We start from the raw sequence: 1153433 nt of genomic DNA on the forward strand, positions 1-1153433 counted from the left end.
ACCTCATTGCTTAGGTTTACAGGCATGTAGAGGGACAATGAAGGGATAGAGGCAATGCTTTCTAATGGCAGTTTATGAAAATATATTTAGTTTAGGGGGTTAATTTGCCTGACGGGTTCTCTCTAAGGCAGGACTTAACATATGAAGACATTGGTGCTAATTCCCATATACCATTGTCAGAGTGTATGTCATCATTATGGAATACTCTGTCCATTATACATTCAGGGACCAAACCTAATGTAACAATTGTAAACTTGTGCTGAGTAATATAAAACGAGAACATGATAGTGTACGGTTGGGATATTGTTTGCTACTATATTATAAAGTGTGGATAAATGATTCATGTTATAAATTGTACAGAAGGAGAAATGTATTGAAGAAATAAAGCCTGGTGACGTCAAGAACAAACGTGGTGCAACTGTGACATCACTGCCATCGCCTTGGCAACTACTATGCTTCTATAAAAAGAGCGGCATCAGGGAGGGGGATAAGGTAGAAGCTGTACTGGACGGGAGGGAGAGCAGCATCCATCCATCCATCTGCTCCTCACATCCCGGACGACCATGAAGTGCATCTGTCAGATCTGCATCTGTGGGTAGGTACTAGATTGGGGCAACATGTACTTATTGATGTTTGTATGTAGAATAGATATTATATAGGTTTGAGATAGTTAAGCAGCACAATGCATGAACACACTAAAAGTCTGTTCTTGGACACTAAGTGCCTGTCATTAATTATATAAAAAATAACGTATCAAGCCTATGTATTTCATTACCATAATACTAGACTTCTTATATTGGGGCTAGTGGCTTCATAATCTAAAAATAGATGTAATCCTATTATAATCTGTAGCTATGACATTTATCCTATGAATAAAGATCTGTCTACAAGGAGCAGTTGCTGAAACTATATATAACTGCTACATCTTGTATTGTCATCTCTGATCATCGTTTTCATAAACACAGGGCAATGTTGCTTACTATTAGAACTTTTATAGTAATGTATTAGATCCTATATGCATTTGGGGAGTTTTGGAGAAAGTAAGCATGTACAATAAATTACCTAATAATATTCCAAGTAATAGCATAAGAATTGGACCAAATAATGCTCAGTTCACACCTGTATTTGGCAGGTTCCATTCCCCCTTCCTTTTTCTGCTGTTTTAACAGAAGTGTAACACAAGGCTACTTTCCATGTATTGAAGTCAGTGGGGAACAGATAACTCATCTTCTGTTCTTAGGTGTGACACATGTGTCTTATAATGCCCTATACCAGGGATGCCACACTCATTTTTGAAGAGAGCCACGTAGACCTTGTGTTTGCCTTAAAAGGGTAGAATATAATTTTATTACGGTATAAAAGTATCTTTTCTTAACAATTAATACAGGCTTACCATTGCAATCATCCCTTGGAGGGTAACCACGAAGCTGAACACATTGTCAAATTACCTTAGACATCAGCATAGCAAGTATGTGCGCCCCACAGTCGCAAGGCAGTCACAGTGCCTTGCCTTCTCCCACACAGTAACCAACAGTCGCAGTAACCAGTTTTCAGGCATACAAACCTTGAAATATTTGCAATATCTGGGTCGTGGTCCAGAAATGTGACAATTTTTTCCCTTACACTACATCCACATCAAGTGGGCATGAAGGGAGTAAAGTGAATACAAGGATATAACTACTATAATACTGCCCTCTATGTACAATAATACAACTACTATAATACTTCCCCTATGTTCAAGAATATAACTACTATAATACTGCCCCCTATAAACAGGAATATAACCACTATAACACTTCCCCTATGTACAGGAATATAACTACTATAATACTTCCCCCTATGTACAAAAATATAACTACTGTAATACTTCACCCTATGTACAGAATATAACTACTATAATACTGCCCCTATGTACAAGAATATAACTACTATTATACTGCCCCCTATGTACAGGATATAACTACTATAATACTGCCCTCTATGTACAAGATTATAACTACTATAATACTGCCCCCAGGTCTAGTCCCCCCATGCCCCCTGTCTAGTTCCCCCCTTGGTCCCAGCTAGCCCCGACTGCTCCTAGCTAGCGCCCACTGCCCTCAGCTAGCCTTCCCCCAGCCCTCAGGTCTAGTCCCCCCTGTCCCCAGCTTGTCCCCTTCTGCCCCCAGCTATTCCCCCTGTCCTCAGCTAGAGCCCCCTGCCCTCAGCTAGCCTCCCCCTGCTCCCAGGTCTGGTCCCCACTGTCCCCAGCTAGTTCCTCCTGCCGTTAGCTAGCCCCCTTCCTGCTCTCATCTAGACCCCCCTGTTCCCAGCTAGTCCCCCCTCCCCTCAGCTAGCCCTCCCTGCCCTCTGCTAGTACCCCCTGTCCCCAGGTCTAGTTCCCTTTTCTTACTATCGGAAGTTCCCTGGCTACTGCATAGAGGAGAAGCCGGAGGATCATGTGATGATATCATCACAGGACCTTGAGCTGACGGCTGTACCGGGAAGGTCTGTTTGTTTAGAATAACGCCAGTTTTCTAATGTAGCAGCCCTGAAATAATCACAATTACTTGAAAAATGTCAGTAATTGCGGTTATTTCCTCCCTTACTCCGTCTCCAACTGTTGCTGCCAACCACTCAATTCTAACATACAGGTTCTGGTGTAGAATGAAAGCGCAAGTTCCCCACCAGGTCGGGGCTTTATCATACATCTGCACAAGGAGTACCAGCACATAGCGTGTTTGGCGCTTGTATCCTGTCTAGTAGCACTGAGAATTGAACACGCTGATTAGTGATATGATTTACTTGCCCTATCTGTGAATAAGTACAGCGTAGATATTTGATTGTTATTTTGAGGTTTTGTTGGTTTGAGTTTGGGTTACTTAAAGTTTCACTTTACTGTTATACTTTACTTGATCTTTTTTACTTTTTTTATTTCGATAACTTTCATCCCCATCGTTGGGTGACTTCTTTAATACATGATTATATAATTAAAAACAATCATTAAATAAACATTATAATTATATGTATAACCACGGGACAGTACCACAGACAATGCAGAAAATCTGCTGTAATCTTACCATAGTATGGGCATACATTTTTATGTTCCAAGATAAAGGCCCCAATAGGTCCTTGTTATAATTCTCCACTGCATATCACTCAGTATTTCAGAACTGGTAACTCAATCGCAGTTCTTCATTTGTCATCAGCTATCCTTTCATCAAACGCATTATCGCCTCTGATTATCAAATTCTTCCAAATACTGGCTACTGAAGGGTTGCCTTTCATAAGTGTGAGCATACTAATTAAATGTTTCTGACTTCCTTTGCCCATGTTTTCCAAATATGTAGTTTTCTTAATTACACTTATCGGGCACGGTGCTGTGGTGGTTAGCATTACAGCCTTGCAGCGCTGGGGAGCTGGGTTTAAGTCCCAGGATCAACATCTGCAAAGAGTTTGTATGTTCTCTCAGTGTTTGCGTGGGTTTCCTCCCACACTCCAAACACATACTGGTAGGTTGATTAGATTGTGAGCCCCATTGGGGATAGGGACTGTTTTGGCAAACTCTGTGCAGCGCTGCATAATCTATGTCTGCTATATATATATAAAGGAATTAATTGTAAATAATGTAAAAAAAATGAATTTGGTCCATCCTGAATTCTTCTTTTAGCTGTTCAAATTTCTTTAATTGACTATTTCTAAAGTCCACCAAATCCAACACTCTTTTTATACCCTTTTCCTCTAATCCACTGGGCCACTCCATTTTGTCTTAATGAATATTGTCATAAAAATAACAGAAATTCAGAAATTAAATGGATTTTCCTTCGGATACTTCTCCTGATACAGGATAAACTGTTCTCAATTAGAATATCAACAAACTTCTCTTGTCTATTCACAGAGTAAGGCCCCATGCACACAAACATATGGGAGACGTATGTATGACTCCTATAGACGGCAATGGCGATACGGGGCGATACGGAGCGATACGGTGCCACATGTCCTAACTTTCCCTGTGTTACAGCCCGTACGCCGTGGATCTCTATAGAGAGGCAAGGGATCACCCCTCCTCCTCTCCATGGTGCCGGATATATGCTCGTCTAGCTATGTCACAGTGGACATATGTTCGTGTGCATGCGGCCTCAGCTGCACACCTTGCAATACAGGCAAGATTATATTTTCTCAGATCTGCAAATGATAAATCAACAATTGCTTGTGGTCTTTGTATAAACCTCATAGAAATTCTTGCTTTCAATCAGCGATGTGTACGTCTAAAAATGGGGTGGCGATAAAAAAATATAGTCATTACTCACCTTGTTGCACTTCCACCCAGCTCTGGGGCCAGTGTGAGCTGGACTGCTTATCTACTGGGGCAGGGGTGTAACTAGGAGATGCAGTGCCCCATGAAAGACTTCTCATAGCAGACATACAGCATATACACATAACATATGCACACACATATAGAGCATATACATATCACATAGCACACACACAGGGAAACACACAAATGCATACAATACCATACAGACATACAGCACATACACACACAATGAGTATATACAGACCACACACATATATCATATGCACACCCACTATGGGCCTCATAGCAGCTGCTATGACTGCTATCCCTGTAGTTACACCCTTGTGCACTACCTATCTCTTGGGGGGCATGTGTGGAGGCTACCTTTCTACTGGGGAGCAGTGTGTGCTGGGATACTTATATACTGGGGGGCATGTGTGGAGGCTAGAGTATATACTGTATAAACAGTGTTAATGCATTATGGGCTTTGTGATATGAACACATCCTTAATTAATGAATTAGGGGGTGCTGTATGTAATCAGTTCAGGAGGTGTAGTATGTATAATAAATTGGGTGTGCTGTACTCGCTATAATAAATGTGATGTGATATAATATATGCCATGTGGCATAATCGTATAAGATGGGAAACTTAATTATTCTTGTCAGTCAGGGGCCTCAAAATTCTTAGTGGTGGCCCTTTTCCCCATTATAAGACATTGAAGAGGTAATTTTTATTAGATTTTTACAATTTTAAGAATTTTCTGTATGTTTCATGAACTTACACTTATGCCCACTAGGTGGCAAAATATACTCATGATTAAAAGTTCTGCATAAAATGAGACATCTGACTGCTTATCTGCAGCCTATCTGGCATTTGTAAAGACTGCTTAGGAATGGTGGAACCTGTAGTTTTATAGTGGTTAAAAAGATGCCATTGTGAAAAAAGAAATAAAAATACATTCTGTGCAAGAACTATTAAGTTTATTATAAAGGAACCTGAATTAGATTTGTACATTTTTAGCTACAAGTTCTATCTCTGCTAGTGTCCCCATCTGTTCCAGTGGTAGCACTTTATTCCATATATTTTAGTGCTCAGTCCATGTTGTTCATGTTTCAAGTTGATAATAATGGGTTCTGCATTATTCCACTGTTCACATGAGCTTGCTAAAAGGAAAATTGCTGCTAATAACCAAGACAGGGTTGGTTTATGTCTATCTTTGCCTGTGTATATGCCACCTATAGTTGTTTAAAGCTTAAATAACTTGTATAAATCAAAGCATAGAGCAGTGATGGCTAACCTATGGCACTGGTGCCAGAGGTGGCACTCAGAGCCCTTTCTGTGGGCACTCAGGCCATCACCAGAGATGACTCCAGGTATCTTCCTGCAGTCCCAGACAGCCCAGGACTTATTGTGCACAGAGCTATTTTAAAGTGACAGCTCTACCTGGGACTATTTTCTGCTTAATTGGTGTCTTCAGGTGCTGATATCAATGAAAACTGTGACAGAGAAGAGTATAAATCATAAATTAAATTTCTGTGTTGGCACTTAAAAAAGTGATAAATAAGCGGGTCTTTGTTGTAGTTTGGGCACCTAGCTCCAGAGCCATAGGTTCCCTTCCCCTGATCTTAACTAATTATTACATATCCCTCAGTTGTGTCATAAATAGTTATAGATGTGGGTGTTAGCTTCTTGATATACCTTCTTGTAGACTAGCAGGATAGTGTACTGTACATGCAATGCCACTCTCCACTCAACTCTATGGGAAACTAGCTGAGACTATTTGCTCAGCGCTCAAATGAGGGTGATTGGAGAGTGCCCACAAATGTTTGGCATATTTCCCCCTTCTGTCCGGCTGTGGTGGGGGGGTCATAGGACCTCAGTCCTGAGAAAGGATATCAAGATCAGCTAGTTTGGGCTGCGGGAGGTGAAAACCCACGATCCACAAGCCGGTCAAAGGCGGCACCAGCGGCGCCTTCAACGGCGTTCTGAACGCCACTACAGAGCAAAGAACGCATCCAGCTTGCACAGCGAAATAGACATAGCTGGTGATCGGAACCCGCAGAAAAAGGCAACACGGTCCCACTAAGAAACACTAACATCAGCCCAGCTGAACATCAACTAACCGTGAGTACCAAATAATATAACAAACAGTCGCATATTACAAACCATAAAGGTACCACATGAAGGCTAAAATTGTCTTAAAAGATTGAAAGCTGCTCAAAGAAACACATTTTATTGTCTATTTTTTATTTTTATTATTAATTTTCATTTTATTTTTCATTTTTTTTTTATACAAAAACGTGTATTACAGGCATAGGGCCCTATGACCTGAAACCACAAACCTCCTGGAATACTTACCCCTTGGTCGTAAACCTCAACACATATATGTTAATCAACAAATATAGATTTCATCTATCAAATATCTGCGAACCTTTTTTTCTTTCCCTTTTGGGAATTTTATGAAAGTACCTTAAAAAAGGATTTCATGTTTTACTTCTTTGTCTATGTATAATCGCGTCTTTTGTCTATATATAATCGCTATTTTCTTATGCATGAATATGTTTTTAAATGTCTTAAATATTGGTCTTCAACTATTGTAATTGAATATTATATCGAGACAAGCAAATTGAATTAAATTGTTTTGTTAACAAGTTGTTTACAATTTATTGTTTACAAACTGTTTACAGGTTTTTGGTAACATGTTGTTTACAAATTAGGGGTTTGTTAACACGCTGTTTACGGATTTGGCTTTTGTTAACAAGTTGTTTACAGATTGGGTTTTAGTTAACAAGTTGTTTACCAATTGGTTTTTTGTTGGCAAGTTGTTTTCAAATTGTTTTTTGTTAACAAATTATTTACAAATTCTTGTTAACAATCTGAGACAGTTTCTATTTTAGTGCCCACATTCTTTGCAAAAAATCTGTGTATATTTGTTCCTTTTTTGGTGAAAAGGTCTTGATGGTAGCACATAGAACTGGAAAGGTTGGAAATTGATAAGTGCCACTACAATATCCCCAGTATAAAGGTGTGTCCAGCACCCTGGCCCCAGTATATAGGTATGACCAGCACACTGCTCCCAATATATACAAAAAGCAATGTGTGATCCAGCTCTAAGTCACCCCAATGCAGGCATTATGCAGGCATGATGGTTTCAATCTCTTATAGTTTATTTCATTTTTTAAAATAAAGTAGTCCTCCACAGATAAAAAGGTATGGTAGACCGAGCTTACATGCATCGTGAATAAACCCTTAGTCATGGCTGAACATGGGTTAGTTTCACTTGACTTTTAGCCCATACACTTCATAAGCTTTGCAGGATTAAAACAGGTGTTTTTTCATTGCACAACAAGTAAGTAATACAGCCGATTTTTTCAATATTATCAGTATAAACATCTAATTGTACACTTACTATACATGAAAAATCTAAAGATATGAATCAGTCTACGATGAATGCTCGGCAGAGCTATCATACATCGGCACAAGAACTCCGGCGTATGATAAATAACTCACAATTATTCTTTTTAAGAGCATTCAATAAATATTATGAGCTTCCAAATATTGTAGAGTTACTGTTCTAATTGCAACACAAATACAGCCTATTTTGCAATATTACCAATTTTCTACAATTTTCTAATTGTACACTTACGATAAACGAAAAATCAAAGATATGAATCAGTAGTATGGTATTACCTCCTGTTTTTTTATTTAATCCATATGGAACCTGATCCAAAAGGTTCCTCGATTTAAGAGAATTCTTTTGTGATCACCTCCCCCTTCCTCTCTCATTTTCACCATATTGATATGCCCAACCTTTGGCCCAGTATATAGGTTAGCCAAGCGCTAACCTACAAAGGAAGCCGAGAGGGAAGAGGAGCGCGAAAGTTTATTTTTTTATATGCTAAAATATGCTAGCAAAGTGGGGCTTTTAAAACTTTTTGGTCTCTTCAGTACCTACAACCTTATAGGTGTGGAAGTGTAGAGACTAAAAAGCCATTGATGCTCCATCAATGACTTAAAGCCATTGTTGCTCCACTAGGGAATTGTTTTACATTCACCACCTTGGAAAACATATTTGCATATTTCTCAGAATTCCCCAGTAGAGTATCAATGGCTCTTAGTCTCTACGCACCAATAAGGTGACCTTAATTGGCAAACTCTTCATGAGGAGAACTCTTACTTCCTTACCCTAGTCAATAGCCTCTCACTCAGCCAATCCAGTTCCCTCTACTGTACTGAAGAGACACAACCAAGTTGAAAGAGTGCTGTTTACATACAAAAACAGTTGGATCTGGCACAACATGAAAGAGCATCCATGGGTGTTCTTTGTCATAAACGAACTTCCTTTATTTCATGAAAGACATCTTAAAACATGAGGAGACTGTCTGGTTTATGCGTTTCAACACAACAGCGTCTTAAACAGCGTCGCTGTTGCGTTGAAATGCGCAAACCAGACTCTCTCCTCATGTTTTAAGATGTCTGTACCTTCTGGAATAAATATACTGGTTTGGCTTAATCCCCCATGATGTTATTAGACTTCTTGTAGGTCATGCTTGGTGTCAAGGGGGCTGCTTTTCAGGGTATTAAAAGGAAGCATTGTTCTCAACTCCCCACCTTGCAAATCGTATTTGCATACTACAGTACTGAATACTGCAATGTTGGCAGTATAAACGTTTTCTAATGTACTTATTATAAATGAAAAATCTAACATATGAATCAGTAGTGTAGTATTACATCCTGTTTTTTATTTAATCCATATGGAACATGAGTATTTAGCGAAAGGATCCAAAACGTTTCTCGATTTAAGATAATTTTTTATCACCTCCTTGATATGCCCAACCTTTGGCCCAGTATATAGGTTAGCCAAGCGCCTGCCCCCAGTGAATAGATTAGCCAAACATCTGCCCTCAGTATATAGGTATGCCAAGCATATGCCTCCAGTATATAGGTTAGCCCATCATATGCCCCCAGTATACAGGTTTTACAGCATAACATTTTTTAAAATGTATACTCACCTACCCATGCTCCCTGCAGCTTCCTTGCCCTCCGCGATGCTGGCACAGCGTTCCTATGTACACTATAATTTCATCAAATGACGACACCACCACATCATATTGTGTGCACGGGCAAAGCACCTGGATCCGTCTCTACCCACGTCACTACACAGGAAGCGGAGAGGTAAGAGGAGCTGTGCAAAGCGCCGAAAGTACCAAGATTATTTTTTTAACTAGCCAAGTGGGGTTTTTAAAACTTTTTATACTCCAGTGTATACAATATAATTGTATGTACCTTGTGTTTATTTATAACAGTTTCAATGATTAAAGTCAGTTTAAGTAAATGATAAAATGTTTGTAAAAATTTATGCAATGACTAAGTGGTGGTATTTATGAGTGCTTCTGCGCTACCCGCTTCTGCGCTTATTGCTACTGCTGCTCGTATTGCAATCGCCGTGCCAAAACACTTGCTGCAGCTGGCTAATTTTCATTTGTAAAATTTGCCAGGTGCATTTATTTTCTTGCCAGGTAAAACCATGCCGGATACATCAAGAGGCCGGAGCCGCTTGGTGTATCTGGCTATGCCGAATGCTTGGTCGAGCTATTATACGTCAGTGAACGAGCTCTGGCATATGATAAATAACCTCCAATGACTATTTTTAAAGGCATTCAATAAATATTGACATTTTGACCTTACAAATACAGGCAGTCCCCGGGTTACATACAAGATAGGGTCTGGAGGTTTGTTCTTAAGTTGAATTTGTATGTAAGTCGAAACTGTATATTTTATAATGGAAGTTTTAGACAATTTTTTTTTCTTTTGCCCCAGTGACAATTGGAGTTTCAAAATTTTTGGTGTAATTGGACCAAGAATTATCAATAAAGCTTCATTACAGACATCTTACAGCTGATCATTGCAGTCTGGGACTATAGTAAAGCATCCAGAGAGCTTCACCAGAGGTCACATGGGGCAGAGGGGTCCGTCTGTAACTATGGGTTGTCTGTAAGTCGGGTGTCCTTAAGTAGGGGACCGCCTGTATTGTAGAGTTACTGTTCTAATGAGTACACTGCTTGAATCACCACAAATCCATTTGGTAGAGAAAATGTTCTGGGACAGACTATGGAACTATGTTGAAAAGCTTTGGCAATTATGCAGAGTAATGACCTCATGTTTTTAAGATAAAAGAAGACTTGCCAATAAAGAACAATAATTCATTTGAATGTTACTAAACAGATACGTTGAAATACATATTGAGGTCAAACATAACCAGGTGTACATTTACTTTATTATTTCTGCATACCTACTTAGTATATGACATTTACTGTAATGCAAAATCTACATTCTACGGCACATGCAAGTATAAAACTGTCCAATTCACTCACTGTTAATCGTCAAAACTCCTGTCTCCTCTCTACCTCCCAGACAGCTTGTTAGGAAGTAAGAGTTCTCATCATGGATAGTTTGCCAATCAAGGCCGCCTTATAGGTGTGAGGGGACTTCCTAGGGAATTCTGGGAAATATGCAAATACGTTTTCCAAGGTGGGGAAGGGAAAACAATGCCTCCTTTTGCTACCTTATAAGGCAGCCCCTTAACACCAAGCATGACTGTCTAAAAACATGATGTGGGATTAAGCAAAATTAGTATATCTATTGCAGAATTCCAGCAGATTTCCAACTGTAGACAGCACTGTTTCAACCTGGTTGGGTCTCTTCAGTACACACCGACTTATAGGTGCGGAGGTGTGTATAGGTGTTAAAGCCATTGATGTTCTACTGGGGAATTGTTTTCCATACCCCACCTTGGAAAATATATTTTCATATTTCTGAGAATTCCCTAGTGGAGCATCAATGGCTTTAAGTCTCCACATGCCTATAAGGCGGCGTTAATTGGCAAGCTCTCTATGAGCCTTACCCTAGTTAATAGCCTCTCACTCAGCCAAACCAGTTCCCTCTACTGTTCTGAAGAGACCCAACCAAGTTGAAACAGTGCCTGGGATTTAAAGCAACAGGTGGACAGACAGGGGAAACTTGGTTGAAGATAAGGGGAGGGTTGAATGAAAGTTTGCTCTTTTTTAATCCTTTCATGACCAATGCACATTGGTAGCTGAATGTCCAGGTCAATTTTCGCAGTTCTGTTATGCTTTTGTAATAAAATTATTTAGCGTAACAATTTCGATTTTGTTAGAATTGTATAAACTAGCTTTATTAACTACGTCATGATTAGTTCTGACATTTTTTTCCATTAAAATTTTTTAATAAGAAGTAAAATTGAGCATTTACTAAAGTATCACAAAAATACATACAGCGTCAAATGCAGAGAGTGCTTATACTACTGCAAACTGTCAGCTGTCCTGCAGCTCCCTCTTCTTCCTTCAAGTGGCACACTGGAGGGAGGGGGACACTTCCAATAGAGATATCTTTTGAACTGGGGCTCCTAGAAACACATTTCTGGTGCCAATTAAAATGGGAGAATTTCCCAATCAGGATTGTGTTTCTAGGTGTCACAGAACTAGAGACAGTTAAAGACTGCTTATGTTACAGTCTGAAGTGGGAGCTAGGTATAAAAACTAGCATTCTCTTAAAACAGTTTCTAGGTGGCACTTTGCAACATGCCAAGTGGGCAGGTTGAGAGTGACCTGATGCAGATTATATCACAAATGAAATGCCGGATGGGCTGAATTCTCTATACGAAAAGTCAAGAGTAGAGTGCCCAGCACCACCTTCTCCATATACGGAAAGCAAGACAAGTCCAACAACACGGCTGCATGTGTGAACTGGCACAAAATGATTCCCAACTCGGGGTGCATGTAGAGCTCCACAGCAATCAACAATCCAGTAAGATTAGAAAAACGAGACTCACAGGCTTGAGGGACAAATAAATCTTTATTGCAGGGAAGTCAACAGTGCAGGGGTGATGCACGCCACGAATAGGCAATGAGCCATTTTGTGCAGTATGCGCCTTCTCAAACCTCCAGGTTTAAGGTTTGAGAAAGCACATACTGCGCGAAACGGCCCGTATATCTGGTACACAATGCACCAGCACTTGATAATTTCCCTCCAATTAAGTGTTCATTGTCATAGTCACTTATACTTCCCTAAACATTAAATTACATTTTTGTAGATGATACATACACTTAAATCAATTGGGCACACTATAACAATTTACATGTGATAGTAACAATGTATTATATGGAAAATCAGATGAGAGTGTTATGCACTCCCACAACCTTTTTTGTTCAATAATATTCTGCACAAGGAACTAAAATCTCTTATGTTTGAAGGTTTTGGACTGTGATCTAAACAGCTCCTGGACATGTTGCTTTTGGAAATAAGGAATCTCTTATTACTGCATATTGCCATCTTGGAAAACTTTGGGGATTAATCAACAGATGGTTTAGTAATTCAATAACAATGGAACATTAAACAACTGCAGACTCACTGTTGGAAATACTTTATCATATTTTTATTTGTTCTTATTTAACCTTGTACATGTTTGAGTAACACATTTATTAGTTTACAACCACATGTCCTTGCACTGTAGACTCTATATAAACCTATTAAATTTAAAAAATGGTTTCTATATCTGAAAACCTATAGATCATTTTATACATGCACCTACAAATTAACTTATAGTGACTGCTGTTTTCTCCTTTGGACTGTGTATTACTTTTTCACTATGGTATTATATAATGCCTGAATAAGCATACACCTTATATACTCAAGTATAAGCCAAGCCTATAATATAAGCCATTTTATAATATAAGCTGAATAAGCCAAATATAAGCTGAGCAATTGACTTGAGTATAATCCATGGGGAAAATGCATTGGTCACAGCTTCCCATCACTAATGAAATGCCCAGCAGCCTCTTCCAGTGATGAAATGCCCAGCAGCCTCCCCCACTAATGAAATGCCTAGCAGCCTCCCCAATAATGCCCTAAGCCTCCCTTAGTAATGAAATGTCTAGCAGCCTCCCCAACTAATTAAATACCCAGCATCTTCCCCCTGGAAATAAAATGAATAAAGCAAATATAAAAGAAATAAAATACAGAATAGTGGGAAAAATTACCATATGACAACCTATAAGCATTACAATTAAACATTTTATTGATAAAATAAATAAAACATATTAAAATACAAAAATAAAACATGTTAAAATGAAAACATACACATATGGCAAAAAGGCATCCTTAGTCACAACAAATGGCTGAAATACATGGCTGGAGAAAAGCCATGCTAGTATCCCACTCATCATATAAGTAAGGAATAAGGAACTAAATCTACCAACTGCACAAAATAACTTATGGGAACAGGCACAGCAGAGGAAAAGTTGGAAGAATAATATAGACCACAGGGAACTGATCCCCAAGACTTGTTTTTGCTTTTCAAAACGCTTTGTCAGGAGTATGTCACACCAACCTTAGTAAGACTGGCCAATAATACCTGAAGGATCACATAGTGTACCTTGTCATTTGGAAGCATAAAAAACCCACTAGTATATCTTTATTGGGAATTTTGACACTAAGGTGCTGTTTTGAAGAATCTATAGGGAAAGAGGACTCCATGTTTAAACCATACCCAATACTTACTTGTATGGGTGTTTAAAGAACAACCATTCAAAGGAGCCCAAATAGAGGCATAAGAGGGTTTTGATGAACACTAAACTATATAGGTCCACAAACGTTATTATTGCCATTTTGTCTATGAATGTTTCTGGCAAACTGAACTGCAGAAACATGATCAGAATGGGCCCTAACTCTGTTCTTGGTGGTTGCCAGGTCATGTAACACAGCCTTTCCCATGCCACAATGTTATGAATCCTCAAGATGAATTAATATATTCATTTTACAGGTCATAAGCAGTACATGCTAATGACAGATATAAATATCATCCATTGATAAGGGGTTAAAGTGCTGTAAAATAAATAAAATTTACAGTTTATCTCTGTATCTCAATGTACAGTACATAGAACTGAAGCATCTTTGTTAGATGGTGATGTTAATTGGTGAAGATGTTGAACTAAGTTGACTTTTGTTTTCATGAAAGTATGAGGAAATATGTGATATCTATCTCTTTCATAAACTTCAAACAATTAAAGAAAATATAAAGTTTAAGATCTGTGAAATGTGATTGAACAGTTTCCTGGCTAATATTTCCTTTATTTTATGGGAATTACATCAAATTAAATCCTTTATTATTTGATGTTTAGCCCAGTTAATTGTGGATTTCCTTCAAAGGATCTCAATTCAAACCAAGCTTTGTGGTTTCCTGGCTGAAATAGTATTGCTATATTGTTTGTACACAAATTTCCTATGAAATGTATAATGACAGAAAGTTGAAACATAAGAACCCATATAAACTGCACTTCATTTCACATTCATTAAGGTAAAAACATTTGTCCTAAATTGCCACTCACCTTGCTGCATGTATAAAACATTATTTTGCTTTAATGGAAACCATCTGGTTTGTCATTTTGCATTAAATTTTCTTTATGTGTTGCTTTAATTACCATTGTAATGTTTGCACAAAAGCAAAAAATACTAGAATACTTTATAGTGGATATTATTTATCAACTGACTTTTTTTATTTTATTTTCACTTTAACAATCAGATATTCATTATAGTTGATTTTATCATTTTAGCATTGTATGCTACCTTATTTGAGTGCAGACATTGAAGTCAGGGGTATATTCTTTTATATGCTTTCATTTTGTATTTTCATTTAAAATTCCTTTTAAGGTAGGAGTACATGAGATGACACACTGCACAACAGTTAGTTTCCCTAAAATCTGCAGTTTTTTTGCTATTGGTAACACCCAGCAAGATCAGAGTGAGCATCCACATCCTCAACCGTTAGCCTTGTGTCAATATACTCAAATGTAATCCGTACAATAATTCAGATTCTCACGCCTGATTGATGGAAGTGTCTCCAGTGTGCAAGAGAATCAGCATACAAGTGTGTAGCTGTTGATCTTTGGGTGCTGTCTCTGGGAGCTAATTGAGAGATTTTGTTGTAAGAACTGTTCTAGAGGAGTACAGTATTGGGGAGTCTGTGGAGGAAAGGTGTTGCACAGCCTAGGAAATAGCCAGAGAAGGCATTTCCTCTTGGACCTGACAAACTTCTGCCCCCTCCGAGGCTTGTATTGCATGCTTGTATTTGTAATGTTTGCTGCATTACTACCCAACCATCTGGACTCTTGACAGCATTTAATGGTCAGAGTTTAGTAGGGTTCATAGAGGAAGATTAAATTTGAGACGATTACAGATGAAATAGACTTCAAGCCAAACCAAGAAAAAGAATGCATCAAAAAGGCTCAAAGGGTAATGCAAAAACATATAACAAATTTTATTAGTACATGACAGACAATTCACAACACTGGTTAAAAGCATTTAAAACACATAATATACAGACCAAAACATTATACAGTGACCTGGTATTGGTACACCGTAACTGCCCACTGTCAATCACTAAGTAGTGATATTAAACCTCACGGATGGTTCTCAGCCCGGTCATGACAATAAATACAAAAGGTGCCAGGAGTGCTAGGTGCATAAGAGAAGATCCACAGATCTATGTATACACAAGGCTGAAGGTTACCCACTGCTGTAGTAATACCGGGTCTGAAAGGTGCTTATCAAATGGTAAACGTGACAGATGTCAAGGAAAACAAATAAGAAGGAAATGACCAATTACCACAGAAGAACCAGCATACAGTGGGAGGAGGTTGATCAAGACAGAGGCAACGGGCTCCCCATGCGTTTCGTCGCCGAAAAGGCGACTTCCTCAGGGGTATATATACCTACTGAATGTTCACAGGTTTTTAAGCAAAACTACACCAGGTCAGAAGGCCAATGGAAACATCATAAAGTCTAAGCCTCATGTATCTGCAACATCCTCCACTGTGGCCTAGCCTTTCTTTGGGGTCTGGAGTCAGCCGGGGCCCAGAATACCGGAAGGGCTGGCGGTTGCGGCCTAGGCACGCTAGTGTCACGGTGCTTGGTATGGGGACCGGAGGATTGTCCCACAGCCTGGCAGGTCTCCAGCAGGTGGTGTGTGCAAGAAATAATATAGAGGGTGAGGCTGATGTACTGGTTCTCCCTGGGGCAGCCCTTAGTGTCTGTAGTACGTGTCCCTGGTAGATGGATGGGGCGCCCTTGATGGTGACACAGCCGTAGCGAGGACCAGACGGTGGCAATGTTGTGCTTAAAAGTAACTTACAGTTCTTTATTCGAACCAATGGTAATAACAGCCAAACGATTTGGTACAAGTGCAGTACTAGAGTGATCTTGGAGAGGAACCTCAGGAGTTGTGTCACCAGCCTGGAGGCAGGGGAAGGCTGGGATGTAGCTGTGTCCAATGCTGGAAGCTGCAGCTTTAATCCTGAGTATATTCAGTATCAGCCCTGAAGGTGGACTGACACCCCGTAGCTCTGTAGTGAGAGCTGAGGCCTGTAGTAAGAGCAGGTGAAAGGGCTTATTCGCAACTACTCCTCTGCCATGCGCATTGGCAGAGACGTTGCATATCCGTTGTAGTAGAGGGGGGGCGGGCTTTATCATACACTGGTGTATTCTTGTCCTGGCATTTAATCCTGTAAGATGTATAATAAGGTTGCTCCCATGAAATGGAACAGTGATACACGTAAAGTTAGAATTTAGATGCAGCGATTTTGATTTCCATGTTCTTTCTGTTTAATCTTGCAAAACTGTATGTTTGGTTTTATTTTACAGGTTCTGAAATTCAGAGATTTGACATGCTTTCATAAATAGGTCAATCTAAATAACATAACTTACTGGTATCATTTCTTATATTTTTAGTAGTTTAAATTTTATTTCCAGCATTTAAGACAAGCAGTATTATATTTCACTGGCCTAGCTGACCCCTCGGAAGTAAAGTAAAAATACAATGCAATAAAATGCTTGTATGAAAGGGATTGTCTCATCAAAATGTGTGGTTCCTTAGGGGAGTGCCCTAAGCCAGGGATGAATCTAAGCTCTTTGTTGCTTGAGGCGAGCTTCCTCCATTCCATCCAGTAATAATATATGAGGTTATTTTTTTAATTGAGTAGGTCAGATTCCGATTTATAGCAGGTGAATATGCCCCTGATTTGGCCCCACATTTTGCTGCAGGTGATGCTGCCTGAGGCAAGAGGCTCAACTCGCCTCATGGATGGTGCAACCTTGCCCTCAGCACATGACAGTACTAGTCCTCTAGTTCAGATGGTAGTTCCAAGTGACTCCTCCATCAGAAGGTTATGGTGGCTTCAACATGAAGCCTGTCTGTGGAAAGGTCATGTGACCTACTCAATTTCTACTGTACTAGATTAGTATGAATATCTCAGGAGGCTGGGTTGTACTTAGTGGTCTGTGCTAGCTGGAGCAAGCCAGGGAAGTTGGCACAAAAAGCTGCAATAGTTCCTTTATCATGCCCCTTTACACTCACACATATAAGCATCCCAACCACTCCATGTGGAAGCAGAAGTTTCCTCTGTGCTGTATGCTCCAGTGATGTGCGTGTATATAAAAAAGTGTGTGTATATCTAAGCATATTTATACAGGGGTGAGATCCTGTCAACCGGCGCAAACTGGCTGTTAAGATCACAGCCGGTCACCAAGTTGGAAAGAAGAAAAGCAGAGTGTTGGCTCCCACTGCTTATGCTGATGTCTCCGGGGGGTGCTGCTCATCGGTTTAGACTGCTGAGTGCTTCCTATTCCTGCTGTGAATGATGCATCAGTTGCCTGGTAATCATCATTGCTGACAGATCACTACAGGTAAGTCTACCTGAACGTGATGTAAAATTTAGGACACATGCTATCTGTTTTTTTAGTGGCTAGCACATGTCTTCATTCACTTCTAAGGGCTCGTGCACTTGGCCGATTCCACAGTCCCTTGTATGAACCAACTGCCTTAGAGATAAAGCAGGTCCTATTTCCAGTCAAGTTTGCATCTCGGACAGTATTTTTATCGTCATTTGTGGGTGTGCGATGCTCATATGCTGTAAACAACGGTTCGTGGCTTGTGCAGGTAGTCTGATGAGCAAACTAGTATCAGCCTCTACATATTTTGACCATCAACAATGATTCAGAGTGACACCATCTTTCTCTACCCCCCTCCCTTTCTATGGCCAGCTTCTTCTCTAATATTATGAGACATCCCAGCTCCTGCTCCAGCACTCACTGCCAGTGCAAAGTATCAGAGAGTTGGGATCAGAATAGTCCCACAATGGTCAATAAACTAATCAGAAACTGACAAAAGTAATAATACAATTTAATGTTATTTTAAATCAAACATTACATCTGAACTGTGGTTCAACAGAAACATTTTACAAAACTATGAAAAAATTAAACTGGTCTTCACAATAACTTATGGGGAATCTAGAAAACTTTGACCTCAGTGTTGAACTCTAAGTGGGGAGTCTCAATGCCTCCTCCTCTGTGATTGATATTATGTATCGAACTTCAGGAGATCTGGTTAGTGATACCCTATATTGAGGACCATCAATTACTGCAAAGGGGTCTTTCTGAGGAAGAGAGAGCTTTACTTCAGTGTTAAAATCTCTGCCTCTTTGACTTTATATAACCAACTTACATCTCACTTCAAAGCAGATTTTTTGGATTATGCCACCACACTGGGTTATGAAAGAAACATTATCTGGAAGGTGTTCAGCTGCTTGACAACATACTAGTAGTGCTTTATTTGGTCAGTTTCTGCTGACAGGTTCCCTTTAGTAAGGATATGGAAGATGGCACTCAATCCAATTTAATACATATGCATGACGTTTCGGTCAACAAGACCTTCCTCAGATGCTGTAGATAATATATACAGTATCATTAATAGATGCACAGAAATTCATAAATGTCAAATATTCACACAATAAGTAGAGAATAGAAAATACACAAATGCAGTCCGTATCTATATAAATTGAGGAGCTTCTTTATAGACTTCTCATGTTATACAGCAGTAGTATTATGCAGGATTAATTGTTGTCTTGCAACTGTAGGAAACTGGAATGAAAGATAAAAAGGAATAAAATTATATGTATAAAAATGACCTTCTACTTGTGGGAGATAATTGGGCACTGTTTGAATGCTGTAAGTGGATAGACCGTCGGATGGGGACCTGTTACAGATCTGGTTTACATAGATATAGATCTTCATTGGTGATCAAACGGTGTTGGTTTATGATAGACATAATATACATCACTTTATATTTACATAAAGGGAGACCTGTTGTAGATCTAGTGCATGTAGGTATTAATCACATGTGGCAATCCAATATTGTTGGCTCATTCTGGACATAATAATCATCACTCTACTGTATATTCATATGAAGGGAGACTCATCAGATCGTACTTACCTTACTTGCATACGGGGTTGGGACCCTATTTTGGCACCATCAAATACTGGAACAGGAGTGCAGTGGAATTTCTAAAATTACAGGTTCCCTTTAATGACATAACCTTAAAGGCAACATTATTCATTTATTTCATTAGTTTCTTAATTTAGATTTTTAATTTGAACAACAATTTTGCAAGACAAGTCTGATTTCCATTTGTTGATTTCCCCTAATTACTTTTTTTAAGTTTAAAGCTATTTCAGTGACCCTTGTAAGAGGAAGGCTACCAACAATTGTGTCCACAGTTGTATATACACTCGCTGGCCACTTTATTAGGTACACCATGCTAGTAACGGGTTGGACCCCCTTTTGCCTTCAGAACTGCCTCAATTCTTCGTGGCATAGATTCAACAAGGTGCTGGAAGCTCCTCAGAGATTTTGGTCCATATTGACATGATGGCATCACACAGTTGCCGCAGATTTGTCGGCTGCACATCCATGATGCGAATCTCCCATTCCACCACATCCCAAAGATGCTCTATTGGATTGAGATCTGGTGACTGTGGAGGCCATTTGAGTCCAGTGACCTCATTGTCATGTTCAAGAAACCAGTCTGAGATGATTCCAGCTTTATGACATGGCGCATTATCCTGCTGAAAGTAGCCATCAGATGTTACAGGGTACATTGTGGTCATAAAGGGATGGACATGGTCAGCAACAATACTCAGGTAGGCTGTGGCGTTGTATCAAGGGGCCCAAAGAGTGCCAAGAAAATATTCCCCACACCATGACACCACCACCACCAGCCTGAACCGTTGACACAAGGCAGGATGGATCATGTTTCATGTTGTTGACGCCAAATTCTGACCCTACCATCCGAATGTCGCAGCAGAAATCGAGACTCATCAGACCAGGCAACGTTTTTCCAATCTTCTACTGTCCAATTTCGATGAGCTTGTGCAAATTGTAGCCTCAGTTTCCTGTTCTTAGCTGAAAGGAGTGGCACCCGGTGTGGTCTTCTGCTGCTGTAGCCCATCTGCCTCAAAGTTCGACGTACTGTGCATTCAGAGATGCTCTTTTGCCTACCTTGGTTGTAACGGGTGGCGATTTGAGTCACTGTTGCCTTTCTATCAGCTCGAACCAGTCTGCCCATTCTCCTCTGACATCTGGCATCAACAAGGCATTTCCGCCCACAGAACTGCCGCTCACTGGATGTTTTTTCTTTTTCGGACCATTCTCTGTAAACCCTAGAGATGGTTGTGCGTGAAAATCCCAGTAGATCAGCAGTTTCTGAAATACTCAGACCAGCCCTTCTGGCACCAACAACCATGCCACGTTCAAAGGCACTCAAATCACCTTTCTTCCCCATACTGATGCTCGGTTTGAACTGCAGGAGATTGTCTTGACCATGTCTACATGCCTAAATGCACTGAGTTGCCGCCATGTGATTGGCTGATTAGAAATTAAGTGTTAACGAGCAGTTGGACAGGTATACCTAATAAAGTGGCCGGTGAGTGTAAGCTGAAATTAGTATTCTGACAATATAAGGGGAAATGAGAATTTATCAGGGATATTTCATGGATGACAAATATGTCAGTGCTAAACCTTGTTCCAAGGAATGTTTGTATTATGGAATCCGTGGAATGCCTGTTCTAAGAATGGTATGTAAGGAAACATAACATAAAATATATTTCATTTTTTCAGTCATGCAAACTGAGATCCTATAATACAACTGTGTGATACTTCAATTCCAGTTTCCTTGGTCCCACAAATATGTTTTCCATCTATGTTTTGCTTAGCATACTGTAAAGTGATGGACAAGTGGATCCAAAGACTTACCATAACAAGCAACTCTGCCAATTAAAGTTCATATTGTTTCCAGAGCCAGTCCATGGCATAAATACATTTAAGGGAACGATCATTCAATAAAAGCATATAGTGGGTTAATTCTAAAACGCAAAACATTTAAAAATGTTCTCACTTACACATTTTAACCACATCAGGTCTATTCACGTCTATTTTTAAATGGAGAAAACCAGTCATGGATGTTGCATGTTTCTAAAAAGAACTGTTAAGACTTATTCACACAACAGCTGTGTGCAGAGTTTTTTTTTCTTTTTTTTTTTACAGATAGCAGACAGTCAAAATAAATGCAATACTTTTTAATGGATCAACTCACATAGCTGCGTTTTGAACAAACTTTGTGTTCATTCTGTTAAAATGTAGAGCATGTGCTAGGTTGAACCATTTATCAAGGATAATGTCAGTACCCTTTCAGCAAACGCGCAACCACAACAAGGCTTGGCGCTAGCTGTCAAACTAGGTAAGTGGTGGCCTGCGACATCCTTGCGGGCTAAGGCCCTGCCTAAAGCAGATAAACTGCCCAGATAAGGGCGAACCCACTATCAGGAACCTAACTGACAGCCCCTGAGCAGCCCTACAACATGACAGAGAAGGCTTACTTAGTCTGGCAGCTGCTGGATGGTAGAGCGGGCAGGTAACTGGAATACAGGTATAGACCAGTGTTCACTCTGGTGCATAGAAACCAACACAAGACTGAGACAGGAAAGTGGGATCACACTAGCAGAGAAATGCTACTGAGGGACAGACAACAGATACAGACAAGCAGAGTCAAACAAACCCGGTCAAAACCAAGAAGGCGGCAAAGGTACAGAATCGTAAAGCAAATAGAATGGTCAGTAGGCAAAGCAGAAGTCAATACACAGAATAGCAAGAACCGAAATGGCAAGAGCACTAGAGGACACAGGAGACTAAATAACCAGCACCAATTGAAGAGATTGGGCAGAATATAAGGCCATAATGGACACTACCCCCAGCACTGACTGGCTCAGCCGTCCACTCAAACCGCAGCTGTAGACAAAACGAGAACAAAGACACACCCAGCTTTCCCAGGATCAGAAATGGAGCTGTCAATCACAGGCATCACTGGGTGTGGTTTTCCAGCAAGAAGCATGAAACAAATGAAACAGTCTGTTTTTCTTGTGTGAGAATCGGCTCTAATGTGTGAATATATTAATATGGGCTCAAGTACACATCTAAGAAAACGCATGGATAACGGATCCCTGCATAAATGGAACATAACAGATGACATAAAATTTACATTGATGTCTATGAGATTTTTAATGAACACGGTAATCCTCTGTTAATCTTCTATTCTTTACTTTTTTAACGGTGGGAAAGAACGAAGGGAAGGATAGGTAGTGTGAAATGAGCCTTATATTTAAGTATAGTTAGTTATTTTTTTTGCAATGTTCTGGAAAGCAGAGCAGCAATATATAAAGAAAATCCATGGTACAGCTTGATGTGCAGCCAAAAATCTTTATTCCGTTACATGGTTAAAACATCTTTCGTTGCCTACAGATAATGGTCCCAATAAGTCTTTGCGTTTCTGACACAGAAGTGCCCTTAATCATGTTCTATGGCCGCACATTGAGCTGGACCATGGATTTTCTTCATATTGTCCTGATAAACCTCACAGCAGGGTGGCCCGTGCTCTGGTTACAAACCAACAAAGGGGAAGGTGAACTGGAATTTCTTCTTTTTGTACTTCTAGAGCAACACTGTTTGATACATAAAAATGAAAGATGGCGCTGTTAGAGTATGGCAAAAATTGCACATGAAAAATTTTGTATTTTTACAAAATACTACCTTGAAAAACCCTTCTGTGCCTAGAAACCAGCATGCTACATTGCAACAACTTGGTTTATACTCCTCGGGATACTGTATATCTCTGAGTAACTGATATGGTCCAATGAGAAGATAAAGTGACCTATTTGTGACCCCATAGTCTCAGTTAGTGAAAGTGACATTACAGTCTGTGTCCTCCTCTCAGTTACATGTACTCTGCACATTCCAGATTTATTTTCAGTAACTTGTGACAGCTTCTATAGTGACTTTGAAACCCATCGGCTCAGAAGATAAAGATTTTGCCATTGTGTCATTTGGAGGAAGACCAAATGGAGAAAACAAGATTGCATTATATATTTCTACCTGATACTGACTGCTTTGTGCACTGTGTCTTACAATGAAACCAGAAAACCCTTTGCCTTGTCTTTTCCCACTGTTATTGAAGATTTCTGTGACATATGTTTGAACATTTCAGAATGTTCCAACTTAAAAGCCAGTTCTAGCCTCCAAATTGTAACATTACCATCATGAATGTGAGTGGAAAGAAAGCTTTTGAGCTTTGTGGGAATTATAATCAACCTGCAAGAGGTTTCATATTAAAAGCCTGTGTGTAGCTGCAATCAAACACTCCACAAGTCGACCTTCCCCAGGGAACAGTTGACTTTTTCTGATATGTTGTTTGAGTTTATTTCAAATATGTTTTCCATCTCAGGCTAAGCGTGTTGCATTCCTTGTACACCCACTGACAATGTGTTTTCATTTTTCTTATTATTATTCTCACCTATTGGAAGAGTGATAAGGGTTGATAGGTTACATGTGTAGGTTTCAACTTTCTACACTTCCTATTGTTTTATTCAGTTTCATTGACACTAAGGTGGTCCAGATCTTACACTGCAATGCCTTGAATATTTTTAAGTACCGTAACAATAATATATTTCAAGGAAATACTTGGAAATGCCAAGTTTTTATGGTTTACATTGAAGGGGTTCTCCGGTGATAGTAAGATAGAACCTATCCCGGAATAGTGCCTTGCTGACTTGCTGATCGGTCAAGGTCTCGGTGATGGGACCCTCACGGATCTCAAGAATGGGGGAGTGTTGTACCCCATTGTACCCTAGAAGACCATAGCAGCCAATTGCGCATAGGCTGGCTGCCCCGTTCATCTCTATGGAGCTGATGGAGAAAGACGAGTGTGGGGCTTGGTTGTCTCCATCATGCACAATGGACTGCCATAGTCATCACTTCCATTCTTGTGGTCCATGGGGGCCCCATCACTGAGACCCCTACAGATCGGCAAGTTTGACTCCTTTATCTAATATAATTCAGATCCTATAATGTATGTTATGAAGTGTAAAATATGAAATCTACAATATATTTGTAACATCATAGGAAAAGTACATGCCTGAATTAGCAAGAGTATTTCTTACATAAAAAAATAACATGAGTTTCTGGCACTGCCAGGCATTTTCTTGAAAAACTGAAATCAATGGGAAGCCACCTGTAATGGAAACACTGGACTAAGGGACAACAGACAGGGCAGTATAACCCAGCCTCGCAGCCTGCTTGCCTCTGTGTATTCTAGGTGATAGAGGACAACCACAAAGACAGCCCCCCCCCCTGCACAGAAATGTGTGCACATAACAAGAGAGACAAGCAAATAACCCAAAGATAAAGTCCACAAAACTAGCAAGACAAACGCACAGTGAGTAGTAAGGTTATATGCTCCCGTTGAAAGGAACAAAGTATGTTAACCCTTGCTAGTTCAGAGTAAGGATTGCAGAGAGCCAGCAGTCCAGCCAATAGAGATCTGTTCTGTCAGCTCTGTGTCTTCCCTGTCTTGCTCTGAACTAGATCTCTGTACAAGCAGTAACACTGATTCTGTATCCTAATTGGCTAGGTTTGTTCACGTTCACGCAAATACCCTCAGTGCTCTGGCCTCACTGCCCTTAGCTGATGTCACCACCAGGAAGTCCCACCAACTTCAGGAAAAGCTAAGAGGATTTTACAGATATATTAGCCCTATATTTCAGGATGCGAAGAATCCAGAAGCAGGTATCTAGTGGCTCTGATGGGTGTCTCCTGATCCCCTCAGTGATGTCTTTTCACTTCCTGTTACAATGCGCAGAGCAGGTCTCCCCCTGCATTTCCTGCTACACAAGCAGAGGGAGGAGGGAGGGAGCAAGTGAAGGAGAGACATGCTCTGTTCTTTGTAACAACTTGTGACACTGCTGCACTGAATAGCTCTGGAAACACCTACCAGAGCCCCTCATGCTCATTTGCATAATTCCAAAAGTTGATTTTAGAAGGAAGGAGGTTATCGGTAACAAGTGTAAGAAGATTAGCACACTCACAATGCCTGGATCTATGAATAAGCGTCCCTGGTTTAACCATGCTTGATTTTTCTAGTATTTAAATATATCTGTTGTATTTATGATACCGAGAGTAGAAGTATCGGTGGCATGAACCTACCATTCAACACTTTGCCTGCTTTCTGCTTACAGTGTACAGAAAGGAAACAAATATTTGCCCATTTCATGACTTGTCTCCTGCGTTTATCACCTGTTTTCTGTCTATGTAGGCACTTTATTTTATCAGCTCCCAGATGAGTGAAATCTATCTACTATCAAATCTCCTATGCACAATAAATAGAAAGAATGGGGATCCTGTTCCCCCTACCCATATAAACCTCTCTTACACAAAGATATGCAGTAGCAGCATTGAGGATATTTTACAACAGTATTGAGTAATCTAGCTGTGAGGCCAGCAGTGGGCTGAGATAGACATGCAAGGTCTTTTTATCTTGTCTGTGCACAATCTCTTTTAATGTACCTCCTCCTCTCCCCCCCACCTACCTGTATAGACATCTATGGTTACTGCATTGATGTAATAATCTGTCTGGTGGATTTAGCTATACATTTAAATGGGTTTTTCACTTTCTGCAAATAATTGATATTATTTGTGTAATCAAATGTTATGCAATTTTCCAATGTACTTTCTGTATCAATTCCTCACAGTTTTTTAGATCTCTGCTTGCTGTCCTGCTATAGAAAGCTTCTGTGTTTATTCCCAGGATGGAAATCTGTCCATGGTCATGTGATGTCAAACAGGTGCACGAGCTGTTAGTATTATACAGATCTGATTACTCTCTGTGATACTAAAAGCTTGTGCACCTGTGTCATCACATGACCATAGACACATTTCTGTCCACTGGAAGCTTTCAATAGCAGGACAGCAAGGAGGTCTAGAAAGAGGAATGGATACAGAAAGTATATTGGAAAATGCTATGACTTTTAATGACACAAAGTTACAAATAAGTTGCTGATAGTAGACAACCCCTTTCATGTGACTGATTAGTTGAGGAAACAGGGAGGGCAAGAACTTTCTGAAATTATAGAGAAAAACAATTCACTAATTTATGCAAAGTTTGAAGAACGGATAGTGCCCAATTATATGTGGAGAAATCTCTGGCTGTGACTTCAGCACCCAAGAATCACATAATTGTTGTACAAATATTTATATGGCTTGAGGGAATAGTAAAATGAGGTAAGCTCTTTAGCTTTCACATTGCTCCACGTAATCTCACAGAAACCATGACTTTTCTTTGATTCCCTTATGTATCTTTGACAAGGGCCCTGTCCACATACATTGTAAGGAGAGAAATCATTTCTTGTACTAAGACGTCATTCCATCATGATTGTATTCACAGATTACGCTCAGTTTAATGCCCTTGGGCGCTTTTAATGGTTTAGGATTTTATTTAACAAATGTTTACTTGAAGTGTCTTCCTCTTTATCTTTACCACTCAGCAAAGACCTCACCATATATGTGAACACCCAGGTAGAAAAATGCTCGCTTATGTTGGAAATTAGCAACATCTGAATGTGGCACATACAAAACAGTAGGATAGATTATCTACCATTGGACTATAAATAAAAACAGTTGCTACAAACATATAGGGGGTCATTTATTATGTCCTTTCAAACGGAAAACTGGCATTGTTTCTTTGTTTTTTCCTTTCTGTGCCTCTTGCACGTTAATTTATAAAGTGTCGCCACCACAATATTGCTATTTTCCAACACTCCAACTTTACAAAACATTAATAATTCCTTTACTAGAGATGATCTACAATATAAACCATGAGCAGGTAAAGTTATAGGGGGTTTGGAAGGGAGCAGTTCTGCCTTAATATCTTTATACAACCCTATGTAGATGAGTGTCATTTTCACATGATATAAGCAATGCATTTCAATACAAAATGCAAGCCCATGATCTGTTCATCTTAGACACATATTATATGGCTTTTCATTCGCATCAGTAAAAAATGTTTTAACCATTTTTTTCTCCATCTTTTATACAGAGGTCATCATTGTCCTCGGCGTGCCTCTGGACTATACGACAAGCATGTAAAGTGTAACATGATATCTGAATACACAGATAAATACCTTGCACACCATCATCAGCCAAAGGACTCATACAAACCAAAAGATGTCTATCAGAAATCTCCAATAGAGATGGAATGTGTGTCCACTTTCAGGTTAGATATAGTAATTGGTTTTATATTACAGAACTGTTTGTTGGCCCACAAGGAGACTCATTCTGGCATGTTAACACAACAGATCTGGCAAATATATGCACATATGTATGATTAAGAGTAAATAAGATTTCTCTAGGGCTCTGGAGCTGTAAGTATGTTTTGTAGCAGCTGTCATAGTATGATGCATACATTTGTTATTTCAAGGTCGCACCCATTTATGAGGCAAAGGGACGTACTGGTGTTACTTTATGATTGAAATTCTTAATATCTAATAAATGACAATAACATTGTGCTATATATTTATACATTGTATTTACTGTCTAGAAAGGGAGTTTTCTCCCAATAGTTGATGACACATAGGGGTGTTACTCTAAACTGAATGTGCTACATCAAAAAGTGTTGGCACGCTAGGGCTTCATGATAAATGCACCAGTTTTGTATCAACTATGAATAGGAAACTTTTTTACACTTAACTGTAAGGTTAGAATACTATTAAAACACAGATAATCAATAAAATAAATCAGGAAATTATCTCCAAAATGTATTTATTTTCTTATCATATAATGGTTTCTCGGCTTTGCCATCACATTTTGATCCGGCACAGAACAGCACTAAACAATGACTGTTAGCCAATACTCTCTAGATTTGCGGAGGCTTTTACCACTAATGGAAAAGCAATATAACATTTTTTATGAGATGCACAAAAAAACCTTTAAAATCCTAAATATAGTTGCTTATAAAAGCTTTGGAAACGTGTCTGCCACGCTCATACAAATAAGACACTAACTTTGAAGGCCACTGGTTTGCAATGATGAATATGGTATAATGTCTTTCACCCATGTTTGAGGAATAGTAGCATCTCAATAATTCATCATAAAAAACTCTGATAACCAGTGGACAGATTTATTTAGTCTACCAAAATCAAAATGCCGGATGATCTGGTGTTTTGGGAATGCCTAGTCCTTACCCTCACACTCACTGCAAGTATGATCTGTGCTCAACTACAATTTGTAGACTGTGGTTCTCCAGTATGGATCATTGACAGACATACTGGTGAAACCAAACAATGAGCATGCCTCAATGACCTTCATATGTCATTACAAAGATACATTAATAAAGTTATTATAAAAGGACAACTAATTTAAGCATTTGAAGCAATAAATCATATAACGTTCATTCATGTTTTCCCACACATCAATATTTAATAATAAAAATGTCTTCTCCAATACAATATACTATACAATATAAAAGACAAAATGGCTAATAAGGACTTTATCATATTTTTATAGATCAGATTATGTGCCTCATATGGCATTCCATCGAAAACCCAAACTATGCAGCAAGTATGAAACTAATAAAGAGTGTATGGACATGAACACTATCTACAAGCAAGACTATAGACCACATCCATTAAGACCATCAGTTGCATACAGACCTCACCAATATAGACAGCCCTGCCGAGACAAGATGGATGTAATATCTACATATCAAGGTAATGTTGGCCCTAGAACAATTCCCTCTTCCTTGAGCCACTAAACTTGTTGGGAAGTAATATCCAAGGGTAGAATGGGGGAAATTTTTCATCAGTCTATGAAAATAAAACTATTCTAATTGCCTATGACAACTAATCAGTGCTCAAATTTTTAATAAAGCTGCCATGAGCAACTAGAACAGTTTTGCTCTCAGACGCTGTTGGTGATTTTTTGGTAACATTAAGTAACAAAGAAACAAACCCGATTGGATAAACTGATTGTATTACACGATAGGCTGAATTGGGAATTCACAACAGTACTATACCATTGCAGGCAATAGGACAGGTCTCAAGATTAACATAGTACAGTAAAACACGTAGTCCTACATATTGGGCTTTAGATGAACATATCCATCACACTTTTAAAACTCATCAAATTTTCCGAATCCATGAATTAATGATCTGTGAGTGTGTTCCATCTGTAACGGTCACACAGACAACAGAACTAAAAGTCGGGAGGGAGGGGTCGGGAGGGAGGAGTATGTGGGCCAGTGTACCCTCTGGACCACCACGGGAGATGTAGAGATGGTACTAGCTGCAACCTGGGACCGGAGTCTAAGTGGCGCCCTCGTCTTCACCAGAGCCCGCCGCAAAGCGGAATGGCCTTGCTGTGGCGGGGTGGCACCAGGTCGTTCCACAGGTGCCTGGACGTGACCAAGGCAGCATCAGGAGCCAGGAGAGATAAGTCCGGGCTGAGGGATGGGGACACGGCACACAGCGGAGCACAGGTGTACCCGCAATCCGTGACATGGATTGCAGGAGCAGCCGTGCCAGAAGCCCTCCCTTTAGGGCCCCTCTTCTCTTCTTCTTCAGCCTCTTCTTTCACCTTCTACAATTCATCTTGGTGATGGGACATGAGGATGAAAGCAGAAACAGGACAAACCCCGATGAGGTGCTTGGACCTGACAGGGAACAAGCTGAGGATATCCTTGAGATGTCTGGAGTTTGCTTTGGCCGAGAGACTTACTCTGCTAACTTGCATAGACTCCTCTGCAAGCACTACGGTCGGAAGCTGAAGTGGCTTTTGGGAAGCCGGAGCAGCACTGGGAAGCTGCGAAGGCAGGAGCGGCTCTTGGGAAGCTGCGGAGGTTGGAGCGGCTCCTGGAGTGGCTTCTGGGAAAGCCGGAGACTCTGGAGAGGCTTCAGGGAAAGCTGGAGACTCTGGAGAGGCTTCTGGGAAAGCTGGTCACTCTGGAGAGGCTTCTGGGAAAGCCAGAGACTGGAGCTGCTTCTGGAAAGCCGGAGACTCTGGAGAGGCTTCAGGGAAAGCTGGAGACTCTGGAGAGGCTTCTGGGAAAGCTGGTCACTCTGGAGAGGCTTCTGGGAAAGCCGGAGACTGGAGCGGCTTCTGGAAAGCCGTAGACTCTGGAGAGGCTTCTGGGAAACCAGGAGACTCTGGAGAGGCTTCTGGGAAAGCCAGAGACTCTGGAGTGGCTTCTGGGAAAGCCATAGGCTGAAGTGGCTCTTGGGAAGCCAGAGCAGCACTGAGCGGCTCTTGGAAAGCTGGAACAGCTTTGGGAAGCTGTGGAGGCTGGAGCGGCTCTTGGAAAGCTGGAGCCTCTAGAGTGGCTTCTGGGAAAGCCAGAGACTGGAGCGGCTTCTGGAAAGCCGGAGACTCTGGAGAGGCTTCTGGGAAAGCCAGAGACTGGAGCGGCTTCTGGAAAGCCGGAGACTCTGGAGAGGCTTCTGGGAAACCAGGAGACTCTGGAGAGGCTTCTGGGAAAGCCGGAGACTCTGGAGTGGCTTCTGGGAAAGCCAGAGACTGGAGCGGCTTCTGGAAAGCCGGAGCCAAGCGAGGCGGATGTGGAAGTCGACCCCAAAGTTGCTGGGAGTCAAGAAGTTGATGAAGCAGGGAGGCATCTCTGCTTACTTGTTTTTCCCAAAAAAAGAGCTTAGGGGCTGTATATAGTGATTTCTGGGAACTGTATATGGTTATTGCTGGGGGACTGTAAACAGTGATTGCTGGGAAAGCTGTTTATAGTGATTGCTGGGGGAGCTGCTATTTAGTGATTGCTGGGGGCTGTATATAGTGATTGCGGGGGGAGCTGTATCTAGTGATTACTGGGAGCTCTATATAGTGATTGCTGGGGGAGTTGTATATAGTGATTGCTGGGGGCTGTATATAGTGATTGCTGGGGGGCTTTATATAGTGATTACTGGAAGCTGTATACAGTGATTACTGGGAGCTGAATACATTGAATGCGGGGGAGCTGTATATAGTGATTGCTGGGGAGCTGTATATATTGTGATTCCTGGGGGAGCTGTATATAGTGATTGCTGGGGGAGTTGTTTATAGTGATTGCTGGAGGGCTGTATATAGTGATTGCTCTGGGAGCTGTATATAGTGGTTACTGTGGGGGCATTTTATATATTGATTGCTGTGGGGGCTGTATATAATCATTACTGGGAGCTGTATGCAGAGATTACTGGTAGCTGTATACAGTTATTGCGGGGAGCTGTATATAGTGATTGCTGGGAGCTGTATATAGTGATTTCTGGGAGCTGTATACAGTGATTGTGGGGGAGCTGTATACAGTGATTGTGGGGGAGCTGTATACAGTGATTGCTAGTGGAGCTGTATATAGGGATTGATGGGGGGCTGTATATAGTGATTGCTGGGAGTTGTATATAGTGGTTGCTGAGGGGCTGTATACAGTGTTGGGGGGGCTGTATATAGTGATTTCTGGGAAGCTGTATATAGTGATTACTGGGAGTTGTATAAAGTGGTTCCTGGGGGCTGTATATAGTGGTCACTGGGGGGCTGCATATAGTGATTGCTGGGGGAGCTGTATATAGTGGTTCCTGGGGGGCTGTCTATAGTGGTTGCTGGGGTTGCTATATAGTGGTTGCTGGGGGAGCTGTTTATAGTGGTTGATGGGGGCTGTCTATAGTGGTTGCTGGGGGAGCTGTATATAGTGATTTCTGGAGGAGCTGTATATAGTTATTGCAGGGCGGCTGTATATAGTGATTGCTGGGAAGCTGTATATAGTGATTACTGGGAGCTGTATACAGTGATTGTGGGGGAGCCGTATACAGTGATTGCTGGTTGAGCTGTTTATAGTAGTTGCTGGGGGCTGTATATAGTGGTTGCTGGTGGAGATGTATACAGTGATTGCTGGGGAGCTGTATATAGTGATTGCTGGGGAAGCTGTATATAGTGTTTGCTGGTGGAGATGTATACAGTGATTGCTGGGGGGCTATATACAGTGATTGCTGGGGGAACTGTATATAGCGGTTGCTGGGGGAGCTGTATATAGTAATTGCTGGGGGAGCTGTATATAGTGATTGCTGGTTGAGCTGTTTATAGTAGTTGCTGGGGGCTGTATATAGTGGTTGCTGGTGGAGATGTATACAGTGATTGCTGGGGAGCTGTATATAGTGATTGCTGGGGAAGCTGTATATAGTGTTTGCTGGTGGAGATGTATATAGTGGTTGCTGGGGGGATGTATACAGTGATTGCTGGGGGGCTCTATACAGTGATTGCTGGGGGAACTGTATATAGTGGTTGCTGGGGGAGCTGTATATAGTAATTGCTGGGGGAGCTGTATATAGTGATTGCTGGGGAGCTGTATATAGTGATTTCTGGGGGATGTATATAGTGATTACTGGGAGCTGTATATAGAGGTTGCTGGGAGAGCTGTAGATAGTGATTGCTGGGGTAGCTGTATATAGTGATCACTTTGGGCTGTATATAGTGATTTCTGAGGAGCTGTATATAGTGAATCCTGGGTGCTGTATATAGTGATTACTAGGGAGGCTGTATATAGTTATTTCTGGGGAGCAGTAAATAACGATTGCTGTTCCCTGCCTGGGCTACATTCAATGGGCCCCCACCAGATTTTGGCCACAAAGTACTTTGTTTTGTGGATTGTGAGACATTGATCTATTTTGATTGTAATGTGCAATGACTCATGATATACAGATCCGCTATAAGAAATGTCACTGTATGTGAAATTAATTGCCCTAATTCTGGTTCTTTTGGGAATGCCACAGGTTCACTATACATGGATGAAGATTGTAGAGCAGATTGCTTTATAATGTTACAAGGATGATTCTGCGCACAGGCTAAAGGAGGGCTAAAAGAAATTAGGCTTTTCTATCTCTAGGAAGGGATTATATGACATGAGTACTAGTGGCAGCATGCTTGCCCAAAGTAATATGCAATGTTTATATCATCTTATTTCAATGAAGTAATACGTTCAAGATGTGATCCACTGGAAAATATAAGCATGTAGCTAAATTAAGATTTAGGGAAATTCAATAAATCTTGAATGAAATAAAGGAAAATGCATTCATGTGTTCTCCCAGGAGCTGTATATCATTAAATGTCATTTATTACCAAATTTGAAATTGTACAGCACTATGTATAATGGAACCTGTTAAAATAACTCATGGAAATAAAATCATATAGCAGGGTTCCCCAAACTACGGCCCGCGGGCCACATGCGGCCTGCGGACCATTTCGATCCGGCCCCCGACGCTTGGCGCGCTGGCGCCGGGCTCCCACGGCCTTCCACAGACGGGGAGGAGCCTCCGTCTGTCCGGACAGGAAGCTCCTGCCCGTCACTGTATAGTGCTCGGTACGGCCGGAAACGGCCGCTCGAGCACTATTACTGGAGCGATGTGGCCAGAAGTTCATGAACTAGGCTGCGCGGCCGCGCAATGACGTAATCACGCGGCCACACACCCTTTCCTGCCCGGGCCCCGGCAGGAAGATAGAAGACTTAGGTAAGTACAGGGTTTTTATTGTGGCGACTGGGGGGCAATAGTTAGTTATGAGGGGCAGATTAGGAAATAATTAATTATGCAGGACAGCTTAGGAAATAATTACTTATGAGGGGCAGCATAGGAAATAATTATTATGAGGGGCAGTATAAGAAATAATTAATGGTGGGGGGCAGCATAGGAAATAATTAATTATGAGAGGCAGTATAGGAAATAATTAATTATGAGGGGCAGCATAGGAAATAATTAATTATGAGGGTAAGTATGGGAAATAATTAATTATGAGGAGCAGTATAGGAAACAATTAATGGTGGGGGGCAGCATAGGAAACAATTGTGAGGGGCAGCATAGGAAATAATTAATTATGAGAGGCAGCATAGGAAATAATTAATTGTGAGGGGCAGCATAGGAAATAATTAATTATGATGGGCAGAATCAGAAATAATTAATTATGAGGGGCAGTATAGGAAATAATTAATTATGAGGGGTAGCATAGGAAATAATTAATGGTGGGGCCAACATAGGAAAAAATGATGAGGGGCAGCATAGGAAATAATTAATGGTGTGGGGCAGCATAGGAAATAATTAATGGTGGGGGCAGCATAGGAAATAATTAATGTGGGGGCAGCACAGGAAATAATTAATGGTGGGGGCAGCATAGGAAATAATTAATGGTGGGGGTATAGGAAATTATTAATTATGAGGGGCAGTCTAATAATTAATGGGGGGGGGGCATATTCAATAATTAATGGAGAGGGGTCCCAGTATATTTAATAATTAATTGTAATATATAAAATATTGTAATGTATAAAATAGTTCACAAGGGGGTGCAGTACATTAAATAATTAATTGAGGGGGGTACCAGTGCATTACGGATGCGGTCACATATACCGCTATTTTTTAAAAAACTTTAGTCCGGCCCTCCAACGGTCTGAGGGGGACAGTGAACGGCCCCCTATGTAAAAAGTTTGGGGACCCCTGCCATAAAGCATATCTAAAGATTGTGACGTACCCTTTGCTGAAACAGGAAATATCATAACAGTGAGAGAGATTACTATTGTGGGTACCACCAGGTAAAGGGATTGTCAACTCCTCCATGCTTCCGTCTTTAAGGGAAACCTACCATCAGGAATCTATCTATTATGGAAGATCAGATGGTAGGTTTCTCCTAACATCCTAAGCCCTAAACTATTTTCCCTAATCCTTTAATACTTCCTAACCTGATCTAAACATTAACTAATATGCACATTTTTCGCAGAGGCTGCTTGGGCAAGGAGGAGCCTCACGGCGCTGTGGGAGCAAAGGCTTCTCCACATCCCAGTAGCCTGTGCTGTCCCACCTCCTCCTGTGTACATCACTGATGCACCAAGATGCCAATTTGCATAAAAATAAAAATGGATATTGTCTTAAATAAAAGATTGAAAGAAAACAGGAAAGGTATATCTGTAAAGCATCAAAGTGCTCGACACAATACTGACTTTTCCTTTAAAGGTAGGCTGGCTTCAATTATCTGTGATTAAGAATCTCATGGGGCACAGTGATACAATGCAGTGGTCTGCTGCCTGGTCCTTGTAGTAGGGGCGAGCGTGTGACTAGAGACTAGCTTATTGTTTCCCCCGGCTGCTCCCTACTCTCCTGCTGTATCAGCAGTTTGTCCTGCCAGACATCCTATAATAATGAAACTTGCTTGCCCTAACATTACCAGCCTGATTCTATACTTGAAGTCCACGAGATGAGACTGGGGGATACAGTGAACTTTCTATCAGATTTGCTTGCATATTTATATATTTATTATATATTATATTATTTATTTATATATTAACATGCGCTCCCACTCATCTCTTTTCACTCCAGCAGTCAGAGGGTGGAGCACATCTCACATTATTTAAAGTAGAAAAGAGCTGCAGCCCATTCTTCTGCTGTAAATAACAGAAAAATTACAGAAGGAAACCCCATACATGTAACACTATGGAGAATGAAGGGTGAATGGAGACCCTAACACTATGGGGAATGAAGAAGACCTTTTATACAATTTCTGTTATTCTCTTCCATAACAAAAAATATAACAGAACCTATTAGCCCTGTTATGACACTTTATAAATGATCAGGATCTGACATCTATGAGAACAAGGTCCATCCATACTGGACTAAAATCAGCAGCAATGTATAGCATTTATAAATCAACAACTGAGGATTATATTATGAGGTTCTGTAGCAGATGTGCATTATCATGTTCTGCAGCAGCTGAGGTGTATATTTTGATGATCTTCCCCATGCAGGCCCACTCCCTCACTGGCCACGCACAAGGCCAAGTTCGTTAGCAATTGCAAATTTTATGGCTGCTATGACAGTTTTCTTACATAGAAACAATGATTTACTGAATCGCAAATCTGTGAATCTTCCAGATCCTAAAATTTACTGTAGGTGATGCATGGATGGTATAGCAAAAAAATGTAATAGCAATACATGTAGTATTGTAATCATGGTAACATGTTTTCCTAAACAAACAATGTTCTCCTTAACAGTTACCTGGAACAGTATGATAATAAGATAATGAGCATATTGTAGTTTGATAATAAGATTTTTAATCGTAAAACCACTGAGTCAGCATCCCACATCTGCATCTGTTTTAATGGCTTTCAAGAATAATTTATATTACGTGAAAAAGTGTTAGACCCTAAACAAAGAAACTGGAATTTACATGTAACCACAATAAAGTATGGCTCAAAATGTGAAAAACATGAGTAAAATAAACCTTTATGCTTTGCCAGGTTTCTAACTACTGAGTGTATATTTATTTTCAGTTTATGCTCATTATTGCTACACTGTAAAAAGCCAAAATCTTTACAAAGCTTTAGCTTACTTGGATTTGAGTAATTTTGACTTAAATTTCTGCAAATAAAACCTTAGGGCATGTCTCCTAATTTTCAGAATATTTTAAGGCACACATTCAGTTGTTAGCCCTATTTGCCTATGGGGAGAAACCTGCCATTCAAGCTCAGCCTGGCAGTGGAAATTGAGGGGGAACACTGACAATTCTTGCTCATTTTCTACCATAGGACAGAATGATAACGCATTGTAGCTAAGGAGACCAGGGTTATAACTTGACAGTGATGTGACATTGAGAGCCGAAATGTTAGCATTTTTTTTAATAAACCTAGCCAAATATGTGTACAGATGCAACACATTTATCATTCAGCATTAGTGACTGTAATAAATCTGGTACATTTTAAGGCTACTTACATTTTCCAGGATAGGAAAACATTGCTTGTTAGCTACATTGTAAGCAGATATATTTTTTTCTTTACAGATATATATATACATATTTGTACACACACGCATGTTAATACAATCAAACATGACTTTTTCATCCCATGCTATCCTAGAGAATGTATTTGCACATTTCCCAGAATCCACCTGTGCAGTATCAACGTCTGTAAGTTATTGCATGCCTGCAAGGCGCCCTTTGTTGGCCAAGATACTGTAAGGAGAGCTCTTACTACCCCGACCTAGTCTATGTTTGCACTGTATACAAAGGGTAAGTAAATATGCCTTTAAGTTTTTGTGCTTTGGAGTATCCTGATGATAATCAGAAACCTTTAAAAAAATGAGGGCCTTATATTGATTTAAGATAAAATATCTTTCTGATTCATATTTCTAAACTTTCCATGAAAGTTGAATTAATTGTATAATATTAATGAGATATTTTGTTACATATATGTTTTAAGCTGGAGTCGAAAGTCAGTACATTTCTTCCAATTCTTCAATTTCACTGCCATAAACTATTGCTGCAACTCACCAGCCCTGTTAAAGGGGAACTTGCACCACATATACCAACCAATTCTTTAATATGTGGTTCTCCACTGGTTCTAGCATAGCTGGCATTATCTCTTTAGCCCCCACCATGCCCTGTGCAATCAATGTCATAATTTTCAAATCTTTACTGTCAGATGGGTGAAGTCAGGGTCCAGCCAAGGAGAACCCATATGACAATGGAAAGTCTAAATAGCACAATGGTTATTAAAACTTCTCTGAAAGTATGCTTACTATGCAGGGCTGTAGCATCAGAATTGGAGTAAAAAAACATTTCTATCTCTTACTCCAGCGTAATTTATCTTTCATAGAAAGTATATATATATATATATATATATATATATATATATATCATCAAAAAGAAACAATTTAAATTGAAAACATTGCTGTGATCTATTTACCACAAGTAAATGATTCTAGTGGCTGGAACCTTCCTCAAGCAAATGAACAGTGTTTTGGAAAATGGGGTTTCACCTCTTTTACCCCACTAAACTACTAGCACCAATAGGTAGGTTATGAAGTGTACTCTCTTGAATTCTCTCACCCATTCACCTATAAAATATTTCCTCCATCGTCATGTTTTATAGGCTTCAGGGAGAGCGTCACTTCAGATGCCCCTATCTCAAATTCTATAGTACATATAGTATCCTATATCTTGCTTTTAGCATCAAATAGTTAAAGAAAACTGGATCTTTATCTGTGTCTAACATTTCCAACTATGTCTTTGACTTCCCATATGTCCAGTTCTGTAACTAACAGAATTACAAGCTTGATTATATCTGAAAATGAGTTTCTTTAATATGACTTCAAAAGCTTGCTTCGATAGAACCTAAGACTTGGACTCTTCTTACTGCTTTTTCACATGGACTTCAGAGGAGATTATTTTTGTAGATAAATGGGTAAGATTTCAGCTAAAATAGGGAATGCTATTTCATAACCTACCTTGGTGTGGTAGGTACCTGTGTGTGTAACTATGTTCCTTTACAATCATGTCCCAAAGAGGAAGGTTAATTGCAATGATACTGCTGCATCAGTGAAACGATGTATTTAGAAAATACATTTTTGGCAGCTGTTTATTCAGACCCAATGCATCCGATTCTGCTGGAGGATAATCAGCTAACTTAAAGGAAAAAAACTCTGTTTGAAGTAGTAGTTGAACAGGTTGCAAAACTGCCAGGAGCAAAGTGAATTTGGTCTTGCTCACACATCTTAACCCTCATCAAGAGTGTTGGAAAACACCAATATTATGTCGCCAACACTTCATAAATTCAGGTGCAAGAGTCGCAGAGATGAAAAAAAAACCACTGCCAGTTGTCCGTTTGAAAGGCCATAATAAATGCCTCCCCAGCAATGTGAGTCATGGTATAAGAAAGAAAAAAACTCACAATGTGAGAATAAAACCATTGTAGCAGTCATATTAATCATCATATTTATTGGTTTGATACTAATATTAGGTAAACGTCTCTGTTGCAGGTGATTACCAATTATGGAATTTTTCTAAAAGGCCCTCCATGAGACGAACCAATACTTACCATCCACCAAAGGAAAAGTTTGACATGAAATCCACATTTCAAGATCATTTTCATTACTTGCCAATTAAATCAACACCATCCTGTAAACCGCTACAAGTGTATAGGGGGTCTGTAGCACCCTTAAACTATACAACAAATTATAGAATAGATTATGTGCCATACCACATAGAAAGAATACAAATACAGAAGAAGGAAAAGTATAATCCCAACCAAGACCCATTTGATTGCCTAACTACTAACCACCAAGACTATAAAGGTTTACCAGGAAAAGCAGCAACATCATTAAAACCCAGATACTGCCTAACAGACTCAGAAATACCTTTCAGTAGCCTGACTGAATTTCAGGACAAATACCAAATTTGGTCACTGTCACCACGTTTTAAAAAGAAGTCCCTTGCATACAAGAAGCCGTCAGATAAAATGGACTTTATTTCAACTACTCAAAATGACTACATACCACACATTCTTCAGCCACAACTCTCATGCAAGCCAGTCCAACAATACTACAAATGTTCTAAATATTTTGAAGCAAGATCAACCATGAGTCAAGACTTCAAACCATGGCAGTGCAAGAGGGCTTCTCCTATAAAGCCTCAGTTAAATCTTGGCCTTCCAGTAGGCTCTTTTGAGGACACAACAACTGCTAGACATGACTATGTCCCTTACCCCCTGAGTCCCATTGTGTCTTTTAAACCAGTTAACAAAAGATGTATGCCATTGACACCTATGGACGCGCAAACTATTTACAGTCTCAGCTACACCCCAAAACCAGTTCAGATTTGTCCTGCTTCTTATAAAAATCTTCCAGGGTATGTTTACCTAAAGACAGACTCACTTGGACACAAGCAATACAAATTACAGTCAGAAAAATAAAAAATAAGCTTGTATTAATAATGCAGAAGCAGTCCTACTATCTGCAGAAGGTTCTCCACAGGAAAATAGCTTTATGTCACCCAGAGAATTGGACGCTATAGCATAAGTACGGCTGAAATAAACTTTCTTCTACCAGCCAAAATCCTTGTTTTTCCTGGAGATCGGTTACTAGCTTTAGGCTTCTCTTACACTCACATGAACAACATAGAGAAACAAATTGTTGCTGTTGCCATATGTTAGTCATTGCTCTAATGTAGAATAATGCCAGCCAAATCTCTCAGATTTAACAATAACCCTTTCCTATACATAGTTTTCACTTTAGTAACATTTAGCAAAACAGTAAATGTTTTTATCTAAAATTTCTGTAGCTTCATAAAGCACTGGGCCAACTCTGAACCTATCCTCTGCTTCCAACAGCCACAGCTATAAGCTGCTTTTTTTGTAGACCTCCTTTTTTAATTTTTGTAAATGTATGAAAACATTATAAAACCGATACAAATTTGATATCCCTGTGATTGTACAGGGCCAAAGAATGAAGTAGGCATTTTATTTGGGGCGCACAGTGAAAGCTGTAAAATCCATGCCCACACGAATACGGCGCAAATGCTTTTATCACTATTTTCACTGCATTTGCAATTTTTGTTCCCACTTCCCAGTACACGGCATGGAATATTAAATAATATCACTATGAAGTGCAATTTGTTACACAGAAAACAAGCCATCACAGAGCTCTTTATGTGTAAAAATAAAAAAGTTATGGATTTTTGAAGGTAGGGAGTGAAAAATGAAAATGCAAAAATTAAAAAGGGCCTTGGCGTGAAGGGGTTAAAAACTGCTAATTTTTGCTTGTCTTTTTCCCATCTGCTTCTTTGGTAATTTATCTCACTTTTTCCTTTTGTTAAATTGTTTTTTTTTCAGATCTCTTTTGGAGACATTTGTTACAAATGTCTCAAAAATGTTGCACAAATGTCTTAAGTCACTTTTTTCCATTTTCTAAGTTTTCCTGGAGTTTCTTGCGCCAAAAAAAGTTGCAAATTTTAGACAATTTGAAATGACAAATGTCATTTGCGACATTTAACACTTTTGCAATAGAAGGTAAATTTGTCTTACTGAAGAAAAACAAATGTCCGGGGTATATTTCAAAATGTCCCCAAAAGGTCGCAAAAATTGCAATGCGCCAAAATGTCTCAAAAAAGACAGAAAATCAGGAAGAAAAATAAAGATAAATAACCCCCATTGAGTCACTTTGGTGCGTCGGCACCAGTTTTCACGCAACAGAAATCGGTTGGGGGGGGGGGGGAGTGGCCGTCGGACAACCCGATGGATTCGGAAAAACTGCAGAGTTTAAAAAAGAATTTGTGTTGCAAGATCAGCACTTACATGCACCGGAATGAAGAAGGTGAACTCCGGTGGACCTCGGCGCAGCAGCGACACCTGGTGGATATCTGACGCACGGACCTTAGTGAATCCCGGCAGACCCGAATCAGCGTCGGAGAACACGCTACTGGATCGCGACTGGACCAGGTAAGTAAATCTGCCCCAATGTGTTATTTTGCTATCCTAAGTATATTTAAGAATCTTGTCTTCATGGGAATACCCCTTCAAAGTGTTTTCTAGGATTAAGAGAATACAATTTTAAAATACAACTAAAAGGTTTGTTATATCCTCACCTGACTTTTTGTATTCTCGATTCTTGGCTGCTAGAGTTCCAGTTGCAACTATACTTTACTTGAGCTCTGGTACAGCATTCAGTCCTTGTACGTGACCAAGAAGTTACATTATAATTTAGGTAGTTTTGTTTTAATCACACTTTTAAATGTTTGATTTAAAAAAAATATCATGAAAGGTTATTTTGAGATTTACTTCTGCTCTTTTTGCCCCTGTTGTCTAATACAGTCATATTACATGTGTTTGTAAAGTGTGAGAACAGAATTGAATAAAGTATGAATTCCAGTTAGTGACCATTATCTCCAATGAGCAGAGAAATCTGTCAGTGGTATATTTCTATTGTGCTTTTTCACTCTCTTAGGTTTCATACTCTGCAGCCAAGGAGGTTTGGTTATCAATTAATCTCTGGGCCACCCTGCTCTTATTAGTATAAAATATTCAGCATGCTGTAGCACTTTCTATTACTTTGCCAGTAACACTTGATATGTCATAGTACACATTGACTTTTTTGAAAACCAATCTTGGAAGGGTAATATGTCTCTAAATGCATTCACTGTTTATACCTTATTCCCTCTGCATTATTAGTAATTTCCAGGTCAGGAAATATCCCACTAAATGCATGTAAAGTGTGCATTCCTGAGTGGATATTGACTCTACAATGTCCAATTACAGGCTTGTTGTCTAATCTCATTGCACACAGTTTATTTAACTAGTGTCTTGAGTGTGGTGTTGATGCATCTGGAACCAATCTGAACATTTAAGAGACTCATGTACCACATTCTGAATACTACTCATAGGGGTCATTTATCTTTTCTCTTTTTTCTCTTATATTTGCAACCTTTTTGGCATATTTGCGCCAAAGTTCCACTTTCCTAGCAAAGTTAGATGCACAATGGGGTACATTAATCATAGGCTGACGCTATAATGGTGACCCTGCCCCCCGCACGTGCAAGATCTATCATGAGGCTCCTGCCCTCTTCTACACCAGGTCTGAAACAGTGTAGAAATGCGCCCATAGCCTTGACCTGCACAGGTATATGCCCGGCACTGCCCTCTACCCACCCATCCAGTGTAGAGAGCAGAGAAGCCACTCGGCGCCAGGATTTGCTAATCAATCTCAACTTGTATGTCAAGTACAAAACTCAGGACTCAAACAATTTTTTTTGTTGCACCTGAACTGCTGATATGTGGAAATATTAAAAAGTCACAATTCTGCTGCAAATCACTATAAAATGGTGTCATTTTGGGGCAAATAAACTAAAGTCCAAAGCAGGCGTAGGTAAAAGTTTAGGAAGGGATTACATAAGAATTTGTGACTTTTTTGTGACTTTTTAACTCCTTAAGGATGCAGCCAGTTTATAGCTTGAGGCTCAGCCCGATTTTTTGGATTCTGACTTGTGTCGCTTTATGTGGTTATAACTTTTGAACACTGTTACTTATCAAAGCAATTCTGAGATTGTTTTTTCCCCACATGTTGTACTTAATTTTAGTGGTAAATGTTGGCTGATAAGTTTTGTGTCTATTTACAAAAATTTTCGAAATCATTTGCTAAATCATTGTGTTTTCAGGCCGATAGATTTACCACCTAAATAACTAGGTGGTATACTTTGTCTTCTTTACATTTTCATAATTTTGAAATGTCTGGATAATTTATTTTGATGTCACTCGGCTTACAAATCGAATATTGATTTTCCATATTTTCAGAATTGACTATTTTGGGGATATATACAGTTTTGAATGACATTTTACATATTTAACATCAAATCCCTCCTATATAATCAACCCATTTTCAAATCAGAAACAGCTTTTAGGAAGATTGTTAACCCCTTGAGATCTTCATAGTAATTACATCAAAATTTAGGTGAAATTTAGAATGGTCAAATTTTGTCGGTTATATGTACATTTAGCCCTAAAATTTACACATTTCCAAAAGTAGTACAGAGACCACCCACATGTGGCCGTTACTTGTTTTATGGGGGCACAGTTTTCTCAATGGCCCCTTGTTATCTTTATTTTATGGGTCAGTACAATTACAGTGATACCATACTTGAATATTTTTTATCACGTTTTACTAAATTTGCCAAATAAAACCCTAATGTGGGGTAAAATATATAATTTTTGCATTGCCGTCTTCCAATTGGTGTAACATTTTCACTTTTTTGGCTATGGAGCTGGTTGATAGCTTGTTTTTTGTGGGACATGTTGTACTTTGCAACATTATCATTCTGTAGTACATATGTTTTTTGATCACTTTTTATTGCTTTTGTTGTGGGATTCAATAGGTAAAAATCATAATTTTTAGCTGATCTTTAACATTTTTTTTTAACAGTGTTCATCGTGCAAGTTCAATAATTATTAATTTTATTCTACAGGTTGTTACAGACACGATGATGCTATATATGTGGGGTTTGTGTTATGATTTAGACTTTTTTGTGTCATATGTCTCTTTATATGTTATGGGGATTATGGGCATTTTTATTGATTTGTTGTTTTATTTTTTATTGAATAATTTTTAAAAAACTTTTTTTTACTATTTCCACCATGGGACATGAACAAGCTATCATCTGATTGCTTGTTCATGATAATACTCTGTAATACTGATGTATTGCAGGGTATTAGCTGTGTCAGGCTATGAACATGCATAGGATGACAATGTGGCTTTAAGATGTCATCTGCCGGCAGGCAGCCCTGGGATCCTGATCGAAGTTACTATGGTATCCAGTCTCTGAACATCTTCTCTCACCACATTGTTAGATTGCTCTTGGCAGCCTGCATAACATTCCATATGTTCCCTAGTGAACAGCAAAAGTGAGAGCACAGAGCCCTTAATTCAGTCACTGCCCCAAAGTCTTGTGACAATAAGGCAGGGGGATCCCATAAGCTACCGGAGGTTTCTGATTGGGCAAACGTGGTGCTGCAGTGATCCTCCAGCCACAGTATGCCCACGGTCCTGCACAAGACCCTCATTGTTTGCTCCCTCAAGTACTGCCCCGCTAGCCCAAGCCCTATTGCAGCCTGCAAACCGTGCCACAGTGTGCTGCTGTTGCCACCCACACTGATGCTGCAGCAAAGGATCCCAGTGCTGTCGTCAGGCCATGCCCACACAAGATCCCTGTCCTGGTGACCTAGTGCGCTGAGCTGAGGGGAAGGGACATGCCATGTGCTAGAGAAGCCGCAGTGTCAGGTGGAGCTGTAGGTGCCACTGTGCCAGAGGTCCCGCTGTGATGGGGGGCGCTAAAGGGGCTGCTGCGTCCTGGTGGAGATGCGGTTGCTGCTGTGTCAGGAGGAGCTGGAGGTGCCGCCGTGCCAGGGCTTTGGTTCAGGCCAGAGGTTTCAGATTCTGGAGGTAGTGTGATCCTCATCTGTTGGGCGGAATCCCCATGTCTTCAGTTGCATAGCCAGGATCTTTGGCCACTTGGGTGAGATTAGGTGGGTCCTCAGAAGATTGGGTGCAATGGTGGGTTCATGGTCGATCAGACGGAATGGTGAGGGCTCAATTAGCAGGTCCTTGATTGGTGGGTTTCCGGACTCCTGGTATCTAGAGCCTCAGAGCTGATGCGCAGGGAAGCCTCCAAAAACGTGCTTCTGCTGGGCATTCTCCAGGCACAGGGCATCAATCCTCCATCACATCGATCTCTGGGCCCGATTGGCGCTGGGGTGAATAAGCCACGGGTCATGTTAAAGCTGGGGTGGATAGGAAGGGAAACAGGGGTGAAAAAAGGGGAAAAAGGGGGGAAAGTGCCAGAGCACAGAATACAGGCAGCCACCTATCGTGGCGCCATCTATACAGTTTTATATGTAGAGAGGGCTTATTGAGCATTTATACTGATTTATTAGTTTATTTTTTTACTTTAAAACATTATTTTTACTTGTTGTTTTACATTTGTATTAGCTCCATACGATTGCTTGATCATCATTATACCCTGCAATACTAACGGTAAAATCCATTTCTTCAAGCAGGCCTATCACATTCCCTAACTGCATTGTCTGGCAATGTAAGATTGATATGCTGGGTAAATGAAACATTAAACACTTCTCAATGGGCTATGCATGTAAAATGTGGATCGGTCCCTGCCCCCACAGGGCTCACAATCTAATCACCCTACCAGAATGTTTTGGAGTGTAGAGGACTCGGAGGAAACCCACACAAACATGGAGAGAACATACAAAGTCTTTGCTGATGTTGACCATGAGACTTGAACCCATGGCCCACAGCGCTGCAAGGCTGTAATGCTAACCACTAAGCCACCGTGCTGCCCCCATGTACTGGGTCAGGTAGCATAACAGCATTTTGTGGCTAATCTTTATTCCCACCAATAGATCAGGATCTTTTATAACATCTCATTATTATTATTATTATTATTACTATTATTAATAAGATAGCATAGCTCTCCTGGCAAAAACAATATATACAGAGGGTAAAGAAAGTATTCAGGCCCCTTTAAATTTTTGACTCTTTGTTCCATTGCAGCCAATTTTTAAGATCAAAAAAATTATTTATTTTATTGCTCATTAATGTACACTTTGCACCCTATCTTGATGTGAGTTGTGAGGTCTTATATAGAATGGTGTGTGCCCTGATCTTGATGTGAGCTGTGAGGTCTTATATAGAATGTGTGTGTTTTTTCTAATCAAGTCCAATCATTTTACTTAAACACAGCTGGACTCCAATGAAGGAAAAGAACCTTCTCAAGGAAGATCAGAAGGTAATGGACAGCATGTGAGTTAAATGAGTGTCACATCAAATCGTCTAAATACTTATGACCATGTAATATTTTAGTTTTTCTTGTTGAATAAATTAGCAAGAATATCCACTTTTCAGTTTTTTTCTGTCAAGATGGGGAGCCTGTACCTGCTATAATATATTTCTTATAAGCCACTTGAAGCTATTTGCTACCATTGAACTCTAGATTAACATTCTCCTGCTGTTCTAATATGTATTTCTAAGGATTGAATTCTCTACCATATCTCACTTGCAACCTTCTATAATACCTGACACCCATTATAATCCTGTGCAAAGTTGTTCTTACTTACTAAGCACTCTAAATATGATGGAAATTGACACATCTAAAGTTACGGTCTGAGCTTTTTAATTTACAAGGCCAGACTGGGTGCATGCCTTTCTAGATTGTTAGTGCACCTGCATTGTGATCACACACCTCAAAACTGTTAAATGTGATTATAAAATATCGTTTCATAAAGCCATGGCTCAAGGGAGAGAGATTAAAGCTTTTGAAAATGCTGCCAAATCCAAGCTAGTATTATGTGTACATCAGATGGAAAATCTGGATTAACTCTCATACCCCATGAGAGACACCTACATGGTATGACTTTCACACAAACTGTGCTAATACTATATATACATTATCACAGTGCATTGGCCACCAACTGTGCAGAACTGTCAATCATCTCGAGCGATCAAGCGGTTTCAGGTCACAATAATTAATACTTAATATTGCTGTAATATTACTGTAAGCCATTTCTTTCTACAGTATATATCCCTAATTTAATTTGGTGACACTCAGGGCTTAATACATCAATGCCAGAAATTGTATACATGTTACATAGTTATATAGCTAATGGCATTAAAAAGTCCAACCTATAATTCTACAGATTTAATATTTTCCCTGCAGAGGAGATATAATTGATCCCAGTAAACAGGAAGTTCTGAATAATTCCTGGATCAACTGCTCTAATCCCAAGAGAACTGTTAACTTTCAGATGAATTCATTTTATTAATGGCATTTTTCATTAGAAAAAGATCTCCTCTATTTATAAATGTGACCACAGTTTATGCCATTGTTGCCCCTTGAGTGAGAGCATCATGTAGTTTAACATCTCCAATTGTAAAAAACCCTATACATTATAGAAATCTACACCCTCTGTAATTTGGATGTGGTTTAAACCCCCTAAATACCCACAGAGTACCAAATAACAGTGACACTCTATGCCCTGAATAATAACCATAAGACAACCAGTAGCAGCAGCAACCAAGACTCTAGTAAAAGTGACCAAATGATAATGTAATAATAATGTAATAATAAACAAGACAACAACAAACAGGAAGCATGATGATTATACTGTGTGATGAAGCTGTCATTATTAAGACGGTCTGTGTTAAAACACGCCGACCCTCTGGCGTTGCCGCATTCTATGCTATATGGACGTTTTTAACCCCCTTAAGGGCACAGCCATTTGTAGCTTAAGGCTCAGCCCCATTTTTTGTATTCTGACTTGCGTAGCCTTATATGGTTATAACTTTTGAACACTGTAACTTATCAAATTGATTATGAGATAGTTTTTTCCCTCACATGTTGTAATTTATTTTAGTGGTAAATGTTGGCTGATAAGTTTTGCATTTATTTATTAAAAAAAAAAAGAAAAAATGATGAATCATTTGAATAATTTGCCATTTTCAAAATTCGAAATTATCGCATTTTCAGGCAGATAGATTTACCTCCTAAATAAGTTGCTGAATAACATTTCCCATATTGCTACTTTACACTTTCATAATTTTTGAAATGTCTGGATAATTTTTTTTAATGTCATGCGCCTTACAAATCGAATAGCGCTTTTCTGTATTTTCAGAATTTACTATTTTGGGGATAAATACTGTTTTGAATGAAATTTTACATATATAACATTAATAAACCCCCTATGTATCAGTCCATTTTCAAGTCTGCCCCCCTCAAACTATCAGAAACAGATTTTAGGAAGATTGTTAACCCCTTGAGATCTTCATATTAATTAAATCAAAATGGAGGTGACATTTAGAATGGTAAAATTTTGTCGATTATACGTTCATTTAGCCATAAAATGTACACATTTCCAAAAGATAAAAAGAGAAAACCCATCTTACAATTTGTTTTTCAATTTCTCCAGAGAACAGAGACCCCCCAACATGTGGCCCTTACTTGTTGCACAGCGAGGTGCAGAAGGAAAGGAGCTGCCAGGATTTTAGTTTTGTTATTGGGGCCATGTGACGCCATTTTTTTTGTGGGAGGAGATGCTTTTTTCAGTGCTACCATTTTATGATTGGAATCCCCTATTGTTAAAAATTTATGAAGGGCGGGAAAGCGTCAGTTCTGCACTGGATTTTTCATTCACCGTATAGCCTAATAATCATGTTATCTTTATTCTTTGGGTCAATACGATTACAGGGATACTATACTTAGATATTGTTTCTAACATTTTACTAAATTTGCTAAATAAATCATTTTTCTATCGCCGTCTTCCAAGTGGCATAACATTTTTACTTTTTTTGGCTATGGAGCTGGTTGGTGGCTGTTTCTCTTTGCAACAGTATCATTCTGGAGTACATATGTTTTTTAATCTCTATTTATTGCATTTTTTGTGGGCCGAAAAAAGTTAAAAACTTTAATGTGTTCATCAAGCAGGTTCAATAATGATCTTTCTTAAATCTATGGGTTGTTATGGATTGGTGATGCTATATACAGTATGTTCGATTTGTGTTATGATTTAAACTTTTTTTGCGTTATATGTCTATTTATATGTTTATGGATCTTATTTGCATTTTTATTAATTTATTTTTAATTAAGAACAATGTTTTTAACTTTAACTTTTAACTTATTAGTTCCAACATGTGACTTGAACAAGCAATCATCTGATTGCTTGTTCATTATTATGCAAAACTGGGTATTAGCAGGGTATTAGCTGTGTCAGCGGATGTTACACTGAGGTGTCAGCTATTAGTTACAGCTGACACTTAGTGTATTCCGATTCCGGCCCAGCTCCGAGTGTTAAGGGGTTAAGTGATACTGAATAAAGATCTGTAATTTCCACCTTCCTGAATGTCGTGATTTGTGCTGGTCATTCTGTCTTTTATATGCAAGGGTGAAGAAGGGATGAAGGATGGACAAAGGGTGGGAGAGCTGTCACATGCAGAAAACAGGGGGGAATACACAGAGACCGAATATTGTTCAGTATGAGAGATTATTAAATGTTTTTTCTCAACTTCACAGAACCACAAGATGAATTAGGGTGTTTAGATACAGTAAATAGTGTAAGAGAGGCCTACATGGGTAAAGGAAATGAGGGATTGACTGAGAAACATATAAAATAATATATATGAAACAAAATTGAAAAGGGAAAACTGTAATACACATGACTACTGGTGTAAAACCAGATTATCCTCTACTTTATTGATTTTCCAGCATAAGAAATCAGTGGCTATGAGTCAGCCACCCATGCTCTAGAATAAATTTTATCCAACGCTATTTTTTGAGAGGGTAGAAGGACAACGGTGAGGTTGCGGCCAGAAGGCTCCTTAGGACAGTTTTATGACCATTTTTGGATCTCCGTTGCCCATCAGACATATTAAAGTGGCTTTGGCCCTTTAATAAATGTTTTTATGGTCTAGTTCCTGTCTAGGATTTTTTTTTCCAAAAGTGTCAAAATGCATAAAAAGTCCCAGCACATAGACGAGCAGGGGACCGGAGCCTTTTTATGAGACTTTTTCCAAAAGTCCTGAGTCATGAATCTGGCTTTGCACAGTGTTGCACGAGATTGCACTAGCAGTAGTTCTACAATATGTTTACACCAGATTAATGAAGAGGTGGAAATAGCCTTGTGAGACTTTTAGCAGTGAAAAGTCTCAAAAAACCTACTTTGAGCCTTTTTTATGCCAAAAAATCCCAGGAAAACCAATGATAAATGGACCCCAAAAATGGACCCCAAAAACCAATGATAAATGGACCCCAAAGTCAAAGGACTGCAGAGATTCACGAAACAGCTTTATTTATATAAAAACTAAAACCTTTAATTCCTACAAGGATATAAAGAGAAAGCACAGTCAGTTTGTGTTACCTAGATCGGGCCAGATATATAGAAGGAATGCACAGAACTGATGACAGTGGATAAGTGTAATATTTTGCAATGCTAAATGACAAACCTTTCACCACCATATGGAAACAAATGAACTTCTATTTCCAACTTATTCATGATAGAAAACTTCAAAGCGGCAAAATTATACAAAGATACCAATTCTGTTCTGGGGATAATAATGGACCACGTGCCAAGCTTTGTTTTACTTCCAAAGTGGCTGATTACCAAGAAAAAGCCTTAAAATGACCTCAATGTGTGGGCTCGGTATCTGCAATGAATTCTTGTGCTTTTCATTGTTATTCATATAACAAAATAAAATCATATAAAATCTGCTTACTGTGTATTTGGATGAGCAATTATATTAAACTCCAGGGGTTTTGCTTCAGCCCAAAAAAGAAAAGTTCCCCGGTCACTTATAACTTTGGTGATATAAGGCTGCACAATATTTATTTTATTTTTTCATTGTAGTGGACATTTATAGTACAGCAGCTCATGTAACTTAGGTTCTAAGAGCTAGGACGATCGATTGGTGTTGGGGAGGGTGGAGCATGTGAGCGGATGTCCGGTCCGCCGCCCCCGCCCCCCGTGCCGTGGCACCTAGACGGCCTCGCTGGGATGCATCATCTCTAGCCTGCACTGGACCCCGGGACCGGCGCGTAGTTCGATTCTCGATCTGCGCGCTAATTAGCTAGAGACACATGAGCACCATAGGGAGAGGCACGTGGCAATACGTTTGATCTGCTAACAAGGAGTGGGCTGCAGAGCGAGGAGCACAGACTACCATCGTTTTCTCCTGTGGACGAAGGGCGTTCGTTTTCTTACCTGGCTGGAGCTGTCGGCTGGTTTGCATGTCCCTAAGGGGAGGTGTGGAACCTGGAAGAGGAGCCTGCCCTGGTGGAGCGAATGCCGATGTCTGCATAGAAGTTGAGGAAGTTTCCTGTTGCTATAGCTCGACTGGATGCAGTTAAGTGTCTGCTGAATTCCCTCCTGTTCCTGGGCTATACATCTTCCTAGGAAGTGCCACAGTTGTCGTCTCGGGTATTTACAGCTGGAAGGTGTTAAGTATCTCGCTTTGTGCTAAGCGTTCTTCCTAACCTTCTAATAACTATGTGCCGGCTATTTAACTTTGCTTCATTCTAACGTGACTGTCCTCCCTGTCTGCATGACTTTGCCATTATCACACGGCAGCAGCTGTGAAGTCGCTTACTGTTTGTTGAACCCTACGTTGTTGGCTGGCCGATATACGCGTTAGGAGGTGACAAGGCTGTTGTTTGCATTTTACATTTGGATTCCACTCTCTGTTCAGTCTTGTGTTATGCACCTCTAACCCTGTTAACACACATGTGTCAGCGTTACAAATCCGCCTCAAGTGCTTTGCTAATGTGACTGCTCCTCATGTTTGAATGTCTATCTCGGCATTGCAAGAAAGTATCTGTGGAACTGTCTAACGCATATTTAACTTTTTTTTGCTCTTGGCTTCAATACCTGGTATAAGGCGCTACAGCTACTGCCATTGGGGTTTTCATATGGAAGCCCTGTATTGTGTTATGTGTTTCTCTTAATCCACTAATCCACATGTGCTATTGCTATAAAACTGTCTCCAAGTTTACTAACGTGACTGCTTTTGCTTAAATGCATGTCTAATCTTCGCATGCTTCCTGTCTTCATATTGGTTATAGGGAGCTGTTGCTATTCCTACAGGGTTCTATAATTGGAAGCCACTAACTGTTCTGTATAGTCGTACTGTTTATTTATGTGATTGATCCTCCTGCCGACTATCGTGGTATCAGAGGAAACATGCCAAATAATAAGAAACTGGTAAAAGGGGGGGCGAGTACCATGGCTACTACCCCAAAAGAGCAAAGAAAAGCCGCAGAAAAGGCTAGGGAAAATGCTAAATCTAAATTGAATAAATACGCCCTTTCCCCGAAAATTCCACAGCAGAGCAGGCTTTCCCTGGGGGGAAGTGAGAAGGTGAATGAGGATAAGGAGGATGGGTCCCAGGCTGGTCTATCTGCTCACTCTGATGAATCATTGGGAGAGATAACGTCAGATACTTCAGTGAATAACATCTCTGCAGTTAGTATGGCTGAGACCATACCGGGGAAAGACAGTAATGGTCATAGCCCCTTAAGTAATCGTCAAGAAAAAATACAGGGGAAACAACATACAGATATTCCATCCTTAAACCAGATCTATGAAGCAATCTTGAATTGTAGGGGTGACATTAGGATGCTAACAACAGAGGTCACACAGGTGAACAAGGAAGTGTCTCAACTCAGGATCGATATTTCAAAAATGGGGCAGCGGTTGGATGAGGCGGAAGGTCGAATCTCTGACGTTGAGGATAAACTTGTAAAAGTAGAGACAGAAATTAAATATTTAAAATCTGAATTGACGATACAAAACAAAAAAATAGTGGACCTAGAAAATCGGTCCAGACGTGCAAATATCCGATGTATGGATTTCCCGGAAAAATCGGAGGGTGGAGATGTTGTTTCTTTTATGCAAGAATGGTTAAAAACAACTTTAGGCCCCGAAATTGCTTCTTTTCCATCCTTCATCGAGAGGGCTCATAGAATCCCCAGCCGCAATCCTATCCCGGGGGGCCTTTCTAGACCAATTTTGATAAAATTATTTTCCTCGAGAGATAGAGACATGATTATGCGCAAGGCCCGGGAAAAAGGTTTCCAGACTTCGCTAAAGAGACGAGAAATAGGCGTAAAGATTTTTTTGAAGTAAAGCAAAAACTACGCCAAGCTGGTATCCAGTATTCTATGCTGTTTCCATCCAAATTACGTGTTATGTGGAAAGAAAAAAGTGTATTCTTTGAGGATCCAGATGATGCGCTGGAATGGTTTATAAGAAGATGATGTGTCATTATTAGTTGATGAATAAGCTGGGGACGACCGGCGAGGTCGTTGGGGTGTCGGTATGGGGGGGAGGGAGGGATGATGCGAGGTTTAGAGGTTAGGGCTGCCCCGAGGTCTTTGGTTTTGGGACGGTCCCTTGGCCATCTGGAGGTTGGGAGAGGTGAAGGGTGGGTTTGGGCGGGGGGGAGGGAGGGGTGGGGAGGGGGGTTGTTTGGCCATATCTCTAGAGTATTCACACAGTTTTTTTTTTTTTTTTTTCTTTTTCTCTTTTTCTTTTTCTCCTTTCTCTCCCCTCTTCCTGTTGCATTTCATTGGTGGTCAGCTCTCGGTCCGAGTGGTCAGTCCCCCTAATAAGTTTTGGTCGACTTGAGAGCACTGAATGAAAGTTTTGTCATGGAATATTAGGGGGCTGGGCCCCAGGAACAAACAAGTTGCGATTTTTGATTTGATCAATAAACACCGTCCTGATATTGTTGCATTACAGGAAACCCATTTGACCACTGAATCAGCGGTCAAAATTGGAAAAAAATGGATTGGATGGATGTATCATTCTTTTTTCTCCTCATATTCGAGAGGGGTAACATTAATTTTTCGGCGGGATTTGGAGTACCAGGAGATTCAAGTAAAGGTGGATCCCGAGGGGAAATACATCTTTGTGTATTGTATTATAGAGGGTAAATCATGGGTTATTGGTAATATATATGTCCCACCCCCATTTTCCACAGGCGTAATAGTAGAATTTTTCACCTTTTGCACAAAGATGGGAGGATTATACACGCTATTAATAGGGGACTTCAACACAATTTTGGACATAGAGGAGGACGTTGCCCAGTTGGGTCCGGCTAAGCGTTCCTATCACAAACCTCATATGCTTAAAAATTTATTGGAGTCATTTGGATGGTATGAGACATGGCGGGAATTAAATAAAGGAAAAAGGGGTTTTTCATATTTCTCTAAAACTCACAATGTTTTTTCACGGTTAGATATGGCACTCATTAATGCTAGTACTTTGACCCTCTGCACGTCATGCACTTATGGGACTAGAGGGGTCTCTGATCATACACCTTTAATATGTAATTTTAATTTAGGGAAAAAGATAAATACTAGGTGGTTTAAAATCACCCCATCATGGATAAACACATTAGGGAAAAGTGATTGGGTGGTAAATCAAATTAATGATTTTTTTTTTGTTTAATAAGGGGATCTCCCCATTAGATTTAGTATGGGACACGGCCAAGTCTTTTATTAGAGGTATATTTAAGGCACAAATACTTAGGCATAAGAAGGAAACACAGAAAGATACACAGGTTTTGGAAAATAAAATACAATTACTTGAGGAAAAATATATGTCAGACCCCTCGGAACAAAATAGAATCAATTGGGAAGAAGCACAAAATTTACATTCTGACCTTATCCAGGCCCAAGTAAATAAGAAAATGGGGGACCATGCCAGAAAGGGTTATATAGAAGCCAACCTCCCTGGGAGAATGTTAGCAAATTTAATTAAAGAGGAGAAAAAGCGGGTGATAATTAAATCTATAGAGGGGTCAGGAAATGGGACTCTCCATCGGCAGGAAGACATCCAGAAGGCCTTTGTGGAATATTATGAGGAACTTTTTGAGTCCAAGAGTACAATGACGGGCGATCAGTTAAGGAAATATCTTTCGCAGATTCCATTACCGCACCTATCAGGGGAGGAGAGAGCACTGTTGGAGGCCCCTATAACCCATGAGGAAATATTGAAAGTCCTCTCACACACGGCGCGGGGCAGCTCCCCCGGTTTGGACGGGATCCCGTTTGAACTGTACGAGTTATATAAAGATGAACTAATATCCCATTTATTGGAAGTATGGAATCACGCGATTACCAAGAGGGAGCTTCCTCCATCCATGAGGGAAGCCCTCATAACTTTGATCCCAAAAATAGGGAAAGACAGTAATAAGCTGGACTCATATCGGCCAATCTCCCTGATCAACACAGATAATAAGCTGTTCGCTAAACTATTGGCTGAGAGACTGAAGAGATGTATTAGGAGTGTGGTCCACGTGGACCAGTGTGGCTTTATGCCGGGCTGCTCCACGATGGACAATCTTAGGAGACTGTTTCTTAATCTCCAGTTGATCCCAGCCAATACGGGGGAACGTACTATCCTAATGCTGGATGCATCTAGAGCGTTCGATACTATAGAATGGGACTATCTTTGGGCAACTCTGGAGATAATGGGGTTCGGTGATAAGTTTATAAACCTGATAAAAACTTTATATTCAGGCCCCTTAGCCAGGATTTTGGTGAACGGGGAAGTTTCTAGGGTACTTAAACTAGGTCGAGGTTCTAGACAGGGTTGCCCTCTTTCCCCGTTATTGTTTGCCATAGCCTTGGAACCCCTTGCATGTCAAATTCGGCAATCCCTAAATATTAAAGGATTTAATCAAAGGGGTACCGAGGAAAAGATTTCGCTATATGCGGATGACATCCTGTTATTTCTGGGGGCCCATGAGGCCATCCCGAGGGTTTTTTCAACATTTGATGTGTTTGGGAGGGCCTCCGGGTTGACCATTAACTGGCAGAAGTCGGCATGTCTGCCAGTGGACCCTCTGGTAAAATCTATACCCCGGGGACTTAAGACGATTGAGGTAAACGGATGGGTGGAATATCTTGGGATTAAATGCTCAATAGACATAACCAGATATACGGAGCTTAATATAATGCCAGTGATAGGGTATATTAGAAGTAAGATCAAAACGTGGAAAAAACTACCCATTAATTTGATAGGTAGAATTGCCCTTATTAAAATGCAACTTCTCCCTAAACTCCTTTACGTGTTGGCTGCGGCTCCTATTTGGATCCCAGTAAAAATCTATCGGATTATAGAAAGCCTCTTTAGGGAGCTAGTTTGGAGAGGTAGGCAACCACGCCTGAAACTGGAGGTTATGATGCTCCCATATGAAGAGGGGGGCTTCAACCTCCCGGATATAAAAGTTTATTTTTTAAAATCACAAATTAAACATATCTTGACCTGGGATTGCTCTCCCCTGACAGGTCTTCCGGGTAGTGTGATCGGTTCAGGGGATCATACGCTTAAACTTAACATTTTTGAAGCTCTAGAGACTGGTAACTGGGAAAGACAGCCTATGAGGAAAACGCATCCCACACTATCCCTGATGGTTCAAGTGTGGCGTGAGATTAAATCCCTATGGGATATTGAAGATATTTTCCCCTTCTCCCCCATATGGAAAAATGCAAACCTAGGTTCACCCGATATTATAGAACGTCCATGGATAGAGAAGGGAGTAATTCATGTCCACCAGCTTGTCAGAAATGGTAAAATAAGGCCATTTTCAGCTATAAGAGAGGAGTATGAGATTCCCCCCTCATGTTTTTTTGCATACGTACAATTGGCCCATTGGTGGTCCTCTCTTAATAAGATGGTCCTGGAATGGGAGGGGCTACCCCCAATTATAAGATTATTGTGGACATTTAATAAAAGAAAGATTAAGACTCAAAAAATATATTCTAGTATAGTCATACAAAGGCACCGTAGGTTACTTAATAGACCCAGGGAAAAATGGATGGAGGAAATTGGAATTGTTGAAGATCAGGCTTGGGGAGATACCCTGAGAGATATAAAAAAGATACTAAAAATCCCTGCACATAGGCTGACGCAATTGTCAATCCTGCATAGGATATACTATACCCCAAAAAAAATTTCATTATTTTCAGGAGAAATGGTCCGGTGTAAACGATGCGGGGGGGAGAATGCTGACGATGTTCACATGCTATGGTCATGTCCATTAATGCAAAACTATTGGGAAGGAATTATTAAAGAAATTGTAAATTGCTTTGACACCCAAATCCCATTTCACTTCACCACCTGTATTCTAGGCATATGGCATAGGGAGGCTGATAGAGCACCAGGGAATTACATAGTTAGAAAACTGCTGTTTCTCGCCAGATTTTGTATTGTCAAAAAGTGGATATCCTCAGACCCCCCCTCACTCGCTTTGTGGAAACGAATCACGAACAAGACAATCCTAGCTGAGGGTTATGAAAATGGTAGAACAAACACCAGCTTTAAATTGATCTATTTGAGAAACTGGCAGAAATGGATAGATTCCTATTTTGCAATAGAGGAAAAGAAGATTTTAGGGGCATTATAACTTCCCGTGAGATAGGGAAGGCAATATGGAAGTGGGGAGAGGGGCCATGAAATTGCCCTACTTTGTTCACTCATTAATTTTATTCTCTTGTTAATGATTTATGGTGATTATCTAGGGATATGACTGGGGGGGGGGGTTGGGTAGGTAAGGGGTAGGGAGGGAAGGGAAATGGGGAGGGAAGGTAGGGGAAGGTCAAGGGGATATGGGAAAATTGTATCATGTTTTATAACGGTGACTACCCAAGTTAAAATTGTAAAGTTTGTTGTATATAAATGTAGTACCTTATACGTGCTTAAAATGTTTGCTATGTCCTGGTTTAAACATTGTTAATATTGGTAATGCTATGTTTATGCGGATGGGTAGATGTATAATATATGTGAAAGATTGATTTGATCTATGTATAATGCAAGCTAGAGGCCCACCTCTAAACCTGTAAGTAAATAACTAGCCGGTTGGACTGGCAATTATTTAGCAAGCATCCATAACTAGTAAGGGTAGAAACCTAATACATGTTATAAATTTCTTATATGTAATGTAGCACTTTATTTGTTTTATGATTGTACTGCTGGAAAAATCAATAAAAAATTTTATAAAAAAAAACAAAAAAAAAACAAACTTGGGTTCTAAACCTACTTAATGTAAACCATGTATGTTCCACATTAAGACTATAGTAGGTATTAAAACTGAGGAGCAAGGGGTAGGGGTTGTTTTTAGGTCAATAGGGTTATATATAGAAATCACAGGGTCCCAAAGAAAATTTCTATCCACACCCTGTCCCCATAAACAAATATCGTAACTTTTTTTTAATCAGATGAGCTCTACCATTTTGGGCTACAAATGACTTAATATTTTCTTACCAATATTGCCAATAATATCACCGAACCAGAACTAAATATTACTGAAAGGTTATACTGTTGTGCTGTTAGTGTTTAAAGGGGACCTACCACCACGATTCTACCTATAAAGGTAGAACGGGTGGTAGGTGGATGAATGGGACGTAAGGATAGCCCTTTTTGGGCTAATCCTTACGTCCCGGCTATCCTTTTGTAAACTTTAATCAGTTGATATGTTAATTTAATTAAGCGGCTACTGGGCCGTGGAGTAGCCGGACATGAGGCTACTAGTCGCGGCTACTCCACGCCCCAGTAGCCTTGTTCCTCCGCCTACAGGCCTACGGGTCCGCGGCCGTGGCTCCGAGGCCGGCGCTACTGCGCATGCGCAGACGCCGGGTGCTCGGACGAGGGCGCGCAGCTACGAGGTGCTGCGCGCCGAAGATTACATGGTAGGCGGAGGAACAAGGCTACTGGGGCGTGGAGTAGCCGCGACTAGTAGCCTCATGTCCGGCTACTCCACGCCCCAGTAGCCGCTTAATTAAATTAACATATCAACTGATTAAAGTTTACAAAAGGATAGCCGGGACGTAAGGATTAGCTCAAAAAGGGCTATCCTTACGTCCCATTCATCCACCTACCACCCGTTCTACCTTTAGAGGTAGAATCGTGGTGGTAGGTTCTCTTTAAGATCTTCTTGTAAAATGTTTAACCCCTAGGGGCACCAGGACGTTATAGTACGTCCCCGGGGCTAGATGCTTAGCGCACGGGGACGTTCTATAACGTCCTGCTTCTGGCACCGGCTCACGAACGGAGCCGGTACCAGAAGCAGCGGCTGTCAGCTGTCTAGTACAGCTGACAGCCTGCGCTAACACCCGCGATCGGAGCCGGCTCCGATCGCGGGTGTTAACCCCTTACACGCCGCGGTCAAACATGACCGCGGCGTGTAAGGGTGTTTGCGTTGTGGATCGGATCCCCCGTGCCGCTTACCGGGGGATCCGATCCACTTCTGGGCAGCTCCGAGGACTGGCATGTGCCCCGGAGCTGCCCGGTCTCCATGGCAGCCAGACCCCTTCCGGGTCTGGCTGTAAACTGTCTGAGCATGCGCAAGCTTGCTCAGACAGTTTACACTGCTCTACAATAAAATAGTATTGTAGAGCAGCGTATTGAACTTAAACCAGTGATCAGAGCATCACTGGTTTAAGTTCAAGTATGTATAAGTAAAAATATGCAAAAACACTTAACACTACACATTATAATAAATAAAAAATAAATACATAAAAATATAAGCCCCTAAAATGTCACTTTCCCATAAAAACACTTAATAAAGTATAAAAAACACAAAAAACCCCGCATATTTGGTATTGCCGCGTCCGTAACAATCTGTATAATAAAACAGAATCGTTACTGGACCCGCACAGTACACGCCGTAGAAAAAAACCCGCAAAAACGTTCCGAAAAAAGATAATTTTTAATTATACCCTATCAAAAAATGCTCTAAAAAGTAATTTAAAAAATGTTATGCACTCCAAAATAAGCCCACTAAAAAGAACAACTCTTCTCGCAAAAAATAAGCCCCTAACCAGATTTGTCAGCCGAAAAATAAAAAAGTTATGCATATGAAAAGATGGTGATGCTAAAATGAACAAGATTTTCTCCAAATTGGTTTTTATTCAGTACAATTGAATAAAATACACAAAACCCCACATATTTGGTATCCCTGCGTCCGTAACAATCTGCATAATAAAACAGAATCGTTATTAGATCCGCAAAGTGAACCCCGTAAAAAACAAAACAAAAAAAAGCTCCAGAAAAAAGATCATTTTCAATTAATACCCTATAAAAATGCTCTAAAAAGGGATTTAAAAAATGTTATGCACTCTAAAATAAGACCACTAAAAAGAACAATCCTTCTCGCAAAAAATAAGCCCTTAAACAGATTTGTGAGGCAAAAAATAAAAAAGTTATGCATATGAAAGACGGTGATGCTAAAATTAACAACATTTTTGCCAAATTACTTTTTATGCAGTAAAAATGGGAAAAAAATAAAAAATCTATATAAATGAGGTCTTTTTGTAATCGTGGCGACCCATAGAATAAAAATAATATACTATTTTTATGGTATGGTAAACGGGCAAAAAAAACAAACCCATAAAAATCTTCCTGAAAAGTGATGATTTTCATTTCCTCCACCAACAAAGAGTTAATAAAATCTCACCAATTAGCCTATAGATTCCCCCAAATTACGTACCAGAAAAGTGCATCTCATGTGGCAAAAGAAATAAGCCCCTATAGGTCCACATTAAAAAAAAGAAAAAAATTATAGCCTGTACAATGTGACATAGAAAATCTGCTCTGGATGGCGCCTCCTTCCCTTCTATGCCCGGCCGTGCGCCCATACAGCAGGTTACCACCACATGTAGAGTATCCGTGTACTCGGGAGAAATTGGGTAACAAACTTTGTGGAGCCTTTATTCATTTAATCCATTGTAAATGTTTAATTTTCCACCCAAAATGGGTGTATTGTGAAAAAATATTACAATTTGCAGACTGCACCTCCATTTTGTTTTAACCCCTATAAAACACGTAAAGCGTTAACAAACTTCTTAAAAGTGGTTTTTCATACGTTGAGGTGTGTAGTTTCCACAATGGGGTAATTTACGAGTCTCACTATTATTTAGGCCTCTCAGTGTCAATTAGAAGTTGAGCAGGTCCATCTAAATGTGGGTTTTGGTGATTTTACAAAAAATGTGAAAAATGATACCTAAATTCTGAGCCTTATAACATTCTAGTAAAATATGTGGAATCTTAAAAAACCATGCCAACATAAAGCAGACATTTGGGAAATGTAAGTTATGAATTTATTTGGGAGCTATGACTATCTGCATCAAAAGTAGAGAATTTAGAACGTTGAAAATAAAGAATTTTTCCAATTTTTTTCCAAATTTTGTTTTTTTTCATAACTAAACACAAAAGATATCATCCAAATTTTTAAACTAATTTGAAGTACAATGTGTCACGAGAAAACAATCTAAAAATCCCCTGGATATCTCATAGCGTTCCAAAGCTATAACCACTTATAGTGACACAGGTCAGATTTGAAGAATGGGGCCGCGTCCTTAAGGCCAAAATAGGCTGTGTCCCCTAGGGGTTGATAAGATACAATAATATTTATTGTATACCTATATATATGTTTGTGTATAATCCGTGTTTTTTAGCACAAAAAAAATAAACTCACATACTCACCATCACTCACTCTTCACTCGTAACAAAGCAGGCAGAAACGCGTCCATGTGCTCTACTCGCAGTACCTGCTATGATGTCAGCAGCGGCAACACCTCCGTATCATCTCTGCCTGATCTGTTATGAGTGAAGAGGAGAAGGAAGTGGAGCTGAGCGGAGCAACAGAGAGCATTGGAAAGCATCAGAAGGTGAGTACATAAGTTTATTTTTTTATACACCGAGGCCCTGCAGGACATTTCACTATGCTGCGAGGTGGGGGTGCTGCTGCTTCTGGATATTTAATTAATTTGGGGGTTGCAATAGGCATTTCATTACTAGGAGGGCTACTACAGGGCATTTCATTACTAGTGGAGGCTGGATGAGGCATTTCATTACTAGGTGAGGCTGCATGGGTCATTTCATTAGTAGGAGTAGTAGCAAAAAATACCAAAAAAGAAACTGAGAGGAAAAAAGAAAACAAGACTAAAGACAATCAGAGTACAAAAATAATCTTTATTAAATGTAAGAAAACAATAAAAATTGAATAGGACAAATACATCTCAGAAAGAGCCAATGCACGCCAGGTAATAGGTCCATGAAAAGGGATAAATATAGTAATAATATACAGGTAATATAGCCAAAGTACAGTATAGCCAAAATAACACTGAAGAGTGGGACTCGCAGATGAACACCACAGGCGACGACAGTACATACAGCAGAGAAGGTAGAACAACCAGTAGTGCCTAAGTAGCAGTGAGGAAGTAAAACTCACAATAGTATATAAATGAATGCCAAAATAGCATTCATATAAACATTGTAACAGGCTAAAAGGACTGCCTATTACCTGACGTGCAACCGGTTGCACCGGTATATTTTGGCACCTTGTCTGTCTATGGAGGGAGGAGGAGTGTAGAGCGTTCACCCCTCCCACCTCCTCCTCCCGACCCTGTGCTCCCCAAAGATCCGGGTGAGCACACGGTTGTGGGAATGAGCACCAAAGATGCATATTCAATAGTTAATTTTCAAAGGCACCACCATGTGCACCACCACTGGTTATAGGGACCCTCAATCTGCTGTTTGAGGTGAGTTTTAGGACACTGAAAGAACAGGAAAGATAAGTAGAGACCAGCAATTACTCACCTGCATCTGCAAAATAATCTGGCTCTGCTTGAATAACTGCAGTTGAATCACTCTGCAGCTGGTGTGCAAAAAGCAAAACAGAGACTAAATGATTGTTTTTCCTATTGATTGGGAACCATTCCCTCCGGATTTACAAGCCTTGTATTTTCCAACATTTGTGTGTGTTTCATGTACACAACTATAAAATTGTTAATAGGCAGCATCACCTTTTAGCTATAAAGTCTTGCTGGTGGCACTTTTATCACATGTTGGCACTAAAGAGATGCTGTTCCTTAGCTAAAGCCAATAAATTCTCAATACAGGAAAACATGAGGCCTGCAGCTGATCTTTCCTTCTACATTGGGCTAAAATCATTTGTTTCCTTTACCAAACTTTCTTTTCCCAACAGCATTTATTATATTCTATGGCAGCTTTATATGTGATTGTGGACAAAACCAAGAAAAGCAGGAATAACTTTTAATGCAGACCTTATTCTTAAACCATGAGCCGCATTAATGGAAGCCCACAGAGAACCCAAGCTGGCTATGGAGAACTCATATGTGTAAGTAGGTGTATACAATATAAACATTAAACTGCACTGAACCATTGCAAGTAATCTCACATATATATGAAACTTAGGCCTAAATTTGCTATGGTGATGCTAAGCATTTCATATGTAATTATTGTAGTGGTTCAAAAATACTATTCCAGATGAGAACTAAATAATCAGTAAGTAAGTTCTCAGAAATAATCAATGAACATCAATTTCTAGATTCATGGAACACCATAAAGCTTTGAAATATATTTCATTTATCTTTGAATTATATAACTGATTAACTGTCATCAAAATCAAGCATGACAAACCAGGACATGGTACTTTATCTGTGGTAATCTTCTTATATTTGTTAAAATTATGATAATGAGCCAGAAGGGTTCTAGGGGGGCATTACAAGAACCCCTTTATGCTGTACCTATACAAGCTGTTACGCTGTCTTCCCCTTCCCCCTCAGCACTCCCCTCCCTCTGCCTAATGTAATATCAAACACTGTGGGAGGGGGGAAGTTTTCCTTGCACTGTATGAAATGGTGTTGCCCCTCCCCCCCCCCCCCCCCCAGAGCCCTTACAGCTTATTAGAATAATTTTTAGTTGATTTCAGAAGGAGGGATATTAAATACTGTATAATAAGATTACCACAGTCACTGTGCCTGGATCTATGAGTTAAGTGTCCCAGGTTTATCATGATGGATTTTTTTGGTAGATTTTCTTTAACCATTTGACAAATTGGCACCCTTCAGTAAATGTGTTTTACACTCTCCGCCTTCCAAAAATCATAACAGAGCTGTATGAGAACTTGACTTCTGTAGAACCAATTGTACTTCCAACTGAGAAGCTGGAAAGAAATTCCAAATGTGGCGGATTTGACAAAAAAGCAGTTGTTTACAGATTTAGTTTTTTCAGCTTTCAAAGTAGATTCCTTTTTGGGTCAGTACGATTATGTTGATATATGGAACTTTGCTATCTTTTAATTCCCAAAATATTTGAATTCGTATTTTTATGTATATTTTTTTAATATTTTTAATTTTCCACCTATTTTCAAGGTCTTCTAGTTTTAAAGGTGGTCACTTATACAATGTATAGCAATACGGTAAATATATTGAGAATATTCTGCTTATACTGATGTGTTGCTTATAGTGATGGCTGAATGACAGCTATTGCAACCTATCAAAGATTCCCAACTGTCTTCTTATTTCCTCCCTGAAACAAGGTTGGTGAGACCCTTACACTGTTGCTGTTCAAGGGGTAGGCAGGGTAGGCGATCGCCTAGGGCAGTGATGGAGAACATTTTAGAGCCTGAGTGCCCAAAATTCAACCAAAAGCGACTTATTTATTGGAATGTGCCAGCACAACAATTTAAGCAATAATTTATTTCTCCCTGTTCTTCCAATCGTATCGGTCTCCTGAGGACACCAATGCAGTTGAAAGGAGGAGGGCAAATTCGTCTATCATTGCAAGAAGAGTCTTTGAGTCCTGTCTGGTGAACACCATTCTGGGGTGATGGCCTGGGTGCCCACAGAGAGGGCTCTGAGTGCCGCATCTGGCACCCGTGCCATAGGTTGGCCACCGCTGGCCTAGGGCGACCAAACCTACCAACCTACCTACCAAACTGGGGGTTGTGGTCTTGACTCCCGATAGTAATCAGCGGTATGTTTGTCTGCTGTCTACACTGTATGTAAGAAACACAGGGTCAAGGAGGAGGCTACAGGGAGCACCAATAGGTATTAACTTTTTTAGTTTTTACTGGCCACAGTATTGGAGAGAACTATTCTACTAGGGGTAAGGGGCTCTGTGTGCTATATTGGTTAGGGGCTCTGTGTGCTATATTGCTTAGGGGGATAGAGGTGCTATGCTAAATTACTTGAGGGGAATGTGGGGCTATGCTTTATCACTGTGCTGTGCTATATCACTGTACCTGTGGTATATAACTTGGGGGGCCGGTGGTATATTACTAAAGGGGGACCCTTGGCTACATCGCTAAAAGGGGGCATGTGTTATATCACTAAGAGCTACATTACTAAACAGTCTTGTACTTTATCACTGGGGGATGGGGAAGGGTCCTGTGCTACATTGCTGAATCACTTATATGTGTAGAATATATTTATTGGTGCTATATATATTGTATAACCCCTGAAGGAATCTATGTGTTTGGTATACCGGTAATCATTGTATTTATGTATGTATTTATGGTTTTTCTACAGGTACATAGTGTAGTATATGCATTTTAGGAAAATATTTATATGTACAGTATTTTTGCTGGAGGTACATATTTTTGTGTGTTCTAAATTTATTGCTGGTAAGTCCTAATTGTAAATGATCTCATATTAGTTTGCCAATTTCTTTTTACAATGTGCACAATTTTGCTTGTTTGCCTAGGGAATCAAAAATATGTTGTCCCTACCTGGGTCCACTTACGTGCATGGATATCCAGACCTTTTTGAATTTCCAATGTTACCAGTGCCTTCTTTTTTCCCAGACTGAATACAAATTGTTGATTTGGCTACATATCTGCTGTTTCCTGCAACAGCTTCAAAGGCAAATGCCACACCTTGAATCAACTCCAGGCTTTTTACCTGCTTACTTGATAATGGACTGATGAGGGAATAGCCTATGCAGGCTATTAAATAGCTTTTCACATAAGTGTCCAATTACATCATATAGGATGCAGTCACACATTGCAGTTAAAACTGCACCACAATCAGCTTTGAGGTGGTTTTAGGTGCAAATTTGTTAATTTAATAGGTGAAAGACATTAACTCAGGAGGGGAATGACCTTTGTGGAACAGGTTTCCCCTTCAAAATAAAATTCACCTATTCAGTTCATGTCTTTCACCTGTTAAAAAAACTGCACCGAAAACCACCTCAAAACTGATTTTAGTACAGTTGTAACTGCAATGTGGGACCGCACGTTTTAAGGGAATTAAGGGCTCTTTCACCTTGGCTTGTATTTTCACTGATCTGTTGTCCATGGAGAAAATTATGAAACATGTCCTATTTTTTTCCCTAGTGCGGATCACAGAAGGCTATAAAAGTCTATGGGTCCGCAAAAAAAATGGATGCAACATCCATTTTTTTCACTGATGAGGCTGAAAAATCAGGTGTGATATTTTCAAAGCAGTGTTAAACCTTCAGTTATTTTTGCGGACATGGAGACAAAACTGTAGCATCAGGTAGACAAAATGGATGAAAAACGGAGACACAACGGAGACAAAACGGAACGGATGCGAACTGAAGCTCAACATTAACGCCAATGTGAAAGAGCCCTTAAGCTGAGAGTTTGCGCTTAAAATCGCCAACTGTTCTATATATCTGGACTTAACTGCATATTAGATTCTATGTTTGGTTAATAAAAACTGCTTGAAAGACTGCACTTTATTTGCACTGATTCTCCCCTTAAAACACATCATCTGCTATTTTAAAATAAAGAAAAAAGTGATTGGCTTTTAACATTGCAAGTGTCTTATTCTCCTTGCTCTCATAGTTTGTTGGTCTGCAATATTTTCTTATAGAAGTTCTGCAAGCAGAGGTTACTCTGCTCTTATGCATACCTCCCAACCTTTGGGTTAGCTTCCATCCTCCCTTATATTGTGGCCTCCTGTCCTCCAGCCTCCTCCTGTGCTTCAACCTCCTGTCCTTCAGCCTCCTCTCGTGGCCCTCTGTCCTCAAGCACCCTCGGATGGCCATGTCCCCTTCTCCTCATCATCTCAGAGCCCGTAAGGAGAGGAGGAAGCAAGACTGCGGGTGAACGATGGTAAGGTAAGTAAGGATTTTTCCTTACTGGTTTCGGCGGCACTTCTAGTGTGTCAGACCAGGAGGCGGGACATTGCAGGACAGCTTGGGACATTCTCCCTATCGCCAGAGACAGTGGGACAGCGCCCAAAAACGGGAATGTCCTTGCCGTATCTGGGACGGTTGGGAGCTATGCATATGTTCTGTTTCCTGCAGGGCTGAGGAGGTTGACTTTAGCCAAGAGGCAAGTCTTTACAGCTACATGCTTTCATTAACCAAGTTATTACATTAATAATATGTATATCAAAGATCCTCAAAGATTGCTAATGGTATTTAAATGGGATGCCTGTGCAGTATCCTCAGTATAGGCCATCAGTTGGTGAGGATCTGAAACCTTCTAGGCACCACAGACTTCAATAGAAAGAGATTCCCGCTTTCAGTTTTGTCTACTCTACAGGTTTTCGCCATTATACTCATTCTCCATTCTTTCCTCTCCCCATCAGATGAGAGTGCCTGGAGGAAACCAAAACAGATGATGCCAAAAATCACATATTGATGTTGGATAGGTCCCAGTATAAAAAAAACTGCACATGGAGGGGGGTAGGGGGGCAGTTGTATGTTAATCACTAAACCCAAATACTATATGGGGTCCATTCTCTAAACTGAAATGCTTACCCACATAGGTTGAGATATGAACATTGACTCCATGGTTGCTTTCACAGTATGCTTTGTGTACTTATCTATCTGTCCTGTGAAACAACATCCAATCAAGATTGTTGCATTTAGTGGAAGCTGGGCAGAAAGTAAATATACTTGTAACCCTGTGCCATTGGGACCCATAAGTGCCCATGCCCATGTCACCATATTTTAGAGAGGGTGTGGAGTGGTTAAAGGACATCTACCAACAGGAAGCCACGTACACTGGCATACTGGTGTGCGCCCTCTCTGGTATGATCTGCTCTTCTTTTACCTTCGTATGCCCTATTTTTGTAAATACTTTTAAATTATGCAAATGAGCACGAAGGGGTCCAGACTCCATAGATGTTAATGGAGCCTGGAGCCCCTCAGACTCTTTTGCATAACTTTTAACGTTTTCTTAAAAACAAGGGCATAGGAAGCTCAAAGAAGAGTGGATCCTGCCAGATGGGGCACACAACAGTATATCAGTGTACTTGGTTTACTTTGGTTTCATCCCGGTTGTAGATGCCCTTTAAGATCAAGATCTAAGCCTTCACCGTGAATTCTGACCTAGTTACATTGCTATTAAACATGCTTATTTTCTATAAAATGGGCGGAATGTATTAATGTGTTGGTCTTTAAACCAGTATAGACACTTCTCTTCTGCTCCAGATTAATCCGTGTATCTGCTCCTGAATGATTAATTTGGTGGAGTATTAGACTGGTTACTTGTGCTCGGCACCTCCTATCAGTTGGTCTAGTTTACTGCACCACAATATTGAATTTCCTGGTGCAGAGACTGAATTTTAGTCGGAAAACCACTTAAAAATAGCCCAAAACCTTTAATAAATGTAGCGCATGGCATTTCAGGTGTAAATTACTTCCGTTTTCTGGCGTAGACAGATTCAGTTGCAGTCATTTTAACATTAAAAACATTATAAGAATTTTTCTGAGCATTTATCAAAACCACCATATTTTTTATTAATGCTGTAATGAGAGACCTCAGTATAAAGGAATCTGCATACTGCATGGGCTTCCTCTCAGGACTCATTTGTTGCTGAGATTTGCCAGGTTCTTCATTTCTATTAGAAACACATGAGAAGACCACAATGAATGTAATGACACCAAGTCATAAAAAGTCCCAAAAATAATTTTATCTGAAAAACAATGTACAATTAATAATATTGCACTTTTTTTGTACAAGAAATTCTAATAAATACAAACAAAAGCTATACATACATAGACATTTTATATTAATTATAATGATGAATCTTGGCAACACACACTGAGCACAGAAGGTCTTTTACAAAGTGGCCATATATTGTGCATTTAGAATAGGAGAAGGGTATAACAGCTGTTACAGTGGTTTATGATGCAATTATTTGATAACTACAATATAAATAAGGTTTATACCAATTTTTAAGTTCCAATGCATCTCCCCAGCTGACAAGAAAAGAGCTAGCCACTGGTCAAGACCATGATGTCTGGGTGAAATAAACTTGACTTGTGGTGAGAAAAAAATGAATTTTGTAACAAAAATAAATACAGTTCAAATGAAAAGATGGTGTGAACAAGTAAAGGGAATGTAATTTATCTCACTTTACCATAGGTAGAATTTGCTGTGTTGTCACCCTTATGTGATCTTACATGGAGAGTAAAAATCTATGACACCACTTACTAAGTATGGTCTTTGTATTACCGGTGTCTTTTTTTAATGAGACAAAAATGTTTTGGTGCCTCTTCTGTCACCAATGACCATTGAGAGATTGTTTTAGAACAAAGTGGAGTGATTGCGGAATATACAATGGAGACAGCCCGAGAGACCTTAAAGTAAAGGGCACCCCAAGCCCACTTTTTTAGGTCACTCATCTGGTATGATCAGCTGCAAATCTTTATACTTTTCATCTTACGAGCAGCTTGAAGGGGTCCTGCATTTTTAGGGTTAGGGTTTAACTTAACTCTATCTTGTTTAATCCCTGAAAATTATGATAATGAGTCTCTGTGGCTGACTCTGCACTTCTCTTTATGCACTGCTTCAGAGAATTATGTCATCACTGTGTTGTCCCTGACAGGCAGAAGTAATCAATCCCTGCACCATCCCCCAGTTGCTGTATATGAGTCATCCAGTTTAGGTTGATTAGTCCTGTCTGGACAGTTCAGAAAGCTCAGTGTAATTTGTTTATGAATGGCAGCCAGCATGCGACCCATCTTTCCCAAGGTCCTTAATTTTATAATGGTTTTTTGACCAAAACCACTCAGATATGTTTCTGCATCAGTGTTGCTACAGCATTCTCAAGGTATGTTTGGTTCACAACTCATGAAAACAAATGGTAAATTTCCTTTTACTTCCTTTGGGTTCCCAGAAGGTTGGTATGTGCAGCCAGTGCTGGCATGGCATTGTACATTCTATATATTGAACCACAGAACAGTGGAACTGGAGACACGATGGCCATGCTTTTCTGACTAAAAGTAAAATAGTTGAGCATGTTAAGTGCTATCTTAGAATATAGGGAGGCCCCTAAAACAATTAAAGGAATGGAGATGTTTTCTTTTGTGTTGTATATTATGTAGGATGTGATACTCCATGGTGGCTTACCTCATATACCTTTATGTGTCTGTCTGTATGCAATATAAATGCCAGTCTGTGGCCATTAATGCAACTCACAGTTTAGGTTTTAGTGGAAAAAACCCTTGATGAATTTAAAAAATAAAATTATCTAGCCAAGTGGCATCAAAATGTACAAGAAACAAAGTGCTTATAAAAGCTTAAATAATCCTTCTTTCCCAAAATTTGCACATTTCTATTTGCCTTGTTTGTCATTCTCAAGCATCACACCCTTAAAGTGCCAGTAAAAATAGCGGAATCTGCTTTGTCTTGGTAATCACTAATTCAATATACTGTGTACTGAGGAGAACCATTGCTTGATGGCTCATGCCTGTAACCCTTGTCAAAGTTAAATCTGTGCGAGAAAACAGGCTCATTGGTAAGCAATGCTGTAGTTATTCCTTTGATGGTTTGGACAACATTGTTTTTCAGATTTGGTTTTATTTAATCCGGGAAAGGATTGGTCCCAGCTTTAGTTCCTGTAGTGTACGTCATTGTGCAGTGCTCTGTGTTTTATAGTGGGGTGGAAGAGAAAGCACAATAGAAAAATAGAATTAAAAAAATTTCAAAAATAACAATACATGTACATCCAGAGGTGTCCGTTATCACCAAGTCCCATCTAATCCCTTTGTTCCTATTTTGCTTGAAAATCTTTGTGTGGGTCACAGCATCCTCATAAGTAAGGTCCATGATGCAACCAAAAGTATTTGTTCTAGGTGTCTTTCACATCCCTTGTTCAGATCATGAGAAACATCAGGTAGGTCCAGTCTTCCGGCAGAAGACAATCTTGTTGAGTCCCTTTTAAGGGCCAACTGGCACACAAGTAACTACAATCACTGGATCGGCACAAGCCTATAGATTAGCTTTGTTCTTATTTTTGTCTCCTTCCCGAGTTAAAGCAAATTTAGGCTTCTGGATGGGTTGTCATACTTTCCCACAAGTCCCACAGCAGCGAGATTTAAACTGTGCTAGCTGACAAAGTTTCAGCTGTTTCACTTTTTCACAGTACCTGGTTGTATCTCTGCAATTAACTAAAAGAAGAAAAATGTATGTCACATTAGGATCCCAATAGTAATTAATAACAAGTGCAAGTAACAAGTATTTATACATAGTGAAAAACATCATTGAGGAGTTAATTTGAAATGGGTTTTCCTAGATTAGAAAAAGAAACTGCTTTTTTTCAATAACAGCGTTAAAAGTGAATACAGCCTTTCTGTACTATTGCACCTTAGCTCTACTCACTTTAAAGGAGTTGTCTGGCCCCCAGGGATATTCATACTGATTTGCTGGACCCCCAATGATCATATACTTAAGATAGGTCATAGGTATGAACATTGCCTAGGCAACCAGACAACCCCTTTAAAGGAAATCTACCATTAAAATCCAGCATGATAAACCAGGCCAATAACTAGATCCAGGTACTTAGATCTATGGTGTGGTAACTATACATTAATACGAAGTGCCAGATTTCTTGAGGTTGTGCCATCTTTTTCATGTATTACATGCAGTTACATGTGGTGACTTTCCAACACCTCTTTGCACATTCGCTATTTACTTATGGTGCTTGCGGCAATAATTATCAAATTGACCTTCATTGATGCAATGTGATGTATCGACTTATTAGGGTCTGATACAGTGGTCTTTGTAATATGTACTGGTGTACTTTTTAGATGTTTTTAAATTGTGTCTTGTTTGGTACTGTGTTATAAAATTAATAAAAATATACTCTGTATATAGTTTTGGCCATTATACACACTTCCTTTTGTCTTCTTTTTAATGGATCAATCTTCTTATATTTGTTATCCATGTCAGGTCAATGAAGGATCTGGCATGTTAAATCCCTCTGGAGTTTCTAAGCTGCCATAGTGGCCTAGTTGCGTAGCATACATGCATGCTTGGCCATTATGTCAAAAGGAAATTAGAAGCAATAGCTGCAGGAACAATTTGTCTGAAAAAACATCAATCATTTAACTCGTGGCTGAATTTGCTAAGGTGCGACATGGGTGGGAAGTGAAAATGCAGCTATGCATTATACACACACTTTCCCAAATGGTGGATAAATTGGAAGCAAATCCTTGGAAAATTGTGTGCAGTCAGTTCGGGGAATTGTGACCAGAGATCTTGGAACCCACTGGAATCGTACCTTAGTAAATCCAGCCCTTACAGCTCATACCATTCTCACAAGGCGCCATGTTGCAGCGTTGCCAGTTAGAGGGCCGCGGTCTCCAGGAACACATATGTTCTTGAACAGACTTTCCAGTTCGATGATGAACACATTCAACACGTCTTGACTGGAATCCATAGCTGCCACAAGTGGCTGTGCAAAGGGTCCAAGGAGATACTCTCCACTGCACACTGCATGTGTCTGCCAAGCAGTTTTGTGTACTAAGTGGTCTGGGGAAGAAGACAAATAGGATACAGTTCAAGAAAAAAGTCACTTATGAACTTCATCACTATTGACACTGCAGATATCCTACATTTGCATGAGCAAATTCTGGTGGACCAACCTTCAGCAACCGGCCACTAATGTGTTGATTCACCAAACTGAAAGGTCAAATGGTGGATATGTGGGAAAATAAATAATGCTCTGTGTAGGATTACTAAACTTTCTGCAAAAATCTAGAAGACATCTTGCAAAGAACTTTGGATTTGGAAATTAAGGCATCATCAAGGTGTTGGGAATGAGCATGCTGTCTCTCACTGCAAACAGTGTGAGTGTATATGTCTCCTACTGCAGCCAATTTAAAGTCAAATTTCTGGGATGCATTCATTAGGTCTTAATAGTTAACATTTGATTGTTTATTGTCATTATTTTCCTTTACCCTGAACAGTTTTTTCACTTTATTTTGAACACCAAACTGTGCTTCTTACACCTTAATTCTTAAAAGAAATCAACTTGTATAAAAAAAACTACAGATAACTCCTGCCCATCCTCCACTAGCCATGACAAGCTGGGATCACATAGAAATAAAACGTATAATAAGCAGCACAGAGCACTTAGTTGACATCACGAGAGAGGTGTGAGTTTACCTCGGAGGTGGCGAGGCCGTGCATAATTAGCAGCCCAGAGCAAAGGACATATTGTCCCCATGCACCAGCCAGCTAATTATAAGTTTCTTTTTCAGTTGATCCCAGAGTGTCAAGACTAGCGGAGGAGAGCGCTGGGATCAAGATGAAGAAGAGCGGGGGTGAGTATCTGTACAGTTTTTTACAGCTCCGTTTTACCAAAACAATGTAAGGTAGTTGAATAAATCACCTCCATACTGCTATTGGATTCTGACTCCCATAATTTATATTCTATATTTAGTTACACAATAGGGGTAATAATCTTTATCCTATTAAGGTTAAATGAATAGTTTAATGCATATTAATACGCTTTACCAAAGCACACAATACTTCCCTTGATTGCAAACCAAACTTATAGAATGATGAAAACTATTTTATAAAGTATATCCCATTAAATTATAGAAACAAATGGCCACAATTGGACACTGGAACTCCAGATATGAGCAAATTACTCTAAATGCTTGGTGGCTTAAAGAGCTTACAGTCTGATTGCTAGGAAACCCAAAGCATCCCAACATTTTCCTGAGGAAATCACAAGATGAAATTGAGCATGCTTATCCTATTCGGAGTTCATTTACAGGGCAATTTAAAACAGATATGCTAGTGTAATAATGTCATAAACATAGCAACATACTGTATGTTAATAAGCACATATAAAATGTATTCACTCAAAATAATACTGGGGGGTCATAATATTTACCCTGCCACAAATCACAGGTAAAGTATAGTTTATTAGGATTGAGTTTTTCTATTGGTCTGATTACCTGGGTAAGACTTGGCACTGTTCTGGAGCCACAATGGTTCCTTCCCGTGTTTGACAGTAGACCTGTCTATGCTGTACAGCTGTCCGTGGTCCTATGCACGGCCCATGACACTACAAAAAATTATAAAGGTATCACTTTAATAGTGATTACTAAACTGCATGTTAAATGTACCCTTGTACATGATATAATACAATACTGATGTACAACAAAACTCTGTTTATGGAAAGTAAGACTCCTATCTCCTCCAAGCAATGGCTGTGAAGGATGGAGGCCATCTGCTCATTTTAATTTGAAGGCAAATACATCAATCTCTTTACCACTGGGATTTTAAACTCCTTTTTCTAATTTTGTATGTTGCAAGATCAAGAGTATGCAATCCAAAGGTCTGTTCCATTCAATATATAATAACTGTGTAAACTCCCAGGCTAATAACCCACTGGACATTTATAGTAAAGGGTATACGTACAAGCAGAGCTAAATAGCCAGTTTGTACAATAGCAATACCATACTGTTTAAGGGCTTTGTAGCTTACGCCCAGCCACAAGCCACAGGACCCGCCTCCTTTTATCAAGGAACAACACAGGAAATTAAGGCTCCTAGAGAATGAAGTGAGATTTCATGGTCTGAGTAGGTTCTGGCCTGTTGTAAAACAGTAGTACTAGAGAATGTGGTGCAGGAGCCAGAGTGGTAAGGATATGTTCTTATTGTTCCCACCCTGCCCCCCTGAGACACCATGAATCTATTTTCACCTACAAGCAATGTTCTAGGAAATAATAATTGGTATTATAGCATCCAATAGAAATTAGAGGCAGGTGGAGTTACAGTCAGGCCTAATTAAAAGAAACCTCCCACCACGGACCAACCTATTAAGGTAGATGCGGTGGTAGGTGCATCTAATGTATGTAAGGATAGCCCTTTTAAGGGCTAATCCTTAACTCCACTAGATCTTTTATTATCTTTAATCGGGCAATATGCACATTTTCTAAAGAGGCTACTGGGGTGTGGATTAGCCAAAGCTGAGGCTACACGTCAAGGCTTTTCCACATCCCAGTAGTCTCTTTGATTGGCTGCACAATCTCAGCTCTGAAGCCTGAGCTACTGCACATGAGTAGAAATCCGATTTCGCCGACAAGTGTGTGCAGCTCTTCGTAGCTGCGTGCTGAAGCTATCTGGTAGGAGGATCAAAGAGGCTACTGAGGCGTGGCGTAGCTGTGCCATGTAGCCTCAGCTCTAGCTACTCCACGCCCCAGTAGCCTCTTTAGAAAATTTGCATATTCCCCGATTAAAGATAATAAAAGATATAGTGGAGTAAAGGATTAACCCTAAAAAGGGCTATCCTTACATACATTACTTGAACCTACCACCGCATCTACTTTAATAAGGAGATCCGTGGTGGTAGGTTACCTTTAAGCTCTCTTGATGTTAGAGGTTGTATGGTGCTATATATCTGTGTACACAAGCTCTTAACTAAGCACTACTTAATACATTAGAAAAAATGTCCATATTCTACATTATTGTGACACGGATAAGTAGAGAAGGATACTCAGCCAATAAAGTTTAATGGTTTAAAACTATTTTTATGCATAGAAATAAGTTGAAATCACATGAAAAGACATTCTTAAACTGCAGATGCACAGCACATTAAGACTGATCCATGGCTCACTTGACACCTATTGATGCCTCTGTCAGGCGTTGTGTGGTTGGCTCAGGAACACATAAAATACAGTCAAGTAACAACAAATAAACTCCATCCACATGCCTTAAGGGCATAATTTGTAACATTAAAGGATATTTTGTGGAAGACTAAAATGCACAATTGACAGCACACATATATATATTTATGCTTTCAATTAAAATGCTTTTTAACTCTTCTGAAAACTTCTTCTCAATGTAGATTTAATATGACCTATTAAAGATACTTAAAAGGGTATTCCCATGAAGACAAGATTCTCAAACGTACTCAGGAGAACAAAATAGCACATTCTCTAATTAAATATTATTAACAAAAATACAGCATTTCAAATATATATTCCAACCTGTCTCTATCAGTCCTGGTGAATACAATTTTGGTTGCCCCTGGACCTGACCCTGGATCTTCTGACTTCAGGGTCAGCAGACATATAGTTCTCCTGCCTGACACTGCACTGAGCTGCTCTCTGCAGTGGCTTCCACCATTGCATTCCACTAAAGGCTCACACACACGAACACCGACTGCCTGCTGGCAGGCAACATGTCGTGTAGAGGGTAAAGCTAAACGCTACAGACAGATAATATCTTTATCCAGGGAAGGGGGAGAGAGGTATATAGCAGAGCTGACAGTATGTAATGTCTGTGATAGAAGAAGGGAGAATGTCATGTGTAACATGCATCTCAAAGATCTCATCATCTCTCATCTCTGATCTGTCTCATCTCTCCTTCCAAGTGTCAGATACTAGTACAATGTTCAGAATGAAAGTGTATATAAACCTGTACCCTGATAAATCTAACCACATTGTCAGCACACAGAACTAGAGGTTATAGAATTATACTAGAATTATAAAGTGTCTGGTTAGAGAGTTACTGAGTCATAGGAGCTAAAACAGTGCCTTTAATTTCTTTCTATTTTGGGTCTTACCTACCTTAAGATCATTTTTACTGTATAAGATATGAGAATGAATAGACAAAAATTGTAATCAAAAAGTGTACAATAGTTCAGTATTTCATTTGCTTACCTGTCCCCATGAAGATGTGACCCATTCCACACACAACTGCCTACTGCAGCTCTGGCTATCAACAGGACGTTTTGTGGACAATATGCAGATATCATTAGAAACTGGAACTGAGATGCCTCCGCCAGTTATCTTTTGACATGTCACGCGACGGGTTTGAACACCGCCTCCACAGCTTTGTGAGCATGTTGACCATGATGTAACCATCCACCTAGAGGGAAAATTGTAACAGAATTATATTTCTATCTTCGCACTTTATACACAGTACATGAAAATAAATTAGGAAACCATTTCAGATTTTCAGTTAACAAAAAAGGAAATTCATGTTTTTCCAACACTTAACCAGTTTACTTGCAAAACTATAAGCAACAACAACTAAACCCTTCTTATAACTGTAAGTATAACAAAATAAGTGAATGCTCATGTTTCCAGCCTAACTTTATTCCTATATTATACAGCTTGGGTTATTTTATGTAGTTAAGACAAGGGGTGTCACAACTGAGTTTTTTTGCTTTAATGAACCTGATTTCGTTGGGGTCAAGTATGTAGCACAATGACCTAACCATTACAATGAGATGAGATGTTTTCATGGATGGTTAAATACCAGTCAGTTCAGGAAATAAAAATATAATTCCTGTCCGAAAAATTGCTGGATTATACTACAAGGAAGACCATCAGCTTGTTGTACAGCCAACACTATGACTGCACAGCTGTATCAGTTTATATGTGAGAAGATGAGGAATGCACTTTTTGATGGATCAACACATCGATACCAGAGATGCAAGGGAAACTACATAGCGCTGCTCTCCTGAAGTGCTCTGCCTTGTCTAATCCCCATAGACTAAGTTTTACTCTAATATGTAATTGTTCACAATTCTTCCACCATAGATTGCATACAGCCAAGATCAGTGTTCAGGTTGAAATGAAAACAGGATGTAGAACCTTTTTGAGTTTATATAAAGTTCCCATATAATTTCCTTTGGTGCTGGCAGAGTAGCAATTTCCTTGGAGATGTATCATCATGTTAATGTTACGGTTGAGCTAAAGTTCACTAATAATTGGGTGAGCAGAAATAGGCCAATAAGTTCAAGGATTTCAATGTGTAAACTATTTCATGCAAGTCTGCTATGGGATCTGGCAGACATTGCTAAACTATTTCAGAGAAAGGCAAATAGCTTCATAGATTATAGCTTATTTGTGATATTATCATAAAGGCACAGGCACTGATAAAAGACTATAATCAGGAAAAGTAAATAAACTGATGTCATTACAATCTGCATGTATATTACCAGTTGTATCATGAGTCCACATACTTTATATTACCTGTGCAGCAACTGCCTTATTAATTTATGAGCTAAGCAGATTTTTATATGGTTTAAAGGGAACCTGACAGCAGATATTGACCTAATAAACCACTACCAGTATGATGTCAGATGAGGACCTTACAGATCATGTTTCTTTCATGAAGGTGGCATCGTCCAGAAAATTAACTTTGTAGAGAGACTTAAATTGGTATAAAACAGAGGTGCACAACCTTTTTTGGCCCAAGGGCCGCATTGTCATGCCACTATCCTTCAGGGGGCCGCACTATTAACCAAAACCCTTGATACGCCAAAAACCATAGTACAGAGCAAATGCCCCCCAAGAAACCACTACTGCATAATACTGAATTTGTTTAATAAGTAACTTAAATTTAAGTTACCTTGAGACTACAATACAGCGCACAAACACGACAATATTAATGATGGTGGAAATTGTCTGAACCCATGCAGCAGGTAATAATCGTGAATAATTGGTTGCATTAAGTAAATGTAAGCATACAAAAAAAGAATACATGTGCTAAAATATAAACCAAATGGTGCGCTATATGCCAAAGTAATACAACACCATAGTCATGATTATGTATCCATGTGTAGGAGACTATGAAGCATGGTCAGAGAGCAGGGGAGGTAGGTAGACCCCACGCATATCATCACCAAGGGGGCCCCTTGAGCAACCATTTGGTTTATATTTTAGCGCATGTATGTCTTTTTCGTATGCTTAAATTTACTTCATGGTGGCAGATTGAGTTACCCCCTTTCTGCCCCCAGTGCTAGTACCCCCTGCCCCCAGTTCTAGACCCCCTGCCATAATTTCTAGTTCCCCCTCTGCTACCCCCAGTTCTAGTCCCCCCTTGCTGCCCCATTTCTTATCCCCCCTGCTGCCTCCAGTTCTAGATACCCCCTTGCTGCCCCCAGTTCTAGTACCCTCTGCCCCCAGTTCTAGCCCCCCTGACCCCAGTTCTAGCCCCCCCTGCTGCCCCCAGTTCTAGTCCCCCCTTGCTGACCCAATTTCTTACCTCCCTTACTGCCCCCAGTTCTAGTTCTTTCCTTGCTGCCCCCAGTTCTAGTCCCCCCTTGCTGCCCCATTTCTTATGCCCCCTGCGGCCCCAGTTCTAGTTAACTCCCTTGCTGCCCCCAGTTCTAGTCACCCCCTTGCTGCCCCCAATACTAGTTACCCCCTGCTGCCCCCATTTCTTACCCCCCTGCTTTCCCAGTTCTAGTTCCCCCCTTGCTGCCCCAGTTTTAATTCCCCCTGCTGCCCCCAGATCTAGTCCCCCCTGCTGCTTCCAGTTTTAGACCTTTTCTCTTCTGTTGCTCCCAGTTATAGTTACCCCCTGCTACCCCCAGGTCTAGTTCCCCCCTGCTGCCCCAGTTCTAGTTCCCCCTCCTGCCCCCAGTTCAAGTTCCCCCTCCTGTTACCAGTTCTAGTTCCCCCTCCTGCTGCCCCCATTTCTTATCCGCCCTGCAGACACCAGTTCTAGCTACCTCCTTGCTGCACCAGTTCTAGTTACCCCCTTGCTGCCCCTAGTTCTACTCTCTCCCCTTTCTGCCCCCAGTTCTAGCTCCCCCCTGCTGCCCTCAGTTTGTTTCCCCCCGCTGCCCCCAGTTCTAGACCCTTCCCCCTCTGCTGCTCCCAGTTCTAGTTACCCCCCCTTGCTTCCCACAGTTCTAGTTCCTCCCTGCTGCCCCCAGTTCTTATCCCCCCTGCTGAAACCAGTTCTAGTTACCCCCTTGCTGCACCAGTTCTAGTTAGCCCCATTGCTACCCCCAGTCCTAGACCCTTCCCCCTCTGCTGCTCCCAGTTCTAGTTACCCCCTTGCTGCCCCCAGTTTTAGTTCCTCCCTGCTGCCCCCAGTTATTATTCCCCCTGCTGACACCAGTTCTAGTTACCCCCTTGCTTTCTCAGTTCTAGTTACCCCCCTTGCTGCCCTCAGTTCTAGCCCCCCCGCTGCCCCAGTTCTAGTCCCTCCCTGCCCTGCTGCCCCCAGTTCTGGCCCCCTGTGCCACTCCCAGTTATAGTTTCTCCTCACTGTGAGCACTGAGCAGTTGATGTCCAACATTTCTTTTCTAATCAAATACTTTTTATTGGGTTTTTTAAATTTTCAATTTACCTAGTATATGTGCTGGTATCATGTAGTATCATGTAGATAGGCATTTACATGACTCCTCAACATTTACAGATCATCTGTTTATCACAGAGGTGCTCTTCCTCTCACTATAGCATTACCACATCTAAATATTTGTATGAAAGTTGGAACTTGAATATTTTATTATTGTAGATCCAGACAAAATTTTGTCCTGGTGACAACTGGATTTTCAAAATTTTGTGCTGTCCGAGGAACAAAGATTATCAATAAAACTTCATTACAGACACCTTACAGCTGATCATTGCAGCATGGGACCAGAGTATAGTGTCTTGAGAACTTCACAGTGACCAGAGAGGTCCTTCTGCAACTACTGGTCGTCTGTAAGTTGGGTATTCTTAAGTCGGGGACCACCTGTATTTATAATATATATATATAATTTATAAAAGAATATCAGCTTGGTTTATGATGTTCATCGTATCACAGCAGGTGTTGAAAGCATGAATGAACGAGTTCCAGCACATCTTGAAGTTGGCCAGGTCTTACATCTGAAAAGCTGTACATAGTTATCCAGGTCCTTGAGAAGCAGAGTGTTTTACTTTTGTCATACTTGAGGGTAGGTCAGGCCAGGACATGATCACATTGACCCTTTCAACACTATGTAATGCAAGCTTTTTCCTAAAATTTCCCTGATGTGGCAATATCTGGTAAAACAGTTAATATCAGGACAGGATGAGAGCAAAGTACTGAAATGCATACATAAGTGAAATAGCTTTTTTCGGCTGTATTGACTTTTTAATCAGGTCTTTAAAACTAATACCACAGAAAGGAAAGATCCAATGCAGGTAAGGTGGGCGTCTATTAGTCCTGATTTATCCACACACTATGACCATGTTGATTTAGGAATAAAATGTGTTGAATAGCACATCATAAATCCATTTGCTGTCTGTCCTGTATGTTTGATAGCTCACGTTTAAATGCATGATCTGAAACATATTCTTTAAAAACTTATCAGATTCAGTTATTAATAGTATGTCCAATAATAGTGAATGGCTTGGAGTCTCATATTTATAATATTAAATGTATGTGATACCAACCTTGGTGGACAGTCCCTTCTGTTGCAAGGAATGGGATTAATGGATGGTTTGGGCTTCTCTTGGCAATAAGACCCATTGACCTCTTGCATTTTAAGAACACATCTTAGTTGTGGATGTTGGATTCCTCTATTACCACAGGATGTAGTACATGGAAAGTGACCAACCAAAGTCCACTGGTAATCTGAAAATAAAGATGTGAAAAAAGACATGGTATTGGACTGACAATATTTAGATGTCGGTTTACCAGTTGTGTTACCCCTACCCATGTTACCCCTCTAGAGAGAAATGAACTGGCCTTTCAATAGATGAAAAATGCTTTTTTTATCATTCAACTTACCTTGAAGTGAAAGAAAAGCTTTTTGAGTGAGTAGCTCAGTTGTGGTTCTTTGAATAACACAACTATATTCTCCTTGATGGTCCTTACTTATATTTCTTAGCTGAAGAATTTGACTACCTTCCAAAATGTTGTATGTGAGCGTTGTTCTACTGTTAAGTGGTTGATTTTCATGGAACCAAGTGATATGGGGAATAGAATCGCCTTTCACTGGACACCCTGTAAAATAAAGCATTCCACAGAAATGTTAATAATTTACCAATAATACTTAAACACAGTTAAAAGAAATCTACCATTATAATGAAGCATGAATAAACCAGGGACACTTACTCATAGATTCAGGCACTGTGACTGTTGTAATCTCCTTATATTTGTTATCCATGGCCTCCATCCTTCTAAACTTATGCTAATGAGTTATGCTACCAACACGATCCAGCTTCACAGGTACACTGTCTCCCCTGCTCCCCTCAGAGTGGTAAGTGTTCCTGGCACATTGAAACAGCCAGTGAAGCTACAGTCTGCTAACACCCACAGCACCCAAATGGCTTATAAGCATAATATTAAAAGTTGATTTTAGAAGTAAGGAGGCCATGGATAACAAATATAAGTAGATTTCCACAGTCACAGTGCCTGGATCTATGAGTAAGTGTCCCTGTTTTTTCATGCTTTGTTTTGATGATTGGTTTCCTTTACAGACGGGACGCTCATTTTGTGTTAAAACTGTGGTTTGACCAAGTTTAGCCATTAATCATCTTTCTTGTATATGGAGATCTTTTAAAAACCAAAAACATTAACTACATTGGAAGTATTTCCGTGGAAGTTATTGCCAATGTCTTAGGCTATAAGGATAATTTATAGGAGATAGACAGATGAACGGTAGATTGATGATAGACGATAAAGATGAAAGATGATATAGATTTCTAGATGCAGAGCTATAAAGTAGATAATATATACATTGAATAGATGATATAAAATAGATATGAGCGATAAATACAGTAGAAGAGAGAAGATTGATTGATAAATGGATAGATAGATAATATATCTATCTATATATATATATGACGTACAAGATAGGTTCCGTTGGTTTGTTCTTAAGTTGAATTTGTATGTAAGTCGGAACTGTATATTTTATAATTGTAACCCCTGCCAAAAAATTTTTTTGGTCTCTGTGACAATTGGCTTTTAAAAATGTTGAGTTTATAACTCCTACAGCTGATTATTATAGCCTAGGGCTAAAGTACAGTGAACTACCAACATCCAGAGGGCCGTTTGTAACTACGGGTTGTATAACTAGGGGTGTTCTTAAGTAGGGGACCGCCTATATATATATATATATATATATATATATATATATATATATATATATATATATACTAAGATAGAGAAAAAGTGAGATATATAAATGGTTAGATAGACAGATTATCGGAGATGGATAACTAGAGAGATAGATTTTAGATATATAGACAGGAGATGCACTTTTTACAATTTTGAGAGTGGCTACACCTCACAGATATTAACTGTCACGGAGATATTAACTGTTGTACTGCCGTCGGGAGTGATTTCTTATATAAAAATGGCACCTGATATTCTCACTTTAAACCTGAATATTAGTTGATATTATTCCTTTTCAAAATGTAGTAACATAAAGTGAGTATTTCCATTATCTGTGAGGTGCAGCAGCTCCTGTGTGCAGCAAATTCTCCCTGTAGCCTGATGGCTAAGAATCTGGAGGGGGGTTACACTTCAGGGGGCTGTATCTCTGGCTCTGTGACACATAGAACCTCACTTCTTTCCTATGAAAGAAGAGAGTCTCCTCTTTTATATCATCTAAATTTGTGTTTCTAAGTGTCAAGAAAACGGAGCTTTAACTATTAAACTGCTGTCGGGAGTGATTTTTATGTATAAAAATGGCACCTGATATTCTCACTTTAAACCTGAATATCTCTGGATCCATGGCACCTAAAAACAGAATTCAAGATTCATTTGAAAGAAGAGATTCTCCCCTTTCTCTTTCAGTGGGCCCTGGGCAATTGCCCCCTTTGCCTACCCATAGCACCGGCCCTGCCTAGGGTCTCCTCTTTTATATGAATCTAAATTTGTGTTTCTATGTATCAGGAAAACGGAGAAATTAACTGTTAAATTGCCGTTGGGAGTGATTTTTATATATAAAAATGGCACCGGAAATTCTTAATTTAAACATGAATATCTCCTGACACCTAGAAGCACAATTTTAGATTAATTTGAAAGAAGAGATTCTCCTCTTTCAAAGGGCCCCCAACGCTAGCCCTGTCTATAAGCTTTCACTGTCTATGCTAGAAACATAAAAGGAGAACAATAAAAAATATGACAGACAAATCCAGAAATCAACACACATTTATGAAAACAAGTGCAGTCTGTACAATCAAAACTGGCGCACTGTCTTCATTAATCTGGGGCCCCCTCTACTGCTCTGGAAGTGTGGTGTTTTTTTGTTTATGCTGATGAATTATGGCGCACATGAGTAATAAATGTAGTGCAAACTCCGACAAACGCTTTAATAAATATAGGCCATAGTTCAGAATACTGATGACAGGGATGCCAGTGCTGGCTCTTTGTGGTTGGTGTATGGACTATGCTTGTCTACATTCTGGTGCTGGGTCCACTGTTACTTTATAGTTTTTGATACTGCTATACATGTAATATTCTGTGGGAACTAAGCACATTATTTAGATAAACCAACAACATTGGGCTATACTCTGGACCAAGTTTCTTTCTTGTAAGAATGAATGTTTTAAAGGGGCTGGCTACTTTTCAATGAATCTCTCCCATTAGATATATCTCTGCATGTATATGTATCTGTACTTTTGCCTCCTGTGAGAGCTGCCTTTCCCTGTTCTCCCCATGCTGCTATCTGCATATATACACAACTTCTTATTTCTGTCTGTCTCTAATGGCAGCCTCCTGCTACAGGTCCCTCCTATTTATCAGTGTATGGTCTTTCTTTAGCTTACTTTGTTTACATGTCTATGAGGAGTGCACAGAGAGTCTGCACAGAGCACTAAATGAAGCATCAGGGAGGATGAATTAATTGGTGAACATTCAGTGAATATTATTAAGGCAGTAAAGGCACATGTGCAATTTATGTTAAAGAGTGGCCAACCCCTTTAAGCATGGTTATCCAGTGTTTCCCATTCATTTGTCTTAATATGGCAGCACTTCACCTGATCTCCAGAACAGCAGTCAGGAGGGTCTGGCAGTATTGGGTATATCTTAAATTTGGACTTTTCTTGCTAAAAGTGCATCCTATATTCCAAAATAATTATATAAAAAAATTCCCTATCTGTTTGTTAGCTTAAGTCACTACTAAAGATCTGATCAGTCTGTGGATTTTCTCACTGGGTGTAGGCTAAATCATAAGGCTTGGGTGTAAGTGAGTAGGGACATATTGTTGGGAGTAGAACCTTAATAACACGCTGTATGGAAGTTATCAGTCACTAGTTAATGCATAAATCATAAACCCAGATCCTCTGAGACATGGACTTTAGCATATGCCAGGGTGGAACATACAGATGTATCCAATTTACATATAGATTTTGTGGATATGTTGAAATTGAGAAGAAACTCATACTGTAATGTAGTATTATAAATGATACGAAATCGTATTTGTAATGATGATTGGTTACATCAGCCTTCACTAAAGCAGAACATATTAATTCATTCTATGGGAGCTTTTTCTAGACACAGAAAGGTAATTGCAGAGAATGGAACTGACTAATTGTCTCACATCAAACACCCATTTTTCTTCACCAGATGCTAATCACAAAAACCAGGTTAGTTTATCTTTGTGATTAGAAGGTGATGTAGAGTGTATTAACCCTAGAATATCTAAACAGTAGATAAGGGAATTGTAAGGTCATTCTATGACATATCACATGATGGCAAAATGTGGCGCAGCATACATAAAAGAATTGAGCACTGCTCACAATGGGGCATTCATTATTAGTATTGCAGGGTCTGTGTTTTTGGCACATGAATCATGCAGTTAGTTACACTGGGATTGTGGCGTAAGGGGTTAATGAATTGGTGCAGGACCAAAAAGGTTCTGAACTGTCTCCACATTCATGAAGGTGAAATAGAATGTGGCCTTATCTTGTTTATTTGCGCGTCAAAAAAAAAGTGTCAGGAACCTAGAGGCACAGGAAAGTGCCGGATTACCAAAAAGCGCCCAAATTACCTCAGTGTCAGAAGAGGAGCAATATTGTACGTCATAATTATAGCACAAAAGGCGCAGCAAGAAAAAAAAATTTTCCAATAATGAATGCCTCCCAATATGTTCAATATAGTGGTTCTAACGGTGACATATTATCCCTTTAACCATTTAGGTGTTGCTTTTAAACATGACAATAACCTGGAAAAATGACTAAAATATAGATATTAATAATTAAGAACGTCAAACATGCCCATTACAATATACAAAATAATATAGTCATGATCTTTATGGCAGCAGCCAAACAGTATGAAATTTGTGTTAATAAGCTGCTAAAAGTTTTTTTATTGCTAAATTTGCCGAGATGAATCGTAGTTTGGGGAAGCTGACATTGTGGCCAGGGTAGAAGAATAAAAGAAGAAGTGCTCTGATTAAAGATGTCATCTGTCAGTCACCAGATTTCTAGTAATTGCTGGTATGAGACCACAATTATCTGGCATCAGAAAACCCAGTAGCCATTCTCTTTAATGGATTGATAATAGGCTATGCTACAACTCGACCATTGATCTATTCTTTGAATAGGCCACTAAAATCAGCCAACTGTTTGTAAGAATCACAGAAACTATTCAACTCTGCAGTCTGTGTGGTGGCTCACTTCCACTACTCTTTTACATGTTTTTGTTCTTTTCATTTAATTTTCTTTACATTGAAATCAAAGCTTATGGAATAAAACCTGGTTTACTATAACAAGTAACACTTTATGGTCTCTTGTGATTATCAATTTGGATATTTTATATTGGATTTTGATATTAAATTTTTTTGAGAGAATATTGTCTATAAAGAGTTAATACTGTGCAGTATTTATCCACAGTCCCTGCTAAGAAGATATTTGTCTATTTAGAATAGGAACAACATGTGGTTCTTAGGAAATGCTCTATACACAAAGTGCACCATAATCCACTTGACCTGTGTGCTCACTTCTCCCTAGGATAAACTTGTCAGGACACTGATGAATCTCATATGCATTACTCATCCATGAATACTATCTCAATGGATTGCCTGAATATACATAACAGATATAGCTAAACAGAGACACACCAGAAACAAATGATATCTTGTATGTTAAGAATACACTTAGGTTTAGTACATTTCAGAACCATCTTTTCAGAACATGACCCTAACTATGCTGGCATTAGTAAAAAAAACTTGTTGCTATGGGTTTTTCATGAGCTAGTGTTGACTGCAGGTGTATGAACACGGGCATACTTTTATGAAAGATGATATCCATGTGTATCTTTGTAAAAAAGAAACTCTGGGTGGCGTTACCAGAGCCCCTCTGGGCTCCAACTGCACGCCCTCCAAAACGCTTCTAATCTTCCCACTGTCTGCTAATCCCCTGAACCCATCCTGCTGGCTGCTATTGGAGACAGCTGATGTCATTGGGAAGGGAAGAGGAGCCAGTGGGTTAGAAGAGGGGGCATGCAGTTGGAGCCTGGAGAGACTCTGGTAACACCACCTGGAGCCCTTCAGACTAATTTACCTAAACATTAAACTCTTATTTACACATAAACCCGGCTATTATGTTTCTTAAAAGTACTTCAATGTTCAACTTTCTAACTTCTACAAAGCACTGGTGGTGATCTGTAAAGGTTATATTATGTTGTACATTTTATTTAATGATGGTCAAACCTGAATATGTTCAGGTTTTGCATGGAAGCCAAAACCAAGATTGTATTGAAAACAAGGGAATGACTTGACATTTATACATAAATTTCCAGTTGATGATTTGTACCTTCAAGAATCTGAATGTGGAAATAGAGGGGGAAATTTATCATACGCCGTACTCTTATCATACTCGTGCCCGCTGCAGGCAAGGCCTGGCGTAGAAATAAACGCCGCCAGCAACTTTTTACATGTGAAAAGTCGCCGGCGGCAGTGAGTGAGCCAGCGCAGGGACAGTAACACCACGCACTGACCCAATCCCGGACGGACGCTCCCCCCATTCATGCTCCACTGGCGTGAAGGTGGCGGATTGGGGCAAATAATCCCAAGTGCTAGCAATATGATAGCATTTGCGATTATTTCAGATCCTCTGCACGACTGACGCGGTGCAGAGATCCTGATAAATATACCCCAGAGTCTCAGACTATACTGGAGATTTATCTGATTAGCAGAGAATCACATCTCCTGATGCATTTAATGTCTCTCCTGCAGAAGAAAATGAAAACTATGCTATTGTAGATTTGCGCTATGATTTACACCACTTTCCAGCATATACTATAATAGGGGTTATGTTCTTGTGCATAGGAGGCAATATTATATCTAATATATAAAGCTGAGTGCATGTGTGTATACATGTGCTACAGCTAGTTTGCTATATTCATGTACATATGTGCAGTAATATTCTACATTTCACCAAAATGCAGCAATCCCAAGTAGTGAAAAAGGTTTAGTGGCACTTTATTTCACCTCTAGACATAATTCTAGTTATATTTTTGTACATAAGGGACAGTATTAAAACAGTTATAACAAAAGAAACTTTGAAAGTCACCATCCCTTTGTCTTCCAATTTATTGAACTTTCAACTCGAATTGGAAGGAGGTGCACAGGACATGCTCCACTGGTTTGCAGGAAGTAGACAAATCTTCAAAAAGACGGTTGTTCGTCACCATTCAATAAAATGTAAAAACTTATTTCACAAGAACATTAAAAACAGGGCCCAAACAGCAACCTACTTGTTACAAGTGTAAAGAGAACAAAACGTTTTATTGAATGGAGCAGGACAACCAATTTTTTAAACATTATAACAGTTATATTTTTGCATGTAGAGTATTATACAATATTGTAGAGCATTTTAGTAGTTATATTTTTTGCACATGTAGTGTTATTACTAAATGTAAATCAGAGGTCTCACCTGCACACTTCCTGTTCTCAATGTGCCCCAATTATAGACATGAGTGCAGGAAGTGCATAGAGATGACTGTATTTTATATTAATTATAATATAATGTTCTATTAAGGGGCATAGTTCCTTGTAAATGTTTGTCTTACTCTCTAAAGCTTTGTGGCCTTACTGATTGCTCTACAAGTGTCCATGCAGTTAGGGCTCACATTTACCACTCAAGGGAAGTGATGACTTTATTAGTTGGTACACTAAATGAGGATCATTTTAAATTATTGTCTAATGAACAGGAATTTCTGGCACTGGAATTGTACAGAAGTTTAATTAATATAGGTCAGAGGGGAGAAATTCAATATAGCGTGCAGCAGCCAACTGAACTACAGACATCCAGGAACACACAAAGGCTTCCACAGTAATTTCTGAGCTATTATTTTGTATTGCTCCTGCTTCAGTGTTGTAATTTTAAACAATAAACTTCCGCTAATTCATTATTCAACAGTGCTCTGAAAATCGACATCTTCAAAATTATACTACTCCCAAAATCCTATTTTGCAAGCAACTATCTCTCCAAACATGTGCTGGAGAAAAGCAGGGTTAAAATGTTGAGACCAAACCTGGCATGGTTTTAATTATTTCTCCCTCTTGCCTCTTATTAATGGAGAGTATAAATTCCTTGGAGAAGATAGGCCTCTTTATAATCTGAATATGCATATGATGAAGCATTGGGTTCAATCTGTATTACATTAATAAAAAGAACAAATTGATGTGTAACATAAATCAGGGGAATCGTTTATAGTAGTTCTTATGCCTGAGGAAGGCACCGCGGTGTCCTGCCAGCTATCAATTTCCTTTGGTTTCTCTAGACAATAAATATATGGTTATTTGTAAAATTTATGTACTAGAGCTCAAAATCCATTAAAATACATTTTTAGGAAAGTTCTTAGGAAAAATGGTGGATCTGGCATTACATAAGTACTCCACTCAGGAGTTAGCAACTTAAAGAAAGCAAAGTGTGGCCTGTTGACCATATGTGAACCTAAAAGGATTTTCTTTGGCTCCAGACTAATCTAACACAATACATCAGTGTAGGCATCCAGAATATATAACAGACAAGATTAAGGAAGACATTTATAATTTTCGTTATTTTTCATGTTGGCAGTATAGGAAACCAAACAGTATCAATCCCAAATCCAAACTTGTAACGAACCCCCCACTGTCAGTTCACATAACAGGGCGCACTTACACTAGGAAATCTCACATTTTATTTACATAAATAAGGGCAGTCCTTCTAAGAAACGTGGAATCCCCAAGAAATTGACAAGTGTGTTATGTTCTGCCTGCTAATTTATGGTCAGTGGGTTTTTGCCTCCAGCTTGTGATGCCATGGAGAGGGGCCGCTCACATGTGGCTGCTCCCTGCTTTCAGTATGGTAACTTTTTGCATGTGTCTTTTTAATCAAACCTCATGACTTCTGAAAGGAAAATGTTTTGGAAAAAACTGGGTACCCCATTACCTCTCACCCCATACCAGACTTGAGGGGTTTATGCCCAGAATTTGTTTTTTATGTGATTTAATAAGGTCCCCAAAGGGGTACAGTCCCAAACTTCGCAAAGGAGATGGAGCTACCCTATCCCATTTGGCAGTAATTTGCACCACTGTGACAGGTATTTAACTTTGGATTGTGTTGCATGCAATCAGATTGTGGTGCAGCTGCGCCAGCTTTCATGCGACAGAATTTGGGGGGGCAGGACAATCTGACTGATTCGGACTGAGCACAGGATTTAAAATTCAAATTGCGTCGCAAGACAATGCACTAACATACAAGAAGAAGGTGAACTCCGGCAGACCTGTGGGGGAAGCGACACATGCAGGATATAGGCTGCATGATCTTAGTGAATTGCGCCAGAGTGCATTCTGGTTGGACAATGCACTTTCGGGGAAATCGCTGGACCGGGTAAGTAAATGTGCCCCACAATATGCTATCACACTGCAGAAAAGTTCAATACCAACATTTTAATATGATCATTCAATCAAAAGATTTTCTTCTCAGTTTGTTATCTGAGCTAAGAACTTACATTTAAGTAGAGGTAATTGGAAAGAAAGTAGAATCTCACTATGATTTATGGAACATTTTTTAACATAACAAATGGTAAAGAGTATCCCACTGTTATGATCTACGTAAGAGAGGTGCAAGCTGATATCAAACCCTGAGCCACATGCTGCAAAAACCATGAGAAACTGACATAGATGTCAACCTCTAGGAAAAATAATAATACAACAAAACACAATAAGCTAAAGAAAAACATACAAATACACACACACATACATTCAGCTTTATATATTAGATTCCATATTTATTTTTATGCAGATTTGCTTCTTGGTGTGCCAGAGGGGGCTGTACGTGCTAAGGCACCATTTTACTTATTTCTATTGCTCCCACTGCGACCTAGCACAACACACTACATCAACTTTACACAATGATTCACATCCCTAGCAGATAAAAGGTGTAGGGAAAAGAAAATTGGGTGCTTCGGCAGACATGGTCTTTCCCTTGGAGCACAGAGAAGCTAATTTGTGTAAAGCTAATAACATAATTTTCTCTGAAACAGCAGAGAGATTAAAAACAGGAAATATGTCTGGAAAGCTTATTATGTGCCCTACACAATGCTGATTTTACCGGATGGTGACTTGGAACTTATACACTCCCCTTAACCCCCACCCTCCCATTGAAATTACAAAAGGAAATCGATAATCTAGGCAAATTTGAAAATTACAATGTGGATAGGTCTAATATAAAATGCATATATTGCTTACTTTCAAATTACAGTGCAGATTTAAAAAAAAATCTGGGACAATTTAATACCCCATATGTCTAGATATGTGTGAGCACATAAACACTTACATGTTACAATATCAAAAAGCAGCCCTACTGAAGCAGCAGGGACGTCGCTAAGTCAAAAGATCTGTGGCTCGTGTAATACGGGGGATGGGTGAGGGACATTACAGGGGAGCAATATAAATAATTATTATTACCTGTGTGGGGGACATTACTCGAGGACATTACATGGGGATCTGTGTAGGGGACATTTTTGAGGGACATTACAGGTGGGCCTTGTGGGGCACATTACCGGGGGAAATTACAGGGGGGCTGTGTAGGCACATTACAGGGGGGCTGTGTGGGGGACATTATTGAGGGACATTATAGGGGGACTGTGTGGGGCACATTACTTGGGTACATTGCAGGGGTGCTGTGAGGGGCAAATTACAAGGGAGCTGTGTGGGGGATATTACTGAAGGACATGGATTTACTGTTATGTACGTCTCCTGAGGAGGGGGCTTTGCAGTTATTACTGTATGCATGCCACCTCCGTCATAACCACTCCCATTGCAGTGGCCGGAGTCATGTGGATAACCTTGACCCAACTCTCCTTCGGACTACAGTCAATCTTTACAATGGGTTTACTATTAGGATCAACCTTTACGCTGGTAAAGGTTGTTTTTGGCGCCAAACCCCTAACCATTTTCCACCAAATCAGTCCTAAAGGTTTTAATTTGAGTATTGAAATTTAGCTCAGTAGTTTCACTTTCATGAATGTTAACATTTTGAGAATTAAAACTTTGAGAGCTTATCATGAATTATATTACATTTGCTGTGATTATGGCCAAAATGTAAGAGAGTTTTCACTGCTGAAGAGAAAGCGTGGTTACCACATCAGCTCAGTTCATTCTGATATAAAAGATAATCTTTTACAGTAAAATATTGGTAACTTACCTATTAATGCTGATCCACCAGTATTCACCAACAGGTTATTGCCAGTCAAAGACGTCAGAACAGATGGTGTTTCTGGACCAATTTCAGCAAAAAGCATTGCTAATCTTTCTGTTCCAAATATATCTAGAGGTGGGTCTGAATGGATTGTATGAAACAGACATTATTATAAGAAACAATGTAAGCCCAAAAGAAAATTATTATTATTAATAACAACCATAATTCTAAATGTATATGCAAATGTACATGGAATTAGCTAGAATAGATAAATTTTTTTCATGAGAGGACTTTTTAACACAGATGTAAATAGATACCTTAATGTTTTAAAATGAAGGCATCACTAAGCTATCATTTAATGATAAGTTAGGGTCTGACATCTGGGAACCTCACCAACCTGGAGGATGTAGTGGTCACAACATTGATCAAGTATAGTGTTCCCTATGCTGCTTTGTGGTGTACAGTGGGTTTCTGTAAGCAGCTGATGACTGGAGTCAGGATGCCTTCTGTAGGAGCTAGACCAGTTTGATATTGATAATCTCTTCTCTGGAGAGGTCATTTATATTTTAGGTTGAAAACCACTGTAAGGGTAAGCTCGCACTATAGAATTTGTCTGCTGTGAAATCCATATCAAAGTCCACTGTAAGCTTTCTAATTCAGATTTTGACTGACATTTAATCTATACTTCTAGCTGGATTAACCTGATCCCTTCATATTAAAGGGTGCACTGCTTCCTTTAAATACAAGCAACATGCCGTCTCTCTCATATATGCATACCCTTCCTAAATCCGCTGATAATATATGCTTTCTTGCTATTCACTACCTTCCCATACACACTTACCTATAATCTGGAGCTGAGTCGATTCAGAAACTTCCCCATGTATGTTGACTGCTTTGCAAGTATATTGCCCCTGGTCTGAATAGGTTACATTTCCCATAAACAAAGATGTGTCGCTGTGACGGGGTACATGAAGCAGGCGACTTTGATTTCTGTACCACGTAACATCTGCCTCAGGAAGACCTGCAGGAAGCACAGAAACCAATAACCTATTAACTACACAACATTGTGGAAATAACCCTGCAATAAATGGCCTATGCAATCCACACCAAATGGGCCATTCATGGATCACTGATGTCACTAGATACTGTGAAATAATAACGCGGCAATAGTTCTTTTTATTAACTAGTACAGACCACCCTAAGCACAAATGTGACATTCAAGTACAGTAACTAGAACTTGAAGTCAGAAATAACCTTGTTGACTGGAAACTGAACTAGAATAGTGCAAATAGCAGCATAACTACATGTGCTTGAACAGCAATACAGGCATAGGGCTGTATATCAGATCTTCTGCACAAAGGAGAATCTTTCAACACCTTAATGGCCCCTTAACCTCTGGACCACCAGGCAGTGGCTATGTCTGCTAAATCTATAGTTAGTCCTGGGAGCTATTCTAAAAGCTTGAATAAGATCAGAAGATCAGTGCAGTGATGTTTTGTAAGGTTGCTAAACAAAAGAAAGACATTGGGTAAGAGTCCAGATGACTTACTTACTGGCTAAAGTTATGAATACAGTAAGAGTCACTTCACCATAGTTTTTTTCAACATGAGGCTGTCATGTCCAAAGCCTTACTTGCAGATCGAGTGGGGAATACACATCACACTCCACCATATCAACATACAATCGCTATGATTTTTTGTATTTTTTTGGTTTTGGGCAGAAAAAGAACAAAAAAAAAAAATCTAGTGGCAGCTCAAACAGGCTTTACAAATTTCCACCACTAGGTGGCAAGAAAGCATTTTTTTTTGGTTGTAGGTTTTTGAAACTTAATAATAATAAAATTATAATTCCTTTATTTATATAGCGCAGACAGATTATGCAGCGCAATACAGAGCTTTGCCAAATCGGTCCCTGTCCCCAATGGGGTTCATCTTTTCATATTTTTTAACAGTTTGATTTCATATTTTTCTAATAGCCAATATACAAAAATAAAAAATAAGCATAATAACAGCAAAAGGCAACTGAACAAAAATGTAACTTGACCCCTCCCCCCTCCAAAGAAAACAGTGCCGCATGGCCGCACACACGGGAAAAGATAGAACATGCTCTATCTTTTTCCGTTATACCGCACGGATTAGTGCCACACATGTACCACTGCCGGGCCGCCATTGCCTTTTTATGGAGACATATACGCGGCCGCATATACATACCCCAGATGGCCCTGTAGATGCACCCTTATCCCATAAAGGCTCTTGTGTTGAGTATAGAAATATAAAAAAATCACATCTGAAGACTTGCACAACAACCATAGTTTTCTGGGGCATGGCTTCAGATGCGAAAATGTCCTACAAAATTCTGGCACAGAATTTGGTCTCATAACAAGCTGTTTAACAGGTGTTATAGACCCAGAATTCACTGTCCCAAGATGTATCACCTGGAATCAGCCACTGTGATCTGGTGCATTTTGAGGGAATTGTCCAAAAGTTTGTATTGGTAGATAGACAAAACTTGCTACAATAATAATAATAATAATAATTATTATTATTATTACAGAAAAACATTGGGATACTATAGCAGAGAGAGCCCCATTGTCTCTTGTTATTGTATAGAATTAACATTCCTGTTATCTTATGGGGCCCCAAGACTCATCAGTATTACTAAATAATCATCTGCTATAGCTTATCAAAGCTTGTCAACAGGCAGCCCATTTCAGTGTCTTCTGGCATCAGCAACAGGAGCCAAACGTCATATTTACATTGCACAGCTCATCCTTCATGCTTAAAGTTATTCTACTCTGGCTAAAGGGCATAACCAGTAAACATTTACATCTCTAGTATTTTGTGTCTTTATGGCTGATGATCTTCTCACTAACCTCTCCCTTTGAGCTTGAAACATGCTTCTTAAGTATGCAAAATGTACAGGATGATGAAACTGATTTAAATCCGTAACCATAACCATGTTTATTCATTCATGTATCTGTTACACATGTATATAGCAGAAGTGCCTAGGGTGCCTGTGTACTGTTCTACTTTTCTATGTAAAGGTGTTATGCCAAGTGAACATTGTGTTATTTACGTAACTGCAATATGTATAATGCTCCCCACAAACAGTGTTGGACTGGTTCACCAGAGTACCAAAGGATCCTTTGGTAGGGTGAGTTTCTAACCCAGTACTGGACCCCAGGCACAGCGGAAGACAACCCAGTTTGTAGGCTATAAGTGTCTGCATTCTAGAAGTTGGTGGAGGATGGGCCTCATGTATAATTTATCTGGGGGCCCAAGAAACCCTAGTCCAACACTGCCCACAATTCAGAGACTCTCATACCTTTGTTGTAGTTTGTTCTTAGTTTTACAACCATGGTATCAGGGTTTCAGATAAATATGCAGACACAAGAGTGTAGAGGAACAAGTGTACAGGCTCTGAAACAGGGTTCGAAATATGGGCTCAAGATTGGGGTACAGGCTGAGATACAGGTTCAGGGTTCTGCATTAGACTGGGGTTTAGAATCTGGCACGGTTCAACATCAGGGTGGCATTCAGGGTTCCGGATCAGGCAGGTTACATACGGGGTTCCTGATCAGACATGATACAGGGTTTCAGATCAGGCAGGATACACGATTCCAGATACAGGTTACAGTTCAGACTGGGGTGGTTCAGGGTACTGTCTTAGGCTGGATACAGGCTCAGGTACAAGTTCAGTGTTTCAGGTCCAGCAAATCAGAAACAGACAGTCACAGGAGAAGGTATAACCAGCCCAGAGTAAACCAGGGATTATCCATTTATCCTGGATGCTGCACTATCAGCCTAGACTGGCTAGGACTGCATCATTGAACACCAGCCAAGACCTACACTGATTTCTAGAATGAACCCCACAACTCTCCAGGGGATAGATACTGCAGTTGTCACTCAGCACCCAGCATCACAGCCCTGGGTGTGGCTCACGAGCTCTGAACTCAGCACCCAGAGTCCTTTCAGATACATTTGTACCCTTACATCACTCCTCTAGAAAGAAGGCATGGAATTTAATCTGTGTTATCATTTAGGACATTTTTGGCCTAAAAGTAGCAAAAACTATATCTATCTATCTATCTATCTATTTATTTAGCGATATATATTTATACACACACACATATATGTATATAGTTATTTATTAAATAGACTTTTACACTCAAGAAGTACCCGTCTCACTTAAACATCATGTTGTGAAATAAACAGAGAATTATGATGTGTAGAATGTGCTTCGTTTATAGGCAGCAATTGTGTGACAGTGGGATGTGGAGCAATAGTGTTTAATCCTGAAATGAGAAATGTAAATGGAGATTCCCACAGATCACTGCTCTGGGAAACATCACACCAGGTCGCCCCAGACAGACGTGTGTTATCCATACTGTCACGCTTGCTCATGCTGTGTGCTGGGAGTTGATTTGTTTATAAACAGCTTACAAATAGCTTCCAAACTGAATCCCCACTGTGGGAGGTTTCCCTCACAAGTCTACAGAACTTCTTAGCCATAGTAGTAGTCATTCTGAGATGATGGGTACTTGGTGGGCTAGATGGCTAGACTGTGACCCTGTACCTGGAGAGTAGTCCTATAGAGGTTTGTTCATTAAGTGGTGCTGCTGTTTTATTGCTATGGGATTGAACATGGAAAACAGAGTGGCAACCCAGCTGCTGCTCCACTCAAAAGCTGGTGGACAACAAACCATTAACACATGACAAAAGTGCTGGCTGTGTCAGGAATAGGAGTCCTCAACCCCATCCCACATCTTCCTGGTAATTTCATAGGCATGGGTCCATGTGAGTAGTTCATGCTACAAGGGCATTTCCAGCATTTTCGACATAGAGGGATATTTTGCACAGGCCATGCACAGATCTTTGTATTGCCTCATGCCTAGCCCACTGATTGAGGTTACGCCACTCCAGCACATATACACGCACCCAGCCTTCACATACTTCTATTTTGGAGTCAGTGTTGTGGGATTGGTTTATTGGTGGCTCAGGTCTGGATGACCTGACAGTATCAGGTGTCAGGCTCTAGTTGGCTTTTCACTTATGGGTGCATTGCATCCTTTTTTTATCCTTTACCCTATTGATGTTTGTTATATGTCTATTCTGTTAATTAAAAAAATTTTGGCTTTTTGCTACTTTACACATGCTTTTCTGTTTTTCATTCTTGTATAGATTGTTTTTGCATGTGCGTAGCCCTTGACAGGGTTTTATTATTGTGTTCAGATCCCAAATCTGCTTACAGGAATAGGAGTGCTGGCTAGGATCAACATCAGCAAAGAGTTTGTATGTTCTCTGTGTGTTTGGGTAGGTTTCCTCCGGGTCCTACGGTTTCCTCCCACACTCCAAAACATACTGGTAGATTGATTAGATTGTGAGCTCCATTATGGACAGGGACTGATTTGGCAAGCTCTGTGCAGCGCTGTGTAATCTGTGTGCGCTATATAAATAAAGGAATTATTATTATTAGGATAGGAATGTTAGGGAGTGCTGACAGTATAAGAAGTAGGGAAATGTAGGGGACATAAAAGGCACATCTGCCATCTGGCTAGATCGGCAACTTGCCCAGGCAGAGTGCAGATCCATGAGAGTCACCCTCTGAAAAAAATCAATTGCATATGTATCTTTACTATAGCCCATTAAGAGTGTAATTTTTCTTGCCCTGCTTATAGTGATAGAAATGTAAAGATGATGTTCTACATAACTACATATATTGTACTGGTTGTTTATAAACATTCAATAAAATAATGGATATACATAGTAGATATTTCAGTGGTTGTTAGTCAATGTGTTTCCAATCACAACAACTCACTAAACTGTATCACTGGTGATAATCTGTTACATCTCTGACTTACCTGCCACTTGACAATGAATGGTAACATTTGTTGCATGAATGGTCTTCACTACACTACCCACGTCGACAGCTATGGAAGGTGCATCCATATTGATAAGCACAGTCCTGGAGGTCTTTATTAATGGTTTCCCTGGAGACAAAAAACAATACATCACAGACACCTGATACAGCAAAGGTTCAAAGAGCAGGCGCCAAGAGGAAGCCTGCTGTTTTGCAGAAGGCTGCCCATACAAAGCATGCAATAAACCATCTGGGATAATCAAGAATGGATGGAGAAGACCGCAGGAGAGCGAGGAAAGCCTAAATACTTGCAAACCATTAGAGGTCATTGAAGTAAGGTCGAGCATTCAATAGCTTGTGACACTCATTATTAATGTCTAATACATACCAGTAACTTGAGAGCTCAGGATTCTAAATGACCCTAATATTAAATAGCTACTAAAGACTATTTAAATAAAAATCCAAGAGCAGAGCTACCATAACGTTATTCCCTTTGGCACAAACCTACAGAAACCCGAGCCTATCCAGGACCGAAGATTTTAAACATTCTATTATTTAATGTTCAGTGAACTTGACGCTCTCCTTGATGGCATTATTGATCACATATGTGACAATATGTACTGTAGTTGTCCACTATTCCCATCTATTGGTTACACAGTATTACTTTGTTGATTGACACATGGTTTTCATTCCTTTCTACAACATACTGGATTGCTCCTACTACCTCCTTAGAGTAAGGAACTTTTATTTAACACACGTAAAATAGCACTATCATGCATAAAAAGGAGAAGAAATGTATCCTGGCCAAGTCCCACACTTTCTCTACGAGTAAATACTACTGAAAATAAAATAATTTCAACAGATGTTTTGATTTTTCCTTCCAAGGGCAAACCTGTCTTAAGAATCATAATGGATAAGGGGTTAAGTGTTTATGTTTTCACTACGAGAAAAGCCTATAATGTTTAGCAATCAGCATGTGTAAGTTACCCCAGACTTAGGAAGATGCCACTATATGCAACTTTAATTGGAAAAAATTGTGTGATCTTAAAAAAACAAAACACCACAAACCAGATCTGCTGACATTAAAATCATGGGCAAAAGAATGGCAGTCAAGCCATATACAGAGCACGTAAAACTACTTAAAGGTTAAATACAATAATGTCTAAACATTTCATTTCAGTGTAAAGAAAACACTGCCATGAGTAATCTACCTTCAAAAGTCGATCTGGTGATAGATTCCTCCTGCCTAACTCTGCCCTAATATTTAATTTAATAATCCTGGAACCTTTATCTAACTTTATTTAAAGGACACCTGTCATCAGGTCTCTGCCACTAGTCCTGTCACCTCTTCCTGTTGGAGCAGCTCACAAGGATCCTTCCCAGCCTTTATCTAGTTATTTCATACATTAATCATTGTAAAATCATCTATTTTTTATTATGTAAATTAGGCTGTCACATGGTCAGATGCAGTGATGTCACCCCTGTTCCCCCTCCCCTCTCCTCATGTCTGTGTGTAATGTATAGTAAAGCATAGTTAGTGCATCTGCTGACATGCTGCATCCTCCTAATACACATGTGTGATACACAGATATCAGCTACACATGAATCTGTGGTAACATGGCTGCCTGGAGCTGCTGTATCTCTCCTATACACACACACATTCACACACAGGCTGCAGGGGGCGTGGCCACCAGCACCAGGAAGCACATCATTATACAGCCTCACACCATTATACAGGCTGTCAGTCAAGCACTGGGGGTGTGGCTGTACCTCCCACTCATGAATAGAGTGGACAGCTTGAATATGCTAATGCTTCATTGGACATTTCACAGGTCATTTGCATACAGCTTTAGGACCTCATTGCTTAGGGTTACAGGCATGTAGAGGGACACTGAAGGGATAGAGGCAATGCTCTCTAATGGCAGTTTATGAAAATATATTTAGTTTAGGGGGGTTATTTTGCATGACGGGTTCTCTTTAAGTAACATATAAATTAACTGCAGAGGCTACTGGGGTGTGTATTAGCTTAGCTCCCAGGGCCTGGCCAGGCTAGTACATACCCCAGTAGCCTCTGCAGTTAATTTACAAATTAGTAAAATAAAGTTTTTAACAAGTTAGGTTAGGTTCCAGTATTATTAAATTACAAATTACTAAAATAAAGTTTTTAACAAGTTAGGTTAAATTCCAAGAGTATTAAACTACAGATTAGGGCAAAGGTAGGCAGAAGGACATGGTAAGTTTCCTTTTAGGTAACCAAATGTATACACCAGTGACTGTATGTTTTCACAATTCACAAGGTGGAAAAGTGAGCATCTTCTTCCTACACTGTCAGCATAGCCATGAAATAATGTTTAACAATCGATGTACTCTATGGACAGTAGCCAGTAGAATACGCTATATGTAAAACACATTTGATTTCTAACGAGAAGGTTAAATTAGAAAGATCATCTGACATGGGAGAAGATCACATTGGTGACGTATGCCAAATTGTTTTGTAAATTGCAGCTTACTTCCAAATTTGAAATTGCTATTTATCTGAGCAAAACATCAAATGGAAAATTATGGATCGCTGATGTGTGATACTATAAAAATACAGTCTATATCTGGTCCTTGAACAAAAAGAGATGCACTCATGTATACCTTTTACTTTTCGCTTCCGCTTCTGCTTCCCCTACTCTCAAACCCTCAATTACACACTTGTTTTTATTTCCTGTATGGTTTCCCTTATTGCAATGCCTCATTAAAGTTCATTAAAAATAATGAAAGAAATTACTAATTATCTTACCATTCAGCTAAATGAAACAAATTTCTAAAGATTCATATGCTGTTATTGGTTATAGTAGTTATATTACTGATATTTTCTTTTAATTTAGCTTTTCTACACTGTATAATTAATTAAATTATGTATATTTTGATAGACATTTTTGAATAATAATAATAATAGTTTCTTGTAAATGTGTTCCTAAGTTCTTCCATCAAATCACACACGGCATAAGATTTAAGTTTGTCATACATCACAACCAGCTTAACCCATTTTTGTGTCACTGGAAAGCTATTTCTACAGCTACAGGAAACACTCAATCACTCACCAGCAAGAGTAATGGCAATTGACACTGAGGCAGAGCCTAGAGAGTTGGTGGCATTGCAGGTGTAGAAGCCAACATCTGCTTCAACTGGTTCTAATATCTCCAAGGAATCATCTGACTTTAGAAGGATCCTGTTATGAGAGATGAAAATTGTGTTTTAGCGCAAATTAATTCAGTTTTTATGAAATTAAAGTTTCGTTGACACTATATGTGGGAGTGGTGACCACAAGACATGGCTATTCATGCCTGTATGTGACTGCCACAATAATTATCAAAGTGAGCTGACAATTCAGTTCAGTTAGGTTGATACAGTTCAGTTTTGAACAGGACATGTGATCCTTGAAAAATTTTTTAAATGTCATTACAATATGGGATGCACAGTCTGGAAAGAACTGAAATTTATGTACAATGCAATGCTATGTGTACATCTGTGTGGCCAAAGCCGTTCTGCTGTCTGGATTACATCCTCATGTTGTATGTACAGTCCTCCTCCAGGCAGTGCACAGTGTCCCGCTGATACTCTTTCCAAGTGATTAGGTTTTTCTCCCCACTACCTCATCACTGCAGATGGGCTAGAACACAGATGCACCACAGGGTACAACAACTGATTCTGAATCTACTGGAGAAAGAAGTGTCACCAGTAATAGTGGATTCGAATACAGGCGCTTTGGGTGGTAGCCAGGGGCCCATGGCCACCCCAACTGCTGATCAGACTTTAAACTGAGCAGGACCCTCACCCATCCTCATACCTCTGTTCTTGCTATGAATACATATTTAATAAAGATCCATTTTTGAACCTTTGAAAGTCCTCCAATGGTCCTTAAACCACAGACGGAAAAGATTTCAGACTTGTAGGGGGTATAATATTCATACAGCCCAGGGCCCATGCCAGTGTAAATCTGCCCCTGGTGACCAGTCACTGTAACCAGTTACTACTCATAAAGTGGCTGTTACATAGATATAAATCTGCAAACTTTAGTAGGTTTTGTCCAGGAAATTTCTGTGGTGAGTTGACACAAGCCAGCAGAGAGGGGGCAAAAGGAAGAATGAAAGCCAAGCAGGAACAACAATGTGGATGGAGGCAGCTAGACACTCAGGTCTCTGTAATTGGAATAAACTAACCTAGTTAATAACTTGTTCAGGAGAGAGCCTACTGTACTTCTGTTATTTATATTTCTCCTTCTCCATAATGACTGTTCTACATCATGCTCCACATGCAGTATGAAACTTTTTCTATGGGCAAAAACCTGGGCAGCCTCCTGTTATATGACCTGATGGGGACTATTAAGGAACTACCTTCATGTAATGCATGCTACAGAAACTAAATGCAGGAGATCTTAATATGATGGCAGCAGTGCGATTTAACACACATTGATGCCCTGAGGCCAATGCTTCAGCTGGTCTAATGGTAAATATTGCACTTACCATAAAAAAGCGTTACACTTAGCATTCAAAGGAGAAAACTTTTAAAATGTATTTAAATTACTTACCTGTTACTATATTTTACTTCTTCTCCATTTCTGGCCCAAATGATAACTGGTTTGGGGTTTCCACCAGCTTCACAATGTAAAAGCACACTGAGAGTCCCACTAGCTAGTGCCACTGTCTGCCCAATATGAGTCACAACTTCAGAAGCAGAAAAATGCTGAGCTGCAGATATTTTTCTTAGTATTACTGGTTTCCTATCTGGAACGATTTCATGAGGCTCAAAGACTTCTGATTCAAGTGATGATGATCTCCAGGAACTGGAGAAACTAGAGACAGGTTTGTATAATGAATGCTCAGATCTTCCAGGACTACCCTGCTTATGATCTGCTTTGAAAACAGGAGCTTCATAGTTTTCTCCATAGCTCCGTGCCAACTCATGGGCCAATTGGGATAAGAGGTGTCTGCTGTTGTTGTCATGGAGTTCAGCAGGTTCCTGAGACATAGATTGAATTAAATCATCTATACGCTTGACATCTATTATGACTGTGTTTGCTAAAGAGTCCTCTACAACTTGATCTTCCTCTGAGGAGATGTTCCTTTCAAAGGATTCTTGAGGATCCACTGAATCAACATAATTTTCCAACCAAGGTTTTAGGGTCAGCAGTCTTGAAATTATATTATCATAGCGACTACTTGCATCTGAAACTTGAATTTGTTTTTCAGTCTTGCTTCTATTAAACAGATTTGAAGTCTGTTGTTTTTCTGGACGGTTATAAGCTTCATTCTTTTTAATTTTCTTACTAGTTTCATCATCTCTTATTCTAGAAGCCTGAGAAAATATTTTATTGTTTTCACCAATGAGCTTAATAACAAAATGTTCTTGGCTAGGCCCAGCCATGCATGTGTATATTCCAGTGTCCGAAGATCTAAGGTGATGAATTTTGATATACCCATGTGGTGCAACGGTAATATGTTCTGAGCTTATCAAGTGTTTCCCATCCTTCTCCCATATAATCTGAGGTTTACGGAATCGTCGTACAGGGCATTTGAGCACAAGAGAGGTCTTCGGAAGGAGGTAAGCATATCCCCCAATGACAAATTGCAACTTCTTCTGCTTTCTTGTTTGTATATATATTTTTCTTAAACCTGTAATCTGAGGGTATGTTTTCTGTCCAGTTTTCGGTCCTTAAAATTAAATGAAACAACAGTATTTAAGGGTTTTGCCACAAATTTAATCCCTAGTGATGTTCACATAATAAAGATAATTTTTGACCTCTCACTTTACAATTTTAATCAGTTGTATTGCTGTTTTAGCTATCACTCAGTGATGGTCAGTGTAAAATTCCAGATTGTGGTCGGGGACTCTCTGAGGTGATACTTTAACCCCTTCCCGACGTGCGCCATACTAGTACAAAGGCTTACCAGTGTTTTCACCTCGCGCCGCATGGGCGCCGCCATCTTGTCGTGGATCGTTGCTCCCTGATGACGTCATGGGGAGCAGCGATCCGTCGCCATGGTAGCCTCTGGTGTTCCGAATACCAGAGGCTACTGCGTTTTAACCCATGCATTACAATGTGCTAATTGCCCATTGTAATGAATGGGGAGTAAAATCTACATATACTGCCATACAGTAGTATGGCAGTATATGATAGGATGAATCAGACTACCTAGGGTTAGAGTACCCTAGGGAGTCTGAAAAATAGTAAAAGTAAAAACCTAAAAATTCAAATCACCCCCCTTTCCTTAGAACTGATATAAATATAAATAAACAGTAAAAATCATAAACACATTAGGTATCGACGCGTCCGAAAATGCCCGATCTATCAAAATATAATAATGGTTTTTCACTGCGTTTAACCCCGTAACGGAAAATAGCGTCCAAAGTCGAAAATGGCATTTTTTTTTGCCATTTTATAAAATATAAAAAAAATGTATAAAAAGTGATCAAAAGGTCGCACAGTCCCAAAAATTATAGCAATGAAAACGCCATCAAAATTTGCAAAAAATGACACTACCCACAGCTCCGTACACCAAAGTATGAAAAAGTTATTGGCGCCAGAAGATGGCAAAATAAAAAATATATATTTTGTAGAGGAGGTTTTAATTTTTTTAAATGTATGAAAACATTATAAAACCTATACAAATTTGGTATCCACATGATCGCACTGACCCAAAGAATAAAGTAGACATGTCATTTGGGACGCAGAGTGAAAGCTGTAAAATGCAAGCCCACAAGAAAACGTCGCAAATTTGTTTTTTCACCATTTTCACTGCATTTGGAATTTTTTCCCGCTTCCCAGTACATGCCATGGAATATTAAATACCATCACTATGAAGTGCAATTTGTTACGCAGAAAATAAGCCATAACACAGCTCTTTATGTGAAAAAATTAAAAAGTTATAGATTTTTGAAGTTGGTGAGTGAAAAATGGAAGTGAAAAAACTAAAAAAGGCCAAGTCGTTAAGGGGTTAAGATTCCTCTGTGCTATGAAATGGTGTGTGCTGACAATGTACTCAGATTATCAGGGTACACAGTTTACCTACACTTTCATTTAGCTTCTGAACATTCTACAAGTATCTGACACATAGAAAAAGAGATGAGACAAATCAGAGATGAGAGATGATGAGATCCAATAGATGGATATAAAACACAGGGGCAGATTTATAAAGTGTCTTAAAGTCAGAATATTTCTTGTTGCCCATGGCAACCAATCACAGCTCCCCTTTAAAATATTCATGAGCACTGGTAAAATGAAAGCTGAGCTGTGATTGGTTGCCATGGGCAACTGGAAATCTTCTGACTTTCAGACACTTGATAAATCTGCCCCAATGACACTCTCAGCTCTGCTAACTCACATATAACACGCTCATAGTAAGCTCTGCTAAATGCCTCCCTCAGTTAAAGAATTTATCTGTCCGTAGCTTGTAGCGTTACTCTCCGTACACTGCTGGCTGCTGACAGGAAGTGCCGGTGTCTGAGCTGGTCTTGTAGTGCAGGGGGCAGGATGCAGAGAGCACTGCAGCCCTGCAGACAAGAGAAGCTATTCATGAGAAGAATCCAACCATAGCCAGAAGATTTACAGTCATATTCAGGGGCAACCAAAATTGTATACACCAAGAGTGATATAGATAGGTTGGAATTATATCTGTGAAATGCTGTATTTTTTATAACAGTGAATTAGAACATGTGTTATTTTGTTATCCTGAATATATTTAAGAATCTTATCTTATTGGGAATACCCCTTTAAGGCTTACAAATAGATTAATCACTTCCATATTGTAGCCTCTTCCAAATTCACAGTTTGGCTGTAGGCTGTTCCCTAGCACTGATCTGAGCTGTCTGTCTGTATTCCATTCACACTGCATAGGTACTATGCCAATATATAATGTCAGGAAACTTTCCCTTGTCTATTACTGATATACAGAGACTAAACGATGATGTCTTGTCTCTTATCTACTCAGACTACCAGACGATGGAATGGAAAGACTAAGTGGAGTAGTGGAGGGGCTGAGAGACATAAGCCTCAGAAATGAGCTGTATCACACTGAGCTGTCTGCTGTGAGATGGGAAGGGGGTTGGCAGAGGGACTTTCTGGAGCTAGTAGGTCAGAGGCTTGTGCATGAGAGGAGAAAGGTAAACTGTAGAAAGACCTCATTCACTTGAGCAAAAGCTTTCAAAGCAAACTGAGGTCCCTTAGATCAAACCACGGAGCATGTAATATATTAGTATATCACCACAATAATAGTGTAAATTAAAATATTAATTTATCAAAATAATAATACTATTATTAGCAGGAAGCTTTAAGATAATACACATAAAAGGATATTAGAGTAAAATATGCTATAGGAAGCATAAATCTTTTGAGGAAAAGTATGGTACTGTACTGTCAATCATGAAATATACTTTGCAGTTTTTAATAATTTTTTTTTTACTGTGAATAATGGAAAAATTGTGCAGTAATATATAGCCCTGCAGTATAAGTTGGAAAAGTGTAACAATAAAAAAAATAGACATTACTAGTGCATAGGGCAAGCAAACAAGGACGGGTCATCTGATGTAGGACTGATTGAGCACATGTAGTTGAATTCACCACAATATATTCTCCAGTCTTCACTTTTTTCCTACAAATTGCGCTTTGGATCTGTGTTCCCTCTCCACAGGACACTGAGCACTACAAATAAAAAAGTGATTCACAAGTTAACACCTTTAGATGATAAACAATTTGAGTAACAATAGTAGTTTTACAATGAAATAATATTGTAGAGCAGTGTATTGAACTTGAATCAGCAATCAGAGCATTGCTGGTTCAAGTTCAAGTAAGTATAAGTAAAAACACTAAAGTTAACACATTAGAATAAATAAAAAATTAATACATAAAAATATAAGCCCCTAAAATGACATTTTCCCATAAAAACACTTAATAAACTATTAAAAACACAAACACACAAAAAACCGCCACATATTTGGTATTGCCGCGTCCATACCAATCTGTATAATAAAACAGAATCATTACTGGACCTGCACGGTAAACGTGGGGGGGGAAACACAAAAAACGTTCAGAAAAAAGATAATTTTTAATTAATACCTTTAAAAAAAAATCTAAAAAGTGATTTAAAAAATGTTACGTACTCTAAAATAAGACCACTAAAAAAACCAATGCTTCTTGCAAAAAATAAGCCTCTAACCAGATTTGTCAGCAGAAAAATAAAAAATTTATGCATATGAAAAGATGGTGATGCTAAAATGAACAAAATTTTCTCCAAATTAGTTTTTATACAGTGATATTGAATAAAATACAGAAAACCCCCACATATTTGGTATCACTACGTCCGTGACAATCTGCATAATAAAACAGAATCATTATTGGACCCGAAAAGTGATCCCCGTAAAAAACAACCTTAAAAAACTCTCTGAAAAAAAGATGATTTTTAATTAATACCCATTAAAAAATGTTCTAAAAAGTGATTTTAAAAAGTTCCGCACTCTAAAATAAGACCACTAAAAAGAACAATCCTTCTCGCAAAAAATAAGCCCCTAACCAGATTTTTAAGCCGAAAAATAAAAAAGTTATGCATATGAAAAGATGGTGATGCTAACATGAACAAAATTGTCTCCAAATTAGTTTTTATTCAGTAAAATTGAATAAAATACACAAAACCCCCACATATTTGGTATCCCTGCATCCGTAACTGCATAATAAAACAGTTATTGTTACAAATTGTTATTGGACCTGCAAAATGAACCCCGTAAAAAAAACCCCTAAAAAACGCTGCGAAAAAAAGATTATTTTCAATTAATACCCTTTAAAAAATGCTCTAAAAAGTGATTTAAAAAAATTACGCACTCTAAAATAAGACCACTAAAAATAACAAATATTTTCACAAAAAAATAAACCCCTAACCAGATTTGTAAGCTGAAAAATAAAAAAGTTATGCATATGAAAGTCAGTGATGCAGAAATTTACATTTTTGCCTACTTACTTCTTATTCAGTAAAATGGGAAATGTTTTTTAAAAAAACCTATATAAATAAGGTCTTTTCGTAATCGTGGAGACCCATAGAATAAAAATAATATACTATTTTTACGGTACGGTAAACGGCCAAAAAAAAAAAAAAAAAAGTTCCTAAAAATTGATGATTTTCATTTCCTCCACCAACAAAGAGTTAATAAAATCTCACCAATTAGCTAAAGATGCCCCAAAATTATGTACCAGAAAAGTGCACCTCATGTGGCAAAAAAAAGCCCCTATAGGTCCACAATAAAAAAACTAAAAAAATTATAGCCTGTACAATGTGACATAGCAAATCTGATCAGCATGGCGCCTTCTTCCCCTCTATGCCCGGCCGTGCGCCCATACAGCAGGTTACCACCACATATAGAGTATCGGTGTACTCGGTAGAAATCCATAATGCGGTAATTTATGAGTCTAGCTATTATTTAGGCCTCTCACGGTCAATTAAAAGTTGAGCAGGTCCATCTAAATATTAGTTTTGGTGATTTTCCCAAAAATTTGAAAAATGGCACCCAAATTCTGAGCCTCATAACATTCTAGTAAAATATGTAGAATCTTAAAAAACCATGCCAACATAAAGCAGACACTTGGGAAATGTAATTTATTTGGGTGCTATGACTATCTGCATCAAAAGTAGGGAATTTAGAACTTTGAAAATAAAGATTTTTTGATAAATTTAGTTTTTTTTCATAACTAAACACAAAAGATTTCATCCAAATTTTTAAACTAATTTGAAGTACAATGTGTCACGAGAAAACAATCTCAAAATCCCCTGAATATCTCATAGCGTTCCAAAGCTATAACCACTTATAGTGACACAGGGCAGATTTGAAAAATGGGGCCGCGTCCTTAAGGCCAAAAGAGGCTGAGTCCCGTAGGGGTTAAAGGTGCCTGTAATTAAGCTTATGATAATCATACATTTTTTAAATCCAATTGTCACAGATATAAAAAAAAATTGTCTGGAGCTACAATTATAAAATATACAGTTTCAATTGACATACAAATTCAACTTAAGAACAAACCTAAAGAACCTTGTATCCTTTAGAATCTTGTATGTAACCCGGGAACTGCCTGCATAATGAAACTATCCAATACAAAAATGGTGACTTGCTATTGATTTTTTTTCCTGCTCCTTAGTCAAAGCCATCAACTCAAGATACAATTTTGGACCAGAAATGTCCACTGATTCGGGAGTAAATGGAATTTTAGCTCCGGATTCTAGGTAATCAATGTTTTTACTTTTGGATCTGTGCTAGATGATTAGAGCTCTTTTCTCTACCTGCCCTGAAGCAAAAAGACTAATTATGATATCAGGTACTGAAACTACCCTAAAACTATCATTAATAGGTTGTCTAGAGTCAAATAACTAGTGATGGGATGGACTGGGCTACATAAAGATTCCATCTGTAACAGAAACAGTGGATCAATGCAATGAAATTATGCTTACAGTTGGGTTTGGTGAATGTGGTGAAAAGTCTTCTTATCTGGCATTTCCAATTCATTAACCTAATCCATTAAAAGAGTCCGAATATCCAACATATTTATATCTATAATGTTTGATAAAGTTATCCAATAATTTTACCACTATTCATCTATCATTTAACAAATTTTAGACATGTGGAAACTTGAAAGACATACAAGAAAATTACAATGCATTATAAGTTAACAAAAACAAAATCTATGATGATATGTTTTACTAAATACCTGAGACCATTCAGTTAAGTACCACTCTGGTGGGCAATCTTCATTCTCACACAGTTTTTGAGATGTTGGCTTTGGAGGTAAACAAAATGTTTCTGGCAGTTCTAAAATGCTTCCATCAGAAAGTCTTTGCTTGCAGGGAACATCACGAGTATGTACACCTCCCCCACAGGACTGTGAGCACTGCAATTAAGTGCAGGATGAGTTATAAGTGCATTGTAATGATTTATACAACATTCAGAAAGTAATCTACTCTCATATTAAAATTCCTTATTTATTCCTTTGTAGTTCCCCTGAATTTCAAGGGGTTGTTATGCTTTTTCAAAAGCGGATTCAAAGTAACAGCCTTTTAGACTCTCCCTGAAAGCAGCCTATTGGAGATTTAAAAGGCTCCTTATCCCCCTCATTTTTGCCATCAAATCGTTGATATGGTATGTATTTCCTTAATTACTCGTACCAATAAGTTTCAAGTAAAAATATATGGAGGGGGGGGCTGTGAATTGATGACTTCCCTTTTCCATAAATACAGGTCCTTCAAGAATTAGCAGTCTTGACTGCGTCCATTTTCTATTTTATCAGCCATAACCAACCATTACTAATGAGAAAACATTTCCAATTTTCTTTACATTTATTTCATTCATGTTTTCTATGTCTTTTTAAAATTTTCTTTAGTTGAAGGGTAAATAAAAACTTTTTCGTCCAAAAATAGGGAAACTGCAGCCATGTAACGATACATGTGGTCTAAATAAAGCTGCTTTTGAAAATGATGAGTTTATGTCAAATAAGACGACTGTATCAAACTCAAATCCATCATGATGACTCCCAACATTAGTATGTTTTATATATGAACATGCCTTTGTAATGAAGTGCTACAAAGAAGTGTTTTCCATTCAATGCTACAATACAACTTTTAAATTGGTGCGTTTTAATACCTGCTTAACAGAGAACAAATTTGTTCCTAAGAGGTTAATATGTTGTTAATATAGGCTGGTTGCAATGTAACAGGAAAAATGGAATGAATGCATATATTATTCACTATTTTGTACTTCGATGCCTCAAGTGGTTTTCCATGCCTTAGGGTGAAATCCAGTCTTATCATGCACTTATAAATTTATAGTCATTTTATACATGGTATAGCCTATGATAAAACATTCATTCTTTCACATTCTGCAAGCATAAAAACTTGCTATCCACTTTTCTGTCACATGCTAGCAGCATGCAATGAAAAGAGTTAACTTCCTAATTTTTCCTGTTTTGTATAAGTTTTTGGCAAAGTGGCTACCCCCCATAAAAAGTTGCTGAAAACAAGATACGCTCTTTGGCTGGCATGGACCCAAAAAACAGCCATCTTTAAATAAATACAGCTTTAAATTTTTACCGCGTCTTCTTTATCATCTTGAAGGATATAAGCTTTGATTATAATAAACTCATCTGCCAAAAAATAGAAAGCTTTTATATGCATCCAGTATTCTTCTCTCCCTCTTACTCCTAGTTATCCACTTCTTTTACAAGCAAGTTTTAGAATTTAATTTAAAGTACTCTGCAGTAAAATCACTTAAAATCTGATCTTTCACCTGTTTGTAGAAGTTTTTCATCTAAGTTTAATGCGGTAAAAAAGAACACTACATATGTTAAATCTTTATTTTAGCATAAAAAGGAGGGACACAGGAAGCAAAAAAAAAAGTGAAATGTATATAAAGTTGCAGCCATATTACCAATCCACAAATGAATATACTAGAATAGAATAAAATAAAAATGTGAGCTTTTAGAAACTATATAGGCAAAAATACAGGCGCACATTTATTAAAGCACCAGTTTTTAGTCTGACTTTGCATGTTCTTTTCACTGTAAACTGCTTGCACATGTATTTATATATTGTCCATGACACATGTGTGTCGTGGCTGCACTATACTCGACCAGACACAAAATTCTGCACCGAAAGGGGCGATCCTGTGCACAGTTGCACCTTTGACCACATTTATCATGCAGCATCTGACAGAATTGTGTTGCGCACTCTATGGTAAAGACGCACCAAGAAAAAGTTGGTGCACTCTGTCGGAGCAGTGCAGGGGGCACCCGATTCATGAAGATCGTGCACCACAATTCATAAATCTGCTACACTCCACAGGAACTGTTTTTCATAGATGTGGGCCACAAATTTCAATTTGAACATTACACTACACGGATTAGACATAGTAGGTATTTGGAAAACATTAGAAGGCCATTAGTATACTTCCATGATACTAAATTTACCTTAGGATCAGTTAATCTAGAAATAACACACTTTGCACCTTACCGATTTCCATTCGCCTGGGTACCAAGCTGGTGGACAGTCAAACCGATTACAGGCCTGGACCAAATTTGGTTTAGGTTGTTTGCAGAAGTCATCTCCTAGGACCACAGTTTCATTTGTCTCTCTTGATAGAAGATGAGAGCAAAATACATCTCTAGTTTGTAATCCCACTCCACAAGTCAAACTGCATGAACTCCAGTTTCCAATTTCCCATCTGTCAAAGAAATAAGAATTTACTACAGTATACTGTTGCTTTGTATTTTCTTGTGTAGCCTGTACAATAGGTCAATCAGAACCAATGTGAAAGCATCATATATGCCTCTGGTACTCTAAATCTGGTCTGTTGAACCACAGGGGGTTTTGGTGATGTGGTCTATAATATTTGCATAGAAAGAGCACCTGCATTACTGTCTGAAAGGGACCTCACTGCGATAATATGTAGCTTTGATGATGAATGGTCTAAATGTTACCTCTGGAGAAAAATGCTTCACCATGCTTTGTAAAGGTGATAGAGATTGTTGGGTCCAGATTATAACATCTGTTCTGGTTTGGACTTTAGCATCATACTCTGTCCATAAAGTATTACAGAAGAAGCTCTGTTGACTGTATTTTGTACTCAGTTTGCATTCTGTCCAACTTTGGGGTATTTCACTCCTGGCTTTCTTAAATGGTTTCTACCACACCTGTCTGTCTTCTGTTGAATTGTTCTGGACTGCAGACAGTTAAGCTAGCTTTGATGGACAAATTCTTACTATAAACACTTTCTGGACTGGGACTCTGATATCACATATGAGGTTTATCTGCTCACTTCCCATTGTTTGCTTTAAGTCTTTTTGAAGCATGTTACCGTTTTTCTGGACTTGTCTGTCTACTGACCATTGCCTCTTGATTCTATAAGTCATTGTTCTCTTGGTTTTGACATTTATATGTACAACTATTCTTCTGTTTTGTTTCGTTCTGTTTGCATGTCCATGTTTTCACATTGGTGCAGTCAAAGAACTTCGAACAGTTGTCCCTACTAATTACGGTAGAATGGGTAGGGACAGCTTTGGGGCTTACTGTCCGTGTTTGACCTACCTTTCCATCCTTGTCTATTCTCTTACAGTGGCATTACACAGCACATGCATGCCACATAATACTTATATCATCATAATACATATATGTCATCTCTTCAAAGCAGCACATCTGAATACATTTGGAATTAAATATGTTATGTAATGAAAATATAATACAACACCCAGGCAGTAAACCTTAAAGACTGGCTCTAAAGATAACTTATACATCACAATGAAACTATATGGGTTTAATGCAGCACCCGGTTAATCTAAACAGGGAATGCCTAAGGCCATATATCTGAGTCAGTGTAAAGTATACCTAATTATAAAACAATTCATTGATTGACTCCCCTGAAATAACTGAACGATTAGGCGATGTTGGGAAGATAGCTGATGTAATATGAAAACTGGTGGTCATGACTTCCATGACAGATCCAATTTTTATCACTGGAAGGCAGAAATATCAGATCAACGAAATTTTTCTTTCTGGATTGAAATATAAAGCAGAGTGAAAAATTTTAATTTGGCTTATCACCCATAGTTTGTGTCAGTGTAATTTATGTGGGGTTTCAGGATGGAAAGGATATGCTAAACATGAGCTGCATCCATACCTATTAATCTCTTACATATGTGTACACTAGTGAACTTAGGACTTCTTTCTTGACACTGTTCATTTAGGTGACTAGGAACATGTGTAGATAATAAGTAAACATTAGGACTAAAGTGGAGGAAATTGCAACCAATTGTACAAATGGATTATAGTAATTCAAAGTATAATGGTGAATAGTTGACAGAGCACACTGAAATGTATAATGAAATAAAGATAACACCAGTAAAACAGTAAAGCTGTGATCTCATGGCTGAATGTAGATTAGGTAATGGAAAGGAGAAGGGTTAGAGCATTGTAAAAGGAGATTATGTTAGATAAAGAGTGCCATTTATATCTCCAGTTCCAATCCCAAGAGGCTATTTATAATTCATTGTGGAGAACTTTAGAAAATTCACAATAAAAAGAGATCCATAGCTTGCTGGCCATCTTTACTTTATCTCCCAATCTAAAGGGTATGTGCAAGAAGATCCACAATTGGTAAAGGCTAATGAACTGCCTTTACTGTTACTGAAGGAAATATATTTTAAGCAAATATTAACATACACTGGAGCATTTAGTCACTAACTGCAATGAGAGTCATGCTGCACAGCAGTTATCATATCAACCTGTTCATCCAAAACATACATATGAGTGTTGAAAGCACCTAAAGACTTCCTAAATGTTGGCAAAAGCTGGGTTATGAAACCTCAGGTGCTCTTTAATCTCCGAAGCCCCAGTGCAATATTTGTAATGGCGCACATACCTATCACATGCCATTAGGAATAGTGGCATATTTTTATGTGAAAGATGTCTTTGGGTTCCACCTAAGCATTCGGGACAAGCAGCGTTTGTGCCTAGTACTTCTGCATCCCCTTTAGCTACTCTCCTGGAAGAGATTATGTACAGATGTAGCACTATTTTACATAATGTTCTGCACCTTGAAAACTTTTTGCACCATAATATCTTATCTCAGATAATAGCAAAAGCCATTGAAAATCAATTAAAAGGGGGGCATTTTGAATCATATTTAGCTTTGCTATGTGTATATCATGCGATACAATACCATACTATGTTAGCACAACTCTTAACCCCTTCACAAATGACCAATGTTCCAATTACCGGTCATAAAAGGGTGAATGTAGATGGCTCACTGACTGAGCCCCCTCCACATATGACAGCCTATGCAGTGGAAGTCATGGGCATCTCCATATTCCCAACCAATTGACGACCCCCCCTCTTGTAGTCTGAGGGTGCTGACGGATTGCCATGACATGAAAGCCTATTAGAGGAACTATATATTACAGCCTGGTGAGGTATATATTCACAATATACTGCAAAACAGACCTATTGCTGTATATTGTATGAGTGATCAGATCCACTAAAATTCAAGCACTCATGGGGATCTAAAATAATTGTAAAAACCTAAACATAAAGAAATAAAGAGATATAAAGAAATAACAAAACAATATATATTTGGTATCTCCTGGACACACTGGCCCAAAGGAGATGTGTCAACTGGACTAAACAGTGAAAGCTGCAAAAACAAATTCCATAGGAAAATGGAGAATCCTACCAATCTTACCATATTTGGATTTTTTTCCAGCTTCCCAGAACATGCCACCGAATATTAAAGGGGTTGGCTCTCTTTTACATAAGTTAACCATGTGCTTTTACTGCTTTGAAAATAATACCTGAATGTTCCCCAAGTCATTCAGCAGTCCTGACCGTGTAACGACCGTGCCAAAACGTTGCACTATTTGCAGTTGGCAGAATAGATGACGTTTATTTGTGTGTGAACTGTGGCTTAATGCTTGTGTTTTTATTAACTGAGCCACATTCGGCTCCTTGCATTTTAGTCCTGCCCAGCAAGGGTTATTAGCCTGATGGACAGTTCCCCAGTGTACTGGGGGCGTGTCCAGGATCGGCCTTAAATACCTGCCCATTCCCATCTTACCTTGCTGGTTATTTTGAGTCTTGTCTTACCTGTGTTTCTAGTTCAGTTTTTACCTGTCTCCGTTTGTCTGCCTGTATCTGTACCTGATCTGTATATTACCTCCTTGATGTTGATCTTGACCTGACCTGTATATAACCGTTTGATCTTGACCTGACCTGTGTATATCCCGCCTGTACCTGTATCTGGATCTGACCTTTGATTATCTGCCTGAAGACCTGTCTATATCTGTTGTTTTGTCCCTGTCTCAGTCCTGTATTTGTATTCTGTGCACCAGTGTGAACGCTGGTTTATTCTTGTATTCCGGTTACCTGTTCAGTCTTGTGTTGGTTTCTGTGCGCCAGTGTGAACACTGTTCTATACCTGTATTCCTGTTACCTGTCTGCTCCACCATCCAGCAGCCGTCAGACGAGGTAAGCCTTCCTGTCATCTTGTAGGGTCACTCAGGGACTGTCAGGGCGGTTTATCTGCTTTAGGCAGGGCCTTAGCCTGCAGGGACGTCGCAGGGTGAGTTCGCCACCCCTTACCTAGTCTGACAGCTAGCGCCAAGCCTGGTTGTGGTTGCGCGGTTTGCTGGACAGGTACTGACACCTGCTACCTACTTTTGTACTGTATGCAGACTGATAAAGGGGGGTTTTGGGGATTGGGTTTCTATTCAGTTCCTCTAGGCTTCAGTGGTTCTGTCCAGCTCCTTAGTCTGTGCTATTTACCATAAGCGCCCACTCCAGTCCTTCATATATCACAGGAATAACATACAACCCTCGCAGATACTTATATACAAAAAGACTTTACTAACAACAAACATGTGACAAAGTAACTACATAATATACAATACAAGATACATAGAGAACACAACTACACACAAACCTCTTTTCCTGGCCCCTTCTGGACCCCAGTAATGTGTATGTATATACAATATATTCTAACACTACAGAAGCTCCTGGATATACCCTGAAGCAGGAGTCACATCCAGTACCTGACCATATACATGTACATATAGAGACTCATGCACAGTAGCATCTATATATCTACTCCTCCAATACAAGTGCAGGGCAGAGATCCACGTGTGAATGGGATACAGCTACAGGATGTACATGTAGTTACGCTAATATATACACACTCACTGTAAACACTTAGCTATGTATATATATGGTAAAACACATAACACCTGGAATATCTATAGGTACACGTATAAAGTCTACTATATTATAATAAGTACTATGTTATAATTACTCTTATAAAGTTATATACATACACAGAAAGCACACACAATATATGACCTGGTTCCTTAAGTGCTGTTCATCCAGGTGGGGGGCCAGGAAGCAAGAGGGACTGATTTCTGGTTTTTCCACCTTAAATATCCCTTTGTGTAGTCCCTGCCCACCCCCTTATAACTCCACCCTAAGACCCTCTCAGGATAGACCCCAGTATGTGCAGGGAATCTCACACCTGGTTCATGGTGGCTTCTTACTGTTCAAAGCCTTTTGATATGTTAATGACCCAATGGCTTCAGTACACACTGACATCTCACCACAGAATATCAGTGGCTGCTATCAGTATATACTGTATCCATTTACACTATATGTAATATATATAATAATAGAGCAGAGGGTCCAGTTATGAATAATGTCCCCTGCAACACAGACCCTTAATGCTACTTTCTTTACATCTCTGCTGTTGCAGCTCCTCCTGTTCAGTAGCATTCATAGTTATGACTCATCCTGCTCCCACCCTCCCCTTTCCCAGTCTATGTCAGTGTGGCTGGACTGTGAGGAGAGAGACACAGGGAGTGATGCCATTATGGATAACCTGGAGCAGACACAGAGAAAACAGCTCTGTGTATAGCCAGTGGGCAGCAGAGCAGTACAGAGAAAGACTGCAGCTTTCAAAGGTCACAAAGAAACAGTTACATATACATGCAGATACATGTATTATAGAAGTGCTTTATTGAAAAGTGTCCAACCCTTTTACATGTTGTAAAATTTGTCCCATAGATAACAAGCCCTCATAAAACATTGTAACCAGGAAAGTCAAAAAGATATGGCTTTTGGAAAAAGCGGGGTTTAAAACAGAGATGAAAAAAAAAAAAAAAACATAAGAAACCTGTTTGTGAAAGAGTGCAACTCACAACCCAATTACAGGGTGGCCAGGCAACTTTCAAACCACACACATGTTAACACGAAATGAAAGGTCTAATGGCCTCAAAGATCCAGCAGAATGCAATCTTATTTGGAACTAGCTTTGAAATGTATTACTTACCACCAGGTTCTACTTACTTACGGGGGATTAATAACTAGGTTCTGCATACATAGCGATAAGTTAAAAATGCAATTAGATATGTTTTGTTTAGTTGAAGGGAACAATTTCCTGTGCTTTAAGACAGGCTGCAGCATATGATGCCAAACATGCTTAATATAAGAATTGAGCATGTAATTTCTTAGAACATGGTATCATAAATATATTACAAATAGAAAGGAGTTGTAGTGACAGTAGGATGAATTTATCATGCCTTGAATTCCAGTTTTCTGGTGTACAAAGCATTTAAACGTCGACTTTTTGCTGGCTTTAATACCACACACGCCACATTTTAACAAGTGGGCTTTGCAAGGCTGGAAGCAAGGTGGGCCAGGGTGGAGAGGCCCAGGCTTTCCAAGTTTAATATAGCCTATGACAGAATACTGTGCAGTATACTTAAGTTATAGCTGAAATCTATATCAGGCCGGACATAGATTTTATTCCGGTACTGATACCTCTTAGTAAATGCAGTATGACAGGGATTATTAATACACAAGTCTTAATAAATTCCCTATAGTATCTGACATAGTTCTCTGCCACTTCTTCCTTTACATGTAAATGTATACTAATTGTACAATAGTTTACCCATACTCCTTCAAATGCTAAAGCAGTGGTGGCGAACCTATGGCACGGGTGCCAGAGGTGGCACGCAGAGCCCTCTTTTTGGCCATCAACATAGCACCAGCCATAGAACTCAAAGAATCATCCTGCAGTCCCAGGAGACTCAGGAAATGATGCTCTCAGTGCTATTTTAAAGCAACACATTCTAGATTGCTTGGGACTGCAGGAAGAGGTAGAACATGTGGAAAAGGGAGGATTATCTTTAGAGCTCCTCTAGGCCCACATTTCTTCCTGTACAAGGGGACCATTGCGAGACGCTACAACATCAGTCAAAATTTGCCCTAATTCTTTTAACTGTTTTGTTGTCCTCAAGAGGCCAATATGTTTGAAAGTTGCGGTAGAACAGGTAGCAATAAATTACTACTGAAATTGGTGTGTTGGCACTTTGCAATAAATGTGTTTTAGTTTTAGTTTGGGTACGCGGTCTCTAAAAGGTTCACCATCACTGTGCTAAAGTCAGGGGCGTTAAAAACCAAAGAAAGGTAGTGATAGTAAGCTAATGTAATAAAATATGACAGCAAATACCTTTTTTGTTTTGGATCTCACATTTAATGGATACTATTCCAGGCAGATGAGAATAGGAAACATACATGAGTCTTTTAGGCTCAATGCCTGTATTTCAGCTGTGTGTTCTGCATAATGTTTTAGTATACTATGAACTTGACCTACCCATTTTTAGGCTTACCAGTTAATTGGTAACATATTACACTCATTCAACAAAAGTTTAGGTAAAGGCAATCTCTTTCTAAAACCATGAAACACAGATGACACAGATTTAGTAAAGTACAAAGCACAATTAATTTATTCTTCTCTGCTCTATTTTTTTCTATAGTTGCTATGTAACACGGTTTCCCACAATTCCTTACTTACCTTTATAATACTGTAGAATATTACAAATCCAAATGACAGTGACACAGCATTTTTTATTACATAGATGACGTCCACTGTTCTCTAGACCCATCTCGTTGCACACTGCAAGAAATTTATTGTATTCCCAAAATAAATACATTTACCATTATTACTTCCTAAAATGCAGTGTTGGGGCACTGTTGTATATACAAATTTGCAATAGCACTGCCCTTTTTCATTTGGCCATAGAGAGTTCACACTTTTAGAGTTTAGAGTTTCCCCTCCGGCCTTTGTCAGTATACATAGGCCTTTTGTAAGACCTCAAGCGGGTTCACACTATAGTTGTGACATCAATGCTGCACCACTGTAAGCAAACAGAGACTGGTGGGGACAGGAGGTACAGTATTATACTGAAGCACCAGAGGAATTTAAGTATAGCTGCTTTATTCTTTTTAACCCATTCATGAATGCCATACGGTTATATGTCCTGTTTGTAGGGGTGAACCTAAACAATCTACTGCCCAATTCGAGCTATCCAGTAATAATATATCCATGCTGACATTGGGCTTGAAGAAACGCTATTTTTAAGAGTCAATTCCTGCTTTGTAGTAGGTAACTGTGCCGTTGATGTGGCCCCCTATTTTGCTGTGGGTGCTGTTGTCTGAGACAAGAGGTTCAGAATTATGAATGACAGTTGTTGTTTTCATATACAGCTTTCTATTTCTGAGATTTCCGACTGTAAATTTAACAGTGGATATCTCTGTTTCTACACTAAATTAAAAGGGAGAGTCTTCTCCACCATAGTTGTGTTTCTAGGTGCCATGGTTCAGGAGATATAGCCGTTTGAAGTATGGCCCCTCCAACCGGACAGCTGAAGAAAAGGGATTGGTTTTGTTGTGCTTTTTTATCATAAAAAAAAAAAAACTAAAAAAAGGTCGGATTGAGTTTTTCTGGGAATTTTCATTGCCGGACAGGACTATTTTCACCACTTTATTAACCTGGAATAAACATAGTGCTACTGCTAGTGCAACGTCATACAAAACCAGATTCATGACTTGCGACTTTTACAAAAATCTCTAAAGACTATGCTTTACAAAAAGCATAGTCACTCCAGTCTCCTGCTGGCATATGTTCTGGGACTTTTTTTGCATTCTGGGACTTTTTGAAAAAAAAAATCCATACCGCAATTAGAGCATAATTACATTTTTTAAAGGGTCAAATCCACTTTAATTAATCTGCTGGGCAGCGGAGCTCCAAAAACAGACATAGAATTGTCATAAGTCACAAATTTTTGTGCAAAAATGTTGTAATGTTGGTTGTTCTACTTCTTCCTGAGATCAGGTGAGCTTTCACGTACTTTTTGCCACTTTTTCAAAAGTTTCAGATGGCCAATACAACTAATCTATCCCAAAGCTGTGCACCATGAGATGTCTTGTAAATATGGAAAAGTGTGCAAAAAGCAAACCGCTCAAAAAAGTGTGGCTTTTGAAAGAAAAAGATAAATCTTGCCCAATATTTACAGTTTTCTGAAATACATGCACCCTCTACATCTGTAGATGACCCTGGGGAAGGGTGAGGGAATAATTCTGTACATATTTTTAAAATATTTTAGTAAAAGTTTTTTTATCATTGCACAAAAACTTGCCTAGCCAATCTGATATATTATCCTGAAATGTTCATTTTGACTTCATACTACTAAATATACTGGCTGCCTGGTTTCCTAAATATTGCAGCAAACATTTTTCTACTTCTAGCCTTTCAGTTTCTACTTCTTGGCAAAACCTGCAGGAAATAGTAAGTGGTGGATTTTGTTTAGCTTGTGCTTTGAAAATCTTCCAAGTTTCATTGAACAAAATGAACAATGTCATTGTACCAGCCCTGCACATGATGAATTGTCTTTTTTTTGTGATGATGTGAAAATCAAGATATTGCTGGCTAATAATTTCCAGACCAGAAACATGTAGCTTCTGTACACAATAACATGTATTACATTATTGTGACAACACTCCAATACAACAGCAATTGTGTAGATCTATTGGACTGAACTGTAAAATAATAACCCCGGCACCGATATGGTCAACTTTTACAGTTTGAGAAAAGGTGTAGAAAAACATGTTTTGTAGGAATGTCCATTTTTTAGTAAATGGTTTTCATGTTAAATAGAACAGAAGGAAAATCACAAATATGTTATACTGCGCATTGAGTGCCCAACATGAAAGAGTTAAACTGCTTCAGGCGGGATCTCTTTTTTTTTTTGGTAACAAGCACTTTCCTGGAGTGACAGTGTTGTGGTTAGGCTGGTTAGATTTGAGGCCGGACATGGAGCCAGAGGCTGCTCAACTGTCAAAATGTGACTTTTACCCAACAGTAAGGACATTGTGCATAGAAGCCAAAGTATAATAAGAGAAAATTCACTAGGCAAGTGGAAAAACAATTATAGGGAAGGGTCTGTCTGAAAAATTTGGATGGTGCACAGTGACTTGTCACGCTGAGCTTGGGTCTGATTTGTGACCATCAAACAGTGTATAGCCTTAAATGAAGTATTAACAGTACAAGAGATTTACCAAATTAAATAATGATTAATGCCACACAGAAAACTCTGACTAAATGCCATAAGTACATTATTAACTCTATTGCAGGGCTCATAAAGCTGGAATGGTCGGTTATTTAGTCAGGTGGCAGGGAAGATTGTTCATGTGAATACTAGATATAAATACTTCAATTCCATTCTGAACTGAAGAAAATGGCTGCACATCGAGAGGAGACCGGATTATTAGAGAGCTAAAAGCCTTAAACAAATTGTATCTGCTTGCTCTGATCGACCCCCTTCATCTGCTGGAGTCCTGCGGAGCCCTCAAAACGCGTCTGGCCTGGCTTGCCATTGTCTAAACGAACCCAAGATATAGAGCGGCCGGGATTGCTCTTTGAAAGTGGAACATTCACTTTCGGACATGTTTCAGACCTTGACTCCAATGCTATCAAACTGGGATGTGCCCCTAACCTAGAGCTCGCTATGGAATAAGCTACAATATGTATTTGTTCCACACTGGATTCGCTTTCAATCAGTGGTCTTATGTTCACTAATTGAAACTGGTGGTGTGATCACTCTTTCAGCTTTTGAAGTTCTTAGTGCACTACAGATCCCAGGTGGTCCCGTCACAAACATGGATCAGTGCGCATGTGACAATCCATCGAGTGATGTCACTGCAGGTGCACAACTTACTGCAAGCGCACAACCAGCTTAATCCCCGGGACGCAGGAAGTGGCAAGTAACGTTAAACGGGACGGTCTCCAGATACAGTGAGTTGTACCCTATTAAATTTATCTTTCACCTCAATTACTCACTCCACGATTTTGGGTACTTACAAGAGAATAAAAGTCCATGAACATTGCTAATAAACCCCATGTTGTTTGAACATAAATCTATATGTACCAGCCTGCTGTCAACCTAGACAACTGACTGAAAGGTGATATAAACCTTACAATTAAATAAAGTGTTTTTTTGGTACTACAATATTCGACAAATAGAAACAAATGTGTTATTAATGTAAACTGTTTATTTGCAATGACAATGCTATACTCACAATATCGCCTTCAATATTTTTGAATGAGTTATGAAAAAAAAGTTTCCAGCATGCAATGAGTTAATGTTGCTAGTAGCTTTACCTCTCCATTTCAGTTAGAGAGGGAGTCGATACTTGTCAAACATGTGTCTAAACTAATTGCCTCAAGTATACACTGACCTTGTATAATATATATACAACTAGGCTTTTGATATTACTTATATTTGAAATGTCTGATGTCCCTGACAACAATATTTGTCAAATTTCATAAAGAAATCCTAGAGTGACAAAATAAATACTGAAAATGTATACACTTCACATGGACTACAAACATATATTCCTTTTAAATACATATGTATGGCCATGAAAACTTACCTACTACAAAATAGTTAAGCAAATACTGTACATTTAATAAAATCATCTGGAATGTTTAGTTACCATTTGGGCCAATCTAAACTGTATGTTCAGGGATTTATTATTACTACCCCAATGTTACCCAATGTTGGCGTACAATACTCCTGAGGATCCATCCTCTTGGTATATTGTGCACTTGAATTAATTTAATCCCAGATCCTGCCTGGTGTAGAATTGTGCTAGAGCCTGTGCTGGCTATAGAAAATATAGTATAATAAATGTGCCCACTCCTTGCCCACTTGGCATCCCTGCATCTTTTTTTCCTATTGTACCAGCATGCATTATCTAAGCCTTTTGAAATGTGGAGCTGAAGGTGTTAAATTGAGTGGGGACCTCATTCCAAGTTTTACTATGGGGCCCCATGGTTACTAGTTCCCTGGTCATTGCACATCCTATAATTAAGATAAAACAATAAATTAAATAATCATTCCCATAACTTGTTTAGACTTACATAATCAGTTTAAAAAAATATTGCATCATTTGTAGAAATTATGCTATTCATGAATGGCAATATATTCTTAAGTGTTATAGCAGTGTGTCGAGTCATAAAAGAAGCCAGGCGTATTCAACGACTCAAGCCGCCTGACGTATGTGCAAAATAATTTGAGAAATCTCAGAATTTACTTTGAACTTCTTTTCTTTTTTAAGTGTAGATGCCAGGCAGCGTACAAAGGCCAGCCCTTGTTTGGATTTCTAACAATCAATCTGTTGATTGCCTTAAAAACCTCACATGCATTCCAATGTATTAGGGAAATTTCCCTTTCCTAAGCATTCCATCAATCTGGAAATTTGTATTTCCAAGTTATGTTCTGCTGCTCTGCTGCCGTTATAAATATAATTGTTGAGAGGATGTATTATGTAGAACTATACTGTAAGTACTGGGATATCTTTTAGAGCTATGTGTTTTGTGATTTAGTGAGAATCTAACATGAATTGAAGATTAAAGGCAACCTGGGGCATTATTTGAGATGTGCAGAGGCTACAGTCGCACCTGGGCCCAGAAACCATAAGGTCTCTCTTCCTCATTTGAATAAACCAGTATTATACAAAATACAATCCAGTTTGGGGCCTGGTGCACATTTTGTATTGTGGCCCAGCAACTTTGAGTTATGCTTTTGTCAGCTCTATAGTGTTAGATAACAGAACAATGAAAATGTCAGGATAATCAGCTAGTTAAGCATTCATCCTTTACAATCCTCAACTTAATATATTTGATAAAGCTACTGTAGACAATTTATACAATGATTTTTTGGAATAATACTATTATTAAAAGGTACACTGGCTGTAGCAATACAATGTTTTTATAGTAAGCTTTTCTTGGCTGTGCAACAGTCTGAAAATATTTAACATTTGTGCAGGCTTGCTTTTAGATTCAGTCAGATTTAACCCGAAATGTGTAAAGATCTTATTGAATTTCCTCACCATTTGAAATTTTTGTTGTGCAGTTTAACAGTCTGACAGCATGCACATCCAGGAAAGGCCAAGTCAAAGTAATTTGAATAGTTCCCCACTTTATACAACAGAACAAGCAAATATACAAGAAACCTTGGGTCCTATGAAAAATATCTCTATAAATTTAGAATTTTTCAACATATTAGAAAAATGTTTTTAAACTAGACAACCTTTTTAATAATGAAAATTCACTGAGTACAAGTAAAATGTACAGAATGATAGATACTAGAACTAAATCTGTCCATTTTAGTAAAAATAAAGGTAAGGGGGTTTTGTGCCAGCAAGTTCATGATATATAGAGTATACTAAAGAAAACTTGATAGAAAGCTTCTCAGTCATATGTGAAAAATCTGTTCTATAAGCCAGGCTAAAGGATTTTCCCTCTAGTCTAGCTGCAAGGTAGGTGATAGATATTGTAAAAATAATAGGTAAGTGACTTTGGTCATCTTTGATGTTGAGATGGTGCAAAAACACTCTCTACCTGTAGTTTATTGATGAGGTTCTCCTGAAATCCTCAACTCCATAAAAATGCAAACAAAAGTATTTATTTAAAATATTGAAGAAAGGAGAAAGCAGCCATCTGGCTTCTATTCCTTACTTTATTTCCTCATTCCCTCACACATCTCAAACATTCTTTTCACACAGTAACCCACGCTGCGTGATTGAGCCGCCGTGGTCTTCTATTTCTGTGCATGGCAGATGACTGTTTATACACCGCAGCTGAAATCCTTCTCCACATGAGGGACTGTTTTTAAAATGCCCATATTTGTTGAATGTATTTTTATCATTGTTTAAAAGCAAATGGGTTAAAATCACACCATGTTATTTCAAAGGTGTTGATATATTTTTTTATCACTATATAGGGAAACATTTGGCAAAATCCTTTAAAATATGTATTCTAAGTGATATATAATTATTCCTGGATTAAAAACTACTAAGGGAAAGATACAGAAGTGCAGCAGTTCAGTGGTAAACCATTCTTCACAAAGTGTCAAGTTCATTATCTAAACATGTTTTGTGCATTTAGTAAAATCCAACATCAAAACTAATGATATAAAGCAAATCATAAAAATGTATACATTTATAAATACTGTACAAAAATGATAAACTTGTAGCACTGCTCTTCAGTTGACAATAGTTAGTTGTAGAAGACATAAGGGAGGCTAACATTTTTTAAACATATTCTTTGTTATCTTTATTTACCAGCATCATTCAAGTGGATATTGTTTAAGGTCCTACACCCAATAAAATGCATCTGAGAAAACAAAATATTTTTGAAGCCTTCACAACCAAAAATCAAACAATGCAGAACAGTACCTCAGTTAATAGTGTGGAAATTATAAAATGAATATATACCCCAAAGGAGGTGCTCACCTAAAGCCAACTTGGCTGTTGTGCATAAAACACCACCAAGGGTAGTTAGTAGACTTCCGCAATGAGATGTCTAGATATCTGGACACAACCTGCTTCTCCTTTAGCTGAAAAAATTAATGCCAGGAACCCAACCAGTGGGCTTGCACACAACAACTGAAATATGGGGTGTAGACTAAAATGTGGGTGCTGGTCCCCAGAAGGGACTATCAACGTTAGAAAAAAGGCTGACCCAACTCCAAAGTTATTTAAGTTTATTTAAGAACTACTAAAATTCATGCTGTACATATGAAATAAAGCAAAATACCAGTTTCAGGTCCTAAATGACCTGCATTGTTCTGTAATACTCTAACAACCAACACATTTGGAAGAGAAATGTGCCATGCTTACTTTTCCTTATGACGGAGTTGAGGAAAACCGAACATTTACCGCAGTAGATTAAGTTTGATTATGAAAATTCACCAATGACCCACTTTGTATTCAACTTTATGTTCAAAGGCAACCCTTTTAGTAGCTGCTGTATTGAATAACTAATGGCGAGGCATGGGCCAATCTGAGTTCTTATTAGAGATGAAACAATCCTGGTTAGGGAAGAATTTAGTAATGTAATGGAAATGACAAATGCACCCCCCACATAGCACTCCAGTGAAGCTATCCTGAGGGAACTTATAAAATACTGATAATAATAAAAATAAAGACAAGAAGATAATAGGATTGAAATTATCTTCTTTCTGTCTGTTGTGCTTATACACAAGCCTCTTACTCAGGCAAAACAGTTCCCTTCACTGTACTGAAGATACCCAACCAAGTCGAAACAGTGCTGTCTACTTTTGGAAATCTGTTCCTTCTGGAATAGATATACTGGTTTGGTCTTAATCTCCCTTCCAAGGGAGCTGCCTTACAAGGTAGCTAAAAGAGGTGTGGTTTTCTTTATCCCATTCTGGAACATTTATTTGCACGTTTTCCCAGAATCCCCTAGTGGAGCGTCCATGGCTTTAGGTTTCCACACGCTGACAAGGCGACCTTGTCATGTAACAGAATTGGGTCTTCTCTCTAAGTTTAAGGTTAGGATATATTAAGCCCATATATTCATGTAATAGATTTGGGTCACAGTAGTGAGACGGGCAATGGTATAATAAGCTTATTTATTGGGACCTTTCAGTTTAAACAGCCATTTTGGCTGCCATTTATTGTAAATCTGCAGCTATTTATCAAGGACAAGCTTGAAAATATCTTGAAATGAGTTAATATTGCTTCATAAAAGAAACATATTTTCAAGTAAATTGTATACCATCCTTGGGTCTTATGAGTTTATTTGGAGCAGATGAAAGCTGTTAAACCTACAAATGTTTGAGCACTTAAAATAACAGGAAGCTCTGTTAGTGGATTAAGCACATATTTTCTACATGTTTTATGATTGAAGCAGAAAGGTTACCTTTTGAATTTCTATTTTTGCACTGTACTAAGAAAGTTGGTAATACAGTACTCTAGATCTACCAACCCAATCCCATAGGAATACAGGCTGTAAATCAAGCACAGTAAAATCATCAGAGGTACTGCACTGTATCTATGAAGAAAGAATTTCTAGGGCATTGAACTTGATAAAGCGTAGATACATATGTTTTACAAGAAAGAATAGTCAAGTAAAAATGAGAAAGCATTAACTTATGGGTAAATAGTATTCCATAAAGAAAGAACATAAAAAATGTTGAAAGAAGTGCTTTATATGCCATTTGCTGCTCATTCAAACATTTAATTAAAACTTTCCTTTACTAGACAAATCCAGATACATTGGGGGACATTTATTAGTACTTGTAAGCCAGTATTTTTGGTGTACAAGCCCTGAAATAATTGTAATACTTGTGAAGCATCGGTCATTGCTATTATTTCCCTCTTTACATCATCTACATACCAAGTGGGCATGAAGGGGGCACAGTCGTTGCTGGTGTGGGGCGGTGTAGAATGTTTCTGCCCCACATGTGCTCACTTGCTAAAGCCTGTGAACATTCAGACCCAATAGTTCACATGCTATAAAAAAATTCTACTCCAGTCACAAACAAGCAGAGAATGGTATACCGGCGCAGCTGCCCTACAGTTGGGTGGGGACTTCATTGTATGTCAAAGCTTGTGTAGGATAAACGTCCCCTAATGTGTGTATCACATGTTAGTATCACATTTTAGTGATATTGTAATCATAAATTACCCGTATATACTTGAGTATAAGCCGACCCGAGTATAAGCCGAGACCCATCATTTTGACACAAAAAACTGGGAAAACCTATTGACTCGAGTATAAGCTGAGGGTGGCAAATGCATTGGTCACAGCCCCCCCAGTATATAGCCTGCCAGCCCCCTGGAGTATATAGCCTGCCAGCCCCCTGGAGTATATAGGCTGCCTGCCTGCCCCCTCAAGTATATAGCCTGCCTGCCCCCTAGAGTATATAGCCTGCCAGCCCCTCCCGGTCCGTCGCAGTCACCGTGATGCCGCAAGCTGACATCATAGTGTGTGCTGATGCGGCTGACGTCAAGAAGACTGTGATGGATCGGGACCCGATGTCGGAGATGGATGCCGGGGAGACTCAGAAGGTGAGTTCACTTTTTTATTTTTCCTTGACTCGAGTATAAGGCGAGTTAGGATTTTTCAGCACACTTTTTGTGCTGAAAAACTAGGCTTATACTCAAGTATATATGGTAATTTGCCAGTAATAAATTTGTATCCGCACAGTAGTTGTCTTGTGTGTGGCCGCAATTTAAGGGTTTGTAAGCATATTTTTATATCCTATGTGATATGAGCGCTCTTAACCAAATGTGAAGCAAGTTAAGGGTTCACATATCTGCAGTACTAAATGCAGCCTTCCAAATAAATGTTACACATGGCCTCAACTGTCCTGTCTAGGAAGTCCACCACTAAGATGGCCATGTGCCATAATAATGTAGGCCATCCTTAACGTAAAAAGACAACTCATTTAAAATGAAAAAATTCACATTTCTTAACTCATTTTTGTAGATGGAATACCACTTACATTAGTTGTTTGAAAGAAAATACTCAATATCTTTAATTTACTTACAAAATGATTAATATCAACCATCTTACCTGGGAGGACATGCTTCCATATTGCAGGACTTTAAGAGTGATGGAGGACGTCTACTGGCTACACACAGGCTTTCCATGGCCGCTGATCTAGACTGTTTATTCAAGCAAACCACCACAGCTTCTTGCATGCCTGAAAAAAAATTATATTTTTTTTAAATTTTATTGAACAGTAGCAAAGAGAGAAAGAAAACTTTTTTTAAGTTATTCAGTAGTTTCAATTAAATGAAAAAAGGAAAGTTTGCCAAAAACCGTTAACTGCAAATTAAAATCACTTTGTAAACTAAAGAATAGACGAGTGCTGAAATGCTGAAGTAAAGAAGAAGCTTAATAGAAGACTGCTGCCACTAAATATGCATCAGTCCTACCATGGCACAAGATAAATGACCCCCAGTGTGTGGGATAGCAAGTCTAGCGCAAAGGGGAGAGTGTAAGATTCTATATTTTACCTAACTTTGGCAGTCAAGGCACATACACCAATGCCAAGCTGAACTAAAAAGGAAACACTCTAGTGCCAACAAAGCTCTAAAAATGTCACCAGATTCCACAATGGACCAATCTGTGCTAAAAAGAGGGGGTTTTGACGTTTATATGTTTGGTTTTAATCAGCAGGATATTTACTTACTTGAAGAGGAAGTTGGGAGCAGTAAGTTTTTACATCGACTGTGGTGCTACTATGTTCCTTTCAAAAGTCAGCCAGAGATAAAAATCTGCTTCTGAACCATATGTGTATTCAGGTGACAGAGTCTACTATAGGTATGTTGGATCCTTTGTGAGTTTTGGCAAAGACATGTTGAACAAATCTCATTAACCTCAGATATTTTCTCCTAAAACACATTGTATCGGCAATAGCAAGGAGGGCCAACATCTCCAGCTGTTACTGGACCACAACTCACATCATCTGTGGCCTCTTGATCTGGCACGTACCATGGAAATAGTAGTCCAACAATAGTTGAAGAGCACATGTTGACAACACACGATACATACACATACAGAATGTGGTCAATTTTATTTCTGGCACCAGGCATAAAAGGGAACATTTATCAACAGCATTTGATGCATATCGAATTCCCAAGAACTCCTCAGCTTGGTTTCCTTTTTGCACTGTGTGAATCTTTAAGAAATCTGGGAGGTTTTCAACTGTTCTACAACCAAAAAGACATGAGTAAGATTTGTCTGTATTGTGAATGGTGTCTTTGTCATCCGCAGACAAATTACTGTGTGCCTAGTGAAACAGAATATATGCTTGGAGTTCTTTTGTTAAGCACACTATTTATGATGCTGATGATTTGACCACCCATGGGGTTGAGGAGGTTTAGGCAAAGCATTTTACAAAAAAACCTATAAATTCAAACCCAAAAGTTTTACTGCACAATAAAAGGACAACCACCTTTTCATAATATTGAGTGAAAAACTGTTAACGAAAGCTAAGTATAAGATAAGTGGTGGGGAGGCAAAGAAATAGATTTTTTTTCAGGCTGAGAAGATCATCATAAGAAATTTTTGCATTTCTTTTGGTAAATAGCATAGGTATTTTAGGTTAAAGCAGGGGAGATTTATCAATAGGGGGAAAACCACAATCCAGTGTGTAGTCACCTCAGACCCACCACACCACATCCTTTTATATATTCTCTTAAATCAAAGCCACTCTTACAGATGTGCTCTCCCATGTTAGCTGCCTTTTAGCTAGATATGTCCAAATATGTTTGACACAATGTGAGCTGCTTTTTTTTTTAAAGATATTGTTACAATAAGGACAAAATGAAATTCTCTATGTCTAGGGGTGACTACTCAGTCATTGTTTTGTGAACTGCAACCCCTCAATTTGCTAGGACTGAAACATTGTATTGAATTGTCTATGCCAGACATTTCTGGGAGATATGCAGAGGCTCGCTAAAGTTTATGAGATCATGTACACATTTGTAAAGGTGTGAATGTTATCTTGTCAATTATAGACAAATGCAATCATAGTAATGTATGTTCAAACTGTGGTCATGGACTACTGCCCTTATATCCTGTATATACTGTAAAATGTTTTGATACACCTATGATTTTAAGGAATCTAAGACCTGAGGCAGCAAAGCAGCCTCAAGCCATGCTTCGCAGTTGGGATGTGCTTTTGGTGAAGGTATGCAGTGTTCTTTTTCCTTCTAACAGTGTATAGTGCAGTTGTGCTAAAAAGTTCTCTTTTGTCTCATTGCTCTACTGAACATTTCCCCATAGGTGAAATATCCAGATAGTCTCCAGGAAAAAAGTTGAGTCAGCCAATGTTGTTTTTGAACTTTTTCATTTCCAGGTTTCAGTTTCCAGGTTGGGAATATACAAATATGTTTTCTTAGGGTGGGAAAAAGACTACTATGCATCCAGTGCAACCTTCCATAAGGCAGCTCCCTGTACATCGCCTGACTTTCAAGAAGCCTAGGAATAGGATGTGGGATAATAGCCAAATCAGTAAGATTTTTCCAAAAGTAATAGACACCAAACGGTAGACAGAGCTGCTTCAATGTTCTTATGCTTTGTCAGTAAAATATAGGGAACTAAAAGGAATTACTTCTCCTTTGTATGCCTGAAACAGTACTGTGCAATACTATTACTGTGTCCATTTGTGTATAAATTTGTGTTCTATTCAGATGTTGTCTTAGACCATGCCTGATGAAGAGACCTAAGTAGTTTAAAAAGCTTGCAATTATTATCATCCTTTTTAGTTAGCCAATACAAGGTATCAACAACTGAGAACAACTCTCAACTTTGATCTATTTAACCACTGGCCAACATTGTATAAAAAATTTCTAAATAATAACATTTAGACATCTAGATAACTTGAGTTAACTTCAGAAAGTCTTTACTATTTCTGGATGCCTTGCGTTTGTATTACCAAGAGCTGTTTTCACTTCTTACAAATAGGATACTAAAAATACTGTGGTCTCTTTAGAGGAAGAAAAAAAGAACAAGGAGGGTAGAGAACCATAAATCATGGGCAAAGTGACAGATTCTATGTGGATCTTCAGGCTTCCAACAAAAGAAAAACGCAACACTGTTTATATTGAAGAGAATGGCATAATTGTTAGATGATATTTGATGACAGCATTGGGAAATTGTGAAGTTAACAGCAGGCTAAATTACTAACTAGTTCCTTCTGGTTGCTACCTTTGTAAGGTGAAAGGTTATGCGTAAGGCAATTCAGTTCCATCTCTTGAGACAGTAAAAACAATACAATTACCTTGAATAGTCTTTTTTGTCTGATGATATTCAGAACATAAAGATTATTGAAGAAGAGTTCAACCCCTATGTCTACAGTATATTCTCATTTCCCTCATTTCTGTGTGCAAATCCAATCCACTAGTGGCTCTATGTAGGTCTGGTTTATGTACTTGAATATAAATGTGGCACATATGAGTTTGACGATGTAGACTGTAGACTTACTGTCCTGTTTTTACAGATTATTTCTCTAATTGTTTCACAATGTGCAACTCATATCCAGTATACCAGAACCAAAAAATACCTCTCAGGATATAAAAGTTTTATGTTAATCAACCTTTTCCCCCACATATATGTACCAAGTATTTCTTCCAAATGTCTTATGATAGAGAAATACTATTATACTTTCCAAATCTGGTGCAGACTGATAATAAGCTGCTCACCTAAAGTCATCCAATATATGCAAACATTATAGTGAAATCTCCCTATATAGTCACCCAATAAAATGTAGTATTTTACTAATATATTTTCATATTTATTTACTTTCACATATTTTAGACTTTTAACATGGCTTCTTTTGATGGATCTTAGTATGAATGTATGTGTATTCAGAAGTTTGGATGCATCATAATTATATACAAGCAAATGGGCTAGTAATAAAAGTACATACGGTACTTATGAAACCCTAATGTGTACAAATAAAATCTTAAAATTTTCCCTTGAAGCAAATGTATTTAGATTCCATTTAGTGTGTGAACTGTGCCCGTAATCATAGAAGGAAATGTCCCGTGTCAATTGTGGTATATTCAAAGCAAAAAAGTAGATGATCCAGCACTCATCACATATCCAAATGTATAAAATAAAAGGCTGACCTGCACGGTTTGAATACTTCAATATCTGTCCTCATTCATGGTCTAACTACTAATTGTTACTCAATTGTTACTTAAATACTGAGACTGCTGGTGCATGCGTGATACAATGTATATACAATGTGCTACAAAAAGTATTATACTAATATTATACATAATATATACCATATATACTCGAGTATAAACCGAGACCAGTAATTTCAACACAAAAAAACTGGCAAAACCTATTGACTCGAGTATAAGCCGAGTGTGGGAAATGCATTGTTCACAGCCTCCCAGCCCCCTGTACTATATAGTCTGCCAGCCCCTGTTGCATATATCCTGCCCAGCCCCTGTGGTATAAAGCCTGCCCAGCCCCTGTAGTAGGAAAAAAAAACTGTGTACTCACCTTTCCAACATCCCCCGTAGGTCCTCTTCTGTCTCCGATGCTTCGGTGCCGCCGCGGGCCCTTCGGTCCTCCTCGGATTCTACCACTCATCTTCGGGTCTCCATGCTCAGCCGGCACACAGAATGATGTCAGCCGCTGAGAGAGGAGGAGCAGAACTTCCCAAAGAGGAGCCGAAGAGGAGCGGAAGAACCCGAAGAGGATCCGAACGACCTGAGATGGCACCGGAGAATTGGAGACAGAGAATCGGGTGACATCTGAAAGGTAAGTTTTGACTTTATTTTTTTAGTTGACTTGAGTATAAGCCGAGTTAGGGTTTTTGAGCACAAATTTTGTTCACCGTGTGGTATTTTAAACGGACTTTGAAAAACATCAAATTGATCAGGGCCACAGCAGCAATGAATTTATGTAAGGCCTTCAGCACATTGCACTTGGTAATACATTATTTGTGTTATTGATGTGCTTATTTAAATCAGTACTGAACTCAAAGGAGAAAATGTATCATAAATGTCTAAAAGATAAACAATGCAGAGTGTATAATGCATAGTAAATTTAAGACATTAGACATCTAGTATAACTTTGCACTTCCCATTGGTGTAATTGGTGGTGTACCTGCAAACATTGACGGGGATTTATTTACTCCACAATTCTGTCGGTTTTGCGAAAAAAGCACAGTCTAAAATGCCTTTCACCACATTTATCAATGCGTTTAAACTTTTTTTGGGCACTTTTCTGACTTGTATGGTCAAGGGGGCGTGGCCGAGAAAGGGAAGTGACTTGCAGGAAATCGTCAGTGCACCCAAAATTCTGGTGCACAGTTTAGGCCAACTGAAAGTAGGTCTAAAGTAGGAACCAACAGTCTTATGCTGCACCAGAATTAATCATCAAGGTGATAAATCTGGCACAGCAAAAGACAAGTATTCTCCAGTTAGAAATTGGAGGAACCTTAGACACATTGTTAACCCCCCCTCCCCATTATTTTTCTGCACAAATGTCATGAAAGTGTCTGAAAATGTCTAAAACAAATGGGGAGCCAAACGACAGGTTATCGGTCCGTATTAAAACAGATAGATAAATTTGTGCCAGTTTCACATTTATTCTCTAAACTCATGCATACCTTTGTTATATATGTAACTTCCACTAAGGGCAGTATTCAAATGGAGGAGCTAAGTTTAACCCCTTAAAGATCAGGATTTTTTTTAGGATTTTGCATTTCCATTTTTCCCTTCCAGTCCTTCCATAACCCATTTATTTTTAATTCTTCTATTTACAAACCTATATGAGGATTGTTATCTGCAAGATAACCATTTAATATTCTGTGTGACAAACTAGGAGGCTGAATTTTTTTTTTAAAGATGTTGGAATGGGAAAACAAACAGTTGGCCCATATACTGAAGGGCTTTATTTTTATTTCTTTCAATGTGCGGTCAAAAAAATCACAATAATAAGGAAGTTTTTTTTTAAAGAAAATCATAAATGCCACAGAATAACACTAAAGATAGTGGCACTAATTTATTATGTCTAGTAAGAGAACAAAACTTTCTGACTGTTAGTAATTTTCTCTTTAATTCTGCATAAACCAGTATGAGGCTGCTATTCTGGGAAGCTGGATAACATAAGTAAATATATTTTTTGTAACATTGGGGGAAAAAAAATAAAAACGGAACCCTGCTAAAATAGAGCAGTTCAAATGTAGGGTAGGTAAGAAATAACAAAGTAAAAATAAAAACTTAAAATAAAATTCTCATTAAAATACTACGCTCGGGTTGATATGAAAATTGCAAACATACTGTAGTGTTCTGTTAATTCCTGTGGAATAGTGCTCCTAAGAAAACAGCAGCAACCATATTATTACTGGAAGTGACCTGTTCCAGTTCAGTAACAATGTAGATTGAGTGAAACATGTTAAATGAGGTTACAGGCATGGCGTCCAGCTGTCCGTAAAAAATAAACATTTTGAAACTCGTCTTTTATTTTTGTATTTTGCCATATGTACCATGTGGATTCACCTGCCTATAATATAAATTTATAGCCATGGAATATTTACAGTTCCTCGAGAGCCAGAATCATCAGACAGAAGGATTTTGCTTATGGGAGAGTGCAAGCTACTGAGCTTTGGTAGAATAGGAAGATTCTATGGGGATATTAAAATCACTCATCCAGAACCAAGTAAAAGGTGATTTTTACAGAATCACTAACATCAGTGCCAGAGCTTAGCCAATATATTCACACTTACACACATGTGAATATAGTCTGCAGCTAGGAATGGGAAATCCATCCTTTGAAAGACTCTGTGCTTCTTAAAAGAGAGAAGTAAAACTATTACACTACCAAAAGCACAGCTTCAAAGACAACTCATAAAAAGCGGATTTTAAGAGGGTCCAATAACAGACATTTTACAGATATTGCCGTTCCTTCTTGGAAAAGTACTTACTGCTTCCCTAAATATTACTGAAACCCTTTCGGAAGGAACAGAGAAAGTCGGTTTTAGAGAAATATAAGACCCTACTTTAATTCTGAGCATTGGTCAGGATAAAAAGCACTGGGGACCTGGGTTCAAGTCCCAGGGTCAACATCTGCAAAGAGTTTGTATTTGCTCTCCGTGTTTGTGTGGGTTTCCTCCAGGTCCTCCGGTTTCCTCCCACACTCCAAAAAATACTGGTAAGTTGATTAGATTGTAAGCCCCATTGGGGACAGGGACCGATTTGGCAAGCTCTGTGCAGTGCTGTGTAATCTGTGTGTGCTATATAAATTAAGAATTATTATTATAAAAAGCTGTCCTATACAATTGCAATCTTTGACCAGATTGTGTTTAACCAAACACTTGGTCAAGAACCCTCTATTCTGTTGATGGTGTGTGCTTTTTACTTTACAACAGTAAAGATTTCCAAAACAGCATATACCATAAATAACAAAAAATGTTAAACTATGTTTAAACATGAAAAGTTTGTTTGTACCTGAAAAAATTGCACTACTTGGATGTGTCTATATAACCAGCAAGTAAAAATGATGGTATCAGCAAAATTCTCTGAACCTGAACCAAAATAATTATTTGATCACTTATCACGTTACACATATATGCTATGTTGATTTTTAAAAATGCTGTTGTCAGCATTCTGAATCACTTTAGTAGTTTATATAAGTTTAATTCACATCACCTGGCACCCTGCCAGCATCGTGTGATGAGTGCCTGTGTCAGTCTTCTTTCTTCCAAACTCACCCCTCCCAACATCCTGTCATGTGAATTAAGCAGCCAGGGGAGGGAGGGGGATGACGAGAAGAAGAGGAAGAATGCATGAGTAAATGAGGAGACACAGGCACACACAGACTGCAGCTGCAAGGTCTACAAATACCACCTCAGCAAAGTACGGTAGATTTCAAAGTTGTAGACAGAGACTGCAGAGATGAGAACTACTGAGAAATAAAGATAACTCATAAGGACCAGAAACAGAAAATTCAGCTAGATGATTCACAATTTAATGAGTCACTTACCCCCACCACAAGATTCAGAGCATTCAGAGAAGCCCTCATACTCCCAGTCATATAGTTCATCAATATCCTTTAATCCTCCATTTTCCAGTTCATCCTCATCTGGGTTGAAGTCAACAGCTTCACCATTGCAGGGTCCCCTATAACAAGTTCTCTGAGTGGCTGGTTGTGATCCCTCACACTCATCTAGTGGCAGGTCAGCAACTGTCTGTGCAAATGACAATAGCACCTGACACTTCACACTTCTTTGCTGAACTCCTACTCCACAGGAAACACTACACGGGGACCATGGTTCTGGAATGAATCTGGAAAACACAACAAAAGGAGAATTCTGATAATCAATCCTGATGGAAACTATTGACGTTTTTTTAAATTTAAGAATAATAGTTTATATAAGGTACAAAGTCCTATTACCTAATGGAACAGTTATTTTTTCTCTCCAAATGTTGGTTTAGTTTATGGTTTATTTTATCCCTTCATTTATTTTGTTTTTGCCTAGTACCAGCACTCCTCTTTGACCCAGGTGTTTTTAAAGTAGCAGGAGACTGCATATGGTGGATGCCTAATTCCTCTCAGCTAGTGTCCGAGACCACATGGAACAGTGAGTATTCAAGACTAGTTCACACACGGTGAGCATTTAAGTCCTGTTCACATGGTATTATGCTGATAGGAACACAGGGCCCAGAGCCATGGGCGATATGCCTGCCAGTATGGGTGCTGGGGGAAGCTGGGTCTTGGTCACTGCTGGTGTGTTGCAGAGGTGACCTGTGTTTAGAGACCTAATACTGTAGGGACCCACTAGAACAAGGTACCCATCAAGTGGTTAGTGGGCTTATGCAATTTGATCAATGTAGCCTAGAGGGAAATAAATCATTGTATAATATATGGATTCGCGGTCCAGTTCTTTTTTCCCTCCCAATGTTGCTATTAGCTAATGGAACAAAAAAAGTTGTTCCTTCACTTTCCATCACATCTTCGAATACCCATCACATTTTCAAATACCTTTTTGTGAACTATTTGAGCTTTAATGAAGTGTCTACACATGGGACTTATAATAAATATATAGATTGATGTATGCGGTGCAGTAGTGTATATTAACTTAATGATTGGGATAAGAAAGAGTTCAGAAGTCTATTCGATTGCCATGCAGACTTTACTATTCCCAATAGTTCCTGCTTGGTGAAACCCTGAATACAGGCTTTGATATAGCATGCCTCTTCTAGAACATAAATCCCCTTTATAGTTATTACAAACAATTTCCTCTCATTTAGACTGGAATAAAATTGCTGGTTATAAAATACTACTTTGGTCCACTTTTTTAATCACATGCCCATTAAAAATAAAAAGGGCAAGGAAAATGTCTGTGTACTGGAATAATTATGGAATAAATATAGGAAATTTCGGATCTCCTAACAGACACTGGTAATGTAAGTTGGCTGAGCAATTGTTCAAATGATCTATTGAAATTATGAATAGATTTCCCATGAATTAGAGTGTTATGTACTAAGAAAACTCTAAGTCTTTAGAAAGTTGTCATATATAGCTCCAATACGCTTTTTTTCTGATTTATAATTTAAGTAAAACTGAGAAAAAAAGCACATTACTGTATTTTATCAGTTACCTGGAGCTCACAGAATAAACATGTGCGGCTTAGATTCTTAAACAATCTGTTGTAAATATATGCATATAGGAAACAACAAAAATAGACAAAGGACGGTTCCTCAGGTAATAAGGATAGCATATGGTCCAGAAGATCCCCACAAATTAAAGGTGCTCACCTTGATACTACATGATACATGCATATCAAACAAAACGCAGTGTAGCTAAAGGAATATTTTGGTGTGCGGCAATAGGCGACTTATGGCCCACAGCCCATAAACCAATCACCCAAGGGGATCAGAAGAAAAGTAGTGCCTCAAATGAAGAATCTCAGCAGCCACTCCAGTAAAATCCATTTAATGGGTATCAATAGTAATAAATTGTAAACCACAGTAGATATGTAGACTAATCTTTTGGTGTGTACCTTGTATTTTTATCTGCTATCCAAAAATTGGATTTTGCTAAACTGGAGAACAGTTTTTGCTGAGATTCTTCACTTAAGATGATAATGCCCCCGAGTGCCCCTTTTTTCTCTCTTTCTGATGTTGTAAAGAAAAAAAATGTAAAAAATATTTTATACCCATTTCCTTAAAAGATAATAAAATGGAAGACAAACTGGTAGAAAACAGGAATGTCAGCCACTTACCTTCTTTATACAGAAAACAACTCATAATCCAGAACCACGAAACTTAGAACCGAGAGACTTAAAGAATCCAATTAATTCCACCATACAAAATAGATGAAAACGAGCTGAATGCACAGATTTCTGCAGGTTTAGATGATCCGTGTATGATGGCTCTGACAGTTTCCCCTGGTATCTGTAAGTTGTTTTCTCTATTTACAAAAGGTGCCCTTTTGTATGTTTATGAGGGAGTTGGGAAAGATAGTTGTCAGCCAAATGACCACTCATCTGACAGCTATATAACTATTGTGTATGGAAGGCTTAAGCTGTAACCTAAGATAATTTTAGATATATAAGAGAAATAAGCCCATATTAGACAATTTGATGTGTACAATGCCAGATGTTGGGTGAAATAAACGATCAGCATATGTATACTACATGATTTGTTCCCAATGGAAATAAGAAGCTGTCAGATGTCTCTGGCTGCAGTTCATTCCTCATTCAGCATTGTAACAAAAGATACATGCTCTGTTGCTAAATATCTGCCAGATGAATGAAGGTCTGGCCAACTGTTACCACATTTATATGTCCAGCATGACCTGTCGCATAAGGCATAAACTGCATATACTGCTTCTTACCTTTCTTTTTGGGTGAGAATATATGCCCACATAAGGAGTGTCAGATCAGCAACTTATGGTAGTTCCAATGCTGATTTGAGTAATGAAACTATTTTTTACATTCTTATCTGGTCATACTACTCTTAAGGAAACAACCCTATGTTAACTTATGGCACTTTAGTGTGTATGATATTATTATTGTTGGCGAACACTGACGCATCATCAACTAGATTGATGAATGCTGCCATCCTTTTATGAAGTACATATACAATTTTCTAGGTGTATGTATTTATACACATGAATGTGAAGTGTTTTGTAGCAAGTTAAACATAGATATTTGAATTTAAATATAATAAATGACACTAGAGTCTTTGTTTCAAAATGTCATAAACTGGGAAACGCAAAGCCTAGCGTCGTATTCATTGTGCCTGCTAATGTGTGTTATATAGGAAAGTAGATCCCAGTTATGTAGTAGCTCGCCACATGTGCTTCATTTACAATATACTACAGTGTATATTAAGCAGCCCTACATGGCAATTCTACTCCTATGAAAGGAAAATTTATTTGACTACATTAAGATTTCAATTTCTACCCTGTAAGCTCCTGCACAGAAAGAGCTGGGAACTCTGCAGATCAAAGCTGTAAATAGCACCCATTAATCACGCTGCAACGGGAAATCGGCATAAGCTGCATTTTAATAATAGCATTTCTAGTTTCCTTACAGAAACACTGTGGTTGAATTGCTGAGTACTTTAGCATCATTTCCTTTCAGTGACTTTACAAAAACTTTACCTGAATAATTATCTGTAAAAGCACCAGACTTTATATTTCCTCACAAATCATATTCACACCTCTGTTTTTCCATTAGTTTTTTTTCATAACAATGTAAGGATAGGACTGAGCAGTCAGAATCTTATACTTACTAGGTTAGAAGCGAGAAAGCCTAAAGTACATATATTCAGGGGGTTTTATTGGTCAGCAGGGATAATCTCATTAGAGATTACTCCATTAATAATAAAGGAAATCTACCATCAAAATCAAGCATCATAAACCAGGGACAGTTACTCATAGATCCAGGCACTGTGACTGTGGTATTCTTTTTATATTTGTTATCCATGGCCTCTTTCCTTCTCAAACTACCCCCCATCCTCATTAGCATACTTTTAAAAGTTGATTCAAGGAAGAACTTGCATAACAAATGTAAGAAGATTACCACAGTCCCTGGTTTTTCATGCTTGATTTTGATGGTAAACAATGAAGTTTCCTGTTGAATGACAACAAGCAGTGATCTAGAAACCTGTAAATTTATAAATCTTCATCACATAAACACATTCAATTATGTGCTCGAATGCATCTGAAGTGGACAGCCACTTTAAAGGACACCAGTCATCAGGTCTCTATCACTAGTCCTGTCACCACTACCTGTTGGAGCAGCTCACAAGGATCCATCCCAGCCTTTATCTAGTCAATTCATACATTAATGATTATAAAATCATCTTTTCTTTATTATGTAAATGAGGCTGGTCACATGGTCAGAGGCAGTGATGTCACCCCTGTTATCCCTCCCCTCTCCTCCCCCTGCTCATGTCTGTGTGCAATGTATAGTAAAGCATTGCTAGTATCTGTGCTTTATCTGCTGACATGCTCTCCCTTCTATTACAGATGTGTGAGACGCAGACATCAGCTACACAAGTACCTGACATGTGCTGCTATAATATGGCTGCCTGGAGCTGTTGTATATCTCCTATACACACACAGGCTGCAGGGGGCGTGGCCGCCAGCACCAGGAAGCACATAGAGGAGCCATTACACCATTATATCTCACATCATTATACAGGCTGTCAGTCAAGCACTGGGGTGTGTGGCTGTGCCTCCCACTCATGAATAAGCTGGACAGCTTAAATATGATAATGACTCATTGGACATCTCACAGGTCATTTGCATACAGCTTTAGGACCCAATTGCTTAAGTTTACAGGCATGTAGAGGAACAACAAAGGGATAGAGGCAATGTTTTCTAATGGCAGTTTATGAAAATATATTTAGTTTAGGGGGTTAAGTTTGTATGTTCTCTCAATTTTTGGGTGGATGTCCTCCGATATCCTCCGACACTCCAAAACATACTGTTAGGTTTATTAGATTGTGAGCCCCATGGAGACAGGGACTGATTTGGCAAGCTCTGTGCAGCGCTATCTGTGTTCACTATATAAATAAAGGAGTTATTATTATTATTATTATTATTAAAAAGGGCACTAACCATCGACTGATACAGCAGTATGCACTTTGAGTTAAATTCTGGCAGCTATAAACTAGACTAACTTATAGTATGACAAGAACATCTTAAACTACTCCACATTTGAAGCTTTGGAGCTTAGTCTGTTAGTCTGGGGTAGGGCATTCCAGAGAATTGATGCAGCTTTGGAGAATTCCTGGAGGCATGAATGGGAGGTTCGAATTAAGAAAGCTAATAATCTAAGATTACTGGTAGATCGAAGAGCATGGGTTGGATGATAGTCTGAGATAAGAGAAGAAAGGTAGGGATGTGTGTCATTGTGCAGAGCTGTGGGGATGAGGGTGATTATTTAAACTGTATTTAGAAGAAAACGGGCAACTAGCGCAGCAACTGGCAGAGATTGGAGGCCTCCATTTAGCATTTAGTCAGAAAGACAAACCTGGTTGCTCCGTTAAGAATAAATAGTTTAGTGATCGGAAGAACGATTTGTAGGGGGTTACAGTAGTCTAGACGATAGTGAATCAGAGCAACAATTAGCATTTTAGAGGACTAATCCCTGAAGAACCCTAATAATTAGAGAAAACAAATGAGATCCAGAAAAGAAGACACTATAAATATGTGGTCATAGAAATAGTAAGAGAACCACGTGAGAACAGTGCCTTTCAGAAAAGGAGACTGGACACTTCTTTGTCAGTAACTGGCTCAAAGGAAGAGAGCGCACAGAGTGAGGTGCCAGAGGGAAGGGTATTAATGAAGTTAGTGGATTTGGTAATTATTTTCTCAAGATTTCAGCCAATTTTATCTTTAAAGTAAGTGGCCAGATCTTCAGAAAGTCTGACGATGTGTGCAATTTCTTTCACAGACTTTTGGCACTTCTGGTGGAATTCACATCTGTGTCGCCTCATCCAGGGCACTTTTGAGAACATTATTATAATGGTTAGTAGCCAGGTTAGGACAGGAGGGGGAGGTGATGGAGGATAGTGATGACTACAAAGTTTCTGTGAGATGGTGAGTGCTATCGCCATATTCTGTAGGAGAAAAACTATTGACCGTAAAAGAGAGAAGGTTGTGCTGTTAAAGTTGAAATGTAGTATTAGAGCAATTAGAGATTGAAGTGAGTCAGGCAAAGACCAAATCAAGGATGTTTCACTTCTGGTGAGTAATAGAATCAAAGAGTGATAGTCCAAAAGTTGTAGTTAGTGATTAAAGCTGAATGGCAGAAGGGGAGATGTGGGTGTTAATAGGGATGTTAAAGTCTCCAACAATGAATGTTACTACAAATAATAAGGATTAAACATAAAAATGGAAAGAGAATAGTAATTATAATTTTTAGAGTATCTTAAACTTACGAAGGTTCTTCAGATACAGCGGTGGACTCTTCCAACTCCTGTGCTTGCTTGTACCATGGCAGTTTTGCTTCAACAGGTAGTTTTTCTGTATGATGAAACAAGACATAGTCTAGTACTGTCATCCTATCAATATCACAGTTCTATACATCAAATTCAAAGGTCACAGATTGTCAACCTACTATTCCTATACACGTTTAAAAATAGTGATGGCCACTAAAATAATAGAATTTTGACTTCCTCTAACAGGATCACTTCACCAACAACTTCACCCCTGTACGAATAAGTTGGAATCACTGATTAAGTCTTAACATGTACCACGTTATCAAAGTATCTGATGCTGGAAGCTACATTTGGCTTAGTATATGGCAGTGTAGTCTAACAATACACCTCTTATTAGTTCTGTTAGCTTATGTAAAAGAAATGCTCCTAAATGTTGGATTCTAATGCATTTTGCTTAAAATCAATCATCAAAATCGAGCATGGATAAACCAGGGACACTTCCTCAAAGATCCAGACACTGTGACTGTGGTAATCTTCTTATATTTGGTATTGATGGCTTCCTTATACAATTATGTGCCTGAACAGGCCACTAGGGTCATTCCCAGAGTCCCTCCATGCTGAAGATTCACAGGCTCTTAGACTGTCTCCCCCTGGCCCTTGCATCCTCAGCATTTCTCCCCTCCCACTCGCTGATGTTACCTACCTGTGACTTTGCAGCACAGAGAGGCTCTGGGAACCACCCCAGTAGCCTTTCTGGCCCCTTTGGTATAATTTTAAAAGTTAATTTTATGTCAAGAAGGCCAAGAATAACAAATATAAGATGATCACCACAGTCACAGTGCCTGGATCTATGATCTCTTCCTTCATCTCTCTACCTATTGCTTTCCCTTTTTGCTGTACCTTTTGCTGTACCTTTTTTAAAATATCATAATCTTGATCCTACGTTATAATTTTCACTTCCCTTTTTGTGGGAATCAAAAATCTAACATTCTGAGTCTTTAGACTACACCTCTACATATTTGAGAATTTGTGGGTTTGTGACCCTGATGGGCTATTTTGTGGCTTAGTGATGTTTATTTAAATAAAAATGTTTCCCCCTACAGGTCAATGAAATAGCTTATTCTTTAAAGATGGAGTAAGTTTTAACCAAGTTAATTCTAGCAAGTGTATACTGTCTTATATTTTTACATACTAAACCCTATGTAATTATTTTTCATTAAGATGGAATTTTCTCATAAAGTGCAACCTCTTCAGCATAATTTGATACAACCCAACTCTTAGACCACATATTCTCAATGTACCACATGAACTTAACTTAAAATCCCTATTATTGTTTTGGTCCATTTCACTAGAAATCCCCAATGTGTAGTTAATTAGGCAGTAGGGATTTTTTTTAGAATACTGATGTGCAATGGTTATTGATGATTGCTGCATAAATGGGTCTAAACAAAGGCCCACATATTCAGTAATAGTCAGCAGGTCAGCAAACCACTGTAATAAGATGTGATTTGATTTGTAAAGCACTATGGAATATGATGGTGCTATATAAAGATTATTATTATCATGCTGATATGTGTTATTAGTTCCAATAGAGGAAAATGCTAAATTGCGTTATAGCAGAAACACATAAAAGAAGGAAAATAGGGGTTGTGTTACAGCTGCTTCAGCTGTTGAAAAGGTGATATAATTTCCCTTTTTGAAAGAACATATACAGTTTAATACATGGAAACTCCTGGCATTACAAACACATGTTAAAGAGATAACTAGCAGCTTGGAAGCAAGAAATAGCTGTGCTGTGAAATCCTATAAAAGAGAATGGGCCCACAAGTTCTGAAGAAGCTTTACACAGGTAATATGAGAGCCAAGATAGTGTCTGTGAAGATAATCAAGATGAGGAGCAAACCTTAAGTCTTAAGATGAAATCTTGACTTAAAACCTTTTAGCAGAAAAGCAACATTGTATAACACAAAGGCCCAAAACCCATCTTATCAGCTCATCCACTGAGCTGCACTTCAAGAATGAGGAACATATTTTGTTTAGTTATTACTGATGAAAAACAGGACACAAAATGTCAAACACACTGTCTTATTCTCTAATCCATTTCATTTTCTCTTCAATTAGCCAACCAGATTTCTCAGATTTGTGCTCTCAAGGTAGTAAAATCCATGCAAGGAATTCATTTGCTGACAAGGGTGACTGATCTTGAGCCAATGTTATGGCAAAATGTTGTTTCTACCATTTCCTCACATATGGATATGGGTTTTACTGTCCTCTGTGTCGTGATATGAAAGGTTATATAGTAATAAACTGCAAACACTCTGGCCCTGTGTGGGAACTACTAAATTGGAAGGTATGTTAACGTATTGTCAATTCACATTTGTAGAAGAAGATGAAGACACAAAGCAGATAGATGGTAGATGGCCATATGTGGTAAGCCACACAATTTGACCCCAGGGTGATTAATCTCGGGGTTCTACAGATTATAAACACAATTGCTTTAAAGTCTTTATTATTGATGAGTTTTTGAATATTTTGTGCACCTTAGGATACTTTAGGGTCATGGGCAATTGAGGTCCTGCGTATGTTGAGAAAACATGTATAGTAATTGGAAATAACATTTCACTTAAGATTTTTAACATTTTTGGGGAAATATTAGACAAATTATCAAAATGATGCACTTAAAATTGTGCACTCAATTTAAAGTGAATTTAACACAAGCTTTATTCTTCCATCCCTGTAACAAAATAATAAAATGAAAATGGATGCAGGGAGCAGGTAGTTGTTGGTGGCAACAATCTTTGGCCATGCCCAGACACACTAAATGTAGCATATGTCTTGCTTTAGAACAAACTTGTCAGGTAATTCATGCCGCCCTATAAAAGAGCTGAATATGATAAAATGGCCTGCTTCATAAATAAATTTATTGTTATGGTAGGAGTTAAAACACAGTGGGGCAGATTAACCTACCCGGTCCATTCGCGATCCAGTGGCGTGTTCTCTGCGCTGGATTCGGGTCCGGCCAGGATTTATTAAGGTAGTTCCTCCGCTGTCCACCAGATGTCGCTGCAGCGCTGAAGAGCATCGGAACGCACTGGAATACACCGAGCCGGGCTGAGTGAAGGTAAGTGCAATTTTTGCGACACATTTTTTTTAAAAATGCGGTGGTTTTTCCGAATCCATCGGGTTTTCGTTCGGCCACGCCCCCCGATTTCCATCGCATGCATGCCGGTGCCGATGCGCCACAATCCGATCGCGTGCGCCAAAATCCTGGGGCAATTCACGGAAAATCGGCGCAAATCGGAAATATTCGGGTAACACGTCGGGAAAACGCGAATTGGCCCCTTAGTAAGTGACCCCCAGTGAGTCTTAATTGGACTACTAAGCGAGAGTGTCTGAGAGTGCTGACTCTACCCACACAAAGTGATCGGTAGCCTTCTGTTTATTGTGTACATACTCTAATACTGGTAACAATACCCCAGTCCTGTTCTGAGGATCATAAGACACTTGACATGGCTGCTTTAAAGCATAACTCTGAAATAGTTTTAGTACAGCTGGAGTAGGTTTTTGTCACAAACTTCAATGATACCTATATCATGCTGCTGGTTTCTTTCTAGACTGAGATCCATCCTGGTATATCTATTAGCCTTACGTATAAAATCATATTCAGCTACTCCTGAAGTGGCCAGGCACTTACTTGTGACATCAACTAAGAGCACTGAAGGCCAGAGCAGCTTCTCTCGCTTCCCAGAAGGCTGAACTCATCTCTCTAGCACTAGCAGTTCTAGCACACATTATTACACTCACACATATACTGTACACCTATGCACTGTTACACAAATAGACCTATTGTCTAATACTGCTTATGACTACTATAGACACTACCTGTTAAGATTCAGGGATCAACCAGGATGAACAGCGGATGCTATCACTCTCTCCTTATCACTGGACAGTGGAAGGAGAGAGTCCAGAGAATAAAGGAGAAATAGTACACAGATTTAAGATGATGGGGCTGCTCCTGCTTACTGTGCTTCATGAGTAGAGACCAGAACTAGCTCAGTGCATAGCCTCAACCCTTCACCCTTCTGTGACCCCCTTAGTCCATACACTGCATCTCCGGTCCCTTCTTATTTCAGTCCACGTATCTTTCTTAGCAACCACTCTGCAATCACACAGTTGATGGAAAAGGGCTGAGACAGGATGATAGCAGAGAAACAGCTACAATAAGATAATGAAGGTACAGTGGGTATGGAAAGCATTTAAACCACTTTACATTTTTTAATCTTTGTTTCATTGCAGCCAATTGGTAAGATCAATTGGCACCCATCTTGACAGAAAAAAAACCACTCATATTTAACTTACATGCTGTACATTTACTTCTGATCCTCCTTGAGATATTTTTAATCCTTCATTGGAGTTCAGCTGTGTTTTATTAAACAGTTTGGAATTGATTAAGAAAGGCACACATCACCTATATAAGACCTTACAGTGCTTGTCAGTGCACAGGAGAATCATGAGGTCTAAGGAACTGCCCAAGGAGCTCATAGACAGAATTGTGGCCAGGTACAGATCCGTCGAATGTTAAAAAAGAATTTCTTCAGCACTCAAGGTTCCCAAGAGCACAGTGGCCTCCATAATCCTTTAAGGGAAGAAGTTTGGGATGCCCACAACTCGTCCTCAACCTTGCCCAACCAAACTGAGCAATTAAAGAAAAAGAACTTTGGTGAGAGAGGTAAATAAGAACCCCAGATCATTGTAGCTGAGCTCCAGAGATGCAATAGGGAGATAAGAGAAAGTTCCACAAGTCAACTATAACTGGAGCCCTCCACTAGTTGGGGCTTTATGTCCGTGTCTGCTGACGGAAGCCTCTCCTCAGTGCAAGACATATGAAAGCACAGAGATATCCTGGATAAAAACCTTTTCCACATTGCCCTTGACCTCAGACTGGGCCGAAGGTTAAGCTTCCAACAAGACAATGACCCTAAGCACACAGCTTAAATAACAAAACAGTGGCTTCAGAAGAACTCTGTGACTATTCTTGACTGGCCCAGCTACAGCCCTAAACTAAACCCAATTCAGCATCACTGGAGAGACTTGAAAATGGCTGTCCACCAGTTTTCACCATCCAGCCGGAGGGAACTGGATAGGATCTGCAAAGAAGAATGGCAGAGGATCCCCAAATCTAGGTGTGAAAAACTTGTTGCAAGAAGACTCATTGCTGTACTAGCTCTGAATACTTATGACCATGAGATATTTCAGTTTTTCTTATTAAATTAGCAAAACTATCTACATTTCTGTTTTTATTTCTGTCAATATGGGGTGCAGAGTGTACATTAATGAGTGAAAAAGTTACCTTTTTGATCTAATCAATTGGCTGTAATCAAACAAATGAGTGAAACATTTAAATGGGTCTGATTACTTTCCATACCCACTGTATATTGGAAAATAAATTAGTTTTCCGCTATTGTAGCTATAGAAAAAGCTTTATAAACAGTTGTATTACAGTTGCAATTTAATTATTTATACTAATAGTAACCAGAATAAATGGAATCAATGCCCAAAGGAAATGGGGTTCACTACAAGGAGTTGAACTATTTGAGTACAGGAGACTACTTTGCAGTTTTCTTACATTATTCTTATTTAAAATCTAGTTCTAAAATAGAAACATAGCTCCACAATGCTACCGTACTAGTAAATTGTTACTGAAGAATGACTTAGTAGTAGCTTTTCATGAGATTGTGAGTGGGGTAATGAGATCTGCTGGTAAGTGGCAGTTAGTATTAAAAAATGTGGAATTACCAACATTTAACCATTTGCTTCTCCAAAGCAATGATTAAAGGAGATCTACCACCAGTATCAAGGATTGTAAACCAAGCACACTGTCATACTGGTGTGTGCCTGCTCTGGCAGTATCTGCTCTTCTTTTAGATTCTTATGCCCTGTTTTTTATTTTAATTGCGTTTAAAATTATGCAATGGAGCCTGAAGGGTTCTGCGCTCCATAGGTGTTAATGGAGCTTGGAGTTCCTCGGTTTCATTTGCATAAATGTGTAAGTTTTTTTTCTTAAAACCAAGGGCATAGGAAGCTTAAAGAAGAGTTGATCTTGTCTCAGGGGGCACACACCAGTATGTCAGTGTGCTGGGTTTACAATCTTTCATCCTGGCTGTCGATGCCCTTTAAGTTATAAAAATCCAAAATTATGTTTTTTACTAATGGAAATGTTAAAGGGATACTGTTTCTTATGAGCTACTACTTGCATTTGTTATCAACCAAATCAGACTGCTTCAGCAAATTAGCAAAATATGCAAATGTCCTGAAATGCTCTCATAATTACCTAATGCACACACAGAAAAACATAATATAATATACATACTACATTTGTCTAGCTATAAAAAATAGTACCATGTGAGAGACATACCTGTATACTATGCTTAACCACATTGTAAGTCATAGTAATTAGGTCAGTGGTAATTGGATAGGTAGCCCTGATTTTACGCAGTATTAGTTATCAGAAGGACATTTAATTTTACAAATTCTATCATCACAGTAGATATAATGATGCGCCGGTTGTTAGATGATACCTTCAACTTTTGTTACAGACACTGAAAGATCAGAGTTTAACATTAAGCTGAGAACATATACATAATTTTATAAGCAATAAATGAAAAGTGACCCATGTGTTTACAAATCCCAAACCAGTCTCTAGCCACAACTATTTCCAGTATATAAAAAGTGCATGATCCTCAAAGTCCCATATACTAATACTATCCAGTGGCTAGAAGATGTTTTGTTAAGGTTTTGCCCTATTTTGGAGACATAAAATTTGGGTTTTACAAAGTAATTTTAAATGATTGAAGAACATCTTATAAAAATGCTTCTAAGATTATGGTTGAATGAACATTTAAAAAAAGGAACCAATACTTGCTTTGTTGAATAAACCAACACCAATAATAAAGCCCTATTAACCCCAATATGGTGAAAGCATCTGTTTAGAGTGTTTACTATGTGACAGGCTTGTAACTGCCATCATTTTCACTTTTTTGAGCTTATGATGCGGCAACATGAATAACATGGATGTGAAAGGAGCTTTATTGAGCTCTTCGGTTGAGGCACTATACGTAACGTTAAGAGTGCCTTACCTTTTATCTTGAAGCAAGGTATTGGAACTGTACATTCTTCCTTGATGTGAGGTTTAGTTTTTGGACTACAGCCTCCTGTATGTATGCCTCTGTGATCGATGCAAAGAACTACTCTATACCTCAGTCCATGGCCGCAGGTGACAGTACACTAAAAAACATAAGCACATTGTTTCATTTTCTCAACTTTAACTTTGTTTCACACTATCACAAAAGAAGCATAGAACAATCAGGCTTCATTTGAAAAAAAAAAAAAATTGTATATGACACTTACCGGTGACCATTCTTGAGCCAACCATTTTGGACAATCAAAAATATTGCATGGTTGGACTATAGGCATCTTTGGAGTGTACATACATTTCCATTCTTCCACAGAGCTAATCTGCCCCTGCATGTCTTCTTCTACACAGGAGACTGTACGACTTTGAATCCCTCCACCACAGGATGAGGAACAAGCGGTCCAGGGTGTACTTTCCCACCTAAACCAAGGAAAGATCCATCTATGTTAGTATTTTGATTGAGAACAATGGTAGCTGTAATCCATAAATCTGGCCATGAAGGTATTTGTTTGCAGATCCCATTAACTTTGGACATGACCAATTGACTGACATGTTGGATTCTAGCATCTCAACAGCACTTGTGGTCACCCACTGTGCAGTTCCTATACAGTTTGTGTCCAGAAAATAGATGCAAACTTAAAGAACCACATAAATCGCAGATTCAGAGGAGTTCTTGCTCTACTCAGAAAAATATCACATTTTTTTTTACTTATATGCCATCATACTCTGTGATAGAATTCTTTAATTTTAAAATGTCTACAATAAAGACTGGTAAGGATTGTGACTCATTTGACACACAGGCTTTTGCTGTGTGTCCAGAGGTTTACACATTCACATTAGTCATAGTGCCAAGACTTCCCATAGAGAAAGCTGTATATATAGCAATTTTAACAGTTCCAGAATATGGAAAAGCAATAAAAAAGGGCATTACAGATGTCCATGTGCTTATTTCATCACAGAACTGCATTTGTTTAGATCATAAAAAGGCTTCTAGTTTATGGCAATACATCAAAGTTAATAGTAACTAGTACTCCTGCTAGATAAAAAAACAGTACTGCAATAGATTGATGTAGCCTTGGCTCATACCATGTGGTATACTAAGTTAACAAAAAAGGGAAAAGGAGAACAACATGAGCTCAGAAACTTGCTGCTACTGTATAATTCTGTAGAAGTTGATATACACGGAACAATAGTAAGCATCCGGTTTCCAATGGAGATGGTCGTAGACTCCCTTTCAATCATTAAGGAAGCCCTGACTTTAGATTTGTAAAATGAGACTTAAAACTAATATTTTCACACTCGTGAGTAGCCAAGCTGGAAGCTGAGGTCATTAAAAATGATTTCAGAAGCAGAAGCAATGTAGGAATCATGTTACTTTAAAAACTAGTTCTCACTTTTATAATAAAATGACTTCTGTTTAACTATTTTGTGACAGATTGAACCATGTGAAATAACAAAAGATGGAAATGAGACTAGAATAAGGGTTATGCTCAGGCAAAAATCACTAAAACTGACCACAGGAATAATTCTTACAAGGTAATTAAATGTAATACAAAAATGCAAAAACAGATAAATAAAACACTAAAGGGACATTCATAGGTATATGAAGACTTATGCTCCTTTCACACAAACTGATGCTAGGCCTGGGCCAGGACCCAAGCCGGTTTGTACATAGGGCAAAAGATAGAGCATTCTCTATCTTTTTTCCAGCGACGGCACGGTACATGTGTGTGCTCACCGTACAGTGCTGTGCACAATGCACTCCAGTGCCTGCTGCCGTGTGTAAATCTAGTATACAGCCGCCATATACTGTTGTGTGCAAGGGTCCTTGCTTTTATGCAAACTATACTAAAATTTCAACTATGTTGAAAGTGTTATAAATCATGTTAAATGAGTAATACAAGTATGTACTAAAACAGAAATGTCAGTACAGCAAACAGGTCCTCTTTATTAGTAACTTCACAGTACATTGTATACACATAAAAATTGTAAAAAAAAATGGCATCTCTAATCTGGACACATGAAACTAAGGTAACAAAGCATTCAAATAGCAAATCAAAACTTGTTTTAGGAAGTTTTTAAGGATAGAGAGAGTTCCCATTCACAGTTGGCATTATCCCCCTATTGTAATAAAAATGTGTTGGTACCTCTTCATGGCCACTGCAACCTTTGTAAGTAATGAGACCCAGAATCAGGGTTATGATGGCAAGGTACCGGTAAATGACACGGCCCATAGTGAGCTTGATATGTATTACAAAGTATATTCATTTCACTCTGAACAACCCAGGCTACGATTCCTGTAGCAAATTGGTATGTAATTACATTAAATCACCATAATTATTAGGTAGAATTTAGCCCCCCCCTCCTCATCAATTAATCTAATACTGAATCCTAAAGCTTTAAATTTATTTTAAAAAAATAAACCTACAACAATTACAGTTCACACATCTTGGCAATCTTACCTTGGAAGAGGGTGATAGAGGTCATATGGCATAATTTGTTTGTAGCCATCACTGCAAGAGAGAAAATATACATCCTCATTAATAAAAATACAAAAAAATGTGCACAATTCAAAATACTAATTTTATACTTTTCAGTATCACAGATTACACAGCGCTGCATCAATTTTGTCAAAATTGGTCCCTGTAACCATGGGGCTCACAATCTAATCAACAAACCAGTATGTTTTGGAGTGTGGGAGGGAACTCACGCAAACATGTGAAGAACATACAAACACTTTGCAGGTGTTGACCTGGATGGGACTTAAAACCAGCCCCCAGGCGCTGCAAGGCTGTAGTGCTAACCACTAAGCCTTCATGCTGCCCATAACTCTAGGTAACAAATGAATCAAAATTCGTTAAGGTGACTTCATAAATAGAAGCTATGCCATTCATGAAAACAGGACCCTAAATATGTTCTAATGACTTAAAAATATCTAGATTTTCTGTTGAAGTATTCTGTGTTAAATTCATTAAAAGTCAGTTGATATTTGATAACTCTGGTAGATGTTACGCCACTAATATATTTTTAAATTAACCAATAGCTACCAAAAGTTGCAAAACGACTATTACGGTAGGTTACTTTTTAAAATTCTTTTTATGCAGTGCTTAATAGATCCCCCTTCCTCCACTGTTTACAACCAACACTAAATTGTAGCCCAAACCCAATGAATGTAATCTGTTTTGGATAGCAGGGAATTTGGAATAGTACTCTTTGTACAATAAACTTAATCAAGTGAATTGCTTGAGCAAAAGTGGTGACAGGTTAAGAGGAAAGACTGCTGGCAACATCCTGTGAAATCTGCCAGCTTCTGGGTGAACTGAAACAACCTTTGAGACTTAGTAGGAAAGTTCAGTAATACTTGTTCTGATAACACATATGTAGTCATCACATAAGAACCAGACCCTGATAAAACCCACAATATAGACTCCTCTTTTGGTACTAGCATCTTCTCTTGGGCTACAAGAAAAACATTCAAGCCTAATAGTTAGTTTCATGTGAAACAATAAAAGAGACAAAAAATCACCAGGGGCTCTGCAGAATTATCAACAGAGATAGGACTGGGCCGTTTCCAAGACAGGACATATTTGAAGAGTTCTGGCATTTGGAAAACTGATTACTAACCTGAAGGGAGGCAAAGTTACTGACAACAGAGAAGATTGTGAAGTCCAATAAACGTCTGATAATGTGCAGATGCTAAAGAAAGACTGTGGCCGAGACCACATATAAAGTGGTGCAATGTTGAGCAGTTAGTGGCAGTATACTATATGCAGAATTTTACAAACATGATAAAATATATTTAAAGAGAACCTGACGCAGATTATACCAAATTAAACTACTAGCTCCCTCAGATGAACTAAAACGTCCTTACCAGAATTCCCACTTTTATGTGAAATCTCACTATGCATGTTTCTAGGCACCATAAAACTGAAGATAGAGGCAACACTACCCTTGCAACCTCTAAACTTGACTCATCTCAAGCAAAACATCACTCTTCTTTGCTTATTTACATATGACTTTGAAGGGGATTTTTTAAAGGTAAATGGGTGAAGTTTTACATAGAAGAGGGAATCATAGGAAGGACATTTTATACTCTACCTGAAGGTGCTAGAAGTTGGTAAAATCCTGTGACAGATTCCCTTTAAAAGATATGTGCAGTATTTGTGAGTCTTCTCATAATCACCTGTCTGTTGTATCGGATTTTACAGATCAATTCTGACAATTTAAATGGGATTGTACTGGACTACCAAACACAGCCAGAAGACATAAGTGAAGCCTTTTTTCCCTAGAAAGCTATCATGTTACTGTACAATGGTCCATGTATACGGTTTGCATTAGAAGTTAATAATAGTTTGCTATGTTTCTATTTACTGATGGTGACAATGAGACTGCTCAAAACCCTTGTCAAAATCAATACGCTTCATGATATATATTGTATATATGTGTATTTACATGCTATATTTCTGCTGCACATCTCTGGAGAAATATAGCACTCGATACCAAGTAGTGAATGTAATCTCGCTTTGCCATAATGCAAAGTCAGTATTCTACAATATGCCATTGACTTGTATCATCTTAAATGGGAGGCCATTAAAGTCTGGGGCTAAAGATCTGTAAATTACAATCAACCAGAGAGCTTCACCAGAGGTCACTGTGGGCAGTCTGTAAAACGAGTTTGCATACGTCTGCCTACACATTAAAAAATCCACTAGACTTTTTACCTTTTTTACATTCAGATAAAGGTACTGTGCTATACTTTTCACTGTGTACTGTGTATTATACACCCACCTATAAACTGGTAGAACCTTGTGAGCTGCTTTATCCAGTATAACAGAGTATCCAATTTACTTTAGGTACAAAGAAGTAGCATTACGTATCTCTGACCTTCCACTAGGTAATAAAATGACCATAAATAGAGTATCCCTAATCCCCTTCTCCTGGGATACTTCTTATATCTTTTCTCATTCTTTTTAAGAACTTTGTTTAAGGTACAGTTTAATCTGACAATTTTAATAAAGTCCATGTGTAGCCACAACTCCCCGCTGGGTTTGCTTGGATACAGTCCACATACACACTCTATGGCAAGCGTAAAACAACCTGTATGTGGCTTCACAGGATCATGGTATTAACATTTTTGGCCTTGTAGCACCATTACACCTAATGTTCTTTTGTTTCTGGTTGTTTTTCCAGGCCTGGCTTCTTATTGCGTTAAGGTAAGGTCTCTTTGGGTCTAAACATGCCCTGCCAATAACAACCCAGCGACCATCAGATTGAGTTTTTCAAGACTGATTAGTTTATAAAAAGCAGGTTGTGCCTTCATAATCAATATTTGGGCATTAGCCACACATGTGAAAATGGGGAGTGATCATCTAGTAATCAGACATGTATTACTTTGGGTTTGGCTGACAGGAGAAGAATTCTTCTAAGAAATATGATTTTGTGCTCAGAAATCATATCATATGTGTGTGAAAGACCAACAGAAATACACTGCAGCCCTTGGTATATATGTAAAGGAAGAAATTCTGGCAGAAGACAGATCTAATGAGATGCTGCAGGCTACAAGTGCAGATTGTTCAGTGTCTGCTTCCAAAACGTTAAGGAGTTAATGACTTGTCTAAATATCACTGTGTACAAATTTCACTAGAGTGAAAAAGTGAAAGGTTAGCCTCATTCAACCTTACAGCCTCATTCATTATCATGACAGCCTGGTTTGTCTGGAGGTGAGGAAAGTGGAGATGGGTGGGTATTCTTTGCAGCCTGTTTCAACAAGCACTAAGAGTTAATAGTTTACAAAAATACAAAAATAAAAGAAAGCTAAGAGGCACTTCAGAAAGAAGAAAAAGCCTGAATCTAGTTAGTCCCGAAACAGCATCCATCTTAGCATTAGGTGTTCTATGCTGCAGTGTTTTTCTAATTCGCTATGGAAATCTGATCCAGAGAGAAAACAAGCCAGCCTGTGCAATGACAAATGACCATAACTCAGTGGCCTTTATACCAATATGTATGGAGGGTATTTGAAAGCAAGTTTGTTATGCAGAAATATAGCCTTTAGCTGTAATCATAAGCCCATAATAATATCCTCTTTAAGACTCTATTGCTTGAGATTATTTTTAATAAACTTTAATTTAACAGGTGCAGCTGTGTCCCCAGTGTGCCCCTTGGCTGGGCGCGTCCCAGTCCCTGCTTGATTGGTGCATGGCAGAAATCACTCACTGTACATCATCCAGGTATTAAGCATACTAAACATCTATAATATACACCATAATAGAGTTGCAGGTAAAAGCCAGTCAGCATACTGACAGGTGTTTCCGGGTCGTAGCAGTCCAAGTTATGGGCTAGGAAGCAAGCTACAACTGAAAGACATTTGTATCATCTATTTTTTAGGAATTTTATCAAATAATAATATAGCTGTTGTACAGTGGTGGGTTCTAAGAACGGGTTTTACTGGCTGGACCATAGCATCCAATTCTGACATTGTTCACATGACTATGGCAAAATAAAATCTATATCATGTCTGACCTCACATAGATTTCAGCTATAACCTGCACCGTTATTCTGATACAGGCTATAGTAAAATCAACGGAGATTCCCTGGCTCGTCCTGTAACCAGCTATACCCACTTTTCGGAAAATCAGTGTGAGGGGCAGAAAACCATTAAAAAGTTGCAATTCCTGGCTGTGCCCCCCAGGCGTTGCAACTTTTTTCAAGCCTCTTCTGGCAAAAAATGGCCTACAATACATGATAAATCTTCTCCTATGAATGAAAAATGGCTAAACCAGACTAAAATTAAGAAATGTTAATTATATGGGAAGGATTTTGAAAATGTAATTTTCTGTATCAGCAGCAAAGATCAAGCAGGGTCCATGGTGGTCTTCTGAGTCTAGGATGAATGAACCTGATTGTCTCACAGAGAGCCTTAAAGGGGTATTCCCATCAGGGCATTTACATTTAATTTAATTCATTTGCCTTATGTAAACATTTCTTCAATTGGATCTTAATAAAAAACATGTTCCTGTGTGAAGATAATTTCTCATAAATGTAGTCATGTTGTCCCTTAGAAACCAGATAGCTTCTTAGGATACGACCACGTCATACCCTGGCAGCGGTGGCCAGACTTGCACTATAGACTCCTGCTGGACCACCTGGATTCAGCAATCATTACCACAGGGTGGCCGTTCGACATGTAGTAACTCCCGGACATTTTATATACAATAACCTTTTGTTTCTTTGTGCACTCACTCCAGCAGAGGTGGACGTGGAAGCTATCTCGTTTCTAAGGGACAACATGGCTACATTTATGATAAATTATCTTCACACAGGAACATTTTTTTTAATAACATCCAATTGAAGAAATGTTTATATACGGCAAATTAATGAAACTAAATGTGAGTGCCCAGACGAGAATACCCCTTTAATGGTGGGGACCTTTATGCAAAATTAGGATGCTTATGGTAAGTGACGCCTTATTGTCCAAAGCTAGACCTGTGGAGAATGTAAAACTGTGTGTGTAAGTATCTCTTCAGAATATTTTATTATATGACAACATGTACAATATTCGATGGTAGCTTCTCAACATTTTCTTACATTTACTTTGAGAATGAAAGTAGTTGCAAGGTAAATCAATATGACTTTAGGTTAGCTAGGTTTGGAACATGAATTCACAAGCAGAAGTGATTTTAAATGAAATATAATGTGTAAACAGATCTCTAAATAACCAAATAAACCTTGGATATCATACAATCTGCTTGTAGGTAAAACAAAAATAAATGCAAATATAAAGATCCCACCTTGCTAAGCATGGGTCCATGTTACACTCTTGGAGTCTGGGTTTAGGTTTTACATTTTCAGGATAGTAATGGCAGTACTGGTCTGCCACCACCCTCCCACTTCTCATGTCATAACATTCAGCCGAAGTCAGCTGGTATCCTGAAAAACAAAGCAGTTGCATTAATAATATCATTTTTTAAAAAGGATTTTCAAGGATTAGAATCACAAGAATTGTGTCTTTTAGAAAGAATGCTACACCTGTCCCTGAGCTGGTGTTGGTCTGATATTGCTGCTCAGCTCCAATGAAGTGGAACTGAGCTGCTATACCACCCACAACTGTGGACAACTGTGGCACTGTTATTGAAAGGAAACCTTTTGCCAGATATTACCCTGTTAAACTACTAGTCCCCTTGGGTATGGTATGAAATGCCCTTTCTAAAATTCACTCTTTTATGTAAGCTCTCTTTTATTTTGCCTGAGTTTAGTCAAGTTTACAGGCGGAGTGTCACTTCAGTTCTAAAGCTGAGCCATGTTTTTGTGTCAGATTAAAGATAAGAATCTCATGGTTCTAGGGGCTACATATCCAGAGATACAGGCTGTTAAAAAAGGCAGGATATTGATTTTAATCTGCAGCTTGCAATTCCTACTATATATTTAGTTTAGATCATGGAACTACAAGCCTGATGCAATCTGAAAGATAAGATTCTTATCTTCAATGTGACACCAACAACACGGCTAAAACATTTCATACCCTACCTGAGATACTAGAAGTTTTATAGAGTAAAATCTGGTGACAGGTTCCCTTTAAGGTGGAAGGCAGTCTAATCTCAGACAACAAGCATTTGTTTGGTCTTATATGGCTAGCCTGTATTGGTACAAAATAAAAAATAAAATGGAGAAAATAAAAGTACTGGGCCAACCATGTTGGCACTCCCTTGCTTTTTTTCAGTATTCATGCTTACCTCCTCCACAGGATGCTGAGCATGGGAAGAAGTCAGTTTCTCTCCAGCGATGTATGATAGGCTGATAGAAGATGAACTGCACCACACTATCTGCAGCACCAGCATAACGGACCTGAAGGATAAAGACTAAAATCACACCAAGCCGTGTTGTTTTTTCAGCATTAATTTTCTTTAAAGTTGTACTGGAAACCCGCTAAGTTACAGGTGCATCAATGATTTGCATATTATGTAATACAGGGTATATACTGGTGATAGTAGCACAGAGTTGACATTCTAAATAGAATAATTGAAACATTTCTAGTGTATATTTCCTAGAGGTGGAAACTAGTTAGGCAGCCTCTGGAAAAAGGAAAGGGCAAGCACACATTATATCCTAAAATTCAAAAGCATGTGAAGAATGTGTATCAATAACATCTGGTAAATGTAAGGCTGACCTCTTATTACATAGAAAAATAAAAAGGGTTGAGGAAACACGCTGGTATCTTAATGTGTAAGTAGACCTAGTCACTTATGATAGCTTATCATTTCTTCATTATGTGCTCAATTGTCACACTCATTGGAAAGTAGTAAAGCATTTAGTAAGTAGGTTGTAGGCTAATTTAAGATGTACTTCTCGCTTTCACAGTGATAAAGCTCTGAAGCTGGTGGGGCAGTGGTTTCAGGGAATCAGTTTAAGGACTTGAGAGTGAAAAGTATTAAGATAAAACATTTAAGGTCAACAAATTGAACAACTGTCCCCCTAGTAATCTCTCTTGTGTTTACTGTCAATTTACAGTCAACATTATGAACCTTTCCCAGGTATAATAAAAATGCCTGTCTGGATGTAATAGTGGGCTAAGCTCTAGAGGGAAGCAGGAGGAAAGGTAGTTTTTTTTTTACTTTCAGGGCAAATAAACCAGGTAAAAGAAACAATAATACAATATTAATGTGTATGATAATACATTTAAGAATTTCAACAATACCTATAACTAAGCCAAAACTTTGACTGCAGGACTCCATAGCCCTTTTTTTATAGATGAACATGGCCATGTTCCCCATCAAAGGAAGAGTTGCTGATTTGCTTATATTTCACTTTTTGGGGGAAAGTTTCCATTGTATACATTTCACGGAAGGCTGTGATGTGTTTCACTATATACTGTAGGTGTACAATAGTGCATCACACATAGGGTCATATGCTATTTTTACTCTAAGCTCATATTAAAACATAAATTATGACAAGCAGTCTAAACTAAAAATAAATTGTGCACTTGAGAGTTTATGGCTACCACAAATAGTTAATAATAAGCTCAGCAATGCATCTCTTTAATTAACTGGATGGGTCCTTCCATTGCAGCTGACTGGGTTTATTTTTCTACCTCCCGCTGGCCAGCTACTTCCAGGTCATGCTACCCACAACAGGAACATTCCAACAGAATTTGCATAGAAAAATATTGAAGTCTCTTGGATGAACATCTCACAATTGTGACTAATAATCTCCAATTAACCTTAAATCCTGGTTTTAGCCATAATATATGCTTTTGCATCAGCAGTTTAAGAGAAAGCATGGTAGCAATTGCAAGATCTAATAGAAAACAACTAAATAAATGGTAAATGCAGTACACTACATTTAGGTTTGGTGCATATTAAAGGAAATCTACCATCAAATTCAAGCACGATAAATCAGGGACACTTACTCATAGATCCAGGCACCATGACTATAGCAATCTTCTTATATTTATCAACTTCAAATTATGCTAATGAGCAAACTTCAAAGGCTGTTACACTGCCCCCTATGCTCCCTCAGTAGTTCCCCCTCCCTCTGCCTGATGATCTCACTGCAACAGAAGAAGCATACAGTGGAAGGTGGAAGTGCTCCTGCACACTGTAACTACCTGTGAGTCTGCGGCACAGAGATGTTCTGGTAACACTTCAGGAGGTCTTCAGACTCATTAGTAATTTTAAAAGTTGCTTTTAGAAGGAAGGAGGATAACATATATAAGAAGATTTATGAATCTATGAGTAAGTGTCCCTGGTTTATCATGCTTGATTTTGATGGCAGATTCCTTTACAGAAGATCTGTTATCAGAATATTACCCCTTACACCAATAATACCTGCTCTTCAAATTTCACCCTGAGTATACAGGAATTCCTCCCCCTATCCACTTCCTGTCCTAGAATGCTGTCCTCTCACTGCATGGTAAATTTAGCAGTGTGCACTGTGTGGGAAACTGCAGATCTTCTCGTCATTTTACGCGCTCCATGACGGGTGGTGCCACCCAGTGATGGGTGAAGCCTACATAGACAGGAAAAGTTTGGGGAACGATTTTACTGGTTAGAGAAGGCAGATGGCTGGGGCGCACTAGGGAGGAGGGGGTGAGTAAGGTTTATTGTGCCTTTTCTTGATGACAGGTACCCTTCAAGTCATAACTTTTTTTTATCTTAAATTTGAACCTTTATGTTCTACTGAAGTTTAATGAAGATTTACAACAGATTAGTTATATTATTTAACCAGTTCGCGACCGCCCGCCGTGTATTCACGGCGGCGGTTGGGTCACGCTGCATGGAGAGGGCTCACAGGCTGAGCCCTCTCCATAGCCGGTAAGTCTTTGCTGCATATTGAAGCAAAGGCTTACCGGTAACACCCGCGATCGGTGCTGCCATCTTACCTGGGATCGCCGCTCCCCATGACGTCATCGGGGAGAGGCGATCCGTCTCCATGGTAGCCTCGGGTCTTCGGAAGCTATTTCGTTTAAACCCATTCATTACAATGTGCTGATAGCACATTGTAATGAATGAGGAGGAAAACCCCATATACTGCCATACTGTAGTATGGCAGTATATGATAGGATCGATCAGACAACCTAGGGTTAAAGTACCCTAGGGAGTCTGAAAAATAGTAAAAATAAAAATAAAAAAAGTAAAAAAAAAAATTATAATAAAAAAAACTAAAATTTCAAATCACCCCCCTTTTCCTAGAACTGACATAAATATAAATAAACAGTAAAAATCATAAACACATTAGGTATCGACGCGTCAGAAAATGCCCGATCTATCAAAATATGATAACGGTTTTTCAATGTGTTTGGCCCCGTGACGGAAAATAGCGCCCAAAGTCAAAAATGGCACTTTTTTGCCATTTTGAAAAACATAAAAAAATCTATAAAAAGTGATCAGAAGGTCGTACAGTCCTAAAACTGATATCATTGAAAATATTATCAAATTTTGCAAAAAATGACACCACCCACAGCTCCATACACCAAAGTATAAAAAAGTTATTAGTGTTAAAATTTGGCAAAATCAAAAAAAATTATTTTTGTACAGGAGGTTTTAATTGTTGTAAATGTATGAAAACATTATAAAACCTATACAAATTTGGAATCCCCTTAATCGTACCAACCCAAAGAATAAAGTAGACATGTCATTTGGGGTGCTCAGTGAAAGACTTAATATCCAAGCCCACAAGAAAATGGCGCAAATGCGTTTTTTCCCCATTTTCCCTGCATTTGGAATTTTTTTCCTGCTTCCGAATACATGGCATGGAATATTTAATACCATCACTATGAAGTGCAATTTGTTACGCAGAAAACAAGCCATCACACAGCTCGTAACGTGTAAAAATAAAAAAGTTATAGATTTTTGAAGGTGGGGAGTGAAAAATGGACATGAAAAAACAGGAAAGGGCCCGGTCCTTATCCGGTTAAATATAATTAGATGCAATCCTTAAGACGTTCACTTAATAGGCAGAACATGCTTCAAGATTTGATGACAAACACTAAAACACATGTTCAAATTAATCTATTTCTTGTTCTTTATATTTGTTTCCATACATCTCTGAAGAAATATATATGCTTTACCATGGCTTTTCAATACCCCCCTTTATTCGATCAGTGATACAGGGGGCAGCAAGTAACACACAATGTGGAAATTTATGGTTAAAAGAGGGTCCATACATCCCAGATAATTCACATTACGCACAGTAGTTACATCAAGGTTTAACCCTTTCACGTGAAGAATTTGACATTGGGACTCCCCTAATGTACACCTCAGCTGGCATTGGCAGGACAGGTAGTCTTTTTTTCCTTCTCTGCCATAGCTTAAATTGCATGAAGGGAGATATGTGTCAGCAGGGCTTCTCCTTTACCACAGTAGATACAATTACATTTCTCCTATCTTCTAGCAGTAGTTACAGCAGGGCCTTTTCCCCTTCCCAGAGTTGTGCCAAAACTTGTTTAGCCCTACTTTTCCCAAGAGTCACAGCTGAGATTTTCCTTTATCTTCATTCAAAGCAAACCCACCCCTCTATAGACATTGAACCTAAGCCTTCATGATAACCCAACCTCTTTCATGCTACTGCTCATTACAAACCCTCAAATTATTGCAGAGCTGTATATGAGCTTTAGTCATTCAGTATCAGTAATTTGATGGGGCATTGTATCTCCTGCGATATAAATAGGTTTCTGCCAGATGACAACCGAAACTCAGCATGCTACATTTGCATTCTTAAATATAACACCAAGTTTGGCTTAAGTTATGACTACATTGAGTTTTTATTTATAATTGACAAAACATTTTATCTGTAAAGACTAATATATTTACATTTATTTTTTCTGAAAATTTATGTCTCAAGGGAACACAAAAACCTAACACTCGGAATAACATAATAATAACATTATGGGGCACATTTACCAAGGGCTTTGCGCCAGTTTTCTGTCGGCTTGCACAGGTATTTAAGAAGTGTCTGCACCACAAATGCGTTGCACGCTACCGTTTTGTGGCGCGGCTTCACTATTCCTCATGCGACACAAATTAGGGGGTGTTCCGGCACTCAGTTGGACTGTGCGCCATATTTAACATGCAAAGTCCGCTGCACGCCCTATGTTAAATGTGCACCACAAAAAAGTTGGTGAACTCTGTCGGCCAGTGCGGGGAAGCGCCAGATTTCTGGTGCACGCTCTTAATAAATCTGTCGCACCCAGCATTAATACACAGGCAGAGCACTTTTAGTGCAGTTTCCTAATTTCTTAGTAAATATGCCCCTGTATCTTTTGCATTTATACAATATGTCTGTAGTAAACAATATGAAAAAAGGTTTTACCTTGCAGGAAAAGTAAAATATGCTGTAGTAACTAATGAAACAGCAGATGTTGGAGGGTTAGTAGTTCACAAAAATTAAGAATTTAGCACTGGCATTGGATCAAAAATGTTTCACAAAGAACCATTTTAGGGTGGCCAAAAATGAGCAAAGTAGAGAATCTTGGGAATTGGACTTTAGACTATGATCCGTAACCATTAACTTGTAAAACCTGGATTATACTTTACCCCCAGAAAATCTTGAGCAAAGTAATAAATTCATGTAGGACGTTAACAGATAATACTCATTATAATAGCAAATCATATATGAAAGAAATGTCGGGGTAATAATTATTTAAGGAAATAGTTGTTTTATATGTAACACAATAATACCCCATAGCCACATGTTTTGCATTCTACACCAAGTGACTTTGGATCCCCTGACACCTAAGAAAAATCTTGGATTGGATGCAACACTTACAGTTGTGTGGCTGTAGGCCTCTCAAGGTCTTTATGGCCTTCTTGAAAAGCTTTCATTTTATTGTGATTCCCAAATGCTATATTTTTCTTGTGGTTCGAAAAGAAGGCATGCAATACTTCCAGAAATATGTTTTACATTACCTCAAACAGCCTAAATAATGTACTGAGTGGGAACAATCTTGTTTCATCTGTCATCGGCCCAAATCAGAAGAAAGTTCCATGTGCCTACTGATGCCATTGCTGGAAAGCTGACCCATGAGTAAATGCTACCACTTGATGTATTTCTTGTCATGAATATCATGTCACAACTTGCAACTAGTAAGAATTGTTTGTGATTGATTTTTCATGTTCAAGGCAGGAAAAATACCATCTGATTAAAACCTCTGTGTGGACTGTTCTTTATCCCAAAACGTTTCCAAACAGCCTTCATCAACTAAACTTTAGTAAAACACTAAAATGGTTACTGCTAACCTACATTATTACATAGGAAGCCATATATTTCAGGCTCAAACATAAAAGTACCTGTTAGCTAAGCTCAGCATTCAACACAGAGCTTTATATTATATGCCATATGCTGATCCTAAAAAATACATAGGAACATGTGTCATTTATTTTGCACTTTATTCAGAGTAGGCAAATGTTTTATTTTGTTTCCAAGGCTTCTGCAATGATCCTGGTTTCAAGGTATTTTACATTATTATTTCCATATTAAAATTCTGCCATTTTTATGGAAAACTCCAAATTGAAAATGGAACCCATTTTGAGGGAATGCTAGACCATCAAAATATCCGTACTGTCAGGTGCAGCACTTAAATAATTTGACTTTAGCTATCCTATAAAGACCAGCCATATTGATCTAATAATATCATATAAATGCTAATTCTAACTTACCTTCACAGAGAAGTCAGCAGAAAGAGGACCAGCCATCCGAAGAATTTCCTTGTCTGGGAACCTTTGAAAGTCAACTGTAGTGTTGTCTACAAGAAATGAACCTGTGCTGCTCAGGCCATTCTCGCCTTTTACACCATGCAGGGTCTTAGTTTCCAAGTCTAAAGATATTAGAACAATGGTAAAATTGATTTAGGTTGTAGTAAGGTAAACAAAAATCCAAATACAATGCAACTGGTTCTGAGCCTCAAAAGACCTAAACCTATTATTATTATTACTATTATTGTGATTATTAGATTATTGTACATGAGAACATTTTTTTATAAATAACATATAAATAACAAATAAGTAATTGCTGTAAAAGCAAGAATGCCAAGTACCTTTCTATGGTATAACTCAAAATGCCAGAGCTCTACATACAATGGATATTGAAAGTATACAGACCCCTTTACATTTTTTTCTTTTTGTTTTATTGAAGCCAATTGGCAGTATAATGAGCTAGTAAAGCCATGAGTCTTCTTGGGAATGATGCAACAAATTTTTAACACCTGGATTTGGGAATCCCCTGCCATTCTTCCTTGCAGATCCTCTCAATTTCCCTCAGGTTGGACGGTGAACGTTGGTGGACAGACATTTTCAAGTCCCTCCAGAGATGCTCAATTGGCAATTGTGGTCAGGGTCTGGCTGGGCCACTCAAGAATGGTCATAGAGTTGTTCTGAAGCCACTGCATTTTTATTTTAGTTGTGTGTTTAGGATTATTGTCGTGTTGGAAGGAGAACTTTCTGCCCAGGACAACTTTCTGCCCAGTTTGAGGTCTACAGAACCCTTAAAGAGGTTTTTATCCAGCATATCTCTGTACTTGGCCACATTAATCTTTACTTCAATTGCAACCGGTCTTCCACTCCCTGCAGCTGAAAAGCACCAACAAAGCATGATACATGTTTCACTGTTGGGATTGTAATTGTCAGATAATGAGCAGTGTCTGATTAGAATTAACACTAAATAGTTCAATCTTCATCTCAGACCTTATTTCTCATAGTTTGGGAGTCCTTCAAGTGTTTTTTGCAAACTGTATGCAGGACTTCATATGTCTTGGAGAGGTTTCCGTCAGCACACTCTACCATAAAGTACAGACTGGTGGAGGGCTGCAGTGATAGTTGACTTTGTAGAACTGTTTCCCATCTCCCTCTTCAGCTCAGCCACAGTGATCGTGGGGTTCTTCCTTACCTCTATCACCAAGGCCCTTCTCCCATGATTGCTTTATTTCGCTGGATGGCCAGGTCAAGGAAGAGTTGTGGTTGTCCCAAACTTCCTCCATTTAAGAATTATGGAATCTTGAGTGCTTTCTTTCTTAACATTGACCAGATCTGTGCTTTGCCACCATTCTGTCTCTGAGCTCCTTGGACAGTTCTTTAGACCTCATGATTCTCATGTGCTCTGACATGCACTATTAGCTGTCTTATAATAGTGGTCTTATATAGACAGGTGTGTTCCCTTACTACTCAAGTCGAATCAGTTTAATTAAACACAGATGGACTCCAATAAAGGAGTAGAACCATCTCAAGGAAGAACAGAAGGAAATGGACAGCATGTGTGTTAAATATGAGTGTCAAAGCATGGGTCTGAATACTTATAAATCAGCAAAAATATATACATTTCTGTTTAATTGTAAAGACTGGACTCTCTAATAGCCCTGCTGCTTGTAAGACCAAGAGGTCTGATCAGAGCTTCTTAGTAGATCCAGCTGAACTTCACCAAGGAAAGGGGGGGGGGAATATTTAGACTGTCATTCAAAAAGCCAGTCTTAATAGCCCCTCCCCTACATTAATGATTAGGAGAATTATCAAATTAAAGGCTTCAGCATTAATAAGTAAAGACCTGTAATGCATTCAAAATGAGACATATTCACAACAATAACAAAAATATTAATGTATTAAAACATTATGGATGACCCAGCAGGCACACTTTGTATTTCTCAATAAACAAAACCTCTGCACTACCCAGACACTGATTGTTTGAAGGGACAGGTCAATGAAAAGCAAGACAGTGGAAGTGTTGTCGGTGAGATAGAGGTGTCTATCTGCATCAACGAAAATCTGAAGAATGTAAGAAATACACCAAATATACCAAGCACCAATGCTTGGTGTATTTCTTATACACTTTGTATTTCTGCCTTATAATGCTGCTTAATTAGAGTGGAATCACCTGGCTGTGCAGATCTCTAAGAAAACATATAACTTAATTCTATTATTATTTTTGTACGCATTTCTATACATTTAATATGGGAAAAAAACCTAAAGCTCATTGTAATTCTTCTTGTGATATGCAGTGTAGTGGAGTACTGAGCACTTTCCTTATTGCTATCTGAGAGAATCAAGTGATAATCCTTACACAATGTTCTATTCCAGAATGCCAAAAGTGAATACATGCATACAACAGCGTCCATTAGCTGATTTACTATACTTGCGGTAAGTTTCAATCCATGCCAAAAGCTAAGAGTATGGTACCAGGAACCCTCTCCCGCCTCCACATCCAGATCACTGATTCTAACATAAAGGCATGTCTACAGAATAGTTTTTTTTTTACCTTTTGTTGCTTAATTTAAAATATTCTGAAAAATGTTTATCACCTACCAGTTCTGTAATAATGTATATGGCTAACATCTATATGGCAAAGAACCCCAGGGGCATTGAGTTTCCTGTTTATACAAGCCATTTCCTTCCTACTTTAAATTAGCCAGACAAAGTAACATTAGCACCAGTTGTTGTTAGAAAGCTTGTTTCTAGTTCCACTCAATCATATATTCAGCAGTTAAGCCTTTTAAAGTATTGCTCATAAGCTATGTTATTAGGATTAGTGAGTTAATAATACATAAGCAAAGAATTTGAGCCTTAAAGTAAATCTACCACCAGTATCAACGATTGTAAACCAAGCACACTGACATACTGGTGTGTGCCCTCTCTGGCAGGTTCAGCTCTTCTTTTATCTTCTTATACACTTTTTTTTTTTATAAAGGTTTTGAAAATTATGTAAATGCACCTGAGGGGCACCTTCATTAACAACTATGGAACCTGGAGCCCCTTAGGCTCATTTGCATATTTTTTATCCCTTTTTTTAAAAATAAAAACAAGGGCATAAGAAGCTAAAAGAAGAGGAGATTGTGCCACACCAGTATATCAGTGTACTTGGTGTACAATTCTTAATCCTAGTGATAGATTTGCTCCCAAATCATTAAACATTGAGCTGTAATACTATCTCTATGTGTTATTCTGCAGTTGCATCACAAAGGTCAGTTTTATGGTTGTCAACTGTAACTGCAAGCACTATTCAAAAATCAACATCATCATGCGTAAATCCATAGTGAAAAAAAAATACATATAATTTCCCTTGTACCTTGTTAGTTTCAGGATTTGAGCTCTGTGATTTTGCATTTGTATCAGAGAGGTCAATTCTATGGTTGTCAAGTGTAACTAGAAAAAAAATTTCCAAAATCTTCTACATGTATATGAGTAAATCCAGAGTAGAGGGAGTTGACATACAACAGTGCCTTATGCTTTGTAAGTTGCAGGATTTGATTAGTCTCTTTCTAATTCATCATTCTTATTCCTTAGCATCTGGACTGTTATGATAGGTCATTGGATTATTTTACTATGTAATATATAAGCAATCAGTGTAGATTTGTGAAGTGCTTTCAACTCTCAAACTGTAAAACTGTTTCATAAATCAATATTACGATAGAATATCATACATTTTGTAATATTGTGAGGAAAAATAAAATAAAAATAAAATTTGCCTATGCCTAACCACCCCCTCTCTCCTAAACTGCTTAGTTTACTGAGCTTCGGTGCTTGAAAACCACTCACGGGACTGCTTTTGATTGACATCTTCCTTTCAGGATATGTTCCTTGGGAAATCTGGGAATGTCATTTTGAGTTCAGCTGTGGATTGAGTGATGGACGTCTGGGCCTGTCTGTTGCCAGGGCCATCATCCAGGCACTACGTTACATATCTGCCCAATCCTGATTTCATATTGCTTGTTAATTCAGTATTCTGACACTTACGCTCCACTTCTCTTGCCTTTTGTAATTGTTTTGCTATACCTTGTATCTGACCCTTGTTATTTGACTATTGCTATTTGACTATTCTCTTGCTATTCAATTCTGTGCCTCGCCGCTATCTTGGATTTGACCAGGTTCTGTCTTACTACAATTGTCTGTTATCTGTTGTTGACCCTCTTTGTAATTTCATCTTTACTGTGCAATCATTCAGTGCAGGGATTGTGAAACAGGAATTCCCTGACCACTAGGATTTGTGAGGTTTTTTTTACACAGGTGACAGGGGCTGTGGGTAAGTTTAGGGCCTTCCCCCCTCTCTTGCTATTGTGACAATGACTCTGCCAAATAATTACCATAGCTTAAGTGTGTTTACATGTGGCGTTAACACACAAGTTTTCTAACAGAAGCTGGGAAGAAGAGATTGCCTTATTACATTGCTATCAACACTGCATTTACATACTGCGTGTGTTAATACATGAGCTAGTTAACGCTATGTTAATGCATGCGTCAACACATGTATTTTGTAATCAAAATGTTGACATCAATGTAATCAGGCAGATTTCCTCTTCTCAGCTGCTGTGGTGCTTTTGAAAAAGCATGTGTTAATGCCACGTGTGAACGCACCCTAAAAGGCCAACACCCTATAAATAAATTACATATCAAAACTATTATTAGAAGGATAAAAATGCTTAACATGTATACAAATATAAGAAGTACACTTACACAAATGATCGGGACCCTTTAGAACCAGGCGGATATGTCGACTCCCATATGGTATTACAACCACAGTGTCATCCACTAAAACATAAATAAAGTTAAAGGTAAATAAATAAAAAAGAAACAAAATCTTAAATTGTGTTTCCAAAAGAAAATGCATAATATCAGCATTTAAACAAAAAGATTGAATGAATACAATACTGGAATATAAAGACAAAAATTTGGGAAGTGGGTTCTTCTGTGCATACTGATATTATGCCTATGGTTACTCTACCTATTATATTTATGTCAAGTATAGCCAGATGTTAATGTACTAGTAGGTTCCAGATGCCCCATTTCCATACACTTAGAGGAAATCTACCACCAGGATAAAGGATTGTAAAGTAAGAACATCCACAGGATCCACTGTTTTTTATTAGTTTATTATACCCTTCTATTTATTGAAAAAGGGCTTTAAAAATTATGCAAAAGAGCCTGAGGGGCTCCAGACTCAATTGACAGGTATGGAGTCCGGAGCACCTCAAACTAATTAGCATCATTTTTTAATTTTTTTTTTTTTTTTTTAAATTATCATCATGATCATATTAGTAGAATTCTTTTAACCCTTATTACCCATGGTGGAAATAATAAGACAGCACGGGCCAAGGTAACTTCCCGACTTGTGCCGTACTATTACGTCATGCTTCTGGCCCCAGCTCCCAAGAAAATAAGCCCTTATATGTTCAAATTGCTAAAAAAAAAAGTATATAAACCTTTAAAAAGTTACAATGCAAAAGTGCTTTGAATGGCACACCTTTCCTTCAATGCCATGGTGTGTGCCCATACAGCACTTTAACACAACATATGGGGTATGGGTATCTAATTTTGAGGAGCATTTTGGTATTTTATCCAGTGAAAAGGTGTAATTTCTTTGAAAAATACCTTAATTGCACCTGATTTTGTTTTAACCCGTGTGAAATAATTAACATGTTAACAAATTTCATAAAAGTTGCTTTACATACGTTGAGGGGTGTAGTTTCTACAATGGGTTAATTTATGGGGTTTTACTATCATTGAGGCCTCTCAAAGTGACTTGAATTCTGAGCAGATCCCTCAAAAGATGTTTTGCGGTTTTTATGAAAATTGCAGCTAAAATAAATTGCACCTAAAGTTCTGAGCCTCATAACATCCTACAAAAATGAGAGGATGCTTAAAAACCATGTCAACATAAAGCAGACATTCGGTAAATGTTAGTTATCAGGTTATTTTGGTTTGTATGTTTCAGAAAAGTAGATCATTTTTTGAAAATCAAGAATGTTTTAAAATTTTTGCCAAGTACAATTTTTAAACGCGAAACATTTCACCAAAAATTTTCAAATAACATGAAGTGCAATGTGCCACGAGAAAACAGTTTCAATATCACCTGGATATGTTAAAGCATTCCATAGTTCATAGTTCATAGTTCAGGTTTGAAAAAATGTGCCATATGTAAATTAACTGCAGGGGCTACTGGTAGGTTTCCTTTAAGTAAGGTTACACAGCAAACTGTACTTTATGTTACAATTTCTTGTCATTTTCAAAATGTTTTCTTAATACAAGTATTTTAAAACATTCCTGTTGACATACAAAGGCTAACAGCAAGTCTAAAAACCCTCTATCACAGGGCAAAGATTCATTGAACACGGAATGCTGCCTTTAATTGTCGTATAAATTATTTATGTGCACACAAAAACTTGGTGTTGGTACTGTATTACATTCTGTCATGTAAATATGGGTGAAATGCCTATATTATGCAACCATACTAACAATTGTGAGTCAATACAGTTTGTATCAGTCAGAGTGAAGGTCTCATAAACAAGTGCTCCTTAAATAGCACCTCTGCTGGTGCTTGATAAGGTCAGAAAAGGACATGGAGATGGTCAGGACAGGTTTTCGATATAGATTATCACTAAAATTCATTTAACTGAATCAACCAGATATCTTAAAAAATGAAATTAAAAAAGAAAAAGTATTCATACCTTATTTTTTGGACACTGTCCATGGGTCATTGCAATGAATTATAACATGACCACACTAGCTGTGACAAATGCAGTGACCCCTTGAAATCTTTGGCTAGGCCAAAGTTATGTCAAATGAGCTAGCGATCATAGATGTCATGGCGAAAGTCTCTGTGTAATCCCCTAGTCCAGTGGCAAACCTATGGCACTGGTGCCAGAGGTGGCACTCAGAGCCCTTTCTGCGGGCCCTCAGGCCATCGCCCCAGGACTGAGTTCACCAAACACTGAATCTTCCAGCAGACCCAGGCAACTTTATAGATGCTATTCTCAGCGCTATGTTAAAGCGACACTTTATTGGCTGTTTAGAACTGCAGGAAAAGTGAGAAGAGTTTTGACAGAACTGCATTTGAAGGTCATACTGCTGGACCCATCATTCTTACTGTACAGAGAGACCCTGTAGAGAAGCTACAATGATAGGCTAAATTTGCCTTCTTTATTTAGACTGTATTGGTGGCCTCAGGGGGTCGATACGATTGATGTGGAAGAACAGGTAGCAATAAGTTACTGCTTGAAATTCCATGCAGGCACTTCACAATAAATAAGTGGATTTTGGTTGTAGTTTGGGCACTCGGTCTCTAAAAGGTTCGACATTACTGCCCTAGTCCATAAAGTGATATCCCATATTAAGTCATATGCACTTCACCTGCAGCTGTTTGTAGCTTAAACTGACAATTTACTCATATTTCAAGAGCTAAACACTAACTATTTTATTTCTTTAGTTTTGCTGATATAACATTCATCATAATCATAATAGAAATCATAAGTATATTGTAAAAACGTAAAAGGATATTAAAGGAAATACTTTGACACTGAAAAGTCAGGAGAGTTCCTAAAATAAGAAGTGTTTTTGCTTTCTGAAATCCAGATTTATACATGTTTTATATTTGAGGCTCCTCCAAGATTTCTTCTGATAAAGAGTTCTGGGCATTTCATGCTGTGGTCAGAATATGCTCTATTTTACACTACTGGGACCCATACATTTGTCTTAAATTAGGGAACATAAAAATAACTGTTCACAAGGTTTACATTAGACGCAATGTGAAAAAGAAGCAGGCCATTTATTTCTTCCGGTGTGGAATCAAGTCAAGCATGCAGCGCAAAAAGAAATAAATAAAAGGTTTTCCTGCCCAAAAGAGTAACAACAATGCTATTTCATAAATTATGATCTTATCTGTAGGATTTAGTCCAAAACATGTCAACATTCCACCATAAGACGTCTATTCGTACGTGTTTGGAACTTATATGCATTTACATATACTTTCTCACAATCTTGGCAGATGTTGTTGGGAGTCAGCAATCCCGTCCAATCCCCACCTCTCAACACCAAGCTCATTTATCAAATTGGAGTGTTTTATTGTATAGGTTAGAACATTATAAGATGAATTTATTTTTATGACACATAATAAAAAAAGATTGTCAACCTAACAACAAAATACATATTGTGAACTTATTTGAGATTAGTCATATAAAAGAATTGTCAGAACTCTTGCAGGATTTACCACACCCAGGTATATGCTTGTCAGGGACTGCTTGACTGACAGAAGTCAGAAGCTGGAATTGTGTGTGCACATGAGAGTGCTGTACTAATCAGCTTCTCTGAAATTGTCCATTTACTGCATAAATTCTTCATTAACCCATATGGAGGTACCTGTTATACAAGTCTTCTGTATTTTCTACTATTCTTTTGTAGTGTTTCTGGTTCTTTGCGTGTAGCTATTGATCATTCTACTGCTTTACTATTTTGACCTTCACCTCCACCTACATCTCCTGAACCTATTTGATGACAAAATTCTGGTGTCACTTGAAGTGTGGATATCTTTGGTTCTATGAAGTAACCATACACATTCCACATATAATATTATTATCATATTATTTCCTGTTTAATATGACACCTGAATTGTGTTTCTAGGTGCCAGGAGATATTGGCATTTTGAAATGTGCCCCCCTCCAGCCTGTCAACTAAAGGCAGGATGCAAAAGCAGCAGCAGGAAATAATTAGCTTAAAATGGCAGAATCGTAGAAGTACATGCACCCAGAATTGTGTTTCTAGGTGCCAGGGTCCAGGAGATATAGCTGTTTGAAGTTGGCCACTGTCATGATGTCATGATTTATAAACATCCTTTCTGCACAGGACATGTGCAAATAGGCTGAATAAAGCCTTATGGCAATCATGAAAGGGTTAATTTATTTATCTACATCGGTATATGATATGTATTTTTGATTTTGTGACTGGCTGCTTCCGATGTTTTGGGTGTCTCCTGAATTATGGAATTGTCCTTACATCACTGGGGACCTCCCAGAGTGTGCAAAATTGGAAGCAGAGGTAATCTGTATTAGCTAGAAAAATAAATATTTCTAAAATAGTGGTAACTACCATAAAAGTTATCCCAATTTATTTTCTCTTAGGTGGGGAGCTGAAGACCATACTAACCTACATATGACTACATATTGAACTGCTTCACTTCTAGAAATCAATGTACTGTTCCATTTAGTGAATCTGTCATTCTGCGGTGTGATTAAAATATATTTCTAAGCACAATGTTTATTTGAAAATAATTAACGGAAAGCACTTACTAATAAGTACCATTTCTACATAACCCATGTTTATACTCGAGGTTTACAATAGCCATCAGGAGTTTGGCATCTGAATGTTGATTGCTGAGGAATGCTTTAGCAAGCAAATCTCACAAATGGCAAATTAGGTTTTGTCCTGTGCTTAACTTCCCACCACTGTTTGCATTAAAATGATGAATGATAAGCTTTGGTGTATTTAAACAAACTTTCTCCAAGAGTATATATGTCTTCCTGGCAAAGAATTTAATGATGTGTTAATTCAAAAACATATCCTACTGTCATACTATTTATAACTTTGGGTACTCTGAGGTCTGCACAATTAAAGGGATTCCAATATATAACAAGAGGATTAAAAGAGCCTAAAATAGTAAAATAATCAACTTTCCAATATAACTACTATGCCAATTCTCATCTATTTTCTTCTCATCATCTCCTCACTTAAGGCTGCATGCACACTGCCGTGAGCCCGCCGCAGCGTAGCACGGGGGGCACACGGCAGCGCGGGGAGAGGAGGAGGAGGTGAGCGCAGCTCACCCCGCCCCTCTCCATAGCGATGTATGGCCGCGGCGCCGTAATACGGGAAAAAATAGGACATGTCCTATCTTTTCGCGGGCTACGGAGCGGTACGGTGCCGCACGTGTGCAGCACCGTACCGCTGCCGTAGGGCGCCGCGAGCCCATAGAAGTGTATGGGGGACGTATATCGGCCGTATATACGTCGGCCGTATATACGTTCCCCATACTGTAGTGTGAATGCAGCCTAACCTAGTATGCTACATGTATAGAAAAGTTTGTCCTGGTGACCTGTTATCCTTAGTAATGACACACAGCAGTGATGAAACCCTCTAGAAGGGGTCCGCAGGGTATATTGAAGTATGCTGGCATCAAGATGGAGAGAAAATATATTATACATTTAAGTATATACTGTATAAGTACTGTTAAATATTAAACTAGGTTTAATATTGATTTTAAGAGGTCTTATGTCATTAAAGGACCTCTGTCATACAGAGGACAACTGTCCCTTCATTTTTGGGATTGGTGGGTATAATTAGTTAAACCTCCACCAATAAATGTTATAACGTATGTTAATGATTTTCCATACAATTCTGGGATTGTAGTAACATTTAAGGCAAGCACCATCTACATAAAGTTAAAACATCTGTAAATATAATGGAGACTTGTATGTAACGCCTAGCCAAACACTAAGGAAAGAAATGTTAAGTCACAAAACTGTGGGAACTCTGATCTTTAAGGACATCTACCTCCATGATGAAGGATTATAAATCAAGCACACGTACTGTATATGCAGGTGTGTGCCCCGTACGGCAGGATCAGCTCTTCTTTTAGCTTCTTATGCCCTGGTTACTTACCAAAAAAAGGCTTTTCATGCAAATGAGCCTGAGCAGCTTTGGGATCCATCGGTGTTAATAGAGCCTGAAGCCCCTCAGGCTCATTTGCATAATTTTTAAAGCTTCAGCAAAAGAAGTTCAAATAAGAGCAGATCCTGCCATAGGGAGCCGCACACCTGCATGTCTGTGTGCTTTCCTTGCACTTCTTCATCAGGGCGGTCGATGTCCTTCAATATGCTTAAAATGTTCTCACTGCAAAACAAATTTCAGCTTCTTTTATGGTCAAGACATTTAATTTTATTCAAACAACATCCATAAAGCAATTGCGTTCACTAATCCTTAGATAGTGAGCATGTGAAAGTGGGAGACGCTTTAGAAACAGATCCAAGACAGTCTGAACATCTCTGAACAATGAAACCTTATAGTTAGAAGTCAGTATAAGATAAGGAAATATTCAAGCTGTAACAAGATAGTGAGAAATTATATTTCAAACTGAAATTCAAATTTTTATTGTGGCCTTGGTAGTTTTATGCTAAACCTCATCAGTGCCTTTATGTAAATGCAAGTGTTAATGTAAATTAGCTGCATTCCTTCAGCGAGTTATAATAAACATTATAAATGATTTATAATAGTAGATAATTATTAGATTTTCCTCCACTCGAAAAACCGTGAACAGTCCAGCGAAAGTGCGATCCGCCACCCTTAGTACCTAAGCCCCAATGTTCCTTAGTGAGTCCTCTTCGCTTTGCCTTCACCTTATTTAATTGAATTTCATGGTTATGATCTACAGGCGGTCCCCTACTTAAGAACACTCGACTTACATACGACCCCTAGTTACAAACGGACCTCTGGATATTGGTAATTTATTGTACTTTAGTCCAAGGCTACAATGATCAGCCATAACAGTTATCAGGTGTCTGTAATGAAGCTTTAGTGTTAAGATTGATTCTTATGACAACCCAACAATTTTAAAATCCAATTGTCACAGAGACCAAAAAAGTTCTGGCTGGGATTACAATGATAAAATATACAGTTCCGACTTACATACAAATTCAACTTAAGAACAAACCTACAGACCCTATCTTGTATGTAACCCGGGGACTGCCTGTAGTTGCAGTGAACCATGAGCAACGGCCTGTTACAGGACATTCAAGTCAAGTCAAGGCAGTGTTCAATTCTCTCATTATAGATATAATAAATTCTCAAATTTCAGTGAATGATGAGATCTTGTTTGTGTTTTACAATTTAATGCACGTCTAGATAAAAATTGATAAAGCACCTATTGCAAAACACGTGTCGGGGCATTCCTATGTGTGGTCCCATTTGGTATGGTATTTATGTATTGTTATATTCTCAGTTTTTGCATGTCTGCTGTCCAATGCCTTTTAGTCTTGTATTACAGTGCATTGATGTTTTAGGGTATCCTGTATGACTATTCCACCTACCTAGTGGCTTAAGTTCAGCCATCTATTCTGCCACACATAGTTTTAATATATTGTTGTTTGTCCAGTGATTGCCTTTATTGTGTATTTACATTGCATAACCTTAAAGGAAACCTACCACTTGAAGTGGCAGGTTTCTGATGGAAATACCGAGCACCAGCTCAGGGTGAGCTGGTGCCGGAGCTTATTTTTGTTAGTGTTTTAAACCGCGGTATCGCGGTTTAAAACACTTTTTAAACGTTATAGCCGGCGCAGGTTGGTACGTGCTCGGCGCTTACCATGCGCGCGGCTCTCCTTCACTTCCTATGTAGCCGCGCCGAGCGCGTACCTCCCTGCCCCGGCTATAAAGTTTAAAAAGTGTTTTAAACCGCGATACTGCGGTTTAAAACACTAACAAAAATAAGCTCTGGCACCAGATCACCCTGAGCTGGTGCCCGGTATTTCCATCAGAAACCTGCCACTTCAAGTGGTAGGTTTCCTTTCATAAAGTATTTCTTTGTTGCATATATATTTCTGGGAAGTGTTACATCACTTAGGATCAAGTTGTTGGTACATATTCATTACCTGATTGTGGCTGTTCCTCCTGCCCACAACAATTGGGGTTATTAGTTTTGTATACATCTAGATCAGGGGTCTCAAACTCGCGGCCCGCGGGCCAACTGTGGCCCGCGGGACAATATTTTGAGGCCCCCACCTGGAAAAGCACCACCCGCCGTGTATTCATGGCGGCGGTCGGGTCACGCTGCATGGAGAGGGCTCACGGGCTGAGCCCTCTCCATAGCCGGTAAGTCTTTGCTGCATATTGCAGCAAAGGCTTACCGGTAACACCCGCGATCGGTGCTAGCACCGATCGCGGGTGTTTGCACAGCGATAGCTGCCGGCAAAGCTGCCAGCAGCCTCAAAAAGATAGCGGCGCATGGGCGCCGCCATCTTACCTGGGATCGCCGCTCCCCGTGACGTCTTCGGAAGACCCGAGGCTATTTCGTTTTAACCCCTTCATTACAATGTGCTGATAGCACATTGTAATGAATGAGGAGGAAAATCCCCATATACTGCCATACTGCAGTATGGCAGTATATGATAGGATCGATCAGACAACCTAGGGTTAAAGTACCCTAGGGAGTCTGAAAAATAGTATAAATAAAAATACAAAAAAGTTTAAAAAAAAAAAATTATAATAAAAAAACCTAAAATTTCAAATCACCACCCTTTCCCTAGAACTGACATAAATATAAATAAACAGTAAAAATCATAAACACATTAGGTATCGACGCGTCCGAAAATGCCCGATCAAAATATGATAACGGTTTTTCACTGCTTTTAACCCCGTAACGGAAAATAGCGCCATTTTGAAAAATATAAAAAATCTATAAAAAGTGATCAGTACAAAAGGTCGTACAGTCCTAAAAATGATATCATTGAAAATATTATCAAATTTCGCAAAAAAATACACCACCCACAGCTCCGTACACTAAAGTATGAAAAAATTATTAGCGCCAGAATTTGGCAAAATCAAAAAAATAAGTTTTGTACAGGAGGGTTTAATTTTTGTAAAAAACATTATAAAATCTATACAAATTTGGTATCCCCTTAATCGCACCGACCCAAAGAATAAAGTAGACATGTCATTTGGGACGCTTGGTGAAAGACGTAATATCCAAGCCCACAAGAAAATGGCGCAAATGCGTTTTTTCACCATTTTCATTGCATTTGGAATTTTTTTCCCGCTTCCAAGTACATGGCATGGAATATTAAATACCATCACTGTGAAGTGCAATTTGTTACGCAGAAAACAAGCCATCACACTGCTCTTTACGTGTAAAAATAAAAAAGTTATAGATTTTTGAAGGTGGGGAGTGAAAAATGGACATGAAAAAACAGGAAAGGGCCCGTAACCGGTTAATCCCCTTCCCTCCGGTACTTGAAGAAGATGAAGTCGCCGCTCTGAACGCCCTTGGTGCAGGTCAGAGCGGCGACTTCATCTTCTTCGATGGGAGGGACACGGGGAGGCAAGTACCGGGGGGGAGGGGGGGCGATGGAGTGTCCCTGACTGGGCTCAGTGCGGTAGGAGCTTGGGACCCCTCGGTGCACAGGACGCGTTCATAGAGAAAAAACATGTCTCCCAGCTCGGGGCTTTCCTTGCGCTGGGAGACGCCATGACATTTGAATCTGAATAATGCTATTTTGTAAGTGCATTTTGTGTGGAAAACTTGATGCGGCCCAGCCTTACCCAGAATCTACCTCAAGCGGCCCCCAGGTAAATTGAGTTTGAGACCCCTGATCTAGATAAAGGCAAATTATCAAACTAAATATTCCCCAGGATGAGAATTTTTTTTTCAGCTTCCAATTCCTGTAAGCTGTATTAGAAAAGTGTTTATAAGGCAAGAACACGTAGAACTGTGCACTTATAATAGCTATGAATATTAAAAAACTACAGTACTTACATAAGTGTGCATTCTTTAAATGTTTCATTGTGAAGATCTGGAGACTGTAGCATATAGTAAATACAAGTAAATACATTCCAATACAATTACAATACACCAGTAAAAAATTCCCACAAATGGCAATGCTACCCTGAACAATTTCTTCCGTAGAGCTTACAAGCCTGACATACTCTCCATTGTCTTGCATTTGCCCAAGACTTTGTATACCAGAAACCTCCCCATATTACTATAATTGCTATTATTGACTGAAATTGGCTTTTTCTCTATGAAAAAAACAAAAATCCTCTTGTTTGTTTGTTTTCATTTGATAATTTATATTCCATAGTATACTAGTATGGTCCACATTATTTTCCTTTGTAAACTGCCCATGCATGTATATATTTTTCATTAAACAAAGAAGTAGATGACAACCATTCTAGACATTATTTTATCTTCATGTTTTGGTTATCTGGGCATTACTGTTAAGCCCATTGATTATTTATTTTGAAGGGTTTAATTTTTTTTTTCTTATTACTCTTTTAACAGTAGAATTTGCCATGCAATGAGTACACAATTATTTGTTTCTCCTCTAACGTAGTCCAAATACTGCATAGTGTGTTTATTTATTTATGGCCATGTATTGGGTTGGGATTTCTTATTAAAGGGGTTTTCCCACAAAACTAGTTAGGCCCTATCCACGTTCTGATTGGTGGGGGTCTCAGTGATGAGTCCACCACAGATCATGAGTAGGGGATCCAATGAAGTCTGAGGTACCACCGCCGGACCCCTCGTCACTCCCCAAGATGAGCGAAGCAGATGGCCGCCCATGTCAGTTCTGCTCCAATCATCTCTACGTAGCTAGTGGAGACTGTCGAGCGCTGATATGGCCTTACTTGTTTTGTGGGAAAACCCCTTTCGTGAGACTGGTTCTGCATATATGTACATAACAGGTTCTTTTTCTGTATTTTTATTTTATGCTTTCTGATTTTATGCATTGGGTTGATTAGCTATATTCTTTTTAACTTACTAGAGCTTATGAAGCCGTGATGGGTCACATGTGTTGCATGTGATCTTGACGAGGGCCTTTTAAACTCCAGTTTTTGAACAGCTGATAGATTATGAGTAAGGCACTGCTGAATTAAGCTTAGCCGAAATGCTTAGATATTACCACCTCTGGTTTTGTACTTGGACTACTACTGGATTACTATTTTAAAGAATAAAGGATTGAAGACTTGTTGCAACCTGTGATGTGATTGACTAATGTAAGTAACAGTAAGCCTTAACTTATAATCTAATCTGCCATTGACTTATATGACAAGATAGATAAGTTGCAGTAGCAACACTGTAATACTAGGGTTAAAGTCCAAGATAGCGGCAGAACACTTTCTCCAAGGCTGCACTTAAAAGCAGTCCAAAAAGAAAAGTACGGAAGCAGCACTCCAGAAGGTAATTTTGTGAACCCATAGAGAGTTGTATAATACAACATTTTTAGCTCCTCCATTATGATAATGGCTCCTTGGAAGAGCTGAAATGTTGTATTATACAACTGACTATGGGTAAATAAAATTACCTGTTTGCATTTTGGAGTGCTGCTACCGTGGATACTTTTCTTTTTGGACTTATAAGACTAGTAATAACCATGCTGAATGATCCAATTCAATGTAACCTTTTGTTTACAGAGTGATTTAATGTCCTTTGTAGTTCCAGTTACAAGGTAAAGAAAGGAAGTAGTGAGTGGAAACAAAAGATGCTAGGAGTGAGCTAGGAAGGTTCATGTGGCTTCAGTATTAAGCAGGTCTGGAATACATTTTCTGAACGTCCTTCAATCAGGCTGGACTGGCTGTTTGTGAGCAAGTGAAGCATGAAACTGGCACACAGTATAGTCACAATTGCATCCCACAAATATTTACACTTTCAAAGAATTCTTTACAATTGCGGATAAAAAGGGAAGCAGACCTTGCAATGGCCAAGAGTCCTGGGAAATGCGTACACATATTAAATTCTCCCTTTTTGGCTTGCATTTCTCAGGCTTTGTTGATTTTTACCACTGCTCTGTCTACCTATTGCAAATAGAAGAAACTTGATAACATCAGAATTAGTCTTAAGTAGTAAAATGAATGGATAAAAATTCAGGATTTATCACAATGAGGAGGGATAGCTAACTCAGAAACAATCCTGTTTTTTGAAGTGTGTTGTCATAAGAAAAGGGGCACTGTCATTTTAGAACTAATACTTCAAGTCACGTGACTAAAATCCTCCAAATGCATTACTAATATTATGCTAGCATTCTGAAATCTGGCTTACAAGCCCTGAAATAGGCGCAATTCCTGCCATGCGGCCAGGATTTGCACCTATTTCCCCCATCACGGCCCCTCATCGCCAAGTGAAGGGGGAAGTGCCGTTAGCTCAGTGGGTTCCTGCCCCATGCCTGCGTACTGTCTGTAGCCTGCATCTGTTTAGGATTGAGCTGGCATAGAACTGCTCTGCTGGTACAGTGCAGCGTTACCACTCAGCAGGTTTACCAGGAGGCCGAAGCCTTGGGGGGATACCATCATACTGGTGCACTTAGGGCACATTTATCATACGCTGGCATAAGTCATATGGTTTGAAGTCACTGGGCTAATTTGTAGAAGATATGCGATACATTTATGGTATGGCAAATGATGCTTCTTTAAAATGCTAAGGCCAGCTTGGTACTTTGCCTTATTCCACAGACCCAGCACAGTGCAGGTGAAAGCAGACCTTGCATTATAGTAAAATATGATGCAAGAAGTCCCTGCCTGCCAGTGGAACAGAAGCGCAGAAATGTAATATTTTGGCAATCTAACATGGTGGGGAAGATGGAACTCCTTGCATCATGTTTCACTTTGACATATGGACTGTCCCGTGCACAGTGCTCAGTTCATGGATTCTGACCAGTATATGTTCTCATTTTCACTAACTGAGTGTGTTCATGTGAACCTGGCCTTACATGTAATGTGGATATCTTACTGGCAAAAAATTACTTTACAATTAGAATTTCCACCAACCATTTGGTTTCACAATGATCTTTTTTTGGTCGTCTGTTATATTTCTCATTTCTTTTGCATCCACTTCTGATTTGGGCTTAAAAAGCAACATAAAAACTACAGTATATTTATTTAAAAAAACACAGCTGGGGAGACACTGTACGGAATCTGCAAAGATTCCCAAAGCACATTTGCAGTTGTTGCAATAGGCATTTTTTCAGCAACTGAATGTTTAAAGCAGACGGCAAACATTTTACAGAAAATGAGTCCCCATGTATCCACAGATTAACAATGGAATATCACATACAGTATTTGAGTAAGTTTTGTTAGATCTAAATATTATCCAAAATTGGCATGACTTATTCCAGTCAAAATGCTTGTTTTATAACAACTAAGCAATGTTTGTAAGGAAACATACAGGTGTGGGGTCCATAATAGAAATGTGATTTCTTGGAAAAGTTTGTAGGAAAAATATTTGTGGCTAAACACACTTAGATGGCTATAGCCTTCCTGAGTCACACTTCAGTAAGGCATAAGCTGCACTCGAGTGTAATTACAGCCAGATGGATCCACAATGCACCTTATACTTTAATGGCTACAACACAACCTGGAAAAGGGTATAAACTGAAGTCTCCGCTAGATATTAAATCAAAGAGTAATATTTATGCTGAGAAAGCTTAGGACACTTTTTTCCATGATTACTAATAAGCCATGAAATATGTGTGATGCAAATAATAAACTGTCTTCAATCTCGACCCAATGAAGGTTGGGGATACTGCTACCTACAGAAATGCAGTATGGACTCAGCATGGACCTCAATTTACTTGAACAATTACAAACACCTTATTTGCAAACAAAAGGTAAAACCATATTATATTTCACTAATACAAGTCAGAAGTCCATCTTTCTGGAACACCACACATGATAAGCCAATCCTGTTCAAAACCTGTTTTCATCTTGCCACATCGTGTCGCATGAAGTCATAAAGTTGAAATAGAATTTGGGTTCAAAGAGCTACAGCACATATACTTTTTGACAAATTTTAAAGGTGTCAAAAATATTGTTCTGTTTTACCCCCTGTATAGACCTCTGAATTACACATAGTGATAAAAAAGTGCATTCATGTTTCACTTACATCTATTTGAAGAGAGCTGTGATTTGTACTGCCCTCGAACCAAGCGACATGTTGACCCTTCTCCATTGCAAACTCCACAGTTGTCCTCTTTTGCAGTGCTTCCTAACTGGTGGTCACAACCAACAATCTGCCAAAGAAGACATGAAAAAATGTTAGTGTGCAGGACATTCTTTTATTTCCTCAGGAACCAGTAGATAATGGTACAAACCAAGTTTCTTTCTGGACCAAAAGCTATATTTCTACTAAGCATTGCTTTTGTGTTGTGCATGCAGTAAATGGTCTTACCAGATCAAATAAAATGCATAGTGAATTTTTATTGGTTATCATAAATAACCATTCATTGGCTTACTTGGATATTTTACCATATTTACAAGCAGCACACAGAAAGAGAGAAAATGGTCAAAGTATGCACTTCATACTCAATATCCATTCAGTGGATACTAGGGACTTTACATTGTTAGGCTACATTCACACTGCCATATGGGGGACGTATATACAGCCAACGTATATATGCCGTATATACACCCCCATAGACAGCAATGGGCTCACAGCGCCATATGGGAGTGGGAACTGCACCGTACCGTTTCATAGCTGGGAGAAAGATAGGTGATGTCCTATCTTTCCCCAGAATACAGCGTTGTGCGCGATACATCGCTATGGAGAGGGGCAGGGGTGAGTGGCACTCACGTGGCTACGGTACGGCGGGCACACATCGTGTGAGTGAAGCCTTGGACTGGCATTTTATATACAGGTGGTTCCCTACTTAAGAACACCCTGCTTACAGACAACACCTAGTTAAATATGGACCCCTCTGTCCCCTATGACCTTTCGGTGAAGCTCTCTGGATGCATTACTATAGTACCAGACTGCAATGATCAGCTGTAAGGTGTCTCTAATGAAGCTTTATTGCTAATCCTTGGTCCCATTATAGCAAAAAATTTTCAATTGTCACTGGGGCAGAATTTTTTTTTTTGTCTGGATCTACAATTATAAAATATACAGTTTCGACTTACATACAAATTCAACTTAAGAATAAACCTATCCAAATCTTTAAGAAATCTATAGGTGTAAATGTAACAAGCTTAGGCTACATGCACATGTGTTCCCATTGAAGAGCATAAATAGTGCTCCCCAGTTTGTGGCCCATTTTGGGGTCACTCCCCTCACCCATGTCCATAGGAAATGAGTATCAGGGAATAGGAATAGAATGTGCTCAAAAATGTGCACGCACCGAGCCTCACTGCAGCATGACCATACACAATAGAAGTCAATGGGTATAGTTTTAACTTCTCTTTTACTATTCTATTTAACTGATTTGTTCAAAACTCGTCTTCTCTAACTTCATAGATATTATAAAAGCAGAGAATACAGAGGAGTGTAAAATTATAGAACTCACTATAGAATATATAAACTATATACCCATGTCACTGTTTCACTATATAATTTAACAAGAAAGCCAAGCAGGCATAACTTACATGGGTCAATGTAAATGCTCTGACAGTAAAGAAATGACTATGATGACTACTGTATACATTTCAATGATTTCCCGTCATTCTGCCCTAGACTGTAGATATCCAGACAGTCATCATTATTTGTCAATCATAACATACAGTCATTATGAGGATTAAGTGCCAGAATTACTATACCAGGAATTGTTTTTACAGACAGGATATTGCTATACATTGTAAAAAAAATCAAGGAACAACATATTTGCAGGTGTCTGTGATTCTGCAGGTGGCTCAGTAGTGACACATTATTGTACATTAAAACTTTGTAAGAAATCTCTATACTAGACTATAGGAAATCATTCATCGACTTTTACAGCACTTGCTAGAAAAAATAAAGACATAATCATACCTCCCAACCGTCCCGTTTTGGGCGGGACAGTCCCGTTTTTTAACCCTTGTCCCGCCTGCACGGACCGTTAAGTGAAAGTCCCGGTTTTTTTGCGGTTTCACGGATTTTTCCGTTTTGTCCCGCCCCCGAGTCCCGCCCCCCCCCGAGTCCCGCCCCCGAGTCCCGCCCCCGTCCTGCTCAGGATACAGAGAAGCCAGGGGGCGGGGTACAGCGTCCTCCTCCTCTCCAGCTCCCGGGCTGTCTGCTGCAGAGCCGGCACCTCCCCCATCCCCTCCCCTGGGAGGCAGAGCCCTCCCTGTCCTCAGGCTGCCACTTGCAGGCACATGGATGGATGGATGGATGGAGCAGTGCAGAGTGTCATGTTCTCTGCACTGCCCCTGCACAGCAGCCCCAGGGGATCATCCTCCGTGCAGGCAGGAACTCTCCAGCACTGCTACATCAATGGCTCCCTGCCCCCACCTCCTCCTGCTCCTCACTGAAGTTCGTCTGATGAAGCAGAGCCGAGTGTGTGCAGCTGCTGCAGTGTGATAACAGGTACTCTACAGTGACTGCAGGCAGCAGCTAAAGGGTTAAACACTTTCCTCCATAGACCCCCTGCCCCCATCCCTAACCCCCCCAGTGCCCTTCTATTCTGCTTTTATTGTACCATATACTTAATCCCTTAACCCCTTAAGGACGCAGGGTTTTTCTCTCATTTCTCGCTCTCCAACTTCAAAAATCCATAACTTTTTCATTTTTCCGTGTACAGAGCTGTGTGAGGGCTTATTTTGTGCGTAACAAATTTTACTTTCCCGTAATGTTATTTATTTTAACATGCCGTGTACTGCGAAGCTGCAAAAAATTCCAAATGTGGAAAAAAATTTTTAAAAAACCGCACATGTCACGTTCTTGTGGGCTCAGTTTTTTCGACTTTGACTGTGCACTCAAAATAACACCTCAGCTTTATTCTTTGGTTCGGTGCGATCGCGGTGATACCGGATTTATAGGTTTTATTGTGTTTTAATACATTTTCAAAAATTAAACGCATGTGTGCAAAAAAAAAAAAAAAAATTTTTGCCATCTTCTGACGCTAATAACTTTTTCATATTTCGGTGCACGGAGCTGGGGGTGGGGTCATTTTTGGCGAAATGAGCCGACGTTTTCATTGCTACCATTTTGAGGTCTGTGCGACATTTTGATCATTTTTAATTTCATTTTTTATGTGATGTAAAAAGGTGTAAAAGTCGCATTTCGGACATTTGGGCGCCATTTCCCGCCTCGGAGGTCACCGCCGCCCGTAACCGTTTTTATATTTTGATAGATCGGGCATTTTGGGACGCGGCGATACCTAATATGTCTGTGATCTTTACTGTTTATTATGTTTTATATCCGTTCTAGGGAAAGGGAGGTGATTAGAATTTTTAATATTTTATAAATTTTTTTTATTTTTAAAACCTGTTTTTTCTTTTTTTTCCACTATTTCTTAGACCATCTACGGTACATTAACCCTAGATGGTCAGATCGCTCCTACCATATACTGCAATACTTCTGGCTCATTGTAACGAACCTGCAGAAGCCATGTAGCCTCGTGTCAAAAGAAGACCCGAGGCTACCACGGCAAACGATCGCCGCCCCCGATGGGCACCGGGGCCCCCGGGGGCACAGCGATCGTAAAAAAGACTTTGCCGGCGACAATGACCGACTGCGGTTATTAGCGGTGGGGGTTTTCTGCAACATGCAAAACCCCCCACCTTGTATGAAGAAGACTCAGCCCGTGAGCCCTCTTCCTTATACTCTCTGCGTCGTAGAGCTACGGCGCAGAGCGTTAAGGGGTTAAAGGGGTTTTCCCACAAATACAAGTTAGGCCCTATCCATAGGACAGGGCTTAACCTGCTGATGTGTGGGGGTTTCAGTGATGTGACCCCCATAGATCATGAAAACAAGGGGTCTGTTGGGGTCCACATAAGGTCCATGTCATCGCTCTATGACGGTAATGGAGCAGAATGGTCATACACGGCCGTCTGCTCCATTACTCTGACGGAGCGATTTTTGCGTTTCCATATTTCACTCCCCACTTTCAAAAATCAATAACTTTTTTATTTTTCCACGTACAGAGCTGTGTGCGGCCTGTTTCTGCGTAACAAATTATACTTCCTAGTGACAGTATTAAATATTCCAGGCCCTGTACTGGGAAGCGGGAAGGAAAATATCAAATGTGTTTTTTATGGCTTTCACTGCGCGCTCAATAGGACTCCTCCCCTTTACTGCGCTCCATAGGACCCCTCCCCTTTACTGCGCTCCATAGGACCCCTCCCCTTTACTGCGCTCCATAGGACCCCTCCCCTTTACTGCGCTCCATAGGACCCCTCCCCTTTACTGCGCTCCATAGGACCCCTCCCCTTTACTGCGCTCCATAGGACCCCTCCCCTTTACTGCGACAACGAGCATGTCCCCCCCCTAGACAACGAGGATTTCCCCCCCTAGACAACGAGCATTTCCCCCTGCTAGACAACGAGCATGTCTCCCCCTGACCCCTAGACAACGAGCATGTCCCCCCCCAAGACAACGAGCATGCCCCCCCCCTAGACAACGAGCATGTCCCCCCCCCCAGACAACGAGCATTCCCCCCCCTAGACAACGAGCATGTCTCCCCCCGACTCCTAGACAACGAGCATGTCCCCCCCCTAGACAACTAGCATTTCCCCCCCCCCCTAGACAACGAGCATGTCTACCCCTGACCCCTAGACAACGAGCATGTCCTCCCCTGTGGCTGCGTGCCCTTTTTTGTGTGTTTGTGTTATTTTTGTCTTCCAGGACCGTGCCTGCTGTGGACTGCTTCGGATTCGAAGGATTACGTCTATGACCGACATTTCTAACAAATAAAATGGTCAACGAGGGTGTGTCTGCGTCTTTTGTTCAATAAAATTTTCTGAAAACGGTGTGATTATTTATTTTTTTGCGACACTCTTCATAGTTTGCCGTAGTAGTGGTGCCGGCTAGATGACGGTGCTCATTACTAAGGGCTGGCCTTAGTGTTTGCCTTAATTTTTTTGGCAAATTTACACTAACGCCCATACCATTACCCCGGTACCCACCGCCACCAGGGGTGCCGGGAAGAGCTGGGTACAAACCAGTACCTGACCGTCTATAGATGGTCAGGTGTTGGGGCGGCTGCAGGCTGTTATTGTTGCGCTGGGATAGCCCCCTAACAGTGGCCTATCCCAGCTCAGTAATGGCAGGCTGCTGCTGCTTTTTTGTATCTGGCTGATTTGAACAATAGGGGGCACCCCATGCCGTTTTTCCCCCCCATTTTTTTGTAAAAATGGGGGAAACAGCCTGGGAGCCCCCTTTAAAGGGGGGACCCCACGCATATTTTTGTCAAAAATTTGAAGAAAAAACGGCATGGGGTGCCCCTATTTTTCAAATCAGCCTGATACAAAAAAGCAGCAGCAGCCTGCCATTACTGAGCTGGGATAGGTCACTGTTAGGGGGCTATTCCAGCGCAACAATAACAGCCTGCAGCCGCCCCAACACCTGACCATCTATAGACGGTCAGGTACTGGTTTGTACCCGGCTCTTCCCGGCACCCCTGGTGGCGGTGGGTACCGGGGTAATGGTATGGGCGTTAGTGTGAATTTGCCAAAAAAATTAAGGCAAACACTAAGGCCAGCCCTTAGTAATGAGCACCGTCACCTAGCCGGCACCACTACTACGGCAAACTATGAAGAGTGTCGCAAAAAAATAAATAATCACACTGTTTTCAGAAAATTTTATTGAACAAAAAACGCAGACACACCCTCGTTGACCATTTTATTTGTTAGAAATGTCGGTCATCGACGTAATCCTTCGAATCCGAAGCAGTCCACAGCAGGCACGGTCCTGGAAGACAAAAATAACACAAACACACAAAAAAGGGCACGCAGCCACAGGGGGGGACAGGCTCGTTGTCTAGGTGGGGGACATGCTCGTTGTCTAGGGGGGGACATGGTCGTTGTCTAGGGGGGGACATGGTCGTTGTCTAGGTGGGGGTACATTCTCGTTGTCTAGGTGGGGGTACATGCTCGTTGTCTAGGGGGGGGTACATGCTCGTTGTCTAGGGGGGGGCATGCTCGTTGTCTAGGGGACATGCTCGTTGTCTAGGGGGGGCATGCTTGTTGTCTAGGGGGGGCATGCTCGTTGTCTGGGGGGGACATGCTCGTTGTCTAGGGGGGGGCATGCTCGTTGTCTGGGGGCGGACATGCCCGTTGTCTGGGGGGGACATGCTCGTTGTCTGGGGGGGACATGCTCGTTGTCTAGGGGGGGGCATGCTCGTTGTCTGGGGGCGGACATGCCCGTTGTCTGGGGGGGACATGCTCGTTGTCTAGGGGGGGACATGCTCGTTGTCTAGGGGAGGACATGCTCGTTGTCTGGGGGGGGCATGCTCGTTGTCTAGGGGAGGACATGCTCGTTGTCTAGGAGGGCATGCTCGTTGTCTAGGGGGAGTGGAATATGCCCCCCAATTATATACATAAATATACATTGGTGCCAGTGGATGCGTTGAAGGTATGAGCAGTGGCGTGGCCAGGGGGTGTGGTTAGGGGGCGTGGCTAGGGTGTGGCTTCTGTGGGTAAAAAAATCGCCGCGGCGCGCTTCGCGCGCCGCCATTTTGTCCCTCTTTCTCCTCCACAAAAGTTGGGAGGTATGACATAATGTAAATTTACACACACATTCTTATATGCACAACATATGCTCTGGTCATTTATGGTGGTCACTGCTCCTGGTCACCTGGTTTGTTATCTACCTGTATTTGAGCCCTTGTACTGGAAATCAGTGAAGTTTTAAGGCAAGCCAGGGGGACATGCCAGTGATCCATCAGCTTACTATAAAGCATGTATGCACTTCCATTACTTATAGATTTACCGCATTTTTCCCCTATTATATTCTTGACCTTGGATATATATTTTAAGTCAACACAATGTAAAAGTACACCTGACAGTGCAAAAAAGTTAGTTTAAAACATGAGCTGTCACATGCAATGAGATCACTGCCAGATGGCAAAAAACAGAGCCCTGCATGACTCCAGAGAAGTCGGCCTCAATAGCCATGACAGTTTTTTCACCACTTGATTAAACATCTTTATTTGTACTTGTGTCAAGTATTTAGCAGTATACTTTGCAGTATACATTGTTTTTGTACATGTTTGTTTAACTGCCTCTTCTAAGGTCTGACCCTTTCTTTCCCAGAGAGAGTCCCTCATTGCTTCTAGCCTCGGGCAGTCCAACATCCTTTAGCTACTGCTGTACCTTGGCTGACCTTATGCAACTGGAGATGATGAGGCAAGAAGAAGGATGAGGCAGTGGCACAGGGGGATACCATGCAATTAACATCCCTGAGCGAAAGCAGTGGCTTTGTCATTGTGCTCAGAAGTGTTCTTCATCATGCTGTGTAACGCGTGTGCCCTGAGACTAAAACTATAATCTAAACACAACCTTTGTTTTACAGTGTGTTCCGTGATTCAGCTGAGCTACATCATGTCATGTGTCTTTCACTCTGACCAAAGAACAATTTGTTTTCAATGTTCTCATTCATAACAGTGACACTGTATATATACATATTTCATGAATAATTGCCTTATAGAGAGTCTTGGAATAATTGCTTCTAAACTTACACTTGTGAGATCATCACACCTGCAGTATGTAGAATTCATGACGTTTATTTGGACTGGGAATGACTACGTTTTACTGTCCAAAAGCAAAAGAAAACATACTTAAAATTCTAGTCAAAGTTATTCTGGTAATAATATACATTATAACAGTAAAAAAAAACTTGGGCTGAGAAACATGGACATCCTACAGATAGCGATAACATATGATACTGAGGTTCTCAGACCATTCATATATGTACTTATTTCACAAGATGACAAGACATCATCTAGCAGACAGGGTTTAAAGGGATTCACCTTCTCAGCAAACTCCTGAAAGTGCCAAGATGAAGACAAATCACACGTGTAAAACCATTCAGCATACATAAAAAAGACAATGTATAGTAAGCTTTTAACATATCTTATCAGGGGCAATTGGTATTTGGTATCTTTGCACCAGGTTTTAAGAATTTGTTAGAGGAACTGATATACGCATTTGTCTATTCAACATGGAAGTTGTTCCTTCAAGATTGGTGGCCTTCCTTAAAGTATTCAAGCTTGTTTGCTCCAAAATATATCTTGCATGCTCCTTCAGTCTCTAGCTACCCTCTTGGGTGTATGATGTAGTGAGTGCAATTCACTAAAACTTGAAAGGCGTTTCAATGACGGTTTCATGATACAATCCATGATACTGACACCTTGACCATCTTGGGTCTTTGTTTTGTTACCCATAACAGGAAAGCTTTTTTAATCAATCTGATTCTTGTCACAAAATAATGTTTTAAAAAATCTAGATTGTGCCCATAATATATCAGAATTACCTGATATATCGGATGTTTTTATAAGGAAAGTTTCTGGAATGAGTGGTTTACTCATTGTCCCAGTTTGGGCATCTAATGATCTCTTTTCCTTGCATGGTAGCTATGTAGGGCTGCTACACCTCAGTGCTCATTCCCTGGAAAAGGAAAAGAGCTGCACTTACCCAGCATGGTCACTAAGTTGAGGGAAATTTCTGGTTTTGTCTCTTTTGTAGGCTCCAGCAGAAGATCTCAAAAGGAAGCAGTGGCATACCACCAAGATCCATATGTCACAAGATTCATTTCTCCATTAGGCAGAAAGATGCTTTGCATTGCTGCTGTGCATTGGCCAGATGAGTCATTTAAATGTTTTTTGCTAGTCTATGTAAGACTCACCACGTGGTGATATTGAGTGACCATCTTATTATCACCAAAAGAATACCTCACAAATTTAAACTGCCAGCCTAATACCCTAATATCCTACACCAACCCTAAACCCACCAGTCAGTGCCACAATGGGTCTTTGCTCCAAGTCTCAGTAAGGAGGAGAAGTGGGCAGATTTTTTAGCAGTCCAACAGTTGTATGGTACGACATTGAGGATTCACTGCCGAGGTGTGCTGTCTCTTATATGGACTGGACAGCATGAGGAGGTAGTAGGAAATGTATATATACCATCACCATTATCATACCAACAACCAATTTGGCCCGAGAAATCAGCTTCATGCGCTGATGGGATCTCTTGTAGCAAACCTTGAATCAATGAACTGACATGCTGAGTTCAGTTTAGAGGTAGGAGGTTCTGTCTCGTAAAGCCCACCGGTGCATGGAGTTAGTTTCTAAAACTAAATTTGCATTACCACTAAAACCCCTTCATGGAAACACAATCTAATCGACAGACTGCAGTAAAAACCCACATCAAAAACATATCTTCCCAATGGGTCTGGATTCTGCATATTGTTTATTTTTGCTGCAGATTCAGGTTCCAGAAAGAACTCCACCTCCCTGCTGCAGAAAAAACTGCATCCTAAATCCACAGCATAAAACAGTTGTTTTTGGCTAGTAAGTTTTACGGTCGAAATTGCTGTAAGATGTCTGCTGCAGACATTCCACTTCCAGTGAACAGCCCTGTCTGACTCCGGCTTGAGAAATTTTTTTACTTAACATTTTAACATGATAAAGGTCACATATGTGAAACTGGCTGTTAAAGACTCCATTATATCCAGTACAAAGAAGAAGTGTATGTTACCTAATTGAATCAGCTACAAATACTAGAATTGGAAAGCAGATTTCTCACTACAGAATTAGCAACATGTATCCAAAAATACTTATCAGTGTGTGAAAGCAGCTTGAAAAACCCAGGCTTAAAACACACATTGTTCTGGTTCCCTGTTGAAGTATGTATTTATGCGTATCTACCTTCCCAAGGGTGGAGAACACTGAAAAGGAATAAAATCATTTTTTTGACTGAATGTAGAAAATGCTGGATTTACTATGAATGTCATCCTGTCCACATCAATGTCATCATTGTATTTGTCTGACATTTCCCACCCAGTGTTACTGGGTAATATAGTAGAAACCCTCTGGCAAAAGAGGAATTAGCAGTAATGAATTGTACAGAAATTCTAATAGCAAGGATGAGGGAACAGGTTACAGGGTCACAAGAGAAAAAAAATTGACCTATGATAAAAAAAATGGATATGACAATTGACTTTGTATTGCATTAAAGGGGTTTTCCAACTTTCTTTAAAAATCTAGATTGGAAAAAACAATAAAATTTATATTCCCCTTTTCCGGCGCTCCTGGTCTCCCAGGCAGGGACTGGGCACGGGAAAGCGTGCCAAGTGGGCAGAAGTTCTCGGAGACAAGTGTGTCTGCCCCTGTAAACAAACAGCTACTGTGGCAAACCTCTTGGTTTTTTTTACAGAAGTCAGACAATCACTTTAATACTCTCTATCCTGTGCAAGCTGTACTGCATTTATGAACAAATCTTTAAAATCAAATGAAAGGATAAAAACTAAACCAAACAGGAAAATTGTAAAAACCAGTTAAAGGGCACCTACCACCACAAATCTACCTATAAAGGTAGATCGGGTGGTAGGTGAATCAATGGGACGTGAGGATAGCCCTTTTAAGGGCTAATCCTCACGTCCCCGCACTTTTTTGTAAACTTTTATTACCCTAATATGTTAATTTTGTTATGCGGCTACTTGGGCGTGGAGTAGCCGCATCTGAGATTACACGAGGCGGCTACTCCACGCCCCGGTAGCCACTTTACCCCTCCTACTCACCATGTTCGCAGCTGCGCGCCCTGGTCCGCCTTTAACATTAAAGGGGTATTCCAGGAATCAGCATAATTCATATACAAATAGGTCCTTAAAATATAAGCTAATATGTAATTAGTTGTTATTTAAAATTTTGCTCCCGTTAACAGAAAAATGCTGCTGACATACACTGTAATGAAGAATTAAAATGTTACTGGCCCTTTAATCAGTCCGTTGATTTCTTCCGCGCGGTCCGTTGTATAGCATACACAGGACAGAAGATGGCCGCTGGTCACATGTCTACATCACATGTCCTGCACCTGCCGGGGCAGGTCATGTGATCACCACTAAGTTTGGCTGTAGTCGGTTGGTTGCAGTGCATCCAGTATGGACAGTATTGTGGTGATGGCAGTTACACATCATTACTATGGTAACAGAGCAAGAAAACCTGTTATATCATCATTGGGAGCAGAGCATAGGAGGGAGGAGGAGTTACTGAGAACCAAAGGATCTTGGGACTTGTAGTTTCCAGTGGCGGCCATCTTGGTGATAACTTTAGAGAGGCCATAAAATATTGTGAATCATAAAAACAAACTATTTAAGCTCCATTTTGTGACTAATGACATTAAGTTTTGTTATATTTATTTATTTATTTATAGCATTATGGGTTTTTGTATCAGACGTTCATATTCCTGGAATACCCCTTTAAGTTTACCCAAGCAGATTTTGCAAATTTAGTGAAACTAAACTACACCTACACCTTGCTTCCCATTGTCTTCAAAGGACTCTGTGACCAACACCTCCAAGTCTTCTTTTTGAGTGCTCTTTTGAATCAAAATCATACTGTTCCTGTCTTGTTGAAATTGACTAAGAACCAATAATCAATTAGAAAAAAATGTATGTTTTACAATACTTGCAGGTAACTTTTAATAAACCATAAAGCTACATGGCAGAATAAATGTTAGTGTGTAAAAGAGTCAGTGAACACTGGTGGAGGAAGTGTCATGGTCTGGGAAATGTTTTCTGCAGCAGGAGTTGGATCTCTCATACAACTACATGGCAATGAGTGAATGCAATTGAGCATCAGAACTTTCTCAAACTGCTTCAATATTTCATGCAGGACAATGCCCCCTGACACACAGCAAAATGGGCACTGCAGTTCCTTGAAACTTAAAACATTTAAATAATTAAATGGCCAGCGCCAAGTACTGATCTAATAGAAAACCTCTTAAAAGTAATTAGTGACAATGTTATGGTCAAGAAACCCACAACAATCAATGGACTGTCAAGTGTTAAAAGAGAAGACAGTCCCCAATGGAGTGCTCACTTATGGACCACTTGATTGTTGTACACATAACCCTATATTAGGGTAACAATTACTCCGTGATATACGCTCTCCATTGTTCTTGAAAAGCCAGACAAGGTGTGCTGCTCCTTTAGTCAGAAAAAATGACCTGATTCCAACAGAGTCAATCGATAGCAAATGTATGTTAAAAAAAAAAAAGGCTTGATTGGGGGCGCTTGCCGCCAAATAGTAAAGTAGTGTCTACGCCAGTAATAAATACAAAACTGACTAATACTCCAGGTTAGGTAAATTTATTAAAAATAAATAAAAAATGATATATAAAATATTAATGCAATAAATACAAAATGTTAATCCTTATTTTGTGAAAGGATAGTTTGAACCATAATGAGTCAATTGGACATCTATTCATCCTTTGTATCATTGCATTGATATTTTACATATCATATTTTATTTATTTTTTTGTAAATTTTCCTAACCTGGAGTATTAGTCAGTTTTGTATTTATAAAGTTTTGTATTTTTTTTTCCGAAGACACTGCTTGGTTGCCCGCACCCCAAATTTTAGCCTTTTTTTAACTAGAACTGTGGAAGAAACTGGATAAACAGTGGACCAAAATTCCACCAGAGCAGTGTGAGAGACAAGTGATGTCCTGTCCTTTCTACTGATTGGAGACTGTTGTAACCTTCAGTAATTGAAATTATAATCTTCACGAATCTTCATTTTTTTGCAAAATAAAGGTTTTGTGTTTATTTACTTTGATTATTTTGTAAAACCCAGCTCTAGAGGCATGGTGTACCCTTTACAAAAAGGGAGATTTCAGAAAAAATCAAGTTATCATACATTGTTCTCTAATTTTGATCTCCAGTGTACTGTATATACTATTGTGTTGCTGTTAGGTGCCGATAAAAAATTACAGTTTTACTTTTTAGATTCCCACTAAATACAAAGTATTTTTAGATGTATTAGCATATGCTAAAAATATTTGAGAGACAGGTGTACAACTTCAACTCAACAGAATTAAGCTCAGTGATATAGTCCAGAGATCTAGACAGCCTAGGTTGAAGGAATATTTGGTAAATCAGTAGTTCCACCAGTGCCAAATCTAGGCCACAAATGTAAGCAGTGAGCTTGATAGTGTACATGTATAAATATTACCTTGTCATAACATATGTTATCTATAAGCACAAGATGACACTGACAGATGACAGAAATGTGTACACTTATGTCTACAAAGTAAGAAATATTTTATAATCAATTGTGTTAATACTGTAAACTAAACAGATACAAGAACATGCAGACAATGAGGGGTCAGTAAATTAGACCGGTACAAACAATGACACAACAAGGTTTGGGGCCCAGCTACCAGTACTGGGCATGGACGAGAGTGAAAAAGGTTTTCAATGCTTTTTCTTTTGTATTGAACAATAAGGCTACTGTACGTATATATTGGCTGTGTGCTGGCCGGCACATGGTCCCATTGACCTTAATTGGAAATGTGGTCATTCATTTCAATGGTCGTATTTCCCACAGCACCAGGTTTAGGCTGGGCAGCTGTGCCACAAAAGAAAAATCAGGTCCTATGCCTGCTCTTATTGCATGGCCTCCCAGCTCGCTACATTTGTGTGCATATAGGCTTAGAGGTTATGGACTGGGGTACTGTTTGACCACCAGCGGTGAAAATGCTGATTGCCTACGCTCCATCTAAAGAACAATGTGGGGGCTTTATCACAACTCTGAGGCATGTTTTTATGCCCAAAAAGTCACATCTGTAACTAGGCCAGGTTTGTGTGCAAAAATGGTACCAAAATGACATGAAAATGGCGCAATTGCAGGATGCAGAAAATATTCTGTATTGTTGTATAACTAATGTCTTGTCGGCCTATGCTCAGAAAGAGCAGTCATCTAATCATAGTGGCATCCCTTTCAGGGATTGACAGCTATATCTGTATACACATATGCCCATGAGTTTTTAACACTGCCTGCAAAACACTAAATTGCTAATTCCTGAAAATCAAACATACAAATATAGCCCTGAGTATCACGATTGGTTTATCCCGTTAACACATCCCATTTTCTTTGATAACTAAATGACTTTAAGTCAAGTTTACGTTAACCAGCGCTGTATCTGTATATTAAAGGGTTTGTCCATTTTAACCAAATAATTGATATTGTTTGTGTAATTAAAAGTGATCAAACTTTGTGTATCAATTCCTTTGGATTTTCTAGATCTCTGCTTGCTGTCATTCCACAAAAAGCGCTATTGTCAACTCCCTGTGGATAAACATTGCTCCTGGGAGCTAAGTTATACCAAGCCCTGCACCTTTGTGACATCACATGACCATGGATTGTTGTTTATCCACTGGAAGAACAGAATGAAGACTTGTGTTAAATTACAACAATCGGAGATCTAGAAAAATAATATCAATTATTTGCTGAACATAAACAACACCTTTAAGGTCCTTCATCTTGGACTTCCACCATTCAGCAAATTGACCCCATCCTGTGAGTAATTGGTGACCACTTTCAATGAGTTATATGAAATAAGCAATTCCTGTTTTAATAATGGGCTGTGTGGGGTATTGTATCTCCAATAAAGTGAAGAGTAAGCAGCAGCCAGGAATCCAATGTTTCTAAAAGCTGTTGTTTTGTGTTTTGTTGTTGCTTTTGTTTTCACATCAGAGTGTCTCTTTATGAGATTAAAGAAGAGCTCCACTTTTATAACCCTTTAAAGATTATTGTGAGCAATTGCATATTGTACCATATTTTGTCCTGAAAATGCTATACAATAATATTTAGTCTTAAAGCATCTGAAATAAGATTAGACATGATGTATGATGAGAGCTTTCCACATATTACGCCTGAATAGCTGTAATCAAAACATTTCAGTCTAGGCAAATCCTAAAATGACCTCTAAGATTCTATGGAATATGTACTATATATTTTGTTTACTGCTTTTTCCTTTATTGCTGTGGGAAATTGAGTTTATTGAATTACTATGCAAATGATAAGCATGACTGTTTTCCATGTCACATTCCATATTGTCTCTGTTTATTATTACAATATGAGCCGTAACTATCCAGCTATTCTTGCTGTCGACAGTGGATCTCAGGCTCTTGTGATGCCTAACATAAGACGTTTAGTTTAGCTGGCAGTTTATTTGAAGACATTGCATAGCCAGTATGCATTTTATATATAGACAAGCTATGTCACAACAGGTAGATGACATAAAAGAAATACATTGGCTAGGAAAAAGTTATTTCCTTTTTTTGCTAAAGTAGTTTTCTAGTACTGTTGATGGCTGGGCACTAAAAGGTTCATTGATCAACTAATTTGGGATATATGAACAGTTACATTTTTCATGTAGTGGCTGAGCTTTGTTTCTGCAAGTCAGCTCCCATTCACAAGACGCATAAAATGGAGCTGTGCTTCCATCTCTGAACTTCGTGTTGATTCCAGTACCAAAGGCAGCTAGAATTATCTGATTAATGTGGAGACGCTATGGGGCACATTTGTTATTTGTGTCATTAGGTTTTTTTGGTGCACGAATTCTGCCGGGTTCCCGCAGTAACAGCTGTGTTTAACTGTATTGGGACAAAACCACATCAGGACAAAATAAAAGAATCAAAAAATATTTTAAAAAATAAAAGGGCAAATAGCCAAAAAACATTACACATTGGGTATCACCCGTACAGTGAACGCTGTAAAAAGTAAAAAAAAACTCACAAAAATTATGCTTTTTAACCTCATAAAAACAGGATAAAAATGATCAAAAAGTAACATTTACCCAAACATGATTACAATAAAAATTACAGCTTTTCCTACACAAAACAAGCCCTAGAACAGCTCTGTAAACAGAAAATGGACGGGGAGAAAAAAACTATGAAAAAGTTATTAGCACCAGAAGTTGGCAAAATAAAAAAACACATTTTTGTACAGGTTTTGATTTTTGTAAATGTCTGAAAATATTATAAAACCTATACAAATTTGGTATCCCCGTGATTGCACACCCAAAGAATAAAGTAGTCATGTCATTTGGGGCGCACAGTGAAAGCTTGGAAAATTAAATACCATCAAAGTCACCTAGAGTTGAGCAGGTAACTCTAAATACAAGTTTTGTCGATTTTCATAAAAATGAGAAAAATTGCACCCAAAATTCTGCACCTCCTAACAACCTAGAAAAAAGGGAGGATGCATAAAAAGCCATGCCGATATAAAGAAGACATTTGGGAAATGTTAGTTATTAAGTTGTGTGGGTGCTATGACTAACTACATGAAAAGCAGAAAATAAAGAATTTTTAGTTTTTTTTCGAATCTAAACACAAAAGATATCATCCACTGCTTTGTACTGCTTTGAAGTACAATATGTGATGAAAAAACATTCTCAAAATACCCTGTTAAAGATTAAAAAGGTCCCAAAGCCTTAATATGGCTTAGTCCTGAAGGGGTTAAACTTATATTGTGTTGCAAGGACTTAATAATTTGGCACAGAGCAGAAGGTGTCTGAAATGACTCTCCACATTTATGAAGGAGTTATACAGCTTGGTAGACTAGCTTTTTGTGCTTTTGACACAAATTCTGCCAGAAAACTATGTTGGCAAACTAGAAGTGCATGAAAAGTGTTGGGGAGAAAAGGATGTGGCCAATTTAAGAGACTAATTCACTAAAAATGAACGCCACAAAAAGAGGAAATTGGTGTCGCCGACACATAATAGATATGTCCACCAAAAAGAAAATGGCTGCCCACACAAAAAAATGGTTGCAAACAGCATAATAAATTATATATATTACACCCCATATATTATATATTACACCCCATCTATCCGATACTGGTTGTCTATCCTATGTTCTGTATGAGACAAGTTGGATCTTTTGGTGGTGCCCATTTGTATTTTGCCAATCTTTGCAATTTTTTGAGCCAATAAGCATTATTTATTATATGTTTTTATTAAATGTTTCTGAATTTTTCATTTTCTTTACCATTTTGCGGTTGCGGTTTTAAAGGATTTTTCTGTTTGCACCAAATTTAACTAATGCCCTGTTTTAAAAAGTTGTAAAAGTCTGCTACTTCTACAAACGAAACATGTAAAATTGTGCTATCAAATTAAAGTCTCACATCACTGCAAACCATAGCGTAATGGCTATGGGATTTACACCAGTGATAATCTCACAAGCAGTAGAAACCAGTTGCCGTAAGCAGCTGCCTTGCTAAAGGAGATCTACATAGATCTATAGATCAAGGCGGTGTGACTGTGCCTCCTTCCTAAAATCAACCTTTAAAATTATACTAATAACCCAGAAGGTTTATCATGCTTTATGTTGAGACAAAATGTAATAATAATAAATGAGACATTGCAAAATGTAATTCAAAATTTTGTGTTGTTTAGTGCTAGGCATAAATAAAATGTCCAATGCATTTTCAGCACAATCAGCTGAATTTTTTTCTGGTACCATTCAGGGAATGTGAGACCTCCAATCGCAGAGGCCAAAACAGTGTACTGTTACAGATTATAGGACAAAACAATATCCCTTTTTTCCGTAAAATGTTGACTGTTTTATGATTGCAATGTTCACAATCTGTGTTAGAATGCAGATTGGCAAAGCCTTTTTGTGGAAAAACCGTTTCAGGAAGCGAGTTCCCATTTATTTTTCTAAATTCAAGCAGCAGTGCATTAGTCCATTCCTCTGGTGCAATGAATACAAACATTTTTCCTATTAGAAAGTTTACTTATACTAATTATAGTAGTTTAGCAAACTAAAAACTGCAGTACGGCCAAGACCTGTTCACAGACATGAACTGGAATAGCAGCAAATAATCAAATAATACTAATAATGTATACATAAACCCCTCTGCCTCCCCTGACAGAGGAAAAAAAATAACAGAGGACCTTTAATTTAAAATGTATGTCTTTCTGTCTTTCTCTAATAGATGTTATGTTCCTTAAACAAACTGAAAGACCACCCTTCTGCCTTAAAATGAAGCCACTGTAAAGTGATTATTACTGAGAGATCTGTGTGCACAAACTAAAAATAGTCGTTAAAACTTAAAATCTTTTTACCACTGGTTGATTGATGAAGCATGGAAGTCACCTTTCAGGAGTTCTGCCAATCTCTCTGGTTTCAAGAATAATAATCAAAGGAAAAGGTAGGTTGGGGAAAGAGAATTGAACAAAAATTTATATTTAGAGATTCACTTTTAGAGCAATGTCATAGTTATATAGTTTTACTGTGTGGAGAAAACCTTGCACTGCTCATCACCTGTCAAATACAATCCCAACAGTGACAGATGGTGGTGGCAGAATTATGCTATGGGGTTGTTTGTCAACTGCAGGGACATGGCGACTAGTTGCAATTGAAGGAAATATGAATGTGGCCAAGAACAGAGATATCCTGGATGAAAACCTCTTCCAGAGTGCTCTGAACCTCAGACTGGGCCGAGGGTTCATCTTCCAAAAAGACAAAGATGACGACGGTTTGCAAGGAAGAATGGCACATGGATCCCTAAATACAGGCAGCCCCCTACTTAAGGACACCTGACTTACAGATGACCCCTAATTACAGACGGACCGCTCTGCCCACTGTGACTTCCGGTGATACTCTCTGGATGCTTTACTATAGTCTCAGGCTGCAATGATCAGCTGTAAGGTGTCTGTAATGAAGCTTTATTGATAATCCTTGGTCCTATTACAGCAAAAAATATTGAAAATGCAATTGTCACTGGGACAAAATTGTTTGGAGCTACAATTATAAAATATACAGTTCGAAGTTACATACTTCTTAAGTACAACAGGTCGATTTGTACAGGGGTCGATTTGTGAATGAGGGGGTTAGGGATTGTCTTTACTGTTTGTATCTTCTTGCTTTTGTTGAAAATGGAAAATGTGTTTGAGATGTTTAATAAAAATTATCTGATATAAAAAAGAAACAGTCTTACTGGTCTGGAGAGTTTGAATTGGAAATCAAGGGGAAGATCAAATTTAGAGGAATGGGCCAGAGAGTATCTAGGCCAGGATCATTATATCAGGCTTGCACCTAGCACACCCTATGGCTATGAATCTCTGAATCCTAGACTCTTTTGAGACCTTGTAATTGTAATGAGCACAATTTAAATCCTTTGATCTGGATCCATTGGAGGGATATGGGATACCATGTAGGGCGAACCAGGGTTTCCTAGTGTGTTCTAGGGTGAACTCTGGGCTGGTCACTCTCTGCCCCATTCCCCTGAATTTAATCCCACCCTTGATTTCCTATCCGAACTCTCCAGACCAGTAAGACTGTTTCAATTTGTTTCTTATCATTTGTGATGCTGTCTTGAGAATTTGGCCTTTTTGATAATTTGGTGTGGCAATTGTTCTTTATTTGTTTTCTTATAATTTTAATTGTATCATTAAAAGTTAAGCTTTAGATATTTATTTTCACCCTTTTGTTGCCCTTATTCATTTTGTTTGGTGAAAAACTCTATAGCCGGATTATCGACTGGTTGTCTGGCGCGGAACTAGCACTCCAGACTCAACTGAGTGTTTCAATATATTTTTGCATTACTTTTTGTTTTTTATATTTGCATAATATTTAGTAAAGTCACTTTGTCTTTATAATATTCAGGTGTTTCATAAATGTTCTCCACTATTTTTGAAATTAAACAACAGATACTGAAAATCTTTCCTCTGGATAGGTTATCAGTAGGAGATTAGTGGGGGTTCTATGCAGATGGCTCTGTCAGGTAACTGCAGCTCTGCAATAGGTAACTTAACCTGCAAAACTTATGCATCACTACCAAAGAGGGAATAGATTTTTCTGATTCCATTCCATGTCAGCTGACTATTGCGGGGTCTATGTGTCATACCCCTTCTGAGGACTAACCCTGAGTTCATTAGTTCATAAGTATATAAAATGGCTGTGGGACTGTACAACCACTTTAATAGTTTCTTTGCTTACCAGTTGTAACTATAAAGATTGCTAAACAGGATAAAACAAGTATCAACATATTTATTCAGGCCCAAATGTCACAGTCTTAGGTCGTAGTTAATATAGGCACAAAGGGTGAGGGTGCTACAAGTCACATTTATTATATTAATTAATCACAACTCTTAACATATGCAAATGAACAATTTTTCTCTTGATAAGAACGATTCAATGACTCTGACTTGGCTTTGTAACATCTTTCTTTCAATGCAAGCTGATACATACAAGCCATTGCTGCCAAGGAGACATTACTTGGCAATGCCCTCTAACAGGCTAGGCTACCAATATGAACCAAGGCAGGGTCAGACAGTGGAGACGGAGATCCCCGAGACCCAGCATGGAACATGTTTTGTTTTTAATATTCACTCTCTCCCACTACGAGTCTTTGTTTAACCTGGCTCCTGTGCTCACTCTCTCTTTGCCTTGAAAAGAAAGAGGGGGAATAAAGAAAACATATTATCCATCCAAGTCAAGCTCTTGGGACCATTTAGGAAAGTGGTGGTGGAAGAGGTATAATGCCCAGTGGATTTAAAGTACGCAAAGGACAAGGTTAGAGTATATTGCTTACCCATAGCTTTTACACTGCCAATTTAGATTCGGCCAGAAGAATTTCTCTTCCTACACAAAACGGCCAGTGGTGTTGGCTCAGCTTCTAGACCCAATGCCAAGGGAAATGAAGCGGGAAGAAAAACAAATAACAACTTGGGGGCTCATTTCCATATTAAACAGTGGCGCAAAACTGCAGGGAATCTCATTTCACAGGAGTCAATGCCCAGATAATCTCAGAACTAGAGGGATGCTGACAGCCATACAAAATCTACAAACGCTCTTTGCCTCAAAACACTGCAGACCCAATTACGCTCTTTTATTCTTTTAACAAACAGAGTTTATCAAGTTAACGTTACACACTGACTAGACAGCAAGATCTGTGCTCCTATAAATTGATCTCTGAAAAAATAACGCTAATCTATCATCTTTAGTATTTACCGGTACTTGTTTATACATTGAAGTTACATAAATTCTGCAAATACACTCCTATAATATCATCATAATAGTTTACACACATAAATGACACAGATATAAAAAATATGCCCTCACTCCTACTGTTCCATATGACTGCTTGTACTGTGTAATCTAATACTATACTTGTATATGTCCCCTATAATTTGTAAAGCGCTACGGAATGTTATAGCGCTATATAAATTAAGATTATTATTATTATTTCCACTGTGGGGAGCCTAAGAAGCAGTCAGAGAACTAATGTTTGCTAGGAACAGACCACAAAGTAAGGAGTAGAATTTGGATTTCTCAATTTCATCTACCACTTTGTAAAAGCACTTCTGAGCTGTACGCACTTACAATTAGACGTTTTTTTGCTAATAAAGGCAGCAACATTCTTTTACCAGGAAACTGTACAATAGAAGAGAAAAATAAATTATAGAAATATTTAAATGATGCTTGGGTGCTCTAGGGTGTAACTCCTATGCCGCTTGCTTGTTCCTGCTCACATATTTATGTACACCTCTTCTGTGCATAATGATCCCCTTCTCCCTCCCCTTCCCAGGCCTGAGCTGATGTTGTCAGGCAGCTCTCGGCATAGCCTCGCGCATGTGCAGTCGTAATACTTTTCATTATCATCAGTGGGCAGACATCATCATCTCTTTTGGGGAAGGGGAGGAAGTTGGGGATAAACATGCACAGATTTATACAACATACAGCAGGGTTCAATAAATGCATGAAGTGCAAGATATTTATTCAATCTTTATGAGTAAATAATGGTCATGTCCATGTCTTTGTACAGAATTGTTAAATTTAATATCTATCGCATAATTGAAGTAGTATTGTACGGTGATCCGATTATGTTAGATGGTTAAAGCGCATAATACCAGACAGGAGGAATATTTGTATGAATATCTTGTATGTGTTTTTTTCTTTAATGTCTTTTTCCGATTAACTGAAAATTCAATAAAGAAATATTCAAAAAAAAAAAAAAGGATTATAATGAGAAAGAATTTGTAGCTTGAACCCCCCCCCCCCAAAAAAAAGTGGTTTTAATACTTGATAAATCTGCTGGAAGTGTTTTACTACTATGGGGGATGTTTTATACGACATATAAAAAGTTGCAAAAAAACATCAAAAGTCTCAGGACATAGATAAAAGTGGGGACTGTTTTCAACTTGTGGTAAATCTTGCAAGTAAATGGAAAGTTACATTTCATGAGTTAAGTCCTATTGAGAAAACAAAGTCAATGCAAATAATGGATTTGGTGCAAGCAGGGTCCATGTCAAAGGTACTGTACTATGTTCATATGGCGACCAAACATAGACAAAAAAAAACAATGATACATCACTGCCTTTAAGCAAATCACATACACTCACAGGCCACTTTATTAGGTACACCTGTCCAACTGCTCGTTAACACTTAATTTCTAATCAGCCAATCACATGGCGGCAACTCAGTGCCTTTAGGCATGTAGACATGGTCAAGACAATCTCCTGCAGTTCAAACCGAGCATCAGTATGAGGAAGAAAGGTGATTTGAGTGCCTTTGAACGTGGCATGGTTGTTGGTGCCAGAAGGGCTGGTCTGAGTATTTCAGAAACTGCTGATCTACTGGGATTTTCACGCACAACCATCTCTAGGGTTTACAGAGAATGGTCCGAAAAAGAAAAAACATCCAGTGAGCGGCAGTTCTGTGGGCGGAAATGCCTTGTTGATGCCAGAGGTCAGAGGACAATGGGAAGACTGGTTCGAGCTGATAGAAAGGCAACAGTGACTCAAATCGCCACCCGTTACAACCAAGGTAGGCAGAAGAGCATCTCTGAATGCACAGTACGTCGAACTTTGAGGCAGATGGGCTACAGCAGCAGAAGACCACATCGGGTGCCACTCCTTTCAGCTAAGAACAGGAAACTGAGGCTACAATTTGCACAAGCTCATCGAAATTGGACAGTTGAAGATTTTAAAAACGTTACCTGGTCTGATGAGTCTCGATTTCTGCTGCGACATTCGGATGGTAGGGTCAGAATTTGGCATCAACAACATGAAAGCATGGATCCATCCTGCCTTGTATCAACGGTTCAGGCTGGTGGTGGTGGTGTCATGGTGTGGGGAATATTTTCTTGGCACGCTTTGGGCCCCTTGGTACCAATTGAGCATCGTTGCAACGCCACAGCCTACCTGAGTATTGTTGCTGACCATTTCCATCCCTTTATGACCACAATGTACCCAACATCTGATGGATACTTTCAGCAGGATAATGCGCCATGTCATAAAGCTGGAATCATCTCAGATTGGTTTCTTGAACATGACAATGAGTTCACTGTACTCAAATGGCCTCCATAGTCACCAGATCTCAATCTAATAGAGCATCTTTGGGATGTGGTGGAACGGGAGATTCGCATCATGGATGTGTAGCCGACAAATCTGCGGCAACTGTGTGATGCCATCATGTCAATATGGACCAGCACCTTGTTGAATCTATGCCACGAAGAATTGAGGCAGTTCTGAAGGCAAAAGGGGGTCCAACCCGTTACTAGTGTGGTGTACCTAATAAAGTGGCCGGTGAATGTATATTCTCTGCAACCAGTTCTCGAATGATGACTTTTCAGGACATGGTTGTTTTCCAAATTATACCTTAATATCTTTATCATATGCATATTTTATTTAATTTCAATGGGGTATTACTTATAATAGCTTTAATGTACTCACCTGGCATAAACCACTTATGCACATGTCCAAGGACTCTGTGTAACAGCGGGTACCATCCAGAACTTTAGGAGCAAGTTCAACAATAAGAGATGTCCCTTTAGCTTGACATTTTAAAGAACATGGGTTCTCAGGGTCATTGTGAACTGGGAGCCATTCTCTGTAATGTCCTTGGTACTTGACATCATTGTGGGCAGAGCACTGTTGCGCCCGAAAATCTCCAGATTCTGCTGGACAATCCTATTGAACAGCAAGAACATAAATATTTATGCATTAGATGGATTACAATTGTCAATGTTTTATGACTGCACATGAAAAAAATAAAGAGAAACCAGTATCAAAAGTAATAAAGATGGAGCAGTTGTATACTTGGATGTTTGGATGACTGGTGTAAATAGAAGGTGTGGGGTCGAGCATGTCTGGTGCCGGCTCAAAGACACGGAGACCAGAATGCAGGGTTTGTAGGTGGATGAATGAACAGGTTGTTCGATGGAGTGAGAATTTAAACTAGTATCGTTTCAGAGATTTCATTCAATCCATTGGGTTTAAGGGTTTTTAAAGATTTCCTTTCTCTTGAGTATTTCAAACCTATTGGAGTATTCCTCCCCTATATGATCGATGGGTATGATGCTGTAGGTATGATTGTCTTTGTGTTTTGATTCTATATGTCTAGAAAGACTATGTTTTTTATATGTTGGCAACCAGCGATCTTTGTATCCTAAGAAGATCAGGTTGTTCGATGGAGTGAGAATTTAAACTAGTATCGTTTCAGAGATTTCATTCAATCCATTGGGTTTAAGGGTTTTTAAAGATTTCCTTTCTCTTGAGTATTTCAAACCTATTGGAGTATTCCTCCCCTATTTTGCTCATTAATGTATACTTTGCACCTCATCTTAACGGAAAAAAACGAAATGTAGATATTTTGCTAATTTATTAAATTGAAATATCACATAGTCATAAGTATTCAGACCCTTTTGCTCAGTATTGAGTAGAAGCGCCTTTTGAGCTAGTACAGCCACGAGTCTTCTTGGGAATAAAGTTTTTCCCACGTGGATTTGGGGATCCCCTGCCATTCCTCTCTTGCAGATCTCCCCCAGTTCCCTCAAGTTGGATGATGAACCTTGGTAGACAGCCATTTTCATGTCTCTTCAGAGATGTTCAATTGGGTTTAGGTCAAGGCTGTGGCTGGGCCAGTCAAGAATGGTCACAGCGTTGTTTTGAAGCAAATGCTTTGTTATTTTAGCTGTGTGCATAGGGTCAATGTTTTATTGGAAGGTGAACCTTTGGCCCAGTCTGAGGTCCAGAGCACTCTGTAAGAGGTTTTCACCCAGGATATTTCTCTACTTGGCCACATTCATCTTTCCTTCAATTGCAACCAGTCTTCCACTCCCTGCAGCTGAAAAACACCCCCATAACATGAAGCTGCCACCAGCATGTTTCACTATCAGGTTAGTACTTGGCAGGTGATGAGCGGTGTCTGGTTTTCTCCACACATACTGCTTAAAATTGACACCAAAAAGGTAAAACTTCTTCTCATGAGATCAGAAAATCTTATATCTCACAGTCTGGGATTCCTTCATGTTTTTTTTGCAAACTGTATGCATGCTTTCATATGTCTTGCACTCAGGAGAGGCTTCCGTTGGCACACTCTGCCATAAAGTCCTTAATGATGGAGGGTTACAGTGATAGTTGACTTTGTGGAACTTTTTCCCATCCCCCTACTGCATCTCTGGAGCTCAGCCACATGGAGCTCAGCCACAGTGACATCTTCTTTACCTCTATCACTAAGGCTCTTCTCCCACAATTGATTAGTTTGGCTAGATAGCGATGTCAAGTAACAGTTGTTGACTTCCCAAACTCCTTCCATTTAAGGGTTATGGAGGCCACTGTGTTCTTAGGAACATTGAGTGCTAAAGACATTCTTTTGTAACCTTGACCCGATCTTTGCCTTGCCACAATTCTCTCTCTAGGCTCCTTGGGCAATTCCTTAGACCTCATGATTCTGATGTGCTTTGACATGCACTGTTGTGAGGTCTTATAGACAGGTGTGTGTTTTTCCTAATCAAGTTCAATCAGTTCAATTAAACACAGGTGGACTACAATGAAGGAGTAGAACCATCTGAAGGAGGATCAGAAGAAAATGGACAGCATGTGAGTTAAATATGAGTGTAACAGCAAAGGTTATGACCATGTGATATTTCAGTCTTGTTTAATAAAGTAGCAATAATATCTACATTTCTGCTTATTTTTAATTATCATAGATGAGTTCACATTTATACAACTGTAATGTTCTACTACAATGTGCTCAGTGTCAGTTCCTAAAGGAGAGCAGATAAATTCCATTCAATCTGGAGCACTGGCTCTGTTATATTGCAGTGCTCAGAAACTTTGCCCAAAATTACAATTTATGTGATAAACGTGGGTGGGAAATAAAAGAATGTCAGAGACATCTGCAGTCTGCGAGTCTTACTTTAGGTATTTTATCCTTCGGGGTCAGAGAATAAAAAAAATCTACATGTTTTAAACAGCTTTTTCAACTGTGCACTATTTTTTACAATCTCTACTTCCTTTTGACATTAATCTGATCTTCTTGTGTCTCATGCGTCCTCTTCCAGTGATCAGCTATAACTTGTGGGACACTGGGTCAGAAAGTATCCAGTTTTCCTGCTGTGGCACCACAGGGGAAATCAAGCATTACACAGTGTATATTGAAATTATTGGGTTCCCTGTATACTCTCCACTCTGGCCAAGAGATAGGGACCCTCTGCTTACAATATAAATTGCATAAAATAAATGCCTCAGAATAAATTTGGCACATCTCCATGTGTCAGAAACTCAAATCTACACTAGCTAATCTTAATCCCTTTACAAGAGTGGAGTTGAGATCATCACCTTTTTATATATAATAGGATTCTGTGTTATCTGTATGTCAGTGCTATCTGATGAGGATATGAATACTGAAAATTGGACTCTACAGTCCGGGAGGTGTCAGTTTATCTTGAGACCCAGTGGTCAAAGTGGAAACTGTACTGCAAGATAATGCAAGATAATGAAAGTGAAAATAAAAAAAAAATGTTAAAGGAAACCTACCACCACGGATCTACCTCTAATGTATGTAAGGATAGCCCTTTTAAGGGCTAATTCTTTAGTCCCCTTTATCTTTTTCAATCTTTAATTGAGATAATATGCTAATTTACCAAACAGGCTACTGGGGCGTGGAGTAGCCAGAGCTGAGGCTACACGGCACGGCTACTCCACGCCCCAGTAGCCTCCTTGATCCTCCTTCCCAGACATCTTCAGCGTGCAGATACAAGGAGCTGCGTGCACTCATCCGCAAAGCCGATGCTCTGCACATGTGCAGAATGCGGGCCGCTGGCTGTGTGGTCTTGGGTCCAAAACCGGAGCTCCTGTGCATGGAACTCAGGCTATTCTGGTTACGGCTGCTCCACACCCCAGTAGCCTCTTTGGTAAATTAGCATTATAAAGATTAAAAAAGATAAAGGGGACTAAAAGATTAGCCTTTAAAATTGCTATCCTTACATACATTAAAGGCACCTACCACCGGATCTACCTTAATAGGTAGATCTGTGGTGGTGGGTTTCCTTTAAAGCTATTGTTGCTTTGTTGTAAACATTTTTGTTTTTCACACAGTAAAGGTCCTCCTTATAACTTCCTGTGTTACTTATAATACAGGCTACAGGTCTATTGAATAGCAGTTATTAAATGATATAAAGTGCAACATTTTTTGTGTATCTGTAAATGCTTGGCCCTGAGTGTCAACTGAAACTGCCAAGGGAGCTTATTATTAAGGCAATGACTCCACTATTTATGACACTAAACTACAGTTATTTCCTATTATAATGGTCTATTTCCATAGTGAGTGTGTGAACACCTTTTAACTAACTCCACATTTATGCTCTTATTACTTGCCAGTTACAAATTCTCCATGACAGTGGACTGTATAACTGTATGCAAAAAAAACAAACAAAACAAAAACATAATTCTGATAATTTGTGACTCTTGTCTGAGACATGGGAATATGAAGCCAGATTTAAAAGGTCACAAAATTTCCTGGCAAATTATATGCCATTACAAAAATATAGAAAATGTTAAATTACAAACATTTCAATAGCACCACATGAGTAAATGTCTCAGAGAAAACAAAATGTACTCTAGACTGTTCAGCCTGTATCCTGAGCAATCCTTTAAGAATCTTAATCATGTGAACTAGTGGTGCTGCACTAAACTCTAGGCCAGGTAATGCCATAACATAATGTTTACAGTTTTTTATGTAGATTTGATCGAGTAACATACACTATTGAAAAGAGGATCCCTGAAATATGTAGGGAAGTGGGGGCAAACCTATGGCACGGGTGTCAGAGGTGGCACTCAGAGCCCTCTCAGTGGGCACTCAGGCTGTTGCCCCATGGCAGAGTTTGCCAGACAGGGATCCTCCTGCAGTCCCAGGACTTGCCATGCTTAGCATTATTTTAATGTAAAGCATCCTGGTCTACCTGAGACTGCAGGAAGAGAGAGGGGGTGTGGACAGGGTCAAGTTATCATTGGAGCCCCTCCTGTGCTACCCCTGAATCTTCCTGTTCAGGGGGCTATCAAGGGAAGCTCCAGTGGCAATCCAAATTTCTTCTCCTTTAGACAAAGATATTGGTGCCCTCGGGCCCATTAAAAGCTATGAAGATTGTAATAAGTTATTGCTTGAATTGTTGTGTTGGTACTTTGCAAAAATATGCAGCTTTTGGGTTGCAGTTTGGGGACTCGACCTCTAAAAGGTTTGCTATCACTGATGTAGGGGGTATTTTTCTAGCCTGGAAGCTATGATCTCTTTATATGAGGAGGGTGAGCTAATTATTATACCTTCTCTCTTGATGTTTTAGACTATAGATGCAAAAATAGTCATCCCTCGGGTACCAAAGCTTCAACAGCAAAGAGAAGTAGAGTTAGTTCTATGAATGGGGCTCTCAGGGTCACCCAATATACAGCTGACAGATAATCTCATCTATTGTCTGGCAGAGGGTGCAATCAGCTGGTAGGGAAACTCAGGTGTCAAATTCTCCAAAATTTGATATTGATGACTTATCCTATGAATAACTCAACAATATAACCAAGCACAACATTTATAACAGATTACATCTAAGAGGAGGTCTTGTATGCACATATGGCAAGTAGAAAATATTGGGGCCAAGTTTCTTGCCTGTAAGTGTAAGGCATGAAAATGTTGCAATTTCTGGCACACACAATTGAAATTGCAACGTTCTGGTCCATCTGCTCCAAAAAGTAAGTGCGGTGCACTAAGGAATGAAGTGGCTTAGTGGTTTTCTGCAAGCCCTATTTTTTAGATTATTTAAGAAATCTACAGCAGCCAGAGACTGAACAACTCATTAAGACTGACACACATTTAGCTTCTTTGGCCCCTTTTGAGTATTTTTTTTAATTTTTTCCCTTGAGGCCAACAGGTCTTCACTTATTAAACATTACAGTATAAAATGTAGACTACAATCACCGCCATTAAATAACAATACAATAGGGTTGCACATTAGTCATAAGATTGGATAAATGGGTTGCAGTCGTGTTTTATCAGTTTTTATTCTGCAACTAAAAATACATTTATGACTCATTTGCATAGTGTGACTTTCTGAAGTGGCATTTTGTTCCACAAAATTCTTGGCATTTAGTTTACTGACACTGTCACACGGCCAAGTTTTACTGAAATCTATCCAAAAAATTGGAATACATAGCAATTCCTCATGACTGTAGTGTTATGGTAGATAGAACAGAGATAAAGAGACAGCTCATAGGTCAAGAGGAAGTGCACAATATAGTATAGGGCTGGCACTGTTACTTGTGGTGGATATGCTATTTATAGAAGTGTTTCCCAGGAAAATGTTTTCTGAGTAATACCCAGAGAGGATTTCCTGGTTTTTACTGTTGCAATTACGGTTTTATCTATTGATGGGCATTTGCATCCTGGGCACTGCTTCTTTCGGCCAGGAAATGCAGAACCATGTTACATCCTGTAAATATTTAAGTACCTCAACAATGTAATGGTAGGTCAAGCTGCATACCTGAAGTCCACTGGGTTACACAACCCTCAAGGCTAAATCATCATTCCTATAAGTGCAAAATATTGCCAGGTATAAAGAGGATTGAGCAGCTCAATGATCCGGCAGACTATTCTGCCTGATCTCTGGAGAGAGAGTGAGTGAAGACACCTTCCATTCAGCACTGCAATGGCTATGACAAACTCATACAACACTGTTGAGTGACACTTTTTTGTAATTATTCAGAGACATTTATACAGTATAGCTGTAGCTGCAAATTGAAGCACAATTTTAGGGAAAACAGAAAACAGCTTACCACATTGCTGCACGTCCTGTATCGTATGTTCCTTCCTTCGCAGCTTCTGTAAGAAATTTCTAAAATGAGTGATCATGTCCATTTTAATAAAATTTTGGCAGGTTTGTTTACAGATTTTTTACAGTTCCTACTTAACATTTTTGTTTGTAAATAAAGGGGTTGCCCAGCCACTAAAATGAAATTTCAACCATTAACTTGCTGATCTGTCCCAGTGATGGGACCCAATGGATCACTAGGACGAGGGTCCATTGTACCCCAAGTGAACAGTGCAGCCAGTCACACATATGTCCTGCTGCTCTATTAATAATGGCGCTAACGGAGATAGGCGAGCGCTGTACCCCACCACTGGAATCTCCACTGATAAGCATGTTATTCCTTATCCTGTTCTTAGGGGATAACTAGTGACTAAACAACCTCTTTAAGCCGTGGAATCTATATTTAAATAAGAACAAATACATTCCATATTTCTGTAATTGGGGAATACAAATATCAAGCTTTTTCGCTTTATCAAGTATATTCTTGACTTGTTCTGTGTCCACATTTGTGTTCACACTTCTGGTTTTCTGTTCGACCACAAGAATCTGTAAAATGACATACAATGATGCTTGCCAGATCGTATTGACTTACAGCTTGGGTTTTAATCATAGTGTCAGCTTATTGGAAACAACATTAGTGCATGCTGCAGAATTTTTAAGGCATTTATAATGTAATCTGCCACCAACAGAGAATCTGATGCAAATATAAATGTACCTTTATATAAAATTGATATGCATATCACTAACCAACTAAAATAAATAACCACCCCAAAAAAAACTTCATTAAAAACTATGATTAAAACGCATCGCTCTTATCCATAAATGGTGCCTTTCCATGGCTGCAATGTTAAAAAATCAGTTTATAAGTTGTATACTTATAGGCAACTCACCTGAGGTGCATACAACCACAGTAAATGAGTCCTGCATATTTACTGTTCCCTGAACTGCCCTGCCTTCCTGTTCCGGACTGACAGGTATCACTGCTACCACCATGTTGCTGGTATGGAACTAGTATTTAGGTACTGTCTGCCCATATTCAATTAGACACAAAAATAGCTTCCTTTACTTTCTCCTGCAGGTGCTGTATGAAATACTACACAGTAACTTGCTGGAACCTTGACTGAGACAGAGACCTCTGAGAGGCTGAAGAGAATTCCTATGAGAGGAGTGAGAGAGACAGTGGCTTTGCATGACTCTGCTCTGCTACATCATTAATTACTCCCTCAGGAAGGAGGGAGTTATAGTGATGCTGGCTGTGAAGAGAAATCAACCTCCCTCCTTAGCCCTCTCTTGGGAAATCTCAACAGTGTCAGTGAGGAGTATGCGGGGAGCTTGACTATATACTGGGTCTCCCTATCTCCAGGGCTGAAGCAGCGGACATCAATAAAAGGCTTTTTTAGAAGAATACTGGCTTTAATCCCATGGATAAAGGCATTAGTGGAACATAAAACTTATAGAGACTTCTAAAAGGTATCATGTGTGGTTTGTGGGTGAGATTGCTGGTGACCGAGTTCTCTGAGTGAAAATGGAGCCTTGTTTTATGATTTCTAATTCAAATTAAATTAGGGCCTTCCAGTGCTGCCAGTGCAGTCAAATTACTTTGACACACATTAAACCATGCAAAATGTGTACAAAACTGTAAAACTATAGGGAAAAAAACATAACAAAACAAAACAATTTGAAGTCAAAAGGTGGTGGTTTAGTCAAAGCATTGTTTAGTCTGAGAATATTGTTCTAGAAAAAGAATAAAATCATGCCGGTCACATTACCACAAGGAACTATAAACAGAAGCAGACGTCCAAGTCTAAATTATAGTTTGAAATTATTTGTCAAGATTCTCTGTCAAATGATTGTAGGTTAAAGTTTACGGTTATTCAGTCAGGTTATAGTCTAGACTTTGCAGTAATGTTAACTAGTTCCTGTTAAGTCTCATTACCAGAGTGTCTTAAGTGGAACAGACATCCTTAATTAAAGTTCCAGCAAAACAATGGAAATACTCCAGTAGTGCTATGAACAGGCAAATAGAAATGAATGCAAAATAAGGACTGTATTTGTATGCTTTTTTCTATTTTATCTGATCTACTATGGGACGAGAAAAATTGCAACAAAACATTCCTGTTTTTAGGTTACTTATATCAATGGGCATTTTGGAAATCACTTCAATATGCATTTTTCCCATCATAGTGTTGTATTATCTTATGGAGAGAACAATATTTTTGTATTAAAAAAAATAACAAAACATAACAGATGAAAATTTCTGGAAACGGATCTTTACAAAAGCCCCCAGAAAATAATAATCCTCAAAGCTGTTACTAATGGTAAAGGTTTTTTTTTACCTTAGATATGAATATAGCCAAAACAGGGCAGAAACTTTGCCTGATGCAAATCCAATTGAAGAGTTGTCAGAAAAGATACAGGTAAAGCAGAGGTCTACTGCCATGGTAGAGAAGGAGCACAAACCCTAAACTCCTGTCACCTACCTATCATACCTTGCAAATACCTTGCAAATGCCTCCAGTACTAACTGGGTGAACGAACTCAGATGGAAAAAAACAACAAAGTGGGCTGTAGAAGCAAGATCAGGCAAAACCGGGTCAAAACCCAGATGGAGACACAGCACAGAAACAAGAGAATAGTCGAGCAAACAAGCAGATGTCAGATACACAGAACATCAAAGCAAGTGGCAATAGTAAAGACACAAGTGTCGGAAAACTGAGAATTAACCAACATCATCTGATGGAAGTGGGCAGAATATAAATGAAGTAATGGATGCCACCCCCAGCAGCTGACTAGTTTATCAATCACTCAAACCACAGCTGCACACATGACAAACTAAAACTCTGACCCCGCTTTCTCCAAGGAAAAGAACCTAAAAGGCAGCTGTCAATCAAGGGCAGCCCTGTGTGTGCTTTACAATCAAAAAACCTGATCCCATACAGAATACTTGCAGAGCTATTCAGCAAGTTCTGACATGTACTAAAGACAGGCCACAACAGGTAAAACGACTGTAGACAAGGAGAATCTACAAAACATTGACCACCAAAGCATTGGCTGTGCCAGTAGATTTACTTTAACATATGGCAAATATCTGTTACATAGTGAAAATTATTTATTTGTTTTAGAGAAGTTCTTTATATTACATAAAAATTGATTCCTAGTAGTCTCACTGTGATGACACCAGAAGTCCTAAATGTGTTCTTTATGTCTGCCTTGTGATCTGTATTTTACTGACCACAATAACATGCCACATATCTATTTCCAGGAAAGGTGGTAACCTTTCCTCCTCCACACCTATAAAGAGTGCTGCCTCAGAAGACCTCCAGCCACCTGTTGCTAGCAACTTATTAGAATTCCTATATAATATGGGTAGTGAGAAACTTGCTTGTGCTGCTCTACAGGAAGCAATGCAAGTGCAGATTTGGAATTTGGCACATGCACAATCGAAACATAGCTTGTATAAATCACCTCGGTTCAGTGACATGCATATTCCTTCCAAAACTCACAATACACAAAAGTATATTTATCTCAGTGTATTCTGAAATCATTTAAATGTGTCTCAAGGTATGAGAAAAACCACGCCAATAACAACATAAAAAAACCTCAACAAGCTATATCATATCTCGACTCCTGACACTGACACATGGACATTCCATCCCTAACACATTGCAGGTTTGGCTAATTAATTCCATATATTACTATGTGATCTATAATACATAGAAAGAGAGGGAATCCTACTAACACATATGTAGCAACATTTGTATTTATAGCATTACATTTCTGGGAGGAAGAAAGGCAAAGGCAGCAAAGTAGTATCTCTGGAGACAAGCTTATGTAGACTCTTGCCCCCAACAAATGTACAACTTCAACAGGACCAATCACCAAAATCAGCGTGCCTTATTTTATCAGCAATTACTGTTGCAATTTGTTTTTTTTTCCTTTTTGTTTTGCCCAATCACCCATTCAAAAGACTTTTTTGCAGGCATCAAATTGTTGGCACATTCAAGAAATCTTATAGACAGTGTCAGAGGATCTTCTCAGTAGATTTATTCTGCACTCAAATTTTGCAGTGGTCTTGAAACTTGGCTTTCTTCTGCAGTCTTGGGTGTAGTTTTGCCTAATACAATAGTACTGAGCTATTTGCAGCCACCAGTTGTGATTATGAAACTGAACCATGACAAGAAAAAAGCAGGTACACCTGCTAGGATCAGTGTTTGGGCGCACACTGCCAGGAGTGAACATTTTGGTGAAAAGGAAAAGCTACCTTTGTTGCTCAAAGCAATAAAGAAATTCACAGTGATGATTTCTAAGGGAAGCAGGTCCCTCCTTATCTTAGAGTTCACAAGGTACGGAGTGTCTGAAGATCAGGAACTCTGGCGCGATTCACATAGATCGAGTGCGCAATTTCCTGCATGTGTCGCTTCCCCGCTCAGGTCCGCCGGAGTTCCCCTTCTTCTTCCTGATGCATGGAAGTGCATGTCTTGCGACACACTTTTAAAGTTAAATCCCGCACTAAGTCCCGCATATTTAAATCAATCTTTAAATTAAGCCTGTTACCTTAACCCCCTTCCAACACATTATTTTGACATTTAACTCAATAAATCATATTGCAGCAAATTTAAATGTAATATGCATGGTCTAGCTTGCTGTATCATGGTAGGTAACCAAATCATAATCCTTATTTCCTTTTTTTACTGGTTTGGCTTGTTTGATTTATGTTTGAGGATGCTAAGTAATTGTTCCATTCAATCCTTTTTTGGATATCAGCAGAGAAGTGGAGTTATTTTGTACACAAAAAAAAAACACAAACCCACCAATGCGCCACAAAAAGGATATGATAAATGCCCTGCCTGGATTCACAATGGAATACATGCAGATAATCACCTGTCTATATGCATTTTATTAAGTGGCACTCTTTCGTTGTAAAAGATCACTCAACTGAAGAAGTTCTTTTTGTAGCATATTATACAGAACAGCCAAAACGGCACAAATAGACTTCAAAATATTTCACTTGGACTGGAAATATAGGTATAAGTAGCGAAAATATAATATAATTAGGTATAGGACAAGGTGATACAGAATAGATATTGCAGGGTCCTCCATCTGTCATAAGAATAATAAGATCAGTTACTCAGATCCATTTGCAGTGAACCAGTTACTATTAAACTGAGCTCTCTGTTTCTGGTCCTAATAATGTACAACCAGCTGCAGATGAATTATCCCTCAGATAACTGCTAATATTTGTTTCAGACCTCTTTCTCTTACCTTAGCCAGAAAAAACCCTCCTCCGCATACAAAAATCTTTTTAAGTATTTTAAGATATGATTTGGCAGGATGACATTCACTTTTTACACTCTTCAACCATACACGCCCTGAGCTTCACCCTGTCCTGGAGTTAATGCAGGATTTCCTATAGGAAACAAAGACGTTCATGGATTTTGACCTTTTGCGCTTGCACACTAAAACATCTGTATACAGGGATTTCCCATTTGGTTAAATCCACATCTTTATTAGCAGTCTTGTGCCATTTTGCCTTTTTTTAATGGAACAACTTTTTTTCCTTCCTTGTGCGTTCCAAACACTGAATAACCTCTCGGCTTTCTAGCCCCCGCCCCCCTATAAAAGCTACAAGTTCCTGCTTCCATCTATAAAATATAGAAATCCAAGTACTGCAGGTTTCCTTCCTACGTTTTGTTGGGCTTGCTAAATCATTTTTAGACTATACAGTACATTGCTATAGATCGGAAAAAAGTTATGGTAGACTATTTGACTTGCAAGTCATAAAACGTACTGGACTTAAAGAGACACTATAATTACATTATTACATCATTGTGTGAGCATAATAACCTCAATGTCAGCTACCACACGGGTTATGTTTCTAATCTGAGACTGCGAGAAATTACAGTATAAAAAAATGAGACCTATGTGTTTTATATGTCTGTCTGCTTTACGGCTTTCACCTTATATGCATCCATCACAAAATACTCATACTACATAGCCAAAGAGTGAGGAACTGATTGGTGGACAAAAAAAAACTAATGACCAAAATTTATACATATATATATAATTTGGGTCAAAATACCCTTTTTCAGAATTCTGTGGGTGATGTCAATTTTTTTTAACACTGTAAATTATAAAACTAAGAACAACCATTGTTTCAACCTTATTGAAATGTAGGTAGTCCCCGGGTTACATACAAGGGTCTGTAGGTTTGTTCTTAAGTTGAATTTGTATGTTAGTCGGAACTGTATATTTTATCATTGTAATCCCAACCAGAACTTTTTTTGGTCTCTGTGACAATTAGATTTTAAAAATGTTGGGTTGTCATAAGAAGCAGGATTATCAATAAAGCGTCATTACAGAAACCATTGATAACTGTTACAGCTGATCACTGTAGCCTAGGACTAAAGCACAATAAATTACCAATATCCAGAGGTCTGTTTGTAACTAGGGGGTTGTATGTAAGTTGAGTGTTCTTAAGTAGGGGACCGCCTTTATATGTATTAAAATTGGCACTTTGCTTGCCAGTCTAATCACCATAATTTTTGGCATGTAACATGTTCTGGCACTCGCTTGCCTTGTTCCCGCAACAAGCCCAGATTTTTTTTAAAAGTGGCGTAAAAGGGACAAAAAGTCTCAATTTCTGGTGCTTGCTGTGCTCCATTCGTTGAATAGATATCACACATCAGTTCATGAGAGTGATTCAAAAACGAGCTGTAATCTTGGAATATAAATGTTTTTTTTCTCACAGTCCTGCTTCTACTGACAACACATAAAGGTATAATTACAAGGTTGTCCAGGGCAGCTACTTAGCACTTCAGTTTCTTCCCAATTATATGTACCAGATTGATCAGTGTCTGATGCTGGATGATAAATCTGTCTAGATTTAAGACTATCTGGTTTAGCTTTGCACCTCCAATTAGTTGACTGGTTTACAGCATAAAAATGCACCAAAATTTCAGCATGCTTTTGGAGCACACCCATTTTCCATTTTTTCCCAAAAAGCTACAGCCTCTTTCGTTAGGCCACACTCTTTTTGTTGTAGTGGTTGTAAAATTTTCTAAAAACAGTCTAAAACTCTTAACAAAAGGTGCACAAGACATCAGGGCACAAATTAAGATGTAATTCTGTCTTAAACTGCTTTTTGTTTTGTTTTATCTTACAAAAAACAAATCACTAAAATAATGTTTTTTTGTATAATCAGAAATAAAATGTTTATGCAAGGTAAATGATGTCCAACCGCACTAGAAATATGTATATGTAAAAATACACTTTCTACTTCAATATAAGCCAAGTTTTTCAGTACAAAAATTTGCTTAAAAACCTAACTCAACTTATACTTGAGTCTATTAAAAGACCCAAAACTCTGTACTCACCTTTACAATGCCCCTAAACAGGTCCTCTTCTTTCTTCTAATGCTTCCCCCCTGTGTTCCTGCACAGTGCCTGTGCTCGCACCAGCAAGAGACTGACGTCATGGTGCTTGCAACAGCAGCATGCAGGGACACAGAGCCAGAGCATCGCAAGCAAGAAGAGGACCTGCTAGAGGGCGTAGAAAAGTACAGAGTAGCCTGTAGCCATACCTCGGGCAGGGGCTACAGGCTATTTACTAGGGTGCATGGCCTGGCTGGCTGTATCCTGGGGGTAGGGGCTGCTGTATATATACTGGGGCAAAAGGGCTGGCTTTATACTGAGGGAAAAAGCTGGCTGTCTATATACTGGGGCCAAGAGGCTGCTGACTGTATACTTGGGGGCATGTGCTGGAAAGCTACATACTAGGAGGGATGGACTGGCTGGCTGTATACTGTGGGCATTGGCTGGCTGTATACTGTGGGCATTGGCTGGCTGGCTGTATACTGTGGGCATTGGCTGGCTGTATACTGGAGGCATGAGATGACTGGCTGTATACTGGGGGAATGTGCTGACTGGCTATATACTAAGGGGATGGGCTGGCTGGCTTTATACTGGGGTCAGGATGCTGGCTATATAATGGGGTCGGTATGCTGGCTATATACTGGGGGACAGGGGGCTGGCTAGCTTTATACTAGAGGACATGGGCAGGATAGATATGCACTGCGGGCATGAGTGGGCTGGCTAGCTATATACTGGCTGGAGGCTGTGACCAATGCATTTCCCACCTCGAGTGCTTATACTCGAGTCAATAGGTTTTTCCAGTATTATGTGTGAAAATTAGGTACCTCGGCTTATACTCCGGTCGGCTTATACTGGAGTACATACAGGATTATATGTTTACAGTAAGTGTCAGGTAACATGTTATACTATATGGCTGATTTTTTTTTTATCCCAAATTGGTATTAAAGAAATCATTACAAATAACTTGGAAGTTGCCCAATAAAAATGATAGTCATATTGTAATGTAGTCAGAAAGCCACATAAGGCTCACAACACACAAGTCCTCAACTTGCTTTCTTAACCACAAATGCTTAGCATGTTTGAATGTGAGCATATCCATATTTCCAAGGAAAACAATATATGACAGCTCCAGAAATTTGAGCCTGATTAGGTTGCTGGAAATACAATTGAAGAAAAAGTATTATTTGTCCTTGTATCAGACCATCTACATCCTAAGCATGTCCCTGTAGCATCCACTAAATTGTAATTCATTATGCAAATGATAAAACCAGGAAAATCACCCTGCAATTAGCACCAGAAAAGACCATAGCTTAAATTCCACCTGACACTTCATCATGATGGAGTCAATTGTTAGCAATTTGATTTAGGTTGGAGTCACAAAACGAGCCAAAGGCTGGGCCTCAGCCCAATTGCATATGTGTTTCCATTGTTTAAATGCAAGACCCGGGCACTGGTTACCGACTGCATGCGTTTCTATGGAAATGCGTATGCGGATGGGCTGAGGCATACCGATTGTATGTGTTTGTAAACGGAATGGAAATGCCATGTGTGACCGCAACCCTGAAACCTCTAGTTCCCTTTTCTGCTATTTCCAGCAATTTTCATAAATTCTACTACTAACTATTAATATTTAGGTAATGTACACATTCAGTAGGAAATGTGTAAAAATGCTGTCACATCTGGGTAACTCCTCTAAATGACGACTTATTGGTACACAGGTAACTGACAGTCTATTAGGTAAAACCACCACTGTTCTGTAGTTATCAAGCTTGGACTTTGATGGCTGAGCGGGAGTAATGTGATACTTTATTACACAGCATACTTTTTAAGAATGTGCCACCACGTAATTCTTGGCCACATTGAGGGAGATTTATCAATGTGTCGCACCTTGGGGCACATTTACTAAGGGTTCACGGACAGCATTTCCATTGGGTTTCCCGACTATTTGGCGCACGTGATCGGCAAGAGGAAGGTGAACTCTGGCGGACCTCAGCAGGGCAGCGACACATGCTATAGGATATCAGACGCACGATCTTGGTGAATAGCGCCGGACTTCATCCTCGCCGGACAGTCCAGATCGGGGATCGCGACAGGACCGGGTAAGTAAATGTGCCCCATTATATCTGTGCAGAGTGAAACTACACAAGTCTTCTGCTGCGCCTCATATATCAGTGTCTGATAATGGATGATAAATCCTGTATAAGTTAAAACTGTGGAGATCTACTATTTTAATTTTATTACTTCATCTAGTTTGCTACACAAAAAAAAATATTTTTTTTGGCATGACAACTGAATTTTTGGAGCACACATTTTTGCCATGCTCCTTTTCTGAAGTGAAGTCAGAAAAATACCAATAAATGGTCAAAACCCTTAACGCTGAGACCATTTTTTGTTTTTGGGTTTTCATTTTTCACTCTCTATAATTTTCTTATTTCTCCATGTAAAGAGCTGTGTGAGGGCTTGTTTTCTGCATAACAAATTGCACTTCATAGTGACGGTATTTAATATGCTATGCCATGTACTGGGAAGCAGGAAGAAAATTCCAAATACAGTGAAATTGGTGAAAAAATGCATTTGCGCTGTTTTATTGTGGGCTTGGATTTTAAGGCATACTTACTTATAGATCCAGGCATTGTGACGGTGAAAACTTGAAACTTGGAAAATGATACTAATGCGCCTGAAGGGCTCTGGGGAGCTATACCAGAGCCCCTCTATGCTGCAGTTTCAGAGGCTGTTAAGACAAGCTACAACAACATTTATGAAGTTTTATAAAGTTATAGATATCCTTAAGGTGTCAGTCTCAACAAATCTACCAAGGACACAGAATGCCCCTCTCTTTTCTTAATGGTTCTGCTCCTCTCCTCTTTTACTACTATATTGGTCCTGCCACATTTTGCGGCACACTTCTATATCTCTATACATCAAGAATATATATACCTATACATCATATATCAATAACCATCACATACACATAAAGATGCTACATGGAGCTGCATTAAACCATCTTTACATGTGATCATCTTCCCAGTCCTACAACCTTTTCTATAAAAGGTACAGTGTACATCCAATTACATTACACTGGCATCTCTACATAGCACATATAGCTGTACCATCTGCTACTAAGAGTAAAATAAACACTATAAATATTACACCAACATACAGCAGCACAATAAAGTTACAGGACCATCTGTAACGTATAGCAACAATTAAAAGGATACTTACAGTCACCATTGGGTTTCAATACAATTTTAAGCTTTGAACTTTGTTTTAAATTATGTGCAGTAAGCATATTTTTTCCTTTTTCCACAGACTTTTTAAAAACCTATATTTTTACTGATCCAGAGCCAAATATGAGTTACTGAGGATTACTTGCATGGACTGTGACCTGTGGACTGTCATGCTTCAAAGTCTTCAGACTCTAATTAGCATAACCTTATCAATGGATGTACTTGAACTTCTTAATTCTCTGAAGAAATATTTGTGCCAAGGTCTAAGCATCCTGTGTAATTACCATGTTGGGATTATGTTGGCTTTTGAACTGTCACATGTGACCACGATCTGATGAACCCACCCACAGATTAACACATGACCTTGGGACCTTTTTTATTCAAGCGTACAATGGTTTTTAAAATAGACAAAAACTAGTTAATTTATCACATTTGTGCAAGTGACATCTCATGTGAATGGGTGTCAAGATGAATAGGGGGTTTTATCTGTTAAAAGAAAAAAGGTTATCAACACAATTTTTACAGGGTGTTAAAATCGATGGACTCCTCCTAAAACTGAATAAGATAATATTTCATTTGTTTTATAGTGTAGAAGTAGTTAATAGAAGTAACTTAAATGCCATAAGTACACCCAGTATACAGTGTGAATGGGACACATTTAATTGCCTGTCCGGAGGAGTTCACAGAAAATGCATTGTCCGATGATAATGCACTCTGCTGCGATTCAATAAGATTGTGCGCCCCATAACCTTGTGCTTCCCCGCTCAGGTCTGACGGTGTTCACCTTCTTCTTCCTGGTGTATGTAAATGCCTTGTCTTGCGACACAATTTGAATCTTAAATCCTGCACTCAAGTCTGAATCAGTTGGATCGTCCGATGGCCCACCAAAGCCAGCGCAGATGCACCACAATTCAATTGCGTGCGACACAATCCAAGCGCAAACCCCCTGTTAAATACCTGTCAAAGCTGTGCAAATCATTAAATGATGAACAGTGGACGCTAAGTCAATTTTTTAAAGGCTCAGTCAAAAGTAAAAAGACTAATAACCTCTCAATATGGGTCAGTCCACAATCTGTTAACCATGCTAAAAACACAAAAACAAACAAAACTTCTGTAAATCAAGTAATGTAAAACACTTTTCAGAAAAGTCTTCAAGGACTCAGTTTGTCATATCTCATGCTGTTCAATGCCCTATCCTAGACACAGGGTTCTAAACTTTGGCTCATGTTTTTAGGTTCACTTACACAGATTTAATTTTGTACCATTAATAGAGGCAGAGGACATAGTGCAAAATTAAAATCATTTACTTGAATGTGGTTACTTGGCATAAAAGAAAATCTATAATCAAAATTAAGCATGATCTCATAGAATGTAAGCTCTTGTGAGCCCTCACTCCTATTGTTACATGTGTTTGTACTTATATTTGTTATCCACGGCCTCATTCCTTCTAAAATTAACTGTTAAAATTATGCGAATGAGACTGAAGGGCTCTTGGGCATTACCAAAGCCCCTCTGTTCTACAGATACACAGGCTGCTACAGTGTGAAAGGAGCACTTCCCCTCCTTCTCGTGCTGCAGTGAGATTACATCAGACAGAGGGATGGGGGAGTGCCGAGGAAGCAGAGGAGGTGGGGGAGACAATGTAACCGACTGTGAATCTACAAATATAAGTGCCCCCTGTTTATGTATGCTTGATGGTAGATTTCCTTTAAAAAACTGTTTAAACCATCTGCTATACTTCTTCTTATGGAAATACTATTGGTTTATATCAAATGTCCAATTTCATAATTTACTTTACAGATTTTTTTGATAGAAGAAAGAGTATGCCTCTTTCATGTAAAAACAAAGAGGCTAGTGCGTGTCCCAACTCCAATTCAAGCTCCACCAATCTCGTAGTGCCAGCTACTTGGATACAACCCAATTCTAACTAGCTTTCTAACACTAATAACAACTAAAAAAATTAGATCTTTGCAAATGATATTACTATCAGGGGGCAGTCAACAGCCCTCTAAAATAGTTGTGGCCTCTAAGAGTAATTTGCATATATGAAAGGTAAAGATTTTAGTTAGTTAGACTAGGTAAAAGGATTAGCAAAAAACAGTGTAGGGATGAAAATAGAAGCAGGAATTAGATCTAATTCACTTAGTACATTCCCAATGGTAGATTTCAGATGGTCGAGAATGGCTGTTTGAGTGAGCCCTAAGGCTTAAGGATTCTGTTGAAAATTTAAATCCAGACTGTGCTCACCAAAAATCATTTGGCAATAGAGGAGAATGTAGAATATTCTATTAAAACAACAATGAGGCAAATTTTCATGCATATACGCTGTTTTAACATGGTGTTATGACATGGTTCTCTGATGGGAGTTGACATAGTAAAATATTATCTTGACAGTTTAATGGATAGGGGGTCAACATTTTCAAAAAGCTTCCACTGTCATGTTTCAAGAAGACCATTATCAAAACCACAGGGAGCTGACCTTTACTTTTATCAGGCTGTGTCTGCAAACTAGTAGCAAACAGGTGGTAGGTATACCGAAACAAAGGCCAGAACCAGCGAACAGTAAACACAATCTCAAAGTTACTGTACCACAAAAATGATTGGTACAATAAATGAGACTGCTGGGAATAGGGGAAAATCTGTGTATTTGGATAAGCAATTGGCTTAGTGATAGAAAAAAGATGGTTATCATTAATGGCACATTCTCAGATTTGGTTGAAGTAACCAGTGGGGTGTTGAAGGGGTCAGTATTGGCCCCCCTTCTATTATAGGCCATACAAGTATGGAATTCACTTCCTACATATGATACTAGAATAGAGCTTCTTAGAGTATCAGGGATGTGTCCCTTCTGCTTGCTTTCAATCTGTGGTTTCAGGTCCTTTGGAGGATCTTGAAATGTCCTGAAATGTCTTTTGGGTACATGTGTATTGAGATCAGTAGCGGATATACAAGTATTTCATGGGCGAAGGTTCTTCTAAGTATTATACTTGGTTGGTGGGCCCGCTAGAAGGCTTGGGCCTCGGGCTACCACCAAGCTAATTATATTCTATGGCAATGCTGGAGATAGACGACTGTGCTTGGCTCTCTTCCCCTCTCAAATAGTCAGAAAATGGTATGGCAGGACCTTTACTAAGCACAATGTTATCCTGTGGATAGGGGATAACAAGCCTAGGGGATGGAACAGCCTCTTTCGGATATACACCCAGCATTAGGTTCTGAATCAGCTGAAGGCTTTGCTTATTACAAGTCAGACAAACCCTTTACGAACACTCCATTTCAGTCAATTTACGTCAAAGGCTTTTTCACATATTTCTTTGCCATTTCTATGCATGTGACCTATCACTCTACATCTCGGTATCATTGATTTTTATGGCTTGTTAAAAAGCACATGTTGAACAAGTGATTTATGTGAATATGAACACAGGAAAACAAGGTTTCCATAGATAAGATCAACTAACAATGTTTCACTGTACTCCCCAACACTTTTCTACAAGGTAATAGTGTATTTTAAGTATGACAGAAAGGGCAGCAAGCTGTATACATTCAAGTAATGAGGCAATTCAATGAAGCCGTTGTGTGTGGTGATCTGCTCGGTGGATTTACTTTTAATGTACACAACCAAAAATAAAAACAAGATGTTAAGGAAAATCTTAATAATTCCAAATTTGACAAATTTATCAAATTTTCTAAATATCACAAAACAAACAAAACACATCAAAACAAAATTCACATACATTTCAGTTTTGTAGATGAGACATATAAACCCCTATTACATAAAAAAGCATTTTTCCCATCTTCCTTTTCACCCAATACCTTTCCTTTTACTTACTCTGTACCTGACCATACCAAAAGTTCAGGTTCATGGACCCAGAACTAAATCCAAACATTCAAACCCACAATCAGGGTTATCTTTAGCCACCTTGCCAGTTGCCTTTGCTGCTGGTGTTACTGGAGGGGGGGGGGGGGGTAGAAATCTGAACCTGAAATTCTGACTGATATCCGCTTTCATGTTTTGCAGATTCAAACCTGAAATGGTCTGTGCATTATGGTTCTGGTCCGCTCAATATTATTTATGATAATTTTGCCCTGATTGTAAAGGAAATGAATTCTGTGTATTGACTTCTTGCTAAATCTTGACAGATCTGAATCATACTGTGCAGCCAATCTGGGAGGTGAATATAGAGCAGCCTGAACCAATGATTGGGCAAGGGATGTCTGTGATATATAGAAGTATATACCAAGGGGGCACATGTCAGGTCTATTCATGTACATCACTGCATCACACATGTCAAAACAGGCCCCCATCTCCCCCAGCCTTGTCCTGAATACAAGCTGGATAGGGTAATTAACTCCATAACAGTGTGAGCCATCTTACAACTAAAGCGGGCTCATTAGCACCACAATCTTCATTGAAGTCCCTCCAGAACTACAAAAGGGTATATGGCCAATAAGTTCTTGAACCAGTTATAGAATTATGGGCCACCCATTATCTTTCCCTGGGGGATGATTACATCAAGATCACATAAAAATCGAAGTGTCTTCAAGTTCTGGCCTTCCCTCTCCATTGGTGCAGGACAGTAATTGATTTTCATTGGACTGCTAAAACTTGTTGAACTCCATTGGTGACCACTCTTGCAGATTTAACCTGTGTTGTTCTTTTGTCTCAATACACAAATTCCCACTTTTTTCTCTCACTTGTCTATACCCTACCTGGACTAGCTTCTGGCCTGATGTAATCTCATTAAGAAGAGACTACCACGTCCACAGGGCGCTGGTTCACTGAGGTGAGTAAAAGGGGACTGTGGCCGTTTAGGTTTTTTGGGCGAGTGTGTGTGGACAACTCTATCTCACTTCCTGTGTCTCCAGGAATAACAAATACTAATTGACCTTTCATACCCTTATTATGTCTGGAATGTCACAGTGTATTTCAGACAACTACTACAGGGTTCTGTAGTTAGGTTATCATCACAAATCACAGTCTTGTCCCAATAAAACTGAGCAAATATGTAGCAAGCATTGAGGAAAACAAATATGAGACAAGAATGTTCCATAGGTTCCAACTTATAAATCATTTTTGATATTATGACTGCAAAGTCACTTTAATAATAAAGAACCCACTCCTATACACATGACTGACATGCTGTATAATGACGTGACACTCCTGGTGCTGGCTCCTCTATGTGCTTCCTGGTGCTGGCGGCACTCCTGCAGCCTATGTGTGTATGAGATACTCCTATATACATGACTGACAACCTGTATAATGATGTCACACTCTTGGTGCTGGCTTCTCTATGTCCTTTCTGGTGTTGGTGGTCACACCCTGTGCAGCCTGTGTGTGTATGAGATACTCCTATACACATGACTGACAGCCTGTATAATGATGCGACACTCGTGGTGCTGACTTCTCTATGTACTTCCTGGTACTTGCAGCCATGCCCACTGCAGCCTGTGTATGAGATACTCCTATACACATGACTGACAGCCTGTATAATGATGTGACACTCCTGGTGCTGGCTGCCTCTATGTGCTTCCTGGTGCAGGTGGCCACGCCCCTGCAGCCTAAGTGTGTATAAGATACTCCTATATACATGACTGACAACCAGTATAATGATGTCACACTCCTGGTGCTGGCTTCTCAAATGTCCTTTCTGGTGCTGGCGGCCACGCCCCTGCAGCCTGTGTTTGTATGAGGTACTCCTATACACATGACTGACAACCTTTATAATGATGTGGCACTCCTGGTGCTGGCTCCTCTATGTACTTCCTGGTTCTGGTGGCCAAGTTCACTGCAGCCTGTGTGTGTGAGAGATTCAACTGCTCCAGGATGCAGCCATATGTATAGCAAAACACAGCATGTCGGGTACTTGTGTAGCTGATGTCTGTGTCTCACACATGTGTATAGGAGAACAGAGGATGCCAGCAGATAAAGCACAGACAAGCAATGCTTTAATATACATTACACACAGACATCATTTTCTCTCTCCATGTGCCCAGACTCATTTACATAATAACAAGAAAATATGATTTTAGAATGATTGATGTATGCATTGTTTAGATAATGGCTTTGATGGAATCCTTGTGAGAGGACCAGTACTATAAACCATACATCAACTTATGCCACTGCTTAGCTTCTAAATAATATTCTACAGAGAAACAAATGTATGACTTACTTGCTACTAAGACACCTCCGTAGCGAATATGAGGCTCCCCCACCACACGTCCTTGAGCATTCACTCCATGATCCCCAAGCATCCCATAAGGTGTCACGGTCCTCCTCAGATCGAGCAGTACGGGAGCTCTGTGGTAGCAGAAAAAAATAAATAAATCTAAGTTTTAAGTCTGAACCCATAACACAGTTTTACACTGTGACTCATTTTTACTCATTTGATCTGTTTCAGTTCATTATAAAAGCAACCTAAAGGAAATATGAATGGAATCATAATGGAGGGTTTCCCAGAGCAAGGGAAAGAGAGAAAACACCTCATACTTCTTCTAGGCTATATTTTTGTAATTGCAAACACATCTGAAGGGATCATTTTGGGAAATGTATACAGAATTAGCAATTCATTTCACCATGGCAAATAAACTGCCTCTAATTGCAGTCGGAAACTTGGTACATGAAGCGTCCCAGGCTGCAATCAAGTGTAGGCTCTGCCCAAGTGTTCTGCCGATGAAACGGGCAAGTGGAGAGGAACAGCACAAAGGTGTTTATCCAAGGAGGTAGTGAAATCACCTCCTGTGTCAGTAATCCAAGAGTAAAAGGGCACATAGCACGAGATGCAATTTCCAGACCGTTCTTCATTAAATACAGGTAGAAACCAGCGGTCTCTGTGACATAATCCATTGTCAAGAAGAGAAGTCATAAATTAATGCCACTCAAGGAAAAATAGCAATCTGATAGCTGACGCTGGCAGTAATTTGTTTTTAACTACTATTGCAGAGTAAAAAAAAGTAATATTACCACGTGAAAAAAACGAAATGGCTTTATGTTGTGAGCAGCGGCAGATGGTTAAGTCTGTCTGCTAGGCGGCAATAATAGTTAGCAAACTTAGCAGGTAATAAATAAGTCTTATAGGTTGGAAGAATGGGGCTTATTGCCAAGAAAGCATTAAAAGTGACTGCATTCTGCAGCCGCGCAGCTTACAAAGTGTACTGTTGTCTTCACCACTCTGAAATACAAAGCAGCAATAGAAAGACCACGGTAAATCAGCTTTAGATAACTGAAAAAGAACATGCCTTATGACTTCCCACCAAAATAATGGCTTACCGAGACAAACATTTCAACAGTTCCAGCCAGCACCCCACATACTGTATTCATATGGAAGCCAGAAAAAACTATAGGGAGTTATATTACAAAACTATTCAAGCACCTAGAATTACAGTGTTAGCAATGAAAATATTCAGAGAATATACAGAAATTATATTAAACAATTAGAGTTGCATCTTTATCATCGGAACCACAGATAGAATTTATAGCTCTAACTTTAAAACAATTAGTCAGAAATTAAAAATGTATAAATGCTAAGGAAAGTAATGGAATTATATGGAACTGTAATTTCTTAATGGAATGGAATTTCATAATGGAAACTCTATTTGATAAAGGAAGGGGAGGGGGGCTGAACCTGCTTAACACAAGTGTGAACTGAGCCTAACTGCAGTTTCTAATAAGAGCTAACTCAATCACTAAAGTGAATGAATAAATCACATGCTCCCTGGTGTAAGGGATTATTCACATGGCTGTCTGTTTGTGGCCGCATGTACGTCCCCATAGACGGCAATAGCGGCACAGCGGGGATATGGTGCCTCACACCGCAAAAAGATAGAGTATGCTATGATAGAGTGTGTGTGGCCGTGAGCCGCTGTTTCCTATGGAGGGAGGCGGGGCCACCTCCTCCTCCTCTACAGCACACGGCGGTATGCCCGAACGGTAAGAGCTCTACTTGCAAATTAAGGCTGCCTTGTACGTGTATGGAGACTTACAGCCACTGATGCTCCACCAGGGGATTCTGGGAAAATATGCAAATAAGTTTTAGAGGATGGGAAAAGGAAAACCACACCAAGGAAAACCACACCTTTTGCTATTTTGTAAGGCAAGTCCCTTAAAGGACACCTGCCATCAAGTCTCTGTCACTATTTCTGTCACCTCTACCTGTTGGAGCAGCTCACAAGGATCCCATCCCAGCCTTTATCTAGTCAATTCATACATTAATCATTATAAAATCCTCTTTTCTTTATTATGTAAATTAGGCTGGTCACATGGTGAGTGGCAGTGATTTCACCCCAGTTACCCTTCCCCTCTCCTCACCCTGCTCATGTCTGTGTTTAATGTATAGTAAAGCATTACTAGTGTCTGTGCTTTATCTGCTGACATACTCTGCTCTCCTATACACATGTATGAGACACAGACATCAGCTACACAAGTACCTGACATGTTCTTCTATAACATGGCTGCATCCTGGAGCTGTTGTATCTCTCCTATACACACAGAGGCTGCAGGGGGCATGGCCTCCAGCACCAGGAAGCACATGGAGGAGCCATTACACCATTATACAGCCTGTCAGTTAATGCAGGGGGGTGTGGCCGTGCCTCCATCTCATGAATAAGCAGGACAGCTTGAATATGATAATGACTCATTGGACACAGGTCATTTGCATACAGCTTTAGGACCTCATTCCTTAGGTTTACAGGCATGTAGAGGGACAATGAAGGCAGTTTATAAAAATATATTAAGTTTAGGGGCTTCTCTTTAACACCAAGCATGACTTTACGGAAGCCTAATGACATGATGCACAGGGTTGCACCGATACCAGAATTTTGAGTGTGATATGATACTTGGAAAAATATTGCGATATTCGATACCAATACAATACTTTTCATGAAAAGAAAAAAACTTTTTCTGAACTTAATGTTTATTAACACACACAAAAATCTGAATACCAATTTAGATTGATTCTTTAGAAATCTTCCAAGATGTAAAACACTTGATTTAAGCCTTATTTTTAGCATGAGATGCTGTACTTTATACCAGTTCTGGAATAGATATATTTTTTACTGCTTTTTTATTTTGCTTTTTTTATGGGAACAAGATAGATAAGCCTTTTTGGCCTTTTAATTACAGCTTTTATCATGCAGGTTCACTAATGATAGCTTTATTGTACGGTAATACCCTATTTGTAGAAAATGCATAGATTGACACAGAGACTGTAAAAGCCGGTCTGTGTGATAGGATTGTGTACAGCAGAGCATCAGACAGCATGTGTTTTATACCTCAATTCATGACCACGATGTTTTTAAACCTTAAAGGGGGTTTCCCACAAAAGAAAATTCTCCCATTTCAGTCCCCTGGTGATGTTAAAGGGGTTGTCCGAGTTTAAAAAAAATATATATATGTGGCTGGGAGCGGGCTGCCTAAAATAATAAAGCTGTACTTACCTTCCGGTGCCCTCCGGTATCCAGCGCTGCTGTTGCTCCGGTCCGGGCGCCAGGTAAACAAACATGGCCGCCGGAGCAGCGCTGCATTCAGCTTCCGGCCGGCCGTGGCCTGGTACGCCTATCCGTCCCTATACACAGCATTGTGTATGGGGGCCGGAAGGTTGTCATGTCCGGCCGGAAGCTGAATACGGGAGGGCACCGGAAGGTAAGTACAGCTTTATTGTTTTAGGCAGCCCGCTCCTGGCCACATATATTTTTTTTTCAAAACTCGGACAACCACTTTAACACAATAAAGATCATTTTAACCCCTTACTTAACAATATTACTCAGTGCTCAGTGTTATTGCTGTTTTAGCTCCTACCACTCTCTATGCTGCTCAGTGAAAAACCCCAGGGTGTGGATGGGGACTCTCTAAGCAGACACATTTTAATCCATCTAGTGCTGTGGGGTGACAATGTGGTTAGATTATCAAGGTACAGGTGCATACAAATTTTAATCTGGCTAGTGACATTGTACTTACACACTGACACATAGAGAGAGAGATGAAACAGATCAGAGATGCATGAGATGATTATACAAAGACTGACAGACTGTTACAATGTGAGCTCTGCTACGTCTCACAGATCTGTGCCTGCATTCCCCTTCCCCCGAATCACCTATCTCCTTGTAGCTTGTAGTTTGTAGCTTGTCTCTCCTCAAAATCTCCTGCCAGGAAGTGAATCAGTTTCTGTGAGCTATGTGCTAGGACTGCAGGGGGATTGGCTACAGGCACTAGACACAGAAATCTCATCTGCATAATCTCACATAAAAATCAAGATGGTGTCCCCAAACCTAAGTCTGAAGTTACAGGTTTGGATCTAGGGGCAACTAAAATTGGGGACTGATAGATACAGGTTGGACCTATATTTGTGAAATGCTGTATTTTTGCTAATAACAGTGAATTAGAGAATGTGTTATTTTGATGTGATGAGTAAATATAAGAAACTTGTCTTCATGGGAATACCCCTTTAAATCCAAGTGCGATAAAGAGAATAGTTGCTACTGGTGGTTCCTTCTCCCCACGATTGGCAGCGCTGCACCGCTTTTGGGGGGTGCCAATCCTTGTTATGAACTGTTCTTAATCTTTCTTAGATTTAAGGTTAAAAAAATGGTGGTCCTGAAGGGATTAAGGAAGTGTGATCCTGAAAGCTGACATACTGCCTGCCTTGTGTCAGACACCTTGCTGCTGCCTTGTACTTGGATGGCACCCCCCCCCCCCAGTAGTAGCGCAGGGTGCTGATGGTGGGGGAAAAGGAGTTGGGGCTGCTCTCTTCAGCAGGGGATCTGGGAGCAATGTTAACCCCTTCCTGCTCACCTCCCGTTGCAAAAACTTCTCTCCAGCCCTGAGTCCTTGTAGGTCAGGGCAGCTGGAGGCTTCAGTGGAGGCTCCGGGAGTTGGGAGCCTGCAGCGCTATATGAGGCAGTGTGTACACACAGGTCAGGGCAGAGCAGGAACATAAATTACCTCATGCGCCACAGTGACAGCACACGATCTCCCTGCTCCTCTCACTGACCACTACTCTACCCGCGCTGACACACAGCACATACTTTCCCTCTGATTGGCAGAGTGGTGATCACCAAACTTTCGATGCATTGTGCAACCCTAACTGCAACCACATCAAAACTGTTTGGAATCTGTTCCTTCTGGAATAGATATACTGGTTTGGTTTTAATTCCGTATCATGTAATTTGGTTTGCTGTAAGTCTTGGTGCCTTACAAGGTAGCAAAAGAGGAGTGGTTTTCCTTTTCCTATCCTGGAAAACTTATTTACATATTTTCCCATACCCACTGGCAAAGGTTCCTTCTCCCGCCTGCCGTTCCCATAGACTTATTTGTGTGAGGATAGCTATAGATATGGATTCTTTTGGAGACCTCAGACGAAGTAAAAACAAGAAAGAGTAAAGCAGCCTGAAAACCAGACATGGAAACATCATTAACCGGTTCGCGACCGCCCGCCGTGTATTCACGGCGGCGGTCGCGTCGCGCTGCATGGAGAGGGCTCACGGGCTGAGCCCTCTCCATAGCCGGTAAGTCTTTGCTGCATATTGCAGCAAAGGCTTACCGGTAACATCCGCGATCGGTGCTAGCACCGATCGCGGGTGTTTCTACAGCGTGGGCTGCCGGCAAAGCTGCCGGCAGCCTCAAACAGATAGCGGCGCATGGGCGCCGCCATCTTACCTGGGATCGCCGCTCCCCGTGACGTCATCGCGATCCGTCTCCATGGTAGCCTCGGGTCTTCGGAAGACCCGAGGCTATTTCGTTTTAACCCCTTCATTACAATGTGCTGATAGCACATTGTAATGAATGAGGAAGAAAATCCCCATATACTGCCATACTGTAGTATGGCAGTATATGATAGGATCGATCAGACAACCTAGGGTTAAAGTACCCTAGGGAGTCTGAAAAATAGTATAAATAAAAATAAAAAAAAGTTAAAAAAAAAAAAATTCTAATAAAAAAACCTAAAATTTCAAATCACCCCCCTTTCCCTAGAACTGACATAAATATAAATAAACAGTAAAAATCATAAACACATTAGGTATCGGCGCGTCCGAAAATGCCCGATCTATCAAAATATGATAACGGTTTTTCAATGCGTTTAACCCCGTAACGGAAAATAGCGCCCAAAGTCGAAAGTCGCACTTTTTTGCCATTTTGAAAAATCTAAAAAAATCTATAAAAAGTGATCAAAAGGTCGTACAGTCCTAAAAATGATATCATTGAAAATATTATCAAATTTCGCAAAAAATTACACCACGCACAGCTCCGTATACCGTACAGTATAAAAAAGTTATTAGCGCCAGAAGTTGGCAAAATCAAAAAAAAAATTTTTGTACAGGAGGTTTTAATTTTTGTAAATGTATGAAAACATTATAAAACCTATACAAATTTGGTATCCCCTTAATCGTACCGACCCAAAGAATAAAGTAGACATGTCATTTGGGGCGCTCAGTGAAAGACGTAATATCCAAGCCCACAAGAAAATGGCGCAAATGTGTTTTTTCACCATTTTCATTGCATTTGGAATTTTTTTCCCGCTTCCCAGTACATGGCATGGAATATTTAATACCATCATTATGAAGTGCAATTTGTTACGCAGAAAACAAGCTGTCACACAGCTCTATACGTGTAAAAATAAAAAAGTTATAGATTTTTGAAGGTGGGGAGTGAAAAATGGACATGAAAAAACAGGAAAGGGCCCGGTCCTTAACCGGTTAAACAGTTACCGTACTAATGTTTGTAAAAATATTCTATAATTATTATAAACTTATTATCCTATGATTCTTATAAACATTCATTTATGAATTGCTCAATAACTGGAGGTACCACAGGTTAATCATTTTAGTGGCCCCCTTATGCTGCCCCTAATTGTCGTTTGGATCTACTGACTTTCCAAAAAACATATTTATAATAGAATAAAAATACATTGTACAAAGATCCTGTCTCAGACACACCCGATGGTGAAACTAGATGATGTCATGAACCTGCTGTATCCCTATTTCTCTTTAATCTGGTCCATGCTTAACTCCGTCTCATCAGATTTTGCCTGGGGATTGTTTCTATATGGGTAAACAAAAAGCTGCCATGTCAGAATATGAACTATCATTTACATCTCCCTTACAATGATGTCAAACAATGTCACTCAGAACAATTTTCTCATCATTGTTCTGTACAGGCTCCGTGTTTAACAATAATTGTAGTCTCACCCTGCAGACAATTACTGTAGTAGATACAGTAGTAACCTATGTACTTTCAGTATCTACATCGGTTTCAAAAATTGATATAGGGGCTCTAGAAATATGTAATTTGTCATCGGTTTAAAGGGGTATTCCCCTGGAGACTATGTCAAGAGTTTAAAGGTGTACTTCCCTGTAGACTGTCTATAGTAAATAAATAGATGATAAGTGCCGATTTTACTTCTGGGACCTGTACCTAACTTTGGAACAGAGGTCCGCTGGCTCCCTTTCCCCAGTGGCCGCCAATGTTCTGCTACTCTCCATTCAACTCTGTTAGGCCCCTTCTACACTCGCGAGTTTGATGCGATGCTGCTCGGATCGCACGGCCCGAACGCTGCACACGGGATTGAACTGACATGCTGAGTTCAGTCCTGGTGTGCATCGCTCAGGCCGAGAGACCCGGGCAGCATGAATTGCGAGTGTGATGCGAGTTCATCACACTCGCAAGTGTAGAAGCAATAGTCAATTGCTGAGACTATAAGCTTGGTGCTCCCATAGAGCTGAGTCAAAGCACATGCACAACAGAATCTCAGGTCAGCCCGTCTGTAAGAAGGAGGTCAGCGGACCTACATTCCAGAAATAAGTGCTACTTCCAGAAGTAGGAACTGCATATATCATCTATATATGACATTTACTGTAGATAAGTCATTAATAGCCTACGTGGGAAAACCCCGTTAAGTAGTTAGACTTAATGTATCTGCATTGTGGGACCATAGGTAGGTGATATTATAAACAGCAGTATAATAATACAGGAAAACTTAGGTATTGACCATGGAATGAATCTATCGTTTTGGAGCAGCACTGTAAAAAATTGATTTTCTTAACTCTCTACAATGAATGCTGCATAGCCTGACCCCATTCTCTGTGTGACTGCTGCAATATCCAACCAGAAACCAGCTACAGCTTTTATTAGGAGCCAAGAGGAGCTGCTTTGGAGCATATCAATACAGAAAGCTAAACGCACATGACCCTAGTGTAGTTGAACAAGTCCCTTGATTATAAAACCAAGTCCTGCCGCTACTAACAACACACACAAAAGTATGATTAAAAATTACACCCCGACAACAACATCCCAGCTTTTCGCATTGTAACACATGGCCCACGGGTGGAGTTCTCAATTAGTGTGTCAAATGGCTGTACAATTTTTCCTTATAAGGGCTTTCCTGCAGCACAGTAGAGCTATTCTAGGTACGCTACACACAATCTTTGCCTTCTTTCTTCTCTTGCCAGTGGCAATGAGTGTTTGACAAAGGCCTCAGTAAGTCGAAACGTTACAAGTATGAGCCCCCATAAAATTCATGGTTTCTGAGCAATTAAACCTTGAAGTGCCAGGATTTATTTCTTATATAATCAGCTGTAGGATCCCTATTCCAGGCACCCACTTTCTCCAGGAGTATGACCAATACTACAATACACTATGTACAATTTTCTCAGTAAATTTACAGTTTTACTGTCATTTACATTACTAATATTTGCTTCTCAATTTTGTGGTTAAAACTCCAGTAATAAAAGTAAACGTAAATCTGAAATCAGATTTCAGCAATCCATGTGACAGAAAATCTAATTCACATGTATAGAAATAATCTTGAGTTTCTAATTTAGAATGTGTGTGTATAAAAGTATACCTTAAAGTCAGGAAAGTGCAGGACAAAGGCAGGTTCATATTATGTATAGTCTTGGAGTTGGTGCCACTTCTCCTGTCTATATAACCTGAATATAAGTGCGGTATAATGCACTCAGATGTTGGGTGCTACTTAAAGGAAACCTGTCACCAAGGACCTAATTTTCACTAAAGACAGGTTACAGAAGCCCATTACACCTACAGTGCAAATATACATTTCTGCTTTCTCTAAGCATTTGCATGACAATAAAATTATGTGTTATAACTTATCTTGCATCCTGACAGAATCCACTGTTTAGTCCCAGGGGTTGGGCTTTGATTGTATGCATTTCAAAAAACAACATGCGACTTGTCTATGCTGCAGACTGCTTAGCTACTGACCCCCACCTTTGTTATAACACACAATTATATTGTAATGCAAATGCTTACAGAAGGCAGAAAGGCATACTTGCAATGCAGCTGTAATGGGCTCCTGCAGCCTGTATTTAGTGAAAATGAGGTCCCCAGTGACAGGTTCCCTTTAAGGAGCACCCAACATTATAAATATATTCAGGTTATATAGACAGGAGAAGTGGCACCAACTCCAAGAGTATACTTAATATGAACCTGACTAATGTGTATCTTACGAAATATACAGGAAGAGAATAGATTTGAAATGCAAAATCACTTATTCCTGTACATGTAGCGTTTGGTATGAGAATTTGGTTTTAAAATTATTATGAGACAAATAAAAAGAAATGAAAAAAATTAATAATTTTAAGAAAAACATTCAGGTACAGTATAAGATAAGTTCATGATAGCACAGCACACCTTAAGCTAACCTATTCTGTAGACCTGTAAACAATTTTTAGCATACAAGGTATGTAAAGGTTGCATTACCTGGTACACTCCTTGACCAGTCAAATGTACAATAACCTGTGCCAAAAACAGGCACAGGTTAAGGCTAAAATCTACACCAGGCTGGGATAGATTTCAATTCTGGTGCATGACTGGTGCTCTGAAAGAGGTTTGAACCTTTTAGTAACTCTGCCATGTGGTGCGCTGAGTCTTAATACCTTACCCCTATTAACTACATTATTTTTCTTTAGACTTGTAATAAATCCCTTTATCAGTTAAAGGCACAGTAAGATCAGAACTGAAAGGTACCTTTAGTCCAAAGTCCGATAACTAACTCCTTTACTCAGTCCAATAAAGATCTCCGTGTACAAGCAAGAAATGGTTACTATTTCAATTTGGCATTTTTTAACGACGTGGTTTTCTGTGAAGGAGCCTCTGCCAATGACAAAGAACAACACTGTGCTAGCCATATATAAGCAATACTGTGTGCAAGGGCATGCTTTGATGGAAAAAGTATTTAAACCCAGCAGGTCGTTCTCCTTTCACATGCCGTGTCCTTTCATCCTTATTATGGTAACAAGTGCTCCCAATCACAAGCTTACTCCATGTGCAGAAAATATATAAACATTCCTCCTTTTATCTGATGCCTGAAAGATCCTAAATTGAGCTATTGAAATAATCCACGTTTTGGTTTGAAATGACCTCCCTATATGGTATTATATCACAGCTTCTATTAGATGAATAAATGTAACCTGCCAGTAATCATTTAACACAGGTTTTAACTTTCTACCCAGGGATGTAATATACACTTAACCTAAGGATGACCCTCATAGTTACAGTACCACCCAGTATGAGTCCTATGCGCAAGCATTTCAACTCTGACAAGACATTTTGCCTGTTGAATCTATAGCATTGTACCCATCAATCCACAAGAAGATAATATAAATGTATATATACACACCATATATATGTAAAATATATATGATATTCTACATGCTGGTAAAACACCTACAGGTAAAAGCCACATGCTCTGCTTTGATGCTGCCGTTGCTGCCTCCTCAGCTATGAATGACAGCTGTGATTGACATGTCTGCACCATGGTATTAAAAACAAAGGTGGGTGCTCATAGAGTAGTAACATTTTTCCATAAATATGGATTCTTTAAAAAGTGGCAAACTTACAGGCTAATGAATAGATATATGCATGATACAATTATATCTGCACTGTTTCATAGGTTTGTAGCCAAAGAAATAGGTTTGTGGTCCCAAGACCTACAGAGCACTACAATTGATTTTAGAGGCATATGGATCTGATATCCTTATATAATTATGGAGCGTTTCCATATAGACACATGAACTTTCCCATGGAGATGGTCAAATTACCAACAAACATGTCAGAGGGTTTTATGATTTAGGAAAATGGTGGTTTCCAGTATTTAAGTTCAGTCCTATATTGACCTGTTACAGGCAGTCCCCAACTTAAAGAGAACCTACCATCACGAATCTACCTATAAAGGTAGATCGGGTGGTAGGTGGATCAATAGGACATGAGGATAGCCCTTTTAAGGGCTAATCCTCACGTCCACACACGGTTTCGATAACTTTTATTATCTTTATATTCAAATTTCCTTATGCGGCTACTGGGGCGTGAAGTAGCCGCATCTGAGGTTACACGAGGCGGCTACTCCACGTCCCGGTAGCCTATTTTCCCCTCCTACTCACCATCTTCGGTGCGCAGCTCCGCATAGCTGCACGCCCTCATCCGGCGATCCTGCAGTCTGTGCATGCGCAGAACAGCAGGACCGCACCTGCGCGGTCACTGCTCCGAGGCCGGAGCTGAACAGGCACGGGCCTGCTGTTTTGCGCATGCACAGACTGCAGGATCGCCGGATGAGGGCGTGCAGCTACGCGGAGCTGCGCACCGAAGATGGTGAGTAGGAGGGGAAAAGAGGCTACCGGGACGTGGAGTAGCCGCCTCGTGTAACCTCAGATGCGGCTACTCCACGCCCCAGTAGCCGCATAAGGAAATTTGAATATAAAGATAATAAAAGTTATCGAAACCGTGTGTGGACGTGAGGATTAGCCCTTAAAAGGGCTATCCTCATGTCCTATTGATCCACCTACCACCCGATCTACCTTTATAGGTAGATTTGTGGTGGTAGGTGCCCTTTAAGGACACCAGACTAACAAACAACCTCTACTGAAGAAGGGCTCTCCAAGGCACATGATCTGCTTGACTGCAATATGGTGGAACATGCTATTACTCCAGAGAAGGTGTTCCCACATTGTGTGTGCTTTATTCCACTCAGAAAGTAGGTAAAGTGATCTCAAAACTCACTACAGCATCTCATACCATGGAAAGGAAGTCCATGAATCTGCCGAAAGAACTATTTGTGCTGACTAGTTGTGCTGCAACTTGATAGCGACTGTTGCAGCAGCAAACATATGTCTGGCATGAAAAAAAAAATTAACAAATTGACTCTTTGGGTTAGTGACACAATCTTGATACAATAGGCTTCTATATCTTGACACAGCGTGGTAAGGCACACCCTTCTATATGTTATGCCCGACCATTTAACCAATACATATTAAATTGGTAGTAAATGAGAACATGGATTTAACTGGCTATAGCTGGATGATCAATTAGTTGTTTTTTAATCTATTTTGGATTTTTATCATATATATTAGCAAATATGATACTAATAGATTTAGTTACACATATCATTCTTTTATATACAGATGCTATAGCTGAGATCATTATCTTCACACTTCCAATACAGTTTTAGTAATTTGATGTCAAGGTAAAATTTGCTAGAATTGTAAAGTAGGACAAAAAGCATTACTTATTTCCAATTTCCATAAGACAGTATTTAAACCTTTCAACAATAACGAGTAAATAATATTTAACAATCGGTGTATAACAGTATATTCTTAGTACAGTATCTCTTCCAGTACATTGTAGAAATGTAATTGATTTACCGTATTTTTCGCCCTATAAGGCGCACCGGACTATAAGGCGCATTAGTCCGATGCGCCTTATATATGTAATAATTCCATATATAAGGCGCATCGGACTATAAGGCGCGGGGTCCGGGGGCGTGGCGGAGGTCCGGGGGCGGAGCGGAGACCCGACGGGACGCGACGCCGAGACGCGACGCCGAGACGGGGAATGCGGGGAAGGTGAGCGGGGAAGGTGAGGGGGAGGTGGAGGAGGGCAGCGGACCATACTTACATAGGTCCCCGCTACCGGAGACAGCAGATCTCCAGCGGGAACTGCAGACCACGCGGCAGAAGTTGTTCGTGCCGCGTGGTCTGCAGTTCCCGCTGGAGATCTGCTGTCTCCGGTAGCGGGGACCTATGTAAGTATGGTCCGCTGCCCAGCGCCATACATAGGGCGCACCGGACTATAAGGCGCACTTTGGATTTCCACGGAAATCCAAGGCTTTTAAGTGCGCCTTATAGTCCGGAAAATACGGTATATAAAACTGCACATATCATATCGAGGCATAAATTACCTAGTGCTGTAGTGATGATACTATACTAAGTTATGTGTTGTTATCTGTACTACACTGAAGAGCATAAAATTATCTTGTAAAACATAAAACATTCTTACAAACTTTTATGAATCCTATTTAATGATTCTGGTAATGCAAAAACTCACATTATATTCATGAGTTTGACCGGCTTGATGTAATATGCATAGCCAACTTAAAGGACATCTACCATCTGTTTAGTGTCCTAGTAAGAAGTTTTAATTCTTTTATTATAACTCTATACACCACAATCACGGAAATATTTAAGTATAAAAGTTAAGCAAATTACCCTGGGATGCTCAAGTTACGTCACCCAAGAGCCTTAGGGAGGTATTTTACTGTATGCACACCTTCTATAGCACTAGCAACCTGCCCATCAACTATGATGGAGGGGGTCCATTCATTACAATATTAGGCTCCCTGAGGTGCTCAGGTGACATGGCCTGAACGCCCCAGACTAATTCCCATAATTCTTATTCTGTTATTGCAAAATATAGAGTTATAATTAAAAAGATCCATCGTTCCTCAGGAGCTTCTTTCTAGGTCACACCACTATCACTAAACTGATGGAAGAAGTCCTTTAAGAGGATCACAAAAAAATAGTGGAAAGAGGAATATAAAAGTTGCCAAGACTCGACCTGTGTCGTGTCCAAGGAGGCTAGTTATTGGGTTAATTGGGTCCTGTAACCTTTCACAACCTCTGACTGGGTGCAGGGCCTGAAACCAGAAATATTGGTGCATTGTAGGAACTAAGAGCTGGAGCAGGGTAGGTTCCTTTATTTTCTTTCCATAGCCAAAGACCCCTGGGAGTTTTATTATTATTGGGAAAGCCCTTTAAGCAACAGTACATATATACCATCTATTCTAGCTACAATAACAAATAGTGGCTTACTTCTCAACCTATTTGCATATTCATGCTGCACTAACCATGGGTACAAGGAGAGACCTGTAATATAGCTGATTCTGGATGAGAGTTGCCTAGTTGACACCTTGTGCCCAGCTATTAAATCAAGTTCTCTTTGAAAAAATGTGGGCTTGGAGTCTGTCCATACACAGCAAATAGGAGGAATTAGAAGGTAACTATCCCCCTACAAAAACTATTTTGGACTTTCAGAATCATTTTTGCTGTTTTCGCATAACCAAGTTCAGCTGGTGAACATAAGTTTGTTGTATTTCTATTTAGTTAAGCTCAAAGCGGTCTTTAACTTTTATCATTCCTGTCTAACTTTGGTCTACCTTTAAATATGTTTCCTAGATGACCCATCATAATCTAATTTGAGTGTTTTGGAGCCAGACACACTGACATTTGAGCTGCCTGATATCACTGACATCAGTGACCAAACAGGTTTAATATAATACACTGCACAGCGGCTTCAGCTTCCATTCATTAGCTTTGTGCACATGTCTAGTAAATGCCAATAAAAATGAATCTGTAGACAAGACATTGCCGTAATATTCAGACATCCGAGAGATAGAGGTGGATACAGCGAGATATTCATCCAGCCAGTGATGAAGACATTCAGATGAGGAAGGATCCCTGTCAGATTGATAACAGCACCTCACAACACCTGGCACTGAGTGATATGGCGGCATCACAAGGGATACAGTCTGGAAATACTTAAAACAAGATTCTTGCCTCTCAAAGTCTTGCTTATTACTTGCATAAGGTGATGTATTTAAAGAAAGACTGTGAGCTCTTGAAGCGCCTTATAACTTTAGCCGCCTATGAAAAGTGCCCTTAGATCAGGGATGAAGATAAAAAACAGAGACGCCAATACCAAAGACCTTGGGGTGACTTGTGAATGGTGAAACCATTTAACGCCTTGATCCATCAGCGCATATGTCACTAGAGTTATGGATCAGAAATCTTAAAGGAAGTGACTAAGGAAGGATCAGCTTTCACATCATAACTCATACTTAGTGCTTTGAGGATATACACACATATTTATTCTTTTATTTTTTTCTGTAAAAACAGTCTATATATCTACTCTCACAATATAATTCCCACAGAGTAAATCCTTTAACTTTCCCCTTACAAGCTATTATAGACACGTTATGTCTCTGTGGTTTCTGATAAAGTCAGTGCTGACATGACAGATTGCCTTATTACAGAACTGTTACATAAGCTTTGTACGGTGTTATGATCCCACAAACACTTATGAATGCACTCAGTGAAGAAAAAAGGCAGATTTGGTTTCATTAATAGGGGAGAATTGTTATAAACAAGCGCCACAGATCTATGAACCATAACCAGGTAATAAAAAATGTTTTATTCCGGAGCCAAGCAATAAACCTTGGCTAGCAGACCACGTTAGATATAATTGCTGCACTTAGCAGATTTTGTTGCATATCTTTCCTAAGAGGGACAAATCACTGAGGAATTGTACATTCAATAAGAAAACAATACTAAACAAAAGCTGAACACAAAAATGCATAACATGCAAGGTGTGAATGACACCAAATTGTGCTACATAGATAGTAGAGGACACTCATAATTGTACTGTAAATTAAGTCTATGGTTCTTTCATCTTGGTACTCTTTATGCAGCAGTGGATAGTAAAGGAATATAGTGGAACATATTAATCACTCTAATTTTTACTTTAGTTGCACTCACTACTAGTTTTGGCATGAAAGGAAATATAGCATCATAATCAAGCATAATAATATGATGGTAGATTTCCTTTCCTGAAATCTGCACCAAAGTGGTATGTGTAAAAGCTGCTTCAGAAAAGATGAAATTCTTCAATATAAAAGTATAGCTATGCTTTAGGAGTAAATAAATAGCTTGGCTATGAAATCGCATCCCTCTCTATCCCTGCTCTTTTCACTGTATCACATAGTGACCAGAGTGGCAAATGAATGAGAAATGGTGAAAAAAATTAGAAATGCCATGAATTTAGCACAAAATAACTGTGCCAAAAATGTTGTCTTTTGTGAGCATATGTACAGGTTCAGTTAGTACACAAACCAAGAGAAGTGTGATTCAATGATAATGTAAAAGTTGAATGGACGAAGTAAGTAATTTTCCTATATTGTAGCTGCTATACAGATGTATGCTATATATAAGAACCAAAATATTGTTATGTGTGAAGCCGCATGTAAAAGGTCTGGAAGCAGCAATGTGTCACTTTTAAATAGACTGATAGGAATTGTACAGATTTGACATAGGTTCTGGATGTTTATATGAGCTAATGGCATTCTTTGTATCCGGAGTAAGTGCAGTGCCCTTTCTTCTTCCCAATATATTTCTGTTGTGGAACAATTGACCCATGTCAAGTATAATCACCACTCTCTAGTAGTTTGGTAACAACATGAAGTGCTGTGTGGAGACACATTTATAAGAATACATTAATGTGCTTCCTGGCACTCCTTCTGTCAACTCTATCTCTATGCTCACATATTTCTGCCATTAATAAGCGCCTCAGTGTCGCTGACTAGTAAGTGAAGGGCTTGTCTTCCAGCGCCCCAGTACAATGTAATCAATAAATTTGATGACATTAGGTCAACCATTTTCCAGATGTCATTTGGAACGGATAATTTATATAACATGTTTTTATTACGTCTATGGCCACGATACAGGGTACCCTGCCATGAAGCAAGATCAGCGCTCAGGCTGCTGTTACTCCAAGGCTTTAGCTTAAATCCTCCTCAGTGGATAAGTACCATATATACTCGAGTATAAGCCTAGTTTTTCAGCACAAAAAAAATGTGCTGAAAACCCAAATTCGGCTTTTACTCAAGTAAAAAAATATAGGTTTTACCAGGTTTTTGTGGTAAAATTAGGGGCCTCGGCTTATACTTGGGTCGTCTTATACTCGAGTATATATGGTAGTTCAGAAACAAAGAGAGTTAAAATTTTTCAGCTATATTTTGTAACACTTAAAGGAAACCTACCACTTTAAAATGGTAGTTATAACCCTCATATACCTTGCACCAGCTCAGGGTAAGCTGGTGCCAGAGCATATCTTCATTATTTGCAGAAACCGCTGTATTGCTTGTAAAACTGTTCTTTATATTTCTAGCACGCTTCCATGCGTGCGACCATGCCTGCGCCTGATTAGGAAGTGCTGGAGACCCAGTGACGTCCCCGAAGTCTCGGGCACACTTCGCATGCGAAGCTGGCCAGGATAAAAATTTGAAGTGTGTCCGAGAGCTCAGTGATGTCACCGGCTCTCCGGCACTTCCTAATCAGGCGCACGCACTGTCGCGCGCATGGTGCGCCGAACACATAGCGTGGTGCGCTGAAACGTGCTTGAAATATAAAGAATAAACTACCATTTTAAGGTGGTAGGTTTACTTTAAAAAGTAGGCTGGAGGGGCAGGTAACAAGGTGGGCCAGGGCAGGAACACCCTGGCCAGCCAAATTTACTATAACCTCCAGCAAAAAACTGTTGCTGGTTATAGCTGAACTTGGTGTAGTTTTCAATTCAAATCCTCTTTGTAATGCCAGGATGCTGCACGCCAGATGCAACAATTATTAATACTGGCACACAATATGACCCACAGGAGTCTTAATACATTGCACCCATAGTGCATTGATCACGCTGTATCAAATAAATGTGATTTTCTACTTCAAGAAAAACAGTAAGCACCACAACAAAATAATCAGGGTGTCTGTCAGTACTATTTGCTGCCCCACTCTGTGGGTCATTAGGATATGTTGAAGTCAAAGCCGTTAGAAAATGAAGAACACAAGTAACCATAAAGTGGATACACTGACCTCCATATTTCTGCCAATTTTTTTAAAGTTAAGATATGCTTTAAGAAGTGATGTAACCACTTTACAAATGAAGCAAAGATAGTGATATACAGTATATACAGTGTGAACCACAGTTCACATCTCTCTCTGAGTTACACTCACAAACAATGATGTATAAATATATCATGCAGCCATGTATTAAAGACATAAACCCCAATCCTTTAGATAAATCACTTCCTTAATCTACCACAGGACAAAGTGACCAAATAAGTGTTTATGAATAAGAAACAATTCCAAGAAACTAAGATACGTCCCTCCCGTGACAGCACAGCTGCAAAGCACATATGGGAATAACCACTGCAGCTACAAAGTTTTTAATAAACTAATAAAGCTGTCAATAATGAATTATCAATTGCTTTCAAAAGTTCTTGCCATACTTCAACATACCCTGAAAAAGCCCCAGAGCGTTAGGAAAACCAGAATATTTTTCATGTAACAATGAACCTCTTTGGGTCATAGTTTGAGAGCATGTCCAAGCATTTAACATAAATCTCTGAAATGAAATATCATATTAGACAAAACACATATGCAAATCACAAGATGAGCCCAAAACCCTTCATACTTCTGGATAACGTAATGGAATCTTGTTCTGGACATAGATAGTAAGGCTTACTACTTCTACAGTACATGTAACAACATGTATAGTATAACGTTCATAAAAGTTCATAAAAAGTGATGTTTCAAGCCTTGTATTGATCTCTGCTCGACACAAAGACAGGCACAGCATTCAGCACTTTTGCCACAATCATTTAGCAGTCCTTGTAAATATTGGCAAATGGTTAAAACTTTTGATGCCTCACTATGACCTCAATATAACAAATACAATGGTGGCTCCTTAAAGGTGTTGACATCTCTCAAATCAGTCTCTGACCCCAATTGGAAAACACACACATACTAGAGCTAATCTCCTACAAAATCAATTAATTTATCAGTTTTTTTTGTTGTATGCAGCAGACCTTATTAAATCCATGAAGATTGTGTCCTTGTTTAGAGTTTAATCCAGGAAGTAATGAAAGGAACGTTTACCCCAATCCAAATTCCAGCACTGTCTTTTAGCCGACATGTCCTTTTCCTAGATGACCAGGAGCAGAGATGCTAGGCATGTGGTTAACCAAGGACTGTCTGTTCCTGTCCTGTGGTAGAAGACCAACTTAAGGATTGGAGGAGGTCTGGCTGCAGGGACCTCAACTGATCATAAAAATGGCATCCAATTTTTCTCATGTAGTGTTACAGCTAGTCACACATGCGCATTGTTGCTCCATACAATTACTATAAGCAATGAAGGAAGGAGACAAGATCCCCTCTCCAGATCGGTGGTGTTCCCAGTGTTCAAACCCCAAATAAACAGTTATTTCTAACCAATCTTTTAGAAACCCAAAACTTGCTTTAGTGGCAGCACGCCTTTAATACATAGTTAAATATTTAGTAAAGTGTTATATCTTAGGATGTCGGTAAGATTCTAAGGTATATATACTTTCCAAAGTATAAGTATACATACTGTACCTCTCTCTATTATATCTGTTTACATATCAATGACTGATCCCATTGATCACATATTGTATACCCATAAGGCATCACCCCTGCAGAAAGGGAGAACTGCAGTAGTAAGCACAGGGAGAAAACGAAAGAATCCGGTAAATCAGGTACTTTATTCCTCATTTGCACGCTGCAAAAAACAATATATGCTGCATAAAAAAGTTATTTGTGAGTGGAATACAAATATTCATTCTGTACATAGAAGGTATTTATCATTTCTTGAATAGATGCTGTATATTTAAATGAATTTGAGCCATCCTATAATACACTACAATATTGCGAGTCATGTGATATAGTCCAGATGATGTCGAGTCAGCTATCATAATGCCCTCTTTCTAAGAACCTCTGGATAAGGTGTTTCCTAATTATACAGTGAATAGCTTACATCATTATGAGCAAGGAGCTTCCCTTAATCTGAGTTTAGCTCTAATAAGTACATCGGACAGGTTTATATGGATTAATGGAATACACAGAATATTTTGTGGTCCGGTAAGACAGGAGTCTGACAATAAGAGGGCAGATTTATCAAGTGTCTGAAAGTCAGAATATTCCTAGTTGCTCATGGGAACCAATCACAGCTCAGATTTCATTTTACCAGTGCTCATGAATATTTTAAAGGGGAGCTGTGATTGGTCGCCATGGGCAACTGGAAATATTCTGACTTTCAGACACTTGATAAATCTGCCCCAATGTTCCCTCTGAACATAAAAACTGCAAATTGGTTCTTACCCAGTAGATATAAACCTGTCTATGTAGGGACTAAAGTCAATATTTAAGGATTAAAGTCAGACCTTTTAACATGATTTAAACTAATAGGTCAACAGATCCATCCATGGAGGGGCTGAAACATTGGGGAAATTCTTGTTGCGCTAACTTTGCTAGGCAAGTTGAAAAATTGCTAATTTTGGCACAAATATATCAAATATGCCAAAAACGTTGAAAAAATTAGAAAAAAGGAAAAAATTCTAAGATAAATGACCCTCATTGAGTGGATCTGTGGCATATCATAAGCAATTATGCATAAAACCCACACCATCCGGTGCAGAATGTAACACTTTGGGACAGATTAGACTATGTGAGATCCAGTCTCCGCTGCATATTAGTGAGGCATACTGCAAAGTGCATGAACTGTGTGCAACTCCTCTTCCTGCGCACGATATTGTGTTGCGGCGTGCATAGTGCAGCTGCGACACAATACTAGTGCAAACACTTCATACATACATGTGCAACCAGTTTGTACATGTATTTATGAGCAGGACTGAGTAGTAAATCTGGGCCTTTGTTTTTCGGCAGGATATGCTGCAAAATCCATGACAGATACACCGTGTCTTGATCACCTGTAAAGGTTTTAATACAGTTCTTCAGGTGATTCCCTTTGGAAGAACTGAGTTACATACAAAATAAGGAGTGGCCATGAGTATCTAGGAACTCATTCCTTGGTTTATCCAGCAGCATAATTTAAGGGGCTGTGAACAAATGAACTTTGATTATAGAGTTTGCAGAACACATTCTTCTCTTAAAGGTAACCTTTATTAAGTACACAGTCCGGTTTACAATGACAAGACTTGTGTCTCCAAGAATTTTCCAAAATTATGGCTGGATGACTGCCCTGGAAGAAAACGCTTGCTTGGATTACATTAGGCATTTCTTTGGAAAGCGAGATGAAATATTGTTTTGCAGCCAGCAGAATAATTTTATATCATGAATAAAGAAAAAGTAAAAGTTCATAGTGAGACTGAATCCTGACAGCCTGTTGAGCAGCTACAAAATAATGATTGGAATTTGATAAATGAAATATACTAACCTCAAAACAACCCTCCAATAAAATGTACCATGTACAGATAACTTGACTCCTATGTAATATGATAGCCCAGTAGATTTACTGTATGGCCCAAGAACTTGTGCACAAAGACATCATTTCATCTCATATAGTCTAATATTATAGAACCAGAATTATAGATAGTATGAACAGATGACAATCTGTAGAAGTCACAGCACATCACAAGTATTACAATCACATGTTTTATTCCTTGAAGTGGATGAAGACTTTAAAAGCAGCATAAAAAGGAAAAAAATAATAGAGGCATTTTTACTTAAAATGAGCAACCTATCAACACTCATAAAAGGAGATATGGTACATTGCATTGCAGTGACTTGGAGTGTTCAATGTAATGTCATATTATTATTAGTTATACTTTTAAGTACCTGACATGTGGTAGCCAGTCAGTCATCACCTCACCGCTCTTAAAACAGTAACTTTGCACTGAGACCTTATCTCACCCTACAGAAATCCTCACATCACTTTTTGGATGCATGCTTCTATAAAGAACGTGAAAAACTTTCCTGTGATTGTTTCTTTTACAACCAGATTCCTTACTTCTGAAAAAATACAACAAATCTGGAGAGGAATTTTACTCAGTATGTACTGTTTTTATATCTTTGTGCCAGTTACCCTGAAATAACATTTTCACTGTCTACAAGTTTGTTGTTTGTATAATATATTTCTATGCAAACAATTACTTTCAGGAATGTGTAAAAATATTTCCCAGGATACCAATTTCTTTAATTGACAACCATTTTAAAGGGAAGCTTTCATTGACATCAACATTTTTTTATACTTCCCTGTATTCTATTATTATGGGGTCCAATCATTGTTGACTGAATAGATACACACTATTTTGACACAAGACATCATTAACCCCTTAACGCTGAAGCCACTTTTCACCTTCCTGACACGGCCCATTTTTTCTATCTGCCCTGTGTCACTATAAATGGTTATAACTTTAAAACGCTTTAACATATCCAAGTGATTTTGAAACTGTTTTCTCGTGACACATTGTACTTCATGTTAGTTACAAAATTTTGGTGGTATGTTTTGCATTTATTTATGAGAAAATTAGATATTTGGTGAAAATTTGGAAAAATTCTCAATTTTCGAAATTCAAAATGTTCTACTTTTTCCACACATGATTCATAACACCAGAAAACATAATAACTAACATTCACCAAATGTCTACTTTATACCTCCATGGTTTTTTATGCATACTCTCATTTTTGTAAGATGTTATGGGGCTTTGAACGTTAAGTGCGATTTTTCACATTTTCATAAAAAAAGCAAAATGCTGCTATTGAGGGACCTGCTCTGGTTTGAAGTCACTTTGAGAGGCCTAAATAAAAGTAAAACCCCATAAATTACCCCATTATAGAAACTACACCCCTCAACGTACGTAAAACAACTTTTATGAAGATTGTTAACCCTTTCATTGGTTTACAGGGGTTAAAACAAAATCGGATGCAATTTTGAAATTAATTTTTTTTTTTACTAAATAAATGTGTTTTTCATAAAATGTACAAATTCTCAGTGGATACAATACCAAAACGCTCCATAAAATTTGATACCCAATCTTTCCCGTGTATAATAATACCCCATGTGGTGGTAACCTGCTGTATGGGCACACGCCAGGGAAGCTGCGCCATTCAGAGCAGATTATGCATTGTCTCTTTATAATGGCTATACAATCTTTATTTTTTGGGCAATTTGGACATATAAGAGCTTATTTTTTGCGACATGAGATGCACTTTACAAATACTTCATTTTAGTGGGTCTGTAGCTTTTTGATGAGACTTTATTAACTAGCCCATAACCAGCCATTTACTTCATAACATGTTTTCATATGTATTATGCCATTATTTCCCTCTGATCTATATTGGTTTCTGAACCTCAGAAATATTATGCACACACATATAATCAGTTCCTAGAATTAATTTACACAGATAAAGGATATTCTAAAGGGAAAATCTACTAAAGTTTAGTTGTCAGGACCTGGTCATGTTGACTAGAATAAGCCATGACACGTTGAGGAAAATCAGTGGCATACCTATGGCTTCATAGCAGACTTCTGAATGGGGCCACCCCACCCCCTCAGTAAATATACATATTTGTATACTCACACATTTATACACTCATGTGCACACATTTAAGCAATGATATATACACTTATACACTTACCGTATTTTTCGGCCTATAAGGCGCACCGGACTATAAGGCGCACCTCTAATAAATGCCTGCTAAGACATCTAGGTTCATATATAAGGCGCACTGGAGTATAAGGCGCAGGATCAAATGCAGTACCTAAAAATGACCAGCAGGTGGCAGACCTGTGCACAGTTCTAGCCAGCTACACTTCCCGGGAAACTTGTCTTCAGCGTGTCAGAGAGCTCCGATCTCAGAGGTATGGGCTGCTGGGGGTCAATGCAGGGTGATGCAGCAGGGGTTAAGCGGTCTCCCTCTGCCCCTTCTCCTTCCCTCCTCAGCCAGGGTGTTATTCCTGTGGGGTTCCCTGTGGTTCCTTCTCTTTCCCCTGTTACAGGGCTGGCAGGTATGGGGGATTGGTCGGCACTATGGCAGCTCCGGTCTCTCCGTGCTAGGGGAGGGCAGGATGGGCACAATGTTAGTTGTGGTGCCAGGGCACTTCGGGAGCTAGGGACCCTGTGTACAGTGTGGGAAGGTGCAGGATGGAGCTATTAAACACTGGTAAATGTACAGTACATCTTGTCTGTAGTACATTTCTGTATAAGTTCATGTATAAGGCGCACTGGCCTATAAGGCGCACCTATGATTTCTGAGAAAATGAATGGATTTTTGGTGCGCCTTATAGGCCGAAAAATACGGTACTCTGATCTGTCCCAGTAGCTGCTGACCACATGGGGGAAGTACATGGCAGGAATTAGACATGAGAGATCCCTAGTCATTCTGCTTTCCCCTCCTTCTTTACAGCCATTTCTTATCTGAGCTATTGGGGACGATGTGTATGTAATGGTGCACATCTTCCATTCTTCAGTGTGTCAGGTTGGATGCCGGGGCCCCCTGATACTGGGGCTGCTATGGCTGCTACCACTGTAATTACATCTCTGGTACAAAAGCTATGCCTACAGGCAGCATTATTTCTGCATCAGTGCCAGGGCTCTAGAGCTAAATTGCAGTAGACATATCCTCTGTGAGGCACCATTTAATGTACACATAGATAGGTCCTCAATAGATAGTTGGTGGGCGTCCCAGTGCTAGAATAGTGTACGACCCCTATGATCTTATATTGATGACCCAACCTATAGATATATCAACAATGTCCTTCATTTGAAAAACCTTTGAGTTAAGAGGAAAACCTCTAAAGCTCATTTCTGAATTATAAGGTATACTTATTATTTTCCAATCTGGTTCCTGATTGTTGGTATCGTAGGATAAATAAAAGTCTATTGTGTTTGTATTTGTGGGTTTATAGAAGTTTCTATACAGTTTGTAAACCCTCATAAAGCACAAGGATGTATAAAACATTGATATGTTACTGTAAGTGCTGAGTGTGTTGTCACTGCTACAATACCAAAGTGTAAAACTAAAACCCTGCTAATCTATTTCACACCTCCAGAAAGCAAGGTTTAAAGCGGCGACTTGTCTGTCTGTAGATGTGTCACGCAACGCTGAGGTCCGGTTGCAGATTGTTTGGCTGGCCTCTACATTGTGTGAAAAGTTGATAGGAACTTTGCAATGAAAAATGATGGATAAGCCAAGTTGGGTTTTGGCAGCCAAACCACTCAAAACCTCAGCGTGTTGAACTGTTCACTAGTACATTTATTAGGCCTCATAATGTTGAAACATTTATAATAACACTTCATAAAATGTAGCAACCCATCACTGTAAGAATCCACACATGATATACATCAAGTCAGGAGAAAGAATGGAAACAAAAGCATTCTGAGCAAGACAAAGGATAACTGTTGGCATCAAGCAAGATGCTGCCATTGTTTTAAAAGGATTGAATAACACATTTTATGTGCCTACTATGCAGATATAGCAAGTTGTAAGCTTAGATTTAATGAGGTAAAGAAACACTTTCTAAGATCTGCTTATCCGTTATATATAACTATATAGAATGCAGACCTGTGCTGTATAACGTGTACATGTGGTGCTATTAACCATTTACAGTCAGGCAAGATTACAATGGTAAAACTGCCCAGGGAGATGTGCAACTACACAGCCATGATGTCTGCTTGAATAGCACTACAGTCTATCATTTCAATGCTAATGTGAACACAGCCTAAGATATTGAGATGGATGGCTAGATCTTGGAAACCTCTGAATTTTCTCACCTCAAAGGCATTGCACAAGTATGAACTTCAGTTTGTATGACCCCTTCAAAAACTTCAGTGCAAGTACTCCAGCGGTTCTTCACCCACCCTTGTGTATAGGCTGCCAGGAAAACCATAATGGGATGTGACCTCTTCATCCAATGAGAGGTGATGCCAGTAAGACAGCACAATGATCATGGGCTACTGGCCTAAATCAGTCACGTGATCTCTGGCAGTTAAACAAAACAAATGCAGTATACGTGCAGTATCGGCAGGTGATTAGTCGGGTTAAAAATGTTTCTATTTGTTATTTTGCTGCATTTTCTCCTCTTTTTCTTCAAATGCAAATATTTTTATCCAGATTTATGTAGTTGCTGTTTTCAGCATAATTTCAGTTTTTTCTGTAAGACATTTTTATTCACTACAAATTTTCATTAGAAGTCAGCGCAGGTCTGCATAAAATGGCCCCAGATTTATTTTTCTTTTGCTCCATGCTATTTGCGCCTGAATGAGGTACCTTACATCTGTAAGAAAATATTCATGTTTTCATTTCTGCCAATCATAATAAAACCTCTATTAAAAAGGGAAAATATTAGACCAAAAATAGTTTATTTTCACAGAAAAAGTCTGCTGTAATACTTTTTTGTAGATGTCCTGTATTGTTTTTCTTTCTTTTCCACATACAGTGCATTTAGTATTATGAAAGTATTTCATCTGGTTTTCTTTTATTAAGACTGCAAGACTATCAGGAAAGTTATTCATTCCCATTGCTTCTCTAACAGGTTCCCATTGACACTGTGCTATTTCCTGGGGAATAATACACATATTCGACTATTGCTAATTAACTTTATTTGTTGTACTGTACTGTACAGGCGGTCCCCTACTTAAGAACACCTGACTTACATACGACTCCTAGTTACAAACGGACCTCTGGATTTTGGTAATTTACTGTACTTTAGTCCTAGGCTACAATAATCAGCTGTAACAGTTATCAATGGTGTCTGTAATTAAGATTTATAGTTAACCCTGGTTCTTATGACAACCCAACATTTTTAAAATTCAATTGCCACAGAGACCAACAAAATTTTGACTGGGGTTACAATAATACAGTATACGGTTCTGAACAAACCTACAGACCCTATCTTGTATGTAACCCGGGGACTGCCTGTATTAGTGTAAAAGATGTACCTCATCATAAATTTGGGTCAGGATGCGCTATGGCAAGGGGGTATGAAGCCCTGGATGAAAAACAAATGTCTTGATACATGCTCCCCATTGTCTGTCTGTATGTCTATCTATTTCTGCAGAATATAGTAAGGAAAGTACAATGCAGCACAGCAAAAAACCCTGTTAAGGGTGGGTGCTCAGCCACAAGGTTTCTGGCCGCAAACCTCTTGCATATAAATAGAATGCTGCTGGTAGTAATCATATACATGCCACCTATTACTGTGTGTCCGGAAAGTAAACGGCCATGCCACCTGCAGCACATACAAACACAGGTGCCATGTACAGTCATTTCTATTCTCTAACTTCATCAAATAGGTTACATGTGGGAAAGACATTATGCATCCCATGCTCCTCCTGCTCCAATAAAACAAAGCTCCAGGCTTGCTTGGACTGCTTTAAGTTCCCTCTCTTAAATCTTTTGCACCTTCTGAATTTACCATATTGACAATGGCTCCTTTTGAAACTCCTCTTATTTTGGCTTTTAGTAAGACGCTTCCCTGTTGCCTGCTTCTGTCTTACCTCATACAGATTTCTGCAGAAAACTATCAATCACATCAGTAAACAATATGGTGTTATTAGCCTGGAGCCAACAATCACACAATAATAAAGTTACATTCAGAAATACCAGAATGAAGTAATACAAGGTATTCCAGCATTTCATCGTCATGACCATTGTTTTTGCTTAACTAGATATTGTGTCTGTTCCTGGACCAGCGTAATAATGTCTATATTCACATGATCCATGTGCATTACGTACATTAAATAATCATGAACATTTTTAGACAGTATGTAAAGTGGCCAGATGACATGTTATAAAGCATTCCCTGTGATGCCATCATGTTAGGGGACCTGCATTCAAGTGATTGTGTCAGTCCCACAAGTATGACAGACAGGGCCAGGTCCAAGTTTCAGTAGGCCCCGAACAACAGAGCCTCAATAGACCACTTTGCAATGAACTCATGTGGCAGCATTAAAAATTTAGATACTAAACAGTCCTGTTCCCTAAAATATTCCCTAGTTTATCATAACAAACAGCCCCTTTATAGTTATTTTATATAAGCCCACCTTGCCTCGATAGATTCCTTATGTACAGCATTATGTGGGCCCCTCAGGAGCTCTGGGCCCCGGCACTTGCCCAGGTATTCCCAGTGCCTGCACCGGTCCTGATGACAGACTTGAAGGTTACAGGAAAATATGAAAATATCTCATACAAGCTTGAAAGTACTGCTATGTAATGTCTTATTTTGTCTTTCTATGTACCCCATGATTTGTACAGCACTGTAGAATATGTTGGCGCTAAATAAAGCTTTATTTTGTAATGTAGATTTCGCAAATTAGAACACAATTGAGCCCCCTAGTGTCTAGAGAGAAAATTAGATATCAAGCTGTAAATGAGAACCAGGCCTATGTAGGTTCCAGACCAACATTGATTAACCAAATCCACTATCTGACCTGAAAGGATAAGAATCAGGGCTTCCTCCCTGAAAATATATTAATCTCTGGATAAATGCTTGACCAGCAGGAGCATATTTCATAGACAGCTGTACTTGTAATAGTGCAGAAAAGAATACACTGATGACAGGATGCAGCACATGAACAACTTATTCTTTCATTACCGTGGATAACTGGAAGCAGTAATCTTCAAAGGTGTTGGGATGAAGTGTTGAGTGTACATATGTTCTATATTATATGACAATGTGCAATGCTTCTACTGTCCATGCAAGTCTCTGTAAATATGACTATGTATAATGTAAATAAATATGATATCAATACACTTAAATATTTCCATAAATGCACTTTACATGTACTTTTACATGAAGTGGTGGAAAAAGTACTACACATGAGGCTGGAATCACACATAAAGGAGAGATGTACTATATCTGTATTTCATGGGGAGACCACAGTGCTTGCCCAAAACAGGACTGGCACTGGTGCCTGAAGTTGCACCCATAATGCATAGCGCCCAACCGTCCCACATTCGTCGGGAGTGTTCTGGTTTTTAGGTGCTGTCCTGCCTTCCCGACCAGTTGGAAGAATGTCCCGTGGTGCCCTGCATTGTCCCGCCTCCCGGTCCATGTCCCCACACTAGAGCAACAGAGCCAAAACCAGGAGGTGGGATCATCTCCTGCTGCCTCCACTCTATTTCTGCTCTGTTCCAGCCATGGAGGTAGCTCATTCTGCGGGGAACAAGGGGAAACACAGGGGGCCACAAAATGAGAATGATGGAGTACTTAAGGCCACAATATGAGGGAAGATTGAGGACAGGAGGCCACAATATGAAGGAGATGGAGGACAGGCGATCACAATATGAGGGAAGATGGAGGACAGGAGGTCACAATTTGTGGGAGGATGGAGGAGAGGAGGTCATAACATGAGGAATGATGGATGACAGGAGACCACAATATGACAGAGGATAGAGGGCAGGAGGTCACAATATGAGATTGATGGAGGACAGGAAGCCACAATATGAGAGAGATGGATGATTGGAGGCCATAATATGAGGGAGAGAGGGGAGGTGGGTAGGAGTACAGATAGCATACGAGTATGAGGAGATAAATAAAAGTGTGGGAACAAATTGTGTGGGAGTACATTGTGTCCGTGCCCCCTATTACTTGTATCGGTGGGTATTATATAGGTCCTTAATGGGGGTTAGCCACTGGGAGGGGGCATTATACTATGTGGGGGTCATTAAGGCCAATATTATACTATGTTTAGGAGTGGGCAAGGGGCAGCAGAATGGGCATGATTTAGGAAAAAAGGAGGGATTTTTGTACCTCTTTCTCTAACCCAAAAGTTGTGAGATATGATATATACTGATCAGGGAAAACCCCCTCACACAACATTGAAATAGTTTTTATTTTACAATAACATTACATTATATGATAACACAGAAAGATGCAGTGTTATTGTATATCATGCCCTTTGTGCTTTCACCCTACAAGACAGATAAAGACTTACTTTATTTTGATTGAAACTATATACATTTACTTTTCCTTTCAGCCATTGTTCTCTACAATTATGGAGAAGACACAGTAAATGAATTTGCAGCCTCTAAATAGATGACTCAAGCGATCTAACCACTCAAAGTGAACGCCTTGTGAAAGCCCTGCTGCCATGGCTGAGGTCCAAGGAGTTATCCATTCTCTGTATACAATGGTTCCACTTAGACCTGTGGTCATAAGCTAGAGAGAGCCCACTGAAATAATAGCAAGGGCTGAGTGCCACATGTCAGCTAGAGAAAGGCTTTCTGTCTAGGCCTGCTCTATGTAGGAAATGGCAGAAAGACGGAGCCGGATTGCTCCACCTGCTCTGCATCACATAGAACAAAGGGGCGCTGCAGAAACGCAAACAGGCCTGAATGGAAGTGGGCTGAATCTGGCCCTGGATGAGCATACAGATGTCAGTGGCGGGTCATAATGTCAGCTGGATTCCATTTACAGTAAATGAGAGTCAGATTGTTTTTATTGGCTTTTTATTAAAAAAATGTAACAGAAGGAAAATCTGTTAAAGTGTCCATCCGGCAAAGTGTTGGAAGATGCTCCAAAAACTGCTCAAAGATGTGTACTTGATGAACCCTATCAGGACATCTAGGGGAAATGTCTCTGCTTTTCACCTTGCCTGACAAGAGAATCTGCTTTACTCATTCTGACATCACAACCAGGAGGGATATGGAGATGTTCCCTGGATATGAGGTCACAACCTTTTACCAGGAAAAACACAATAGTGATTTCCTACTACATATGGTAGTACTGAACAGCTGCACCATATAGAAGCGCTGGGGCTTTATGTATGCTGGATGCTGTATGTTGAGCACCACAATGTAAGCTTTAAGGTACAAATATAGGATCAAGCTGTAATGCAGCTGGCTTTGTGAGTTACGATAATTCATAATGAAAATATTATTTAATTTCAGTTTCATTATAGTTAACATGAAACTGTGACTAAATAATAATTTGTTATGAATAATAGTCTATTTGTACCCTTGTATTGTAAAAGCTAAGTTTTCAGCACTGAACAAACTCATGATGAGCTCCTGAGATAGTAATTGAGTAAATCTGGTTTGGATGTATACATGGAAAGAAATACATTATACTCAAAGATGTATAAATCATTTATGGTAAATATGGCAGCATAAGATACTTTACATCATGTTCTATTGCCCGCTTGATGCCCACAGTTGTGCATTGTCCTGAATGCAGAAGTAATCTAGTCAAACAAGGTGATCAGCTCCAAATTAAATGAATTTTTCAGGCTTATCATATTAATGACCAAATTAGCGCCATTCTCTGTGCAGTGGCAGGCCCTGGGAACTGCAGCTTAGCTTCTTTCTATTCAACTCACCAAGTTATTTATCGAGTGTTAGACCCCAAACCCGACCCCAACATCAGGACCTTGTTTAACCCTTTAACTAGGTTGCCTGCTGATGAAAGACGTCAGCAGGTGCAGGTCTCAAGTCTGCAACAACGTCTTACTTTGTTGCTGCAGTTTCTCCATATCTTGCGCTAATTGAGGGGGCAAGAGCAGGAAGGCAGGAACGATTTATTACCACTTCTGCCTTCTCCTTTCTTCCCTGAAGTTGAGCAGTGCAGTGAAGAGAAGATATAGAAAGTATATTGGAAAACGGAATAACTTTTTATAATACAAACAATAGCATTAATTTGCTGTAATGGGAATACCCCTTTTAAGTTTTTTAAGGTTTGGTCAGAAAAGGGGTTAAGCTGGTAATTTAAGCTGGTAAGATATTTTTCCGAGCTGCCATAGACATACACACTAGGTTTGACCATGTGTGCATCTGTTTTGAATAAGAAGGTAGGCGTATGTAGCTGACATTTTGGTGGTGACTTATCATCCTTGAAAACAAAAATAATAATAATAACAATTCTTTACTTATATAGCTCCTACGGATTACACAGCACTGCACAAAGCATGCCAAATTGGTCCCTGTCCCCATGGGGCTCACAATCCAAAAAACCTAATAGTATGTTTTTGGAATGTTGGAGGAAACCTGAGGACTGGGAGGAAACCCACGCAAACACAGAGAGAACACACAAACTCTTTGCAGATGTTGACCTGGGTGGGATTTGAACCCAAGACCCCAGTGCTGCAAGGCAGAAGTGCTACCCACTCAGCCACTGTGCTGCTTTATCCTAATCCTTCTTTCCCAGTTTGCTTTGTATGAACTATACTATTATTCATTTACAAGTACTGCGCTGTCTAAATGTACTGCTGACCAACCAGCCGAACATATCTTTTATGCAGTGTGAGCCCTCCTGCACATGAACAGTGTTTGGGGTTGTGTGCCAGCCATGTTCAATGGCATGTCCACATGTATTTCTAGGTGTTCACATGCTCAGTGGTTTGTATGAGTTGACTACAAAGCCACAGTTTGAGCAGGATTCCCGCCCAAGTTGGTGGGTCAGACAGGCCACACTCTCATCACTGCAAACAATGGACCATGAGACTGTTGTTTGCCGCCCATGCTGTGTACATGAGGCCTAAGAGATCATATGTATCACATTACCCTGTATCATTATAAAAAGACCCTTAGATAAGGCTAAACAAAGTTGAAGCTTTATTCCTCAGTAATCAAAGTGCTTTTCTGTGTAGGTTTCACCTGTGTTTAAAGATTTAGGTAATAAGTTAGTACCATATTCAATTTGACATCATCTTATGTGAAATTCTAAATCTATATTTGCTTCAAGCTGTAAAATTTTTCACTGCATAGGAAAAGAACTGTTTGGAAAAGGTACAAATTGAAGAAAATGTGATAGCATTACTATGACTTCATCATATGTGGTTGTCCAGTGCTCTTGGAATAGTTCAATGGCTTGTTTTTAACTGCCAGTGAACCCTGTTCATGAGCTCCAGCAGTTCCAAGAATTGTTGGAACTTAACCCAATGTTAACTATGATCACTGATTCATAACACTCTACTCCTCATGCTCCTGAAAACTTTTCTCGAATGCTAGCTGGATGCATAAAAGCAGACCTTTCCTACTTTATTTACCGTAGTAATGGCAGATTGTGTTACGATAAGGACACAATAGAATAGATTCCCCTTCTAGGATTCCTTCAAAGCAGAATTTAAAGGCAACTCATCCACATGTAAACTGCAGGTAGCATGTTATAGAGCTAAAGGAGTTGATACATAGAATTGTTAAAATAATTGTAATTTATTGTTGGAAATCCTTACTTACTTATAGATCAGGGGTCCAGTGGGCGGTCTCATTTTAGAATTGCAGCCTTCCCTGTACAAGAATGCATACAGAGATAGCGTTCAGTCACTGAACATGACCACCCACTGTAGACTGCACACAAAATAGCTTTATATTATATCTTCAGTATTACAGATATACACGAGAAGTTATGTAATACTGCTTGTGATTTCTCTAGCCAAAGAAATAGTCCACACAAGATTCCTTTTTGCGATGATAAAGCCTTAAATACTGGACCTGGGTCATATACTAGGCATTCTATATACTATTGCTTCATGAAAAAATATGTGAAGATTTGAAATCTGAGAATCAAATCCCAAGGTCATCCAATGTTCACCATTCCTGAATTATTGTTTCTATAAAAACAGGATTATATAATCCTTCTCATCATAGAGGTCAACAACATCCTGAAATTGAGCCATTTGTGACCGTTGGGTCCACTAAAATGGAATTATTAAGGCTAATAGCCTCTACTGCTGTAAACAGATATCTATTGTTGGATCAATCTATAGACTCTATGAGAGCATATAGGGGCCACAGAGAGGGTGCTCTATTAAAGGGCCAACACAATAAGACAGGACACGGCATCTCTAGCAAGCATTGACTCTCGCAGTATGGGATTGGGTCTTCATGTATTGTATGGACTTCCTCTCCACTTATTATGCATCTAATTAATCAGCTTATTTACATACTATTTGGCCATTGCATAGAATTGATCATATGATCAAGGTCTAGACACACACAAATTCATCAATTTTGTGGATCCTATATGAAAATAGAATGTCTGAGATTAGGGAATGTCTTCAACTCAAAGGCTAGCCGTAAGTCCCCATTTTAAAACCCCAGCACTGAGATTGACTAGCTGGAAAAAACTAGCTGGAGGAAAATGCCTGACAGTGCCCCAGGCTGTGCCCCAGGCAGTTCTAGCAGCCAATCACGGGATTGCTGGAACCATTACTTCAGAAAACGGAAGGTTCCGGGGAATATTTAGGCACTGCACATGAAGGTTAGATGTCCATTCACTTTGCTTTGAAGATAAAAGATGTCTTCATAGATATCCACATTTTTTACAAAGATTATAAAGAATTGGGTTATTGAAGTAAAAGATGCCATTTGTAACTGGGAAGATACTGGGTAATATTGGTAACATTTAATGTAAAAGGAAAACTTGTAGGCAGTGTAGGCACCTTTACCTATTTTACTGCAGATTATATAGATTGTAATAAGGAGGCTTTCATATTAAGAATAATTTGCAGCAAAAACTTTTCACAGTGACCAGGCAAACACCAGCAGAGACGTCATGGCCTTTTGAGACATGCTGTTTGTGCCAGGCCACCACTGAGGACAGCGATTGACAGCTGTGGTCATCTGACACCAATGGAACATCAATGCTAACATCAGCATTGACCTATGGTGCAGAGTAGGTCTTTACGTATATTCTCTATGACTCAGCCGAGAGAAGTACGCATCATTGAGATATACACTCACCGGCCACTTTATTAGGTACACCTGTCCAACTGCTCGTTAACACTTAATTTCTAATCAGCCAATCACATGACGGCAACTCAGTACATTAAGGCATGTAGACATGGTCAAGACAATCTCCAGCAGTTCAAACCGAGCATCAGTATGGGGAAGAAAGGTGATTTGAGTGCCTTTGAACGTGACATGGTTGTTGGTTCCAGAAGGGCTGGTCTGAGTATTTCAGAAACTGCTGATCTACTGGGATTTTCACGCACAACCATCTCTAGGGTTTACAGAGAATGGTCCGAAAAAGAAAAAACATCCAGTGAGCGGCAGTTCTGTGGGCGGAAATGCCTTGTTGATGCCAGAGGTCAGAGGAGAATGGGCAGACTGGTTCGAGCTGATAGAAAGGCAACAGTGACTCAAATCGCCACCCGTTACAACCAAGGTAGGCAGAAGAGCATCTCTGAACGCACAGTACGTCGAACTTTGAGGCAGATGGGCTACAGCAGCAGAAGACCACACCGGGTGCCACTCCTTTCAGCTAAGAACAGGAAACTGAGGCTACAATTTGCACAAGCTCATCGAAATTGGACAGTAGAAGATTGGAAAAATGTTGCCTGGTCTGATGATTCTCGATTTCTGCTGCGACATACGGATGGTAGGGTCAGAATTTGGCGTCAACAACATGAAAGCATGGATCCATCCTGCCTTGTATCAACGGTTCAGGCTGGTGGTGGTGGTGTCATGGTGTGGGGAATATTTTCTTGGCACTCTTTGGGCCCCTTGGTACCAATTGAGCATCGTTGCAACGCCACAGCCTACCTGAGTATTGTTGCTGACCATGTCCATCCCTTTATGACCACAATGTACCCAACATCTGATGGCTACTTTCAGCAGGATAATGCGCCATGTCATAAAGCTGGAATCATCTCAGACTGGTTTCTTGAACATGACAATGAGTTCATTATACTCAAATGGCCTCCACAGTCACCAGATCTCAATCCAATAGAGCATCTTTGGGATGTGGTGGAACGGGAGATTCGCATCATGGATGTGCAGCCGCCAAATCTGCGGCAACTGTGTGATGCCATCATGTCAATATGGACCAAAATCTCTGAGGAATGCTTCCAGCACCTTGTTGAATCTATGCCACGAAGAATTGAGGCAGTTCTGAAGGCAAAAGGGGGTCCAACCCGTTACTAGCATGGTGTACCTAATAAAGTGGCCGGTGAGTGTATATATATAATTAATACGGGTTAGAAAAGCATAGCAGGTCTTGATTTTCCACAAAAAAAGCTATGAATTATTCACAATATTAGAGGGAGCCCAAGAGTTATACTACCAGTGTGGACACATGACAATAATCAGTGCTTCTGGCAAAAACATTATTAATCTTTTCCAGAAAGATAGGAACAGAGCCAACAGATGAGCATATGGCTCTCCCCAGAGAAACTGCTTCACATTAGAAGGTACTTTATTTTAGATTAGGCCCATAGCCTTGAGTGGAACCCTGGCGGTAATGTGTGTCCTCATAGATGAGTCTCTAAGCACACTAGTAGACAGAGGCGCTAGAGACCCATGAAGACATTTCTGTAAAGCTATATGTAATTGTCCTGGCACTGGAATCGGCCAGTTTGGCTCATTTATTCCAGCCATGTTAGCCAGGGTTTCCAGTTTTTAAGAGATTCATAAAACTGTGATTCAGTGTGCGTCCAGCCAGCCGTCTATTACTTTTTTTTCAAAGAGATAGAAGTAAGTTAAAGCAGAACTTAAATTCCACATAAGCTTCCCATATACCGTAGTTAGAAAACAGTGCATGACAATAATGCATAATCTTATAGTTCGCTAAGGACCCACTGGGAGTATACAAGGTTATTTTTTCCTATATGGTCATACATATACAATTTTTGATGTATTTGATGGGATCTGTAACTTGAATTGGACAACCAGACTCTCAGGAAAGCTTTATGGGAAAAAGAGTTGGATAGCTTAGATTCAACCCCGTCAACCACACTTTTTTGAGGTGGATAAGTAGGCATCTGGCAACTTGGTTACTGGGTTTCTTCCTACAAACATAAAACATTCAGACTGGATAATTGGTTTCCTCTTTAGAGTATAACTTATCCAAGTGTGTATTAGGCCTAATGGAACCCTAACCCAGCACACACAGAATTGTGTGGGTAAATTCTCAGTGAGATGAAATGATCCAATGAATTCTATACAGTATTTTGGGGGGTATTCTGTACCCAAAGGCTTACCTTTAAGGATGAATAAAATTGTTCACGGAGGCACAAATCAAGCAGACTTTTGGTCAACAATGAGGATTCATAGATTGTAAGCAGACCCCTCATTCCTATTGTATCATCGGACCATTTTATTACTCTGTATGTCCTTTTTTATTTATATATATATATATATATATACATATATATATATCCCATGATGTGGTAAGATTGCATGTTAAAAGAGCAGAGAGAGATGACAACCTTTATATAGCAAAACAAGCAGTACTAGCACCCATCTCCCAGAAGCTAAGAAGGAACCCACAAACCATTGTTCACTTTAACCACTTTAAACTACATCAACAGGTCGAAAAACTATATAAAAGAAACCCCATGCTAATGTAAACAGATAAAAAAATACAATGACTTCTAAACATATATATACTAGTCTGCGTCAAGTTGTTCTCTACAGAAATAGTGAAACTGTATTGTGCAAAAGCCTTGTCCAAGGTTACCCCTTCATGCAAACTGTTACAAGACACTAGATACACTGTTATGTCTACCCACCAGCAGAACAATACGTAATGACAATATTTTCAATGTAAATACAGCATGCTGTCTGCTGTGGGGGAATGCTCCCATAGACTGACATGTACAAGGCTGTCACATTGGGATTCTCTAGCACACACCATCTAGTGCTCTCATGCACTCTCCATGCAGAAGTTTAGTTTACACCGCATGCTAGCCTGTAGTAACCACCACTTCACAGTTACTAGAAAGTATAATCGCTTGCTGGTATTCTTACTTGGCACCCATTCAACTCCAACATCCTTTCAAGTTAGAATGCAGCATAGGAACCAGATCTATATTCCCAAGGGAATGAATATTTCCCAAACAATAGCATGAGGATCTCTACAATCACCCTAGGAATATACTGTAACTATACTAAAGAATACAATCATCTTACACGGCACGTGTCCCACATCCAACAGCCTTAGGAACTTTTATCTCATAGATGAGACTCAGATGTGGGATTAGTTTTCTCTTAAGTTTTATAAAATTCTGAGGGGCCATTATATTGTAATTTGCTATACCTGGCCTACACCTTTTCCAGACTCTGTTATGAGAAATCTGTCTAGATTATATACTTCACCAGAACAAAGATTAATATATAAATATACATCAATTCCCAATCCCTATATACAGGGTGAAGCTTTCCTGATGCTAGAATTTAGTCCCAGGCTGCAATGATCAGCTGTACGGTGTCTGTAATGAAGTTTTAGTGATAATCCACAACATTTTGAAAATCAAATTATCTCAAGGACAAACAAATTTTTGTCTGGAGTTACAATTATTAAATACACCTGTTCCGACTTATATATAAATTCAACTTAAGTACAAACATAAAGAACCTATCTTGTACGTAACCTGGGACTGCCTGTATATGTGATGATGCATCTGTACACGTCATTGACTGACCACATTGATAACACAAAGTATACCACTAACGCATCACCCCCCTCAGTGAATACATAATATTTAATTACTATTCTGTGTCGCTATATGAAGTACAAATGGCCACCTTCTAATATATACATATATATATATATATATATATATATATATATATATATATATATATATAATTTCTAATCAGCCAATCACATGGCGGCAACTCAGTGCATTTAGGCATGTAGACATGGTCAAGACAATCTCCTGCAGTTCAAACCGAGCATCAGTATGGGGAAGAAAGGTGATTTGAGTGCCTGTGAACGTGGCATGGTTGTTGGTGCCAGAAGGGCTGGTCTGAGTATTTCAGAAACTGCTGATCTACTGGGATTTTCACGCACAACCATCTCTAGGGTTTACAGAGAATGGTCCAAAAAAGAAAAAACATCCAGTGAGCGGCAGTTCTGTGGGCGGAAATGCCTCGTTGATGCCAGAGGTCAGAGGAGAATGGGCAGACTGGTTCGAGCTGACAACAGTGACTCAAATCGCCACCCGTTACAACTAAGGTAGGCAGAAGAGCATCTCTGAACGCACAGTACGTTGAACTTTGAGGCAGATGGGCTACAGCAGCAGAAGACCACACCGGGTGCCACTCCTAAGAACAGGAAACTGAGGCTGCTGCGACATTCGGATGGTAGGGTCAGAATTTGGCGTCAACAACATGAAAGCATGGATCCATCCCGCCTTGTATCAACGGTTCAGGCTGGTGGTGGTGGTGTCATGGTGTGAGGAATATTTTCTTGGCACTCTTTGGGCCCCTTGGTACCAATTGAGCATCGTTGCCACGCCACAGCCTACCTGAGTATTGTTGCTGACCATGTCCATCCCTTTATGACCACAATGTACCCAACATCTGATGGCTACTTTCAGCAGGATAATGTGCCATGTCATAAAGCTGGAATCATCTCAGACTGGTTTCTTGAACATGACAATGAGTTCACTGTACTCAAATGGCCTCCACAGTCACCAGATCTCAATCCAATAGAGCATCTTAGGGATGTGGTGGATTCGCATCATGGATGTGCAGCTGACAAATCTGCGGCAACTGTGTGATGCCATCATGTCAATATGGACCAAAATCTCTGAGGAATGCTTCCAGCACCTTGTTGAATCTATGCCACGAAGAATTGAGGCAGTTCTAAAGGCAAAAGGGGGTCCAACCCGTTACTAGCATGGTGTACCTAATAAAGTGGCCGGTGAGTGTATATCTCTGGATGTATAATAAAATTATTTTATAGTAATTTACTGCAGGACCCAGTTTTAGATAAAAACAGACAAAACAGACTGGCAATGCAGAATAGGGAAAGAATCATAAATATAATGAAAAGTTGCCATATGAAATCTACTGTAACCAGTGGAAAGCCCATGTAATCACTTCTGCGTGGTTCCCAGCATCTGTCACCCACTGAAGGGCCTCCCAGACTCCCTGGCCAACAGGAAGCACATGCTGTATGTAAATCAGTGCGTCCTTCGCAGCTCACAGCCGACAATAAGGATGCCACCATACGTCTAACAAACCATATATTTACATGCATTATATATACATTTTCTATTTATATTATATACTTTTATCATATATATATATATATATATATATATATATATATATATATATCATATATACTTTTTATATGCTATAGCGCCACTAGTGTGAACAGTGCCTTAGATATAAAGCTAGAAATATTGCTCCACATTTTTCTGCAATTCAGAAACTTCTAAAGAACACCAAAGAACTGTTGGGCCAATGGCAAGTCTCCAATTCCAATTGTATACTTTTGGAATTTAGTGAGCACCTGGTAAATAACACATAAGCCAACTGTGACTTATGCAAAATATTTCCAAAATCCTCCTGGAAGTGTGTGCTGCTATAAAAGACTCCCAACATCAGGTAAAAGCACTCAGCTTACTGTTTATCAGTCCGACAAATCCAACTAGTCCAATGAAGCCAAAGGAGAATAGAAAGTACCCACATATTTGCTCAGTGTCGCAGATCCCGTTCAGGGATGGTTCTTGGCTGCCCTGGGCTCAGACCCCTGCTACACCACAGCTCAGATGGAAGCTGGTGGCAGTATATTGGTCAGACGTGGCCGTCGCATCACACCTTCAGCTACTGTCCATGGGCACCTGTCGCCAATCTATGAGTAGCCAGCCGACTCGGTACAGCAATCCCATAAATAACAATCATAGATTGCCATACCATAGCCATCAGTAGTAGATTTTGTTGTTAACCCCTGCTGTCTACACTAGGCATAGGCGTCCCTCTGATGTGAGCAGAAAAGAAGTAAAACACACATGTTTGGCAGCTTGAAATGACTTTACCATATGACTGCAGAATAGCTCCGGAATAACGGACAGATAAAACCAAGGGAATAACTGGATGATTATAAATGAATAATCTTATTCTCCCCTGGATTACTTAATAGAGTGTTGTCAATCTTATTCTACATAGAAAAACTCATGACAGTTCACCATTGAGAAAGAATACTATTGTAACATCTATAGTACAGTAATCCATATTTTCATCATACAATCCAAAACCAAGATAAAATACAATTGTAACTCTGGATACAAGAAGGAACTACAAATCCCAGAATATCAATGTTTAGGATAACATGCTGGGACTTGTAGTTTCAAATCTGCCACTGTGTACTGTGGTGGGTCAGGGGTGCTACTGTCTGCTGGCACAAAAGTTTCTGAGAAACTAGAAGTTTCAAAGGTAAATGATACAGGTCCATGTTCAGGGGAACTACAAACACCAGGATGACTATCTGCCATAGCCTGTGATAACCTGTAAGCACCAGCAATACTAAGGGCATCCTGTAATAACTCCCACAATGATAAGGCAGCACAAGTTCTGACTCCTATGTGGTATGGATATTCTTATGTCAAATCAAAAAGCAACTTCCTGAAGGACTACAACTCCCATCTAACCCTAACCAGTCATAAAAGATGAACCTGTTGCTGGAAACCTAGCAAACTGAGGTAAAACAGCACACACAGGTGGTACATGATGCCAGCCAGCAATATACCAACAATGACCACTGCCAACCCTAGGCACATAGGCAGAAGTAAAGAAGAGAGGTATTTACCAGGAGGGCGCACACCAGGGCCAGCAGCACAGTGCCAGTCACTGCCCCACGGCAGCATTCCATAGCTGAGAGCGGGAGGGAGGAGGCTGCTGAGGGAACTGCTGTCACATCCAGCTCTGCTGCTCACACTGCAGCCTCAGCCTCCACACACACCGGCTCTGCTCACATTTCCTCAGCCAAGGGGCGTGTGGTGGGGGGCTCAATGGAATCTCTCTGAGAGCAGGCAACCAGCCAATCAGCCTGCTGCTAATCACACAGCCACAATAACCTGGACTGCCAGCGAGTGGAGAGGGGGACAGCCGGCCAGCTGGGCTAACTAGTGACGGGAGAGGGGGACAGCCGGCCAGCTGGGCTAACTAGTGAGGGGAGAGGGGGACAGCCTGCCAGCTGGGCTAACTAGTGAGGGGAGAGGGGGACAGCCTGCCAGCTGGGCTAACTAGTGAGAGGAGAGGGGGACAGCCTGCCAGCTGGGCTAACTAGTGAGGGGAGAGGGGGACAGCCTGCCAGCTGGGCTAACTAGTGAGAAGAGAGGGGGACAGCCTGCCAGCTGGGCTAACTAGTGAGAGGAGAGGGGAACAGCCTGCCAGCTGGGATAACTAGTGAGGGGAGAGGGGGACAGCCTGCCAGCTGGGCTAACTAGTGAGAGGAGAGGGGGACAGCCTGCCAGCTGGGATAACTGGTGAGGGGAGAGGGGGACAGCCTGCCAGCTGGGCTAACTAGTGAGAGGAGAGGGGGACAGCCTGCCAGCTGGGCTAACTAGTGAGAGGAGAGGGGAACAGCCTGCCAGCTGGGCTAACTAGTGAGAGGAGAGGGGGACAGCCTGCCAGCTGGGCTAACTAGTGAGGGGAGAGGGGGACAGCCTGCCAGCTGGGCTTACTAGTGAGAGGAGAGGGGGACAGCCTGCCAGCTGGGCTAACTAGTGAGGAGAGAGGGGGACAGCCTGCCAGTTGGGCTAACTAGTGATGGGAGAGGGGGACAGCCTGCCAGCTGGGCTAACTAGTGAGAGGAGAGGGGGACAGCCTGCCAGCTGGGCTAACTAGCGATGGGAGAGGGGGACAGCCTGCCAGCTGGGCTAACTAGTGAGGAGAGAGGGGGACAGCCTGCCAGTTGGGCTAACTAGTGATGGGAGAGGGGGACAGCCTGCCAGCTGGGCTAACTAGTGAGGAGAGAGGGGGACAGCCTGCCAGCTGGGCTAACTAGTGAGAAGAGAGGGGGACAGTCTGCCAGCTGGGCTAACTGGTGAGGGGAGAGAGGGACAGCCAGCCAGCTGGGATAACTAGTGAGGGGAGAGTGGGACAGCCTGCCAGCTGGGCTAACTAGTGAGAAGAGAGGGGGACAGCCTGCCAGCTGGGCTAACTAGTGAGGGGAGAGGGGGACAGCCTGCCAGCTGGGATAACTAGTGAGGGGAGAGGGGGACAGCCTGCCAGCTGGGATAACTAGTGAGGGGAGAGGGGGACAGCCTGCCAGCTGGGATAACTAGTGATGGGAGAGGGGGACAGCCTGCCAGCTGGGCTAACTAGTGAGGGGAGAGGGGGACAGCCTGCCAGCTGGGCTAACTAGTGAGAGGAGAGGGGGACAGCCTGCCAGCTGGGATAACTAGTGAGAGGAGAGGGGGACAGCCTGCCAGCTGGGATAACTAGTGAGAGGAGAGGGGGACAGCCTGCCAGCTGGGCTAACTAGTGAGGAGAGAGGGGGACAGCTTGCCAGCTGGGCTAACTAGTGAGGGGAGAGGGGGACAGCCTGCCAGCTGGGCTAACTAGTGAGGAGAGAGGGGGACAGCTTGCCAGCTGGGCTAACTAGTGAGGGGAGAGGGGGACAGCCTGCCAGCTGGGCTAACTAGTGAGGAGAGAGGGGGACAGCCTGCCAGTTGGGCTAACTAGTGAGAAGAGAGTGGGACAGCCTGCCAGCTGGGCTAACTAGTGAGGGGAGAGGGGGACAGCCTGCCAGTTGGGCTAACTAGTGAGAAGAGAGTGGGACAGCCTGCCAGCTGGGCTAACTAGTGATGGGAGAGGGGGACAGCCTGCCAGCTGGGCTAACTAGTGAGGAGAGAGGGGGACAGCCTGCCAGCTGGGCTAACTAGTAAGGGGGACAGCCTGCCAGCTGAGCTAACTAGTGCGGGGAGCGGGTTATGCCCCTGCTACTACCTATTTACCATATCATATACATCTATACTTCTATACTGTATGGCATCTATCTACCTGTGGCATATTTATCTACCTACCTATCTACCCATCTACATATTAATTACTTAATATCAACCTTTTTCTTATGCCTTCCACATCTATTAATTTATTTCATATATATTTGCAATGTACGTGTCACCCACTTGAATCTGTGCTGCAGATTCACAGGCTGTTAAACTGTCTACGCTTCCCTCTTCACAGGGCCGGACTGGGAATTTAAAGTGGACCTAGAAAAAACTTTAAAAGTGGCCCCAAGTGGTCAAAACAAGTAGGCGTGACCATGTAATATGGGTTGAGTTACAAAACTCCACATAAACTGTTGATTGATAGTCTAAATCAACATGTACAGCGCAGAGAAAGAGACTCATACTCATGCCTCCCTTGTACAGGAATAAAGCTTATTTTTTAAAAGAACACAACTTAATACTGACTTATATATACACAAAAAATCCTAGTACAATACCTTCTCCGATATACAAGAATGTAACAACCCCCTACTATAATACTGCCCCAATGTACAACGATATAAGTACTATTATACTGCCTCCTGTGTACAAGAATATAACTACTATAATGAAAGGGAAACAGGTATAAGCGCTCACACACCTGGACAAGTAGTCTGTAATGGTCTTTGCTATGGACTTTTTAATTTAAATGAAATAAAGAAGAATGGATTTTTACTACTGATGCTGAGCTATTCCTTGCATTTGAATTATAACTACTATAATACTGCCCCCTATATTCAAGAATATATATATGGAGATCCCAAGCTCTGCAGGGTCTTTATAACCCAGTGCTCCCTGCACATAGAATTCATGCTTACCCAATTTGTCACAGAGCGATCCAAAGTGGCATTCAGTCAGCCTCAGGGAAAGCCCTGGCCTGGGCTACACCTCTTTGGGACACAGAAGACCTGGTCACAGCTACTCTCACAGCATTTCTGTGCTCTGATCACCTCCTCGTGGATCACCTGGAGAAGCTTTTGGTCATCTCCTTTCTCAGTGGCCAAATCCTCTTTGACCCGGTCCAATACTGCACCAAGCCTCTGTCCTTGCAAGTCTGTGTGCTGCGCAAGGAAAGACTGTCTTTTTATAAACTACCATAGTCCACGTCCTCAATCCTGCAGGGTCTACCATGGTTGCAGCTCCATGCACCTGCTCTTAACTAAAAGATGGGGGAGATCCTTCAGTGGGGATCTGATTGCCAGTCCGCTGTGTGGAGATGCCTCATCCAGTGCCAGTACTGGTTTCCTCTGTGGCTTCCAAAGCCCTGGACTTTTTTTACATCTTCTCGAAGAAGCAAGCCGAGACGTTGCTGCTACACCATCCCTATGAATGTCCTGTGGATCTGCTGCCGGGTATGTCCCCTCCGCAGGATCGTGTGTAACGGCAATTCCCCCAGAAGAAGCCTTGGTAGCGAAACCCTGGGTCGGGGCGAATAAGCAAGACTGGCGTCTGCATTGTGGATTTTATATGCGCATTTTTACTCTTGTTTGTGAATATGTTTTTATCGAATAAACTATAACCTGGTTGAACATACTGCGCTATCGTTACTTAAATCTTTTACAGTAATCCGCAACAGTTACAGTGGGTGCAAAGGATGAGGAAACGCAGCGGAACTGTCTCAATAGCGTTCTATTCCCCTGAAAGTATCTTTTAATGTGGAAATATACTTGAACAGTTTTTAAAGAGTGGACGTGTAAAGGAATTGTGGAGTTGTCTATGGACAATTAAAGGACACAGAAGGAGCTCCGGTCAGATTGGTTTTGTTTATTTTTTTTAATTATTCCATAGTTGATTGAGAATTGCTGGCGATTAAACTCGCCTTAGAAGAGTGGCATTACCTCTTGGAGGAAACTTGGTTTCTGGTCAGCATTTACATGGACCACAAGAACCTCCTCTATCTCCAGACTGCTCAGCGACTTAATCCATGTCAAACTCGCTGGTCAAACTCCGTCCGGCTGAGAAGAACGCCCTCTCTCGTGCCTTGGATGCCATTGGGGAGGAACCGCTTCCTCAGTATGTCATCCCGCCTGAACGACTGGTACTGGCTGCGCCTGTGGATCTTTGTCAACTACCTCCTGGCAAGACCTACGTACGACCTTCTCTGCAGAGGAGGATTCTGACTTGGGGACATTGCTCGCGTGTGGCTGGGCATCCTGGGTTGCAGCGCTCTGTCGTCCTCATTTCCCGATTCTACTGGTGGCCAGATCTGGCCAAAGATGTTCGGGACTTTGGGGCTTCCTGTGCCCGGAATAAGCCATCACGTCTCATGCCTGCTGGTCTTCTTCTGCCGTTGCCGATATCCAGCTGTCCGTGGACTCATCTGGTCATGGATTTCATCAGGCAATACCGTCATCTGGGTGGTGACTGACCTTTTTTCGAAGATGTCCCATTTTGTTCCTCTACCAGGTCTGCCATCTGCTCCACGTCTTGCCAGGTAGTTCTTTCATCACATCTTCCAACTCCATGGACTTCCCCAGCACATCGTATCTGACTGTGGGGTTCAGTTTGTCTCTAGGTTCTGGCATTCTCTCTGCAACCAACTTCAGGTGAAATTTTCTTCCGCATATCACCCCCAGTCTAATGGGCAGGTGGAAAGTCAATCAGACCCTGGGCTGCTATCTACGCCTTTTGGTTTCTGCCCGTCAGGACCATTGGTCCACTCTGTTGCCATGGGCAGAATTATCTTATAACTCCTTGAACTCTGTTCGGCTCTGCTCCATTTTTTGTCAATTATGGACTGCATCCTTGCCCCCCTCTTCCGCTGCCTGTGTCATCGGATGTTCCTGCCGTTGAGGAATTGGTACGGGACCTGAAGACCATCTGGGAGCAGACTCGCCTTTCCTTGTTACAGACTTCGGCTCGAGCCAAGCTCCAAGCCGATAAGAGACGCAGGCCTCCTCCTGTCTTCACACCTGGTGACAAGGTCTGGTTGTCCTCCAAGTATATTTGCTTCCTGGCTACAAATTCTTTCTTGTTGACTGGAAGGGATTTGGTCCTGAGGAGAGATGGTGGGAGCCAGAGGATAACATCCTGGACAAAAGCCTGCTTCAGCGATTCCTCAGTCCCAAAAAGAGGGGGAGGCCGAAGGAGGGGGTACTGTCCCGGGTGCTCCCGCTATCCCTGTCTCGGATCACAGGCACAGCCGTGTGCCCCCGGAGCCCCTGCACGGCTGCACTCACCTCTCCTGGCTCTAGTGGCGGTCTCTATGGCTCCCTTGATTCGGCACGTGTGTCCCTGTCTCCTATGGTGCGGGTGCACTGTCTCGCAAAGATTTAATGGGCAATCGCGCCAATAAATGGGTGCTGGCCTGCCACCTTCCCACATAAATTCCTGCCTCTTCCTGTGACCCTTGGTGGATCTTTGTGCCTCACAGCCTTAGAAAAAGCTCCCTAGCGGTTATCCTGTGTCTCCTGCATTCCTGTGTGTTCCTGTGTATCTGCTCCTGAGTTCCCGTGTCCTGTGTCCCGTGTGCCTGTGTTTCCGTTCCCATCTGCCTGGACCTTCCATTGCTGATCCTGGATGGGACTTGACATTGCATCTCTGCCGCCTGCCCTGACCTTGTGCCTGGACTTGACTACGAGACTGTCTCCTGCTTTGTTACCTCGACCCCGGCTGCCACCGCGGGCTAATCGCACCTCTGGAACGACATGGTGGTACCCTGCCGCAGCAAGTCCAATCAGCTTTGCGGCGGGCTCTGGTGAAGACCAGGTGCCATTTAGATTCTAAACCCAGGTGTCAGCTAGTACCACCTCCTGTGGTTGGCCAGTGGATTCACACATCCCGAATCCTGACAGGCAGGATCAGGTCTAACTAGAAACTGCTTTTCTATCTATGTATTATATTTATAAATCTAGCTTTTTTATCGCTTTACATGTAATTTTGTATCTATCCAATGGGCTAGTTGTACAAACAAAATCCAAATCTTGTTTGGTAGCTCTTTTTTTGCATAAAATGTGAACCATCCTTTTTCTGGGGAGTGGGAAGGGACATGTACCTTGTCTGGAAGTTCTTGTATATTTACTACTGTTCATCTGGAAACTGAGGTCCATTTACTTTTAGAAGCAAGTACTCCATCTTGTGGATGTTAGGTTTTGTAATCAGGATTTTTTTGTGTGTCTACAATCAACATAAAGTGTAAAATAAAAGGGATTGTGCAGTGGTCTTCACTTCTGCAGCATATTATTACATAGATGCAGGAGAGTAGTAAAAAATGTCAGTATATGACTCCCTCATCCCTGAGGGAAAGGAGGAAAGGCTCCCAAATTACCATAGAATCAGAGACTCAATGCTTGAACTTCCAGAAACTATCAAATCCCAATAAGAAGCGGCAGAAAAAAGCAGTGAGAGCTATGAGAACTGACATCTTTATCCCACTAGGTTTTTGGAATTTTTTGACCACCAGGAGACTTGAAACATGACATTACGTAATGCTAGATTTTGGGATTTATTGTTGGCCTAAACCTTAATAATAAGCAAATTATGAATCAGATTTTGGCCATGTTGAGCCCTCTCCTTAGCTAGCTTCCACACTCCCTTCCTAAGGGTGGACTAACATTGGCGTTTTTTCCAAATCAGTGATTTCTTACTGAACCCATTTTGGCTTATGGGCAAATACAGATTGTTTTTTTCCAATGTGAAAAAGCCCATTGCAAAGAACGGTTCAGAAAGGCATCAGTAAAAAACCACTGAAGTCAGAAAACCAGTCTGTACATGTACATAAGCCAGAACAGCTTGAGTGACAAATCACTGATGTGAAAAAAAAACGACAATGTGAGGCAGCCCTTAGACTTGAGGGTGTGTTCACACGTTCAGTTTTTCAGATGCATTTTTGGATGTTCATACCAGGAGTGGAGTGAAAAAAAAAGTAGTAGCACCTCTCAATGATACTTCTCACACATTATGATCCACGCCTGCTCTTGACTTTGAAAACTGCATCTAAAAAACTCACATAACCATTCTGTGTATAACAGTATAAGAAACTATCTTAGGAAAAGAATTACAAGAAATCTAAGCATCTAGCATGAAATATCAGGGACATGTACTTATAGAACCATAGACTGTGACTGTATAAGTGTCTTTTATTTCTTATCCATGGCCTCCTTCCTTCTATAATCAACTTTTATCATTATGCTAATGAGCCAAAAGGCCTCTGAGGGTGTTACCAGAGCTCCCCCTGAAGGAAGTTTCACCACACAGTGGGTAGGGAAAGTCATCCTGCACAGTGTACCAGCCTTTGATTCAGCAGCATGGAGAGGTTCTGGAAACAACCCCTGGAACCCTCTAGGTTAATTAGATAATTTTAAAAGTTGATTTCAGAAAGAAGCAGGCCATGGATAAAATATAAGAAGATTACCACTGTCAAAATGTCTGGATCTATGAGTAAGTGTCCCTGGTGTATCATGTTAGATTTTGAGGATAGATTTTCTTTTAAGCCCAGCTGAGGTGTATTCTGCGCAGTTGCATCTATGTGTCTGAGAGAAATGTGCATCCTGTACACATCAGAGACCGACTGATGGCTCCCCTTTAAGTGCAGAAAAAGGCAGAAAATGAAAAGTATTCCAGTATTCCACTTAGTGGTTATCATTTCTTTCGGAGCAGAGCCTCCACCCTCCTCCCCTTGTTCTGTTAGAACAGTAGCTTTCTTTGTAAGTGAGCGCTGTTGTATTCTTGAGGGAAATTTCTACCCAGGAATGCAGCTATACGCAACATGCCTTCCACATAACTAAAGGCAGGCCTTCTGGTCCAGTAAAAACCTTGGCTTTTCACTCATCAAAACTGTGTTTCTAGATAAATAAAACCTACGAGTATAAAGGCTTTGGACTGTTTAACACCTTTTATTACTGTATATGATACGATATGAGAGAATCCTAGTACAAGTCTGTTAGAAATATAGGAAGAAAATGAAACATATCTGATGTTGGTGATAGAAAGGTTGCCCAGTTTTACGCAAATAAATGTATAAATGTAGACTATTTTCTAATATACTTTCTTAATAGAAATTTGTCCCGGTCATGTGATTTTACCCAGGTACACCTGTCTGACATCACATGACCATTAATGGATTTCTATCAAAAAGAAGTAAACATTGAAGCTTTCTATAGCAGCACAGCAAGCAGAAATCTAGAAAACCAAGAAGGATTGATTCAGAAAGTATACTGGAAAATGGTATCATACCGTCCCACACTTTGGGGCTCATTTACTAAGGGTCCGTGGACCACATTTTCGCCGGGTTTCCCGCCGAGTTCCGTGTTGCGCAATCGAATTCGCAATCGAATTCTCTACCAAAATGTGCAAGACTTTCGCCCACTTTCCAAACCTACAGATGTAATCTGAAACCCATCTGTTCAGGATCACCTACAATATACAATACCTGCACTGCTTTTCTCCCTCACCTCATGTCACCATCTACCCTCCCATACAGATTGTGAGGCTTCAAGGGCAGGGTCATCCTTCCACCTGTTTCCTGATCTCTGTAGTTTTACATTTGTACTTGCATTTGTTCTTATCTTAAAATAATGTATGTGAACCCCTTATTGATTGTACAGCACCATGGAATTAATAGCTCCCTATAAATTTACAATAATATAATTGTTCGTAACATAAACATAATCTGGTGCCAGTAATGCAAATATATCCATTGTATTACAAAGCTGATCTATGTGAGTACCACTGTTTTTAGATGGCTATTAGATGAAAAGCTGATATGGCTCAAGGCTCTTAGTCATGCTCCTCTTAGTGATGATAGGGCTATTTGGGAGATATTGGTTAGGGCCCCCGGGACTCCCGCCAATTTGACCTTTAACATTTTATCCTTTGAAGTTTGTCACTGTCTTGTCTTGACACCAAGAATTGTATCACATGGTATTGTATAACAAAAAACTTCACTCTGAAGTATACACTGTTGGTTACAGTTATTTGCTCTTGTAGCAAATGAAATACTGTCATGCCATGTAAAGAAGTGCAGTAGAGGTTTTTTTTTGGTACAACCCCTGGATGTATTACAGTGTCTGGTGTTATACAAATCTGCTTATAAATCTACTATGTTTTAGAGATGATGCTCTTAAACAGTTAAACAAGATCTGATTTGTCTGTACTAGCATAGATGGCATGCCAACATTCATTAACGTCTTAGGAAAATTGGTACCTTGTAAAAATAATATTGAGATCAATAAATATGTACCATAGCCTCCGGCCCTTAGCGTTATGAAAAACACAACAGTTCACAAAGTTTTCCCCTTGTTTCTGTAAGACCATAACACTCATAGAATGTTGTATCCCTTTGAAAATATTTCTCATATTAAAGTGTTTTAAGCAAAGTCAATTAATAATATAGATATAGAATAAAAAATGATTGCCCATGTCAATAGGATGTAATCTAAAGCATAGAATAATATGCTACACATAAACATTTTAATAAAAAGTGAACAGAGGGTTAACAGCCCCCAAAATGGTAACAAGAAAAATTCTAGCTCATCCCAAAAAAATGACACCATAGGTAACTATGGTGCCAGGTCTGAGAACAGAGGCCGTCAGTGTTGTCCTGATTACTGCCATAACTGAAATGATGAGCCATTTGAGAATAGGTTAACTCCAGGCTTCATTCTCATGCAGTGTTTGAATTTAGTTTTGAAATGCAAAGGCTTTTACAAAGATGAAACAGTCTGAAATGGTGTGACTATTCGCTATTATGAGCAAGCACAATGTTTCTTACTGAGGTACTGTGACTATAAGCTACTGAGGGCAGGTTTACACAAAGGCTTATACTAAAATGCTTGTGATCAAGAAAAAGCACCTCATATTTTGCACTGTTTGACTTCACTATTGGCTACATGAGGACGGGGCGTATTGACTCTTGCTACTGTGGGGCAGGCGCTGTGAGTTCTGGCTACTGTGAGGCAAGTACTATGACTTTTTGCTACTGTGAGGCAGGTTTTGTGACTACTGGATGCTGTGGGGAAGGCTTAGTGACTTTTGGATGCTGTTGGGCAGACTATGTGATGACTGACTACTGTAGAACAGGCTATGTGACTATTGGCTACTGTAAGGAACGTGATGTGGCTACTGTGTGGGGTTCAGGTGCTGTATTTATGTACTGATCTGGATTTTGGTGCTGTATGCATCTACTTGAACTGGGTTCAGGTGCTGCATTTATGTACTGATCCGGGTTCTGGTTCTGTATTTATATACTTGAACTGGGTTCTGGTGCTGTACTTTTGTACTTGAACTGGGTTCTGGTTCTGTATTTATGTACTTGAACTGGGTTCTGGTTCTTCATTTTTGTACTGAGCTGGGCTCTGGTGCTGTAGCCCCCCTTTAAAATAAAATGTCCAGCAGAGCCCCACTTTAAAAAGAAATGTCCAGCAGAGCTCCTTGCATGATAAAATAATAAACTTAGTACTCACCTCCGGCGCTCTCACTTCTACGCTCATCTCCTGCAGATCTATGCTCTCTGCCCGCACGGACACACTATGATGCAACTTGTCGCCACCTAATGACATCACGCTGTGTGCGTGCATGCAGGCAGAGAGCATGGACATGCTTGAAAGTCAGAAAATGCAGGGAGAAGACAAGCCGGGGGAGAAGAAGACGTCAAGGGTGAGTACTCATTTTTTCTATATATACCCAGTATAAGCCGTGAATCTTTTTCAGCACAAAAGTTGTTCTGAAAAACTCGGCTTTTACTCGAGTATATACAGTATGTACTTGAGCTGGGGTTTTGGTGCTATATTTATGTACTTGATATGGGTTCTTGTATAAATATATAATATGAATACATGATATAAAATATACAGCATGAATACTTTCATTCAGTGTGCTACATGATGGACTCTGTGCCCTCAAAGTAGAGAGCCTGTTGAAAAAAATTTTTTATAGCACCCTTGCTTACATAGATTATAAATATATAGTGTTTAGATCAGCTCAGCACAACAAAGGCTTTGGTAACATTTTGTGTAGAAAAAATATCTAAAGTGTTGGTTTATTGCTATTCCGAAAAAATAAGTTTCCACAAAAGTGGGACAAATGTGGGATAGAAGCTGTTACATAAGTTGTTTTCACTAGGATGGTCCAAAATTGTTTAAGCATGAATAATCTAGTAAACTTTAATTGAGCATCATAAATTAAAATTATAATGCCTTAATTTATGACATTTCACCCTAAATCACCCACAGATGACTCATATACTTTGGCAATTTATTAGTCATGCAAGTATATTTTCTACTTCTATATATCAGTTGTATTGTTTGGTTAATCAGTCAAGAAAAATAAGGGAATGATTATTGTGTGAGACTATATAATTGATCTTTTTCACTTTGGTGATTAGCATTATATGTAAGTATTGTATTTATGTTTGGTCATATATTTATTGATATCTTACTTCAAATTTGCCGTACACAAATTGAAAGATTGAGAAACTCATAATAGTATTGTAATATATAAGCATATTTACTACAAAGTCTTACACAATAATTGACATATATATATATGTGTGTGTGTGTTTGTAAATATTAACAACAACTGTTAGCTCAGGCATCCTTGTGCCAGCAATTGAAGTTCCCACTCCACTATTGGGACAGTTCACCACTGGAGTCAGTATTTCAGTATTGGCCTCAGCAGTGACCTCAACCCCCCTCCCCTAGTATGTTATTGACTCACTTCCAAAGTGTTGTGCCATATGTGTACCAGACATGTGGCGTAAAGGGGGCATATTGTCACTAAATTATCAACTGGTCATTCCAAAGTCAATGTTTTAGGTGATCTTATGTGTACAGCCACTTTGTGTCTGTGTTACTAAGTTTAATACATTTGGTAGCACATTAAATATACCAATAGCCTCGGATATACCATTTGGATCTCACCAAAGTTTCTTTCTGGTCTCTATTGGGATATTATGTATTACTTTGTCTAACTCTATAGGAAAACACAGCAGAATGCATTTTGATATCCACAACAAAAAATCTGATGCTAGACATTTTTTCAAATATTGTTGCCAATACTCCAGATGAAAGCCGCCAGTAACCTTTAACAGATGTAAACAGTGTACCATTATGTGAAATAGTAATGTGAAATAATAATTACTAAAAATAGTGGTCTACTGAAAATGATTGTACGTGTTGAATACTAATAGATGAAATTCTAAAAACTGTAGGTAAGTAGATAGCTTAATAAACTTATATTGAGCTCACATATTATGGTGCGATATATACAGTACAATGCTGTCCTGCTGCTGGGTAGATAAACAGTTATTACATGAATTTTAGTATTCACATTGTGACCTCAACATAAGGTTTAAGTATGAAAATCTATAACATGGAAGTTGTAAGTCATCATTCTTGATATTTAGTCAAAGGGAATGGTGGACCTTTATCTGCATTAATTATTTCTTTGCATATATTGAATGTAAAGAACAAATCCTGCAAGAATAATAAACACTGTTGTTAGTCAATCTTCTAATTTTTTTAACTTGTTTTCACCTTGCTAGAAATGCATATGTTCAAAATATAAAAAGATGATTTATTTTCCTTTAGGCACTATATAGGTGAAAGATTATAGGAATGACATTAATGGAATAAATTAGTGAGCATAATGCCATCAAGAGAATGGAAGTGAATTGCACTATTCACATGGTACAAGTACAGGCGGTCCCCTACTTAAGAACACTCGACTTACATACAATCCCTAGTTACAAACAGACCTCTGGATATTGGTAATTTATTGTGCTTTAGTCCTAGGCTACAATAAACAGCTATAACAGTTAACACAGGTGTCTGTAATGAAGCTTTAGTGTTAACCCCTTAAGGACGGAGGGTTTTCCGGCTCATTTCTCGCTCTCCAACTTCAAAAATCCATAACTTTTTCATTTTTACGTGTACAGACCTGTGTGAGGGCTTATTTTGTGCGTAACAAATTTTACTTTCCCGTAATGTTATTTATTTTAACATGCCGTGTACTGCGAAGCTGAAAAAAAATTCCAAATGTGGAAAAATTGAAAAAAAACTGCACGTGCGTCACGTTCTTGTGGGCTCAGTTTTTACGACTTTCACTCTTCGCTCCAAATAACACGCCTACTTTATTCTTTGGTTCGGTGCGATCGCGGTGATACCAAATTTATATAGGTTTTATTGTGTTTTAATACATTTTCAAAAATTAAACGAATGTGTACAAAAAAGAAAAAAAAATTTTTGCCATCTTCTGACGCTAATAACTTTTTCATACTTTGGCGCACGGAAATGTGTGAGGGGTCATTTTTTGCGAAATGAGGCGACGTTTTCATTGCTACCATTTTGAGGTCTGTGCGACATTTTGCTCATTTTTTATTTCATTTTTTATGTTATGTAAAAAGGTGTAAAAGTCGCATTTCGGACATTTGGGCGCCATTTCCCGCCTCGGAGGTCACCGCCGGCCGTAACCGTTTTTATATTTTGATAGATCGGGCATTTTGGGACGCGGCGATACCTAATATGTCTGTGATTTTTACTGTTTGTTATGTTTTATATCCGTTCTAGGGAAAGGGGGGTGATTTGAACTTTTAATATTTTATTAATTTTTTTTATTTTTTAAACTTTTTTTTTTCTTTTTTTTTTCACTATTTTTTAGACCATCTAGGGTACAATAACCCTAGATGATCAGATCGCTCCTACCATATACTGCAATACTACAGTATTGCAATATATGGCGTTTTTGCAGGTCTTACATTACAATGAGCCACTGGCTCATTGTAACGAACCTGCATAAACCATGTAGCCTCGTGTCAAGAGAAGACCCGAGGCTACCATGGTAACCGATCGCCGCCCCCCGATGACGTGCGGGGGCGTGGCGATCGAAAAAAAGATGGCGGCGCCCGCGCGCCGCCGTCTTTTAAACGCCGCCCGCGACTTTGCGGGCGGCGTTTAGAGGGTTAATAGCCGCGATCGGTGCAAGCACCAACCGCGGTTATTAGCGGTGGGGGTTTTGTGCAAAATGCAAAAAACCCCACCTCTGTATGAAGAGGACTCAGCCCGTGAGCCCTCTCCATACATCCCTTATACCTCTGCGCCGTAGAGCTACGGCGCAGAGCGTTAAGGGGTTAATATTGATTCTTATGACAACCCAACATTTTTAAAATCCAATTGTCACAGAGACCAAAAAAGTTTGGGCTGGAGCTACAATGATAAAATATACAGTTCCGTCTTACATACAAGTTCAACTTAAGAACAAACCTACAGACCCTATCTTGTATGTAACCCGGGGACTGCCTGTATATGTAGCTCTTGCAAAAACTGAATAATGATATTTTCCACCAAATTTACTTTTTATACATGAACCACAAACAGTAGGATAAATGCAAATCATTTGTCATAGAACCTTAGCTAACCCTGTACCCATATTTATTTATAGCTAGTAGAGGTCTATAGAAAAGTCTGGGATATACATCCTGATACTACTCGTTAAAGAGAAAGTCCAGTTCAGCTGTAAAGCCTCCTGTACTTCTTCTGAGGGTTAGCAAGGGGAAAGAAAAATCCAAAAGTAAGTCTTACAAACATTAGAAAACTTTAACAGGTTCACCAGCTGACAGAGACCCACCTGAAAACCTGTATATGTGGGTTTCATCAGGAAACTGTAACTCCCGCGCTTATTCCCAGTACATTAAACCATAATCTCAAGGTCCCAAATGCACCGCTAAAATAATACAGTCCAGTGTCTGTTTTTCTTTCTTATAATCCCATGGCCCTGAGGAATGCCTTGTTTTTTTTAATCACATAGGGGCATAGAAACAGTTAAGAAATCACATCTTTAAATAAGCATGGACAAGACATTATATTAACATAATTTAGATTTTTGATTTAATTTTTTTTCAGTTTATCTAAGCAAGTTGAGTTATTATACGCTTTGTTACTATTTCACCTGACAATGTAAACTCTCTCCATATGTGATGAAAACCCACAGTAGCGCTCCATGGCATAGATAAATGGATAGAATACGTGTGTATATACAAAGTACTGTATATAAGATACCCCAAAATTTGAAAGAGGAATACCTATGAAATAGCACATATTGTATGGTGAAAACACATTATAATTTTTTTTATATGTCCCAATTTTATAATTTTTTATGAAAAAAATGTATTTTCACCATACAATGTGTGCTATTTCATAGGTATTCCCCTCTCAAATTTAGGGCTGAGAGAGAGAGAGAGAGGGAGGAGAGCGGGGGAGGGAGGGAGAGAAAGAGTGGGGTAAATAAGTATATAGTGATATAGGTCATTTTGCTTGGCTGGTTTCTGGGCTGATGATTCTGGTACTGGAGAACAAGGTCACAGTTTATAGTGTGCAGCTCTTTTAGCGTGATATCTTGACTTTTTGTAATTCTAATCTCATCACCTTGGTGCCAAGGCGTCTGCAGCAATTTGTGGCACTGGAGTTTTAAACATTGTCAAGGTTATTTAGATGTCATGCGTTTGACATAGATCACTACAGCAGACTATAGTTTCTGTATAGAGCAGACTATACGTCCTTTGTTTCTGATTCAAATACTGAAATGACACTTCGCTACCTGAAACATGCATTGGAGACCACATGGAAAAATTACATTTAAACAACTAAGCATTATATTTCATGTACCCATTTGTGTACACATTGACATCTTTACTGATTGATTTGTTCCTACTTTATTTATTGTGAGCTTCCCTAAATAAATTTGCAGAACCTAACTTGTCAGATTTGCAACAAAAATGTTTACTTTTTTCACAAAGTTTATGAAACATTCTAAATTACTAGGCACCTTGTTTATTTTCAAAGGGACAAAGCAGATGCACACATTTTAAAACTGTTCTTTTTGCACATTCAAGGTGTTTTACTTTATTTATTAAATGTGTGTGCTATTATTCCATGAATGATATCATCATATGATTTATCACACAATTCCAAGCGTTTGAACCTGTAGAGCCATTGATTTTGGCTCTTACAGCACCCACAATCTGCATTATAGTATATTTCTAGAACATGTGTGATTGATCCTGATTCTGCACTTTGATCCTGCAGATCAATCATTTTGACTACCTTCATATATTTAAAGTTTTGTATATTTTGTAGTATACAGTTGAAACCATAAGTTTACATACACTACATAAAAACACACATATACATGTTTTCCTCACTGACATCTGACATGAAATCAGGATAATCCTTTCCTGTTTTAGGTCAATTAGGATTAACAAAAATATTTGCCGAATGCCAGAGATAATGAAATCTTTGAAAATGAGCGATTTTTTAATGGCATTTTATTACTTTTTCAAAAATTTACATACACTAATATTACTATGCCTTTAAACAATTTGGGACAGCCCATATGATGATGTCATATCTTTGGAAGATTTTATTGGTAACTTCTTAGTTAGAGGCACAGCCGTGGATGTATTTTAAGGGCCACCTGAAACACTACTTCTTTGTGCAATATCCAGATGCCTTTATGTGCCTCTTTCATCTGTACAAACATTTATATGCAAATACAAACAAGATGGGAATGACCAGCCATCAAACCAATAAGGAAGGAGATGGGTTCTTTGTCCCAGAGATGAACGTACACATCAATGCAAGAACAAAAGCACTACTCCTAAACAGGTTACAAAGTGGCTTAACGACGACAACAAAGTCAATGTGTTGGAGTGGTCATAACAAAGCCCTGATCTCAATCCTCCTGAAAATGTATAGGCAGAGATGAAAAGGATAGTGAGAGTAAGGCGGCCTACAAACATGGCTCCTTTACAACAGATCTAGCAGAAGGCTCCAATTCCAACTTCTGTGAGGATAGCCAAAATGTTTGACCCATACAGTTTAAGGGCAAAAGTAGCAAATACTAATGAAATGTATGCATAAAAATGCCTTAAAATTATCTCTCTCTCTAGCATGTGGCAAATATAAATAATTTTGTTAATCCTACTCGACTTAAAATGGAAAGGTTTATTATGATTCTATGTCAGTTAGTGACAAAATACATACAGTATGTGTCATTATTTACAATAAAAAGACAATTTGTGCCTCTTTTTTCGTATGAATTTGGTAAGAAAGAATTGTGGCATACAACAATGCAGTATTATCTACTTGTATCTCTATTTGTATTGCCATCTATTGGCATCCATGTGCATTAGGCACATAAGTAAAGATTCAATAAATGTAAATTAGCAATTTTGACTCTACTAATCTCCCTGAAATTTGTTTCTAACTGGTTTATGATACATTTAGGTCCAACTGGTGTAGAAAGCAGCATACCCACAGAAAATGCATTCTCCATTGAGATCAATTGTCTGAAAATTTTTTAGCACATATGGTAAGTAATATTGTTGTATATCTTAGGAAGCATTTTTCTTTATAAGTATTGGGTTCTAATTGCAGATTTCATTTTTGCCAATAGAAAATAGGCCACAAGTAATGTCACCTGTATGTAGCCATCACTGTACTGTAAGCTTGTCATAGTTCTAAAATTTTCTTCCCCATATATGTAAGTTAAAACAATTGCATGGTACAGCTGGGGACCAGAGAAGAACACAGGGTATTGATTGCATCCATATTTGTCCCTCAACATGTTCTTCCCAAACTCATTGTAAATAACTTTTATGGAACAGTGATGTCATGCCAAATAATCACATGATCCTGGAGGAATTCAGCTTAGTTCCTCTCACTAATAGCAATCTGTGATAATATCTACATGACAGCATCTCCCCAATGTATGCTGAAATGTTTCAATATTGCAATTTTTAATTAAGATTCAACTTGTTATTACTAGACGTTAAGCATTTTGGAAGGCTGTGACCCTTCAGAGACTTTTTGTGGCATTGTGGTTTCCATGTGAAATGTTTTTATAAGGCAGGATATGATATTTTATGAGTTCCATTTATCAAATCTACCTTTAAACAATAGATTTTTTGACAGCCAATTGGGTAGTATTTGTCTATGAATATTTTGGTAGGTGCATTCATTTCTAGGGATTTAAGTAAGAAACAACATAAATGCATCTGGATGTCTATACTAAATAAAAATAGTACAAACTTTTCTCATAAAAGTGTGTTTCTTAGAGGGGATTTCTATTATTTATTTAGTGATCAGGGATCCATAGTATCAGTTATTTATATCAGATCCCATTCCAATAAGCTCAGTGAAGCCCCAGTAAGTGCTCCCACTTTCCAGGCCTGTGACACAGTGAGAACCTGTCATAGGGTCTGTTTAAAGGTCAATCATATGTAAGTGAATTTGGCTGCAATACTACAAGCAGTTATGTGCTCCATTGAGGTCTTTAACTGAGTCGCTGCTATGTTTTTAACATAATGACTACAAGTTTTTGATTTACAAAAATGAAGTGAGTTTTTCCTAAAAATAACAAATGATAAAGCATAGGGGACATTGGCCAATGTATTAATATATTATATGTAATCTCCTTGATGCTTCACGTAACAGATCCAAGAATCAAATATGATATTATTCTTAAAAAATATATAGGTATTAAATGTATATCAGAAGATTTACTGATTCAGTTATTCATTTAAAGCTCAATCTAATTCATGTACAGCTAAATGGTGCCACATTTCCTATTCTTTATTTTGCATCAATTTCTAATGTATTATCCTAACATTCCATATGTTTGGGAACACCATAGCACATTATAATCATTCTTTTTTATTGTATGACACTATATATCTAGCTAAAATCCTCTAAAAATGACTAAGGTTTTCAAAGAGATTCAGGATCAAAGAGGTCCTAAAAATTATATCTGACTGTAGGTTACAGTGAGTGCACATGTTAGCTATGAATCATAGGCAATGAAATAAATGTCCATTTAACTTTTACACATGCTTCATACAGATGAGTAGCATTGCTTAAAAGTATCCATGCAAGTAATGATAGAAACTAATTCACCCACATGACCAGAGCATGTATTGTTCAGCCTGGATAGGGGATAGGGCCTAACTTGCTGATCAGTAGGGGTCTCAGTGCTGAAACCCCTGTAGATCGCGAGAACGAGGGGTCCGACAGAACCCTCACCACTCCTCAGACTAGTGGAGCAGACGGCTGCGCATGACCGTTCTGCTCCATTAATCTCTACAGAGCTGACGGCGATTGCCGAGTGCAGTTCGCCCGTAAATAGGGTCTAACTGGCCTTTTGTGTGGAAACCCCTATAAAGGAAATCTACCACAAGGATCAAGGATTGTAAACCAAGCACACTTACATGAAGGTGTACTCTCCCTCTGGCCGGATCCGCTCTTACTTTGGTCCCTATGCCCTAATTTTTTTGTATAAAAAAAAAGACTTTATTATGCAAACGATTCTAACGGGCTCCAGGCTCCATAGCTGTTAATTGAATTCAAAACCCCTCAGGCTCATTTGGATAATTTTTAAAGCCTTTTTTGTATGCCTTTTATCCTTCCTGCCAGAGGGTCAACCCACCAGTATATAAGTTTGCTTGGTTTACAATCCTTCATACTGGTGGTAGATTTGCTTTAAGCATACTGGTGTTCCTGATGTGACCAGCTGCTGAGGTAGGCTTTTCCCCAGTATTATACAATAACATGAACATCATTGTCATAATGTTGCAGGAAGACATCTAGGACTCTTTTGGAGCTGTTACCTGTTCTTCAGGTAGGCTATTCCACAGCTTCACAATTCTTTTTGAAAAAGATGCCTTTTAAATATATAACTTTTTAAATTACTTTTTTCTCATCACTAATATCCTTCGTGCTTCCTATTTGTAGATTTTCTTTATACCTTTTTTAACTTGAGTGGATTTTTTCTATAAGCTGGTGCCCATAAATAAATTACATGTTCTAAATGGGGCTAAATTATTTAACCTGTATGGAGACAACCAACATGTGGAAATTATTTGTTGTATAGGTGCACAGCAAGGCGCAAAAGGGGTGGAGGCTCATACATTAGCCAGTCTTGCCCTACACAATTTAGTGGTTTTAGCTGGTTCATGGACACACTTTTGTGAGCTATAAAATATTTGTTTTTTGGTTTATGGTACCTTGGGGGGGGGGTTTAATTTTTCCAGTATTAGAAGCATTTTGCAGTGATACTATTTTGGGGTGCCCTGTTGATGAAAATGTATTAGCTTGTTGTAGGAAAAGAAAATCAATTCTGTAATTGATTTTTTACTTTAATTTATTTTTTCCGTGTTCACCATATATACCTTAAGTAACACATTGGGGCACATCTACTTACAGGGTCACCAGAGTTCACAGAAAGATTGTGTGCCTGAAATCATGAATGTGATGAATGAATTATGAGTCATGAATGGTCAGACATAGTTCACCATCTTTTTTGCCACACAATTTAAAAGTTAAATATATCGCGCTCAGTCCAAATCAGTTAGACTGACAGATGGTAGCCCCCTAATTTGTGTCACATGGGCAACAGGGTCGCGTGCATTACAATCCTAGCACACACACTTCTTACATACCTGTGCAAGCCTTTTTAGCCATGAAGAACATAACCAGTATGACTAAACTGTGTGCATGAACCTTAGTAAATGAGCCCCACTAACTTAATTCTACATGTCAATACGTTTATGGAGATACCAAATTTCCATATTTTTGCTTATGTTTTACTGATTTTGGAGAATAAACCCTAATGTGGGAATGAAATCTATAATATTTGCATCACCATTTTTCAAGTGGCATAAGACTTTTCATTTTGGTTTATGTTTGAAGTTACTTTTTGTATGACATGCTGTGCTTTACAACAATACCATTTTTGTATAGATAAGGTTTTTGATCACTTTTTATTCCATTTTGATTGGAACAAGATATGTGAAATCATAATTTTGGTAGGTTTTTAACAAATATTTTTACACCTTTCATTGTGTAGGTTCAATAAATTTATTGTATGGGTCATTGTAATGGGGCTTTGGGGGCATTTTTATTTTATTTATTTAAAACTTTTCTACTTCGATTGCTTGTTTATTATAATACCCGGCAATATTAATGTATTTTTTGCTGCGTATTAGCACTGTCAGTCTATGCCTGTAAGTTCCTGTCTGTGACAGGAACTTAAAGGCATTTGCTATGTACATCCCGCGGTTCTTAGATCAGATCCCAGGGTTGCCATAGCAGCAATCTGCAACCCGTGAAAATGAGTGGCGATCAGCAGGGAATATCCAGACTGCTGCATTTTACAGGTCAACACCCATGATTTGAGCTAGCTCTGACTACAGGTGTTACACATGGATGTCAGCTGTAAGATACAGCTGACACCCCATGTTTTTCAATGCCAGCTTAGCTCCGGTTTAGAGTGCTAAGCTGCATGGAACACTAAGCTACAGCAGGAGCTCTAAGTGGTTCAAGTTGTAATGTTACGTCCCTAAGAAACAGCTGATTGATGTCACATGCTTTTTTTTGCTCTGTGACCTAGAGGTAAATTGCGTTTTAAGTGGGAACGTTCCCATATTCTATATCAATAATACATGAATGAAATTACAGCAAACCCTGTACGGAATCTGCAGGTACATCATTTATAATCAGGACCAGTATTAGTAGGAATCATTCACCAAAACACTTTTCAAAATACAAATTATACTTCTGAAACCAAAATAACTTATTTTACCCATTCTTCTTTTATGATTGAAAGTGTCAAATGTCCTTAAAAATCAAAACAACAATCTTTGACAGTATTAGTACAACCTACACCAGCTATTCTGTTTTTTGTATATAATCTCAATAATTAGCTCTGCCATGATCTCTAGTTGCCCACTTTCTGTTCACCTACTCTACAGTCATGGGCAAAAGATTTGAGAATGATACAAATGTTAACTTTTACAAAGTCTACTGGTTTTATAATGGGAATTCCCATATACTCCAGAATGTTATAAAGAGTGATCAGCTTAACAGCAATTAATTGTAAAGTCAATATTTGCCTAGAAAATGAACTTTTTCCCCCAAAACACATTTCAACTTCATTGCAGACCTGCCTTAAAAGGAGCAGCTTACATTGTTTCAGTGATTGCTCCATTAACAGAGGTGTGGGTGTTGATGAGGACAGGGCTGAAGATCAATCTGTCATGATTAAGTAAGAATCACACCACTGGACACTTTAGAAGGAGGCTTGTGCTTGGGATCATTGTTTCTCTTCTGTTAACCATGGTTATCTCTAAAGAAACACGTGCAGTCATCATTGCACTGCACAAAACTGGCCTAACAGGGAACAGTATGGCAGCTAGAAAGATTGCACCTCAGTCAACAATCTATTGCATCATCAAGGAATTCAAGGAGAGAGGTTCCACTGTTGCCAAAAAGGCTCCAGGGCGCCCAAGAAGGACTAGCAAGCTCCAGGACCATCTCTTAGAAGTGTTTCAGCTTCGGGATCGGGCTACCAGCAGTGTAGAGCTTGCTCAGGAATGGCAGCAGGCCGGTATGAGTGCATCTGCACACATTGTGAGGTGGAGACTCTTGGAGCAAGGCCTGGTGTCAAGGAGGGCAGCAAAGAAGCCACTTCTCTCCAGAAAAAACATCAGTGACAGACTGATATTCTGCAGAAGGTACAGGGAGTGGACTGCTGAGGACTGGGGTAAAGTCATTTTCTCTAATGAATCCCATTTCCGATTGTTTGGAACATCTGGAAAACAGCTTGTTCGGAGAAGACAAGGTGAGCGATACCACCAGTCTTGTCTCATGCTAACTGTAAAGCATCCTGCAACCATTCATGTGTGAGTGGCTTCTCAGCCAAGGGAATCGGCTCTCTTACAGTCTTGCCTAAAAACAAATCCATGAATAAAGAATGGTACCGGAATGTCCTCCAAGAGCAACTTCTCCTAACCGTCTAAGAGCAGTTTGTTGATCAACAATTCCTTTTCCAGCATGATGGAGCACCTTGCCATAAAGCAAAGGTGATGACTAATTGGCTCAGGGAATAAAACATAGAGATTTTGAGGTCCATGGCCTGGCAACTCCCCAGATCTTAATCCCATTGAGAACTTGTGGTCAATCATCAAGAGACGGGTGGACAAACAATATCAACAAATTATGACAAAATAAAAGCATTATTGTGCAAGAATGGAGCTGCCAGGGAGAATGGCAGAGGTCCTGAAGAAGAAAGGTCAACACTGCAAATATTGACTTGCTGCATTAACTCATTCTAACTGGCAAAAAAAGCTTTTGTTACTCATAATATGATTGCACTTTTATTTCTGTATGTGATAAAAACATCTGACAAACACATACTGTAAAAACCAGAGGGCAACAGATCATGTGAAAATCTTATATTTGTGTCATTCTGAAATCTTTTGGCCATGACTGTAAACTTGTATTTTGCATTTATCTTTTAGCTTTTTTGGCCTAGTGTCTTTAATTTTATATTTTATAGATCATTGCTTTATGATCTATAATGTCATAGGGTCAGGGACTTTGATTGTCATGTGCATGCATTATGGGTTTTATTTAGATTGCACTGAAATTAAGTGCACCTGATAATTTAGGTGTTGTTACGGTGTTAATGTTGTGAGGTACCGTATTTTCCCCCCGACCCCGCACCTTATAGTCCGATGCGCCTTATATATGTAATTATTACATATATAAGGCGCATCGGACTAATGCGCCTTATAGTCCGGTGCGGCTTATAAGCCGCAAAATACGGTATATATACAGTTCTTAGGATGTGGGTGTTCATCTAGGGTGTTTCCAGCTGTTATTTCACTTTTTACTGATCATTTCACTTAATGCTTAAGAAACAATCAAAAGGAGCAATGGCAAACTTAAAATAAATCTGAACATGACTGTAGTTACTTTGTTACTTTTCTTTCCTATGGATAGCATATTTCAGCACAGGCTTACATTTAGGCTATTTTGGCATGCTATATTGAAAGTATTTCTTTTCAATATACGTCTTATGATCCTGAATAAATAAACATTCAGCAATTGTAGATTTTGGTGATATTTAATTGGAAATTCTAAATGGCTTATCGCATACATGTCATTGTACTTATTAGATATTACTGTATATTAAACTCTTGATTGATTTAGTTTGACTCTACAGAGGTCAGCCTCCTATTCATCCCTATGGTAAATAGGTATTACAATTAAAATTGCAAATTGGGACCATGTGTGGAGTGAATACGTATATTTGGCTTTCACATGCACAAGAGATTCAGGGGGAGAAGGACAGATGCAGAACACTTAACAAATTGCTGTAATAGCGCCATATTGTGGTACTTAGGTGTTTTGTCACCTTTTTTATACCACTGAGACCACTTGACTGTGTCCACACATTGACATCTGCATCTGTGATAGTCATCAATGATTTTACTGTGTGACTCATTAAGTTGCTATGACATTATAGCAGGGTGTTTGGCTGGTTTCAACAACCTGAGACTGTCATTAGCTTTATTACAGTTTGGAGTCTTTCACTGTTTTACCTTGATTGAGCCATTATTTAACCCACAGTAATCACTTGCTTTGAAATCAGGAGATCTGGTTCTGTGTGATGAACAGACGCTAACTTGTTGCTGGCACTAAATGCAGCAGGGTTGTCAAGTTAAAACTATAACAGGTCTGATTTCAGAGAAAGTAAGAGACGCCTGTCTCCTTGTGTTTATATTCTACTTGCATACCTTTTCCACAAAATTCAATATTAGTTATATTTCCACATCATTCATACTGATTCTTCTCATTCGCGCAAGGCTTGCTTATGCAGCATTGTGTATACATTTTATATAAATTGTTGTTATGAAGGACTATGGAAGACATTATTCAAAATGTGTCTCAGGTTCATCTGCTGTATTTTTGCTCCTGGTTTGTTTCTTTTCTTGGCTTGTAATTTACCGTATATACTCGAGTATAAGCCGACCCAAGTATAAGCCGAGGCCCCTAATTTTACCACAAAAAACCTAGTATATTATTTTTACTTGAGTATAAGCCGAGTTTGAGTTTTTCAGCAAATTTTTTTGCGCTGAAAAACTAGGCTTATATTCGAGTATATATGGTATGTTAGTTGGTGTTCTACCTTATTAAATAGGTTTTAAATTGTCGCATGGCCAATTGATTTGCGCCTAATTTTGCACCTAAATTACTGCCTTACTTGTGACCAATAAGGAAGCTAGACGGAGAAAAGGTGACAGAACATTCCCAGCTTCACTTTTGCACAAAAAAGTAACTGTATGTACAATGTCCAGACTACATTTAGTTGTAAGTGCAGAGACTAAAAGTTAAATATATGTTTAAAAAAAAATTCTTGCTCAATGAGCCTCTAACTTTTATATATTATAATGTGTAGAAAATGGAGTCTGGTAATATTTTAAGATCTGCACATTAAGGTTGACAATAATCCCACTCAAAAAGATGATCCAATAGAAAATGATGAAGTCGTTACTTGAGATGATGAAATTTGACATTTTAAAACTCTGATGTTTTTTTTCATGCTGCATTCAGTCAATTTTTCATTTGAGGAGTGAAAACCTTTGTTTCTAGTAATGAAAAGGGTGTTTTTTTTTCAAGTGCACTTGCTCAGAGCAGGTGTATTTTTGTGACTTTTATATAACTTTTTAGGCGCAAAATTGTGATAGATGCAGTGCAAACAGCCATCCACTGGGGGGGATGTATTAACGCACTTGTGCCACAATTTTGGTGGTTTTGTGCCTAAAACACTGTCTAAAATGCCTTGTGCCCCATTTATCAAGGCTATTAGACCTGTTTTTAGCTATTTTCCGACTTGTTCAACAGAGGGGGCGTGGCCTTCGTGACATGGCCTAAAAGGGGGCGTGGTCTATTTGAATGTTCCATGCGGCAAAAATTGTGGCACAGAGTTTAGACCACTTTAAAGTAGGTTTAAACTGGAAACCGACAGTCTTATCCTGCACCGGATTCATTAACACAGTGATAAATCTGGCGCAGAAAATGACTAAGTTTTTCCTCCACTAAACTGAGGGAACCTGAGACACATTGATACATCCCCCCACTATGTCAGATAAGGTGCAGACACTCAAAACCACTAAATGCCTGACTTTATGTTGCAACCAAAAATTCAAAAATTAGAGACAAATTTAATAACTGCTGCAAAAAATTGTGCAACAAAGAAAATAGCAAAAATAGTCTAAAAAATTATGATCTGTCCCCCTATATCTCTACCCAACTTTGTGAAATGTCAACTTCCCAAAATGAAATATTTCATTTACTAATGTTAAGAAGCCTTCAGATGTACTAAGAAAGTCCAACACATATGGAGCTTCAATCATATCCTTTGTGAAGTACAGCTACATTAGACAGATAGGTAGTTCTTGTTAAAGTAAATCACATAGATTAAGTAGTTTAAACTAAGCATACTTGCTGGCATGTGCCCCCTGAAACAGGATCCATTCTTCATAGATCTTATTTTAAATGAAAAAGGACTTTTAAAATATGCAAATAAGCCTTAAGGGCTACTGTGTACCTCACAGAAGCCCTTTCTCGCTCTGTCGGCTGCCAGTTATTTACGTCTTCCTTTGGCCCTTAAGATATCCCCTTCCAGAAAGTTAAGAATGTCATCCAAACCCAGAAGGGGGTCTTTTTTCATGTACACAGGAGTTCAGGGGGCACATCCCAGAGTGTAAGTAAAAAACACTCAATCCATGATGTTGATTTACTTTAACCCCTAGACGCACCACAACGTTATACTACGCCTCCAGGGCTACATGCTAAGCGCACCGGGACGTAGTATAATATCCAGCTTCTGGGACCGGCTCATGAACGGAGCCGGTACCAGAAGCATCGGCTGTCAGTTGTCTATCACAGATGACAGCCTGCGCTAACACCCGCGATCAGAGCAGACTCCGATCGCGGGTGTTAACCCCTTACACGCCGCGGTCAAGCATGACCACGGCGTGTAAGGGTGTTTCTGCTGTGGATCGGATCCCCCGTGTCGCTTACCGGGATATCCGATCCTCTTCTGGGCAGCCCCGAAGTCTACAATGTGCTCCGCGGCTGTCTGATGTCCCTGTCAGTCCGATCCCTTCCTGACTGTCTGCGCATGCTCTACAATGAAAAAGTATTGTAGAGCAGTGTATTGAACTTGAACCAGCAATCAGAGCATCGCTGGTTCAAGTTCAAGTAAGTATAAGTAAAAACATGTAAAAACACTAAAGTTAACACATTAGAATAAGTAAAAAATAAATACCGTACATAAAAATATAAGCCCCTAAAATTTTCCCATAAAAACACTTAATAAACTATAAAAAACACAAAACACAAAAAAACGCCACATATTTGGTATTGCCGCGTCCTTAACAATCTGTATAATAAAACAGAATTGTTACTGGACCTGCACGGTAAACACAGGGGGAAAAAAAGCGCAAAAAACTTTCCGAAAGTTTTTAATTAATACCTTTTGAAAAATTATCTACAAAGTGATTAAAAAATTTTTAGACCACTAAAAAGAACAACTCTATTTGCAAAAAATAAGCCCCTAACCAGATTTGTCAGCCGAAAAATAAAAAAGTTCTGCATATGAATATGAATTCTCCAAATTAGTTTTTATTCAGTAAAATTGAATAAAATACACAAAACCCCCACACATTTGGTATCGATACGTCCGTGACAATCTGCATAATAAAACAGAATCATTATTGGACCCGCAAAGTGAACCCCGTAAAAAACAACCTCAAAAAACTCTCTGAAAAAAAGATGGTTTTTAATTAATAAAATTACATAAAATTGACATTTTTGCCTAATTACTTTTTATTCAGTAAAATGGGAAATGTAAAAAAAACTGTATAAATAAGGTCTTTTCGTAATCGTGGAGACCCATAGAATAAAAATAATATACTATATATAACAACCTTCTTAAAAGTGGTTTTTCATACGTTGAGGTGTGTAGTTTTAATAATGGGGTAATTTACGAGTCTAGCTATTATTTAGGCCTCTCACGGTCAATTAAAAGTTGAGCAGGTCCATCTAAATATTAGTTTTGGTGATTTTCCCAATTTGAAGTACAATGTGTCACGAGAAAACAATCTCAAAATCCCCTGGATGTCTCATAGCGTTCCCAAGCTATAAGTACTTATAGTGACACAGGGCAGATTTGAAAAATGGGACCGCGTCCTTTAGGCCAAAAGAGGCTGAGTCCCGTAGGGGTTAAATCTATATTATTCACAAAGTGTATGTAGAGAGAGAAGAAGAAAAATACGAATGGTCTGTCTGTTTCTGGCACACATTCTTCATGAATCTGGCCCAATCTACACAGCTCCGATAGAGTGCACCACTTTTTTATTGGTGCACGTTTTTCATAGGGCGAACGACACATTTCTGTCAAACTCTGCCTGCTAAATATGTTGTACAGTCCGACTAAGCAACTCGCCCTTCAGTGCAGAAATGTGTGTTGCATAATGACTAGTACACCTGCATCACAAAACGGTCGCGTGCTACACAAATGTGGTGCAGGCACTTCTTAAATGCTTGTGCAAGCAGTTTGCACTAGAACAGAGGTCAGGAACCTTTTTGGCTGAGAGAGCCATGAATGCCGCATATTTTAAAATGTTATTCCATAAGAGCCGTAGCATATGCACATACCCCACAGTAGATTGCTAGCGGATTGCAAGCACACCCGTGCCCCTCTCCGTGGCGGCGCCGCTTTCTGTGCTCACTCATCCCACCACTTTCCGGCTTCTGTCCCGGTTGGCCAGCACGCACTCCTGCACTCTCGGATTTAAAGGGTCAGTGCGCTGATTGGTGCCACCCACTTCCCGGTTTCCTATAAAGACTTGCAGCTATTAGACTGGTAGCCATAGCACATGTCCCCCAGTATATAGGTAGCCACAGCACACACCCCAGTATATAGGTAGCCATACTCTAATTAGAGAGGTAGCCACAGCACATACTCCCAGTAGGGAGGTAGCCACAGCAGATACTCCCAATATATAGGTAACCACAGCACATGCCCCCAAGTAGATAGATAGCCACTGCACATGCTCCCCATTAGATAGGTAGTCACAAAAAAATGCACTTACCAGCGCTCCCTGCGGCCAGCTCCTCATCGCTCCCACGCTCTTCTCTTTGACCCAGGCTTAGACGATGGGGGCGATGGCACCTGGGTCGTACAAAGGACGTGGGCAGCGGTAACATCGCTGCCTGTGTCCAGTGATCAGTGTAAGACACACAGCAGCCATCACTATTTATTAAAGATCTGTCTGAGAGCCAGATGCAGCCAACAAGAGAGCCATATCTGGCTCCCGAGCCATAGGTTCCCTACCCCTGCACTAGAACAAACCTACAAAGTCCAACAGAAAACTGACGTACGGCCCTTAGTAAATTTGCCCCAATGTCTCTTTTAGAAGACCTCCAGCCACATGGAAATACTGTAGGTCACGATGACATGACGACAGCCATAGTCATTTACACACATTTTTCCCCAACTCGTTTATTTAACATTCACTTTTCTAAATCCCTTTCTTGTTGAATTAGGAATGTGTTTATGACAGCACAGTAAACTACTGAAAGCAGGGATATGGCTTTATGTATCCATGAATGAGGGTCTATAGGAGCTCTGTATCAAATTTCTCATTTGCACAGTATGTTTAGAGAAACATTTGCTGTGTTATCTTGGACAGATTTCACTGTTTGTAGTGTGGTGAATATATGTCATCGTGCATATTAAAATTCAATCCATCATAATGGAATGCTAAATTTGGGTTTTACTAGCTTGATGTAATGTAGCATTGCTATTATTGGTTTGCAATCTGTGACGCTGAGCCCTTGACCCTTGAATAGTTGCTTCATTGCATACTATAGAGACTTTGCTATCCCGGGAGATCTATAACACCAGGAAAATGTGTTTCCAAATTCTGTATTGATCTGTATTCTTTAGCTATGTTATCTATTAACAGATATTTTCTAATTCGATCTTTAAAGGAAACCTACCATTTGATACATTATGAAGCAAACATACCTTGAGAATGCTGTAGCTACACTGATGCTGGATCATATCTTGGTTAATCCCAGTGCTGAGTGGTTTTGCTGATAAAACAGATATAACATTATGATAATTAAGCTATCTTGCTTCTATGGCTCCTTCAGTGCTTGGTTCAGTGCTTATCCTAGGACGTGAGTTTTTCTCTGCAGGAGAATATGATGCAATCACTCCTCTCCCTGCCAGACAGAATGATCAATTGCTGCACCATATCCCAGCTGCTGTGTATTAGTGATCCAGCTCAGGTTGATTAGTCTTACTTGATTAACCTCCAGTAAAGTGTTTATGTCAGCCGGTCTGACACAGCTTTCCCAAGGTCCAGAATATTATAATTGCTTTTTCAGCAAAACCACTCAGCTCAGGGATAAACCAAGATATCATTCTACATCAGTTTAGCTACAGCATTCTCAAGGGTTGTTTGCTTCATAATGCATCAAATCAAATGGTAGGTTTCCTTTAAGGTACCAGTATCGTTAAAGTTATCTTCACATTACAGCATCATGAAAAGACTGCTAGAGAGAGAGATTTAGGAATGAAGCACCTTTACTGAAGCATATGATGTCTCATACAGCTAAGGAGGAAATGCGTCTGCCAAATGGTGCTTAGTTTAGTCTAAGATATGCTCCTCTTTAATTTTCTGTATAAAATAAAATTAGGATGATGGAAAAACAAATGGTGATTTCCAGACGAGTGCTTTAAACCTATACTAAAAACTAAGCATGGTTTTATAACAGCAGAGGGTCATTTGTAGGTCACAACTTGCAGCATTTTTAGGGGTAGGACACAATGTGAAATTCTGAAGCAGAAGTTCTGTTGAATTAAGGGCAGTGTTATGGTTCCATTTTGTACCGAACTGTAATAAAGCTGTAGTAGAAGTATGACATATGTTATATTGTGGCATATAGAGGTTTTATTTTTGAACTGTTTTCATTCATTAATAAGGTCCAATAATGCAGACAGAGATAAGGAAACAACTCATTTTTGTTTTTTTGCAAATGCTGACTATGTGAATCTGGTTAAGACATAAGGTTAACACAAAACAATAGGCAAGAGATAAAAGCATGTGGTGTAGAACCATGTAGGTAATGATGTCAAAGTACAAAATCAACTTGGGTTAAAAAATGGGGGGGGGGGGGGGGTCATTGGGGAGTGGACTCAAGCCAAGGTGGGAGGGTGAGTGGTTTTGTTGGTAGCCAATAAATATGGGTAAAAGAGAATAACAGTATTCTATGCACACAAATAAAACGGAAAGTGAAGGAGGGGGTCAATATGAAGACTAGTGGAGCAGACTGATCTCCTGAATGACTTGCTTCCAGAATGTTTGTGCAACACCGTCGCCGATGCAATGGCGAGGGAGGGTTTGCGAATACGTCCCACCTGCATGTAATCCCATTACACTACATGGTCCTTATAGGACATAGGGGTATTGCAGTGGTGAATCCTGCCTGGCAAGGCAGGAGTTAAGTATTTTGTATGATGCAAGATGCCATTGTCCAATGATATGTGTTACATCCTGTGCTCTGTAAGCTGAGATGTGATTGGAGAAGCAGCCACCACCTGACCAAAGGGAGGTAATAAAACCTCTGGCCAGGAATGTTCTAGAGGACTGATGATTATTCTAGTGTGGAATCCTAGAGAGTGAGTGAGTGAGTAATCTCTGTCTAGCCCATACCAGAGCAGGAAGAGCCTAGCCCCTGCCTCTGAAGAGTGGAGTATTAGACTAGAGTTAGTGTAGTGAGGAAAAGGGGTATCATCTTACCTTTAAAGGTGATACCTGAAGCCCTACAGGACAAGCTGAAGCTTCCTACCCGGACACAGCTGCCTCCCAGCCTGCGCTCTACATCCAGGCTGGTGAACTATCTCCTGAGGCTCCCTCCAACTCACATCTCAGCACTCCATCTACTTGTTAAAGGCACGTTGCTGCGGTTCCTGCGGTTCAAATAAAGAACTGTAAGTTGTTTTCTTCAACTTCTGTCTCCGTCTGGTCCCTGCTAATACGGCTGCCTTCATCACCGGCACCCTGTCCATCACCCAGAGACTCACACTCGGGACATTAAGGGGTTGCCCCAGGGAGATCCGCTATAGCAGCCTCTCCCTCCTCATTTCTTGCCAACACCACCCTGCTGGAGACCTGCCAGGCTGTAGGACAGCCCTCCGGTTCCCCCGTACCAAGCACCGTGACAATAGCGTGCTTAGGCCGCAACCGCCAGCCACTCCGGTACCGCGGGCCCTGGCTGACTCCAGGCCTCACTTCAAGGGCTAGGCCCCGGTGGGGGATGTTGCAAGTGGCGTCACGAACAGGATTGATACTTCTGTGCCTTATTACGGCATTAAAGACTTTCCTTTATTGAAAAGACTGTGCTGCCTAACCCTGCTGCCATCCGGGTTTAGGCCCAAGTATTTGTGTGTTTCTACATTGAACTTTATGCTGCTGCCACGTGCTGTCGAGCGCCGCTCCAGCACTCAAGAGGTTAATTCCTGCAAGAACTGTGTCAGCTCTGCTACATCCGGCGCTGCTGCGCCCGAAGCATTTACCTCAGAGGCGTGTGGCGCAGCAAGTATTTCCAGCCCGCCAAATCCTCACTGGCGGGAACTCCAGAGTCGTCACTAGGCTCCGCCCACTGCGCGAGTGGCGCTAACTACCGTGGAGGAGGAGCTGGAGCGAGTGCGGCCGGCAACGAAGAGGGTTAATCGGCCATCTTGGATTTCGGCGCAGGCCGTGTCTGAAGCCTGCCAGCAGTGTGCGCCTCATCCGGAGGTTCGGCGTACGTGTCCTGCAACCGGAGAACACCGCGGAGCATCACTGAGCCCTGCTGCCTGCCGGACATCGGGAACGGAGACTTTCGTGCACCGGAGCTGTCCTGTCACCGCGGCTGATCCTGAGTGAGTACCGCTGGGGAAGTTAAAGGGGGGTAGAGATTGTTTCCGACGCTAGGTTATTGGCTCACCTCCCAGGGAATAGTGACTGTGTCTTAAAGTGCCCACGTCCCATTCTAGCCATCGCCCATAGCAACGGACATTGTGCAACCCTACAGGCTTCCCTCAGCTAGGCCAGTCATGTCCGCCCAGGACGAAGATACGGGACTGGAGCAAGTCCCATCCCCTGGCCCCTCCTCAGGGTACCGGAGCATGTTAAGTCCTCCAGAGAGTCCCTTCAGCCCTGCTACCGCTAGTGCCCCTGGGACTCCCACCATGATGCCTCTGACTATGCCCTACTATCTGGGGGCCCCCTGGTTACCCTACTACGAGGGAGAATCACATACTCTCCCTGAATTCAGGGACAAGTTGTTAGCCACCTTCGCCTTGCTCCCATTCACAGAGGAACAGAAAGTGGGCATCCTCATCGGGCAGTTGAAAGGACCCGCTCTCCGGGAAGTCAAGTCTTGGCCCCGAGAACAGTGTCAGAACGTGGTCCGGATTCTTGATAGGCTACGCAACACCTTTGACAAGTGTACTGTCTCCGAGTTGAAGCAGAAATTCTTCGGGAAAAGACAGAAGCCCCAAGAGTCCATCCGAGACTTTGCCCTCTCCCTACAGGAGACATGGAAGGCCATCACCTGCCTTGAGCCCAAAGACGCTGAAACCTCTGATCAAACCTTAAGGGAACAATTTATTAATGGACTTGTTGATAGAAATCAAATGTGTCAACTAAAGATCATCTCTTCTCAACATGCCCAGGCCTCCTTCCTTGAGTTTAAGGAAATTGCCATTGACATATTAGGGGACCGACCGCCTACTGGACCGCAGAAAGAGCCTGAATCCGTGGAAATGGAGGAATCTGCTCTAGCTTGCTATCCAACGCAGTCGACATCACCTACTCCTGCGGCTACGGAAGTTGCTGACTTAGCAGGACAGGTCTCTAATCTGGCGGACACCCTGCATAAAATCCTCGATCGGTTGACCCAGTTGGAAGTGACTGTCTCCGCTATGAGGAGGAAACCTCCAGAGAACCCGGTACGGTCAGCTACTCCTTGTGAATCTCCGACTAAACAGCGCCCAAAAGAAGCGAAGTCGTTAAGCACCTGGAGTCAGAAGAAACCCCGTCAGCGGTGCAGCTACTGCCATAATTATGGGCATGAAGAGAATGACTGTCGTCAGTTAAACGACAAACCCTTGGAGCTAAGGGACGACCTCCAAGGGAAGAACTTGTAAGTCCCCGAGATGCTAACTGGATGCCCAAGTTCGTGGGGACTCGCCCCATGGTTCATGTAACCATCAATGGAGTTACCCTACCGGCCTTAATTGATACCGGCTCTCAAGTGACCACCCTCCGGAGTGCTGCCTTCGAGAAATGCCGAGGAAAAGCATCCTTAATCCAGCCTCCCAAGGCTTACTTGAACATTATTGCTACGAACGGAAAACCCGTACCCATCCGCGGCTACTGGGAGCCCACGCTAACCATTGGAGACACTGAGTTAACCAGACAGGGCGTAGTGGTGACCCGTGTGCCCGAAAACGGTAACTTCTCCTTGGTACTGGGTACCAATGTCCTCCGCAAATGCTACCCTGAAGTGCTGAAGGCTCTCCACGACTCCCTGCCAACCGTGCCCAACGGTTCCCGGAAGGTAATTCAGAAGACTATGCAGGTTCTAGCGGCGCAACAGAAGTTTGCTGGCCCTAATGGTGAAATCTGCAGAGCCCGGATCAAGGATCCCCAACCTGTCCGCCTTCAACCTGGGACGGAGACGCTAGTATGGTGTCGAGCCTGCATGGGCGTTCAAGGTCGAGACTACCAGGCGATAGTAGAACCTCTACCAGCGGATGAAGACCTGCCCATTCTAGCCGCCAGGAGCCTAGTCACTGTGTCCCGAGGACAAGTACCCATTCGACTACTAAATGTGGGAGACTCCCCAGTGGATCTGAGAAAGTACCAAGCCGTAGCCACTCTCTTCAGCGTCCATCCTGAAGACTTGGTGGAAACCTCTCTGTCTGCCTCCCAACAGTTGGAACTGAAGCCAAGTGCTGAAGGTGAGCCTGCCGAGCAATCAAGTACCGGGCTGGTAAGACCAATGACAACGCCGACGCTCTGTCCCGTCTCCCTGACCAGTGGGAGGGACCCTCCACGGATGCTCAGTGGGAAGATGTGGAGATGCCAGCGTTCTATGCCCGGTTTGTGCGTCAAGATGCCCAGAGAGTTTACTCCCTACCGACAGAGGCAGCGCCAGCCACTCCTCAAGAAGAGTCAGAGCCCCTGCGGAAAAGGACCTCTGGATGAGTCTTCAGGCTGATAGCCGTGCCATAGGAGAAGTAATGGACTATCTCTCTAGTGGGCGAGTGCCTGAAAGAATCCGGCGCAGAAGAGCTGATGGAGAACTGTCTCAATTGTGGCGCCAGAGAAAGACTCTGAGCATGCACCAGGGTCTGTTAAAGAGAAGAACTCTGGACCCTATCACTTATGACCGGCTGTACCAGATTGTGATTCCCAGGAGGGACGCCAAGATAGTACTGGAAATGTACCATGACCAGTCCGGACACTTTGGCGCTCAGAAGACTGAAGCCACCCTCTGAAGGCGATTCTTCTGGGTCAACATGAAGTCCGACATTGAAGCCTGGTGTCGAGAATGCCCAGCCTGCGCCATCGCTCGAGGAGAGCGACACAATCAAAGGGCCCCTCTACGTCCCATTGTGAGCCAACGGCCCTTGGAGATCCTGGCATTGGACCACGTGAAGTTGGAGCCCAGCAGATCCGGTCACAGTTATGCTCTTACGATCATCGACCACTATACCAAATTTGTGGTTGCAGTACCTGTCAGAGATCTGTCTGCAAGGACCACCGCAGCGGCCCTGTGGAAGAGCTTCATCCTCCCCTATGGCTGTCCGGACCAGATCCTTACAGACCAAGGAACAGCATTTGAGTCCCAAGTCTTCCAGGAGCTGTGCACTCTATATGGCTGCAAGAAGCTGAGGACCACAGCTTATCATCCCCAAGGCAACGGGCTTTGTGAGAAGATGAATCAGACTCTAATCAATATGCTGAGGACTCTGACCCCTGCAAAAAGGGCTGACTGGCCAAAACTATTGCCCGAATTAGTGTACCTGTACAACAATACCACTCATTGCTCCACAGGGTATACCCCGTACTATCTGATGTTCGGGAGACACGGACATCTCCCTGCTGATATGACTTGGGACATGGAGTCCCCTGATTCCCAGTCTTTACTTCCCCAGACTGACTGGGTTCACGAACACCAGAGGCGCCTGGCGGATGCCAGAGAAGTTGTGGATCTGCGGTTAGAAGAGGCCCGGGAGAAACAAAAAAGGGACTTCGATCGTAATGCCTGTGCTGAGCCTTTTACCCCAGGAGATCGAGTGTGGCTGCGCAACAACCATCCTACCAGTAAGCTAGATGGGCGTTGGGAGCGTGAGCCATACCTAGTTAGGGACAGTCTCTCCCCTGAAGTCTACGAGATTTCAAGAGGAGACCGTCCACCACTCCGGGTACATAGGAACCGGCTGAAGAGATGTCTTCGTCCTTTTGCCCCTATGTCTACACCTCTCACCTCGACCCCCAACTTACAGACCTCCTTGTGTTCGCCTACCCCCAGTTTCTTGGAACTTGTGACTGTGCCTCAATTCTGTTTTGTTTCCACTCCAGTAAGAGGTACCTCGCAGAGACCATCATCCCCACCGCAGTCTCCAATACTGCTGCCTGTGGAGGATGATCCGGCTCCACTGTCTGCAACCCCTGAAGCATCAGAGCCAGCTGAGACTCCGACTCCAGCGCCTGAATCAGAGGACGACGTTGAGGAGATTGTTATCTTCTCCCAGCCGGAACTGCGGAGGTCTCAAAGGGAGACAAAAGGTAAAGCTCCTGCGTACCTGCAGGAGTATCAGCTGGTGTCACACAGAAGGAGGAGGCAGGTACGTTTTTCTGACACCGAAGTACTTACCACCGAAGAAGATGCAGACTAACCCCTGAAGGGCTGTAGCCCACTTCAGGTACTGTACATATTGTGTATTTCTGTCCTTACCCCAAAGAGCCAGAGACTTTCCTGAGACTCTTACCCTTATTTATCTCAGTCAAGAGACATACCTTGAACTGATTATTGTCCTGTGCTATGATAGCACCCTTCCTCTGCCACAGCAGAGATGTCTTCAAAGGACTCTGTCCCTCTCCAAATAGAGGAGACCCTTTGCTTCTCAGTGCACTTTTCCCCACATCAAGGGCTGTACCCAGAAGATGGACTTTGTCATTAGAGACCTTCTGTGAGACTTTTGCCAGATACTACCAAGGAAAAGTTGCCACTTTATTTATTATTATTTTGCACTTAATGCCTTCCTTTTTAGGTACGGACATTATGTTTGCACTTCCATGCCTTTCCTTTGCAGGAAAAGAGACATTTACTATCGTGCTACCCTGAGTAGTCTACCTCTGTAACGTTTGTAACGTTTAAGATGTGTACCCATTGGGCTTCTAAGCCAATGTGAGTTTACAACATGTTTGCACACTGTCATATCTGCCAGTAGTCTGCATTAACCCTTTCATAGGCTTTTCAGGTTGTAGTGTGGCTGTGTCGGACCGTCTTTCTATGTAAAACACTGACCGCTACCTGATCCCTCAAACTGAGGTTTGCACGTGGGGGTAGTCCGTAAACTGCGGGTCCTAAGGGGACCGGGGGTGTTACACAGTTAGCACCTGGATGCCACCCATACATGGGTAAGGATGCCAGTCAGGAGGTACTTGTGTCGCATATGCTAACGCAATGCAGATATACACACTATATAGTTGCCGCCAGGGAAGAAGCGTTGATACAACAAATATACAGGCCTTGGTGCAAGGAGTGGATTACAGGACATGACACCACACCTTTCCTACTGTACAGTTCGGTTTAATGGCGTCAGCGACCAACTGTCATACAGCTACATATTTTTGTCTTAGTCCGACACCAACCCAGGTGCCTGTCTCCAGGACCATGGGCGGTTTGTCCCTACACCTCACATAGCCTGCACTTCCTAGAAGTGCTCTTAGCCCCCTCTGTGCCCCAAAACATCTATAGTCGAGCCGAGGGCGGCTCTTTCAATTGCCCCCGGGGTATGCAACACCCTCGCCGATGCAATGGTGAGGGAGGGTTTGCGAATACGTCCCACCTGCATGTAATCCCATTACACTACATGGTCCTTATAGGACATAGGGGTATTGCAGTGGTGAATCCTGCCTGGCAAGGCAGGAGTTAAGTATTTTGTATGATGCAAGATGCCATTGTCCAATGATATGTGTTACATCCTGTGCTCTGTAAGCTGAGATGTGATTGGAGGAGCAGCCACCACCTGACCAAAGGGAGGTAATAAAACCTCTGGCCAGGAATGTTCTAGAGGACTGATGATTATTCTAGTGTGGAATCCTAGAGAGTGAGTGAGTGAGTAATCTCTGTCTAGCCCATACCAGAGCAGGAAGAGCCTAGCCCCTGCCTCTGAAGAGTGGAGTATTAGACTAGAGTTAGTGTAGTGAGGAAAAGGGGTATCATCTTACCTTTAAAGGTGATACCTGAAGCCCTACAGGACAAGCTGAAGCTTCCTACCCGGACACAGCTGCCTCCCAGCCTGCGCTCTACATCCAGGCTGGTGAACTATCTCCTGAGGCTCCCTCCAACTCACATCTCAGCACTCCATCTACTTGCTAAAGGCACGTTGCTGCAGTTCCTGCGGTTCAAATAAAGAACTGTAAGTTGTTTTCTTCAACTTCTGTCTCCGTCTGGTCCCTGCTAATACGGCTGCCTTCATCACCGGCACCCTGTCCATCACCCAGAGACTCACACTCGGGACATTAAGGGGTTGCCCCAGGGAGATCCGCTATAGCAGCCTCTCCCTCCTCATTTCTTGCCAACACCACCCTGCTGGAGACCTGCCAGGCTGTAGGACAGCCCTCCGGTTCCCCCGTACCAAGCACCGTGACAATAGCGTGCTTAGGCCGCAACCGCCAGCCACTCCGGTACCGCGGGCCCCGGCTGACTCCAGGCCTCACTTCAAGGGCTAGGCCCCGGTGGGGGATGTTGCATTTGCATTAAGGAGCGGCTTCACCAGATATACAGGGAGGTACTCTCTTCTTTGAGGCTCCACAACACAGCTATGGAATACCCTATTAATTGAATGGAAGAAGGCCAGATTCCTGTACCATGGGGTGAGCAATATGTTGGATTTCTCCAGAAGGCTAATGTATCTAAAAGCCAAAATTTCCTTAAAATCCTCCTTCTATTTTTCCAAGAACAATATACATGTACAATAAAGCAGCTGTCTTAAAAGTATTGGTTTGAGACAGCATTGTTTCTATTCTTATGTATGGTTGGTAAGGCTGGTGTATTTAGAAGTTTTATGCCTATGAATAAAGGTATTCTTTTATTTGAATGAAAACCAAAGTTATCTTGTACCTTATGCGAGTTTTATGAACATTAAAAAGTGTCATTAGCCACAAAAACATATTAATATGCAAAAATATATTAATATTTAAAAGAAAGTGGACAGAGAGGGAAATTTCGAAACTCTACCCATCTAACATAACAGTTTTATTATATAGAAGTAAACAGGCCTTGTACACTGTATTTGATGACATTCAATTCATTTTAAATTTTAAAAGAATTCCGTAAGAATGGTGTTTTATAGTTTGGTGGGTAAATTTTAATTACAAACTTATATTCAATTCTTTTATTGCTGCTTTTCCTCTTATCTGTTTTTTTTTTCTTAAATTTGTCCATTCATTCAAAATTTATTATAAAATAGTTCCAGCCGGGGGAAGAGGGGGAAGGGGGTGTAACCTTTTTCTGGGGCGGCCTCTGTGTGTTGTGTGGGAAAAAAAACCCTTGGCAAGTATAAGTTTATTCACATATAAACTTCTGGTGACCCACGTGTAAACAAAAAAACACCAAACTGATAAGGGGCACTGTAGCAGCATACTGCATTTTGTACCTGATGAGTGGTCCTATTTAGGTAGCTTACACACAACACTGACTTCAACCCACTTTGGAATACATGGAAACACTGATGTTGAGATAATCTTCAAAACAGGGGTAAATTGCAATGTCCTTTAAAATCATGGGGAAAGTCTCCCCAGAAGAGCTTGAGCTGCTATAGCATTTAGCTTAGAACATAGACTGGGTTGTTAATTAGATTATTGATAAGGTAAGTATGATAAAAAGGTGCACAGATACTTATGGCTATACAGTGTAGGTTACTTTCTCCACCTTTATCTGATTAAAGTTCAACATCACTTTTCCTGTCGTAGAACTGTTATCAGTGATTGTAGTGGCCATCTGTAGATCAAGTGGTTATTGCTTGACTATTAAATTAACTTTTTCCTTCATATGATAGATCTTCAACAGATCAATTCATGTTGTTATTTTGTGTTTGTGTCCTATAGATACATACATATATGTGTCAAGCTATGACATTACAAGGACACCACAGATTTAACTGCTGTCCAATTTCAATCTATTGACAAGCCCTATATAATTTCCATCACATAAACTTTAATAGTTGAAACACTTAAGATAAGTGTTAGAAGGACGTATACATCTGTAGGTAAATAAAACCAGATGGCCATGTAGAACACCAGTGTACATATTTTCCATATTTTATTAGGATTAAAAAAGTAACAGTGATACTTGCCATATGTGTTTATATAATTTAGTAAATAAGATTTCTTTTTTTGTTATAGATCAAAGAATATGTCAAAACTCATGAAATGGTTTCCAGCCATGTGTAAACCCAGAACATTATTGAAACAGACCTATAGCTTATTATATAGTTATTTATGCCATGTATACCATTTTATTTGGCTTAAGATATGTGTCCTGCTAAATCTGTTGTTGTAGTTGGTAGTTTATGGGTTTATAGACGATAGCAGGGTACACTATGCCAGTGTAAAACTGAATCTTAAATAATATAGGAGGCAGCATAGAAATAGAGCAGAATTGTGTGGTGTGAATGCAATTCCTCGGGTGTATGAGACATTTGGGTTTAATGACTGAGATAGGGTAATTGGGATATCAATTTCCACCATTTTCACAATCTATACAGTGGAATAATACTGGTCCATATCACTTGGATCCCACGTAGGGATACAGTGTAATAATAATAATATCTATTTAACAACCCACTTGGACAATATGGTGGATAAACCCTATTGATCTGACCAGGGAGTGCGAACTGCACTCTCCTGGACCTACTTACCTGGACAGCCGAAATTTATATATACCCCACAAAAAAGTCTCGCAGGATACACAAAATCCACACCCACTACTGAAGTCTGCCCTATTAATGCATATGGGATGCATACAATACCTAGGCTGGCAAATCCGGTAACCAGCACTGGGACACCTATACACGTGGCATTGATGCAACCCTGTGTTTTTAGTCATAATTTATTGTTCATTATATATATAAAGGTTAAGTTTTATTCCTTGGTTATGGTGCCTTAGGGCTAATTAGCCCCCTTCTGTAAAGGGGTGGTAGATCAGCCACAATACCCACTGACAATTATTAGTGTACAGTCATAGGCATTCCTTTTTCAATGTGTACCCTTTAATAATGTATGACCTATTAAATATGATCAGAGGCAGGGTGTAATAAGAACATTGTAGCATGTAATAATAACACTGTAAATTAGTAACACACTGCAATACTAAATATTCAGAAATTAATTTCTCTCAGATATAATATATAATATATTTGATTTTTTGCCATGTCTGTCCTTTCATGAGATTGTATTTTGGAACCATGGAATTTGTTGATATAAAAGTGCCTTCAAGCCTAAGCAGCCATAAAAGGTCTGTTGCACCTTCACATTCCTATACCAGGGTAAAAAGACTGAAGAATGTATATATATATATATATATATATATATATATATATATATATATACACACACAATATGAGTAATACTGGTTTATGTGCACATTGATTTCTCAATATTTGGAATGTGAAAATAAAAAAAATATTTAAACAGTTCAACAAAAAATCGTAAGGTTTGAATTAGTTTGAGTTGTATTTTACACTATATCGATGTGTTGCATGTTATAATTTGATAAATGTCAAGCACAAGCAGTATAAGCAGTATGTGCCTGTTAATGCCCAAGTGTTTAAAGTACCAGTGTTTGTCTTAGTACTGTACACACTCATGTCCCAAAGGTGAAATTAACTGCAGAGAGAAAATAAATATCTCTCACATTCTTGGTGTGCTGCAAATAGCTCTCCGCAGAGCAGGTCAAGGGACGGTTTATAAATTAGAAGGGTTAGCAGATGGCCCTGGGTCGGCAAGGACAGCCTCAGCCAACATGGTTTAAGATTTAACTCCCACATGCATTCAGGGATTTACACCTATGAATCAAATCAGCTGGAAAGCAAGCACATGCTGGAGCAGCCACAATGCTACAGGGCTGTCTGCAGAGTATAATTACCAAGCAGCTAATGGAAGACTTGCCTACTGGTCACAAGCAAGTGCGATACATGATGACAGTTTACCACCAAATGGCAATTTACTGCTAGTAAATCTTTTTAAAGTACTTATATACACTGTATAAAAAAGCACAGTCAGAATATAGTAAACATGGGCTCCCACTAAGGAGTTTGGGAAATTAACTAAGCAAGATGTGCCTAAATTGCTTTTCCAAAGCCAAAAATGAAGAGACAAATATTATTATTGATAAAACTGCTTGCATTAGAGTAGTCGTATAGTGTGCTAAATGTATTTTTAAAAAAAGCATTAGTTGATGTATGTGAAGAGATTTGTCTAAGGCCAGGAGAACAGGAGACAAAATCCACAGTAGACATTATGCAGCCAGTCTGTGAATGAGTGGTGTGGTGGCTTTCTACATTGCAAAGATAAAAAATATTCTAAATCTGAAAAAATTATTTTATGCTGCATTTTTTTCATGCACCTTGTGCTTGTGATTTTAACATCACATTTTTACATTTTTAACTGTAAATGACTGCAGATTAGATTGTAGCGGTTTTACTGTGATTCCCCTACATCGATCAACCCCCGCTACTTTCTTGGTCTAAAACTGTTTAAAGCCTATGTTCTACGTACACAAGATATATACATAAAGACATATAGACAGCCGAGTGACAGGACTAGGGATCTCCCATCTCTAATTCCTGCCCCCATGTGGTCAGCAGCTACTGAGACAAATCTGTGTAAGTATATAAATGTGTGTAAGGCTATATTCACACGAACGTATGGGGGACGTATATATGGCCGACGTATATATGGTGTATATACGTCCCCCATACATCGCAATGGCAGCACATGTGTGGCACCGTTCCACTCCGTAACCTGTAGAAAGATAGGACATGTCCTATCTCTCAACGGAATTCGTCGCCGGCTCTATGTTAGGCTATGGAGAGGGGCAGCGGAGAGCAGCGCTCCCCCCCTCCTCCTCTCCCCGGCACTGCCGTGTGCCTGCCATGATAAGGTACGGCAGGCAACGGCAGTGTGAATGAAGCCTAAGAGTGTATACAAATATGTATATTTTCTCAGGGAGTAAAGGACCCCAGTCAGATACTGCTATGAGGGCCTAACGCTCCAAGACAGATACAATAAAGTGTACTGTATTTGACTCTACCCAGTTATCATGGGTATCTGTTAGCATTTTATGGGTGACATTTAATTTCAGATGAAGTGACACTATAGGAAGTTATCTTACAATACTTTAAATGTGTATAAATTCTCAATTGCAGAAAAAAAAATTAATGTCTAAATCTCACTATATCAGCAACCATTATTTTTTGAGGAAAATCCTTAAGAGTGTTGTATTTTTTATGTCTATGTATTGTCATTAGGCACCAGGGTAAATATGCAGCAAGAAACGTCTTTGCTTCAGTGGCTGGAATGAATATCCATTGTTTGTATTGATCACTTTAGCAATATTATCGTCGTATTGTTACATTTATTGTTGGAATCCAGATTTCAGTTCAAGAGAAACGTTTACTGAGTAGGACAGCTGTTAGTAGTCCAGCCATTTACTTTCCATGTGTACTGCTGCATCAGTCTGGTTTTATCTCTGTAATCGAGAACCCAAGTGTATTATGAATCTGGATCTTGTTAGGCAACACTCTAAGAGAAATTACATGCTCGCTTCTCCTCATGGTGCATTAAGCACGCAGTTCCTATTATTAAAGTAAATACTGCTGCACAATAAAATTGACTCCTTTCACTTGCTTTGATATAATGCTTGTCCTGGAAGGTATGACTTTTAACATGTTTTATTGGATTGAGGAAGAGGATTATAATTCTGTCTACACATGTACTTTTGGATCCTGTTGTGTAATTGTGGTCGAAACCTTTCCTCCGCTGCAGTCAATGCTTGATGTGGGAATATATTCTCCAGTCATGAGTAGCAAATGACTTTCTAGTTTATATTTATTATTGTAATTATAATTGACATTATCAGGTGTCATTTGGGAAGGTTTTTTTGTGTACAGGCTGTCACCTACTTAAGAACACCTGACTTACAGACGACCCCTAGTTACAAACGGACCCCTGGATTTTGGTAATTCACTATACTTTAGCCCTAGGCTACTATGATCAGCTGTAACATTTTTCAAAGGTGTCTGTAGATTTATTGTTAATTTTGGTTCTTATGACAACCCAATATTTTTAAAATCCAATTGCCACAGAGACCAAAAATTTTTTGACTGGGGTTACAATAATAAAGTATACACTTCTGACTTACATACAAATTCAACTTAAGAACAAACTTACAGAACCTATCTTGTATGTAACCCGGGGACTGCCTGTATATGTAAAAATGTCTCCCCGTTTATAGTAGAGTATACTTTTTGTACTTCTCAGCCAGTAAACAAGCCTGTTCCTTTTTCATGATTTTCACTTAGCCATTGACTTTAATAGAATTAATAAATGAGTAAAATGGGCCAAGATATATGCCTTTTTTCACAGACTTATTTTTGGAAAAGATTCAATGTGGACCTCCTTTGCATCCTGTTCTTAGTCTATATATTAAATATCAGACTTCTACTAGCTCAATTCAGTTTGAAGATCTCCACATTTCTGCTGATCATAGGACTATCCTGTAAGCAGCGTTTTATATATATATATATATATATATATGTATGTATGTCACATAGGTGTCATGCAAACAATAGTTCCAATTATATGTCGCAAACCAAAGTATACCCATGGTTGTGTACTATATAAAAAAGCAAGGAAACTCCTTGACTTTTCCATTAAAGGCCACCTCTGCAGGTTTGCGTGGAGAATTATAGTCACTTATGCTCCCCAGGGAGATTCTGGGAATTATGCAAATACATTTTGCAGAATGGGATAAGGAAAACATTGCCTCTTGGCTACCTTGTTACATCAAGCATGACTTTTTCAGAAAACCTAAGGACATGATATGGGCTAATAGCCTAACTGTTGTATTTATTCTCAAGGAACAGACTTATATGCAATTTGGCTAATTTAATTTGCTTAAGGATTTCTATTTCTCATGGTAACAATTCAATAAAATGTCACAACATGCTAAGACAGCCCTTTACATGGCCCAATTCATAGCACAACTTTATTGTAATAACACAACACATGCTATATTAAACAGGTTTTATCTTAATAGACATCTATACTCTATTCACATGTTGGGGAATTAATGTTTAAACCCGGGGGTCTGACAGCAGATAACAGTGAACAGCAGTGAAGGCAAGAACAGTCTCCTTAACTTCCCTATTCAGCCAGGGACTTCAGTGATTGGCTGGTCCTGTAAGTCATCCTGGAAGACCATTGGCAGTTAATGGCATGCAGGACAAACTCTTTCTGCAGACCATAAATTTTTATGGGACATCCAGAACATCCAGTATAGCTTACAAGGCAAAATGTCCAAAATGCCCTTATTAAAATATCACCACAGGGGATCTCAGCTAAATCTCTGTTGGACCCCCCTTATTAGGGGATAACAGTGTGTAATAAGCAAAAACCGACTTTACCTCATGTTTTTTGAAATGTGTGTGTAAGTGTGGTGGGGGGGCAGGATAATAGGTAATTTACTAATAGTTCTGCTCTGAATCCTAGATATGTGAAGTGAAGCCTCCTGTCTCTTACCTCATCAGCCAAAGATTACTATTCATAAAATGGCTACAGGAATGGACAGGAATATCTGGCTGATGAAGTAAGAGACATGAGGCTTCACTTCACATATCAAGAAAGCAGAGCAGAACTATTAATATATGTATATTGGTAAATTACCTGCCCCTCACACTTATACACACACATTACAAAAACATGAGGTAAAGAGGCCAACCCCTTTAACTCTAGTGGTATTTCGCCCATGTGAGTAAGGGGTGTCTCTGTTGTCTCTATGTTGTGCTCAGTTGAAATAATTTGTAAGTAACAGGTCAAATATATGCTGTTTTTACATGTTTTGCTTAAAACTTATTACATGTAAGGTTATTCTTTACAGTATCCGAGATGACAATGAAATAAAATAAATCACTGATAAGCGATGGCTAAATAATATTATCCAATACACATTCATGCATACCTTCCATTCATGAACAAGGTTGCAAGCTAATATATGCTCTTACCTTTTTGGGCTTATCATATATCACAGCTTAGCGGAGATGACATGTCATGTACGTGCACTTAAGCTGGTATTTATAAAATGCTTTTCCTATCAAGGCCAAGGCTTATGTGCATGTGGAGTGAAAGGAAATGCTCATTAAGGAGCAATTAATATCACTGATAACATTATCCTTCTTATATGTGACCTTTACTTTACTTGTACTCTACCTAAAAGTGAAAGTCTATGTAGTTGGCTTTCCTCCATGTGTTTCTAATGCACAGTCTACTGGTGCACGGTGAATATGAACAAGCTGAAATAATATTCGAAATGGCACTTTTCCCGTTCGTTCCTCTGGAACTGTATTCTGCTCTCTTTTCATTTCACTGGTGCTAAAATCTTACAAATCGTTCGGAAGACTACTTTAAACACACCGGCGCCAAACAATTCAAGCTTAACACCTTCCGTCCTAATGGCAAAGGAGTGCTCTGGGCAAGCCATATTACTCTTTGAGATCAACACATTCAGAATTTGGGATATTTTTCGCTAATTTCAAATATAAATATGTTTTGGTTATCCTGTCTTATTTAATATATGTATATCAGCTACAATATATAGAGTTTTATGAATATTGTGAGGTTATATAAAGGTGAGAAATGTTCAAAGGTTAGAGGTTGTAATCTTCTCCCCCTCCTGTTGTAAGAGTGAATTAACTCTGCTTTAGTGTAGTACTGGTAGAGAGCCGTCTGCTTGTCTACTGGCCTCAAAAGAACCTAAGTCTGGCATACTCCATTTATTTCCATCAAAACTGTGCTTTTCAATCCCCAGAGTCAGATAATAATACTGGAAGCAGAAGTCATTCAGAAGTTAATTTTGGCACAGTTTGCATGGCTGGAAAGTTTCTCAAGTTGCAGGTTAAAAGCTTGCAGGCTGCCCAATGCATGAAGGGCATAGTTTAGAATGAGTATTAGAATTTATTTATTTCTGATTTGCAAGTAAAATAAAATAAATCCTACAAACTAGCGATTATTAGAAAGTTTATTTTTTGTGGAATGCTGAATGAAGAATGTCATGACTCATGCAGTTGCATACCTGTTGCTACATAAACACTTTTCTCATATAATGTAATTAATATTTAGTCCGGAAGTTTGTTTCTCACTGTACAGAGGATGCAATTAATAGCACTGTCTCTATACAAGCTGTATAGTGTTATACAATCTATGGAGGATGTTCATAAGCTGGAAGCTGACATTGCACACATTGGGGGTCATTTATGTTTAGTTAGGACATTTGTGAATTTGGTTATTTAGGACCTTTTTTATTTATCTTAGATGTTGATATATCAGGCAGAAGAATCTGGGGGGGGTTGCGACTTTCTTTTTTTCAAATGTCTCACAAAAGTCATACAAAAGTCGCAAACTCTTCTTCAATCTAGTCTAAAGTTTTCCCTACGCTGATACTGGAGTTTATTTGCAACTTTTGGAACACAATATGTGCCATAATTGAGCCAATTTAATAATAATAATCTATATTTAAATAGCACCATCAAATTCCAAAGCACTTTACAAATCATAGGGGACATATACAAATGTAATATTAAATTACTTAGTACAAACATATGGAACAATAGGAGTGAGGGCCTAGCTCGCAAATCTATGAGAATACACAACTGCATTGTATGGATATATCTGATGTACTTATCCTGCATCCTGTAGGCGAGAGGGAATCAGAGAAAAAATTGTGCCATTAAAATACATCCACATCTGGATTTTAAAGATATTTTAGGTAAAAGCCTAAAATAAATTACCCCCATGGAGTGTTTGGGCATCCGGAGAATCATTGAGAGAGTCCTTAGTTGATAAGGTATAACTGAGTACTGAGTATAACTAAATAACAGCATGCAATGTCGATCAGCTGCCTCTAAGGCCAGCAGGATAATAATAATAATAATTCTTTATTTATATAGTGCCTACAGATTATGAGCGCTGCACAAAGCATGTCAAATTGGTCCTTGTCCCTATGGGGCTCACAATCTAAACAACCTATGATCATGTCATATATCAAAAGTGGTCAGGACTCTCAGGGTAGGGATGTAATATTACCACTTTAAGGCATTAGTTCGCCTAGTACTGTAAATGCATCATATAATTTAAGATTTCCACAAAACCTTAAAGAAACCCTTTAGCTTCCATAGGATTATGGAAGCTACTAGGAAGCACACCACTCAGACAGATGGTTCAGCAATAAAGTAAGTGACAAACATTTTGAATAGTTGCAAAGTAAACTATTTACTATATTCAACCCTTGTAAATTGTTAAACACATTTTACTACGGACAGAAGTACCAACTGCTCTGTGTCCTAGCCATGTCTTTGCTATCAACTGCAAAGCAGTACTGTCAAATTTATAAAGTATAAAGGGAAAAAAATAAGTCTAAACGTTAATCTCACAGGCCTTGGTGAACATTTCAACTATCCAAAAGTGATATCATTTTGGGAAAGAATAAAAGACCTTGCAAGTAACACTAACAACACAAATCTTAAATTTGGAACAGGGCAATTTTACACTCTTAAACTGAAAAATAATCAGCTAAAATATACAATTTGGCTTTAAAAAATAAACCTAGAGCCAGAGAAACAAATTAGGCACTACAAAATATTCCTGAAACCACTTATTTGTTAACATCAGAATCTATGATGTCAGATGTACCGTATATACTCGAGTATACGTCGACCCGAGTATAAGCTGAGGTGTCTGATTTGCCACAAATAACTGGGAAAACTTATTGACTAGGCTGGGAAATGCATTGGTCACAGCCACCTCCAGTAATGTCCCATTCAGCCAGCCCTGCCACTGAAAAAAATGCCCCATGCAACCAGCCCCCCCAGTGATCAAATGTTTATGCAGCCAGCCCCCTACTAATGAAATGCACCATGCAGCCAGCCCCGTATTGATGATGAAATGCACCATGCAGTCTTCCCCCCTACTGATGATGAAATGCCCCATGCTGCCAGCCCCGCACTGATAAAATTCCCCATTCAGACAGCACCCCTACTGATGAAATGCTCCATGCAGCCAGCCCTCCCTATTGATGAAATTCCCCCTGCTCCCGTTGCTTCTCTCCTTTCTTTTCTTTATGTGTAACAGAAGGCTGAGGCACGACCATGCGCTCTGCCCGCCGCCTCATCCTATGATGTCATCATAGTGTGAGCTGGTGGGCAGAGCTCATGGACTCGCCTCTGCCTGCTGTTTCATGGAAACAGAAGAAAGGAGAAGAGCCATGTGGAGCAGCAGGCAGCCGCATGGAGCATCGAAAGCATCGGAAGGTGAGTATGCAAGTTTCATTTTTAAACCCTTGTGTATAAGCCAAGTTGGGGTTAAATATATGTTATTTCTGAAATATGTGCTTAATTCTGCCCTATGAAAACCTAAAGAAGCTCATGAAGATGTCAGATTCCATAGAAACTCTACTGAGCAGGAATTATGAAGAAGTGAGTTACAGCTACCAGGCTTCACTCACCTTCGCAGAGAGGAATGGAAATTAAGAGATAGAGAGGACTTACGTTATAGAAAATAGTTAATGTAAATCACAAATGTCTACTGAATTGTCTTCTACAACCCCCTTTGGTATGTGTTTTTTTTTTCGTCCTACAAAAAGGGAAGTGACATCCAAGAAAATTGCTACTCCTCATGTACATAGACAGGAAGACTGATTTTTGCGAAGGTTAGACACCCTGTAATCAATTAGTTTATTTAACCATCTGTGGGTATGTATTACTACTTCTACTTGTCATGCAACATTTTCAACATTTACTCATAATCAGGCTTAGATTTTCCAGCTTTTAAGTAATTGCATTTAAGATTTTCAATTGTCTCAGGCTGAAAATATATTTTTAGAGGAAATTATAGCACATTAAAGGAATTCAAGATATGTGTTTCTATGAATGGTAAGATTCTAGGAGTTGTTTATATGGTGACATGCCAGTACCCAAAAATCACACAGGAAATTGCATTAGGGAATTTAGGAGTAATATTATGGAATATATACTGTATGCCTTGTAACCTTGAGACTGAACATCACCAGGCCAATACTTGAGTTTAAACAGTGAAAATTATAGACGCTTTTAATGTATGACACTTCAAAGGTATAAAATATTTTAACGGTAAACAATAAGGTAGTTAGAAGAATATTTTAAAAGGGGTCCTATAGTTTTGTACAAATAAAGCCTAAACTGTGGAAAATACATATATAAGTAATGAATGTCATGTGAGTTGTGTTTAAACTGTTGCTCTAGGACTCATTTATGATTGATGCTGTTCTCTAAGAGAGGACATTGGAAATGCAGACGTTTCTCTTCCTCGGCATCTTCTTAAGACTGTGTCAGTGTTGTGAGAGGAGAGGATTAGATCATGTGGAACATTGTCTGTTTAACACCTTAATGGACACATGATGAAATAGTTTGTCACGTAGTTGTCAAAGCTGTATGGAGTGGACTCATGGGCTTAACCCTCTCCATGCATGGCAGGTGTATACTACATAAGACACCAACACCTCCGATCTGTGCTTAGCCAGTTTTAAAGGCCACGGGCAAAGCAGCCTGCTGCACTTAACTGTTAGTGTCACATGTGGGCATCTACATTGGCTGTTATTGCTATGAAAGTCAGGACTCTCTCTGACACTGTCACGTTGGTATTGCAGGATACTGTATTAGGGATCAGAACCCCTAAAAAAAGAGTATAACCCCCTCATAATGGAAATAAAAATAAATACAGAAACATAATCATAAAGCATTTTTGATCATATTATAAAAATGGAATCATGACTTGAAATGGGCAAATAGATTCTAACGAAGTGGAATTTGTTTAGAATTTCAGGAAAACTTTGGTTCTACACGAATCCGAAGTTTACGGTGATTCGTGGGAACTATTTTTTTTCACCTTTATTAGTAAAAGGGCCGTGAGCAAAGTGTTACATGGGGCAGAAAACTCTGGGAAGAAGAAAGGAAAACCTTCGATCACATGTGCAGACTATATATAGAAATCAGATATCCAGAAATGCATATGCATCACATATCAGGAAATCCGTGTCAAATCCACATAGTTGATGGAGTGATTTTTACTCAAAGTTTTGCGTTCCCCAAATTTCAATTCTTTTTTGTTGCTAAAGTTGATATCAAGAAATCAGTGTCAAATCAACATAGTTGATTAAACAATGGGGCAGATTTATCAAGCTGTCTGAGATTCAGAATATTTCCAGTTGCCCATGGTAACCAATCACAGCTTCCCTTTAAAATATTCATGAGCACTGGTAAAATGAAAGCTGAGCTGTGATTGGTTGCCATTGGCAACTAGAAATATTCTGACTTTCAGACAGCTTGATAAATCTGCCCCAATATGTCAGACAGAGAGGCGTCAGGTGGAGCAGGCGCAGGTTGCACCACAGTAAGGGCATGTCCCAGCAGGGGTGACTCTGTGAGGCCAGAACTGTCGGTGTCATCTAGCAACAGTGTGTTGATGAACAACCCAAAGGTTCTCAATTGGTTGACTAGGTCATCCACTTCCTCCCAAATGACATCTGACAACCCCAGCCAAGAGTCCGTGGGTTCGTTAGATACAACCCTTAGTTGGCATGGCCCAGGAGCAGTTCGGCGGCCCTCACCTGTCCTCAACCAGCCTCTGTCCTGTTCATTTTCTACAGCCAGAGATCTACTATGTGGTCTGGGCTCAGCGCCACTATACAGCGAGGACGAACTCTTTGAGGACAGTCAGCAGCTGCTTGGCAGTGAAGAGGTGGGGCAGACATCCGCTGCTTTGTGCAGTTGGTGGGAAAGTAGAGATGTAGAGAGTGGCATCGGAGGTTATGTTGCACTTGCAAGTAGTCAGGCTGTGCATACTGAGAACGTTGACGAGAATAACAGTGACAGGGAAACACAAATCGATGATGGTGTAGCCGATCGTACTTGGGAGACAGGTGAGGCAAGGGCTTCATCATCATCGTCGGGAGAAGAGGGTGTCAGCTTGCATGTCAGGCAGTGAGCAGGCAGCAAGACACTACTTGAGTCAGAAGGACGGTCGCGGGGTACAAAACCCACTTCACAGGTCCAAGTAAGCAGTGGCACAGGGGCTCAGCGAGGCAGTGGCGTTAGTAGTCACTCAGTGCAGAGTGCGTGGCCAGGGAGCTAAAGTCGGCACCATGGACCTGCGTCAACACATGCACCGTCCCTATCCAATGGCCTGGGACAAAGGTGTCTCAGATGTGGCGGTCCACCCTGCCACCGCAGTAACAGCAGCTCCTAGATGCACACATGCCATTTCAGTAACTTAAGGCTCCAGCAACTCTGTCGAAGGGAGATGTTTGTCTTTTACATAATCTCCCGGTCCAGATGCTCCTGCTCTTCACTACCCATGGCGCCAGCAGTCATTGAAAGAGGCAATTACAGAGAGACAACTGTATGCGTCCAGTCATACTAAGGTGCAGAAGCTGACCATGCTTCTGCCAAGTTGTTGGTACTGCAGTCCCTCCCCTTCCATGTTGTGAACTTTGCACCCTTCAGAGAACTAATGGCTTGTGGTGAACCAAGGTGGAGAGTTCCAAGATGAAATGTCTTTTCCAAAAAGGCAGTACCAGCCCTTCACCAATATGTACAACAGAAGGTGGGCCAGTCCTTCAGCTTATCAGTTTCTAAGTGCTGCTCCATCATACGGGATGAATAATGTCATTCCACTGCTCCATGTCCTGGAACAGATGCTGCCAAATCTGTCTGGTCAGGGTACTGGAGAAGTGGTGACTACATCTCATGGCCACATAAGTCCAGTGGGGGTTGAACTGGAGGAGGAGGACATTGGAGCACAAGCAGAGTCCGGTGAAATTAGTGTTTTTTTCTACTTAGATGACAGCAGAGGAGGAGCAAGAGCATACGGAGGAGGTAGAAGACGAGTTAGATGACCCAGAAGCACCATTGCAGTATATAGTGGAGATGGAGGCCGGGAGTCCCTCAGAGTCACTTGCGCAGATAGCCCACAGCATGCTGCTTTGCCTACCTAGTGAAGCCGAATAGTCCACATCTGGCATAGGGATGACTTTTGGCTATCCACCCTATTAGACCCTCGCTACCTGTCCAGGGTGCCTTTTTTCCAGCTGCCGGGAGGGAGATACAACTGGCATACTATAGAGAAATACTGTGTAGACAGCTGACCGATGCCTATGTGCGCCATTGTCCATCCTCTGTCAGGTCTCACCAGGGGATTCTTGGCAGTTATTGCTCACGTACTACCACCACGGTTGGTGTGGGGAGCTCGGGGGGTAGGAGCATTAGCAGCTCAATCAGCAGCAAGTCTGGAGTCCTTAGTGAGCAGCTTCCTTCACCCACCTAGTGCAGAGGGTAGCCATTATCAGCAGAAGAAGCAGGACATGGAGCATACCCGGCACCAGCAGGTGGTGGCCTACTTGGACAGCACTCTACCACCCCAGGTAGAGGACTTCTGGACAGCCACACTTGAGAGAAACTGTCCTGCCCGGCCAGTAGTGTGGCATCAGAGCGGGTGTTCAGTGCAGCGGGGGCCATTACAACATCAAGGAGAACCCACTTGTCCACCCGTAATGTGCTGAGACTGACCTTTGTCAAGATGAATCAGGCGTGGTTTGGCCAGGATTTCAACACACAAATGCTTTATGCATCAGCTTAGATCAGCCATGGCGCCTCCCCCAAACGTTAAGAAATGAGTCTGGATTTTAACTACCTGCCTCATGCAACTATTGTGATGCTGCCAACTGCCTGATGCCACACATCTGCTGCAAGTTGCTCCCTCTGCCTCCCACCATCTTAACCAGGGACTGGAATTGTCACCCACCTCCACACTTTGTCATTGTACCACTTTCTGACCTCCTGCTGCTGCTGGCACCTCCACACTCCATATTGTCTACCATGTTGCTGCCACCACCAGAATTTGTCGTTGTTTCACTCTCTGGCCTCCTGCTGCTACTGTCACCAACTCCACACTCTGTCATTGTGCCACACTGTGGTCTTCCATGTTGCTGCCACCACCAGAATTTGTCAGTGTGCCCCTCTCTGGCCTCATGCTGCTGCTACTGCTTCCGCCCACTTACACACATTGTGATTGTGCCACTCTCTGACCTCCTGCTTCTGCCGCCACCTCCACACTTTTTCATTGTGCCATTCTGTGGCCTACCATGTTGCTGCCACCTCCAGAATTTGTCATTGTGCCACTCTCTGACCTCCTGCTGCTGCTGCTGTCGCCACCTACACACTCTGTCACTGTTTCACACTGTGGCCTACCATGTTGCTGCCACCTCCAGAATTTTTCATTGTGCCACTCTCTGACCTCCTGCTGCTGCCGCCACCTCCACACTCTGTCATTGTGCCACACTGTAGCCTACCACATTGCTGCCAGCTCCAGAATTTGTCATTGTGCCACTATCTGACCTCATGATGCTGCTGTCGCCACCTCCACACTCTGTCATTCTGCCACTCTGTGGCCTATGATGTTGCTCCCACCTCCCTAATTTGTCATTGTGCCACTCTGCGGCTTACTCATGCTGCTGGCAACTGACCCCTGTCTCCTTGGAACGCCTATGATTTCCATAATGCTGTTTTCACCCTCCACCACTTTATGACGTTATGTTTGGTTTCCCGTTCTTTTCATCTGTCAGAAGGAATGAAAAGCTTCAGGATTGATAGCCAAAAGTAGGAGTGGATACGGAACACAGAGGACATTCAAATATCCCATGTACTGGTTATCTCTGTTTTGGATCAACTCCTGTTTGTTTTTGGCTTTAGCAATACCGATGGACTATTGAAAGCGGACACTGACTGATGAAAAGAAGGGCAAAAGGATCATCATGCAAAATTACTGCCGACACCCTCACCACTGTTTTGGGGGGTGTCTACATGTATCAGGGTTTAACAGAACAGGTTCTGTCGTAATCTATGGAATCATCTGATGTCATTGTAAAAAGAGTCGAAACAAATTTTGTCAGAAAATTTGATGAACTCTGCGAATCAAATTTTTGAAAAATTTGCTCATCTCTAATCATGACCCAAAGAATAAAGGGGAGATTTGAACCATTTTGTGAAAATTGTAAAATAGAGCCTGCAAAAAATGATGTAAACAAAACTACATATATCTCTGAGATTAAAATAAAAAAAGCTATGGCTGTTGAAAGGAAGGGAGCAAAAAGCCAAAACACAAAAACAAAATTGGCCATCTACCACACAGTGTTAGGCGTTTGTAGGAGATGCTGTGAAAGAATTTGGAGAGCAACATCTGCTTGACAGAACCACAGAAATAAACCAATGAGGAAAAAGCAGAAATTGCCCTGAAACCTGTCTAGAAAATAAATAAGTTATTTACTACCAGAACTTTGTTGCTCTCTGAGCAAGAATATGTGACTCAATATGCATACAGTGTACACCTCAATAGGAAGTGATCAATCTAATGCCAGCACATGTGTAATGTTTTTGAGACGGTGGGAATCCATAAGTTGTGAATCATGTAATAACTATAAACCATACATGCAAATATTGTTTTTGGTTGTGGTAAAATGCATCTCTGTCTCCCTGTTGCTATTTATCTATGTATTTTGGTCAATATGACATCATGATCTATTTCCATGATAGAATGTAGGAATAAATTGAACATATCAACTAACTATATGTAGGAGCGTGTATGTAATTATTTTAAAATCATCTGAAATTTTTTATTGGAAAAAAAATATTGTAATTTATTGGGATTTCATGGAAAGCCACTTGTTCTGATTTCTCCATAATCTTTCGAATAATTGAAAGAATTAATTTTTATATGTCCTTCTCCACACATTCCCCTGCGATATGAGTACTTTTCATTAACAATGACTCTTGGACACTACAACTGTAGTATTACTCATTCTCCAGATATTTTCAAGAATCCCTTGTCAAGTGTTAGGATTAGATTTGAAGGTTTAGAGGCATGACTTTGTGACAACCTTCCTGTCCTGTCATGAGAAATACATTCTGATTTGTAAAATAAAAAAATTTCCATTCGAGAACTTCATCATCCATTTCATTCAATACCTTATATTTTAAGTCCTTTCACCTTTTTGTGAAGGGTGAGACAAGTTCAGTACAAAATATATGAGTAATAACAATATGATTATGTAGTTGGTTCATAGTGAGTTTGTGCTATTTCTAGTTATGAGAATTGAAAATTTTCATATCTGGATTATTTTATATAAAAATGGGCTTATATAGCAAACAAGGATTTGGAAAAGTAAGAGTTTATAGTTTTATATCTTTGGAACCAAGTAAGAATTTAAGCTTTTACAGATTATCATCCTTTTTGTCACTCTTAAGTTAGGCAAATGTTTGGTTATTACATATTTTATGCAGTATATGCAAGAGGATCCTGTCTGGAAATATAAATATTGAATGCTTGGTTTAGGCATTGTCGAGAATTGACAGAATTCCATTCCACAAAAGGTAAATTTATATTTTTGCATTTTATATTTTAGATTACACTAGCACAAACACATAATTTAGTTTAAACCTCAAGGTTAAATAAATATACAACCTGTGCAATGGATATAGAAGGTGTTAGCAGGGTTTCATTAAGTGCACCAACAATAATTTGCCTCCGTTTAGACTCTAGATTTGTTCTTCTGATACATTTCGCAAATGCGCCTAATAGGAAGAGTTAATGCAAGGAAGATGATTTCAATGGTCTTTTCTCTCTTCCTTTTTATTCTGCCAGCTGTCATTTTTTTAAGTTCACAGATATACCACAAGATGACTGGATTCCAACAGAAAACCTTACTGTCAAATTTGACAGTCACAGAAGAAAACAACTCTTTGGCTGAAGCTTGGATCTCTTCCTCATATTTTCAGTTTGATATGCTGAATATGGATTAACCCTATTGGACATGGCAAAATCATATGTGGAAACCAACACAGTTATGGACTCTCAAGGAAATTGTAAGGTGCACATAAAATATGCTATTGAACTATAACCTAAAACATCACTTTGCATTTTGCAGAATAAATCAAACCAAATAATTGCAAACCAATAATTCATGTGACATAGTGAACCCCAAAGCTAGACATCTTTTTTCTCCTTTTTTTCTACTTTACGCTGTCAACCACAAAAACCATTAAATAGTGTCTAAAATATACTCTATCATTCTACATTTCATACAGTATGCACTTAGCTGCCCACATATGAAAATTTCAGCCCCATATCCTGAATAAACTAAAATTTAGTAACATTTATTTAGTAAAAACTCCACATCCCAGCATTCTTTGAGGATATTTGGAAGTTTCTTTGAGTTTCTGTAGACCACTATATTATAATTAGTATTGCTTGTTGGGTCAAGTAGTTGACAAACTTATTTAAGCACTGTAATATCTGATTTATTATTGTTTTCTCCTCATTTGTTGCTATAGGTTTGGATGTGATCTTGCCATTTAAAGTACATTTGGTTTCACATTAAGAGAAGGCTAATTTCTTTGCGTGAAGCAATAAACTACCATTCAGATTTTGGCCTAGGGCCAGATGTATTCCTGAACATAAAGTCCCACTGAGCCTTTAGGTCACCAGTGAAACGCCCTGGAAAATTTAATTAAAGTGGGTTCCTGGAAGACATCTGAGTCCCAAAGGGGCTAGCAGTAACCAAATAAGACAATTCCTATAAGATATGCCAAAGAGTGGAATGGAATGCAGATACACCATAAGTGGTTAAGAAACCATACTGCTAATATCCAGGTTTTACAGAACAATTACAGAAATCTATATAATGGAAAAGGGATGTATCACCACTATTATTTTTACTCATTATAATAAACATATTACTTATTTGTAATCTGTTTTATATCTGAATTACAGATTTAATTTCTTCTATTTTTTTCTATATAATAATGGGGGCTGCCTTTTGTGTCCCATCTCTAGTAATAACATTTAGTCATATGATTCAATGCACATAGGCAGCAATAATCTGGAGTTGACTTATTGAGGTCTATGGAGAGTTTTCCAGTCATACTCTCTGTAGGGAACAAAATAAAAACATTGGAAGAAGCAAACAAATCAGTGATTCCCAAACCAGAAAGTTATGTGGGTCGCACTTGAAATATATGAAATCTATGCTAGGTCCTGCCTGGCATAGATCTCTGCTATAACCTGCAGCAGGATTCCCGGCTGGGATGTTAAAAGCACATCCTTTGCTGGAATGTTGAAAGCACGAGACCACATGTTTAATGGGCTTTAATAGTTTAAATAGATTGAAATGAGACACATGCATTCCTTGTGTCAGTCACAATGTCATCTCCCAAGAGTATGACTTCACCATCCCGTAAATCAAGACTTTATTTTCACAGGCAGCACAGTGGCCATGTGCTCCAGACCAATAGCTTTGACCTGACACTTCTAATATCCTCTAGACAAACACTGGCAGATGCCTTATGAAAACATCTTTCTTAGTAAAATATTTTGATTCTGGAAATAAAACCATGGTGCTGATCATTTTTGTACATGTTGTCACAGTACATAAATGTTATGCTTTCTTTTCTTTTACGGAACCACGTGATGGAAACCATTTTAGTCTGTACAATTCCAGACATTATATTATAGGAAAACTGAAAACTTATGAACTATCTATGGGTTCAAAAATACTGCAATTAAATCAACCGAATGCAGGGGGTAAAAAACAGCATTAAAACATACCTTGTAAATAAGGTACAAATGGACCCCATTCTCATGAACTGCATAAGGGTCATCTAAGAGACCAAACACTTATCACCTATCCTTTTGGGTCATCTCCATTAGAATAGCTGTTGTATAGATGGACTATAGATACTGATGCAAGGTTCTCATAAAGCAGCCAGAGTCTATTTAGGTGAGAGGCAAACATGGCAGGTGGCGCATTTCACAAAAAGATAGGGCTGGTAGAGTTCAAGAAATTTGCATTCTGGAAAGGAGAAAGTAAAAGTTATAAAAGCCAAATCGATATGCTAGTGTATTTTTGTTTCTCCAACAGATTTTAATGAATAATGGGTACTTTTGTGGCAAACTTTCCTTTCAGCATGCCTACAAGAAAGGGGTAAGGCTATCTTAATTTTTGAGATAGGTGTGGGCCCCTACCAAGCTCACTAAATATGTGTATTCTAGACTTAATGGGGCAGATTTACTTACCCGGTCCATTCGCGATCCAGCGGCGCGTTCTCTGCGCTGCATTCGGGTCCGGCCGGGATTTATTAAGGCTGCTGCGCTGAAGTTCTCCGGAACGCACTGGAATACACCGTGCCAAGCTGATTGAAGGTAAGCGCAAGCTCCGCGACACATTTTTTTTTCTTAGTTCGACCATGCCCTCCGATTTCCGTTGCGTGCATTCCAGCGCCGATGCACCACAATCCGATCTCGTGCGCCAAAATCCCGGGGCAATTCAGGGGAAATCGGCGCAAATCAGAAATATTCGGGTAACACGTCGGGAAAACGCAAATCGGGCCCTTAGTAAATGACCCCCAATATATCAAGGGGCTGCAATACATACCGTAGTTCCATTTATGCTGTGAGACATATTTGTTGCACCTTTGACAAATACTGCTTCAGATAGAGCCTGGAGGTAAATCGTCGCTGAATGTAAAGATTTGGCGGGCTGTTGTGGGGCTTTATGAAGGGGACAGATATTTATTACCATTTTGTGAATACTGTTAATGGCATCACAGCCAAGATGATAGCATCCATGTATCTCCGGCTGTTACATGCCACCAGCAATATGAAGAAAACACCCACTCTGCATGTAGTGGGATTTTCTTGTGCGCTGACCCAACACTGCACCGTAATAGAATGTTGTGCCTCGAGAATGTTTTAAAGGAGACTCTCTTAACCTTTTCTATGGCTATGGAAACAAAAAATAGCTATGCCATAGCATTAAATGTAAATGTGGCTACGGTAAGGTTTTAATTAAAACATCTGATAATTTAAAACATTCCATTCCATTATCCAATAAAACACACATTGCTCAGATCAGGGTACTTCTTTAATGCTATAGATTTGAAGGACTAGAAAGCAATTAAAATATTTCACATTGTTGTGGTTTTCTGGACAAATGTTTTTCATCCACCACAAAAATTTACGGAAAGATCTCTCTGCTAAATATTACAGGCAATTGGAGCAATGTTTAAGCTATATTTCCACAATTATCAATGTTGTGTGAACAAATAGAACTAGTTTTTTCATCCTGGCCAATTTAGCCATGTAGTGTGAAATGGCTCACACAACCACAACAAATATACATAAATAAAAATTTAAGGCAGGTGTGGAAAAATGTTTTCCAAAATAAACATGATAAAAAAATTATTCTGTAGAAGGATAATGACCCCAAGCCAATGTTATTAAGTATATTGGGTGGTAGGGATGTTGTCGCTGCCGCACCCACTGGTAGTTGAGGTAATTCCGCATACTTATCACAAACAACTTTTTATTAATGTCTTGGTTAAACAATGCTCTTCAGAATCTCTAGGGATTCCTTTTTCAAGTAAGAGAAGACTGAGAGCTAGGAGGTTTGTGGATCATCCTTTCCTATATTAACAAGTATATTTAAGATATAAAATACAAAGAAATCCAAAAATGAGCCTGGGCCCCTGATCACAAAATAATCAAGTGTGCTTGGGATTAAAGGAATTACAAGTCTACAGGTACCGAAGAACTGTATGTAGTTATTCAATATATTTGGAACAACCCCTGTGACGTTTTTTTCAAAAACTGTGTGCAAGTGTACCTTGAAGAATTGATGCTGTTTTGAAGGTAAAGGGCAGTAACACCAAATATTAATTTGATAAAAATTCTTACTTTTTCTGTTTACCTATGGAACAATCACTTTTATGCATTATGCAAATTTGCTGACAAGTTTTACATAGTGGCAATGCTGAAACCTCATCAGACTGACAGCTCTTTGTGCTTTTAAACTTGAGATGAAATATTTAAGAATACAAGGTTAAAACACAGATCCATTTCCCAACTGTGTCATAAACTGTCATTATCTGCATTATCTCCATAGAAAAAACACAATCCTGGTGCATATCTAAAGCCTATTGTCAATTTTTCCCTTGAGTGGCAGTATAGGGAAACGGGTGGTATAAAATGACAACAACTCGGGCTAAGTGACACAGTTGCTAATGGCAACTCTGCTTGCAAAATCCATGTTGGTACATGATTCATGTGGGAATGTGGGAAAAGCATCCAGGTAAGTATTTATTCATTCAGCAGTTAAATCATATGGCTGTCCATTCAGCTGACTGGGCAATCACTACAAGGATCCATCAGTTTCTCCACCTTACTAATGTGTGACCAAAATAAAATTACTTTCTGTGCAGGAAATATGTTGAAACCTGTGTGTGATTTGTAACAAATAATTGAACAGTGCAGCAATAAAGCCAAATCAAATTGAGAAAATCCAAACCATGTCTAATCTTCCTATCCTTGTAATGCCATAAAATAAGTAATGTGATGATTTGCAGCTTTGGAAAGCAAATAAATGTTTAATATAATCAGGAAGGCATACATTGGGATGGTTGATGACAGTGGTAGGCACTCGGCCAAATTCCTGCTAATCACACACTAAGGAGTAGTGAATCTCCGGCTTTTATAGTGAATGAAATGTATAACTTCAAACAGTGAAGCCTATTAGTTTTCCTTTAGATCATTGTAATTGTTCCTCCTCAGGTAATAGATACAATGATACTTCATTTGGGAGACTTTAACATTGATGTGCTATGTGTTTTACTTTCATAAATAAGGATACGGTCATAAGATTTTTCATAAGTGATTTATCTTATTTGACTTGCCCTGCATGTTTTAAATGCCTATTTGGTAAATCTTTCATAAAGGGTTATTCCAGGACTCTTTTTTATCATCTATCTTTAGTAGAAGTCATATCTTCAGAATACACCTTGTTTGAAGCAGTCACAGTACTCTAGTGGGTATTGATTCCATTTCATAGGTCTGTGATTTGATGTCCATTAGGCACATAAATTGTTGTAATCCAGTCCCTTTTAAGGGGCTGAGCTACAAGTCCAAGAACAACCATCAAACAATGTAAGGAACTGTCCTTAGTTTAGTGTGACGAAGCCACAATATTCATTCAAACACTGAAGTCTCTGATATGATAATAATAACATATATTAAGTATAAATAATCGGTAACAAATAATTAAATACCCCTCTATCTATTTTTAAGTGCTATGATACAAAATCCAACACAAATGAAGTGTACATAAAATAAGATAAGACTGTGGAATCCCTTGCTGTAGCAGCTGTACCACCTGGCATAAAGCATGTTCCGTAGAAAAATTGGAAGTCCATATTTCTTCCAGGAGATCCAGGACTCATTATTATGTACTAAATATTAGTTCTGTGCATGCACAGGCTTTAGGTGGTCAAGATTACCCAGAGACTACCCAGAGTCAGAAGACTCTGTTCAACCAACTATAGTGGGGGTGGGGTGGGGGTGGGGTGGGGATTTAGTCAGCCACTAATTGTGCAAGTTCTCCTACTTAGAAAGATGAGAGCTGCCTGTAATTTACATAGGTAGATTTCAACTATGAGAGACTATGGCTCAAAAAAAATCCCAGAACCACATGTGGGGCCCTTTATGAATGACCTGCAGAAAGCTGGGATCAACATGAAAAAGGCTATTTTAGTAATACACTTTGCCACCAGGGACTCATATCCTACAGTGACAGATATGCCCCCCTTCTTAAGCCAGTAAATATTCGGGCCCATATGAACTTAGCTGGAGAGTATTTGGATTTTCTAAAAGAGTATTTGTAAGATTGCCATTTGGTCAGATGAAACCAAAGTACTGTTTGGTAGAAACACAACTCGTTGTGTTTGGAGGAGAGTGAATGCTGATTTGCATCCAAAGAACACCATATCTACTGTGTAGCATGGGGGTAGCAACCTCGTGCTTTGGGGCTATTTCTCTGTAAAGGAACAAGGAAGACTGATCCGTGTACATGAAAGAATTAATGGGGCCTTGTATCGTGAGATATTGAGTGCAAACCTCCTTCCATCAAGGTCATTGAAGATGAAATGTGGCTGGGTCTTCCAGTATGATAGTGATACCAAGCACACCACCAGGGCAATGAAGGAGTGGCTTCGTAAGAAGCTTTTCAAGCTTTTCAAGGTCCTAGAGTGTCCTAGCCAGTCTCCAGATCTCAACCCCATATAAAACATTGGGAGGGAGTATAAAGTCAGCATTGCCCCAAAACATCACTGCTCTAGAGGAAATCTGCATGTAGGAATCAACCAACATACAAGCAACAGAATGTGCCAACCTTGTTAAAACTTTCATACTTAAAGTATTGAGATAAACTTTTGTTTTAGATCACATATTTATTTTCCACCATAATTTGAAAATAAATTCTTTAAAAATCAGACAATGTGATTTTCTGGATACTGTTTTGGCTCTCATAGGCATATAAATTTTTTCTATCATAGGTCTACCTATGATGTCAATTACGGCTTCTCTCATATTTTTAAGTGTGAGAACCTGCAGCATTGGTGGGTGACTTTTTCTCATTGTAGATAGTATTTGAGAGTCCCACACTTGCAAGAATTGAGAGTCTTGCCAAAATCTGCATTTAAAGATTTTTTATGTGGGTGGAGCCCATGGCTTATACACTTACAAAAGCCATGTACATTAATAAATTGCATTCTCTAATGTAGCCAAAAGAAGTGCAAAACAAGGAGACAAAACAAACACAGAAGAAAAGTCTGTATAGTTGAGTCACAATAAAGGGAGCAAACAAAGTACAAAATCACTGGGCAGCAGGAAAGTCTGAAAACAGGTGGAGGAAAGTTTAATCCTGCGGTTTGTCTGAATTCAATAATCCGGCCCGCCCCCCATCCATCCTATCCATTCTAAATCCCGGCGCGATCCCCAAAAAGTTGGAAAACCCGATGGAAATGGGACCCTTAGTAAATAAGCCCCAATATATTTAGTTCTGTTTTTATCCCTTTTATTTTTGCTGTATTTTTCTGTTTAATTTTTCCCTTTTTTAAAACCCCTTTTACAGGGAGGCAGTAATTGCAGCTGAACTCTGATGTCCAAGAGGGCCCAAACTCCCTTCTATCACATCAGAAAAAGGAGAATTATACAATGCATGGGTAATAGTGAGAGACCCTATTACAGTAGTATGTTTTACGCTTTATTTATTTATTTTTGCTAATTTCTTCTACAAGTTTGAAACCCTGAGATTACTAGATGAAACTCATAGTATTATAAAATGCATAGTAGCTGAAAGTCTGTTTACCGTTCCCAGGTGCATGGTTCTGGTGTGTTTCAACATCCTTTCTTCTGTAGAAAACATGTATATAAACATAGAACCAGCACCCGACTGCTAAAAAATTCTCCTTCATAAGAAGTTCTGTATTTTCCAGTGTATAAGACGACTTTTAAACCCTCAAACTTCTTTTCAAAAGTCGAGTGACGCATCTTATTGAAGCAAGATTCAATAAGGTGCCTCCTGCAGCAAACAGCCACTCGTATCACCTGCGATCAATGCTAGCACCGTTCGCAGATGTTAACTCAGGCATGGGCGCTGCTACCCAGGCCCAGGAGGGTAACAAAATAAAAAAAAATAAAAAAGCTTTAATTACCTTTCCCCACTCCCCCAAAGCGGCAGCCATCGTTGTCTTATTTACTGTTGTGAATACCGGCTGTAAATGCTGGCTCTGAAGCTTGCAAATGTGATGACATAATCACATCTGCTGGCTTTATAGTCTGTGTGCGCCGCCATGGTTTTTTATTTTTTTCGAGTTTTGTTTGCAGTAAATGCTAGGGGGAGGAGTAGAAGATACTGTGTGGGAGGGGGGAGCAAAACATATTGTGTGGGGGAAGGAGCGGAACATGCTGTGGGGGCGTGGAACATGCTGTGTGGAAGGGGGTAGGAAGAATGAAACATGGTTTGGGGGGGAGTGGAACATGCTGTGTGGGGGAAGCGGAACATTCTGCTGAGGGTAGGAGTAGCAGGACATGCTGTGGGGAGGGGGAGCAGAACATGCTGGGGGGCACTGTGGCTACCATGTGAGGCATAGTGGCTACCATGGGGGCATGGTGGCTGATGTTGAGGGCACAGTGGTTGATATAGCAGTGGCTAGAATAACTGTTATTCCTAGCATTTAACCCTGTAATGGAAAATAGTGGCCAAATGTCTGAAACGCCACTTTTTTGTCCTTTTGCTACATATAAAATTTTTTTAGTGATCAAAAGGCCGTACAGTCCTCACAATGGTAGCAATGAAAACTCATCTGGCAAAAAATGAGATATGAGATATCACACAGCCAAAACATAAAAAGTTATTAGTGCCAGAAGATGGCGAAATGAAAATTTTTCTTTTGTACAGAAGGTTTTAATAAAATTACCATAATCAGTTCTGTTTTGTTTTTCATTTTTACCATGTGTGCATTGGAAGAGGGGTATTTTATACGGCGAGTATATCCCAAACTCTATATTTTAATTGGAAAAGTTGGGGGTTGCCATATACGGCGAAAATTATGGTATGTTATTAACAGTGGAATGTTGTTTTTACATTTATATAGAACTGTACCATTAATAAAAGTAAATGTATGTACCTCCAACAAATATTCTTAAAAAGATTTATTTTATGGTTTGTACCTTATACAGTATATTGTGACCTGTGACTTTTTCCAAGCTCACTGAACTTTGGTTAAGTGGGTGTATTATTCTTTTTTTTTTCAAGAATACTGAGCTTTTTTATTGACATGTCAGTACAGCAACAGTTTAATTAGGATAAAAAAAATCCCCTTTGTGACTTCCTAACAGTTATGGAATACCCTTTACAATATCAGGCTTATGCAATGTCCCCATGAAATTTCTTTCGATTCCTCATGAGAACAATACATTTGTGAGAAATACTGCACAGCATCTGTAGGTCAGTGCTGAATGTAATAAATATCTGGGTCAGGTCTGCACATGCTATCAATATACATCTCCAAATATGGTTATAATGTGTATGAAACTAATTTAAAATGACAAGACTATAAAAATAGAAAGGAAGCAGATTACAATAAGGACAGGACATATACAAACGCACACATGGAGTAATAGCCTCTGTGTAGCTTAGAGTGACCTTCCCATGATCACTGGGGCTGCTCTGAGATTACTTTATCTTACAAATCATGTTCAAACAGGAGAAAATCATCACAATTACAACATGTACTGAATACAGACCTGCAATATTTATATGGGAACCCACAAATGAATGGGACCACACATGCTTCAAGATGAAAGTCCAGATAAGTAGTTCTGGAACATTCTAACAGAATGGAGCTCCACCTATTGCTTCATTAGATGAATTAAGTAATAGATATTACATAGTTTATAGCGTATAATTTATTAACCTTTCACTATACACTTGCGCACAAATGTCCATTAGTTACAGACTTTAGATATATACGAGGAGTAGTGGAAAAATAGTACAAGAGGCCGTTTCAGTGAGGTCATAGCAAGTTTGATACATACATTCACCTTTTGACCAACGTTAACCCATGAAAGCCATAAATAAATGGGAATGTAAAAAATGTATCTCACCTCCTATTATAGTTCCACATAATGCTCTTTAACTACAACAGGTGCTGTTCTAAAGTCAGAACCCCCATATAATTTGACTCTTCCTTTACTTATAACATCTTACATAAATGACTTTAAATATTAGGCATGTATAGCAGCAGTGTCCTAAATGCTAGAAAATGTGTAGATGTGCACAGTAAATGATTGCAGATGATTGCAGATGTTTTCCTTAAGGGGAATTGATTGAAGGCAAATAACAATATTTTATCAACTTTTTTAAAATTTTTTGAGAATGTTTGATTTTTAAAATGTTTTGTTTTAAAATTTCTAATGTCAATACTTATATTAAAGGGGTATTCCCACAAAGACACGATTCTTAAATATACTCAGGATAGCAAAATAACACATTCTCTGTTTCACTGACACAACAAAAATACAGCATTTCACAGATATAATTCCAAACTGTCTCTATCAGTCCTGGTGTTTACAATTTTGCTTGCCCCTGGATCCTACCATAAAGCTGCATTCATACGACCATCATGGGGACACATATATGTCCCCTTAGACGGCAATAGGCTCCCTGCAGTGGTACAGTGCCACACATGCGTGGCACAATACTGCACTATATACAGGGAAAAGATAGCCCCTCCCACCAGCTGAGACAGTGGCACTTCCTGACGGCAATCAGAATGACTCTACTATCCATAGACATCTAAGCTCTTTATTTATGTGTTATAGGTAAGTTAGCAGAGCTGAGAGTGTCATTGTGCTTTATATCCATTTTTTGGATCTCCTCATCTTTCAATTCTGGTCTCGCGCATTTCTCTTTTTCTATGTCAGATACAAGTAGAATGTTCACAAACTAAATAAAAGTGTAGATAAACCCTGCACCCTGATAATTTAAGCACTTTGTCAGCACACAGCATCTTATAGCACAGAGGAATCATGAAGTGTCTGCTTATAGATTCCCCGCCCAAACTCTGGAATTTTACACTGACCATCACTGAGTAATAGGAGCTAATACAGCAATAAACTAAAATAAAGTTTTAGTTTTAGTCTTTGCACACTGTCACAGCATGTGAATCTGTAGTACAGAGGGCTCCAGGCTCATTAGCATAATTAAAAAGTTGATTTTAGAAAGAAGGAGGCCATGGTTAACAAATATAAGAAGATTACTACAGTCACTGTCCTTGGATCTATGAGTAAATGTCCCATATGCCCACGATCTTGATACTAGATTTCCTTTAAGCACTTTGAAACTTTTCCCATAATATCATTGGTGGTATCATTGGTGAGCTGCGTGCAGTGGTCCAGAAACTTTAACCCTGAGCCACAAGATAACTTAGGGTTCTAATGTGCATCATTTCAGGAAATTCAAGACTTACAAACAGGTTTCAATGTATTTCAATATGTATTCTTCCTGACAGATTTTTCTCTGTATTCACCATAGAACGGCATTTCTAGGATATAACAACAGATGCCCACAGACATGGTATATAGTGCAATGCATTTATTATTTTTAACTGCCTGAAGTATTTTGGAAAAAACAAGCTCTATATGCTGCTGTAATATTAAAAAGAGCAGGTGTGTGCATTGCGTGGAGGAAAGGAGAGTGGATAATGCTATGTCGTGAGAATTTCTTCACACATCTGCTTCTCTTTAGCCTACAAAAACATGTTTATATTTCCGATCTGTCCTTAAAGCACCATTGAATGGATTCTTTTATAATGTTCCTTGAAATGTATAGTAAGTTTATAGCCACGTTGTTATGAATGCATCTTATGCACAAATGTTTGTTTTGTTACTTGAAGCTTCTGGGTCCCAGTGCAAAATCTATGACAGCCTTATCATGAATAACTTATAGTACTGATAATAATACATCTTGATTTATTAAGCTCCAAAATATTCCAAACCATTTTACAGATAATTGGGTAAATATTAAAATAAAATAAAACATTACGGAGCACAAGCATTGTCAGAATAAACAATAGGGCTGAGGGCCCTGCTCGCAAGAGCTTGCAATTTATGAGGACGAATCTATTTGGAAAAGCAAAATATGTCTTTTTGGCTCTCTTAAACACTCTGTGCTTCCTCCAGATATGTCCCTGCAGATATAGATTGGCCTACACATTTTACACAAGTGGTTTCCAACTTGTGGCTCCTCTATTCCTACAAGCTTCAGTCCAACTTATTATTTTATATGATGGCTTGTAGTTCTTCCACATTGAAGAACAAAAATATAGATGTTATTAAGCTACACAAACATCATTTGGTCAGTTTTTGCTATCAGATAATGTGTAATAGAAAGATTTACACTTACTCTGTGATTTACATCCGTGCATTATTTTTGCAAACATTACCCTGATTGGTTGGTCTAGAACCAGAAGTAAGTTAGTTGCAGAATTAAACCTTTGCCCTATAATAATAATAATCTTTATTTATAAACAAATTACGTAGCGCTTTACAAATAATAGAGAACATATACAAATATAATATTACATTACAGAATACAAACAGTCATATGGAACAAAATGGGGCACATTTACTAAGGGTCCGAACGCCGGACTTTCGTTGGGTTTCCCGAATATTTCTCTTTTACCCTGAATTGCCCCAGGTTTTTGGCACATGCGATCGGATTGTGGCGCACCAGCTTGCATGCGACAGAAATAGGGGGGGCGTGGCCGTCGTACAACCCGGCGGATTCGGACAAACCGCGGAATTTAAAAAAGGAAATGTGTCACAAGATCAAGCACTCACATGCACCAGGAAGAAGTAGGTAAACTCCGGCGGACCTTGGCGCAGAAGCGACACATGCAGGAACTCGGATGCACAATCTTAGTGAATCCTTGTCGGACAACGCACCGCGGGATAGCGACGGGACCAGGTAAGTAAATCTGCCCCAATGAGTCAGCGCCCTGCTCCTAAGAGCTTGCATTCTATGAAGATGAAGGGGTTAACACAAGAGGTAAAGGAGATTGTATAATGATCCAGCCATTCTTTATAAGGGAACAGCATAAAATAATTTATTAAATAAAAATGAAGGTGCTTGAACCAGCTATCAGCCGTCTGTCTTACAAGGGGAAAGTGACTGCAGAGAAGCCTGGAGCTTGGTACATATCTGATGTTTGCCGGATAACAGACTGGAGGAGGACATAGGATGGATTGGTAAAGAGAGAGTTGACTTTTCATGCAGTTAGTGAGTGTTATAGGTTTGTCCAAAGCGATGGGTTTTAAGAGCACGTTTAAAACTTTGGAGGTTGGGTATTAGTCTGAGAGTCCAGGGAAGGGCATTCCAGAAAATTGGAAATGTTGACCTCAGTACAGAGCAAAATTACTAAGGAATAGCCACTGTGGACAATCCAAAGCAGGTCTGCCCAGTGTCCCTGCAAGAGGTTTACATTTTATGAATGTAGAAAATAATGTTGTAATTTACTTAAAACAAGCACGATAATGTTTGATGCAAAGTAAATGGCTAAGTATTAGAAAGTTGTTTAGATAGTGTCCTGCTTCTTCAATTTCCCATGGAGCAAAATACATATTCTAGGGAAGGATAGGGAATAATTAGAGCCATTCTTATTTTCTTTTGGAATAAGTACCATGCACCTGATATGTAAAAAGCCATTTAGAAACATTTCTTCTAATATGCCTCCTTTACTTGTTCAGCATTCTTTTCATGATGTAACACTCAGGATCCTCTGATCACATTTTTAAGAGTTGATGTTGACAGATAAGATTGGTTGTAGCAGGATTATGCTAAAAACTGGGCGTTTGTCCAGTATTGTGGATTTTATCCAAACAGGAAGACAATTTTCATTAAGCCTTTTGGATTTGCAGTGAAGAAATGTGCAGGTGATGATTCATAGTGATGATAGAAAATGCAATGGATTGACCCAATCTGTGCCAATATCCTTAACCATGCCATATTATCCACAGGTTGTGTAGTGACTTTTAGAACAAATGGGTTAAATGATTTAACAGTCATGCTCTCCAAATTGGAGCCAAATACCTGGACTGGTCATGCAACAGTAGCAATGGATAAACCTTGATGCAAATTTGGCTTGGCACACATAGTCTGCTTTCACTGTAGATTTGTATCAGTGTATCTCTCTACAGTTCATTGAGGTATTAGGCAGCTGAATAATGCCTTGATGCTAACAGGAACTTGTGGAATGAACGAGCGTGCACATGTACATGCTTGGGATTCTGATGAGCACAGGCCATTTTGAGGTATGCAAAGCTAAATGGAAGCAAAAACTCAATAAGGCAAATATGTCTATGAAAACAAATTTGAGAAAAACTTGTAATAAAATAAGCTTGGAAAAATAGTGACACTATTTCAGGATGAGGGAAACCTTTTTCATAATCCTGGGCTATTCCTTTAAAAGAGGTGAGCTAAACCATTTTTCTATTGACACTATTGGGCACATTTACTAAGGGTTGCACATTGCACTTTTGTCAGACCATGCACATTCTTCATGGCTAAAATGGCTTGCATGGGTACTTAAGAAGTGTCTACCCTGCGATTGTGTCCCACGTGGCCCTTTTGTGGTGCAGCTGCTCTGGTTTCCATGTGACATAAATTAGGGCACGTGCTGTCGGACTGTCCGACTGATTAGGACCAAGCACAATATTTGACTTTGAATTTGTGTTGCACACCCTATGTTAAAGGTGCACCACAAAAAAGATGATGACCTCTGTCAGACCATTGCAAGGAAGTGCCAGATTAATGATTTCTGGTGCACGATCTTAGTAAAGCGCTGCACACAGCATTATAGATGGACAATGCACTTTTAGTGAACTGTCTGAATTTGTTAGTAAATGCTCCCCTATTTGTAGTTTGCCTCTGTAGTGTACAGGGTGTGTCAGATTGATTATTTGTGGGGCACGTACTTCATGAATCTGGCGCTCCCTGCAAAGCCCCGACTGAGACCTTTAACAAATCTGTTTGGAAAAGCAAAAGATGTCTTTTGGCTCTCTTAGACACTCTGTGCTTCCTCCACATACTGTATGTCCCTGCAGATATAGATTGGCCTATAGTTCACAAATTTTACACAAGTGGTTTCCAACTTGCAGCTCCTCTATTCCTACAAGCTTCAGTCCAACTTATTATTTTATATGATGGCTTGTAGTTCTTCCACATTGAAGAACAAAAATATAGATGTTACTGAGCTACACAAACATCATTTGGTCAGTTTTTGCTTTGGTTCATCAGATAATGTGTAATAGAAAGATGTACACTTACTCTGTGATTTACATCCGTACATTATTTTTGAAAATATTACCCTGATTGGTTAGTCTAGAACCAGAAGTAAGTTAGTTGCAGAATTTAACCTTTGCCCTATAATAATAATAATTTTTACTTATAAACAAATTCCGTAGTGCTGTACAAATCATAGGGAACATATACAAATATAATATTACATTACAGAATACAAACAGTCATATGGAACAAAATGGGGCACATTTACTAAGGGTCCGAACGCCGCACTTTTGTCAGGTTTCCCGAATATTTCTCTTTTGCCCTGAATTGCCCGGGTTTTTGGCGCATGCAATTGGATTGTGGCGCATTGGCGTTGGCTTGCATGCAACAGAAATGGGGGGGCGTGGCCGTCGTAGAACCTGACGGATTCGGACAAACTGCGGAATTTAAAAAAGGAAATGTGTCGCAAGATCAAGCACTCACATGCACCAGGAAGAAGCAAGTGAACTCCAGCGGACCTCGGCGCAGAAGCAACACATGCAGGAACTCGGACGAATGATCTTAGTGAATCTCGCCGGACCTGCATCCTCGTCGGACAACACACCGCGGGATCGCGACGGGATGATGAAGGGGTTAACACAAGAGGTAAAGGAGATTGTATAATGATCCAGCCATTCTTTATAAGGGAACAGCATAAAATAATTTAATAAATAAAAATGATGGTGCTTGAACCAGCCATCAGCCGCAATCTTACAAGGGGAGAGTGACTGCAGAGAAGCCTGGAGCTTCATGAATCTGATGCTCCATGCAAAGCCCCGACTGAGAGCACCAATTATTTTTTAGAGACCTTTAACAAAGCAACACATTTTTGGCGAACTTTGCATGTTAAATGTGGAGCACGGTCCAACTGTGCATTGGACCACCCAATTCAATGACAAAATTTGTGTCCCAAGAAGAATGGTACTTCCATAACACAAAAGGGTCCCGTGCACCACATATGTGGCCCGGGCACTTCTTTAATACATTTGCAAGCAGTATGCACTGAAAAAAAGTGCAAAGTCCGCCACAAAACCGGCACAAGGTCCTTAGTAAATGTGTTGAAAATATAAGAAGTACGGAAGTACATTGATCCCCATTCACTGATTTCTGATTGCCCTGATCTTATATCAATGGCTGATATTGCACCACTACACATGTATTTCACATTCAACTGTACCAGAATCAAAGCTCTGCTTACAATGGCAATGCCTTGGTGCTTGGTTCATACTACTGAGCCTATTCATATGAAAAATCTCAGTAGGACAAGAAATATCAGTGCATTATTGTTTCCAAGGTGCAGACCCCAGGTTTGTCCTCATCACTTGCCTATTAAACCCAGCCACAGTGAAGCTACCTGAACATGACGTGTGTAGTGCAATGGGCCTCAAATCATTGTTTGCAGTTTATATGTCACGTGTGGGGGCTCCATCCACACCTTCCAATGACAATATTAAAAAATTGCCCTTAAAAGAGGCCTCAAAACACTGGCCTCCAAATAGGTAGAAATTGGACCTGTCCTATCTTTCATAGCTCGGGAGGTCAGCTTATTCACAGGGTCATTAACTCCCTGGCGTTGTGCTCAACCCCATAGAAGACAATACGGACTTACTCTAACTGTAAAAAAATATGGCTAACCAATGCCTAATTCCTTGTCATGCAGCTTAATACTGTATAATCCAGTGCACTACACCAGGAATGTAGTTTATAATACAAGAAAATCAGATAATCATGTATTCATGGGACTAGTAAAAACTGTGAAAAATTTGATTGAAATTAATTTACAAAATATAAAGAAATAAAGGAAAAAACTTAAAGCCAGGCCAATTGCAATTTGTTTTGTATGTGTATTACATAAATAGGTAGAAGGAGCAGCACTGTGGATAACCGGATTAAATCCAATGTGGGTGCAGGCTTCAAGGAACTGACTCAGGATCCCATATGCATATACACATACAAACTCCAAGGAAGGAAGCAGCACTCCAAGATAAATAGTGAATGTTTATTCCACCAGTGGTAAGTGCTACGTTTCGGCTGACTCTATACTTGGAGTTTGTATGTGTATTACAGTATTTGGTCTCTCCAGAATTGTATTGATTTAGAAAAAAAAGTATTTACCGTATATACTCGAGTATAAGCCGACCCGAGTATAAGCTGAGACCCCTAATTTTACCACCGAAAACTGGGAAAACCTATTGACTCAAGTATAAGCCGAGGGTGTAGTATACAGCCAGCCCCCATGTAGTATATAGCCAACCAGCCCCCATGTAGTATACAGCCAGCCCCCAGTAGTATACAGCTTGCCCCCAGTAGTATACAGCTTGCCCCAAGTAGTATACAGCCTGCCCCCCAGTAGTAAACAGCCTGCCCCCCAGTAGTATACAGCTTGCCCCCAGTAGTATACAGCTTGCCCCCAGTAGTATACAGCCTGCCCCCAGTAGTATACAGCTTGCCCCCAGTAGTATACAGCTTGCCCCCAGTAGTATACAGCCTGCACCCAGTAGTATACAGCCTGCCCCCAGTAGTATACAGCTTGTCCCCTTGCAGTATACAGCCTGCCCCCAGTAGTATACAGCCTGCCCCCAGTAGTATTCAGCTTGCTCCCAGTAGTATACAGCCTGCCCCCAGTAGTATACAGCCTGCCCCCAGTAGTACACAGCCTGCCCCCAGTAGTATACAGCTTGTCCCCAGTAGTATACAGCCTGCCCCCATCAGTATACAGTCTGCCCTCAGTATACAGATAAAGAAATAAACTTAATACTCACCCTCCGTTGTCCCGATGTTCGTCGCGGCTCCCAGCGGCTTCCGATGGCGGCTTCCGATCCCCATCTCGGCTCCCAGCGGCTTCTTCACTCTTCTCTGGCCGGGAGATCGCGCTGGCCATCGCACACTGTGATGCAGCGCTGTCGCCGCTGATGATGTCATCCGCGGCGACAGCGTCGCATCACAGTGTGCAACGGCCGGCAGATCGCATGAACGCGACTCTGCTGGCTAGAAAAGACAGAAGAGAAGACAATGTGAGCCGCCGGGAGCCGCGACAGGGATCGGGAGCCGCGAGGAACATCGGGGACACCGGAGGGTGAGTATTAATTTTTTTTTTTTATCATTGACTCGTGTATAAGCCGAGGCGAGGTTTTTCAGCTCATTTTTTGTGCTGAAAATCTCGGCTTATACACGAGTATATACGGTATATTATTTATACTGCATGATGAACACTATAATTTAAAAAAGTGTCAGAATAATTTTTTTCAACTTCCCACCAATTACAAATTAATAAAGGTTCACCAATAAATTGTAGGTTCTGTGTAATTAAAGGACCAGCTAACTAAATAGACATTCAATAGTAGGGTATGCATATGTATATATATACTGTATTCACTTATATTTACTTTTATTTACATTTCTGTCTTTTAAATGGATGAAAGGAAAAAATGCATGAGTTGCATTATGGGCAGTTCTGCCCCTGTTTCATGAACAAGTTTTAAGTCTCTGTATAGAAGAAGTATGATAGGCCTAACCCACTAATTACAAGTAACAAGCTTGAAAAGGGTGGAAACTTCTTTACACAATAGTCTAATATAATATCATTTACCAACTGTAAAGTCTTTGTTTGCAATGGCCCTGTTTGCAATTTACCAAATGTGTCAATCTGTTACGTAATTTGAGAGGTTCAAAAGAGAAGCACAAGGCTGGTGTTTTGGGAGAAGGATTAAAATAATCATTACTGTTAATGTAGATATTACATAACCTGCTATGAGTAATGCAGTTATAAAATATCAATCTCATGAAATCTGTTACATAATATGTTAGGCTGTAATATTGCATGTCCCCTAAGTTTTAACCTTTTCCCATAATCCCAAAGGGTCAATTATTAAAGGTAATCCTAAGTACAGTTGAAATGTGGTTTGTACAATTGGTCAAACACATCCTATTACTTCAGCAATGAATGCCTCTCTACCCACCACCATTTAGTTATTAGAAATACAGCATTTCCTTGTCTAGTAGCCTAAAAAAAATCCTATGGAATGTAAAGGGTTCTGTTGGGCTTGTTCTCACCCATCATTTTGCCGATATAAAAAGTCATGCATACAGGACTTTTTTTATTTTGTGATTTTTATGGAATCTACAATGAAGCTTTGACAAAGATGTGAAATTTTTCAGGTGGCAATGTCAAAATGGCTACGTTCATGTGCATGTTATAGCTATTCCTGCAAACCGTCTTAAAAAAAAATGTCGAAGGGAACTTTCTAAAAGCCTAACAGTACTATCGATTCTCCTTATATTATTAAGCAATTAATAGTTTATATCCAATATCTGATTTGTACATTTGAAGATTTGGAAATTCATCTACATATTACATTTGATTCAACATAACCAGTGTTTAATCACTAACTTTTCCCCAAAGAAGTTGTTTTTCATATATCTTGTCAAGAGAAAACCAACTTGTTTTGGATAAAGATAATAAGTTTAATGACTAGCAGATGGTGGAAGGTGCAAGGTTTCAGTATCCCAGAGGTCTTTTATTCATGAATCTGGAAAAATAAGTGTTCCTGACAGCTTGCATCTACAAACATAGGTTAGCCAATAAAGTCATTACTTCTCTCCAGCGATATTCAGGGAAAATAACATTAGTATTTATGACTAACATACATTATTCTAAAGAATTAAAAACATGCATAAGAGTGATGGAGAATTGCAAGTGTCAGACTCGAAGCACATTCCATAATGCAGAACTAAACACTGTTTCCTATGTGGATCACATATGGAAATATCAGGGAAGAATACATTAAGAAGGCAGATAGACATATATTCTAAAGTTAAAATTAACGCCTTATTTCAATATTTTCATTTACAAACTGTCAGAAGTAAGGATCCATTTCTTGGGATCACCTATGGGCAATATTTAGGGAAACACCGTGGGCACCGTAGTGAGGATTTCCTTCCTCTGTAACACCCACTTTTCAGCTGCCCATTTATCACATAGTCTATCCAGAGAATTCTGATTCAAGAAGTCTGTAATATGACTGTATAGCATTGAGATTAGACCACTAGCTGAGCCATCGTGTTCGAGCAAGAATTACAGAAGTTTGAATCTCCAGGGAGCCTTTGCGGCTTTTCCGCATGTCGTAGTTGGAGATACTTAAAGAATTGTGTTTGTGGGAGAGTAAAGTCATTCCGGCAGTTACACAATGAATTGGAAGTGCTATTGTGGTACATTAGAGAAAAACAGGTTACCCCTTTCTGTTCCCAATGCTCATAAAAAATGGAATTTTTTTAGTAAAATCTTTAGAAGCATAGTCCTCATATGTGCCAATATAGCAAACTATTTTTGCTAAAGTGCTTTTGAGATGAGGCTCACCAAAAAATACATCTTGTGAGATATTTTTAGCCCTATGATATGCTTGTTGCAATGCCTTTTTTTGGATGAAAGCATTTCCGAAACCTTAAATATTCCTTATTGGAGCAATTTCGCCTAACTCTCAAATATTGTCTTATGGGAAAACTCTTTTTCAAGGGAAAAGGCTACCAGGTCTCCCAATGCAACAAGCTATTCAGTGTTGGTTTACATTGTCTGTGTTGACACGTTATGTTGTTCCAACATTCACATATGCTATAAAGAGAACATATGAGAATATCAGCTCAGTAGAAAATACACAGATTACATGACAGTCTGTATTCTACCATTGAATAGAAGACAAAATTTATAATAATGATAATCTTTATTTATATAGCCATGTCGTATTCCATAGCAGTTTACAGATTCTAGGGAACATATACAAATATAATATTACATTATAGAGTACAAACAGTGATATGGAACAATAGTTTTGAGGGCCGTGCTTGCAAGAGCTTACATTTTGTGAGGATCAGTGGGTGACACAAGAGGTAAAAGAGCTTGTATAATGGTTCAGCCATTCTTTATGAGGGAACAGCATAAAATAATTTAATAAATAAAAATGCTGCGGCTTGAAACAACCATCAGCCTTTATCTTTTATACAAGGTCGAAGGTGAATGTGGAGAATGCAGAGAAGCCTGGAGCTTGGTATATATCTGGTGTTTGCCGGATGACAGACAGGAAGAGGACATAGGATGGATTGGTAAAAAGAGAGTTGACATTTCATGCAGTTAGCAAGTGTGTGATAGACTTTCCTAAAGAGTTGAATTTTAAGGGCACATTTGAAACTTTGGAGGTCCAGGATTAGTCTGATTAGTCTGGGGAAGTCATGGAGACGTGTGTGAGAAATTCAAATTAAAGAAAAGATTAATCTGATATCACTGGCAGATGGAAGAGTGCGGGGTTGAGCTATAGACTGAGATGAGAGGTAGGGAGGTGCACCATTATGCAGAGCTTTAAGGATGAGGGTTATTATTTTAAACTATATGCAGAAGGAGACAGGCAACCAGTGCAGTGACTTGCACAAGCTGGAGGCATCCGTGTAGCGTTTGCTCTGAAAGACAAGCCTGGATGCTGCATTAAGAATAGATTGGAGAAGAGAAAGTTTATTGAATGTAAGTCCAATTATTAGAGAGTTACAGTAGTCTTATTGAGAGTGAATCAGAGTAATAATTAGCATCTTAGAGGTTTCAATATAGTTATGTAGCTGTTCAATGGATTTGGGTCCATGCTAGGTCTTTGAATATGACATGTATTTGGCTGGAAATTACTTTGATCATAAGTCTAATTAATTTACTATGTAAAATCCCCAATTTTTGTAAAGTATGTTTTGTCTCATGGAATCACTTTATCAGATAAATCCTTGTGTGTGTTTTTAAAATGATTGTGGCAGCCATCTTTAAAGAGCTGGCCTTTAGAATAATAAATAGTTCCAAGTATTCTGGATACTATAATTTCTTCTCTCAAAAAACAAGAATATGAAAAATGGATAGGTTGATCAAAGTATAACTTATTCTCTCAGTTATATTTTCTCACTTTAGGGATGCTTGCCAAGAAAAACCTAACAGCTTCAGCCATGGAGAATAGAAATTCTTTAATCTCATTCGTATATTGGTATAGAAAATGAAAAACTTGTGGCTTAATAATGTCATATTGCCTGTGAAGGAGGAAAGTCAAGCTTACCCCCCTATATATGAGAAGAATGTACAATTCTATCGAATGATCAAAGGCAAATTGTAAGCAAACAGTTTGACACAATTATTTGCTGGCATAACATGAGTATAAACCTTGATGGCATTTGGCAAAAATACAGTATCCTAAAGAGAAAACAGATTGTTATAGTCTTTTTACATTTAATAAGTGTATTTTATTCCCTATGCTGTGTTATTATTAGGATTTTTACTTTACAGGTGGGACGTATAGCATGAGATGCACTCCAATTATTATTGTAAACAGCTACTGGGATGATTTTATTTAATTCATTTTATTTTCATTCATTATATTCATTATTGATTTTATTTAACTTCATTGATAATGCAAGCTATGATTTTATTTCATAGCTTGCATTATCAAGCTATTCATTGAATTGGTTTCTTCCACCCATATAGCACATGAAGTCCTCCCACACAGCAAAACTATAACACAAACATTCCAAATATAAAAAGATTATCACAGTGCCTGGATATGTGAGGAAGTAGCCCTGGTTGAACATGATTTTGATGGTAGTTTTCCTTTAAAAGTATTATCACATACCCCTAAAGGGAACCAGGTCACAGAGGGCACAGTAGCAAGGTGTTTTTATAGTAAACTGTGTACAGTATTTCAGTAAAAAAAGATAAGTTAGTTTAATGGTCACTTAGCTGCCTGCAGCTTCCAGTCCTTTGTCTCCTGGGAGTGGCTATTGAGGAGCGCCCCCCTCATCCTTGGGAAACCACTCCGCCACTTCTAGTCCAAATGAAAAAAAATCTGCCTATGTTCGAATACTTCCTCCCCACGCCGCTTCCCCAAAGAACGTTACTTTTTTAGTCACTCCTCATCCTCCTGTTCACGCTGACCACGACAGGCGCTTATTGCGGGCAGACATGCTAACTAGAAGCACGACGAGCGGTTTCCCGAGGGTGGGGGAAACTGCTCCTCAATAGCCACTCCTGGGGGACAAGGGACTAGAAGCTGAAGGCAGCCTTGTAAACTTTAAGCTACATTTTTTCCTGAAATACACAATTTTAATATTAATGACACCTTGTCACTGTGTACTCTATTCTCTACATGGGACATGGGAGAGCCAGAAAAGGGCTCCTGGTGACAGGTTACCTTTATTATGTATTCATTACTATAAATGACAAATCATGTGTAACTGTGAACCATATTTACAATGTGGCCAGCAGAATATTTTGTTAGTTATCCAAGTCTCCACATTCACTGAAGTTCTTATTAATGACAAAAGAAGCTTTAGGAATTGTAAAGCCTTAAACAACTACTTCAGTGTCAGACACTACAGTATCAGGCAATGGCTTGTTTAAAAAAGTAGCTGCATTTGGGGGGAAGTCTTTAACAAGGTCAAATGAGAAATATTTTACTATTGAATTTGATGTTGATGCAACAAAAAGGGTTACTATGAGAGGTCTTCCACATAGCATTTACTTTGTGATATTCCCATGATTGTTCAATGTCTAAATTGCTCTAGTTAGATTAAGTATGAAGTCACTAACTTAGCCATAAGCATTAGTAACCCAAATCCAATTTACAAATTAAATTCATTTGTTTTAAAGTGATATTAATATATATAATATATAATAATATATATAATATATATATATATATATTATCATTGTTTTACTCATACATAGCCATACATATTGTAACGCCTCTGGTCATGTTCCCCAATGCAGGCTTACCCTTAGACGCCTTGTCTGGCCATGCTTCAGCTCCCTTAGGGTGCATTGGCGCCTCTTCATTCTTCTTGAAACTACAGGGCGTTTTCTAATAGCGTGCCCCAGCCAATCTGGGTGCACCTCCAACCTTATTGCCCAGCATGCCCTGCTTTCCACACCTGAGCAAAGGTTCCTAGCTTGCTAGTCCTGCTGCATGGTATTCTTGTTCCCGAATCCTATTTTGATTTGCACTCCCTGGTATATGACCCCGGCTTGTTTCTTGAGCCTGTGCTGCCTGCCACAACCCTCTACCTGTCCCTGCATTCCAATTGAATGCTACCTGAAGTCCAGATCCCTGTATACAGCTAAAGGGTCAATACCGGAGAGGTCCAGGGATAATGCCCTTAGTTTGTGGCCCAAAGTCAAACCAGTTAGATAGCACAGTGGGTTCATAAAGCAGTGCTTGTCTCACATATTATATAACATCTATGATATTAATCTCTTTATGAGAAACAATTCTATGGGGGGGGGGGGGGATTTATCATAAGTGTCTGAGAACAGAACTGCTTTAGTTGCCTATGGCAAACAATCAGAGCTCAAATTTCCTATTTCCATAGCTGTTTATAAAATTAAAGCTGAGCTCTGATTGTTTTCCGAGGACAACTAGAACAGTTTTATCTTGGACACTTCTGATAAATCTCCCCCTATAAGTCAATCACATTAATAAATAATATACTTGAATTTTATTAGTGGAAAATGACATCTTCCAATAGATCATAAATTCCCTTGTAAAGCCTAGTAACTAATAAGTAAGTAAAGATAGTTAAGTTCCTTTAAACCACTTTGTTAAAATATGACTATAATAAAACTAGTCAACATAGATGTGGTAGAAAAAATAAAATTTGTGCAGCTCACCTGGTTCAATGTAAATGGTTGCTTGTAAAAGTCTGGAAATAGAAATTTTCACGTGCATTCGGCACGCTAGGAGTGCAAGCCGCGTTGCCTGCTAGGATCGCAGGTGTGAAATGGAGACAATTGACAGAAGAGATCGCGGCACTTCCCAATAAAACTTGAGTTTTTATTCGATAGTCAGTTAAAACATAGTAGATGAAACAAACATATCGCCTACGCGTTTCGAGCTTAGTCATGGCTAACATATGTTGAATCGTGCAAAACTTTTAAAAGAAAATTCCACCAATGGGGTTTGGGGGCGTTGATTGATCATGTGGTGTGCCGCGTCAGAGGGAAACGACACGTCATGAGAGGGTGTGTATATATCCCACATGACCGTCTCGCCAGAAAAGGCGTGTCACGGTCATGTGGTATCACGTCATAGGAAGGCGTGTATACACCACATGATCAATTCAAAGGGGCGTTTCACGGTCATATGATACATGTAAACTTCGGTATTCTGTAGGAATATCCGCACAACAGTATAAATCAAGCGAATATACTATACAATCTAACATCAAAGAATCAGGACCGGTAACACCACTTTAAACCCTTAAAGGGGATTGTTATTTCAACTGTATTTTAAAGGACAACACAAACAAAGAAAACATATAAGGTAACTCTAAATTGAATAGAAGCAGAAAGGGATCACAATATATATATAGAGAGGGAGGATGGACCACAGGAACTCTTGGCAAGTGTTAAAACGTGTTAGACTCAGAGTCACACATTACATGTGATATTCTCAGTAGAAATGTGTGAGATCTGTTCTATAATTCAAACCCTGAGGGAATCTACTGCCCAATTTAAAAATCCATAGGGCTTCCCTTTGTAATAGAATTTTTCTTTTATTTCCTCCTCTTTTTGGGGAAAAGATTTTTTCTATACCGTAAAAGCGTAGTGAGGAGGTTGCTCCTGCATGCACACTAGCAAAGTGTTTGGACGCCCCAGACATATTTGTCTGTATTGATTTTGTACTATCCCTCAGATGCTCTGCTGAATGCATTGAGTAGTGTGTTGCCAGCCGTGGGTTTCCTATACAATGTAGTTATAACCCTTCCCACGACGGGGCAACCTTTTAGTGTAATATCCAAAAATGAAATCTCAATTGGATTAGTGTCAAAAGTGAAACTAAGATTTACATTATTATGATTCAGGTAGGAAACAAAGTCTGGCACGGACGGCACACCTCCCGACCATACCATCAGTACGTCTTCGATGTACCGCCCGTACCAGACAATGCTCCCCCTGAACGGGTTATGATCGGAATATATGAATTCCTCCTCCCACCACGACATAAAAAGGTTTGCTAAAGAGGGCGAGAAACGAGCCCCCATGGGTGATCCTCTAATTTGAAGAAAAAAGGTTTTATCAAACATAAAGTAGTTGTGGGAGAGGAGGAATTTAGTAGCATCAATAATAAATTCACATAGTTCAACAGTGTAAGAGCTAAATTTATAGAGGTAGTGAGCCAAGGCTGTGACGGCTAGATCATGGGGGATGGAACTATAAAGAGCATTTACAAGGGTTTAAAGTGGTGTTACCGGTCCTGATTCTTTGATGTTAGATTGTATAGTATATTCGCTTGATTTATACTGTTGTGCGGATATTCCTACAGAATACCGAAGTTTACATGTATCATATGACCGTGAAACGCCCCTTTGAATTGATCATGTGGTGTATACACGCCTTCCTATGACGTGATACCACATGACCGTGACACGCCTTTTCTGGCGAGACGGTCATGTGGGATATATACACACCCTCTCATGACGTGTCGTTTCCCTCTGACGCGGCACACCACATGATCAATCAACGCCCCCAAACCCCATTGGTGGAATTTTCTTTTAAAAGTTTTACACGATTCAACATATGTTAGCCATGACTAAGAGCTACAATAGCTCGAAACGCGTAGGCGATATGTTTGTTTCATCTACTATGTTTTAACTGACTATCGAATAAAGACTCAAGTTTTATTGGGAAGTGCCGCGATCTCTTCTGTCAACATAGATGTGGATCTGCCTTAGATTAATGCAGTTTTATTTATGATTGAACCCTTTTCAGTTATTCCACTTCAGACTTTTACTTCCTACTCCCAAATGTCAGAGCATTTAATTTTTACATTTATAGAGGTGTTTGAGGTCTTGTTTTCAGTGGGATAAATTGTACTTTTAAATGGCAACATTTAATATTCCATGCATTGTAATATGAAGCTGGCAAAAAATACAAATGCAGTGAAATTGATGGAAAAAAAGCATTTTGTTCAGTTTCTTTCACTCCAAATGATTCAATGTAAAAACCATTTGAAAACAGAACTCATACTTTGGTGCAAAGAGTTGTAAAATGTGCCATTTTTCATAGAATAAGCAAAGGATATCTTTATTTGGGTTCAAGGGTAAATGGTTAGCTTTATTTTATTTTAATTTATTTTTTTAATTCACCTTTTACATATTAAAAAAAAAAAATTAGATCCCCTATGGTATTTTAATACTCATGTATACAATATACTACAAAACCACTGTATTGCTGAATTTTACTAGTATTACCCTGCCTCTGGCACAGATTATATCTGCTTTTTACTTTATACCATGTGCTGCAACTGTCACTGGGAAATATCATCATGTGCAAACAGGGTGGTATTCTCACCTACAAATCTCCGGGCACTTATGTGGTGACATATCTATGGTCCCCTGCTTATTTCTGGCCTTCAGGAGTGACCTGTCTGATTTACATGTGGTTGTTGCAGCCAAATACAGTGTTTGAATGATGTGATGTATGATTGAAATTTCACCACAGGAGTGACAGGTATTTTGTAGGTGAAAATATACATTTCTCATTGTAATATTAATCTAAATGAGGAGAATTCACAGCTTTTACAGAGTGCAATGAAAATCATGTCTGAGTGTTGTATGGATTAACCATTAATTTCAATGGACAAATATTCCATTTACCCTGTGTGAACACTTAACTGAGAAAAATAGAATTGATGGCCTATCTGTAGCAATTTCTAATAAGTAAATGTTACTTAAGGTAACATAGCATGACAACAAAACCCTGATATCCTTCATCTTACACCTTCCCTTTTTCCCCCACAGGTTGGTTACACATAGACAAGAGGACAGATAAACAAGGACACATTTATATTGTGTGGCACCCCTTTGGGGACTTGCCATATAATACAGTTTATGAAACTAAAAAAATAAAGTTGATTTCTTGATTTCACCTGTTTTCATATGGGAAATGGGTGGGGAGTAGTTTTTCAATGGCTGACAGCAGCCTCTAAATCAATGCCGTCTTTGTAAACCACTGGTTCTAGCTGGAAGGTATGATGTTTTTCAAGCAAAAGTGTAATCTTAATGAAATGTAAATGCATATGTTATTGAGGGGTTAACTCCAGAGTGATCATTATGGAGTCATTGGCACCGTCATATAGCACATGCATTGTATGATATAGTTATTATGTTGAATGCCATAATTGCCAAGTAGCACAGATGAATTATTATGCTACAACTATGTTGTCATATTTGATGTAGAAAAGAGTGGTATAATTTCTGTTTCAATGACGCAAGTAAAAGCCCTTAATGAATTCTAGTTTAATAAAATGAAAAATTACATTACTCCTGGACATCAAAACAATATAAAAACACAACTCTAACTTTCCCACCAATTATTAACAATTTTCTATAATTGTAAATAGTCTATGCAATCACAGAACGTTCTGGAAAATCTAATGTTACTTAAAGGGGTATTCCCATCTGGGCATTCACATTCAGTTTATTTAATCTGCCATACATATACATTTCTTCAATTAGATGTTATTAAAATTTTTTTACCTGTGTGAAGATAATTTCTCATAAATGTAGTAATACCACCCCTTAGAAACAAGACTGTGTTCTTGGATACGGCCACCTCTGCTGGAGGGATTGCCCAAAGAAACAAAAGGTTTTTGTATATGAAATGTCTGGTTAGTTACTGCATGTCGCAAAGCCCTCCTGTGGTAATATTTTTTTCAGAATGATTAAAAACACATCGCAACACATCGCAAGAATCATCGCAAGAATCATATGCCTCTCACATGTACATGTATGCCCCAATTAACTATACCACATGCAGCCACGGCAAGGCAAGTATACATTCGGTTAGCAAATTGTCAGCCAAACTCTCCTGAGGTGCAGGGAGTTGAAATTATTATACAATAAATAAATTGTTAATTGGTTAGGTCATTATTGTTTACTTTTTATTTTAGAATATTCTGGAAAGTTAAAAAGATAGGTACAAAAAATATTCCCCAGAAAACTCCTGTAACGGTTTAACATTTTTATAAATGCAATAGTACACAAAAATTGGCATGTCCCCTTTCTTTAAATACACAAACCATTGCAGTTTTGCAACACTAAACTAACAAACCAGCAATGGGCCAGGTAACAATAGTCCAGTGGAGGCAATAGATGAAGGTGAGGTTAGGAAACAACCAAAATCACTGAAATCCAGCCCCAAGGATAGTTTCATAGCTGGCTAATTAGATGACTGACAGGAAACGGAACAAACCACTGAAGATTTTCACCCACACCTACCTCTCAGACTAGCACTGCCAACAAGGAATATGTTACATGAACATTTACAAACATAATAAAATAGAAAAAAACGCAACATATGATTGCATAAACATATAACACAAATTGACAGCTTGTTTTTTTGTATAAAATATGGTATATACTGGCCAAAGGAATGTTTGGCATCGGTACAGTTCCTTTAGTCGATAAGTGCACAAAATAAAGAATCTAATAGTAAACTGGAAATTACTGGCACATTTATAGAGTATTTAAGGCAATAATAAGTGCCAAACAATTGCTCCACTAAGCAAAGAACTTTACAGAGTTCACTGAACTGATTTACCAGCATTATGAGAACATGCACAATGCCAGAGACTGTATATTTTTATTAGGATGCATGGACAATATATATTTCCTTAGTACTTTTGAGGTGCAGCTGTGAGCTGGCAGAGAGGGAAATGTTTTAATAGAACTCATATCATCTTGGAGTATCCATGCTGAGCTGTTGAGATCCGTTAGCATGAGGCAGAACAGGCAATATTTCTACAATTTTAAGCTAAAAAAAATGATGTGGCCCCTTGGATACTATTAGTTGTTGAAGGTCAGACCTTTTAGTTGTATTTATGTTGTAGGATTCTGGAGGCTGGCTATGAAAGGATGATAGTTCAGATCAACATGTTTCAGTTCAGTTTTGTCTAAAATATCTTGACACTTACTTAACACAGGGATGAAAATGTGCATGTGTGTAAAGAGATATCTTTCATTCTCGTTTATGTTTATTTTTCCTTTGTGTACATATAGAATAATTGAACCAGTTCTTTTTATAATTTACTGTACTAAACTAAATATTGTATGCCTCTACACCAGAGTTGCATCTCTTAGCAGAAATAGGATGTGTCTTAAAAATTACCACACTGGGATAAAGGAAACTAAGAAGTAGAATAAGGTTAGACGTATATGACCATAAGGGACATCATGAACCACTATATTAAGTTAAGGGGTAGCTGTATGAAAATATTTTTGCTTTTGACTGCAGTGCCTCCAGCTTTTATGAGAAAGTGTTTGCAATACATTTCCCTTACAATGGTCACAGCTGTGGATACTGCATGTAGCATTACATGCCATACACTTAAAGAAAATAATGACCACAGAGCGCATGACGGGGACTTGTACTTCAAAGTGGGAGCCACAGTTGCTTTGACCACTTTAGGGTTTACAATATTTGCAACTACTTGTAAGTTATCTACATAATAGTGACAGTTTATGGTCTTGCCAATTCATTCCATTCAAGATTAAAAAGCTTGACCCGCTGTAGCAATGTAGGTGGCATGTATACAGAGAAATGTAAGCATGCAAAAGGCTGCATTACATGCAGAAACAATTATAAACTCTCAGTGCTGAACAGTCCAGGACCAATCCAAAAACGTCCAACATTAAATAAATATAATAATGAGAATGGAGCTCCCTCCACTCTCCGCATGACCTTTGTGCCAATTCTTAACACAATCTAAGGTTCTTCTTCTGTTGTGACATTTGTTAAAATACTTAAAGGTTTGTTGAGGATAGCGGAAGGCTCTTTTTTTTATTCATGTAAATCTTTATTAGTTTTCTGCATCTTTACAATATATCATATAAACATATTAAAATCAACATACCCATCACATCAATACATAAATACATTATTCTTTTTCATATATTAATACATATGTCAACTTCCATCATTACCTTTTTACCATCTAACTTATCTGTGCTGCTATAAAATAACCAAATAAGAAGGGTATCCCAAGGCCCCCTCCCCTATTTGTCTGTGCATATACAACATTTTCATCCTAACTTTGTTGCAGTCCCAGATTAGATAATTTATAATAGAATAAATAAGCATGATAAGCATAAATAAATAAGCATAAATAAGCATAAGGAGTTGGGTATCCACATTGGACTGCCAGAAAAAACAAATAACAATCTAGAAAGCAGGACTATTTTTATCAAGCTGATTCTGTCTGCTCTTGACAGTGGCAGCCTTCACCAGACATATACTTTCTCTTTTATTGCCCTAATCAAAGGAGACAGATTGAACCAAACAAAGTCATCCAAATGGATCCCTAAATGGACCTGGATCCCTAAATAGTCTAAGCCAGTGGTGGCGAACCTATGGCACGGGTGCCAGAGGTGGCACTCGGAGCCCTCTCTGTGGGCACCCAGGCCATCACCCAGGTCACCATTTAGGACTCAATACCTTCTCCTGCAGTCACAGGCAGCACAGTGCGTGCCACGTTTAGCGCTATTTTAAAGTGACTAGAAGTGCAGGAGGAGTAATGAGGTGCTGACAGAGCTGGATTATCATTTTAGACCCTTCTCCGGACCTTTGATTGATCCTGATTGATCCTGTTAAGGGACCTTAGAGGAAACTACAATAATAAACAGAATTTCTTCTTCTTTCTACTGTATTGGTGTCCTCAGGACGCTAATACGTTTTAAACCTGTGAGTTACTTTAAATTGCCATTTGGCACTTGTGTGGCTTTTGCTTGTAGTTTCGGCACTCAGTCCCCAAAAGGTTCGCCATCACTGGTCTAAGCTTTTCAGACAAATCTTTAATTTAGTTGAGTCTATATGTCTCGCTACTTCTATATCTAGAGGGAGGAGTTAGGTCATTTCCCAATTTATCTGCAGTCCAGAACATTTTCCATATTCTTCAATTACCTCCATAACCATTTGGATGGAACTGGGGGAGTTTCTGGAGAAGCCTCTTTATTCGTTTTGGTGAATGTCACAACATAAGAAAAAGCTAAGACCGTGTTATGAATTAGTACGAAGGTCATGTGGAGAGTGGAAGAAACCCCGGTCTGATTATTTTCATTTAGAACTCGCAGAAACACTTCAAATGCTTGGAGGGTGTTCCAGGAGTGAGTCGTTATGGATCTCTAATTGATGGCTATAGTATGAATAAGATGTCCCCAGAAAACCCGTTTAAAATGCTAATTCATTTATGTTCCATTAGCTGTATTATTTCCGCAACAGCATTAAATTGTTGTGACAACATACGGTTGTGGCTACCTTTCACTGATCATGTGACATGTTAACTTCATGGATTGGTTGCTGTTGTTATAGATTGAGCTGACATGATATTTATGCAATAAGTATAGGACTTAAAATGCAGAGGTATGTGCATCGGTTTGGTTTTAACCAATGATGAGTTAAGTTGAAGCATTTTTTAAAGGTTAAAAAACCCATTTCATGTTCAGCTGTGCACTGCCAACTATAAATACAGCATGTACACATTTTACATAAAAAAGTTCATCTGATAATGCACATTTTATTTTTTTTCCAAATTACTTTTTCTTACCATTTTCACTTTTGTTACTGTAAACTCCCAAATAACATGTAAAGGATGCTGGTTTGTCAAATTATGTTCTGTATATTGGAAAATATGTGAAATTTCTTTCACAGTAGGATTAATTTGCTATAAGTAAGGTATGTTCCAAAATGATGTTTCACATAATCAACCTATAACCTTCTTAAAGCTTAAGCCTTCAAGAAAAAAATATACAAAAATGTAATTGCCTGAGTATGCAACAGTAAGCCAAGAAAATGTAATGACTTTAAAGATTTTCTACATCAATAACACATGCATAGTAGGGAAATATAAGAAAAATCAAATAGAGAGGTCCTCTGGTGAATTTCTCGGAACCTTGATGAACCATAATAGAAACCCACAGAGTTAGCCCCCTCCTGTTTAGCCCAACATACAACCCAGTTCATTTCCTTAGCCTCACCTATGATTATAGGATCAATTCAAAGCTAGCAATTTTCTTCCAGGCCTATACATTTTCCTGAAACTTATGAGCTACTGAAAAAAGGGTTTAAAGTTTAATACTCTGTTGAGCCATAATATGGAGTAACAGCCATAATACAGTAGAAACTTGATTTTGCTTTTAGGTTATACGTACATATAATTATAAAAATAAATAGTATCACATGTTTCTATGTTTAAGATATATTTTTATTTGTGATCCAAAAATTAAAGTTATTTAACACTTGTCAATTGAATTCTTAATTTCCTATCAAGCAGGAGGCTTACAGCGGGGGCTTATATTTCTTAATAAAGAGGCAACAAAACGTCTAAAAAACAGTCCCCCCTGTCCCTTAGACTGAACAAGCAGTCTAATTAGGACACTCTATCACCAGTAAACTGGTAATTGATGTCCTTTAATCATTTATTGTGAATGACTGTTGCTGCTAGCAGTATATTTCGATAAAAGAGGTTAGATGTTTATATGGGCTGTAAACATAGTAACATATTGTAACTTTATGGCCTACTTCCTTCCAATCATCAGAAAATATTTGTAGAGTTAATTGTATACGTGTAAATTGACTGCATTTGACTATTAATTTTTTAACAAATTTTTGTCACTGTTTTGTTATATTTTTTGTGCGGCATTAGAATTTATTTTCTTATACTATTTACTAGCTGCTTTCCACAGTTTTAATTGTAATGATACCCCCCATATCATATGTATGCTGGTAAGTAAGGTGACTGCGGAGAGTTTAACATTTTCACACTGTGTTAGATCTAGACAATGATATCTGTAGTGAAATGTGTAACTCTGTTCAGCTTATACCTGTTTGTGACACACCCTTTGTAAGTTTTTAATCAATGTACAAATAAATAAGAACATCTTGCAGTGCTGGATTACCGTTTATTCAGTTTACCATGAACTGCCGTGATATAAATGGGTGGGTTGGGCGGGTATACTCATCCCTTATAGTAATATGTATTTTCCACTTCAGGCTTATATACTGGTTCATTCCATCTAAACTTTATTGAGTTTTCAATAGCTTTGACTATCCCTGAAATTTATAGTCAAATTGTATGTCTGTTCTGTGTGTTCAGATTAATAATCTAAATGTGTATAAGTTGGTAACACATTTTTTTGAAAACTAAACTCCATTTGGAGAACAATGTACTTCCAAGCAGATTTTTGTGAAAGAGCACATTTATATTATGCAAACTGTAGCATGGTGAATTATTCATACAGTCTTTTAGGTCCAGTCTACAGCCAGTTCTCTGTCACCACTTTATGCTTTAGAAAAGAGCTTATGCAGAAAGGGTGAACCCTGGGTTACCAGATGGTTTGAGGTCACCAGAGACATTTTGACTTTGTCTAATTTTCTGTGATTGATTTTCATTCAGAATTCTGGGCAAACAACCCCAAATAAATATATCTATTTTTTAATTATGACTCTGAAGTGCTTTATATGGCTTGAATATGATTCTTTGATTATGTGTATGTGATCTCACTTTTTTTTACTGCCAAGTAATCTCTTCAATAAGTGACACATATTACATAGAAAGACACACAGATTTAAAATGTCATTTTTGTCTTGGCTAGTTTCAACTCGTCACTTCAACTCTATAATTTTGATACCAGGTACAGGCACAGATGTACTTCTAAACTTTAAATTTAACTGTTAATATAGGGGAAAAGGTTACTGAACCCACTGTTAAATGTCACAAATATAGCTGGTGGCAGGTTTCCATAGAGCCCTTATAATTAACTAACACCCTGTTTTTAGCTAAAAATTATTTCACTCACACCCCGTATCATCAACTTTATAATTTTACCTGGTATCCAGGGATATCTATAGTGACTCAAAAAGAGCATGACCTCCTCGGGCTGACATCATCACAGGTTCTTTAGTCTCTTAACATTAGCAAACTGTACCGCAAGCATATATATTTGATTACTGAAATCACAGCATGCCTGCATGGAGGCATGGAGAGGAGTAGAAGTTCATGCAAGCATGCTGTGATCAGTTTCATTGATCAGATATATATGCATGGGGTAAAGTTTGCTAATGTTAAGAGGACCTGCAATGACGTCACCCTGGTCACATGACATTATTGCAAATGCTGAGAAAGGGATGAGCTGCTGTATTCAGCCTGAGGAGGCTAAAGGACCTGTGATTATATCAGCCTGAGGAGGCCTACCTCAAATCACTAGGTACCCTTTAATAAATACCACCAAGAAGGGGCTGTGTTCTTGCACCACTCACACGAGAACATGTTTATATGTAAATATTACAAGCACTTTTTTAGAATATGTCTCTGATATAATTTAAAGAGGTATTCCCATCTGGGTATTCATATATAATATAGTTCATCTCCTATATATGTATATATCTACATTTTTTCAATCGGATTTGATTTTAAAAAAATGTCCCCATGTGAAGATATTCTTCCTATAAATGTTGCCATGTTTCCCCTTAAAAACATGATGCCCCCATGAATATGACCACATCACTCACTGGTAGCAGTAGCTACGCATAGGCTATTGAGTCACCCAAACAACCTTGATTCAACATTCATTACCGCAAGTCATCTGTGGGACATGCACTGACTTCAGGACATTTCATATGCAATGGTGGTTGTATCCAAGGACAACACTCTTGTTTCTAAGGGACAACATGGCTACATTTATGGGAAATTATTGTCACACAGGTACAGTTTTTTAATAACATCCAATTGAAGAAATGTTTATAAATAGCAGATGAAGTCAATTAAATGTCACTGCTAAGATGAGAATACCCCTTTAAACTCACAAACATTATTTTCAGAGGAAGCAAATTAGTGTGGTAGGCCATTAGCTTTGTTTTATGTACTCTTTTTTATTCTTAATGGTGTAAATAAAAAGACCAATATCTTTTAAATGGCACCAATTGTCCATTCAGGATCCTTATGCCGCCCACAGCACCTGCTTGGAACCAACATCCAAACAAAAGAACCTGACGTTCCTGAAGATACCCTTGAAATTAATTTTGCTTAGGCGCAGCAGCAAAGGAGACCCTATGAAACAAAAAAAAAATGAATTGTGCTGATCTGCACAACTCACCAAGGTGAGCAGCACCAGCACAGCACCTATATATACATTTTTAACTGTATTACACTATTGGCGCCGTGGGCGTCTCTTCCTCTTTATCCCTACAGTATATTGAAAAGTCACAAGCACACTTATTATAAGAATCAGGATTTTGTTACCCTAAAACCGTCCTACAAACTTTCTCATCACGGACATATTATTTTGGTAGTCAAGGGTTTGGTTAGCATGTCATAATATTGTGTTGAATTGCTTTATTTGGGACATATGTTATTAACAAAAGGACACATCTGTATCAGTATTTCTTCACTCTACTAATTAATGTATTGATAAGAATAATGTAACATTATTACAGATGTTTCTGTGGTTATTAAAGATATATAGTTATAGTCTACAATTACATATTAGGGATCATAAAATGTTGTATGGCTTACCAAGACTAAGGGTGCTTATTTTTCCATTATTTCTACCATGCATAAATATTTGCTTTGTTACGTTAACATAAAGTGACCCTCTGTGTCTAATTACTATTTAATTCTGTTTTCAATATCATTTTTTTCTGAAATTCATACAAGAGACATGAACACTTAAAATATCAAATTTCTGTACGATTGAAATGCATGTATCCCAAGGGACTAATAGGTCTGAGTTATATTTGTAACTATATATGTTAAAAAAAGTAGGAAAATCGCAATTTGTAATGGAAATAGCAGGAAATACTCCTAGAGGCATAGAGGATTCTGGAAGAGAACTTGGATTTGGAAAGCAGGCAGAACTGCTTAATAGTTATAAGGCACGTGCATGAAGACACCTAAATGATTATACTGTCAGGGTTTTACATTTTTTCAACTTAAAAGGGTATTCCAATTTCAGCAAATTAATTGTTTGTAAAGTCAATGAAAAGTCACAGTTTTCTAGATCTCTGCTTTCTGTCAAAAGGAATTGATACAGAAAGCATGTTGGAAAATTGTATAACTTTTCATTATACAAACCATAACATTCATTTTCTGTAATGGAAAGACCCCTTTAACATATCCCATTGCAGCTGATATAAGAACCCTAAACCTTTCTTTAGCATGTTTGGTTGGTTGAATGGAGCAATATAGTGCAGCACAAAGTGTTAAAAGCCAACCAACTTCACCCATTCTACTGTCTGATTCCTAGTTGTCCAAAAATATAGTTGTTATTTGTTGTGGTTACAAAAGTTTGAATAGCTATAAATCATTTACAACATTCTAAATACAGGCACAGTTGTGCTAATGTCTGTACATTACCAATTTAACTGATGGGGTTAAAAGGGTTGTCAAGTCCTTGGGGTTTTTATTTATATTGATGATCAAGTGAATGTGAGCTGAGCTGCCCTGTTATAGTGATCACACAATGGAGCCACCTGCCTCTGGCATCAGCCGCTCTATATAGTACAGCCAAGAGTGGCTGATTGGTGGGTGTAATAGGTGTTGTTCTTCTGAAACCAATACTATTCAAGTCATTACATGACCAACTAGCAATACCATTGAAACACTGTATGCTGACACATATACATAAATTTTATAGTATATGAATGTGAAATCATGTGGGGAGGGAGCCCTTATGCCTAATATGGAAGAAGCAAGACTATTATCAAAATCAATGCCTTTTCTCCTGTTAATTAGATGACAGATCAGATCGGAAATGATAGAGCACATTTTGGTGGATTGTTTTAACAATGTAATGTCTAGATAGACAGATTGATTGGATCTGCAGTATTTTTGGTACGGAGGATAAACAATAAACAGTAATATAATGAAAGTATATAACATTCCATGTCGTCTACTGGAGAAGTGGTTAAAAAAATTCCAAATTCGATGAATTTGCTGAAAAAATGCACTTCACCATTTTTTAAATAGATTTTAATAGTTTTTAAATATTTTTAGAACTGTAAACCTTTTGTATGAAAACATTTTTTTTACCCTAAGGGTACTTTGGTGTTTGGAGCTGATATTTTCATTGCCACCATTTTAGGGACTGTGTGCCTTTTTGTTCACTTCTTATTTAAAATGTAAAGTTTTTAGTAAAATAAAAAAAAGGGGCAATCCGGACATTTAGGCGCTATTTTCCATTAGGAGGTTCACCATCGGAAATAACCATTTTTATATTTTGATAGATCGGGACTTTTGGGATGCGACAATACCTGACCTTGTTTAAATTTTTATTTGTTTCTATATGCCTTTTTTCATTTTATAAATATTTTTAACATTTTCTTCATTTTTTACTTTCTACTTTTTAAAGGACACCTGTCATCAGGTCTGTGTAACTTTTCCTGTCACTACTACCTGTTGGAGCAGCTCACATGGATGTGTGTGCTGCATCTGCTGACATGCTGCATCCTCCTAATACACAGAGACACAGACATCAGCTACACATGTACCTGACATGTTCTGCTATAATATGGCTGCATCCTGGAGCTGTTGTATCTCTCCTATACACACACAGGCTGCAGGGGGTGTGGCCGCCAGCACCAGGAAGCACATGGAAACATTACACCATTATACCTCACATCATTATACCTCACATCATTATACAGGCTGTCAGTCAAGCACTGGGGGTGTGGCTGTACCTCCCACTCATGAATAAGGTGGACAGCTTGAATATGCTAATGCTTCATTGGACATTTCACAGGTCATTTGCATACAGCTTTAGGACCTCATTGCTTAAGTTTACAGGCATGTAGAGGGACAATGAAGGGATAGAGGCAATGCTCTCTAATGGCAGTTTGTGAAAATATATTTAGTTTAGGGGGGTTATTTTGCCTGACGGGTTCTCTTTAAGGTCCTTTAGGGTGTTTGAACACTAGGTGGTCTAATCACTCATGCAACATAATGCAATACAACTGTATAGCAATACATTGTGAATACTCATATTGCTCTTATATTTTAGACTACATCTTGCAGGCTGTGATAAACAGTGTTAATTGACAGCCATAAGGGTCTTCCAGAGGCTCTGATCTTTCATGGCAATCAATCAGCAAGCCTGAAGATGTTGTGGGGGGTGCCGATTTCAAACAATATGACCGATCCCATGTGAACCTACTGTTTATGTGAAATGTTTGGCTTTGACCATGGCAAGTAACAGGTTAACTGCCACAACCATTACCACTATCAATTGCGGCTGGTGTCTGCAATTAAATATTGCATATATCTGCCCTGTATGAAGAGGACAAAGCCTGTACAATAAAGGTTACATTGATTTTCCATTTTTTGAGTGTTCAGGGACATGGAAATATTATTATTATTTTTTAAAATTATTATTATTTTTACTTTTGTAGGGATTTTTATAATGGGATCGCTGTGGCCACTAATGACTGTGCCAACTAGGGTTTAAAGGGATACGTGCAAAGGGTACCAAAATATTTTGTCCAGGTTCTGGTTGCCTGCCATGCTTCTATGAAGGAAGCAAATGTATAATTTAGTTCAGCAAATGGATCACCCACTTTTACTTTCTGATAATAAGAAAATGTGTATAAGTGTTCATGTTTCAGTTTCCTTCAACCCGCTACAGTGTTTATGTTTATTACTACTATTTCAGTATTGTCTTTCTAACATTTACTGCTCGGAAGGATGTGGTTTATACCATAATGTAACAGCTGGAAGACCATTTACCTCTAATGCTACAAATTATAAACTTATTTGAAACAGAGTGGACTTTATTCTAAGAAAAATAATAACTAAAATAGCAACTAATACTGTAAACTGTTATGAAAGATGAAACCAGGAATAAGCTGAACGTTCTCAATGGAGTCTCATAAATAAGAGAAAGCATTAACTATACTACATGGTTAACATGGTACCACCCTTTCCATAAAAAGTAACAATAGGTTCATGTTACAACACATTTGTTTGAAAAACCTGATTCAGTACAGTATATTTGTCAATTATAAGAAGCTTCTCAGACATGTAGAATATGACCTCATTCACTTGCAGTATGTCAGAAAGAGCCTTCAGTTTCTTTCTAGCTGCTTCTCAGTCATGTCACTTGGTAAGAATTTACTGCAATAATTTGTATTTTATTTCACATTTGCTTTACTTTGTTACAAAGCATGTAATACTATTTTTTTTACTTTAAGAGTATTTCCGCATGGGAGTGATAACTTATGGCGTTTCCTCAAAAAAATTATAGCCAGAAAAAATATAGTAAAGAACTTGAGTTTTGGGTTTGAATCTATAGTATAAGTGCTGTAAATTTGCTGCTGATTTTGCTGCTAACATATTGACATGCTGCAGATCAGAAATCCGAATTGTGGGTAAAATGTATCACATTTTTTAAAATACCATTTACATAAGAAGAAAGCCCCGGCACAATATTTTCCCTTGGCCTCATGCCAACCCTTTCCAGCAGGAGCATTCAATTTTATGGTTTTCGTTAACATATAATGAAGATTTCACATGTAATAAAAGACCAATTTGTTTTTTTTTTTTTAAACTGACAGATGTTTTTTGTGAGAAAATCATGACAGCCATTGACCAAAAAACAAAAACCTGTGGAAAAGCTGATCTGTTGTGTATTTACGTTTGTTGCCAGATGCACTCATTGAAGTACTTGGAAAGCTGTTTATGACATGCAACACATGCCCAAAACATGACTTCATCAATGGAAGCCCAGCCTAGGTCACAGGTCAACAGATTTCTTTGCAAATTATAGGTGATTTGTCATTTTAAGTAATTGGATTGTTGTCCAGAACATTAACCTTCACAAACCAACAGTGACAAGTCCTTTTAGAAAGCGTCCATCTGTGTCTGGTGTACAGTTACGGATGATCGTAAAGACTTTAAAAAACTTCATGTCCAGAAATTCACTCCAACAGTCACATCCTTAGTATGCACAATTTCAAGAGCTGGAGGTGATGCATTGACTTTAGCTGCATTTTTTCAGCTAAACAATGTAGTGTTTCAGCTTTTTTTTATTTGTTATGATCCAGGAAAACTATTGGACAAAACATTGGGGTCTCCTAGTAACTGGTAAGTAACTACTGCTAGCATGTGTCTGGAGGCAGTACCAACTATCTACCCGCACTTCATACTCACAAAGGCTGATAGCTCACTCCACTATCTCCTTTCTGTCCTTTCCATCATTCTAAAATCCTTGATGTATCTCTTTAATTCTTTAATGCCACAAAGAGTTAGAGGAATCTTGTTGCATGATATATTTTACAACCAACTCACTGAGATGTTTAAACAGTATTTTATGATGTGCCTGCCAAAATAAAGATATTTTGCAGATTAGAATTTAGCTGCCGGCAGGAAAGGAGATACATCTAAGGAAATTATCCAAATGCTTCAAATGGTGCCACTGTCACAAAACGGGTTAATTTATTTATACATGGGGCAAATGAGAACCATCTGTATTGAGTGTTAAATTTTGCTTGATGGATGAATTTTGATATACTAAGAATGTAAAAATACTAGAATATCCAGTGCTAAGAAGCAGTTCCATTTTTGCAGAGAACTTTTAGATCCTCAGATGAATCATTGTTTCTAATGCAGCAGGACCACCACTGGTGACATTATGAATTCAAACCTACCTAGAAGATATGTTCTTTTTTTATTTTGCATTTTGAAAGCAAGAGCATGGGGAGTTCAATTCTATGGTTATTAATGCCCTTCATCAGACCCACAGGAGAGTTAATTGATATCATATTCTGCACATCAGTATTGCAGAGGCACATATCTTTTTGAGGCACAGCAGGTCTTCATGATCTAATACATCCAGGCTGATTGGTATTCCATTAATGTTAATAGTTAATAACTACCATCTATTAAATTAGATTTACACTGTAATATTATTTCATTTAGGGAAAATAAATATAGCAACTGCGGGACATATCTATCTTTGCCATTTATGTATTTTACCAAGAATAATTGGAAGCAGATCTGAATTTGTAATGTCATTTCCTTATACAGATAATTGAAGATAATCAATTTCTACATTTGCCCTATAAACATTGACTTCCTAGGCTAGATTAGCTAAATATAGGAACATGTATCACGTTTCAGTTGGTTGTGTCTGGTCTTTGTGGTTCTTTCACGTGAACTATCCCTGCCCATACACAATAGTCATCTGCATGTCAGGTGTCCTAAAGTAGGGGACCGCCTGTATATACACAAAAAGGTTACACAGACATATACAAAGGTTATACATACATATACACATATGTTTCACATAGGTCATATATGCATATACACACAGGTTACACAGACACAGGTTACAGATACATACACTAATCGTTGTGTAGACTGGTAGCACACTTTCCCCCTCCAATTGCAATAGGGAGTGTAGAAGAGGGGAGATATTCAGGGTATGAAGCACTGATTCACACGGAGAAGGGTAAGCCCCACCCCTTGCACCGAGCACTGGCAAGTTCTGTGTCTGTATGAGCGGTATGGGTGGCCATGGGTAACCAAGCATCCACCCATACTGCTTTAATGGAGATCCATTCTGCCATGTAACAGTTGGGTCCTGCATTTAAGGCCTCACTTCAGAAGGTATCGGCAGCCCCAGGGCACTCATCAGACCCCAAGGCTGCCTAAGGAGGATCCTCCCAGTAAGCTCATGGGGGGTCCGATTCCCCAACCAAACATGCAGAGTTTCCTCACATGCCGCAGACATGCTTGACCGCGATGTGTAAGGTATTAACAGCCACGATTGGAGTTATCTCCAGTCGTGGGTATTGGCACAGGTTGTCAGCTGTGATACACAGCTGACACTAGCTCTGAATGGAGTCACCACCAGGTCATCATGCAATACTCCTGTTGTTGGATCTCCCCATGCTTCTCTATACCACCTGGAAGCTGGAATACTTTAGCAACTAGATTGTCGCTATTTTAAGCCTTTCCCACTTGAAACATAGAGAAAAGACACACAGCTCATCTGGATTAATGTGATACAAGGCTGAACTATCAGGACAATTAAGGTTCAAACAAAGCTGCAAATATGTATACTGTGACTAAATACATAGCAAAACCTACAACCAATAGTGTGATACATGTCCTTCATAGTATGCATGTATGGAAGTTACTAATATAGCCAATAGAACAACTTCATTAGAATTCAGAACAGAGTTCCTTCCCCTTTTTGGATGATTTTAACGACAGATAATCATCATTTAGTCTCTATTGTATATGATCAAAAAGTGGTGTACTTAGCCATAATTCACCTCTTTGTGAAGATAAGATTACATTTCCTCTGGATTGTAAAATCAGCTGAGCGCTCCAGGAATTTCTGACAATAGACCTTAAACAGCTGTTTGCTTGGATACTTAAAAATGTACTACCAACCCTTATTTCAATACAATATAAAAATGTCTGACAAGATCTAGGCAGATGATTAAGCTCATGTTTCCAGCCCCATCCTCTGCAGTAACCTGCTCATACACCTTCGGTTTGTATAAACTGACTTTAGCTTCATCTCAATTTAACTTCATCCCTCTCTTCTGGATATGGCTGCAGCAGAGCCCTGTTTTATTTTAAAGACTGTATTTTCAATTTTGCAAAACTGTAAAACAACATACAAAAACAAAACACCATTCTCAAGGGAGGCTAGCAGTAAGCTTATCAACTGGATCTGCATTAACCCCTTCCCGCACCTTGGCGTAACTCTACGTCATAGAATACGAGTAGTTCCTGCAATTAAAAAAAAAAAATGTAATAAAAAATAAAAGTCCCCTGAAGTCCCCATCCCATATAAAGATCAAACACAACCCATATGGTAAACGATGTAAAAACCTCAGAAAAATTATAAAATGTTTACATCTGACCTCATAAAAATAGCATAAAACGTGATCAAAAAGTAACATTTACCCCCACATGATGCCAAGAAAAAGCACATCTTGTTCCGCAAAAAATAAGCTCTAAAACAGCTCTGTAAACAAAAAAATATAAATGTGATGCCCATTGTTACATGGCAATGCAAAAACAGGCAAATTTCTGCTCGGATCTGATCTGCTCTGAATGGCGCTCCTTCCATCCTATGCCCATACAGCAGTTTACCACCACAAATGGGGTATGCTCATACTTGGGAGAAAATGGGGTTCAAACTATGTGGAGTTTTTTTGTCACTTTCCCACTAAGACAAGTTTCTTATATGTACTCAAGAAAACAAAATAACACATTCTCTAATTCCCTTTTATTAACAAAAATACAACATTTCACAGATAATAGTCCAACCTGTCTCTATCAGTCCTGCTATACACAATTTTAGTTGCCCCTAGACACGACCTTGTAACTTCTGACTTCAGGGTCGGGATGTCATCTGCAAACTACAAACTACAGGCTACAAAGAAATAAGTGATCCGGGGTACGGGGGAGGCAGGCACATATCTGTAAGAAGACAGATGTTGCAGAGCTAAAAGTGTAAAAGTTTGTCAGACTCTGTCTCTCAGCCTCTGTGTAATAGGCATATCATGCATCTCACCATCTCTGATCTGTCTCATCTCTCTTTCTATGTGTCGGTGTGTTAGTACAATGTCAGAAGCCAGATAAAGTGTAAATATACCTGTACCCTGATAATCTAACCACAGAACTAGATGGATCATAATGTGTCTGTTAAGAGAGTCCCCACCCACAACCTGGAATATTACATTGACCATCACTGAGTGATAGGAGCTAAAACAGCAATAACACTGACTAAAATTGTAAAATAAGGGGTTAAAATGATCTTTCTTGTGTTAACATCACTAGGGTTTTGAAATGTGAGAAACAAACTTAATGCATTGTCTAAAAAAAGTACAGCTTGTAAATTACACCTCCATTTTGTTTTAACCCCTGTGAAACATCTAAAGGGTTAACACACTTCTTAAAGTTGATTTTGCACACATTGGGGCACATGTATCATAGTTTCAGCTAGGCAAATTGTTAAATTTTTGCAACTTTTGCAGATTTTGCGCCATTTTTGTGACTTTTAACTCTGTTCTGTTTCAATTATGCCTTGTCTGCACCTTTGTGCAGTGTGCCTTATGTATTATTATTTTCCACATGTTCTGTGCGACATCCCGCCGTATTTGCGCCATTTTTGCACCATTTTTGCCGCAATTCTGCACCTGGTCCAGGGCAGGTGCAAAGGGAGTTTATTTTTTCATGGACCCGATTTTAACATGTAAAATCTATAACTTTTTTATTTTTCTACATAAAGAGCTTTGTCATGGCTTATTTTCTGTGTAACTATTTGCATTTTGTAGTGACGGTATGTAATATTCCATGCCATGTACTGGGAAGCAGGAAAAAAAATTCCAAATGCAGTGAAAATGGTGAAAAAACACATTTGCGACATTTTCTTGTGGGCTTGGATTTTACAGCTTTCACTATGTGCACCAAATGACATGTCTACTTTATTCTTTGGGTCATTACGATTTCTTGGATACCAAATTTGTATAGGTTTTCTAATGGTTTCATACATTTAAAAAAATTAAAACCTCCTGTACAAAAATTTTGGGGGGGATTTTGCCATTTTCTGGCGCCAATAACTTTTTCATACTTTGGTGTATGGAGCTCTGGATGATGTAATTTTTTGCGACTTTTGATGACGGTTTCATTGCTATAATTTTTTAGGACTGTGCGACCTTTTGATCACTTTTTATAAATTTTTTTATATTTTTCAAAATTGAAAAAAAATGCCATTTTCGACTTTGGATGCTATTTTCCGTTACGGGGTTAAACACAGTGAAAATCTGTTATTATATTTTGATAGATGGAGCATTTTGCACAGTAACCTCTTTTGTCACAATTCTTAAATTACAACAGCTGAGGAGAGGTGATTTGCCTTATTTCATTACTATTAACATTTGCATTTACAAAATGCAATATAAACATCACGTTAACGCATGTGTTAACTTTGCGTTTTCTATGCATTTTGAACATTCAAATGTTAACAGTAATGTAATTAGGAAAAGCAACTCTCCTCAGTTGTTGTAATAGGTTTCAAAATGCATTAAAAATGCAACATGTTAAATCCCAAATCAACAGTAGTGTCCACTCCTGTATATAATCCCCTCACGTGGCTTGTGTCCATGTGGATTTGAGACATTTGCAACAAAAGTCTCAAAAAGAAGCCAAAATTTGCGGCTGCCAGGATAGGAAAAACTGAACATGTATCACGAGTAAAAAGACCTGATCATACATAAGGTGCAAAAACTAGCCGCCAAAAGTCTCTAAAATTCACCACAGAGAGACAAAACTATGATTTAAAACTTTGGTACAATTTATCTTTCCCTCTATGCATTGTACACTAGAAACTACCATAAAATATATGTTGAATTTCCCTGAATATTTAGTAAAAAAAAAAAAACATAGGGCAGGCTATCTGTATCATGTGGGGTCACACATCATATTTCTTAAGCCCTTGGGTTACTTTTCTCAACATACAAATGATACTGATCTATCTACACAACAGTTTACTATAAGGAGAGTAAGTTCCTCTTTCACACAGAGCTCCATGACATCACTACTGAAATTTAAATGCCCAGTAATCGTATAGCAAAGAAGGCAGACTTCAGTCTGTGCTATGCAGTAAAATGAAACCTTTCTATTTCTTCAAGGCAGCATGGTTTTCATTACCTCAGTAAAACTGAAAAGATAATTATGACAAGGGCATCATATAACAAAGACAAATGAAAATGCTATCCCATCAATAATACTTTGCTTTAGGGTGTTAACACCGCACTGCAACTTTCTGACAGCAGTTTAATTGTATGGCGAAGTCAACATCTTTATAGGACTAAAATAAAAGGGACATAGGAAGCAGCCTGCTGAACAGAGCAGAAGTGATGGATCTAAAGTCATTCATCTACAGACAGGAAACAGAATACAACTCTTTTCTGTTCTCCACAGACATTACACAGGCTGCCCATGTAAACCTAGAACTAATATTTCATTGGAGTGTGAGTCGTCAAGGAATTGGACATGACTGTTAGCTTCTCTTCATACCATAGCTAATTAGTAAAGTGATACATTAGTTATGTCTTAATAAAACAAGTTTTCTTAAATTACATTTATAGAACTATAGAGTTACTAAACGGTTGAATGTTTTCTTCTATAATCTCCCAAAATATAAGATGTCATAACGTCATCATAAAGTCACTTAGCAAAGGCGTATCTACAGATTGCCAGTATCCAATGAAAAATCCATTGCAGCCCCCCCTCAAATATTATGTATTGTTTATACTACTGGTCTCTTTGTACCATTTGGGTCCCCAAAGGCTCCTGTTCCCAGGTACGGCCACACACCCTCACTCCCTCCTCTTTAGTGTAGGTATCCACTTACTACCTCTACAACTAATAGTTTATTTGGTCACACCATCACCATTATTTCTTCCTTCAATTAAATCATTCACTGCTCTACACTGATGTGGAAAAAGGTAATAATATTTTCAACTTCAATATTCATATATTATGCTACACAACATTTTTTAAATAATATTTTTTTAAATATGTTATAATTATAAAAATAGAAGTTAGTAAAATAAAATCAATATAATTGATGTGCTTATCTATTGCTGTGTCAAATTGTTTTCAATAAAATGTATTGTTTATCAGCAATTTCTTTTCTCTTGATGCTGTTTTTAAAATTCACAACAACATTGTACCTGAGTACCTGAATATCATCATTTTATAGACACCTTGGCTATTTTATACATAAATTTGATTTACAACTATTAAACATTTGCTTAGTTATCCCTAATAGCACATTGTTTTATTAGGTCAATGGGTCTAATGGAGAATCAGCCATGTTTTTTCAAGAAAATAGAAACAACAGCATCCAGTTTATTGAAAGTGGTCACTCAGCCAAAAATAAAAATGGCAAAATCCAACCTGTGAGTGCCAATTTGGAATAATAAGTCTAAGTCTATTCCAAAGCCAAGAAGTGGACCTTCAGGCAAAATATTGGAGTCAATAAATCAGATCATATGAAGGGCTATCAGATATTGTAATAAATGTGGCAGTGGAAGAGGCTCGCATGCCTCATAATGGTGAGATCACAGACATTCATGCATGCACTGTGTAAAACACAATACATAAGTCTGGAAAAAAGATGAAGATGCCTTGACTTTAATATTGTCCTAAGAATTGGGTTTGCAAATCAGTACAAATAGTGGAGAGTAAATGGGTGAATTGGAGTGATGAGACAAAAGTCAACAGACTCAGATGGGTGCAAATATGGAAGAATCGAGAGAAAAGGGGCTGACAAATTGAGAAATTGAAGAAACTATAAAGTTCAGTGGAGGAAGCCTGATTATATGTCGTTGTTTCACAGCCAAAGAGTTTGCATCCTTGACCAAGATCGACAGTGGTATTAATGCTACATTATATGTGAGTATCTTATAAGATGCTTTACTTCATACACTTGAGTATTATGAGTATTAAAAGGATAACTGTCATGGGTGCCCCTGCGACCCTTGTCTCGGGTCGCAGGCTCACCAGTGTACCTCCGTGTGGGCCGCTGCGCTCGCCGTGCTACTCACCTCGCTGGGATCCAGTGGCGTCTCCTCGCTCGCGTACCCGACGTCTAGGGTGCGTGCGCACCATTTCTGTTAGATTTAAAAGGCCAGCACACCAATAATGGGCGCTGGCCAGCTGCCCTTCCTGATAAATTTCCAGCCCCTTCCTGTTTTCCCTGCTGGATCTTTGTGTCTCACAGCCTTATAAAAAACTTTGTTCCCATGTCCTTTGCATTTATAGTGATTTCCTTTTGTGACCTTAATTCCGTTCCTGACTATGCTCCTCTGCTGCCTGTTGGTACCAGTCCCAGGTGTCCACAGTGGGTCCACTACCCCTGGAGCCTGACAATGACTAATATGAAGAAATTGTATTCCAGCAAATATCTTTAGAATCCTGCCAGGTATACACCACAATAAAATGCTTTAAGTTCAAATAAAAGGAGCGCGGGACATACAAACATGTATGAAAGCAATTAGTGCATATTCCCTACATGACAATTGTAGTGTACCTAGTGGACCCCTGCCAGTTAATAGATGCACTGCCCTCTTAAATATTTGTTGGGGCAATCAGTGTATTGCCAGATCAAGCTTTATATTCTAGTTCTGATGCAGAGATCTGGATAGAATAATTTTAGAGAAAGTGAGGTAGCAAGAAAAAAAAAATTAATTCAAGGACCTTGGCTCAAGATGTACAAAAAATTGCCAAAAATGCCTGGTCATAAAAACCTTTTCAGGGGTTGATAATATGGTTAATGTGTTTCTTGTATGTATATGTATACTTGAAGGCTGCATCCTTAAGGGGTTAAATTCTACTGTATTATTGTTCCTTGGATCAACATCTGGTGGACCCAAGATGTCCACACACAACATAAATATATATATATAAATTAAAATTAGGTTATATAGAAAAATTTAAATTGTAAAAGGTTCAGTAAAAGAGGATATAAAAATGTACACAATATTAGTTTGTTATGTGTTCTTAAAAAAAAAAATCGACTTGCATTCTGTGAAATTATTCTGTCCTTATGAACCCCTTAATGATGAGTCATGAAAAGGCTTTAAAAGAAACTTACCATTTGATTTGATGCAGTACCAAACATACCTTGAGAGAGTGGTTTTGCTGATAAAACATTATGATAATGAAGCTCTGTCCCTTCAATGGCTCCTTCATTGCTTGCTCCTGTGCTTTTCCTAGCAGGAGAGTTTTTCTCTGCAGGAGAAGATGATGCAATCACACTTCTCCCTGCCAGACAGAATAATAAGTTGCTGCACCATCCCCCAGCTGCTGTGTATGAGTGATCCAGCTGAGGTTGATTACGCATGCTTAGTCATGCTTGACTAACCTCCATTTGTAAGTACAAGCTCAGTGTTGATCGAGACGGCCATGCTGATCCAGCTTTCCCAAGGTCCAGAATGTTAGAATTGTTTTTTCAGCAAAAACTCTCAGATCAGGGAATAACCAAGATATGATCCTGCATCAGTGTACTTACAGCATTCTCCAGGTATGTTTGCTTCATCCTGCATCAAATCAAATGGCAGGTCTCCTCTAAAGGTATTGTCTGAGCCCCGAAAAAAAATTATGTGACTGGGATGGGGCTGCTTAAAAAAAAAACATTTACTTACCTCATTCTTACCTTACTCTTTCCAGATCTCTGCCTCAGAACCAGAATATAGAGCTCTATCTCGCAATACACTTCCTACATGCAGGTTTAGGGAGTGTACTTTTGGATCACCACTGGTAATACATGATACAGTTTCAAAACCTGTGCAACATCCTCTCCTTATTGAGTGTCTATAATAATTGCCCCAAACATTAAGAATAATTAATACAAGTTATATTTTAGCCTGCCACTTTTTCCCACTGTCCCCTTTTTGTATTACCGTATATACTCATGTATAAGCCGAGTTTTTCAGCACAAAAAATGTGCTGAAAAACCTCGCCTTGGCTTATACACAAGTCAATGATAAAAAAAAAATTAATACTCACCCTCCGGTGTCCCCGATGTTCGTCGCGGCTCCCGGCGGCTCCCGATCCCTGTCGTGGCTCCCGGCGGCTCCCCGTGTCTTCTCTTTTGTCTTCTATCTTCTGTAGCTGGCAGAGTCACGTCCATGCGATCTGCCGGCCGTCGCACACTGTGATGCGACGCTGTCGCCGCGGATGACGTCATCAGCGGCGACAGCGCTGCATCACAGTGTGTGACGGCCGCCGTGATCTCCCGGCCAGAGAAGAGTGAAGAGTGTATTTAAAATTATTAAATGGACGACATAATGTTCCAATAGGACAACAACCTGAAGCAGACATGAAAATTGGTGAAGAAATGGTTTAATGGTGATGAAGTAGTATTGGTTAGATCTCAATCCAATCAATCACTTGTGGGTAGAGTTAATAAAACCTAAATTAGTCAACCAGTAAACACCAAAATTGAGAGCATGTAGAAGAGACTTGGGAGGAGATTTTGATTGATTTTGTTTAAAAGCATAGCACGAAGGATTAAGGCACAGTTGAAAGCCAAAGGTGCATATACAAATACTAATAAAACTAAAACTAAATTATAACAAAGCAAATGCTACATAGTTGCAGGCCAAATGTATGTATGTATGTATGTATGTTTCAGTTGGACAAAATTAATTATAGTAACCTCACATTCAAAACTGTAATGGATGATGACATATGGAGCCTGAAAGTCAAAAGTTCAAAATATTGTTAACCTTTCGCATATCAGTGTATTACTCATTACTACACTAATTGTTTATAAACTTTTAGCAGCTTTTGCATGTCAATAACTTATTAGAACAGAATGCTGGACCCCTTTCAGCCAGTGAGCCCTCTCCAAACTCCCGCAGCCAACATGTGACGCAGTTAAGGGGTTAAGAAAGTGGTCTAACTGAACAACAGTAGTTTTCAGAGTGATCAGTGAAATTTGCAAGCTGGCACCTGGCCACTAAATTTACGTTCAGAGGATACAAGGAGAAGATTTGTAGGTTCAATATATATATAGTGTATATGGTTCATATGGATTACTGAGTATATTTTAAGGTAAGGTTATTGTATAAGGCAAATGTTAGAAATAATAGACTGAATAAAACCTTCAAACATCAAATGACGTATTGAGGAAGTTTGCCCACAAAGGGGCAACATATACCACAATGTTGTTATAGAAAACTTTCCAAAGTGGAGTCACTAATCCAAGAATTGAAGAGAAAGTATGTTTTCAGAGGTGGGATTGATACCTATAATTATAACTCTCCTAGGAAATCTATAGATGTATTGGTTAATACGTTGTGGTTATGCCAATGGAACAAACATTCATACTAACAGTCCTTCACTTGATCTCAGGCTGGGGACAATTTTTATCTTTGTGCTAAGATTGGTAATAATAAGGAGATCATTTGTCCTATGCAAAATAGGTTTGCTTTATGATAAACCTCAATTTTAATTAAATCTTGCTGAATGAAATTTTTTACATCATAAAATGTGTTCATACATTTTTATAAGGTTCATTTCCCATTGGGCAATCATAATTTATAATTCTTATCCCCCAGGTAATACATATGAAATCTGCTACAACGATATTTCAAGGCAGTTAAACCCAGCATATTGTTGCAATGTATTTCTTCATCAACACATAAAAAGTTTATTAAATATAAAAATCTAATAAATGTCATTCAGCCATATCACATGCTTTCCTGCTTCAAAATGAACTTCAAATCGAAAGAAATATGGGAGAAATAAGCCGTTCACATGCTGTTCTATGTTCTGGTATGTTGCAATACATAATAATAAAATTGCAGTCAGTGGTATGTAGTGCTTGTACTCTCTGCCAATTGCACGATGTCATATGAATAACATTTAGCTGTTCTTTAATGCACAGATGCACTTCACTATCTTCCTTAAATCTTCCTATTTTGATCTCATACACTTTATATCTATATCTTGCTTTCATCTTAATAAAGGAAAATATCCTCAACTCTTAAATGGTATATTATTCTTAACAACAACAAGTCGGCCAATTGTGGACGGAGATGAACTGTAACATCTGCCAGTTATTTCTGTAGCCTATTTGATAGCAGATAAAAGAGCTGCTCCACTTCACTGTTTTGTGGATTGTTTTGGGCTATTTCAAAATGAAAAACAACATACACTCACCGGCCACTTTATTAGGTACACCTGTCCAACTGCTCGTTAATACTTCATTTCTAATCAGCCAATCACATGGCAGCAACTCAGTGCATTTAGGCATGTAGACATGGTCAAGACAATCTCCTGCAGTTCAAACCGAGCATCAGTATGGGGAAGAAAGGTGATTTGAGTGCCTTTGAACGTGGCATGGTTGTTGGTGCCAGATGGGCTGGTCTGAATATTTCAGAAACTGCTGATCTACTGGGATTTTCACGCACAACCATCTCTAGGGTTTACAGAGAATGGTCCGAAAAAGAAAAAACATCCTGTGAGCGGCAGTTCTGTGGGCGGAAATGCCTTGTTGATGCCAGAGGTCAGAGGAGAATGGGCAGACTGGTTCAAGCTGGTAGAAAGGCAACAGTGACTCAAATCGCCACCCGTTACAACCAAGGTAGGCAGAAGAGCATCTCTGAATGCACAGTACGTCAAACTTTGAGGCAGATGGGCTACAGCAGCAGAAGACCACACCGGGTGCCACTCCTTTCAGCTAAGAACAGGAAACTGAGGCTACAATTTGCACAAGCTCGTCGAAATTGGACAGTAGAAGATTGGAAAAACGTTGCCTGGTCTGATGAGTCTCGATTTCTACTGCGACATTCGAATGGTAGGGTCAGAATTTGGCGTCAACAACATGAAAGCATGGATCCATCCCGCCTTGTATCAACGGTTCAGGCTGGTGGTGGTGGTGTCATGGTGTGGGGAATATTTTCTTGGCACTCTTTGGGCCCCTTGGTACCAATTGAGCATCGTTGCAACGCCACAGCCTACCTGAGTATTGTTGCTGACCATGTCCATCCCTTTATGACCACAATGTACCCAACATCTGATGGCTACTTTCAGCAGGATAATGCGCCATGTCATAAAGCTGGAATCATCTCAGACTGGTTTCTTGAACATGACAATGAGTTCACTGTACTCAAATGGCCTCCACAGTCACCAGATCTCAATCCAATAGAGCATCTTTGGGATGTGGTGGAGCGGGAGATTCGCATCATGGATGTGCAGCCGACAAATCTGCGGCAACTGTGTGATGCCATCATGTCAATATGGACCCAAATCTCTGAGAAATGCTTCCAGCACCTTGTTGAATCTATGCCACGGAGAATTGAGGCAGTTCTGAAGGCAAAAGGGTGTCCAACCCGTTACTAGCATGGTGTACCTAATAAAGTGGCCGGTGAGTGTATATTCTGTCATTGTAATAAATATTGAAAAGGTTGTCCTGTCTAGTCAACTCTCTTTTCAATGTCCTATTACAATTCTGTACACGGTCATGGCAATGGTGGTCCACTAAACAGATATTTATTTTCACTCTGGAAGAATGGGCATAGCACAGTTTCCTAATGTTGCATGACAGATGAATCACATGTATCCATCACATTTGTTCTACCAGGCAAAAGGTTTTTTTTTATTTTGTCACCCTACTTTAAATAGATTTTTTCTGTTAATAAAATTTTTACAGACAGTACAGTACAGTACAGTAGTTCAGACATCACATTGTACATCACATTGTACATCACATTGTACATCACATTGTACATCAGGGGCCAAAGAGCCCTTACAACAAGCCAGTAAACAACCACATTTGAAACAAACTTACAATACATACAAATAAAAGAGAAAGGAAGAAAATAGTTGAAGAAGAGGAAAAGTAGAGGATAATCCTGGGTGGTGGAACAGATATGGTGACTGGATACAGAGGAAAAGCAGAGAAGATGCACTGTGGGCAGAGTGAGCATTGTCCTACCTAATCATGCTTTTCATAAAGAAGACCATTCCTCCAACTGCCAAGTAAAGGCAGAAAGTTAATAGCATGCAATGATGAATGCAGAGATAGTCCAGATGTTGAGCGAATTTGGGGTGAAGCGTCAGGTTTAGTGCTTTAGACTTGGAACAGACCAAACCTGGACAGTGCCTGAAGCAACACATTTAACACGTTAACCAGGTGGGTGCAGGCATCACAGGACTAGGCCTCAAGTCCTCCAACCATAAATGCAAGAGAATGAGCAGCACTCCGTTTGTAGTGTAAACCAAATGTGGTCCTTTTATTCCATCACAAGTGACAGTAGCGATGTTTCAGCACTGGAAGAGCCTTTTTCAAATATATATTGATAACTGCATATATAACTATGTATTTTTATTTAAAGGTTCACCAACTAGAGTACCAGAAGATTCTAATGTAATAACTACAATGTGCCCCTTTTTAGATTTAAAGCCAATGACTTACGGGTTGAGTGTAGTGAATATACCTGAACTTATCAATGATTATGACAAATTACTGACATGTCTATTTTAGTACATTATGGTATTCTAGTTTGTACTGTTCCTTGGTTATTTTTCATGAAAATGTAAAGTTTTACATTATGTAGGGAAATACTTGTTTAACAAGCAAAATGGTAAAAAATGCCTATATATTCATAATTTTTTAAGAGAAGCAAAGAAGGAAGAGGGCATTTCCAAGTGATGAAAATATTTTTTTGTAATTCTCATTTCATGGTAAATATAAGTATTTTCTAAAGGAGTTGTTAATGAACCCTTTTTAAGAAGCAGTAAGGACAAGCTAATATTTTGTACTAAGGGTGGGTTAAACCTTACAGTTGATTCCTCTGGGGAAAAAAGCAATCCCAGTCCAACCCTGAGGTTCTAAACTACTTTCAGCACCTTATGACAGTTTCAAGCCTGCCCTGAGAGATAAGACAAACAGAGAATAAATAAGATTTCAAAATGTAATAACTATGTAGTCCGTGCTAGCCGAGTGTTCAGTACATCCAGTTATCCAGTTTTAGACATTTTAGACATATATCACTGATTTTAATCTCTTTCAAACTTACAAGTAAATATTTGACAGCAGTATTAACAAATATAAACACTTGTCCTAAAATAGTTGTATTTGTATTTAAAATTATGTTTACTTTGTAGAAATGTGTGACCCAAAAGTGCTAAAATTTCCAGAGTTATTCCATTGTGTTAGTACATCTGTGGTTGCCCTAGACAGTTTAACCCTGCCTTGAGGCTTCTGAATTTACAACAGCCGCCAAACACCTCCAAGGCTATCAGTCCCAGTCCTAACGCCTATGAAATTGCATAGCTCTAGGTGATCATATTTCATCCCACTATTTACATGGGATCATTTCCAAGATCTTATCATGTTAAAGTGCAGTTGCAGCTCAAGTTTTTCCGACTGATTCTAAAACTAACTCCTTTACAGTGGTCATTACATGTGTTCGAAGAATTGCCTGGTGCAGCATATTAGTCTTATGTTTCTCATATGCTGTAATGTGGACTTAAAGGTGATGTATAGTATTTTGTAGCTTTATCTCAATGTAAATAAATGCCATACAATAAAACCTGTTCCTGAGAGTTACAATTCCCCAAATTGTACTTATTAAGAAATAAATGTTTCATATTTATGAACATAAAGCAATTTTACAATGCAGGTTTTGCTAGGTCAAAAGTTACAGGGTTATTTTCCTGCATTCTAAATTCTCCAAATTCTCCAGAATGATGAGCAACAATTGCTTCTTTATGCGTTACTTTATGCTTTAATTTTATTTATCTTAGTCACATAGTTCCATATGTGATATGTTATAATTCCTGTAATCAGGTCTCTGTAACTAATTCTGTTACCACTACCTGTTGAAGCACCTCACAAGGATTCCATCTCAACCTTTATCTAGTCAATTCATACATTAATCATTCTAAAATCATATTTTCTTTATTATGTAAATGTGCCTGGGCACATGGAGAGAGAAAGTGATGTCACTCCTGTTACCCCTCCCATATCTCCTCCCCTTGCTCATGTCTGTGTGTAATGTGTAGTAAAGCATTGCTAGTGCTTGTACTTTATCTGCTGCCTGTGAGAGACACAGACATAAGCTACACAAGTAGTATATAGGAGCAACAGCATGTCAGGTGGACTCCAGCACCAGAAAACACAAAGAGCAGCCAGCACCAGGAGTGTCACAACATTATACAAGCTGTCAGTCATGTGTATAGGACTATCTCATACACACACAAGCTGCAGGGGGCTCTAGAACCAGGAAGCACAAGAGGAGCCAGCACCAGCAGTGTCAAGTCATTATACAGGCTGTCAGTCATGTGTATAGGACTATCTTATACACACACGGGCTGAAGCACATAGAGACAGCACCAGGAGTGTCTCAACATTATACAGGCTGTCAGTCATGTATAAAAGTATGTCATACACACAGGCTGTAGGGGGAGTGGCCTCCAGCACTAGAAAGCACATAGAGGCAGCTAGCACCAGTAGTGTGACATTATTATACAGGCTGTCAGTTAAGCACTGGAAGGTCCCTGTGCCTGACTCTCATGAATAAGCTGACCAGCTGAATATGATAATGATTCATTGGACCCATCTCAGGTCATTTGCACATGATTGTTTAAGTTTACAGGCATGTAGAGGGACAATGAAGGGAAGGGGCAATGCTTTCTAATGGAACATATGAAAATAGTTTTAGTTTTGGGGGTTAATTTGCCTGACAGGTTCTCTTTAATTCAGTGAGGACATATGTCCATTAACTTCAACCAATGAAGGTAGTAGGATCTCTGCCTTCTCTTGGTCAATGGTTACCAATCCCCCATCTTCAGTATATAGGGGTCCCATGTGCTCTGACGTATTTTCTTTTTTTTACATTCATACATGTAAAGCATTTCCTGGAATTTGTTTTGCTCTCTTTTGCCACCTGTACATATCTTATTTGCAGTCCTGGGGTCCTGACTTCAAGTCCCATGTCCACATCGGAAAAGAGTTTGTATGTTCTCTCTGTGTTTGCATGGGTTTCCTCCGGGTCCTCCGGTTTTCTCCCACACTCCAAAACATACTGGTAGGTTGATTAGATTGTGAGCCCCATGGGGACAGTGATCGATTTGACAAGCTTGCAGCATTGATTAATCTGTGATCACTGTAAAAATTACGTATATATGTAAATTATATATTATGATCAGCGTATATAGAAAAAAGCTATTTTATGTTGCTTTGTTTACATACCACTAACAGATGTCAAGTTGTATGTCTATTGATTTGTAAAGCGCTACGTAATTTGATGGCACTATATAAATAAAGATTATTATTATTATTCCTGCACTACACCTTCCTAGAGTAGTAAGACATTTATCAGTCACTACATTTCCTACTACTATGCAGCTACTACCCAAAGGAATCCATTGGCATATCAACATTTAATGAAAATCCATATCAGGATGCTGCGAGCAGTGTGCTTCCAAGTTAACATGATGTAATTAGTAATGCAAGTTGCAGATAAATATCCAATTATTAATTATTTCTTTGCTAATACTGAAAATAACTCCATTGATGGAAAAAGTGGTGTCATCTTAAAAATGACACCAGAAAATTTGTACAATGTACTATAGTGCCTAAGATGGTGTCTAAAGCAATAATTCTTCTAAAGCCTCTCAGTATGACTCACCTCAGGCAAACAATGTGTGTGTGGGGGGGTAGATGGGTAATAACTAGAGATGAGCGAGCACTAAAATGCTCGAGTGCTCGTTATTCGAGACGAACTTTTCCTGATGCTCGAGTGCTCGTCTCGAATAACGAACCCCATTGAAGTCAATGGGAGACTCAAGCATTTTTCAAAGGGACCATGGTTCGGGAATAAAATGTGTTATTTAATTGAAAAAGAATGTCTTCTCATAAGTTAGCAGATGTATGCAAACATCTGCAATCTATTCTGTTCTGCGCGTATATTATCTCACGACAAGTTAGCAGATGTGAAGAACAGTGAAGAATAGAATAAAAACAGTGAACACAGTGAAAAATGCTGTGAAAAACACAGTGAAGAATAGATTGCAGATGTTCGGCACATCTGCTTACTGGTCGGGATCCGTGCTGCTGCTCCCTGGTGTCTCCATGCTGCCCATCCCCGAGTGTCTCCGTGCAGCCCCTCCCCGAGTGTCTCCGTGCTGCCCCGAAGTATCCGTGCTGCCCCAGCCCCGATGTATCCGTGCTGCCCCAGCCCCGATGTATCCGCACTGCCCCAGCCCCGATGTATCCGCGCTGCCCCAGCCCCGATGTATCCGCGCTGCCCCAGCCCCGATGTATCCGCGCTGCCCCAACCCCGATGTATTCGTGCTGCCCCAGCCCCGAGGTATCAGTGCTGCCCCAGCCCCGATGTCTCCGTTCTGCCCGTTCCCCCGATGTCTCCCTTCTGCACGTTCCCCCGATGTCTCTGTTCTGCCTGTTCCCCCGATGTCTCCGTTCTGCCCGTTCCTCCGATGTCTCTGTGCTGCTCCCCCGATGTCTCCATGGTGCTGCTCCCCTAATGTCTCTGTGCTGCTCCCCCGATGTCTCTGTGCTGCTCCCCCGATGTCTCTGTGCTGCTTCCCCAATGTCTCTGTGCTGCTCCCCGGTGTCTCTGTGCTGCTCCCTGGTGTCTCTGTGCTGCTCCCTGGTGTCTCTGTGCTGCTGCTCCCCGGTGTCTCCGTCCTGCTCACCGTGTTCTTCAATGTGTTCTTCACACATATATATTGTTCTTCACATACTATTTTGTTCGCACCATTCTGCGCGTATCTTCCGACAAGTAGCAGATGTGCCGAACATCTGTAATCTATTCTTCACTGTATTCTTCACTGTGTTTTTCACTTAAATGATCCTGTGTTCACTGTTTTTATTCTATTCTTCATTGTTCTTCACTGTGTATTTTTAATTAAATGCTCCATCTCGAGCAGGGGAAATACCGTTTCGAGCATCAAGCTCGGACGAGTATACTCGCTCATCTCTAGTAATAACATAAAAGAGGGAATGTTAAAAATGACATTTCATACACTACCTGGTGGTGCTTTTAGTTTAGTGGTGAAAAAAACTTACAGGTTCCCTTTGGAAAATTTCAGGGAAAAAAAGTAATTTCATCTCATGTGAAAATGATGTTCATTAGTCCTCCTATTCTTGCAATGACCAGAGCTAGTTAGAATATCTGTACAAGAGTCATAGTCTGATGTCATTCGCAGCTAAATTAGCACTGCTATGCCTCTCCTATTACATTAAAAAAGTGACAGACGAGTTAAGCCTTTTGAACTGCCAAATTCTCCATAAATGGGATAGGTCATTGCTTTTTAAATCTGGAAGTATAATTCTGGATGACGGAGAGTGCAGGCCCTCAGAAACAAACGGATGCCAGAACATGAACTTATCTTAATTGTTCTCAGCCTAATGCTCCTTAAATCCCATATTAAAACAAGGAAAGCACCCAATTAGCAAGGTCTGCCGGCTTTGATTGCAGGCCTCTTTGGCTTGCCAAACTAGAAAGAGCAGTTTGAGTTTTCATTCCATATAATCTTTTTATTTGTAGAAATTGTATTCAGGGGTGAAAAGAACAGGTCACATAAGACTAGTAAGTATAACAGGGCAAGTGCTTGCAGAAATTCCTCTATAATACCATCAAAAAGGAAAAAAGAATTCTAAGATATTTTTTCTTGTTTCTGTCCAGTAAAGTACCTATTTTGACAGTTAACTATTTGTTAAATATTTTTGATGCAATCAGATTATATGTAAAGATGCTCATAATAGCCAATGGGGTTGGTAAGCTTTTATCTTTTCTGGGGATATCTGTCTAAGTTCTGTGTAAAATTGCTTTATCTCGGCTAGCAAGAGTTACTTAGCATTTCAACGTAAAAAGGTTATATACAACGCTGCATGCATCTCTCCTGTTGTCATTGAATGTCAGCTCCAATTTCTCCACCTGCCTGCCTAATGGGGTCATAAATTCACGACAGGTGAATTAAAAAAAAAAAAATTATATATATATATATATATATATATATATATATATATATATAAAATTGGAACTATGTTAAATTAGGTATGCCTTCTGCATTTGGTAATTGGGTGCAGGTCCTTAATAAAATCCATGCTTAACCCTTTAAGGACCTCGCCCTTATAGCACATTGTAATGAAAGGGTTAAAACGAGAAAGCCTCGGGTCTTCGGAAGACCTGAGGCTGTTATAGTGACAATGATGACGTGGTGACAATAAAGACGCCTTGGGGAGCGACGATCCTCGGCAAGCCCATGCGCCGCCATCTTTTTTAAGCTGCCAGCAGCTTTGCGGGGGCAATGTGCGGGTTAACACCCTCTATTGGTGCTAGCACCGATAGCAGGTGTTACTGGTAAGTCTTTGCTGCGATATGGGGGAGTATGATATTAGGTAAATTACCACTATACATCTATTAAAACTGTATTTTAATGAATTAGCTGTAATTCCTGTGCATGTAATAGACACAGATGGAGGTTTATGTGATCCTAACTGTCCATGACAATTTACCTTCCAGGACCTTAAAGGGTTCCAATGATGCCTCTATCCATGTGATTATAGGCAGCATTCTTGTAAAAAAAAAGACCTTTATCGATTCCTCTGACACTGTTGATTGCTTTTCACAACCTGTTCACTGCTCACAGTGCCTACCTTTGTGAGGTACTGTGTGTGCTTAATAAAGAAATAAGAAATACAGAAATTACTATGATCCCATACTGGACCTCCAAAAGGTGGATTTTTCCACACAAACTGTGGTGCTTGGTGGCTCAGTTTGCATGCTCTACCACTTCACGGTTGGGGTGTTTACAACTGAAAGCTTCTAGTGTGTGTATGTACAGTGCCCTGCGAAAGTATTTGGCTACTTTGAACTTTTCTAGCTTTTGCCACATTTCAGGCTTCAAACATAAAGATATAAAATTGTAATATTTTGGTGAAGAATCAACAACAAGTGGGATGCAATTCTGAAGTGGAACGAAATTTATTGGATATTTTAAACTTTTGTATAAAATAATAAACTTAAAAGTGGGGCGTGCAATATTATTTGTGTTTCAGGGTGATGAGCTTGTGTTGCTTTTAAGCCAAACCAATATCGGTTGGCATAGTGGCCACAAAGTGTGATTTTGGTTTCATCTGACCAGAGAACTTTCTTCCACATGTTTGGTGTCTCCCAGGTGGCTTGTGGAAAATTTTAAACCAGACTTCTTATGGATATCTTTGAGAAATGGTTTTCTTCTTGCCACTCTTCCAGGCCAGATTTGTGCAATGTAAGACTGATTGTTGTCCTATGGACAGACTATCCCAACTCAGCTGTAGATCTCTGCAGTGATCATGGGCCTCTTGGCTGTATCTCTGATCAGTCTTCTCCTTGTTTGAGATGAAAGTTAAGAGGGATGGCCGGGTCTTGGTAGATTTGCAGTGATCTGATACTCCTTCCATGTGCATAATCACTTGCACAGTGCTCCTCGGGTAGTTTAAAGTTTGTTAAACTTTTTTGTATCCAAATCGGCTTTAAACTTCTCCACAACAGTATCACAGAGCTGCCTGGTTTGTTCCTTTGTCTTCATGATGCTCTCTGTGCTTTAAACAGAACCCTAAGACTATTAAAGATCATTCAGAAATCCTCACTGAGCTTCTGGAGTGAGCTTGCTGCACTGAAAGTAAAGGGGATAAATAATTTTGCACAAAAGTTTAAAATATCCATTAATTATTGTCCCACTTGATGATTTTTCACCAAAAAATAATTCAATTTAATATTTAAATTTTATGTTTAAATCCTGAAATGTGGTAGAAAAGTTCAAGGGGGCCAAATACTTTGGCAAGTCACTGTATATGGAGTCCATGTGAAAAAAATCATGGGATATACAGTATTACTAATGAAAATTGCTGATTTCTGTTAGGAATTGCTGTTTAGAGAAGAAGGGGCTCCGTGCATCATAGTTCACTCTATCCGCACTGTAGTCTGTCTGCCAGTGTGCGTTCCATATATTCACAGACCAAGGAAGATAATGGTTCACTGGCCTAAGTACAATAAAAATGGCGAATGGAAGGGCAGAGACAAATTATATGTTTTTATTTGGGGTTGGGAGCTTCACTAACTTCAGTAGTTTTAATCATGTAACATAAAGAAGACAATATAAATGGTGCCATGCAGTCAGCAGAAAGTCTCTTTATAGTAATGCTGGCTATTACTGATACCTTCACAAAGGAATCAATCAGCAGAAAATATATTGAGAGAAAGGGTTGGCTACAAATCCAAAAAACTAATTGCCTGGTATGGTATATATTTGCACATGCTGGTGTGATCAACCAGCCCACTGTCTCCATATAAAGCTGTGATCTAAACAGCAAATTACCATAGTAACTGGGACAATAATAGGGCTTTTGAGAAGAGAAGAGGAACATTTAAGAACCAGCCCCAGGGTCCTGTCAAGATATGAATTTGATATATACATGTCTTGAATAATCTTGGTATATGTCCCAGTAACTTAAACAAATTATGAAGTAATTTAGATGCTAAAGGCAACATTACTTCTAAAATGTATTTTATTTTACAACCAGGATAAGAAAAATCAAAAGAAAAACCAGTGTAAAGAAACTTGAAAGTCAACACAAGTAGCGATCAAAGTGATGGAATTAAGGGTCCTTGGAGAAATCTATGTAGGTTTCCTCATCCAATCCCTACCCTTCCTTGGTTGAACTTGATGGACAAGTGTCTTTTTTCAACCGTATAAACTATGAAACTAGGTTATCCCAGCTATTTTCACACTATACTACCTTACTGCTGTACACTTCTAAATTTATTAGAAGATTATTCGGCATGAAGTAGTAACAGAAATAGAAAAACATACATGAACTTTTGTACTCCTCATTGGTTGTTTTTTTCTATCAATGAAAGCTACAAGCCAATGACCTCAGTTAACTGTTTTTGTCCTCACTCTGTTCTCCATCCTTCTATCTTCATATATCAAGACCATCTGCATAAAACCAGATTACATTCGGAGAGGTTCTATTTTTGCAGCAGTGGACTAAGCGTGGAAGATGGATATCATTTTGGCAAGGAGCTGCTGTGGATCTTCAGCTAATAGAACATTAAAATTGATGAGGTATAAACTTGGGAAACCTTAAGTTTGACTGCTTTCAGCTGGCAGAACGGCTACTTTTTACGTTAAGACTTCCAATAAACCTGGTTTTACAGACCATTATTACAGCGAACAAGTAACTTTATCTAACCATTCCTTACGTACCAATAAATTAGATTATTAGCTCCTTGGTGCATTGGCTCACAATAGATTTTTTGTTTTACTGCAGAACGTGGATCACATAGGAACAGAAGAATAACATTCATTTCCCTTGCAAATTTCCCTTACCTATTATTTTATATGTGTTCATTGAAGTATTTATAATACACTGTGCAGATAATTTTCATGTTATAGACATCTTAAAGAGTCTAGTTAGAATAGTAGGTTGCTTACCATTGACAGCCATTCTGTTGTCTGCCAGTGACTAAATACTTGTGCGCAACTATGCAATGAATTTTTATCCTATTTGAAATACGTAGCAGCATTGGAAAGTGTCAGACTACACAAAATATTTTTCAATAAGTTTTATGTCAAAAACACTGTGAATGGAAGCTCATTTCTCATATTATGGATTTTATTGTGATATGAAAAACTCAGAGTCAGAAACTCAGAAACTTAAGAATCCTAAACATTACCCCTAAACGTTAAGCAATCCTAAATATTGCTTTAGCATCATGAGGTAAATTAAAATTATTCCATCCGGGTCTTGGTTCCTGCTCTTGTACAGTTAACTTAATACATAGGAGGAACTATAGCATATTTTGGATTGGGGCCCATGAGCTTAAGGTTATGGTTTATTTTATTATATATTTATTGTATATCTGATTAAGAATTCACTTAATGTAATGGGATTGACTGCCATCAAGATGGTTTATTGTTAACTTGCTTGTAGCACACTGCCAGTCTAGATTTTGAGTGACTTGCCTGAGATTTTGTGCCATGTTTTGGAATTTCTTGCCATGAGTGTACTGCCAGGAAATTTTCCAAAGGGACAATTAGACAGCAGTTCATAGCAACCAGTCTCATAATACTCTGCTCAAGCCATAATTCCTATTGAAGTATAAGCAAATAAGGAGGTAGGCTTTTCTAATACCAACATGCATTTTAGAAGGAGCCCTATACCACAACATTTCAGACATTTTCTATTGGTGGCCTTACCAGCCAAAAGGTGATGACCCAGCAACGCCATAGCTTGTTGATGTCCCATACTAAGATCCCCCTATCTGAGTAGAGCCTATACCACTTGGCTTTTATCATACACCGACACATGTGCACTGGCATAAAGTCCCCCATTTAGCTGAGTTAACCTTACATCTGTATAGCTTAGTTAACCTTTTATGTTTCCTGAACCCAGTGTGTTGTTCAAATAAGCATAACGGACTGTTATCACAAGGGCAGGCAATAAAGACTTGTTCAATTTATCATTACTTCTTTTAAAAGTGCCTCTCCTGATTCATCCCACCAACAAATTAGTGATGAAGCACACCTTAAAGTTTATGGTTCATTGCTCCATACTATCCTAAGTCTGGAAAAAAAATGTTTGATAACCATATGTTGGATATAAAAAAGTCTTTGAACTTCTAAATAAAAAAAAACTGGATCTGCTAAAATCAAACAAAGGAGCTTGGAAACAACCTAAAACTGAAAGTCATAACCTGTTCCACCACAGTAGTATGAAACTTGCCTTTAATTATGCATTCTTGGAATAAAACAAAGATGTCAGATATAAGCAGTGAGTTATTTTTTATGTTTTATGTTGCTTTTTATGGAACAGGTGTTAGGCAAACTGGAGGAAAAGTTAAAGACACATCTTGGATGTAGCTTTAAAATCTAATTGCTTCCACACTGCAAAAACCCAGGCTCGGATACTTGTGTACCTAAATAATATTTAAAATATACTGCATATATACCTTCTTCCCAAAAGAATACTTTTTATATTTTAATGCGATGTTGGTGGCTTTCTTCTGCAATAGATAATATCTCAACACTTTATGATGAGAATATTGCCAAGATGCAAAAGATACTAACTTGGCATTTAGCATAGTTATGTGGCAATAGTATGGGAACACTGATGCCAAGGTTCACATAACACACATTTTGCCAACAATATGACTATGTTTCCTAAACTCACTTGTACTGAACTTCATTACTCATCCTTCACAGAGCTGCCATTGTTGGGCATCTCATACATGGTTCATAATGAGTTCATTTGATCATTTTCCATAACACATAAGCCTTTGGTGAGAAGTTGATAGACTTCTTGGAAAACTTATTTGCTTACATTATGCTTACATATGAGTTGGTGAAGGACAAACTATATTACTTCAATATTAAGAGTAATTCTCTTCCTGTCTTTCTCTTTTCCATGAAGAGATATTAATGCAGGCAAATGGTGACACTTCTTATTAATCGACTCTAAATACATCTGCTGAGATTTTCTCTTCAACCCAAAAAGGAAGGCCATTTGATATTATTTTAATCAAATACAATTATTACATTGTAGCTTTCATTGGCTTTCCTTGGCAGCCGTTCCCCAGGATAATATACTAGGTATTTTAATTCTTTTAACTGCTGGAGAATACACTTTTCAGCCAAGCCCGATGAAGGGATGCCTTTATTTTATTATCCAATTCATTTCCCCAGCTAGGCAAGTTTAAAAGCATATACAGACTCTACCATATAGTAAGACTTTATAGTAGCACTATTGCTGTACAATATTTTTCACTAACCAAAGTAAAATGTTACAGTATTGTTAATATTTTATAGCACAGGCTAGTCTGTCCTGCTTTACATTTCCTTGGTTGCTAGACTAACTATATCTCCAGGAAGTCATTACTTCAACTTCCATTCAGTCCTATCCAAGTAGCTCATTCATATACTAATACAGATTCTTACTACTACAAGAGCTTGATCTTGATAGACTTTACTCAGCCACAACTCACCATCACTAAGTTTTCTGTATTATACTATTGGCTTTTCCCTCTGCAGAACCCTATCCTCCATGCCCATCCCTCACCCATCTAGCTTACAGTAATTTAATGTACTGTATTATTTATTTCTGCTAACGAGTAAGGTTGTGCTATATTGTAATGCACAAAATACTAACCACCAATATAATAGCAATTTTGTCACCTAAGACAAACAGACCTGAAGTACTCTATGCTTTCTTTCCCTTCAACATTTAGCCAACCTATCCAAGTAAGCAGAGGGATAGCTGAGCTAACAAACAACAACATATACATAAAAGGGAGTAGAAGAAGAGGAATTCCCTAGTACCTACGATTGCTTGGACTACAACATTTGTTGCAGACAAGTTATGGTTGGAAGATGCTGACATGATGGGCCAGGTAGAAGTGGAAAATAAAAGGAAAATAAACTCTCCAATGTTCAAAGACATAAACTGTAAGTCACCATATTTACATCCCTCCTTATTGTTTGGACCTGCAGAAGGAGGCAATTAACTTCTGAAATGCATAGGGGGCTGTACGTTCAGTACTTGAACATTAACCTAAACACAGTGAGGCAGATTTATCAAGATGTCTTAAAGTCAGAATATTTCTAGTTGCCCATGACAACCAATCACAGCTCAGCTTTCATTTTACCAGTGCTCATGAATATTTTAAAGTGGAGCTGTGATTGGTTGCCATGGGCAACTAGAAAAATTCAGACTTTCAGACAGCTTGATAGATCTGCCCCAATATTTAAGTTTGGGTAAGCTGAACTCACACCCGAACATTACTAGTGTTAATTATTGCATGGTTCACAAATATATAATGCAGATGATTTGAAGATAAGATAAGAATGTTTTTAGCCAAGAAACCTTCAAAATCATTTCCCTAAATGGTAACTTTTTAACTCAATAAGAGTGCTGAAATAGAGATGTTCTCTTATTTATGTATTGGCTGCGATAAGCTTGTTCATTTGGAAACTTTTGCCCAAGAAAAAGCAATGAAAAATAAGTGGGGGACTAAAGTTCTGTGCTCTGATATCAGTGGTCTTATTGATACCAGGAATACAACTAGAAAACTCTGATTTATTAATACTGAAATGTAACATAACATATGTCTGTCTTTATGCTCTGTCACACATGATTAGTGTTCTTTATGTGATGATACAATAAGTATATTCACTGTTATCAATGTTTATGCTTCTGTAGATATTGTATGTGACATATTTCTAGTTAGCTGTTTTAGTTTGGGTAACTGCCTGCGCTTATGTTGCTGCTACGTTCTGCAGCTTCTCTACCAAAACATTATATGACCGAAAAAAAAATAAAGCAATCTGTGCAGTATGATACAATACAACTTTATACATTTCTTGGATTGGGAAAATTGCTTTCTAACAGTGGTCCAGACATAGTAATCAATAGAGAAGACACAGGGAAAATACATAATCAAGTGACATACAACATACTAGTGCTGTGTGCTGCCCTAGAGCCCAAGGCTCTGTTAAACAGTTCAATTGATATGGGGATGAAGGAGTTATGGGACCTGGTAGTGTGACAGCAGTGATAGCATAACTGGCAGTATCCATTTCTAATGTTAATTTGTTGCTGGAAAATCATTAAGGGCAGAGAGGGGGTGGTGTTTGTTCAGTGAGATAGCCTTGAAAGATGCACGCATCTTACCATACTATGGGCATGGTGGCTCCTTGATAGTGCTGTTTACCTTCTTGATGTGTGGTGCCATGGATCATGGGAACATTGAACTTTGGAAATTTGTGGACATCTGAATATTTCCTCTATACAATGGCAGCACTAAAGAAAAGCTAGTAATATTCTACAGCTTTATAAGAAATTGTTTTGCAAGAGAAAAACAGACTTGTTTCAGAAAAGTTGACAGTCTGACCTTTAGAACGAAAGGTGCTGTCTGAAAAGTTGTTTACCACTTTAGAACCTGTTTGCCATAGAAAAATATGGAGACAATGTTAGTCCATGGGAGAATACTTTGTCGTTGTTTGTGCTTAAATAGATGGTATATAAAGAGAACAGTCTAGTCCCTAGTATGCTGTTAGGAAAGAGCGTTTGGAGGAGAAGACTGCCAGTCTACCTGAACAACCAAAAGAACAAGCTGAGACAGACATAATCTGCCATTGGCCTTGGGCAAGGGTATTAGTCTTCTGAGAAGGGCAGCTAGCCCAGGCCGGAGGACAGTATACAACACTTCTTCTGTCAGGGAGGAGGTAGGAGAATTCAGTCCTATTCTCTGGATTTATTTCCCATTGGGGTGCACCAAGCCGAGCAGTAAAAAAAATGGTGACACTGCAGATGATCTTAATACACATTTTTTTAAAAGCTTCAAATACCTTAATTCTGTTAAAGGTGAAGGCATTTTCTATCCAGTTTGGACAGGAAGTTTACTTTACAATAAAAAAAGGCTCAAGTAGTGTATTTAGAAAAAAATATCACCTGCTATGAATATTGTAACTGCACAATGAGCAAATTTTTAGGGCAAAACTATTTGACTTTTATTTTAGAGCACATTTACTGTGAGTCTTGTACATCAGGAGGCAATTAGGTATGGAATGAAAGCAGGTAAGTTCTTTGTGTGCAAATCATCAATGGATGGTAATAAGGCTACATACAGTGGTTCAAAAATAGGCTTCATGGTTTTGTGTATGACCACTACCGATTCTTGTCGATGAATCTTATGAATAATAATGTGAATATATTTTATAATATGCTTATGATATCCATTATTTCCTTATTAATTTGTAGCATCTGGAAAACTATTCTATGATTAGTTTTAACTTATGTTCCTTTATAAACTTCTTATGTAAATATATGAGTTCTAAATATATCTAACCTCTCACAGTAATCTGACATGCACTCTTTCCGTTTTATAGTGGGTACTATTTTCTTACCTGTGGAAAGTTATACGATAAGGCCAATATTCCTTTGTCTTTTCATGGCAATGGATGCTATATAAACAGTCAGAAACATAGTACAACTCAGCACCAAGAGCTCAGGCTGCTGACAGCCCCAGGGTGTAAGAGGAGATTTTATTAAAAATTATAACTAAAGTGAATTCCCAGAGTTAGCTTGGAAATTTCCATCTCCTAGTCATTTAGGCTATGGACAGAAATGACTAATAGTAAGAGTAATATGCACAGATGAAATCTCTGTCCTTCAAGAGAAATATCATGTGTCCTAGTCAGTCATTAAGTAATTTGCCCAAAGATTGCTAAGATGTGATGAGGTTTAATAGTCAAATTTTAACATTTAACAATTAGGAAAACAACCAATCAGAGATGGGATGCTATTTTTCTCTGGGAGTAAAAATACAATGTGCTCAAAATGTATTTCTATCTAAACAATTATTCATCTGGGTAGTCAAGAGATACTGCAATATTCCGTAACTAATGCAGTACAGCTGTAAGTATGCATGGTGCACTTATTTGAACATTAATTGGGTACATTGGGGTAACTACAGCCTGTGAACCCGAATCCTCCCTCTGTGTCCCTGCTGCGCTCCTAGGTCTAGACTCCTGACCCGCCCAATGCCTGCCCATTCCACCTCCGCACGACCACCTGCTTGTCCACATGCCCGAACACTGAATGGATTGCCTGCTCGAACACCAAACTGCCCACCTGAACAACAGACTACCTGCCCGAACAATGAACCGCCCGAACACACACCTGATGGCACGGCCGCCTGCTTGCCCTCCTGACCAAACACCCAACTGTCCGCCCATGCTGGACACCAAAAAAGCAAGTACCATTATATATCTGTATATATATATATATATATATATATATATATATATACATATATATATATATATATATATATATATATATATATATATATTTAATGCTGTATGTGTGTTTTTGTATATGGTGTGTATATAAATGTAAATGTAAATGCTGCATATACTGTATGTATGTGTTTATTTGCTGTATGTGTGTGTATACACTATATACATGTGTATATGCTGCATATACTGAATGTATGTGTGTATATGCTGTATATACTGTATGTAAATTAAGTATGTGTGTATATTCTGTATGGATATGCAGTATATGTGTTTATGGTGTGTTTATAATGCTCGTATATGTATATATGGGGAGAGTATACTGTATATATAAGTAATATATATATACATATATATATATATATATATATATATATGTATATATATATATATATATATATATATATATATATATATATATACTATATGTATACAATGTGTATGTACAATACAGTATGTGTGCAAATTGGATGTGCATATACTGTATGTATGTATATACTGTTTCAGTTTGTATATACTCTATGTATTAGTGTATAAATGTATATATGAGTACATAAATGTGTGCATATAATTATATACATGTATGTGGGTGCAAGTATAGAAAAGTGAATGCATGTGTGTAGAACTTTATGTGTGTGTGTATAAGTATATAAATGTGTGTATATATGTATGTACAGGCGGTCCCCTACTTAAGAACACTCAACTTAAATACAACCCCTAGTTACAAACGAACCACTGGATATTGGTAATATATTGTACTTTAGTCCTATGCTACAATAAACAGCTATAACAGTTATCAAAGGTGTCTGTAATTAAGCTTTAGTGTTTAATATTGATTCTTATGACAACCCAACATCCTCCCCTAGTTACGTACCTGATTGGGTATTCCTGTGAACTGTCATTTCTGGAAACTGTATAAATGGAATGATTTTACGTAAAATGAAAGATGTTAGATTGCTAATTACAAGGTGTGATGGACTGCTGCTGATTCATTCATCCCCATTTAGTAGCAATAACTGCTTCATGGTAAAGAGTAGTATGCAACAATTGGGAATTTGTCCCATTTATTGCTTTCTGATTTGGGCCTTGAAAGTTGTCATTGTTTACAATAGTATCTTTTTAAAGGTTCCACACAACTAAGGACTCTATATCAACTCACTATACCTCTGTGTTCTTTCATTTTTCTGACCAAGACCTCCTTAAGACATATGAGAAAAAAGACTTAGAAGCTTGTGAACATAACGTTTACAGTGCTACTGTTTTCAATGAGAAAATCATAAGAAAATTGAAGGAATGGAAACCTACAGTTTAAGCCAAATGTAAACTATGCCCAGAAAAGCACAGATCCTCCTGTCATTCTTAGTGTTGTTACCAGCTGTCTATAATGGGCAAAAAACTTAAAGGGTTTGGCCACTTTACCTCATGTTTTTCGTAATGGCTGTGTAAGTGTTCTGCTCTGCTTTCTTGATATGTGAAGTGAAGCCTCCTGTCTTTTACCTCATCAGCCAGATATTCCTGTCCATAAAATGGCTGCAGATGGAAGATCATGTGATGTTTAACTGCCCAGTTAGAGATCACATGACCCTCCATCTGCAGCGATTTTATGGACAGGAATCAGGAGGCTCCACTTTAAGTATCAAGAAAGTGGCATAGAACTTTTCATAGATGTATATTGGTAAATTAAGTTATATCCTGCCCCTCACACTTACACACATTACAAAAAACGTGGCCAACACCATAAAGTTTAAAGTTTCACAAACCCATCATTAAAGGGCTATTTTTTATGTTTTCCATTGTTGGGATTGCAACTTGTATTCTTTAGTTATGTCTTATGATAAAATAGCTGAGCACAAAGTAGATCGGCAGAATTGGGAGTTTTAGACGTCTTTTTAAATCCTGCTCCTTGATTTTACTGGACTTTTTGTCAACAGCTAAAACAGCCACGACTAGGACAATTTTTTTTTATTTGCACACATGTTTAATATTATATCATAACGTCCAGATGTTCCCATCCTTAATTTACTGTGAATTTGGTAAAGGACACATGCTGACCAACCCTTTACATACTTCGATTCAGAACACAAAATTCATTTGGCTGCAGATAGATGATTAGTGAACATCATTAGACATATCAGTAATATATTTTATATATATATATATTTTAAATATCAAGCTCTTCAATGCTCTTCAAATTATAGAACATTTTCTATGAAAGTTTTCGTGTGAAAATAAGCTTTTATACCATTTCTATCTGAGAGATTAATGCGTTACTTTTGTACTTTGAAATTTGAACTATAAAACCAGAATTCACAGTCACATGAATAATCCTACTGATGGATCCCTTTGAGTCTAATATGATGGAAGGTGTGACAGAGGGCCCTGAATCAAAAGTGATCAGAGCTTTAATCTGTATGTCATGCAGTTCACTAGTTAAAACGTGTCTCTAAGCAAACCCATTGTTTTTGTTTGTGCATTGCATCGTTTCCATGTATTGTTTGATTTTTTTTTTTGTTCTATAAAATCTTAACACATCCAAACCTGTGGTAAATTGTGTAAGTGAGCTCAGAAAGTGTTTGAACAGTGATGTAAAACCACAGCTAATGACTGAAGGAGACAGGAGCAAGGTAGACAGGCTGAGCTTGAAGTACATTGTATTTGGCTTACATGCAGCACAGTGGCCTGGCATAAAATCAAACAGTCCATTCCAGCATGCACTGGGACCACACTGCTTGATGGAAGTAGCCACAGAAACCACAGGAAAAAGGGAACATTGTCCAAACACAACAAGAATCCAACCAAAATGGTAACAGACAATGCCAGAAGCACCGTCTTGGAAGACAAACAATGCTTCAAAAGATTGCACATTAACCAATGCCAACCCTTCATCTCTCATCTACTATGCAAATATATTTAAAATTATTGTGGCCCTAAATAAAACAGATCAAAACTAGTTCAGTCTCCATAGCTCAGCACAAAGCTGAGGAATTGGAGGAAATGGAGCATTTGTATCATTAATTACCATTGTATTAAAAGCATTTACTTTATCTCCTTTAACTGACATTCAATGCAATACTTTTTCCTTCCTCCAGTTACAGGGGTATTCCCATGAAGACAAGTTTCTTAAATCTACTCAGGATAACAAAATCACACTAATTTGCCATTATTAACAAAAATACAGCATGTCACATATATAAGTCCGACCTGTCTCAGTCCTGGTGATCACAATTTCAGTTGACCCTAGACACGCCCTTGTAACTTCTGACTTACGGTCGGGGAAGTCATCTAGCTTTTCTGTCTGATGGCTGTGAAGCTGAGTTTCTCTCCCTCTGCTCCCTGCCTTTAGACCCTCCCCTTGCTTTCCAGGACGGAGCTCACACTGATATACACTGACTTCCTGCCGGCAGTAGCATGAGGAATTTAAAGCTACTCCCCAAGCTCTTTATCTGCGGAGGGGGAGGAATGCACAGCAGATCTAAGAATGTGTTGTGGAACAACAGAAATGTAGGAGAGCTGACATTGTGTGTAATAGGTATCTCATGGATCTCATCATCTCCAATCTCTCTCTTTCTATGTGTCAGATACTAGTACAATGTTTAGAAGCCAAATGAAAGTGTATATAAACCTGGACCCTAATAGTCTAACCACACTGTCAGCTCACAGAACTAGATGGATCATAATGTATCTGCTTAAAGAGTCCCTGCCCTCACTCTGTGATTTTGCACTGACCAACCTAGGAAGTGATAGGAGCTAAAACTGGAAGAAAACTGAGTAAAATTGTAAAGTAAAGGGTTAAAAATATCTTTATTGTGTTAATATCACTAAGAGATTGAAAGTTGAGAATTTTCTTTCATGGGAAAACTCCTTAAATGTCTCTGATCTTATACATAAAGAACTGCATGCTTTAATATGATTTGCACAAAATTCCATGCATTTGTGTGAATTTACCAGTACACTTTCACCTTTTTGATAAGTTACACTAAACAACCACCAGGGCTCAAGATGCCCAGTGAAACAATGAAAGCACAAAATTAAAAAGCTGGAAATGATAAATTCTCACCAGTGTGTCAGGTTTGATTAGTAGTCTTAAGATGGTGTATGTTGAAATTATTTTGGAATTTAACTTGGGTCTTATTATGTGGGCTGTATATAGCGAGATAAAAATTTTTTCTAAAAAAAGATATTCTTATAACATAGGAGGCCCTATGTTGCTTGTTTCTTATGATTTTTTTGTTGGTCCTTGTTGCGACACATTGGGGTTCATTTACTAAGGGTCCAAAAACTGCACTTTCGTCGGGTTTCCCGAATATTTCTGTTTTGCCCTGTACTGCCCCGAGTTTTTGGCGCACGCAATCGGATTGTGGGGCATCAGTGCCAGCTTTCACGACAGAAATCGGGGGCGTGACCATCGGATAACCCGACGGATTCTGAAAAACTGCGGAATTTAAAAAACAAATTGTGTCGCAAGATCACGCACTTACATGCACCGTAAAGAAGGTGAACTCCGGCGTACCTCAGCGCAGCAACGACACCTGCTGGATATCGGGCGCACAACCTTAGTGAGTCCCGGCAGACCCAAATCCTCGTTGGACAACGCGCTGCTGAATCGCGACTGGACCGGGTAAGTAAATCTGCCCCATTGTTGTTTCCAAAGTACTTATTACATTACCTGCACATTGAGGTTACATCGGCTGGGAAGACTGAATGCTACTTTTTATAGAACCCTGTTTTTATTGTTAGTACTGATGCCTTTGTATGGAAAAAATAATTACCAAATGAATATTTCACTGTAGAGACCAAATTATAACACTGAATACAGGTAGCACTGGACCATTGCAATTTAAACTTCTAGAAAATGCTTTTTTTAAATTATCTTTTTATTTTGACTGGGGCTATTCATGCAGCTCTGTGTGTGTACTATGTGCTGTTAGAACTATAAAGCAGTATGACCTGTTCTGTCAAGTGACACAGCACAGGCTCAAGTAAAGTTTGGGCAGACTATAAACTGATCTCAATGGTCTTACCTTCTGAGAATATTCTTGTGTGTGCTAAATGATGTGAGAACTCTGCTGCCGTGTGATCTGCTTAGTGTATTGACACAGTGCAGGTAAAGAGTGGACAAACCACAAACTGCTCGCACAGCCAAATCTCATGCCTCTTTGGTGATATAGTGCAGGGAGCAGAACAAAATCTGGAGAGTTGTCCCAAACAAAATAGGTGTATTGGGATGGAAATATACAGTGCCGCATGCAGTGCATTTTGCAGGTAAATTATTGCAAACTGCGTTAACAATACATGATACAGTCACAAATTAATAATTTTGTAATGATTTATCGGCAAAATCTCCTAATTTCATGCAACGTCCAAATTATTATTATTATTATTTTTCCTTTGAGCCAATCACAGAGGAAGAAGTGTCCAGGCTCCTCTATTCTTCTTGCCCCACTACCTTCATCAGTGACCACATCCCCTCACATTTCATACAGTCCCTCTCCCCTGTGTTCACTTCTCACTAAGATCTTCAACCTCTCTCTATCTTTTGGTGTTGTCCCCTCTTCTTTCACGCATGCTGTTGTTACCACATTACTAAAGACCCATCCAGTGCTACTAACTACCGACCAGTCTCTAATCTCCCTCTCACCTCCAAACTCCTGGAAGGCCTGGTCTATTCCCAACTTACCTGTTATCTCTCGACTAACTCCCTCTTTGACCCCCTACAGTCTCTTTTTTGCTCTATGCATTCCACTGAAACTGCTCTTTCTAAACTATCCAATGATCTCCTCACTGATAAATCCAAAGATGACTATTCTTTCCTTCTTTTTCTGGATCTCTCGGCAGCATTTAATACTGTGGACCACTGGCTTCTCTTCAAGATGCTTCTATCCATTGGCCTAAAGAACGCTGTACTCTCGTGGTTTTCTTAGTATCTGTCTGACCCAAGCCTGACCTCTCCACCTTGGTCTGTGGGATCACTATAACACAGAGGCAGCAGGCCTGCTGTCATGGGGTTGTGTTGGACCCCAACCTCTCCTTTGCACCAAAAATTCAATCTCTTGCTTGCTCTTGCCGCAGAAGCTCTACAATCTGAGCATTTCTTACAATTGAAACCACTAAAATGCTATGTTGCTCTCATTCACTCTCATCTGGACTGTAACTCTCTACTAATCGGTCTTCCATTCACTAAACTCTCTCCACTCCATTCTATTCTTAATGCATCAGGCCAAACGCTACATGGATGCATCCAGTTTGTGCCAGTCACTGCACTGGCTGCCTGTCTCCTTCCAAACACAGTATAAAATAATTACCCTCATCCACAAATCTCTGCATGATGCTGCACCTACCTACTTCTCCTCTCTCATCTCAGTCTACCTCCCAACATGTGCTCTTCAATCTGTTAGGTTAATTTCTACCTTAATTCATACCTCTCATGCACATCTCCACGACTTCCCGGGACCGGAAACGATTTTTCTGGAATGCCCTGCCCCGGAATATCAGATTAATAACCAACCAAACCAAAGTTTCAAATATGCTCTTAAAACCCATCTTTTTAGACAAGCCTATTGCACTTGATAAATGCATGAAACTTCAACTCTCTTTACTAACCCATCCTGTCTCCTCCTCCCATCTGTTAACCAGCAAACACTAGATACCAAGCTTCAGGCTTTTCTGCAGTCATATTGACTTTGGACTTTGCATATAGATAGTGGCTGATCTGTTTCTATTTTGTTCTATTCCCTTATAAAGAATGAGTAGACCATAATACAAGCTTTTTACCACTTGTGTCACCTCCTTCATCCACATAAATTGTTAGCTCTTGCGAGCATGGCCCTCACTCTTTTCGTTCCTTATAAACATTTATGCTCAGTCATGTTTTATTTTAATTGTATATGTTCCCTATGATATGTAAAGAGCTACAGAATATGATGACACTACATTAATAAAGATTATTATTATTAAATGATTGAAATTATGGAAGACACATCCAAAATAAGCGTATACCAAGTATGCAGAAATAATACCAGATTATCACTAGTATAATAAATGGGTGTTTAATATACCGCACCACGTATGGAATCAGGGCAAATCTGAATGAAGTCTTTATTTAGTAAAAAGTTTTTTATTGTATTTGTATGTATAAAAGTGAACATTTGTGGTCTTATTTGAATGTGATATGTTCTATTTTTGGGGAAAGTTTGTTACATTTTTAAATTATGTATAAATAAAGCCTTCATTCAGATTGACCCTGACTCCATAGTTGGTGTGGTATATATCTATTGTTATTATTAAATGTATATGGTATTGCTTGCCTTGTGTCATACGGTACTGGGGAAACATTTATTAGGACATTTATAATCACAGCTGATTGCAATCTACCAGGTTTTATTTCCTCCATTATTCTGCCTCCACACCAAGTGGTCGTGGAGGGGTATGAAGGGTGCCACAGAGTGGTCCAGAGAATGGCATGCCTTTCGGGCGTTTGCACACTCACTATAGCCTGCAAAAGTTGAGGTCTGAACAGTTACAGGCAATATCGCAATTCTACACTTCTTTATGTATCGGACGCAGTGGAAAGTGCTGGCCGATCATAAATGTCCCCCATAGACTGTGGTTTCCTATCCAGTGAATTAGGAAATATCCTAGCATTGACAGTAAATAGTGGGGCAGATTTACTTACCGGTCCTGTCGCAATCCCGCGGCACGTTGTCTGACGAGGATTCGGGTCCGGCGCGATTCATGAAGATCGAGTTCCTGCATCCGTCGCTTCCCCACCGAGGTCTGCCGGAGTTCCCCTGCTTCTTCCCGCTGCATGTGAGTGCTTGATCTTGCGACACAATCACAGTTTGTCTGAATTTGTTGGGTTGCACCAAAATCCCAGGGCAATTTGGCGCAAAACAGAAATCATCGGGAAACCCGAGGAAAATGCATCCAACAGACCCTTAGTAAATGAGCCCCAGTATGTTCATTTGTCTGTACTAGCACATTTTATTTTTTTTACATTTTGTTTCAGATCTCTGACACTGGAACCCTAGGCAAGTGCTTACTGTGTATACTATTGTCCCAACTATTATGTGCAGTTCTCCTTTTTTACCATTTCTGTTTCTATTATTTTTACTGGGTTTAACAAAGGTTATTAAAATATATAGATTATTGGACATTGAAAAAATACAGAATACAGGGCATACAAATATTTTACTTTTTGTATTATAATACACTATTAGTTGAATTGCTTTCATTATAAGTAGGGCAGGAGAAATTTAACTTATAACTTGGCATTATAATAGGGCAGCAGCATTGGCAACAAATGTCAGTGAATTTCAGAGTCTTTTTGTGAACAATAAAACAGATTCTTTATGTTCTGTATGAAAAAGATACACCAGAAGTCACAACAGGAATGACTTGTTTGACAACAGCAACAAATTCCTTTATCAGTCACCATCTTTTGGTTTAAAATTAGGTAAGAACTATTTCTACTGAATATTTCTAAATATGAAATTATTGCCAGCAACCTCACAGAACCAAATTCACTAAAAATGTAAGTGTTATAGCACCCTCTTGTGTCATTAATTGGTTAGAAACATTTTTTGGAAAATAGAACAATTTCTAAACCGATTTCCAGTGTTTTAAAATTTTCCTGATAGTAATAAGACTAATTAAAGCCAGGACCAGCAGTGAAATCACACAGCAAACTTCACCCTCCAAACTTCAAAATAAAGAGGAAGGATGGAATACTAAAGGGCAACTGAATAGCACAAAAGGCACATTAAACCTGTGGTGTTATGGTTAAGGCTTTGTAGGGTTTTAGTACTTCAAACCTTGCATGACTTTTCAGCTCAGGAGGCATATGTTGTGCTTGCATTACCACCACCATAAATTTACATTTGATGCATTTTAAAAGGATTGCCCAGGTAAAACAAAAACAAAACATACAATACTATATGCATACACTTTTAGAGTATATATAAAGAGTTAATACAATCGATATTTTATTTAGAATACTTTAAGTTGAAACAAAGAGCATCTTATGAGGAGGAGGACATGGTATGAGCTACTCCCCATCACTGGAGAACATTTACCTGATCCACTTCCATTTTCAGCCACCTTCATTGCTTGCAGTTAAAGACTACTGTGAGGTATGGGAAGCACTAGGTCAAATGATTCAAGGCACATAACTATTAGAGAATGTGGGGGATACTAGTGAGTGTGGGGGTCTATTCCTGAGTTTACATTTAATTATTACATGTCAGGCCACATTTGGGGTTCATTATTAGGTGGGTGAGTATGAGGGCCACTGGAGAGGGGTGTGATGCAAAGTATGGTTCTCTGCAGTGTGTGGGACTCTACATGGGGCATAATTGTAAAATAAGTAGAAACGGGTATTTTACAAAGTGTGATGGGCATGTTAGGGATTTTTATGCAGGGCCCCAACAGCCCTCTTGACTTTTGTAAGGTGAGTCCTAATTAACCCTTTGAGGGAGGATGAGATAGCTGCCGGCAGCGAGCTGACAGAGTAAATGAAAGACACAGTCGGTCTTCCCATGCACTCAAATCAAACTGTTTATTTCAAACAGATACAGCTATATTTTAACACATAGAGATCAGCATTTGGGGTGTTGTATGAGTGGAGATAAGGGAATTAGATTCTATTGGCCATTATGTTTTTGTACCAGCACATTCTGGGAAAAATGACTAGGCCTTGTTTACAGCCATGCTTATCTACACAATGGCTCCTAGAAGCTTCTTCATAACCAAAATAAATAACAAGAATACAGAGGCCCGAAGGACAGTAAGAAATGCCAAGGATATAGTGAAAAGGCAAACAACAGTTTAAATGAGAAAAATAGCTGAATTAAAACATTTAACTCTATAGCTTCTAAGAGGGATACATACCCCCCCCCAAGGTGGCCGCTGTATCTAAAATGGCGGACAGTAGTCAAGATGGCGTCCGAAAGCAGTGCGACCTCCTTAACAGGCACAACTAGGACATTGTTAACCAGAAAGTGTAGTATGATAATCTGTGGGGGAGATTATGAATTGAGTGTAAGTAGAAATGTAGATGTTCCAGTGAATTTGGAACATGTGCGTTGGGGCCCGGGTCGTGCTTCTGCCTGGAGCACAACATCTTCCTCACAGTGAGCACCATCCACTGATGTTGTTTTGGACTCATTTTGGTCGCCTTTGGAGGCTTTAGCGGAACAATGGGGCCTTTGCCTCATTTGCATATGTGCAAATCGTGGCAACCATAAAGTATAGCACCACAGCACTCCCCTTCCCCCTTCACCTCTGTTTTGTGTATCTGTCTTTCAGAAAAGCTTTGAGCCACCCTACACCCCCCCCCCTATTTTTACCTCATAACGTGCTGCCTTTTCCATTATTGTAATGACATGTATTTTTGGTATGATAGACTGATTGAACCCCTGTTAAGAGTAGCATTAAATTCAGATGTAAAGTTGGGGCTTAAATTCCCTCTCTAAAGGGCAGTATCAAACTTGGTGGGCAGTTGGGTGGCCATTGGGCCCTGAGAAGCCTTGGCCCTTGGGCTTCGCTCTAAACTGCCTATATTATACTCAACTACAGGTGATCAGATTATTCTTGTATGAATCTACCATGGCTGTTTGAAAGCTATGTTCAGCCCCTCCAGTGGATATGCTTAATAGTTGGCACTGTATAAGTATTCTGTTATAGCCATCACCATGATTAAGCCCTTAATGACGGCCCTATCGGCTTTTTACGGCGGTCATTAAGGGTACTTCTTCTGATGCGACGCCTTTCTACGGCCGCGAGTCAAAAGAAGATTTTGAGACATCGGGTCAGTATAGTGCAGGTGTCAGGCTGTGATATCACAGCCCAGACCCGGCACTAACACCCGGGATCGTAAAAACTCAGATCCCGGGTGTTTAACCCCTTGCACGCCGTTGTCAAGCATGACCGTGGCTTGTAAGTGTCCCCACCATGGATCGGACCCCCCCGGGGGGGTTACCGGGGGATCCGATCCCTCCTGCCTCGGTCCTGGGGTCTGGCAAGTACCCCGAGGCTGTTGGCTTCTCTCCCTGCTGGGTTCCGCCTCTGGGCAGGACACAGCTGTATGTCACTGAGCATGCTCAGCACTTCGGTTACTTCCACTGTACACTGCAATTGCAGTGTATTGCAGTGTAAAGGATTGAACAAGTGATCGGATGTACCAAGAAGTAGAAAATGTAAAAAAGTGAAAAAAAAAAGATTAAGTCATTTTATAATATGATTAAATAAATAAATAAATAAATAAAATAAAAGTCCCATAATCTCCCCAGTTACACAAAAAATGCAAATAAAATATATAAAACACAAAAAAACATACTTATCTGGTATCACTGTGTCCATATTAATCTGTGCAATAAATCTAAATCAATATTGAACCCGCCTGGTGAACGAAGTAAAAAAAAACACAAAAAACTTCCCGTATTATACAATTTTCCATGAAACACCATCACAAAGAATGTTCTAAAAAGTGATCAAAAAAAGTTACATTCCCTAATATAATACAACTGAAAAGAACAACTCTTTTCACGAAAAATAAGCCCTCAACCAGATCTGACAACAGAAAAATACAGAAGTTATGGCCCTGAAAATTTGTCAATAGTGAAAACAATGCAATTTCTCCAATATTGGTTTTGCTCAGTAAAATTGAGAAAGATAAGAAAAACTATATAAATGAGGTAACACCGCAATCGTAGTGAACCAGAGAATAAAGATAAAATATTATTTTTATGTTATGGTAAGCAGGGGGAAAAAAATGCTAAAAATCCTAAATAAAAATTAATGATTTTGTTTGTGTCCCCTTGAAATAATTAATAAAATCTCATGAATAAGCTTTAGACCCCCAAAATTAATTATCTGTACATTGTATCTCATCCCGTACATAATAACCCCTCATATGTTCACATTACCAAAAAAATTAAAATTTATAGCTTGTACAATGTGACAATACAAATCTGCTGTGAATAGTGCAGCTTCTACTCTATGCCGAGCCGTGCGCCCATACAGCGGTTTACCACCACATAGGGGGTATCGTTACACTCAGGAGAAATTGGGCATCAAAAGTTCCAGAGCGTTTCATCATTTAATTTATTATGAAACTGTCAGTTTTGGCCTAAATGAATGTATTTTCCAAAAAAAATCAAAAGTTTCTAATCGCAGGTCCATATTGTTTTAACCCATGTGAAACACTTAAAGGGTTAATAGACTCAATAGAAGTTGTTTTACATACATTGAGGGATGAAGTTTATATAGTGGGGTAATTTATGGGGTTTTACTATTATTTAGGCCTTTCAAGGTCACTTGGTAGATGGGTTGTCCCTCAAAATGTGAGTTTTGGCAATTTTTATGAAAATGAGAAAAATGGCACCTAAAGTTCTGCGCCTCATAACATCCTAGAAAAATGAGACAACGCATAAAATATCATCTCAACATAAAGCAGACATTCCGTAAATGTTAATTATCAAGCTTTTTGGGTAGTTTTACTTCCTGTCTGGAAAGCAGAACATTTCAAACTTGGAAAATGAAGAATTTTTACAAACTTTTGCTAAATGTTAAATTTTTTTCAGAACAAAACGCAAAACTTATCACTTAAATTTTACAACTAACATTAAGTACAATGTGTCACGAAAAAACATTCTCAAAATCACCTGGATATGTTAAAGCGTTCTGAAGTTATAACCAATTATCGTGAGACATGTCAGATTTGAAAAATCTGGTCATTGAGCTGAAAAAGTGTAGGGGTTAAAGTAACCTTCAAAACAAAGCAATTTTTTTAAGTTTTTCCTTGCTTAACTTACAACAGACATGGCTTATGAGTGCTTGTTTTATACAGTAAAAGTATTTTCCAATAGGCACATTTTTAGGGAAAAAATGGCATAATGATAAAAATTTATTAACTCATTCCTGTAGAACAGCTACTCAGCCACTTTGAATTAAATCTTTTACTGGTTTTCTTATATTTTACTACCTCAGCAAAAACACCTCACCAAAAATACCCATTGCTAGTATTTTGGGGTGCATCCAACTTTTGATATCTTTTTATTATTCTTTTTTAGCAGGAAATAAGCATTAAAATTGCAATTTTGTTTTTATTTTTATTTTTTATGCCCTCTGTAGTACAGGTATAATAACAAAATATATCTTTAGTTAAGGTCGCTAAGGATGCTACAATACCCTTCTTATGATTTTTTTAAAATGTATTCTAAATAATGAGGAAATTTGCAATTTTGGGGTGTTTTTTTAATTAGTTATTTGTTTATTTAATTAATTTTTTTTATAGAATACAATGTAGGACTGCAATATATTGTATCTGTCAATATTTCACTGACAGTTTGTCTGGACTGGGCCTAAAAGGCCTCTGTATATGGCAATCATGGAATTCTCGTTCAGATGGTAGATTTTCTTTAAATGACAACTTGCATATATTGGACAACCCCATTAATGACTTTCCCAATTCTTTATTATCATCATGGTTTGAAGCTGCATTGCTGCCTCAGAATATGCACATATTCCGATCGTAAATGAGCAATGAATTTGATGATATATCAAATGATATGTAGTCCATTTTTATAAGAGAAGATAAGGGGAGCAAAAAAAATTAAGTGATGTATCAAGTAAATTGTGTCTTGGAATAACCAAATCTTTACATTGAAATGCTGTTATATCCCAAAAAATTAATAAAATAAATTAGAATTGCAGGGAAGACTGATTTGCAGCTACGAGAGTGATTTGGCAGAGGATATAAAATTCAAGGGTTCAATGGGAAGTTTTCTCAATTAGCTCAATAAAATGACCATCTGACCAGTTTATTAGTAATCAATGCAGACTATCCCACTGATCAATATTTCTATCCCCAATGGGGCCCTGAGCAACATTTACCTTTTACCCCTGGATTATTGGAGCATGAGAGTACAATTACTCCACTTCCAACAGATGTTCAGCATCCAACATATCAACCATCTACAAATGTTATGGTGCAGGAGAGAGTGTGACTATTCGGGATGAGAAATAGAGGATATTTTTACCCATAAACAACACCACTGTTATCTATTGGCAATATGTGTTATTAGAACTTATCTTTTTCACTTTTCACAGTTGTGCAGTTTTTTAACAAAAAGTCATTTTTTCTAAGCTTGCGTTAGCCCCAAAACTAAAAAACACACAATTCTTAACAATATGTCAAAAATACAAATCATAATCTGCAGCCCAAATCCCATTATGCTGTTTTCATACCATGTTCTGCTGTAAAATGTGCATTTCTTTGCTTTAATTTACAAGGGGTTTCCAACTAACAACCTCTTTATAGCAGCTCATAAAGCTATCTGAAAATGTTTAAAATTCACAATTTCCTGATAATACGTTTTATTTGCTCTCTTCAGCTAAGAGCTCAGCATCTGAGCACAAATCCGTCAAAACCTAGAATACACCAGAGGAATTCCATTCGAGTCCATGTCTACATCTTATATATCAATTTTATGTCAGGTTATTGGGTTAGCAAAGTTTAGTCTATTCACATTGTTTGGCTGCTCATTTTATGTCTCAAACATGTATTGCTAAAGTCATTAATAACATTGCTATCTAAGCAGCCAAATTTTCTTAATCCCTCTGCTCAAAATAAAAACAGATTTTTATAAAGTACTGAGTGCTCAGGGGCTGATTTACTGGTTTTTACATATGCACTTCACATTTACATGTTTATGGTAATTAAAGATTTCCTTGTGAGATTTTAGCACTGCACAATGAGAAGAATTTACAAGCAGTGGAGCTTGACTTGGTGTTCCCCACCAAGGCCTCAAACACAGAAACAAAACAAGATTTTGCTAATGACTTGTTTACAAAAGCACTAAAGAATTAGTTTGAAGTACTATTTACATTTTTCTATTGCCCACAACATTAACAGTATAATTTATTTCCAAGGTAGCCCCATAGAAGAAGGCTGTTAATTTATTAGGTTGATGCATGGTTTCTTAAAATATAGATTATTCATGCATAACTTTCTCAATTTTAATAAACTATTTGTTGCTATACATGTGACATTGTGGGAAAATTACATGCTCTTATATTCTGGAAAATGCCAGTGAACTGTAAGTCTCTGTTTATGGCCAATGGACAAGGAGTAGGATTGTAATCTGAAGCTGATGGACCGCAGTGCAAGTTAGTGCCAGACCCCTGACTAGAATGTATGGTTTATAGTACTAATCTTCTCTTATTGGAAAGAGCCTCCTTACAGGCCCTCAACCCCCTCGGGCCCAGTTGTGACCATAACCGTCTGCATCCTTTCAAGTTATAACCCTGACAAGGAGTAGGGCTAGGAGGACTAGGAGGTCCCACACAATGGTGGGATGCAGCAGGCTCACCAAGAACAATAGTTATGAAAACACTACTAGTCCAAGGAACTAGGGGATGGAGGATGTTGACCCACATCCTTCCCACAAATTGGCAGAGGATTGTTCTTTGCACAATAGGTAATTTTTCACCTGGAAAACGAATGACCTATAAAATAAATTACTCTATTCCCATACCAGCAGTTGAGTAAAAGAGTTGTGTAGTTTATAAAATCTATTTTTATCACAAACTTTTAGTCATTTGGAGTTTTTAGAGTATATAGAGGTGGGTAAGGGTTTACTGTTCAAAATGCTCATCTCTTAAAAGAGTGGGGAGAGATCATAAGAGTATCACTAAGGGCTCTGGAGACCCCTCCCATATCCTATTGTTGTGAATTGCACTGTTTCATTCATATGTTCTTTGTTGTGGTGGTACTGCAAGAAACTAAATGTTGCTGTCATGGGTGCCTCTGCGACCTCCCTCCCGGGTCGCAGGTGCACCCGTGCCGCGCTTCACGGCTGCCCCGATCCCCCGGCTTCTTACTTACCCCTCCCATTACCACGGCGATTCCGGCAGCGCGGCCCGTGCGTCCCCGCCTCCTAGGGTGCGCGCGGGTCACCTTCGGCAAGTTTAAAGGGGCAGCGCGCCACTAATTGGCTCTGCCCATTTTCACTAAACTATTTAAACCTGCCTCTTCCTGTATCTCTTGCCGGATCTTTGTGCCTCACAGCCTGAGAGAAAGCTATTCTGCTATTTGCCTGCGATTCCTGCGTTCCTGTGTCTTCTGCGTTCCTGTGTCTCCTGCGTTCCTGATTCCCTCCGTGTTCCAGTGTTATCTGAGCTCCTCTGTGTTCCCGTATACCTGTGTTCCTCCGTGTTGCTGTCCTGTGTGTTGTGTTCCCGTACCCTTCTGCTTGGACCTCCTGTTGCTGACCCTGGACTCTGACGTTGCATCTCTGCCGCCTGCCCTGCCCTTCTGCCTGGACTTCGACCACAAGAGTGTCTGCCGTCACTGTACTACAACCTTGGCCGCCACTGCAGACAAGTCACACCTGAGGAACGACCTGGTGGTACCACGCCGCAGCTTGTGTAACCCGCCTTGCAGGCTCTGGTGAAAACTGGGTACCACTTAGACTCCGGTCCCAGGTAGTGGCTTCTGTCATCGTCTGCAGTGGTCCAGCGGATCCACACCTGCAAGCCTGACAGTTGCCGAATATGTGCTGTACATACTAACATAGTACGCTTTAAATGTGGTAAATTTTTTCTAGGCTTTCACCAAAATGCAATGCAATTATGACTTACAAATCTTATACCTGCATCTTCTACATATCAGAATATATTATGAGTTATTTTTATACTTCTACTAAAATAATTTTTTGTTCTTACAGAACATTTTTTAATGCAATTTCCTGTATGGTTGCCCTCGTTTTTTTGTGATCTCTAATAGTCTAAGAGTGGACATCTAGGAAGATGAGATGACTTTATGGATACAAGTAGAGGTCAGCAGATGTATTAACTGATTTGAATTTTATTGAAAGAGCTTTGGATTTCTTATATTGAACAGCTCCATGTGTGGGTGGTCCTCAGGTTCTTGATCCTTTGGGAGTAGCACTTCCACTACCAAATGGTATAACAATACTTTAAGCAGGAATTTATCATTTTTAAGACAAGCAAATGTCCCAGGAGACTCCTATATCAATGTCCAGGGCTTAGCACTGCACATCAATTTTCATACAGAACCTTCAGCCTCCAATGAGGGAATAACCTTAGCAGATGGAACTGGCTAAAGTAGGATTTGTTTCTTATTCTTATTTGCACATTTATTCCCCTTTCAGTCATTGCAAACACTATATAGTTTTGTTAACCTGAACCATAAATGTAATATTATTTTCTTAGTTTAGTAGTTTTTTTTCTAGCTTTTCAGTATAATGACTTGTATTAAACATTTGTATATTAAACTTTAATAGTAATTAAGCATTATTTTAAATGAATTTCTCACCACAATATAACCTGTTTTATATACTAGATTTTGTTTTATTTAGATTTTTAAAGCATTTATACATCAAGTATTTTTTCCCATTTCACTATCTACATTTAAAATAGTACTATAATAGAAGATAGAAGACATTATCATTACATCAACTACTAATAGATATTACGGCCCTAGCCACAGTGCTTCCGCCCTTATTAGTGCCATCAACTAATGCCCCTGCCCATAACTGCAGCATGTTACTAGAAGAGAGCAGTGCTGGAACCAAGAGACAGTAACAATAGATTTTTTTGTTTAAACCAGTTTCCAACACAGGACGAGAATGCTTACCCTAATTAGTGGTGACTGCCCATACAAGAACTCACCCTGCAGGTGCCAATGCGATCAGATGCCTGTCCCCTGCTGCATCTACTCTGCATGGAGATTTTTCCATGCAGAGCAGTTTAACACCTTAATGTCCATGATGATGCTCATGGTAGCTAAGGAAACTTACAAAGAAAACAGAACGCACTCAGTCATCCACTGGCCACCACTGAAATACAATCTCAGGGTGATGGGGGTGGGGGCGTTTCATGGCAGCCAGAGGCCAGATCAAGGTCATCATGACTGCTATGTGTAGAAGCCTATTTTACAAAGACCAAGTCTGAACTACTGACCAGTTCAGTGCAATACTGACAGATACAATACAGACGTACCGCAATGTATTGGTACCACATGTGTAAATCCCCACAGTTGTCCCATCCATTGCAACTTTAGCTAAGCAGATAGGATATCCATACTGTAAAGGGTATAATAAATAAAAATAAAAAACTATTTAAAAAAACTAACATTTTAGTGCTACCTGCCAAAAATGTAAAAAGTCAGATGTACACCCCCCAAAAACCATTTTTTTTGCTCAAGTGATAAAACATAAGAAAACCTGTACATGTTTAATTTTATTTTAATTCTACTAACCTACAGAATAATTTGAACATGTTTTTTAATGTACATGACTATGCAAAAGATTTAATAAAAAAAAGTGGCAAAATAGTGGGGCTTATTTACTAAGGGTCCCGCGGCTGCATTTTTGTGGGGTTTCCCGACTTTTCAGGTCATCGTGCAGGGGTTTGTGTTGCACGCAATCGGATTGTGTCATAACCGTGCAGGCTTTCACGCGACACAAATCGGGGGGAAGGGGGATCGTCGGATAAACTGACGGATTCTACTAAGCGCAGGATTTAACATTCAAATTTGTGTCGCAAGCCAAGCACTTACATGCATCGGGAAGAAGAAGGCTCCAGCGGACCTGAGTGGGGAAGCGACACATGCAGCATATCGGGCGCACGATCTTCATGAATTGCTGCAGAGTGCAGCCTCGTCGTACAGTCCGGATCGGGGATCGCGCAGGGACCGGGTAAGTAAATGTGCCCCAGTGTTTTATTTTGTTCCCCTGCAGTAAAGGGATAATAATTTTGTATCATTATGCTATTTTTATCCTACAATGACTAACAGGAAATTACAACCCTTATCACAAAAAGGCAAGTCCTCATATGTAGTTGTCCGATAAAAAATAGAAAAAGTTATGTCTTTTGGAAGTCCAGCAAGTCCTAAAAATGATAATGAACACTTTGTTGGCCTATTTTTTGTGTTTCTAATCCATATATCTACTGGATTGAGGCAGACTACATTGATGGCCAGGAGTTTTTATTCATAAATTGGTTCACTGAGCTGTTTTCAGAAGCTTTAAGCTTGGGTAATTGGCATAAGTAATTACTGGGGCAGCTTTTTGTTTTGAGATATCGGGCAAAACGCATCATCACATGTGATGGCAAAACAAATCTGCTACTTAAAGAACGCATATGCACTTGGTGATGCATTTTGCCCAACGTGTTTGCCTTGCAAAGGCATCATCAGAACGCAGCCTCAGGGAACCTAAATGTATCCACTAACCTTAAGCCCACTATACCCTAGCCGCTAACCCTAGGCCAATAATACTAAAATAATAAACCTTACCCGCTAACCCTAGCTCAATACCCCTATATATATATATACCTTAAGCTACAAACCCTAAACCACTAATCATATTCCTCTAACATATACAGTGCTCCCCCATAATTAATCATGAGAGCATTGTTTATATATGAAGGCACTGCTATTGCTGCTTTTTAAGTTGTACCTAGCAGGGAACAATGAGATTTTAAAATACATTATAGCAGCTGCTCCTTTTTATTCTGTATAAATAAAGAAACATGTGTTGTGCAAATAAATAATACACTAATTTTCAAATCTTCAAATCTTTTAAGAGTAAATTTGACTTTGTAAAATAAATGTGCCATAGTATGAAAACAATACTCTTGGCAACCATTTCAAAATTATAATGTATTGCTCTCTTTGAAAATGTACTGGCAGCTTTAAGAAAATGCCTCAAGCATTTGTGCTAAAATAATCTAGTTTTTGTGCTATGTAAACATATTAAGAACAGCAATTTTGCATTTGCACAGAGAAGAAAGTGTCCACAACTGTGGAATTTGGAACTTATTAGCCTATAACATTTGAAATAATAAAACATTCCGTATACTCAAGAAATAATCTAAAATAAGATGTATATGCGGATATATGATTATGTTACAAACAAAAGATGGTCTAGACTGACACCTGCTGTTGGGGACACAACCAACACGACAGATGGCTGACAATTTCCAATAAAACCATCAAAAGTAGTGAGTAGTTAATCAAACTAAAAAATATCAAATCAAGTATGTACTAATTAGAATTCATGTCAAAGTGACGCAATGGAGGTCAACTAATTCAGAACCGAACCTTTTCAGAAAATATTACAATATATAATTGTATAAAAAGAACTAGATGGACAGTTTGCCTGAAGGCCACCTCTTTGTCTGACAACCTTTAATAGTCAGAGGGCTGCAATGTCAAACCCCTCAACTTCAATGGGTCTCACTAGTAACCAGAACCCTAGATGTGTCAAGAGATGCAGTATGCAATCTTGCACTTTGGCAGCTATAGTGTTGGAATACATTGTAACATCTTGTAGGGAACAGTGTGATGACACAATGTGGCAGCGATTACAATACTAACACCAAGGGGTATATTTATCAGGGCCTCTGCTCCATGTCAGTATTGCTTATTGCTTGCACTTGTGATTATTTTTCCCTCTCTACCACTGTCACGCCAGTGGGGCATGAAGGGGCGTTAAGGGGGTGAGGGGAGGGGGGGGTCGGCCGTTAGTGAACCAGCACGGCCGGGAGTGAAATGGCGTGGCGTAGAATAAACATTGTGCAGCCTTCTGCCCCAATACATCAAGAGGCAGAAGCCTCATGATGTATCCTGCTGCGAAAAAATGCAGTGTCCGAGCAATCATACGCCGGCACACAAGCGTCGGCATAAGATAAATATGCCCCCTAGTGTCAAAACTTTGATACTTTGAACATATCAGATAACTATTCATCAAACAATACTGCTAATGTGAATATAACAGCTACTTCTATGTATAGCTCCTTAGTCCATAAACTATTGCAAAATATAAATAGATCCTATGACTAGGCTTGTATAAACAATCAGTAAATTAACTCCACACACAATTGGGTTTTTAATTTTTATTTACACAGATACAAAAAAGTCTTTTTACAAATGAGATATGAAAAGTTATGTTTTATTTAGTCCTTGGAAATGGGACAATTAGTTTTTTTGCCTTCGGCAATATTCTGACAAAACAAATGTAATACAGCACAAAATGCCACCTCAGAAATGAAAAATACTAAATACTGAGTACAGCAATAATACTAAGGCTACATTCACACTGACGTATGGAGGACGTATATACGGCCGACGTATATACGGCCGATATACGTCCTCCATAGACGTCAATGGGCGCACGGCGCCCTACGGGAGCTGTACGGTGCAGCACACGTGCGGCACCGTACCGCTCCGTACCCGGAAAAAGATAGGACCTGTCCTATCTTTCTCAGTAGTACGGCACCGTGCGCCATTAATTCCTATGGAGAGGGGCGGGGGTGAGCTGCGCTCACCTCCTCCTCCTCTCCCCGTACACTGCCATTGCCCGCTACGGTACGGTACGGGCGGGCAACGGCAGTGTGAATATAGCCTAACTCATACAGACCCCAGACTAGTCAATAAACAATAAAACAGACCAATAATACATCATCCAATCAGACAACAATAAAAATGGAGAGACCCCAGAGCAGGCAATGATAATAATGGAGACATCTCAGATTAAACAATGATAATATTAACCCCTTATCACCGACACTAGTTTTCAGCTCAATGACCAGACTCGATTTTTTAAATCTGACATGTCTCACGATAATTGGTTATAATTTCGGAACGCTTTAACATATCCTGGTGATTTTGAGAATGTTTTCTCATGACACATTGTACTTCATGTTAGTTATAAAATTTAAGTGATAAGTTTTGCGATTCATTTTGAAAAAAAGTGAAAATTTGGCAAAAGTTTGTAAAAATTCTTCATTTTCCAAGTTTGAAATGTTCTGCTTTCCAGACAGGAAGTAAAACTACCCAAAAAGCTTGATAAATTACATTTACGGAATGTCTGCTTTATGTTGGGATGATATTTTATGCATCCTCTCACTTTTCTAGGATGTTATGAGGCGCAGAACTTTAGGTGCCATTTTTCTCATTTTCATGAAAATTGCCAAAACTCACATTTTGATGGACAACTCAGCTTTCAAGTGACTTTGAATGGCCTAAATAATAGTAAAACCACATAAATTACCCCACTATAGAAACTTCACCCCTCAACGTATGTAAAACAACTTCTATTAAGTCCATTAACCCTTTAAGTGTTTCACATGGGTTAAAACAATATGGACCTGCGATTTAGGAACTGTGGAATTTTTTGGAAAATACATTCATTTAGGCAAAACTGACAGTTTCAGAATAAATTAAATGATGAAACGCACTGCAAAGTTTGATGCCCAATTTCTCCCAAGTTTTTATCTTTATTCTCTGGTTCACTACGATTGCGGTGATACCTCATTTATATAGTTTTTCTTATCTTTGCTCAATTTTCCTGAGCAAAACCAATATTGGAGAATATTGCATTGTTTTTACTATTGACAACTTTTTAGGGCCATAACTTCTGTATTTTTCTGTTGTCAGACCTCGTTTAGGGCTTATTTTTTGCAAAAAGAGTTGTTCTTTTCAGTTGTATCATATTAGAGAACGTAACTTTTTTTGATCACTTTTTAGAACATTTTTTGTGATGGTGTTTGATGAAAAATTGTATATTATGGGAAGTTTTTCGAGTTTTTTTTTTACATCGTTCACCGAGCGGGTTCAAGATTGATTTAGATTTATTGTACAGATTGATACGGACGCGGTGATACCAAATATGTATGTGTTTTTGTGTTTCATATACTTTCTTTGCATTTCATGTGTAACTGGGGAGATTATGGGACTTTTATTGTATTTATTTATTTAATTATATAATAAAATGATTTAATCTTTTTTTTTTTACTTTTTACATTTTCTACTTCTTGGCTTGAACAAGCGATCGTCCGATCGCTTATTCAAGCCTTTACACTGCAATACACTTGTATTGCAGTGTATAGTGTAAGTTACTGAACTCCGGATCCCCCGGAGTTTTTCCGATCCCGGGTGTTAGTGCCGGGTGTGGGCTGTAAGATCACAGCCTGACACCGGCACCAGCGAGACCCGGTGTCCCGAAATCTTCTTCTGACGCGCCGCCGTAGAAAGGCGTACGCGTCAGAAGAAGTACCCTTAATGACCGCCGTAAAAAGCCGATAGGGCAGTCATTAAGGGGTTAAAGACCCTACTACAGGCTAATAATACTGTAAACCCCCAGAGCAGACAATAATAATACTGAAAACCTGCCACTGGCACTGGTACTGGAGACCCTATGGAGCACACTCATGCTGGAGACCCCCTTTAGTTCACAAAGTAAGTTTTAGGATGCAGGAGAGCAGTGTCGGACTGGGATACCTTGGGCCCACCAGCAAAATCTGATCTACGGACCCACCACAGCTATAAGTTTGTTACATCATTTATTAATATAATCATACAAATATATAGGGTAGTTGAGATATTCTATGCTGAATGTATAAATTACATGGATGGAACCATATCCAGCACTACTTATGGAGGGCCTGGGGGCCCACCTAACTCATGGGCCCACTGATGGATCCACCTGCTCACCTGTGGGCCAGTCCGAGCCTGCAGGAGAGGCCATAATGAACTTCAAATTAAATTTATTCCTATTTATCTACTAAGTTATAGTACTATCAAGTACTGTATAGTACTGCTGTATTTAAAATAAATTTTAGACAAAATGCTGAACTTGAAATACAATGTGAAATTCTTTATACATCATCGCATGTCATGTGACTAGCGTAGCTTCTGTTGGCCGGATGTAATGTTTACACAGCTTAGCCTCTTTTAGTTAGATTTATATCTTGTGCAAAAAAGACAGAAATGCTTTTTGGGAAACATGTTACTATCACATATCTCATCATTTTAGAAGATCTCAACCATGCAGATATGCTGCTATTGCGCACAGCTACAGATGTGACCTCTATGAACCAAGTTTAGCTATGGCCTTTCACTATGAACAGGGACAACTGTTTCCCAGTTCACATCTCCCCACAGTCAATAATTCTTTGCTGTACTCACACAGCAGATTAGTTCTGATAAAATGTAAACCTTAGGAGAGAAGATCTAATTCTGCCAAGTCCTGGATGTGGGAGATTATTTTTTGTTTAAAAGAGTAAAAAAATGAATAAAATAGCAATTCAAAGTCAAAACAAATTTCAGGAAACTTAGGGCACTCATTTTATGTAAAGAGGATGGCTCTAGAAGGTCATCTTAACATGTCCTTCTAACAAAAAGTGAGCAATACAAATCAAGGTCACATATGGACACAAGAGATCCATGGCCAAGTAGAATAAAGCAACTTTTACTGCCAGTGGCGCAGGATTTTATGGTGCAAGCAAGGTCTTAATTTAGGCATGAACTCTGTATTGACCATGATCATCTGTGGTGACCATCATTCTAAAAATTTTCATAGTATGAAAAGGGCATTTTTAGTGCAATATGTTATTTTCCATTCTATGGTTGGGTATTTTACAAAAGAGACTGTTTTAAGCACAAAACAAAGTCTCAAATGAGCACAAGCACCATGAAAAGTCTCAAAAATGAAAGAAAAAGGCAAAGCCAATATGTGGCTCTACAAGCTAAGGATGGATAAACATTGAAAGTCCCTGACAACTGCTTTAGGATAATGAATAAAAGGTCTAATTATAAAAAAAAGATTAGCCATTAAAGTATGTTTGTTTGGTGTAGAGTGAATAAAATAATATTTTAAAAATAAGAGGGGTAGGCACCCTTCTCATCTGAAATACCTAAGGAATTACACTAACACCAGAACTGGATAACCCAAAACTAGAAATCCTATCATAAAAAGGAATGGCGTGTGAATGAGATGTTCTCTACATCCATTAACAAGGCCAGCAAGAGGTAATGTCCTCTGGCTCTTATGTCACACTTAGAAAGTCACCTCTTGCTATACTCAGAAGAGATGTTACCTGAAGTGATTGCTTTATCTAGTGACTGTTATGTTGTATTTGGGTATAATTTAGCCAAGATATCTCATCAGCCTAATTTACATTAAGTTGTGGCAGCTAAATTCACTCTGGAGGGAGGAGAGCTATCAGAGGGTGGTCCAGCAATGCTTCATGTCTTTGTTACTGCTCTCACTTGCTCTCAATTTATAGATAACCAAAAGTTGGAACCAAAAAAAGATAAGTTTCCAAATTACAATAATTTATAACAATCTTTATTACTACATGAATAAAAATTGTAATGTAGCAAATCAGGATAAACACAAAACAGGATAAAAGGTGTGTGTCCAAATTTATAAGGCAAATAATGATTAGAGGTAGGTTAAATATCACCTCTATATACATATACAATCAGTCACTCAGGTAGTAGACATAAATAAAGGTTAGGGGTGGATTTGTAATTCAAAGTATATGTGCACAATGAAAAGCATTACCAAACATAAAATAACATATGAAAAGTAGGATCACACACTGAACAACCCCGTCACGTGTTCCTCCTGCAGAGGAAGCGCCATAGTGAAACATGTGTTGTGGTTGTTCAGTGTGTGATCCTACTTTTGGTATGGTATTTTATATCTGGTAATGTTTTTCATTGCATAGGTTCATACTGCATATATTGAAGTTTAAGTATTTTAATAAACTAAAAGGTCTATGGGGCATAATTAGGGGGTTCAATTGGTGTGGCGGTAAAACGTTGCAGCAAACTTTCACTTGACTGTCATTATGTCACAATATATCATTCATGTAGTTATTTTGCACTGAAGGCACATCTGCACAAGTATTTATAGCTGCTATCATCAATATAAGAAATATTAAGAGAAAACAACTGGTATACCTCCAACCTTTATGAAGCAATTCCAAGACTATTTGTGCAAATGCTTTCCCCTATACTTAAAGAAGACCTGTCACCAGAATTTTACCTCTTTACCCAACTCCTGCTGGTAAAGGATTACAAGTCCTCCCAATATCACCTAAACTTAGCTGCCAGTGAGACATTGTACCTTAACTACAGCCGTTTTTGTCATATGCAAAATAGCCTTCTTGACTTTTATCTCCTGGGTTTGACTCTACTTCTCTCTTGGGCTGCCAGTGAACAATGCCCCCTAATTTTGACTCTCTTCAAATCACTTCCCTGCCTCCCTGTACTTAGGGACCATCTACCAATATTCAACTACTGACATATAAAGCTCTATTTACTTATAGAAAATATTGTATTAATTTTATAACATGCTGCCTTTTATTACATTCTTGTAATGTGACCAAGATGTCATCTAAGGTCCTACACCCTTTACATTTGCAAAATGTACCCCATGTATGTATCTTATCACATGAAATCATAGCATGTCTTTATGGAGGATGGAGAGGAGTAGAAGTCCATGGAGGGTGTTGTGATTTTATGTGATCAGATATATACATGGGGTAGATTTTGAAAATTTAGTGACAATAGGACCTTAAATGACATCACACTGGTCACATGACTTGAACTTCTTAATAGTAAGGAGGCATAGGGTCTGAGGAGGTGTAGATGGAAGAGACTGACCAAACAAGACATCCCCCGTCTGATGTCAGGTAATATAAGATAAAGTTGATTTATTGGGATGTAAGGAAAACAACTTTTAGCTAAAAGAAGGGCACCAGATAGTTTCAAAAGGATTTAGCTGCTGGCCAGGAACTGGGCATTCTAAGCCCTTTCCAGCTATTTCAAGTTGGCAAATATTTCACCCCAGTTAAGAATTTTATTATACTATATTTTATATTAAATCAACTCTAAGCTGTAAGCCAGTTTGTAATACCTAGATTTATTAAGTGGTGCATTCCCCTTCTGGACTGTATTAGCATCTTACAGAGCACAGAATCTTTTCTATGTGGAAATACAATCTTTGTTTATGGTCAGGAGAAAATACATTTTTCATATTGTAGGCACATATAAAATGCAATATAGACAAGGTTCCTTAATTCTAACACAATTTATAATTTTATTTTTTACTAACATGAAATATGAAAGTCACATGGTAGAATAAAATTTTTATGACAGCATTGTTTAACTTAATTGTAGTTTTTCCCCAGTCTGTATATAGCAATTCATATTGGCTACAATTGCCATCTCTTAAAACATCTTGGGTTTGGTTATCAGTTGCTTTAACAGCCAGGAGTGTAACTAAAGCTTTTACGCTTTTTTACAAAGTTCTATTTAACACTGAAATATTGCAGTATACTGCATGGGCAATCAAACCACCAAGGACTTAAACACCCCACACCCAAAAAGAACCTAAATGTTGAAAGTTTTTAAAAGTATAAATCATCTAAAAATGTAAACATCTATCAAGCAAGACACCTTCAATAAACTCTAGCTGAATGACCACAGTACGTTTTCTAACAGGAATGCTGCAGAATCTCCAAGTTGGACTTTAGTGTAATGGGCAGCAGTTTTAGCTCACATTTTACAAAACCAGACAACAAAAGGGTGGTCCCTCCCTTTGCCAAAGTGAAAACACGTAACAGGACAAACAAACACAAAGAAGAAGAAACAGGGTCGCAATAGATATAGCAACAATGTACACAATCACAGTAGCAGAAGACTAGCCTGAACACAAGCCAAGATCAAAAAACAAGCGATGCAAAAAAACAGAGTCTCCCAATCATGGTATGGAGGAGGTCAAGATAAACTATAAATATAACACTGAACTGAATATGAACAGAATAATTAGGGATATCCAGAGCCTCTGCTCCAGGAATGACTGGAGCAGAGCTCTGTCACAACAGTTAACCAGTGCTGGACCAGTACAGACTGCAAAAGGAGGGTGTGGTGCAATCAGCTCCTGTACAGCTGGCAAACTAAGTCTATGTTCACACAAGAAAATACAATGAAATACAGAGACAAAATCAGCATCTCCTCAACCGTTTATAATGAACTGAAGATGACACTTACACAGATGTTAAAATTAAACTGTTCAATTACTTTGATGACATCATAAGTAGAAAATTTGAAAATTTACAACTGTTTTAACTAATTTTTAACCAAAACCTTATAGCTGAATATTTTTTCTATTCATCTGGTATATAAATTTCAGGATGTAATCTGCAAAATGAATTCAGTCAGTGCAATCATTTTCAAATTTGCCATAAAAAAGTGCTTTCTAATAGGAGTTTCTGAAGGACACACACATCGCCAGCAATTATGTGTATTAATGTATCAGAAGATTTATGTTTCAATGAAAAAGACTTCATTAGACTTTGCTAGAAACTCAGCTGTCCAAAAATAACTCATTTAGTTTTACTGAAAAGAATAGCTAAGTTACGTAGTAAAAGCATTAACCCCTTAAAGACGCAGCTAATTTTCACCATTAGAACCAAGCCAAATCTGATGTGTTACTATATGCAGATATAGCTTTAAAACACTTTAGCGTACCAAAAAGTTTTTGAGAATTTTCAAGAAACATTGTACTTGAACATCTTAGAGGTAAAATTTGGTTTATTTATGAATAAAAAGGTAAATTTATCAAGGGACATAGTGATCATTTTGACCCCACAGGTGATTTCCAAAAGTGAATGCATATTGGCTAATGCATGGCAAAATAAATCACAATTTTACTATGAATGCTACATTTTATTGGTCAATACATTGTACCCAGCTTGTACAACTAGAAAAAGTCAACTCTGTACTTCTTATGATGTGTTTCCTGGATTTTTACAGCTTAGTACACACCTGCGTGGAGGTTTGTATTACACTCTTAGTTTCCATTACCTTTGCCTAAAACTAAGAATGGAAGGTGAACAGAAAGCCTTCTGCAAAGTACGGAAGGCTATCTTCCACTAGTTGTCAACTGTAATAAATTTCATTAATCTGCTATATATATATATATATATTTCTTCAATTAGATATTATACATTTTTTTTACCTGTGTGAAGATAATTTCTCATAAATGTAGTCATATGGTCCCCGAGAAACAAGACTGTCCTTGGATACGGCCACCTCTGCTTGAGTGATTGCACAAAGAAACAAAAGGTTTTTGTATATGAAATGTCTGGGAGTTACTGCATGTCCCACATTTGTCCTGTAGTAATGAACGCTGAAGCCAAGCGGTCGGGCCACTGCTGCCAAATTGTGATGTGGTTGTATCCAAGGAAGCTATTAATAACATGCAATTGAAGAAATGTTTACATGTGGCAAATAAATTAAATTAAATGTTAATTCCCAGATGGGAATACCACTTTAATTTGGACATTACCTTTGGATGTAACATAGTTATAATCTTTCCAAAAGTACAGAATTTCAGTGCCAAATAGGATGTGTGCACATTGTGTCAACAGAGAGACACAGTCAGGTTTATCCCTGTTAAACATTTTCAAGTGTGCAACATGAGCTGATAACAGTATATTGGGCACCCAAACTATGTATTTCTGGAAAAGTAGCATTGCTCACTGTTTAGCTGCGCATTCTTTTCTTAAAAATATATAAAAACATTTGAATGGGTAAGCTGTACACAGCACCCACTGATAAATTCTTGACTGTCAGTTACAGTTGCAGTACTGCAGCTGAGCCATTATGTGCATGTATATCAGAATATGTAGCACTGATTAACATGCCCATATTAACTTATTTAATTGCACAAAACTAAATTTGGTTAACTAGTTAGGCCACTTATATGTTAACAAATTCTAAACCTTTATGTGCATCCCATAATATAATGTATAAAGAGGTTAAAGGAAACCTACCATCAGGAATCTATTTATTAAAGTAGATCTGATGGTAGGTTTCTACTAACATCATAAAGTCCTAAACTATTTTTAGCTAACCTGATCTACACTTTATATATCTAATATGCAAATTTTTGCCAGAGGCTACTGGGTTGTGAGGTAGCCTCTCTGGGCTGTGGTTGCAAGGGCTACTCCATGCCCCAGTAGCCTCTGTTGTCCCTCCTACCTGCACATCCTTGGTGTTCCTTCTCACTGAACAGCTGCAAGAAGGAGCACTCAAAGAATACCAAAGAATTCTGCGGATGTGCAGGTAGGAGGGACAGCAGAGGCTACTGGAGCATAGAGTAAACTGGGGCAAACACAGCCGGAGAGGTTATTCCATGCCCCAGTAGATTCTGTCAATAATTTGCATATTTGTTATATAAAGTGTAGATCAGGTTAGAAAGTGGTATAGAATTAGCAAAAGTAGTTTAGGGCTTAGCGTATTAATAGACACATACCATCATTTGTATCTTAATAGATAGATTCCTGATGGTAGGTTACCTTTATGTAATCCCTTCAACCCTGCATAGCCCAGGATAAAGCCTTGAGTTCGAAATGATTATTACAAGCCACCCAGTGATTGACTGACAGCCTGTATAATGATGTGAAACTCCTGGTGCTGGCTTCTCTCTATACTTCCTGGTGCTGGAGGCCACACCAACTGCAGCCTGTGTGTGTGTATGATATACCTCTATACACATGAATGACAGCCTGTATAATGATGTGACACTCCTGGTACTGGCTCCTCTCTATACTTCCTAGTGCTGGAGGCCATGCCCACTGCAGCCTATGTGTGTATGATATACCTCTATACACATGACTTTGTAAAGATGTGACACTCCTGGTGTTGGCTCCTCTATGCACTTCCTGGTGCTGGAGGCCACACCCTCTGCAGCCTGTGTGTGTAAGAGATACTCCTATACACATGACCGACAGCCTGTATAATGATGTGACACTCCTGTGCATTTTCTGGTACTGGCAGCCCTTCTGCCTGTGTGTGTATGAGATACTCCTATACACATGAGTGACAGCCTGTCTAATGAAGTGACACTCCTGGTGCTGGCTCCTCTATGTGCTTCCTGGTGCTGGCAGCCCTGCATCCTGTGTGTGTATGAGATACTCCTATACACATGACTGACAGCCTGCATAATCATTTGACACTGCTGGTGCTTCCTGTAATTCCTGGTTCTGTAGCCTGTGTGTAAAGAAGAGATACAAATGGCTCCAGGATGCAGCCATGTGTATAGCAGAACACAGCATGTCAGGTACTTGTGTCAGGAGATAGAGCATAGACACTAGCAAAGTGACGACTTTCTCCATGTGCCCAGCCTCATTTACATAATAAAGAAAAGATGATTATAGAACGATTAATACATGAATTGACTAGATAAAGGCTAGGATGAAATCCTTGGGAGCTGCTCTAACAGGTAGTGGTGACAGAATTATTTATAGGGACATGATGACAGGTGTCCTTTAAGAATAGTAACAACAAATAAAACTTCTAAATCTGATAAAAACCTGTATAGAATAATACACTGTTTTCTGATAATACATTCCTTTTTACACTGGTCGCCATAACGTGTCCTTGACCTATAAATTTTAATCTGAATGACTGCACTTCTTTCCAGCCTGAAACAACATTTACTTATATAGCTTGCAGCAAACTTGTAAGCTAGTGAAATGAATTATGAGGATTCCATGGTAGAAGCAGAGCGTGTGGAGACAAACACACTCTACTACCACAGATTAAGCGTGACTCTGTTTCTCCTCTTCCATTAGATTAAAACAATACTCTTGAATCCACTTAAAAATAAGTAAAAAAAACTGAAGTGCTACTGTAGAGACAACTACTGTACCCTCATAAATCATTCTCTGGACAAAATATGTGAAATAGGCTCATATCATGTTGCAGCATCTTTCCTAGCAGAGCTTAGAAATGTATTTAATAGCTGTTCCTCATGACACAAGGGTGATTTCGATGTAAAGCATGTGGTTATATTAGGAGGAAAAGGCTACATTTAGTTAAATATATTTAAAACAAGTCTTTTCACAATTTGGAATGATGGATAATTTGAGCCACTGCAGTCTGCCAGTGTTTCTATTAGTGCCAAAGTGAAGGTTGTGTGCCAAATTCTTTTAGCTTTACCTTGTTTGGGCTTGGATAGACATATAGGCCCACATTTTTCAAAAATTGTGAAAACTGCACTGTGTTCAGTTTTCCTGTAGAGTGTGCACTGTGCAACAGATTCATGAAATGTGTCAGATGTTCTTGGAAAATATGCAAATAAGCTTTCCAGGATGGGACAAGGAAAACCACACCACATTTAGCTACCTTGTAAGGCAGCTCCCTTGACATTAAGTATGACCTGCAAGAGGCCTTATGAAATGATTCAGCATGATTCCGCTATGTAGGCGTGTGGAGACTTATAGCCATGGACGCACACCTAGGGGATTCTGGGAAAATATGCAAATAAGCTTTCCAGGATGTGACAAGGAAAACCACACCACATTTAGCTACCTTGTAAGGCAGCTCCCTTGACATTAAGTATGACCTGAAAGAGGCCTTATGACATGATTCAGCATGATTCCGCTGTGTAGGCGTGTGGAGACTTATAGCCATGGACGCACACCTAGGGGATTCTGGGACAATATGCAAATAAGTTTTCCAGGATGGGATAAGGAAAACCAGTCTCTGTAAGGAGAACTCTTACTTCCTGACCCTTATCACAAGCCTCTCACTCCCTGCGCTACACTGAAGAGACCCAACCAGGTCAAAATAGTGCTGTCTACAGAATGGGGGTTATTTACTAAGGGTCGCACAACTCATTTTCGTCGAACTGTTTGTCGTTTTCTCGATTTGCACAGCTTTGAGAGGTATTTAACAGGTTTTAAATACGCAATCGTTTTCTGGCGCAGCTGGTCTCCATGCAACAGAAATCGGGGGCATGTTGTCAATCGATCCTACTGAGTGGAGAAGTGACATGCAGGATATCGGGTGCACGATCTTAGTGAATCGCGGCACAGTGCATTATCGCCGGACAATGCATGGGTAAGTAAATGTGCCCCAATGTGTTCCTTCTGGAAGAGATATACTGGTTTGGTTTTAATGTCGCATCATGTCACTTTTTTGGTGCACCTTTAACATAGGGCATGCAACACATATCTGTCGAACTCTGCATGATGAATGTGGGCACAGTTTGACTGTGCACGTGAACACCCCGTGTGTTCAGTGACAAAGTTTGTATTGCGTTAAGGCTAATGCAGCTGCGACACATATGTGGTGCGGACACTTCTTAAATACATGTACAAGCAGTTTGCACATAAAAGAATGTGCAAAGACCAACAGAAAACTGGCACAAGGTCCATAGTAAATGTGCCCCATTAAGTCAGGATGAACGCAATGGGGCAAATTTACTTACCTGGTCCTGTCGCAATCCCCGATTCGGACAGTCCGACGAAGATGAAGTCCAACGCAATTCACGTAGCTCATGCGCCCAAGTTCCTGCATCCGTCGTTTCCCCACCGAGGTCCACTGGAGTTCACCTTCTTCTTCCCAGTGCTTGTAAGTTCGTGTCACAAATCGAAATGTTAAATCCCGCGCATAGCCCTAGTCCGTCGGGTTGTCCAACGTCCCGCCCCCCGATTTGTGTCACTTCGAAGCCAGCGCTGATGTGGCAAAATCCGATCGCATGGGCCAAAATCCCCTGTTAAATGCGGCGCAAAACGGAAATCGTCAGGAAACCCGCCAAAAATGCGCTCCACAAACCCTTGGGCCCGAGTGTGTTGACATGTAAAGTCAGACTCTCCTAGTGAGCACAGGCATGTGTATTACAGGGCACAGCAAATAAAGTCAATGGCTTACAGTGTCACATTTGCTAAATAGATAAACCAGCTGAGGTAGACATGAATGACTTGCAGCAGAATCCAAAGTCTGGAAAATGTGGAATTAGAAGAGATCAACTTGAAATTACTCAATGTACAGTAGCATTTGTCTTGTCCGTGCTGCAAAATTTACAGCCAAATTTAGTTAAAGCTGTAAATCAATACTCTGGCAGTAGTTATTTAGGAAGATTAATGTAATTTTATGTAGCATAACTAGCATGTGTTGGCGGGCACTAAAGAAAATACATTTATTACTCAGCTTTTAATCCATTCAAAATTGTTATCTGGAAGCTGACAACAGTTTAACTCTTCCCTAACCACCCACTGACGAAACACTTTAGCAAACACAGGTCCTGAGTCTGCAGCCACATCTTTTGATGTCACAGTTTGGGCTGAGGATCCTAGGACCCTAGGCAGAAGGGAGAAATGGTTGATTGCCACTTCTTCCTTCTCCACTCCTCACTGCACCATGCTGAAGTAGTGCAATGCAGAGAGGATGAAAGGCGGTGGCAGTGCCGGCTCTCCTCCTCTCTGCACTTGACCGCCAGGTCTGTATGGGTTAATCAGAGCTGCTTGGTCTAATTAGACACAGTCCAGCTGTGGGGTCATTTCCCCCTGTAAAAAAGAAATTTCTGGATTCTGGATTTCTGAAACGCGTTTCTAGCACATACAAGTGCTCTTAATCATGACATGATTAAGAGCACTTGTATGTGCTAGAAACGCGTTGACGATTATACCATGCCACCTGTATTTTATCTGATGGATGCCCTGAAAACCGAATAAAGGCGATTTTAATCTGCACCTAGCTGGATCCGGAAATTTCTTTTTTGTGGACTACATTGCCCGGCAGCGGGGTTGATCCGTGCTAGCGGACTAAGTTGCCACATGATCCAGGTGAACTGGAGGACTTTTTGTATATATCATTTCCCCCTGTAACTGGGGCTCTTAGGGTGAAGACACACGTGGCGTTTTTAGGCCCTTTTTGGGCCATTTTTAGTTAGTGCGTTTTCAGATCGTTAAAAACGCATGCGTTAAAAAACGCATCCGTTTTTTCAAAACGCATGTGTTTTTGTCCGTTTTTCCGAAACTGCGCAATTAAAAACAGACAAAAACCGGATGCGTTTTCAAAAACCGGATGCGTTTTTAACGTTCTGAAAACGCACTTACTAAAAAAGGCCCAAAAACGGCCTAAAAACGCCACATGTGTCTTCACTCTTAGGGTGATGCCACACATGGCGTTTTGAACACGTTTTTGGGCCATTTTTGAGCAGTCCTTTAAAAACCATGCGTTAAAAAACACATCCGTTTTTTAAAAACGCATGCTTTTTCAAAAAACTGATGCGTTTTTAAAAAATGGATGCGTTTTTTATCGCATGCGTTTTTTAACGGACTGCTCAAAAATGGCCCAAAAACGTGTTCAAAACGCCATGTGTGGCATCACCCTTACAGAGACCCTAGTTACTGGTGAAAACCAGAAGTAAAAAAATAGTACCTAATGGAGGACATATAACGTTAAAACACACAGACAACACATATTAATAAATATTTAAAAACAAACATTAATACAGGCAGTACAAGATAAGGTCCATAGGTCTGTTCTTAAGTTGAATTTGTATGTAAGTTGAAACTGTATATTTTATAATTGTAGTTCTAGACAAATTTTTTTTTTTTGCCCCGGTGACAACTGGCGTTTCAAAATTTTTTGCTGTAATAGAACCATGGATTATCTATAAAGGTTCATTGAATACACTTTCAGGGTGCAGTCACACGTCGCCTTTACTGCATGCGTTTAAAAACGCATTGGAATAGCTGGAGTGATTTGCCTAATTAAACAGCTGTTAACATTTGCACTTACAAACACAACTGTTAACGCATTTTTAATGCATGCATTAACATTGTGGTTAACGCATGTGTTTGTTAAGGCAATGTTAACACATGCGTTAATGCAAGCGTTAACATTTGTGCTTTTGTAAATGCAAGTGTTAACAGACGTTTAATTAGGCAAATCACTCTTCAGCTATTCCAATGCGTTTTTAATCGCATGCAGTAAACGCGACGTGTGACCGCACCCTAAAGCTGATTATTGCAATCTGGGACTATAGAATAGCATTTAGAGAGCTTCACCAGAGGTCACAGTGGGCAGAGAGGTCTGTCTTTAACTAGAGGTCGTAAGTCGGGTGTCCTTAAGTAGGGGACCTCCTGTATTCCCCAATCAAATAAAAATCCCCTGCTACTCTAAATAAACATTGCTATAGTTGTAGGCATAGGTATGAAAATTTGTTAGAAATGCTCCTCTCAGTAAAGCCTCTAAGACCTGGTCAGAAATGGCTTTAGTGGCTAGACAAAGTTTACAAGTTATTTTCAAACAGGAAAGGTGACTGTTCCGAAAATGTTTTGACATGTCAATACTTCATTCTCGCTTCTTTCATTGTGTAGATGGAAACGGAGATCATGGTTTCATTGGTCAACTCAAGTAAAATTGAGACAAACGCATGTATTAAAGCTCTAAATATAACAATATTTATTAGTAGTCATAAAAAACAATAAAAATTATTGAAAACACATATAGTAAGTGTGCACAACAAACATTGCACCCTTTACAAATGGTGTATAGTACCAGAAAAGAAAGCAACAAAAAACATGTTAGTTTTCAAAGAGTTTTATTAAGGTATACAGACATTACTCTGTACTATTCGACACTGCTCTAGGTAACCCAAGCACGGGTATTGATTTTTTCTTTATGTTCCATAAAGATATGGAACAACACATAAAAAACAAACAATAGCAATAAGACTAAGGGTGAAGACACACATGGCGTTTTTAGGCCGTTTTTGGGCCGTTTTTAGTTAGTGCGTTTTCACATCGTTAAAAACGCATGCGTTTTTGACCAGTTTGAATTAAGATAATTGGTCAAACTTGTCAAAAACGCATGCGTTTTTTAACACATGCGTTTTTAACGATGTGAAAACGCACTAACTAAAAACGGCCTAAAAACGCCACGTGTGTCTTCACCCTAAGACTAAGCCTGGGGTGACAATGAAAAAGGCATATTAGGAGAAGGGAGGACCGGTAAGGGGTTTGGAGGTTTGTATGGGAGGCAGAATATAGTATCCGGGGTGGCCAAATGTTATTAAGACAATTAATGTGGTAATGAGATGAATTGCAGTCTATCAGTAGGACCAAGGGATATGACTTGTACTATGTTATCAGGCCCAATGAATGGCCTTAGTGGGTCACATGACCGCCTACACTCCCAGAACCCCCTGTCTAGAGTGTCTGTAAATGGGCGGCAGGGACATGCTGGAGCAGGGTAAGTAGACTTAATTCTCTATCCTGAAACCAATCCCAAACTTGTGGAAGGCCCATATAACAAGGCTATATATAAAATGTTGGAGCTATAATGCCTATTGCTATGTCTTTGCAGAGTAAATACAAGTGACATTATCCCTCTGATGATCTGTTAGTACTGGCTAAGTGAACCAAGTTTCTCTTACATATGACTTTTTTAAGCTGTTAAACTGGTGACAGACATCAAATGCACATCCAGAAACTCCGTACAAATATATTCACTGGCAGAAAGTGTGACTTCTGTATAAGATGTATGTACTGCTGTGTGTAGTGTTTGTGGTTAAAGAGGCAGGTCCATTTGTGGAAGGGTAGAGAAGTGGGATAAGATGATATGTTTGCTTATACAGAGCAAAGGAGATTTGTTGTCACGCAATGTTATGAAGGCAGACGAAAACATTTCAATGCCTCTAAATGCCTGGATTAATTATACAATCTTCAGTCTGCACTAACTAGAAGTTACTGATTCTTCTACAGAAGCTCTCGGGCTTATCAATCATACCTTACTGCTAAATGATCCTTCACTAACCTGGTGGTACATTCTTTATGAGCGTAATGTTTGCGTGTGTATGTTTGTCTATACACTACTGGGGAATGCCGGAATGTATACAATCACAATGGTGAGCCATTTCTGTAAGGAAAGCAGCAATGTTGAGCATTCACAATACATGACGAGTCAGTATTTAGCCAGGTGTCTGTCTAAAGAAAGCACTAGATGTCATTTCTAGGTAGCTAATGATCCATGTTTTGCCTTAAGATACCTATTAGACTACATGATTATCAGACAGTTTTGAAACCACTCTAATTTTGTATGGAGCGAAGAACTAGTTTGGCTGGGTAAGATTTTTTAGAAGCTTATTTTATATATGGATAACAATTATAATAATATAATGGATTATAATTGTATTTATTTTGTTTTTGTTTGTGACAGATATGTAAAAAATGTATTTTAAATATTTAGATTTTCCTTTTAAACACAATGGGGCAGATTTACTTACCCGGTCCTGTCGCGATCCAGCGGCGCGTTCTGTGTGGAGGATTCGGGTCTTCCGACGTCCACCAGGTGTCGCTGCTGCGCTGAAGTTCATCGGAGTTCACTGGACTTCACCAAACCGGGCCAAGTGCAGGTAAGCGCGTGTCAAGCGACACTTTTTTTAAAAAAATGTGGCGGTTTATCTGAATCCGTCGCGTTTTCGTTCAGCCACACCCCCCCTGATTTCCGTTGCGTGCATGCCGGCGCCGATGCACCACAATCCGATCGCGTGCGCCAAAAACCCGGGGCAATTCAGGGAAAATTGGCGCAAAACTGAAAAATTCGGGTAACCCGATGGTAAAACGCGATTCGGGCCCTTAGGCCCTTAGGCCCCTTTCCTTTCCATTACAAAAGACTGAACTGCAAAAAAAGTTTCTTTATTTTAAGGAGAGAATTAGAACTTACTGTATTGTCTAAGTTCAAATAATTTATTATACCATTTATTCTTTCTCTAAGGATATTGACTTTTAATAGCACAATCAGATGCAGTATAATTTTATTACTGCTGTCATACTTTTGATATTCTTTTTTCATACATGGATACATGGCTGAAAGGCAAAACATATGGCTCTTTCCCAAACCACCTCGACCTGAAAAATGTAATAACCGGATTCCAGCAGTTTGTTTTTTTTTCTGGACAGTTTAATATGAATGTCATTTTGACATTGTTTGCTGCTTATGACCTTGGTAATTACCTTGGTTTACACAGAAGAACTGTAAAATCTAAAAATGTTATTTTTGTCTTGTTTGAATGCTTAATCATATTTTCATAAATCTGTTAGGGAATAAGCAGGGTTGGTCTGGCCCGCCGGGGTGCCGGTGAATCCCCTGGTGGGCCCCGACATCTGGCACTGTCAGGGGCCTACATTTTTATCCATCGGAGGCCCCTGCCAGTGGCTGAAACAGAATTCGATGCGGCCACAATGGCCACTCGAGTACTATCACTGCAGCCACAGCTGTCAGTGCGATGGGGCCGGGTGCTTTCCTGCGCACTGTAACTTAGCATCTCTCCCACCGCAGCAGCATCAGGTGAGTAAATTTTTTTATTTTACTATTGGCAAAAGAGTGTGTAGGGGGGAGGGAAGGAAATGTGTATGGGGTGTTGTTTAGGGGAGGAGAAATGTGTATGGTGGGGGGAGTAATGTGAATGGGGGAGTGGGGGGGTGATTGGGAGAGAAAGGTCTAAACTAATTTTATTACTGCTGTAATATGTTATTAGTTGTTATTTAGAATTTTGCTCCCCTTAGCAGAAAATTGCTGCTGACATACACTATAATATAGAATTAAAATGCTACTGGCCAATCAGTCCATTGATTTTCTCCACGCAGAGCAGACACCGGACAGAAGATGGCTGCTGGTCACATGTCCACATCACACGTCCTGCTCCTGCCTTGGCTGGTCATGTGATCACTACTATGTTTGTCTGTAGTTGGCAGGTTGCAGTACATCCAGTATAGCCTGTGTTGTGGTGAGATTTCAGTGGGGTAATGCGCAGTGATGGCAGTTACACATCATTACTATGGTAACAGAGCAGGGCAGTGTGTAATATGATCACTGGGAGCAGAAGTTACTGAGAACTAAAGGATCATAGGACTTGTTGTTTCCATTGGCAGCCATCTTGGAGATATCTCTGCCTTCTTTACAAAGCCCATAACATTTTGTGAATCATAAAATCAAACTATTTAAGCTCCATTTTGTGACTAATGACATTGGGGGGCATGTATCATTATTTCTGCTTGTCAAATTGTTTCATTTTTTAAACTTTTTACTCTGTAGTTTTCAAGTACACCTTGGTCTGCACCTTGTGCAATGTGCCTTATTTATCTTTGTTTTCCAGATGTTCCGTGCAACTTTTCACCTATGTATCACTTTTTTGCTTATTTTTGTGACTTTTCAGGCGCAAATCTGTACCTGGTCCAGGGCAGGTGGAAAGGAAGGATTTTTTTCATGGACCCTGTTTTAACATGTAATTTGGAATGATTTCACATGCAACTGCTGATATCTGCCTAATTAAACAGCTGCTAACACTTATTTTAACAAATGTGTTAACGCGATGTGAACATATGTGTTCACATCGTGTTTACTATGTGTTTTGTATGTGCAAATGTAATTAGGCAAATCACCTCTCCTCTGCTGTTGTAATAGGTGTTTTGATTCAAACACAATCAAGACACCACGTGTGACCACAGCCTCATATGTCTTCATCGTGTGGACTACAGTACTCAAAAATGCAGGACACAGCCTCAAATACTAAATTAACAGTAGTGTCCACTCCTATATATAACCCCCTCACATGGCTTGTGTCCATGTGGATTTGAAACATTTGCAACAAAAAGTCTCAAAAAGCATCCAAAATGTGTGCCTGCCAGGATACCAAAAACTGCAGATGTATCACAAGTAAAAACACATGATCACACATAAGGCACAAAAAACAGCTTCCAAATGTCACAAAAATTAACCACAGAAAGATAAAACTATGATACTTGTCCCCCATTGAGTTTTGTTATATTAGTTTATTTATAGCATTATACCCCTTTAAGGACTGCCAGTTAAGATGTGTATCATTTTTACACAGTTTGATGGCTTTAGTGAGAGGCAGAGTTGTAGAGTGTTAATCATTTAAGAAATCCCAACATGTGTATATGTGGTGATTGACTGCTTTATTTCATATGCTGTAACTAACCACAATATATGGATGCCAAATGCCGTGCCCCAGTATTAGTATTCACATTATTAAGTATGCTGTGAAAGGTTGGTGTGTGGCATGTATGTTATGGGCGATTCACTTAAGCAGATTATCGCCTTGTCAAACAGGACGTGGACTTTAAATCTTTTTCTGACCTAATACTAAATGTACTGTATTAAATCCTTCACAACATAATATGGCTCTGCCCATGAATTCATTCCAACAGCAACAACTGGATAAAATTACATTTTATTTTTAAAAGCCAGTAAACACTATTTGAAAATAGGAGGTTCTATCACCACATCATCTATTGCTGCCAATGGTCTTCTGGAATGCAAGAGCAGCTAATACTTTTACTTGTAAATCTGCTTATTCCTTTGTCAACATGTTATTCGGGTCACAAAATTATGTATGTATATATATATATATATACATATATATATATATATAGCAATTAGCTATATGTCACAGCTACTATTGCATGCCATCCAAAAGTTTAAAAATGTAAATTTGTTTGTGAAAAGGCCATTTTTATAGGGGTTGTCCAATGACAACAAGTTGCTGATGGCTGGGGATCTGATGGGAACCCCATCATTAGAATGAGGGTCGGTTGTACCTCCATTGTACTACAGAAGCCAGTAGCAAATGCTGCTCTATTCATATCTATTTCCCTGACAGAGATAGCCAAGCACTTTTATCAGCACGGAGACTCCCACTGGACAATTCCATTAACATAAAAGAGGGAATATTTAGAAGGATATGTTATAACATACCAGTGGGTGCTGCTAGTTTATTAGTGAAAATTTTATTTATGAGTTCCCTTGTATGCAACAGCAAAACTAATATGTTATACCTACAAGTTTTCAATATGAAACCTTATCAGCTGCTCTTTTGGGGCATGTGCACAGACTAAGATTGTGTTCATTAAGAAATGCTCACATATGTGCAGAGGTTTCTATTAGGTAAGCAATGCTTATTTTAACCCCTTAAGGACACAGCCTTTTTCCACTCATTTTTCGCTTCCCACCTTCATAAATCTATAACTTCTTCATGTTTTATGTACAGAGCTTTGTGAGAGCTTATTTCCTGTGTTATAAATTTTACTTCTCCATTACATTATTTATTGATCCATGCTGGGAACAGGGAAGCTAGAAAAAGAATTCTAAATGTGGTGAAATCGGTGTAGAAACGCATTTGCGTCATTTTCTTGTGGGCTCAGTTTTTACAAATTTCACTGTGCGTTCCAAATGATATATCTACTTTAACCCCTTCCCGACGCACGCCGTACTAGTACGGCGCGTGCCGGGTCCCGGTGCATGGAGAGGGCTCGCGGGCCGAGCCCTCTCCATAGCCGGTAAGTCTTTGCTGCATATTGCAGCAAAGGCTTACCGGTAACACCCGCGATCGGTGCTAGCACCGATCGCGGGTGTTTTCTCCGCGATCGCCGCCGGCAATGCTGCCGCATGGGCGCCGCCATCTTGTCGTGGATCGCTGCTCCCCGATGACGTCACGGGGAGCAGCGATCCGTCGCCATGGTAACCTCGGGTGTTCCGAACACCCGAGGCTACTTCGTTTTAACCCATGCATTACAATGTGCTAATTGCACATTGTAATGCATGGGGAGTAAAATCCACATATACTGCCATACTGTAGTATGGCAGTATATGATAGGATCGATCAGACTACCTAGGGTTAGAGTACCCTAGGGAGTCTGAAAAATAGTAAAAGTAAAAATAAAAAAAAGTTAAAAAAAAAAAAATTATAATAAAAAAACCTAAAAATTAAAATCACCCCCCTTTCCCTAGAACTGATATAAAAATAAATAAACAGTAAAAATCATAAACACATTAGGTATCGCCGCGTCCGAAAATGCCCGATCTATCAAAATATGATAATGTTTTTTCACTATGTTTAACCCCGTAACGGAAAATTGCGTCCAAAGTCGAAAATGGCATTTTTTTGCCATTTTGAAAAATATAAAAAAATTAATAAAAAGTGATCAAAAGGTCGCACAGTCCCAAAAATTATAGTAATGAAAACGGCATCAAAATTCGCAAAAAATTACACTATCCACAGCTCCGTACACCAAAGTATGAAAAAGTTATTGGCCCCAGAAGATGGCAAAATAAAAAAAAAAATTTGTACAGGAGGTTTTAATTTTTTTAAATGTATGAAAACAATATAAAACCTATACAAATTTGGTATCCACGTGATCGTACCGACCCAAAGAATAAAGTAGACATGTCATTTGGGACGCAGAGTGAAAGCTGTAAAATCCAAGCCCACAAGAAAACGTCACAAATGTGGTTTTTCACCATTTTCACTGCATTTGGAATTTTTTTCCCGCTTCCCAGTACACGCCATAGAATATTAAATACCGTCACTATGAAGTGCAATTTGTTACGCAGAAAATAAGCCATAACACAGCTCTTTATGTGGAAAAATAAAAAAGTTATAGATTTCTGAAGTTGGTGAGTGAAAAATGGAAGTGAAAAAACTAAAAAAGGCCAAGTCGTTAAGGGGTTAATCTTTGGTTTGGTACATTCACAGGGATACCAACTGATTGACGCTCCTCTATCACATCACGGGGAGCAGCAATCTTAATAAAGATCGGGGCACCCATGCATCCCCATCTTTTAAATGCTGCCTGCATCTTTGCCAGCGGCAATCAAGGGGTTAACACCATGCGCCATGCTAGCACCGACCATGTGTGTTAGCAATGGGTGTTTGCTGTTTTCATATGTGTTTGCTATTTTCATATGTCATATCAAGCCATATTAAGCATATGATGAAACTATCATACTCCATGTAAGCCTATATCTTCTTAACATGTACAACCCACATATTTTATAGCACGTAACATATGGTCCCTATGAGCTACAAATTAAAAAGGGAATCAAAAAGTTTACAAAATGTTGGTAAAAGCTTTCTAATGTCTCAATTTTGTTTTACATGCTGTTGTTAACGTTAATAAGCAATTCTTGTAGACCTTCAAACTACAGGCGGTTCCCTATTTAAGAACACCTGACTTACATACGACCCCTAGTTAAAACGGACCTCTGGATTTTGGTAGTTTGCTGTACTTTAGTCCCAGGCTACAATAAACAGCTATAACAGTTATCACAGGTGTCTGCAATGAAGCTTTATTGTTAATCCTGGTTCTTATGACAACCCAACATTTTTAAAATACAATTGTCACAGAGACCAAAAAAATTTTGACTGGGGTTACAATAATAAAGTATACAGTCCCGACTTACATACAAATTCAACTTAAGAACAAACCTACAAACCCTACAGATCTTGTATGTAACCCGGGGACTGCCTGTAAAATACTAAGCAAATTATAACAAAAGAAACACAAAATATGATAGGAGTTAAAGGGGTATTCTCGTCTCGGCATTCACATTCAGTTTCATTAATCTTCCATATATAAACATTTCTTCAATTGGATGTTATTAAAAAAATGTTTCTCTGTGAAGATAATTTCTCATAAACATAGCCATATTGTCCCTTAGAAACGAGATGGCTTCCTCGGTTACGACCACGTCACACTCTGGCAGCAGTGGCCAGACATGCACTATTGAGCCCTGCCTGCCCACCTGGATTCAGCGATCATTACTACAGGACGGCTGTGGGACATGTAGTAATTCTCAGATATTTCATATACAAAACCTTTTGTTTATTTGTGCAATCTCTCCAGCAGAGGTGGCCTTATCCGAGGAAGCTATCTGGTTTCTAAGGGACCATATCACTACATCTATGGAAAATTATCTTCACACAGGAATATTTTTTTTAATAACATCTAATTGAAGAAATGTTTATTAATGGCAGATTAATCAAACTGAATGTGAATGCCCAGACGAGAATACCCCTTTAAGATAGCTGAGCTACTGAAAGCATCTAATTGACTTTTTAAGAAGACTTGTACTTAGCTCCAGTAACAACAAGAACCATTACTCTATCTCTGGATTCATCTTGACTAAAGAGGTATGTAATCTTTTGAGGCAGTTTTGATATGGAATATAACTGAAAAAATGCATGGACCAATAAATGCCATATTATGTGAATATCCTTCTTAGGAGCATTGCTTCAAGTACCATAGGAAGACAGATCTATAATACAAGAAGCTGCATAGTGAGAAACTCTACAACGTTTTTGTATGTGATCTGTTTCACAAATCAAAATTTCAGAGCATGCTAAATATTGTATGGAGACAAAACACTAAAAAATATTAGTTTTGTTTATGGCAAAAATCGTAATAATAAAGGGTGGAATCACATTCATTCTTATTAATGAAAAAAAACCCTAAAAACAGATTACAACAAAAATTCCACTTGGAAAAAATTCTCTGTGACCGAAAATATTACCAATCTTATTAAATCTATGAACAGATGTGGGAAAACTTACATAACTGGATACTTGTTTCCAATGAAACATTTTTATTACTTGTATACCTGCAGGTTGTTAATTTTTTATTAAGTTGTTAAATAATTTTAAACATTTTTTTGCCAGAAGGATTTAATTCTATAATCACAAGTGTTTTCCACAGCTATTAAATTAATTACAAATGAAATTATTCTTTTATTTTATATTTGTATAAATGCCCAAAGTAGTCCCAAAATAAAGTTATATGGCAGTGCAGCTGTGTCTGGGTCATCAATGGCAATAATGATATGTCTTCCTAGATTTATGGGTCAAATAGAATGTTCTTTCAGGTAAAGTTTTCTGCAAAACATAAGACACTGAAAGTATACTCCTATCAAAGTCCCTGCTTTAAGAGGTATTCCAGGAATCAGCATAATTCATATACACATGAGTCAGTAAAATATGGACATACAATGTAATGAAGAATTAAAATGCTACTGGCCCTTTAATCAGTCCGTTAATTTCCTCTGCGTCTGTTGCAGAACAGACACAGGACAGAGGATGGCCACTGGTCACATGTCCACATCACATTTCCTGCACCTGCCTGGGCAGCTCATGTGATCACCACTATGTTTGGCTGTAGTCGGTTGGTTGCGGTGCATCCAGTATGGCAGAGCATAAGAGGTAGGAGGAGTTACTGGGAAATAAAGGATCTTGGGACCTGTAGTTTCCAGTGGCGGCCATCTTTGTGATAACTCTGCATACTTTAGATAGGCCATAAAATTTTGTGAATCATAAAATCGAACTATTTAAGCTCCATTTTGTGACTAATGACATTGAGTTTTGTTACATTCATTTATTTATAACATTATGGGCTTTTGTATCAGACGTTCATATTCCCGGAATACCACTTTAAGGATAAGTGTACATGGTGTTTCATGGGAAACTGAATAACTGTATCTTGGGGAAAATAACAGAAAATAAGGCGAAATCTAACAGCCAAGATGGCATCTTATCACAGAAGAAAGGAGACTCCTGACATCAGTTAAAATCAGTAATTATTAAGAAATTCTGCCATTAAGTAAAAAATAGTATTAACTTGTTCAAATAATGGCCTACAAAAGGTTTCTTATACCAAGGTGCCACATAAGGCACATCTTATTGAGGGTGAGGAGGTTGAGCTGTCTCAAATCCTTTTCCACCGTGTTACTGCAAAATATACTGATGGCATTGGTTACAGCAGAATTTATAAACTACTGAATGTTCCATTGAGCACAGTTGCGGTTATAATCCGAAAGTGGAGAGATTATAATTTCACCATAAACTGTTGTCATTTTCCTGTTTCATTTCTCATTAATATACATAATGTAATTTATATACATCTTTGATTTATTTGCTAGACGGGATTGAATGGGTTGTTACCAACTGGTGAGCATTTTATGTCAATTGAACCTTCAGAAATATATTTCCAAATAATAAAATTGGTGAGGCTTTCAATGCTTATTGTATCTGTTGCATGTAAATATATAAGACTTATCAATATTTCCTTTTCTATCTCTCCTCTCAGTTGGTCAAGTGTGCTATGTAATAGTGTAAAAAATTTTATGGTGGAGATTTATCACATGCCAGCACTCGTGCGCAAGTGTATGAAGAAGTTCCTGTCCCTCCGGAGCTGTTGGATACATAAAGAGTCCCTTGCCTCTTTATATACCTTTGAGTCAGGCTGTGCAGCATCCTGGCATAGAAATATGTGCAGCAAGTGAACTTTCACTTGTAATGGTTTGCCGGTGCAGGCCAAGAACTCTCCATGGTGGCCCACTGCCCCAGAGGTTGCAACTCCTTAACGCTCCTCCATGACCCCTTGGCGTAGAGATGGCATATATGTCTGTGTTCCATGATGTGAAGTGCAGCATTTACAAGACAAAATATTGTATTCAAGTAGTTTTTTAACAAATTTGAGGCCTTAAGCTCTTAAAGGAAATCTATTATGGGAAAACTACTTTTTTAATTAGTTATCAATGCCTATTGCCTATTGCTGCAGCAGTTGCTGCATCCAAGTTTAAGCCAAAAAAGCTGCCTAAATAAACTTGAATATCTTAATATTCTGGAGGCGTGGAGTCGCCTGTGACAGCTCTGGGGGTGACCCCAGTAGCCACATCATACCCACCTCTTCGCTCTTCTTCTCAAACTAATTGCACGTCCCAAGCTCAGTAGCTCTTTCTACTGTGCCAGAGATACACCTGTTAACCCTGTGCTCAGGTATTGCGCAGGTATTAATAGCAACTGCTGCATTAAAGTTTAAGCCAAAAAAGGTATGCAGTGTTTTATCATAATACTTTAGTGGTATTGTTTAATTTCCAAAACTGATATTTGACATTCAAGCAATACGATAATTGGCCTATCCATGTACTATGTTGCCCATACACAGTTAGTGGATGAATCTATATGTATATAAATTAATAATTGAAAGCTTTGCACATACAGTATATCACATACTGTACTTTAATGGCCATCTAACACCAGGATAAAGAATTATAAACCAAACACACTGACATACTGGTATGTGCCCCACTTGACAGGATCTGCTGTTCTTTAAGCCTCAAATGTTTTTATTTTCTAGAAAAAAGGTATTATGCAAATGAGCCTGAGGGGCTCTAGGCTCCATAATTTTAACATAATTAAAAAAAAATGGGTATAAGAAGCTAAAAGTAGAGCGGATCCTGCCAGAGTATGCCAGTGTGTATGGTTTACAATCCTTTATCCTCGTGGTAGATGTCCTTTTAAAGCATGTGTCCAATGATTGAAAAAACATAATTTCTACAAGCATAACATGAAATTGTTATACAACAGTCTTATTAAAATCATGTATTTGTTATTTAGATAGAGCTAAAGTCATTTTGAACAATTTGCTTATTTTATACCAGATTAAGGCTGTAACTGGAAGCTAATATCTAAATTACTCTGGTGTAATAAATTAGCGACCATGACTCACAAAAATACAGGATATACCATAAATCTCTGGATTAGGCCATGGGAAGGTTTATTTTTCCTTTTTTTTCAACTTCTAAACAATATGCATGAAAAGACTTTGGCTATAAAACGTTTGTCTTCAGCCAAACATGTTCATGACACTCAGCTCCAAAAGACTCCAGATGACTTTTATACTTCTGCTTCCAGTATTTTGACAAACAGGTGACAACATGTACTGTTACATTTCAGCTGTGAGAACATATATTAAGTACTGTCACTAAACATACTGATCCTGTTTTCATTAGGTAGCCTGAAAATATTTAAAGGATGGAACTGTGTTGTCTTATTATAATTGAGCAGTGGCTATAAATGAATTCCAATATATATATATATATATATATATATATATATATATATATATATATAATTTTCTTATATTTTAATAGGTTTCAGATTCCAGGACTGCTAAAAGACAAAGTGTTGGACATTTACCCTGAGAGTATTATTATGTTTAAAATAAAAATAAATAACTTAATAATCCCTTGAAAAGTGTATTAGGATATGCCTTCCTCTGAGTACATTCTGTCTGTAGAATTAAACAGGATTCCCTCTTTAACTCGACGTATGTTCTAAACTTGTTTCAAAGCCCTGACTCTGTTACTGAGGTGTTCAATTATGAAATATTGTCATGCAGAGTTTAGTAAACAATTGTTGCTTTGCACCTCTACAGTCTGCAATATTCATTATTGCATCTTTTTACTAGAACTGCCTCCTATGCTTTTATTATTGCAAACAAATCCTACAATATACTGTATAGAAGAAAAACAGATAATTTTCATTTACTCTTGTACACAATGCAGGTACGGAAAGTATTCAGACACATTTGAATTTTTCACTCTTTGTTTCATAGCAACTATTTGGTAAGATCAAAAAAGCTTTTTTCTTATGCTCATTAATGTACACTTTGCACCAATCTTGACAGATAAAAACAGAAATGTAGATATATTGCTAATTTATTGAACAAGAAAAACTGAAATATAACATGGTCATAAATATTCAGCCCTTTTGCTGGGACACTAATATTTAACTCATATGCTGTCCATTTCCTTCTGAACATGGTTGAGTTCTACTTCTTTATTGAAGTCCAGCTATGTTTTAATAAACTGACTTGATTAGGAAAGGCACACACCTATCTATAAAAGACCTCACAGTGCATGCAAGAGCACTTGAGAGTTATGCAGTCTAAGGAAGTGCCAAAGGAGCTCATAGACAGAGTTCTGGCACAAATCTGGCCAAGGTTACAAAACAAAAAATTGATGGCGCTGCTCATCAATGGTAGAATGTATATGTTCATTATGTACTCGGAAGGAATATGCCACATTATTGTTTCTTTTTCAGTTAAATAAGCTGCATGCCATATTTTGCCATATTTTTAGTGCTGCAAACACAGAGACTGGACTCAAGTGAGCGACAGAAACTATACCCAATCCAATAAACAGTGTATGAACTTGGCCCTAACAGATCCATTACAGTAGTAGTCATGAAAAACAGAGAACAGTAATCTAAATCTTGGATTATTTAGTCCTAAAATAAAAGGTGACAATCCATACCACATAAAATGAGCATGTTTAATGTTCTTACCCTATAGAATGCGGAAATGTTACTAAGTCCTAGTAAACTCCTTTATACTTTTACAGTACATCTACAGAATACCTTTAAGAATTCCATGATGTATTGTGCCAGTGAGATTCAGGCTTTGGCAGGTGCTGGCACAGATGGGATGAAGCAGAAAATCAAATGATGTCAGAAATGAGAACTTAGTTTCACCTACTCCTAAGGCAGAAAATGCAGTGTGATGGAAATCCCACCCATCCCCCCGAGGTCTGTAATAATTGTGGAAAATTATTGTGATCTCTCTTCCAAGTGTGTGAATTCCATTGCTTAGGGATATATGTGAAATCATTGCTTAAAGTTTTCCAATGGCATGGCATCCACATGTGGTGGAGAAAAACATCCTGCTCTTTGTGATAACCACCCAAGGATAAAAGAATTTCATTATTTTCATATGTAGTGCGAATGACATGTTGCTAGAAGTATAATATGTTGTGAGTATATTAATAACAGTTATACTGTATTTTATAACTAAATTCTATCTTCCAAAAAAAACACCACACCTATATATCATGTCAATGCTTTGCAGCTTAGCTCCATTAAAGTTAAATGCCATACCACACACAACCTGTGAATGTGTGGTGATGGTTTTGATAGGGTTTTGATTTCTTACTGTTTATTTATATTTATATGACTTCTAAGGAAAGGGGGTGATTTTAATTTTTAGGGTTTTTTTCATATAATTTTTTTAATTATAATTTTTTTAATAATTTTTCAGACCCCCTGGTTCGTCTGATTGATCCTACCATTTGGATTTTCCTCCTCATTCATTACAATGTGCGAATCGCACATTGTAATATGTGGGTTAAAACGAGACAGCCTCGGGTCTTCGGAAGATCCAAGGCTGTCATGGCAACCGATCGCCACTACCCAATGACGTCATGGGGAGCGACGATCTTCACCAAGATGGTGGCGCAGAGGCCTATCTTTTTGAAGCCGTCGGCAGCTTTGCTGGCGATGATGTACGGGAATACACCTGCGATCGGTGCTAGAACCGATTGCTGGTGTTGACGGTAAGCTGAAATATGCAGCAAAGACTTACCAGCTAGGGAGAGGGCTCAACCCGTGAGCCCTCTCCGTGCACATGCAGCTGACCCGTGACATCACAGGCTAATTATGGAATTCTTCTTAAAGGAAATCAAGGAAGATAAATGAAGGACACTTACTAATAGATCCAGGCACCATGACTATGGTAATGAACCTGAGGGGCTACACTAGGCCCTCTGTGAACTGGCTTTACAGAGTGTTACTCTGTTTCACCCTCCCCTCTGCTTCCTCAAAACTTGTGCAGTCAGTAGGAAATGCTAACTGTACAAGTGCTGAGGAAGCATGGGGTAAAGGGGGAAAAAGTATAACAGCACCAGTGTAGTGTAGCCCGTCAGGCTCATTAGCATAATCTGAAAAGTTGAGGAAGGAGGCCATGGATAACAAATATAAGAAAATTACCACAGTCATGGTGCCTGGGTCTATGAGTGAGTGTGCCAAGTTTATCATGCTTGATTTTTGATCTTGCTGAAATCTCCTTTATTGTCTTTATACATAATGGAGCAGATTTATCAAGCAGTCTGAAAGTCAGAATATTTCCAGTTGCCCATGGCAACCAATCACAGCTCAGCTTTCATTTCACCAGTGCTCATGAATATTTTAAAGGGGAGCTGTGATTGGTTGCCATGGGCAATTGGAAATATTCTGACTTTCAGACTGCTTGATAAATCTGCCCCAATGATACAAATAATCATTATCACTTCAAGGAAGTAAAGGGAAACTGTCAGTTAGATTACCTGCCATTATAAAGCATTGCCTCTGTCCCTATATTGCCCCTATCCATTCCTCTAAACTGGAACATTCAGTTCCTAACACTGAATGCAAATAAAATGAAGTGAGTCCGATCAGCGTCTTCTCTGAAGATGAGGTCCGGCTTAATCACGAGTCTCTTGCACAGCCACACCTCCCAGTCTTTGATTGACAGCCCATATGAAGATCTGCCTCACTGTGCTGAGAGAAGTAGGAGATCATTGGTCGCCTTTCCCACCTTTAGCTTTTGAGATGAGCAGAGATTCAGTTGACGGCAGTGTGGGCTGATGGTAGACTTCAGGATACAGCCATCTCATGTTTTTTGAGTAGCTGCTGCCTTTTCTGTGTCTCTCACAGGCCGCAGATATTGCAAAAAAATTATAATCTCTCACAGGCCACATATATAGCAAAAAACTACTAATTCAATGAGATGCTTGACTTTACTGTACACAGAGAAAGAGGCAGGGGGAATAGATAGGAGTGGAACAAGTAACTGTGTCCGCCTAGCTCAACCTCCTCCAGTGCCGAAGCTCATTTGTGGGGATTTTACATCGATTCATGTATTGATCAACAAGAAAACTTTCAGACTTGACATGTAGCATTGTTTCATACAGCAAGTAGTGCTGTAACCTGTTGGGAGTGCTTGGGCATTAGGGAAACAGTCAGGACAACCATAGAGGTAAACTCAGGTTACAAAAGCTGCAAGCTAGGAGTTTGGTCTCCATTAATACTATTTACTCCTATGAGAGTTACGAAAATAGTAAAGAATAGCAACATTCAGTTGTCTCCATAAATCTCGAATACCTTTGGGATAAGGAGACATATATTCCCATCTCAGTCATGAAAAGCTAAATATAATTTGTCATAAGTTCTGTTACTATAGGGTTATCATACAATATCTTTCCTTCATTTTTGTTCTTTAAGCATTAGCGACACCTCACTAAATGCACCCTGTATCTTACAGCTGTCAGGGATAACCATGATAGAATGGCAGAAGTTTAAAAGGCAAGGCAACTGTTACAGATCTGACTGACAGTACCTAATAAAGCGGTAATACAGTGAACTAGCAATTTTCTACTACAAGTTTTTTCTTTATTCCTTATATTCCTTATTAAGATATAGCGAGAAATACAGCAGTGAGAAGTGAGGATGGGAGGTTATTCCCTGCAAAACAATTCCCATGAAATTTCAGGAAAAGCTGTGGTGAGTGGCAGGTTGGTGTCCAGATGATCACCATGGCTCTGGCTTCTCTAACCATACAGTGCTGGATGGCAATTGCCAAAAAAAATTATATCATGACTTGATCATAACGCACACTCTGTCATCCAAGTAATGCACACAAATGCACTTCTTGCTCTTAAAAATGACAAACTATCATTCAGAAATCAGGTCAAAGTATGATCATGTGAATTCTGGGTCTGCCAAAGTGGCTATTTTAGAGGAAGTACTTAAGAAGACACATAGATAGAGTGGATAAAAACATGTGGCAGTGGTAGCTTTAGGCAAAAATTCTGGCTATTCTATAATGTGTTGGGGAAACATTTTATACATTTCACAAAGTTTGTAGAATATAGAAAGCATAAAGTGTTACAGAGGTTCCTTAACTTTTAATTTTAAGAACCCTGGCAATGCATCTGGCTTCTAGTGGTTCATCAATGAGTCATTTAAGCTGCTGAATAGTACTGGTGGACATGAGTAAAGGTTTTGTGGGAGCCCTATGGCCAATGAGGCTTTAGTCATGCCAAGGGAAATTCTGCACACAATATAGATATCACTAGGGATACAGTGACAAGTTTTACTGTAGCACTGCAGTTATTTAACGTCGAAAAGTATGGTAATAGACAGTCTTTCTGCAAACAATTATCTTAGTGAACCACATGCTGCATCAGGAAAAAGAGCATCTGTTCTTCTTTTAGTAAATGCCATGATATCTAACCTATAAACATTAAGACATGAGCCTTAAATCCATGAACTCTCTTATAGGATAAAACTTGGACATAGAAATCAATAGAAACATACTCAGTTTTAGCTGTACGTTTGGCAATTTTTCTTCTATGCTCTATGTAATGCCCTAGTGAACTCTTGTTCTTAGTACATTTATAGGCATTTCAGAACAAATCAAAATGTCCTGTAGCTAAAACATTTCCTCTGTATTTTCTATTTGGCCCTTGTAATGAATTTGTCACCAGGGTGTCATGCTGATTTTTTATTTGCTAGAAAGGATTTGGCAATCACGAAGAAAGAAAATAAGAGAAAAAGGAAAATAATAACTAAGATAATACTAGAAACAACATAAGTCACCATGAAATATCAGTAAAATTGTAAGATTAGTGGACTGGGTTTTTCTCGCTAGCTTCTTATTAGCTCAATTGACTCAAAAGATTGAGAATTTGACATGTGCATCAGTTCTGAATTGGTCATCTAATAAAAGAAATGTTTATTCAATAGAAATTAACAGATGCAAATGTAAAATGTATTGTCAGAAGATTCAATTGCACCAAGCCTTGGGAACCTTAGGCAGCACATCAGATGCTTCTTAGAAGTAGATGGGTCATATAAAATGGCACATTGAAATTAACCCATCCAAAATAAACTATGATGGAAATGAACTGCCCATATCCCAAAATGGTTCCTTTCCATGTTGAAAAATTAGTTTGTTAACGTATGTGCAACTCATCAAATGTGAGACCAACCATACTAAGTAAGTCCTGCATATAAAATTTTAATTGCATTGTACTGCCTCCTTGCTCTTGATGGACAGGTCTCACTGCTAGGACATGCTGCTGTGTGGAGCATAGAGAGAGCGAGGGTTACTTTATTGGGCACTTCATGCCATGGTGCCTGGTCCTCTACCCGGTTACATTTGCAATGTCTACCCAATGTATGTAACTGATGGGCTGTAGGGTAGGTCACTGGTTGTACCACCCTATGTGCAAAAATGGGACGTCTGAAATGCGCTGGCCCTCAGGGGTAAAAGGATTCCTTTTATTCAGAGATATTTTGGACAACGCGCTTCGCACTACAACGAGTGCTTCCTCAGGTCTAGGCTTGTTGTGCTGGAGTTGTGCAATTGCATAACTCCAGCACAACAAGCCAACAAGCCTAGACCTATGTCCACCCTATGTGTAAAAATGGGACGTCTGGAAGGCGCTGGTCCTCAGGGGTAAAAGGTTTCCTTTTATTCAGAGATACTTTGGACAATGCGTTTCGCACTACAACAAGTGCTCCCTCAGGTCTAGGCTTGTTGTGCTGGAGTGGTGCAATTGCACCACTCCAGCACAACAAGCCAACAAGCCTAGACCTGAGGAAGCACTCGTTGTAGTGCAAAACGCGTTGTCTAAAGTATCTCTGAATTGCTATGCGCCCTTGTTACCCAACCTTGGGGCGAGGGTGGGGATGCGGCAGCAGTTACTCATCACATATGCCTGACCCAGCGTTGTGCCTGTCTCTAGCACAACCAGCAAAGGTGAGTACCCAATCTCACCCAAGAGCACATCTTACTCAAGAGCACCCAGGAACTAACTAAGGATAACCTCACACTAGGTAGCGCTGTTTCTCTCTGCCCCCCTCCCTTTTTCTCCGCATATCCACAGTGATGTATGTAACTGATCACATGAAATCACAGCAAGCCTTCATGGAGGATGGAGAACAGTAGAAGTTCAAGGAGGTGTGCTGTGATTTCATGTGATAATATGCATACTCTGGTTACATGACATAAAGTGCTGAATTCTGAGAAGAGGCATGGGACATGGGATGGAGTAGATGGGAGGGGCTCGTCGAGCAGGACATGCCCCCCTTTGATACCAGGTAATTTAACATAATGTTGATTTATGGGGATGTAAGGAAATAATTTTTAGGTAAAAGAAGAATGTCAGTTGATAGGGCTCTATGGGAAGCTGTCATTAGCTGTATTTGTGAAAATGTAGTGACAGGGTCACTTTAAGGGACCTGGAAAATATTTCTTTTGGGCCATTTGGACCTTTTATAGTCATTGGGATTGCTTGTCAATGAGTCTGCTATGGTCATGGGTCTTTTCTTCCATTATCTAATTTACCAGTGTGTATGCTATATATGCCTATTAAAGTTAAACAATGTATTACCAGTATATACTAATGTGTACTAATTGTTTTACATTCTTACTCTGTGTAAATTAATGAATAGTAGGTGAGCTGGATTCAGGGTCTAATTGTGGAAAAAAATTTCTGCAACGACTCCACACTTCACTAAACAATGGAGGAGCACAAATAAGGGATAAATTATAGTGGCAAAAAAGTGTGATAAATATTTTGTGTCACATTGTTACCAGTTATGGGATTCATAGCCAAATTAAAGATTATGTGTGCGTTCTGTATTGACTTTTGGCAAGTACATTAAACACAAAACAAGTTCAGTCATCTAACAAGTCGAGCTACACCCTTTGATCGGGGAAAAGTATGAAACAAATTAAAGATGAAACACGTCAGGACTAATCTTAAATGCAGAAGACATTGAAGAGTATTTTGTTATGCTTGTCAAAGCAAACCATTATAGTATAAATTTCTATGGAGCACGTCATGTTATTCACTTCTTACTGTCAATTTAGTTGTTGGTTTCTGATACATAAGTGAAATCATCACAAGGAATTTGCCACCTCTTAAATTACCTCACAAGTAACAACAGTAGTGTAGGGCACTTTAAAAGCCCGGAACCTGTCATGTTAGAGAAATGTTCCATTTTTAATAACACCAAAAAAATGCTAAAAATGGTGACACACCAGCAGGTGCACTTTTTTTTTACACCTTTTATAATGGAAATGTGAATCTTTGAGTGAAAAGGAAAAGAAAACTGTCTGGTTCAGGCACTCCCCTGGTGCACCAGAAAAGTAATTTGCATAAAACAGCAGATCACTGGGAAATACAGTAGGAAAAGTATACCTGTAGAACTTAAAATGACATGACTAAAATTTTAATTCGAAACACATAGGCTGTGTCTGGTCTACATGTACTTATGTATATCAACGTTTATTAGAAAGGAAACAAAATGGAACAAGACAGGTAGGTGATGGCAGTACATGACTGATCACGCAGGATCAGGAACATCATAGATCATATATTCATTGAAATATGGGGAGAAGGGTCATAACATAGAATGTCACGTTTAGAACTCCCTTGTGCCCTCCCAATCAGTAAGGTTATTATGTGTGAAAATTAACAAAGGATTAGATAAAGAAAGGAAACAAACATTTAGAAAAAAAAGGGGGGGGAGTGGGGGTTAAAAGGGATAGGGAGGGCACTCTCGTGGTCGGGGGCGCCAGGGTGGCGCTCTATGACAGGAGCAAGTCCTGGAATTCCGGGGTGTTTATGAATACTTCCCAAGGGGCCCATGCAGTGTTCGTCTTCCCTGGATCTGGGGAGTCACTGGCTACTAACTCCTCCATTCTTCGTATAAACCCAAGTTCCTGAATCCATTCGACTGTAGTGGGAAATTGCGGGTTTTTCCAATCTATTGGAATAACCGTGCGAGCTGTGTTCAGGAAATGTCGAAGGAGGCCTTTTTGCTGGTCTACGTGTACTTATTCCGTGTTATATGCCACAGCAAGAAGTTTTTATAGAATGGATTTAATAAAGACAAGCATCTGAAAGCAAAACTGTTCAAGTTGCCCAATGCAACCAATCAGCTCAGATTTCATTTTTTCCACAGCTGTTTAGAAAGCTAAGTTCTGATTGGTTTCCATGGGCAACAAGAACAGTTTTTAACTCAGACACTTCTGATAAATCTCCCCCATAGATTTTATTTTGAAGACGTCTTCTGAGATGGATCTGTTCGTCCTATACACTGATTTGCAAGCCTAAAGCCCACATATTGGACTCGCACTGTAAGTGGAAGGCATTAAGAACTCTACTCCACATTATGACTTAAAATGAGTTTTGTGATTTTTCTAAGCTAAATTCTGCTAAAATTTGGCAACATTTTGGATATTTGCATGTTTCAGTGCACTTTGGTTAAAAAATTGGGCATGGATAACTTGTCTTGCGAAAAGAGTAGAAAGTGGAGTAAATCTCATGAGAAAAGTGCTAGACATGCAAATGCACACAATCATTGGGGTACATTTATCAATCAGTTTACAACAGAATTCTGTCACCAAATTTATGAAGGGTTTTAGACAGTTTTCAGGCACTCTTGAACAACAAAAGGCCCATGACCAAGGTGTGGGGCTAAAACTTATTCTAACCTGACAGAATGTTGTCCCAGTTTTTTGGCATAAAGTAACCCAACTGATAGAAGGTGAAAAGTACAACTAGACAGCCTGATACTATGATACATTTATCATCCAGCATTAGACACTAGTCTAACTGTATACTGTCCTACCTTATGACACTTTTGATAACTATGCCCCATTGTGGACAAGTAGGTTGGCATAATAGAGAGTAGAACAATGCAGGGGATCAGAAATTAGAGAGATGACAGGAAGGGGAAAAATATTTAGAGGGATAATATTCTGAGAACTATTCAGACAACTGGGAATGAGAAGAGAGCCATGCACTGGAGTATGACGTGCCATGTTGAGGAACAGGAATGTTGTGCCCATTCTGAACTAGAAAAAAGATAAGTTACCAGGGTAAGAGAGGAGAACTAACTACAATATATGATTTTATGTGTGGGCTTGGCTCACTCTTGTACTGTGTTTGTTTTTAAAGTTGTTTCATTAGCAATGGTTTGGGTTGGGTTCTTTATAATTTGCAGATGTGATAACCAGCATAAATTACATGTTTTTGTTCTCTTTCATCATTGTTTGTGTGTTTTGGAGACTACATGTTTGCTGATGTACATGTAAGCACTTTGTCCTGCATTAGTTTCCTTTAAGCAGACCCCTTATGGGCGCAGTGTTTTCCGTTTTTGTGTTTCAATATTTGCTTTCCACCTTCAAAAATCCATAACTTTTTTATTTATCAGCATTCAGAGCTTTTGTAAAGGCTTGTTTTTTACTGTACAAATTATAGTTCAAAGTGGGGAAAAAATATGTGTAGGTTTAATTATGTTTTATTTTGATTTCATTTTTAAAAATTAAAGCTTTCATATTTTGATGGTAATAACTTTTTAATACTTTGGTGTACCGACTTGTATAAGGTATTTTTGTGGGATGTCATGACATTTTCATTGTTTGCATTTTTGGGACTATACAACCTTCTGTTCACTTTTCATTTCAAATAAATAGTGAAAGCAGCCAATAAAGAAGTACAATTTGAATGTCACAATGTGCAATTTTCGATTTATAAATCAAATCTCTCCCCTATTTCATAAAACATTTGAAAGCATTTGTTAGAAGCTACAGAATATAATTGTTTCATGCCTATTAGTATCTTTTCCATGTTAGAATATTAAAAATAAACTGTAGCTAAATAATACAGTCTCAAGTATTCATAAACAGTTGAATTACATTCTGAACCTCTGCTCTGTATAAAATGCTCCCTTTTACATCTGGGAGATTACAGAATAAATATTTTATGCATGAATTGTAGTGATCTTGGCTTCGAAGTATTCCAGAAGCTAAGATTCTCATGTTATTTATATGACTACTATTATTCAAGTAAACAGATTTAACAAAGTTGTCAAGCGAGAGTATATTTATGTCTGAAGGAATCCCGGCTATATGACCTATATGTCCAGAAAAGACAATTAACCAATCAATTTTGTACAGAAAGAATACCCATATGAACACTACATGTGAAAGACAAGCGTATGATTTATAGCATAGGAAAATGTATTGCCTAAGCAGTGCCAACCACTCACTCATTGGACCTGTAAGTTTTATTGTAAATCTCTCTATGGATTGCTCTTGGAAGAAAACATACAGAGATAGTTACTAATATATGATTATAGCAAACAATGGTTTTCTATACAGTGGCCGATTATTTGGAAATGACTGAAGGGAATAGAAGTCCGTTCATTCATCCATGGAAGTTCTCTGAACTGTTGATGAATTTGTTTTGCACTTTTGTACTGTTTAAAACTCCGTAGAATTTAAAAGTTGTTTCCAATTTCTTTGTAATTATCATAAAATAACATATTTGTTATTTGTTAAAAATGAAAATAACAAATTGACCATTATATTTGCATGAATTAAAACAACCATCTTCATGAAGAATTCAGGTAGATATGAACACATTCTCCTTAAGATTGTGTAAGTTCGTAAAGCTAATAACATAAGTGCTGTATTCCATCAATTATTGAAAGCCTAACCCTTTGCAGCTTTATTACTCATCATAATTCACCATGAACTATTGTCACTAAATGTTTTTGGACTATCTGTGCCTCATCCATCCACCTGTCAAACACTTCAGCGGATGAGATAATACATTTCCACATATATTGATATCTATGCAAAAGAGCCATTGGTGAGCCCTTTAAAGGAAACATAAATGGGACCTTGAACAAACCATCTTTCTGAGAAAGGAACGTGCCATGAAATGTGATGAAACACAAAGGAAACAAACACTCAAGATACAAAGCAATCCAACATACGAGGTACAGTGCTAATATAAAAACTTTAAACTTTGAAACACGTGTAGATTTGTGTGAACAAGTGTGGAAACTGCTTCTTTTTTCAATTTATTTTTTCTTTATTTGAAACATACAAAAAAGGTGCGTCTAAACAGCAGCCAACAATTGTGAAACATAGATGTAATTAAGGATATCAATCTACCGTATTTTTCGGCCTATATAGGCCAGTGCACCTTATATATGAACTTATACAGAAATGTACTACAGACAAGATGTACTGTACATTTACCAGTGTTTAATAGCTCCATCCCCAGAAATTTCCTGCACCTTCCCACACAGTATACAGGGTCCCTAGCTCCTGAAGTGCCCTGGCACGAGGACCACCATTGTGCCCATCCTGCCCTCCCCTAGCACGAAAAGACCGGAGCTGCCATAGTGCCGACCACGAGGCAATCATCATCATCAGTAAACAATCCCCCATACCTGACAGCCCTGTAACCGGGGGAAAGAGAAGGAGCCACAGGGAACCACACAGGAATAACACCCTGGCTGAGGAGGGAAGGAGAAGGGGCAGAGGGAGACCGCTTAACCCCTGCTGCATCACCCTACATTAACCCCCAGCAGCCATACCTCTGAGATCGGAGCTCTCTGACACGCTGAAGACAAGTTTCCCGGGAAGTGTAGCTGGCTTGAACTGTGCACAGGTTTAGGTACTGCATTTGATCCTGCGCCTTATACTCCAGTGCGCCTTATATATGAACCTGGATGTCTTAGCAGGCACTTATTAGAGGTGCGCCTTATAGTTCGGTGCGCCTTATAGGCCGAAAAATACGGTATTGTGTTTGCTAATATATTGCTAATGATGAATCTATTACATATTTGTCATCAGTTAAGATTAAAAAAGTTAAAATGTTATATATTGTGTACCTTGATAAGGAGTGAACGACAATATTGCAATTATTTCTAGTACAGAGAAATTAAAGTGAATTTTTTTTCATCATTTAATCATTTCTATTAAAGTTTTTTGTCCATAATAATACTATGATATATTTTCTCTTTCCTTATTTCTATCCATACATAAATGCACAAACAAAAACTAGACAATAAAGATAATACTCACAAAAATAAAATAATCAAGGTGTCAATCTTATATCCTTGGATATAAAAAAATCTCTTTGGAAGAGCAGTCACTTCCCCAACCTGATTGCCAAACCAAATTTATGAACACATAAAACTATAAAAGTAAAGAATAATTGAGTGCCATAAAAGAACAGGAAGAATTGGGGATTCCACTATCCATAAAACCCAGAAGACCTCAGACGAATGTAAGGTTCATTTTCTAATTTCCAAAAATTAATCACTCCAGCTTTGTAAAGCTGGAATTTTGATGCATCTGTCATGGGATTTCCTTTATAAGACAATTGTGAGAACAAATGGGTTTCTAAAGGTCAGCAGGATCAACAAGTACAATTTTTAGACTTTGTGGATATTCTATATCAATGGTAAATGTTACTAATATTGTGTTCAGATTTTGCTATTGAAGATATAAATATTTTACCATATACTGTATACTCTAGTATAGCCGAGACCTATTGACTCGAGTATAAGCCAAGGGTGGGAAATGCATTGGTAACAGCCTCCCCAGTATATAGCCTGCCAGCCCCTGTAGTATACAGCCAACCCCCAGTAATATATAGCCTTCCAGCTCCCTGTTGTGTATAGATTTTTCAGTCCCCTGTAGTATATAGCCTGCCAGCCCCCTGTAATATATATCCAGCCGCCTGTAGTATATAGCCGGCCAGCCCCCTGCAGTATACAGCCAGCCCCCCCTAGTATATAGCCTGTCTACCCCCTGTAGTATATAGCCTGTCAGCCCCAGTAGTATATAGCCTTCCAGCCCCTTTAGTATATAGCTTGCCAGCCCCTGTGGTATATAGCCTGCCAGCCCCTGTAGTATATAGCCTGCCATTCACCTGTAGTATATAGCCAGCCCTAAAAAAAATAAACTCAGTACTCACCATTCCGACAGCCCGGGTAGCTCCTCTTCCAGTTTTGGGCACCAGTGTATAAAAAGGACATAGTAGAACTGAAACGGGTGCAGAGAAAAGCAAGCAAGCTTATTAGGGGGATGGGTGGACTAGAATACAATGAAAGATTTCAAAATTTGGGATTATTCAGTTTAGAAAAATGACTACTGAGGGGAGTCCTCATTACAATGTACAAATACCTGAACGGACTGTACAAGGATCTCTCCAAATTGTTTTTATACCTAGGCCCAGGGGCGTCGTTAGGACAAAAGATCCGGGGCACGAGCCCCGGATCTTTTGACTGGTGCCCCGAATGTTGTCACCTGGCTCCCTCAACTTTCATCTCTATTTGCATCCTCTGGATGCTTATAGAGATGATTACTGTAGTGGAACAGGGTGCCGTCAGCATCCTGCTCCCCTACAGAGCACATACAGCAGTCTGTGCTGTAGTGAGAGCTGCAGGAGGCAATGACATTGCGTCTCCTGCTTCAAGCAGCTCCCTCTAGCAGCCTGGAGCAGGAGGCGCTGTGTAGTGACGTCACCGCATCCCGTCCTGCAGGTGGAGGGGAAGAGGAAATCATGAGTGAAGAGAGGTAAGTTTAACTCTTCTTTTTTAATAAGCAAGTGGAGAGCTATTACTGAATGTGGGGATCTATTAGTGTGACGGGGCTACGAGGGGTTTTTAGTTAGTGTAAGGTGACTATCACTAAATGTGGGGCCTATAAGTGAGTGTAGGGGGGCTATTAGAAAGTGGAGAGCTATGTTACTGAATGTGGGGGCTATTAGTGTGTGTGGGGCTATTAGTGTGTATGGAGGCTATTTTTGAGTGTAGGGGGTTATTAGCAAGTGGAGGGCTACTACTAAATGTGGGGAGTATTACTAAATATGGGGGCTTTTAGTAGTGGGGTTATAAGTGGCTGTTTGGCTATTAGTGGTGGGGGTAATAGTGAGGGGGCTGTTACTGGATGTGGGGGCTATTTGTTAGCATAGAAGGGCTATTGCTAAGTGTGGAGGGCTACTAGTGAGTGTGAGGTTATTACAAAGTGTATAGGGGGTTATGAGTGAGTATGTGGGGCACTTACTGTTTGGGGTTCTATTACTGAGTGTAGGTGGCATGGTTACATGTCAGGCCACATTTAGGGATCATTATTAGGTGGGTGGCTTTAGTAAGTGTAAGGGCCACAAGATAAAGGTGTGGTGGCATACAGAGTGGGGCCATAATTGTAGCTTAATTGTAAAATGTGCGGCTTAGAAAGGTGGATTTTATAATGTGTTACACTGGGGGGCATTACTAGTGTTTTTAGGACACTGTTAGGGGACAAAAATTTAGGGACGATAGAAAAGTGTAGAACATAAGATGTGGTAATCTCCATAGGCACAGCACATGGCTGGATAAAGAGAAATGATGACGGGCAGCTTAATGGAGAACATAAAGAACAACTACTGCTCTGGATATAATAGGTAGCATTTCTACTGTGTTTTCTGTAAGTGCAGTTTTTTCAGGTGGAAGCATATAGGGGGGGGGGGAGGTGTACGAAAGGGGACGCAACTGAGAATTTGGTACGTATGCATTGGGGCCCGTGCCCCAGATCTTTTGTGACCTTAGCAACGCCACTGCCTAGGCCTGTGACCAGGATAAGGGGGCATCCTCTACGCCTAGAGGAGAGGCAGTTTTGTCATCAACATAGACAAAGGTTCTTTACTGTAAGAGCAGCGAGACTATGGAACTCTCTGCCGCAGGAGGTTGTTATGGTGGACTCTACATACATGTTCGAGAGGGGCCTGGATGACTTTCTGGAGAGAAAAAATATCATAGGTTATGGGGATAAAACATTTATTTAATTTTTAAAGGTTGGACTTGATGGACTTGCGTCTTTTTACAGCCTTATATACTATGATACTATGATATACTGCATTACCATAGTATGGCAGTATATGCTAGTATCAATCAGACAACATTTGATTAAAATATCCTAGGCGGTGTGATAAATAGTAAAAGAAAACGATAAAATAAATAACTAAATAATTTTTTTTAAAAACTAAAACTTCAAATCACCACCCATTCCCTAGAGCTGATATTTATATAAAAATCATATGCATGTTAGGTATCGCCCTTTTTGCAACATAAAAAAAATTCATAAAAAGTGATCAGAAGGCCATACAGTCCTCATAATGGTAGCATTAAAAACTCATCTCATATTTCAAAAAATGACACCACACACCATACACTGAAGTATGAAAAAGTTTATAGCGAAATAATTTTTTTTGTACAGGAGCTTTTCGTTTTTGTTAATGTATGAAATCATTATAAAACCTATAGAAATTTAGTATCCTCGTGATTGTACCAACCCAAAGAATAAAGAAGACATGTCATTTTGGGTGCACAGTGAAAGCCAGAAAATCCAAACCCATAATAAAATAGTGCAAATGCATTTTTCCACCATGTTCACTGCATTTGGAATTATTTTCCCGCTTTCCCATACTGTCACTATGAACTGCAATTTTTATGCACAAGCCTTTACACGGAAAAATAAAAACATTTTCGCAAAAATGAAAAAAGGCCTCTGTGTTAAGGGGCTAGAAAAGGGCACATGGAAATTCCGGTGTTGGCCATAACAACATCCAAAAATGTCAATTGTTAGCTCTGAACCTGCTAGCAAGCCTGACAAACCGCCCCCTGCATTTAGGTCAAGTGACTTCCACCCATCTGCCAGAAGGTTAAAGATTATTACCCAAGACCGCTGCAAACAGGGGCATGCCTTCCAGATGTGTAGGTGAGTAACTAGTGTCTGCCTGGTTAGGGCGAAACTCTTGGATGTCCGAAGGGCATCTACTGCATTTTATCTGAACCTTTTGAGCAGTACACAAGGGTCTATTATTTGGTAATATTTGATTATTTAAAGTTCCTTGTTTTTTTTCAAGTGTTCATATATGGCATAGAGAAAAAATATGTGATGTAAGACTTGCTCTACATGTTTAATTTGTGCTAAGACAACTGTCCTTATGGTCCTTGAAAAGAACATGAAGAAATGTTTCATTATTGAGCTGAAGTGAAAGGATCAGGTTTCAGAAGTATACACTCAATCCTCACACAGGAGTAACATAATCTGTAAAAGCATTGTTTAAACTGTAAATTCATTACACCATACAGGTCGTTGAAAGGTTTAAGCTGGCAACCCCATGATATACCTCATTGTGGTTTTCACATAGTGATGAATTAGCTGCTAAATGTTAGGATATGGTCTTAGACAGGTTTTACTCTACACAATAAGTATTATATTAAATACATTTTAGCTTCAGAATTCAAAAGGATAACTTAATTTGATGGGCGCACATTCTTCTTGCTTTTGCTCAATAAATATGACAAGTTACCATAGTGATTTTTTACAATCTCTTGTAATGGACTACTGGTTGATCCCAGGACATCTGGAAAATGTATTGTAATTGTAAGGTGTAAGAGCTTGTTGAAATTATTGATTTATTGTTAATCCTAATTTTATTTGAATTTTATTTGAAATTAAAGATACATTTTAGTTCAACTAAGTTCTACAATGGGTTTGCATAGCCACTGTAATTTCTCAATTAACCTGCTTCTGTATTTTTTTATAGCAAAAGGGCAACCAATTTCTCCTGCGCTCAGATAGAACACATGTTGAGCACCTTAAATAGGTTGAACATCACTTAAATTGTTTCCATAAAACAATTGCTACAATAACCTGCAACCCGCCTTCAGTATGGGCCTCACGGCAAGGTACATGCACAAACACCACACTTAATATCAATGGGTTGATGAACTAATGTGAACACTATGGGGCTTATTTAGGGTCTGCGGAGCGCACTTTCATCGTATTTTCGACATTTGCGGTGATTGCACGACTGAGACAGGTATTTAGAAGGGGACTGTGTTGTACACAATTGGATTTTGGTGCAATCGCGCCAGCTTTTATGCAACAAAAATCGGGGGGCGGGCCATCGGACGATCCGACTGATTCGGACAAACCGCGGGATTTAAATTCAAAATTGTGTCACAAGCCATGCACTTACATGCACCATTGGATTGGAAGGTGGACAGGTAAGTATAGGCTAGACTTTTTATAGAAAACTTGATATATGTGGTTTCTTTTGGCACATGAGGTTTAAGTGGATTTGTACCTAAATTTGCCACGTTTTAAAAAGTTGCATTTCATAAATCTGTCTACCACATCTGTTTTCACTGAGAAATCAAGATTAGGGTGTCTGAAGTGAAAAATGTAGTGAGTAGGTTTTCGCCAAAAATAGTCACATTCATGCCCTCATTCATTCATCAGCAAAAACCCCCCCAAACACTATGGTAACTTTTCTAAGCAATCCCTCCCTTATTACAGTAAATTTCATTACCATTTCCACACAACATAAAGAGTTGTCAGCCCCACATATGACAGTCATGTTACACATTCAAATAAAGTATCTCTTTTACATTTTTTTACACTACATTATGATATTCTAATAAGATAGCTACACCATAAGAACGCAACATTGGAAACATATACAAGGTAGAGGTCCAACAGTAGCATGTATCATACAGTCACCACTCCCATCCCAGAAAGACAAAATAGTAAAGAAATTAGGAATTTACTCAGTATAATGTTTGTCCTCATGCGTAGACATCACAGCTATATAGGTATGAGAGCACTTAACAAATATTCATCTGGTTTCCAATCAGGAACTCTAAAATTGAAATTTAACAGTACAGGCGGTCCCCTACTTAAGGACACCCGACTTACAGACAACTCATAGTTACAGACAGACCCCTCTGACCTCTGGTGAAGCTCTCTGGATGCTTTACTATAGTCCCAGATTGCAACAAACAGCTGTAAGGTGTCTGTAATGAAGCTTTATTGATAATCCTTGGTCCCATTACAGCAAAAAATGTTTAAATTGCAATTGTCACTGGGGCCAAATTTTTTTTGGTCTGGATCTACAATTATAAAATATACAGTTTCGACTTGCATACAAATTCAACTTAAGAACAAACCTCCAGACCCTATCTTGTACGTAACCCGGGGACTGCCTGTATATATTTAACAGACTTCAGTCTTGTTTCTACCATCAATAGAAACAGAAGTTATAAAGCTGTTAGAATACAAGAACTTACATATGTTCAGCTTTGAAAAACACAAGCGTAGAGCTGCAAGCAGAAGACTTTGTGCTATGTGTCGTAACTGAAGGCTGTACTCCAATTGAAATGACTGAAAGCTGAGACTGCAGTTGCAGAACCCAGCCACTATACAGGGCAAAGAGCCATCTGCTGGGTCTTTGGCTGGGCAAAAACAGTTAATCTATTTCGGCCTGGGTGTTGGTCCCTCACTCATCAGATATTGATATCCTGAGGAAATAAACATTTGTAAATAACCCTTTAAGGCCTACTCATACAGGATGCAGGAGTAAAATGAGGAAGCATATTACTCTGAAGCAAACTTTTATTACTGCATGTTTTTTAGAATACTAGCCTAGGTAATTTGCATTTAGTGATAGTATTAATAAAATAATTAAATGAAATGTCAGTGTCTCCGTGCGCTGTATTATCTGATACAGCAAAAAAGGGGTAGGGAGAGTAATCTTGTTGACTATTACAAGAAAAAAAATTATATTGTTAAACAGTACAATACAAAAGTTTTGTATGTGCTCCAGGATAGAATTGCATTTATCAATCTGATAACCATTCTTTTTTGTTATTAAATGTCATTTAAGCACCAAGTTCATGTGTTTATAAAAACCTATGGAGATGGGAGGGTCGAGGTGCTAGATGAGAGCAATGGTACTGTGGAAGACTCTACAATTTCTACTGTACCACTAGTAAATACTTCTTTATAATGTCCTAGATATATATTTTAATGCTGTTTCTCCTAAACAGCAGATTATCCTAAATTCACAGTATTTCCATTGTTCTGCCCGATTTAGGAGAAAGTTAACATCAACAGTGCCCAAAAGAGTGCCCAATGTAATGCCTGAAACATGTGAGAAAACCGGGGGTTCAATATTCCTTTTTATATTTGCATCCACAAAATTATGAAAAGTGTTAACCACAGTGTCAAGAAATCCTTCGGCTTTGCAGTATTGCTCAGTAGACCTTGCTGACTTTAATGCTGAGAAAGAGAAAATTTCGCAAAGGAATCTACAATGGATGTTCCTAACAAAAGAGATTCTAGAGAGAGGGATCTTGAGTAGCACATAGTTTGTTTTTCTCATGGGATCAGTGGACAGAGTTTTGTGGCTAGAACTTTGGGCTTCATCTCTGCGTTTTCTGTCAAATTGTTGTACTTCCAGTAGCCTCATATCCTTCACATCTGCAGCACTTAATAGAAAGGCCAAAACATCATCTTGCAGCTGCGTGTATACTAAAAAAGGACAGCCAGGAAGCAAAACAGAGCAGTGCTTATAGCTACAAAACATCTGAATAATATTGCTGTATGTGATGTTAAATCCAGGCCCATTAAATAGATATAGTAAATAATGTTTAATTCTGTAAATCGCAATTTAAAAAAATAGAAAAGGTTTTGATTCCCCGTTGAAATGTATGTTTGTAAGAGGCCAAATAAAAATAATGAAATAACAACAAATATTCATAAAGTGATACAATAAAAATAAAAGGGAACAGATGCAAGTCATTTTATTCTCCGTGGAATGGGAGAATAATAAAAGTTTTGTCTTTTCATACACAGCCCTGCGGACATGATGATTTATTGTTTGAATTACAACAAATGTGGCTTTATGTCTGGTAAACCTTCAATATTTACTTAGTATTCTGCTTAACATTTTTTTAAATACTATAACAGTTCAACAACAGTGGGGCACATTTATTTATACTTTTCACAATGACATTATCCTTTATGCCAATTGCAAAGACACCATGGAGTGTCATATTGCATGATAATGATTTTTGCATGATAGTACATAATAATGCATCACTTTTAATAATGCCATATTACTTATAGTCTCGATTACTTTGGCAAACATTGTCTCTCTTTTTCAGCCCTACTGCATACAATCCTTGATGTATCTGCAATATTCAGAAACATTTTCTAATATATCGGTGCAGAAGCAGAGATATGAATAAAAAGGGGCACTGTCAAAACTCTTCTGGTGCAGTCGCTGATTCGGAGATGACTTGATGAGAGACAATTAAATGGGTGGTGCTCAGCATTCAAGAGCATAGACATAAAGCAAAGTAAAAAAACAGGAAAAAAGCGGCACTCACCCAAAAAAGTGTTGTCTTCTTTATTTCATGTGATTAGAAAATACATTCGGCAAACATGCCAACACGGGGTAGAGAGGGGAGCAGGGGTACAAACAAAGGCGACAGCCGTTTCGCGCCGTCCGGCGCTTTCTCTAGCCTCTGGGGAAGTGGCGTTCCCACCTGGCTATTAATTGAGCCTGGCGGGGCGTCACTCCCCCAGTAGCCTAGCAACCCTAGACGCTACATTTTGTAGCGGAAGTGACGTATTCATATCGTTCGTCGTCAGAATGAGACATACAAAAGTGATTATTTATACAAGTGCAAGTTTAAAAACAATATATAATTAAAAGAGAAGAAAGGACTACTCCTATAGCTCACGTAAATACTAGCTCATTTATGTACCGCAGAAGTCCAAAGGAAAACTGAGCGGGGCCAAACTACTAGCTTTCATTAGTTTTGCTACAAGAAGAAAGACATCCATTTGGAAAGTTAGCCACTACACATACTTCAAACCTTAAAGGAAGACCCCCATATCATTCTTGTCATTAAGCCCTAGCGGGCCCATCGCGTTGGTCTTAATGATCCAACGCGCTTCTTTTCTCAGCAGCGTTTTATGGCGATCACCGCCATTAGGAGGGATTGGGACATGTTCAATGCCTCCAAAACGGAGAACCCGTGTATCCCCCCCATGGAATTTGCTAACATGTTCGATTAATCTCGGTGCACCTTTTCCACTTTTTATCGAATAACAGTGTTCACTAAATCTCACGTGTAGGGGTCTGATCGTCTTACCTATATAAAAGTGGCCGCACGGGCAAAGGATAACATAAACAACAAATTGTGACTTACATGAAAAAAATTGGCGTATCGGGATATTAACTCCTCCTATACATAAAAATTTACTTTTAAGATTTTGCTGGCAGTGCTTACATTGTCCACAACAGAAATTTCCTACAGGGATCATTCTGTTGAGCCAATTGTTTTCTAATGGAGGTAGTCGGCTACGTACTATAAGATCTTTCACACTTCTACTCCTTCTGAAGGATACCAAGGGTGGTGCAACAGTTAAATCTTTGAGGAGGGGATCCTCTGCCAACATGTACCAATTCTTGTACATCACATTCTTAATTTTCAAAGCCATAGGGCTATAATCAAAAGTGAAGGTGAAACGTTTTTCTCTTTTGTGCTCTCTCTTACCCTTTTGCTTAGAGTGGAGAAGACCGCTTCTCTTTTGTGCAGCGGCTTTTTGGTAGGCTTGGTCGATCAATTGAGGGGGATAACCTCTTTTTAGTAGTCTTTGTTTTAGTTCCTCAGCTTGTCTAATAAATGTCTCCTCCTCACTGTTAACTCGCTTTAGACGGATAAATTGGCCATATGGTACTGCTAATTTCGTATGTGCTGGGTGATAACTATTGTAGTGCAACAGGCTATTAGTAGCCGTACTCTTTCTATAGACAGAAGTAACAAGAGACGAGTTCTCTGTTTGCACCAATACATCAAGAAATTCACATTGTGTTTCTGAAATGTTTGATGTGAAAAACATATTCATAGAATTAGTATTTATATAGGACATAAATTCCTGGAATTGTTCTGTGGTACCTGACCAAATGACAAAGATGTCATCCACATACCTTAAAAACGAATGTATGTACTTAGCGAACCGATTCCTTTCTGTAAAAATGTACTTGTCCTCAAATACAGCTAAGAATATATTCGCGTATGTACATGCCATGGGGGTACCCATGGCTGTACCGTCTAGCTGTTTATACCATGAATTTTCGAACTTAAAGGTGTTATTAGTGAGAATAAATTCAACTGCATTACAGATGAATTCGACAAGGGAGATGTCTCTGTTGGAATTGTGTAGTACTTTCCTAACAGCCTCGAGACCTAACCTATGAGGAATCCTAGTGTAAAGGCTTTCGACATCGATAGTGGCCATTTTGAAGCCGTCTTGCCAGGGGGCGTTCTTTAAATTGCGGAGGAAATCATTAGTGTCCTTCAAGTATGTGGGGATCTCCTGCAAAATTGGACGTAAGATCCAATCCACATACTTGGACAGAGACTCAGTTACAGAACCGACACCTGCTACTATCGGACGTCCAGGTGGGGACTGTAATGTCTTATGTATTTTTGGCAGGAAATACCAGCCCGGTTTTTGAGGGTGAGGAGGTAATAATTTCTCGGCTAGTGTTTTACTCAATATGTCATTCTCTATACCTGTTCTAAGGAGGGAACAGAGTTGGCTCTTAATTTTAGAAGTAGGGTCTACAGGTAATCGCTGGTAAACTTTGGGATTGTCTAGTTGTCTATAAGCTTCTGCTTTGTAATACTCGCGGGTCATGACAACGGCGTTACCGCCTTTATCGGCTTTTTTTACTACTAAATCATTGTTACTTTTAAGCCACTTTAAAGCGGTTCTTTCTTCGTTGGTGATATTATCGGGGTCTTTCTGATAAATTAATGCTTTTAAACTATGCAAAACCCTTTTCTGAAATTGGTCGAGTGCGCCACCTGGGTATAATGGGGGATTAAAGGTAGACTTATTTCCTCCCCTAAAAGCCATATCGGTTCTTGGATTAGTTTGTAGGGCCTGTGGATCCTCAAGATCCATTAATGCTAATAAGCATTCTCTGTCTTGAGTCTCTATGGGATCATTGACCATAAAGCCCAGGGGACCAATACTTATGGGTATTTCACCTTCTTTTTTTCTGACCTCTGCGGCATTAGTTTCATTTTTAATTGCATTTATTGAGAAGAATCGTTTCAAGTTGATGTTACGTATACCCTTAAACAAATCAATCTCGAAGTTGACAATATCAAAATTATCAGCTAGACAAAACATGTCCCAATCCCTCCTAATGGCGGTGATCGCCATAAAACGCTGCTGAGAAAAGAAGCGCGTTGGATCATTAAGACCAACGCGATGGGCCCGCTAGGGCTTAATGACAAGAATGATATGGGGGTCTTCCTTTAAGGTTTGAAGTATGTGTAGTGGCTAACTTTCCAAATGGATGTCTTTCTTCTTGTAGCAAAACTAATGAAAGCTAGTAGTTTGGCCCCGCTCAGTTTTCCTTTGGACTTCTGCGGTACATAAATGAGCTAGTATTTACGTGAGCTATAGGAGTAGTCCTTTCTTCTCTTTTAATTATATATTGTTTTTAAACTTGCACTTGTATAAATAATCACTTTTGTATGTCTCATTCTGACGACGAACGATATGAATACGTCACTTCCGCTACAAAATGTAGCGTCTAGGGTTGCTAGGCTACTGGGGGAGTGACGCCCCGCCAGGCTCAATTAATAGCCAGGTGGGAACGCCACTTCCCCAGAGGCTAGAGAAAGCGCCGGACGGCGCGAAACGGCTGTCGCCTTTGTTTGTACCCCTGCTCCCCTCTCTACCCCGTGTTGGCATGTTTGCCGAATGTATTTTCTAATCACATGAAATAAAGAAGACAACACTTTTTTGGGTGAGTGCCGCTTTTTTCCTGTTTTTTTATTTTCTAATATATGTGGGTTCCAGAAAATAGGTGTGTGTATGCACAATCCAGACTTGTCAAAAGGATATATCTTTCTTGTGGTTGTGCTGTATGGACATCAGGGACCTTTGGAAATTTGATTAAATTATATGTTTTTGGTATTATGATGCAGTTTTTTATTGTTTATTTTATTTAAACGTTTTAATATTATTAGTATCCTCAGAGGATTTTTTTTTTAATCTATTTTAGGCCTCATGCACACAAATCTGTACACTTGGTGGGCTGCTAACATCGCTTACCCCGACAATGTCCTTAGAAAATGATAGCCTGAGCCACAAAGACGGGCAGGAATAGGACCAGCTCTATAAATTGTGGTGTGTACTGTCCACCCACAGCACGGTGCATGAGCAAATAGAAAGTACATAAAAAGTAAAGGGGCATTGTGTGTACATCTAACATAGTATATTGCACGAAGACAATACAACCCTGCTCAGTAACCGAGGCAGCTTTGGAATTCATATTGTTGGTGCTTATACAGATAGATGAAAGATGGGTGTTATAGTGGCTTTTGAGCCCTGCACATATACATGTGTATCAGAATGTGGAAATATATGCTATTTTTTTTATTGGCTTGCTCTGTATGGAAAAATTCAGAGAGGCAAACTGGAAATGTAAATTATGCTGTATGAGCAAATTTCATCATGACACACACACTTTTATATAAGACCATCTGTAGCTCTTGTAATCCAGGTCATCTCTCTTTTAGACAAAGAAACTTCCAATTAAAATATAATGTGTTGCAGTTTCCCAGGGGTTGATGTGATATACAGCAGCCAAGGGACAAATGCCTTCAATCTTTCTCTCCTGGAGGGACACACAGATACGCACACTATTTTAGTGGAAAATTTTCATCATATCTACTGCCAATGAGACACATGGAAATAAAGGCGTGGGGACAAAGGAGGGAGGAAACCAAATCTGCTTCTGGTGACAGAAAGGATATGGAATAGTTATGAAATTGTGCTTTATAATATCCCGGGGAAATGAATGCATACTAAACTGCAACCTTTACGTGTGTTATGTGACCTTGAATTCAACAGCACCCATTGAATTACTGCAGTAATGTAAAAGACTCAGCCCATTATTAAAGCCAAAATTATTGACAGTGGGAATATCTTTCAATCTCTGCATAGCAAACACAGCGAAGCACTAGGCTTAAATGACACATGATATATGATGTAACCCTATGGCAATCTATGACCTCACTATATTTAATATAACCATTTCTCATTTTACAAACAGCTATAAAACACTGAAGCAGAGCAGTAGTTACAATAAAGATAAAACAATTATTGCAGGGCTCCATGTGTTACCACAGGTGTACCCTCTACAATAAAAATAAATGTTTTAAGCAACTGCAATCTCAAGTAGTTAAGAGTGGCCCCATTAATATTCAGGATCGGCTCAAATTTAAAAAAAAGTTTTGTTTAGGGTACCAAACCCAATGTTTTGTTTAGGGTTCCAAACCCAAGCCTCCACCAACTCTGCCAGTGGCATTTAAAGAGTAAATGCCAGTGATCAGTGCCAGGACCAATATTGGGGTGTCAACGGCAGGGGGGGGGATGAAGACTAGAACCAGGCTCCTTATAAAGAAACCCAAATCCACAAAGTTCTAGTCCGCTTAACACTAGTCTCAAATAGTTGCACAATTTTACTAATAACTGTCTGTTACTAATACAAATATTGTGTTTTCACTTGTCCTCTTCAGGAATCTGATGGTGAAAGTTGTACATACTGTTGAGAATGTTTTATTAATTATTTGGCAAAGACTTAATGAAAAATAATTTCTAAAAAAAATAAGGAAGGAAAAAATATATTTTACAATGCAGCCTATATTGTACTGGCAAAATGAGATCTAAACAGGCAATCTAACTTAAAACACAATGCTCACATGTTTTAACCACATTCAAAGAGCTTCTTGGCTTGGGAAATATCATCAGAGCTGCATTATTCCAGGGGGAGCAAATGAATGCAAGATAAAAGAAAATAAATAACAGAACAAAGCAATGGAAAACAGATTACTTACAGAACAATGGTAAATTAAAAAGGGTTAGAAGCGTAAAATTAAAACAAGATGGGGGGGGCGTGGCTAGCAACCAACATGGCCGGACGTGCTTGAGAGAGCTCCGTGCGGACCCCAGATAATCCTGTCAGCATCCTGAGGTACCGGCAACCCAGAGGCGTCACAACCCTCCTGTGCACCCCAGAGCCCACCTGCGACTTACCGGTGGAGTCGGCGGGAGATACGGAGCGACGGGAGAGAGGAGCCCCGACACTGCGGCCTACGACACACGTGGGAGTCCTTGCCGGAAGTGGCGCTCCGACCTGGCTGCTCCCGCGCGGACATCTTCGGAAGGCGGGCGGCAAGAGACCGAAGCGGAGGTCCCGCATCTAGGCGCGGGAGGCCGCGAATACTGACCCCCGGGTAAGCAGAGGAGCGGGGAGCGCAGTACCGGCAGGTCGGACCTGCTATCCCGGGGCGCTCGAGAGTTGCGCCAGAGCAGCCACCTCGTGCTGACAGCAGCAGCGGCAGTGCCTATGATCCGGCCATTATCCCCCAGGCCTCAGTCAGAAGAGGGAAGACCCCCTGCCAGCCCTGTCACCCGCAGGGCAATATATACCTAGCGACACACAGGGATCCACAGGACTGCAACCTTGTGCACCCTCCAGAATGGGCCCCACTAAGGCAAACGCGGCGGAGAGACTGCGTGAATTTGCCCGCACGGAACAAGGGGAAACGTCCCGCGCACCGCAACCACAGCGCTCAGCCCAGTCCAGGGCAAAGCAAAGTTCCAGTGGCCCTGAAGCATCTGAGGAGGAGGCAGAAGAACCCACCCTGAAGCAAGTCACCTCTCAGGTACTAGCTGCAATAGATGCATGTAAGAGCTCTCTGACCGGGAAGCTGGATGAAGTCAGGGTGGATGTTAGCCTGCTTAGGCAAGATCTCCAGAGCCTGAGAGACAGAGTGCATAATGCAGAGGAGAGGATATCGCAAATGGAAGACAGAAATGCTAATATACCCATAACAGTTACCACCTTGAAATCGGACTCTGAAGCTCTGAAACAAAAGGCGGACGATATGGAGAATCGCCTGAGGCGTAATAACATAAGAATCATTGGCCTTCCAGAACGTACTGAAGGTCGTGCGCCAGAGGACTATGTAGAAAGATGGATAAAAGGCCTATTTCCAGACGCGCATTTCTCTGCAGCTTAAGCAGTCGAAAGAGCCCACAGGGTTCCAGCCAGAGCTCCACCTCCAGGAGCCACACCAAGACCGCTGTTAGCCAGATTCCTGAACAGCAGGGATCGCGATCTAATCCTGCAACAGGCCCGCAGAAAGGCTGTCATCAGAGTAGACAACGCAAAGGTATCCATTTTCCCAGACTTCTCTCTGGAATTACAGAAGAAGAGGGCAACATTCCTAGACGTCAAAAAGAGGCTCCGGGACAAGAACCTTCCATACTCCATGGCCTATCCTGCACGTCTCAGAGTCGTGGACGTGGACAAAGTCCTATTCTTCGTGACCCCAAGTGAAGCCAACGATTGGTTGGCGCAGCATAGAAGATCTCCTCCTCGCTAGAAAAACCGGTCTACATAGGAGGCTTCGGGTATCCTTTTCATAGCTATAATTTACCGCACGGACATACTGGCAGCCCCGGTTATCCGCTATGTGTTATGCGAGAACTGGGCCTGAATCACGTGGGGACTATAGGGGTGTCCTAATACTTGTGATATTTGTGATCAGAGGTGACGCCGGGTACCCGGAATATGGTTAAATGTTAGGGGTTCGTGGAGAGGAGTGCATACTACATGCCTATGTTACATTTTACGAGGCATGAGTATCCCATAACGCTAGACAGTTATGCCCTGATTCACCCTACGTGGAGAGACCAGCTGTTTGGCCGTTGCCAAAACGAGAGGGGATCAGGAGCATTTATGTTACAATGTTATTGTTATTACAGGTATATTGTTGCACTCTGTAGATGTCGTGGCAGCCCCACACAAGGTCAAGGTGTCGAAAAGGTGGAGTCATTTACAACAATTAACTTGTGCATCAGTATGTCAATGGATCGTCATGTCAGAACTTAGATTCCTTAAGTGGAACGTTCGAGGCCTAGGTAGTCCTAATAAGCGCCTGATGGTAGCTACTCACTTAAAACAATTGAACCCACACATAATTTGTTTGCAGGAGACACATCTTGTTCCTTCCAAGGTACAGTTCTTGCATAAGCCCTGGGTTCAATGGGGAGTACACTCCTGTCACAACACTTCGTCGAGAGGGGTCTCGATACTGATACATAAAGAGGTGCGCTGGGAGGCGAAATCACAGTTAACCGATCCAGAGGGTAGGTTTGTGTTTGTGCACGCTCACATAGATGGTGCCCCTTACAATGTGATGGCAATATATATACCGCCACCTGCATCCATGCAGGTTTTGCGCCAAGCAGCCCTGTTTGCAACGTCACACCCACAGGCGAGGAATATATGTCTGGGGGATTTTAACATGTTTTTAGACCCATCATTAGACCGATTTCATAATGCTAATACCCCCCCAGCAAATGCGCAACAGAGCAGTCTATCACGTTTTTTTGCAGAAATGGGATGGACAGATTTTTGGAGGCAAAGACACCCGTCGGCCAAGACCTTTTCATGCTATAGTGCTTCCCATAAGTCCTTATCCCGCATAGATTACATTGCAGGATCCATAAGCACAATTCCACACATACAAGATATACAATATCACCCCAGAGGCATATCTGACCACTCACCGGTGACCTGTGTCATAGGCAAACGGTCCACCTCCTCAATGCATAAAGTGATGATCCATCCTTTTTGGCTAGAGTTAATAGGGCCAACAGACAGGATGCCTGAACAATTAATTGCATTCTTCCAGGCCCACAACCCAGAGACTGCCTACACATCCCTCTGGGAGGCAACAAAAGCATACATGCGCACCTGTTTACAGTCCGCAATCTCATTTATTAAACGAGAATCAGTGAAGAAGGAGGTAGAGCTGGCAACACAAAGCCAGGCCCTGGAACAGCAATATATCGCAGACCCCACTGAGGCAAACAGGGCCAAATGGTTACATGTGGGTCGCCTATATCTTCATGCCCTAAAAGAGAAAGCTGATAATAAGATGTTCTTTTATAAGCAGACGGCCTTTGAACTGGGCAACCAGTCAGCAAAATTGTTAGCCCACTTAGCAAGACAGCACACCATGTCTCCGCCCATATTAGAGATCAAAGATGAGCATGGATCACTTTTACAAACCCACTCAGAAATTCTGAATAGATTCACTGAATTCTATACAGATCTATACAATACTAAATTAGAGAAGACAGGTAATGACATCAACGCATATCTAGAGGAGGTACACTTCCCGACACTAACCCTGGAACAGCGCATCCAAATGGATGGCCCCATAACCTCAGAGGAGATTGAAGATGCGATAGATAGTCTGAACAATAACAAGGCCTCAGGTCCTGATGGGCTCCCTAAGGAGGTGTACGCCAAGTACAAAGAACTCCTCGTACCCCGATTGCAAAAAATGTACTCCTCTGCCTTTGAGGCCGGGGCTTTGCCACCTTCCCTTTATGAGGCCACGGTAGTATTAATCCTTAAGCAAGGAAAGGATCCAGCTGATTGCGGGTCTTACCGCCCCATAGCATTACTCAATATTGACTACAAAATCCTTACTAGGATTTTTGCGACTAGACTGAATACCGTGATTCTCTCCCTGGTCCATCCAGACCAATGTGGCTTCATGCCAGGCAAATCCACATCGGATAACATCAGAAGGGTACAGGTGGCGGCACAGATGGGACAGGTGACGGGGGGGAAGCAGGCCTTGGCCTCCCTAGACACGGCGAAGGCGTTCGACTCTATTGAGTGGGCCTTCCTCAAACAATGCATACAGAAGTTTGGATTTGGGCCAAGATTCTCCACTTGGATAGATATCCTATATGCCTCCCCAGTTAGCAAACTTTTGATCAATGGAGAGCTATCAGTCCAGTTCCAACTACACAGGGGAACCCGGCAGGGGTCTCCTCTTTCCCCGCTTCTCTTTGCCCTGGCAATTGAGGCTTTGGCTTTGAAACTTAGACAGGATAATCTCTACCGTGGCATAAAAGTGGGAGAAAGAGAAGATCGAGTCGGCTTATACGCCGATGACATGGTGCTGTTCATGTCTGATGCAGAGACCACCTTGCCACATGCGATCTCCCTAATCAGTGAGTTTGGGAAATACTCCGGACTACTGGTGAATTGGTCCAAGTCGGTGTTCATGCCGCTGGGCACATCCCCTTGGCAGGGACCTGAGGTGGTAGAGGGGCTGAAAGTGGTCACGGAGTTTGTATATTTGGGGATTACCATTTTTAAGACATACCACAACACAAGTAAAAGGGTAACGGACCCATTGTTGTCTTTCGCTAGGAACAAAAGCAAGGCATGGAGAACCCTTCCGCTCTCAACTGCGGGTAGAATAAATTTAGTGAAATTAATTATACTGCCCAAATGCCTATATGTACTACAACATGCAGCGGTGCCGATACCAAACAGGTTCTTTAAAACACTACACTCCCTTATAGGCACCTTCATATGGAACACATCCAGAGCTAAGCTAAGTCTAGCAACATTACAATGCCCCAAAGAAGAGGCGGGAATGGCCCTACCTGACTTTTACCTCTATTACATAGCAGGTCAGCTCAAATATCTTAGACACTGGGTCACAGAACAACCATTGCCAAATGCAGAGCATCATCTCATGCATCACTTGGGCGTTCCTAGCCTTTGGCCGGTTTTAGTACCAAATCCGGACTTAGAACTTCCCTTACTTCCCCTACATAGACTTGCTAGGCAGGTGTGGCAGGCAACAGTTAAAGTGACAGGGTTCACGGATACCATAGCAGAGATGCCGCTTTGGAACAATCCATCACTACCACAGCTACAACAGCTGGAGGGGGGTTCCTTAAGGGAAAGTAAAGGTATACGCACTCTGGCCGATGTATATAATGCGAACGTCCTCCACTCCTTTCAGGAACTCCAACAAAAGTTTGAATTAGAGAGAAGTTTCTTTTACAGATTCCTACAATTACGACATGCCTTAGAATCCCAGTTTCCTCCCCCCAGGACACCCATTTCCTCCTACCCGTTAATAGGAATATGCAAAACACAAGGGCCTGGGGGCATTATCTCGGCTCTATATACCCACCTCACTCAGGGAAAGCTAGCCAGCAACAAACTCCCGGTGCTAGATAAGTGGAGGACTCTCATCCCTACACTAGAAGATGAATCGATGGACGAATTACTTGCTGCACATACCAAAGTGTCCCCCTCAATAAACAACAGGATGACTCAATTATACTTCACCCACCAGGCCTACCTAACACCCGTACGCATGGCAAGGATGGGACGAGTTCCGTCGACTGCCTGTCCAAGATGTGGTGAGCTCGGGGCGGATTTCTGGCACATGAGCTGGATCTGTTCCCCGATTCAGAAGTTCTGGAAGCACATCACTAGCTTTTTGTCCTCTCTACTACACGTTCCCATCCCCATGTCCCCTGAGGCATGTCTTTTGGGTTTCTTTCTGAAGAAGATTGGTCTCATTACCAAATTATTTTCCTGAGGGAAACTCTATTCATGGCCCAAAAGAGCATAGCACTCAGATGGTATGATCCTAATACCCCAAATGTAAACATGTGGAAAGCACAAATTAACCAAATTCTGCCATACGAAAGACTGGTGTATAAACATCGCAAATGTCCTGACAAGTTTGAACGTGTGTGGGGGAGCTGGTGTGAGTCGAGAGACACAAATTATTCAACGCGTAGACTGAGACAGGAATTGAGAGACCTGACTTTGACAGTATAAAGCAGCAGAACACCGGGAAAGACAGATCACACTCTATCTTCGGGGGGACAATCCCCTGGACATGGTGGCGGGTAGACCCTGGGTGGGATGATGGATGGTGGAAGGTATTGGAGCTGAGGGTGCATCAGAAATATTGAGTGGAGGATTTTGGAATGGAAAAGGGGCTGACACATCAAGTACCTGTAATGTTTTTAATGTTTCATAGTTGAGACTAGAAGAGTTGAGTTCAGACTCTAGTCTGTTGCGTATTATGTATGTTTTATGTTTTTTATGTCTATTTTATTATGATTATTATCATATGTCATGGCACAATTGTACAGCCGAACAAACAGAGACACGGTAGAAAACACTCCTTTTTATTTAAAAAGAGATATGATTTATTCATTGTCATATATTAGTTTGATAGGCTCTACATCACTGTATTCATACAACTTTGTACTATTGTATACAGATGTTAATATCTTAATGTACTGAACGATTGCTGTGAACATGTTTAATAATAAAAACAGTTTAAAAAAAAAAATTAAAACAAGATCAGAAGTGTGTACTGTCGAGAAAGGATCCAACCCATCTACCTATAGTTTTGGCCTTTGGGACATGGATCCTTGCCTGATTTTGCTTCTTTATGGATTTATAATTTTCGTATTTTGTGCTTGATTTAGTTGATGCTCTTTGTGTTAGTCAAGTAAAATACAAACCAATACCAAATCTTGAAAAATATTTATTTTATTTTAATCCTTTAAGAATTAATTAGCAAAATGCCAGTACATTACCCTGAGTCATATTAGTCTGAACACAGAGCAGCTGAACTGAAGTTATATGCTCTGAGCAGACACATGCAAAGTTCACATAACAAATTCGCTCTTGTGTTAGGGAAATCTGTCTGTGTAAGTGAAGCACCATCATTCCCAAAGATTTCTGCCATGTAATGTTTTTGCCCTTTTCTTAATTGGATAGGTACATTGGCATTGTCTACAGAAATCATTACATGTTGTGGTCAATCCATGCTTTTCAACTTTCTAGTGTATGCTGTTCCAGATTCTTTATGTTTCACTAGTATTACTATGAAATGTAACGCAGCAACAAATAATATAATAATGCTTTTTCATTACAGCTATTCATTTGCATATAATGAAAAGTTGACAGCTATCAGGATGTACAAGTAACATCAGAGTATGAATTTTTGGGGAGACACTTAATTCTGGGACTACAGCACTAAAGCCTAACTTCAAGTTCTTTGTCAAGATTTTGGTCCCTCCTCTTTAAGATAATACAAAATTGGTACCCATTACTAAAAATAATTGATACTGTTTGCAATACTTTTATAATTTTCCAATATGCTTTCAGATTCAATTCCTCACATTTTTTTAGATCTCTGCTTGCTGTCCTTCAGCAGGAAGCTGGATTGTTTACTTCCTGTGAATAAAAAACAGTTCATGATCATGCGATGTCACACAGGTCACATCACATGACCATGGGCTGATTTTCCCACAGGAAGTAAACAATCAAGCTTCCTGTTGAATGAATGCAAGCAGACATCCTTAAATATCAATTATTTGCAAAAAGGGGACAAACTCTTTAAATATTTTAAAGGTAAAACTGATTTACATAAAAAAGGGAAACATAGAGAATTATATGGTCAGCATTTCATGACAGCAACCTTGATGGGTAACAAATCTAATTCAAAAGAAACTTTTAACTTGGAGAAAAGAATAATAAAGACCTCGGTGGAGAGTGGAAACCTACACTACTCAAAAAAATAAAGAAAACACTCAAATAACACATCCTTGATCTGAATGAATGGAATATTCTCATTGAACACTTTGTGTTGTCCAAAGTTGAATGTGTTGACAACAAAATCATCCACCAAATCCTGGACAGTCTGTGATTCAACATGACTTTGGAGGATGGAGCAAGACGTGATGTCCCAGATGTGCTTAATCGGATTCAGATCTAGGGAACAAGGGGGCCATAGCTTTAACGCGTTCATCTTGCAGAAACTGATCACACACTGCAGCATTGTCCTGTATTAGGAAGAACCCAGGGCCAACCACACAAGTATATGATCTCACAAGGGGTCTGAGGATCTCATCTCATGCCAAAGGATTTTGTAGGCAACAGATCACTCTTCATAGTGTCTCCAGACTCACATGTGCTCAGTGTGAACCTACATTCATCTTTGAGGAGCACAGGGCACCAGTGGTGAATTTGTCAATCCTGGAGTTCTGTGGCAATTGCCAAGTGTCCTGCACAGTGTTGGGCTGTAAGCACAGCCCTCAGCTGTGGATGTTGGGCCCTCATTCCATCCTCAAGGAGTCGGTTTCTAACCATTTGTGCAGACACATGCACATTTGTGGTGCTAGATGTAATTTTGCAGGGCTGTGGCAATGTTTCTTCTATTCATTCATGCATAAAGGCATAGGTAGCAGTACTGCTGCTGGGTTGTTGCCCTCCTTTGGCCACCTCCACATCTCCTGGTGTAATGGCCTGTCTCTTGGTAGCACCTTTAGCCTGTGGACACTACGCTGACAGACCTTCTGGCAACAGCTCTCATTGATGTGCCATCCTGGATGAACTTCACTACTTGAGCCACTTGTGTGGGTTGCCAAGGCATTGTAGGGAGGTCATACAGGCACGAAGAGGCTCCACACAATACTGAGCCTAATTTTGTCTTGTTTTATGGACATTACATAAAAGCTCATCAGACTGTAGTGTGTTTATCTGCTTTAATTTTATGGGTGACTCCAAATCCAGGCCTCTATTGGTTAATACATTTGATTACCAATTATGATCTTTTTGTGATTTTGTTGCCAACACATTGAACTTTGTACAGAATAAAGTATTCAATGAGACTATTTAATTCATTCAGATCTGGGATGTGTCATTTCAGTGTCCCCTCTATTTTGAGCATAGTACAGTGATGGCTAACCTATGGCACTGGTGCCAGAGGTAGCACTCAGAGCCCTTTCTGTGGGCACTCAGGCCATTACCAGAGATGACTCCAGGTATCTCCTGCAGTCCCAGACAGCCCAGGACTTGCTGTGCACAGAGCTATTTTAAAGTGACAGCTGTACCTGGGACTATTTTCTGCTTTATTGGTGTCCTCAGGGAGCTGGTATCAATGAAAGATGTGACAGAGCAGGGAGTATAAATCACAAATTACATTTCTGTGTTGGCACTTTGCGATAAATAAGCGGGTCTATGTTGTAGTTTGGGCACTCGGTCTCTAAAAGGTTCGCCATCACTGGCATAGTATAACATCTTATAAAAAGAATCCAGTTCTATAGAGCTCTTGCATCCTGACTGCATGATTCTTCAGTTCATTTAGTAAACATAAAATTAGTGCTGATTTATCTAATCATTTGTATCATGTAGTTATCAGAAAATGCACAAGTTGTGGAAATGGCTTGTAATCCATCTGGTAACATCTGAATGACCTGCAGAGTTACTTCTAAAACAGTGCCAAGAATGGCTGTAGATTGCATTCCTAAGAAGGCAGACAGCTATTTCAAGTGAGCACACGCCAATGAGCGGCTAAAATCCCAAAGAATTTCTCACTGTCACTCTTCAGAGGCAGAGAGTAACGCAGGATGCAGGGACATGACACGCTTGCACACTTTGGAAAAGCTTCTGAGTTTTACATGGAATGTCTTCACTTGTCAGATTGTGTAACACATATCGAATTTGCATGGAACAAATTCCTAGACAGCAAAAAGCTAAATCTGCACCGCAATCTGCCTCCCAACACCTGCAGACAAACCACTTAGTGTCTCTAGCAGCACATCATCAATTATGATCAAACAGCAGATACTTTCAATGAGAGTAGAAAACACATTGGCTTGTCAACAGCATCAAATAATTGTCTTTTCTGCTTCATATATTTTACTATCATGCAGGACTACAAGTACACTATTGTCTGAAATATTTAGTCATGATGCCATGAAAACAGACACAGTCACATGTGGTAATCCTATATGTAGATAAATATAGCTTTAAATGTGAAAGAATATAGACTACACTATTGTAGTAGCAGTCTCTCTGATATATACCGTATATACCCGAGTATAGGCCGACCCGAGTATAAGCCGAGACCCCTCATTTTACCACCAAAAACTGGGAAAACCTATTGACTCGAGTATAAGCCGAGGGTGTAGTATACAGCTAGCCAGCCCCCATGTAGTATACAGCCAGCCCCCATGTAGTATACAGCCAGTCCCCATGTTCTATACAGCCAGCCCCCATGTGGTTTACAGCCAGCCCCCATGAGGTATACAGCCAGCCCCCATGAGGTATACAGCCTGCCCCCATAAAGTATGCAGCCTGCCCCCATGAGGTATACAGCCTGCCCCCATAAAGTATGCAGCCTGCCCCCATAAAGTATGCAGCCTGCCCCCATAAAGTATGCAGCCTGTCCCCATAAAGTATGCAGCCTGCCCCCATAAAGTATGCAGCCTGCCCCCATAAAGTATGCAGCCTGCCCCCATAAAGTATGCAGCCTGCCCCCATAAAGTATGCAGCCTGCCCCCATAAAGTATGCAGCCTGCCCCCATAAAGTATGCAGCCTGTCGCGCGGTACCAGGTAGCGGCGGCTACTCTTCTCTCTTCGGGCGCGCACTATGATACTGCGGTGTCGCAGCTGATGACGTCATTAGCCGCGACACCGCTGCATCTTATTGTGCGCCCGCCAGCAGATCGCATGGACGCGATCTGCCGGCCACAGAAGAAAGAAGAGGAGCCGCCGCCTCCTGGTACCGCGCGCTGAAGATCGGGACCAGCGCTAACGATCCGGACACCGGAGGGTGAGTATTAAGTTTTTTATTTTTTACTTGACTTGTGTATAAGCTAAGGTGAGGTTTTTCAGCACATTTTTTTGTGCTGAAAAACTCGGCTTATACACGAGTATATACGGTAGGTTTTATGTTTTTCTAAGGCTATCTATGTTTTTTAGAGATGAGCGAGCACTAAAATGCTTGGGTACTCGTTATTCGAGACGAACTTTTCCCGATGCTCGAGTGCTCGTTTCGAGTAACGAGCCCCATTGAAGTCAATGGGAGACTCGAGCATTTTTCAAGGGGACCAAGGCTCTGCACAGGGAAGCTTGGCCAAACACCTGGGAACCTCAGAAAAGGATGGAAACACCACGGAAATGGACAGGAAACAGCAGGGGCAGCATGCATGGATGCCTCTGAGGCTGCTTAAATGCACCATTATGCCAAAATTATGGGCAACAGCATGGCCATGACAGAGTGACAGAATGAAGCTAGATAGCATCTAAAACATCCAATAATTGACCCTGACACTATAGGGGACGGCATGCAGAGGCAGCGGCAGCAGCGGAAGGCTAGAGAGTGGCATGGCGACATACCCTAAATGGACTCAGGCTTCAAACCAATGGGTAGCAGAGAGGAACCAAAGGAGGTGAGCAAGAAGCGCTCAAATAATATCGGTACATGATAAAAGTTTGCCAGTATATTTTGTGGATTACACAGCAGGGTGGCGACAAAGTTAACATGGAAGCCATGAAAACAATCCAAAATTCTGCCTGACACAGCTCGTTTGATAAGGGGACCATGTATGGAGGCAGTGAACTAGTAGTAGATTAAAGGTGCTGCAGTTAAAACTATGTTAGTTGTTTCTTGGCATGGAGCTGGCGCTCCGCTGCCAGGCGAGCTTTCGCCAATCCAAGCCCCTGTCTCTAGGCTACTCCCCAAACAGCACTTCTAAGAACCTTTTGTATAAGATCAAGTGTAGTAGCGTTCTTATAAGTTTAGGATATGGCGGGTGAGGGGAATGTAAACAGATGCGCAAGAAGCGCTGAAATAATATCCGTAAATGGTAAAAGTTTGCCAGTATATTTTGTGGATTACACAGCAGGGTGGCGACAAAGTTAACAGTTTGTTGTGGAAGCCATGAAAACAACCCAAAATTCTGCCTGACACAGCACGTTTGATAAGGCGGGCATGTATGGAGGCAGTGAACTAGTAGTAGATTAAAGGTGCTGCAGTTAAAACTATGTTAGTTGGTTCTTGGCATGGAGCTGGCGCTCCGCTGCCAGGCGAGCTTTCGCCAATCCAAGCCCCTGTCTCTAGGCTACTCCCCAAACAGCACTTCTAAGAACCTTTTGTATAAGATCAAGTGTAGTAGCGTTCTTATAAGTTTGGGATATGGCGGGTGAGGGGAATGTAAACAGATGCGCAAGAAGCGCTGAAATAATATCCGTAAATGGTAAAAGTTTGCCAGTGTATTTTGTGGATAACACAGCAGGGTGGCGACAAAGTTAACAACTTTGATGTGGAATCCATGAAAACAACCCAAATTTCGGCCTGACAAACCTCGTTTGATAAAGGGACGATGTATGGAGGCAGCTATATGGACGACTTTTGGAGGTAGCAATGGAGACAACGTGTGGAGGCTGCTATGGAGACAATTCAATTTGGATAGTGCCTGTATGTGGCAGTCCAAAAAATTTTTCAAACCAGAGGAGCAGGTAGGTGGCCCTCCAGAAAAATGGAATAGATTGAGTGCCTGTATGTGGCAGTCCAAAAAAGTTTTTAAACCAGAGGAGCAGGTAGGTGGCCCTCCAGAAAAATGGAATAGATTGAGTGCCTGTTTGTGGCAGTCCAAAAAAAGTTTTTAAACCAGAGGAGCAGGTAGGTGGCCCTCCAGAAAAATGGAATAGATTGAGTGCCTGTATGTGGCAGTCCAAAAAAGTTTTTAAACCAGAGGAGCAGGTAGGTGGCCCTCCAGAAAAATGGAATAGATTGAGTGCCTGTATGTGGCAGTCCAAAAAAGTTTTTAAACCAGAGGAGCAGGTAGGTGGCCCTCCAGAAAAATGGAATAGATTGAGTGCCTGTATGTGGCAGTCCAAAAAATTTTTCAAACCAGAGGAGAAGGTAGTTGGAGCTCCAGAAAAATTGAATAGATTGAGTGCCTGTATGTGGCACTCCCAAAAATTGTTTAAAACAGAGGACCGGGTCGGTGGCCCTCCAGAAAAATTAAATGCATAAAGTACTATAGGTAGAGCCAGTGGGCCCTGTCAAAAAATAGCCAGTTTCCTCTGCTTTACTGTACAAAGAGCAGGAGAAGGAGGAAAATGAGGAGGAGGAGTGGATAAATTATTCAGGTTGAGCTTCCTTCACCTGCTGGAGATTGGAAATTAGGAGAAATCCATGCTTTATTCATCTTGATAAGCGTCAGCCTGTCAGCGCTGTCAGTCGACAGGCGTGTACGCTTATCGGTGATGATGCCACCAGCTGCACTGAAAACCCGCTCGGACAAGACGCTAGCGGCAGGGCAGGCAAGAACCTCCAAGGCGTACAGCGCCAGTTCGTGCCACATGTCCAGCTTTGAAACCCAGTAGTTGTAGGGAGCTGTGTGATCATTTAGGATGATGGTATGGTCAGCTACGTACTCCCTCACCATCTTTCTGTAAAGATCAGCCCTACTCTGCCGAGACTGGGGACAGGTGACAGTGTCTTGCTGGGGTGACATAAAGCTGGCAAAAGCCTTGTAAAGCGTACCCTTGCCAGTGCTGGACAAGCTGCCTGCTCGCCTACTCTCCCTCGCTACTTGTCCCGCAGAACTACGCACTCTGCCGCTAGCGCTGTCAGAAGGGAAATACTGTTTCAGCTTGTGCACCAGGGCCTGCTGGTATTCATGCATTCTCACACTCCTTTCCTCTCCAGGGATGAGAGTGGAAAGATTTTGCTTGTACCGTGGGTCCAGGAGAGTGAACACCCAGTAATCGGTGCTGGAATAAATTCTTTGAACGCGAGGGTCACGGGATAGGCAGCCTAGCATGAAATCTGCCATATGCGCCAGAGTACCAACGCGTAAGAATTCGCTCCCCTCACTGGCCTGACTGTCCATTTCCTCCTCCTCCAACTCCTCCAATTCCTCTTCTTCTGCCCATACACGCTCAACAGTGAAGGACTCAACAATGGTCCCCTCTTGTGTCTCGCCAACATTCTCCTCCTCTTCCTCCTCATCCTCCTCCACCTCCACCTCCTCCGATATGCGCTGAGAAACAGACCTAAGGGTGCTTTGGCTATCAACAAGGGAATCTTCTTCCCCCGTCTCTTGTGAGGAGCGCAAAGCTTCCGACTTCATGCTGACCAGAGAGTTTTTCAACAGGCCAAGCAGCGGGATGGTGAGGCTGATGATGGCGGCATCACCACTGACCATCTGTGTTGACTCCTCAAAGTTACTCAGCACCTGACAGATATCAGACATCCACGTCCACTCCTCATTGTAGACTTGAGGAAGCTGACTGACCTGACTACCAGTTCTGGTGGAAGTTGACATCTGGCAGTCTACAATCGCTCGGCGCTGCTGGTAAACTCTGGATAACATGGTCAGTGTTGAATTCCACCTCGTGGGCACGTCGCACAACAGTCGGTGAGCGGGCAGTTGGAGGCGGCGCTGCGCTGCCCTGAGAGTGGCAGCATCTGTGCTGGACTTCCTGAAATGCGCACAGATGCGGCGCACCTTCGTGAGCAAATCAGACAGATTGGGGTATGTCTTGAGGAAACGCTGAACTATCAGATTTAACACATGGGCCAGGCATGGCACATGTGTCAGTCTGCCGAGTTGCAGAGCCGCCACCAGGTTACGGCCGTTGTCACACACAACCATGCCTGGCTTCAGGTTCAGCGGTGCCAGCCACAGATCAGTCTGCGCCGTGATGCCCTGTAATAGTTCTTGGGCGGTGTGCCTTTTATCGCCTAGGCTCAGCAGTTTGAGCACCGCCTGCTGTCGCTTAGCGACGGCACTGCTGCTGTGCCTAGAGCTACTGACTGATGGCGCCATGCCCACGGATGGTCGTTCGGAGGAGGAGGTGGAGGAGGGGTGGGAGGAGGAGGAGGCATAGTAGGCCTCAAACACCTGGACCGAGGTAGGCCCCGCAATCCTCGGCGTCGGCAGTATATGACCAGCCGCAGGGTCACACTCGGTCCCAGCCTCCACCAAGTTAACCCTAAGTGCCGTCAGAGATATATAGTGGCCCTGCCCAGCAGCACTCGTCCACGTGTCCGTGGTCAGGTGGACCTTGTCAGAAACGGCGTTGGTCAGGGCACGGATTATGTTGTCTGACACGTGCTGGTGCAGGGCTGGGACGGCACATCGGGAAAAGTAGTGGTGGCTGGGGACCGAATACCGAGGGGCGGCCGCCGCCATGAGGCTGCGAAAGGCCTCGGTCTCTACTAGCCTATAGGGCAGCATCTCCAGGCTTAGCAATCTGGAGATGTGCACATTAAGGGCTTGGGCGTGCGGGTGGGTTGCACTATATTTGCGTTTCCGCTCCAGCGTCTGGGGTATGGAGAGCTGAACGCTGGTGGATGCTGTGGAGGATCGTGGAGGCGACGATGGGGTTTTTGTGGCAGGGTCCTGGGCAGGGGGCTGACTATCAGCTGACACAGGGGAAGGAGCAGTGGTGTGCACGGCCGGAGGTGAACGCGCTTGTTGCCACTGAGTGGGGTGTTTAGGATTCATATGCCTGCGCATACTGGTGGTAGTTAAGCTAGTAGTGGTGGAACCCCTGCTGATCCTGGTTTGGCAAATGTGGCACACCACAGTCCGTCGGTCATCCGGTGTTTCCTTAAAGAACCTCCAGACTTCTGAAAATCTAGCCCTCGCCGCAGGAGCCCTTGCCACGGGAGCTTCACTAGTTGACACATTTGGCGCTGATGCACCAGCTCTGGCCCTGCCTCTCCGTCTGGCCCCACCACTGCCTCTTCCAACCTGTTCTGGTCGAGGACTCTCCTCCGTCTCAGAAGCACTGTGTTCACCCGGCCTCTCAACCCAGCTTGGGTCTGTCACCTCATCATCCTCCGATCCCTCAGTCTGCTCCCCCCTCGGACTTCCTGCCCTGACAACAACTTCCCCACTGTCTGACAACCGTGTCTCCTCATCGTCGGACACCTCTTTACACACTTCTTCCAGTACGTCAACAAGGTCATCATCACCCACAGACTGCGACTGGTGGAAAACCTGGGCATCGGAAAATTGCTCATCAGCAACCGGACAAGTGGTTTGTGACTGTGGGAATGGTCCAGAAAACAGTTCCTCAGAGTATGCCGGTTCAAATGGCAAATTTTGCTGGGAGGGGGCAGACTGGGGGGGAGGAGGCTGAGGTGCAGGAGCTGGAGGAGTGCCGATTTCGGTGACATGGGTGGACTGCGTGGAAGACTGACTGGTGGACAAATTGCTCGAAGCATTGTCGGCAATCCACGACATCACCTGTTCGCACTGTTCTGGCCTCAACAGTGCTCTACCACGATTCCCAGTAACTTCAGACATGAACCTAGGGAGTGTAGCTCTGCGGCGTTCCCCTGCTCCCTCATAAGCAGGTGGTGTCTCACCCCGCCCAGGACCACGGCCTCTGACCCCTGCAGTAGTTGGACGCCCACGTCCCCGCCCTCGTCCTCTACCCCTAGCCCTCGGGTTAAACATTTTGAAAATGAGAGTTATAACTTGAATTTTTTTTTTTTTACTTTTTTTTTTGTTTTTGTTTTTGTGTTTTTTAGTTTTTAAAACCAAACGATGCTATCCTATTGCTATGGCTATTTTATAGCCAAGTATGAAAGCACACTGCTATGCCAGATGAGATGACGCTGAGTTATGAAAAAAATAAACGTAAAATAAAAAAGGAAATGGCAGACTGTGCCTAATTGAAATACAACCCCGGGCCCTAATAAATTTTCCCACTTCGGTCTTTGCGATGGATATGTGCGTCACTAAAACACAGTGGTCGCAAGTCTGACTCCAAATTGCTCACAATTTACTAGTAGATGCACTGCAACAACTACAGCCACCAGCAGATCAACCAGAAATCAAATATATATAACGCTACTGTAGGCGTAATTAAGCCGTTTGTATTCTCCTATGGCTATTTTATAGCCAAGTATGAAAGCACACTGCTATGCCAGATGAGATGACGCTGAGTTATGAAAAAAATAAACGTAAAATAAAAAAGGAAATGGCAGACTGTGCCTAATTGAAATACAACCCCGGGCCCTAATAAATTTTCCCACTTCGGTCTTTGCGATGGATATGTGCGTCACTAAAACACAGTGGTCGCAAGTCTGACTCCAAATTGCTCACAATTTACTAGTAGATGCACTGCAACAACTACAGCCACCAGCAGATCAACCAGAAATCAAATATATATAACGCTACTGTAGGCGTAATTAAGCCGTTTGTATTCTCCTATGGCTATTTTCTAGCCAAGTATTACAGCACACTACTATGCCAGATGAGATGACGCTGAGTTATGAAAAAAATAAACGTAAAATAAAAAAGGAAATGGCAGACTGTGCCTAATTGAAATACAACCCCGGGCCCTAATAAATTTTCCCACTTCGGTCTTTGCGATGGATATGTGCGTCACTAAAACACAGTGGTCGCAATTCTGACTCCAAATTGCTCACAATTTACTAGTAGATGCACTGCAACAACTACAGCCACCAGCAGATCAACCAGAAATCAAATATATATAACGCTACTGTAGGCGTAATTAAGCCGTTTGTATTCTCCTATGGCTATTTTCTAGCCAAGTATTACAGCACACTACTATGCCAGATGAGATGACGCTGAGTTATGAAAAAAATAAACGTAAAATAAAAAAGGAAATGGCAGACTGTGCCTAATTGAAATACAACCCCGGGCCCTAATAAATTTTCCCACTTCGGTCTTTGCGATGGATATGTGCGTCACTAAAACACAGTGGTCGCAAGTCTGACTCCAAATTGCTCACAATTTACTAGTAGATGCACTGCAACAACTACAGCCACCAGCAGATCAACCAGAAATCAAATATATATAACGCTACTGTAGGCGTAATTAAGCCGTTTGTATTCTCCTATGGCTATTTTCTAGCCAAGTATTACAGCACACTACTATGCCAGATGAGATGACGCTGAGTTATGAAAAAAATAAACGTAAAATAAAAAAGGAAATGGCAGACTGTGCCTAATTGAAATACAACCCCGGGCCCTAATAAATTTTCCCACTTCGGTCTTTGCGATGGATATGTGCGTCACTAAAACACAGTGGTCGCAAGTCTGACTCCAAATTGCTCACAATTTACTAGTAGATGCACTGCAACAACTACAGCCACCAGCAGATCAACCAGAAATCAAATATATATAACGCTACTGTAGGCGTAATTAAGCCGTTTGTATTCTCCTATGGCTATTTTCTAGCCAAGTATTACAGCACACTACTATGCCAGATGAGATGACGCTGAGTTATGAAAAAAATAAACGTAAAATAAAAAAGGAAATGGCAGACTGTGCCTAATTGAAATACAACCCCGGGCCCTAATAAATTTTCCCACTTCGGTCTTTGCGATGGATATGTGCGTCACTAAAACACAGTGGTCGCAAGTCTGACTCCAAATTGCTCACAATTTACTAGTAGATGCACTGCAACAACTACAGCCACCAGCAGATCAACCAGAAATCAAATATATATAACGCTACTGTAGGCGTAATTAAGCCGTTTGTATTCTCCTATGGCTATTTTCTAGCCAAGTATTACAGCACACTACTATGCCAGATGAGATGACGCTGAGTTATGAAAAAAATAAACGTAAAATAAAAAAGGAAATGGCAGACTGTGCCTAATTGAAATACAACCCCGGGCCCTAATAAATTTTCCCACTTCGGTCTTTGCGATGGATATGTGCGTCACTAAAACACAGTGGTCGCAAGTCTGACTCCAAATTGCTCACAATTTACTAGTAGATGCACTGCAACAACTACAGCCACCAGCAGATCAACCAGAAATCAAATATATATAACGCTACTGTAGGCGTAATTAAGCCGTTTGTATTCTCCTATGGCTATTTTCTAGCCAAGTATTACAGCACACTACTATGCCAGATGAGATGACGCTGAGTTATGAAACAAATAAACGTAAAATAAAAAAGGAAATGGCAGACTGCGCCTAATTGAAATACAACCCCGGGCCCTAATAAATTTTCCCACTTCGGTCTTTGCGATGGATATGTGCGTCACTAAAACACAGTGGTCGCAAGTCTGACTCCAAATTGCTCACAATTTACCAGTAGATGCACTGCAACAACTACAGCCACCAGCAGATCAACCAGAAATCAAATATATATAACGCTACTGTAGGCGTAATTAAGCCGTTTGTATTCTCCTATGGCTATTTTCTAGCCAAGTATTACAGCACACTACTATGCCAGATGAGATGACGCTGAGTTATGAAAAAAATAAACGTAAAATAAAAAAGGAAATGGCAGACTGTGCCTAATTGAAATACAACCCCGGGCCCTAATAAATTTTCCCACTTCGGTCTTTGCGATGGATATGTGCGTCACTAAAACACAGTGGTCGCAAGTCTGACTCCAAATTGCTCACAATTTACTAGTAGATGCACTGCAACAACTACAGCCACCAGCAGATCAACCAGAAATCAAATATATATAACGCTACTGTAGGCGTAATTAAGCCGTTTGTATTCTCCTATGGCTATTTTCTAGCCAAGTATTACAGCACACTACTATGCCAGATGAGATGACGCTGAGTTATGAAAAAAATAAACGTAAAATAAAAAAGGAAATGGCAGACTGCGCCTAATTGAAATACAACCCCGGGCCCTAATAAATTTTCCCACTTCGGTCTTTGCGATGGATATGTGCGTCACTAAAACACAGTGGTCGCAAGTCTGACTCCAAATTGCTCACAATTTACTAGTAGATGCACTGCAACAACTACAGCCACCAGCAGATCAACCAGAAATCAAATATATATAACGCTACTGTAGGCGTAATTAAGCCGTTTGTATTCTCCTATGGCTATTTTCTAGCCAAGTATTACAGCACACTACTATGCCAGATGAGATGACGCTGAGTTATGAAAAAAATTAACGTAAAATAAAAAAGGAAATGGCAGACTGTGCCTAATTGAAATACAACCCCGGGCCCTAATAAATTTTCCCACTTCGGTCTTTGCGATGGATATGTGCGTCACTAAAACACAGTGGTCGCAAGTCTGACTCCAAATTGCTCACAATTTACTAGTAGATGCACTGCAACAACTACAGCCACCAGCAGATCAACCAGAAATCAAATATATATAACGCTACTGTAGGCGTAATTAAGCCGTTTGTATTCTCCTATGGCTATTTTCTAGCCAAGTATTACAGCACACTACTATGCCAGATGAGATGACGCTGAGTTATGAAAAAAATAAACGTAAAATAAAAAAGGAAATGGCAGACTGTGCCTAATTGAAATACAACCCCGGGCCCTAATAAATTTTCCCACTTCGGTCTTTGCGATGGATATGTGCGTCACTAAAACACAGTGGTCGCAAGTCTGACTCCAAATTGCTCACAATTTACTAGTAGATGCACTGCAACAACTACAGCCACCAGCAGATCAACCAGAAATCAAATATATATAACGCTACTGTAGGCGTAATTAAGCCGTTTGTATTCTCCTATGGCTATTTTCTAGCCAAGTATTACAGCACACTACTATGCAAGATGAGATGACACTGAGTTATTAAAACAATAAACGTAAAATAAAAAGAAACTGGCAGACTGTGCCTAATTCTACTCAAACCCCTAATAAATTTTCCCACTTTGGTGTTTGAGGTGGATATGTGTGTCACTAAGAGCTAAACACAACGGTAGCAAGTCCCCCTGCAAATTCCTCACAATATGGTACTAGCTGCAAATAAAAAAAAAAAAAAATTATAACGTTATTGTAGCCCTAAGAAGGGCTGTTGGGTTCTTTTAGAATCACTCCTGCCTAACAGTAAGCTAATAGAACACCCTAACGCTTTCCCTGACCAGCAGCAGCTCTCTCCCTAGCGGCATCCAGACAGAGAATGATCCGAGCAGCGCGGGCAGCGGCTAGTCTATCCCAGGGTCACCTGATCTGGCCAGCCAACCACTGCTATCTACGTGTAAGGGTACCACGTCATGCTGGGTGGAGTGCAGAGTCTCCTGGCTTGTGATTGGCTCTGTTTCTGGCCGCCAAAAAGCAAAACGGCGGGAGCTGCCATTTTCTCGAGCGGGCGAAATACTCGTCCGAGCAACGAGCAGTTACGAGTACGCTAATGCTCGATCGAGCATCAAGCTCGGACGAGTATGTTCGCTCATCTCTAATGTTTTTCTTAATCTGTGTACAGTAATTATTAAAAAACAATTCTGTTTCATGGATAGCACATAAAATACTTGCTTCGTCAGGAACTTTGATGCATACTGTATTAATAGCGTATAGGCCAAAATACATATAGTCCATTTAAAGTGCAACAGTAAATAACATCTCCATGCTATTCTAAATTTACTATTGCACTTTAAATGGACTACATGTATTTTGGCCTGTCTGTTTTTAATCCAGTATGCATTGTATGAAATTATATATATATGTTTTCTGTAACTCTATACATTAATTGTCCCCTGTATGTATTGTCCTGTATTTGTACTGTATTTTAAATGATCCCCCTTTTTCTAGGAATGTTTAATGGATCAACTCAATAAAATATGAATTGTTATTTATTCACATGTTTGGAACTGACATTTCTCTAACACCCACAAACGGAGATACCCCTGATCATGGGTGTTAACCCCTTACACGCCATGGTCAATCAGTACCACAGTGTGTAAGGATATTGTGCTTCTGGATCTAACCACCCAACTGCGCACCCCACTTGTTGGGGGATCCAATCCATCCTGTGGCAGCTCCGATGAGTACCCCGAGGTCCGATTAGTACCCCGAGGCTGCCTGAAGCCTTGTGATGTCAGATCCTGCCCCCCCGAGCATTAACATGTTTAACCAGTTATGTAACACACTGCAAAACATTAGTATTGCAGTATCCTGAACTTGAACAAACTATAAGAGGATCGCTTGTTCAAGCAAAACTGTGTAAAAAAATAAAATAAAAAGAGTTTTTTTCATAAAAATAAATAGAGAGAGTGTCGTCGAAATATCACCTTTGCATATATAACACTTTCAATGTTCAAAAACACAAACTCACAAAAATCCCACATATTTGGTATCACTGGGTCCAGAACAATCATTACAATAAATTTCAAACATTAATGGACCCTCTTAGTGAGTGCAGTAAAAAAAAATCTGAGAAAACATGAAAAACTTAAAGTTTTTTTAATCAAATCCCTTCACAATAAATGTTCTAAAAAGGGTTCAAAATATATGTGTCCCAAAATGATTCCTTCAGACAGCTCTGTCAACAGATATATATATATATATATATATATATATATACAGTATAACAAAATATATAAATGAAGTATTGTCGGAATCATAATGACCCAGAGAATAAAGATAACAAATTATTTTTCCAGTACGGTGAACTGGATGCTAAAAATCCCCAAAAATGATGCTTTTCTTTTTCTATCCCAAAGAAAGTTAATAAAATCTCATGAAGGTGACAATAGAAATTGACTCTGCAATGGTACTTCTTCCCTTCAATACTTTCATTTAAGCCAAAAAAATTTCAATTTTTAATTTGCACAAATGTGAAGGAAACCATGATGTTTCGGACCCCTGAAGGGTATGCAAGGTCACTTAGTTATCCTTTTTAGACACTCCCAAAACGCACAAGTTCTGAGAGGCGCAGGAAGTGATTTAAAGTTGTCCACACATCTTCTGGATACAACAATAAATCCCAACCCTGAATGGCTATGAGACCCCTTTCACTAGTCTCAGTAAAACAGAACCTTATCAAACCAATTAAGCTACCACCAGTTTTCCTTTAATATAAGCCCGGTTAATAACGGGAATATATAGGGTGAGGAACCAACCCGGTAGCATGTATATAACCGAGACACGGACGTTGGGGTTTGTGGATCGAGATAAAAGAGCAACAGACACACTAGACAAACAGTACACACAATAGATATATGTATATACAGTTAAGCAGAGTACAAATACACAGGTAGAACTACAAATATTAGCAATCCATATCTTAGTTAGCTTATGTGTGGGCCTAATGGAACCTGATTGTACACACCTTAAGATATTTCCTGTGCACTTGATGGTAAATGGTTTCCCAGACAAAAGCACACCCCCAGAAGGGCTCATAGGTCCCTCCTAACTGGTATTAAGTCCAAAATCTTGGAGAAGACATAGCTTCTCAAGGGGAAGTCATAGGGTCAGGGTTCTAGTATCGCTGGATCCGGGTGAATTCCTGGATCTCATTGATACCAAACCTGACCCAGTTGCTATGGTCCCATCCCGAGCCTTGGAAATTGGGGCACTGTGATCCCCTGATGATACCGAATCCAAAAATGTCATTGCCAGGAGCTATTCGCTCCCTCTGCTTGGGTGTTTATGCAGAGTTTCATCTCTTATGCATGTTAGGGGTGCAGATTATTCCTGGACATTGATTAACAGGCTCTTATCTTGTGCCAATTTGTTGCACGCTTCATCCAGCCTGACTGGTTGCTTGTTATTTGAGTGCCCAGCATAGCCCTTACTTACCAGCTGCTTTTTGTGTAGTATTCACATTATTCATTGCACTTGCATGGGTTCCTGACAGTGCCTTTAGCAGGGTCGCCTTGGGGTGACAGTTTGTTGGTATTATAAGGTGCCACTGTCCACCCTCTGTCCATACTTGTGTGAGGGGTACAGCTGGGTTGTATCCCCCTCCCTTTTAGATGTTTTTAATCATTTGTGTCTGACCTGTGTGTCGTTTTTGTATATATTGTTTCATTTGTTAATAAAGATTACTCCTTTTGGCTATTACACACATGTTCTCGTGTATTTTCTAATTGGTTGCTCTTCCATGTGTGTAGCTCCTTATATTTAGTTACTTGGTGCCACATTCCCACCACCCCTTAATATATGGGTAGGAGTCCACACCCCACACATAGATCTTTAATATCAAAAGTCTTTAAAAACCCATCAAAATAAGTTATCAATAACTAAGAAATAATAGCCTCTTCTTTAGAATATAGGTGATTGGCTAGACCATATTTTATCATTACTGCTAGGGGTCCCAGGAAAATGACCTCTTCTGATCATATCCTGACTGAACATATACTGGCTATGCTAAGGATATCTGAATGCTATTCTACAGTCATGGAAAACCCATTCAGTCATATCCAACATCATCCAACATAAACCAATCCCAGAATATTTATTCACTATATGTTACATAATAGCAAAAAAATGCAAATATAGCCAACAATGTGTTATATGTTTTCTTAAACTTTCAATGCAATTCATCATGTTCCTAGTACACGAAATGACAGGTTTTTGGCATCAGATTAAATATATGACTTAAATGTTCATGGCGTTCCTCCATAGTTTTAATAGGGAATCAATTCAGCAATGTATAAAAATGGCATGCCAAATGATAAAGGAATTGTCTATGGACACAGAAATTCCACAGTTCTCCATTAATATATCTGGTACATGAAGTTTAAAACATAACAACAATGAAAGGTTTTAGCCACAGAGTTCTAACCCCTAGCTGGTGTCCATGACCACAAAGAAAATATTATATAACAGGAATAACTTTACATTGTACAACTCCACAGGGTAGTAACTTGGAATATAGCAGCTCTGTACATTATATCACCAATAGCAGCTGGTTAAGTATTTATATCCTGTCACAAGCCACAATAAGACCATGCATATTTAAAGTACTGTATATGTAGATATATAATAAATCAATTCAGTCTTATAAAGGAAGCAACACATTGGGAGTCATTGGGGTACATGTATCATAAGTCTCATATCTTAGCGTTTTTTCTTTATTCGTATATGTGGCGTTTGGACTGTAGGGAATTTGCGACTTTTTAAACAAAAGTCGCAAAAACTCTCCTGGGAAGGGGCACCCGTACATTTGCGCAAAATTTGCGACTTTTAACAAAGTCGCAACTTTCAGATCTGAATTCAGGTGATAACCCAGGGAACACTGCAGGAAACTAGACAATTGAGAACTTTAAAAGGAGCCTGTTTTAGGCGCAAGAAAATGCACAAATGAGCACAAGCACCATGAAAAGCCTCAATAATTAAAGAAAAAGGCAAGCCAAATGTTTAAAAAATGCACCCCATTTGTGTCTCTCTTTTTTCAGGTTTTGGATTAGCTTGATTTATCTCACCAAGTGATATATTAGGCAATTAAACCTAAGCTTTTTTCTGCCACTTTTTAATTTGCAATTGCAAATTCTACACCTTCTTGGGAGTGGAGTTTATTAGCTACAAGTTGCAATTATTTAAAGAAAAGGCTAAGATAAATGACTCTCGTATGTTTTGTTGCATTTCAACATCTAAATACAAATGTACATTGATATAGACAATCATCCTACCGGATCTTCAATCTTGTGAGTGTTCATCAGATCAGCTAAAAAATCATCCTGGTGACTTTCTCTTCTTATGAGAGGAAATTCATGAAGAAACACAGCACCTTGTGTATGGTCACTATATACCTAAAAATAAATATTGAGAAATTTATTTTAATAAGTTTAGTTCAGGCTAAATCTTGAAACAACAGTGTAACAAATTATGAAACAAAAGCTACATCAGCTTTTTGCAACTAGGTCTTATTCATGTGATAATAATTCTCCTCTTGGTTTTGTAGAACCAAACTTTTGTCTGGAAAAAATCTGTTACTTGACTAGCAAATTATCATACAGTTTCCTTGCTTTGTTGACCTATGTAAATATGAAGTCTGTTATCACAATTGTAAATTTCTTGCTTGGCTACTGCATAAAAGAAATAAAAAAAAGCCAATAATTAAATGGTTACTCACTCATAGTAGTCATCTTTCTATTGTTCATAACAATAACCCTCTTAAGAAGTAGGTGGAAGTAAATTCAGATGTTCGGTATCCTCTTCAATCGTAAAAACTAATTTTTGTGTTACATACTGTGCTCCTCTATCCTTTCTACTTGTAAGCAAGAATTTTTCCACATCTGGAATTTAGGTACGTTTATACCTGTTACATACAGATCACTTTCTTTGCTAAATCATAGTCATACACTGGCCACACCTATGACCTCAGTGTTCAGATTATGAGACTTTAATAATACAGCATATATATAATAATAGTTGGGATTTATGTTGATGGGGATGAGGGTTTATGATGTTTTATTGCGCTTTTTTGGACTTCATTTACCACTTTTAATGCACATAAAGGAGTTTGTCACCAAGCAGTAATTTGCCCCGTATTTATCTATGTATTTCGCCTGATTGCAAGAAGGATTCACCAAAAAATCTTATCCTAGCATAACAAATAGAGTACCATGGGATGTGCACTTTTGTGCAACAAAGAAATCACTGCAGATCTTATATTCAAGATTTATCTAATGCAGCATTTTATATACAAACAGTTAACCACCTGAAAGAGGAAAATGTCCCTCTAGATGCCAATTTGGTGACTCCAGAACATGAAAAATGCCTCTTTAGTGCCACTTAAAGGGGTTTTCCCACAAAGACAAGTTAGGCCCTATCAACTGGATAAGGCCTAACTTGCTGATCAGTGGAGGTCTCAGTGCTGAGACCCACGCACACCGTGAAAATGAGGGGTCCGATTAACCCCTTGACGCCCCATGAGAGTAATGGAGCGGCGCTCGGCAAATTCCATCAGCACCATAGAGATTAATGGAATGGAGCAGAACGTTCATCTGAAGCCATCTGCTCCATTAGTCTGAGGAGCGGCAAGGAATCGGTCAGACCCCTCATTTTCATCTGCGGGGGTCTCAGCACTGAGACACCCACTGATCAGCATGTTAGGCCCTATCCAGTTGATAGGGCCTAAATTGTCTTTGTGGGAAAACCCCTTTAAGGTCTACTTTTTTATAGGGCCCTGACACATGTCTATGGACTTGCTGCATGGTCCACCTGTACTTTTTTGTTAGGAGTTTGGCAGTTTGGTTGTGAGCTTTGCCATAAAGAGTTCTTATTAGCTAGATCTCTGTACAGAAAATCTTTTTTAAGACAATATTTCAACATCAAAAATAAATGTATAAACTACTATATGAAAGGATAGATGTAAAAGGTTATTTGTCTAAGTCCATAGATGGAATGACTTGCTGTTTCTTTAAGCAAATGCCTTACAAGGGATAATTTTGTTCATATGAAAGATAAAATAATCATTTTTCACACATGACAATCTTCATAAGTTATCCACTGAATGCTTTTGTCAGATACAACTATTATGCTATTGCTCCAGGTAACATAGTTGACTGAAGTCTTTGACACCTATAAGAAGATTGACATGTAATAAGATTGTAGTAGAACAAAGCTTCAAAGATCTTGCTAACTTCAAACTTTTTTTTTTAACTACAACCTTATCAAGGTTTTAAAGCCAGAAAACTGGGTGCACATGGTTAGATAGGTTTCCTTTGAATGCTTTATTTATGACTACAAATATTTGATCGCACTTGGTAAACTTGGGAAAAAAACTCCATTGTTAGTTTTTATATTAAGAAATTAAAGATCTGAAGATGCTTGCCTTGGCAGAACACAAATCGTAGGCTTATTTGTATGTTTTATGTTACATTAAGCTGAAATGTGCAATGACCATATCAAGTAGTTATATGTTTGATCACTAAGGCATGTTAGAAAGAAGAATTAACAATGCCCATTTCCTAAGGGTCTTTGGGTACATTTACTATTATGGCATTTTGGCTGATTAACACTTACTTACCATTCAATGTTCTTCTTAAAAAACATTATAATAAAAGGATGCATAATCAGATCAGAAGCAGGGTAGTGGAGTCAGAGTCGTGGAGTTAAAGACCATTTGGCGGAGTTGGAGTCTTCTCCAAAAATATATAATACATTGTTACAATTAGTTAATAGCAGTATGTGCTGAAAAATTTATAATCAGAATTTAGGAAAATTATGGAATGTTATACAGGCGGTCCCCTACTTAAGAACACTCGACTTACATACGACCCCTAGTTACAAACGGACCTCTGGATTTTGGTATTTTGTAAATGTCTTTCATGAGAAATTGTATGGTTTCAAAGAAAAATAACATTAGTTATGTTGAATTCAACATTAATAGTCCCAAATGTTATTAGTTTGGAGGGGATTGGGCCCCAAGTGGATTCTTTGGTGTGTACCTATTGGTGTCACTTGGAGAACGGGGTTGTACATTGAGTTAAGTTTATATTTTAACTTGTATTATTAACATCATACCTGATATATAATGTATTGCATGTTGCTCCAGGTATAACACACAGTATAGTATGAGTGGTATAGTGTGGAAAGATACATTTATTAGCTATTGCTGTATGACTTGAAATGTGTTTTCAAACATATATCAAGCCTACTCTAAGGATGATTATTAAGGATTAATATTTGATTGGAAACTTTTCTCTAGTTCTGCATTTTGTAACTCCTATCCCATTGATCCTTTTCTTGACACTTCTGCTTTAATCTCCTGAAAAGGCTCAAATTTTTACCAATTTCCTTCTATTCCATTGCCAGAAATATTTCTATTGGATGCAACTCTAGAAGGAGTTATGGACTTTCAGTTTTGAGGTTAATTGTATTTTGTTTTATTGCTGAAGATGCAATATGTTCTGGTGTGTTATTAAGCTGTGAACATGAAACTCTAATTACAGGGTAAATACTGACCTTTTCTTCAGTAAAAACCAGCCAAATATTTTGACTGCTTATGACTTGTCAATTATCACTTAGCAAAATAGCATTTATATTTCAATATATGATGAATTCAGATAGTTGCAAGCTGTAACCCTAAACCGCAGGTAAAGGAAATATATGTAATACCGCTTTTAAACATAAAAGTACTACAGTAAAAATATACTTCCACAGTTACGTATGTGAGAGATTTTCTTAATGACAACAAAATCCAAACATCACTTACGCATTGCTGGATAGTTGGAGCCAGGTTTTTTCTTTTTTAGCTTTGAAGGTAAATACAGAGTTTCATATAAATTTGCAAATAAGGAAATGTAAATTCTGGGAACCATGGAAGCATTTAGCTGAGATAAATAAAAGAGGAATAACAAGATTTGTATAATTTAGCTTTACTTCAATAAAATCATATAACAATCAAATACCAAAATGAATGATATCATAAATCAAAGTTAATAACTAGTTCCTTGTGTTTGTGAATTCCAGAATCTTTACTTTACTACAGACAATTTTTAAGCGTTTTTGTCGTTTTCTAACCCTGTGGCACAAATCGTTTTTGTCTGAAAAATGTCTTTATTTGACAAGACATACACACTCCTGACCTCATTAGTGTCCTTTATATGTCTTCTACACAAAAGTAAGTCCTAATTTAACACCATTTTAAATATTAGACAGCTTACTTATTTAAATAGCCTAATAGCCTAGACAGTGTTAAAGTGAGTCTACTATCTCCCAAATAAAACCTGTATTTTGTAGGGGATTCTATAATTATTTCAAAATATACATTTCCTGTTTTCCAATAAATAGCATTTTGGAAATAATTCTGTTAACATTTCCTTAATTGTTTTCATAATGTGGAACTTCATTGTGAACTTCGATCACAGGCCTGGGAAACAATCTGATTGGTGGTGGTTTATAGGCCTAAATTCTCATCACAGGATTCCTTTGAAGAGGTTAGACAAATAAAAAAAGTGTGTTTGAAAATAGTGATTTTTAGGGTAAGATGGCATAAAAAATTCAGATTAGTAGTGTTCTATGGCACTCACAAAAACGGTCATATAGCTGATGGAAATAGAGTGACATACAGTGCCCTAATTTTCTTATGAATATACAGAGGCCTTATCTGCTGCCTTCACCCCCAAATAAACACCCATCAGCGATTACTCCAAGGGAACAGGTTGTCCAGTAGTACAGTGTAGAGGTCTCACATCAAATGGCACCACAATGAATTATATGTAGCCCCTTTTAAAATCGATATACAGCCCCCACCAGTTTATGTACAGTGACAACAAATTCTCACTAATTTATCTGAATCACCAATAACCCCTCAATGATATGGAGCAGAGTACCCCCACAGTACTCATACTGTCTGCTCTTCCTGCACCTAGGCTGACAATACACATCTATGATTAAACATGGTCACATGGTCTGGATCATGGCTTTACACTGGCTGACCCTATAACAGCAACTATCTTTCCTGTATTTGCGCAATGCCACACAAAACCAACCATTCCATATTCCCTACCCAAACAGCAGGGTTATGAAGGATCTTACAGCACAACAGAGAGAGTAAGGCTGGACAGCCTGCACTCTGCATGAACCTCACTGAGCTGCTGCAGGGACCATGTTTGCCATACAGTACTGTACAGTACATACACTGCAGAGGGTCGACACAGAGCAGCAATCCTGGACCCTGCTCCTCTCTAGAAATGAGCTGCTGTAGTTAGTATCCTGATGACCCACACTGTGGATTAACGTGGAGCAGGAATCTGCCTGTTCGGGCAGATTGGCGGTCTGGGCACTGGTGCATCAGTGCATCTGATCCCAATCCTACTTCTCCAGCAGGGGGCACCGCCTGAGGCAAGAGTCTCAACTCCCCTCATTGTGGGTGCACCCCTGTGAATATAGAAACATTGCCTACTTAGAAGTGAAAAAAAAATTAAGCCTTAAAGTCAAAACACATTGGCCACTAGTATGCTCATCACATTTCAAACTTTATAGAGGTACTTAACAAATGTGTCCACCCAAATCTGGATTCCAATAAAAATGTGGGTCTTGATGGTTCAGTTTTCCCAGGTACTCACCTGCACTGAATTTTATTTTATTGAAGAAATGTGCTCTTTAAAGTTATCTAAGCCAAAAAATGCTGAATTTTATTTAGTGCACAAGCCAAGTAAGGATTTTCATACAGGACATATGGCATTTTAAAATATATGCTTTCAAATCACTGCCATGAAGGTATTGGTGAGGCTACCAACTATACCACACAGCTGAAAGCTCCTTCTGGCATTGTAGCCTTAAACATCATGTGTGTCCAGTGAAACAAAATCCATTTTTACAGATTATTAGGGCTTTATGAGTAGCCAAAGATAACACATTACCTGTACCACTCCGGTGTTCCACTTATTTGGAGCCATTAGCTATATATTTTCTGGTCCTTTACAGTTGTGGGGGCTTAAGCTAACTTGCAGTAACTCCACATGCAAACACAGAAGTGCCACACAGCATGGTTTATGAAATTTATAATAAAGTTAATGTGCTCACGAATAGACTACTCAGGCTGTCATCTGAATCATAAGTCACAATGCACAATTGACTTTAAGTTTATTTTGGCTCTAAAATATATTCTCCAACTGGCATGAGGGAACATACCAAGTATTCAGCTTCCTGTATTCTATACTAAACAATTATAATTATTTTCTTATTGTATAAACCTTCAGCATTTTATATATAGCAAGCTATTTTACAATGATACTATGCATACATTTAAACTATTGAGTGAACGTAGAGCCAATGCATGTATATTTTATATCACATTTTTTTTATTAATTTCTGTTTTCCACTCTGCTCCATCCACAAGCTGTATCTTTTTGAAGTTTTCTTTTATAAAGCTATACTGTGGCTTTCTATCAGCTAGACAAATTCTACTTTCTAGTGCCACCATTCAATATTCTGTGCCATGTACTGGAAAGGTGTAAAAAATTCCTAGTGTGGTAGGATGGGCAAAAAAACACATTTGTGTCATATTCTGATGGGCTTAGAAGGAAGCAGGCATGTAAAAAGTGCTGTGGGTGAGATAAAGTCAGAGCCCCATGTGGTTATGGTGACTCCACTCAAGGCACTTCTGCCTCTTTTACATATTTTTAAAACTTAAATTTTCAATAGAAAGGGGAAACAAAGCAAAAAGATATGGACAATGCAGGAACTAAGAAGCACAGATTTACAAGTAGGTTAAATTTACATTCTGTTATAATATAACCCTATGGAAGATTTGTGAGTTGGAAATACAGCTCTGTTCTTGACGTTATTGTATATTGCACTAAACATACTTACTTTTAGTTGTTTTATGTATATTTGAGCACTATTCCTATTTACTGCTTATTGTAGATTGGCATTCTAGCTTCAATATAGGTCATTAAGAGAGGTGGATTTGATAATGGGGCACCTGTGAAAAATATCGTTTTGGGGTCCACTAATGTTATATCGACAATGCACAGTTCCTCAAATATATTCTATGATTGTTATCCTGTAAATAGATGATAACTAAAACTATTAAAAAATATGCTGTGGATCAGTATTGACGAGCACAAAACTGCTTTGTTAAAAATACCCACAAGCAGTTTTTATACCTACTATTCATTTAATCGGTTCAAGGTTCAGTTCCATATGAATTCTGTTTAAATTGTGATTGAGGGGCACAGAACTTGGCTGGTCATAATAATAGATATTCTCCAGCAAGAAATAGCATGCAACTCTGTTGTGACTGAGTGGTAAGGGATTAGCAAATTAAGTTTCTATTCCGTGAAAGATTTTACTTTAGCATTTTTTTAAGTCAAATAGTCTACAGTCTGACTCAGACTGTAATTCTCTCAGTATACAGCCACTAAACCATTAGCACCAAATAAAACCAAATACCAGTATGCCTTCTAAGAAGAGCTCTCATTCAGCAGAGAAATGTTCCCATCAGAAGATGCTTAGCTTAGAAAACACTTTTCTTTCCCCAGAGACGCGTTTGACTGTTCCCCTAGCTGCAGCCAATGCTACGTCTTTTCAGAAGTTTTGAAGGGCAGGTGTCTTTGTGCCAATTATTCTTAGCTGCTAAAGGGCAACAAAAGATCAGGCAGTGTTATCCATTCATCTGAAGAATTATTGTGGCTCCACTTCAGCTCATAGAGTCTTCTGTAAGGCATGTCTACCAGCTTTGGTACTAGCAACTTATCTAGATAATGACGTTGATTGTGATGAGTTTGTAAGGAGTAGCACATGCCTACACTTGACCTGAAGTGCTCTAGCAAGAAGCTAATAACAGTCCATCAAAAACGACAACAAAACCTACAAATGTAAAAGGAAAAAAATCAACGGTGCTTTTTCTGCTGCTAAGTTACCCATGCCTGTGGTCAGCAATGTTGACTGTGGGAACGAAAGATGAGCATGACTTGTCAGCTACTAATCACTACTCTAGGACAATGACAGAACGGCTCAATATGATTTGTTTCATGTCCCTAGTGTCTCAAAGGATTGTGATTGTGATGATCTTTAGAGCCATGAAACACTTTGCCTGGTACTTGTGTGCTTTGTGATTTATGGACATATTTGCACAGAGATCTTTTGTAGAACAACAAGAGCTCTATAATTTCTATGGCAAATTGACAATGGAGCAGATTAGCTAAATGGAGCATAGTTTAGCATAAGGAATAGTCTTTTAAAGGTTTTCTAAAGACACAAAAAGTAATTTACAAAAAATCGTGATACACACAGCGGATCACAGGGCTCCATTGTTCAGAAATACAAATCCTCTTGTCTATGTTACACACTTTCTGGCATACACATAATTTATGTAGAAAATTCTGTAAAATCAATTTTCCCATCTTTTATGCAACTATAGTTTACTACATTTTTACCTTTAATGCATAAAAACATATATCTTTATTCTAAGGAAGTTGTACATTTTTTATAGGCTTCCCTGCAACAGTTTTATACCAAACTAGTGTTCTTTTCCTTTGGTATACTGTATGTTTGTAAAATTTAGATTTGGACGTCTTCTTTCTGAAGAACTACTAAAATCCTTTTTTAATACCATGCTTTTCAGATAAACCTAAATACATAAGATACATCAAAATATTAACCAACTTTTATTACTATGGCCTATGAAGATCGAAAATTCTATACATTCTGAAAATAAAGTGCCCAAAGTTGTTCTGATTATAGTTCCTAAATCTCCTGCCTAGAAATAGTTGTCCTAGAACAGGAAAATATTTAAAAAAGCAGCTGTTGCTATGTTGCTAGCTTATTCACTCTGGTCCCTATGAGAGAGAGAGAATTTTAGTACCTTTTTATGACTTTCTGCAAAGGAAAAAATGTATAAACACTAAGATTACTATGCCTTTAAAAAATTTGGGACAGCCCTTCGATGATATAATGTCTTTGGAAGCTTCTGAAATGTTTATTGACAACATTTGAGTAAATTAGTGACATAACTGTGGATTTATTTGAATGCACACCTGAAATACACATTTTTCCTTTTTTCCAAGGCAACGTTTCAGCTAAGTCAATGTAGCCATTTTCAAGCAGTGAAATTGTTACATTGTTACATGGCGGGTTTAAATCCCCTGCAGGATGTGACATCATCAGTGACGTTAACAATGTGAAATAAATTCATAAATATATACAATAGATACAGATGAAAATGGTGATTATCGTAATATCAACGGACGGCTATCATGCAGTACGGACGGGTCCCTGGTCACTCTTTCCCTCTTCCAAGATGGCCGCCGATACACCACATGCGCTGTTGTCCCGAGAGGTGAGACTCAGACTGAGAATGGTGTCATGCTACTACATGCGAGCGACACACCCGGTTGGTTGGTAAATATGGCCCTCTCTTCGCAGTATAAGTAAGAGTATCACATTTGGGACCCTCCTGCCCCACGTACACCTTCTGTTTAGGTGTTGCTACGCAACCTTCAGGCATGCGCAGACAGTTTGTTTATAAACCGGAGATGCCGGCCCTAGACATTGAGTGTGTCGCAAGTGTGTCTTTTTATATAGTGTACTTAGTGTGACCTTCTATTTTCAACTTTAAGTGGCCATAAGTGTCCCACCCCTGTTTCTTGCTGCTTTCAACCAATAGGGTTACTTATATCTTCAAGGATCCTACTAGTGACCCTTCACTGCCATAAACTACCATTCATATTAACATGGATTTAATGTGTACAGCACATTGTGTATAAATCTCTCTCTATGTAGATCATTATGGATGCCGACAATAAACCCTAAACTGCCAAGGACCCCCAGTGATGCAGGAAATAATCCTTACTGCCATAGACCAACAGGAATACTGATACTACCAAGATGTGCACATTCACAGCTCCTGCAATGGCCATATTTCTTGGCTCAACTATTGGGTCAATAACATGTTTATAGTGGAAGAATAAAATCATTGTGTTTCCATGTGATGACAATGCAGAAAAGACCATTATGTAACTGGTTGAAGAGTAAAGCACAATCTAAAGATGCTATATTTTCCTCCCATTACCACAATTATTTGAATGTAAGCATTTTATTGTGATACAATATTTGAGAATATGAAACATATTTTGATAATGCATCAGGGTAACTCCACTAGCTCCACTTCCGCTTGACTGATAAAGAGCTTTTAGTTTTTAGATCCAAAGAACTGCATGTTTTATCATTTCAGTTTAACTTTTATATCATACAGCTGCTAAGGTAAATCTGGATAATTTAACTTTTCTGCTTCCTATTAAGGGGTTATAGCTGCCAAAAATCTTTGAATCCTTCCTCTCTCGCCACCCTACCCACCCAGGTCAGATCTATGCTTACAACAGAGACACCCTACATATAAATTACAATCACTCTACACATAAGCTAAGTGTCCAGGCTGCAATAAATTGTCACCTTTTTTAAAGTTCTGTGATTTACCTCAAAACACTAACATGTATATTCTTAACAGGGTTTGTCCATGAAAGAAAATGCTCAATTTCAATCTCCTAGTGATGTTTACACAATAAAGATAATTTTTAACCCCTTGCTTTGCAATTTTACTCAGTTTTATTGCTGCTTTAGCTCCTATCAGTCAGTAATGGTCAGTGTAGGAGGGCAGCCCCTTCCTTTTTTTATAAAACAAAACCTGATCGTGAATAAGCCCCCTCAAGTATGTCTTCATTGCATCCCATACTATCCTAACATCCTGCCCCTCCGAGTTCCTGCCAGGGAAGGAGACAATTTCTTCACTTAAATCTTTACTATCTTTTACAAGGTTAAACCAGAAAGGCTTCACCTTATAGTATGTAATACCTGTTTCTTTCTGTTTTCCTAGTGTAAACCAGACTGGGGAGTGGTCGGAAAGACCCCTTTCGCCTATTGCCACCTCCTTCACCAGTTCATATCCAAATTCATTCACCAAAACTATATCAATCCTGGAAAGAGAAGCACATGTCTTTGAATAACAAGTATAGGCTCTCTTTTCAGGATGCCTCTCCCTCCAAATATCTCTGTAGCCTAATTCAGCAACCAGTCTACCAAATATTGTGTTAGCTTTTTTGACCCATGTTCTACCCTGTTGGTTAACTTTGCATCTGTCCAAGCCCGCATTCATAACATGGTTGAAGTCCCCTACCAAGTAGGTAGGTACCCCCTCATACTTCCCCAGCTGATTTACAATGTCTACCAACACTTCCAATGGAGCCACTGGGGGAAGGTAAGTACCCACCAACACCATTCTAACACTATATAAAGAGGCATGTAAAATGACATATCTGCCTAACGGGTCTATCTTAACCTTATGCTCTTCAAATTGGGCCTTTTTACTTGTCATGATGCTCACCCCTCATCCATATGATGAAAAAGTGGAGTGAAAGTAGTGACTAAACCATGGCTTATACATCCTATTGCAATTCTCCTCCACAAGGTGAGTTTCCTGTAGACAGATCACATCTGGCTGAAATGAACAACATAAATCAAAGACAGCCTTTCTCTTTAATCTATCTCCGAGGCCACGTACGTTCCACAATAGTACAAGCTAAGGATAAGGTACAGAGTTGGAGGATAAGCTCCTGCACAACCCTACCGAGGAGAACAAGAGTTTGTGGCTAGAAGCACAGGAATGCCTTAGGAGATATTGTCTTGAGAAAACTTCTTGGGATGTTAAAAGGCAGAGTCAACAGGCTATTCGGGGACATTACATATCTATGAAAATCTTGGCAGATTTGCTAAAAAGCCAGAATAAAAAGAACTCCATTGGAGCAAAGATGGAAAGATGGAATACAGGTGACACCTCAGGAAGGGATCAAAGAAGAGTTCCGGTTGTATTTTGAGAAGCTGTACTCCTCCGAACTGAAGGTGGAGGAAAAGGAAATAAATAAGATCTTGGCCGAGGTCCTCGTGCCTAGGCTGCCAACAGAGGAGAGGGACGCCTTGGAACGCCCATTGCATTTGGAAGATATGATCGAAGCTCTGAACAGCCTTCCCAGTGGGAAGGCTGTGGGCACAGATGGGATTCCGCCAAAGGTACTTCTTCAATACGCGGAAGTAATGGTCCCCTTTTTACTGAAGGTTTTTAATCATTCAGTGTCAGTGGGCCTATTGCCCGAATCTATGAGGGAAGCAATCATTGTTTTGATCCTTAAGGAGGGGAAATGCACCACAGATCTTGATGCATACCGGACGATTTCCCTGCTGAACTCCGACTACAAGTTGTTAGCTAAAATACTTGCAACAAGGCTGCAGAGGGTGGTGCGCCTAGTAGTTCATGGCGACCAGTCGGGATTCATGCCGGGAAGATCGGTCAGGGATAACATCTTACGAGCATGGTGGTGCATGCAGTGCCCGAGTGAGGCGACGGGATGCCGCTCTTGTATTGAAGAGAATGGGCTTCGGCCTGCAGTTTTGTCAACTGGGTGAAACTTCTATATGGGGGGGCCTTGGCCAGAATAAGTATAAATGAAAAGGCCTCCCAGTTGTACAGGGAACCCCTGGCATGTAGTATTGGATCGGAGGTTAACATAAGGGGGCTGGTATGGGGCTGTAGAGAAGTAAGAATACAACTGTATGCCGACGACGTGCTTTTGTTTCTGGATAATTCAGAGAAGGGGATAAGGGTGGTGATGGATTTGATAGATAAATTTGGCCGATTATCTGGCATCAAAATAAATTGGAACAAATCTGCTTGCCTGCCTTTGGATCCTCTCTCATCGACACTGACTTCTATTGAAAATCTCCCAGTGGTAGAAAGGATGCGTTATTTGGGGATTATAATTAGCAACAGGCCAAGGGATTATATCGAGCTGAATGTAATGCCCCTAGATCAGACAGAAAGTTGCTGGGTGGAGAAGAATGAATCTCCCCATGGCAGCAAGAGTTGTTATTTTCAAAATGGTATTGCTGCCCCAGATTTTGTTTATATTCCAAAACAGCCCAATGATGATTCCCAGGAAGGTTTTCTCAACTCTTGACTCTCTCCTAAGGCAATTTGTATGGAATGGGAAAAATGCACGTATTAGTTTGAGGAAATTGCACGTACCAATTGAGAAAGGTGGATTAGCTCTACATGATTTTCTGAGTTATTTTTAGCAGCACAATGGCAAAATATTATTGATAGTGATAAAGAAATGGTAAATTACATTTTAAAAAAGAAGTATGGGTAGACTCTCTGCAGATGATGAGAAATACGATTAAGAATATGTCCCATGTAATCTCTCAGATTTTCATAATACATAGGGTACACATGACGCCGAAAAGATTGAATTATGTGTGGAAAAAGAGTGAAGAAAAAATGCCCAAGGTACAACCTGTTAGATGCCAATCTTGTGCATATGTTATGGAGATGTCCAAAACTGCATCGCTATTGGACAGAGGTCCTTGATAAATTACAAGTAATATTCAACTCAAATATCTCCTCAAATATGCAGGTTTGCATCTTGGGCACGAAGAAAGGTATCACTGGCTCTCCAAGGTGCATCTTGAGTGTAAAAAAAGGTTTATTTATGGCAAGATTGGTAATTCTGAGCCATTGGAAGGATGCGGAGTCGCCAATGATTAACCGGTTAAGGACCGGACCCTTTCCTGTTTTTTCATATCCATTTTTCACTCCCCACCTTCAAAAATCTATAACTTTTTTTTTTTACACTTAAAGAGCTGTGTGACGGCTTGTTTTCTGCGTAACAAATTGCACTTCATAATGATGGTATTAAATATTCCAAATGCAATGAAAATGGTGAAAAAACGCATTTGCGCCATTTTCTTGTGGGCTTGGATATTACGTCTTTCATTGAGCGCCCCAAATGAAATGTCTACTTTATTCTTTGGGTCGGTACGATTAAGGGGATACCAAATTTGTATAGGTTTTATAATGTTTTCATACATTTACAAAAATTAAAACCTCCTGGTCAAAAATAATTTTTTTGATTTTGCCAACTTCTGGCGCTAATAACTTTTTTATACTATGGTGTACAGAGCTGTGAGTGGTGTTATTTTTTGCGAAATTTGGTAATATGTTCAATGATGTCATTTTTAGGACTGTACGACCTTTTGATCACTTTTTATAGATTTTTTTAGATTTTTCAAAATGGCAAAAAAGTGCCATTTTCGACTTTGGGCGCTATTTTCCGTTACGGGGTTAAACGCATTAAAATACCGTTATCATATTTTGATAGATCGGGCATTTTGGGACGCGTCGATACCTGATGTGTTTATGATTTTTACTGTTTATTTATATTTATGTCAGTTCTAGGGAAAGGGGGGTGATTTGAAATTTTAGGTTTTTTTATTATAATTTTTTTTTTTAACTTTTTTTTATTTTTATTTATATTATTTTTCAGACTCCCTAGGGTACTTTAACCCTAGGTTGTCTGATCGATCCTATCATATACTGCTATACTACAGTATGGCAGTATATGGGGATTTTCTTCCTCATTCATTACAATGTGCTATCAGCACATTGTAATGAAGGGGTTAAAACAAAATAGCCTTGGGTCTTCGGAAGACCCGAGGCTACCATGGAGACAGATCGCCGCCCCCCGATGACCTCACAGGGAACGGCGATCCCAGGTAAGATGGTGGCGCCCACGCGCCGCTATCTGTTTGAGGCTGCCGGCAGCTTTGCCGGCAGCCCACGCTGTGAAAACACCCGCGATCGGTGCTAGCAATATGCAGCAAAGACTTACCGGCTATGGAGAGGGCTCAGCCCGTGAGCCCTCTCCATGCAGCGCGACGCGACCGCCCGCCGTGTATTCACCGGTTAAGAGGTGGGAAGAAAGAATGGACATGTTATTCTTGGCGGAAAGACGGGAGGATTTTGAAACAGGGGTATACAGAGAAAATTCTAGGGATAGTTGGCTCAACCGCCCATGAACAACAGCTTTGAGTATGTAACAGCTTCCGGTTAAGCCTTTCTCTATTCTGTCTAGTGATTATTGGATGGTTTTTGTGGGTCTCGCGTGCTGGGGCCAGTCGCCAACCGCCAGGGGTGGGTGGGACGGGGGGCAGGGATGATTTTGTTTGTAATAGAATGTTGTTTCATAGGAGTATAATGGTTCTGGAGGGGAAAAACAAAATGAAAATTGTTTATTATGTGATTTTATTTTTTGTACTATAAAACTTGACTAAAAAATAAAGTTAAAAAAAAAAAAAGTAATGGTCAGTATATCTAACATATAGAAAGGAAGATGAGAGATCAGAGATGAGATGATTAGATGCATGACATGGTAATTAAACACAATGACATATTCAGCTCTGCTACATCTGTGCTCTCATGCTATTAGATTTTATGTGCCTCCCTCCCTCTCCCCAGATCAAGAAGTTATCTGCCCGTAGCTTGTAGCTCTCCTCTCCCTGCTGCTGTTGTTTGCCGGCAGGAAGTCAATGTGAAGCAGTGTGAGCTTGTCCTGGAATGCGGGGGGGGGGGGGGGGGGGAGGCCGCTACAGAGAAGAGCTCAGCTCCAAAGCGTCAGGCAAGATGGCTTCCGACTCTACAGTCATAAGATACACGGTCAGGTTCCGGGGAAACTGTACACCAGGACTGATAGAGACAGGTTGGAATTATATCGTTGAAATGGTGTATTTTTGTTAATAACAGTGAATTAGAGAATGTGTTATTTTGTTATATTTGAGTATATTTAAGAAACTTGTCTTCATGGGAATACCCCTTTAAAGTTTTGGTACCTTTTTGAATTCCATAGTGTATATCAGTATGTTTATAAACTTTATCAGGTCAGAGGGGTTCAAAACAAAACACCAAAGCTGGGGATCAATGTTGTGAGTACTGTAGCCACTTCATTACTTTGTCTCTTTACCTGCTTACTACTGCATGTGGTAAGAATGGGGTATTCTATTACAGTTTTGTCCTATCACCACCACTACAATATAAACTGCAGGCATATAGACAGCAAAATGTAAACAATAAGGAGCCTGCAGCACTTCCATGAGCATTTGAGATGTTAGTATAGAGTGTTAGTATAAACTATAAGTCATCTGAGAGGCCAGTCCACCACTTGCACTTTTATGAGACACGGCTACAGATTGGTATCCCACACAGGAAAGGGAGAAGGATGGGTACAGTCAACAAATAAATTATGCGAAAAGATGGCCAATTATAATTTCTATATTCTTCATTTTAATATTCTAAAAACTGTAAGAATCTAACACAACAAAAATGCACAAGGATCAAGACATCAACCGCACATTTACTCTGGATTAAAAATAACCCTGACTGAGTTTAATCATTCTGTGACCTGTCAACAGAGCACAGATCCCATACATTTCCAGCTTGTTAGAAATTCAACATTTTTCCTATTTTTAAAGGATTATCCTTTCAGTGAAAAATGCAAAGTTTAAACAACACATTTTTAACAGCATTTTTGAAATCTTAGTTTACAGCAATAACATTATGAAATAGCAGAGGTCATTTTCTGCACCCATGTCTAGCAAGTACTCATGAAAATTATATTTTATCAAATCATTGCCAATATTTTTATCTAAACATCATTGCTGAATTTTCTGCTTCTGCTCCATTCAAAAGTACATGATGGAAGCTTCGACGTCCCCTGGGGATTTTATTTATCTAAAATAGACCATAGAGGCAATACTCCAATACAAAAGGGCCTTCATCGAGAAGGTGAAATGTTGCCTGTTACACATTTTGGGATAAAAACAATCACTTTTGTATTGGAGTACTGCACCGCAACTATTATGTGTTGCTCCTTATAGTCATTTTTTGTTGGAGGGATTTTTTTTTTCTGAAAATAAAGGGGTTTTCCCAAGAAGACAAGTTAGGCACTATCCATTGGATAGGGCCTAACTTGCTGATCAGTGGGGGTCTCAGTGCTGAGACCCCCGCAGATTGCGAAAACGAGGGGTTCTGCGCTCACCGATCTCTGTCAGCTCCATAGAGATTAAAGGAGCAGAACGGTCATGTGTGGCCATCTGCTCCATTACTCTTGTGGAGCTCCATTACTCTTAGGTCAGTCTGACCCTTCGTTCTTGCGATCTGTGGGGGTCTTAGCACTGAGACCCCCACTGATCAGCAAGTTAGGCCCTATCCCCAGTAAGGGGTTACTTTACATTTGCAAATACATAGGGGGATGTTTATCAGGGCTTCTATGCCAGAAAACTCGCATAGAAACCCTGAAATAATTGCAATTGCTAATGAGCTGCCAGCAATTGCAATTACTATCCCCTTTATGCCATTGGCACTACAAGGGAGTGTGGAGGGGTGTGAAGAGGGGTGCGTGGCTGTGGCCAGTGCAGTGGGCCAGTGTGGGGTAATTCTGCCCTGCACCTGCGTCCTCACTGCACCTAACGAAGTTTCTCTAGTAAAAGTTTGCAAGCTTCAAAATATTTCTACTCCAGGTAGGTCGCTATGTAAATAAAGAAGTTATTATTATAATTGTTATTAAGAATAAAACTATCTTTAAATGATATTTATCAGATTTTATCTAGTAGATAACACCCTGCACCTAAAGAATTGTGCCACATGTACCCCCAGTCTTATCGACTTTGACCCCCTTATGCCTCACTCCAATATACGATAAAAACTTCTATCCAGCACTGCTATGGACTAAGTATTTGTGTCCCCACTCTTTTATACTATGACCCCCCCCATATGCCCACACCCCTAAACACTAAAAACAGTATTTTTACAGACTTAAAAAAATTTTATCAGATTTTATTCAAGCTTTTGTGGGCGGGAAAAAGGCAAAAAGACATTGGGGCATATTTACTTACCCAGTCTGAGAAGTTCACGGAAAGTGCATTGTCCGACTAAGATCATGCACCCAATATCCTGCATGTGTCGCTTCCCCACTCAGGTCTGCCAAAGTACACCTTCTTCTTTCTGGTGCATATAAGTGCATTGTCTTGCGACACAATTTGAATATTAAATCCCATGCTCAGTTCGAATCAGTCGGATTGTCTCTCAGCACGCCCTCGATTCCAGACACATGAAAGCCAGCACGGCTGCGTCAGAATCTGATCCTGTACAACACAATCCCAGCGCAAAGCTGCGCAAATCCCGAAAACGGCAAACAGTCTGACGAAAGTGAGCAGCGCGACCCTTAGTAAATAAGCCCCAATGATTCAGACTGGGCATTTGGGGATTAGAATATATTTAATATTATATGATTATGTTGGCATTATTTCCATTCTAAGGAAATTGGGGTGATTCAAACATTAGGTTTTTATATTTTATACTTGCTTAGAAACTTCAAAGGTTCTGATTACACACACTATTATATGTCAGTATTGTATGTATGTATGTATTTCCAATAAAATGTATGCTGCCTTTTATACAGATTGTTCTTTGACACAGTAGATGACGGTTGTGAGTATTTAGAATATTGGGGGAGATTAATCCTACACTGGCACCAACGGATACATTAAGATGCTTAGGCTGGTTTTAATGGGTATCTCATGAATTTGTGGAGTAAATGTGTGTGTATATGGACTGCCATCTGTCATGAGTATAGAGCTAAATTATACCCAGAAGTCCCAAAACAGATTGTAAACTTCATTTCACAGGATTTCCCTGTTTTTGTGATTGAGAGAGATCAGAGGTCTGACCCACCTACCCCACCCATGTGTTGTTCATGAGTTGACCACTCTAGTAGCATTTAGTTGATAAGGACACTCATATACAACGTAAACTTGGGTTAATTTAAGTGACCTCATCCTGACAGTAACAAAGGAGCTCAGTGGTCTTCTAAGTATAGTTTTGTAGAAAAGGCTAAAAAAAATTAAAGTTGCTGGCTCCAGATGTTAAGTCCCATAAAGTATTAGTTTTCTAATAAATTATATATCATTTCATTTTCAGTATTCATCAGTCTGCTAATACATTCTTGTCATGTAAAAAACAAATATTAATTTCCCAACTGGTAGCATAGTTTAACGAGCAAGATAGTTAGCTAAGTTTTCTGCTTTAAGATTCCAAGGCTTAAATACTGAAATAAAAGTGTGTATTCCTATCTTTCATTTTTATAGCATAAGTACATTTAATAGCTCCTATGAGAATGCATGTGTTGATATTTTTCTGAAGACTGATTTCTCCACCTGGCAACAATTCAAACAGATGCAGGTTCTCTCCTATAAAGCATCTGTTTCACTTCTTGCCTTTATAGAGAGCAATCACACTGATGTTTTTATCAATGGAAGCTTGCAGAGTCAGTAGATTGTAGTATAAGGCTCTGTTCAAACAATTATTGCACTGCCCTTTTTCAGACATGATAAATTTGCCAACATAACACTGGATCCCAAAGGGGAAAATCCCAAAACTTCCACTTAAAGTTTTTAAAGAACTCATTTCTTATTCTATTGTGAATTTATGAGTTTTACTGCCTGACCTACAGTGTACAGAATCATATGCAGCATTGTATGTCCAGTGTATAGCAAATACATACAGGAATGGAAAAAACAACAGCAAAAAAATGATCTTCAATTTCTCGCTTAAAGAGTAAGAATATTGGAATAGTTTGTGTCTCAACCATTTTGTTTACTATGAAATAATAAAAATGAAAATACAAGTCATATCAGATAATGGGGCAGATTTATCAAGTGTCTGAAAGTCAGAATATTTCCAGTTGTCCATGGCAACCAATCACAGCTCCCCTTTAAAATATTCATGAGCACTGGCAAAATGAAATCTGAGCTGTAATTAGTTGCCATGGGCAACTCGAAATATTCTTACTTTCAGACACTTGATAAATCTGCCCAAATAATTAAATAGCCTAGAGTTTTGCTGTAAGGGTAAACTCCTCGAAACACTTAAATGAATAATTTTGCCTATGTTAATAAGAGGATGAGTTAATATGATGTGCTCATGTGTCAGCAATGATGAATATCAGTGCACATAAGTATTTTGGATGTTCTTACATGCACACATGTGAGTCAGATGATTATGCTCCAGAAAGTAATATGATGTGCATATAGTGTCTCCACTCTAAATGTTTAAACAGTTGTTTTCCTGTCAGCTTCATTGGTGTCATGTACAAAAACATCATATCAAGTAGTATTCAAAAACATGTCTTTCCAAAATTGTAAAGTCAAAATGGATACCGCCATGATACCAATAAAAAGTAGAGCTTGTCCCGCAAAAAATAAGCCCTAATACAGCTCCATATATAGAAACTAAAAATGTTATGCCTTTTAGAACATGGTGATGCAAAACCAAGCAAATTTCTTAACAAATGAGTTCTATATTGGGGTATCTCCGTAATTGTGGTGACCCATTTAATAAAGATAACATATTATTTTTATTGTACAGTGAACGGCCTACAAAGAAATAACTAAAAACCCTAACCCAGAATGAACGATTTTCTAATTCTCAGCAAGAAAGAATTAATAAAATCTAATCAATTAGCTACTGAACCCCCCTAAATGATTCAACTCAAAAGTGGATCTCATCCCGGAAATAATAAGCCCCCATATGTCCATGTTACAATAAAAGAAACATTTTATGGCCTGTGACAATGCCACTCTACTCTGAATGGTGCCTCCTTCCCATCTATGCACGGCCATGTGCCTGTACAGCAGTTTACCAAGACATATGGTATCAGTGTGCTCAGGAGAAATTGGGTACAGGCAGTCCCCGGGTTACATACAAGATAGGGTCTGTAGGTTTGTTCTTAAGTTGATTTTGTATGTAAGCCGGAACTGTATATTTTATCATTGTAATCCCAGCCAGAACTTTTTTGGTCTCTGTGACAATTGGATTTTAAAAATGTTGGTTTGTCATAAGAATCAATATTAGCACTAAAGCTTCATTACAGACACATGTGATAACTGTTATAGCTGTTTATTGTAACCTAGGACTCTAGTACAGTAAATTACCAATATCCAGAGGTCCGTTTGTAACTAGGGGTCATATGTAAGTCGAGTGTTCTTAAGTAGGGGACCGTCTGTATTAAACTTTGTGGACTTTTTGTTATTTTAATCAATTGTAAATTTTTAATTTCGGCCTAAAATTTATGTATTCTCAAAAAACGTTACAAATTGTAAATTTCACGTCCACATTGTTTTTATACCTGTAAAATACCTAAAGGGTTAACAAACTTCTGAAAGTTGGTATCGCCTGCATTGAGGGGTGCAGTTTCCATAATGGGGTAATTTATATGGTTTTACTATTATTAGGTCTCTCAAAGTAACTTGAAAGCTGACTAGATTCCTGTAAATATAGGTTTTGGTATAGGTTTTCATAAAAATGTGAAAAAATACACCTACAATTCTAAGCCCCATAACAACCCAGGAAAACGAGAGGATGTGCAAAAAGGCATGCCAACATAAAGTGGACATTTGGTAAATGTTATTTCTAAGTTATTTGGGTGCTATGACTATCTACTTAAAAAAAAAAAATTATAACTTTGAAAATTGAGAATTTTTCCAAATTTTTGACAAATTTCTATTTTTTTCATAATCAAACGCAAAAGATATCATCCAATTATTTCCACTTATTTGAAGTACTTGAGTATTAAGTACACATTTGAATGTGTGACGAGAAAACCGTCTTAAAATTACCTGGATGTGGTAAAGCATTTGAAGGTTATAACCACATATAACAACACTTGGTCTGGAAGCCCTAAAGTAGCTTAGGACCAAGCCAGTTTAGGGCTTCCAGACCAGTGAAATTGACAGTTGCAGTCATTTTTTAATCCCTTAAGGACCTTAATGGGTTAAAGAATGACTGCAACTGTCAATTTCACTGGTTTAATGTGTAATGTTAAACCTGGCTACATCAATATTCAATACTGATTTGGCTGGATGGCTAAGACATCACAGTACCTGTTCTAGGTACAAACCTTTCACAAATTCTTTCAGTAGTTGTCAGTAGCTGACTAACATTCTGAATTGATTTATGGCTTGAAAAGGGGATGCAAATTATTTTTGTTTACCTAGGGTACCATATTTCTCTGCCCTGGCTCTGTATCTGTGAGAATAGCCATAGATATAACAAGCCTTTCCCCGAGTATTACTTCTGAAAGTCATAATGAAATGTTCTGCATTTCAGTGTGAAAAGTGTGGCTCTCTTTATAAATGGATAGCCTGGTAATATGACTGTGTCTTGGAGGGCTTAACCTTCTTGCTTCCTGGTAAGTTGGTAAGTTGTTATACCACAAAACATAAGAAAAAGTATACCATGGAATGAAAGAAAGGTAGTATTTGTACTTTGTATAACATTTCAAGTACACTATAGCTAGAAAATAAATTAAAATGTAATATTGCTTAATGTATTGTTCATTTCTAAAGTAAAGGTATGTCATTGCGAAACTATAATTGGTCTTGGTTGCCATCAATTTGGATGCCTTGGTGTAATGAAAAAATATGTAAAAGCGCTTGAAGTTGGTTAAAACATTTTAATCAATAATTAGTTTAGAACTTAGATTTGAGACTAGAGATGAGCGAGCACTAAAATGCTCGGGTACTCGTTATTCGAGACGAACTTTTCCCGATGCTCGAGTGCTCGTCTCGAATAACGAGCCCCATTGAAGTCAATGGGAGACTCGAGCATTTTTCAAGGGGACCAAGGCTCTGCACAGGGAAGCTTGGCCAAACACCTGGGAACCTCAGAAAAGGATGGAAACACCACGGAAATGGACAGGAAACAGCAGGGGCAGCATGCATGGATGCCTCTGAGGCTGCTTAATCGCACCATTATGCCAAAATTATGGGCAACAGCATGGCCATGACAGAGTGACAGAATGAAGCTAGATAGCATCTAAAACATCTAATAATTGACCCTGACACTATAGGGGACGGCATGCAGAGGCAGCGGCAGCAGCAGCAGGCTAGAGAGTGGCATGGCGACATACCCTAAATGGACTCAGGCTTCAAACCAATGGGTGGCAGAGAGGAACCAAAGGAGGTGAGCAAGAAGCGCTCAAATAATATTGGTACATGATAAAAGTTTGCCAGTATATTTTGTGGATTACACAGCAGGGTGGCGACAAAGTTAACATGGAAGCCATGAAAACAACCCAAAATTCTGCCTGACACAGCTCGTTTGATAAGGGGACCATGTATGGAGGCAGTGAACTAGTAGTAGATTAAAGGTGCTGCAGTTAAAACTATGTTAGTTGGATCTTGGCATGGAGCTGGCGCTCCGCTGCCAGGCGAGCTTTCGCCAATCCAAGCCCCTGTCTCTAGGCTACTCCCCAAACAGCACTTCTAAGAACCTTTTGTATAAGATCAAGTGTAGTAGCGTTCTTATAAGTTTAGGATATGGCGGGTGAGGGGAATGTAAACAGATGCGCAAGAAGCGCTGAAATAATATTGGTAAATGATAAAAGTTTGCCAGTATATTTTGTAGATTACACAGCAGGGTGGCGACAAAGTTAACAAGTTTGATGTGGAATGCCCTGTAATAGCTCTTGGGCGGTGTGCCTTTTATCGCCTAGGCTCAGCAGTTTGAGCACCGCCTGTTGTCGCTTAGCGACGGCACTGCTGCTGTGCCTAGAGCTACCGACTGATGGCGCCATGGCCACGGATGGTAATTCGGAGGAGGAGGAGGTGGAGGAGGGGTGGGAGGAGGAGGAGGTATACTAGGCCTTTGAGACCTGGACCGAGGTAGGCCCCGCAATCCTCTGCGTCGGCAGTATATGACCAGCCCCAGGGTCAGACTCGGTCCCAGCCTGCACCAAGTTAAGTGTAGTAGCGTTCTTATAAGTTTGGGATATGGCGGGTGAGGGGAATGTAAACAGATGCGCAAGAAGCGCATGATGCGCATGGAGCTGGCGCTCCGCTGCCAGGCGAGCTTTCGCCAATCCAAGCCCCTGTCTCTAGGCTACTCCCCAAACAGCACTTCTAAGAACCTTTTGTATAAGATCAAGTGTAGTAGCGTTCTTATAAGTTTAGGATATGGCGGGTGAGGGGAATGTAAACAGATGCGCAAGAAGCGCTGAAATAATATTGGTAAATGATAAAAGTTTGCCAGTATATTTTGTGGATAACACAGCAGGGTGGCGACAAAGTTAACAACTTTGATGTGGAATCCATGAAAACAACCCAAATTTCTGCCTGACACACCTCGTTTGATAAGGGGACGATGTATGGAGGCAGCTATATGGACGACTTTTGGAGGTAGCAATGGAGACAACGTGTGGAGGCTGCTATGGAGACAATTTAATTTGGATAGTGCCTGTATGTGGCAGTCCAAAAAAGTTTTCAAACCAGAGGAGCAGGTAGGTGGCCCTCCAGAAAAATGAAATAGATTGAGTGCCTGTATGTGGCAGTCCAAAAAAGTTTTCAAACCAGAGGAGCAGGTAGGTGGCCCTCCAGAAAAATGAAATAGATTGAGTGCCTGTATGTGGCAGTCCAAAAAAGTTTTCAAACCAGAGGAGCAGGTAGGTGGCCCTCCAGAAAAATTGAATAGATTGAGTGCCTGTATGTGGCACTCCCAAAAATTGTTTAAAACAGAGGACCGGGTAGGTGGCCCTCCAGAAAAATTAAATGCATAAAGTACTACAGCTAGAGCCAGTGGGCCCTGTCAAAAAATAGCCAGTTTCCTCTGCTTTAGTGTACAAAGAGGAGGAGAAGGAGGAAAATGAGGAGGAGGAGGAGTGGATAAATTATTCAGGTTGAGCTTCCTTCACTTGGTGGAGATTGGAAATTATGAGAAATCCAGGCTTTATTCATCTTAATAAGCGTCAGCCTGTCAGCGCTGTCAGTCGACAGGCGTGCACTGAAAACCCGCTCGGACAACACGCTAGCGGCAGGGCAGGCAAGAACCTCCAAGGCGTACAGCGCCAGTTCGTGCCACATGTCCAGCTTTGAAACCCAGTAGTTGTAGGGAGCTGTGTGATCATTTAGGACGATGGTATGGTCAGCTACGTACTCCCTCACCATCTTTCTGTAAAGATCAGCCCTACTCTGCCGAGACTGGGGACAGGTGACAGTGTCTTGCTGGGGTGACATAAAGCTGGCAAAAGCCTTGTAAAGCGTACCCTTGCCAGTGCTGGACAAGCTGCCTGCTCGCCTACTCTCCCTCGCTACTTGTCCCGCAGAACTACGCACTCTGCCGCTAGCGCTGTCAGAAGGGAAATAGTGTTTCAGCTTGTGCACCAGGGCCTGCTGGTATTCATGCATTCTCACACTCCTTTCCTCTCCAGGGATGAGAGTGGAAAGATTTTGCTTGTACCGTGGGTCCAGGAGAGTGAATACCCAGTAATCGGTGCTGGAATAAATTCTTTGAACGCGAGGGTCACGGGATAGGCAGCCTAGCATGAAATCTGCCATACGCGCCAGAGTACCAACGCGTAAGAATTCACTCCCCTCACTGGCCTGACTGTCCATTTCTTCCGCCTCCAACTCCTCCAACTCCTCTTCTTCTGCCCATACACGCTGAACAGTGAAGGACTCAACAATGGTCCCCTCTTGTGTCTCGCCAACATTCTCCTCCTCTTCCTCCTCATCCTCCTCCACCTCCACCTCCTCCGATATGCGCTGAGAAACAGACCTAAGGGTGCTTTGGCTATCAACAAGGGAATCTTCTTCCCCCGTCTCTTGTGACGAGCGCAAAGCTTCCGACTTCATGCTGATCAGAGAGTTTTTCAACAGGCCAAGCAGCGGGATGGTGAGGCTGATGATGGCGGCATCGCCACTGACCATCTGTGTTGACTCCTCGAAGTTACTCAGCACCTGACAGATATCAGACATCCACGTCCACTCCTCATTGTAGACTTGAGGAAGCTGACTGACCTGACTACCAGTTCTGGTGGAAGTTGACATCTGGCAGTCTACAATCGCTCTGCGCTGCTGGTAAACTCTGGATAACATGGTTAATGTTGAATTCCACCTCGTGGGCACGTCGCACAACAGTCGGTGAGCGGGCAGTTGGAGGCGGCGCTGCGCTGCCCTGAGAGTGGCAGCATTTGTGCTGGACTTCCTGAAATGCGCACAGATGTGGCGCACCTTCGTGAGCAAATCAGACAGATTGGGGTATGTCTTGAGGAAACGCTGAACTATCAGATTTAACACATGGGCCAGGCATGGCACATGTGTCAGTCTGCCGAGTTGCAGAGCCGCCACCAGGTTACGGCCGTTGTCACACACAACCATGCCTGGCTTCAGGTTCAGCGGTGCCAGCCACAGATCAGTCTGCGCCGTGATGCCCTGTAATAGCTCTTGGGCGGTGTGCCTTTTATCGCCTAGGCTCAGCAGCTTGAGCACCGCCTGCTGTCGCTTAGCGACGGCACTGCTGCTGTGCCTAGAGTTAGCGACTGATGGCGGCATGCCCACGGATGGTAGTTCGGAGGAGGAGGTGGAGGAGGGGTGGGAGGAGGAGGAGGCATAGTAGGCCTGAAAGACCTGGACCGAGGTAGGCTCCGCAATCCTCGGCGTCGGCAGTATATGACCAGCCGCAGGGTCAGACTCGGTCTCAGCCTCCACCAAGTTAACCCAATGTGCCGTCAGCGATATATAGTGGCCCTGCCCGGCAGCACTCGTCCATGTGTCCGTGGTCAGGTGGACCTTGTCAGAAACGGCGTTGGTCAGGGCACGGATGATGTTGTCTGACACGTGCTGGTGCAGGGCTGGGACGGCACATCGGGAAAAGTAGTGGCGGCTGGGGACCGAATACCGAGGGGCGTCCGCCGCCATGAGGTTGCGAAAGGCCTCGGTCTCTACTAGCCTATAGGGCAGCATCTCCAGGCTAACCAATCTGGAGATGTGGACATTAAGGGCTTGGGCGTGCGGGTGGGTTGCACTATATTTCCGTTTCCGCTCCAGCGTCTGGGGTATGGAGAGCTGAACGCTGGTGGATGCTGTGGAGGATCGTGGAGGCGACGATGGGGTTTTTGTGCCAGGGTCCTGGGCAGGGGGCTGACTATCAGCTGAAACAGGGGAAGGAGCAGTGGTGTGCACGGCCGGAGGTGAACGGCCTTGGTGCCACTGAGTGGGGTGTTTAGCATTCATATGCCTGCGCATACTGGTGGTAGTTAAGCTAGTAGTGGTGGAACCCCTGCTGATCCTGGTTTGGCAAAGGTTGCACACCACAGTCCGTCGGTCATCCGGTGTTTCCTTAAAGAACCTCCAGACTTCTGAAAATCTAGCCCTCGCCGCGGGAGCCCTCGCCACGGGAGCTTCACTACGTGACACATTTGGCGCTGATGCACCTGCTCTGGCCCTGCCTCTCCGTCTGGCCCCACCACTGCCTCTTCCAACCTGTTCTGGTCGAGGACTCTCCTCCGTCTCAGAAGCACTGTGTTCACCCGGCCTCTCAACCCAGCTTGGGTCTGTCACCTCATCATCCTCTGATCCCTCAGTCTGCTCCCCCCTCGGACTTCCTGCCCTGACAACAACTTCACCACTGTCTGACAACCGTGTCTCCTCATCGTCGGACACCTCTTTACACACTTCTTCCACTACGTCAAGAAGGTCATCATCACCCACAGACTGCGACTGGTGGAAAACCTGGGCATCGGAAAATTGCTCAGCAGCAACCGGACAAGTGGTTTGTGACTGTGGGAAGGGTCCAGAAAACAGTTCCTCAGAGTATGCCAGTTCAAATGCCAAATTTTCCTGGGAGGGGGCAGACTGGGGGGAAGGAGGCTGAGGTGCAGGAGCTGGAGGAGTGCCGATTTCGGTGACATGGGTGGACTGCGTGGAAGACTGACTGGTGGACAAATTGCTCGAAGCATTGTCGGCAATCCACGACATCACCTGTTCGCACTGTTCTGGCCTCAACAGTGCTCTACCACGAGTCCCAGTAACTTCAGACATGAACCTAGGGAGTGTAGCTCTGCGGCGTTCCCCTGCTCCCTCATCAGCAGGTGGTGTCTCACCCCGCCCAGGACCACGGCCTCTGACCCCTGCAGTAGTTGGACGCCCACGTCCCCGCCCTCGTCCTCTACCCCTAGCCCTCAGGTTAAACATTTTGAAAATGAAAGTTATAACTTTAATTTTTTTTTTACTTTTTTTTGTGTTTTTTTGTGTTTTTTTTTTTTTTTTGCGTTTTTTAGTTTTTAAAACCAAACGATGCTATCCTATTGCTATGGCTATTTTCTAGCCAAGTATGAAAGCACACTGCTATGCCAGATGAGATGACGCTGAGTTATGAAAAAATAAACGTAAAATAAAAAGTAAATGGCAGACTGTGCCTAATTGAAATCCAACCCCTAATAAATTTTCCCACTTCGGTCTTTGCGATGGATATGTGCGTCACTAAGCGCTAAACACAGCGGTCGCAAGTCTCACTCCAAATTCCTCACAATTGGCTAGGAGATGCACTGCAGCAAGGACAGCCACCAGCAGATCAACCAGAAATAAAATATATATAACGCTATTGTAGGCGTAAGTAAGCCGTTTGGATTCTCCTTTGGCTATTTTCTAGCCAAGTATGAAAGCACACTGATGAGATGATGCTGAGTTATGAAAAAATAAACGTAATATAAAAAGAAACTGCCAGACTGTGCCTAATTGAAATCCAACCCCTAATAAATTTTCCCACTTCGGTCTTTGCGATGGATATGTGCGTCACTAAGCGCTAAACACAGCGGTCGCAAGTCTCACTCCAAATCCCTCACAATTGGCAAGTAGATGCACTGCTGCAAGGACAGCCACCAGCAGATCAACCAGAAATAAAATATATATAACGCTATTGTAGGTGTAAGTAAGCCGTTTGGATTCTCCTTTGGCTATTTTCTAGCCAAGTATGAAAGCACACTGATGAGATGACGCTGAGTTATGAAAAAATAAACGTAAAATAAAAAGAAACTGCCAGACTGTGCCTAATTGAAATCCAACCCCTAATAAATTTTCCCACTTCGGTCTTTGCGATGGATATGTGCGTCACTAAGCGCTAAACACAGCGGTCGCAAGTCTCACTCCAAATTCCTCACAATTGGCAAGTAGATGCACTGCAGCAAGGACAGCCACCAGCAGATCAACCAGAAATAAAATATATATAACGCTATTGTAGGTGTAAGTAAGCCGTTTGGATTCTCCTTTGGCTATTTTCTAGCCAAGTATGAAAGCACACTGCTATGCCAGATGAGATGACGCTGAGTTATGAAAAAATAAACGTAAAATAAAAAGTAAATGGCAGACTGTGCCTAATTGAAATCAAACCCCTAATAAATTTTCCCACTTTGGTGTTTGAGGTGGATATGTGTGTCACTAAGCGCTAAACACAACGGTAGCAAGTCCCCCTGTAAATTCCTCACAATATGGTATTAGCTGCAAATAAAAAAAAAAAAAAGTATAACGTTATTGTAGCCCTAAGAAGGGCTGTTGGGTTCTTGTAGAATCACTCCTGCCTAACAGTAAATTCCCCTGTAAATTCCTCACAATATGGTATTAGCTGCAAATAAAAAAAAAAAAAAGTATAACGTTATTGTAGCCCTAAGAAGGGCTGTTGGGTTCTTGTAGAATCACTCCTGCCTAACAGTAAGCTAATAGAACACCCTAACGCTTTCCCTGACCAGCAGCAGCTCTCTCCCTAGCGGCATCCAGACACAGAATGATCCGAGCAGCGCGGGCAGCGGCTAGTCTATCCCAGGGTCACCTGATCTGGCCAGCCAACCACTGCTATCGACGTGTAAGGGTACCACGTCATGCTGGGTGGAGTGCAGAGTCTCCTGGCTTGTGATTGGCTCTGTTTCTGGCCGCCAAAAAGCAAAACGGCGGGAGCTGCCATTTTCTCGAGCGGGCGAAGTATTCGTCCGAGCAACGAGCAGTTTCGAGTACGCTAATGCTCGAACGAGCATCAAGCTCAGTCGAGTATGTTCGCTCATCTCTATTTGAGACCAAACATTTCAAATGTCTGCATTGTACAGGGTGGGACATTATGGGTCTAGTTATCTCTAAAACTAAGAGATTGTAAGTGACTGTCATTGTTTTATGAGCAAAGCACGTTAAAGCCAGGCCATATTAATTAGGGCAGTGATGGCGAACCTATGGCACGGGTGCCAGGGGCGGCACTCAGAGCCCTTTTTGTGGGCACCTGGTCCATCGGCCCAGCGCACAAGACAGAACTCAAAGAATCTTCCTGCAGTTCCATGCAACTTAAAAAATGCTGCTTTCAGTTATATTTTGATACTTACTTGGCTACTTAGGACTGTAGGAAGAGGGAGAATGTGTAGACAGGGCCAAATTATCTTTGGAGGACCTCCTGCTGGCCCCACGATTCTCTGTGTACAGAGGGACACTGGAAAGAAGTGATGTAAATTTTCCATCTTTCTACTGTGTTGCTGTCCTCAGGAGGCTGGTATGATTGAAAGTTGTTGAATAGGGAGCAATAAGTTACTGCTTTAATTTTTAGTTGGCACCTCGTGATAAATAAGGGGGGTTTTGGGTTCAGTTTGGGCACTCGGCCACTAAAAGGTTCGGCATCACTGAATTAGGGTCTTGCCTTATTTTATGGACTTAACTTTCCATCTCCAGAATAAAGCATAAACTCTGCTTGGTATTGTTACTGATTCTTAAAATCCCAGACAGGGTACAATTCCTTGGCATCCTAGTGCTGGATCTACCCCATAATGTCTCACGTTCATTAACCATAAAACCTTCCTGAACCTCAGTTAAGTCATCCAAGACTTGTATAATAAGCCTCTATAGCAGAAGATGGGTCTGGATGCAAATGCAATGATACCACTTTGTTTCCCCTTACTCAAGCTGGATGAACAGGGTTTTCCAAATCTCTAGGATACACGAGATGTATAATGTACCATTGTTGCTACTATTATGACAAGTGACTAGCATCGTCAACCAGCCCCCATATTTCCCTACAACTATTGTGGCATAGGTATTAAACACCTACTATAAATAGCACCATAACACAAGACAGGTAAAGAATGTCTGTCAGTTTTCACATTTGTACTTCAATAAAATGTAGCAATAATAATTCAATAAAAGAGCAGTGTATTCATTACAGGTGTGTCTAACAGCCAGGATCAAGAAAACAATAACTGGCACATACTTGTGCTATAAATATTGGCATTTCATATACTCTGGACTACATAAGAACAAGTAAAAAAATGTATTGCTTACTTATAACACAGATCCGCCCACATCCTTCAATGTTAATGCAAATACTGTTTGAAAGTAGTGTTTGTGAGTTTCACCACTGAAGATTCTCAAAGCAATATTATAGATATAGCCTAAAGTCTGAATAATTCAGTACTTTTGATATAATACCATTGTGTAAAATTTCCTACCTTACTGTAGGTGATGTGTTCCAACAGATTTGGCTTCAGGTTAAACCCAGGAGATGAGTTTAAAGCATTCCCTGATTCATACCTACACCCTATAGAGGGATCTGGGCTAGGTTAGTCTCAAGGTTAGGACATGTGGCAGACTGGTAAATGTAAATGTAGTCAGGAGCTTGCTAGGTCAATATTAAAGTAACAAGACAGAAGAAAACCATAGCTTATTACTGGAACCTGAAAGGAATTACTCAGTGACAGAAAGACATCAGGAGGGTGTTAAATCTTTGCCATAAAGTACAACAGAAGATGCGTTTCTGACTTTGATTTTGTACTTACTTTGCATTCTGTCGTGCACTAGTTGGAACACCTTCTTACTTCACTCCTTGCTGTCTTAATTGATTTACACTACACCGGTCTGCCTCCTGCTGCCTCTGTTCTGGGCTGCAAATGCTAGCTGTGATGGACAGATAACTCTTCCAATCACCTTCCTCCCCTGCTAGTCTGGTTTGACTGGATGTCAGGGATCTGTTTGAATTGATCTCTAAATTGGGACTCTGATATCTCATAAGAGGATTGTCTACCCACTTCCTATTTATTGCTGTAACTATTCTTTGGAGCGTGTTGGACTTGTAAAGAACCTGTCCAGCAACAGCGCAACCATAACCAGGCTTAGCACTAGTTGTCACACTGGGTAAGAGGTGGTGAACTCACCCTCCGATGTCCCTGCGGGCTATAGCACTCGCCGCACAAGATAAGCCGCCCTGACAAGGACAAACTGGCTATCAGGAACCTAACTAATGGTCCCTGAGAGACCGTACAAGGTGACAGGGAAGACTTACTTCATTTGGCAGCTGCTGGATGGTTGAGCAGACAGGACACAGATTACACTTTTTCTTCCACATTTTTTTTTTACATTTTACCCTTAATAAATCTGTAAAGGTAAACAAGAAACCAAAGAGCAGTATCTTTCACGGTGCAGTCACACGTTACAGTGACAATTGCATTGTAAATTGTTTTGTGGTGGTTTTAGGCACAGTTTTGTTAATTTTAACAAGTGAAAGACATGAACTGAATGGGTTCATTTGATTTTGAAGGGGAAACCTGTTCCACAAATGTCTTTCACCTGTTGAGTTATTGTCTTTCACTTGTTAAAATAAGAAACGGAAACTAAAACCACCTCAAAACTGATTGCAATGCAGTTTTAACTGCAACATGTGACTGCATTCTCAGTAGAAGGTATTGTGACTTTAAATTGTTTTGTCACTGCCCATCATTAAGTACTTTACCTTAATATTAATGCACATTTTATCTACATAAAATAAAAAAAGCATTAAGTATTATTCTGCCTTCATTTTACTCCTCTTGTTGAAAGTGATTAATATGTTACATAACTTATACAGTGGTGGCGACAGGTATTGGCACCCCTGCAATTTTATCAGATAATACTCAGTTTTTTTTAAAAAATTATTGCAATCAGAAATTCTTTTGTATTATTATCTTCATTTGTCTTCAATTGAAAACCACAAAAAGAATTGTCAAAAAGCCATATTGGATATAATTCCACACCAAACATAAAAAAGGGGGTGGACAAAAGTATTGGCACTTTTTGAAAAATCATGTGATGGTTCTCTAATTTGTGAATTAACACCACTTGTAACTTACCTGTGGCACCTAACAAAAAAAATTGACGAGAGATTTCAACGCTAGATTGTGCGGATGGTGGATAAAGATCCTTGACTAACATCCATACAAGTTCCAGCTGCCCTGCAGTCCAAGGGTACAACAGCGTCAACCCATAATACCCGTTGGCGTCTGAATGAAATGGGACTCTATGGTTTCTTATACAGAAACATAAAAAAGCCAGGCTGGAGTTTGCCAAAACTTACCTGAGAAGGCCTAAAACGTTTTGGAAGAGATAAGACAAAAGTAGGACATCAGTGCTTGCGGTGGCATTTAAAAGACGGCGGCACATGGGCGCCATCATCATGGAACGGATCGTCGCTCCCTCGGACGTCATTGGGGGTGGCGATCAGTTGCCATGACAGTCTTGGGTTTTCATCAGACACGATAGGTATTGCCACATCCCAAAATGCCTAATCTATCAAAATATTAAAACGATTATTGCCAGCGGTGACCTCCATAACGGAAAATAGTGCTCAAATGTCCAAAACGCGACTTTGACACCATTTTACATGACATAAAAAATGGAATAAAATTTACCAAAATATCGCAGACCTCAAAATGGTAGCAATGAAAACTTTGGCTCATTTTAGAAAAAAATGACACCTCAAACAGCTCAGTACACCAAAGTATGAAAAAGTTATTAGCGTCAGAAGATGGCGACATTTTTTTTTCTTTTTCATACACAATCATTTAACTTGTGAAAATGTGTTAAAACGCAATAAAACCTGTATAAATTTGATGTCATCTCGATCATACGAAACCAAAGAATAAAGTAGAGGTGTTATTTGGAGCGCATGGTGAAAGTCGTAAAAAATGAGCCCACAAGAACGTGATGGGAACGTGATTTTTTTCCAATTTTTCCACATTTGGAATTTTTTTCCAGCTTCCCAGTACAACACATGGAATAATAAATAATGTGACAGAGAAGTAAAATTTGTTACGCACAAAACAAGCCCCCACACAGTTCTGTACACGGAAAAATGAAAATGTTATGGATTTATGAAGGTGAAGAGCAAGAAATGAGCAAAGATAACCCCTATGTCCTTAAGGGGTTAATACCGAAGAATTTGTGATTGCAATAATTTTCTGGAAGAAAAAGAGTATTATCTGACAGAATTGCAGGGGTGCCAATACTTTTGGCCACTGCTGTATGTACTCTGGTAACAACAAAATGCTTTCTATGAACCATTTCCCCTTGTTGTACAGTGTAATGTACAGCCATTACTGGAAAATCTAATCTTCTTTATGCCCATTCATATGATCAGCCTCCAATCAGAGCAGTTTATTCACAATAAGGCCACCAACAGACCTCAAACGTGCCAAGATAAATGTTTTTAGTTAAGACTTCACATAGAAATGTGGAATAGGAATAATTTTTGTGTTCCTTACAGGACTCAGGTTTTCTAAGATTTGTAATAAAAATAGTTCAAGACCCGTTGACATATTCATGTGGTGATTTGCTTTGACTTTAAAAACTGAAAAGCAGGTATACAAGTAGCACTCCGCTTGGTGAAAGCTAACTTCCTATGAATATACACTAAAATTATAGAAAAAATAAGTCTTTCAACCCATGCAACCACACAGGATCATAATTATGGGAGGTGAAACCTACAACTGAACCAAGTTCTGGATACAGGTTGAGACATCACTAATGGGATTGTTCAAAGAGTCTAGTGTGCCCCAATTTACTATACTTGTATATGGCTACCTTTTAGAAAGAGTATACACTTTCAGATATATTCATTATAACTAAAACTTTTCTAATTCAGTTACAGAGAAATGTTTATGAAAGAGAATTATAAATTTACATGGAACCAAAAGCTACAATGCAGGTAAAACACCTTTTCCCCCTTCCTGTATCACTTAGCTGGTTGATATATACATGAAGAGGTGTAGAGTATGAGAGACACACATTTCTCTGAAGTGCAACCGCCTGCCTTCTCTCTTCAGACAACATTATGATAGCTTGGTTTCTCTACTCTTATGATGCAAAACAATACCATCATGTGGGAAACTTCCGACTGTACTATCTCAAATTGCTCTACCCTGAGGAGAGTCTGTGTGGCTTAGTTAATTAACAGAGGGTAATAATTGATCAAATTATCTAAGTAAAAAGCACACTCACTGACATATAACAAAAGAGGAAATAAAATGACCAAAGTGAATCTTTAAATAGTTAACAACTTCAACATATTCTGGATAATTCAATAGTACAAGCAGATATGGGAAGCCTATTAGAGAAAAATGCATATTTCTCAACTTTGTTAGTTCTTAAGATCCTCACTTTTCACTGATTAGTATTTTCATTGCAAAATTTCTGCTGAATTCCATCTTCCTAGTAAAGAAAAGGTCACATAAGCTTTAGATTACTTACAAGACTATCGAGAGAGAGGAGATGGAGCCTGACCTGAGTCATAGGAGCAAGTCTCCAATCAACAAAGGAAAACTGAAAATCCCATTCATATTCTGCAGACAGCAAAATGTTAAAAAATGAAGAATATAGGTCACCGTGGTTCAGAATATAGATGAATTCAACCAGGTGCAGGATTGTGTGCTGGATATACTGACATCCTAGAACCTTATTATTATTATTATCTATTATTAACTCTTATTATTATTATTATTATTATTATCTGATGCATTGTCCGCCACTGGGTCAGGGCCATGAGGCGGGCTGTATATGTGAAGAATATGGGGGGCTGTATATATATGAAAGCTATGGAGGCTGTGTGTAGATGAATACTATGGGGCTAGTTAAATATATACAGACAAACTATGGGGAGCAATATATATGTATATTAAAACTATGGGGGGCTATATATACTACTGGGGCTGTTTATTGGTTACTGTATATTATTATATGGGGGGTACATTAACACTGTTAGATAAATTAGAGGGGGCTGTATATAATTTAATAAATTAAGGGGGCTGTATATAAAATCCTACAAATTAGTAGGACCTGTGCTTAAATTAATAATAAAGTAGGGTCAAATAATTATAGGACAAAATTTATTACTGAGGCTAACCTCACATGATTTATTTTGAGAAATAGAAAGAGACACGGGCGGCGCCCCTAGTGCAATAGGTCACTTGTAAGTGAGATGAAGTGTTAGAGAGTATCTGCTCACCTGGAGACACCTTGTGTCTTATGCGTCTAGAGTAGATACTTTTTGTTCTCCAGTAGTTGTGGGTAGGGTGTGCTGCGTCTTCCCGGGGTCCGGTACAGAAATAGTGCCGGATAGGGAATCACAGGGATGTATAGTTTTGAAAAAAACGGGTTGATATAAGACGCGCTGCCCCAATTGAGTTGTATCCGACACGGTGGTGAAGTTCAAGATGTTATTTATTTGAAGGGTAAAAAGGACTTTTTACCCTTCAAATAAATAACATCTTGAACTTCACCACCATGTCGGATACAACTCAATTGGGGCAGCGCGTCTTATATCAACCCGGTTTTTTCAAAACTATACATCCCTATGATTTATTTTGAAACACATTTCTAAAATACCTCACCAAACACATATTAGTTTTGTATAGTTAATAATTATTACTAATGTTAAAGGCCAAAACACATGTATGTGATATTGTGTTATCCATGTGACATTACACTACAAGTAATGCATGCTATTTTAAGCTATACGTGGGTCAGAGTTTGGGTTCTATACATCTTTTTCTGTGGATTTACCTGCCACACATCATGTGACAACAATGTATGCATTACTTTTGTACCATAAAAATAACAGGGACTTTTGTGTACTCTGTTGTGGTATTACCTTTGTACCATATATGAATGTTTTTGTGTTGTCACTTGTCACTACTCATTTGCTGTCATTGTTGCAGATTGACAAAGCAAATTATGGCAGAATTTAGGGTTAATTTGTGTCAAAACTTGTACATGCCTTGTACCATTTATCAACTGTATTAAACTCTTTTACATAAAGGAATTCGACATCACAGGAAAGGGTGTGACTTCCGTAAAAATGGATGTGACACAATGCATCAAATTTTTAGCATACTTTTTTTTGCATAAACTATGCCAACTAATATATTTAAATGAAAAAAAGTCCAGAGAAGCACTACTAATACATCAAATATGGGTGTACGCCACAGAGTCCTAGTAGAAAAACTCCATGTAATATATCCAAAAAACAGGCAGCACTCCACAGCTCAAAGTGAAAAAGTTGATTTGTTCATCAAACGCAACATTTCAGCCTCTGTCAAAGCCTTTGGCAAGCCTGATATATCAAGCATGGATACATATAGTTATTTAGTTATCTATCTAACTAACATATATATCTATCATCTTTCTATCATCTGTTTGCAACAATTTAGGTCAGAAGAAAGATGAATGGATTAGTTAATTTATTAAGAATTATAGTTCCAACTAGATAAGGTAAAAATTTATAATAAAATGCTGTATAGTACATGGCCTGGAGCCTAACACGCTTACTAGTGGTGCACTTGTAAAATGCTTGAAATTGATGCACCTGCATACTATTTTCATAGAGTCTCATTAAATGTTTAATAGGACTGCCGAGTAATGCTGTGAACAAGGTCACATGAAGGTTTGTTAACTGCTCTTGACTGGGAACATTTATAAAGTGTCACTAACATAAAACAGAGGATATAAGAAGATTGAGCTTTTGACACAAGTCTTTAAAACCAGGTAGTGGCCCACGGCAATGCAATTACACCACAAAGGGGGGGGGGGGGGGATTCAAATCTATAAAAGTTTTCTTACATTAAAGGGGTAGTCCAATGAAGACAATGGGGGTCATTTACTAAGGGCCTGATTCACGTTTTCCCTACGTGTTACATGAATATTTCCGATTTGCGCCGATTTCCCCTGAATTGCCCCAGGATTTTGGCGCACGCAATCGGATTTTGGCGCATCGGCGCTGGCATGCACGCGACAGAAATCAGGAGGCGTGGCCGAACAAAAACCTGACGGATTCGGAAAACCCGCCGCATTTAAAACAAAAAAATCTGTCGCGGAGCTTGCATTTACCTTCACTCAGCCCGAGCTGGTGAACTCCAGCGCGTTCCAATGCTTTTTAGCGCAGCAGCGCCACCTGGTGGACGGCGGAGGAACTACCTTAATAAATCCCGTCCGGACCCAAATCCAGCGCAGAGAACGCGCCGCTGGATCGCGAATGGACCGGGTAAATAATTCTGCCCCAATATTCTTTGATATACTCATACACTCAATAACACATTCTCTTATTCATTGTTATTAACAAAAATACAGCATTTCACAGATATAATTCCAAACTGTCTCTATCAATCCCAGTGTTAAAAAATTTAGTTGTCCCTAGATACGACCGTTAATCGTTTGACTATGGTCATATTCTTCTCATGAATAGCTTTTCTTGTCTGCACAATGCAGTGCTCTCTGCCTCCTGCTCCTCCCATCCTGCATTACAGGATCAGCTCAGAAACAGGCATTTCCTGATGGTAATCACACAGCTGAGGCAAGAGGCACTCCGATGACATAGCCAGAGCGCCTCCGGGTCACTTCCATATCCTTATAAGACCGCAGCACTTGTGCAGTGACCAGGAAGTTAACTAAGCCAACTAACAGAATGGAGCTCATTTACCAAGGGCTCCCCGGCCGCACTTTCATCGGGTTTCCCAAATTTTTCAGTTTTACAACAAACTCCAACCCTGGGATTTTGGCGCACGTGATCGGATTTTGGCACAATCTGTGCCAGCTTTCACATTACAGAAATCGGACAATGCGCTGCGGGATCGCGACTGGACCGGGTGAGTAAATGAGCCCCAATATGTTTACACAGGTTAGTCCACTTTTTCTGTATTTCAAGTATGTCCAGTTAAATAAAATAGGAAAAATGTAAATTCACAGACTCAGTTAGAAGACGCACTGACTCTAAGGACTCATGCACATGACAAGAAAATTAGGACATGTGCTAGCCACATTTTCTACACCTAGCTCTATGGGCTCATACACAATGACATGTGTCCTTGAAGCCTAAGACACGTAAACTAAAAAACCTGCAGTGGCCATGTGAGTGCCCAAGTCACAAAGACTATTGACTTGGTCTGTGAAATGATCTGCTCTGCTGTCCTCATACTAAGAGAACTGTGTGCAACCTGTGAGAGGCCTTGAGTGACCTGACCTAGTGAACATAGAGGGACAGTCATCCCTGTCAGATTTGTTCATCAGATTATTGTTTTTACAATCTTCTTTGACTTTTCTTCATCCATGTCACCTTATTAGCTGCAGCTCAGTCTTCCCACCCCTGTTCTGAAAACTATAAAACTCTGAACCCTTCTTGCTTTAGACTCCCATCTATATAATAAATAGGATTTATAACAAGTTTATAGTGCAGGTTATAAGAATGTTATATAACCTTTATTGTAGCTATTGGATGTGGTTGGATATATTTCCATAATGTATTATGCTTTGACTTTCTGCTTTGGCTCTTTACAATCAACAGTAAAAAAAAAAGTATGCTTTTGTATGCAACACACATCAACATATAATCTCATCATGCCTCGCAGGATATTATATCATAGGAAGTTGCTTCTTTAATTCCAAGCAGCTGTCCTGATCCAAAAACTGTGTACTATAAAACTCTCAATACTGATATATGTTTCTACACGTTTAGTATCAGGATGTGTACTATGTCTTTCCATTTTGAGTTTATTTCATTGGCAGCCTTAGACTCTTGCATGTGAGATGTACTAGTTGGGAGTATTTTATAACCAAGTTTCCCTTTGTATATATGAGTTTGTACTTTTTCATGTACTGTTTTTCAGTTTCTATGTATTTTATGGTGTCTTAGTTGGAGTTAATAAAATGTTAGCATATTTTCTGTATATAGGGAGTCCCCAACTTATAGGGGTATCCAAGATTCTTAAATATATACGTACTCAGGATAACAAAAGAACACATTTTCTAATTCACTGTTATTAACAAAAATACAGCATTTCACAGGTATAATTCCAACCTGTCTTTATCTGTCCTGGTGTGCACAGTTTTGGTTGGCCCGGGACCCGACCGTTAATCTTCGAAGTTAGGGGTCAGGAAGACATAATGTTCTCCTGTCCGATACTGCATTGAGCTCCTCTCTGCAGTGGCCCCTCCCCCTGCTTTCCAATACAAGCTCACACAGAGACTTCCTGAGGCAAGCAGTGTGAGGAGAGTAAATCTACAGATAAGGTGTAGGGGGAGGGAGGCACAGCAGATATGTATGCTGAGACGTAGCAGAGTTGAGAATGTAATTATGTGTTATATGCATCTCATGGATCTCATCATCTCTCATCTCAGATCTGTCTCATCTCTCTTTCTATGGATCAAATATGAGTGAATGTTCAGAAGCTGAATAAAGGTTTATAAAAACCCTGTACTCTGACAATCTAACCACATTGTCAGCACACAGAATCTCATATCACTAGCGGGATCATAATGTGCCTGCTTAGAGAGTCCCCGTCAGCACTCTGGAATTTTACACTGACCATCACTGAGTGATAGGAGCTAAGACGGCAATAAAACTCAGTAAAATTGTAAAGTAGGGGGCTAAAAATTATCTTTATTGTGTAAACATCAGTAGGGCATTGAAATTTGAGAATTTTCTTTCATGGGCAAACCCCTATAAGGCCACACGACTTATAGGTAACACTTAGTTACAGTCAGCCCTCTGAGGCTTTAGTCCTAGGTTGCAAACATAAGCTGTAATAGTTATCAAGGGTCTCTATGATAAAGCTTTATTAATCACTAGCTGTAGATCCCAGCGCTAGCTGGGATAGAAAATAAGTGCTCTTAGCTATAATGAAATAGAATGGGTTAACAAAAACTATTTTATATGTATCTTTCTCTCAGACTGTCACTGACTGTCTGAGTCACTGACCGTCGACACTGGCCGTGCCCCGCTTCACACCCCAACCCCACTGGTGGGGAGGTGGCAGATTGGGCTAAATATTCGCAAGTGCTAGCAATAAGCTAGCATTTGCAATTATTTCAGGGCTTCTACGCCACTAATGTGGCCCAGTGGCCCTGATAGATATCCCCCCTATGTGTTCAAAAGCGTCAATCATTGGATACTGATTTGTTAGACTGTATTAAGATGTTACATCAATAAAAGAAGACCCATTTATCATACCCAGTATGAATGTTTAGTGTGACAGGATTTTTTCTGTTGTTGGAGCTGTGGACTTCAGACTGAGGGTGAGCTGGCTTTGTCTTGTTACTTTTACATGACATTCCATGATACCCAAAAAATTGTCTGGAGTTACATACCTCTTCTGACTTACGTACAAATCTAACTTAACACAGAGTCATAACAGCAAAAAAACTTGATAACTAACATTAATCGAATGTCTACTTTATGTGGACATGGTTTTTTATGCATACTCTCATTTTTATAGGAGATTATGGGGCTTTGAACTTTAGGTGTGATTTTTCACATTTTCATAAAAAACGCAAAATAATGCTACTGAGGGAACTTCTTAGATTTCAATTCACTTTGAGAGGCCTAAATTATAGTAAAACCCCATAAATTATCCCATTATAGAAACTACACCCCTCAACGTATGTAAATCAACTTTTATGAATCTGTTAACCCTTTAATTGTTTAACAAAATGCTGTTCAATTTTGAAATTTTTATTTCTTTGGCTAAATGATTGTGTTTTTCAGAAAATGTACGCATTCTCAGTAGATAAAATAACAAAACGCTCCAAAAAGTTTGATACACAATCTCTCCTGAGTACAACAATACCCCATATGTGGTGGTAAATTGCTGTATGGGCACATGCCAGGGCATTGAAGGGAAGCTGTGCCATTTAGAGCAGATTTGCAATGGCCCTTTTTAATGGCTATATAATTTTTGGGGGGGGCAATTTGGACATATAAGGGCTTATTTTCTGTGACATGAGATGCACTTTACAAATACTTCATTGTAGTAGGTCATTAGCTTATTAATAAGATTTTATTAACTCTTGAATGTATGGAGGAAAAGAAAATAGACAATTTTGGTCTCCTTTCTTTTTATATCTTTTTGGGGGCCGTACACTGTACACTTAAAATAATGTATTAACTGTATTCTATAGTTCACTATGATTATGGTGATAAACATATTTTTACTAAATGTTTTTTTTTCTACTTTCACAGGTTGTCTTGGACAAGTGATGCTCTGATAATTTTTTCAAGCTCTTATTCTTATAACACAGTGTAATACAGATGTTGCGCTGTGTGTTTCAGTGCTAGGAGGCAGGACCCGGCTCCCAGAGAAGGTTGCACATCCCCAGGGCAATAGCAGCCATCTGAGCATCGACCCTCCAAGTAAGTCTGGGGGCAGGGGGTCCAAATCGGTACACATGGCTCTCCCGGAGTGTAAGGGGTTAACATCCGGGATCAAAGAAATCACCAATGTTAGCAGCGGGTGTTGTCTATAATATACAGCCAACACCTGCAGCTTCTGGTACCAGCGCCGTTCGGCACTGTCAAATGTACTACATCCAATGTTGTTAAGGGATTAAGAACAAACCTACAGAACCTATCCTGTACGTAATTGGGGCACTGCCTATATATTTTTGCTTTGTGTCACATCACTTTTTTTAAACGATTTAAAAATATCAGGTATTATCTAGATGGATTTATGCTTTCAAAGATCACCTAAAATATTATACTTATACTCAAAACATGCTGTTCACATGTTGAGCTTGCAGTGTAGGAAGCCTTACTTTTCTTACCAGGAAAGTGGTTTGAGCTCTGTATTTACTTAAAATGTAATTATATGTCTTAAAAATAAGTAAAAGACTTTCCTTGAAGGTTGTAGCACAGAATTTTATTTCCAACTGAAACATATTGCACATTGACAAGGGAGGCAGCGGTTATAAAGTGTGTACTGGGAAATGTGTATAGGGTTTCTAAGGTGACTTCAGGCTTAGATACCAACACAAAGCACGGAAATATTTAAGGAAGACATCTGTGGTATGTGTGGTAAGCTCAAAGGTGTGGGCACATCTCTGGCATAACATCCTTCAATATGTTTACAATTAGGCATAATCAGTTTAATGCTGAACGAGTCATTTGAGGCCAGACTAGTCTTAGTAATTTACTGAAGTATGACTACTCCACCCTGCCAGAGAAGATTTGTACATTAAAGAATAAATATATCCATACAGATATTTGGTTTTAACTTTCTAGTTGCTTATGTCTGAAGACATGCCACATGGAGATTAGCGGTGGGATATCCACTACAAGATAGGTGGGATTTTAAAATGTATTTATTTCTGTTTATTTATATGGTTTGTGGAGAAGCACAAACCATTCAATACAATCTAACCATGTATATACCAAGCAGAATATACAATGCCTGTTCCCCCTGGTATGTATCAGCACAAAGATCAAATGCCAAAATCATATAGTAATTATAAGGTAATTCATGTAATATTGTCACATACAATCCACAATATGATACCAAGGATTGTACAACCATGCCTAAAATAAATAGGCTGATACAAATATATGGGCACTGTTCTTTGTTTTTCTGGGATATACATTCGGTACAAGGAAGTTCGGTGTTGCCTGTTGAAATATACACCATCAACTTTAGGCTGATTTCCCTCTAATGTGTGCTACTCCTGGGACGGGATTAGGGGTGTAGTACACTTTCGGCCAGAGAGGCAGAGGAATGAGCGCTGTTCTACTACCCCACCATATGTGCTCACCATATCATGCCACGCACCATGCACTTATATGGCGGCCATATGCCAGCCGCCATGGAAGCCTCCAAATAGGCTTTTTTCACGAACAATGGATCAGTAAAAATACAAGCCACTGTGAAACTACCTATTGAAAATAACGGCTTTGAGAGGCATCTGTTGAAATCATTGAATCACGGACACGAAAAACAACGCCAATGTGAAAGAGCCCTTAGAGTGAACAATAAAGAAAAGTTGTTTACACATGTCTATTAGGTGTACAATTTATTTGCCCAGCTATAAGACAACTAACTAGATACTTTGACCTCAAATCTTGATGTACGGTAAATTGAACCACGTTTTTAATAATAATAATAATGATAATAATCTTTATTTATATAGTACCATCAAATTCTGTAGCGCTTTACAATTCATAGGGGACATATACAAATATAATATTACATTATAAAGTTTTTAAATGAATTTACTAATATATTACGCTTTCAGGAGTCACTTTATGATGTGTTTCCACTTAAACAAAATATCCATTTCAAATATATTCCTTTAAGAGCATTGATTACTAATGTGATATGCTACGCGACAAAGCATGAAAATGCTTTAACAAAATACATTAACGGAATGTACATGATCACTCAAGGAACATGGCAGTCTTACAAAGAACAAAGAGCGTACTGTCATTTACACAGTTTAGATAATACCAATTCAGCTAATAGTAAGTGAAGAATATATTTGAATAGAAATAAAGTTTAATGTGTTCCTGGAAATGTTATGGATTGTAACAGGTTTCTAACATACTGTTTGCATTTCTTCCACATCTGGATTAGGTGTTTAGAGAGAGAAAGACAAATTCTATGTGTATGAACATGTGTTAAGTAGGGTTTTCATTGTTTGACATCTCTAAGAAGAGAGATAAGTCCGGAGATAGTTAAATAGTTACCTGAATTTCCAGGTATTCTCCATATTAATTTCCGGCTACATTATAGACCCACCAACCTGATATTAGAGTGGACAGGTCTGCAGTGCGAGATTGTTGGCACAAGGATGGGGAAAACTGCTCCTAAACCATGTCTGCCAACATACACCTACACATGGAAAAGTTGTCTTTTATTATCTGAGCTGGTAGATCATTCTATCTGACCCCTTAACGACAGGCCAGGGTATACATGCCTTTTAATAAATCAGCAGAATCGACTTCCAGAATAGGCTTATCCTCTGATCTAATTGTGTAAGCTTATCCTGAGAATATGGGATAAATGTCATATAAATGCTAAGATATATCTGACCAACATAAAGCCAAAGAAATTCCGAAAAAATAGACGGACAAAGCCAGACTTATGATACATGTGCCCCATTGACTTATAAGTAAGAGCAGAGCTTGCAATCAACAGGTTATAGTTTTTACTGAAAATCACTGCCAAAGGACCATATATGAACTTACTGAACCTACTCCATGGCATAACGCTTGTTTGGTGGAGCAGATTTTTTAGGAGGACAGGTTTTCTTTATATAGATAGACAATGAAAGATTTGAAAGATGGACGTAATTGATTATCAGTGGACTTGTAGCGTCAACTGAGCCTCCACTTGCTGCGGATGATAGACATTTTACACAGCTTAGAGTATTTAAACCATACCCCAATAAAACAAACCCACAAACAATTATTTGAAGTTTTCTTTGCATCATACTGTATTTCAACCCCTTCAGGACGAAGCATTTTTTTTACTCCCCGCCATAAAAAAATTTAAAAATTTTTCATTTTTCGGTGTAAAGAGCTGTATGAGGGCTTATTTCTGTATAACAAATTGTACTTCTTAGTGATGGTATTTACTATTCCATGCCTTGTACTGGGAAGCGGTAAAAGGTCTGTATAAACGAGACAGCCTCGGGCCTTAGGCTGCATTCACAAGAACATGTGATTTCTCCAGTCCCATATTTCCGTGCTGTATGAGACCTAAGGGCAGTGGCGTAACTAGAAGCTGATGGGCCCCAGTGCAAAGTCTGTGCCAGGCCCCTGAATATAATGTATGGTTTGTAGTAATAGTCTTGTAGCATATGGCCATTTTCATACAGTTGTGTGAATGCAGCCTTATAATTTATCAATTTAGAGATTAAGACATTTTTACTAATTGTATCACAATATAAATTCATTGTCACTAAAGAAAAACATGTATAAAGAAGTTAAATGTTGCCTGATTTTTACACCTGAGAAAATAACTTGGCTACAGACAGGTGTTAAGAATTACTCTGAAATTAGTTCCTGAACCGTGAGATTCAACATGAGAGCATATAGAAGTGTTTAAAGCAAGAAGGGGGAGGACAGAAATCTCTGTTACTTTTCTCAACGTTTCCCTTAGGTCTTGTTGTTTTACAGAATTTTTGTTCAACTTTTGTGCAAATTTAGTTCCCACTATGTTTCTTTTTCTCTAGAATATAGAATTAGTAATGAGAATAATTCATTTGAGAGACTTAGATGTAGTAGATCAGAAAACAATAACCACTAGACACAAAGCTACTCAGAAAACAATTTACAGTGCATGAGAGACTAAGATACAGTAGCTCAGCAGACAATGTCCATTTGAGAACAAAAAAAAAAACCACAGGAAACAAAAAAATGTATGCAAATACAATCCTGCAGCCGATTCCCTTATTGTGGGAATATACCCTAATATTTATAACATGGAAAAGAATGAGAGAACTTTTTTATTAGTGAACTAAACAGAATGAATTGTCTGTGCCCCAGGTAAGCATATAAAGCTTCCAAAAGGTACAGTGTGTCAATTAAATATAAATCTAAGTTCACCCTTAAAGATACCCTATACTTTTAAGTCATTTCTGACACTTAACTTTTTAAAATATGCAAATACCTTTAATTTTTTTTCCGATATATGAAATATGGGGGGTTTATCATCGAGAACTTTATGGTAACCCCATCCCAGGTTGTGCAGGATATACTAAGAGCCTCTGCTTTCTGGTGCAAGCCATAGCTAATTTGCTGGTGCAAAGTGTGTAGGGGGTGTATGGTGTAATTCCAGGTAGTGTTCATGGAACTGCAACTTTTCAAGGCTTTATACTTATTCAAGGCTTTATATTTCCCCGATATTTTTCCTGTCATATTTTGAGACAATGCATTAGTTTTGCTGTTTTTTGCTTTTGATCTCACTTTTAGGTCTCACTAACTTACCTGACTCCGGAACAGGTGTCCATTGATCCATATTCAAGCTGGTGAAGAAGTTGGTTGCTGCCAAATTGAGGATGGAAGTGAATAGAATGATAACATACTGGCCATATTTTGTATGACCATAAAGCAGAGCTGAAAATATTTTCTTTCCTTGGACAATCAGTATACCGTATATACTCAAGTACAAGCCGATAAGAGTATAAACAAAGACCCCTAATTTTACCACAAATTACTGGGAAAACTCATTGACTTGATTATAAGCTTAGGGTGGGAAATTAATCGGTCACAGCCTCCATAAGTAATGAAATGCCCAGCGGCCTCCCCCACTATAAAAAATGGTCTCTGCCCGCTCCATTACATGCAAAGAGAAGAAGAAAGAGGAGACAAGCGGAGCATCAGAAGATGGGTATTTAAGTTTATTTCTTTAGACACTCATGTGAAAACCGAGTTGGGGGTTTTCAGCAAAATTTTTGGACTGAAAAACTTGGCTTATACAAGAGTATGTACAGGCAATTTAGAAAGCAGCTATGTAAATAAAATAACTCATGTTCAGTAATGCAAAGAAACAAAGGCACACTTTTTTATTGGTTTGTAACTAAATTGAAAAGTAAAATCACCCACACTTAATTACAACAGAAATCATATTTGAGAAGAAAACATTCATTAAAGGATTTGTAAAAGAATCTAAAATTAGATCCAGCATTTGTGGGCAAATTTTTGCTTAAGCTTATTGTGTATATTCCAACCAGATGTTTTACCTTATACCCTGTTACTAAAGCAGGATACTACAACAAATGCTAGGCTTCTATGTTATATCATTGTGGTAACAATCTACTATACTGCTTCATATATGCAATTGACTTATCATGCAGTCCGCATCTGTTAGTTATTTTAGAAAAAGAAGGGTGTCCCACAGGTAATAGTGGTGTTAAATGTATCTCCAGTACAACAAATTATTTCAATATGTCTTTCAAAGAAACAGCATTTATACATGTATACAAGTATCTGTCAATAGAATGTCAGGCGTTTGTTGTTACCATAACCAGCCAATAGATATACAAGGGACTATGCGGCAGGATGTTTTTACATTTATCATAGAACATGATAACTAGAGAGGGGCGAATTTATTAGAATATGATGAGAAAATGCAATTCGAACTGATTCGAATCAAATCACGGCACGTGACGTAACAGTGCATCACATGCTGGGTGTGGGTGCATGGAGAGGGCTCACGGGCTGATCCCTCTCCATAGCCGGTAAGTCTTTGCTGCCCCTCCCAGTATGCAGCCAGCCCCCCCCCCAAGTATAGAGCCAGCCCCCCCAGTATACAGCCAGCCCCTGCAGTAGACAGCCAGCCCCCCTGTATACAGCCAGCCCCCCCCCAGTATACAGCTAGCCCATAAAAATAATAAACCATGAACTCACCTTTACGATGCTCCCCCGAAGCTCTGCTACTTGATACAGTCTGTCCGGCAGTGACAGATCCGTGAGCGCCGGCTGCGCACAGAATATGATGTCGGCAAGCAGCCGATGTCATAGTTTATGTGATGCCGCTGCTCATGGAGCTTGACTGCATTGATTAGTGGAGCTTTAGGGGGGGGGGGCGTCGGAAAGGTGAGTTCATGGTTTATTATTTTTAGACCAGCCCTGCACCGGTCCACTGGGGAAAAAAAACAAAATTTGTTCCCACAAATTACTGTAAACTTCAGATTCATGACGAATCAAAGTTTTCCTGAAATTTGGAACGAATTCAGATTCGTTAGAATGGATTCGCCCATCTCTAATGATAACTTTTCTTTGATGTGATTTGGGTTAGACTGACAGATATGCCTCAGCTTTCAGGTACACTGTACTTGTGTTTGTTCCTGCGCTTAAGAAGGATAGGATTACAAGTAAGGGTTCTGTGTATGATCTAGGTAACCTAGAGGGTGACACAGAAGAACAGTGTATTGGTAGTGTAAATGCAGGTTGATGTCATTGGGGAAATTTACTTTTTCACATTAAATGAATTGTTTACTTTCAGAGAATAGTTGATATTGTTTGCATAATGAAAAGTTTTCCAACATACTTTCTGTATTATTTCTTTACAGTTTTCTAGAACTCTGCTTACTATTTTTCTATAGGCAGATTCTATGATTACTTTCTGTCCCGAATATCTCTGCGTACCCTTGTGACATCACATGACAATGGACAGATTTCAATCCACAGGAAGTAAACAATAAAACTTCCTGTTGATTGACAGAGATGTAGAAAGCCACAAGGAATTGAAACAGAGAGTATAACATATAAAATGTGTAAACAATATAAATTATTTGCTGAAAATGGACAATCCCATTTAGGGCTTCACAATACAGGGCAAAATGGTCATTTGCATTCTATTTGTGCACAGTGCACTGTTCGTTGTTGTGCACAATCCTCACTCTGATGCTGTAAATAGTAACAATAAGTGAGTATATTTAAAGCATAACTGTAAATTTATAATGATATTACCAAATTATTATATGTGATTCCCTTTTTAAAAACAAACAGAATTATGCCTACTTTGTGCTGCTTGTCCCTTTTTTCCCAAAGTTATGACATTTTTTGTTTTGAAAGTGTTTGACAAGAAACTTGGGATGAAGTGGGAGGAGACTAATGTCTGTCTGTCTATGCCCTCAAGCTGAGGCCAAAGTAATTTAGAATTAAATCCATTTTGTTTCTAGTAAATCCACTGAACACAGCACAGTGCATATACAGGATATATATGGTAACTAGCCTGGAAGCTTCCATCACATGGAGGAGCAGGGAAATGTACACCAGTTAAATGACTTCTATAGCCTTTGCTGTGTGACCACTAAGGGTTAATATCTGCACAGAGCACAAAGTGCCGATGACAAGGGGGGGGGGGGAGAGCTGCTGCATGAGGTGCAGAGAGAGACAGAGAAAGTTCTGTAAATTCACAGACTAGGATAGGGAACAGGGGATTTTCGTACGTTACTATTGTGTGCAGGAGACATCTGTATCCACACTTCTGAACACCTCCAGCTCTGAGTTTCTAGAGTTTGTAGAGGTTTTTAATACTATGGACTCCAGGGCTTGTCAGCACAGGCAGAGGAAGCAGCTATTGCAGCACTCAGATAATCTGAGGGGGATAGCAAAGAAACTACTGCATATAGCTAACAAAGATAATAGGCAGAGTTGTTTTACATATCAAGAGGTATTGATTTGTGGGAAAAAAAACTTTACATTTACCATATATACTTGTGTATAAGCTGAGTTTTTCAGCACAAAAAATTTGCTGGAAAACGTCAACTCGGCTTATACACGAGTCTATTTAAAAAAAATAAACTTATATACTCACCCTCCGGCGTCCCGATGCTCCACGCGGCTCCCCGATGTCCCCAATGTCGGCGCGTCCCGTCTTCTTTCTTCCCCGCGCCTCTTCTTCTTTCTTCTGTCTTCTGCCATGGACGCGATCATGTTATCTTCCTGGCAGGCGCATACTATGATGTCAGCAGCGGCAGCGTTATAGTATGCACCTGCTGGAAGAAAACAGGGGTCTTGGGGCGGCTTATACTCGGGTATATACGGTACTCTTTAATAAAAAAGACTTGGTGAGTGCCGTCCTATTTCTTCTTTACTACATTTATTGCTGACAGAGCACAACTGATAGGAAAACGATCAGCTGTTGATTTTGACTCCTGCCCCTTCAGTGGCTGAAATACAATGTAAATATAGGTTGGCAATACAGCCAGGATTGTTCTTAAGTTGAATTTGTATGTAAGTCAGAACTGTATACTTTATAATTGTAACCCGAGACAGAATTTTTTTGGTCTCTGTGACAAATGGATTTTAAAAATGCTGGATTGTCATAAGAACCTGGATTAATAATAGAGCTTAATCAAAGACACCTTTGATTTATTGTAGCCTAAGGATAAAGTACTATAAATTACCAACATCCAGAGGTCCGTTTGTAACTAATGGTGGTCTGTAAGTCGGGTGTTTTTAAGAAGGGGACTGCCTGTAGTAATAATTTAGCAATACTCTAGGAAAGCTACACTATGTTTAAGCAGTTGCCAGTCAGATGATATTGTGTGCTGCACATTTTTTTGCAAACCCATGGACTTCCATAGAAGCATGCCACACACCCCGCAAGTCCTTAAAAATAAAATGAATGACGGCATCGGGGGGAGGAGCATGGTACGTGCTGTGCGCTGCGGGATGACGTAGCGCGAGCCGCACGGAGCTAGGGGGGAACGATGCGCCGCGCCTGGAGTCAATCCTCCCCTCCGCTTCCGACATCCACGTGCTGACACTCAGGCAGTGGAGTCTGATTATATCGCCTGCGATTCGGCTTAAGGAAAACACCGCGATGGCAACGTTGGAGGAAGGAAACCAACGCACCCCCTGTTGATCCTGGGAACCTGGGACTGTGTACTTGGTCGGATCCGGCAGCTGTGCTCTTCACATCTGAAGTCCGGCGGCGAGCCCGGAGGCTCGGTATACACGATCTGCAAACTACAGTGGATGAGTAGAGTGCCCCGCAGTGGATCCTGACCGCCGAGGAGTGATGCTTGAAGGCAAGCCGGTGACCCAGGGACCTTTGTCCTGTTTTTACTGGAACTTCTTGAGGGCAACGGCACACGGGAGTGGTGAGATAATTCTAAGTGTGTGGATAATGCCAGTGAATTGCCTGTGATTTTTTCCCTATGGCTGCGAGTGACCACTTACCTTCCCCTATGCAATGCTGGTCTTCAAGGAGATCTTTCCTCAGCCAATACTAACGAATCAATACTAACCTATACTGACTGTGTCTTCATTCCTAAGGCATTGTATGTCTGCTTACCTCTTTCTATGCAACGCGATGCAATGCTAATTTTCAAATCGATCTTTCCTCAGCTAACACCTAACTACTCAACAATAATCCATGCTGTTTGTGCGCTCTGCTGTGCAGTGGCTCTAAACTCGCATATATGCGGCATTATTGAATACCATCTCTTTGTCAGCTGCGTTTAACCCTGTAAGAACAATTAAGGAATCTGAGTGCACTGCAGGGGTTAATTCCTTCGATGCCGATCAAAAGTACTGCTGACTTCTGTACTATGTGCTGCTGAGGCGCCTAAGGTCTTGCATTGAGTTTGGTGGCTTAGGGGAATACCTTCGCCCTCCGGATGTTATATCTCCCTTTTAACCCCTGCTAAAGAAATTTGTGATTAACCCTGCTTTGTGACATTGCCGGCACTAACTAATTGACTCCTTGTTCCTAAACGTGCTTTGCAAAACAACTACATTTGGGACTTACTCTAAAACTCTCAGCTGATTCTGCGTATTACTTGGCGCGGGCACCCTGGCTTCTCTTGAGTCTGCCGCTGGGGATACTAACCAGTGAATGTTGCCTGTGCTATTGCAAATTGTCTACTAATCTATATTATCTAAGTGTTGTATATATTCTGCCTTGAGGGAAGTGTTCTTGTAGGCTCTATTTGCATATACACATATATTGATTAATCTACCCCTCCTCTCTCATTGGTGCTCCCCCCCCCCCTTTTCCCCTTTTGACTCAAATTAAAGATGGGAAGCAAGAGACAGCAAAAATGTGTTACCAAGTCTAGGCTTTCAGATGTAGGTGGCTCACCTGGAGGCAAAAAAAAAGATGGTAAAATGGAGAGATATTTGCAGTCCCCAGGCGCTTCCCAGACTAAGGGAAGTAAGAATGAAGAAAAATGCAGGGGTGCAGCGGCTACGCCATTACCCGCTGAGGATGCAATGGATAAATCCACTGCCGAGGACAGTATGGGAGGGAGCGATGAGGGGGAAGCGAGCATCTCTTTGAAAGATATCTCTATGCAAATAACTCAATGCCTAACAGCGGTGGGCAATGTGTTAAAAGAGATAGGAGGATTAAAGAATGATGTGTCCTTGGTCAGGGAGGACCTGAGTAAACTCAGGGTTAGAACAGAGGAGGTGGAGGAGCGAATGGGGAGCATGGAGGACTCGATAGCTGACCTCACGAAAAGGGTTAAAGATTTAGAAAAAAGAGAGGTGGAATCCCAGAATAAGCTGATAGATCTGGAAAATCGTTCCAGAAGAAATAACCTTCGATTAGTGGGGTTCCCGGAAGGGTCGGAGGGAAAAGATACTATCAAGTTTGTGACAGAATGGATACAAGCCACCTTTCCAGAGGGGACATGCACTGGAGTGTTTCTGGTGGATCGCGCCCATCGGGTTCCAGCCAGGGCCCGCCCCGCGGGGGCGCACCCCAGGAACATCCTGGTGCGGCTTTTGTCACCAAGAGACAGGGATAATATCTTAAAAGCGGCAAGAGCCATGGATAATTTGAAATTTAATAATGTCCCAATTATGGTCTTTCTGGACTATCCGCAAGAGGTACAAAAAAAACGAGTCAGTTATGTCAATCTTAAAAAAAGGCTAAAAGAGAGGGGGATTGCTTATTCGCTGCTGTACCCAGCTAAGCTCAAGGTATTATCTTTTTTTGAAGATACAAAGGAAGCAAATGAGTGGGTGGAGAGGGTTCTGAAAATCTAGGCTACCAGGCGGGCGCGTCGGCCCTAGCCACGGTATTGCTCCAGGATGAGTCTAGGGTTACTTCACTCTGGACAATGGGTAGAGGGGGAGGGTAGGGGGGAGGGACAGCCTTGGCGGTTGGCGATGGATGGAACGTCAGAGAGTCTATAGGGGCCACGTATATTCCTTTTTTTCTACTATAAAGTTGATATGCTGAAAGTGTTATCCTGGAACGTGCGTGGCCTCGGAGATAAATTAAAGAGAAAGGCTGTCCTTGATCTATGCTGTTCATTTCAGCCAGACGTGATCTGTCTACAAGAAACGCACCTTGTGGGGGAAAATTGTAAGAGGATGTACAAACCATGGCTTAGTAATTATTTTCACTCTACATTCTCATCATATGCACGAGGGGTCAGCATTATGATAAGTAAAAAGACTTGTTTTGAAGAACATAAGGTCAAGATAGATCCACTAGGCAGATATGTCATTCTACATGCCTCTTTGAATGGTGTTAGCATGGTGTTAGTAGGTATATATCTCCCCCCAGTGGCACCATTGGAAGTGTTGGTAGATATTGTAAATCAACTGGGGTTGTATGAGGGGGTTCCTACCTATTTGATAGGCGATTTTAACCATGTAATGAATGCGGGTTTGGACAGATGTAAAGTCAGCCTACAGGGCACTACACCGGGCCAAGCAACCTATACAGTATTTGGTAGATTGGTAGCTGAATTGGGCTATAGAGATATCTGGAGGGAGAGGCATCCTGAAAAGAGAGCTTATACCTGCTATTCTAAGACATGTGCATCTCTCTCCAGGATCGATATGGTCCTGGTGAATGAATTCGGATATGAATTAGTGAAGGAGGTGGCAATTGGTGCTAGAGGACTTTCTGACCATTCTCCAGTCTGGTTTACATTAGAAAAAAAGAAAGAGACAGGTATCATATTTTATAAGGTGAAGCCCTTTTGGTTTAACCTCATAAAAGATAGTATAGACCTAAATGAAGAAATTATATCCTTTTTGGCTAGGAATTCGGAGGGGCAGGATGTTAGGATAGTATGGGACACAATGAAGGCATATCTGAGGGGGATTATTCATGATCAGGTCCTACTTTATAAAAAAAAGAAGGCGGCTGCCCTCCAACTAGCTAAGGATAAGGTAGTGGAATTGGAGACTAAGTTTCTACATAACCCGACTGAGGAGAGCAAGAGTATGTGGTTAGAAGCACAGGAATGCCTTAGGAGATATTGCTTTGAGAGAGCTGTTTGGGACGCTAAAAAACAGAGTCAAAAGGCCATCCGGGGACATTATACATCAATGAAAAACCTGGCCGATTTGTTAAAAAGTCAAAATAAAAAGAATTCTATTGGAGCGATTAAAGGGAAAGATGGAAAATTGGTGACATCTCAGGAGGGGATCAGAGAAGAGTTTAGACTATTCTTTGAGAAGCTGTACTCTTCTGAACTGAAGATGGGGGAAAAGGAAATAAATAAGATCCTGTCTGAGGTTCCAGTACCGACATTGTCAACGGAGGAGAGGGACGCTTTAGAACGCCCCTTGCAGCTGGAAGAGATGATCGAGGCCTTTTCCTAGGGGGAAAGCTGTGGGCGCAGATGGGATACCACCAGATATATTGCTTCAATATGCGGAAGTAACACTCCCCTTCTTATTGAAGGTGTTTAACCACTCAGTGTCAGTGGGCTTACTGCCCCAATCAATGAGGGAAGCTATCATTGTCCTGATCCTCAAGGAGGGGAAATGCCACACGGACCTCGATGCATACCGGCCGATCTCCCTGCTGAACTCCGACTATAAGCTGTTGGCCAAAATACTCGCAACAAGGTTGCAGAGGGTGATACGTCGAGTGGTACATGGCGACCAGTCGGGGTTCATGCCGGGAAGATCGGTCAGGGATAACATCTTACGAACATGGTGGTGCATGCAATGCCCGAGCGAGGCGGCGGGATGCCGTACAATTGTCTCACTCGATGCGGTCAAGGCATTTGACCGCGTCGAGTGGGACTACATATGGCTCGTTCTGAGGAGAATGGGCTTTGGCCCACAGTTTGTTGATTGGGTGAAGCTACTGTATGGGGGGGCCTCGGCCAGAGTAAGTATAAATGGGAAGGCATCAGCTGCTTGGCAGCTGTATAGGGGTACAAGGCAGGGTTGCCCCCTATCTCCTCTGCTGTTTGCAGTGGTGCTGGAGCCTCTGGCATGTAGTATTAGATCGGCAGTTAACATAAGGGGGTTGGTATGGGGCTATAGAGAAGTAAGAATACAGTTATATGCCGACGACATGCTTCTTTTTCTAGATAACTCAGAAAGGGGGATAAGGGTGGTGATGGACTTAATCGACAAATTTGGCCGTATATCGGGCATCAAAATAAATCGGAATAAATCTGCCTGTTTGCCCCTGGATCCCTCCTCATTGACATCAACCTCCATTGAAAATCTCCCAGTAGTAGAAAGGATGCGTTACCTGGGGATCACAATTAGTAATAGGCCTAGTGAGTATATCGAGTTAAATGTAAAGCCCCTACTATCTAAGATCAGACAGAAAATCGCTGTGTGGAGAAAAATGAATCTCCCCATGGCAGCAAGAGTTGTTATCTTTAAAATGGTACTGCTGCCCCAGATTTTGTTTATATTTCAAAATAGCCCAATGATGATCCCTAGGAAGGTCTTTTCTACCCTCGACTCTCTTTTAAGGCAATTAGTATGGAATGGGAAAAATGCTCGGGTCAGTTTGAGGAAGTTGCACGCTCCAATAGAGAAGGGCGGATTAGCTCTACCGGATTTTTTGAGTTATTTTTTTGCAGCACAATGGCAAAATATTATTGATAGTGATAAAGAAATGGTGGATTATATTTTAAAAAAGAAATATGGGTGTTTTTGTGGTTACGACACATGGAGTTTATTGGAAACTGGTGTCTTTAAGAAATTTTCACAGAAGGATGAGTATTCGATTTTCACATTGATACAATGGGTTTGGGATCAGATTAAAAGGAAGAATGGAGTAAACGGGTATTTGAGTGTAACACCACTGTGTGGATTTGTAAAATGGACTCCTGTATCTATAGAGCCCCTAAGATTCTGGAGGGGAAAAGGGGTTAGGTTTTTGCACCAGGTGATAGATCAGAGGGTCTTAAAATCCTTTGAGGGAATGGCTTTGGAATTTGATTTAGGGGCGGGGGATTGGTTTTTCTATGCCCAACTTATGAGTGCCTTAAGTGTCTGTTTCTTGGATAAGGAGTTCGTGCAGGAAGAACACCCAATAAAGGACCTGTTAGATCCCATAAACAGGAAGGGTTTAATGTCCAGGGTTTACAAGATACTGACTCAAAATAAGCATACACCTCCTGTAACTGAAAGCTTAGAGAAATGGCAGAATGACGTACCTGACCTGACAGTGGAGGAATGGGTAGACTCTCTACAGATGATGAGAAATACAATTAAGAACATGTCTCACGTTATCTCTCAAATTTTTATAATACACCGGGTACACATGACGCCGAAACGACTAAATTATATGTGGAAAAAGAGTGAAGAAAAGTGCCCTAGGTGCAACCTGATAGATGCCGACCTCGTGCACATGCTATGGAGATGCCCAAAATGACATCTTTATTGGACAGGGGTCCTTGATAAATTACAAGCAATATTTAATTGCAGTATCTCCTCAAACGTGCAGGTTTGCATCTTGGGCACGAAAAAAGGCATTGTTGGCTCTTCAGGATGTATCTCGAGTATATTAAAAGGTTTATTTTTGGCAAGATTATTAATTTTGAGCCATTGGAAAGATACAGAGGCACCAAAGATTAAGAGCTGGGAAGAAAGAATGGATACTTTAATGCTAGCGGAAAGATGGGAAGAATTCGACACAGGGATACGTAGAGACAGCTCAAGGGATATATGGCTGAACCGCCCTTGTACAACAGCCCGGTGCAATTAACGGCACCTTGTTGAATTCTTTTTTTTAATTTTTCTTCTATCTCTGCTTAATGATTATCGGTCAGCTCTTTCACAGGTCTCTGGTGTAAGGATCTGTTGCCAACCGCCAGGGGGGGGGGTGGGAATTGGGTGGGATGGGAGGTTAGACTTCGTTTGCAATAGAATATTGGTCTACAGTTAAGATAAGGCCCTATAAGGGGAAGTCAAACTGAAAATGTAAACTGTTTTCTATGTGATTTTATTCTTTGTATTATATAATTGGTCAAAATAAAGCTTTAAAAAAAAAAAAAAAAAAATAAAATGAATGATAAGAATAATATGAATAGCCCCATAAAAAATAGGTCAATGTGCTATCTGCAACCATCACAAATAGTATATGGAGAATGTTCTAGTATAAACCATTATTTGCTCATAGACAATAGTTTTTGAGGATCGTTTAAAAATGGATGCCACATGCATCTTAATGATAAAAAGCAAAAGAAAATGTTAATAATTGGCTCTGTCATGTGAATAGAATCTAAAGGCATCTACTATATGTAATACCTGAGATAATGTATATCAGAGTCAATAATTGGCCTGGTTGTGTGAATCTAAACATAAAAAGCAAAAGGAAATGTTAATAATTGGCTCTGTCATGTGTATATAACCTAAAATCATTTCCTGCTATATGTAATACCTGAACTAATGTATTTTATGGCTATCCTGTTGTTTAGAAATGTGTTGTACAATAATATGGATCATTTAGCATTGACCCAGGATACCGTTCCTGTACAAGGTCCTTCTACCACCTATTTTTCCGCCATTGGATTGCAGCAAAATGATAATGAAAAATATAAAGCCAGCTTGTAATAAACCACTGAACCTCAGCTCACAGATCCCCACTACAGTAAATCTGTTGTGCCATTGATCTACACTTTCAAGTTCAGAAATGACCTGTTGACACAGAAAACGTGCCTCTTGCAGCCAATCACAACATTAATGTGATTAATGTACTGTTAATCTATCACAAAGAATAAGGATGGCTGTATCATCTCAATATCATCTTTTGTAGACTGTACCTCTCCTTCTATTAAATTATCCTCCATACACTAAGCTAAGTATAGGGGTAATGATCACCTAATTGTCAAAGAGGCTTGTAATAACCCACTGTACATTATATGCTTATTAAAAAGTATATAATCAACAGTAGGCTACACTATTGGGGCACATGGGGTAGTGACTGGTAATACCATTTTCATTAATTTAATTCCTGTACACCAGAAGGCTGTTGTCAGTAAATCATTAAAATAGAAGATTAACAAGGGAAGAGATGTTCTCGATAAAATCATTACAGCTTCTCCTTGTGATAGAGGAACATTCCTTTAGAAGTTGCTAAGATGAAGCTCTATAAATCTTAATGAAGGATGAAACATCATAAATCTCACACTTAGTAACAGCTGCAAGAAAGAGATCATTAATCATCCCGGTCAGAGGAAGGCTTTGGCGTTTGTACATAGTCTTTAGGAATCAGACTTTTATTGTGAGTGTACAGTCTGCAGACAGTAAAGCTGAACACTCATTTAAGCAGTCTTCTATCGTTTATGACATGGCATCGGGCTTTACCTATAAAGTCTAGCATACAACAAATCAGAGTAGCGCATTTAAATGGTCAGATACTCAATTTTTTTAAGAGGCTCAACCAAGCAAAAAGAGCAATTTCATGAATAGACCTACACAGGCGTCATATAGTTCCAGAAATGACACAGGTGCATATTGGAAGCATGAGAACAGTACGGAAGTTTTCCATCATATTTCAATACAGAACCATAGATATGCACATCTCTTTATTCTCCCAAGAGTGTTAAGGATATTTAGCAGCTTAATAAAATTTGTTGTAGTTTTAAAACTCAAAACTGACATTTTTAAAGGTCAAATAATTATCATGGTTTAAGATAGACAAAGCCAAAAGGTGATCACTAGTATCACATATTTGCAAAGTAGAATCCAGCATGATAGACAACCCTCCTTGTGGAACTATAGGTTATGCCGGGAAGTGGAAGATACATTTGCTATAATTGGCTTATGTTGAGACCTTTGATTTAGTGTGTACACATCTGAAGACTCTGGTTTGACATAAAAATATATGGGTCAGCTCAAAGTTTTGTATTAAAGGACTTTCAGTTTTCCATGTGTTAACCCTTGTTTGGGATATCATTTTGAGTTAAGTTCTGTTGCAAGGCATAAGTCACCTCCTCACCATATGCATTTACAATCAATCTATTCATTTGGTTCAGTTTTATTCAGTTTAAAAGTAAAGTGTTAGTTTGATATGCCTGATTACAAAGTCAATAACAAGCATGAATGGCCATGTGGAAGACGGCCATGTTTTTTCTCACATATTTTCTCAGACTTTTGTCTGTCATGTCTAGTGATGTGAGTATGATTTTTCTGATATCATATACCATCTTAAACTGATTATTACAGAAGCTACCTGCTTACTAAAGAGCAAATGAAGTCTGAGCATGACCAATCTCATAATTTTCTATGAGAACATATGTATTACATTTTTATCTTTAGTTAGAGAAGACTCCTCTGTATTTTAAACCACCAGGGAGGTTGATGATAAAAAAGAAGGGCATTCCTCCCTATAGATGGAGTTCCCTGTTAAAAACTTTTGTGTATTTAGTGAATTGGTCTACACTCTTCTCAATGTGTACATATTTTTGTATTTGAAAATATATATTTTTTTGGAAATATGTGAACCTGAAATTTGAAACTTTTTCATGCCTTCTCTTCAAAAGTGGACACTCAAAAAAATAAAAGTTACATTTTAAAGGTATCCTATGGTACTAAGTAGTCCCATATGGGTATTCTGCATTACGCACTCTCAATTTTGTTAATATGTTTGTGTAAAGAGTGCCAAGATTTTGTCCCATTTTTTTTTGTAAATAGTTTTACCTGCCTTATACACCGAAAAATGGTGCATAGAATATTATACATCAGGCCTATAGTTTCAGCACTATATGTTGTTTATTGCTTACTTTATATAAGCAAATTTTTCTATGTTTTACTACTCAACAACAATTCACGGTTTATTAAGAAAGTGGTAAATCTACAAGCACTACCTGCTCCAATCTGAAATTACATTGGGTGTATTTGTTGTGTAATGCATAATGTCAAATATTAGACATTGGTAATTAAATTCACTTGACTGCTGGAACTTAGAACAAATGTGTTTTTTACTTCTCACCTGTATAAACACTACACCTCAGAAATTGGCCAGTCTGGTGGAGTTTTATAGTTAAGCTGGCAGCAGCTGGAATTCTACAATTATTATTGTGTTCAGATTAAAACTGTCATATTATCATATCATATTCATTAAAGCAGACAAGCTAGTGTTACATTTAACACGTATGCAGCATTTTGAAAAGCTAGTGTGTTAAATAAGCATGTTAATAACTAGAACAACATAAGTCAGCCAGACAGATAGACATTATGCCTAGTTAAATGAACCCCTTTAATCATCTGACTTGAAAAGGCTTTAATGTTCAAGCATTTTTAGTGTATTACAGATGTATTGGCTTGGTGCCCATAAATTTAGCATTTAGCATCTTTGTTGGATTTCCTTATAGTTTTAGTTCTATTTGTGCCTAATATTGTGCCTTTAAACGTGGAAAAATGTATTATTTTTTAAAGGGGTATTACCACAAAGACAAGTTTCTTAAATGTACTCAGGTTAACACAATAACAGATTCTCTAATTCACTGTTATTAACAAAAATACACAGTTATTTCACAGATATAAGTCCAACCTGACTCTATCAGTCCTGATGTACACAATTTCAGTTGTCTCTAAACACGACCCTGTAACTTCATACTTAGGGTCAGGGACGCCATCCTGGATTTCTGTGTGATGGCTGTGGAGCAGAGTTTCTGTCTCTCTCTGCTCCCTGCCTCTAGCCCCATCCCCCCTTCAGTCCAGGTAAGAGCTCTCACACTGATACACAGACACAGAGTTCCTGCCGGCAGCAGCGTGAGAAGTGTCAAGCTACAGATAGATAAGTTCTTTATCTTGTGAGGCACAGTAGGAAGGCACAGCAGATCTAGTGTGTTGTAGAATAGCAGAGATGTAGGAGAGCTGATTGTCATTGTGTGCAAAAGCATCTCATGGATCTCATCATCTCATCTCTAATGTGTCTCATCTCTCTCTCTTTCCATATGTCAGATACTAGTGCAATGTTCAGAAGACAGATGAAAGTGTATATAAACCTGCACCCTGATAATCTAACCACACTGTCAGCTCACAGAACTAGATGAATGATAATGTGTCTGTTTAGAGAGTCCTCACCCACACCCTGGGATTTTGCACTTTTCATCACTGAGTGATAGGAGCTAAAACAGCAATACAACTGAGTAAAATTGTGAAGTAAAGGGTTAAAAATGATCTTTATTGTGTTAACATCACTAAGGGATTGAAATTTGAAAATTTTCTTTCATGGGAAAATCCCTTTAAATACAGCCAGACCCCAGGATATGTACAAGATAGGTCTTTTAGGTTTGTATTTAAGTTGAATTTGTATGCAAGTCAGAATAGATATATGTTATAATTGTAATTAATTTATACATATGTATATATGTACAAATATGTATCAGATATTTGTGTTTTATTTGTTTATATAAACACATTATACACATTGGGGAGGATTTTTCTTTTGGTTTCTTGTACTTATCAGGGCCTCTGCGCCACAGCACACTTATTGTTAGCACTTGTGATCATTTGCCCTAATCTGCCACCTTTACGCCAGCGTGGCATGAAGGGGTGACGTGGCTGGCCGAGCGGAGGGCCACGTCACAGGAACTTCATGTATAAGTCTGTGTACACTGATGTATGTTGATCAGTGAGAGTGCTTTATAACAATAATAATAACTGATAATAATAATAATGACTGGTCTGCATTTATATGCTGACTTTTTGCCTCTAATACATGTTAGAAGCAATACTTTCAGATAATTCCCTGGAAATTTTTAATCAGCTTTGACAGGGTTGTTGCATAATATCAAGAATTACAGTCCATATAGGCATATACCTCGATGCACTACATCTCTTGCACTCCATGTGCTGTAAAATCTAAAGTACAGAAACCTAGTGCTGGTGTATTTTAAAGCTATGATTTACAACAGCTGGTATTGAAGTAAACCTTCCAAGCTGTAGGAAGCCTGTCCCCTCAGTCTTAACACTCCCACTGACGTAATACTACGTTACATGCCAGGTGCGGGTGCATGGAGAGGGCTCACGGGCTGAGCCCTCTTCGTAGCCGTTAAAGGGGTTATGCCACGAAACAATTGACTGCAAAAAGCTGTCAAAGAGGTTAAAATATTTCAAAAATCTATTTGTAATGGTTACCTGGAAGTAAAAGCACCATTCTATTTGTTATTATGATGCTTGTTCAGCCTCTATTCTGCTCCACACAGAAGCAGATGTGGGAGGGGCCAGGCACATGCACAGCACTGACAGAGGCAACTCACTGGCCTCACCTCAGCGCTACAGAGTGCTCAGCCTTCAGAGTCTCCTTCCACCTGCTGTGCTCAAATAGTCCCTGCATTACTGATCCAATAGAAGTCCAATTGAAATGTGTCATACGCCCCATGTTAAAAGTGCACCAAAAAAAAGTTGGTGCAGTCTGTCAAAGCAGTGCAGGGGGCACCAGATTCATGAAGAACGTCAGAAATCCTGAATCTGGCGCCCCCTGCACACTACACAGGACACTGCACATAGTACACATGTACTATGTATTCTCACAGCATCATGGTCGGTCAGGCTGACATGCATGGATGTATAGATAAATAGGTGACAGCTTCTCACATGTTACTGATCTTTAGCTACTTCCCTGCTAGTCAGGGACAGGACAGCAGTGTAACATGGAGGGACAGTGAATGGTGGAGAGTACAGGAGATGCATCAGGAGAGATCAGAGCTCAGCCTGTTACTTGTGTTATCTCTGCAGCCTCCTGTGTGACCTGACTAATGGTGGAGGGAGGAGAGGGCTGCTGCATTGCTATGATCCATGTTAGGGGACTCTGCTCTGTGCAGCAGATAGTCATGTATGTCTGCAGTTACCTTGTATCTGCTGCTGGAAGCAACTGTGGAGCAGTGGAAATCACCTCATTCACTGGTGTAGACGGCTGAGCTCTCTGCCCCCATGTCTCACTTCCTATTGGCTGCAGTGTGTCAGGTGATCTCTCAGTGTGGAGTGATCTGTAGTGCAGAGCAGCTGGTGGAATGTTTGTGCGCAGACTCGGCCAGATCAGCTGTTGCTCAGGACGGGACACAGCTACCACTAGAGGGCGCCAGCAACCAGGACAAAAGGAGTTATCTCAGTAAGCCTGCATATTTTGTAATAAGTGTAAATGGTGAAAGTACTTGTCACAATGCATTGGACCCAATTACAGCCATTTGCTATGGTGACACAACCCCTTTAAGTCTTTGCTGAATATTGCCAGCACCAATCGCGGGTGTTTTCCCATTGGCCTCATTGGGGAGCCGTGACATCATCAGGTAGCGGCGATCCGTCGCCATGACAGCGTCGGGTCTTCCAAAGACCCGAGGCTGATTCGTGTTAACCTATTCATTACAATGTGCTATCAGCACATTGTAATGAATGTGGAGGAGAATCCCTGTAGTATGGCAGTATATGATAGGATCGTACAGACTAGTAAATGTATGGCGATCTTCCAGGCTGTCAGCGGCGCCAATCACTCAGAATAATTCCTTTTCATAAACGAATATCTTTGTTCATAGGCTGAATAACACGCGTTTCGAGCCTGGACCGGGCTCTTCCTCAGTTATATACAGCATAACCAGGATCATACAGACAACCTAGGGTTAAAGTACCCTCGGGAGTCTGAAAAATAGTAAAAATAAAAATGAAAAAAAAGTTAAAAAAAAAAAATTATAATAACAAAACCTAAAAACTCAAATCACCCCCTTTTCCCTAGAACTGATATAAATAAAAATAAAAAGTAAAAATCATAAGCACATTAGGTATCGACGCGTCCAAAAATGCCCAATCAAATTATAAAAACGTATTTTCACTGCGTTTAACCCCGTAACGGAAAATATCGCCCAAAGTCAAAAATGGCACTTTTTTGCCATTAAAAAAACAAATTATATAAAACGTGATCAAAAGTTGTACAGTCCTAAAAATGATAACATTGTAAACATCCTAAAAAGCTGCAAAAACAACACCTCCCAAAGCTCTGTATACCAACGTATAAAAAAGTTATTAGCGCCAGAAGATGGCAAAATCCCAAAAAAGTTTTTGTAGAGGTTTTAATTTTTGTAAATCTATGAAAACATTATAAAACATTATAAAAACATTATAACATTATAAAAAAACATTATAAAAACATTATCAATCATTATAAAAACATTATAAAACCTATACAAATTTAGTATCCCTTTAATCGTACCAACCCAAAGAATAAAGTAGTCATGTCATTTGGGGCATACAGTGAAATACGTAAAATCCAAGCCCACTAGAATACGGCACAAAACACAGCTCTATACATGGAAAAATAAAAAAGTTATAGATTTTTGAAGGTGGGGAGTGAAAAATGAAAACGAAAAAACGAAAAAGGGCTGCGGCGGGAAGGGGTTAATGAAAAGCATGTCTTGACAAAACCAAATTTGATGTGAGGCGCATTTACATTTGTGCAATTGATTTGAAACAGCTAAACCTTGTCAAAAACTGCCTTGATAAAATGCCCATAATCTTATATTTATAAGTATATGGTAAAGATCAGACAGCTCCGCCCTTTGTCTATTGGTTGTGCAGGCTTAGCTCCCCTACAATTCAATGTTGACTAAACATGGAATAAGCCTTCTACATAGTGGACTGTGAAACAGTTCTGAAAACAGCTGAGCTACAAGGCTGCTGCTTGTTATACCCCATATGATTCAATAGGCTCTTAATCTGTTTGCCATTAATGACAATGACATACATAACTATGCACAATGTAATGCACTAACAAGACACTGGAGTAATGAAGCGAATAATCAGATGTCTGAACTAAATATTAAGGTTTAGAATTAACACAAGAGATGACTAAATATTCTTGTATGTGTAACATATACTATGGGATTGTCCCAGGAATTTGACTACAAGACTCCATTAGGTGCCTTACGTATCAGGATCAAGTGGTAGGTACTGAAGAAATCACTAACTTCTCAAATAAACATGGGATGGCACTCCAACAACCAGGTTATTTGCAGTTAGGTGGACATGCCAACAAGTATTAACATTTTTTCTATAGTAGATTGAAGAACTTGCGTCAATATCTCTGTTTTTCTTAACTCTAATAAGGCTTATGCTGGGCCCCAGGTAAGGCTGTCATGACTCATGTAAACAGGCATAAGAAGATGCATGGTTGGGGGGTAATTTATCAGCTTCCATAATAAAAGTGTAATCATCCTTAAATAATTTGATCACTTAAATTATCCAGCATTCCTGGGAAATAAAAAATAACTGAATTATCAGTTTAGTCAATGTAAAATTCCATTTTGGATCACATACATAAATAAAACAAATGATTGGTTTAATGGGAGCAGTAGTCCTGAAAAAACTGGGAGCCTCAGGGTCCGAATAGTATTTGTTGGTCAGCAAACTAAAATGTATTTTTCTGAATTGATAATCCTGTAAGCATAATTAAAATTCCGACAAAACATCTTTCAAGGACTATAAACTTCTTAACAATGAGTTTTAGTAGTCCGCACTACAGAAAATGAATCATAACGGCTTATATTGCATCTCCTACATTCCATTCATTTTTAGACAACACTTCTCAGTTTCATCACCAATTCCATTGTATGTTTCCTGATCGTTTTTTTTTTTTGTATCCAGAAAAACTTTGATGCCAAAATACCACACATTCTGGCAGCAAGTAGCAGCTATTAAGCCATATGGCCCTGTTTCGACACATGACATCAGACATTTAAGACATCTACAACAGTTCTGAAAGGGTTTGGCAGTCACTGGCCCCAGACATAAGTAAACTTTTTAGTGATGTAATAAACCTAAAGGAGAGCACTTAGAAGTTTTACTCTTTCCTTATTAGGTTTTGTTGGGATAGGAGGGGGTAATGTAATTAATACTTTATTATTTATTATTAATAACAATTTTATAAAAAATGTTGTAATAAATATTCTAATTTTGAGTAAACATTCTATATAAAATTTTCTGTGGTTATGGTTCGCTGCAGAGAGTGTCACTGCAACATCTGTTTGTCACAGCCCTTGTCGAGAAATTGACGTGTACCAAGGGAATGGTAAAAAGGTTGATGATGTGCAATTAGTTTATATATGAACTATATTCCTACCTTATAAAATAAGCAAATTAACTATTCCTTACTCTTATTTGCAAATGCATCCACATTTGTTCTCGGCACAGATGTGCCATAAAAAGTAAATTATGTGGCATCTCTGTCAAGAAGCCCAAACAGTCTGTAATCAGTTCTACACTCTATTATTATATCATTGGTCCCACTCCTGGCTCCTTCTTCCAATCCTATTTCCTTCTAGTATGATTCAGACTGCATTTACTATAGATTTGTGAACAGATTCCTTATGGGCTTTCATCATCTTCAACATCGAGCTAAAAGTGTTTTTATGTTTTCTTTAGATGTTTAATGTAAACAATGCATGAAATTACATTATTATTAATTAGCATCAGGCTCTGTTCATACCTTCATTTAGCTGGTTCCGTTCCCCTATGTGTTATGAGATAGCTGGAAAAATTGTGCAGCAGCCACCATCTTTTTTCTGCTACTACAATGGAATTGTAATGGAAATTAACCTTTCTTATATCATTGGAAATGGAAGGTGAACATAGACTTTTCGACTTTTTGGATTCCAACAAAATGATAAATTCTAGATCATTTTTTTATTTTTCAAAGAAAAATATTTGTTTTAAAAGATGCTTTTAGTGATTTTTTTTAAATTTTTTTAAGTTTTCAAATGCATCCTTAATAAAAAAGAAGCAAGTTTGAGAACTGTTATAATTATCAATAATTTCGTTTCAACAAAATATGTACATTATGTACATTAGTTATATCTTGTAAACATAATACACGTAATATGTCTCCTACATTTTGCTAACTTAGATATAGGGAGGAGTAAGCAGTAGTAGGCTGAAAGAAGCTAGTATTGTCTTCAATAATTTGTTTATAGTTTTTATAAATGAAAAAAAATCAAAGTTCCCCTGTATATTCCCAGGGGATCCAGCACTGCTTTCCTGTTGTCCTCAAAGCTTATACATGCATATGGCATATGTTAGCATTGCAATCAGTGACCACAGCAGTCATGTGCCATATACCTGGTAACCTGCCTCCCATCACAATATACTGGTTGTTAAGAAGCCTCTTGTCCAACCTGGCCTCGGTTTGGTAAAAAAAGTCTTTAAGAAATAACGCAGGGATGGGGTTGGAACGCCCCATGCCAGCCCTCTCTGCTGGCAGCCTTGCCTCTCCACATCCACATGGCATGAAGGTGACGTATGAGCAATTGGCTGCAGCAATCACATACCATATGCATGTAGACAGAGATGGGGAGGACTGAGAGTTGTCTCCATAACACTAGAATCCCAAAGCAGAATATTTACTGATTGAGGCTGGCTGATTAGTAAGTGTCAGTGATTAATAGTTTTTTGTGGAAGCGTTATTAGAAATAATTTAGTCTTCTCTGGAGGAGAAAAGAACACACCAAAAGGCACAAATTAATATTAAGGGAAGAAATTAAATTGACTGCTTTTATGGATTACTATAAATCAGATAACTGTTAACTGTTTTAATAGTTTTTGGCAACTAACTGACTGTTACAAGGTTTCCAAGGTTGGCTTAGGTTGTCTAACAGCTTCATTCCATTGATAATATATTTTATATTTTTATTTATTTTTGCACTGATAAACAGGTGATTTTAAAAGGAGAGCACAAATCCTTCTAAGAGTCTTTGAATGAATGATACATTCTATTTAAGAATTGGGAGTTAAAGCAGGAGTGCTGCCAGCACCTGTGAGTTTATTATTACACATAGATTCCAAAGTAGAACATATGACCAAGTAACTAATTTCAGAAAGCAAAATATTATAAGAAACCCATTGACAAAAACAAGTGTATGGTATACACTAGCAGGAAATAGATGAAAATATATGTACAGGCTTTCATACTACTGGATAATACAACAGTAATTCAACATTTTCTAGCTATCAGAAATACAGGCAGTGCCCGGGTTATGTACAAAATAGGTTCTGTAGGTTTGTTCTTAAGTTGAATTTGTATGTAAGTCGAAACTGTATATTTTATAATTGTAGCCCCACCCAAATTTTTGGGGGTCTTTGGGACAACTGGATTTTAAAAATGTTGGATTGTCATAAGAACCAGGATTAACAAAAGCTTAATTGCAGACGCCTTTGATAACTGTTATAGCTCTTTATTGTAGTCCAGGACTAAAGTACAGTAAATTACCAACATCCAGAGTTCCTTTTGTAACTAGGGGTCATCTGTAAGTCAGGTGTTCTTAAGTAGGGGACTGCCTGTATATGATTTTCGGTGAAATTGAATTCTTTATATTTTTTATAAAGGTTCACAAAGCCTAACATAGAATAAATGGGTTGTGCTGCAAAAAGAACTGTTTACAAATGATAGTTTACTGTCTAATCAACATTTTCCTATACATATAATCCTATATTTAGTTTTATGTCATTCTACATAATTGAATAAATTAATTTAATTTAATATTTTTGACATTGTTCACAAAGTTTTTCTGCCTCTTCTTTGTTGGCAGGTATTTTTTACTGATAAGGCAGAAACTGCCCTCTTTCATTTCTGTACAAGGGGTCTCTTGAAAGCTCCTGAGATGACCGTAAACGGTAAAAGTTTTGGAATATGTCACAATTTGCACTCCTCACCATCAGTTTCAGAAGCAGCTAGTATCATATTCCTTAGGGCCACCAAATAAAACTATACTGAGGGTCCACCTTTCATTATCCCCCAGCAAAAAGTCCATTCTAGCCTACAAATCAGGTTGTTTTCTTCAGTCAGTTTCAGTGGGGTATTAGGTTAGAATTTGGACTCATCTCAGAATACTCTGGTACTATGATGGACCAGTCTGACACCGGAGAGTGAGTATTTTCTTAACTTAAAACACAGGTAAAAAGTATTGGTATATGAAGATATAGGTATATAGAGAGATATGTAGATATATGGATATATAAAGGCACCAATTGTTTATTTCTATAATAATGGACAGTGAAATAAGAAGTCTAATAATAGTTTAGCTTGTTGCTCCCCACACTTGTCTGGTACCATGGGTCATGAGTTCTTATATCACCTGAGGTACATCAAAACATTTCTTGTAATATTTATAGGTATCTTAAGAGCAGTGTCAGCACCAACAAAAAACAGTCTATGGGTTTCAGAAGGGGAAAGGATTATTTATAAATATTTGATGTTAACTTCCACTCAAAAAAGAAGAAAAAAACTTCATGCATGTCAAAATATTTTATTACATTATATGAAAAAAGTGGAAGTAAGATATCATTACACGAGGCTCCAGCATATCCTTACAATGTCTTACTGTGTGGAATACTATACAGAGTACCGGCGGTCCCCGACTTAAGAACACCCAACTTACAGACGACCCCTAGTTACAAACGGCCCTTTGGATGTTGGTAATTTACTATAATTTATCCTCATGTTACAACGATCAGCTGTATATGTTCTCAAAGGTTTCTGCAATTGAGATTTATTGTTAATCCTGGTTCTTATGACAAGCCAAAATTTTTAAAATCCAATTCTCACAGAGACCAAAAATTTTTTAGCTTGAGTTACATTTATAAAATATGCATTTCTGACTTACACACAAATTCAAGAATTCAACTTAAGAACAAACCTACAGAAGCTATTTTGTACATAACCCGGGGACTGCCTGTATTTGGACTGACCCACAGTAAAAATGAATTCTACAGTTTGTTGAGGCTCTAAAATCTGACCTAAAAGGTCCAGAGAGTAACACAATTTTGGGGTCTTAAGGGTCTTATTCTTAGGAATTGATAAAGGATGGGTCCCCAAAACCAATTACTCTAATGAGCTCAAAGAACCTTAGTTCTTAGTTCAACACTGACTATACCGTATTAAAGAGATATCCTCACCTAAAAGTAATTCTAACTTGGGTAAAACCTCTGTATGTTTCTAAAAGAAAAAAGAGATACACAGAGGCAACATTCAGCTGCATAGATTTTTATTTGAGCCATAAAGTGTTGACTATACAACCATTAATTTCAGGAAAAACTTAAGGGGGTTTGCCTGTAATCCAAAACTTTAAAGGGGAAATTATAACACCTTAACAGGATCATTCACATATTGTCCCTCCAATCACTGACATAGGAAGGGTTACTGTCTATATGCCCCCGCCAACTACTAATAGAAAAGCAGGTATGAAGGAGACAGTAATGATTGCACGGCCCTGTCCATCCACCCGAAGACACAGGACATGGGACATTACAGGAAGTCCTGCTGCCCATGAGTAAAGTAACTCTTTTAAGTACTATATGGTCTTGTACTTGGGCTTGTGATTGGCCTTGGTCTTGTAGCCTAAGATTAGTGGTCAAACGCCTTTTAAGGAGGTTTTCCCATTTCAAAAACTGCACAATGGGTGGGAGGAAGCGCCAATAGCATGGCAAAACAAAAGGGTTGCTGCATATAAGGTCAATATGACTGAGCGTTTCCCCAAGCATAGAATTAAAGATTACTGGGCAGACTCCAAAAATTGAAGTTATCAAATCTTGATGCCATCACATTTTGTCTATTTTAATATCAACATATAAAAAAGAGTTTTTAAAAAATAAATAGCAGGTAGCCTCTAATAAACATTTAAGCCTTACAGAACAAGATGTAAGTCATTTAAGGAAATGTTCATAAATGGAAAAAAGCAGATCAGTACAGGCAGTCGCCAGGTTACAAACAAGGTTCTGCAGGTTTTTTCTTAAGTTGAATTTATATGTAATTTGAAACTGTATATTTTATAATTGTAACCCCAGGCAAATTTTTTTTGGTCTCTATGACTACTGGGTTTTAAAAATGTTGGGTTGTTATAAGAACCAGGATTAACAATAAGTCTTAATTACAGATAACTGTTATAGCTGTTTATTTTAGCCTGAGACTAAAGTACAGTAAATTACCAAATCCAGAGGTCTGTTTGTAACTAGGGGTCATCTGTAAGTCAAGTGTTCTTAAGTAGGGGACCACCTGTAATTGAATATTGTATTATTTTCCTAAGCAGCAAGGTACTCTATACATGATCAAAATATTAGATTTGTGTGCCAATTCTATTTCATGCATACCTGTCAACAGAACGAGGTAGTTTATTAGAAATATTCTAATTACTCAGAGGAATGTCAAATAAACAGAAGGTATACCTGTCAGCAGAAAAAAGGATTTTGCCATTCGCTCACTAACCTGATCATCTGCCTCTGAATATGTGACTAATGAGTGACAAGCCACCCTCTTGACCAAAGAAAACAGAAAACCTATGCAGCTGTTGGCAGATTTAAGCAGCTAAATAATTAGCTGCTTTGCCGAAAAGGCATAGCCAAGACATACACATGTGTCAGCTTTAGGAAAAGAATTGTTTGTTATAAGAAGAAAAGTTGAAACTTGCATTTGAAGTTTAGGAAAGTAAAAATGTATTTGAAAAACTTTGATAGTTGTGGCCATTGCCTCATCTGCAGAGATGTGATTGACATCTACACCTAGTTTTGTACAACAGCTTTCGAACAACATGTTGGGAGTCATTTATTATGGCCCTTCAAATGGAAAACTGGCAGTGTTTTGTTTTTCTCTTTCTGCACCTCTTGGGCCTTAATTTATGAAATGTCAGCACCACAATATTGGTGTTTTCTGACACTTTCGACTTTTTTGGGCGCCACCTGTGAATCCAACAGCTTTCTGGCGCTTCTATTTTTCCAACTCGTTTTGTGGTGAAATTTTCTGGCACAAAAATAGAGCAGCTAAAAGAAAGTCTAGGGAGTTTGAAACCTTTTAGTCTATACACCAAGTCATTCATCCCTTGAGCCACAAACTTAAATCCCACAAAAAAATCTAGCATGTTTTGAGCGCCAAACTGCACCCAATTTAGAAAATACCTCTTGCTGTGTCTCATATAGAATGTTTACATAGATCCATGATATGAGGCAATTATAAAAACCCTGCATTTACATTTATGTACAGTGTGATAATATTGCACCACTGGCTAGAAATTCACACCTCTGCCAGCTCAGCTCTGTGGACCAAGAGATCAAAGGAATGGGGGACATTTGTGTGGGTTTGCTGATGAAAAACCAACAGACAAAGGAAAAATATCATAGTTGTCCATAACTGGGGCATGATTCAATATTATTGGTCCCCAGCTACACAGGAGAGTAATAGGATCTAGATACACTCCTGGACCGAGTATTGGAATCCTAGCGGCAGGAGAGCCCAGCCAATTCCAGAACACCCCTAATATTAGGCTTAGACACCCCAAGTTTGGTATGGGGTAAATGGTAATAAGGTTCCAGGTTGATTGGAAGCAATAGCACAGTTGTATCATCTTCCAATCAAAACTCATGGGGTTCTCATAAAACCGCAGACCCAGAGAGTATCTCTCTGATAGGAGAGAGATAGAAAAAACTCCCCCTCACGGTGACATCACAGCCAGGGGTGGGAGTAAAAAACCTTGTGACATTAAATTAGTGAAGCAGCCACCTGGTTTGGTTCAGTTTGAGGACTCTATATATTAGAAGACTGGATCGCTCTCCATGCCCTGTCCTCTGGCCAGGGAACTTCTACCTATTTCCATAGCAAGCGTTTTTTATTTACGTTTTCCCTAACTGTTTGTAAGTATTGTATGTGTATTGTTTTTAACTTTTTATTTTTATCTGACAATTTTATTTTTGAGTGCATTGTATTTTTTATGCATATTAAAGTGTTAACTTGAATAAGCCTCTGCTTGTAGCCTTAAAGAATCCAGGTTTCCAAAGGGAATTACATTACCAGGTCATTTTTTATATAGTAGAAGTAGTAAATGTAGTGAGTGCATGTTCTGTGTAAATCATCAGTGTGCATTGGGTGTGGTTGAGGTTCCTACGGCCTTCTTTGCGTAAGTAACTTGTGGGTGGTGGCAGTTTGGACTGGGTGGTGAGATTGTGTGGAGTAAATTTAGCATTAGGACGCCATTTTGTGGAAGTGGGCGGAGCTTAAGGGATAAATTCTGGGACTCCATAGAGTAGATGCACCCTGACATACAGTATATTTGGGGATCATGATTGTGAACCCTAGTCTGATTTCGGTGTTAAAGGGAAAATTTCTCCATGTTTAACTTATTAAAACCAGACAGCATATTCTGTCTTTATTTGCTAATCGTAGCTTTTTATTTGTTCTTAAATATGTGTTCATACTGCATTATTGTGTTTCCCTGAGCTGCACAGAATTACAGACTAAACATTCTGGAATTAGCTGTCACTACAAGAATTGCATTCTAAAAGCATACAATACAGTAGAACCTCATCTATCAAATCTCCAAGAGGAAAAGTGGTTTCTATAGCTACTTCTTACAATAATGTGTGTTTTATTTTGGCTGCTAGAGTAGATAAAAGCCAGGCAGACTGCGATAAGCCTGATAAAAAGAGCAGTATGTACAGAATCATGAAACCAAACTTCAACGATAATAGCAAAGTTTATCTTACTTGCATTGGCAAAGAACAAATCACACATTTTATTAACATTCCATATGATAGCCTTTTTTTTTGGTTTTTATGGTTTTTATTAAGACACTTATCCACAGTTATAATTGCGCCATTGCTCCAAAATAACCTTTCGCAAACATTGTGCTCTGCTTTATCGTAAAATGTATTCTCTAATGTCCCTGCAGGTTAACACAGCAGTTCTGACGTCAATTGGAGTTTGTTGGCATGGCAGTTGGCAGCAGTTTAAATACATTAATACTCAATGGGTGGCAGTAAGGAATTCATAACCACAGACCTCTTAAAGGGAGGACTTGAATAATGTTTTCCTAGACTTTGTGAAGCGATGGCATAATGGTATCCAATAGCTTGTAATTAATGTATCATATATTTTATGTCACTACTGTTAAATCACCTGTTTCTCTAATATATAATTAGGTAGCGGAAATTACCAAATTGGTACAGAAGTTTAACTTCTGCCCTGATTCACATAAGGAACCAATTTGGAATTGTTTTGAACAATGCACTGAAAAGTGGTGCTTCAAAAAGTTTACTTTTATTAGTCTAATATAATCTGTGGAATCTACTTATTGTATTATCACTTATACAAAAAAAATATATACAACCTGTTCTCCAGAACAAACATTTTTTAAGGAAACAACATTTGCCAATGTGTCATCATATTCTGAGACTAATGTTTTTATTCCTCAATCAAAAGAGGCTTTCGATTACATTTTTTTCAGAGGTAGGAAGAGCTAAAATTTAAATGTTTAATTATGTTTTTATTTCAATTTTTTTATACCACTGATTATACGGGTATAATAATGTAACTGCTGCTTGGCCAAGGTCGCTACGGAAGTGACAATACCAATTTTGTGTGTGGGAAGGGTTATTTAAGTTAATTACACAAAATATAAATATATATATATATATTTATACCGTACCGTAGTGATGCAGTGCTGAGTGTGTAACTGTGGATGATGCAGAGCTGAGTGTGTAACTCTGGATGATGCAGAGCTGAGTGTGTAACTCTGGATGATGCAGGCTGAGTGTGTAACTATGGATGATGCAGGCCGAGTGTAACTATGGATGATGCAGGGCTGAATGTGTAATTATGGATAATGTAGGGCTGAGTGTGTAACTATGGATGATGCAAAGCTGAGTGTGTAACTATGGATGATGCAGAGCTGAGTGTGTAACTATGGATGATGCAGAGCTGTGTGTGTAACTATGGATGATGCAGAGCTGTGTGTGTAAATGTATGTCTGTGTGTGCTGTGCTTTAGTGCAACCAACAGGGATATTTTAATTGGTGTAAAATATATTTTTCCTTTTTTTGGAAGCCTAAATCTGGGGTGCATCCCATAGTAAGAAGCATCTTATAGTCTGAAAAATATGGTATACACTTTATAAACTTGGGCTGGTAAGAATGGATCCTGTTCTCACAGACTTCATCTAGAACTCTCCATGTACATATTCAAGGCTATTTGTTAGCGCTGCTGTCATTTATATTATGTACAGATTTTGAACCTAATAACATGCTAAGCTGTGATACGACAAAACAAATTGTTAGGTTTTGGTAACACAGAAGACAGGGGATAGTGTGCTCTGAGCTTGCCCCAACCTCTGTCCTTTCCTATAGCCCCCCCACGCTAAACCATGGGGCGACTACTTGAAGACCCAAAATACACTGGATGAGTGTGGGAAGGGAAAACACGAACAGACTGACAAACATAAAACATAACCACAAAAGAGTGGTTAACTAGCTGGAGTCACAACAAGCGGGTACATCAAGAACAAAATCAGTAAGCAAAGAGTCAATGTCAAAAAATGAGCCGAGATCACAACAATTCAGATACAGGGCAAGTCAAACCTAATGCAGAGAGCAAGTGAAGAAAGGGATTTCAAACGCTGGCACAGGTGACTAGTGAAGCTGCAATTTATGCAGCCAGAACCCCACCTCCAGAACCTGATAGGAGGTGGACAACTTCTGGGAATTAACCCCTCTTGGTGCAGAATAACCAAGCACAATAGCAGGCACCATGCAGAGGTACTAAAACTCCCAGCAGTCCAGAACACAACTCCTAGACAGCGCAAGGTCTTAGCAGCCACTGCCAGAGACCGTTGGTAGCGGACGAGAGGTGGAGTTTGCGCGGATATGCGCCGAAGCTCGGAGAACGCTGCTAGCACCACCAGAAGTCCCAGCATTCTCCCCAGCGAACCTGACACAAATAGTTGCATTTAATCTTATAGAAAATTAATTAACTATAGAAAAATAATTATGTCATGATTTTCTGGAAAATCATTATAACTCTCTAAGTCTATAATTCACTGGAATTTATTTTGACACTATTTCTTTTATCAATTTTTCATTTTTCAGCTTTTTCAAATAGATACAACATCTGTATTGTGCCAACTGTATTGTGTACTTGTATTGTTGATATCTTGCAAAATTTAAAATGGAACTGTGTTCCTGTGTGCCATGGTTCAGAAGATATAGCTATTTTACTTAGTTCTTATTCTCAGAGAACTGATTATATTTTTGCCCTACCCTGCAAAGGCTGAAATGCTACGCTTGGGCTTATTTTCAGGTTAGGTCTAATTTTCATGGAAATACGCTGTCTCATTAAAATGATTTTCAGGTAAAATATTTTTATTTAGTTAAAAGGTGATTAGTCAGGTTGCGACATTAATGTAGACATAAATTAGGCACCCTGCTATCCGGGTCTTACTTATAGAGGGGAAAGTTCAATGCATACTGCAATTCAAACAACTCAGATGTTAATGTAACAAATTTATACATTTTATCTAGTTGCTGGATGTTTTGGTCTAACAAAACTTTGCAACATCTGAAATATTTTTCGTATCACATTTGCTTTTGAAAATTCTAGTGCATAGAAATTCTATGTCTTTTCTGGCAAAGGATAGGGCTTTTCATATAGGATTTAGCTTACTTGAAAGTCAACAAGGCTTAGGCTGCATTTAGACGAACGTATGCCCACACGGCTACGGCCAGGTGGCCATATGTCCAGCATGCACAATTTCTCTATAGAAATTCACAAAATATGGGTCATGCACACAGGGAAAGATAGGACACATCCCATGTACCGAGCGGGACTGTGCAGCGTGTGTGCATACATCCCACATTCGTTCGTCTGAATGCAGCCTTAGGCTACATTCACACTGCGGTTGCCCGCCATACCGTAGCACCGCGGGCAACGGCAGCGCTCGGGGAGAGGAGGAGGCGCTGCTCACCCCCGCCCCTCTCCATAGGGATGTATGGCGCACGGTGCTGTAATACGGGAAAAGATAGGACATGTCCTATCTTTTTCCCGGGAACGGAGCGGTACGGTGCCTGAATGCAGAGCTGCTGAATGCTGCTGAATGCAGCCTTAATATGTACAAAAGTTTTTTTGAATTTTTCAGCACATCGAAAGTTTAAACTTTTAGATTAAGCAGTCTCACAATGAGCTAAATTTATCACCCAGGGTCAACCACTGTGATGAATCTGGCCCAATTCTAAACTCATCAGGCAGTATTCATAAATCCTACCCCACTGCATTTTTACATAAAAGTCCTTATTTGTGTAAAGTGCATTAGGCATAATAAAGCATAAACATTTTCAAGTAAGTTTTTCTAATAAAGCAAGAATAATAATAATTCTTAATAACAAAGCCTTGGAAACTGAAAAGATTCCATTTTATGGCAGATCAATAATGTTTATATTTTATGGGTAATTGATTCTGGTTACATACTAGTTAATATGGGTACAATGACGAAAAGATATGTAAAAAAAATACATATTTTACTAGAGATAAAAAGGTCTGACTTCATATCTTAATATTAACATTTCATGGAAGGAGCTTAGTGATAATTTACTATAAACAAAACCACCTGAAATACTAAATTGGTTTTATATTAAAACATATATTACTAAATTCAAAGGTATTAAAGGTGCATTTATAGTGATTCAGCAGCATGGCTACTGGCATTTCATACTAAGATCTCACAATGTGTATCTAATCAGTATTGGATGTATCAGATCCAGAACAGTGCTTTTACTGGACCCCTTTTTAACAATGTAATACAATTATATGTTACTGTTCTTCTAAAAAATAATAATAATGCGCTTCTATTTTTCTAATATGGATCATAAAATATTGAAATTTATGATCCATGTAGTGCAGTGGTGCCCCATGGAAAGCAAATGGGGGAAATAAAATGTCCACTCTGAACATGCCCCATATCTATCCCAAACCCATATAATTTGCCACTTCCAGCAGCCCTCAGTCTAAAATGCCCCCTTCCCTGCAGCTCCCCCCTATCTGTAGCCTGATAGTGCTCCTTTTTCTGTTGTCTGCCTATTTAAGAAGGGGTCTACAGAATACATTCAATACCCCTTTTTCTATAGCATTGCACACATACCTATAATGCCCCCTTGCCTTTGACTTTTTAACTACGATGAAAAAAAATATACATATTGTACATACTATTAATGAAATGTCCATAGCAGTGTCCCTTTAACAAAAAAAACTCTATTCTGTATACACTGTGAACGTCACACTTCCGTGACACTGGCACGTCATAGTGTATGTGTGCGGCAGGAAGAGAAGAAATCAGGGTTTTAAGTTGAAGCTGTTTGGCCACAGCCAAAAAAGAGCAAAACAATAATACATTTGACAAATCAAAAAAACAACAACAAGCATGGCAAAAAATATAATATATTAGCCTTCATGTGTGATTATAGTTATTTGGCAGATTCAAAATTGAATTCTGATGTGTAAAAGAATTCTGATATACATTACCATATTTCAAGGAAATCTACCATCAGAATTTTCCATGATAAACCAGAATCACAGCTTCCTTCCCCTGTGTACCCTAATGTAGGCTCTATGTTATTTTAAAAATATGCTAATATACTGAGACCATTTTTTACATGTCCCCCCCCCCCCCACGTAATCCGCTATGCTTCCTCCTACTTACACCATCACTTCCAAATCTTGTGGCTGCACAGTCTGTAGCTTTGGCTTTTCAGCGGCTAGAGCTATAGCCTGCGAAGAAGCGGTGACGAAGCAGGAGCAGACAGAGTGGATTGTGTGGGGGGGGAAAGTGATCCTGGGACATGTTATACCCTGTGAAGCTGAAGCCCTGAGTGGCTATGGTGATTCCCCTTACTCAATAGCTTATTTTTAAAAGTTAGTTTTCTGCATGAGAAAGCTATAAAGACGCAAAATAAACAAAACCTGTATGAGGGTGCCGCAGAAGAAAGCTGTGATGCTGGTATATCATGGACAATTCTTATGGTAGATTTCTTTTAACATAAAATCATGAGAAACAGGTTAAGCCAATTTGCTGTTGTTAATCCTCTTGGCCATGCACCACAAGCCTTGCACCTATTCATAAGTCACACCATCATGCATCTTAACACATGCAGAGAAGTGTCTTTTATTGCGTTGCTAAAACACTTCACATGAGACCTTTTCCAATAAGTTTTTGACATCAGTCAGATTTAGTCCTTTATTGTAAACCCCTATTTGATGACAAAATAAGCCACATTTATCTAGCGAGAACTAAGAAAAACCTAAATATTTCCATTATGGGGTCAGTTCCAGTTTATGACATATCTTCTCATGCCATTCTCTACTAACTGTTTGCTCAATAAAAGCAATATAGATATGTTTCTGCAGTGAGGTGAAAATAATAAATAAAAACATTGCTTATATAAAGTTTAGAATTTTAACATATTAGAAAATTATACATAAACAATATTCATGAAAACTGAAGACAGGGGGATATTTATATAAGGTGTCCTTACCTCTGCTGGCTTGGTTTCCGACTAGCTGTCGGTAATGAGCTACATGTATAATATTTCTGTCCCTGGGACAATTCTCTATCCCATGTGTCAAATTCTATTCTGCCAGACCAATTTTTTTTGTCTACTCTTCACTACTTTTCAAAGCCCCAAAAACAGAAAGGACAGATATTAATTGTGTTGGAGTTTCCACACCATAAATACCGTGACCCTTTTCAGAGCAGAGCCGGAGGAATCGGAAAAGCATAGTGGCCCAGATTTATTAAAGTCCCTGCACCTTTTTTATGTCTAACTTTGCACATTCGTTTCAGTGCAAACTGCTAGCATATTTATTTATAAAGTGTCCTATACATGACACAAAAGGGGAGTTCCAATCTGACTGTGTACCACATTTATGCAGTCTCAAACAGAATTGTCTTGGATGCTCTATGTTAACCCCTTAATGACCAGGCCCTTTTTCGTCTCTGCATTTTCATTTTTAATTCCTCACTGTCAAAAATCCATAACTTTTTAAATTTTCTATGTAAAGAGCCCTGTGAGGGCTTGTTTTCTGCTAAACAAATTGCACTTCATAGTGATGGTATTTAATATTCAATGTTGTGTAGTAGGAAAAAATTCCAAATGCAGTGAAATTGGTGAAAAAATGCATTTTTTTGTGGGCTTGGATTTTACGGCTTTCACTGTCTGCCCCCAATTACATATCTACTTTATTAGAGAACACCCTCAATTGGTTTTACTATTGGGTGTTTGCTGCAATATGCTATGGAGAAGGGTCAGCCCGTAAGCCCCCTCCAATCACCTACAGCTGACGCTAGGGGGTTAACGGTGCACCAAAAAAAAGTTGGTTCACTTTGTCGGTGCAGTTCAGAGGGCACCAGATTCATGAAGAATGAGCACCACTTTTTGTCGATAAGGCGCACCCTGCACACTTCACAGGCTGCACTGTTTTTTGATAAATGTGGGTCATTTTTTCTGGTGCCAACCACTAAAAAATGGGTCAGAAAAGAGAAAAGTTAGTAGGATCGCCTCAAAATAGGCGGAGACCCCTTAGTAAATGTCCCCACACAGTTTGCCTGCATTGTATTAAAAATGTAAATGTTTTAATTTATTTATTAGGTTTATTTAGTCTAGACTGTTCCCCAACCGCACAACTGTTTTACTTCCATGTACACAGTAAACTCAATAAAATATCTACATACTCATCTATCTAAAAATTTATGCTAAGTAACTAAGTGCCTATTTCCAAACAAGAAAACAGGAATAATATTAGAAAATCATGTTTTCACTTTGTCTAAATTTGTCCTCAGTTGACTTGCGACAACATCATTTATACTGAGCCAGTTGAGCCAGAAACTTTGGAACTTTGTATGTAAGAATATAAGTAAGCGTGACCATACAAAAGATATAATCAAAATTTCTAAAAAAAGTTAAATCTAAAAGTTAAATCTAAAATATTATACATGGTATCTAATCTTTAAAGAAAATGAAAAAGGTTATGATGAGCCATAATCTTATATATTATGTGTTTGTTTAATTGTGTTCTGGAAACAAGCCATGTACAAATTATTAGTACATCCTCTGTAAGGGTGATGTGACACATGGCGTTTTTGGTCCGATTTTAAGCATGCATTTTCAGTCTGTTAAAACGCATCCATTTTTGACCGTTTACCATGCATTTGGCTGCTTGGAACCTGTTTATCGTAATAGATAAACAGGTTCGAAGCAGCCAAATGCATTGTAAACAGTAAAAAACTGATGCGTTTTTAAAATGCATGCATTTTTAAACGGACTGAAAACGCATGCTTAAAAGCGGACCAAAAACTCCACGTGTGGCATCAGCCCAAGAGTTAAGCCTTCATAACTGCATACTTTAAGGGCAATGGGCATAATATATTCAAAAGTTCTATTTTAGCATGAATTTGTAAACATAACATTTGTATTACAGGCGTGAAATTTTTTTCATTCTTTAAGTGTATATTTTATTTGTGAAAACTGACGTACAATTGCATATAAGAGAGTGGTCCAAAAAGTTAATACAAGAGAACTGTGCCTTGAACAATCTAGGTGAAGGATATAACAAGATAACTTAATGTTCCTAGAAGTACAGTTGGTAGCATGTTCAAAGAAAAAGAATAATGAATGATTTGTAAAGCTCTACGGAATTTGATGGCACTATTTAAAACAAAAAGATTATTATTATAAAATAAGCACTGACTGCTAACAGATGTCTGACCCACCCCCTAATGATGTCGGCTCACCACAAGGTGAGCCTTGTATTGCCGACATAGGCAGTGAGCAGCGACCTGGCCCGCTGAACCTCACTGCGCATGTGTTATTTTTCCATGCACAGTTGTTTGGCAGTGAGGCGGTACGCAACTCTCTACGGAGTTTGCTTACCTCCGGCACCTCATTGTCTAGCAACCATGTGCAAGAAAACAACGCATGCGCAGTGAGTTGCAGCAAGCCACATTGATGCTCGATGCCCATGTTGGCAATACAAGGCTCACCACGCAAGCTCGAAGTTTCCTTGTACAGTGTCCCAACATCATTAGGAGGTGGGTGAAGACAGGGAGGATGTGGGAGGGGGTTTGATTGCATCATGTAGGGCTGGGCACCGAGTGCATCTATTATGCAAACAAGCAGGCGAACGTTAGAATTTGAAATGTGTAGCCCTACTTCACTGCGGGTGGTGGCAAGGAGCCAGGTAAAGTTTGATAATGCATACATGTATTTCTCTAACACCATTGCTATCTACTGTATAGTGTCTAAAGAAACCTGTCCAGTGAAAAGTACCCCTCTGGAGATGGGTTCCCTTTAGAGGCCATGTTTGTTGCTCTAGTTTAAATGAATGAAGCTGAGCTGTTTTATTGATATTTTTGGGTATTTAATTTCTTTAATTTACTTACTTACTTACTTACTCTTACCTACTAGAATTTGTCCTAATAGTTCTTGCAAGCAGGATCCTCATTCCTATTAGTTCATCTGGCTATATGATTATTCTGTAATGTCTTATTTTGTTTGTACTATATGTGCCGCTGTGAAGCACTGCAAAATATGATAGTGCTGTATAAATGAAGATTAATTATGAATGGGGGGCGTGGCTTGCGCGTTGATGTGAGCAGACGCGTGCGAGAGAGTCTCCCGCTCATAACCTGCTAATATCCTGCATATCTGGCCTATGAAAGGACTAAAAACTCACCCTGGTTGCTGGGAAAGACATCCTCCACTACCGAACCAGCCACGAAACCGACCTAGTGCAGAGATGACTAGGTGCGGTACACGCATAGACAAAACGGGCCGAGGCACCGTGGCAGGAAACATGGCCGCCGCGCGAAAGATAGACTCTCGGACATTGCGGCACGCCTGGAAGTATTTGCCAGAGACAGTCCCGGGCAGAACAACTCACCTGCTGATAAGCTGGTTCGGGCTGAGGTGCACTCAGGAGAGACCCAGGAAGGCCCTACCTCGACACAGCACGAGGCCAAGATGGCCGCGGCCTCTGAGGAGGAAGGTATGATGGAGCCAGTGGGGCTGGAGGAAAGAACAGCGAGTGATTCAGAGGCTGACTACCAGGAGACAAACGCTGAGGAGGTGAGAGACTCTGGTGCAGAACCTACCCTGAGAGATGTGCTAGTTGCCGTCACAGCCTGCAAAAACGACCTGACTAAGCAACTTGGATGCCTTACAGATGAGGTGGTGCTGGTGAGGCAGGACCTGCATAAAGTGAATGAAAGAATGATGGAGGTGGAAGATAGGGTCAGCAAAGTGGAGGACCAATTCCCTCCTATAATGAGAGATATGCGGAGAGTCGTTACTACCACACAAATGCTTATATCTAAAGCGGATGACCTAGAGAACAGACTCCGCCGAAATAATATTAGGATTGTGGGAGTCCCGGAAAAGACAGAGGGAAGGAATGCAGCAGACTTCTTTGAGACATGGCTGAAAGAAACCTGTGGGACTGATACACTGTCTCCATTCTTTGCAATTGAACGCGCTCACAGGGTCCCAACTAGGCCTCTACCGCCAGGGGCACCACCAAGACCTATCCTGATGAAACTCCTTCATTTTAAAGATAGAGACACTATTCTGCGCAGAGCCAGGGAACTGAAAGACATCACTATAGACGGGAAGAGAATCTCCATATATCCTGACTTTTCAGTAGAAGTCCAGAAGAAGAGAGCGCAATTTACAGAAGTGAAGCGCAAATTGAGAGAAATGAATGCTGTCTACTCCATGTTATATCCTGCGCGACTACGAGTGGTGGCTCTGGGTGAGACACATTTCTTTGATATGCCTAAGGATGCCATGGACTGGCTAGACATACATAGAAGACAGATCCGGGAGGAGCGTCGTAACGCCATGGAGGACTGACCATTTCTATCATCCGGAGCAGATGAGTATGCAACCAAACAGTAAAGAAGGCCAGAATGAACGTTTATATGCTGATAGATGCGGGACTGTATTGAATATTTTGCACAACAACTAGAGGGTTATGAGATGGAGAGAGATAGGAGAAGCTCAGGCCCCAGATCCCACTACAAGTGGGAAATGTCGATGTTGTCAATGTCTGTTGGTTTTTTCTGTTTCACAGATACTGTATTTTGAGTTCTTAAGTAGTTGGGATAGTGGGTGGGGGGAGGGAAGCAAGTCAGGAAGCAGTGCAAAAAGCGGCATAGTAATAGACATCAGGGACACAATGTACACCCAGGTATTTGATAATGGCTAAAATCAATGGGGGTCATTTACTAAGGGCCCGATTCGCGTTTTCCCGACGTGTTACCCGAATATTTCCGATTTGCGCCGATTGTACCTGAATTGCCCCGGGATTTTGGCGCACGCGATCGGATTGTGGCGCATCGGCGCCGGCATGCGCGCGACGGAAATCGGGGGGCGTGGCCGAACGAAAACCCGACGTATTCGGAAAAACCGCCGCATTTAAGAACCGAAAATGTGTCGCTCGGGACCCGCTTACCTTCACTCAGACGGCCTCGGTGAATTCCGGCGCGTTAAAATGCTTTTCAGCGCAGCAGCGCCACCTGGTGGACGGCGGAGGAACTTCCTTATTAAATCCCGGCCGGACCCGAATCCAGTGCAGAGAACTCGCCGCTGGATCGCGACTGGACCGGGTAAGTAAATGTGCCCCAATGTGTTGGCATGGAATGTGAGAGGCACATGGGATGCGAACAAGAGGTATGCTATTTTCAGAACTCTCAGAAGTTTTCAACCTGCCATACTATGTTTGTCTGAGACACACCTAATTAAGGAGCATGTTTCTCTTCTCAACAGATCATGGGTGGGACACCAATACCACTCTGTATACTCCACTCATGCACGAGGGGTTAGTGTTTTGGTACACAGAGATATCCCATTTATATGTCATAGACAACTGATTGACAGTGAGGGCCGATTTATCTGTTTGCAATGCTCCGTGTATGATGTACAGTGTATTATTGTTGCAATATATATTCCCCCTCCTTATAACAGCGTGGTTTTCAAGAAAGTACTGACCTTTGTGGCTGGCTCTCCGGTGATGCCAGTATTAATTGTTGGGGACTTCAATAACTATCTTAATCCCTTCTGGGACAAGTTCCATACTGGCAGCATTGCAGAATCAGCACCTCCAACAATACTAGCCCGCTTGACAGAGGAGGTTGGGTTGTGCGATATATGGAGATACCGAAACCCAGGGGTTAAACAATATTCTTGTTACTCTGCCTCTCACAGGTCACTCTCCAGAATTGACTTAGCTTTGGGCTCAGAATCCCTTTTGACATATGTAACGGAGGTAACATACTTGGCTCGGAGTATTTCGGACCATTCCCCATTACTTGTATCTCTGCTTTTGAAATCCGGAAGTGGACTTAAGGGGGGGTTCTGGAAAGTCAACCTGTACTGGCTGCAAATAGTGGGGGGAATCATACCGGATGCGCTACAACAATATTTTATAACCAATGATGGCACGGTCCCAATTTTGGCTAACTGGAATTCCATGAAAGCGCACATTAGGGGATCCTTGCATCAGGCTATTAATAGACATAAGTCCAAGTCTAAGGCCCTAACTATCGCCTTACGGACTAGGGTGCAAGAAACAGAGGGCAAATATGTAGTGAACCCAACAGAAAGACATCACAAAGAATGGGTAGAGGCACAATCCCTGTACGCAGACCACATACTGAGTTACGCCGCTAATAAACGGTACTTTATGAAACAAAAATATTTTGAGGCAGGCGAATCGGCAGGACATCTATTGGCTACAATAGTACACGCACAAGGGGGAAGATCTCACATCCCTTATTTAATTAGAGAAGACGGGGTAAAGGTGACTGAAGATAGAGACATTTTAGAGACTCTACAGGAATATTACAGATGTTTATACACTTCCACCATTTCAGACACGTGGGAAGATATGATGGGGTACGGTGAGTCCCTCCCTGTAAAAGCCCTCTCAGAAGAGACTGGGGAAATTCTAGACTCTCCAATAACATTGGAGGAACTAGAACTAGCCTTAAGTACAATGCAGAATGAAAAGGCCCCAGGGTTGGATGGGCTCCCGGCAGAACTTTACAAATCCCATAAGGACATTCTTCTACCTAGGCTGTTGACCACTCTGGAGAAAGCATACAGTCAAGGGCGGTTACCTAACTCTATGCTAGAAGAAGTAATTGTAGTGATCCCCAAACCAGGGAAGGACCCCGCCAGACCCGAATCATACAGACCCATCTCCCTTCTCCCGGTGGATGTTAAAATATTTGCCAAGGTCCTAGCCATGCGCTTGAACCAAGTGATCTCGGAGGTTATACATCCAGACCAGACTGGATTTATGCCGGAAAGATCAACTTCCATTAATCTTCGCCGACTTTTTCTAAATCTGCAATTATCAGAGAAGGGGGACGGGGCAAGGGCAATTCTCTCACTCGACGCTGCCAAAGCATTTGACAGCGTCGAGTGGAGATACCTATGGATGGTAATGCACAAGATGGGTTTTGGACCCAGATTTACGGCATACACTAAACTACTATACTCCTCCCCCAAGGCTCGAGTGAGAGCAAATGGCAACATCTCTCAGGAATTTTACCTGGGGAGAGGCACTAGACAAGGATGCCCTCTGTCCCCCCTCCTTTTTGCCTTGGCTATTGAGCCATTAGCAAGTGTTATTAGACAGGCTCCTAATATTGTTGGATTTCGTAGAGGGAGATTGGAAGAAAGGGTGTCTCTATATGCAGACGATATGCTTATCTATCTGGGAGATGTGGAGTCTTCTCTAAATCCAGTTATGAATATAATTAGATCCTTTGGTCAGAAGTCAGGGCTCAAAATAAATTGGGATAAATCTGTGATTCTGCCAGTTGACCCCTTGCCTGAACCAATAAGATTGGAAGAGACATGTATTCAATCTGTGCAGTCATTCAAATACCTGGGCGTGATAGTATTTAAGAGACCACAAGATTATTTACATCTCAATATTCAGCCGCTCCTAGAGCGCACAGGGGCCAAGGCCTCCGCATGGAATAAACTACCCTTATCCTTAATAGGTCGTTGTAACCTTATAAAAATGATACTAATGCCACAATGGCTATATCTACTACACAATGCGCCGATATGGATACCCCTTTTGTACTTTAGAAAGTTAGACAGAATATTTAGAACACTACTTTGGAAGGGAAAACAGGCGAGAATAAGGCTAGAAACTCTACAAAGAGGAAAAGAAGAGGGCGGTTTAGCACTCCCCAACGCCTGGATTTATTACTTGGCCTCACAAATACAACACATGAAGGGCTGGGACAGGGAAGATCAATTAGGATCGGCAGGTAAATTGATAATAGAGGGTTCACCATGGAAACTTCCAATACATCTCCTAGAAATCTTAGATGGACACAAACAGTGGAAAGACGCTCCGATAGTTCAACTATTATACAAAGTATGGGACAGAGGGAAGTCGTGTGTAGGATTTTCGGGTTGGACCAAACATACCCCAATATGGCACAATGCCCATTTTCCAGAACTCCAAAAACTTAACGAAATTGACGCGTGGTTGACGGCAGGAGTAGTGACAGTGGACAAGATACTAGAAGGTGGGAGACTTAAACAATTTGACCAACTGCAAGAACAGTATAATATCCCTCATCGTTCCTTTTATCAAAATCTACAATTGCGGCACGCATGGTCTACTCAATTTAAAGGTGAGGTCAGAGAAGTGTGCTAGGAATATTGGGGCAGGCAAAGAGCACGAAAGGGCTCATCTCAAGTATGTACAACCTACTACTTAGTAAACATTTGGAGAAGTCTCCCTTATCAGTGAAAAACAAATGGGAAATAGATGTGGGACCAATATCTGAGGAACAATGGAACAATATCCTAGAAATGACACCCCAATTATCTCTCTCAGAGATACTCGCAGCTCCTGCTGATTCATAGAGCATATAAGTCACCGGTTGTACTGGAGAAAATAGGGGCATGGGATACATCGAAGTGCCCCAAATGTGGGGTGGAAGGGGCAGATATAATGCACATGTTTTGGAGTTGTGTCAAAATTGGGCCATTCTGGAATGAAGTATTAGAAATAGTAAGGAGGGTATGCTCAATAACTCTCCAGGGCTCCCCAATTACGTGCATCCTAGGGTGGCTTGAGGATTCATGTGAAGGTAACGCACTGACACTAACTGTTGCAAGACTACTATACCAAGCCCGCAAACTTATTGCATCACACTGGATTCAACCCACTGTCCCTACCATTACAGAATTCTGCACAAGAGTAAACAATTATATTAGACTGGAGAGAGCGGTATACAAAAAAAGAGGGGTACTTAAGAAGTTTGATGCTGTTTGGGGTAACTGGATCTCTACTCCTGGTTTGCCATCTGGAGCTTTGCTAAGAGATGACCTGATCCATATATAGACCTCTGGAGAGAAAAACGAACCTTATACGCACTAGGGTCCTATTAGCGCTTCCGGTGCCCTTATGGGTACATGCCGATCTGCAGGTCGGCCCGGTATGGGCCCTATGAGTTGGGGCCGGGAACGTATAAAATTCCTGGTATAAGGAACTCTGATAAAATATACACCGCTGCACTGCTTCACTTGCTTGGGAGGGAGGGGAAGGGGAGGGATGGGAGGGTTATTGTTATCAGCATTGTATGTAAATTGTGATCTGTATTGTTCACGTTACGTTTGTAATTTTCTGTTATGAAAATGGAAAATGAAGTTGGTGGTTAATAAAAATTACCTGATTTAAAAAAAAAATTATGAATATTATTATAATAATACCAACACAGCTCCTATAGCTCCTAAGCTCTGTGCTAGGGTAACACTAATGAAATCACTTCTTTGAGTCTCTTTGAATAGCTGAGATATAGGATTACAAATGTAGGGCTTCCTCGTTCTAATATTGATAACCTATGCTGAGGACAGGTTATCTTTGTTTTAGTCCTAGAGAACACTTTTAATGATACAAACTTAAATTCTGCAATTTACATTTTGCTACAGGGCATTTAAGGTGTCTAAACTACACAGAACCCCACAACACAATTAGACCAAAAGTTAAGCAGTTTAATGCAATGCTGTCCAACTTTTTTTTAATTTCTATCTTTTAAAGACCCACATGTTGGTGGGCTAGAGCCTATAAAAACATGATGTAATACAATAAAATCTATAGACTCCTCAGACGTGTTGTGAGCTGTCCAAACTTTCCTTCTGAACACCAACACGGATGCATAAAATAAAATGATCACTTAGTAACACAGAATGAGTGCAAATTGACTTGAAATACCTTAAAGGGGTTATCTGAGAGTATAAATAATGGGCTGGGACAGCCTTTTAAAAAGAAATAAACATGTACTCACCTCCTCCGACGCTGCTGATGTCTGACCCATGCCCGTTTGTTTACAGGGGCACGGAAGCTGCGCTCGGGGAGCTTCCGGCCGGCCGCTCCCATCCGTCAACAAATCCCAAATAGGGACGGAGGGGATCGGTCGGCCTCCTCTGTTGGCTGGAAGCTCCCCGAGCACAGTTTCCATGCCCTGTAAACAAACAGGGGCACGGATCAGATGGACCGTGGCGCAGGACATCAGCAGCGACGAAGAAGGTGAGTACACGTTTCATTTTTTTTTTAAAGCCTGTCCCAGCCCATCCCTAATTTATTGATATTCTTGGATAACCCCTTTAATGATGAACTGAGCAACAGTGAATCAACTATGCATCTAGTAAATAGTGACTTTTCTCAACCTTGCTATGTAAAATGTATTTAATTTATTCTTGCTTCCTATTCTACATAACGACATGGTATGATTTATTGTCTGTTATATCCTTAGTTTATATAAACGGAAGTCAGCATTTGTAGGCCATATACATCTAAGTTATCCAGAAGCCTGTAAAACAAATAGAAGTTTAATACGCACTGACTGCTTTTATCATAGATATGCCATGTTGTATATAAAGAACACCAGAGCTAAAGCGGCTTGAGAACACAGTCTTAAGACATTATTAAGATATGAAAACTGTTAGGAAATTGGCCATCATTCAAAGACTTTTACTAGCCAATGTCCAAATCTCTGGGTTTCTCAAGTGTCAAGTTAGTAAAACTGTGTGACATTCAGTTTCTCAGTTAATAAATAACCTCCTATTCCTTTCCTGGTGATATAGTGTTATTAAAAATGTATAAAACACAAAAGGTCTTATACAAAGCTATGTTTATTTAGTACAGATACCCTAAGATCTCATAGAGTCTTAGAGGAGATTTATCATTGGTTTTGCTGTGCTTTTTTGGCATGTAAAAGTTGCCAAAAAGTCGCAAAGAGGGTTTTTGCCACTTTTTATTGCTCAAAAGTTGCACACAACTATTCCTGCCACTTCACTATACTGGTATAAACATAGAACCACTGCTAGTGCAAACCCAGATTCATGACTTTTTTTGAAAGAAAAATCCCAGACACATATAGAGCAGAAGAACATTTGTTAAAGGGCCATCGTCACTTTGATAAATCTGATGAGCAACAGAGATCCAAAGACAGACGTATAACTGTCCCAAGTAACCTCTCTAACCATAAATCATATGATATTTTATCAAAAGGGAAATTTTACATGTGGACCCAGATCATATATCCTAAACATTAACCTTTGGCAAAACATAGATTAGCACAGAAAAGTGGTAGACCCCTCTTGTTGTAATTTAGGGTTGGTTCTTGTTTACCACAAACATACTCCATTCTTTTAAAGGCAATCCCCAGGGTAAGTACAGGATAGGTTCTTCAGGTTTGTTCTTAAATTGAATTTGTATGTTGGTCAGAACTGTATATCTTATAATTGTAGCTCCAGACAAATTTTTTTTAGTCCCAGTGACAATTGGATTTTCAATTTTTTTTGCTAAAATAGGATCAATAAAGCTTTATAACAGATACATTACAGCTGATCTGGGACTGTAGTAAAGCATTCAGAGAGCTTCACCAGATGTCACAGTGAATAGAGAGGTCCATCAGACAAGAGGGTGTCTGCATGTCGAGTGTCCTCAAGTCGGGGACCGTTTGTGTTTGGATATGCAACCTTATCATAATGCTTAGTATTACTGTCTGTTCACAAAGCACATGGCAAGACTATGATGTGCATTGTTAATATTTTTTTATGCAAGTCTTATTAGAATGCAGTGTATAATATGTTCAAGGTATACATCCTATAAAGAAAATCAGATGACTAGGTATTTTTATCCAGTGTTATGATCTATTCCATGGCAAATAAGGGTGAAAATGTGATGTGGGATCAGAGATACCAAATTTTAGGTAGTGTGGACTCCACTTTAACAGGGAGTCTTTACAAAGCTACAGGGAGATTTCTTAGTATTTCAAGTTCAATTTAACTCCTTGCCTCTGAACTAAGATTTTTAGAATCTGACATGTGTCTCTATAAGTGGTTATAACTTTGGAAAGCTGTAACATATCCCCAGTGATTTTGAGACTGTTTTCTTGTTTAGTGAAATATGAAAAATGTCTCCATCATAAAGTTTAAAATGATCTGTTTTCCAAGCATTTAGTAATGCATATCACCTAAATAATTTCATAATAAACTTTTCACAAATGCCTGCTTTATATGGCTTTTTTTTTTATCTAAGATGTTATGATGATTAGAACTTTCGGTGCAATTTTTCACATTTTCATAAAATTTTAAATTGTTACTTTTTGAGGGACTGTTCAGTTTGAAAGGGCCAAAACAATAGAAAAACCCATAAATCTAGACCCATCAATGTCTGTAAAACAACTTTTAGGAAGTTTGTTAAGCCTTTAATTGTTTCACAGTGATTAAACCAAAAAGCAGGTGCAATATAAAGATTGTAATTTTTTTGGAGAGTACATTTATTTTGGATTAAACAATGAAAACCACTGCAAAGTTTGATAACGAATTGCTCTAAAGAGTGCCAGTACCCCATGTGTGGTGGTAAACAGTTGTATGGGCACACAGTTCTTTTCGACATTCACCTTACCATAAAATATGATGTTATCTTCTGGGTCCCTACAATTACACAAATACTTCATGTATGTAGTTTTTTTGCAGAATAAAAACAACATTGGCCAAAATCTCAATTCTGTTATAATTGCCATTTTTTCAGTTGACAGAACTGATTGAGGACTTATTTTCAATAAGAGTTGATTTTTGGTGGTTTCATTTTGGGGTACGTAATGTTTTTGATCACTTTTTAGAACATTTTTTGTAACAGAAATTTTTTCAGGATTTTGTTTACAGCGTTCACCATGCAGGTCCAATAGTAATTCATATTAATTGTTCAGAATGTTATGAATGCTGTGATGCCAAACAGGGGTACTTTGGATGCATTTGGATGCAACTTAACTTCCATTCTTTATGATAGAACGCTCCTCTCTACATTTAGATTTAATAATAATCCCTTGACGTAGCAGTCCGATTGTACGCTAAGGCTCAACCTCTTTCTTTTGTAACTTTTGAACACTTTAACTTTGTAACTCAAAGTGATTTTGAAGTTATTTTTTTCACGACATGTTGTACTTCATGTCTGTGGAAAATTTTGGTTGATGTGCTTCGAATTTGTTTATTAAAAAAAATGGAAATTTGGAAAAAATTTAAAAAAAAATAAATTCTAAATTATCTCCTTTTAAAAAAGATTGTTTTGCCACCCAAATTAGTTACTAGCTAACATTACCCATATGTCTTCTTTATGTTTTCATAATTTTTTGAATATATTTATATTTTATCACGTCAGACCAATTGAACGTTGGTTTCCCATATTTTCAAGGAGAATTCAGAATTGACATTTTTGGGGATCATTTTTTTATTTTAAATGCACTTTGAAATATATAATATTAGAAACTCACTATACAGGCAGTTCCAATGACAATTGGAGTTTCAAAGTTTCTTGCTGTAATTGGACCAAGGATTATCAGTAAAGCTTCATTACAGACACTTTACAGCTGATCATTGCACCCTGGGACTATATTAAAGTATTCAGAGAGATTCACCAAGGTCACAGTGGGCAGAGGGATCCGTCTTTAACTGGGGGTCGTCTGTAAGTGCGGTGTTCTTAAGCAGGGGGCCTGTATATCTTTTCATTTTAAAATCTGCACCCCTCAAACTATTTATAACAGCTTTTACACAGCCTGTTAACCCTGTGGGAGCTTCATAACAACAGCAAATATAAAAGCAATAAGAGTAACTATAACAAAATGAAGGAGAAATTTAGAATGGTCTAATTGTGTCAGTAATACATTAATTTAGCCCTGAAATTTGTACATTCTAAAAAGATAGGAGGAGAAAGGAGAAAACCCATCTTAAAATTAGCAATTTTTCTCGAGTATGGAGACATGTGGATGTTACTTGTTGTATGGGTGCACAGTGGGATGCAGAAGGGAACCATTCAGTAATTACCTTTGCCCTTTAGGATATAACGGTTTAAACAAATAAAATATTTGTTTTTTCAGTAATGTGGCCCTTGTGAAGGCATTTTTTTGTGGGATGAGATGCATTTTTCAGTGATACTATTTTGTGGTGGCAATGTATGAATATTTATTAAATTTTTGTGGGGGACAGGAGGAGAAACATCAATTTGATTTTTGATTTTGCTTCTTTTTGGTGTTTGATTTGTTTCCTATGTTTTGCAAATTTTGCAGAATAAAATATAATGGTGCATATTTACTAAGGGCCATGCGCCAGTTTTCTGTCGGACTTTGCACGCTTTCTATTGGACTACTGCTTGCATAGGTATTTAAGAAGTGTCTGCATCACATTTGTATCGCATGCAACCGTTTTGTGGCGCGGCTGCACTAGTCTTGATGCAACACAAATTAGGAGGCGTTTGGGTGCTCAGATGGACCGTTCGCCAGATTTAACATGCAAAGTCCAACAGAATTGTATCGCACAGCCCATTTTTTGTGTACAAAAAATACAATAAAAAGTAAGCAAAAAAACCTCATCTTCTCTAGAATGATACTGGTGATAAAGTGTTATACCTCTTGGAAGACAGCAATGCAAAAAACAATAGATTTCTCCTAACATTGAGGCACATTTATTAACAACAGTGCAAACTGCACTAACTGCAGTCTACTTGTTTAGTGTGCAGGGTGCACCAGATTCAGGATTTCTGGCGCACGTTCTTCATGGCACTCCATTTGTTTAGTGCACCTTTAACATAATGGGGCACATTTACTTACCCGGTCCAGTCGCGATCCAGCGGCGGGTTATCCGACACTGATTCGGGTTCTGCCGGGATTCACTAAGGTCCGTGCACCGATATTCACCATGTTTTGCTGCTGCGCCGAGGTCCGCCGAAGTTCACCTGCTTTTTTCTGGTGTATGTGAGTGCTTGATCTTGCGACACAAATGGCTTTTTAAATTCCGCGGTTTTTCCGAATCCTTCGGGTTGTCCGGCGGCCACGCCCCCCGATTTCTGTCGCGCGAAAGTCGGCGCGATTGCGCCAAAAATCGATCGTGTGCGCCACAATCCCGTGAAATACAGCGCAAAGCGGAAATATTCGGGAAAAACCCGACGGATTCGCGGCTGCGGACCCTTAGTAAATGTGCCCCATTGTGTGTGACACATTTCTGTCAGACTTTGCATGAAAAATTTGATGCACGGTGCGACTGAGCACGGGACTGTCCATTTCAGTGCAGGAATTTATGTTGCATGAAGAATAATGCAGCCATGCCACAAATCAGTCGAGTGAGACACAAATGTGGCACAGGCACTTTTTCATTACCTGTGCATGCAGTTTGCACTGAAAATAACGTGCAAAGTCAGACAGAAATCTGGCACAATTGCTACCTTCTTGTTTAGGTAGTCATTTTTTCTTCTTACTATAGCTACCTATTATGGGTAAGTCAAGGTATACTGTGTTGCAGGAGTAAGAACAATGTATAGTGCAATATTGACAGGGAAAGAACTACTATAGAATGCAACATGTGCATAGTACCAGACTAGCTCTTTGACCACTGTTTTCTAATTCATGGTGATTAAAAATAATGGATGGACACCATGTAGACTTAGCAAACAAACTTTGGAATACGCATTGTGGAAATTACATCTGATTATGTTATTCTATTGTATGCTGTATATATATGGAAACCCCTTGCCACCAAAGCCACTTTTCACCTTACTGACACGGCCCATTTTTTCAAATCTGCCCTATAAGTGGTTCTGTCACTATAAGTGGTTCCAATTTCGGAACCCTTTAACATATCCAAATGATTTTGTTTTAAATCTTTTTTTATTGGTTTTTTAACTTGTGTACAGCGAATACAAAAATACATAAGACGTTGTTTTAAATCAACTCTATCCAAATGATTTTTAAATTGTTTTCTCGTGACACTTTGTACTTCATGTTAGTTGAAAAATTGTTGTGTTATGTTTTGAGTTTGTTTATGAAAATACAGATATTTGATGTAAATTTGGAAAAATTCCCAATTTTTAAAAATTCTAAATGTTTTTCAACTTTTTCAACACATAAACATACCAGCAAAAAAACATGATAATTAACATTTAATGATTGTCTGCTTTATGTTGATATTTTTTTTAAATTGATATATATGCAAGCAGGCATATTCCACACAGGGCGCGTCTTCCAATAAAATCCACTTTATTTGTAGAATAATAAACAATTATAAACGTGTTGTTTGTATAATTTATTATTCTACAAATAAAGTGGATTTTATTGGAAGAAACACCCTGTGTGAAAAATTCCTGCTTGCATATATCTCAATACCACGGACCTATAGGTGCGACCTTGGATGTCTACACCTCGGACATTTCTGTTCCACAGCTTGCTGCTCCTGCAATTCAACTATACACTTCATGTGCGTTATACCATAGAACTCAAGGTGAGTGCTACAGTGCCTACAAGTAGTATTCAACCCCCTGCAGATTTAGCAGGTTTGATAAGAAGCAAATAAGTTAGAGCCTTCAAACTTCAAACAAGAATAGGATTTATTAACAGATGCATAAATCTTACAAACCAAAAAGTTATTTTGCTCAGTTTAATTTTAATAAATTTTAAACATAAAAGTATGGGTCAATTATTATTCAACCCCTCAAACCACCAGCATTCTGTTTGGTTCCCCTAAAGCAGTGGTGGCGAACCTATGGCACGGGTGCCAGAGGTGGCACTCGGAGCTCTTTCTGTGGGCACCCAGGCCTTCACCCCAATTTAGAGTTTGCCAGATAGGACTCAAGACTTTCCCCTGTGATCCAATACAGCCCAGGACGTGCCATGCTCAGTGCTATTTTAAACCAACATCCTTGGCTGCCAGGACTACAGGGGGAGCAAGAAGGTGTGGATAGAGATGGATTATTGCTGGACCTCATGCTCTGGGTCCCCTGATCCTTCCTCTTCAGGGGACCCTGGCGGGAAGCTACAATCCAATTTTCTCCATCATCTTTCTATTGTATTGGTGAATTCAGGAGGCCAATACAATTAAAACCTGTAATACAGCAGGTTCCAATAAGTTATTGCTTAAATTGTCATGTTGGCACTTCGCAACATATAAGTGGGTTTTGGTTGTAACTTGGGCACTCTGTCTCCAAAAGGTTCGCCATCACTGCCCTAAAGTATTAAGAAGTAGTTCAGGCACAAAGAACAATGAGCTTCACATGTGTGGATTAATTATCTGGTTTTCCAGCCTTTTCTGACTATTTAAGACCCTCCACAAACTTGTGAACAGCACTCATACATGATCAACATGGGAAAGACAAAGGAGCATTCCAAGGCCATTAGAGACAAGATCGTGGAGGGTCACAAGGCTGGCAAGGGGTACAAAACCCTTTCCAAGGAGTTGGGCCTACCTGTCTCCACTGTTGGGAGAATCATCCGGAAGTGGAAGGCTTATGGAACTACTGTTAGCCTTCCACGGCCTGGATAGCCTTTGAAAGTTTCCTCCCGTGCCGAGGCCAGGGTTGTCCGAAGAGTCAAGGCTAACCCAAGGACAACAAGGAAGGAGCTCCGGGAAGATCTCATGGCAGTGGGGACATTGGTTTCAGTCAATACCATAAGTAACGTACTCCACAGCAATGGTCTCCGTTCCAGACAAGCATGTAAGGTACTTTTACTTTCAAAGCGTCATGTCAAGACTCGTTTACAGTTTGCTCATTATCACTTAGAGGACTCTGAGACAGACTGGTTCAAGGTTCTCTGGTCTGATGAGACCAAGATCGAGATCTTTGGTGCCAACCACACGTGACATTTGGAGACTGGATGGCACTGCATACAACCCCAAGAATACCATCCCTACAGTCAAGCATGGTGGTGGCAGCATCATGCTGTGGGGCTGATTCTCAGCCAAGGGGCCTGGCCATCTGGTCTGCATCCATGGGAAGATGGATAGCACGGCCTACTTGGAGATTTTGGGCAAGAACCTCCGCTCCTCCATCAAGGACCTTAAGATGCGTCGTCATTTCATCTTCCAACAAGACAACGACCCAAAGCACACAGCCAAGAAAACCAAGGCCTGGTTCAAGAGGGAAAAAATCAAGGTGTTGCAGTGGCCTAGTCAGTCTCCTGACCTTAACCCAATTGAAAACTCGTGGAAGGAGCTCAAGATTGAAGTCCACATGAGACACCCAAAGAACCTTGATAACTTGGAGAAGATCTGCATGGAGGAGTGGGCCAAGATAACTCCAGAGATCTGTGCCGGCCTGATCAGGTCTTATAAAAGACGATTATTAGCTGTAATTGAAAACAAGGGTTATTCCACAAAATATTAAACCTAGGGGTTGAATAATAATTGACCCACACTTTTATTTTTAAAATTTATTAAAATATAACTAAGCAACATAACTTTTTGGTTTGTAAGATTTATGCATCTGTTAATAAATCCTGCTCTTGTTTGAAGTTTGAAGGCTCTAACTTATTTGCTTCTTATCAAACCTGCTAAATCTGCAGGGGGTTGAATACTACTTGTAGGCACTGTATACTTTTCTTTTACATCAGTGGATAATAAGTACTGCACTTGAGTATCTCCTCCAGGTTCTTTTCCGCTTATGTCCCATGGTTTTTTATGCATCTTCTCATTTTTATAAGATTTTATGGGGCTTTGAACTTAAAGAGAAGCCATCAGGCAAATTAACCCCCGAAACTTAATATATTTTTATAAACTGCCATTAGAAAGCATTGTCCCTATAACTTCATTTTCCCTCTACATGGCTGTAAACTTAAGCAATCAGGTACTAAATCTGTATGCAACTGACCTGAGAGATGTCCAATGAATCATTATCATATTCAGCTGTCCAGCTTATTCATGAGTGGGAGGCACTGCCACACCCCCAGTGCTTGACTTACTGCTTGTATAATGATGTGAGGTATAATAGTGTAATGGCTCCTCCATTTGCTTCCTGGTTCTGGCGTTCACACCCCCTACATTCTGTGTGTGTCTATAAGATACTCCTATACACATGACCCGCAGCCTGTATAATGATGTGAGGTATAATGGTGTAATGTCTCCTCCATGTGCTTCCTGGTGCTGGCAGCCATGCCCCTCCAGCCTGTGTGTGTAAGATACTCCTATACACATGACTGACAGCCTATATAATGATGTGATACTCCTGGTGCTGCTCTGTGCTTCCTGGTGCTAGCGGCCATGCAGTTTGTGTGTGTATGAAATACTCCTATACACATGACTGACAGCCTGTATAATGATGTGAGGTATAGTGGTGTAATGTCTCCTCCATGTGCTTCCTGGTGTTGGCGGTCTCACTCCCTACAGCCTGTGTGTGTATAGGAGAGATACAACAGCTCCAGTCAGCCATGTTATAGCAGAACATGTCAGGTACATGTGTAGATTAAACACAGACATGAGCAGGGGAGGAGAGGGGAGGGGTAAGAGGGGTGACATCACTGTCTCTCTCCATGTGCACAGTCTCATTTACATTATAAAGAAAAGATGATTTTACAATGATTAATTTATGAATTGACTAGATAAAGGTTGGGATGGAATCCTTCTGCTGCTCCAACAGGTAGCGGTGACAGAATTAGTGACAGAGACCTGATGACAGGTGTCCTTTAAGGTGCAATTTTTCATTAAACGCAAAATCATGCTTTTGCCCTCAAAAGCATGATTTCAAGTTCAGATTTCAAGTTACTTTGAAAGGCCTGAATAATAGTAAAACCCCACAAATAACCCCATTATAGTATGTAAAACAACTCTTATGAAGTTTGTTAACCCTTATAAATATAGCACTTAAAGATTACGCAGCGCTGCACAACACATGTCAAATTGATCCCTGTCCCCATGTCGCTCACAATCTAAACAACCTAACAGTATGTTTTTTGGAGTGTGGGAGGAAACTAGAGGAAACCCACGCAAACACGGAGAGAACATACAAACTCTTTGCAGATGTTGACCTGGGAGGGATTCGAACCCAGGACCCCAGCGCTGCAAGGCAGAAGTGCTACCCACTCAGCCACTGTGCCGCCCACAACCCTTTGATTGTTTTACATGGGTTATAACAAAACCGTGTGCAATTTTGAAAATAAAGTATTTCTAAAAAAAATTTACACATTCTCAGTGCATAAAATACCAAAAAAGTTCTACAAAGTTTGATTCCCAATCTCTCACGAGTATAACAATCCCCCATATGTGGTGGTGACCTGCTGTACCGGCACACACAAGGGCATTGAAGGGAAAGTGCACCATTCAGAGCAGATTTGCATTGTCATTCTTTAATATATACAATCTTTTTTGAGGGGCAATTTGGACTTATAAGGGCTTATTTTCTGTGACATTAAATGCACTTTACAAATTCTTCATTTTAGTGGGTCTTTAGCTTATTGATAAGATTTTATTAGCTCTTGAATGTATGGAGGAAAAGAAAATTTAGTCAGTTTCCGTTCCCTTTTTTCTTACATTTTTTTTGGGGCCATACACCATATCATAAAATACTATATTATCTTTTTTACTATAGATCACTATGATTTCGTTGATACCTCATTTATATAGTTTTTTAATATATTTTTACCGATAAAAAACTAATATAGGGAAAATTCAATTTCCATCTTTTCGGAGACATAACTTTTACGTGTTGAGTTTACCTTTTCAGTGGTACCATTTTGGTACACATAACTATTTTTGATCACTTTTTGAAACATTCTTGTGAAGGGATTTTATGAAAAATGTGCATTTCTGGCAAGTTTTTCGAGTTTTGTTTTTGCGGCATTCACAGAGTGGGTCCAATAATTTTACCATCTTATTATAAAAATTGTTAGGGGCGCAGCGATACCAAATATGTGTGTGGTGGGGGCGGGTCATGATTTTGTGTTTTTTGTACTTTATTTAATGTGTATAGGGAATGTTGTTGTTTAATTAATTATTTTTTATTAAAAAGACTTTATTAAGTGTTTTAAACATTTTTATTTTTTATTTACAGGTTGGCTTGAACAAGTGATGCTCTGATCCTTTGTTAAAGCTCTTCTTCACCTAACATAGTGTAATACAGATGTCCTGCTTGAGTACTTGATTTTAATTTCCTCTTGACTCTATGCCATTCCCCATCCGCTTGACTTCTGAATACGACTTTCAACTACTATTATTATAAGTGCCGATTCATGGGAACAGTTCATAGTGCAGTAGATTGCACTGTCAGGTGTATTAAATTCTTGTGCACTTAAACTTTTTGTTGCTAATTGCACTGTGTATTTTAATCATAATAGACAAATCAAACTTGGATTTTTATATTTTCTTACTAACTGTTTCATGAAGTGTCCTCTTTATATTTATTGGTTGGTTTTAAAAAGTTAGCAAAGCTCAAAGTGGTATAACCGTAAATATAATATACAAGATGAGAATCTTACAAAAAATGATGGTTGCTGGTAAAGGCTCTTTTTATTAGTTCAATTACCCTAAAATTTCAGTCTTGCACACTAGTTGACTTCTATCAAAGAAACCTGACTACTTCTAAATAAGGTCACAAAAACGCAGTTGAATGGGTGCATTCAGGTGGAATCTAAAATCTCGCTTTAAATAAGACTGTAGCCAACTGATATGTAATAGGGCTTAAAATATGGAGCCACCGGCAATCTGACAACATAGAAACAGCATTTCATATCATTATTCACATATTCTGCATAGCTGGTATGCAAGGTTAAATTACTAATATTGAAGGAAATCCATTTGCCTCTATGACAGACAAGATAACAATATGTAGGAGAATGTGAAGAATTCAGCCAGTGTCACCCATACATAATCCTAGAAAACTGTTTAGTGTTCAGATATCCTTACAAAGTTCTTAAGAAAAATGTTCTGCATGTAGATTAATGTGGTTTTCATTTCCCTGATATCTTTTAGAAATAGCAATATAAAATGTATTGCATTATACTTGGACATTCTCCAGAATAATACCTCATCAGTTTATGGAGTGTTACTTCTGTGCATGTATGTCACTGGATTCTAGACTCCTTGGTTATGATACTTTCTTATTATCACAATGTCTTAAGACATTGTACAATATGGTAGCCAATGACATGTCAGTTCCTTGCAATCACGACTGGCAAGGAAAATCTTGTGCCTAGCTTTGACTCTCTTCCGATTCATTTTGCCTGGCTAAACTAGTATTATAATTATCAAGCAAAATGAAGGGTTGGAAATACCTGGGCAGGAAATATGCACTATTTTCTTATAACATGGACTATTAGCAAATTAGTTCTTCTGGACATGGCTGCATTCTAATTTTAATTTTTAAGCTGCAAATGCCACTTGCAAGAAATTAAATGGGCAAAACAACAGTTCATAGAGTGATCCTTGAGGAGCCCTGATTTAAAAAAGGCACCGTCTCTCACAGGAAGGTACCTGAGCATCATAGGTACTAGTCACTAGTTTCCTGCAAAGATGTCTGGATTCTGACCTTTGTGTCCCAGACCCAGGGACTATAGCTGCATGCCACTGACCTCCGCCTATGCTAACTTCGGCCTGTCTAGGACTATGGCTAGAATGTCCAACTAATACACTTGAGTTTTGATATGATCAGCTAGAGAGGGGAGGAGTTTCGGGTCATTTATACTGCTTTCTTATCCATACCATGATTTAGACTATGTTTAGCCAAAATGCGTCGATGTAGGGGTTGCATTTCTTATGCAATATGGAATTTTAATGTTATCATAAAAAGGACTTTTATTTTTATTATCCATTGAAGTGCTGGAATACATTTTCCTTTTGCTGTTGTGGCACCAGCTTTAGGGCAGAAACTCATGCACACTCCGGATGTGGAAGGGTTTGGTGAGATGAGTTTATGGATTTGCTGTTTATATCAGGATTTCTGGCGCACATTCTTCATGCCAGAGTTAAAAAAGTATAAAATATAACTTTTAATAAATATACATGTAAAAACCCATTGCATGGACAGTAAATCGAACCCCAGTTAAAATGGTAAGGCCATATAGTTTAACTACCAACACAGCACTTAAAGATACATTTGAGGCTCACCTATACTAGCATGAATAAACATACAAAACAGAAACACAGTGCAAGTGATAAACAGGATGGATTTTACCTGTCTTCTTAACGTAGGGGAACAGTAGGACTAGAATTTAGCCTAGCACACCGGGATGCTAGGCCATGAACTACGATGCCAGCACTGCACCTAGACATCCCTGTGGCTAATATTGACCTATCCTCCCAACAAGGACAGTCCCACAGAGTCTAGGAAACCCTTGCTTAATGCCCTGGAAGAAGCTGTTTTTGCGAAACCCAGGGTCGGGCTGACATGTGGCTGGCGTCCTGCTGGAGATTTTGATATACGCATTTTATCTTTTATGTATGATGAATTGGAATAAATTTTAATCTGTTTGAACGTACTACACCATTTGCCTGCATATTTCTTCTAGTTATATCACATAACAAAACACTTGAAGAAAATCAAAGAAACACGATGTTGCCGGTCTGAACGGTGGTATGGTTTTATTAGGAGGATCTGTGGATTTGTGCGGCTTATTGACACAGAACTTCATATAAAGAGGACCATTTTCAAAAGATTCATTGGGAGTTCCGGTCAGAGTAAAATATTATGTTTTCTCTGCATTATTAGACCTGCAAAATATTGATGTTATTCTGGCAGCCTAACTCTCCAGTTTTTACTGACTTTACAAATGTGTTTTTTCGTTCCAAAGTGATTGAAACCCTCCAGCTGCAGGTTGTCCAGCTGAAGGCCAAAGGAGTGACCGTATCAGCCATAGCAAGAGAAGTTGGTTGTAGTAGGAATTTGTTCATCAACATCCTTCACAGTTCCTACCCTGATCTATCCCTGTGTCCTTCACAGTTACTACTTGCTATCTGTTTTCCTGCTTTTTTCTATACTTGTTCTTCATATCCAGCAGGAACCTACATGTTTGCTAGTTTCACAAGATACAAAGACTAGTATACCTTTCTGCCTGGCTTTCCTACACTATATTTGCTTGGGTCATGTATTTGTTTTATATACTCAAGAGTTCACTACGTGGTCTTATTTTGATTGCTATTACAGTGAACTAAGGCTTTATTTGTGACTTTCCAGAGTAGTGTCGCAGTTGGCATTATAGTATATAACTATCTATTTTATCCAGTAGAGTCACCTTCTTGACTCCTATTTTAATTATATTTATTAAAAGTGATATTTTACTCAATATTTCAAGAGGTGTACCTAGGCCTTAAAAACAACTCAATACTATATCCTAACATGGTTGAAAAACCCCTTGACAATCTGCTACAGACAAAACATTTGTTTGGTAGCCACACATAGACACAAGTAGTAAAGTCATCATGTGACAGAAATCCAGTTTATGAATGAGCTGTTCATCTTTTGACACATGTATGTGGATATCTTGAGACCAGAGAAGAGGCGAGGATGAACACATCTGTAAGCAACATACGGCTGTATTCTTAAAGGGAACCTGTCAGGCACATCTTGCCTCCCACACCGAAGGTCCTACCTCATTCAATGTAGTGAGTTGCTTAAACCCCCCACTCTGCATTGTAATTCTGTAAATTGAGTCAGTTAGGTGCTCTTGAGCACCTTCCTCCTCTGTCATCTTTTAAAAACACCCGCAGCACAGAAAGGGGTATAAATGACATTTGAAGTGGGCATGTTTAAGAGAGGACAGAGTAGTAAGGGGGGTTGCATCCTGTCTCAAATCAGCTCAGGAACACCCAGTTGGATTACCATGCAGAGTGGGGGCGGTTCATTTTATAGTTCAGTGGTGCTACTGACTTATTTCAAAAACATCATGCACAGCAACTCACTACAGTAAATGAGGCCCTTCAGTTTGGGGGGAATAGATGTGCCCGACAGATTCCCTTTAAGCATTTGTATGGTATTGAATTGTTAGTTAAAGAGGTTGTTTATGATATATTGTTGATTAACTCAGTGTAGGTATTTAATATCTGATCATTAGGTGATGACATGAAGCCATGCACCAATAAGCTGTTGTCTGTAGTCAGCGTTACAAAACACAGTACAAGCAGATGTGGATCTCTTTTTACTTAAGACTTGGCTTCAAATGAGAGTTGTGATGGGCCTGAAATGATGAGTTGGGCTGGGCCTGAATTGCTGATCAGAATTGCTATCCTGGGCACGGGCCATCAGTAGACAGTGCCATTAGGTGACGGGGCTGTATTATTGCAGCTATGATGCAAGCAATGCCTCAAATGTATAACTACTGCACTGTATGATAATATTACAATCTGTGTCTATCATTTAAAGGATCAATATGTATCTCACCTTATTTTCTGGATGATATTTTCCATATTTCAAACCCAAATCACAAATAGTTTGCAAACTACTATGCCTATAACAGGATGGTAACAAGTAAAGAATATTATAAATTTAGTAACTAGATTCCCCACCTCTTGGAATAGTTAATAATCCACAAGTGACTCTTTCACAGAGAGCTCACTCCCACAAACATCTGCTCCACACACTCATATAGTTTCCTCCCATCTTAGTGTAATCTCTTTCATTTTCCTATAGTTGCTTTAGATGATATCCTGATGTTTTTCATCTTATAAGAAAATATTATACAAAAAGCTATACAATTCAATGTATGGCACTTGTAATGGAAACTGTGTTTCTTAATTAGAGATTTCTTAAGGGGATGTATCCTGAGTGACCTTCAATTCTTAAAGATGTAACATGTCATTATATCTTTAATAGCCATTTTCCTTCCAGGATGTTTCCTCCACTGCAATGAATGTAAACATTAGATATTGCTTCCTAACTATGAGATAGCGTTTCCAAATGTACTTAATGAAAGCATAGCAAAAGTAATATAATATTGTAGTAGCAGACAATATTGATCAAGATGGAAGGACCCTGGATTGAAGGAGACTGGGGACAAGTCTGCATATATTCTTATGTACACTATCTTGTACCCCATCATTTTCTGTGTGAAGTTGTGATGAGAAGCGTAAACACTTGTAAATGCCACATGGATAACACCTGGGCAAAACTTGGGCTAAAAAGGTTAAGTGATCATATTTTATATCCTGGAAAAACTTGGAGTCTAAGATATGCAATGTCCCTCCAAATATTTCAATAGCTTCTGACAGCATTTGGTACTTTGGAACGGCAAAAAACAGCATAATAAATCGAGTTCAGATGGATGTTGTGCCGTTTAATATAGATTTTGGAACAGCAAAAGCAGCATAAGAGATCCTCAGGTCAGATGGATGCTCTGCAGTATGATATAGATTTTGTGTTAGGGACTTTGTGAACTAACTGATGTTTGTGGAACGTATGGAATGTAAACTTGATCTGCACATGCAGGAAACATGCTCAAGCTGTTATTCCTCACACATATATGTCTATAACAAATGAGGATTCCCTTTTAAATAATATTCATTTCTCCATCCGTAACACTACATCCAAAAGCGTATATGAATAAATTACGGTATACTTAAGAAAACATCAATAAAAAAAGAAGGGCTGTAACTAGAAAATAACCAATCCTGACCAATATTGCCAATAGGGTGACAATACATCTCCAATTGTATGGCCATAAATCTATGGCTTCCCTATGAAATCCCTAGAAGATCAAACAACAAATGGACTCAGGAGTAAAATGACACTACGTACATGTGAAGCTACCAATAAACCTCCCATAAGTAGTAGGAACAAAGCAGATTATTATAATTATAGATTTTTAATTTATAAATTTATATCCATGTCATTTTTTGGTTATAAGCCTTCATCTAGTCATAGGAGTGGTTCTACAGTAGTTTACAGTCCTCCATTTATGGCTGTGTATACTGGCAATTACTGACAGTACTGCCCCTGAGGACTCGATGACTCATTTCTCAATATAGATGGAGCAGAGATATAAATGAGAAGCTATACTGAAACATTTCCTACAATATATTGAGCTAAGAGACTCAGGATATGTACACTTTTGGTGCCAGAAACAATACTGCATCAGCCAGCCACTGTGATAAACTCGGCACAGTTTAAGTCAGTTTCAGACTGTCCAGTCTATCTTTATAAAACCTATTTGTTGCTTCAGTTTAACAGCACAAAATATACCAAACTTGTGACACTTTTTTGGAGGATAGTGCCCAATCCCTTGGCAAAGGGCAAAATTTGCAGCCACTCTACTATACAATACAGATACCCAGTTAAAATAACTGTAAGCTCCAATTTTTTAACAACTGGCATATCCAACCATCCCCTGTCCCAGCGCTGTATCAGGCGCTGGGACTGGGGACGAGTGGGCATGCCAGATGGCCAGAAGTTATAGGGCCGAAGTGCCGTGCCCCTGTAAACAAAAAGAGGCACAGCTCTGACGAATGGTGGCATGGGAGATTGTGTGCGCTGAAGAAGGTAAGTATAGTTTTTTTTTTTTTAACAGCCCTTCCCGACCCACCTCCAGAGTTTTTAAAAAGTCGGACATCCCCTTTAAGTAGTTCCAGGACAGAGCATGTTTTAATTTGTGACTAGTGATAAGCAGACCTGTTCAAGTGAGGGTTGGGCTTGGTCGGCCAAACCCAAACGTGAAAGTTCTGTTTGGGTTTGTGTAATGAACAGGAATGTTCACCCTAACCAGTGTTACCTCACCAGTGTTACCTCACCAGTGTTACCCTTTAAATGCCACATGGACATTTTCCAGAGGATCGTCATACCCCATGACGACATCAGGGAGTGATGATTCTAGATGATCCTAAATAATCATGGCTGTTACCAGTAGGAGGGGGATCGAGAGCCTTCTGTTTGGGGTCCAGGTTGCCATTCATGTCCGCTGTGGTGACTATTTTTAATTTTAAGGGAAATACCTTTTGTATGTTTTTCTCATGTTAGAAAACTTTTAAAAGATTTGAAGATTTAAGCCCTCCCCCATTGCCCTGGTTTGTTTTCTTTTTCTGTTGTTGCTTTTATGGAACTGTTACAATACGTAAAGATTTGCAATATAAGGCATTAATTAAAAACATTTTTTTTGTTACTCAGACATGTAGTATTAAATAAGTCTTTGGATGTCTCAATCTTCATTATAAAGTTTTGATATTCAGTCCAGTACCAGTGTGATGTGTGCAGACAGGAAGGAAGGTTCTCTCTATGACTCATAAGACAATGTGAGCCCTGATGGAAAGGGTCCTACTCCCACTTGTCCCAGATCTCTGTAGTTCTTGTATTTACATTTGTTCTTGTATTTATATAATGAATGTGAATCCCTTATTGATTGTACGGCACCATGGATTTAATGGTTCTCTATAAATGAAAAATAGTAATAATGTGACATAGAAGAGAGCAGATAATTAACACACTGGGGGAATTTTACAATGTGTCTCAGGTTCCGTCAGTCTCTACCCAGAAAACAATAGTCTATTGCTATGCCAGATTTATCACTGTGATGATAAATTCTGGTGTAGTATAAGACTGTCGGTTCCTACTTTAGACCTACTATATATATACTCGAGTATAAGCCAACCCAAGCCTAGGCCCCTAATTTTTCCACCAAAAACTGGGAGTATAAGCCGGGAATGGGAAATGCATTGGTCACAGCCTCCCAGTATATAGCCAGCAAGTCCCCTGTAGTATATAGCCTGCCAGCCCCTGTAGTATATAGCCAGACAGCCCCCTGTGGTATATAATCAGTCCCCTGTGGTATATAGATAGACAGCCCCCTTATTGCCCAGCACATAAAAAAATAAATGTACTAACCTTGCACGACGGTCTGGTCCGTGCGGCTCCTCTTCTCTCTGCTGTAACAGCCGTCAGAGCCGTGGCCATGCCGGCTGTTACAGCAGAGAGAAGAGGAGCAACGGGCACTAGATCATCTGCGAGCCGCGAGGAGCCATGCAGACCAGAGCATCGGTGAGCCGCACCAAACATTGGGGGCCCAAGAGGGAAGTATGTACGTTTATTTTTTTATAGATTAGTGTATAAGCCAATTTGTGTGCCAAAAAGCTAACCCTGCAACTGAAATAATTAATGACCCCCATAGTATGAATCCGGCTGTATTCATAGGCACAGTGCTAACTCCATCTCTATCACACCCTGGAGCCCAGACCGCTAGGTATAATGCATAGAATGCAGCCAATAATCATCTCCCAGGGGGTAGGAGAGGTGGGTCTAACTTATAGAACTGTGTATTCTTTTATCACTGCCAGTAACAAAACATACACAATATTCTTTGTGGTATTTTGTCTGCTGGCAATACTGTCTGTATGCAGCCCTTTTACAGGGTAGTATACTGTACTAAGCTTACAAATCATCTGGGAAGATATTAAATAAATGGTAAATATTACACTGTTATAAGGTAGGTAAAGTTTAAGGAAATCTACCATCAAAATCCATCATGATAAACCAGGCACATTTACTCATAGATTCAGGAACTAATATTCTTATATTTGTTTTGCATGGCCTCCATTCCTCTAAAATCAACTTTTATAATTATGTTAATAATTTGGAAGGTCTCTGAGGGGCATTACCAGAGCCCCTCCTGTGCTGCAGCTTCACATGCTGTTTCACTGTCTCCACCACCCCTTCTCTCTGACTGCTGTAATGGGAACAGATAAAGTTTCAGTACATGGTGGGCGGGGGTAAATGCTCCTTGCACAGTGTAAGCTGCAGCACAGGGGGGCTCTGCTAACACCTTCAAAGCACATTAGCATTATTTTAAAGTGGATTTTAGAAGGAAGGAGGGCATGAATAGCAAATATTAGAAGATTATCACAGTCACAGTGTGTAGATCTATAAGTAAATGTCCCTGGTTTATCGTGATAGATTTTGATGGTAGATTTCCTTAAAAAAGGCTAATAGATTATGATAAATCATAATTCATTAATGTCACTAAAACACCACATTTTGGTTGTCTTTGGCAGATATTTTGTCGATCACTGGGAACCCCTGGAGTTCTGAACATGTATCCATAATTCACATTCATTAAGGAAGAACAAACTACAGGTGATAGGGGTGCACAGAATAATAAAGTGTCAAATATCTGACAGAGACAAGTCGGCAAGGCTCAGCATGTGTAATTTCTATGGCGCATAACTTACACAAATAAAACTTGCTGGCTGTTTTTAGTTTTCTTTTTCTGCACTGGAACAAATCCAAATGCATTAAATTGGATAGTTGGGATATATGTGTCCCTTCTGTCTATGTAGAAGAATGTTAGCCATATGATTATTCAGTGTCAAAAGACTGGAATGCAGTGTAAGTGTCCCTCATCTCTCCAGGAGGAAAGTGCAGTCAGTGTGAAGGATACCTATTCAAGCAGGTGACATGTGCTATTTACTGATGTAGTTGGGAGATAAGTTGAAATACTAGTGGGACTGGTGGCTGTTTGTGTATATATGGTCACAATCCTATGGGAAGCCAGTTAGGGTCAGCTGCAGTCATTTCTACTATGAGATTCCATGCTATGTCTAGCTCTGACATCCCGGGGCTCATGTGTCAATAATGCTGTGTGCATGACATGCTCCTTTTTATTATGTAGCATAGCACTTGGTAAAGGGGAAGCCCTGTAAATCACTTTAAGACAATACATCATACTTGAACCATTTTTTATATGACATTTAAATACACAAATGCTGGACATCATAACACAACTAAACATATATACTGTACATTGCACTATGGAATTAGAAGCCTTCATGACATGATAAGAAAGAGTGTGTGAAACGTTTATTGCCTGGAGAGGAATGAATTTGCTTTTGAAACAATTTAAATGCTTTAGGTTAGATGACATTATGGCATTTGCCCTTTATATATAACTGGAAGGGAATGAGCAGTAGAGTCTATTACGTATGTGTATCCCTGAATCTTCATCTCTAAGATATATGCATGTCATGTAGCTGACGTCTTGATGAATGTTACTGACATTTACAATGCCTAGCAGGGATGACAATATATATATATATATATATATATATATATATATATATATATATATATATATATATATATATATATGCATGTTAAATATGATGTAGCAAAAAGTAATTGACAGGAGATACATTTTTTTTAGCAAAAATAGGAGTGAGTTTATTAAAATGAATTCATTTCACATACTGGTGTAGCTTTACTTTGTAGTGCACTATAATAACTAAAAAATTTGATGTTTACTTGCAGTCCCATAGACAAGCACAACATAAAACCTATATTTCTTCAAATTTGTTTCATAAGCAGATCTTTCATGTATGACAGGATACTGTGGCAATGTTGAATTTGTCATTTACCTCTAAAGTATAACCTCAAGTCCAATGTACAATACCCAAATGACATATTAAGATGCTTCAATGAACTGTACAAAGTGATAAACTCTGCTTTAGTATGTATGCCAGCATAGAATGTGTATACAATTAAAACATTTGGCAAAACTGTAAAATTTTTGGTAAAGGACCATATGCACATTTTGATGGGTACCACTACCAACCAAAAATGAGCATAACACAAACCAGTAATATACATGATAAATGAGGAAAGCAGAAATCTCATCATACTCCTTACCTGATTTGGAGCAAACAGAAATGAAAAGGCAATGAGGAAGATAACTGGGGTCATCTTGGTCCTGGCATGTGGTCCACCTGGTGATGCCATGCTGACCTATATTGCATCTTGTTCCAGAAGCCCTCATGTACTTGCACAAGTCCTGTAGCTGAAAAGGGCTGTAACACAGCAGTCAAGTAAACATGACAAGTTGTGCCTGTACTTGTAGCTGAGAACAGGTAGACAGCACTAGAGTACACAGCCACACATTATTCCCTACAAGCTGCTTCTCTCTTCCCGGCTGCTGACAGACTGTTCATTCCTTGCAAAGGGAATGAGGGAGGAGCATTCATGACAACACACATCCAGTATACTCTCACTTACACACACTTACACAAGCCACAGAACTACATAGCATTCTACTATGACTTCATGATACTAAAAGTAAATATGGGAAGTATGGCAACAATGTATGTACACTCTGTCTTGTATGCTGAGAGGTACTTCACCCTTTACCACTTTATAATCCTTTTTATTAAAAAGAAAATGATCTTTCATCAGATCCTATAGATCTAACTGGTATGTTAAAAGATCACAGGAGCAAAACAATAAAAATGACAGTTCTGGCAAAATGATGGACCCCTGTACAGGACATGCAGGACTTTTTAATTTATGATTTTAATGGAATCTGTGAAGGGGCCACTGGTGTACAAGTGCTTCTCAATAAATTAGAATATCAGCAAAAAAAGTTACTTTTCTTTCAGTAATTCACTGCAAAAAATTAAACTTGTATATTATATGGAGTCGTTACAAATGGAGTTTTTTCAAGTGTTTATTTATGGTTATGTTGAAGGAAAATCCAAAAGTCAAGTTATTTCTGTGACCATTGTGGGTTTTCTTTCATTAAACAAGGGGTACTAACAATTTTGTCCCTATGTGTAGATAGATAGATAAATCCAAAAAATAGGCAGCACTCCAAGATGTGATCAAAAAACGAGGGTGAAGTTTTTATTCAATTGTGACGCTTCAGTGTTGGCACCCACCTTTTTTCAAGGGTGCCACCACCAAAAAGTTGCAATTGAATAAAAACTTCACCCTCGTTTTTTGATCACATCTTTGGACTGCTGCCTATTTTTTGTATTTGTGTATTGGGATCTGCTGCCACTGATCTTACGGCTTTGCACCACCATTTTGATTAGGTTGTGCTGCTCTGGACTTTCCTATATATTAGATAGATGGATTGATAAATAGATAGATTGATATAGGTAGATAAATAAAGGGCTTGAAAAAGGCTCTCTTGAGCCGAAACGTCGCTATTGTTATATGTGATGGAATAAAAGGACCACATTTATATTTTTTCACCACAAACGGAGTGCTGGACGTTTTCTTCATATTTCTATTTGGAGGACTTAAGGCCCAGTTCTGTGTTGCCTGCACCCACCTGATCAAGACGTCTTGTGTGCTGCTTGTATTTTCCTATTGGATTGATAAATAGATAGATTGATATGGGTAGATAAATAGAATTTTTATGTTAACCCATTCTATTTTGTTATACCTAAGAGCAGTTATTTACTATCGAGGCAATGCGGTGATCCATAGCTAATAAATAATGAGGTTTAAAAAGGACATAGGTTGATCAGGTCCAATCTTTAACCCCTTTGCCCACCAGGATTTATAGTACATCCTGGTGCTGCTGTGTGTGCATGGAGAGACCTCACGGGCTGAGCTCTCTCCATACACAGTTACACCAGTTAAAAGCGGGTGTCAGCTGTGTTGTACAGTTGACACCTGCTTGTAACTGGTGCAGTCAGTGCTGGCATCGTTTTCAGCAGTTAACCTGTTAATTGCTGTGGTCAAACCCGATCACAGCACCTTACAGAGCTGCCGGTGGGCACGACATCTTGGATGGTCGATTGCCACCCCCATGACGTCATCTGAGGGTGACAATCGGTTGCTATGTTAGGCTACAGTCTTATAGAGACTCGTAGGCCTGCCATAGAAAGTGATCGGCAGTAAAGGGTTAATTCTACAATGTTGATCCAAAGGAAGGCAAAAAACCCAATGGGATGGAAACCAGTTATCTGGTGCTGTTTTAGAGAAATTAGATCATTTTTGATACTACAGTCACATCCAAGGCTGCAGTCGTATCGTTGCTTAGTCAATGTTGTTGTATAGGCATAAAATCATCTGTGAAACTCCAGTGACATCCAGAGCTGCAGTGTCATCTTTGCAATTAGATCATTTCTGATACTCCAGTCACATTCACAGCTGCATTCTTATCCTTGCCAACATATCTTCTCTGATACTCCATTCATATCCAGAGACCCTAGGTCAGTGATGGCAAACCTTTTAGCACCTGAGTGCCCCCCCAAAAAAACTAAACCCCCTTATTTATCGCGAGGTGCCAACCATAAATTAAAGCAGTAACTTATTGCTCCCTGTTCTTCAACAACTTTCAATCATATTGGCCTCCTGAGGACACCAACACAGAAGAAAGATGGAAAATGTTAGCTTCTTTCTGAAAGCTGCATGTCTTAAGTTGCTTGGAACTGCAGAAAGATTCTTTGAGTCCTGTCTGGTGTGCTGGGGCGATGGCGCAAGTGCCCACAGAAAAGGCTCTAAGTGCCGCCTCTGGCACCAGTGCCATAGGTTCGCCACCACTGCCCTAGGTGGTCTGAGCACTTATACCATATACTGATATACTATAGTATTGGAGTATATTGTAAAATTGCTCTATCTGTAAAGGAGACTGCTGATAATAGGTTTCTTTACAGATCCTGCTATGACAGGTACGGAACCGTTCCCAAGGTTCCCCACTGTCATAGCAACTAGCAAGCTAGATCCAAGAAGGTAAGCCCACATCATACATCCTTAACAACATGGGACGTACAGATATATCACATCTTATTAAGGTGTTAATAATGTGGTTGTGGACCTTACCCAGTGACAAACCTCATACTACTATAACTTTCGTAACTTTTAACTATGATGGCTGTCATGTCACAGTGATTTATTACATAAATAATTTATAAATATACTTTGATAACTGTGAATATTTTTTTTTACTTTTTTGGCAAGAAAATGATATAGTTGCTACATGGTACATATATTTTCTTAAAACATCTTGAATAAAAATACTTTCACATACATGCCCAAAGTTTCCCAACTCGTAGTTATATGTTAGATTTTGTCACAAATTTATAAAATGAATAAACATCACACCCACTCATGTCAATCTATCCAAGTTCATCCACTGTATCACATTAAATAACACTGTAGAGACAAAAAACAGAACATATAAACAAGAAAAGAATAAAATGTCACAATTTAAAAAAACAAAGAAGTTCTTCATCCAGATGATTATATGATCTATTGCAGTATTCAAAACTAATTTAGATAATAGCCAGGAGTGGGATCTGGCTGGCTTGCCCAGCTCGGGCAATCAGGTTGTTAAAATCATGACTCGTTCGATGAACCGGGATGAAGCTGGGCAGAGAGCCAGCTCCTACCTTTTAATGGAGCTTTTAGAGACAGTGTTGTGGCCCATGTGATGCAAGGTGTAGTGCAAGAATTGTGTGACGATGCTTCTGCCTGCACCGGTTGAAAAGTGATTAGGCCTTTGGCCCGAGATGACCCGGCGCAGGAATTATGTGTGATGTGACCACGTGTCACATGCTCCACAGCTCCTGCACCAATGAAAGCACCAAGAGAAGAGAGAAGGTGCAAAGAGGAACAAGGTAAGTATGTTTTTTTTATAGCACTGACTACAGTGAGACATCACTGTGACTATTCACCTATGCTTGCTATAAGTCTTATTTGGAGCTTTTGGCTTCTATATTTTGATTTCCTTGACCCTTTGCCTGTTACTGACCATCTATTTTGCCTAGAGATTCTGTAGTACATTTTATTCTTGGTTATGATCCATCTGTTGACTACTCTTCTATATTTGTATTGTCCAATCTCTGTGTTTGCACTGTGGTGCATGAAGGGAACGTAGACCAGTTGTCACCTACCAGCTGAGCAATTAGGTAGGGAATGCTGGGCAGAGGATTCAAACTTAGGGCTGTCCTTGCAGTCCATTCTCCCTGTTTATTCACTGAATTACAACCACACATGGGGATCTAACGATTGTAGGAAGGTTAAAACTCAATGTAGTCAGTGTTCCCCTCCATCTCTAATGTTCTTTTGACTGTTTCTATGGGTTATGGTTGCTATGTAATGCATTTCCCTTTAATGTGAATTTGTATGCTGCCGTATGTACTGTATATTATTTTGGTGAAAAATGTATTCTGCAGGAAAGGCAGAATTAGACTGAAATCTGGTTAGAATAAACAAAGCATTGGAGAAACGTGAGTGTGATACATGATAAAATATAACTTTTAATCTAAAATTTAAAAATTCAAGGTATATTACAATTATGACAGTGTGTCACAAGAATACCTGCTTGCAGAAATGCTACACATAAAGTTTCAACAGGTAAAGTATTATGCACTAGATACTCTTACCGTGGTTTAGACATAAGCCCTACCCAAGGGTGGAAGGTCAGGGGTACCAGGGGGAATAGCTTGTCTGACCCTAGACATCCCCTTTAAGACTCCCGCCCTTACAAGGGCAGTCCACAGCTGTCCCTGTTAGACTTCAGCATGCCCCCCTATCAAACGCCATTATCCCTGACGCGTTTCGTGGATACTCTTCAGAGGGAATATAAATGCATTAGATGCTTCTGTCCACCGTAGTCCTAGCAGACCAAGCACACAGCGGCATGCACAAAAAATAATGGGATTGCTGTTAGCAAGTAGACCCACAAAAAAAGAAGAAAAGGCTGCAAGTCTCCGATCCTGGTGGTGGATCAGGAGACCGTCGTGTTGCAGGCTGGCTCTGTGATCGCCAAATCTGAAATCTGGTTAGAAACGTATGTTTATGACCTGTTAGTGACCAGCCGGCCTTATGCCTTGAGATGCAACAAAGAGTTCAAACATGTAATGAAAATGGTTTGTGATGAGAGAGAGAGAACCATAGGTTCCTAGTTATGGGTATAGGTCTGTGACCACTTTTGTGATTTCACCTGACAAACCAGATAACAGAGGGAAGAATACATTATATAAGACTACCACCAAAAAGCTGGGCTAGAGATCAGTTATCCATCTCATTATGTAGCAGCATTGTTAGCAAGATTGAAATAATATGTCATACATAAACATAGACCAACTTGACACAATTTGCATGTGAGGGCTCGTGAGGGCTCACAATATAGATGGCAATAAATTGTAATAATGAAATCAGAATAAATATACATTCAACCTCCATCAACCTTTATGGCCATTTTCATACTTCCCAACTTTTGGGAAGAGGGAAAAAAAAGTCCCTCCCTATTTTCCTAAACCACAGTATAAAATTGGGTGGGGTGGAAGTGCCTCTACCGAGAAAGAAGCCACGGCATCAGTCTTAATTTTACACATGATAAAGGGGACTACACCACGAAATATGTTGTGTCCTTAAAGGGAACCTACCACCACAAATCTACCTATAAAGGTAGATTGGATGGTAGGTGGATCCATGGGACGTGAGGAGAGCCCTTTTAAGGGCTAATCCTCACGTCCCTGCACTTTTTTGATAACTTTAATTTGATATTTATTCAAATTTACTTATGCGGCTACCGGGGCGTGGAGTAGCCGCATATGAGATTACACGAGGCGGCTACTCCACGCCCCGGTAGCCACTTTACCCCTCCTACTCACCCATCTTCGCCGCGCAGCTCCGCGCAGCTCCGCGTAGCTGCGCGCCCTCGTCCGGCGATCCTGCCGTCTGCGCATGCGCAGAAGAGCAGGCCCGCGCCTGTTTCGGAGTTGTGACCGCGCAGGCGCGGGCCCGCTCTTCTGCGCATGCGCAGACGGCAGGATCGCCGGACGAGGGCGCGCAGCTACGCGGAGCTGCGCGCCAAAGATGGGTGAGTAGGAGGGGTAAAGTGGCTACTGGGGCGTGGAGTAGCCGCCTCGTGTAATCTCATATGCGGCTACTCCACGCCCCAGTAGCCGCATAAGTAAATTTGAATAAATATCAAATTAAAGTTATCAAAAAAGTGCAGGGACGTGAGGATTAGCCCTTAAAAGGGCTATCCTCACGTCCCATTGATCCACCTACCACCCAATCTACCTTTATAGGTAGATTTGTGGTGGTAGGTGCCCTTTAAGATTATAATTATAACAATTCTTTATTTTATATAGCACTTACAGATTCCACAGCGCTTCACAGAACTTGCCAAATCGGTCTAAACTTTAATAAAATTCACGGTCCCACTGAATCCAGAACAGTTGTGAGATATGCATTTTGATGTAATAACTATGCGAAATAAACAAAGTAAATGTGTATTGTACATACACTATACATAAATTGTGTATTACATATAGTTGAAACTGCCTTTGATATCCAGGTCTCAATAATTTGATTACAGTCCTGTCAAACAGAAATGTTGAATTCTTAAAAGACAACCTTGATATAACCACTTTATTAAACACCAAAGATAAAAACACCCTCAGGACATATTTGCAACATGCACTGGATTTAAGGAACATTTGTTTTCTGTGTAAGATGGTTTTTAACTGCAGGCAGTTGAGTTGTGATGTGTTTTATCCACACCCAGCTGTCATTTATTCCTGTAACTATTTTATTTTAAGAGAATAGGAAAAGTTCCCTTGTACATTCGGCCCATCCCTGGTTCTCTGGCCTGGTTTATTTTAAGGTTACATTTTCCCTGCTGTATCTGTAAAATACAAGCTTATTTTGGCACCATGAATCATAAAGATCAACACATTTTTTTTTTGCTTTATCAGTGTTAAAATAGATTCAGACCTGTCTGCATCATATTACGCACATTAATTCAGTGTACAGTACTAAGAGAATATTAATCACAAAATTGTGATTGTGAAATAGTTGTTCATAATCAGACTGGGTGGTACAAGAAATGCCAGTGGCTTGCATTAGCCTTCTCTTACAAAACAAATTCATTTTGCCATACTAACATTAAGAGTTAAAAAAAACTAAGCGATGGAGGAGAGTAAATGGTAAATATCTCTGGGTACTGATATTTTACCAGCAGATGTTTTATCTTGCATGTGCTTTTTTTAAAATGTTGCTTTCAAAGCAAACATCCCAGAGCATTTTTTAATGAATATGTGCACATTTTAATACTGGACCGCCCTTCTGTTCAAGCGTTTGTCAGCTTTCCTCATTGACATCAATTCGGGAAATCTAGCCAATAAGTAGTTTTAATTTGGTGGCCAAAATATTTAGATAATAGAGTTGGAGGAAGGACAAAATTTGAAATATTAACAGCTGTGCAAAATATGTGTCCACCGTATGGCTTTGTTGCTCCTCAGAACCTGGTTACACTGTTATTATTCTATTGGGGACATGTGTCTTTATTTATGTTGTTTTTTAATTAGACTTTTTGATGTTTTGCGACTTTTCACTGCAACTTTTGCTGTCATTTCTCAAGTACAACTTTGCCTGCACTTTGTGTAGTGTGCCTTATGTATGTTTATTTCCCAGATGTTCCATGCACCTTATTTTCTTATTGATCACTGTTTTCTTTATTTCTGCGACTTTTTTGCCGCAAAGGAAGAAGAAATTCACAGCTAAATTTCCGATTTCAGCCATTGATCATTGGATCAAAATTAAAATGCTATGTATTTAAAGAAAAAAAAATCTGAATTACTCCTCACAGATTTTTCCAAAGCATGTGAAGGGATGTAACAGATCTCTTCTCCATGTATTTCCATTGCAGTTTAATTATAGATTCCGCACCTGAAATAATCCTGAAAATGAAACATGAATTTATTGTGAGCAGTTCTGGACTGATTTAAGGATACTGTAGTGTGAGTATTTACTGTGACCAGGACAGCCACAAGGGATTCCAGAGTCCCAAACAAATTATGTGAACCCCCAGCACACACACACATTACAGTGTCCCACAGTATACCATATGACTTACCAATGGCATTCACATAAGTTATGAAGTGACTACAGTGCTAAGCAGAGCTGTCATCTAGCAACTTATAGGTGGTTTCCAGATATCTTAAGCTCTGTGTAGCACACACAAACATAAATTATGGGTGGTCCACATTCTCATACATATTGCTCACATAACAAATTGGGGCACTCTGCATAATTTACAAGGTTCTCGATTTATTATGGGAGAAATATTTACTATCATTCATTATGAGGAGTCTCAATTTATTATGGGGACAATATATCATTATTCATTATAGAGCATAATTAGAGATGGGGGAATCGATTCGAACGAAGTGGAATGCGGTCCGAATTTCAGGCAAAATTCGATTAGTCATGAATCCAAAGTCTACGATGATTCGTGAGAACAAAGTTTTATTTTTCTTCTTTATTACCAAAATGCGCAAGCACAACGTGTTACAAGGGGCAGAGAACTCTGGGAAGAAGAAAGGAAGAAGAAAGGAACACCCTTGACTACATGTGCAAACATGAAAGCCAATCAGCGACCGGCAGGCTTATGTGATGTCACAGCCCTATAAAAAAAGGCAGCCATTTCCAATCTCGTCATTTCACACTGCATGTGCTGTCTGTAGCGTCTATCTGCTTGTGCTCAGTAGCTGATGGAGTGTTTTTTTTTCTCAAAGTCCAGGGTGTCAGTTCATGTGGTTCTGTAAACCCCACATTTCAAGTGCTTTTTAGTTGATAAAGTAGATATCAAGAAATCCGTGTCAAATCCACATAGTTGCTGCTGTGAGTTTTTTCTCAAAGTCCAGGGTGTCAGTTCTTGTGGTTCTGTAAACCCCACATTTCAAGTCCTCTTTTGTTGATAAAGTATATATCAAGAAATCCGTGTCAAATCCACATAGTTGCTGTTGTGATTTTTTTTCGAAGTCCAGGGTGTCAGTTCTTGTGGTTCTGTATACCCCCATTTCAAGTGCTTTTTAGATGATAAAGCATATATCAAGAAATCTGTGGCAAATCCAAATAGTTACTGATGTGATTTTTTTCTCAAAGTCCAGGGTGTCAGTTCTTGTGGTTCTGTATATCCCACATTTCAAGTGCTCTTTTGTTGATAAAGTATATATAAAGACATCCATGTCAAATCCACATAGTTGCTAGGGTGAGTTTTATTCAAAGTCCAGGGTGTCAGTTCTTGTGGTTCTGTATACCCCACATTTCAAGTGCTTTTTTATTGATAAAGTAGATATCAAGAAATCTGTGTCAAATCCACATTGTTGCTGGGTTGATTTTTTCTCAAAGTCCAGGGTGTCAGTTCTTGTGGTTATGTATACCCCACATTTCAAGTGTTTTTTTGTTGATAAAGTAGATATCAAGAAATCCGTGTCAAATCCACATAGTTGCTGCATTGATTTTTTCTCAAAGTCCAGGGTGTCAGTTCTTGTGGTTTTGTATCCACATAGTTGCTGCAGTGATTTTTTCTCGAAGTCCAGGGTGTCAGCTCTTGTGGTTCTGTAAACCCCACATTTCAAGTGCTTTTTGTTGATAAAGTAGATATCAACAAAATCTGTGTCAAATCCACATAGTTGCTGCTGGGATTTTTGCTCCAATTCTAGGATTGTCTGTTTTGGGGGATCTGTATACCCCAAATTTCAGTCCTTTTTTGTTGCTGAAGTTCATAGCAAGAAATCTGTGTAAAATCCACATAGTTGATTAACCAATATGTCAGACAGAGAGGAGGCAGTGGAGCGGGCACAATTCGCAGCACCAAAGGGTGCGTTGCGGCAGGGGTGACTGTCAGAACTGCCGGTGTCATCTAGCGTCAGTGTGTTGATAAACAACCCAATGGTTCTCAATTGGTTGACTAGGTCATCCACTTCCTACCAAGTGACATTTGACAACCCCAGCCAAGAGTCCGGGGGTTCGTCAGATACAATCCTTAGTTTGCATGGCCCAGGAGCAGGTCAGCGGCCCTCACCTGTCCTCAACCAGCCTCTGTCCTGTTCATTTCCCTCAGCCAGAGATTTACTAGCTGGTCTGGGCTCAGCGCCACTATACAGCGAGGACGAACTCTTTGAGGACAGTCAGCAGCTGCTTGGCAGTGAAGAGGTGGGGCAGACATCCGCTGCTTCGTGCAGTAGGTGCATAACCAATAAAAACCAAAAAAAAAAGAAAAGACATAATATTTTCAGTGAAACTGTAATGAATGATGCATGTGGCGTCTCTAATCTTCAGGAGAGGATTTTTTCAATTCCGTATTCGAATAACTGGATCTGAACACCCATAGCACCTTGAGCTAGAGTGAGAGGAAGGGTCTTTGTTTTCCCCATTTTTTTTTTTTGTTCCTATGTTGAAATCAACATGATTACATTTCATATGAAATAAAGTAAAGTAGCAAGAAGGTAACAGAATGGACAACACCCTGATAGGGATCACAAATTGACAGTTGGAGGTTAACCCTATTGTAAACCAACTGATGGTATCAAACTCCTGGAGTCTGTCTCTCCCATTATTTTGGGGCTAAATCAGCCTCATTGTGTAATTTAAAAACAAGTAGTTGAATGCGGTGCCCTCTTATCAGAGTTATGTGAGGAGAACACCTGGAGGGCCAACTGTGGTTGTTTACTGGGTTGTTGAGAATGGTGAACTGGGTCTGAACACCATTAATCGTGAAATTGTGAAATAATTTTTCAAAAATTAGATTTAATTATTTTCATGGTTTTTCTTAAAAGGTTCTGTTTAGAGATGGCCGCGAGCACAACGTGTTACATGTGGTAGAGAACTCTGGGAAGAAGAAAGGAACACCATGTCCGTGTCAAATCAACATAGTTGATGGAGTGATTTTTGCTCAAAGTCCAGGGTGTTAGTTTTTGGGGTTCTGTATTCCCCAAGTCAGGAGACCCTAATGAGCAGCTTCCTTTACCCACCTAGTGAGGAAGGTAGCTGCCACCAGCAGCAGCAGGATATGGAGCAGACCCTGCACAGTGGTGGCCTCCTTGGACAGCACTGAACCACCCCAGGTAGAGGATCCCCTGGACTACTGGGCAGCCAAACCTTATGTGTGGCTGCAACTTGCAGAGTTTGCAGTGGAGAAGCTGTCCTGCCCAGCCAGTAGTGTGGCATCAGAGCAGGTGTTCAGTGCGGCGGGGGACATTGTTACCCCAAGGAGAACCTGCTTGTCCACCCGTAATGTGGAGAGACTGACCTTTGTCAAAATGAATCAGGCATGGATCGGCAAGGGTTTCAACACACCAATGCGTTATGCATCAGATCAGTCATGATGCCACCCCCAAACGTTGAGAAATGAGTCTGAATTCTAACTACCTGCCTCAGCCACTATTCTAATGCTGCCACCCACCTAACGCCACACATCTGCTGCCAGTTGCTCCATCTGCCTCCCACCATCTTTACCATGAATTGTCACCCACCTCCACACTCTGTCATTGTGCCACTTTCTGAACTCCTGCTGCTGGCACCTCCACACTCTGTCATTGTGCCACTCTGTGGCCTCCTGCTGCCACCTCCACACTCTGTTATTTTGCCACTCTGTGGCCTACCATGTTGCCGCCACCTCCACACTCTGTCATTGTGCCAATCTGTGGCCTACCATGTTGCTGCCACCTCCATAATTTGTCATTGTGCCACTCTGCGGCCTATTCATGCTGCTGCCAACTGACTTTGTACATCTTGTGATTTCCATAATGCTGTTTTCACCCTCCACCACTCTATGACGTTGCCACTATGTTTGGTTTTCACCTTCATTTCATCTGTCAGAAAGAATGAAAAACCTCAGGATTGATAGCCAAAAGCAGGAGTGGATATCATATTTAATGGTCATCTCTGTTTTGGATAAACTCCTGTTTGTTTTTGACACTGACGGAGGAAATGAAGGGCAAAATGATCAGTGATGTCAATGCAAAATTACTGCCAACACCCTCTCCACTCTTTTGAGGGGTTTCTACATGTATCCGTATTTAACAGAACAGGTTCTGTTGTAATCTATGGAATCATATAATGTTTTAGTGGGATCTTGGTCCTCAGCTCAGTCCTTTTGAGCTGGCACAGACATTACCTTGTCAGGCTGCGTTCCCGCTTCACTTATTTGGTGAAGTTGGCCTCTGTAAGTGCTCATGGAATTGAAAAGTGAAGCGATTCTAAGAGCGGAGGCTGTCATGTGCAAGTCATACTAAAACACAGCATTGTTTGAAGACCAAACAACACTCCCTATGCATATTTGAGCATGGCACAACATTCTACAACATTCTACAGGCTCTCTGCATACCTGTTTTTTAACGTGATTCGAAATAGTTCAACTCGCGTTCGAATCAATTTTTTTTTTTAAATATTCGCCAAACCCAGTCAAAATGAATTTTGAAATATTTGCCTATCTCTAGGCATAATGCATATATATTGCCCCTATAATAAATTGTCCCACATAATAAAAAATAGTTTAGACTGCAGCATTTGCTCCCCCTCCCCCCCAGTTCTCAGTTTATTATGGGACCTACATATGTTATTATGTAGGTCCCATATAGAAGGTCCCATTATAGAAGGTCATATAGGGGGGAAATATAATGTATTAATTATGGGGCAATTTATATTTTAACTATGAGGGGATTTCTATTGTGGTGGCAATAATAGACAATAACAATATTTTATTTTATTATTCAGAAGGAATTTATAATCCCATATCAAATCCTCTTCGTAATTAATAGTATTGTATATTGCCTCTATGATAGCCTGTAGCCCTGCCCCCTCAGTATATAGTAAGCAGCCCTTGCCACCCCCCCATAGTATATAGCCTGTAGGAAAAAAAATGTGTACTCACTAGAGATGAGCGAGCACTAAAATGCTCGAGTGCTCGTTATTCGAGATGAACTTTTCCTGATGCTCGAGGGCTCGTCTCGAATAACGAGCCCCATTGAAGTCAATGGGAGACTCAAGCATTTTTCAAAGGGACCATGGTTCGGGAATAAAATGTGTTATTTAATTGAAAAAGAATGTCTTCTGATAAGTTAGCAGATGTATGCAAACATCTGCAATCTATTCTTCACTGTTCCGCGCGTATATTATCTCCCTACAAGTTAGCAGATGTGAAGAACAGTGAAGAATAGAATAAAAACAGTGAACACAGTGAACACAGGATCATTTAAGTGAAAAACGCAGTGAAGAACACAGTGAAGAATAGATTGCAGATGTTCTGCATATTTGCTTACTTGTCGGGAGATACGCTCCTCTTCTTCCACTGAAGTATCCGTGCTGCCCCGATGTCTCCATATGCTGCCCCGATGTGTCTCCGTGCTGCCCCGATGTGTCTCCGTGCTGCCCCGATTTGTCTCCGTGCTGCCCGATGTGTCCATGCGCTGCCCCGATGTCTCCATGCACTGCCCCGATGTCTCCATGTGCTGCTCCCCGGTGTCTCCATATGCTGCCCCGATGTGTCTCCGTGCTGCCCCGATGTGTCTCCGTGCTGCCCCGATGTGTCCATGAGCTGCCCCGATGCCTCCATGTGCTGCTCCCCGGTGTCTCCATGTGCTGCTCCCCGGTGTCTCCATGTGCTGCTCCCCGGTGTCTCCGTGTGCTGCTCCCCGGTGTCTCCGTGTGCTGCTCCCCGGTGTCTCCATGTGCTGCTTCCCGGTGTCTCTGTGCTGCTCCCCGGTGTCTTTGTGCTGCTCCCCGGTGTCTCTGTGCTGCTCCCCGGTGTCTCTGTGCTGCTCCCCGGTGTCTCTGTGCTGCTCACCGTGTTCTTCAATGTGTTCTTCACATACTATTTTGTTTGCACCGTTCCGCGCGTATCTTCCGACAAGTAAGCTGATGTGCCGAACATCTGTAATCTATTCTTCACTGTGTTCTTCACTGTGTTTTTCACTTAAATGATCCTGTGTTCACTGTGTTCACTGTTTTTATTCTATTCTTCATTGTTCTTCACTGTGTTTTTTAAATTAAATGCTCGATCTCGAGCAGAAGAAATACTCGTGCGAGCAACGAGCCGCCTCGAGTACCTTAATACTCGAAGAGCATCAAGCTCGGACGAGTATACTCGCTCATCTCTAGTACTCACCTTCCCACCTGGCAGATTAGGGTTATGTTTCATTACCTTATTTAGTAATCAAGCAGCCTAAGGAAAGGGGACCATCACTTTGACCTACTATTGCTTAGATGGCAGCTGTGATTGAGACTGTTACTGTCATAAAGTCAATATGGTAATCAACTTGGGGGAACTTCTTTTAGTTTTTATAGACCCCAGCGCAGATCATTGCTGAAGACCCCAGACTAGACCATTCCTGGAGAATGGTTCCAGAGCAAACAAATATTTTTTTTAAAAACTCAGTTCTCCTGGCTCCTCTTTCATTCTTTGTCATATGTACTCATACTGCCTGTCAGGCTTAGAGGTTGTGGATCCTCTGAACCACTGCGGACGATGGCACAAGCCACTACCTGGGACCGGAGTCTAAGTGGCACCCGGTTTTCACCAGAGCCCGCCGCAAAGCGGGTTGGACTTGCTGCGGCGTGGTACCACCAGGTCGTTCCACAGGCGTGACTTGTCCGCAGTGGCAGCCAAGGTCGAGGTACAGAATCGGCAGGCAATCTCGTAGTCGGGGTCAGGCAGGAGGTCAGGACGGGCAGCACAGGTTCGTAGTCAGAGTCGTAGCAACAGGTCAGGACAGGCGGCAAAGGAGCGTAGTCAGAAACGGAACTGGGGTCACAACAGGAAATCTCAAGAACAGCACAAGGCATCAAAATACAGCTTTCTCTAGGGCGCAAGGCACAAAGATCCGGCAAGGGTAACAGGAAGAGGCAGGGTTAAATAATTAAAGGGAAAAGGCCAGCGCCAATTAGTGGCTCGCTGGCCCATTAAATTTACAGAAATTGCCGCGCGCGCCCTAGCTGTCGGGGACGCGCGCGCACAGCCGAAGGGGACGAGGAAGCTGCGGACGGGGCCGACGCCGGAGGGGCAGGAGCCGGGACCCGTGAGTAGCGCTTGCGGTGCGCTGGCGGGGGACCGACGGCACGGGTGAGCCCGCGATCCGTGACGGGGATCGCGGGACCACCCGTGACAGTACCCCCCCCCTTCGGCCTCCCCCTCTTTCTGGGCTGGAGGAATCTCTGCAGGAGATACTGGTCCAGGATATTGTCCTCGGGCTCCCAGGATCTCTCCTCAGGCCCGAACCCCTTCCAGTCAACCAAGAAGAACCGCTTACCTCTTACAGTCTTAGCATCAAGGATCTCCTTTACCTCATAGATGTCAGAGGAGTCGGCCACTGGAGCAGGAGGAGACAGCTGTCGGGAGAAGCGGTTCAAGATGACAGGCTTGAGCAGGGATACATGGAAGGAGTTCGGGATGCGCATGGTAGGAGGAAGGCGCAGCTTATATGAGACTGGATTGATGCGATGCATCACCTCGAAGGGACCCAGGAAACGAGGACCAAGCTTGTAGCCAGGAATTTTAAGCCGGACGTATCTGGAGGACAGCCAAACCTTGTCACCAGGAGAGAAGACGGGGGAAGGTCTGCGTCTTTTATCGGCTTGAATCTTAGTTTGCGTCGAAGCCTGTAATAAGGAAAGGCGGGTCTGCTCCCAGATGGTTTTTAAGTCCTGTACCAACTCCTCAACAGCAGGAACATCAGAAGCCACGGGTAGAGGTAGAGGCGGGCGAGGATGGAGTCCATAGTTGACAAAAAATGGAGCGGAACCCGCTGATGCAGAGTCCAAGGAGTTATAGGAGAACTCCGCCCAAGGCAACAATTGGGACCAATCGTCCTGACGGGCAGAAACAAAGTGGCGTAGATAGCAGCCCAAAGTCTGGTTAACTCTCTCCACCTGCCCGTTCGACTGGGGATGATAGGCAGAAGAGAAGTCCAACTTCACCTGTAGTTGGTTACAGAGAGAACGCCAAAATTTCGAGACAAACTGTACTCCACGGTCAGAGACTATGTGTCGTGGAAGTCCATGGAGTCGGAAGATGTGGTGAAAGAACTGTTCGGCAAGACATGGAGCAGCTGGCAAACCTGGCAGAGGAATAAAATGGGACATCTTAGAGAACCGGTCAGTCACCACCCAGATGACAGTATTGCCTGAAGAAGATGGTAGATCCGTGATGAAATCCATAGCAATATGAGTCCATGGACAGCTGGGTATTGGCAACGGCAGAAGAAGACCAGCAGGCTTAAGACGTGAAGGCTTATTCCGAGCACAGGAAGTACAGGCACCCACAAAATCCCGGACATCTCTGGCCAGGTCTGGCCACCAGTAGAATCGGGTAATGAGGGCGATAGAACGCTGCACCCCAGGATGCCCAGCCACACGGGAGCAATGTCCCCAAGACAGAATTCTCCTCCGTAGCGCAGGTCGTACGTATGTCTTGCCAGGAGGTAATAGACGAAGATCCACTGGCGCGGCCAGTACAAGTCGGTCAGGAGAGATAACATGACGAGGAACCGGTTCTTCCCCAACGACATCCGAAGCACGAGAAAGGGCGTCTGCCTTGATGTTCTTCTCGGCCGGACGAAAATGAATAAGAAAATCGAACCGGGCGAAGAAGAGTGACCAACGAGCTTGGCGTGGGTTGAGTCGCTGAGCAGTCTGGAGATAGAGGAGGTTTTTGTGGTCTGTGTAGATGCTGACCGGAAACCGAGCTCCCTCCAGGAGATAACGCCACTCTTCTAGGGCAAGCTTGATCGCCAATAATTCTCGATCTCCTATCCCGTAATTCCTCTCCGCGGAGGAAAAAGACTTGGAGAAGAATCCACAGGTGACTGTGCGGCCTTTGGGACCCTTCTGCGTGAGCACTGCTCCGGCCCCTACAGAGGAGGCATCCACTTCCAGATGAAAAGGCTTTTCAACGTCGGGACGCACCAGGACTGGAGCCGAGGCAAACAAAGATTTTAAGTTCTTAAAGGCCTCCTCAGCTGCCGAAGGCCAGAGTCGGGGATTGGCACCCTTCTTGGTAAGTGCCACAATTGGAGACACCAGAGAGGAAAAACGTGGAATGAACTGGCGGTAATAATTCGCAAAGCCCAGAAATCGCTGTATAGCGCGCAGTCCCACTGTGCGAGGCCACTGAAGAACTGCCGACAGCTTGGCAGGATCCATACGAAGGCCTTTGTCCGAGATGACATAGCCGAGAAATGGAATACTCTGCTGATGGAACAGACACTTATCCAGCTTGGCATAGAGACGATTGGTCCTTAATCGACTGAGTACTTGCCGTACTTGGACTTGGTGGGTCTCAAGGTCCGGAGAAAACACGAGGATATCGTCCAGATAGACCACCACACAGACGTAAAGCAAGTCTCTAAAGATGTCATTCACGAACTCCTGAAAGACGGCTGGTGCATTACAGAGTCCGAACGGCATCACCAGATATTCGAAGTGTCCATCTCGGGTATTAAAAGCGGTCTTCCATTCATCCCCTTGGCGGATACGAATGAGGTTGTAAGCCCCACGAAGATCCAACTTGGAGAAGATCTTGGCTCCACGAAGGCGGTCAAACAACTCAGTGACCAATGGCAACGGATAACGGTTCTTAACCGTGATTTTGTTAAGACCGCGATAGTCTATGCATGGTCGGAGTGACCCATCCTTTTTGGTCACAAAGAAAAAACCTGCACCAGCCGGGGAGGAAGATTTGCGTATAAATCCCCTCTGCAGATTTTCTCGGATATAGTCCGACATGGCTGAGGTCTCTGGTACAGAAAGCGGATACACACGACCCCGTGGGGGAGAAGTACCCGGCAACAGATCCACAGGACAATCGTAGGGACGGTGAGGTGGCAACGTCTCAGCTTGCTTCTTTGAGAAGACATCACGAAAGTCCTTATAACATGCCGGAAGACCCTCCAGGGCCTTAAGGGACACAGAAGAGACCAGAACTGGCACAGGACGAGGCAAATCCACACAACGAGATTGGCAGTCGGGTCCCCACCGAAGGATCTCCCCCGTCTTCCAGTCAAGAACGGGTGCGTGGAACTGCAACCAAGGTAGACCCAACAGGATGGAGGATGTGGAACGTGGAAGCACATAAAAGGACAGGTTCTCCTTGTGCAGCACACCGACTTGCATAGACAGTGGCTTGGTGCGGTAGTGGACCGGGTCAGAAAGGATTTGTCCACTGACAGAGGAGATGACCAACGGCCTTTCAAGACGGACCACAGGAAGGTGATGCCGGGAGACCAAGGCAGCATCCACGAAGTTCCCCGCGGAGCCTGAGTCCAAGAAGGCAGAGACCTGGATCTGGGTGCCGGTGCCCACGCTGAGAAGCACCGGTATCATCAAACGTGGAGAAGCTCTGCTCACACCTAGGGACGCTTCTCCCAAGAACCCTAGGTGCCGGCGTTTCCCGAAGGTTGGGGACGGATTGGGCAAGACCCCAGGAAGTGTCCAGGACTGGCACAGTAGAAGCAGAGGTTTCCCTGACGCCTTCTGATACGCTCCTGGGGAGAGAGTCTGAGCCTGTCCACCTCTATAGGCTCCTCCACGGGTGGTACATCAGGGGACTGGAGCGGTCTTTGAAAAGCTGGAGCCAGGCGAGGAAATCGTCATGGGCGAACTTGCGGTTGCTCTAGGCGTAATTCCTCAGCACGTTCTCTAAATCGCACATCAATCCGGGTGGCTAAGGTGATAAGACCACCCAGGGTAGATGGCAGATCCCGAGCGGCCAGAGCGTCTTTAATATGAGGGGCAAGTCCCTTCTTAAAGGTTGCGGACAGGGCCGCATCGTTCCAGGAGAGTTCCGTGGCCAAGGTACGGAACTGGACCGCATATTCTCCCACGGATGAGCCCCCCTGGCGGAGATTCAACAGCGCAGTCTCGGCAGAAGAGGCCCGTGCAGGTTCCTCAAAAACGGACCGGAACTCCGCCAGAAATGCAGTGAGATTGTCTGTGACCGGGTCGTCTCTGTCCCAGAGAGGAGTAGCCCAGGCCAGGGCCTTACCAGAGAGAAGGCTGACGATGAAGGCCACCTTGGAACGTTCCGTGGAGAATTGAGACGGCATCAACTCAAAATGCAGGGAGCACTGGGTTATGAAGCCCCTGCAAGACTTGGGATCACCATCATACTTCCCGGGCATAGACAGCCGTAGCCTCGGTTTAGCGGCGGGAAGAGAAGCCGGGATAGCGGGAGCCACTGGAGCGGCCTCAGGAACCTGTTGTTGCTGCTGGGTGGCCAGCAGCTGCTGCAGCATGGCGGTAACCTGTTCCAGCTGTTGGCGTTGAGCGACAATCTCTCGGGATTGTTGACCCACGATGGCAGCCAGAGTCGGCCGAGTAGGAAGCGGTACCTCAGCGGGATCCATGGCCGGATCTTACTGTCAGGCTTAGAGGTTGTGGATCCTCTGAACCACTGCGGACGATGGCACAAGCCACTACCTGGGACCGGAGTCTAAGTGGCACCCGGTTTTCACCAGAGCCCGCCGCAAAGCGGGTTGGACTTGCTGCGGCGTGGTACCACCAGGTCGTTCCACAGGCGTGACTTGTCCGCAGTGGCAGCCAAGGTCGAGGTACAGAATCGGCAGGCAATCTCGTAGTCGGGGTCAGGCAGGAGGTCAGGACGGGCAGCACAGGTTCGTAGTCAGAGTCGTAGCAACAGGTCAGGACAGGCGGCAAAGGAGCGTAGTCAGAAACGGAACTGGGGTCACAACAGGAAATCTCAAGAACAGCACAAGGCATCAAAATACAGCTTTCTCTAGGGCGCAAGGCACAAAGATCCGGCAAGGGTAACAGGAAGAGGCAGGGTTAAATAATTAAAGGGAAAAGGCCAGCGCCAATTAGTGGCGCGCTGGCCCTTTAAATTTACAGAACTTGCCGCGCGCGCGCCCTAGCTGTCGGGGACGCGCGCGCACAGCCGAAGGGGACGAGGAAGCTGCGGACGGGGCCGACGCCGGAGGGGCAGGAGCCGGGACCCGTGAGTAGCGCTTGCGGTGCGCTGGCGGGGGACCGACGGCACGGGTGAGCCCGCGATCCGTGACGGGGATCGCGGGACCACCCGTGACACTGCCCACCCTCCAGCAGTGCGGTCTGGCCCGCCGGGGAATCCCCCGGTGGGCCCTGACTCCTGTCACCAGGGTCGGTCTGGCACGTGGGTCCTGACTCCTGTCACTAGGGCAGGGGCCTCCGATCAGATGCAACGGAGGCCCCTGCCAGTGGCTGCAATGGTACTCAATGCGGCCGGAAACGGCCTCATCGACTACTATCACTGACTGCACCCGAAACACTTGAGTGCGAATGTCGCCGGGTACTTTCCGGCGCACGGCACACTCAGGCCCTAGATGATCGGCCGCGCAGTGACGTCAGTGTTTTTATCACATACACTCACCGGCCACTTTATTAGTTACACCATGCTAGTAACGGGTTGGACCCCCTTTTGCCTTCAGAACTGCCTCAATTCTTCGTGGCATAGATTCAACAAGGTGCTGGAAGCATTCCTCAGAGATTTTGGTCCATATTGACATGATGGCATCACACAGTTGCCGCAGATTTGTCGGCTGCACATCCATGATGTGAATCTCCCGTTCCACCACATCACAAAGATGCTCTATTGGATTGAGATCTGGTGACTTTGGAGGCCATTTGAGTACAGTGAACTCATTGTGATGTTCAAGAAACCAGTCTGAGATGATTCCAGCTTTATGACATAGCGCATTATCCTGCTAAAAGTAGCAATCAGATGTTGGGTACATTGTGGTCATAAAGGGATGGACATGGTCAGCAACAATACTCAGGTAGGCTGTGGCGTTGCAACGATGCTCATTTGGGGCCCAAAGAGTGCCAAGCAAATATTCCCCACACCATGACACCACCACCACCAGCCTGAACCGTTGATACAAGGCAGGATGGATCCATGCTTTCATGTTGTTGACGCCAAATTCTGACCCTACCATCCGAATGTTGCAGCAGAAATCGAGACTCATCAGACCAGGCAACGTTTTTCCAATCTTCTACTGTCCAATTTCGATGAGCTTGTGCAAATTGTAGCCTCAGTTTCCTGTTCTTAGCTGAAAGGAATGGCACCCAGTGTGGTCTTCTGCTGCTGTAGCCCATCTGCCTCAAAGTTCGATATACTGTGCATTCAGAGATGCTCTTCTGCCTACCTTGGTTGTAACGGCTGGCAATTTGAGTCACTGTTGCCTTTCTATCAGCTCGAACCAGTCTGCCCATTCTCCTCTGACCTCTGGCATCAACAAGGCATTTCCGCCCACAGAACTGCCGCTCACTGGATGTTTTTTCTTTTTCGGACCATTCTCTGTAAACCCTAGAGATAGTTGTGCGTGAAAATCCCAGTAGATCAGCAGTTTCTGACATACTCAGACCAGCCCTTCTGGCACCAACAACCATGCCACGTTCAAAGGCACTCAAATCACCTTTCTTCCCCATACTGATGCTCGGTTTGAACTGCAGGAGATTGTCTTGACCATGTCTAGATGCCTAAATGCACTGAGTTTCCGCCATGTGATTGGCTGATTAGAAATGAAGTGTTAACGAGCAGTTGGACAGGTGTACCTAATAAAGTGGCCGGTGAGTGTAGCTCTGTGCAATGAAATAAAAAAGGGTACAGATGTCAAAATATGCTGATAAAAAATTTTTGGCCCCAAAAGATTTTAATATTTTTAACGTATAAACACATAACAAAAATATATAAACGTGTTATAAAAAATAAAAAGTATAATATTCAACTTAAGCAAAATGCAGTCAAAACAAAGCCTTGGTCCAACTGTCCAAGATTTGGCATTTATTTTCCATGTTCGCAGTACATTGCATCAAATATTAAGTGGTGCCACTAATAAGTACAATATGTTCCACAGATAACAAGCCTTTCTATGATTCTGTAAATGGATACGTTGAAAATATATATGTTGTAGAAGGTAGGGAGTAAAAAACTCAAAAGTGGAAAAGGAAGTCGGAGTTAAAGGTTTATTCCTATCTGGGCATAAACATTTCAATTCATGCATCTGCTATATACTTTACATACATTCCTTTAACTGGATGTAATTAAAAAAAATATACCTTTGAGAAGATAATTTCACATAAATGTCGCCATGTTGTCTCTTAGAAATGACATAACTTTCCTTGGAAATTACCAACTCCATATTCTGGCAGCAGTGATCACACATGTGCTATTAAGCCCTGCCTAACCGCCTGTATTCAGCGATTATTCCCACAGTACAGCTATAAGACATGCAGTAACCCCTGAACATTTCATGTGCAAAAAGTATTTGTTTCTTTGTGCAATCGCTTCAGCAGCTGTGGTCGTATCCAAGGACAGCAACGTTTTTACTAAGGGACAACATTGCTACATTCATAGGAAATTATCTTCACATGGGTACATATTTTTTAATAACATCCAATTTAAGAAACATATGTGGATGGCAGATGGAATAAATTAAATGTAAATGCTGAGATGAGAATGCCCCCTAAAAGGGTTAAAGTAACTATTGAAAGTAACTATTTATTAGAAATTTACTAGAATTTAAAGTGAAGCTAAAGGAAATAAAAGATAATTAAACAGGGCATTCCTGCTCTCCCCAGCTCTACATTCTCCATACGGTAACACTTTTTTTCTCTTGATGATATTGTTCACAAATTTTGGACACGATTGTGATTGCTCAATTCTCATGAGGCTCCGACTGCTCAACTGAGTGTCCCTCTTTGTTATTTATCCTGTTCTCAATTAATGGTTACCGTATTTTGATACATATGTACTATTTCCATACTTATGTTTCTAGTACTACATTATGAATCTCGCTATGCTGGGGAGTTTCTGTTTTTGTGTTGTTACCCTCTTGTATAGGGTTTTTTAACTGTTTTTATATTTGCACATATTGTAATAAAATTTGATACTTTTTCACCCATATGCATCTGCCTTTCTGTGTTCTTTTTGCTTATACGTTATTCAGATGTGGGTTATCTTTTCATGCTTTTGATTTCATACTGCCCCAACCCTACATATACCAGATAATTAAACAGTAACATTTTTTGAAATCCATAAAATGCTTTATGTGTCTAACAAATACATTACAAGGATTCCCAATAGGCTTTACAAAATGTTGTTCTTCTTAACTCATGGACACCATGGTGAACTTTAGAGAACCCTTCCAAATAAAGAAATCCTTTTTTTTTGCTTTTTTATTTTTACATGGAGTATTTGTAATCCATTAGAAAACAGAATTGTGCTAGCAAAGAATTGAAGGCATCTAAGCAGTCTGTGAAGCGTTTATGTTATTTGCCTCATGCCTTAGGGCACATAAGAATGCAGTTCAAGTTGAGTGATCTGAGATTAGTGTGTACTTGCAATGCTTCTTCAGTTTTCCAAAGTGTTTTAGTGTTGTGACAGAACTCTGATTATTATCAGGTACAAAGGCAAGATAAATATGTATATCTGAGTGCATACCTCCCGACTTTTGCCTAGACGAAAACAACAAAAGATGCGGTGCAGACATTTTTTAGCCCTCTAGAACACACCCTGTATGTCCTGCCCCCAGAGCACCCCTTAGAATTTCCATACGGTATAATAATCACCCGATTGTGCCACCTAGTTACCTACCCACATAATATATTGTGTGACCCTCTCCTTCATACATGATGGCCCCATCTATGTTACATTATGCCCCCCCCCCCCATCCTGCTACAGACCTAGGGGTTATCTCCTTCTCCATATATTGGTCAACATGATCATCCTTACAATGTGCCCACCCTTCCTTATGATTACAAAAACATATTTACTCACCTATCCCCTTTCCCCTGCAGCAGTCTGTATTATTATGTGAGGAGCTGAGGCCCTCTTCATCATGATGTGTTCAATTCTGTCTGCATCCACAGAGAAGGTTGCAGTCTAGAACAAATCTCACCCACCTGGGACCGCAGCACAGTGCCTGAAATCCATATAGATAAGATATTCTTATCCAGAGAAAGAGTGGTAAGCAGTCTATGAAAACCTGTCCTGCTTCTGCAGTATTGCAGATTCATTTTTAGCATATACAGGGATTCCCTGGGTTACGTACAAGATAGGTGCTGTAAAAGAAGATTTATCAGAAGTGTCTAAGAAAAGAGACACTTAGATGCCCATGGCAAGCAACCAGAGCACAGCTTTCATTTTCCCACAGCTGTTTATAACATAAAAGCTGAGCACTGATTGGTTTCCATGGGCAACTAAAACAGTTATACCTCAGGCACTTCTTATAAATCTTGCCCTTCGTAGTATTTCTCAAGTGGAATTTGTATGTAAGTCGAAACAGGTATATTTTATCAGTGTAGCCCCAGACAAATTTTTTTTTGTCTCAGTGACAATTGGATTTTTACAATGTTTTGCTGTTATGGGACCAATGATTATCATTAAAGCTTTATTACAGACACTTTACAGTTGATCATGGCAGCCTGGGACTAAAATAAAGCATCCAGTGGTCGTAGTGGGCAGAGAGGTCTGTCTGTAACTAGGGGTCATCTGTAAGTCAGGTATCCTTAAGTAGGGGACCATCTGTACACATAATTTACAAGATACACCACATACACATTAGAAACTACTTTGTTTTTCATTACTGTGTATATCAATATTTTTCTCATACCGATTTCGCATCTGACCACGGTGGACCACGTTGTGTCAGATGGAGGGGTTTCCCTCTGCCACCACCTGTAGTCATAAACAGAAATCGTCACATAACCATGAATACATAACAAACGCTCATAATAAAGGGAAAACAATCCCCAAATTGACATTTGTAATACAGCCATCGCACACAAAATTCTAAGTGATCAAAAAGCTTTATAAATCTCAAGGTTGAACATAAAACCTAGAGGTCTTTTTGAAATGAACAAGTCCTCATACAGCTACTCTGACAAAACATTTAAACAATTATAGCTCTTGAAATCCATATTTTAACCCCTTAATGACCGCTGTATCGGCTTTTTAAGGCGGTCATTAAGGGTACTTCTTCTGACGCATACGCCTTTCTATGGCGGCTCGTCAGAAGAAGATTTCGGGACACCGGGTCTCGCTGGTGCCGGTGTCGGGCTGTGATATCACAGCCCAGACCCGGCACTAACACCCGGGATCGGAAAAACTCCGATCCCAGGTGTTTAACCCCTTACATGCCGCGGTCAAGCATGACCGCGGTGTGAAAGTGTGTCCCCCGTGGATCAGAACCCCCCCGTGAGCTTACCGGGGGATCCGATCCCTCCTGCCTCAGCCCCGGGTTTCGACGAGTGACCTGGGGCTGTCGGCTCCTCTCTGTGCCGGGTTCCGCCTCCTGGCAGGACCCGGCTGTGTGTAACTGAGCATGCTCAGCATGCTCAGTTACTTACACTATACACTGCAATACAAGTGTATTGCAGCGTAAAGGCTTGAATAAGCGATCGGATGATCGCTTATTCAAGCCAAGAAGTAGAAAATGTAAAAAAAGTTTTAAAAAAAAGTAAATCTTTTTATAATATAATTAAATAATTAAATAAAATAAAAGTCCCATAATCTCCCCAGTTACACATAAAATGCAAATAAAGTAAATAAAACACAAAAACACGTACATATTTGGTATCACCGCGTCCGTATTAATCTGTACAATAAATGTAAATCAATATTGAACCCGCTCGGTGAACTACGTAAAAAAAAAACTCAAAAAACTTCCCATAATATACAATTTTCCATAATAATACATAATTACATAATAAGCCCTCATATGTTCGCATTACCAAAAAAAAAAAAATTTATAGGTGGTACAATGTGACAATACAAATTTGCTGTGAATGGCGCCTCCATTCATTCTATACTCGGCCGTGCGCCCGTAATGCAGTTTACCACCAGGAGGAATTGGGCATCAAGGGTTGCAGTGCGTTTCATCATTTAATTTATTCTGAAAATGTCAGTTTTGGCCTAAATGAATGTATTTTCCAAAAAAATTCTATAGTTTCTAAATCGCAGGTCCATATTTTTTAACCCATGTGAAACACTTAAAGGGTTAATAGACTTAATAGAAGTTGTTTTACATATGTTGAGGGGTGAACTTTCTATAGTGGGGTAATTTATGGGGTTTTACTATTATTTAGGCCTCTCAAAGTCACTTGAAAGCTGAGTTGTCCCTCAAAATGTGAGTTTTGGCAATTTTCATGAAAATAAGAAAAATCGCACCTAAAGTTCTGCACCTCATAACATCCTAGAAAAATGACCGGAAGCATAAAATATCATCCCAACATAAAGCAGATATTCTTTAAATGTTAATTATCAAACTTTTTGGGTAGTTTTACATCTTGTCTGGAAACCAGAACATTTCAAACTTGGAAAATGAAGAATTTTTACAAACTTTTGCCAAATTTTCACTTTTTTTCAGAACGAAACGCAAAACTTATCACTTAAATTTTATAACTAACATGAAGTACAATGTGTCACGAGAAAACATTCTCAAAATCACCCGGATATGTTAAAGTGTTCCGAAGTTATAACCAATTATTGTGAGACATGTCAGATTTGAAAAATCGAGTCTGGTCATTGAGCTGAAAACTAGTGTTGGTAAAAAGGGGTTAAATAGGATTAGAGTAAACAGAAATTTTCCAGTTTTCTATTTATTATTGATAAAAAGATACACACATATTCAATCTACAGTAAACATATTCACACATAAGTGAATAGACTCATAGTGAAAATACTAAACATTAATCATATCCAAAGCCCCATAGCTAATAAAGGCTTAAGGGAAACTATTCTACATTTTGACATGAAGAGAATGGTTTAGGGATGTCAATGAATAATATTTTTACATCATTTTCCATTCTCTATATCCTCTGCCTCCAACCCACTTTCCATAAGCACAGGAATGTCATGGCTTTCTGCCATCATTTGGTTGCCTTCGTAGTGGCTATTTAAGCCTTGTGATGTATCATGGTGATACCTTTTGATGCTGGAAGTGGAGCATACTGTACATATTTCATTTACATGTGAGCTTAAGTCTAAAGAAAGCACAACTTTCTGGAAAATCCTCAGTCTTATGGTTTACTTGTGCTTGCAAATACTTTCATCTTTGTTGATATTGCTGAACATGCAAGATACAATATCCGTAGGGGAAGAGCAAGTTCACCTTTGACACATTGTTATCATCAGGTTTAGCTGGATACCTTCTTTTCATTATGACATTTCAATGAGATTCTTTCCATTTCACAGTAGACCAAGAAAAAAAAAACGTGTTTGTGGTATGTTTGTAATAAAATTAGAAGGAACATGAGCAGACTTATTTCTAAATCAATATAAACATTGAAGAAGCACGATTTCAATGATAGCAAAACATTCCACAATGAAAGCCATTTTTTTTGCAAGTTCATGATTATTAATCTACGTAAATATTTATTTAGATCTTTATCACTTGTAAATAATGTGCTTTCGTCAGCAACAATATTTAGCTTTTTCTTTATGGAATTCCATAAGCTGGCAGTGCCTCAAAGGCCAAATGTAGTGAGATCTATGGTGCGATAAAAACCATCTATAAAAATACATGTATAGGGAATGTTTTAAGATTGGTGCATCGGGTGCCAGTCTTAACACTGACCATGGTGGAAAGGTTTTTCCATATGAATAAATTATACACTAGGTCCAGTCTTCTGTAGATTTTAGTTATAACCATAGACATTATCATGGTTCAGTCTATAGTTAATTAGTAGGCCAGGATATGATAAATCTCTTCCACAGAGTCCAAGTAGTCTGTACAGGGGCAGACTGTCACAAACCCTGGGCTATATGAATATTTTAGCCCCTACAAACCTGAAATTCACTTCCTAACTGGTAGTAGAATTAAGCTTTTTGGAGAATGGAGGATTCGCCTTTGCCTACTTTCAAATCTCCGGTGTTAGGACCCTTGGAGGACCTTCAAAGGTCCTGAAATGGCTTTTGTGAACATCTGCATTGAGATCAGGAACATATGGATGAGGATTTCAAGGGTGAATGTCCTTGTCAGTTTAAAATTTTATTGGTGGTTATGGTGGCCATGGCCCCCTGGAATGCTGGAGCCCCAGGCTACTGCCCAATCGGCCTGTACTATGATCCACTACTCAGTCTGTGATACACTTCTGTAAACATCATTGTTTGAGGTTCTTGCTTTCTTTCTCCTCCCTTCCTCAGGTTAGAAGCTTTTTGTAAACATCGACGGTAAACTTACTGAAGGGAGGATTTTTATAACAGGTGTAGAAGGGATACAGATTACTAAAGCTCAGTGAAATGGGATTGAAAGAATAGGATTGTGTTATTGTTAAACATATATGGAAATCAAGTAGCAATAGGAAGGTAGTGCAAGTGGGAAAGACTTAGCAGAACTGTAGTTTGTGGTTTTGCAGGGAAAAATGGGAGTATATAATATATGGGAGTCTTGACTTATTATCCCCAGGGGCGTAACTTGAGGGGGTGCAGAGGGTGCAGACGCAATCGGGCCCATAGTCTTAGAGGGCCCATAAGGTGTCACTTTTCTATATAAGAAGACTAGTATTATAAACCATACAATACAGTCGGGGGGCTGGCAAAGACTTTGCACTGGGGCCCGTCAGCTTCTAGTTACGCCACTGATTATCCCTGGTTGTCACTATCTGGTCTTTTCACTGACTCTTTAACCTTCTGAAAGGTTATTTTACATAGATTATTGTGGGAATACTCTCCACGACTTTAGAGTTATTAGAAGTTTATTAACTGTATCTCCATCAAGTTTTTATTTAAGGATTTATAGTAAGCGCTGATACTAAAATGACCCAATCTTCCTGCTATCGTTTAGCCTCCAAACAATACATTAATCCAGCTAGTCCATCCTTACTATGAAAACAGAGCTAGATCTAACTCTCAGCACGATCACCCCGAACAAAAAGTTCTTGGCATCATAACACAGTATTCTATTTTGCAAAGTACCATTTTGTAAAACAATATCATCATAACAATCAATATTATTGTATATAAAACTCAGATTTTGAATCATTAACACCAAGCCTTATGAATACAATACATCCTGATGCATTTAGATTAATAAAGTTAAAATCTGCAATCTAATGACATTTCTTGGCAGCATGTCCTAGTATGATTTGTATGTGTTGGTACATAATTATATTAGCCCTTGGCTTTCAAGAGTACACACGTGTTAGGCATTATCCCCTCCCTTAGGCCTATAATTTTCCATTGTGAGCTTCAGTGCCTGTCTATATTTCCTCAATATATGATCTCCCCACCAAGGTTTAAGGTCAGCCAGAGGTTAGTGTAAGATACTTGTAATGGCACAGCCACAGGCTGTACAAATTGCTTGATTGCTTGTTTCCATCTCTTTACTGGTGTAATTATAGTATATCTACAACTACATAACATACATATCGAGACTATATATAGATAGGGCTTATGGTTGCTTTATTACAATATATATATTCAGTTTATTTTAGTAGGTAGCTCTTTGGTTGTTTATTCTTGAACACAAAACCAGGCTTTCAAATCCCAGGAATTGTGGAACACAATTAACATAAGCTGGAGGTAATAGCATCTACGTATGATACTGGCCGCACCCACAGTGCTTGCTGGATCTATCAGGAGACTTCCGCCTCCTGATAAATCCGGACGGCTGGCAGCGCAGTACTTCAGGTCTGACCCAGTGTAGAATGCTCCCACGGAATGGCACCGCTTCCTCTATGCCCAACTGGCGTACACGGGGTAGAAGTCCCACATGCCGGGACCTGCGCAAAATTCACAGAATCACAGCTTGTATGTCTGTATTAATATTTAATAAAGACTTTAAGTTCTCTAGTCTATGATAGCTACAGCCACAAATCTTCTGTAAATCATATCAATAAATTATGTAAAAAACCTCAACAAAGCAAGAAATTACTATAAATTAAAAACGTATATATTGAATCACTCAAAGCCAGTGAGAGAGCAATGTCCAAGTAGAGATTCTTGAGAAAACATTTCTAGACTGCTAGAAAAAGAAGATCAGATTTGAGAGAATATTCTGAGAAAATCAGAATGTTCACTCCTATCTCTGGAGCTGTACAAGGTTTATGTTGAGAAAACAAGGTTACTCCTTGTCGAAAGCTTTAGGCTTAAAGTGTTTGCCATAATAACCATATAAAAGCAAAGCAGTAAAACTGCAGAATTTAGGAATAGCTCATAGTGACGTGAGAATGGAGTGGTGCAGGTTTCATACTAAAGGCTGTTCCTCAAAAAACATGCGTGAGTAGGATAATATCTAGTTTCTCAGTCTAAGGCCTCATGCACACGAACGTGTCCAGCCGGACAGTTTGTGGACGGATATTGGTCCTAGTTAACGCCTACGTCTCCCGGTTAATGCAGTGAGCACGCATTGGGGCACATTTCCTAAGGATCGGCCAGTTTTCTGTCCTAATTTTCTTTTTCGTGCAAACTGCTTGCACAGGTATTTAAGAAGTGTCTGCATCACAAATGTGTTGCACGCAACCATTTTGTGGCACGGCTACAGTAGGCATCACGAAACACAAATTAGTTCCAGATTTAACATGTAAAGTCCAACAGAATTGTGTTGCACGCTCTATGTTAAAGGTGCACTCTGTTGGGGCAGTGTAGGGGGTACAAGATTCATGCAGAACTTGCCGCCGAAATCCTGAGCAGTTTGCACTATTTTTAGTACATATGCCCCGCTGTGCTGGATGATGTTCCTGGTCATGAGTAATGATAAGTAAACCCCATCTGCAAATTTTGGGTCTGTACCAAAAATTGTGTGTTTGGCACAAAACTCTAAAACTGAATGCCAGCCAGACGTCCAGGCTTCAGGTTTGGCTTCGAGAAAACATGGAAAACTGGTTGATTGACTGCTTAGTTACCACCTTTCAGGCTATTAGCAAACCCAGCCATACCTGTCTGTGATTGGCCAGGTGGAATATGCAACCCTGCTGTATAAGAGGCAGTACCAAATATCCTGGAATTACAGAGAAGATACAGGGTTAGGGACAGGCTGCTGATCGAGATAAGGGTCAGTCAGACAGGCAGGGAAGAATGATTGTCTTTTTCAGGGCAGATAAAATTGTGAGAGGAGGCTGCTGTAATAAAACAGTGAAAGGTAGAAATCTCTAATAATATAAATTTGTAGGGCACTCTGAAGAACTGCTGTAGTCTTAGAAACAATTGTGTCATACAGTACCATTCTTAGTACTATTTGCATTTACAGCATCATACAATACTACCTTACAGTACCAGTCTTAGTATTATTTTCATCTTACAGTACCAGTCTTTATCATTTTTTCATCATACAGTACTACTTTACAGTACCAGTCTTAGTAATATTGACATCATACAATAAAACATGACAGTACCAGTCTTAGTAATAATTGCATCATACTATGTTGCAATACCAGTCTTAGTTGCATCATACAGTACTACATTATAGTACCATTCTTAGTACTTTTTGAAACATACAGTACCAATCTTGGTAATATCTTCATCATACAGTAGTAAGGGAAATGGGAAAAGCATGTGGCTGAAATATGAATTATGCCACACACTTTGATGTGTATAGCAAGATAGAGGTTCTTAAATGTGACCTCAGCTATTAAGGGCATCGATACTGGTTTTATGACCCAAGCATCCTGGCCTTGTTTAGGGACAAGTAGAGGAATATCAAAGGAGGGGCATCTACCTTTCATAATTTTGATGTTTTCCTTATGTTTATCATCACACCTCTCCCTTTTAGATATGGCGTGCGATCATTGATACCTTTATCAATATCCCATGTCTGTCTCAACCACTTCTTCCTGGTGGGGCAAGCCATCGGCATTGTTGTGATTGCTCCATTTGTTGTGCTGTATTGTGAATTCGTATTGCTGGAATGACAGACTCCATCTCATCAACTTTCCCTCATCAACAGCCCTCCGTCTTAACACGCTAAGTGGGTTGTAATCAGTCACTACCATGAATCTGCATCCATACAGTTAATGCTGTAGCTTCTGCAAACATTCCTTCTCTACAGTGGCATAGGGTAGCAGCTTTATGCTCAGAAAAATTATGGGATATTCCTCCTCCTTTTTGTTCAACTTGATGAGCACTGCACCTGTTGATTCTGGCATCTGTCTGGTTGCTGGCATGCTGGGTGAAGTTTGGGCTTTGCAAGACTGATACTCTGTATATTCTGGAGTCTAAGTGACCACAGGCAGTCCCCGGGTTACAAGATAGATTCTGGAGGTTTGTTCTTAAGTTGAATTTGTATGTAAGTCGAAACTGTATATTTTACAATTGTAACCCAAGACAAAATGTTTTTGGTTTCTGCGACAATTGGATTTTAAAAATGTTGGGTTGTCATAGGAACCAGGATTAACAATAAAGCTTCATTACAGAAACCTTTGATAACTGTTATAGCTGTTTATTGTAGCCTGGGACTAAAGTACAGTAAATTACCAACATCCAGAGGTCTAGAGGTCATCTGTAAGTCGGATGTTATTAAGTAGGGGACCGCCTGTATTTTGGGCATTTTATTACATTTATTAAAGGTTTTACATGGGTCCTTTAGTTAGAAATTAATTTCCTATAGTACCCTGCTGTTCCTAAAAAGAACATTAACGGATATTTGGTTTTTAGAATGGGCCAGGGGATAATTACTAGAGATGAGCGAACACTAAAATGCTCGGGTACTCGTTATTCGAGACGAACTTTTCCCGATGCTCGAGTGCTCGTCTCGAATAACGAACCCCATTGAAGTCAATGGGAGACTCGAGCATTTTTCAAGGGGACCAAGGCTCTGCACAGGGAAGCTTGGCCAAACACCTGGGAACCTCAGAAAAGGATGGAAACACCACGGAAATGGACAGGAAACAGCAGGGGCAGCATGCATGGATGCCTCTGAGGCTGCTTAATCGCACCATTATGCCGAAATTATGGGCAACAGCATGGCCATGACAGAGTGACAGAATGAAGCTAGATAGCATGTAAAACATCCAATAATTGACCCTGACACTATAGGGGACGGCATGCAGAGGCAGAGGCAGCGGCAGCAGGCTAGAGAGTGGCATGGCGACATACCCTAATTGGACTCAGGCTTCAAACCAATGGGTGTCAGAGAGGAACCAAAGGAGGTGAGCAAGAAGCGCTCAAATAATATCGGTACATGATAAAAGTTTGCCAGTATATTTTGTGGATTACACAGCAGGGTGGCGACAAAGTTAACATGGAAGCCATGAAAACAACCCAAAATTCTGCCTGACACAGCTCGTTTGATAAGGGGACCATGTATGCTTACAGTTCATGCCAGTCGCTGCACTGGCTGCCAGTCTCCTTTCGAATACAGTTTAAAATAATAATAACCCTCATCCATAAAGCTCTGTATAATGCTGCACCCCCCTACCTCTCCTCTCTTATCTCAGTCTATCGCCCAACCCGTGCTCTTAGATCCGCCAGTGATCTTAGATTAACCTCTACCCTAGTGCGGACCTCCCACTCGCGTCTCCAAGACTTCTCTAGAGCTGCACCAATTCTATGGAATGCTCTGCCCTGGACTATCAGACTAATACCTAACCTCCAAAGTTTCAAACGTGCTCTTAAAACCCATTTCTTTAGGCAAGCCTATAACACTCATTAACTGCATGAAGTTTTAACTCTTCTACTAACCCGTCCTGTGTCGTCCTCCCATCTGTTATCCAGCAACCAACAGGCACCAGACTTCTCTGCAGTCCCATTCACCCTGGACCTGGTATATAAGATGACGGCTGAGTGGTTCAAGCGACAGCAATTCCATTTATTATATTTTGTTCTATTCCCTAAGAAGAATGGCTTGACCGTTAAATATTCTTTTACCTCGTGTTACCCCATCATCTTCATAAACCGTAAGCTCTGGCGAGCAGGGACCTCACTCCTGTTGTTCCATACAAATGTTGTGCTCTGTTACAATACATTTGTATTTGTTTCCTATGATTTGTAAAGCGCTACGGAATATGATGGCGCTATATAAATAAAGATTATTATTATTATTATTATGGAGGCAGTGAACTAGTAGTAGATTAAAGGTGCTGCAACTATGTTAGTTGGATCTTGGGATGGAGCTGGCGCTCTGCAGCCAGGCGAGCTTTTGCCAATCCAAGCCCCTGTCTCTAGGCTACTCCCCAAACAGCACTTCTAAGAACCTTTTGTATAAGATCAAGTGTAGTAGCGTTCTTATAAGTTTAGGATATGGCGGGTGAGGGGAATGTAAACAGATGCGCAAGAAGCGCTGAAATAATATCCCTAAATGGTAAAAGTTTGCAAGTATATTTTGTGGATTACACAGCAGGGTGGCGACAAAGTTAACAACTTTGATGTGGAATGCCCTGTAATAGCTCTTGGGCGGTGTGCCTTTTATCGCCTAGGCTCAGCAGTTTCAGCACCGCCTGCTGTCGCTTAGCGACGGCACTGCTGCTGTGCCTAGAGCTACCGACTGATGGCGCCATGCCCACGGATGGTAATTCGGAGGAGGAGGAGGTGGAGGAGGGGTGGGAGGAGGTATAGTAGGCCTTTGAGACCTGGACCGAGGTAGGCCCCGCAATTCTCTGCGTCGGCAGTATATGACCAGCCCCAGGGTCAGACTCGGTCCCAGCCTGCACCAAGTTAAGTGTAGTAGCGTTCTTATAAGTTTGGGATATGGCGGGTGAGGGGAATGTAAACAGATGCGCAAGAAGCGCATGATGCGCATGGAGCTGGCGCTCCGCTGCCAGGCGAGCTTTCGCCAATTCAAGCCCCTGTCTCTAGGCTACTCCCCAAACAGCACTTCTAAGAACCTTTTGTATAAGATCAAGTGTAGTAGCGTTCTTATAAGTTTAGGATATGCCGGGTGAGGGGAATGTAAACAGATGCGCAAGAAGCGCATGATGCGCATGGAGCTGGTGCTCCGCTGCCAGGCGAGCTTTCGCCAATTCAAGCCCCTGTCTCTAGGCTACTCCCCAAACAGCACTTCTAAGAACCTTTTGTATAAGATCAAGTGTAGTAGCGTTCTTATAAGTTTAGGATATGCCGGGTGAGGGGAATGTAAACAGATGCGCAAGAAGCGCATGATGCGCATGGAGCTGGCGCTCCGCTGCCAGGCGAGCTTTCGCCAATTCAAGCCCCTGTCTCTAGGCTACTCCCCAAACAGCACTTCTAAGAACCTTTTGTATAAGATCAAGTGTAGTAGCGTTCTTATAAGTTTAGGATATGCCGGGTGAGGGGAATGTAAACAGATGCGCAAGAAGCGCATGATGCGCATGGAGCTGGCGCTCCGCTGCCAGGCGAGCTTTCGCCAATTCAAGCCCCTGTCTCTAGGCTACTCCCCAAACAGCACTTCTAAGAACCTTTTGTATAAGATCAAGTGTAGTAGCGTTCTTATAAGTTTAGGATATGCCGGGTGAGGGGAATGTAAACAGATGCGCAAGAAGCGCATGATGCGCATGGAGCTGGCGCTCCGCTGCCAGGCGAGCTTTCGCCAATTCAAGCCCCTGTCTCTAGGCTACTCCCCAAACAGCACTTCTAAGAACCTTTTGTATAAGATCAAGTGTAGTAGCGTTCTTATAAGTTTAGGATATGCCGGGTGAGGGGAATGTAAACAGATGCGCAAGAAGCGCTGAAATAATATCCCTAAATGGTAAAAGTTTGCCAGTATATTTTGTGGATAACACAGCAGGGTGGCGACAAAGTTAACAACTTTGATGTGGAATCCATGAAAACAACCCAAATTTCTGCCTGACACACCTCGTTTGATAAAGGGACGATGTATGGAGGCAGCTATATGGACGACTTTTGGAGGTAGCAATGGAGACAACGTGTGGAGGCTGCTATGGAGACAATTTAATTTGGATAGTGCCTGTATGTGGCAGTCCCAAACATTTTTCAAACCAGAGGAGCAGGTAGGTGGCCCTCCAGTAAAATGGAATAGATTGAGTGCCTGTATGTGGCAGTCCCAAAAATGTTTCAAACCAGAGGAGCAGGTAGGTGGCCCTGCAGTAAAATGGAATAGATTGAGTGCCTGTATGTGGCAGTCCCAAAAATGTTTCAAACCAGAGGAGCAGGTAGGTGGCCCTCCAGTAAAATGGAATAGATTGAGTGCCTGTATGTGGCAGTCCCAAAAATGTTTCAAACCAGAGGAGCAGGTAGGTGGCCCTGCAGTAAAATGGAATAGATTGAGTGCCTGTATGTGGCAGTCCCAAAAATGTTTCAAACCAGAGGAGCAGGTAGGTGGCCCTGCAGTAAAATGGAATAGATTGAGTGCCTGTATGTGGCAGTCCCAAAAATTTTTCAAACCAGAGGAGCAGGTAGGTGGCCCTCCAGTAAAATGGAATAGATTGAGTGCCTGTATGTGGCAGTCCCAAAAATGTTTCAAACCAGAGGAGCAGGTAGGTGGCCCTGCAGTAAAATGGAATAGATTGAGTGCCTGTATGTGGCACTCACAAAAATTGTTTCAAACAGAGGACCGGGTAGGTGGCCCTCCAGAAAAATTAAATGCATGAAGTACTATAGCAAGAGCCAGTGGGCCCTGTCAAAAAATAGCCATTTTCCTCTGCTTTACTGTACAAAGAGGAGGAGAAGGAGGAAAATGAGGAGGAGGAGGAGTGGATCAATTATTCAGGTTGAGCTTCCTTCACCTGGTGGAGATTGGAAATTCTGAGAAATCCAGCCTTTATTCATTTTAATAAGCGTCAGCCTGTCAGCGCTGTCAGTCGACAGGCGTGTACGCTTATCGGTGATGATGCCACCAGCTGCACTGAAAACCCGCTCGGACAAGACGCTAGCGGCAGGGCAGGCAAGAACCTCCAAGGCGTACAGCGCCAGTTCGTGCCACATGTCCAGCTTTGAAACCCAGTAGTTGTAGGGAGCTGTGTGATCATTTAGGACGATGGTATGGTCAGCTACGTACTCCCTCACCATCTTTCTGTAAAGATCAGCCCTACTCTGCCGAGACTGGGGACAGGTGACAGTGTCTTGCTGGGGTGACATAAAGCTGGCAAAAGCCTTGTAAAGCGTACCCTTGCCAGTGCTGGACAAGCTGCCTGCTCGCCTACTCTCCCTCGCTACTTGTCCCGCAGAACTACGCACTCTGCCGCTAGCGCTGTCAGAAGGGAAATACTGTTTCAGCTTGTGCACCAGGGCCTGCTGGTATTCATGCATTCTCACACTCCTTTCCTCTGCAGGGATGAGAGTGGAAAGATTTTGCTTGTACCGTGGGTCCAGGAGAGTGAACACCCAGTAATCGGTGCTGGAATAAATTCTTTGAACGCGAAAGTCACGGGATAGGCAGCCTAGCATGAAATCTGCCATATGCGCCAGAGTACCAACGCGTAAGAATTCACTCCCCTCACTGGCCTGACTGTCCATTTCCTCCTCCTCCAACTCCTCCAACTCCTCTTCTTCTGCCCATACACGCTGAACAGTAAAGGACTCAACAATGGTCCCCTCTTGTGTCTCACCAACATTCTCCTCCTCTTCCTCCTCATCCTCCTCCACCTCCACCTCCTCCGATATGCGCTGAGAAACAGACCTGAGGGTGCTTTGGCTATCAACAAGGGAATATTCTTCCCCTGTCTCTTGTGACGAGCGCAAAGCTTCCGACTTCATGCTGACCAGAGAGTTTTTCAACAGGCCAAGCAGCGGGATGGTGAGGCTGATGATGGCGGCATCGCCACTGACCATCTGTGTTGACTCCTCAAAGTTACTCAGCACCTGACAGATATCAGACATCCACGTCCACTCCTCATTGTAGACTTGAGGAAGCTGACTGACCTGACTACCAGTTCTGGTGGAAGTTGACATCTGGCAGTCTACAATCGCTCGGCGCTGCTGGTAAACTCTGGATAACATGGTCAGTGTTGAATTCCACCTCGTGGGCACGTCGCACAACAGTCGGTGAGCGGGCAGTTGGAGGCGGCGCTGCGCTGCCCTGAGAGTGGCAGCATCTGGGCTGGACTTCCTGAAATGCGCACAGATGCGGCGCACCTTCGTGAGCAAATCAGACAGATTGGGGTATGTCTTGAGGAAACGCTGAACTATCAGATTTAACACATGGGCCAGGCATGGCACATGTGTCAGTCTGCCGAGTTGCAGAGCCGCCACCAGGTTACGGCCGTTGTCACACACAACCATTCCCGGCTTGAGGTTCAGCGGTGCCAGCCACAGATCAGTCTGCGCCGTGATGCCCTGTAATAGCTCTTGGGCGGTGTGCCTTTTGTCGCCTAGGCTCAGCAGTTTGAGCACCGCCTGCTGTCGCTTAGCGACGGCACTGCTGCTGTGCCTAGAGCTACCGACTGATGGCGCCGTGCCCACGGATGGTAGTTCGGAGGAGGAGGTGGAGGAGGGGTGGGAGGAGGAGGAGGCATAGTAGGCCTGAAACACCTGGACCGAGGTAGGCCCCGCAATCCTCGGCGTCGGCAGTATATGAGCAGCCCCAGTGTCAGACTCGGTCCCAGCCTCCACCAAGTTAACCCAATGTGCCGTCAGCGATATATAGTGGCCCTGCCCGGCAGCACTCGTCCACGTGTCCGTGGTCAGGTGGACCTTGTCAGAAACGGCGTTGGTCAGGGCACGGATGATGTTGTCTGACACGTGCTGGTGCAGGGCTGGGACGGCACATCGGGAAAAGTAGTGGCGGCTGGGGACCGAATACCGAGGGGCGGCCGCCGCCATGAGGTTGCGAAAGGCCTCGGTCTCTACTAGCCTATAGGGCAGCATCTCCAGGCTAAGCAATCTGGAGATGTGCACATTAAGGGCTTGGGCGTGCGGGTGGGTTGCACTATATTTGCGTTTCCGCTCCAGCGTCTGGGGTATGGAGAGCTGAACGCTGGTGGATGCTGTGGAGGATCGTGGAGGCGACGATGGGGTTTTTGTGGCAGGGTCCTGGGCAGGGGGCTGACTAGCAGCTGACACAGGGGAAGGAGCAGTGGTGTGCACGGCCGGAGGTGAACGGGCTTGTTGCCACTGAGTGGGGTGTTTAGCATTCATATGCCTGCGCATACTGGTGGTAGTTAAGCTAGTAGTGGTGGAACCCCTGCTGAGCCTGGTTTGGCAAATGTTGCACACCACAGTCCGTCGGTCATCCGGTGTTTCCTTAAAGAACCTCCAGACTTCTGAAGATCTAGCCCTCGCCGCAGGAGCCCTCGCCACGGGAGCTTCACTAGTTGACACATTTGGCGCTGATGCACCAGCTCTGGCCCTGCCTCTCCGTCTGGCCCCACCACTGCCTCTTCCAACCTGTTCTGGTCGAGGACTCTCCTCCGTCTCAGAAGCACTGTGTTCACCCGGCCTCTCAACCCAGCTTGGGTCTGTCACCTCATCATCCTCCGATCCCTCAGTCTGCTCCCCCCTCGGACTTCCTGCCCTGACAACAACTTCCCCACTGTCTGACAACCGTGTCTCCTCATCGTCGGACACCTCTTTACACACTTCCACTACGTCAAGAAGGTCATCATCACCCACAGACTGTGACTGTTGGAAAACCTGGGCATCGGAAAATTGCTCAGCAGCAACCGGACAAGTGGTTTGTGACTGTGGGAAGGGTCCAGAAAACAGTTCCTCAGAGTATGCCGGTTCAAATGCCAAATTTTCCTGGGAGGGGGCAGACTGGGGGGGAGGAGGCTGAGGTGCAGGAGCTGGAGGAGTGGCGATTTCGGTGACATGGGTGGACTGCGTGGAAGACTGACTGGTGGTGGACAAATTGCTCGAAGCATTGTCAGCAATCCACGACATCACCTGTTCGCACTGTTCTGGCCTCAACAGTGCTCTACCACGAGTCCCAGTAACTTCAGACATGAACCTAGGGAGTGTAGCTCTGCGGCGTTCCCCTGCTCCCTCATCAGCAGGTGGTGTCTCACCCCGCCCAGGACCACGGCCTCTGACCCCTGCAGTAGTTGGACGCCCACGTCCCCGCCCTCGTCCTCTACCCCTAGCCCTCGGGTTAAACATTTTTAAAATGAGAGTTATAACTTTATTTTTTTTTTTACTTTTTTTTTTTTTTTTTGTGTTTTTTTTTTTTTTTTGTGTTTTTTGTTTTTTTTTGAGTTTTTAAAACCAAACAATGCTATCCTATTGCTATGGCTATTTTCTAGCCAAGTATCAAAGCACACTACTATGCCAGATGAGATGACACTGAGTTAGTGCCTAATTGAAATCCAACCCCTACTAAATTTTCCCACTTCGGTCTTTGCTATGGATATGTGCGTCACTAAGCGCAGAACACAGCGGTCGCAAGTCTCACTACAAATTGCTCAGAATTGGCTAGTACATGCACTGCAGAAAGTACAGCCACCAGCAGATCAACCAGAAATCAAATTTATAGAACGCTACTGTATGCGTAAGTAAGCTCTTTGTATTCTCCTATGGCTATTTTCTAGCCAAGTATCAAAGCACACTACTATGCCAGATGAGATGACACTGAGTTAGTGCCTAATTGAAATCCAACCCCTACTAAATTTTCCCACTTCGGTCTTTGCTATGGATATGTGTGCCACTAAGAGCTAAACACAACGGTAGCAAGTCCCCCTGCTAATTCCTCACAAAATGGTACTAGATGCAAATTAAAATAAAAAAAGTAGAACGTTATTGTAGCCCTAAGAAGGGCTGTTGGGTTCTTTGAGAATCACTCCTGCCTAACAGTAAGCTAATAGAACACCCTAACGCTTTCCCTGACCAGCAGCAGCTCTCTCCCTAGCGGCATCCAGACACAGAATGATCCGAGCAGCGCGGGCAGCGGCTAGTCTATCCCAGGGTCACCTGATCTGGCCAGCCAACCACTGCTATCGACGTGTAAGGGTACCACGTCATGCTGGGTGGAGTGCAGAGTCTCCTGGCTTGTGATTGGCTCTGTTTCTGGCCGCCAAAAAGCAAAACGGCGGGAGCTGCCATTTTCTCGAGCGGGCGAAGTATTCGTCCGAGCAACGAGCAGTTTCGAGTACCCTAATGCTCGACCGAGCATCAAGCTCGGACGAGCATGTTCGCTCATCTCTAATAATTACATTTACCTTTCCTGATTCTGGTCTTATGGATTCTCCACCCAATCGATGTTCTAGGTACTGTACTTCTAATATTGCTATCTTGCACTTGCGTGTGATAAATATGGCCGGGGTAGCTATTAAATAACACCTCTTGGAGCCACGGCATCTCCAAAAGGCTTGAGCTGTTTCTCCCCCAATTTTCAAACAGGAGACAATTGGGACATGTATCATTTTTGCGACTTTTGTCGTATTTGCGCCTTTTTTGCAAGTATGCCTTGGATGCACCTTGTGCAGTGTGCCTTATGTATCCTTGTTTCCCAGATGTTTAGTGCGACTTTTCACTTATGTATCACTTTTTTTGCTTATTTTTGTGGCTTTTTAGGCGCAAATCTGCACCTGGTCCAGGGCAGGTGCAAAGGAAGGATTTTTTTCCATGGAGCCTATTTTAACATGTAAATTGGAATTATTCAACATGCTTTAAATGTTTAAAATTTTACACAGTAACCTGTTTTTTGAAAATTCTGTAATTTTTGCATTTAAGTTTTTTTAATTTATTGGTCACTTCCAAGTCACACGTTGCGTTTTGCTTGCGTTTTGCAACCTATTGCAACAGCTGAGGAGAGGTGATTTGCCTAATTACATTACAGTTAACATTTGCGTTTACAGGTAAGCTATGACAAACCCTTGAAACTCAAGCACTGGAAAGTGGCAGGTGCATTTTTCATACCAAAGGGCAGTTTTAGAGCCTAAATGGCGTCTTATTCATTGTTCCCCAATACCATAATCATGGTTTACCTGACACTGGTAAGCTGATTCAGTAACTTATCAGTGTAGTTCATTGGGTATGTATCAAACACAGTTGTGGCATCTGCAAAAACAGATTGTCCGATCCTTTTTGGGAATGACAACAACAGGTAAGGCCCACGCACTGTGTGACTTCTGGATCACACCCAGGCCTTACATCTAATCTATCTCCCTCTTCATGTCGGGCTGCACATCTAAGAGGACTGTTCCCCTGTGTTCGTAAATTTGCCGTATTGCTGTATATTGTTTGTATAAGGATCTGGAATATTTGTCTCTTGGCACATTATTATTCTTTGTTAAAACATTTTTGTTTTTTTATTGGATAATGAATTGATAGGACATGTCACATATGTTAATAATTTGTTTTTCTGAATATATGTGTTTATTGTATTATACCTAAGTTATTATATGCACAATGCCCTTTTTTCTTGGTGAAAGTACAATCACTGAATATATTGGTAGGGAGAGTTGCAAGATTTGATACATTAACAAAAAACTTTTAGGATTCAATGCTTTTTTTTTTATAAAAGATAGGATGAATTTTATCACAATCTGTGATTTATATACTCACTTGTTATCAGTTTTGTACTTTGTTTTTTACACATTTTTGAAATAAGATTAATAATATTACAGTTTGGTACTTATATACAGTATATATATGGTGATGCGATCTGCTGTCTATCAATAATAATGATATATATGGCAATTTGGGGTTTATTGTTCTTTATATTTATTCCACCAAAGTTTTTATACACACTTCCAGCATACGACGTTTTGTATACACTCCAAGAAAACAAATTAACCCAGCTTCTGATGCAACAATCCGATAAAAACTGAAAGAATCATTAAAAATGTGTGTACACTGTCGTATATTATAAGCATGCGTAGCTGGTAATTTTTATACTTTGTCCGTTTGTCAATAGAAATTACCTAAGTAAGAATGAAGGAATTATTTTATTTTTTGTTTTTTAAATAAAAATTCTTTTTTTTAATTCCATTTGTCTTACTTATTTTATTATATTGCACATTTACTTATGTTTGCCTAATTTAATGTGCCGTTGGTAGTCCTCAAATATCGTGATCGATCGTATCAATAAATAGGTGAGGTAATATTTAATTTGCTAGCATGTTTGGAGATTGAAGGTCTTTCATATATTAGCACTTGTCAATAAAATTTGTCACAGTGGATATAGTGGATATAGTGGTTGATGGAGATCGAAGCTTATAGAACTAAGTTGCTGTAATGTCATTATGATAAAAACAATGATGCAGTTGGATAGGAGGTGTGACCAGCAACTATTGGAAAATTCCGGCATAGACCCACGAAAGGGTTGATGGGTATGATGTATATCCGGTTTCTATTTCGGAACAGGCGTTTTCTTACTCAGACGATTGTACTCCGCCAGAGCAGATTGCGGTGTTTAAAGATGGGAGTGTGCATGTGCTGCTTATCCCCTGAGGATGCCCACTTAGAGGGTGATATGTGTGGGGAACCTATTCTCTCTGTTCTCCATGTATATGATTTATATAGTAATTTCATCATGTTTCATTTGTATACAATATTGCATTTGTATATATTGTAGCAGTCTTTGCTGTGTGTTATGACATTACTTGTTACCTTTGTAATTATTTTTCTGTAATAATTCATTTGCTAACTACTTGCATAGTTGCATAACATTATGATATATGATGTATATGCAACATCCTCCACCGGGGCCTGGCCTTTTCTTGGCAGCCTGAAGGCAGCCGGGACCCGGAATACCAGAGTGGCTGGCTAGTACAGCGTTGGGCAGGCTGTAGTCACGTTGCTAGGTTTGGGGACCAGAGGGCTGACCTAGAGCCTGGCAGGTCAACAGTAGGTGGTGTGTGCAAGAAATAAGGAGGGAGAGGGTGATGTACTGGTTTCTCCCTGGGGCCACCCCTGAGGTGTCTGTAGGATGAATCCTTGGGTGATGGATGGGGAAGCCCATGGTGGTAAGCAGCCATATCCAGGGATCAGACGGAGGCATCGTTGTGCAAATCAACCTACAGTTCTTTATTAAACAGCAGTCAACGGTCAGAAACAGGTAACAGCAGATTCTTTACACTGGCAAGGTCATGGAGAATTGGTCCACAGGAAAGGTGCACGAAACCTGATAGTAGATGCATGCTGGGCTGGTTCAGATGGAACTAAGTCCAAGTGGTGAAATATGCAGTTCTGGGCTTAAATCTCCAGACTTGCTCTGTGTGCCGGGCAGTTGGCCTGAGGCACTAGAAGTTCCTGGGATTAATGCTTTGGCAGCACTGAAGGTGTTCTGCTCACTGTGACCTGAGCAGGCTCCTGAGACAGACCTGGCTGAACTATGTGCTCTCACCCAGCAGGGGTTTTTATACTCCCCCTGGTCAGGTATTAGCACCTCTCCAATCACCTTCCAGCTTTCATAACAAACATATCATTGGATAATTACATATACCATTTAACTACTGCCTTCTCAGACAGTATCTACAGCTGCAATAAGACAATACTCAGGTTCTAGAACCTTCCTGGAGAGTTAATCAATCTCCTTAACAGCTCTTGACCTGGAGAGGGTGCTATTTGCAACTACCAGCATGCCTATGCATTGGCAGGGGTGTTGCATATACATTCTTTGCTGTTATCAAATTTAGGAACTGGGAAATTTTAGTTCTCATCCCATTTATTGGGTTTTTAAGTGTTTTTATATTTTGTCACTTTAATAAAGATTGTTATTTTTTCAGGTCCGCCGGATTTCACCATCTTCTTCCCGGTGTATATGAGTGGATTGGTTGCGACACAATTTAAATCTTAAATCCCGTGCTCATCCGAAACAGTTGGATCATCCGACGGTACGCCCCCCCCCCCCAATTTCTGTCGCATGATAGCCTCAACTAAATACCTGTCCCAGCGGCCCAAATACCGAATACCATGAACAACCTGCCGCTGCCAGACAGATCGCAAATAAGACATGCGGGGAGCGCTGGGAAGGTAAGTTATTGACTTTCTTTATTTTTGGACCCCAGTATAAGTGGAGTTTGGGGTTTTTGCAGCACATTTTTTGTGCTGAAAAACTCTGCTTATACTCGAGTATATACAGTATATTTCTTTCATTGCCTGGTGTGGGGGTATCATCCAGAAAATAAACTATAATAATCGACTACACCTGTTGGTAGAAACCTGTGAATAACTATTATTCATTGAGTCCTTTGGGTACCATTGATTCTAAATCATAGATCCATCTGGATTCTTTTTGGAGCAAGATTGGTGTTGTGCTGCCCCTCTGATGTTTGTGATGACTTTTTCTAAGCTGTAAATTTTTATGCTTCTGCATTGGTTTTTGTGATGATTCAAGAAATGCATTGCCATCAATGATAGATTTTTGTCCAGTATCTGCTTTTTCAATAGTTGGGTTGTTTGTGCCACCTATACTTTTGGACAAGTACATTTGATCATATAGATGACATTTTTTGACCTCCGGTTAATGTAGTCTTTTAGTTTGTACTGTTTGTTGTTCACTGGTTAATGAGTAAATCTGTGTTGGCCATATGTTGGTAAATGTTACACTCTCCACATGGATATGTTCCCTTGATCCGGTGTCCTCTGGTTGTATTGGTAGTAGGTTATACAATATGGCTTCTTGTTAAGCGGCCCTCCTGACCATTAGCATGGGTCTTGTACTGATATATTCATTCAGTTTGGGCTCACTTCGGAGTATGTTCCAGCGTGTAATGCTGGCATGGGGTGCAGTTGTGTCTTCTCCCACCAACTCAAAAAAAGGGGGAACAACGCGCACCCATTGACGTACCAGATACCTGTCTACACAAGACTTTTTTGAATACAAAATAGTTGTGATTTAGTACAAAAAATAGCAGTTCTAGAATAAAAGAATCATGCTTACGGTCCAAGTTTATTTGACCAAGTAATAAGTAACCGTCTTCATTCCAATATCATGTGCTATATTTCGGAATCGACCTCCATGTTTTCCAGCTGTTCTATGAGGTGCATAGAGGCCCACCCATAGGATTCTAATTTTAGTACAAAAGGCTGTAGGTAGAACGTTGGAGTGAATGGTGTGTCCACTTTTTTGTATATGTGGCTTCCTTTTTAGTGATAATGCCTTGTTTTGAGGCCTCTGAGACTAGGCAATCAATTTTTCATTTAAATGTGTCTGTTGGATCTGCAGGGAGCCTGTAATTGAATTTTTCATTACTCAATTGGTTTTTGGCTTCCATTATATATTCCTCTATGCCCCTAGCACCACATTATCTCCTTTGTCCGCCTCTCTGATTATGAATGTCTCATTAAGGGACTTCAATGCCTCTTGTTCTTGTCTAGAAATGTTTCTTTTATATCTTGTAAAACTTTGTGAAAAAAACACATTTATGGCTGGGCAAAGGCCCAAGGATGGAGTGGACTGTGACGGTTGGGGTTATATTTTACCTTCTTGTGTAGTTGGATTTTCCTCATTTTCTCTTAGCAGTTCCAACTAATCCATGAAAACTCTTCTTTCTGTCTCTGCAAGATTGTCCACCAGAGATGGCTCTTGGTATAGAATTTTAAAGGCAAGTTGTCTACAAAATAAATAAAGATCTTTTATAAAAACAAAATTGTCTCGTTTTTGCATTGGTGAAAAGGTTAAACCTTTCTGTAGAACTGATGTTTCGATTTCCGTTAAGTTATGTGAAGACAGATTGATAACTTGCAGTGTGTCTTTATTATTCTTGGAACGTACTTGTTTTTCTGCCGTTGATAGTAACGTTTTACTTGTTTGTGTCCTGGTGATTTGTCTCTGTGTTTGGGGCCTCTTATGAGAATATTGACTTTGCCTGGGCCTATATCCACATCGCTGGCATCCGTGGATAAAAAATCACTTGATGCCGATTCTGCAGGCGCCACTGTGACATTTTGTTTGTTGGTATGTGGTGATAGTTTACTAGTTGGATATTTTCTAATCCCATTAATTGTGTCTTTGACTTGTTCTCAGAGGGCTCGATCATGTGAGAGTAACATTTGTATCAATACGACTGAACACTGGGGCAGATTTATCAAGCAGTCTGAAAGTCAGAATATTTCCAGTTGCCCATGGCAACCAATCACAGCTCAGCTTTCATTTCACTAGTGCTCATGAATATTTTAAAGGGGAGCTGTGATTGGTTGCCATGGGCAATTGGAAATATTCTGACTTTCAGACACTTGATAAATCTGCCCCACTGTGTCAAGCCTTGTTCCCATGTGGAAAAATTTGTACTCGTAATCCCCTAGGCATAATGCCTTGTTTGATATATTCCTCCAAGCTTTTTATATTCCACCATATACAGACATAAGATTTTTGTAATTCTGTTAGTTCATGTGATATGTGTTTGAACTCTTGATGTGGACTATCATCAACCTCGTTTGAAAAAAACAATGCTATCTGACTATTTCATAGAAGTTCCCTGGCATTCATATCCAAAGCCATAATGCAAACTCCACCACTACACAATGTGCCACCTCTCTGAAATGTTGGTATAATACAAAAACTAATTCTTTATATGTAACTGCGTCTAGAAAAAGGGTCCCATAGGAAAAAAATATAGAGACCCTCACTGTAGCAATAGTTAATCTTTCAACAAGACTTTGACATACCACACATGCTACACATGTGTCAATGTGTACATTGATGGCCAATATACCAAAAAATATACTGAAAAATTCCAACTTTATTGAATATACATAGCACAGACAATTAAAAACATTTAAAAGCACATAAAATCATATGCAAAGCACAATGCATGATGACAGTCAAATTCATGCATTAAGCTGTCTAACCCCTTTGGTAGAGTGAGATGCAAATGAAGTGTGGTTAGTATGTCACCTAAGCATAAGCAGAGCCAACAACAAGTTATCTCATAATATTGAAGAAAAATAGAAATAGATATCACCAAGTGCCAATTGAAGGAGGGAGTCTGCCACCCCAAGTGTTCTGCCTCTAGTGTGGCTTCCTCACTTCACTTATCTGAGGGTGATCTGACCTGTATGTGGCTTCATGGTGTGGGGTGTATGGTGCACCAGGATCGCGGAATCACCACGCATGCGCCTGCCACACAGTCCCCCACCTCCATGCAAGCCAGGCAGCCACACCCATTTTTCTCCTTATTTGTCTGTGGTATAACAACAGTCTGGTCAGAACAGCTTCTGGGAACACTTCTCAAACTTCAAAAATGTTGGACACAGAAGAATATATTGTAAAGTTTTCTTTTACCACCCCTACTACTGACTACTACTGGAAAAAGCTGTGAATCCAGAAAAATATGGAATTATGTAAATGCTAGCTGCCACCGTTTACTTTTTGCAAGGTAAAATACGAGAGTAGTCTCTTGAGCTGCTGTCCATGGTGCTGTTCAATATATTACTGAGGAATTTCACTATTGTGTTGCAGATGCTAATTACTTAAGAAACCTTAAAGTTCATATTCTTGATACACATTCCTTATTTGCGGAGGTATTAATTACAGGCAAATAGTAATGTACATCTCAAAAATACATTATAGTAATAATGTATTTTATATAGTATAATGCAATTTATTTTAAGTGCAACCACTGGTCAAAACACATAAATTACATCAGTATCTTGTTTCTACTAGTAAAAATGTAGTCTACTAGATACACCTTCTAGTTGGTGAGGCAAAGTCATGGAGCGAATTTTAGAATAATATAGAAATCAGACATTAGAATAACCTTCCTAAAATTGTTTTCCACACAATTGAGTAGCCCCATAAGTAGCTGAAAAGTTAACTGTGCGCTGTGAAACTTCCCTTCAAAGCAAGAAATAAAATTTTTTGCAACTTGTGCAACAGTAGATTTTCTAAGGGAATAGAACATGCAGGATAACCTTTGTTATGAATGTAGGTACTTGATAATTTGTCATTCTTTTGATATGTACTAACTATTGCTAACTGTGAACCCCCCAGTAAGACCTGTTATTTTGGAGAAAGTCTGTAACAGATTTCATTATAGTGCGTTAATTAATGCTAGTGATGCTAGTAATGATAGTGTCTGATACTTATAGACATATTTATGAATAATTGTTTTGTTAGTTGTTCTAATCTGTAGCTCAGAAATAAAAAGTACACCTTTCTGCTTAATGTAATGTCCTATTTAGTGTCAGAAGCTCATGTTTAATAGTGAGGTCAAAGCATAATTTTGTTCTGTCAGATGAAAGCTTGTAAAAAAACATAAATAACCTGTTCACTAAAATATTATCTTAAGAATAGATCACTTTACTATTGATATATTTTAACCAATCATCTAAAACATCTTAGGTCCGCTGTGCATGGATTTGTTTGGTCTGTGGGAAAAGGAACTATGTGCTTATCTAGAAGTCTAGAAATGTGTTGCAAAGAGTAATTGTCTGACAGCTAAATAGCAGCGCTGGCATTGTACTACTGTTACAGTGCTGCCAGTGCTGTACAGCCATCAAACAAGGACTACTTCTTCATATTTCTGTATGATCCTTTTTTAGTTTTTACATTTTTGTGTACTTGATGTGTAAATGTACTTGAACCCTAGGGGTTCAGATCAATTATAAAACTGTATTGCAGTATATTGGTGATATACTGCTTCTATACAGACAATCCCCTACTTAAGGACACCCGACCTACAGACATCCCCTAGTTAAAGGCAGACCCCGCTGTGACAACTGGTTAATCTCTCTGGATGCTTTACTTCAGTCCCAGGCTGTAATGATTAATTGTAGGGTGTCTGCAATGATGTTTTATTGATAATTCTAAGACCCATTACAGCACAAAATTTTGAAAATTGAATTGAAAATTGTCTGGAGTTTTAAAGATTTAAAGATTGCGGTGCCCAGGAACAGACCTTTTAACTGCCATGATTGGTGCCAGCATTGACAGTAGCATTTACCAGCAGGTGTTAGCGGCATATGGAGAGGGCTCAGTCTTAGAGCACTCTCCATACACTGTTTCATGACCAGTCAACATATATTTACACTGGCTAGATGTTAAAGGGTTAAAGAAAGCAGCTTCATTGTGTCTTTTTTTCTGCTTTTTCTACTACTCTGTCCACCTCGGGCAGATAAAAACTAGTCATTTACCTAAGGAATATCTCCCTTTAATATTTAGCTCTCTGAGATGATCAGGCTACCCAGGGACTGTATGTAAAGACATAAGTAATTAGAAACATTATCAGATTCCTCTATGTCTAGCTTTCATTGGTGTATGGTAAAGGAAAGCAGATTTACACAAACTGCATAAATAATGAAGAAAGGCAGGGGAAAAAGATGGACATAGTAAAAGAAGGATAAAGTACGTTACAAAGATCATTGTCATTAATGCACTATTGATCTATAAAATTAAACATAGTCAACGGTACAATTGCTTCATTTTATTGAATAACAGTAGGTTAAAAAAAAACATGGTGCTCACAAATGTAGAAAAGGTTTTGTTCCTATTTGTGGTTTAATGTACTTCAAAAACAATGGTCTTGTGTTATCTAGGAAAATAATAAAAATTCCAGATATGGGAGATCCCTGTTTATATTGCAGTGTCTGCCAATATCTGTTATTCTAAAAGGAAGATCAATAATTTTTACGCGTTATAAAAAAAAAATCTTAGCCGTATGTCTTATACTGATGAAGACTTGCATTAATCAAGTGAAAGGAAAGACCTGAAGTTTAACAAGGAAATCTTGTCATTCCAAAGCATTCTTTTGTAAATGGAACCAACTTCTGAATAGAGTCCAAATAGAAGCTTAAGAGCAGACACTTGGGTCATTATGAAATTCAACAGGTGCATTTAGATTCAGCCAAGAATACCATTCATGGATAAAGAAAGGTATTGTGTACATCTTTGAACAAGCATTTAGTTTTATACAAAGTAAAATACCATGTTCTGATAATCTGCCATGTTTCTAGGTGACATTTTATACTATAAAAGAATGATTTCAATCTTTCATTGTTAAATCATAGCTTTGCATATTATAATATATACCTATCACAATGCTGAGACATGATATAACTTTTATCAAGCAAGTCAACACATCCTGTTTGGTTTAGACTAAGAATATGCAGTTTAAGGATTTTTCCAGATACAACTACACCTAGCTGAGTGCAGCAGTGCCGGTGCACCTATACACTATGATTGTAGAAGAAAGAAGACAGAAAAATCTGCAGTGTTCTTCTCCTCCCTGCACACAGTAGAAACAGCTTCCATTGAAGATTACCTACATAATGAACAATACATTACAGTACTGATGAAACAGTATTCTTCCTGCTATGACTGTAGATTAACCCTCATCCACAGAAGATTGTGGCTAGTATTTGAAGATGTTTGGAACTACCTTCCTACCTCCTTCAAAATGTATGTGCAGGTATATTTAGGAGAACTGATGCTGTTTTGAACATAATGGGTGGTCATAGTGGGTATGAACCTTGCAAATAAACAAATTCCAGGTCCAGCTTGTGGGAATGTTTTAAACCAATGTTTGAAACATCCAGGTTATGATTAATCCACAAATCAACGGGTTTCAAGCAGAAAGACTGCTCTTAATTATGATAGTCATGTCATAGTGCAGGGTATAATAGCGAATCGTATTTGATAGGAATATTGGAGAATATTGGAGAAGCTCATAAATCACAACAGACTGCTACCAAAGCCACCCCAATGTCTGTTGAATAATACTGCAGCCACCTGCACTATATGGAGGAGATGTCTCAGCCCATGAGCCTTCTCCATACTGCGTTAACAAACACATGTTTAAAAGGTCAATTGATAACATTTACATTTTTTAAAGCATTCTTAGGCCAAATGCACACTACCACATTCAATGCCTGGGTTGCAAACAATGGGCCATATAGTCCATGTCATTCAGTATGCTTTCGCCCGATGCTGTGAGACATGGCAGCCTTCCCACAGCCTTCCTGCAACTGTGCCTAATAGAAGTCAATGAAGTAAAAAATATGGTTGTGCACATGAGGCCTTATTTTGCAGCAGTTTTTATGCACCAATCATAGCTCAATTCCATATATGTTAAAACAATTGACCCCAAACAACTTGTTGTCAAACATATTCCTCTGTAATCAGTTCCTCCGAAATTACTGCTGCCCCAGGTGACCTAAAATTTCATTCATGAAGAATGAAGCAATAATCTGATCCCATTATGATCTGCCTGCTCTATTACAGAGTTTAAGGGAGTGGTGGGGTAAAATGTCCTTTGAGGAATTTAATCTTAAAAATGACTGAATAAATTGTAGATATAAAAGACCTTATCCATTGCCAAATTAAAGTTTAGGGCTTAGATTTCTATGTTATCAGAGTTTGGCTCATGTTATGAAATGTTTCTCAGTTTTGAACAAGTAGGAAAGAGAGATACAACCCCGCTACTGCACAATCATCATTTTTCTTCCATTTCTCTTGGCAGGCAGGATTATAAAGACTGTTCTGTTTACTTACCAATTATCATGAGCTGGAAATGGAAATAAAGTGGTTACATAAAGTCCCTGCAGTAGTTGATATGGGTGTGGAGATAATAGGGATTAGGTTTTATAGATGTACTAGGGACTTGGAGTAAGTAAACCTTGCAAGTAAACAGATAAGTTGGTCAAGAGATTCAATTCATATGTAATTCATAGAATTTTATTTATTTTAAAAGAAGAAATATGAAGTTTTAATATTAGATGAAATGAAGTAAATGCATCACATGGATTATGTCAAAGAGGGACATATTGTGCCATCTCCTAATATCTCAAATATCCACCGCAGAAAAACTATAATTAAAATTTCGCAAGGTGAATGTAAACTATATTAATTTTGGCTCTTATTATGTTTCTTGTACAATGTCCAGTGTAAAGCTACACAAGGCATTTATTTATCATACAGTATATATTATGGTGCTAATATTGGATGATAAATCCGGCGCCTCTTTTGACTTGCAAAAAGTGCTACAGTTTCTTCACTTTTTGTATGTTTCTGCTTGATGTAACATATTATCCTATATCCTCGTTCCCTGCTAAGCAACTCCCCTTATCTAATAACCCACACCTCCTGTGAGATAAGACAAAAGTGTTGAAAACATATTATAAATTTAGTGTGTGTACAGGTGTACTGTTATACATATCGGGGCACATAATACGCTGGAGTTCACCTTCTTCTTCCCGGTGCATGAATGTGCTTGGCTTGCAACACAAATTTAAATGTTAAATCCTTCACTTAGTCCGAATCCGTCAGATTGTCCGACGACCCTCCCCACCCTTTTCCCCCGATTTCTGTCGTGTGAAAGCCAGAGAGATTGCGACACAATCCAATCGTGTGCAACACAATCCCCCACTCGATCGCCGAAAAGTCAGGAAACCCAACGAAAATGCAGCCGCGGGACCCTTAGTAAATAAGCCCCATTATGTAATTTTTTTGTGCAATTTCTGGCACAAGAATTTATTTCAGCAAGTGTGAATATGCCATATGGAAAACAATTTAAACAATTTAGCAATAATCACTTAGTTCATAAGGTGCTTACTAGTATTGCAGAAAACAGAGGACAATAGGAGAGTAAAGCAGAAGATGCAAGGATCAAAGATGTCATCTAGATGTTATATAATTGGAGGATACAGGAGACAAAAGAGAATAGATACAGTATGGAAAGTATTCAGACACCTTTAAATTTTTCACTCTTTGTTTCACTGCAGCCAATTGAACTTTTTGGTGTAAATTCTAAGCCATATGTCTAGAGAAAATCAAGCACTGCTCACCGCCTGCCAAATACAATCCCAACAGTGACACATGGTAGTGGCAGCATCATCATATAGGGGTGTTTTTCAGCTGCAGGGACAGGGCGACTGGGTGCTATTGAAGGAAAGATGAATGCTTCCAAGTACAGAGATATCCTGGATAAAAAAATTCTTCCAGAGTACTCTGGACCTCAGACTGGGCCGAAGGTTCACCCCACACCAACACAATGACCCTAAGCACACAGCTAAAATAACAAAGCAGTGTCTTCAGAACAACTCTGCGACCATTCTTGACCGGCCCAACTAGAGCCCCAATTGAGCATTTCTCGAAAGACTTGAAAATTTCCGTCCGTCCAATGTTTACCATCCAACCAGAGGAAACCAGAGAGGATCTTCAAGAAAGAGGATCCCCAAATCCAGGATGCAACTTGTTGCATCATTCCCGGCTGTAGTAGCTGAAAAGGTGCTTCTGCGCAATATTGAGCAAAGGGTGTGAATACTTATGACCATGTGATATTTCAGTTTTCTTGTGTAATAAATTAGCAAAAATATCTACAATTCAGTTTTCTTCTGTAAAAATGGTGTGCAGAGTGTACAGTACATTGACACCTTAAGAATGCAGCGCTTTTTTGTTCATTTTTCACTCCCCACTTTCAAAAATCTATAACTTTTTAATTTTTTAGTGTACAGAGCATGTGAGGACTTTTTCTGCATAACAAATTTTACCAGGAAGCAGGAAAAAAATTCCAAATGAGGTTAAATTGGCGAAAAAACGCATTTTCATTAATTTCTTGTGGGCTCAGTTTTCATCTACTTTATTCTTTGGTTCAGTATCACAGTGATATCAAATTTATATAAGTTGTTTTAGTGTTTTAATACATTTACAAAATGTAAACAATCTTCTGATGCTAATAACTTTTTCATACTTTGGTGTATGGAGCTGTGTATAAGTAGTCATTTTTGCAAGATGAGATGATGTTTTCATTGCTACCATTTTGACTACTATGCTACCCATTTGATCACTTTTTGTTAATTGTAAAATAGTGTAAAAGTGTTGTTTTGGACATTTGGGTGCTATTTTCCGTTATGAGGTTCACAACCTGTAATAACCATTTTTCTATTTTAATATCTGGCATTTTGGGAGGTGTCAATACGTAACGTTGTAATATTTACTGTTTATGTAGTTTTATATTAGTAGTAGGGCAAGGGAGGTGATTTGAATTTTTAGGTTTTATTATATTTATATACTTGCCAATGACATCACAGGGAGCGACGATCTCAACAAAGATGGCACCTCCCATGCGGTAATCAAGTAGTTAATACTCATGGGTATTAGCGGTGGGTGTTTGCTGCAATATGCAGCAAACGCACCTCTGTATGACGAGGGCTCACCCCACAAGCCCTCTTCCCATAGAGTTGGCAACTCTGCGCCATCTATTTACGGCGAAGAGTGTTATGAGCAAAAAAATTACTTTTTTGATTTTACCAATTGGCTGCAATGAAACGAAGAGTAAAAAAATGTAAAGGGGTCTGAATACTTTCCGTACCCACTGTACATGTAGCTGAGATGTGAACATCAGTGAAACATTAGTCAACATCCAAAAAAGATGGATGTTAGTATGGAAGTTTGTGGGATAAGTAGAGGTTTTCCACAACTCCTTATGTGTCTTTTACCTCTTACCACCAAAGCCATTTTTCATCTTCCTGACACACCCTATTTTTAGAATTTTCATTATTCACTATAAGTGTCTATAACTTTGGAATACTTTAACATATCCAGGATGTTTTCTCATAAATTGACTATTGAACTTTATGTTAGTTGAAACATTTGGGTGATGTGTTTTTAAATTTATTTATGGCAAACTGGAAATTTGACAAGAATATGGAATAAATCTCATTGCTCTTTAGACAGATAGTTATTCCACCCAAAAATGTAATAACTAACATTTACTATATATCTGCGTTAACTTGGCATTATGTTTAAACATCCTTTCTATATTTAAGGATGTGAATATATCTATATATTTATGAATAATGATTGTTCAGCTTTTCCCGAGAATCCCCAAATCCCAAAATCTGAGGGATCAGTTTAGTTAGAAGTTACTTTAAGAACTTAACCCCTTACCGACGTGGGACGCATCTATATGTCTATATGCGGGGGTATAAAAAGGGCTCACGTGCTGAGCCCTCTCCATACAAGGTAAGTGTTTGCTGTATATTGCTGGCACTGATCGTGGGTGTTAACCCTGTAAATGCATCTGGCAAAGCTGCCGGGAGCATTTAAATTACGGCGTAGCGTGGGTGCGGCCATATTGGATTGGATTTGATCGCCACTCCCTGTGAAGTCATAGTGTCATACAAAGACTTGAGGCTGTCTGATTTTAACAACATTTATTACAATGTGCGATTTACACATTGTAATAGATGATGTGTAAAATCCCCATATACTATAGTACTGTAGCATGGCAGTATATGGTAGGATCAATCAGACAACCTGGGGTAAAAGTACCCTAGGAGGTCTGAAAAAAGGGGGAAAAATGTAAAAGGTTTTAAAAATATTTAAAAATAAAAAAAATAAAAATTCAAAACCCCCCTTTTCCCTTGAACTGACATAGATATAAAAAACTGTAAAAATCATAAACATGTTAGTAATCTCTACATCCCAAAATGTCTAAACTATAAAAAGATAATAAAGATTTTTCATGCAGTTTAACTCCATAACGGAAAATAGAGCCCAAAGTAGAAAATTACACTTTTTTGCCATTTTGAAAAATTCAAAAAATTTGATCAATGGCTGTATAGTCCTTAAAATGGTAGCATTGAAAATTTCATCAAAAGTTGCAAAAAATTACCCCACAAACAGCTCTGAACACCTCAGTATAAAAAGTTATTAGAGCCAGAAGATGGCAAATTCAAGATTTTTTTTGTACAGGAGGTTTTAATTTTTTGTAAATGTATGAAAACGTTATAAAACCTATATAAATTTGGTATCCCTGTGATTGTCACGACCCAAAGAATAAAGTAGACATGTCATTTTGGGCGCTTAGTGAAAGCCATAAAATCCAAGTCCACAAGAAAACTGCACATTTTTTCAAGAATTTTACAGCATTTGGAATTTTTTTCCCACTTCCCAATACATGGCATGGGATATTAAATACCACCATTATGAAGTGCAATTTCTTATGCAGAAAACAAGTCCCCAAATAGCTCTTTACATGGAAAAAAAGCTATGAATTTTGGAAGGTGGGGGAGGTGAAAAATGAAAATGCAAAAACTAAATAGATATATAAATGAATAAACAGTAAAGATCACATACATGTTAAGTATTGCTGCATCACTAAATGCCCGCTCTATCAATATATAAAAACCGCCTAAATGTCCACAACACCACTTTAATGCCATTTTATATCACTGTCAAGGAGATATTAATTGTGAATGTATAAGACTGGTTTAACTATAGGGTAATTACAAACTTTGTTTAAATATTTGGCATCTATTGAAGCGTCCAGGCAGCTTTTATGACATCCTGGAGCTTTAACAGCCTGATAACCTCTGAACTGAAGACTGGTCTGTTCAGACCCCAAAGGACATTTGGTTTGCCTACCCCCCCTCTTCTGCATCAGGATTTGGAAACAAAAGACTGTTTAAATATTCCTGGACTCTGCCCCCTCATTAAAACTTTGCCCAATCGTGAATGACCCTCTGGACTAATTAATGAATGGGAGGTTCTGAAATCTGAACCAGACTGAGAAGTTATAAATCAATATGAAATCCAAGAATTGGTGTTCACATTTTGGGGGCTGCTTGACAAGCTGAGTGTGTCCCTTATTTCTCCCACCTCCAGGGATCAGGATTTACTTTAAGTTTGTAAGTTTCTGTTATTTTTCTCCCTTTTTATTTTATAACTGTTTTGTCGTGTTGTGTGTCATTTTATTTTGTAATTCTTTTGTTTTTAATATCTTTTTATGCACTGATCAACTTTTTGTAGTTAAAGCTTTTCACTTTAATTTTGGTCCTTGTATGCTCTGCGAACTCATAGCCTTGTGAAGTGTGGTTAACTGTGTGACTGCTGGAGTGCTGAGTGTGCATGTCTAGTGGTGTGACAAAGTGACTGCTTGAGAGCAAGAATTGATGTAGAGTGGGATACTTATTGGTCCCAGTATAAATGCAATAAGTGGTGGCAGCGGGTCTGGTTCTGGTGCTGGAGCTGTATGAGGTGTGATTTAGGCTCAATTTGTGTCCTGAGTGAAAGGTGAGCGCAAGTTTGAGTAGGCTAAATTAACCCGTACAGTTGCACCCCACGTCACGTGACGAGGCGGCGTCCTTCGCCGCGACAATAACATAAAATTTCATAAAACGTGATCAAAAGATCGCACAGTCCTCAGTCATGTAAATGTTAGCTCATCTTGCAAAGAATGACGTTTTACACAGCTCCATATACCAAAGTATGAAAAAATGATTAGCATCAGAAGGTGGCGAAATGAAAAAACATTTTTTGGGGGAAATTTACTTACCCAGTCCTGTCGCGATCCCACAGTGCGTTGTCCGACGAGGATTCGGGTCTGCCGCGATTCACTAACATTGTGCGTCCAAGTTCCTTCCTGTGTCGCTGCTGTGCCAAGGTCCGAAGGAGTTCACATTCTTCTTCTCGTGCATGTGAGTGCTTGATCTTGCAACACAAATCCCTTTTTAAATTCTGCGGTTTGTCCGAATCCGTCGTGTTGTCCGACAGCCACGCCCCCAATTTCTGTCGCATGCAAGCCGTCGCCGATGCGCCAAAATCTGATCATGGGTGTCAAAATCCCAGTGGGCAATGTGCCGCAAAACGTAAATATTCGGAAAACCCGATGAAAGTGCGGCGTTCGGACCCTTAGTAAATGAGCCCCATTGTTTTCATTGTTGAAAATGTATCAAAACTCAATAAAACTTATATAAATTTGTTATAACCATGATTGTACCGATGCAAAGCTGTTGAAAGGCCTATATACTAGAAATATAGTATAGTAAATTACCACATCAGAATCTTATTTAAGAAAAAATTCGGTTAGCAGTAAAATTTGCACTTCACTCAGGAATTAAAAAATGCACTTGTTACGTAATTTCTCCTTAGTATACCACCATATATAGTGGTAAACTGTTCTATGGGCAAACGGCAGGGTAAAGTGAAGGAGCACTATTTGGCATTTATGGCTGAAAGAGTTTTCAGGTTCCAGGATGCATTTGGGCATTTTGCAAACTTCATTCAACAAGGAATTTGCCAAAGGGTAAAGTAAGCATAGGTTTACCATAGGTTTAAAAATGGCTGCTGAACAACAAAATTACTTCTTTTTTTTAAGTGACATTGACCCCAGGATTTTCATTTATGTTAGTGGTGAAATAGGAAGTTACATAAAATTCTTAAAGAGAACCCGTCATGCAAAATAACCCCCCTAAACTAAATATATTTTCATAAACTGCCATTAGAGAGCATTGCCTCTATCCCTTCATTGTCCCTCTACAGGCCTGTAAACCTAAGCAATGACCTGTGAAATGTCCAATGAGTCATTAGCATATTCAAGCTGTCCAGCTTATTCATGAGTGGGAGGCACAGCCTCACCCCCAGTGCTTGACTGACAGCCTGTATAAAGCTGTGAGGCTGTATAATGATGTGCTTCCTAGTGCTGGCGGCCACACCCTTCATCCTGTGTGTGTATAGGAGAGATACAACAGCTCCAGGCTGCAGCCATGTTATAGCAGAACATGTCAGGTACTTGTGCAGCTGATGTCTGTGTCTCTGTGTATTAGGAGGATGCAGCATGTCAGCAGGTACAGCTCACACTCACACTAGCCATGCTTTACTATACATACCACACAGACATGAGCAGGGGGAGGAGAGGGGAGGGGGAACAGGGGTGACATCACTGCCTCTGACCATGTGATCAGCCTCATTTACATAATAAAGAAAAGATGATTTTACAATGATTAATGTATGAAGTGACTAGATAAAGGCTGGGATGGAATGCTTGTGTGCTGCTCCAACAGGTAGTAGTGACAGAAATAGTGACAGCAACTGCAGCACTGCTACTACTTTAATACTTTATTACCTTATTCTTCCAGATAAAACACCTTTAGACTTCTGCTTTGCATTTCTGAGTGAAACAATGCAGCTTGGGCTTTGTTAAACCACAGCCACATTGTCTTTGCCAAGAAAGAGCTTGTAAGCAGAGGCAGTTTGAAAGAAATTCAAGAAAATCTGTGGGAAAGAAAGAAATGCAGTTGATGTTAGGCAAGCCATATGTCAGTGGATAAACTAAGTGGTTTAATTGTTTCTTGCTGTCTCTTTCTGGTTCCTCTAATACGTTTCCATTTCTTGGCATTTCAATAGATATTTTATTGTCTACTTAACCATTTGGTCTTTGATGTGGTGAACAGACTATGACATTAGGAAGGAGTACATTTTGTTATATCTTGATTTTGCCAAGCATATTTTACTGGGTAGAAAGTGGAAACAATTTGTTTTCTAGTTAAAAATATTTTTTATGAGATGTTTCCTGTTTTGCATTTTATAAACAAATATGTTAAACATTCTAAAATTTAATTTTTCATTTGTAATTATACTTCCAGCAATCTGTTATACCACCACCAATCACGGGTATTAATAAAATTAAATCTTCTACCTAGGAGCCTCTGAATAGCTGCCATACAGTGATCCCTATAACAGCACGCCAGAGGTAAGCTGTTAAAGTGAGACAGTATTTTAGCAATGTGCTGCTTTGTTTGAGAAATAAGACCTTTTAGGGTTCAAACACCTGTAGGACAATGACTGGAAAGGTAATAGATGGTGTATATATTCCTTTCAGGTTACTTCCTTACCTGTGGTAAAGGGTTAATGCACTGACTAGAGACTGTACAGCCCTAATTACCAAGTGCAGCTGGGAAAAGGGGTTTTAACCCAGAGCTGCATCCTGGGCTGGAGCTCTGTGTGAGAGACATTGCTCTGGAAGTCTTGCCAGCCCTGTGTCATAAGCCAGTGTGAGCACGCTGTTCTGCTAGAGAGGGACTTGCTGATGTACAGGTAGTGCTCAGACGAGCCAGCTTTTGTTTTCCGTTTTGTTTTATTTTACTTGCCTGTAAAGCTGCATTGTTTTGGCTGCCAATAAAAGCCGCAAGGAAACCGTATTTCCGCTGTCAAGCCTGTCTGTGTCTCTGGACTTTATGACATTAAAACTGACCCTCCTACACACCCTAATGGGCCTAAAATAATAGTTATTATATTATAAAAATTAGACAGTTAAAAAATAAATATATACTCAAATATCTCCCTTTCCCTAAAGCATATACAAAATCCTAGCAGGTCTGGGGGGGGGGGGGGGAGGGGGTGACATAATAGGCCAAATGGATCAGAGCCCTGCAGCATCAGCCATCGGTTTCTGATCCCTTTCAAGTGGCCCACTTCACTGTGGTCAGGCTGTTCTACCCCTTCTTAAAGACCTTATTCAAGCTCTCCCCACTAAATGGGACATAGATTCCTTAGTTGCTTGCTTGAAATATTCTCAGCAGCAGACCCTTTAAATCCCCTTTTTTTGTCTCTCTCCAATCCTCAAAAGTTCTGCCTGGACATCCATATAACAACCAGAATGACCCAGCCTCCTGATTCCCAGACCAGCCTGTTGAAAGGTTCTCTGAATGCCAGGTTCATAGCCTGTGTAAGCAGTCAATTTTTTTCAGTCTGCTACTACAAATTGCCCTCTTACAGGAGACCCATTTATGCCTCAGCAAGCTATTTTGCTTATCTGACTTACATTTTCTACATGCATAACAAAGTTACACATCGGACCCGAAAACCAGAGGGACTAGCCTCTTCAACTCCAGAATGCTACCATGGAAATTCTTGGACTCTCAGTCTGATGAAAAAGGATGGATTGTGTTTGTGACATGAGACTTGTCTCCAAGCAGGTCTACACCTTCGCCTCTTTATATCTTCCAGGACAAGGTAGAGTCCTGTCTTTATTTTTAGACCACTTGAGTGAGCTTGAGGAGGGGGTTGTGGTCCTAGGGAGGATTTCTGTGTCACCTTAGACCCTGCTGTGGACATTTCACATGCTACGCTGCATTCTGCATGACCACAGACTGATTGACGTCTGGCAACTGCCCCACCAAATAGTTAAGGACTATACTTTCTACTCCACTCCACACAATTTATTAAGACATGTCTCCCCCTAACACTCTGCAATGGTAGCCTTACCCCTCGCTACACTGACTCGTTTGTAGAAGGAACGCATAGCTTGGTCCGTCCCTTTTTGGTGGTCCACAGAAGCCCTCTTTTACCTGGGCACTCACATGCCTCCCAACTATAAGGACTTGCACCGCTTGAACTCCTCCTCCTTACTTAATGCCATCAAGTTGGACTGTGACTCATGGAGCAAAGGCACTTTTACTTGGTTAGGTTGTTGCGTGATCTTCAAAATGAGCATTCTACTGGGTTCAAAATGAGCATTCTCCTGCATGTTCTATACCTATTCCAAGCTTTACCGATCTCCCTCCCAGGGACTTTCTTCTGCATCTTAGATATCCAACATGCATTCATCTGTGCAGGTAGACAAGCAAGAATGAAATGGGAGGTTATGTTCAGACCAAAAGACCGAGGTAGCTTTGCACTTCTCGACTTTAGATCCTACTACAGATGAACCCATAAGGTTAGAGTGGTAAGCTGGTGCTGCTATGGCAAAGTTAAATCTTCAGTTTTCCTTAAGCAACACTTCTCTATCTTCAATTCCCTGGATTGACAAAGCCTTGTTGTCACAGCCGTGTTTCCTGACAAATCAACCCACTTACCCATTTTCTGTCACTCTGACGCTGTGAAGGGCCCTTTCCTATCTCCTCACTCAGCCATGTCCTCCATACTTGGGGATCCTTACTGTATGCTGGGATTGGATTATGCCATCTTTGGCATCTGGAGGACCACTGGTATACACAATGGGGCAGATTTACTTACCCGTCCGTGCGCCCCATATCCTGCATCTGTCGCTTTCCCGATCAGGTCCACCAGAGGTCACCTTCTTCTTCCCGGTGTATGTAAGTGCTTGATCTTGCGACGCAAATTCAAAGTTAAATCCTGCGGTGTGTCTCAATCCGTCGGATCGTCCGACAGTCCTCCCCCGATTTCTGTTGCATGATAGCTGGCACCTATGTTCCAAAATCCGAACGCGTGCGACACAATCCCCGAAAAGTCAGAAAGCCCGATGAAAATGCGGCCGCAGGACCCTTAGTAAATAAGCCCCACCATGTCCCACTTTTGCTCTGGCTCCTCTTGGGAGCCCTGTTCCTCCCTTCTCAAAGAAAATAAAAACAGCCGAAAAAAATTGCCAATCATAAACAATTTAATAAATATTTATCTTATTGCTGTACACCTCCCAAAATGGTAACATTTAACACCTTGCACAGCCTTGTATACTAAAGTAAAAAGGTTTCTGTGAATTAATATAAATTTGGCATCTCTGCAATTACACTGGCCCAAACAACAATGAGGATATGTCATCATTGAAGAGGAACGGAAAAGTTGGAACTCACCACGTCTAAAACATCATCTTCTTTATTTTTTACGTCTTAAAACATAGCATGTGTTACAGGGAGAGGAACATTGTTATACAGGAGCGTTTAGAGGGACGAATCGTTTTGCGCATATCCCAGCTCTTCATCTTGCCTAAATCTTCTGGCATCCTTACTTAGTTTTTAAACCAGGGCAGGGCGTAGCTAAAACACACCTACACCTTAGAAACAACATGATTGGTTAAAAACAATAAAGGGGCGGAGCAATGCATTGTTAACTCCATCTCCTGATACTGAAAAATGCTGTGGCAGACCTGAAGGGAAACAGCTTTATTTTGTGTAGCCAATCAGATTGCATTGACCAAAAAGGGGTGGGCTTATCTATGCTGGAGGCATCATAGGAACCAAAAGGCGGACCTGAGTGGAAACTAATATGGTTTTGTTTCACCGATCAGCTCATGCTGAAAAACTGCCGTAGGTGGAGCATAGCTTAAGCACAGACTTCAATGAAGCATAAACATCGGACCCAGAGAAAAACTCTTGGTTATGTTTAAACAGGTAAAAACTATGAATTCAGGTAGGGGGCGCACTCAAGCTGAAGAAAACTTCCAGAAAGAAGTCTACATGGAAAAAGGCACTACTACTTCTTTACATATTTCGAGACAACGTTTAGGAAAACATACAATTCAATAGTTACTACATATTTTTGAAAAAGTATATCTATAAAAATTTCATGGTTTATATGAAATATTTGTTAATATAATGTTTATAAGAACACTCCCATGTTGTTCTTGTCATTTAAGCCTAAGGGGCCCAAAGCCTCTGTTTTTATAATCCATTGCACCTCTTTCCTTACTAATATTTTGTGTCTATCGCCTCCGTAGATAGTTATCTGAACTTACTCCAAGCCTGCAAAGCTTAGTGTACTTATATTGCCTTTGTGAATCTGATCAAACGTGGTGCTCCCTTACCAGTTATAACTGAATTATTATGTTCTCTGAACCGTGTAAACATAGCTCTAATTGTCTTACCTATATAGAACCGTTTGCACTGACAAAAAATTACATAGATAACAAAACACGATCTGCAGGTTATAAATTGCCTGATTCTGTGTCCTATGCTCCCTATATTAACAATTTTGCCTGTCAACATCTGAGTACAATGGTTGCAAGTAGTCCTTTATTGTTTTACTTCTACGGAAAGTAACCAAGGGTCCGTTTTCTGCTGCAGTTTTAAGTTGAGGGTCAGCTTTTACCATAAACCAATAAATCCTTCTTAATGGTATCCTTAATTTTGGGGGCCATGGCACTGTAAATGAGAATATGAACCTCTCATTTTTTCTTTTCTACATGGTTTGTATAGTAATTGCTCAGGGGTCATTTTTAATGCTCTTTCCATTGCTTGCTTGAGAAGGTGTTGGCAATAACCTCTCTTTTGCAGAAGTTCTGTGAGATCCTTTGCCTGAGTTATAAATAAATCGTCTCTTTTGTTGATATGTCTGAGACGAATATATTGTCCATAGGGAATGGCCCTCTTGACATAACTTGGGTGATAACTCGAGAAACATAAATAGGAGTTAGTAGATGTAGGCCTTCGATACATAGTTGTTACAAAGCTACTATTCTCAATATGCACTTCTACGTCCAGAAATTCTATTTTCTTGGGGTAAATTTTGTACGTAAAGAACATGTTCATAGAATTACTATTAAGATAGGACACAAATTCTACACATTCTTTGGGGTACCCAACCATGCTATGAAGATATCGTCCACAAACCGGTGGTATATCTGGATATATTTAAGAAATTGATTGTCTGGTGTATAGATGTATTTGTCCTCAAGATAACCTAAGAAAATATTAGCATAAGTGCATGCTACAGGTGTGCCCATTGCTGTTCCTACTAATTGCTTAAACCATGTATCTGCAAATTGAAATGTATTGTTAGACAGGACAAAATGGAGAGCTTCACTTATAAAAGATATAACATCAGGATCTTTTTTGGCTGTCGTTAGGATACTTCAAATTGCTTCTATCCCAATAGTATGTGGAATTCTGGTAAATAGATTTTCCATGTCTATTGTTGCCAGACATATCTCACTCATCATGAGAGATCGGTCCTGTCAAACTAATCTGATTGGTTTCTACAAGGAGGTAAGTTCAAGACTGGATTTGGGGGACGCTGTAGATGTTGTATATTTGGACTTTTCAAAGGCATTTGACACTGTGCCACATAAAAGGTTGGTATATAAAATGAGACTGCTGGGAATAGGAGAAAATCTGTGTATTTGGGTAAGTAATTGGCTTAGTGATAGAAAACAGAGGGTGGTCATTAATGGCACATTCTCAGATTGGGTTGATGTTACTAGTGGAGTGCCACAGGGGTCAGTATTGGGGCCACTTCTTTTTAATATTTTTATTAATGACCTTGTAGTGGGTTTACACAGTCAAGTTTCAATATTTGCAGATGATACTAAGCTGTGTAAAGTAATAAATACTGAGGTCGATAGTTTAGCATTACAGAGGGATTTGTGGAAGCTTGAGGGATGGGCAGAGAGATGGTTGATGAGGTTTAATGTAGATAAATGTAAAGTTATGCACTTGGGCCATGGAAACAAAAAGTATAATTATGTTCTAAACGTTCAATTACTTAGTAAAACTGAAGCTGAAAAGGACTTGGGGGTATTGGTGGATGGTAAACTTAATTTTAGAGACCAGAGCCAGGTGGCTGCTGCTAAAGCAAATAAAATAATGGGATGTATCAAGAGAGGAATAGATTCTCATGATAGGGACATAGTTTTGCCCTTGTACAGATCCCTGGTCAGACCACACATGGAATGTTGTGTGCAGTTTTGGGCACCAGTGTATAAAAAGGATATAGTATGTAATGATGGCTCGGGGATACAGGGACAACAAACCAGACAGTGAGCCCTAAGTCTGAGCCCCCCAATGCTGTCACCTGCCTACTTGCCTCCGGTATCCTATTGATACGGGACAACCACGAAGACGATCCCTTCCTAGGTCACAGTGCAGACAAAGAACACGACAAACAAACAATACACAAAGGTAGCGAAGTCAGGTAAACCGGGTCACAACGGAGAGAGCAATATATAAGCAGAATCAGAAAGCGAGAGCCGAGGTAAGTAACGAAAGCCAAAGTCAGAATGCCAGAGAAGTCAATATAAGAACAAAACGCTGAAAGGACTGGGGAGCTGAAAATACGAATATTACCAGCGCTGGGGGACCTGTGCTGGGAAGTAATATAGGTGACTGGGGAACCTCCCCTCAAGGTGACTGGAGGAGAGATCTGTCATTCACAGCAGGTTAACTGTTGCTAGACTGCAGGGAAGCGGGTGTGGTGCAACAATCAACCCTGCAGCAATCTCAGTCTCAGTTCACACACAGGAACACTGAACAACCTCAACGCCTTCTAAGCCGCATACCGCGGACAGAAGACGATACAGGCAAAGACGTAACAGTACCCCCCCTTTTACGAGGGGCCACTGGACCCTCATTATTCCCACCTGGTTTAGAAGGATTTTGGCGGTGGTATATGTTGAGGAGACGTGGAGCATGGAGATCTTTACCAGAGACCCAGGTACGATGTTCCGGGCCATAACCCTTCCAATGGACCAGATATTGGACAGAGTTTTGTACCCTGCGGGAATCCAAAATCTTTTCTACCTCAAACTCTAGTTCACCTTGGACCACCACAGGAGCTGGTGGTTTAGTCACGGGTAACACGGGAAGGATATATTTTTTCAGAAGAGATTTGTGAAAAACATTATGAATGCGAAGAGAGCTAGGTAATTGTAACCTAAAATAGACGGGATTAATAATTTCATTAATCGTGTATGGCCCAATAAATCGAGGAGCAAATTTCCCAGATGGCACTCTGAGACGCAAATTTCTTGTAGATAGCCACACTCGTTCCCCCACATTATATTCAGGACCGGGAGATCGTTTTTTATTAGCCTGATGCCGTTGGGTATCTTGGGCTTTCACCAGGTTCGACAGAACCCGTGCCCAGACTGAGCTCAGCCTTTGGAACGTTGCTTCAGCGGAAGGGTTAACAGACTCAATGTCTTGGCAGGACGAAAACTTTGGATTGAACCCGTAATTACAAAAGAACGGCGACATTTTAGATGAGGTACTAACCCTGTTGTTTAAGGCAAATTCGGCGAGCGGGAGGAAGGATCTCCATTTCTCCTGGTTATCGGAAATAAAGCATCTTAAAAACTGTTCAAGCGATTGGTTGAGTCTCTCTGTCTGCCCATTAGTCTCAGGATGGAAAGCGGAAGAAAACGAAAGAGAGATTCCCAATTGACCACAAAATTCTCTCCAGAATTTAGAGACAAACTGTACCCCCCGATCAGAGACAATATTTTCTGGTATACCATGAAGATGCAAAATATTGTTTATGAACAATGAGGCCAATAATTTAGCACTGGGTAATTTCCTGAGGGGTACTAAATGACACATTTTCGAGAATCGGTCACAAACCACCCAAATGACAGTTTTCCCTTGAGAGACAGGTAAGTCAGTTATGAAGTCCATGGAGATATGAGTCCAGGGTTTTTTAGGCAGAGGGAGAGGTTGGAGAAGTCCCTCTGGTACTCTTCTGGGCACCTTAGACCTGGCACATATATCACATGCTGCTACGAACTCCTGAACGTCACGTGACCACGAGGGCCACCAGTACAACCTTTCTAAGAGATACTTAGTGCCGGCAATACCAGGATGTCCGGCGAGCACAGAACAATGGATCTCTTCCAAGACCCGGAGCCGAAGATTATGTGGCACAAACAATTTACCCATAGGAAGATTACTAGGCGCAAGATCTTGAGAGTTCGAGATAGCGGTGGCGAGGTCATGGTCAATAGCAGATAACACAATACCAGGCGATAGAATCTTATCTGGGACAACCTCTGGGGTATTGTCGTTACCAAAGCTACGTGATAGAGCATCAGCTTTGATATTCTTAGTGCCTGGACGGTAAGTAACAACAAAATTAAAACGAGTAAAGAAGAGTGCCCAGCGAGCAGGTTTTTATGGTCAGTAATCACAGTTATGGGATGTCTAGCTCCTTCTAGGAAGTGTCTCCATTCCTCGAATGCCCATTTTATGGCCAAAAGCTCTCTGTTACCCACATCATAATTATGTTCGGCAGAGGAGAACTTCCTGGAGAAGAACGCTACAGGTTTTAGGTTAGTGAGAGACTTTGATCCCTGAGATAACACTGCTCCCACCCCTACTTCGGATGCATCAACTTCAACTACAAAGGGGTGATTCAAATCAGGTTGAGTCAAAACTGGCGCGGTTACAAAACATCTTTTAAGCTGTGCAAATGCTTGCTCCGCCTCTGGAGTCCAATTGGTCAGATCAGCACCCTTTTTAGTGAGATCCGTCAACGGCTTAGCCACAACAGAAAAATTCTTAATAAATTTGCGGTAATAGTTGGCAAACCCTAAAAACCGCTGAAGGGCTTTAAGAGTGTTGGGATGTTCCCATTTCTCGATAGCCGTGACCTTGAGTGGATCCATACAAAAAGATTTAGGGGTGATGATATAACCCAAAAAAGTAATCTTTTGGACCCCAAACAGACACTTAGACAACTTAGCACATAAGGAATTCTTACGTAATCTAGAGAGAACATCCCTGATCTGTCGGATATGGGTTGACCAGTCAGGGGAAAAAATCAGAATATCATCCAGATAGACTACCACATATTGATCCAGGATATCACGAAAAATATCATTCACAAATTCTTGAAATACTGCTGGTGCATTACACAACCCGAAGGGCATCACACAATATTCAAAGTGTCCTTCGGGGGTATTAAAAGCAGTTTTCCACTCGTCCCCCTTTTTGATGCGAATCAGGTTGTAGGCACCACGGAGGTCAATTTTGGAGAACCAGCGGGCACCCACCACCTGGTTAAGCAAATCAGGGATAAGAGGAAGTGGGTATTGGTTTTTGACAGTGATGTTATTCAGTTCACGGTAATCAATACAGGGTCTAAGTCCACCATCTTTTTTCCCAACAAAGAAAAAACCAGCCCCCATAGGGGAATTCGAGGGTCGTATATGACCCTTTTGAAGGCTCTCTTGTATATACTCTCGCATAGCCTCTCGTTCTGGGGAAGACAAATTAAAAATCCTTCCCTTGGGATATTTAGACCCGGGAATGAGATCGATCCCACAGTCATAAGGCCTATGTGGAGGCAGGGACTCGGCAGTCTTTTTATCAAAAACATCAGAGAAATCAGAGATAAATTCAGGCAGAGTTTCTTCCTCTGACTGACATTCAGAGAGGGACAGCGTATTACAATGGGAGGAACACAGCGGATCCCATTTAACCAGTTCTCCAGTGGTCCAATTAAATACAGGATTGTGTACAGATAACCATGGAAACCCCAAAATGACATCAGCAGACAAGTTTTTTAAAACAAAAAACACTACCCGTTCGGTGTGGATAGCACCAACCTGCATGGTTATCTGTGGAGTTCTGAAACAAACTCTACCCCCCCTTAAAGGGGTAGAATCTGCCCCCACAACCAGGACAGGAGGATTCTGGTTAACCAACTCCAGCCCTAGGGCTGAAACAAAAGCAGAGTCAATAAAATTAGCAACGGATCCAGAATCAACCATAGCTTGTCCAGATATAGACTTATCATTAGCAAACAGAGACACTGGCAACAAAATTTTAGATACAGAGTCGGAAGATACCTGTGCGCCTGAGTGACACTCCCGATTACCACTCAGGCGCTGAAGTTTTCCGCCTGTGGCCTGGGTCTGGTAGGGCAGCCTCTCAGGAAGTGTCCAGATTCACCGCAGTAAAAGCAAAGACGATTCTTCTGGCGATGCTCTTTCCGGGTTTTGGCTCTCGCTGTGCCCAACTGCATAGGTTCTTGTTCAGATATAGGAGAGACAGAGTTTTTAGGAGAAAGTAAAGGTGACCCGGAGGAGTGACTCGCATCTACTCTATCTTTTCGTCTGTCCCGTAGGCGACGATCAATGCGGACTGCTAAGGCCATGGTTTGCTCCAGTGAGTTTGGATCAGGATGACCAATCCAGGCATCCTTTACAGGTTCTGACAGGCCTTTTCTAAAAAGGGCTTTCAAGGACGGTTCACACCAGTTCAAGGTTACGCAGTGTTTGCGGAATTCCATGCAGTATTCCTCCGCAGAGCGGGTACCCTGCGAAAGAGACAGCAAACTGGACTCCGCAAGCCCAACATGGTCGGGTTCTGAGTATATGGCCCCCAAGGATTGAAAAAAGCGTTCCAAAGAGGACCACTCCTCTGCGGCTGGAGGTAGTTTCAGGGCCCATGCCTGGGGATCCCCCTGGAGTAATGAAATAACCACCCCCACCATTTGAGTTTGGGAGTATAACGGGTTAACCCGAAAATAAAGCAAACAGGATTCCCTGAAAGTCTCAAATTTCTCTCTATCACCTGAGAATCGATCCGGGAGTAACATTTTTACCTTGTTAATACTGGGGAGTGGAGGTTGCGGAGCAGCAGGAGACGTGGCAGGGGTCTCTGCTCTAAACTGAGTTAGAACATGGACCTGGTTAGCCAGATCAGCCACAATGCCTGCTAGGCCTTCCATGCGATGCACAAGATCCGGGATGGAGCTCATCCTAGCGGATCCGTAAGACGTAGCAAACTAAGGATTTTTAAAGGGCTGGTAATAATGTAATGATGGCTCGGGGATACAGGGACAACAAACCAGACAGTGAGCCCTAAGTCTGAGCCCCCCAATGCTGTCACCTGCCTACTTGCCTCCGGTATCCTATTGATACGGGACAACCACGAAGACGATCCCTTCCTAGGTCACAGTGCAGACAAAGAACACGACAAACAAACAATACACAAAGGTAGCGAAGTCAGGTAAACCGGGTCACAACGGAGAGAGCAATATATAAGCAGAATCAGAAAGCGAGAGCCGAGGTAAGTAACGAAAGCCAAAGTCAGAATGCCAGAGAAGTCAATATAAGAACAAAACGCTGAAAGGACTGGGGAGCTGAAAATACGAATATTACCAGCGCTGGGGGACCTGTGCTGGGAAGTAATATAGGTGACTGGGGAACCTCCCCTCAAGGTGACTGGAGGAGAGATCTGTCATTCACAGCAGGTTAACTGTTGCTAGACTGCAGGGAAGCGGGTGTGGTGCAACAATCAACCCTGCAGCAATCTCAGTCTCAGTTCACACACAGGAACACTGAACAAACTCAACGCCTTCTAAGCCGCATACCGCGAACAGAAGAGGATACAGGCAAAGACGTAACGTAGTAGAGCTGGAACGGGTGCAGAGGAGAGCAACCAGGATTATTAGGGGAATGGGTGAACTAGAATACACTGACAGATTAAAAAATTTGGGATTATTCAGTTTAGAAAAAAGACGGTTGAGGGGAGACCTCATTACAATGTACAAATACCTGAACGGACAGTACAAGGATCTCTCCAAAGATCTTTTTATACCTCGGCCTGGGGGACAAGGGGGCATCCTCTACGCCTAGAGGAGAGGCGATTTTACCATCACCATAGACAAAGGTTCTTTACTGTAAGAGCAGTGAGACTATGGAACTCTCTGCCGCAGGAGGTTGTTATGGCGGACTCTATGTACATGTTCAAGAGAGGCCTGGATGACTTTCTGGAGAGAAAAAATATCACGGGTTATGGGGATAAAACATTTATTTAATTCTTAAAGGTTGGACTTGATGGACTTGCGTCTCCTTCCAGCCTTATATACTATGATACTATGATGCCAGTTACTATTTCTTATGGCTCTGAGAAAATCATTAGTATCCTTTAAATATGAAGGGATTCTATAAAGTATAAATATATTTGGACAAGGGCTCAGTGACTGAGCCAACTCCGGCGACGATTGGTCGCCCTGGCGGGACTACATTGGATTTGTGTAGTTTAGGCAAAAAATACCACCCAGGTTTTTGTGGTCATATAGGAATTAACTTTTCGGCAGTTGTGCGGGATATTACTCCTTTTAGAACATACTCTCTTAGGAGGGATCCTAATTTGTTCTGAATTTTATATGTGGGGTCATGTTGCTACTCTTAGTAATTATGTGTATTTTTTCACTGCCTTTCGGCTTCTTTTACATAATTATCACGGGTCATTACGACCATGTTAACCCTTTGTCCTCTTTTTTAACAACTATTTCTCTATTACTCTTCAACTGGATTAAAGCCTCCCTTTCCCTAGCTGAGAGGTTATCTTCACCATTCTCGTTGATTAATGCCCCTAATATCCTGCTGGAAAATGTCTAAAGAACTACCTGATGTTATAGGTGGATTACAGGTAGATGGGTTACCACCTTTAAAGGGATTTTTGTGTTCGTATTGATCCCTGTCATCGACTCCGGCTAAGACTAGCAGGCATTCAGCTTCTTCTATATCAGGGGGATTGTGTACAAAATACCCCAAAGGGCCTATATTGACGGGAAGTTTACCTTTCTCTTTACTTTTATGTATCTCCTGATTTGAAAACCATTTTTTAAATTCATTTTTCTAACCCCTTTAATATAGAAGGGAAGCATCTTGATGGAAAGCATCTCAGGTTGGAGGAAAATCTCCTAAAACCCCCGGTCAGAAGTACTCCTAGCTCCATCCCGGACACTACTGACCTTTTAAATAAACTCAAAACTATAGGCCCACTTCCTTATGGTGCAATTCTGGCCACCATGGATGTGGCATCTCTATACACCAGCATTCCCCATAAAGATGGAATAGCAGCATATCGGGCACACATGGAGAAGCACAACCTATCAACAGAACGGGTCACAGAACTCATACAATTCGTGCTCACCCACAACTATTTCTCATTTGGAGAGGATCTGTATGGGAACATCAATGGGTTCAAGGTGTGCACCACAGTATGCCAATTCAATGAGGACTAAAACAACTTTCACCCCACCATCAATCTGAAACTAAGCTATTCAGATAAGGAGGTACACTTTCTGGATACCAAAATACAAATTAAAGACAGCCACTTAACCACAACAATATTCCATAAACCAACAGACAGAACAGCCTACCTGAGAAATAACAACTTCCCCCCCAAACATACCAGACAGTCTATCATATACAGCCAAGCTGTATGCTACAACCATATCTGTTCAGACAAGAGAGATCTGGAAAAACACCTCCTGGAGCTTAGGTCTGAATTTCTCCAGTTGGGCTACAGACAAATAGTGACTGACAACCAAATAAGAAAAGTGGCAGCCATCAACAGAGACCACTTACTCACATATAATAAGACCCTACAGGAGGACAGAGTACCCCTAGTAGTCACTTACCGCCCACAATTGGAGATCCTAAGTCATACAGCCAAGGAACTCCAACCAATTCTACATAAATATACAAGACTAAAAGATATATTCCCAATCCCTCCTCTCCTGTCCTTCTGGCAACCACCAAACCTGAAACAGCTGGTTGTCTGGAGTGCCCTGAGACTTTCATCAGAAAATGATACATAACCCTTCCTGCAAAGCAGGTGTAAAACGTGCCAGCACATTTTCACAGGTGACCAGGTACCTGTACCTCAATCACAGATACATCAGATCAAGAGGACATTTTCCTGCAGGTCTTCCAATGTGGTCTACCTTAATATGTGTCAACAGTGTCCAACTACAGGTCTTTATGTTGGGGAAACATACCAGAGACTCCATCAGCGCATGAACTTGCACCGATCCGACATTAAAAATTAAAGGAAAGCTCTCTGACCTGGAGGCCACAAGCAGTTAAGAGCTAGGGTTCTCTTGTCACTCCTCACAGGTTTTTAGTGTGTTTATTGCTGTCCTGTCATTATTAAGATCTCCCTGTATTTATCAAACTGTTGTTTTCAAGGTTTTTTTTTTTAAATATCCTTTGATGATCACTATCAAATATACTCAGCTAGCTTCAAAAAGGAATCGCCTGATTTCTTCACTGTTCTTCTCCTCTACATGGCTAACACGGTACAAATTTACACTAATAGCAACTTGAGGGGTTAAAGAAGTCTGTAGTGAAATATAAAGACTTGCCCTCTCAAACTTTTCTCACACTGTAGTGTAGTAGTGAATTTCCCAAAGCAAGAGGTTACCCTATATTTACTTATTTCTGTACTACTGCATTGTCACCAACCTGAAAAGCAACATGTGGTAGTAATACTGTATGAGATAAAGAAAATGTAGTGCATAAGGTTGAAAAATCTGCATTTCATTTGCTGTTACAGTGCATAATAAGGAGAACAAGCAGATTTGATATTATGTTCACTTTGTCAGGTTCCTGTAAATGAAATCAAAAATATTTCTTTGCATGATTAATAATAAGGAAAAGCACTTGGGGTCTTAGTATAATGATTTACATCGTATGTCTTTGGATGCAGGAATTTTAAAAAGATAAGCCTTGACACAAATTAGATCATAAATACACTAAATGAGCTAAAAACTCATGTGAATCGTGACCATGTTTCTGCCAATACACTTTCATTAATCCTGTTGTCTATGATTGATTCACCACTTGAAAGTCTAGTACTACAAAACACTGTACTAGACTGCTGTCAACAGATCTACATAGAAATGTTTGATCAAACAAGCCAATACTGGCAAGATACGGCTTTACAAAAACAAAATGTGGCTTTGCTCTACTACAAACTTCTAACAAGACATATGTGGACTATTAATAAATCATCAGTGAATAAATATTCTGCAATTGTTTACCACTAAATACATAAATAATTTTTTTACAAGATCCTGAAGAGACTTATGACATAGTGTCAACAACAAAATAACTAAATGAACAAATTAACACCCAAAAACAATGCAAAAGAAATAATACTTGGGTACGATGAAAAAAATGGAAGAAATTATTTTCACTGGATAAGGTGAGGATGAGGAAAAGAAACAAACACCATGTTTAAACCAGCCAAGTTAAATCCAGGAACGTAGGCTACAGCAAAATCAGAATCTACAGCAGTCAGGGTACAAACTGGGATCACAATGCAGTAATAAAGAGAATCTGTCACCATCTTTAACACCACTGAACTATCAGTCCCATCAGGTAGGGTATAAAATATCCTTACTAGGATTCTCTCTTCTATGTAACATCTCACCCATTTGCCTATTAAAAATCAACACCACAGCTTATGAGCTGAATAAGTCACTTTTTTGCTGAAGATTTGTCGCTTTTAAAATGATAATATAAAAGCATGTAAATGTGACTGATCTCAGGCAAAAGGTGACACTTTTTAGCTTGAATTTTCCATTGACAATATATTAAAGGGGTTGACCACTTTTCAATAAATCTCTTCTATTAGAAATGTCTCTGCATCTCCCGATTCTCCAGAAGTTCTCCTCTGCTCCTCTTTCTCTGCCGGCAGGAAATTACATCATCATATTGTACCTGCCAGCCTGCTACACACAGCAGCAGGGAGGAACAATGATGATTTGTGGAGCTGGCAGCACTCTGTAACATTTTTGGAGTAAACAGGCAGCAGAATCAGCAGTGATGGGGGCAGAGTCAGTGACAATCAGAGGCGGGGTCAGTGTTTGTCAGGGCCCATCAATGGTTTCTCTGGTGCACTAGTGGGCCAGTATGACCCTGGCTGTACTCAGCATACTACCCTTTGCACAAACACACAGACCCTCTCTGTGGAGCCATTGCTGAACGGCCAAGGGATGTCACTCTCTCTTTTCTTCTCACACAGTCTGCCCACTGCAGCCTTTTATCTACTTCTTGGACGCTGCACTTTAACAAAGCCAAGGAAAGGAAGGAGAATGAGTCATGATGAGGAGGAAGGAAAAGAGTGATGTTCCAGTGTCAGCTATTCAGCAGAGCTCAGGCATGGAAATAAAGAAGGATGCAGGCTCTTCACACATTACAAAAGTAAGTTGCAGGATTGGTAAATGCCATAAGGAAGATATAGCGATCAAGGCACAAGGGCAAGTTAAGTAAAGTAATGATCAACCCATTTAATATACAAACTTTTGGATTTTTTTTTTTTAATTCACACCCACATGTTAAACCTTTACGCATACACCTGCTCTGCTTTTTATAGTGACGTAAAAATGGTACATGATTTTTTTCATTTATTGGTGAACTATCACTGGTTAATTTGTCCACACACTCATTCACTTATCAGCAGGGCTACCTTATTTTTTTGTTTTTATGGTATATTTAATTAATTTCAAATATGAATATATTTTCCAATACATTTTACACTTTTTGATGCGCTATGATATTGCACAGACAGGCTATAAAGTCATGAAGCCATACAAATTACTAACATCTGGTCATCACAGTATTAGAGACTCTGGGGCAGATTTACTTACCCGGTCCGTTCGCGATCCAGCGGCGCGTTCTCTGCGCTGGATTCGGGTCCGGCCTGGATTCATCAAGGCAGTACCTCCGACGTCCACCAGGTGGCGCTGCTGTGCTGAAGTTCCCTGAAATGCACTGAAGTTCACGATCCTATCCTGGATGAAGGTGAGTGCAAGCCCCGCGACACAATTTCCTTTTTTAAATGCGGCGGTTTTTCCGAATGCGTCGGGTTTTCGTTCGGCCACGCCCCCCGATTTCCGTCGCGTGCATGCCGGTGCCGATGCGCCACAATCCGATCGCGTGCGCCAAAATCCCGGGGCAATTCAGGTACAATCGGCGCAAATCGGAAATATTCGGGTAACACATCGGGAAACCGCGAATCGGGCCCTTAGTAAATGACCCCCTCTGTGTTGCATTGTGTAAGGTCACATTGTTTGTAATATGTGGCAAATGACTATGTTATGCAATGCTTCTTAAATTGGTATGGAGTTCTGATGGACAGTTATGGAGTAATGTGGGGCTTTATAAATGGAGAAGTGTATATTTTCATAACACATAAGACAATTATTGGTATAAAAGGAACATTCCTGATTGGAAATTATAAACCGAATTTCCAAATCATATTGTACATGATTGTAACAAATAGAACAATAGACAAATATTTCAATAAAAGGAATACACAAGGACACTAGAGAATCACACGTCTACACTGACATACAAAAAGATACATAAATAACCCAAAATATTCAGCTTCATACCGTACTAAATATGTAATACATTCACAGAATTTGGTATTAGTTTACATGAATTTGTAAAGTGGCAGGTATCATGCAATGAAAGGTCATCTCAGTAAAAACACAATATGAAATACTGATACATGACTTAAGGTTATTATTTAATGGGCTCTACACACCTTGCTCTGACATTATGAATAACAATAAAATATCTATATATATGTAACATTTTTATGGCCAGCCTTTGGCAGAATGAAATACTTTAGAGGTGGAAAGTTTTCTTTTATAACTAGTTATACAAAAAGAATATCAAAATTTGACTAAATTACCAGAAATCTACCATCACATTAGGATATAATAAACCAGAATCACCCACTAGATCGGTGCACTATAATTTCTGATAAATCTTTATCTTTTTGATTAATGTGACTTTTCCATTGAAAAATTAAGTTTTAACAAATATGTAAATGAGGCAGAAGTGTACAGCGCATCACAGTGCATCCAGCTTCACGTCCCCCACAACACCTCTCATTTCTCCAGAAGCCACCTTCCGCCTCTTGTGCTTCCCCCACTACTGGTGACATTAGTTGATCATCACTTAAAATGCGGCTATGCGGCTCTGTGATTATCATAGTGCAGCCGCTGCTACTTAATGTGGCTAAACAACTGGACCTCAAAGTGTCTTTAGCCTAAGAGGATTGTGTCATTGTTTCCAAGTTATGTAAAGTCATCAGCAGTGGGGGAGCATTTGGGAGAGGAAGGAAGCATGTAATAAGTGTTGCCAGCTGCATGTAACCAACCTGGAGGGGCTCTAGTGACACCCCTCAAGTACTTCTGTGTCTTTTACATATTATATGTAAATATAAGTATATATTTTAGACATGAAGCAAAAAGATAGACAAATGTTTGGTGTTCAAGAAAGCATAGAAAATCTAATAGATGGACTGCTTTCAGCCCCTAGCAACCACAGCCATGCCCATACTGCCTGTGACTGGTCAGACAGGATATGTCACCCTGCTGTATATAAGGCTAGTGACAGACTGCAGCTGAAGGGACAGTAAGGGAAAGAGTTGAGCTTAAATAATTTCCTAATTTCTCTTTTGAGGGCAAATGCTGTAGAGAGATAATAAGAGAAAGCTGTGAGTGACAAATATATATACACATTTATACACACATGTGCGTAGATTGAAGCACTGATATATGCCTTTATACACTTAAAAAGATCTTACAGTCCCAGTAGCTGCTGACCACATGGGCGAAGTACACGGAAGGAATTAGAGATGTAAGATCCCTAGTCCTGTCGTTCTGCTCCCCCCTCCCTCTTCACAGACATTTCCTATCTGAGCTGTCAATTCATGCGGTGTACTGTGGAAGATGTGCACTGTTATATACATATTATGCTGTACAATATACAGTATAATATGTATTTAATGGCACGCATCCTCCATTCTGGTTCCATAAATGAGTAACCAACTTTTGTGTGGACAATGATATGTATGTGTTATGGTGTCATTAAATTACTGATGGCAGGCTTGCCCCCACTAACCCTCCTCTATCTTAGCTATGGGTAGATGTGCCACAGTGGTATTGTTTTAATTGATGTAATTAATTCAATAGATAATGGTCAATAGATAAGGTCCAAGTGTCCAGAACTGAGAGAACCTAGAAAAAAATATGACTAGCGTTGGGAAGAAGGGGACCCCATGTCTGGAAACAACCCAGGGGCTTATATTCTATTTAATGCTTCGCTGACTACATGACTCAGTGTTGGTATCTTTGAATGTACTAAACTTGTGGTCCACTTGTGTCAAAAACTGATGTTTCCTGCCAGTATTTAGTTGGTTTTTTTTAAGGCCACATGATTATGGATGTTTTTTTATTTTAGAAAGCCAGTAGGGATGCATCATTATAAAATTAGTCATACAGCTATACTATGCATAATATAATTGATATATTGTCTGACACATGACTAGGAATGAGTGGACACTAGTACATTCAAGTTCAGCTGAGTTCCTTTGCACTGCTACCAGACCAGAAGCCTTAATCATAACATCTGCGATTGGTACTGGTATCAATCGCTGGTGTTATGTATTTAAATGCCGCTGGCAAAGATGTAAGTACCATTTAAATTAGTGTGGAGCTGCTGTTACCAGTCACAGTGAATTCACACCGCCACACCACCTACATTAATTTAAATGCCCATAGTGGCAGTCCCAGCACCAAAAGTGGGTGTTATTAGTGGCTGTGTTATGAGGCGGTGCTATGAGCCGGTGCTTGGGCCCTGCACAATATTACTTATGACATGACCTCTATGGCTTGGGTGAGCATGAACTGCAACCTTATAAAAGATAAGGGAAATTGAACTTTGGGTGCTAAGTGCACTAATACTTCGGCCATAAGTTTTTGGAAGTTGAATGTTTTGGATTTACATACAAGCAAGTTATTTAAATTTCGTAAAGCAAATAATTTTTTATAATTTGCATTTTGTTAAATGTGAATACAACTTCAAACATGCTGTATGAATTGCCTGAAATATTTACAAGCACCTCAGAAACAGTGTAAGGGTGCTCAGAGGAGGTTGCCACCCAGCACAGAAGGGAGGGAGAACATCTCCTCCTACATCTGATAGAGAAGAGAAAGACATCATAGAGAAAGGCTAACAAACTCATGAATTTGTCCAAATTTTCGAACAGTGTTCACAATGCAAAAAAAGTGATAATTTGCTAAAATGTTAATCCCTTTAATCAAATTCACAGAATATTGTTTTACGTTTTATTAAATTATTGTTTTATCTGGTATTTACATGTGAACAGTATGATATTACAAATTTCAGTGTGATTAGACTATTAAATGAATTAATTTAGCTTCTCATGCTTGAATAAATCACATTGCATATTATCTTTCATCCCATTCTCAAGCACATGGCATCAGCTTGGCTTTGTAAGCAGAGCATTGCTTCAAAGAGCATTTTGATCTGTCAGTAACTAAAAACCACGTTGTAAAGACTCTTTATATTAGATCCAATATTCAGGATTTCCGTTTTAGCATCGTTCACCTGAAACCCTTATTATGCCGCTTCATTTCTTCCATCCTTCCATTACTCGGAACCAGAATAGGTGTATCATTCTTTTCTCATAATCTTGCCAGCTGTGTATCTCAAGCAGTGAATACTGTGCTATGTCAGCGGTGACATGCCTTTTGGAAGTCGTCCAGAGACTCTTCTGCCTGATCCCAGTTATCACAGATATCATGGACAAGTCTTCATTTAAAACAAGTCTTCATTTAGCCAGGGCAAGCAGTTCTATTTCCCTTGGTTAACAATTAAATACAATTTTGCCCTTGTCTTTCTCATGTGTTAGTGTCCAAAAATAAGTTTTATAATTTTTACCTTCACTTGAATTTGGACAGTATGTTTAGAAAATTTGGCAATTTACTACAATGAGACAATAATTTAAAAAAAAACCCTTTAAAATAACATTAAATCCGTGATGTACCACATATATGCTTTAAAGAGATTATTCATCTAGAACATGAGTCAGGCTACAACACCCCCTTCCTCCTCTGTCCTCAGGTAAACATGTCCCTTGCATGCCTACCACACATATCATTCTTACCCCTTTCTGTGCTGCAGCTTTGCAGTAGGTGTGTGCAGGGGTTATAAGATGACAGAGGAGGTAGGGGGTGTTGCAACCGGACTCAGCTCAGGGACATCTGCTGTTGCAGTGACCTGCAGAGATATAATATAAATGTATTTCAGTTGCTGAAACACTGAAACACTATAATAATCCGTTCATAACAGTGTGTATTTTCGGTCTTCCTGACCCCCCCAAAATGTTGTTTATTTAATCTATAATAGATAAGGTTGGAAAACAATGAAGTTCCATCAGGTCCAAGCTATAAATCATACCGTGTTAATCCAGAGGAAGGCAAAACAACAAAAAACAAGGTGATTTGGCATAAATTATGGACACATTCCTTCTTATTATGACAGTCTGAATAATGAAATGGATTAACATAAAATAACAAAATGTTTTGTTCACTTGCTATTCTGTTCTCAAAAAATTCTGATTCCTCTTGAACATGTACAAAGTATCAACCTTCAACACATATTGGGGCACATTTACTTACCCAGTCCTGCGCGATCCCTGTTGTGCATTGTCCGACGAGGATGAACTTTGCTGCGATTCACAAAGATTGTGCACCCGATTTCCTGCATCTCTCGCTTCCCTGCTCAGGTCCACCGGAGTTCACCTTCTTGTTCCCGGTGTATGTAAGTACATGTCTTGTGGCACAATTTGAGTTAAATCCCACGCTCAGTCTGAATCCGTCGGATCTACGACGGACGCCCCCCCCCCCATTTCTGTTGCATGAAAGGCTGCCAAAATACGATCATGTGCGACACAATCCCTTTCTTAACCCCTTAACGACTTGGCCTTTTTTAGTTTTTTCACTTCCATTTTTCACACCCCACCTTCAAAAATCTATAACTTTTTTATTTTTCCACATAAAGAGCTCTGTTATGGCTTATTTTCTGCGTAACAAATTGCACTTCGTAGTGACGGTATTTAATATTCCATGGCGCGTACTGGGAAGCGGGAAAAAAATTCCAAATGCAGTGAAAATGGTGAAAAAACACATTTGCGACGTTTTCTTGTGGGCTTGGATTTCACAGCTTTCACTCTGCGTCCCAAATGACATGTCTACTTTATTCTTTGGGTTGCTACGATCACAGGGATACCACATTTGTACAGGTTTTATAATGTTTTCATACATTTAAAAAAATTAAAACCTCCTGTACAAAAATTTTTTTTTGGATTTTGCCATCTTCTGGCGCTAATAACTTTTTCATACTTTGGTGTACGAAGCTGTGGGTGGTGTCATTTTTTGCGACTTTTGATGGCGTTTTCATTGCTACCCTGTTTCCCCTAAAATAAGACATCCCCCGAAAATAAGACCTAGTACAATTTTGTTCAGGGTAAGAAATATAAGGCCTCCCCTGAAAATAAGACCTAGCGGCAGTCATTGCAGCAGTTCTGCCCAAGCCGTTACATTACTATTAGGAAATCCTTATAAATGCTACCAGGATAAGAAGGGTTCATTTATGGAAAGTGAAAGTGAGAAGGTGGCCAATGATTCTAATAGAAATGGAGTCACACGAAATACAGCATGAAATTTAGAGTTTGGAGAGTCATAAGGAGGTTAGAGAAGTTGATTTTTTGTTCAATGATAAATGTAAATTCTTGATCATGGAAAAATAAGACATCCCCTGAAAATAAGACCTAGTGCCTCTTTAGGAGCAAAAATTAATATAAGACACTGTCTTATTTTCTGGGAAACAGGGTATTATTGTTAGGACTGTGCTACCTTTTGATCACTTTTTATTAATTTTTTTATATTTTCCAAAATGGCAAAAAAATGTCATTTTTGACTTTGGACGCTATTTTCCGTTACGGGGTTAAACGCAGTGAAAAACCGTTATTATATTTTGATAGATCGGACATTTTCGGACGCGGTGATACCTAATGTGTTTATGATTTTTACTGTTTATTAATATTAATATCAGTTCTAGGGAAAGGGGGGTGATTTGAATTTTTAGGTTTTTTTAATATAATTTTTTTTTTTTAAACTTTTTTTTACTTTCACTTTAACTATTTTTCAGACTCCCTAGGGTACTTTAACCCTAGGTTGTCTGATCGATCCTACCATATACTGCCATACTGCAATATGGCAGTATATGGGGATTTTACTCCTCATTCATTACAATGTGCTGATAGCACATTGTAATGAATAGGTTAAAACGAGACAGCTTCGGGCCTTCGGGCAATATGCAGCAAAGACTTACCGGCTATGGAGAGGGCTCGGCCCGCGAGCCCTCTCCATGCACCGGGACCCGGCGCGCGCCGTACTAGTACGGCGCGCGTCGGGAAGGGGTTAATAGCTGTCACAGCGGTGCAAATTCCAAAAATTTCTAAAAGCCGACGAAAGTGCAATCTGCATGACCCTTAGTAAAAAAAGCCCCATTGTGGCAGAGAGTTTCACAGTCTCACCTCTGTTACAGTAAAGATTTGCCGTCCATAACAATGGTAGAACCACCTCTCCTCTAGGAATAGAGGATGCCCCCTTGTCATGGCCACCTGCCTAGGTATAAGGGAAAGATCTCTGTACTGCCCATTCAGGTATTTGTACATGTTAATGAGTTCTCCCCTTAGTCATCTTTTTTCTAAGCTGAATAACCCCAAATTTTGTCATCTGTCATTGCAATCTGTCCCACTATATCTTTATTCTGGGCTTCTATGTTTCTCTTTATACATTCCAAAATTTTATTCTACTAGCTGGCATCAGCTGCCTGGCTCTGGTCCCTAAAATTAATATTACTGTCATCCAATAATATTAACCCCTAACCGATACGTGATGTACTAGTATGTTATGCGTTGGCTACGGGTGAATGGAGAGGGCTCATTGTCTGAGCCCTTTACATAGCCGGTAAGTGTTTGCTGCATACTACAGCAAACACTTATCGGTGTTAGCACCGATCACGGGTGTTAACCTGTCCATTGCGGCTTCAAAAAGATGGCAGCGCATGGGAGCTGTCATCATGGTGAAGATCGCTGTTCCCCGTAATTTCATTGGGTGGTGATCTGTTGCATTGACAGCCTTGGGTCTTCTCGGTTGTCTATTTTTATCCTAGTCATGTGCACATTGTAATGAATGAGGAGGAAAATCCTAGTATGCCATTTTGAAAAATATAAAAAATTCTATAAAAAGTCCATACGTCATCAAAAGTCGCAAAAATTTACAGCACTCACAACTCTGTACACATATACAAAAAAGTTATTAGCGCCAGAAAATGGCAAAAAAAATTTTTTGGCCAAAATTTTTTTTTTCCCACTTCCCAGTACATGGCATGGTCACTATGAAGTGCAATTTCTTACTCAGAAAACAAGCCCTCACACATCTCTCTACATGGAAAAATAACAAGTTATAGATTTTTTTAAGGTGGGTATAAAGGCTTGACTGGCTGACGCGCAACAAACATGCAGGATGTCTAAAATTGGCACATGGTTTTGTACACTACGAAAGAGGATTTTTTTGTACTTTTTAACATTTAATAATATAATAATAGTCTTTATTTACACCACACCAACATGTTCTGTAGCACTGTACAGATTTTGGGGGCACATAAATAAAATAAGACATTACCGTGTAATAAAGTTGTCAGGATCAGTTGTAGTGGATCCTCTGTACGACCGCGGATGATCACGTACGCCAACACCTGGGACTGGAATCTAAGCGGTACCCGGTTTTTACCAGAGCCCGGCGGAAAGCAGGTTGAATTAGTTGCGTCATGGTACCACCAGGTCGCTCCACAGGCGCAACTTTGTCCGTGTTGGCGGCCAAGGCAAAGTACAGAATCATAAGTCAAACTCATGGACAGGGACAGGCAGGAGGTCGAGACAGGCAGCACAGGATTGGAGTCATCATATTCTGTAGCACTGTAGAGATTTTGGGGGCACCTAAATAAAATACGACATTACCATGTAATAAAGTTGTCAGGATCAGTGGTAGTGGATCCTCTGGACCACCGTGGATGATGATGTAAGCCGACACCTGAGACCAGAGTCTAAGTGGTACCCGATTTTCACCAGAGCCCGCTGCAAAGCAGGTTGGACTAGTTGCGGCGTGGTAGAATCTTAAGGTGAACTCGTGGTCAGAGATAGGCAGGAGGTCGAGACAGGCAGCACAGGATCAGAGTCAATAACAGAACCAGGGTCACAACAGGAATTTGGAAACACAGCAAATCACATGAAATAGCTTTTTTAGAGGCACAAGGCACAAAGATCTGGCAGGGTGTGCAGGGACAGGAAGGTTTATTTAGAATTCTGGGAAATGGCCAGCTGCAATTAATGGTGCGCTGGACCTTAAAATTTTCTGAAGCTGCCGCATGCGCCTTAGGAAGCGGGGATGCGCATGTACAGCTGGAGGACTGGAAACAGGTAGGGTACGAGTGAGCCCGTGACTTGAGTTATGGGTCGCAGGAGCACCCGTGACGAAAATAAAGTCAGATGAAACAATAGGAGTGAGGGCCCTGCTCGCAAGAGCTTACAGTCTATGAGGATGAGGGGGAGGACAAGAGGTATAAGAGCTTGTATAATGGTCCACCCATTATTTATAAGGGAATGGAATAAAAATAATTCAATTATTAAAGATGCTGATGCTTGAACAAAACATCATATTATATACAGAGTCCAAGGTCAATAGGACTGCAGGGAAGCTTGTAGCTTGGTATTTGGTGTTTAAAGGGTAACAGACAGGAGGAGTTCACAGGATAGGTTAGTAAAAGGAGAGTTGAAGTTTCATGCAGTTATGGAATGTGATAGGCCTACCTATAGAGCATGTTAGAAGCTTTGAGGTTGGCTATTAGTCTTATAGTCCAGGGTAGGGCATTCCAGAAAATTGGTGCAGCCTGGGAGAAGTCCTGGAGATGGTAGTGGGAGGTTCAAATAAAGAAAGAGAATTATCTAAGAGCACTGGTTGGCCGATAGCCGAAATGAGAGAGAAGAGTTAGGGAGGTCTGACACTGTGCAGAGCTTTGTGGATGAGGGTGATTATTTGAAACTGTATTTGGAAGGAAATGGGCACAGACTGGAGGTATGCACCTAGTTTTGTCTCAAAGACAAGTCTAGCTGCAGCGTTAAGAATTTATTATAGAAGAGAGAGTTTAGTATGTGGAAAACCAATTTGTAGACAAGAGTGAATCAGACCAATAATTAGAGTTTTAGAGGTTTAATTGTAAGAAATGGCTGGATTGGCCTGCTGCCTCAGGGTTATGGTGATACTACTGACAGAATTGGAGAGGTTAGGGTTGGGTCAGTTAGTAGAGGGTGGTAATACAAGAAGTTTAGTCATATAAAGATCAAGTTTCAAGAAGAGAGAGGGCATGACAATATACAAAAAAGGATCAAATAGTGATCCTGGACACTACAGACCCGTGAGTCTAACTGCTGTGGTGGGGAAAATATTTGAGGGGTTTGTTAGAGATGCTATCCTGGAGTATTTTACTGTGCACAACCTTATAACCCAGCGTCAGCATGGGTTTATGAGAGATTGGTCCTGTCAGACTAATCTGATTGGTTTCTACGAGTTGGTAAGTTCAAGACTGGATCTGGGAGATGCTGTGGATGTTGTATATCTGGACTTTTCAAAGGCATTTGACACCGTGCCACATAATAGGTTGGTATATAAAATGAGACTGCTGGGAATAGGAGAAAATCTGTTTATTTGGGTAAGTAATTGGCTTAGTGATAGAAAACAGAGGGTGGTCATTAATGGCACATTCTCAGATTGGGTTGATGTTACCAGTGGAGTCCCACAGGGGTCAGTATTGGGGCCACTTCTTTTTAATATTTTTATTAATGACCTTGTAGTGGGTTTACACAGTCAAGTTTCAATATTTGCAGATGATACTAAGCTGTGTAAAGCAATTAATACTGAGGTCGATAGTTTAGCATTACAGAGGGATTTGTGGAAGCTTGAGGAGTGGGCAGAGAAATGGTTGATGAGGTTTAATGTAGATAAATGTAAAGTTATGCACTTGGGCCATGGAAACAAAAAGTATAATTATGTTCTAAACGGTCAATTACTTAGTAAAACTGGAGCTGAAAAGGACTTGGGGGTATTGGTGGATGGTAAACTTAATTTTAGTGACCAGAGCCAGGCAGCTGCTGCTAAAGCAAATAAAATTATGGGATGCATCAAGAGAGGAATAGATTCTCATGATAAAGACATAGTTTTGCCCTTATCCCTGGTCAGACCACACATGGAATATTGTGTACAGTTTTGGGCACCAGTGTATAAGAAGGATATAGTAGAGCTGGAACGGGTGCAGAGGAGAGCAACCAGGATTATTAGGGGAATGGGGGAACTGACAGACTACAAAATTTGGGATTATTCAGTTTAGAAAAAAGACGACTGAGGGGAGACCTCATTACAATGTACAAATACCTGATCGGTCAGTACAAGGATCTCTCCAAAGATCTTTTTATACCTCGTCCTGTGACCAGGACAAGGGGGCATCCTCTACGCCTAGAGGAGAGGCGATTTTACCATCAACATAGAAAAAGGTTCTTTACTGTAAGAGCAGTGAGACTGTGGAACTCTCTGCCGCAGGAGGTTGTTATGGCAGACTCTATGTACATGTTCAAGAGAGGCCTGGATGCCTTTCTGGAGAGAAAAAATATCACGGGTTATGGGGATAAAACATTTATTTAATTCTTAAAGGTTGGACTTGATGGACTTGCGTCTTTTTCCAGCCTTATATATTATGATACTATGATGTTAGAGACAGCAGAGAGGCAGGGGTGATGTTATGTGCAGAGGTATACAGCTGGGTTTCATCAGCATAAAGATAATACTAAAAACTAAATCTATTGATGGTTTGTGCAATGGGGGCAGTATAGAGGGAAGAGAGGAGAGGACCTACATATAAGCACCGAAAAACCTCGACAGCAAGGAAGAGAAAACTAGAGAGAAAAGGAGACACTGAAAGTATCAGAGGTAGGAAGAAAACCAAGTGATTATAGTGTCATGGCTGCCAGCTCACAGCCACAGAGATCAGTCCCCCCATGTCCACCTGGCTAAAATGGGCTGCGAACTTATCCCTGTTTGTGGCCTGTTAAAAAGGAATGCTACCACCGGGATCAAGGATTAAAAGCCAAGCACACTAACATACTGGTGCATACTGCCCCTCTGGAAGGATCTGTTCTTCTTTAAGCTTCTTATGCCCTTGTTTATGAGAAAAGAAAGGCTCCAAAATTATGCAAATCAGCCTCCGGGCTCTATTAACACCTATGGAGCTTAGAGCCCTTCAGGCTCATTTGAATAATTTTAAAGCATTATTTGTTAAAACCAGGGCATAAGAAACTAGAAGAAGAGCAGATCCTGCCAGAGGGAGCACGCACCAGCATGTAAGGGTGCTTGGTTTACAATCCTTGATCCTGGTGGTTCCTGGTGTCCTGGTTGTCCTGGTTGTCCTGGTTGTGTGCACGAAGCCTAAGGTATATAGAGATTGTGGAAAGATAATCTTGTTAATACACCTTCTACCTTTCTAAGAGAAAGCAAATGCCTTTTCACCATATGCATAGCACTTTTTGTTTCTTCTTACTTATCTGCTGTTGCCACTCGAAAATCATAAATAAGGATTCCACCTGCAATTCTCTGCACATCCACAACTGCAACAGGCAATGCAGTACAACCACTGAATACCAATAACATGCCAAAGTCTGCAGAACCTTCTATTATAAGATGTTTGGAAGAAATTTGATGAAGTAAAAGAAGCCTAAATGGTTTTACATATCTGTCACACAGCATGATAAACGTTTATAAACGAGTGTAACACGTGTGCCGCGGCGAATAATTTTTTAGATTAAAACTGACACATTCTTGCTTGCTAACACAAAAGAAATAAGACACTAAATCATAATATTGGGTATTAAATGAGCTGTGGAATGAAGGGCGGAAAACAATGAATACTTCAGTTTTGTGTACCCATTCTGTGAAACCACAGCTCTCTGGAAATGTTGCCTTGTGTATTAATGTCTTGGTTGCATTGAATTTATTCTTATAGCTGGCATAGGTTAAATTGTATAATGACAGTATGTGATATCAGACCGAGTATTGACTGTATTGAAGTGTTGGCTATCGAGTTATAGATATAGATTTATACACTGCTGGTTATACCTTAATACTGTATTATGGTTAGTCTTCACTAATCCAATATTAGAAAAAAGTATTAGAAAAAGCTGGCAATATTATCAGAATGTATGTCTTACATGTTCCTAGAGACAAGTCCCACTATGGGGGAACATTTTTCATTTTTGATGCACAAGTTTTCTGTCATACAAATGTCTCACAATTGTCTCAACTGACTGACTTGTGACATTTGCCAACCGACTCCACTTTTTCCTTCAGCCCAAGTATGCCATATGTGAATCCAGAAAAAATGGTCACTCCAGTCCCCAACTAGCATAGGAAATAGATTGCGACTTTTCACCACAAATTCTCAAATCCAAAGCGGACACTGACACCTCAAATGCCACATTTATCAAGCAGTCTTATCCACTTTAATAAATCAGACATACAAAATCCTGTCAAAAACTGGTTCAAGAAGCCAATTAATGTCTATGGAACTCTTCATCAATTAGGAATAAATTATCCCTGCTTTTATTTAGGAAGAATGTCGTTAACCAGACCCAGGAGACACACCCAAGAGGAGGAAACACCAGGAAGACTCAAACGCTCTGAGCCTAAGCTCTGAGCCTGAGCCTAACTTGAGGAGCAGAGCCTGAGCAGAGGAGTTAAATATACACAATGCAACCATTTGACCTGTATCAACTGGCCCTGGGGACTAATAACTGTGGAGCAGTAGTTACTTGTGAGCACAGGGCATGGATCTTTTGACCTGTGCACCACTGTCCAGGTCCTCCACCCCCTCTCATTTCTATCTACGTCCCTTCTGGACACAGATAGAGACGGGTGCTGCAGTGGAGAATGGAGCCGGCAGCTCCTTCCTTCACAACAAATATCAGGAGACACAAGAAGCCGGAAGGGAAGGCAGGTGAGTATTAGGTTTTATTTTTTTAATTTGCAGTCTAGGAAATTGCTAGGGGGGACCTCAATTTGCTCGGACAGGGGGGGGGGCAGGGGCTGCAGGACATCAATTGACAGGGGCATAATTTGCTGGAGGGCTATGGGGACATAAATTTAATTATTTCTGTGGTTGTATGGATCATTTCTGTATGGGGGTGGAATATTATTTTTTTTGGGGGGGGGGGGTTATGATATCCATTGCTCAAGGGAAGGGGGGCAGAGCCGATTTTATCCATTTGCAGGGTGTGGATGACATCCATTGCTTGAGGAGGGGAATCCATCACTGGGGAGCTGATGGGAACATTCATTTCTGTGCTGAGGGAGGCTTGTGGGGGCAAATCCATTGCTGGGGAGCTTTGAGGGACATAAATTACTGGGATGGCATCAATTAGGTTAGTAAGTTATACAATTTTCCAATATACTTTCCGTATCAATTTTTCACCAGTTTATAGATCTCTGCTTGCTTTCCTTGTATAGAAAGCGTCCATGTTTACTACAAGTGGATAGATATCTATCCATGGTCATGTGATGTCACGCAGCTGCACAAGCTATTAGTATCACACAGCTCCTATTACTCTCTATTATAATATTGGCTCATGCACCTGCGTGACATCACCTGACCATGGACAGATTCTATTCACTAGACGTAAACATAAAAGCTTCTATAGAATGACAGCAAGAAGATCCCTTTAATTGCTTGGGGTGTTGTTGGGACATTATATACTGAAGGGTTGTGGAGGACATTACTTACTGGGGTCTGCGTGGACATCACTTATTGGTAAGAACTATTCAGTGTGGGTATTATTAGGTGGCTCTTTTCCCTACGCATTATTAGAAAGGGGCTACATTGCATTGGCCTAGGCCACAGCTATTAATTGCATTATTAAATGTTAGTCCATGTTCAGGGAACATTATTAGGTGGATGGTACAAGGAGGGGGTTGTAATGTAAAGTATAGGGCCCATATATTGTGAATGAGCAATAATTGTGGGGGCCACAATGGGGACAACATAGTATGTGTAAACTAGAATGAGTAGTATATATATATGTATAGCTTATTCTTAGGGGTTGAATTGGGGGTGTGGGCAAAATCAGGGCAGTATACTGTACATTGCCACAATTTAGGCATTATTGTGTATTTTCCATTTAGTCTTATTACAGTATTTGGAGGGATAGTGGTAGGGGTAGCAGCAGGATATAAATTCTTTATTATAGATGAAGCATTGGATTTCTATTCGTATACTGCACTCCAAGGGGAATGTGAACCAATCCAGAGCACTTAAACCTTTTTAAGGGAGTTCTATCTGATTCCTTTCTATACGTAAATAGAGGAGGTGAGCTGGACATCATTACCCAAGGGAGGATGTGCCTACAAACCACATGGTGTTAAAAGGTGGGTATTCAATTTATGGAAACAATACACATCTGTTTAACTTAAAACAAAATGTCAATGATCTAGGATCAGAATATGAATTATCCTGTGGCCATTATTTTTTAATGTAGAAATTTTTTCATTGGAAATTTCACAAATGACGATTCAATCTTATGTCCTTTTTTTAATATCTGAAATTAATGACACCTCTGTATTTGGTAAAGTAACATATTACACATATTTGACTCATTTTGTTTTTACAATTAAAAGCATATTATAAACCAATAGTTTAGTAAGCAGTCGTCAATAAAAAGCTAGTTAATACATACAAATGGAAACAAGCTTGGTGCACTTTTATTTGCAGATCTGTTTCCCTTTCTTCATTACTGAGATTCTTCTGAGACAGTTGTGACATTATGACATGCAAGCCTTTCTCACTGCTCTAAAGGTCTGGTATTTGCAGGTATTCATTTCTTTCTGGCTTGGCTCTCTGCCTACTTCTCAAAGTTGTCAAGCAGCCGGGAGCAAGACAAAGGCTGCCTAGTTGTGTATGAGAAAGAGCCTGTGAGAGCACTGATTAAAAACAAATCTAATTTTCTCATTATTCTCCAAGTTCTTAGGTTACTTATATTCTCCCTGCACTTTCCTCCCAACCTCCAGAGATTCTCCAGTGGTTCCGTATTTCCATATTCGCACTGTGATTGAGTCTTTGTCTCAAATGCCATTCTCCCACACCTCCTCTCTTTATGTAATGCAAAGAGAAGCCCAGTGTAGTTTTTTCCTTCTGTATGAGAACTAAGAGAATGATTGAACAATGCTATTTGTATTATGAGGAGAAGTATGTAAGGAATCTGAAAGGTGTGCTAATTCGGTGTGAATGAGAATGCAACTTTTCGCTGAGAAGAAATCCAAAACAAGAGCATTAAAGTTTACACTTAGAATAATCCCAACATTCCATTTGTGACTATTCAGAAAAATTCCATGCTTGTGCCTACATATTACTGAACACATACCTACATTTATTTGTTTTAATCCTTAAATTATCTTATTGTCATATCACATTTTTTCTTCCTTGAACATGTAAGCCTCTCTATAGGTAAGTTATTGGGGGTTATTTATCATTGGTTTTGTCTGTTTTTTTTTGTATGTAAAAGTGTAAAAAAAAAAAAAGTCACATTTATTTTTTTTGTGACTTTTCAATGCTAAAAAGTTGCACAGGACTATTTCCATCACTTCACTATTCTGGTGTAAACATAGAACTGTTGCTAGTATAACACCATCTAAAGCGAGATTCACTTAAAAAGTCGCTTAGTCACTCCAGTCACCTGCTGGAGTATGTGTTGGAACTTTTTATGCATTTTGTGACTTTTTGAAAAAAAAAATCTCAGACAGCAAGTATACCATGAGAATATTTATTAAGGGGCCACTTTAATGAGTCTGATGGACCTTGGGATAGGGTTTTCATTGTCAGAAATTGAATATTGTTAAAATCAAAAGTACATTAAAACTAAATTTAAGAAATGTCCTCTTTAAGGCATTTCATAAAAGATGATCAGAGAGACTACCTCCTGTCTCACCTGTAGATTGAACTCAACAAATGTCACAGAGCATACCAAGCCTTCTTATGACCTCACAATATTGTTTTAGGCAAGATAGCTGCTATTGTAATAATCTTCATAAAACAGTTAAAAACAAAATTAGATAAAAAAATAGATAAATAAAGTTGAAAAAGTTAAATATATTTTTAATCTGCAACTGCTCTGGTGGAAATGTCATAGCTCCTGGGTAGATCTATATACTTCTAAGTTACATGAAGGGGCATTTCTAGGTCAAAAGATCCAGGGAACAAGTCCCAAATCTTTTGTGCTAAGCCCTGGATGTCCCTAGATAGCTTTTCCCAATATTTACTCTATTTTGTTCTCCACTACAGAGCCCATGTCTTTTTAACATAATATTGCCTTGTATGACCCTTTCAGCATACTATAAAAAGCAAAGAGACCTCTTTTCAATGGGAGTCAAAACTGGATCATGTAAAAGTAAGTATTTCTTTGAGAAAGCTATTAACGACAGCTTGTAGAGGCTGTAAATGCTGGCTTTAGATTTTAGACAGTTTTTATCACTAGTACAACATAAGGGTATTTCCTAATAAAGGGTTACAGCATCACAGAAAGTACACAAAAATCTATGCAAATGTGCCATCATTTTGGCACACTTTTCTTGCAAAAACTATGACAACAAATAGTAGATGCAAAGTTAGACTAGGCAGTCTTTAAGTATGCAAGATTTATAATTTATCAAAGAAATGAAGTGGCACTAAAAGGTGGCCCAAGGTTTATAAGGCACACTGTAAAGTGCACTAGTATTTATGTAGAGGGTTATATTACCTACAATGGGCTTTTAATTTTATTAAAACAATGAAACCGTAAAAATTATAATAATCGCTCCCTCTTTTATTCCCAACACAATTTTTATTTGGGGTTAAAAGTCAGAAAAAGGGGGACTTTTTAATTATTATTTCACTTTTTTTTTTTTAAATTACTTTATTTTTCTTCTTTTACAAGTTTTCCACCCGTGACTGGGGATTCTTATCAGAGCTGAACTGGGTCTAATTAGACCCAGCAGCTCTGGTTAACCCCTTCAGACCCAACGGGCAGGTGACCACTGAGTATATAGAGCCGGCGGCAACACCGGCTCCACTCCTCTATGCATCACGCTCATTCAGAGTGATGCTGTAAGGAGGGGAGAAGGGAGAATTGGTAACAAACAACATCTCCCTTCTCCTTAGGATACCTAGAGACTGGGTCCTGCTGCAGGAGCAGTAGAAAACTTCATCAACGTCTATAGACGTTGCTGCAGACTCAGGACCTGCGTCCGATGACGTCTAAAGTCAGTGGGCGGTCCCAGATGAGTTAAGGTATTATCTTACAATAGGCACAAAGAACTATTATTGTTATGATGTGGGGGCACAAAGGCAGGAATTACTGTGAAGGGACAGGATTAGGAGATTGTATAAATAGGTGAAAGGAAGGAAGTAGCCCAATGTCAGGCGTCTGGGATGGGACTCTCTGGGAGATGGGTCTGTGGACCCTCTGGACCACCGCAGGAGATGGTACTAGCCAACACCCGGGACTGAAGTCTAAGTGCCACCAGGTCGTTACACGGGTGCGACTAGCCCGCAGTGGCTGCCAAGGTAGTACAGCAGGATACAGTGCTGGAAGGAGCCCTGCAACACACAGCAGGAACACTGGAGCAGGCACACGGTACAGGAATGCTGAAACAGGAACGAGAAACACAGAGGAACACTGGTAACACTGGAACATGGAGGAATACTGGAAACGCAGGAGCACTGGAGGGCTTTCACTTCACAGGGAATTGTTGAAGATCCGGCAGGGCATGATGGGAGCTGCTGGGTTATATAGCAGAGCCAAGTTGACCAGGGCCAATCCGGAGGATGCTGGCCCTTTAAATCCTGAAGAGGTGGCGCACGCGCGCCCTAAGGAGCGGGGACGCACACACGGCCTAGACGGATCCAGTGCAGGAGCATGGAGAGGTGAGTATGGGCCTAGGAATGGGGCAGCGTGGACCACGGCACAGAGAGGGGCGCGGTAGTGCCCACGATCCATGACATGGATCGCGGGGGCACCCATGACACCCAAAATGTCTGTTTTGCAAACACTACAGAGTTGAGTTGTGGTTGGAAGAATTCAACAAAGAAATCTGGACTAATGGAAAAGATTGGAATATATTCCGCATTCAGAGCCATCATGTGTAAGCCAATTAATTTAATTGTAGTACTTGTACAGAACTAGTATCCACTACAGTATGGTAACTATATGTTTGCAGCATTGATCCTTGTTTAGTGTCAGTTGGGTGGTCATTATGTAGTGGTAGTATTATTTGTTTCTCTTACAATGGTATTACTGACTGTATGGTTTGTTTATTAACTGTCAAGTTTGCACCATCTGTTAGTTGGTCTAGTTAGTTGCATCAAAATAACACATTTTTGGCCGTAAGGCCATGCCCCCTTCTCCAGAGACAATACCCCTTGTGTCCCTTAAAATGGTCTTTTCCCTTAATAAGTGTGGTGCAAAGACTTTCAGAGAGTTTTTTTTTACTCCATACTTCCGGTGCACACAGTCTCATATGTTTCAGCATTTAGCTGTCTCACCAATTCCTGATCATCCCCAGGAAAGGTAAGATGGTGATTCCCATCTAAGACATGAGGGAGGGTAAAAGGAATCTATTAGTTATGGACCTTAGGGTTTGAGCCAGTTACTGGCATTTAGTCACATCACCACCTGTTTTAGTCTTAAGAGGGGTAGATCAGAAAATATTTCTGGGAGTGTATATAATGATGTCACCAACCCCAAGGGATCCCCTATTCCTTACACCTAACAACACATGAATAACACAGGAACATTACCATTATGTCTTAAGGAACTAAATACCCGTTTTATTTTTTAAATACATTCCTCTGTAGCCTCAATAGTAAACCTCATGTCACAGGTGTCCCCGCGATCCTTGTCACCCGCGCTCCTCTCTTTGGTGGTGTGTCTGCCCCATCCCCGGACTTACCTACCCTGGCTCCTGGCTGTGCTCCGGGTCCCAGCATGCAGGCCGCACGCCTCCTGCCTTCCTTGCCACGTGTTCCCGCTGCTAGGGCGCGCGCTGACTTCTCAGAACTTAAAGTGTCAGCGTCCTTCCCATTGGTGCTGGTCACTTCCGGGTTTCCTATATAACACTGCGGCCTCCTTCACTCCCTGCCGGATTTTCAAGTCTTCCCACTGAAGTTGAAAGCCTCCTGTGTGTATCCCGAGTTCCCGTTCCTGTGTGTGTCCGGTGGTCCGTATCCTGTGGTCCGTGTCCAGTAGTCCGCATCCTGTGGTCCGTGTCCAGTGGTTCCGTATCCTGTGGTCTGTGTCCGGTGGTCCGTATCCTGTGGCCCATGTCCAGGTGGTCCGTATCCTGTAGTTCAAATCCTGTAGTCCGAATCCTGTGGTCCGTATCCTCTGGTCCGTGTCCTGTGGTTCATTCCCATGCTTAGATCCTCCAGCCATCCCTTGTTCCTGCTGTGCCTTCCAGGGTTCCTGCCCAGCGGTGTCTTCAGTCTGTACCAGCGCTGCCACTGTTCCTCTGCGTTCCTGCCATCATCTCAGGTTGTGACTGTTTCCTGCTTTTGCTACCTTGGTTGGGATGGTAAGAGACCCGCGGTGGCCCAGAGAGTTCACAGACTCTACCCAAAGAGACTCTCAGACGGTTCGTCCCTCACGTTCCGTGACACCTCACCACATGGACTAGTGTCACAGAATTTACCACTACAAACCCAATAAGCCCACTGACACAGGTCCACAGGTTCTAGTAGTCATTAGTAACCGATTATGTTATGGCCAGCAATAAATCATATATAAAGCTATGTGAATGTCTGATTTTAGGTCAGTTTTTAGTGTAGTACCCTTTGTGATGTCACCATTAGCCAAAGCCAACCTGTGACAATATTAAGTGGAAATAAGGCAGGCACCCTACACAAAAAGTATACCAATCAATGCAATTTGATTATCATTAACGGCAGTGGTCCCTATCTCCACAAGGGAGACTCTGCCCCCATATCATCTAGGGATGCTTGAAGAGGCCTGAATGAGGAGGCTCTGTCCTTCTGGGGTAAAGATCCCAAAGCTTCTAACATGGCTTTAAGATATATTTATCTGAAGTTTAAAAGGTAACAAACCTGTCTTCATCATTTTGTTGTGGTGTGTTGAAAGTCCACTCAACTCAGTATTAGAAAGGGTGTCTTGGCTCTAGGACTTTTGCTTAGCAGGGCTGCTGGTCAGAGACACCCATGATAAATTAGAGCTGTTACTAAATTGAAGGAGGATTGGTGGCATGCTACACTCATCTTCAGTGTGAGCTGATGAGGGCATTGCTCACAAGGTGCCCTTGGCTGCCAGAATGTTACCTCGTGATTTGCTGGGCATGATGAGACTTAAATACTTTTTGGAGGTCTGTGTAGTGGAGCCCTGTTCACATGCGTCCATCTTCTTCTGTGGCCAAGCCATGCCCCAGTAAAATTTAAGTTTTGACTATGGTGTAAACATAAAGTGATCAATGAATTTCAATATGTACTATATATACTCAAGTATAAGCAGAGGCACCTACATTTACCATGAAAAGCTGGGAAAATTTATTGACTCAACGATAAGCCTAGGGTGGTAAATGCAACCATTACTCTCTAATAAAATGTCCAGTAGTCTCCCCTCATGTATGAAATGTCCACAGCAGCCCCACCAATTAATAAAATGTCTTTGTATACTTAGCAAAGACTTAACGGTAACACCCCAATCGCGGGTGCTATCTCCGCAATCGATGCCGGCAAACCTGTGGGCAGCTACAGAAAGATGGTGCGCATGGGCGTCGTCGGGGAGGGGTGATCCTTTGCTATGACAACCTCGGGTCTTCGAAAGACCCAAGGCTGTCTCGTTTAACCCATTCATTACAATGTGCTAATTGCACATTGAAATGAATGAGGAAGAAAATCCTCATATACTGCCATACTGTAGGTAGGATCGATCAGACAATCTAAGGATGAAGTACCATAGGGAATCTAAAAAATAGTAAAAATAAAAAAAAAGTTAAAAAAAAACATTGTGATAAAAAAACCATAAAAATTCAAATCACCCCCTTTCCCTAGAAGTCATATAAATATAAATAAACAGTAAAAATCATAAACACATTAGGTATTGTCGCGTCCGAAAATGCCAGATCTATCAAAAAATAATAATGGGTTTTCACTGCGTTTAATCCCGTAACAGAAAATAGTGCCCAAAGTGAAACATATTAAAAATTCCATAAAAAGTGATCAAAACGGTTTTACAGTTCTAAAAAACGATAGCATTGAAAACATCATCAAACGTAAAAATGTCACTACCGACAGCTCTGTACACCAAAGTATGACGTTATTAGCCCTAGAAGAAAAAAAAAACAAAATAAAAAAAATACATTTGTACAGAAGGTTTTAATTTTTGTAAATGTATGAAAACATGATAAAACCTATAAAAATTTGGTATCCCCGTGATCGTACCGACCCAAACAATAAAAGTAGATATGGCATTTGGGGCGCACAACTGTAAAATCTAAGTCCACAAGAAAAAGGCGCAAATGCGTTTTTCACCATTTTCACTGCATTTGGAATTTTTTTTACTGCTTCCCAGTACATGGCATTGAATATTCAATACCGTCACTATGAAGTGCAATTTGTTATGCAGAAAACAAGGCATCTTTACGTGTAAAAGTAAAAAAGTTATTCAAAGGTGGGGAGTGAAAAATGCAAATGAAAAAACAAAACGGGTTAAAAAAATAAACGTAGTACTCACCCTTTGAGATTTCTTCTGACACCCTCTTCTCACCGCTGCATGACTTTGGGTTCCCCACCGTGCCTGCAAATGCACGTCTATGCGATTCCCCGGCACACAAACTATGACGTCAACAGGTGGCAACACTGCCGAGTAATAGTTTATGCGCAGGAAGATCACATAGACATGCACCTGCCAGCCCGGCTGAGAACCTGAAGATGTGCTGCAGGGAAAAGAGGACGCCGGGTGAGTACTAACCTAATTTTTTTTTATATATACCCGAGTATAAACCAATTGGGGCTTTTTCAGCAGAAAAATTGTGCTGAAAATCTCGGCTTATACTTGAGTATATGCGTTACATCTTTGCTCTAAAGCTCAGATTGATTTTGGTGCTGCAAAATATGCACAAAAGAACTATGATAATCAGTATATGATATTCTGACATGAAGAGGAAATATTTCCAGAGACCTAATCTACTCATGGAGTAGGAGTTTGGAGAGAAACTACAAAAAGAAAGACTCAAACATGTCACTGTAGAGGTGGTATCTGCACCACCAGTTTCCAAAAGAGAGACAGAATCAGATCAATTTGTCCATGTTTGCTGGTAAATTCAGTTCGATTGCCATTGTTTACAGTATTTGAGGTGCTGATAATTCTTTACAAATGTGCAAATAATTATAATTTTAAAAATAGTAATTTAAATTATTGTTATTTAAATAATTGTTTTTGATTTACTTGAAACCATTAAAAATGTTACACCTATGAGAATTTCTCAAAAGTTTTATCATAATGTGGAAACATTTAGCAGTTTATTGATTTTGTCAATTTTACGCTTGAGCACAATGCTCAGCATCACAAAATCTGATCTCTACCTATCTTCTGTCAGTTAGTGTGATTACATCTGCATAAAGTGGTTTAATGGTTTTAAATACTTTTAAGTCACTTTAAATACTAGAGCTCCATCTTGTGGCCTTAACATTTCTTGACCGCGTTCGTAAAATCTGTAACACATCAAATATTCACAATGGACTTTTTATTTTGATAGTATGTTGCCCAATATGACAATACAGGAAAGGAAAATAAATAGTAACTTTCATTTCATCTAACCCAGTAAATTCATAACTTCACCTAGGTATCCCATGCCTGTTAAAGAGAGCAAAGTTGTCTTAGTAGATTCCTACTGCTGCTCTTTATTTGGAAAAGTTATAACAATAACATTCTTTCAACTGGCAATAAACTTTTTCTTTGGGCAACCTACAACCTGCAGTAAACTGTGATTATGACCAGAAGTGTATGGAGGGGCCACCCTCACAATCTCAAGATTGCCAAACAGGTGTTTTGTCTTAAGGACTCTGAATACTTAAGACAGTGTGGGGTTACTTTGGAATGTATTTAGCTATTCCCAACCATGGCAGAAATATGTCAAGATAGAGAAAGAGGTACAGACCTTTATCTCACCCACAGCCCCTACCCCTACCTAATTTCCCAGGTTGTGCTAAACAATGACAACAAGGACAACTGGTCAACAAAAGGCAAAAGAGTAGTCAAAAACATAGCAAGGGGTCAGAAAACACAGAAATAGCATAATAATAGAAAAAAGAGCCAGGAGACTAGTAGAGCCAACAAGTTGTGTGTGGAAGGAGCATATATTTAAGGAGTTCCTGGATGCGGCACTCAGCAGCTAACTGGCTCATCTATCCATCAGCTAAGCCAAGGGAACTGACTCTGCATGGCAGCTATCTCAAAGCTCTAATAGAGCTGTCCTGGGTGTGTTTACCCTTAAAGAGAATTCTGACAGTACTCCCCTTTTTAAGAATGGCTACCAAACCCTTACTGAGGGTAGCAATTTAAAAGAAATAAAAAACTGTGAGCACTGATGGATGGGGCGCAAGGAAGTAATCCAGGAACAGAGTTTGTGTCCAAAAACTTAGCGATTTATTCTTAAGTAGTAAGCATTAAAATGTCAAAGCATCATAATGCAATAAAATACAAAACATAAAATCAAAATAAAATGTCCTCTTAACGCGTTTCAGGTGCTATGACCCTTTTTCAAAATACGGACAGTAGTGAAATATTGCTATCACCAGCGAAATAAAAACATTAAGGCAAACATACCTGAAAGTAAAGTACAATCGGATTGGTTGCTAAGAGCAGCGTCAGTGCGACCAAATTGTTGGATGGAGCGAAACCGAAAGTGATTCCCGGTGTTGACGGTAGGTGCATGCGCAACGTCGCCCGTCACTTGTGTTACTGCGTATGCGCAGAGAAGCCGCCCATCACCATGCATGCAGTGTCCATACGGGACGTTGGTTAACCACTTCTTAAAGTGACTACTTGAGAAGTCCAGGTAACTATTGCTATCGACCTTCTTAAAGAAGGTCTTAGTCTTGATCTGACCGTCAGGTGTATGAAAAACAACAACATCCAGAAACTCAGCATTATTAGATGTGATTTCGCATGTGAATTCAAGACCCCACTCATTCTCATTGATGTCTTTTACAAACTCAAGGGCTTCTACCTTACTACCCTCCCAGATTATAAAAATGTCATCAATATATCTTTTATAGAGAAGACAATTGCCAAATGCATTATGTGGGTAAATGAATTCCTCTTCAAAAAGACCCACATAAAAGGTTTGCAAAGCTGGGCGCAAATTTGCTGCCCATCGCAGTCCCCCTTTTCTACAAAAAGATCTTTCTCTTTTTTCTTAAACCCTTACTGAGGGGAGCAAGGCATGAAACCTTCTGACAAGATATGATACGTGAACGTCTCCAGCTGGTACCAATGTTCTTTCCTCAGGACCTTACCCTTTTCCTATAGATATTGAATAGAGTCCTGGACCTTTCTAGAAGCTAACACATTAGCAATCTCATGCTCCAATCCACTCTGAATGATAATGAGTTATGATGGACAATATGAGGGCACAATTGGCGAGACATACTTCTTTAGCAGAGATTTGTGAAATGCATTATGAATTCTGAGGGTTGGGGGAGAAGTAGACTTAAAGGGGTGCTTTGGGAATATGATTGTCTAATACAAAGAAATTATGCTATAAATAAATGACAACAAATGATACATGTAACAAAATGATAAATGTAACAAAACTTAATGTCATTAGTCAAAAAATTGAGCTTAATTGGTTTGATTTTATGATTCACAAAATTTTATGGCCTCTTTACAGTATGAAGAGTTATGACCAAGATGGCCGCCACTGGAAAGTTTTAAGATTTTTTAGTTCTCAGTAACTCCTCCTACCTCTTATGCTCTGCTCCCAGTGATGATATAACAGTTTACCATAGTAGTGATGTGTTACTCCCATCACTGCATATCACCAAAACACTGGCCTTACTGGTTGCACTGCAACCAACCGACTACAGCCAAACATAGTGGCTAACACAGGACCTGCCCAGGCATGTGGAGGACATGTGATGTGGACATGTGACCAGCAGCCATCTGCTGTCCTGTGGCTTCTCCGGGCGGAGGAAATTAATGGACTGATTAAAGGGCCAGTAGCATTTTAATTCTTTATTACAGTGTATGTCAACACCATTTTTCTTCTAAGGGAAGCAAAATTTTAAACAACTAATTACATACAAGCTTATATTTTAAAGACCCATTTGTATATGAATTATGCGGATTCCTGGAATACCCCTTTAAAGTAACAAGAATGATAATAGATGAAATCTTGTAAGAAACTTTGTGACCAACTTTCGTGAAGGAACTTTTAGATGCAAATTTTTTTGTAGGGAAACAAACCTCACCTCCAACAGCAACATCTGGACCAGACATATATATCTTATTTACATGTTTACTGATGAATCCTTGAGCTTTTAACAGACTCATGCAAGCCTGCACCCAAACTGAACCCAAATAAGAGCATCGGACTCTGGATTAGCATAATGAAGAGTGTATATGAATGAAAAATTGAATAAAATCACAATTGCCAAAGAATGTAGACATGGCACTAGAAGCATTGGAATGAATGGATTGTATACACCAGAAAATCAATTCAGCTCAACCTCAATATTGTGCTCAGAACACATATTACTCTGTTGAGTCCAAATTTGAGATCTTTGGTTCCAACCCCGTGTCTTTGTGCGACACAGAAAAGGTGAACGAATGGACATGCCTGGTTCCTACCAGCATGGAGGAGAAGTGATGGTGTGGGGGTGCTTTGCTGGTGACACTGTTGGGGATTTATTCAAAATTGAAGGTATAATGAACCAGCATGGTTACCACAGCATCTTGCAGCGGCATGCTATTCCATCCAGGTTTGCATTTAGTTCAATCATCATTTATTTTTCAACAGGAATATGAACGCAAACACACCTCCAGGCTGTGTAAGGGCTATTTGACCAGAAGGAGAGTGATGGGGTGCTATGACAAATAACCTGGCCTCCACAGTCACCAGACCTGAACCCAATCAAGATGTTTTGGGGTGAGCTGGACCACAGCGTAAAGGAAGAGAGGCCAACAAGTGCTAAGCATCTCTGGGAACTCCTTTAAGAGCATTTCAGGTGACTACCTCTTGAAGTTCATCAAGAGAATGCCAAGAGTGTGCAAAGCAGTAATCAAAGCAAAAGGTGGCTACTTTGAAGAACCTAGAATACATATTTATAGTCTGGAAAATACAAAAAACTATTTCAATGAGAATGTGTGTCCAAACTTTTGGTCTGTACAGACATATGTTTTTTGGTCTCAATTGGAGTTTAAAAATGTTGGATTGTCACAAGAACCAGGATTAACAATACAACTTAATTGCAGACACCCTTAACCCCTTAGCGCTCTGCGCCGTAGCTGTACTGCGCTGAGTCCCGCGATTAGCGCTCAGCGCAGTACAGCTACTGCGCAGAGCCGATGCCGGTTCAGCGCTGTATAGCAGCCGAACCGGCATCGTTAGCCGCGGGATTTCAGCGGTAATTTACCGCTGACATCCCCGGCTAACACCCGCGGTCGGAGTGGGCTCCGATCGCGGGTGTTTAACCCGTTAAATGCCGCGGTCAACGCGACCGCGGCATTTAACTTGCCTTCTGGGGGTCTTTACCCCACGATCGGCCCCCCCGCACCGTTTTCGGGGGGGGCGATCGCTGTTTTGGCTCCTCTGGGGTCCGATCGGGACCCCAGAGAAGCCTGGAGGGTTTACCTTTAAGATGGCGTCTGTGACGTCATCTTAAAGGCAAAGTGTCAGCCTATGCATCTGCATAGGCTGGCACTGATAATACCCTGCAATACATTAGTATTGCAGAGTATTATCAAGAACAAGCAATCAGATGATTGCTTGTTCATATCCCATGGTGGATCATGTAAAAAATGTACAAAATAATGTTTTTCAATAAAAAATTACTTTATAAATCACTAAAAATGCCCATAAGCCCCAAAACATATAAAGAGACATATAACGCTCAAAAAAGTCTAAATCATAACACAAACCCCACATATATAGTATCACCGCGTCCGTAACAATCCATAGAATAAAACTAAATAACTATTGAACCCATATGATGAACGCCGTAAAAAAAACGCCAAAAACCCGCCAAAAATTATGATTTTTACCTATTATATCTCACTAAAAATGCAATAAAAAGTGATCAACATCATTGGCAGACCTCCCGAATTTCCTGGGCATCTTGGAACTACCCATGATCTCCCTACCAGACTGGCCCAAACCACCCTCTTTATCCGTCCAACCACCAAGACCCGAGTGGAAAATGGTGGAGCCTAAACCGAGAAGAGAACCTAAACGTCCGAAGCCTACTCAACATTGAATCTCAACCTGATTTCTTCCCATGCACGGGAGAATTGATCAAGAGGCACCTGGAAGACTTTCACAAGTCACTTGGCTCTGCAATCCCTTTTGCCTCTACATTTTCTCTCCATGTGGACTATGCAACCACCTTGTCCTGCGGATACACGACCGCCCTCTAGGGCGCATTGCCACGAGCGGGCCCTGACGGGGGCTTCCTTGGTCATTCGCTTCCTTCGCCCCGAGAGGGAACTGTAGCCCTAGTGGCTCGATTAGCTCTTCCCTTCTAGAGCAACTAGAAACAACAGGGCAGGAGATTTCTTCCTGCCACAGTTTTTCCTTTTTTTTTTTTTTGTTTTGTTTTTGTCTGTGCTGTCTATAGTCTTTTGTGTGTTTCCGACATTTCCCTTCCTCCCTCTCGTGCCCTCCTATTGGTGCCCGTCACCAATACCTCTCTCCTTTCCAAAGAACCAAGAACCAAGAGAGGCTGTAGATCATGTCCTCCCTTTCTGTTTGCACTTTTAATACTAGAGGCCTCAATGCCCCAAACAAGAGAGGCCAGATCATTTACCGAATGCACCGTAAAAAAGTAATGATTGTTCTTTTCCAGGAAACACACTTTAGCGCTTTAAACATACCAAAATGCCCCACCTCATATTATTCAGTCTGGCATCATAGCACAAACCCAACACGTAAAGCAGGGGGGGTTTCCATAGCCTTACATAAAACCTTCCAACACACCCTTCTTGATTCCAAAACAGATCCAGAGGGCAGATTCCTTTTCTTAAAAATTTCCTTTGCAAATAGAATTTATACAATTGCTAACGTGTACTTTCCCAACCAGGGTCAAGTCGATTTTGGCATCCGAACGCTCCGGGAACTAGCAGAATTTGCAGATGGCTCTCAGATCGTACTAGGAGGAGACTTCAACCTTGCCTTTGATCCTCTCCAAGACACGACGACCGGTAAGTCTTCCGTCTCAACCGTACAGCTGCGTAGACTAAGGAGATCACTCAGAGACATGCAACTAGTGGATTTATGGAGAATCCTCCACCCTGGGGTGAAGGATTTCACATTCCACTCTGCAGCCCACAATAGCTACCATAGATTAGACCACCTTTTCATCTCCCACCACCTCCTGGATTTAGGACCACGTTGCTCAATTGATGGCTTCCTATGGTCCGATCATGCACCAGTCATGGGGTCCCTCACATTGGTGGCCCTACCCCCAAGACAATATTCATGGCGGCTGAATGACAACTTATTAAATGATGCCCTATGCATATCAGATATTAAGGCGGCCATTCAGTCCTTCCCCTTACAGCATACCGTAGATTCCTCTAACGCCACTCTCAAGTGGGAAGGCCTAAAATTTGATATAAAAGGTATCCTGATGAACCATGGTTCGCGCCTAAAAAAAGAACGCACACACAAACTTAAATCTCTTCTGACGGAGTTGGGTAGACTGGAGGACACTAACAAAACTTCCCCCTCCGACTTGGTCAAAGCCAATTTATCTAATATCCGCCAACAGATCTTGTCAATTTTAGACCAAAAAACCCAATGTACGCGTGATCGCATGCGAAGAGGCTTCTACGAGTATGGGGATAAATGCGGAACATGGTTAGCCAGAGCTCTACATCCCAGATTGGCACGCACCCACATTCTCTCTATCGATTCACCCCTCAAAGGAAAGGTACACGCACCCTCTGACATCACAGAAGAGTTTCGATTATTTTATGAACACCTATATAACATAAAAGATAACACAAGCGACTTACCACGATCGGCTCCTAGGGGAATTGTGGAATATCTTGACCAACACGCCCCCCCTCCTATACCCTCCGAGGCGAGAGACGCACTTGAAGAAGACTTTACAGAACATGAAATCCACCGAGTCCTCAAGGACCTTAAGTCTGGGAAAAGCCCGGGGCCGGATGGTCTCACTCCACGCTTTTTTAAGCTTTTTGGAGAAGATTTAACTCCCATGCTCCTAAAAACCTTTAATGCAGTGGCGGGGGGAACTCCCTTCCAGGCACAGACACTACAGGCTACCATTACCGTACTACCCAAACCTGGCAAACCTTTAACTTCCTGCGGAGATTATAGACCTATATCATTATTGAATATAGATGTTAAACTATATGCCAAAATGTTGGCACTCCGCTTGCAAAATCTCATCCCGAATCTCATACATAGGGATCAGGTGGGGTTTGTGCCTGGGAGGGAGGCACGGGATAACACGGCCAAAACGATCTCCATAATAGCGAATGCCCAACGTAAATCCACCCCCCTCTGCCTCCTTTCTGTGGACGCCGAGAAAGCGTTCGATAGGGTCCACTGGTTATTTTTAGAAGTGGTCCTTCGAAAGATAGGCCTAGGTCCAAAGATGCTACAAGGAATCATGGCACTTTATCACAACCCCACAGCGCGGGTGCGAGTCAACAGCTCTCTCTCAGACCCCTTCCTCATCGCCAATGGGACAAGGCAGGGGTGCCCCCTTTCCCCCTTCTTGTATCTATTGGCGATGGAACCACTAGCAAACGCCATAAGATCAAACCCTGACATCACGGGTCTGAAGGTAGGACAGCGGGAATGTAAGCTATCCCTTTTTGCGGATGACCTTCTTTTATACGTAACATCCCCGACAACATCGCTACCCTCTCTATTAAAGGAATTCCGAGTTTACGGGTCTTTGAGCAACTTCAAGGTCAACACACATAAGTCCGAAATGCTTAACATCACTCTGCCGCAGCATGAGCAGGTACATTTGGAATCCGCTTTTCCATTTAAATGGGCCAGAACTGCCATACGCTATCTGGGGACTAATATATCCTCAGACCCAAGTCTTTTGTTTAACCTAAACTACGCACCAATGTTAAGGACTATTGAGAAAGATCTGGAAAAGTGGTCCAAACTGACTGTTTCATGGTTCGGTAGAATCAATATATTAAAAATGGACATACTACCACGTCTCCTATACTTGTTTCAGACCATACCCATTCCTTTACCGAGGTCCTTCTTTGACAAACTTAGACGGATGTCACAAACCTTTGTCTGGCACTCCTCAAGGCCGCGCATTAGACAATCTATACTAATTCTCAACAAATTAGACGGGGGCACTGGATTACCTGACTTCCGCTCATACCATAGGGCCTCCATAGCCACATTCATACTTGACTTATTCCACAAACGTGCCTCCAAACTATGGGTTGAAATGGAACTAGAATCAAATCACACACATGCCCTTGGAGCTTTCTGGTGGTCTCCAAGCACACCAATACGGAATATCAATGTCTCACCTCTCATAACCGCTCCTACTTAAATCTTGGCGCAAATTTATGCGACATACTAACTTGATCACAGTATCAGGCCCCCTCACCCCGCTCATCGGCAATCCCGACCTGCCAGACTTGCAGAATGCCCCCTCGGATCCACAAACTCCGTTACCCAGGGTGCGTAGTGTAGTCAACGAGCAAGGAATACGCGTCATGACCGAGGTAACAGCAGCTCTTGGCCTAGCTTCTTCCAGATGGTTACAATTTTTTCAGGTCCGCAAATTTATAAACACCCTGGGCCCATCTGCACTCTCCACCACCCTCACTCCGTTTGAAGATTTATGTATGGACTCCTCTCCTCCTATCCACACGATCTCCTTGGTCTATGCTATGCTGGTGCGGGGAGGTGCGGGGGACGAACTGCCGTCGTTTACTGCTTCGTGGGAGAGGGACCTCAGTAAGTCTTTCTCACTCGAACAGTGGCAAAAAGCACTTATCTTAACACACAAGGCCTCAGTCTCCTGCCGGCTCCAGGAACTTAACTACAAAATTGTATCTCAGTGGTACAGAACACCTGCAAAACTGCATAAAATGTTCCCGGAAGTCTCTCCCCTGTGCTGGCGCTGTGGAGAATCGGAGGGCAACATGCTACACGTGTGGTGGGATTGCCCTCCGATTCATAAACTCTGGATGGAAATTTTCCATTTGTACAAAGACATATGCCCACCAGGCATAGATCCGTCACCTGAATTAGCCCTTCTCTCTATATTTCCGGGGACTATCTCCAAATTCAAAAAAAGCTTACTTCGTCACTTTTTGGTGGCAGCTAGGCAGATAATCCCAAGGCTATGGAGATCCTCTAATCCACCTACTAAAGCTCAGTGGGTGGAAACGCTGAATGTAATCCTACACATGGAGGAATTAAAGGCTAAAGATGAGGGTAAGCACGACAATTTCTACAAAACATGGAACCCCTGGATCTCCTTTAGATCCCAACCGGCCTTGGAAGTTTGGCTACAGACTAGCGACACAGCATCCTAAAGTCCTATCCCTGGATATAAGATAGCCTCTTACACCCCCCCTGCTTCCCCACTCACACCCCCCTTTTTTCTACCCCACCCTCCATGTTGTCTTGCGTCTCTATGTTGTCTGTACATGTTAATTGAGTTATTGCTCATGGTCTCTATTGTTCAGGACCGTGATAGTTTTCCTCTTCTGTTATTTTCCTGTTCTAATATATTCAATCTCATTATGCACTCAATTCTGTTATTCTAAACATCCAGCATACTGATACCTCTATTCTTGAATTGCTTGTCATAACTTTCTACATTTATTAATGTGCAAATTAAATAATAAAAACGTTATTGAACCATAAAAAGTGATCAACAAAACATATGTACTCCAGAATGATATTATTGCAAAGAACAACATGTCCCGCAAAAAACAAGCCATCAACCAGCTCTGTAGCCAAAAACGTAACAATGTTATGCCACTTGGAAGATGGCGATGCAAAAATGATAGATTTTTCCCCACATTAGGGTTTTATTTGGCAAATTTAGTAAAACATAAGAAAAAATATTCATGTCTGGTATCCCCGTAATCGTATCGACCCATAGAATAAAGATAACAGGATTATTAGGCTATACGGTGAACACGAAAAAAAATAAAAGTAAAAAATCCAGTACAGAATTGATGCTTTTCTACTCATGACCTCAAAAAAAGTTCCTAAATTTTCAACAATAGGTGATACCAACCCCAAAATGGTAACAATGGAAAAAGCATCTCGTCCCGCAAAAAAAATGCCGTCACATGGCCCAAATAACGGAAAAGCAAAAATTTTATAGCCTTCAAAAGGGGGCAACGAGAAAACTAAAATCCTGGCAGCTGCAGGGTGCTCCTTCCCTTCTGCGCCTCACTGTGCCCCCATAACACAAGTCACGGCCACGTGTGGGGGGTCGCTGCACTCAGGAGAAATTGTAGAACAAATTTTATGGTGAGTTTTCTCTTTTTATCTTTTGGAAATGTGTAAATTTTAGGGCTAAATGAACATATAACCGACAAAATTTGACCATTCTAAATTTCACCGCCATTTTGATTCAATTACTATGAAGATCTCAAGGGGTTAACAATCTTTGTAAATGCTGTTTCTGATAGTTTGAGGGGTGCAGATTTGAAAATGGGATGGTTATATAGGGGGTTTTGTAGCTAAATATGTAAAATTTGATTTCAAACAGTATTTATCCCCAAAATAGTCAATTCCGAAAATACGGAAAATCGCTATTCGATTTGTAGTCCGCGTGACGTCAAAATAAATTATCCAAACATTTCAAAAATTATGAAAATGTAAAGTAGACATATGGGAAATGTTATTCTGCAAGTTATTTAGGTGGTAAATCTATCTGCCTGAAAACGCGGTGATTTAGAATTTCGAAAATGGCAAATTTTTCTAAAAATTCATCATTTTTTTCTTTTTTTTGTAAATAAACGCAAAACTTATCAGCCAAAATTTACCACTAAAATGAAGTACAACATGTGGGGAAAAAACAATCTCAGAATCGCTTTGATAAGTAACAGTGTTCAAAAGTTATTACCACAGGAAGAGACATTGGTCAAATTTCAAAAAAAAGTTGCGAGCCTTAACCTGCAAACAGGCTGCGTCCTTAAGGGGTTAATAACTGTTAGAGTTGTTTATTGTAGCCCAGGGCTAAAATACTGTAAGTTACCAACATCCAGTGGTCCGTTTGTAACTAGGGGTCATCTGTAAGTCTGGTGTTCTTAAGTAGGCAACCACCTGTATTGTATATTTATACTGGGCAATAAATAATTTAAGGAATCAGTGTACAAAATCATAAAAGTTGAACATTATTCAGGACCAGATTTTATATTTTGATGACAATCATAACTACTGAAATCATAACTCAAGATAAACATGGACATTGACAGGGGATTCTTATAACTTAGAAATAACAAAAACTTGACAGTTGATAAATATATGCATACATAATATATACACTCACCGGCCACTTTATTAGGTACACCATGCTAGTAACGGGTTGGACCCCCTTTTGCCTTCAGAACTGCCTCAATTCTTCGTGGCATAGATTCAACAAGGTGCTGGAAGCATTCCTCAGAGATTTTGGTGCATATTGACATGATGGCATCACACAGTTGCCGCAGATTTGTCGGCTGCACATCCATGATGCGAATCTCCTGTTCCATCATATCCCAAAGATGTTCTATTGGATTGAGATCTGGTGACTGTGGAGACCATTTGAGTACAGTGAACTCATTGTCATGTTCAAGAAACCAGTCTGAGATGATTCCAGCTTTATGACATGGCGCATTATCCTGCTGAAAGTAGCCATCAGATGTTGGGTATATTGTGGTCATAAAGGGATGGACATGGTCAGCAACAATACTCAGGTAGGCTGTGGCGTTGCAACGATGCTCAATTGGTACCAAGGGACCCAAAGAGTGCCAAGAAAATATTCCCCACACCATGACACCACCACCACCAGCCTGAACCGTTGATACAAGGCAGTCTGGATCCATGCTTTCATGTTGTTGACGCCAAATTCTGACCCTACCATCTGAATGTCGCAGCAGAAATCGAGACTCATCAGACCAGGCAACGTTTTTCCAATCTTCTACTGTCCAATTTCAATGAGCTTGTGCAAATTGTAGCCTCGGTTTCCTGTTCTTAGCTGAAAGGAGTGGCACCCGGTGTGGTCTTCTGCTGCTGTAGCCCATCTGCCTCAAAGTTCGACGTACTGTGCGTTCAGAGATGCTCTTCTGCCTACCTTGGTTGTAAGGGGTGGCGATTTGAGTCACTGTTGCCTTTCTATCAGCTCGAACCAGTCTGCCCATTCTCCTCTGACCTCTGGAATCAACAAGGCATTTCCGCCCACAGAACTGCCGCTCACTGGATGTTTTTTTCTTTTTCGGACCATTCTCTGTAAACCCTATAGATGGTTGTGCATGAAAATCCCAGTAGATCAGCAGTTTCTGAAATACTCAGACCAGCCCTTCTGGCACCAACAACCATGCCACGTTCAAAGGCACTCAAATCACCTTTCTTCCCCATACTGATGCTCGGTTTGAACTGCAGGAGATTGTCTTACCATGTCTACATGCCTAAATACACTGAGTTGCCGCCATGTGATTGGCTGATTAGAAATTAAGTGTTAACGAGCAGTTGGACAGGTGTACCTAATAAAGTGACCGGTGAGTGTATGTTATGATTTGTGTCTCAGGAAATTAACTTAAAGGAAACCTACCACTTGTAGTGGCAGGTTTCCGATGGCAATACCGAGCACCAGCTCAGGGTGAGCTGGTGCCGGAGCTTATTTTAGTTAGTGTTTTAAACCGCGGTATCGCGGTTTAAAACACTTTTTAAACTTTATATCCGGCGCAGGCAGGTACGCGCTCGGCGCTTACCGTGCACGCGGCTACATAGGAAGTGAATGAGAGCCGCGTGCACGGTAAGCGCCGAGCGCGTACCTGCCTGCGCCGGCTATAACGTTTAAAAAGTGTTTTAAACCGCGATACCGCGGTTTAAAACACCAACTAAAATAAGCTCCGGCACCAGCTCACCCTGAGCTGGTGCCCGGTATTTCCATCGGAAACCTGCCACTACAAGTGGTAGGTTTCCTTTAAAGCCTCTCTATTTAGCAGTCTATCCCTTCGATCAAAACTGCTTAGGGACCCCATTACCTTCTCTATTGCATAGGTAAATGCACTGGTACTCCTGTTGTGGGCAAAGATGAAACGCTGCACTGCCTTAGAGATTAAAAAAAAATCTGTTGGAGTATGTATGTCCCCCAGATATTTGAGGATTCCTGTTCTCATTTGGTACAACCTGTAGATCAGATTACATTCAAAATCAGTAAATCACATAAGAGGAATTACAACTGATATTTTCTCTTATCCTGAATTCTTTGGTTTCAAGAAAATCTTTTAATTTAGTAAGAAATACATAATGACATTTTTATCAATAAGACCACATTTGCTGAACCCACGATGATACAGCCAAGTAGCATGCTGCTTTGGTCCAAAAGAGAAGGTGAAAGTTGATTACCTAAGGAAAGACCTCCTCTTGAAACAATACTGCAACCATTTTCCAAAACCTGTTCCACTGTAGGATCTTCAAAGGGTAAGTGGATTTTGACAATGTTTTAATAGTCTCAACCTGAGGACTAAATGTTAGAGACAAAGTATGTATATTTAGGGATCTGTATCCTATTACTTATGGTATGTGAGAAACAACATTCCTAGCCCTTTTTCACATCCATTCTGGATATCATATATCCTGTAATCTATTATTGCCTAATTGTGATAGTCCTACTCCCCAATAATTTATCTTAATTATGGTCAGTTTATTAACTGGGATTGATTTGATTGTATGCTTTTGGTTCTAATCGGATACCCTTGAATCCCTGAAGGGTCAGATCTAGAGACAATAAAAGTAGTATTACGACTGAAAGATGTAAAACTCACATTTATGTTGTTATCGTTAATCATAATCCAATTTAGCTTAGATTTTACAATGTGTAATGGAACAACAGCTAACCTTTTCTTAGCAGCTAAGATCGCAATAGCAACTTCGTGGAAAAAAGAAGTAAATCTATGTTGTGCAACCGAGAGGTCTGGTATTGTTCCATTCAGAAGTGCGTACACAGGAGAAAGCTTAAGATTTATTTGCGTTATGGAGTATAACATGTTAAATATGCGTCTCCAGAATCGCTTGACCTTAGGACAATGCCACCATATGTGAGCATGAGTGCCCTCCATCCCACACCCTCTGAAACATTGAGATGGTACTGTGGGAAAAATTTGTGACAGACGGGAGGGCACCATGTACCATCGTGAAAAGACTTTAAAGTTTGCTTCCACTAAATTAGCATTTATCAAGATCTTAAAGGTGCGCTCCGCCATGTCTTGCCACTATCTCATTGTTAGGTTGATAGCAAAATCCTTTTCCCACGCTAACATATAAGGAAGCTTATTAACAGAGGAAACCATCATAGTATATATCTGGGATAAAGTACCTCTCCCCGTGTTACTGTGTAAACAGAGTGTTTCAAACCTTGATCTAAGACTTATATCAGGAGTTACTTTTTTAAGTGATTGCAAAAAATGTGTAATTTGAGAGAATCTGAACAATTCTGTATCTGGAAGATTATTCATTCATAGTAATAATGTAATAGTAATAATTCATTATGTATAGAGCGAAAGTACGACACAGACCGTATTCCCAGCCTATCAATAAAGTCAGCGATTCTATATAGGCCTTTGTCCAACCACCATTGAAAAGCTTATGGTGTTAAGCCCGGAGTAAAGCTTGGATTGGAGAACAGCCTTGCAGCTGGTGTATGAGAAGAAACCATCTTAAACCGTCGCTTCAACCTATCCCAAATTGCTAAGTTAGAAGAGAGTAGTGGGCACATTATAGCCGGTCTGTCTTTAGGAACCATCCAAGGTAGCAGATCTATAGGAGTCGGGGAACATGCCGTTTGTTCAATAAAGGGAGTCTAGACATTCTGTGTAGAGAAACCAGTGGAGCTAGTCTAGCTGCATAGTAATATTTTGTGACATTTGGAACCCCCAGTCCCCCATCTATTCTTGGGGTATACAGAGTGGTTTGCACTATCCTACTACGTGTCTGCCCCCATATAAATTTATTGAACATAGACTGGAGATTCTTCAAAAATAGCCCTGGAATATCAATAGGGATAGTACGAAAAAAGTAAAGCAGGCGAGGTAACAAAGTCATCTTTAATGCCACAATGCGACCAAGCCATGATATCTGCAAGGAGGACCAAACTCTCAGCTCCTCTAAAAAATTTGTTGTATAGTGGTTTGAAATTCACTTCAAATAATTTGGCAAAATTTGACGTCAGATTGACCCCTAAATAGGAGATTTTATCTTCCCTCCAGCGCATCTCAAAATTTAATTGTATTAATTTTGCCATACGAGTGGGAACAGTTAAGTTCAGGGCTACAGATTTTTCATGGTTAATCTTAAGGCCTGAAAGGGAACCAAACCTATCTAGAACCTGATACAGATTCGGTAGCGTAGTTAGAGGGGATGTTATCATAAATAAAATATCGTCCGCGAACAAGGCACGCTTATGTTTCCTACCTCCCACTCCAATTCCCTTAATATTACAATTTATCCTGACCAAATGGGCCAAGGGTTCAATGGCTAGTATAAAAAGAATGTGAGAAAGGGATCAGCCCTGTCTAGTTCCACATTTAATTTTTATGCGATCTGACATGAACCCCTTAATATTAACTTCTGCAGTTGGTGCGGAATACAAGCTAGACAGTATTGTTATGAACTTTTGCCCGAAACCCCAACGTTTGAGTATATAAAAAAGATAATCCCATTGGAGGGAATCAAATGCTTTATGGATATCAATTGCTAAACACATAGCCTGTTTTGGTGGGGTGTTATCCCACTTAGCGTGAACCAGGGAGATCAAGTCTATCACTCTCCGGGTTTGGTCTTCCGCCTGTCTGTGGGGTACAAAACCCACCTGATCAGGATGAATATAACCCTCCAGAAAAGTGTTAATTCTCATGGCCAAAATTTTTGTAAGGAGTTTCACATCACTATTAATCAAAGATATTGGCCTATACTTTTGACATTTAGTGCTATATTTCTCTGGCTTGGGTATTAGAGAAATGTGAGCTGCTAGGGTTCCCGGGAAGGGAAGCGATCCCTCTGTAATAGAATTAAAATATTGTACTAAGTGAGGCACCAATAGATCAGCAAATTTCTTGTAATAAAAATTTTAAAATCCATCCGGACCTGGACATTTAGGTTGGTTTAAGCGGTTTTATAGCCTTCAGCACCTCCTCATGGGTGAAGGGGGCATCAACCAGGTCTTTATGTGATTCACTTAGTACTGGAAGCTGAATATCCGCGAATAGGCGGTCAGGAGACCGACAGGGAATTTCCTGACTATAGAGCTCTTTGTAGTAATTTGCAAAAGTTTCCAATACTTCTTTTGGATGTTGGGTTAATCTACCATCTGACTTCCGAATTTTAGGAATAGAAAAGGCTTGAGGACGGGGAGTTAGTCTACGGGCTAGTAAAGTACCAGTCTTATCACTTTGAGAGAAAAATTTAAATTTGGACCATCTAATACTACGCTCCGCCGCAGAAGTAAGGCACAAGTTAAGTTCAGTCTTCGCCTCCTCAATTTGGGCCTTAAGGTCCTTATCAGGGTTCTCTTTATGATAGGCCAATAAAGAATAATATTTCCTTTCCAATTCCTTTCTTAATTTATCCCGCTGTTTCCTCAATCTAGAAGCCGATTGCATAAGTAAGCCTCTAATTAAGACCTTATGTCCCTCCCAGCTGATGAAGTAGGAACCCTTTGTTCTTCACTATAATATGCCTTTATAGCCTTTTCTATTCGGTCTGCTATTTCCGGATTTGTGAGCAATGATTCATTAAGTCTCCAAGGAGAACTTGGGGTCTCAACCAGAGAGACTCCAGAGTCAGTGAAATTGCATCATGGTCAGACCACGATATAGGGATTATTTTGTCAGAAAGCAGATGGAAAGTAAGATGCGATTGGATAAAGACATGATCTATTCTTGAATAAGTGGCATGAGCCGCCAAAAAATAAGTGTAGTCCCTAGCTGACGAGTTTTTGGTCCTCCATGCATCTACCAGATCAAAAGAATGTAAAAGCTTAGCTAAGCTCAGCCCCTATTTAGGTGGTGGGCGCAATGTAGAGTTAGAGGTATGTGATTTATCTAGAATATGATCCAATGCTAAATTGGAGTCCCCACATACAAATACACTCCCTTTAAAGTGAGGAGCTAAATCTTTAAACATTTGAGAAAAAAAGGACAGTTGGCCTTCATTCGGTGCATAATAATTTACGAACATGACCGGAGCTCCCTGAATCGAACCAGAAATGAGTATATACTTGCCATTTGGGTCACTAATCGTATGTTCCAGTGAGAATGTAACCTTTTTGGAGAAAAATATGCCCACTCCTCTCTTTTTTTCTGACGACAGCGCCAAGTAAAACAATGGATAATGATGGTGCATATATCCGGGACAGGATGTATTAGAGAAATGTAGTTCCTGAAGGAAAATTACGTCGCTGTGCATGGAATGAAATAATTTAAAGGCCGCTCTCCTTTTAATTGGAGAATTAAGACCCTGTACATTATGGGAAATTAATTTAAACGATTGGGTAGATGTAGAATTTTCAACAGCCATCATCATCTTGTTGTACTCTGGGCAGATCTTCACTCTCACTTAAATCCAGGCCAGGGGGGGAAAGGAATCTGTGGGAATGGGGGGCATCATACAATAAAAGTAGAAAAAAATGTAACATATACAGAACCAAAGAGACATCAACTCCCTTCATCAATGTATGGTCATGGTCAAATACCATAGCCCCAAAATAGAATTCGGATCTGTCCCGGTAGCAGACCAGCTAGCTACCAGGGTGGGTCACAAATGCAGAGGAGGCCAAGCGAAAACCTCCCAGACCTAAGGCAGCAAAGGTATCCTCCTAACCCTCATTCTACATCAAAACGAATAAACAATTTTGTAATTTGAAAATGAAATCATCAACAATAAGAGACTTTCTACGTCATAATGACTGACTATCAGTAGGTTATGGTAAAGGGAAACCTCAGGTAGTCGGCAATTTTCTCTTCCATATTGGAGAAAGAGGCGCAGTCTTTCGAGGCTGTCAAATAACGGTGTATTTCTGGGAAGATCGCAATTCCATACGTACCGGTTCCTTTTGCAGCAGTCCCAGTTCGGTTAAGACTTCTTCTCCCTCCTGTAAAGATGCAAACTGGTGCAATTTGTTGTGGTAATAAAACATTAATCTGAACGGAAAAGCCCATCTATATTTAATGTCCTGTGAGCGCAAGACCTGAAGTAGTGGCTTTAAATTCCTTCTTCTTTGTATAGTGCGGGGTGCTAAATCAGTAAAAATTTGTATATCAAAGTCCCGGACATATAAGGATTCAGTTCCCCTTGCTGCTTTCATAAGCTGTTCTTTAACAGAGAAAAAATGGGGCTTAACCACTATGTCCCGAGGTATGCCATCTGATCTAGGAGCAGTAAGGGCTCTATGGACCCTGTCCACATCATAATCTCTCTCTGGGAGATCGGGTAATATTTTCTTAAATATATCGTGCACAAATTGTTCCAGATCCACCACTCTGGGAGGCCCCTAATCCTGAAATTTTCTCTGCGGGTCCTGTTCTCTAAGTCCTCAATTTTGGACCATGCTTTCTCTAATTGACTTTGAATATCTGAAATGGCTGCAGAGTGTTGGTTGATGTGGGCTACTGTCGAGTCCACCTTAGTCTCAATAGAATCAATTCGGTTGCCCAGCATTTGAAAGTCCTCTTTTATATCTGAGGTAATCTTATTACAGGCTTTGCCTAATTCGTGTTAGAGCAATTGAGAAAATTTCCCTATGAGATGCTTATCCCCAGAGTAGTGATAGTCTCCTTGACATACCTCAGGCTGCTCTGAATCAGTGGAGGCCGCTGAGCTCTGCTGGCTGAAGGCAATTTCAGCCATAGCTTTGTCCATTGCTCCTTTTGAATCCTGCGAAGCTGTAAGTTTTCCCTGAGAAGGATCTGGGGTGGTTATAGCTGGAGTTCCCTCAGGAAGGTTCGCCATATCCTCATATAGCTGAGGGGAAGATGGCGCCGCGTGTGAGGCTGCGTCTTCCATCAAAGATGGCGGCGGCGGGAAATCCTGAGTGGGCTCCGGAGCCGATTTCGCTGGAGCTCCCGTCTTTTTTTGATTGCCTTTGGCTATCACGGGCAGCCCGCTGTCTTCCTACGTCTCCCGGTGAGCTGTGCAGAGGGTAAGTGCTGAGAGTCGCTTATAATAGCTGCTTGCGGTCTGAAGAGGCGCAGAGCTCTACGTGCTTCAAGAGGTTTCAAGAGGTCAGATTCCTTCTTGGTTAGATTTGACATCTTACCACCATTGAAAAAAATAAACTAAATATATTTTGTGTAACTGGAAAAACCCCCAAAATGCAAAAGCGCCTTTAAAGGTGCCATTAGGCTGCACGCAATCCAAGACAGACTAGACCATGTTTCGATCCATACTGGTATGGATACAAGTATGTATCCAAAAAACTTTACTCACCAATTTTCCACTTTAACTTTTCTCATTTTAGATACAGATGATTACTAATGTAAAACAGTTAGGACCTGTCTCCCATGAGAAGTCCAGTCAGTGGAAAAAATGTAAATATTATATAAATAGACCACAATAAAATTACTCATAAATACACAGAATATGACATTTACCAGGTGAAAAATGTTAGGAGCACTGCATAAACCAGTTATAATGAACTTATGGCTTATTAAAGACCGTTTTCCATTCATCCCCCTGATCAGGTTATAGCCCCTCTTAAGACTAATTTAGGAAACCACTGGGACCTGGAAAAAACTGGTTACTGATTAAAGTTTCTTATAATCAATACAGGGTTGCAACCCACCATCTTTTTAACCCACAAAAATAACATAACATAAGGAGAGGAAGGTTAAAAACTGGATCATTGGCTTGAAGACAGGGTAGACCAAGAGTACATCAATGGCAGACCGTTCGTAACAAACAAACTTCTCCACACGAATAGCACCAAAAGTCATAGAAATTTGCTGAGTGTGGAAATTATCCCTACCGCTAGGCAAGGAAGCAGCATTAATACTCATTACCTGAATCAGATTAGGAAAACTTTTCAAAGTTATTACTTAAGCCAAAGCAAAATTCCTAGTTCCAGGATGAACCACTAATAGATCTTTTAGATCAACCAACAATGCAAGGGTGCAGTCAATGAAACCTTTAGGAACACACCAATTCCTAAACTCAGTGCAAAAGTCCTCTTCTGGCCACTTTACCAAACGCAAAGCTATTACCTGACCTTTAGCATATGTTGCCTTGTTAGTTTTCCAATATAAAAGCCCAAAGGCACAGAAAAATAGGTCCACAGAGAGCCAGAGAAAATGCCCATTTCTGAGCATCCCCAAGAGAGAAATAATTTTGCCCACCTTTGAGCATTGTTAACAGAGAACCGGGGTCTTAAACTGAAATATTAATTGCAGCTTTCTCTAAAGGAAAAAAAAGCTTTTTGTTTATACTGAAAAAAAATGGCAACTTGATTTTGGGTATAGATATAAACTGACCTGAAGATGAAAGAAGGCACTTTTCATGCATTTGAAAAAATTCTAAACCATCTGAGCCAGGCAAAGATTCGGGATCACCTCCTTTCTGAATCCTAAGGCTTCTCTGCTTACTAAAGTCGGATGGACCATTTATTATATTGCTTGAAACGTTTTGCAAATTTTGTGCCTGTTGCGTTATGGATTATGTAAATTGCTTCATGATAAAGTAAAAGGATGGTTCTTTTGTCAAAATATAGAGAGAGTTGTAGACCCTGAAATCACAATCTAATTGCCCTGGATGTGCTAAGCCACAGACAACAACTGGTTGAAATCCCTACTCTTAGTAGGTGACAAACAAAGAGGAATAAACAAAAGAATACACAGCAATAGCAACAACAATATAATACTAGAACAGAGAGCCAGGAATCTAGTAGAGCCAGAAAGTTTGGTGGGGAAGGAGCAAATACTAAAGGAGTTACTGGATGACACCCCTAGCAGCTATCTAGTTCAGTCATCCATTTCTCAATACACAGCTGAGGCACACACTGAGCTCCAAGATGCCACAACTCAGCTTTCCGAAGAACTATCTCCCAGTCAAGTCAATGGTTCTCTCCAATGCAGCAATCTCGTTTTATTTGGTGGGCTACAATCCTGGAAAAAAAAACTATTTTTGTACTGGATTTCTACTGAAAAGGTGGGCAGTGACCTAGCAGATGTATTTGCGGCAGTTAGCTCACAGACTGCAAACGCTTCCTTGTTGGCCTGTTTGTGCACACAGTTGTGTGCATGAGGCCTTAGAACAATTTCTTTAGATGTGTTAGGAAGCAACATATAAAGGACAATTTAGAAGTATCCTCTTCTAAAATGTCTCATATTTCTATTATTAATCCTGGAACTGTATCAGTTTACAAATGGTTTCTCACATTCCTTTTGTTAAGAGAGGATGTCTCTCCATTGGTCACCCTTTCTACCTCACCTGTAATGTTATATTCACCAGTCACTTGTTGTCAGTTCAATGGGCCTGAGCTGTAATTCTCAGAAAAGCCTCTATACCAGTGATGGCGAACCTTTTAGAGACAGAGTGCCCAAAATTCAACCAAAATCCACTTATTCATCGTGAAGTGCCAACATAGAATTTTAAGAAGTAACTTATTGCTATCTGTTCTTCCACATTTTTCAATTGTATCGGCCACCAATATAGTTGAAAGAAGGAGAGCAAATTCAGATTATCTTTGTAGCTTCTCTCCAGGGTTTCCCTGTAGAGGAAGAATGGTGGGGCCAGCAAGATGACCTCCAAAGATAATGCAGTTCTGTTAATCCCTTCTCACTTTTCCTGCAGTTCCAAACAGTCAATGAAATGTCGCTTTAAAATAGCATCTCTTAAGTTTCCTGGGACTGCAGGAAGATTTGGTGGATTTAGTCTGTTCCGTGAACTCTGTCCTGGGCCAATGGCCTGAGTGCCCACAGAAAAGGCTCTGAGTGCCACCTCTGGCACCCGTGCCATAGGTTCGCCACCACTGCTCTATACAATGTATGTCACCGTGTTCAGTCTAAGGAATGGTTTTCTCTTCCTGGCTGCACTGATTTTTACTGATGCTTTAATAAACATTTCTTTTTAACATTTCAGTTTTGTTTTCACTGATTAGTTGTCAATTTAGAACCTTTTTTGGTGTTCAGTGACAACATTGGATTGGTGGAAAAAAAACTTGTGAAAAATCCCTTTGAAAAGAATAGTGAAAAATTCTGTGAAAAATCACTGATGTGAAAAAAATGCCAATGTGAGTCTACCCTAAACGATGCGTACTTTAAACATCTGTGTTATGGAAGTGTCAGGAGTTGGACTCAACTGATCTTAAATTAATATGGCATTATAAGCTTAATTTTGGCATGAAAATCAACTTCTAGTTTTGTAGAAATGTCACAATACTTTGGTATAGAAGGACCAAGCAGCACAGTGGATTAGTGGTTAGCATTACAGCCTTGCAGCGCTGGGGACCTGGGTTCAAGTCCTAGGGTCAACATACACCCAGAGTATAGAAGGACCAAGCAGTACGGTGGCTTAATGGTTAGCATTACAGTCTTTCAATGGCAGGGACCAGGGTTATAGTCCCAGGGTCAACATCTGCAAGGAGTTTGCATGTTCTCCCTCTCACAATCTAAAATATACTGGAAGGTTGATTGTTAGCCCCACTGGGAACAAGGACCAGTTGGGCAAGCTCTGTGCAACGCTGCATAATCTGTATGCGCTATATAAATAATTATTATTATTGTCAGTAGAAAACATGGATCCACAGGATTCACAGGATCCAATTAATGACCCAATGCTTTCATTGAACAGCATTGATAGAAATATATGGGAAGACAACATTGTATTATGTGTTTTATTCAACCAAGTCACATTCTTTGTCATAAGTCCTTATATTTATTCAACATGACTAATATAAACTGAAGACTGCCTACATACATTAGCAGAACTGGGTGCCAATGGGCAATAAAGAGAACTAAAGCAGCATGGAAGCATTGAATGATCACCCATCCGTATCTTTTTATTGGCAGCCTTGTGGTGGTTCACAAAATACATATGTACACACACACGCATGCACTGCCTCTACCTACAGGCAACATAAAGAACGTACACAGCTTTTTGTTTTAGCACAGTTTATTGTTCAATGTTAATGCTCTCTATGATATACTTTATTTTACACATGAAGCAGTAAGCTTTGCCTCACTCAATCCCGTACTTTAGTGGCACATCTGAAGCAGCACAAAAAAAAAAATTCCCAAAAAAGAACAATCTGTACACTTTAGATAAATAGACCTCTGAATAAGTCAAAGATAACTAAAAGACTGTGACAATTGTTACAAAATAATAACGCTAGGCACAGCACTTTACACACAGAATGAAGGTGAAGAAAATAACCAAACCAAAAGGGATTTTATATACAGTCACAAGTCTTAATTGCCCAGCTTACACAACAAATCTTACTGTACTCATTACGGAGGCCAGAAAGCATGCCCCAAAAATATATGATTAAAATAAGCAACTTTTGAGTTTAATCCAGTTTCTAGTTATTTGAAGAATGCAATTATTTAATTACAGGGGAGAAAAAAGGAATTGCAAAAATGACTTTACAAAACAAGCAATTACACCTGCAAGGGCAACCACATATGTCTAAGCAACTACTCTTAGGGCAGCTGCACACAACAATGGACACCAGCCGTGTGATGTCAGTTTTTTTTTAATCCCAGTTCTATTTGTGAAAAAAGGGTGGTTGCTGGGATACACTCGAGCATCACAAAATTTACTGTAAAAATCATAAGGAAAAGGCAGATGCCCGTTGTAGTAGGAAGCCAAACAGAAGAAAACTGATCATGAAAAATAGACGCCAACACTCGTTTCTCACAGCCCATTATTGGCTCGTTCATGTGCATGTTGTCTAAAAGTATAAGTAAGGGTTGGATCTTAAATTAACAAGACAGGATAACAGTTCTCCTAAACATGATGCAAGGTGGTTCAAAAATTTGTTTTTTTTTTTAAATATACCACCTACTCTTATGCATAATTGCTGTTTAGGGTACTAGCTATTTCCTTTTTTTACCCTGAAGAAAACAGCAGGAAAAATCATTTACTAGACCGATTTACCTTTACAGTAATAAATGGAAAAAATATTACAGTTGACAAATTTTTAATCATGCCATGGGCAGATGTTTGGAATCATATGGCATATTTCTATTCACTGCGTATCAAGTTAAAAATTGTATTGTGCATACCTAATTTTTGGCAGTAATTTCACAGACTTCACCATTTTCATTTTATGTCTTGAGAATAACAGGTAGTCTGCAATTTCTCTCTATTGCCCACTGCATACCTTACTGCACCGGTGCACAAAACATGGTAAATGTAACAGGCCATGTGTTTCGCAGAAAAAAAACGTCTCTATTATACAGTCATGTATATTAAATACTTTTTTGACTCTTCGTCATGTTATATTTAGAGATGAGCGAGCACTAAAATGCTCGGGTGCTCGTTACTCGAGCCGAACATTTCCAGATGTTCGAGTGCTCGTTTCGAGTAACGAGCCCCATTGAAGTCAATGGGAGACTCGAGCATTTTTCAAAGGGACCATGGTTCGGGAATAAAATGTGTTAATTAATTTAAAAAGAATGTCTTCTGATAAGTTAGCAGATGTATGCAAACATCTGCAATCTATTCTTCACTGTTCCGCGCGTATATTATCTCCCGACAAGTTAGCAGATGTGAAGAACAGTGAAGAATAGAATAAAAACAGTGAACACAGGATCATTTAAGTGAAAAACACAGTGAAGAATAGATTGCAGATGTTCGGCACATCTGCTTACTTGTCGGGAGATACGCTGTCTCCGTGCCCCGCTGTCTCCGTGCCCCGCTGTCTCCGTGCCCCGCTGTCTCCGTGCCCCGCTGTCTCCGTGCCCCGCTGTCTCTGTGCCCAGCTGTTTCCGTGCCCAGCTGTTTCCGTGCCCCGCTCTCTCCGTGCCCCGCTGTCTCCGTGCCCCGCTGTCTCCGTGCCCAGCTGTTTCCGTGCCCCGCTGTCTCCGTGCCCAGCTGTTTCCGTGCCCAGCTCTCTCCGTGCCCCGCTCTCTCCGTGCCCCGCTCTCTCCGTGCCCCGCTCTCTCCGTGCCCCGCTGTCTCTGTGCCCCGCTGTCTCCGTGCCCAGCTGTTTCCGTGCCCCGCTGTCTCCGTGCCCCGCTGTCTCCGTGCCCAGCTGTTTCCGTGCCCAGCTCTCTCCGTGCCCCGCTCTCTCCGTGCCCCGCTCTCTCCGTGCCCAGCTGTCTCCGTGCCCCGCTCTCTCCGTGCCCCGCTGTCTCCGTGCCCCGATGTCTCCGTGCCCCGCTGTCTCTGTGCCCCGCTGTCTCCGTGCCCCGCTGTCTCCGTGCCCCGATGTCTCCGTGCCCCGATGTCTCCGTGCTGCTGCCTGATGTCTCCGTGCTGCCGCTGCCCCATGTCTTCGTGCTGCTCCCCGGTGTCTCTGTGCTGCTCCCCGGTGTCTCTGTGCTGCTCCCCGGTGTCTCTGTCCTGCTCACCGTGTTCTGCAATGTCTTCTTCACACATATATATTGTTCTTCACATACTATTTTGTTCGCACGGTTCCGCGCGTATCTTCCGACAAGTAAGCAGATGTGCCGAACATCTGTAATCTATTCTTCACTGTGTTCTTTACTGTGTTTTTCACTTAAATGATCCTGTGTTCACTGTGGTCACTGTTTTTATTCTATTCTTCATTGTTCTTCACTGTGTTTTTTTAATTAAATGCTCGATCTCGAGCAGGGGAAATACTCGTCCGAGCAACGAGCCGTCTCGAGTACCTTAATGCTCGAACGAGCATCAAGCTCGGACGAGCATGTTCGCTCATCTCTAGTTATATTTAATACTTAACATCAGTTTTTATCATCAACATTGTGGCCACTTATACAATTAATCTTGTTGAACAGACATGAAAACAGTGTGTTGATAGCATATCAGAAAAATAAGAAGGTACCTGCAATTTAAAATTAACCCACCCAAATTAAAGACTTAAAAAAATATGATTAAAGAGCACTGCCCTTATCCCTAAATGGTTTCTTACTATGGCTGCAATGTCCTGTGTATTAAATTTTACTTGCATTGCCCTGCCTCCTTATCTCGCTGCTAGGACATGCTGCCTGTATGGAACTATTATTTAGGGTCAATTTGCCAATCTTCAACTACAGACATATACAGCTCGGTTTAATTATTAGGGGTAGAAAAACCTGTGTTAAATGTTTTACATAGTGCCTAGCTGGAATATTGTGTGCGAGTTCTGTGACATCATTGATCACTTCTTGTCATGTGATCAGGGTGAAGACATCAGGGTGAAGGTCCTTTACCCAATAACATTTGCTTTACCCAGTAACATTAACATCTACCTCAGGTATGTATCTGATCACATGAAATCACAGCATGTCTCTAAGGAGGTGTGTTGAGGAGTAGAAGTCTATGGAGGTATGCTGTGATTTCATACAAGGGGTAGATGTTAATGTTACTCAGTAAAGATGACATCATCCTGGTCACAAGACATGAGCTGCTGAATGGTAGGGGGTCATATGACGTGGGGAGGAGTAGACGTTGGGGGTAACATGAAATAGATTTTATGGGGATATGAGGGAAACACTTTTCCCTGCATTTAGTTAATAAGACTCTATAGGAATCTGTCTCTAGCTGTATTTGTGAAAAATGTAGTGACAAGTTCCCTTTAAAAGCATGGAATCAAAGAAATCAGGGAGAGTTTCTGAGCCATGGACATGAAAAATTACACAAAAGGCAAAATTGCAGATCTTACACACTACAGTGAGTGCTGGTTCACACAAAGTTTAGATGAATAACTAGAACAAAAAGGAACCAAAATTTTGACATTTTGACAGATAACAGGAAAACATTAAATTGTAAACAGTACTATTATATTATATATTATTATATTCAGGAGTTTTATCAGAAAAGTAATAGAACTTTTGTAAAAGATGAAAACATTTACCGACATACGAATAAAATGAAAAATGTACAGAAACATTAACCCTACAACAATTTGTCTCTAAAAAAAAAATAAATCACAAAATATAAATATTAAAATGAAATAAAAAAGGTAGACCTTGAAGTTCATCTTAAACCGAGTTGCAGTCTTATGGGGAAAAAACCTTCCATGGTACATAGATGACAATAATGCAGGACATGTTCCAGGGACACTTAGTCCTAGATCCAGGCACTGTGACTGTGGTATTTTTTATATTTGTTATCCATTGCCTTCTTACTTCTAAAATAAACTTTCAAAATTATACTGATGAGCCAGAAGGGCTCTGGGGGTGTTACCAAAGCCTCTCCATGCTGTAATTTATCCCTCCCCCTGTTTCTTTGGGACTTCCCCCTCACTATGTCTGCTGTGATCTCACACAGTGAGGAAGGGGAAGTGCTTTTTAACAGTGTAACAGCCTGTGAACTTGCAGCAAGTGAGGGTTCTGGTACCTCCCCCCTGTCCTTCTGGCACATCAGTATAATTTTAAAAGTTGACTTTAGAAGTAAGGAGACCATGGATAACAAATATAAAAACATTACTACAGTCACAGTGCCTGGATCTAGGAATAAGTGCCCCTGGTTTATCATGCTGGATTTTGATGGCAGGTTTCCTTTAAACAGAAATAAATAGAACATTTAAGAATTTATAAAAGTTAGATCACATTATTGTCTTTTCTACAAGGCATCTACTTTAGACAAGCTCATCTGCACACCTGACAACTGGTACATATTCAGGGGAAAAGAAAAGATTGGAGGTGTAAAGACATTTATTTCCTGGTGAGGGAAGTGTAATGTGAGGAGACCAGCCATAAACTGCTGAATGTTGCCTTCGACTATCTTTACCCAGGAAAATCCCCTGGTGGATGACATGATGAGGAATGATGTAAATTCCCTTTGAAATGTCAACAGGTTAACGCAGGAAGAGGTACGGCGCCGCCTCACAACCACTAAGATTGATAAATCACTGGGGCCAGGTGGCATGGGTTCTGCATGAACTATGTACCGTGATAGACAGACCGTTTTTTTAAAATATCGTCATTAATGGCACATCCTCAGATTGGGTTGATGTTACCAGTGGAGTGGCACAGGGGTCAGTATTGGGGCCACTTTTTGGAAATATTTTTATTGATGACCTTGTAGTGGGTTTCCATAGTCAAGTTTCAATATTTGCAGATGATACTAAGCTGTGCAAAGCAATTAATACTGAGCTTGATAGTTTAACATTACAGAGGGATTTGTGTAAGCTTGAGGAGTGGGCAGAGAAATGGTTGATGAAGTTTAATGTAGATAAATATAAAGTTAAGCACTTGGGCCATGGACACAAAAAGTATAATTATGTTCTAAACAGTCAATTATTTTGTAAAACTAGAGATGAAAAAGACTTGGCGGTATTGGTTGATGGTAAACTTAATTTAAGTGACCATCCCATAAATTATGGGATTTATCAAGAGGAATAGATTCTCATGATAAAGACATAGTTTTGCCCTTAAACAAATCACTGGTCAGGCCACACATGGAATATTATGTACAGTTTTGGGCACTAGTGTATAAAAAGCAATCAAAATTATTAGGGGAATGGAATACTAGAATACAATACAAACATAGACAAAGGTTCTTTACTGTAAGAGCAGTGAGACTATGGAACTCTCTGCCGCAGGAGGTTGTTATGGCGGACTCTATGTACATGTTCGAGAAAGGCCTGGATTCCTTTCTGGAGAGAAAAAATATCACGGATTATTGGGAAAAAAACATTTATTTAATTCTTAAAGTTTGGACTTGATGGACTTGTTTCTTTTTCTAGCCTTATATACTATGATACTCTAGTGTAGGGACAACATTGTAACATCAAGTACAGAAACATAATTAAAAATACACCCAAACATGAGAAAATTGAAAAGTCCAGCTACATTCTTATATATACTGTATCTACTGTAACTCAGGTTTGGATTGTGTATTGTCAAAGAGTTGTGTAAGAAATAAAAGTCAATAAAGTAAAAGTATTGATTTATTACAGGATTATTTAAATCTGTAAAACCAGAACATTCCTAGGAAACATGACTGATACTATAGGTTACCACTGTGACACGAACAGTGATACAGAGACCACAAATGTTATTAATTGCCTCCTACATCCATAAAAAAAATCTCTACACGCGCTTGAATAGCACTTCTGTAAAAGTCTTCACCATCTAAAGCACCATTCTTGATCAGCATCCTGGTTCAGGACTTGCCAACTGCAGTCAGAAATTGTCATGACAATTGCCATGACTGGTACTGCGCATGCTTAACTATTTCTAAAATGTGTTCCAAAAAAACGGAGTAGTTTTATTTTAGCATAGGACATAACTTATACAGTTTATGGGATTGTGAAAATGTAAACATTTTTGGAAATTATGGGGTTAAACCAGTCTCATTTGATCCATTTAATAAAATTCACATTTTACATTAAAATTATGACTTCAATTTAAATAAACATTTTGGTTCTATGTCGCTCAAATGTAACCAATAAAGGATGTTGCCATGGTTTGTTTTGACTGTACATCAGCATACAATTTGCTGCAATACCTTTTATAAAATCCAAGACATTTCGGTTACAATCCTTGCACAGTTTTACTCTGTAAACATTTATTTATAGAAACATACACTATGCAAAGTTGGCATAAAAATAACACTATATCGCTTGGGCATGTTAAGACTATTGTGCACTGTATCGTGGAAGGAAGGATGCCACAACACGTACTGTTTATTCCTGCATTCATTATAAAGGACACTAAGACAAATAAAGTAATACAATAATAGAATACCATAATAGAAGAAAGAACACATACAAACTAATAAAAGAAAGACAAATTAAATTGAAATGACCATGGAATGTAACAGAGTTAAACCACTGCACTTGTACTTGTCATCTGGAGTAAGCAGCATTTAAAAGCAGTGGTACGAACTGAAGTATTGTTTATGTCAGACATCTTAGTGTGGTAGTGGGACCAGAATTTCAACATAATTGATTGGGAAGAAGCCTGACTGGCCATGCAGCATTCCTTCATACCAATTTTCATCAATCTGGTTGGTGAGAGTAATGATGTCACCCTCTTTGAAGCCAAGTTCTCCTTCATTTTCTGGATCAAAGTCATAGAGGGACCGACAGCATGGCTGATCCATGGGAGCTCCTGCATCACAGAAATAAGATACAGTTTAAAGTATTTTTCATTTTAAACCAATTTTATGTAGCCCTTTATTTTGGCACCATGCATATAGAGAGAAGTTTATGAAACTGTCCAGGACCTCTTTTACTTGGACGTAAGAACACGGCCATATGCTACCCTTATCGTACCATTTTCATCCGGGTGGCACACGGCCACATTAATTTCAAAGGGCAATACGCCAACAATTTAAATGGCTGTATTGTCCCCTGTATTGTACCGTACTGTTAGCGAGGCGTAAAAAGATATAGAGCATGTGCTATTTTCTCCTGTATTACCATAAAAGCATATGAAAACATTCAAAATCTGTGTTGCATATGTGCTGCATACAATAGTGCACCATATGCTGCCATATATGTGTATAGTAGTCAGGGAGACCAAAACCACTGAGAGGTGAATTTAGAAAGCCAATAGTCAACCATCATTTGCCAGCCCACCATATCTTATACATAAACAGTGACATTTGTGCACATACGTATATATTGATTCATTTGGCAGAAAAATAGGACTGGAGAAATCATAAGTTCGTGTGAAAGGGGCCTAAGACAAAAAAAAGTCTCTGTTGTCCCTAGCAACTAAAAAATAAAAGAACAACTTTAATTTCTAAGGTAGGTAACCAAGACCGTTTTCTTTTAGATAATAGGATCTGTAATCAATCACAGTATTTCGTTAGTGAGGTATTATTTGGAATATATGTCTTTATAAACACATATTTTTTTGTTGTTACACCTAGATACCAACTTTGACAGTGCCAGAAGCGGTGTCTATTGTGTAGCTTGGATTCAACTTTGCTGCACATACTGTTTCAACATTATTTTCAAGTTATGCGATTGGAGAATGGTCATTCAGGAATCTAGAAAAGCTCTTGTAAACACCAATAGGCATTCCCTGAGGCAATAGGTTTTATATTATAAAGGTGGGTTTGAAGACCAGTTATAGCTGTTAGCAAACAGTGTCACTCATCTTCCCCACTCCTAAAAAGTTATTACCTGTGAAGTTACTTTTTTTTTTTAAAAAAAACCTTTAAAAAGCCTTCCAAAGTCCACTTTAGACAGGTAAAGAGGCTACTGATTAGAAACATAGAAACTTTCTATAGAATTACAGAAAGATGAGATTTAACAAAATCCAGAGAGGGATTGATACAGTACTATCAGGGGGGAAAGGATCAAAAGAATGTTTATTATCATCTGTATTATTGCTTTATAAAACTTGTTTAAAGAGGACCTGTCATCCGGAAAAACAGCACTAGGAGCTGCTAAAACAGACGCAGCAGTGTTACAATGTTAGCGTTATCAGAAACCTCTGATAACGCTAACTAACACTGCTGCAATGTACACTACGCTTTGATAGCGGACCAGCGTATACTTGGGGGCGGGATTAGGCATGACACGCGGCAGTCACCGTCGGCCTATGGAGCGAGCTGGGTGTTCCGCTTTGAGAGTGGTCTGGCATTTGTAATGTACAACGCAGCAGTGATAATGCTAATGCTTGTTTTAGCACTAGGAGCTGCTTACTTTAATAACATCTCCTAGTGCTGTATTTCAGGGTGACAGGTCCTCTTTAAATATCTTTTTCTGTCTAGAGGTACAGTACAGGCTCAGGACTAATCACAACTATGAACACAGCATTATTAATTACACAGATATTTCAGTATAGCTTTTTTTCCTGTTTCTTTGTGTTATTCTTAGTTATGATAAATGCTACATTACACAGATTTACCTGATGGTTTTGGAGTAGTAGCAAGAGAAATTCCTCCATTATGCTGATTGTTTTCACTGGGTAACACAAGTTCCAAGCTCATACGTGGTTTGGGCTGGTATTCACGCCGTGGCTGTACTGAAGCATCTCTGATTCTATAAAATAAAATGCATTTTACTAAATCAGGTTTCAGTTTCCTTATGAGCACTTTATACATTTAAAAAAACTAAATAATTGGTTTAAAAGGACAAATGTTTGAAGAATTAAAACAAAGTCCACATTGGTTGAGTATACACGTGCCTCAAAATGCATCACCTTTTTTATCTTATAGTTAAGCTGACAGCAATAAGGCACGCCTATAGTATATCATGTACACATCAAAAGCGTTTTAAAATCTGAGATTATTAAATATCCTAACCAATTTATAGTTTTTTTACAATATTTTATCTGGACTTCGCCCAAGATTTGGTATTCATACTGCTATAAACCCTTAAAGTGCAGGGACTCCTTTTAGCTAAAGCAGTCTCTGCACAATTATTAACTGTGGCACATCTCTGCCCACTAAACGGACTCTAATTACATATAAGTCCTTGCACTTCTGTAAATAGGAGTCCTGAGGTAAATCCTGTGTAATATTTTTTGTGAACTACACCATTTTTTAAAAATAAAAAAAACATAATAATAATAATAATAATAATAATAATAATAATAGACAAGCAAAATGGCTACCACTAACCCCTTACCAGGAGCTTGGTACTAACAGGCACCAGGGATACTGGAAAGAGCCAGGCACAATCCAATACATTATAATTTAAAGATGGCCAAAAAGTGGGAGAGCTGCAGACTGGTACCGTATTAGAAGGCTGGGAAAGCAATGGGTATCCCATCCAAGAAATATTCACAAAAAAGGTCCCTGGGGACCTCACTGAGACCCATTGGTCTAAAACTTAACTTTTAATGTATTTAAACAATAAGAATAGTCTTGGTTGGTTTATTACAACCTATTTGGAAACACACAATTAAAATTTCTACAGATCCATGGTGTGGGATTTATTATTGTTTTTAAATGAGTCCAGTTAGAGTGAACTTGTCTATCGTCCGAAACAGTATAGGGAAGACCACTAGGTGTCGCCAGGGAGTAGATTTTCCTGAATCAATGATATTAACGTTAATTTTGCAACTTAGTTGCTATGAATATAGTCACTAATGTAGCAGGATGCTACTATTGGCTGACATCCAAGTCATCGTTAGTTAGTATATCCACTAGATCTTTCCCTATCTGTATATTTTGTATCTCACTACCTAACAATTATAGGACAATTTCAACTGATCCCAACACACCATTTCAATGCTATCTAAAAAGTGTACTATAGCCCCCCCGACATGTTTCGCCAAAACGATGGCGTCCTCAGGGGTGCCGGGGCTATATATGGCCCCGGCACCCCTGAGGACGCCATCGTTTTGGCGAAACATGTCGGGGGGGCTATAGTACACTTTTTAGATAGCATTGAAATGGTGTGTTGGGATCAGTTGAAATTGTCCTATAATTGTTAGGTAGTGAGATACAAAATATACAGATAGGGAAAGATCTAGTGGATATACTAACTAACGATGACTTGGATGTCAGCCAATAGTAGCATCCTGCTACATTAGTGACTATATTCATAGCAACTAAGTTGCAAAATTAACGTTAATATCATTGATTCAGGAAAATCTACTCCCTGGCGACACCTAGTGGTCTTCCCTATACTGTTTCGGACGATAGACAAGTTCACTCTAACTGGACTCATTTAAAAACAATAATAAATCCCACACCATGGATCTGTAGAAATTTTAATTGTGTGTTTCCAAATAGGTTGTAATAAACCAACCAAGACTATTCTTATTGTTTAAATACATTAAAAGTTAAGTTTTAGACCAATGGGTCTCAGTGAGGTCCCCAGGGACCTTTTTTGTGAATAATTAATGCTCGTGTATGGACCCAGTCACACAACATCCACGTTCAATATTTGTTTCCATCCAAGAAATGACACACTTCTGATGCCTTTTTGTAAAATTTTAAATTGAGGAAAAAGGTATCTTCACTAGAATGAATTGCAATTACGATTAGTAGCACAATGAGCATCCCAAAGAAAAATTTGAGTGGACTTTCAGAAAAGGACCTGACTCCTTGGTCCCATACTTGAACAAGGAAATGGAATGAGAAAAAGCACTTCAAAAGACATAGCAAAAGTGGTAACAATTCAAGGAATGTATCTTAGGTACAGCAGTAAGGGAAAAAGTATGTGCACTGCGTATCCTGTCTTCTTGTTACTCAAAACTAGGATGTATTTCTCGGCGATTGGTCTACATTGAAGTTTAATATAGAAGGCACCTGCTGTTTTTGTTTACACCCATTAAAGAAAACCCGTCATGCAAAATAACCCCCTAATCTAAATAGATTTTCAAAAACTGCCATTAGAGAGCATTGCCTCTATCCCTTCATTGTCCCTCTAGATGCCTGTAAACTTAAGCAATGAGGTCCTAAAGCTGTATGCAAATGACCTGTGAAATGTCCAATGAGTCATTAGCATATTCAAGCTGTCCAGCTTATTCATGAGTGGGAGGCACAGCCACACCTCCAGTGCTTGACTGACAGCCTGTATAATGCTGTAAAGGCTGCTCCATGTGCTTGCTGGTGGCCACGCCCCCTGCAGCCTGTGTGTGTGTAGGAGAAATAGAACAGGCAGCCATGTTATAGCATAACATAACATGTCAGGTACTTGTGTAGCTGATGTCCGGGTCTCACACATGTGTATTAGGAGGATGCAGCATGTCAGCAGATGCAGTGCACACACCAGCAATGCTTTACCCTACATTACACACAGACATGAGCAGGGGGAGGAGAGGGGAGGGGTAACAGGGGTGACATCACTGCCTCTGACCATGTGACCAGCCTCATTTACATGATAAAGAAAAGATGATTTTATAATGATTAATGTATGAAATAACTAGTTAAAGGCTGGGATGGATCCTTGTGAGCTGCTCCAACAGGTAGAGGTGACAGACATAGTGACACAGACCTGATGACAGGTGTTCTTTAAACAACAAAAAGAGGGAGATCTACCCAGCAATGAAGAGGTAGTCATAGTTATACAATGAAACAAAATATTCATGTCAAGGCTAACAGATAAACAAAAACTACAAGGACAACAATTTTGTTTCTAAGGGACAACATGGCTGCATTCATAGAAAATTATCTTCACACGTTTAATACATCCAATTGAAGAAACATATGTATATAGCATATGGATTAAGTTAAATGTGAATGTTCAGATGAAAATATCCCTTCAATAGTTTAGAACCTTGTATTGTATTGGTGAATGGCCATTGTTTATCAATATGTATACAGATACATCTGAGTGAATGAAACATGTCTTTATTATATGCATATAATTTTATTTGTGCAATTATACATGTGATTATGAATGATGATTAAGATAATATCCTTCTTGATAGATCAACCCTTAAAGAGATTAGACTATACAGTGACTGTATTTAGTTAGGTCATTGGGAACATTATTAGGTCCTTATCTGACCAGCTGTCAGTGAAGTTCAGGACAGAAAGCTGAATTACACGAATTGATCAAATAAATTAGAAAGGTAAGGGTATAAGAAGGGCCGTAAGAACATAGTTCTTTAATAAAGTATATTACACAGTTTACAGTATTTTTCGGACTATAAGGCGCATCGGAGTATAAGGCGCACCATCAATAAATGCCTGCTGAAACGTCTAGGTTCATATATAAGGCGCACCGGATTATAAGAATGAATGACCAGCAGGTGGCAGACCTGTGCACAGTTCAAGGCAACTGTTGTCTGTAAGTACGGTTCATATATATGGTACTATTGATTAAAAAGATTCCAAAGTTCAGTTAGACAATGCAGTATGAATAATTAATATGTGTTTTATGTCTTATCCAGAACAATTTCAATTGCTGACAACAATGTACTTCTCTCCTTACTAAGTAATCCAATGGATGAATATCTCTGAGGAAAAACATGAAAAAATGCAATTTTACATATATTTTACACAAGTTTTAGATATTTTGCTGCAACGTTTTTATTTTTAAAAAATGGTCTAATGTGTGCTAAAAAAATTTAAATAAATGTAGGCTGAATTGCAAATTAAATTTTAACATAGGGTTAAATAGGAACATAATTAAAATTTATAACTGGCCTAATATAGAAAGGAAAAAAACACTCCAGTAATGAAGTGGTTAAACAAGCTTCTCATCAACTATGGATCCAAGCTCTGTATCAGCCTGAAATCAGTCTGTGTCCTTCTGCTTTAATGATCTACACAGTTAAAAAAAAAAAAACACATTTATTCTGTCATTGCAAATTATAGTTAATTACTGATGTGCATGTTTGTATTATAACATGACAAAGCAGCACCGTATACTTCCATCAGATAAAAACCACAGCATTTTATCTGGTGTTGCAATTCACCGAGCACATACTATCTCTGCATTCTATCAAATATAACGCTGTACAAATTCATGTTAACATCTCTCTGCGTTGGATTAACAAGATTAAGCATTATCCAAGCATTTTATCAAGCTAAACTATGAACCAGATAAGCTCTGTTATCATTACATCACATCAGATTGGTTCTCATTTTCTTTAGCCAAGCTACAGAAACATGTACTAGACTGCTAGATTCCATTAAAAATTCCATTAGGGTCACATATAGAAAGCTCCTGCAAAGACCGCTTCCAGGTTAATAATAATACTGCACAAGAAATTAGTTCATAGAAATTGTGTTATCATAAAATGATGATCTGTGTCAGACTAAAACAGATTGAGACTCTCTTCTACTACTGTAGTTATACTAGAACAGCTGTCTTTCTACCCCTACGCATACACTCCCACACACATATGCACTGTTGCCTCTCGGAGAAAAGATGGACGCAAGTCAAAGTGGTAGGATGCTATGTGATAAGAGAAAGTCTTAGAGATACACTGAAACCGGTTTGTGATAAGCACCCAAAATTGCAATGAAAGTCATCTTCCACAGCACTGGTCCAAAGCAGTTGTAGCGGTAGGGGCTGTACGGTCATCCTCAGAGGTTTCAATGATTACTATTCATTATTATTATTATACTGCAGTATCAAAAGCATTTACAATTGTATTGTAAGTTTTCCAACTAAAGATAGGGAAAGGGGATAAATGTCTGATTGTTAGGAGTATGCCTTCCAGAACCTCTGACGATTGGAAGAACCAAGGACCGCAAGGCCCTTAGCTGCCACGTAATGAAGATTTCCAGTATTTGCTTGTCTGTGAGCTGTACCGTCAAGCCATATGAAAACTCAACCTGTGCTCTATTGACTTCAGTCAACTTAAAGGACTTACTGAAACTAAAGGGGGCAACTTGCAGTTCCCTGGTGGGACATTTAACCCATATCCTATGGATAAGGGATCGAAAGTTTTTACAGAAAAACTCCTTCAATAAAGAATTCTACTACATGCATAAAAAGGGTTATACAGGTGGTCCCCTACTTAAGGACACCCGACTTACAGACAACCCATAGTTACAGACAGACCCCTCTGCCCACTGTGACCTCTGGTGAAGCTCTCTGGATGCTTTAAAATAGTCCTAGACTGCAATAATCAGCTTAAAATTGTCTGCAATGAAGCTTTATTGATAATTCTTGGTCCTATTACAGCAAAAAAATTTGAAACTCCAATTGTCACTGGGGCAAAAAAAAAAAATTGTCGGGAACTACAATGATAAAATATACAGTTTCGACTTACATACAAATTCAACTTAAGAACAAACCTACAGTCCCTATCTTGTATGTAACCTGGGGACTGCCTGTACTAGTAAAATAGGAAAGCTGCAGAAGGTATTTTAAAGTATATTTCAATTCCTTTACAAATTTAAAAATTTTACATATGTCCTAAACCTGAACATTAATTCTACAGTGTTTTAGTTACATATTATCACAAAGAAAAAACATACACTACTCACCAAAAGTTAGGGAAATTTGGCATGTTGGTGAAATTTCACAACAAACTTAAAATGTATTCTAAACTTTACAGGTGAAGTTAAAATGACTTTCTCTAAATTTCAAAATGCACTGTTCAATGTTCACCTTCAGATTTTATAAAAAGGAAATTCACAACAAGTGTTTGATTAATGGATCGCCCAATAAAATTCCCTGGTTCAGTTAAAATTTAAACAGTCCTCCTCATAATACTGTTCATATTTGGGGTGAGGTTTCAAGTTGGAGGTTTTCAAATGGAAGTGGTCACTGAGCTACTGTCTCCTTTGCAGAAATGGATGATGAATGTCACACAGCTCGAGGCACACTTAAGAGTGGCATCCAAGCATCAAGTCAGACCATTCAAAACAGTTTACTGTACATCAGTTTGGTCTGCGTGCTTGAGAATATACAAAGTTACCAGAACACACCACAAGCAGAGGTGTGATCATCTTGTATGAACAAGATGCATCTACACTGTATGAGGAACCTGTGGGCCTAACAGATTCAAAGAGGACCCGTCACCTTATTTTGACCACCCTGACTTACAATGCCAGCTGATAAAAGGTTACAAATCCTCTGCATATCACCTAAAATTAACTGCCAGTCAGGTATTGTACCTTTATTACAGTTTTTCTTATATGCAAATTAGTTTTATCTGACTCATGCCTGGTGTTTGTGATTGTTCTCTCTTTCAGGCTGGCAGTGAACCATGCTCCATTATTCAGACTGACGGCTCTGTGTCTCTTCAAATCATTGCTCTGCCACCTTGCACTGTCTGCTAATATTCTACTACAGAAATATAAAGTTCTATGTACAGATGTGAAATATTGTGTATTTTTTTTTTACATGGTGCCGTGTTACATTCATGACATGTGACCAGAGTGACATCATCGCAGGTCTCTCAGCCTTGCAACAATAGCAAAATGTACACCAAGTATGTGATTACATGAAATAAAAGCAGCCTCCATGGAGGATGGAAAGGGAAGAAGTCCATGGAGGCTGATGTGACTTCATGTGGTCAGATACATTCATGGGGTACAGTTTGCTATTCTTAAGTGGCTAAAGGATCTGAGATTAAGTCACATGACATAAACTGTGATCAGTAAAGAGGCATAAGGCATGGGGAGTATTTGATTTGATGGGCTGGATGAGCTGGACATGGTAATACAAAATAGGGGGTCTGTTAGTTCATAGGGTTCTATAGGCTGTATATGTGTAAATGTGGTGACAGGTTCCCTTTAAGTTAATTCATGCTGAGCAGAAATTTTGACAAGGAGACTTTTATAGATCAGCCACTGTTGTCACCAGACAAGCCATTGCTGGTGGTGTTACAATGTGAGTAGGTGTCCAGTTAATAACAAATTTTGCAATTTGTCATTGTGCCTCTGCATGAACACCAGCCTAAGTTCATCTTTATGGAAGACATTGCTCATCTAGGTTGCATCATTATTGAAAGAGGTACTGTTGATAAATTGTTAAACTGTGAACTGCATACTGCATGTGACTATTTGAATTCTGACATCATGAGACCACACTACATCTAATTGAACCAGGAAATTTATTGGGAGGTCCATGCATCAAACCACAGTTTTGATTTTCCTGCTATGTTCCTTGAAAGTTGAAAATTGAACAAATGGACATATTCTTTCAAAAGTTTAGAGAAGATAATACAAAGCTGAGAAGTTGGTGTAGGATTATCTCTGGCTAAACATAGTTTCTGGATACAGATGGATCTCATACTGGACTTATACAGTACTTACTTGCCATGTCAATTTCTGCTGATACTCTCAATGGTCCTGCGTAACCCAAAATAAGTTGTACGTAATGCACACTTTACATTACTGCTACTTACATTACACTTTATTATTACTACTGTGCTATTATTCAATTAAATGCAAGTTGAAAAAAAAAGTTTAGAGAAGGGTACCTCAAAGGCACCTACACTTTCTCCAGACATGAGCAGCACAGCGGATATAATGGATCAAGTCCAGTGGTGGGTGCATGCCTTCAACAAAACCCGATCCAACGGTTTAGAAGGTCAGATATAAAAAAAAATGCAATGAGGCAGCACTCCGGTTAGTATAAAGGTGATCTTTATTCACCCACGGCAAAATAAGGTGCAACATTTCAGCTCATCTATAGAGCCATTATCAATCATATTATTAATAATAGAGGGATGCCATGCCTTGGCAGACAATTAGTCAACTTGTTCATAGTATGACACTTTGACAAAAAAATAGTTTGATATGAAGACATCACCATTGTATGTGTATATCAGACTGCAATAAGGACAAAATTATGAATGTAGCAGCAGTTTCTATATCCAAATTCTAGCTGAATGACTACTCTTATCCTTCATTAAGGCAATCTTAAATAAAGCTGTCTGCACTATGGCATATGTTTTCAGCATACGACTACCACACGCCGGCGCCCACCATCAGGACGCTGGCGTCTTTACTATTTTCTGTGTCCCGAATGAATATAAATTATCATTCTATTTAGTCTCATCCTCTACGGTTCTCCTGACGATCCCTACTATCAGGGGCGAAAGGCGTAGAGGTGGAGAGGTGAGAAGATAGGACATATGTTGAATGTAGCACACTAGGACTTCTATAAGAACAGGGAGATGGGTTAAACAACTACGGAGGTTACTCTTTTATCAACTAAGTTCATAAGACAACTGGAGTAATCTCTATATGCTGTAAATAAACCTGCCAATTGGCCACTGAGCTAACGTGCACCATATATATTCCGTATATATGTATGGTGCGCTCTCTGAGCTGCAATAAGTCCTTTTTATTATTACCTGTGACAGTGTGTCACTATTCTCTAACCTCTGCACACACTGATGCACACATTGCATCATATACCTGTGACCTCTTCCCTATTTTTTGTGTGACTTTGTTTTCAGCATATAGCAAGAGGGATCATCTTAAATCCAGATACTCAATTTTGCACAAAGCAGCTAAACTGTGGCCACTCTTCAAAGAGCTATTAAGCAGCCAAAACCCAAACAACAATGGCAATTACACCAACCAATGCTAAAATTAAGGGTTAAATTTAAGTAGGAAATCCGGACAGGTATGGAACCCAATTTTCCATTAAAAGGGGCTGTCCAGAGTTTATAAAAATGTATAAGTGGCTTGGGGTGGACAGGGCTGTAAAAGAAAGAAAAAAAAAGTGCGCACCTGTTGTCCTGCACTGCAGACTTTCTGTGCCGTTCACTGTACCAAGGCTTCCGTGGTAGCCAGCATTAGGCATCTTAAGTGCCAATACTTGGCACCCTTACTGTAGTAACCCCTATGTCTGTCTAGCCTGTGCATATATGTTATTGTCACTAGTGTATTTCGTACCATGCTTCCTCCAAAATAATACAGTGCTTATATTAATGTTTGCTCCTAAAGATGCACTAGGTCTCATTTTCGGGGCATGTCTTATTTTTCCATGAACATTGTTGAACAAAAAAAAAAAAATCTATTAATATCATGTAGTGTCATTACATACATCAGCATAACCAGCAAAACTCTGAATTCCATCAATAATTTATTGTGACTCTATTTACATGTACAAGAATCTAAAGTCAATTTACTAATTCCAGAATTTGCGAACATTTTACGGTATGTGGTATTTTTTATTTAAAAGACCATCATGTCAGCAACTTCTCTAACAGCCTTACAATTCTCCAAACTCTAAATTTCCTGCTGAATTTCATGTGACCCCATTTCTTTGAGAATTATTGGCCCCAATCTCTTATGTTTAGCAATAACACTTTCCTTAAATCAGCCCTTCTTCTTCAGGTAGCTGCTTGTAGCGTAAGTGATATTATCCCATGAATTCTTCATCCATGTCACAACCTCTTGGAATATGTAAATTATCTAATGCTATGTATTTATATTTTTATGGCTTTATATTTCTAAGCTTGAAAAAAATTGTACTTTTTTGGGAAATTATTTTTGGGAAAACAGGGTATTATAATCATTTCCTTTATGTAATGTAATCATGGTCTACCCGTATTGTGCTGTATTGCAATATCATGTAACTATGTTTGTATACAACTAAAGAACTATTATATAGTTTTGAGTTGTTTTTTTTAAAACAGTCTGCCCCCAGGCAACCAATTTTTATAAAAATGACAAAAAAAAAAAACTTGACTTTTTTGGTGTGCTTTTATTTTTTGCTAACGCAACATAAATAAAGAAATCACATAGATTACATTTACAGCAAATAAGAGCCATTAAGAGGAATCAGTAAGCTCCGTGGTCACATATAAACTAAACAAATAGTCTTTTAAGTAAAATGCTCTGCTTCATATAAACGTCTTCCTTAATAATATCTTTGGGCAAAAATCTTGGTCACAACGATAGTTCACAAAAATACTACTTCTTTTTTTTTTTTTTAATGAAGAATTATATACAGTCTGGCCACAGATTTTCTCAAGAATGCCAGGCTTATGATGAAGGAGAATTTATTGGGGACTCATCACACTCCTCTTAAGGCATAAGGGGTTTGCAATTTTCTATTGTGACATTTTAAATTTTTCCAATAATGTAACTATTTTTTTGGTAGATTTTAATTATATTATTGTGAGGTAAATTATATCAACTTTCTGGAGAGAAATTTGAAAAAAAGAAATATTGTTATTGGCTTTTTGCATGATAAATTTTGCAGTGTTCACCATGTGGAATAAATAAGAAGATATCTTTATTCTCCAGTTTAATACAATTAAGGATATAGCAAATATTTATATAATAAATCACTTTTACAAAAATATATATATGTTTTTTGAAGAACAGGTTGTGGTCTTATTATTAGTTCCATTTTTAATACACATGACCATTGCTTTTATGATGGTGGATGTATAAGAAAAATGCTAAATCTTGCACCGTTGTACAAAAAAAACAAACAAATGTTCACTGTAGTGGACAAATAACATATGGCAGGGTTGTCATGGGTTTTTTTTGCATGCAAAAATGCATTTTCGTTCGGGAAATTGATTTAATATTTTTAAACCTGGGGATTTTTAATTTTCTTATACTTTATTAAAAATTTTTGCACATAGGTTAGACCACTGTAAAAACACAGAGCCCCCTTAGTGACCGCTGTAAAAAATGATGTTGATGGTAACTAAGGAGTTAAGGCCCACTGCGGTGGTATCACCTATAAAATCTACTTTGACTCTATGGCTTTACACAAGTAATATGTATTCAACTTCAACCTCTCCCTTCCTCAGAATGCTCCATCTGCTGTGATTGATGTCCCTGCAGCTCTCCTTAAAGGGGTTATCCGGGCTGGGGAGGGCTATTTAAACATAATAAACATGTACTTACCTCCTCCGGTGCTGCCGATGTCCCGCGCCGCAGCCCGTCTTCTCCGTGCGCCGGTTTCAGTACAAGGGCGCACAGGGAGCTTCCGGCCGTCCGGAAGCTCCCATGCGCACCATCTCCCAGCGCTTACAACGCTGAGAGATAGGGACGGATGGGAGGAGCCGTCCACAACGTGGACCGGAAGCTCCCTGTGCGCGGCTTCCGTGCCCCTGTTTGTTTAAAGGGGCACGGATCGAAGTGACCGCGGCGCGGGACATCGGCGGCGCCGGAGGAGGCAAGTCCATGTTTATTATGTTTAACTATCCCTCCCCAGCCCGGCCATAAAAACATTTTTAAACCCGGATAGCCCCTTTAAGAACACAAGCACCTCAGTCAAAGCAAATGAGGCCTTCTAAAGATTTTTCTAATTGATGCCACCACACTGGGCCATAAAGAGGAACATAATCAGAATGGTTTTAATATGCTTTATAAGGTGTTCATAATGGTTTCTTAGATACAAGAGAACCTGTCATGCAAATTAACTCATCCAAAATAAAGACCAAATAAAATGATTAATAATTACTTGCATTGCCCTGCCTCCTTGTTCCTGATTGACAGGTCTAAAAGCTATGATATTCTGCTGTACGAAACACAGATGTTACATCATTGGTAACTTAAAGACAAATGACCAGAATTACATCATATAAGGTCCTGTTACATTTTCAATGCCTACCTCATGTATGTATTTGATCACATGAAATAACAGCATGCCTCCATGGAGGATGGGGAGAAGTAGACGTCCATGGAGGCTACTGTGATTTCATGTGACCAGATGCATATGTGGGCTAGACATTGCAAATGTCACAAGACCTTAGATGACAACATCCTGGTCACATTACTTTAAGTATCCAATGAGGTAAGAGAGCTTTTTCTCAACGTTCACATGAACGTGTGCCTGTCTGGCTGTAGCTGGGTAGGAGCATTTCGGGCTTGCAGGAGAGGAGGAGAGTTGAGTGCCGCTATCTTTTTTGCAACCACGGCACAACAGTGAAAACTTGTTGTGCTCACTGTATCGAGCCTGGGAGCCACAGACATCTATGGGGGATATATATCCAGCAGGCAGGATATATGTCCCCCATACGTTTTTGTGTATGCGCCCTTAGACCTGTCAATCAGGAACAAGGAAATATGGCAAAGAAAGTAAAAATTCACATAAGATTTTTGTGACACTGCAGCCATGGATATAAAAGGTTTAGGCATAAGGGCAATAGTTTTTAATTATAGTTGTTAATGAAGACTTTATTCTGGGTGGGTTCATTTGAATGACAGTTTCTTTTTAAGGCAAACCTGTCAGCAGAAATTAAACCGTGTGATGAATGTGTGGTTCTCTACCATCTTGTACTTACATTTGAGCAAGTTGCTTTAATGCAACATATTCACACATGATAAAGATATATAATAAGCTTACCTCTGTTCCAGTTTTACAGACACTTGTTGTAATATCTGCACTGCCTGCTTGTGATATTCCAGTTGTGCTTGTACGAGAGCTGAGAGTTGACTCACTTGTTCAATCTATGAAAAACAGATCAGTCAGTTATTGATCAGCTTGGGTATAGGATGCAAAAACAAGCTCATTTCCTGGAGACACTGGGGCAAATTTACTTACCCGGTCCATTCGCGTTCCAGCGGCGGCTTCTCCGCTCTGGATTCGGGTCCGGCCGGGATTTAATAAGGTAGTTCTTCCGCCGTCCACCAGGTGGCGCTGCTGCGCTGAAAGTAAACTCATCGCGCCGGAATGCACCGAGCTGGACCAGGTGAAGGTAAGCGGTCCTTATGCGACACATTTTCGGGTTTTAAATGCGGCGGTTTTTCCGAATACGTCGGGTTTTCGTTCGGCCACGCCCCCCGATTTCCGTCGCGCGCATGCCAGCGCCGATGCGCCACAATCCGATCGCGTGCGCCAAAATCCCGGGGCAATTTAAGTACAAGCGGCGCAAAACGGAAATATTCGGGTAACACGTCGGGAAAACGCGAATCGGGCCCTTAATAAATGACCCCCATTGTCTGGTAAAATTTATGTCCAGAAGTAAAACCGAGAAAAAAAAATAGATTTTTTTGACAGATTCAACTATACTGTTCATTTATTACAAAAGATAAAGGGGCACATTTACTTACCCGGTCCAGTCACGATCCAGCGGCGGGTTCTCCGACGCTGATTCGGGTTCTGCCGGGATTCACTAAGGTCCGTGCGCCGATATTCACCAGGTGTCGCTGCTGCGCCGAGGTCCGCCGAAGTTCACCTGCTTTTTTCTGGTGTATGTGAGTGCTTGATCTTGCGACACAAATGGCTTTTTAAATTCTGCGGTTTTTCCGAATCCTTCGGGTTGTCCGGTGGCCACGCCCCCGATTTCTGTCGCGCGAAAGTCGGCGCGATTGCGCCAAAAATCAATCACGTGCGCCACAATCCCTTGAAATACAGCGCAGACCGGAAATATTCGGGAAAAACCCGACGGATTCGCGGCTGCGGACCCTTAGTAAATGTGCCCCAAAATGTTTCAATTGCCTCCTGTCCAATCCCAGTTACACAAAAAACAACTTCTATTTTATCATAAAAATTGGGAAAATATGTGGGACTAGTAAGTTCTGTGGTAACAAAACAACACTTTAATTCTATAAGGCAGTTCTTCCTAAACATATTTCATTACTCAAAACCACTTAACAGAAAGTCCTAGGTAAAAAACCAACTTAATAGAATAAACCTATGACCATTATATTTTATTTAAAGGAAACCCTCAGCAGATTTTCCGGTTATGAACTATTCACACTATTAGTTACTACCCGGCAGTGTGGTTAGAACACTATGTTCACTAGGATGTCTAGTCCTGTAGAGGACTTATAAAATTAACTTTATCTTTATAAAATTAACTTTAACTTTATGTTAATGAAGCCCAAGTTCTATGGTGGGGCGTCACCAGCACCATTCCAGAAACACTTGGGATTCATTGACATGAACAAGAAGAGCAACATTGTTGCAGATCTATTAATCTTGGTGTCATCAGGTTTTCACAGTTTAACCTTTTGACATGTCTTCTTATAGTTTCCCATTCAGTTTTTTATTATAAAAATTCACAGCACATATCTTTATTCAATTATTTATAAATAAGGAGCACCTTGGGAGCACATTCAAAGCAAAAAGTCACAAGGAGCATCTTTTCTCTTCTATAAATTCTCCCTCACTCCAACTCCCTAATTAATTTCGCTTCAGCAAGTAACTGTATGCCTCAGCTAACGTCTCTATCAGCTCTTTACTCCTCCCTGCCTCATTGACGTTGGTGAAGAAAACACATGTTCCTTTTGACTCTGTGAGCCTGTTGGAAAGGTGCCAGCTAATTTTTTTTTTTAATTGATTTAATAAAGATAAGAGCTATGAATTTTTAAAAATATTAAAATAAAATTATAAAAAATACAACAAAAAATAAATGTTTAATGGGAAACAGTGCAAAGACTTCTGTGAGAACCTGTCTTTAGATTTAATGAAGATACACTACAGTGTGGTAAGCTGTCATCTGGTAAACCTAAAATGCACTGGACTAATCACAGTGGATGATGCTGGATGAATAATTTTGGGGATCTACAGATTTTGTAGTCTAAATTTATAAGATAACATTGGTTAGTTTATTTTGTGCCACAATCTGCTACAGTATAATATGCCAACCACATTATGGTACAAAATGTATGGGCAACATAAGCCTTACTAAGATTTCAACCCTAGATTTACCAAGAGGACGGAGTGTATCATTAAATCTGATGTACAGTGTGCCGGTTGGGGGAATATTAAGATTCAAAGACAGCTTCGGCAACTCGGCAAAGTACACAAGTCGCAGAAAAATAGGATATGGTCTACTGTAGCTGCCAAAGAGTCCACAGGAAGAAATGGATGTACATAAAATGTAAACATTTATTGAGAAAACTTCCATAAAATCTTGGCACATATGGTAACACAACACGGGATAGGCTAAAGACAAATTGGCCGATCGGTCTCTCACTTACCCATGGTGTTACCACAGGTACCTGTCAGGCTTAGAGGTTGTGGATCCTCTGAACCACTGCGGACGATGGCACAAGCCACTACCTGGGACCGGAGTCTAAGTGGCACCCGGTTTTCACCAGAGTTCGCCGCAAAGCGGGTTGGACTTGCTGCGGCGTGGTACCACCAGGTCGTTCCACAGGCGTGACTTGTCCGCAGTGGCAGCCAAGGTCGAGGTACAGAATCGGCAGGCAATCTCGTAGTCGGGGTCGGGCAGGAGGTCAGGACGGGCAGCACAGGTTCGTAGTCAGAGTCGTAGCAACAGGTCAGGACAGGCGGCAAAGGAGCGTAGTCAGAAACGGAACTGGGGTCACAACAGGAAATCTCAAGAACAGCACAAGGCATCAAAATACAGCTTTCTCTAGGGCGCAAGGCACAAAGATCCGGCAAGGGTAACAGGAAGAGGCAGGGTTAAATAATTAAAGGGAAAAGGCCAGCGCCAATTAGTGGCGCGCTGGCCCTTTAAATTTACAGAACTTGCCGCGCGCGCCCTAGCTGTCGGGGACGCGCGCGCACAGCCGAAGGGGACGAGGAAGCTGCGGACGGAGCCGACGCCGGAGGGGCAGGAGCCGGGACCCGTGAGTAGCGCATGCGGTGCGCTGGCGGGGGACCGACGGCACGGGTGAGCCCGCGATCCGTGACGGGGATCGCGGGACCACCCGAGACAGTACCCCCCCCCCTTCGGCCTCCCCCTCTTTCTGGGCTGGAGGAATCTCTGCAGGAGATCCTGGTCCAGGATATTATCCTCGGGCTCCCAGGATCTCTCCTCAGGCCCGAACCCCTTCCAGTCAACCAAGAAGAACCGCTTACCTCTTACAGTCTTAGCATCAAGGATCTCCTTTACCTCATAGATGTCAGAGGAGTCGGCCACTGGAGCAGGAGGAGACAGCTGTCGGGAGAAGCGGTTCAAGATGACAGGCTTGAGCAGGGATACATGGAAGGAGTTCGGGATGCGCATGGTAGGAGGAAGGCGCAGCTTATATGAGACTGGATTGATGCGATGCATCACCTCGAAGGGACCCAGGAAACGAGGACCGAGCTTGTAGCCAGGAATTTTAAGCCGGACGTATCTGGAGGACAGCCAAACCTTGTCACCAGGAGAGAAGACGGGGGAAGGTCTGCGTCTTTTATCGGCTTGAATCTTAGTTTGCGTCGAAGCCTGTAATAAGGAAAGGCGGGTCTGCTCCCAGATGGTTTTTAAGTCCTGTACCAACTCCTCAACAGCAGGAACATCAGAAGCCACGGGTAGAGGTAGAGGCGGGCGAGGATGGAGTCCATAGTTGACAAAAAATGGAGCGGAACCCGCTGATGCAGAGTCCAAGGAGTTATAGGAGAACTCCGCCCAAGGCAACAATTGGGACCAATCGTCCTGACGGGCAGAAACAAAGTGGCGTAGATAGCAGCCCAAAGTCTGGTTAACTCTCTCCACCTGCCCGTTCGACTGGGGATGATAGGCAGAAGAGAAGTCCAACTTCACCTGTAGTTGGTTACAGAGAGAACGCCAAAATTTCGAGACAAACTGTACTCCACGGTCAGAGACTATGTGTCGTGGAAGTCCATGGAGTCGGAAGATGTGGTGAAAGAACTGTTCGGCGAGACATGGAGCAGCTGGCAAACCTGGCAGAGGAATAAAATGGGCCATCTTAGAGAACCGGTATTGCCTGAAGAAGATGGTAGATCCGTGATGAAATCCATAGCAATATGAGTCCATGGACAGCTGGGTATTGGCAACGGCAGAAGAAGACCAGCAGGCTTAAGACGTGAAGGCTTATTCCGAGCACAGGAAGTACAGGCACCCACAAAATCCCGGACATCTCTTGCCAGGTCTGGCCACCAGTAGAATCGGGTAATGAGGGCGATAGAACGCTGCACCCCAGGATGCCCAGCCACACGGGAGCAATGTCCCCAAGACAGAATTCTCCTCCGTAGCGCAGGTCGTACGTATGTCTTGCCAGGAGGTAATAGACGAAGATCCACTGGCGCGGCCAGTACAAGTCGGTCAGGAGAGATAACATGACGAGGAACCGGTTCTTCCCCAACGACATCCGAAGCACGAGAAAGGGCGTCTGCCTTGATGTTCTTCTCGGCCGGACGAAAATGAATGAGAAAATCGAACCGGGCGAAGAAGAGTGACCAACGAGCTTGGCGTGGGTTGAGTCGCTGAGCAGTCTGGAGATAGAGGAGGTTTTTGTGGTCTGTATAGATGCTGACCGGAAACCGAGCTCCCTCCAGGAGATAACGCCACTCTTCTAGGGCAAGCTTGATCGCCAATAATTCTCGATCTCCAATCCCGTAATTCCTCTCCGCGGAGGAAAAAGACTTGGAGAAGAATCCACAGGTGACTGTGCGGCCTTTGGGACCCTTCTGCGTGAGCACTGCTCCGGCCCCTACAGAGGAGGCATCCACTTCCAGATGAAAAGGCTTTTCAACGTCGGGACGCACCAGGACTGGAGCCGAGGCAAACAAAGATTTTAAGTTCTTAAAGGCCCCCTCAGCTGCCGAAGGCCAGAGTCGGGGATTGGCACCCTTCTTGGTAAGTGCCACAATTGGAGACACCAGAGAGGAAAAACGTGGACTGAACTGGCGGCAATAATTCGCAAAGCCCAGAAATCGCTGTATAGCGCGCAGTCCCACTGGGCGAGGCCACTGAAGAACCGCCGACAGCTTGGCAGGAACCATACGAAGGCCTTTGTCCGAGATGACATAGCCGAGAAATGGAATACTCTGCTGATGGAACAGACACTTTTCCAGCTTGGCATAGAGACGATTGGTCCTTAATCGACTGAGTACTTGCCGTACTTGGACTTGGTGGGTCTCAAGGTCCGGAGAAAACACGAGGATATCGTCCAGATAGACCACCACACAGACATAAAGCAAGTCTCTAAAGATGTCATTCACGAACTCCTGAAAGACGGCTGGTGCATTACAGAGTCCGAACGGCATCACCAGATATTCGAAGTGTCCATCTCGGGTATTAAAAGCGGTCTTCCATTCATCCCCTTGGCGGATATGAATGAGGTTGTAAGCCCCACGAAGATCCAACTTGGAGAAGATCTTGGCTCCACGAAGGCGGTCAAACAACTCAGTGACCAATGGCAACGGATAACGGTTCTTAACCGTGATTTTGTTAAGACCGCGATAGTCTATGCATGGTCGGAGTGACCCGTCCTTTTTGGTCACAAAGAAAAAACCTGCACCAGCCGGGGAGGAAGACTTGCGTATAAATCCCCTCTGCAGATTTTCTCGGATATAGTCCGACATGGCTGAGGTCTCTGGTACAGAAAGCGGATACACACGACCCCGTGGGGGAGAAGTGCCCGGCAACAGATCCACAGGACAATTGTAGGGACGGTGAGGTGGCAACGTCTCAGCTTGCTTCTTTGAGAAGACATCACGAAAGTCCTTATAACATGCCGGAAGACCCTCCAGGGCCTTAAGGGACACAGAAGAGACCAGAACTGGCACAGGACGAGGCAAATCCACACAACGAGATTGGCAGTCGGGTCCCCACCGAAGGATCTCCCCCGTCTTCCAGTCAAGAACGGGTGCATGGAACTGCAACCAAGGTAGACCCAACAGGATGGAGGATGTGGAACGTGGAAGCACATAAAAGGACAGGTTCTCCTTGTGCAGCACACCGACTTGCATAGACAGTGGCTTGGTGCGGTAGTGGACCGGGTCAGAAAGGATTTGTCCACTGACAGAGGAGATGACCAACGGCCTTTCAAGTCGGACCACAGGAAGGTGATGCCGGGAGACCAAGGCAGCATCCACGAAGTTCCCCGCGGAGCCTGAGTCCAAGAAGGCAGAGACCTGGATCTGGGTGCCGGTGCCCACGCTGAGAAGCACCGGTATCATCAAACGGGGAGAAGCTCTGCTCACACCTAGGGACGCTTCTCCCAAGAACCCTAGGTGCCGGCGTTTCCCGAAGGTTGGGGACGGATTGGGCAAGACCCCAGGAAGTGTCCAGGACTGGCACAGTAGAAGCAGAGGTTTCCCTGACGCCTTCTGATACGCTCCTGGGGAGAGAGTCTGAGCCTGTCCACCTCCATAGGCTCCTCCACGGGTGGTACATCAGGGGACTGGAGCGGTCTTTGAAAAGCTGGAGCAAGGCGAGGAAATCGTCGTGGGCGAACTTGCGGTTGCTCTAGGCGTAATTCCTCAGCACGTTCTCTAAATCGCACATCAATCCGGGTGGCTAAGGTGATAAGACCACCCAGGGTAGATGGCAGATCCCGAGCGGCCAGAGCGTCTTTAATATGAGGGGCAAGTCCCTTCTTAAAGGTTGCGGACAGGGCCGCATCGTTCCAGGAGAGTTCCGTGGCCAAGGTACGGAACTGGACCGCATATTCTCCCACGGATGAGCCCCCCTGGCGGAGATTCAACAGCGCAGTCTCGGCAGAAGAGGCCCGTGCAGGTTCCTCAAAAACGGACCGGAACTCCGCCAGAAATGCAGTGAGATTGTCTGTGACCGGGTCGTCTCTGTCCCAGAGAGGAGTAGCCCAGGCCAGGGCCTGACCAGAGAGAAGGCTGACGATGAAGGCCACCTTGGAACGTTCCGTGGAGAATTGAGACGGCATCAACTCAAAATGCAGGGAGCACTGGGTTATGAAGCCCCTGCAAGACTTGGGATCACCATCATACTTCCCGGGCATAGACAGCCGTAGCCTCGGTTCAGCGGCGGGAAGAGAAGCCGGGATAGCGGGAGCCACTGGAGCGGCCTCAGGAACCTGTTGTTGCTGCTGGGTGGCAAGCAGCTGCTGCAGCATGGCGGTAACCTGTTCCAGCTGTTGGCGTTGAGCGACAATCTCTCGGGATTGTTGACCCACGATGGCAGCCAGAGTCGGCCGAGTAGGAAGCGGCACCTCAGCGGGATCCATGGCCGGATCTTACTGTCAGGCTTAGAGGTTGTGGATCCTCTGAACCACTGCGGAAGATGGCACAAGCCACTACCTGGGACCGGAGTCTAAGTGGCACCCGGTTTTCACCAGAGCCCGCCGCAAAGCGGGTTGGACTTGCTGCGGCGTGGTACCACCAGGTCGTTCCACAGGCGTGACTTGTCCGCAGTGGCAGCCAAGGTCGAGGTACAGAATCGTCAGGCAATCTCGTAGTCGGGGTCAGGCAGGAGGTCAGGACGGGCAGCACAGGTTCGTAGTCAGAGTCGTAGCAACAGGTCAGGACAGGCGGCAAAGGAGCGTAGTCAGAAACGGAACTGGGGTCACAACAGGAAATCTCAAGAACAGCACAAGGCATCAAAATACAGCTTTCTCTAGGGCGCAAGGCACAAAGATCCGGCAAGGGTAACAGGAAGAGGCAGGGTTAAATAATTAAAGGGAAAAGGCCAGCGCCAATTAGTGGCGCGCTGGCCCTTTAAATTTACAGAACTTGGCGCGCGCGCGCCCTAGCTGTCGGGGACGCGCGCGCACAGCCGAAGGGGACGAGGAAGCTGCGGACGGAGCCGACGCCGGAGGGGCAGGAGCCGGGACCCGTGAGTAGCGCATGCGGTGCGCTGGCGGGGGACCGACGGCACGGGTGAGCCCGCGATCCGTGACGGGGATCGCGGGACCACCCGTGACAGTACCTACATTTTATGAAAGTTTTCTCAATAAATCTTGAAATTTTATACATCCATTTTTTTCCTGTGGACTCTTTGGTAGATGGGTCATAACATGTTCTTTGTGAATATTAAGATTGGTTATTCCCTCCATTGTACTGTACTCTGTTTGCTTGAAAATCTATGTCAATTACATTATCTTTTAATATTACATGTACATTTTGTTCAGTGTTTGTTAGCTTTAATATATGTCAAAGAAAAAGAAAGGATTTTTTGTGCAATTAGTCAATGCTGACACACCAGGAAAAATGCTCAACACAAAGATCTGTTCTGGAAATTGTGACAGCTGTAAACTAGGACTCACATTCTGAAAAACTGGCACATTCAGAATTTCTTAGTACCTTAACAAAAGGCTATGCCAACACATTTAAGTATAATTTGCACAATGGAAGCATGGGGGCATTTTGCAGAACTTATCTGCAAATTTTAATTTTGGTATTGTATGACAGATATGTCAGAAATTGTGACAAAGCATAGTGTTCATGCAGTCACATTAAGCTGAACTACTGAATCAAAGTCTTCTGCTACTGGATTGTAAGATATACACAAATTTAATATCCCAGGTATTAACCCCTTAATGACCGCCCTATCTGCTTTTTATGGAGGTCATTAAGGGTACTTCTTCAGAAGAAGATTTCGGTACAATGGGTTGTGCCGGTGTCGGGCTGTGAGTTTAACGCCTTACACGCCGCAGTCAAGCATGACGGCGGCATGTAAGTATGTCTGCCGTGGATTGGATCCACAGCCCCCGGTGAGCTTACTGGGGGATGCGATACGTCCTGCCGCAGCCAAGGGGGCCGGCAAGTGCAGTGTATGGCTTTGAACAAGCGATCGGATGAAAACTTGTTCAAGCCCAAGTATGGAATATGCAAAAAAATAATAATAATAAAAAAAGTAACAGTCATTTTATAATAATAATTCAAAAAATAACTAAAAGTTCCATAATCTCCCCAGTTAAACACAATGCAAATAAAGTAAAGTATATAAATAGCGTACATATTTAGTATCACCGCATCCATATTAAACTGGACAATAAATCTAAATCAATATTGAACCCGGAATCGGTAAAAGATGTATTAAAAAAAAACAAAAAAATTTCCCGTAATATACAATTTTTCATCAAACACCATCACAAAAAATGTTCTAAAAAGTAATCAAAAAAAGTTATGCACTTTAAAATAATACGATTGAAAAGAACAAGTCTTTTCACAAAAAAAATAAGCCCTCAGCCAAATTTGACAACAAAAAATATCACTGACCCCCTGAAGTAGCGTGGGCGAAACGCACGTTGGGGAGTCTGAGAGGCAGCCATAGATGGCGTAAAATGGGTAGGACACTTGTCTGTTGTTTGTGAATCTCTTAATTTGGGGCACACTCCATGCTCACTTTTGACAAGCATGACAATGGTAATGATAGTAAACAATTCGATAGTAAAAAAGAGAGGAGAGATCGGGGGCACTATTGAGAAAATTCCTATGTCTTCGTGATCCAGAGTCGGTAAAGAGTTCAAACCGTAAGACTTGAGGTTTTTGGCGTGGTGCTCTAACTATAACAGATGAAGCGCTATGAAGCGCTAACCTGTGCACGAAACGATTCGTCCCTGAACGAAATAACGCATCCCTTTGCACAACCCTCCCCTGCTGTGTACGCCATGTTTTAATATGGATCAATAAAGAAACAGAAGTTTTACAAAAGGCGGTGAGTGCCAACTTTTTCTTCTCTTCTACGAAGTTCTTGTAGTAAACAATTCGATGTGTGAACCATACAATTGAGCAATATACCCTGCAATGCAGTCATATGGTTTTTGTCTCATCGTACTATTCGTTTGGATTTCCTCTGTAAAAAATACACCAATGATTTTATGATAATACAACTATGTGTTGTCTTGTGTAATAAATAAAGGTTGATATTTATTTCTTTTACAAAAGAACGTTGTAACTCCATTTTTTGTGGTAGTATATTAATCATGGTGGAGTAGTTCTATATTCTGAATATGGTATATAGGAATTTAAAAAATATCACCAGTATCACCGTAAATGTAGGGAACCAGAGAATAAAGAGAAAATAAAATTTTTACGTTACGGTGAGCGGGTGGGGGGAGGGTGGCGTAAGTGTTTAAAATCAAAAATTTTGCTTGTGTCCGACTTGAAATAGTTAATAAAATCTCATGAATAAGCTAAGGGAAGGAGGTCGGTGCACATCGGGATAACTATGGAAGGGGAATACAATTTTATTATTTTACCTAGTATTGTAGAGTCATTATAGGGGGATTGTATATAATTATTATGGGGGAGGGTGTATATAGCTAGAATGGAAGGGTGTATATAGCTATAATGGGAGTTTGTATATAGTTAGTTATTATAGGGAGGCTGTATATAGTTATTATATGGCGGCTGTATATAGTTATTATATGGGGCTGTACATAGTGTGGGGTTTTGGGGGTAACTTAGCATCAAAGGTAGAAGCTTCTGGACCTTACAGACGACTTTTGTGGTGCTGAGCGCCAAAACAATAATGAAGGAGCTTGTAGCAATCCAACAGAAACGGCTTTATTCAGCTTTAAAACTATTACAAGAACGAAAATAACTAACAGCTTAGCCTCTACATAGGGCACTACCCCACTTCTTGAACCCTAGCTACCTTCTAGGTTCAAGGAATACTGCTGGGGTTCCTGCTTAGCACTCTGGCTCTCAGTGAGTTCAACCAAACAATGTCCTCTCCCTCTGGAGTTGGCCAGGGATGGGAGTGGTAAAGGTCCTTTTCAACCCTGGGTGTGGGTCGCTCTCCAGCGCCCCCTAGGTTCACACTCTTACAATAGTTATTATTATTGGGCTGTATATAGTCATTACAGGGGGCTGTGTATAGTTACTGCTTGGAGCTATATATATTTATGCAGCTCCCCTAGCAATCACTATATGCAGCTCCACCAGCAAATCACTATATGCAGCTCCACCAGCAAATCACTATATGCAGCTCCACCAGCAAATCACTATATGCAGCTCCACCAGCAAATCACTATATGCAGCTCCACCAGCAAATCACTATATGCAGCTCCACCAGCAAATCACTATATGCAGCTCCACCAGCAAATCACTATATGCAGCTCCACCAGCAATCACTATATGCAGCTCCACCAGTTAATGCTGGGGATGGGCTGTATATATTTAATCCTGGGGGCTGTTTAAAGGTAATGCTGGGATGTGCATATATTTATTGATGTGGACTGTATAAAGTGATTACTTGGATGTATATAGTGAATACTGTGAGCTGTACAGAGTGATTGCTGGGGGAGCTGTACAGAGTGATTGCTGGGGGAGCTGTACAGAGTGATTGCTGGGGGAGCTGTACAGAGTGATTGCTGGGGGAGCTGTACAGAGTGATTGCTGGGGGAGCTGTACAGAGTGATTGCTGGGGGAGCTGTACAGAGTGATTGCTGGGGGAGCTGTACAGAGTGATTGCTGGGGGAGCTGTACAGAGTGATTGCTGGGGGAGCTGTACAGAGTGATTGCTGGGGGAGCTGTACAGAGTGATTGCTGGGAGAGCTGTACAGAGTGATTGCTGGGGGAGCTGTACAGAGTGATTGCTTGGGGAGCTGTACAGAGTGATTGCTTGGGGAGCTGTACAGAGTGATTGCTTGGGGAGCTGCATATAGTGATTGCTGAGGGAGCTGTATAGAGTGAATACTGGGCACTATAAATACTGTAAATAATGATTACTGGGGCCGAGGGCCATTCAGTTGATAGATGACTTTGGCTCCTACTCTGGGCTCCTTATCAACTAGACCAAGTCATACTTAATGTACCTATCACCTAAGAGGGATGATGGCCCCCAATGCATCTCAAATCTTTAAGTCTCCACTAAATTTAAGTACTTGGGCATAATTCTGACCGAAGAACCGGCTAGAGCTCTGACCATGAATGTAGACCCTCTCATACCATTGTTTAGGGATAAATTTAAGGTTTGGTCTGGTCTTCCTCTATCTGTCCCCGGTAGAATAAACCTGGTCAAGATGGTGGTTCTCCCTAAATGCCTCTATGTGCTACAGCATGTATATGTCCCCATCCCTCAATCCTTTTTAAGTTTATATGGGGCCAGTCCAGATCCAAACTCCAGCTGGCAAAACTGCAGCACCCTAAGATACACGCCGGGATGGCACTGCCAAACATCTTTGTAGACTATTTAGCAGGTCAGCTAAAGTTTTTGGGTCCCTGGTTTGACACCGAGATTACTGATCCTACTGAGCAACATCTAGCCTCCTACTTAAATCTCCAGTCCCTATGGGAAGTACTTGAGGGCTCTACTTCATACGAGGGAAAACTCCTACCTGTACATCACGCTGCGCGCAAAGTGTGGCAGGCAGCAAAAAAGATGACCCCGCCTGAAGGAGTTATGGCTCAGACCCCATTATGGGGAAATAATATACTAACACACCTTGTAGAATTGAATGAGAGTCACTTCTGGTCGGGTATAGGGGTTAAGACCCTAGAGAATTTATATATTAATGATGCTTTGGTCACCTTCGATTACTTGCGGGAAAGGTGCGATATTCCCCACAGACAATTCTATAGGTATCTCCAGATCCGCCATGCCCTGTTTGCACAGTTCCCAGGCCCTGATCTACATGTCACCAAATACCCTCTAATTGGGGTGATACGATCCCAGGGCCCTGCAGGCCTTATTTCTTTAATTTATTCACACCTGATCAATGCTAAAGCATCCTCCACTCCCCTGAAAGCTTTAGAGAAGTGGAAATCCTTAATGCCCACTCTAGATGAAGAACAGATGGAAGAGCTTTGTCAGTCACACCTCTTTGTATCACCTGCTATAAATAATAGAATGATACAATTGCATATTATCCACCAGAGTTACCCGACTCCTCTAAGGTTATTTAAAATGAAGCGAATTCCCTCATTGTCAGATTGTCATAGGTGTAGGCTGACTTTCATCATATGATATGGGATTGTCCGACTCTACAAAGATACTGGAAGGAGGTCCTAACTTTGCTTTCGACGGTGCTGGAAAAGCCCATACCCCACACTCTAGTTTCATGTCTATTTGGCATACTGGATGAGGAAGTCTGGACGCATCATGAAAGGGTGTTCTTGAGGGAAACCTTGTTTTTAGCTAGGAAAGCCACTGTATTACGGTGGATGGATCCCAGACCCCCCACGTGTAATATGTGAAAAGGTCTGGTGAACACAATAGTGCCCTATGAAAAGGTGATATATAAACACAGGAAATGTCCTGCAAAATTTCATAAAGTGTGGGATAGATGGTGTGAATCCTCCATCACTACGCAGTAGCCTGGGGACATGGCAACAGATGCTGGGAACAGGGTTTGACAGGGGAGGGTTGTATAATTGTATAGTTTAAGATAAGGGTTGAAGGATCATTCAGCACAAATCCCCCAAGATGTGTCCACTCAGATATTTCACCGAGAAACTGGGTCTTCTCAACTGTCTTTCATGTTTAACTGACTGGAATATGCATATATATGTTATTAGCAGCAAGTTGTTAGGAAGTTTCACTGTGCTGTTTTCTCTGTAACAGATATAAATCACAATCAATCAATAGCATTGTTACATGTAATTGTATGTCGTATGGCAATTATGTAATTGTATGTAATTGTATGTCGTACGGCAATTATATTTGTACACACCTACTTGCTGTAACAAATGTATGACACTTTTTTTGTAACCGATGATTGTGAATTTTAATAAAATTGAGTTAAAAAATAATAATAATGATTACTGGGGTGGATGAATATAGTGATTGCTGGAAAGCAGTATATAGCAATTGCTGTTCCCTGTCTGGACTACATTCAATGGGGGCCCCCACCAGATTTTGTTCCCAGTGATCCCCACCAACCTTAATGTGGCCCTGATTCTAGCTTATGCCAGAAATTATGACATAAACCCAATAGTCACCTTTACTATTCTGTTGCAGGTTCGACAGCTACAATGCTACAGTTTTTTATTTAGCCCATGTGAACATACCCTAAACTGCCACTGTTATATGTGTGCAACATAATTCTATAATGGGAAGGGAAACTCATTCAATAGAAAGGCACGCTATATTGAGAGCAGCAGTTAAAGAGAAAAAAATCTCATTTTAATATGGGCTATTATAGGGGTGGTTTCTGAGTATACGTAATCTCTGTACTTTTGTATGTTCCTTTTCTTCTATTAAAAACAAAGATATAAATGTATACCTATTTTCTAAAAGACCAAATCTATTTCTAATAAGTCATAGCTCCATTTTTGCAATGCATAGACTTTGATAAACAATAGCTTGTGTTTTTCCTATAGATATTTTCCCTGTGATCAATCCTATTATTGACAGCTGTGCAGTGAGCTGCTAAATGTAAGCAGAGTAAGTTCTGAAAAACAAAATGAATTCAAAATATCTCAATGAGCAATTTTATCTTAAAAAGACAATTTGTATGTGGTAGTCTCTCTCTTGATGAGGCTTAAAAAAATAGTGTAATCAAGACTGTATTCAACCATCAGTAATGTAATGGAGTGCCTACAGGCAGGGCCGGATTAAGGATGGTGGGGGCCCCTGGGCGCAAACTGGTGGGGGCCCTTCCAACAATGTTTTTGGAAGTATATAGCCTGCCAGCCCCCTGTAGCATATAGCCTGCCAGCCCCCTGTAGTATATAACCTGCCAGCCCCCTGTAATATATAGCCTGCCAGCCCCTGTAGTATATAGCCTGCAGCCCCTTGTAGTATACAGCCACCAGCATCCTGTAGTATACAGCCACCAGCCCCCTGTAGAATTTAGCCGCCAGTCCCCTGTAGAATTTAGCCGCCAGTCCCCTGTAGAAAATGGCCACAAAATAATAAATTTCATACTTCCCTCACCTTCCCTTCCAGTGATCCCACAACGTTGCAGGCTCCTCCTCGCTCTTCAGACAGCCGCCGGCCACTGAAGACACAGCTGCCATAGCTGCGAGAGATCACGATGCATTGTTTTGGCAGCAGCATGTAGTGATCGGACGCCGACAGCGTAACATCATTTCTCGCCGCGGGCATCCTGCTGCCGCCAAAACAGTGCATCGGCGAACTCCCCCAGCAATGGCAGCTGTGTCTCACTGACATAGCTGACATCCTAGACTCCTATGTGTGATGCGGGCGGCCACAGGCCGCTGCGCGTCGCACACAGAGACAGTCAGCGACTCCGCTGAGTTGAGTCGCTGACTGTCGGAAACTGGTGGGGGCCCCTTAAAAAGTGAAAGTGGTGGGGGCCCGGGGCTAGTGCCCCAGGAGCCCCTCCTTTAATCCGGCCCTGCCTACAGGTAAAACTTAACCTTAACATATTCAAATCCCAATTACAGTTTCTAAACACATAGAAAAGTATGGATTGCAAACATACATATGTAATGTAAATATTAAGAAAGAAGCCCCATTGGTGCGCTTTTACAATCTGATCTAACTACATTAAGTTAACTACGTACAGTTTACCACTTAATACCATGGAGCATTGGCAGTAAAATCCCTTCATTCTTAGGGCTCATTCACATGGCCGTCTGCGGGGACGTACATGCCTCCATAGACGACAATAGCGGCACGGCACATGCTTGAGAATGTCTTGATTGAAGAGACGAAACGTCGCATCGATAAGGTGGAATAAAATCACATGATCACAATTTTACGGAGTGCTGCTTCACTGCTATTGCTTTCTGGATGAACGGGTCAGTGTCGGACCCTTTCTTGAAGACCTGCACCCAAACTTTTTCTCCTATACACAGTGCTGCTCCTTTGCCTCCCGTTGGCAGTAAAATCCCTTCATTCTTAGGGCTCATTCACATGGTCGTCTGCGGGGACGTACATGCGGCCGCAAGTACATCCGGGCCGCACAACGCAAAAAGCATTCTCTATCTTTTGGCGTGTGTGGGCCGTGCGCCGCTATTCTCTATGGAGGGAGGAGGGGTCACCTCCTCCTCCTCTCCAGCACGGCGGCCATACCACGTGAGAATGTACCCTTAAAGCGTATTGAGAGTAAAGCTCAGAAATTAGTGGCATACCGCATATAGTTATTGCAGCTCGACTGCACCTTTAACAAGCTCTATTACAAGGTATTTATTTATGTAATAAAGATATAATATTATGGCCCAAAGTTGTATACCTCTCTTGCAAAAAAGTTCTGGTAGACTGGCTTTTTAGGGAAAAGCTATTTTTCTGAGTTGTCAACTTTACGTAAAATAAGTGTTATACAAACAATAATTTCTTACATCCATCTCCAAAAGGTTAAACATGCTGGATTCTGCAATTTCTTTAGACTCATCAAACTTCTCAAGCGCCTGACGAATCTCATCGTCTGTGATTTTTCCTTGCCTTTTCTTCTTGTAATCAAAGTCCAGACGCCTGCCCTCCAGCTTTTTCAAGTGGTGCTGAAAAAGAATATCATTAGATTTATTTAAATTTTATTTAAACAGTATCAGTAACAGACAGATGCCAGCAAACATGCGACCCATGGGATTCTATGGTGTACAAGCCTTAAGGTGATTGTGAAAGCAGTTTTGTCCCAAGTCAATACATCTTTATACAGTCTCATATATTAAGAAGGACCTTCTGTGGTCTTAACAAAGCACATATGATTAAACTATGTTGGCTTTATAAAAAAAATAATAATTTGTTATGTAGTAGGAATTATAAAACACAAGTGAACATAAAAGGACTAAAAGTCTAATCTAAGGTAGGCATATTAACAGAAACTATAATAGTAATTGTACTTCTGGTAACTGCATTAGACTGATTTTGATACCTGTTCGAGTCACAACACCGAAGCCAGTAACTTAACCACTGCTTGCCTGCCTACTTTAGAATACTGTGTACAAGGTATCAATCTCATCTTCTCTCTCATGTCTGTCCATCACCATGCTCTTGAATTCCAGAAAAGGTGACATGAACTCCACAAACACTTACGATGTACAATGGTTTTCAAACCTCCCATCATTCATCTTCCGTTGTGCTTCAATAACAGAATTATATTACATCAAACTGCTTCCCACAATTTATGTGATCTAGTGATTTGATTGGCCCTAAATGTAATTGTCTCCTTTTTAATGGTTGCTATGATTTAAAGGAAAATATCAATGTGAAGCCACGCAATTCATTGTGTAACTTTGACAAGTTGACAGAACTCACTATTTAAAGGTGTATCCATAAGTGTGATGAGTGATCATTTTCTGTAACTATCAACTTGTTAAGTAATACTGCTGTATATAATAAGCAACAATGGAATCCATTAATAGCAGCTATCATTTTACTGAATATTATAAATACATGACATTCAGTTACTTTGTCAATGGGGTTCGATAACACATGGCAGCAGAAATTTATAGAAAGTGTGTTCAAAAGCCTTCAAGTTCAATGTTGCTATTATACTTGCTGTACCTGGATTTCCTTTAAATCTTTGTCATGCAGATTTTGAAGTGGGTCTATGAAGTTTTGCTTCACATCAATGTCTAATGAGTCCTTGATGTCAGAAAGTTCTCTCATAGCTTCTCCAAGATCCACAAGCGCTGGACCTGGTAATAATACATGAAAGTTAATAAAGTAAATTGAGTGATAAAATAGATAACATTAATTTTAGAGTACCAAATAATTTCTTAATCCTACTACACCAATGATAAAAGGGATGTACAGTACTTTTTTGTACCATAAATAGCCCCCAAATGAAGGTAATTAGTTAACATAATAAAGTGTACTAACCTATTATTTTCTTCAACAAATGAAATTTCATTAAGTCTCTGGCCCTGTTATGAAGTGAGTTGGCCATGACTGCATCAGTAGTCATGTGAAAACATTCAGTTCAGAGAATATAGATACCTGAACAGCCCCTTTAAGTACAATTTGAATTAAAAAAAAAGCAAACAAAAAAACTAGATATTAAAAAACCTAATGCAATGATTTAACAAATATCTACTCTGGTCACATGACTATAAGTGCTGACTGCTGAGAAGAATGATGTAATCCAAGATCCTTTTCCCATTTATATTTGCAACATCTACCTCATGTATTTATCTGATCTCATGAAATCACAGCTTGCTTCCATGGACTACTATTCCTCCCCATGCCTCTATGGAGGCATCATGTGAATTCATGTGATCAGATTCATACATGGGGTAAATGTTGCAAATTTAACAAGACCTTAATGTCATGTGACCAGGGAGATGTCATCTAAGCTCCCAATGACGTAACAGAGTTCTCTCTCTCAACGTTCTATACAGCAGCATTTCCTAGCAGGGAGAACTGTGAATCACAAACAAGGAGGCAGGGCAGTGCAAGTAAACGTTACAATGCAGGACTCAGTGTGATGGACTCACCTCAGGTGATTTGCATAAGTTTACAAACTGATTTTTTTAAACATTTTTTTTTTACATTGCAGCCATGGAAAGGAACCATCCAGGGATAAGGGAAACACTTTTTAATCAAGTTTTTAAGCAAGTAAAGGGTGGGTTAATTTAAATGGCAGGTTATCTTTAAATGTTGAAAATGAGAGATTTTACCATTTCTCAAAAATATAATTACTACTTACTTTAAGTAATTTTTGCCCCTGTGCCAACTATTTTGAGATGTGTTGCTGCCAAAGTTCAAAATCTTCTTTAATAAAATAGTAAAATATAGTGCTTTATATTTATGATATGTGTTCTATAAAATTTGAGGTTTTCAAACAATTGCATTCTGCTTGTTTATATTTACATTATGTGAAGTGTGCTAATTTATATTTTTGTTGAGCTTATGCATATATACAAAGCTATTAGTGTAGACCTGTAAATTTGTTAAGCTTCCATTGCTATAGTGAATTGTATTGTGTAGAATCAATTCATGGGTGGTGTATTGGCAAGTATCATATATCACATGATTGCCAATACAACTCAGCTATTTCTTTTATGCTCTTTCCACTCTCTTATATCCGCCGCCGAGCTGATGCCGGCTCAGCTCTGGATCGGAGCCAAACCGGCATTGGGATACATGGGGTGCCGGCTGTAACTAACAGCCGACACCCCAAGGTAACACCCGTGGTTGTAGTGGGCTCCGATTGAGAGTGTTTAACCTGTTAACCACTGCCTTCTAGAGGGTCTTTTCCCCATGATCGCCCCCCCCCCCCTTGTGGGGCGCCGATCATTGCTATGGCAGCCCTGGACCCCAGAGCTGCCTGCTAGCAGTGCCTGAAAGATGGTGTCGATGACATCATCTTAAAGACGCAGTGTCAGCCTATGCACTTGTACTCCAGAATGATACCGTTGCAAAGTACAATATGTTCATCAAAAAAAAAAAAAAAAATCAACCAGCTCCGTAGCTAAAAAGGTAAAAATGTCTTGGAAGACGGCAATGCAAAAATTATAGATTTGTCCCCCCACATATTGGGGTTTTATTTGGCAAATTTAGTATAACGTAAGAAAAAATATTCATGGTATCCCCTTAATCGTATTGACCCATATAATAAAGATAACATGATGATAATATTATTGATTAATACAATATGCTCGTTCACTGATCAGTATTTATATTTCTTGGTTGCGTGGATATTTAGTTATGACTCGTTAGGATTTTATTATACTTTGCTGTGTCACAACTACATGCCAAAACTTTTTTGGTACTGCACATGGAGTGTTTTGTGGGTTGGTGGGCGTGGCCGGCAACCGGTTAGCAGCTCCATTTAAGCTGCAGTTATTGTAAAAAGGCACACTTGGGGCACGTAAGGTTATCCCCTGAGGAAGCCTGTACACCAGGCGATACGCGTGGGGCCTTTCCATCCCCGCTCAAGCACACTCACCGGCCACTTTATTAGTTACACCATGCTAGTAACGGGTTGGACCCCCTTTTGCCTTCAGAACTGCCTCAATTCTTCGTGACATAGATTCAACAAGGTGCTGGAAGCATTCCTCAGAGATTTTGGTCCATATTGACATGATGGCATCACACAGTTGCCGCAGATTTGTCGGCTGCACATCCATGATGCGAATCTCCCGTTCCACCACATCCCAAAGATGCTCTATTGGATTGAGATCTGGTGACTGTGGAGGCCATTTGAGTACAGTGAACTCATTGTCATGTTCAAGAAACCAGTCTGAGATGATTCCAGCTTTATGACATGGCGCATTATCCTGTTGAAAGTAGCCATCAGATGTTGGGTACATTGTGGTCATAAAGGGATGCACATGGTCAGCAACAATACTCAGGTAGGCTGTGGCGTTGCAACGATGCTCAATTGGTACCAAGGGGCCCAAAGAGTGCCAAGAAAATATTCCCCACACCATGACACCACCACCACCAGCCTGAACCGTTGATACAAGGCAGGATGGAGCCATGCTTTCATGTTGTTGAGGCCAAATTCTGACCCTACCATCCGAATGTCACAGCCGAAATCGAGACTCTTCAGACCAGGCAACGTTTTTCCCGTTTTTCGTTTTTTCTTCTACTGTCCAATTTCTATGAGCTTGTGAAAATTGTAGCCTCAGTTTCCTGTTCTTAGCTGAAAGGAGTGGCACCTGGTGTGGTCTTCTGCTACTGTAGCCCATCTGCCTCAAAGTTCGACGTACTGTGCGTTCAGAGATGCTCTTCTGCCTACCTTGGTTGTAACGGGTGGCGATTTGAGTCACTGTTGCCTTTCTATCAGCTCGAACCAGTCTGCCCATTCTCCTCTGACCTCTGGCATCAACAAGGCTTTTGCGCCCACAGAACTGCCGCTCACTGGATGTTTTTTTCTTTTTCGGACCATTCTCTTAACGAGCAGTTGGACAGGTGTACCTAATAAAGTGGCCGGTGAGTTTATATTATAGTGGTAATGTTACCATTATACTGTGATTAGAGTATAGCTCCAAATATTACTATTTATTCTTGTTACGGACATTTCGAATAATATAAACCTTTGGGATATATACCTTTTGGCCTGGGGGTGTGTTTGTGTAATTGCATCCAGTATGTTCTATTTAAGCTATATAAGTGTTTTTAACTCTATTTGTATATTGTAAACATTATATAAACTGTAAAGTATTTTGTATCCTAAATATACAAATCGAACTTTTCTTCTTTTTCTTTGGTTACATGGTATTTACCGTACAATGTGTGGACTAGATATCCTAGGCAACTAGCCCTATCTCTGCTTGAAAAATTATTATTAGGCTATACGGTGAACAAAAAAAAAAAAAGTAAAAAATCCAATACAGAATTGATGCTTTTCTACTCCTGTCCTCAAAAAATGTTCCTAAACTTTCAACAATAGGGAATACCAACCCCAAAATGGTAAGACTGGAAAAAGCATCTCATCCAGGAAAAAAAAATGCCATCACATGGCTCCAATAACGAAAAGTGAAAATTTTATAGCCTGCAAAAGGGCCAATGAGGAGAGTAACTGCAGGTCCCTCCTTCCCTTCTGCTCCTCGCTGTGGTCCCATTAAACAAGTAACAGCCAGATGTTGGGGGTCTCTGTACTCGGGAGAAATTGCATAACAAATTGTAATGTGGGTTTTCTCTTTTTATCTTTTGGAAATGTGTCAATTTTAGGGCTAAATGAACGTATAACCGACAAAATTTGACCATTCTAAATTTCACCTCCATTTTGATTCAATTACTGTGAAGATCTCAAGGGGTTAACAATCTTCCTATAAGCTGTTTATGATAGTTTGAGGGGTGCAGATTTGAGAATGGGTTGATTCTACAGGGGGTTTTTGATATTAAATATGTAAAAATTTCATTCAAAACAGTATTTATCCGCCAAAAAATTGAAAAATTCTGAAAATACGGGAAATCGATAATAATTATTCGATTTGTAAGCTGCGTGACATCAAAATAAATTATCCAGACATTTCAAAAATTATGAAAATGTAAAGTAGACAAATGGAAAATGTTATTTAGCAACTTATTTAGGTGCTAAATCTATCTGCCTGAAGATGCAATGATTTCGAATTTCTAAAAAGACAAATTTTTCCAAAAAATTCATCATTTTTTCTTTTTCTTTTGTAAATAAATTCAAAACTTATCGATCAACATTTACCATTAAACTGAAGTACAACATGTGGGGAAAAAAAACAATCTCAGAAATGTTTAGATAAGTAACAGTGTTCAAACGTTAAAACCATATAAATTGACGCATGTCAGAATACAAAAAATGGGGCTGAGCCTTTAGCTATAAAATGGCTGCATCTTTAAGGGGTTAAAGAAATATTCCAGAAAAATATGATACATCACGCTATGGCTTTTACAAGCCCTAAGGGGAAGGAGGAGGTGGTCATGATACACAATACTCCCTTTCTTTAAATCCCAGCCAATCTAGGGTGCTCTTTTATATGAAAGGGTTCCAACCTGGAAACACATTTCAATCAACCTCTCAGGTGCTATAGCCTTAAGCAAATAAACAAAACCAGTTTAAAAAAAAACAAAAACAAAAACAAAACGCTTTTTGAATAAATTACAGCTTTTATGATTAAAAATAAAATAGATTTTATTTTTACAAAAAACACCTTCTTATGAAAAATGGCCAACCAAACTATTTACAATAAGTTCCGGAGACAGGGAAAAAAATTACTTGGTAACAGATTGTTAATATCTTCTTTTTATACATTATGTATTCAAATTCCCCTTTGCCCTCCCGCTTTTGGCCCTCAGTTTCTTGTTTAGAATACACACCGTGCCATTTTAACTTCTCATGGTGGCAGCAAATCAATCACTTCAGCAATCAATACCAAGGACTTTTTGTTACTGTAACCTTTATTTGTTTTATTAAAAATGAAATGGCTGGTAAACCCAGTAAACTGAATCAATAAGTTATAAGAAAAGGACAACATATCATGTACTAATAAGCACCAGTATACTATAAACTAAACATGAAAAACAATAACTTACCAAAATTTGATTCATCTCCAATTTCTCTTCCATACTTCTGCATTGCTTCGGCTAACAAGGCTTCAGCTTGAGGGTACCCAGGTCCCTTTTCTTGTCCCCGAATCTTTGACATTGTATTAATCATACTCAGTTTAGCTCGAGAAGCTGTGGAGAAAATGACCATGAAAGGGAATTTTTAGAGGCCAAATTTCATAACCATTTTTTGTGCACCTTTTATGATAATGGGTTTCCACAGATAATGTTTTTGTTTTAATGATGAATTATGCAAAATGTTTAAAATTTGACTCAGTGTACCAATCCCTCTTATTTTTCAGATCTCTTATGGTTCCTTGATCCCCAAGTTCCTTCTCATTGTAAAATTTTCAACCAGAAAGCATTTAAATAGAGCAGGCATGTGCACTGGTACTACATTTAATGTCTGTAGAACTGACTATTGAGCACTAAGCCACTGCCATCATCTACATAGACATTACTTTATTTAAAATTCAACTCACCAAGGAAGAATGGGGGTTTTTGAACCTATGTCACCCATCCTGTGAATAGACAAATATGTTTGTGTGATACCCCTTTAATATTTTAGCAAGAAGACAATTTTTACCTGGATTTGGCTGAAGATACTCTATTGACTTGGTCATTATTTCCATGACTGCTCTACTGGTCACGTCAACTTTCTACAATGAAACATGAACAAAAAAGAAAATCTGAAACTGACACATTTTAGAATACATATTTCAGTTTCACAACTGCAGTTATAGATAGTTGAAACCTCTTTAAAACTAGATTGAAACTCTTTCAATCATCTTTCTGATTTTTATTTAAATACATGATGAAATTACTATAGTTAATAATCAAGCCATGTCTACGATCAATGGGTTGCCAATCCCAATGATACACAATACAAAAACGTTGGTCACAGTACCACTGGGAATTCTCAAATGGAAACTGACTTCCTCTACAAGCAATTCAGTATTTAAAGTTGCAAACATAGATGTCATCATTTTATCACTGTCTATTAAATTATAATCTGCTATCATCAAGCTTGGATACAAAAATTACAGGGGGAGATTTATCACTGCTTTCTGATGTAGTGCAAGAATTTGCAATTAAATTTGCAATAACGCCACCTCCACGCCATGTGGTCATGGAGGGGGAGTAAAGGAGCATGGCAGTCGGTGGAGGGGGCGTACATGGGACGTTCCCGTCCCGTGCCTGCGTTCTTTCGCAAAACTAGTGAACTTTCATTCTTTGATGTTTCCGCAAAACTATGCCAGGTCCAACAGGAGAAGGGGTGCCGGCATATGATAAATCTCCCGACTTTATATGGTAGGGTAGAGGTACATGTAAATTTGGACGTTATGGAGTAATCATTACTACTTTTTGAAATCCCTCTAATGAATCCTAATAAGGAAGAAACGCGTCAGGGTGATTAGAACAGGGCAAAACCTGGAGATCGTACACACTGGGGTCAGGGACAGAAATAGGTGTTTTTCAAATCCAACCACCTGTCCTACCATATGAAGGAACGTATCTGGATGCATCCTGAGACTCCCGGCTATTTTTACGTACAAGGTAACACAGAGCATAACTTGATGGACTAGTGGAATTAACACCAATGCATGACACACAGCATCTGAACTGGTAAGGCTATTATATCTTTGCTATTACCAGTGTATAAAGCTGTCAATTTGTACTCTGCTGGTCCTCTACTTACCTGTTACGTTTGTACCCCTGTACATCTATTACAGATATAGGATACCTCTGGCTATAGGTGTCCGTATGTGTATTTATAACCTGTGCTGCTTTTTGTGTTTAATCACCGACGGAAGGGTGATTTTTTAAACTAAGTGAAATAAAGGTTATTAGCTTTAATTGTTCAATGCCATGCTGGTATATCCTTTAAATTACAGTGAACCATAGGATACATTTCCTTGACTTGGTTAAACTATTAAAGTCGGCAAAAAAAAAATGTTATGGAGTTAGAAAAAGATACCACTTTCCGTCTATGCAGAACTATATGTTTCCATGGCAACATACTACAAAAAACCATGTAGTCTGATAACAAGCTCTCATCTGTTTCTTCCCATTTCTTGTTGATGTAGGAAATGAGAGAGGGCGACAGGTTTGATTAAGCAAAGTTCCCTCCATTTGCTTTGGTGTACAAATGTAGTGTACAAGCTTTTTAAAAGTAAAAAACTAATAATACCTACAACACACTGTGTTTCTCTGAACAGGTTGGCGCACAAAAGATGTGAAGAAAAGTCAGCAAGAATTTTAATGATCCAATACAAAGCAGGATTACAGTGAATTTTAGCTTCTAAATATCAGAGTAGTAAGAAAGACATCATTGTGATGCACCTGCATTGTGTATGTCACAGTGACACTAGGTGCAGTAGGTGACTGTAAAGCTCTTTTTGATGTGTAGGTAATTATATTCCTAGGTGATAAAATATAACACAATACACAGAAACCCTCACATCACACTGTTAACCTGCAGTTTCCCACATTTCCTCTCTGCTAGCTGTTTGTGATAGTCATTTCACTCCATAATTAAGCCACAAATGATATCGCTAGCTCTACAGCAAAGCTTTGTTGTTTCATTATTACATTTAACGCCGTAATAGCTGTAATTTTCATTCTTAGCTTTATTCAGTCTCATTTTGCAAGTGTTCACATCTGAAAGAGAGGAATGGATTTCTACAGAATTCCTCTCATATGAAAGAATTGTTATTATGGTTGGTAATGATAAATTTGTGCTAAGAAAATCACAATGTCCCTAAGGCCGTGAGCAAGATAATGGAAATACTGGACATCACATTGACAGTGATGAGATGATAAGACCTCATACCATTTATTTTCCAGTATCTTTAGTCTAGGAATGTTGGCTGACAAGTTCTGAAATAGTGGACCTTTCTTCACTAACAAAAGCCTTTATTCATTTGGGAGGTGTAGTAGGTGGAAATCTACTTTGCTTTGGGAGCTAAAAACTCATGCTAATGTACAGAGATTGGTCTGTAAAACACCTTAAAGGGGTTGACCACTTTACCCAATGTTTTTTGTAATGTGTGTGTAGGAGGGCAGGGTATTAGGAATCTTACCAACATACATTAAAGGTACTGAACCACTATATTGATATGTGAAGTGAAGCTTCCCGTCTTTTACCTCATCAGGCATCAGACAATCCTGTCCATAAAATGGCTGCAGATGAAGGGTCATGTGATCTCTATCTGTCCATGAATAACCGCCCTGCCAGGACAATATAATAGTATTCATGAATATAAGATGAAAGTCCTGACAGAGTGATTGTTCAAGGACAGAGGTTATCATTTTCCTACACACAGGGCCGCCACTAGGAATTTTGTGGCCCTTGGCTGGACGATTTTTGTGCCCCCCCCCCCCCCCCCAACTGGCATCCATTCTCACATTGATACATAACATTGTATCCAAAAAAATTATTTGGACCAAAACATTTTTAAACCATGACAAATTAGAAAGGACCCTACTATACTGCCACTAAGTATATAGACAGCCCCAGCAAGTTCCCACTGAGTATATAGATAGCCTCTGCACGTGCCCACTCAGTATATAAATAGCCCCAGCCAGCCCTATTTGAGGAGGGTTTATAACATCACGCTGACCCACAACACCTATCTCCCAGGACCCAAGTCAGTGAGTATCCTGACTGGAGTCATGAACATTTCCTTACAAGTCCTTTCCCCCTTTTCGTTGCTCCTTGAGACAACTGGAGCAGACGTCTCCGCATATCCATTCTGCCACATTCATCTCTATGGAGCTGACAGAGATTGCTGTGTGCTGCGCTCTCAGCATGCAGAGCCGTCTGCTCCATTCAGCAGGGGAGCTACTTGGTGCTACACGATCTGTGGGCTCTCACCAAGACTCCCACTAATCAGCAAGATAGGCTCTAACTTGTTAAGTGGTAAAACCCTGTTACTCTGTAACAATCTTCATAAGGGTCAATAACTGCTATGTTCTGTGTGATACACCTCCAGAGCCTCTCACTACAAATGGTGTATGCTCTACCTAATATTTCTTCAACCATCTTCAAACATACAACTATGTTAAACACATGACTGCTAGGACACAGATGTTTAGTATTTAATATTTTCAAATATGAGGGATAATTATAGAGGGAATCCACGGGAAGGCAACCTCTTTAGCGACATTGGGCAAATATACATATATTTGTCTGTAAAGAAGCTATTCACCTACCCTTTCCATTTCTTTAAAGTCCTCATCCAGCTTGGTTCCTTCGGCACCTCCAACCTTCTCACTGACTTTCTGTAAGAAAAATTGGAACATTTAAAACGGTTTTGTTCATCCTCTGAGGCTTCCAGACCTTAAATGTAGTGAATTACACTCAGTGTAGTTCTTAAAAAAAAAAGAAAAAATTTGCACAAATGATGAGCACCACAACAGAAGAAAAAAATAATCCTAACTGCCACTTTTTCAACTCTGAAATCAACACAAGTGAAAACTTCCTCTTAGGATGGCAAAAAATAATACCGAACTCAGCTCCTTGCACCACGGCAACAAGACAATACCAAGGAATTTGTTTTAGTTCAAAATATAAACATTTATTAAAAGGTAATAAAACATTTTTATCACAATGATACTAAAGAACAAATGTCAACTGGACCGCAAAGTAAAAGTTCTAAAAACAAATTCCATAAGAAAATAAGAATATTTTTTTCTAGCTTCCCAAAGCTTTGCATGGAATATGAATTGTGCCCAAGAAGTAAAATTTGCCTCACAGAAAAAATCCTCATTCAGCTATATATAATATTTTTTTTGCGGTGGTATTAAGGGGTTTGGGGGTTTGATATGGTGGTATCTATGCATTTTTCAGCTGTGCTTGAATTCTAAGGCCTTCTATCAGCTAGGTGTTTTTATTATGCGCTTACAATGAAAGCTATAGAATTATAGAATTGTACATAAAACACACATATATGCACAGTTAACAAGCATAAATTAAACTAAACTGAACACATAAATGAAGTTAGTTTAGTTCATTTGGAAAGCAATCACTAACAATCTAAGCAGAACATTAGGTGTCGGTCATCTCTATTAATAAGGAATACTTAGCGGTCAGAGTTTTGCTAGTCTGCAATTTCTAAGAAAAATAATAGAGCTCAATCTGACTGAGCAGCTTAATATTTTCTAATTTATACCTGATGATTTTCCATTTTTTAAGCTAGACCTTTTTTTTGTTTTGTCACACCAGCTTATTTTCAATAATTTGTGCAAAGTATGACTTTTCTATCTGGACCAAATATAGAATTACCAACCATTTCAAAATGCCAATTTAAAGGACATCTGGTGGTAGATGCCTTTTAAGGACCACTTGCTACATGTTCAGAAATAGCAATGTATCAATTCTCATGTACACACAGCTGGTAAAATACTATCATGAATATAGAAATACAGGAATTGTAAATATGTTTAAACTGTTACCCTGCAACACCTGCATAAAGTTTGTATGAGTTTTCTCAAAAAACAGTCTTAACGACTTATTGGGGGTCATTTACTAAGGGTCCGATTCCCGTTTTCCCGAATATTTCCGATTTGCGACGATTTCCTCTGAATTGCCCCAGGATTTTGGCACACGCGATCGGATTGTGGCGCATCGGCGCTGCATGCACACGACGGAAATCGGGGGGCGTGACCGAACGAAAACCCGACGGATTCGGAAAAACCACCGCATTTAAAAAAAAATGCGGAGCTTGCACTTACCTTCACTCAGCCCGGCTCTGTGAACTCCAGTGCGTTCCGATGCTTTTCAGCACAGCAGCACCACCTGGTGGACGGCGGAGGAACTACCTTAATGAATCCCGGACGGAACCGAATCCAGCACAGAGAACGTGCCGCTGTATCGCGAATGGACCGGGTAAGTAAATCTGCCCCATTGTCTACCTCCTGGACAAAACTAACCCCAATTGTCTGACCCCAATATGTGTTAGGGAAATTAGAACCCATCAATGTAAAGATGTATCTAGCAAGTTAGTATTTAATATATTTTTGACTATATAGTTGATTGTTAAATAAAACACATTTGCTACTTTATATTTTCAGATATAAATAAAACTTTTTAAAAATCTACGTATGCAATCTTTGAACATTTCTTATACATTTTTATATAAAAGATGTTGGCTTTAGAATTCTACTAAATACATAGAAAGCAGAAAGGCATTAGTGATGAAGAATAGCCAACTCCTTCAGCTGCAGAGAGCTTATATAACATGACATGTCCTAATCTAGCTGGGCCAGGATGTGTTATAAACCAATCCATTAAAATCAAAATGACAACTAAATAGCAGTTGCCATGGACCGAGTGAAGAGAAGAATAAAAGGCAATTCTCAAACACAAATATAGAATAAGAAAAAAAATAATATCTTAGAGTGCCAGAAGCAGAGGCTGCAAGATTTTATGCTCTATGACAACTGCAAAGCACTGCCGGAAGGTTCTACAGAGATGAGTGCCCAAGTATACCATTAGGCTCATGGATTTGTTGTTTTTTTGTTTTGTTTTTAAGGTACTATTTTTACAAATATTTTTTAAATGCTTTTGGATTTACCACACATAACTATTACAGGTAAGTGTTCATCCAAGTTGTTTTACTCTCTCCTGTTTACTAGATAACAATCTGATTGGTAGGATGAGTGCCAGAGATGCCCTTGGGCCAATCCCTGTAAGCCCCAAACACTAGGCAGTATTGTGGGGTTTTAGAACACTTATAGATAACAGAATATCTGGGCTTTACAATGTACTCCTCTGTATCTTGAACAGGTGGTATATTCGTTTTAAATTTTAATAAACTTTGTATAAATGTTTCTAAAATATGATTCTCTTCTACAAACCATATTTTAAACTCTGAAAATGTTATTCAGCCTAGCTGAAGGAAATACCTTCTAAAATTCATATATTCATTAAACTTCTGTTTATCTGCTCAAGGTAAAACACATTATTCCTGAACTATCTGGAATGTAGAAATCAAAGCAAAAATTCAAGGGCCTAAATTGGTGATGGTATCATTATAAAAATCACAGCTGATGAAAGACAGAAGAGTTTAGAGTTTTAGCCAGAAAAACACATTTTCTAAGTATTTTACCTGACAAAGAAACCAGTCAGGTTGTAGCTGCAGCGTCTCAATAAATGAAGTATAAATAACAATCTCCAAGGAATATAAATCTTATAGAAATAAAGGGCTTGAAAATAATTTTTCACTACAGAGAAAAGAGTGGGCAGGGAGATTACATTTACAATATTCAGCCTAGAAAAGAAAGTTGCTTATACATAATGCAAACAATGGATCATCGGTACCGCACATTTTGTAGTGTCAATATCCCATGTTATGAAGAAGCTGAAAATCAGGGAACAGTGGAGGCACAATGGCCAAAGCGGAGTACTGATCGAGGAGAATATACTGTGAGAGGTGAAATAAATTAAAACTTAACGAGTATATCTGTGGACCAATCGTCAGTCTACAAATTATGTGCAAGTTTCTTCTATAAACATACACAGTAAATGGGAATGAAAATACCAAAATGGAAGATGCAGCACATTTAAGGTCCTCACAATGCAATTGCAGTTGGGAAACGTTCTTGTAACACTCTGGCTGCCATTTGTATCTGGAACACTTTTTTTTTACCAAATACTTTTTAAATACGTATTAGAAGGTCACACGTCAGCTGCAGGTGTATGGAGAGGACTCACGGGTTGAACCCTCTCCATACAAGGTGGGTGTTTACTGCAATATACCGGCAACACCCAGCTTTGCTGGCGGTTGCTAAAAAGATGGTGACTCATACAAAGACCCAATGCTGTCTCGTTTTAGCCTATTACAAAGTGCGATTTGCACATTGTAATATAGGATGTAGAAAATCCCCATATACTGCCATACTATGATATGAGAGTATATATGGTAGGATAAATCAGACAACCGAGGGTTTAAAGTACCCTAGGGGTCTGAAAAATAGTAAAAAAAATCTACAAAGTTTAAAAAATGTTTAAAAACCATAAACAGTAAAAATCAAAAACATATTAAGTATCGCCGCGTCCCAAAATGTATGATCTATCAAAATCTAATAATAGTTATTCCCAGCTTTAACCCCATTACGCAAAATGGTGACCAAAGTGAAAAATGACACTTTGTCATTTGCCAACATACAAAAAAATGTAATAAAATATAATGAAAAGGCCACACAGTCCTCAAAATGGTAGCATTGAAAACATCGCATCTCGACACCACACACAGCTCTGTACACTGACATGAAAGAGTTATTAGCGCCATGAAGAATTTTTTTTTGTACAGGAGGTTTTGATTTTTGTAAATGTATGAAAACATTATAAAACCTATATAAATTTTGTATCCCCATGATCGTGCCAAATCCAAAATATAGGAGACATGTCATTTGGAGGTGATCAGTGAAAGTCTTAAAAAAACAAGCCCACAAGAAAATGGCACAAATGTATTTTCACTGCATTGGATTTTTTTTCACACAGCTCTTTACATGGAAAAATAAAAGTTATATATTTTTTTTTAAGGTGGGTAGTAAAAAATGGAAATGAAAAACCAAGAAAGGTCCTTGTCGTTAAGGGTTTTAAGAGGAAAAGCATGAAAGAATCATGATACAGGGAGCACAATGACCTTCTATAATTTTCAGTGATCTCTGTTCAGTTTAGTGGAGACTTAGCCGCTGTGTCTCACTGCTCCCCTACTTTCTGAAAAGAACTTCTTAGGGACACCTTAGTGAATGTAGAAAAAAAGGAGAAAAAGCTCCAGCACTCCTCTAGATCATAATGTCCCTCATACGGAGCCGGCAACGGACCCACCTTGTTTGAAAAGGCAACGTAGTAAATGTAAATAATCCAATGGTCCAGCCAGGTTCCAAGGTGTATTCAAATTTTATTCAGTAGTATCATAAAACATCCACAGTGTAGATTCCCTCCACCAACGCGTTTCCGACGGCTTAACCGTCCTTAGTCATGGCTAAGGACGGTTAAGCCGTCGGAAACGCGTTGGTGGAGGGAATCTACACTGTGGATGTTTTATGATACTACTGAATAAAATTTGAATACGCCTTGGAACCTGGCTGGACCATTGGATTATTTACATTTACACCTTAGTGAATGTCTGTCTGTTTTGCTAGCAAGACAGAATTCAGCTGAGATTTCAAAGTGAAAAGCAGAATAGGATCAAAGGAGGGAGGATGATTGGAGGAATTAAGAACTTGCTTTTAATAAAATATATTACATAGCTTCTTGTAGTCACTATCACTATTAATTTATGTGAAAAGTTTGTTTAAAAATTTGTGATTGTCATGGATGGACTTATATTTAGTATGTAGAATTGTTGAAATACATGATAACTGGAGTTTTTACAGCCTTATAAAGTGGTGATTTTTGCTCAACTTGTGTACTGAGTGAAAGGTGGGTGCAAGTTTGAGTAGGCTAAATTAACCTATACAATCGCACCCCAAGTCACGCGACGAGGCAGCGGCGTCCTCGCCGTGACAGAGAATATTTAAAGGGGTGTTCCCATTTCTGCAAAAAATTGTTATTGTTTTAATGATAAAAGTTGTACAATTTTTCAATATACTTTCTGTATCAAATTCTCACAAATTTCTAGATCTCTGCTTGCTGACCTTCTAAAGAATGCATCCATGTTTGGTACTGGTGGATAGAAATCTGATTCTTGACAGCTTGTTATATCACAGAGAGTAATGTGTGATACAATGAGCCGCACACCTGTGTGACCATGGTGAGATTTCTGTACACTGGAAGTAACCATAGAGCTTTCATAGAAGGACAGCAAGCAGAGATCTAGAAAACTGTAAGGAATTGAAAGTTTTATATACACTTTTATTTACCTTCTGAACATTGTACAGAGAAGAGATGATAAGATCCATAAGATGCCTATTACACAGAATGACACAGTTAGCTCTCCTATATCTTTGCTATTCCACAACACATAGATAAGTTCTTTATCTGGGGAGGGTAAGGAAGGCATAGCAGATCTGTATGGAGGGAGGGAGAGAGGGAGAGAGAGGGAGAGAGAGAGAGAGAAAACCAAGATGGCTTTCACGACCTGCACAAGTTACAGGGTCGTGTCTAGGGACAACTGTGAAATTCTGTATTTTTGTTAATAATTAATTAATAAGAGAATAAGTTATTTTGTTATCCATTTAAGAAACTTGTCTTCATGGGAATACCCCTTTAACATTTCCGCCATTTAATGTATGTATTTTTTAAATTCATTGTATTTAGTTTTATTACTTTCTTGGGCATTTACTGCTGCACAAATAGGAAAAAGATCATTCACAGGTAATTCTGTCACCAAATGATTTAGTAGATAGCAGCATTACAATTGACAGTTAAAACGTATAAATTTTATTATAATCCTCTAAAAAGTTCTGACGTACTAACAGCGTAATAATAGTACAGGCGGTCCCCTACTTAAGGACACCTGACTAACAGACAACCCATAGTTACAGGCAGACCCCTCTGACCTCTGGTGAAGCTCTCTGGATGCTTTACTATAGTCCCAGACTGCAATGAAGGTGTCTGTAATGAAGCTTTATTGATAATCCTTGGTCCCATTACAGCAAAAAATGTTTAAACTCCAATTTTCACTGGGGCCAATTTTTTTTTTGTCTGGATCTACAATGATAAAATATACAGTTTCGACTTACATACAAATTCAACTTAAGAACAAACCTCTGGACCCTATCTTGTACGTAACCCGGGGACTGCCTTTATACACACCAGACCGCAACACCCTTGTGCGGACATATCAAAACCCTTGCATCACTGACAGTTGAAGTATGTGAAAAAGTGCAAGATGCAAGTGAGTAAAAAACAGATAGTGACATATGGTAGGTTATATACCGTAAATTGGATTACATACCCTGGTCGTTGTTTCAAAGCAAGACCCCTAGGGATCCAACTTACCCAAACCTTGTCTATGCCAGTATCAGAGAGCCTAGGACGGGAGGGGGTCCTTCTCTTCCTTTTTATGTCATGGACAACTGGGGACGGTGTGAGTCTCTATCTAGATTGACCCTATACCCCAAAAAGACACCCGCCCTTACAAGGGCAGCCCCAAATCACTGTCCCTTGTTATAAATACACATCATCACAGCTCCCGTTTCCACAATAAAGTTTCATCAGAGGGAGAATTCAAAAGATCGGCCCTAAAAAGTAATGAACACGCTTGATTTAGTCCACAGGCATGATACCTTTAGAATGATGTACCCAGAGTCTATTCATGCTTACCAAGGTTGATCGTGATTCAACAAAAATAAGGTGTTCAGTGGGGAGGGAGTGCCCTCTCCCACCAGCAATGCCTCGTGTTCACACAATGTGGCTTGGCGTTTGACACCTTTTCCAAGTGTGAGCCGGGTTAAAAAGTATGAGAAAAAAAAAAGGGCATTCAGCATTTACTGCTGAAAGCAAAATTATGTTAACAGTCCATCAAAGCACTGCAACCAATATCTGCAAATTCTAAAAAAAAAAAAAAAAAAGAAAACTAGACTGTCTCCTAAATGTAACCTTTGACCTTATTGCTCTGTAATGACTGGTAACATGTAAAAGCTTCTGGACTTGAGAACACAGAGCCCATTATGACTGCTGTGCGGAGGTCCCTATCACGTTGCAAATTCAGTCTGTTAGACATCCTGCTGAAGGATGTGTGGGTTCAATGGCATCAAACAGAGCACATACAATTTATCATTAGACAGGCTCCTTGGGACAGTTCTACTGTACATCTGTCTTTGGATCTCCGCTCCTCATCAGATTTATTAAAGTGGCTTTGGCCCTTTAACAAATGTTCTTATCCTCCATATGTGTCTGGGATTTTTCTTTCAAAAAGAGTCCAAAAAGGCACAAAATGCACTAAAATGCGTGTACACTAGCAGTAGTTCTATGTTTACACCAGTATAGTGGCAGGAACAGTCCTGTGCAACTTTTGAACAATGAAAAGTTGCAAAAACCTACTATGTGATTTTTTTGTAACTTTAATAGGACCAAAAAAGCCCAATGATAAATCTTCCCCAATGTGCTTATAGTACAGAGACTGCAACACAAGCCTATTGATATAGAGTGACTGAAGAATTTGCAATAAGTAAACACGTTAATTAAATGCTCACTTCTGTAGCACATATAATACAATGTACTTATTTAAGGTACTTTATGTTAGCTAATTTACTATATTTTTCATAAATTAGGACATTAGAATGAATGGTTTTGTCCATTGTAGAGAGGCTGATATCTTGAGAACCATGATGCAGATTTCCCTTACAAAGGCTTTCAACAGGGTTCACTGGAGCTCCCTGATGGCCTACCTGCAGCAGTTTGGGTTTGGAATGTCCCGCCACAAAAAAATACTGTCACTTTATACATGTCCCTCTATGTGTGTCTAGGTCAATACGCTGTTGTCCAAGCAAAGATCTATAACAGGACCAATAGAAGATGTCACTAGATACTCCATAATAATAATGCATATGCATCATCCCCCACCGGGGCCTAGCCTTTTCTCGGGGCCTGGAGTCAGCCGGGGCCCGCAGTACCTGAGTGGCTGGCGGTTGCGGCCTAGGCACGCTAGTGTCACGGTGCTTGGTATGGGGAACCAGAGGGCTGTCCTACAGCCTGGCAGGCCTCCAGCAGGGTGGTGTTGGCAAGAAATGATGAGGGAGAGGCTGCTATAGCGGATCTCCCTGGGGCAACCCTTTGGTGTCTAGAGTATGGGTCTCTGTGTGGTGGACAGGGTGCCCGTGATGATGGCAGCCGTAGTAGCAGGGACCAGACAGAGGCAGAGGTTGAACAAAAACAACTTACAGTTCTTTATTGGAACCGACAGGAACCGCAGCAACGTGCCTTAACAAAATGGTGGAATACTGAGATGCAGTTGGAGGGAGCCACAGGAGGGATCATCAGCCTGGATGCAATGGCAGGCTGGGAGATAGCTGTGTCCTAGAAGGATGCTTCAGCTTGTCCTGGGTTGCTTCAGGTATCACCCTGGAAGGTAGGATGATACCCTTTTCCTCTCTCTGTCTAACTCACTACACTCTACTGTCTCACTGCTTGGTCTGACTGGCTAGTCTTTCTGACTGAATCCTGTCAGACTCACTTCTCTGACTGAACTGACTGTTGGAAATCTCCAACCGTCACTTTTTCTCAGCTCTTGGTCATGTGGTAGTTACTCCTCCAATTACATCCCAGCTTACAATACCCTAGGATAACACATGTGATTGGATGACACATCTTACATCACATCAAAGAATTAACTCCTGCCTTGCCAGGCAGGATCTACCACTGCAGAGTTCATCTGTGTTATGTAGTGACATGCTGTGAGGCTAATCAGACCCTACACAGGCTGCAAGCTATATGGTGGGACGTATTCGCAACCACTCCTCTGCCTTGCATCGGCGAGGGTGTTGCACATAGTAGTTGAGACATCTATCACTAGCAATTTAGACATCAATATCTTCCTGATCAAAGATCATCAAAAAGGTTTCAGTACTCAGACAATTCCCTGATGTAGACTGTTCAATAACAGTTGCAGTAAGTTACCTTGAAATTACTAAAAACTTCTGTTCCATTGTGTCTGTCCAAGATGTATATTTTTCCCAGTTTCCTGTATTTAATTCAATCCACACTCTTAACTTAACACTGTCTTCTTCATGTAATTTGCAGCAATTCTACTGGGCCATTATGCTGACCAAGATTACTTGCACAAACTATTCAATTTTGGCAACTGGAAAAGGAACTGTGCTCATCACTTCTTTTCATCCTTCCCTGTTTTTTTTTGTAGACCTGACTATTTGCAGATCCTCACTTTGCTGCCTGCAATTCTCTACCCATCTAATCAGATGCTTTGTAGATTTTAAAAACTGGGTTATATTTCTGACCCTGGGTTAATAGGGGTGGCCACTCGGCTTCTGTGCTGCCCTATTTTCATTTGGGGCTACTTGTGTCCCCCACATACTGTGCTGGATTTCCCCTTTGTGGGATATATATGTATAATATTTGTATTTACTTTCAATAAAGGATATCATTTTTATATAGAAAAAGTGTTTTTGCAGCACTGGTTCTTTTTGGTATTTTCTGACTTGTATAGTTGGAGAGGCATAAATGATTTTTCGTGGATTGTAGATTTTCCCCCATCCATTAGACCCCTCTGAACAGTCCTCTGAGGCAAACCTCTAGGGTTACATCATATTATGAAAGGCACTTCTTCCCTCTATGGATGAACTACATCTCCTCTTATCAGACGAAGCCCTCACAGACCTTCTACATGGAGCTGGATAAATTGGTTACCATGCAGAATGATGCTTGCTGGTAGAGGGAGTTGGAGAAGGGAAATAAGCTGTGTGATGGGGCTGTCCTGTTAAAGGGGTATTCTCATCTGGGCATTCACATTTAATTAAATTCATTTGCCTTATGTAAACATTTCTTCAATTGGATGTTATTAAAAAAAAATGTTCCTGTGTGAAGATAATTTCTCATAAATGTAGCCATGTTGTCCCTTAGAAACGAGATGGCTTCCCCGGATACGACCACGTCACACTCTGGCAGCGGTGGCCAGACTTGCGCTATAGAGTCCTGCCTGACCACCAGGATTCAGCTATCATTACCACAGGACGGCTGTGTGACATGTAGTAACTCCCGGACATTTCATACACAAAAACTTTTTGTTTCTTTGTGCAATCCCTCCAGCAGACGTGGCCGTAACCAAGGACACAGTCTTGTTTCTAAGGGACCATATGACTACATTTATGAGAAATTATCTTCACACAGGAACATTTTTTTTTTAAAACATCCAATTGAAGAAATGTTTGTATATGGCAGATTAATGAAACTGAATGTGAGTGCACAGACGAGAATACCCCTTTAAGGTTATTTTGGGAATGTGTCCTCTGGGTCCACCATGCAGCTGCATTGTGCAAAAGTTTTCAAAATGTTGCCCTCTTGTTAATAGTTCCTGGACCTCTCAGATGCCTTATTAAAATAAATTCTGCTTTATGATGCACTTGAACAGTTACACACGTCAACCTTTTAGAGACCAAGTGCCCAAACTACAGCCAAAAACCCACATATTTAATGCAAAATGGCAATTTATGAATTAAGCATATCCCTGCTCTTTCACAGGTTTCAATCTTATCAGCATCCTGAAGACATTAATACATTGTAGCTTCCCTTCAGGGTCCACACCAGGAGCTCCAATGTTAATTCACCTCTGTCCACACCTCCTTGCTCCTCCTGCAGTTCCAGTTACTTTAATCTACCACCAGGATCAGGGATTGTAAACCAAGCACACTGACATACTGGTGTATGCCCCCCTCTGGCAGAATCTTCACTTCTTTAAGCTTCCTATGGCTTTGTTTTCAAGGAAAAAGGCTTTACGATTATGCAGATTAGCCTGAGAGGCTCCAGGCTCCATTAAAACCTATGCAGTCCGAGGCCTCTCAGGCTCATTTGCCCAATTTTAAAAGCCCTTTTTGTAAAAAAAAAACAGCAAGGAAAATATGCAAAGTATGACAGGATTGGGTAAGGAAAACTATGCCTCTTTTAGCAACCTTGTAAGGCAGCTCCCTTGACATCAAGCATGGCCTATAAGAGGCCTTGGTTTTCCTTATCCCGTTCTGGAAGACTTTGCATATTTTCCCAGAATCCCCCTGGGATCATCCATGGCTACACGATGGCTTTAATTGGCAGTCTCCATAAGGAGAAGTCTTACTTCCCAACCCTTGTAAAAAAAAAAAAAAACAGGGAAGAAGAGCAGATCCTGCAGGAGGGGGCATGCACACCAGTATGTCAGTGTTCTTGGTTTACAATCCTTTATCCTGGTGGTAGATGTCCTTTAAGGAAGTTCTGAACATGGCATATCCTGGGCTGTCTGCAACTGCAGGGGGACCTTAAGTTCTGAATGGCGACCTTTGTGCTGGGTGATGGCCTGGGTGCCCACAGAGAGGGGTCAGAGTGACACCTATGGCACCCAGACATTCGCCTCTACTAATAATGCCTTTTGTCACCTTTGAGTCCCTTGTGTGCTCTTTTTTTTCTCATATTCTCACTTTCCATTGTTTGTACAAGCACAGTGAGTTTTAAATTATAAAGTACTTGCCGTTATTTTCCACTAGATTGGGTGATAAGTGGCCAATCAGTGGACATCTAACCATTGAGCATCTAACCAAGCAATGATAAGAATAAGTGTATAGCTTTAACTGGACATCAAGAGCTAAGATTAAAGGGGTATTCCAGGAAACAGCATAATTCATATACAAATGAGTCAGTAAAATACAAGTTAAAATGTAATTAGTTGTTATTTAAAATTTTGCTCCCCTAGACTGTAATGAAGAATTAAAATGCTACTGGCCCTTTAATCAGTCCTATGATTTCCTCCGCGTGGAGAAGACACAGGACAGAAGATGGCCGCTGGTCACATGTCCACATCACATGGCCTGCACCTGCCTGGGCAGGTCATGTGATCATCACTACGTTTGACTGTAGTCGGTTGGTTGGTTGCAGTGCATCCAGTATGGCCAGTGTTGTGGTGATGTGCAGTGATGACAGTTACACATTATTACTATGGTAACAGAGCAAGACAGTTTGAGGAATTACTGAGAACTAAAGGGTGATGGGACTTGTAGTTTTCAGTGGCAGCCATCATGCTGATAACTCCACATACTTTAGAGAGGTCATAAAATTTGGTGAATCATAAAATCAAAGTATTTAAGCTCCAATTTGTAACTAATGACATTGAGTTTTGTTCATTCATTCATTTATTTATAGCATCATTGGTTTTTGTATCAGACGTTCATATTCCCGGTATTCCCCTTTAAATAATGAAATCTAAATTTGCATGGGAGATTGAAGATCTTTTCTTGAAGACCTTTTACAGACCAAATAATAAAAGACTAAATCTCATCTCCATACACTTATGTGCACACCAAGCAAGGAAATGGGTAGCAAGTCATCAGACTAACAGAAAACCCTACTTTAGATACAAATTAAGATTTAAGTATGTTTTTTGTACAGATTCTAGATTAAAAATACATAGAAAATCCTGCTCTAACAGCAATAAAGAAATAATATGGATTTGTTAAATTTAAAAATAATGTAGGTGGTGAATTAAAAAGGGTGGTTGAATCTCATACATTTTTAAACAAGTGAAACGTGTGCTAAATTATTTAACTTGTTGCCTGTTAGAATGTCATCCGCATTACAAAACGAGATTTCTGCTGCATTTTACCGTTGGGCAAAAGTAAGGCTTTATCAGCCACTTTCATAGTCCAGTTTTGTTCCAAAACTAAAATAAAAACAGCAATTGCCTTGGACAGGCTGAACCCCTAACCTGGCTGCCCACAAAAATCAAGGAGCTATTGCATCCTCCTCCGGTCACTGCCGGCTCATGCAAAAAACCTCAGGACACTGAGAACACCAGCACAAAAAAGCTCCAGTATGCCACAGGGAGAAGTAGAGGAGCCAGGACAGGAGAGTATTTGTTTGGTTTTATTTTTGGTCACTGCTGCTCTGGGGACTCCAGTATTATACTCCCCTCGGGACTTGCTCATATTATAGAGAGTCTACACAGATTTGCTCTAAGGTCACCAATTTTACACATCTGGGGGTCTGCTATATAAAAGTCTGCTCCATATTATGGTATGGTGGGAGTACTGTATTTATTGTCTGCTCTGCAGTCTGTATTATTGTTATATATTGCTTGGTCTGGTGCATGTCTTTCTCGGCCTGAGGTCTGTATTACTAGTGGTGGTAGCTTGTGCGGCCCCTAGAAGTCGAGCTGTATGACGGGGTGATAAAGGTTGTGCACCACAGGGTAAGGCTACATTCACAATGCCGAATGCCCGCACGGCTACAGCAGGGGATACATCAGCCGCGATGGAGAGGTGGAAGGGTGACCCCTCCACTTTCCATAGCGATCCAAGGTGCATGGCCCATAACACGGGGAAAAATAGGATATGTCCCATCTTTTCCCGGTGTACGGAGCGGTACGGTGGTGCACATGTGGCTTGCAGTCGTACATATGTCCCCCTACGATCATGTGAATTCATGAATCGGCTAAAAATACTCCATAAAAATAATTAGAGGAGTATTATTACCTTTCTAGAAAAATGTTATGGCACAAAAGCAGAGGTCACACTTTGTTCTAAGGACATCTGAAATCAGCATGACGTGTCCTTATAACATATGGGGGGAAAAAAAAAAAATGAGATGTAAGGCCCAGAATGAGCAAGAATTTGTATCAATAAAAGATAAACTTAAAGACCTGTCACCCTGAAAAAGCCCCCCCCCCCCAAAAAAAAAATGTGCCCCTACCCCCATTTCTGCCCAGCAATTTTTTTTTAAATCTATTATCGGAAAGGTGTTTTACACAGATCCGACCTCTTACAAAATAAGAGGTTGGATCCTCATATCTGGGGAGCTGCAGTCGGCCTTATTCATAAGGGGGCCGGCCGACACACCCCCAGCACGCCCCCTGTCACCTAGGACCAATAGGAGAAGCCGGAAGTGTTTAAAACACCTTTCCGATAATAGATTAAAAAAAAAATTGCTGGACAGAAAGGGGGTAGGGAGCGTGTTATGTGGGGAACATTTGGGTGGGGCCTTTTCCGGGGTGACAGGTCCTCTTTAAGATGAATCTGTCTGTCAACTCCTGTACTATTACATGCTGCAAATAAAGCAGTAATGTCTTGCCATGCTATTGTTTATATATGTTTGGTTATCAAATATACAAAATGGACACATTTATTCTGAAGATACAGCTTTAATGTTCTTTAACATTTATATTGAGGGCTTAACATTAAAAACCACTGCTGTCATGTACTGTCATTAAAGTATGGCATATGCTGCTGCTGAAATTTACAGTAGTCCAAGAACTATGAGAGGTTAAAATGAATCACTCCCCAAAGCCCAGTGCCTTTTGCTCTGGTTGCTATGGTAACAACAGACACTGGAGGTTCACAAAATATTGATGGTGTTTAACAATTAAAACATTTTCATTTGGTATGGTCCCTGATTGTACTATATGCACGATAAATACAGTAGAATATAATATAAGATTGCAACTACAACAAATTAATTTTTATGTCTACCACAACTGTGGAAAAAAAAGCAAAGAAATAGAAAGGTTTTAAAGGTACAGACAAGAATAATCAATCAAATAATTAAAAAAAAAAACAAAAACAAACACTCATTGCAATTTCATGGAAAGCAACAAACAACGCCTTACATTACCTCAATATATATACCTGGTTTTATTTGATTTAGTCAGTATGTGGATGCTACCTACATTAAAGATGCTGCTCATTTATTCAAAACATTTATCCCCCATCTACAGGAGGCCCTGAAGTTTCTAGTTATCTAATGCTGCATAAAATTTAGAAGATCTCTACCACCAGGATCAAGGATTTTAATCCAAGAACACTTACTGTTGTGGGGCCTCGTTGGCAGAATCTCCTGTTCTTTTAGGTTCTGATGCCCTTGCTGTTACAAATAAAAGATTTAAATATTGGAAAAACAAGAGCATAAAATGTTAAAAGAAAAGTAGGGGACATATACCAGCTTAGTTTAAAATCCATGATCCTAGTGCTAGATTTCCTTTAACAGACAGTAATAAGCCAGATGTAAGGCCTATCATACACTTGGATACTTGGAATGATAACAAAGAGTACAAAGGAACAGTCTTGTCTCTGCAATTAATACAGTAAATAGCTGAGGCCATTTCTGCTGACAGGTTCTCTTTAAACATTAGAAAAATATATTTTATTTTTGCTACATCTATTTTGCTACACAAAAGTTACTATGGGTGGAAAGCATAATGCTGCTAAAAAATTTTCTCACAACTCAATAGCTCTTGTCATGTATAACACTGCTGCTTATTACTTTCATTACCTATGTCCAGAAGTTTCTTTGCAACCTTTGATCTTATCTTTCTCTGAGCTGATCTGCATTGGGATCTAGATTGTGTAAACAAGAGATGGATTCTGACTGCTAGAGGGGAGGTTCTGCTGGTCCCTACTCACTTCAGAGGAAGTAGGTAATGCAACGCTGCTTTGTGTATCTTAGCCAGCAGGAGAGCCTTGTGTCTGGGCAGCAGAAATCTGCTGCAAAGAATATTGAGGTGTTGTTATGATCATCCCTAATGTGTTCAAGGACCTAACTCCTGCTCACGTCTACTGTGTAGCCCAATTTGATTCATGGAAATATTTTTTTGGGCGTGGAGCAGAATCCACTGAGGCCTCATTCACACAATGCACTTAAATTACAATTTGAAATGGATTGCAAGAGCATCGAATGATACTCCTCCCAAATATCCATGTGTTTGGACCAAAATAGAGGGGAAAAGTTTCTCCTAATATGCTTTAAAGGGGACCTCAATTTCACTAAAGACAGGTTGTAAAAGCTTATTACAGCTGCATTGCAAATAGGTCCCCTTTCTCTAAGCATTTGCATTACAATATAATTATGTGTTATAACTTAACTTACACCCTGACAGAACCTCTGTGTAGTCCTAGGGATTGGCTTTGGATGCATTTCAAAAAACAACATTGGACTTGTCTGTGCTGCAGACTGCTCAGCTCTCAGCCCCCACCTTTGTGCTCCTGTACAGCTTTCCCCTCCCCCACTGATGTCTGCTCACCAGGCTGTGAGCTCTGTGAAGGATACTGGAGGGAGGAGCTGTACAAAAGCACAATGGTGGGGGCCAAATGCTGAGCATTCTGCAGCACAGGCAAGTCACATGTTGGTTTTGCGTCCAAACTAAAGCCAACCCCTGGGACAGAGGATTATGTCAAAATAAGGCTGCATTCACACGGACATGTATTTCTCCAGTCCTGTATCTACAGGCTGTATTTCTGTATAAATACGTGACGTTTTTCATCCGTATGCAGCACGTATTTAACCCGTATTTTATACATGCCCATAGACTTTTAGGGCATACAGAACTGAAATACGGACATGCTCTATATTTTTATACGGCCAGTATATGGTACGTACACTCCAGTGTCAAAAACGGCAATATAAATGGTTGAACGTATTGTCCATTGAAATGAATGTGGCCGTATGTAACCTGTAAAAAAACGGTACGTATACGGACGTTTTTATACGTCCGTGTGAATGTAGCCTAAGTAATAACACACAATTATATTGTAATACAACTGATTAGAGAAGGCAGAAAAGCATATTTGCAATGCAGCTATAATAGACTCCTGTAACCTGTCGTTAGTGGAAATGAGGTCTCTGGTTACCTTTAACCCCTTACCGCCGCAGCCCTTTTTGGTTTTTGCGTTATCATTTTTCACTTCCCACATTCAAAAATCTGTAACTTTTTTATTTTTCCATGTACAGAGCTGTGTGATGGCTTAACAAATTACACTTCAAAATGGTGGTATTTAATATTCCATGCCGTGTACTGGGAAGCGGGAAAAATTTCCAAATGCAGTGAAATTGGTAAAAAAACCGCATTTGTGCCGTATTCTTCTGGGCTTGGATTTTACGGATTTCACTGTGTGCCCCAAATGACATGTCTACTTTATTCTTTGGGTCGGTATGATTATGGGGATACCAAATTTGTATAGGTTTTATAATGTTTTCATACATTTAAAAAAATTAAAACCTCCTGTACACAAATTTTTGGGGGGATTTTGCCATCTTCTGGCACTAATAACTTTTTCATACTTTGGTGTATGGAGCTGTGGGTGGTGCGGATTTTGATGATGTTTACAATGTTATCATTTTTAGGACTGTACGACCTTTTGATCACTTTTTATAGAATTTTTAATTTTTTTTTAAATGGCAAAAAAGTGCCATTATCGACTTTGGGCGCGATTTACCGTTACAGGGTTAAACGCAGTGAAAAACCGTTATCATATTTTGATACATCGGGCATTTTCAGATGCGGCGATACCTAATGTGTTTATGATTTTTACTGTTTATTTATATTTATGTCAGTTCTAGGGAAAGGGGGGTGATTTGAATTTTTAGGTTTTTTATTATAATTTTTTTTTTTACCCTAGGGTACTTTAACCCTAGGATGTCTGTACGATCCTATCATATACTGCCATACTACAGTATGGCAGTATATGGGGATTTTACTACTCATACATTGCAATGTGCTGATAGCCATCTTTTTGAAGCCGCCGGCACCTTTGCAGCTAGCAGAGGTTTTACCTTGCCCCCAGGCTAATCTCCAATTGCTATTCTTTCTAGTTACCATGGGAAACCGTATAGTAGATCTAGAGACGACAGGAGGGTTTTTTAGATGATCTGTAAGGCCTGTAGTGATGCCACAAGCATGTTACTCATTACATGCTTCAGGCTGGCCAATTACAAACAAGGTGTCCTGCGTAATTTGAAAGTACTTAATTCGATACAAAGGACCTGTAGTGATGTCACAAGAATTACATGATTCAGATAGCCCAATTACAAATATGCTCTCCTCTTCTGGCTTCAGTGGGGTGAGCTGATGTCACAACCAGGAAGAGCCCACCCACATCAGAATTAGCTGAATCTGAATCCAATTTTATATATACCAGATATATCTCAGGCTAGGAAGAAATGAGACGCATGATACAGGTATCGTTGTTATAAAAGGCTCTCTCTAGCTGTGTTAACACAATTTTTTGTCAGTAACTTTACAGTTGTGCTTTAAGACTTATGTTTAGTGTACAATAAAAGGTAAATTTGGAACACACTATGCAGTGGTCAGTGGAATTAATTCTTGCAAACTCAATGGATTTGGTTACTTCATGAGATAACATAAAGTATCATGGTAACCATAGCAAGCTTGTAAAGGGACTCCATCTTTAGGGAAAAGAGACAGAGATTAGTCTTCGACCACTTCAATGCCAAAAATGGCATTATCTGGAAAGGAAAATGGACATTCTTCTGTTTGGGGGGAATCACTTATGACAATTTTGTAAAAGGCATTATTAATCCGGAGTTGTACTTTAATTGTTTACTTGTTGTAGCAACCTTAGCAAACCATATCATAAAAGATACATAAAGTGAATGCATCACATTTTAGTAAGACTGCAATTATTCTAAAAGAGCATATTAGAAACTGAAGCGCAGCATTAGAAGCACACTTTGTAAGAGTACACTCATCTAGACCCCTCTAAGGGTGCATTGTATGGGCCGTTCAGAACAGAGGATTTCCCCCCGTGGCACTACTCTTAAATCACAAAGACTTTTTAAGTGATTCTTCTTAAATGTTGTGTATGAATTCTAACTGCAGGAATGTGAAATAGAAGACAGACCAAAACGGTCTCTTCAATGTAAAGGTAAACAGAAGCTCGGCACTCAGAAGAAGCCCCCAGGATAAATAAAATGCAGATATTCTTTATACTCATCTCAGGAACATAACAGCTTTAGTGCATCCGATCAAGGCGTTTTGACACAACGCGTCTTAGTCATGACGTGTGCTGCGTTGAAACGCGTTGATCATGTGCACTAAAGCTGTTACGTTCCTGAGACAAGAATAAAGAATAACTGCATTTTATTCATCCTTGTGGCTTCTTCTGAGTGCCGAGCTTCTGTTTACCTTCACATTGTGTGGATCCCACGGCGTGGATACGGCTGGGTGCACCGAAGCTGGGACCAGGCAAGTGAGATTCATTTTGTTTGGGTGAGCTCGACTTTTCATCTACGGGTGTCTTTTTTTGGTCTCTTCGGTGGAACAATGTGGCATAACATTTATTTATTGCTTTAAGAAAAAAACAAACACAGTTTTTGCCTTAAAGGAATTTTACCATGAAACAACTTGCTGATGGGTGGGGATGTCAGTGATGAGACCCCCAGAGATCAGGAGGAAAGGGGGTCCGATGGGGTCCAAAGTACCTCCGGCGGACCCCTTGTCGCTCCCCGAGATGAGCGGAGTAGACAGCCATGCATGTCCATTCTGCTCATCTCTGAAGGAAATTGCTGAGCGTTGTGGATAGTGACTAACTTGTTTCCTGGGAAAATCCCTTAAAGTTGGTCAGATGCAATAATAGAGTTGGAGTCTTCAGACTTTCCACAGGAAACCTTTATGCGTCATGTGCTTTATTCACCCTGCATCACGTAAATATATTTTTATGGTGTCCCTCACTAAGCTTGACCTTAGATAGTCATATAAAAATGTATCTTTATTAGTCACAGGTATGGGAAGGGATCTGGTCCTGCAGTCATCAAAATAACCAGATTTTTGGAAGTTTGGCAGTTTGGAAGGACAATTAAAGTTTGCCCTGGTGATTTTTAACCCGATAGGACTAAAAAAATAGAAAGAAAACAAGTTTAAACATCTATTGACATTATCATTATTGTAGTTGGACATTAGTGTGGAGCAAAGGGATCAACAAACCAGCTACATCTACTGAGGCCGTGTTCACACAATGCATTTGAATTGCATTTAAATGCATTGCAAGAGCTATAAGTGAAACTCCTCCTCCTATTTTGGACCAAACACGTGTATTCAGGTTGAAGTTTCTCCTAATATGCTTGTAATGTTTTTCAAAATACAAACCAAGCCTAAAATGTACACACAGCCTGACTACATGGGGAAAAGTGATTTAATGTACCCCATCAGTCTCAATATCAAAAAGTTAAGGCTTATGTTAAGTGTTTGATGAAAGATAAATTTGGAATCAGTGGAATGAATTCTTGGAATCTCAATGGATTACTTCATTAGAGAAAACAAAGCACAACATTTACTATGGGCAGCTTGGGCTCCTTCTTTAGGGCAAAGACAAAGAGCTTAGTATCCTTCCACATCCCAGCTGCTTGTCAGGAACCAGGTGTAGTGGACTGACTGGACCCCTGCGGACAATGAGGCAAGTCGACACCTGGGAGCGGAGTCTAAGTGGCTTGCACTTGCTGTGGCGTGGTACCACCAGGTCGCTTCACAGGCACGCCTTTGTCCGCGGTGGCGGCCAAAGCATAGTACAGAGTTGTAAGGCAAAACTGTGGTTGGGGACAGGCAGGAGGTCGAGACAGGCAACACAGGTTCAAAGGGGCTGGGAATTTATCAGGGCAGGCGGCCGGCCAGGGCGCGTTGGCCCTTTAAATCTTAGAGAGCTGGAGCACAGGGACCACCACTGGAGCCAAGGATGTTAAGTTAGAGTGCAGGCTGGCTCTGGGGACACAGGGGGGCACACAGGCATGCCTGCAACCTGGCATATGGGTCACAGGAGCACCCATGCCCGTAACACTGCTGAGGAAGAACTCTGATAGGTAGCTTCAGAAAAGAAAAGTGCAATTATTATAGAAAGTAAAATGTGAGCAGCACAATATTGACATTGTTCTGTTTGTTTTGTAAGGGGAAATCACATATGAAAATTTTGTAAAAAGCATTAGTAATGCACAGTGATTACAGATGATTTAATATGTGCCTTCTATGGTGACAAAGGGCATGATGACACCCTACATATATGGGAATGGCTTTTATAGAGGTGGTCACAATTCCTGAAGAACAATTAATCAAAAGCATCTCATAGTCAGCACCAGGCTGTTGCGTACCCTCTAAATTCCTATAGAAGCAGTAATGTGTATAAATTTTTGGGCAAAGGTTTTCATTAAATAAATTATGACATGGTGGAATCTGTTCTGATGTTGTTTACCAGAAGATGTATTTACCCAATTTTAAAACTTTATGTCCCAATACATAAAACAATATGTATGCGAAATATAGTGTGTTCCCTAATTCATGACGAATATGTAAAAGGTATGTATAGAAGCATTACACATAACAAAACATTGTCAAATAACACAGCAGTGGAGCATATTGTGTTAATTAACACTTTTGAGAAAGCCTTAATAAGTTCTATGAGTAATGAGTGGGAAGTGAAAAGCTGGCATTCCATTTTATTTCCCTTGAAAAGATCTATAATGTAAGGAGAAAACATTTTGAAGGAAAAGAATAATGTTCATTGTTAAACTGTGGCTGCAGGGAAGTCTACAATAGGGAATATGTCTGCTTGATAAAATAAAATTCCAGCTGTCACTACTCAGAACAATTATGTGTTACGAGTAATATATGGTAAAACAGGTGGGAGCATGTATACGTTTTAATGTTTGGACACAGATTCTACAGCATTTACACTACATCCCTAAAGAGGCTTTCCATGTTATTGCCATAGATGACCCCATCTTAAGTTTGGCTGGCAACATTAACCCTTTCATGACCAGCAGTCATTGGTGCCTGAAGTCCAGGGTATTTTTTGTAGTTAACCTATGCTCTTCTGTAATCAGGGCTTTTCTTTAAATGTATGTGCAACTCCCCTGCCATGCATAGGCATGGTGGTTGTTGCGAATAGCGCCTTTTCCTTGTCAGGATCTATCTGGTGAGCCTGCGCAACTCATCCACAAGCTACTGCTAGGTAAACTTTGTAATTGCAGCTTTAGCCACTGCCTGGTAAGGCAAGAGTTAAGCAAACAATTGTAAAGCAAGCTGGAAGCCGATTGGAGGGTGTTACCACCTGACCATGGGAGTATGGAAACAACTGGTTGGCGGCAGCACATTTTTTGCAGAGTCAGTCAGAGTGAGAGACTCCTTCTTGGAGCACATGTCAGCTCCAGCAAGAAGAGGAGAGTGCAGCTCCTGCAGAGCTGCACCAGCCAGAGTTATGATACCAGGAAACACAGGTGCCTCAGGCCACTGACTAGCACCCAGGACAAGTCCAGAGACTTAAGCCCCAGAGCAGAGGTCCTCCATCCGGACTCCGCTCCATCTTTACCACCCAGTCTGAAATTTCTACCAGGCTGTGAGTAAACCTTCCTGTAGACCAACTATCTCCATCAACCTTCCAGCATGCTGTATCTGCTGCTACAGTTTGAAGTTTAATAAAGAACTAAGTTTATTTGCACAACGTGCCTCCGTGTAATCCCTGTATACGGCTGTATTACCATCACAGGCTCCCCAACCTCCATCATCCAGGGACTCCTACATACACCTCAGGGGTTGGCCCAGGGAGAAACCTATTGCATCAGCCTCACCCTCCATAATTCTTGCACACACCATCTGCTGGAGACCTGCCAGGCTGTAGGCCCATCCACCGTTCCAATACCAAGTACAGTAACCATAGGCTGCATAAGCCAGCACTCCAGTATTCCAGGACCTGGCTATCTACAACCACCAAAGAACGGCTAGACCTCTGTAGGGATGTTGCATATGTTCTATTCCTGATCTATGTATTTAAGCCAGCAGTGAACAACATTCATCGTCCAAGGGCCATATTGTTATACTGCTCAACTTTAACCCCTTAATGACCTCACCCTTTTTTTGTTTTTGCATTTCCTTATGTTTACATGCACAGAACTGTGTACGGAAAAAATTGTTGCCATAATCAGATACTAATAACTTATAGTGTACTAATAGTGTACAGATCTGTGTTTTTTTTGTGGTACGTAACGACGTTTTCATTTCTACAATTCTAGGAACTATACAATCTTTGATCACTTTGTACTGCAATTTTAAGGTGTTACAAAATGGTAAAAAAATAGTGGTGATTCGGTAATTTTCTGTTACGGGGTTCGCCCCCAGGGATAATAGTTTTGATATGTTAATAGATCAGGATGCAGCGATAGTAAACATATTCATAATTTGTTTTGTTTATTTTTATATCAGTTATAGGAAAAGGGGGATATGTTAACTTTTATTCTTTCTTTTAATAGTTTTTCCATTTATTTATACTTTTTTAGCCCCTCTAGGGTACTTGAACCCTGGGGGGGGTCTGATTTCTTCTGCTATATGCTGCAATAGTACTCTATTACAGTATATGGCATTTTGCTTGCATTGCAGTTCAGGTAGAATGGCAGGCTATGGAGTTTAACCTGTTCACGCTCCACGTCCGATATATCAGATGCGAGTGCTACTTTCATTTTGGACGTCACCCTGTCACGAGACAGGGTGACACCTCGGTGGGAATCGTCAGCACCATTCTGGATGGGGCAATGGTCATTTATATGGTGGTTTAATACCTGGGAACTATAAATGAAGCATGAGCTGTGTAAACTTTTGTTCAGTATGTGGTTATAACTCGGCAGAAGGGGTTAACTTCAGGAATTATGCCATCTCTGTCCTGCAGAATGGGTTAGCTGCAGGAATCATACCAGTTCCTGGGATTTCTGTTCCAGGCTGTCCAGAGATCTTTATCAGCTCCTGTCACTCAGGCAGCACAGAGAGCAGGAACAGCAGAGCTTTCACCATCTCCCGGTACTCTGAGTCAGGGAAGACAGTCACCTCCCTTACATGTAGCAGAGGCCTCTGTGCACTAGTGAACAAGGCAGCTCTTTTGTGAGGACGATGGGGGTCGGCTCCCTGCTCCCCCTACTGGGATAAAATGGAGTGGGGGACTGGCTGGACTGAGGCTCCCTATTATTGCAGGGGGATTGTATCGAAGTTTCAATACATCGTGAATCCCTACAGTACTGTACAGTACAATACTTTGTTGTGTTGTATTTTCAACAAATATAATACAAAGCACATGTGTTGAAAACACCCTGGAGTTCACTTCTAGTAACTGCTATGAAGTAACTGCTGCTATGAAACGGTACATCTGCTTGGCCCATCTGTCCCAGCATAATGCCTAATGTCTTAACTTCCGATCACAAAGTTCACAAGACATTTTTGTAGGTTTCCATGGGCTCATTTAACCTTAAAGGGGTTTTACAACTAAAGAAAATCTCAATCCCCTAGTGATGTTAAACACAATAAAGATCATTTGAAAGACACATTTAAAAAGACACACAATGATCCATCTAGTGCTGTGGGGTGACAATGTGGTTACATTATCAGGGTACAGGTGTAAATACACTTTCATCTGGCTTCTGACATTGTACTACTATAACTGACACATTGGAGGAGATTTATCAATAGTCCTATATAGCTTCTTGGGGCATAATTGTTGCAAATTTTTGCGCAAACATCGTTTTTGTGGGGTTTTTTAGCGAGAAAACAAACGCAACTCTAAAGTCGCACAATGGCCAAAAAAATACACCACAGAGTATGCAACACCACATTTATCAACTTAAATACGGAGAAGGAAAGGCGGCACTCACCGATGCGTGCAAGATCCTTTATTGAGGTGCGGAACAACAACAGAGCGGGCCTGGCGACGGGCCGTTTCGCGCTTGTCTAGCGCATTCTCAAGCCAATGACGTCATCCTACGGCACCGCGCACAATATATGCGCAGACGCCGGTGGATGCTGCCATGGAAGCAATACAACAATCAGTGCTTACAAAATATCGTAGAAAGTGACAATTAAAAACATAGAAAAACCTAACATTAAAAACATGAGTCACTGTTGTGAGCAGGTTACTTAAATATCGGAACACAAATCAAAAGTTCATTAAGTCCTAGTGCCCCCGTAGCATCAAACCTTGTGATGTACCTACTCTCCTGCCTTAATAAATGTTTTTTTTCCTGTATCCTCCAAGGGGATCAATTTTAACCTGTTCGATGCCTGATTAACCATGTGAGAGAGTGTCACAGGGGGAACCCTCATGTCCTAAGATTTGCAGGCATCGAACAGGTTAAGACATGAGGGTTCCCCCTGTGACACTCTCTCACATGGTTAATCAGGCATCGAACAGGTTAAAATTGATCCCCTTGGAGGAGACAGGAAAAAAAACATTTATTAAGGCAGGAGAGTAGGTACATCATGAGGTTTGATGCTACGGGGGCACTAGGACTTAATGACAGGAACGACCTGAGTGTGTTTGTGTAATAATACAACGTGTTTCATCCCAAAAAACTGTCCTGGGATGACTATTTGTAGCCTAATAAAGAGTATAATTTTGGGCTTAATGGTATTACAACGTACGCCCGGATGGGTAATTTATATCTAATCACAAGTATATAACCCAGTAACCAAAAATAGCACAGAGCTCTCATACATTACAGGTCACAAATGCATAGGTCAGCGTCTCAAGTGATACGGCATTGGGGTGGTTTAATAATTATGAAGATGGTGGAGGGCTTCCTACGCGTTCCGTCCCCTGCTGGGGACTTCCTCAGGGGTAGAAGTGCCCTGTGGAATGCCGTGCTCCCATAAATACCCCTCACCTGTATATGGACTCGTAATGTTATTGTATATTGTCATATGACACATTTCCTTTTTCTTTGAATTTACAAATTGTACTTCCTAGTGACAGTATTCAATACTCCATGCATTGTATTGTGAAGTGGGAAACAAATTCCAAATGCAGGTAAAATTGGTAAAAAACTTGCATTCGCGCCATTTTCTTGCTGCTCCTGGGTCCTTTCCCAACGCTCATCTCTATGTCCTGACACTAGTTGTATGCGACAAGGTCAGGACCCAGAGCAGAGCAACTGCAGGTGAGGACGCTGGAGTGGCAGGTACTTGTCAGCTGTGCTGTACTGCTCCTGGGTCCTCTACTGCTCCTGGCGCAGTTCTGCTGGGTACCAATGCTGCTGTATACAACCAGTGGGGAAAACAGCCCAGAGCGGTATATGGAGCAGAGGATAGGCTGCAGTGTGGTGCAGGGAGGAGGAGAAAATTTTCTTTTACTCTGCTCTGGGGGTCCCCAATATTGTTAGTCTTGTTGTATGCCCTAGTGGTGTTCAGTATTTTAAGCCTGCTATTTGCTCTCCAGTGCTATCATTATCTGCTCTGGGATCTGCACTATCATTCTCTGCTCTGAATGCAGTATTTGGTTTCTGGGGTGGTATTTATTGCTGTACTGTGGCATTTATAATTTCAGAGGTGGCATTTTGTGCTATACTGTGGTTGTTGGTGCATGTTGGTTGCCAGATGTGGCCACTTAAAGTTGAGCAGTATGACAGTATGGCACCTGGACAAATACATATTGCTCACCACTGGCCTAAATCCTTAGATCAGAAAAAAAGGACACTTTGGGAAATTTCTACATTTTATAACTTATTATATGTTTGTGGAGTTAGAGTCGGTCCATTTTATCGTCACTCCACAGCCCTATTAAAACCTTGTACAGAGCTGTACAATGTGTCATTTTTTGGGGGACAATCTGATGTTTTCATTGCTAACATTTTGAGGACTGTAAGACCTTTTGATCACTTTTATTACATTTTTTAATATGTTGCAAAATGGCAAAAAAATTTCGGACATCTGGGTGCTATTTTCCGTTCCGAGTTTCAATCCATAAATATTTGTTATTATTATATTTTAATACATCAGGCATTTGACATGGCAGTAGCTGACATGTTTGTGATTTTCATATCAGTTATAGTGAAAGGGCAGGGGGGCTGAACCTTTAGGTCTTTTAAAAAAAAAAAAAAAAAATTAACTTTTCAAATTAATTTTTTTTTACTATTTTTCAGAACTTCGAACCTAGGTTGCCGTATCGATCCTACCATACACAGCCTCGGTTCTTATAAAAATCCAAGCCTCTCATCGGTACAAATCCATGACATCATGGGGAGAGACTATCAAAGCCAATATGACAGAGCCCATGCGCTGCTGGCATTCAGAGGGTTGACACCCGTGGTCGGTGCCAGTACTGTGCAGCAAACACCCACCTTGTATGGAGAGGGCTCAGCCTGTCACAAGTCATTAGGAGAGTTTATTTTAACGGTGTGTTTAATGTTCCCCTAGATAACCCCTCTAACTAAGCTTTATTTTTCTTTTTAAAATAAGCAAAAAAGGCATACAACAAATGACAAGGCATACAACAAATGACAGTGAGAGTATCTTTAATTATAAAATTAACTATCCTTCGCTAGAATTGTTCCCAGTTTATTCAGTTTAATACAGTAATGCTACACAAATTTTAAGTTAAATAAGAGATTATCAAATTGCGATATTAATATTTCTCAAACCTGAACATATTCCAGGCATGGTAATACCTATTTCAAGCATGAAAATCAAACAAATAATAGCCATGCTAAAGAACCATTAAATGACCATAGCTTGAATGATTGAAATGAAACATCCAGATGGTGAGAGTTCCATCTTAACGGCACCATTTCATTTTTCTTTAATGGAGGTTATCAAGCCGATTATAAAATTGTTATACGAGTGGCAGCATTATGAAATATGGAGCAAAAAAAACAAAAACAAACAAACAGATCTTTAACACCTTAGCGCTCTGCGCCGTAGCTGTACTGCGCTGAGTCCCGCGATTAGCGCTCAGCGCAGTACAGCTACGGCGCAGAGACGATGCCGGTTCAGCGCTGTATAGCAGCCGAACCGGCATCGCTAGCCGCGGGATTTCAGCGGTAATCTACCGCTGACATCCCCGGCTAACACCCGCGGTCGGAGTGGGCTCCGATCGCGGGTGTTTAACCCGTTAAATGCCGCGGTCAACGCGACCGCGGCATTTAACATGCCTTCTGGGGGTCTTTACCCCACGATCGCCCCCCCCCGCACCGTTTTCGGGGGGGCCGATCGCTGTTTTGGCTCCTCTGGGGTCCGATCGGGACCCCAGAGAAGCCTTGGAGGGTTTACCTTTAAGATGGCGTCTGTGACGTCATCTTAAAGGCAAAGTGTCAGCCTATGCATCTGCATAGGCTGGCACTGATAATACCCTGCAATACATTAGTATTGCAGAGTATTATCAAGAACAAGCAATCAGATGATTGCTTGTTCATATCCCATGGTGGATCAAGTAAAAAAATGTAAAAAAAAAGGTTTTTCAATAAAAAATTACTTTATAAATCACTAAAAATGCCCATAAGCCAGAAAACATATAAAGAGACATATAACGCTCAAAAAAGTCTAAATCATAAAACAAACCCCACATATATAGTATCACCGCGTCCGTAACAATCCATAGAATAAAACTAAATAACTATTGAACCCATATGATGAACGCCGTAAAAAAAAAACGTCAAAAACCCGCCAAAAATTATGATTTTTACCTATTATATCCCACTAAAAATGCAATAAAAAGTGATCAACAAAACATATGTACTCCAGAATGATATTGTTGCAAAGAACAACATGTCCCGCAAAAAACAAGCCATCAACCAGCTCTGTAGCCAAAAACGTAACAATGTTATGCCACTTGGAAGACGGCGATGCAAAAATGATAGATTTTTCCCCACATTAGGGTTTTATTTGGCAAATTTAGTAAAACATAAGAAAAAATATTAATGTCTGGTATCCCCGTAATCGTATCGACCCATAGAATAAAGATAACAGGATTATTAGGATATACGGTGAACACGGAAAAAAAAAAAGTAAAAAATCCAGTACAGAATTGATGCTTTTCTACTCATGACCTCAAAAAAAGTTCCAAAATTTTCAACAATAGGTGATACCATCCCCAAAATGGTAACACTGGAAAAAGCATCTCGTCCCGCAAAAAAAACGCCGTCACATGGCCCAAATAACAGAATAGCGAAAATTTTATAGCCTTCAAAAGGGGGCAACCAGAAAACTAAAATCCTGGCAGCTGCAGGGTGCTCCTTCCCTTCTGCGCCTCGCTGTGCCCCCATAACACAAGTAACGGCCACGTGTGGGGGGTCGCTGCATTCAGGAGAAATTGTAGAACAAATTTTATGGTGAGTTTTCTCTTTTTATCTTTTGGAAATGTGTAAATTTTAGGGCTAAATGAACGTATAACCGACAAAATTTGATAAATTTGAAATTTCTAAATTTCACCGCCATTTTGATTCAATTACTATGAAGATCTCAAGGGGTTAACAATCTTTGTAAAAGCTGTTTCTGATAGTTTGAGGGGTGCAGATTTGAAAATGGGTTGGTTATATAGGGGGTTTTGTTGCTAAATATGTAAAATTTGATTTCAAACAGTATTTATCCCCAAAATAGTCAATTCCGAAAATACGGAAAATCGCTATTCGATTTGTAGGCCGCGTGACGTCAAAATAAATTATCCAAACATTTCAAAAATTATGAAAATGTAAAGTAGACAAATGGGAAATGTTATTCTGCAAGTTATTTAGGTGGTAAATCTATCTGCCTGAAAACGCGGTGATTTAGAATTTCGAAAATGGCAAATTTTTCTAAAAATTCATCATTTTTTTCTTTTTTTTGTAAATAAACGCAAAACTTATCAGCCAAAATTTACCACTAAAATGAAGTACAACATGTGGGGAAAAAACAATCTCAGAATCGCTTTGATAAGTAACAGCGTTCAAAAGTTATTACCACAGGAAGAGACACTGGTCAAATTTCAAAAAAAAGTTGCGAGCCTTAACCTGCAAACAGGCTGCGTCCTTAAGGGGTTAAATCCTAGTGCAAGCTGTAAATATGCTGCAGCCTGGACGGCTGCTCATAAGAAATGTCAAAATGACTTGCAGTTTTTACACAGCTTAGAGCACTCCCATAGCCTTTCAGGCCAAGTATAATCATTTTTAAAGTTGATTTTAGAAGAAGGGAGGCCATGGATAACAAATATAAGAAGATTTCCTGTACTTAGCAGTCCCTGGTTCATCAAGTTTGACAAGTTAAACTCCTTTAAGAAGGAGTTTTATTATTATAGGTAATAAAACAAAACATACATACATAAATAAATGAATGCATACATTAACAAATGTTCCCTAAACCTTTAAAAAATATAACTAACAATTTAACTGTACCTTAAAAACAATTATAGTTTTCAAAAGGTGTACTGAAAAAAAAATCTAAAATGTGTTAAAAGTAGGAAATATGGCCAAGATCAAGTGAAACCCCATCAAGTCTGTTAATTACATTTAACACTTGGGCAGAGACAGGAAGTCTGTGCCTGGGTCTTTCCTGCTGGCAAGTGGATCAAAAAAAAAAAAAAAAAAAAAGAGAGGGACAAATGCTTATTCTGACCCCTCTACGCTTCCTCTGCCCATGAATTGCAAATGTTTATTGATGCAGACTTTTCATCCACAAATCCCATGTGTATGTGCCATGTCCTCTAAAATGACTGCTTAGAATTATCGCAAAACTATACTTCAAAGCTAGCCTTGTATTAATTCATAGATTTCAACTACTTTTCGATGAAACTATCCCCAGGGTCCTTGGATACCTTTAGGGAGTTGAGTGCCAAGAATTTCGAGGTTAGGGAGTCAACAAAATAGATCTTATGCAATTGCCTAAATACTTCACAGTGATTTTTTGACCTCTGGAAAAAGATATTACATAATTAGGAATATGTCCGCAGGCTCACACCTTGATACATGTGTAGCCACGCCTCTCTCATATCACAAAGGGGACAGGATTAGAGAGAGATTTCAAAAGAGCACACCATTGTGTGCATTTTGTCAGTTATCTTGAAACACTCGAATAACACCTGGAAGATTGCCCAAAGGAATCTTATCCGCCACTGTGAAACCCAGCTTTATGCTACCATTTCATTACAAGGCTATTCGTTTTCCCCTTTGTACTTTGCAACTGTTTTTGTATGCGTCATATTTATATTCCTTTCTACTTGCCAATTGTAAGATTTTTATCTATGCAAGCTCATTTTTGCATATTTAATTTTAAAACTTAGTAAGTCTGCTTGTAGCTTTAGAGAATCTCAGTTTCTGAAGAGATCGAGTTAACAGGATCCATTTTAGTAATTGTATAGCTAACTGCATAATTCTTAATCTGTAATTCGAGTTTCTAAATTGTTGAGGGACTTATGTAGATAGGTGCTTACTTGCCTAATTGTCAGTAATTATTGATAGAAAGTTAGGTGGTGGCAATGAGGGATTTAATGATTTGCATATATCCCAGCATTTGTATGCTTATTATTTCCCAGTAGGTACAGAGCCAACTTTAGTCCCAGTGACCACTAAGAACAGATAATCTGTGGGGGTGCTAGATGGGATCCCCAATCCATCTGATGAATAACATTAATGATTAATGAAGGAAATCAAGAACCAAAAGATTGACACCTCTTGAATGGTGTATACATATTTAATTTCATATACATATTTATTATAGGTACATTTATGACTCAAAAGATTAAACTTCCTGAGCTGTAATGGTAAAGTTGAGGCTTATGCAGACAGTTTCCTACTATATTTAGCAACTCAGGGTTTCCACTGCATGTTACATTTACCGTATATACTCGAGTATAAGCCGACCCGAGCATAAGCCGAGACCCCTAATTTTACCACCAAAAACTGGGAAAACCTATTGACTTGAGTATAAGCCGAGGGTGTAGTATACAGCCAGGCAGCCCCCCCAATGTAGTATACAGCCAGGCAGCCCCTCCCCCAATGTAGTATACAGCCAGGCAGCCCCCCCCCAATGTAGTATACAGCCAGGCAGCCCCCCCCAATGTAGTATACAGCCAGGCAGCCCCCCCCCAATGTAGTATACATATCTTCGGCGCGGGTCCTGGCGGCTCCTCTTCACTCTTCTTTCTTCTCTGTTCTCTCGACAGCAGAGTCGCATCCATGCGATCTGCGGTGGGCGCACACTATGATGCGGCGGTGTCGCCGCTGATGACACCGGAGGGTGAGTATTAAGTTTTTTCTTTTTTACTTGACTCGTGTATAAGCCGAGGGGAGTTTTTTCAGCACATTTTTTGTGCTGAAAAACTCGGCTTATACACGAGTATATACGGTAATACAAAAATGCACTCATGCTTACATATATCTTTTTTTACAGGAAAACAATTTGTGCTAGTTCAGTCTTTACATATGACCAATATGAAAGTACTTGATCTGCAAACCTTGAAGTGTGTAAACTCAGTTATTATATTTTCTCTATTGCTTTTATTTGGGTCAGCAATTATCTACTTCACATAGAAGTCCAGGAATCCACAACATCTTACCACAGCAAGATCAGCAGGTTTTATATGGAGAGTAAGGAAGTGCTCATTCACTCACCATGACCATCTGTTACTGATGTCAAAATGGTTTTCAGCTTTCGTAGTTAAAGGGACAGTAATGTAAAGGACAATAGTTGCATTTCTGAAAACATTTGCTTTGAAATATTCATCTTAGAATAGAATTTTAGCTAAAAATGCACTAAGATGGCAGCTATTCATGTTTCTTTTCAATGGTTTGAGGTGGGCATTAACAGTCCTAAAGGCGCGGTCACATGTCAATTTACAAATGCAACGCTAGTGCAGGCAATGGCCTGATCGCATATGCGGTTCCAGTGAAACAGATGCGGTATTCAAACTCTCACTTTTCACTGGAAACATATTTGCCAAAGTCCGTCCTGTGCGCTTTGCGCTTGTAAACACAGTGCTCGTGGCACCTGTGACCGCACCCTGATTTCCAGGTAGCATTTTTGTCATGTTTTGAGCAACTTTTCTGACAAAAGTCTTTAAAAAAACCAACAGACTCACATGCCTCATTAATCCAACACTAATATCAATCTGGCAAGCCCAAAACTTTACAAAAAATCCCCAAAACTAGATACACGTCTCCAGACTCAAAGGACATCTACCACCAGATTACTGGTGGTAGAGTGTCCTAATTAGGCAGCTTGTTCTGTCTAGGGGATGGGGGGGGCAGTTTTTGTTTTTTACAAGTTTACAGCATCTTAAATATAAACTTTGTAAAACAGATGCTCAGGCTCACGGTGCTGAGGCACATCTCGGCTTCCCCGGGTTTTAATTTATGCACGCCCCCCCCCCCCCACGCTGCAAGTCTCCTCCTGCTCTTGGCCGGAGAATTGGGCTCTGGACGGGGATGTTGGAGCTGGGACTTAGAGAGAGCGCGGCATGTGCCCTCTCCTAGTTCCCCAGCCAGAAGCAGGAGGAGGCTTGCATGGGGGGGGGGTGCATAAATTAAGAGCCGGACACCAGCAGCTTGCGCGCCTCTGGCTGTTTTAAAAAGTTAGATATTTTGTTATTTAAGATGCCAGAAAACTTGTAAAAAAAACATTCCCCCTTCCCCTAGACGGAAAGAACAGCCTAATTAGGACACTACCACCAGTGATCTGGTGGTAAATGTCCTTTAAGATAAATGTCCCCCATAGTGTTCATTCCAGAAACATAGATATATGCGTTCTGGCCAAGCTCCTCCCCGTTGTGTTTGAATTGCTTTTAATAACGGAGCATGTGAACGCTTCCTCACAGTGCTTTTTTTGAATGGTGGCTGAGCTGTAGTAACATGGCATAGCAACTACACAATGGTCAGCACCAACTCCTTCTTGTTCCATAAACATACTTACTTATTCTAAGTAAGTCATTGAAACATTTACAGTTTAATGCCTATACAACACAGTATTTTTTACTTGCATGTATATTGCATGTACTTGTGTATATTGCTCTCTCACGTCAGGGTAAACCCCCCAATGGAATCAATGGGGTTAACATGCAAGGTTATTTAGAGAGTTTAATCATCACTGTTTATCCCCTCTGGAGCAGGGAACAGCCTAGCCAGCAAGAATTAGGTCAGTGAATCACTCATCCCTTCCTAATACACAGTTATTATAAAGGTTTCCAAGGTTTTTTACTAAAAGGTATGTTAAAAGAAAAAAAAAAGGCAGGATTTCTGGTGACGCAATGTATAGGAAACTCATCAATCATATATTTCACAATATTTACTTTATCTGTTCCAGCAATGTAGTGTGGTTTCTAGTATGTCACAATGCAGATGTGATCAGAGTGTAATAAATATCCAATTTTTTGTTAGTTATGGAAAGAAATAAATCTTGAACTGCGCATACTAGGTCAAGTTTATTACATATCATTCCCTTCCTGCCAATGCCCTTTATTGTTTATGAGTTTCCATATAATGCTCCCCTTTTGTTAAAAATCTTTTGTTAAAAATCTAATTTTCGTGTATGGAGCTTTATAAGGGTCATTTTCTGTGTAACAAATTTTACTTCCTAGTAGAGGTATTTGATTTTTCCATGCCATGTACTGGGAAGCGGGGTAAAAACTGACGAAAAAAAAAAAACAAACTTTTAAATAATTTTCTGGTGGGCTTGGTTTTTACGACTTTCACTGTGCGCTACAAATGACACCTCCCCATTTTTCATGTTCTGACACCAATAACTTTTTAAAATTTGGTGTTTGAAGCTGTATAAGGCGTCACATTTTACAGGACATGAGGGCGTTTACATTAATACCATTGAGGAACTGTACTTTAACCCTAGGTTCCTTCATCGATCCTACCATATACTGCCACAGTGGGATTTTGCACATGATCTGTTACAAATGATCTGTTTTGTGACAGCTCCCCGGTGGGAGCGGTGATCACAAGCAAGATAGCGGTGCTACATGCAATTACATGCCACTGTACATGCACCAATTGTGCGTGTTAACGGGGGCTGTTAACCCAGTCTGTATGGAGAGGGTATGATCCCTCCCTATACACACCTAGCTGGGTGCCGATGTACCATTGTGTCAGTTTGCGACAGTTAAGGAGACCTATACGTTTTTTTTCCCCTCATACTATTAGGAAAAGTGGTTAAAACGATTTTATAGCCTTGATATATGTTGCGCAAGGCATTTAAGTTCTTTCCGCAAATCACTAGAGAACAGTCTAATAAATCTGCCCTATACATAGTCTGTCAACTGTGACTAGAAAATGTACTGTAAGATTCACCTGCTCCAAGGTTAAAATTCAAAATATGTATATAGTCATATGTTGGTACAAAAAAAAAAGATTACCAAATACACACCTTCAAAGTCTAGCTAATTTATCTTTACCAAAAAAAGGACTGATGTTCAAATCAATGGCAGCTCCTATCCACTATTGACTTTTTGTACACCATAGATTTATAGGAGATATACATCATATGTTGGTGCTCATGCACTGGGGTATGGTAAAGTCCCTCCCTGCCAAATAAATCAGGAGGCTTTGGTCTCCTGATGTATTCTGTAAGCTGGCTTTGCATAGAATCGCCTGGCACAGAATAGCACCGCAGATTGCAAACCTTCACTCATGAAAGTTCACTGGCTGTAGCAAGTGTGCAGGCAAGTGTGCACCATATTTTGGTGTACGAGACCTGAAATATTAGCAATTATTAGAGAACCACTAGTAATTGCAAATATTTCAGGACTAAAAAAAAAAAAAAAAGATAAATGTCCCCCAAAGATTGTTGCCACTCCTGTGGAGAAAAGTAAAAAACAATGGACTTTAGCTATGCTGGGTCACATCTGTTAGTGTTTATTGGGAAAAGAAACAGAACATCCTGTGTAGTAAGCATATTCCTGCCACAACTGCTCACCCAACATAAACTGTGCTGAATCAGAAAAGCAGCAAGTAGCATTTTCCCAGGTTATGAAAAATTTAAAACAATAACTTTGTTTCTATATATGAAGTATTTTCACCACTAGAAAAACATGGTTTGCTACACTTAAAATTCATGCATCACGTCAAAACTCAAACTGATAAAACAGTACCTACACCACTCGCCATCAAGAACTCTCAAGACTGCCAGATACATATATACATACATAGAGATAGCTGTGCTTTAAATCAGGGGTCAACAACCTTCAGCTTTCCTACTGTTGTGCAACTACAACTCCCAGCATTCAGTACTCACTTCTATATAAATTTTAATAGCAACTAAACAAGTGTGCACATTAAGAAGTTAAAATGTGAATCTTATCTTTCATATCGCAAGATTGTTGTTCTGTGAGCTACAGAACCGGGAATACAGACAGTTGAGGAAATATAGAAAGCCTTGTATTCTGGAAATCAGAAAAATATGCCAAGACACCTCTGATGGAATACAGGCAGTCCCCGGGTTATGTTCAAGATAGGTTCCATTGTTTTGTTCTTAAGTTCAATTTGTATGCAAGTCGGACCTGCATATTTTCTAATTGTATATCCAGACAAAAAAAATCCAGACAATTGGAGCTTCAAAATTTTTTGCTGTAATGGGACAAAGGATTATCAATAAAGCTTTATTACAGAGACCTTCCAGCTGATCATTGCAGTCTGGGACTATAGTAAAGCATTCAGAGAGCTTCACCGGAGGTCACAGCGGGCAGAGGGGTCTGTCTGTAATTAGGGGTCATCTTTAAGTCAGGTTTCCTTAAGTAGGGGACTGCCTGTAATAGAAAAAAACTTTATTTCAAATCCATAAAATAGAAAAAACAGGTAAGCTCTAGGCAAAAACAGCCATGAGTAATGAGTGAGATTCCAGTATTTAAAACACAGATAGCCTATAACAATTCATCTGAAACAATTACATCAATTGTATTCAAATGTAGGATATGAAGTAATTGTTTCATGTAATTTTCTAAAGGCCATCTGTATTTTAAACACTGGGGTCTAGCATTTTGAACTCAGCAATGAGGAAATCTTTCCGAAACGTGTAGGCTGTTATTTTGCCTAGAGCTTACCTGTTTTATCTATTTTATGGATGTGAAATAAAGTTTTTTCTATTATTCCATCGGAGGTGCCTTGACATATTTTCTAGTTTTCAAAATACAAGGTTTTCTATGTGGATGACGGTGGCCAATGATGCACTCCAGATCAACTGCACGTGTTGCCGTTTTCTAGGACAAGGTGTAGAAGCGCTTTCCTTATAAGTCTTCAAGTTGAAGAAATAGGCAGGAACTAAATCTTTAACTTGAGATCGCATTCTGTGATTACAGAAACACAAACCTGATGTGATCTGAAAGAGGAGAGATTCTTTTCTTTAAACCAGACACCAAAAGCTTCTAGGTACTACAGAATCAAAGACAGGAGCATCCAAAGGTGACGCATTTCATGCAATAAAGGACTCATTTGTAGAAGGCTTAAAAAAAAAGTCTATATTTAAAATGGGCAAACTTTCACATAAAAAAAGGAAAAAAGTGTAAAAGGGGGCTGTAAATTTACTGGGGTGAAAGCTGGTGACAATGACCCTTAAAGGAATATTCCTAAATTCATTTTTTATAGTGGAGATCGCAATATTTGACAGTCTCCTCAAAGAAAAAGAAAACTGAGCAAGCCGTTCTAAGGTTGCCATATTAGCATGATCCATACAGCCTGTCCAACGCTGCTTCTGTCTGGCAGGAAGCTCCCTCCTTGCCGGGCCGTTTAACCCCTTAACTGCCGTGATCAAGCACGATTGTGGCAGCTGAGAGTGACAGAGGGAACAGGGTTCCTTTTGTCACTCCCCCGGCCCCCGCAGCACGATCACAGGCTGCTGGGTGGTTGTCATGGCAGCTGGAGGTCTAATGAAGACGTCCGTGTCTGCCATGTACAATGGTCTATGAGGTCCAATCCAAAACTGGGTCTCATAGGCAAACAGTCAGCAAAATATTGACAGGTTCAATACATTGCAGTACAGAAGTACTGCTTTATATTGTATAATGGATCAAGTCATTGCTAATGTAAGTCCCCTAGTGGGACAGTTAAAAAAAATTCAGTAAAGGTTTAAAAAAAAAAAAAAAAAAATGAAAAAAAACCGGATTTCCCTATAAATATTCATATCTTGTGCTAAAAATAAAATAAGTCCTCCCCCCATCGCCACCACATAATGAATATTGTCGCTCCATAGCGACCTTGGACAAGCAGATAAAACATTAACATACCCGTATTGTGAAGGGTATAAAAAAAAAATTAAAATTAAAAATTGCATTGTTAGTGCTTCCTACTCCCAAAAATAAGTAATAGCAAGCGATCAAAAAGTCATATGTACCTTATAATAGTACCAATCTAACTTTTCAAGCAATAAACCAGCTAGCTCTCAGAATATGGCAAATGTACTTTCCTTAAAAAGTTTTTTTATTTGCTAAAGTAGTAACACTTAAGAAAACCTGTACATCTTTGGTGTCTCCTTTAATCGTACTAACCTACAAAATAATTTTATCATGGCTATTATCCTGTACGGTGAACTATTTAAAATTTTTAATTTAAAAAAACAGTGTCAAAACGGCTGTTTTATTCTGTTTCACTGCAGGAAAGAGTTAATTAATTAGAATCATTCTGAAATTTTTTACCATTTGGGTCTTCCCAAATGTCGCTGCTGCGCTGAAGTCCGTCGGAGTTCACCAAGCTGCGCTGGGTACAGGTAAGTGTGTGTCAAGCGACACCTTTTTTTAAAAAAAATACGGCGGTTTTTCCGAATCCGTCGGGTTTTCTGACGGCCACTCCCCCCCCCCCCCCCGATATCCATCGAGTGCATGCCGGCGCCGATGCACCACAATCCGATCGCATGCGTCAAAATCAGAAAACCCTGATCAGACAGGCGCGCGGCTCGTTATATCACAGACAGTAACCATAGATGTTTATTATAAAGTTATAATGAGTTGTGCACCTGTGTGACCATGGTCAGATTTATGTCCCTTAGTAGTAACCATAGAAGATTTCCATAGAATGACAGGCAGCAGAGATCTAGAAAACTGTAAGGAATTGATACAGAATGTATATTGAAAAATAGTACGGTAGAAGAAAGGAGCCACATGCCAGATTTGGGATTTTGAGCACCTGAATCCCCAGCTGCGAGCACCACCCTGTGGAATTATCTTTGGGAATTTTGGATTGCTGTCTTATTCTTCCTATTTATTAGAAAATAGTATAACTTTTTATCATAAAAAGAATGACATAAAATTTGCTGTAATTGGAATACCCCTTTAACACTGAATCAAGCTTCCCTGCCTCTTAAGACCTCCTCCCTTGTGATTGACATCATGCACCAGACTTCCCTGGACACAGAACCATAATAACAGTGAAGGGGGCATTGTAGGGCAGGGAGAGCTTGACTTCAGTGTTAAACTCTCTGCCTTTATAAAGCCAATTTACATCTCACTTCAAAGTTGATTCTTTTAGGTTCTTTAGCTTTGTTTTTAAAGGGGACCCATCTTGTACATAAGCTGCATGCCTATAAATAAGACAGTTAAATCTTATCTTTATAAAAAAACAAGCTCTAATAATGCCCTAAATTGAGGAATAAATAACATATTTGGTGTCTCCCTAATCACACTAGGCTACAGAATAATTTATGTAGTAGTATGAACTGAATAAACGGTTTCATTAAAAAAACGAGTGCCAGAACAGCTGTTTTATTTGGTTCCCCAGCAGGAAAATACAACTCTAACCACTCTAACCAGAAACATACACAGAAGCAGTATTATTATTTTTCAAGTTCTATTTCTAGTTTCCATGTCTCCCACACAACATGTGCATACATCACTGGCACCATTATGCCAAGCACTACACTTTAGTTGTCATGGTAATATTTATATTACCAAGCAATACACTGACTTGCATTTTTATTCATAGCATTTCAAATAACATAAAAATGCTACATTTTGAAGGGAACCTGTCACCAGGAGACCCATTTTTAGCACCCCACAATCCCCACAGAGCATAGTACATACACTGCCAAAGAGTGTCTGTATTAAAAAAAAATGGTCTTACAGAAAAAGATATGTTATATAGTACCTATAAATGCCTTGTGCTCTGTGACTAGGCACTCATCTACTGGGAGTGGCTATAGCGGAACAGTTTCCCACCATCCTTGAGACACCACACCTCCGTGTGTCCTTTTGAAATATATGAAAACTCCCATCACCCGGATAAGCGACTCTCTCTGCTAATCTATAGCCACTCCCAGGGGACGAGTGCCTAGTCACAGCACATGACATTAAAAGGTACATATATTTTTTTCTGTGCACCCTATTTTTTTATACTATACAAAAACCTCTTTGGTAGTGCATTTACTATGCTCTGTGGGGACTGGGGGGGGGGCTGCTAGAAATGGGTCTCCTGGTCGCAGGTTTCCTTTAAAGGAAATCTACCCTTTTCTTTTTATGCATTATGATCCAACCAAACCCCGAGAATGCTGTAGCTTCACTGATGCAGAAACATATCTTGTTTAATCCCGGAACTGAGTGGTTTTGCTGAAAAAACATTTATAAAATTATGATAACTAGGCTATATTGCTCCTGTGGCTGCCCCGGCGCTCTCCTCACTATAGTTATACACTGCTTCAGCCTTGTCCTACCCAGCATAAACCATACGTCATCACTGTGTTGTGCCCAACAGACAAAAGTAATCAATCACTGCAAAATCCCCCAGCTGCTGTGTACGAATCATCAAGCTCTGGTTGATTTGTCCGGTCTGGACAATTCAGGTAGCCGATTTATGTAGGCAGCCAGTCTGCTCCTAGCTTTCCCAAGCTTTCCTGAATTTTATAATTGTTTTTTTTTGAGCAAAACCACTTGGTTCAGGAATTAAACAATAAAGGTTTCTGAATCAGTGCAGCAACAGCATTCTCAAGGTAGGGTTGGTTCACAATACAATAAAAGCAAATGGTAGATTTCCTTTAACATTAAACTGAACAATGACTATATATATTGTCAATTTCTCCTATTAACTAACCATCTTTGTGTTTACAAATCTACTAATATATCGGCTTTTCCCTTATATTTATTAAAAAAAAAAAAAACCCTTGTACCTGGACCTGTGAGCAAGTTTCCCTGAGTTATCATGCTTGATTTATATGGTAGATTTCATTTAACTCCTTCACGACTGCCAAACAGCTATATACGTCCTAAAAATGTTGATAAGTGGCACTTTTCAAACAGCTATACCACTGAATCTGTAGCTGGACCATGCAAAGGATGATGGAATGAAGCTGTAAAGCTTTTCCAAAGATAACATCATTTAAAGAAGCACATAGCAGAACCTCAAAAATTTAACTGGCCATTCAGGTACCAATAACCCTCAGTCATGAAGGGGTTAAGGACAAAAAAAAGGGTGATCTCACACATCTGTTTCAGTGCACGTGTGTACTTTTTCCATAATTGCCAGAGTGCCCTCATAAACAGCATCTGAGTGATTTATCCAAAAATATATATTTGCATTCATAAGTACTACTAATCAAGTGACCACAATCAACAATTTTAGTGCCCCCCATTACAGGGAACCTGGCAGTGACCCATCCAAAATAAATACTTCATAAAAATTATGATTAAAAAACATTGTCCTTATCCTTAAATAATTCCTTTCCATGGCTGCAATGGTAAAAAATAACATATACAACTCACCTGAGTTGAGTCCAATTATATTAATGGAGTCCTGTATACTAGATGTTGTGTAAACACACATTAACATAGTGTTAACTAAGCATTATATAAATTCTCCTCTTCTCAGCTGCCATGTGTGAATGCATCCTAAAATATGTCCACCTTCACTACAAAACACCTACATAAAAATAAAAAGATCAACACACTGCAGCATCACAGTATGTATAATAAATATAATATATATATATAATGTTGCCATTGTACTCCATGGAAGCTGCCCCTATCTGCAAACCACCACTTTCCTGTACTGCTCAAAGAGGTTGCACTAGAACTGATGTGGAACCTGAGCTGTGGCTTTATTTGTGCATTCACACTTTCATACACATTTCTACTATATCCAAACTTTCAAACACAAACAGCCCTGCTACATACCATCCCTGGTATGTAATTACATGTTTCAGGTCATCCAATCAATGACATGCTTCAGGCATCATGGCAGGTCCTACAGCTACTGAGAGCTTTTATGTACTAGTAACCCCGCCCCCAGCCTCTTTTCCTCTGCTGTGTCAAGCTACGGAATCACATGGCAACCAATATACACAAAGACAGCCAGAGAGATAAGTTCCTTCTAGCTTCCTGCTTGCTAGCTTACAAACATCTGCAAATAGGTAAGGAGTGTAAATTAAAGAATTGCTTATTTTGTCTTAGTGTAGAGCTAGGCAAAAGTTTTTATACTTTCCTAGTGAGGCTTTAAAGAGTAACTGTAAATGATCCTGCATGACTATCCAAACATGGACCTGCAAGTTTGTTCAGTTTACAACCTAGCTATCCAAATGGTAAAATTTCCTTTAACATGTACCTCATGTATGCATCTGATCACATGAAATCACAGCACATGGGGAGGAGTAGATGTCCATGGAGGCATGGGGGAGAAGTCTATGGAGGCATGCTGTGATTTTGTGTGATCTGATACAAACTTTTACTTTGCAAATGTTACAGGGTATATTAACTTAAAGGACATCACCCTACTCACATAACATGAAGTGGTGAATGGTGAGGAGGCATATGACATGGTGAAGAGTAGATAGGAGGGGGCTGCTCATTGGGCGCACAGATAATTTCTTTGCAGACACACCCCCTTTAGCCGAGGACACACACCATTTTTGTAGGAGTTGGAAAACCTCCTAAAATTGATCTAAAAACCTTCAGTAAATGTGGTGCAGGCATTTCAGGTGCATATTACTTCAGTTTTGTGGCATAGAGACATTATAAATCTTCCCCAATGTGTGCAACTGTGTGCAGTTGTTTCCTGTAAATAGGTAGGTGACAACAATAACAAACATTTGTTCATGGTGTCAATTTGTCAAGTTTTAGGAATACAAATAGAACAATAAGGACATAGTTGAATAGAGAAGTCATTCCCATACAATGCACATAGGTTTAATAAAGGGAAATCCTGTCTGTATGGCACTGAATCAGCAAGTTTTGCAATCAGACTGTCACACCGACTGCTCTGATTCAATGAGTCCCCTGTCACAGAACTGTGCACAATCATGCCTGGGCATCCAGTGACATCAGTGATGATGTTATCGGGATTCCAGGAGCAGAGTTAATAGGAATGCAGGAGAGATGCTATGTGCATCCTCTCTGCATGTTTACAGATCACTAGGAGCTGGGACAGAGACGGGTGGGGTACCAGGCGCCTGGAAGTTGCCAGAGCTGAGCTTCTGTGCACCTGGAAACAAACAAGGGCATGGCTTCGACAGAACTCAGCGCGGGACACCGGGAGTGCTGGTCGAGGTGAGTGAAGGGTTTTTTTTGTTTTTTTTTTAATTTAAAGCCCTCTCCAGCCTAGGCGCTAAGTTTTTATAATAGTTGGTCAACCCCCTTAATAAAAATCAACTACATTGTTTAGCTATAATAAAAAGATAGTAAACTAAAATTTAAAAAAAAAAAACGACCTGGTATACATCTCTCTGGAACATTTCAGCAACTGACAGCATACAACTACAAAATGACTTCAGGAAAGAATTCAAGCCACACAACACTAAGCCTTAAGATGATTTCTAATAATAGCAGTTCATGCCATAAGCATACTTCATAGATTTATATTTTTATCTTACAGATCACTAAAATTTAAATTACACATACAATCAATTCATTACTTTTTGAACTAAAGAAATGTAGGTAAAAAAGTTCCCTTAAAGGGGTTGTCAGAGTCTAAAAAAAATAAAGCGAGGTGGCCAGATGTGCGCGGCAAAAAAATAAATAAAAAAAAAAAGTACTTTCCAAAGTCTTATCTGCTCCCTCATCTCATCAATAAAACACAGTCAGTTCTGCAGTCCTGATCTGTCAGTAGCTAGTATAAGTCTCTGCACGCTGCTTTCTGCCAGGAAGTGCCTGTGTCTGAGCTGGTCTTGTAATGAAAGGAGGGGATGGGCAGGAGGCAGAGAGCACTGCAGTGTGCAGACAAAAGAAACCATTTATGAGAAGAATCAACCATAGTCAGAAGATTTACGGTCGTATCCATAGACAACCAAAATTGTAAACACCGACAAAGGTTGCAATTATATCTGTCAAATTCTGCATTTTTGTTAATAATAGTGAATTAGAGAATGTGTTGTTGCGAATGATGGTGTGGGGTGCTTTGCTGGTGACACTGTTAGGGATTTATTCAAAATTGAAGGTATACTGAACCAGCATGGTTACCACAGTATGTTACAGCAGAATGCTATTCCATCCGGTTTGCGTTTAGTTGGACCATCATTTATTTTTTAACAGTGATGGGGTGCTCCGCCAGATGACCTGGCGTAGACAGTCACCAGACCTGAAGCCAATCGAAATGCTTTGGGGTGAGCCGGACCACAGAGTGAAGGCAAAAGGGCCAAAAAGTGCTAAGCATCTCTGGGAACTCCTTCAAGACTGTTGGAAGACCATTTTAGGCGACTACCTCTTGAAGCTTATAAAGAGAATGCAAAGAGAGTGCAAAGCAATAATCAAAGTAAGAGCACAGACAGCAGCATGTACTGTATGTAGCAACTGAAACTTCACATCCTGCTCAGCCCCAAGCATTTCCCCTACACACAAGGCCCATGCTTTTGATAATTCTAACCTCTCAGCTTCTGATAACTGATAAATAACTTTGCCATCTCTGGCCCTACCCAAAACGCTTTGTCTGGAAAATCCATCGCAAGTCCCTCTCCCATTGTCATTTCGGCGAACAGCATATTCTATATTCCAAATCTGGGTCCATCCTGCTTGTAGTATAGGTCAGACCAAATCCCTGCCAGAAAGACCCTGGATTCTGACATGAAAATTGACACATATTTAACCATAGAAAATCTTGTCATACACCACCATGTAAATGTACCAACCTGACATTTTTAATTGTTCCCTCAACGCATGAATAACCTGCTATTTTGTTTGCGACTGCTTTTTGCATCCTATATACAATATCTCTGACAATGTATGTCTTTTTTAGCCACCCAAATTTTACCTATTCATTCTCCTTTAGGTCGCCTGGTAACCATCAATGTAAGTCCAACTGCTCTGTTCTGGAGATGTACGTCATATCTGGACAAATCAATCACTTTTTTCTGTAGGAGAACAATTATTGAGAAAAGAGGGGCTGGGGGGGGGGACACATGTTTGGGGAGCAGCTGGTGGACTATAGACCACTTAATCCACCACTGGGGATAACAATCTGATCCATGGGGTCCTACTACTGGGGCCCTTACCGATTATGAGAACAGACCGAACCAATCACAAGATCAGAGGCTCCAATTTAACTAATTGATAAAGTGACAGATCACGCTAGCATCTTGTCGCTCTTATTAATGCTATGGAAGTGTCAGAAATTTCAGAGCACATATCCGGCATTCTCAGAGACAGTTAATGGGATGTAAGGAATGCAAAAGACAAAACATAAAAACACAGCTTACAATTAAACAAAAAAAATGCCGATACTGGTTGATAAAGTACTTGAATGCTTGATGTTTCTCTACAAATTTCAATGCCTTTGGTTTGCCATGTACTGCAGCTTCTGAACATTTTTACCCAAAATTAAGTAAACACCAATTTATGTTTTCCGCCTTCATAAAATACAGAAGGAAAATACATATTTATATTGTGAACATGTTTTCCTGATTGCTTGGGAGGATTGGGGGTGACGTTTGTTAAAAGGTTACATATACGAGCTTTGGCACCATTTCTATGATTGGTGAACCACATGCAAAGCATTATTTGTACTGTCGGCATATTTTTTCTGGTAATTTAATAATGTGTAAGTCAATGTGGCTATAAACTACAGACATCATTTCATGAACCTCAAGATTTTCAATTAATAAATATATTTGCTACATCTTTGGCTCATAAACTGCTCTGGCTTATAGATGCAAGAATCCACTTGCATTCTTATTTTGAAGGAAACTTCAGTACATACAAATTGACACGGAGTAGTCACACTAGTTAAGGCTAACAACTTGTTGTTGCTGTAAACTGAAGATAAAAGATATAGTACAGAAAGTCATCTGTCTATACCAAGTATTTCAGTAAAACAGTAACTCAGGAATATAAACTTAGAGGACAATGAGTAGTCTATGGGAGTGAAGGCAAACCTTTTAGCAACCAAGTGCCAAAACTACAACCAAAACAGAAGTGCTAACACGGCTTTGTCATAGCTTTCAAAAGTATTACCATCTCATAAACCAGTGGTGGTGAACCTATGGCACGGGTGCCAGAGGTGGCAGTCGGAGCACTCTCTGTGGGCACCCAGGCCATCGCCCAGCACAGAGTTTCCAGACAGGACTCAAAACCTCCTCCTGCAGTCCCAGGCAGCCCAGGATGTACTGTTATCAGTGCTATTTTAAAGCCACATATCCTTAGCTGTCTGGGTCTGGAGGAGCAGACAAGGCTGCGTTTTTGTATTAAAAAAAAAATATATATAATAGGTTTTACAGAAAAAAAAGATATGTTATATAGCAACTTTCAATACCATGTGCTTTGTGACTAGGCACTTGTCCCCTGGGAGTGGCTGGAAAGGAGCAGTTTCCCCCACCACCACCCTTGGGAAACAGCTCCTCCATGTGTCGTTTTCAAATATATGAAAACACCCATCACTTGGCTTAGCGACGCCCCCTGCTCCTCCACAGCCAATCCTGAGTGAGGGGAGTTATTCATATATTTGCATTGTGTACATGCAAGACACCGTGTGCTGGTTACCAATCCTCTGTTACAGATTAGAGCAGTGGTGGCGAACCTATGCCACGGGTGCCAGAGGTGGCACTCAGAGCCCTCTCTTTGGGCACCCAGGCCATCGCCCAGCACAAAAGGTCAACATTCAGGACTCAAGTCCTGAATCAAGGAGGTGTGGACAGAGCTTGATTATCATTGTAGCCTCTTTTCCAGACTCATGATTCATCCTGTTAAGAGGACTTTAGAGGCAAACTACAATAACAATCCGAATTTCTCCTTCTTTCTCTTGTATTGGTGTCATCAGAGTGCCAATACGTTTGAAACCTGTGAATTACTCTAAATTGCCATTTGGCACTTTGTGAAAAATACCTGGCTTTTGCTTGTAGTTTTGGCACTCAGTGCCTAAAAGGTTCGCCATCACTGGATTAGAGGAATAAGGCACTGTTGACATTTATCTCAGCACTGTTAAAGTTACCAGGAAAAAAGAACTGTGGAGTCAGAGTTGGTGAACATTTTGGTGGAGCTGGAGTTTTAGGTTTGGCTTACCGACAGCTCTGTTAAGGAGTGATGTGCCCTCAACTGCTTCCTCATAACTCTTTTAGTGAAGGACAGAAGTGGTGCACTAAACAGTTGGGTTATCCATGTAAACTGTAGATACCTACATGGTAGTCTAAGGCCCCTTTCACACTTGCGTTTTCTGCGTGTGCTTTTGACGCTCAGAACTTGCATTGCACTCTGACCCATTGTAATCAATGGGCTTTTTCAGACTTGCATTTTTTTTTCACGCGCACACACACGTTTTTTTTAACGCACTTTAAATCTCGACATGCTCTACTTTTGCAAGTCACGCACCTGAAAAACACACCATACAAGTCTATGGAGATGCATCAAAAACGCATTGCACTCTGAGACACTTGCAAGTGCAATGCAAGTGCAATGCGTTTTTCACGCATCAATTGCCATAGAAAAGATAGAGCTCAGTCCAGAGTCCTTTCACGCGCATTACCTGCGTGTTAAAAACGCATTAAAATTGCATTGAAAATGCGTGTGAAAAACTGAGACACTGAACAAACTCTGACTGAAAATTGATTGCACTCTGATGCAAAATGTCAGTTTTTCACTGGCCAAACCCTGATCGCACCCTGATCAGACTCTGACGTGATCTGCAACACAAGTGTGGAAGGGGCCTAAGGCTACCTGAACAATGGACTGTTTGCAGCCATGTGTCATTGCAGGGTCAACGGTGCACAATCTGCTGATGACCATTACAAAAAGCTCCCAGGGAAGTCAGCTAATACATATGACTATGTAGTTCAAGGCCTTGTACACAAGTCCATAGAAGAAAATGGGGACTTGTGCTAGCTGTAGGGAAAAAAAAAGCATAGCCCCCATTTTTACATAGTGTCCAGTTTCCCCTCAAATTCTGAGACTAGTTGGTTGTTATTCCTACCATACAAGTTTTCAGGATGAACTGGAGCAGTGCAGTAACAATGAACTTGTTGAAGTGGTGTGTCACATTAAACAAAGATTAAACACTAATCAGTTATGTAGTAGGAGAAACCCAGAAAAGACAGAAGTCCCTTTAAATTAAACATTATTAACGGATAAGGAGATTAGTATGAGTGAGAAAACCTTTTTATTTTTAGAACAGATTTCACAAGATTTTCACACCTTCTGTATAAAGAAACTGTCTTGGAAGGTTTTAGACTGCGCTCTCAGTACTTGCCTATGCCATTACCTGGAATTTATAAAGATTGAATGTTCTGTGCTACTAAAGTAAATGTGCAGGAGAAATTTCCACACAAATGGAATTGATTTATGCCAAAAAAAGAAAAAAATGCAACATCACCTCCAGTTTTTTGTGTAGGTGTTACTTTATTCACCTGACATACAACATTTTGACCTGGACCCGCTGATGGTATCTCATGCACTCTCCCTGCCACCGTTCAAACCTCCTTGCTTTGTCCTACATCGGATGGGTAAGATCTAATCATTTTACATCTTCAGTTGTGTATTTACTGACAGATTGGTTTATCCCATCACCCATATTAATCGCATGCTTTATGTGTTTTAATGGTTTGTACCTACAATGGTTTAATTCGTATATATTAAAAGTTATTTTTTAAGATATATATACACTCACCGGCCACTTTATTAGGTACACCAGTCCAACTGCTCGTTAACACCTAATTTCTAATCAGCCAATCACATGGCAGCAACAATGTAGACATGCTCAAGAAAATCTCCTGCAGTTCAAACCGAGCATCAGTATGGGGAAGAAAGGTGGTTTGAGTGCCTTTGAACGTGGCATGGTTGTTGGTGCCAGAAGGGCTGGACTGAGTATTTCAGAAACTGCTGATCTACTGGGATTTTCACTCACAACCATCTCTAGGGTTTACAGAGAATGGTCTGAAAAAAAAAAAACATCCAGTGAGCGGCAGTTCTGTGGGCGGAAATGCCTTGTTGATGCCAGAGGTCAGAGGAGAATGGGCAGACTGGTTCGAGCTGATAGAAAGGCAAAGGTGACTCAAATCGCCACCCGTTACAACCAAGGTAGGCAGAAGAGCATCTCTGAATGCACAGTACGTCGAACTTTGAGGCAGATGGGCTACAGCAGCAGAAGACCACACCGGGTGCCACTCCTTTCAGCTAAGAACAGGAAACTGAGGCTACAATTTGCACAAGCTCATCGAAATTGGACAGTAGAAGATTGGAAAAACGTTGCCTGGTCTGATGAGTCTCAATTTCTGCTGCGACATTCGGATGGTAGGGTCAGAATTTGGCGTCAACAACATGAAAGCATGGATCCATCCTGCCTTGTATCAACGGTTCAGGCTGGTGGTGGTGGTGTCATGGTGTGGGGAATATTTTCTTGGCACTCTTTGGGCCCCTTGGTACCAATTGAGCATCGTTGCAACACCACAGCCTACCTGAGTATTGTTGCTGGCCATGTCCATCCCTTTATGACCACAATGTACCCAACATCTGATGGCTACTTTCAGCAGGATAATGCGCCATGTCATAAAGCTGGAATCATCTCAGACTGGTTTCTTGAACATGACAATGAGTTCACTGTACTCAAATGGCCTCCACAGTCACCAGATCTCAATCCAATAGAGCATCTTTTTGGGAGATTTGCATCATGGATGTGCAGCCGACAAATCTGCGGCAACTGTGTGATGCCATCATGTCAATATGGACCAAAATCTCTGAGGAATACTTCCAGCACCTTGTTGAATCTATGCCACGAAGAATTGAGGCAGTTCTGCAGGCAAAAGGGGTTCCAACCCGTTACTAGCATGGTGTACCTAATAAAGTGGCCGGTGAGTGTATGAGACCATGAGTAAGCTCACCTGAGCGAAACGCGTAGGTCATCTCCTGCAGACTATGGTAATAGAGGCTGTGTACCTTGCCTAATGTTTTTATGTTATATGGAACTTCAATAAAAGCAAAGATTTACAAGCATTTTTCCCTGAGACGCTGGATTACTTTTGCTAAAAGAAGGTGAGCTGAACCTCCTTTTTTGATCTTATTGAGATATGCAAGAATATATGTGTATATATAATATATCTGGGTTGGTGAAGATTAGAGTCTACTGAATTAGTTCTTTTCAGTGTTGTGCACACCACTGATTGTTTATCATGTTTGCGTTTTTTTTTTTAAAACATGCATAAACGTTGCATTCCAGTTAAATTGAGAACATTTCATTTACAGCTGGAGTGCTGCTGCATTTCTCTTTTGAAGATTTGTTGGGATTGCCGTGGAACTTGAATTTAAAAAACATGCACCCAATTTTCAAATTGCTACACATTTTCCTCTGTAAACCTTATTTAAAAAGGGTATTTCCACTAAGGCAAAATTCTTAATTACATTCATAATAGAATAATAACAGACTTTGTAATTTAACGTTATTAAAAAAAAAAATCTTTATAACCTGTCTCCAACAGTTCTTCTTCTGTGCAATTTGGTTGCCTGGAGAACTGATCCTAAACTCACACTGACTAGGGTGGCACAGGTCGTCTTGTCAGGTCGGATTCCATCACGCGAACGCCAGCTCGGGTCTTTAATGGGCCGCTGCATTAGATGTCTCCTTTCCCCTACATTGGGGTATTCCCATTACAGCAAATTAACCCCTTTTGGATGCAGCCATTTTATAGTTAACCCCTTACCGACATGTGACGTAATAGTACGTCACATGTCGGGTCCCGGCACATGGAGAGGGCTCGCGGGCCGAGCACTCTCCATAGCCGGTAAGTCTTTGCTGCATATTGCAGCAAAGGCTTACCGGTAACACCCGCGATCGGTGCCGGCGCATGCGCCGCCATCTTTCCGTGGATCGTCGCTCCCGAAACTACTTCGGGTTAAGACCCGAAGCTACTTCGGGTTAAGACCGAAGCTACTTCGGGTTAAGACCGAAGCTACTTCGGGTTAACCCATTCATTACCATGTGCTGTCAGCACATGGTAATGTATGAGTAGTAAAATCCCCATATACTGCCATACTGTAGTATGGCAGTATATGATAGGATCGTACAGACACCCTAGGGTTAAAGTACCCTAGGGAGTCTGAAAAATAGTAAAAATAAAAAAAAAAAGTTAAAATTATAATAAAAAAACCTAAAAATTCAAATCACCCCCCTTTCCCTAGAATTGATATAAATATAAATAAACAGTAAAAATCATGAACACATTAGATATTGCCGTGTCCGAAAATGCCCGATATATCAAAGTATGATAAAGTTTTTTCACTGCGTTTAACCCCGTAACGGAAAATCGCGCCCAAAGTCAAAATGGCACTTTTTGCCATTTAAAATTTTTTTTAAAATTCTATAAAAAGTGATCAAAAGGTCGTACAGTCCTAAAAATGATAACATTGTAAACGTCATCAAAATCCGCAAAAAAACGACACCACCCACAGCTCCATACACCAAAGTATGAAAAAGTTATTAGCCCCAGAAGATGGAAAAATCCCCCCAAAAAATTTTGTACAGGAGGGTTTAATTTTTTTAAATGTATGAAAACATAAAACCTATACAAATTTGGTATCCCCGTAATCGTACCAACCCAAAGAATAAAGTAGACATGTCATTTGGGGTGCACAGTGAAATCCGTAAAATCCAAGCCCACAAGAATACGGCACAAATGCGTTTTTTTACCAATTTCACTGCATTTGGAATTTTTTTCCCGCTTCCCGGTACACGGCATGAAATATTAAATACCACCATTTTGAAGTGTCATTTGTTACGCAGAAAATAAGCCATCACACAGCTCTGTACATGGAAAAATAAAAAAGTTTCCGGTTTTTTGAATGTGGGGAGTGAAAAATGAAAAATCGAAAAAGGGCCACGGCGGGAAGGGGTTAAAGGCTCAGTCCCGGTTTTCTGATTTTGACTTGCGTCACTTTACAGGCAGTCCCCGGGTTACATACAAGATAGGGTCTGAAGGTTTGTTCTTAAGTTGAGTTTGTATGCAAGTCGGAACCATATACTTTATTATTGTAACCCCAGTCAAAAATTTTTTGGTCTCTGTGACAATTGGATTTTAAAAATGTTGGATTGTCATAAGAACCAGGATAAACAATAAATCTTAATCAAAGGCACCATTGATAACTGTTACAGCTGTTTATTGTAGCCTAGGACTAAAGTACAGTAAATAACCAAAATCCAGAGGTCCGTTTGTAACTAGGGGTCGTATGTAAGTCAGGTGTTCTTAAGTAGGGGTCCGCCTGTATATGGTTATAACTTTTGAACACTGTTACTTATCAAAGCGATTCTGAGATTGTTTTTTCCCCACATGTTGTACTTCATTTTAGTGCTAAATTTTGGCTGATAAGTCTTGCGTTCATTTACAACAAAAAAAAAGAAAAATAATGAATTTCTTTGAAAAAATGTTGAAATTCAAAATCATTGCGTTTTCAGGCAGCTAGATTAACCACCTAAATAAGTTTCTGCATAACATTTCCCATATGTCTACTTTACATTTTCATAATTTTTTAAATGTCTGGATAATTTATTTTGATGTTACGCAGCTTATAAATCTAATATCGATTTTCCGTATTTTCAGAATTGACTATTTTGGGAATAAATACCGTTTTGAATGAAATGAAAACCCCCTATATAATCAATCCATTTTCAAATCTGCACCCCCAAATTATCAGAAACAGCTTTTAGGAAGATTGTTAACCCCTTGAGATCTTCATAGTAATCAAATCAAAATGGAGGTGAAATTTAGAATGGTCAAATTTTGTTGGTTATACGTCCATTTAGCCCTAAAATTTACACATTTCCATAAGATAAAAAGAGAAAACCCATCTTACAATTTGTTCTGCAATTCCTCCCAAGTACAGAGACCCCCCACTTGTTTTATGGGCGCACAGCGAGGCGCAGAAGGGAAGGATGTCCCTGCAGTTGCCAGGATTTTAGTTTTCCCATTGGCCCCTTTTGTAGGCTATAAAATGTTCGCTTTTTCATTATTGGGGCCATGTGATGGCATTTTTTTGCAGGATGAGATGCTTTTTCCAGTGTTACCATTTTGGGGTTGATATGTGTGGGCGAGATTCTCTGCAGATAGTAGGTTGGAATGGTGGTTGTGGTGATGTAGTTTCAGAAGGAACAAAAAGCGATAGGAGAATGGATTGGAATTGACCTTTATTTATCTTAACATAAGGGCCATGGGAGGTCCGGCAGAAAGACTTGTAGGTGTACACATCAACAATATGACAATGTTGTAAGGTTTTTACACTGCCTCCCCTCTGCCAAGGCTTCCCTTCTAGGAAATGTCAACACAAGCAGCAGGAGGTTCACGTGCACAAGCGCTGCAGACAGAGGAACCAGGAAGTGTCCGCTCTGCACCATGTGATTGCTCAACTAGGCCACACCCACATAGCAGAATTTTATACTGAACTTTAAAAAGTTACTAGTCCCGGAGCTCCTCAGTCTTCTTACGGTCTCTCTTTTTTCTTTACAAGCAATTCAGCAAGTTTTTCTCTCGACCGAGATAATTTCTTATATAGAAAAAAAGAGACAGTAAGAGGACTGAGGAGCTCCGGTTATAGTTACTTTTTAATGTTTTAATTTTTGGACTTACGTTGGATGGGTCCTTGGCTGTTTGTAGCTCTTATAAGAAAATAGTGTGAAGTACAGTGTTACAATTTTGTGTTTATACTGAGCTAATGCAGGGGACAGGAGCAACAGCAGGCAGCAAAAAACTGTAAAATTGCGAAGTGGTTAAAAGTTATCATTTTCATGTTAGTATCCCTAGGGCAGTGGCGGCGAACCTATGGCACGGGTGCCAGAGGTGGCACACTGAGCCATTTCTGTGGGCACTCAGACCATCGCCCCAGGACACAGTCCCAGGCAACTTAAGTGACACTTCTTTGGAGAAGGTGTTGACAGAACTGCAATGTCTTTGGAGGTCCTCGTGACGGACCCTCCATTATTTCTCTACAGAGATACCCTGGAGAGAAGCTACAGGGTCTCTTTCAGCTGTATTGGTTGCCTCAGGGGGCCAATACGATTGAAAGATGTGTAAGAACAGGTAGCAATAAGTTACTACTTAAAATGCCATGTTGGCACTTCACAGTAAATAAGTGGATTTTGGTTGTACTTTGGGCACTCGGTCCCCAAAAGGTTCGCCATCACTGCCCTAGGGGATTCAGATTTGAGAAAATTCTCTCACAGGCAAACCCCTGGTGCTGCCCATTTCCAAAAAAGGGTACATTTCTATTTCAACATCAGTAAGAGAATGCACTAGATAGCACCTTGAGCACAGCAATGGGCAGTTTAAACAGAATCAGTTAAATACATTTATAAAAGTATCAACATTTGCATTACAGGTAATGATAATAAATGCTACAACTTTAATATTGATGAATCATCTTAAGTGTATTTTTGGCATGGAATTGTACACGGATGGTCAAAATTGTTTATTGGGATAAAGAATGCTATGACAGCATAATTAAAAATTAGCACTGAGAAGGTAAAGAGAAAACCTGCTGCCGACGCCTAATCACAGAGCTGCCAAGAAGCAGGACCAATAATGCTCTACCTAGCCATCTGTACATTTCATGCCCAAAAGAATAAGGCTGAATGATGGCATACTTCATGCCTGCTAGATTGTCTGTGATTGGTGTGCGATTATGTAAATCAAATTATTTAAATGTATCCATCCATGCACAAGAAAGTTATCAATTCTACGGAAAGCACAAGGACTAATTCATTTCTATAGGTTTATAGACACCGGTATAATATATATATATATATATATATATATATATATATATATATATATATATATCCAACTGCCCAAGATGCAAAACGCAGAGCTGGTTATATTCCTGCCTATGTTTGTGACTTGATTTTTTTTTCCTACGGTCACAGGTGCAATAGCAGACCTCCTCTCTCGCCAATGACACACAGGCCACAAATAACAGACTACAGGTCCATTGTGTGCGGTCTGAGAATGCACATGTACGTGTACAGTTAAACCTACCATACAAAAAAAAAAGCTGCTCTTGAATTGTTATTTATTAAGTATACGAGCATATACTAAAACTTTGTTTACTTATACTAAAGGAATTGTTTGCAGCGTCATGCATTATAACATTGCAATTTGTAGGCCTATGTAGACCCCCATAACTGCATAAATAGCGCCACGTCACAAAGAACCGCTGAAGACGGCAAGCCAGGTGTGAGGATCCGCCACTGTTTTTTGTACTTCATTTTATCTTGCTTCAAATAAATGTACCTTTCCATTCTAATTATGTGATTAATTTGTGTATATAGTTCCTTAACCAATGGGAGGCCACAAGTTTCCGTACCTGACATAGTATCTTAGTAGTAGTCAATTTTTGAGCCAACATTATAGGTAGCTCAGGGATGTTCCCCAACACCCCAACCAATGGTGACTTTTGAACGTTAATTTCAAGAAGTTTATCCAGTAGTGCAAATGTTTTGCCCCAAAAGCGTTGAAGCAATGGACATGCCCAAAACATATGCAAGAGATCTGCCGGGTCCGCTGGACACCGTGGACATCTCGTGTCTGAGTGATACCCCATTTTCTGCAACATGGCCTGTGTACAGTAGAATCTGTGCAACAGAAACAATTAGTATCGTCTGTGGGCGATAATTATGGACACCGTGACTAAAAAAAAAAGAAAAAAAAAATTACTTTACCCACAAAAAGTCACAGGAATTTCTCCATATTGCTTATTGTTTGTAGAAATATATGTATCCACAAAGAATGTTAAAAAAAAAAAATGCACAGTAGTAACTCTTCTACGAATTGGCCACTCTGCTGCATTTTTTTTAAAATCTCCTAATTTTAAGCATGTAATTTAACACATGAAAGTCTCCTTGAGCCTATATACAATGCAAAATAGTTGAACCCATCATAGGCCCTAACTGGTGTGTTCCTTTTACATTATGGGATGTATTTCTGTTTGTATTATTTCAATGTTTTATTACCGTAGTTTCTTTTCATGTGCATCTGATTTTTGATGTCCACAAAAAAAAAAATAATAAAAAATGTTGGCCAAAGCTGGTTTCCTAGCAACAGTTCAGTAAAAATCCTACAGCACATGGACATTTTTTTTTTTTTTGCTCACCCACTGACTTTAATTGACGCCTGTGGTCCCCAAATGAGAAAAAAAAAATATAAAGCATGTTGATTGTGGGGCAAAAAAAAAAAAAACAGACTGTTAGGTCATGAAAATAATGAACATCATAGAAAATATGTTTATCTGGACAAGTTCCTAAAGCTGATTGCAGTGTCATGTATAAATAACCATAAATAAAAAAAAAAATCATATAGTGAATATTGTAGAACAGCACCAAAAAAAAAAAAATTAAAAAAAAAAAAAAAAAAGGACCTCTAGAACCCAAACAAACATCAATATATAATTTTAGCCATTGTAACTGCAACAATTAATCAATTTCTCAGTACAGCTCAGAGGCGCAGGGTCACATTGGAAGACAGAGTTTTTACATATATTCAGGTCAACTGTACACTTTATACTTCAGCTGTGAATTGTAAATACGCTTTCTGGCTCATGTCAGCAGATCAATCATGGTTTTCCAGGAAGTAAACCAAACTACTTGTACATATAACCTGAAATGTACATACAAATTGTCAGCGTTTATCCTTTAGGTTTCACGCTTCTTAAAAAACACAACAGTCCCATGACTCCAAATGATCCTGCTCTTAACATCACACCCAGGGACCTACACTCATCATCATTCAGGTCATCACTGCCTCATTATTGTCTTGTTCTAGAAGACAACAGTCCTATGGATGGCCAGTGGTTTCTATGATGCTCTGATTCCTGTATTCACGTATAGAATATATAGCTAGTATGGACACAACCGTGGACGTCGGCAGGGTGAGCAACGTTCTTCAAAAATGTATGCCTGTGCCTCAAATATGGGCAAGAATAAGACCTGCTCTATAATTTGCATGGTGCAGTGAGACGCGGTGCATGCACCACCTCATGACCATGTATAATCAACCTCAATGGGGGTTCTGAATTAGCTGCTGTTTGTGTGGCTAGCTCATGTGTGCATGAGGCCTAAATAAGCTCATGTAAAGCCCGCCTCATATTCCAGTCAGACCTATACACCACTGTATAACTTCAGATGTATGAAACAAAAACAAATACTATATTTTACAGAAAATAAGCATTGTCAAGAAACAGTGGACTAGATAGGAGAAAAGAAAAAAAATTATACAGTTTCTCTAAGGCCCCTATTTACTTACTGGGTCATGGTCACCTTTAAAGGCCATCTACCACCAGGACAAATGGCTGTATGCAAATGAGCCTAAGGGGCTCCATAGGTATTAATGGTGCCTGGAGCCACTCAGGCTCATTTGCATACAGTCTTGCATCCATGTGGTAGATGCCCTGTAACAACAGTAGCACTGAAGAGGATGGCATGTGACAAATAAAAAATGCAGATTTCCAGAAAGCAAGAATTTATCAAATACACTGGAAATCATTACACATGAATTTAAAATAGGACCACCGAGTCTGAATAGTAGAGACTATGAGCTTTTGAGACATTTTGGACAGAGGGTGGTTATTTGATCCTTTGACAGGAGGTGTTGATGAGAAGTATTTAAGAAAGATCTGCAATTCTAGGTCAGTGTGTCGGTTTGCGTCAGATTAAGGCGGTTCTTTAGGCATTGAACAAGGGTTCTGGCAGGGGGACATTACTACTGCACTGTTGTATTGGTTTGCAGGAGTGTGTTATACAGGCGTTTTATGGGGCATAGTTGGGGAGTGTGTTACACTTTTGGGCATTACTAGTGACTGTGACGTTGTGCTGCATGTTGGCATTTTGCTGACACTGCTAGGACTAATATGGTGTTTCTTGGTAGTTTTTGCTACTGTCCTGTATTATTTGTTTTTGGATTTCACCAAAGATTACAATTCCAATATTATACATATGGATGTTTTTATATATTACTGTACAGAATCATGACACAAACTATACAAATATGTGAAAAAAGTAATATCAATAAATAGTAAAATTAGCATTTAAATGGAACATGTTAAGTTACTTACAGTGCTGCACTTCATCAACACCATATGTTAAACGGCACTTATTAAGGCATATTTTAGCAGGTTTTGTAGTTTTTTTGGTTTGCTGGGGGAGACAGCTTTCTATTTTTGTCACCAAGAGAGTCATCTACACAGCGACAAGCTTTGTAATGTCAAATGTAATTAACATGTTAAATACAATAGAGGTGGAAAGGTTATTAGCTCAATTTCAGCACCACAAGCTGCAAAAGGAAATCTCCCTTCTGCCAGAGTATAAAATGCATGTTTTTAATGGCATGTGGATGGAATAGGAAGGCATAGCAGCAGGCCTGTCCTTTTCTGTAGAAGAGCACCCAGCTACCCAATCCAGCATTCTCTTTAATAATGCAGTTGTTATCAGATATCTCTGCATGAAGTCTTGGCAAAGGGGAAGGAGCTGAGGAGGTCACCTCTGTAGGTGCTTCCTATAAGCAAGCAATGAGTGACTGCAGACTTACTGCAGGCTCCAATATAAATTCCAAATAGAATCCCAGCAGCTATCTAACATCACACTGTCTCTTAATCCTCGGGTCCATGGCCACACATTATAATCTCCATGATATGAACATTGGGGGATATAGAATAACACATAGCTGAGGCCATATTCATCGCAATGTATGGATAGGCCATTTTATCTTCATCCTAATGTTCATGGGAATGCGTAACATTATAATGAACCAATCTCATCAAACAACAAGTGTTGCATCATATCTCGAACAGGAGTTACAATTCAGTACAGCAAGCCTACTACTCCTATATTTACAATCTTAAAATTGGAAATATTGACACTGCTGTGTTCTCCTGGGAAAGATTAAAAGACTTATTACAGCATGACTGGGAACATAAATAACATGTAGCTAAGGATATATCCACACTAGATCTCATTCCAAATACTCAAGTGATCATGGATCTCTCGGAAAAAAAAAAGTAAGACCAGAGAACAGACAATACACACCCCTGGGATTCCCTTGTGGAAAAATACTGATTTATCTATTCTTCACATCTAGCAGCAAGGCAGCCAATATATGATATCATGTGATAAATATTATGGATACTTAGAGAAAGCAATATATGTAGAATATAACAATGTAGTATATATTCTCCATGGTGAATGTAATTGAGACATAACATAACAATGTAGTTTATATTATGGATATGTATTGCATGTAATATAGGTGAAATGTTACAATATAGTATATATTATACATAGTGCAAATAATAGAGATATAACAAAAATGTAGTATATATTATAGATAGATAGTGGATGTACTAAAGGTAGAATACAACAATGTAGTATATATTATGGATACATAGTGGATGTTCTAAAGGTAGAATACAACAATGTAGTATATATTATAGATACATAGTGCATGTAACAGAGGTAGAATATGACAATGTAGTATATATTATGGATACAGAGTGCATGTAATAGAGGTAGAATATAAGAATGTAGTATATATTATAGATACATAGTGGATGTACTAGAGGTAGAATATAAGAATGTAGTATATATTATAGATACATAGTGGATGTACTAGAGGTAGAATATAATAGTGTAGTATATATTATAGATACATAGTGCATGTACTAGAGGTAGAATATAAGAATGTAGTATATATTATAGATACATAGTGCATGTAATAGAGATAGAATATAACAATGACAGCCAGTGATCCATTGCTAAAAATAGGTTGGTGATTTCCGATGGAGTTAACCCCGTCCTTTCTGGAGCGCTGTATGCAGAATACGTGATTACATAATGGCAGTCTGATTCCTATGCTTGGATTATTGAAGCTCTTGTGTGTGTATCCAGTGCCTTCCCTGGTGGATCCATTGCACTAAGGATGAGGGTGAGATCGGATGACATTCAGTGCACAGTGAATGACAAGCTGCACCACCCCCAGCAGCAGGCATGGAGATGTGGTGATGCAGCCCCGTGTGCCAGTCCTTACCTGAGTGGCTTTGTGGAACTGCTTCTTGAGCCCCGCTACAGACATGGTGGAGGTTGGGTGCAGCGCTGAGGAGTAGGATGGAGCCGCTCTGCAGGACTGCGGGGGATTCTAGTCTCCAGCCGTCGCCTCGCTGTAATCCTGTGATGCTGTTATCAGATGCATGCCTTAATGCAGGGACACCCTGACGTCACGGCCCGCTAACTCCGCCCTATTAAGGGGGCAAGCGCTCATTTCCTGCACATCCAGCGTGCGGGAGGTGTGGGCTTCTGCTAGGACAATGTGCCCCTTTCACCGCCTAGAAATACTAGTAGTGCAAGCTGGACTGTACTACCGGCCTAGGTGATAGGAGATGAACCCGTGACATGGGGCTGTATTCTGGATTTTATAGTGGTCCAAATGGCGCCATTGTCCCATGAGGCAAAGTTCTCACCTCACTTCAAGGGAGAAACACTAAAAAGAAAGAAAGGCTAATTTATGTCTCATTTACAAGGGGAAATCTGTGTTGGAAAGTGCATGAGCAAAAATTTCCCTGGTATTTACCAGAAAATCTGTATCAAATACCACTGGTTAATATAACAAGTTTCTTCATTTAAAGTCAGATCTACCTTTCCACTTTCCAACCATAAACTTCTCTCTTTTAGGCTATACTCACACTGCCGCAAGGCATTGGGCGCACGGTGCACTACGGGAGGGGTACGGTGCCGAACGTGTGTACCGCTCCGTACCCGGGAAAAAGATAAGACATGTCCTATCTTTTCCCGTATTACGGCTCCGTGCACCATACATCCCTATGGAGAGGGGCAGGGGGTGAGCAGCGCTCACCTCCTCCTCTCCCCACGCGCTGCCGTGTGTCCGCCGTGCTACGGTACGGCGAGCAACAGCAGTGTGAATATAGCCTTAGTGTCAGTAATATGGCCTCCTATCACATACAGAAACCCAATGGCCATTAGTACTCACCATCTCAAAGGAACTTTGTAGTCATCACTATCCTCCATCTCCTCCCTCTCCTGGCCTATCCTGGCTACTAACCATTATAATCATGTTCTCAAAAGTGCCCTGGATGAGGCATCACCATCCTCAGCCTGAACCTTTCAACACAGATATTGGCAACCCCGTTTTCTTCAGCAATCCTCTAGAAGTGCTGAAAGTCTGTGCAGAAAATCGCACACATCAGCAGACTTTCTTCATTTCAAATTATGCCCAGAACCTATAACTTGGCCCTTCACCTCACCAAATAGGTCTATTTCACCAATGTGATCTCTTATCTTTCTAATAATCCTAAAAGACTCTAACATAGCTTCACCTTTGGTGTTAGTAAGGGATGAAGAGTAACTGTCAAAGGCCTTGGAGCCGAAGATCTGGCCACCAACTTTAACTCCTTTCTCCGACGCAGCCATATAGGTTTTAATTGCCACTCCCTAAGGCTAAATTCACACAAACGTGTGCCCAGCGTACCATAGCACAGCGTGCACATGTCAGCCACGGGGAGAGGAAGAGGGGGTGAGTGCTGCCCTCCCCCGCCCCTCTCCATAGAGAAACATGGCATGTGGCGCCATATTAGGGGGAAAGATAGGACATGTCCTATTTTTTTCCCCGGTTATGGAAAGGTACAGTGCCGCAAGTTGCCGTGCGGCCATTGCTGGCCTGTAGCGGACGTATATCCGACGTATATACATCAGCCGTAAATATGTCCCCCAATGGCTGTGTGAATACAGCCTAAGACCCCATTGTTGCCATGACCTGAGGCTGTGTAATTAATGCAGATCTGTTACAATGTGGCACGTGATAAATCCCCATATACTGCCATAAAGTACTATGGTAGCATAAAGTAGGATTAATCAGACGACCTAAAGTTAAAGTACCTTAGGGATTCTGAAAATAATAAAAAATGACTACAAAAATAAAATAAAACAATAAATAAGACCTTAAAGTTCAAATCACCCCCCTTTCCCTAGAACTAAGCTGAAAATAAATGAATTAAAAAATGGAATTAAAAATAACAAAATCATAAACATGTTAGGTATTTTCGCATCCTAAAGTGTCCAATCTATGAAAATAAAATACCGTCATTTGGTTTATAGGTGGTCCCCTACTTAAGGACATCTAACTTACAGACGACCCCTAGTTAAAGACGGACCCCTATGCCCACTGTGACCTCTGGTGAAGCTCTCTGGAAGCTTTACTATAGTCTCAGACTGCAATGATCAGCTGTAAAGTTCCTGTAATGAAGCTTTATTGATCCTATTACAGCAAAACATTTTAAAACAACAATTGTCCTGGGGGCAAAAAAAATGGTCTGGATCTACAATTATAAAATATACAGTTTCAACTTACATACAAATTCAGCTTAAGAACAAACCTATGAAACCTATCTTGTATGTAACCCGGGGACTTCCCATATTCCGGGCGTTCAACCTAATAACAGAAAATAGCGCCCAAATGTTCAAAACACCACTTTTTTGCCATTTTGCAACATATAAAAAATATAATAAAAAGTTATCAAAAGGTTGTACAGTCCCCAAAATGGTAGCAAAGAAAACATCAGGTCATTCCAGAAAAAATGACACCTCCATACACTGAACTATGAAAAAGTTATTAGAGCCAGAAGATAGCATAATTTAAAAAAATTATCACGGTGTCCCAGTGATCATACCAACCCAAAGAATAAAGGAGGCGTTTGATGCACAGATGCAAAAAAAAACAAGCTCAAATGGGCAAATGTGTTTTTTTCACCAATTTCACCGTATTTGGAAGTTTTTCCCAGTAAAAGGCATGGAATATTAAATACTGTTACTTTGAAGTACAATTGGTTATGCAGGCAACAAGTCCACACATAGCTCTGTGAATGGAGAAATAAAAAAGTTATAGATTTTTGAAGGTGGGGAGTAAATAAATGGAGACACAAAAAAAAATAGGTCAAAGTTTTTAAGGTGTTAAACATAAAAATAGACTATATCTGACAGGAAGTTTCTGTCAGGATCAGTGGTAGTGGACCCTCTGTACCACCACGGATGATGACATAAGCCGTCACCTGGGACTGGGGTCTAGTACCCGGTTTTCACCAGAGGCCGCCGCATAGCAGGTTGAACTTGTTGCACGACTTTGTCCGCGGTGGCGACCATGACCAAGAGCAGAATTGTAAGACGTGGCAGGAGGTTGAGACAGGCAGCACAGGATCAGATTCGGGGATGTAGCGGAAGGTCAGGACAGGTAGCACAGGAGCGAGGTCAGGAACGGAATGGAGGTCACAATGGGAAATCTCAGAGAAAGCTTTCTCTAAGACTATGAGGCACAAAGATCCGGCAGGATGTACAGGATGTACAGGGAGAGGCAGGTTCATATAGAATTCTGGGAAATGGACAGCGGCAATTTACGATGCGCTGGCACTTTAAATCTTCTGAAGCTGGCTTAGGAGACTGGGACGTGCTTGCACAGCAGGAGGACTGGGAACAGGAGCGGGGACAGGTAAGAAGCGTGGGCGCTGCACCAGCAGACACGGAGGGGCAAGGGTGAGTCCATGACCCGAGATATGGGTCATTTGAGCACCCGTGACAGTTTCCCAATCCAATCACTTCATTAATCATCTCCCCTCCGGTACCTCACCATATTCTTGCTCTTTCTTTCTTCCTTTGCTCCCCCATTACCTGCATTAGGGACCACACACCCGTACTCTCTCTCCAGCAGTCGCGACTTTGCTCTACACTGCCCATGTTGGACACACCATCAGAAGATTTGGTTCTCAGTACCATCTTTATTCTGATGATACCCAGCTATATAATAAAGGAATTATTATTATATACTTCTGCACATAAAATCACCCCTGCCTTGCCGCAGAACACCAGTGATTGTCTCTCTGCTATCTCTAAGAACATGTCATCTCTCTTCTTGAAAATGAATCTTTCCAAGACTGACTGACCCAAACTTAATCTTTCCATTTCTATCTGTGGTCTCAGGATTGTGCTGGACTCGGACCTCTCTTTTGCACCATATATTCAATAATTTGCTTGTTTTTGTCACATGTATCTCAAAAACATCTTTAGAATCCGCCCATTTCTTTCAATTGATACCTCTAAAATGCTAATTCGTACCTCCCACTCCTGTCTCAAACTGCACCAAACTTCAACTCTCTCTTTACTAACCCATCCATCTCTGCAGTTCTATTGACTTCTACTGGTTGAAGCAGAAGCATCTTTAATTATTAAATTATTTTTATTCTCTTCCCTTGTAAAGAATGGCTTGACCAATATACAAGCTCTTACACCTCTAGTGTCACCCCTTTACCCTTAGGGCTCATTCACACTGCCGTCTGCGGGGCCGTACATGCGGCCGCAAATTTGCGGCCGCATGTACGTCCCCATAGACGGCAATAGCGGCACGGCGGGGATCCGGTGCCACACATGTGTGGCACCGATCCGGGCCGCACACCGCAAAAAGATAGAGCAAGCTCTATCTTTCGGCGGATGTGCGGCCGTGTGCCGCTATTTCCTATGGAGGGAGGAGGGGTCACCTCCTCCTCACCTCCAGCACACGGCGGTATGCCCGCACGGCGGGCATACCGCGTGTGAATGTACCCTTAGACTGTGAGTTCTTGCAAGCAGGGCCTCACTTACTATTGTTTCCTTATGACTCTGTTTTTTTCTGTATTGTCTTATTCTATTTGTATATGTCCCCATAAAGATTATTATTTACATAATATTATTATTAAACATAAAACCTCAGAGCTATTTGTGTACTGTCCGTGTTTTCATTGATAGTTTCTAAAAAACTGATAAAAAGGACACAGGGCACAACAGTTAATTGTGTGAGACTCTTCTCAGGGATAAAGCTTTCTAGGACTGTGTTCATCTAGTGATTTTCTGTTAAAATATTGAACATAGTGAACATTCTATTGTTTTTGGTGTTTTTAATTGTCCCGTTTCCAGCAGTTTATTGAGAAGCTTGGGTGAAAAGTGAATTTAGCATTTTCATAAAAATACAAGACTGCCAAGCCTCAGACCCTCAAAATCACAAAGCCCAAAAAGATCACATGGACTACAAGAGGCTTCCATGCAGGACTTTTATCCCATTTAAATTACAGAGTGGCATCACTCCATATTTACAGAACATTATCAGACTGTATCCAAATATAGAAATACCATAGCAAGACCGTCGCACATCATTGGGCTAGTGATTGATAAATATTGTGCATAATTAAAGACCTACAGAAAAGAGGAGAAGGAGAGATTCTCATTGAGATCTTTGGGAGCCACAGTGTCGCTCTTGAATATCTATCCCTCTGGGTTTGGGAACCACTACATCAACACCCATAAACCCATAGAGCTATACGGCTACTGAACGATAAATATGACTTTTTCCCCTGATGAAAGGCCCATTATCTATGGTCCCAGAAACGCATTGGAAATATGACCACTGGAACACTTTTACCAAGCCTTCTGTCTCCTATGGACCCCTCCTTCCATCTGCTACTCACTGCGGCTGCACAAAGCGGTAGCCACTGCAAGTACTAGACAGCATTGCATTAGAGGGACGCAGTGCACACATGTTATTATGCACTGAGCGGTGACATTATCAGGAGGGGGCAGCGCTGGAGGAGGCAGCAGGCATGCTAGAAGTGGTGGTTGGTAAAGCTTGTAAAAAAATAGATATATTGATATGTGTGAGTACATAACATGGTGGGTAATGCTGCCACATCTACATAACGTTAATTTTATAAAAGGAACAAGCTGGCTAGGTTGCATTAAAGAATTTAACCATGTGTATCATTATATGTGTTTAGAACTTTATAGCTTTACCAATTGATTTTGAGATTGATTTTAGTAATATGTTGTACTTCACATCAATAGTACAGTATATTCCGGCGTATAAGACGACCTGGTGTATAAGACGACCCCCCTACTTTCCTGTTAAAAATATAGAGTTTAAGATATATTCGCCGTATAAGACTACCCCTTTTCCAACAGCCAGCTCCCCCTGTATATTGCTAGCCTGTACCCCCAGTATACAGCCAGCCCCCGTGTATATAGCCAAACGGCCCCCCCTCCTAGTATACTGCCAGCCTGTACCCCCAGTATACAGCCAGCTATTATACAGCCTGGCGGCCCCCAATTGTGCAGAATGCCGCCCCCCCAGTTTGCATCCTGCCGCCTCCACCTCTATATAGCCAGCCTGCTTGGCACACTAATAATAAAACAGCTTCTCACCTTTCCCGCGATCCACCGAAGCTCCGCTGCTACACTCTGGCCGGCGGTGACAGCTCATTGAGCGCTGGCGGCTCACAGAATATGACGTCAGCCGCGTGCCGACGTCATATTCTCTGCGACGCCGGCACCCACGTAGCTGTCACCGGCGGCAGGAGCGTAGCAGCGGAGCTTCGGTGGATCGCGGAAAAGGTGAGAAGAAACATTACCGGCGTATAAGACGACCCCAGACCAGACTGAAGATTTTTCAGTCTTCAAAAGTCGTCTTATACGCCGGTATATACGGTATATTTATTTTAGAGGCCTATAGATTTTTGTAGGATATTTTAAAGTTTTTTTTACTTGAATTACGTGTTTTAGAGTAGTTAGCCTGTGCAGATACATAGGCTGTCACTGGCACTGCTAGTTCTTCCCCTTGCCATGTATTTATAAAGTGGCCGCGAAACACGCTATATCCGACACAACACAAAATTCTGCACTGAAAGGGGTGTTCCATCGCACAGTCGGACCGTGCACCACGTTTATCATGCAGTGTCCAGCAGAATTGTTTTGCACACTCTATGTTGAAGGTGCACCAAAAAAAAGGTTGCACTCTGTCGGAGCAGCTTCACAAAGAACTTGCAACACATTTCAGGCAAACTGTGAAGGGTTTTTGATAAATATGGGCCTGTATGGCTGGAAGACCATGGCCAAATAGTATTAGGAGAATTGCAAAACATGTTCCATACAATCAAAGCCAGGGAACATAGCTTGTCTTTATGTGTGTGGGGAACGGGTGTTTGCTAACATTCATAATTTGCAAAAGGAAAAGCCAATGTATAGACATTCATCCTAATCATCATAAAAATTTGGTTTAGTGCTGTTGTAACCAATCTGATACAGCATGCTAACATCAGACTAAAAGGTTGAAACCACTGGTTGGCCACACATTTATAGCCGTAGAAATAAATGTTGCGCAGGCTGTCGCTGGATACTTTAAGAGGTCGGGGGCTCTTGACGTTTTCGGTTGTGCAGTATGCTTGGCGGGGCTATGTAAATAACCCCTGTTATGCACAGTTTAACAAAACCATATGCAATTCCTTCAATCCAATTATGCAAGAAAAATTGCATGATCAGATCACCCTTTTGTCAGTTCAGCCACAGGGTGTTCTAATCTCGACTTTGGATGTGTTCATGATTTTTAGAAACAATGTAAAATGTGGGTAATATGGAGCACTGCAGGGGCACAACACTAATGAGCATTTTTTAATGATCGATTAGACATGGGTCCATTTATTTTACTGGCCCAAATTAGATGATTCCCCCTTTTCTACCCCATTTCCATCCACTGGGGAGCTTTATGAAGCTTTATAATAATTGCATGATCCCCATGCTTAAAGAACCTTTCTTCTGTTTCCCGCTAAATATACAGGAATAGTTTTCAATTGAAGTACATTTAATTATGTAGGGTTCAAACTAGCTTCAAACTTTTTCTATAATCTATTGCCCTTTTACTGGGACTATGCACAATAAGCTGCTATGCCTTGAAAAACCAGAAAAACAAGTAGCATCAGGATGTAGTTAGTGAGCTGTGCTGCTGAAAGACATTATACACCTTTCTGCTAAATAAGTGTTATGAACTAAACGGTCTATAGAATATCTCAGCAACATTCCAAGAGGCAAGATTATATATTTTTCAATGGGCAGAGAAAAGTACTTAAATAATAACAAAAAATAGAGAAAGAAAAAAAAAAAAATTAAATGCTGTTAATGTCACTGTGCTAGAAGACTGTATGGTTATTGCTAAGTGCACTTGACCATCACTGTTTGTGGCAGTGGAGGCAGCTAGACTGCTAGTAAGGGCCAGCTAGAATTTTTAAATAATTGACCTTTTGAAGGTAGTGTGAAGTACTGCATCTATTTCCAGAATGTATAGGCCAGAATGTGGACCCTCTGGACCACCGCGGGAGATGGTACTAGCCGACACCTGGGACCCCGAATATAAGTGACACCTGGTTTTCAACAGAGCCCCCCCCAAAAGTGGGATGGTCTTGCTGCTGCAGAGTATCACCAGGTCATTCCACAGGTGTGACCAGACGGCGGTGGCAGCCGTGGTTGCGGAACAGAAATGGAATCCAGGAACAAGGTCAGGAACAGGCAAGGAGTCAGGGCAGGTGGCAGAGATGCAGAGGTCAGGTCCACGGTCACAACCGGAATTCAGGCAGGACAGCACAGGGAACAACGCAGGGAACAAGAAGCTTTGACAATGGCAAAAGAGCTCAAAGATCCGGGAGGGAATCATGGGAACAGCCAGCCTTTAAGAAAAACCCTGGGGGAGCCAGGGCCAATCAGTGATGCCCTTTAAATCTTAGAGCGCAGGCGCGCCCTCCCTAGAGAGCGGGGACCCACGCGAGGCCTACCTGAGAGCAGAGCAGAATCGCAGAGAGGTAAGAGTGGGCCGGGGACTGGTTTAACGCCGCAGCAGAGAGGGGCACGCAATCTGAGACATGGATCTTAGGGGCACCCGTGACAGTAACCCCCATTCTGCCCCCTACTCTTCTTCTTGCTCCCTAAAAACCTCTTCCGGAGAGCAGGTTGTCTAGAAAAGATGATATGCCGAGGAACTGGCCCTTCTCCCACAACATCCAAAGGCGTCAGGACAGACGGAGGTGACGTCTCTCAGTTACAGACTGGAGCATGACGTTGGACATGGAGCGTGGGAGACCTAGCAGGACAGGTGAAGTGGAGCATGGCAGCACGTAGAATGACAGTCTCTCCTTGTGAAGGTCTCCAATGTGAAGACGAATAAGCTCAGTGCGGTACCAGACCGGATCAGAGAGAAGCTGTCCACTGAGATGAGGAGATGTTACGGGGTTGCTTGAGGGGAACCACTGGAATGTGATGCCGAGAGACAAGAACGGCATTCACAAAGTTCCCCGCGGAACCAGAGTCCAGGAATGCTGAGACTTGCACAGGGTCGCTGGCACCGACTCTGAGGAGCACAAGAACCGTCAGACGTGGAGAAGTTGAATTCACACCTAGGGATGTTCTTCCCAGGACCCCTAGGTGCTGGCGTCTTCTGGACGTGGGAGGACGAACAGGACAAGCTCCAATGAAGTGCTCGGGACTGGCACAGTACAGGCAGAGGTTCTCCTGACAACATCTGGAATGTTCCTTGATGGAGAGACGGGCTCTGTCGACTTGCACAGGCTCCACTTCAGATTGTGCGTCCGGAGGCTGGAACGGCTTTTGGGAGACTGGAGCAAAACAGGGTAGCTGAGGAAGTGGAATCTCTGTTTCCCCAGCTTTCGGTGACAAACTGGGATGGCATCAGCTCTATATGCAGCGAGCACTGTGTAATGCAGCCCCTGCACAGTTTGGGGTCGCCATCATATTTTTCAGGCATAGAGAGTCTGAGCCTAAGTTCTCAGTTGGAGTAACAGAAGGGGTTGCAGGAACTGCCGCAGGAATGATCGCTGGAGCCTGAAGCTGGTGGAGGAAATCAGCTGTTGTAGTGCCACAGTGATTTTACCAAGTAGTTATGCTTGTGAAGCAATCTGCAGGGACTGCTGGGCGACAACCCTGGAAATATCAGCCAGTATCGGAAGAGGCACCTTGGCGGGATCCATGGCCGGATCTTACTGTCAGGGTTCTGGGTATGTGGACCCTCTGAACCACCATGGGGGATGGGACTAATGGTACATTACCTGGGATTGGAATCTAAGTGGCACCTGGTTTTCACCAGAGCCCTCCGGAAAAGCGGGATGGTCTTGCTGCGGCAGGGTGCCTCTAGGTCGTTCCACAGGTGTGACCAGCCCACGGTGGTAGCCGAGGTCAAGGAACAGAAAATGAGTCCAGGAATGAGTTCAGGAACAGGCATGGAGTCAGGGCAGGCGGCAGAGATGCAGGTCTGTGGTCACAACAGGAATTCAGGCAGGACAGCACAGGGAACAACGCAGGGAACAGGAACAGCTTTCACAGTGGCAAAAGAGCTCGAAGATCCGGCAGGGAATCATGTGAACAGCCGGCCTTTAAGAAAAACCCCGGGGGTGCCAGCGCCAATCAGTGATGCCAGCGCCCTTTAAATCTTAGAGTGCCGGTGTGAGAGAGGGGATGTGACGGGGGGCTTAGCCAGGAGCAGAGCATGATCACGGAGTGATAAGAATGGGCCTGGGATCGGGGTAGCGCCGCAGCAGAGAGGGGCACGGGTATGCCCGCGATCCGAGACATAGAACGTGGGGACACCCGTGACAATGCTTATGACTGGCAAAAAAAACATGAGCTGCAGCAGATGACACACCAAAAAAAAAAAATTATTATTATTAATCGGTTAAGGACTAGGCCCTTTCTTGTTTTTTTCATTTCCATTTTTCACTCTCCACCTTCAAAAATCTATAACTTTTTTATTTTTACACGTAAAGAGCTCTTTGATGCCTTGTTCTCTGCGTTCTTCATAGTGTTGAATATTCCATGCCATGTACTGAGAAGCGGGAAAAAAATTCCGGTGCTAGCTAGTGAATACTAAATACTAAAACATGGAAACACCTGAGGCTCCCTCTGCTATTTCAGTTGTCTGAACCACTATCACCACATGCTAACAGGCTAACTGTCTCCCCACAAAGGGAGGATGTGACACCAACCCAACCATAACCAAGCCTGTCTATACCATCTCAAGGAAGGGTCCAGTTTTCTATCCCCCAAAAACAGTGGAGAAAAAGCAGGAGTTTGGTCCATCTCACCCACAAGTTCTGGTCTTGCCGTGGGTGTTATAGGTGGATGTTTGCTGCCGGTGGATGTTTGCTGCCGTAGATAATTTGACAGAACCTAACAACATTGCAATTCAACGCTCTCTTTATCAGGCCAGAAAAGTTATAGCGGCTCACTGGATAAGGCCTTGGCCTCCTGACAAGAAAGAGTTCATAGATCGACTGAATGTAATCATACGATTGGAGTATAGTACTTATGCGAAAAGAAACAGTATCCCGAAATTCTAAAAAATATGGGGAAAATGGCTTGACACGCCTGGTCTGCCATCGGCTTCTCTTACACGGTTAAGGGCAAGTTTAGAATATCAACTGTCGTTAGTAAGATAGGTAGCGATAGGTCCTTTCAAAAAGGATAGGATCGAATCCAAATGGTTACGGAGAGCTGGCTCACAGTGAGGGAGGTGGAGGGGGGGGGGTGCAAAAGGGTAGGGAGTAAGTCATGAATATGTTTAAATGCTGACTTGAAAAGTGAATATGTTGATTGCAAAGTGTAAAAACTGTAATTATTTTGTAAAACCTACATTGTTGAATGATACTATCGAAATATTGTATAATATTTCTGCCTGCGGCACTATTCTGTACTTACCTCCCCTTGTGTTGTACTTGTTGGGGTTAAAAGGGGATAATGTTCAATAAAAATATTTAAAAAAAAAAAACATGGACATTAAATCTTTTTAACTGCCCACTGGGTTAAAGAGGTGTGCCTATGAAAATTCTCAAATTGCAATCCACTAGTGATGTTTACACAATAAAATTTTTTAACCCCATACTTAACAATTTTACTCAGTTTTAGCTCCTATAACTCTGTTATAATCAATGTAAAATTCAAGAGTGTGGACTGAGACTCTCTTAGCCAAACTTCATGATTTCTCTAGTTTTATGTGGTGACAATGACACTCTCAGGTCTGCAAACTCACCTATAACACACATAGTTCTGCTATATACCCTCCATCCCCCTTCCCTGGATAAAGATCTTATCTGTTTGTAGCTTGTAGCTTTACTCTCCTCACGATGTGATGTGTTGCTTGCCAGCAGAAAGTCAGTGTCTGTGTGAGCTAGTCATGGAATGCAATGGTGGGGGCTAGAGGCAAGATGTCTGCTGACCCTAAAGATCCTGGGTTGGATGCCACTGGCACACTGTTACAGATGTGTTACAGATCTGCAGCAATGATAGGACATGGAGTCTTATAACTCCAAACTGTCATGACAACTGATTGTTTCTCCCTGATGATTTCAGGCTGTGCTAAAGGGTTAACACCCAAGATCGGTGCCAGCATCAGTCGTGGGTGTTATAGGTGGATGTTTGCTGCCGTGAGCAATTAAATTAACTGCCTTTTATAATTTTATGATTTTACATCTCTCTAAACTTTTAACAGTTTTAAAATATAGAAAATATTTTACCTATTATGGGAAGGTTTATACTCATAGATAAATAAATATTTGTTGGTCTTAACAGAGAAGATTATTTGTCTTCCTAGGGATGCATAAAGGTGAATGTTACTTGTTTGTTAACTAAGTGAGCAGAGTGGAATTAAAAGTGTGAGTTAATGTTAGCTTTTCCATTACTGGTTACCTTGTTTAAACACTAGATTCTGAAGTTTGACATTTGCGATTAATTTTCCATAAACATTGTTATATTGTAACAAAAAAATAATATATTGCAGAAATCCAAACTTATCATATTTCAAACTTTGCTTTCATCAAAAAAATGCTCCCTTTGCTGTAATTACATCATTGCAGGCCTTCGGCATTTTACCTGTTAATATGCAAAGGTAATCTGGAGAAATTTCACCCCATGCTACCAGTAGCCAAGTAGGATTGGTTTCATGGGCATAGATGCATAGGGTCAAGCTGATCCCAAAACAGTTCAATGGGGTTGAGATCTAGTGACTGGGCTTGCCACTCCATTACAGATAGAATACCAAGCTGCCTGCTTCTTCCCTAAATAGTTCATGCATAATTTGGAGGTGTGCTTTGGGAAATTGTCCTGTTGTAGGATCAAATTGGCTCCAATCAAGCACTGTCTATGTTTAGGTTTCTATGTCTACGTATAGATTTTATAAATGGTGAAAATGCCGAATCACACATTGTGATGAATAGTTTAAATTCAGACAGCCTCGGGTCTTTGGAAGACCCAAGGCTGTCATGGCAACCATTCGCTGCCCCCCGATGACGACAAAATTGCTGGTACTCTTTGTTTAAAGAAAGAAAATCCCCAAATTGTCACAGAAATCTAACAAAATAAAAAAAAAATTAAATTTCTATGAAAATTAACAAACGAATGGCAGAGATTGCTTTTCAACCCTGCTTCAACAGAATTTTAAAAAATATATAACTCATGAAAGAGGCCTGGACAGAAATGATGGTACCCTTAACTTAATATTTCTTGCACAACCTCTTGAGGCAATAACTGCAATCAAATGATTTATGTAACTGTCAATGAGACTTTTGCACCTCTCAGCAGGTATTTTGGACACTCACAGTTTAGTGGGGTTTGAAAGTAGCCTTCTCCAGATGGCATGTGTTAGCTCCTTCCAAAGATGTTCAGAATAGTGTAGTGTTTTCCTCTTAGCCATTCTTGAGTATTTTTAGCTGAGTGTTTTGGATCAGTATACTTTTGTAAGACCCATGACCTGCAACAGAGACAAAGCTTTCTGACACTGTGCAGCACATTTATCTCTAGAATCCCTCAATAGTCTTGAGATTTAATTGTACCCTGCAGCGATTCAAGACACTCTGTGCCAGATACTGCAAAGCAGCCCTAGAACTTAGGGACACTGTTCAAGATATGCTTAATTTTTCCTTCTGTGAACATAGAGCTGATATGCCTAACCCAAAAGATCGATTTTAATCTTATTTCATTTTCCTAGAAGCTTTGTTGCTTGTCAACATGTAGTTTTGCAAATTCCAATCAGGCTTTTTTATGATTTGTTTTAAGCAATGGTGTCCTCCTTGGTGGTCTCCGATTAAGTCCACTTTGGTTCAAACAACGATGGATGGTGCAATCGGACACTAATTTTCCTTGAGCTTAAAGTTCATCTTTAATCTCTTTAGAAGTTTTTCTGGGATTTTTTGTTACCAGTCATATTATTAGTCTCTTTGCAGCCACATCCAGGGAGGTTGGCTACAGTCCAATTGATCTTAAATTTCTGAATATTATGTGCAACTGTAGTCACAGGAACATCAAGTTGGAACTTGGAGATGGTCTCATGACTTTTACCTTTAACATGCTTGTCTATAATTTTTTTCTAAGCTCCTGAGCCAACTCTTTCCTTTGATTCCTGTGGTCCATGTTGAGTGTGGGACACACCACTTCACCAAACAGTACAGTAAGTAGTGTTAGCCCTATATACAGTCATGGCCAAAAGTTTTGAGAATGATACAAATATTATATTTTCACATGATCTGTTGCCCTCTGGTTTTTATGTGTGTTTGTCAGATGTTTTTATCACATACAGAAAGTGCAATCATATTATGATTAACAAAAGCTTTTATTGACAGTTAGAATGAGTTAATGCAGCAAGTCAATATTTGCAGTGTTGATCCTTCTTCTTCAGGACCTTTTTTCTTTATGGCAAGGTGCTCCATCATGCTGGAAAAAGCATTGTTGATCACCAAACTGCTCTTGGACGGTTGGGAGAAGTTGCTCTTGGAAGATATTCTGGTACTCTTCTTTATTCATGGATGTGTTTTTAGGCAAGACTGTGAGAGAGCCGATTCCCAAGGCTGAGAAGGAACCCCACACATGAATGGTTGCAGGATGCTTTTCAGTTCGCATGAGACAAGACTGGTGGTATTGCTGACCTTTTCTTCTCCGAACAAGCTGTTTTCCAGATGTTCCAAACAATTGGAAAGGGGATTCATCAAAAGAAATGACTTTACCCCAGTCCTTAGCAGTCCACTCCGTGTACCTTTTGCAGAATATCGGTCTGTCCCTGATGTTTTTTCTAGAGAGAAGCGGCTTCTTTGCTGCCCTCCTTGACACCACGCCTTGCTCCAAGACACAGTGCGTGCAGATGCATTCACACCTGCCTGCTGCCATTCTTGAGCAAGCTCTGCACTGCTGGTAGCCTGATCCCGAAGCTGAAACACTTTTAAGAGACGGTCCTGGCGCTTGCTGTTCCTTCTTTGGAACCCTGGAACCTTTTGGCAACAATGAAACCCAAAAAACCATCTTTCTAGCTGCGATACTCTTCCCTGTTAGGCCAGTTTTGTGCAGTGCAATGATGACTGCACGTGTTTCTTTAGAGATAACCATGGTTAACAGAAGAGAAACAACGATGCCAAGCACCAGCCTCCTTTTAAAGTGTCCAGTGATGTGATTCTTACTAAATCATTACAGATTGATCTCCAGCCCTGTCCTCATCAACACCCACACCAGTGTTAATGGAGCAATCACTGAAACAATGTTAGCTGCTCCTTTAAAGGCAGGCCTGCAATGAAGTTGAAATGTGTTTTGGGGGAAAAAGTTTATTTTCTAGGCAAATTTTGACTTGCAATTAATTGCTGTTAAGCTGATCACTCTTTATAACATTCTGGAAAATATGCAAATTGCCATTATAAAACCTGATGCAGTAGAATTTGTAAAAATTAACATTTGTATCATTCTCAAAACTTTTGGCCATGACTGTACAGGTCCAATGACTGATTACAAGATTATAGACACCTGTGGACACACCTTGATTTAAGGTCCCTTAGATCACATTTTTTCAGGGATACCATCATTTCTGTCCAGGCCTGTTTCATTAGATTTATTTTTCTTTTAATTTTGTTGAAGCATGGATGAAAAGCAATGTTTTCCTCTCATTTGTCTATTTTCATAGAAATTTAATTTATTTTTATTTTTGGCTGATTCAAATTATTTATGTGACCATTGTGGGTTTTCTTTCATTAAACAAGGGGTACCAACAATTTTGTCCAAGTTTTGTATATCTATATACACACATTTATTGGGGCAGATTTACTTACCCTCTGTACACAGAGAATCATGGGGCCAGCAGGGAGTCCTTCAGAGATAATTAGGCCCTGTCTACACATTCTCCCTCTTTTTGCAGTCCCAAGTAACCAAGTAAGTTACTTTAAAATATCACTGAAAGCAGCATCTTTTAAGTTGCTTGGAACTACAGGAAATTTCTTGTCCTGTCTGGTGTGCTGGGGCGATGGCCCGGGTGCGCACAGAAAGAGCTTGGAGTGCCGCCTCTGGCACCCGTGCCATAGGTTCGCCACCACTGATCTAATGTATAGTAATAAAATACAATTTTATATACTTCTTTTTTTTTTGGTGGGCCCCAAAATAAAACAATAAAACCCCAGAGTGATAACGTCATGACGCAAGTCATGTGATGACACTACTGCATGGCTTGCATTTTAAAGCAGCAGTGTGGCAAGGTGAAGACCCTGCCATGCTGTGCTCATTATCAGCTCTACTATTGTCTAAAACAGGGTTAGGGAACCTATGGCTTGGGAGCCATATGGGGCTCTTTTGATGGCTGCATTTGGCTCTCAAATCATTGATTAATAGCGATCGCCAGTGTGTACATCTAAGACACACACAGCGATGTTACCACTGCCTGCATCCTTTCTGTGAACAAGGTGCCATCGCCGCATCGTTGCTTAGATGACAGCGCCTTTGTCATAGAGTAGAGCAGCATCCACTCCTCTCTATGACCCAGGTGCCATTACCTCAGCAACTATGGCAGTGGCACCTGGGTCATAGAGAAGAGCGCGGCAGTGATGAGAATCCACTGAAGGGAGAGCAGGTAGGTGAGTATTCCTTTTTTTTGCTGTGACTACGTATCTCCTGGGAGGCATGTGCTGGAGCTACCTATCTACTGGGGGCAAGTATGTGCTGGCACTACCTATCTACTGGGAGTCATGTGCTGTGACTACCTATCTAGTGGGGCCTGGGGTCATGTGATGGGGCTACCTGTCTACTGAGAGGTATTTCCTGTGGCTACCTATCTTCTGCTGGTATGTGCTATGACTACCTATCTATTGGGGAGCATGTGCTGTGGCTGCCTAGCTACTGGGGAGCATGTGCTGTGGCTACCTATCTACCTAGGGAAAGTGCCTGGGCTAACTTTCTACTAGGGGCATGTGCTGGGGCTTACCATCTACTGGGGGAATGTGCTATGACTACCTATCTAATGGGGACATGTTCTGTGGCTACCTATCTACTGGGGGGCATTTGTTGGGCTACCTATTTACTAGCAGGCGTGTGATGGTGCTACCTATCTACTGGGGGGCATGTGCCGTAATTACCAATAAACTGGAGGGCTTCCTATCTACTTAGGGGCATGTTCTGAGGCTAGCTTTCTATTTGGGTGCATGTGCTGTGGCTACATATGTATTGGGGGCATGTGCTGGGGCTAGCTATATACTGGGGGCATGTGCTGTGGCTACCTATTTACTGGTGGCTATGTGATGTGGCTACCTATCTACTGGGGGCACGTACTAGGGCTACCTATCTACTGGGGCAGCTGCTCTGGCTATTTCCTGGGGGGCATTTGCTGTGGCTACCTATCTACTGGGGGCCATGTGCTGGGGCTACCTTTCTACTAGATGGGAAGTGCTGTTGCTGGGGGCATGGGGGCAGGTGCTGTGGCTACCTATCTACAGGGGGGCATGTGCCGTGGCTACCTATCTACTGGGGGGGGGGGGCGTGTGTATTTTGTATGGCTCTCACAGAATTACATTTTAAAATATGTGGTGTTCATGGCTCTCTGAGCCAAAAAGGTTCCTGACCCCTGGTCTCAAAGATACTGGTACATATGATATTAATGCCTCTAGTAGTTTAGTTCCTAATGCGACCTGTTCTGGCTGCATTGCCTACTAAAGTGTTGGGTCAGAGCACTAAGGCAAAAGCCTGGTCATTACATCCTTGGTTCTTAAAGGGGGATGTCCGACTGTTTTTCCATTGCTATCAACAGCTCTCACCCACTACACAGCATAACATCAACAGGACACCATAAGAATTTGCTGTCGCTTTGTGTACTGGCAGACCTCAAGATTCAATAATTCCTTCAACCCAAATAGAATAGAACTTTACAACCAAATAGTATAAAAAAACAAAGGACTGAATGCCCCCCATGTGCTACTTATATAGTAGTATCGTAATGTACTGTCTATTTTGTATTGTTCATTCTGCTATTTACTGTTTATTTTGTATTGTCTGTTCTGTAATGTATTGTTTACCTTTCTCTATGATATGACTAGCCTGGAGCAAATGTACAAATAATTTAGCATCGGGATAAAGTTTTATTCTACTCTATCATAGAGAAAAAAATTGTTTAAAGTTTTTTTTGAAACTTTAGATAAAAGTTAATCAAAACATTTATCAGAAACCTATTGACTCGAGTATAAGCCGAGGGTGGAAAATGCATTGGTCACAGCCCCCCAGTATATAGCCAGCAAGCTCTCTGTGGTATATAGCCAGCAAGCCCCCTGTAGTATATAGCCTGCCAGCCCCTGTACTATATAACCAGCCAGCCCCTGTAGTATATAGCCTGCCAGCCCCTGCAGTATATAGCATGCAGCCCCTGCAGAATATAGCCTGCCAGCCCCTGCCCCTAATTTAATGCTTGTAGGAAAAAAACAAACAGTTTACTCATTTTCTGACGCCCCCCGGCAGGTCCTCTTCTCTACAGCGATGCTCCGGCATTGGTACCTTGTCCCAGTGCGGTCGATCAAAGGCACCATGATGTCAGCCATCGCTGACATCATGTCAGCGAGTTGATGAAGTCACGATCCCTACGACGGACCGTGCGGGGAGACATAGCCGTTGTCGGCTCATCACTGTATGGAAGAGGACCTGCGAGGGGGAGCGTCGGAAGTTGAGTACACTGTTTGTTTGTTTTTTTCTTTGACTCGAGTATAAGCCGAGGTGAGGTTTTTCAGCATATTTTTTGAGCTGAAAAACTTGGCTTATACTCAAGTATATACGGTATGTAGGATTTCACAAAAATGAAGGACCCCCTTTCTGTGAAATGCTGGCACAGGCCTCTGCTGTAGTTTAGTCGGAGGATTGGGAGAGGCCAAGCAATCTGGCATGGAAATAAGCAGCTCTACATGAACAGGACCTTTTGCCTATGTTCCCATAGGTATGGCTTTTTATTGTGTGCTCAGCTGCTTCTAGGTGCAGTTTATCGGTGGTAGACTGTCCGATAATGCATGCTCATTACCTCCAAGGGATGATTGACACGTCTTCAGCTAGATCTTGAGCCACTGTGTGAGCCAGAAAAGGAGGTTATACAAATATGAAAATTAGCCTGAGCACCTCATGGCTCCTTAACTTAATTTATACATGCCTCCCACTACTCGCTCTGGCCAGATACGCAGTGATGTTATCCGTCTGTCTGGGCTGGACATAAATAATGAATGACAGCAAAGCAGAGATCTAAAGAACAGTCAGGAATTAGTACAGAAAGTAAATATTAGCAAATTAAAACAATGCCATTTGCTGCAAGAAGGGATGCTTCATACAGTATTACAGTATAAGGGCCACTAAAAGGGAAATGATACTTTGTGGGCACATTAGAGGACAGGGTTAGGACACCAAATTAATTTTAATGGTGGCGTACCTGGAAATCATTGTAGCTGGTATCTTTGCACACCACAAGGTACAGTTTGGTAGGAGAGGGGGGCCCTGCCAAAATTTTGCTATAGAGCCATCTCAATTCTAGTTATGCCCCTGTTAAACAATGTAAGCTGCTGCCACGGTAAGCATGTTTTAAACCTTTGTATGCAATAAAGAAAGAAGTCATTGATTTAAAGTTGGGTATTGGATTATTTCACTACTGTTTGAAGGGTTCATGTTTTCTTGTATGTGGACCGCAAATAGCGCAAGCTCATGTGCCTTGGGCATAAAACTGCAACACAAATAAACTTGGTATAGGTGGAGAGCAAAGTGCTTGGCAGCTCATTATAAGGACATAGTATTGCCCTTATACCAGTCTACACATTAGGAAAATGAAAATAATAAACATTTGTACTTACCTAGATGTGAGCCCAATGAGGCACATTGGACTCACACTTCAAATCCCACGATAACACCTCATCTCGCGATGGAACAGTACCCCTGGTTCACTGCGCAAGTGCTATGGTAAAACTTAGGTGTCCATAACACAGCTCAGCTGAGGTGTCCATGACAGGTTCCCTTTAAGAGAGAATAGTATGACAAATAACTTGGGGTTATTTCAGTGTACAAATAACTTTTTAAAAATCTTTTTAGACCTAAGCATGTGGGCAAGACATCATCTACCACAAGGGAAAGACAGGCATTCCTTACTGCTAGAGCAATGGCTGATCCCTTGAGGGTCCTGGTTGCCTTTCTTGAGAGCAAAAATTCCATGTTATGTTAAGTAGATATTTAAAATGGGACCTTGACCCACAGATTTATTCTGACTGCCATATTTGGAGAAGGGAAGGAATCCCCCATGGGCTTTATGACATCGGCCATATGGGTTTTTATTATCTTTTTCTTCAAAACTTTTTCTTATCTTTGAATCAACACTGCAGGATTATTAAAAATGTTTTTGTGCCAAGCATCTACCTCTTCATTAGAAAATCCAGATATTTAATGCATATCTCTTTAACTGCATTTTTTGGTGCCGGAAATAAACTATTAAAAGATCAATAGGACAATACTCCCCACACCTCTCGTAGACTTGGGACCCGTTCAGTTCTGGGTTTATCCATTTTGCTTTGTCCTACAATAGATGGTGAAAAGGTAAAGATCCATGATGCAGATGGACTAATATCTGAATATGTAAAAGTAACTATTATACCCACAAATAAAATATTCACAGGCACTTTGCATAACTCTGCATAACTTACCAGTATTTCTGGATATAAGTCGATCTGCATCATAGATAAATTCCTTTTTCAACTGGTTATTGTAGGACACTGATAACACAACGTTAAAAAAACACACAAGTGACGTTGCTATGGTGTGAACGGGTCTCAAGTCTGCAAAAGCGGTGTGGCGGATCATCCTTTAGCTCAATTTATATTCAATTTCCAGAGTTCTGCATTGAAGATATGGATTTTCTACTGACAAGGTAGAATCTTGGCACACAAACATACTACTGACTTTATGGCATTTTCTGGACTAGCATTTTGAGCCGTAGCTCCCTTGTTTCATATTTTAAACTTTAAAGGGGTATTCCCATCTGGGCATTTACATTTTATTAAATTCATTTGCCTTATGTAAACATTTCTTCAATTGGATGTTCATTTAAAAAATGCTTCTGTGTGAAGATAATTTCTCATAAATGTAGTCATGTTGACCCTTAGAAACCAGATAGCTTCCTAGGATACGACCACGTCACACTCTGGCAGCGGTGGCCAGACTTTCGCTATATAGTCCTGCCGGACCACCAGGATTCAGCAATCATTACCACAGGACAGCAGTGCGACATGTAGTAACTCCCGGACATTTCACATACAAAAACCTTTTGTGTCTTTGTGCAATCCCTCCAGAAGAGGTAGCCGTATCAGAGGAAGATATCTCGATTCTAAGGGACAAAATCATTACATCTATGAGAAATTATCTTCACACAGGAACATTTTTTTTTAATAACATCCAATTGAAGAAATGTTTACATATGGCAGATTAATGAAACAAAGTGAGTGCCCAGATGAGAATACCCCTTTAAGTTTCATCTGCACTCTAGGAATATTGCTTTGATGTATTTGTGTGAATTCTTACAGCATAACTGTAAAGCTAGAGTGATTTTACCAAATTATTATATTCAATATAATTTATTGAAAAAGAAGAGAAAAGTGGTTTACATATAGTAAATGATACAGAACATCACACTCAGGTCAAGAACATCACACCGGTCAAGGATCATGCAGCAAAATTTGCATGACAGCTGTATATGGTTCAAAAGTAACAGTAAACATATAAATATATTGTGCCAAACAGCTTCCTGGGTTCTCCCTGAGGGGTTAGGAACTTGAAGTGAGCCAAGCCTTTCGAAGAGATTAAAGGAAAACAAGCCCTGCACATGCTAGGTACACCATGCTAGTAACGGGTTGGACCCCCTTTTGCCTTCAGAACTGCCTCAATTCTTCGCGGCATAGATTCAACAAGGTGCTGGAAGCATTCCTCAGAGATTTTGGTCCATATTGACATGATGGCATCACACAGTTGCCGCAGATTTGTCGGCATCACATCCATGATGCGAATCTCCCGTTCCACCACATCCCAAAGATGCTCTATTGGATTGAGATCTGGTGACTGTGGAGGCCATTTCAGTACAGTGAACTCATTGTCATGTTCAAGAAACCAGTCTGAGATGATTCCAGCTTTATGACATGGCGCATTATCCTGCTGAAAGTAGCCATCAGATGTTGGGTACATTGTGGTCATAAAGGGATGGACATGGTCAGCAACAATACTCAGGTAGGCTGTGACATTGCAACGATGCTCAATTGGTACCAAGGGGCCCAAATAGTGCCAAGAAAATATTCCCCACACCATGACACCACCACCACCAGTCTGAACCATTGATACAAGGCAGGATGGATCCATGCTTTCATGTTGTTGACTCCAAATTCTGACCCTACCATCCGAATGTCGCAGCAGAAATCGAGACTCATCAGACCAGGCAACATTTTTCCAATCTTCTACTGTCCAATTTTGATGAGCTTGTGCAAATTGTAGCCTCAGTTTCCTGTGCTTAGGTGAAAGGAGTGGCATCCGGTGTGGTCTTCTGCTGCTGTAGCCCATCTGCCTCAAAGTTCGACGTACTGTGCGTTCGGAGATGCTCTTCTGCCTACCTTGGTTGTAATGGGTGGCGATTTGAGTCACTGTTGCCTTTCTATCAGCTCAAATCAGTCTGCCCATTCTCCTCTGACCTCTGGCATCAACAAGGCATTTCCGCCCACAGAACTGCCGCTCACTGGATGTTTTTTCTTTTTCGGACCATTCTCTGTAAACCCTAGAGATGGTTGTGCGTGAAAATCCCAGTAGATCAGCAGTTTCTGAAATACTCAGACCAGCCCTTCTGGCACCAACAACCATGCCACGTTCAAAGGCACTCAAATCACCTTTCTTCCCCATACTGATGCTCGGTTTGAACTGCAGGAGATTGTCTTGACCATGTCTACATGCCTAAATGCACTGATTTGCCGCCATGTGATTGGCTGATTAGAAATTAAGTGTTAACGAGCAGTTGGACAGGTGTACCTAATAAAGTGGCCGGTGAGTGTAAGTTGCGTATGAAGTTATCATAGGAGATAGATCTCTATGTTGAGATAGCCTCAACATAGAGATGGTGTTTGGCACTTTAATGAGAAGTAAATTAGAAAGAGAAAGAGGGGAAAAGGGAGGGATAATGGAGGGGGTAGTACATGAGTAAGCAGGAGGGAGGGACACAGGGGGTTGGGGGGGGCGGTAGGTCTCTCTACAATTAGGTAACTCAGATGGTCAAAAGTCATGCAAACTGAGCAGGGGTTTCTTTAAAGAGAAGCCAGGATGCCTAGTGTGGGTGAATTTTTCCTTGGTCAGGTTCACCTCTGCAGTGAGCTCTTCCGTTCTGCAGATATTTACCACTTCTTGCACCCATTCAGCAAAGGGGAAGGGAATGCTGGGGATCTTCAATAGCGGGGGATGAGAGCGTGCAGCCGTGAGAAAGAAACGTAGAGGGCTTTTCTTCCGTGAGCCGATACTACCTGGGAGTACCAATTTTAGCTGACGCAGCAATGTGGCGCCCTCAGACGAAGCTGTAAGTGGAAAATACTTTGTCCCAGACGGATGGGAGATCATACATCTGACATTATCCCCCTGGAATTGTTAAAGCGCCAGCAGGTTTCAGGGACTTTGGGATAGATAAGGTTAACCCCATTACCGACGCGCTCCTTAGTAGTACAGCATGCGCCGGTCCCGGTGCATGGAGAGGGCTCTCGTGCTGTGCCCTCTCCATAGCTGGTAAGTCTTTGCTGCATATTGTTATGTCATCAATTGCCGCCGGCAAAGCTGCCGACGGCTTCAAAAAGGATCGTAGCTTCCGGTGACATCATCGGGGATTGGTGATCCATTGCCATGACAGCCTCGGGTCAGGTTGTTAAGGGGTTAAGGATTGTGGGTACCCGGTACCACCGTGATATAATTAAGTATTTTTTCTCTTGGGCAACACAGGCCATGGATGAATATGTACATTTTTTGATTCTCCTGCGGAAAAAGATCCAAGTCCAGTTCCAGCTCCCATTTGCTCATGAACCCTGGGTCGCCTGGGTGCAACTCATCTTGCAAGATGGAGTATATCTGTGATATGGTGTGGGTTGGTGTCACAATAGGATGAAATAGGTCCTAAAATGCTTTTGTCAAATTCATTATCTAATATCTGCCATCCTAGTTTCAAGACCAGGTGGGAACAGAGGTTTCCGTAATAACAGTGTTAGAGGACCAAGTGGTCTTGATAGGAGACCTCCGTGGAGCTGTCTGAGCCAAAGGACTAACACAGCCCGGGAAAAAACGTTTCTCTATATGGAGTCTGTACCATCTTCCCCTAAACCCAAGAAAGATATTTTAGCGGAAGAGGTGAAGAATGTTGTTCTAATGTCACCCACTGTTTGGAAGAGCTATTGTGCGTCCAATCTTGTAGTTGTTGGAGAACTGCCGCCCAGTGGTATACCTGTGGGTCTGGGAGACCTTCCCCTCACTTCGCTTTAGAGCGGGTCAATATACTCAAACTTACTCTGGGTCTGAACAAGCACCACACACAGTTGCAGTTTGTAATTTTATAAAAAAAAGTGAAGGGGGGGTTAGGGTTGGGGCATCTTGGAATAGGTGCACAAATCGGGGGAGTATGTCCATTTTAAGGACGTTAATATGCACGAGCCATGATAGTCTTTTTTTGTTGTAAGTTGTAAGGTCTTTTAACGTACGTTCCAATAACGGGACATAGTTAAGGGGATAGATGGAGTGTGGATCAAGGGGGATCTGAAGATATTTTAATGCTCCTTTACGCCAGCGGAAGGGGAAGTAGTCTGCACTATGGAGAACATGAGCCTGAGGTAAGGATATATTAAGGACTTCCGACTTGGTATAGTTTATTTTGAAATTGCTCAGGCTGCTATATTGCTCGAACTCTGAGAGCAGGGAAGGAAATGTAACCGTGGACTGCAAGATATATTCAATTAATGTTTGGATTCTTTAGAAACGCCACAGCCAGATGTTCCATCCTGATGGCGTACAGGAGGGGGGACTATGGGCATCCCTGTCTGGTTCCGTTAAGGAAAGGTAGTGGGGTCTATAGGGCGCCGTTAACCAGAGCTGTGGGCATAGAATACAGGGCTGTGATCTTTCTCTGGAAACTAGGCCCGATGCCCAGTTGCTTAAGCGGTGCCTGCATGAAGCCCCAGTGGACCCAATCGAACACCTTTTCCGCATCGAGGTGGTGCATGCTGCTGTCGAACGGACAGATAACTCTCGATGCCCCTGTATGTAGACCGGGTGTGAGGAGTTAGGGGTATTCATGGGCCCTTCTTGCATTCTGCACCCATAAAGGAGCTCAGGTAGCTGTTGGTAATAGCGTACGGTAGCCGGTTTCATAGGCCAAAAGTGTGAGCTCACGAGTAGTGCTAACCCACGGTTCCATGGCCAACCACGCCCCCCTTTACCAAATTATTATATGTGATTCCACCTTTGAAAACAGGACAACGCCTACTTAGTGCTGCCTACCCTTTTGTTTCCAAAGTTATGGCATTTTCAGTTCTGAAAATTTCTGACAAAAATTCGTCTCACCAGACTAATGTCTGTCAGTCTATGCCCTCAGGCTGAGTTCTCTCTCAATGTAATGTAGCATTATATACATTTAGTTTCCCACAAGTAAATCTACTGGACACTGCACATACAGGATGGCCAAACTGAAAAAGATGAAGCAGCACTCCAAAGTAGATGAAAAAATGTGAAGATTTATTCCACCATAAAAGCGACGTTTCGCCTTATCTATAAAGGCATTCTCAAGCATGTATATGGTGGCAGCCTGGCAGTTTTCATCACATAGAGAAGCAGGGAACATGTAATAAGTGTTAGAAATAATTAGTACATGAAGTCTATGCCTGTGCTGTGTTAGCACTAAGGGTTAATATCTTATCTGTACAGAGCTGATACTGCCAATAACAAGGTAGGGGAAGTGAGCAGCATGAAGAACAGAGACAGACAGAGAAAGTTCTGTAGAATCACAGACTGGGATGGCGGGACTAATAGGGAACAGGGAAATATTGTACCTAACTGTTCTGTGCAGGAAACATCTGCATTCACACATCGAGCCTGCTTCATACACTGTCACATGTCATCCTCCTCTGTGAGCAGGGAGCAGCAGCTCATTCTCTTCCATGAAACTGACTCAGAAACAAAGTGTAAACAAAGTACAGATCCATAGGGCTTATTAGCACATGGAAAGGAGGCAGCCATTGCAGCTCTGAGATAATCTTAGAGGGATAGCAAGGAAACTACTGAATATAGGTAACAAAGATAATAGGCAAAGTTGTTTTACATCCCAAGTGCTATTGATTTGTGGAAAAAAAAACCTTTACAGTTACTCTTTAACCATGATACTATTAGATATATTAGCAGTTTAGTGGGGATAACCAAAAACACCAAGAAATCATGATTGTCCATGAAAATAGAATAGAGTGAGACTCCGGGGCACATGTATTATTTGTTCTCTTTTGCCTCTTTTTTAAGTGGACTGCAGTCGGGATATTTTAGCAGTGCTAAAATTCTAATACTCATTGTAACATAAGAGCAGTGTTTATAGAACTTGCACCAGATAGGTATGAGTTGTACAAAAATTACAACTAAAATGTCACAAAAATAACTGCAAGATTTATATACCGGTAAATGAAAAATACTAACTGGGGCACTATTACTGACTAATGATACATGTGAGTATTAATGGGGAGTGATTATGGTTTCCGGATGGTTTGTGGGTTTGTAATATCTGTTGGTGAATCCTGCCATCTAGTGGTGATGAAGATTTTTACAGTATACTTGTGTGCAAACTGTATTGCTTTGTTTCCTGAAAAGGATATTACAGTATTCCTCACAGTTTTTTCCGATATTATTATTGGCACTATGACCCAAAGATTATAAATTAATGCGAGGGATGCATCATAGCTTGAATTCCATTTTTCTGTGTATGACGCAACAGGAAAACTAAAGCAGATGTAATCTCTTCCCTAGTAGTACAATTTATACTATTTTATCCTAAATATATTTATTTTGAACTCCCATTCCTGAATTCTTCTGGACAATAGCAAAAATCTCTTGTGCTGCTGATAGAAAAAGTTTAAACATACTCCTGGAGAAAGATTTTGAGGATTATTTAGTGGCTGAATAAATGACTTTTGATTAAAGAAGCTCTTTTCAGGGACTTTCTTAATATAAAAATGTACTTATTGGAATTATTGTTTTATTATACATAGCGATGGTGTCTGAAAGGCTGATATTGTAGGAATCAGCACACTATCATTATTCTATTAAATACAGTAAAGTGAAAAGCTAGAACAGTTTCTAGTACAATGTTGTTGTCAAGCTCTCTGTTTGCTGTTATGAAATGTGAAATTCCTTCCTTTACAAAGTACTGAATACTTAAATTGCATATTCCAAATCCTGTTAACAAAGCAGAAAACGACTTCACAGATTTTAGGTATGCTACATTTAGCCTTCTAAAGCCAGGATTTTTTTTTTTTTAGAGTCCTAATCATGAACTCTTGGTTATAGGATTCATGTCAGTTACAAAATAATAAAATATATAAATAGTTAAAATAAAAACACCATAAAAAAAATCACTCTTTTCCCCAAAATTGATTGCAAATTGTGTAATAAAATATAAAGCCCACAAAAAATGGGCATTACTATGTCTGTAATCACCTTGACTAAGAGGATATTACATTATTCCAGTGTATATAAAAAACAAAAAGGCCATAAAAAACAAAAAAAAATGCCTAAAGTGTGATCTTAGTGCTTCATGCCTCACAAAAAATTGTAATGCAATCAAAACCCCTTAACCTACAGAATAATATTGAAGGCTTTTATACTATATGGTGAAGTGCATAAATGCTTTAATTAACAGGTTGTGGACCACCCACTGAAGATTCACAGCTGTTATCCATAAAGCCCACAATTATTCTATCAAGTCCCTGGATCAAGTTCAGGATACAGGACTATAGGAATAGCAGCTCTGGCCCGCTGTGGCAGGGGGCCCAGCCACACTAAAGAATGGAGGAGGTGCACTGTTATATACATATTGGGGAGCATTTACTTACCCGGTTCCTGCTCGATCCTCGATCTGGACTGTCCGACGAGGATGAACTCTGCCGCGATGCACTAAGATTGTGTGCCCGATATCCTGCATGTGTTGTTTTTCTGATCAGGTCCGCCAGAGTTTACCTTCTTTCCGGTGGATGCAAGTGCTTGGCTTGCGACACAATTTTGAAGTTAAATCCCACAGTTTGTCTGAATCCGTCAGATCGTCCTACAGCCCGCCCCCCCCCCCCGATTTGTGTCGCATGAAAGTCATCGCAATTGCGCCAAAATCCGATCATGTGCGCCAAAATCCCCTTTTATCCAAAATCCCCAAAGTCCCGCGGTGCAAAACGGAAATCGTCTGGATGTCTGTCGAAAGTGCAGTCCGCAGGTCCCTTAGTAAATGAGCCCCATTATGCTACAGCATTATATGCATATAACAGTGCACATAGACAACAGTACACAGCTGGGCCAGCAGCTCAAATGTCGGGGGAGAGGACAGCAGAAGAGGAAGACTACAAATCTTTCATCTCTACTTCCTGCCGTCTAATTCCCCAATGTTGTCTGCAGCTACTGGACAGCAATGAAATCATATCGTATATGCTGTATAAATTTTTTGTATGTTTGTATGGTATGAATATGCTGTATATGGGATGATGGGGTAATTGTCACTATGGCGCACAGAGTACTCCACAACAAATCTGTTTATTGGTGTCTCGGTAACACAACGCATTTCAGAATCAGAGGCGATTCCTTTTTCAAGTGAGGAGAGACTCAAAGAACAGATAGGTACAATGTGTGTTGATAAAGGACAAGAAAATAAAAAATAAAATAAAAAATAAAAGCAATTCGTATAAAAATGCCAATAGAGTGTTAAGGTGATGGAGATAAAACATTGCATGATATCATAGCATTGTATAAACTGACAAAAAACGTACATAACAAGTATTAATAGGTAAGCCAACATAAAATTGCATAAAAAGCATCAACTATGTGGCTTATGGGTGTGGCTTATGAAAAAGCCACACTTTTTGGCTTATGAAAAAAAAAATATTTCCCCCCCCCCCCCATCCTTTCTTCTAAAAATTACTTTCTAAGGATTCATTGAGACCATTCGGGACCAGACCATTTATTTTAAAAATCCAAAACACTTCTCTCTGGCGGAGTATATTAAGTCGTTCGCTCCCCTCAGGGATTGCTTCTATCGGGGTTATTGAAAAAGCTTGAAAGTCTTTTTGGTGATGTGTGAGAGTGTGTCTGGAAACACTATGCTTAGTGAAACCATTGGTAGTGTTTCTGCGAAGGTTGTTCATACGGGTTCTTAGGTACTGTGATGTTCGGCCTATGTACTGGAGACCGCATGTGCATTCCATAAGGTAGATCACGAATTCAGAGGAACAGTTCATAAATGATTTAATGTAAAATAACTCATTTGTGGTGTTGCTTCTGAAGGTCTTGACTTTGTTTGAAATGTTGAGGCAACATTTACAGCTGGTTTGGCCACATCTGTAGCTCCCGGTCAATTTGGGGAGTAAAAAATTTCTTGTGCTTTGGGGGACTTTACTTCGTAGTATACTGGGGGCCAGACTATTTTTTAGAGTTTTGGCTCTTCTGTAGATGATACCTGTTTTTTTTGGGAGGTCGTTGGACAGGAATGGGTCGTTGAGTAGGATTTGCCAATGTTTGCCGAGAGTCTCATGGATCTGGCGGTGTTCGCTATTGTAGGTTGTTATGAAGTTTACCTTCATAGACTTCTTTTCTGGCAGAGTTTCATTTGTCATGGGTCTCAGACAGTCGGATTGTTCCAGTTGTATAGACCGTTCATAAGCTGAGTTGACTAATGATTTCGAAAAGCCTTCTTTAAAAACCTCTTCTTTAGGATTTGGCTTTGTTCCATGAAAGTGGTGGTTTCGGAACAGTTTTTTCTTATCAGGCGGAACTGGCTGAATGGTATGTTTTCTTTACATTTTTTGTGGTGGTTGCTTTTGCATTCAACAAAGGGAACTCTTGATTGCCCACTGCTCTCAAGCAACCAACGCCGTCACCAGTCCAATCGCTGATGACATGATCACTCCATTAATCAGCTCCCAAGACCTTCTACAACTCTTTTACAGACTATGTAAAAGAGTAAAAGATTATGTGGATATTCACCTCCAAAGATATGTCGTCAAACTTGATTCATATCTTAGAGACTCCACAAGTGAAAGACATCATCTGGAAACAAACATACCATTGGGTCACCCTAGATGTCTCAGACCTCTATTCAAATATTCCCCATCATAGGGGCATCAGTATGATCGATCTGTGTCTCAGCCGTGACAACCTGATGCCCCTCAAAGAGAAAATCTTTATCCTTAAAGCCATCAAATTCATCTTAACACACAATGTGTTTACATTTCAGAACACTATTTACAAGCAAACCCGGGGCACAGCCATGGGGACAAAATTTGCCCCAAGTTTCGCCAATATTTATATGGGCGAGTTTGAAAGACAGTTCATACAAAACCCCAATCATTCACAACACCCATCATCCCAATCATCCAAACAAGACTACTGACCTCTCATCCATTAATACATCCATTACAGCTCCTCTAAACAGACAACCCCAAGGTCTGCTTACTCCACATCCCAAACCATCCACAACCACACCCCATACCTACACTCTGGCCAACAAGCAACCTCGCACTCCCCCTCCATCCAAATTTACACCAACTCCATCCTATTTCACCCCTCCCTCTACCATGTCATTACTTAACAAGCTAGTTCCCAATGCCGGCCCTCTCAATCTTCCACCCACCACCTTTGCCAAAACAACCATACCTTCAGTTTCTCTCGCCTCCCCCCCTGGGTCACCCCCAACCACAATCCACACACTCAATGATTCCACACTTTCAGTCCATCCCAGCTCCCGCCTGTCTCTCCCAAATACGGATCCATTCATCAATCTCTCCACCTTACCCCATAGAGACCCCACCACAATCGAACCAGCTCCGAAGCCTCATACACCAGCTAAAGTGGCCACCCCACCTCTATCTCAAACACTACTACTAAGAAACAAAGTTGTTTTCAATGGGGCTCCATCAAGAGCCAAAAAAGAAAAAACCTCGACGAGGCACCAGAGGCGGTACCAACAAAGGAAACAGAAATAGAAACCGTGACAAACCAACACATTCCCCTGGAGCCACTGATACTCCTCCAACATCCCAAGAAAAACAAGAAAATGATGTAAAAATATTCAATTTATCCTCCTATCCACTTCAGAAACAGGAAATGGGTCTACTAAATAAAGGGCTATCATATTGCCCCACATCCAAATTCAATGAATTTCAGCTTTTTGTTGATTTACAGTCCTTCATTCGTAAACTCACCCTGACACGCCACTTCAATCTGCCAAAAAAGGACAACAGGACAGAAGCGGCAATTTTGACTACGGCCACAATGAATAGTCTGACCCTACCACCCTTCCCGTCTGAGCATACGGATGCCACCCCATCGGAACCCCCAATCATAAACAGTAGTCTCAAACTTAAATCCTCCTTTTATCCACTCCACCACAGAGGTAGCAATATAGAGACCTTTATGACATTAGTCGAAAAAGATTTCAGATCCATCAACCGGAATCTACACCTTTCACATAACCTCTCCAGTAACGAGAGAGAGACCATCAAAACCCTGATGAACAACCAGGATATTGTCATAAGGAACGCCGACAAATGAGGCGGAATCGTCATCCAAGATAGATCAGTCTATATCTCAGAAGCACTCAATATCTTATCCGATAAAACATACTATGAAGTTCTACCCAAAAACCCACTTCCAACTCATACACAAGAACTTAAGGATCTGCTCACAGAAGCATTTAATGACAAAACCATCACCAAGACTGAGAGAGATTATATATGGGTAAAAACCCCGAACACTCCCATCTTTTACCACCTTCCAAAGGTACATAAAGATCTGCAAAATCCTCCCGGACGACCGATAATTTCTGGCATTTCCTCCATCTCCTGTAATTTATCCCATTATGTGGATATTCACCTCCAAAGATATGTCGTCAAACTTGATTCATATCTTAGAGACTCCACAAGTGAAAGACATCATCTGAAAGACATCATCTGGAAACAAACATACCATTGGGTCACCCTAGATGTCTCAGCCCTCTATTCAAATATTCCCCATGATAGGGGCATCAGTATGATCGATCTGTGTCTCAGCCGTGACAACCTGATGCCCCTCAAAGAGAAAATCTTTATCCTTAAAGCCATCAAATTCATCTTAACACACAATGTGTTTACATTTCAGAACACTATTTACAAGCAAACCCGGGGCACAGCCATGGGGACAAAATTTGCCCCAAGTTTCGCCAATATTTATATGGGCGAGTTTGAAAGACAGTTCATACAAAACCCCAATCATTCACAACACCCATCATCCCAATCATCCAAACAAGACTACTGACCTCTCATCCATTAATACATCCATTACAGCTCCTCTAAACAGACAACCCCAAGGTCTGCTTACTCCACATCCCAAACCATCCACAACCACACCCCATACCTACACTCTGGCCAACAAACAACCTCGCACTCCCCCTCCATCCAAATTTACACCAACTCCATCCTATTTCACCCCTCCCTCTACCATGTCATTACTTAACAAGCTAGTTCCCAATGCCGGCCCTCTCAATCTTCCACCCACCACCTTTGCCAAAACAACCATACCTTCAGTTTCTCTCGCCTCCCCCCCTGGGTCACCCCCAACCACAATCCACACACTGAATGATTCCACACTTTCAGTCCATCCCAGCTCCCGCCTGTCTCTCCCAAATACGGATCCATTCATCAATCTCTCCACCTTACCCCATAGAGACCCCACCACAATCGAACCAGCTCCGAAGCCTCATACACCAGCTAAAGTGGCCACCCCACCTCTATCTCAAACACTACTACTAAGAAACAAAGTTGTTTTCAATGGGGCTCCATCAAGAGCCAAAAAAGAAAAAACCTCGACGAGGCACCAGAGGCGGTACCAACAAAAGAAACAGAAATAGAAACCGTGACAAACCAACACATTCCCCTGGAGCCACTGATACTCCTCCAACATCCCAAGAAAAACAAGAAAATGATGTAAAAATATTCAATTTATCCTCCTATCCACTTCAGAAACAGGAAATGGGTCTACTAAATAAAGGGCTATCATATTGCCCCACATCCAAATTCAATGAATTTCAGCTTTTTGTTGATTTACAGTCCTTCATTCGTAAACTCACCCTGACACGCCACTTCAATCTGCTAAAAAAGGACAACAGGACAGAAGCGGCAATTTTGACTACGGCCACAATGAATAGTCTGACCCTACCACCCTTCCCGTCTGAGCATACGGATGCCACCCCATCGGAACCCCCAATCATAAACAGTAGTCTCAAACTTAAATCCTCCTTTTATCCACTCCACCACAGAGGTAGCAATATAGAGACCTTTATGACATTAGTCGAAAAAGATTTCAGATCCATCAACCGGAATCTACACCTTTCACATAACCTCTCCAGTAACGAGAGAGAGACCATCAAAACCCTGATGAACAACCAGGATATTGTCATAAGGAACGCCGACAAATGAGGCGGAATCGTCATCCAAGATAGATCAGTCTATATCTCAGAAGCACTCAATATCTTATCCGATAAAACATACTATGAAGTTCTACCCAAAAACCCACTTCCAACTCATACACAAGAACTTAAGGATCTGCTCACAGAAGCATTTAATGACAAAACCATCACCAAGACTGAGAGAGATTATATATGGGTAAAAACCCCGAACACTCCCATCTTTTACCACCTTCCAAAGGTACATAAAGATCTGCAAAATCCTCCCGGACGACCGATAATTTCTGGCATTTCCTCCATCTCCTGTAATTTATCCCATTATGTGGATATTCACCTCCAAAGATATGTCGTCAAACTTGATTCATATCTTAGAGACTCCACAAGTGAAAGACATCATCTGAAAGACATCATCTGGAAACAAACATACCATTGGGTCACCCTAGATGTCTCAGCCCTCTATTCAAATATTCCCCATGATAGGGGCATCAGTATGATCGATCTGTGTCTCAGCCGTGACAACCTGATGCCCCTCAAAGAGAAAATCTTTATCCTTAAAGCCATCAAATTCATCTTAACACACAATGTGTTTACATTTCAGAACACTATTTACAAGCAAACCCGGGGCACAGCCATGGGGACAAAATTTGCCCCAAGTTTCGCCAATATTTATATGGGCGAGTTTGAAAGACAGTTCATCCAAACCAATCCAGATTGACGCAACAACATCATCTTTTATAAGAGATACATAGATGATCTCCTTATCATCTGGGACGGCCCTGAAAACCTAATCCCCACCTTTGTATCTTCTATCAACTCTAATGATTGGGGTCTAACATTTACCCTCAGTTCCTCGGCCACGGAAATAGAATTTCTCGACCTCCACCACCAGGCAGATAAAGGTACGATCACGGCAAAAACTTTTTTTCAAAAAAGTAGACACAAACAGTTTTCTACATTTCAAAAGCAACCACCACAAAAAATGGAAAGAAAACATACCATTCAGCCAGTTCCGCCGGATAAGAAAAAACTGTTCCGAAACCACCACTTTCATGGAACAAAGCCAAATCCTAAAGAAGAGGTTTTTAAAGAAGGCTTTTCGAAATCATTAGTCAACTCAGCTTATGAACGGTCTATACAACTGGAACAATCCGACTGTCTGAGACCCAGGGCAAATGAAACTCTTCCAGAAAAGAAGTCTATGAAGGTAAACTTCATAACCACCTACAATAGCGAACACCGCCAGATCCATGAGATCCTCGGCAAACATTGGCAAATCCTACTCAACAACCCATTCCTGTCCAACGACCTCCCTAAAAAACCAGGTATCATCTACAGAAGAGCCAAAACTCTAAAAAATAGTCTGGACCCCTGTATACTACGAAGTAAAGTCCCCCAAAGCACAAGAAATTCTTTACTCCCCAAATTGACCGGGAGCTACAGATGTGGCCAAACCAGCTGTAAATGTTGCCTCAACATTTCAAACAAAGTCAAGACCTTCAGAAGCAACACCACAAATGAGTTATTTTACATTAAATCCTTTATGAACTGTTCCTCTGAATTCGTGATCTACCTTATGGAATGCACATGTGGTCTCCAGTACATAGGCCGAACATCACAGCACATAAGAACCCGTATGAACAACCATCGCAGAAACACTACCAATGGTTTCACTAAGCATAGTGTTTCCAGACACGCTCTCACGCATCACCAAAAAGACTTTCAAGCTTTTTCAATAACCCTGATAGAAGAAATCCCTGAGGGGAGCGAACGACTTAATATACTCCGCCAGAGAGAATGTTTTGGATCTTTAAAATAAATTGTCTGGTCCCGAATGGTCTCAGTGAATCCTTAGAAAGTAATTTTTAGAAGAAAAAGGGGGGGGGATTCATAAGCCACACCCCCATTTTTGGCACGAGCCACTCCCCCATCAGTCTGTTTAAAGTGACCACACTCCCACCACAGCCTCTCCTCACTTGAAAACGGAATCGCCTCTGATTCCGAAACGCGTTACCGAGACACCAATAAACAGATTTGTTGTGAAGTACTCTCTGAATCACTTTTGACTACCAGTGTACGCCATAGTGACAATCACCCCATCATCCCATGCATCTGATCCAGACCGGTGTGGCTACTGCGCTCTGATGATCCCGTCAACAGGCAGCACCTGATTGGTACTCAGCTCAAACCTCCCACTAGTGTTGTGCCTGGAACTTGCACAACTCTATCTGGTGAGCCTCATTCTTTCCTCCCCCATCTGTATTTGTCCATTGTTGTACAAACTACTACTCTATGAGCGCTTTTTGGTCTTTCCCTGTTCGCCTCTCTAATATGCTGTATATGTGTGTCTGTATGTACAGTGAAGGATAATTAATTAACCCCTGGATGCAGAGCCACAGTGGGATGAGGCTGTCTGCAAGTCTCGCAATACAGCACAGTCGACTGTATAGTAAATATTAAAGCCCTTCCAATACTAAAGAAATATGATATGATCCCCTAGACAAGGTAACAAGCATTTAGTTGAGGGCATCTCACATCAGTAAATCTGATAGTAGATGTCCTATAATACATGGTGAAAAATCCCTTCCTGGCAGCACAGAATTCATACGTTTTTTGTGGTTGATGAAGAGGTTTGCGCGTATGTCAGGTGGAATTTTGGTCAATCCTTCTTTGCATATCATCTCTAAATCATTTAGATTTAAGATTTTGCAGTGAAGTAGTCCTGTACCCTTAGCAGAGAAACAACCCAAAAACAATGGGGCACATTTACTTACCTGTCCTGCCGCGATCCCCGAGGCACGTTGTCAGATGAGGATTCGGGTCTGCCGCGATTCACTAAGATTGGCATCCAATTTCCTGCATGTGTCGCTTCCCCCGCTGAGGTCCGCCGGAGTTCACCTTCTTCTTCCCGGTGCATATAGGTGCTGATCTTGCGACACAATTTCGTTTTTAAATTCTGCGGTTTTGTCCGAATAAGTCGGGTTGTCCTATGTCCACGCCCCCCAGGTCAATTCAGGGCAAAACGGAAAAAAGTCGGGAAACCTGACGAAAATGCGTCCGACGGACCCTTAGTAAATGTTCCCCAATGTTTCCACCTCCATGCTTAAAAAATGTTGTTTGGGTCATAGGCAGAAATTCTCTTCCTCCAAACATGACGAGTTGATACCAAAGAGCTCAATTTTTCTCTCTTTTGATCACAGCATCTTCTCCCAATCACTCACAGAATCATCCAGATGTTGATTGGCAAATTTCAGAGCAGGGGGATATTGTGGGCACTGTGGGATATTTAACCATTATGGCATAATGTGTCACCAATGGTTTTCTTGAGGACTGTGGTCTCAGCTGCCTTGAGATATTTAACTGCTTCCCCTGTGTAGGTTGATCTCTCGCCTCCCTCATGATCAAGGATACCCCACAAAGTGAGATTTTGTATGGTGCCCCGGATCGATGTCGATTGACAGTCATTTTGTATTTCTTCCATTTTCTCACTATTGCACCAACAGTTGTCTCCTTCTCACCCAGTGTCTTACTTATGGTTTTGTAGATCATTCCAGCCCTGTACAGGTCTATGATCTTGTCCCTGGCATCCCTAGAAAGCTCTTTGGTCTTGCCCATGTTGTAAAAGATGGAGTCTGATAATTGAGTCTGTGTACATGAGTCTTTTTATACAGGTGCCTATATAAGATACTATCTTTAGTGCAGGTCATGAGTTCATTAGAAACTACTGGTCTGTAGGAGAACAGAACTCTTAATGGTTGGTTGGTTGGTTGGTATGGAATCAAATACTTATTCTTATCAGTAAAATTCAAATCATTTTATATAATTTATACAATGTGATTTTCTGGATTTTCTTTTTATATTCTATCTCACAATGTTAAAATTAAGCCCATTACAGGGCACATGTTTCATCAGATGAGGTGTAATAACTTACTTTGTTTAAAAATTCCATTCTTATATCTATATCTGGACATTGATGATTCTTTGTGCCATGCATGACACCACCTTTTCTCTCATGTCACTTGGCACATATTTAGGTATATTACGTGGTATACTCTACCCAGGTTTAACTATGGATATTGATTAAGACATTTATATGAATGGGGTATAATGTAATTGTTCCTTTATGGACTTTGTGTCCAGAGTGAAGATCCATCTGGCTTCTCTCTGTTGTATTATTCTATCTCAGTCACCACCTCTCTCAGGATACAGGATACGTCAATTTCCAATAATCAGATAATCAGAACCCACCACATCTTTCATGTCATCATCCATTTGTAAAATGCCCAGTATTTTTTTAAGATCATTTCCCTCTTCTTCTGTGCCATTATCGAAGGTGGTTACAATTCTTATTGTCTTATCTTGTGACTTCTTACATTCATTATTCCCTTGTAGCAGTTAATTTCTCTGTAGATGTGAACAGCTTTGAAATGCTCTATTTAAAGGGAACATGTGACGAGAACACTGTTTTTAGGTTCTCCCATGTCCCCACAATAAACACCAAGCATATCAAAAAACAGTTTTTATCAGATTTCTGGCTTTTTTCTTTCAAACATTAATAAAACTTCACCTGGCTCCCTGCCTGTTTGTCCCCTGGGCGTGGTCATCCTTGCTCAAAGTGTCCCCCTCCACAAACAGCTCGTCCTCCTCGATTTTGAATTTTAAAAAATCCTCCCAACATCTTCCGCTACATTTCTCCTTGCCTTTGCCTCCCTGCATTTCTCGCGGACCGAGCAAGCGATTCTAGCTCTTGTGTTGGTAGACATTTCGGCGGATGCAGGTACGCAAAGTCCATAGAAAGTTGCATAGCCACCACACAGCCTAGCAACCCTGTGAATTGAATGAACAGGTCAGCAAGAGGATGCAGGGAGGCAAGAAGCAATGTAGCGGAGAGAGGTTGGAGGGTTTTTTAAATTCAAAATCGAGGAGGACGAGCTGTTTGTGGAGGGGGACATTTACTTTGTGCAAGGATGACCACTACAAGGTTGGGAGCCCGGTAAAGTTATATAAAAGTTAATGTTTGAAAGAAAATAGCCATAAATCTGATAAAAACGGTTTTCGGACATGATTGGTATTGACTGTGGGGACGTGGGAGAACCTAACAATAGTGTTCTGGTCACAGGTTCCCTTTAACGCTACGTCCGGGTATCCCCTATACCTAAACCATGATTGTAACTGGTCTGCTTGGGTCAGATATTCTAATGGGTGGTGACTTTCTCACAGTAATAGAGAGTTTGTAGAAGTTGGTTTTCGATAGATATAGATAGATATAGGTTTTTAGGGTATCCCTTGGTGTCTTTATTATTAGAACATCCAAGAAGGGTTAGCTAGCTTTTTGGATCTCAAGCATGGTTGAGGTAATGTGATGGGGTTGCTTTAATGCTGGTAAAGTGGGAGATTTATACAGGGTCAAAGCGATTCCATACCCTTTGGACAACGTTTGATTGGAGCCAATTTAATCCTACAACAGGACAGTAACCCAATGCACACCTCCAAATTATGCATGAACTATTTAGAAGACGGAAGGTGGGCAACTGGTATTCTATCTGTAATGGAGTGGCCAGCCCAGTCACCAGATCTCAACCCCATTGCGCTGTCATGGGATCAGCTTGACCGTATGGTACGCAAATAGTGCTCATCAAACCAATTCAAGGGCTTCTGGAATCATGGGGTGAAATTTCTCCAGATTACCTCAGCAAATCAACAGCTACATTGCCAAAGGTCTGCAGTGCTCTAATTGCAGCAAAGGGAACATTCTTTGATGAAAGTAAAGTTTGAAGGAGAAAATTAGTTTTCACGGCTTTCACTGTATGCTCCAAATAACGCCTTTGCTTTATTCCTTTAGGTGGTATGATAGCAGCAATAGAAAATATATTATATATATATATATATATATATATATATATATATATATATATATATATATATATGTTTTATTAGGGTTTGATAGGTTTTTTCAAACAAACATTCTTCATTTTGCCATATTTTGAAATCAATAACTGTCTTTTTTGTGGTACGTAATGGGAGCATTTTGGGGACTATATGACCTTTTGGGCATTTTTTTATTAAATGTTTTATGTGGTACAAATTTAAAAGGTAACATTCACTAACAAACTACATTGAAAGCTCAAATATCCTTGAATTCTTACTTTACAATGTTTATGGTCTGAGTGGCCGCCACAGTCAATTCTTTTTACCTCACTGAAAAACTCATTAATGCTGGGCCAGTACCGACATTTATGGGAGGTTACATGAATCATGCAGTTAACTCAATAGAAGACAAAAGGACACTAACCACTCCACATGCATGATTCTAGCCCACATAATGTATTATTGATTTTCTAGTCAGACACTGGCCTTGGAGACGTATGGAGACATAGGAACCCAGAGCGAAAGAGTACATCCACTTCTCCTATACCCACTCCTGGTCCAGGATTGATTCATTCCTCCTAATGTACTACAAAGGGTATCCCAAACTGAAATTTTGGAAAAGGTGGAGTCGGTTCACTCGCCTTTGCTGTTTTGCCTAGAGGGACTGACTATATGAAGATATAAAAGGGTTTGAAGACAAGGGGTTTCATATTCTTTTGAGAGGCTGGTGGTTGGAATATGCAGATACTAATTCCAGACAAACCCCCAAATATATTGGAAAACTGCCAAGACCATCCTTACAGTACATTCACACAAACAAGTGCTTGCCCATCCATAGGCGTCAGAGCGCTGGAGAGGAGGAGAGATGAGCACTGCTCACCCCTCCCCTTTCTATAGAGGAGTGGTGACGAACCTATGGCACGGGTGCCAGAGGTGGCACTCACTCAGACCATCACCAGAGAGGACTCCAGGTATCTTCCTGCAGTTCCAGACAGCCCAGGACTTGCTGTACACAGAGCTATTAAAGCGACAGTTTTACCTGGGACTACTGGAGGAGTGGGAAGGTGTGGACAGATCTGGATTATCATTGTAGCTCCTGCTTCAGCCCTGACAATTCTTCATGTTTATTGGATCCTGGATTCTGCTTTATTGGTATCATCCGGGTGCTGATATGACTGAAAGTGGTGACAGAGAAGGGAGTACAAATCACAAATTAAATTTCTGTGTTGGCACTTTGTGATAAATAAGTGGGTCTTGGTTGTAGTTTGGGCACTCGGTCTCTAAAAGATTTACCATCGCTGCTATAGAGGATACAACATGTGCTCCCTGCACAGTGACTGGGCACCATAGACGTCAATGGGTGCAGACGGATATCGATCCCCATTTTGTACGTGGGAATAAACTCTATGAGAGCGTTCAGTAAACATTAACACCATGCTTACACAACTTACCGGACCTCCCCCACTCAGGCTGCCTAGGACTCCTGGCAGAAAGTTAAACATGATTATGAAGAGCGGTTTGCAAAGAACAATCACTGTAAAGAACTAAATTGGAAGTCAAACCTTGCCGGTACGACTCTCTGAGGTCATTCTATGAATCCTTATATTTGAATTATCCTTAAATTTAAATTTGAATTAACTTATACAAACTTAACCAGGTTCATCAAGGACTTCCTGTCACGCCTGCTCCTGCAACCCATATCGCAGGTCGCAGGTGTACCCATGTACCTACGTGTGCCCCAGCTTCTCACTCACCTGTCCCAACTCGTGCAGTGCTCCCCGCGATAACCGTGCGCCAGTGCGCGCACTCCCATGTCCTAGGGCACGCGGCTCTGTAAAATTTAAAGGGCCAGTTCACCACTAATTGGCATTGACCAGCTGCATGCCCTCATAATTTCCAGACCCTTCCTATGTCCCATGTTGGATATTTGTGCTTCCATGCCTGAGAGAAAGCTACATTCCAAGCCCTCTGCAATTATCTTGATTTCCCGTTGATTGACCTCAATTCCGTTCCTGACTCCGATTCTGTGCTGCCTATCTTGACCTACTGGTATGTCCCCAACGCTGATCCTGTGCTTTCCTGTGGTTCGCCTAGAGAAGCTGCTAGTTCGCTCTTCCATCAGTGGACAGATTGTCCATGACCCGGTCCAGTATCGTACTGAGCCCCTCTCTCTGCAAATTGGGGCGTTGCACAAGGATATTTTTATGTGCTCCTCCGCTCTACGTCCTCTTGGGTCTCCCGTGGTTGCAGCAACATGCTTCGATGCTCGACTGGAAGACTGGGGAAATCCTTCGCTGGGGACCGGAATGCCATTCCCGCTGTCTCATGTCTCTTCAGCCGGTGTCTGTAATGTCTTCTGTGGACTCTCCCAAGCAGCTAGCAGGCCTTTCCGCTGCTTATAAGGATTTTGCAGATGTCTTCTCTGAGAAGCAAGTGGAAATTCTCTAATGTGGCAAGACATGCCTTTGAACATCACGATGGTAAAACTAATAGTTTAGAAGTATATGCTATCGAACAAATATGTATGAACACCAGGGGTGGAGACAAAGAAAGATTATTGAGAGATCGGGAATTCTTTTGGATATTCCATCTCAATACTAGATTTCCTGTGGGGCTTAATTTCAAAAATGAAATGATGTTCCATTATTAAGTGTTATAACCAGGATACTGTTTCTCTTTTTTTCTATATCAAAATTGCCCTCAAATATTTTCTTAGTGCCACATTAGGATGCCAATTATTATGTCCGTTTGGATATTGTATATAACAACGGATATATAGAGATTGGGGCTGCTGCTGTTTAGCCGAACTGTCATATTGTAATCTTTAGTGTTGTACTTATTTGGACATCGTACCTGCTATGAGATGTATGATGATTGAGGTACCGAAGTCCAGTTGTTTTTGTTGATTTTTACCTTTGGTTTCCGAATAGGACATAGTCCGTTCATTTGCATATATTACTGGGTCCATTCATTCGTACGTATTACTGGGTCCCGAAGAAAAGCATTGCCACGCATGCGCTGTTATTTAGCTTTCAGCTGACAGCAGAGAATAATTGCCGGATACCCATGATGCGTAGAACGTACTAGGTCCATTAGAACCCTGTACACACACACGAACGATACTGCAATTGCAACAAGTGGTTTGTTATTCATGTATATTATATTATATAAAGTTATCAAGCCCATGCTATACATTCTATATCAATAGAGGGTGGCCTATTATTTTATACATGTTAAATTGGTTCGGAATGTATTTTTCATCGGTAGAGAAATTAATCTATGTATGTATTTATTATTTAGAACATCATACTTATAATTACAACAATGTAACCGAGTAGTGGTTATTATGTGTATCTATGCTTGTTTTTAAACATTTATATGTGTTTATGTTTTAACCTTAAGCATGTGGACAACATATGGGGAGGAAAGGGTGTAGCAATGCAACAGGTGATGATAATCTAATTGCAACCCACCTCCCTCTTTTTAAGTCTGTGAGTTTGTCTTTTGTATATCATACAGCCATGAGGAAGGACGCATAGTGCGTTTGAAACGCGTCGCTGATGTACATATCTTAAACTGTTACACTGGAATAAGTTCTTTTTATTCGTGACCAAGGTCCGTCAATAAAGACATGGAGTTTTTAATCTCTAAACATTGATGTCGAAATTCCTGTAGCTGGGTCCAAGCCTACAAAACAGTATTCAGCAAGATCTCTCGGTCCAAGAGTGGATCTTCAGCACGGAGGAGACATCCGTATGCAAGAATCGGTGAGCAGACTGTGTATATTTTCTTACTGTTTATCTGGAAATTCTGCCACTGCACCACCCCTATGACTGTCCCATAGACTTGCTGCCAGGTACTTCTCCTCCTCGAGGTCGGGTATACCCACCAACTTTGCCTGAGACCACGGCTATGACAGCCTACATCAAGGAGAATTTACAGAAGGGATTCATCCGCAAGTCGTCTACTCCCGCTGGTGCTGGAGTGGCCAAGAAGGATGGTTCCCTCCGTCCGTGCATCGATTACCGCTGTCTCAATGAAGTCGCGGTGAAAAACCCCATCTAATAACTGAACTGTTTGATCGCCTTCGGGGTGCCAAGGTTTTCACCAAGCTGGATTTTATAATCCAAGCTGGGTTATATAATCTCATCCGCATCCGTGAAGGCGATGAGTGGAAGACTGCCTTCATTACTTGTGAAAGGCAGTTTGAGTATTTGGAAATGCCCTTTGAAGATATCGTTGACAAATTCTTGGAACATTGCAGAGTCCAGAGACTTGCTCTACATTTGTGTCGTTGTCTACTTGGACGATATTTTGGTGTTTTCTCCTGACCTACAGTCTCATCTGACCCACGTGCGCCAAGTTCTCAGGCGCCTAAGGGCCAATACCTTATATGCCAAGCTCGAGAAATGCCAATTTCTCGAGCCAAGTCTTCCGTTCCTGGGATATATCATTTCTGACAAAAGACTACAGATGGATCCTGCCAAGCTGTCTGCTATACTTCAGTGGCCTTCAGTGGCTATACTTATTACCGGCAATTTATTCCACATTTTTCTTCTCTTGTGTCTCCCATTGTGGCCCTGACTAAGAAAAGCGCCAATCCGAGACTCTGGCCTCCGGCAGCTAAAGAAGCCTTCACCAAGCTATAGTCGGCCTTTGCCTCTACGCCAGTTCTCACGCGGCCTGATACGGAGAAGCCTTTCCAGTCGGAGGTTGGTGCTGGAGCCGCCCTCACCCACAAAGGGCCCAAAGGTCGAACCCTCACCTGCGGCTTCTTCTCCAAGACCTTCTCAGCTGCCAAGAGGAATTATTCCATTGGTGATCCAGAACTTCTAGCCATAAATATTGCTTTGGAGGAATGGCGATATCTTCTGGAAGGAGCTCATCATCAGGTCTATATCTACATTGACCACAAGAATCTCCTGTATTTCCAGATTCCTCAGTGCCTCAATCCTCGTCAGGCTCGCTGGTCTCTCTTTTTCTTGTGATTCAACTTCCTGATTCACTTCCGTCCAGCCGAGAAGAACATCAAAGCTGATTGCCCTCTCTCGTGCCTATGATGTTGTTGGGGAAGAATCGGCTCCTTGTCATATCATTCCTCCCAAACGACTGGTTGCTGCAGCTCCTGTGGATCTATGGCAGCTCCCTCATGGCAAAATCTATGTCCAACCTGCTCTTCGGAAGAGGATACTAACTTGGGGACATTGCTGTCATGTGGCTGGGCACCCTGGGGTGCAGAGATCTGTTACCCTCATATCTTGGTACTACTGGTGGCCCAATCTGGTCAAGTACGTTCAAGATTTTGTGGGTTCCTGTGCCCATAACAAGCAGGTTTACTGCTTCCATTGCCAATACTCAGTTGCCTGTGGACTCAAATAGCCATGGACTTTTTTACGTATCTTCCATCTTCCTCTGGTAATACAGTCATCTGAGTGGTAACGGATCGCTTCTCTAAGATGTCCCACTTTGTTTCTCGCCTTTCAAGTCTGTTCTTCCTGCACATCTTCTGGTTACATGGACTCCCTCTGCACATTGTCTCGGACCGTCGGGTCCAGTTTGTTTCCTGTTTCTGGCGCTCTCTGTGCGGTCAACTACAGTTTAAACTGGACTTACCATCCACAGTCCATCATTTTGCTCGACAGGACGACTGGTCCACCCTGCTGCCATGGGCGGTGTTTTCCTACAACTATCTGGACTCTGAATCTGACGGCTCCACTCCATTTTTTGTTGTATTTGGGCAACATCTACGCCCACCTCTTCTATCTGAGCCTTCTGATGTTAGTGCCATGAAGGATTTGGTTCAAGATCTCAAGTCCATCTGGTAGCAAACACAGCAGTCACTACTTCGGGCCTCTTCCCCTATCAAGACCCAGGTCGACAAGAGATGCAGGCCTCCTCCAGTCTTCTCTCCAGGAGATAAGGTGTGGCTTTCTTCAAGATGGCTGAAGGGGTTGGGGCTGGAGTAGACGTTTTGGGAGCCCGAAGAAACCGTCGCAGGCGCACCTGTGTACCTCAGTGTGCCCCAGCTTCTCAGTCCCCTGTCCCGGCTCCCCTCAATGTCCGCGTGCCAGCTCTGTCTGCCCTAATGAATTCCAGCCCCTTCCTATGTCCCCTGCTGGGTCTTTGTGCTTCCATGCCTGAGAGAAAGCTATATTCCAAGCCCATAGCGATTATCTTGATTTCCCGTTGTGACCTCAATTCCGATCCTGACTCTGATCCCGTGCTGCCTGTCCTGACCTACTGCTACGTTCCCAACTCTGATCCTGTGCTGCCTGTCTCGACCTCCTGCCTTTCCCCAACCACGAGTTTGCCTTACGTTTCTGTACTACACCTTGGCCGCCACCACGGACAAAGTCGCGTCTGTGGAACGACCTGGTGGTACCACGCCACAACAAGTCCAACCTGCTTTGTGGCCGGTGAAAGCCGGTCCCAGGTATCGGCTTACGTCATCGGTACAGGAGATCCACTATCACCGATCATGACACTTCCAAGAGCATTCAGTCTTCTCTTCAATTTTATATCATGAGTCCTTTCCCTACCTTCCCTTTAACAAGTGTTGTGTAAGTAATGTATTTTAGTTTCCTGCTAAACCTGCCTCTAAGTGGGCAAAATGTTTTAGAGACTTATAGTATGGAGATGATAGCCAGTATTCCCAATGCTTATAAAATTTGTTTTGGTGTCCCATTGTAAATGCCGTGGATCTCTCTAATATGCAATTGTTGGAAACATTCCGGGTAAGTTCTTCAAACAAAAGGATCTGTGTGGTTTTCCAGAGTTTTGTTATCATAGTGATTGCTGTAGTAGTGAACAGCCATTCGAAGGGGAAATACTGCTGTGTGGGATGTGTGAAAATTGCTCATCTGGAAGCCCAGATTCTGGATCTAAATGAGCAAGTTTCAAGGCTGCAGGCAATTGACAATATGAAGCGAAGTTTGCTGCTCCTGGAGCACAAACTCTCAGGGGAAGATGGGTGTGGGGATGGAAGTATGGAGGTGCAGAGTGAGGGGGCAGCTAGTTGGGTAACATGTAGAAGGCGGGGTAGAGGGAAGAGTTGCAGGGAGTCTAGTCCTGATCTGGTGCACCCCAATAAGTTTACCAGGCTGGTGGATGACGGGGATATCAGCTCTGGGGTAGCAATGCTGCAGCAAGACGTGGCCTTTAGAAACCAGGGGACTGTCTTCGCCAGTAAGAAGGGTAATAGGAGCACAGGCAAGGTCAGACAGGTGCTGGTAGTGGGAGGTTCGATTATTAAGGGAACAGACAGGTCAATCTGTCACAAAGTCCGTGCATACCGAACAGTGTTTGCCGAGTGCTCGGGTTTGGCATGTTGCGGATCGGGTTGACAGATTACTCGGAGGGTTTGGTGAGGAACCAGCGGTCATGGTCCACTTTGGCACTAATGACAAAGTAAGAGGTAGGTGGAAGGTCCTTAAAAATAATTTCAGGGATTTAGGCCATAAGCTCAGGGCAAGGACCTCAAAGGTAGTTTTCTCCAAAATACTAGCGGTACCACGTGCCACACCAGATATGCAGCGGGAGATCAGGGAGGTAAATAAGTGGCTCAAAATAAGGACTTTGGGTTCATGGAGAACTGGGCTGACTTTTCTCCACCCTCAATGGGGAGGGTGCAGCTGTTTTGGGGGAAAAAAATGGCTAGAAGGTTGGAGAGGTGTTTAAACTAGAGACCTGGGGGGAGGGCAACTATATTTGTGCAGGGCAAAAAGACAGTGAAGATAGAGAGCTGGGAAGAGACATAGTCCATGGGGGAGGAAGGCGGGCTGGACTAAGATTGGGGAATAAGAACAAAAGGAATAGGGATAGCGAAAACCATATAAAGTGTATGTACACAAATGCCAGAAGCCTCATAAACAAAATTGAGGAACTGGAACTCTTAATGTTGGAGCGCAAATATGATATAGTGGGTATCAGCGAGACATGGCTGGACAGTAGCTATGACTGGGCGGTTACTAATAGATGGTTATAGTCTTTTTAGAAATGATGGTATAAATAAAAAAGGGGGAGGGGTTTGTCTATATGTGAATTCTTGCATCAAGCCTGTCCTGCAAGATGACATCGGTGACGCAAATGCAAATGTGGAGTCCCTATGGGTGGAGATAAGGGGAGGGAAAAAGAATAATAAAATATTACTAGGGGTTTGTTATAAGGCTCCAAATATAATGGGGCAGCAGAGGAAATGTTGAAAAGTGAAGTGGATGCGGCTTCAAAGCATGGTGAAGTACTTATCATGGTGGACTTCAATTACCCAGAAGCTTGCAGGTCCTTCAAAGGCAGCAGGTTCTTGTCAACAACAAAAGACAATTACCTGTCGCAACTAGTCCTGGATAACACTTATTTAATTCTTAAAGGTTGGACATGATGGACTTGCGTCTTTTTCCGGCCTTATATACTATGATGGTAAATTACAACTCTTTTGCTAGGTGCTATATCCACCAGTCCTATTCCTAGGAGTGCTAGAGCTGGATGCAATAAAATTTGGGTATATAAAGTGTCACATAAAAGATGTGGCTTAATAATCTGGCATTTCCAAAAAATGTGCAGAATTGACCCAGAGGCTGAATGGCATCGCCAAAAAATATCTGATGTTGCGGGATATATTCTAGCTAGCTTGCTAGGTGTGTAGTACCACCTGTATAATATTTTCCATCTTGTCTCCAAATGTACGGCACAGCTGGATAAGATTTTAGTGAGGTTAAACACTGAGATCCCGGCCTCTCTGTCTATTGAGATTGCCAGGTCCTTTTCCCAATGCTGGAGGCATGAGATTGCCTCTGGTGCTTGAGCATTCCCCAGGGCCAAGTACTCTAGTGATTTAACCTTAACTTATCTACGGGGTGTTAAAAAAGCTGTCTCAAGTACTGCCTTGGTCCCTACACATGTTTGTGGAGTACTAGCAATGAAATACCTGATTCTTAGATATTTATAACAGTCCTGCCTAGGTATAGCGAATATAGCATTGATCTCAGTGAATGCTAACAAATGTCCTTTGTCACATGTCCAGACAGATGTCTGCTATATGTGTGATACCTGCCTCTATCCAGTTCTGAAGGTCTATATCTGGAATAAAATATGGAAGCCATTTACATGGAAGGTCATTAATTTTTAATGAAAACACTGTGGTGTTAATGGAAACCTTTTCCAAATTTGGCGACCAGCAGAGAATGTCCGTAATGTGCATTTTGGGGAGGGCAGCTTAACCCCTTAAGGACCAGGCCCTTTTTTTTTGGTTTTTGTGTTTTCATTTTCACTCCTCAAATTCAAAAATCCATACATTTTTTATATTTCCATGTAAAGAGCTGTGTGATGGCTTGTTAGCTGCATAATAAATTGCACTTCATAGTGACAGTATTTAATATTCTATGCCATGTACTGGGAAGCGGGAAAAATTCCAACTACAGGGAAATTGGTGAAAAAACACATTTGCGCCGATTTCTTGTGGGCTTGGGTTTTCGGATTTCACTGTATGTCCCAAATGACATGTCTACTTTATTCTTTAGGTCGGTACAATTACAGAGATACCAAATTTGTATAGGTTTTATAATGTTTTCATACATTTACAAAAATTAAAACCTTCTGTACAAAAATTCTTTGTTTTGCCATGTTCTGGCACTAATAACTTTTTCATATTTCAGTGTACGGAGCTGTGGGTGGTGTAATTTTTTTTGAGACTTTTGATGACATTTTTAATGCTAGCATTTTGAGGACTGTACAGCCTTTGTTCACTTTTTATAGAATTTTTAATAATTTTCAAAATGGCTAAAAAGTGGAACTTTTGACTTTGGGCTCTGTTTTCTGTTATGGGGTTAAACACCGGGAATAATCACTATTATATTTTGATAGATTGGACATTTTGGGATGCGATGATACCAAACATGTTTATGATTATTACTGTTTATCTGGTTTTATAAGTGATCTAGGGAAAGGGGAGTGATTTAAACTTTTACTTTTTTTTTTAATATTTTTTTTTTAAAAATGTAAATTTTCTTTACCATTATTTCAGACCCTCCAGGGTACTTTAACCCTGCCGGATTGGATTGCTAATACTATATACTGCAATACTACTCTATTGCAGTATATAGCAATATTACTGATGAGATGGCAGATGGCAGGCTATTAGAAATCATTACACATGGCAAGCCTACAAGTCTCAATAAAACTGTAGGCTGCCATGGCAACCGATCGCCACCCTCTGATGGTGGCGTCCATGTAATGTAAGTTAGGTGGCAGTATCAGTTGTATTATACAGCCGTCTCTCACTGTGTATAGTTCGTCCTCGTGGGTAAAGGTGTTAAAGGGTATTTCCCAGAGTTGTAAGGCAATTGGTGCTTGTTCATTAGCATTCTTTCTATCTGGATCCAATGTTTGTGTATATTGCTCATCAGCCATTGTCCAAGTATAGAGGGTATGTAAGGTCCCGTAATGAGTGCATGGATAGCCATGTAGTCCATAAATTGCTCAGCTTGAAATTTGCCCCCAGTGCTTAAAAGAGAGACCCAAGATCGAAGTTAAAGGAGACTTAGGTAATATTCATTCTCTTATTATCTTTGGACAGTTGGACACACCATTGGGTGATTCCATTTGAAATGGAAGGAAGCTTAATGTGAAAGTTGGACAACTGGGTAAGAAATATATTTTCTGCATTAAATTAGGTAGGAAGACCTGGGGGTTTGTCAACAAGGAAGGTAGGCCGGCGGTGTATGCTGATATCTTGTATGTGTAACCGCTGGCATTAACTCCTGAAATGTCATTATTACTATGGACCTAGGGTAGAAAAGGTTATAAGGAGAGTACAAACAGTAAAGGTGACATAGGGGACCCCACTGCCTAGTACCAATATGAATGCCAAAGCTATTAGAGAGTCTGCCATTTACTTCGACAGTCGCAGAAAGGCAGGACTAAAAATACATAATCCAGTAGAAAATTTTAGTATGAGTGCTGAATAAGTAAAAAACTTCAACCATATAAGGCCAACTCACCATATCAAAAGCCTTCTCTGCATCAGTTGACAGGAGCAAGAGCGTCCGGTAACCCATTTGGGCTTTGTATCAGATTTATTGCTTTGGTGGTATTGTCTCTGGTTTTTGTGTCCAAGAGGATTCCTGTTTGGTCCAAGTGAATGGCACTAAGAAAAAGGGGGGCCAGTCTCATCGCTATGACCTTTGCAAACAATTTGAGATTCTGGTTCAGGAGGGATATCGGACGGTAATTGGAGCATTGGGCTGTGTGTTTGCTAGGTTTAGCTAGGTTTGCTCAGTGTGCCTCTCTAGGGAATGCTGAACCCAAAGCCACTGCATTAAATGCCCTGGTCCAATGGGGTTCGAGGAGCCCCGCAAACTTTTTGTAGTATGGCAAGGAGAAGCCACCGGACCTGGGGAACTTACCTGACTGTGTCTTAATGCTAGCTGGAAGTCTAAGTCAGTGATAGGAGCTTCCATTGCCTCTGCATCCTCCACAGTAAGTGCAGGGAGGCCAGAGTCATCGAGGTAAGATCTGATCCTATCCCTCAATCTTTCTGCAGCTAACTGTAAAGATCGTCTGTCAAGATTGTACAGGGACTTATTGTAGTCATGGAAAGTTGCAGCTATGTCAGAGTTTAAAGGTTGGGTAGCCCCTGGTGGTGCCATAATTTGTGGGACAAAAGCTCAAGTGTGTTGGAGTCATAGTGACCTAGTCAGTGACCTGCCACATTTGTCACTATATTCATAGAAATCTCTATGGCACTTGGCTAAGACCCATGTAGCTTTACTAATCAACAATGGTCTGAGGGATTCTCATGTATCAATCAGAGAAATTCAAAGGTTATTTGTGGGGGAGATGCTTGTGGGATGTCTCTACTACGTATATTGTGTTTATTGCCTTCCCATGCAATACACAGGTCAACGTTTTCTGATGAGGTCCTAGCAAAATGGCTCTCCAAAGATTGTCTAGTTTCCTCTGTGACCAGAGCTTCCTCCAGGAGCGACATATTCAGTTTCTATTCCCATTGGAAATCTGTGGAGTGAGGCAGATTAATTTTAATCGAGACCAGGGATTGGTCCAAAAAAGTTATGTTGTTAATCATAGCTGCCAGGAGGATACCCAAGTCACAGTGTCGTAGAAAGAGATAGTCCAGTCTTGAATACACGTCTTGCGCCATGGAGTAGAATGAGATGTCCTTGTCATGAGGGTGCATGTATCTATGTGTCCGCAAAATCGGCCCGCGAGACGGCTGAGGAGCCAAAAGAAATATCTAGGCTTGAATCTAGTGCCACATTGAGATCTCCCCTAGCAATTACAACTCCTTCACTAAACTCCTCAATAAGCTCTAGGAAAGTGGCCAAAGCTTGAGCCTGTCCTGTATTAGGTAGATAGAGGAATGCAAATGTGTATACACACTCTGCTATCTTCCCCTTAACCAGAATGGCACGTCCATCAGTCTCACACCGTGGGTCCAGAAATGTCCATTGGACCGAATTAGAAATCAGGATCGGGGCACCACAGTAATATACACTCACCGGCCACTTTATTAGATACACCATGCTAGTAACAGGTTGGACCCCCTTTTGCCTTCAGAACTGCCTCAATTCTTTGTGGCACAGATTCAACAAGGTGCTGGAAGCATTCCTCAGAGATTTTGGTCCATATTGACATGATGGCATCACACAGTTGCCGCAGATTTGTCGGCTGCACATCCATGATGCGAATCTCTCGTTCCACCACATCCCAAAGATGCTCTATTGGATTGAGATCTGGTGACTGTGGAGGCCATTTGAGTACAATGAACTCATTGTCATGTTCAAGAAACCAGTCTGAGATGATTCCAGCTTTATGACATGGCACATTATCCTGCTGAAAGTAGCCATCAGATGTTGGGTACATTGTGGTCATAAAGGGATGGACATGGTCAGCAACAATACTCGGGTAGGCTGTGGCGTTGCAACGATGCTCAATTGGTACCAAGGGGCCCAAAGAGTGCCAAGAAAATATTCCCCACACCATGACACCACCACCAACAGCCTGAACCGTTGATACAAGGCAGGATGGATCCATGCTTTCATGTTGTTGACGCCAAATTCTGACCCCACCATCCGAATGTCGCAGCAGAAATCGAGACTCATCAGACCAGGCAACGTTTTTTCCAATCTTCTACTGTCCAATTTCGATGAGCTTGTGCAAATTGTAGCCTCAGTTTCCTGTTCTTAGCTGAAAGGAGTGGCATCCGGTGTGGTCTTCTGCTGCTGTAGCCCATCTGCCTCAAAGTTCGATGTACTGTGCGTTCAGAGATGCTCTTCTGCCTACCTTGGTTGTAACGGGTGGCGATTTGAGTCACTGTTGCCTTTCTATCAGCCCGAACCAGTCTGCCCATTCTCCTCTGACCTCTGGCATCAACAAGGCATTTCTGCCCACAGAACTGCCGCTCACTGGATGTTTTTTCTTTTTCTGACCATTCTCTGTAAACCCTAGAGATGGTTGTGCGTGAAAATCCCAGTAGATCAGCAGTTTCTGAAATACTCAGACCAGCCCTTCTGGCACCAACAACCATGCCACGTTCAAAGGCACTCAAATCACCTTTCTTCCCCATACTGATGCTCGGTTTGAACTGCAGGAGATTGTCTTGACCATGTCTACATGCCTAAATGCACTGAGTTGCCGCCATGTGATTGGCTGATTAGAAATTAAGTGTTAACGAGCAGTTGGACAGGTGTACCTAATAAAGTGGCCGGTGAGTGTACAGTGCCTTGCAAAGTTTTTGGCACCCTTGAACTTTTCTACCTTTTGCCACATTTCAGGCTTCAAACAGAAAGATAAAAAATTGAAATTTTTTAGTGAAGAATCAAGTGGGACACAATTGAGAAGTGGAATGAAATTTATTTGATATTTTAGACATTTGTAAAATATAATAAACTGAAAAGTGAAGCGTGCAATATTACTTGGCCCCCTTAAGGGGTATGTCTCTATCTTTTTTGCATATCGAGAGACTGAAATTCTTGCGCATTCTTCCTTGGAAAACAGTTCGGATGGAGAGCGTTTGTGAACAGCAGTTTTCAGTTCTTTCCACAGATTCTCCATTGGATTCAGGTGTGGACTTTGACTTGGCCCTTCTAACACCTGGATATGTTTATTTGTGAACCATTCTATTGTAGATTTTGCCTTATGTTTGGGATCATTGTCTTGTTGGAAGATAAATCTCCATCCCAGTCTCAAGTCTTTTGCAGACTCCAACAGGATTTTTCTCCAGAATGGTCCTGTATTTGGCTCCATCCATCTTCCCTGTCCCTGATGAAGAAAAGAAAGCCCAAACCATGATGCTGCAGCACCATGTTTCACAGTGGGGATGGTGTGCTCAGGGTGATGAACTGTGTTGCTTAAATGCCAAACATATCGATTGGCATTGTGGCCAACAATTTGGATTTTGGTTTCATCTAACCAGGGCACCTTCTTACACATGTTTGGCGTGTCTGCCAGGTAGCTTTAAGCAACACTTTCTAAGGATATCTTTGAGAAATGGCTTATTTCCTGCCACTCTTCTATAAAGGCCAGATTTTACAGTGTACAACTGATTGTTGTACTATAGAAATACAATCCCACCTCAGCTGTTCATCTCTGCAGTTTATCCAGAGTGATCATGGGCCTCTTGGCTGTATCTCTGATCAGTCTTCCCTTTGCTTGAGATGAAAGTTTAGAGGGGTGGCCAGGTGTTGGTAAATTTGCAGTGGTCTGATACTCCTTCCATTTGTATATGATCACTTGCACAGTGCTCCCTGGGATGTTTAAAGTTTGTGTATCCAAATCCAGTGGCAGGTCCGCTGACTCCGCTTCTTTTTGCGCTGGCAGTGGAGCCCCTGGTGGTGCTTCTTCTCACTGATGAGATTTACACTGGAGCCATGTATAGCTCACAGGATGAGAGTCGAGGGCTATATGCAGACAATCTTCTCTTATACCTGTCTAAATCTGAACCATTGCTATATACAGCTCTTGAGCTGATTGATAATTATGAAGATTATTCCGGTCCCCGGATAAACTTGGACAAATCCAGTGTGCTGTTTCTGAAAGAGAGCCCCCCTTATTCCTCTTATGTAATTTGTGGTACCCTTGCCGTGGTATTTGGTTTTAAATACCTAGGTATTGACAAAACAAAGGATATGTCTGTATAACACAAATGTTGCACCTTTGCTACCATATTCAAGAGCTAAATTCGATATGTGGACTAAACTTCCTCTTTCTGTGGCTGGCCACATTAATCTTTTTAAAATGGTGGTTCATATGTAAAGGCACGCCTTTTCTCCCACATGTCTGGACTCTCTTATGTTCCCCTTTATTTGGGGTTTGAGTTACAGAGGCCTTAAATTCTGGCCGGGATGGCCCTCCCGGACTTTTACCTCTATTATTTAGCTGGCCAGCTCCGTTTCCTTAGCTCCTGGTTGTCTCCTGATACATAGGAACCCCATGAACTGCATCTGGCCTCCAGTATTGGTGCTACTGACCTCTGGCATGCATTGTCTGCTCCCTGCCCACAAAGTGGGGTGTCTGGTGTGGAGAGATGCCAAAAATACTGTGCAAAATCAGGGCAGATTCTGGCCTTTTTGCTGCCTGAGGCGAAAATTTAAATGCTGCCCCCCCATGACCCATTTCTCACTGAAATTGCAGGGAAATCTTTAAAAATATCTACAAGCTGATCTGAATATGCTGACAGCATTAATAACAATTGATAACATACTCACATAGTGCCACCAGATCACTGACACTACAAACGCTGATGCTGTTTAAAGAGAACCCGTCATGCAAAATAACCCCCCTAAACTAAATATATTTTAATAAACTGCCATTAGAGAGCATTGCCTCTATCCCTTCATTGTCCCTCTACATGCCTGTAAACCTAAGCAATGAGGTCCTAAAGCTGTATGCAAATGACCTGTGAAATGTCCAATGAAGCATTAGCATATTCAAGCTGTCCACCTTATTCATGAGTGGGAGGCACAGCCACATCCCCAGTGCATGACTGACAGCCTGTATAATGATGTGAGGCTGTATAATGATGTGCTTCCTGGTGCTGGTGGCCACGCCCCCTGCAGCCTGTGTGTGCTACAGCAGCTCCAGGCAGCCATGTTACAGCAGAACATGTCAGATTCATGAGTAGCTGATGTCTGTGTCTCTCACCTGTATATTAGGAGGATGCAGCATGTCAGCAGATGCAGCACACACACTAGCCATGCTTTACTATACATTACACACAGACATTAGCAGGGGGAGGAGAGGGGAGTGGTAACAGGGGTGACATCACTGCCTCTGACCATGTGACCAACCTCATTTACATGATAAAAAATAGATGATTTTACAATGAATAATGTATGAAATAACTAGATAAAGGCTGGGATGGGATCCTTGTGAGCTGCTCCAACAGGTAGTAGTGACAGGACAAGTGACACAGACCTGATGACAGGTGTCCTTTAACACACTAGTAGTCAATAAGTGGCACACACATTAATGACATCTAGCATCTAGTACCTTACAGGTGACTGTCTGTTCCATCAGGAAAAGGACTTCATTGCAATTTCTCCTTGCCATAGTGTAATTACTTTAAGTTAATTATAAACAGCCCTCATAGATAGTATATACAGACAGTAGCCTGCAGTAGATAGTGTATACAGCCAGTACCCTGCAGTAGATGGTGTATACAGCCAGTACCCCGCAGTAGATGGTGTATACAGCCAGTACCCCGCAGTAGATGGTGTATACAGCCAGACACCCAGGCTTGTGGATAACCTGATTAGAAGCAAAGCTTCTGGCACTGGCTGCAAGTGACTTGGTTTAATCCGTGGTTAAAATCCAAAAAAATCTTGTTATGGTTTCAAAAAGTTAAAAGATCAAATTCATCATGATGAAATCTCATCTGTAATTTGATCTTTGAACTTTTTGATACCCTAATAAAGATTTTAACTATGGATTAAACCAAGTCACTTGCTGCAGCCAGTGCTCCTCTTCTAATCAAGCCATCCATAGTAGATATTATATATACTTTATATACTGCCAAACCAGTAAAAGCAAGAGAGCAGTGAAGTCCTAGCGCTGTAAGGGTTAACAAAGCAGCAGTGGCTATGTCTGCCCTGAAGATGAAGGTAGCTACTTTGTTAACCCTTAGAGCACTAGGGCTTCATTGCTCACTTGAGCCTGGGGCCCTCTGAAAAGTATATTGGGGTGTACATAGGTGGACTGTGCTGAAGTACTTGATCACTTACTCACAGGCTCCGCTCCTCTAGTTTCCAGTCCTCTCTGCTCCTCTCCTCTCGTCTCCGGTCCTCTCTGCTCTGGTCTCCGTTTGTTTCCGATCCTCCCTGCCACGTTGCTCTCCTCTCCAGTCCTTTTGTTTCTGCTAGTCTCTGGTCCACTCTGCATGGTGTTCCCTGCTCCTCTATGGTCTTCACTCCACCTCTCATCTCTGCTCCGCTCTTCCCCACTCGTCTCTACTCCGCTCCACTGCGGTCCTTTCAAGTGCCCCACAACCTTCCGGTCCCCTGTTACGGCTCTTCTTTCCATGGCTGCACTCCACTTCCACGTCACAGCACTTCCGCAGTTGACAGGAAGTGTGAATGGAAGTAAATGACCCCGCATAGGTGTGCAGCAGTGAGTGTAGTGCCGCTATCGGGCCGCTGGCATGCACCATCAGGAACCCTGACGGCAGCACTTACAGCAGTGCAACAAGGTGAATAGTAAATTACATTTTTGCCGCCTTCTTCAGGGTGACATCTGCCGCCTGAGGCGGCCCTGGTAAAATGCCTTTCACCACATTTATCAATGCTTTTTGACCTTTTTTTGGCATTTTTCCAACTTGCCCGACTAAGAGGGATGCAGCCTTCAGAAAACGGTCATGGTCTCAAGAGAAAGAGGTGTAAATTGTCAGTCAAATTTATGGTGGACAGTCCTAAATTAGGAACCGACAGTCTTATACTGCACCAGAATTCATCATCAAGGTGACAAATCTGGCACAGCAAAAGAAGTAGTGTTTAACATGTAGAGACTGGCGGAACCAGAAACAGATGTTAAACTAGCTCCCTTTGAAAGATTTGTATATAAAAACAGGCACCACCTTGGAAAATTTGGAATAGATGGTGTGACTCCCCTTTGACTTTGTACTCGGTGTCGACCCTATCCTCCCTGCTTGGTAACTTTTCTTGATATTGAATCTGCTACTTTCAGTTATTTTGTACTGGTATTTTGGCCGGATATTATAACCACACTGAAATATCTGATTAACGACATATCTATGCTTTGTATATGCTGTGCAAGTTTTTTGTTGTTGTTCTGCTCCTTGACATGTAACCCTTTTAGCGCTGTGTAAAGTACGTTTTGCCTACTCTCATTGTGTACATGTCCACCGATCCTTCAATAAATGAGTTTAAAAAAAGAAATATACACAGGGGAAAGGGGTTAGTACCACAGAGAGCCAATAGGTGTAAGACCTGTGTTTTTACCAAGAGGAAATATTTTCGAAGTAGCCATAGTAACAAGGAATTTATAATTAAACATTTTCTTAATTGTAACTCCATGAATAAATTATATTGTGCGAAAAGTGGTAGAAAACAAGATATTTTGAATATCTGAAAGACATTACAAATTCAGAAGAGGAACATTTGTCAGGTGTATACGAACATTTTGTTAATGTACATGGTGAAAATGTGTGTGCACTGCAATCTTTTACAATTGAAAGGGTATTCAAGCCCAAAAGGGGGTAACATGGTCTCTTTATTGAAGAACAGGGAAGCCTATTGGAAATGTATGCTGAACAGTGTTCACCCTTTAGGCATGAATTACAAAAGCAAATTCATGCAACATTATTAACCATGTGGGTAACTTGGAAAATATTTTGAGAAATATCTTGTGGCAATCTATTTATTCTCCCTTATACAATTGTTTGAAGTGCAAAACATTATTTTTAAAAAGTATAATTCTTCTATAGATTTACACTCAGATCGGGCGTGATCCTCCAACAATCAGGACCCTACAGCTTACATGACCGGTAAATGCGGATTGGCATTGGCCCGCAGTAGTATCAATGGATGGCCACTGAAGACCTTCTGCTGCATTCGTATAACCAGGAACGCTGATTGAGTTCATTGGGAATCATGTGACTTATGAAATAGGCTTCATTTGTGGTCATGACAACTAAAATGATCTCATTTTCGTTCTATAAGATCTGGGATTACTTATGCATTATTGTTATATTTTGATTGCAGCTGTTTTTAACAATGCCTGGTGTTGGTTTTTGTAATTACATATACGTATATGCATATGAATTGACGTCACACTATTCTATTTGTTTGCACCTTTCAGTTAGGGGATCCGTGCTCAGGACGATTAAAGCCACATGAATTTATGGGGTGAGCTGGTGTTTCGATTTGCGGTGAATGAAGGAATAGGTTTGCAAGAATCAACCAGTGACCCAAGAAGAGATGCCAAAAAAGAGAGAGAGCATAGTCAGCGATACCAATGAATGGGAACAAGAAGAGCAGAAAAAGTAAGAGAGGGAAACAAGCCCTAAATTCCAAGTGTCATCACGAAGGAAAGGATTCCTCCTGAGAAGGTGAAGGCGGGGAAAGTAGAAGGCCAAGGAACAGAGCTATGGTCCTGACAGGCATATATGGGAAGATTGTAAAGCATAAACGATTATCATCCCTTGCCCGAAGCTACACAGCTCTGGATCAGAATCGTGTACGCAAGTAGCAGTTGGTGGAGGGGCAATACTTAAGTTAGTATTAACTGATCATGAAAGTAACACAGTGAACAAAGTGCAAAATGTCAGCAAGAAAAGGGGTGTTCAGGGCAGGCTGTAGGGATCCTCAGTGGGAGCATGACTAGCTGGGCCATGTAAATAAATGTAATACAAGTAGTGGTTCAAGCAAGAGGATACCTACCTGTCGCAGTGCAGTCACCCATTGAATCGAATGCTGTACCAGGCACAGGATAGATGGCATGACCGCTTTGGTAAACAAACAGGGGCCCGGCCCTGATGCGCTAACTTCTAACTTCTCTTTTTGTTTTGGAAAAAGCCAGTTTTAATATAAAAACTCTTTGGCAATGTGAACACTTTTCTCCATGGGGACATGGAGGAGCCAGAAAAAGGGCTTCTGATGACAGGTTCCCTTTAAAAAGTTCCTACGGTACCAGAACAGTGGAGCCTCCATAAATTCCCATATTTTGGAGACTACGCCATTCATAGAATCTATCAAGGAATATAATGATAATTTTAACATCACAAGTATTTGCTAGTATGAGTGAATTTGCTCCCAAATTTTTAGTTTTAGAAGGGGTTAAACAATGTTGCCCATAGTTTGTTACCCAGAGTCTCTAGAATAGAATAATATCCCAGTCATGGTCAAAAACTTCTGTAGGGGGCGCATCGCTGGTTTTGGAAGGGAAGGAGTACCAATCGGCTTTTGGTGGGCAAATTTTTCTTGTACAGATTTCAGGTGCTATGGTGCGTTTGCTGAGTCCCCAAGATAGAACGACACTAAAAACCTCCAAAGAGTGACCCCATTTTGGAAACAAAATCCCTCAAGGAATACAGCAACGCTTGTTTTATATACCACATAGATAACATTTTACTTATGTTCTATGGGTCAGTATAATTACAGCAATATCAAATTTATAAAGCTTTAATGTTTCACTAATTTGGAGAGAAAACCACTTGATTTTTCAATTTGAATTTGATAATTTCCCCTCCTAACGTAACGTAACGTAGCGTAACGTTTTAGGTATTTAATGATAGAGTTGTTTTAAGGCTGTGGGGGATGAGTTGTACTTTTTATTGGTATCATGATAGGGTAAACGAGAACTTTTGATACCTATTAATGCAATTTTTTAGTTTGGTTGGAAGCGCAAATCATAATTACTGTTCTGTTTTTTAATTTTGTTCACTGGGTTTACTGATGCATTAGAAAAGTTGCTCAGAGCCCTTTGGAGGCTGTGTCTTGTACCCCGTAGCAGAACTAAAACATGAAAGCTAACCCTTAACAATACATTCATAGTTTTATTGCACATCAAGATTTAAAATGTAAAAAAAATAAATACTAATTTATACAATATAAAAAAAAAAATCACAATATCTGTAAAAAAGAATAGATTCATAAACATTACATACAACAGTAAAGAGATGTAATAGTCGCACTGTTTCTTCTTCACTGTTTCATCCTATTCAGGACATATCATATTCAGAAATACACTGGCGGCAGACATATTAATGTCATTGTAGTAATATCACTACAATCATGTAGTAAACCGGCTGACTTTTCTTCTGGATCAGTCTATCATTTTTCAGTATCACCTGGAATCCTTTGCCTTTAACACCGTGTACTCTTCTGTCAGTCTGTTTTTCTCGCCAAGCTTAGTTCGAACGGCTTCCATTAGGAGGGATGCAAAGGGAGTCTGCAACATAGTAAAAAGAAGACAAGTGACTTTTCCGTCCGTCCTGTGATTCAGAATATTGAATCCCTGCTTTTCTTCTCATCACTCCTGCACGGATCGCCCTGGTTACAGCAAAGGACATTGTGCTTTATCTTAAAAATGATCCCAGTACAAGAGTGAAATGAATTAAGACAAACACACTATTGAAGAAGTCATGCTTTAGTGATTATTTTAATGATGCAATTTGCAATCCTAGCAGGGCAGACATGCATCTTCTCTCAGATGATCAATATGAAGTTACAGTCATCTGCAGGTCAGTCACAGCAAAGAGACTGCAATATCTAGTTAGGGACATACCATTGTGAGCTTCTTTACTTGTAATAGCTGTGCCCACCCAACAAGCATCTACCATCATAGCTATTTAATGGTTTGGAGTTGCTGTTTGTCAATTATTAGGCAAAAGTTGGAATAGTAACTTGTCAGAAATATACCTTTAACTTGCGCTGCGTTTACAGGAGCTATGAGCTGTTTTGACCCTTCCAGGACTTCACCCTTTTTCATTTTCACATTTCTGTTTTTAACTTCCCTGATTTTTAAAAGCGATAACTTTTATATTTTAATGTTTACAGAAATGTGTGCAGGACAAATTGCACTTTTCAGTGGAACCATTGAATATTCCATGCAATGTACTGGAAAGCTGGTAAAAAATAAAAAATTGCGGTGAAATTGACAAAAAAACCCCACATTTGTGGTGTTTTCTTGTGGGCTCTGTTTTTACAGTTTTCATTTTGACACTTCCTCTTTATTATTTGGCAGCAGTCAGGTCAGTGAGAAGAGAGGAGGGGTCGGGGTAGAGCAGGAGAGTGTGCAGACCACAGACTGCACAGGAAAAGGAAGCAGCGATTCATGTGTAAACCTATGCCTTCTGAGAAGACTGTATGACAGACTTCACCATTGGTCAGTATGTATGAGAAAATTGTGTGTAAAAAAACCAATGTATATAATATTTATTAAAGGGGTATTCCCACAAAAACAAGTTTCTTAATTGTTCTTAGTATAACAAAATAACACATTCCCTAATTCACTGTTATGAACAAAAATACAGAATTTCACAGTTATAATTCCCACCTGACTCTATCAGTCCTGGTGTACACAATTTCAGTTGCCCCTAGACACTACCCTGTAACTTCTGACTTGGGGTCAGGGACGCCATCTTGGATTTATGTTTGATGACCGTGGTGCTAAACTTCTCCCTATGCTCCCTGCCTCTAGCCCCCCTGCAGATTAGGACGGAGCTCACAGACACTCACTTCCTGACTGCAAACAACACATTGTGAGGAGAGAAGCTGAAAGCTACAGGCAGATAAGTTATGCAGGGGAAAGGGGAGACAGGCACATATATATTGTGTAAACATCACTATGGGATTGAGATTTGAGAATTTTCTTTTGTGGGAAATCCCCTTTAAGAAAGTGTGCAGAAGTACATGCATTTGTCTGTGGACGACAAATGAATGTACAGTAACTGCATGCGTCTGTACATGTGTGTCCAAGTGTCTGGCATATTTCTGCATGTAAGTGTGGATGTATGTATACACATATTTGTAAATATATAAAGGATGTGTGTGACAATATGGATGTATGTTTCTGATTGGGTATGATCATATAATTCCATAGAGCAGATGATAAGTTTGTGTTTACGTCATATAGTGATGTTATTTATTAGAGATGTATATAATGGTATTATTTATATGTATAAGGTCCAGTTTACCTCTCCATCATGCCTCTCAGTCCTCCTGTCCCATCAATTAAAACAGTGAAACAGAGCTGCAGTCTGTGTAATTTTCCCCATAACAGAAACATAGCGGAAGGGGCATTGGTATATGTTTGGGGAAAGAATGGGTGAACGGAAGACATTTCGTTCTCTTTCTGTATTTAGTTTCCATTACGGTCTTCTTTGACATAAGATGATAATGGAATTTATTACCACTGATGTGAACCGGACCTTATAATCGATGGGTTTATGTACAGTATTTGGATCATATATAGTGATGACATATTACTAGGATATGCTTTATGAAGAATTTAACATCTACAAGAACAAGATTACATTCAACACTGGACTAAATTTCCACACATAGTTTTGCAGCAGCAGCTGAGTTGTGTTTCATGAGGTTCTGCAGCAGCAGCTGAGATATGCATTATGAGGTTCTACAGCAGCTGAAGTGTGAGTTATGATGATCTTTAGCAGTTGGTGTATATAATGACCTCCTGCTGCAGCTGGGGTGTGTATTGTGAGGGTTAAAGAGTCATATGACCCCCCCTCAGTGACACTGTTGATTTCTCTTCACACAGCCAAAGTCTGCTCACAGCCCCCACCTTTCTGATGGGGTGGTTTCCGATAAAGTGGAGCCTACGCACAGAACCGCTCACCTGCTCCGCCACCCTCAGGATTTTCTTCAGCCATTAACAGTGTCATTGAGGAGGGGGTAGCCTGACTGTATACTGCAGCTCCTTGCCTCCATGACTGGAACAGAGGAATCAATGAAAGTCCTTCTTAAGAATGATGTTTCTAATCACATGGATAGAGGAATCAGTGGAACATGTAAAAAGACATCTAACGGGTACTGTGTGTGGTTTGTGAGGAAGAGGGTCCCTGGTGATAGCTTCACTCTAAGCAGTGGTGGCCTAGGATATGGACAACCACTCATGTGGGTTACTTGCACACCCTTGTTTCTGAAATCAGTAGAGATGACAATGATGGCACACCCCAGCATCAGAGAATGGCTAGGCTTAATAAGAAAACTGTGGTTTGGCTATCCACCACAAAAGCATGAACATCACTGGATGAAATGGATGATGTTACAGCTGGAATAAGAGGACTCATCACTACCTTGTGCTAAAAGACTGGGCTGCTGGACCGCTTGACACCTTGAGACCTATAGCAGGTACTCCTAGTTGTCTTAATAGGTGAAAAACCTCTTTAAGCAAAATGCTTTGACAAAGGTTTACCAGAAGGTGGTGCTAGTGGATAATTTGAACACAAGAAGAAACTCTCAGTATATGATACAATACATTGTATGCCGTGTACCAGAATAGCCTGATGATAAGGAAATAACGTATGATAACTGGAGAGACTAGATTTAGTATAAATAATGTGTATAGGTTCAAGGCATGAAAACATATTGCCTTGTTCTTAACGTAATTATGCTTGTTTTCTGGTATTACTGGCTATCTGAAAACCATATTTATCAAGTTCACTGCTGCTTTCCCTCACAGAAATATAGCTATGCCAGGTAAAATAGGTGTACATATTTATCTACACTGATGTTTTATACTGGCACAGGTATGTTAGAATGGTTTGCATAAAACACTGTAAAATATGATGGAAAATGACAAATTCCTTGACCCTTGGAAAGAAATATTATTTAGAAGTTGCATCTTTTATTAACCCATCAGCGTTTTCACCAAATAAATTGGCCAATTTTGGTCATTTTTGGAATTCCTCAGGTGTTCTTTTTTAACCCTCTGTGGCTAATCAGGCTATCATATCACAAATATCTATTCTAACCCCATTATGTAGGGTTAATGAAGGGGAGACTTTTGAAAGGTACAATGATGGGTTAGAGAAGTGCAACACATAAAGAGAACCTATAGTTTGGTAGCAGTTCCCATATAGAAGGTTAATAACTTTACCTTGATTAAAAACGTGGAGCAGGGAGCTGAGGGGAGCAAAAGAAACAGAACACTGGCATATTCAGATTATAGACTTCTGTTGATGCCGGGTAGGATGCTGGACCCAAAGCTGTAAAGCTTCTGGGAATGGATGATGCCCCCCCTCCCCTCAGTATAGGAAGTGCCTAGGTTATGTACACGATAAGTTCTTTAGGTTTGTTCTTAAGGTGAATTTGTATGCAAGTCAGAACCTGTATTTTATAATTGTAACTATAGACAATTTTTTTTTTCCTAGTGACAATTCGATTTTCAAATTTTTTTGCTTGAATGGGAGCAAGGAGTTTCAGTAAAACTTCATTACAGACACCTTCCAGCTGATCATTGCAGCTTAGGACTAAAGTAACATCCAGAGAGCTTCACCTGAGGTCACAGTGGGCAGAGAGGTCTGTCTGTAACTAGGGGTCGTCTGTAAGTCGGGCGTCCTTAAGTTCGGGACTGCCTGTAATCCTATTCTATTTTTGTTTCTGCTAATAATAATATTAATAATTTGTAATTTGTGCAAAGTGTAAGCAAAAGTAATAAAAACCTGCAATGGTTGCACTTTTTCCTCTGATTGGTATTGGTATAATAGAACATTCAGATTGTACAATAAAACACTCCCTTAATGCACAGATTGTTGTCTTATTAAACGTGCTGTACAAAATACATCAATGTTAACAAATTACGAGTGCACCGTTTTCACAACAATGTTCAGTCACCCTGGTACTGTCACATTGGTTCCTCTAATTCCAGAAGCACGACCCAGCTATTTCTGACACCTGCAATAGTTAACCTAAGAGCAGAAGGGGAGAGGTTTTCCGTGCTGTACCGCTGTCTGATAACAGCTCACTAGTGTTTGCATCTAGCCGCGTTCTGGAGAGAACATTTTGAATATTAATGGTAGGATCCAGAGAGCTCAACACATAAAACAAATGTAGAAAAAATTCTAATTAAAGGAGAAATAAACCTCTTCAATTAAATAGTTCACATTTCAAGTACTATGTGATCCCCCAAAATAAATCTTAATGGAAGGTAACAATAAATGAACTAATGGTTCACTGAAGGTTGCAGACTCCCTGCAGTTAAACTGTAAAGAGCAATTACTGATTAGTAAATGGTAGCTTCCCACTCCCCATATTTTTATTTCACCCTCAACCATAAGGCAAGGCTGTAAAAAAAAAAAAAATTAAAAGTCTTTAAAACATTATTGTTCTGTCACCAAGGAATAAAATGAGCTTGAAAATGATCTAAAGGGATATGATGCAGTTCATTATGTTAAACAGCAACGGCAGTGGTTTCCTAGTGTTCATAAAGACTGCTCTATTAAATTTACCTCCAGTCAATAATTAGGAGTCCACAAATAAACGCAGGCAATTAAATCAATACTACTGGACAATTATGTTCCATAGACCTCACTCGGAAAGACGCTATATTTTACCTAGCTGCATTAAAAGGTCTACAGGAACAACCAACACTCTCACGGTTCTCATTAACAAAGGTATATAGGAATCCGACGTAAACACTCATCTATAGAGAACTGATATTCAACGCCAAGAGGAAAATTACAGCTAATATCACCAATGCAATTTTAGACAATAACACTGAAAACAGAAGGGGGTTATTATTTGCACGGTGGATATATAAAATTAGGAACATTTCATATTCAAATTATATTGTATGTTCAGATTTCTAGCTAATATTAGTTTAATAAGAGATTCCATAAAATATTACTTAATGTTATTCTAGAACTTATTGCATGGAGTCACAAGTTATTGTTTTATGAATCACAACTTCAGTGAAAAGTTTGAACGGATTTGTGATAAGTTAATGTCAATGTCACTGTGACCAATGCAAAGAAGATGCATTGAGGATAGAAACAGCGGGGAAATTCCAGTGTGTCACATGCTGGTTATAACGTAAGAGATGTTACATCAGATGACACAAACTGTATAGTGGCTCTGTTACTGCACAGTTGTAGGATTCCGGGATAAAAATTCTATTGTAAACAAAAGAAGAAAAATGAAAAGTAAGCAGCAGCAGGCAATGTATAAGGATAAGAGCGCTGCTTGTACGCACAGTGTAGTACTAATGATTTACAGTCAGCTTATGACATCTGCTGCCTAATTTCCCCCTCTCAACAGCCGCATGTATCATGGATACATATCAAATATTTCAATAGATTGCACACTATGTGGGATTATTTCACAGACAGAGAAAACTTACATGAAACAGAAGAAAAGTTTCGAGAATTCTTGTAAATGATGTCAAAACAAAAGCAAATCTATGGCTTGAGAAGCAGAGCTCTCACCTGCCAATAAACTGCCCTTGATCACTTGCAAGAGGGGATCCTCCCAGCTGACTAGATGTGTGGAGAAAAAGAGATACTTGAAAGGGAAGAAAAAGTATCACACAGGTCACAGCAGCAGTCTCAACTGAACCCTCTGGGATTTCAACCAGTCTCGGCCTTGTCATCCTCTATGCTGCTTTCCACTCTGCCCAGAAAATGTCGATAGGAAAATGTTTGAGGGGCCTCTGGTGGAAATTTTTTCATTCTTTCTGCATCGACAGGATGCCAAATCAATATTTAGTTCCCACTAACAAGCTGCTCGAGGTCTCAGTAGAAAATATTGCAGAGAGTGCGGGAAGACACAGTAATAAACAGCTGTCTGACTGTGAGGAAAACATGAATTGACTGGAAGCGGGTCCATAGTAAAAGGTCACCGAAACCCATGAACTCTTCAGGTGTCCCTATCAACTATGGACTTTAAAGAAGAAGAATCTGCTCCGGAGAGGAGGGGGGAATAGATCCTTCTTTTCAGCATGTATTCCAGACAGATAATTAAATTAGTCAATTTGCTAAGATTCTTCTTGTCTTTGCTTCTCGTTCTACGCTGTTAACTCGTTGTATTACAGCACCACTACAACACTTCAGCTTCTAAAAGTAAGGATATATATATACGAATATACAAGTCACTTGGCAATTAAAGCTATTTTTCCTCCTTTTTATACTGATCACTGTATTGTCCCTCACACTATTTTTTATTAAGTTTACAAAGGTAGTGACCATTGTGCGGAGTGTTTCTACCCTGAGGATAAGGATAAGATAGCCATGAAAGAAGAGGGGTCCAGCTATTTAATTATGTAAAGTTATTAGAGCTAGATTTCTTATCATTTGTTTACAGTTAGGTTACGTTCACACAACCGTTCAACCCTCCGTTTCTTAGCTCAGTAAAAATAAAATAAAGAACAAAGGTTGAACGTATCAATTAAAAATCCCATTGACATTAATGTAAATTTGACGTCATCCGTTGCGTTCAGTTATGCAAGTATTCCTTATGAATGAGTTTTTGTGACAGAAAAAAAATGACGATTGCTACAGCACATTTTCTGTTTGAAAAAAACCCACATGTACAAAGGATGACGGCCATAACAGATGTTATTTTTTAACTGAGGTAAGAAACTGAGATTTGAGTAATAGTGCAAAAATACACAGCAAAAATAGAAGATCCTACATATAACCTATCACACCACTGCCTACATCAAATGTTACAACTGAAAGCTTGGCTACAAATATATGCTGCTCCATTTAGTAACAGCACAATATAAGGTTTCTGGCAATCCGTGTCATAATAAACCATAACACAATGGCTCTATATCAAAAGGGATAGCAGAACATAGAAATCTAGAATGCAAAAAAGGGAAGTTTCCAGAATGACTTTTTTTTGTTCGTCATTCCAGCAGCAGTAGCATTTTGTCTGTTTATGGTTTCCTGAATGTACTCCCATTCTCTGAATACCTTCCAAGTTTTGTGACAGTGAAAGAGGTACATCAGGTGTGGTAGTATACTGCCTCCTGTGCTGTGGTCATCCCTCCTAACTACATGCTCAAAAAGAACCTGCCATGCAAATTAACCCACCTAAAATAAATACTTCATTAAATACTGTGATTAACAGCATTGCCCTTATCCCTGAATGGTTCCTTTCAATGGCTGCAATGTTAAAAAAAAAATCAGATTGTAAACTTATATTTAACCGATCTGAGTCCAATGATGTTAATGGGATCCTGCATATGCACATATATCACTGCACTTCACTGGCCCTTTACTTTTTACCTTCAGTGGTAGTAAGAAGTTGTACACAATCCCTTACTGGAACATTGAGAGGCAGAGAAGGAGACTCAGCACTGCTACATATTAACCACTCCATTAGAAAGAGGCAGAGAGAGAGCTGGCTATATGGCAAGAAATCAACCTCAAGCTGCCTTCAAGAATTGTCTTCAGAGAGTCCCATGTCTCTCCCATTCTTGAGGGGGCTAGGTTAGCAGTGTCAATGAAGAGGTAGGGTATAGAGACTGTATACTGCAACTCCCCCCTCCATGACTGGAACAGAAGAATGACTAAAAGGTTTTTTTTTTTTTTTTAGAAGAATGGAGGCTCTAATGCCATGGCAGAAGGCACCAGTGGAACATGTATAAAGACATTTAGAAGGTACTGTGTGTGGTTTGTGGGGGAGGGGTTTCCCTGGTGGCAAGGTATCTTCACTTGCCCCCTTTTCTGTAGCCCCCCTACTCATACCTCCTTTTCTCTTACACCTTACATTTAATGCCACCTTTACCTTAAATGCCCCACTTAGGGTATACCAAGACCTGTTATTCATCCACCCTCCCCAACTTAATGCACGCAGCTCAAACCTCCAAGAATAGCGGGGGCAGATTTCAGAATCAGTACACCATGCAGCAGAAACCTGTAATGTGCTAGTTGTCACTTCTTCCTGTGTCTGACTGACTATCCTTCTAGTTGGAAAGCTGTTCCTCTAGGAATATACTGTTTTGGATTTATTGAGCATCATGTTACTAGGCGTCTTAGAAAAGTCATGCCTTTACGGTTTGAGGCTAAATTTTTCTATTCCCTCTAAAAAAACGTAACGTATTTTTCGCACTATAAGGCGCACCGGATTATAAGGCACACCACCAATGAATGCCTGCTAAAATGTCTAGGTTCATATATATGGCGCACCTGATTATAAGGATGAATGACCAGAAGTTGGCAGACCTGTGCACAGTTCAAGGCAGCTGTTGTCTGTAAGTACGGATGATATATAAGGCGCAGTGTACTATAAGGCGCACCTTTGATTTCTTAGAAAATCAAAGGATTTTTTGTGCGCCTTAGATGCTAATTTTATAGCCTTCTAGTGTTTGAGACAACTGTTACCATAGGCAGTGTAAGTGTTAGTCAAGTCTTTCTACGACTGCAAGACTGCAGCACTTTTTATCATCATTAAATGTGGTCAGCATTTTTTTTTACATGGGGTGGGTGTTGCGTTTAAGAATTGCCAGGTAATTTCAGAGCACAATATAAAACTGGGAATCAGCTATGGTGGGGGGGAAGGGGGAGGGGGCTGTGTATTTAAAGGCTGTGAAAAAGGAAAAATGTTTTGCAAACGATGGGGAATCCAGCATCCAAAAAGTAGGAAAAGGGAAAAACTATTAAGACATGGTCAAAAATTTTATATTTCCAAGTTAAAAAATACATATAGTCAAAGAGGCATGGACACAAAAAAACAAAACAAAAAAAAACACGAGACAAAAAATGAGTGACAGCGGTGACGCGTTTCGGGCTATTGCATTGTCTTAGCCCTTAGTCATACCTTGTTTTGTTTTTTTGTGTCTCCATGCCTCTTTGACTATATGTATTTTTTAACTTGGAAATATAAAATTTTTGACCATGTCTTAACAGTTTTTCTCTTTTCCTACTTTTTGGATGCTGGATTCCCCATCGTTTGCAAAACATTTTTCCTTTTTCACAAATATGTCTCTTTCTGGATTTCCGGACCAGGAGTTTTTGGGGATTTCTGTGCACCTGGCCGTCTGACTGCTGTGAACTCCCACCGAGTCCAGGAGGGGTGAGCCGTTACCGCTTGTGTTTTTTTTCTTTTTCTTATGTATTTATAGGCTGTGGGCCTCTACCCTGGGACCATTGGTGGCCTTAATTCTCGAATTCATGTAATTCTGCTATAAATGTCTTACACTTTTAATGATAAATCATACAGGTATATTAAAGCAATGATGGTATTAGATTGTATGGTTTATTGGTAAAAATTTCTGTCAATGAGGAAGTAATTTTTCTTTTTTTTTACAAGCATGTCTTTAATTCAGTAGACAACTTTTATTCCACATGAAAAAAAAAGATATTGCTATTAGCTTACTTTAGCCTGAGGTATGTTTCTCTACGTACTCCTGAGAAGTGTGCTGCACTCCGCAGTGTTATGCCTTTTATGGATTGACTAAAACACACACATTTCCTCTCTGTGCTGCAGACAGTTGTCAACAGTATTAGGCAGACAAGGTTAAGTCCATAATCAAATATAGATATGGCTGGCTGATGGTAGCCTTACTGGTCTTCAGTAAGACACTATTATTACAGATAACAGTCTGTGGCTCGTGTGATTTTAGCATATCACGCAGATGTTCCATTCTAGTCAACAGGATGCAATAAGGCATGCTATTATTTTTTATACTGCGCACTTTGTTCTGATCTTTTATTCCATTACCTTTGTTCGTAAGAATTTCCTAAAATTACTTAAAAAGAAAAAAAGGTGTAAACCTACATTTTAACAAATGGTTTTCACATTTTTTCAAATGCAATGCAGCTATAAACTACTCTTGTGTCTTTCCATTTTAAAATGATATGTAGAGAAAAATGTATTTAGTGAGAAATGCTCATTATGTTAATGGATTGGAAACAAATCACTAAAAAAAAAAAAAAAAAAAACCCTAAGTATTATTACCAATACCTGTCCTTCAAGAAGCTTCATTATGTGGTTCATCCATTCTTTATCATATTCTACTGATCGTTTCACATTTTCTATTTCCTAATGGGAGGAAAGGAGACACAATAATTTATGACAGGTTTATGGACCTAGAATAAAAAAGGCATATAGCATTTAAAACACCTTGCATCAAAAGTGACCAGAGTGCTCCATGGATGCATTACACATCCTTATTTTGCTAATAACAAGGAATAATCAATAGCCGTGTATCTTTCATAAGCCTGAAATGGCTACATGGACCCGCTCCAGCTTTACCCAGGCAACATAAAGGTCGTGAGGTATGTTCCTTAAAATGCTGAGCCATCTAGCTTTCCATTACATTGCCTGCACAGAACACAGTGAAAACAATGTGCTGCAGTGGGATTCTAGGTGTGAATTTCTGGAAAAAAATATACCGCTTTGTGCTGCAGTGGGATTCTAGGTGTGAATTTATGGGAAAAAATATACTGTTTTGTGCATTTGTAGTGGATTAGCACTTGGCCTGTCTTCTGCGGCAATATGATAAAAATGTAACACACTGAGAATGGAAGTGGAGTGGTAGTTGTTTTTATAACATTTACGTGATAACCGTCATTTCAGATGATTTAAAAAAAAAAAAATGAAAAAAAAATTAATAAAAATACGCCCAAAGCCCCGTTACATATAAAAAACACATATAAAACATAAAAAGGTCAAAATCACCATACAAACACCACATGTATTGCCACATCTGTAATGACCGTTCCAATAAAACGAAATCTGTATTGAACCCACACGATGAACGGCATAAAAAGATTTTTTTTTAAAAACTCACTAAACATTATGATTTTATCTATCTTGTCCAAACTACAGCCAGGGAGAGAGCAGAAAGGGTTCACTGAAAGGGTTCACTGCTCACAACTGTGTGACAGGAGAGAGGGAAATATTATAATCTTGCAGATGTACTGCATTATTGCTAGATTATGTAAAGAGGAATAAATAATAAATGAGTAAGCCTTATCAAATTCACGTTTTTATTTATTTACTCACCTCTTCATCAGGAGCCTCTAATATATCACTGAGGTCAGAGTGCGAGATGTTGAGTATGCTGGCTGCCAGTGACTGGGCTCTGTGTACAGACTGCTTGGATGGACCACTTACAGTCTCTTGTAGTATTTTAGCTTGTCTAACATTACTTCTCAAATCACACACTTCCACTTGCAGTTCTTTCGCCAAGCTCTTTAAAAAAAAAAAAAAGAAAAAAAGATGAAAACATGATACTTAACATTGAATAACAATGTAAATAAGACCATCCCCAACCTAGTACCATGCTTAAAGTGGTTGTCTGGATTAAAAAAAATCCTAGGAGCCAAATGTCCAGAAACAAAATAATAAGGCTAACTTCTCCTTTCTCCTCAGAGTGCGGTCACACATTGCAGTCAGTTTTGAGGTGGTCTTAGGTGCAGTTTTGTCAATTTCACAGGTGAAAGACATGAACTGAACGGGTGAATTTGATTTGGAGGAGAAAGCTGTTCCACAAATGTCATTCACCTGTTGATTTGATGTCTTTCACTTGTTAAAATAAGTAACACCACCTAAAACCACCCCAAAACTAATTGCAATGCAGTTTTAACTGCAACGTGTGACCGCACCCTCAGGTGATTCAGTGCTACAGCTTATACTCCCAGCTCCCAATCATTGCTATCTGCCCGGGCGTTACCCCTACAGCCACCCAGCACTAAGAAGTGACATACTGTAGTTACAGGCTTAATGGTTCGCATCAAGCAATTGACCACAGAATGTCACCGCTCAGTCAGACAAACTAAAGGCACCTGTTTGGCACATCTGTTACCCCAAATCGAAGGTTCTATTCTCATTCACTGTTGTGAGTTGCTCTGCATGATAATATTGAAATAAGTTAGTGGTTCCTGTGAATTATAAACCCCCCTAGACTGCATTGTCGCCCTGTGAATTAAGTCGGCAGGTGTTCCTGAGCTGATCAGCACTCCCACATGATAGTAGGTTTGCCATTTTATTGAAACATATTGGTATTTTTTAAAATATTAATGCCTTTCCCCTTTCTATGGCACACCAATTATAAAGTGAAAGAAATGTAGAAAGGTTGAGAAAAGGAGCAGTCAACAAGGAAAGTTTGTTATCGGAAAAGGGTCCGACTAAACTTTGTCCTAAACCAATGGGAAGGTCATCCTTATTCTCAGTATTACAATAGCAATGAAACATTTCTAACTTCCAGTTCTCTGAATAAAATGTGTCTTTAGGTAAATCAGTCAAGTGTCTGAGAAACAGACTACCTTGACTGAAGTGGTTTAATAATGAAGCTTCTAGCCATTAAGACATTCACTGTATATTATGTGCTGCTCCTGGTGCACGCATCAGTAACCATATGCCAAATGCGAAGAGTGAGCGCTCAGCTACTGGCTTCATTCATTAAAATCCACAGAGTGTGTTATTCTGTTTACAGTCTAATAGATATTCACTGTCATTGTTCAGGCTTCTGATTCAATTTGCCTAAATCCCAGCTGTAGAGTAATCCTGATGGAGATTAAGTTAATTTATCACCAATATCTATTGTGTATTATCATCTGTAATAAAAGCATTGTCTGCCTCACAAAGGTGACACGCTCTTGCTGCTTTTACAATAACGACAGTACAAAGTGATGATGATTTTCTAGCTGGAAATTCCCATTAGATTTAAAGCTGTATATTGTCAATGAGCCTCAGCCAACGAAACTACAATCTGGAAAATACAGAGAATTTTTTGCAAAGAGGTTTCATATTATTATATCTCATAGAGTAAAATATAATCCTTTTGCTGCCCATTCCACTACCTACCATAAAAATGGTTTAAAAAAAAGCAACTTTATTTTCATAACGAGGTTTACATAGAAATCATAGGGCCCCATAGAACAGATACATGGAAAAGGCTCTCTTCTGTGCCGATCTTTGAACAATGGCATCTGTGTCTTAATGATGCAGATACCATTGATTCATTATGGCAGCACGGACCTGCCTTTCTTTGTCCTTTTGTTGGGTTCATTGTACCTATAGCCTATGGGTCCCCAGCTAAGTGCTGTTATCCTATAAAATAAACCTTTGGTCTCTGTATTCTCCTATGCAGCTATGACCAATTTATATTATTAGGTGTCTGCTGTGCAATCTAGCCCATTTGTCTGCCTATATTTTCCATATTAACGCTACCTATGTTACATGACCAGTCAGTCTCCTTTCCCCTTTAGTAGCTCTTCATATTGTTTATTTCTCAGCAAGTTTCGTGGCAGTACATATAATCCCTAGTAAAGAAGACAGATCAAAAACTTTTTCAGAAAGATCATTGCTGCACCATGAAGCAGTGAAAAGCAAAAAGGCAAAATTAAAAAACACAAGTGCAAAACAATTGTTGCACAGAAGGAAAAGGGTACTGTCAATCATAGCTCACTAGAAGGCGCCAGAAAGCAAAACTAGGTCCAGTAGGCCCCTCGTTCACAGTCCGGCTGTGTAAAAATGGATAATTTGCACATAAATAAAAATGTAACTTTTTTTTTGTGCTTATGGTGCAGGACACTTACTTTATGTGTAACCTATTAGCTGACAAACTCCCATTAATCTTTCCCTTTTACATAATAAAGAGGTCATGTTTAGCACATAGCTTTTATGAGAGGGAGTCAGCTTTAACCAAACAATTGCAGAGCTGTATCAAAGCAATGTATGCGTGTTTGTGCCTAGTAGCCTATAATATCAATGTAGCAGATGCATGTAAAATGCAAACAGTGTCTTTTGAGTATAATTCAAAGCTGAGCACTCAAGAGTTTGCTTGTTTCAGGGCAGCGAGGTGGATAGTCACAGCTTACTGATAAAGTAAAATGTGAGCCGTCTCGGGGGCCCAAGAGATGTCATGTTGAATAATGCTAGTGATAATACAGCATAGATGAGTGGCTCTGTCATGTCTAACAAGGCAAGATAAAATATTTTATATGACAGAAGGAGACATCCCCTTATCTCCTATAAATTACACAAATGTTCTTTTTACTACTGAGAAAGTGTCTAAAATTCATCAAAGCACAGTGGACCGATATCTGATATCTAAATTCCATTGTGGCCCACAGAGCTATTTGCAAATAACCGCCCTTTTTACAACCAACTCCCAAAAAAAAGTTAGATATCGAAATGGATATTGCACAGTTTGGTTTCCTTCTTGTTAACAGGGGCTTACTGCAAAATTTCTGCGCAAGCAGTAACACTCAAGGACACACACTGATCATTGTGCTAGTTCTCATTTATGCATGTAATAATTTCTATGCTAATAATCCTGTCTATCCCTCTCGATTAACCTTGTTGTAATATGTCAGTGATCTATCCAAATAAACACTAGCACTAATAAAGATGAAGGACCTAAGCAGCGCCTAGGTAAAGAGTGGGAAGGCAAGACGTTGTATAAAGAAGCAAGGAGTGAATGAGTCAATCATACCCAGATAGAGCCTTCAAGAAAAGTCAATCCTCACTGCGGACACCCCCACATAATATTAAGCAGCAAGATCATTCACTGCCTGCCATTAACATCTCAGGTAATGAAAGCAGGAAATTAAAATGACAAGGTTATCCTGGTGTAACCTCCAATAAATGCAGTTTAAAATATTTGGCGTCATAAAACCGCACTTCTATAAGCACCCACTGTGCACACATACCTAACAAATATTGTTAAAATAATATTGCTACAGTATGGCAGTATATGGGTGTTTTCCTCCTCATTCATTACAAGGTGCTTGCAACCGACCGCTAGCACCGATCGGGGGTGTTACGGTAAGTGTTTATTGCATTATACAGCAAAGACTTACCGGCTATGGAGAGGGCTCAGCCCGTGACCCCTCTCCATTCACCTGCAGCGTGATTTACTATTACGTCACACGTAGTCAAGGGGTTAATTGATGTTTTGGTCTATCCCACCTTCATCGGAAACGGATTGCTGGTGGGTAATAGGGGGGGGGGGATAAAAAAAAAAAAAAAGAGAGCCCAGCCCCTGGGGTGAGTATTTTGCAGAGCGTCTGTAGTATAAGAGGCCTGTGACCACAATTGGAGAGGATACTGGGAGAGGACCTGGGAGCAGTACAGTACAGCTGATAAGTACTTACCCCTCCTGCTCCCTATGCTGTGAGTGTCCTGACCTAAACGCATACAGTGTCAGGAATCAGGACACAGGGTGGAGGGCCAGGAGAGGGCACAGGCGCATTGAGAAATTTTCAGCTGCATTCACCACTACCTGGCCTACTGCACCAATGAATACTTCCATCAGTTTTGTTACTGAATGAAGCTTCTAGCCATTAAGACATTCACTGTATATTATGTGCTGCTCCTGGTGCACGCATCAGTAACCATATGCCAAATGCGAAGAGTGAGCGCTCAGCTACTGGCTTCATTCATTAAAATCCACAGAGTGTGTTATTCTGTTTACAGTCTAATAGATATTCACTGTCATTGTTCAGGCTTCTGATTCAATTTGCCTAAATCCCAGCTGTAGAGTAATCCTGATGGAGATTAAGTTAATTTATCACCAATATCTATTGTGTATTATCATCTGTAATAAAAGCATTGTCTGCCTCACAAAGGTGACACGCTCTTGCTGCTTTTACAATAACGACAGTACAAAGTGATGATGATTTTCTAGCTGGAAATTCCCATTAGATTTAAAGCTGTATATTGTCAATGAGCCTCAGGCAACGAAACTACAATCTGGAAAATACAGAGAATTTTTTGCAAAGAGGTTTCATATTATTATATCTCATAGAGTAAAATATAATCCTTTTGCTGCCCATTCCACTACCTACCATAAAAATGGTTTAAAAAAAAGCAACTTTATTTTCATAACGAGGTTTACATAGAAATCATAGGGCCCCATAGAACAGATACATGGAAAAGGCTCTCTTCTGTGCCGATCTTTGAACAATGGCATCTGTGTCTTAATGATGCAGATACCATTGATTCATTATGGCAGCACGGACCTGCCTTTCTTTGTCCTTTTGTTGGGTTCATTGTACCTATAGCCTATGGGTCCCCAGCTAAGTGCTGTTATCCTATAAAATAAACCTTTGGTCTCTGTATTCTCCTATGCAGCTATGACCAATTTATATTATTAGGTGTCTGCTGTGCAATCTAGCCCATTTGTCTGCCTATATTTTCCATATTAACGCTACCTATGTTACATGACCAGTCAGTCTCCTTTCCCCTTTAGTAGCTCTTCATATTGTTTATTTCTCAGCAAGTTTCGTGGCAGTACATATAATCCCTAGTAAAGAAGACAGATCAAAAACTTTTTCAGAAAGATCATTGCTGCACCATGAAGCAGTGAAAAGCAAAAAGGCAAAATTAAAAAACACAAGTGCAAAACACTTCATCGGAAACGGATTGCTGGTGGGTAATAGGGGGGGGGGGATAAAAAAAAAAAAAAAGAGAGCCCAGCCCCTGGGGTGAGTATTTTGCAGAGCGTCTGTAGTATAAGAGGCCTGTGACCACAATTGGAGAGGATACTGGGAGAGGACCTGGGAGCAGTACAGTACAGCTGATAAGTACTTACCCCTCCTGCTCCCTATGCTGTGAGTGTCCTGACCTAAACGCATACAGTGTCAGGAATCAGGACACAGGGTGGAGGGCCAGGAGAGGGCACAGGCGCATTGAGAAATTTTCAGCTGCATTCACCACTACCTGGCCTACTGCACCAATGAATACTTCCATCAGTTTTGTTACATCAGTTATGGAAGTGCTCACTGGAGACTGTCAGCATAGTGCAGACCGCAACTAATGGATTGACAGGCTGCATGTGGACCCCTGATTAGTTGAGATGAATGTGTCCTGCACTTCAAGCACTGCAAAAGTGACCAGGAAAACAGGACTGTCGAGTCGGTGATCATTTTGGTGGAGCTGAAGTTGAAATCGAAGTTCGGAAATTAAAGAGTCCGAGGTTTGGCTTACCAACTACACAGCCCTGGTGCATATGATCCAGATTTTATAGAACAAATGATATCCAAAGTACAGCCAAGAATGGAGAGCTGAAAAAAAAACATTTTTCACTGCAACATTGACAGTAAATATCTCTTGTTCTGTGACACATAGGAAACAGAATCCTGATGTGACATTAAAGGGGAGATCCTCCTTTTTAATAGGACATCAGGGGTCACTTTTCAGCAGTTTCATTACGTCTATGCATGCACATAGTGCATGGTTTAAGTAGATCATGTGGTACAATCACCAGTGGAATTTAAAGGGAACCTGTCATCAAGAACAGGCTCAATAAAGTATTCGCATACCCCTTTCAGTGTGCATTTTTTAAAAAGAAAAGTGCAGGGGTCTGCCACCTCCGACCGGTAAAAATCATTCTCACAACTTTTTCTGCCCACAAATTTTTCACTGCTAAATTTACCATGCAGTGAGAGGGAAGATCTAAAGACATACTGAGCTATCAATCAAAAGAAGGAGGCGTGGTTCCCGAGCAGACTTGAGAAAACATGACTCTTCTCTTCAGAAGATGGCTCATGTCTACTCATTTGCATATGAGAAAAACAGCTGTAATTAAGGTACAGTGCCTCAGTGGCAAATAATTTAGGTTGTAAGGGGGAGGATTCATTCTGGTGACAGTAAAGAGAGAAGAAAACCGGAGAGATAAAGGTCCCCAAATGCTCCATTCCTCTAAAACATGTAAAAAACCCTTATGTTTTCCAAATATCCATAAAAACAAAAGAGAACCCCTAAGAACAAATCTACTATAATTCAATTCTGGACCAGGATGTCTAACAGAAATGCTGCCACGCGAATGGAGACTAAAAACTGAGAAAATGTCGGCCAAAGTGAAGTCAAAACAATGAACTGTCACAAAAAATGTATTTTTTTTTACGTCATAGAAAGTATACCTTTACAAAGGTGACAAACTCATCAATCCTCTTATTGCCATGCAAGAGTTTGCTCTGTAACACCTCCAAGGCTTGCTCACTTTGCATTGCCAGGTTGTGCAGTTGTTGTGTAGCAGCCTTTTCCAGATCAGACATTATACGTTCAGCTTCAGCAACTTTATTTTCCAAGTCACTGACTTTTCCATTCTGCAAAGAACAGTCTTATGTTAAGAATATTAATTACATTAGCAGATAATTTTGACCTTACACAATGTCCACATTTTAGTAACAAGACTTTTTTGCTCCAAACTTCTGTACGGCAGAATGTTGTCCTTTTTTGAGGGGAGGATTTTATTGCATGGATTGCTTATACATGCATAATGTTAGAGTGAAAGGCTATGTACACCTTTGCCACCATTCGAGTTCTTCGCTGCCTCTTGTAAATTAGTATATTGGTACATTAGTATGTAAAGTGAAAAGGAAAGGAGACTGCAGAATCTTGTCTGTTATCTATTGAGATACTAGCTGTGCAGTATGAATGGAGATACAGAGCCGAAGTATGTTTGTGAAGTTTAAACAGACAAAAGAGAACATATGACCAGTGCTAACCAACGCCCAAGATGTAAAAAAGAGAATGCAATTTAGCACTGATGATTTATGAATGCACAACAAGAAAAGTTCAGTCTCCATAGTAATTTTTATACTTCTTTGTCACACAAAAGTACTGCTTTTTATGTTACAGTAGTTACTATACTATGTTTACTATTTTAATTGCTCAGACAATTTTTGTCCGGAAAGATGCCCAATTTGTTTTTGATAATTTACTTTCACATGTAGAAAAAAGGGTGATCTCTTTGTTCTTTAGGTAGAATCTACCAGTTTTGACCACACAAAACTGCAGAAAGCATAAGGTAGTTGAAACTGGAAACCTCACCTTTGTAAGTGTTTTTGGTAGGAGTAGGACTGTGAACAATACATTTACATTCCAGAATTGTAGCAGGACTTGGAGCACTCTGGGGCACTGGTGTGCGAGATCTCTTTGCTGAATACAGCACAGCCCACTCTGTTGCTCTAAGAGTGAGCAGTAGGCTTCTGGTTAGATATTACAGCAGTGGGACCTCTGAGTAGCAGTTTTAATGCAGAGATCTAAAAGGGCACTTCCCCAGTGCTCAAAGCTCAGTTACATCACTGGAAAAAAAATAAATCACATTCCTGCTGCTACTAACAACACATACAAGGCTATGATTTCAAGGGCCAATAAACTAACACTGTATCCAGTTTGGTAAGGCGAAAACTTCTGATAAATTCCTTATAATTAGAATGACACATCCCTTTTTGTTGAATACATAACAACTTTTAATAAAAACACATTGGGCATCCTGCTGAAACTATTTAGATTTTTTGATAGCACAGACATTTTTGTCTTTGCTATCAAAAAATCTAAATAATTTTCTCTTATAGTTACTGCTGTAAAACGGGGGAAAAAACCCAGTTATTTTAATGATTTTACTTCTAGCCCATACATTAAATTATCCTACTTACCTTCTTGTCCAGGTCATCTCTTATTTTATAGTACATTTGCTCATATTTTGTCTTTTCTTTGCTTATGATGCTGAGCCTCATTTTCAGTGAGTCAATAGAGGTCTTCTTCTGAGAACATTCCTCTGTTATTGCTTTTAACTGTAAAATAATGATAAGTTAACTCATAGTTAATTCTAGCACAGGGAAATAAAGAGGTCCAAGCCACTCTTTACAATATACAGTATATAAAACTCTATGAGACTATTACTATTACATAATGCACAGTAACTGTAGATGAAACCATTATAGCCATTGCAATTCCAATATACTACCAATAGAATAGATACCAAGAATCCAATGAATCAGTGGAAATATTATAATCATGCCTTCATGCTCTTCCACTTAGAAAGATGTGTCTTCTAATTACACATGCTGTATTATAAATGTGCAGACTATAAAAGTGCAAACTGGGCAGAGACTCTTGACATCACTCATAAATCACCTTAGGTCTACTCCTGTGGCATATTATGGGATCTTAATGTATTATTAATGCGCAACAACATGTTAAGAACTAAATGTTAATGAACAAAAAATGTGTGTGAATAATATATATACATATATATATAGATATATCTCGTGTGTGTGTATATGCATGTATGTGTGTAATATATATATATATATATATATATATATATATATATATATATATACACACACACACACACGCATGCATGCATGCATATACACAAACACACGACTGTGGGTTCAAAGAAATCATGCTCTTAAAACGTAGCAGAGGAAAAATGTTTCATGGAGAGAAGAAACGTTTAATGATAAAGCAGAGTTGATCAGTTGTATTGTAATCGGGAAGGCTTCATTGCGCTTGTCTGCGGTGCTGCAAATCTACGGTATCATGGAAATCTATGCTGCTGGTATGCTGGTAATTCTGGTCATTAGACCCACCTCCAGGTCACAATTTCCAACCAAAACTTTGGTGTAAAAATACTACTGAATGATACTGATGTAGGGACTGGACTGACTCAAATACTGCTAAATCTGTGCATACATAAATGAGTTAAAAAGAGGGGAAAAAACATAGGAACAACTCCCTACACGACAGTCTGCATAACTCTATGCAGCTGCTAGTTATGGAGGATCAACATGAGTAAAGCTTAACCTTTATTATTTGTTACAAGAGAATAGCTGATTCTCCGTTGACAAACACCACTTCACGTGTGACAACAAACACCCTTTACCCTTCTAATTCTAAACTGTACTAAGGGCAACATCGCTTGATTCTTATTACATGTTATTTTTCTATCACATTAATGGCTGTCATGGGAAGATGTTAGACGGTCTCCAGGGTATTATTATACCGCAGTTGCGATGCGCAGCACCACATTCCAAGGTGATTTTGTGAATAATAGGCTAAGGGAATAAATATACAGAGTGAATTACCTTCCTTTCAAGACTTTCCAACATTTCTTTGCTCGGTCTCTCCTTTTCCTGGTAGGTTTTCAGACGTGTTTTCAGATCCTCTATCAAATGCCTTTTCATGTTGACATCCCTTTCCATCCGAGCCACCCTAGAGAGAACGGGCCCACATTACTACTATACAATTCCGATTTTTACACTGTCCCAAAGAAGCAGATGTAGCTCGTTGTTTTACACATTTAAGACTACTATATGAATGACTCACAATGAACATTAGTGTAATGGAAGGCAGGGTGCATACACAGAAGCCTTACCATCTTCTTACCATTCTTATATAGCAGTTCTCCTAACCATGTCACATGTAAGAGAATGACTATAGAAAATATGTAAATGTAAGACTATAGGAATTTTACATTTTGGAAATCTTCTAACTAAAACCTCAGGCTTTTGTAAAATATAGTCTGTAAATGCATGGTCATAAAAATGTTCCTATTTTCCTTGGAAGACTCAGTAAATGCAAGAAATCATGAATATAGTGTGGCAGCTTAATCTGCAGGGCTAGACAAAACCTGACTGCTAAGGCAACTTTAAAACCATCTCAGTTGACAACATCTCTCATGAAGGCTGCGATCACCGAGCACTTCTGCTGTAACAATATTATACATTAATGTCTTACAATATTAAACTGTTGCCTGTATTTAACTTCCTGGCACCTAAGTAAGCAGGGAAGTACAGGAGGGAAATTATACAGTCTAGGAGGGGAGTCCTTTGCTTACATCTTTCTGCAGAAAATAATTTTTTTCTTAAAATTTCTTTTTTTTTCATTTTTTATTATTGTTTTCTTAAAATTTCTTAAAAACCCACAAAGACAAGATTCTTAAATATACTCAGGATAACAAAACAACATGTTCTCTAATTTACTGTTATTAACAAAAAAAAATCAGATATTTCAGAGCTGAGAATGCCATTATGTGTTATAAGCATCTCATGGATCTCATCAGCTCTCATCTCTCTATGTGTCAGATACTAGTGGATGTTCAGAAGCTAAATGAAAGTAATAAACCTGGACCATGATAATCTAACCACATTGTCAGCACACAAATCTGCATAGCACTAGAGGGATCATAATTTGTCAGTTCCTGCCCACACTCTGGAATTTTACATTGAGCAGCATAGGGAGTGTTAGGAGCTAAAACAGCAATAACACTTGGTAATATTGTAATGTAAAGAGTTATCTTTATTGTGTAAACATCACTAGGGGATTGAAATTTTCATGGGCAAACCCCTTTAAGTGCAACAGAGGGTTTGAAGGTCCGGAACCTACATTGTGTTGTGGTAGGCACCAAAACTTAGATCCAGATAGTGTTAACATAGGATGGTTTAAGGCACAGTATAGGTCACACAAGGAGAAATAAACACCTTAAAGGGTTATTCTGGGAATATGAACGTCTGACACAAAAACCCATAATCACTAGGGGATTGAAATTTTCATGGGCAAACCCCTTTAAGTGCAACAGAGGGTTTTAAGGACCCAAGTCTACATTGGGAGTCATTTACTAAGGGCCCGATTCGCGTTTTCCCACCGTGTTACCCAAATATTTGCGATTTGCGCCGATTTTTCCTGAATTGCCCCGGGAGTTTGGCGCACTCGATCGGTTGGTGGCGCATCGGCGCTGGCATGCACGCGACGGAAATCGGGGTGTGGCTGAACGATAACCCGACGGATTCGAAAAAACTGCCGCATTTAAAAAAAAAAAAATGGGCGCACGGGCCATACTCACATGCACCATGATGAAGACGATGAACTCCGGGGCACCTCGGCGGACTTCAGCGCAGCAGCGACACCTGGTGGACATCGGGCGCAGGACTTTCATGAATCGCCGAAAGACCCGAACGCTCGTCGGAGAAGCCACCGCTGGAACGTGAATGGACCGGGTAAGTAAATGTGCCCCATTGTGTTGTGGTAGGCACCAAAACTTAGATCGAGATAGTGTTAACACAGGATGGTTTAAAGGGGTTGTGTCACCATAGCAAATGGCTGTAATTGGGTCCAAAGCATTGTGACAAGTACTTTCACCATTTACACTTATTACAAAATATGCAGGCTTACTGAGATAACTCCTTTTGTCCTGGTTGCTGGCGCCCTCTAGTGGTAGCTGTGTCCCGTCCTGAGCAACAGCTGATCTGGCCGAGTCTGCGCACAAACATTCCACCAGCTGCTCTGCACTACAGATCACTCCACACTGAGAGATCACCTGACACACTACAGCCAATAGGAAGTGAGACATGGGGGCAGAGAGTTCAGCCGTCTACACCAGTGAATGAGGTGATTTCCACTGCTCCACAGTTGCTTCCAGCAGCAGATACAAGGTAACTGCAGCCATACATGACTATCTGCTGCACAGAGGAGTCCCCCCTAACATGGATCATAGCAATGTAGCAGCCCTCTCCTCCCTCCACCATTAGTCAGGTCACACAGGAGGCTGCAGAGATAACACAAGTAACAGGCTGAGCTCTGACCTCTCCTGATGCATCTCCTGTACTCTCCACCATTCACTGTCCCTCCATGTTACACTGCTCCCCTGCAGTCCTCCTCCTGTACTCTCCTCCATGCACTGTCCCTCCATGTTACACTGCTCTCCTGCAAAGGGGCCCCTGTCCCTGACTAGCAGGGAAGTAGCTAAAGATCAGTAACATGTGAGAAGCTGTCACCTATTTATCTATGCATCCATGCATGTCAGCCTGACCGACCATGATGCTGTGAGAATACATAGTACATGTGTCCTATGTGCAGTGTCCTGTGTAGTGTGCGGGGGGCCCCAGATTCAGGATTTCTGGCGCACGTTCTTCATGAATCTGGTGCCCCCTGCACTGCTTTGACAGACTGCACCAACTTTTTTTTTGGTGCACTTTTAACATGGGGCGTATGACACATTTCTATTGGACTTCTATTGGATCAGTAATGCAGGGACTATTTGAGCAGAGCAGGTGGAAGGAGACTCTGAAGGCTGAGCACTCTGTAGCGCTGAGGTGAGGCCAGTGAGTTGCCTCTGTCAGTGCTGTGCATGTGCCTGGCTAGGCCCCTCCCACATCTGCTTCTGTGTGGAACAGAGTAGAGGCTGAACAAGCATCATAATAACAAATAGAAAGGTACTTTTACTTCCAGGTAACCATTACGAATAGATTTTTGAAATATTTTAACCTCTTTGACAGCTTTTTGCAGTCAATTGTTTCGTGGCATAACCCCTTTAAGGCACAGTATAGGACATACAAGGAGAAATAAACACCTTAAAGGGGTATTCCGGGAAGATGAACATCTGATACAAAAACCCATAATGCTATAAATAAATGAATATAACAAAACTCAATGTCATTAGTCACAAAATGTTATAGGCTTTCTAAAGTAATAATAATATTTCTTTATTTACATAGTGCCTACAGATTACACAGCATGGAACATAGCATGCCAAATTGGTCCCTGTCCCCATGGTGCTCACCATTTAAACAACCTACCAGTATGTTTTTGGAATGTGGGAGGAAACCGGAGTACCCGGAGGGAATCCACACAAACACGGAGAGAACATACAAACTCTTTGTAAATGGTGACCTGGTTGGGACTTGAACCCAGGACCCCAGTACTGCAAGGCAGAAGTGCTACCCACCATGCTGCCCTAAAGTAGGCGGAGTTACCTCCAAAATGGCCGAGAAAGGAAACTACAAGATCATTAAGTTTTCAGTAACTCCTCCTCCCTCTTATGCTCTGCTCTCAGTGATGATGTAAAAGACTGTCCTGCTCTGTTACCATAGTAATAATGTGTAACTGCCATCATTGCACATTACATCAATGGGATGACATCTCACCACAACACTGGCCATACTGGAAGCACTGCAACCAACCAACGACAGCCAAATGTAGTGATGATCACGTGACTTGCCCAGGCAGATGCTGAAAATGTGACGTGGACATGTGACCAGTGGCCATCTTCCGACCTGTGTCTCCTCCACAGGGACAAAATCATAGGACTAAATAAAGGGCCAGTAGCATTTTAATTCTTCATTAGAGTGTATGTCAACAGCATTTTTCTGCTAAGGGGAGCAAAATTTCGAATAACAACTATTTACATATTGGCTTATATTTTAACCTCTTACCGACATGTGACGCATAGGCTGAACCCGGTCCACAACCAATAAGTCTTTGCTTCATATTGCAGCAAAGGCTTACCGGTAACACCCGCGGCCGGTGCTAGCATGGACACTGCCATCTTGTATCGTTGCTCCCCGTGACGTCTTCAGGGAGCGGCGAACGATCGCCATGATAGCCTCCGCCATGATAACCCTTTCATTACAATGTGCAATCAGCACATTGTAATGAATGAGGAGGAAAATCCCATATACTGCCACACTATAGTAAGGCAGTATATGATAGGATTGATTAGACAACCTAGGGTTAAAGTACCCTAGGGAGTCTGAAAAGTAGTAAAAATAAGTAAAAAAAAAATAATCAAAAAAAACCTCAAAATTTCCCTAGAACTGATATAAATAAACAATTAAAATCATAAACACATTAGGTATCACCGTTTCAGAAAATGCCTTATCTATCAAAATATAACAACAGTTTTTCACTGCGTTTAACCCTATAACGGAAAATAGCGGCCAAAGTCGAAAATGGCACTTTTTTGCCATTTAAAAAAATTCAAGAAAAATGGTAGCATTAAAAATATCATCAAAAGTTGCAAAAAAAATGACACCACCCACCGCTCTGTACACCAAAGTATAAAAAAGTTATTAGTGCCATAAGATGGCAAAATAATTCTTTTTTTTGTAAAGGAGTTTTTAATTTTGGTATCCCCGTAATCGTACCAACTCAAAGAATAAAGTAGACAGGTCATTTGGGGCATACAGTGAAATCAGTAAAATCCAAGCCTACAAGAAAACGTCGCAAATGCGGTTTTTCACCAATTTCACTGCATTTGGATTTTCTCCCACTTCCCAGTACACGGCATGGCATAATAAATACCATCACTATGAAGTGCCATTTGTTACACAGAAAATAAGCCATAACACAGCTCTGTACATGGAAAAATAAAAAAGTGAAAGATTTGTGAAGGTGGGGAGTGAAAAATGAAAACACAAAAACAAAAAACGGCTGCGGTGGGAAGGGGTTAAGGACCCATTGGTATATAAATAATACTTATTCCTGGAATATGTCTTTAATGTTTATATGCAAATTAAAATACAAATAAATTTAAAAAACACCATACATTTCTTGTATGCAGGATCATTGCCCTTAGCCACTGTCTGCAGATATATCGTAATGCAAGTTAATAGGGGAATTCACATCTAGCTTAAGTTCATCTTTAATCCAGTAACAACACCTTGGAGAAAACATCCTTACTAATAAACATCTGGCTATAGGGTGAAGGAACATATATTGGGGCATTGGTGTTACTATGATGTAGGACGCAAGGTACTGTCTGGATCAAAGTACACATGAAAACTAGGCAGCTTACCTAAAAATCAGGATGGAGTTGTGATGGTACGTGTGATAAACAAACAGACATTATGAGAAGTCTGGCTCAGTTTATACACCTAATTGTTGGCATGGTTCATTCCAGAACAATGTACTGACAGTGTATAAAACCTTTTTGTACAAACCTGGTTTAAAACTGCCTAAATAAATGTTAAATGTGTCACTAGCAACTTCTATGTGTTTGTTCACATGTCTATGTCTTTACCCAGAATGGACTGAGAAAAAAAAATTGCAGCCTGCACTTTTTTAAATTTCTTATGTGTAAGCAGAACTGTAATAAAAGATAAACATTTTGCCAGAGACAACTGCAGATTCAGGTTTAGAAATGTACAGTATCATGCTTGTCTTCAGTTAGTAGTTCTACTATACCCTTCTAACTTACTTCTGCAAGCTGTTTTGCTTTATTTACAGACACCTTTATCCATAACCTTTGGAGACTGCAGAGGTCCTTCCATGTTGGTAATGAATCATTATAAGCACATATTTAGCCATTATAGGTCTACAGAGTCATTAAGTTTTTGCGCTCCCACGTACTATACCTCAAACCGTTTGAATACAGTTTTCCTTCTCTGGTAAGTGAGGCAGGCGTGACATTGATGTACAAAGAAACTGGTTGCCTTTATTCATAAAGTCCTAACAGGAGGTTGTATGGAACAATAGGAGATATTTCTAAGCTTACTAGTGCAAGTAAAAGGCTTTTTCATCAAGCAGAAGTGAAACGATAGTAGCCGAAGAACTTAAAACTACAAGAGAGATGATCTTTTCAACTTGAAATCTGTGGACATTCTCCCAGTGACCTCATCCAGGATTAATTTGCCATAACCATGCACCGGATAAAAATGTAATTAGTAATATCTAATTAGGGCAATGGCAAGCAAAAAAACCCATTTTCTATAGAATAAAGACACGGCAAGACCAATTTACATCAAAGTCCCATAACTCAAAAGGAAAGAAAAAAAAAGGATGAAGCAATAATTTGTAAACTATTACTGTACTTCTCAATTCCGCTCTTTTGAAAGACCCAAATCAATCCAAATCTAAACAAACAAAACTGTCCTTTTGCACTTGTTATATATATAAGCTTTGGATCTTAATCCAGTTTAAGCAGCTAAACCTTGACACGTCTCTCAGCCCCCAGGCAAAGAATTACTGTATCTGAGAGATTCCGCTGCTCTCGGCGCTGATGTGAATTTACATCGGGGTGATTAAGTCCACTCTGGGGTCTCAATCTAACTTTGGTTACTCCATCAAATCATTTATGGAGTTCACACAATTTGTGACCTTCAGCTGCACTTCCCAGCTTTCTTGTGAAAGCAGAAAATCCATCTGCGATATTAAACTTAAAACACAGAAACGAAAAACAAATGTAGAGAATTAACACTTCAAACTCTCTACCTCCCCTGACCCAAAATTCCGTAAGCGTTAAAATCTGTGAGAACGCTTGAGAATTATGGGCAGCTACTGCCACAAGGTGGCGACAAACTCTATGGATCACAGCGTACCGTTATGTGAAAATAAATACATTATATTGTACCTTTCCTGTAGTTCCCGAATTTGTTCTTCCTTTTCCTGTACTTCATTTTTCATGGCTTTAATTATTGTAGACTGTTTTGCCATTTCAACAGTCATATTCTGAGGGGGAAATAAAAAATAACACTTGTGAGCTTGGTTTAATCTATCCGGTAGGTCTTTACCAAATAGTAGGTGCCTCCCAGTGCTAGAGGGTTTAAATATACAATCACTTAATAAAAAGAGGTAAAAATACATGGAAAAATAGGTATAACGTTACAAACAATAACACTATTTTTTTTTTTTGCCTTGAGTTCCCAGTAAAGTTGGCTGAGGAAGAAACAGAACCCCATGCACTATGTTATTATTCATCATTAAGAGTGCACATGGACATTTACCTACAAAAAGGATCCATTATATGCAAAACTTCTATATAGATATGCAGTAATGTCTATGCTCAATAATCTGCAACATGAATTTCAGCATAAAAGGAGTTATTTTATTTAACATTATTTCCAGACACCCCCTCCCCCCATTCCATCATGACTGTCTGTAATCCACTAGACGACATATGTTGAAGTCCCTAACAGATACATCAGGAGGTTCCAGCCTACTAATGTAATCAGCCGGGCCACTGGGTAGTCGTACAATTCTAAGCAAGGCCCTAATGGGTGTAGAATTGCCCCCCAGCCTGTAAACTTTCAGTCACTGAAGTTTCAGGGTTTAGGCTTTATATGCCAGAAAACTGACTTACAAGCCCTAATAAATGTCCCCCAATATTTATATTTGTAGTTGTAACGTTTTGTCAAATTTGAATCCTATTCGTTACATTTTATTAACTCTTTGTGGAAGAGATAAAAATAGATTTAACTTTAATATATGATTTTTGTCAGAGTTTTCAATTTTTAACAAAAAGTAAAGAAACCATTATAAGAATTTCTACAATCTAGCCTTTATATATAGGAGCAGCCTAGTATGGGCATCTATCATTTCCTTTATAAGTTATAATAGTTTCCCACAAACTGTACCTTTTTATCCATAAGTCAATAGGCTTTGTACCTGTTATATACTTTATAGTCAAACTATAAAATGTTATGTTTCTTCTTTCACATCTTGTATATTTTACTACTTTTGCATTTGTTTGGCATTATCATGTTCAAAGAGCTATCACTTGACTAAGCTACTCTTGGCGTGCATGTACTGACTGCATCACAGCACAACTGTTATGTTTTTTTTAAACTACATGATGAGCATTAGTAAATTCATAATGAAAATTCAGACTGCTTCATTAACCCCTTCATGACTGCTGTACAGCTTACATAGGTCCCGATGCAGAAAAGATGTTGAAGTGGGCAACTTCAAGCGGCTGTATCTCCTGAACCCTGGCACGTAGAAACACAATTCTGGTGTCAACTAGGTTGCTAGGGTTCAGGAGATATAGCAGTTTGAAGTGTGCCCCTATAACCTGTCAGCTGAAGGCAGAATGTAAAAGAAGCTACAGGAAACACTTTCACTTTGCAGAAGTACATGCACCCTCTGCATCTGTAGAAAGGGGAAGGTTGATGTAATAATGCCATACATATTTATAACATATCTTGGTAAAAGTTACGACTTATTCCAAAAAACTTTAATTGGAAAAAGCTTATTTTTTTCCCACTTGTAGTCAATTGTTGGCAAATTTTATATAAAAAATGTAATTAATACAACTATCTTATCAAAGTTAAAGTTTCACATGTCATGAGAAAAACAAAGTAAAAATTGTTAAAATATGTAAAGCTTTTCCAGAGATATTTAAAGAAGCGCAGAATGTCAAAAATTGACCTGGACATTGAGGCATCAATCACCATTGGTAATGGTCAAAGGGAACTTGTCAGCAGATATTGACCCAATAAACCACTACCAGTATTTTGTGAAGCAGATTAATACCTTCCAGATCATGTTTCTTTCATGGCCCAGTGTTGTGGCATCATCCAGAAAATCAACTTTGAAGTGAGATGTATCATTCACAAGACTTCTGGAGAGCTGGTTAGTGATGCTTGACCCCAGTGCCAAACTCTCCTCCACCTTGACTTTATACAACAAATCTCACTTCAAAGTCAATTTGCTAAATAATGCCAGCCCGCTGAGCCACTAAAGAGAGTTGACCTAGAATGTGTTCAGATGCTTGACGGCTTACTGTTAGTGGTTTATAAGTTCTGCTGACAGGTTCCCTTTAAAGGGAACCTGTCACCAGGAGACCCATTTTTAGCACTCCCCCAGTCCCCACAGAGCATAGTACATACACTGCCAAAGTGTTTGTGTATAAAAAATTGGTTTTACAGAAAAAAAGATATGTTATATTGTACCTTTAGGCAGTTGCCCAATAGGCAGCTGCCCAATAGGAGGGTCTGGAAAGGAGCAGTCCCCCCACCCTTGGGAAACATGTGACCTTTTCAAATATATGAATAACTCCCCACACTCGGGATTGGCTGTAGAGGAGCAGGGGGCGTCGCTAAGCCAAGAGATGGGTGTTTTCATATATTTGAAAAGGTCACATGGAATAGCTGTTCCTCAAGGATGGGGGGAACTGCTCCTTTCCAGCCCCTTCTATTGGGCAACTGCCTTGTCACACAGCAGATGCTAATGAAAGGTACAATATAACATATCTTTTTTCTGTAAAACCAAATTTTAATACAAAAACACTTTGGCAGTGTATGTACTATGCTGTGTGGGGACTGGGGGACTGCTAAAAATGGGTCTCCTGGTGACAGGTTCCCTTTAATACCCATAGAGCTAGAGTGAAGTTAGTTTCTATGACTTCCAAAATGCACTTCCATGCTTTTTCTGTAACTACAGATAATATCTATGGGAGACTACAAACCCCTTCCTTAAAATAAAAAAGCCCTGTGACAAAAATGTATTTATTTTTTTTAAATATTGTTCTGATGTATATTAAAGGAAATCAATCATCAAAAACAAGCATGATAAAACAGGGTCCCTATGTGTTGTAGCTTCACTAGCTGTGACACTATACACCCTCACCTCATCTCTCTACCTGCTGTAATCTCAGGCATGGGGAAGAGCTACCGCACAGTGTAACAGCCCATGAAGCTTCAGCATGGAGGGATTTTGTAACACAATCCAGTTACCTTTGGCTTATTAGAATAGCTGAAGTTGTTTTTAAAAGGAAAGTCATGAAATATAAGATAATGGATGGCACCAGATTGGCACTTCCCATAACATTATCGGGGAGTGACAATCCGTTGCCATGACAACCCGGAGTTATCGGTCATTGCTTTGCCAGTGGCACACTAACAGATCTATAGCAAATACTCCATTATACTGCAATAAAGTACTATTGCAGTATATAGAATGAGCAGTCAGACTCCTCTAGGGTTAAAGTATCTGCCCTTTTCCCTAGAACTGTATAAGATCTGTATAACTGTATAAGATAAGTATCTCTGCACCACAAAAGTGCAGATCTATCAAAATATAAAAACGGTTGGTGTTGAATCCAGTAAAGGAAAATAGCATTATTTTCATCATAAATATATGTAACGCTGTATAATGTAAGGCTAATATGCTGGATATTGACTATGAATGCCACAATAGGCAATGTTGTCTAAATGAGTGCTATATTAGAAAACAAAAAAATAAGGAAGATGAAATAGAGACTGTCCCTAGTTCTATGTCATTTTCCTTTAAATCATTCTTTTTAAAGATTACAGAAAAGGAGAAAGTGAAAAAAAAATAATTCGTAAAGTTCAAATATTTCATTTATCCGGGGCTCTCAGGCATATTCATTTTATAAAAATGAAGCGGAGATAAAACATTGTGGCACAGCAGCGACAACCTGGTTGCCATTTGACCATGGCTTTTAAAGCATCTATGATAATTACATGAATAAATGATCTGCAGCAGACTGACATGTACACTTACTATACTGTTGGGGCATTCTGGCACTATTCATAGACCGAAGTAAAAGACTGGGGATGCTTTAATAAGAACGAGAACAGATGTTTAAAAGGGACAAAAGTAACAGGGATCATGTGTGTTGGAACAATCAATGAGCCAACTCAAGATCAAAACTAGACATGAAAGAATAAGAAACCTGAAAGCTTTAGCAGAAAGAAAAGAAGAAGAAAATACTAGATCAAAACTTCAACCTTACTAATGACCCCAACACATGTATGAGCTGCTGTCCAATTTCTCCCTTCACATCCGCTTTCTTTCCCATTGTTCTCAGATGTCCTGCAAAGCCTTAACTCCTGGTTAGCAGTGTCAGTAAGGAGCTCTTTAAGAAACTGCCATGACTCAAGATCATAGATCACATGGTAGCCAGGGCTACATGAGTACTAAAACCAGAGAATCCTCCCTCCTGGGCCTAATATCCCTACTTGCTACTATGGTCTCGGGCCCTCTGATCATGAACTGCTTCTTAAAAGGTAGGAGTTCATTCAGTCTTTGGGAAGGTAGCCTTCTTGACTTTCTCTCCTGATCTATATGTGCAAATACAATTACTCCTCCAGAAGATCTTGGTGAGCAGAGTAGTGAAAATAGTAGTCGTCATATGAATAGCAATGCGAGGAGTCTGGGACCATTACAAATGGAGATATCAGCAACGACCGGGATGCAGAAACACAGAAGTAATTTCCAATAAGAGACGGAGCTGTATCACACTCTCTAATATCACATGTTTTTACCTTTAGTCTGGACTGGAGTTGCTTCATTTCCATATCTGTGCTTTTAGATGGTGTTAATGGAGTCACTACAAGTTGATCTGAGGATACGGGGCTCACCATTTCTAGTGATCTTTTGGCTTGGACCAGCTGTTCAGTCGTCTGCTCTACTGTTCGTACCAGATTTTCCTTTTCTCGCTGACCATCAGATAAATCTGAAGATAACTTCTATGAAGTCAAAGAGAAAAAAAAAGGATTTTGAGATTTCATTGCAGTTTACAAAATCAATAGATTTCATAATTAAGTTAACCAATTAATACACTGTAGACGCCGGCAGGGGTTAAATGACCAAAACACAGGGGTCGCCTTAAGCCATCGGAGCCACGATTTATTGCATTTTTGGCGCGAATCAGGACAGAAATGTGATAAAACAAGCATACATTATGTACACACTAGTTGCTGCGGGACCTTGAATGACATCATTCAAGGTCTCGCTGCCCAGGTCACTATAGCACCTGTGGGGATCCTGGGGCAGATCTGGGAGGGAATTTTGTGTTGTGGAGAGAGGGAAGGTGGGTTGGGGGTAAAAAAGAGAGGGTAGACAAGTCCAAGGGATGGGATTCTGTTTAAGGAGGGGGCCAATACCTGGGGGGAGTTCTTTGTGAGGAGGGGTTAGAAGACATGGGGGCTACCTGAGTGAGATGAAGAGGAAGATAAGACCTGGGGTGGCAGTATTATAGTAATTATATTGTTTTACATAGGATGCAGTATGGTGGTAGTTATATTCTTGTACATAGAGGGAAGTAGTATAGTAGTTATATTCTTGTACATAGGGGGCAGTATTCTAGTAGTTATATTCTTGTACGTAGGGGACAGTATTCTAGTAGTTCTATTTTTGTACATAGGGGGCAGTATTCTAGTAGTTCTATTCTTGTACATTGGGCGCAGTATTGTAGTAGTTATAGTCTTGTACATAGGGGGCAGTATTATAGTTATATTCTTGTACATAGGGGGCAGCATTATAGTAGTTATATTCTTGTACACAGGGGGCAGTATTCTAGTAGTTCTATTTTTGTACATAGGGGCAGTATTATAGTAGTTATATTCTTGTACATAGGGGAAAGTAGTATAGTAGTTATACTCTTGTACATAGGGGGCAGTATTCTAGTAGTTATATTCTTGTACGTAGGGGAGCAGTATTATAGTAGTTATATTCTTGTACATAGGGGGCAGCATTATAGTAGTTATATTCTTGTACGTAGGGGACAGTATTCTAGTAGTTATATTCTTGTACATTGGACACATTGTAGTAGTTATAGTCTTGTACATAGGGGGCAGTATTATAGTAGTTATATTCTTTGTACATTGGGCACAGTATTGTAGCAGTTATAGTCTTGTACATAGGGGGCAGTATTATATTAGTTACAGTGCCTACAAGTAGTATTCAACCCCCTGCAGATTTAGCAGGTTTGATAAGAAGCAAATAAGTTAGAGCCTTCAAACTTCAAACAAGAGCAGGATTTATTAACAGATGCAGAAAACTTAGAAACCAAAAAGTTATGTTGCTCAGTTAAATTTTAATAAATTTTAAACATAAAAGTGTGGGTCAATTATTATTCAACCCCTCAAAACATCAGAATTCTGTTTGGCTCCCCTAAAGAATTAAGAAGTAGTTCAGGCACAAAGAACAATGAGCTTCACATGTTTGGATTAATTATCTGTTTTTCCAGCCTTTTCTGACTATTTAAGACCCTCCCCAAACTTGTGAACAGCACTCATACATGGTCAACATGGGAAAGGATCATTCCAAGGCCATTAGAGACAAGATCGTGGAGGGTCACAAGGCTGGCCAGGGGGTACAAAACCCTTTCCAAGGAGTTGGGCCTACCTGTTTCCACTGTTGGGAGCATCATCCGGAAGTGGAAGGCTTATGGAACTACTGTTAGCCTTCCATGGCCTGGACAGCATTTTATAAGTTTCCTCCCGTGCTGAGGCCAGGCTTGTCAGAAGAGTCAAGGCTAACCCAAGGACAACAAGGGAGGAGCTCCGGGAAGATCTCATGGCAGTGGGGACATTGGTTTCAGTCAATACCATAAGTAACGTACTCCACCGCAATGGTCTCCGTTCCAGACGAGCACGTAAGGTACCTTTACTTTCGTCATGTTAAGCGTCATGTTACAAGCGTCATGTTAAGGCTCGTTTACAGTTTGCTCATGATCACTTGGAGGACTCTGAGACAGACTGGTTCAAGGTTCTCTGGTCTGATGAGACCAAGATCGAGATCTTTGGTGCCAACCACACACGTTACGTTTGGAGACTGCATGTCGCTGCATATGACCCCAAGAATACCATCCCTACAGTCAAGCATGGTGGTGGCAGCATCATGCTGTGGGGCTGCTTCTCAGCCAAGGGGCCTGGCCATCTGGTCCGCATCCATGGGAAGATGGATAGCACGGCCTACTTGGAGATTTTGGCCAAGAACCTCCGCTCCTCCATCAAGGATCTTCAGATGCATCGTCATTTCATCTTCCAACAAGACAATGACCCAACGCACACAGCCAAGAAAACCAAGGCCTGGTTCAAGAGGGAAAAAATCAAGGTGTTGCAGTGGCCTAGTCAGTCTCCTGACCTTAACCCAATTGAAAACTTCTGGAAGGAGCTCAAGATTAAAGTCCACATGAGACACCCAAAGAACCTAGATAACTTGGAGAAGATCTGCATGGAGGAGTGGGCCAAGATAACTCCAGAGACCTGTGCCGGCCTGATCAGGTCTTATAAAAGACGATTATTAGCTGTAATTGCAAACAAGGGTTATTCCACAAAATATTAAACCTAGGGGTTGAATAATAATTGACCCACACTTTTATGTTTAAAATTTATTAAAATTTAACTGAGCAGCATAACTTTTTGGTTTGTAAGATTTATGCATCTGTTAATAAATCCTGCTCTTGTTTGAAGTTTGAAGGCTCTAACTTATTTGCTTCTTATCAAACCTGCTAAATCTGCAGGGGGTGAAATACTACTTGTAGGCACTGTATATTCTTGTACATAGGGGGCAGTATTATATTAGTTATACTCTTGTACATAGGGGGTAGTATTAGAGTAGTTATATTCTTGATTTCTGATTTTCATTTGTTGCTTAATAAATGATCCAAGATGACAAGATGAATAGAAATACAAACATAAAATCATTTTTTTTTCTGGATGGGAGCTTCAGAATTATCTTGAGTTTGTTCTATTGCCGACTTTGACCTGCTTCCCTACAATGTTGCACAGTAGTTTTATAAAATGAATCTAAGACTATATGCAAATGCAACAGTTTGTATAACAATGCACCATAAACTCATTCAAATTTGTGTTAAGAGCCAGAAAAAAAACTAATAAAAACTGTGAATTTAGCCTTTATTTGAGAACAATCAGATATATATCAAGTTCTTTATATACCATATTCATGTTGTTACACAAGTGAATCTTACACTTTGGTGTCTAGTATAAATAAATATTGCTTTAAAGTAAAACTGTAGTCTGTAGGTCTTACAGAGGAGGAATAAAATGGAGCAGCTGTTGTGGGTAATATTTTGTTGGATGATCTTCGGTTGTGTTTTCTGTTTCATTTCCTGTGTACACATCATGGCCAGTGAACCTCACTCTATATAACCTTGACTGGGGATTGATGTGCTTAAAAGGTAAAAGCCAAGCTGGAAGGGGATACAATAACAGATGCTGGTTGTTTATCTCCACTGAGTAGGACTTACCAATGTATCTAGCAGCCAAAGTGCTTCGGCTTCATTTGCACACATTTAGAGACTACTTTTATTAGAAATGTAATGAAAATGGCTACAAACAGCTAATTACTGTAAATACAGGCTCAATTGATATGGCTACACTGACTGCTGGAAGGGATATGCCACCATATACTTCTGCAGAACACTTCACCACAATGAGAAGAAAATGACCATGTTATTGAAGTAGAAATAAAAGTTGTTTTAAAGAAAACCTTTCACCAGCAACACTCTCCATTCCCTACAAAGGGCATTTTAGGTGATTTTCTAAATGTCCCACTGATACCTCTATCCACAAGAAACTGGTTAAAGTTGACCAATATCGACTACCGGTTGTCTCAGATGTCAAACTTGAATAGAAGCCTCAACACCAGGCACTGTAATTTCTCATTATTTCTGCAATATTTTTTTAAAGAACTGATGTGGACATGACAGTACTCTTTTGTATTGTTGAGATAGGACAAGGAGCAGGTAAGGGCAACTACCCGCCTACCACACATTCTATGTACTCCCCCTAGGGGAGTGCATAAATTAAAATACAAGGTTCCCTGAAATGCTCGGGTGACGTAGCCTTAGCACCTAGGAAAATTACCATAACTTTCAGAACTCTAAGTGGCATATAGAGTTATAATAAAAGAAACCCTGAACAACACAGGAAAAACACTGGAAAAACTGGCAGGGAATCCCTTATATATGAATATCTTCCTATATAATGAGAACTATCAATCAATGCTGGTCCTGGCAGGCAGAAGCTGGAGGGTAACTGGCCGAAAGACTCTTCAGCATGTTTTATCAGAACCAAAGAAATTTCCAAATATAATGAGAAACCTATCATTTGGTTACATTGTCATGAATCATCATTTTTAGCTGGTGACAGGTTCCAATAACCTGATATGCTAAATTAAAAAAATTCCTTTGTCAGCATTCTGACCCATTTCAGTAGTTTATAAAACTTTGTTTCACATAACCTGCCAGAAGCATGTAGTTATTCCCAGCAGTGGTTGAAGGCTTGGCAGCTACACTAGCCTGTGTGCCTGTCTCTCAGTGTCCCTGCATTCTTCTCAAGGCCCATGACAGTAAGAGGAGGGCCGGAGAGAGCTGGATGAGTGTGGATGAGAGAAGAATGCAGGGAAACCCCCCCCAACCAACCCCCCCATGGGACTCACCAAAAGCTGCTGGCAGGGAACCAGGTAATATAAAGTACTGAAATTATTCAGAATACAGAACAATGGCCTTTTTAAAATCAGGATAGCATCAGCTATTGGAACCTGTCACCAGCTAGAAATGACATTCCTGATGACAGGTTGACTGATGCTATCATTTGTAAATTATGTCTGGTGTGTCCGGGGCCTATTGCAAGACTAACAGGCAATTGCCAACAAATAAAAAATAAGGTAAACAGAGCTTTAGAGCCCTAGGACAGTAAACATAGTCCATGCTTATCTGTGGCTTAGCTAAATTCACATAATAGTGATTATAAATTACATGAGGTATTGTGGGTCTCCTGTTTCAACATCATTTAAGTATGTTCAAGTAAACCTGTGTAAGTAGACCTGAAGGTGTAGTAGTATATGCATTTCCCTCATCAGCAAAAGTTTGTCATTGTTATAGACTGGAACGGCAGTATCCATTGCAAACTTGAAATCTGCACCGATAAACTATGGTATTCTTATCGAGCAGTCACTTCCACCAAATATGAAGCATATGATGGGAATATAAAAAGTTCCAACTAAGGAGATAACTACTTGTTAAAGTTGAGCACTCTGCGGAGACCATTAAGAACCCTTTGACTAATTGGACATTGGTATATTAATTCTCTTTTTACTTAACAGCACTATTTTAACACCCGTTTGCACTCTGTCAGTAAAGCATATGAATGACATAATAATACAGAGCATGAATAATAAGGAGAAATAAAATGTTAAATTAGCATTTCATGTCATACTTAAGTGTCAAACCAGGAAAAAATCTTTAACTACTGGCATTGAACATTTATCTTAAACAATCTGACGTTGACAACTTATTGATGTGATTCTTCCTAATTACTGCTAATCGCCTATCAAATATATATATTTTACCATTTAAATGCGGTTGTCTAGTATAGAAGAGCGCCTCTGTGATATTTTGCTCCGGATAGACAGGGCAATTTAAATGGGCAGCACTATTACGGGGTCACCTTAAATAGGAAATGCTGTTAACAAAAGGCTTTTACAAATATGTTCAAATGATAAAAATGCCTTTAGGCGCTTAAATCATTCATCTGAAGACCAAATATAAGACATAACCTAAAAGTATTTAACCCTGCAACAAAATATTGCAATTTAGTACTGAAAATAGCTATACAACAGTTTTCAAGTTGTAACCTGAAGGAAACATTTCTTTGGACAAAATCCTCCTGTCCATTCCATTTTTAGCACTTCCCATCTCCAATCTACAGATCTTTTTAGAACACCTCAAATTTTCAAGTTATATTTTACATTAACACAATTGTAGTACAGGCGGTCCCCTACTTAAGAACACTCGACTTACATACGACCCCTAGTTACAAACGGACCTCTGGATATTGGTAATTTATTGTACTTTAGTCCTAGGCTACAATAAACAGCTGTAACAGTTATCACAGGTGTCTGTAATGAAGCTTTAGTGTTAATATGAATTCTTATGACAACCCAACATTTTTAAAATCCAATTGTCCCAGAGACCAAAAAAGATCTTTCTGGGATTACAATGATAAAATATACAGTTCCGACTTACATACAAATTCAACTTAAGAACAAACCTACAGACCCTGTCTTGTATGTAACCCGGGGACTGCCTGTACAGCAAAAAACTTTAAAATGTTAAACCCCTTAATTGTTTTACTCCCCACCCTTCAAAAGCCATATCCTTTTTAGTCTATCCATATCCTTTTTAGTTTTCAGAACTCCATGAGGGATGGTTATCTGTGAGGCAAATGTACTCCCTAGTGGCAGCATTTAGAATGCCAAGTTTTTGAGAGTTGACAGTTTGCAAGATTGATACCTGATATAACTTATAACAGACATAACTTTTTTGTATTTTTCATCTGACATAAGCATATCAGGGCTCATTTATTTTGGTAAAAGTTGTTTTCCCATAGATTAATTCTTAGAAAAAAATTGCATAATGACAAAAATGTATTAACTCTTTACTGTGATGGAGCAGAGAAAAAAAAAGGCTATTCAGTTAAAAAAGCTACACATTTCAACAAACAGTATTAAAAAAATGCTAAATTATTCCTCAATAAAAAGTGCATTATTAGGGTTTCATTATCGTGGCATAAGATAACGGCTACACTGATAGTATTTTGAAGCACTTTTTGATCACGGTTTATTACAAGTTTTTGGTAGGTAGCAAGCATTAAATTTACAATTCTGAAATAGTTTAAATTTTTTATGCCATTCAAAGTAGGGGTATAAAAACATAATATCTGTTTAGCCAAGGTTGCTACTGACCTGTTGTTTTGTAATTTATTCTATTTTTTTAACCCTTAATATAGGTACTTATGGGAAAAAGCAAGATTTTTCCAATTTTTTTAATTTATATTTACAAACTTTATTATAAACTTTTTTTTACTGTCCTACTAGGGGACTTACAGTAGGGATACTTTGATCCCTTATACAATATATTGCAATACTTTAATTTAATAATTGAAAGTTTTTCTTTCAGACACAGTATTGGACCTGATAGGCCTCCGTACATGGCACTCACATGGGTCTCTTTCAGACCTCTGGTTGACATGGCAACCCTTCTGCACCCTGTGATTGTATTGGGGGAGGGGGGGGGGACAGAAGGAACGAAAGTTTTTCATATGAAAACTGCCTAAAGACTTTGTACCAATATTTTTTAACAGCAATTTTAGATAAGGGAATTGTAATGTTTAAGCACTATCTTAACTTTAACACTTTTTAAACTTAACACTTTTGATAAATCTGCTCTACTAAGTAAAATGGTGGTTCATTTCACTTAGAAACACAATAAACAATTGCAGTTAACAGGCTATACAAACACAAAAAAAGAATAGTGGTGGAGTTGGGGCTCTTTTGCTAGTTTTCAGAAGCCCTTTTTGTACACCTCGTTGGACAGAGGTTCATCAAGATAAGGATTCCAAAAATATTGTAATTCAAGATTTTGTCAGAACAACATTAGGCATGTTTTGCTTATGGGATCAAATGTAAACCTTCTGAAGTGAACTTGGAATATCAGTTTACTTCAGTACTTACAGGTTCGGTCCAGTAAATCCTTCACACACGTGGAGTATGGTAAGTAATGGACTAAAGAGTATAATCTGGTAAGTTTAAAAGAATGGAAAAGGCAACACAGTCTCCAGACTTAACCCCACAACGACGCACGCCGTAATAGTAAATTTGTTAAAATAAAGTATAAAGTAGTAATTTGGGGCGCATAGTGAAAGATGTAAAATCCGTTTTTTAATCATTTTCACTGCATTTGGATTTTTTTTTCTGCTTCCCAGTATGGCATGGAATATTAAATACTATCACTATAAAGTGAAATTTGTTACACAGACACAAGCAGTCACACAGCTCTTTAAAAAGGCCAGGTCATTAAGAAGTTAAAGGAGTTGCCCACTTAACCTCATTTTTTTCTGTAATGTGTGAGGGGGAAGGATATTAGGTAATTTACCAACACAAATCTATTAAAAGCTCTGCACTGCTTTCTTGATATGTGAAGAGAAGCGCTCTGTCTTTTACCTCATCAGCCAGACATTCCTGTCCATAAAATGGCAGCAGATGAAGGGTCATGTGATCTCCAATTTTCCACAAACAATCGTCAGTTAGAGATCACATGACCCTCCATCTGTGGCCATTTTGTGGACAGTAATCTTTGGCTGATGAGGTAAGAGACAGGAGGCTTCACTTCACATATCAAGAAAGAGGTGCAACCCTTTCCCCGCCAAGGACGTATCTCATATGTCCTCATAGGGTGGCCAACGACCTATGTGACTTCAGAGGGCTATAAAATCTCCTCTGTGGCACCTAGAAACACACATTGATTGGCGCAGGCTATTCGCAGAATCCTTCATAAGCAAGCCTCTCCCTACACTCCCCGCTGGTTCTTTGTGCCCCATAGCCATTGAGAAAGCTTGTTACCTATGCCATGTGTTTATTCTGTGATTTCCTATTGTGACCCCTGTTCCGTTTTCAACTCTGATCCTGTGCTGCCTATCTTGACCTCCTGCCTGTCCACGACCACGATCTTGCCTCACGACTTTGTATTACACCTTGGCATCCACCGTGAACAGAGTCACTTCTGTGGAGTAACCAGGTTGTACCAACCCAAAGCAAGTCCAACCCGCTCGGATGCCAGTTAGACTCCACTCCCAGGTGTTTACTTGCGTCATCATCCACGGTGATCCAGTGGGTCCACTACCCCTGGTGCCTGACAGTGTGTAATATATTAATAAACACATTTGTATAGTAATGGCTAATTAATTGCAAAGTCAATATTTGCCTAGAAAATGAACTTTTTTCCCCCAAAACACATTTCAACTTCATTGCAGGCCTGCCTTAAAAAGAGCAGCTAACATTGTTTCAGTTATTTATCCATTAACACAGGTGTGGGTGTTGATGAGGACAGGGCTGGAGATCAGTCAGTCATGATTAAGTAAGAATCACACCACTGGACACATTAAAAGGAGGCTGTTGCTTGGCATCATTGTTTCTCTTCTGTTAACCATGGTTATCTCTAAAGAAACATGTGCAGTCATCATTGCACTGCACAAAACTGGCCTAACAGAGAAGAGTATCGCAGCTAGAAAGATTGCACCTCAGTTAACAATCTATCGCATTATCAAGGAATTCAAGGAGAGAGGTTCCATTGTTGCCAAAAAGGCTCCATGTCACCTAAGAAGGACCAGCAAGCGCCAGGACCGTCTCTTAAAAGTGTGTCAGCTCCAGGATCGGGCTACCAGCAGTGCAGAGATTGCTCAGGAATGGCAGCAGGCAGGTGTGAGTGCATCTGCACGCATTGTGAGGCGGAGACTCTTGGAGCAAGGCCTGGTGTTAAGGAGGGCAGCAAAGAAGCCACTTCTCTCCAGAAAAAACATCGGGGACAGACTGATATTCTGCAAAAGGTACAGGGAGTGGACTGCTGAGGACTGGGGTAAAGTCATTTTCTCTGATGAATCCCCTTTCCGATTGTTTAGAACATCTGGAAAACAGCTTGTTCGGAGAAGACAAGGTGAGCGATACCACCAGTCTTGTCTCATGCCAACTGTAAAGCATCCTGCAACCATTCATGTGTGGGGTTGCTTCTCAGCCAAGGGAATCAGCTCTCTCACAGTCTTGCCTAAAAACACATCTATAAATAAAGAATGGTACCAGAATGTCCACCAAGAGCAACTTCTCCCAACCGTCCAAGAGCAGTTTGATGATCAACAATGCCTTTTCCAGCATGATGGAGCACCTTGCCATAAAACAAAGGTGATAACTAAATGGCTCAGGGAACAAAACATAGAGATTTTGGTTCCAAGGCCTGCAAACTTCCCAGATCTTAATCCCATTGAGATTGACTTGTGGCCAATCATCAAGAGACGGATGGATAATCAAAAACCAACAAATTGTGACAAAATGCAAGCACTGATTGTGCAAGAATGGACTGCTATCAGTCAGGATTTGATCCAGATGTTGATTGAGAGCTGCCAGGGAGAATTGCAGAGGTCCTGAAGAAGAAGGGTCAACACTGGAAATATTGACTTCCTGCATTAAATCATTCTAAGTGTAAATAAAAGCTTTTGTTACTCATAATATGATTGCACTTTTATTTCTGTATGTGATAAAAACATCTGACAAACACACAAAGTGCTGGTGTAGAAATTGTCCAGGTAGAGTTGGTAGCCCTGGTCCAGCACTGGGTGCACCAAATCCCACACTATCTTCCCTGTAACACACCGGAAGGTGGGCATTCTGGGGGCACTGTAGTGGAGTCCTTCCCTTCATATACCCTGAACTTGAAGGTATACCCTGATGTACTTTCGCACAGCTTATACATCTTCACGCCATACACCTTTCCCTATTATTGGGCAGGTACTGGCAGAATAGAAGACTCCCTTTAAATTGTACCAGGGACTCATCACTGTGTGCTGTCGGTGTAGTGCAAAAACTAATGGATGGCTTCAAAGCGCATCCTGCTCATCGCCATGTGGAACATGTGGGAAGTGGTACAGAATGTCTGTGCTCCAGTAGTCCCTGATTGCGGGCTTCTTTACAATCCCCATAAGAAGTATTATGCCCCAATGCTTCTCCATCTCTGCTGCAGTTACAGGGGTCCCCAAAAAAATTTTGGTAAAAAAATTCCCTAAATAGGTAATTAAAAATGGGAAACTGATGCGGAAGAAATTAATCAAACATGCTGGAAATGTACAAATTTTACAACCCCAATATTTAATTTTTACACAGAATAGATTGATGATAAAAATCTTACGGTAAGAGGGCTGAAAATTTATTTAAGTGCCCAAAATACCTACGATAGGATGCAGATCTCCCTCTCTTTAAATATTTTATAAGAAATTAACTTTTTAATGCCCCAATAGGAGACTTATGATCCACTGCAATATTACTGTTTAGCACAGACAGCCATCCTAGCCTATTAGACTCATCATTTGGCGGGGCCTAATTGGCTTATGTAGTTGCTAGACCCAGATGTCATGATCAGGCCTGTCATACTGCTATCACAACCCACAACAATCCTTAGCTGCTGTGCTTTTTCCATTCAGGGTACCCAATTAGTTAATGTAGTAATCATTGCACATTACTAAAACAAAACACAAGAACTTGCTTTGTACCAGAGGATTCCACAGTTAAGATTCTACTGTCTGATTCCCACGAAGACTAGATTCTTAAATATACTCAGGATAACAAAATAACACATGCACCAATTACCAAAAATAAATCATTTCACAAATATAACCTGTATCCATCAGTCCTGGTGTATACAATGTTGGTTGTTCCTGGATGCAACCATAATTCTTCTTCTGATTAGGGTCGGGCTTGGCAGATTCTTCTCATGAATAACTTCTGTCTGCAGAATGCAATGTGCTCTCTGCCTATACCCCTGCATTCCAAGATGAGCTTACACACAGACACTTCCTGTCAGCAAGCAGCAGTGTGAGAAGACTTATTCTACAAGCTACAGATAAGATCTTTATAGCAGGGGAAAGAGTTATAGCAAAGTTGACAGTGTGTGTTTTAACTGAGATATAGCAGAGATGTAGTAGGGCTGAGTGTCATTGTGTGTTATATGCATCTCATGGATCTTATCATCTCTGATCAGTCTCATCTCTCTTTTTCTGTGTCAGATAATAGTAGAATATTCAGAAGCTAAATGAAAGTGTAGATAAACTTGGACCCTAATAATCTAAGCACTTTGTCAACACACAGCAGCATAAAGCACAGATGAATCATGTAGTGTCTTAGAGAGTTCCCACCCACACTCTGCAATTTAAATTGACTCTCACTGAATTATATGAGCTAAAAATGCTATAAAATTGTAAAGTAAGGGATTAAAATTTGAGAATTTTCTTTCATGGGAAAACCCCTTTAAGCCCTTTAGATAGGTTTATTCATTTTATTTAGAAAATTTTCATAATTGTGGGAATTGTGTAGCCAACCACATTATCTTTGCTCATAAGGAAAAGCTAACTATTTAAATGTGAAATAAACCTCCATTCTACAATTGAACTTTTTTCTCTGCGTCCACTTGTAGAAGCTTTTTATACTTGGACAGCCTATACAAACTATACTATTAGTAGCCAATCTTGAAAATGTAGGACACCATATTTTTCTTTGCATCATTAAGGATGATAATGATTTTTCTTTCTAGAAATACAATTACATTTTTAACAGGTGAGCTACATAATAGTAGATATTTTAAAGAAAATCTTTCATTGATTTAAGCTAATAAGTTCAAAACTAAACATTGATTTTTGTTGCACCTTAAAAACTTATGCATTAAGGAAACCTAAAATTGTCTCATTGTAGCTATATAGAATCAGGTTATGGATGTGAATCAAGAGCCCTGACATAACATGACAGTCTGAGTGCTTATGATGCTTTTCTCTCTGGATCCAGCAAAAAGCATTGACATTCCATTAACAAATAACCTTGTCTTCGCAAGTTGATAGGATGCTGGATTAGGGCAGTCACGTCCTTATCCACGTGGATACACCGTTCACAACCTGTTTCGTGCACAGTTTACCCTGGGAACATGATCCGAGTGACATTTCACAAATTCCTGGATAAATGTTGCTACACTCTGCCGGCAAAGACAGGCTGTGTCATGTACAGATCAATAATAGCACGGTGTTTTATCAGCTTCAATATACAAGGAGTACACTGTCTGGCAAAAGCCATGACCCTAGAGAATCTGACATATAGAAATGAAATGACCTATAAAATATGTCTAGCACACATAGCTGTGCTGGAAAAATCATAAGCTGTAGGATGGTGGCTTAAGGTTCTTACCAATATTTACACAATTTATACAATAAGTCATAAACCAGACCTTAGAAAAATGTACACTGCTAACTTCAATAACAGTTAAAAAACATTGCATACTCTGCTTTTCATACTGCATATTCTACTATCTCATGTGTGTGCATAATAACCCAAGTAATTATATTTGTATACTTTAAGATCATTAAATGCAGAAAAAAATTATATATATATATATATATATATTACATACATACACATATATAAAAACCGGTCTTGAATTGCATCACAATGTATAGTAAAGTCTGAGGTTGACACCACCCATAACTCTGTATGCAAAAGTATGACAAAGGGGGGAGAGAAAGAGAGAGACAGAGAGAGAGAGAGAGAGATTTGGCCCTGTAAAGTCCCAGGTAAGCAGAGTTTTGTCATGTAGTTAGGGCACCAAAGTACAGTCCAAAACTGGTCTCGTCTACATTTATTCATGTAGCAGGTACTTTACATTCAGGCATTATACAGTAAACAAAATTCTACCCGTCTGGGTGCTAACTAAACTGAGAGTTCCCCTAACTCACAACTAAAACAAAGACACCTGTAAGGACATCTCTGTTCTAGGCATGAAAGTCAGGGCTGTACTGTACTCTATCAGCCTTGTTCAGCAGCTTTATGTAGCCCGAATAGGCTGCTACTACCACCTGTGTCCAAGGTGCTGAACACCACAAAACCTGATCTAACCCAATAGGGAGGTGGATTGAACCTCCCCACTACCAGCCTGCAAACCCATTCCATATAAATCCAGCCCTAAAGAGTTTTAACCCATTAACAACCAGGCCCTTTTTTGTTTTTTTCATTTCCATTTTTCACTCCCCACCTTCAAAAATCTTTAACTTCTTTGTGCTGCCCACTGGCAAATGTTATGCAGGTTAAATGATGTTCATAATTTGTCCATTATGTTACAGATATTTATTTGCAGGCGCCATCTAATGGCCAAAGTTAATAACTACTTACATTCTGTTTTCCCCACCCACTAGCAGATACAAAGGATTGTGGGTAGGAGAAGGGCAGTTCCCTTCATGTCTACACAGAGAGAAGACCTATATTCAACCATCTTAACCCTTGTTGTAGTATAGCCGGTAAGGAGACTGTCTATAAGAATCTATAGCTACTAGCAGTTATAGGACCACTCTGTATAAAGTCTCTTATATGAAGTGTAATGTATAGATCTGTAATTGCACTGTAATTGCACAGATAGGCCCAACCTCATGGTCGGCCATGTTTGGTCCCAGACTGTATATGTATCAGCTTGTTTCCTGTTATATGCTAATGTAATGTATGTAACATGCTCCTGTTATATTATTGTACTATTCTAATAGATTGTACATTCCTGTTTTTCTACAGTTTCACCCTAATCCTACATCAGTTTAATAAAGCTACAGACTTTGAACCAGTCTCATTTGTTGAACTGTAGGAAGGCGTTTAACTGCCTGTCGAGCTCCGCATAGACCCCGGGGGTACGTGAAGTGGGGGCAGGACAGTGAAACGGCTGCTGGAAACAAGCGGGAAAGATTTAGACTACACAGAGGTCTGCTACTGTCTACGCAGTCACCTGCAAACAGGCAACACAGCAATCTCTAAACGGTCAAAGCATGTCACAAAGCCAAGCGTCTTCTATCAAGACAAGATCACGGGCCAGTTCCTCAAAAGCATCTACCACTAGCAATGCAGCCGCCATCGCCCGCGCAAAAGCGGAAGCAGCGAGGACACGGGCTACCTTTGCTGAACAAGAGATGCAGTTGAAATTACAACAAGCCTCCTTAGAAGCAGAGAGGGCATGACAACAAGCCTCCTTAGAAGCAGAGAGGGCACGACAACAAGCCTCCTTAGAAGCAGAGAGGGCACGACAAGCACAAGAACAGGCTTCTCTGGACTTAGAAAGGGCCCGCTTGGAAGCAACACTTGAGAAGCTGACAATTGAGAGGGAAGCAGCAGTTGCCATGGCGGAAGCTGAAATCCTAGAGGCAGCCGCGTTCTCTCACAGCGAGCCCAGCAGACACAGTAGCATGCCTGATCTGGAACAAGAACCCCAGGATACACTAGAACGCACTTCAGAATATGTCCTTCAGCATCCTGCGTGTAATCCTCAGACTACACATGAAACAAAGGTTACCAACTGCGAGTCAAGTCCAAGGCATCATATTTTATGTCAAGAAGCGGACCTCAGACCACAGTTCTGCAAGCAAGAGAATGACACAGCTCAAGTCAACTTCCCTGCCTACCAGAGAACCCAAGCTTCACCCCAGCATCCAGGAAGTTACTACACTCCCAGACAGTGTGGCACTGTGAAACCTAAAGAAGAAACTTCTGACAGGTATGGCTACACACCACACTCTCACCAAGGCAACCATTTGCCAACCTGTCTCAGCACAAACCAAGCCACAATAGACTTTGCTAAGTTCTTTGCTAGACGTGAGCTTGTCACCAAAGGACTTGTAAAGTTCAATGATCGCCCTGAGAACTATAGGGCTTGGCGATCCTCATTCCAGAGTCTTATAAGAGACTTAGACCTGTCTTCTAGGGAAGAGCTAGATCTACTGGTGAAATGGCTTGGAGATGAATCTGCTGAGCATGCTAAGAGGATCAGAGCCATTAACATAAACTATCCAGAAACAGGCTTAAAGATGATCTGGGATAGACTCGATGAGTGTTATGGCTCAGCAGAGGTTATAGAAAATTCATTATTCAAAAGAATTGATGACTTCCCTAGAATAGCTAGTAAAGGCTACCAAAACTTAGGGAACTAAGTGATCTGTTAACTGAACTACAGGTTGCCAAAGCAGAAGGAGATTTAATGGGACTTGCATTTCTTGACACAGCCAGAGGTGTCAACCCTATAGTGCAAAAACTTCCTCACAACCTACAAGAGAAGTGGGTTAATCATGGTTTTAAGTACAAGGAAATCCATGATGTACAGTTTCCACCCTTCAGTGTATTTGTGGAATTTATTACTCAGCAAGCAAATATCAGAAATGATCCCAGTTTTGATTTTACTCTATCCTGTGCCACTCCATCTGGTCTTAAACAACATAAATCTCCGGTAGCAGTTCACAAAACTAATGTTTCTTTTAAAAGTAATTCTTACAGGCCTTCAAGCTCCTCCCACCAGGATGGAAGATCCACGGACCCAAGTAAGCAGTGTCCCCTGCACAAGAAGCCACAATCCCTACTGAAATGCAGAGGCTTCAGAGAGAAGTCCATGGAGGACCGCAAAGCTTTCCTCAGGGAGAACAAAATCTGCTACAAGTGCTGCTTAGCAACATCACACTTCGCAAAGGACTGTAAGGTCAGTGTTAAATGTACAGAATGTGACAGCACAGATCACAACTCAGCTTTACACCCTGGGCCACCACCTTGGGCATCGTCTCATATAGAAAGTGGCCAGGAACAAGGTGGAGAGGAGGGAAATACTGAAACAGAGACACCAGACGTTACTTCTCAATGCACTGAGGTCTGCAAAGGACTTGTAGGTGGCAGGTCCTGCTCAAAAATCTGTCTTGTCAGAGTTTACCCAACGGGCTGCAAAGACAAAGCTTTCAAAGTATATGCCATTCTTGATGACCAAAGTAATAAATCTCTGGCTAGATCTACTTTCTTTGACATTTTCAACATTAAGGGACCCAGCTCTCCCTACTCCCTAAAGACTTGTGCAGGCACTGTTGAGACGGCGGGGAGAAGAGCTACTGGGTACACAATAGCGTCTATAGATGGTCGCACCTGCCTGACTTTACCAACCATAATCGAGTGTAACCAGATCCCTGATAACAGGTCTGAAATCCCTACACCAGATGTTGCAAAACACCAACCCCATTTGAAGCATATAGCTCATCTCATACCAAAGTTAGATCCTCAAGCTCAGATAATTCTGCTCCTTGGAAGAGATATCTTGCAAGTTCACAAGCCTAGACATCAAATTAATGGTCCTCACAATGCTCCATTTGCCCAGAAACTTGACCTAGGGTGGGTGATTGTAGTTGATGTTTGTATAGGTGGTGTGCACAGACCCACTTCGGTGAACAACATGCTTACCAGCACATTAGAGAATGGACGCCCTTCTCTCTTTCAACCATGTTACAGTAACATCTTCATAAAAGAGCTTCCACACAGCATTCCTCTACCCTGTCATATCACTAGCAACCTTTGTGACAACCATACTTGTACTAGTGACCATGACCACTTAGGATGCACAGTCTTCCAGAGAACAAAGGAAGACAATCAACTGGCAATGTCCTTTGAGGATAGACTGTTCTTAGAAATAATGGAGCAAGGAATAGTTAAAGACGAATCAAATAGCTGGATAGCACCTCTTCCCTTCAGACCTAAAAGGCAGTGTTTGCCTAACAATCGAGAACAAGTTTATAAACGCTTTGCTTCCCTTAGACGGAATCTTCAGAAAAAGCCTGATATGAAAGACCACTTCTTTACATTTATGGAAAGAGTATTTGAGAACTCCCATGCAGAGATAGCTCCAACCTTAAAGGATTCAGAGGAATGCTGGTATCTACCTATTTTTGGAGTTTACCACCCAAAGAAACCAGGACAGATAAGAGTAGTATTCGACTCTAGTGCCAAATTTGGGGGTGTTTCCTTAAATGATGTCCTACTGCCAGGTCCAGACCTCAACAACCGACTCCTTGGAGTGCTTCTCAGATTTCGCAGAGACTCTGTTGCATTTATGGCTGACATCCAACAAATGTTCCACTTCTTTCTTGTTAAAGAGGAACACCGAAATTTCCTTAGGTTCTCTTGGTTCAAGGACAACAACCCCTTGGAAGAACCCATCGAGTATTGCATGCGTGTGCACATCTTTGGTAATAGCCCTTCCCCATCAGTGGCTATATATGGACTTAAACATTCAGCCAGGGAGGGTGAGAAAGAATATGGTTCAGACGTTACACAGTTTGTCAAAAAGGACTTTTATGTGGATGACTGTTTAAAATCGCTACCTACAAATGAGTCTGCAATCAGTCTTCTTAAGAGAGCTCAAGAAATGCTTGCTAATTCAAACCTGAGACTCCATAAAATTGCCTCCAACAGCAAAAAATTGATGGAAGCATTTCCCTCTCATGATTACAGTAATGACTTAAAGGACTTAAGTACTGACACTTTTCCAATGCAACGTAGTCTTGGACTGCTCTGGGACTTAAAGTCTGACACCTTTACCTTCCAAGTCAGCGAGGAAGAGAAACCCTTTACTCGGAGAGGAGTACTATCTGCTATAAACAGCTTGTATGATCCTTTAGGGTTTGCAGCTCCTGTTACCATCCAAGGTAAAGCAATACTTAGAGATTTGACTCATGATGCCTCTGACTGGGATGAACAACTTCCCAATGAAAAGAAAGCACTGTGGGTAGAGTGGAAGGATTCTCTAACAAATCTCTCTCATCTACATGTTGCACGCTCATATGCCCCTGTGTCATCTACAGAGGTTCAGCTACAAAGACTTTATGTGTTTTCTGATGCTTCTATCAAAGCCATTGCTGCTGTGGCCTATCTTAAAACAGTAGACATTAAAGGACAATGTCATATAGGCTTCGTCATGGGCAAAGCAAAACTTGCACCACTCCCTGAGCACACTATACCGAGACTAGAACTTTGTGCTGCAGTATTAGCAGTTGAGCTAGCTGAGATGATCGCAACAGAGATGCATTTGGAGATAAAAGATGCTGTGTTTTACACAGACAGCAAGGTAGTCTTGGGATATATCTACAACGAAAGCCGACGCTTCTACATGTATGTCAACAACAGGGTTCTATGAATCAGGAGGTCAACTTTGCCAAAACAGTGGCATTTCGTTCCTACTGATCAAAATCCTGCAGACCAAGCAACTAGATCTGTTGCTGCCAACCGCCTTAAAGACACTACATGGTTTACAGGTCCTGCCTTTCTATACAGCTCAGAACACAGCACTACGCATCTTAAAACATTTGAACTTGTGGATGCTGACAAGGATGCAGAAATCCGTCCCAAGGTGTCGACACTACACACAGTGACTTCAGACAATTACCTTAAGTCTCACCGATTCAGCAGGTTCTCAACCTGGAAATCACTTGTTCGTGCTATCACTTTCTTAACCCACATAGCTCGTTCTTTCAAAGATACCAAGCTTGCTAATGTGAAGGATTGTAAAGGCTCGCACCTCTGCAAAAATGTTCATGCAGTGACTGAACTAGATCAGTCAAAGAATGTAATCATTCGGACTGTCCAACATGAAGTTTATGCTAAAGAAATTGACAGTATCATTAATCACAGACCTATTCCTAAAGATAGTGTCTTAAAGAAACTTGATCCCTTCATTGATGCAGATGGCCTATTAAGGGTTGGAGGCCGCCTCAAGGAAGCAAAAATAGACTTTGAAGGAAAACATCCGATATTAATTCCTGGGCATCATCACATTTCCTATTTGCTTGTCCGACATTACCATGAACAGGTAAAACATCAGGGCCGGCTGTTCACAGAAGGGGCTTTACGAGCTGCTGGACTGTGGATTGTTGGAGCAAAAAGATGTGTTAGCAAGTTCATTTTCAAATGTGTCACATGCCGCAAACTTCGGGGTATTTTCAAAACACAGAAGATGGCCAATCTTCCATCTGACAGACCGAGTACAGAACCTCCTTTCACTAATGTCGGGCTTGATGTATTTGGTCCATGGTTTGTGGTTACCCGACAAACCAGAGGAGGTCAAGCAAACAGTAAGCGCTGGGCAGTCTTGTTCACCTGTATGTCTGTCCGGGCCGTGCACATAGAAGTAATTGAATCAATGGACACCTCAAGCTTCATAAATGCTCTCAGACGCTTTATTGCCATTAGAGGGCCTGTGAAACACATTCGCTCTGACCGAGGCACCAATTTTGTGGGAGCAGCCAAAGAGTTACAGATTCCTACAAACCTGGATACTGTCAGTGTAAACAGATACCTAAGTGAACAGGGTTGCACTTGGACTTTCAATCCGCCACATTCCTCCCATATGGGTGGAGCTTGGGAGAGAATGATAGGCATAGCCCGTAGAATTCTGGACTCTATCTTCTTACAAGTGGGTATGGCCAGACTAACCCATGAGTGCCTTACTACTTTCATGGCAGAAGTATCAGCCATCATTAATGCCAGACCACTAATTCCAGTTACCAGCGATCCTGATGATCCGATGATACTTACTCCTGCAATGTTGCTTACTCAGAAGACTAAGACAACCTGTTCTCCAGCTGGAGAATTTACTACCAAATATCTCTATAAATGCCAATGGAGGCAAGTACAAAGTCTTGCCAATACCTTTTGGGATAAGTGGAAAAAGCAATACATCTCCACACTACAACCAAGAAATAAATGGCAGAAAACTAAACCCAACCTCAAAGTCGGTGATGTTGTGCTGATGAAAGACTGCCAGTCACACAGAAACGCGTGGCCTTTAGCTCTTGTTACTAAAAGTTTCCCAGGGGAGGATGGGAACGTCCGCAAAGTTGAAGTCAAGGTCCATGATCAGAATGAAACCAAAATGTTCTTCAGACCAGTAACTGAACTAATCTTATTGCTGTCATCTGAGGACTCTTATGGTGGCATCGATTGACGCCAGGCGGGGAGTGTGCTGCCCACTGGCAAATGTTATGCAGGTTAAATGATGTTCATAATTTGTCCATAATGTTACAGATATTTATTTGCAGGCGCCATCTAATGGCCAAAGTTAATAACTACTTACATTCTGTTTTCCCCACCCACTAGCAGATACAAAGGATTGTGGGTAGGAGAAGGGCAGTTCCCTTCATGTCTACACAGATAGAAGACCTATATTCAACCATCTTAACCCTTGTTGTAGTATAGCCGGTAAGGAGACTGTCTATAAGAATCTATAGCTACTAGCAGTTATAGGACCACTCTGTATAAAGTCTCTTATATGAAGTGTAATGTATAGATCTGTAATTGCACTGTAATTGCACAGATAGGCCCAACCTCATGGTCGGCCATGTTTGGTCCCAGACTGTATATGTATCAGCTCGTTTCCTGTTATATGCTAATGTAATGTATGTAACATGCTCCTGTTATATTATTGTACTATTCTAATAGATTGTACATTCCTGTTTTTCTTCAGTTTCACCCTAATCCTACATCAGTTTAATAAAGCTACAGACTTTGAACCAGTCTCATTTGTTGAACTGTAGGAAGGCGTTTAACTGCCTGTTGAGCTCCGCATAGACCCCGGGGGGTACGTGAAGTGGGGGCAGGACATTCTTTATTTTTAAACGTAAAGAGCTATTTGGTGGCTAGTTTTCTGCAGAACAAATTGCACTTCATAGTGATGATATTTAATATTCCATGGTGTGTGGAAGTGGGGAAAAAAGGTGGGTGATGGAAAGGTGGGCGATTTTAATTTTTATGGGTTTTTTTTTACTTTTTTTTTTATTTTTTACTATTTTTCAGACCCCCTAGGGTACTTTAACCATTGGTCGTCTGATCGATCCTCCTTATTCATTACTATGTGCAAATCGTGCATTGTAATGAATGGGTTAAAATGAGACAGCCTTGGGTCTTATTAAGGCCTTGCATAATAAGAAAACCCAAGGGAAACATATAGCCCATCCACAGTTAACCCCTTCAGCGTCTCACAATATACACATACATATATACACACAGTACAGACCAAAAGTTTGGTATATATATATATATACACACACACAGTATATATCTATATATATACACACATATATAATAATTACTAAAAATTGTAGATTCACAATGAAGGCATCAAAATTATGAATTAATATATGTGGAATGATAAACTAAACAAAAAAAGTGGGAAACAACTGAAAATATGTCTTATATTCTAGGTTCTTCAAAGTAGCCACCTTTTGCATTCATTATTGCTTTGCACACTCTTGGCATTCTCTTGAAGGGGAACAGAAGGTGAGACAGTCTAACAGCCTGTGTAGCAGGGAGGTGTTCAAGTAGCCACAGCCCCTCCGACCCATTAGTATCATTTTAAAAGTTGATTTTAAAAGGAAGCAAAACATGGATAACAAATATAAGATTACCTTAGCCACAGTGCCTGTATCTAGGAGTAAATAACCAAAATAATTATTGTCCCTGTGACAATTGGATTTTCAAAATTTTGGTTTATTATAGGAATAAGGCTCATCAATAATGCTTCATTACACATTTGATAATTCATACAGCTGATCATTGCATCCTGGGACTAAAGTACAGTAAATTATTAGCATTTAGTGGTCCGTTTGTAACTAGGAGTCTGGTGTTTACTGTCTGTACTATAAAATTAACATAATTTATAGAAATATTTTACAATTAAAAAATCATATGCATGATATCCCAAGCCCACCATCAGGCCCCTTCCATCTATAGCAACCCATCAACATCTTGTGATCCCATTACAAAGGGGAGGAAAGATTGTGTGGTGACAGAGGGTTTGCCTATCTAAACAATTGTTTCCAGGGTTGAGGTTTATCGTGGATGTTACAGAGGGAGCCAGGTTTATTAGTCCATGTAATGACCTGTCTATAATGTGCATAGGGAAACTAAAGGTATTCAATAATATACATGTACACAATGCTGCAGGATGGGGCTAACAGCAAAGAAAAGAAACTTTAATGCAAATAAGATTGTTATTATTACAAAATTTTGATTTCATGTTTAGAAATAATGCTGTAGTTTTCAATTTGCACATTAATGTTGAATAACTATGTCAACTAGTTATCAAAAGTGCTATGGGTCAAAAAAGGACAAAAACAATATTATTATTTCTACACAACTTGGTGAAAAGTAGTTCAAAATGTATTAAAAATTCTATATATGATACTATCTGCAGAGTTGAGACAATTTTCAGTGTATTAAAATTCAGCACTTTGCATGCTAAAGCTTTTGGCTTCTCTCAAAGTCATACGGTTCAACATTCTTGAATAGACCAATTACACCACCAGAAATCATAGACAAAGAATGGCAGGCGGCGTAAAGCAAGAGATTAAGTAGTAAAGCAAGGCACAGGATAGAGCTTATCAAGCCTGCTCTGAATTCCAACACTTGACCAAACACATGATTAGGTTGATTTGCAGATGTGAAGTATTTTTTACACAGAAGTTAACCATTAGCAGCAACAAAAGGTTTTTTTTTTTTTTTTTTTTATAAAGGCATGCATCAAATTTTACCAGGTACAAGTAGCTTGTCTACTTTGTATATACTTTTGTATAGCTCTCACTTCCACAATATCCTTATTTTTTAATAAGTTCAAACTTAAGAAATAGATTACAATTCTTAGCATGGTTAAAGTCCCCTTTAATAATAAGGGCATCTGCATATCTTGGGTAATAAAAAAAGAATATATCAAGCTTTTACCCCAAAAGATGTTTATAAGTCCAGATTCTTTGTGCAAGTATTTATTCCAACAGCACTGTTCAGTGCTATGAAAAAACAATAAAGGGGCATTTTAAATCGGACTCCATTACTGTCCCTCAATTCTTTGGTCACTGTTATAAATTATAGATTAAAATGCCCCCTCTTTGCCAGTCATGTGATGGGGGGAAACCAACTTGGCCTTATGAGATAACATAATTAGCACCTGCTCCCACTCCCCTCTGTGATTCCCCTGTCTTATCAATGAAATGTGAATTGGTTTCCTCTGTCCCTTCATTAGAATATTAATTGACCCAGACGTCATGACTGCAGCTTGCACCAGTCTGTGCCATGTGCAATTAAGAATATGGCAAAATTATACTTCAAAGAAAACAGTCATAATTCAAATATTTCAATTTCAACACATCTGTGATCAGCATCCTCTAATAGTCCTGTGGTGTCAAGCACCAAGGATTTCGGAGTAAAGGAGGCAAGACAATAGATATTACACAATTGGGCCAACATTCCATAATGGTGTTTGGTATTGTTATATTTATTAATTCATGCTGGGAAATGTGGTGGTCATATCTTCTTCACAAGAGACCCATGGAAGAAGATATGACATAATTTGGAAATATGTCCTCAATGTTCCACCTTGATTCAGGTGTAAACACACCCCTCTCACATGACCAAAGGGGCGGACTAGGTGGTTAGTTAAAAGTAATATGCCAGCATTCAACAAGTATCAGTTCATGGAGATGCATGGAGTTTGCTGGGTGGTCCAAGGTTTTTCATTGGTTTCTCCACAAATTGTATGAGGTCTATCTTTTCTTTTTATTTTAATGTTCGCTGTTATGTATGTCTGTTATTTTACAATTTTGTAACTATTATTGTGCCTATTTTGCATATTAAATCTTCATCTAATCTAGTTTTTCCTTGTGCTCTATACGTTCTCATAACTCTGGAGAGGTGAATTACCGCTAAGCCTTGTTCACTTGAGTGTGTCTGTGTGCTAGAAGTAGCTATAGATAGTGTGTGTCCAGGTGAACTATACGGCACCTAGAAGAGTGTGTATCTGGGTGTATGTGTGTGGTTGGGAGTAAGAATTAGCATAAGGATACCATTTGGGTAAATTGGCAGAGCTTAAGGGCTAATTTGCGTGGTTCCCTGGCGTAAGTGCACCTCGGGATTGAACTCCGGTGTCGGGGGTTTATAACAGTCACTATTCACAATGCATCAAAAATCCTAATGCTTTTCTCCATCCATCCGTTTTCCAGAGGATCTCAGGAGAGCAGACCCATAATTCAGATCACATAAAACTTAAATTTGAGTTAAAAACTATTTATTATGCTCACAAATATGTGAAGTTCAGAAAGCAGACAGAACACTTCGAGCAAGAAATCAACTACCCCAGCTGCATTCATGTGAAACCTCATGGTGAATGGCCCATTTTATAGTTGACAACAGCCTGGCGACCAATCATTGACCGAAACAGCCCAGCAGCAGGACTCAAGTAGAAATTTCAGCATCCACTTCCATCACTCTGCTGAGCTCACATGATCATCACAGCCGCCAGGCCAGCCACCCAAACAGGAACCCAAAGGTGCACAATGGTGTACAATACCAACACTGACCTGTTAGATTTTAATCTCTGGTAGCCAGACAGCTCCCTTTAAATCACAGAAAAAAGAAAGCAACATGCCCATGCAATATCACTGGTTAAAATCTGCATCAGAATGTTTTTCATAGTTTTTTCACATGGTGGAAAATCTATGCCAAAAACTCCACTATGAACTTACCTTTATATTGGAACCTAAACAAAAATAGATAGAATCCCATCATCTATTGAGCAAAAAGTAGAATTGTAGGGAAAAGAAAGGGTAAATGTAAGCATATAGAATTAATCTGTATAGCCTTCAATACAGTGGGCACTGGATGGCAGCCATCAGTCAGGTTGAAAAAAAAACTTCAAAATCTGTGTTACAACTTATAGAATATTTATAAATCTACTATCTACATGTGATATTGCCCTAGGGGACTTTTAGTGGATTAAAAAGTACTGACTAGAAAAACATCTGTCTCTGTCTGTACTATTCTGGCTTCTGCCAACAATACAATCTTTTGGGGATCATTGAGATATCTGGATATGAAAGATGCAAATTTTGTTAAAAATAAGCTGAAAATATAATGTATGCCATGTTCCATGGAACAGTCGCCTTCCTGAAGCTCAGTTCTACCAATTTCTACATTACCTTAAATGAAACAAATCCATTAAATATACTCTACTATTCTGTAAGGATATAATAATATTATTATAGGGACTTAAGTACAGCAATGATATAGCTAGAGATCTGACAAATAAGCATTATTTCTCACATGCCCAAGCAAATGTGTCACCAGAAAATCACTGCATTTCTACACATTCTCTACACATTTACACATTCTTAACTCCGGCTCCCAAGTGGAAGACGCCCTGTATAAAAAATGCACTGTAGATAAAAATGGACCACATGGCAACCCAGAGGGTAGTTCTCCCTCAAAACGTGTGGTCTGCTTGTTCTGAATAAATGTCATGAACCCAACAGCAGTCTGATGTGAATTCTATTGGAACCTTGTGGGCCAATTTTCAACCCCAGAAGTGCTTCTGCGGATGATTCTATCACTCCAGGACTAGGAACCTGTACCTTGTATATGGTTATGGTAAACCTCCATCCACATGGGATCCTTTCCTTACCCAAATTGTTCAAAGTACTACTATTTGAGATTGTGGTTTTTCTTTTTCTCTTCTTTCGAAACCGAACATAACCAGGCCATTATACATTGCATATTTTAAGAACAATTTTACAGAAGTAAAATACACCACCTGTTGCAGTTATTAAGAGAAAGCTAGTACCGTTGGACAAAAGAAACAATTGCTTGCATTCTGTAAAAAATATAAGGCATGCAGGGCAACATTGGGGTCAGAAAGATCCACACTCAGAATATGATGGATTTTCCAGCAGAAAATCTGCATTACATTTTATTATGTAAAAACATTTTATTAGATCAAATAGGAGACAGCAATGTTGGCAACTATATTTCCAGTTTCATTATAACGTACAGTAGTTTTGTTAGTGTAAAGAAATGTTCTCTTATACAGTATCCACATGTATACAATGACTTTATGTATATACTATATAAAAAAGTATTAGCTGAATGTCAGTCAAATTTGAAGATCGTGCTGAAAGGAAAAATATGGGATGCTTCACTAGAAGGAAACTTGATTCCAATAGAAACAGCAATCACTGTTAATGACAATAGGAGACAGAAGAATATGTAGAAGCGAGTGAATAAGTAATCTATGGATCCACTCACACAGACAGAAAAGACTTACAAAAGTTAGTTAAAAAGCAGCGTCTTTTAGGTAAATCAATTTCTTATCCAGCTATGAGCCATAATCAATGAGAAGCGCCAGACTTGTTTATAATGCATATCATACTTCACGTGCCAGATAAAGCTATTTCATGACCATGGAAGCCTTGATGACCGAAGCGAAATTTCACATACAGGAATGCTACAGTATAAAAGGGCATTTTCATTTTTGTTCCTTTTTTTAAAAAATTTCTTTGAGCGTAAGGTATAAGATCTATTTTTATGTGGATTTTACGTAAAGGAGAACGGTCCAAAATGAATAATAGAACTTTCTAAATAGGGGCCTCATTAGAGGTAGAATATTACAGCTCATATGTTTTTGCTCATAATGTACAGTTTGCACCCCATCTTGACAGAAAAGAAAATGAGAAATGTCAATATTTTTTCTGATTTATTAAGAAAAATTGGAATATCACAGTCATAAGGCTGGGTACACACATGGCGTTTACATTGTGTTTTGAAACACAATAGAACAGTTGAGAAGAGTACATTTGCCTAATGACATTGCTGTTAACAATGTGTTTACAAAAAACAATGTTAACCCATGTGTTAGTATAGCATTAGTACATGCATTTTGTTAATGAAATGTTAACACATGTTAACAGTGTGTTAATGGTTGCGTTTTGTGAATGAAAATGTTCACAACAATGTAATGTTCACAACAAGTAAACAGACATTTTGCTGTGACAGTCAAGAGACAAGGCACAAACTTGTCTATATAAGACCTCACAGCTCATTAAGCATGTCAGAGCACATGCGAATAATGAGGACTAAAGAACTGCCCAAGGAGCTCAGAGACAATTGTGCCTTCCAGGTTCCTTAGAGCACAGAGGTCTCCATAATCCTTAAATGGAGGAAGTTTGGGACAACCACAATTCTTCCTCGACCCGGCCATCAAGTCAAACTAAGAAATCCTGATAGAAAAGTCTTGGTGAGAGAGGTAAAAAAAGAAACCCCAAGATGACTGTGGCTGGGCTCTAGAGATGCAGTGGGGAGATGGGAGAAAGTTCCACAGAATCAACCATCACTGCAGCCCTTTACTAGTTGGAGCTTTATGGCAGAGTGTGCCAATGGAAGCTTCTCCAGGCACATGCAAGCCTGCATACAGTTTGCAAAAAAAAAAACACATTAAGGACTCCCAGACGATGAGAAATAAGATTCTCTGGTCTAATGAGACAAAGATTGAACTTTTTGGTCTTAATTCTAAGCGGTATATGTGGAGAAAACCAGCCACTGCTCATCACCTGTGAAATACAATCCCAACAGTGAAACACAGTGGTGACAGCATCATGCTATGGGTTATTTTTTCAGCTGACTGGGTGCAATTGAAGGAGAGATGAATGCGGCCAAGTACAGCGATATCCTGGATGAAAACCTCTTCCAGAGTACTATGGACCTCAAACCTCATGGTTTACCTGTTTACCTTCCAACAAAGCAATGATCCTAAGCACACCGCTAAAATAAAGCAGTGGATTCAATAAACTCTGTGACCATTCTGAGTCCTAACCTAAACCCAATTGAGCATCTCTGTAGAGACTTGAAAATGGCTGTCCACCAACTTTTACCATCCAACCTGAGGGAACTGGAAAGGATCTGCAAGGAAGAATGGCAGGGGATCCCCAAATCTAGGTGTAAAAAACTTGTTGCATCATTCCCAAGACGACTCATGGCTTTACTAGCTCAAAACATGCTTCTGCTCAATACTAAGCAAAGGATTTCAATACTTATAACCATGTAATATTTCAGTTTAATAAATTAGCAAAAATCTACATTTCGGTTTTTCCTCTGTCAAGATGGGGTGCAGAGTGTACATTCACGAGACAAAAATCTTACCAAATGGCCTCAATGAAACAAAGAATTTAAAATTTAGAGAGGTGTTTTCGTATGCACCGTAACATATGGCGCCAATATACTGCTAGTTTTAGATTTGCGTTCTCTTCAGTGGTTTTTCAGACAAGAAAAGGTCAATTCAGTTTTCCGTCACAGTAAAGGGTTAGTCTGTCTCAGTACCTAAAACTGTCCACCGATCACAGACAGCAGTGCAATCATAGCATAACAGAGGTGACTGTTCTGTTTAATTACTGTAAATAGTATGATTCATTGTTAAAGTGATAACAACATTGAGACATTAACCTCTTACTAAAACTCTATACTAAAACTGGGAAAAACCTATTGACTCGAGTATAAGCCGAGGGTGTAGTATACAGCCAGCCTGCCCCCTCATGTATACAGCCAGCCTGCCCCCTCCTGTATACAGCCAGCCTGCCACCTCATGTATACAGCCAGCCTGCCCCCTCATGTATACAGCCAGTCTGCCCCCTCATGTATACAGCCAGCCTGCCCCCATGTATGTTGAGCACATTTTAAAAAAATAAACTTAATTCTCACCTTCCGGCGATACTCAGCCCCGATCCTCTGCGGTGGCTCTCGATCCCGGGCAGCGTCTTCTGTCTTCTCTTGCCGGCGGAGGCACGTCCATGCGTTCTCCCCGGCTGTGCTCACTATGATGCGGCGGTGTCGCCGCTGATGACGTCACACCGCCACATCATAGTAAGCGCCGGCGGGGAGATCGCATGGACGCAACTCCGCTGGCAAAAGAAGAAAGAAGACAGCCGCAGCCGGGGATCGAGAGCCACCAACGAGGATCGGATGCCGGCGCCGTGGAAAGGGGGTGAGTATCGTCGGAAGGTGAGAACTAAGTTTATTTATTTAATGTGCTGAACTTCGGGAGCCGCCGCCGGGTATCGGGAGCCGCCGCCGGTGGATCCGGGCACCGGAGGGTGAGTATTAAATTTTTTTTTTTTAAATTGACTCGTGTATAAGCCAAAGTGAGGTTTTTCAGCACATTTTTTGTGCTGAAAAACTCGGCTTATACACGAGTATATACGGTAAAAGAAAAACTGCATAAACAGTAAACATCCAGTAAAATGTGTAAAACAACATTTTGTTGGAAAAGTTTTTTTCTTTTCCATTTAGAATGTACTTCTTGCCTCTGTAATATATGCTGATTTGGCATGTATAGTAATAGAAGACATTGCACCATAGTGAGTAATCGGTAGCGCTACTGTTACTTATCAAAGTGCAGACTCAGCGCACAATAGACAGAAACAACAGCTGTCCACCAAATAGCATTTGCCTCAGGAGGAAATCCATTCTCCTGACTACAACAGGGGAGACAAGTGTCTGTGACCAGATGGAAACTTGCAGAAAGATTCTTAAATAACATTGTTTATAGAATTACATAAGGTGCTATTACAGTATCTAGCATTACACTAAAGCACTAGGGTCAATTATCTACTCATTTGTATGGCGGGAATAAAGTGCATGTTACATTAATATTTCTCTGCTTGCTAGAGGCAGAGAAATCCAGAACTGAACATAAAAAGCACAATATTGATGTGCTTGGTGTCTTATTTAAGCACAGTAATTATTCCAGTAATAATCTTCCTGTTACATGCTAAGCAAAGTACATTCCTTACCTTTGCCATCTGCTTGCTGATTTGAAGTCTTTGGTGTGCCAGCTGCAGTTCAGACGCTAGTTTTATTTTATCTTTCTTCAACTCATTCACAGAGGCGATGGCTCTCTGCTTTCCTTTATGTAACACTGCAACTTGGTGTTGTAAAGATACCACTCGTCTCACCAACGATGTCAGTGATGGAGCAGGACAACTTTTCTGCCTTGGTTCTATTCTTACTAAAATAAGAGTAAAATATCTATTAAGATGCATTGTATATTGAATCCAAGTAAGCCAAAACACATTTGTGAGATCTATTTTTTAAACCAAAGACAGATCTTACTGCCCTTAAAGGGGTTGGCTACTTTTATACAACTTAACTAGGTAAATTACAAGAGCCAAATAGGGTTATCCATGCAGTAATGTATTATGTCAATTTATTTACTAAGATAGTAAGAAGTTATACAATTTTCTAATTTGCTTCAATGTAAAATTTTGCTGTCTTCTAATCCCAATGCAATGTTTTTTTAAATGCTGTAGTCCATAGACATGTCTCCCCTGGCATGGGCTAAAGATGGCATTAGTCATGTAACCCTGATATCTCCAGAGTTTTCTCACAGGTGAATAGTAGTTTCTAGAAAAGTGTAACCAAGATTACTGCAGCATCTGCTCCAAATGCCATGTGCCCCAGACTTAAAAGTTCTGGCCTTTTAGTTATTCCGCCACCCAAATGAAATTTCTGCCAGGTCCTGTCTGGAGCAGACTTCAGCTATAACCTGCACCAGGATACTGAGTGCCAAGTAAACCTAGTAGGCTGGGGCATCCCTGCCCTTTGTCTTTTTAAAAAAGTGGATTGTGAGAAGATGGGGGGGAGCCACAATATACTAGATGTGCACCAGAATTTGTGACTTTTTCATCTTAATAAATGCCTCTCGCCATGTACTGGCCTATTCAGTTACTTAGATGCAATATACAGGACTGACTAAGCAATAGGCTATATCATTCTATAGACAGATTACCAACTGTTACAAGAATTTTAAATACCCGAATTTTAAAAAATTTCAGGTTTTCAAAAGAAATTAAAAACAGGCGTATAAAGTAGACAACCCCTTTAAGAATAGCACTAAAAATGAAAAATATTTTAACCTGTCAGCATAGTAAAAATACCATTGTGTGAACATAGGCTTACAGGGGAATCAAAATCCTGACAAGGACATATATGAATATGTATATATGTCTATGGCAGATTAATGAAACTGAATGTGAATGCCCAGACGAGAATAACCCTTTTAAAGTTTTAACCCACCATCACTAACACCAACCATAGGTGGGCAGTCCTGGGCAACAGAAGACAGTCTAACACCTGACAGAAGGCTAATTAGCATATTAGGTGCTGAAATTACAGAAATGGCAGGGACTAAAGGAAATACAGGCGGTCCCCTACTTAAGGACACCCGACTTAGAGACAACCCATAGCTACAGACGGACCCCTTTGCCCACTGTGACCTCTGGTGAAGCTCTCTGGATGCTTTACTATAGTTACAGGTTGCAATGATCAGCTGTAAGGTGTCTGTAATGAAGCTTTATTGATAATTCTTGGTCCAATTACACCAAAAAATTTTAAACTCCAATTGTCACTGGGGCAAAAGAAAAAATTTGTCTAGAACTTCCATTATAAAATATACAGTTTCGACTTGCATACAAATTCAACTTAAGAACAAACCTCCGGACCCCATCTTGTTTGTAACCCGGGGACTGCTTGTAATCCACCTCTACCAGAATCCATGGAATAATACTTATTAAAGCATGAAAACAGCTGGAGATGCTTAAGGTGGTGAAAGATCTTCTTTAAGCTTTGCAGATGGATCTTTATTTTTAATAACATAAAACTGAATAAAATAAATAGAGTTTATGCTCATCAAAGAATTTTAATGTCTGATCACTTGGAGTAGTGATCATATTCTATTTCTCTATTACATTTAGCATGCCTTCACAAAGCATTTGCCAAATGTGACGCTCACTCACTCTAAATCATAAACATGGAGATTTATACCTCGCATTATTGGTGGGTTACTCTTCAATTTGAAATTGCATATTTTTCGGCTTGTCTTCTTCGATCTCCTGTCGCTCAGGTAATTCTTTAGAAAAGTAAAACAAAAATAATAGTTAACATGTAAATTGCTTCAAGACATTGTTTTTGAACTGTGCATAACAAATACCTTTCTTCTGCTGAAGGGGAAACAGCTTACATAGCAGCATTTCCAATCCACCATTAAGTTTGGTAAATTGCCAATTTTAGCAGAGAGCACTACCTTACAGTAGTGTAAAAAAGCAGTCAGATTATATCACCTCAAGAATTGTCTTTAAATGGTCAAAAATTATTCAACAAACTTTGGATAAAGCATTAAAAGCGGTATTCCTGGAATAAGTATAATTCATATACAAATGGGTCCTTAAAATACAAGCTAATATGTAATTAGTTGTTATTTAACATTTTGCTCCAGTTTGCAGAAAAATGCTGATGACATAGACTGTAATGAAGAATTAAAATGCTACTGGCCCTTTAATCAGTCCGTTCATTTCCTCCGCACGGTCCGCTGCAGAGCATACACAGGACAGAAGATGGCCGCTGGTCACATGTCCACATCACATGTTCTGCAGGTCATGTGATCACCACTAAGTTTGGCTGTAGTCGGTTGGTTGCAGTGCATCCAGTATGGCCAGTGTTTTGATGATGGCAGTTACACATCATTACTATGGTAACAGTGCAAGAAAACCTGTTACATCATCACTAGGAGCAGAGCATAAGAGGTAGGAGGAGTTACTGAGAACTAAAGGATCTTGGGACATGTAGTTTCCAGTGGCGGCCATCTTGGTGATAACTTTAGAGAGGCCATAAAGTTTTGTGAATCTTAAAATCAAACTATTTAAGCTCCATTTTGTCACTAATGACATTGAGTTTTGTTACATTCATTTATTTATAGCATCATTGGTTTTTGTATCAGACGTTCATAATCCCGGAATACCCCTTTAAATCTAAATACATTATATCGATGAACTGTGGCTCCCTTCTGCACTGCCTGTTTGACTCCACCTCCCAGCCACCATCCTAATGTGTATTTACTGTGAAATCTGGACAGAATTATTTCTTGGTATCCATTTTCCTGATAAATGGGGTTTCTGGGTACAAATAATCTCTATAGCGACGTGAGGGAGAGTAGTGCCTTCAGTCTATTCCCAGCAGCTTTGAGACAACAGAAACTTTAAAGACAAGCGTGTCAAAGCTGTTTGAAGATAAACATTACAAATGACAATGAACAAAGAATGATAACCCTCATGTACATTCATTGGATTAGTACGTTCTATAGTGGCTGTCGAAAGGTGAGGTATATTACAACAAAACATTTAATGGGAATATTCGCATGACTTTTGAAATACTGCATATTATTAAACTAGGACCAAGTCTCGCAACTTTTGGCTGAACAGTAGGGCAAATTTACTTACACTCTCTATATGTTGGACAGCCTTTATCAGACCACATTTTTCACAGTACTTGATACCTGGTGATAAATATGTCACCTTATAAGGTTATATAGTCTAGCTTTACACCCATCTGTGTATGCCTAAAAAACTGCTAAATATATTGTTGTTGCAGTTGAAGGAACTTCCCTTATGACACAAGCTATAGAAAAAATCTAAAATGTGTTTACAAAACTTGCAAAATGCAGTTCATGGCAAGTTTTCGGTGCAAATTATCACAGAATTAAGGTAATATATAGAATAAGTCAAATGAAGGATTTTTTTTACTAGGATTCTTCATAATTTTAAGAAATTCCCTTTATACCTACCAAGTAAGAATGATATACTGTAGGGTTATTCCTATCATGAAGATATCTCCAGATTATTGCCATGAAAAAAGGAGGTGGCCATGCATCTCTGCCTCTCCCTATTTACTTCTATTCTGTGGATATGCAATAAATGTACCAGATGGGCATACCCCTTTAAATTGTACTTAATGTGCCCGGTCCAGAGAATGCAGTAAAGGAGAGCAATTAGATTTGAATTAAACATATCTTCTATAATCAATTACATAAATTTGATTTTGTAATACAGTAACACAGATGAAGTTAGAGATAAACTAAGCATGGTGAGCTTTGAATGTAGCTATTGAATATATTATCACAAGGCCATCTCATCTAAGAGCTCCTCTATAAATGGCCCAATGAGAAGTATCACTGCATGCAATAATAATGAGCACACAAGGAATGTGACCTCGTGAATAAACAAGAATTTAAAGTGGCTTTTGAGGGTTTTTATGTGACTATTTATATGTTACCAGGGCCGGATTAAGGGTGGTGGGGGCCCCTGGGCGCAAAATCTGGTGGAGGCCCCCACTGAGTGCAGCGTGCATACACGTCCTCCTGCTCACTATCCACTATCCCCACAGTAACACAGCTACATACAGCCGCCTCGTCCCCAGTAACACAGCTACATACAGCCGCCTCATCCCCAGTAACACAGCTACATACAGCCACCTCATCCCCAGTAACACAGCTACATACAGCCGCCTCACCCCAGTAACACAGCTACATACAGCCGCCTCACCCCAGTAACACAGCTACATACAGCCGCCTCACCCCCAGTAACACAGCTACATACAGCCACCTCACCCCAGTAACACAGCTACATACAGCCGCCTCACCCCCAGTAACACAGCTACATACAGCCGCCTCGCCCCCAGTAACACAGCTACATACAGCCGTCTCACCCCCAGTAACACCACTACATACAGCCGCCTCACCTCCAGTAACACAGCTACATACAGCCGCCTCGCTCCCAGTAACACAGCTACATACAGCCGCTTCATCCCCAGTAACACAGCTACATACAGCCGCCTCGCTCCCAGTAACACAGCTACATACAGCCGCTTCATCCCCAGTAACACAGCTACATACAGCCGCCTCGCTCCTAGTAACACTGCTACATACAGCCGCCTCGCTCCCAGTAACACAGCTACATACAGCCGCCTGGCCCCCAGTAACACAGCTACATACAGCCGCCTGGCCCCCAGTAACACAGCTACATACAGCCGCCTGGCCCCCAGTAACACAGCTACATACAGCCGCTTCATCCCCAGTAACACAGCTACATACAGCCGCCTCGCTCCCAGTAACACTGCTACATACAGCCGCCTCACCCCCAGTAACACAGCTACACACAGCCACCTCACCTCCAGTAACACAGCTACACACAGCCGCCTCACCCCCAGTAACACAGCTACATACAGCCGCTTCATCCCCAGTAACACAGCTACATACAGCCGCCTCACCCCAGTAACACAGCTACATACAGCCGCCTCACCCCAGTAACACAGCTACATACAGCCGCCTCACCCCAGTAACACAGCTACATACAGCCGCCTCACCCCCAGTAACACAGCTACATACAGCCACCTCACCCCAGTAACACAGCTACATACAGCCGCCTCGCCCCCAGTAACACAGCTACATACAGCCGCCTCATCCCCAGTAACATTGCTACATACAGCCGCCTCGCCCCCAGTAACACATCTCCATACAGCCGCCTCATCCCCAGTAACACAGCTACATACAGCCGCCTCACCCCCAGTAACATAGCTACATACAGCCGTCTCATCCCCAGTAACACAGCTACATACAGCCGCCTCACCCCCAGTAACACAGCTACATACAGCCGCCTCACCTCCAGTAACACAGCTACAGACAGCCGCCTCGCTCCCAGTAACACAGCTACATACAGCCGCTTCATCCCCAGTAACACAGCTACATACAGCCGCCTCGCTCCTAGTAACACTGCTACATACAGCCGCCTCGCTCCCAGTAACACAGCTACATACAGCCGCCTGGCCCCCAGTAACACAGCTACATACAGCCGCCTGGCCCCCAGTAACACAGCTACATACAGCCGCCTCATCCCCAGTAACACAGCTACATACAGCCGCCTCGCTCCCAGTAACACTGCTACATACAGCCGCCTCACCCCCAGTAACACAGCTACACACAGCCACCTCACCTCCAGTAACACAGCTACATACAGCCACCTCACCTCCAGTAACACAGCTACATACAGCCGCCTCACCCCCAGTAACACAGCTACATACAGCCGCCTCACCCCCAGTAACACAGCTACATACAGCCGCTTCATCCCCAGTAACACAGCTACATACAGCCGCCTCGCTCCCAGTAACACTGCTACATACAGCCGCCTCGCTCCCAGTAACACAGCTACATACAGCCGCCTTGCCCCCAGTAACACTGCTACATACAGCCGCCTCATCCCCAGTAACACAGCTACATACAGCCGCCTCACCCCCCAGTAACACAGCTACATACAGCCGCCTCACCTCCAGTAACCCAGCTACACACAGCCGCCTCACCCCCAGTAACACAGCTACATACAGCCGCCTCACCTCCAGTAACACAGCTACACACAGCCGCCTCATCCCCAGTAACACAGCTACACACAGCCGCCTCACCCCCAGTAACACAGCTACATACAGCCACCTCACCTCCAGTAACACAGTTACACACAGCCGCCTCACCCCCAGTAACACAGCTACATACAGCCACCTCACCTCCAGTAACACAGCTACATACAGCCGCCTCACCCCCAGTAAAACAGCTACATACAGCCGCCTCACCTCCAGTAACACAGCTACATACAGACGCCTCATTCCCAGTAACACAGCTACATACAGCTGCCTCGCTCCCAGTAACACATCTATAGACAGCCGCCTCACCCCCAGTAACACATCGTTGTATCTACCTTCACCCCTACCAGATATGCAGTCCCATTTAACATACACCTCAGCCCGTACCAGACATGCAGCCCGCAGTTTATACAATTACACACATTTATACACTGATATATTCACACCTTTATATACACACATAAATTTCTACACTCATATGCTTGCACCCATATATATACAAGTATACACACACATTTATGTACCCATATACATTTATACACTAATACAGAGTATACACAAACACATACAGTATATATACATCACACATACGGCATACACACATATATATATATATATATATATATATATACATACATACATACATACATACATACATACATACATACAGTATACACTGACCATATATACATATACATGCAGTATAAAAACACCATATACACACATGCTGCATATACATACAGCAAATACAGACACATTCAGTAGATACAGCATTTTCACACACATATGGGAAATACACACACACACATTCAGTATACAGAACATATACATACATACCACACACACAGCATATAAACATACATCATATATACATATATATATATATATATATATATATATATATATATATGCATACCGTATTTTCCGGGCCATTAGGCGCACCGGAATATAAGGCGCATCAGACCGATGCGCCTTATATATGTAATAATTCCATATATAAGGCGCATCGGACTATAAGGCGCAGGGTCCGGGGGCGGAGCGGAGACCCGACGGGACAAGACGTGACGCCGAGACAAGACGCGGAACGCGGGGAAGGTGACCGGGGAAGGTGAGCGGGAGGTGGAGAATGGCATACTTACATAGATCCCCGCTACCGGAGACAGCAGATCTCCAGCGGGAACTGCAGACCGACGCGGCAGAAGTTGTTCGTGCCGCGTGGTCTGCAGTTCCCGCTGGAGATCTGCTGTCTCCGGTAGAGGGGACCTATGTAAGTAGGACCTATAGGGCGCACCGGACTATAAGGCGCACTTTGGATTTCCAAGGAAATCCAAGGCTTTTATGTGCGCCTTATAGTCCGGAAAATACGGTATATTTAAATGTGCACATATATATGCTTATACAAATATATTCATGTATAAATACAGTATATTCATCTATACACAGTATATACACATATAGATAGTAGATGCATATATACACAATATATACACATATACACAGTATAAGTAATAATTCCATATATAAGGCGCATCGGACTATAAGGCGCAGGGTCTGGGGGTGTGGCGGAGGTCCGGGGGCGGAGCGGAGACCCGACGGGACAAGACGTGACGCCGAGACAAGACGCGGAACGCGGGGAAGGTGACCGGGGAAGGTGAGCGGGAGGTGGAGAATGGCATACTTACATAGATCCCCGCTACCGGAGACAGCAGATCTCCAGCGGGAACTGCAGACCGACGCGGCAGAAGTTGTTCGTGCCGCGTGGTCTGCAGTTCCCGCTGGAGATCTGCTGTCTCCGGTAGAGGGGACCTATGTAAGTAGGACCTATAGGGTGCACCGGACTATAAGACGCACTTTGGATTTCCAAGGAAATCCAAGGCTTTTATGTGCGCCTTATAGTCCGGAAAATACGGTATATTTAAATGTGCACATATATATGCTTATACAAATATATTCATGTATAAATACAGTATATTCATCTATACACAGTATATACACATATAGATAGTAGATGCATATATACACAATATATACACATATACACAGTATATACAAATATACACTATATATAAACAGTAGAATCATATATACACAGTATATACATATGTACACTTTATATACACAGTAGATACATATATACACTTTATATACACAGTAGATGCATATATACACATATACACAGTATATACATATATACACAGATACACAGTATATACATATATACACAGATACACAGTATATACATATATACACAGATACACAGTATATACATATATACACTTTATATACACAGTAGATACATATATACACTTTATATACACAGTAGATGCATATATACACATATACACAGTATATACATATATACACAGATACACAGTATATACATATATACACAGATACACAGTATATACACATGTACACAGTAGATGCATATATACACATATACACAGTAGATGCATATATAAACATATACACAGTATATACATATATACACAGATACACAGTATATACATATAAACACTTTAGATACACAGTAGATGCATATATACACATATACACAGTATATACATATATACACATATACACAGTATATACATCATATATACACACAGATAAATAAATATGTAATGTATACTTACCCTTTTAGGTTGTTCGGCTGTCCCATCAGGAGGGTGTTCGGGCGGGGGGGAGTTGACGATGGCTGCTTGTTCCAGCTGGCATCGGGGGCCGCTGGGGACTGGAGGACTGCTGAATGTTCCCGTGCGGGGGGGGGTTGTTTGGGGCGTTGCGGTGAGCGGAGGACGGCTGAATGTTCCTGGGGGGGGGGGGGGGCGCTGTGAGCGGAGGACGGCTGTATGTTCCGGCGGGGGGGGGGGGGGCGCGGGGAGCGGAGGACGGCAGAATGTTCCGGGGGGGGGGGGGGGGCGGTGAGCGGAGGACAGCAGAATGTTCCGGCGGGGGGGGGGGGGCGGCGCGGTTAGCGGAGGACGGCTGAATGTTCCGGCGGGGGTGGGTGGGGCGGTTGAGCGGAGGACGGCTGAATGTTCCGGCGGGGGGGGGGGGAACGCGGGGAGCGGAGGACGGCTGAATGTTCCGGCGGGGGGGGGGGAGCGCGGGGAGCTGAGGACGGCTGAATGTTCCGGCGGGGGCTGGGGGGCGCGGGGAGCGGAGGACGGCTGAATGTTCCGGCGGGGGGGGGGGGGTACGGGGAGCGGAGGACGGCTGAATGTTCAGATGCTCAGGCGGGGAGGAGTGGGAGATGCGGAGGATGACTGCCTGTTCGGGCAGGAGGAGGGTGGCGGCGGGGGGATGCAGGGTAAGGCTGCGGGATGGGCGGGCAGGGGGCGGATGGCTCGGCCATGGAGCTGAAGGGCGGGGAGGCGGTAACTTGTGCCGGGGGGCGGACAGGTGGGCGGGCAAGACATGCAAGGGGATATCCGTGGAGGTGGTGACGTGTGCCGAGGGCAGGCGACTAAGGGGGCCGGCGGCTGAGGAGTCAGGGACCGGGGAACGCGATCCGGTGGAGGCCCCCTGGGGGGGCAAAATGGTGGGGGCCCCGGGGCTCGAGCCCCGGGAGCCCCGCCTATAATCCGGCCCTGTATGTTACTGTGACTTGGGATCATATTTTGTACTATATGGAATGAACAAATATTAATATGTTTCTTTACTCCTACAGTTTGCTTCCTTTCAATAAACAAAAGGCTGCTCAAAAAAATTACTTGTTTTCTATATCCTGAACAACTAATGAATGCTCCATCACTGGGCATTTTTACACGGGACTCTGAAAAGAATCAGCATTTGTTCAGCAAAAAAAAAAAAAGTCTTAAAAGGGAAGCTGTGTACGTGCAACCCTCCAAAATCCACAAACATTACTTTGTCTAGCAGGCAGGTTGAAAGCCCTCAAAGAATGTCTTTATAGGTGGGCGATATTGTTTAATTTCTCCAGGAAAAAAACATTATTCTTGGCCAAGATACAGTCAACGAGCTGGGGTAGCTCAACCATGCAGTCACATAACCCCACCTCCTGCCTGGCGTTTTCACATCTCACCCCGCTTCCTGCCTGACATTTCCACAGCACATACTGCCTCCTGCCTGGTGTTTCCACAGCCCACCCTGCCTCCTGTCTGGCATATCCACAGCCCACCAAGCCTCCTGCCTGGCATATCCACAACCCATACCACCTTGTCACTCTCCGGCTTGCCGGAGTTCTTGAAGAGATTTCAGCTCCAGCCCTGCTCTGATTATGCACCACCCATCAGTTGGTCATGCAGTTGTGGCATCGGGAATGCGCACATGATGTTGAAAAAGTGATCAAAATAATAAACTCTCTGCTATTTACAGATTGATTTCATGGTACACATAAACTTACTTTTATCCTCCATGTATGTGAAAATGCCCTGCTATTTCTTCCTTCTTCAGCACTGCTTTCCTCTGCAGAACAGCTTGAAGTTAGTTGGCCAGTTTTCCTAATTACTTGTCCCATACTTTCCAAAGATTCGCCACCCGCATCACTAAATAAAAATTCAGAGAGTTAGTATTTTATTACCCACTGCATTCTTAATCGAGACACATTTGATAGCTAAAGATGTGCATGAAAATGTACAAACAGGGACCCAATTTAATAGGGTAACTGGAGAATTTAATCTATACCGGATAGTAATTCTCAAAATAACACAACCCTTTTTTGATGTTGAGATAAAAGCTTGTAGCCTCCCAGCTTCAGAAAGTATGTTTTCAGCAATTTCAGTATGTTTTCCCAACTAATCTTTTAGGCACAGTTCACATTTGTGTCTGAGCTTTCCTGGGATTATAGCGTAAACTAAAAACGGAAGGTGAATGGAAGGTACTCTATTCACCTTCTGTTCCCCATAGACATTAATGGACCTTCCTTTACTATTTGTTATGCATCAGCTATTACTGGAGGAATTCAAGATGCTATATTTCCCACTACTAATAATGGAATGTGTAACAGAAACTCATAAAGTCAGGTGTGATCTTAGCCTTGATCTGCCACAGAGAAGTCTAGTCTAGAACTCAAGGCCCAAACCAGGTTTATGTTCCTCCTTTTTTAAACATAACGATCATACGGTTTGGCAACAAAATTTGTTAGTCTTTAGGAAAATCTGGCATGCACCAGTATAACTCGATGGAAATGTTATTTTATAACATATTTTGTTCACACCTCACAATAGTTAATATTATCAGTCTTTCCTATGTGAAATTTCTCAAACAATCTAGTATGATGACCTTCATGCTTATACAAGGACATCAAATCATCTAAATAACAGCAAAAACTTAATAACGACTATGCTATAAAAAAATAAAAAGACTTGTTTATATGTTTTTTTCCCATTTTTATCAAAAGCATCCAGAAGGAATAGCCCTAACTTGATCAGGAATTTTTGATGAAATGTTCAATTAAAGTTAGTACAATGACTGTGCATAAAACATACATGAAATAATTAGTGTGGATGGGTCTTAATTTAAGAGATGTTAAACAGCTTGTAGACATCTGGTAGGAAGCTGAAATGGGTCATTTAAAATTTATCTAACTAAATTAAGAGGGGAGGCGGCATTTCCTCCAGGATCGACATGTCACAAGATAACTAAATGGACTTACTAGGCTTGCCTGGGAATCCTTAGCTGTCAGTGGTGAATATGCAAAGGGCCAGCAAATTAAATCAACCTGCCAAACTGTCAATTTCAAGCCTCATGACTGCATGAAAATAGCATCACTGGAAGAAATCAAGCATTGCCTTCTTTTGGGCTTCCTGGCACCTATTCAACCGCTCATACAGTTGTGGCTAATTTTGCATGCAAATTTCAGTCAATAAGCTCAGAACAAGACCTCCCAAGATATTTCAAAGGATCTGACAGCGTTTTTTTCTGAATACCAAATCGACAGTAGTTGAAATTCAATATCCATTTGCCTGCACTTTGCATATGCACAATGTCCCCTCCACAGAGCAGAGTTAATGAGAGCCGTACCTGTCTTCGCTCACATCCTCCCAGCCGTCTTTGCTAAAGTTCTCAAACACGCTGCTCATAACCTTGATAGATTGATTAAGAAAAGCCTGGTGACGTCTCAGGGAGATCTTCCTGGCTTCATTTTGTTTAACCTTGGCTCCCAATTCTTTTCTTCGGCCTTGCCTATTCGCTTCTTTAGGGACAGCAGAGGCTGATGCGATGGCCTTGTCTAATGTGCGCTGTAGGAAGTGAACTTGCTTCATCAGTACCTGGTTTTCACTTCTCAGCTTGTTGCTGCCTGCCAAAAGTTTCTTCAGGGATGTGACTTCCCTACTCAGGTCATTGCTCTTTTCCTCCAGAGCCTCTCTGGCTTGGTTTACTTTCAAAACTTCCCAATTCATTTCCTGCATCTTTTGCTCTTTAAAATCTACATCTTTTTGAAGGCAATGAATAGATGTCTTTAGCAAGGAATTCTCTTCTATTAACTCTTCATTAGCCTTCTTCAATTTCTTAGCCACAGCCTCTAGCTCGATCAGTCTTTTTTCCAAACTGCTTACCTATTACAAATCACAGGGATTCAATGCTATGTGCAGTTCATTGCCAGAAATATTAAATTATTATTAAATAAATTAGCCATTGTTATTTAAAGCATAAAGATATGTAATAAAATGTATTGTTCTATTAAAAATGGGACAGCATTAAAAGAACTCCTAGAAAAAGGGGATTATAAGAGAAACAGAAGGTGCGGAAGGCTATTATTATTTCTATTAATAATAACATAGAAATACATTTTTATTTAATGCATGGATTCTAAATTCTGTTCACAAACCCATCATATGCAAACTTAGTTGATCCCTCTCTACACAACAGAACTTCCTAGGATTAGCCCTGCATTAAAACAACAAAGATACTTCATATAACTGCACAGTGAGTTCCACAACGCACTACAACAGCTGAAGAGGGAAAAAAATTCTGAATGCAGTGATGAAAAAACGCATTCGCGCCATTTCTTGTGGGAGTGGATTTTACGTATTTCACTGTATGCCCTAAATGACAGGTCTACTTCATTCATTGGGTAAATACGATCACGTGGCTACCAAATTTGTATAGGTTTTATAATGATTTCATACATTTACAAAAATGAAAACCTGCACAAAAATTTTTTTATTTATTTTGCCGTCTTCTTGCGCGAATAACTTTGGGCACTATTTTCTGTTACGGGGTTAAACGCAGTGAAAAAACTAGATTATATTTTGATTGATCGGGCATTTTCGGACGTGGCGATACCTAACGTGTTTATGATTTTTACTGTTTATTTATATTTATATGACTTCTAGGGAAAGGAGGGTGATTAGAATTTTTAGGTTTTTTTAATTAAATTTTTTACTTTTTATTTTTTACTATTTTTCAGACTCCCTAGGGTACTTTTACCCTAGGTCAGTGGTGGCGAACCTATGGCACGCGTGCCAGAGAGGGCACGCAGAGCACTCTCTGTGGGCACACGCACCAATGCCTGAACCACTGCCGGAGGCTCACTGGAACTGACCCTGCTCAGCCGATGTTCATGCTGTGAAGGTGTCAGGTCTCTGTGGAGTTTCCTGTGTGCCAGCGCTGCTATCTGCTCACAGCTAACACATGCCTCAGCATGCAGCAGCACGGAGCCGGCCACAGAGGTCAGAGGTAGCATGTGGGCGGAGTCACAGACGCTGGACACTCACACAGCATCTCCTGCATCAGTCCATGCTCTCCTCCCGCCTGTCATCAAAAAGAACTGAGGATAAGCTACAGATGCAGCACAGGAGTCCAGGCTGTGAGATGGCTGCTGGGTGAGCTCTCAGTTCTGCTCATTCCACTTGCATTTAGCCTCCTGTGTCACCCAACCCCACAAACAGCCCTGATGCTTATTCACTCACTGTACATAGGACTGCAGGATCCCAATCCCTATCAGACAGCCCTGTGTATGGAACAGCACTATTGTACTTACACAGGACTGTCTCCTTTACATGGAGGGAAAAGCAGCAGTCCTATGTAAGTTTCATACATAGGACTGCTGCCTCACCCTCCCTCAGGCAGTCCTGTAAAAGGTTTTACTCTGTACTTTTTGTGTCACATTGAGGGAAATACAGCAGTCCTAAGTAAACTATGGGACAATAGGCTGCAGCAGTCCTGTGTAAAATACAGCACTGCATGGTACAAAAGCCAATTTGAGTAACAGACTGCTGCATCTTATTGCTCCATAAGTTACATAGGACTTCTGTAGATAGACAGTTTTCATTCATTACATAGGACTGCTGCCTCTTCCTTCATGTAAAACAGTGATGTATAAGGTAGCAGTCCTATGCAAGAAAAGAAAGTTGGCAGACTGCAGCAGTCCTGAGTAATATATGCGGTCTGGTATCCCAGTAGCTCCCTATGTATGTAGTGAACTATTTTTTTTATTTATTACTAACCTAGGACTGCAGATTTTCTAGTTATCTATGTTGGCATTATTGGGCAGTTTGCATTTTAAAACGCAATTCAATTTAGAAGCACTAGAGAGGAGTTACTACTGATCAGGTACTGGCCCTGAGTGTGAATTGCCTTATTGGCACTTTGTGTTAAGTAGGTACATTTTGCGTTTTAGTTTGGGCACTCGGTCTCTAAAAGGTTCGCCATCACTGCCCTAGGTTCTCTGATTGATCGTACCATATACTGCCATACTACAGTATGGCAGCATATGGGGATTTTGCACACCATCTATTACAATGTGCAAATCGCACATTGTAATAGATAGCCTAAAACATGATAGCCTCGGATCTTTGTGTGATCCGAGGCTGTCATGGCAACGGGGACCGACGATTGGAGCCAAGATGGCGGCGCCCATGCGCCGCCGGCTCGCTAATGCTGCCGCCAGCTTTGCTTCATTTTGAAGCAAGCCCCCAGTGAGTATGAAGAGGGCTCAGCCCATGAGACTCCTCTAAGGTTGTAAAGAAAATAAACTATAAATAATTTATTTTGATTGTAATTGTCATGGTGACAATGAAGAATGGAATAAAAATGGGCACACAGTGAAGGTAAAATATTTAAAACACAGAAAATGAATTGCTGCCATTTAAAGGGTTAATAAAAAGTTGTTATGCACACTAAAATTATACCATTCAAAAATACAACTGGTCTTGCGACAAAAAAGCCCTCATCCAGCTACACAGATAAACAAAAAAAACTACAGCTTTCAGAACTTAAGATTAAAAAAAAAAATAACTGTCCTGACTCCCAAAACTGGTTGCACCCAGGAGGAACTTCCATGCCAACAGTGAAGACAGAGGAACGTCAAGTTATAGTGCTTTAAAATATATTGGGCATATAGCTATTCTGATTCTCGATCCTCAAACTACTATTCAGCATTTAAATATCTGAACTACGTAAAGAGACAAAAAAAGCCCAAATTTTAGTTACACACTTTGTGGATACACACTAAGCTAGATAGTGACAGTTTATATGAGTAACTACGTCTCATTCCCCTGGCTATGAGTTACATTACTATTTGGAGATCACTAAGACACATGTCAATGGATCATATGCAGTAGCATGTGCTAGCTTATGAGTTATTGTTGTATGAATTTGTGATTTTTAAATTTTTGGAATTAAAAGTTATATTTTAAGATATCCACTGTGCTTTAATCAAATATCTGAACTAAATTAATTTATTTGGAACCACAACCTTTTATTGCTGTACCTCTTTTCCTTGGTGGTTTAAAGGGAACCAGGGACCCCGTCACTAAAGACAGGTTACAGAAGCCCATAACTGCTGCATTGCAAATCTGCCTCTCTGCTTTCTCTAAGCATTGGTATTACAATATATTTATGTGTTATAGCTTACCTTGCACACTGACAGAGCCTATGTGTAGTCCCAGGGGTTGGGCTTTGGTTCGGATGCATTTCATAAAAACAACATGTGACTTGTCTGTGCTGCCACATCTAAAGCTTCACATCTAATGCTCCTCCCTTTCCCACAGTTGTCAGTTCACCAGGCTGTGACCTCTGTGAAGGAGCAGGAGGAAAGAGCTGCACAGGAGAACAAAGGTGAGGGCTAAGAGAGGAGAAGTCTGCAGCACAGAAAAGTCACATGTTTTTTGAAATGCATCCAAACCAAAGTCCAACCCCTAGGGGTTCTGTCAGGGTACAAGGTAAGTTATGACACAAAATTATATTGTAATGCAAATGCTCAGAGAAGGCAGATTTAGGAATGCAGCTGTAATGGGCTTTTGCAACCTGTCTTTAGTGAAAATTAGGTCCCTGGTGACAGGTTCCCTTTAATACTCTGTACTTTATAGCCAATTTGTCTTGTGCATGGTGTACCTATTTCCATTTCAGCAGACTTGCAAATCTGAGGAGGGATACTACAACATTAAGATAGACAGCAGCACCTTGAAACAATGATAATGCAGGGTCTCTCACATGGGCAACCTCATTCTCCTTATAGTCACTATAACTAAACTGTAGTCACAGATTACAGACCTTATCTCAGATCTGCAAATAACTCAAAACCAAGGTTCACATGACATGTCTATGGTGAGTAATATGACTTGCACCATATTCTACTGACATTTAGATGCATTTCTTGGGACTTATGTGGACCACACTACTTTTAGACACCTATTGCTACACCGGAATAATATAAATATAAATACTAAGGGACCGAGGACCGCACTATCGACGGATATTCTGTCTATTTCCGATTTGCGCCGCATTTAGCAGGGGATTTTGGCGCATCGGCGCAGACTTTCATGCAACAAAAATGGCGGGGGCGTTGACTGATACGGATTAAGATCAGGATTTAACATTTAAATTGTGTCGCAAGACAATGCACTTACATGCACCGGAAAGAAGATGGTGAACTGCGGCGGACCTGAGCGGGTAGCGGCACATGCAGGATATTGGGCGCACAATGTAAGTGAATCACGGCAGCTGTGCATTCTCTTTGGACAACGCACCTTTGGGAACGCATAGGGACAGGTAAATGTGCCCCAATGTGTGTGTGTGTGTGTATATATTTTATAGAGTGATAGAAATATAAACATATACACTTAGTTATAATTATACATTTATAGATTTTATAGAAGTTTCTTTCATTTTTCAGTCAGCTTTTTCTCTCAGAAATCACTGTTATAAAGTCATATACAAAACTAATTAAAACATCCAATCCTCTATGAATCAGAGTCCTACAAAGAAGACACCTTGCGGTCGTTTTTTGCCTAGGATTTATTAGATATTGACCAAGAATAAAAATTTCAATATTTAAAAAAAAACCACGAACTCCTGAAAGAAAACCTAGAATATTAGATCCCTTGGAGTTGTGTCCATGCATCCTTCAAAACTGAGAATCGTTACTGCACAACGCTGTCCCCTTAAGCTATTGGTATTTTAAATTCGTTTCAATGTTTTCCCTTTTTTTTCCTTCTCTATCTGCATAATGTTATACACTGCAAGTCAGTCAAGATGATTAAAAGAAAATAGAACATGCCTTCTGGGCTTAGACCCTTTCGTGGCAAAGTAGCACTTTGCATCTGCAGAGATGAAAATTTACCTGGCAAATAAAATTAGAGATGGGATATAAAGGCGATAACTTCCAACAAACTGGGTGACATTCCAGACTGCAGCAGCGAAATTATTCCAATTACTCAGCGCACCTTCACATAAATGAATGTGAGCACTTCCTGTTTGCTGAGTTATTATTTTAACATGATGTTTGTCATGCCATAATAACAAGATGACAGCATTCATTACCTGACCATATGGCATTTGTTAGGAGTACAAGCAATGAAATCATTTGCTCTAAATTACTGTATTTCTTCTACAAAATAACTTGTACATAAATGAAGACACTGCATGGATCTTTAGGTATGTAATTACCGTTGGTATATATTTTTTCACTCAAATTATTTTGGGTACAATTCTCAAGAGAGCAGAAACCACAGCTAACAGGCCACTTATTTATTACACATTTAATATCGTGGGTGACAGACAGGATCACTACAGAACACGTGTATTAACCCCCCTAACGCTAAGGCCATTTTTTGTTTTGCTTTCCATTTTTCACTCCCCACTTTCAAAAATCTAGAACTTTTTTTTATTTTTCCATATAAAGAGCCGTATGAGGGCTTGTTTTCTGTGGAACAAACTGCACTTCATAGCGACAGTTTTATATTCCAAAAATTCCAAATGCAGTGAAATTGGTGAAAAAACGCATTTGTGCCGTTGGCTTGGATTTTACAGCTTTCATTGCGCACCCGAAATTACATGTCTACTTTATTCTTTGGTCATCAGGGGGACACCAAATCTGTATAGATTTTTAAATGTTTTCATACATTTACTAAACTTAAAACCTCCTGTGTCATTCTTTGCGACACAGGAGGTTTTCAATGTTTCTATTTTTAGGACTGTATGACCTTTTGATCACTATTTATAGAATTTCTTAAATTTTTCAAATGGCAAGACAGCGCCATTTTAGACTTTGGGTGCTATTGGCGGCGATGGACAGGTTAACACTCCAGATCAGTGCTAGCACCGATATTGAGTGTTACTGGTAAGTTTTAATGCAATATGCAGCAAAGCCTGTGAGCCCTCTCCATTCACCCACAGTGTGACGTACTACTATGTCACGTTTCGGTAAGGGGGTATTGCGCAAATCATCCTATAGCACTAGATCAACGGCTGGGTCCCTAGTCATCCAAACCGACGTACAACTAAACATGTGAACTCCAAAAATAACAAAATATTAGACACAGAAAATGAAGTTATACCACATACTTATATCTCAATATCATTTTATTAATCATTGATAAAAATTCATAACATGTACGTAACATAAAAAAGAGCAAATTCCAAATAAGCCAGAGAAAATGTGTGGAAACAGACATGGATCGTATTAGGGAAGTTATTACTATACTACAAGTGTATACCCAAGTACTTTTCCTACCACATGCAATTTACTATCTTCATATCACAATATGTTACAAGCCTCAACAATCCCACCTTTTCTATGTCAGTATAATGGCCACAGTGTGCCTAGTGTTATCATTTGCATGCGGGGAAACAGGTATTTAGGTCTCCCTACGTCACTTACCCATGTTCGCACCACACAGTCCCGGCACCCTAATGCATGTTTTGCACATAGCTTTTTCAAGGGGAAATTATGTATTGTAGAGTCTGGCCAGATTGTGTGTGTGAAAAGCCTAAACATACAGGGGATATTTACCACGGCAGGCTCTGCCTGTCATAGAATTGTGCAAGAAAACCTTTGCCAGGCACTGGGTCAGGACAAAGCTATTGCACTTTGCCTGGTGCTTCCCCAAGTCAGTCCATTACGCAGCGCGGGATAGCCCATCCCCCGCATTTAATTGCCATTGCAACTACTTCATGGCTTGTACGCTAGAACAAACCTTTATTTAAAAAAAAAAAAACCTTCCACCAAGGTCTTTTGATTACAGTCGGTACCCTACTTAAGAACACCTGACTTACAGACGACCCCTAGTTACAAACAGACCTCTGGATTCTGGTAATTTATTGACCTTTAGCCTTAGGCTACAATAAACAGCTCTAACTGTTAACAAATGTGTCTGTAATTAAGATTTATTATTAACCCTGGTTCTTATGACAACCCATTTTTAAAAGCCAAGTGTCACAGAGACCAAAAAAATTTTGACTGGGGTTACAATTATAAAATATACAGTTCCGACTTACATACAAATTCAACTTAAGAACAAACCTGCAGAACCTATCTAGTACGTAACCCGGGGACCGCCTGTATACAGAAATATAGGCATCAGTGACTTTAGATTAATGCAACCTTTTCTTTACTTCACATTCTTTATTGGGAGCTAACGAAAGTCGACAGAATGAGATGATAATGACAACGTAACTATGAGGTAGAGAGCCTATTAACATCAAACTCTAAAATATGAGTTACTCACGGCGGAAGTACAAATCCACAGGAACGTCATCTGTGAAGGTACAACTTATAACACACACTTTTGCAAATAAGATGGGATAAAAATGGTGAACAGAGTGGTGAGGAAAGCCAGAGGGGTAGGTGGGGTAGGGGATGCCTTAATCCAATAATGTGGAGTACTCAGATGAGAGCATAAACTCCATCCATAGCCCCCACATCGGTTGACCTCCGCCGACAATTGTTCCATCTGTTACAGCGATAGGATTTCAGCAAATCACGCAGACGCCGCTGGGGTTAGTGCAATGATTTTAATAGGCTAGTTCACATCTTCGTTAGATCTTCAGTTACTTCCTCCAGTTATTGTAAGTGAAAACCAGGCGTGGACGAGCACAGAACAGGTGCAAGTCCTTCCATTATTCCTTACCTCTGTAGAATCACTGAAAGACTTAGGCTACATTCACACTGCCGTTGCCCGCCCGTACCGTACCGGGCAACGGCAGTGTACGGGGAGAGGAGGAGGAGGTGAGCGCAGCTCACCTCCGCCCCTCTCCATAGCGATACATTGCGCACGGCCCCGTATTACGGGAAAAGATAGGACAGGTCCTATCTTTTTCCCGGGTACGGAACGGTACGGTGCCGCACGTGTGCTGCACCGTACCGCTCCCGTAGGGTGCCGTGCGCCCATAGAAGTGTATGGGGGACGTATATCGGCCGTATATACGTCGGCCGTATATACGTCCTCCATACGTTCGTGTGAATGTAGCCTTACACCCTTGATTTATTGGGCCACCCCTGGTTTTTGCACAATTACTGAAGGAAATAACTGAAGACCTAACAGAGATGTGAACCGGGCCTTACAGCTGTAGTAATGTTCTGGCAAAACTGTTCCTTATAGGTTATGAAACACTGGGCTCCACAATTACATGCATTAAAAAATACTATTTTGCATGATAGATGAAACCAGCAATATTTACTAAAAGGGATAAGCAATGCTTTTATTGATTAATGAATGGAAGAGTTACATTATTCAATTATATTAAACAGTTATAAATGCACAGAATCAATACAATTGTGAATTGTAGAAAAGTGAATCTCAGCATTCCTAAAGAGATTTTACTTAAAATATTGTAAGTTGTACCTTGTTTAAAGTCTGTATGTTCTCTCCTGTACGTTTCTTTGGAGTACTGTTTCGAACATATTCCTCTTTGTCAAGTCTAAACAGCAACTCTATAAAAAAAAAGATATAATAATTAAAAAAAAACCACACACAAAAACACATCTCACAATTACAAATGGATGGCAGATTTACCATGTCATGAACAAACATTGCACACTCTAAACTATTCTGAATAAATTGATCTATTTTCTTGTCAAGTTTTTGGACAGTCTTTAAGCATTGACCCTTTTTTAAAGACTAGTGCCATACAATTACAAAGCCTTTGGAACATCACAGTGATTTCCTCTTTTTGTTATACAGTACGAACTTTACAAAGGTACAATGCGTTTGCAGGTTAAAGATACTGTACTTTTATTCCTGTTTTCATTCCTTTATAGACTGTACCTTCTTTTGCCTTGAAAGCAAAATTCATTGCCTTTTTATCTATAGTCTTGGCCAGTTTTATTCTATAGGTCTTGTCCCCCTGCTAGGAGGATCAGAGTGATTGTCGAACAAAGCAAATAGTAACAGAATTAGGATGGAGTAAAACTTTTAACTTTTTTTTTTTTGTGCTCGTATTCAGTTGAAATATTCCTCATTTTGCAGTGGAGAGTAAATCATTGCTTTGGCTGGAAAGCACATCAATTAATAAAATGTCTAACAAAATTAAAGGAAAATAGTGACAAAGAAAACAAGAGAACCCAATACACAACTTTTACTGATTTTATCACATTAAAATCTGAAGTAACAAATATTGTGCACAAACAAAAATTACCATATATACTCGTGTGCAAGCAGAGTTTTTCCGCACAAAAAATGTGCTGAAAACTCCAACTCGGCTTATACATGAGTGGATAAAAAAAATGTACATTTACATACTTACCATCCAATGGTTCCTCTTCCTAGTCTTCTTCCCTGGTAATAGAGCAGGCAGAGACATGTCCACCGATGCACACTAGGATATCAACAGAGATGACTTTAAAGTGTGCACAAATGCGTCTCTGCCACCAGTGAAGAAGACAAGGAAGAAAAGCTGCCGGAGCGTGGGAAGTATGTAAGTTTATTTTTCTATGCAAAGAGGGGCATGGCATTTCATTACTAGGGGGTCCGTTGCAGGGCATTTCATTTCTAGGGGCTCTGCTACAAGGCTTTTTTTTTCTGGGGAGGCTGCTAGACATTTCAATACTAGGGGAGGCTGTGACCAATGCATTTCCCACACTAGGCTTAGACTCGCGTCAATACATTTTTCCAGTTATTTGTGGCAAAAGTAGGTGCCTCGGCTTATACTCGGGTCGACTTATACTGAAGTATATGTAAACATGGTCTGGCTCCTGTTCTACCCTTTCATGCAAATTTAGGTTTCTTGCACGCAAACATATTTTTCTCTCTGGTCGCAAACTATGTCTTTTTCTCATTTTTTGCTTCAGTATTTTTGAAGTTTCTGAGCTATACAGCTGTCAAAACGGCCATCCATTGTTTATTCATTTTGGTGTTTTCACAAACACAGATGGCTGGTGATGATTTTATTGGAGCTGCTGCCCCCTGTAGTATATAGCCTGCAGGCCGTGCCCCCAATATAATGCCTGTACGCACCTTCTGATGCCAACCCCCCCGCCCCCGGGGAGGTTCTCTTCTATATAGCGATGCACCGGCATTGGCTCAGGCCCCCGTCCTTCACAGGCACCATGACGACAGCCGCTCACACTCCCTGCGACGGATGGTGCGGGTACAAGGGGCCAATGCCGGAGCATCGCTGTATAGAAGAAGGGGTGTCGGAAGGGCAGTACACGGTTTGTTTTTTTCTGGACTTGAGTATAAGCCGAGGTGAGGCTTTTCACATTTTTTGTGCTGAAAAACTTGGCTTATACTCGAGTATATACTTTATATACATATTATGCTGCACATTGTACATCATAATAAGTACCGTATATACTCGAGTATAAGCTGACCCAAGTATAAGCCGAGTCCCCTAATTTTACCACAAAAACCTGGTAAAACCTATATTTTTTTTACTCGCGTATATTTTTGTGCTGAAAAACTAGGCTTATACTTGAGTATATATATAACAGTGTGCATCCCATTAAGAATTCTACAATGGGGCCCTTGCTTTCCAAGTTATGCCCCAGGTTGCAGCAGGACAATGACACAAAGAATACTTCAAGATTGACATTGGCAAGAAATGGTTTGACACCAATGAATTAGAGTTGCTGGATTTGCCCCCATGGTTCCTTGTCCCGTGATATTAACTCAATCAACTCCTTCCCACACCTGCATGTTATAGTATGTCCTGGGGAGCAGTGCTTTAAAGCACCAGGGTGTACTATAACGTCCAGATCACACGGTCTCAGAGGCAGAGCCCGTGCAATTGCGGCAGGAGCCCAGCATATAGTGAAAGCTGGGCTCCTGCTGCAGTGGATGGTGTACTCAATGATTGCAGGCATTTAACCCCTTAGACGCTGTGGTCAGCGGTGACCGCAGCATCTTAGACGCTCTGACAGCTCCCCCCCTCATTCGCACCCCTCGCATCACGATCGGAGGGTGCTGAAGAATTGCCATGGCAGCCAGTGGCCTAGTGAAAGGTCCCAAGGCTATCAGATTTAACCCTGTTACTTTTAATCATGACCGGTCATGGGGTTAAAATAATATACTATGGGTACTGTATATTATTTTCATACCAGGTATGTGGATCCATTTTTTATGAATATAATTGATTACTTACACAAACAAATATCAAAGTGAACTTTATTAATATATTATCAATTCAAGCATTTCAAAAATGTGTTTATGCGATTTCTGGTTATGATAAAACTTCTGGAATGACAACCTTCCTCAACTACTATTTATGTTAGATTACTTCACTTACACAGGGGTGGAGAGAACACTTGTCATAGAAAATGTCAATTAAATCCAAAAGCTTTACGATCTTTCAGAGTGTCCTGTTGCTTCAAGTTTATAAATATATTTCAAGCTAAAGTACATGATCATTTTTTAATGACTATGAAACAGCCAGGCTATGCTTGTTGAACTAAATAAATAGAAATATACAGAACAAACAAATCTTTCTAGACATTCATGTATAATTATTTAAGTTATTTTTCAAATCCTTATTTTATATTATTCATGTTCTTCTAGTCTATGTGTAATAATGTACACACATACACATTACTCATTCATGGCCCTGAGGAATAACCCATTTTATCTAAACTAACTCTAAAAATCATACCACATGCTGAGAACAAAAATAACTAATGATAGTTTTACATTTACAAATAAACATTTTGAAAGATTTAAATATCTCAGTTGACAAAATTCAAGTTTAGACACAACACCAACATTTTGCTATCTTCTGGTGCAAATAAATTTTTTGTATGGAGCTGTGTGATGCAACGATTTGTGAGTTGAGATGATGTTTTCATTGAGGACTTTATGGGCTTTTGGTCACTTTTTCGGACAATTTGCGCTATTTTACAATACGGGGTTAAACACCAGGAATAACTGTTATTTCAGCCACAATGTCCCCCTCAGTATGTTCCACTTATCCCCTACAGCATGCTCTGCTCCCCCCCCTTACCGCGTGTTCCACACCTCGACCAGCATGTACTCCTCCTCCCCCAGCATGCTCTGCTTCTCCTCCCCCTCCCCAGCACGTTGTGCTAACAAAACTCAAAAAAATTTTTAAACTTGACTCACCTTTACCTGATCCCCCGAAGGTCATCTTCTTCTTTACTGCTGTGAATGACTTGCTCCGAAGCCGGCAAATGTGATTATATCATGTCTGCTGGCTTAAAAGCCACCGTTTACAGTCTTTGTTCACAACAGTAAAGAAAATGCTGACAGCTACCGCTTCGGGTGAGTGGGGAAAATTTTTTGGAGTTCTGTTTCCCTGCCAGGAGATGTGCCAAGAAAGCAGCACCCACACGTCACTGGTAAAGAGGTAACATTGATCAGAGGTGTAATGGTTGGCTGATTGCTGCAGGGGTTACCTTACTGAATCTTGCTTTAATAAGATGCCCCCCTCAACCGACATATTAGCCCCGGCTATTGAAAAGAAGTCCGTGGGATTAAAAATTGTCTTACATGCTGGAAAATACCGTAGATTTTGTTTTGTTTTAATGCCTTTGAGTGTTGATTTTCTGCAAAACCAACTGATATTATAATGGATACTATTTTGAGAGCTGTAGGAACTTCTGACCACTTTACAGTAAAATTTTTATGAGCAGTGCAATGACAAAAAGTATGGATTCTGATTTTTTTTTTTTTTAATTATCATTTGTACAGCAAGTTAATGAATGAATTTATTTATGTTGCAGGAAAGGGCAAACTTTTTTTTTTATTTCATCTTTTTAGGCTGGGATGTTTGCCTGCTCATACAATATACTGCAGTACTTCTGTACTGCATTATATTGCCAATCTGTATTAGACCCTTGCTATGAAAGGATGAAATGCAGAAGCAATCCTGGCAAAGGAGAGTAATAGAAACAGATTATTGTCTCCCAATGAGGTCATGGATGGTATTGAGCTGCTGTCATTTTGGAGTTGCGGTCAAGTTCAACTGCAGAACTAGTAGAGATCAAAGTCATCATCAACCACTGGTGTTGTAGCAGGTGTCTGCTGTATAATTCAGAAGACACCAGCTCCGTATGGAGAGCCCTCTTCGTGCACCCTTGAATTTACAGTGTGCTTTGGTTAGGGGTTAAGATTTATAATGATGAAAACTACTTTATCAAGGGCAAGAAAAAAAAAAATAGTTAATGGCAATACATAATTTGTAGAGTAATTATTACTAGCCACAGGCCTTTTTGTTGTGATCATGTGTAGCAAGCACATACTATTTAGCTTTTTGTTTGTTTCAGAGAATCTTATAGATTCAGAATATCTTACATTGTTTTCATGTGCATATCTTCTGTTACTTACCATAGATACTCGAGTATAAGCCAAAGCACCTAGTTTTACCAAAAAAAATTGGGAAAACCTATTGACTTAAGTATAAGCTGAGATTTTCAGCGCAAAATGCTTATACTCGAGTACATGCGGTAATTAATTCTTGCTTACAATATATGTAATGTGTGCAAGCGGTCAAAGAAAACACAGGAAAAATGTATTGAACACAATTTTGTACCTGCCAGAAAGTCTACCTAAAGAGATGTAAAATGTCCTTACTTGAAAGGCTAAAACCCAATAATAAATAGCACTCAGACACTCGCAGATTTCTAAAATGGACAATGCAAATACACAAGTGGCAATCTATAAGAATAGTAAGAGTATGCAAAGAAACAACAATGTCTGGGGATCATATTTGTTAATGCTAAAACATATTATTAAACTGGCGTCCATCCTATTCCATTAATGGATGTGTAGTTACTGGTAAAACATCTATGAATTCCCGCAAAGTTCATTTAAACCTATTTTATCATAACACACTTAAGGGGAAAAAGAATGATAGCTAGAAATGTGAAAGAAACATTCAGGCCAGTTCTCTACTTTAAAATGCACTGTACAACCTGTAAAGTAATATTAAAAAAGATGTCTAACATCTATATAAAAACAAGTATAAATAAGTTTTGCCTCCAACCAGTTCTACGCTAAATATGTTTACCTTCTAATATCCATATGCTACTGTCATTACTCTCATTATTTTCATTAATAAATTTCCTATCTAAATATCCAACTTTATAAAGTGGAATTCTGTCGACTAATGGTAAACAGCTCAGATTTGAAAGGATAGTCGCCTCCTTAATAACCTTACCTTCAACCTATGATGCTGCCAGGTCCTTCAATTGGTCCCTACTTCCCAACCCTCAGGTGACCCACAGGAAATGGCAGCCAGGCATCAAAAAAGATGTAGCAGTAAATCAGTGAGGCAAGTATTGATTTTTATTATTTTTAGACCCATGTTGTGCTATTTGTGAAGATTTCTATTTGTAAACTTTTTTCATTTGTGTGCAGAGCTATTTGAGGGCTTGTTTTCAGTGTAGCAAATTGTACTTCTTAGTGTCAAGTATTAATATTCCATGGCATGCGCTATAAAGCTGGAAAAATGGAAAAACAACTATTTGCTCCATTTTCTTGTGGGGTCTGTTTTTATGGCTTTCACTGTGACCACCACATGACACCTTTCCTTTATTCTTTGGGTTGGTATAATCACATAGATTTCAAATTTATATAGGTTTTATTTTGGTTACTTCCAGAAATTCTATGAGACCAGAGTTTCTGTGGGTAGTCGGCTCTTCGGTTGGTTGGTAGGGTATAGTATGAGGGTTCATTTTTATTGGCTATCATTGCGATGCATGTGTATCCATCCTCAGGACTAATTTAGCACTCTACCGTCATTGTCCCAAGCAATGTACATGTTAATTATTTGTTTTGTGTGTTCAATAAATTTGATCGGATTTAAAAAGATAAATGGTTAACACCCGGAATCAGTGCCCGCACCATTCATGGGTGTTAGCATAAGGTTTCTCCTGCAACCCTCTGCAACCACACCTGGACATTTAGGAATGCTTGAATGCAAATGCAAATATTAAGAGAAGTAAACTATTGCTGGAACTATGTTTTCACTGAAAACAGAGAACAGGATGTGTAAAGATGACACAAGGAAACAACCGATTATGTGGCAAACACAAGAAAGACTGAAGACTTCAGTATAAAGAGGATGATGAAACAGAATTCAATAGTCATCATTTATAAATAGTAATGCTATCATGCATGCTCCATCTTATAAGCTTAAAAGGAACCCGTCATCAGAAATTGGCCTGATAAACTACTAGCCATATGTTGCCCAAATCTTCTAGATCAAGTTTCTTTCATGGCCTGGTGTGGTGGCATCGTCCAGAAAATCAACTTTGAAGTGAGATGTAAATTAGTTTTATGAAGTCAAGGAAGTAGAGAGTTTAATACTAAAGTCAAGCTTTTTCTTTCTTCAGAACGCCCCCTTCACTGTACTTATGGTCCTGCGTCCTGGAAATCATGACAATCACATAGGTGGATGTGTTCAGCTGCAGAGAAAACTTGACTTCATTGCTGAACTATCCGCCTCCCTGACTTGATACAACCAATTAACATCTCACTTCAAAGTTGATTTTCTGGATGATGCCACCACCATGAAAAAATCATGATCTGGAAGATGTTCAGCTGCATGATAACATACTTGTGGAGGAATATTAGGCCAATTTCTGATGACCCGTTCCATTTAAAGAACAATATATTATATATATATATATATATATATATATATATATATATATATATATATATATATATATATATATATACACACACACACATATATTATATATATATATGAATGTTACATGTTAAAGCTGATAAGTCAATGGAAGTGATTAGCCTTGTTACAAGTAGTACGAACATTGTTACTGAGTGAATTTACTTTTTAGAGAATGGTCTAAATAAACAATTCCCATATCCATGCAGACCATTTCCAGTAGTTTTTGGAGACAAAGCAGAAGAAAGTATCACTTTGCACCACATATGTGCTGTCCTCTGGGTATAAACAGTGGCTGTGTTTGTTAGACTGAATTAGAGATTTCTTTTGTCTCAAAATTATGTCAAGACCAATTAAAAAGAAATGTGTGTAAAGTAAATTAAGCATTACTTAAAAGATGTTACCATCTAACACAGGTAAAACATGAAACGCACAGCAGGCTACAATAGGTACCATTACATTAATATCCTTGGTATCTCTAAGGTACCACATTTCTCAGTCGAGTCCCACAGCTAAACACAGCTGAATACATTTACATCTCACTACGTACAATGCAGTCAATGCTAATTCACTTTCATGGTTACTTTTTGAATGTTTTATGTGTTTTAAGTGTTACATATCTGGTGTTTTCACAAAACAAATATTTAAAGATATTTAAATGTATAATCAGCCATCCAGCACCTTTAATAAGGACAACAGTAGAAAGAAGAAACGCAGTCCAAATAAACAATCATCTACCAACACAGGCAAACAGGAGGCTTTATCCACTACACAAGATGATTCTTTTTTAGGATTACCCCCAAGCATCAAAAGAGAACCAGACGGGGCGGTAAACACCATTTCCGAAATCGAAAAAGACAAAACCACGAAAGGACGGGTCCTCCCACACAGAATCACGTCCAACAAGAAGAAATGACCCAATTGGCTGTGGTAAATATATCGTCTAAGACTCTAACCGATATTGAAATTAGTGTATTACAGAAAGGACTATCCTTCAGTCCATGGACTCACACCAACTGGTTTGAGTTGGATATTGACATTTGTAGATTTGTACGTAATTTAAAATTGAAGCATTGGTTCCATAATAGAGTTCCAATTAGCTCTAGGACTGTGAGTAGTTTAGACCCTAAACAATTTCACTTGTACAATAAGAGTAACTTTAGCCCACCTACTGATGTACCTGCTATTGAGGCATTTGCCACTGCTGTGAGACATGATATCCAACAATTACGTGAACAACACAGACATGTGCTCTCACACCACAATATGACCACCGCAGAGGTGATGACACTGGATCGGCTTGCCCATGACGACGACATCATCATTAAGCCCGCTGATAAGGGTGGTGCTGTCGTCGTCATGGACAAGTCGTACTATGTGGCTGAGATCCGTCGCCAATTAAGTGACGAATCTACTTATAAACGTGTCACACAAGACCCCAAATTTGAATTGGGACGAAGGATCAAATTCATTCTAGACATGGCGCTACAGTCTGGGACTATCAGTGAGGATATGTACAAATACTTGGTTGTTAACAATCCTGTTACCCCAGTAATATATATCTTACCCAAGATTCACAAAAATCTCCAACAGCCCCCCGGACGACCAATTGTCTCCGGGAATGATTCCATCTTTTCACATATTGCCATCTTTCTCGATCGCGTCCTTCGACAATATGCCACACATAGCCAATCATATGTACAAGACACCTCTGATTTCCTTACCAAACTCCACAATACTAAGATTAATGACATGTCTACTCTCATCCTTGCCTCTTTTGATGTCACATCACTATACACTTCCATCAGCCATGAGTTCGGCATGCAGGTTGTTGAGAGGGCTTTACGATTGTCTGAGTTTAAAGAACAAGAAATTGTCCTTATCATGAAGCTATTAGAACTAGTGTTATACAACAATTACTTTCTTTTTGGTAAAGATTTTTTTGTACAGTTGAAAGGGGTTGCCATGGGAGCAAACATGGCCCCCAGCTACGCTAACATGGTCATGGCGGCTCTAGAGGAGGACTCGATCTATGTATCACACCACTTTCGACATGTTCTTAAGTGGTGGAGGTACATAGATGACGTGTTCCTCCTCTGGACCGCCTCTGCTGATGAACTATGTGATTTCCATGCATTTCTTAATACTATCGATCCGGATATTAAATTCACGCTTATTTACTCTACAGAGATGGTACAGTTCCTAGATGTGCAGGTCATACGGACGGATCAGGGCCTGAGCACAGATCTGTACACTAAGCCGACAGACAGGAACACCATTCTGCGATATGAGAGCAGCCATCCTCGGGCCATGATCAATTCTCTGCCCCTGAGTCAATTCCTAAGAGTCAAGAGGATTTCCTCTGATGACAACAAATATCGTAAAAATATTGATACCATGATTTCTAAATTCCGCAACAGGGGATATCCTAAAAAAGTAATTGAAAAGAACTTGAATAGTGCCAATAATAAAAATCGCACTGAACTCCTGTCCTCTAATAAGACACAGGAATCTACCACTAGAGTTCCCTGTGTCACCACATTTAATGACAATAGTGACAAAATTTCTAAGATAATACGAAAACACTGGCGGATTTTGGCCAGTGAACCTTCTGGTGTTCCTGAATTTTGCCATCCCCCTTTATTTTCGTTTAGACGCTCCAAGAATATCAGAGATCGCTTGGTCAAATCTGATGTGGGTCCCCTTGGTAAATCCATCCAAAGGACCATCAGTGGTCCCAAAAAAACAGGTTGTTTCCCATGTCGCTCATGTATAAACTGCTCTTACGCCATTCGGGGCGACACATTTGTGCATAATGACATCACTTACCGTATCAAACATTATCTTGATTGTACTAGCGACTTTGTAGTATACAAATTATCCTGTCCCTGTGATTTACTCTATGTTGGTGAAACCACGCTGGAATTCAGGACTAGGTTCACGCAGCATAGGTACACTATACGAAAACGTAGATTGGATCTGCCTGTCAGCAGACATTTTACAGAAAAGGGACATAAGGAATCTCAACTTAAATTTCAGCTTATTGACCACATCCCTGTTCCTAGAAGAGGAGGAAACAGAGAATTGATGCTGAGAAAGAGGGAATTAGAATGGATTCACCGCCTCCAAACATTACAGCCCTATGGGCTCAATATTGAGTATAATCTGAATGAATTAATTTGATGGCTTTAGATTACTGCCTCATTTGCTTACTCTGTTCTGCCGTCTCTTTGATAATTCAAAGTATTAAGCATATTGTTATTTCTGAGGGAGATCCCCTCTCCAGCTATATTACTATTATTCATATATATTTTTTCATTTCTTTCAGATTCCTCCTTGGTGGGACCGTTTTCCCGAGTCGACACCCATATTTTTTTGTCTGCTACAATCGATTATACCCATCCGTGGCCCGATGGCCTCTCTCCTATTATTCTTCTTCTGACCCTGATCCTTATGCTGTTGGTCTGGGACGATTAGCGGTTGCACGGTGGACTGCTAATTCGCGGCCCCCCTGTGCTCCTCTAGTCCCTAGTGTTCACACGCACCCATAGGGTGAATATTGTGTGACTCTGACTATCAGCCTGGACATAGATCTACTTACCTTTACTGTACCTCTGTATAGTTGGCCATCGCCTAGGCTCCCGACTCCAACATGGCCGCCGCGGCTTAGGATGGCGCAGTGCGCATGCGCCTGCACGCCTCCTGCCGGTATCCGGCCCTAGCCGTGTGATACACGCTCCACTTCCGGTCTACTCCGGACCCTAAACACAAGCGCTTTTGAATGTGGTATGTTATTTTGTAGCAGGTACAAATGGGTTAATTCCTTTTTCATGAATGACTGCCGTTGACGATGGGGCGATCCTGCACCTGGAGGCTCTACTATTATTTTAAAGTCACTATTCACTGTTTGTTTCACACTGATATTGTAACTTGAATTTAATATACTCTCTAGAAAATGTAACACAGTAACTTGATCACTAATATGCTGTATATTTACTTGTATTTCACATATGTATACTGACCAATCGGAATGTGATTAGGTCTATTTATTTCACATGCTGGCCACTGTTTGTATGCTTGAGAAAGGTGAAATGCTCACCGAAACGTCGCACCTTTGAAATAAAGATCACCCTGCTTTGACTGCATACTGGAGTGCTGCTGTTTTCCTGAAACTACTATTGGATCCCTTGCCACGGAGTACACAGATCCTGCACCCAAAACTATACAGGTTGTGCTGCCTTGTTTCTCTTTGTCTAAAGATATTTAAAGATAGGTCACATAAACGTAAAAGAGTATACATGTACAAAGCTTTGCACCTTTGTATGGTATTATGAAAAGTGTGTCTCCAGTTGGGGTGTGAGACATACTTCAAAGGTCAGATTATATTGCGACAAAGGTATAAATTTAACAGTAAATTCCAAGTTAATTTTTTTTTTTTTTTGTCAAAACCCATATGTGTTATGTGAGGAGTGTGGATAGGGCCTTACTTGGTTTGTGGGACAACCCCTTTAATTGGTTATTAGGGCCTCAAGTGGCACTAGTATTGTGTTTCCTAATGTAACATTGGTGCACTGCGATTGAGCCTCAGCCCAATTTCCAGTGAAATGCATGTGAATGGAAACCAGCACCAGGTGTCTTACATTTAAACAATACAAGATGCCAGGTGCTGGTTACAGATCACATGCATTTCACTGGAAATAAATGTGCTTACAATCTATAATGATACAGAATAAGTGATGGTGCCCTCAAAACATTAACTTTCTTCTGCTAGAGCCACTGAAATATAAACTTGAGAAAGTTACTGATCATTGTCAGGTTGGATTGTCCATTTTTGCAGATAATCTTTCAAAATTCATCCAAAAGATCATTCCTCATTCATTTCTCATTTACATTTGAGAATATTTCATTGGTTTATTTCAGGTTTCTGTAATGCTACCTGAAATCGCCATATTAGAGGATTATATAATTGTACAGTTTGATAAAATCATGGAAGGAATATTATCTAAACTTCCAAAATATAATTAACTCAGAGCTACAATACTGAGTGTGGAAATCTGAAATAAGAAACCTCAGGATATTCCTCATTGAGCACTCATTAGACACATCAACAAGCTACAGGTTGGCATTGAAAAAAGTCTGCAATCTGGTAACAGGATACATGAAAGCACTTAACATCTATATTATACAGCACTAACCCTGCTTATGCTTTGGTTTTTGTTATAAAAACATTATTTTAAGTTGTATTCCTATCTGTAAATTGTCAGGACGCTATAGCTAATTTTGCTGACTGGTTGGCAGAGAATATGAGGTCACATTCTGTATCAGGTTGGTCAAAATGACCAAATAAATGAGGTTTCCAGGTGTACAAATATAAAAACTGTACCTTCTCGTTCTTGCTGAAGACAAACATTTAATTCTTGTATCGTGGCTTTATCTACTGAAGTCTGCACTTTAAGCTGATCTATTTCTTCTTCCAAGTTCAATCTGTAAGAGGTTCACATAATGGTCATTAAATCACTGCAAAGTGGCAATAAAATTTTAAGCGCAGAACATGTAGAATATGAAACCGTTATGTTCTTTACTTAGTGTAAGATATATTGCAGATTATTTCACATGATAAAGATTGAAAGGAAAAAATGGATTTTAAGATAGAAAAGGTTACCTATACCATATGATTCAAAAATTTTTGACAAATGGGCTAGTATCCTAAGTAATAAATGTATCCACACCTTTCATTGGCAAGTTTGGCGGTACTGTACATTACTTCTACAGGCAGTCCCCGGGTTCCATACAAGATAGGGTCCATAGGTTTGTTCTTAAGTTGAATTTGTATGTAAGTCGAAACTGCATATTTTATAATTGTAGTTATAGACTTTTTTTTTTGCCCCAGTGACAATTGGAGTTTCAAATTGTTTTGCTGTAATTGGACCAAGGATTAGCAATAAACCTTTACAGCTGATTATTGCAATCTAGAACTATAGTAAAGCATCCAGAGAGCTTCAGAAGAAGGGTCCGTCTGTAACTAGGAGTCGTCTGTAAGTCGGGTGTCCTTAAGTAGGGGACCGCCTGTATTTTATAGGGTCAAAGAATGGAATTGTTTGTTAGTGACATATAAGAAAAAAACATCAATTACATAAATTTTGTATTCCCTGCAACCACTGTGCTTTACAATGAGAAAAAAAAACTTTAGCCAAGATTTGATTTCTAAAATGATTATCTGACATCAGGTGCAATATTGTTTAAAATATTTTATCCTAGATGGGTTCATTATTCATAACAATGCAGTATAGATAGAACTTAATCATCAATATGCTCTTCCAAAAAATGAACCGCAGGGGACCTTGCTGCTGGGGTATATGTGGTAATGGAGTAGAACATAGTGGCATAGTGCTGCCCTCCAACAAAGGTGTCCTTGATTTTGCCCTTCCAGAGATACTAAATGCATCGAGTTTGTGCATTTTACCAAGGCTTTTGTAAGTTTATAAAGGACACTTGCAGTCAACATATTAAGAAAAAAATATATATGAAATAGAGTCTACCAGAGTCTATTTTACCATCAATGTTAAAGCATTAATACATATGTGTGTGGTTTAAGTAGCAGCAGGACTGTGAAAAATGCATTTATTATCCAGAATTTTAGCTGGACTTGGATCACTCTGGGGCTCTCCTCAAAATGCGGTGTTCTTTGATCTCAGCATTCATACTACGTCCCAGATCTTCCCTTCTGTAGTGATATCTAACCATAAGCCTGCTCCAGCTCTTAATCAGAGCAGAGAGGAGGGACTGTACAATAGTAGATGGAAGAGATCTCACACGAGTGCACCCCAGTGCTCCAAGTCTGGAAAAAATCCTGAAATACATAAGGATTTATTTTACAGTACAACTTCTACCAAGACCACACACAAAGGCATAATGATACAGCTCTGCAGAGATACACTTTAACCTTTGAAACAGGTAATCGATCCACAGCCCACCAGTTGGTGGTCCACACGTACGTAATGTTTGAGGCCTGCTCCGGCAGAAGAAAAGACCATGTGATTCACAATCATGGAGAGAAAATGAGCCAAAATGCTCAGAATTTTGCTTCTTCGGCATTCACTCACACACATGGCGGTAGGACTACTGTTAAAATTAACCCCAATGTATGCTTTGTGAAAGTCATTAAAAGTGAGAAGAAATACTTTTTCTTATTGAAAGCAGTAGAACTCCTGTTGCGTTTTTTGGAAGAAGACTGCCATGTTTTTCCAATATTTTCTACAACCCCTTTAAGTAAATATTAGTGGCTGAACAAAACTGCTGAATTTATTGGTGCCATTAAAGGAGCAGGAAATAGATAACAGGGAAGATTTAAAGAAGATTTGTCACCAGAATGTTACCACCCTGACTAACAATGCCTGCTGATAAAGAGTTACAAGTACTCCCACATCACCTACAATTAGCTGCCAGTGAGGCACTGTACCTTAATTACAGCCATTTTTGTGATATGCAAATTAGGTTCCATGTCTGATGGCTCGGACTCTACTCTGTCCCAGGCTGCCATTCTGCGTCTCTTCAAACCACTGCCACTGTCTACTAACATTCAACTACAGACATATAAAGCTCTAATTTCCTTCATTTAGGATCCATACACTAGAAAACCGTACACCATGTATGTGATCACATGAAATCACAGCACACTGCATGGAGGATGAGAAGGAGTAGAAGATCCCATACTTATGTGAGGTACAGTTTGCTAACATTAGAAGGTTAAAAGGACCTGAGATGATGTCACTCTGGTCACATAACATGAACTGCTGAATAGTAAGGAGGAATAAGGCATGGGGAGGAGTGGATGGGAGGAGTCAGCCAAGCAGGACACACCCGCTCTGTTGCTAGAAATTTAAGATAAAGATGATTGATATGGATATAAGGAAAACATGAGGTGTACTTTGACTAAAAAGTTGTGACCACTTCCTAACTCTTTTCTGTACCCCTGGGAGATTGGAGTGAATCTAAAATGAAGTGGGAGTCATTTATCACAGTTTTTTGTGCATGTCATTGTTTTGGCGCAGTTGTGAGACAAATGCTGTTTTGCGACTTTCCACTGTTCCAAATGAACATAAGACAGTGCATAGTCATTTTGACACAGACCCTGCCTGCACCAAATCCATTATTTGCATATAGACTAATGACCGACTTTCCAGCTTTCCATTTAGGCGCAAATTGAAGGCATTCCCTACCCAAGTCTATATGCTGTAACTCTTGATAGCTTTTTGCAACTTTATATGTGACTATGTCACAAACAACCTACATAGCATAAGATACTACATGAAAATGCAAGAATAGAGTGCTTGACATGTACAGATAAAGGAAAAGATCAAGGTGCCTACATCTATGAGTAAGTGTCCCTGGTTTATCATGTGTTAGATTTTAAGGGTAGATTTCCTTTAAGTGTCAAATTGGTACAAATATGAAGACACAAAACTGCAATAATACATACCCCTTCTGCTTAGGTTTATGGATTTTCATTAAAGTATAATAAAAAAGCTTACTGTTATCAATGGTTGTGCATGTATTCTTCTATAAAGTTTAGGAATACTGTTTTTAGGACTTATTCTTTTTATGTTTGGGCAGAGCTAAAGCAGGTTTGATACAGAGAAGCAGATACCTAGGATCACAACTGATGCTATGTTGCCTTAAAACTGTGATCTCACCTTGATACAATTGGCTCTTTCTAAAGAAATCGTTTTCAGTGGGCAGCTTCTAAGCTGTAAATAAGGCCAGGTAACGCCACTAAGTAAAAGAAAAACTAAATAATATCTGCATATACATATACACATGAATATAATTTATCCTGAAAGACACATGCATAAAGATTTTTCATTCCTTTCAACTTCATCTTCATGAAACCCTAAAGTGACTGACGTTAACAGTATGGTTTCAAGAATTATGCAAAGTCAAAATATTCACCATGGACTTGAGCAACAGAGATTTATGACTTCTAATACCTATTAGCAGTCTAGATGAATTGGAAATGAGCATATAAAAATGTATTACACTTCATTAAATCTAAAGTCTGAAATCATGTCTGTGGTGGTCACACTCGGCAGGGCACCGTTTTTCAAGTTGAGCAATGATTTTTCTTATTGATAGTGGATTAATGTGTATTTTGATTCTAAGCTGAAATATATCTTGTTGCGGAAAGAGAAGACAAAACCTAAGCCTTGTAAGACTGTACACGTAAGCTGTACATGATCAATATAAAAAAGGTAATATACAAATAAAGCCATGCCAGGACTGAAATATTGGACTTATTCCATGTAAAACATCTATTTATGTAACTTAAGTTTCCTCACAGATGTCTGAGATGCTACAAAATTCAGATAACCAGTGAATGTTGCATAAAAGAAAAAATAGAAAAATGTGTGAATGTATGAATAGGCTTTCTTATTGTTATAAAAATAATGTAATTATACACTCAAATCAGCACTTTTGTACATACTGTACAGTTACAATGGGTGGTCATGTGGGCGCAGAAGCTCGACATTATCACTGCAGTAGCCTCACAGTAAATATGGATTGTGTCTATTTAACCCTTTCTTTGCTGTGATCAATGTCCAAAAGCAGCATTTTAATGGCAAGGTAAGAAGGGGTTTCCTTCTCACTTCTTCTGCATTCCTATGTTCTGCAACCATTGTGTATGAATACAAACTGATAAGATTTTCAGAATCCCATCACATTTATATACAGTAAATGTAACTAGGGGTCCTTTCAGCATATTTGTGGAATCAAATCTTCACCAGGGTCTCTCAGTGGCACTGGGATTGCTGGGTACCATGGCAGCAAGGGCTCGTAAAGAGACCACAAGTTTGTCATGAATTAATGCCTATTATCATGTGCCAAACAGAGATCCTAATAGTCTGCTTTTCAGCTACCACTCACAGTTTCCAATTCAGTGCTGTACTCAGTATAAGGCTGCATTCACACGAACACAGCCGAACATGTGCTCGCCCACCCGTATCCAGGAAAAGCACATGTTGGCTTGCAGGGGGGAAGGATGGTTGAGCCCTGCTCACCTTTCCATAGCAAATAGAAGAGATATTTAGAGAGATAACAGAAACATATTATAAAATTTTGTTCATAATCCAATCACATTCATATACAGTAAATGCTGTAACAACTGAGTAAATGCTGTAACAACTGAAGGGTTCCTAACAGGATATTTGTGACATCAAATCTTTTACAGGACCTCTCAGTGACAGTTATTTAAAAAAGAAAAGAGAGAGAAAAAGGTAAAAGAGCAGTGCGCGACCGTGCTAAAGGTCCTAGCGATCAGCTTAAGACAAGAAGGTACAATATAAGATCAAATGGAAACTCATCAGGCTTTGTAGTCTCAATGGAATACCACACCACTTTCTTTATTTTAGCTGTCCCGGTTGTACTGACCTTGAAACCCTTTTCATTAGTAAAAATATAACGTTAAAATTACATAATTAACCCTCTAGTAACCCATTCTAATAAACAATGTTAACCCTTGAAAGGTTAATCACTAGTTACCAATCATAATTTGTATCTTAATAATATAAGCTTATGCATACAACCAATTCACTGGTGTAGAAACAAATGTTGCAATATCAGAGCTGACAGCATAGAATGTAAGAATTAAAAATGTATGTTTTGAAGCATCCACAGCATATACAAGTAATTAAAAAATAAAATAATACTAAATGCCTTAATTCCAAATACTATATAATCTGTATAAATGTGCTGTGAGAGTTTCAGATTAAAATTTTGAGGGGAGATTTATCATACGCCGGTGCCCCTTAGGCCTTAAGGGGTTCGTCGTTAAGGGGTTAAAAGGTGTGACTTTGGAATGTAAGTAATGAATAACGGAAATGCAAAAACCGAAATTGATGCAGTCATTGAAGGGCCACTTTTCCAATTTTTCTACACCACATCTTCCAAAAGTCATAATTTTCTGTCTATAAAGATGTATGAGAGCATTTCATCTGTATAAATGGTACATCGAGGAGGCGACATTTAAAGTAAATCTATTGGCAAAATCATCTATGATGAATCAGGGGCACTATCACAGCATATTACAAATGCAACTGCACTGTACTCTATAAACTGCAAAATAAATAAATAAAAAATAGGCATCAGAATAAGGCTACTTTCACATTGATGTATGCTTAGCCCGGAGGAGCTTTTGGCAGCGTGCTTAAAATTTTGCGACGCTGCACATGTGTGGTCACCATACCGCCCGGCGCCATAGGCGTCTATGGGGACGTATATTTAGCCGCAAATTTGAGCCTGTGTGAAATGGGCTTAAGGGGAGTAAAATTGGAAAAGGGTCTAGTCCTTCTTCAAATTATGAGAATTTAAATATTTTTTTTTTCACACTGGCCAAAGTGCTATCAATACATTACTGAGAAATAACAAAAAGGATTAAGGGATGGAAAGGGGACTGCTTTAACCTTAACAAGCTGTTTGAATCGTATTCACTTATAACCATATTACATGCACAACACATCCCCCATTTATTATTGAACTGTAAAAACTGCAATGCCAAAGCAAAGCAAAAAAAAATTGCAGTAACAATAATAAATGTTATACTGCTCCAAAGTATAAATTATAAAAGGTGTTAAACAAGTAAACTAACAGCTAGAGAGAAAAAGGTTTCCCAATGATGCCCCTCGAAACAATAAAACGTAATTCTCTTTTTCCAGGATGTGTCTAAAACTGTCCGATTTAAGGCGGATCAAAGCAGTGAGTGTCATGTTTTCATAAGCATGAGTTTTCATCCCAAACTTTTCCTCTGTCTGTAGCTAAGATATCTGTGTGATGGGGATAAGCACTAAGCCCAAAGGACAGGCGGTGCGCAGCAAGAAAGAAAGCAAACTCCCTTGTGCCTTTTGCAGGTCACTACCAAGGACCATGTTAGCAGATCCACACCAGACCCTTAACAGGCAGCTCTGCTGGTAGCAGTAATTAGCTTGGACAGATCTGGCTCGGAGAGTAGCAGCGAGGCAACATCATAATGAGCTCAGCTGGGATTAGCAGGACAGGGCAGGGAACCAAGAGAGCTGAGGCATTCTGCATTGCGTATGTATCAGGGAGATCAAACGAGCATGGCTGCCTAGGTTATCCCCTCACCACCTCGTTCCCGAAATGAAGCAAGGCAGTGTGGAAAATACTGACTAATGAAGAGCGACACCTCCAACAGATGAGAGCCACATTAATTAACACAATCCCTGAATACTTCAGTATTATTCCGGCTACTGATTTGCCACATGTGTCACTGTATGGAGAAAAAAACAAGGTTTAAAGGAAGACTTTATTATTGCCTAGCAGATATGTCCATCGCTGACAATTCAGGAAGTCAACTAAAAATGTGACTTTTTTTATATACTCCAACTACAGAAAACCTGTTGCATCAACTAGTCTCTGTACATGGAGGCAGCTGAATGAAATCTAGATGAATTAATAGCCTTGTGATAAAATATTGTTTCTTATTGTCGGCTAACTTCTGGAAAATATAAGCTCAGTATAATGATAGATGTAATGATATATTATTTCATACTTGATACGAAGCTGGCCCTGTATGATGAGCATGTTGCATAAGCTGAATCCCTGCAATCTTAGACAGCACTTTGATCTATTAGATGCTATAGAAGGGCACCCCTATGTGGTCATTTTACATGTAACAACACATATTTTGAATTCTGGCCGTTTATCATGTTAAGATATTGACCCAGATATATTGATGTGCTTGCGCTAGTTCTCTGTCTAACTGCGCTCTAAAAAGAACATCTTGGGAGCTTGCACATGTATTTATTATGTGTTTGTGTCACTTTTATGTCATGGGGAAAGAGAGAGAGGGGGAAGGGTCTGTACTCTCAGTTATGGAGGACCCTAGGAAATCACCTACTGAGTATAAACAAAATACAACTAGTGATTAAGTATATAAACTTGCTTTATTATTGCCAATTATTCACAAAAAGAGGTCTTATAAAGTATCTTGTAGATGCGATTGTCGCCACTGCACTGGTGGTCAGTCTGTGAATAGAAGAGGAAAGATGACTCAACATGTGCAGATCTATTTAGAGGTGGCCTCCGGTATGGTATAAAATATATGGCGAGGGCTCACCTTTTGTTTGGTTGTACGTGTTTGTCAAAGATCATCAATCCAAAGTGAAACTGTGAAACTCCTTGAGGGGCGGTAAAGGTTATTTCACCTTGACCTAGGTGATTGTCGAAGAAGTCGATTTTAGGTTTTGGATGAGGGTCCTCAAAGGGTACACAGAGTGCAGAAAAAGGAGGAGAATGGGTGAGTGATAGGTGTTAGTCCATATGGGCTTAGGTTACGTCTGACCAGGTAAGTCAGGATAAAGTCCCTACACAAGCCCTATTTTAGGACTGGATCTATCACACCCTAAATGCCTAGCCTCGGAACTCTGGTCCTATGTGACCAGAGTACCGACTGGAACCTGGCCCTGCGATAACTGGCCCTATTGTAGACCTATTCAGCAGGTATCGTCAGGTGTATTAAAAAGTCCTTTGACAACTATGCTGTCACAGATAAGTGAGAGAATTGTGTCATATATTGTGTGTCCCAATTAGGGTATAGAACCCGAGTCCCGACAAGGCTTGTTTCGCCCTATTGGGCTCATCAGGGGAACGCTGGGTTCTTCAAAAATGGTCCTATTAACAGACATTGCATAGGTACCAAGTTAGCCTCAACGGAGTCGAGGTGACAACAAAGTTTACAGCGTTATATGTAAACAGATGCACTTAAGTTCAGTCTTACCTTGGCACCGTAGGGGATAGCCAGGGAGTAGAAGAGGAAGCCAGGCCGTGTGTCGCTGTGTGCAGTAGCTGTGCGACTCCTAGTAACAGCCGTACTAACCAGTGGGTAGTCCTGACTGGGATTAGTGCAGGGGATTTAAAAAGGCGCGCCATGGCATAGGAGCCGCCTACTTCCGCCCCGGTCCCCCCACCCACCAAACGCCGACGTTGCTATGACGCTGGAGGAGCAGGAAGATCGGGCGCACGGAGGTGTGCGCCAAAAAAATTTCTGGCGCAGAATCGACCGAAAGGTACGACTCACTCATACGAACCCGCGGCAAAAAGAGTGTCATGGCTGCGCTTTGTCCGGCACTGTGCACCTAAAGGGGCGTGGTTGCGCTTAGGCTGCATTCACACTGACGTGTGCCCGCCGTACCATAGCATGGCGGGCACACAGCGGTGCCCGAGAGAAATGCAAAGCAAACGCCACCCCTCTCCATAGAAATACACAGCGCAAGGTGCCGTATTCCGCCCAAAGATAGGACATGTCCTATCTTTCTTGGGGCTACGGAGAGGTACAGTGCCGCACTTGTGCTGCACTGTACCGCTTCCGTATGGCACTGTGCGCCCTTTGTGGTGTGTGTGGGACATATATATATACACCGTATATACGTCCCCCATACGTGTGTGTGAATGTAGCCTTAGTTGGGGTTTGCAACACATTTATTACTGCAAATCGACACAATTGTGTCACACGCTGTATAATGTAAGTGCAAAAAAAAGAAAAAAGTGCACACTTCCCATAGCAGTGCAGACCATACCAGATATACCAGGAGTGTCAGTAGTTGGATCCATTGGGGATGGTGGCCAACACCTTTAATTGCTCAAACTTTAGAGAAAGTGGGGGCAATTTATCATACATTGGCGCTTTGTGCGCACCATGCCAGCCCACTCCGCCAATGATCATGCACCCACGCACGCCAGTTTGGCATGGGGGGGGAATAATTGCAATAACTGTCGGTTCACAAGTATTATATAGATTATTTTGGATTGTACGCCAAAACTCTGGCACAGAAATCCTGAAAAATACCCATCAGTGTATTTAAAACAAAAAGAATCAGTTGTTTAACAACTGTAGACTGACTACATAACCAAAACTACAAACTCCAAAGCAGGGAAGACAAACAGGAACAGCAACACAAAAATAGGCAGAATAATACAGTACTTGAAAATTTATGGAAAGACACAAAGCACCTACTTTTCAACTAGCAGCTTTTTATTTTCCCTTTTAAAGTGGGCTAGTTCATTCCAAACTGCATCTGAGTCTTCTTGTCTAAGTTGAGAGGGATCTGCACGGGTAGGCCGATTCTTGTGAGACTTCTTCCTATAGAGTTTGCAAAATAAAAATTCAACAGCAATGTTATCAAATTTCTATATGAGGGAAATATGACTGAAAAAATTACTAATCATCTTGCCACATCTATGTATTTGTAAGAAGGGTTATAGTAGTCCACTTGCTGATGATCTACAACGCATTTGTATTTGTATGAGAGCAAAACACTGAACAGGTCGAAAAATTGTTTAAAGGGGGTTGGCCAATAATACCAAACATTAACAGGTTAAGTATAAGACCCTAAAAGGGTTTACTATAGTTTTTTCCATTTGTCGTTGTTGCCGGGAGTCAGAGGTCACATGACCCTGGACAGCAGGACTGGGAACCTTCTAGCCTTACTGTATGCAATGTCCTCCATCATAACTACTCCCATGTCACTGGTGTTTTTTATGTAAAAAAGAAAATAAAGCAATTTGGTAAAAAATGGACAAAAGACTGAACAACTAAACCAACAGTGTCAACGTCATTGATTGGCCATGATGGCCAACAGCATGAAGGTGCAGCTGGAGGAATGTAGGAACATTTTATATTTTCCCTCCCCTAGGAGTTTCATGTGGAACTGGATAACCCCTTTAAGATAGAGTTTCATATTGCTTAACAGTTGCAGTAAAATCCCAATCCAAGCACAGTATTTGTCCTGTGCCATGTTGTCCTAAATTTGCTAGCATAAAAGAAAAAAAATGGACACACCATAGTTTAGTTCTACTTAAAAACTGTCAATAGCTTTAATAATCTTACATTAAACCTTTGCAATAGTTGTATTTGCATTTATACTCACTTCACTCGGCTCAAATTAATCAAAAGTACTGTATGAAAGCTAATAGCTTTTTAGGAACATAATTCATCAGATAAAGGGAACCTATCATAATGGAGGTCATTTCTACCTGAAAACAGTTTCCAATAGCCTATGGCATGTTAATTTCAAAAATGCCTTTGTAAGCAAAATGAATAAATACAGTGAAGCATGCGTTGAGTCTCAAGAGGTGGCGGGGAGTACAAAAAGCATGGGTCATCTTCCCTCTCTCCTTCCCTCCTCCTTAGGCTGAATTCAGGCGGCCGTTGGGGCTGACGTGTGCCCGCCGTGTCGTAAATTCAGCCGTACGTCTGAATTTAGCCTTACCGAAGGGAGCCAGATAATGTAAAACAGTTGATTAAAAAGCACAAGATTTATTCATATTGCTGACCAAGGCATTTTTGAAACGAGCATGCCAAAGGCTATTGGAAATGGTCTTATCTTCAGATAAATACTGTATATACTCGAGTATAAGCCGACACCCCTAATTTTACCACCAAAAACTGGGATAAACTACTGACTCGAGTATAAGCCGCGGGTGGGAATACAGCAAGCCCCTAGTAGTATACAGCAGCCCCTAGTAGTATACAGCAGCCCCTAGTAGTATACAGCAGCCCCTAGTAGTGTAGAGCAGCCCCTAGTAGTATAGAGCAGCCCCTAGTAGTATAGAGCAGCCCCTAGTAGTATAGAGCAGCCCCTAGTAGTATAGAGCAGCCCCTAGTAGTATAGAGCAGCCCCTAGTAGTATAGAGCAGCCCCTAGTAGTATAGAGCAGCCCCTAGTAGTATAGAGCAGCCCCTAGTAGTATAGAGCAGCCCCTAGTAGTATAGAGCAGCCCCTAGTAGTATAGAGCAGCCCCTAGTAGTATAGAGCAGCCCCTAGTAGTATACAGCAGCCCCTAGTAGTATACAGCAGCCCCTAGTAGTGTAGAGCAGCCCCTAGTAGTATAGAGCAGCCCCTAGTAGTATAGAGCAGCCCCTAGTAGTATAGAGCAGCCCCTAGTAGTATAGAGCAGCCCCTAGTAGTATAGAGCAGCCCCTAGTAGTATAGAGCAGCCCCTAGTAGTATAGAGCAGCCCCTAGTAGTATAGAGCAGCCCCTAGTAGTATAGAGCAGCCCCTAGTAGTATAGAGCAGCCCCTAGTAGTATAGAGCAGCCCCTAGTAGTATACAGCAGCCCCTAGTAGTATACAGCAGCCCCTAGTAGTATACAGCAGCCCCTAGTAGTATACAGCAGCCCCTAGTAGTATACAGCAGCCCCTAGTAGTATACAGCAGCCCCTAGTAGTACAGAGCAGCCCCTAGTAGTACACAGCAGCCCCTAGTAGTACAGAGCAGCCCCTAGTAGTACACAGCAGCCCCTAGTAGTACACAGCAGCCCCTAGTAGTACACAGCAGCCCCTAGTAGTACACAGCAGCCCCTAGTAGTACACAGCAGCCCCTAGTAGTACACAGCAGCCCCTAGTAGTACACAGCAGCCCCTAGTAGTACACAGCAGCCCCTAGTAGTACACAGCAGCCCCTAGTAGTACACAGCAGCCCCTAGTAAAAAAAAAAAAAAAAATAAACTTAACTACTCACCCTCCGATGTCAGCACGGCTCCCCGATGTCCCAGATCTCAGCGCATCCCGTCTTCTTTCTTCTCCGCGGCTCCTCTTCTTTCTTCCAGCATGGACGCGGCCATGTTTTCTTCTAGCATGCGCATACTATGACGCGGCCGCTGCTGACGTCATAGTATGCGCAGCCACGAAGAAAACATGGCCGCGTCCATGCCGGAAGAAAGAAGAAGAGGCGCGGAGAAGAAAGAAGACGGAACACGCTGACATCGTAAACCGCGCCGACATCGGGGAGCCGCGCTGACATCGGAGGGTGAGTATTTAAGTTTAATTTTGTAATAGACTCGTGTATAAGCCTAGGGGACATTTTTCAGCACATTTTTTGGCTTATACACGAGTATATACGGTAATAACCTTCCTGATGACAGGTTCCCTTTCATTTTCAAGATAAAAAAACACAGCAACTCACCTGGCTCCTTCATTCTCAGCCTGTTCCATATGTTCTTTAAGTGTCCTGTAAGCAGTCTGCAGTGTCAACAACCTCTGCTTACGATGCTCATGTGCTTTTCGAAGCTCTACATTTTCCTGAGCCTTGGGTAACAGAATGATAGACTGTATAAAACACTATATAAATACTTTATATTGTAATATAAGCAGAAATAAAAGGAGGTAAACCGTAAATAGAGTATTATCTATTAATTCCCTCTTGGCAATGTCAATAATATTTTAAGTTACAAGCGCTTTGATTAATTCCATCTAATAATGTAACAGTGATGAAAAGATGGTCTCCAATGTTGGCCTCCAATACTGTCCATATTCAGACAGTACTAAAAACAATAAAAAAAGCAGGTATGGGCTTTAGGCTGAAGTCTGGTTTATAACGCCAATCACAGCAGAGAGGATGTTCTGAGGTAACGAGAATTTGACTTCAGCGCTGAACTTTCTGCTTCCCTGACTTTATACAACCAGTTTACATCTAACTTCCAAGTTGATTTTCTGGGTGATGCCACCACACTGGACCATGAAAGAAACATCATCTGCGGTGGATGTGGACCAGTGCAGGGCGTTACAATACAAGCCTGAATGGTTGCTGTTAAAAATCATGATTCTATCTTTTCACATGCTGCTTGGGCATATGATAAATGTTCCCCAGTGAGTATTTAAGTCAAGCAAAGGTGTACATGTAAGAACCATAACACACAAAAAAATAAACTAAACTGGAATTTATAGATAAGCCAGCTAAGACTTGAACTCTTCGTTAAAAATGTATCTACAGAAACACAAAGGTGTAACACACACACATTTCACGGTGTCTACATTACAGTCAAAGTCAATTAGTGACAAGAAACTTGTGAGATGAACAGAAACAATTTTTATGGTTTCAATAAAGTTTATTGAAACAGAATAAGTAACTCATAATGCAAAAAATCAGGGTACCCACAGAGCGGGTAACATGTTTGGGTTGCAGCCCCATAAGCTGAAAGAGATAATGCTCTTGTGTAGGAAGGAGAAAAGATGGAGGGAAGGAGGGGAAGGGGTTACTCACCACTCTGTAAAAAATCAAAAAGTTAAGGAGTGTAGCTCCCTGGGCAAGAATCTGTTAGCTACCTTGGAGACAGGAAGAAAATGAAGGCAACCCTCTATAATGGATCCGTTAGGATCCTGTGGAATAATAGACATCACCTAGATTATTATCCAGGGCTCAAAGTTCTGCCGTATGACAAATACAGTTCACCTTTTCTACCCACATCAGTCTGAAAAGAGGAGTTGACGACTTTGGTCTAGCAACATAGAAAGTAATGCAACAGATAGGGAAAGATCCCCAGAGGCCCCACACTACTGTACAAGTCGCCGATGGCAGACCAGAGAGAGGCAAGTTTTCTACACTCCTACCATGAGTGTAACATGGAACCTGGGGCTGCATGGCACCTCCAACATTCCAGTGACAGCGAGGCAAATATGCAGTGAAGCCCAACAGGAGCCCTATACCATTGGGTGACGATTTACAATTCTTTTCTTGGATTTTACCATTTACAGATAACTCAAAATGTGAGACTTATCTCAGGCTTATTTACAGAATGCCCCATCTCTCTGACTATGACCAGATCTCTAATCTTATGCAGACACCTGTTGTCACAGAGAAGGGGACAGTTCCTCTAGACCAAGGGAAGCCCTAGATAATCCAGCAGTAGAGTAAGTGGGCCAGGTATAGTAACAATTTTAGTACTACGGTATTTTCTGGACTATAAGACGCACTTTTTAGTAAGAAAAAATCTTGCTAAAAAGTCCCTGCGTCTTATAGACCGGATCCACCACTGCCAGACCCTCCTGACCCTGTAATGGAGATCGGGTGACGCCCTGATATAGATCTGCACCCGATCTCCCAGAGAGGAGCCTCCGTGCTCTCTCTCCGTGACTGATCAAATGCTTCTTACATCACCACAGGTCTCATACTGCCATGCTGCGCTGGGACAGGGTGAGAAGAAGAGGAATGGGGAAAGTATGTGTATGTGTGTGTGTGTGTGTATAGCAGAGCTGAGTGTGTATGTGTGTGTATAGCAGAACTGAGTGTGTATGTGTGTGTGTATAGCAGTGCTGAGTGTGTATGTGGATGGATGATGCAGAGCCGAGTGTGTATGTGGATGGATGATGCAGAGCCGAGTGTGTATGTGGATGGATGATGCAGAGCCAAGTGTGTATGTGGATGGATGATGCAGAGCCGAGTGTGTATGTGGATGGATGATGCAGAGCCGAGTGTGTATGTGGATGGATGATGCAGAGCTGAGTGTGTATGTGGATGGATGATGCAGAGTTGAATGTGTATGTGGATGGATGATGCAGAGTTGAATGTGTATGTGGATGGATGATGCAGAGTTGAATGTGTATGTGGATGGATGATGCATAGCTGAGTGTGTATGTGGATGGATGAAGCAGAGCTGAGTGTGTATGTGGATGGATGATGCAGAGCTGAGTGTGTATGTGGATGGATGATGCAGAGCTGAGTGTGTATGTGGATGGATGATGCAGAGTTGAATGTGTATGTGGATGGATGATGCATAGCTGAGTGTGTATGTGGATGGATGAAGCAGAGCTGAGTGTGTATGTGGATGGATGATGCAGAGCTGAGTGTGTATGTGGATGGATGATGCAGAGCTGAGTGTGTATGGTGATGGATGATGCAGAGCCGAGTGTGTAAATGTATGTCTGTGTGACCAACAGGGATATTTTAATTGGTGTAAAATATATTTTTCCTTTTTTTGGAAGCCTAAATCTGGGGTGCGTCCTATAGTAAGAAGCGCCTTATAGTCCGAACATACAGTAGTCACAAGCCGAACCCATGCCCTCAAGATACCGGTCATGGTTGGGAAATTTTCCAGTAACCTCATGTCTCTCCCAGGGGGCAGCCAGAAGAAACCAGACATCTCAACTGAGGTTTGGAGATAGTATTCTATATCGACCCAAAGTTTCTCCTGTAGAATAACATCTAAAATTAGTTTAAAAATTGTTGACCTATGCTAGGGAAGTCGGGTGCCTAGTCAAAATACTATGCTTTCAGCGAGGACAAGACAAATTTAAATAAAAACTTTGTGACCAATCTATGCAGGTGTAGCAGGAAAGATAAGGGTAAGTCAAATGAAACAGTTTGGAAAACATGCAGAATATTGGACAATGAGTCCATCTTAAGTTTGTTCATCCTGCCAAACCATGATAGAGAAAGGGAGCTCCAGGTGATATTCTATGGATTATAGCAAAGGCAAGTTAAGGTCATGCAATTGATTGAGATAAACAAGAACCTGAATTTCTAGATATTTAATAAAAGAAGGGAAAAGAGGAATCTAGAGATTCAACTGTCGACGAGGGAGACGAAGGATCTCAGTCTTTTGGATATTGACTTTGAAGTTGCTGACACTACTATAAGAGTTAAATGGGTATTTACATTTTAGCAAATAAATGTTACTGTTTGTATAAAGAAAAGTTATACAATTTTCCAATATACCTTCCGTATCCATTCCTCACAGTTTTCAAGATCTCTGCTTGCTGTCCTGCTAAATAAAGCTGCAGTGTTTGTTTCCTGTGGATAGAAATCTGACCATGGTCACACAGTTGCACGGCTCGTTATGTCATTCAGCTCTGATTACTCTCTATAATACTAACAAGCCATGCACCTGTGTGACCAAGGTAAGATTCCTGTCCACTGGTAGGAAACATAGAAGCATCCTATAGAATGACAGCAAACTGAGATCTAGAAAACAGTTAATAATTGATACTGAAAGTATACTGGAAAATGTATAACTTTATAGTATGCAAAAAATAACATTAATTTGCTGAAATAGGAATACCCCTTTAAATTCCTGAATAACATTATAGGGGGCTAGTCAGGGGTCAGAGATATACAAAAGTAGATCGTCCACAAACAAGGACAACTTGTAGGAGGCCCTGAATCAAAGGTGACCCTACAAGGTGCAAGATGTATTTAAAAAAAAAAAATAGAGTTGAAAGGGGGCATCCCTGATGCATGTTGCTCCTAGAAGCGAAAGGGAGAGGAAAGAAAGCCATTCAATTGAACACTAGCTGACGGACTCCAGAAGTGAGATCTGATACTCTCCGTCATGTACCAACCGAGGCCCAACCTTGTAAGCACAGCATCCAAGAAACCCCAGTGGGATTTCGGCATCCACAGTCAGGACGTCCTGGAATGCCCTCAAGGTGGGATAGTATGTCAGTGATGTAAGCTGCATGCTCTTGGAAATTTGAGGATGTCCAGCTGATCTAACATTTTCTCTTGGGATGCCTCTATTTCTGCTATCCTGTGACCAATAGAATATATCTCTTTCTTTAAACCGGCAACTTCCCTTTTGAATGATTCCTCCAGTCTCATAAGCATAGGCTTGATGTGAACTTTCCAATCCCACTCATAATCTTGCAAATTGATCTGCAGGATAAGGGGAGCTAGACATGCAGCCCCTTTCAGGAGTGGCCAGGATAAGAGGAAGAGCCCTATGGGTAAATGATGGGCACGCTGCTGGAGCAGAGCCAGAGATCCCCTCTCCTGAGGTTAGAAACGGGAATACCTTTCCTGTGGGCTCTGGTAAGGTCTGTGATGCAGCATGCGGAGTACGAGCAGGAGACATGTGCTACAGTGGCATGGGAAGCGTGGGAGCCGAAGCTGATGAAGGAGAGGACGCCACCCTCCTGAAAGCTAAGCCAAGAGCATTGGATCCCCCCAAAGTGATCTAAGGAGCGTAGATAGCAAGTTATGCCAACAGATGTGACTTAGCAGGGACCTTCTTGCTCTTCCTCCAATGGACCATGCCAGGCATAGGCTGCTTTGGATGCCCAGAATAGATAAAAAGTGGAGATGGTCGGGAGCTCTGAGGCTGTGTCTTACCCCACCATCCGCCGGCCACGCAGTTGCAGTGGAATCTTTGTTTTCTTATTAATTAGTGAGGAAATAAGCAGTTTTCTATCTTTCTGCGCAGTAGTGCAATAAAGGGGGATATATATACAAAGCATAACTCAAACAGTCTTCTGACATTATTTATATCACATGTATGATGTGACTAAGACCTCATTCACACGCCCGCCTGTGGTGATGTATATGCGGCCACATATACGCCCCCATAGATGGTGATGGCGGCCTGGAGGGGGTGCGGTGCCACACATGCTCCATCTTTTCCCATGTGTGCCGCTGTTTTCTATGGAAGGTCGAGGGGTCACCTCCTTCTCTCCGGCACACGGCGGTATGCCCACCCTGCGGGCATACCGCTGTGTGAATGTACCCTAGGCCAACTAACAGGCTGTGCAGTACTGATGGTATATTTGATGCATAACTTTGTATTGTGGAAACTAAACAGTTTTAGTATATCTACATGATGGTGTAGATCTTGGCCCAAGAGATAAGTGGGTCTTCAGTTCAATTGGTAAGAATTAGGACTTGGTCAGAACTAATTTGCCATTCAAAGCTTAATGATTATACTATATCTAAAAAGTAAGAAACACTTGAAAATAAAATCAAGCACAATGTTGTAGTAAGGACCTGTTCTTTTTATTGAACTTTTGCCCGAACTTCTACTAGCTGTGTTTTACAATTCCTAGATACACACAAGTCAAATTTCCAGTGCATAAAAACACACTTAGTGAGATAACGCCATTGATTAGCTGAGTACTCATCTCCCAAGTGTCAAACAGGACAAGGAACTAGAGGTCAGTGACAACCCATGAAGCACTGGAAAAGAGAGCATCGGAGAAGCAGGTAAGCAAATTACTTAAAAATGCACCATCTGGTTTTAATTATAATTTTACAGGATCGACAAGCCCTTTGATCTTATTTTAGTCAGAAAAAAGATAGCTTATGCCATTACAGAAAATTGAAGTGTGGTCTAACAACTGAAGAGAAAGCTACATTTTTTTCATCATCTACTTTTCATATTCAAAATATTATAAAAAAATAACTGTATTTGAATCTACATTAAAAAGTACTGCTAAAGCCTAAGGTCTAAGTTTAGCATTTATCCTAATGAAATGCCCGTAGCTCAACTAGAGAACTATATTTGACTAACTGCAGAACCTGAGGTTTTAAGAAGGTAGGCAGAGGTTTATATAGATTTATAGCATTCACCTTAATCTGCAATGTCTTCTCTAAATGTTCAATCCGCTTTTCTGCTATCTTAAGCTTCTTTAACTCTTCCGATTCTCTGGAAAAACCCTTTGGGGACAAAGACCTTGAACGTTTCACAGGTTGCACCTGGAGAATAAAACAAGGACATGGTTGAAGGAGTTGAACATTGGATTATGAAAGACATGCAAAATTAAAGAACAAGTAATTGAGAATACTAATAATGAATTATAAAAAAAAGTCCTGCCTGGAATACTGGAGAAATAACAAGCAGAATTACCACAGTGCTACCGCTAAAGGTTTCTCTGTGACTCGTTAATGAGAATATTCATTTACATTTACATTGTTTCTTTCAGAATAATGATGTCCCATTAGGGAAGACTAAAGGGTTATAGACTCAGGAATGTAAGAAACCTCATTACAAAGGAGGGGATAGAGGATGGTCTAATTGCTCTATAAGGGTCCAAGGTTACACTTGATAGGACAACCGGAAACAAGAGGGAAAGGATTTTTTTCCCTTTGAAATAGTTTAACACACTGTGAAGAAGAAGGAACAATATGCTTGAGGAATATAAATACAACAGACAGCGCTTCTTATAGCGTAATGACCATATGGTCATTAACTATAATGTAGCTAACAAGAGACATGAATATGTGGATCCATTATATACAGCTTTGTATAACAATCTGGTAACAGATATATTAAAAAAAATAAGATTATAAAAACACAATGGCTTTTTGTACCATCTATGACTTTATCTTGTCTAACACACTGCCCTTTTACAGAATCAATGACATGGGCTCTATAGTGAAATTAAACTAAAAGAAAGAGTCATAAAAACGTCCCACACACTAAGGATGGTAAAATGGTTCATTTTCCCTGCATGTACCTTAATACATGATGTTTAAGGCCTTCAAGGTCCCAGTAATAGCAATAATTCTGAATACATTTACTAAAGCCATTGCTATGCAAAATAAACATCAAAATCAAAGTTAAAAAAATTATTTTTTTCCTACAAAAAAATAAAAAATGTATGAAGTAATACTGATTAAAATTCCATTCAGCCACTTGATGTTACATTTAATGGTAACAAAAACAATGTAATAACCAATAACAGTTGTGTTAATCTGTTACCTTGGATACTACTGTACATTACATTAGGTTAGCAGTAAAGAAGAAAGATCAGCACAATGTTTATGACCAAATATTTAGAAATTTTGATTCCCCATAATTAGTTAGTCTCAATGAAAAGGATTCAAATCTCCTCAAAAAATTAGTACTATTAAAAGTGAAAAAAAAAAAAAAGTTTCAAGATGCAACCCCCAAAAGACACAAACACAAGCCTCAAAAAGTTGTACACAAAGCTTGACAACATGGTGATAAATACCCCCAAATGTTTTTAGAGATACAGTTGAAAATATACACCATGTCTTGACACCATGACTATACACTGTTCTGCAAGTATCAAACCCATTTCTGCCATTGCACATCTATTATTAATAGTGAGGAAAAAACTGCTGCAATATCTTTCCCACTATTAATCAAAGAATGTGTGACGGAATCTGATGAATGCAGGTCTTAGCTTGGCTTAGGTCTGCTTCTTTAATCAACAATACTCGACAGTTCCTTTGCTATCCTCTTCACTGTAGCACACCTGAGCAGTGGTATGATAACTTATCTTCTCACTGTGGATTACCTGAATGGATCCATAGACTACAGAGATACACAGAAGGATATGGAAACCACATAGGGCTGTTTTCCCTGTTCATTCTGGAGAGAGCATGCAGTCGCCTGCATGAAATAAGGGTGGCAAAGGGGCCTCACCTATTGCCCATTAGTCCCAACCATCTCAGACTAACTATGATCCTGCACAACTTTCACTACACCTCAGTATGCACTGCTGACAACTTCGGTCGTCTGAGTCCTCCTTCGCAGTCATTGCTCTTTTGCCACCCTATCTACAAAGCAGGAAAGCTGTAAATCTTTAGTGATATCATAGCACAGACTACACACTTCATAAGTAATGCAGTGACACCACCATGTTACCTGCTGTCACTGATCTACAGTACTTTTGAAAAGTAACTGAATAATCAAACTATGACAAACTAGTTAGCTGAGATATGGCTCATGTGATCTAAACTCACCAGTACTGTATTTGTAGTAACCCTTTTATTAACCCCTAAGATCCTTTTATGCGAAAGACAAAACTAAATTTGGAAGAATAGATAGATATATGGGTTAAAAAAAAACATTTTATTTAAAAAAATTACCTGGGCCAGTTTTCAAAACCAGCTATAAAAGAAGAAGCAGCAGCATTCTGTCACTACCAGATAGAAGACCATGGGTAGATTACATCTTCTCCAATTTTCTGGTGGAGAAGGCATGTAAAGCAATATAAATCTTCAAATCTTCACCAGTTTGGAGGACCACTTTGGGCATCTGCAGGCTTAAAAGTCCAGGCCAGCCAAATTTACCTTTGTCCCCACCAGAAAATAGCAAAAATGTCCGCCAGCTCAGACCTGGCCTAAACAGGTTCTCCCTGGCAGATATTGCATCTGGATCTACTAAGAGACCTATTTTACTGAATACAGGAAGGGGAGAATTTTAAGACTGGCTTTTAAAACCCATGTTTATTTTATTTTTTTTTACCTTTCCTAGCCCAAGTATCTGGAAATTCTAGAAAACATCACGTCTTCTTTGAGTAAGCTTAAAGAACATGTAATACCAGGATGAAGACTGTATACAAATGAGCACGATGGGCTCCAGGCTCCATTAACCCCTCAAGCTCATTTGTATACAGTCATTCATCCTGGTGGCAGATGCCCTTTAAAGTAAAAGGGCCTGACCAAAATACCAAAATTACAGGCTTAAAGGAAATCTACCATCAAGCATGATAAACCAGGGACATTTACTCATAGATCCAGGCACTGTGACTGTGGTAATCTTCTTATATTTGCTATCCATTGCCTCCTTCCTTCTAAAATCAACTTTGAAAATCATGCTAATTAGCCAGTCAGGCTCGTGGGGGTGTTACCAGAGCCTCTCCCTGCGGTACCGTCACAGGCTGTTACAATGTGCAAAGAGCACATCCCCCTCCCAATGAATTCTGAAACTTCATCTGCGGCAGTGAGATTACATGAGGCAGAGGGAGGGAAAAGTGCTAATTGGTGATCAGAGGGGAAGGGTGTGGGAGTCTAACAGCCTGTGAAGCTGCAGCAATAGGGGCTATGGTTACAGCCCAGGGAGCCCAGGGCTCATTAACACCATTTTAAAAGTTGGTTTTAGAAGGAAGGAGGCTGTGGCTCGCTAATATAAGAATATTTATGGGCAAGTGTCTCTGGTTTCTATGAATAAGTGTCCCTGGTTTCTAATGCTTGATTTTGATGGTAGATTTCCTTTAACATTAGTAATAATTGTTTCTTAAGTCCATTAAGGTTTAAAAAAAAAAAAAAAAAGGCCTGGAATATTTTGACGTGGATGGGATTGAAAAAGAAACAGCGATTACAGCTTACGAGGCCAAAAACATTAGTGAGCTAAAAGTCATTGGGGGTCATTTACTTACCCGGTCCTGTCGCGATCCAGCGGCGCATTCTCCGACGTGGATTCGGGCCTTCCGGCGATTCACTAAGGTTGTGAGCCCGATGTCCACCAGGTGTCGCTGCTACGCCGAGGACCACCGGAGTTCACTAACCTATTCCTGGTGCATGTGAGTAAAGAGAAAAATAGAGAGCGGGGAGCACTCAATGTGTAGATTACCTCAAGAGTATGATATGGTGTGTGTGCAGTGTGCACTCACCTTTTGGCGTTGTGCTAATGGCACAACACATATAGTTGCATGTAGAATGGAACAGGATGCTGCCTCCCGGGCACAATTTCGGTAATGGTACCGATGGAAATGAATGCAGTGGAAGGTCTCTATTCCTGGAGACCCTATGAACGACCCCTCTGATCTTACAGAAGACCCGGTGCAATATGTTCCAAAAGTGGTTTATTAATACAATGGTTCCATAAAAGTTTTTTGAAAATAAAATCGATTATAAAAGACAAGACGCGTTTCGGACCCGTTGTATTACTGATGAAGGATCCGTTCCGGGTCCTAAACGCGTCTGATGCATGTGAGTGATTGATTTTGCGACACATTTTGTTTTTTAAATTCCGCAGTTTTTCCGAATCCGTGTGAAAGCCAGTGCCAAAATCCGATCGCGTGCGCCAAAATCGGCAGAATTCGACGCAAACCGGAAAAAGTCTGGAAACCCGACGAAAGTGCGGCCGCGGAGCCCTTAGTAACTGAGCCCCATTGTCTATGGTAAACAAGCTAAGAATCCAAAAAGAAAGCTGCCAGAAGGATGGATCTGGCATTGCATTATGTTTGCTGCAGCTCAAAACAACAAAAGGGTGTTCGGCTTGGTACTAAAGACTATCGTTAAAAAAAAAAATTGCAAGCAGTAGCAAAGTGAGTAGTCTTTGGGAGACATGAGAGCCATGTGGCTTATTTTTTAAATAAGAATACACTGTATATATGTAAATTAATTTGGGAGCTATGTATATATTTACAAAAAATGTAGGGCACAGTATGTATTTGAAATTCATTAGGGGGCTTTGTATGTAAATAAATTCATTTGTAGGTTCTGTACATGAAAAATTGATAAGGGGCACTGCATGTAGGCAATTAAGTAGGGTCTTTATATTCTGAAAAAATCATTATGGGTTTGGTCTGTATATTTATTAAGAGGCTCTGTAGGTAAGAAAAAAATTTGAGAGCACTGCATATATGTAAATCAATTAGTGGGGCTGTGTATATATGCCAATGCATTAGTAGGCTCTTTATATATGCAAATCTATAAAGAGGCTACGTATATAATTTAATTAGGTGGCAATATGTATGCAAACTTAATTTGATGGCAGTGTGTAAATGTACAGTGCCTACAAGTAGTATTCAACCCCCTGCAGATTTAGCAGGTTTGATAAGAAACAAATAAGTTAGAACCTTCAAACTTCAAACAAGAGTAGGATTTATTAGCAGATGCATAAATCTTACAAACCAAAAAATTATGTTGCTCAGTTAAATTTTAATAAATTTTAAACATAAAAGTGTAGGTCAATTATTATTCAACACCTCAAACCACCAGAATTCTGTTTGGTTCCCCTAAAATATTAAGAAATAGTTCAGGCACAAAGAACAATGAGCTTCACATGTTTGGATTAATTATCTGTTTTTCCAGCCTTTTCTGACTATTTAAGACCCTCCCCAAACTTGTGAACAGCACTCATACATGGTCAACATGGGAAAGACAAAGGAGCATTCCAAGGCCATTAGAGACAAGATCGTGGAGGGTCACAAGGCTGGCAAGGGGTACAAAACCCTTTCCAAGGAGTTTGGCCTACCTGTCTCCACTGTTGGGAGCATCATCCAGAAGTGGAAGGCTTATGGAACTACTGTTAGCCTTCCACGGCCTGGACAGCCTTTGAAAGTTTCCTCCCGTGCCGAGGCCAGGCTTGTCCGAAGAGTCAAGGCTAACCCAAGGACAACAAGGAAGGAGCTCCGGGAAGATCTCATGGCAGTGGGGACATTGGTTCCAGTCAATACCATAAGTTACATACTCCACTGCAATGGTCTCCTTTCCAGACGAGCACGTAAGGTACCTTTACTTTCAAAGTGTCATGTCAACGCTCGTTTACAGTTTGCTCATGATCACTTGGAGGACTCTGAGACAGACTGGTTTAAGGTTCTCTGGTCTGATGAAACCAAGATCGAGATCTTTGGTGCCAACCACACATGTGACGTTTGCAGACTGGATGGCACTGCATACGACCCCAAGAATACCATCCCTACAGTCAAGCATGGTGGTGGCAGCATCATGCTGTGGGGCTGCTTCTCAGCCAAGGGGCCTGGACATCTGGGCCGCATCCATGGGAAGATGGATAGCACGGCCTACTTGGAGATTTTGGCCAAGAACCTCCGCTCCTCCATCAAGGATCTTAAGATGCGTCGTCATTTCATCTTCCAACAAGACAACGACCCAAAGCACACAGCCAAGAAAACCAAGGCCTGGTTCAAGAGGGAAAAAATCAAGGTGTTGCAGAGGCCTAGTCAGTCTCCTGACCTTTACCCAATTGAAAACTTGTGGAAGGAGCTCAAGATTAAAGTCCACATGAGACACCCAAAGAACCTAGATAACTTGGAGAAGATCTGCATGGAGGAGTCGGCCAAGATAACTCCAGAGACCTGTGCCGGCCTGATCAGGTCTTATAAAAGACGATTATTAGCTGTAATTGCAAACAAGGGTTATTCCCCAAAATATTAAACCTAGGGGTTGAATAATAATTGACCCACACTTTTTTGTTTAAAATTTATTAAAATATAACTAAGCAACATAACTTTTTGGTTTGTAAGATTTATGCATCTGTTAATAAATCCTGCTCTTGTTTGAAGTTTGAAGGCTCTAACTTATTTGCTTCTTATCAAACCTGCTAAATCTGCATGGGGTTGAATACTACTTGTAGGCACTGTAAATTAATTAATTAGGGTTACCAAGCTTAATTCTGGTTCTTTGTTACTTTATGGAGCCTGTTTCTGGGACAGCCTTTGCATTTGAGCTTGGATCCAGCGCTGCATTTTGTGCCCTGAGCTTCGTTCTGGCGCTGCATTAGGTGCAGTGAGCTTGATTTGGTTTTGATGCTGCATTTTAGTAAATTTAAGAATACTATTCCATTATTTGAGTGGAATATTTGGAGGAAAGCTGCAGCATTGTTTTTTCTGTTTTTAATCACTGAGGGGGTGTAAACAGACACAAATGGAATCCATTAAAATAAATGCAAGTCAAAAAGCATTTAGCAGCATCATTACCGACAGTGGGTGCATACTGTGGACTTTGGTCAATCCATCAATAAATAGAAGCAAAAACCGCCAGCACACCGACAATTAAATAAAAAAATTTGAGGGTACTTTAGTCATCCAGAGTACAAAAAGGGGAGGTTTCGGTTCCTGTGCAGGAACCTGGAAATTAACTCATTTGTTGAAGTGTTTTAATGACATAATAACTAAGGTGGTTTGAACAAAGGGGTTCCCTGGGTCTTAGAGATACTGATGACCTATCAATGGAATAGATCCTCAAAATCTGATTGTGTGATCCTAGCTTAGTTACTCAGACCAGCCTCTATACAGAGAATGAATCAGTAATCTTTATATCCTCTTGGATAAATCATAAATATCATTAAGCAAGGTATCATTTTTAATTACGAACAATATTAAATAAACATTGGGAAAAACGTGTAGCAAAAACTGACAAACTGATTAAAGAAAAATGTACATTGAATAATAATTTCAATGTAAAATAAATTAAAAGGAAAAAAAATCTTCTGTTTTAAGAATGCTGAATGGCCTTGGAACAGTAGTGTCACAAACAGATTGGGATTTACAAATGCAAATTGCCCTCATTACAGCTAAACTCATTATGGAAAATGCATGCAGATGAACCACTGAAACCTGGTGTGCCAAAGACATTCCAAGCCAAACATTGGTCACCTTTGGCTCACAAATTTATTTGAGCAATGGGCACCAATTAGATGTCTGACCAGAAATATTTAGCCTCTCCACAATAAAGACAATAGGTGCAAGACAAACATTGGTTTTCATTTTATTCACAAAATAAGATTGAATAGCTCAAAAAATGTAACCAATAAAGAAAGTTTGTTATTTTTTTACAATTTAACACATTATGGCCCACATTTACTAAGTCCCAGGAGCCAATTTTCGGTCGGGCCTTGCACATTCTTTTCTGCTAGTATAGGTATTTAAGAAGTGCCTGTGCCACATTTGTTTTGCACACAGCCGTTTTGTGCCGCGGTTGCTATATTCTTCATGCGACACAGATTTCTTCACTGAAACGGGCGTTCCGGTGCCCAGTCCGACCGAGCACCAGATTTTACATGCAGAGGCCGACAAAAGTGTGGCACACGCCCAAAAAAAAGTGGTCCAATCTGTCGGGGCAGTGCAGAATGCGCCAGATTCATACAATGTGATGAGATCCAGGAGATTGATATAACGCACAATGACACTCTCAGCTCTGCTCTCACCATCCCCTGGATAAAGATCTTACCTGTCTGTAGCTTGTAGCTCTACTCTCCTCCTCCTGGAATGCAAGGGTGGGGGCTTGAGGCAGAGAGAAGCTCAGAAACTTGCCTTAGTGGGAATACCCCTTTAAGCCACAACACATACAATTGTATTCACAAGTAATTATTTGGATCTCTGTTGTACCCATACGGCCTTGTGTCAATAATCTCAAGTAGCACACTAAATGAAGGAACTACTAAGAAAACTAGGGCAACTCAAATGGTTTCCGCTAATAACTGGTCAGCTATCGGTCTGATTGATTTTAACCACGTACTCATTTAACCCCTTCCCGACATTTGACGTACTATTACTGCATGGCGGGAGGTGCATTCAAGCTTCTGGTGCCGGCTCCAGAACGGAGCCCGCGCCAGAAGCTGCGGGTGTCAGCTATATATTATAGCCGACACCCGCCTCCAACACCCGCGATCAGAGATTTCTAACCCCTAACACGCCGCGGTCAGGGGCATTTAACTGTAATTGGATACCCCCGCGGCGCTTACCGAGGGGATCCGTGCCTCCGATCGCAGCCCCGGGACTGCCAGTGCCCGGGGCTGCGCGATCTCCTTCCGGGGAGCCGGGTCCTGCCTTCTGGCAGAACCCGGCTGTGACACATGTTGTGGGCATGTGCAGCATCTGTATTACACTGTATTAGGTGAAGAATAGCTTGAACAAGCGATCAGTGGATCGCTTGTTCAAGCTCACCTGTAAAAGTAAAGAAAAAAAGGTAAAAGCACTAAATCAACACACTTTTTAATAAAAAGAATTAATTAAATAAAGTCAAAGTCCCCTAAACACAAACATTCCCTATACACATCTAATAAAGTAAAAAAAAAAAACGGAAAAATCACCAAAACCCCCCAAATATTTGGTATCGCCGCGTCCGTAACAATCTGTACAATAAGTGAGAAACATTATTGGACCCGTACGGTGAATGCTGTAAAAACAAAACCTGAAAAACTCGCCAAAAATGTACATTTTCATAAAATCCCTTCACAAAAATGTTCCAAAAAGTGATAAAAAAAAAGTTATGTGCACCAAAATGGTACCACTGAAAAGAACAACTCAACACGTAAAAAATAAGCCTTAAACCAGCTCTGTCAACAAAAAAATATTAAAGGTATATCTCCGAAAAGATGGCAAAAACAAATGAGATTTTCTTTATACAGGCAGTCCCCGGGTTACATACAAGATAGGGTCTGTAGGTTTGTTCTTAAGTTGAATTTGTATGTCGGAACTGTATATTTTATCATTGTAACCCCAGCCAGAACGTTTTTGGTCTCTGTGACAACTGGATTTTAAAAAATGTTGGGTTGTCATAAGAATCAGGATTAACACTAAATCTTCATTATAGACACCTTAGTAGTTTAGGACTACAGGCAGTCCCTGGGTTACATACAAGATAGGGTCTGGAGGTTTGTTCTTAAGTTGAATTTGTATGTAAGTCGAAACTGTATATTTTATAATGGAAGTTTTAGACAATTTTTTTTCTTTTGCCCCAGTGACAATTGGAGTTTCAAAATTTTTGGTGTAATTGGACCAAGAATTATCAATAAAGCTTCATTACCGACATCTTACAGCTGATCATTGCAGTCTGGGACTATAGTAAAGCATCCAGAGAGCTTCACCAGAGGTCACATGGGGCAGAGGGGTCCGTCTGTAACTATGGGTTGTCTGTAAGTCGGGTGTCCTTAAGTAGGGGACCGCCTGTAAAGTACAATAAATTACCAATATCCAGAGGTCTGTTTGTAACTAGGGGTCGTATGTAAGTCGAGTGTTCTTAAGTAGGGGACCGCCTGTATTCATTTTTTTCCTGTAAAATTGTAAAATATATAAAAAAACTATATAAATGAGGTATCACCGTAATCGTAATGATCTATAGAATAAAAATATTATAGTATGTTTAGTGTATGGTGTACGATCCCCAAAATATACAAAAAAAAGTTAACCCAAAATTGACAATTTTGTTTTCCTCCATACAGTAAAGATTTAATAAAATCTCATCAAAAAGCTACAGACCAACTAAAATGAAGTATTTGTAAAGTGCATCTCATGTCGCAAAAAATAAGCCCTTATATGTCCAAATTGCCAAAAAAATAAAGATTGTATAGCCATTATAAAGTGACAATGCATAATCTGCTTTGAATGGCGCAGCTTCCTCCTCAATGCCCTGGCGTGTGCCCATACAGCAGGTTACCACCACATATGGGGTATTGTTATACACGGAAGAGATTGGGTATCAAATTTTGTGGAGCGTTTTGGTATTTCATCCACTGAGAATTTGTACATTTTATGAAAAACACATTCATTTAGCCAAAAAAAATTTAATTTCGAAATTGCATCCGATTTTGTTTTAACCCCTGTAAACCAATTAAAGGGTTAACAAACTTCATAAAAGTTGTTTTACATACGTTTAGGGGTGCTGTTTCTATAATGGAGTAATTTATGGGATTTTACTTTTATTTAGGTCTCTCAAAGTGACTTCAAACCTGAGCAGGTCCCTCAAAAGCAGGATTTTGCTTTTTTTATGAAAATGTGAAAAACTGCACCTGACGTTCAAAGCCCATAATAGCTTACAAAAATGATAGTATGCATAAAAAACCACGGAGGCATAAAGTAGACATTCGGTGAATGTTAGTTATTACGTTTTCTGGTGTTATGACTCATGTGTGGAAGTAGAACATTTTGAATTTCGAAAATTGCTAATTTTTCCAAATTTTCACCAAATATCTGATTTTCTCATAAATAAATGCAAAACATACCACCAAAATTTTTTAACTAACATGAAGTACAATGTGTCACAAGAAAACTATTTCAAAATCACTTGGATATGTTAGAGCGTTCCAAAGTTATAACCATTTATAGTGACAAAGGGCAGATTTGAAAAAATGGGCCGTGTCAGGAAGGTGAAAAGTGGCTTCGGCGTTAAGGGGTTAAAGTAACTTAAGGGACTGATTTGGCAAACACTGTGCAGAAACATGTATGACTGCATTTTCAAAACATTTGTGGCTTGAATAAAAGGTCGGTAACCAGCACTCAGTATCTTGCATTTAACCCCTTTCCGCCAAGGCCCCTTTTCAATTTTGCGTTTCCATTTTTTAATCCCCACCTTCAAAAATCTAGAACTTTTATTCTTCCATGTAAAGAGTTGTATGGGGGCTTGTTTTTTGTATAACAAATTGCACTACACAGTGACTATTTAATATTCCATGTCGTGTACTGGGAAGCGCGAATAAAAAAAAAATAAAAATGCAGTGAAAATGGTGAAAAAATGCATGCCATATTCTTGTGGGCATAGATTTTATGTATTGTCACCGAGCTCTCGGCACCTATCGCCGGCCGGCTGTGCAAGACTTAGTGTCTGCACATGCGCGATAGGTGCCGAGAGCTTGGTGACGTCACGCCTCTCGGCACCTGAAGGAGGAATAATTAACCATCGGAAGCCACCGCCAGCCCGAAGATGGCGCAGGGTAGCACCGGAGGGCTCATTTAAATATGTAAGAAAATAGTTTTTTTAGCTAAAGTAAAGTTTGCCGAGCCTAACAAAACTATGTGCCGGCATCAGCATTAAGTAGCCTACCGGGTGGTCTGCTCGCGGGCAGTGGTAGGTTTCCTTTAATTATGCCATCATCTGCCACTACAAGCAAACAGCTCTGTACACCGATGCAATTTTTTGCAACTTTTTAAGACGTTTGCAATGCTACCATTTAGCACTGTACAGCCTTTTGGCCACTTTTTTTAATTAATATTTATCAAAATGCCCAAAAGTGGTATTTTCGACTTTGGCCACAATTTTCCGTTACTAGTTTTAACGCTTTAGAGAGATTTAGATATTATACCATACGTTGTCTTGGTCTAATTTCTTCTGAGCTCAACTCTGTGAGTTTTATCAGTTTGAGAATGTGTGAACAAGGACAAAACTTGACATCCCCATCCACCAGTAGCCCCATTCACCAATAGCCATAATTAATGTCCCTCCCCCTCACCAGTAGCAATAATTACTGTCCCCCATCACCAGTAGCCATAATTACTGTCCTCCCCACCCATAGCCATAATTAATGCCCCCTTCATCAGTAGCCTTAATTAATGTCTCCCATCCACCAGTAGCCATAGTTAATGTCCCCCCTCACCAGTAGCCATATCTAATGTCCCCCCTCACCAGTAGCCATAATTAATGTCCCCCATAGGTAATATCCCCCCAAATAGCCATGTCCTAACTTTCACCTATGCCCCCCCCCAAATAGAAACAGGGCCCCATATATTTAAGCAAAATAAAAAATTAAATTCTTACCTTATTCCGCTCCTTTTTCTCATTTTCTCATTCGCGCTTTTTCTCATTTGGAGACCCGGGGCAGGTGACGGGTGATGACGTGCCATTAAGCCTGCGTCGGCCTAAGTGATGGATGCGGTGGGTGGGTACGGCGGGTGAAGTGCGTGGGGTGGGTGGGGACGTTGGACGGAGTGGGGGCCCGTTCTCATTTTGAATTGTGACAGCTCCGGCCCCCCGGACCCAGCGCACGGACCAAATGCAGAACAGTTAGTGTGCTGTAACGGGAAGGCCCGCGGCTGTCACAATTTAAAACATCTGCCCGCTGTGCTGCGTGAGTTATCAGCGCAAGGGGTGGTGCTGGCCTCTGACTGACAAAGCCCCTGCGACCACGATCGTTACGCCCCTGCCTAGGTTGTCTGATTGATCCATACTACATACTACTATGTATGGCAGTATATGGGGATTTTCCTCATCATTCACTACAATGTGTGATTAGAATAGTTTAAAACCAGGCAGCCTCGGAGGCGTTTACAGGGTTATCCCCTGCGATTGGTGCCAGCACCAACTGCGGGTGTCACTGATGGGTGTTTGCTGTGTGAAAATGGTACTTGTGACCAGAGCCTTCTGTCAGCACAATATCCTTTTCCATCACTCTTTGTACCAGCAAGAGATTGAGCACAGACTAATATTTTCTGAAACAGGAACACTCCTTCATTTTATTTGTACAATGAAAACTAATACAATTTTCCAATATACTTTCTGTATCAATTCCTCATGATTTTCTAGATCTCTGCTTCTATGTTAACTTCCTGTGGATAAAAACCTGTCACAGAGGAGCATAGAGAGTAATCAGAGCTGAGTGACAAAGCAGAGTTTTAGATAACCATAAAGAATTGATGCAGAAAGTATATTGAAAAATTGTGTAACTTTTCATTATAAAACAATAACATTTACATGCTGAAATGGGTACACACTTTTAAGATCACATCAGCTGCTTTTGGAGGGGGGCTGCCAATGTTGCAAATGTAACAGTGCCATGGAGCAAAGGCACCTTTAACCCCTTCACGCTGATGCCCTGTTTGGTTTTTGCTTTTCCGTTTTTTGCTCCGCTTCTTCAAAAATCCATAACTTTATTTTTTCCATGTACAGAGCATCATAAGGACTTGTTTTCTGCCTAACAAATTGTATTTCCGAGTGGTGGTATTTATTATTCCATGCCGTGTACTGGGAAGCAAAAACCATGCCTAGATAAATTGGGACTGTTTCGGCGGCACAAGTGGTACAATAGACCATATAGGTGGCTATACTGGCATTCACAATCAGAAGGACTAAAACACACAGGAATTTTTTTTTTTTTAATGAAAGCACTATTTCTCTGTATTTAATTCTCAAACAGCAGCACATACATTTTTTACACAGCATTCAGTGAACACATTAGTCACCCAGTAGTGTACTGTATTTTTCGGACTATAAGGAGCACAAATAATCCTTTGATTTTCTCAGAAATCAAAGGTGCGCCTTATAGTCCAGTGCGCCTTATATATGAACCGTACTTACAGACAACAGCTGCCTGGAACTGTGCACAGGTCTGCCACCTGCTGGTCATTCATTCTTATAATCAGGTGCGCCTTATATATGAACAGTACTTACAGACATCAGCTGCCTGGAACTGTGCACAGGTCTGCCACCTGCTGGTCATTCATCCTTATAATCCGGTGCGCCTTATATATGAACCTAGACGTTTTAGTAGGCATTTATTGATGGTGCGCCTTATAATCCGAAAAATATTTTACATCAGTTTTCTAGTTTCATGTCCAGGGCATGATATGGGTTTAATTAATAGCTTATTTCCATAATGTCACTATATAGAGGCAGAAAAAGAACATAGCACTGAAGGGAAAATCTCACCATAGAGTGTGCAGACAGGTAGTAGCTTCTCAAAGTGTTCAATCTAAATGTTATAATCATGCCTTGTTACAAAATAGAACAAGCCTTTGGCAAACGGTTTAATCATTCTTCCAAGCAGTTGCAAAAATTATGAAGTAGACTTATTAAAAGTTAGTTCCTGAAATCCTAGTGGGAAAAGCTTTTTGATTCGAATAACCTGGAATTGACACAAATGCACCAGACAATAAAAGGCTTCTTACCTCATGTGTTCTCCCAGCCCTCAGGATGCTGCTCTCAAGTGCATCCCTTCTACAATTATTTACTTGTGTTAACTTGAGATCCGACGCTTTAAGTTTGTCCTGTAGAAATTTTATTTCTGATTTTTGTGAGGCGATTATGAGTTCCAGCTCCACAAGGGATGGATGTTCAAAGTCCTGCAGTAATTAAACTCATAATTAAAGAGGAAATTACATCTCACAATTAATAGATCATACACCTTTCAGTAAAGAGCCTTTATTTCTAAACTACAGTTGTTACTTTGCTTAAAAACAAGGAATGACATTTACATTAGTACTGTCCACTATGAAGTCGCATCACACTTTTATTCCTTTACAGAGGATCCTGACCACAATCATAACAATTAGAGTAACATTATTTCCCTAGATCTTTGGATTTCATGGACTTTCACTGAAAAGCCACACTTCACTCTTTAGACCACCGCTCCTCCCTATCATGTAACTGCCCTCCTGGCCTCTTTTCCAGCAATCAGTGTTGTTGTGTTCCCTCTGACACTACTGGATGCCTGTTGTAGTTACACCTTGTTGGACAGATGCTATACCTCTCAAACACAAAAACTTGTCATCAAAATCAACACGTATACATAGATCCAGGGAACTGTGATAGTGGTAATCTTTTTATATTATCCATGTTTCCTTCGAAAATCAACTTTTAAAATTATAATAAAGAGCCAAGAAATGCTATGGGGTGGGGGGGTGTTACTAGAGCCTCTCTGTGCTGCAGCTTCACAGGCTACCTCACCCTTACCCCTGCTCCCTCTACACTATCTTTGTCAGATACCAGCGAATATTCAGGAGCCATATGAAAGTGTATATGAACCTGTACCCTGATAATCTAACCACATTGTCAGGTCACAGTACTAGAGGGATTGTGAAGTATCTGCTTAGAGAGTCCCGACACGCACTCTGGGATTTTGCACTGATCAGCCTAGGGAGTGATAGGTGCTAAAACAGCAATAAAACTCAAATTGTGAAGTAAAGGGTTTATATGATCTTTATTGTGTTTACATCACAAGGGGATTAAATTTGAGCGTTATTTTTCATGGAAAAACACCTTTAAAGGAAACCTACCACCATGGATCTCCCTATTAAGGTAGATCGGGTGCTAGGTTCCTCTATCGTACGTGAGGATAGCCCTTTTAAGGGCTAATCCTCACACCCCCTGTATCTTTTTAAAACTTTAATTGTGGTAATATGCAAATTAGCCGGAGCGGAGGCTACACAGCGCCGCTACTCCACGCCCCCGTACCCTCTTTGAGCCTCTTACCGATATATCTTCAGCACGTAGCTACAAGGCTGCGCAATCTTGGCTCCAAAGCCAGAGCTACTGCGCAGAGCTCCAGCTTCACAGACGAGTGCGCACAGCTCCTTGTAGATGCGCGCTGAAGAAGTGTCGCTAGGAGGATCAAAGAGGCTACGGCGGCGTGGATTAGCCACGCTGTGTAGCCTCAGCTCCGGCTACTCCACGCCCCATTAGCCTCTTTACAAAATTTACATATTACTACAATTAAAGTTTTAAAAAGATATAGGGGGTGTGAGGATTAGCCCTTCAAAGGGCTTATCCTCACATAGAATAGAGGCACCTACCACCCGATCTACCTTGATAGGCAAGCACAATATAATAGCAATGGCAGGCATGGCACAGAGAAAACTAAACAAAGCCAAGTAAACAAAACACATTATTAGGTAAGGTGTACAAGTTTGAGGTGAGAAGGAGTCCCGTATGTATTACCCACTGGACAGGCTTCCTCAGGGATTATCTTGTTTAGCATTCATTTCTTGATGTGCAACCCTACTTTTTTAACAGTGACTATTCATTGGATATGCGAAACATGTAAATATATTTTCCGGGATGGGATGAAAACAATGCCCATTTTAGCTACCTTATAAGGCAGTCCCCTTAACATCAGGCATGACTTTTCAAGAATTCTAATGACATGATGTGGGATTAAAGCCAAATCAGTATAACTATTCCGGAGGGAACATATAACCAACTGTAGACAGCACGGTTTCAAACTCTTTGGATCTGGTCAGTAAATTGTAGGGAAATGGTTTAGCTGAGTGAGAGGCTTTTGACTAGGGTCGGGAAGAAAGGGCTTTACTTATTGAGCCTTTGACAATTATGCTCTTTCACACAACATGTGGCCGCCGGGCCGTAGGCAAGCACACGACAGCTCGCTGTGCTTCTTCTGCATAGGAAGAAGCACGGCAAGGCTGTACTTACGGGAGCCTGCTCTATCTTTCCCCCTGATACACAGCACAATGGGCAATACGTACAGTACGGTACAGGTTGCATATGCCCGTTTTCACACTAAAGGCCTCCTTGCGGTGTGTGGAGACTTACAGCCTTTGGCACTCCACTAAGGGATTCTGGGAAATATCAAAATACATTTTCCTGGATGGGAAGGCACTACGTATTATCCTTATCCTATCCTGGAAAGAATATTTGCATATTTCCCAGAATCCTCTAGTGGAGCATCAATGGCTGGAAGTCTCCACACGTCTGCATGCAAAAAAAAGTCCCTCTAAGGAGAACTTGTACTTCCCAATCCTATCTGTTGGATATGTAATTAGTAGTTTATTGTGGAAAGTGCAACATCCAGACCCCCTAACAATCATTGTCCAGCAGTCGTAACAAGGCACCACCACACTGGAGCAGCAAACAAACATCAGCCTGTAGGGGGTTTGCTAAATATCAAATATCAGGAGGCTGCTGTCATGGAAATTTGTCAAACAGAGAATAGAGAAATAAAAATTTTATATTACATTTATTTGAATTGCACAAAGTAGAAAAGGAGAAGAGTGACAGTGACAATTTTGCTCCGTTTCTAGTGTAGTTATGTGTTGACAAGCCCTACCCATAAACTTTGTATTGTCACAAATGGGTCGGTATGCCATATTAAATCCCCTCCCATGTGTGAAAAACAATTTCATAAATCATACCCATTAGAAGTGTGTTAAATTTAATCTGTGCGATAGATACTTCTGGCTGTGAGGTGGGGGATGCCCCTTTTTAATTCTCTCTCCATCTCCTGTCTCCTTTTTTCATCCCCTTCACCTCTTTCACATCGTCTCTCTATCTTTCTGTGTGCATACACAATTCTTTAGATGTTACTCAGTTTGCTTGAAAAAAAAAATGTGATAACTTCATTTTGCATACAGATGTTAACTCAAAAGTTGACTATACAAAAGATTAATATCATTGTACACATCAGTTTCTACAAGAGTATCTAAGTAAATAAAGAAGTCCCGGCACTCGCAAATGCTGATGATTAAGTTTTAATGTGCATCACTGCAATAACATCGATAGGAACGCGTTTTCGGCTCTGCACACGAGCCTTTGTCAACCATAAACAAACAGTTGTAGCAGATACACTTAAATAGAAGGTAATCCTTCACATACCCTGCCCACTGACGTTACATCCTTCCGGAATCCCGTGGTCCGAGGTGTGACGTAGTGACTCAGGTGTTCACATCATTTTGAGTGCGTTTCTAGAAGAGATATATAAGACAGAGAAATTAGGTCAAAGGAAATTAATCCAAAAGGACAAATAGTAAAAAGAACAAATAACAAAAAATAAAGAAGTCAAAGCATGCCCGAAAGGTCATAGTCTCGATTTAAACCTTTTGGTTCAAGCGTGTTCAATACGTGTATCCAATATGCCTCACGGCGACGAAGAAGAATTTTAACATTACCACCCCTCCTAGGGACTTCTACTTGTTCTAACACTTGGAATTTAAGTTGGGCAATGGTATGTTTTCTCTGATGGAAATGGTAAAGGATAGGTAACAATTCATTCCTGCACCTGATGGTAGATTTGTGTTTATTAATCCGTGTTTTTACCGGTTGCATCGTTTCACCAATATACAGGTAGCCGCAAGGGCATTTAATCGAGTAGATCACATTGTTAGAGTTACAGATATAAAAACCCTGAATTTTAAACACTTGTCCGGTGTGGGGATGATGAACCGTGTCACCTTTTAATACGTTGGAACATTCTGAACATGTTAAACATGGGAATGTCCCTTTTCTCTGAGTGGCCAGGAACACCTGTCGAGGTAGTTTGCTGCTCCCACCCATGTCTGCACGTATCAATTTATTGTATAATGATGGTGCTTTTTTATTGCAAATCAATGGGGGGTTATTAAATTCCTGTATATTAGGATAAGATGTCCTTAGAATATGCCAATGTTTCCTGACCACAGCATCAACCTTGACATTAAAGGGATGATACTGGTGACTGAACACAATTCTTTTATTCTTATCAGTTTGTGGTGTAGTGGTACCCCTAATGGCAGTATCACGTGCCTCCTTCAAAAGATGTTGAGGATAACCTCTATCACGAAATCTGAGTTCCATCTCATCTAATCTATTGTTTTTAATAACATCATCAGAGACAATTCTGCACACTCGTTGGAATTGTGACTTCGGTACTGACCTTTTAGTCGAGTATGGGTGATTACTCCTATAGTGCAGAACACTATTTCTGTCTGTGTTTTTTCTAAATAGATCTGTGCCAAGCGTACCATCTATATTCTTAGATACCGTCGTATCGAGAAAACTAATTTCCTTAGTGTTACTCGTCATGGTGAACTGCAGTTCGTCTCGGATTAAGTTAATATGTAATAGGAACTCATCCAGGGTCTCCTGTGGCCCCGCCCAAACGCAAAAGACGTTGTCTATAAAACGCCGCCAAACTTTGGCGTACTGGATATATAGCGTGTTATTAAACACAAAATCTTCTTCAAAAGCTATCATGTAGCAATTTGCGTAGGGCGGAGCCACATTCGACCCCATGGCCGTTCCCCTCTTTTGTAAATAGTACTCATCCTGTATCAGGAAATAGTTTTCTGATAGTACTATGTTGAGCATTTCCAGTAAGAATTGTCTTAGATCAACTGTAACAGATGGATCTTGGCATAACATCCTCTCGACTGCTGCACTACCCAATGTGTGTTTAATCGAGGTATATAGACTGACGACATCAATCGTAACTAGTAGATCAGAGGGAGTGATGTTGTCCAGTTCTTTAATGATATTAAGGAATGATGTAGTGTCTAATATAAAGGAGCGGCTCTGTTTAACATAGGGAGTTAGTATTTTCTCTAACACTTTAGAAGGGGGTGTGAGAATGGAATTGTTGGACGCCACAATCGGTCTACCCGGAGGGTTGACCAAAGTTTTATGCACTTTGGGTAGAATATAGAGCACGGGTACCACTGGATCATGATTTATTAAAAATTTCGCTAATTTGTTATCAATAAGTCCCTTTTGTGCACCCATCTCCACTAAAGTCATTAATCTATTCTTAATCCTGGAGGTGGGATTGGTATTGAGTTTCTCATAGGTATCATGGTCAGATAACTGACGATAAATCTCTTTGGTGTAGGCCACTCTGTCCATCACTACGATGGAACCGCCTTTGTCAGCCGGTTTTAAAATTATGTCATTGTCTGACCACAGTGACTTAAGAGCTCTATACTCATTACCAGTGAGGTTGTTGGATACAGTAAAGTCGCCAAGTTTTAAATGTTGAGTCAAGGTTGTAACATCACGTTTTACTACATCAACGAAAGTTTCTACAGGATGAAAGCGCTTAGGGGCGTTAAAGGAACTCTTATTTCTCAGCCCCAAATCATCTAGTTTCAACAGACTCATAGTAGTTACATTCTCACAAGATAGAACATTATCATGATTGGCAAAATATGCTTTAAGTCTGACATTTCTAAACAATTTTTGTAAATCTAAATCCATAAGGAACGAATCATAATGTCCAACCGGGCTAAAAGACAGCCCCTTTTGCAAAAGACTCATTTGAGCCGAGTCCAGATTCTTGGACGAGATATTGATAATCAAGCTGGGTACAGTACCTGTGATCTGGTCAGGGGTGGTTGGAGCGGTGGGATGGTCACCGTTGGTGGTCGGATCGATTGATGAATAATGTCCGTAGCGTCTGTGGTGGCGGCCCCCGCGGCGGATCCTCCTGGGGGTTCCCTGTAACCGCCCTTCCGAAAAGGGCGACGTCTGCCCTGATTTCCACTGTGTTCGCTGTTGGAACTTGAAGAACGATAACCACCGCGTGCGCCATATCTGGTCCCACCTCGTTGCCAACCTGAAAAGTCCCGCCATTTATAGACTCTGTTGAGCCTGTAGTCTTCCAAATCTCGGAGATATTTAATTCTCTTTGTTTCTTCGTTTTCCTTACGGTATTTATCCACCAAGGTCTCTACAGATGATTTCAAAGTCGTGAATTTGTCGGAATTCATGCAATCCTGTAGTTGTTGTTTAATAGATTCGGTTTTAACTTGTAATTCTTCAATGCCTTTTTGTAGACGTGATATGGTAAGTACCATTAAGTCCAGCGAGCATTTATTCAGAATTTTTTCAAAGTTATTACGAAATTCGTCTTCTTCTGAAAACAGGGTTGGTCGTAGATGGACTCTCAGACCTCTCGGTATACGACCGGCTTTATAATATTCAGCCAAGGTTGCTGAATGAAGTTGATAAGCAGTCAATTTCTTTAAATCCCTCTCCCAGTCTCGTCTCTTAAATTCACTTTGTGGGATATGGAGGAAGTCAGTCGGCACAGTTACCTGCGATATGATGTTTGCAGCTTCATCATCACTGAACGCAAATGTTGCTGACATCAGGACCCAGGTGCTCGTTCCGTGTAGATAATCAAAATCAAAAAAGTGGACGGCACTACCGGGAATGTGCGGTGCTCCGGGTACGGTCCAAGCCAATAAGTAAATTATTTACTTATTGGCTTGGACCGTACCCGGAGCACCGCCGGGTTGCTGATGTCAGCAACATTTGCGTTCAGTGATGATGAAGCTGCAAACATCATATCGCAGGTAACTGTGCCGACTGACTTCCTCCATATCCCACAAAGTGAATTTAAGAGACGAGACTGGGAGAGGGATTTAAAGAAATTGACTGCTTATCAACTTCATTCAGCAACCTTGGCTGAATATTATAAAGCCGGTCGTATACCGAGAGGTCTGAGAGTCCATCTACGACCAACCCTGTTTTCAGAAGAAGACGAATTTCGTAATAACTTTGAAAAAATTCTGAATAAATGCTCGCTGGACTTAATGGTACTTACCATATCACGTCTACAAAAAGGCATTGAAGAATTACAAGTTAAAACCGAATCTATTAAACAACAACTACAGGATTGCATGAATTCCGACAAATTCACGACTTTGAAATCATCTGTAGAGACCTTGGTGGATAAATACCGTAAGGAAAACGAAGAAACAAAGAGAATTAAATATCTCCGAGATTTGGAAGACTACAGGCTCAACAGAGTCTATAAATGGCGGGACTTTTCAGGTTGGCAACGAGGTGGGACCAGATATGGCGCACGCGGTGGTTATCGTTCTTCAAGTTCCAACAGCGAACACAGTGGAAATCAGGGCAGACGTCGCCCTTTTCGGAAGGGCGGTTACAGGGAACCCCCAGGAGGATCCGCCGCGGGGGCCGCCACCACAGACGCTACGGACATTATTCATCAATCGATCCGACCACCAACGGTGACCATCCCACCGCTCCAACCACCCCTGACCAGATCACAGGTACTGTACCCAGCTTGATTATCAATATCTCGTCCAAGAATCTGGACTCGGCTCAAATGAGTCTTTTGCAAAAGGGGCTGTCTTTTAGCCCGGTTGGACATTATGATTCGTTCCTTATGGATTTAGATTTACAAAAATTGTTTAGAAATGTCAGACTTAAAGCATATTTTGCCAATCATGATAATGTTCTATCTTGTGAGAATGTAACTACTATGAGTCTGTTGAAACTAGATGATTTGGGGCTGAGAAATAAGAGTTCCTTTAACGCCCCTAAGCGCTTTCATCCTGTAGAAACTTTCGTTGATGTAGTAAAACGTGATGTTACAACCTTGACTCAACATTTAAAACTTGGCGACTTTACTGTATCCAACAACCTCACTGGTAATGAGTATAGAGCTCTTAAGTCACTGTGGTCAGACAATGACATAATTTTAAAACCGGCTGACAAAGGCGGTTCCATCGTAGTGATGGACAGAGTGGCCTACACCAAAGAGATTTATCGTCAGTTATCTGACCATGATACCTATGAGAAACTCAATACCAATCCCACCTCCAGGATTAAGAATAGATTAATGACTTTAGTGGAGATGGGTGCACAAAAGGGACTTATTGATAACAAATTAGCGAAATTTTTAATAAATCATGATCCAGTGGTACCCGTGCTCTATATTCTACCCAAAGTGCATAAAACTTTGGTCAACCCTCCGGGTAGACCGATTGTGGCGTCCAACAATTCCATTCTCACACCCCCTTCTAAAGTGTTAGAGAAAATACTAACTCCCTATGTTAAACAGAGCCGCTCCTTTATATTAGACACTACATCATTCCTTAATATCATTAAAGAACTGGACAACATCACTCCCTCTGATCTACTAGTTACGATTGATGTCGTCAGTCTATATACCTCGATTAAACACACATTGGGTAGTGCAGCAGTCGAGAGGATGTTATGCCAAGATCCATCTGTTACAGTTGATCTAAGACAATTCTTACTGGAAATGCTCAACATAGTACTATCAGAAAACTATTTCCTGATACAGGATGAGTACTATTTACAAAAGAGGGGAACGGCCATGGGGTCGAATGTGGCTCCGCCCTACGCAAATTGCTACATGATAGCTTTTGAAGAAGATTTTGTGTTTAATAACACGCTATATATCCAGTACGCCAAAGTTTGGCGGCGTTTTATAGACAACGTCTTTTGCGTTTGGGCGGGGCCACAGGAGACCCTGGATGAGTTCCTATTACATATTAACTTAATCCGAGACGAACTGCAGTTCACCATGACGAGTAACACTAAGGAAATTAGTTTTCTCGATACGACGGTATCTAAGAATATAGATGGTACGCTTGGCACAGATCTATTTAGAAAAAACACAGACAGAAATAGTGTTCTGCACTATAGGAGTAATCACCCATACTCGACTAAAAGGTCAGTACCGAAGTCACAATTCCAACGAGTGTGCAGAATTGTCTCTGATGATGTTATTAAAAACAATAGATTAGATGAGATGGAACTCAGATTTCGTGATAGAGGTTATCCTCAACATCTTTTGAAGGAGGCACGTGATACTGCCATTAGGGGTACCACTACACCACAAACTGATAAGAATAAAAGAATTGTGTTCAGTCACCAGTATCATCCCTTTAATGTCAAGGTTGATGCTGTGGTCAGGAAACATTGGCATATTCTAAGGACATCTTATCCTAATATACAGGAATTTAATAACCCCCCATTGATTTGCAATAAAAAAGCACCATCATTATACAATAAATTGATACGTGCAGACATGGGTGGGAGCAGCAAACTACCTCGACAGGTGTTCCTGGCCACTCAGAGAAAAGGGACATTCCCATGTTTAACATGTTCAGAATGTTCCAACGTATTAAAAGGTGACACGGTTCATCATCCCCACACCGGACAAGTGTTTAAAATTCAGGGTTTTTATATCTGTAACTCTAACAATGTGATCTACTCGATTAAATGCCCTTGCGGCTACCTGTATATTGGTGAAACGATGCAACCGGTAAAAACACGGATTAATAAACACAAATCTACCATCAGGTGCAGGAATGAATTGTTACCTATCCTTTACCATTTCCATCAGAGAAAACATACCATTGCCCAACTTAAATTCCAAGTGTTAGAACAAGTAGAAGTCCCTAGGAGGGGTGGTAATGTTAAAATTCTTCTTCGTCGCCGTGAGGCATATTGGATACACGTATTGAACACGCTTGAACCAAAAGGTTTAAATCGAGACTATGACCTTTCGGGCATGCTTTGACTTCTTTATTTTTTGTTATTTGTTCTTTTTACTATTTGTCCTTTTGGATTAATTTCCTTTGACCTAATTTCTCTGTCTTATATATCTCTTCTAGAAACGCACTCAAAATGATGTGAACACCTGAGTCACTACGTCACACCTCGGACCACGGGATTCCGGAAGGATGTAACGTCAGTGGGCAGGGTATGTGAAGGATTACCTTCTATTTAAGTGTATCTGCTACAACTGTTTGTTTATGGTTGACAAAGGCTCGTGTGCAGAGCCGAAAACGCGTTCCTATCGATGTTATTGCAGTGATGCACATTAAAACTTAATCATCAGCATTTGCGAGTGCCGGGACTTCTTTATTTACTTATTGGCTTGGACCGTACCCGGAGCACCGCACATTCCCGGTAGTGCCGTCCACTTTTTTGATTTTGATTATCTACAAGAGTATCTGACTGACATCTGATGTGTATGGAGGCGCTCTATGTTTTCCCCAACAGCACCCACATGCTAGGGAAGAAAAAAAATCAATCAAATGATTGGAAGTCCAGCAACAAAGAAATAACTGCATAGCAAAATACTTTTGTGATGTTCTATCGTAACCTTGAGGAAAAGGAACTTACAGTAAAATAAGATCTTTATAAAACTTAAAAATTAAAAAAAAAAACACAGTTATATAGAGAAGTTCACCGACATCACAATAAGAGTTTGTCACCTCCATTAAATAGCCTTAACCTTTAACATTGCAGTGTCCATCCAGTGTCTTCACACATGTCACTTTTAGAGCCAATTAAACCAATATATAAACTTTAAACAATAAAGGTTACATGGCACAGGACCATGAAAAATGTCAGGATTGACTACAGCAATATATACGTGAATATATATACGTGAGATAAATATATATTTCATTCCTGATGTTGCCTACAAGTTACCTATGAGCGGTGTCGATTGTACAATGTATTATCATTTCTATAGAGTAAAACCTCAATCATACTCAAACAAATTCACTAAAGTGGGGTTTTCAATCTGCTAACTATGCATTCCATAATAGCTTGTAATTATTAAAAACTGACAAGGAAGCTCTGCCACCTGTGTTTATATGGAGCCAGGTAATGAAAAAACAACAACACTGTCATCACCTCTCAATTCCTGATTGCATTATCAAAACTGTAGCAGAGTTTGGCATCTGGGTGTGACCTTGTTAACTGCTAGGGTAATTAAGTTTATTCAGTGGGGAAAAGGGATGATAAATTATTAGCAAGAAGATTTTGTTCACATTTTATTAAATTGGCCTGTCAAAGGGTCGGCCAAATTACCAAGGGCCTCGTTTATTGGAGACCAGCCATATTGCCACATCTGTTACAATTATTTATAATTTCAGCAGTTGAAAACCAACTGAGTTAGGCATCCGCCATGTAAAGTAATTTACAAATTATCTGATGAGGGAGTGTTTTAGCTTTTCCCTCATTTCTAGCCAGCAGAAAGCCGCGCTGTAATTACAGAACACGATTAGGTTCTTTAGGGAACTTAACTTGCACTCGTAGCCATAGCGAGATGCAGCAAGAACATATGGAGGAGCTTGTGCTTCAACTCCCTGAAGCTCGTGACCCGCCTGCCGCTGAGCCCTTGAGTTGAATTTGAATGAGAGTGCCATGGCTAATGTTCTACACATGCACCATTTATGCCACAAAACAAATCGGATCACTGTTAATTATGAAGCAGCTATAATCAGGCCTTCACATCTGTGTAATGTGAGGCGCAGTAGGCTGTATTCCAGTAATGTATGACTACCTTTGGGTCACAAATTGTGAGCCATATTGCCTTGGTTGTAGTTTACTGAAATCTAAGTAACTCCTCTGATACAAGTCCAAAACAAGGATATTTTTATCCAGCTGTTTCTCCCGCTTTTTATTTTTAATTCTGTCTATCAGAAGAAGAGCTTTTCTTTATCAGCTATTGACCAGGGTAGTTAAAGCATATGGCACCAGTTCATTAATGAACATGAACACCAAGCACTCTAATTTAATGAATCCGCTTGAGCCATAAAAATCAGATTAGGTTTATGCCTGTCATCTACTCCCCTTCCCCTCTGCTGTGGTGTGAAATGAGTGTACGGAACTTAAATGTACTTGTCTTTTACAAAAAGCCATAACATCATCTCCCAAATAATGTATTAGCCCTTTTTGTGTAAACTGCGGGCAGGTGAAAAAACATCCACATGCAGCCGCCTTTTATTGCCGTTATTATGGTATTAATTGAAGCTGGGTCTAACATTTATCTTTTAGAGAACACAACCTGGCAACCACCTTCTCAAAAACACTTTATTCAATGAAAAATCTTCCTTATAGAAAAGCAGCTAAATATGTTGCACCCAGATGGCAAAGCAGCTCCAGTTTAATTAATCCACCTTAAGTCATTGAGTGTTCAGTATGGGTAATAACATTTTGAATAATTACAGACAAAAAAAGGCTCGGAATTTCATTAGTGAAACAAAGCAGAACCTCTGCGAACTATGTAGAGTAAACTTCCCTATAATTACCCTGTTGTGCGATAGTGGCTCGGATGCATAGGTTACAATGCTGATTGAGCAGCGCCTCGCTAGATGCTGTATTATACCCGCATAAAGCCACACAAACAATATGATGTGATGGCTTCATGTTGTATTTGTAAACTGTAGAAAACTCCAGTGCCCCTAGCAGGAAGACAATGCAGATATGAGCACATTTATATGTTTCACACGGTCCGGCAGTTAATAGTGTAGAATTGGGATTGTAATGGACTCTTTTTATTAGACAAACACAACATATACACACAATACTATACTTTAAAGAAATAGTTCCCTACTGCAGAAAATGAGCAAAATGTGTTCCTATAGAACACGTTAAAGAGAACCTTTTATGGGGATTTGTGACACCAAACCACCCACAGGCCCTTATGGACCAGTGGTTTAGTGTCCCAAATTGCACTTTAGCTAGTCCCTATGTGCCAACTATTGAAATAAAAACCTGTATACTTACCCAATAGGACCCATCACTAGGTAGGTAGAGGGACACTAGACCTGTTGGTGGTTTAGTTTCCCAAATCACACTGAAAGGTCCTCTTTAATAGAATGGACAATGAATAAAAGACACATATAGAAGGCAATCGTTACCATCAAAAAATTATGCTTGAAGTAATCCACAAACTATTTGTGAGTATTCAGATGAGGTTTAAGATCCAAAACCTGTCAACATCAAAACCATCTATTCTCCAATTTTAAGAATATGCAGCCTATAACTAAAGGGGAAAAGTCAATAAGGGAGATGTATCCCCACCTATTTTGCTTTCTTGTACTACTTTGAGACTTTTCTTTCTCAAATGACACAAAAAGGCCTCAACTGCAACAAAAAGATAAACATATGCCCCAAAATATTGTACCTCTTCCAGACTCTGTCAAGAAGATTGGGTAGAGTTCTGATGCTTTTTCACAAATCTGTCACCAGTTCCCACTTCCAAGAAGCAAGCTACAAACTCCTTTCCAGTTGGCATCAGGTAGCCACAAAATCGCAAACCCCGATTCCACGTGTTGGCGTTTTGAGGTTGAGAAAGGTACCATCCTCTACACATTCTTTCAAACACAATTACCAGCATTGACCTGCTCTCTGCTCTGTTCCTTCTTCATCAATGCGATGTCCCAGCCCAGATGTACAAACGTCCACTGGGCTTCCTAGTGGTGGCTTCAAGAGCCTGTGTTCCCCTACTATGGAAAATAATCTACTCCAACTTAAACTATGTGGATCCATAGGGTGAATTATATATTGCATATCAAGAATCTGACATCTTCTTTGAACCACTCCTATGAAAAGGTGTACTGCACATGGTTGCTTTTCAGAATACCCAAGCTTACTGAGAGCACCTACACAACAACTCTCCAGACCCCTGAGGCTCCAAGTTATTGATACCTCTACATCTTTGTATTATCTCATTTGACTGCTCCCACATTTCCTGCAAGCATAGCACATGTGTCCCAGCTTAAATCGTTCTCCTACAACCAATAAAATCAAAACCTTTCCTGCATGGGTCTAAGTTTGGCCTGCCTACTGGTGTATGACTCCACCCACCGACAATTGGCCCTTCCCATTCACGAGTATAGTGCCTCAGTGGCAGATAAGTTTAGATGATGTGAGAGGGACTTTTAACCCTTTAACAGCAGCTATAACAGGTGCGAGGGGTACTGAGCTCTGTCTGCAACTATTAATAGGAAACACAAGTAAACCCATTAATGTTAACCCCAGGACAGGGATCTAGACATTTCTGTAACATAGGGTCACAAGGTGGGTCTGGAGACTAATGCAAAGTACCAAGCATTGTGTCAGGCAGTCAGCGCAGATTCATGGTCAGGACTCAACTAGGTTATTATGGGAGAGCAAGCAATGAACTGCCCCTTTAAATATAATTGAAGCAGCACCCATGCCCTCAAAGGACTGGCTGAAGAGAGATTATGCATGACCACTGGACAGTGAAGTGACTAGCAGGAAGGATGATGCAGACCTGCAGTGTAAATCATGATCTTAACAGAAATAAAAATGCCAGGTGTTAACAGATTTGAAGCCAGCGCACATGAAGAAGAGGAGCTGCCCGGGGCGTCGGAATGGTGAGTACACAATTTATTTATATATATCAGAGTATAACCCGAGTGGGGATTGGCTTATACTCGAGTATATACGGTATATAATCCTGCATAAAAGTACTGTACACAAGTATACATATTTATTCACAGACACCAAGTTGCAACTTGCATGCGTTCCTACCGATCAATACTTAACATTTCAGCAATTTCTCACTGTGGCCAATTCCTGCGAAAAGCCAAGAGAAGTTTAAAAAAATGTTTTACCAGTTGCAACAGAATTCTATATTAGGAGGAGGCATACACCAGTTAGATCTTCCATTACAAATAAAAATATTCAATTCCAGCTAATTACAGCACTTCCGTGGATGCCTGGAGTACCAAACCGGTCTTTGATGTCAGCAGGTACATGTACAAACTTAAGATACAAGACAGCTAGACACTGACTGCATTTGTTCAGTAAACACAATTAAATATTTATTAATCACACAGGTAAAATTTGTATTCAAAAGAGAATACATTTCCAAATTAAATTTTCACATTGTGCTATATACCATTTTTACAACTGATTGATAACCATGTAATTTAGACAAGAAAAGGTTAGGATCGGTCATTGTCTACATAGTTTGCAAGATTAGTTTAAGCTTTCATCTTTAAAAATCTAGTCAAAATCACTTGGTATTCAAGTAGCAAAGCCTAACTGATAAGGAAGAGGATTGGTGGGGTGGTAGATCTGACATCACTTCCACTAAGGGAACCAAGAGATATTGTCGGATCTCAGACGGTTTTCCTTTGGCAAGTGAGGTTGTGGAGATGATGAATGCCATTTGTTAAAACCAATGTGGCACTGAAAAAGTTTCTGAAAGGGGTGTGATGGGATGGTAAAAGACACAGCTCCGTTGGATTTAACAACCTTTTTCACAACTTCAAAGCCAGGTTTCTGGCATAAAAGCTTGCTTAAATGGACTCTAGTCCCCTACTGAAGTAGGTGCATTCTAGAGCCGATGAAAATGCGGCCGCGGGACCCTTAGTAAATAAGCCCCAATATGTTTGCTTTGTGTTTCATTACACATTGCAAAGACATTGGGCAAAACCCATGCTAAACAACGGTTTTATATACATAGTAACTTATGTTTTACATATTTTAATTATTATTTATGTGTTTGTTAAAGAGCTTTGTCTGAGTTTGCAATGAGTTGCAAAACACAATGTAAATGCAATACATCAATGTGTAGGTGTCCAATGACTACCATGTTAGAAGTCACTCCATCTTCAATACATGGCATATCCTTAGCCAACTGACTCTCAGGTTGTACAATGCTGCTAGTAACCCTGCAGCCATCGTTTATGGCAGGTAAGTGGCTCTGTAATTGTACTATACAAATAACTATAGAATTAAAATAACAAATGCTATAAAATGATCTGACATGCTTATCTGCAATGGCATACAATGCATTCAGGACAATCTGTAACCTATAACCAAGACGTGTGAATGAAACCGTGGCAAAGTTGTCAGGGCCTTTTAGTGTGAGGGGTTGTACCCTAAACAGCCACTACACAGAAACTCAACCCCTTATCACCAACACTTGTTTTCAGCTTTATGACCAGACTCTACTTTTAAAAATCAGACATGTTTCACAATCATTGGTTATAACTTTGGAACGCTTTAACATATCCAGGTCATTTTGAGATTGTTTTCTCGTGACACATTGAGCATGCTCAGTTAACTACAGCTGGGTCCTGTCAGGGGACATGCCGTACCCCGCAGCTGTAGTATGGATTGGATCCGATCCAGGAGGAAGACACTTACATGTCGTGGTCATACTTGATTGCGGCATGTACGGGGTTAAACACCTAGGCTCTGAGCTTTTCCGATCTTAGGTGTTAGTGCTGGGTCTTGGGTTTTGATAACACGGCACTAGCAGGTTTTTATGTCCTGCAATATTCTTCTGACATGATGACGTAGAAAGGTGGCATGTCAGAAGAAGTATCCTTAATGACACAAAATGACATAAAAACACAATGCGGCAATCATCAAGGGGTTAAAGTGTGTACATTGAAGTTATATTTAAAAAAATCAAAGAATTGATGATGATTGAAAAATATATTTCATTTCCTCAAGCAACAAAGGTAAAAAATGTGTAAGCAAGAGTTCTTTTGATTTGCACGTGATTTGTCTACAAGAATAAATGGCAAGCCCTGCTAATAACTTCTTGTAATACAGAACACTTGGAGACAGCAATGTAATCCTTGCTGACATTCTTTGTAGAGCTCTTGGGTTCTGTGATTTGCAGAAGCAAAGTTGGAGTACAGCTGTATTTGTACATTCCGAAGAAAGTCTCACTCCTTGTGCTCTCTCTAATCCCAAATCAACGGTTTACTCTGGCACTGCCATTGTAAAAGATTTCCAAGTGGAGGCTCACAAGCAATGTCAGAAGAAAACAGACAAAACAAATACATGGAATAAATCCTCAAGTGGTTATGTAATTCCCATCCAGTGACTTTATACTAAATTCTATTTAAACAGGTGGCCAATATACAAAATGATATCATGGAGCTAAAGATGAAATAGCTATTCTGGCGTTATTGATTCTACTACAGTGCAGTAATCCATTTAAATGAAGTATCTTTTCTACAAAGAAATGAAGAAATGAAGAGAAAATGTTGGCTACCAGGGCCAGCTCCAGGCTTCAGTGGGCCCCTTTGCAGTCAACTCGAGTAACGGCATGGGTTCATTAAATATAGCCCAGCCCCCCCCTCGCCCCCAATACATTATATGCAGGCCCCTCCTCGCCCCCAATACATTATATGCAGGCCCCTCCTCGCCCCCAATACATTATATGCAGCCCCCTCCTCGCCCCCAATACATTAAAGGACACCTGTCATCAGGTCTGTGTCACTTGTCCTGTCACCTCTACCTGTTGGAGCAGCTCACAAGGATCCCATCCCAGCCTTTATCTAGTTATTTCATACATTAATCATTGTAAAATCATATATTCTTTATCATGTAAATGAGGCTGGTCACATGGTCAGAGGCAGTGATGTCACCCCTGTTACCCCTCCCCTCTCCTCCCCCTGCTCATGTCTGTGTGTAATGTATAGTAAAGCATGGCTAGTGTGTGCTGCATCTGCTGACATGCTGCATCCTCCTAATATACAGGTGAGAGACACAGACATCAGCTACACATGAATCTGACATGTTCTGCTGTAACATGGCTGCAGCCTGGAGCTGCTGTATCTCTCCTATACACACACAGGCTGCAGGGGGCGTGGCCACCAGCACCAGGAAGCACATCATTATACAGCCTCACATCATTATACAGGCTGTCAGTCATGCACTGGGGGTGTGGCTGTGCCTCCCACTCATGAATAGAGTGGACAGCTTGAATATGCTAATGCTTCATTGGACATTTCACAGGTCATTTGCATACAGCTTTAGGACCTCATTGCTTAGGTTTACAGGCATGTAGAGGGACAATGAAGGGATAGAGGCAATGCTCTCTAATGGCAGTTTATGTAAATATATTTAGTTTAGGGGGGTTATTTTGCATGACGGGTTCTCTTTAAATATAGCCCCCTCCTCACCCCCAATACATTATATGCAGGCCCCTCCTCGCCCCCAATACATTATATGCAGCCCCCTCCTCGCCCCCAATACATTATATGCAGGCCCCTCCTCGCCCCCAATACATTATATGCAGGCCCCTCCTCGCCCCCAATACATTATATGCAGGCCCCTCCCCCCCCAATACATTATATGCAGCCCTCTCCTCGCCCCCAATACATTAAATATAGCCCCCTCCTCGCCCCCAATACATTACATGCAGCCCCCTCGTCACCCCCAATACATTGTATGCAGCCTCCTCATTACCCCCAATACATTATATGGAGCTCCCTCCTCAGCCCCCAATACATTATATGCAGCCCCCTCCTCAGCCCCAATACATTATATGCAGCCCCCTCCTCAGCCCCAATACATTATATGCAGCCCCCTCCTCAGTCCCGATACATTATATGCAACCCCCTCCTCAGCCCCGATACATTATATGCAGCCCCCTCCTCAGCCCCAATACATTATATGCAGCCCCCTCATCAGATTTCACATTATATGAGCCCCCTTCCCCACATGGATTATATACAGCCCCCTCCTCATGTCCCATTCTTTACTAACAGCCCCTACACTAGTAAATGTGACCATTAAAAATAAAAGAATAATACTTACCTCAGTCTTCTGCTCAGGTCAGGATCTTCTCTCTCTGTCTTCCTTCTTCTTCCGGCAGCTACACAGCACTTCAGCCAGCGGTCACAGGTTCTGCTAGCGTCACATTCATAACGCGACGCTAGCACACAGGGGGCGGCCCTCGGCTTGATTGCATATTCCAGTCGCGTTCATAAAGCGACGCTAGCGGAACCTATGACTGCGGCCTGAAGCGCTGTGAAGCTGCCGAACTCAACACTAGCGGAACCTGTGACTTCGGCCACGCAGAGACTTACAGCGGCGTCCTGCAGCACACAGAGTACCGCTTTACGGCGCCACGGGTGGGCCATCCCAGCAGCTGGGGGGCCCGGCACTTACCCGGGTTTGCCGGCCCTGTTGGCTACACATGTATGGGTATGGACAGCCGGCCTGAGCGACTAGTGCGGGCATCAGTGATAGGCTACAGGCCAGCATAGTGAACTACATAATGTGTTACGTAGTAAAGTAAAAATTAAAAATAGAAGACTACCTACTGACGCCAGACCCCGGGGCTGCAGTAGGATGGATTGGATGAACCTATTAGTTGGTTTACTTTACGCCAGAAAGTTAGGACACAATTCTGTCAGGTTAGCAGTGTTTCTGGTGCACGGACCTTTTAGGTGCGAGGCCGAGCCCCTTTTGATGAGCTAGTCATAGGAGAGCCAGAAAACTGTCTAAAACCCTTTATATATGTGGTGCAGACAGTTTTTTAGTGAAAGCTACGACAGATTAATAAATCTACCCCAATGTATCTTCCACGACTGTAGCTGAAAGAAGAGCATTGATGGAGAGTCTTTAAACTGCCGTGCTGTGAGATCTCAGCATTGAATTTCTCCATAGCCCCTATCCCCTGCTCTAAGTAAGAGCTGTAGCAGACTTCTTGTTGAATACTACAACAGTAACTTAGAGCAGGGGGAACAAAATCCCTTCAGTGCTGCTACTTAAGAATCTTGACAGCTTCATATGGTTAAAACAAATATAGTTGCATGTACTATTAAAGGGAATGTAAGAAACTTTGTAAAATATCTTTTTAAAGAAAGAAAGAGATCATGTTAAATGCTGTCCACCAATGTATGTAGCAAAATTGAGGAAGTGCCCTGGAGATTTAGGTTTTGCAAGTGTTCTTTTGAATTAACCCCTGATATGGCCAGATTAGTTTTTTTTTTTTACATTTAATAGAAAACAAAAATGTTACTTCAATGTCACTGGTTGAGGGGTTGCTTTTTGTAAGCTGTATTTTTCATTTGCGTGGCCTATAACTTATTGACCAAATTTTTGTATGCAAAGTCAGATGGGTGCAATTACTTATATGACCGACCCAATAAAGATCTAACTACTTTTAAAGCTTAGAAAGATAAATAAATGAATTAATAAAATATAAATATTATCAACAATTAACAAATTTGATAAATAGTGCAGAATTATGCCTCATGCACATGAATGACTGGCAAAGGTGCTAACATGGGCACTTCTGGTCTAGTTTTAAGCCGTTTAGATTTTCGACACCATCCTTAAATGTACTCAAGAACTGCAAATAATGGTCATGGGAAGTCATCCTTTTTCCTACAGCTACCTTGACATTTCCTTGTTATTAAGTATTTTATAAGAAATTGTGGAGCTATATTGTGTCATTACACTCATGTTTATTGGAAATCTCCACTGTTTGTATATACATTTGCTGGAAAAAAATTCTGTGCCACTGTCTGCATTAAAAGAACTAATGTTCTACATTTTTAGTGTGGCAAAAATACTCATCGATGGTGGTAAAGAGATTTGCAGATTTTTATTTTAGGATATTAGAATATATTTTTACTTTGCCTCTCAATTCAATCCATTTGGGATGTGAGCTTAATTCAGTGAAGTAAGGGAGAGTAAAACATAAAATGCTGTTCAGAACAATGCGACAGCCATTAAGGAATGAACAGCTAATGGACTTCACAGTCACTGTACAGACTACTCTGTAACGTGTGCGCTGTTTACACAGTCAAGAGGTTAAAAGAAAAAGTCAATACTCACTATTGGAAAGCCTGAACACATATCTTGTAATATTGCTGGTCTGGTGAACCACTCATAAAATATAAACACATTACAGTTCCTAATGCTGTACCTGAGGTTCTTGAGGTGACATGGGTAATGCATTGAGGGCTTCTTGCAGTTTCACTTGCAGTTGACTAATATGCTGTTCCTTTTGATGTAGCTGCTCAGTAAGAGCAATATTACTTTGCCGCAGTTGAGTCTCACTGGACTTTGCCGTTTCATAACATGCATTCAAGTCATTATAAAGCTGATGGTGAAAACAATAATGATTATTATACATTGGTAGTATGGAGCATTACTGGAGGAAAAAAAGGAGAATTATTAAAAGGTACACTATAGAAAAATACATATTATGATTATAGTATGTTTTGAAAAGGCACTGCAAAAATTTAAGATCTTTCACAAAAAAAAAGAAACAATTTTGTTATGTGGTTCTTGAAAATAGGCCATTTGATAGATTAGATTGCGGGAGTCCACTGCTCGGCACCCATGCCATTCAGCCAGTAGTATTTACAAACATGTTTACTACTTCAATTTAATTCTTTTTTTTTTTTTAAGAGTACAAGTGGTCCCCGGGTTACGTACAAGATAGGTTCTGCAGGTTTGTTCTTAAGTTGAATTTGTATGTAAGTCGGAAATCTATATTTTATAATTGTAGCTTCAGGCAAAATTTTTTGGGTCTGTATGACAATTGGATTTAAAAAATGTTGGGTTGTCATAAGAACCAGGATTAAAGGGGTATTCTCGTCTGGGCATTCACTTTCAGTTTCATTAATCTGCCATATACAAACATTTCTTCAATTGGATGTTATTAAAAAAAATGTTCCTGTATGAAGATAATTTCTCATAAATGTAGTCATATGGTCCCTTAGAAACAAGACTGTGTCCTTGGTTACGGCCACGTCTGCTGGAGGGATTGCACAAAGAAACAAAAGTTTTTGTGTATGAAATGTCCAGATGTTGCTACATGTCGCACAGCCGTCCTGTGGTAATGATCGCTGAATCCAGGTGGTCAGGCAGGACTCTATAGCGCTAGTCTGGCCACAGCTGCCAGAGTGTGACATGGTCGTATCCAGGGAAGCCATCTCGTTTCTAAGGGACAACATGGCTACATTTATGAGAAATTATCTTCACACAGGAACATTTAATTACATCCAATTGGAGAAATGTTTACATATGGCAAATGAATTTAATTAAATGTGAATGCCCAGATGAGAATACCCCTTTAACAATAAAGCTTCATTGCAGACACATGTGATAACTGTTACAGATGATCATTGTAGCCTGGGACTAAAGTACAATAAATTACCAATATTCAGAGGTCCGTTTGTAGCTAGGGGTCGTCTGTAAGTCGGGTGTTCTTAAGTAGGTGACCACCTGTACTATTAACTATTCTCTATTTTTGTTTCCTATAGTCTTTAGTTATAACATAAGTCAGCAGAAACATTTGTAGCCCACCTCTGGTTATATATTATATATATTTTTTTTTTCCTTAATAATTGGCACTTTTCAAAACCAGACAACTTTGCTTATAACTTAAAAGAATAAGCAGCTGTTACTTCTTAGTGCTGCTTATTCTTTTAAGTTATAAGCAAAGTTGTTTTTACACACGTCCAGTTTTTAATGATGCAGTTTATGGTGCGCAAACCAGGAGGGGAATGTAAATAGAGGAGGAGTAGCAAACATAGGGGTAGATTTATCAAGTGTCTGAAAGTCGGAATATTTCTAGTTGCCCACGGCAACCAATCACAGCTCAGCTTTCATTTTATAAGTGGTCATGAATATTTTAAAGGGGAGCTGTGATTGGTTGCCATGGGCAACTAGAAATATTCTGACTTTCAGACACTTGATAAATCTACCCCATTATGTTCAAGACCTGCTTTTGGGTTCAAAAACTGCATCTGAAAAACTGAAAGTCTGGCTGAAAGTCAGGGTGATGCCACATGTTCCGTTTTTGGTCTATATTGAAGCATGCATTTTCAGTGCGTTTAATCATGCGTTTAATAGATAAAACAGGTTTAAAGGAGCCAAACGCATGGTAAACAGTAAAAAACGGATGCGTTTTAAAAAATGCATGCGTTTTTAAACAGACTGAAAACGCATGCTTTAAAATGGACCAAATGTGTGGTATCACCATTAGTCTGGGGTTTCTTTATCTCATCACTCTGTTCTGAAACTGTAGAGTTTTGGGAGAAGCAGCAGGAGATGGAATCGAACACAGTAATTTATTAAATATTATACAAATCCATATAATTATTGTGAATCCAAGAAGTGCACTTTAACACAGCATATTACAAAAACACAGACTAGCACATCATTGCAAAAAATATTTAAATGTTGGTTACTCAAAATAGTTTTCAGAGCGGAACAATATCCCATGTGTCACTTATGTCATGTAAAGGTATTTCTGCACACATAAATGTAGAAAGCTGGTATGGATGATGGAAATATGATTACTAGCCAAATGTCTGATGTGTGAATAAATAAAATTGCAAAAAGTAATGGCATATTAAAGATTATGTATATATTAGTAGTAGACTTGGGGAAAAAAAAACACACACACATACTTTTTGATATGAGATGGTCTCAGTGAAGTGAGCATCTTCCTGACTTCTCAGTACTTTTTGAGTGTCCATATTGAGTGTCTGCAGCTGTTGTACAAGTTCAGCCTGCTGAGCAGCATGTTCATTGCTTTGTTTATACAGATTCTGAAGTTCTTGCAGCTCTTTTCTGTTAACAGAAGCAAGGAACCATGGAATCAAACATAGGCAAGAAAGTTAACACAGAATGTTATGTATCACAACGTATAAGAGTCAAAAAAGGAGTTAAAATTAAGTGCACACAGTATTCACCCTTGGGTGCAATCACGGTGGTATAAGAATTTGGCATTTCATTGGCTACTTTATCCTAAAGTCCTTCTCTGTCCATGGGGTACTAGGCACCTGGACAGGGAGGGCATCAGTTCATGCAGTCAGAATGCAAGGAATTGTAAGCACATGGAGAACTACTATATGGGGTCTGGCGATTCTGTACCCATGGCCTGTGGAAGGATCCCTGAAAGTGCTATGTTATCGGTGGAAGAAAACCAAACAATGTTTCCTGGGCCCAATGGAACAAGGTCGTTATGAAATGGAGCCACCTAACAACAGCTAATGGTAATATAAAGTAGTACACACCTAGAAGTAGCCTCATAAATTGGAAAGACAGTAATTCCAGTACCAATTTTTATGTGTCATTGGCACTTGAGCCTAAAACGGTCACTAAAAATTTGAATGCATAAATCAAGAGTGCAGATATGAATAAGCCTAATAGTATAGTATACTTTGTTAATTAAAATTGTTTCTCCGTCCTTTCATTTTGCTTTTACCAGCGTGTATAAACCAGTTTTCCGCTGCAATGATAGCGGTTATAAATATATTTATTGAAGTCATGCATGTATGAGAAAAGCTGGTGGGTGTGCACCACTCACCATTGAAAATGACTGGTTGCACTGAAAATTCAGAAAGAGGTATCCCAGCACTCACGGTAGATTTCTATGCAATCAATTTATTAGCATAAGTTATAGACAGCTGTTTATAACTTATGCTAATAAATTGATTGCATAAAAATCTACCGTGAGTGCTGGGATACCTCTTTCTACGTTACCTGGCGGATACCTCGCCTGTCCTCGTGCACCACAACTAACGCGGAGTGCCTTCCTACCTGTATGTTGCACTGAAAATTCAGGCAGAAATAAGATAAGCTCTTTAATTTGTGGTGCAGCCATTCGCCACGTACACAGCACAGTAAGACACGGTGAATGCTGTCAATGTGAGCTCTTAGCGAGCCTCTTTTTCGGCATCTAGATTAGGACACATTTATGGTCATGTGCATGAGGCCCAAGATTTATCCAGGAAAAATAATGCCAATGTGTAAATTCTCACAGCTAATACTTTGAGTGATAAATTGTTGGCATATCATATGCAATTTGAATGCAGAAAAACTGTTTGCAACTAAACAGTTGTGGCGCCAGTTTACTATGTTCAACATTTTATTCAGTCTGTGTCACAAGCTACAGCTCCTTATCACAGTCGTGGGGCCTGTGTCATCAGCAATCTCATTATGACTTTGTGTGTCAACAGTTGAATGATGCCATTACAACCACTGAGGAATGGACAATAGTCAAGATCAAATAACAGATAAGATTACATAACAACGTTCAACTGAGCTTCTTCAGTATTTATACATGCTGAACTGATAGAGACAAAAGCACTGTTCACACATTGCAGTCCTATGGCTTTACTGGAAAGTATTCGTCAAAAAAAACCTAAGCCATTTTATATTTTCTAAACTAATTATTTTTTTTTCAATATACCCATTGTATTCCATATGGTGATCACCTGGATCAATATCCTGAGTCCACAGCAGTTTATACTCACGTTTTCTACCAGCATTGTACTGCATAACCTTGCTCACCTTTCCTTGAGACTTTACTATTATAATATAATATATAATAATAACTAGTGGAGATATCTCAGTAATAATTTACACAAGAACATTTCACAATAATGTCAAGACCATTGTCTGTCTGGAAACGCAGAGTGAGAGATGAACAAAAAAAAATGTGTAAGAATTATTGCATAATCTGCAGCAAAAATATATTACCGGGTAATATAAATATATATACAGGCAGTCCCCGGGTTACATACAAGATAGGGTCTGTAGGTTTGTTCTTAAGTTGAATTTGTATGTAAGTCAGAACTGTATATTTTATCATTGTAATCCCAGCCAGAACTTTTTTGGTCTCTGTGACAATTGGATTTTAAAAATGTTGGGTTGTCATAAGAATCAATATTAACACTAAAGCTTCATTACAGACATCTGTGATAACTGCTACAACTGTTTATTGTAGCCTAAGACTAAAGTGCAATCAATTACCAATATCCAGAGGTCCGTTTGTAACTAGGGGTCGTATGTAAGTCAAGTGTTCTTAAGTAGGGGACCGCCTGTATATCTCTATCTATATATATATCTCTAGAGGTTTATACTCGTACAAATAGTATGGAAAAGGGAGGTGGTGTTGTCTAGTCTTACTTTTAGAGTTGTCATGTAGTGATACACACATTAGCATGGGGCCTCATTAGTCACAATGAAGTGGCTAGTTGGCTTATGTAATTTCAAAATGAATACCAAGAACCTTCATTATTCAGATATTTTAACTGACTTTAGCAACAATAGATCATTGTAAAACATGTGGATATGTTCACTTTTCTGTTGGCAAATTCTAGAAGGTGTTGGGGGTCACTTATTTTTGGATTATAATCAAGGGTCATTTCTGATTGACAGGATCTGCTCTGCATGAAATTTACTTTTGCATAGCAGAGATGCTTCAATGCACATGAAATAACCGAGTAGAGAGAAAAAAAAAAAAAAAAAAGCAGCTAGGGATGTAAACTTGGAAGGTAAAAATATCCACATTTAAAGTGATTACTTTTGGGAGTTACTTAACAGATCTCAAGTCAATTAGTATATAAACCAAGCTGCACTTTCAAAAGCTCCTACTCTTTCTATGATGTCACCAAAAGTGAATTTGCTTAAGAGACAACTTCTCTCAATAAATGTTAGCAAAGTAGGGCATTTGACACGTTACATTTAAAGCTTGATTTCCACTCTTCTTTTTCCAGGTCCATTGACCTGCAAAAAATGTCACCAAACGTCAATACTCAGTGGGGAAACTGTATCCGTAAAATCATTAAATACCATTAGAGACAAATGGATATGTCCTGAGCCCTAGTACCTTAACAGCTGATAAATGGTTTAAAGTGAGAAGTGAAGGAAAAATAAAAAAAACTATTGGTTTTGTTAAATTGAATAAAAAGAAAGAAAACTTTGACACTTTAGGTGCTCTACCTGAAGTCAGGCTTTTTAAAACTTGAAGGCTAAAACTATCCGTGATATATAAATTTGGTTAGAATTAACAGTGGTCACTACACTGATAAAACGTATCTGTGAGTGATTTGCAAAACATTCTTGTCTTAAAAATGTTGATTAAAGAGGATGAGATAGGGAAAAAATATATATATGTTGCCCTCAAATGCGGTCAAGGTCACTTCTAGTCACTAATTTCTGGTGTCCCTTAATGCTTGGCCATACAGCCAACAGTGATGCATTTCAGAGGCTATACAATATTTCCTCTGTATTAAAACAATCAACAAAGTACAAAGAGCATCTTTCTGTGGTATAGGGCTATATTCCCACACAAACTGGATTCACTCACTCTTAGTAAGACATGAACTGCACACATTGCACACATCTGCAGGACTTGCTACACAACTCTTTCTCCGATGTTATTTCAATCCTGACGTCAGGAGGGTTCCAGTATATTGCACTTTCACCAATCTAATATTGACAACCTAGGTCAACATATTTATCCTAGAAAAAGCTAACTGTAATGGAATATTAATCCAACTCAATTAATTAACAGATACTTCCGTTTTTTTTAACACTATTCACAATTCTTTTCTGTGTCTTTTTTCCCTTGGAATAAATTAAAATAATAATACTTACTTTCCTGTCTTATACTGCACCAAAAGAAAATCTGGCGTTAAGACTGTCTAGTCTCACTCTAAGCCTCCCAAAAGTTGGCTTAGTTTTTCACCATAAACACCCCCAAATAGCCTGCTGGATAGCTTGTAGGTTTAAATTATACCATAATTCTGGTGGATTTTTTTTTAGTTTATTTCCTCCAGTAGGTCAGAAATATTGTAGATATTTACATCTATTGTACATGTGCCCATTAGTATAGGTGACAAGCAGTGGCGTAACTAGGAGTGGCAGGGCCCCATAGCAGGCTTCGGCATGGGGCCCCCTTCCCACTGGAAAATGATACATATTTGTATACTCACACATGCAAGTTACAATCACACATTTGTACACTTATGCACATATTCTCATATAGAGCATATACACACATACAATGACATTTACAAACACACAGCTTATATACACACATACAGTATATGCAGACACCATACACATACACCATATACACATCACAGATGCAGCATATATACATTGCATATATGTTATATACATATTATGATGTACAAAGTGCAGCATAATATGTATATAATGGTGCCCATCCTCCACTCTTTAGTGTGTCAGGTCGGATGCTGGGCCCCCCTGATAGTGTGGGCCCAATAGCGGTTGCTATAGCTGCTACCACTGTAGTTACGACCCTGGTGACATGTGCTCAGATTTGGGATATGGAGTGAATGTAAACAATAAAATTTTAATAGCGCACACACAACAGCACACTCTTATTATTTTCTCATGCCAAACCACCATGCAGTGTTTAAAGGGAACCTCTCACCACATTTTCACAAATACATCTAGTGAAAGGCTCTCATAGAGCCCTATTAACTAACTCACACCCTTCTTTTTAGCTAAAACTGCTTTCTTACATACCCATAAATCAACTCTATTTTATATTCTCTGGCATCACAGGGGGCATGTCCTGCTAGGCCGGCCCCTCCCATCTACTCCTCCCATGTCCCATGCCTCTTTTAAGTATTCAACACTTCATGTCATGTGACCGGAGTGAAGTCATCTTAGGTCATGTTACATCTGCAAAGTCTACATCAAGTGACTTACATACAAGTTTAAAAACTGATTTTTTTTATTTTTTTTTAAACATTGAAGCCATCGAAAGGAACCAGTGATTTAAATCAGTTTTTAATTAACTATTTATTTTGAGTTGGTAAATTTCAATTGCAGGTTCTTTTTAAATTGACAGTAACATATACACATTTGACATGGGACCCAATTCAGCAAATTTCTAAAACATACTGTGCATGAAGTGGAAACCAGATATTTCTGCTAGCAAAGGTAAAGCAGACCAAGACTTTAGAGCAAGAAATATATCTTTATTCTACAGATCTTACGTTGTGGAGATGTGCCCATAAAAGATTTTCAAATGTACACTTTATAATATTGAGCCTTCTACAGGCCATCCATACTGCTGCTCAAGTCAACGCTCTCTGTATAGGGTGAACTTTCTAAGAGAGCAGTCATTACAATCTACAAAGCAGAAGAGCAGCCAAACAGCAGGACACTGTATTTAATCGGAGGAAACCTGTCAAATCATAGAAGCTTTAATGGAACTTTGTACAAAAGGCATTTGGAAAAAAAGCTTTACACTACGTTAGATCTAGTTTCAACCTGAAATAGTGAGGTTACCTTATATTACTATTGGGAATGATTAGATAAAGACATGAACAGGGCCTTTATTCTTGTAAGCGTTTACCATAACCGTCCTCGATTTGTTCCTAACATACTGTAATTACAACTCAAGTCCAACGCACAGATCTTACATGGGGGACTGAGGTTATGCACCGTTTCAACCCAAATGACCATGCTTAATAAAAATGTTACTAAATAAATTATATACATTACCAGTTCCTAAATAGTAGTTTTTGCATTTTAGTTGCATTAACAATTATGATTATTACAGCATATGGGTTAAACTATGCTGATCCACTCATGGATGCAACATCTGTCCAACATTCATTGCTAAAATGTCATTTAGTACTTCAATAATGTAACTTTCCAGTCTCATAACCAAGCCTCACGCACCACAATAACAAAGACCTTAGAACTCACCTGAAAGGTCTTATTGTTTAGTAAACATTAAGTAGGTATATGGATACATTTACAACAAGCAGTTTCTATTGCCAAGGCATGTGTCAATACACTACATAGCACTGCCGGCACAGTGCCAAAGTCGACAGGATCAAATTCCTATCTGTATCATCTAGTTGTCAAATTATCTACACCTATTGCTAGAAAGGTAAAACAGGTGAACAGCACAATACAAAGTTCGAAGAACGGAATAGTTGTCTCATAAATAATACAAGTGTTTACTAAAATATGTCAGAATAAATTAAAGCTTTTATATTGCCTTTACAAAACACATGCATTAATGCATTGTTAACGCACATGTTAAAGGGGTTGGCCACCTTTCCACAAAAATTTTTAGTAATGCTGTCACATATTCTCTATTATCATGTAATTGCAGATGCTACTTGAAAGTCTCACAATAAGGTGCCATTGTTGTGCTGGCACCTCCAAGAAGAATCCTACCAGCAGCACTTGTGGTCCTCTGCTGCACTTGCTGGAGTGCAGGGGATTAATGCCAGTCCTTACCAAGTGGGGCGGCAGTCATCCCCGGACATTGGCACTACTACCATCCGCACTTGGTAAGGACTGGCTTTAATCCCCTCCAATGCTCTTCTACCTTTACTACATAGGCATCGGGCTCCTTAATACTAACACTGTTGAGTATATTGATTAACCCATACTGTTGTTTGCCCCATGTTGATTTATACCAGTCCTTCCCCATATGTAATGACCTTTTTGCACATTTCCTATGTCCGGGCATGACTGCCTTTCTCTGCTGTAGACCACTGTGATAACCCTGTCATATAGAATTCACAAAAATGTCCTTTTTAATGGTGTTTGTTAGTGTATATGTCTGCATTAATAAAGATTATTTATACATTACTGTACCATCGTTAATACTGTTTTGCCTTACTTTCCTCCTCTCATATTGAGAGGTACAATAGGTAATATATTTTCATAGCTTTCTCTAAGGCATTAGTTTGGGTGCGTGACAATCCACACAGGACCTGCAAGTAAACACTGGTACTTGTTTATATACATAGAGCTGTCCTTTTGTATATCCTGTATCTAACTTTGGCTTTAATGCATATTGTAGACTAGATAGATGGATAAAAACTTTAATAATACCCTAGGGGGGGGGGGATTGTAAACCACTTCAGCAGTGATGTAACACCAAGACGTAGACATTTTTAATATGTATATGCACAACAGAATCAAGGAAAGGGACTGTGACTGTCTGGTTTAGAAAACAGAGGGGAAGAAATCTGACAAAGGACAACTAGAATATGTGAAAGGTTAGGTTTCAATCTCCTACTAAATACAATAACTATAAGTGATCTGTCTGAAAAGGATATCACACAATGGTATACATATAAGTTTCAGAAATTTTACACAATCTCTCTTTCTATTGGTTCAAAGTATTTGAAAGGTCAGATAAGAATACAATGAGCTGAGAATAGTTAGAGTAACAAGAAGCTTAAAATTAAACTGCATAGAATATTAAAAGGTAAGAGATTATGTATCTGAAACCATAATCTTTCTTTAGACCATCTCCCTGCATATATTGCATCTAGTTGAGGAAATTTCACATTGCCCATTTTAGGATACTGGGAATAGAGACTTCTTTTAACTGATCCCTTTAAGCCTCCTATGTAGTTTCTATATTTTTGTAATTGTCATGAGGTTCCGATATTAGGACTAGAATATGATAATGAAATAAAGGCCACATACACTAAAGAGAAAGAGATAAGGGTTAAATTTGCCATTTACATTGCTGCTCTTGCATGTACAAGTAGGTTTCTTGTAATGTTATCAAACACAGGTTTTTTTTTTCCCAGATAATTTTCCATCTTTAGTACCAGGTTCAAACCTTCTTCCCATTTACCAAAGTGCCATTAAATATTACATATTTAGTTCCAATAAAGTACAATGATATAGCTGAGAAAATGATATATCAATTTTCTCTCTAGCATCAGTCACATTGGACAAAAGTTTAATGCAGTGAATCGGCACAAAGCAGCTGTCAGGTGAAAAAGCATTAAGCCAATGGCTATAGAAGATGTCAGGTTTGCAGGGGAGAATGCTTGGACTTCTGGTCCTTCCTCCGATGCTTCTTGTGGTGCTAGCAGCGTTCTCGGACATCCTGCGCGTCTCCACGCAGACTCCACCTCTCATCCGCTACCAGCGATCTCTGAAGCGCGTTCTGAGCAGAGGCTGCTAAGACCTCGCACTTTTTAGGGTTTGTGTTCTGGACTGCTAGGAGTTGTGGCAAATTTTTTTTTTCTTTTTTGTACACATTCGTTTAATTTTTGAAAATATATTAAAACGCAATAAAATATACCGGTATATAAATTTGGTATCACCGGGATCATACCGAACCAAAGAATAAAGTAGAGGTAGTATTTGGAGCGCAGAGTGAAAGTCGTAAAATCTGAGCCCAGACGAACGTGACGCACATGCGAGTTTTTTTCCAATTTTTCCACATTTTCCTGGCGGTGACCTCCATAACAGGAAATGGCGCCCAAAATGTGACTTTTACACCATTTTCATGACATAAAAAATGTAATAAAAAGTGATCAAAATGTCCCACAGTCCTCAAAATGATAGAAATGAAAACGCTCATTTCGGAAAAAATGACACCTCCTCCAGCTCCGTACATCAAAGTGTGAAAGAGTTATTAACGTCAGAAGATGGCAAAAAAAATATTATTTTTCGTAATATTTTGAAAAAATATCAAAGCACAATAAAAACCTATATAAATTTGGTATCACAGCAATCGTACCGAACCGAAGAATAAAGTAGAGGTGTTATTTGGAGCGCAGAGTGAAAGTCGTAAAAACTGAGCCCACAAGAACGTGACGCACACACGTATTGTTTTTTCAATTTTACCACATTTGGAATTTTTTTCCGGCTTCCCACTACATGACAGGGAATAATAAATAACATCAAGGGAAAGTAAAATTTGTTGCGCACAAAATAAACCCTCACATAGCTCTGTACACGGAAAAATGAAAAAGTTATGAATTTTTGAAGATGGAGAGCGAGAAATGAGCGAAAAAACCCTTAAGGGGTTACGTTCTGGGAATGGAAATAAAATCTGCTGTAGATCAACTTAGGCAATTTTATAAATTTTTTGGTATGAGTGAATACAAAGTTTGATGAATACAAAGCCCTCTTCATACACCAATGTGTGCCCATTGCCTTACGGAATTCTAAATGTTAAAGGAGTATTCTCATCTTCACTTTTAGTTTCATTCATCTGAAACAAATTGTTTTTGCATGCGACATGGTCGGGAGTTACTAGATGTCCCACAGCTGACAAGTGGTAATGAATACTGAATCCATGCGGTCTGGTCCTTCAACAGAGTATGTCTGGCCACCGCTGCTAGAGTAAGGATGCTGTCATATCCAAGGACAGCTATCTTGTCTCTAAGTGATGCCATGGCTACAGTTATAGGAAATTATCTTCACACAGGTACTTTTTTTTTTTTTTCAACATGCAATTGAAGAAATGTTTATATACCCCTATAAAGGACATCTATTACCAAGATCAAGGATTGTAAACCAAGCACATGGACGCTGGTGTGTGCCCCTCTGGCAGAATCTGCTCTCCTTTAAGATTCCTATGCCCTTTTTTTTTAAGAAAAAAGGACTTAAACATTATGCAAATGAGCCTGCTCCAGGTTCCATTAACATCTATGGACCCAGGAGCCCCCCATGCTCATTTGCATAATTTAAAAGCCTTGTTTGTAAAAACCAGTGAATAAGAAGCTAAATGAAGAGCAGATTCTGCCAGAGGGGGCACATACCAGCACGTCAGTGTTTACAATCATTGATCCTGGTGGTGGACGTCCTTTAAGGAAGATATGCATATTTAACATTTGTTTAAGATACAGTTCCCTTGTTTGTTCACATTAAAGGGGTAATCTAGGAATAAGCATATTTCATATACAAATGGGTACCCAAAATATAAGCTAATGTGTAATTTGTTGTTATTTAAAATGTTGCTCCTCTTAGCAGAAAATTCTGGTGACAGACTGTAATGAAGAATTAAAATGCTACTGGCCCTTTAATCAGTCGTTAATTTCCTCTGCGCGGAGAAGACACAGTACAGAAGATGGCCGCTGGTCACATGTCCACATCACATGTCCTGCACCAGCCTGGGCAGGTCATGTGATCACCACTATGTTTGGCTGTAGTGGGTTGGTTGCAGTGCATCCAGTATGGCCAGTGTTTTGGTGATGGCAGCTACACATCATTACTATGGTAACAGAGCAAGAAAGTCTGTTATATCATCACCGGGAGCAGAGCATAAGAGGGAGGAGGAGTTACTGAGAACTAAAGGATCATGGAACTTGTATTTTCCAGTGGCGGCCATCTTAGTTATAACTCCACCTACTTTAGAGAAGCCATACATTTTGTAAATCATAAAAACAAACTATTTAAGCTCTATTTTGTGACTAATGACATTGAGTATTGTTGTATTCATTTATTTATATCATCATGGGTTTTTGTGTCAGACGTTCATATTCCCGGAATACCCCTTTAAGTCCAAGCACCCAGACAGAGTCATGCCCTATATGCCTTCAGAGATTTTATCAAAACTGGTAGGCAGTGTTTTACACCTCCTCACCTTAGTCTGGTCACATCCAGCTCTTTCTGTGCCAGTTCAGTCTGCTTGACAGCAACTTGGGAGGACAGGCCATTTATTTTATTATGCATGGCATCCATCTGGTTTCCAGCTTCTTTTAAATTCAGTTCTAAAGCCTATATAAAAGTAATTGGGAAAACCAAAGGAATGAAGGAAGAATAAAATTAGGTTTTAAGATCTCAATTATGAAATAGCTTACAAATGCGGAAACTTACTTCATAGAAATATATTAAAGTGTGAAAAACTAAAAGTTTTATATTTTATACATAACAGAGTGTATTGCACATGCCTTCCAGAAGCCGCTTAATCCAGAATTTCTTTTTTTACTCCTTAGCCAAGATAATCCACCTGTGCCTGAACCTTGTTGATGAATTGCACCAGAGTAAAATATAAAAGTGAATCTTCTGTTCGCTTCCTCCATATTTGCATTCATAACATATGTATTCTTTAAGTTTTATGTTAGAATGAAGTCTGTTATACTGTTTAATGATTAGACTTTAGAATGGCTATTTGATGTCAGCTTCCTGCTTTGCCGCATTAATTTTTAAAGAGCTGTGGGTTTTAAGTGTAGGAATTTAAATGAATGCAGGTCCCAGCTGGCATGTTTGAATACATAAGTTGTTATCACAGCAAATAACACGAAGCATAAGTGCACGCCACAATGTAGTTTGAAGAATCATGTGAGGGAACCCGACCGCTCTGCAGCATACCTGAATTTTGGCATCAATGCCAGACTTCTCTCCTCTCCACTGTGCCTCCTGCTTCCGTGCTTTCTCCAGGTCACTGAGCAGGTCGGCACATTTCTTACATAAACGCTGCTTCTCCTGCTCCAGATTTTTTAAAATGGCTGCCCTCTGCTCCTCTTCTTTTTGTAAATCCACCTCAGTGCTCTGTTTGACAAAGTCATGACAAAATCAGAGACGACAAAATAAAATTCCTAAGCGAGTGACCCCCCCAACTATGGAGCCCAACATGGTGTAAAGATTATGCGTTCACCATGTGATTCTAGTCAAGCAGGTGGATGGGATTTTTTTGAACTACTTGACAGCTCGGATGAGCACACATATGCAAGGAATCCTTTAATTGATCAGGATTGCCTTTGATGATGTCCCCAGCTATTTTTGAGACCCGCGCAGACATATCATTCCAGACCTCAGCTTTATCAATTAATAATAGAAGTCCCATCAGAATGTAATTAAAAAGAAGCCACATATTCATACTACTTTCCACAGCTCCATATCCATCATTAAGTATTTATTTGCAAGTTATAAGCCTCAGATTTTTCGACTTTAAAGGAGGAGTACGAGTTGAGTGTATAAGGAATAACTGCAAAGCTGAGGAACGCCTCGGGCAATTCTTCTACAGCATATGTCCCTTTCTGTGTCACTCTCGATGTCACAGCATGAAGCACAGCGTTTCATAGCAAGGCAGCTGGAAAGTATGTATAAAACAAGGTACCTGGAGCTTCTCACTTTTATCTTTTAATTTCTGTTGGAGGTCATCAAGTTGCTGTTTGAGCAAAGTATTTTCTTCATCTACAGCGATCTTCCTCTGCACAAGGTTGTTTATCTCCTGCTGCTGTCCTAAGGTTCTCTAGAACAAAAGTAAAATACACACAGTACAGCCAGTGCTCCCCAGTACTATGCCAGAGACATGAGTTTTCAGAAATCTTAGTATTAGATGGAAATACTAACATTTAGTACAAATACAAGTACAAAAAGAAGGACCTCTTTAGGCAGAAATATACATGTTAAAGAGGGCAATTATGGAGACAGCTTTGACTGTTGCAGACTATAGGAATACACAGTTACAGCAAATGAATGGGAGTTACCCCCTCCACAAAGGCCTTTGCACTAGGATTCAAAATGCAATGCAAATGCTGCCTGTGATGCTGACTTAAGGGGTTAAGCTACAATTTAAATATGAAACAATGCAAGGAATTGCACTGAATGGGTTAAGAACAGTTAAGCATCAATCACCTATAAGCAACATTGTGAAACACTGGAGACTTACAGTGGGTACAGAATATATTCGGACCCTTTTAAATTTTTCACCCTTTGTTTCATTGCAGCCAACTGGCAAAATCGAGAGTTTCTTTTTTTTTTTCATTAATGTACAATCTTCACCCATCCTATCATAATATTATAGTTTATACGGTTGAAAAAGACACATGTACATCAAGTTCAACCAAGGAAGGGAAGGGATTGGATGAGGAAGGGGTTTAGGGGAAACAATTCTATATAACATAACAATCAATGTTATTTAGGTGTAAAAAGGCATCTAGATCCTTCTTGAAGCTCTCTGCTGTCCCTGCTGTGACCAGTGCCTGAGGCAGGTTATTCCACAGATTCACAGTTTTCAAAGTAAAAAATGCCCTGTCACCTCTGGTGATTAAACCTTGTTTTCTCCAGACGGAGACAGTGCCCCCTTGTTTTTTTACTTGTACCATTTACTTGTACCATGCATATATTTATATAAATTAATCATGTCCCCTCGTAGTCATCTCTTTTCCAGAATAAATAAATCTAGTTGTTTTAATATTTCCTCATAACTAAGACCCTCCATACCCCTTATGATTTTTGTGGCTCTTCGTTGAACCCTCTTCAGCTACAGAGCATCCTTTTTATGGGCCGGAGCCCAGAAATGGACAGCATGTTCCAGGTGAGGCCGAATCAACGCCTTGTACAGTGATAATATTACATCCATATCCCGAGAGTCCATACCACTTTTGATACATTCTTCTTGCTGGCTTTATAGGCAGCTGTTTGACATTGCATGCTGTTATTCAGTTTACAATCTACTAGTACCCCCAGGTCCTTCTCAACAAGGAACTCTCCCAGATTTACTCCCCCAAGGACATATGTTGCCTGTGGATTATTAGCCCCCAGGTGCATAACCTTACATTTATCCACATTGAACCTCATTTGCCAAGTGGAAGACCAAACAATCATTTTGTTATCTCGCAGCCTGTGAACATCCTCCATAGTCTGTATTACACTACGCAGCTTTGTGTCATCTGCAAAAATAGACACAGTGCTATTAATTCCTACCTCTATATCATTAATAAATATATTAAATAGTAGTGGGCCAAGCACAGAACCCTGGGGTACACCACTCATAACTGGTGACCATTCCAAGTAGGAATCCTTGACCACAAATCTGGATACGATCTTCAGCCAGTTCTAAATCCAATTGCAAATGTTTCCTTCCAAACCAATAAAGCTTATTTTACCCATCGGCGTCTATGAGGGACAGTGTCAAATGCCTTTGCAAAGTTCAAGAACACAATATCCACAGCAGCTCCTACATCCAGGCATCTGCTCAGCTCTTCATAGAAGTAGATATGGTTAGTCTGACAACTTCTATTCTTAGTAAGCCCATGCTTACTTATAATACTATTTGATGTCACATACTCCAGTATATAGTCTTTTACTAACCCCTCCAATATTTTCCCCACAATGGAAGTTAAGCTTACAGGCCTTTAATTGCCTGGCGACGTTCTAGAGCAGTGATGGCAAACCTTTTAGAGACCGAGTGCCCAAACTACAACAAAGACCCGCTTATTTATCGCAAAGTGCCAACACAGAAATGTAATTTGTGATTTATACTCCCTTCTCTGTCACAGTTTTCATTGATACCAGCACCTGAGGCACCAATAAAGCAGAAAATAGTCCCAGGTAGAGCTGTCACTTTAAAATAGCTCTGTGCACAGCAAGTCCAGGCTGTCTGTGACTGCAGGAAGATATCTGGAGTCATCTCTGGTGATGGCCGAGTGCCCACAGAAAGGGCTCTGAGTGCCACCTCTGGCACTAGTGCCATAGGTTAGCCATCACTGTTCTAGAGCCTTTTTTAAAATATTGGCACCACATTTGCCTTGTGCCAGTCACTTGGCACAACACCAGACATTACGGAATCCCTGAAGATTTTAGACAGTAAATTGAGTGGTATACACACATAAATAATATCAATAAATATATTACACATCCCAGAAAAAATAAAACAGAAGTGCAAATAAATTGCCATACCTACACCTAAAAATGTTTTTTTTTTCTACAGTGTTCGGAACGATGCAGAAAATGCTTACAATGACTCATGCTGCTTCTAACAGCAATTAAAAGTAGGTATAATTAGTATGTGCACACCACATCCAGTAAAGCAAATTATTTATTGATAGCCATGCATAAATAGATCCATTTCAGAGACCTCCCCTACGACAAGTCCTATTAAGGATGATCATCTGGACATATTTATGACTGCTAATTAATAATTTATAGGGATCATCATTGCAGATTGTTGCCCACCTGCATAAAATACTATAAATTATTATAGTACTATTAGAACTTGAGATAAGGAACTTTGGTTAAGCAAAACGAACAAAGAGGTAAAGTATCTCACATAAGAGTGTGTACCCCTGAACTGAGCTGCAGTAGCGTGGTCAGTAGCATAAAGCAGTTTAACAAGACAGGCTAAACTCTAAACCTGCCTTGGTCAGAGGTTAAAGGGGGGTAGGGAGGAAGGAAGTCCAATGACCATACACCGAGCATCAAATCGCTCTGCACGACTGTCATCCCAGGAGGAAGCCTTCAGCAAACTATTTCTACCCTTTCTAGTGCATTGTTTGCTGAAGACAAGCAGACCAAGGACATGAATTATTAGAAAGATGTCCTGTGAAAACCAAGTGATGTGCCAACACGTACTGTGACATGATGAAACAGCTTGTGACCCCCCTCCTTTTGGAAACTGAGCACCCAAAACACATCTCCATGAAACTGAGGGTAAAGGTGCTGGTTAGTGTTCAGTGGATCCGAACAACAAAGTTTGGATTCATGACCGGAACCTGCAACATTTTACGTTGGTTAAAGGGGTGGCAGTTCTTTAAATCGCCAGCAGCATTTGGATGTCTGCGGACGAGCACCAACTTTCGCGGGGGCTGCAATTTGGGGCGGGGGGGTTACTCCCTGAGGACATCATCGCCCCCCAAATATGGCGGTGCTGAACACTAACAACGGGTCAGTGCAGGTGCACCCCAGCAGTGACATTTAAACAGTCAAAGAAAAACTAATATACAAATAAATCATGATAAACCAGAGACTCTTTACTTATACATCCAGGCATTGTGACGGGTTATTTTCTTATATTTATTATCCATGGCCTCTTCCTTCCAAAATCAATTTTTAAAGTTATGCTAATGAGTCTGATTGGCTCTATGGGTGTTTTCAGAGCACTTCTGTGATGTCTTTCCCTTGCTGTAACAAGGAGCAGAACATGTCTCACTCTCCCCCTGCCTATGTAATCTAGCAGCAACAGGAAGTGCAAGGGGAGGGAAGAACATCTCTGCTCATTATAACAGCCTGAAAGGCTACAAGACTGGGGGGCTCTGGAAACACTTCCCAGAGCCCATCAGGCTCATTAGAATATTTTGTGTTTATTTTAGAAGGTAGCAAGTCATAGATAAGAAACATAAGAAGATTACCACAGTCACGGTGCCTGGATCTATGAGTAAGTGTCCCTGGATTATCATAATAGATTTCAATGCTAGATATTCTTTAACACCCCAAGGTACCTGAACAGGATTTTAAAACCCAGGGTTTTTGGCCTCCCATCACAGATTATTATAAAGTTAATTCTACAGATGGTTGAAAAATCTTCTCTACGGCAAACTCTCCAGTAATTTCACAAGAGGTCCCCCATCTGCAATGACTAAGATTTTGAAGGCATATTTCCCACCAAAACTGACCTCCATTATCCAAATGATGCAACGCACACTCTCTAGATAAATTACAGCAGTAAAATCAATCAATACAAACCTCTTCTAGCTCTTGTATCTTGCAGTCCTTCATTTGTAAGATTTCCAGAACTTTTCGGTCTTTGGTCTCTGCTTTATTTTTTTCCCTGATGAAAAGCAAACAAGATTTATATTAAACATAAGTAACTCTAATGTGTAAGTTACTTTTGTTTATCATTGGCAATGAAGGTCTTGAAAAAAAAAAAAAAAATCAGAGATGGCGATACAGATACAGACGGTCCCCTACTTAAGAATACCCGACTTACAGACGACCCCTAGTTACAAACGGACCTCTGAATGTTGGTAATTTACTTAATTTTAGCCCCAGGCTACAATGATCAGCTGTATCAGTTATCTGAGGTGTCTGTAATGAAGCTTTATTGTTAATATTGGTTCTAATGACAATCCAACACTTTTAAAATCCAATTGTCACAGAGACCAAAAAACAGTTTGGCTGGAGTTACAATTATAAAATATACAGTTCTGACTTACATACAAACTCAAATTAAGAACAAAGCTGCAGAACCTATCTTGTACGTAACCCGGGGGCCCGCCTGTACAGTAATGTTGATGCATATCGGTTTTTTCTTCATTTATTGACTCTGCAAATGAGACTGCATTTAAAGGAAAATCTCATTTTCAAAAGGGCATCAAACTGATACCTCCATGTGATTCCAGACACCACATTGATGCAGAGAAGAAACACCTTCTATTACATAATGATGTGAGGATTTAAATAGGTCTGGTGCTCAACATTTCAATATAATGCTAGTACCCCTGAAGACACCACATTGGTGATATAGCCAGTTTGTCTAAATTATGAGTCTAGATATGTTCCAAGAGTTAGCTATATTAATAAAAAGGATTTAGCAGATCACAATCGCACAGATTCACACAAGAATTGTCAATATATCATTGACACAGTATCTTCAACATATTCACTATGTGGTATTTGTAAGTAGATAATATTGAACTGCTCGATTTGAATAAGTCTGCATTTATGCAAATTGCTTTGTAGGGAAGTGATGTCACTGTTCTGGAGGAATACATATGTGCACCATACATTGATCAATTGTGCTTGAAACGTTTCTGTGTGCCAGGTGATTAAAGAAACACCTTCTTCTCATCAAGAATTGGAGTGCTGCTGCTTTTTTGTCTTCTGAATCTATCTTCGATTTGGGGAACCAGGATCATCAAGGATACGTTAACCCATTAAGCTAATTGCTAACCAAACGTAATTTCATTTTTGCTGCCTTCCACTACTGCAAAAAACTTAAAAGGGGTTTTCTCAAATTTAAAAGGTTTGCAATTTTAATCAGATTTATTGCTGTATTTGGTCCTATTACTCAGTGATGGTCAGTGTAAATTTTGTGTGGGCAAGGATTCTGTAAGCAGAAACTTCATGATCCCTCTAGTGCTATAAGATGCTATGTTTGAAATGTGGTCATGGTTCAGGGTTCATCACGAGATGGATATAAGACACAATGACACACAATCAGCTCTGCTAGGTCGACCCCTCCCCTCGGATCGAGACCTTATCATCTTTGTACTGCTGATGCTCTCTCCTCTACAGCTGCTGAGAAAAGTGTAGAAACTCACTGCTGCTACCCTAAATAAATTTAAAGGAGACCTACCATCAGTTGGCTGACTATATACAGGGGTGGGGGGACAGGGGCTGGCTGCAACCCAGTATATGGCCAGCTAGGTCATTCTCCCCAGTATATAGCAAGCTAGCCAATGCCCCCAAGTATATAGAGTCAACCACTTTCGCCCAGTATATAGCTAACCAGCCCCCTGCTCCCCAGAATATAGCCAGCCAGCTCCATGCCCCCCAAGTATATAGGCAGCCAGCTCCATGTCCCCTCAGTATATAGCCAGCCAGCCCCATGCCCCCTCAGTATATAGCCTGCCAGCCCCATGCCCCCTCAGTATATAGCCTGCCAGCCCCATGCCCCCCCCAGTATATAGCCTGCCAGCCTCATGCCCCCCCCCAGTATATAGCCTGCCAGCCCTCAGAACCCCAGTATGTAACCAGCCAGCCCCCTACCACTCAGTTTATGGCCAGCTAGCCCATGCCCCCCCCCAAGTATATTGCCAGGCGACCCCATGCACCCCCCCCCTCAGTATATAGGCCCCCCATTTGACTACTTTATGTTCTATTGGTAGTTTGTGGTGCTTTACATAACAATCTTTATTCTGGATGGCAAGTCTTCTGCCTTTTGTTTCCTCAGTGCTTATCTGAGAGTTGTTATTGTACATGTGCAAGATTTCAGGCAAGAGCCAGTGACATCATTGGTACTCCGAGCACCCAATAGACTACAAGCTCATTAACATATATCAAAAGTTGTTTATTGGCCAAAATCGTCCTTGCTAAGGGAAAAGAAACTAGCTGCCTAAAAACAGTACCTGGAGGGAGGTGGAAGGTGAGTGTTGATGGTAGATGTCCTTTAAGAATCTTGTCTTCATGGAAGTTCAGCTAACCCAATCACACACTGTGATGCAAAATGTTATAAATCAACTCTGGGATATGCATTTAGAAAACGGGGGCCCACTGAACCCCTTCCTGTGGCCAGGTTAAATGAAGAATAGCCAAGTCTATTTCCCTATCGATTAGAATGAAGAATAGCTGCAAATATATTTTATTCAGCACCTTTCTTCTTATTGAGCAATGTTCAATAATAAAGAAGATCATGCTCAACCTGGCGCTTTATTAATTTGTGGTACAGTGGACCCCAGTTCTTTTGATCCATAATTAGCTAAATATTGCTTAAATTGTGGATAGAGAATAACTTGTGAACAGAAAACCCCTTTAAGTCTTTAGAAACTATGAAATCAAATTATTGGTGCAATAACGGAAAAAAAAGAAGATTTCGAAATAATGCTGAATGCAGGAATAAAAGTGAAAGGAAAAAAAAAAAAAGAAATGACACATGAGCCCTTTTCTTCATTTAAAAGGACCTCTACAACCAAAATAAAGTATTGTAAACCAAGTCCACTCACATGCTGGTATTTGCCCCTTGTGTCAGGTTTTGAGGTTTTGCTTTTCTTTTAGCTTTTTATGCCCTAGTTTTAATTTAAAAAAAAAAAGTTTAAAAAAAAATTATGCAAATGAGTCCGAGGGGACCCTGGCTCAAAAGATGTCAATGGAGACTGGAGCACCCTCAGGCTCATTTGTATAATGTTTTAGAACTTTTTTTCTTAAAAAACAAGGGCATTCGAAGCTACAAGTAGAGCAGATCCTGCCAAAGGGGGCAAATACCAGCACGTAAGTGTTCTTTGTTTATAATCGTTCACAAATTACTTAAAATTAAGATATGCCTTAAATTAAATGAAGCTTTCTATGTTTATCCTCAGTACAGCTGTCCAAATTTTCATAGAAGTTAATAAAGTGATCACACATGCAACTTATAGCTCCAATCACACGCTCCAATTCGGTAATCCAATTTGTCCTCATGGAAGGAGACCCCATTAATTTCCTGTTATTAACAGGGCCGGATTATAGGCGGGGCTCCCACCATCTTGCCCCCCCTAGGGGCCCCCACCAGCTCGCACCTCCCGTGTCCCCCCTCATGAGCGGAACGCCGCCCTCCGCCTCCGGGCATAGGTGAGCTCCTCCCCGGCGATCAAGCCCCTACATAAACTGCCCGCCCACTCATCCTGCTGCGTGGGGAGCCGCCCCCCGCCACTGGTGACAAGCAACCCCGCTCAATCCGATTCCCAGGTTAACATCGCCTCCGGCTCCCCGCACGGCTCGCTCTCCTCTCGCTCACCACCCCCCGCTCCGCTCGCTCACCACTCCCCGCGCTCACCACTCCCCACTCCGCTCGCTCACCACCTCCCGCTCCTCTCGCTCACCACCCCCGCTCCCCGCTCCGCTCGCTCACCACCCCCCGCTCCCCGCTCCGCCGCTCGCTCACCACCCCCCGCTCCCCGCTCCGCTCGCTCACCACCCCCCGCTCCCCGCTCCGCTCGCTCACCACCCCCCGCTCCCCGCTCACCACCCCCCGCTCCGCTCGCTCACCACCCCCCCCGCTCCGCTCGCTCACCACCCCCCGCTCCCCGCTCCGCTCGCTCACCACCCCCCGCTCCCCGCTCCGCTCGCTCACCACCCCCCGCTCCCCTCGCTCACCACCCCCCGCTCCCCGCTCCGCTCGCTCACCACCCCCCGCTCCCCGCTCCGCTCGCTCACCACCCCCCGCTCACCGCTCCTCTCGCTCACCACCCCCCGCTCCCCGCTCCTCTCGCTCACCACCCCCGCTCCCCGCTCACGCCCCCCCCCCCGTACGAAACATGCACCCGGCAACCCCCCCCCCCTCCCCGGCAACCGACCGACTTCCTGGCGAACAAGCACCGTCAAGACCCCCCACCCGCCCGAACAAACAGGCACCCGGTCAACCCTAACAGGTAAGTATATACATATGTGTTTTTCTGTGTGTGTATATACAGTATATACTGTGTATATACAGTGTATACAGTGTGTATATACAGTGTATACAGTGTGTGTATACAGTGTGTGTATACAGTGTGTATATACAGTGTGTATATACAGTGTGTATATACAGTGTGTACTGTGTGTATACAGTGTATACTGTGTGTATACAGTGTATACTGTGTGTATACAGTGTATACAGTGTGTATACAGTGTGTATACAGTGTGTATACAGTGTGTATACAGTGTGTGTACTGTGTATACAGTGTGTATACAGTGTGTATACAGTGTGTATACAGTGTGTACTGTGTATATACAGTGTATATACAGTGTATATACAGTGTATATACAGTGTGTATACAGTGTGTATACAGTGTATATACAGTGTATACTGTGTATATACAGTGTATACTGTGTATATACAGTGTATACTGTGTATATACAGTGTATACTGTGTATATACAGTGTATACTGTGTATATACAGTGTATACTGTGTATATACAGTGTATACTGTGTATATACAGTGTATAGATATGTGTGTACATTTTTATATATGAATGATGTGGTTTTTGTATATTCTCTCTCTCTCTCTCTCTGTACATATATATGTTTTGTGCTGTCGCCACTGTATGTAGCTGTGTTACTGGGGGCCAGGCGGCTGTATGTAGCTGTGTTACTGGGGGCCAGGCGGCTGTATGTAGCTGTGTTACTGGGGGCCAGGCGGCTGTATGTAGCTGTGTTACTGGGGGCCAGGCGGCTGTATGTAGCGGTGTTACTGGGGGCCAGGCGGCTGTATGTAGCTGTGTTACTGGGGGCCAGGCGGCTGTATGTAGCTGTGTTACTGGGGGCCAGGCGGCTGTATGTAGCTGTGTTACTGGGGGCCAGGCGGCTGTATGTAGCTGTGTTACTGGGGGCCAGGCGGCTGTATGTAGCTGTGTTACTGGGGGCCAGGCGGCTGTATGTAGCTGTGTTACTGGGGGCCAGGCGGCTGTATGTAGCTGTGTTACTGGGGGCCAGGCGGCTGTATGTAGCTGTGTTACTGGGGGCCAGGCGGCTGTATGTAGCTGTGTTACTGGGGGCCAGGCGGCTGTATGTAGCGGTGTTACTGCTGGGATAGTGGAAAGGAAGCAGGAGGACGTGTGTGTACGCTACACTTATTGGGGGCCTCCACCAGATTTTGCGCCCAAGGGCCCCCACCAACCTTAATCCGGCCCTGGTTATTAATAACTACAAAAGAGAGTTGAACACTATTGTGAAATTTTATGGATTTTTTTTTACTTTTTCAGGTTTTAAGAAATTAAGTAATTCCCACCCTAAGGTCACCTACAATTAAAGGGCATCTGTCTGCAGAAATTGACCAAATAATCCACTACCAATAGGTTGGCAAGCAGCTAAACACCTTCCAGATCGTGTTTCTTTCATGGGCCAGTGTGGTAGCATTATCCAGAAAATCTACTTTGTGTAAAATGGTTGTATAAAAGTCAGGGAAGTGGAGATTTAAACACTGAAGTTAAGCTCTCTCTTCCTAAGAAAGCCCCATTCACAGTAATTGCATGCAGAAACATCACTAAACAGATCTCCTGAAGTCCCATGCATGTTTTCAATAACAGAGGTCCATACGTTGACTCTCTGCCTCCGACTGTATACAATCAATTTATCAATTTTATCTCACTTCAAAGTTGATTTTCTGGATGATGCCACCACACTGGAATATGAAAGAAACATGACCTGGAAGGTATTAATCTGCTTCACAAGATGCTGGTAGTGGTTTATTGGGTCATTTACTAAGGACAGGTTCACTTTAAAGGAAATCTACCATCAAAATTAGGCACACTCATAGATCAAGGCACTTAGGCAATCTTTCTACATTTCTCATCTTTTGCCGCCTTCCTTCTAAAATCAACTTTTAAAACTATGCTAAAGAGCAAGAAGGTCTTCAGGGGGGCACTACCAAAGACACCCTGTGCTGTAGCATCACAGGCTGTTAGACTGTCTCCACCCTCTGCACTCCCCACCTGCCCTCTGCATGCTGTTATCTCAGTATGAAGGAAGGAAAGTGCTAGTGCGCAGTGTAACAGCCTATGAAGCTACAGCACAGAGGGGATCGAATAATGCTCTCCCAGAGCCCCTCAGGCTCATTAGGATACTTTTAAAAGTTGATTTTAGAAGGCCGTGGATAACAAATATAAGAAGATTACCACAGTGCCTGGATCTAAGAGTAAGTATCTCTGATTTATCATGCTTGATTTTGATGGTAGATTTGCTTTAAGCCTGTAATTTTGGTATTATGGTCAGTATTGTGCATCAGTGTTTGTAAGCCAAAACCAGGAGTGGAAACAGTTTAAACATAAACATTACATTTTAAAATTGTCCATTTTAACAAAGCGCTTCCTACAAAAATGAAGAGACATCTTTAGAAAGATTTTTTTTTTTTTTCAATGAGAAAATTAGTCAAACAATTTATTTGGGGTTTGAAGCAGGGGCGTCTCTAATGTCTGAAAGAAGCCAACTTGCATACATTTTCCCAGAGAGCGTGGCGTCTTTGCAGAAAAACAGTATCCCCTGACAGCTACTATAGCATATCAAAAGTAAAACATTTACTATAGCAAAGGCTTTATTAAATGTTAAATATAAAATTCTGTTTTAAAAAAATGACAACAAATGAATTGCTAGAAGCCCAAATTATATTGCCTGCTGTACTGGTTTACATTCTTTAAAATAAAAAATGTCCTACTAAAAAGGCCGAGAGATTAGGGGGGGAAAAAAACACCAAGAAATTAGGCTCTGTCAAGAGGTTTATGAAGATCAATGACTGAAACAAACTCCTGTTTAGCTAATTAGAAGCACTGATGTACTATAATGACTTGAGCTACGGATATTTGCAGACTTCTTTAGGATGAAAAATGGAGTAAGGAGATGCTGTCAATTTGTAAAACTTTTAAGCACCAATCACTTTCCCCTGAGGCGAACATTTTAAACATTTAACCGAGCAGCACTGAGCCACAAGAATTATCCATATTTAGTTTTCATCATCTCCCCAAATCTGACAATTTATTCCACATCATTAACAGACTATTTTTCTAAGTGTTTGAGCACATGCTACAAGTTCACAGATAAGATCGCATCAGGTTTTCCTGGGTCCTGGCCCATTTTTAATGAGATGCCCAAAGATGAAATATTATAGACATAGAATAATCATTATTTGTGAATGACTTGTGAAGATTGGTTGGGATCTTGACAAAAACATATATAACAATAGTGCATAAAAAAAATATATAATCAAATGTTAACACAAAAAAATGTAATTCATGATTTTTATAAAAAAAACTGGATTGAATGATTTGTCATCACTTTACAGCTTGAAAAGAACATCTGTCATACACCGGTATAGCAGAACCTCTGTAACTAAAAAACTAAATGATATTGTTGTTAATGGAGCCAAGTGACATCAGTAGACAAAGTTGCTTAAAGGGAACCTACCACCACAAATCTACAGCCTGTGCAGCCCCGGCTTCGGAGCAGTGACCGCGCAGGTCTGCGCATGCGGAGACGGCAGGATCGTCGGACGAGGACGCGCAGCTACGAGCAGCTGCCCGACGAAGATGGTGAGTAGGAGGGGTAAAGTGGCTACCGGGGCGTGGAGTAGCCGCCTCATGTAACCTCAGATGCGGCTACTCCACGCCCCAGTAGCTGCATAATAAAATTACCATAAAAGTCAGATAAAAGTTACTAAAGAAGTGCGGGGACGTGAGGATTAGCCCTTAAAAGGGCTATCCTCACGTCCCATTGATCCACCTACCACATGATCTACCTTTATAGGTAGATTTGTGGTGGTAGGTTCCCTTTAAATAAAAATAGCTCTGCGAAGTCACAGAAGAGTACCCAGCGTTCCCCAACCCGATTCTCCATGAATCAAATAAGCCTGCCCCACAGAGGACACTACACCATTTCACTAGCCATCACTTCAGTGCCTAGTGTGGTGGCCACATCCAGAAAATCTACCTTGAAGTGAGATGTAAATTGTTTGTATAAAGTCAAAGAGTTTAAACATTGAAGTTAAGGTTGGGAGCTCTGAACGTCTCCTCTGTGATTGACATCATGCAGAGGACTTCAGGAGATTTGGTTAGTGAGGTCTCTGGATGCAGAACCATCATAAAAGAAACCTGATCTGAAAGGGGTTTAGCTGCTTGGCAATATACTGTTAGTGGCTTATTAGGTCAATCTCTGCTGACAGATTCCCTTTAAGACAGTAAAGGCACATGGACAATTATTAACACTTGGTGTGCCAAAACGTACCCACATTTTTTCAAAATGACCAAAATAATTCTGCCAAAAAAAAGTCATCATAAAGAAATCCTTTTTTTTTAACCCCTTCCCGACATTTGACGTAATAGTACTGCATGGCGGGAGGTGCGTTCCCGCAAAATGCAGTATTATTACGTCAAGCTTCTGGCGCCGGCTCCTGAACGGAGCCGGCGCCAGAAGCTGCGGGTGTCGGCTATATATTATAGCCGACACCTGCCTCTAACACCCGCGATCGGAGATTTCTCCGATCGCGGGTGTTAACCCCTAACACGCCGCGGTCGCGCTGACCGCGGCGTGTCAGAGGCATTTAAATGTAATGACAGGGTAATCGGACCCCCCCGCGGCGCTTACCGGGGGGGTCCGCTGCTCCGATCGCAGCCCCGGGACTGCCGGTGCCCGGGGCTGCGAGATCTTCATCCGGAAGCCGGGTCCTGCCTTCTGGCAGGACCCGGCTGTAAGACACTGGGCATGCGCAGCATGCTCAGTGTCTTACATTACACAGTGCAATACATCTGTATTGCACTGTGTAACCTGTAAAATAGCTTGAACAAGTGATCAGAAGATCACTTGTTCAAGCTTAGATGTCATTATCTGTAAAAAAAAAGTTAAAACAATAAATAAAGGTTTTTTAAAATAAAAATAAATAATAAAAGAAAGTGAAAGTCCCCCCAAACACCACATTTCCCTTTACACAAGTAATAAAGTATAAAATACACTAAATCACAAAAAAACCCCACTTATTTGGTATCGCCGCGTCCGTAACAATATGTACAATAAATCCTTATCATAATTGGACCCTCTAGGTGAACGTGGTAAAAAAAAAACCCCAAAAACTTGCCAAAAATTTAAACTTTTTATCAAATTGCTTTACAAAAAATGTTCTAAAAAGTGATCCGAAAAAGTTACAAGCGCCAAAATGATACCACTGAAAAGAACAACTTGTCACGCAAAAAATAAGCTCACAACCAGCTCCGTCAACCAAAAAATACTATAGTTATGCCACTATAAAGATGGCAATACTAAAACAAATGCAATTTTTTCTATTCTAGTTTTCCTTCAATAAAATTGGACAAATAAAAATAAAACTATATAAATGAGGTATCACCGTAATCGTAGTGATCCGTAGAATAAAGATAATATATTATTGTTATGCTACAGTGAACAACCCCCCAAAAAAATGCTAAAAATCCAAAACAAGAATTGATGATTTTATTTTCCTCCACACGAAAAAAGTTAATAAAATTGCTTTGATAAGCTAAACACCCTCTAAAATAAAGTTTTTTTTTACAGTGCATCGCGTCTCGCAAAAAATAAGCCCTTATTTGTCTAAATTGCTTAAAAAATAAAGATTGTATAGCCTATTCCCAACGCGCGTTGTAATAGAACGGTGCGGCGGGTAGTGACTTGCCAACACCGGTCAGACACAGTGATCGGGGTAAGACTGCGGCTGTTCCTGACAGCCATCCATCCTGCCCCATGGACCAGAAGGGTTACGTCCCCCCCACACACCCCCAGTTTATTATCGCTGCTATTGGCTCATCAATTCAGACGAGCCAATAGCAGCGAATTTACTTTTGACGTCAGTAATACCGGTCACCATGTCTGTAGACACGGTGATCGGGGCAGGGTGGTGGCTGTTCCTGACAGCCACCGATTTTACCTTGTGGTTCAGAGGGGTTTTGTTGCGCCCCTCTGTCCATGTTTGCCGCTATTGGCTGGTCGATTTGGTCCAGCTAAAAGCAGCAGTATTCGTCACAATGGGCATTGCTAGGCTGAATAAGAGCAACACTTGGCGATAATTTCCCTACAAAAAACGAAGATATGGTACAAAAGCGCTGGCCGTGCACATTGTACAGATTACGCTGTACAACTCTTATGTGCTGTTCCAATGTGCAGGTCCTGCCGTATCATTTCTCCGTTTTCAAGAGGAAGATATTAGGAAACTAATATTGGGACAAGAAGGACGGGGCCCCTGTACCTCTGGTTTAGATGTTCCTGTATTTTGTCAGGGCAGCATTTTCACGGTAAATTCTGCTGCTTCTAAAGGAAGGACTCAGAAAAGAGTTTGTTCCAAAAGAGGAGTTAGGATGGACACTATATACTAAGGATGGACACTATATACTAAGGATGGACACTATATACTAAGGATGGACACTATATACTACTAAGAGACCTGCGACAACTCCAAGTGTGACAAAAGTTTAGATGGTCCCCTGGTCTATTCTACCTCCTTATACGCAACACATTCACAATTCACGCCCAACCTGTTGTGAATTCAGTAAAATGAATAATTTAACAACTGTTATGTCCCGTTGCTCCCTATACCCCTCCATTATTTCATAAGGGTGCCACATAACGGGCACTGAACGTTCCAGAAATAATTGCAATTTCCATCTTGGACTCCATTGCACATCATATTTGGAAACCACCTATATGTTCAAATGCTCATTTCACGACGTGTATTACACTACACCACATATTACACCTTGCTAAATTCCCCAAGGGGTGTACATTCAACAATTAGGGTCACTTTTCGGGTTTTCCTCTGTTTTGGTACCACTACGGCTCTCCAAATGTATCCTGACACATGTGAAGGATTTCTTGCAAATTTGGCCTCTAAAAGACAAACATCCCTCTTTTCCTCTACTGTGCGCCCATAAAGCATTTTATATGCACATGTGGGGTACTTCTACACTCAGGAGAAATAGTGTTACACCTTTTTCGGGGTTATTTAATATATTATCCCTTGTGGCTTACAAAAATTAGGAGTAAAGTGACATTTATAGGAAAATTTTCACCTTTTTAATGTTTAGGGCCTAATTGGATCATTCACCTGTAGGGGCAAATACATATATTACACATTGCAAAATTCTCTAAGGGGTGTGTGTTCAAAAATTAGGGTCACTTTTCGGATTCTTATCTGTTTTATACCACTAGGGTTCTCCAAATGCATGTCAAACATTTCTGGCAAATTTGGCTTCTAAAAGGCAAACATTCCCCTTTCCTTTTACTGTGCGCCCATACAACATTTTATATACACATGTGAGGTACTTCTACACTCGAGAGAAATAGGTTTACACATTTTAAGGGGTTATTACATTTTTTTTATCCCTTGTGGCTATAAAAAATTAGGGGTACAATGACCTTTATAAGAAAATGTTCACCTTTGTCCTATTTAAGCCCTAATTAAATCAAACACCTATATGGACAAATACTCATATTACACCTTACTAAATTCTCTAAGGGGTGTGCTTTCCAAAATGGTGACACTTGTTGGGGTTCCCCTCTGTTTTGGTACCACTACGGCTCTCTAAATGCATCCTGACACATGTAAAGGATGTCTGTCAAATTTGGCTTCTAAAAGGCCAACGCCCCTCTTTCCCTTCTGAGCTTCACTGCGTACCCATACAACATTTTATTTGCATGTGTGGGGCAATTTTATACTCGGGAGAAATGCTAGTACACATTTTTTGGGGTTATTTTATCTTTAATGCATTATGGGATACAAAAATTAGCCGTAAAAGTGACTTTTTTGGGAAAATGTTCATCTTTTTCCTTTTAGGGACCTAATTGAAGCAAACACCTGTGGGGGAAAATATACATATTACACCTTGCTAAATTCTCCAAAGGGTGCACTTTCCAAAATGGTGACATTTGTTGGGGTTCCCCTCTGTTTTGGTACCACTAGGGCTCTCGAAATGCATCCTGACACATGTAATGGATGATTGTCAAATCTGGCTTCTAAAAGGCCAAAGCCCCTCCTTCCCTTCTGAGCCCTACTGTGTACCCATACAACACTTTATATGCAAAAGTGGTGCAGTTCTGTGCTTAGGAGAAATAGTTTTACACATTTATGGGAGTTGTTTCATCTTTTATCCCTTGTGGCTTACAAAAATTTGGGGTAAAAGTGACTTTTTTGAGAATATTTTCACCTTTTTTCCCTTTTGGGGCCTAATTGAATCAAACACCTGTTTGGGCAAATACACAAATTACACGTTGCTAAACTCTCCAAGGGGTGTACTTTCCAGAATGGTGTCTCTTGTTGGGGCTTTCCTCTGTTTTGGTACCATTAGGGCTCTCCAAATTCATCCTGACACATGAAAACTTTTTCAGCCATATTTGCCCTGCAAAAACGAAACAACGCTCTTTCCATTCCAAGTGCCCCCCTGTGCCCGTACAGCAGGGTACAGTGACAAAATGGGCATTGGCATGCTCAGGAGGAATTGCCCTAAACATGGTAAAATGCATTTTCCTTTTTAACCCATTGTGAAGGTGCAAATTTTAGTGTTCAATGAATCTATTGTAAGATAAAATTACATTTCTGTAATTTCACTTTCATTTATCTTTCACCCTCATGAAACGCTCAAAGGGTTAACAAAATTCCCAAAGGTTGTTATGAATATTTTGAGGGGTGTAGTTTCTAAAATGGTGTCATTTGTGGGGGTTTTCTATCATGTAGGCCTTATAAAGTCACTTCTAACTAAACTGACCCTCCAAAAGTAGGTTTTGATGATTTTCGTGAAAATCTGAAAAATTGCACCTAAAGTTATAAGCCTCCTAGCATCCTAAAAAAAGGAAAAGATGTTTGAAAAATGATGCCAAGTTAAAGCAGACATATGGAAAATGTTAGTTATCAAGTTATTTTAGTGATATGACTAACTTTCCAAAAAGTAGAAAATTTTGAATTTTGAAAACATTGTTTTTTTCAAAATTTTTGGCAAATTTCCATTTATTTCATAAATAAATACTAAACATATTGATAAAATTTCTCGACCAACATGAAGTACAATGTGTCACGAAAAAACAATCTCAAAATCAACTGGATATGTTAAAGCGTTCCAAAGTTATAACCACTTAAATAGACACATGTCAGATTTTAAAAAATGGGCCGTGTCAGGAAGGTGAAAAGTGGCTTCAGCGTTAAGGGGTTAATATAAATTTTTATTAGATACAAAAATATAAACAAACAATATCCAGAAAATCTTATAGCATTAACAAATCTTGTCTGCAAACATCATACATGATATCCCAGATTTATTCCAACACATATTTAAATCAAGCCAGCCTCCCCCCACCTTAATAATACAATACACTTTAAAACCCGTCATCTACCAATAGTTGTCCAGGGCAACCTTATGGGATTACCAGGTTTATTTGCAGTCGTTCTAACCATTGTAGACGTTTCTTCCAACAAGTATTTACAACCACCCATATTCCCAACCCCCCCCCCCCCTCCCCCCAGCCGGGACAGTGGGAAAAAAGAAAAAAAAAAAAAGCAAGAAAAAGAGAGAAAAAAAAATTATTATAAATCAGTCTCTCAAAGTTCCTGAAACCTTTGCCCTCCTACCAGCCAGATCTTTTTCCAGATATGGAGGGAGCCTTAAAGAGATCCTTACTCACTCCAAAGAAACAGACAATGAAATCTGCTAAATGATAATCATCATGAGAGTATCACCAGTCCCTTAGGAAGTTGCACATTTCCTTGGCATCCAACTACATTGAATGTAACTTTACATGGTAAAATTAGAAACCCTAACTTTAAAGGAAATGAAAATGAGCTAACTTGTGACATGGTCTTAAAAAGATAAACATATAACACAAAATTCACTTAGATATCAGAAACACTTGTATGAAAAATTTTGTATATGCAAAAATGGTGGATAATAAGCACACAGTATTTACTGTTTTGCCCACAGTTTGTACACAACATTAAAGATTTGGCAAGTAAATGAAGATGCTTTTATAATTTTCCTGATTTTCTTGACTATTGATTTTATCTCTATACCGCTATTCAAATTACTAAGTCACTCTTCTCTCCAGGGGTCAGATTGTGTTGAAGAAGGCCAAACAATAGTAGAATAGCAGCCAATTAAGAATTTGGCCTGAAGACAATAAATCCTGTCATCCAACAATATTGATATCACGAATTAACATATTGCTTATGGCTTGGAAAATTTATAAAAAAAAAAAAAAAAAAGAAAAAAAGAAAAAGAGAGAGAAGTATGTTTAATATGGGATCTTCAAAAACCGATCAATTATATTTTCACCTAATAGCTTTATTTTCTTAAGATTTAGAAGGAAGAAAATAAGTTCAGCATAAGCAAACAGATGAAGCTTTTCCCATGTACTAATGGCTGCACTATGGAAGCCAATGGCTGCACAATTTTGGAGACAGTGCTGTAGTTATAGCTGCAATTCAATGAGCAACTTAAAAGGGGTAAGATTCTTTAATATACTCAGGATAACAATATAGCTATAATTCCAACCCGTCTATCAATCCTGGTATACACAATTTTGTTTTCTCCTGGACCAGACTGTAAATCATCTGACTTTAGGGTCGGTTTGACATATTGTTCTCCTGTCTGATGCTGCACTGAGCTACTTTCTGCACTCCAGCCCCCACCCTTGCATTCCAGGACAAGCTCAAACATAGACTTCCTGCGAGCAAGCAACTCATCATGAGGAAAGTAAAGCTACAGACAGATAATGTCTTTATCCAGGGGAGGGGAAGGGAGACATATAGCAGAGCTATGTGTATTCTTTGGCTGTGATAGCAGAGCAGAGAATGTCATGTGTAATATACATCTCTTGAATCTCATCTCTCATCTCTGATCTGTCTCATCTCTCTATGTGTCAGGTACTAGTGAATGTGCAGAGGCTGAATGAAATTGTATATAAACATGGACCCTGATAATCTAACCACACTGTATCTTACAGCACTAGAGGAATCATAATGTGTTTGCTTACAGTGTCCCGGCCGACACTCTGGGATTTAACACTGACCATAGACTAACTATAGGAGTGATAGGAGCTAAAAAAGAAATAAAACCGAGTACAATTGTATAGTAAATAGAGGCGGTCCCCTACCTAAGAATACCCGACTTACAGACGACCCCTAGTTACAAAGGACCCTCTGGATGTTGGTAATTTGCAGTACTTTAGCTTTAGGCCAAAATGATGAGCTGTAACAGTTATCACAGGTGTCTGCAGTGAAGCTTTATTGTTAATCCTGGTTCTTATGACAATCCAACATTTTTAAAATCCAATTGTCACAGAGACCAAAAAAATTGTCTGGAAATACGATTGTAAAATAACAGTTCCGACTTGCATACAAACTTAAGAACAAACCTACAGAACCTATCCTGTACGTAAACCGGGGACTGCCTGTAAATATCTTCATTGTGTAAACAACCCTAGGGGATTTGAGAATGTTCTTTCATTGGCAAAGCCCTTTAAGGTAGGAAATCAAATGAAATGACTAAAAGTTATCTGTAGCCAAAAAGAATGCTTATTTTTGCAGGTTTGTGTGAAGTTTGCTTTAAACAAGTCCAATTACTTGTGGATATGAAGGGTCTCCTCTTTTAATGGTCTGGTTCCAAAAATACTACTTACATACAGTGGGTTAAAAGTATTTCTTCATTATTAAATGTTACAGCCGCAAATTTAAATGTATTTTATTGATGTTTTAACAGAAAGAGCAACACAAAGTATCAAGTACAGGCAGTCCCCGGGTTACATACAAGATAGGGTCTGGAGGTTTGTTCTTAAGTTGAATTTGTATGTAAGTCGAAACTGTATATTTTATAATGGAAGTTCTAGACAATTTTTTTTCTTTTGCCCCAGTGACAATTGGAGTTTCAAAATTTTTGGTGTAATTGGACCAAGAATTATCAATAAAGCTTCATTACAGACATCTTAAAGCTGATCATTGCAGTCTGGGACTATAGTAAAGCATCCAGAGAGCTTCACCAGAGGTCACAGTGGGCAGAGGGGTCCGTCTGTAACTATGGGTTGTCTGTAAGTCGGGTGTCCTTAAGTAGGGGACCGCCTGTATTTGTGAAGTGTAAAAATAATTACCGGTAAAAATACCCTAGACAGTGCACTAAAGATGTTGGACCCAGCGAATGAGGTCATGGAAGTGGGAGGGCTAGACTAAACAAAGAAGGAGGAGAGGTGCCAGACAGACAGAGAAGTAGGGGCGGCTTAACACAGGCATGTTACAGCAGCGATAACACACATTGTGAATCATCCATCTAATTACAGAATTATTTATTCTTTTCAGAAAACTAACCATAGAGTGGCTACTACAAAAATGACTCTCTGCAGCTTATTTGGGAACAAAGTATTAACCATAAAGCTTCCTTGCAGATACCTTAAAGTTGATCATGGCAGTCCGGGGGTAAGACTTTGTGCACGTATGCTCGCCCGCGCTACAGGAGATGCACTGGCGATGCACTGGCGATTGCGGGCACAGAATGGTGAGCACATGTTGTACTCAGCGTACCAGGGCTGGACACTATACCCATCTATTGTGTTGTATATCCGGTTGGATATCCGGTTGGATATACGTCCCTTAGACAGTGTGCATGTGGCCTAAGTTATAGTAGATTACAAGTATAAAGAGAATACACAGTGGGCAGAGATATCTGTTTGTCACTAGGGGTTATCTTTAAGTCGGGGAATGCCAATACTCAGAGGTCACACTAACGTTTCAGAAGGGGAATACCTACTCCTCTCACTGTTTCAGCTGAGGAGTATGAAATTTTCAGTAATACAAAATATATAACTCCATAGTGTTAATAGACATTTATTTATACAATAAAATAATTATAGCCCCTGTTTTTTTGTAGCCACTTGAGACATAGTAATATTACATGAGGTATTTAACAAGTAATGCACAACTTTGTTATCATGTCCTCAGAAATTTCAACCTACAGAGTGGGCCAGGGTTGGCGCAAACCTCAGACCCTCCCCACAGAGCTGGCTGTGGCTGACGTCGGCACTAGACCCCCCTCCCCCAATAGAGGGGGCCATGGCTGAAGAGGGGTCGTGCAGGCTGCCACAGACCGCCTAAAGAACGAGTCGTGGCTTACCCCTGCCACAGCCCCCCCCCCACACCCGGGGCTAAAGTCATCCACAGAGCTGGCCGTGGTTGACGTCGGCAGAGGCTGACGCCAGCTCCAGACCCGCCAGGGAGGGCTGCTGCTTATGCCAACCCCAGAATCCCCAACGGAGCAAGAGAGTTAAAAAAAAAAAAAAAAAAAAGGAAAAAAAGAAGTGTTATGCCCTCAATCCCCCCAAAATAAATGAAATTAATTTATAATACATTTTCTTTTTTACTTTTTTGTTTATTTTTAAAATTAATTAAAAATTAATTAAATTAATTTAAAAAAAAAAAAAAAAACAGGGGAACATGTTCCCTGCTAATCTTATACACTCACCGGCCACTTTATTAGGTACACCTGTCCAACTGCTCGTTAACACTTAATTTCTAATCAGCCAATCACATGGCGGCAACTCATTTGCATTTAGGCATGTAGACATGGTCAAGACAATCTCCTGCAGTTCAAACCGAGGATCAGTATGGGGAAGAAAGGTGATTTGAGTGCCTTTGAACGTGGCATGGTTGTTGGTGCCAGAAGGGCTGGTCTGAGTATTTCAGAAACTGCTGATCTACTGGGATTTTCACGCACAACGATCTCTAGGGTTTACAGAGAATGGTCCGAAAAAGAAAAAACATCCAGTGAGCGGCAGTTCTGTGGGCGGAAATGCCTTGTTGATGCCAGAGGTCAGAGGAGAATGGGCAGACTGGTTCGAGCTGATAGAAGGGCAACAGTGACTCAAATCGCCACCCGTTACAACCAAGGTAGGCAGAAGAGCATCTCTTAACGCACAGTACGTCGAACTTTGAGGCAGATGGGCTACAGCAGCAGAAGACCACACCGGGTGCCACTCCTTTCAGCTAAGAACAGGAAACTGAGGCTACAATTTGCACAAGCTCATCGAAATTGGACAGTAGAAGATTGGAAAAACGTTGCCTGGTCTGATGAGTCTCGATTTCTGCTGCGACATCCGGATGGTAGGGTCAGAATTTGGCGTCAACAACATGAAAGCATGGATCCATCCTGCCTCGTATCAACGGTTCAGGCTGGTGGTGGTGTCGTGGTGTCATGGTGTGGGGAATATTTTCTTGGCACTCTTTGGGCCCCTTGGTACCAATTGAGCATCGTTGCAATGCCACAGCCTACCTGAGTATTGTTGCTGACCATGTCCATCCCTTTATGACCACAATGTGCCCAACATCTGATGGCTACTTTCAGCAGGATAATGTGCCATGTCATAAAGCTGGAATCATCTCAGACTGGCCGCAGTGGAGCGTCATATGTACTCAGGTCACATGACTTTATATGGGAGCCGCAAGCTGGCCCGGCAGAGTATGAGTGGGCTGCTTTATGTGTGCTGCGATGCTTGCAGGATCAACCTCTACCTGTACTAGAAAAGATATTTCATAACCTGAGGGTGGTGTTGGTTTAGTGGTGTAAAAGCTGGTGACAGTACATGATCAGGGAAGAGAAAAGTCTCAACTCAGGGGTAGAAGACCTGATTTGTCCTTAAAGGAACACTCCAATAAAAGGTAATTCATTGTGCAGGGCCTGAAGGGAGTAGTACGACTCATTTTCATTGCCTTTTCATAAACTTGAGGATGTTAATCGGCACCATGCACTGCTTAATTTCCTCTATGTTGGTGCTGCAAAAAGTCACATTTTCCCCACAGATTATAGCGGATTACAGAAAGATCAAGCAAAAAAAATTGTGATCAACCTACTGTTGCCAAGAGAGCCTTCTGACAAGTAAAGCTTGACCAAAGCAGAGAACCCCTTTATTCTCTAATGAACATTCAATTATAATTATATAGAACACAACCTAAGTATGTTTCCATGTTCAAAAAGTTTATGTGTTACACTGTAGCAAGGTTTGTTTTCAGTACAGACAGTCCCCGGGTTACGTACAAGATAGGGTCAGGAGGTTTGTTCTTAAGTTGAATTTGTATGCGAGTCGAAACTGTATATTTTATAATTGTAGATCCAGACAAAAAAATTTTTGGCCCCAGTGACAATTGTAGTTTAAACATTTTTTGCTGTAATGGGACCAATGATTATTAATAAAGCTTCATTACAGACACCTTATAGCTGATTATTACAATCTGGGACTATAGTAAAGCATCCAAATAGCTTCACCATAGGTCAGAGGGGTCTGTCTGTAACTATGGGTTGTTTGTAAGTCGGTTGTCCTTAAGTAGGGGGCCGCCTGTAGAGACCTTTGTACAGTATAAAGACATGGCGAGACACAAGGCATGTTCCAATAAGTAACTTCTTTCAATATACAAGAACTACATGAACTCCAAAATCTTCTGTAGATACCAACCTTTGCCTATAGTTCTATTCTTCAATATCCCAGAATCTACATGTCAAGAACAGTTATATAACAGTTACTAACTCTGCTCATGTAAACTGTGTGATTACAGCCCCAAGCACTGCTTTACTATTCTGGCTAATAGAGGCAACCCATACCAGTAAAAGCATGCATAAGTGAATACTGAGATGCAGAGCCGCACAGTTTGTGGAATGTCAAGATTCCCCTAAAATAGAAATATCAGGTTGTCATCTTTGGCATTTTTTTAAATAGAAAAATATAATCCTCTTAAAGAGTTTTTGAGAAAGAAAAAAAAAATCAGCATTTGTGAACAGACTGCTTTAACATCTGCGCTCCACCAGGGCATCCCCTGAGGAATGTTAAATGATGCCTTCCTGTGCTGAATAAAGTGCTAACTTGCACCTTGAATCTCAAACTGTGTCCTGAGCAGCCATCCAGTTGGTACAACACCAGCTGAAATCCCAGTGGCCACTGCTCACTCAGGCTTGACTGCAATTATCATGTCAATATTTTGTGCTCCAATATGCAGATATGCACACATGCGGCCTGCATAATGCCCGGCTCCATGGAATGTTGACTTGTGTTTGATGCTAGGGGAATTTTTAATGAAAAGAGATATTCACATATCATAGGATACAGACAATTGCCGCTGCATAGTGTCTTTTTCTTTAGAAACCAGAACTTTTATTAAGCAGGCAACCGTTTTCTATACATAAACGTAAGGCGGAAAAAAACCACACACACACACACACACAGAACTAACCGATGTTGCATATTAGAAGTACCGTATTTATAGGCCAGTGCGCCTTATATATGAACTTATACAGAAATGTACTACAGACAAGATGTACTGTACATTTACCAGTGTTTAATAGCTCCATCCCCAGAAATTTCCTGCACCTTCCCACACAGTATACAGGGTCCCTAGCTCCTGAAGTGCCCTGGCACCACAACTAACATTGTGCCCATCCTGCCCTCCCCTAGCACGGAGAGACCGGAGCTGCCATAGTGCCGACCACGAGGCAATCATCATCATCATCAGTAAACAATCCCCCATACCTGACAGCCACAGGGGAAAGGGAAGGAGCCACAGGGAACCCCACAGAAATAACACCCTGGCTAAGGAGGGAAGGAGAAGGGGCAGAGGGAGACCGCTTAACCCCTGCTGCATCACACTGCATTAACCCTCAGCAGCCCATACCTCTGAGATCGGAGCTCTCTGACACGCTGAAGACAAGTTTCCCGGGAAGTGTAGCTGGCTTGAACACTGTGCACAGGTCTGTCACCTGCTTGTCATTTTTAGGTACTGCATTTGATCCTGCGCCTTATAGTACTAATACTGTCTTAGCAGGCATTTATTAGAGGTGCGCCTTATAGTCCGGTGCGCCTTATAGGCCGAAAAATACGGTAGCTAGAGATACATCCGTATTTAGTCACAGTCTAGTAAATTCATGTAAGGCGCTTCTTAACTGCTTTGTTACCTGTTACCTCATTTACAATATACTGTGAGACCCACATTTTTAATTAGATTGGTGTAAAATCCCTTAAACTAGTAGAATAGAGAAGTCATGGGAGATGTTACACAGATTTTTTCAGTAATTGATAATTATGCAGTCAGTCAGTGTCACATAAAGGCTTAAAGGGTATCTACCACGAAGATAAAAGACTGTATGCAAATGAGCCTGAGGGGCTCCAGGCTCCATTAACACCTAACGAACCTGGAATAAGAACATCTATGCAATATTAAAAAACACTAGAGATATACACAACCTGGATTTTGTTGCTATCCACTTGATCTAGGCGTCATGCTCAGTATACGGACAAACACATTGATGGCATAGAGAATTTAAAGTGAACCTGTCAACAGGTACGTCCTTTTTAGCTGGTGAAAGCATCCAATAGCCTATGCTATGCCGATTTTAAAAATGCCTTTGTCAGTATTCCGAATACTGCCACTACATTACAAAAAAACTTTCACATTACCTGGCAGAAGAAGATTTTGTTTCAGTCTTTTCATGCATGCTTCCTTTCCTCCACATTTACCCAGCTCCCTCCAAGTCCCAGGGAAGGGGGTGCAGCCTGTGTCTCAGTCATAATGCATTCTTCCTCTACTCCACACCAACCCGCTCACTCCTTTGTCTGCCCAATGTACAGAAGGGTGGCGAGGGATGGAGCTGGATGAGTGTAGAGGAGAGGAAGCATGTATGATGAGACTGAAACAAAGGCTGCTGCTGCTCCCATTTCTCCAGGACTTGAAGGGAGCAAGGTAATGTGAAATAAAGTTTTATAAAGTAGTGTCAGTCTTCAGAATTCTGACAAAAGCAGCATAGCATAGGCTGTAGGTAACGGTCACCAGCTAAAATTGACATTCCTGGTGACAGATTTGCTTCAGAGTAAAGGCTGACATGGCTAGATTTACTGAATGCTAAAAAGTATACGAGGATTGTTCAGATATATAAACTGAGCTAGAAAAATGGATAAATGTTAAATATCTTCCTGTTACAAAATAAGACAGATTTCCCAACTACCCGTTTCTCAAGATATATAGATCACATAACCACAAACCTGATAAAATCTGAAAGGAGCGATTCTATGTTATAACACAATACCAAATTGTTCTAGGTGCTATAGAACCAATAATAGGGAAATCTAAAGTGATGATCCCCTTTCAGCCTCTCAGGCTGCATTTACATCTTGTTTCTGCCGTCCCTTGTAAGAGTTCCTGAGTACCGAAGGCATGTCAGGATCAGTGGTAGTGGATCATCTGGACAGCCGCAGACGATGATGTAAGCAAACACCTGGGACCGTAGTCTAAGTGGCACCCAGTTTTCACATGAGCTCTCCGCAAAGCAGACTGGACTTGCTGTGGCATGGTACCACCAGGTCGTTCCACAGGCGCAACTTTGTCCGCGGTGATGGCCAAGGCGAAGTACAGAATCGCGTGATCAGAAACTCGTGATCGGAGACAGACAGGAGGTGGAGACAGGCAGCACGGAATCAGAGTCAGGGACATAGCGGAAGGTCAGGACAGGCAGCACGAGATCGGAGTCAGGAACGAATCGAGGTCACAACGGGAAATCACTATAAACGCAGAGGACATAGCAACAAGCTTTCTCAATGGCAATGAGGCACAAAGATCCGTCAGGGAACACAGGAAGGGGCTGAGAATTTATCAGAATTGTCAGCCCGCCAGTGCCAATTATTGGGGCACCGGACCGCCGGAGCCAGCGCGGGAGAGCGGAGAATTAAGCCCAGTGGCAGGGGCACATATAGGAGAACGGGTGCGCCTCCGACCCAGATAGTGTGTCACAAGAGCACCCATGACAGGGCATTTTGAATTCACTCCTGGCTAAAGTTCAAAAAATGCATGTGTGAATCCAGCCATAGTAATCAAGTGTCAGAAAATTTTACTAAAGACACCAAGTTTAACAAAAACTGAATGGCCAAGTTCCTGTTTTGCACAATAAATTATAGAGCATTGTTAAAGCACATAAGAAAGCAACTCAACAAGTATATCAAAGTTTTCCTTCCAAGTTTGGAATATGCAAATGACTCCAAATTAATTCAGTTTTTACACTGTCATAGATTTCTCAAATTAGGATAAAAAGTGAATAGGGCTGAGCAGAGTACAGTAATAAAAGCCTCCCGTGCAGAGGATCGGTCCAGGTGGATTTACTCGAGCTCTTCCCTCTACCTATTCTATGATACAATCACAAAGCAACAAAGAAAACAAGTGACCCTGTTTGCATATTACAAAGATCAATAGTATTTCAAGTAGTTGGAAAGTACATTATAGACTGTTACAATGGCTTGATAGAAATACCTGGAGGTTTTCAAGTGTCCCCAAGGCTTCTACTCATTTGCACAGCAAAGACGTTCCTTGTTTTGCTATTTATTTCTGAATATTCAATCTAACTACTCACAGGAACAATATAGTGAAACAGGGTTTCTGCTTGTACTACATATTGAATTCAAGCAAGTCAAAAACTAGATGATGGTTTAACCTCTGCTTAGTAAACTCTACTGTAAATCCGCCTAAAATTTTTGTTCTGTGCTGTATAGATGCTTTACTACTTAAAGGAAACCTGACACCACATTTTCAAATACACAGCTAGTGACAGGTTCCTATAGCGTCCGATATAATACTTGACATCCTTCTTTTAGCTTAAAATGGTTTCCCATTACATCCACATAAATCAACTTTATTTTAAAGTTTATAATATAAAATAATATTATATACATATTATAGAATTCAGGCAGGGGGCTGGCTGCCTATATACTGGGTGGCAGGGGGCTGGCTGCCTATATACTGGGTGGCAGGGGGCTGGCTGCCTATATACTGGGTGGCAGGGGGCTGGCTGCCTATATACTGGGTGGCAGGGGGCTGGCTGCCTATATACTGGGTGGCAGGGGGCTGGCTGCCTATATACTGGGTGGCAGGGGGCTGGCTGCCTATATACTGGGTGGCAGGGGGCTGGCTGCCTATATACTGGGTGGCAGGGGGCTGGCTGCCTATATACTGGGTGGCAGGGGGCTGGCTGCCTATATACTGGGTGGCAGGGGGCTGGCTGCCTATATACTGGGTGGCAGGGGGCTGGCTGCTTATATACTGGGTGGCAGGGGGCTGGCTGCCTATATACTGGGTGGCAGGGGGCTGGCTGCCTATATACTGGGTGGCAGGGGGCTGGCTGCCTATATACTGGGTGGCAGGGGGCTGGCTGCCTATATACTGGGTGGCAGGGGGCTGGCTGCCTATATACTGGGTGGCAGGGGGCTGGCTGCCTATATACTGGGTGGCAGGGGGCTGGCTGCCTATATACTGGGTGGCAGGGGGCTGGCTGCCTATATACTGGGTGGCAGGGGGCTGGCTGCCTATATACTGGGTGGCAGGGGGCTGGCTGCCTATATACTGGGTGGCAGGGGGCTGGCTGCCTATATACTGGGTGGCAGGGGGCTGGCTGCCTATATACTGGGTGGCAGGGGGCTGGCTGCCTATATACTGGGTGGAGGCTGGGACCAATGTATTTCCCACCCAAGGTTTATACTAAATAGGTAAATAGAGTCAATAGTTTTTCCCAGTTTTTTGTGTCAAAATGAGTTACCTTGGCTTATACTCAGGTGGGATTATACTCTATGATTATACCTGTATCATCCCTTAGGGTGATGCCACACGTCACGTTTTCGGTCCGTTTTAAAGCATGAGTTTCCAGTCAGTCTAAAAACACATGCATTTTTGAACGTTTACCTTGCGTTTGTCTGCTTTGAACCAGTTTATCTTCATTTCTAGAAATGCAGGCAGCTGTGAAACAGATTAAAACCAGCCAAACGCATGGTAAACATTCATAAACGCATGAGTCCTTAAATGGACTGAAACGCATGCTTTAAAATGATCCAAAAACGTGACGCGTGCCATCACCCTTAGGATGCAAGTGAATCATATTTAATTTGTGGTTATCACATGATAAATTATCAACAAAGTGTGCCATTTCAGCCAAAGCGGCCTTCGTCAAGAACAATAGCTGTGTAGGGTACATAGGAGGGCTTAGGGTGTGGTATGGCACTGCAGGAGGTACTTCTGTACTTGCAAAGAGAGGCTTTATTCACAGGCATCCTCAGTATCCTCACTTTCACTCATAAAATGGTGCAGTTTCCAAACAAAACAAAGGAATTCAAAGAATTCCTTGTTTTATGTAAAGCATAACACTGATGTTGATTATTTTTTATTTTTCCCAGGATTGTCAAAAATGTCTCAAAACCATCTCTTAGAGAGAGAAAAAAGTCAGGTGTTAACCTGTCTCTTGAGTTTACTATGTTGCACAATTTTTTTGTCCTGAAGGATGCTGTATGAAGATGGCTACACAACTTCCTATATGTTCCTTAACCCCATGGTGACCAATATCAGTTGCGCCTTGAAGACCAAGGCCTATTTTTCAAAACTTGTGTCACTTTATCCGGTAATAACTTTAGAACACATTAATTGACCAAGATGGTTATGAAAATGTTTTTTTGACATGTCGTACTTTAAGTTAGTGGGATATTTTGGTTGATCTATTTAACATTTATTTTTAAAAAAAATGCAAATTTAGTAAAAATTTTGAAAGAATTATATATTTTCAAATTTTCTGTTTTGCAAACTGATAGTAACAATCTTATTACTCAAATTAAACTAACATTTTCCATATCTCGGGTTTGTGTTGGCATCATTTTATAAGTGTCCTTTTGTTTTATCACGATATTGGAAACATTACAAATCAAACAGAATTCTCTCAAATTCTTAAGGAAATTTTAGAATCCAATTTTTTAGAGACCATTTTATTTCTATAGAGGTTTTAGAAGTTCTGAAAAGCCCCCACATATCACCCATTCTAATAACTTCACCCCTCAAACTATTCAAAACAGCAGGTAGGAAGCTTGTAAACCCTTTATGTGTTTTACAGAACTTTAAAAAAAAAAAAAAAATGAAGGTTTGATTTAGAATTTACTCATTTCATCATTAATTTCTTCATTTATCCCTAAAATTTACCGACATAAGCTGAATAATAGTAGAAAATGCATCCACGAATATATTGTGCAGTTTCTTCCTAGTACCAGGATATCCCACATGTGGATGTAACCTGCTGTCTAGACACATGGTGGGCGCAAAAGGAAAGCCCCGAGACATGTTTATAGAACCCCTGAGACAATGTGCATACATGGCAACGTTTTGGTTGCAATCCATAGGCTCCACCTGCGATATGGAGGCAAGATTGTATTTCTTTCGCATTTTCGCAAGGTTACCTCACTGTGTGATCATGGGTGGAACCTTTGGATATCGCTTCAAAACGCAACCAAAATCCCACATGTAGGATGCAGCCTCAGGTACCACAAACCATTATCCCAGGGAATGACTCAATTTTGTAAACTTTTTATCATGTCATACGGGGAATTTTAACCCCTTGCCTCTAATGGCTTTTTCCATTTTATTTTCTGTTCATCAAAAAATTGTACATCCTAGTGACAGAACTTTATATCCCATCCCTTGTACTGGGAAGTGAAAATAAAATGCAAAATGGGGTAAAATTGATAAGTAACCACATTTGAACCATTTTCTTGTTGGCTCTGTTTTTACACCTTTCACTGTGCCCTCCAAATGACATTGTTTTAGGGACTGTGCCACCTTTGGATCACCGTGTATTCAAATTTTTGTAAAATGGCAGAGAGTGGCAATTCAGACACCAAAAAAATTGCTGTTTATATTTTAATAGATTGGGAATTTTGGGACGGAGTGATACCTAATATGTTTTTTTTCCACTTTTTAAAAAATGTTTATATTATTTTATATGTGTTGGGAGCTTTTGAGACATTTATATTTGGCTTTTTGGACATGAATTGTATTTTTAATTACTTATTTTTTGAGTTTTTTTCTACTGTAATGGTGAATGAAATAAGAGATCATCTGATGACTTGTTCATACTAATGCACTGCAATAACCATGTATTGCAGCACATTAGTAATGTATGTACTTGCATATTCTGACAGGCAGACTGCTTGGGCGCCAGAGGCTGGATTAAGCAGGCACATGCCAAGGACAGACCCAGGGGACCTTCAACAGGTCCCTGGCTGTCCAGCACAGAAGACAGCACCTCACAATGGCATTGCAGGTGTCACTTGGAGGAAGGAGAAGGCCCCCTTCCTTTACCAGGTACATAGGTCCTGTGGTCACAAGCGGTTAAACAGTCCGGATCTGAACTTTTTCCGATCCGGACAGCAGGGACCTGGCTGTCATATGACGTCCGGGTGTCTGTTCTTCCCTGCATTGGGACCTGTGAAGAACTTAGGCTAGGCTGAGGGAGAAACCGTCGGCCTATCCTAATGTCCCTTAGAGACCAACGTAGGAACCCATATGGCTGGTCACTAATGGGTTAATGAACCATCAATGGACAAAAAGGTTTATTTACAAGACTTCTTTCTTTTCTATTTAATGTTACAGCAACTAGCGATGGTCACAGTCTTACCTGTCCACTACTAATGCAATGGCCTGCGTAACATCTGGATTGGATACTTGAAGACGCTTCCACAGTGACCATACAAATTCTTTGTCAGCCTGCATAGTGAAAAAGGGATTAGTCAATTAGAAGGAAATAAAAATAATGACAAAATGGTATAATGCAAATCATATTATTGACTGTATACAATCTGAGGAGTAGTGCTTAACAGAAAATGAAAGTGTCTTAGGGTGAAAGACTATGTGGTCAGACTATGCCAGTATAAACTGGCCACACTAAGACCTTATGCACACAACCGAATGTTAGAACTTGAAGCACACGGCTGGGTGGAGAATGGAGGGGTGAGGGGCTTTTTCAGTGTGGCCACCCAGCTTGGTCGCGGTGCGAAGGACACGGTGTGCTCACCAGAATGACCAGATGTAACAGACCTCTATGGGGGTCATGGTCAAGGTGCAATTTGTGCGAGAAGCAACAAACAAAAGGTATGACTACAAAGATCTCCAGGGCTGCTATCTAACATTTATGGTGGAAACTGCCTGTGGGCTCCCTCTAAGACTGTCTATTGCAAGTTTGCACTGTATAACTATTAGACAGGATTAAAAACCTGCTCTATTGTAATTCTGATCGGGTAGGTCATAAAAGGACGAAGATGACGGATGGTGACCGATAAGCTACTAAAAACATCTCCGGACAGTCAAAAATTCTGAATAATAAAATATGCTAATAATTAGACTAAAATAAGATACATGCAAAATGTCTGATAAAACAACAACATTTAATTAAGGCCTTGAGGAATTTGTGTGTAAGTTTCCAGTCCATCTTTCCAGTCCATTGTTACATTCTTTTTCCTTCAGCAAGACCTCTTCCAGTATGTGCTCCCACTGTAAATAAGGCATGTTTAGCCATCTTAATCAAAACTAACTTAAATGCTTTTTTTTTTTTTACAAGTCAATACACTAAGCTGGCTGTGAATGGGCATCTTTAGTAGCTCTGGCATCCGAGTATTTATTTCGCTTAATTATTAAACAGCTTTTCAAACATCTTGGCACAATTAATAGAGACGCTAAAATTGCTCCCTGAATGGTTACAAGAGCCAAACAACATCTTTTGAAAGAAAGCTCCGTATCCCGTCTGAAATTGGCACAGGAAGCAGGTTTTCCAGCTGTCCAGGCCTGCGAGGAATCAATCTGCAGCCTACCTAAGGATTGTCGAGCATACTTGTTTCACGCCTGCTGATCAGAGCACAGGTCTGCGCACTAGAAGTTTATCAGCAGCATATTAGAAGGAAAACATTTGCTGTACCCGCTGTGCTGACCATGGAGCAGAAACAACATTGCAAATGTATGGAGACACTTAACACAACATATTGTATAGACCAAGATTGATAAGTCATTAAGATTATGACAATACAAGTCCAAGTAAATTACTAATAACCTTACAGGAATGTTTCTATAATCGCCAACATTTTATGCAAAATTAGTAAAAAGACAAAAGTAACCCCTTCATGACCATCTTACCCTTAAGGACCAAGCGACTTCAGGGCTTTTTTTTTTGTTTAAAAATGCCATATACTGCAATACAAGAGTAGGAATGATCACACCCTTAATAAACCCTAGATGGTCTCAAAAATAGTAAAAAATAAATAAAAAAGTTGAAAACAAAAAAAAAAACCTAAAAATTCAAATCATCCCCCCTTTCCCTAGAACTGATATAAAATAAAAACAAACTGTAATAAAAAAAAAAATCACAAACATGTCAGGTATTGTTGCGTCCCAAAATTGCCCGATCAAAATATAAAAACTGTTATTTTCGGAAAAGAACGGAAAATAGCACCCAAATGTCAGAAACACCACTTTTACATCACATAAAAAATGTAATTAAAAGTGATCAAAAAGTTGTACAATTCTCTAATTGGCAGCAATGAAAATGTCTGCTCATCAAAAAAAATTATGTTGTACACCAAAGTATGGAAAAGTTATTAGCGTCAGAAGATCATACACACCTGTATAAACGTGATTGTACTGAACCAAAGAATAAAGCAGAGGTGTTATTTGGAGCGCACAGTGAAAGTTGTAAAAACTGATCCCACAAGAAAGTGACACAAATTTGATATTTTGATCAATTTCTCCACATTTGGAATTTTTTTTCCAGCTTCCCAGTACAAGGCATGGAATAAAAAATAACGTCACTGAGAAATAAAATTTGTCACACAGCCCTGTACATGAAAAAGTTATACATTTTTGAAGGGTGAGAATGAAAAATTAACAAAAGAATGCTGCAACGTAAAACGGCTTTATAGGACACCAGAATTCTGATTGTAGGTGACATGGTTCAGGAGTTATGAACGTTTGAAGTGGGTCACTGTCTTGACATCTATACATGGGGCATGTGCAAATATGACATAAATATGGCAGCCGTGAAGGGGTTAATGGTTCCTTCACACTAGCGAGACCATAATTTGCTCACAGTCGGTGTTGTTCGTTTTTTCACATCTGGATGAAAAGCTAAAATTAGATGGCATTTCTCTAGTATCTTGTAAGAAATAAAACAGTCCGCTTCCAGTGATGGAAGGTGTAGGTGTGAACTGGGCCTAACGCTCAAAGTGGCTGCCACATGTAGTCAAAGTGAGATTTTGGAGATAAAGACAGCAATTTCATTAAAGAAGAATCATATGGTCAAGCAACATATAGAATCGCCACCAAAGCCCTGTGATTGCAATCTTATTCATTTGTGTCGGTAAATATAACCCTTACAATTCAGTAACTCCAATCTAGCACAATTAAAAAACGTATGATCAATTTACTGAACTCCACATCTGTCATTTAATGTTACAGGTACATAGTATGTATATTTCACTCATCATACAGGGATATCAAGCAAATACATACTCAGCTTGCCTTCCTAAGAAGTCTATTTTTATCAGTGGTTCATTTTCCTTTTTGCGAACAGTTAATTTTGAAGAATTTTTTCTCCATTTTCTCCATTCGCTTTGTGAATGACATTATTTGCAAAAGAATATGTCTTATCAGCTTCCTGAAATAAACACAAGACAGTTTGCAGATAAAACTCTCCCTATTAGATAAACTAGAGCAGCAGCTGTGAATATGTCACCCGCTACTAGCGGCTCCAGCAGTTCATCCACAAGGCGCATCATCATATTGAATTATAATAAATGAGAGAACATTTCCCTTTCATCATTTCCATTTAAAGAATTTCCCTTTGTGTTGTTCCCATTAATAATGGATGCAGCTAAAGAAGGAGTTACTGTGGAATGGAAACTGACAAAAGAGGGACGCTTAGGCACGCAGCCGTACCACTGAGACTGGATTGTTATTCGGGTTCTGGCAGTTTAAAGAAAGTTTGGAAGATTGAGATCACAGACGTCTTCGTGCACATTCTGATTAAAGAAGAATAAAAGGCATTCTTTGTAATCATTTATGGCAGCTACCTGTTTACTCAATGGCTCGGGTTAAGAAAGCAGATATACGCAAAAAAAAAAAAAAAAAAAACAACACAGGACATTGCCAAAAGAAGAGTCATTGTTCCTTTGTTGCACTGCAGAGCATGCAGGTTAAACAGTACTCATGCATTCATTACAGAAGTACAGAATTTGTTCCCTTAGTATATATAGAACCAAGCATGGACTCTTCCAATTCTACTCTGTAAACGTGTAACAAGGCAAAAACAAAAGAGAGACAAAGTTTACGTCTTCCTAGCTAGATGAAATTACTCTGTAACCATGTATCACCAACGCTTATCCTCAAAATTAGTATGGAATCAATAGAAGAGGTTACAGTGCACCGCCGATCCTGCACATATGATCAGTGCCGTCCGGCAACTGCGCAAGAGTCAGGAGGCAATAGTATACGAGAAAGGAACATGAATGCTGTAAACAAAAACTGCTGAGGTTCACTTAACCCCTTATCACCGACACTAGTTTTCAGCTCAATGACCAGACTCGATTTTTCAAATCTGACATGTCTCACGATAATTGGTTATAACTTCGGAACGCTTTAACATATCCTGGTGATTTTGAGAATGTTTTCTCGTGACACATTGTACTTCATGTTAGTTATAAAATTTAAGTGATAAGTTTTGCGTTTCGTTCTGAAAAAAAGTGAAAATTTGGCAAAAGTTTGTAAAAATTCTTCATTTTCCAAGTTTGAAATGTTCTGGTTTCCAGACAGGAAGTAAAACTACCCAAAAAGTTTGATAATTAACATTTACAGAATATCTGCTTTATGTTGGGATGATAATTTATGCTTCCGGTCATTTTTCTAGGATGTTATGAGGCACAGGACTTTAGGTGCGATTTTTCTTATTTTCATGAAAATTGCCAAAACTCACATTTTGAGGGAAAACTCAGCTTCCAAGTGACTTTGAAAGGCCTAAATAATAGTAAAAACCCATAAATTACCCCACTATAGAAACTTCACCCCTCAACGTATGTAAAACAACTTCTATTAAGTCCATTAACCCTTTAAGTGTTTCATATGGGTTAAAAAATATGGACCTGCGATTTAGAAACTAGAATTTTTTTGGAAATACATTCATTTAGGCCAAAACTGACATTTTCTGAATAAATTAAATGATGAAACGCACTGCAACGCTTGATGCCCAATTCCTCCCGAGTGTACTGATACCCCATATGTGGTGGTGACTGCTGTACGGGCGCACGGCCGGGCATAGAATGAATGGAGGCGCCATTCACAGCAGATTTGTATTGTCACATTGTACGACCTATAAATTTTTTTTTTTTTTTTGGTAATGCGATCATATGAGGGCTTATTTTTTATGGGATGAGATACAATGTATAAATAATTTATTTTGGGAGTCTAAAGCTTATTCATGAGATTTTATTAACTATTTCAAGGGGGACACAAACAAAATCATCAATTTTTATTTTGGATTGTTAGCATTTTTCCCCCCCGCTCACTGTAACGTAAAAATAATATTTTATCTTTATTCTCTGGTTCACTACGATTGCGGTGATACCTCATTTATATAGTTTTTCTTATTTTTGCTCAATTTTCCTGAGCAAAACCAATATTGGAGAAAATCGCATTGTTTTTACTATTGACAACTTTTCAGGGCCATAACTTCTGTATTTTTCTGTTGTCAGATCTGGTTGAGGGCTTATTTTTTGCGAAAACAGTTGTTCTTTTCAGTCGTATCATATTAGGTAACGTAACTTTTTTTGATCACTTTTTAGAACATTTTTTGTGATGGTGTATATTGTATATTATGGGAAGTTTTTTGAGTTTTTTTTTTACATAGTTCACCGAGCGGGTTCAATATTGATTTATATTTATTGTACAGATTAATACGGACACGGTGATACCAAATATGTACGTGTTTTTGTGTTTTATTTACTTTATTTGCATTTTATGTGTTACTGGGGAGATTATGGGACTTTTATTTTATTTATTTATTTAATTATATTATAAAAAGATTTAATTTTTTTTTTTTTACTTTTTTCCATTTTCTACTTCTTGGCTTGAATAAGCGATCATCCGATCGCTTATTCAAGCCTTTACACTGCAATACACTTGTATTGCAGTGTATAGTGAAAGTAACTGAGCATGCTGCGCATGCTCAGTTACTTACAGCCGGGTCCTGCCAGGAAGGCAGGACCCGGTGAGAAGAGGAGCCGACAGACCCGGGGCAGCGGCAGGAGGGATCGGATCCCCCGGTAAGCACACCGGGGGGGTCCGATCCACGGGGGACACACTTGCACGCCACGGTCATGCTTGACCGCGGCGTGCAAGGGGTTAAACACCCGGGATCGGAGTTTTTCCGATCCCGGGTGTTAGTGCCGGGTCTGGGCTGTGATATCACAGCCCGACACCGGCACCAGCGAGACCCGGTGTCCCGAAAACTTCTTCTGATGCGCCGCCGTAGAAAGGCGTCGCATCAAAAGAAGTACCCTTAATGACCGCCGTAAAAACCCGATAGGGCGGTCATTAAGGGGTTAAGCTAGGACCACATGTCGTTATTTACATACGCTGTAAGGACACATCAGGCAGATTCCAGATGTGTCCTTACCACATACGGCACAGACGTATCCCCCTGTATGCTTATTTTACCATGTAGAGATCTGTATGAGAGCTTGTTTTTGGCGTAACAAATTGAACTTCGTAGTGACAGAATTTAATATTCCATGCCGTATACTGGGAAGCTGGAGCAAAAAATCCAAATGCAGTGAAATTGGTGAAAAAATGCATTTGCGTCATTTTCTTGAGGACTGGGTTTTTACGGCTTACACTGCGTGCCACAAATGACACATCTCCTTTATTCTTCAGGTCAGTGCAATTCCGCAGATACTAAATCTGTTTTAATGCATTTTAAAAAATTCAAACCTTCTTTACAAAAAAAAAAAACAAGCTTCACCTTCTAGTGCTAATAACGTTTTCATACTTCAGTGTACAGAGCTATGAGCAGTTTCAATTTTTGCGAGATGAGTAGCTACTTTCATTGCTACCATTTTGGGGAGTGTACGGCCTTTTTTTATCACTTTGTACACAGTTTTCTCTTTGTTACAAAATAGCAATAAAGTGGCGTTCCGGACCTATGGGCACTATTTTTTATTACAGGGTTAAACTCTGTGAATAACTTATTATATTTTGATTTAACATGTTTATGATTTTTACTGTTTATATCAGTTCTAGGTAAAGGGGATAATTTTAATTTTTAGTTTATTTTTACCTTTTTTTTTTTTCAGTCCCCATAAAGTGCTTTAGGTTGTTGATGGTACCATATACATCCATACTACAAGTATGGCAGTATATTTGGGACTTTACTAATCAGTGTCACATTGTACCAAATGGCCAGAAACCATACAACCTGGGGTCTTAAAAAAACCTGAGGCTGGATCGTCGCTCACCGATTAAAACCTGCGCCTCCGGTTTTTGCAACATGCAGCAAAAAGACTGTAAGCCCTCTCCATACACCTGCAGCCGACATATGACATACTTATATGTCTCAGTAAGGGGTTAAATATTGGACTCATATCTTTATTTTAATAAGTTGCTCATACACAAGATGGGCGGTACAAAAAAAAAAAAAAAAAATTACTAGGGTTGCCCAAAAAATGGAAAAAAAAAAAAAAACTGAAAAGGAGAATTATTCTCACCGTTAATTCGGTTTCCATTAGTCCACCATGACGGCCCCAACTGGAGGATGATCCTTGACCTCTGTAGGGACAGGAAGCAGAGAGGTTAAATACCCCACCCCGGCATCCGTACACCAGTGGCTACCAAATAACTACACCGGCCTTGGATGCAACCCATTTATTGTATGTTATCAATGCACACAGAACAAATAGGCAATTTTAACTTTTTCAAATTACAGGGTGGGAAATATATATGGGCCGTCATGGTGGACTAATGGAAACCGAATTAACGGTGAGAATAATTCTCCTTTTCCATAGCGTCCCCCATGACGGCCCCAACTGGAGATGTACCAGATAAATATTTAGGGTGGGACAACAGCTTGTAAGACCTTCCTTCCGAAGGACTGGTCTCTAGCACTTTGAACATCTAGCCTATAGTGTTTGGCAAAAGTTAGGTGAGTAGACCAGGTAGCTGCTCTACATATGTCCTCTAATGAGGCGCCCCGTTTTTCCGCCCAGGAGGCTGCCACTCCTCGGGTCGAGTGGGCCCTAATAGTCCCTGAAATGTCCAGGTTGTTGGCATCATAAGCTTCTTTGATGACTGTTCTTATCCACCTGGCGATGGATGCCTTTGAAGCTTTTCTGCCCTTGCACTTTCCTTTAAATTGTAGGAGAATGTTGTTGTCTTTTCTCCAGGATTTGGTAACTTCAAGATAATGTAGAAGGTATCTTCTGACATCTAGCGTATGCCACTCCTGTTCTTTGGGATGTTTTGGATTCTGACAGAAGGAAGGCAGAATAATCTCTTGGTTACGATGAAAAGATGAAGCTACTTTGGGAGTAAAGGCTTTATCTAACATTAGTACAATCTTATCTTCACATATTTTAAGATATGGTTCTTTAATAGACAAACTTTGGATCTCACCCAAACGCCTAGCTGTTGTTATGGCTATGAGAAAGGTGAGTTTTAGCGTTAATTCTCTAAGCTTGACCGACTCTAGAGGTTCAAACGGTATTTTTGTGAGATAATCCAGTACTAATGAAAGATCCCAATTGGGGATATTCTGTTTTATTTGAGGTCTTAGTCTAGCCGTAGCTTTGACAAACCTTTGGATCCATCTATTTTCGGCTAATGGGGTGTCGAAAAAGGCACTGAGGGCTGAAATTTGGACTTTTAAGGAATTCATCTTAAGGCCCTTGTTAAACCCTGCTTGTAGGAAGTCGAGCACCTGTGAGACATTAGGGGACATTTGGTTAGGAGGAGTCCTGCCACAAAAAGACACAAATCTTCCCCATATCCTGGCATAGATTTTGTGGGTAACTGGTTTGCGGCTCGCTTTGAGTGTGGAAATTACCTTGTTTGATAGTCCCCTGGATATCAGCAATCGCCTTTCAGGATCCAAGCCGAGAGCCGGAGAGCCTGTGGATCTGGATGGTAAACTGGACCCTGGAACAGAAGGTTGTTTAGAGGTTCCAGCATGACAGGTTCTTCCAATGCCATCTTTCCTAGCCACGGAAACCAGTTCCTCTTTGGCCACCAGGGAACAATGAGTATAACCTTTGCTTGGTCTTCTCTGATCTTCTGAATCACTCTCGCTATGAGAGGTATAGGAGGAAATGCGTACATTAGAGGTCCGCTCCAGGACTGGCTGAAGGCATCCCTTTGGCAAACCGGAGTATTTGGATCCAGAGAGAAGAAATGAGGAACTTTTGTATTTTTGCTGGTGGCAAAAAGATCTGTCACTGGTTGTCCCCATTTTTGTATGAGACTTGAAAAGATGTTCTCGTTTAGACACCACTCGTTGTGGTCTATCGTCTGACGACTGAGATAGTCCGCTATTTGATTCATTTCTCCCTTTAGATGGGTGGCTGAAAGAGAGCGGATGTTGGTTTCTGCCCAGATGAATATCTTGTCTGAAAGACTGAGGAGATCGGGGTTCCTGGTACCCCCCTGATGACGGAGATAAGCCACCGCGGTGGTGTTGTCTGAATAAATTCTTACATGTTTTCCCCTCAGGCTTTGAGCACTTGCTCTTAAAGTCTCTAGTACAGCTCTCAGTTCTCGGAAGTTCGAGGAACGGGATCTGGTCGAGGACGGCCAAAGACCTTGAACGGGAAGGCCTGCTATGTCCGCTCCCCATCCTGACTGACTTGCGTCCGTCCGGATATTTATCACTGGCCAGGGATGCCATGATATTCCTCTTCCCAGGTTGGAAGTATTTATCCACCACTCCAGGGATTGCTTGACCCCTTCCGGAATTTGGATCTTTTAATTTAGATGTTGGGGATCTTTGTCCCAGGAGGCCAATATCTAACTTTGAAGGACTCTGGTGTGACTCTGGCTCCACTGTACACTCTGTATGGAAGATGTCATAAGGCCCAGTATCCTCATGGCTTCCCTTATCGTGCAATGACTTCTTTTTTGAAACATTATAACATGTTGCATTAGTCTCGTTGCTTTCTCTGGTGGTAAGAAGGACATCTGCTGGATCGAATCTAATAACGTTCCTAGAAACACAACCTCTGTACTTGGGTTTAGTTTGGACTTTTCCAGGTTTATTATCCATCCTAACTGATGTAGGATCCTCATTGTGAAATCTCGGTGGTGTATAAGCTCTTGTTTCGAACCGGCCACCAGTAACAGATCGTCCAGGTAGGGGATGACTAGAATCCCTTTCCGCCTCAAGAAAGCTATCACCTCGATCATGATCTTTGTGAATGTCCTGGGGGCCGAAGAAATCCCAAAAGGCAGCGCCTTGTACTGATAGTGGACCTCTTCTCCCCAAGGTGATCGCACTGCGAATCTGAGGAATTTTTGAGATTTTTGATGTATTGGCACATGGTAATACGCGTCTTTCAGATCTATCGTACACATAGACGCTCCTGGTTGGTTCAGAACGGCTGCCGAGCTCACTGTTTCCATCTTGAACTTCCGATATCGTATGTACCTGTTCAGATTCTTCAGGTTGCATATCATACGGTGTCTGAGGTACCGGGATGATGACATCCAATTGAATGAGCTTTTGTATCTCTGACCACAGTGAGTTTGAGAGGTTTTCTGAGGGCTGTTCTGTCAAAACAAATTTTCTGGGGGGAAGAGAGGTTAGTTCTAGATGGTAACCTTCCCGAAGAATACTTAGTATCCAGGGATTTGATGTTATCTGAGTCCACTGGAAGTGGAACTTCAATAGTCTTCCCCCCACCCTGGCGTCATTGTTTTCTAAACGCTGGGGCCGAGTTGCTGGCACTGAGAAGGAAGCCCCCTCCTCTCCCTCCTTTAGGGTAGCTCCACCTGCCCTGTTTGCCTTTCCCTCTAAAGGGCTGTTTTCTGTCCTTAGAGTCTCGAAAGGGCTGCTTTCTTTGGTTACTTCTGGATTCCGGAAACCCTTTCTTCATGTCCGCCGATTTTTCCAAAAGCGTGTCAAGTTCAGAACCGAATAGGTATTCCCCTTCAAATGGAATACCACATAATTTTGACTTCGATCTGAAATCACCAGTCCACAGGCGAAGCCAAAGTGATTTTCTAACTGAATTTGATAGTGCCCCTTCCTTGGCACATATTCTAACTCCTTCCGCCGAGGCATCTGCGATGAAGGCGGTGGCTGCTCTCAACGTTGAAAATGTACTCAATAGCATCTCCCTAGGAGTACCATTTCTAACATGACCTTCCAGTTCGGTAATCCAATGAAAGAGAGTCCGTGCCATGGATGTTGTGGCAATATTTGATTTTAGATTCAACATGGCACACTCCCATGTCTTCTTTAGAAGGCTGTCCGCCTTTCTATCCAGGGGATCTCTTAACTGGATTGCATCCTCAAACGGGAGGTCCGTCTTCTTGGTCATTTTTGTGACCTGGATGTCTACTTTAGGGGTAGCGTTCCAAATTTTGGCTTCTGTTTCATCAAAGGACAGACGATTTTTAAATTCTCTAGATATGGAGATTTTGTTCTCCGGTTCTCTCCATTCTTCTAGTATTAGTTCCTTAAGAGTGTCATTTATGGGAAACACTCGCCTCTTCTTAACTTTAAGAAGTCCGAACAATTCACCCTGAATAGATTTGGTCTCTTCTATTTCCTCAATTTTGAGGGTATCCCTCATAGCTTTTAGTAAGGGTTCCAGATCTTCGGATGCTAACAAATATCTCGACTCCATTTTACTTGCTGAATTTGAGGGACCTGGCTCCATATCCATAGACTCCTTGGTCCCCTCTGAGTCTGATGTATAATCCGACATGGATTCTATAACTCTTTGTTTTTTATGTGGAGGCTCCTGAGGTATGAAAGCTGTTATGGATGATGCTATAGATGTTTTAACTTCTTCCCTGATAAAACTACGCATTTCATCCACAAATGAGGTTCTCTCTTCTCTGAGTAGATTATCTACGCAGGTTTTACAGACCGGCTTTTTATAGTCCGTAGGGAGTTTCTCTAAGCACATATTACACTTTTTGGAAGTGGTTTTCTTTGTGCCGGACTGATCTTTAGCTCTCCCTTTATCCTTCTCCTTTTCCCTGGGCTCCTGCCAAGGAGAAGGAGAGGTAATTAGTCCTTAACCGACACCTCATGTGATAATATAAGGACATGTGGGTGACCCACCACCCTATTCCCAATTGACCCTACTTACAGGGTTCAAGGATATGAGGTCCAGACTCGAAGCCTCCATGCCATGTGTCTCCATATTCCCAATTGTGGGACCACTGATATCAGCAAGCCTAAACATTTATAGAAATGTGAGATAGACTGTGACATTTAACCAAGTGGAATATAACAAGGGAGTACCTGAGGTATCTTGAGGGTTACACAGCACAAGCCCCTAAGAAAGATATACACATGTCTAAATAGACCTGAATTGTATATAACACATATGACACAAATGAGGCAACCATACAGCATGTTAACCGACCTTGTTGGCTGGAAAATGCTCAGAATAGCGTCCGATTTTAGCGACTACTCTCGTCAGGACCAGAGTGCGACTATTAGACCTCAGATCAACGTGAATACCTGCTTTTTCAAGCTTACCGCTCCACGCTCCTGCTTCCGGGTCGCGCCATCGTGACGTCACATCCGGTCCCGTCATTTCCGGCGGAAGTCGTCACCAGAGTCGGACGGCCCACGTGACTTCCGCGATGGACACGCTCCGGGTGTCCTTAGCTGCGCAGAGCCGCGGGCAGAGCCAGAGAAGAAGGCATCTCTGTCTTGTGGCAGAGGATAGGACCGAAGTCCGATCGAGGCCGAGACTGCCTTAGGGTAAGGGACGATTCCCTGCGCCACACTGGTCCCCCCTCACCGTCCCAACTACTGGGGATGAGGAGAGACTTCTCTCTACTCCCTGCCCTGTGTAGGGACAGGAAGCCACTGGTGTACGGATGCCGGGGTGGGGTATTTAACCTCTCTGCTTCCTGTCCCTACAGAGGTCAAGGGTCATCCTCCAGTTGGGGCCGTCATGGGGGACGCTATGGAAAAAAGGGATTTTCTGATTGGCTGTGCCACCCTCACCAACTGCAACACACTTCTTGGGTGTATGCCAACACTGAAAGGAAACTCAATTCCAGGCTCAGGCAAGTCATCTCTCTGGCCAGTGATTTGCTGAGTGGCCTCCCATAATATTTCCTACAAAAGCAGCGCATCCATATTAGTATGTAACGCATTATGTTACCCCAGCAAAACGCATTTAAATATATTTTTATATTCACCACAAAATTTAGCCCCTTCCCCCAAATAATCGCAAGAACAGAGTGTCTAAAATGCCCCTTCATTCATTTCTATGACACTGCTATCTCATAAGAGAATGGGGTCGTGCAAATGCAAATCTGCCCATTCATTTTGGTGGTAATAAAGTCCCATTGACATAAATTAGGCAGTTTCCATTAGCTATGGGAGAAGTTAATTTGTCAGCAAAGCCATTTAATAACATTTTACTGTGCATGGGTGTGACAGACTACCTTCCCATCACATCAATGTATATATATCTGAAATGTGAGTACACATCCTTTCATGTAACAACTCTCACCTCATCAGCCAGATATTCCTATCCATAAAATAGCTGCAGATAGAGGCTCATGTGATCTCTGTCTTGCCATGAATAATTGCCCTGCCATGACCTTATTATAGTTTTCATGAATATAAGTTGTTTACACACAAAAGAGAATTATTAAATTTCAATCCCCTAGTAATGATAACAAAATAAAGAACATTCTAACCCCTTACTTTACAATTTTATTGCTGTTTAGCTACGATCACTCTCTTGGAGTGTAAAATTCCAGAGTGTGGGTGGGGACTCTAAGTATAAACATTATGACCCTTCTAGTTCTGTGGGGTGACAATGTCATTATCAGGGTACAGGTGATTCCCCCCAATCACTTATCTCCTGGTAGTTTGCAGCTTCTCTCTGCTCATAATGTGCTGGCAGGAAGTGAATCAGCTTATGTGGCAGTGTGAGCTCCATGCAAGCACTGCAGGGGGTGGGGCCACAAGCTCAGTAGAAATACACAGAAATTGAGCAAGCCAGCCTCACAGAGAAATCCAAGATGGCTGCCCGACCCGGAAGTCAGAATTTACAGGGTCATGTCTAGGAGCAACTGAAATTGTGTACACCAGGACTTTTTGTTAATAACAGTGAATTAGAGAATGTGTTATTTGGTTATCCTTAGTACATATAAGAAATTTGTCTTCATGGAAATAGCCCTTTAAGTTCTTGGCTGGTGATTTCTCATGGAAAGAAAAGATCACATAACTTTCCATCTGCAGCCATTTTATGGACAGGAATGTCTGGCTGAAAAGGTAAAAGACAGGAGGCTTCACTTCACATATCAATAAAGCAGAGAAGAACTATTAATAGATGTATATTGGTACATTTTCCTGCCCCCCCCCACCTACACACAACATACATGAGGTAAAGATGTAAAGCCCTTTACGATATGGATTACTGGAGACATGACCTGTTGTCTTATAGAGAGTACATTGTCAATTGTGTCTTGCCTACAATCAAGCTTGGTTGTGTGGTGAGCTACATTGAAGGAACTATGAATTTCAGGACATACAGTGACATGTGAAAAACATGATCTCTACCCCTTACAGAAACTAGGCTGCAGGGCAGTATCCAACATGATAACCACCGAAAACACAACTGCTTCATAAAAGAAACTGAGGGTAGCGGTTCTGGACTGGCCAAGCAGTAGCATCCTCAAAATGGAAGGTGGAGAAGTGCAATGTCTCCAACATCCACCAGCTCAGTGAAAATGTCAAGCAGGAGTAGCTGTAACCTGTGAAGTTCTAGTGAACTCTATGCCTAAAAGAGTTAAGCCAGTGCTGAATAATAACAATGCCCACACAAATTATTGACATCTTGGGCACAACGTGGCCATTATCACTTAGGGATGTCCTCACCTTTGTTGACAGTGGTTTAGTCAGTAGTAGGTGTATGTTAAAGAAAATCTACCATCAAGCATGATAAACCAGAGACACGTACATGTAGATCCAGACACTGTGACTGAGGTATTCTGCTTGTATTTGTTATCCATTTTCTTCCTCATTCTAAAATAAACTTTTAAAATCAAGCTAATGAGCCTGAAGGGCTCCTGGAGGTGTTACCAGAGCCCCTCCGTACTTAAGATTCAGTGTAAGGTTGTTACACTGTGTCCCCTCTCCCCTTGCTTCTTCAGCACTTTCTCCCTCAGTATGTTTTATGTAATCTCCATGGGCCTCCGTAGGCAGATTCACTTTACAATCAGGCTAACAAACACAAAGAGGTTTAAAGAGGATGACCACATACGACACATTAGGAATACAAGTGTCTAGAGAACCTGCTATTTTACACAAGTTACCTGGCACTGGGACAGTTCTTCTGTTAAATTGGCAACTTCTTCTTCAAGTTGCAGTATGCGTTCCTGAGCATTCTGCTTGGCAGCCATTTTCCTACTTTATAACTAAATCTGCATAGGAAAAAAAGGGATTATTAGGTTAAAAGCTACTGTGGTGATTCGGCATTTACACACATAAACATGTGGGGCAGATTTATTAAAAGTATCTCAAGGTTAGACTGTAAGTCTTGTGCTGCACCAGATTTATCAGTGTGTTATGATGCATGACAAATCTAGCGTATTGCAAGACTGGTCTAACTTTGCGCCTCCTATTGGTTGGTGCAGAAAAATCTGTATTTTGTGGCAACTTAGGCCATGCAGTGAGTGGGGGAGTGGATTCACGTCCTCCGTCGGCTCACTGAGCACGTCTGGCTTCTTGGGTACACAATGATATTGGTGCAGGGCTTGGTTCACAGATCGTTCATCAATGAATGACTGATCCAACCTAAAGGCCACAATGTCACTTATGTGTAAGCCCTTGAATTACGTAACCACATTTTGTCAGCCGTAACTTTTTCATACTTCAGTGTACGGAGCTGTGTACGGTGTCGTTTTTTGCGGGATGGGATGACATTTTCAGTGATATCATATACAAACTTTCAATCATTTATTAAAATTTTTATTAGAGGCAAAATTGAGAAAAAGTGGAGATTTGTGGATCAGGGGCGCTATTTTCCGTTACGGGGTTCACCGCCAGGAATAATTGCTTTTATGTCTTTAAGAACAGCCATTTTGGGACGTGGCGATGTCTAATAGGTTTAGGATTTTACTTGTTTATTTATGTGTGTGATTCAAATTTTTTGCATTTATCTTTTTTTTTCATAAATGTATTTTTTTTATTTTTTAATATTATTTCAGCCACTCTAGGGTACTTAAACCTTAGGGGTCTATTGCAGTACAGGCAGTTCCCGGGTTATATACAAGATAGGGTCTGTAGGTTTGTTCTTAAGTTGAATTTGTATGTAAGTCGGAACTGTATATTTTATCATTGTAATCCCAGCCAGAACTTTTTTGGTCTCCATGACAATTGGATTTTAAAAATGTTGGGTCATCATAAGAACCAGGATTAACAATAAAGCTTCATTACAGACACCTTTGATAACTGTTAACTGGCCAGCAAAGCCCTCTCATATATTTCAATGTACAGACCTGTATGAGGCTCACTTTCTGATGAAAAAATAAAAGCAATTATTTTCTTAAAGGCTTCAATTTTACAATTTTTACTGTATGGTCCAAATGACACATCACCTTCATTCTTTAGGTCTGTAAAATGATGGATATAATACATTTATTAGGGCAGCATGGTGGCACTTCTGCCTTGCAGTGCTGGGGTCCTGGGTTCTAGTCCTACCCAGGTCAACATCTGCAGAGATTGTATGTTCTTTCCATGTTTGCATGGGTTTCCTCCCACACTCCAGAATTAGATTGTGAGCCTCATGGGGACAGGGATCAATTTGGCATGCTTTGTGCAGCACTGCGTAATCTGTAGGCGCTATATAAAGAATTATTATTTATGAAACATTGTTGTGTTTTAACTACATGACTGTAATGCCATGACTTGCGCTACTCACCTAGAGAAAATTACTTCTGGTGCCACAAACACATGCAGGAAAGGTCACAGAGCAGGAACCGGACCCTGGACATACCTTATAGAAACCAATGGGGCCATGAGATAGCCACTGTGTGTGGCTAGTTCACGGCCAAAACATGTCTACGTGCATGAGGCCCGAATTTAATTAAAATCCTTCTGGGAATAACAAAATTCTCTGTATCACCATTTACTGGCAACAGAACTTTACAATATTTTCATTAAAATCTTTATGGGAGGCCTAATAACAACAATTTAGCTTTTTTTTCTGCATCATGGATATGGTTATGTCCACTTGGGATAACCATGTTTATATTGAGACACATGGATTGCTGCAGGACCAGTTGACGCTTTCACTGATTGACACTGATGGAGTAAGGGGAAAGGAGTGAGTTTATGTCAGCACTTATGCATCTCCACTATGCCTTTAATGTCACAGCCAGCGATGGCAGAAAAGGTTAACAACCACAATCGATGCTACCCACCCTGTATGAAGGAGACTCGATTTGTACGGTTCAAACCTCTGTTATTATTTAAAAGTTAAAATTACGTAGTGCATAACTTACTGTTGATTAGTATGGTTGGAATGATCATCATATTATATGTATGAATACAAAATGAATCCTATTGTCCGTGACTAAGTACTGTATATTGCATTGCAAGTATGTATGTATGCTTTTTGGCTTCAATAAAGATGGTTAAAAAAAAATATTGCATAAAAAGTGCTGGGTTACTTCTTTATGTTAGATCCTGAGTGTAAGGACCCAGTGGAGCACGGTATCTCTGTGCACATTACTACACCGTGTGAACACTGCCTATCCACTTATGAGGGAAGCCATCAGTAAAGGAGATGTATAGCAGCAGGGAGCACATAAACCATGACTATTAGCTGCCACAATACCTCTCTCTCTTGGGAAGAACGTTCGAGCCAGACTGCAGTTATGGGTCCGTGCGGTAGCGCCGCCGTTATTGGAGGGGTATAAAGTATACGCTAATAACACATACTGGATCAGCCGGAAACAGCATTATCTACCCTGCTCTGACTACAGTTCCCCGCTTGTCCAGCCCGCCTTAGTGCAGCCAATCAGCAGGCAGACGCAGCTCAGCGCTCATCTCTAGCAGTGACAGAGGAGAGGGGTGATTGGTGGAAATTTCGATGTTTATGGTTACCAGCGGTTGTCACGAGCGCTAGGGAGATCAGAAACACGCAGCCTCACTGCTGCTATTGTAGATGACCTCCGATGACGTCATTACCATGTGACTCGTATGGGAGGAGCAACTCAGGAGTCAAATGTCAGGAGACAAGCTGTAGAGGGAAGTAATGCACAGGCTGGCAGTGGATGCTTGCTCTGTGACATGTGAGGAGGGAATGTGGGCTGCTGGCAATATGTGACATGGAAGGGTTGTGGGGGATGACACAGTGAGTGTGTTGCGGAGGGGGGACATGTGGGGTGTAGTGAGTGTAGCAGAGGGAGACTTGAGGGGTGTAGTGTGTGTGTGTCACAGAAGGGACAGTGTGTCGTACAGGGGGTGTATTGCGATGTAGTGTGCATGCGGTGCGTGACACCCTAAGGGTGAAGACACACATGGCGTTTTTGGGCCGTTTTTACTAAGTGCGTTTTCAGATCGTTAAAAACGCATGCGTTAAAAAACGCATCCGTTTTTTGAAAACGCATGCGTTTTTGTCCGTTTTTCCGAAATTGCGCAATGAAAAACGGACAAAAACGCATGCGTTTTCAAAAAACGCATGCGTTTTTAAAAAACGGATGCGTTTTTTAACACATGCGTTTTTAACGATCTGAAAACGCACTTAGTAAAAACGGCCCAAAAACGCCATGTGTGTCTTCACCCTAAGGCTGGTGCCACACGTGGCGCTTTTGTCTGCGTTTGCGAACGCAAACGCAGACAAAGTCGCGCCCACCGGGGCGGGCCTCGGCCCGATCGCATCGGCGTTTCTATGGAAACGCCTGCGATCGGGAACGAGACGCCGGTGTTTCGCGTTAAATTAACGCCTGCGATCGGGAACGAGACGCCGGTGTTTCGCGTTAAATTAACACGAAACACCGGCGGCTCGTTCCCGATCGCAGGCGTTTCCATAGAAACGCCGATGCGATCGGGCCGAGGCCCTCCCCGGTGGGCGCGACTTTGTCTGCGTTTGCGTTCGCAAACGCAGACAAAAGCGCCACGTGTGGCGCCAGCCTAAGGGGCTTGTGGGGGTGCGTGCTGTGTGTGGCACCCTATGCGTCATGTGGGGGTGCATGCATGTGTGATGTGCGTGGCACCCCAGGCGGCATGGGGGGGTGCGTGCGTGATGTGCGTGACACATTAGGCGGCATGTGGGGGTGTGGGCTGTGTGTAACACGCCGGTGGGCAAAGTGTCGTGTAGTGTGATGGTGAGGAGGGAATTGCAGGAGGGGGAAGTGATGTGACAAGAGTAGGGAATGTGGGAGATGTAATGTTACACGTACGGAGGAGGCAAGGGGGCATGCGTGCTTTGTGTGAAGGAGGAAGGCATGGGGGTTAGGCTACATTCACATGACGGTTGGGGGACATATATCCGGCTCCATATACGCCCCCATAGGCCGGGAAATGGGCAACGTACACTCACCGGCCACTTTATTAGGTACACCTGTCCAACTGCTCGTTAACACTTAATTTCTAATCAGCCAATCACATGGCGGCAACTCAGTGCATTTAGGCATGTAGACATGGTCAAGACAATCTCCTGCAGTTCAAACCGAGCATCAGTATGGGGAAGAAAGGTGATTTGAGTGCCTTTGAACGTGGCATGTTTGTTGGTGCCAGAAGGGCTGGTCTGAGTATTTCAGAAACTGCTGATCTGCTAGGATTTTCACGCACAACCATCTCTAGGGTTTACAGAGAATGGTCCGAAAAAGAAAAAACATCCAGTGAGCGGCAGTTCTGTGGGCGGAAATGCCTTGTTTTTTTTTGTTTTGTTTTTTTTTAATTAAATTTTCTTATTACAAAAATCACACACATCTAACAAAAGATATATCTACTAAAATACCCCCCATACACCTACCCCCAACCCCCTCCAGTCAGGGTCACAAAAAGAGATAGCAACACAAAAAAAACACAAATATCCATAGGAACCAGAAACAAGGGGGTCTATTGTTGCCTTTCCCACTCCTTTAATTTTGGTGGTTCTTGTGACATGCATCTCCTGACTAGTAGATACCTTGCTATAAATAATGCTCTTAATATCCATTTGATTTTACGAGGTGCCTTCTAATTTCGTCAAACTACCTAAGATCATTACGTCCGGGGTATCTGGTATGTCGATCTGTGTAACCATTTTTATCCTTTTGTGGACTTCTTCCCAAAAGTCCATAATTGGTTTGCAGTTCCAGAGCATGTGTAGTGAATCCACATTTTTCTCCTTGCATTTACGGCATTCTATCTCTTTCCCTTTTTTTTATATTTACTGGTCATCCAGAGCATCTCTGAACGCACAGTACGTCGAACTTTCAGGCAGATGGGCTACAGCAGCAGAAGACCACACCGGTCTTTCCCATTTTCCATTGCGTCCCCCATGATGGCCCCACTTGGAGACATAACAAATTATAATTTCAGGGAGGGACAACAGCTTATAACACTTTTCAACCAAAAGCTAACTCTTTTGTGTTCTGTAGGGCTAACCTATAGTGCTTTACAAATGTCAACTGGCTAGAACATGTTGCTGCCCTACAAATTTAATTTATGGAGGCTCCCCTTTTTTCGGCCCATGAGGTTGCCATGGCCCGTGTGGAATGTGCTCTAATCGTCTCAGGTATTGACATTTTTTGAGCTACATAAACGTCTTTAATAACAATTTTGATCCATCTCGCTAGAGTGGATTTTGAAGCTTTAGTCCCTTTATTTTTCCCGCTGAACTGCAGAAGGATATTTGAGTTTTTCCGCCATAGTTTTGTTGCTTCTAGGTAAAAGAGAAGAATTCTCCTGATGTCTAGAGGGTGCCATTCTTCTTCTTTTGTAGATTTCGGGTCCTGATAGAATGTAGGTAGAATAATCTCCTGGCTTAGATGGAAGCTTGAGGAAACCTTGGGGATACATTTTTTTTATCAAGCATTAATATTACTCTGTCTTCAGATACTTTTAGGTATGGTTCTTTGATAGACAATGCTTGTATCTCCTCCAAACACCTAGCCGATATTATGACGAAAAGAAATGTTAACGTTAGTGTTAATTCTTTAATATTTTTTGAATAGGCTCAAATAAAGGACCAGTTAGATAATTTAAGACAATAGTTAAATCCCAGCTTGGGACAGCTATTGTTATGGTAGGTTTAAGTCTGGAAGTAGCTTTTATAAACCTCTTTACCCATTAATGATCTGCCAGAGGACTATCAAAGAATGCACTTAATGCTGATATCTGGACCTTCAGGGAGCTGATTTTTAGGCCTTTGTCGGAACCTGCTTGGAGGAAATACAATACCTGGGAGATATTAGGAGAGTTCTGGTTAGGAATCTTAGGTCCACAGAATGAAACAAACTTATTCCAAATGCGAGAGTATATGGCCTGAGTAAAAGGTTTTTGACTTGCCTTTAAGGTAGATATGACCTTGTGAGACAAGCCTTTGATTTTTAGCAATTCCCCTTCAGGATCCAAGCTGACAACTGGAGAGCATGGGAATCTGGATGTAGTACTGGTCCTTGGAATAGTAGATTTGCACGAGGAGGGAGGCGAAACGGTTCTTCCAGAGATAGCCTCCTGAGTGATGGAAACCATATCTTCTTTGGCCAGAAGGGTACCACTAGAATTACTTTTGCCCTCTCTCTTTGAATCTTCTGTACCACTTTTGGAATTACCGGGATTGGTGGAAAGGTATACATTAATGCCGCATTCCAAGGATGTCTGAAAGCATCTTGTTGGTTCATAGGTGTTGAAGAAGAAAAATACAAAATTTGTATTTGTGCGGGTTGCAAATAGGGCTATTTCCGGGACTCCCCATCTTTGGGTTGTTCAGGCACCATTCATTCTAGTTGATAGCTTTTCTGCTGAGGTAGTCTGCTATTGCATTTTCTTCCCCTTTCAGGTGGACTGCAAATAGGGATAATACATATGTCCTTTGCCCAACTGAAGATTTTTTCTTATAAGAGAAGAAGATCAATATTCTTGGTGCCCTCTTGGTGGCGTAGAAAAGTCACTGTGGTAACGATGTCTGAGTATATTCTCACATGGTGAGATTTCATTAGATCCCCACTGACTTTCAGGGCTTCCCATACCGCTCTCAACTCCCGATAATTGGAAGAGCGTCTCTGTATGAATAGTTACCATTTCCCTTGAGGAAGGTATCCCTCGAAATTTGCTCCCCATCCAGACAAACTTGCGTCCGTCTGGAGTGACAACAGAGGCCATGGATGCCAGGCTACCCCTTTTTCCAGGTTCTCCTGATGCGTCCACCATGCTAAGGTTCCCTTGATCTCTGCAGGGATCTTTATCTTCCAATCCAGGTGAGCCGGCGTTTTTTTCGCAATTTTTGTGACCACTTCAGGAAAGGAGTTCCAGATTTTTGATTCTTCCTCATCAAAGCATAGGCGATTTTTAAATTCCCTTGATAGAGAGATTCTATTCACTGGTTCTCTCCATTCCTCAAGGATTACATCCTTCAGGGTTTTATTGATTGGAAAGACACATCTCTTTTTTGCTTTAAGGATTCCAAAAAGTTGTCCTGAATAGATTTTGGTTCTTCAATCTCTTCAATTTTAAGCATGTCTCTCATGGCTTTCAATAGTGGTTCTAAGTCCTCTGACATGAACAGGTATCTAGACTCCATCTTAACTGCAGATGTAGATGGAATAGAGTCTAAATCTAAGAGTCCTTGACCGAACCCTCTACCAACTCTACTTCGGACTCTGATTGGTATTCTACTCTTTGCATTTTTTGTAGAGGCAAGAGGTTAGCTAAAGATGAGGCTAACAAACATTGAACCTCCTTCTTAATAAAGGTTCTCATTTCGTCCATGAAGGATGATTTTTCCTCTCTCAAGAGGTTATCAATACAGTCCTTGCAAGCTGCTTTCTTATAGTCATTAGATAACTTGTTAAAGCACATATTACATCTGCGGGAGGTAACTTTTCTTTTCCCCGCATCTTTAGGAGGCAGATCCTTCTCTTTCGGTTCCTACCAACAGAGAGGGAAAATAGTATTACTATTCAAGAATAGGCATAAGTAACTTGTGTATGTTAGGATATAACCCACAGTAACACATAGACACCCCGAAACCACTCACAGGAGCTATAGGCGGGGGATCTATAGACACAGCCTCCATGGCGCAAGATTCAACGTTGCCAATGGTTATACACAGCACCTATGTATACACATATATATATAATGGCATATTCCATATAGCCGTTATATATATATAGAGGGTATGCGACTCATACTTGCCTTGAACACACAGAACCGTGAGGTTAGGCAATAAGGATGGCCAGATATGGTATAGTCTGAAAAAATACACAGTTATCATATATTACTGAGCCATCATACATTATATAGGGGTGTGTCCATTGTATAGGTACCTTAACTAAGCCAATGAGGATTTCAAACGCAGGAACATTAGACCTCAGATCACTGTGCGTCCCCGCTATGCTTTTAATCTTAACGCTCCACGCACCTGTTTCCGGACTCCACGACTGGATACGTCACTTCCGAAGCACCGCCGGAAGTTGTCACTGGTGGCCGCCTCGGTAACGTCGTCGCCATTTTGTTGAAGTCCAGGTGTCGTTAACCTCACGGGGTCGCGGACAGAGCCGAACTCCCGGCCCGAAATACCAACAAGGAAGGGTCGTCTTCACCGATCGCTGTCCTGGACCGGAGGGGTAAGAGGAAAATCCTCGCGCCACACATGCTTCCCCCTCACTGTCCCACTTGGATGAAAGGACCGGAGGAGAGATTTCTTTACTTCCTGCCCTGTGTAGGGACAGGAAGACACTGGAGTGTAGATTCAGGGGGTGGGTATTTAACTTCTCTGCTTCCTGTCCCTACAGAAGTCAAGAAGTCATCCTCCAAGTCGGACCGTTATGGGGGACGCAATGGAAAATAACAATTCTCGGACAATCCCAGTAAATATGGAACAAGGATCCCTCAGGAGAATCACACCTCCAACACACGTCGCAGTTTGTAGAATTAAGCTTATGTAGCAACTGAGGGGTGTGATACCAGTTAAGTAAAATTCTATACTGATTCTCTTTATATACAGGAGACAAAGAGCCCTTAGGGGAGTTGGTCCAGATCGTCTGCCACGTTTCGTGAGGGATACTTTTCCCCAACCACCTTTCCCATTGAGCCATACTGGTGTGCTTCGGGGCAGGGCCGTGTATCTGGGCCAATAAAAGCCTATATATATATATATATATATATATATATATATATATATATACTCACCGGCCACTTTATTAGGTACACCTGTTTAACTGCTCGTTAACACTTAATTTCTAATCAGCCAATCACATGGATTGAAAGGATTGTGTTTTTAAAAATGCAATGCTGGATGTACGTTAATTTGTAAAAACTCAATCATCTTCTCCTTGCTGTTTGTGAAAATAATCACATGCGTTTCAAAATGCAGACCACAATTGCGTGCGTTTTCACAAACGCAACCTCTTTAAAACTGCAGACAAAAAAAATGCAGGGGAGAAAACGGCAAGTTAAGACACTTTAACCTAAACCCCATTGAAAAAAGCCAATATGCAAATTTAATGCGTTCCTCAAGGATGCAAAAACGCCATATATGTCACCGAACTAAGCCATGATAAATGTCCCAGTATGTGTGAGTAAGTTGCAATGTGTTCTAGAACTCTTATGGGAAATAAAATAGGAGTTGATTAGTTGGATTACAATTTATGACTTGCTTCTATGAGAGCTACATCTGTAGTACTACAATCTAGCCAACGGGCTGAGCCCTCTTCACACAAAGGTGTGGTTTGCTGCATATTGCAGCAAACTCCCATTGCTAATATCCGCAATCAGTGCTAGCTGAATACTGTGTAAAAATGCCATATACTGAAATAAAGAAGTATTGCAGTATATGGTAGGAACAATCAGACCATCTAGGGCAGTGATGGCAAACCTTTTAGACGCCGAGTGCCCAAACTACATCCAAAACCCACATATTTTTCGCAAAGTGCCAATGTGACAATTTAAACAGTAACTTATTACTCCCTGCTCTGTCACAGGTTTAAATTGTATAGGCACCCGAGGCCACCAATACAGTAGAAAGAAGGAGAAAAAGCTTTGGTTATCATTGTAGCTTCTTTCTAGGGTCCTGGGCTGCCTGGGACTGCAAGAGGCCTTAAGTCCTGTCTGGGGAAGTCTGCGGTGGGGTGATGGCACGGGTGCCCATAGAGAGGGCTCTGAGTGCCACCTCTGGCACCCGTGCCATAGGTTCGCCACCACTGATCTAGGGTTAAAGTAACATCCACATGCTGTGATTTCGTGTAATCACATACATGGTGTACAGTTTGCTATTCTTAGAAGGGTAAAGGACCTGCGAAGATGTCACTGGTCACATGTCATGAATGTAACACTAAACGGAGCCGGTGCCAGAAGCATGGGGTGGCAGCTGTATGTTAAAGATGTTAAAGCTGGCACTCGTCTCTAGAACCTGCGATCGGAGTTTCCTCCGATCGCGGGCATAAACCCCTTTTCAAGGTGTGCAAGGTTCTGGTGCGCTAAATAGGACACCCACCCCCTGCGGTGTCCAATCCTCCGCTGTCATCCCCGGGGTCTGCCAGTGCCCCGGTGATACGCAGCTTCTTCCGGGAGCCGGGTCCTGAGCAGCATGCTCAGTGTGTCACATAATACAGTGTAATACATCTGTATTACACTGTATTAGGTGAAGAAGAGCTTGTACAAGCGATCAGAGGATCACTTGTTCAAGCCAACCTGTAAAAGTTAAAAACACTGAAAATAAACATTTATTAATAAAAATAATTAATTAAATAAAGTTAAAGTCCCCTTAACACAAACATTCCCTATACATATTTAAAAAAATACAAAATCACCAGAAAAAAACCCACATATTTAGTATCGCCGCATCCGTAACAATCTGTACAATATCTCAGTAACATTATCCGACCCTCTTGGTGAGCAAAACCTGAAAAACTTGCCAAAAATGTACATTTTTCATTAAATCCCTTCACAAAAATGTTCTAAAAAGTGATCAAAAAAAGTTATGTACGCCAAAATGGTATCACTGAAAAGGACAACTCAACACACAAAAAATAAGCCCTAAACCAGCTCTGTAAACCAAAAAATATTAATATTAATATACAGCAGGTTACCCTCACCTATGGGGTATTATGACACTCAGGAGAAATTGGGTATCAAGCTTTGTGGACCATTTTGGTATTTTATCCACTGAGAATATGTACATTTTTTGAAAAACACATTAATTTAGCCAAAAAAATGTAAATTTCAAAATTGCATCCTATTTTGTTTTATCCCCTGTAAAATAATTAAAGGGTTCACAAATTTCATGAAAGTTGTTTTACATATATTAAGGGGTGTAGTTTTTATAATGGGGTTTTACTTTTACTTAGGCCTCTTAAAGTGACTTGAAATCTAAGCATGTCCTGCAAAAGCGTGATTTTGTGTTTTTTATGAAAATTTGAGAAATTGTACCTAAAGTTCAAAGCCCCATAACATCTCACAAAAATGAGAGAATGCATAAAAAACCATGGATTCATAAAGCAGACATTTGGTTAATGTTAGTTATCAAGTTTTTTTGCTGTTTTGTCAACGTATGGAAAAAGTATAATTTTCAATTTCAAAAATTGAGACTTTTTCCAAATTTTCACCAAATATCCGTTTTTTTTCATAAATAAACGCAACACATACCACCAAAACAATTTCAAAATCACTTGGATATGTTAAAGCGTTCTAAAGTTATAACCACTTATAGTGACACAGGGCAGATTTTTTAAAAAAATGTCAGAAAGGTGAAAAGTGACTTCGGCGTTAAGGGGTTAAAACAACTAGAGTTATTAAGTCTGGAAAAGAGACAACTAAGAGGGGATATGATTTATGTAAATATATGAATGGTTATTACAAAAAATATGCTGGAAAGTTGTTACAGATTAAATCAAATCAAAAAACAAGGAGGCACTGTCTCTCTTTGGAGAAAACAAGGTTTAACCACTAGAGGCATCAGGGCTTTTTTACTATGAAAACTGTCAAACTGTAGAATAACCTGCCACAGGTGCTGCTTACAGTAGGGACAGCAGAGAACTTAAAAAGGGTTTAGATGCCTTTTTACACCTAAATAACATTGACGATTATGTTACATAGAATAGTTTCCCCAAAATCTCTTCTTCATCCAATCCCTTTCTTCCCTTCCTTGGTTGAACAAGTTAGTTTATATACACTGATTGTCTTCTTGTCCTATTCCAGGGAAAGAATAGGGGTAAGGCTGTGAGAAAAGTAACCTTAGCTCACTGGATTAGAACCTCTATTGCCACCTGCTATCAGATCAAACACTTACCAAGTCCCAGAAGGTCTCCAGGCTCTTCCACTCGTGTAGTCTCAGCTTCCTAGGCAGTATATGCCTTAGCTTCCCTAAACCAAATTTGTAGGGCAGCCACCTGAGCGAACCCTAGTACCTTTTTCCATCATTATAAATTGCACATTGCTTCTGGTTATGATTTGTCTTTCAGTCGAAGTTGCAGTTGTCCCCCCTTAGAAATACACTTCTCTGTGAAACTGAAGCTTGGGGGTGGAAACATCATACTTTGGGGGTGCTTTTCTGCAAAGGGGACAGGAAGAGAGGAAGATCAGGAGGAACATCTTCCTTCCTTTAGTAGGAGCATAATAGATGGGCTATGGCTGGGTCCTCCAGCATGACAATGACCCAAAAAACACAGCCAGAGAAAGTGAGAAGTAGCTTGGTAAGGTCCAGTTGAAGTTCCTGGAGTGGCCTGGACAGTCTCCAGATCTGAACCCAATCAAAAACAATGTTGCCCTTCAACATTCAAAAACATGAAAGTTCTGTATGGAGGACTGGGCCAAAATCCCTGCTGCAGTATGTGCAAACTTGGTCAAGAACTACAGATAATGACTGACCTCTGAAATTACAAACAACGGATACCAAATATTAGTTCTGCTTTCATGCAATAAAATGCACATTTTTTTTTTTTAAATCAGAAACTTGATTTTTTCATTCTGTCTCTCATTACAGTTGAAGTGCTCTAATGATAAAAATTACAGACCTCTTCATCTTAGTTGGTGGGAAAACTTGCACAATTGGCAGTGTATCAATTACTTATTTTCTCCTCTTTTAGGGTACATCTCTTACATGACATCTCTTACATTTTTTCTGCCAGAAATAAGTGTCACAGCCCACAGTGTGAACAACTTATAATGCAAATCACTGTGCATGTACAAACCAATGTAACTGAAAGGGAGGCCGCAACAGCTTTTAATAATTTTCATATTCCAAATGATAAAGGTCCTGCTTGCAAGGCACTGCTGGAGGTAGAGTCATTTAGATATATAGGGTGGCATATATTATGGCTTCTGTGCCAGGAAACTGGTCTAGAAGCCCTGAAATAATTGCAATTGTACCCCATGGTGTGAAGGGGAGCGCCCAACCGGTGGAGTGGTCTACCGCAGGGTGTGTCAGCCCGGTGCCTGCACACTTGCTACAATTAGTGACCATTTACGCGAAGGTACGGCTTGGTGTACAAATATATGTTGCACAGCCCAGTAGCGGAGTAATCAAGAAGCTGAGGTGTCTTGATGTATCTGACGGCACCGAAGTTGCGTCATACTCTGGCACAAGAATGCTGATGTTTGGTAAACATCCTTCATAAAATGTATGGTCTTAAATAAACTAGGTGACTAATGTGATGTTTTTGAGATGTGACCTGGGGACTTTTTATCTATTTTTGGTTATGTTTGTAGCACACAATACATCCAATTGCTCAGAATCCCAGCAGCAGGATAACCCAATAGTAGTGTTCAAAGCGGACTGAGGGGCACTCTACAAGGGACTTCTTATTCACCAGTTGTCTTTAGTTTCCATATACTATGCATGTTTTTATCTAATAAAATATATATGAATACATTTTAGTTAGGGAGCAGTTTTCATGATCCCACTTAAAACGGTTATTCCTGTCAGCATTCTGAACCCATTGCACTTCTGACCTCCTATGACATCTCTGGTAATAATCAGTACTTATCAGAACATAAATCTATACTCAATTGTATTTCTTAGCACATACTATACATGGATATTAAGAAAGCACCATGATACAATTTTCAGTCTTGGTATGTCAGATAACAATCAGTGTCCTTTCCAATATGTTTGTAAAATATGGAACATTTAGTTGTCACTTTTTTCCTTTTCCTATGCAATTATGCTACCAATGTCTCTGGTATTAGAGACATCAATGTCATACTGCATATCTCTCAAACCTCAGTGGATTATATGAATATACAATGTAGTTAAATTATTAAGCAGCTTGGCTACTTCTAGCATTGATGATATATTTTTTGCTAAGGAAATTGTCTCAAGTGCAATGTTTATATTAAAATCACCCTGACTTTAAAGACATCCCTCCTGTGGTTAGACATGGTGTCATAATTGGGCCTGGGAAATGATACAGAATTCTGAACATGAAGGCACCTTGAGGCAAATGATGTTCTACATTATGATAATTAACTAAGCTATATGTGTACAGTCAGGAATTATTTGTTCATAACGTACCTGAACTCTAGCACCTTCAAGTCAAAGAGTATACACAATTATTCTTAGAAAATTTACCTGCAAAGTGAGTGTTTGGGGGAAGCAAAGATCATATGTGTCCAACCACCATTTCATTACCAGCCTTTTTATTTTAGACATCCTATCACATGACAAATGAATTTGAAAAACTTTTTGATATCCTCAATATACATTCAGTGAAAAATCTTCAAATGGTCTCCTCTTCGGGAATAGTACTCCATTATCCATAGGTCCTGAGAAAGATTTTTAATTCCACCATGACCAACCTCTAAAAGAACATGTTCAATCCAGTTTTAGGTGGCTCAAAAAAAGTATATGCAGGGTCCATTGCAATGTTTTAAAGGAGCAAGTACTTCGCAAGCTGCGCGAAGGTGCCCAGGTGGCATTCTGGAGTGAAACCCCTCAAATCCATCTCGACCTCTCTAGCACTACTCTGCAGAAAAGAATAGCTCCCACTGCTTGAGCTCTCCACCAACATTAGAACCCTTACACCTGTGGCTTCCCTTTCTGCTTGATGGTCTGACACAGGGTCGCCAATATACCGCTTTATTCTCCCGAAGATATTTCAGATTTTGTTGCTGATCTGAATATTCAATATCAGACTGGGCTTCGGGTCCTTCTTCATATCCCAGAGACCTCCTCACCAGAGCAGCAGAGGAAGAATCCACTCACACCTACTGCTGGCAGTGTATTACTTTGAACAAGGGATCAGATCATTACTTATTCAAGTCCTAGAGTGAGACAGTAAAAATGTAAAAAAAATTACAATTAAAATAAAAGTCCCCTAAATGCCCCATAAATGACCTGCACATAAAAAAGTGAAAATCACTGCACAAACAGTAAATATATTACCGTGTCTGTAACAACCCATGAAATAAAGTCATCACAAAACTCTTGGGACAGTAAAAAAAAGTGATAACATTTTTTTAACATAAAAGAATAATATAAAACAATGATAAAAGTTCCCTAGATGCTCATATATTATAAAACTCCCACATATAATAAAAAAGTCAACAAACAATCTGCACATATACGGAATTACTGCTTCCGTAACAACCCGTACAATAAAAATATAATTACTGATCCCGAAAAAAAAAACATGCTGAGCATTAGGATTTTTGTACATTCAACCAAACAAAAAAGCAATATTCCACAATTATTCCAATAAAAACTCTAAGCCCTAATACAGCTCAATCAACAAAAAAAATATGTTATGCCACTTAGAAGATGACGATATAAAAGCAAGCAATAAAAAAGCTATATAAATTGGATATTACGATAATCATACTGACCCATAAATAACATGATATATGAGCTATACTCTCTATAAAACAAAAAATAAAAGTAAAAGATTTGAAAAATCGGGCTGAGTTCTCAAGGTGAAAATAAGCTGGTCCCTAAAGGGGTTAAGGAGACGGCTTTACCTACAATCTCGGCCAAGTCCAGGCCCTAGAAGCCCTGTTCACAGTAGAAGAAATTGTGCATGCTATTAAATAATAGTTCGAACTCTAATAGGTTCACGCCTCGGCTCTTTAAGGCCTCTAGAAAGGGTCTGTCCATGGACCTTTAATGGGATCTTTGACTCTGCTCCCTATGCTCATCAATGTCTCAACAATGTTATTACAGTTATTCCCAAACCAGGAAAAGATTCCTTACAATGTTTCAACTAACACCCAATCTTGCTGATCAACTTGGACGTTTTACACCTTGGAAGCTTTACACCAAGTGTTTAGCGAATTGCGTAATTCTGCTTATTTTTTGATTGTTTGCTTAGCATAATCTGCTAAATGTAATATTCTGACTAGTATGCTACTGCATTTAGACATTGAATGGATATAACGTCAAACTCTCTTCGTCTCTTCTACAGGTATATATCTCTGATTGCTGAATACATTTTTCACCCATGTATTCTGTCTTTTAACCCAGTCTCACCTTCAGCAATGGTATACAGTCATGGCCAAAAGTTTTGAGAATGATACAAAGTCTACTGCATCAGGTTTTATAATGGCAATGTGCATATACTCCAGAATGTTATAAAGAGTGATCTGCTTAACAACAATTAATTGCAAAGGCAATATTTGCCTAGAAAATTAACTTTTTCCCCCAAAACACATTTCAACTTCATTGCAGGCCTGCCTTAAAAGGAGCAGCTAACATCGTTTCAGTGATTGCTCCAATAACACAGGTGTGGGTGTTGATGAGGACAGGGCTGAAGATCAATCTGTCATGATTAAGTAAGAATCACACCACTGGACACTTTAAAATGAGGCTGGTGCTTGGCATCATTGTTTCTCTTCTGTTAACCATGGTTATCTCTAAAGAGACACGTGCAGTCATCATTGCACTGCACAAAACTGGCCTAACGGAAGAGTATCGTAGCAAAAAAGATTGCACCTCATTCAACAATCTATTGCATCATCTAGGAATTCAAGGAGAGAGGTGGCATTGTTGCCAAAAAGGCTCCAGGGTGCCCAAGAAGGACCAGCAACCGCCAGGAGTGTCTCTTAAAAGTGTTTCAGCTTCGGGATCAGGCTACCAGCAGTGCAGAGCTTGCTCAGCATCTGCACACACTATGAGGCAGAGACTCTTGGAGCAAGGCCTGGTGTCAAGGAAGGCAGCAAAAAAGCCACTTCTCTCCAGAAAACACCATCAGGGACAGACTGATAATCTGCAAAAGGTACAGGGAGTGGACTGCTGAGGACTGGGGTAAAATCATTTTCTCTGATGAATCCCCTTTCCGATTGTTTGGAACATCTGGAAAACAGCTTGTCCGGAGAGGACAAGTTGAGCGATACCACCAGTCTTGTCTCATGCCAACTGTAAAGCATACTGCAACCATTCATGTGTGGGGTTGCTTCTCAGCAAAGGGAATCGGCTCTCTGACAGTCTTGCCTAAAAACACATCCATGAATAAAGAATGGTACCAGAATGTCCTCCAAGAGCAACTTCTCCCAACCGTCCAAGAGCAGTTTGATCAACAATGCCTTTTCCAGCATGATGGAGCACTTTGCCATAAAGCAAAGGTGATAACTAAATGGCTCAGGGAACAAAACATAGAGATTTTGGGTCCATGGCCTGGAAACTCCCCAGATCTTAATCCCATTGAGAACTTGTGGTCAATCGTCAAAAGAAGTATTGATTGTGCAAGAATGGACCGCTATCAGTGAGGATTTGGTCCAGGAGTTCATTCAAAGCATGCCAGGGAGAATTCCAGAGGTCCTGAAGAAGAAGGGTCAACACTGCAAATATTGACTTGCTGCATTAACTCATTCTAACTGGCAATAAAAGCTTTTGTTACTCATACTCATAATATAATTGCACTTGTATTTCTGTATGTGATAAAAACATCTGACAAACACACATAAAAACCAGAGGGCAACAGATCATGTGAAAATATAATATTTGTGTAATTCTCAAAACTTTTGGCCATGACTGTACTGTATACCTGTTAATTATCTTTGTATTGCATGTGTTTATTTCTCTAAAATTTTACCCTTTTCTTTTGTAACTGATTTAATGCCCATCTTTGTCCCTCAATGAGTTTGTATTTCTCTGTTTAGAACTTAATCCACATGTGTTAAGTCTCCTAGATTAATTGTTTTACGAGCTAAATGAGGGTCTGGTTTTTTGTCTTCTTTGGGTAGAAATTTAGTGGTAGCATAGGATGCTTGCAATCTTTTATTGTTTGCTTAGCATAATATTCTGTATGCTACTGCAGTTATTACATTGCTCACACACTCTATACACTTATGTAACCATACCAATAACTTCTTTCTCCTTCTGTTTGCTGCAGGAGACATCTCTGCTATCCTGGGCCCATCTTCTTCTTATCTTAACACTTGTGTATCCCTTCTTCTCCTTCTCCTCCACCCGTGACCCCTTTTAAAAGTGCCCTATGGAATGCATGCTTTGTGGGCAATAAACTAGAATATGTTCATGACCTTTTTCTTTCTAATCCTTTAACCTACTGGCCATTACTGAAACATGGATCCAGCAGGATTACTCTGCCTCAGTTGCAGCATTGTCTTATGGTGGTTTACTCTTTTCTCACTGCTCAAGACCTAGGAATAGGCAGGTAGGAGGGGTAGGCATACTACTCTCTACATGATGCACTTTCCAGGTCATTCCTCCTGTACCCTCTCTTACTTTCCCATCATTTGAGGTTCACACTCTCAGACTTTTCCACCCATTTTCTCCTCATGTGGCTGTAGTATACTGTCCTCCCTCACTTTTTATCCTATGAGATTCCAGCCATATAATGGGAGACTTTAACATCCCTATTAACACTTGTTTCCCAACCCGCCTCTCAGCTCTTGTCACTAACTACTTCTCTATGTCTTTCACAACTCTTCGATTCCCCCACTCATAGTGAGGGAAACATCCTAGACTTATTCTTCTCCTGGCTTTCTTCAAAATCTAATTTTACCATTTCTTCCTTTCCACTTTCAGACCATAACCATCTTTCTTTTACTTCAAATAATCCTTTACCTTTTCAGAATCCTTCCACCCCTTGATCATATGGCAATCCGTGTGCCCTTGATACTCCCCATCTCATAGAAACCTTACAATCTGCACTGACCCCCATCTTCTCTTTCACCTGTGCAAATCTGACTACTAACCACTATAATCATACTGTCAAAAGCGTCCTAGATGAGATGGCACCACTCTCTATCCGAAAGTTTCCTTTGGCAGTGCTACAGGATTGCCAAAAGTCTGTGGAGAAAATTGTGCACACTGCAGACTTTTTCTACACTTCAAATTAATGCTCAAAACCTGTAATTCTGCCCTTCACCTTGCTAAACCGGTCTATTTTACTAATCTAATATCCTCTCTCTATAACAATCCCAAAAGGCTCTTTGATACTATTCACTCCTTACTAACACCAAACATTCACCGGTCACAGACCTTGGGGCTGAAGATCTGGCCACCTACTTTAACCCCTTACAGATGTGCGCCGTAATAGTACAGCGCACGTGGGTGCGGGTACATGGAGAGGGCTCACGGGCTAAGCCCTCTCCATAGCTGGTAAGTCTTTGCTGCATTTTGCAGTAAAGACTTACCGGTAACACCCACGATCTCGTTTTAACCCATTCATTACCATTTGCAATTTGCACATTTTAATGAATGAGGTGGAAAATTCCCATATGCTGCCATACTTTGGTATTGCAGGATATGGTAGGATCAATCAAACAACCTAGGGTTAAAGTACCCTAGGGAGTCTGAAAAATAGTAAAAATAAAAATAAGAAAAAGTAAAAAAAATTATAATAAAAAAACATAAAAATGCAAAGCATCCCTTTTCCCTAGAACTGATATAAAAATAAACAGTAAAAATCATAAATACATTAGATATTGCCGCGTCCCAAAATGCCCAATCTATCAAAATATAAAAACAGTTTTTCACTGTGCTTAACCCCGTAACGAAAAATAGGTCCCAAAGCGGGTCAAAGTGGAAAATGACACTTTTTTGTCATTTTGAAAAAATGTTAAAAATTCAATAAAAAGTGATCAAAAGGTCATACAGTCCTAAAATGATAGCATTAAAAACATCATCAAAAGTCACAAAAAATTACACCACCCACAGCTCACAACATTAGTCCCAGAAGATGGCAAAATCTAAAATAAAATTTTTGTACAGCATTTTTGTCATGAATCTCTTTACGTCTAAAAATAAAAAAGTTATAGATTTTTGAAGGTGGAGAGTGAACAATGGAAATGAAAAAACAAAAAAGGGTCAGATCATTAAGGGGCTAAAGATAAAATTGATAGCATTCGCCATGAAATCATTTCTGAATCCGCTCACCCCACTTCCCTCCTGTACCTTAGCTTGTTTGCCCTTTTCCTTTGAGCCAGTCACAGAAGAAAAAGTGACCAGGCTCCTTTCCTCTGCTCGACCCACTACCTGTATCAGTGACCCTGCAGTCACTTCTCACCTTACTAAAAACTTCAACCTATCTCTCTCTTCTTGTGTCGTCCCCTCTTCTTTCAAGCATGATCACTATAGCACTGTAGCACTATAGCACTGAGGCAGCAGGCCCGCTGTCTTGGAGTTGTGCTGGACTCCGACCTCTCCTTCGCACCATATATTCAATCTCTAGGTCGCTCTTGCCGCATGCATCTCAAAAACATCTCTAGCATCCACCCATTTCTGACAACTGAAACTTCTAAAATGCTAATCGTTCTTCTGATTCACTCTCGACTAGAACTGTAAGTCCTACTAATTGCCCTTCCACTCACTAAACTCTCTCCTCTCCAATCTATTCTTAAGGCAGTAGCCAGGCTTGTCATTCAGACAAAACGATACACAGATGCCTCCAGTCAGTGCCAGTCACTGCACTGGTTGCCTGTCTCCTTCCAAATTCAGTTTAAAATAGTTACTTTTATCCACAAAGCTTTGCATAATGCTGCACCTCCCTACCTCGCATCTCTCATCTCAGTCTATCGCCCAACCCCTGACCTTTGATCTGCCAGTGACATTCAATTAATCTTTACCTTAATTCGAACCTCTTATGCACGTCTCCAGGACTTCTTCCAAGCTGCACCAATTTTCTTGAATGCCGTTCCCCGGGCTCTCAGACTAATACCCACCCTCACTCCTATTGTTCCATACAACTCTTTGTAATCTGTAATGTAATATTTGTATATGTCACCTATCATTTGAAAAGCACTACAGAATTTGATGGCGCTTTATAAATAAAGATTATTATTATTATTATCATCATTTATTTGATCAGGTTGTATTTGTCCCGAGCAGGGAGGCCAAGACAGGACTCTAATATTTCTATATATATCCTGCTCTCCATCTTTACCATGGAACATCTGGCTGTTGCCTTGAAGGGGAACCCCAGTGTGCGCGGTCTGTTCCTTCTCTCTTGGGAAATGAAAATCGTTCTTCTCATCAATGACCTAAAAATGGACATTCTTCCCAGGCTTCTATATCTCTTGCAGGCACTCCGGATCACCCCCTACATTGCTTTTTCTTCGATGTGCTCCACCTTTGGGCGATTTATCTAGGGAGGTCCAGGATCGGATATCCGATTCTCACGAGACCCCAAGAAAAAGCCGATGCTGCTCTCCCAGATGTGAAGTTCTATCATTTGTTCTTTAACAGGTAGTAGATTGGCAATACCACAGTGACTCAAAGCAATGGGTCTGTATTGAAGTGTCACTCTTGGCTTCCAAAATTTGTAATTTGCTGTGGCTTCTTCCCTCTGACAGGCCTCAGCAGGGTCAAACCTGCCCAATCACAAAAGACTTTTTAACCTCTTTCATAAATGCCTGCATCACGATATCCTTTCTACCAAACTGGGCCCTCTGTCTTCTATCCTTCAAAACCCAGCATCCCCCCCCCCCAAGACAAACAGCAAATAGGTTTCTGTGTTGGTGCTCCACTGAGAATGTTAGGCTTCATCATCTCTTGCAGAGCTCCTCGCTGTCTATTGTTGATGGCTTACTTTGAATCCTCTTCCCCGGCTCGACTTCTCTCTGAAATCTACCAGATGTTAATTGATACTTATATCCCCGCCTACATCCCCCCCCCCCGATTCACAGAGACATTGAGTGAGGAATTGCTGTCTCTGCCCTCTCCCCTGAGGAACTCTCATGTAATCTCAGAAACTACCTCTGCCCTGTGTAGCTAAAGAGAAGAACTACAAACTCTTTTCAAGGTAGTACTAGAGTCCAGAACTTCTCTATCATTTCTATTCCACACTCCCGGATACCTGCAGGCATTGTTGGACTGGCCCAGAAATAAAGCTTCAAATTTGGTGGAATTGTCACAAGGTGAAACCTTTTTGGGGTGCAGTCTTCAGAATGTACTCCCAAGTGGCAGCACCAGTGGTGGCAAGCTCGCAGCTTGACCATTTGTCTGTCATTCCTGGTCCTATAAAATTGGTGAAACGGGACATGCTTAGATACCTTTTGACCACTGGCGAAGTCCACATCCTCCCAGTGTAGTAGAGTGGTCCACAATGTTAAAGCCATCCAGCAAATGGAGTTACTAATTGCAGTTTTCTCTTTGATTGTTTTCTTAGCTCGGGTACAATTTTTAGGACTCTCAACCCTACTGCAATCTCCTTGGATAGGTGTGGTAATTTTTTAAAGGGTATTTAAAGGGGTATTACAGGAATAGGCATAATTCATATTCAAATGGGTTATTAAAATATAAACTAATATGCTAGTGTTGTGGTGAGACCCATCTCAGTAAGGTAATGTGCAGTGATGGCTGTTACACACATTACTATAGTAACAGAGTAGGACAGTCTGTTATATCATCATTGAGGCAGAGCATAAGAAGGAGGACAGTTACTGAGAACTGAAGGATCATGGGAGCTGTAGATGGTGGCCATCTCGGAGATAAGCAATTATGGGAGAAGAGCCTTAGTAAGAGAGGTACAGAAGAACCCCAAGATCTCTGAGGCTGAACTCCAGAGATGCAGTAGGAAGATGGGAGAGAGTTCCACAAAGTCAACTATCACAGCTGCCCTCCACCAGTCGAGAGCATGGCTGGCGGAAGCCTCTCCTCAGGGAAAGACAAATGAAAGCCTGCATACAGTTTTCAGAAAAACACATGAAGGACTCCCAGACTATGGAAAATAAGATTCTGTGGTGAGATGATTGATGAAATGAGATGATGATTGAACTTTTTATGTGCGGTGTGTGTGGTAAAAATCAGCTACTGCTCATCACCTGCCGAATACAATTCCAACAATGAAACGGGGTGGCAGCATCATGCTATGGGGTTGTTTTTCAGCTGCACGGACAGGACAACTGGTTGCAATTGAGGTAAAGATGAATGTGGCCAAGTACAGATATATCCTGGATGAAAACGTCTTCCAGAGTGCTCTGGACATCAGCATTGGCCGAAGGTTCTCCTTCCAACAAGACAATGACCCTAAGCCCACCGCTTGTGGCTTCAGAACAACTTTGTGACCATTCTTGACTGTCCCTGACCTAAACCCAATCAAGCATCTGTGGAGAGACTTGAAAATGTCTGTACACCAACATTCACCATGCAACCTGATGGGACTGGATAGGATCTACAAGGAAGAATGGCAAAGGAACCCCAAATCCAGGTCTGAAAATTTGCATCATTCTCAAGAAGACTCATGGTTGTACTAGCCCAAAAGGTGCTCCTACTCGATACTGACCAAAGGGTCGGAATACAAGTGACCATGTGATATTTTCATTTTTCTTGTTTAATAAATTACGAAAAAGCAAAATAGGGGAAGGTGAAAAAAGTGTGCTAAAATGTAACTTTTAATTGGATCACATAAAACCGCACTAAAGTGTCATGTGCCTAAAGTGCAAGTGTCAGGAATAGAGTGTAATAATCCTAACCACAACGTATCCTCAAAGGACTTAATAAATAGCAAATCCGCCCCAAATAAGAATCAAAAAAGAGCGTAGGTCTTACCGTGATTCAGGCGTACATATGCTTACCGGGCAGGAGGTCAGGGGTAGCACAATGAGACACTGTCCCAATGTAACCCCAAATTACTCCCGCCCTGACAAGGGCAGTCCACAGCTGACCCTATAACAAATATGCATGCCCCCTGTTTATTGTCAATATTCCCTGACGCGTGTCGTCAAAAAGATGAAGAAGAAGAGTTGGTGATGTTAGGCCCACTTAAAGTTTTTCAGGGCCAAATAATCAATGGCATGCAGCTTATGTCTGGGCTCGCTGTAAGCTATAGCCCAGTTGGCACGTTGTACTGCTCGTCCCCGCCCCTAGTGGTGGGTTCCGGGGACCTGGAGTGTGCAGTGAGTGGCTACTTTACGTGGGCCTAACATCACCAACTCTTCTTCTTCAATCCCTCTGAGGAGTCATCTTTTTGATGAAACGCGTCAGGGAATATTGACAATAAACAGGGGACATGCATATTTGTTATAGGGTCAGCTGTGGACTGCCCTTGTCAGGGCGGGAGTAATTTGGGGTTACATAGGGACAGTGTCTCATTGTGCTACCCCTGACCTCCTGCCCGGTAAGCATATGTACGCCTGAATCACGGTAAGACCTATGCTCTTTTTTGATTCTTATTTGGGGCGGATTTGCTATTTATTAAGTCCTTTGAGGATAAGTTGTGGTTAGGATTATTACACTCTATTCCTGACACTTGCACTTTAGGCACATGACACTTTAGTGCGGTTTTATGTGATCCAATTAAAAGTTACATTTTAGCACACTTTTTTCACCTTCCCCTATTTTGCTTTTTCGTGTTTTAGACATTTATATTAAGGGTGAATTACTTCGATTTCTATCTATCTGGCTCGATTCATGTTTAATAAATTAGCAAAAATATTAACATGTATGTTTGTTTTTTTTTCTGTCAAGATGGGGTGTAGAGAGTACATTAAAGGGGTTGTCCGAGTTTAAAAAAAAAAAATATATGTGGCCGGGAGTGGGGTTACTAAAACAATAAAGCTGTACATACCTCCCGGTGCCCTCCCGTATCCAGCGCTGCTGTCGCTCCGGTCCGGGCGCCATGTAAACAAACATGGCCGCCGGAGCAGCGCTGGACTCAGCTTCCGGCCGGCCGTGGCCGGGTACGCCTATCCGTCCCTATACACTGCATTGTGTATGGGGACCGGAAGGTTGTCGCATCCGGCCGGAAGCTGAATCCAGCGCTGCTCCGGCGGCCATGTTTGTTTACATGGCCCCCGGACCGGAGCGACAGCAGCGCTGGATACCGGAGGGCACCGGGAGGTAAGTACAGCTTTATTGTTTTAGTAACCCCGCTCCCGGCCACATATATTTTTTTTTTTAAACTCGGACAACCCCTTTAAAGGTGTTCTCCTGCTGCAGCAAGTTGGCTCTCGGCTATCTTCATTACCTCCATAGAGATGAACGGGGCATACCCAACAGGCCGGCTGCTCTGATCATCACACGGTGCGACGGAGGCACAGCAGAGCCCTCGTTCTTGTGATTCCTGTGGTCCCTTCACTGCTGATAAGGGCCTAAGTTGTTACGACGGGAGAAACCCTTTAATGAGCAAAAAAGAAAAATGTTCGGGATATTACCAATTGGCTGCAATGAAACAAAGAGTGAAAGATTTATAGGGATCTGAATTCTTTCCGTACCCACTGTAAATGCAGCGCTAAAATTTAATCCACTTATGTACAAAAAATCCTTTGATTTTCTAAGAAATCAAAGGTGTGCCTTATAGTCCAGTGCACCTTATATATGAACCGTACTTACAGACAACAGCTGCATTGAACTGTGCACAGGTATCCTTTTAATCAGGTGCACCTTATAATCCGGTGCGCTATCAGTGCTCCCACTTACTCCAACTTCAACACCCACCTGGCCTACTTCTTATCCAGTGCCACAACATAAGTAGTGCTGTCCAGAGTGTAAGTAGTTGGGGTGCCCACTTGCCTAGAAGCTGTGTTGTAATTGGGATTGCTGCAAACCCTGTAGCTGTTAATGGAGTAGTTCTAAAGTAAGAATATTTGGAACATCTAACTGTTAACTGTATTACTGCAAAGACACCTGGCATAGACCACTAATTCAGAAGTGGTCATGAAGAAAAGCAAACAGTGCATAACTGCTACATTCACAGCACTAAATTCCACATTACAGAATATAGTTAGGTCATGTTCACTTCTTGCCCAGGGCGTAATCTCTATCATCACAGCGGGGCTTGTTGAAGAGCATATGGAAAGATCAGTGTATTTTGGCTGCATTTTGAGCCCTTTCTTTGAACTCTTGTGAGTTTCAGCAGTGGCTGTTTTCAGATGGCAGCAGGAGATGTCTACTTGAGTGCACATGGAAGCTTTGTGACAGTGACTGAAACCCTGTTTTTTTATTATTGCTATTGTCTAATTCCTGTGTTCAGCTACTTTAGCATCTTGTAAATAAATGGAAAACAACAAAATTAACCATGATGTCTGAAAATGGACTATTTTTAACCACAGTCTTGAATTTTTCATTCTTTTTAACCATTTGCCTCTGCAGCCTGTTTTGGTCTTAAATTATGAGCCTTATTTTTCAATTCTTAGATGTTTATTTTTATATGTATAAGGCTAAATCGACTTCCCTTCCCCTTTCCATGCCCCCCCCCCCCATGTAGGGGGTAGTAGACAACTAGAAGACAAACCATCCTTAAGTCTTAGTTTAAACACAGAGCCAAGATAAACTACCAAAAAAAAAAAAATCCTGAATGTTTCATTATGTTTGTTTAATATGTTTTTTATGCATCTCTCATTTTTGTAGAATGTTAGGGGGATTATAATTTTGGTAGCGATTTTTCATATTTTAATGAGAAACCCCAATGGGACCTGCTCAGCTTGCATATGACTTTCAAAAGCCTAAATAATAGTAAAAACCCATACAATGCCCCTTTATTAAAACTACACAAAAAGCACCAAAATTTGGCACCAAAAATCCCAGCATCTCTTGTCTTTTTCTGTACCCTTTATGTTTATTGGTATGTCTGCTTAATTCCGCATCAAATGTCCCAGCATCTCTTGTATTTTTCTGCACCTTTCATGTTTATTAGTATGTCTGCTTAATTAGGCACCAAAAGTCACAGCATCTCTTGTCTTTTTCTGCACCTTTCATGTTTATTGGTATGTGTAAATGCAAATCTGTTTCCCTGCACTCACTGGAGACTTCCTGACTCCTTTCTGTGTCTCTCCACCCTCTTGATTAACACCTGGTAGTTGTTACTAATTTGTCCTGGGTATATTAATAACAGACTACAGGTCATACCTGACCTCGGTCATGCCCAGTGCATCTTTTTCCAAGTGCAACTATTTTTAAGTGCAAAAGAATTGTACCAGAATTGAACCAGAAGGAAATGAAGGGACTTTATCTTTAAGAACTTGTCTAATTCTTGTCTTTCAAAATGTTATCTGAAAAGCACCATTACCTCTTTCCTCCATCGCCTCTTCTCCCTCTGAATCTTGTGCACTGGTAGAGGCACTAAGGAAAAGATGCAATGCCAGGATGGCTCAACTGCAGGTGGCTGCCTGTGCAATGGCTTCGGCTTTTGACACCCAATAAACCCTGCGGCACCCACTTGGCCTAACAGTCTCCACTAGGCAGATCATTAGCAGCACTGGCTCCATGTTGCACAACTGGTTGTAACAGAGTGCCGGGAGCAGATCCTGGCAGCCAACAGCGCTAGTAGTGGCTTTATTGAAGCACCTGAAATGTTAGTGATCACAACCACAGCCTTACCGCAAGTCAGGAGGAACGCTGCACCAAGGCTCCAGTGGCAGCCACAACCAGGCAGCTTAAGCGCCAGTACGGTGTCTCTTCTGCCAAACCAATACCCACAACAGTACACTACGAGTTCACCACAACACTGTTCGCGCCGTATCGGCATGTCTGTTTAGTCTGTGTCTATGTGTTATTGGAACTGGTATATTTTTGTACCATAATTGCTTCCCATTATGTAATGTATTTTGTGTTCATGTAACCTGTATTGTGCTGTATTTCAATGTACTGTAACTATGTTTGTATGCAACCAAGGAACCAGCAACATGTAAGAACGCTCCTCTAGAGGTATTTATGTATTCGAATTGTTATAAATGTCTCTAACTGTGTAACAATTGCCGGAACACTATGTACAAAATAATTTCCCCCCTGGGGGGATCAATAAAGTTGTATTTTATTGTATTGTACTATTGTATGAAAAACCAAGTTCAAAGAAGACCTATCACCAGATTTTGACCACTCTGGCTAAAAATGCCTGCTGATAAAAGGCTACAAGTCCTCCCCATATTACTTGAAATTAGCTGCCAGTGGGGCACTGCTATGCAAATGAGCTTTTCTGACTTATGTCTGGTATCTGTGACTCTTCTCTTTCTCAGGATGTGAACCATTCCCGATTATTGTGACTGACAGCTCTGTGTCTCTTCAATTCACTGCTCTGGCTCCTTGTACTTAGGGATTAGGGACTGTCTGCTAATATTCAACTACAGGCATATAAAGCTCTATGTACAGATGGGAAATATTGTATCAATATTTCCACACGGCGCCTTGTGTTACATTCATAACGTGACCAGAGTGAGATCATTGCAGGTCCTTTAGCCGTCTAATCATAGAAAGCTGTACACCATGTATGTGATTACATGAAATCACAGCAGCCTCGATGGAGGATGGAAAGGAGTAGAAGTCCATGGAACTGTGATTATTATTTCATAAAGATTATTATAACTGTCACCAGTAAGGAGGCATAAGACATGGGGAGAACTAGACGGGAGGGGCCAGACGGGCAGGACACCTCTTTGATGCCAGGTAATATAACATAAAAGGTGATTTATTTGGATGTAAGAGAAACAATTTTTAGCTAAAAGAAGGGTGTCAGCTAGTTAATCGAGCTCTATAGGATCCTGTCACTGGCTGTATATGTGAAAATGTGGTGGCAGGTTCCTGTTAAGAAGTTTATTTACCCTATAGATGTTTCACCAGGGTTAGAAGAAAATGGAGGTGTGATTTAGAAATTATAATTTTTTTTGGACAATTCTTCATTCACACTGGATTAAATGACAAAAAGAGCCACAGAGTTTGATACCAAATTTCTCCCGAGCATGCTGAGACCCCAAATGTGGTGGTAAACTTCTGTATGGGCACACAGCAGATTATTGAAGAGAAAGAGCACCATTAAGAGCAAATTTGCATTCACATTGTACTGGTTATACATTTTTTGTCATGTGGGGCTTATTTTTTGCAGGATGAGATCCACTTTTCAGGTACATTATTTCGGAGCATCTATAATTTACTAATGAAATTTTATTAACTCTTTCTTGGTGAAGAAAATGAAAATCATCAATTCTTGTTAACGATTTTTTATCTTTTATTGTTTTGTTATTTTTTATCTTTTATCAAAAAAATGTTATTTGTATTCTATGGGTCACTACAATTACGGTGATACTTCATTTACATAGCTTTTTTTATTTTTGCCAAATTTTCTTGAATAAAATTAGACATTAGAGAATTTTTTTTTGTTTAATTTAGCATTACCTTTTCAGAGGCATAATGTAACAAACCTGTACAGCAACTGCACAACCACAATCGGACTGGGTAAGTGGCAGTGATTCCTAACTAAATCAAAAGTCGCTGGATGGTGGAGCGAACAGGCAACAGGAACAGAGCTAGACCAAAGTTCACACTAGCACACAGAAACGCATCATGCCAAAAACAAACCTGAGACAAGGAAAAGGGGTTACACTGGAAGATACACAATACTAATGGGCAAACAACAGATATCGACAGACAAGTGGAGTCAGACAGAACCGGGTCAAAAACCAACAAGGTACAGAATAATATAGGGATAGAATGGTTGATAACATGTAGCTGAAGTCAAATACACAGAATAGAAAGCAATGCAATAGCACTAGATAGCAAAGAAAAGACTCAATAGTTAGCCCCTTCTGAAGGGACTGGTCAGAATATAAAACGAGTAATGGACACTACCCCCAGCACTGACTGGTTCAGTCGTCCATCACTCAAGCCACAGCTGCACACAAAACTAGCTCAAGCTCATGAAAGATCCTGAAAGGGAGCTGTCAATTAAGGCAGCCTAGGGTGTGGTTTTCAGGCACAGAAGCCTGAAATCTGATCCTATTTAGAGCAATTTGCAAGTTCTGACACATTAATTTGTTTTTTTGGTTGATAAAGCTGATTAAGGGCTTATTTTGCTAAAAAAGTTTTTTCTTTTCAGCAGTCTCATTTAGTTTTGATCATAACATGTTTTGATCACTTTTATGTTATCATCTTTTCTGAAAAAAAAGGATTTTTTTTCTGCATCTCTGTGGCCTGCCCTGATCGTCTGCTTGTGCCTGACTCCGACACTGCCTGCTGATTCTGTACTTTGACTTTGGCTGCCACCAGGGGCTAGTCGCACCTGTAGTACCTGTGGCACCACGCTGCAGCTAGACCATTTCGCTTTGAAGCGGGCTCTGGTAAAGACCGGGTGCCACTTAGATTTCAGTCCCAGGCTAGTGTAATCTCCCACAGTGGTCCATAGGGTCCACTGACACTGAGCCCTGACAGTAAAATCCGGCCATGGACCCTGCCAAGGTGCCGCTTATGATACTGGTTGATCTTACCAGCGTTGTCGCCCAGCAGTCCCAGCGGATTGCTTTGCAAGGAGAGCTGCTAGGCCAAGTCACTGCCATGCTACAACAGCTGCTTGCCACTCAGCACCTACATCAGGCTCCAGCGAATACTCCAGCGACCACTCATGCAACTTCTCCTGTCAACCCCGGCTTGTCTACTTGCAGCAGAACTATTGATGCCCGATAAGTATGATGGGGACCCCAAGCTATGCAGGGGCTTTATTACACAGTGCTCATTGCACATAGAACTGATGCATTCACAGTTTGTCACCAAACGCTCCAAGTTGGCATTTATTATCAGTCTCCTCTCCGGGGAAAGGCCTGGCCTGGGCTACTCCTCTATGGGACAGGGGTGAGCCAGTTCCTGGCTGAATTCGGCTCAGTGTTTGAGGAACCCGCACAAGCCACCGGACTTGTCCGCTGGCGAGTATGCTGTCAAGTTCTGTACCCTGGCTTCTGAGTTCTCCTGGAATGATGCGGCCTTCTCAGCGACATTTAAAAATGGATTGTCATCTCAGGTCAAAGATGCATTGGCTGCCCCTGACCTGACGGCTACTCTGAAGGTACTCTTATCACCCTGGCCACTCGGATTAACATGCGGTTCATGGTGCTGAAGAATTGCATCACAAGCAACCACAAGTCCGGCTTCCATGACTTGCTTGCTTGGCTCATGTTTTCCAAAGGCCGCTCCAGCTTCCGGCCACACTGTCTGCAGAGTAGCCTATGACCTAGCCTGACTCACCATCCACAAATGTTCCAGACGTTGTAAGGAGAATCTCTGCTCGTGTTGTGCCAGCCCCAAGCACTTCATTGTTGCTTGCCCTGTCTGTCCTTAATGTACGGGAAACACCAGCACCTGGGGCTCCTGGGAGAAGTGTCCCTAGGTGTGAATACAGCTTCTTCATGCCTGACAGTTCCTGCACTCCTCAGTGTTGTTATCTGCACTCCTGTGAAAGTCTCAGCCTTTTTGGACTCTGGTTCTGCAGGGAACCTTGTGGATGCCACCCTGGTCTCTCGGCATCACATTCCGGTGGTTCCTCTCAAGCAACCTCTTTGTCATTTCAGCTTCTCTCCGATCCGTTCCGGTAGTGCACTGAAACTGTCTGTCTTCGAGTAGGAGTTCTTCACAAGGAAAAACTGTCCTTCTATGGGTTGACACACTCCACCTCATCTGTCCTCCTGGGTCTTCCATGGTTGCAACTTCATGCCACGGTCCTAAACTGGAAGACCGGGGGAAATCCTGTGTTGGGGTCCAGAATGCCAGTCATGCGGCATGGTGGCACCTCTTCCTGTCTTGACTTGCTCTGTGTCTCCCAAGTCCTTGGAGGCTCTACCTGCATGCTACAGGGACTTTACTAATGTTTTTTTCTGCATTGTCCCCATGATTGTCCTGTGGATCTCCTACTGGGTGCCTCTCCTCCTAGAGGTCGTGTCTATCATCTTTCAGTTCCTGAGATGGCTGCCATGTGCAAGTATATTAAAGAGAACCTGAGAGTTTGTATACAAGTCCTCCTCTCCACCTGGCGCAGATTTCTTTTTTGTAACCAAGAAGGAAGGCTCCCTGCATAGACTATCGCGGGCTTAACAAGGTCACGGTTAAGAACCGTTACCCTCTGCGATTGATTACAGTGCTCTTTGACCATCTTCGCGGTTCCAAAGTGTTCTCCAAGCTGGATCTTCAGATCTGGATGCGCAAGGGTGATGAGTGGAAGACAGCATTTAACACTCGTGATGGGCATTTCAAGTATCTAGTGATGTCCTTTGGACTATGTAATGCTCCCGCTGTCTTCAAGGAATTTGTGAACGGCATCTTCAGAGATCTTCTGTGAGTGTGTTGTGGTCTTGGTGTTGTTCTTGGCCGCCTCCGGGTTGATCATCTCTACACCAAGCTGGAGAAATGTCAGTTTCAGCAACGAAGCCTTCCTTTCCTCGGCTACATAATCTCAGACAGAGGTCTCCAGATAGATCCTGCTAAACTGTCTGCAGTTCTAGAGTGGCCACACCCAGAGGGTCTTCGAGCCATACAGAGGTTCCTGGGTTTTTTGAAGTATTATCAGCAGTTTATCCCCCATTTTAACACTCTGGTGTCTCCCATCGTGACACTCACAAAGAACAGTGCCAATCCCCCTACCTGGCCCACTGCAGCTCAAGAGGCTTTCTCCAGGTTGAAATCTGCCTTTGCCTCAGCTCCTGTTCTCACTAGGCCTGATACAGAAAAACCCTTTCATCTTGAGGTGTATGCATCCTCCGTAGGAGCTGGAGCGGTGCTCACCCAGAAGGGGACTAAGGGCCAAACTCTCACATGCGGTTTCTTTTCCAGGACTTTTTCTCCCGCAGAGAGAAATTACTCTATTGGTGACAGAGAACTGTTAGCCATCAAACTTGCCCTGGAGGAGTGGCGGTATCTACTGGAGGGAGCTCTCCATCCTCTTTGTGTGTATACTGACCACAAGAACCTCCTGTACCTCCAGACAGCCCAGTGCCTAAATTCTAGGAAAGCTCGTTGGTCGTTGTTCTTCTCGTGTTTCAACCCGTTGATCCATTTCTGTCTTGCGGAAAAGAATGTCAAGGGTTATGCCCTGTCTCGTGCTTCGAATGTTGTTGGAGAAGAGTCAGTCCCTCGGCATATCATCTTAACTTGTATTTGCAGCTCCGGTGGATCTTCAGCAGCTACCTCCCAGCAAGACGTATGTTAGACCTGCACTTCGCAAATGTCTGGGTACCCAGGGGTGCAAGGTTCCGTTGCCCTCATATGCTGCTACTACAGGTGGCCAGACCTGGTCAAAGATGTTCAGGATTTCATGAGATCCTGCTCCTCCTGTGCCCGTAACAAAGGCTTTCACCTCAAACTGTCTAGACTGTTACTTCCATTGCTGATGCCCAGTCGCCCGTGGTCTCATTTGACTATGGACCCTCTCTTCTGGCAAAACTGTCATGTGGGTGGTGATGGACCAGTTTTCCAAGATGTCCCATTTTGTTCCCCTTCCAGGTCTTCCGTCTTCTGCATGGCTTGCTAGTTTGTTCTACCAGCATATCTTCTGGCTGCATGGACTTCCGCAACACAACGGGTCCAGTTTGTGTCCAATTTCTGACGTTCCTTTAACCAGCTGCAACTAAATCTGGACTTTTCTTCTGTTCACCACCCTCAAACGAATGGTCAAGTATAAAGGGTGAATCAGACTTTGGACTTTACCTGCGACACTTCCTCTCAGCCCATCAAGATAACTGGGCTGATCAGCTACCATGGGCTCAGTTTTCCTACAATTCCCTGGACTCTGGGTCTGCTGGCGCAGCTTCGTTCTTTTTTGTCAACAGTAGAATTCCTCATCCTCCTCTTCCGATGTCCACTTCCTCCGATGTCCCTACGGTAGAAGATTTGTTGCAGGACCTCAAATCCATTTGGGAACAGACCCGCCAGTCTCTTCTCTGAGCCACTGATCAGTCCCAGGCAGATAAGAAGCATAGGACCCCTCCTGTCTTCTCTCCAGGGACAAGGTGTGGTTATCCTCCAGATTCGTACGGCTGAAGATACTTAGCTACAAGCTTGGTCCCCGCTTCCTTTATATTTTTTATGTAATCAAACGTATCAATCTAGTGGCCTACAGACTTCGCCTTCCTCCATATGCGCATCCCGAACTCTGGTGAAGACCAGGTGCCACTTAGATACCGGTCCCAGGTGTCGGCTAGTGTCATCTCCTGCGGTGATCCAGAGGGCCTGACAGCCGGCAGGAAGTGTCTGTGTATGTGAGTTCCTCTTGTAATGCAGGGGAGAGGGGAAAACAGCATGCTGCTTTGTGCAAACAGGAGAAGCTATTCATGAGAAGAATCTGCCCTACCATAATCAGAAGATTTACAGTCGCACCCCGCGGCAACCAAAGTTGTGTACACCAGGACTGATAGAGACAGTTATATCTGTGAAATGCTGTATATTTTGCTAATAACAGTGAATTAGAGAATGTGTTATTTTGTTATCCTGAGTATAAGAATCTTGTCTTCATGGGAATACCCCTTAAGAACACCTGACTTACAGACGACTCCTAGTTATAAACGGACCTCTATGGACCTCTGCTCAAGTTTCTAAGCATGGTTATCACTGGGCTTCAGGCTCTAACGTAAATACCAAGAATAAAATCAAATCCAGGAAACTTTAATAAAAATATGAAAATTTTTATTGTTAAGGAGTATATTCACATCCAGCATATAGGCATTAAAAAGTAGACTAGGGGTTAAACTGTACTGTATAGTCTTGTGTACTAAGGAAAGGTAGTATTTATCAGTAAATGCTGGTACGTCTATTTCAGAGAATAGTTAAGATAATAGAGTAAGACAGAGTAATAATAATAATTCTTTATTTATATAGCACACACAGATTAGGCAGCGCTGCACAGAGCTTCCAAAATCGGAGAAAAGAATAGAGTAAGATACTTTAATCCTGTAATAGCAATAGTCTTGTGTAGCACATTTAATGTCGATATTATTATGCTTGTATTTTGAAAAAATTTTCAATTAAAATTTAAGTTTAAAAAAAAAAAAGAATAGAGTAAGATAATGCATCAGGTGACTTGCTTTCATGACATCAGATGTATCTACGAGCATACTATATATTATTGATAAAAAGTCAGTCATTTTCTAATTTAATATGGTATTTAATTTGGCTTTGATAATACATACTTGTTTTTACACAATTTAGAGCTGACTAAAACAAATAAGGGCATGAAATCCATTGAAATGGCCAAGATTGGGTATTAATTGTTTACTGAGAACTGGTATAAGAAGTATAACACCTAATTAAGCAGCATGGACTAAAATACTGCATAAAGCTGCATATTGTCATTATAGTGAAACAAATTTGCTAAATCTCTATGCAAAGCACATTCAAGTCATACATCAGTTGAATTTCTCATAGAACCAAAGCTTGCTGTGGGTGTCAATATCGCCAACACTGAGCAGCAGATAAAATATACATAATGTATTCATTTGTCTTGTTTCAGAGTCAGATAATGTAACAGGTGGTTTCTGTAATTTCCCTATGGACAGTGCATATTTTTCCAGTAGTACATTTAGTATAAAGATGACATATCCAATGTGTAGCCCTATTGATCTGTTATATCTGTATGCATAAGGGTTTGTGACTGGCATACTTGTCCTGAACAATTAAAA

General features: G+C 40.3%; 4 protein-coding genes across 7 annotated transcripts; 1 reads left to right on the forward strand and 3 right to left on the reverse strand.

Annotated features, from left to right (window-relative positions):
* The first annotated feature begins 471 nt into the window (after nucleotides 1-471).
* On the forward strand, nucleotides 472-40390 carry SAXO1 (stabilizer of axonemal microtubules 1). Of its 2 annotated transcripts, XM_072126532.1 has the most exons (5): nucleotides 472-595; nucleotides 1388-1468; nucleotides 27605-27781; nucleotides 29071-29273; nucleotides 39324-40390. In XM_072126532.1, exons 1-5 carry the CDS (start codon nucleotides 564-566, stop codon nucleotides 40253-40255), a joined length of 1425 nt encoding a protein of 474 aa, XP_071982633.1. In that variant the 5' UTR covers nucleotides 472-563; the 3' UTR covers nucleotides 40256-40390. The 2 variants fall into 2 exon arrangements, with proteins under 2 accessions (XP_071982633.1, XP_071982634.1); XM_072126533.1 differs by lacking the exon at nucleotides 1388-1468 and having other exon boundaries at nucleotides 39324-40389.
* A 28672-nt stretch (nucleotides 40391-69062) lies between these two features.
* On the reverse strand, nucleotides 69063-612029 carry ADAMTSL1 (ADAMTS like 1). 3 transcript variants are annotated; one of them, XM_072154046.1, is made up of 30 exons: nucleotides 611755-612029; nucleotides 500839-500958; nucleotides 231991-232118; nucleotides 215190-215235; nucleotides 208821-209057; nucleotides 185332-185458; nucleotides 171372-171446; nucleotides 166596-166753; nucleotides 160176-160287; nucleotides 159234-159372; nucleotides 153909-153959; nucleotides 151662-151866; nucleotides 151391-151538; nucleotides 144255-144339; nucleotides 137839-138140; nucleotides 129898-130027; nucleotides 112647-112857; nucleotides 110354-110533; nucleotides 107155-107308; nucleotides 103199-104321; nucleotides 101712-101839; nucleotides 98624-98752; nucleotides 93605-93784; nucleotides 92770-92904; nucleotides 81914-82129; nucleotides 81577-81757; nucleotides 77077-77284; nucleotides 74366-74475; nucleotides 72709-72929; nucleotides 69063-71566 (listed from the first exon to the last, which is right to left on the reverse strand). In XM_072154046.1, exons 1-30 carry the CDS (start codon nucleotides 611842-611844, stop codon nucleotides 71460-71462), a joined length of 5436 nt encoding a protein of 1811 aa, XP_072010147.1. In that variant the 5' UTR covers nucleotides 611845-612029; the 3' UTR covers nucleotides 69063-71459. The 3 variants fall into 3 exon arrangements, with proteins under 3 accessions (XP_072010147.1, XP_072010157.1, XP_072010167.1); XM_072154056.1 differs by having other exon boundaries at nucleotides 72679-72929; XM_072154066.1 differs by lacking the exons at nucleotides 500839-500958; nucleotides 611755-612029 and adding an exon at nucleotides 273166-273327.
* Nucleotides 612030-740197: 128168 nt separating this feature from the next.
* On the reverse strand, nucleotides 740198-843301 carry SH3GL2 (SH3 domain containing GRB2 like 2, endophilin A1). Its single transcript, XM_072154080.1, has 9 exons — nucleotides 843106-843301; nucleotides 782804-782872; nucleotides 779175-779247; nucleotides 778577-778720; nucleotides 773123-773256; nucleotides 771958-772116; nucleotides 755491-755594; nucleotides 742712-742845; nucleotides 740198-740959 (listed from the first exon to the last, which is right to left on the reverse strand). Exons 1-9 carry the CDS (start codon nucleotides 843148-843150, stop codon nucleotides 740760-740762), a joined length of 1062 nt encoding a protein of 353 aa, XP_072010181.1. The 5' UTR covers nucleotides 843151-843301; the 3' UTR covers nucleotides 740198-740759.
* A 60475-nt stretch (nucleotides 843302-903776) lies between these two features.
* On the reverse strand, nucleotides 903777-1120709 carry CNTLN (centlein). Its single transcript, XM_072154092.1, has 27 exons — nucleotides 1120363-1120709; nucleotides 1117838-1117945; nucleotides 1102914-1103002; nucleotides 1074993-1075077; nucleotides 1070644-1070778; nucleotides 1069896-1070075; nucleotides 1069168-1069301; nucleotides 1058444-1058606; nucleotides 1055947-1056123; nucleotides 1035110-1035283; nucleotides 1020585-1020710; nucleotides 1014435-1014556; nucleotides 1011487-1011612; nucleotides 1001845-1001945; nucleotides 989222-989310; nucleotides 980175-980710; nucleotides 978556-978697; nucleotides 969774-969858; nucleotides 967745-967959; nucleotides 937241-937444; nucleotides 932584-932681; nucleotides 925544-925670; nucleotides 924107-924244; nucleotides 922586-922771; nucleotides 915720-915908; nucleotides 914676-914753; nucleotides 903777-904194 (listed from the first exon to the last, which is right to left on the reverse strand). Exons 2-27 carry the CDS (start codon nucleotides 1117922-1117924, stop codon nucleotides 904090-904092), a joined length of 3891 nt encoding a protein of 1296 aa, XP_072010193.1. The 5' UTR covers nucleotides 1117925-1117945; nucleotides 1120363-1120709; the 3' UTR covers nucleotides 903777-904089.
* Between the last annotated feature and the right edge of the window lie 32724 nt (nucleotides 1120710-1153433).

This window comes from Engystomops pustulosus, chromosome 1 (genome assembly GCF_040894005.1).
Source record: "Engystomops pustulosus chromosome 1, aEngPut4.maternal, whole genome shotgun sequence".
Classification (NCBI taxonomy): Eukaryota; Metazoa; Chordata; class Amphibia; order Anura; family Leptodactylidae; genus Engystomops; species Engystomops pustulosus.

Excerpts from the sequence above, each read along its gene's own strand:
- SAXO1 (XM_072126532.1), top strand. The coding sequence starts at position 564 with ATGAAGTGCATCTGTCAGATCTGCATCTGTGG. Across the intron at positions 596-1,387 it reads TGTCAGATCTGCATCTGTGG|GCTTACCATTGCAATCATCC; the intron begins GTAGGTACTAGA and ends CAATTAATACAG. Across the intron at positions 27,782-29,070 it reads GAATGTGTGTCCACTTTCAG|ATCAGATTATGTGCCTCATA; the intron begins GTTAGATATAGT and ends ATATTTTTATAG.
- ADAMTSL1 (XM_072154046.1), bottom strand. The coding sequence starts at position 611,844 with ATGGCATCACCAGGTGGACCACATGCCAGGACCAAGATGACCCCAGTT. Across the intron at positions 500,959-611,754 it reads TTCTGTTTGCTCCAAATCAG|GTATATAGTGACCATACACA; the intron begins GTAAGGAGTATG and ends ATTTATTTTTAG. Across the intron at positions 77,285-81,576 it reads AGAAGGGACTGTCCACCAAG|GTGGATGGTTACATCATGGT; the intron begins GTTGGTATCACA and ends TTTTCCCTCTAG.
- SH3GL2 (XM_072154080.1), bottom strand. The coding sequence starts at position 843,150 with ATGTCTGTAGCGGGGCTCAAGAAGCAGTTCCACAAAGCCACTCAG. Across the intron at positions 782,873-843,105 it reads AGTTCCACAAAGCCACTCAG|AAAGTCAGTGAGAAGGTTGG; the intron begins GTAAGGACTGGC and ends TTTTTCTTACAG. Across the intron at positions 740,960-742,711 it reads TACTACTCCAAAACCATCAG|GAGCTCCCATGGATCAGCCA; the intron begins GTAAATCTGTGT and ends TCTGTGATGCAG.
- CNTLN (XM_072154092.1), bottom strand. The coding sequence starts at position 1,117,924 with ATGGCTGCCAAGCAGAATGCTCAGGAACGCATACTGCAACTTGAAGAA. Across the intron at positions 1,035,284-1,055,946 it reads TGTCACCTCAAGAACCTCAG|GACTTTGAACATCCATCCCT; the intron begins GTACAGCATTAG and ends TAATTACTGCAG. Across the intron at positions 1,001,946-1,011,486 it reads AAAAAGCTGCTAGTTGAAAA|ATTGAACTTGGAAGAAGAAA; the intron begins GTAGGTGCTTTG and ends AACCTCTTACAG.